The sequence below is a fragment of the Myotis daubentonii genome, chromosome 5, assembly GCF_963259705.1.
Source record: "Myotis daubentonii chromosome 5, mMyoDau2.1, whole genome shotgun sequence".
Classification (NCBI taxonomy): domain Eukaryota; kingdom Metazoa; phylum Chordata; class Mammalia; order Chiroptera; family Vespertilionidae; genus Myotis; species Myotis daubentonii.
Genome location: NC_081844.1, coordinates 72,513,949 through 73,656,948, shown reverse-complemented (window position 1 = coordinate 73,656,948; position 1,143,000 = coordinate 72,513,949). Strand labels below are relative to the sequence as shown.

General features: G+C 46.8%; 30 protein-coding genes, 2 long non-coding RNA genes, 4 other non-coding genes and 2 pseudogenes across 116 annotated transcripts; 20 read left to right on the top strand and 18 right to left on the bottom strand.

The window, feature by feature from the left end:
- The first annotated feature begins 112 nt into the window (after positions 1-112).
- Positions 113-12,087, top strand: FGFR4 (fibroblast growth factor receptor 4). Of its 2 annotated transcripts, none has more exons than XM_059698193.1 (18): positions 113-351; positions 4,020-4,162; positions 4,824-5,087; positions 5,175-5,246; positions 5,362-5,528; positions 6,250-6,373; positions 6,885-7,075; positions 7,196-7,334; positions 7,661-7,854; positions 7,956-8,101; positions 8,190-8,311; positions 9,518-9,628; positions 9,711-9,901; positions 10,257-10,379; positions 10,460-10,530; positions 10,764-10,901; positions 11,174-11,279; positions 11,378-12,087. In XM_059698193.1, the coding sequence occupies exons 2-18, from the start codon at positions 4,054-4,056 to the stop codon at positions 11,522-11,524; spliced, it is 2,415 nt and encodes an 804-aa protein (XP_059554176.1). In that variant the 5' UTR covers positions 113-351; positions 4,020-4,053; the 3' UTR covers positions 11,525-12,087. The 2 variants fall into 2 exon arrangements, with proteins under 2 accessions (XP_059554176.1, XP_059554177.1); XM_059698194.1 differs by lacking the exon at positions 113-351 and adding an exon at positions 625-790.
- Positions 12,088-47,418: 35,331 nt separating this feature from the next.
- On the top strand, positions 47,419-203,268 carry NSD1 (nuclear receptor binding SET domain protein 1). 7 transcript variants are annotated; one of them, XM_059698200.1, is made up of 24 exons: positions 47,442-47,604; positions 49,537-49,650; positions 50,391-50,480; positions 95,942-96,077; positions 98,458-98,630; positions 101,904-104,466; positions 113,183-113,307; positions 117,365-117,635; positions 118,857-118,966; positions 121,892-121,967; positions 128,314-128,432; positions 129,361-129,504; positions 133,610-133,733; positions 155,193-155,393; positions 157,227-157,406; positions 169,520-169,676; positions 173,134-173,339; positions 177,205-177,317; positions 183,072-183,341; positions 185,009-185,125; positions 186,359-186,500; positions 193,228-193,334; positions 194,968-195,172; positions 198,687-203,268. In XM_059698200.1, exons 2-24 carry the CDS (start codon positions 49,621-49,623, stop codon positions 200,318-200,320), a joined length of 7,293 nt encoding a protein of 2,430 aa, XP_059554183.1. In that variant the 5' UTR covers positions 47,442-47,604; positions 49,537-49,620; the 3' UTR covers positions 200,321-203,268. The 7 variants fall into 7 exon arrangements, with proteins under 7 accessions (XP_059554179.1, XP_059554183.1, XP_059554180.1 ...); XM_059698201.1 differs by lacking the exon at positions 47,442-47,604 and adding an exon at positions 47,964-48,084; XM_059698198.1 differs by lacking the exon at positions 47,442-47,604 and adding an exon at positions 48,182-48,403 and having other exon boundaries at positions 49,537-49,970.
- On the bottom strand, positions 68,585-68,691 carry LOC132236221 (U6 spliceosomal RNA). The gene has a single exon (XR_009453187.1). It is a non-coding gene; the product is annotated as a U6 spliceosomal RNA (small nuclear RNA).
- Positions 101,097-101,203, top strand: LOC132236206 (U6 spliceosomal RNA). Its single transcript, XR_009453173.1, has one exon. It is a non-coding gene; the product is annotated as a U6 spliceosomal RNA (small nuclear RNA).
- Positions 149,722-149,885, top strand: LOC132236297 (U1 spliceosomal RNA). Its single transcript, XR_009453243.1, has one exon. It is a non-coding gene; the product is annotated as a U1 spliceosomal RNA (small nuclear RNA).
- A 73-nt stretch (positions 203,269-203,341) lies between the features above and the next one.
- RAB24 (RAB24, member RAS oncogene family) lies at positions 203,342-208,267 on the bottom strand. 2 transcript variants are annotated; one of them, XM_059698226.1, is made up of 8 exons: positions 207,830-208,267; positions 207,685-207,753; positions 207,403-207,481; positions 207,239-207,306; positions 207,054-207,153; positions 206,800-206,850; positions 206,602-206,664; positions 203,342-203,654 (listed from the first exon to the last, which is right to left on the bottom strand). In XM_059698226.1, exons 1-8 carry the CDS (start codon positions 207,944-207,946, stop codon positions 203,587-203,589), a joined length of 615 nt encoding a protein of 204 aa, XP_059554209.1. In that variant the 5' UTR covers positions 207,947-208,267; the 3' UTR covers positions 203,342-203,586. The 2 variants fall into 2 exon arrangements, with proteins under 2 accessions (XP_059554209.1, XP_059554210.1); XM_059698227.1 differs by lacking the exon at positions 203,342-203,654 and adding an exon at positions 204,404-206,496 and having other exon boundaries at positions 207,830-208,260.
- Positions 208,268-208,354: 87 nt separating this feature from the next.
- PRELID1 (PRELI domain containing 1) lies at positions 208,355-211,617 on the top strand. Of its 2 annotated transcripts, XM_059698222.1 has the most exons (5): positions 208,359-208,617; positions 209,179-209,404; positions 210,564-210,677; positions 210,790-210,868; positions 211,094-211,617. In XM_059698222.1, the coding sequence occupies exons 1-5, from the start codon at positions 208,526-208,528 to the stop codon at positions 211,240-211,242; spliced, it is 660 nt and encodes a 219-aa protein (XP_059554205.1). In that variant the 5' UTR covers positions 208,359-208,525; the 3' UTR covers positions 211,243-211,617. The 2 variants fall into 2 exon arrangements, with proteins under 2 accessions (XP_059554206.1, XP_059554205.1); XM_059698223.1 differs by lacking the exon at positions 210,564-210,677 and having other exon boundaries at positions 208,355-208,617.
- Positions 211,618-211,872: 255 nt separating this feature from the next.
- On the bottom strand, positions 211,873-217,410 carry MXD3 (MAX dimerization protein 3). Of its 2 annotated transcripts, none has more exons than XM_059698224.1 (7): positions 217,280-217,410; positions 216,403-216,510; positions 216,023-216,128; positions 215,354-215,383; positions 215,105-215,225; positions 212,450-212,633; positions 211,873-212,377 (listed from the first exon to the last, which is right to left on the bottom strand). In XM_059698224.1, exons 2-7 carry the CDS (start codon positions 216,470-216,472, stop codon positions 212,265-212,267), a joined length of 624 nt encoding a protein of 207 aa, XP_059554207.1. In that variant the 5' UTR covers positions 216,473-216,510; positions 217,280-217,410; the 3' UTR covers positions 211,873-212,264. The 2 variants fall into 2 exon arrangements, with proteins under 2 accessions (XP_059554207.1, XP_059554208.1); XM_059698225.1 differs by lacking the exon at positions 217,280-217,410 and adding an exon at positions 216,730-216,922.
- Positions 217,367-224,752, top strand: LOC132235592 (uncharacterized). The gene is made up of 2 exons (XR_009453058.1): positions 217,367-217,492; positions 223,947-224,752. It is a non-coding gene; the product is annotated as an uncharacterized LOC132235592 (long non-coding RNA).
- On the bottom strand, positions 224,247-234,652 carry LMAN2 (lectin, mannose binding 2). Its single transcript, XM_059698215.1, has 8 exons — positions 234,246-234,652; positions 233,959-234,077; positions 229,234-229,351; positions 228,562-228,641; positions 228,227-228,388; positions 228,004-228,118; positions 226,166-226,285; positions 224,247-224,935 (listed from the first exon to the last, which is right to left on the bottom strand). The coding sequence occupies exons 1-8, from the start codon at positions 234,439-234,441 to the stop codon at positions 224,775-224,777; spliced, it is 1,071 nt and encodes a 356-aa protein (XP_059554198.1). The 5' UTR covers positions 234,442-234,652; the 3' UTR covers positions 224,247-224,774.
- A 4,756-nt stretch (positions 234,653-239,408) lies between these two features.
- RGS14 (regulator of G protein signaling 14) lies at positions 239,409-253,761 on the top strand. Its single transcript, XM_059698214.1, has 15 exons — positions 239,409-239,608; positions 247,268-247,289; positions 247,458-247,636; positions 247,969-248,061; positions 248,151-248,294; positions 248,679-248,822; positions 248,920-249,031; positions 249,361-249,473; positions 249,921-250,124; positions 251,838-251,914; positions 252,144-252,270; positions 252,356-252,437; positions 252,543-252,589; positions 252,669-252,783; positions 253,026-253,761. The coding sequence occupies exons 1-15, from the start codon at positions 239,564-239,566 to the stop codon at positions 253,226-253,228; spliced, it is 1,707 nt and encodes a 568-aa protein (XP_059554197.1). The 5' UTR covers positions 239,409-239,563; the 3' UTR covers positions 253,229-253,761.
- Positions 253,762-265,290: 11,529 nt separating this feature from the next.
- Positions 265,291-277,951, top strand: SLC34A1 (solute carrier family 34 member 1). Its single transcript, XM_059698192.1, has 13 exons — positions 265,291-265,408; positions 266,618-266,747; positions 266,889-267,038; positions 267,122-267,250; positions 267,321-267,464; positions 268,385-268,496; positions 268,619-268,814; positions 268,896-268,991; positions 274,398-274,467; positions 274,689-274,856; positions 275,970-276,086; positions 276,176-276,300; positions 276,937-277,951. The coding sequence occupies exons 2-13, from the start codon at positions 266,639-266,641 to the stop codon at positions 277,438-277,440; spliced, it is 1,920 nt and encodes a 639-aa protein (XP_059554175.1). The 5' UTR covers positions 265,291-265,408; positions 266,618-266,638; the 3' UTR covers positions 277,441-277,951.
- A 1,215-nt stretch (positions 277,952-279,166) lies between these two features.
- On the bottom strand, positions 279,167-279,971 carry PFN3 (profilin 3). Its single transcript, XM_059695328.1, has one exon. It carries the CDS (start codon positions 279,626-279,628, stop codon positions 279,215-279,217), a length of 414 nt encoding a protein of 137 aa, XP_059551311.1. The 5' UTR covers positions 279,629-279,971; the 3' UTR covers positions 279,167-279,214.
- Positions 279,972-281,177: 1,206 nt separating this feature from the next.
- F12 (coagulation factor XII) lies at positions 281,178-288,857 on the bottom strand. Of its 3 annotated transcripts, none has more exons than XM_059698182.1 (14): positions 288,715-288,856; positions 288,302-288,359; positions 284,962-285,061; positions 284,746-284,816; positions 284,369-284,479; positions 284,097-284,228; positions 283,856-283,960; positions 283,489-283,654; positions 283,186-283,394; positions 282,822-283,083; positions 282,506-282,642; positions 282,261-282,410; positions 281,587-281,735; positions 281,178-281,497 (listed from the first exon to the last, which is right to left on the bottom strand). In XM_059698182.1, the coding sequence occupies exons 1-14, from the start codon at positions 288,769-288,771 to the stop codon at positions 281,333-281,335; spliced, it is 1,872 nt and encodes a 623-aa protein (XP_059554165.1). In that variant the 5' UTR covers positions 288,772-288,856; the 3' UTR covers positions 281,178-281,332. The 3 variants fall into 3 exon arrangements, 2 of the variants coding, with proteins under 2 accessions (XP_059554165.1, XP_059554163.1); XR_009453057.1 differs by having other exon boundaries at positions 281,363-281,497; positions 282,289-282,410; positions 288,715-288,857; XM_059698180.1 differs by having other exon boundaries at positions 282,822-283,394.
- Positions 288,858-290,406: 1,549 nt separating this feature from the next.
- LOC132236144 (ferritin heavy chain-like) lies at positions 290,407-295,550 on the top strand. The gene is made up of 2 exons (XM_059699530.1): positions 290,407-290,411; positions 294,670-295,550. The coding sequence occupies exons 1-2, from the start codon at positions 290,407-290,409 to the stop codon at positions 295,406-295,408; spliced, it is 744 nt and encodes a 247-aa protein (XP_059555513.1). The 3' UTR covers positions 295,409-295,550.
- Positions 295,551-299,439: 3,889 nt separating this feature from the next.
- Positions 299,440-314,169, top strand: GRK6 (G protein-coupled receptor kinase 6). Of its 6 annotated transcripts, none has more exons than XM_059698183.1 (16): positions 299,441-299,661; positions 303,271-303,366; positions 304,307-304,419; positions 304,550-304,627; positions 304,971-305,071; positions 305,388-305,480; positions 305,582-305,645; positions 305,783-305,923; positions 306,205-306,395; positions 307,165-307,202; positions 307,309-307,398; positions 308,284-308,492; positions 308,573-308,710; positions 312,105-312,242; positions 312,332-312,466; positions 313,106-314,169. In XM_059698183.1, the coding sequence occupies exons 1-16, from the start codon at positions 299,610-299,612 to the stop codon at positions 313,157-313,159; spliced, it is 1,731 nt and encodes a 576-aa protein (XP_059554166.1). In that variant the 5' UTR covers positions 299,441-299,609; the 3' UTR covers positions 313,160-314,169. The 6 variants fall into 6 exon arrangements, with proteins under 6 accessions (XP_059554168.1, XP_059554166.1, XP_059554167.1 ...); XM_059698184.1 differs by lacking the exon at positions 313,106-314,169 and adding an exon at positions 312,657-313,094; XM_059698185.1 differs by lacking the exon at positions 303,271-303,366 and having other exon boundaries at positions 299,440-299,661; positions 313,104-314,169.
- A 3,390-nt stretch (positions 314,170-317,559) lies between these two features.
- On the top strand, positions 317,560-326,635 carry PRR7 (proline rich 7, synaptic). Of its 2 annotated transcripts, none has more exons than XM_059698191.1 (2): positions 317,560-325,832; positions 326,085-326,635. In XM_059698191.1, exons 1-2 carry the CDS (start codon positions 325,421-325,423, stop codon positions 326,477-326,479), a joined length of 807 nt encoding a protein of 268 aa, XP_059554174.1. In that variant the 5' UTR covers positions 317,560-325,420; the 3' UTR covers positions 326,480-326,635. The 2 variants fall into 2 exon arrangements, with proteins under 2 accessions (XP_059554174.1, XP_059554172.1); XM_059698189.1 differs by having other exon boundaries at positions 317,580-325,832; positions 326,082-326,635.
- A 257-nt stretch (positions 326,636-326,892) lies between these two features.
- DBN1 (drebrin 1) lies at positions 326,893-340,949 on the bottom strand. 2 transcript variants are annotated; one of them, XM_059698179.1, is made up of 15 exons: positions 340,692-340,949; positions 335,951-336,006; positions 335,239-335,351; positions 335,001-335,075; positions 334,759-334,905; positions 334,543-334,620; positions 334,135-334,286; positions 333,967-334,030; positions 330,989-331,048; positions 330,777-330,900; positions 329,933-330,070; positions 329,428-329,598; positions 328,319-329,001; positions 327,919-328,021; positions 326,893-327,780 (listed from the first exon to the last, which is right to left on the bottom strand). In XM_059698179.1, exons 1-15 carry the CDS (start codon positions 340,775-340,777, stop codon positions 327,710-327,712), a joined length of 2,121 nt encoding a protein of 706 aa, XP_059554162.1. In that variant the 5' UTR covers positions 340,778-340,949; the 3' UTR covers positions 326,893-327,709. The 2 variants fall into 2 exon arrangements, with proteins under 2 accessions (XP_059554162.1, XP_059554161.1); XM_059698178.1 differs by lacking the exon at positions 329,933-330,070 and having other exon boundaries at positions 340,692-340,946.
- Positions 340,950-346,137: 5,188 nt separating this feature from the next.
- PDLIM7 (PDZ and LIM domain 7) lies at positions 346,138-362,457 on the bottom strand. Of its 6 annotated transcripts, none has more exons than XM_059698173.1 (13): positions 362,335-362,457; positions 361,291-361,397; positions 357,374-357,525; positions 357,264-357,294; positions 356,748-356,866; positions 355,979-356,115; positions 355,782-355,818; positions 354,773-354,834; positions 354,392-354,629; positions 353,290-353,470; positions 347,305-347,425; positions 346,620-346,735; positions 346,138-346,474 (listed from the first exon to the last, which is right to left on the bottom strand). In XM_059698173.1, exons 2-13 carry the CDS (start codon positions 361,384-361,386, stop codon positions 346,388-346,390), a joined length of 1,377 nt encoding a protein of 458 aa, XP_059554156.1. In that variant the 5' UTR covers positions 361,387-361,397; positions 362,335-362,457; the 3' UTR covers positions 346,138-346,387. The 6 variants fall into 6 exon arrangements, with proteins under 6 accessions (XP_059554156.1, XP_059554158.1, XP_059554155.1 ...); XM_059698175.1 differs by lacking the exons at positions 356,748-356,866; positions 362,335-362,457 and adding exons at positions 356,354-356,370; positions 362,041-362,289; XM_059698172.1 differs by lacking the exon at positions 362,335-362,457 and adding an exon at positions 362,041-362,285.
- A 6,590-nt stretch (positions 362,458-369,047) lies between these two features.
- Positions 369,048-373,395, bottom strand: DOK3 (docking protein 3). Its single transcript, XM_059698170.1, has 5 exons — positions 373,222-373,395; positions 372,017-372,322; positions 370,273-370,372; positions 370,008-370,180; positions 369,048-369,913 (listed from the first exon to the last, which is right to left on the bottom strand). Exons 1-5 carry the CDS (start codon positions 373,285-373,287, stop codon positions 369,233-369,235), a joined length of 1,326 nt encoding a protein of 441 aa, XP_059554153.1. The 5' UTR covers positions 373,288-373,395; the 3' UTR covers positions 369,048-369,232.
- A 1,738-nt stretch (positions 373,396-375,133) lies between these two features.
- DDX41 (DEAD-box helicase 41) lies at positions 375,134-380,191 on the bottom strand. 2 transcript variants are annotated; one of them, XM_059698169.1, is made up of 17 exons: positions 380,118-380,191; positions 379,918-380,028; positions 379,506-379,665; positions 379,353-379,427; positions 379,209-379,269; positions 378,947-379,083; positions 378,470-378,542; positions 378,223-378,376; positions 378,009-378,145; positions 377,065-377,227; positions 376,822-376,953; positions 376,488-376,559; positions 376,273-376,369; positions 375,986-376,135; positions 375,837-375,908; positions 375,625-375,735; positions 375,134-375,474 (listed from the first exon to the last, which is right to left on the bottom strand). In XM_059698169.1, the coding sequence occupies exons 1-17, from the start codon at positions 380,142-380,144 to the stop codon at positions 375,338-375,340; spliced, it is 1,869 nt and encodes a 622-aa protein (XP_059554152.1). In that variant the 5' UTR covers positions 380,145-380,191; the 3' UTR covers positions 375,134-375,337. The 2 variants fall into 2 exon arrangements, with proteins under 2 accessions (XP_059554152.1, XP_059554151.1); XM_059698168.1 differs by having other exon boundaries at positions 376,822-377,227.
- Positions 380,192-382,959: 2,768 nt separating this feature from the next.
- FAM193B (family with sequence similarity 193 member B) lies at positions 382,960-419,194 on the bottom strand. Of its 7 annotated transcripts, none has more exons than XM_059698166.1 (11): positions 418,858-418,904; positions 412,764-412,824; positions 403,269-403,511; positions 402,009-402,240; positions 400,518-400,893; positions 396,180-396,378; positions 395,047-395,286; positions 385,167-386,190; positions 384,958-385,033; positions 384,042-384,139; positions 382,960-383,361 (listed from the first exon to the last, which is right to left on the bottom strand). In XM_059698166.1, the coding sequence occupies exons 3-10, from the start codon at positions 403,380-403,382 to the stop codon at positions 384,043-384,045; spliced, it is 2,358 nt and encodes a 785-aa protein (XP_059554149.1). In that variant the 5' UTR covers positions 403,383-403,511; positions 412,764-412,824; positions 418,858-418,904; the 3' UTR covers positions 382,960-383,361; position 384,042. The 7 variants fall into 7 exon arrangements, 6 of the variants coding, with proteins under 6 accessions (XP_059554149.1, XP_059554148.1, XP_059554144.1 ...); XM_059698165.1 differs by lacking the exon at positions 418,858-418,904 and adding an exon at positions 413,571-413,686; XM_059698161.1 differs by lacking the exon at positions 412,764-412,824 and having other exon boundaries at positions 418,858-419,193.
- A 12,849-nt stretch (positions 419,195-432,043) lies between these two features.
- LOC132235568 (uncharacterized) lies at positions 432,044-432,820 on the top strand. The gene is made up of 2 exons (XR_009453055.1): positions 432,044-432,327; positions 432,720-432,820. It is a non-coding gene; the product is annotated as an uncharacterized LOC132235568 (long non-coding RNA).
- A 242-nt stretch (positions 432,821-433,062) lies between these two features.
- Positions 433,063-436,558, top strand: TMED9 (transmembrane p24 trafficking protein 9). Its single transcript, XM_059698160.1, has 5 exons — positions 433,063-433,277; positions 433,441-433,541; positions 434,241-434,366; positions 434,654-434,800; positions 435,719-436,558. The coding sequence occupies exons 1-5, from the start codon at positions 433,094-433,096 to the stop codon at positions 435,866-435,868; spliced, it is 708 nt and encodes a 235-aa protein (XP_059554143.1). The 5' UTR covers positions 433,063-433,093; the 3' UTR covers positions 435,869-436,558.
- Positions 436,559-438,192: 1,634 nt separating this feature from the next.
- B4GALT7 (beta-1,4-galactosyltransferase 7) lies at positions 438,193-471,310 on the top strand. 10 transcript variants are annotated; one of them, XR_009453053.1, is made up of 8 exons: positions 438,203-438,359; positions 440,283-440,435; positions 442,104-442,466; positions 446,158-446,383; positions 447,405-447,488; positions 447,751-447,855; positions 468,480-468,645; positions 470,094-471,282. XR_009453053.1 is itself a non-coding variant. In XM_059698156.1 (7 exons), the coding sequence occupies exons 1-7, from the start codon at positions 438,310-438,312 to the stop codon at positions 470,190-470,192; spliced, it is 1,041 nt and encodes a 346-aa protein (XP_059554139.1). In that variant the 5' UTR covers positions 438,195-438,309; the 3' UTR covers positions 470,193-471,305. The 10 variants fall into 10 exon arrangements, 8 of the variants coding, with proteins under 8 accessions (XP_059554141.1, XP_059554139.1, XP_059554140.1 ...); XM_059698156.1 differs by lacking the exon at positions 446,158-446,383 and having other exon boundaries at positions 438,195-438,359; positions 470,073-471,305; XR_009453054.1 differs by lacking the exon at positions 447,405-447,488 and having other exon boundaries at positions 438,200-438,359; positions 470,094-471,295.
- On the top strand, positions 471,212-471,318 carry LOC132236192 (U6 spliceosomal RNA). Its single transcript, XR_009453160.1, has one exon. It is a non-coding gene; the product is annotated as a U6 spliceosomal RNA (small nuclear RNA).
- Positions 471,319-492,546: 21,228 nt separating this feature from the next.
- Positions 492,547-504,080, top strand: N4BP3 (NEDD4 binding protein 3). The gene is made up of 5 exons (XM_059698150.1): positions 492,547-492,842; positions 497,791-498,141; positions 498,378-498,905; positions 499,256-499,498; positions 499,608-504,080. Exons 2-5 carry the CDS (start codon positions 497,821-497,823, stop codon positions 500,133-500,135), a joined length of 1,620 nt encoding a protein of 539 aa, XP_059554133.1. The 5' UTR covers positions 492,547-492,842; positions 497,791-497,820; the 3' UTR covers positions 500,136-504,080.
- Positions 504,081-508,350: 4,270 nt separating this feature from the next.
- RMND5B (required for meiotic nuclear division 5 homolog B) lies at positions 508,351-521,365 on the top strand. Of its 6 annotated transcripts, none has more exons than XM_059698146.1 (10): positions 508,565-508,700; positions 510,051-510,201; positions 514,680-514,871; positions 514,982-515,094; positions 515,902-516,002; positions 516,196-516,362; positions 519,147-519,312; positions 520,418-520,520; positions 520,610-520,764; positions 520,851-521,365. In XM_059698146.1, the coding sequence occupies exons 1-10, from the start codon at positions 508,659-508,661 to the stop codon at positions 520,912-520,914; spliced, it is 1,254 nt and encodes a 417-aa protein (XP_059554129.1). In that variant the 5' UTR covers positions 508,565-508,658; the 3' UTR covers positions 520,915-521,365. The 6 variants fall into 6 exon arrangements, with proteins under 6 accessions (XP_059554126.1, XP_059554128.1, XP_059554125.1 ...); XM_059698147.1 differs by having other exon boundaries at positions 508,567-508,700; positions 514,680-514,825; positions 514,954-515,094; XM_059698148.1 differs by lacking the exon at positions 508,565-508,700 and adding an exon at positions 508,749-508,969.
- A 1,061-nt stretch (positions 521,366-522,426) lies between these two features.
- On the bottom strand, positions 522,427-527,176 carry NHP2 (NHP2 ribonucleoprotein). Its single transcript, XM_059698149.1, has 4 exons — positions 526,928-527,176; positions 526,767-526,836; positions 523,440-523,545; positions 522,427-522,786 (listed from the first exon to the last, which is right to left on the bottom strand). Exons 1-4 carry the CDS (start codon positions 527,085-527,087, stop codon positions 522,661-522,663), a joined length of 462 nt encoding a protein of 153 aa, XP_059554132.1. The 5' UTR covers positions 527,088-527,176; the 3' UTR covers positions 522,427-522,660.
- A 15,933-nt stretch (positions 527,177-543,109) lies between these two features.
- On the top strand, positions 543,110-553,487 carry HNRNPAB (heterogeneous nuclear ribonucleoprotein A/B). 5 transcript variants are annotated; one of them, XR_009453052.1, is made up of 9 exons: positions 543,151-543,383; positions 543,464-543,693; positions 544,439-544,607; positions 545,238-545,396; positions 545,576-545,710; positions 547,984-548,104; positions 548,782-548,922; positions 549,911-552,073; positions 552,856-553,487. XR_009453052.1 is itself a non-coding variant. In XM_059698138.1 (8 exons), the coding sequence occupies exons 2-8, from the start codon at positions 543,485-543,487 to the stop codon at positions 549,209-549,211; spliced, it is 1,005 nt and encodes a 334-aa protein (XP_059554121.1). In that variant the 5' UTR covers positions 543,110-543,218; positions 543,464-543,484; the 3' UTR covers positions 549,212-549,748. The 5 variants fall into 5 exon arrangements, 4 of the variants coding, with proteins under 4 accessions (XP_059554121.1, XP_059554122.1, XP_059554120.1 ...); XM_059698138.1 differs by lacking the exons at positions 549,911-552,073; positions 552,856-553,487 and adding an exon at positions 549,141-549,748 and having other exon boundaries at positions 543,110-543,218; XM_059698139.1 differs by having other exon boundaries at positions 549,911-553,487.
- PHYKPL (5-phosphohydroxy-L-lysine phospho-lyase) lies at positions 547,224-574,957 on the bottom strand. Of its 10 annotated transcripts, none has more exons than XM_059698132.1 (13): positions 574,838-574,951; positions 573,956-574,074; positions 572,593-572,752; positions 569,182-569,256; positions 568,528-568,615; positions 568,335-568,451; positions 567,248-567,330; positions 566,753-566,978; positions 553,524-553,678; positions 553,047-553,136; positions 551,118-551,248; positions 550,327-550,411; positions 547,224-547,548 (listed from the first exon to the last, which is right to left on the bottom strand). In XM_059698132.1, the coding sequence occupies exons 1-13, from the start codon at positions 574,900-574,902 to the stop codon at positions 547,470-547,472; spliced, it is 1,473 nt and encodes a 490-aa protein (XP_059554115.1). In that variant the 5' UTR covers positions 574,903-574,951; the 3' UTR covers positions 547,224-547,469. The 10 variants fall into 10 exon arrangements, 9 of the variants coding, with proteins under 9 accessions (XP_059554115.1, XP_059554116.1, XP_059554117.1 ...); XM_059698133.1 differs by having other exon boundaries at positions 547,224-547,545; XM_059698134.1 differs by having other exon boundaries at positions 550,331-550,411.
- Positions 574,958-578,496: 3,539 nt separating this feature from the next.
- On the bottom strand, positions 578,497-839,917 carry COL23A1 (collagen type XXIII alpha 1 chain). Its single transcript, XM_059698141.1, has 29 exons — positions 839,383-839,917; positions 818,683-818,749; positions 637,163-637,207; positions 620,185-620,192; positions 618,648-618,674; positions 601,957-601,983; positions 600,585-600,611; positions 598,926-598,952; positions 594,874-594,990; positions 594,633-594,668; positions 594,203-594,229; positions 593,515-593,541; positions 592,514-592,567; positions 591,923-591,985; positions 591,478-591,522; positions 589,799-589,876; positions 588,221-588,265; positions 587,569-587,613; positions 586,603-586,692; positions 585,742-585,804; positions 585,355-585,411; positions 585,077-585,103; positions 584,032-584,094; positions 583,894-583,947; positions 583,689-583,715; positions 582,131-582,184; positions 581,778-581,864; positions 579,951-579,989; positions 578,497-579,526 (listed from the first exon to the last, which is right to left on the bottom strand). The coding sequence occupies exons 1-29, from the start codon at positions 839,665-839,667 to the stop codon at positions 579,524-579,526; spliced, it is 1,614 nt and encodes a 537-aa protein (XP_059554124.1). The 5' UTR covers positions 839,668-839,917; the 3' UTR covers positions 578,497-579,523.
- Positions 839,918-847,029: 7,112 nt separating this feature from the next.
- Positions 847,030-871,825, bottom strand: CLK4 (CDC like kinase 4). Of its 7 annotated transcripts, none has more exons than XM_059698121.1 (14): positions 871,682-871,825; positions 867,578-867,738; positions 866,741-866,807; positions 862,708-862,930; positions 861,527-861,617; positions 861,054-861,120; positions 856,795-856,911; positions 856,538-856,704; positions 856,028-856,122; positions 855,656-855,785; positions 853,122-853,204; positions 849,368-849,447; positions 848,641-848,731; positions 847,030-848,553 (listed from the first exon to the last, which is right to left on the bottom strand). In XM_059698121.1, the coding sequence occupies exons 2-14, from the start codon at positions 867,699-867,701 to the stop codon at positions 848,413-848,415; spliced, it is 1,476 nt and encodes a 491-aa protein (XP_059554104.1). In that variant the 5' UTR covers positions 867,702-867,738; positions 871,682-871,825; the 3' UTR covers positions 847,030-848,412. The 7 variants fall into 7 exon arrangements, with proteins under 7 accessions (XP_059554104.1, XP_059554102.1, XP_059554105.1 ...); XM_059698119.1 differs by having other exon boundaries at positions 871,635-871,790; XM_059698122.1 differs by lacking the exon at positions 866,741-866,807 and adding an exon at positions 864,049-864,106 and having other exon boundaries at positions 871,635-871,790.
- Positions 871,826-874,426: 2,601 nt separating this feature from the next.
- Positions 874,427-1,045,417, top strand: BLTP1 (bridge-like lipid transfer protein family member 1). Of its 16 annotated transcripts, XM_059698104.1 has the most exons (89): positions 874,430-874,707; positions 878,798-878,883; positions 888,532-888,636; positions 890,458-890,587; positions 892,640-892,756; positions 893,962-894,040; positions 895,861-895,925; positions 898,468-898,654; positions 902,717-902,798; positions 905,522-905,715; positions 908,035-908,114; positions 910,026-910,176; positions 911,397-911,553; positions 912,205-912,283; positions 915,391-915,482; positions 917,272-917,389; positions 920,214-920,369; positions 920,602-920,699; positions 922,322-922,500; positions 922,668-922,774; positions 923,895-924,103; positions 926,954-927,181; positions 928,202-928,339; positions 931,538-931,717; positions 934,065-934,193; positions 937,883-938,002; positions 940,622-940,902; positions 941,992-942,242; positions 944,041-944,299; positions 945,477-946,314; positions 948,431-948,501; positions 949,048-949,221; positions 950,389-950,509; positions 951,302-951,448; positions 951,776-951,903; positions 952,435-952,634; positions 954,946-955,143; positions 958,247-958,458; positions 960,529-960,680; positions 961,137-961,287; positions 961,451-961,603; positions 964,093-964,333; positions 966,154-966,296; positions 966,777-966,996; positions 967,448-967,606; positions 969,112-969,287; positions 970,300-970,475; positions 972,606-973,312; positions 973,986-974,231; positions 974,697-974,790; positions 977,607-977,657; positions 979,613-979,819; positions 981,162-981,400; positions 984,103-984,347; positions 986,151-986,256; positions 989,327-989,424; positions 990,523-990,708; positions 991,914-992,082; positions 993,807-994,018; positions 995,404-995,602; positions 1,001,505-1,001,564; positions 1,002,705-1,002,931; positions 1,003,673-1,003,873; positions 1,004,063-1,004,193; positions 1,007,367-1,007,490; positions 1,009,409-1,009,518; positions 1,010,182-1,010,272; positions 1,011,136-1,011,198; positions 1,013,269-1,013,507; positions 1,014,061-1,014,279; positions 1,015,757-1,015,934; positions 1,016,465-1,016,660; positions 1,018,366-1,018,527; positions 1,019,136-1,019,275; positions 1,020,312-1,020,513; positions 1,026,370-1,026,570; positions 1,027,365-1,027,544; positions 1,030,238-1,030,375; positions 1,031,035-1,031,292; positions 1,032,414-1,032,564; positions 1,032,968-1,033,125; positions 1,033,227-1,033,419; positions 1,033,630-1,033,847; positions 1,036,270-1,036,521; positions 1,037,417-1,037,620; positions 1,039,186-1,039,380; positions 1,040,411-1,040,545; positions 1,041,790-1,041,955; positions 1,044,712-1,045,417. In XM_059698104.1, the coding sequence occupies exons 4-89, from the start codon at positions 890,491-890,493 to the stop codon at positions 1,044,926-1,044,928; spliced, it is 15,261 nt and encodes a 5,086-aa protein (XP_059554087.1). In that variant the 5' UTR covers positions 874,430-874,707; positions 878,798-878,883; positions 888,532-888,636; positions 890,458-890,490; the 3' UTR covers positions 1,044,929-1,045,417. The 16 variants fall into 16 exon arrangements, with proteins under 16 accessions (XP_059554100.1, XP_059554099.1, XP_059554087.1 ...); XM_059698107.1 differs by lacking the exon at positions 888,532-888,636 and having other exon boundaries at positions 931,541-931,717; XM_059698106.1 differs by lacking the exon at positions 888,532-888,636 and having other exon boundaries at positions 1,014,064-1,014,279.
- Positions 885,864-886,966, bottom strand: LOC132235556 (poly(rC)-binding protein 2-like; annotated as a pseudogene).
- Positions 1,045,418-1,049,623: 4,206 nt separating the features above from the next.
- On the top strand, positions 1,049,624-1,079,036 carry ADAD1 (adenosine deaminase domain containing 1). Of its 2 annotated transcripts, none has more exons than XM_059695326.1 (11): positions 1,049,624-1,049,806; positions 1,050,771-1,050,959; positions 1,052,684-1,052,851; positions 1,058,064-1,058,132; positions 1,062,541-1,062,666; positions 1,066,211-1,066,334; positions 1,068,339-1,068,509; positions 1,069,431-1,069,660; positions 1,074,492-1,074,729; positions 1,076,732-1,076,864; positions 1,078,923-1,079,036. In XM_059695326.1, the coding sequence occupies exons 1-11, from the start codon at positions 1,049,632-1,049,634 to the stop codon at positions 1,079,034-1,079,036; spliced, it is 1,737 nt and encodes a 578-aa protein (XP_059551309.1). In that variant the 5' UTR covers positions 1,049,624-1,049,631. The 2 variants fall into 2 exon arrangements, with proteins under 2 accessions (XP_059551309.1, XP_059551310.1); XM_059695327.1 differs by having other exon boundaries at positions 1,049,632-1,049,806; positions 1,068,372-1,068,509.
- A 5,160-nt stretch (positions 1,079,037-1,084,196) lies between these two features.
- Positions 1,084,197-1,085,573, bottom strand: LOC132236143 (dnaJ homolog subfamily A member 1-like; annotated as a pseudogene).
- A 1,263-nt stretch (positions 1,085,574-1,086,836) lies between these two features.
- Positions 1,086,837-1,092,478, bottom strand: IL2 (interleukin 2). The gene is made up of 4 exons (XM_059695325.1): positions 1,092,332-1,092,478; positions 1,092,182-1,092,241; positions 1,089,292-1,089,426; positions 1,086,837-1,087,009 (listed from the first exon to the last, which is right to left on the bottom strand). Exons 1-4 carry the CDS (start codon positions 1,092,476-1,092,478, stop codon positions 1,086,899-1,086,901), a joined length of 453 nt encoding a protein of 150 aa, XP_059551308.1. The 3' UTR covers positions 1,086,837-1,086,898.
- Positions 1,092,479-1,143,000: the final 50,522 nt, after the last annotated feature.

Genomic DNA, 1,143,000 nt, shown 5'->3' with positions numbered 1-1,143,000 from the left:
GCCTGAATGGGGCAAAAAAAGCGGAGTCTGAGGGGGTGTGCTGCAGGCTGGGCGGGGCCTTTGGGATTAGGCTGATCCGTCGGTCGCTCAGCGCTATGGGTTCAGGACTGGTCTCCAGGTGGGTGGGATTCTGCGCCACTCGCAGCCACGCGGCTGTCAGGACAGCAGGTCCAGGAGGGGCCGGGCCCGAGGTGGGCGGGGCGCTGGGCCGCCCGGCTCCACGCGGCTTTGGCGAGCGCATTCCCAGCTCCCCGGCCCCAGGCAGAGGAGCGCCCTGGCTGAGTCCTCGGTCCCCGCTGGGCTAGGGGATCGGCCTGGCAGGAGCTAGGACCAGGGACACAGAAGACCCAGGTGAGCCAGGACCCTGCGCCGGGAGCCGTCCCGCGGAGGCTCCAGGTGTCCCGGGACCCATGCGGATCCTGGCTGCGCTCCCAGCCGCCAGGGGGCGAGCGGCGATGGGGCTCCGGGAGTGCCCCATCCCTGCCATGGGCTCCCGGGCGTCCGCTCGGCAGGGTGGGTGGAGGGGGGCGGTAAATCAGTAACCCGCAGTGCACACAGGGCCTTTTGTCCCGCTCCGTCCAAAGAGCACCCTGGCCGCGGAGCTGGTTACTCATTGCCCACCCGGGCGGGGGCGGACAGGCTGTCTCTGCTCCTCCTCCTGGGGACCCGCCGATTTGCACCTCCCCCCAGGGTGGCGGAGTAGGGGTGACGGAGGAAGAGCTCGCTGATCCTCAGCTGCTGGAGTGTCTGCTCGCCCCGAGTGGACATGAGAAAGCTGAGGCTCGAAGAGGTGCAGTCATATGCCCAGGGTCCCCCAGCGCTTGAGTGCGGGAGGTTGGAAGCGAACCCTGGATTACCTGGTGCCAGAGTCAGGCACTGCGGTCCCCTGTTCGCTTGTGGCCTTGCTAAGGACCCTGGGGCGATGAGGTCAGAGTAGCCTGAAGGTGAAAATATAACGTCCCCAACCGGAGCTGTGAACCCAGAGAGCTGAGCTCCCTACAGAAGTGAAGGTGGGGGATTTTACCAGGAGGGGCACGGAAGCGGGGTGGGCCCAGAGAGAGTGGCATCTGAGCCAGGTGGAGAAGAGAAATGGGACACAGAGGTCAAGAGACAAGATGTGCCCAGTTTTGAAAGCCAGTGGCTTCAGTGCTGAAGGTACTGAAAGGGCAGACTGTGCAACCTGAGCGGCCCAGGCTGGGAGGGAGGCCTAGGACGCTGTACAGTGTGGACTGGATCCGCTGGGCACTGGCAGCCATTAAGGACTTGTAAGCTGGTGGGGAGGGGGTTGACATGGCAGCCTTGTAATTTTTAAAGCCTGCTGGAGAATGGAGGCTGCAGAGCCCAGGGAGATGTTTGCAAAGGCCCGTGCTACAGATGACTATGGCCTGCCCTGAGTCCAGGAAGCGGAGGTGGGATAGACTGGAGAGGGACTGAGGAGGCAGAATGGACTGGCAATGGGGCAGGGGTGAGGTGAGGAGATGAACAGAGCTGATGCTCCAGCTGCAGGGGCAACCCAGGGAAGAGGGAAATAATGGCTTTGCCCAGGACAAGCCAAGTGCCCCCTGCCTCAAAGCCAGAGCTGGACAGGGGGCTGTGGCTGAAGAGAGAGGGTGTGGTGGGCTTCCTGGGCAAGGTAGACCCAGAGACACCAGTACCCCCGACTGTCACCCAGTCCCAGGTAATAGCCAGTGGGTCTCCAGGACTACACTGGTCACCCTCTTCCCCTGCCCTAGCTGACACTCAGTTTTGAGTGCTCCTTTGAGGGTAAGGAGACATCCTTGGCGGCATTTGGAGGAGGATAATCAGATGGGGTGGGTGTGTGCATCACACCTGACAGGACCTGGGGGTGACTGTTGGAGGGCAGACCCTGGGCGACATTCCAGGGAGGGGATGGGGAAGGAGACCATTCCAGCATTCTGTGTACCCAGCCCCTACACATATTCTCTCCCTTTTTTTTTTAATAATGTATAGGTATTCTTTTTTTAAATATATTTTATTGATTCTTTTTTACAGAGAGGAAGGGAGAGAGATAGAGAGTTAGAAGCATCAATGAGAGAGAAACATCGACCAGCTGCCTCCTGCACATCTCCTACTGGGGATGTGCCCACAACCTAGGTACATGCCCTTGACCGGAATCGAACCTGGGACCCTTCAGTCCGCAGGCCGACGCTCTATCCACTGAGCCAAACTGGTTTTGGCACATATTCTCTCTTTTTAAGAAAAATATATTTTTTAATAGAGAGGAAGGGAGAGGGATAGATGCCGGGGTCCAACCCCAGCGGGTCCAGGGGTTCCCAAAGGTGTAGACGGAGTCGGCGAAGAAGGAATGACACGGAGACAGCGTTCAGTTGATCAGCAGCCTAGCCAGGATCTCCAGCCAGGATCTCCAGCCAAGTTCTGGTCTCGATCTCCAGAGAGGTTCTGCTTAGGCTCTCCAGAGAGGTTCTGTCCAGGTACTCCAGTCAGGTTCAGTCACCAGGTTCTAGTCAGGTTCTCTTGCCAATTTCTGTAGTCAGGTTCAGTCCAGGATCCCTTGCCATGTTCTCCCGCTAGGCTCTGTCTCTAGGCTCCGAGGCCAGTCCCTTTTCCAGGATCCTCCGGCATGCTCTCTCCAGCGAAGTTCTTCTGTCTCTAGAGAACGTTCTGTGTAGGTTCTGTGCCTAGGCCCTGTCTCTCTTGATCCTGTCTTCCAAGCCCCGTCTGAGTTCTGTCTCTTGCTGTCTTGTTCTGAGTTCTGTGTGTTTCTGTCTTGTTACAACTGTATTTATACCAGTTGATTCAATCCTATCAATCTCTATTACAAAGGTTAGGGCGTTTCTTATCTCCATTCCAGGGAGAAAAGATTATGTAGTTTAAGCATGATTGTTCGTAGTTAAAGGGATTAATTACCCGCCTGGCACTTAGTTGAGGGGTTTTATTCCCTCCCTAACTTCAGGGGAAAATCCCTACCTGGGGATTCAACCTTTCTCGGAGAGGTGACCTTGGTTAAAACACAGCCCCAAGAAGGTGAGCAAACATATTAAGAACCGTATGCCATATATGCCAGGTCCCTTGAAACAGCAAGGATGGACCGGCTCCCGGCAGATAGAGAGTTAGAAACATCGGTCAGCTGCCTCCTGCACACCCCCTACTGGGGATGTGCCGGAAACCAAGGTACATCCCCTTGACCAGAATCGAACCTGGGACCCTTCAGTCCGCAGGCCAACGCTCTATCCACCGAGACAAACCGGTTAGGGCTACGTACATTCTCTTTTATCCTCAAAGCAGTCCTGTGGGGCCAGCGACCCAGACATGGCCAGCGACAAGCAAGTTGGTAAGAGCTAGGATTTGAGCTTGGCTCTGTCAGACACCAGAGTCTACATTCTTTACAAGAGCCTGCATTGTCTCAGATGGAATTGTGGGGACACAAAAAGCAGAGATATTCCCAGGGTGCAGTTCTGGTTCAGAAGAAGGAAGAACTGCTGGCCATGGAGTGTGCTGCCTTGTTAGTAGTAAGCGCCCTGCTACTGGAGGTATCCGAAGCTGGTCATGGAAATGTCAGCAATGCTAATAAGGAGTGGGGATCAGATCAGATAACATCCAGATGCTGAAGTTTGGCCTTGTATTATATTTCAGATTTTGGGTTTTTTTTTGCTCTTCAGAAATAAATGCATTTATTCAGCAAAAAATAAATCATGTGTGCTAAGAGAGAGCAGAAGATATGTTTCCATTCTCTGCTTGCCTCCAAGGAAAGAATCCCAAAACTGCCCTTGCTGTGAACTCGTGCCAAGGTCTCAGCAGGACCAGTGCAGAGCAGGAAGCCCCGCCCACCCCCAACCCCCCTTGCACAACCTACTGTGCAGCAGCCTTGGGCTCTGCAACAGCGCACCAGCTTCCAGTCTGCCCTGCTGCTGCCTGGCGGTGGGAGGGCTTGGAAGTGGCCAGCCATTTCCTGTCTCAGTTTCCTCATCTGCAAAATAAGGGAATAGCACCAGCCAAGGTGCACATGAAGCAGGAACTCTCCTCCCGCCCTGTTTCAGGAAGGCCATCAGTGGAAAGCCCAGCCTGGGCCCCATGAGCAACAGGAAGAAGATGCAGTTGCTGCTGGTCCTGTTGGGGGCCCTCCTGGGAGCACCCTGGGCTCCAGCTTTGTCCTTTGAGACCTCTGAGGAAATGGAGCTGGGTATGACCGCTAAGGTGGGAGAGGGTGGCAGGGGTGGGAAGAGTTGGCACCAAGTGGGGGCTGAGCAAAGCTGGAGAGAATCCTGGCCCAGGCCTTGGGGAGGTGGCAGCAGGTGGCAACCATTGAGACTCAGTGTCTGGCTCCCAGAAAGCATCCGCCTATCTCTGTGTCCACGAAAGAGGACTGGCCTTGCAGGGCCCAGGGCCCTGAGCTGGGCTGCAGAGCTGGTGGTGAGCCCCTTGGATGTGTGTGTGTGTGTTCTGTGCGGTGTGTGTGTGGCTTGGGAGGCCCAGGCCTCACGTGTGGTGTATGCACTAGGAGGGTATTATGCCTTGGAGTGGTGTGATGTGTGTCCTGTAGCATGCGCCTTGTGTGTGCGCGTGCGTGCGTGCGTGTGTGTGTGTGTGTGTGTGTGTGTTGGACAGTGTCATGTTCAGCCCAGCAGGTGTGCTACTCACCGTGTGTGTGATGTGCATCAGAGGCATGGCCTTACCTCTGCATGTAGCATCTAGAGCATGTGGTTGTGCGTATGTTGAGGGGTAGTAGGTGTCCAGCATGTGTCTGAGGTGCTCGTGCCCTGCATGTGCAGCATGTTCTCTCTATGTGGGGGCTGCCTCAACTGGGGCTGCGGGGCTCATTGACCTCTGCCCTTGGCCCACAGAGCCCTGCCTGGCCCCCAGCCCGGAGCAGCCAGAACAGGAGCTGACGGTGGTCCTTGGGCAGCCTGTGCAGTTATGCTGTGGGAAGGCTGAGCGTGGTGGCCACTGGTACAAAGAGGGCAGTCGCCTGGCAGCTGCTGGCCGGGTACGAGGCTGGAGGGGCCGCTTGGAGATCGCCAGCTTCCTACCCGAGGATGTTGGGCACTACCTCTGCCTGGCACGAGGCTCCCTGTTCGTCCTGCACAATGTCACCTTGGTTATGGATGGTAAGGGGGTCTGGCAGGGGCTGAGGGGTGCCTAGGGAGAGACTCTCCTGTCCTGGCCTCATATATCTCCCTCTATCCCTGACATAGACTCCTCGACCTCCAGCAATGGTGATGAGGAACGCAATGGCCCTTCAACTAGGCATGTTTACCCACAGCATGGTCAGTATAAGTCCTCAAGGACTCATTTCCCTACCTCCCAGCTGCTCCCTGAGAAGAGACCTGTGTGGAAGCAGGTAGTCACCCTGGGGGCACTAAGTTCTTCCTTCCCCTCCAGCACCCTACTGGACACACCCCCAGCGCATGGAGAAGAAACTGCATGCAGTGCCTGCTGGGAACACCGTCAAATTCCGCTGTCCAGCGGCAGGAAACCCCACGCCCACGATCCGCTGGCTCAAAGATGGACAGGACTTTCATGGGGAGCATCGCATTGGAGGCGTTCGGGTGAGTCTCTGGGTTCCAAGGCCACCTGCTTCCCCACCGGCCCCCTCATACCTATAAACCAACCCCCAGTTCCTTCTTGAATAAAGAAGGCCACTGTGTGGCCCCAAAGAAGCACTAGGCCAGCCGTGGGCAAACTATGGCCCGCGGGCTGGATTCGGCCCGTTTGAAATGAATAAAACTAAAAAAAAAAAAAAAAGACTGTACCCTTTTATGTAATGATGTTTACTTTGAATTTATATTAGTTCACACAAACACTCCATCCATGCTTTAGTTCCGGCCCTCCGGTCCAGTTTAAGAACCCATTGTGGCCCTCGAGTCAAAAAGTTTGCCCACCCCTGCACTAGGCTGTGGGCTTGGACAGCTCTGGTTCAAGTTCCCACTCTGCCACTCTCTGGCAAGTGACTTAGCCTCTCGAGCGACTCCATTTCTAAAGGAGGAAGGATCCCTGACCAGCATCCGTAAGTTTGGGCAGCTCATTCTCATGGTCAGACCCTGCAAGGTCAGCTCCAGGCTGTAATGAGGAAACTGAGGCTCAGAGGACCAAGACTGGCAAAGGTGGCACAGCTGGGAAGAGGCCAACCTAAAACTCAGGGCTCAGACATTTCTTGGAGTCTTCTCCTTTGTCCCAAAGTCCCTGGCCTTGCCCTCTTCCTCTCTCCCACCCTACTCCCCTCAGGGGCATAGGTTAGTGGCCCCTCGTGGACACTTCCCCTCCCCCCAGCTGCGCCATCAGCACTGGAGCCTGGTGATGGAAAGCGTGGTGCCCTCAGATCGTGGCACATACACCTGCCTTGTGGAGAATCCGGTGGGCAGCATCCGCTACAGCTATCTGCTGGACGTGCTGGGTGAGCGGAGGGGCAAGCGAGGCAGTGTGGGGGGTGGACCAGAATTTGCCCTCAGTTAGAGCCCAGTCTGGCAGGCAACATGGACTGAGTCTTAGATGAGTCACTCAAACTTGTTTCAAGTGTGCTGGTGGGCGTGAGGGGCGCACAGAGGGTAACGTAGGCCTGGAGGAGCGGAGATTAGCCAAGAAGAAAAGTAGGGAAGACATTGAGGCAGAGGGCACGGGTTCAGTAAAGGCCTTCAGTGTAAAGACTATAATGCATTTGTGGGGAGATGTATGCCTGGGGTGTGCCAGGCCATGAAGGGTTCTGAATGCGAGGCTGAGAAATTGTCCTGGACCCCAAAAGCAATGGGGAGCCATGGAAGGTTTAAGCTGGGTAAGCAGAAGACAGACAAGGTCTGAGCTGCATATCAGGAAGGTCTCTCCCTTGAGCTGGGGAAGTTGGAGGCAGGTGACCAGGGTGCTTCTGTGGGTGCCGCTGGTCAGGGTTGACGGCCCGGCCCGGCCCCCAGAGCGGTCCCCGCACCGGCCCATCCTGCAGGCAGGGCTCCCGGCCAATACCACAGCGGTAGTGGGCAGTGACGTGGAGCTGCTATGCAAGGTGTACAGTGACGCCCAGCCTCACATCCAGTGGCTGAAGCACATTGTCATCAACGGCAGCAACTTCGGTGCCGACGGCTTCCCTTATGTGCAAGTCTTGAAGGTCCAGCCCTGCGGTGCCTGAGCCCTCCCTACCCTTCTCCCATGGTGGGGAGGGTGATTACCAGCTCCCTTCCTGACCCCGGGCCCTGCTGTGACCCCTGAATGTGTCTCCCATCCCCAGACAACAGACATCAATAGCTCAGAGGTGGAGGTCCTATACCTTCGTAACGTGTCGGCCGAGGACGCAGGCGAGTACACCTGTCTGGCAGGCAACTCCATTGGCCTCTCCTACCAGTCGGCCTGGCTCACTGTGCTGCCAGGTGAGCACCTGAGGTGGCAGGAGAGGCTTCAGGGTCCGACTCTGATCCAGCAGTGGGCTGTGACCTGCGGGTGGACACTACCCCTTGGCCTGTGGGATCTAAGCTCGGGACATGGCGTGTGGTTTTGTGTTGGATTCTGCATGTAGCAGACCCTCTGCATGTCGACATGTGACTGTCGGTGGGACCCAGGACTATGTGGGACTAAGTATAATTACAGTTTTCTTGGTGTGTGCATCCGTGTGTGGCGGGAGCTGTGAGGGCCTGAGTTAGAGGGTATAGGGCCAGCCATCTGACCACTGACTGGTCAGTTATGTGTCTGTGGACAGAGGAGGACCTCACATGGACAGCAACAGCGCCCGATGCCAGGTACACAGACATCATCCTGTACGCGGCGGGCTCTCTGGTGTTAGTGGTGCTCCTGCTGCTGGCCGGCCTGTATCGCCGACAGGTGCTGCACGGTCGGCACTCCCGGCAGCCCGCCACGGTGCAGAAGCTGTCCCGCTTCCCTCTGGCCCGACAGGTACTGCGCATCCCCGCCCCCGTGTCCCATAGTGAGGCTCTCGGCCTGCCAGCCCACCACGGCTCAGTGCCAGCAGGCCAACCAGGTCTCCCACTTTGCAGTTCTCCCTGGAGTCAGGCTCCTCAGCCAAGTCAAGCTCGTCCCTGGTGCGGGGCGTCCGTCTTTCCTCCAGCGGCCCCCCCTTGCTTGCTGGCCTCGTGAGTCTAGACCTCCCTCTGGACCCGCAGTGGGAGTTCCCCCGGGACAGGTATGCTGTGCAGCGTGAGGGTGTGGATGCAGGCTCCAGGCAGGAAGGAAGCCCGGACGGTTGAGACCTCAGCTTTCTTGATTTCTAGGCTGGTGCTTGGGAAGCCCCTGGGCGAGGGCTGCTTTGGGCAGGTGGTGCGTGCAGAGGCCTTAGGCATGGACCCGGCCCAGCCTGACCAAGCCAGCACCGTGGCCGTCAAGATGCTCAAGGGTGAGTGGGGGAGGTACTGTGGCCTTGGGACTAACGGAAGCAGCTCATAGTGCTATCAGGTGAGCACTGGGGGCCAGGAGAGGCTGTCGGATCCCACCCTTGGGCCTGAGGCCCAACTCTGCTACTGACTCTGACAAGTCACTTCTGAGCCTCAGTTTCCTCACATGTCCCTACCTCAGGACCCTAGGTTCATAAAAATTCCTGATGCATAAAATCTTACCCTTTGGGATGATGGTGACTATAAGGATTTGGGGTAACTGGGGTTTACTGTCCCCTGTCTGCCCTGACCCTATGTAAGCTTTGGCCTCAAGTAACCTTGTCAGCTGTGTAGGACACCACCTCATTCCCCTCAAGCCACACCCTCGGCCTCCCCCAGGGCCCTTCCCAGGTCTGTCCTGTTGTTTCTACCACTTGAGAACAGCCTTTCTGCTCAAATTCAGTCCCAGCCTCTAAGCAGGAGCCCCAAGGTGCCTAGGCCACTCCTGGAATCTACCACAGGGGCCTCTCACTGCTGTCTCCCAGGCCTCTCTACCAGAGTGGCCCAAACCACTGTTCTGTTCTCCGCCCCCTTAGCCCCAGCTCCTCTCTGCACAGCTGGGGCCACCTGGCACTTTCCCGGAGGCAGAGATTGAGAAATGTGCATTGCGAGGTCTGGTGGGGAGGGTATGTCATTGGCCCAGGGCCACGGGTCAGCCCTGAGGGCCCGCCCCTGCTCCACAGCCTTCTTCCAGGCCTCCCCTAGCTGTGCCCCACTGGCGGCTCCCTGAATTCCCAGGCCAGATGGACGCCAGGCCCTGGTCAGACAGACCTCAGGGCGCCAGCCTGCTTTCCGCCCCCAGGAGCTCTCACCCCATTCAGGGACTAATGCCAAGCCCTGCAGACAAGCTTCCTTCCTGTTCAGAGCTCTTCCCCCTCTCCTGTTTCCTGGCCCCTCACCGGCAGGCCTACTTCTTTTAGATCCTTGATTCTTGTTGCATCCTCACAACCGCTCTGAGAGGTAGGGCATGATACGGTTTCCCATCTCACACAAGAGGATTCAGAGGGCAGAATGGGACAGGCTCTGAAAGGTTAGGTGACTTTATCAAGGCTACGCAGCCTAGTGGGGACTCAGTCCCAGACCTTCTTGACTCCTGGTCCAGCGCTTCATGTCCTCTCCCCCACCCTACAGCCTGCCCTGTGTAGTCACCCTGGCTGTCGCCCTTGCAGACAACGCCTCTGACAAGGACTTGGCAGATCTGGTCTCTGAGATGGAAGTGATGAAGCTGATCGGTCAACACAAAAATATTATTAACCTGCTGGGTGTCTGCACCCAAGAAGGTGGGGTGAGGTGGGCCCGGGCGGGGGCGGTTGTGGCGGGAGCACAGCCTCGGCAGCCTCCCAGTCTCCCTCGCCTTTGCAGGCCCCCTGTACGTGATTGTGGAGTGTGCTGCCAAGGGAAACCTGCGGGAGTTCCTGCGGGCCCGGCGCCCCCCGGGCCCCGACCTCAGCCCCGATGGGCCTCGGAGCAGTGAGGGGCCGCTCTCCTTCCCTGCCCTGGTCTCCTGCGCCTACCAGGTGGCCCGAGGCATGCAGTACCTGGAGTCTCGAAAGGTGAGGGCAGTAGCGGCACTCCGGGCCACCGCCGACTGCCCCATCTCCATATCTTTATGACCCTGGCATTCAATGTCTCCAACTTCTCCCTCTCTCCCCTTTCTCGTTACCCTAAGTCCTTCCGTATGTAGATTTCAGTGCCTGTCCCATTCCGTCCTCACATCCTCCCTAACCGTAGGCAGGGCAGGGAAAGAGGCCACATGAGAGAACGTGAGGGCCCTGAAGTTGGACTGCTCGGGTCTGCCCTCTGCATCCTGACTTCCTCATCTGTAAAATGGGTGATGATCCTACCCACCAAGGTTACCGTGAGATGCTATGTGTCCTAATAAGCCTAAGTCCCCTGCCCTGTCCCCAGTGCATCCACCGAGACCTGGCTGCCCGTAACGTGCTGGTGACAGAGGACAATGTGATGAAGATCGCTGACTTTGGACTGGCCCGAGGCGTCCACCACATTGACTACTACAAGAAAACCAGCAACGTGAGGGGGGCAGGGCAGAGCTGGGGGGAGGGGGCAGGACCTGTGGGACTGGCACCAATGCCTCCTCCTCTCCCTCCCAGGGCCGCCTGCCTGTCAAGTGGATGGCACCGGAGGCCTTGTTTGACCGAGTCTACACACACCAGAGTGATGTGTGAGTCCTGGATGCTGGGGTCCTGAGTGTCTGCCAGGATCCTTGTCCTGCCCCACAGAAAGGGCAAAGCGTTTGCCCAAGGTCGCATAGCCCTGGGACCTGAGTTGAACCAAACTCCAAATAAAGCTCCTATCCCCACCCCGCTTGGTGAATTATGCCCGCGGGGCCCCCCATCCCAGGCCCAGGAGCAGGGAGCGAAGCTGTGCCCTGCTGAGCCCTGGCTCTGCCTCCAGGTGGTCATTCGGGATCCTGCTGTGGGAGATCTTCACCCTTGGGGGCTCCCCATACCCTGGCATCCCCGTGGAGGAACTGTTCTCACTGCTGCGGGAAGGGCATCGGATGGACCGGCCCCCGAACTGCCCTCCAGAGCTGTGAGGCCATGCCCTACTCTCCCCCTTTCCAGTCCTCACCCTCTGCTCTGACTTGGCCTCAGGGTCTGGCCCCGGGGAGGGATCAGCACCAACTCCCTGTGACTGCCACCTCCTCGGCCCAGGCCCAGTGGGGAGGTCCTGGCTTCTGTGCCCTTTCACCCACCCCTCACTAGACCCCTCCCCTTCCCAACCTTCCCTGCCCACCCACGAGGGCCATGAGGTCCTCCCTTCACTCAGGCCTGTGGGTGCTTCTGACCCTGCCCACCTCTCAGGTATGGGCTGATGCGTGAGTGCTGGCATGCGGCGCCCTCTCAGAGGCCCACTTTCAAGCAGCTGGTGGAGGCACTGGACAAGGTCCTGCTGGCCATCTCTGAGGAGGTACTCCTCCTCTCCTGTCCCGTGACCACCCTCTGCCCACTCCCCTTTGGGCCTTATCTGAGCTGACCATCAGGCCTGACCAGCACTGTTCCCTGCAGTACCTGGACCTCCGCCTGACCTTTGGACCCTACTCCCCAGCCGGTGGGGACGCCAGCAGCACCTGCTCCTCCAGTGACTCTGTCTTCAGCCATGACCCCCTGCCCCTGGGGCCCAGTTCCTTCCCCTGTCCTGGGGTGCAGACTTGAGCAGGAGCAGGAGGTTGTACAGGCAGGACAGCCAGCAGCCTTGGGCCTCCTGGCTCTGTTGCAGCCTGGTGGTGCTTGATCTTGGCAGCCCCAGTCCAACTTCAGGGTCCTGTCCAAGGTCTCTGGTTTGCTTTGGGGAGGTCTGTCCTTGGTCCTGGGGTCCCTAGTTGAGGCTTCCAGCTCTGGCCTTGGGTTCCCAACTCAGAGTTCAACCCTAGTCTCAAGGCCCAGCCCTTGCCCTGGGAGTCATGGTCCGAGCATTCTAATAGCCTGAATATAGGGCTCTGCTCAGCATCTGGGCCTTGACACTTGAGCCTGATTTCAGGGGTTTGGCTGAACCTGGCTGCAGAGCCTGGAACCTCCCTGCTTCCCTATACCAAGAGAGATCTTGGGCCTCTGAACCCCCTTTCCTCAGGTGGCCCCCCACTTCCCCTTTGCTGCTTGTCCCAGCATCTTGGTGGAAGGAGCTTGGCCCCTGTGCTCCTAGCTGACGCTGGAAACCTGCCGAAAACACAGAAGCAAATGGCCTTTTATAAATTATTATTTTGAAATAAATCTCATTGTGCCTGATGTGTGCCTTGCGTCCCAGTTGGAGGGGGGGAAGGGTGGAGGGATCCCCAAGCCGGGGGCCCTGCCTAGGTGACAGACTGACAGGCCTCTGTGCCAGGTCTTGGGTCCACCTCCACCTCCAGCTGCCTCGGGGTGGACCTCTGTCGTGGTCTGTTTCTCACCCGCACCATCTTGTGTATGTGATGGTGTGAACGGGCGCTGTGGGCAGAGGAGTCCACACAGCACCATCCACAGGGCAGGACTCCTGTACCCTGTGCACATGCGTGACCTGGGCTGTTGCCAAGGGAGCTGGCAGTGCCCCTCCCCCGTCTGCTCAGCATTAACCAAGCTGACAGTTAACGCAGCATGAAAGCCCAAAACCCAACTTCGAGGCTGCCGCCTGCTCCCACGCTCCGCTGCTCAGCCTGGGAGCTTGGGCCGTGCTGCCCCGCCTGCCCGGGCCAGTCTCCCCAGCAGCAGCTGGTTGCCGTCCTCCCTGCTGGACTGCAGCTGTTCCTGCCTGCCCGGTCCTCCCCTGGAGAGCCCTCAGGGCCCTGTTCTCAGATGCCCTTGGGGGGAGGGAGTAGAGAGGCTCAGCTTCCCAGGGCTCAGCCTGGAGCCTTCCTCAGTTCATCCCAAGGGTTACTGCTGCTGCTCTCCAGCCGCTGAACCATGGGATGAGGGTGCGGACCCAGGGCCTGGCTTTCTCTCCTGCCCTGTCCTCCTGGCACAGGACTGTCCAGAATTTAGTGCTGGAAGACTGAGCAGCACCTCATGGCCATGGTTCTTTCCTACTCTGGGTCTCCTCATGCCCCATCCGGGCCTCTCTGAGTCACTATGTCCCAAATTGAACTACTCATTTCCCCCCAAAACTGTATCTCCTCCAGCGGCCTCCCTCTCAGAGAAAGCACAGACCAGGAGCCGCGGAGGCGCCCCCAACCCCCTTCCCGAAGGAGGTGGAAACACAGTGGGAGGAGGTTCAAGGCCCGACGCTTCCAGCGCCCGAGGCCAGTGCTGTCACTTCGCCAATGGTCACTTCCTTCGCTCGTATGAGTGGGGGCTCCTGCCCTGCATGCCTCTCTGGTTTAGGATGAGCAGAGGCTTGGTGAGCACAGGCGTGGGGAGGACACCACGCAGAGTTCGTGGGTATTTCAGTGAGAACTAGTGCTTGGGCTTTGCAGCGGCCTGAGGTCCCCTTCACTCGCATTCCCCTGCAGGCGGCTCCAGTGGCAGGTTCCTAAAGCAACTCTTGGCTTATGCACCTCCTGCACTCAAGAACCCAAATTCCTGGAGCCCCCAAACTTTCTGATGGAGCCCCACCTCCAGGCTGAAGTCTCCCCCTGGCTGTCACTGATCAGTGACTATGTCCTTCATCAACCAACCAGTCACAGGAGAGCCTGGAGGGAAAGTGGGCTGGGGTAGTGTGTAAAAACAAGTGGCTAAGAGATGAGAGTCCCCATTTTCCACTTCCTCACCATGAACCCACTGCCCTCTCCAACTCAGCCACCCACCACCCTCCCTCACCACAGCCTCACCAGATAGACCATTCTTCCCATTTAATGGTAGAGAAACTGAGGGATGTCGCAGCCCAGGGTTACAAGGACGGTGCTCCAGAGGAGCTGAGTTGAACCCTCCCACCCCGTCCCAGGTTCCCAGTGGGTCCTGCGCACATGGGAGACCTGAGCCAGGTCACTCAGAGTGACGGGGCAGCTGCTGCCTGGTAGGTTCCAGGGGCCAAGAGGAGCTCGGCTGCCCACCCTGTGCCCCCTCCCTGCCCACCTCCCTGGCAGGCACACACTTGCTAGGGCCCTTCCACATTCCTGATGTCGCATGTAAGAGTGAGACAGATGCTGCTAATTCCCGTGCAAGCTTTGCTGCCTCCTCTCCCTGCCCCCAAGCCTGCTCTGGGCAGCTCCGCAGCAGCTGGAGCCTGGGCCCCTTGGCCAGTCTGGGTTCGGAGTGGTCTAGCCTGTGACACTGGCCTCGGGAGCCTGTAGAAGAAGCATTAGTCACTCTGGACTTTGCCACTTGCAATGTATCAGTCAGGGTTTTGATGAGAGCATCAGATAGACAGCCACTGCTATCTGGGAGCCAGAGTCCAGGGACAGGAGGCTGCTGGTAGGGAAGGTCAGGTGGTCACAGCATGGACGGGGGGGCTGCTATGACCGAAATTACCCTCTGAGCCTGAAACACAGGAATGCTGCCACGCCTGGAGAGTGGTTTTAAGTGCTCTGTCAACAACTGGGATTAGGAGGGAATGGCCTCAGGGCCGGGCTGCCAGGATCTTATTCCCTCCTCAGGCAGCCCCAACAGGAAGGCATTCTTGTCCTGCTGCCCAGATAAGGACAACTGAGGCTCAGGAGGAGGAGGTGACTGGGCCGAGGTTGCACAGGAGAAAGTGGGAGAGTCGGTGCCTCATTCCTGCAGCCCCGGTCACCTGGCCTTTCCAAGGACCAGGGGAGCTGGGTTTGCAAAAGCAGGGACATCTGTTCATGGAGTGTCCACACTCAGGGTGAATGGACATTCAGGAGGCCCAAGCACAGAGGTGCCGGGCCCAGTATTTTGGGCTCCAGTGCCGGGGTCCAACCCCAGCAGGTCCAGGGGTTCCCAAAGGCGTAGACGGACGCCTGGACCTGCTGGGGTTGGACCCCGGCACTCCAGCCCACAGCCTTTGGTTCCTGCCACCTCAGGGCCTTCACAGGGGTGGGCTGTTCCTTCTGGGGCACACTCCTCTCCCCTCACCTGGCCAAGCTCTCCCTCTCCTCACCTTTTTAAAAAATATATGTTTTTATTGATATTTTTACAGAGAAGATAGAAATATCGATGATAGAGAAACATCGATTGGCTGCCTCCTGCAGGCCCCCCACTAGGGATCGAGCCCACGACCTGGGCATTGCCCTCACCAGGAATCGAATCAGCAACCTCTTGGTGCATGGGATGATGCTCAACCCACTGAGCCACACTCTCCTCACCTTTTAAGTGTCACGCAAACCTCATTTCTCGGGGTGCCCTCCCTAGGGTCCCTCCCAGGTTGGACCCCCCCCCCTGCAGGCTGAGACCCCTATTCAGAGGTGCTCTCACGGTCACCTTCTTGCAAATACAGCACAGAAAGCCAGTACTGAAAGCCAGACACTCAGGACCCCAGCATCCAGTCCTGAAACCTCAGCATATTTCCAAGTCTCCTGGAGGCCCTGGACTGCTGGTCTCACCCTAGAATCTCTTATTGGGTAGGTTTGAGGTGGAGCATGAAAACTTTCAGGGAGACTAGCTGCTGGCCTGGGGGCCACACTTTGGGAACCAGGGTTTTTATAGAGGTGTCATATGTTCGAGGTTGAAACAACTCAACAAAAACTCCAATGTCACAAAAGGTTTTCAATGAAAACCAACCCCCCAGTACGCACTCTCTTGGCTTCCCAAGGGAAGCTGCCCCATTTTCTGCGTCTTCCTGAATGCTCCCCCTCCTCTGCTTTACAGCCCTAGACCCAGTTGAGTGGTTACTGTCCTTGCCCCCCAAATCCCCGCCCAGGGCCGCACCTGGCAGAACTGAGGGGCAGTAAAGTGTTGAGTGAAGATACGAAGGAGACCCATGCCCAGGTACAGACGCACCCAGGTGTGCACACTCAGCCACACTGCCTGCCTCTTCCCACACTCCAGACTCAAAGTGGGATGGGAGACCCCTCCCCCCCAGCCCTCCACCTGCTGTAGGATTTGGCCTAATCCCGAAGGGAGGCAGCTGCAGCTCTCTCTGGGGGAGAAGGCTCCCCTCCGAAGGAAATCTCCTTTTATTCTCTTGCTGCCGAAATCTGACCTTCCTTGGCACCTGGGCCCCACAGCTGGGGCCTGTCCCCAAGAAGTGACTGAGGAGGAGGCGTGAAATCACCAACAGCTGAACTCACCCAGTCTTCCCCCCATATCCTCTCCAAATCGGTGGCTGCTCACATTCCACGGTGCCAGCCCCTTCCGGCCCCCCAGTGCCAGGTGCAAATGCTGATACTTTGGGCCCAGCCTGACCTGGCCTTACTGATCTCACTAGCTGACTCTTAGGGTATCACTAGGGGCTCGCTCAGCTCCCCAGGCCACACTTGTACCCTTCAGGTCTCTGCTCAGTTATCCCCTCCTCCAAGAAGGCCAGTCTGACCTCAAGGCACAGCGTAGGCATGCCACCTCCATGCGTGACTGGAAGGACTCACTTATGTCTCCCCGTCCCACTCAGGGCTGGGGCCTCAGGCTTCATCCCTAAGAATGCAAGCCCAGTCAGTGCAGAGAGGGCCACACTAAGGCTTGTCAAATGACTACGTGATCTGGTAAGGGGGACGATGAGGCCCCTTCCTCCCACAGCTGAGGCCCCTAGGAAATCAGGTTCCAGAAGCGGAGAGTTGGCTGTCAGGGCTGAAACAGTGAGACCCACATTGGGCATCACTACTCTAGAACCTTCAAAGAGGGGTAGCTCTTGCATATGGGGGGGGGGGGTGGAACAGAGGTTGTTATTATCACTGGGGAACCCACTGCATATACTGGGGGGTTTTTCCAACACAGCCGAGCTTCTGTCCCCTTCAGCAACCCCTGAAGACCTAAATGATGGTTGGCCTGGAATTCTGTATTCTCTCTCTCTCTCTTTTTTTTTTTATTGGTCTGGAATTTTCTAGAGCAGCACTGTCTAATAGAACTTTCTCTGGTGATGAAAATGTTCTATATCTGTGCTGTCCAAGACAGTAGCCACTGGCCACATGGAGTATCTATAGCACTTGAACTGTGGCTCGTGCAACTGAGGAATTAATTATTATTATTAATTTACATATTAATTTAAAGGGCTGTGTATTGACAGAACAACTCTGGAGCTTTTACAAAGGGGCTGCTCAGAGTGCAATGGCAGGGAATTCTCTCCAATTCACACCACCGAGGTGGAAATTCAAGGTACAAGCAGAGTGCCTGGTGCACAGTGCACTCTCACCTGCGTCAAGCTTGTGCCTGAGGGTATAGGGCTGCAATCCCTTGGGCAGGTGGCCACAGAGGTTGCTTCTGTGGAGAACTAGGTGACAGGGGTCAGAGAGGGAGGGGACCTTTGTTTCTTTTTATTTTTGAACCTGGTACATGCATTACTTATTTACAAAAATTGAAATTTTTTTCCGAAAATAATATCAGAGAAGAAAAAGATTCCCTCTGAGAATTCCTGGCCCCAAAACCTCAGGCTGCCCCAGAGCCAGCTTTGGAGCCTCGACCGAGGACCCTCCACACAGCCAAACAGTCCTCCTGCCCACTTCACACACCAACCCAAACTAGAACCCAGGCCTGCGGGCTAAGCCTGCGCTGGTCCCTGCTCACTCGCAAACTCCCCGCACACCCCTCCCCCATCTAGTCTCCCGCCCCAGTGGCCTTCCTGTTCTTCCACCATCCTGAGCTCAGGCAAACCTCAGGGCCTTAGCACTTGCAGGTCCCTGCCTGCCTGGAATGCTAGTCCCTGGTTCTTCTGGCTGCGTGTCAGACTGTCAGCTATTGTGGCCATATGCATGTCTGCTGTGAACATCTTGGTCCCAAACATTTTCACCACAAGAATGTTAGCCCCCCAACTAATTGGCCTTAACAACTGGTTGACAGGTCGATTTGCATTCGGCAGACAATGTATTGAAGCTAATCTGTCAGTTTGGTTTCATCCTCACGAGGACGTTTTTGCCCCTTCACTTCCATTTTTATATTATATCACATTTTATCATCAGAGGCCTGATGAACGAAATTCGCGAAAGGGTAGGCCTTCACAGCCCCGGCTGCCGGGGCCTTGGCAGCCCCGCCCCCCACCCACACTCACCTTGGCCTGGCACTGCCCGCGTCTGCTGCCACACACCCCCAGTTCCCGGTTCCACGGAGTCCCCTGATTGATCGCCCTGCAGAGGGTGGCCTGGTCCTCCCTCTTTGGGGCGATTGCGGAGCCCCCCCTCGATTGACCGCCCCACTGAGTTATACCTGCCGGGCTAATGTCTCTCTTTTTAAATTTTTTTTTCTTACTTTATCTTTTCAGAAAGATTGCCTTATGGCCAATTAGTTGTGTGGCAAACATGTATGTTTACAGCAAAGATGCTTATGGCAAATTTACCTAGAACATGTCAGAACAAAGGTCACCTCCTCAGAGTAGCCTCCCCTGACCACCCAGGCTAAAGTCCTCCCTCTGTTGTTCCATATTTTAGCCTCTTGTTTGTTCTCCTCTGTAATTACCTTGTTTGTTCACTCTTTACCGGCTGCCATCCCACTAGAAGGTGAGCTCTGAGAGGTCAAGAGGTTGTCCTGACCACAGTTGTACCTTGAATGTACTCCACAGATATTCACGGAACAAATATATGCTGAATGAATTTCCCAAATTCAAAATTCAAATCCCAGCCTGGTGAGCTGATCTCAAAGAGGCTCCCAGACCCTGTAGGAACTGGAACAGTGCCCCCCAAACATATCGCAGTGTATTTAATGAATCCTGCAGTGTCCGCAGAGGGACAGTCAACCCCCTCACCTCCTCTGCCCTGCAGCCTAGCCCTGTGTGGAGCTGGGAACCCAGAGGGGGCTTGGGACTGTCCCTGCCCTTAAAGTCCTTCAGGCTCAGGGTGTCTGCTTGTAAAGAGCACTGCCCCACACTGGGTTGAGGACAGCATGGGGCACAAGAGGCCAATATCTAAGGAAGGCCAGCAAATCCATTAAAAAAAGACAGACACCTCCAAACAATACAGAGAGGATATGATGAGGTGATTGGCTGACCAAGGAAACCTAGAGGTTAACAAACATATGAGGAGATTCTGAAACTCAAAAATAATGCAAGAGCCCTAGCCGGTTTGGCTCAGTGGATAGAGCGTCGGCCTGTGGAATGAAGGGTCCTGGGTTCGATTTCAGTCAGGGGCACATGCCCAGGTTGCGGGCTCAATCCCCAATACGAAGTGTGCAGGAGGCAGCCGATCGATGGTTCTCTCTCATCATTGATGTTTCTATCTCTCCCTCTCCTTTCCTCTCTGAAATCAATAAAAATATTTAAAAATAAATAAATAATGCAAAAGATGCTCTCACTTTGCACTTAGGCAAAACTTAAAAAGCTAGAGAACGAATCCAGGAGCCATGGGGCTATGGGGGGCCTTCCTGGACTGTGGGCACAGCCATCCCGGAGCCATCTGGCAGCTTTCAGCTAATTACTGTATATAAACACATGTCCTCTGACCTAGCAATTTTGCCCTGAATCTCACCCTACCCCCCAATTCCTCACATATGACCAGGCAGGGAAAGTTGTGGGAGGGGTTTGAGGCAATCAGCAGTTCACTGGGAAGCGGATAGATAACATGTATGGAGGACCCAATGGACAAATAATATATACCCACATGGAGAGACCTCAGGCTCCAAGTGCTGAGTGGAAGCATAAGAAATGGAATGAGCCCTGGCCGGTTTGGTTCAGTGGATAGAGCGTCAGCCTGCGGACTCAAGGGTCCCAGGTTCGATTCCGGTAAAGGGCATGTACCTTGGTTGCCGGCACATCCCCAGTGGGGAATGTGCAGGAGGCAGCTGATCGATGTTTCTCTCTCATCGACGTTTCTAACTCTCTATCCCTCTCCCTTCCTCTCTGTAAAAATTCAATAAAATATATATTTTTAAAAAGAATGGAATGAGCTCTAAAGCATAAACTCATTTGCATGAAAGAAATTATGTCAGCCCTGGCTGGCATGGCTCAGTGGTTGAGCATCTACCTATGAACCTGGAGGTTACAGTTCGATTCCCTGCCGGGGCACATGCCTAGGTTTCGAGCTCAATCTCCAGTGGGGGGCGTGTAGGAGGCAGCTGATCATTGATTCTCTCTTATCATTGATGTTTCTATCTCTCTCTCCCTCTCCCTGCCTCTCTGAAATCACAAAATGAATTTTTTTTAAAAAAAAATCAATCAATGACTGCATAAATAAGTGGAACAACAAATGTCTCTCTCTCTCTCTCTCTCTCTCTCTCTCTCTCTCTAAATAATAAATAAACAAATGCCCAGAAAAGTGCTGACTAGAATTAAACATAGTCTCTAAAGTTCTGTTGGCTGCAGCTCTGAGTGTCTACAATGGGAACTGATCCTGATCTGGCTCAGGGAAGGGTTCCATGAAGAAGTGACATTTGAGTTGAAGGAGGGGAGCACTTGGTCTTGTGATGAGTGGGAGGAAAAGCATTTCAGGCAGAGGGAACAGGTTCTGCAAAGGTCTGCAGGCAGGCAGGAATGGGGAGAATTTGAGGCATTCCAATCTGGCCACGTGGACAGTGCACATACAATACAGCATAAGGGAGTCCATGGCGCCAGATGAAGTCACCGCACAGTGAGCCTCCAGGCTGCAGGATTTCATCCTTAAGGGCATGAAGAAACCAGAGAGTGGGGGCAGATGTGGGGAGACAGACAAGGGGACTGTTGCCGCGTCTGGGAACTGGGACAGCACTCCCAGTGACTGTGGTAGGAAGGATAGGAAGGTGGTCAAGAACTTGCAGGTGAGAAGGGCCAAGGCTTGGGTGACCAGGCGGAGTCCATGCGAATGCTTTAGTTTAGAGACTAGAGGAAGGGTGTGTGGAGGGCAGGGCAGACACTGGTGAAAATTTAAGTCAGACAGATGTGCTCTGCTTGACCCTGACTCTCTCGCCACCCTAACTGTCCTTGTACCTTGCATCCAAACTACTCCTAACCCCTGTCCCTTGGCCTCTTCCTCTCCTTTCCCTCACCCACCTCTTCTTTCCTCTCTGGTCTTTTCCTGTGCAAGATAGCACCCTGGGAAGGGTCTCCAGCTCAGGGAGCTGAGTGGAGGGGACACATTGGGGTGATGGTGCCACCTCCTGGCAGCCACAAGAAGTGCAGCACCCCACTTCAGCCACATGTGAAGTGGGGGTGGGGGCCTTGGGTTGTGCCCATAGAGGTTTCAGGTGGGAAACCTGCAGAGAGATGTCTTCCCCTGTTGGTGGTGATCTGACTGGGTCATTCCTGGAGAACTGTTCAGTTCTAGGTGCTCTATTTTTCAGAGTGATGCTGATAAGCCCTTCCTCACCTACCCAATTGAATAGATGATGGGCAAAACTACTGTAATTACCCCCACCCCTAAAAACCTTCCCACAGCCCTCAGAATTGGGTCCAAACTCCTTAACACAGCATATAAGAATTTAGCCTGAGCTGAGGGAAGGGAGTGGGGGAAGAAGGGGGTCCTAATATAAGGCGACAGGAGAAGGTTTGACTTTGGGTGGTGGGCACACTTTGATGCAATAGACAGATCTTGTAACTTAGAAACCCACACCTGAAACCTATGTGCTCATGTTGACCAATGTCACCCCAATCAATTTAATAAAGAAAAAAAGAAAGAATTTAGCCCTAGCCTTAGGCATGCCTCATTCTCTTTAGTTTCAATCCTTCCCTTCGCCTTCCCCCTTCCTGCAACGTGTGCACTCCCATCCCTTTGCATAGGTTGTTCTCTTTTCCAGGAACACTCTCCCACTCCCTGTTGGTTTTCCAAACTCTCACTCCTCTTTCAGGTCTCAGATTCCCCATCCCCCAGGAGGAGACCTTCCAGCACCTCAGCATTAACTAGGCAAAGAGAGGAGTGCTTCAGGCAGTGGGGACAGCTTTGCAAAGGCCTAAGATGCCTTCAAGGAGGAGACCATAAACCAGAGAGGTTGACAGAACTCTCAGGGCTGCAGCAACAGACCCACACAGCTCACAGGCTCTTGTGAGGGGTGAGTCCCCAGTGAGCAACAACATTTCCTGCAGCAAGGCTGCCAAGTGAGAAAAGCACTGAAGAGGCTGGGATGGGCACAGGCAGAACAGGCAAGGAGCACATAGATGAGAGATGATGGAGTTTGGATCCCTGAGCCCGGGCTCTAGCCTCCCTGAGGGGGCCCAGCTTACTCCAGTGTCCTCCACACCCTCCTCACTTCTCATCCCCTGGTGTTAGGTCCCCAGTCGCTGCCTGCCCCTCAAAGCCAGCACCTGTGCCTGGTGGGAGCTGCCATCTCATTTTAGAAGAGGACGGAATGCTTGGGTTCAAAGTTGTTAAGTCAGTCGTGAGTGACAGGTGGGATTTGAACCTAGGTCTGTGTGCCTCACCCACCATGCTAGGTGTCCTAGCAGTTACAGGCAGGGCCCTGTCACTCGAGGGCTGTGTGGCTTTGGATGGACCATGTTACCTTTCTCTGCCTCAGTGTCCTCTTCTACTAAAATGAGAGCAATCATAGTAACCTACTCTGTGGGGTTTCTGAATGAAGAGTATACAGAGTAAATGCTCATAAGGGCCCAACACAGTACCAGGCACACGGCAGGTGCTCAACAACTGGTTGCTTTTCACATGGATATTGTCCCAGGAATTTTACATGCTCACTAGGGAAACGTGCTTCATGCTTCTGAAGCAGGGGGGAGGACAAAGCGAGCTCCTGGAGGGCTGGAAGGGAGGAGAAAGCAAAGAGAGCATCTCAGGGTAAGTCCAGAGTTGAGTCACCCTGAGTTCCAAGCGCAGAGTAGGTGTCAAGGTCACCAGCTCTGAAGGGCCTTGAATGCCAACCGAAGATCCACCAAAACCCAAAAGCTCTGGAGTCAGAGAAGGCACAACAACTGCCCTCAACCAAGAGGTGGGATGCTTTCCCCTCCACAGGTGCCAGCACTGGCCTTGGAGGCCCAGGGGAGCCTGAACAGCAGAAGAGGGCACTGGTAGCAGGGAGCGCATTCTCAGTCTTCAGAGAATGGCAGAGTCCAGGTAGCTCCTTCCAAGGCTGGAGAACCTTCTCTCTGTAATTCCCCAGCTGGTCACACGGTGGCGATAGTGCATCAAAAAGTCCTGGTTTTCCCTCCCAGATCCTTCAGCCAAAATAGCCAACTACCAATGCCCTCTGGGTGCCTCTAAAAACCTTAGGGAGAATCCTTGCGTCCTGAATTTGAACCCTGATCTGTGTACCTCCCAGTCTGGCTGCAGTGGCTGCTTATCCTAGGATGGCAGTTTGTAGTTCTCTTTTCTGCCTCCTGGAGAGAGACTGGGCAGCGCTGCCTTTGCTGAGCTGACAGATTCATCTGCCTTGGGTGTGGAATATTAGACAGGACAAGGGAGACTTCCACTTTGGCTTTCTGTCTCTTAAGTTTAGCTCACTTACGCAGCTTTTGCATTGTGAGTGACATGGTGGGACAGTTCCCATTCCTGGAATAGAGAGAAGTCCGACTGAGGGACAAGGCAACTAACACAGAGCACCTCCTCTGTGTCAGACACTATGCCAGACATTCATTCCTACATGGACTCAGCACACAGTAATGAAGCACTCATTGTGTGCTGGTCACGGGAGACACGGTAATCCCAAGTTTATGGCACACAGCAATAAGTAAATATGTATATATTTACGTTGTATATAAAGATATATATTTTTTTAAATATTTATGTTTTAAATCAGCACTCAACTTAATAAACATTGGATAAATGACCTACCTTGAGCTTTAGGTACCCCTGAGACATACAGACAGTGAGTTTGGAGCTCTGGGACAAATTTAGGCTAGAGATGGAGGTTCAGGCATTGCTGACATTTAGGGGATGCCAGTGACGGTGTAGATTGGTCCCTCAGGGAGACTGGGTGAAGGATCAGCCAGGTGGACCTGTTTGCCAGACAGGAAAAAGAGGAGAAGGGAGGAAAGCCCATCATGTGGGAGCATAGAGAAGGGCTTGTGAAAGAGGTAGGGGGACCAGGCAAGAGTGGAAGTCCCTGGAAACCTTGTTAGCTCCAGGGGTTAACAGAGTCAAACGTTATCTGAAGTAAACAGCAAAGATTATGAAAGGCCACCAGACTTGGCCAGAATGGGACTGTTGGCAAGGAGCCAGACTGCCTGGGGTGAGGAAGGAGAGGGGGAAGGGAACCCAACAGCAGGAGAGGGGAGAGAAGAGCAGAGCCTGACGAGCAGAGCATTGGGATTTTTCTCTGAAAATGAAGGAGAGACTGCAGTGTTTGTGGGTTGCCGGCACGGAGCAAGAAAACAGAGCTGGAATTCCAGAAGAGCAAAAGGAAAAAGATGCACAAAGGCAGAGGAATCCCTACCCTGGTAGCTCAGCTGGTTAGAGCATCATCTTGAGATGCCAAGGTTGTGGGTTCAATCCCTGGTCAGGATACATACAAGGAGCAACCAATGAATGCATAAATAAGTGGAACAACAAATCTTTCTCTCTCTTCCCTTTCCTCTTTCTCTCTCTAAAAAAACCAATCAATACTTTTTTTTTTTTTTTTTAAGGCAGAAGAAGCATTAGGGCGGGACCCAGAGCCCACAAAGAAGGGCTGACCCAGACTTCTTCCATCTCTTCTTTTCTCAGAGCCCTAGGGCAGGGAGGTAGGTGAATTCGGATATATAGGCATTAAGGGCCAGTGGGGTCTCTAGCTGGATCTGGGGCACCCAGACATTACTAGGTATTGGCAGCCTTTTCTTGCGGGGCCCAGTGAACACTGATCACCTTTTCCAAGGCTCCAAGCCCATAGAGTGGATCCCTCAGCCCACGGCCACCGCAGGTTATCAGCCTGGGAGCCACCTGATCCAAGCCGGCCAATCAGAGGCCTATCTCAGAACTGTGGCCTCAAAGTGTGGCCCAAACGAGAGCCAGAGCTGCAGTGGGGCAGTCCTGTGTGCCACGTGCGGACAGCGGGCCAACTTGCCATGACCCAGTGTCCTTTTGCTAAATGCACCTCTTCTCTCTAGCTGGCTTCTGCAGCTCATCCCGGGTGTGCCCATCCCAGTACCTTCCATAATGACTGGTCCAAAGCAGTGATTTGGAGGAAGAAAGAACCAAGTTCAAGTCACTCGCTCATCATGTGACCTACATACACAGGTGTTTAACATTGTTGAGCCTCAGGTTCCTCGTTTGTAAAATGAGACTACTATATACCTACTAGGTCAGCAGTTCTCAACCTGTGGGTCGTGACCCCTTTGGGGGTCGAATGACCATTTCACAGGGGTTGCCTAAGACCATCAGAAAACACTTATATAATTACATATTGTTTTTGTGATTAATCACTATGCTTTAATTATGTTCAATTTGTAACAATGAAATTGGGGGTCACCACAACATGAGAAATTGTATTAAAGGGTCGCGGCATTAGGAAGGTTGAGAACCACTGTACTAGGTTGTTTTTCTGCATGATGAGCTCCCAAAAAAACATATATATCCTATCTAATAAAGAGGGAATATGTTAATTGACCCTCACACTGTCCCAAAGATGGTGGCACCCACAGCCAATAAGGAGGGAATATGCTAATTGACTGCCATGCCCTCAAAGATGATGACATCCACAGCCACAAGATGGTGGCACCCAGTTCCCTCAGCCCTCCAGCCACCCAGTGCCGCCCAAGGCTCAGGTAACCAGGGCTGGCCTAGGCTTGCGCTGCCAGCAGTGGCAGCAGCAGAGGAGTGATGGGGCATCACCTTCCCCTGATTGCCGGGTTGCCTCCTACCCCTGAGGGCTCCCAGACTGTGAGAGTGGGCAGGCCGGGCTGAGAGACCCTCACTCCAGTCATGAATTTTCATGCACCAGGCCTCTAGTTTTTATATAAATAACTATTTTTATTTGGTTTTTAGAGAGGAAGGGAAAGGAAGAGAGAGAGAAACTTTGATGTCAGCAAAACATTGATCAGCTGCTTCCTGCACCCCCCATAGGAATGTGCCCCAGCCTGGAATGGTGAACCTTTTGGTGCACAGGTCATCGCCCAACCAACTGAATCACACTGGCCAGGGCACACAGGTATTATTTATGGTTGTTGAACTTCCTACCCTTTAGGAATTCACAATCCTCATCACACACAGCCTTGTGTTAAGGCTACTTTTTCTTCTTATTCTCTTACTAGAATGTAAACTGCTTGTCAACAGGGATATACTCCTATGCCTTTTTAGTTTTCCAACTCCACAAACCCTTCACTTGGTCTGATAAGGATAAATTTAACTTACAGAAACAGTAGTAGGACAGAGTATACAAAATTATGGGATTTAGAGCACGGAAAACCTCTGCAGTGAGGTAGTGGTATTTATAATGCAGCAGGGGTGTACTGGAAAAACATCTTAGAAGGGTGCTCTATGAGCTCAGGCAGATAGATCTTGAACTCTTTGAGCCTCATGAGAACAATAATCATGACTAGAACAACTTCAGGACTCACCAGGTGCCAGGCGCTTTTTGAAGCTCATATTAATGTTAGATAGGACAAGGGTCTCAAGGTCTAGGTGGTTCTTACTAAATGCTGTTCTTGCTAAATGTTAAAATGTATTTTGCAGAAGCAGCTGTAACCAGATGAGCTTGAGGCAGCCCATTCTGATAAATGTAGCCAACTGCAAAGAAGAAATCAATATGGCTTTAACCAAATATGTATCTAAGCAATGGCTAAGCTTCCCTCCAGGAGACGGAGCTCTGGCTGTGAATCCCTTCTCCTTTACTTGCTGCAAGTAAAAAAACCTGCCTAACAGCAGCCAAGTCTCATTCTTTTTAAAAAATATATACTTTTATTTATTTCAGAGAGGAATGGAGGGGGGAGAGAGAAAGATCAGTGATGAGTGAGTCATTGATTGGCTGCTTCCTGCAGGTCCCACACCTGGGATCAAGCTAGCAACCGGGGCATGTGCCCCGGTCCAGAATCGAAGCATGGCCTCCTGGTTCATAGGTCGGCACTCAACCCCTGAGCCATGCTGGCTGGGCTCATTCTTGAATAGAATACCACAAGCAGTGAACCCCTTGAGTTTGGCAACATTAATTCTCAACAACTCCATTTGCCTAAGATCACAGAACTATTTCGTGTCAGAGCTGAGGGTTCAAACCAGGCCTGTTGGTCAGAGTCTGTGTTCATAACTTCACAGTGTGCTGCCTCTCAAACAGCAGCACAGGCAGCTGGTACACAGAACTCTGAAGAGGCTGGCAGTAACAGGGCGGGTCTTCCACATCTGGGCACCAAAGCAGGCCAAGCCCATAGCCCATAGTGGCTGATGGGTGGAGAGGGAGAGGAACAGGGTAGGTGACAACCCTGCACTTGCAGATAGGACCACACCTTGCAAGGTGTCCTAGTCCACAGTGAGGAGGGTGTTTCTACCCCCTCATTGCCACAGGCTTGGGATGCAGAAGGCAGCAGGGGCCACTCTCTTACATGGCTTCAGTCACTGTCCAGGCTGGAGGTCCAGGGCTCAACGTAGCCCAAGTCCCCTGGCTGCCTCAGGGATCCCTGGGCAGGGCTGGAGATGCCACCACTTTGAGCCCCACCCCACCCCCCACCTCCTCCTGTCTGGTCTCATCCTTTGCCTTAGGCGCCTTAATATGACTAATTAAGCCTTCTGAAATCACTTCCATCTTCCCACTGGCTATCCTAGCTCTGTGTTTCCAGTTTTGGCTTTTTGTTTTTGTTTTTTGGTATAGCAAAGGTAGAGATTTATTGAAGAACAAATGCAGACTCCCACGTGGGGAAGGGGAAAGAACTTCACAGCACAGACTCCCATGTGGGGAGGGGGAAAGAGTCCCTGTGTTTCCAGTTTTGATTTTAGAGATGCCCTGTCATTTAAGGCCTCCGCAATCTCCCTGGGAGGGGCGTATTTTCAACTCTAGACACATCACCTAACTTTCCAGGCAAGGGCCCAGGATTTTCTTTTGTGGTGGGGCCGGGGCAGGGCTTTTGTTGACAGTCAGGCTTCAGGTAGTAATCTCTTTAGTTCTGTCTTATCACCAACTCCTCTGGAAACACCCTGGGGGATCTCTTCCATAGATTTCCTGGGATTTCTCATCACCACTCCCACCCCAATCAAAGACTTCAGGTCTGATGACTCTCTCTGATGACCCTCCAGGTACTCTCTCTCAACTGATTCTTCCTCCACATCTTCCAATTACATATATGTTCAACCGCTAACATGACGTCAGCCCCTGATGACCTCTAGGCTCTCTAAACCTAACATGCCAGAACACCAGCAGCTGCCTACTTCAAAGCATTCTTTGAAATGTTAACCCAAAAATGTTAACCCAAATCTAATCAAGACTCTGACTTATTGTCCAGTTTACAGGAATCGCAGGGGCAGAGGAACAGGTTAAACACCATCATGAGGAAGCACCAGCCAGTGGCAGAACGTGGGGCCTTCATGGATAACTGGCTTGGTCACGTCAAATGTCAAACAAAAGTCATGGAAGGCAGCCTGCCTTTCTTCTATGTACGTATGTACGTATTTGTTTATTTCAGTCTGGTTTTCTTAAAAAAAAAAAAAAAAAGAAGTCATGGAAAACATGAGGTGGGAACATTATAAGATACTGAAGAGATACAGGACCACTGTCATACACGATCCTTGATTAGTATATAGTTCAGGAGAAGAACCATCTACCCAAGACATTTTGGGAAAATTTGAATGTGGAAGAGCATTAGATATTAGAGAATTATCTACTGGGTGGTTTTGTGGCTTTGTAGGAGATTATCCTGACGATTTGGAGAAGTTTGCTAAGTGTTCAGGTGAGAAGTATCAGACTGCCTGTAATACACTTGGAAATGGTTCAGAAAAAATCTCTTTTTCTACTAAACAAATGTGGCAAAGTGTTAACATATATTGAATCTAGGTATATTGGTTATATTTCTCTTTTTCTGTATGTTTAAAAAAAATCACAATAGCACTGGCCGGGTAGCTCAGTTGGTTCGAGCATCGTCCCAATATGCCAAGGTTTGATCCCCTGTCAGGGCACATACAGGAATCAACAAATGAATGTATAAATAACTGGAACAATAAATCAATGTTTCTTACTCTTTCTCCCTCTCCCTCTCACATCAATCTAAAAAAAACCCTGAATGTATTTCCCCCTCCCGCCCCAGTTGTGTTCCTTCTGTCTCCCCATCTCAGCCTCATCTGAGCTGGAAACCTGGACCCCACCTTGACCTTCATACTCCCTCATGCTTCCATCCAGTCTCAAGGTCCTGTCCTTTCTACCTTCTGAAACACTTCCTAGTCCATCTTCTATCCCCATTTCTCTCCCACTTCTCTGGTCCAAGTCACAGCTTCCTCTTCCCTTATGGCCTCAGTATCCTCCAGTTCTCTCTGCTTCCACTTTTAGTTGCAGGGCCATCTTTCGCAATGTTACATCTGATCGTGGTACTCTCCATACCAGCAGAATTAGGTGGTGTGTGTTTTTGTTTGTTTGTTTTTTTGTTAATCCTAACATGAGGATATTTTTTCTATTGCTTTTCAAAGAGAGTGGAAGGGAGGGGAGAAGAAGGGGAAAGAGAGAGAAACATCGATGTCACAGAGACATATTGACTGGTTGCTCCTGCATGCAGCCCAATGGGGGTGGGTATGTATCGTTGACCAGGAATCGAATCAGAGACCCTTCAGTGCACAGGTCGACGTTCTAGCCACCTAGCAATACAGGCCAGAGCCACACCAGCAGAATTAAACCCCAGTGCCTGGAAGCACTGTTCCTGATGATATCTGAAATTTTTCCTCTCCCCCTTTTAGCTACATTCAACCACTAAGCCCCTTTATACATCCTTTATATCCTACTAGTCACCCGGTGCACAGATTTGTGCATATTGACAGGAAATTAATTAGAAGGTGGCCATTGGGGTGGGACTGGATGAGACTGGCCAGACATGGCCTAGAGCCAGCCTCCCGCAGTCCCTCCCTAGCAGGCCGCAACTGGGACGGTGCCAAGGCTCAAAGGGAGTCTGCAGAGTGAGCGTGGGCCCTCCAGTAAGTGGGGTCCCTCAGCCTGACCTGCGGGGATCAGGCCAAAACCGGCTCTCCAACATCCCCCAAGGGGTCCCAGAGTGTGAGAGGACACTCTGCAAAGTTGCTGTCATACAGGATGTGGAATGAAAACACAAGTGTGCAGTAAACCAGATTCAGGGCCAAAAGTGCCCCAGCAACAACATAACCCACAGCCAAAGGTGGAATCGCACAGCCCCATGAGGAATCAGGCTCCCTCCTCTCTGGTTCTGGGGTGCATCACCCAAGAACTGCCGCTGCTAAGCCACCGCAGCTTGGCAGCTCCTGTGTTGAGCGTCTGGCCCCTGGTAGTGCACATCATACCTACTGGCCGGTTGGACAGTCAGACAGTCAGATGGTCACTTAGCCTTTTATATATAGACTAGAGGCCCAGTGCACAAAAATTTGTGCACTCGGGGGGGAGGAAGGGTCCCTCAGCCCAGCCTGTGCCCTCTCGCAGTCTGGGACCCCTCGGGAGATAATGACCTGCTGGCTTAGGCCTGCTCCCAGGTGGCAGAGGGCAGGCCCAATCCCTAGGTGCAGCCCCTGGTTGGGCTCAGAGCAGGGCTGATTGGGGAGTTGGGGTGCCGCCCCGTCATGCACAGAGCAGGGCGGATCGGGAGGTTGCGATGCCACCCTCAGTCACGCTCAGGGTAGGGCCGATTGGGGGGTTGGGGCACCGCCCCCTGTCACACTCAAGGCAGGGTCGATGGGGAAGTTGCGGCGCCACCCCCTGTCACGCACAGAGCAGGGCCCATCAGGGGGTTGGGGCTCCATACCCTGTCACGCACAGAGCAGAGCCAATCAGGGGGTTGGGGTGCTGCCCCCTGTCACGCACAGAGCAGAGCCAATCAGGGGGTTGGGGCGCTGCCCCCTGTCACACACAGAGCAGAGCCAATCAGGGGGGTTGGGGCTCCATACCCTGTCACACACAGAGCAGGGCCTGTGGGGGGGGGCGGTTGGGGCGCCACACCCTGTCACACACAGAGCCGCAGGGCAATCAGGGGGTTAGGGAGCTCCCCCCTATCAGGCAGAAAGCAGGGCTGATCAGGGGGTTGGGGCGCCTTCCCCTGTCACGAACAGAGCAGGGTGGATAGGGAGGTTGTGGCCCCACCCCCTGTCACACACAGAGCCATAGGGCGATCAGGGGGTTTGGGCGCTGCCCCCTGTCACACTGATTCCGGTGCTGGGAGGCCTCTTAGCTCCACTGATCCCTGTGCTGGGAGGCCTCGCGGCTCCGCTGATCCCGGTGCTGGGAGGCATATTACCCTTTTACTATATAGGATAGAGGCCTGGTGCACGGGTGGGGGCCAGCTGGTTTGCCCTGAAGGGTGTCCTGGATCAGGGTGGGGGTCCCCACTGGGGTGCCTGGCCAGCCTGGATGAGGGGATGATGGCTGTTTGCAGCTGGTCACACACCCTTCAGGGTGGGGGTCCCCACTGGGGTGCCTGGCCAGTCTGGGTGAGGGGCTGAGGGCTGTTTTCAGGCTGGGACTGAAGCTCCCAACTGCCCTTTTTTTTCTTTCTTTTTTTTTTTATTCTGGGCCAGCTTTAGCTCTGGCTCCAGCTCTGAGGCCTCTGCTGCTGAAAGCAGGTATCTGGTTTGTTTGGGTTCTATAATCGAAACACTGTATCAACTCCAGTTCTGAGATCCCGGTGGGCTGAAAGCAGGTTTCTGGGGTTTTGTTTAGCTTCTATATTTGTAACAATGTTTCAAACTGCAAGCTCAGAGGCCGGCAAGGCAGGCGGGGAACGTTGGTTTCCTCCATCACTGAAGCAAGCAAGCCTCATGTTAGCTTCAAGCTGCCTGGCTGCCGGCCGCCATCTTGGCTGGCAGTTAATTTGCATATCGCCCTGATTAGCCAATGGGAAGGGTAGCAGATGTACGGCTAATTACCATGTTTCTCTTTTATTAGATAGGATAGATAGATAGATAGATAGATAGATAGATAAGGATAGCTTTCAAGGCCTCCTGAAGGATTAAGAATATTACAAATCTACAGATAAAAATGGGTAGACATCAAGTTCAGATACACATAAAGGGCAGGCCTATGTGTTCATTTAGCTGGGCCCACCCCAGCTGTGTTGACCAAGTGAGTTGCCATAGGGTCAGCCAAGCCTCAAAGTAGCCCTGCCAAACCTCTCTTCAGCACTCCACACTATCCTGTGTGTGTCCAGAGGTGGCTGACACAATGTTGCCTGTGGCCTGTGGCCTGTGGCCTGTGGCTCAGTTGGTTGAGCCCTGTCTCATGCACCAAAAGGTCGCCAGTTCAATTCCCAGTCAGGGCATGCACCCAGGTTGCAGGCTTGATCCCAGTAGGGGCCATGCAGGAAGCACCCAATCGCTGTTTCTCTCTAACATTGATGTTTCTCTCTCTCTCTCTCTCTCCCTCTCCCTTCCCCTCTCTCTGAAAAAAATCAATAGAAACATATCTTTTTAAAAAGAAATGTGCCCTGACTGGTTTGGCTCAGTGGATAGAGCGTCGGCCTGTGGACTGAGGGGTCCCGGGTTTGATACCAGTCAAGGGCATGTACCTTGGTTGTGGGCACATCCCCAGTAGGGAGTGTGCAGGAGGCAGCTGATCGATGTTTCTCTCTCATCGATGTTTCTAATTCTCTATCCCTCTCCCTTCCTCTCTGTAAACAATCAATAAAATATATTTTTTGAAAAAGAAAAAGAAATGTTGCCTGGCTGGTGTCACTCAGTGGTTGGTTGAATGTTGACCTATGAACCAAGAGGTCATGGTTGGATTCCCAGTCAGGGCACATGCCCAGGTTGCAGGCTCAATCTCCAGTAAGGCGTGTGCAGGAGGCAGCTAATGAATGATTCTCTCTCATCACTGATGTTTCTATCTCCCTCTACCTTGTCTCTGAAATCAATAAAAATATATTTAAAGAAGAAAAAGAAATAAAATGTTGCTGTGGTCAGGGCCCTGCTCTGTGGCTTCTCTCCTGTCTCTGCCAGCCGAGCCCCAGCCATTACGTACTTGTACCCTCTCCAGCACTTGACCTCCTGACACTTCATTTGATACCCCTTGCCCCACAAAGCCCTAGCAAGCATGTCAAACTCGAGGCCAGAGGGCCACATGCCGAGTTTGACATGCTTGCCCTAGAGGGAATCCAATAATGAGTTGAGGGTGTCCACCAATTAGACCTAACACTTGGCTGGGGCCCTATGGGCACTCAGCTGTCCTCAGCCCCTCCCTTTCCTCTCAGTTCCTACCTCTCCACCAAAACAGAGGCACTGGGTGGAACTTCCCTCAATTTCCTTCCTTTTCCACTTAAAACAGAGCTGAGGCCCCACTTTCCTTTGTCTACAAATCTCAGAGGATGAGGGGTTTCTCCTCTGCACCCGGACCCATGATCCCATGACCCTATTCACACTCCCTTGGTTTAGTGACCTCTTGGTCCTATACCTTCAACCCTCCCCTCCCAACAGCACTGTAGTCATTTAAGAATTTATTTATTCAAACCACAAATATTTATCAAGCATCTACCTTGCACCAGGCCTTGTTCTAGTCTAGGCATTGGAAACGCAACAGGAAATAAGTCCTGACCCCTTGGTACTTCCATTCGAGACAGTGAGAAAGATGGGGGTGGGGACAGATAAAGTCAGGCAATCAAAACGGTGTAGCACTGGCATAAAGATAGGCCTGCCTGGTCGGCATGGCTCAGTGGTTGAGTGTCGACCTATGAACCAGGAGGTCACGGTTCTATTCCTGGTCATAGCACATGCTTGGGTGGCAGGCTCAGTCCCCAGGATGCAAGCTCAATCCCCAGTGTGGAGCATTCAGAAGGAAGCAGATTAATGGTTCTCTCTTATCACTGGTGTTCCTAACTCTCTCTCCCTCTTCCTTACTCTCTGAAATATATATATATATTAGGCCCCCCAAACCCCCAAAAGAGGCCCATTGATCAATAGAATAGAATAGGTCAGCTATTTTCAACCAGTGTACCACAAGAATTTTTTTTATTATTTTTATTTTTGCGGGGGAAAGTTGTCCTCTTCCACTGAGCATGCAGCTTCAGGAGGGACACATATGATGCAGTAAGGGAGAAAGGGGACACCCACCAAGCCAGTCAGATCAGCTGAATCAACCCTGATGATCAATGGGGTGACAGACGTTGCAGCCAGATCACCTTCACATCCCACAAGATTTTTTAAAACATTCAATACGTGCCCAGCCAGTGTGGCTCAGTTGGTTGAGCAGTGTCCCATGCACCAAAGGTTTGTCAGTTCGATTCCTGGTCAGGCCACATACTCAGGTTGGGGGCTTGATCCCTAGTAGTGGGCATGCAGGAGGCGGCTGATCCATGCTTCCCTCTAACATCGATGTTTCTCTCTCTCCTTCTCCCTCTCCCTCTCCCTTTCTCTCTTTCAAATCAATAAAAAAACATTTTTTAAATCTTTTTTAAAAAATTAAAACTTTGTATTTCAAAAGATACCATCAAGAAAGTAAAGACAACCCAACCCACACAATTGGAGAAAATATTTATGAATCATATATCTGATAAAGGACTTGTATCTAGAATACATAAAGAACCCTTATAACTCAACAGCAACAACAGACAAATGGCTCAATTTGTAAAATGGGCAAAGAATCTGAATTGAGCTCTAGCCGGTTTGGCTCAGTGGATAGAGCACAGGCCTGTGAATTAAAAGGTCCCGGGTTCGATTCCGGTCAAGGGCATGTACCTCAGTTGCAGGTTCACTCCTTGGCCCTGGTCAGGCCTCATGTGGGAGACAATCAATCGAAGTGTCTCTCTCAAACTGATGTTTCTCTCTCTCTGTCTCTCCCCCCTCACTCTCTAAAAATCAATGGAGCCCTAGCCGGTTTGGCTCAGTGGATAGAGCATCAGCCTGCGGACTGAAGGGTCCCAGGTTCGATTTTGCTCAAGGGCACATGCCCGATTGCGGGCTCGATCCCCAGTAGGGAACATGCAGGAGGCAGCCAATCAATGATTCTCTCTCATTATTGATGTTTCTATCTCCCTCTCCCTCTCCCTTCCTTTCTAAAATCAATAAAAATATATATATTTTTAAAAAACAACAAAGCATCGATAGAAAAATATCCTCTGGTGAGAATTAACAACAAAAAAAAGAATTTGGATTGACATTTCTCCCAAGATTTACAAATGGCCAATAAACACAAGAAAAGGTGCTCAGCATCATTATTCATTAGAGAAATACAAGTTAAAACCACATTGAGATACCATTTCACACCCACTGGAATCCTATATAATAAAAGCCTAATATGCCAAGTGTCTAGTCATTCAGTCGACTGTTCAACCAATCAAAGTGTAATATGCTAATGATACGCTAAGGCCACTCAACCGCTTGCTATGATGTGCACTGCTCACCAGGGAGCGGACACTCCGACTGGCAGGTTAGCTTGCTGCTGGGGTCCGGCATATCAGGACTGAGTGAGATGGGCCAGACACGCCCTGGAGCCCTCCCTTGGCCTGGCCTGTGCCCTCTAGCAATCTGAGACCCCTCAGAGGATGTTGGAGAGCCGGTTTCAGCCTGATCCTGTAGGCCACTTTCCTCAGGAGGGTGCCAGACGCAGGGCTCATGGCTAGCGAGCGCTGCTGTGGCAGCGTGAGCCTCTCCCAATAGGGACTGACTGGGCACGAGCCCACAGCAGGCACAGTGGGGCTGGGAGCAGCAGGTAGGAGCTGCAGGAAGCATTGGACTGTGGGTTTTTGGCTTAATCCCTGCAGGCCACCCAGAGTGGCCTCACCCATGCAGGAATTCCTGCACCAGGCCTCTAGTAACCATATAAAAAAGGCAAGCCCGGCTGGTGTTGCTCAGTGGTTGAGTGCTTTATTTTGTTTTTAAATTTTTATTTTTCTTCCACATGACGGCAGTGATGCTGACCACTGTGGGAAGAGCAGGGACCTGAGCAGACATTGGAAGGATGCCCTGCTGGTGCGAGCTCTGAGCTTCTCCACAGGTTCCCGGCTGACTCGCTGGACTAAAGCAGCGACTTACTCCCCTCTCACCTTCACACCACCCTGACCAGAGAGGACAGGATGTACCTGGCAGTTCTCCATTCCATCTGACCTCTGTGGTTGAGTGTTGACCCATGAACCAAGAGGTCAATGGTTCGAATCCCAGTCAGGGCACATGCACAAGTTTCTGGCTCAATCCCCAGTAGGGGCCATGCAGGAGGCATCTGATTGATGATGTTTCTCTCTCAGCTATGTTTCTATCTCTCTATCCCTCTTCCTTTTACTCTCCCTAAAAAATAATTAAAACATATAAATAAAAAAATGAAGCCGAAACCGGTTTGGCTCAGTGGATAGAGCGTCGGCCTGCGGACTGAAAGGTCCCAGGTTCGATTCCGGTCAAGGGCATGTACCTGGGTTGTGGGCATATCCCCAGTAGGAGATGTGCAGGAGGCAGCTGATCGATGTTTCTCTCTCATCGATGTTTCTAACTCTCTATCTCTCTCCCTCCCTCTCTGTAAAAAATCAATAAAATATATTTTTTAAAAAAATGAATAAATAAAGGCAAATAATAATATATTGGTGGATATGTGGTGAAATTGAAATTCTCAGACATTGCTGGTGGGAATATAAAATGCTGCAGTCACTTTGGTAACATTCCTCAAAAAGTTTATCAAAAAGTTCACATATAACCCAGCAATCCCACTCCTACATATATATCCAAGAGAATTGAAACATATGTCCTCACAAAAATGTGTACATGAATGCTCATTCATAGCAACATTGCTCATGATAGTCCTAAAATGGGAGCAACCCATATATCCATGAGCTGATGGGCATCAATTGATAAATAGTGTGCTCTAAAGACTAAAAATGAAAAAGAAGACAAAACACTGTTTTGTGTGGTCTAGCCATACAGTGGAATATTATGCAGCCATAAAAAGGAATGCAGTGCTGTCCTAGCTGGTTTAGCTTAGTAGATAGAGCATCAGCTTGCGAACTGAAGGGTCCTGAGTTAGATTCCAGTCAAAGGCACATGCCTCGGTTGTGGGCTCGATCCCCAGTAGAGGGCATGAAGGAGGCAGCCAATCATTGATTCTCTCTCATCATTGATGTTTCTGTCTCTCTCTCCTTCTCCCTTCCTCCCTGAAATAATAAAAATATATATTAAAGGCCTGGCCGGTTTGGATTAGTGGATAGAGCATCAGCCTGCGAACTGAAGGGTCCTGGGTTGGATTCCGGTCAAGGGCACATGCCTGGGTTGTGGGCTCAATCCCCAGGAGGGAGTGTGCAGAAAGCAGCCCACTGATGATTCTCTCTCATTATTGATGTTTCTATCTCTCTCCCTCTTACTTTCTCTCTGAAATCAATAAAAATTATATATATATACACACACACATATATGGTACTATTATCTATATACTAGAAGCCCAGTGCATGAAATTCATGCACGGGTAGGGTCCCGAGGCCTGGCCAGCGATCAGGGCTGACCGGTGCCTTCCAGCTGCTGGCTGGGGCCTCCTTCCCTGGCTGCCAGCTGCTGGCCGGGGCCTTCCTTTATTCTGTGCCACCCCCTGGTGGTCAGCGCATGTCATAGCAAGCGATCAAACTCCCTGTCTCCTGGTTGAACTCCCCAGGGGACACTTTGCATATTAGCCTTTTATATATCTTACCTAATAATAGACAAACATGTAAATTGACCATCCCTCTGCTATGCTCACCAGCCAATCAGGAGAGTATTCAAATTAATCCAACAAAGATGGCAGTTAATTTGCATACATAGGCATGAAGCAGTGGAGCAAAGACTGAAGGCCCCGGCCGGAGCAGCGAAGATGGAAGGCACCTGCTGGAGCAGCGAAGACTAAATGTTCCAGCCGGAGTGAGCCTGGGTTCTGGGTGCCGGAGGAAAACTGGTGCCTGCAGCCAGGAGAAGGGAAGGCCTATTGCACGAATCTCTTTGTGCAATGGGCCTCTAGTCTACACTAATAAAAGAGAAACATGGTAATTGGCGTACAACCGCTACCCTTTTCATTGGCTAATCAGCAAGATATGCAAATTAACTGTCAGCCAAGATGGCGCCGGCAGCCAGGCAGCTTGAAACTCACATGAGGCTTGGTTGCCTCAGTGACGGAGGAAACCAACGTTCCCCGCCTGCCGCTGCAGGCCTCTGAGCAGGCAGTTTAAGAAACTCTGTAACAAAAAAAACAAAACAAACAAAAAAAAAGCCGAAACCGGTTTGGCTCAGTGGATAGAGCGTCGGCCTGCGGACTGAAGGGTCCCGGGTTCGATTCCGGTTGGGGGCATGTGCCTGGGTTGCGGGCATATCCCCAGTGGGGGATGTGCAGGAGGCGGCTGATCGATGTTTCTCTCTCATCGATGTTTCTAACTCTCTATCTCTCTCCCTTCCTCTCTGTAAAAAATCAATAAAATATATTAAAAAAAAAAAAAAAGAAACTCTGTAACAAATACCACCAGACTTCAGCCAGCAGATTCGCAACATTGTAAGCAAAGGCCAGAAACCTACTTTCAGCCGCGGAGGCCTAAGAGCTGGAGTCAAGCCTCAAAGCTAAAGCTGGCCCAGAATAAAAAAAAAAGAAAAGAAAAAAAGGAGCAGTTGGGAGCTTCAGTCACCCCCAGCCTGAAAACAGCCCTCAGCCCCTCACCCAGACTGGCCAGGCACCCCAGTGGGGACCCCCACCCTGAAGGATGTGTGACCAGCTGCAAACAGCCATCATCCCCTCACCCAGGCTGGCCAGGCACCCCAGTGGGGACCTCCACCCTGATCCAGGACACCCTTCAGGGCAAACCAGCCGGCCCCACCCATGTACCAGACCTCTACCCTATATAGTAAAAGGGTAATATGCCTCCCAGCACCGGGATCAGCGGAGCCATGAGGCCTCCCGGCACTGGGATAAGCGTGACAGGTGGCAGCGCCCAAACCCCCTGATCGCCCTATGGCTCTGTGTGTGACAGGGGGTGGGGCCACAACCTCCCTATCCACCCTGCTCTGTTCGTGACAGGGGAAGGCGCCCCAACCCCCTGATCAGCCCTGCTCTGTGCCTGATAGAGGGGAGCTCCCCAACCCCCCCCCTCCCCACAGGCCCTGCTCTGTGTGTGACGGGGTAGAGCCATAACCTCCCCATCGGCCCTGCCCTGAGTGTGAGAGTGGCGGCGCCCCAACCCCCTTATCGGCCCTGCTCTGTGGGTGATAGAGGGCGGTGCCCCAACCCCCTGATGGGCCCTGCTCTGTGAGTGACAGGGGGCAGTGTCCCAACCCCCTGATTGGCCCTGCTCTGTGTGTGACCGAGGGTGGCGCCGCAACCTCCCCATCGACCCTGCCTTGAGTGTGACAGGGGACGGTGCCCCAACCCCCCAATCGGCCCTACCCTGATCGTGACTGAGGGTGGCATCACAACCTCCCAATCTCCCTGCTCTGTGCATGACAGGGGGCGGCGCCCCAACTCCCCAATCAGCCCTGCTCTGAGCCTGACCAGGGGCTGCACCTAGGGATTGGGCCTGCCCTCTGCCACCCGGGAGCAGGCCTAAGCCAGCAGGTCGTTATCTCCCAAGGGGTCCCAGACTGCAAGAGGGCACAGGCCGGGCTGAGGGCCCAACCCCCCAGTGCACAAATTTTTGTGCACAGGGCCTCTAGTCAACACTAATAAAAGAGAAAAATGGTAATTGGTGTACAAGCTACCCTTTTCATTGGCTAATCAGGGCTATATGCAAATTAACTGCCAACTAAGATTGGCAGTTAACTGCCAACTAAGATTGGCAATTAACTGCCAACTAAGATTGGCAGTTAACTGCCAACAAGATGGCGGCTAATTTGCATATGTAGGCACAATGCAGGGAGGTGAAAGGGAAAGCAGGAAGAAGCCCCTTGCCACTGACAGTGATCGGAAACCCAGGGGGGAGCTAAGAGCTGGGGGGCAGGGCAAAGGCGGCCCTGGGGCCGCCTTTGCCCTGCCCCCCAGCCATGATCGGAGAATCAGGCGCCTTTTCCGCCCTGGCCAGTGATAGCAGGAAGTAGGGGTGGAGCCAGCGATGGGAGCTGGGCACGGTCGAAGCTGGCAGTCCCAGGAGCTAGGGGTCCCTTGCCTGGGCCTAAAGCGAAGCCCACGATCGTGGGGCTGCTGCAGCTGCAGGTCCCCGCTGCCCGGGCCGGACGCCTAGGCCAGAGGCGTCAGGCCTGGGCAAGGGGCCGATCCTGCGATTGGAGGGTGATGGGGGTCAATGCCTGAGGGCTCCCAGTATGTGAGAGGGGGCAGGCTGGGCTGAGGGACACTCCCCCCCCACACACACCCAGTGCACGAATTTCGTGCACCGGGCCCCTAGTATAGATATAAAAGACTAGAAGCTGGCCATCAGGCCAGTAGCTACGACGTGCACTAACCACCAGGGGGCGGATGCTCAATGCAGGAGCTGCCGAGTGACAGCAACTTTTCAGAGTGCCCTCTCACCCTTCAGGGCCCCTCAGGGTATGTTGGACTGCTGGTTTTGGCCCGATCCCCGAAGGCCAGGCCAAGGGACTGCACCAGTGCATGAATCCATGCACTGGGCCTCTAGTATGTTATAACATGGATGAAACTGAAAAACTGAAGGGTCTCAGTGAAGGAAGCCAGACATAAAAGACCACATATTATATGATTGTATTTATATGACATGGTCAAAAGCACATTCATAGAGACAAATAGTAGATTAGTGGTTTGCAAGGCTTATGGGCGAGGAGGGAATGGGGACTGACTACAAATGGGCACAGGGTTTCTCTTTAGAGTGATGAAAATGCTCTGGAATTAGGGTAGTAATGATTGTTGCACAACTTTGTGAGTATATTAAAAATCACTGAATTACACACTTGATTTTTTAAAATATATTTCTATTGATTTCAGAGAGGAAGGGAGAGGGAGAGAGAGATAGAAACATTAATGATGCATGAGAATCGTGGATCGGCTATGTCCTGCATACCCCCTACTGGGGGGTCCAGCCCACCATCTGGGCATGTGCTCTGACCCGGAATCCAACCATGACCTCTGGGTTCATAGGTTGATGCTCAACCACTGAGCCATGCCTGCGAGGCTGGATTATGCACTTTAAAAGGGTGTATAATTTTATCGTATATGGGTTCTATTTAAATAGAAAGAAAATGATAAGGAAGAAAAAATCAGATGATTTCAGAGAACGGTAATTACTATAAGTCACTTGAACAAGAAGATATAATAGAAGGGCCTGGGTCAAAAGTGAGGGAGGAGCCAGGTGTGCCTGTCTGAAGAGACAGACTTTTGAGCTGATTAACAGGAATAATCCTGGGAGAGCTGGGAGGGGAGCAATGAACACAGAAACAATGAACACAGGCCCTGAGGTAAAATGATTTACACAAAACCCACCCTCTTCTGCCTTTAGAAAAAGCCCGCCCTCCCTAGACCCTCTCTGACAAGTGCTGCCTCTTGTTCTACACAGCCATAGGTTTTCCAATCATGGTTTTTGCATAACATCTTTACCTGGGTGAAATAAGATTTTCCAGATTATTCTCACCGTGGTTGGAGTTAAGGAAACAAGTTCCCAGACCTTTAATTTTCATATGAAATTCTTGGTCTGCCTGAGAAAGTGCCTCTCTCCTGGTCACCTTTCAGACAGTTTCCCATTCATAAGAGAAATCAAATGAATCTCCCTGCTGGGGCACCTCAGGAGAGAAGGTGCTGTGAGAACTTCCCAAGGACATAGCTCGCCACAGCCTCCGGGCGAGGTTCTGGCCTTGTCAGTCTGTCCTAGAATTAGAACCCAGCAAGGGCATGGTTGTCATGGGGGCGCATTTGAACATGCTGATTGTAATTAAAAAGTGGAGTCAGATCTCTTCTGACAGTCAGTTGGCTGAGGGATTTGATGATGGGGCCTAGCTTTGCCATTTTCTTTTCTTTATTTATTTTTAAAGAATAGTTTATTGATTTTTAGAAAGGAGAGGGAGAGAGAGAAAAACATCAATGTGAGAACACAACATTGATCAGCTGCCTCCTACACATCCCCCACCAGGGATTGAGCCTGCCACCCAGGCATGTGCCCTTGACCAGGGAATGGAACCTGCAGCCTGCTGGTGCAAGGGACAACACCCAACCACTGAGCCACACTGGCCAGGGCTGGCTTTGCCATTTTAAACATAGCCTTGTAGGTTTGTGTTTTTTTTTTTTAAATATATATCCTATTAATAAAAGCTTACATGGTCATGACGCCCTCATGCCGTGACACCCTCATGCCATAATGAGCGATCACCAGGAGGCTGCGTGTGCAGCGGGTGCTGGACAGTGGGCAGGGCTGCGTGTGCACGCAGGTGGGCAGGGGCTTAACGCTGAGTGCGCAGTGCAGAGGTGGGTCCTGCGGCTCTGGCCTACCTCTTTGGGGCAATCGATTGTGGGGCTCCTGCACTGTGAGAGAGAACAGGCCAGGTTGGGGGTTTCCCCACCTCCAGTGCATGAATTTTGTGCACCAGGCCTCTAAAATATATATATTGATTTCAGAGAGGAAGGGTGAGGGAAAGAGAGATAGAAACATCAATGATGAGAGAGGATCATTGATTGGCTGCCTCCAGCATGATCCCTACTGGGGATCGAGCCCACAACACTGAGCATGTGCCCTTAACCGGAATCAAACCCGGGACCCTTCAGTCCGCAGACCGACGCTCTATCCACTGAGCCAAACCAGCTAGGGCAGCCCTGTAGGTTTTGATTAAGATTTATTTAAAGTATACATGCAGTACACCAAAAATTCTATTATTTGTAATCTATGACTTAAAAAGAAAAAAAAAATTAGATGTCAACTTTCAAGTGCATTCTCAAAAGGGAGACTTGATAAAAAAAAAAAAATTAGAAGACTATCCACTTCATTAAAGCCCTTACTCCAGAGTCTCATCTCTGCCTTTATCTTACCTGACCTCCTTTTAGTATTTATTGAGCAATTACTGGGTATAAACTCTATGCCACTCCACCACTTACCAGCAGGGAACCTTTTACAAGCTTCTTCTTTCTCAGCATCTACTTTCTTTTTCTTTTCTTTTTTAATGTTTATTTTTAATATTTATTTATAAAATTGATTGGGGTGATATTGGTCAACATGAGCACATAGGTTTCAGGTGTGGGTTTCTATGTTACAAGATCTGTCTATTGCACCAAAGTGTGCCCACCACCCAAAGTCAGATCTTCTCCTGTGGCCTTATATTAGGACCCCATTCTTTGCCCACCCCCTTCCCTCTGGCAATCACCACACTGCTGTTTTGTTCATGAATTCCAGTTTGATATCCCACCCTAGCCTCTATTTTCATTTGCAAAATAGGATAATATCCTCCTGACAGGAGACAATGAATCGGTGAGTGTAAAATGGTAATCCATATGCAGGTGAAAAGTATAGCACTTTTTAAGTCATATATTACAAATAAGTATAGCACTCTCCGGGCCGCAGGCCGCAGACCTCCCCCTTTTCCTGACACATCTCACCAGAGACCAGCTTTCTCCCACTTCCTCCTCCTCCCCTTGGAATCAATACATTTAGAGGTGCTTGGCTGGAGGCTGAGAGTGCATCTACAAAACCAGGCACCCAGAGAAAAAGCAAGTTGGGCTGGGGCGGGGGAGCCAAGATTGACATACTGAGTAGAGGAGTCAGTGTCATACTGAAGGAGGTGTTCAATGGGCAGCTGCTCTGGTCAGGGCACTAGGCCCTGCCTACATTCGCGTATTAATCTGTGTTATCATCCAATTTGTGAGGCTGAGGGAGGAGCAGGGACTTGACTGGTAAGTGGTCTGGCTGTGACTGGAACCCTCATCTATCTGATTCCAAGATCTTATAGGCTCTCTTACACTTTCTGAAAATGCTGCCTGGCACAGAGGCCTGTATGCTTCCCAAACAACTGAAAATTCTTTTACGGAGGGTTTAAGTTCTGCACAACCCATTTGGTCCATAATTTGAACCACAACTCTTTTTTGTCTGTAGGAGAGGAGGGAAGGGGATAGATCAGGCATCAGAAAATGTTTTCTCCACCAAAAAAAGAAAATGTTTCTCCAAGCTCTAGCAGGGTATATCAGTTGGTTAGAGCATCATCCGATATACCAAGGTTGAGGGTTCACTTTCCAGTCAGGGCACATATAAAAAGCAACCAATGAATGCATGAGTAGGTGGAGCAACAAATTGATGTCTGTCTGTCTGTCTGTCTCTCAAATAAATAAATAAATAAATAGAAAAAAGAAAAAGTTTCCCCAACACTTAACTCTGAGCCTCTATGTTCTGGGCTTGGTTACTGGAGGTTAGAGAAGCATAAGCCCTGAGTCTTGTAAGGGGTTCACCAAGTGGCTGGGCCCAGATTTTAGAAGACAATAGTTATCTCAGAGGCTGGTTCAGGTGGAAAAAATGACTGTCTGCAGGGGTGGGGTCAGGGAAAATTTCCAGGAGGAGGGCCCTGAAGGATGAGTGGAAGTTTGTAAGATAGTTTTGGGGAAAGTCACAGGGACCAGCATGAAAAGTCACAGGGACACAGCCTAGAAGTGCAGTGTGTCCTGGGACAGTGAATACACTGGGCAACCAGGAAACTGAGGAGGGACGAAGGGCAGAGATAGTGAACCAACCATGGGGCTTTCAAAAGAGAATGTTTGAGAAAAAGAACACTTGAAAGTGAAAGCTTGAGTCCTTGGGGCTCGGGCTTAGGCTACATGGTCAGGTTAGCATGGAGGGCCATATGGCTTCAGATGTGGCCAGATGTTCCTTGATCTTACATTGAAGCCTGATCCAGTTCTGGGGAACCCCCTGGGTGGGTGTGTGGTGGAAGGGAGTGGAGAAGGAAACAGTTCATGGACCCATCAGAAGGGGTGATTGTGGAAGTCATCAGCATTTGGGATTGATTACCAAAGGCCTTCCTGTCTCTCCTAAGACCTGGCTGTTTAATCAGAAAGCAGATGCTGCTCATGTACAGTCGGGATGAAGATCTCCCACCAGGTGTTGGGTTGGGAGCTTGGCTTTGAGTAAGTGAGGCTTCCTCTCTGAAATATAGGGATAGTAACAGTGCCCATCTCAGGGTTAAATCAGAGGGTGTCTTAGAAAGTAGCTGGCACAGAGGAGGAGAAGCCCCAATCCTGGTAAATCCCAAGGCCGGGCCCCGGTCAGGGTGTTTCCAAAGCCAGGATCCATCTCTTCTGGACACTGCTGGAGTGAGCTTCCTACTGCACAGATGCAAGCCTGAACTTGCTCCCTAACTTTTCATGGCTCCCTACTGCCCTCCAGATAAAGCCTAAATTCTTTAATTTGACCAACAAGGCTCTGCACGGACAGGCTCCTGTGGCCTTCCCCATCCTTGCCTGAGGCCTCTTACTGACCTCTCAGTCCCCCACACCCCACTAGCTTCTGGCCACACTGAACTGTGGTCAGTTTCTCCAAAGCCTGGTGTTTCTCTGGGCTCTTCGGCTGGAACCTCTATGCTGTCCCCTTCTTTTCTGGCTATTCCTGCATATGATTCAGGACTCCCTCTGGATGCCATTTCTGGGAGGTTTTCCCTGACTGCCCCCGAGGCCTACGCAGTTCCCTCAGCTCTCTGCCCTGTTATTACTCATCTGTCCCCACAAGGCTGTGAGGGGAGCTCAATAAGTATCTAGTGACTTAATGAAGGGGGGTGGGGTGGGGGGGCGGGGCAGTTCTAATAAAAAAGGGGTCTGGCTGCTGAGGCTCAGTTGGTTGGAGCGTCATCCCCTGCACAGAAAGGTTGCAGGTTCGATCCTCAGTAGGGGTGCATATGGGAGGCAATTGATCAATGTTTCTCTATCATGTAGATCTTTCTCTATCATGTAGATGTTTCTCTCTTTTTCTTTCCCTCTCCCTTCCTCTCTCTCTAAAATCAATGGAAGCATACCCTCGGGTAAGGATTAAAAAAAATAAATAAATAAAGGAGTCACTGTACACTGGCCAAATGTCTTGACAGGTATCTATGTCAGCAGGGTAGGAATTCTCAGTCATCATAATTTAAAGATGAGGCTAAGTAACTGAGGCTAAGTTAATCTCATTTTGCCTGGCTGGTCCTCGCACACAGACCTTGCACATAGGAACCTCCTTCTTCAGGGTACCTCATTGTCTTCAACAGAAGGAGAAGCCCGGGGGCACAGTGCCCTCTCACCACTCTGGTTCCAGGGGGCACTTTCCCTTGGAGAAAGCCTGCTTGCCGTCTGGGGAGGGCCTGCAGCCCCGCATTTACAGTGTGAGGAGGCCCTGCATGCAGTGTGCCTTCACCCTGGACGGAGGGCCGTGCAGGGCAGGAGGCTGGGGCACCTTGAATGCCAAGCCTGGTCCGGGGAAGATGGGGACAGACGGCTGAAGGAGGGAGTTTAGGGAGCTCCGCGCCGATGCTGCCGCGCGGGACAACGCCCAAAGTCGCCTTGCCCAGGTGGACTCTCAGGTGAGACGTAAGGGCCGTGGGTGATCGTGGGAGATCGTTGCCCAGACCACAATGATGTCCATTTACCAAGCTCTGGGGGCAGCGGCAGTCACGTGGCTCTCGAGGGCGGTGCTCCCGGCTTTTTAGATGGAGTTCACGCTAATCCCCGAAGGCTTTCTGGAGGAGGTGGGACGGTGGTGGTGGTTGTTTGTGGTTCTCTCTGAACAGTGAGGATGCACTTAGCCCTCTAGGAACCAGCTAGATCCCTAGGTGAGCTTTTTGCCGGGGAGCAAGCCCAGGGGGCTGGGCCGGATTGGGGTAAGGACCTGGGGAGCTGGACTGGCGAGGTCAACCGAGGCTCGGGTTGCCCGACCTGCCCGTGTGCTTTCGTGGGTGACGGAACCAACCGCGGCCGCGCTAGGCCGGTGCTGTGGGGGCCGCGAGCACTGGGTGCAGGCCTCGAGGTCCGGGGCGCCAGAGAGCAGAGCGTCCCGGGCCGGGGGTCCGGCCAGCAGGCTGGTCCGGGCCGGCCCGGCGGCCCGCCCTCCCCGCGCTGGCCCCCCGGGCTCCGGGGCCCGGCCCGCAGGGGCCAGGCGCGCGCCCCTCGGGGAGCCGGGCTGCGGAGCAGGCGGCCTGCGCGCTACTCCGGGGGCACGAGAGGGCCATCTGCCCGGGTGCCGAGAACTGCAGCGTCCGCGGGGCGAGGCGCGGTGCCCCCGGGCCCCCAGCCGGGTCCCCCGTCCCGCGCGCACGCACCGACCGATGCTGCCCGCGCCCGCGGCCCGTGCCAGGCCCAGGCCCAGACCAGGCGCGGGAGGCGGTACAGGGATTAGCGGACCCCTCCCCCCGCGCTCCCCTCGCCCCGCCCGAGGCAGCGAGGACCCCTGGGCCTGGGGGTGGCGAGGGAGCCTCGTCCTGGCAGTGCCCGAACGGGGGACTCGGCCTCCCTGCGCGGGGGCCGCACCGCGAGGTGCGGGCGCGCTGTCAGGCTGCTGCCCAGCTCGGGTGCGAGGGGTGGGCTCCGCGCGGGGGTCGCCCGGCCGCCTCTCCCAGCCGAGGCCACGGCTGGGCGGGCAGTGCCCAGGCGGGTAACCCGAGCCGACCCGGCTCCTGGTCGCCGCTCACCCCTCAAGGCCGGGCGAGGGGGAGGGAGCGGCATGGGGGGGAGGGGGAAGGGCAGGGGTGGTGGGTGAGGGGCTGTGGGCCCGCAGGGCCGAGTCCCCGGCCTGTCGGCGTGGCTCTGCGGCGGCTGCTGGCGGCGCCCGGGACGAGCCGGCCCCAGCCAAACGGGCGTCGGGCCTGCGGCAGGAGGGAGCCTGGGCGGCACGGGCTGGGCTCGGGGAGGCAGACCCGAGCTGCTGCCTCCATTTTGTTTCCTGCTCAGCTTGGTCTGTGGTGGTGGTGGTGTGGGTTTGGGGTGCGGCCGGGCACGGGGATCACTTGCGGCCGCGCCTGTTCGGGGCCTGAGGCTTCGAAGACCCCAGCCCGAGCCCCCAGGTGAGCCCCGCGGGGGGAGGGGGGGTTGCCTTGGCCTCGGGCCGAGCCGAGCGGGCTGAGGGCAGGTGCCCAGTGGATGGGGAGCCTGGGCGATAACCTAAGATGGAGGCCGGGACTGACGCGGGCCCGAGCAGGGCTGGCGGGGCGGTCAGACAGGCCTCAGCCGGGCCAGTTGCCGCCTGAGTCGGGGCTGGGGACGGGTCGGGTGCGGGAGCAGTGTGCAGCCTGGGGCCGGCGCGGCGCCCCGAGGTAGGTGCGGGGACCGGAGTACCACCCACGACGCCCGTAGGCCCCGACTCTCCAGGGAGGCGCGCGAGGCTCCGAGGGAGCCCGCCCCAGGCCCCGCCCGGGCTGCGGGCCGGCCCGTAGGCCCAGGCTGCGAGCGGTCGCTCCGGGGGAGGGGAGGGGGCTGCAGCGACGGCTCCGCTGATTGGACGGCGCGCTCGCGAGCCCGACTTCACCCGCCCTGAACCCCGAAGCGTGAGGCTAGGGGGCGCGCGCGCGGTGGGGGCGGGGGGGGCGCGCGCACTCGGGGCCCCGGCCGCACGCGGGCGGGTGCGAGGCGCTGGGTCGCACGCGCCGCCGCGGGGGCGCGCGCGGTGGGGGTGTGAGGCGGAGGAGGTGGCGGAGGACTAGGCCGGGGCAGGTCGCGCTCGCTGCCTTCTCCCCTGAAGAGAGACGCGGGGGGAGGGGGGGTGCGGCGAGCGGCTCCGCTCTCTCCCCACCGCTCCGCTCGCGCCCCAGTGTAATGAGGGTCACCCCCTCCCCCCAGCCGGCCCGGGAGGGGGCACGGGGCACGGTAACTAGTGCACTGGGGTGGGCGGCGGGCAGGCGTGAGGAGGGAGGAGGCGGCCGGGCGGGGAAGATGGTGGTGGTGGTGAGGTGAGGGGCGCGGGGGAGGACCGGGCGCGGCGCGGGGTTGGTGGCCGGCGGCTTTGCAGCCGCGGGCCCCCTTCCTCCTCGTTCACTACCAGCCGGGCTCAGGCCTACCCGGCCGGCTGCTGCCGCGAACTTCCTCCCGGCACGGCCCGTGCTCCGCCGGCCTCCCGCGCGCACCTCGGCCTCCGCCGCCCCTCGGGTAGACGGCCGGGGGGCACCGGGCCCGCTGCCCTCCGGCGGTAAACTTTGCTCGCTGCTGAATATTGATGAGTGCGATCGGCTCGGCCCGGAGGTGCTACGGCGGCTGCGGGAAGGAGCGCGGCCTGGGCCGGCGGCGGCGGCGTCGGCAGCAGCCATGTTTGTCAAGCTGTAGCAGCAGCTGCTGCTGCCCTGACTTGGCTTCACCGGCTGCCTCCGTTTCTCTCCCTGCGGCGTCCCAGTCTCTGGGACCTGCAGCCGTGGACCGAGTTGGCCTGCAGCCAGGAAGGCGAGCTTCGGGGTGCACCCACCCGCTTGGGCCGGCTGGCCTGCGGCCTGGGGACGGCCGTAGCAAAAAGGCTCTGGCGCCGGCTGGGCGCAGGGTGCAGCGCTATTGTGACCGCTGAGCAGAGGGAGCCAGGAAGGGGGTGGGGGGGGACCTTTTTGTGCAGCATCTGGGACCCCGCTCTCGAACCTCCTATCCCCCTCCCTTCCGGAGATCGGCCGCTAGGTCCTCAGCGAGGGAGGGAGACGAGGATTCCTATTTTGAGATTTTGGGAATTTGTACTGCCAAATGGATTTGGATTTTAGTTCAGCCCTACTGTCCGCCAGTCTGCAGTGCAGGAAAAAGGGACGGGTTGTTTCCATGTGGCAAGATCTGCCCAGCTCCGGGAAGATGGAGTTTGTGGAGGCTCACCAAGGCCATTTTTCTATCATCAGCTGGGGAACTTTTCTGCCCTTGGAAGTGGAGCAGAAAGACATCGAGGCCACTAGGCCTTGAGAAGTGGCTGCCATTTTGAAGATAAGTCCTATGATTTGTTAACTCAGATTAATTGCTGTGTTTTTGGATTCCAGGTTGATGTTGGCGCAGGATGGATCAGACCTCTGAACTACCCAGAAGAAATTGTCTGCTGCCTTTTTCCAATCCAGTCAATTTAGATGCCCCTGCAGACAAGGACAGCCCTTTCGGTAATGGTCAATCCACTTTTTCTGAGCCACTTAATGAGTGTACTATGCAGTTATCGACTGCCAGTGGAACATCCCAAAATGCTTATGGACAAGATTCTCCATCTTGTTACATTCCACTGCGGAAACTACAGGATTTGGCCTCCATGATCAATGTAGAGTATTTAAATGGGTCTGCTGATGGATCAGAATCCTTTCAAGACCCTGAAAAAAGTGATTCAAGAGCTCATTCGCCAATTGTTTGCACTTCCTTGAGTCCTGGTGGTCCAACAGCACTTGCTATGAAACAGGAACCCTCTTGTAATAACTCCCCTGAACTCCAGGTAAAAGTAACAAAGACTGTCAAGAATGGCTTTCTGCACTTTGAGAATTTTACTTGTGTGGACGATGCAGATGTAGATTCTGAAATGGACCCAGAACAGCCAGTCACAGAGGATGAGAGTATAGAGGAGATCTTTGAGGAAACTCAGACCAATGCCACCTGCAATTATGAGCCTAAATCAGAGAATGGTGTAGACGTGGCCATGGGAAATGAACAAGACAGCACACCAGAGAGTAGACATGGTGCAGTCAAATCGCCATTCTTGCCATTAGCTCCTCAAACTGAAACACAGAAAAATAAGCAAAGAAATGAAGTGGACGGCAGCAATGAAAAAGCAGCCCTTCTCCCAGCCCCCTTTTCACTAGGAGATACAAACGTTACCATAGAAGAGCAATTAAACTCAGTAAATTTATCTTTTCAGGATGATCCAGACTCCAGTACCAGTACATTAGGAAACATGCTAGAATTACCTGGAACTTCATCATCATCTACTTCCCAGGAATTACCATTTGTAAGCAGTTTTTGGTACAACTTAAATATATACATTAATGTATATATACAGGCAACTTAAATGGAAACATAAGTAATTGGTTTTTGGTTGCTTATTTCACCGCTTAAAGCCTGTTGCTAATGATAAACTTTTTGGGGAAACATTACTTTGATTTTTAAATTTATCTCTATTGTATGAGTTTGGTTCTTTCTAGATTTTCCCAATTAACTCCTTTGAGGACTAAGTTAAACTTTTAAAGGCATTTGATTTAGTTCAGATCTAATTTTTCAAGGTAGAGGTATACATTTGTTTAACTTTTTTTGTGTTGTTTTGGCTTGCTGGTATTATGAGTTATAGGAGAACCAATTAATTACCTGGTGTCCTGTTTTCACGTAGAGCACGGCTTATTTTCTTAGTTAACTCTTGCTGAGTGTTGAAGTGCATTTTGTGCACAAATTGAAAGTAACTGAGTTGAACTTCTTGGACATCAGTCCAATTTTCCCAATAACAAATGTCTCTGAAATACTATGTCAAGATTTAACTGGAATTTTATGGTATGTGATGATTGTGTTGAGTGCATTAAGTAATTCACTGTACTATACCATGTAGCCCTGCTGTTCTTTTTTTTTTTTTCCATATATTTATTTATTGATTTAAGAGAGGAAGGGAGAGGGAGGAAGAGATAGAAACATCAATGATGAGAGAGTCATTGATTGGCTGCCTTCTGCAGGGCCCCCACTGGGGACCAAGCCCGCAGCCTGGGCATGTGCCCTTGGCCGGATTAGAACCTGGGACCCTTCAGTCTGCAGGCTGATGCTCTATCCACTGCGCCAAACTGGCCAGGGCAGCCCTGCTGTTCTTTAAAGTTACAAAAGGAGATGTGAGTGTGTCACTTTTGTTTCTATTGATTCATATGTATCTTAAATATGCTTTGGTATTTCTTGTTTTCTTAGCTTGGTACTTATAGATTTAATAATTTTGTTTTGGTAGTTATCTTGAGTCTGTATTATTCTAGATAATTTTTAGAGTCGATAAGCTGTGTTGGCAACCTGTTGGCAGCTCAGACAAAATCGTTTTTTTTCTTGGGTTCACATAGACATTTATATATATCATATATATATATGTGTATGTGTATATATATATATATACACACACATACATACAGGGTGGGGCAAAAGTAGTTTTACAGTGAGTACAAGTAATATAGTTTTTTTTGTATTCTTACTACTACTTTCTATAGTTTGGCTTTTGTATTTACATAAAAACCTAGAACAAATGGTGGAGATAGATATTTCTCTAGAAGCATACAAATAGAAGTAGAAATCTCATTGTTGGTTCTCATCAAAGAGATACCAGTGGAGTATTGGTTCTGTTAAAAACAATTGAAAATATTGGAGCCAGTATTTACTCTGTATTAGGTCCTGTGCTCAGGGCTGGAAATTTTAGAAAATCCTTAGCAAATGTTTGTCTTTTATTCTGTCTGTAGTATTGTGATAGAATGAGATTCTCTTGGCGAAAGTAAGAGTAGTTATTAGGATTGTAAGCCCCATGTCTGGAATTAGATAAAGACACATAATTCAAGATCATATTGTCTGTTGTTTTGTATAGCTAGCTGTAAGCAGACTGTTTGGCTCCTCTGATAAACGAGCAACCTCTTCAGCTTATCTTTATGTGCTTGCTCTTCAGTTATTTTCTTTGCATATAGTAATGTGAAATGCTTGTCATTTTAGTTAATAATCCTGACCTGGTGCTTTTATGTTTAATTGGGTTGATATCTTCTAATTCCTGCCAGTGTACATATACTATCTATATAAACTACTATGTACATTGTAGGTACTAGATTAAGTCTTTTTTTTTAATTGATTAAGTTATTACATATGTGTCCTTATCCCCACATTACCCCCTATTTACCCCCTATCCCTCCCACTCATGCCCTCACCACCCCTGTTGTCCGTGTCCATTGGTTAGGCCTATATGCTTGCATATAAGTCCTTTGGTTGATCTCTTCCCCTTACCCCCACCCTGGATTAAATCTTTAAAATTTTTTTATTTATTGATTTGAGAGAGAGAAGGAGGGAGAAGCATCAATTTGTTGTTCTACTTATTTATGCATTCTTTGGTTGATTCTTGTATGTGCCATGACTAGGGATTGAGCCTGCAACCTTGGCGTATGGGGACAATCCTCTAACGAACTGAGCTTACCCAGCCAGGGCTTGGATAACATCTTGAAGGATAGTTGGTCCCCAGAACTCCAAGTTTAAATAGGCAGTACCTTAGTTCATTAAGTGCTTTGGTCTCTATTGTCTCATTGGGTCTTCATAGCCTCTTAGTAAAAAAGAGATGCCATGGAAGACGTACAAGGGACTTGAGGTTATTGGAGACAGTACTGAAACCCTTGAAAGATAGAATTAACTGAGTTCTTTTGGCTTTCTCTCTTTTCCTTTTCTCTCTTAGTGACTTCTGAAGGTCTCTGACACCTGTCTGTGCCTGAAGTAACTTATAGTTGTCTCACTAGGTTGATTTGCCAAGTTGTTTGTTTTCTATTCTTACTCACTTAGATATTTTATGGAGAATTTGTACTATGGTGGTACTCATGAATTTGGTGATCCTCAAAGTTCTTAAAATGTAGCTAGTTCCAGGATGGTCTGATGTACATATACTGGTGATCTTCTATCTAAAGAAGAGGACCACTAAAAATGATTCCACTTAAAATGGGGACTAACTTCTCATAAGTAGACAGGGAGAAAAAGAATTATTTAGGATTTCATATTGAAAAGTAAAATTAAAAATTATAAAAATAAATTTTTTAAACCTTTATCAAAATTTTAGTTACGATGGCAACTATCCTATATAATAAAAGGATAATATGCAAATCAACTGAATGGCAGAATGACTGGTCGTCACTATGATGCGCACTGACCACCAGGGGGCAGACACTCAACATAGGAGCTGCCCCCTAGTGGTCAGTGTGCTCCCACAGGGGGGAACGCTGCTTAGGTAGAAGCCGGAGGGCAAATGCAACGGTGGCGGCGGGAGCCTCTCCCACCTTCTGCAGCAGCGCTAAGGATGTCTGACTGCTGTCTTACGCCTGCTCCCTGGGCCTAAGCCGTCAGTCCGACATCCCCCGAGGGCTCCCTGACTGCGGACTGCGAGAGGGCACAGGCCAGGCTTAGGGACCTCCCCGAGTGCACGAATTTCGTGCACCAGGCCTGTAGTTTGTTATAAGGGAAGAATCAAATAGATTTTTAAAAATTTTGTCCAGTGAAATTTATACTAATAAAAGAGAAAAATGGTAATTGGCGTACGACGATACCCTTTTCATTGGCTAATCAGGGCTATATGCAAATTAACTGCCAACTAAGATTGGCAGTTAACTGCCAACAAGATGGCGGTTAATTTGCATATGTAGGCACAATGCAGGGAGGCGAAAGGGAAAGCAGGAAGAAGCCCCCTGCCACTGACAGTGATTGGAAACCCAGGGGGGAGCTAAGAGCTGGGGGGGCAGGGCCTTTGCCCTGCCCCCCAGCCATGATCAGAGAATCAGGTGCCTTTTCCGCCCTGGCCAGTGATAGCAGGAAGTAGGGGTGGAGCCAGCGATGGGAGCTGGGCACCGTCGAAGCTGGCAGTCCCAGGAGCTAGGGGTCCCTTGCCTGGGCCTAAAGCGAAGCCCACGATCGCGGGGCCACTGCAGCTGTGGGTCCCTGCTGCCCGGGCCGGACGCCTCAGCCAGAGGCTTCCTGCAGGGGCAGGGGCGGAGCCCGTGCGATCGCGGCACCCCCCCCCCCGCTGCCACTGCAGGTCCCCGCTGCCCAGGCCAGACGCCTAGGCCAGAGGCGTCAGGCCTGGGCAAGGGGCCGATCCTGCGGTTGGAGGGTGATGGGGGTCAACGCCTGAGGGCTTCCCAGTTTGTGAGAGGGGGCAGGCTAGGCTGAGGGACACTCCCTCCCCGTCCCCCCCCCCCCCACCCAGTGCACGAATTTCGTGCACCGGGCCCCTAGTTGTACAATAAAGAGATGACATATGTACTTTAATTTTCTTCATTTTCTCATCATGATCATAAGGACAATAAGTTCTTTTTTTAAAAATATATTTTTATTTATTTCAAAGAGGAAGGGAGAAGGAGACAGAGATAGAAACATCAATGATGAGAGAATCATTGATCGGCCGCCTCCTGCATGCCCCCTACTGGGGATCGAACCTGCAACCCGGGCATGTGCCCTTGACCAGAATTGATTCCGGGACCCTTCAGTCCACAGGCTCTATTCACTGAGTGAGCCAAACTGGTCAGGGTAGGAAAATAAATTCTTAGAAAAATATTTAAGGACTTAACCAGTTTTAGTGAGGTTTTCTTTTTACAAATGTTTACTATGGAAAATTTCAAGCATATACCAAAGAAGAGAGAATAGAAATGCCTGTGTACTCCACCCAGCTTCAAGAATTACTGCCCTGTCCGGTGTGGTGCAGTTGGGTGGAGAGTCATCCCATATTCAAGAGCAGTGGTTGCCAACCGGTGGTCCACAGACCACTGGTGGTCTGTGAGGTCCAAAAGGTTGGCGACCGCTGCTCCAGAGGATGGTGGGTCTGATTCCCGGTCAGGGCACATACCCAGGTTGAGGGTTCAATCCCTAGTGGGGTCTGAAGGCAACCAATGAATGTTTTTTTTCTTCACACAGATGTTTCTCTCTCTCCTTTTTTACAATTATTATTTTTAAATTGTTTTAGAGAGAGGAAGAGAGAGAGCAAGGGGAGGGAGAGGGAGAAACAGAAAGAGAGAAATATCAATTTGTTGTTCTACTTATTATGCATTCATTGGTTGATTCCCTGTATGTGCCCAGACTGGGGTTTGAACCCACAACCTTGGCATGTTAAGAGGACACACTAACCAGCTGAACAGACCGGCCAGGGATCTTTTTTATTTACATTGATTTGAAGAAACATGGCATGTTTTTGCTAGATTTGTTTGTGGTTTTACCCCTTGTAATTGATTTGCACTGTTATACTAGTTAGTACTTCATTAGGTGGAGATAGACACTATATATTGTCCATGGGTGGATGTTTGAAAAGAGACTTCTTTATTGCCATTTAAAAACAGGTATTTTGGTGTTTTAATAATATTTACCTTGTACCAATCTTGGGGATACAGAAAATATTCACAAACCACTCCCTGTATTAAGTTCTGTGCTATTGATGTTTAAGTGGTTAAAGAAGATGTGTGTAGAGATATGAAATCTAGAGTAGTCAAGGCTTTAAGGAAGAAATGGAACTTGAATTGATTTTGGGCTTGGTTGGATTTGGTTTAGAAGGGTACTTTGGATGTGGAGAATTAAATGAACATAGTATTTTTAGAAGGTGCTTGATGGATATTAGTTTGGTAGGTTGGGGGTAGTTGGGTAATAGGGCATAGAAATACAGACTCTGGCATTTTGTATTGATGTGATAGGAACTGGGAACCAGCTAGGGGTTTTAGTTGAGAAATGATATGAAATCTGTGTTTGAAAAACTTGGACTGGGGAGAGTAGAGGCAAGATTAGGATGTAGGAGTCTGTTGTGATAGTAATTACATTTAAAATTTTATTTTTATTGATTGATTTTTTAGAGAGAGTGGAAGGAGGAGAGAGGAGACAGACATCGATCTGCTATTCCATTTATTTATTTATTTTTAATTAAAAAAATTTTTTTTTTTTTTATTGATTTCAGAAAGGAAGGAAAAGGGAGAGAGAGACAGAAGCATCAATAATGGGAGAGATTGGCTGCCTCCCGCATGCCCCAACCCGGGGATTGACCCTGTAACCCAGGCATGTGCCCTGACCTGGAATTGAACCACGGCCTCTTGGTTTTCAAAGGTTGATACCAACCACTGAGCCAGGCCAGCTGGCCTGCTGTTCCATTTATTCATGCATTACTGGTTGATTCATCTACGTGCCCTGACTGGGGATTGAACCTGCAACCTTTGTGTATCGGGATGATTCTCCAACCAACTCAGCTGCATCAGGGCTACAATAGTAGTTAAAACTTAAGACTTGAGCAGAGTCAGGAGTAGAAAGAAGGGGTAAATACATTAATATTATTTCTAAGGGGGAAATTGACAGCCCTTTAGGGATTGCCTGGATTTGTGGAAAAGTGGAGCTGGGATTTGAGAATAAAGGAGAGGAATGGGTGTAGATGATGTCCAAGGCTTGTCTTGTTGTTGCCTGATCCTATCTCCACACCTCTCAGGTTCTGCTCTCTATCTGACTCTCCTAGCTGTCGGACCTTGTTTTATTCATTACTTATTCTTCTTCCTCTGGGATCTTTGTTCTCTATCTTTCCACTACATCACTTTTTCTGCCCCAAACTGGATGACATTATTCTAAAGGGACCTTCTTCTTCTGTCCTATAACCCTCCAATTATCTTTCCCCTTTACTGGTGCATTTCTTAGAAGCGTTGTCTACTTATTTACCTCTCCTTAAAGCTCTCTGGATTGGCTTCTGTATCCTCCACTCAACCAAAGCTGTTCTTTCATAAGTCACAAATGATACTTCCATACTTACCCTATTAGATTCGCAGCATTTTCACCACTACTCCTTTAAACAGTTCATTTTAAGTCCTTGCTCTTGTCCTCTTTCCTTAATTCTCTGCAGTATCGTCCACTTTCATTGATTCACTTTACTGCTACTCTGCTGTGAAAACTCTCAACTTCGAGCTTCAGACCAAGAAATCTAATCGCCAATCCAGATTCTTTTTTATTGCCAAGCATTTGTTTCTTTCTGTGTTAATGATGGCATCATTCCTTCTGTTCATTGCTGGAAACCTTGGAGTCACTTATTCACTTAAATGATTAAAACATATTTGAGTGCTTCCTCCTTGCTAGGCATTGCTAGTATAAAAGAAAGGAAAGACTTAGTCTGTGGGTTTATTTTTTCTTTTGAAAAAATATTTTTATAGCCCTAGCTGGTTTTGCTCAGTGGATAGAGCGTTGGCCTGCATACTGAAGGGTCCTGGGTTTGATTCTGGTTAAGGGCATATGCCCGGGTTTCGGGCACGATCCCCAGTAGAGGGCATACAGGAGGCAGTTGATCAATGATTCACTCTCATCGAGGTTTCTCTCTCTCTCCCCCTCTCCGAAATCAATTTTATATGTTATGCCTTGATCAGGAAATCGAACCATGACCTTCTGTTTCATAGGTTGACTCTCAAACACTGAGCCATACCGGCTAGGCTACTTTGTGTTTTTAAGGTACTTTACTGTGTGGAGAAGACAAGTGTAAGCAGTGACAGTACAGAATACTTAGTGGTCTTGTAGGTGTTACAGAGGCAGTACTGTGGGAGTGTGAAGGAAGGTATGCCTGGAGTAATCAGGAAGAACGTCACAGAGGAGTTATATATAATTTGAGCAGAGACATGCCCGTGTGTAACAAGGAATAGCATATGCAAGTGTCAAGAAATTCTTTGATAGGAATCTGGGAGGAATGGGATTGTCAGGAAATAGGGTATAAAGATAGGCCTTATATGCCATGCTATAGAGTTGAATTTTTATGTTATTTCTAAATTATATTTATTCCTTTAGTCTTTTCATGTCTTCATTCTCATTCTGCTAGGAGTCTTTATCACTGGTCTTCATATAGTTTTTTTCCTGTCTATTTTTCTTATACATAGTCACCTTTGACCTCTGAAATAAGAAATAGTAGGTCTGTGCTTAAAGACTTATCTTTAGTGCCTTACTTCTCTCCCCATTTGCCTACCAAATAAAGCCAAATTCAGCATCCTGACCATTCCAAATCTCATGCATGTGTTTACCCAGGGCATCTTGGGTTAAGCCAAACCCAATTGTTAGCGGTGCCTTGCTCTACACTGTTTCCTCACTCATGCTTTTATCTTCCTGGTTTGATTCATGTTTGCGTCTTAGCAGTGTGTAGCATGGTTTCTTCTTTGTATTAGAGATCATATATTTGTTGAGTAAAAAAAAAGAATGAATGGTGCTATTATAGAACAAATTGGATAGGGAAGTAATTTTAAGTTAGGAAGGTGATGAGTGGAATCTCAGCTCTCATCCTCAGTGTACCAATTTTAAAATTTAAGATATTTTTTGTTTTGATCTCCTTATGCACTCAATTTCTAAGGCCTTTGAATTTGAGCTTCTTAACATCTCTCAAGCATTACTTTTTCTCTTCATTTTCACTTTTAATCCCCTAATCCTATCTAATAAAAGAGAAACATGGTAATTAGCCATACCTCTGCTACCCTTCCCATTGGACAATCAGGGCGATATGCAAATTAACTGCCAGCCAAGATGGCGGCCGGCAGCCAGGCAGCTTGAAGCTAACATGAGGCTTGCTTGCTTCAGTGATGGAGGACTCCAACGTTCCCCGCCTGCCTTGCCAGCCTCTGAGCTTGCAGTTTGAAACATTGTTACAAATATAGAAGCTAAACAAAACCCCAGAAACATGATTTCAGCCAGCGGGGATCTCAGAGCTGGAGTTGATACAGTGTTTTGATTATAGAACCCAAACAAACCAGATACCTGCTTTCAGCAGCAGAGGCCTCAGAGCTGGAGCCAGAGCTAAAGCTGGCCCAGAATAAAAAAAAAAGAAAAAAAGGAGCAGTTGGGAGCTTCAGTCACCCGCCAGCCTGAAAACAGCCCTCAGCCCCTCACCCAGACTGGCCAGGCACCCCAGTGGGGACCCCCACCCTGATCCAGGACACCCTTCAGGGCAAACCAGCTGGCCCCCACCCTGCTCTTTGCTGCTCGGCACCTGTGCATGCAAATTAACCCGCCATCTTTGTTGGGTTAATTTGCATACCCACCCCTGATTGGCTGGTGGGTATCGTGAAGGTATGGTCAATTTGCATCGTCTTTTTTATTAGTGTAGATGTTATATTTAGTCTTATGAGAAACTACCAACCTGATTTCTAGAGTGAGTGCCAACATTCTCACCAGCAGTGTTTAAGTGATCCAATTTCTCTGCATCCTCACTATCATTTGGTGTTGTCACTATTTTGGCTATTGTGACAGTTATGTAATGATATCTCATTACTTTTTTGTTTTGTATTTTATCCTCACCAAGGATATGTTTATTGGTTTTAGAGAGAGAGGAAGGGGGATACAGGGAAAAACCTTGATGTGAGAGAGAGACATCGATTCACTGTCTCCCCACACACACCTAACTGGGCCCAGATTGAACCTGCAGCTCAGGTATGTACTCTTGACTGGGAATTGAACCCATGACCCTTCAGTGCTTGCGACCGATGCTCTAATCACTGAGCAACATTGGCAAGGTCCTCATTATCATTTTAATTTTCATTTTTCTGGTAGGTAATTTGAACATCTTTTTGCGTGCTTATTCGCCATCTATATCTCCTCTTTGATGAAATATATTTGCATATTTTGCCCTTTTTCTAATTGGACTGCTTGATTTTTTTTTTTTTTTAAACTATTGAGTTTATTTTTTTTAATTTTTTTGAATTACAGATGCTCCCATTTCCTTCACCCTGTTCCCGCATCACACCAGGGTTTCACCACCCTATTGTCTGTGCCTATCGGTAATGCATATATTCATGTAAATCCTTTGGTTAATCTCTTTCCTCCCCTCCCTTTTTCCTCTGAGATTCATCAGTCTGTTCCAGGTTTCCATGCCTCTGTTTTTTTGTTTTTATATATATATATATTTTTATTGATTTCAGAGAGGAAGGGAGAGGGAGCGAGAGATAGGAACATCAATGATGAGAGAGAATCATCGATTGGCTGCCTCCTGCACATCCCCCACTGGGGATTGAGCCCACAACTGGGCATGTGCCCTGATGGGGAATTGAACCGTGACCTCTTGGTTCATAGATAGATGCTCAACCACTGACCAACACTGGCCAGGCTCCAATGGGAATTCTTATTGAAGATACTTACAATATCTGAGGGGAAAAAGGAGTATTAAGCATTTATTTGGTAAATAAATAATCTGGAGTTTGGATGTTCTATACTTCCTATTTTTAAATTTTTCCAAGATACCTTTTTTAAGCATGGACTTTAAAAAATCAGACTAATATCTTACATTTGTATCATTTTGCATAAGAATGTTTTAGTATTACAACTTTGAATATATTACTTACATAATTAAAAATTTAAGAACGGTAGTAACAGCATTTTAAAAATCAAGATATGCCCTAACCCAGTTATGGCGAACCTTTTGAGCTTGGCGTGTCAGCATTTTGAAAAACCCTAACTTAAGTCTGGTGCCATGTCACATGTAGAAATTTTTTGATATTTGCAACCATAGTAAAACAAAGACTTATAGTTTTGGTATTTATTTTATATATTTAAATGCCATTTAACAAAGAAAAATCAACCAAAAAAATGAGTTCACGTGTCACCTCTGACATGCGTGTCATAGGTTTGCTGTCACTGCCCTAACCAGTTTGGCTCAGTGGATAGAGTGTCGGCCTGCAGACTGTGGGGTCCCAGGTTCGATTCCGGTCAGGGGCATGTACCTTGGTTGCGGGCACATCCCCAATAGAGGGTGTGCAGTAGGCAGCTGATCGATGTTTCTAACTCTCTATCCCTCTCCCTTCCTCTCTGTAAAAAAATCAATAAAATATATTTTTTAAAAAATCAAGATATAACTCATTGAAAAATCCATCCTCTTAAAAGTACAGCTCACTCTGGCTCATGTTGCTAGGTGGTTAGAATGTCAGCTGATACATCAAAGGGTCATGGGTTCGATTCCCAGTCAAGGGCATGTACCTGGGTTGCAGGTTCAATCCATGGCCCCGCCTGGGGCATGTGTGGGAGTTAACCAATTGATGTCTTTCTCTCTCTCTGTCTTTCCCCCTTCCCCCTCCCTCCCTCCCACCACCTAACTCTCCTTCCACTCTTTCTAAAAATCAATTGAAAAAATATCCTTGGGTGAGAATTAACAAACAAAAGGTAGAACTCCATGGCTTTAGCATATTTACAGAGTTGAATAACCAAACCACTATCTAATTTCTGAACATTTCCTCACCCAAAAAGAAACCCGTAGCTCCAGTCACTCTTCATTCTTCTCCTCTCTTAGTCCCTAGCAACCACTAATGTACTTTCTGTTTCTGGATTTCATATACATGGAATCTTAATAATCTTTGGCATTTTGTGTCTGACTTTTTTTAAAAAATATATTTTTATTGATTTCAGATAGGAAGGAAGAGGGAGAGAGAGATATGAGAGACGTATGTGTATGTGTATGAGAGAATCACTGATCAGCTGCTTCCTACTTGCCCCACTCTGGGGATTGAGCCTGCAATCCGGGTATGCGCGTTGATGGGGAATCGAACCGTGACCTCCTGGTTTATAGGTTGATAAGCAACCACTGAGCGACACCTGACTTCTTTAGCATAATGTTTTAGGTTTATCCATGTGGTTGTACGTATAAGTAGTATAAGTACTTAATTCCATTTTATTATCAAATAATATTCCATTGTATTGATAATACCACATTTTGTTTATCCATCAAATCAGTTGATGGACATTTTGGCTCTTATGAGTAATGCTATTAACATGCATTTGTGAACAGGTTTTTTGTGTGAATATATGTTTTCAGTTCTATAATCTCGGACTGTTATTGCTGGGTCATATGGTGACACTGTTGAACATTTTGAGAAACCTCTAGGCTGTTTTTGCACACTGGCCGCACTATAGTACAATCCAGTTATCAATGTTCTTCATGTTCTTGCCAACACTTGTTTTTTTAAGTTATTCTATTGAGTGTGAAGTGTTCCTGTATCTCATCCTGCTTTTGATTTACATTTCCCTGATGACTAATGATGTCAAACATCTATCCTTTCATGTGCTTATTGAGCATTTCTACAGCTTCTTTTTTATAAAAATATATTTTATTGATTTTTTTTACAGAGAGGAAGGGAGAGGGGCAGAGTTAGAAACATCGATGAGAGAGAAACATTGACCATCTGCCTCCTGCACACTCCCCACTTGGTATGTGCCTGCAATGAAGGTACATGCCTTTGACTGGAATTGAACCTGGGACGCTTGAGTCCCCAGGCCAACGCTCCATCCACTGAGCCAAACCAGTTAGGGCTCTACAGCTTCTTTGGAGTCTATGTAAATCCTTGGCTTATTTTTTTAAAAATTGGGCTACTTTTGCCCTGGCTGTTGTTCCTCAGTGGTTAGATCGTTGGCTCACACACCAAAGGGTCTTCAGTTCAATTCCCAGTCAAGGCCACATACCTGAGTTGTGGGTTCAACCCTGGCCCAGGTCAGATTAGGTGCGGGAGGCAACCAATATATGTGTCTCTTTCATATTGATGTTTCTCTCTCTCATAGATGTATCTCTTTCTCCCTCCCCTCCACTGTCTACATATCAATGGAAAAAATATCCTCTGGTGAGGATTAACCAAAAAGAAAAAAAAAGGTTGGGTTACTTTTTATTGTTGCACTAGAGGCCTGATGCATAAAGATTTGTGCAAGAATGGGCCTTCCTTCCCCTGGCTGCCGGCACCTCCTTTGCACCTTTCCGCCTTCCCACGCTGCCCAGAGGCCCTGACCGGCTGGGGTGGTGTGGAACGCCTGTGTCCCACCCCGCCCCGCCCCCAGCTGCTTGGCACCTGTGTATGCAAATTAATCCGCCATCATTGTTGGGTTAATTTGCATACTTCTGATTGGTTGGTGGGTGTCACAAAGGTACAGTAAGTTTTCATCTTTCTCTTTTATTAGTGTAGATTATAGTAGTTTACATAAGGATATAAGTTGTTTACCAAACTATGATTTGCAAATATTTTCTTGTATTCTGTGGGGGTTTTTTTCATTATCTTTTTTCTAAACATGTTTTATTGATTTTAGAGAGAGAGGAAGGGAGAGAGAGAAAGAGATAGAAACATCAATATTGAGAGAAACATGGATTGCCTGCCTCCTGCTCGCCCCCTACTGGGGATCCAGCCCACAACCTGGGCATGTGCCCTGACCAGGAATGCAACTGGTGACCCCTTCATGCATGGGAGTATGCTCAACAAACTGAGCCACACCAGATGGCAGTTTTTTCATTTTCCTGAAGCACAAAGGTCTTTAATTTTTTATTCATTCATTTATTTTTTCTTTGTTAATTCTCAACCTGAGGATATTTTTTCCATTGCTTTTCAGAGAAGTGGAAGGGAGGGAAGGAATGGAAGAGAGAGAGAGAGAGAGAAAGAGAGAGAAAGAGAGAGAGGAACATTGACATGAGAGAGACACATCGATTGATTGTCTCCTGCACGCTCCCAGATAGGAGTGAGGGTGGGCAGTGAACCTGCAACCCAGGTACGTGCCCTTGACTAGGAGTCAAACCCTCAACCCTTCCTTGCTTGGGTTGACACTCTAACCACTTAGACACACTGGCAATGGCAAAGGTTTTTAATTTTTATAAAGTCCAATTAATATGTTTTTTTTTCTTTGCTTGTTCTTTTGGTAATCTACCCAAGAAACCGTTGCCTAAATCCTTTATGATTAGGAAGATTTGCTCCTATGCTTTTTCCAAAAAGTTACATATTTAGCTCTTACATTTTGAGCTTTGATCCATTTTGAATTTTTGTTGATGGTGTAAGGTAGGGGCCCAGTTTATTATGCATGTGGGTATCCAGTTGTACAAAAAAGGGATATTGAGATTGTGCTGAATCTGTAGATCTTTTTGGGTTTTATTGTCTTAGTGGTGTCTTCAGTAAGGGAAATTGGGATACCTTCCTATTTATTTAGGTATTTTTTGAACATCTCAGTGGTGTTTTGTAGTTTTCATTGTGTAAGTCTTGCATTCCTTTTTTAAAAAAATTGATTTTAGAGAGAGGAAGGGAGGGAGAGGGAAAAGAGAGAGAAGGAGAGAAGCACCGAGGTATGTGCCCTGACCAGGAATAGAGTCCACAACTTTTTTTTGGTGTATGGGATGATGTACCAACCAACTGAGCCACCCAGCCAGGCCTTGTGCTTCTTTTTAAACATTTATTCCTAACAATTTGGTTTGATTTATTCATTTGTTTTTAAGATTTTTTTTATTGATTTCAGAGAGGGAATGGAGAGGGAGAGAGAGATTGGAACATCAATGATGAGAGAGAATCATTGATTGGCTGCCTCCTGCATGTCAGGCTGTGCCCTTGACTGGAATCGAACTCAGGATCCTTCAGTCTGTAGGCAGATGCTCTTATCTATTGAGCCAGACCAGCTAGAGCTTATTTATTCATTTTTTTAATCTTTAATTTCTTTATTGGTTAAGGTATTACAAATGTGGCCTCATCCCCCCCATTAACCCCCAACTCCCCCCCCACCCACACTCATGCTCTCATCCCCCTGTTGTCTGTGTCCATTGGTTTGGCTTATATGCATGCATACAAGTCCTTTAGTTGATCTCTTCCCCTTACTATTCATTATTTTTTTTAAATGTTTTTATTTATTTTATTACTAGAGGCCCACTGCACAAAAATTTGTGCACTCGGGGGGGGGGGGAGGGGGGGGGTCCCTCAGCCTGGCCTGTGTCCTCTAGCAGTCTGGGACCCCTCGGGAGATAACGACCTGCTGGCTTAGGCCTGCTCCCGGGTGGCAGAGGGCAGGCCCAATCCCTAGGTGCAGCCCCTGGTCGGGCTCAGAGCAGGGCCGACTGGGGAGTTGGGGCGCCGCCCCCTGTCACACTCAAGGCAGGGTCGATGGGGAGGTTGTGGAGCAACCCCCTGTCACACACAGAGCGGGGCCCATCAGGGGGGTTGGGGCTCTGTACCCTGTCACGCACAGAGCAGGGCCCATCAGGGGGTTGGGGTGCTGCCCTCTATCACCCACAGAGCAGGGCGGATCAGGGGGTTGGGGCGCCGCCACTCTCACACTCAGGGCAGGGCTGATGGGGAGGTTATGGCTCTACCCCGTCACACACAGAGCAGGGCCCCTGGGGGGGGGGAGTTCCCCCCTATCAGGCACAGAGCAGGGTGGATAGGGAGGTTGTGGCCCCGCCCCCTGTCACACACAGAGCCGCAGGGCGATCAGGGGGTTTGGGTGCTGCCCCCTGTCATGCTGATTCCAGTGCCGGGAGGCCTCACGGCTCCGCTGATCCCGGTGCTGGGAGGCATATTACCCTTTTACTATATAGGGTAGAGGCCTGGTGCACGGGTGGGGCCGGCTGGTTTGCCCTGAAGGGTGTTCTGGATCAGGGTGGGGGTCCCCACTGGGGTGCCTGGCCAGTCTCGGTGATGGGCTGAGGGCTGTTTTCAGGCTGGGGGTGACTGAACTCCCAAACGCTCCTTTTTTCCTTTTTTTTTTTTTTTTTTTTAATTCTGGGCCAGCTTTAGCTTGAGGCTTGGCTCCAGCTCTTAGGCCTCCGGCTGAAAGTAGGTTTCTGGCCTTTGCTTACAATGTTGCGAATCTGCTGGCTGAAGTTGGGCGTATTTGTTACAATGTTTCTTAAACTGCCCGCTTAGAGGCCTGCAGCCGCAGGCGGGGAACGTTGGTTTCCTCCGTCACTGAGGCAACCAAGCCTCATCTTAGTTTCAAGCTGCCTGGCTGCCGGCCGCCATCTTGGCTGTCAGTTAATTTGCATATCTCGCTGATTAGCCAATGAAAAGGGTATCGGTCGTATGCCAATTACCATGTTTCTCTTTTATTAGATAGGATTTTGTTAATCCTCACCTGAGGGAGGATATTTTCTATTGATTTTTAGAGAGAGTGGAAGGGAGGGGCAAAGACAGAGAGAAACCTCAGTGTGAGAGAGAGACCGATTGGTTGCCCTCGGCACAGCCTGAGGAGGGCCAGGGATCGAGCGTGCAACAACTAAGGTGCCCTTGACTGGAATTGAACTTGGGATCCTTTAGTCCATGGGCCAGTGCTCTATCCATTGAGCAAAACTGGCTAGGGCTATTTTTATTGGTTGAGAGAGTGAGGAAGGGGGGGGTGGGAAACATTGATGTGAAAGAGAAACATTGATCTGCTGCCTCCTGTGTACCCCTTACTGAGGTTCAAATCTGAAAACCAGGTATGTGCCCTGACCAGGAATCCAAACCAGCCACCTTTCCGTGCATGCCATGATGCTCAATCAATTGAGCCACATGTTTTTGGATGGTTCATTGTTAGTATATAGAATGCAATGGGTTTTTGTATATTGATTTTGTAATCTTGCTGAACTCATTTACTTTAGTTATTTTTTATTTTGTAGGACTTTTCTATATACAAGATTATGTCATTTGCAAATAGAGTTTTTGTTTTTTTCTTTCTAATCTTAATATTTTATTTCTATTTCTTGCCTAATTTTCCTGGCTAGAACTTCAGTAGGGTGTTAAATAGTGAAAGTGGACATTCTTCTCTTATTACCGATCCTAGCAGTGGTTGGCAAACTCATTAGTCAACAGAGCCAAATATCAACAGTACAACGATTGAAATTTCTTTTGAGAGCCAAATTTTTTTTTTAAATATATTTTATTGATTTTTTTACAGAGAGGAAGGGAGAAGGATAGCAAGTTAGAAACATCGATGAGAGAGAAACATTGATTCAGCTGCCTCTTGCACGCCCCCTACTGGGGATGTGCCCGCAACCCAGGTACATGCCCTTGGCCGGAATCGAATCTGGGACCCTTGAGTCTGCAGGCCGACGCTCTATCCGCTGAGCCAAACCGGCTAAGGCGAGAGCCAAATTTTTAAAACTTAAACTATATAGGTAGGTACATTGTTATTAACTTAGTTAGGGTACTCCTAAGGCTTAGGAAGAGCCACACTCGAGGGGCCAAAGAGCTGCATGTGGCTCTCCAGCCGCAGTTTGCCGACCATGGTTGTTGGGGTCCTGCCCCAGCAGGTTCAGGGATTCCCATAGGTGTGGACGGAGTCAGCGAAGAATGAAGGACATGGAGGCAGCGTTCAGTTGATCAGCATAGTAGCCAGGTTCTTTTTTTATTGTCCTGTTACATCTACATGTTTATACCATTTGATCCTATAAGCATGCCTCTATAATCACATCATGGTATGTTTTGGGTAACGTCTTACAGTTCCTTGTTTCTTATCTGACCTTTGCCAAAGATCCTGTCTCTATCTAGTTCTGTTGATTTTAATCTTGTCTAGGTTAATCTCTGTGTTCCATTACAAGGACTATTCCAAGGTCACTGCTCTACTGATAGGCCACAAGGAAGTGACTGAGGAGATTATCCTACCCAGTAAAGGTTATGTCCTCCCAGCCTCGCTGCTTGTCTTCCCTGGGATTACCCCGTGTCGGTGGATCTCCAGGGGTGTAGGCTTTGGTGCTTTCCCTGGTGGGCATACCCCTGGGGATGTGGGCCCAACAAGTCCCAAATTTATTGCCAACAGTCTTAGTCCAAGTTCTTCATAAGTAGTACATGGTATTTCTATAACACTAGGGGGATTTACTGATTTATTTTCTTCCTTAGTCCTGTTAATCCCTAACCTGGGGAAACAGCCTTTCTCGGGGAGGTGGTCCTGTTTAAAACACATAGCGCTAAGAGGGGGAGCAAACCATATGCTATATATGCCAGGTCCCTTGAAACATAAGCTGTGCAGATGTTTCTTCGCTGCAGTGACTGTGTCAAGCAGCAAGGGTGGTCCGGCTTCCAGCACACAGTCCTAGGGGGAACACATTCAGTTTTTCACTATTAGGTATGATTTTGTCTGTGAGATTTTACTATGTGCCCCTGATCAGATTGTTGCATGTTTTTTATCATGAAAAGGTGTTAGGTTTTGTCAAATGTCTTTTCTTTAAAAAATTTTTTTTAAAGTTAATATTTATTGATTTTAGAGAGAGAGAGAGAGAGGGAGGGAGAGAGAGGAAAGAGAAAGAACAAGAGAGAGATATATCAATTTGTAGTTCCACTTATTTATGCACTCATTGGTTGATTCTTATATGTGCCCTGACTGTGGATCAAGTCCCCAACCTTGGCATATCGGAATGATGCTCTAACCCAGTGGTTGCCAACCTTTCAGACCTCACGGGCCACCAGTGATCCGCAGGCCACCGGTTGGCGACTGCTACTCTAACCAACTGAGCTACCTGGCCAGGGTTCTATTTTTTTTCAGATTAAAAAAAACCACGTTTATTGTTGAGAGGATTACAGATGACACCCCCTGTACCTCCCTCTTCACCCCGCCCCAAGCCTTTACCATCCTATTGTCTGTGTCCATAGGTAATGCATATATATGCATATAAGATCTTTGTTGTTTTTTTAAAATATGGAATGCTTCACAAATTTTCCAGGCATCCTCACACAGGGGCCATGCTAATCTTTTCTGTATCGTTTCAATTTTAGTATATGTGCTGCTGAAGCGAGCACAGGATCTTTGGTTTAACTCTCCCTGCCCCCCTACCCTCTGGGGTTTGTCAGTCTGTTCCATGTTTCCATGGCTTTGGTTCTATTTTATTTATCAGTTTATTTTGTTCATTAGATTCTGTGTTCATTTATTTTTATTTTTTGATATAATTGTTTATAGATACATATTTCTTGCCATTTTATTGTTTCCTCCTCCTCCTCCTCTTCTTCCTCCTTTTCTCTTTTTCCTCCTCTTTTTCCTCTTAAAGAATACCTTTCAACATTTCATGTAATACTGGCTTGGTGGTGATGAACTCCTTTAGCTTTTTCTTGTCTGTGAAGCTCTTTATCTGACATTTAATTCTAAATGATAGCTTTCCTGGGTAGAGTAATCTTGGTTGTAGGTCCTTGCTATTCATCACTTTGAGTATTTCTTGCCACTCCCTTCTGGCCTGCAAAGTTTCTGTTGAGAAATCAACTGACAGTCATATGGGCACTCCATTTTAGGTAACTAATTGCTTTTCTCTTGCTGCTTTTAAGATTCTCTCTTTGTCTTTAACCCTTGGCATTTTAATTATGATGTGTATTGGTTGGGCCTCTTTGAGTTTCTCTTCTTTGGGACTCTGTGCTTCCTGGATTTATAAGTCTATTTCTTTCACTAGGTAGGGGAAGTTTTCAGTCATTATTTCAAATAGGTTTTCAATATATTGCTCACTCTCTTCTTCTGTCACCTCCATAATTTGAATGTCAGTATGCTTGAAGGTATACCAGAGGCTCCTAACACTATCTTCATATTTTTGGATTCTTTTTTCTTTTCTGATTGGGTGTTTTTTGTTCCTCATATTCCAAATCGTTGATTTAATTTTCAGAATCTTCTACTGTATTGTTGACTGCCTGTTAATTATTCTTTATTTCAGTTAGTGTATGCTTAATTTCTGACTGGTCCTTATTCATGTCATTGATGTTCTCACTAATTTCCTTGAAATTCTCACTAAGATCCTTGAAAGTCTCACTAACATCCTTAAAGCTCTCATTAGGCTTCTTGAGCGACCTTATAACCATTGTTTTGAACTCTTTATCTAGTAGTTTGTTTGCTTTCATTTTATTTAGTTTTCTTTATGGATATTTCTTCTGTTCTTTTATTTGTGACATGTTGCTTTGTCTCCACATTTTGGCTGCTTCCCTGTGATTGTTTCTGTGTACTAGGTAGAAACAGTGTCTCCTATAATTAGTAGAGTGGCTTTGTGTAATAGGTGTTCTGTAGGGCCCAGTGGCTCAGGTAGTAGCTGACTTTGTACCTCCTGGATGGCCCCTGAACCAGTACACCTGGTGGACAGCCTCAGACCATACCAGATTACATCTCTACACATTCACAATCAACACACTCAAGAGGCAGACTCAGTGAGTACCAAAACCCCACTGAAGCCTGCCTTGCTCCATAAGGGTATAGTTGCAGCTGATCTTCACAGCCAATTGGGCTGGGGCTCAATTCCTCCCAGTGACGCCAACAGCAATAAAGGCTTAGTTACAAGACTGTACACATAGCCCACACAGACGTGTCTCTCTCATGTGGGTGTTTCTCTCTTTCTCTCCCCCGCTTTCACTCTCTCTAAAAATCAATGGAAAAAATATCCTCGAGAGAGAATTAAAAAAATTAAATTTGGCCCTGGTTGTTTTGCTCACTGGTTATAGCGTTGATCAGCAGACCGAAGTTGTGCAGAGTCGATTCCTGGTCAAGGGCATGTACCTGCAGGTTCCTCCTGACCCCTGTTGGGGCATGTGCAGGAGGCAACCAATTTGTCTGTCTGTCTGTCTGTCTGTCTCCCCCAATCCTTTCCCTTCTCTCTACAAAAAATCAGTTGAACAAATATCCTTAGGTTAGGATTTAAAAAAAAAAAAAGTTTAAAAAATCCTCCCTTTGCTATTCCTCTGTGAGGTGTATGTGTGAGCACGCATGCCACGTCTCTGTCCCACCCTGGATAGGCTCTCTGTCCTCTTTTTTTTTTTTTTTTAATTTCATTAAATCTTTATTGTTCAGATTATTACATTTGTTCCTCTTTTTTCCCCCCCATAGCTCCCCTCCACCCAGTTCCCACCCCACTCTCTGCCCTTACCCCCCCACTGTCCTCATCCATAGGTGCACAATTTTTGTCCAGTCTCTTCCCGCATCTCCTACACCCCTTTCCCCCGAAAGAATAGTGAGTCCATTCCCTTTCTATGTCCCTGATTCTATTATAATCACCAGTTCATTCTGTTCATCAGATTATTTATTCACTTGATTCTTAGATTCACTTGTTGATAGATGCATATTTGTTGTTCATAATTAGTATCTTTACCTTTTTCTTCTTCTTCCTCTTCTTAAAGGATTCCTTTCAGCATTTCATATAATACTGGTTTGGTGGTGATGAGCTCCTTTAGCTTTTCCTTATCTGTGAAGCTCTTTATCTGACCTTCAATTCTGAATGATAGCTTTGCTGGATAAAGTAATCTTGGTTGTAGGTTCTTGGTATTCATCACTTTGAATATTTCTTGCCATTCCCTTCTGGCCTGCAAAGTTTCTGTTGAGAAATCAGCTGACAGTCGTATGGGTATTCCCTTGTAGGTAACTGGGTTTCTTTCTCTTGCTGCTTTTAAGATTCTCTCTTTGTCTTTTGCTCTTGGCATTTTAATTATGATGTGTCTTGGTGTGTTCCTCTTTGGATTCCTTTTGTTTGGGGTTCTTTGCGCTTCCTGGACCTGTAGGTCTATTTCTTTCACCAGGTGGGGGAAGTTTTCTGTCATTATTTCTTCAAATAGGTTTACAATATCTTGGTCTCTCTCATCTTCTGGCACCCCTATAATTCTGATGTTGGTACGCTTGAAGCTGTCCCAGAGGCTCCTTACACTATCTTCGTATTTTCGGATTCTTTTTTCATTTTGCTTTTCCAGTTGGGTGTTTTTTGCTTCTTCGCGTTTTGAATCTTTGACTTGATTCTTGCGCTCCTCTGGTCTGCTGTTGGGTGTCTGTATAATATTCTTTATTTCAGTCAGTGTATGCTTAATTTCTAGTTGGTTCTTTATCACAACATCGAGGGTCTCATTAGATTTCTTGAGGATCTCACTACATTTATCGGCGGTCTCACCAGCCTTTTCGAGGGCCTTACTAAGTTTATCGACAGCTTCTAGACAGTTCTTGAGAGACCTTAAAAGTGTGGTTTTGAACTCTATATCTTCCATTTCTGACATTTGCGTCCTGTTTCTTTGTCTCCGCATTTTTTTATCTTTTCTTGGTGCACCCCCTAGTGGTCTTTGTGCGCAGTCTTGTAGTTAAGCCTTGATTGTTGTAGTTAATACTAGGGGGATTTGACCTCCAGGCCAACTGGCTGTGAGAATCAGCTATGTCTGCAGTGGGAAAACTTCTGTCCTCTAGGGAGGTGCTAGTCTAGCCTTTGCCTGAGGCTATCTGGCAAATGGCTCTGGTAAGGGCTTGGGCGGGTCGCACAGGATCAACAGAGCGGGTGGAGGGAGCAGTTATGGCTGCTCTCAATCCTGTGCCCAGAGGCTCTGCCTCTCAGAGTCCCAGCAACCGCTGCAAACCTCGGAGAGAAAGCTGCCCTCGCGTTCCGACCGATGCCAGACAGTTCCGCTTCTCCCGTTTGAGTCTGGGTCCCTAGGGACTCGCCCAGAACTGGAGCTCAGAATCTGAGCCTCCCTCCCGATTGAAAAACGACAACCGCGCCCTCAGCTACCAGCCCGCTCCGCCCATACCTCCGCACCTTTGTATTTTCCGCACTGCGCCTCCTCTGAGTCTCGTATGCTGTTCTCTTTCCTTCTAGTTGAAGAATTTCCCCTCAGCCAGTCTTCCTGTGGTTCTGGGTGATGTCCGTTCCGTCTTTTAGTTGTATTTTTGAAGTGGTTGTTCGAGGCAGCTAACTCCGGTGTTTACCTATGCTGCCATCTTGGTTTTTTAGGATCTCTCTGTCCTTTATACTTCCCAAAGGCCCTTCTGAGTTGGCCTGTAGGGTGTGGGGAACCCCCTGGGCAGGAGGCAGGGCCACAAGTTAGCAAGAGGATCTCCCGCTAGGTCCCTAAGCAGAGCCTCAGGGCCACTGATGCCCCCTGAGCCCCACGCTATGGCCAATGGGACAGTTGTGGTGGCATCGTAGCCTGGCTCAGGGCCTGGGTGGGATCCCCCAGCCCCTCATATATTGACCACCCCCCATGTGTTTGTAAATACTCTGGCATCCTTTGGCCCTGAGGAGTTTTTTAAATTTGTTACTTCTCTAATCATGACAATTGCTATAAAATAAAAAAAATTAGAAAAAAAAGGTGTTGTTCCAAACTGTTGCTGAAGATTTGTTAAAATTGTTACAGTTTTTAAAAAAATAGCAGCCTTGCTGGTATACTCAGTGGTTTGAGTGTCAACTCATGAACCAAGAGGTCATGGGATTAATTCCTGGTCAGGGCACATGCCTGGGTGTGGGCTCAATCCCTGATAGGGATTCACAGGAAGCAGCCGATTGATGGTTCTCTCTCATGGATATTCCTCTCTATCTGTCTCTCTTTCTCTCTCTAAAATCAATAAAAACATATTAAAGAAAAGAAAAAAAAAAGAAGCCTGGCTAGTCTAGCTCATTTGGTTGAGTGCTGTCCTATGCACCAAGTGGTCATCAGTTCCTGGCAGGGCACATGTCCAGGTGCTGGGCTTGATCCCCAGTACAAGAGGCAGCCAATTGATGTTTCTCTCTCATTGATGTTTCTCTCTCTCCCTCTCCCTTTCTCTTGCTCTAAAAATCAATAGAAACATTTTTTAAAAAATAGCTTTTATTAGTATTTTATCTCCCGTCCAAGTACTAACCAGGCCCGACCCTGCTTAGCTTCCGAGATCAGATGAGATCGGGCGCGTTCATGGTGGTATGGCCGTAGACTAGTATTTTATCTAATTTTGTTATATTTGTACTTTTCCATAGTAAATGTGAAGTTACTTAGTTAATTTCCTCTTCAGTTGACAAATAATGACAAAATGATAAAGATGAAGTGTCTTTTAAAAAAATATATATTGATTTTTTTACAGCGAAGAAGGGAGAGGGATAGAGAGTTAGAAATATCGACCAGCTGCCTCCTGCACACCCCCCACTGGGGATGTGCCTACAACCAAGGTACATGCCCTTGACCGGAATCTAACTCAGTCCACAGGCCAATACTCTATCCACTGAGCCAAATCAGCCAGGGCTGAAGTGTCTTACATAGAAAGGCAGCTTGGGATTATAGAGAGAATGTGGACTTTGGAATTGCATAGAACTTCAACGGAGACCCGACTGACTCCCATGTTTGTTTAATTAGACAATTTAGGATTTAATTTTCAAAACATTTTATAGAGTAAGAGAATAAGTTAACTCCTAGCACAGTGCATGGCATATGGCATTTGCTGCTCTTGTTAATTATCATACTTAAGTATACTGTGTACCATATGTCAGGCAGCCATGCTTTGTACTAAGCACTTAATAATTATTATCTCATTTAAACCTCAGACCAACCCCATGAGTTGCTGGCACAGCCATTTATTCAGGTTTACACATTAGGAAATGGAAACTTAGAGAGATTAAGTGATTTCTCAACTGATGGTGCTGGTATTCCATTCAGGGCCATCTAGCTTTAGAACATTTTCTCTCTGCCGTGCTGCCTCCTATGTTGCAAAGGACTAAGGACATTGTTGATTACATAATGTACTTTTAGTGGATACTTGCCTTGTAAATGGGAGATTAAAATGAGAGGTAGAAATTTGATTATTAGTTTTTCTTTACATGTCAATTTGGTCTAAAAACATCAATAGAAAGACAAGTGGTATCTGCAGATCTGTCTTGTACTTCAAAGCCAAATGTTCACTTCTGTCTAGTATGAAGATTTAATTTTTGTCTTACCTTTGAGTTATATCAGTTATATTTTTACTAATAACCACAATAAGTATAACTATGAAATAATGAAATATTCTTTGTCATGCCAGATGTTTCATTTGAAAATACTTATTTGTTTTAAAAATTGAGGCAGAATTTATGTAACTTAAATTTTATCATTTGAAAGTATATGTTAGCGACTTTTTTTTAACATATTTTCCTTACTGTTGAAAGTATTAGATATTTCTCCTTTTCCCCCCACTGACCCCCTCCAGCCCACCCCGGTCCCCTGCCCTGTGTCGTATGCATCATGCATATATGCATACAAATTCTTCGGTTAATCGCCCCCCTTTCCTTCTAAGGCAGTGGTTCTCAACCTTCCTAATGCTGCGACCCTTTAATACAGTTCCTCATGTTGTGGTGACCCTCAACCATAAAATTATTTTCGTTGCTACTTCATAATTGTAATTTTGCTACTGTTATGAATCGTCATGTAAATATCTGATATGCAGGATGTATTTTCATTGTTACAAATTGAACATAATTAAAGCACAGTGATTAATCACAAAAACAATATGTAATTATATATGTGTTTTCTGATGGTCTTAGGCGACCCCTGTGAAAGGGTTGTTCGACCCCCAAAGGGGTCGCGACCCACAGGTTGAGAACTGCTGCTCTAAGGTATGATTGACATACAAAAGCCATACATATTTAATATATACATATTGATGAATTTGAAGAAAAGTATACACTTGTGAAATTGTCACCTTATATAATATCATACATTTAATCATAATCTCTAAAAGTTTTCACCCTCTTTTTAAAGAACATTAAACATAAAATTTATTTTTTTTTAAAAATATTTTTATTGATTTCAGAGAGGAAGGGAGAGGGAGAGTTAAAAACATCAATAATGAGAGAGAATCATTGATTGGCTGCCTCTTGCACACCCCCACTGGGGATCGAGTCTGCAACCCTGTCATGTGCCCTTGACTGGAATTGAAACCAGGCCTCCAGTGTATGTATAAGTGGACTCATACAACATTTATCTCTGTGTCTTGCTTACTTCACAAAAAAACAACTAAGGCAAAAAATATTTTTATTGCTTTCAAAGTAGAAAGGAGAGGGAGAGAGAAGATAGACACATCAATGATGAGAGAGAGTCATTGATTGGCTACATCCTGCAAGCCCTCTAGTGGGGATTGAGCCTGCAACCCGGGCATGTGCCTTGACTGGGAATTGAACCTTGACCTCCTGGTTCATGGGTGGATGCTCAACCACTGAGCCACACTGGCCAGGCTGCTAGTCATTTAATGAGTGCTTATTTTATACTGGAATTGTGCCATATCCTTTGTAGACATTACTAATTTTATTGTCTCTTTTTTACAAATGAAGAACTTGAGGTTTAGAGCAGTTAAGTAACTAGTGTGAATTTACAGTTAGGATCCATTCCTAATTTAGTAGAGCATCACAACCTGTGCTAAGATTATTGTGTCCTGGGTCTTTCCATGGTATGAAAGGGATATTAAGACTGGAAAGACAGCATGGTTTTAGGAAAAAGTTACTAGAATAGAAGGTCAGATGTCCTAGTCTTTCAGTTTTCTTAAGGAAATCACTTAGGTGTGTAAGAGAACATCATTCTGTTTTTTGAAGGTACATGTAAAATTTAGGTTAATATGACTAAAAATTGTTCCTTTTAAAAAAATATATATTTTTATTGATTTCAGAGAGGAAGGGAGAGGGAAAAGGAGAGAGAGAGATAGAAACATCAATGATGAGAGAATCATTGATTGGCTGCCTCCTGCACGCCCTACAATGGGGATTGAGCCCGCAACCCAGGCATGTGCCTTGACCGGGAATCAAACCGTGAACTCCTAGTTCACAGGTCGATGCTCAACCACTGAGCATTGACCGGCTGGGCTCTCTTTTTTAATTGCAAAAGACTGTATACATATTGTTTTATTATGTTTTCTAAAGGCATCTTTGTTCTGTTTTTGCAAATACTTTTTATTTTTAATTAATTTTTTTTTAGAGAGAAGGGAGGGAGAGGGAGAGAGAGAAAGAAACACTCAATAAGAGCGAAACATTAATCAGCTGCCTCTTGCATGTTCCCTACTGGGGATTAAGCCCAAAACCCAGGCATGAGCTCTGACTGGGAATCAAACCTGTAACCTTATGGTGCACAGGACAACACCCAACCAACTGAGCCACACTGGAGCAGCATCTTTGTTCTGAACTCTAGGCTCAAGTTTAGTATTACCCATTGGTGACTTGATTGTTGATTGGTTTTTGTGCCAATTAAAGAAGAATAGTAAGAAGCACAGGTGTGTATGACGTGTCTAGTTTTAAGAGAACAGGAGCATCTTCTGTTAGTTGAATCATAGTGTAAGAAACATAGTATAAGAATCATAGTTGTGCAGAACATTTCCCAAGTGAAAGTTTTGTAAGCAGAAGTCCCTTATTGAATGAGAGTTAGGTCACTAATTATGTTAAGTACAATTATTGGTATTAAAGACTGAAACATACTGATATTTTTATTTTTCTGTATTGTGACCAAGTGGAAAGAACATAGGCAATTGAATGGAGCACAGACATGGCTCCGTTTGGTATTTGGCTAGTTCACTTCCCATATCTGAGCCTCAGATTCTATACCTATCTGCCTCATATTCACTATAAGGTCTACAAGAGAAACAAAATATGAATGTTCTTAGCAGTTTCAGGTACTTGGTTGTCTTTAATACAGCAGGTCTTCTATTAATGTGATTAATGTTTCATTAAAATTTTGATGAGATTCTTAGGAATTTAACTCTTATTTATTATCAATGGTAAACTTGGTTTTATCATGTGTCATTTTGCTTAAAGTTTAAGAACCTATAGACTACATTAAGTGAGGACGTACTATAAAATGCTTCATTTTTCCTGTGTGAATTAGACAACATTAGAATTGTATAGTCAGTGACCTCTTACTATGTCAGGTTCATACTGTTTTAAGATTATCCTGACTCACCCCTTCTCCTTCCTTAAAAACAAACTCACTTGGGACTGTAATTATAATCAAACTAGAGGCCCAGTGCATGAAATTCATGCACTCGCGGGGGTCTCTCAGCCCAGTCTGTCCTCTCACAGTCTGGGAGTCCTCGGGGGATGTCCGACTGCCGGCAGTCAGACATCCTTAGTGCTTCTGCGGAGACGGGAGAGGCTCCTACCACCGCTGCTGTGCTTGCCAGCCATGAGCCCAGCCCAGGGCTTCTGGCTGAACAGCACTCCCCCTGTGGGAACATACTGACCAGCAGGGGGCAGTTCCTATATTGAGCATCTGCCCCCTGGTGGTCAGTGTGTGTCATAGCGACTAGTTGTTTCACCGTTTGGTCGATTTGTGTATTAGCCTTTTATTATATAGGACTAGAGGCCCGGTGCACAAAAATTTGTGCACTCGGGGGCGAGGGGGGTCCCTCAGCCCGGCCTGTGCCCTCTCGCAGTCTGGGACCCCTCGGGAGATAACGACCTGCTGGCTTAGGCCCGCTCCCGGGTGGCAGAGGGCAGGCCCAATCCCTAGATGCAGCCCCTGGTCGGGCTCAGAGCAGGGCCGATTGGGGAGTTGGGGCGCTGCCCCCTGTCATGCACAGAGCAGGGCGATTGGGAGGTTGTGATGCCACCCTCAGTCACGCACAGAGCAGGGCCAATCAGGGGGTTGGGGCGCCGCCCTCTATCACCCACAGAGCAGGCCTGATCAGGGGGTTGGGGTGCCGTCACTCTCACACTCAGGGCAGGGCCAATGGGGAGGTTATGGCTCTACCCCATCACACACAGAGCAGGGCCTGTGGTGGGGGGGAGTTGGGATGCCACACCCTGTCACACACAGAGCAGGGCCGATCAAGGGGTTGGGGCACTGCACCCTGTCATACACAGAGCCGCAGGGCGATCAGGGGGTTGGGGAGCTCCCCCCATCAGGCACAGAGCAGGGCTGATCAGGGGGTTGGGGCGCCTTCCCCTGTCACGAACAGAGCAGGGTGGATAGGGAGGTTGTGGCCCCACCCCCTGTCACACATAGAGCCACAGGGCGATCAGGGGGTTTGGGCACTGCCACCTGTCACGCTTATCCCAGTGCCGGGAGGCCTCATGGCTCCGCTGATCCCAGTGCTGGGAGGCATATTACCCTTTTACTATATAGGGTAGAGGTCTGGTACATGGGTGGGGCCGGCTGGTTTGCCCTGAAGGGTGTCCTGGATCAGGGTGGAGGTCCCCACTGGGGTGCCTGGCCAGCCTGGGTGAGGGGATGATGGCTGTTTGCAGCTGGTCACACATCCTTCAGGGTGGGGGTCCCCACTGGGGTGCCTGGCCAGTCTGGGTGAGGGGCTGTGGGCTGTTTTCAGGCTGGGGGTGACTGAAGCTCCCAACCGCTCCGTTTTTTCTTGTTTTTTTTTGTTTTTTGTTTTTTTTCTGGGCCAGCTTTAGCTTTGAGGCTTGGCTTCAGCTCTTAGGCCTCCGTGGCTGAAAGTAGGTTTCTGGCCTTTGCTTACAATGTTGCGATCCTGCTGGATGAAGCCCGGCAGACTAAAGCAGGTTTCTGGGGTTTTGTTTAGCTTCTATATTTGTTACATAGTTGCTTAGAGTTGTAGCTCAGAGGCCTGCAGCGGCAGGCGGGGAACATTGGAGTCCTCCGTCACTGAAGCAAGCAAGCCTCATGTTAGTTTCAAGCTGCCTGGCTGCTGGCCGCCATCTTGGCTGGCAGTTAATTTGCATATCTCCCTGATTAGCCAATGGGAAGGGTAGCGGTCGTACGCCAATTACCATGTTTCTCTTTTATTAGATAGGATACTAGCTAGCTATATAATACATTTGTTTCTAACCATACTATTTATCAGAATTACCCATGGAATTTTTAAAAAATTAGGTGCCTCCTGGCCTATGTTGCTCAGTGGTATTGAGTGTCCACCTATGAACCAGGAGATCACAGTTCTATTCCTGGTCTGGGCACATGCCTGGGTTGTGGCTTGATCCCCAGTGCGGGGCATGCAGGAGGTAGCAGATCAATGATTCTCATTGATGTTTCTATCTCTCTCTCCCTCTCCCTTCCTTTCTGAAATAAATAAAAAAATATTAAAAAAAAATTAGGTGCCAAGAGCCTCACTCCAGATGTACTGTGTCAGAAGAACCTTCAAGCCTGTGGGGTGGGGCTGTGTTATTTCATAAAACTTCTCAGGTGATTCTGATGTGCAGCCAGTATTGAGAGCCATTGATCTGCTTCCTCCAGCGTTCAGAAGCAAATCCCTAAAAGGCACAGACTAAAGCAGAAGTCAAAGGAAAAATAAATCCCAGGTCATAACCAAGTTAAGTGATGATGCAATGATAAAATTAGAATTGCTGGGTGCCTAGTAGGTTATGAAATACTGAAAGAAAAAATTATGGGCGGAAAGACTACACAGAATAAAATTGATTTATGTCAGAATGGTTTGTCACTAGATTTCCATTGTAGGGAAAATGCCTATGGTCAGTGTTATGAAATTCCCTAGGTTAAGAGACCATGGAAGGCCCTGAACTAATGATAGAATCATTTAGTTCCTATGACATACAGCAATTGCTATAGCAGTTTCTTTTGTTGACTTAGGTCAGAGAATATTGCTTTTCTTCCTCCTTTAAATCTCCAGGCCTGTCTTCTGCACTGTCATTAAAACTCGTTTATTGTGGGTCTGAGGATTTATAAGGCTTAAGCCAAAGGCCTGGGCTAGCAGGAATTCCTTGGCCTGCAGGTTTCTGTTCTACCTATTTAGCAGGCTGCTCTCAGCAGCTTCAGTGCTCTAGGCTGGGCTTCTGCTGATAGTCTCATAGCCCCAGTCTTACCATAAGGTCCTACATATACCAGTTTGTATGACCAGCCTACCTTTGCTTTCCAGCTTTCATTTGGACAATTCCCTCCTTTTATTTTTTTTTAAAATATATTTTATTGATTTTTTACAGAGAGGAAGGGAGAGGGTTAGAGAGTTAGAAACATCGATGAGAGAGAAACATCGATTAGCTGCCTCCTGCACACCTCCTACTGGGGATGTGCCCACAACCAAGGTACATGCCCTTGACCGGAATCGAACCTGGGACTTTTCAGTCCGCAGGCCGACGCTCTATCCACTGAGCCAAACCGAGCCAAACCAGTTAGGGCGACAATTCCCTCCTTTTACTCTGTACTTTTCCAAGACTTCGGTGATCCCTTTGATCTATTGTCCGGGCTTTCTCTTTGATCTATTGTTTCTGGGTTCTGTCTAATAAGCAAAGGTCTACTTATTCAGAATCAGTTAACTTTTACACAATAATCTTTAGTATTTTGCCTTAGATTGCTGCAGGCCAAAATTGCAATGCTGCCAGAGATCACCTATCTAACTACTTGCTAGATTTGTTTACCTGGGTCCCAGGTCCCATTCTCTTCTCAGCAAAAGTTAACAGACTGAGCTCTGACCCCGTCTACTAGGTAGAAAGGATTAGTGGAAGGAGACTTTAAGTATTCCAGTTCACTTCTGTGTTCTGCGGTTGGTGCATTGCAGCAGCAGTCAGAAGATGCTGGCCTCTAATCTCTGTTTTTTGTTAAAGGGCTCTAGATCTTTGGCAAGGTCGGGCTGATTCCATTTTTAAAAAAATATATTTTATTGATTTTAGAGAGGAAGAGAGAGAGAGAATATTGATGAGAGAGAATCATTGATTGGCTGCCTCCTGCACGCCCCCTACTGGGGATCGAGCCCGCAACCCAGGCATGTGCCCTTGGCCGGAATCGAACCTGGGACCCTTCAGTCCTCAGACTTACGCTCTATCTATTGAGCCACACCAGCTAGGGCTGATTCTATTTTCATTGTGTATAATTCTCATTTAATTATAAGCAAAGGAAATTAAGACTTTAAAGATTTAGTGGTTTACAGATGTACAGAATAGTGTGGCTATTTATCTTCTTACCCTATTTACTTCTAGTCTTGGACAACTCATTTGGTCCCTCTGCCTTTCATATTCTTTGTTATTAGAATAGACATCATTTTTAGTTATAATATAATGTAAATCTTGCTATTAGATTTAAGCTGCCCCAAAAGAAAAGGAAATTATCTGTTAGCATTTTGGGTTTGATAATATTGTTTTGACTTCATGTGTTTACATATGTTTATCATGTGTTGTAGTTTCCCTAGTAAAAATAATCCAAGATAGTCCTTAGTAACAGGGGCAATAGCTGCATTTCTAATGTGATTACAGTAAATCAGCACTGCCGAAGAGGCAAGATACTGTGGGAGTAGATTGAGTAGGGAAGGGTTTGTTCTTTAAGTAAGCATGGAACAGAGTTATTTTTAAATTTATTTATTTTTTTTTAAATTAAAAAAAACACATTTTTTTGTTGATTTCAGAGAGGAAGGGAGAGATAGAAACATCAATTACAAGAGACAAACATTGATCAGCTGCCTCCTGCACACTCCCTACTGGAGATCGAGCCTGAAACCAGGGCATGTGCCCTGACCAGGAATCGAACTGTGATCTCCTAGTTCATATGTCGACGCTCAACTACTGAGCCACTCCGGCCAGGCCGGACAGTATAACGAAGTAGGGCATACTGAGGCAGTATGAGGAAATATTAGTGCAGATTACACTCAGGTTAGATTTTAAAGTATAGATAAAAAATAAGCTGGTGTGGCAGATTGGGGACAGTTTATAGAGGGCTTTAAACACTGTTTGGGTAAATGATATGTACTTCATTTGATTGACATTAAAAGTTTTTAATGCTAAGTTGTATTTATATTTAAATATTTTTAATTCATATTTGGAATTTGAAATATTTTTCTGTAAACAGTATTAATAGAGGTTAAAGTAATTGCAATAATGTATCTATGCAAAGAAATACAGTGAGTAATATAGCAAGTGTCTTTTCAGTTGTTACTATGTCACAGGCACTTTATAACAACTTTATGAAGTATGATTCCTGAGAACCCATGCTTTTAACCATTATGCTATACTCTCTTTCAAAATGGTTTCATACTAATAATTAAGGTAAAAATAAGTAGAACCCTTGAGTGTTGATACTTAGGGTAGAATCAGGCCTGAATAGAGGAGGAGAACAAGGCTTCTAATTTCAAAGTTTTAAAATAATGTAAGCTAACAGCTACAGTGCTTACATCACTATTATCCTCAGCTTGTCTCATTCCCTGGTAACCACCATTTTACTTTGCTTTTTACAGATTTAGCTTTTTTTTTTTTAAGATCTTACATATAGATTCTCCCTCTCCCTCTCCCTCTCCCTCCCCCTCCCCCTCTCCCTCTCCCTCCCCCTCCCCCTCCCCCTCCCCTCCCCCTCCCCCTCCCCCTCCCTCTCCCTCTCCCTCCCCCTCCCCCTCCCCCTCTCCCTCTCCCTCCCCCTCCCCCTCCCCCTCCCCCCCTCCCCTCCCCCTCCCCCTCCCCCTCCCCCTCCCCCTCCCCCTCCCCCCTCCCCCTCCCCCCCTCCCCCCCTCCCTCCCTCCCTCTCTCCCTCTCTCCCTCTCTCCCTCTTATGAGGAATAGCACAGGTGAAGGATGAGTCTTTACACGACCCATTAGTACATCTTGGGTGGTGCAAAAAGGCAGGGATTACAAATGGGTTGGCTGTGAGGTGTGCCTTGCCCAGATTTCACACACCCCACCCCCTCCCACCCCGGGAGTTTGGGCTGCCTGCAGAGTTGGAGTCAGCAAGTGCCCTGGGAGCTGAAGGGCTTTCTGGAAGCCTGTCCAAGCTGTACCTGTCACCGAGAATGTTCCAGGATGTGCCAAACTCTTATTCCGTTCGACAACTTTAACTTTTATTGAATAAAGGAATAAATGCTTTGTAAAAAAAAAACAAAAAAAACTTACATATAAGTATTTATCTTTCTCTTTCTAACTTATCTTTTTAAATTTATTTTTTATTGATTTGAGAGAGAAAGAGAAAGGGAGTGAGAGAGAGAAACATTGATGTGAAAATAGCTACCAGCTGCCTCCTGAACACACACTGGTATGGAACCCGCAACCTGGGTATGTGCCCTTATGAGGAATCGAACCCACCACCCTTTGGTGTATGGGATGACATTTGAACCAACTGAGCCACACCTGTCTGACTTATCTTGAAAGTGAGTATAATGTGTTCAAAGGACTCAATTTTTTTTAAATATATTTTTTATTTATTGATTTCAGAGAGGAAGGGAGAGGGAAAGAGATAGAAACATCAATGATGAGAGAGAATCATTGATCAGCTGCCTCCTGTACACCCTGCATGGGAGATGGAGCCCTGCACCTCAGGCATGTGCCCTTCACCATAATTGAACCTGCTACTGGTCAGTTTGCAGGCTGTCGCTCTATCCACTGAGCAAAACCAGCTAGGGCCAAAGGACTCTATTTTTGACAGGTGCTGCTGAAGTTGATAGAATAAGGAAATGACCCATTGCAGCGTATTTTGGTTCAGTTAAAATGCTTTTATTTTGTTGAACATGTATTTTGTCCCAGATATGGGGATACAAATTAAAATGACACCTTGTCCTTATTAACTTTAGAGACTAGTGGAATAGATAAACATGGAAACAATTTAACAATGAGCTGAGAGACATAGGATATAGTGGAGAGGCACTGGGCTCAGCCCAGGGATAAGAGGGGATGGGCCCTAGCCGGTTTGGCTCAGTAGATGGAGTGTTGGCCTGTGGACTGAAGAGTCCCAGGTTTGATTCCAGTTAAGGGCACATGGCCAGGTTATGGGCTTGATCCCCTAGGAGGGCGTGCGGGAGGTAGCCAATCAATGATTCTCATCATTGATGTTTTTTTGTTTTGTTTTGTTTTGTTTAAAATATATTTTATTGATTTTAGAGAGGAAGGGAGAGGGAGAGAGAGATAGAAACATCAATGATGAGAATCACTGATTGGCTGACCCCTGCACGCCCCCTACTGGGGATCGAGCCTGCAACCCAGGCATGTGCCCTTGGCCAGAATCGAACCTGGGACCCTTCAGTCCACAGGCCGACGCTCTGTCCATTGAGCCAAACCAGCTAGGGCTCATCATTGATGTTTCTATCTCTCCCTCTCCCTTCCTCTCTGAAATAAATAAAAATATATTTTTTAAAAAAGGTGATGGAAGGAAGGCTGCCTGAAGGGACCTAGGAGAAAGTGAGGAATTCCAGGCAGAGGAGATGGAAGAATAAAGAGTATGATCTAAAAGGGGAATAGTGAAATATGAGATAGAAAACAAGAAGGATCTAGGTTCAATCCTTATTTCACAAGAAGTACCCAGCCAGTCTTACTTTGACTGTCTTTATTTCTTGAAGTTTGTTTTGAGAAATTTGTTACTAATAATAAAGCTAGTTCCTTCCCCCAGCCCCCTATACCCCATCCCTCACCTTATCAGCCATAGTATTTTTCTGTGGTAATTTCTGTCTTCCAAAGAGACTGTGAGCTCCCAGAGAACTTGTTTGTTCCATGCCTGTATTCAGTTTTAAGACACTCAATATTTATAAAATGCTTAAATATGAAGAAATTTTTTAAAATAAGTGTTTACTGTAAAAAAGAAAAGAGAAAAAGTCTTCCATAACTTTCACTGTGTAGAAATAATTCCTGTTTACTAATTTCCAAATTTAGTAAATATGTCAGTAAGTGATTTGACATGAATTAGTTAAACTAAAGTTAACTAGCAAACATTATCTGAGCATCCACTACTATGTGACACCTAGGGAGAAAGAGATAAGACAATAAGTCTCTATTATCAAGTGACGTAAGGTTTTTTAGTATCACTAAAACAATATATCCTCAAATAACTAGAGGAGCAATGAGAGAAATTAAAAATCCTATTTGGCAAGTTTTACTGATATCTTTTTAACCCAAATTGCATTAAACAATTAATGGGGGAATAAAAACCCCTACCAGAGTCTATACATAACATTTAAAATTTGTGTAGTCCTTTATTATGCATATTTAATTTTTTTATAGTGGTAACAGCATCTTTAAAGGTTTTGTCTCTTTTATTCTTTTTTAAAAAATAATATCTTTATTGATTTCAGACAGGAAGGAAGAGGGAGAGAGAGAAACATCAATGATGAGAGAGAATTATTGATCAGCTGCCTCCTACCAGGGATCAAGCCTTTAACCCGGAAATTGATCCTTGACCTCCTGGTTCACAGGTCGACTGTCAACCACTGAATCATGCTGACTGGGTGTATTTTTTATTCTTAATACTTTTTTTGCTTCCCATGGTAATTAAAAAAATAAATATTTTTTTCTTACTGATTTCAGAGAGAGGAACAGAGAGGGAGAGAGGGATAGAAACATCATTGATGAGAGAGAATCATCAATGACTGCCTCCACACCACACACTGGGGGTCAGTCAAGCCTCAACCTGGACATGTGCCCTGCTGAGGAATCGAACTGTGACCTCCTGGTTCATAGGTTGACACTCAACTACTGAGCCACACCAGCCACGCTATACTCACTTTTTTAATTACCTTTTATCTGGACCCTTATTACTCCCAAATATATATCGCTATAAATATGTTCTCAGAATTCTAGAATCATATATATACAATGGCTTTCTTGGCATTTTCACTTGGTTGTGAAATTGGAGTGTCATCCTTAACTTGTTCAATAATAAATTCTAGATGTTTCTTCCCAAAACCTTTATAGTGTAGTCTTCTCTTATATATGTTCCAAGACCCCTCATGGATGCCTGAAACCACAGATAACGGATAGTTTTTACTGTATATACCTATGATAAAGTTAACATAAATTAGGCACAGTAAGAGATTATCAACAGTAGCTAGTAAAGTCCTGGCCAGTGTGGCTCAGTTTGTTGGATATCCTGAGGGCCTGCAGGAAGTTGGCCGGTGGGGGGAGGGACCGTGGGAGGTTGACCAGCTGCGTGAGGTTGGCTGTGGAAGTGCACTGACCTCCTGGGGGCAGCTCCTGTGTTGAGTGTCTGCTCCCTAGTGCTCAGTGCACATCATAGTGACCTGTCATTTGGTCGCTTAGGCTTTTATATATATATTGATATATATATAGAATCTGTAATAAAAGTTATGTGAATGGGGTCTCTCAAAATACCTTATTGTACTGCACCCACCTTTCCTGTGATGATATGCGATGATAAAATGCCCACATGTAGAGACAAAGTTTGATGAATGACTTAGGCATTGTGACAGTGATAGGCTACTACCTTCCTTCTGTTGATATGTAACAAGCACTTTCCGGCTTCTCTATGGCATATTCGAATTATAAGCATCACTACTCTTGTGTTTTGGGGCCATTGCTAAATAAAGTAAGGGTTACTTGAACACAAGCACTGCAATATCTTGACCCTTGATCTGGTAACCAAGAGGGCTACTAAGTGACTACTGGGCAGGTAGCATGTATAGCATGGGTATGATGGACAAAGGGATGATTCATGTCCTGGGTGGATTGGGACTGGGTGGGGTCTGTTTGAGATTTTATCATATTACTCAGAACAGTATGCATTTTAAAACTTACGAATTATTTATTTCTGGAATTTTCCATTTAATATTTCAGACCTCTGTTAACAGAGGGCAACTGAAACTGTGGAAGGGAAACCCCAGATAATGGAGTACTGCTTTATTTTTAATAAATGGCAACTCCATCTTTCTCATATTTAAGGCATCAACCCTTAGAGTGAGCCTTGAGTTCTCTCTTTCTGTAGCACCCATATCCACTCCATTAGTACACTTCATTGGTTCTTTCTTTTTTTTTTTTTTTAATTAAATCTTTATTGTTCAGATTATTACATTTGTTCCTCTTTTTTTCCCCCCCATAACTCCCCTCCTCCCAGTTCCTACCCCACCCTCCGCCCTCACTCCCCACCCACTGTCCTCATCCATAGGTGCATGATTTTTGTCCAGTCTCTTCCCGCATCTCCCACACCCCTTTCCCCCACAAGAATAGTCAGTCCATTCCCTTTCTATGTCCCTGATTCTGTTATACTCACCAGTTCATTCTGTTCATCAGATTATTTATTCACTTGATTCTTAGATTCACTTGTTGATAGATGCATATTTGTTGTTCATAATTTGTATCTTTACCTTTTTCTTCCTCTTCCTCTTCTTAAAGGATACCTTTCAGCATTTCATATAATCCTGGTTTGGTGGTGATGAGCTCCTTTAGCTTTTCCTTATCTGTGAAGCTCTTTATCTGACCTTCAATTCTGAATGATAGCTTTGCTGGATAAAGTAATCTTGGTTGTAGGTTCTTGGTATTCATCACTTTGAATATTTCTTGCCATTCCCTTCTGGCCTGCAAAGTTTCTGTTGAGAAATCAGCTGACAGTCGTATGGGTATTCCCTTGTAGGTAACTGAGTTTCTTTCTCTTGCTATTTTTAAGATTCTCTCTTTGTCTTTTGCTCTTGGCATTTTAATTATGATGTGTCTCGGTGTGGTCCTCTTTGGATTCCTTTTGTTTGGGGTTCTCCGCACTTCTTGAACCTGTAAGTCCATTTCTTTCACCAGGTGGGGGAAGTTTTCTGCCATTATTTCTTCAAATAGGTTTTCAATATCTTGGTCTCTCTCATCTTCTGGCACCCCTATAATTCTGATGTTGGTACGCTTGAAGCTGTCCCAGAGGCTCCTTACACTATCCTCGCATTTTTGGATTCTTTTTTCATTTTGCTTTTCCGGTTGGGTGTTTTTTGCTTCCTCGCATTTCAAATCAATGACTTGTTTCTTGCGCTCCTCTGGTCTGCTGTCGGGAGTCTGTATAATATTCGTTGTTTCAGTCCATGTATGCTTAATTTCTAGTTGGTTCCCCAACATAACATCGAGGGTCTCATTAGTTTTCTTGTAGATCTCATTAAGTTTATTGGCGGCTTCTAAACAGTTCTTGAGAGACCTTAAAAGTGTGGTTCTGAACTCTATATCTTCCATTGACAATTTTGTCCTGTTTCTTTGTCTCTGCATTTTGTTATGCTTCCTTGGTGCACCCCCTAGTGGTCTTTGTGTGCAGTCTTATAGTTAAACCTTGATTGTTGTAGCTAATCCCAGGGAGGGTCTGACCTCCAGGCCAAGTGGCTATGAGATTCAGCTGTGTCAGCGGTGAGAGAACTTCTGTCCTCTAGGGAGGTGCTAATCTAGCCCTTGCCTGAGGCTATCCGGCAAATGCCCCTGTGCAGGGCTTGGGCAGGGCGGGTCGCACAGGATCAACAGGGTGGGCCGGAGAGAGCAGTTATGGCGGCTCTCAGTCCTGTCCCCAGGGGCTCTGCCTCTCTGAGTCCCCGCACCCGCTGCAAAGCTCCGAGAGAAAGCTGCACTCGCTCTGACCGAAGCCAGACAGTCCCGTTTGAGTCTGGGTCCCTAAAGACTCGCCTGTATCTGGAGCTCAGAGTCTGCGACTCCCTCCCGATTGAAAACGCCAACCGCGCACTCCGCACCTCAGAATTTGACTTCAGCACTGCGCCTCCTCTGAGTGTCCGTATGCGTTTCTCTTTCCTCCTAGTTGTAGGACTTCCACTCAGCCAGCGTTCCTGTGGTTCTGGGTGATGTCCCTTCCGTCTTTTAGTTTTACTTTTGAAGTAGTTGTTCAAAGCAGCAAATTCCGGCGTTAACCTATGCCGCCATCTTGGTTCTCTCTGGTTCTTTCTATTTCTCGCCCCCACTGCCAATTGCAGATTGGTTCACATAACTGTTATATCTCACCTGAATTATTGCAGTAACCTTCTAAGTAGGTCTCTGTGCTTCCATCTCAACTTTCTAAGGCTGTTTTCAGGATGGCATTCAGAATGGTCCTTTTAAAACATCAACCCTTCAAAGATGTCTATCTTACTCAGAGTAAAATGGCATAATAAGGCATATGTCTTCCTCTCTGTGGATCATTTATCTGACTTCATTTCTTCCTGTTCTCTCATTTGCTTACTCTGTTTTAGCCACATTGACTTTATTTTTTGTTTGTTTTTTGTTTTTTATTGCTTAAAATATTACAAAGAGTAGTACATATGTCTCCTTTTTTTCCCCCCCGTGACCTTCCCCCAGCCTCCCCTACCCCCTAGTGTCTTGTGTCCATTGGTTATGCTTATATGCATGCATACAAGTCCTTCTTCGGTTGATCTCTTACCCGCCCCTCCCCCAACCCTCCCCACCCTTCCCGCTGTAGTTTGACAGTCTGTTCGATGCTGCTCTGCCTCTATCTATTTTTGTTCATCAGTTTATAATGATCTTTATTATCCATAAATGAGTGAGATCATGTGGTATTTTTCTTTCATTGACTGGCTTATTTCACTTAGCATAATGCTCTCCAGTTCCATCCATGCTGTTGCAAATGGTAAGAATTCCTTCTTTTTTACAGCAGCATAGTATTCCATTGTGAAGATGTACCACAGTTTTCTAATCCATTCATCTGCTGATGGGCACTTAGGCTGTTTCCAAATCTTAGCTATGGTAAATTGTGCTGCTATGAATATAGGGATGCATATATCCTTTCTGATTGGTGTTTCTGTTTTCTTGGGATATATTCCTAGAAGTGGTATTACTGGGTCAAATGGAAGTTCGATTTTTAATTTTTTGAGGAAATGCCATACTGTTTTCCACAGTGGCTGCACCAGTCTGCATTCTCACCAGCAGTGAAGGAGGGTTCCTTTTTCTCCCCATCCTCTCCAGTACTTATCGTTTGTTGATGATAGCCATTCTGACAGGTGTGAGATGGTACCTCGTTGTTTTGATTTGCATCTCTCGGATGATTAGTGACTTTGCGCATGTTTTTATATGACTCGGCTTTCTGAATGTCCTCTTTTGAAAAGTGTCTACTTAGGTCCATTGCCCATTTTTTGATTGGATTGTTTATCTTCCTTTTGTTAAGTTGTATGAGTTCCCTGTAAATGTTGGAGATTAAACCCTTATCGGTGATAACATTGACAAATATGTTCTCCCATGCAGTGGGCTTTCTTGTTGTTTTGTGATGGTTTCTTTAGCTGTGCAGAAGCTTTTTATTTTGATGTAGTCCCATTTGTTTATTTTCTCTTTAATTTCCAATGCCTTAGGAACTGTCTCCGTGAAGAAATTGCTTCGGCATATGTCTGAGATTTTGTTGCCTTTGGATTCCTCTATTATTTTTATGGTTTCCTGTCTTACATTTAAGTCCTGTATCCATTTTGAGTTTATTTTTGTGTATGGTGTAAGTTGGTGGTCTAGTTTCATTTTTTTGCATGTATCTGTCCAATTTTCCCAACACCATTTATTGAAGAGACTGTCTTGATTCCATTGTATGTTCTTGCCTCCTTTGTCAAATATTAATTGAGCACATTGGTTTGGGTCGATTTCTGGGTTCTCTATTCTATTCCATTGATCTATATGTCTGTTCTTGTGCCAGTACCAGGCAGTTTTGAGAACAGAGCCACATTAACTTTCTTGCTGCTCTTTGAAAAATGCTGGAGTATATGTTCCTTCCTCATGATCTTTTATCATTCAGTTAAAAATATTTTCTAATGTTTATTACGATTTAGTCTTTGACCTAAAGATTACTTAACAATGTACTTGTTCATTTCCTAACACAGACATATTCTAGTCATATTTTTTGTAATTAGCCACTAACTTAATTACATATGGACGGTTAATATGTTCCAAATGATTCCAGTCCTTTCAAATTGGTTGAGAGTAGTAAGTACTTTATGGCCCAGTACATGGTAAATATTTAAAATATATCCTGTGCTTGGAAAAAGTGTATATTCCACAATGGGAGTGTAGGAATTTATTCATTAGGGCAAGTTTGTTATTCATGATGCTGAAAATTTTAAACCCTTAGTGATTTTCTTTTTTTGCTTATTTTGTTAACTACTGAGAGGTTTATTTCCACTATAATTATAATTTATTTTTTCTTAATAGTTCTGACAATTTTTGCTTTCAATATTTTGAAGCTATGTTATTAGAGGTATAACACTCACTTTAAAAAGTATCTTTCTGGTTAAATGAACTATTATTTCGTCCCCTTTAGCAACTGTAGTTGCTACCATGTGCTATTTGTCTATTTGCCTTGTTTATTTTTCTTATTCCTCTTCTCTGCCTTTTTTTTTTTTTTTTTTTTTTTTACTGATTTTTAGAGAGAGAGGAAGGGAGAGGGGGAGAAAAAGAGAAACCTCTGTGTGAGAGTGGGACATCTATCCACAGCCTCTAGCATGTCTCCCTCTGGGGATCAAGCCCGAAACCAGGCATGTGTCCTGACCAGAAATCGAACCAGCAACCTTTTGGTGCATGGGATGATGCCCAGCCAGCGGAGCCACAGCACCTAGTGCTTCCCAGTCTTCTTTGGGACTGAAAATTTTTTCATTGTTCCTTTTATGTCACCCCCCAACCCCCATACAAGTTTGGAAGTTATATATTTGGTTTTTGTTATTTAGAGGTTACCCCCCAAATTACAAGAGGCCTCCCCAACTTTTCAGTATTTAAAATTCCCATTACCTTCTTTCCTGATAATACATAGAGTTTAAAGCACTTCATTTCTCTCTAATAATATGTAATCTTTAAGAACACTTTAATCTCATTACCCCTTTTCAAAATGGAGTATTGTTGTAAATCTTAATTCATTTTTTTTAAACTTCATTAGACGTTGTTTTAAACAGTCACTGTTCATTTTGTACATTTATCTCTTCTTCTTTTTTTTTTTCATGTCTCAGACCTGAGATTATTTCTTTTGTTTGAAGTGTTTTAGAATTTTGGAACTGGAAGAGGATCTGCTCTTCCCTGTTTTGGTTTGACTGAAATTGTATTTAGTTCTTTTTTTAAAAAAAAAAAAATATATATATATATTTAAAATTGATTTTTAGAAAGGGAGAGAGGAAGAGAGTGACAGAGAGAAACATCAATGTGAGAGTGAAACATCAATTGGCTGCCTCCTGCTCGCCCCCTACTGGGTATCCAGCCTACAACTAGGGCTGTGCCCTGCTCAGAGAATGGAAGTGGCAACCTTTTGGTGTAGAGGATGATGCCCAACCAGCTAAACCACACAGGCCAAGCTTTAGTGTGGTTTAGTGTCCTTCTTGAAAGATGTTTTGGCCGGGCAAAGATTTCTAGATTACCAGGTGTTTTCTTATGACATATTGCTAATATCATTCCATGCTGTCTTTCAGACTCCCATTGTTGCTGGTAAGGTCAGTGTTTGGGAATTATCAATCTCCTGCCTTTTAAGAGTAATGTATCGTCTTTCCTCTAGTTGTGTTGAAAGATTTTCTTTCTTTTTGTGGGGAGAAGAGGGGCTGTTTGGTTTTGTTTGTAATATTTTGTTGTGTATAGGTGTAGATTTCTGTTTGTTTATTCTCAGGATTTGCTAAACCAGTGGATTAGTTCTGGTGAATTCTTAGCCAATTTCTGCTATTATTTCCCATAAGCCTATTTTTTCTCTCTAGTCTTCCTGTTATTCCCCAAGTATTTTGGGATCAGGAATTCATCCTTACATCTCTTGTTGAGCTTTGTGAGTTTAACGAGAGTTATTTGGGAGTCTTTCTTCCTAAGGTGAAATTTTCGAGCTCTTCTGAAGAAAAGAGTTATATTTCTTTTTTACCCCCTTGTTCTTATTCTGTTTTCATGTTCGGAGACGTCTCTTTGGTTCAGAATTCTTGCCTATCTTTAACTTTTTATGTATTAAGGTCAGTTGGATTTTGGGGGGGCAGGGGGTGGAACCCGCAGCCTGGGCACGTATCCTTACCATGAATCAAACCTTCCACCTTTCCGTGTATGGGGTAATGCTCCAACCGAGCCACACCGGCCTGGGCTGGATGTTAACTTTTTGTTGTTATAAATAATTGCCTGAAATATCCTTCTATAATCTTTTACTTGTTTGGATTATTTTCTTTGGGTGAGAATATTAAGGGTGGAATTAATAGTTATTTCATTTTGATGGTTTGTGGTAGAGCAGGTGTGTCTTTCCTGATTTTATGGGAGACTGAAACGGAATTAATTGGTTTGTTTAAGGTGACATAATTTATGATGAAGTCAGAGGACAAAACTCATTACTACTATGCCTGGTTGTGTGATTCTGGCTTCTTACTTTACCTGATAACACTCATGTTCATTCTCCACTACCTATTGAAGGCATTTGTTTTATAGTTATACTTCCTGATAGTATAATTACTTAATTAGTAGGGGAAGACAGAACTAACATCACGTCATAGATTGATTATGGCTGGATTGGTCATAAAGCATGTAATAATAATGGAGTTTTATTGTTATTGGTTAACAAGGTAGGTAGTGGTTAAGAGTTTGGGATCCAGAGCTGGACGGCCCAGCTTTGAATTCTGGCTCTGCCACTTACTAAATCATTCACTACTACATGACTAAAGGTATATAGTAAAATAAGAGTAATAACATAGTATCTTACTTAAGAGGATTAAAGGGGAATCTGTGCTTGGCACATAGCAATAACCAAGTAAATGTTAGTTTATTTAAAGTACAGTGGAACCTCGTTTCTCAAACTTAATTCATTCCAGAAGGCTGTTTAAGAAGTGATTTATTCGAAAACCGAATCATTTTTCCTCATTAGAAATAATGTAAATTGAATTAATCCATTCCAAATCCCCCAATGATTCTGTTTTTATATATAGGACATGTCTAATATACTGTTTATAAATAAACATTTCTTCTCTTAAATGTATCAAACCACCCCCTACTATCCTTAAATGAATTTTTCACATATCACTGCCTCGGAAATGCTATCACCAGTAACTGCTTTTTGTTTATACAATCAACAACAGTTTTTCTACCTATTCAATTGCATGTGATTCTTGTTATGTGAGCACTTTCACACCCTTAGCACATTAGCAGTCTTGATGGCCTCTTTATGTTTTAAAATTGTGCTAATTGAGGATTTCCGCCAGCAACAAAAGCATTCTCTCCTTTGTTGCCTGAGAGACTTTTGTCATGTTGGGGTATCAGCTTGAAAGGTCAAAAACCCAAGTTTTGCTCCACCACATTTTTTTCTGTGAACAGCTAGGTCGAGAACTGAATTGTTTTGAGATGTTTAAGGACCGAGGTTTCATTAGAATTTAGGACTTGGAATAAACAAGCAAATTTCATATTTAGCAATAATTGACAAAGAAATTAATTGACCACAAATGAAATTATGTCAAAAAATTTTGGGAAACTCATTCAAATTGTAGTTTTCTGTAGAGGCAAATAAATATTTGTTTTTCCACCTGTCTTGGTATCTTGGTTTTAAAGTTCCAAAGCCATCTAGCCTTGAAGTCATGTTTTTTTTTCCCTGATAACTTGCAAATGGATAACAGGCAAAAACGTCCTGTTGGGCTTTTAAATCTTTATATAATAAGATGTAGTTTGTCTCATTTCCTAGTAACTATATACATGAAGAAATTAAAAAAAAAAAAAAGAAGAAATAATCACAGTATTTTCAGTAAGAGCTTTCTGTGAGATTTAACTTAGTTCTGTGTGAATAGAGTCTTAAAAAGCAGATGGTAACTTATACATCATTAAATTGAGCCCAGTTGTTTGATATCCTTCAACCTCAGACATTATTATTTTTATTTGAATTATATTAATTCACTCAGCTTACTCTTTTTGAATACTTAATCTGTGCCAGGTGGATAGTGTTTTTAGCATTAAGGAGGGAAGACTGAGTCTGAGGGAAGGAAGGTAGGAGATTTGTACTGTTTATTAGGTGTTAAAGGCATGGATATGGATTTAGATCAGAAATGGAGGCATTTGGATTGCAGATCAATTAGATACTATTTTTGGAGAAAAGATTAACTCATGGTCTCTGCATTGGACAAGTCCAAAGGAGCTTGATTGATGCACATTGTATTCTGCAAGAATGTTGTCCTTTGGAGCTGTGTAGTGCACTGTTCTGGATGCAGCCTCTCCTGCATGTCCTGGGACATAACCAAGTCAGTTGTATTGACGTTGCTGGAATCTAGCCTGTACCTTTCAGGATCATTTCTTTTGTTCATTATTGTTCATTAATAAGTAGGATGTTTGTTTGTTTGGGAAGGATGTAGACTATCACCTTCAGAAGGGACCACAGGCTACTCCCCAGCCTAGTTTTATTGAGATATAATTGACAAATAACATTGTACTGGGATCACAGTCTCTTGATATTGTTACAGTTTCTTTTTATAATTTTCTCTCTTTTTCCTCCCTGATGTGTTGTGATCCAAAGACTAGGGCAAAGATAATTTTTTCCTTGGTATGTTTCTGTTTATTTTAGTTTTTAGTTCTTTATAAATTAAAATAGCTGATTTATTTTCCCAGAATATTGGTAGATTACTTATATAAAACAAATACAAGTTAAGATTTACTACTGTATAAAGGGCTATGTTATGAACAATTAAGACAAAGCATTTTAGTTGTAATTATTGTTAAGCTCGAGTGTTTTCATCTAGAATTTTTGGGCATTGCTTTCTTAGAAGGCTAATGGGAAAAAGTTTGATTCTTATTGATGCCTATGTTTTGTCTGTCTAAAGTGTCAACCCAAGAAAAAGTCAACACCACTGAAGTATGAAGTTGGAGATCTCATCTGGGCAAAATTCAAGAGACGCCCATGGTGGCCCTGCAGGATTTGTTCTGATCCGTTGATTAACACACACTCAAAAATGAAAGGTAATATTTGCAATTGATTTCACATGATAAAAACCAGTTTGGAATTATAAACTCGCAGATCCCTTTAGTATAACCCAACTTTGGTTGCCGTTAGCAATAATCCATTTTTACCTTTGAGCATTTCATGTATGGATTGTTATTAATTTATTTTTCCTTTTTGGATTTTTTATATGTTTGTTTTATTTTACTCTGTAATTTAAACTTTTTCAATTATTCTATCTGTAGGTGGCAGGAAAATGTCAGGCTTATTACCTAAAGTTTACATTGTCTAGAATCCTTTTCAGTATATTTGTTTTTCTACTTTAATCTTCAGTTTTTGTATTGTGTGTTTTCTTTTTGGTTAAAGCTAAAACAGTTAAAAAATGAGTATAAGTTATAAATTATTTCAAATTTTAAAATCTTGATTTAGAATATTACCATTCATTACTGTTATATTGCTTATTCTGTTGAATCTCAGATGATTTATCACTAAAATGCTATAAGATAGGAGCTGAAAATTGATCTTGCTCCCTCTTTTTTCTTAAGATGGTTTATGATTTTATTATAGTTTTAATATATATATTTTAGTTTTTGAATAGGTTATATATGCACAAGATTCAAGAAATCATCATATTTCCTCCTTTTCTCTGATCTGTTCCGTTCTTTTAAAAAAATATTTCTTTTATTTATTTATTAATATATTTTTTTTTTATTTCAGAGAGGAAGGGAGAAGGAGAGAGAGAGAAACATCAATGATGAGAGAGAATCATTGATTGGCTGCCTCCTGCACGCCCCCGACTGGGGAATCGAGCCTGCAACCTGGGCATGTGCCCCTGACCAGAACTGAACCTGGGACCCTTCAGTCCATAGGCCAACGCTCTATCCACTGAGCCAAACCAGCTGGGGTTGATCTGTTCCATTCTTTACCCTTTCTTTCAAACCAATTGTTATGAACGGTTCTATAAATCTACATATATATTCTCATATCCCTACCCTTTTAATTTTAACATAAAAGTTGCATATTGTATGTTTGTTCTATAGTAACTTTTTTTTTACTTCTTGGAGTTTTCCCCTATTAGTGCATTAAAACTTCCTTCTTTTTTTCCTTTTTATAGCTGCATAGTTCTTCCACTTTTTGAATATGCTGTACTTTAGGTAACCAATTCCCCTGTTGATAATATTAATTTGTTTCTTTTTTTTTTTTAAAAAAAAATATATTTTATTGATTTTTTACAGAGAGGAAGGGAGAGAGAGATAGAGAGCTAGAAACATCGATGAGAGAGAAACATCGATTAGCTGCCTCCTGCACATCTCCTACTGGGGATGTGCCCGCAACCCAGGTACATGCCCTTGACCGGAATCGAACCCGGGACCTTTCAGTCCGCAGGCCGACGCTCTATCCACTGAGCCAAACCGGTTTCGGCTATTAATTTGTTTCTAATCTTGTGTTGTAAAGATAATATACATACATACATGTGTATACATACATGTGTTTGTGTGTACCCACAAGTAATGCTGTAAAGAATTACTGTGTGTGTTTCATATATACATGTTTATTTATCTGTAGGATGATTTACCAAAAGTGGGATTGGTTGATTTGATTTTATATATTGAATATTGATTATTGAGTTGCCCAAAGACCTTTATAGTTCAGTGTTTTTTAAAAAAATGGTATCTTGCCCTGGCCGTGTGGTTCGTTTGGTTGGAGTGTTGTCCCATACTCCTAAGAGGTTGCAGGTTTTATCCCCCATTCCTGGTTGGGGCATGTAGGGGAGGTGGCCGATGAATGTTTCTCTCTTTCTCTCTTTCTCTCTTTCTCTCTTTCTCTCTTTCTCTCTCTCTCTCTCTCTCTCTCTCTCTCTCTCTCTCTCTCTCTCTCTCTCTCTCTCCCTCCCTCCCTCCCTCCCTCCCTTTCTCTCTCTCTCTCTCATTAATAAAAACATATCCTCAGGTGAGAATTTAAAAAAAAGGTATCTAGCCCGGCTGGCCAGCCGGTGTCGGTCAGTGGTTGAGTGTTGACCTATGAACCAGAAGGTCATGGTTAGATTTTAGTTGGGGTACCTGCCCGGATTTTGGGCTCTATCCACAGTCGGAAGTGTGTAGGAGGCAGCTGATCGATGATTCTCTGTCATTGATGTTTCTATTTCTCCCTTTCAGTTCCTCTCTCTGAAATCAGTAAAAACGTATTAAAGAATTTTTTCCCCCTTCTATCTGACCTACGTCAGAGTTTATTGTCCTGAAGGTTTTTTAGCTTACTGATTTTTTGGGGGGGGTCTTCCTTGGTGACAGAGGCTTCTTTGGTGTCAGAGGCTTCTTTGGCGACAGTGGTGTGAGTGTGGATGTTACCTTGATGAACAGTCATCTTCTTAAAGTAATGACACTGTTTTTTATCCTTATCTAGTTTCGAACCGGAGACCTTATCGACAGTACTATGTGGAGGCTTTTGGAGACCCTTCTGAGAGAGCCTGGGTGGCTGGAAAAGCAATTGTCATGTTCGAAGGCAGACATCAGTTTGAAGAGCTACCTGTCCTTAGGAGAAGAGGGAAGCAAAAAGAAAAAGGATATAGGCATAAGGTAAAAAACAAAATAAAACACACACATACATGAAAGAACAAAAGCCTCTCAAATTATCTTCTGGAGGGTAGGCAAAGAGGAAGCAAGGAAAAAGTATTCTATTTTTGAAATATAAGTTTATTCCCTTTGGTAGATGGATATTTGTGAGAAAATAGGTAGAAAGCAAGGTTTTTTTTTTGCAGGGATGAGATGGGGCTAGCCTTCCAAATATTTATACTCAATTTTTAAAAAAATATATTTTATTGATTTTTAACAGAGAGGAAGGGAGAGGGATAGGGAGTTAGAAACATCGATGAGAGAGAAACATTGATCAGCCGCCTCCTGCACACTCCCCACTGGGGATATGCCTGCAACCAAGGTACATGCCCTTGACCGGAATCGAACCTGGGATCCTTGAGTCCGCAGGCCGATGCTCTATCCACTGAGCCAAACCGGCCAGGGCTATACTCAATTTTTTGAGAAATTATTCCAGTTAATTTTTGCCATGTCACTTAGATGTGACAGTACAAAATGACAAAACCAATCTTCTTTGGTTATATCTTATGTAAAAAGAAACTGATCATCAAAATGAAATTCTTCTTACTCTCTAGATTAATTATTTCTTTTAAAAATGAGAATGATAGAAAAAAAGGGGAAAGGTAAAGCTTTAAACATTTTTGTTTTGTTTGTTTTGGTTTTTGTGTTCAGTTATTAGTGCTTAAGATTGTAGTTTCATACCTGGTTATGTTTGTTTGTTTTTTGTTAATCCCCACCCAAGGATATTTTTTTCCATTCATTTTTAGAGAGATTGGAAGGAAGGGAGGGAAAGAGAGACAGAAACATCAATGTGAGAGAGACACATTGATTGATTTATCCCTAATTCCTGATCAGGGCATGTAGGGGAGGCGGCCAATGAATGTTTCCCCCACGTGCCCCAACCAGGGCTGGAAATCGAACCTGCAACGCTGGTATATGCCCTGGATCTGGAATCAAACCTGCATCACTTTGGTATGCAGGCCAACGCTCTAACCATTGGGCAACAACGGCCAGGCTATACCTGGTTATGTTTCTCTTTGCTTGTTTGTTAATCCTCACTTGAGGATTTTTTTTAATTGATTTTTAGAGAGAGTGGAAGGGAAGGAAGGAGGGAGGGAGGGAGAGAGAGAGAGAGAGAGAGAGAGAGAGAAATCAATTGGTTGCCTCCCAAACATTCCCTGACCAGGGCCAGGGATCAAACCCACAACCCAGGTATGTGCCCTTGGCTGGGAATCGAACTTGAGAGTCTTCGAAATCATGACTAGGATAATTTAGAATCGATATGCAGTCCCTGCTATTTTTAATTTGAGTTCTTTTTATTAAAAAAATTTTTGGAATCCTCACCCGAGGATATTTTTCCATTGATTTTTAGAGAGAGCAGAAGTCGGGGGGCGGGGAGAGGAGAGTGAGAAACATCGATGTGGAGACATCGACGGGTTGCTTCCTGCATGCCCCTTGACTAGGATTGAGCTCACAACCGAGGTATGTACCCTTGACCTTGACCAGGAATTGAATCTGCGACCCCTTGGTCTACGGGCCAACACTCTAACCACTGAGCAAAATCAGCCAGGGTGAGTTCTTTTTAAAAATATTTTTATTGGGTTTTAGAGTGAGATAGAGGAATCGAAAGAGAGAGCAAAACATTGATCTGTTGCCTCCTGCATGCCCCTTACCAGGAATTGAGCCCACAACCCGGGCATGTGCCATGACCAGGAATCCAACCAGCAACCTTTTGGTGCATGGGTCGATGCCCTACCAACTGTAGCAAAGTCAGTCAGGGCTAATTTGTGTTCTTTGAGGACTAGTGTCTCCAACTCAAAAACTAGTGTAATCATACGTTCTTGTACAACTATTGTGTGGATTAGAAGTAATTATAAATATTTAATATGGCATAAGGTTGATGCTCTAAAACAGTGGTCGCCAACCTTTCAGACCTTATGGACCACCAGTTGGCTACTGCTGCTTGAATAAAACAACTAGCATTTGCTGCTGTTAGGATTAAGGAGGTTAATAAGTATATCCTTTCTAATACTTTGGGTGGTTGTCGGTCAGATGGTGTCAAGAGTTTTTGTGCCAAGCCTTTAGCTGTGTAGATTAAACAACTCCCTTTTCTGAGGAGTTCATTAGGTCTTTCAGGTTCTGGAGAATTTATTTACTCTGGTCACACGTCTGACAATTAATAGGTATGTGTTTGCTTGTAAAATAAACCAGATGATCAGTTTAGTGCTTTATAAGAGGAGGCTACCTATATAGTGACCTGATTTTTACATGCTCAGCAGAACATCCCTTTCACAAGTATTAAAGTAATTTGTGAACACTAAGTGATGGTTAGAACCATGACTAATATCTATTTTATGAAGCCAAGGAGAGAAAAAAGGGTCTGGAAAGTTGGGTATATTTCATAGAGTCTTAATGTCCTCATACTGTAAGGAATCAAGAAAAGAATATGTCGTGCTTGCTTCGGCAGCACATATACTAAAATTGGAATGATACAGAGAAGATTAGCATGGCCCCTGCGCAAGGATGACACACAAATTCGTGAATCGTTCCATAAAAAAAAAAAAAGAAAGAAAAGATCATGTGTTATTTGTTATACCCAGGGTGTTTTGGTGTCTCTGGATGACATCATTAAGTCCATGAGACTGCTTGGTTATAATCCAGATTGTATGTAACATGTATAGAAGAAACTTGATTAGCTAAGGACCTACTGATAACCAGAGGTCCAAATTTCAGGTGTCCTAGGACAGGTCTGACCCACTTACTTTTCCTGTTCTTGTTTTTTCATATTTATCTTCTTTATTTAGCCTTTTATTCTCTCTTTTATGCAGCTGAGCAAATGCTTGGCTTCCATAAGTCAGGAAGAAAATATATCGTTATTTAGGTGTCGAGGGGTAAGTAGGAAGGGTCTGGTTATTTCCTGATTTGATAATGTGATGTTAATTAGTAATGTAATGTTGTAGTCCAACTTATGGTCCACTCTTCTGTGCTTACAAAGGCAGGGAGAATGGATAAAGGTTTATGAGATCAACCTTTCCTCTAATGATAGATCTTAGTGGTAAAGTAGTGTTGAGGAATCTCCATTAATTAAGCTCTGGGTGAGCTGTAAGAGCTCACTACCTAACCGGTCCCATAAAAGGGCCTTGAAGAAGTGCAATAAGACTCTGAAAAATTGATTTGTGAAGTGTTCATTGAACATCTCCCTATTTCCTTCTCCCATTTCTTTGATAAGTAATAACCTTTTTCTCCTTTAAATTTAAGGTTCCTCAGAAAATTTTGAGTAAATGGGAAGCCAGTGTTGGTCTTGCTGAACAGTATGATGTTCCCAAAGGGTCAAAGAACCGAAAATGTGTCAGCAGTTCAATCAAATTGGACAGTGAAGAGGATATGCCATTTGAGGACTGTACAAATGATCCTGAATCAGAACATGACCTGTTGCTTAATGGCTGCTTGAAATCTCTGGCTTTTGACTCTGAACATTCTGCAGATGAGAAGGAAAAGCCTTGTGCTAAGTCTCGAGTCAGAAAGAGCACTGATAATCCAAAAAGGACTTGTGTGAAAAAGGGCCACATGCAGTTTGAAACAAATAAGGAAGAACGGAGGGGAAAGATTCCAGAGAACCTTGGCATAAACTTTATTTCTGGGGATGTATCTGACAAGCAGGCCTCTAATGAACTTTCCAGGATAGCAAACAGCCTCACAGGGGCCAGCACTGCCCCAGGAAGTTTTCTGTTTTCTTCTTGTGCAAAAAACCCTGCAAAGAAAGAATTTGAGACTTCAAATTGTGACTCTTTACTGGGCTTGTCTGAGGGTGCCTTGATTTCTAAACGTTCTGCGGAGAAGAAGAAACTTCAACGAGGTCTGGTGTGTAGTTCAAAGGTACAGCTCTGCTATATTAAAGCAGGTGATGAAGAAAAACGAAGTGATTCCATTAGTATTTGTACCACTTCTGATGATGGAAGCAGTGATCTGGATCCCATAGATCACAGTTCAGAGTCTGATAACAGTGTCCTTGAAATTACAGATGCTTTTGATAGAACAGAGAATATGTTGTCCTTGCAGAAAAATGAAAAGGTAAAGTATTCCAGGTATCCTGCCACAAACACTAAGGTAAAAGCAAAGCAGAAGTCCCTCATTACTAGCTCACTTACAGACCACTTAACAGATTGTACTAAGACAGCAGAGTCTGGAACTGAGACATCTCAGGTTAACCTCTCTGATTTTAAAGTGTCCACTCTTGTCCACAAACCCCAAATGGATTTTAGAAATGATGGTTTCTCTACAAAATTCAACACCCCATCAAGCATTTGCAGTGAGACCTCACTAATAAAGGGTGGGGCTACAAATCAAACTCTGTTACACTCGAAAAGCAAACAGCCCAAGATCCGAAGTATAAAGTGCAAACATAAAGAAAATCCAGTTGTAGAACCTCCAGTTACAAATGAAGACTGCAGTTTGAAATGCTGTTCTTCTGATACCAAAGGTTCTCCTTTGGCCAGCATTTCCAAAAGTGGGAAAGGGGATGGGCTAAAACTACTGAGCAACATGCATGAGAAAACCAGAGATTCGAATGACATAGAAACAGCAGTGGTGAAGCACGTTCTGTCTGAGTTGAAGGAACTCTCTTATAGATCCTTAAGTGAAGATGTCAGTGAATCTGGAACATCAAAGCCATCAAAACCATTACTTTTTTCTTCTTCCTCTAGTCAGAATCATATACCTATTGAACCAGACTATAAATTCAGTACCTTGCTAATGATGTTGAAAGATATGCATGATAGTAAGACCAAGGAGCAACGGTTAATGACTGCTCAAAACTTGGTCTCCTATCGGAGCCCTGGTCTTGGAGACTGTTCTACCAGTAGTCCTCTAGGGACTTCTAAGGTCTTAGTTTCAGGAGCCTCCAATCATAATTCAGAAAAAAATGGAGATGGCACTCAGGATTCAGTCTATCCTAGCCCCAGTGGGGGTGACTCTGCACTGTCTGGGGAGTTGTCTGCCTCCCTACCTGGCTTAGTGTCTGACCGAAGAGACCTCCCTGCTTCTGGCAAGAGTCGTTCAAACTGTGTTACTAGACGCAACTGTGGGCGATCAAAGCCATCCAAATTGCAAGATGGTTTTTCAGGTCAGATGGGAAAGAACACAGCGAACCATAAAGCCTTAAAGACAGAGCGCAAAAGAAAATTGAACCGGGTTCCAGCTGTGATTCCAGAGGCTGCACTGCCAGGAGACAGACAGAATGCAGCCTCAGAGAATGGCTCCTTGGGAGGTGGAGCACAAGACCCTGCTAAAGAAGAACCCCTTCAATTAATGAGCCATTTAACAAGTGAAGACAGTGCCCATTTTTCTGATGTTCATTTTGACAACAAAGTCAACCAGTCTGAGCCTGATAAAACGGAAAAAGGCTCCATCTTTGAAAACAGAAAAGGTCCAGAGCTGGACTCTGAAATGAACAGTGAAAATGATGAACCCAATGGTGTTAATCAAGTAGTACCTAAAAAGCGGTGGCAGCGTTTAAACCAAAGGCGCACTAAACCTCGTAAGCGCACTAACCGATTTAGGGAGAAAGAAAACTCTGAGGGTTCCTTTGGGGTCTCGCTTTCTGCTGACCCTGTAAAGAAGGGGGGTGAGTTCCCAGAGCATAGACCTTCTCCTTCAACAAACATATTGGAGGATGTGCTGACAGATCCAAATCACACCGGCCACTTAGATTCAGTTGGGCCACTGCTGAATGTTTGCGATAAATCCAGTGCCAACACTGAGGAGATGGAAAAGGAGCCAAGAATTCCCACTTTGACTCCCCAGCCTGAGCTTCCTGAACCAGGTAAGAATTCCTGACTGTCATAGAATGGGATTAGAAGAAGTGACATGATCTCCTCTGAAGTTCTTAATGGAAAGGCTAAGTGTAAATTGGGAGGGAAGGATTATCACTTGAAGAAAGGGCTTACTGCAGACAAGTTTGAGTTTTGAGGATCAGCCTTACATATACTTTCACAAATTATGCTTTATTAGAAGCTCTATTTTTTCCCCCTCTTGTTTTTAGTAAGCTTCAGAACATTTTGTTGTGTTTTCTACTTTTAAATCTGTGAACTTTTTCGGTTTCAATCTGGTATTGCACGTAATTGAGAAGCTCTGAGCTGAGTTAAGTTCAATTGTTAGTTTACAGAAATCAAATAGATTTTATTTAATGTTAAGCGTCCTTTGACCACAACTTAAGGTAGGCTCACCTGTTAGATACATAAAAGGAACATGTTGCTTTGAAAAAATGGAAATGGCCCTGGTCAGTTTGGCTCAGTGGTTAGAGTGTCAGCCCTTAGACTAAAGGGTCCTGGGATTCGATTCCTGGTCAAGAGCATGTACCTGGGTTGTGCTTGTGTGGGAGGCAACCAATCGATGTGTCTTTCTTACATCGTTTTTGTTTTTTTATATATTTTTATTGATTTCAGAGAGGAAGGGAGAAGGAGATAGATAGAAATATCAATGATGAGAGTGAATCATTGATTGGCTGCCTCCTACACACCCCCTACTGGGGATCGAGCCTGCAACCTAGGCGTATGCCCATGACCAGAATGGAACCCGGACTCTTCAGTCCACAGGCTGACACTCTATCCACTGAGCTAAGGCAGCTAGGGCTCACATTGATGTTTTTTTTTTTATCTTCCCCTCCCCTCCTTCCATTCTGTCTGAAAATCAATGGAAAAAATATCCTCAGGTGAGTTGTTGTTGTTGTTTTTTTTAATGAAATATGGAAATATTCTAAGGCTCTAGATGGCTTATATCATTTCTGGAATGAGATTTTAAAATGAAGTGCCACGGTATCCTAGCTTAGCAGCAGAAGGAATGTAAGTCTTTCAATATATTAATAAATACATTGTAGTTATTGAGGATACAACTAATTTCTCAGATTTGTTTATTAGACTAAATTCTGTTTTCAAACAGCTTTATTGAGATACAATTTATAAAGTATAAAATTCATCTATTTTAAGTTTATACTTGGTGTTTTTTAGTATATTCACAGACCAGTGTGACCACCAACATATCAATTTTGGAACATTTGCATCACCCCAGAAAGAAACCTTGTACCCTTTTTCAGTCTGCCTTTTATTTCTCCCCAGTCTGTAGATTTGCCTATTCTGTACCTCTTGTATAAACGGTATCATACAATATGTGGTATTTTTGTGTTTGGTTCTTTTGCTTAGCATGTATCAATGCTTCATTTTTAATATTGTAAAAAAAAAACACCACATAAATGTACCCTCTGAACAAGTTTAAAGTGTACATTATAGCATTAAATATGTGCACATGGTTGTACAACAGATCTCTAGAACTTTTTCATGCATATCTGAAACTCGATACCTATTGAACAATAGCTTTCCATTTCCTCCTTTGACCAGTCCCAGCAACCACCATTCTGTTTTTGTTTCTATGAATTTGATTGCTATAGATACCTCATGTGTCTTTTTGTTGTTGTTGTTAATCCTCACCCGAGGATATTTTTCCATTGATATTTATGTCTGTATGTATGTATGTATTTATTTTTCTTCATTGATTTTTAGAGAGAGTGAAAAGGAGGGGGAAAGACAGAGAGAAACATTGATGTGAGAGGCACATTGATTAGTTGCTTCCCCGCATGCACCCCAACCAGGGCCAGGGATCAAGCTGCAACTTGTATATGCCCTTTACTGGAATTGAACCTGTGACCCTTCAGTCCACAGGCTGACACTCTACCCCCTGAGCCAAACCACCTAGGGCTACCTCATGTAAATGGAGTTGTAATATGTCTTTTTCTGATTGGGTTATTTCATTTAGTGTAGTGTCCTCAAGGTTCATCCACATAACAGGATTTCCCCTTCTTTTTTTTCAAAGTAGGGTTTACAGTTGTGAGTATGCAAAACACAGTTTATTTTTTATTATTAATTAGTCTCTTATTTCCTATATGAACCAAACCTACTTTTTTTGTACGTTTTTTTTGTTGTTAATCCTAACCTGAGGATATTTCTTCCATTGAATTTTGAGAGAGAGACATCGATATGAGGGATACATTGACTCTCATACGCACTCAGCCAGGGCAGGGGATGGAACCTGCAATCCAGGCATGTGCCCTTGACTGGAAATTGAACCCTTTGGTGGGCCAGCTGACGTTCTAACAGTGAACAACACTGGCCAGGGTGTATTTTGAATTCTTTTAGATATATACCCAGAAGTGGTATTGTTGAATCATATGAAAATTCTCTTTATTAATTGTTTTCAGGAATCTTTATACTTTTATTCCAGTGGCTTCAACAGTGCTCAAGGGTTCTCATCTCTCCACCTCCTTGCCAACAGTTGTTATTTTATTTTTGTAACAGGTGTAAGGTGATATCGCATTTTGGTTTTGATTTACAGTTCCTGATGATTAGTAATGCTGAGCATTTTTCATAATGCTTTTGGGCTATTTGTATACCTTCTTTGAAGAAACATCTATTCGCCCAGCCAGTGTGGCTCAGTGGTTGAGCATTGACCTATGAGCCATGAGATTACAGCTTGATTCCTGGTCAGGGCACACGCCCAGGTTGCGAGCTCCATTCCCAGTAGGGCGCATGCAGGAGGCAGCCTACTGATGTTTCTCTCTCATCATTGATGTTTCTAGCCCTCTCGCCTTCTCCCTTCCTCTCTGAAATAAGTAAAAACATTTAAAAAAACAAACAAATATAAAAATGGGCAAAGAACTCAAGTAGATGCTTCTTTTCTTTTTCCCCTCCAAATATATTTTTATTCTTCAACTAGAGGCCCAGTGCACAAAATTCATGCAAGAGTAGGCCTTCCCCCAGCTGCCAGCACCAGCTTCCCTCTGGCACCAGGGACTCAGGCTTCCCTCCAGCCACCAGCAGGCACCCAGGCCCTGGGCTTCCCTCGCAGCGCTGGCTTTGTCCGGAAGGTTGTCTGGTCTAATTAGCATATTATGCTTTTATTATTATAGCTAGATGATGAGAGAGAAACATCAGTTGGCTGCTTTCTGCACGCCCGTTACTGGGAATTGATAATTTGGCTATACATGTAAGGGTTTATTTCTGGTTTCTCTATTCTGTTCCATTGATTTCTGTGTCTGATCTTGATGGTAAGCTCATATTGCTTTGATTACTGTAGCTTTATAAGATGTTTTGAAAACAGAATTGTGAAGCTTCCATTGTTATTCTTCATTATCAAGATTATTTTGGTTATTCAGGATCCTTTGAGATTCTGTGTTAATTTTAGGATGGATTTTTTTCTATTTCTGTAAAAAATGCCATTGGAATTTTTATAAGGATAGCAGTGAATTTAAAGATTGATTTTGGGTAGTATGGGCATATTGATGCTATGAAGTCTTCCAGTCCATGAACATAGGATGTCTTTCCATTTATTTGTGTCTTTAATTTCAGCAATGTTTTGTAGTTTTCAAAGTGTTGAATTTTGTAAAGCCTTTTCTGCATCAGTTGAGATGATCATGTGACTTTCTTCATTCTGTTAATATGTTGTATTGCATCTATTCATTTTTGTATATTGAATTGTCTTTCCATCCAGGGATGAATCCTACTTGGTCACGATGTATAATCCATTTACTTATTTATTTATTTAAAATATTTTCTTATTGATTTTTTAGAGAGAGAGGAAGGGAGAGGGAGAGAGAAAAACATTGATGTGAGAGTGAAACACCTCCTGTACCCCCACCAGGAATTCAGACCGCAACCCAGGCATGTGCACTGACCTGGAATCAACCGGCAACCCAACCTCCTGGTGCACAGAATGACACCCACCCAACTGAGCCACATAGGCCAGGCCAAAATCCTTTTAGTGTGCTGCTGTTGGATTCAGTTTGCTAGTATTTGTTAAAGATTTTTTGCATCAATGTTTATAAGGGATAAGACTTTTTTCCTTCTTTTCTTGTAGTTAATTTAACTAAAAGATTGTCAGTTTCTTCTTTAGAGAAAAAGATATCAGTTTTGTTGATACTTTTTTTATTCTCTATTTTGTTTATTTTTACTCTAATATTTATAACTTCTTTCCTTTTGCTAACACTGGATTTAGTTTGTTCTTTTTCTCATTCTTAGGGGTATAAAATTAGGTTGTTGATTTGGTATCTTTCTTTTTTCTTAATGTAGGCACTTTCTGCTATGAACTTTCTTCTTAGTATTTCTTTGCTGCATCCAATAAATTTGGCATATTGTGTTTTTATTTTCATTTGTCTCAAGATATTTTTAAATTTTTAATGGAATTTCTTCTCAGACCCATTGGATGTTTAAGAGTGCATTGTTTTCCACATGCCTGAATTTTCCAGTTTTCCAACTGCCATTGATTTCTAGTTTCATTCCATTGTGATTGGAAAAGATGCTTGGTATGATTTCAGTCTTCTGAAATTGTCTGTTAATTTCAGGTGGTCTCTAATGATGCTCAAGTTCTCTGTTTTCATATTAATCTTCTGTTTGATAATTCTATTAATTACTGAAAGCCTGGTAATATACTATACTATTATTTTCCTGTCAGTTCTATCAGTGTTTGCTTCATATATTTTGGTGCTCTGATGTTCTGTACCTATATATTTATAATTATTTCCTAAAATATGTTTAAAACTGTTTATTTTCCTAGTGAATTGACTTTTTTATCATTATATAATGATCCTATTTATGTCTAGTTATAGTTTTGAGTCAGGTCTATTTTGCCTAGGTCGGGCCACCTCTGCTCTCATTTGTGTAAATCTTTTTTTATCCTTTCATCTTCAGTCTATGTGTGTTTATATCTAAGATGATAAATCTTGTAGAGAGGATATAGTTGCATTGTATTTTTTAATCCAGATTTTCAAATTAAATAAGTTTTACATTTAAAAAATATATCTTTTTTAATTTCAGAGAGGAAAGAAAAGGGAGAGAGAGATAGAAACATCAATGATGAGAGAGAATCATTGATTGGCTGCCTCCTGCATGCATCCCAGTGGGGATTGAGCCCACAACCCCGGCATATGCCCTTGACCGGAATTGAACCTGGACCCCTCAGTGTGCAGGTCAATGCTCTATCCACTGAGCCAAACTGGCTAGGGCAAGTTTTACATTTTTTGATTTACAGTTGACATTTAATATTATATTATTTTCAAGTTTATAGCATAGTGGTTAGACATTTATATAACTTACTAGAGGCCCAGTGCACGAAATTCATACACTGGTAGCGTCCCTAGAGGCTAGCGGCTGCCGGCTGGGTACTCCCTCTCTTCTCCTGGCCACTTGCCACTGCCGTCGGCTGGGGCTTCCCTCCAGGCCCCGCCCCCTGGTCGAACTCCCAGACAACTTCCAGACAACTCCCGGTCAAGGGAACAATTTGCATACTCTGCTTTTATTATATAGGATGAGGTGGTCCCTCGGGTAAGTCTACTACCCCCCACCCCCAGCAACCTACGTAGTTCTTACATTATTAACTAGAGGCCTGGTGCATGGATTTGTGCACCAGTGGTGTCCCTCGCCCTGGCCTATGGGGATCGGGCTGAAACTGGCTCTCCGACATCCCCCGAGGGGTCCTGGATTATGAGAGGGCGGTTCTTGGGTGACACACCCCGGAATTGGGCTCCCTCCTCTCTGGTTCCAGGTGCGTCACCCGAGAACCGCAGCTGCCGTCACCGCAGCTCGGCAGCACCTGTGTTGAGTGCCTGCCCCTGGTGGTGAGTACGCATCATAGCTTATGATTATAGTGTCTGCCCCCTGGTGGTCATTGCACGTCATAGCTACCGGTTGGACGGTCACTTAGGCTTTTATATATATACTAGAGGCCTGGTGCACAAATTTGTGCACCAGTGGGGTCCCTCGGCCTGGCCTGCAGAATCGGGCCAAAACCAGCTCTCCGACATCCAACCGAGGGGCCCCGGATTGCAAGAGGGCGCAGGCCAGGCCAAGGAACCCCACTAGTACACAACCAGGGCCAGGGAGGGATGTGGGAGGTTGGCCAGTTGGGGAGGGACTTCAGGAGAGCTCCAGGGTGTGTCTGGCCTGTCTCACTCAGTCCCGATTGGCCAGACCCCAGCAGCAAGCTAACCTACTGGTCAGAGCATCTGCCCCCTGGTGGTCAGTGCATGTCATAGTGAGCAGTTGACCAGCCTTAGCATATCATTAGCATATTACGCTTTGATTGTTTGAATGGACAACTGTACACTATTTAGCATATTAGACTTTTATTGTATAGGATAGATAGATTATATTCCCCAAGCTGTATTTTACATCCTGGTGACTGTTTTGTAACTGCCAATTTATACTTAATCCCTTCTTTTTTACCTAGTTCCCCACATCCCTTCCATCACTTTTTTTCTAAGTATCTATGAGTCAAGATATCCCACCAGAGTGGTACATTGTTGCAATTGATGAACCTACCCTGACATATCATAATTACCCAATGTCCACAGTTTACCTTAGGGTTCATTCTTGGTGTCAGACATTCAGATGAATGTATAGTAACACATATCCACCACTGTGGTATCATACAGAGTATTTTTACTGCCCTAAAAAATCCTCTGTGTTCTGCCTATTTAACAACCCCCTTTCTCTGCTCTTTGGCAACCACGTTTTATAGTCTCCATAGTTTTGCCTTTTCCAGAATGTCATATAGTTTGAAACATACAGTATTTAGCCTTTTTAGCATGGCTTTTTCCACGTGGTAAAATTCATTTAAAAAATTTTCTTCTGGCCGAAACCGGTTTGGCTCAGTGCATAGAGCGTCTGTCTGCCTGCGGACTGAAAGGTCCCAGGTTCGATTCCAGTCAAGGGCATGTACCTGGGTTGCGGGCACATCCCCAGTAGGAGATGTGCAGGAGGCAGCTGATCGATGTTTCTCTCTCGTCGATGTTTCTGACTCTCTATCTCTCTCCCTTCCTCTCTGTAAAAAAAAAAAAAATTTTCTTCTGTGTCTTTTCGTGGCTCAATAGCTCATTTCTTTTTAGTGCTGAATAATATTCCATTTTCTGGATATACTACAGTTTATAAATCCATTCACTTATAACTTGGTTGTTGCCAAGTTTTCACAATTATGAATAAAGCTGCTGTAAAATGCCATTAAGTTTCATCTCCTTTTACATTATCTTTAAACTAGAGGCCCCATGCACAACATTTGTGCACTGGCAGGGGGCCAGGGCAGGGTCCCTCAGCCTGGCCTGCACCTTCTCGCAGTCGGGGACCCCTTGGGGGATGTCTGCCTGCTGGCTTAGGCCTGGTTCTTAGCGCTGCTGCAAAGGTGGGAGAAGCTCCCACCACCGCTGCTGCCCTCGCCAGCCGTGAGCCCGGCTTGTCGCTCTGCCACGCTTGCCCTGTGGAAGCGCACTGACCACCAGGGGGCAGCTCCCGCATAGAGTGTCTGCCCCCTGGTGGTCAGTGTGTATCATAGCGACTGGTCATTCCACCGGTCAGTCGATTTGCATATTAGCCTTTTATTATATAGGATTTTATTGCATTGAAGTTTTATGGCTTGTTTCCATATGTAGTGTCTAAAGCAGTGATGCGAATTCATTTTTTTGGTTGATTTTTCTTTGTTAAATGGCACTTAAATATATAAAATAAATATCAAAAATATAAATCTTTGTTTTACTATGGTTGCAAATATCAAAAAATTTCTATATGTGACACGGCACCAGAGTTAAGTTAGGGTTTTTCAAAATGCTGACACGCCGAGCTCAAAAGGTTTGCCATCACTGGTCTAAGGAGTAATAGCCTTTGCCAGCTTGCCTATGACTTTTTCTTTTTGGTCTGAACTTTTGTGTTCCCTTTATTGAAAGAGCATTGGCATTGCCACATTCAACTGAGGTTAGGAACAGCTTCCTCTGAGATCATCATATCATGAACTCCCTCTTGCCTCTTGAGTAGAGTATATCCTGCATTCTGTAAGCATTATCTTCTGCTCCCAAAGAGCTTACAATATAACTGAAGCATGTTAAGTGTGTTAAACAAAGTTTTATAGGGAAATTATAATAGTTACTTGTTTTATCTTTAACTCAAAGAACAGTGGTATGATACTTTGATATTTTGACCACAAACATGACAAGAGATTTTTAAAGCAAATACCCATCTCTATTTTCAGATTTTGACATTCATGGCATACATTTTTTTATGTCATTGAAGTAATGATATACATTTAATTAATTCTATTTTTGATTATTCTGTTTAGAAATATTTCTGTTTTCGAATGTGAAATTCACTGCAACCATGATAATAAAGTATGTATAGAGTGCTTTTAAAATTCATGTGATAGTACTAATTAGTAAATATTCTATCTGAATATCCATCCAATATTTTGTATAATCCAGAGAGATGTTATTTAAAATAATTCGTGAGAAAGTTTATGAGTTTATCTGACTTAGAGAGTCTATATTTGAATGTTAATTATATCTGTCATTATAGGATACTAATTTCAACTTTTAATCTCTTGGAGCTTAAGCCAGAGTGTTTTTGAGAGTTTCCCATCTCAAAAACCTTTGAGAGTACAGAGATGGCTGTATGGAAACAATGAGTTTTCCTCTAACTTTTTAGTTAATATTGAACTTGTTTCTCCTCTTTTAGCTGTGCGGTCAGAGAAGAAGAGACTTAGGAAGCCAAGCAAGTGGCTTCTGGAATATACAGAAGAATATGATCAGATATTTGCTCCTAAGAAAAAACAAAAGAAGGTACAGGAACAGGTACACAAGGTATGTTCCAACATTTCAATAGTTTTTTAGTAGTCCTTTTAGGGTGCTGCAATTTTCCTATATCATGTTTTGTCTTTATGGGATAATATTTTCCTTAACTACGATCTTACTTTTGTTTGTTTGTTTATTTGTTTTTTGTTAATCCTCACCTGAGGATATTTTTACATTGATTTTTAGAGAGAGTGGAAGGGAGGGGGAAAGATAGAGTGAAGGAGAAAGAGAGAAACATTGATGTGAGAGATACACATAGATTGGTTGCCTCCTGCACATGCCCAACCAGACCCTGGGATCCATCCTGCAATCAAGGTAAGTGCACTTGAACGGAATCAAATCCATGACTGTTCAGGCCAAGGGCCAATGCTCTAGTCACTGAGCCAAACTGGCTAGGGCAACTGGGATCTTTTTAAGTTTTTTACCTCTAGCTTCTGGTACAATACTTAGCATATAGTAGTTAGAAAGAAATATATAAATGAGTCTTTGTGTAGTGTGTGTGTGTATTTTCCCCTTTTCTTGCAAAGGTGATTTTTGGTGATTTAAGGATAAATGTTAGTAAAAAAACAGCATAAAAAATAAGTATTATGATCCTAACTTTTTAAACAAACGTAATCCCGTGTTTGATTTATTTTTATTTTATTTTTTTAAGTATATTTTTATTGATTTCAGAGGGGAAGGGAGAGGGAGAGAGAGAGAGAAACATCAATGATGAGAGAGAAACATCTGTCGGCTGCCTCCTGCATGCTCTCTACTGGGGATAGAGCCCGCAACCTGGCCATGTGCCCTGTCCGGGAATCGAACCAGTAACCTCCTGGTGCATGGGTTGATGCTCAACCACTGAGCCACACCGGCTGGGCATGGTTGTTATATTTCTTAACTTTCTTTAAAATGTAGAAAAGTCCCTTTTTTCTTTTCCCTATTTAAGCAATTCAAGTACCACATTTGGTTTATCCATCTTCTAATGAAGTTGTGTGTGATTGCTTCTTAATAGGTGTCACTAAACTTGTTTCTCTATCCTCTATGTTCCCTGTTAAGTGGAAATTGTAGCTAACAATTTGATAGATTAGACTTAAACATTTTTAGCTGGATTATATCATAGGTGATACTGTGTTACATAGTGCATGACATTAGAAGGCATTTAACATCCAATTAATTATTCACAGTGACAAATAACTGATTTTTCCCTTTTAAGTTAGGTTTTACTTCTTTTGCTCAAAAAGCAGTATGCATCAGCCATTTCCTTGATAACTTTTTATTTATTTTTTATTTTTTGATATATTTTATTGATTTTTTACAGAGAGGAAGGGAGAGGGATAGAGAGTTAGAAACATCAATGAGAGAGAAACATCGATCAGCTGCCTCCTGCACACCCCCTACTGGGGATGTGCCCACAACCAAGGTACATGCCCTTGACCGGAATTGAACCTGGGACCGACCCTTCAGTCCCCAGTCCGACGCTCTATCCACTGAGCCAAACCGGTCAGGGCTCCTTGATAACTTTTTAAATACCAGCTGAGGATCCTTGCCTATATTGGGAGTTAACAGAATGAAGACTTACATCTTTTTTTAAATCCTCACCCAAGGATATTTTTTCTGTAGACAGAGAGTGGAAGGGATTGGCAGGGGAGGACGGGGGAAGAGACAGAGAAACATTGATGTGAAAGAGACACATCAACTGGTTGCCTGGTTGCCTCCTGCACTTGCCCTGACCGGTGCTGGGGATTGAACCTGCAACCAAGGGATGTGTCCCTGATGAGAGTTGACCTGAGACCCTTCAGTCTAATCATTTAGCCAAACCGGCCAGGGCAAGACTTATATTTTATTGTTTCTTCTATTTTTATTAGCTGGCAGTCTCAATATTTCTTATTAACTCGACATTTTGATTGTTGTGAAATAATGAAAGGCAGAATAAATGCTTCTTTTCCATTTATTTACCAGCTCAACATTAAGAGTTCATTATTAGCTACTTTAATAGGTGACATGTTAGGGAATCTTTTTCTTCCTTTTTTTGAATTATCACTATGGCCTTAATGAATTTTCATAGCTCCAATCAATTGCATTTTCCCCTCTTTAAAAATTTATAGCCCTAGTTGGCTTGGCTCAGTGGATAGAGCGTCAGTCTGCAGACTGAGGGGTCCTGGGTTCGATTCCGGCAAAGAGCGCACGCCTGGGTTGCGGGCTCGATCCCCTTTGGAGGGTGTGTGGGGGGCAGCTGATCGGTGGTTCTCTGTCATCATTGGTGTTTCTATCTCTCTCTCCTTCCTTCCTCTCTGAAATCAATAAATATATATATTTTAAAAATTTATAGTGAAATATATACAGTAGACTCATTCTACAGTTGTAGTTACCATGATCAGAAAATACTAAGTGGAAAATTTCAGAAATAAACAATTCATGTTTTAAATTGTGCGCCTTTCTGAGCAGCATGATGAAACCTTGAGATGTAATGTTCTGCCCCTCCTAGAACATCAGTCATCCCTTTGTTTAGCTCTTAGTCACTTAGTAGCCCTCTTGGTTATCACATCAATTATGTATCGCAGTGCTTGTATTCAAGTCACTCTTATTTAATAATGACTCCAAAGTGCAAGAATAGTGAGGCTGGCAATTCGGATATGCCAAAGAGAAGCAATAACGTGCTTCCTTTAAGTTGGGTGGGGAACATCTGGCCCGAGGGCTGTATGAGGCCCGGGAAATAATTTGGTGTGGCCCTGCCAAGGTATTATGGGTGAGTTAATTAACCTGCCAAATATAGCAGGTTAATTTTAAGTAGATAATTTTGTATGGCCTGTGAATGATGTTGTAAATATACAAATGGCTCTTCGCAGAAAAAAGGTTCTCCATCCCTGCTAAATGAAAGGTGAAAGTTCTCAATAAGGAAAGAAATAATTGTAGGCTGAGATTGTTAAGATCTACCATTAGAATGAGTATTCTATCAATGAAAGTGTAATGAAGGGAAAAGAAATTTGTACTAGATTTGGTGTTGCACCTCATGCAAAAGCTACAGCCCCGGTGGATGATAAGTACTTATTTAAGATGGAAAGGCACTAAATTTGTGGATAGAACACATGAACAGAAAGGTGTTTCAATTGAGGGCAATGTGTTCTGCCAGGAAGCATTGAGCCTAAATTAAGACTTCAGCAAGGAGTCCCCTGAAATGAATGACACCAGGCCATTGGCTGCAAGTAAGGGATGGTTGCACAGATTCAGGAGTACATTTGGCTTTTTATCATCTCATATTATCACAAGAAGAAGAGTACAGTGTAATAAGACATTTTTAAGAGAGAAAGATTGCATTCACATAACTTTTATTATAGTACATTGTTATAATTGTTCACTGTTATTATTAACTAGAGGCCCGATGCACGAAATCCGTGCAAGAGGCTTAGCCCCTGCCGCTGTGGTGGCGGCTTCTGCCTTGGCGCCCACGTAGGTCCCCCGCCGCCACATTGCTGCCTTTGCTGCAGCTTTGTCCAGAAGGACGTCTGGTCTAATTAGCATATCACACTTTTATTATTATAGATTTTTGTTAATATCTTACTGTACTTAATTTATAAATTAAACTTTATCATAGGTATAGGAAAAAACATAGTATATATAGGGTTCAGAACTACCCAGGGCTTCAAGTATCCACAGGAGGTCTTAGAGCATTCTCCCACGGGTACTACTGTATAACATAAAATTTATAATTTTAACTATTTTTAGGTGTATAGTTCTGTGCCATTAACTACATTCACATTGTTTTGCAACCATTACCACCATTCATCATCTTCTGAACTTTTTCATGTTCCCAAACTGAAACTCTGTACTTATTATTTAAAAACTTCCTATTTACAAGGGCCCTTTCCCAACCCAAGGCAACCACCATTCTATTTTTCGACTCTGAAGTCAAGTTATACAATATTTATTTGATTGTGATTAGCTTTTTTCACTTAGTGTAATGCCATCAAGGTTCATTCTCATTGTAGCATGTGTTATAATTTTATTTCTTTTTAAGTGCATTATTCTTTTGACAGTCAAATTACAACTTTGGCCTATGGATTCTATTTTTATTTTTTGCTCTTAGGTAAGTTCCCGCTGTGAAGAAGAAAACCTTTTAGCTCGAAGTCGATCTAATGCTCAGAACAAGCATGTGGATGAGAATTCATTGATTTCAACCAAAGAAGAGCCTCCAGTTCTTGAAAGGGAGGCTCCGTTTTTGGAAGGGCCCTTGTCTCACTCAGAACTTGGAGGTGGACATGCTGAGTTGCCACAGCTGACTTTGTCTGTGCCTGTGGCTCTGGAAGTCTCTCCACGGCCTCCCCTTAAATCTGAGGAATTGCTAGTTAAAACACCAGGTAAGATGGGGGGTGTCTTAGTATGTAAGTGGATATGACTAGAGAAAGCAGGGAATTTTAGTATGTTTTATTTTAGTATGTTTTGATGGAAAGCCAGTGGTGTAAATCTACAACAAAACTACCCACTTTGTTCTGAGAAATCCCAACGTACTGGCTAAATGGATAAAATGACCATGAATTGGTTACACACTGTTAAGAAGACATATTTAAAAACTGCTCTCCTTACTCCATTGTTGCTGTTCATGACTGTTGATCAACTACCATGTGAGTCAACACCAAGATAGCTGGGTTTTTGAGGAGAGGCATTGCACACTGTGAAACTTATGCTTCAGATACTGGCTCACCAATCCTTGTGTTACATGGGAAGTTATTTAACTGCTAAACTTATATCCTCATCTATAAAATGGAGATTATAATATAGTAATGTATAATGTAATTTACCTGACTCATAGGAAGCAGTTTTGTGTAAATATTCTCTTGGAAGTGAATTGCCGATTGGTTTTCACTTTGTTATTCTTTATATATGTGTCACCTGATGAGAGTTGGATCTAACTAAACATACTGTCTAATTCATCTTCTGACTGTTGAATATTGTGGTCAGTAAAAGTTGGGCTGTAGCTTTTTACATTCCCAAGAATACCTTGTGATTATATTCCTTTAAGAAAAGTATCCTAATTGTGTTTAATCAAGTAAGGCAGAGTCAAAAAGACTTTAAATAGAATAATAGTTACTATTTCATTACCTACTATGTGCCAAACTCTGCTATTAGGCTTTTAACATAATTCTTAACAACAGTCCTGCAAAGTAAATAAATGTCTTTTATTTATTTAGGAGCAGAACAAAAATTCTAATCCTAGTTCATTTATGCCCAGAATTCAGGCTGTACCTCACCGTACTTCTCCTTTGGTCCTTACTATTATTGAATTCCTCTAAAGGCAGTTCTGCCCTTTTAATGTCTTCCTGTGTTCTTTTGTGATTTACACACACACACACACACACACACACACACACACACATCCTCACATTAGTTTGTCTATATTGAGAACTATATTTTATATTAAGTAACATTTTAGAATAAATTCCTACCCTGCCCCTCCCCACAAGATGATGAGAAAAACATTAAAAAATATGGTGAGTCATTTTTGTGTCGTATATAGATTTTTAAAAATTAGCTTGTGCCCAGTTTCTACATAATCTAATGAAAAGATACATGTATTTCAGGAAATTATGAAAGTAAGCGGCAGAGAAAACCAACTAAGAAACTTCTTGAATCAAATGATTTAGACCCTGGATTTATGCCCAAGAAAGGGGATATTGGCCTTTCTAAAAAGGTATGTTATTTTAGTCAGTTTAAATGCTGAACATATATATAGAAGTTATAGAATGCCAGCATATACTTGATCGATCTGAGAGATCCTATATAGAGACTATTTTGCATTTATGTGGAAATGTGTATCATTTGGTTTTAGGTTTTCATTACAAATGAAAATGAAAAAAGCTTTTAAGATTGAGTGAAGCGTAAGCCAGTCGGAGAAAGATAAATATCACATGATGTCACTCATATGTGGGATATAATGATCAACATAATTTGATGAACAAAAATAGATCCATAGACAAATGGCAGGGGAGGTGGAGGGGTTAGAGAGCAACCAAAGGACTTCATGCATATTAGCATAATCAATGGACACAGACACTGGGGTGGTGGCGGCTTGCCTGGGGTGAGAATGGCTGGTGGTGGAGTGGGGCATCAATCTGGGGGAAAGAGGACACATATGTAAAACTTTAGACAATAAAAATTAAGATTAAAAACAACAACAACAACAAAAGATTGAGTAAAGTTTGTGTTTGTTGTAATTAAACATTTAAACTTAAGGTTTTGAGTTTGCAGTCTTGGTTTTTCATTAGCCAAGAAGGCATCGTTAAATAGTAGATGGAAATAGAAAATTATTTTCTAATTCTATAATGGAGGAACAGCTGGATACTGATTTCTTAAGAAACATTTTGTGCCCCTTAAGTGTGAGGAATGGTAGTTAGAATTTCAGTTGTAGGATGCATAGATTTCCTATTAAAATTTTTTTAAAGAATAACTACATACTTTATTCAATAATTTGAGTTTTTGGACTTCTTTCTTTAGCTATAGGAAATTCTTATATTTTTAATCCTACATTAAGGCCTCTTAAGTTATTTTTTTTGTTATTTAATATTTTTATTGATTTTTTAGAGGGATGGAAAAATAGAAACATCAATGATGAGAGAGAATCATTGACCTGATGCCTCCTACACGCCCCCCACTAGGGATCAAGCCTGCAACCTGGGCATGTGCCATTGGCCAGAATCGAACCCAGGATCTTTCAATCCGCAGACTGACACTCTATCCACCTAGCCAAACCAGCTAGGGCAAGGCCTCTTAAGTTTTTGTTAGATATTTACCCATCTAGATTAGTGCATAAATGTAAATTTTAATTTATTTGTATCCCAACTCCTTCTTTAATTTCATTTTTAAAAAATTAAATTTTTATTGTTGAAAGTATTACATATGTCCTCTTTTTCCCCCCAATTGACCCCTTCTGTTGTATCCCTCCCCCGCTTCACCACCCTATTTATTGTCTGTGTCCTTGGGTTATGCGGATATACATACAAGTTCTTTGGTTGATCTCTTCCTACCCAACTACCCATCCTCCCCCGCCTTCCCTCTGAGATTCTGCAGTTTGTTCTATGCTTCTATGTCTCTGGATCTATTTTGTTCATTGGTTTATTTTGTTTATTAAATGAAATTTTTAATTTATTTGTGTTCACATTCCTCATTTTAAAAACTGCATTATATCCTTTAAATTCTTTTATTCTTCTCAGTCTTATGACATGCACTTTTTAATTATTCTTTGCTCATTTCCTGCCCTATAAACCTTCTCTGCAGTTTATACAACCTTTCATGATATCACGTCTACAACTCACTATCCTCTCTTTGTACCTTATATTCTAGTAAGGCTATGATAATCTTCTGCAGTGCTTTCTCTCCTGGCTTTGTCTTATTCAAATCTTAGCTATTTTGCAAGATTCTGGAAGAGGTAGATGGGAAGGGCCAGGTAAACTGGAATTCAGTTGAATATTTTGTGCATAGAGTGATATTTGCAGTCAGATGATAAATTTAGTAGTATTATTCATGGTGAGTCATGGAAGGCTCACATGAACATGAGGAAAGTAGTATTCTTATTATTTATTAACTAGAGGCCCGGTGCACGAAATTCGTGCACGGTTGGGGAAGGGGGGGGGCGGTGTCCCTCAACCCAGCCTACACCCTCTCCAATCTGGGATCCCTCTCACAATCTGGGACTGCTGGCTCTTAACCTCTTGCCTGCCTACCTGCCTGATTGCCCCTAACCACTTCTGCCTGCTGGCCTGATTGATGCCTAACTGCTCCCCTGCCAGCCTGATCGCCCCCAACTGCCCTCCCCTGCCGCGACCCGCCTCCTTTGCCAAGACCCACCTCCAGGCGGCGGAGACGCCGGGACTGGCCTCCTCCGTGCCACACAGAGCCACGGGACCCCCCAGGCCTCACCACGCGGAGCAGCCACCGGGCCCTGCCTCTGCTGTGCTTATAGCCATCTTGTGGTGGTGTCGTGCGAGGGCGTGATGCCACCTAGGCTTTTATTATATAGGATGTATATAGTAAGCATTTGGAAATTCACACCTGTATTTTATCTTGTTTTGTCTTCAAACTTTGGGAACTTTATATCAAGGATGGTATCTATTGTTTTGACTTTTTGTGGCGACTAAATTTTGTTTTATATTCATAACGAAGAAAATTATTTTTGTGGGAAAAAGGCGTTTTCTTGAAATGGAACTAATTCATACTGTGAATTACTCTGGATGTTTAAGTGTTTTGTCTTAATATTGCTGTAATTTATATTAATTAGAAAGCTATTTTATGATTCATATTTTTTTAATATTCATAATTCCATCAAGTAAACAACTATATAAAATCTAATAATTATACATACAACTGTACGAATGGAGATTTTAAATACAGGGTGGAATAGAACTGAGAACGTGAGTCTCTGGGTACATAACCCTTCTCTTTCTCCTCCCACTTTAGAGCTATATTCTGTATCTACTTTTAGAGCATTTAAAAAAAATCTGATGCCTTTCCCTATGAAGTTTTCATTAAACCAGGATTCTGTATCTATGGCAGTAGACTGTTCAGCTTTTGGTATATACTAAAAAGGGTTTATTTTATGTTGCATTTTACTTATTTGTAGTGTTATGAAGCTGGTCACTTGGAGAATAACATTGCTGAATCATGTGGTGCATCTCATTCTAAAAAGTTTGGTGGAGGTGAGTATTTATGAGATTTTAAAAATGTAATGCAAAAAAGAGTGTGAAGCACCTTGTCAGTTAACTAGAAAAGTTATTATGTATGTAGGGAAGACCAGTGAGGTTGAAAGTTTAAAGACTGTTTGCCCATAATCTGCATACTAAAACTATGCATGACTCTAGAAAATTATATCACTTTCAGCTTGATCTGAAATTAGTTAAATGGAATTATAATTATATTAGTGTAGCCATGGCCAGTTTGGCTCAGTGTATAGAGTTTTGGCCCACGCAGTTGGGGTGTATGCGAGAGGAAACTAATCGATGTGTCTCTCACATTAATGTTTCTCTCTCTCTGTCTCTCCTTCTCCTGCTCTATCTAAAAATCACTTGAGCCGAAACCGGTTTGGCTCAGTGGATAGAGCGTCGGCCTGCAGACTGAAAGGTCCCAGGTTCGATTCCGGTCAAGGGCATGTACCTTGGTTGCGGGCACATCCCCAGTGGGGAGTGTGCAGGAGGCAGCTGGTCGATGTTTCTTTCTCATCGATGTTTCTAACTCTCTATCTCTCTCCTTTCCTCTCTGTAAAAACTCAATAAAACATATTTAAAAAAATAAAATAAATAAAAAAAAAAATAAAAAAAAAAATAAAAATCACTTGAAAAATGTCCTCAGGTGAGGATTAACAACAACAGCAAAACGAATTATATTAGCGTAAGAAAATGTTAGGAACAGTAGAGAAATATTAGCTTCTTAATTTTCTGTTTAAACAGTTCTCCAGAATGCATCATTATTTTTTTGGTTTTGGTTCAATTTTTGTTCCTATAGGACAGAAAATATGGAATCTTAATTGAGAGGGAAATTATAAATCATCTAAGCCAGTGGTTGGCAAACTGCGGCTCACGAGCCACATGTGGCTCTTTGGCCCCTTGAGTGTGGCTCTTCCACAAAATACCACTTGCGGGCGTGCATGTACAGTGTGATTGAAACTTTGTTGCCCATGCACAGAAGTCGGTATTTTGTGGAAGAGCCACACTCAAGGGGCCAAAGAGCCACATGTGGCTCACGAGCCACGGTTTGCTGACCACTGACTGATCTAAGCCAGTCTTTGACAGTCTTAGTTTCTTTTTATCACACTACTAGAGGCCCAGTGCACGACATGTGTGCACTGGCAGGGGGAGGTGTCCCCTCAGCGTGGCCTACACAGTCCAGGAGCCCTCGGGGGATGTCCGACTGATGGAGGTTGAGCATCCTTAGCGCTGCCATGGAGGCAGGAGAGGCTCCCGGCACCACCGCTGCGCTTGTCAGCAGTCAGCCTGGCTTCTGGCTGAGTGACGCTCTCCCTATTGGAGCACACTGACCACCAGGGAGCAGCTCCTGCATTGAGTGTCTGCCCTCTGGTGGTCAGTGCGCATCATTACAACCAGTCGTTCTGCCGTTTGGCTGATTTGCATATTATCTTTTTATTATATAGGATAGGATAATCTGAGCATATGCTTGAAAAAGAGAGCTTACATTTGCGCCTAGTCCATTGCGGTTGCTTCTTAAGGGCTTTGGAATCTTTTCGATTAAATTGGAATTTGACTCCTGGAACTTCTACTTGGATATTTTGGTTCAGCACACAGGTGGAATGGACTGCCCTTCATTCAATAATGGATATAATAGTTATACTTGGAGCATTTACTCTACCAGGTCCCTTGCATAGGACTATTACTGCTAATCCATCTAAAGCAGTGGTTCTCAACCTGTGGGTCGCGACCCCTTCACAGGGGTCACCTAAGACCATCAGAAAACACATATATAATTACATATTGTTTTTGTGATTAATCACTATGCTTTAATTATGTTCAATTTGTAACAATGAAATTGGGGGTCACCACAACATGAGGAACTGTATTAAAGGGTCGCAGCATTAGGAAGGTTGAGAACCACTGAAAAGCATTATAAAGAGGTTATCTATATATATATATACTAGAGGCCCGGTGTACAAAAATTTGTGCACTCGGGGGGGGAGGGGGGGTCCCTCAGCCTGGCCTGTGCCCTCTCGCAGTCTAGGACCCCTCGGGAGATAACGACCTGCTGGCTTAGGCCTGCTCCCGGGTGGCAGAGGGCAGGCCCAATCCCTAGGTGCAGCCCCTGGTCGGGCTCAGAGCAGGGCCAATTGGGGAGTTGGGGCGCCGCCCCCTGTCACACTCAAGGCAGGGTCGATGGGGAGGTTGTGGAGCAACCCCCTGTCACACACAGAGCAGGGCCCATCAGGGGGGTTGGGGCTCTGTACCCTGTCACACACAGAGCAGGGCCCATCAGGGGGGTTGGGGCTCTGTACCCTGTCACGCACAGAGCAGGGCCCATCAGGGGGTTGGGGTGCTGCCCTCTATCACCCACAGAGCAGGGCGGATCAGGGGGTTGGGGCGCCGCCACTCTCACACTCAGGGCAGGGCTGATGGGGAGGTTATGGCTCTACCCCGTCACACACAGAGCAGGGCCCGTGGGGGGGGGGAGCTCCCCCCTATCAGGCACAGAGCAGGGCTGATCAGGGGGTTGTGGCCCCGCCCCCTGTCACACACAGAGCCGCAGGGCTATCAGGGGGTTTGGGCGCTGCCCCCTGTCACGCTGATCCCGGTGCCGGGAGGCATATTACCCTTTTACTATATAGGGTAGAGGCCTGGTGCATGGGTGGGGCCGGCTGGTTTGCCCTAAAGGGTGTCCTGGATCAGGGTGGGGGTCCCCACTGGGGTGCCTGGCCAGCCTGGGTGAGGGGCTGAGGGCTGTTTTCAGGCTGGGGGTGACTGAACTCCCAAACGCTCCTTTTTTCCTTTTTTTTTTTTTTTTTTTTAATTCTGGGCCAGCTTTAGCTTGAGGCTTGGCTCCAGCTCTTAGGCCTCCGGCTGAAAGTAGGTTTCTGGCCTTTGCTTACAATGTTGCCAATCTGCTGGCTGAAGTTGGGCGTATTTGTTACAATGTTTCTTAAACTGCCCGCTCAGAGGCCTGCAGCAGCAGTCTGGGAACGTTGGTTTCCTCCGTCACTGAGGCAACCAAGCCTCATGTTAGTTTCAAGCTGCCTGGCTGCCGGCTGCCATCTTGGCTGACAGTTAATTTGCATATCTCGCTGATTAGCCAATGAAAAGGGTATCGGTCGTACGCCAATTACCATGTTTCTCTTTTATTAGATAGGATAAAAGGCTAATATGCAGATTGTCCCCTTGGGAGTTCAATCACTCACTATGATGTGTGCTGACCACCAGGGGGTGGCACAGAACAAAGGAAGGCCCCGGCCAGCAGCTGGCAACTGGGCCCTGATCAGCCCTAATCCCCAGCCAGGCCTAGGGACCCTACCCATTCATGAATTTCATGCAGTGGGCCTCTAGTTGTTACTATTATCTCTTACTTTATAGAAGAAAAATGAACATGAAAGAGATGGCAGTGTTGGAGAACTAAATCCAGACTCAACTAAATTCATTGCTACACTACTTTGTTGTTATCCACCCCAGATTTTCTCCATGCCAGTTTTTTGAACCACTTTGATAATTTGTCTGCCAATGGCATTTATTGATTATTATCATTCCTGAGATATTAGCCCAGATTTGAGCCCACTGCATCAGATGTGGTCTGCCAGCAAAGGGTATCATGGGAAGATTATATCTCATGTGGTAAAAATGCATACTGCTTCTTTAAAAAAAAAAAAAACTTTCTCTTTTTAAAATATACTTTTTATTGATTTCAGAGGGGAAGAGAGAGAGAAAATCAATGATGAGAGAGAATCATTGATAGGTTGCCTCCTGCACGCCTCCTACTGGCGGTCAAGCCTGCAACCCGGGCATGTGCCCTTGAACAGAATCGAACCCAGGACCCTGCAATCCGCAGGCTGATTCTCTATCCATTGAGCCAGACCTGCTAGGGCCATACTTCTTTAAATGTGATGTATGGTTATTGAGTTTTTTAGCAAGTAAATGTAGCAATATATTAGATTATTTTAACCTTGTGTATAATTGTAATTTGTAGGTTTATCAATTTGCTTGCTTGCTTTTTTTTTTTGGTAATCCTCACTGGAGGATATTTTTTAAATTGATTTTTAGAGAGAGTGGGAGGGAGGGTTATAGAGAACTAAGGGGTGGGAAGGAGAAAGAGAGAGAGAGAGACAGACAGACAGACATCAATGTGGGAGAGACACATCAATTGGCTGCCTTCCTTAGGTGCTGATGCTCCAACCACTTAGTAACAATGTCCAGGGCTACTTGCTTGCTTTTTTTTTTTTTTTCTGAACCAATTAAAAAATTATCTTTATTGTTGAAAGTACTAAGATGTCCCTTTTGTTTGTTTGTGTTTTTTTCCCCATTGACCTTCTCCACCCCATACCTACCCCTCCCAGGCCTTCAACACTCTATTGTCTTGCTTGCTTTTTTAAAAAACTGCTTACAAAATAATATTAGCTCTTTCTTATACTTTCATACTTAATTTTTTTTTTGGTAAAACATACAACTTGCACTTTATTCTTTGTATATTTCATCTAAATTTTTCTGCTTGTGCCCTAGCCAGTTTGGCTCAGTGGATAGAGAATCGGCTTGCAGCTTGAAGGGTCCCAGGTTTGATTCTGGTCAAGGGCACATGCCAGGGTTGCGGGCTTGACCCCTAGTAGGAGGCGTGCTGGAGGCAGCCGATCAATGATTCTCTCTCATCATTGATGTTTCTCTCTCTCCTTCCTTCCTCTCTGAAATCAATAAAAATATACATAAATTTTTTTTTTTAATTTTTCTGCTTGTGAGAATTTTGGACCTTACCTCTGCCATTACATTACCTCTCTTTAGTCATAGGCTATCAGTTGCGTTGATAGCAGATCTTCATCTCCATTAGGCAGTCCAAGAAAGAACTAAGGCAGTTTTCCGAAGTCCAGGCTCTGTTGATATCTAGGCTAAATATCTTGAAACATAGTATGAAACATCTCTTTAGATTCCTCTTGATATTTCTATAACAAGATTTAAAGTATGTGTAATAGAAAATGAGAGACTGGAATTTCATTTTCTAAATATGTCAGACCACACTTTCACTTTTTTTTAAATTAAATATATTTTATTGATTTTTTACAGAGAGGAAGGGAGAGAGGTAGAGAGTTAGAAACATCGATGAGAGAGAAACATCGATCAGCTGCCTCCCGCACATCCCCCACTGGGGAAGTGCCCGCAACCCAGGTACATGCCCCTGACTGGAATCGAACCCGGGACCTTTCAGTCCACAGGCCGACGCTCTATCCACTGAGCCAAACCGGTTTTGGCCACACTTTCACTTTTTATTGTTGAATGGTCAAGGTCATAGTACTACTGTATGAATATATAAATATTCTTTTTCCCCTTTCTCTACCCCAAACTTTATATTTTTTTTTTTGTTAATGCTCACTGGAGGATATTTTTCCATTGATTTTTAGAAAGACTGTAAGGGAGGGGGAGAGACAGAGAGAAACATCAATGTGAGAGACACATCAATTGGTTGCCTCCTGCACACACCCCAACCAGGGCCAGGGATCAAAGCTACAACTTAGGTATGTGCACTTGACCGGAATTGAACCCAGGACCCTTCAATCCGCAGGCCAATGCTCTATCCACTGAGCCAAACCCACTAGTGCTAAGCCAAATTTTATATATTTCAACTTTTCATCTTAATTCTTAAGTCATAGAGTGATATAATTTACTATCTTTAATCTTGGAAGCCAAGTTTTAGTATTTTGGTCTGACCATATAAAAGTATTTTCTCCTCATCTATAGGATATTAAAGTCCTTTGAGGAACTAGGAAGTCTTTTATTTCAACCATGTAGGACAGTGATTTTAAACCGCTGTGCCACAAGTATTTTTAAAACATGCAATACCTATTTTAGTCAGGGGCACTGACCTCTTTTCCCTTAGATTGTCAAAAAAAAGAAGCCAACAGCCAACACAATAATAGCTGTCTGCTGAACGAATCAAAATTATACCTTTTTTTGTTTTGTACGATCCACAAATAAAATATAATACATTTTTTGGTGTGCTGTAGAATTTTAATAATTAGTCTATGTGTGCCATGAGATGAAAAAGGTTGAAAATAACTGTTGTAGAATGGAATTGCTTTAGTAACCTACCTATACAACTTATTATTAAACTTGTATGAGACAGAATTTATACATTTGTAGCTAATTCCCCAATTACTTATATAGTCATTGGTAAGTCTCTTTACCTTTCTGCCCCTGGTTTCCTCATGTACAAAGTTAGAGAATTGAATAGTAAATTCAAGGTTAGTTTTTACTCCAACATTCCGTAATTCTATGAGGGTCCTTTAGTTGAGGATAGGAGTTCTTGCACTTGGGTATCATTCACTAGCAGGTAACACATGTTTTTCTGTCATAGGCACTACCAAGATATTTGATAAACCAAGAAGGCGAAAACGACAAAGGCATGCTATAGCTAAGATGCATTGTAAAAGAGTGAAAAGTGAAGACTCATCAAGAGAAACTCCAGGCTCAGAGGTATTACTCTGTTCCTAATCTTTTGATCTTCCAAAGCAAAGCTACTTTTCACAGTGGAGTCCACATCCCTCTGTCCCTTGAGTTTATTTACTAGTATTCTCCTGAAACAGCTAATGGATATAAGGAATCCTGGAGAAAAAGGGTTGCCTAATTCTAGTAAAAATCAGTCAAGGCACATATGGCATCTGTAGGTATAACCTTTTTATAAGATCACATTGTATACTCTAGGCGTTAGATGAAATTTCATGTTTCATCATGAAATTTCTAAAAACCAAAGAGCACAATTGCAAGTAACCATATGATCCAAATGTTGCCCTTTAAAAAAGTTGAGACTGCTGCAGTTAGGGGGAACATTCATTTGCTTATTTTTTAAGACCATCAATTGCTTAATTTTAGAATAAAATTTGTAAATATCAGTTTTTAGGAAATAGAGATAGACTTAAAACAATAGTTTGCAGAGCATCAGTGTAGTCATTGATGCTATGTCTGGCTTTTATAACTCAGGTTAAAAGAGCCTTAGTACAAGTCAGGCCAGCATCATACATTATAATAAAGATTGTTTCTTTCCAGGACAATTTGAATAGAATGCCCAAGAGGGGCATTATTTAGGAAACACTGATCTTGGAAGGACAAATAAGTAATCAAATAAACTTAAGAATGTTTTCTCTCCCTTAGTGAAACCTTAAAATGGAACAGCTCAAAAAGTTCCAGTGGAACAGCCTCAGAGCAGTTAGTGGCAGGGCATGAGGCGCCCACTACCCGCCCAATCACAGCAGGGTTAGAACTAACATTGCATGCAGTCCGCCCGCGTGATTGGCTGAACATCTGTAAGTGCTTAATGGCTAGACAAATAGCAGTCCAGAGGGAGGGGGTCAGATGGAGGAGACATCAATAATGCAGATATGGGACATTATTTTTTCTCTGCAAGGGAGAACTGATGACACACAGGATGGCTGCAAGTCTCAAGGAGGCTGTTGAAGAGGGCATAGAAAACGACCATGGGATGCCTGCATCTAAAAAACTGCAGGGTGAACGAGGTGGAGGAGCTGCCCTCAAGGAGAATGTTTGTCAGGTAGAAAATGTCTACTTGCCTTCTGATTGCATGCTATCTTTTCTTTTCTATACATTTCATTGATTTTTTTACAGAGAGGAAGGGAGAAGGATAGAGAGTTAGAAACATTGATGAGAGAGAAACATCAATTCGCTGCCTTCTCTACACCCCCTGCTGGGGATGTGCCCGAAACCAAGGAATATGCCCTTGACCAGAATCGAACCTGGGACCCTTCAGTCCACAGGCTGACGACGCTCTATCCACTGAGCCAAACTGGTTATCTTTTAAGAGAAGCCCTCTCCATTTTTTGATGGCCCATTCATTATTAGGATAATAATTTTATTGGGTGATTCCAGTGCAGTCGCTTCCCTTTGTGGATTTAACTCTTCTCCCTCCCCACAAAAAAAGAAAGTAGGAGAAGTATACAGTGTTGGTGAACCACTTGCCCCTTGTTGCCCGTGAGTAGATGACCTGAAATAGGTCTCAAATGGGAGAAGTGGAGAAGTGAATCTGTGAATCTGGTTGCTCACTCAAGATCATTTTCCTGTACCTCTCAAGGTGTGAGAATCTTTGGATTTCTAAGGAATTTTCCAAGGGTAACTTTTGCTATAAGATTTGTTTAAAAAACAATTTTTTTTTTTTTTTTTTTGCTTTAAAGTACTTAGAGGACCTACCATTTATATAACTTTAGAGACCCTACTGCCTATATTTTTATAATTAGAAAATAAATGTTTATACAGTATTTACTGTGTTTTAAGCATTGTCCCAATCACTAAATATTACATTATATCATATTGATTATAATAATCTTATAAGTAGATTATTATCATTATTAACCTAATTTTATACTTGAGGAAACAGGCATAGATATGTTAAATAGTGAAGCCAGGATATAAACCCAGGCAATCTGGGTTTAGAGCAACCGTGGGCAAACTACGGCCCGCGGGCCGGATCCGGCCCGTTTGAAATGAATAAAACTAAAAAAAAAAAAAAAAAAGACCGTACCCTTTTATGTAATGATGTTTACTTTGAATTTATATTAGTTCACACAAACACTCCATCCGGCCCTCCGGTCCAGTTTAAGAACCCATTGTGGCCCTCGAGTCAAAAAGTTTGCCCACCCCTGGTTTACAATCTTAACCAAACCACTGTATTGTATTGCCTATCTATGAGATGTGACTCCACTTTATTGTTAAAGAGCTGACTCCACTTTATTGTTTTAAGAGCCTTTATTTGACTTGGGTATAGAGTCAATTAAATGGTTGTTTTGGTTATGATCTCTTTTTATGGTCTTGATTTACCTTTGTAAATTCTTTAAAATTGGCATATAAAAATTTTGAAGATATTAGTTTGTTTGTTTTTTCCCTAATCGAAATAGCTAAAAAATAAAACTAATCCAGGGCAATATAATTTCCACTCGGTTTCTTTGTTCATTTTCACTATTGTACACACACACACACACACACATTTTGATCAAAGAAGGTTGACCATATTCAGTCCAGCTCCCAAACACAGGGTTAGTCCTCAGAGACTTATACCCACAGAGATTATTAACAAAAAATGATAAATAAAATTATGGTGACTCAGTGGTCCTGGCTTGTTTAGATCAGTCTTTGATTAAATCTGTTTTTCTTCTGTAATTTATTTTTTATTTTAAATTTTGTTTTATTGCTTAAAGTATTACAAAGAGTATTACATATGTCTCCTTTCTTCTGTAATTTATTAATAGTGCCTCTTTTTACTCTCAAGTGTCCCACTTTGAAAGATACAATATTTGTCAGTTTTTATGTGTGAATAGTGGATAATGGGGGAGCTGAACATGTGAGACTAGTTCAGACTACAGATTGATTAAGATCTTGAGATCCCTTCCTAATCTCTAGCTGCCTCTGGCCTTATTCCCTGCTAGAGTTCTACTCACTTGTTTATTTTATGTTAAGTAACCAAGACCTGTTCTATTTCGTTGCGTTCCTAAAGATAATAGATTTACCTAGCCACATGTTCCCTTTCTTCTCTTATAGAATAAGTATAAAACATTTTTTTGTTTGTTTTGTTTTGGGGTTTTTTTTGCTAATCACTATGGGGAAACTAGTCAAGATGTTGGAAGGGTAAAAAGTAACAAATATTAGGAATTTGCAGAATTTTCATAAATCTTCAAATGTTTTCAGAGCAACATATCTAGATAGATCTTACTTTCTAAGGCCCTATCTTAAGTGGCACCCTGTCTTAGATGAGATCATCTGAGAAAGATGATATTTCTGAGCTGGTTCATATCTCAAGGGTTGTTTAAACCTTAATTGGAGCTCATTTAGAACAGTTGTGACCCAAGTCCAGCTAGCTAGTATCTCTTGTTGAATCTTTGCAGTAGTCTTCTTGATTATTTCTTTGCTTCTTTTCTCATCTTTCTACTTTAAAAAAAAAATTATCTTTATTTTTAAAAGTGTTATAGATGCCCCCTTTCCCCCATTGGTCCCCTACTCCCCGCTCTTACCCTCTCTGCAGGCCTTCACCACATGGTTATGCATATAAGTTATTTGATTAATCTCTTCCTGCCTCCCTGCTCCCCCCCCACCCCCTCCTTCTAAGAATCGCCAGTTTGTTACATGCTTTCATGTCTCTGGATTTATTTTGTCAGTTTATTTTGTTCATTATATTCCACATGTAAGTGAGATCATGTGATATTTGTCTTTCTCTGACTGGCTCAGCATAATACTCTCTAGGTCCCTCCATGTTGTCTCAAAGGGTAAGAGATCCTTCTTTTTTACAACTGCATGGTATTCCACTGTGTAAATGTACCACAGCTTTTTTATCCACTCTACTGATGGACACTTGGGGCTGTTTCCAGATCTTAGCTATTGTAAATAGCGCTGCTATTGTAAATATTTTCTTTCTTTTTTTTAAAAAGGTATTTTTTTTATTGATTTCAAAGAGGAAGGGATGGGGAGAGAGAAAGAGAAACATCAGTGAGAGAGAATCATTGATCGGCTGCCTCTGCAATCCAGGCATGTGCCATTGACTGGAATCGAACCTGGGCTCCTTCAGTCCACAGGCTGACACTCTATCCATTGCACCAAACTGGCTAGGACGTAAATATTTTCTTTCTGATTGTTGTTTCGAGTTTCTTAGGATATTTTCCTAGATCAGCTTTCTATTCTTAAACTCAGTTTCGACGTAGCAATCACAAGGATCTGTTTTTAAATGAGTCACTGATTTTAGCCTTCCCTTGGTAAAGCTATCTAATGAAACACCTAAAATCTGAAACTCTGTACCATAATCAGTAAGGACACATAATCAGGCCTTTGCCTCTCTTGTACCTCATTTTCTACCACTTACAACTTTAGTCCCATGACACTGGCTTTCCTTGTGCTTCTCAGACATGCCATGGTTTTTTTCCATTTGTGGACTTTCTGTACTTGCTGCTTTCCTGGCCCTTCCTTCTCATCACATGGCTGATTTGTCATTCAGAGCTAATCTGAGCAGCCATTCCTAATCACCCAGTCCAAAGTATCTATTTGAATTTTCTACCTTCAGTTCTCTACAATAATGCTTATCATGTCTGATATCTTTTCTGTTTAAGTTTTTACTTGTATTTTCTATCCTTAGAATATAAAAACCATAAGAACCAGGGATCTTGTGCTACCTGGTAATCATTACATATTGCATGAATGGTTGGTGGGATTTCTTGTTTCTGGCAAAGCTACTTATTAATCTTTGCCTTCCTAAGGGCCTTCTTGGGATTTTTAAAAACCTTTTTCTATAGCCCTAACCGGTTTGGCTCAGTGGATAGAGCATTGCCTTGGAGACTGAAGGGTCCCGGGTTTGATTCCGGATTCCGGTCAAGGGCACATGCCTGGGTTTGGGGCTCAATCCACATTAAGGGGTGTGGAGGAGACAGCTAATCAATGATTCTCTCATCATTGATGTTTCTCTCTCTCTCTCTCTCTCTCTCTCTCTCTCCCCCCCCTCTCTCCCCCTCTCTCTCTCTCTCTCTCCCCCCCTCTCTCTCCCCCTCTCTCTCTCTCTCTCTCCCTCCCTTCCTCTCTGAAATCACTAAAAATATAGTATTAAAAAGAAAAAGACAAAAAAAATACTTTTTCTATAGACAGATCTGTTTTCTTTTTCTTAACAGAACTGTGAGAAACTGGGTGAGCTGCTGTTATGTGAGGCTCAGTGCTGTGGGGCTTTCCACCTGGAGTGCCTTGGATTAACTGAGATGCCCAGAGGAAAATTTATCTGCAATGAATGTCGCACAGGTAAAGTTAGATATAGAAGGATCTTCTTCCAAAGAAATTTTGAGCTTTAAGTTTTTCATTTATAGGAGACACTGTTTTGTTGCAATACTGAGCTAGTTGCTACAGACATAGAGATAGCTGCTATGCAGTCTTTGCCCTCAGAAGAGCTTCCAAATTTATAATAAATATATAGTATAGCATAATGTAGTGCAAAAGTGTTGTAATGGAGATACATTTAAAGTGCTGTGTGAACAAAGATGAGACGGTGCCATAGAAGGAGATACCTGAGTTTGGCTTTAAGAGAAAATAGAAATTTGTATGGAGATGGGAAGGACAGAGGGCCTAGTAATAAAATTAGAGAATATTTGTGGAATAGGAACTGTAGATCAGTGCTTTTAGAGTTTAAGATATTTTAGGAAAGAGGTACTTGTTAGTGACAAGGAAGGCTGCTGGGTTACTGGTGATTTATATTTCTTGACTAGAGGCCCGGTGCATGACTTTGTGCATGGGTGGGGTCCCTCAGCCTGGCTGGCGATTGGGGCTGATTTGGGCCACGGGAGGTTGGGGGGTGGGGGGGAGGCTGCAGGAGGTTCCAATCGGGGCTGGCCAGCTTGCGGGGGGGTGGGGGGGCTGTGCAGGTATGGGAGCACACTGACCACCAAGAGGCAGCTCCTGTGTTGAGCATCTGCCCCCTGGTGGTCAGTTCATGTCATAGCGACTGGTCGACTGGTCGTTTAGGTCGCTTAGGCTTTTGTATATATAGATGTGAGTGGTGATTGCATAAGCATATTTACTTCATGATTATTCATAAATAATACACTTAGGATGTATATACTTTTCTTTATAACTCAAAACTTTTTACCCTCCCCCCCCCAAAAAAAAAAAAAAAAGAATGTGATATTTTGGGAGAGTTATACTACATAGATTGGGTCAGAACCTAGAAATGTTCAGATGAGACCTGCCTGTAAAGCACTTACCAAGCTGTGCTAAGGATATTGTTCTTTTTTCAGCATTATATGTGGATAGTATAGCATTTAAGTAGTGAAGAAATAAGGGCTGAGTCTTATGTTCATAAATCATTAAAATCGTAAGTGTGGATGATGCTGCCTAAAGAGAAAGCATCTATAGGGCGAGAAGAAGCACAATGACAGTACCTCCCCTTAAAAGGAGGGTATGGAGGACCTAGTCAAAGAATGTCTGTGAAGCCCCGGGAGTGGGGTGTCATAAGCAGGGCAGATGTGGCAAAAAGACAAGATCCAGGAGGTTGTGGAGTGAATAGAGGCTGTTGTATTTGACTGTGATAAATGGTTCACTTTTTGCTAGAGAGTGCCACATTAAATCAGGATGAAGGTGAATGGGTAGCAGCAGACACTATTTTCTTACAGACGCTTGATTTCAATGGAAAAGAGTGCAGTAGCTGAAGGGAGGATAGTATAGGGTCAAAAGGAAGAAATGCTTGAGTGTTCATAGGATGGAGGTTAAGAACTGTGTAGGGAAGTAAATATCCTACCAGGAGAGTGAATAGTTGCTAGGGGACAGTCACTAAGAGGAGAGGATAAGAGATAGAAAGGTAAAATGGAAATGTACCATGGGGCTGTGAGAGAGGAGAAGGAAGCTTAAGCAATTTTTCCTTGGCTTGGTGAGAAAGAAGAGGTTTTTCTAACTGGAAGGGAAGAGTGTAAATTTAGAGTAGGTTCTGTGGGGAATGGGACAGAATTAACTGGTGTCTGTAAATAGATGGCCATGTTAGATTGAATTATTTCATCTTTCCGCTGCCACCTTTGCGGGGGAAAGATAGAGGACAAGATAGTTGTGTGGTTATTTTGTCAAATCTTTCTTTTTTTTTTTTTTTTGTAAGGACATTTATTGGGTAAATCACAGAGGTAGAAAAAGTAATACCTAGAAGAAATGGGCTTAGGAAACAAGTTACAGAGGTAAAGGAAGGTCCCTTGGAGCTTGGGAGTGAGGAAGCTACTGTGCCTAGGGGAGAAGGAAAGAAAGGCATGGGCATGCTTCCCAGAGAGCTCCCATTTTGTCAGACTTTAGAAAGATCTTCTTGCCTTTTGAGCCAATGATCCAATTTTGCTAGTCTATATTATGTGATACTCTCTGAACAGGTTATCTAAGGCAAAGCTATTTTTTTAAATTGAAATATAACTCACCTACTGTAAAATGCACCCATTTTAATGTATGTTTTGATAAAATTTACACACCCATGTAACCACATCACAGGGGAGAATAGAACATTTTCACCACTCCAGAAAGGTCCCAGTCAACCCTTACACACCCCACCGACCCCCAATTCCAATCCCCTTCCCCAATTCAGATAAATGCTGATCTGCTTTCACATTAGATTTATTTTTGATGTTTCATATAAATGGAATAAAAGTGTATATAGTTTTTTGTTTATGACTTAACAATGTTGATGTGTATATCAATACATTCTCTTTCTTAAAACAGCTTTATTGGGGTATAGTAAAAGAAATTGCACAAAATATACAATTTGATAAGTTATGATGTGTGATATCTATGTGTGTGTGTGTACACCTGTGAAACTACCACTCAGCATAGTTAGTTATTTTGAGATTCAGCAATATTGTTGCAGGTATTGAGAGTTCATTCCTTTTTTTTTTTTTTTTATCTTTATTGTTCAGATTATTACAGATGTTCCTCTTTTTCACCCCCATAGCTCCCCTCCACCTGGTTCCCACCCCACTCCAGGGCCCCCCCCTCCCCTGCCCTGCCACTGACTTCGTCCATAGGTGTAAGCTCTTTGTCCAGTCTCTTCCCGCAACCCCTTCCCACCGAGAATTGTCAGTCTGCTCCCTTTCCATGCCCCTAATTCTATTACATTCACCAATCTGTTCTATTCATCAGGTTTTTTATTCATTTGATTTTTAGGTTCACTTGTTGATAGATTTGTATTTGTTGTCACTTTGTTGTTCATAATTTTTTATCTTTACCTTCTTCTTCTTCTTCCTCTTCTTAGAGAATATCCTTCAGCATTTCATGTAATACTGGTTTGGGGGTGATGAACTCCTTTAGCTTCTTCTTGTCTGTGAAGCTCTTTATCTGACCTTCAATTCTAAATGATCTTTGCTGGTTAGAGTAATCTTGGTTGTAGGTTCTTGCTATTCATCACTTTGTATATTTCTTGCCACTCCCTTCTGGCCTGCATAGTTTCTCTTGAGAAATCAGCTGACAGTCGTATGGGTACTCCCTTGTAGGTAACTAACTTTTTTTCTGTTGCTGCTTTTTAGATTCTCTCTTTGTCTTTTGCCCTTGGCATTTTAATTATGATGTGTCTTGGTGTGATCCTCTTTGGATTTCTTTTGTTTGGGGTTCTCTGCGCTTCCTGTACTTGTAAGTCTATTTCTTTCACCAGGTAGGGAAAGTTTTTGTCATTTTCTTCAAATAGGTTTTCAGTATCTTTCTCTCTCTCTTCTTCTGGCACTCCCATAATTCGGATGTTGGTACACTTGAAGTTGCCCCAGTGGCGCCTTACACTATCTTCATATTTTTGGATTCTTTTTATTTTGCTTTTCCGGTTAGGTGTTTTTTGCTTCTTCGTATTTCAAATCTTTGACTTCAGATTCTTGGGATCCTCTAGTCTGCTGTTGAATCTCTATGTTATTCTTTATTTCAGTTAGTGTATGCTTAATTTCTGCTTGGTCCTTTTTCATATCCTTGAAGGTCTCACTAAATTTCTTGGAGGTTTCTAGAAGATTCTTGAGTAACTGTGGTTTTTGAACTCTATATCCAGTATTTTGCTTTCCTCCATTTCTTCCCTTTGTGACTTGTTTCTGTTTCTCCACATTTTGGCTGCTTCCCTGTGTTTGTTTCTATGTACTGGGTAGCTGCTAAGTCTCCTTGAGTTGATAGAGTGGCTTTGTGTGGTAGGTGTGCTATGGGGCCCAGTGGCTCAGCATCCCCAGTCACCTAAGGTGGATGCTCTTGGTGTACCCCTTTGTGGGCTGTTTGCACAGTCTTGTTGTAGTTAACCCTTGATTGCTATTGGTATCGCTGGGAGGAATTGACCTCCAGGCCAATTGGCTGTGATGACCAGCTCTGTCTACACTGGAAGATCTGTTGCGCAGGAGACACCCTTATGGGGCAGGGCTTGCTGCTTCAGTAGGGCTTTGGTGCTCACTGAGTCTGCCCCTTAAGTGCGTCTCTTATGAATGTGAAGAGTTGTAATCTGGTATGGTCTCACTCTGACCACTGGGTACACTGGCTCTTGGATCTCCAAGGAGGTACAAGGTCAGCCACTGTCTTGGGGCTGCCCAGCAGGAGCTCAGAGACATCTGCAGATTCCTCCTCTTTGTATGAGGTTTGGAAGTGCCCAGACGAGACCCAGCTGGGAAGCAAGGGAGGCTGCTGCTGCCAGGCCTTGGGCCTTCTTTTGGAAACTCTGGGGCTCTCTGACCCAGCTGTAGTTTGACAGATTTTAGGCGGAGAAAGGACAGGCCATTCGTATGCAAAAGCCGATGGGCACAGCTTGGGTGGGGTTGTAAATTGGGTGTAGTTGGGTCTTTTGGAATCAGCAGGGCAGAGCAAACTACAATGGCTGCCAGTCAGCCCTGCCCTGGAATGGTCTCCGGGTCTCCGTGTCCCGCGCCCCATGCAGGAATAATGATCCCTGCGAGCACCTCTGAGAGAAAGCTGCCCTCGCGTTCCTGTCCCTACAGTTTCTCCCCGTATGTGTCTGGGTCCCCAGGGTCTCTCCGGAACTGGAGCTTGTATCTCCCTCCCGATTAAAAGAGCAGCACATCCAGGTGCCAGCACTTTCCATGCCTCCATAGCTCTTACCAGTCTCAGTGCGCTTTCTTCACCTCTCTAGTTGTAGAACTTCCACTCAGCTTTCCCGCAGTTCTGGGTGGTAGTTGTTCTCTGCCTTTTAGTAGTTATTTTGATGTGGTTGTGAGAGGCAGCAAGTATAGGTGTTTACGTATGCCGCCATCTTGGTTCTCCAAGAGTTCATTCCTTTTTATTGTTGAGTACTAGGGGCCCGGTGCACGAAATTCGTGCACTGGGTGTGTGTATGGGGGGTGGGTGTCCCTCAACCCAGCCTGCCCCCTCTCACATACTGGGAGCCCTCAGGCGTTGACCCCCATCACCCTCCAATCGCAGGATCAGCCCCTTGCCCACGCCTGATGCCTCTGGCCTTTTGCGTCCGGCCCGGGCAGTGGGGACCTGCAGTGGCAGCGGGGGGGGCGCCGCGATCGCGCGGGCTCCGCCCCTGCCCCTGCAGGATGCCTCTGGCTGAGGTGTCCTGCCCTGGCAGCGGGGACCCGCAGCTGCAGCGGCTCCGCGATCGTGGGCTTCGCTTTAGGCCCAGGCAAGGGACCCCTAGCTCCTGGGACTGCCAGCTTCGACTGTGCCCAGCTCCCATCGCTGGCTCCACCCCTACTTCCTGCTATCACTGGCCAGGGCGGAAAAGGCACCTGATTCTCTGATCATGGCTGGGGGGCAGGGCAAAGGCCGCCCCAGGGCCGCCTTTGCCCTGCCCCCCAGCTCTTAGCTCCCCCCTGGGTTTCCGATCACTGTCAGTGGCAGGGGGCTTCTTCCTGCTTTCCCTTTTGCCTCCCTGCATTGTGCCTACATATGCAAATTAACCGCCATCTTGTTGGCAGTTAACTGCCAATCTTAGTTGGCAGTTAATTTGCATATAGCCCTGATTAGCCAATGAAAAGGGTAGCTCGTACGCCAATTACCATTTTTCTCTTTTATTAGTGTTGATTATTTCATTGTAGGGGTGTACCACAGTTTGTTTATCTATTCATCTACTGATGTTCATTTGGGCTGTTCTCAGCTTGGGCCGTGAAGATTGAGTTCTTTGTATGGATATGTTGTCTTTTCTCTTGTGTAAAAATACCTAAGAGTAGATGGCTGCATCATATGCTAAGTATATGTTTAATTTTAAAAGAAACCTCCAAATTGTTTTCCAAAATGTTTGTACCATTTTCATTCCTATCTGGAATATATGAGAGTTTATGTTTTTTCACCTCTTCAACATCACTTATTATTGTCGGTCTTTTTCATCTTAGCCATTCTGACAGATGTGTGGTGGTATCTCAGTGTGGTTTAGATGTACATCTGCCTGAAGACAAATGATATTGTGCATCTTGTGTGCTTATTTGCTGTTGTCTTTGAAGTGTCTAAGTCTTTATTTTTATTATTTTTTTATTTAGGTTGCTTATTTTCTTACCTACTGAGTTTTAAGAGTTCTTTTTATGTATTCTGGATACAAGTTCTATATCAGATCCAAGTCCCTTTTCAGATTAGTCTCCCAATATGTGGGTTGTTTCATATCCTTTTTTTCTTTTTAAAAAAGTTTTTTTATTGAATTTTAGAGAGAAAGGAAGGGAGAGCGCTAAACATCATGCCCCCTAAATGAGGATGGAGCCCTTCAAACTGGGTATGTGTCCTGATGGGCAACCCAATGGGCAACCTAATCAACTGAGCCCCACCTGCGAGGGCTTTTTTTATTTTCTTAATGTTGTCCTTTGAAGAGCAGAAGTATTTAATTTTGATCGAGTCCAGTTTATCAATTTGTTCTTTTTGTGGACTTTACTTTAGTGTCATATCTAAGACATATAGCTTACCCCAATGGTCACAAAGATTTTGTTTTCTTCTGAAAATTTTATAGTTTTAGGTTTTACATTTAGGCCTATGAACTATTTTGAATTAATTTTTGTACATGATGGAGGTAAAGAGAGGTTATTTTTGAGGATAGGAAAGTTTACCCTAGTTTTAATAAAGAAGAATAAAAGAGTCACTTCTTACTGGTATAGGTCACCCTGTTTTCCTACAGTAGGGTGACCACACCATCATTTATTAATATTGGCTGCTGGTTATTCAGTATCAGGCAGTAATTTGCTTCTTACCAAATACATTTTTAATTTTTTTCCTAAAATCTTTATTAATTGGATGATCTTAACTATTAATAGATGAGATAGGTTATTTTAATGAGCTCCTATTTCCATTTAAGTGCCAGAGGCAGATTTATGTTCAGTCTCTCAAGCCTGCATTCTTTCCCTTATATCAGTGGTTCTCAACCTGTGGGTTGCAACCCCTTTGGGTGTCAAACGACCCTTACACAGGGGTTGCCTAAGAATAAGAAACACATATATAATTACATATTGTTTTTGTGATTAATCACTATGCTTTAATTATGTTCAATTTGTAACAATGAAAATACATCTTACATATCAGATATTTACATTATGATTCATAACAATAGCAAAATTACAGTTATGAAGTAGCAACGAAAATAATTTTATGGTTGGGGGTCACCACAACATGAGGAACTGTATTAAAAGGTCGTGGCATTAGGAAGGTTGAGAACCACTGTCTTATATTGTATTGTTTCTGAGACAGGTAGGTTGTGTATCTTTTTTAATTTAATTTTTTAAATTTTATTTTATTGTTTAAAGTATTACAAATAGTAGTACATATGTTTCCTTTTTTCCCCCATTGACCTACCCCTGACATCCCCTCCCCCGCCCCCGCCCCCCAGTGTCTTGTGTCCGTTGGTTATGCTTACATGCATGCATACAAGTCCTTCTGTTGATCTCTAACCGCCACCCCCCCCCCCAACATTCGCCATCCATGCTGCTGTAATTTGACAGTCTGTTCAATGCTTCTCTGCCTCTGTATCTATCTTTTTGTTCATCAAGTTATAATGTTCTTTATTATCCATTATTGAGTGAGATCATGTGGTATTTTTCTTTCATTGCCTGGCTTATTTCACTTAGCAAGTGTTCTCCAGTTCCATCCACGCTGCTGCAAGTGGTAAGAATTTCCTCTTTTTTATAGCAGCATAGTATTCCATTGTGTAGATGTACCATAGTTTTCTAATCCACTCATCTGCTGATGGGCATTTAGGCTGTCTCCAAATCTTAGCTATTGTAAATTGTGCTGTTATGAACATAGGGGTGCATATATCCTTTCTGATTGGTGTTTCTGGTTTCTTGGGATATATTCCTAGGAGTGGTATTACTGGGTCAAATGGCAGTTCCATTTTTAAATTTTTGAGGTAATGCCATACTGTTTTCCATAATGGCTGCACCAGTCTGCATTCCCACCAGCTGTGAATGAGGGTTCCTTTTTCTCCACATCCTCTCCAGCACTTGTCATTTGTTGATTTGTTCATGATAGCCATTCTGACATGTGTGAGGTGGTACCTCATTGTTGTTTTGATTTGCATCTCTCGGATGATTAGTGCCTTTGAGCATGTTTTCATGTGCTCTTGGCTTTCTGAATGTCCTCTTTCAAGAAGTGTCTATTTAGGTCCTTTGCCCATTTTTTGATTGGATTGTTTATCTTCTTTTTGTTAAGTTGAATGAGTTCCCTGTAAATTTTGGAGATTAAACCCTTATCGGAGATAACATTGGAAACTATGTTCTCCCATGCAGTGGGCTTTCTTGTTGTTTTGTTGATGTTTTTTTTTTTTTTTTGCTGTGCAGAAGCTTTTTATTTTGATGTAGTCCCATTTGTTTATTTTCTCCTTAGTCTAAGACTCTTGCCCTGGGATCTGTGTCTGTAAAGATACTGCTACAACATATGTCTGCAATTTTACTGCCTATAGAGTCTTATAGGATTTTTATGGTTTCCCATCTTATATTCAAGTCCTTTAGCCATTTTTAGTTTGTTTTTGTGTATGGTGTAAGAGGCTGTTTTGACTCCATTATATGCTCTTGCCACCTTTGTCAAATATTAATTGAGTATAATGGCTTGGGTCAATTTCTGGATCCTCTATTCTGTTCCATTGGTCTATATGTCTGTTCTTGTGACAATACCAAGCAGTTTTGAGAACTGTGGCTTGGTAATATAATTTTAAAATATATATATTTTATTGATTTTTTTACAGAGAGGAAAGGAGAGGGATAGAGAGTTAGAAACATCGATTCAGCTGCCTCCTGCACACTCCCTACTGGGGATGTGCCCACAACCAAGGTACATGCCCTTGACCGGGATCGAACCTGGGACCCTTCAGTCCTCAGGCCGATGCTCTATCCACTGAGCCAAACTGGTTAGGGCAGGTAATATAATTTGATGTCTGGTATTGTGATCCCTCCAACTTTGTCTTTTTTCTCAGGACAGCTGTGGCTATTGGGGGTCTTTTTTTATTCCAGATGAATTTTTGGAGAGTTTGTTCTAGATCTTTGAAATATGCCATTAGTATTTTGATAGGTATTACATTGAATCTGTAGATTGCTTTAGGTAGTATGGACATTTTAATGATGTTGATTCTACCAGTCCATGAACATGGTATGTTCTTCCATTTGTTTATGTCTTCCTCTATCTCTTTTTCCAATATCCTGTAGTTTTCCAAGTATAGGTCTTTCACGTCCTCAGTTAAGTTTGTTCCTAGGTATCTTAATTTTTTTGGTTCAATGGTAAATGGGATTTTTTTTTCATTTCTCTTTCTGAGTTCATTATTGGTGTATAAAAAGGCCATAGATTTCTGGGTGTTAATTTTGTATCCTGCTACATTGCCAAATTCATTTATTAGGTCTAGTACTTTTTTGATGGATTCTTTGGGATTTTCTATGTATAGTATCATGTAATCTGCAAACAAGGACAGTTTTACTTCTTCTTTTCCAATTTGGATGCCTTTTATTTCTTCTTCTTGTCTGATCACTATGGCTAGTACTTCTAGTACTATGTCGAAAGGAGTGGTGAAAGTGGGCATCCTTGTCTTGTTCCTGTTCTTAGGGAAAATGAGTTTAGTTTTTGCCCATTGAGTATGATGTTGGCTGTAGGTTTGTCATATAGGGCTTTTATTATGTTGAGGTATGATCCTTCTGTTCACACTGTGCTGAGAGTTTTTATCAAGAAAGGGTGTTGGATTTTGTCAAAAGCTTTTTCTGCATCAATTGATATGATTATGTGATTTTTGTCTCTCAGTTTGTTTATGTGATGTATCACATTTATTGATTTGCGGATATTGTGCCATCCTTGCACCCCTGGAATAAATCCCATTTGGTCATGGTGTATGATCTTTCTAATGTATTACTGAATCCAATTTGCTAGAATTTTGTTGAGGATTTTAGCATCTATATTTCATCAATGATATTGGCCTGTAGTTCTCTTTTTTTGTGGTGTCTTCATCTGGTTTTGGGATTAGGGTAATGCTGGCTTCATAGAAAGAGCTTGGAAGTGTTCCTTCCACTTGAATTTTTTGGAATAGTCTGAGTAGGATAGGTTTTAGTTCTTTTTTGAATGCTTGATAGAACTCCCCTGTTAAGCCGTCTGGACCAGAGCTTTTGTTTGCTGGAAGGTTTTTGATCGCTGTTGTAATTTCTTTGGTAGTTATCGGCCTATTCAGGTTTTTTGACACTTCTTGGTTGAGTTTTGGGAGCTTGTATTTTTCTAAGAATAAGTCCATTTCATATAGGTTGTCCATTTCGTTGGAATAGAGTTGTTCATAGTATTTTTTCATAATCGTTTGCATTTCTGTGGGATCGGTTGTTATTTCACCTCTTTCATTTCTGATTCTGTTTATTTGGGTCCTCTCTCTTTGTTCTTAGTGAACCTGGCTAGAGGTTCATCAATTTTGTTTATCCTTTTAAAGAACCAGCTTTTGGGCTTGTTGATCTTTTGTATTGTTTTTTTGGTCTCTATGTCGTTTATCTCCACTCTGATCTTTATTATTTCCTTCCTTCTGCTTATGCTGGGCTTTTTTTTTTTTTTTTTTTTAAATATATTTTATTGATTTTTTACAGAGAGGAAGGGTAAGAGATAGAGAGCCAGAAACATCGATGAGAGAGAAACATCGATCAGCTGCCTCCTGCACATTCCCCACTGGGGATGTGCCCGCAACCCAGGCATATGCCCCTGACCGGAATCGAACCTGGGACCATTCAGTCTGCAGGCCGACGCTCTATCCACGGTTTTGGCTGCTGGGCTTTTCTTGTTGCTCTCTTTCTAACTCTTTGAGTTGTAGGGTTAGATAATTTATTACCATTGTTTCTTGTTTTCTGAGGCAGGCCTGTAGAGCTATGAACTTCCCTCTCAAGACTGCTTTCACTGTGTCCCATAGATTTTGGATTGTTGTGTTTTTATTGTCGTTTGTTGCCATGATGCTTTTTATTTATTCTTTGATCTCTCTGGTAACCCAGTCATTGTCTAATAACATTCTATATAGCCTCCAGGTGTTTGATTTTTAAAAAAATATATTTTATTGATTTTTTTACAGAGGAAGGGAGAGGGATAGAGAGTTAGAAACATTGATGAGAGAGAAACATCGATCAGCTTGCCTCCTGCACAATCCCACTGGGTACACACTGCCCACAACCAAGGTACATGCCCTTGACCGGAATCAAACCTGGGACCCTCGAGTCCACAGGCTGATGCTCTATCCACTGAGCCAAACCGTTTAGGGCGGTGTTTGATTTTTTTATTGTTTTTATTGTAGTTGATTTCTAGTTTTATGCCATTGTGATCTCAGAAGATGCTTGATAGGATTTCTATTTTCTTGACTTTGAAGAGACTTTGCCTGTGACCCAATATATGATCTATCTTTGAAAATGACCCATGTGCACTTGAGCAGAATGTATACTCTGTGGCTTTGGGGTGAAATGTTCTGAAGATGTCAATTAATTCTATCTGATCTAGTGAGTCATTTAGGATTGATGTTTCTTTGCTAATATTTTGTTTAAAGGATATTTTCAGTGGTGATAGTGGGGTATTAAATTCCCGTACAGTGACTGTATTGCTGTCAATCTCTCCCTTGATATCCTCCAGAAGTTTTTTTATGCATTTGGGTGCTCCTGTATTGGGTGTGTATATGTTTACCAGAATTATTTCTTCTGGTTGGATTGCTCCCTTTAGTATTATGAAGTGGCCTTCCTTACCTCTTGTTATGTCCTTCACTTTGAGATCTAATTTGTCAGATATAAGTATTGCTACTCCAGCTTTTTTTTTCCATTTCCATTCACCTGAAAAACCTTTTTCCATCTCTTCATCATCAGTCTGTGTGAGTCCTTTTTTCTGAAGTGGGTTTCCTGTAGACAGCAGATATATGGGTCATGTTTTCTTATCCACTCAGCTACCCTATGTCTTTTGATTGGGGCATTTAATCCATTCACATTTAAAGTTATTATTGATAGGTACTTGTTTGTTGCCATTTTTATTCTTTATGCCTGTGTTCCTTCTTCATTTCCGATTTCTTCTTTTAACAGTAGACCCTTTAGCATTTCTTGCATTGCTGGTTTGGTGGTAATAAACTCCCTTAGTCCTTTTTTTGTCTGTGAGGCTCCTGATTTCACCCTCAATTTTGATTGATAGCCTTGCTGGGTACAGTATTCTTGGATTCAGACCCTTACTTTGCATGACTTTCTATATTTCATTCCATTCCCTTCTTGCCTGGTGTGTTCCTGTTGAGAAATCAGTCGCTAGTCTGATGGGGGATCCTTTGTAGGTAACTTTCTGTCTCTCTGTCCGCTTTTAAGATTCTTACTTTGTCATTGGTGTTTGCCAATTTAATTATAATGCCCCTTGGTGTCGGTCTTTTGGGGTTCATTTTGTTTGGGACTCTGAGCTTCTTGGATTTGTGTGTTTTCTTCCCTGTATCAGGGAAGTTTTCTGTCATTATTTCTTCAAACAGGTTTTCTATTCCTTGCTCAGTTTTCTCTCATTCTGGCACCCTGATTTGTGTTGTCCCGAAGTTCTCTTAAGGTCTCCTCCTGTTTTTTAAGTTTTTTTTTTCTAGATGCTGCTCTGCTTGAGTATTTTTTCCTATTTTGCCTTCTAGCTCACTGATGCAGTCCTCTGCTCCTTCTAGTCTATGGTTGATGCTTTCTATTGAGTTCTTTATAGCAGCGATGTCATTTTTCATTTTTACTTGGTTCTTCTTCATTTCCTCTTGGTTCTTACACATATTATTGAATTTATCTTCCATTCTTTTCAGTGACCTTATGACCATTTCTCTGAAATCCTTTTCTGACATACTGCTTGCCTTCATTTCGTTTACTTCCTTTTCTGGTGCTACCTCCTTTTCTTGCATATGCGGTCTGTTTCTTTGTCTCCCCATGATCTCTCTCCTCCGGGTGTCTGGTTATGTAGCTCTCTCCTGCATTGATTTAAAGGCACAAAATACAACACAAGGCACAATGCACAAGGCACCAAAGACGAGTGTATTCACGATACTAATAACCCCAAATAAAGGTGACCACCAGAGAAAAGAGATTTAGCGGAAAGGGAAAAAAAAGGAGTGCAGAAATGATATTGAGAATAGGAAGAAAAGAAAGAGAGTAAAAAGGAAGAGGGCAAAAACTATTTATATGGGGAGCAAACTCCAAGAGAACAACCACTAATCCCCAAAACTGCAAACAACAAATACCCAGAGATGAATGCAAACTACAAACAACAACTAATAACAAGTGAGGAGAGGAAAAACAGAAGCAAAAAACAAACAAAAAAGAAACAATCTTACACACAAGCACAAAAAAAACCCCCAATCTAATCAGCAATCAAGCAAACAATAATAGGACAGAGAGAAAGCAAGGCAAAACAAAATAAAACCAAAAAACCTAGAACAAAAAAAGCAAAGCAAAAAAAAAGGGAAGAGGGAGAAAAAATTTGGATAGTGAAGAAAGAGAAGAGAGAGGTGTGTATGGACTTAGAGCAGGGGATCTGAAATTAGATATATAAGTAGGATGAATTTTTAATGGGGTAAAAAGAAGTAATAGGTAAAATCTAAAGCAGGAATAGGGTAAGAGAAAGAGGACAACAAAAGGGGGAATTAAGGAGGACTGTTGGTATAAAGGTAAAGTTGAGATAGAGTAAAATGATGCTAAAGGAAAAATGAAAATAGAAAGTAGACCACTAATCCCAAAATAAAATAAAATAAAATAAAGAGAAAATGACATTTTTTTAAAAAGATAAAATAGTGGTAGTAATAATACTGATTAAAAATAAAAATATAATAATTAAAAAGGTAAAATCAAGTGAGTAAAAAAAGTTTCCTAAGTAAAAGATAAAAAAATAAAAATGTGCAGTAGTGAAGGTCATTCACTTCCTCTATGCCGGGGTCCAACCCCAGCAGGTCCAGGGGTCCCCAAAGGTGTGGATGGAGTCGGCGAAGAAGGAAGGACACAGAGACAGCGTTCAGTTGATCAGCAGCCTAGCCAGGATCTCTAGCCCGGATCTCCAGCCAAGTTCTGGTCTGGATCTCCAGAGAGGTTCTGCTGTTTATTGTCTTGTTACATCCGTATTTATACCAGTTGATTTTAATCCTGTTAATTTCTATTACAAAGGTTAGGGCCTTTCTTATCTCCATTCCAGGGAGTAAAGATTATGTAGCTTAAGCATGATTGTTTGTAGTGATTAACTACCTGCCTGGCACTTAGTTAAGGAGTTTCATCCCCTCCCTGACTTCAGGGAAAAATTCCTACCTGGGGAAACAACCTTTCTAGGAGAGGCATCCCCTCCCTGACTTCAGGGAAAAATTCCTACCTGGGGAAACAACCTTTCTCGGAGAGGTGACCTTGGTTAAAACACACAGCGCTAAGGGGAGCAAACATATTAAGAACAGTATGCTATATACGCCAGGTCCCTTGAAACATATGCTGTGCAGATGTTTCTTTCCTGCAGCGACTGTGTCAAGCAGCAAGGATGGACCGGCTTCCAGCACCTCTACTGTTTTGTTTGACATGCCTGTTTCCTGTCAGGTAGTCAGGACAGTATTGAAGTTCCCAGGGTTCCACTGCTCCTCTGTGTTGTAAGCCACAGTACTGATTTTCAAGTAGGCAGTATTTCTTTGTTTCTCAGACTCCTTTATTTGTGTTTACACAAGAGTCAATTTGTGATTCAACCCCTGGGTGGCAGTGGATTGACCTCCAGGGCTATAAGTCCTCTCTAGCCAGTATTTAGCTTTTGTTTTCCTGTTGCACTTAGTACTGGTTTGGGAGAATGGACTGCCCCAGAGCTGGTTCTCTGATTGTTACTCCCTGCTCTGATCCCCAGGTTCCACAAAAACAACTTTCCCCTGCAGTTTCTTAGAGTGTTCCCAATTGGGAGATCCTATGTACTGGGCTTAGTACTCAAAAGCAAGGATAGAAAGAGAAAAAAAAGCCAGAGTAAGTGCGTGAACTCGCGATTTTTACCCTCCAGCACTGCGTGCAACTCTGTGAATGTTACTGTGCGGGTCTTTTTTTCCCCTGACACTAAGCAGCCAGCACAGTGGTAAAATTTCAAGCTGCCTTTTTGCGCTCAGTCCAGCTATACTTTGACTTTTAGAGTTGCCTTCTGCCAGCAGCCTGCAGATCCCCTTCCACATTTGCAGATCACGCTAGCCCCAACAGCCGTCGATTTTGTGGGGCAAAGACTTCCTGCTAGTTTCCGTTGCACGTTTCTCTCTCCAGCCTGGATCGCAGACCTCACCTTTCCCTAGGCGAAATCTGACCTTTCCGTGAAAAGGTGCAGGGCTCATCTGAGTCCGTGTATTTGCGCTGCTTGAGATCCAGTGTTTCTGGGTTCACAGCTGGTCCCTGGGTATTGTGGTTGTAGAGTCCCTGGATGTATAAGCTTTCGATAACAGCCACTCTCCCCTTCAAGATGGCGCAGAGAGCCACTCTCCCCTTCAAGATGGTGCAGTCTCCGCGGCCGAGCCAGTGGCTCCAGGAGAGATTTCAGCAGCAGTGGAAGCTGCCCGGTCAGGGGAGCCCGGTCTGGCAGTCCCCAACAGTCCTTTGGAGTATAGCTGTCTCTCACCCACAAATATACACTCCCTGTATGACCACACACTCTCCTTTCGTTCTCTCACTCACACACTATCTTACAGTCTGCCTTCCCGTCGGAAGCCATCTTCCTACTCTCTGATCTGTGTTTTGTTTTTTATTTTTATTACAGAAATCCTTAGACATATACAAAAAGGACATTTATAAAGAACCCCCATGTATTCATCACTTAGCTTCAGTAGTTAACAACTTTTCTTTCCAGGTCATTTTACCTGTATCTTTCAAAAGGTCTAACAATTACAACTTTACAAAAATACACGTATATACTTACCTGGCACGGGAGATACAGTGATCACGAAGGTGGTTTTCCCAGGGTGAGGCTTATCCACTGCACTCCGGATGTGCTGACCCCTGCAATTTCCCCAACTGTGGGAAACTCTAGTGCATAATTTGTGGTGGTGGGGGACTGCATTTGTGCTCTCCCCTGTAAAAAAAATAAACACTTATATCCAGTGTTGGCAAAATTATACAATAACTATATATCATCTACTACCCAGCCCCATTTTCAAATTTTCCCACTTAACTCAAAGATATTTTTTACAGTGTTTTGAATAAATCCCAAATGAGATCCTTGTATTGTATTTTTTTTTAAAAAAATATATCTTATTGAGTTTTTTACAGAGAAGAAGGGAGAGGAGAGAGTTAGAAACATCGATGAGAGAGAAACATCGATCAGCTGCCTTCTGCACACCCCCTACTGGGGATGTGCCTGCAACCAAGGTACATGCCCTTGACCGGAATCGAACCTGGGACCCTCCAGTCTGCAGGTCGACACTCTATCCACTGAGCCAAACCGGTTAGGGCTGTATTTTTGATACATTAATCGACAACATTAACTGTCCCATCCCCCTCACCCTATTATTTTTTTTCATCATCATGAGGTTTAAAAAATGTTTATTAAAAAAAATTTTTTTTAAATATATTTTATTGGTTTTTTTACAGAGAAGAATGGACAGAGCAGGGTAACGATTAAAGAACGAGCTCTGGACAGTTGACCTCCCCAAACCAGTTTTAAGTGCAATAGAGAAAATAAACCCTTGCTACTGCATAGAGAAGCCTTATAGCCTCAGAGGCCAACCCAAAAACACTGCCACCCAGAGGCTGAGCCACAAACTGACTCTTAGCTAAATACAAATTAAGGCAGTCTGGGACACAAATACGGCCTGCTTTAAAATCAGGACTGTGGTTTACAACACGGAGGAACAGTGTATCGCAGGGAAATTCAACACTCTCCTGAATACCTGGCAGGACTAAGGCGAGCTAGACTGACGAGTAGAAGAACCGAAGGACCTTCACTACTGCAATTTTTTTTTTCTTTTTTCACCTTCTAACTAAGAAACCAATTTTTTTTTCTTCTTTTTCCATCACCTGATTTTACCCTTTTAATTACTACATTTTTATTTCTAACCATTATTATTACTGCTACCATTTTACCATTTTTTAAAGTGCCATTTTATTTTCTCTTCGTTTTATTTTGGGATTAGTGTTCTCCATTCTATTTTCATCGTTCCTTTAGCATCAATTTTCCCTACCTCAATTTTACCTAAATGCTAAAACCCTCTCCCTCACTTTTCCCCTTTTGTTGTCCTGTTTCTCTTGCCCTATTCCTGTTTTAGATTTTCCCTATTCCTTCTGTTTACCTCCTGTCAAAATTTCACCCTACGTATATATCCTATTTCCAATCCACTGCTCTAAATCCTTATATACAGAGAAGAAGGGAGAGGGATAGAGAGTTAGAAACATTGATGAGAGAGAAATGTCAATCAGCTGCCTTCTGCACACCCCTTACTGGGGATGTGCCCTTGACTGGAATCGAACCTGGGACCCTTCAGTCCACAGGCCAATGCTCTATCCACTGAGCCAAACCAGTTAGGGCTAAAAAAAAAATTTTAAATTTTTTTATTGATTTCAGAGAGGAAGGGAGAAGGAGAGAGATATAGAAACATCAATGATGAGAGAGAATCATTGATCGGCTGCCTCCTGCACATCCCACACTGGGGATTGAGCCCGAAACCCAGGCATGCGCCCCCACTGGGAATCGAACCATGACCTTCTGGTTCATAGGTCAATGCTCAACCACTGAGCTATGCCGGCTGGGCTTTTTAATTCTGTTTGGCTAATCCTCATCCAAGGATATTTTTCTCATTGTTTTTTTTGTTTGTTTGTTTTGTATTGTTTTTTTAGAGAGAGAGTAGAAGAAAGCGGGGGGTGGGGGGAGAGATAAAGAGAGATATTGATGTCAGAGAGACACATTGATTGGTTGCCTCCTGCACTCTCCAATCAGGGCGAGTATCAAGCCTGCAGCCAAAGTACTTGCCCTTAAGCAGAATTGAACCCTTGACCCTCCAAGGGCCAATGCTCTACCACTGATCCAAGCCAGCCAGGGCATGAATTATATTTTTATTTATTGATTTTATTAAATTTATTGGGGTGACTGTGGTTAACAAGATTATATAGGTTTCAAGTGTACATTTCTATGATATAAGACCTGTATATTGCACTTGTGTGTCCACCACCCAAAGCCAAACCATCTGTTGTCAACATATATTAGGCCCCCATTACTCCCACCGCTTTCTGGCAACCACCACACTGCTGTCTGTCTATAAGTTTCAGTTGTATATCTCACATATGAGTGAAATCATATGGTTCTTAGCTTTTTCTGACTAATTTCCCTAGCATAATATTCTCAAGTTCCATCCATGTTCCCAAATGGCAGTATTTCATCTTTACTTATGCTCTGTAATAATTCCATTCTCTATATGTTACCACATCTTTATCCAATCCTCTGTTGAAGACACTTTGGTTGTCTCCATGTCTTGGCCGCCATGAATAATGCTGCAGTAAACATAGGGGTGCATATATCTTTGCAGCATATATCTTTGCAAATACATGTTTTCGAGTTTTTCAGGTAGATACCCAAGAGAGGGATTGCTGGGTCATATAGTAACTCTTAATTTTTTGAGGAACCACCAGACTGTTTTCCATAGTGGCTGTGCCATTCTACACTCCCACCAGCAGTGAATGAGGGTTCCCTTTTCTCCACAACCTCTCCAACACTTGTTATTACTTGTCTTGTTGATAATAGTAATTCTAACAGGTGTGAGTGGTATGGTATCTCATAGTTTTTTGTTTATGTTAATCCTTACATGATTTTTTTTCTCATTGCTTTTTAGAGAGAGTGGAAGGGAGGGGGAGAAAGAGAGAGAAACATAGATGTGAGAGAGACACATCAACTAGTTGCCTCTCACACACGCCCCAATGTGGGCGGGGAGGGGGGGGAGTGAACCTTCTACTTGGGTACATGCCCTTAATCCGGAATCAAACTTGAGACCCTTTGGTGTGTGGGCCAACACTCTAACCATTTAATCACAACAGCCAGGGCTCTCGTTGTAGTTTTGATTTGCATTTCTCTAATAGCTAGTGAGATTGAACATTTTTTCATATATCTGTTGGCCTTTTGTTTGTCTTCTTGCTCACTCTATTTTTTCATTATCATTTATTTGTTGAGACTGGTCATTTGTCCTACTAACTTTTCCACATTCTAAATTTGATTGATCGCATCTTTGAGGTGTCCCTTTAACTTTCCTCCGTATTTCCTGGAAACTTGTAGTTCGATCTAAAGACTAGGTTAGTTTCAGGTCAGTTTTCTTTCGGCAAGGTGATGTGTACTTCCTATTATTTCCTATTTATGTCAGCAAGCATATATTGTCAGAGTTTACCCCTTAATAGTAATATTAAGATTGAGTTAGTCATGTTGTGAGCCTGATTAGTCTATTATAAAGTTCCTTACTGTGATACTGTGATTTATAATAAATGAATATTTGATCTTTGTCTAGTTTATGGCACAGAGCTCCTGAAATCCTTGGAATTTCCTAAGTGATAGTAGTGGTAAAGATGCCATTTGTATGTCTTTTGTTATGTTAATGGGGTGACTTTGGACCCATCTTAGGATGGGGCCTGATTGCCTAAACCTTCTTTGCCATGGCTGTTGTGGCTCAGTTGGTTGGGAATTGAAACCTCAGTGCACTGGAGGACTGTTAACTCCCAGTCAGGGTACATGCCCCAATTGCGGGCATCCCCCTTAGGGGGCAAGTAGGGGGCCAGACAATCTATGTTTCATTCTCACCCTCTCCCTCTCTCTCTCTAAAAGTCAATTCAAAAATAAAGAACCAACGTTGTGACTCGAGGGTTAGAACTTTCAGTCCTACCTCCCTGACTTCAAAGGAGGGGATAGGGGCTGGAGGTTGAAACTGTCTCCAATCATGCTTAGGGAATGAATCGCCATCAAAACCCAAAAGAATGGAGCTCAGAGAGCTTCTGGGTTGGTGAACATCTGGAGATTCTGGGAGAGTGGTGTGCTTAGAAAGAACATGGACTCTCTGAGCCCTTTCCCCATACCTTGTCCTATGCAGCTCTTCCATCTAGCTGTTCCTGAGTTACAGTAAACCCTCGATTTTTCGGACCTCGATTTAACAGATTTTAGATTGAAGGGACTAAATTTCAGGTCCATATGTCATATGTGAAAATTAGCAGCCTGTTAATTTTAAAGTGCTTTTAACCAAGATTTGCTTATAATTATATTAACAGGTTCTTTTGTTGTTATTAATTTACTGTTATTTTAAATAAATTTTAGCAAATAGACCATATGTTAGAAAAAACCACTGTAGTAATTTTGCTGACATAAATAAATATTATATATCTACAATTATAGTCTACATATTTAAATCCAAGAGTCACCGCTTGTAAACAATGTTTGGGGAATGATTAGCACGTGATCACACCGCAACTTAAACGATAATTGGTTCTGGTTCTGTTATCTGTGATATGACTTTCTGCAGCAGTTTTGTTTTGTTGTTGTTGATCCTCACCTTAGGATATCTCCACTGATTTTTTATTTTTATTTTTATTTTCTTAGAGAGAGTGGAAGGGAAGGGACGGGGGACAGAGACATCTGTGTGAGAGGAACACATCAATTGGTTGCCTTCCATACATGCCTGGCTCTGCAGCAGGTTTAATGTCTGATGTTCCAACTTGAGTTAAGCCCTAGTATGTGCAGTTATTTACTAGCAGTGACTGTTGAATGCACACATTTACTAGACCTATTCAGTATAAATTTAAAATTACAGTCATACGTATAGCAAACTTTTCTGTGAAATGAAACTTTTCATACATATTTAATTTTAATTATACAAACGTGTCTACATAAGTAAAAACAGATAAACTAACATTTGTCAATTTTTTAACACATGCATTCGGAAAACCTACTTTATTATATAACAGACTTTTGCCTTTAATGGAGACCCCAGTAAGAACCATGTTTCCCTGAATCCTGTGAGCTGCTCTAGAAAATTAATTGAAGTCAAGACGGGGGATCATGGGAACCCTCTGATTTATAGTTAGTTGTTCAGAAGTACAGGTGACGACCTGAACTCAGCAATTGGTGTCTGAAGCAGGGCACGTACATGACAGTTTTATAGGACTGAGCCCTTAACCTATGGGATCTGATGTTATCTCCAGGTAGATATTGTCAGAATCAAGTTGAATTATAGGACAGCCAGTTGTTGTTGCAAAATTGCCTAGTTAGGTGGGAACACATCCTACACCCAACACCTCCCCCATCCCCAGGTGGAATGTGATGCAGAATTGTGTATTCACTAAATTTTCAGCTAATGGTTTAGCATTGAGTGAATTCTTGAATTGGTATTAATTTGTTACCTTTTTTCTCCTTTCCTAGGAATCCATACCTGTTTTGTATGTAAACAGAGTGGGGAAGATGTTAAAAGGTGCCTTCTGCCCTTGTGTGGAAAGTTTTATCATGAAGAGTGTGTCCAGAAGTACCCACCCACTGTCATGCAGAACAAGGGCTTTCGGTGCTCCCTCCACATCTGTATAACCTGCCATGCTGCTAATCCAGCCAGTGTTTCTGCATCTAAAGGTATGGGTTGTGAACCAATCTAATTGTAAAATCTCAGTTTCATTGGCAGTGGATGTTTCCAGATGCCACGTGGCATGTCGCTTCATGACCTATCTAACTTTTGTCAGAGTACCAGTATTTTATGTGAGAGACAAGAGAATAATGGATTAAATAGCCATCACATTGTATTCTATGGAGTGCTAACATTATGTGGTTGTTTTAAATATTGGATTTTGTGTCTTCATCCCCTTACCTACTCCATTAGACCATAGTCTATTCTCCTGAGGACCCTTTATATCTGCACTTGTCAGATATGATATCATTTAGACATGCATGTAGGTCAGAATTGAGGTTTTTGTTTTGTGTTGATTTGCTTTTTTTTTTTTTTTTAATGGGAACACCTATCTTGAAAGCCTTTTTCTGCTTCATAGGTGGAAAACTGAGGTTTCTAAAACTATATGTGGATATATATAATGCAAGAGCTTTTTTTTTTATTGATTTCAGAGAGGAAGGGAGAGGGAGAGAGAGGTAGAAACATTAATGATGAGAGAGAATCACTGATCAGCTTCCTCCTGCACGCCCCCTACTAGGGATCGAGCCCACAACCCAGGCATGTGCCCTTGACCAGAATCAAACCCAGAACCCTTCAGTCTCTAGGCTGACGCTCTATCCACTGAGCAAAACTGGCTAGGGTTTGTTTTGTTTTTGTTAATCCTCACCAGAGGATATTTTTCCCATTAATTTTTTTTTTTTTAAGAGTGTAAGGGAGGGGAACAGAGAGAGAGAAACATCAGTGTGAGAGAGACACATTGATTGGTTGCCTTCTGTACCCGTCCTGACCAGGGCCTGGGATCGAATCCACAACCAAGGTATATGCCCTTTACTGGGAATGGAACCTTGCGTTCTTTCAGTCTGAGAGCTGATGCTCTAAGCACTGAACAAACCAGCCAGGGCGGTAACTCAAGTTTTTAAATCTGTTCCTACTGGGAAAACAATCATTTGTTTCTGTTCAGTAATAGTGGGTCTCTTACTGGTTGTCTTTTGTTGTTGTTGTTGTTAATCCTCACCCGAGAATATTTTTCCCGTTGAGTTTTAGAAAGAGTAGTGGAAGGGGGAGGGAGAGACTGAAAGACACATCCAATGGTTGTCTCCTGCAGGGGAACCAGGTTCAATTTCAGGTACCTTGGTTGCACACTGGCCAGGGCAGTCTTGCCTTTTTAAAAAAAAAATCCATCTTTTAAGCAGACTGGCAATACCTTTGGTAAGTTGATTTCCAGGCCCTGTAGATCTCATTAGTCTTAAGCATAATAATTTAACTTGCATGATCAAATTTGCAGTTTAACCATCATGTACCTTCCTGTTTTCAGTTGTTATTGTAGATTACATTTAGGTGGTTTGGTAATGGTTTTTAGTTGGTGAAATATTTAGAGGATATAGTTCATCTAGAAGGGGTGGAGGAGTTCATTCAAGAATCACAGCACCAGGTAACAAAAGTAAGCAAGAGCCTTCCTGCCAGCTGTCCTTTTATTCTGATAGTTCACACCCCCACGTCCCATTTAGTTTGCTGGCGATTTCAGGTTTCCTAGGAGTCAGGGCAGTGGTTTGAAAAGGGCTTTCCTTGGTGAGGCAGGCTCACTTACAGTTGTGGGATCTGACTCCTTATGTTGAAGTCACATAGCTCCCACCTGAGCTTTTCTTAGTGAATTGGTTGTTAAAGATCACCTGCCGTAGAAGTGCTTCCTTTTATCTGTGACATTTTCTCAGTTCTAGCAAATAAACTTGAATAACGCACATTTTAAGTATTTACTCTCTTCATGTGTTTTTTTGCTCCTCCCTTGTTTTCTTGATTCTCAGGTCGTCTGATGCGATGTGTCCGCTGCCCTGTGGCATACCATGCCAATGACTTTTGTCTGGCTGCTGGGTCAAAGATACTTGCTTCTAATAGTATCATCTGCCCAAATCACTTTACACCCAGGCGAGGCTGCCGAAATCATGAGCATGTTAACGTTAGTTGGTGTTTTGTATGCTCAGAAGGTAAGACATAATTTCTTGATGTATGAATAGTCTAAAAAGAGATTAGTACTGTGTGTGTGTGTGTGTGTGTGTGTGTGTATGTGTGTACATACACACTTTGAAATCCTCAACAGAAGATATGTTTGCATTGATTTGAGAAAAAGAGGAAGGTGGGGAGTTGGGGGAAAGAGAGAAACACCAATGTGAGAGAGAAACATCAATTGCCTCCTGTACACTCCCCAACTAGGAATCAAACCCAAAACATAGGTATGTGTCCTGACCAGAAATCAGACCCACGGCCTTTTTGTTTATGGGATGATGCTCCACCCAACTGAGCCACTCAGCCATGGCAGATACTTTAATTGCAACAAAAAACTTTCTTCACATCGCCACTACAAGAAATATTGGGAATTGATGTCCTGAATTAGTGATAGCATAGCAGAACTTTCAAACTTGGTTTTGTTCCCCCTTAAGGAGAGGTTTTGTTTTTATTTTGAATAATGACTTGATTTTATCAAAATGTTAAAAAATTTAAGCACTAAAGAAAAAGACAGGAAAAAGGAGACAGAATCACTCTTGGGAAATGAGGTGATGTCAAATGGTACAAACTTCTAATTATACTATGAATAATTTGGGGGGATATAATGAACAGCTTGGTCACTATAGTTAACAATACTGTATTATATATTTGAAAGTTAAGATAATAGATCTTAAAAGTTCTCACCACCAAAAAATAAGAAATTGTAACTGTGATGGATGTGTTACCTAATCTTATTGTGGTCATCTTTTCACAGTATAGACATATATTGGGTCACTATGCTGTATACTTTAAACTTATTCAATCTTATATGTAAACTATATCTCAGTAAAGCTGGAAAATGAAGAAGAGAAAAAGAAAAAAGAATGAGCGAACAATTCCCAAATCATCTGAGTCTCACCATCAGAAAAAAAAATTGTTTAATATTAAGTGATATTACTCCAGATACGTGTATATAACTCAATAGAAGCAATTCTAGAAGATGATATCATGGTATAATTGTGTGTTTTTTAAATTTTTACATGAATTTAAATGGAAGAAACAAAGGGAAAGTGGAGAAATTTATGAATTTCCTTACTATTAGGGATATTAATATGTTACTAAAAGGTCTTATAAAGTGGAGGAAAAACTAATTTTATATCTTTTTATATATATTCAATTTAAAAATATTTCTCTTCTAGTACAGAGTCAATATTATCCTTATACAGTTTCTTTTTCTGATTTTTGCTAGTTAAGTGGAGGATTTAGTATTCATTGCTGGTCCACTTACTGTAGTGATTATTGTTCTGAATTTTTCTCTTGATTTTCTGATTGTCTAAGAAGCACCCACAGGTGCTATACTTCTCCATTTGAGGCTGTTTGGCATTTACCTGTGTACAAGAAGCACATTTTGGGTTACTTAACCTTTGTACTAGAAGCACATGCTGGCTTATCCTTATCTAATAAAAGGGAAACATGGTAATTGGCTTTCGACCGCTACCCTTCCCATTGGCTAATCAGCGAGATATGCAAATTAACCGCCAGCCAAGATGGCGGCCAGCAGCCAGGCAGCTTAAAGCGAACATGAATGAGGCTTGCTTGCTTCAGTGACAGAGGACTCCAACGTTCCCCGCCTGCCTTGCCGGCCTCTGACCTGGCAGTTTGAAACATTGTAACAAATATAGAAGCTAAACAAAACCCCAGAAACCTGCTTTCAGCGAGCCGGGATCTCAGAGCTGGAGTTGATACAGAGTTTCGATTATAGAACACAAACAAACCAGATACCTGCTTTCAACAGCAGAGGCCTCAGAGCTGGAGCCAGACCTAAAGCTGGCCCAGAATAAAAAAAAAGAAAAAAGAAAAAAAGGAGCGGTTGGGAGCTTCAGTCACCCGCCAGCCTGAAAACAGCCCTCATCCCCTCACCGAGGCTGGCCAGGCACCCCAGTGGGGACCCCCACCCTGATCCAGGACACCCTTCAGGGCAAACCAGCCAGTCCCTACCCGTGCACCAGGCCTCTATGCTATATAGTAAAAGGGTAATATGCCTCCCAGCACTGGGATCAGCAGAGGCGCGAGGCCTCCCGGCACTGGGATCAGCGTGACAGGAGGCAGCGCCCAAACCCCCTGATCGGCCCTGCGGCTCTGTGTGTGATAGGGTGCGGCACCCCAAACCCCCCCCCCCCCCCCCGGGCCCTGCTCTGTGTGTGACGGGGTAGAGCCATAACCTCCCCATCGGCCCTGCCCTGAGTGTGACAGTGGTGGCTCCCCAATCCCCTGATTGGCCCTGCTCTGTGGGTGATAAGAGGGCGGCGCCCCAACCCCGTGACACGCCCTGCTCTGTGTGTGACAGGGGGCGGTGACCCAACTCCCCTATCGGCCCTACTCTGTGAGTGACGGGGGGAGCTCCCAAACCCCCTGATGGGCCCTACTCTGTGCGTGACAGGGGGGAGCTCCCCAACCCCCTGATGGGCCCTGCTCTGTGCGTGACAGGGGGCAGCGCCCCAACCCCCTGATTGGCCCTGCTCTGTGCGTGACGGGGTGGCGCCGCAACCTCCCCATCGACCCTGCCTTGAGTGTGACAGGAGGCGGTGCCCCAGCCCCCCAATTGGCCCTACCCTGAGCATGACTGAGGGTGGCATTGCAACCTCCCGATCCACCCTGCTCTGTGCATGACGGGGCAGTGCCCCAACTCCCCAATCGGCCCTGCTCTGAGCCCGACCAGGGGCTGCACCTAGGGATTGGGCCTGCCCTCTGCCACCCGGGATCAGGCCTAAGCCAGCAGGGCGTTATCTCCCGATGGGTCCCAGACTGGGAGAGGGCACAGGCCGGGCTGAGGGACGCCCCCTTACCCCCCGAGTGCACAAATTTTTGTGCACCGGGCCTCTAGTTATAAATGTTTAGGCTGTGTGTGTGTGTGTTTTAAGACGAGTGTGGACATTGCTCCACTGTCTTCTGATGTTGAGGATGGCACCAGTTTTCTTACCCAGTTTTCTCATTCCTTTTTAAATTGTATAAAATTTGTTAACTAGCAACTTTTGGGGAACAATTTCCCTAACTTCATTTTTTTAAACAAAATATATTTTATTGATTTTTTACAGAGAGGAAGGGAGAGAGATAGAGAGTTAGAAACATCGATGAGAGAGAAACATCGATCAGCTGCCTCCTGCACATCTATTGGGGATGTGCCCGCAACCCAGGTACATGCCTCTTACCAGAATCGAACCCAGGACCTTTCAGTCCGCAGGCCGACGCTCTATCCATTGAGCCAAACTGGTTTCGGCCTAACTTCATTTTTTGAATATCTACTTACTAGAGGTCCGGTGCACAAATTTGTGCACAGGTGGGGTCCCTCGGAGTGGGCTGCAGAGATCGGGCCCCAGCCTTGCAGCCCCTCCTTGGCCTGGCACCCCCCCCCTCACCTGCTCCACCATCCCTCCTGTGGTGTGATCAGTCGGGGCCGCGCGCCCCCTCTCCCCCCCCCCGCTCCCTCAGCACCTGGGAGCCGTGCGGCGATTGGGCCCTGCTTGCTCCCGCCATGTTCCGCGCCACCCCATGGTGGTCTGCGCACATCATAGCAAGCTGCGAACTCTGGGTGGAATGACTGCCCAAGGACAATTTGCATATTAGGCTATTATTATATAGGATTGGTGATGCAATTTTATGAAAACTTGGCTGGTTATAAACATGTTGATGGACTAGTTTTAAAAAAAACAAGGGAAGAACCAAGATGGCGGCAGAGGTTAACGCCGGAGTTTGCTGCTTTGAACAACTACTTCAAAAGTGAAACTAAAAGACAGAACGGACATCACCAAGAACCACAGGAACGCTGGCTGAGTGGAAGTCCTACAACTAGGAGGAAAGAGAAACGCATACGGACACTCAGAGGAGGCGCAGTTCTGAAGTCAAATTCTGATGTGCGGAGTGCGCGGAGCAGGCTGGCGGCGGAGGGCGCGGTTGTTGTTTTCAATGGGAGGGAGTCGCAGACTCTGAGCTCCAGATACAGGCGAGTCTTTAGGGACCCAGACTCAAACGGGAGAAGCGGGACTGTCTGGCTTCGGTCAGAGCGAGTGCAGCTTTCTTTCCGAGCTTTGCAGCGGGTGCTGGGACTCAGAGAGGCAGAGCCCCTGGGGACAGGACTGAGAGCCACCATAACTGCTCTCTCCAGCCCACCCTGTTGATCCTGTGCGACCCGCCCCGCCCAAGCCCTGCACAGAGGCATTTGCCGGATAGCCTCAGGCAAAGGCTAGATTAGCACCTCCCTAGAGGACAGAAGTTCTCTCACTGCTGACACAGCTGATTCTCATAGCCACTTGGCCTGGAGGTCAGACCCTCCCTGGTATTAGCTACAACAATCAAGGTTTAACTATAAGACTGCGCACAAAGACCACTAGGGGGTGCACCAAGGAAGCATAACAAAATGCGGAGACAAAGAAACAGGACAAAATTGTCAATGGAAGATATAGAGTTCAGAACCACACTTTTAAGGTCTCTCAAGAACTGTTTAGAAGCCGCCGATAAACTTAATGAGATCTACAAGAAAACTAATGAGACCCTCGATGTTATATTGGGGAACCAACTAGAAATTAAGCATACACGGACTGAAATAACGAATATTATACAGACTCCCAACAGCAGACCAGAGGAGCGCAAGAATCAAGTCATTGATTTGAAATGCGAGGAAGCAAAAAACACCCAACGGGAAAAGCAAAATGAAAAAAGAATCCAAAAATGCGAGGATAGTGTAAGGAGCCTCTGGGACAGCTTCAAGCGTACCAACATCAGAATTATAGGGGTGCCAGAAGATGAGAGAGACCAAGATATTGAAAACCTATTTGAAGAAATAATGACAGAAAACTTCCCCCACCTGGTGAAAGAAATGGACTTACAGGTCCAAGAAGCTCGGAGAACCCCAAACAAAAGGAATCCAAAGAGGACCACACCAAGACACATCATCATTAAAATGCCAAGAGCAAAAGATAAAGAGAGAATCTTAAAAACAGCAAGAGAAAGAAACTCAGTTACCTACAAGGGAATACCCATACGACTGTCAGCTGATTTCTCAACAGAAACTTTGCAGGCCAGAAGGGAATGGCAAGAAATATTCAAAGTGATGAATACCAAGAACCTACAACCAAGATTACTTTATCCAGCAAAGCTATCATTCAGAATTGAAGGTCAGATAAAGAGCTTCACAGATAAGGAAAAGCTAAAGGAGCTCATCACCACCAAACCAGGATTATATGAAATGCTGAAAGGTATCCTTTAAGAAGAGGAAGAGGAAGAAAAAGGTAAAGATACAAATTATGAACAACAAATATGCATCTATCAACAAGTGAATCTAAGAATCAAGTGAATAAATAATCTGATGAACAGAATGAACTGGTGATTATAATAGAATCAGGGACATAGAAAGGGAATGGACTGACTATTCTCGGGGGGAAAAGGGGTGTGGGAGATGCAGGAAGAGACTGGACAAAAATCGTGCACCTATGGATGAGGACAGTGGGTGGGGAGTGAGGGCGGAGGGTGGGGCGGGAACTGGGAGGAGGGGAGTTATGGGGGGGGAAAAAGAGGAACAAATGTAAGAATCTGAACAATAAAGATTTAATTAAAAAAAATAAAAAAAACAAGGAACATGTATAATTTAATGAGAATCACCTTTGAGAAATTTGGGTATGCTAAATAATGCTGCCCTGGCCATTGTGGTTCAGTGGTTAGAGTGTTGGCCAGCTCACCCAAGGGTCTCTCTCTGGTTTGATTCCCAGCCAAGGACACATATCTGGGTTGCAGATTCAATAGCCGGTCCCCATTTAGGATGCATGTGGGGAGGCAACCACTCGATGTGTCTCTCTTACATCAATGTTCCCTCCCTTCCCCTCCTCTCCCCTCCCCCTCTCCTCCCCTCCCTCCTTCCCTCCCTCCCTCCCTCCATTGAAAAGCAATGGAAAAAATGTCCTCAGGTAAGGATTAAACAACAAAAATAATGCTAAAGCCAACAAAAAGTAGAATTTTTCTTTTGCTCTCAAGATTTATCTGACATGACAATTGAAGTTAAAACTCCATCTATTGATTAGGGTTTGGATCAGGACATAGTTGGCATCCTCAGATTATGACGTTAATATGTAATAAGTAAAGTAGAAGATTAAGTGCAGTTAATATGTGTAGAAAGTGGAGCTTTGGTGTAGTTAGCAATGTTTCAATGCACAAAGAGGACTATGTTAGCTTTGTTATTGTCCTGTATAAAACTTTATGAATTATACATTCTTTTTTGTTCTTATAATATAAAACTGTCTTGTGGTGAAAACTGCTGCCTATTATTAATCAACTTTCTTTTGTTTAAATAAAGTTAAACACAGAATTTTGGTATTTAGCTGAAACCGGTTTGGCTCAGTGGATAGAGCGTCGGCCTGCGGACTGAGGGGTCCCGGGTTCGATTCCGGTCAAGGGCATGTACCTGGGTTGCGGGCATATCCCCAGTGGGAGATGTGCGGGAGGCAGCTGATCAATGTTTCTCTCTCATCGATGTTTCTAACTCTCTATCTCCCTTCCTCTCTGTAAAAAATCAATAAAATATATTAAAAAAAACTTCATATGTCAAATTTTCTGAAGGATTTGACATCATAGATATTTTTATGCTTAAAAATGTCTAATTTTGTGCCCAAAAAAAGAGCATTTGCAGGAAGTTTTAATTTATTACTTTATTTTGAAGAAAAAGTTATTGTATACTTCAGGAAGCTATTGGTGAAATGCTCCATCTCAAGATACTTGTGAACACTGGTTTAAACGCTTTAAAAGTGATGATTTCAATGTGAAAGACAAAGAACGTCCAGGTCAACCAAAAAAGTTTGAAGACCAACAATTACAAGCATTATTGGATCAAGATGCTTGTCAAACTCAAAAACTACTTGCAGAAAGATTAAATGTTGCTCAGCAAACAATTTCTGATCGTTTACAAGCAATGGGAAAGATTTTAAAGGAAGGAAAATGGGTGCCACATCAACTGAACAAAAGACAGATGAAAACCGAAAACTCATCAGTAAAATGTTGCTTCAACGGCACGAAAGAAAGTCTTTTTTGCATCGAATTGTGACTGGCGATGAAAGTGGATTTATTTTCAGAATCCCAAATGCACAAAATCATGTGTTATTCCAGGTCAACCATTAACATCGACTGCAAGGCCAAATCGCTTCAGAAAGAAGTCAATGCTCTGCGTTTGTTGGGATCAGGTAGGTGTTATGTATTATGAGCTTCTAAAACCAGATGAAACCATTAATACCTACAATAAATAATCAATTTGAACCACGTGAAATGACCAGAATGTGCCAGAAGACACGGCAAAGTAATTTTGCTTCATGATGACACACCATCACACACTTCAAAACCAGTTAAAGACACGTTTAATCCACCCGCCTTATTCACCAGACCTGGTTCCTTCAGATTACTACTTGTTCTTATCCATGTCACATGCACTTTAAAAAATACGAAGAAGTGGAAAACTGGGTCTATGAATGGTTTGCCTCAAAACAAGAAATGTTCTATTGGGACGGCATCCACAAATTATCTGAAAGATGGGGGAAATGTGTAGCTAGCGATGGACATTACTTTGAATAAAGCACTTTTGATGTTTCTCTTGAAATTATCGTGTTTTCTTTGATTACAAAATCCGCCGTTATTAACCAGTATACCTAGTATCCCTGCGAAGCAGGGAGTGCCTAGATACCCTTTATTTGGCTTCCATGAGATCGTAACTCTTTTGTAGTAATGTGAAGATGTTACTTGCCTTTTTAACTTTGTTGACATTTTCACTAATGGTGCAAAATCAATGGTGGGTAAAACTGGCACCTGAACACAAATCAAGGTGATGGCTCCAAAACCTTACAACTCTAAGTGTTCATTGTATTCTTTGTTACCACATACTTGCAGTAAAAATCATGAAAGTTTCACCTAAGACTGTCCTTGATTAAAAGTATTTTAATCAAGTAAATATATTTATTTTATTAAATCTCAACCTTCAAGTGAATATTGCTTTAATATTCTGTGTGATAAAATGGGAAGTACACATGTTTCATACTAATGGTCTAAGTAAAAGCAGTCATGCAATTAGGATGCCAGTCTGAACTAGCTGCCTTATTCATAGAAAACCATTTTTAGTTGTATTACTGACAAACTATGGCTCTTCATACTTGCATATTTATTTGTCAAACTTTTTCTTGAAAATGGATGAAAGCAAGCCTGCCAGTTAAAGAAAAACAACTGACAGAAATTGTTGCCAATCATAAAATTTGAGCTCTTAAGTGAAAATTAGAATTTTGGAAAACTACCACCCTGAGCTTAACAGCTTCCTAGTATCTCCTGATGAAATCATGGTGATATTAACAAAATGTGGCCATTTGTTATTACACAATGAAATAGAATAACTTTGGGAAGATCTAGCTGATTCAGCAAACCATCAGTTTTCATATAACTAATGTGTGATGTTAAAAAAAAAAGAGGCATATATAAAAGATCCATTCAAAGTATAAGACAGATCGATGAATTTTAATGTATTAGTACTAAAAGTTTATTGATATGATTTCAGATTTGATATTGCAAATAAAGTCTATCCTTTGAAGTTTAAGTGTATAGTACCAAAGAAGGAATAATGTACAGTTACTGAGCAAGTTTTTAAAGTACTCCTTTTTTCAACTATTTATCTGTGAGGGATCATTTTCTTTTCCTTTTTTATTTTTAAAATATATTTTATTGATTTTTTTTACAGAGAGGAAGGGATAGGGATAGAGAGTTAGAAACATCGATGAGAGAGAAACATCGATCAGCTGCTTCCTGCTCACTCCCCACTGGGGATGTGCCCGCAACCAAGGTACATGCCCTTGATCGGAATCGAACCTGGGACCCTTGAGTCCGCAGGCTGACACTCTGTCCACTGAGCCAAACCGGTTAGGGCTTCTTTTCTTTTTTTAAAATAAACTTTTGTTTTAAATTGATTTTTAGAGGGGGTGAGAGAGAGAAACATCACTTGGTTGCCTCCTATAAATGACCTGCCTAGGGACCAAACCCACAAATGATATGTGCTCTGACTGGAATTGGAACTCACAATCTTTTAGGTCTATGGGACAACATTCCAAGCAACCGAGCCACCTAGCCAGGTTGAGAGATCATTTTTTTCATGGACATCATCCAAACAACATATTACAACAAATTTAATTTTAATATTTGTAAAAATGTAAAACCTTGAGCACACTAATATTTTGTTTTGGAAAATACATAAAATAGATAATGTTATTTATGTTAACATAATAGATTTGTTGTTAATAAAAATGAATTAATGTTCAATTTTTTTATTAATTTCAGTTTCTGTTTGGTAAATATCAATATTTTTAGCCCACATAAACGATAGTCTTTGGGAATCTCCTTTGTTTTTTAGAATAAAGTGCTAATGCAAAAAAGCCTGAGAACTTCTGATCTCACTGTCTAAGATTATCTTGTTGTTCGAGTACTGGGAGAGAATGAAGTCTTAGAAAAAAATATTTTTGGGGGTGGGCCCATATATAGGAAAAACCGAAGGTGTTATCCAGAGTATTAGGATAATAGTATGGTAAATGGCTAAATTGGAAGGTATCCATTCCTAGAATTCAGCAATGTTTAAATTTTTTTTTTTTATCCTCTTTAACCAAATGGTACTTTTTCATCTTTTGGTTTCCTTTGATGGTTCATGAGTTTTTCCTCTTCTGTCTTCCTGCCTTTCTCTCCTATACATGTCCTTTACTGCCAGTATAGACCCTCCTGCCTGCTTCCCACTTATCTACTCAGATTAATCCTGCTTATTTCTTTCCTCATATTCCATTATGTCCTTCCTGCAAAGCTGATGTGCTTGCCAACTAATTCCTCTCAGCTCTGATATTTGACTATTTTTATTGGGTATTCTTTTTGTCCAGATGTCTTATGAAATATCCTTCTTTGAACACCTAATTCAGATACTTATTGTATGTGAAATACTTCCAGTGTGTCATGAATGCCATATTGGTAAAAGGAAAGTTTTTCTGTTCAGTCCATGTAGTTGGCAAACTATGCTATTATCTTGTGACTCAGCAGATAACAAAGCATAGATAGGAATGTTGTAGAAGGTATTACATTATTGGGGGAGTTAAACTTATGTGACTATGTCATTCTTATGTCTCCTGCTAAAATTGTTTCACTCACCCACAAAATGCACAAGAATAAATGAGTTTCAGAGCATAGAGTACAGGCTATATATATTGAGTAAACAAGTTATTCAAACTTATTTTGTAGCAGCCGACTTTTCCAAATGATATCTCACTCTGAATTTGAACTCCCATATGCAACAGATTAAAGGGTAACTTCTATAAGTGAAGCAAGAGTTGGGTCTTAAGCACATGTACCTGGCCCCCAAAAAACAAATACCCTAAAGCTTGTTTTAAGAGCCTGCTTTAGGTTGAGAAAAGGAAAATAGCACAGGTGGAAAATGTACAAGAATAGTGTCACAAAATTAAGTTTCTTATAGGATTTTACGAGGTAAAGGAGGCACAGTGAGGCCACGATGGATGTGGATGTATACCTTGCTAAGGTTTTATTCCTCACTAATTCCTTAGGGTGAAACTTCAGAGGTACATGTTTGAGCCTGGCATGTTTGAGTCATGTTCATTTCTGGCATAAGATAAGGCTTTTTTGTTTTTGTGTTGTTGTTTTTTTTGGCCTTTATTGATTTCAGAGAGGAAGGGAGAGGGGGAGAGAGGGAATTAGAAACATCAATGATGAGAAAGAATCATTGATTGGCTGCCTCCTGCATGCACCATACTAAGGATCAAGTCCACAACCCTGGCATGTGTCCTGACCAGGAATTGAACCGTGACTTCCTGGTTCATAGGTCAGTGCTCAACCACTGAACCACTAGCTAGGCTGAAATTCTTTATCTGCAGCCCTGAGGATTTCAGATTCAAGTATGTAAATTGAGTCACTTTGAGTGAAAATCCTTAAGAAGTAAAAATTTATTGTCACTGCAATACATATAATAAACATTATCTGAAAACTTGAATGGAGACAGGGGGAACTTATATGTAACTGAAGTTTATGCAGTAAACTACATTACCACCTGTGCTTTTTGTCACCAATAAAAATTTCAGTGCTACTGCTAGTTCTGGTTATTCATACATTACAAAGAAAGTAGAGTTATTAGAAATAACTCTAATCTCTTACAATATATTTTGATCATTATATTTTATTGTGTTATTTTTTTATTTTTGATCATTGTTTGTTATCATAATCTATATCCTTTTTAGCTTAGGTGTTACATTTGTGCATTTATAAATGTGATTTTGAAAAGGTGCTATAGGTGTCATAAGAGTGCCAAACGTTAAAAATAAATAAATACATACATACATACATACATACATAAAAGCAATTTTAAAAGTCAGACACTACTAGGCAATTTAATCACTTGCTTACAACTCAAACAGATATGCTTATTTATTGTTCATTGTAGAAAACACCTTATCATTGAAGGAATTACAGCTCAACAAGAAAAGTGAATTCCCAACAAAGACAGGACTTGGGGTGATGAATACACAAAAAAGTGTACAAATGATGTGTTATAGAATTGTGCACCTGAAACCTGTATAATTTTGTTAACCAGTGTTAGCCCAATAAATTAATGGGGGGGGGGCACAAAAAAGAAAAGTGAATCCCCCAAGGCCATATGATCTTAGAGCTTAAGTCTAACAGCAGTTGAAGCTTGTGCTTTTTATACTCTGCTCATTGTTTGTCATTGATACTCTGTTTAGTGTTTTGTCTTTTAGTGAAAAGAAAGAATATATATATTGTGTATATACACATATGACTTTTAGAGGTTTGCCTTAACTTAATTTTGCCAATGAGATCTCATGTTTATTTGCTGTTGACCTAACTAGCCTTTAGGGGTGTGGTTCAGGAATATTGGAAAGGGAGTACCCTTGTAGGAAAGTCTTTCTGAATAACTGATTAAATTACTAGGCCTTTGGCTGAGAGATAAATAATTGGTTAGGAACTGAGCAAAAGCTATTTCAGCTGGGTCTTTATATGTAGCCTTGTGATTCTGAGTGCCAAATTTTTTTTATTCTTACAGGAGGCAGCCTTCTGTGCTGTGATTCTTGCCCTGCTGCTTTTCATCGGGAATGCCTGAACATTGATATCCCTGAAGGAAACTGGTATTGCAATGACTGTAAGGCAGGCAAAAAACCACATTACAGGGAAATTGTCTGGGTAAAGGTTGGACGATACAGGTGAGTAAGCATGAAATAGACAGGCAATCATTTCTTTTATCGTCCTGTTTCTTGGGATCTCTTAGATACAGTGTTTTATTTATATATATATTTGATGCCCGGTGGGGTCCCTCAGCCTGGCCTGTGCCCTCTTGTAATCTGGGACTCCTCAGGGGATGTTAGCCAGTTTCAGCCGGATCCCCACAGACCAGGCCAAGGGACCCCACGAAATCTGTGCACCGGGCCTCTCATATGCATATAACATCTTTGGTTAATCTCTTCCTCCCCTCCCCCCTTCACTTTTATACACACACACACACACACACATTATTTCCCCACATTTCTTTCCACTACTAATCCATTTCTCCTGTACTGTCTTAAATCCATTCCCATAGAGTTTTTGTGTCTTTTTAAAAATAGTTTCTTGATTTTGAGAGAGAGAGAGAGAAATGTTGATGTGAAAACGCAACATGGATCTACTACCTTCTACATGCCAACGCCACCCCCCGGGTGATCGAACCTGCAACCCAGGCATGTATCCCTGACCAGGAATCAAACTGGCAACCTCTTGGTGCACAGGACGATGCCCAACCTACTGAGACACACTGGCCAGGACCTTAATATACATATACGTGTGTGTGTGTGTGTGCGCGTGTGTGCGCACACACACACATATATTTTTTTTGTTAATCCTGATTTTTATAGAGAGTGAAAGGTAGGGGGAAAAACAAAAAAATAGAAGCATCAATGTGAGAGAGAGACATTGATTGGTCACCTCCCACATATGTCCCAACCAGGGCCAGGGATCAAGCCTGCAACCTGGGACCTTTCAGTCTACAGGCTGATGCTCTATCCTCTGAGCCAAATCGGCTAGGGCAGGCCCTAATATTTTTTAATGATCTCCCTATTTAAGCAAGGCCTCCCCATTTATTTTCCATTAGAAAAGAAAAAACTAAATATATGTTGCAATCATCAGAATCCTATATAATAAAAGCCTCATATGCTAAGTGTCTGACCATTTGTTCAACCATTTGACCAGTTGCTATGATGTGCACTAACCATCAGGGGGCAGATGCTCTGACCGGTAGGTTGGCTTGCTGCTGGGGTCGGGCCAGACAGGCCGGACACGCCCTGGAGCCCTCCCACAGTCCCTCCCCAGCCCCGTCATGCACCAGTAGGGTCCCTCGGCATGGCCTGTGCCCTCTCGCAATCTGGGACCCCTTGGGGGATGTTGGAGAGCCAGTTTCAGCCTGATCCTTGCAGGCCGGGGAAGGGACTCCACTGGTGCATGAATCCTCTACTAAATACATATTTTCAGTAGGAAATTCATTAATTTACAAACAAGGAAGATACATTGCTAACATTTTGGTATATTTATTTGCAGACACATCAATACATATACCCTCAAAATAATTGGACTTATATGCAGTTTTTGTGGGGTTTTTGTTGTTTTTTTTAAATATATTTTTATTGATTTCAGACAGAAAGGGAGAGGGAGAGAGAGAGATAGAAACATCAATGATGAGAGAGAATCATTGATTGGCTGCCTATTGTACACCTGCTACTAGGAAGCAAACTTGCAACCCAGACATGTGCCCTTGACTGGAATCAAACCTGCGACCCTTCAGGCTGTAGGCCAGCACTCTATCCACTGAACCAAACTGGCTAGGGCCTCGGTTTTTGTGTCCTGCTTTTTCTTTTTAAAATTATTTTTATTGATCATGGAATGTACAAAAGGGTATTGTAACATGAATGACTTTAAAGAATAACAAAAGGCACACCTGTGTATGTACTTCCCAGTTAAACAAACAGTTCATTACTGGTGCTTTTGAGTCTTCCTCTCTGAATTCGTTCTCTCCCTATCCACAGAGATAGCCACATACTGCACTTTGTGTTTTTCATTCCTTTGCCTTGCTGCATAGATTTGCCATATGTATAATATTTTGTTTGGCATGTTTTACATCTTTATAGAAAGGAATTGTTACATTTTCCTGCACCTTGCTTTTTTCATTCACTATTCTCTTGAGATTTATTGTTGTTAGCACAGTACTCTAGTTCCTTCATACAACATAGGCATACAGTGTTGTCTGTGTAGTTCACTTATCCATTCTCTTGTTTGCACTATGAACATTTTGTTAATATGTTAGTGTACATGCACAGGAACTTCTCTGGGGCATTCTCAGGATAGAATAGCATGGTAGGGGTTTCTAGCTTTAATAGCTAATGTCAAATTGTCTTCCTAAGATGGTTGTGGGGGGCAGATTCCTTGATGTCATTTTTCTATTCTTTTTTGCCGGGGTCCAACCCCAGCGGGTCCAGGGGTCCCCAAAGGTGTGGACGGAGTCGGCGAAGAAGGAATGACACGGGGACAGTGTTCAGTTGATCAGGAACCTAGCCAGGATCTCTAGCCCGGATCTCCAGAGAGGTTCTGCTTCGGATCTCCAGCGAGGTTCTGTAGCCATGTTCCCTCGCTAGGTTCTCCAGCCAGGTTCTGTCCAGGCTCTCCAGTCAGGTTCAGTGTCCAGGTTCCAGTCAGGTTCTCCTGCCAATCTCTGTAGTCAGGTTCAGTCCAGGATCCCTTGCCATGTTCTCCTGCTAGGCTCTGTCTCTAGGCTCCGAGGCCAGTCCCTCTCCAGGATCCTCCGGCATGCTCTCTCCAACGAAGTTCTTCTGTCTCTAGGCTCCGTGTAGGCTCTGTCTTCTTGATTCTGTTCTAAGTTCTGAGTGTTTCTGTCTTGTTACAACTGTATTTATACCAGTTGATTCAATCCTATCAATCTCTATTACAAAGGTTAGGGCGTTTCTTATCTCCATTCCAGGGAGAAAAGATTATGTAGTTTAAGCATGATTGTTCGTAGTTAAAGGGATTAATTACCCGCCTGGCACTTAGTTGAGGGGTTTTATTCCCTCCCTAACTTCAGGGGAAAATCCCTACCTGGGGATTCAACCTTTCTCGGAGAGGTGACCTTGGTTAAAACACAGCGCCAAGAAGGTGAGCAAACATATTAAGAACCGTATGCCATATATGCCAGGTCCCTTGAAACAGCAAGGATGGACCGGCTCCCGGCACTTTTTGAAGGCCAAATTATATTTCATGACAGTGTACTATAGTTCTGTCATTCCCTTAACGTTGAGCATTTAAGTTGTTTCAGGTTTTCATTCTTCTAGATCATAGTTCTATAAAGCTTTGTTCATATTTCTAATTATTTTCTGTTCTATAATCCATGAAGTAGAATAACGTGAGTATAAGGGAGTGTGTCTGAGTATGGAAGCACATTTGTGCAGATGGGTGTTCTCAGGCTTTTGGCACATACTAAATTGTTTTTTTTTTTCTGGTTTGATTGTAAGAATGCTCAAGATCAGACTTTAATGTGGATAGATAGACATTGCTATTCCTTATTCCTGTCCTAAAAAGTAGGCTATCTTCCTAGTGCTTTGCAGTGTTTTAGTTTTCCTTCTTTGTTTTTACCTTTCCCAGGTGGTGGCCAGCTGAGATCTGCCATCCTCGAGCTGTACCTTCCAACATTGATAAGATGAGACATGATGTGGGCGAGTTCCCTGTGCTCTTCTTTGGGTCTAATGACTATCTCTGGACTCACCAGGCCAGAGTCTTTCCCTACATGGAGGGGGATGTAAGCAGCAAAGATAAGATGGGCAAAGGAGTGGATGGGACATATAAAAAAGGTAACCATATCTTTTTTATTTCCCAGATCAACACAGACCTTTGTTGGCAAAGAATTTCTTCTGTGTTACAATTATGTGTTATAATTCATGTATGTTCCATTAGCAACTGTGTTCTGCCCTGTGGCTGTAGTTACAGGATTTTGTGGGGAAGTTGACACTCCTAACTCTTTTTTCATTGTTGTTAATCCTCACCTGAAGATATTTTTCCATAGAGTGATAAAGAGAGGGAAAGACAAAGAGAAACATTGATGTGAGAGAATCACATCGATTGGTTGCCTCGTACAGGGCCGGGGAGGAACCTGCAACCAAGATACGTGCCCTTGACTGGAATCGAACCCAAGACCCTTTATTCTACAGGCCAACGTTCTATTCATGAGCCAAAATGGCTAGGGCCATAACTCATTTTTTAATTCAACCTTTACTTAAGTGGAATTTCCTTCAGGGAGGTTTTTTTGTCTCATCAGTTCTGTGTTTAGTTTGCTGGGAAGAAATAAAATTCACCAAAAATTATGAAGCAAAATAAGAGTGAAAGTCAACATATTATTCCGTGTCAAAAGAGATTTTTATATAAGCTGGCCTAGCAGTGAAGGAGTTGGGGACATGTGGGGCCAGGAGGGGTCGAGTTAACTATGAGTTTTCTCTTACTGTATAATGAGTAAAGGTTGGTCTGATAATTCGAGATAAAAAAAATCACCCTGCAGGGCATAGAGTTGGTTTCGACTCAATGATAATTATCTTCTTCCCATTAGCTATTCTTTGAAAGGCAATATAGGTATCTCTTGTTATATATCTAGCTACACTAATAAAAGACAAAGATGCTAATTGACTGCACCTTTGCTACGCCCTAAGCCATGCCCACCAGCCAATCAGAGCGACTATATGCAAATTAACCCAACAAAGATAGCGGCTGGCAGCCACGGAGCTGGAGCAAGCAGGAGGCTTTGTTGCCCGGGCAATGGAGGAAGCTAAGCTTCCAGCCTGCCCTGGCCGGCTGTGGCCTCCGCTCATGGCAACAAAGTTTCAATTATAGAAGACAAATAAATCTCAGATACCGGCTTCCAGCCAGCCTCCACTGGGAGCTTGGGTGGCTGGGGGTTGTGGCCAGCCTGCAAACAGCCATCAGCCCCTCACCCAGGCTGGCCACTCCCTCATGGGGTGAGAGTCCCCGCTGTGGGGCTTAGCCAGCCTGAAAACAGCTCTCAGCCCCTCACCCAGACTGGCCAGGCACCCCAACAGGACCCCCCACCCTGAAGGGGCTGTGGCCAACCTGCAAATGGCCCTCAGCCCTTAACTCAGAATGACCAGCCACCCCAGTGGGGACCCCCACCCTGAAGGGGCTGTGGCCAGCCTGCAAACAGCCATCAGCCCCTCACCCAGGCTGGCCAAGCACTACTATATAATAAAAGGGTAATATGCAAATTGGCCCTAATAGCAGAAAGACTGGGAATGACTGGCCACTGTGACACACACTGACCACCAGGGGGCAGATGCTCAATGCAGGAGCTGCCCCCTGGTGGTCAGTGCATTCCCACAGGGGGATTTATGCTCAGCCACAAGCCAGGCTGACGGCTGCCAGTACAGCAGCGGTGGTGGGAGCCTCTCCCGCCTCCTCAGCAGTGCTAAGGATGTCCGACTGCAGCTTAGGCCTGCTTCCCGCTGGCAAGTGGACATCCCCCGAGGGCTCCCGGGCTGCCAGAGGGATGTCTGACTGCCAGCTTAGGCCCAATCCCCCAGGGAGTGGGCCTAAGCCAGCAGGTGGTCATCCCCCAAGGGGTCCCAGACGGTGAGATGGCACAGGCCGGGCTGAGGGATCCCCCCGAGTGCCTCTAGTATATGTATGTATGTATATGTGTGGTGTGTGTGTGTGTGTGTGTGTGTGTGTGTGTGTGTGTGTATAAAAGCCTGATATGCAAAGTGTCCCCTCGGGAGTTTGACCCACCAGGAGTTCGTTCGCTCGCTATGATGTGCGCTGACCACCAGGGGGCGGCGCAGAATGAAGAAAGGCCCCAGCTGGCAGCTGCTAGAGACCCTACCCGTGCACGAATTTTGTGGACTGGGCCTCTAGTTTGAATATAGTTGGATATTGAAGTATATAAGATTTTGTCTGCATGATAAAGAGGGGTTCTAAGCAAGTGAAACTTCCTGGTTAGGCACAAGAAGATATTAAGCCAGTGGAACTTCCTGGCTGGGAATGAGAAAGATGTGTATAAGCAAGATATTTGATAAGATATTTGCCTAATATTATTTCAGTGAGTCCTCACTTATCTGTTGGCCATGTGATTTCTTGTATAGATATGGGCTATTAGTACTAATACTGTAGGAGCTTGAGTTTTGTAGCCTCAGGTTGTCAGGGACCAAGTGACTAACATTTTTGCCTGAGATGGCCACTGATTCTGAACAAGTTAATAAGAAGAAAGCACATGTGGCCCTAACCGGTTGGCTCAGTGGATAGAGTGTTGGCTTGCGGACTGAAGGGTCCCAGGTTCGATTCCGGTCAAGGGCATGTACCTTGGTTGTGGGCACATCCCCAGTAGGGGGTGTGCAGGAGGCAGCTGATCGATGTTTCTAACTCTCTATCCTTCTCCCTTCCTCTCTGTGAAAAAATCAATAAAAATTTAATAAAAAAAAAAAAAGAAGAAGAAGAAAGCACATGTGGAAGCACACATTGAAGCTAACATGTTAAGTCAGGAACTTCCAAGTATTTGGTACAGTTTAAGCACATGGTCAGGAGAGCACTGAGCTATTTGCCTGAAAAGTTAAGTAACTTATATGGTCAGATCACAGTTTTAGAAATCTGAGTAGAGTACGGCCATAAAAGGTGAGAGGCTGCCACCAGGAATGTCAGTGTTTCAGTCGTTCTGGGGAAAGATGACTAGACTTGTCACAGGGAGGCTTCCATAGGGTGGAGAGAATAATGATTACTGGATAGGCACTAAGTAGATAGACTAGGCAGAATATGCTCAATAATAGGTTGAAGGAAGGAAGGACTTTAAGAGAGACTTTAGAAAAATTTAGAGAATTCCAGGCAAAACAAACTCTGCTGGATGGTGATAGAGAAATGGAGAAAAAGGGATGGATCAGAGGTAAGATTTTCTTTAAAGAATTGACAGCATGGGGAAAGCCAGAGAGAGGAAAGAAGGAAGAATTGAAATTCTTTTCAGAATTTTTAACTTGTGTAATCAATAATGAATTAAAATTTTGATTTAAGTGGAGAAGAATGAGAATCCTAAGATTTTGTTGAACTTTTTAGGTATTACAGTCTTTCAAGCATATGAAAGTACAAGCTTTGAATACAAACTAGCTATGAAGGACTGTCTTTGTATTATTAAACTAATACTTGTAGTTGATATTTACAGAATGAGTCTTAGGAGAAGAGTAGGACAGGTGCTCTAGAGAATAGGCAAGGGAAAAAAAAAGAACTTCAACTTTGGATTTTTTTTCCACCAGAACACAGCATGTTACCTGGGACACCTAGGAAGCAGGATGTTTCTGGAATAGGTTAGGACTGAGGAAAGAATTAGGCCTAAAGGCTGTGACTGTGCTAAGCAGATGCAGTCTATAGATGATATACATGGCCTTTTTCAAATCATTTGACTTTTTTATTGTTGTTTTAAAATTTTCTCTGAAGCTGGTAGTCTGTATTGTACCATTTAGTGATGGATTATGTTTTGTCTTAATGCTGTATCTGAATACCCTGGGGATTATAACTTACTGAAAGTAGAAGTCATATATACTTTAGTTTTCCTTACAGTGTTGGTGATTTTTGTCTAAAACATGAATTTTTCTCCTATTTAAAAGGGGGGTGCGGGGAGGTGAAACAACTCCATTCACAGGCTTAGTGACTTGTACTATTGTGTTTTCTTAGCTCTTCAGGAAGCTGCAGCAAGGTTTGAGGAGTTAAAGGCCCAAAAAGAACTAAGACAGCTGCAGGAAGACCGAAAGAACGATAAGAAACCACCGCCTTATAAACATATAAAGGTGAGAAAAGACTTCAGGAGACCCCATCTGAAAGAGAGAGAGACCCTTATAGATTGCCCTCTTCCTACTCTATTCATGACAAGAATTGGAAGCACAAGCCTATATAGTGGCTTTTAGGTACAGATAAGAGCTTGAAAGAAGATAACAAAAAAGTACCAAAGCACATTCCTAGCAATTGTGTGAACTTTATAAAACCAGTTGTATGTTGATACAATCTCTGTTTCCTTGGAAAGTCTTCTCATATAGTAGATTAGATTAGATTCTGCTCACAGTTAACATCTTGCAGTTTGAAAGGGACCAAAGAGCTGTGATAAAAAATCATAAATGGCCCTGAGATAGTGTGGATAATACACATGGGTAAGTCTTCTTGGTAATATTAAAGATTTAGGTGACCAGGATGACTAGGATGCCCAAAGTCAGGAGAACTTGTGTTAGGAATATCTAACCCTCAGTGTACCTGGCAAAAGCATCATCACCATTTATTATCTGGGTCCAGTGAACCCTTTGTATTTTTTATAATTTAAAGTCATTTTCATGAATATTTTATAGGAGTAAAGATACAGGAATAGTAAATAATAAATTCATTAGACATTTTAGTAAGTACGTTAAAACCTTTTAATCAAGTTAGTTTTGGTGCTCAAATATCAGAAAACATGAGAGAAATACTATTAACAAAACAAGATTGCCCAGGTTCTTGCAAAATATTTATGATGATGTCATGTCTGGATACCATATTTCTTTTTTTGTCATTAAATGCATTGTTTTTGTACTCATTGGTTTTGAGTTTCTAAAGTCTTATAGTCTGAGATTTCACTTAAAAAGTCAATTTTACCACCATCTTTAGAGTCTAGTGTATTGAAGTAGGGCTCAAATATTCTTTGGGAACTACTTAAACAAAAGAACTATTTGTTGATTATCTGAAATTCAAATATAATTGGATGACCTGGGTTTTTATTTGCTAAATCTAGCAACTATAAGCAGACTAGAAAGATGTTATATCTAGTCTTTTATGCTCTCTGGAAAGATGATAGTAGTTGCAAAATAGAATGAGTTTTATTCCTTTTTATTTAAAAAATTTTTTTAGAGAGATAGATAGAAACATTGAATAGAGAGAACATCAGTTGGCTGCCTGCCTCCTGCACACTTCTCACCAGGGATTGGAGATCAAGCCTGCAACCCGGGCATGTGCCTTGACCGGGAATTGAACAGGTGACCTCTTGGTACATGGGTTGATGCTCAACCACTGAGCCACACCAGCTGGGCTATTCCTTTTTTAATAAGTAAATTTTCTTTTTGATCTTTGGTAAACCTCTAAGAAAGAATAGAAGTCATAAAATATCAACCTTTACAAATAGATCTGCTGGGGAAAACAACCCTCAAAACCTAAAATTGGGTCCAAGTGGATTGGACCCTGGTGGTATATTGAGAATTAAATGGAGTTACTGTGCATGAAGACATAACACTGATGTAGTTAGGCCTCAAAAAAATGGAAAGTAATCAAGTTCTCACAGTCATAGATGTCAAATAACAGCAAGGTAGGCATTTCAGAGTAGCGCATCAACCATATGGAGCCTGGCTGTTGAGGGAGCAGCTCCCCATGAGTGATCTAATCGCAGAATTTAGAGGTCGATGCATTAAATTTTTTTTTTAAACAAATGTATTTCCAGGGAAAGGATTTGGAATGGGGGTTGGCAAACTATGTTCATGGAGCAAATCTGGCCTAGTATGGTTGGAAAAAAAGTAAAATATTTCCTGACACATGAAGATTATATGAAATTCAAATATTAGTATCCATAAATAAAGTTTTATTGGCACACAGTCATGCATGTTCATTTACATATTGTCTGTTACTGTTTTTGTGCTATGTGGCAGAGTTGAGCTACATTCACTAGAGGTCTAGGGCCTGCAAATGCTAAAATATTTACTGTCTGGTCCTTTACAAAAAGGTGTGTTGACGCCTCTTCTAGGATGAATATTTACCTTCAATTACATATCTTTGTTCTTACTTTAAAATCATGTATGTGTGTTTTGTTTGATTTTGGTTGTTATTTGTTATTTTGTTTTGTTTTTTGCTTTATGTTAAGAAACTTACTTGGGCCCTAACCAGTTTGGCTCAGAGTATCGGCCTGCGGACTCAAGGGTCCCAGGTTCGATTCTGGTCAGGGGCATGTACCTTGGTTGCGGGCACATCCCCAGTGGGGAGTGTGCAGGAGGCAGCTGATCGATGTTTCTCTCTTATCGATGTTTCTAACTCTCTATCCCTCTCCCTTCCTCTCTGTAAAAAATCAATAAAATATATTTTTTTAAAAAAGAAAAAAAAAACTGGTCACTCAGTGGTTGAGCTCTGACCAGGAGATCACAATTTGATTCCCAGTCAGGGCAAATGCCTGGGTTGTGGGCTCAATTCCCAGTAGGGGGTTGCAGGAGGCAGCCAATAGATTTCTCTTTCATTGACGTTACTATATCTCCTTCTCTTTCCTCTCTCTCTAAAATCAATAAAAACATTTTTAAAAATTCAAAAAAAAGAAAAGAAAAAAAAATTACTTGGGATTGGTCATAGGTTAGAGGTTAGACCAGATGGCAAGAAAAAATTATTGGCCTGCTGGTGTGGTTCAGTGGTTGAGTGTCCACCGATGAACCAGGAGGTCACAGTTTGATTCCCTATCAGGACACGTGCCTGGATTTCGGGCTCGATCCCCAGTAGGGGTCATGCAGGAGGTAGCCAATCAGTGGTTCTCTCATCATTGATATTTCTATCTCTCCCTCTCCCTTCCTCTCTGAAATCAATAAAATATATCTCTAAAAAGAAAAATTATCTAAACCAGTGGTCTCCAACCTTTCGGACCTCACGGACCACCAGTGGTCCACGGACCACTGGTTGGCTAGCACTGAATTCTAAACATACCTTTAGAGTAGGGTGAAACTTTTTTTTAAATATATTTTTATTGATTTCAGAGAGGAAAGGAGAGGGAAAGAGAGATGGAAACGTCAGTGATGAGAAAGAATCATTGATCGGCTGCCTCCTGCACGCCCCCTACTGGGTATTGAGCCCGCAACCCTGGCATGTGCCCTTGACCGGAATGGAACCTGGGACCCTTCAGTCTGCAGGCTGACGCTCTATCCACTGAGATAAACCAGCTAGGGCAGGGTGAAACTTGTTTTGAGGGAGTTGTGTCAGGTAAAGATTCCTTGATTCAGGTGAATGTTCAAATGCCCTATGTAGGACCTGGAGTCTCAGGTGATTAAGCTCAGCCCTTCTCTTCTATTCCTATACAGAGCTTGATTTACTAGGTTTGTGGTTCCCGTTTGCATATGTTATGAGTTTTAATGAGGTTTACAGTTTTTACCAGTATTTTGAAGAATCTGGCAGTGAGATGTTTGTCCTTTTAACTTGTTACAGAGAACTGGATTGAGGACAATATATTTGTACAGATTGTATACTTTATAATATTGTTAAAGAATAGAAGGCTCACAATATAGTGTTAGAAATGAAACCATTTGAGAATTTAGAGGATGGAAATAATTGATAATTATAGTAATTTCAGATTGATTAGAATTGGCAATCTAATACCTACCATGTGTAAAGGCTGCTAGGCTCTGTACTCGAACCTTTACATATATATTTTTTCTTTTTATTTATTGATTTTAAAGGGAGAAGAAGGGAGGAAGAGAGAGAGAAACATCGATTTGTTGTTCCACCCATTCATACTTTTATTGGTTGATGTTTGTATATGCCCTGCCTGGGGATCAAACCTGCAACCTTAGTGTATCAGGATGACACTCTAGCCAACTGAACTTTCCAGCCAGGTTGCATGTATTTATTCTCACAAGTCTGGCAAAGTATGTCTTGCAAGTAAAATAATTTATCAAAATCATGCAATTCCTAAATAGTCAAGTTTAATGTATGGAATGGGTTTCTGAAATTTGACTGTTCCCAAGTTAAGTAATACTAACTAGGGGAGACTCATAGTGTACAAATCCATCCTTATTATGAAATGACTATTTTTTTCTAAACATTGTTGCTAGTATTTGTAAAAACTAGTGGCTTCAGTGTCACAGCAGCTATTTGACCTTTATGTTTTATCACGCTGGATTTTCACTGGATTTTTCATTACTAGCACCACTACTGAATAAAATGCATGGGTGACATTATTGTCTATTAAAGAGATTTCAAATTATGATAGTAAAATATTCACATATAGGAATTGCAATTTATATATAGGAACCTCAATATTACCCAGATACTTTCATGCCACTTAAGAGTGGCAGTTTATTATATAGCAGCTAAAGTGGCACCACCACGTGGCAATAACAAAAACTAGTTACAATTTACTTGGCCTGTCAGCTTTGAAATTATGATTCTATTAAAACAACAGCCTGGCTGGTGTAGCATAGCAGTTGAGCATCAGTCGACCCAGGAATCAAGAGGCCACCAGTTAGATTCCTGATCAGGGCACATGCCTGGGTTGGGAGCTCAATCTCCTTTGGGGGGCGTGCAGGAGGCAGCCAATCAATGATGTTTCTCTTTCATCAATGTTTCTATCTCTCTCTCCCTCTCCCGTCCTCTCTCTCTAAAAAATCAATTAAAACATTTTTAAATTTTTTTTATTTTAATTTTTTAATTATATATATTTTTTTATTTCAGAGAGGAAGGGAGAGGGAGAGAGAGTTCGAAACATCAACGATGAGAGAGAATCATCGATTGGTTGCCTCCTGCACACCCCCTACTGGGGACTGAGCCTAACCCAGGCATGTGCCCTTGATTGGAATTAAACCTGGAACCCTTCAGTCCATTGGCGGACACTCTATCCACTGAGCCAAACCAGCTAGGGCTAAAAACATTCTTTAAATGACTTAAAAATTATGTGGAGTTTATATTTTGCCAGAACCGGTTTGGCTCAGTGGATAGAGCGTCGGCCTGCGGACTCAAGGGTCCCGGGTTCGATTCCAGTCAAGGGCATGTACCTTGGTTGCAGGCACATCCCCAGTGGGGGGCGTGCAGGAGGCAGCTGATCAGTGTTTCTCTCTCATTGATGTTTCTGGCTCTCTATCCCTCTCCTTTCCTCTCTGTAAAAAATCAATAAAATATATTTTTAAAAAAAATTTTTGTGTAGTTTATATTTTGTATGTTACATAAGGCTATTGTCCATCAAACTGCCTAAATCTTTATTTCCTCCAAATTTTTTATTGTGGTAAAATACAGGTAACAAAATTTACTATCTTAACCATATTTAAGAGTTCAACAAATGCATTCATATTATTTGTACTTTTTGCCAGCATTCATCTCTAGAACATTTTTTATTTTGTAAAAATGAAACTCTACCCATTAAACAATAACTCTCATTCTCTCCTCTTGGCCCTTAGCAGCTGCTTCTTTTTGTCTCTAATTTTGATTCTCGAAGTACATTATTTAAGTGGAATCATACAGTATTTGTCTTTTTCTGACTGGCTTGCTTCATGTAACATAATATCTTCCAGGTTCATCCATGTTACAGCATGTTTCAGAATTTTCTTTTTAGGCTGAATAATATTCCATTATTTGTACCACATTTTGCTTATCTATTCGTCTGTCAATGGACATTTGGTTTGCTTCCACATTTTAGCTGTGAATAATGCTGCTAAATCTTAATGCTTCAAAATCATATGAAATGTGACATGCAACTTTAAGGAAAAGAAATCTCCCTTTTATAGGTCCCGAATTGTCTTGTGTTGACTTGTCTGATGTACTATGTATAGTATGTGTTTCTTTGCCAGGTGAACCGTCCTATTGGCCGGGTACAGATCTTCACTGCAGACTTGTCTGAAATTCCCCGTTGCAACTGTAAAGCTACTGATGATAACCCCTGTGGGATAGACTCTGAGTGCATCAACCGCATGCTGCTTTATGAGTGCCACCCCACAGTATGTCCTGCCGGCGGACGCTGCCAAAACCAGTGCTTTACTAAGCGCCAGTACCCAGAGGTGGAGATTTTTCGCACATTACAGAGGGGCTGGGGTCTTCGAACAAAAACCGATATTAAAAAGGTGAAGAAAACTTCTTAATTTCCCATTTTTTCTCATTAATTGCTTAATATGATTAATTCTTCTTGATGACTATGAGAAAATTGATCATAGAGGAAAATAACATAGTGTAGGGATAAACCTTGTTATTATTCATGCAAAACATATCCTTCTAGAGCAGCCGTGGGCAAACTACGGCCCGCGGGCCGGATCTGGCCATTTGAAATGAATAAAACTAAAAAAAAAAAAAAAAAAAAAAAAGACCATACCCTTTATGTAATGATGTTTACTTTGAATTTATATTAGTTCACACAAACACTGCATCCATGCTTTTGTTCCGGCCCTCCGGTCCAGTTTAAGAACCCATTGTGGCCCTCGAGTCAAAAAGTTTGCCCACCCCTGGTCTAGAGTTTAGAGGCCTAAGAATAGGTGTTCTTTATCTGTAACGTCCTTAGTATTGATCATGTTCATTGTGTGTGAGGTTGAAAAAACAAGGGAAATTCAGAAATATTATGGCCTTATTTGCTTTTTTTCTTTCTGAAAATCTTATCACCTGTAAGTTAAGAGAGGATAGTGAGCACATCATTTAGAGGTGTAGATCACTTACTAATAAAGTTAAGTGTATTTTTACTGAGGGAAAATAGGTTTGGGTTCATAGAACACAAAGGAAAAGATGATTGCACCTTTTCTAATGAAAATGAAATATCTTCAAATTTGGAAGGACCAGCAAGTTTCTAATAAATTGTATAGTTTTTGTGTAGAATAAATGTTATTTGACATTTTAATAAAATAAATCTTACTCTGATTACACTTTCTAAAGAATTTGACTGAATTTGTCTCTAAGAAAGGAAATTAATCTCGGTTGACCTGTTTAGTCATTTGCTAAGACATTGTGCTGAGGATGCAGTGATCAACAAAGGAGACATGTTCCAAGCTTTCATAAAATCTACATTCCAGAGGGGGAGAGACATTGCAGAAATTATCACACAGGGTGGAAGCAAAAGGTTTCTGGAGGCATGTGGCAAAAGTCCTGAAACTTGCTTGCCTTTGAAAATATTTTAGGTTGAGACTTGGAAAGTAAGTACTTATTGGTTTAGGTCAGCTGAGTGTTAAGGCATTGCGTATAGAGAAGACAGCATGAGTGAGAGCCAGTGTGACTGTAGTGATTTAGTCAGGGGAACAGTGGTGTGAAATGGGGAAGGGCAGCAGGGCATGTTCTCAGAGAAAGGAACCTGCCTATATTAGGGAAACTGACTTAACTAAAGTATTTGGGCAGGTAAAGGGGGATCGACTATTTCTTTTAATATCAGATAGTTGAAGCATCACATTTATTAGTTTCTTGAATAAACCTTTGTTAAGTGACTAGTTACATACACATGAATTGCTTTGGAGAATTTGTGGAGAATAATGAATATTATTTTCATTATTTTTTTTAAAATAAGGTGTACTTGACCCTGGCCCGTGCGTTCAGTAGTTAGAGCTTCAGTGCACACACCAAAGGGTGTGTCTGTCTCCCCCCCCCCCCCCCCCCGTCTCCCCCTTCCTCCCTTCCACTCTCTTTCAAAAAAAAAAAAATCAATGGAAAATATCCTCAGGTGACGATCAATAAAAAAAATAAAATAAAAGTAAAGTGTATTTGTAAATACAGTTATGTTTTTTGCCATTAAGTCAAGAGCTCTTTCTTGTTCTAGGGTGAATTTGTGAATGAGTATGTGGGTGAGCTAATAGATGAAGAAGAATGCAGAGCTCGAATCCGTTATGCCCAAGAACACGATATCACTAATTTCTATATGCTCACCCTTGACAAAGTAAGTAATGGATTGTGAAATTAGTGTTGTCTTAGCCATAGTGTTTGTAGGCATGTCATACACTACCTAAAATAGTGTCTTTCCCCATGGTCAGGGTTGATGAGGGTTCTAAAGTAGGTAAGCTTACTCATTTTTGGCTATACATCCATGGCCAAATGCAACACTGCTTTTACCCATTATTTTAGCTATGCAGTATAAGTTGGGGACTATATCTGTTAGTATTTTTCCTGTAGAATTAAAACTTGAAGCCAGAAAGGTTAAATAATTATTCTTTTATTTTACAGATTGAGAAACTGATTTGTTGCTATTTAATTAGAGCATTGAGGCCATATAAATTGACAATGGAATTTAGCTTATGAACGCAAGTCAGCTTTTCAATTATAGGAATTTTCTGATGAGTTTCATTTCATCGGTGCCTAGAATTATATTTGGAACTATTCCTAATGCTAGCATTATAATGTATTTATTTTATGTGTATCTGACCTTCCTCTTTGTACCTGAATATTAGGTTCTACTAGCCCCCCTCCCCCCCAACCCCTGTCTTCCACATAAGATTCTTCCTGGTGTGAAACTTCATGAACATTTCATTTTTATCAAGTTGTATCCTTATGGTTTGTGAGATCCTCACCTCCAGGTGTTCTCATCTTTGTTTGAAATGGGTCTCAATATCAGTATTAGAGTCTCGTTAGGTGATTTCTGATGGACTACCTAATTTAGTGGATGGGGCAAGCTGCTTCTTTTAGGTCCTCAACTTCAGCATATTATCAGAATCACCTAACAGGCTTATTATAGCACAGATTGCTGGGCCTCACCTCATAGTTTCTACAAATTCCCAGATAGTTATGCTGATCCAACAAGTACACTTTAAGAATCACTCTTCTGAAGGTTGGTACACTTTAAGAATCACTCTTCTGAAGGTTGGAATGGCTCTGGGTGAGCGTCAACCTGTGAACCAGGAGGTCAGGGTTTGATTTCCGGTCAGGGCACATGCCTGGGTTGCAGGCTCCATCCCCAGTAGGGGGCATGCTGGAGGCAGTTGATCAGTGAGTCTCTCTCATCATTGATGTTTCTTGATGTTTCTATCTCTCCTCCCTCTCCCTTCCTCTCTGAAATCAATAAAAATATATGTATTTTAAAAAAGAATCACTCTTCTGGGAGATTCAAACTATGCATAGAACCTCTAGTATGTTAAAATTCTCAGAAAGTAATGAGTAGTATCCGTTGGAATTTTAGGATCGGATCATTGATGCTGGTCCCAAAGGAAACTATGCTCGGTTCATGAATCACTGCTGCCAGCCCAACTGTGAAACACAGAAGTGGTCTGTGAATGGAGACACCCGTGTTGGCCTTTTTGCCCTGAGTGACATTAAAGCAGGTAAGAATCACCTAAGAATTATGGAGCTTAGAACGGAATTTCAGGTTTTATCATCTTAAAATCCCATATGTCCTATGATCTAAAATGAGGTTTGCAAACTCCTGAGGATATATGTAAAAGATTTTCCAGGTGGTACTTGGCATGGATTTTTTTTGTTGGTGGGGGTGTGATAAAATATACATAACATAAAATTTACCATTTTTAAGTGGCATTAAATCCATTAACACTGTTGTACAGTCATCACCACCATCCATCTTCATAACTCGTCATTTTCTCCAAGTGAAATTCTGTACCCATTAAACATTAACTCTCCATTCTCCCCTCCCCTAGCAACCACCATTTCCACTTTCTGTCTCTGGATTTGACTGCTATATAATAACCTCATATAAGGGGAATTATATAGGATTTGTTCTTTTTTTGTGACTGACTCATTTCATTTTACAGTGTCTTCAAGCTTTGTGTATGAATGATTTTAAAAGCATAAATTTCCAAACCTTTTATATGAAAACTAGAGGCTCAATGCATGAAATTCATGCCAAAGTAGGCCTTCCTTCCCCTGGCTGCTGGCACCAGCTTCCCTCTGGCACCTGGGACCCAGGCTTTCCTCCATCCACCAGCAGGCACCTGGGTCCTGGGCTTCCCTTGCAGCCCCAACTTTGTCCAGAAGGTCGTCCAGCCTAATTAGCATATTACGCTTTTATTATTAATTATTATAGATTGGTCTGCCTTAGAAAGCACCAGCAATCCATGGCTCCTTTCTTACCACCCCTTTCACAGTCGTCCCCATCCCCGTACTGCGCCGCGCCCCCCCCCCACCCCCACCCCCTGCAAAAAAAACCCAAAAACCAAATATCCTTTTCTCTATAATTTAAATACACTGCCTAGGAGTTGTTTTGGCTTTTCAGAATTTTAAAGGTTCTGACAATTGTCATATTTCAAAAACTCAGCCATTAGTTCTTTTCTCCTGTGTTGCACACTTAAAGTATTAACTGAGGAAGGTAACAAACTCAATTGTCACTGTGCACTGTGCTCTGCTTTGTGATGCTGCTTTTTAAAATGATGACTTGTATCAGGTTTTTTGAATAGATGGCTTCAGGATAAATTGGATAAATTGCTACTTTGTAACTGGAATTATAAAGCGAATACAATAACAGCTACCATTTTTCAGATGCCAGATACTGTTCCAAGCATGTTACCTAATATAATCTTTGCAGAGGTGCTATAAAGTATGTGGTATCATACCTATGTTACTTGGATTTTTGGGTTTCACTCCTCTCTCATTCTTTTCTTCATTTTTCTCTCTAACCACCCCAGGGTGGGGGAGGGTGGGTATGGTTCCTCTGTATTTTTTTTTTTTTAATTAAATCTTTATTGTTCAGATTATTACATTTGTTCCTTTTTTTTTCCCCCCATAACTCCCCTCCTCCCAGTTCCCGCCCCACCCTCCGCCCTCACTCCCCACCCACTGTCCTCATCCATAGGTGCACGATTTTTGTCCAGTCTCTTCCCACATCTCCCACACCCCTTTACCCCCCAAGAATAGTCAGTCCATCTATGTCCCTGATTCTATTATAATCACCAGTTCATTCTGTTCATCAGATTATTTATTCACTTGATTCTTAGATTCACTTGTTGATAGATGCATATTTGTTGTTCATAATTTGTATCTTTACCCTTTTCTTCCTCTTCCTCTTCTTAAAGGATACCTTTCAGCATTTCATATAATCCTGGTTTGGTGGTGATGAACTCCTTTAGCTTTTCCTTATCTGTGAAGCTCTTTATCTGACCTTCAATTCTGAATGATAGCTTTGCTGGATAAAGTAATCTTGGTTGTAGGTTCTTGGTATTCATCACTTTGAATATTTCTTGCCACTCCCTTCTGGCCTGCAAAGTTTCTGTTGAGAAATCAGCTGACAGTCGTATGGGTATTCCCTTGTAGGTAACTGAGTTTCTTTCTCTTGCTGTTTTTAAGATTCTCTCTTTATCTTTTGCTCTTGGCATTTTAATGATGATGTGTCTTGGTGTGGTCCTCTTTGGATTCCTTTTGTTTGGGGTTCTCCGCGCTTCTTGGACCTGTAAGTCCATTTCTTTCACCAGGTGGGGGAAGTTTTCTGTCATTATTTCTTCAAATAGGTTTTCAATATCTTGCTCTCTCTCATCTTCTGGCACCCCTATAATTCTGATGTTGGTACGTTTGAAGTTGTCCCAGAGGCTCCTTACACTATCCTCGCATTTTTGGATTCTTTTTTCATTTTGCTTTTCCGGTTGGATGTTTTTTGCTTCCTCGCATTTCAAATCATTGACTTGATTCTTGCGCTCCTCTGGTCTGCTGTCGGGCGTCTGTATAATATTCGTTATTTCAGTCTGTGTGTGCTTAATTTCTAGTTGGTTCCCCAATATAAGATCGAGGGTCTTATTAGTTTTCGTGTAGATCTCATTAAGTTTATCGGCAGCTTCTAAACAGTTCTTGAGAGACCTTAAAAGTGTGGTTCTGAACTCTATTTCTTCCATTGACAATTTTGTCCTGTTTCTTTGTCTCCGCATTTTGTTATGCTTCCTTGGTGCACCCCCTAGTGGTCTTTGTTCTCAGTCTTATAGATAAATCTTGATTGTTGTAGCTAATTCCAGGGAGGGTTTGACCTCCAGGCCAAGTGGCTATGAGAATCAGCTGTGTCAGCAGTGAGAGAACTTCTGTCCTCTAGGGAGGTGCTAATCTAGCCTTTGCCTGAGGCTATCCGGCAAATGCCTCTGTGCAGGGCTTGGATGGGGCGGGTCGCACAGGATCAACAGGGTGGGACGGAGAGAGCAGTTATGGCGGCTCTCAGTCCTGTCCCAAGGGGCTCTGCCTCTCTGAGTCCCAGCACCCGCTGCAAAGCTCGGAGAGAAAGCTGCACTCGCTCTGACCGAAGCCAGACAGTCCCCCTTCTCCCGTTTGAGTCTGGGTCCCTAAAGACTCGCCCGGATCTGGTGCTCAGAGTCTGCGACTCCCTCCCGATTGAAAACAACAACCACGCCCTCCGCCGCCAGCCCGCTCCGCGCACTCCGCACCTCAGAATTTGACTTCAGCACTGCGCCTTCTCTGAGTGTCCGTATGCGTTTCTCTTTCCTCCTAGTTGTAGGACTTCCACTCAGCCAGCATTCCTGTGGTTCTGGGTGATGTCCCTTCCGTTTTTTGGTTTCACTTTTGAAGTAGTTGTTCAAAGCAGCAAACTCTGGCGTTAACCTATGCCGCCATCTTGGTTCTCCCTGGTTCCTCTGTATTAATTACTCAGATGTTACTCAGTTATATGACTTTAGTTCTTATATCTGACCTGACTGCTTTCTCTACCACCTTTGTACTCAGAACTTTAGTCTCCATGGGGATGGTTTCCTCTGCCATATCTAGCTACAAATTTCCTCTTCTCTCTTCTTCTGTATCAGCTCAGGTAGCGTGTGTGGCAATTCATAGATTTTCTTGTCCTCACTTAACTTCCAGTCTGTATGGGTGTGATGGGAAAATGAGACAGAATGTGCTCAGTGCCATGCAGAGTGCCTGTAGGAACTGCAGCCTTGGCAAATGGAATTAGAATTTTTCAGCCTTCTCTTCTCCTTACTCATTCAACTTCTTGAGCTCTTCACATACCTTTTATTTTCTGCCTCCCATGTGTGTGATATACTCCCTTCGCCATCCCCAATGAGTTCAGACCTCTCAATGATTATTGTATGTTGGACTCTTCTAGAATGTTATAAACTTTCCTTTATGTGCACTGATACATTCTGATTTATCCACTTATGTGCTTATGTTTACACAGTGGATGCTGAATGAGCAGATTATTTCAAGGATTTTGCTTATCTTATACTTATGTATAAGCGTTGAGTTGCATTATAAGCACATAAAATTTATGAAAATTGAGTTATATACTTTTAAATCGTTTAATAAGAATAGTGTGATAGAATTACCCATTATTTAGTCCAGTAAATTCACAGTGGGTGTGAGAGGGGAAACATGACTCTGTTGATACCTTGGTCAATCTCAGTTCCTGCAGGTTCCTTGCATTGTGAGGCTTTCACCAGGCTATGAGTGGTTTTAGTATTCAGACCATTTTGTACCCCTAAATATAAGCTAGCTGCTTAAAAAGCTAGCTGCAAATAAATAATCTATTTCTAATATTAAATGAAAAACTGTATTGATTAGACTCACTGGTAGATGAGTCAGTCTGCAATGTGAAATTTAAGATTTGAGAATTTTGACTGAATGACGGTCATCTAAGCCATTATCCCTGCCCAGAGACAACCTCTTGGTATTCTATCTAATAAAAGAGAACCATGGTAATTAGCCGTACCTCCGCTACCCTTCCTATTGGCTAATCAGGGCGATATGCAAATTAACTGCCAGCCAAGATGGCGGCTGGCAGCCAGGCAGCTTGAAGTGAACATGAGGCTTGCTTGCTTCAGTGACGGAGGACTCCAACGTTCCCCGCCTGCCGCTGCCGGCCTCTGAGCTTGCAGTTTGAAACATTGTTACAAATATAGAAGCTAAGCAAAACCCCAGAAACCTGCTTTCAGCCAGCCGGGATCTCAGAGCTGGAGTTGAAACAGTGTTTTGATTATAGAACCCAAACAAACCAGATACCTGCTTTCAGCAGCAGAGGCCTAAGAGCTGGAGCCAAGCCTCAGAGCTAAAGCTGACCCAGAATAAAAAAGAAAAAAAGGAGCAGTTGGGAGCTTCAGTCACCCACCAGCCTGAAAACAGCCCTCAGCCCCTCACTCAGACTAGCCAGGCACCCCGGTGGGGACCCCCACCCTGAAGGATGTGTGACCAGCTGCAAGCAGCCATCATCCCCTCATCCAGGCTGGCCAGGCACCACAGTGGGGACCCCCACCCTGATCCAGGACACCCTTCAGGGCAAACCAGCCGGCCCCCACCCGTGCACCAGGCCTCTATGCTATATAGTAAAAGGGTAATATGCCTCCCAGCACCGGGATCAGCAGAGCCGCGAGGCCTCCCGGCACTGGGATCAGCATGACAGGGGGCAGCGCCCAAACCCCCTGATCGCCCTGCGGCTCTGTGTGACGGGGTGGGGCCTCAACCTCCCTATCTGCCCTGCTCTGTTCGTGACAGGGGAAGGCGCCCCAACCCCCTGATCGGCCCTGCTCTGTGTGTGACAGGGCGCGGTGCCCCAACTCCCCTATCGGCCCTACTCTGTGAATGACGGGGGAGCTCCCCAACCCCCTGATCGGCCCTGCTCTGTGCATGACAGGGGGGAGCTCCCCAACCCCCTGATCGACCCTGCTCTGTGCGTGACAGGGTACGGAGCCCTAACCCCCCTGATGGGCCCTGCTCTGTGAGTGACGGGGCAGTGCCCCAACCCCCTGATTGGCCCTGCTCTGTGCATGACGGGGTGGCGCCACAACCTCCCCATCGACCCTGCCTTGAGTGTGACGGGGCGGTGCCCCAACCCCCCAATCTGCCCTACCCTGAGCATGACTGAGGGTGGCATTGCAACCTCCCGATCTGCCCTGCTCTGTGCATGACAGGGGGCGGCGCCCCAACTCCCCAATCGGCCCTGCTCTGAGCCCGACCAGGGGCTGCACCTAGGGATTGGGCCTGCCCTCTGCCACCCGGGAGCAGGCCTAAGCCAGCAGATCGTTATCTCCCGAGGGGTCCCAGACTGGGAGAGGGCACAGGCCGGGCTGAGGGTCCCCCTCCTCCCCCCCGAGTGCACAAATTTTTGTGCACCGGGCCTCTAGTACATATATAAAATTCTTGTATTTGTTAGGCCTTTGCTAATGTGTTTGGAGTTTGGGTGTGTTTTATTTGCTTTCTTGGTTTTGATGACATGCACAACAGTAAGGAGCCTTTTCCTACCTTAAAATCTATTTGTACATCTCTTTTTAAAGGTTTACAAATTATTGCTATGTGTATTATGTGATATTCTCTCAACAAGCCTGTGTGAGGTTGCTATTTCTCCATTTAATGGATATACTCAGGGCCCAAATCACTCAGATCATGGTGTAAGTGGGATGTAAAGCCAGGACTTTAGGTCTGTGGTCTAGAGTTCTCTCATATTGTTCTATACTGAGATGTCTTTCCCTTGAGTGCTGCCAGGTGTTTACCTTGGCACAAACAGGTTTTCTTCATACCTGATTTCTCAATGCCTGGCACATCAATGTAAGTTGTTGTCTGTTTGTTTTTGGTAATAAATTAATATACTAGTATTTTGGAACTGAATGGTTAGAAAACAAATTTAAAAAACCAACTTGGGATATTAACACTTCTATAGTATAAGTTAGTTTAAATATTACTTGTTAAGCCATTTAAGTTTTTCTCTTATTACGTTGTATTAGATGATTAATAATGTTACAGGATTAGAATTTATTAATATTTTATTAATATAGTGGGATTTGTAGTTAATTTTTAATGTATTTTTATTGATTTCAGAGAGGATAGGAGAGGGATAGAGAGATAGAAACATCAATGATGAGAGAGCATCATTGATCAGCTGCACACGCCCACCCCCACTGGGGATTGAGCCCACAACCCAGGCATGTGCCTGACTAGGAATCAAACCATGACGTCTTGGTTCATAAGTTGACACTCAACCACTGAGCCATGGCAGCTGGGCTAATTTTTTATTCTTTTAAAAATTAATAATTTCTCTTAGAAGTCAATATACTTTTTGTAATTAATACAGAAATAACATAATTCATACCATAGATATTAATCTTTTCATGGTCTCTTATGCAGGCACTGAACTTACCTTCAACTACAACCTAGAATGTCTTGGAAATGGAAAGACTGTTTGCAAATGTGGAGCCCCAAACTGCAGCGGCTTTTTGGGTGTAAGGCCAAAGGTACCTTCTAAACATTTGCATCGGGAATAGTGGTGTGGTCCTCCCGCCCTACCCAGGGCAGGGCTGAGTCTTTATTTTAAGATGTCTCTTTGAAATAATGACAGAGAATAGTTGTCATGGTCAATGGCAATTTGCTAAGTAAGCATTCTGATGATCAGTTTGGTGACACAGGAGAGCATCTTTGGGTACTGTTGGAGTGTTTTAAACACTCTGACTTATAACTAGGGATGCCTTTTTAACTAAGAAGCCTGTAAATGGGAATCTTAAAGTGGGTTATTTGCCACATTTTTATTGGTCTCAGCTGATCTTACTCATATTTCCTAATAAGCTACTTATATAATACTGTCAGTAAACATAGATCCTTAATCTTATCATTGTAACAAAGTATAAACATTGTTGTGCGTTCCTAGTATTTTATATGTGCTCTTTAACTGACTTATAATGCTATAACTGTTAAGAATTGTCTATAAGTCCGCAACCTACTTTTCTTAAATATTATTAAAAAACTCTCCTTGCTGTTACATAGTCTTTTCAATCATCATTTTTAGTGACTGTTAAATTTTTTATATAATGGGTGGACCATAATAGTTCAACATCTGGATACTTCTAGATATCTCTCTCATAAGTAACAGCACACTGAAAATTTATGTTTAATTTTGATACATAGTAGATTATACAGTGACTCTAGTTGGGTATTTCCATGATGGATTTTGGATTATGAAGTCAATATTAAGAACTAAAAAAATTCAAATTAGTATAGAAACCCATAACTAAAGAGAATAATCTGTTTGAGCAGTTACACATGAAGATAAAGAGTATCCAGTAATTATTTTATTAAGGAGAATTATGTTTATATTATGTTGGATTTTGTTTAGTTGGTTTGGTTAAATGGTCTTGTTCCTTCACAAGCCCAGTGAATTAAAATTAAAATATAACTGAATTAACCCAAATTTAATGATGTTACATGCACTGGGAATGATAGTTTCTGCATCCTTAAGGTCAAGGTAGCATTTCACACATGAATCAATAATAGAGAAATTCAAGAGCAGAAGCTTATGAAAACCACCAGGTGTGATGACCAAGAATGGGAGCACAGAGACCTGCTGTGCTAAGATCTGTCTTGAGTGGCGGACATAATTTGACTTAAATAAAAAATGCATAGCTTGTTGAGGCCAAAGACCATGAACTAGATTTTTTGTGTCTTCCAAGCACATGGCTCATACTAAGTACTCAGGGAAGGTTTGTTGCATAAACTAAGAAATGTGTATGCACACACAAACACACAAAGAAGTCTTCCTTAGTTATGAAATTAATCTAAAAATAAAACCTAGAGAAAGGTGACCTTTAACACCAGCCTGTGTGTCAACAAAAAGAACGTATCTCTTTAATTTCATCCAGATAGCAGGGGTAGTTGGTACAAAAGTTAATTAATGCAACCACTTACTAGGTACCTTATTATAACACTGTGATGTGTTAGGTGCCTTTTCTGCATTTTCTCTTACATATACAACAGTCTATAAGGACTGTCTCTTCCCAGAGTAGAGACTGAGGCTCAGAGAGAATAGTTAACCTGGTCAAGATCATACAACTAATGTGTCGACAGAATGCTGACTGCTCAATATCTGACTTCTAGAATCAACCCATTGCCACGGAAGAAAAGTCAAAGAAATTCAAGAAGAAGCAACAAGGGAAGCGAAGGAGCCAGGGTGAAATCACAAAGGAGCGAGAGGATGAGTGTTTCAGCTGTGGGGATGCTGGCCAGCTCGTCTCCTGTAAGAAGCCAGGCTGCCCAAAAGTTTACCATGCAGACTGTCTCAATCTAACCAAGCGACCAGCAGGTTGGTGCCAAAATCTGTTTAGAATGTTCCTTGTTCTCAGCCAGAATTCTCAAAGCCCTTCGGTCTTCCCATGCATCCCATGAATAGTATTGAGGGGATTTGGGTCCATGTTCTTACTCTTGGAGTAAATAACAAAGGCTTAGAACCCTATGTTGTAGAGAAGGGAACAGAAATTCACTTGCTATGTATCAAGTGTTTTATTTTATTCATATTTCTGTTATGTTATTTTATCCTAACAACCCATAAAGATGAGACCTTTTCACCTTCCCATGATATAGATAAGGAAACTCAGAATCAAGTTTGGTGAGATGATTTGTCTCATTAGAACATATAGATGTAGGAGCTGGATTGAAAGCCAGGTTTTCTGACTGAACCGCATCCAGCACAGCCAGTGGTGAACCTGAGGAGGGTGGTGAAGGATTAAAGAAAACAGACAAGAGAATATAGTTGGGGCCAGGTGGATCACTGCGCCTGGATGAGGACAGTGACACAACCTGTAAGCCAAATCTTTATTTTATAGTCAGATCACACAAAGCAAAACAAGGGAGTAGTCAAGATGTTTACAATGTTCTTGTGAGTTCCAAATCTACTTCTTTCCTGTTGTTGCAATTCTTTGAACTCTATCAAGCTTTGTTTTGGCAGCACTTGCTGCACCTCCCCCAGCCCACATCCCTCAGCTACGTAGGACTGCAGGTTTGGACTATAAGGTTAAGCTTATATACAACCATAGCCTTTGGCTATAATTGTGCTGGGAGGGCTTTGCCCTCCAAGCTGGGACTTATATGTGGCTTTGCCACAAGAGGACTGTGCCCTCTCGTCAGTCCGAGGCTTGAACCTATCCAAACGCTGCAGCCGCTCTCCACATCTGACCTCAAGTTTACTAAAACATATTCCGTCTAAAGAAAGAGCAGTTGAGACAGAGTGGAGCTTCAGATCATTCTAATCAGTGAGGTGTGGACTGACACCCTTTTAGACCTCATTACCACACTTCCCTCTGAAGGAGATGCAGATGTGTAAGTTAGATGAGAAAACTGCTTATGCAGATGTGGTACCCGGAAATTTGTGGTTGGAGAAGCCCACTAACCTTTGGGTGGTGATTTGGAATTAGCGGATTTTAGGGATTTGGACCTGCCATCTATTTTAAATTACAAAGATAAGAAACCAGTGGGAAGCCATTCTAGGTGAGAAGATTATACATCACTAGTGGCCTGTTCCTGGAATTGCAGAAAGAACAACTATGGGGTGGGAGTGAGAGGAGTTTGTCCTTCAATATGTGGTTGCTAGGATAATGAAATAATAGAAAATGAGATAGTCTGGGGGCAGGCCATAACATTGACCTAACACTTCCAGGAAGTGGAAATGGGAAATTGTTTCAGAATCAATTACTCATGGCCAGGGCTGGCACAGGCTGTGATAAAACTGATCTGGCCTATGAGCCAGGAGCAAAGGCTAGCCAGCATAGTTTATTGGGAAGGAGCTGGGGAAGAAACACTGTCCATGACAGAGACTCTTCAGCTATCATGAAGTGGAGACAAATACACCTGAGGTTAGCTTTGGGTCTTTACCATTGATTCTGTGTAGACAACACAGATAAAGTTTGTGCTACTTTTAAGACTTAAAATTGAGCAAAGGTAAGTCTGCCTTCTTTTTTTTCTTTTTCCCCCCACATTTGTATATCTGCTCCCACTTCCTACTAATAACCAAATAAGCAGGAGTTTAAATAGCTGAAATGTCCCCCTTAAAATTGAATATTTTTTATTTTAAAATACATTTTTATTGACTTCAGAGAGGAAGGGGGAGAGAGAGAGATAGAAACATCAATGATGAGAATCATTGATCTGCTGCCTCGTGCACGCCCCTCACTGGGGATTGAGCCAGAATGTACCCTGACTGGGAATCAAACCTTGACCTCCTAGTTCATAGGTCGACACTCAATCACTGAGCCAGGCCGGTTGTGCTAGAGTAGAATATTTAAAGGCTGTATAGGACAAAAGGAGTTTGCAAAATATGAAAGTAATATCCTCATATTTTATCCAAGATAAGTATGTCAAACTCAAAGGCTAACACAGACCAAATAAACAAGGTTTAAGTTTATGTGGGCCGCAAAAAACAAAAGCTTCAGTTTTCATAGAAACGTAGGTTTATTTCAATAGAAACATGCTGAATACAAAGGGCTGAAATAAATGAGTAATCATTAACATAAAATAATAGAACATTTTAATAAAAATTAATGGTTTTTTCCTGAACATTAACTTACCAGACACTGAATAACTGCACAAATTAATAAGTGTAACACAAATAAACCTATTTTTCTTGTTCTCCGAAAGCAAAATATTTCCCTGTTGTGCACACCCAACAAGTCAATACAAGACTAATGATGTGGCAATCAGCTACTAAAATATTCACTGCTAGTATTAGTGGAGTGAAATGTTGCGCCTAAGCATAAGGTGCGTAAGGGAACACAATTATAGTAATCAGTCGTTAACGAACGTTGTAGTTCGTTATTAATAATCCTATATAATAAAAGGCTAATATGCAAATCGACTGAACGACCAGTCGCTATGATGCACACTTACCACCAGGGGGCAGATGCTCAACGCAGCAGCTATCCCCGGTGATCAGTGCGCTCCCATAGGGAGAGCGCTGCTCAGCCGGAAGCTGGGCTCATGGCTGGTGAGTGCAGTGGCGGGTGGCGGGAACCTCTCCTGCTCTGTGGCAGCACTAAGGATGTTCAACTGCGGGCTTAGGCAGGGAGTGGGCCTAAGCTGTCAGTCGGACATCCCTCAAGGGCTCCCGGACTGTGAAAGGGCACAGGCCCCCCCCCCCCAAGTGCATAAATTTTGTGCACCGGGCCTCTAGTTATGTATAAAAGGATATTGTAAAAATTTAAGTTATGAAATTTTTATTAAAACATTTCTTAATATACTGTTACATTGGCTGGGCCGCAAAAATATTTGTTGTGGGCCGCATGTGACCCTTGGGTCACGAGTATGACATGCTTGATGTAAAGGGAGCTTTGGGTTCTTATTCCTTGCTAGAAATAGAAATAATAGAAATAAGGAATTACTCCTGCCTATATATTTAGTTGATGCTTAGTTGCTACTTGATACTGGCAGTTATTTTTTTTTTTAATATATTTTATTGATTTTTTACAGAGAGGAAGGGAGAGAGACAGAGAGTTAGAAACATCGATGAGAGAGAAACATCGATCAGCTGCCTCCTGCACATCTCCTACTGGGGATGTGCCCGCAACCCAGGTACATGCCCTTGACCAGAATCGAACCTGGGACCTTTCAGTCCGCAGGCCGACGCTCTATCCACTGAGCCAAACCAGTTTCGGCCTGGCAGTTATTTTTATATGCGGTTGTGCAGAAGAGGAAGCTGAGATCCTGGCGCTGGAGAAGCATGAGCTATCTGTAGAACAGGGCGGTTTGAAATCACTCCTTTGACCTGGTTCCAGAGCCATCGCCCCTCTCTTGTTTTCCTAAGCTCTTGTTTCACATCTATGTTTCAGGGAAATGGGAGTGTCCTTGGCATCAGTGTGACATCTGTGGGAAGGAAGCAGCCTCCTTTTGCGAGATGTGTCCTAGCTCCTTTTGCAAGCAGCATCGGGAAGGGATGCTCTTCATCTCCAAACTGGATGGACGTCTGTCTTGTACTGAGCACGACCCCTGTGGGCCCAACCCTTTGGAACCTGGGGAGATCCGTGAGTATGTGCCTCCCCCGGTACCACTGACTCCAGGCCCAAGCACGCACCTGGCAGAGCAACAATCATCAGGAGTAGCTGCTCAGGGGCCCAAGATGTTGGACAAGCCAGCTGCTGAAGCCAACCAGACGTTGTCACTGTCCAAAAAAACTCTGGCAGGGACTTGTCAGAGGCCACCGCCGCCTGAAAGACCTCCTGACAGAACTGACTCCAGGCCCCAACCTGTAGAAAGGGTCAGGACCCTTGCTGGGGCAGGGGCCAAACCCCAGTCCTTGGTATCCAGCCAGAAGTCATTGGACAGGCCATCTACAGTGGGAGGACCAAGAACCCAACTGTCAGACAAACCCTCTCCAGTGACCGGCCCAAGCTCTTCACCCTCAGTCAGGTCCCAACCACTGGAAAGACCTCTAGGGGCAGCTGACCCAAGGCTGGATAAATCCATAGGTGCTGCCAGCCCAAGGCCCCAGTCACTGGAGAAAAACCCAGTCCCTACTGTCCTGAGACTTCCACCATCAGACAGACTGCTCGTCACCAGCAGCCCCAAACCCCAGACTTCAGACAGGTCTCCAGACAAATCCCATGCTTCTTTGACCCAGAGATTCCCACCTCCTGACAAAGTACTATCAGCTGTGGTCCAGACACTGGTAGCTAAAGAAAAAGCACTGAGGCCCGTGGACCAGAATACTCAGTCAAAAAACAGAGCTGCTTTGGTGATGGATCTTATAGACCTAACTTCTCGCCAGAAAGAACGGGCAGCTTCTCCTCATGAGGCCATACCACAAGCTGATGAGAAGATGCCAGTGTTGGAGTCCAGCTCATGGCTTGCCAGCAAAGGTCTGGGGCAGATGTCTCGAGCTGTGGAGAGAGGCAGTGTGTCAGAGCCTGTCCTTCAGCCTCCTGGAAAAGCCGTGGCCCCCTTGGAGCACCCCTGGCAAGCTGTTAAATCACTCACCCAAGCCAGACTTCTTTCTCCATCCCCTGCCAAGGCTTTTTTATATGAGTCAGCAACTCAGGCTGCAGGAAGAGCACCTGCAGGAGCTGAGCAGATCCCAGGGCCTCCCAGCCAAGCACTGGGCCTGGTGAAGCAGGTGAAACAGATGGCTGGAGGCCATCAAGTACCTGGACTTGGTGCCAAGAGTGGGCAGTCCTTCAGGCCTCTTGGGAAGGCCCCATCCTCCCTCTCCACTGAAGAGAAGAAGTTGGCAACCACAGAGCAGAGTTCCTGGGCCTTAGGAAAGACCTCACCAGGGCCAGGGCTCTGGCCCATGTTGGCTGGACACACACTGGCATCGTCTTGCTGGTCGTCTGGGAGCACACAGACATTGGCACAGACTTGCTGGTCTCTTGGAAGAGGGCAAGACCCTAAACCAGAGCAAAACACATTTCCAACTCTTAACCAGGCGCCTTCCAGTCACAAGTATGCAGAGTCAGAACAGAAATAATACCAGTAAATGTCAGATGACCAGACCAGCTACCCCCAGGGTTCTTGGAGGAGGGAAATATTATTCTCCTCCCTTATAAAACAGACCCCACTACCTTTTCACTGTTATTCTTTCTTTATATCCCAACACTCAGAACTCTTGTGACATTAGCCAGTGGGGTCTTGTGGTTATGTGAAACATGTATGGAAATCCAAGTGGGTCTCAGCCAAGGAGACAGACAGACTTGGGTCTCTTTCCCTCAACCCTTAAATGGTCACCTTGAAATAAAAAGTCCACTTGGAGTCAAACATGGGATTCAATTCCGCTGGTCAGGTTGGAAGGTAGAGGGGCTTTTGATGCTATTTCTCCATGCCTACAGAGCCCCACTGAAGGCACCTGATGAACCCTTGGGAGGAACTGATACCCATTCAAACCAGTGGCAATTTCTTGAGCATTCATGTGTGCTAGGCCAGGTGCTGGTCACTGATAGGAGATACAGAGATAAATAAGACCTGATTCTTATGAGCCTAACATGCCTGCCTGGGTTTCTAAGCTGTTTTTAAGAACCTTTGACCAGGAAATAACATGAAGTTCTGAGGGGCCCTGGGGCATGGTCCCAGAAATGATTGTATTGAGTAAGTTTCCTCGGGCTCGGTGTGCATGTGTGCATGTGCATGCATGTGTGCTCATGCAGCTGTCTACAGACAGGGTGAGCTGCAGAGGCCAAGTGAGATTGTTGGCTGGGCAGCCACCACCACTGCTTCTGTCTGAAGATCTATACTTGGTGGAATAGCTGATTGTGGGGAGGCTGGGCTCTACAATGATGTAGCTTTCCCATAGTGTAAGAAGGCAATTGGCAAGCTTATCTTTCTTTTTTACCCATTTTCCTCCTTTTACATCAATCCACCCTATGCCCGTCCCACACACACTCAGGTGCTTTCAGATTTCAGAGTCTTGGGCAGTGGACCTAGGCATCTCTAGCAAGCTCTGAGCTAGATCCACCACCAGCTCAGGGAGGGTGCCAGATCCTGACAGAAAATGACTTCTCTTCTGATCCTTTGCTCTCCTGCCTGAATGGAGGGAGTCCTCTTCTTCACTAGTGGATTTCACCACCCTCCCCCGAGAATTGTGCTCTGTGTTGAGAGGACTTGCCTGCTGACTCAAGTTTAAAGGCAACCATAACCCTTCCTTTATGACTGGCAAGATGTGGCATTTAGAGAAAGGTCCAGTCTAAGAGTTGACTCCTCATAACTGCTGATTATCTGTTACTGCTGCCCTGAGCTGGGGCTCAAGGGCTGGGAAATCTGTTGGTGCTACCCTGCCCTATCATTCACCCAGCTCACTGACTGCCAACAGGAAGTGCTGTTTGGCCAGTTTCTTCCCATTCATCCATGTCTCTTTTGTCCCTAGACCAAATGTGTTTACCTATCTGCTTTGCCAACTTAGCCAGCAGCTTTAGCCAACCAGGCCATCTGGCCCAAATGTCTCCTAACCATTCTGTCTCAGTTATGGCTTTTATATCAACAGGAGTCTATATTTTGTCCCAGTTTCCTCCTGAGTTCCTAGTGAGGCTATTCTAATCACTCTAAAGGAGGGAATAATAGTTACAGAAGCATTTGCGCTTTATATAAAAATTAAAAAGAATTTGCTTTTATTTCCCAAAGTGGGTCTCTGGGATTGAGACACTTGAACTCAGGCAGAGGCACAAGGCTGGGCAGGGCTGCCCCGAGTTTAGGGGCCTATCCTTGCATCTCACTTAGACCTCGGGATCTCCTCTGTAAATTCCATCTGCCTAGTTCTCCATTTTCATCCTAACTCTCTTCCCACATCATCAGAGAAGAAAAGCTCTTGGTTGAAAAGGAAGAGAAAACAAAGTATCTTATTTTCTTTTTAAAAAATTTTAAACCATGGAAAAGATATTTTTAAAGAAATCCACCCAGAACGTTAAAGTTCATTATATTAAGTATTTATCATGTGTGAGAATAATAAGTATATAACTGCAGCTAGTAGGTCTTTTCCCCTAATCTCTTAGGTTGTACGAGTAGGGTTTGCTTGGTGCCAGTACTGTGCCCTTTTCTCTCCTGTCATCTGTAGTTGCGATCAGAAAAAGTATCCACACTGCACTGTCAGAATCTCCTTTCACTATGTTGTGTGTTAAATTACCGTAGTTCTTTGTTTAATGGAATAAACTGTGAATTTTTTTTGTGGTGGGGGGTTGTGCAGGCTTTGTAAAAATTTGTAAATGGAGAAGTTCGATCCTAAAATAGCTTTTCTGAAGTAGGCTTTGGTAGGTAATTTTCTTGACAGCCACTCATGTCTCATGGGACAGGAAGGAGTGAGGGAAAGGTGGGCCATGGTTGACCACTTTATAAAGGGTTTGTTTTGGTCCTTTCCGTTTTCCACCACTCACTGAATACTTCCTTCCAGACCTGCCTGGGAAAACAATTGAGTTATGCTTGGTTTACGGGGTAGGAGGCAGTTCTTTATCTAAATGGATGGAGTGCCAGGCTTTCCTGGGTGCCATTTGGAAAGACTCCCAGCTTGAATGGAACCTAGAAATTCAACTGTGAGGCCCCCTGATCTCAACATCTCATTCTAGATTATTATCATCTAATCATGAAAGCAGTCACTGTACAATTAGAAGCACAATCAGGACTGTTGGGAACTGATATTGCATGATGCTGGGAGGGAGTGACTACCCTTGAGGACGCTCCTGGAGCCTGTGCTAGGACCTTTTCTCCAAGGATTGCGAGTTGGAAATTAAAAGGTAATCTTTTCTCTTAGACATTCCTGATCTTTATGCAGGATGGTATTTTTGGTATTTGGCTAAGTGCTTGGAAACCGGGATCTCGAGAATATGCCTCTAAGCCACTTTCCCAGGAAGCCTTTTCCAGGGGGAAGCCATAGCTTCCATAGGTAGCTAGAGAACAAATACCTCTCCTAGCCCTGTTAAGTCAGGAAGAAAACAATATATATATATATATATATATATATATATATATATACTGTTTAAATTCAAAGCCTCTGCTTCTCCTACTGAAGCCAACCCATTGTGATAGCAAATAGCTCTCATTGCTACAAAAGCATCCAAGTTTTTAAATGTCTGTGTCTCCCTAAAGTTACTGAGTTTGAGGTGATTTAAATCACTATGTTGACCCTCTTCTGAACAACTACCAAACCTACATCTTTGGCATTGAAGAAAATAATTGTATTCATATCCTCTACCCCACACCACAATCAGGGCATGGAGTGCATCAGTGATTCTTCACAGGTTTGGCAGCATCTACTCACTGGAGCTGGACTCCCCGGTCGCCTGTGAGAACACTGGCAGGAAGTCTGGTCCAGGCAGCTTCCCCTGTGGAGGAATTAGGAGAGCACTAAACATGGACAGATGTTGGCCTCAGCTCCTACAAAACGGTTTTTCTCCTAAGGCTTTTATGGGGGATATTGTCATCTTGGGGTTTGTCAGAGTGGCCCAATGTTGTAACCTCTCTGAGATCGCGGCAGGAAGGGAGCTGCCACAAGTCCCTTTCCTACTAAATAATGTTTAGGCTGTTCCATGTTTTGGACATTCCACATCATTTACAACTAGGTAGCCGCATGAGACTTTCCTTGGCTGTGGCCAGTTAGCTCTCAGCTGAACTTCCTAGGGCCAGATTGCTGTAGTATAAATTGAAATAAGAATAGATAATTGCTTTGTACACACACACAAATGTAATGATGGTGCTAATTTCCTGGTATAAATAAGCACTGCCAAGGGTTGAGGAACTGGTGACTTGAGAAACCCAAGTTCCTGTTTGGGAGGAAAAGATTTTTATGTAGTACAGTTCTTTGAAGCTCTGTTAAGAGGAGGGCAGAGTCTCGGTGAAGCCTGTACCCAATCCTGGAGTGGTCCAGTGCAATCCAGAGATGGAAGAGATGCCATGTCCAGGTGAGGGTGGCCATTGAGTTTTTCAGGGCTGGTGTCACCTTGTCCATAGCCTCTGGTTGGTAGAGAGCTCCAGGGATGGGGTCTCCCTCAGTTACCTGCTGCCCCTCTCTACCTCTTTCACTCTCGAGGGAACCTCCATTGCTTATGAAGATTAAAGGTATTCTTTCTTAAGGAAGTGGAAAGTTTAATTAGAAATCTACAGCCTGGAAAGAAATGTTTCCTATCAACATAAGCAAAACGCAGCACACGTTAAATTCTGAAGCGGTTCCTTCTCTAGAGCCGCTTTCCCATGACTTTCCAGACATCAGGCTGTTGAGGGGCTTCAGGTGGAACACTCTGGAAGCTGAGCAAAGCTTGGTGGACAGGAGAGCCCAGGGAGTAGGAGCAGAAATGAATGGTTGTGGTGCTTTGGACTCCCAAAGGAGGGGCACAGAATAGGTGGTCACCAGGTCTGAGGTGGGTGCTGCCTGTGTGTGCATGTAGGTGAGAGTGTGTAGAAGATGGGTGAGTGCAGCACACAGCAGCTCATGGAAGAGCAGATTTCAAAGTCTTGGCTAAGAAACAAGCTGACACTAGAGATCTATCTTTATATTTTTAAGAAAAGGGGTGTGGGGGGAACAGCTGAGGTCCATCACCTTTTTTTTTTGCTCCTCACCCCCATAGGTTGTCAGCTGTAAGTGAAACTTTTAGTGGAAAAGGGGAGCCCTGTGCTAGGAGTCCCCATAAACATGTACTGTAATTCTTTGTATATAGAAAAAAATTACTGTAAAGTAAAGTTTAACTTTACTCTTATGGCCCTTGCCCTGTGTTGTGTTTTGTTGTCGATGGGAAGATGTAGCTCAACAGGAGGGAGGGTGGGTTTGGGTGAGAGCAGAAGCCAGCCCCCTGCACTAACGCCCAGGTGGGACACAGTGGAGCTGAGCACTTTTCCAAGCACCTCATGGGAGTGGTATGGGTTTCCTCAGTAGTCATTAGGTGCCAGAATGTCTTTCTTTTGGGAGTGGCTGGTGTTTTCATCTCTATAAAGGAAGTCATCACCCATGAAGTAAGGGTATTTTGAGGAATTGGTTTTTAAAAAGGAAGTAGAACCAAATGACTTCCTGAGTGTGAGTCTGACCATCTTGGCCAAGTTTTTAGTTCAGAGGCAGGTGCTGGGTACTACAGAGGACCCAGTCTAAGGCAGGAAAGCAGAAACAAAGGGGCCAAGCCTCCATACAGGAAAGGGCTGTCATATACTTCCTTTTAGTTGAATAGGAAGTGTCAGCCCTGTTTACAGTTAACACCTGGTCCTCCAAGGTCCAAAAATAAAATTTGAGGCAACCTTGGAGTCTGCCTCCCCTTTCGACCTAGTCTTGAACTTCCTGCCCCTTCAGCAGAAAGCCCTTCAGGGAAGATAAGCATTTAGTCAAAGTTACGTTTCCTTCATGATCTTCACAGTCCTCAACTGGGCAGTGGTTACCTCATTTTACAGATAAATTCAGGCTGAGTTTAAGTCCCTTTTCTAAGTATCTGAATTAGATCCCAATTTGGACCCAAAAGAATTTTGTGTATTGTAACTATGATATTTCTACCATTAAACCACATTGTAGGGTGCTGATGGGAAGCTGAGGATATGAGCCAGAGGTATGATGTGACATGTGCGGTAGAACCAGTCTGAGGAAGAAGTGCTTGGTCCTTTGATCTCTGGACAGCACTTAAGTGCTTGCTTTGCTCTTCCTAGCACCAAGAAGGAATTGTGAGTTCTGCTCTGTCCCAATCCTAGCCTCTCACCATCCTAAAGCACAGAATAGGCTCCTTTGTTTCTCCATTATCTCAGCTGCAACCCTCAGCTTTAGTTAACTTGGTTTCCAAAGGAAAATTAGGGCTGGGAGGAGACATCATATTAGAAGTGAGGCCTAAGAAAGGGGCTGAGTGTGATTCACAGTGCATTGATTTTATTTACAAATCAGAAGCCACTTAAGTAATCTGCAGACACAGTGCTGTCCAGGGAAGAAGCCTGGAGTCCAAATCAGCCTTCACCCTCCTGATGACCATCAGTCAGCCCAATGCTGCACGTTCCATGGGCCAGCACAGACAGGTGCCACCTCTGCTGCCATGGGGACTGGGGTAGCTTACATGTTTGACCACCCAAGCCCAGACAAGAACTAGGTCCAGCCCCTTGGGGGGTTCCTTTAATTCCCCCAGGCCAAGTAAGTGGTGGTTCAGTGATGACAACAACTGTAGAAGTAGGGGTTTGCCTTCTGGCCCAGGTCCACGCCTTTGTCCTCTGTCAGAGAGAGAGGTAGCAGCTCAGCACCATTCTGTTGGGGGATCAGGTAACAAACGTGAAGGGCCGAGAGGAAGTCTCCAGAGAAGGTAGGGAAGTACACACCTGTCATCACCTGGAAGGCGGCCACACTGACGTAATCCTCTGCCACTTTCTGGAAGAGCTCGTCTGGCAGGAAAAAAGGCGATCAGTGAAGGCCCAATGCCAGGAGCCCTGGGATCACCCAGTGACACAGCCCTCTAGGCTCTTTGCTTCCACTGGTGCCCCTGCCTGTTCTGCTGTGAGGCCCAGGACAGCACTCACCCACACTCTGGCCTGTCTTGCTGGATGTTTCAAAGAGCTGAGCTTTGATATCTGTAAAGAAAAGCGACTAAATCCTCGTATCTGAGAATCGGGTAGACACACAAAGGGGAAGTCTTCTGGACCCCACAGGTTCAGGTTAAGCCTGAAAGCTTTCCCAGGCGATCTGGCCATGGTAGCCAAACAGTCCCTATTTTCTGTGACCCACCCAAACAGCCACTTCCCTCCCCCACCCCCAGCAACTGAGAAGCAACTACTGTCTGCATAATCCTGGACATCATGGAAGTCCACACGTCTACGCCGCCTGTCCTCCTCCAGCAGGTCACTCTTGGTGCCACACAGGTAGATCTGACAGCCCTGAAGCAGAAGACGAGGTCAGGGTAACCCACACAGACCACCAGAGCCCCAGCCCCTGGTTCTCTGGTAAGGTCTGGCCACCTACCTCCTCTAGGTTTCGCAGTTCCTTGACCCAGAACTTTGCCCGCTCAAAGCTGCTGCTGTCTGTGAGGTCTTGGTATAGAGCAGACAGGAAACAACCAAAGGTCGGGGGCTAGTCGCTAAGGCCAGCCTGGCACCCACCCCTTGTCTGAGGAGAACCTCCCTTACCATAGCAGACGATGGCAGCCTTGGCACCTCGATAGTAGATTCGACTCATAGCCTCGTAGCGCTCAGAGCCTGCTGTGTCCTGAAGGACAGGGGGAAGCTCAGCCTTGGCCTGAGTTACTGAGCTTCCCCAAGACTGCAAACTAATACGTCCAACAGACCCCCATTTTTAAACGGGGGTCTAGAGAAGAGAAATTGCCTCTATAAGGCCACAAATCAGACACGAATAGACAGGACTAAGCCTAGGTATGGATATTCCCAGGACTACCTGCCCAGGGGACTTACCCAAATACCCAAAGTCACTGTCCGGTCTCCGACAGACATCACCTTGGCCACGAAGGCGGCTCCGATGGTCTGCAACCAGGGGAAGCGATCAGGATCGCGGGGTCGGGCTACCTCCCACCCGCGCCGGCCCGCGAGGCGCACTCACGTTCTGATAGGGCCCCACCAGGAAGCGGTCGTGCACGTATCGCTCCACCAGACTCGTCTTGCCCACGTACTCCTTGCCCAGCATAACCACCTTGACGTCCACGCGCTGCCCGCTCATGCTCTCGGGGCCGCCTCACCCGCGTCAGGGCCCTGAGCCCCGCGCTAGGTAAACCCGGATCTCCGCCCGGGCAGGCGGCGCCCAAGCCCCAGTCACTACCGCTCCAGACACGACGTCGGGCTCGCGCTACGGCAGCGCCCGCCTGTCCCCGCTGTTCGGCCCCGGGCGCTGATCCTTCCAAGAGCCCAGGGCCCGGGCGGCCTGGGAGCGTGCTGGGCAGCGCCCTCAACGGCGCCGCACTCCGCCGCCCGGCTCGGACGGACTCCCCACCGAGTTGGAGTGCCGCTCCAGCCCAGGTCTGCTCGCAGCGACGCGGCTCCCGCAAGGGGAGTGGGCGGAGAGGGGAGGGACGAGGGTCACGTGCTCAGGCGCCGGAAGTGGTGGGTACAGCGAGTCTGCGCCGGAAGTGGCGGGCGGCCCGACAACTCCTCATGGCGGCGGCTGCTGTTGGGCTGCAGTGGGGCGGTGACTGAACTGGTGCCTGGCGGGCGTGCGCCGAGCCCCGGCCTGGCCTCCGCGTGCCCCCCAGGCTCTGCACCCCTGATGCTGCTCGGGTGCTGACCCCGCCCGGCCCGGACAATGGTGAAGTATTTCCTGGGCCACAGCGTGCTCCGGAGTTCCTGGGACCAAGTGTTCGCTGCCTTCTGGCAGCGGTACCCGAATCCCTACAGGTACGTAGCCGAGGAAGGAGCAACCCCGCCCCCTCGCCGTTTGGAGATCGGAATGTGGGACCGGGAAGGACTCCACATCGAGTCCGAGGTAGGGGATGGCCGGAACCGTGGCCGCCTTGGGGGCCAGAGGACCCTCTGGAGGAAGTGGCCAGGCCTGCAAGGTGCTGGAAGGAGGGCCTGGGCGGTGGTTTCCTTGAGGCCCTAGTCCAAGGTTCTCTGGGTGGCGAGACAGGAAGAGGCGGCCGCACAGGAATTGGGAGGGGTCCTGGGGTTGCAATTCCAGACGCGCTCCTCCTCTGCCTGTGGCTCGCTTCGGCGGTGCAGGTGCAATAAATCATGAAGGCCGGCCACGCCGGAAAGCCCAGGAATCCAGGTCAAGGAGAGGGTGGGAGTCGGAATTTGCCCTGGGATAGGTTCGAGGGAATGCGCCACAACACACATCGCTGCAAGTCTGAGGGAAGGCCTGGCTGGCCATTCTGGGCCGGGAGGCTGGAGATGGGAACCGCAGCAGGCAGGCTCAGGGCAGGCTCCTGAGGGTCACCTTCCTCCTGACACCTGCAGCAAACATGTCTTGACGGAAGACATAGTGCACCGGGAGGTGACCCCTGACCAGAAGCTCCTGTCCCGGAGACTCCTGACCAAGACCAACAGGATGCCCCGCTGGGCCGAGCGACTGTTTCCTGCCAATGTCGCTCACTCAGTGTACATCCTGGAGGATTCCATTGTGGACCCACAGAACCAGACCATGACCACCTTCACCTGGAACATCAACCACGCCCGGCTGATGGTGAGACTCCCTTGGTCCCTCGGAGCTCCAGATGGGTATGGCTAGGGAGCCAGTGATGCGGAGGGAGGGAGGCAGTGGCTTTCAAACAGGAACCCATCAAGCCATGAGGGTGCCTTGGGTGTGCCTCAGAAGGGAGCGGATTTGGGCCTGTACCCCATGTGACTAAAGGAGTAACACTCTTATGTGTCTTACATCATGGATTTCTGTCTAAGAGTCTAGGGGAAAGAGGTTCTATATACCTTGATGGGTGATGGGCACAAGGTGCAATATACAGATCTTATAACCTAGAAACCCACACCTGAAACCTGTATGTTCATGTTAACCAATGTCACCCCAATAAAATTAATTTAAGAAAACAAAAACACTTGAAAATATATGTTTTAAATTAGGCAGCAGTTGCCAACCTTTCGGACCTCACGGACCACCGGTTGGCAACCGCTGGTTTAAGGAACACTCTACAATATCTTCTCACATATGAATATCCTGAAGCTTTCAGAAAACTTACATTCTCTTTCTCACTTAATCTTCACAATAACGGGGGGGGGGGAGGGGGCATAACTCTTGTGCAAAGAGAAAAGTTAGGTTCAAAGAGGGCAAGTGTCCACAGAATGAGCTGGCAACTTAATACACTGCCCCCCAGCATACTTCCCTGAGGGCACTACCTCTGTTTTCTGTTACCCAGAGAGTGGTCCTGCTGTGAGAAATGTCTTTCAGTCCAGCTGTGAGACAGGTCTTTGAAGGTTTCTATTGGAAGTACCGATCTACTTTTTCCTCTCTCATGAGAGCTTGACAATTGCCAGATTTCCATTTTTATTTGGACTTCCAATGAGCTCAAGAGCTGCAACAGGTGGAAGACAGGCTGAAAACTCTACTCATGACCAGGCAAAGCTACAAAACCAAATCCAGGGGCAGGATGAGCTGGAAGACCCTCTGCTATTCCATGTGCCTTCTAGTTTAAGGGGTCAGAGGAAGATTGGAGAGAGCACGATGACCTTAATGTTCTTGTTCTTCTGTAAATGCAGCTTGGGGTGCATTCAGGGAAATGAATGGATTTTCATTTTATTCTACCTCGTGAAAAGAGGCAGGAGATCAAATTTATGTGAAGTTGGCAAATTGAAAGACTCCCACACAATTGTGGTTGGCCTGACTCCCTGCACAGGTGGTGGAGGAACGATGTGTTTACTGTGTGAACTCTGATAACAGCGGCTGGACCGAAATCCACCGGGAAGCTTGGGTCTCCTCTAGCTTATTTGGCGTCTCCAGAGCTGTCCAGGTGAGCAGCACTGTGAGAGTGCTAGGGCTCTGAGGCCAGAGCATTTGACATAGAGACCGGGCTGGGGGTCAGTGGGCAGCTCAGAATCCTTCCCCTTCTCATCTTTTGCCAGGAATTTGGTCTCGCCCGGTTCAAAAGCAATGTGACCAAGTCAATGAAGGGTTTTGAGTACATCTTGGCCAAGCTGCAAGGTGAGAACCTCCCAGGCACAGGTCGGGGTCAAGTCCTAGGTGCCCTGACTGGTGTGGAACCTGGGGCTGTCACTGCTCCTCTCTAAGCCTGGGACTCCTCATCTGCTCCTGGGCAAATACCGCCTTCCCGATGGGGCCTGGCTTGCAGGAAGTGAATGCTGTAGGCAGCGATTAGGTGGGTCTTCTTGGCATCCTCTCAAGCCAGCCTCCTGCCCTTTGCTGCAGGTGAGGCCCCTTCCAAAACCCTTGCTGAGACAGCCAAGGAAGCCAAGGAGAAGGCAAAGGAGACGGCACTGGCAGCTACAGAGAAAGCCAAGGACCTAGCCAGCAAGGCAGCCACCAAGAAGCAGCAGCAGCGGCAGCAGTTCGTGTAGCCAGCGCAGACCCTGGGTGGCAGCACATACACCACCTGCTGCGCTCCCTCTGCCCTCCCCCGTATTTTATTATTAAAAGTCAACTTCCAGCCTGATCTCCTCTCTGGGTAGTGGGTTGGAGGTGGTATCTGTTTGGCATCTACAGTGCATCAGACCTGTTACCTGTATCTGAACCAGGCCTGCTTCTTCCTGCATTGCATAGCTGAGGAGAGACTTGCCCAGGGTCACGGACAGCATTCAGGCAAAGTGGTCATAAACACTAGACTGTAAGCTCCATGAGGGCAGGGACCTTCGTTTTGTTCTCTGCTGCATCCCAAGTATCTGGAACAATATCTAGCTCATAATAGACACTCAATAAATATTTGTTGAATTCAATCAGCCCCAGCTGTGGAGTCGGAAAGCTTTGGTTCGAATCTTGACTCCACTATATCTTGGCTTTGGGCCTCAGGCAAGTCCTATCACTTGGCCTCAGTCCCACCTGCAAAGTGGGGAAAGACGGCTTAGCTGTGAGGATTAAAGGGGCACTGCGGCAGTCAACAGTGTTAGTTGTAGTGACTGATCTCATTTCCTCTTTCCCATTTTGTGGCTGGAGTTTCCCCATTTTCATTAAGCAAGACCATGGGCAGGAAATGATGAAAGCCTTTTAATGAAAACACTGTACAGTATCTATGGGGCAAAGGCCAGGGGGCCTTGTCTAGGAAGAAATGTAGAGATGGGCCCAAGAGGCTTCCTGTCCCTGTGGGGACAACAGAACCAAGTGCTACAAAAAAGGCCTGGAAGGGTGGCCCAGGCCTAAGCTGCCTGTCGTGCTGGGCTCAGGGGAGGCCAGGCCCTCTCCCCCCGGAGGCACTGCAGCAGCCAGCGGAGGGGCAGGAGGAGCACGGGCTCCCACGCCAAGGTCCTTTTAGTCCATTCCAACAGGAGGTGACTGAGCAGCCCTTGAGGCTTGGGGAGGGCTCCTGCCCGGCTGAATGGAGCAGAGGGTGGTCTGAGGGCAGAGGCACGCTCTGGGGTGGCAAGGGTCATAGCCAGGCGCCGCTGTGTGAGTAGCTGTGCTCCTGGCCCGCACTGAAGCCCCGCAGCAGCTCGGCCTCACCCCCGAACACCACGCTCTCCACGTCCACCTCCAGCTCCTCTGCACAGGGACAGGTCTAGTCAGGAGACCTGGCCCACCGGCCCACCCCACCCTCCGCTTAAGGACACTCACCTTGGTCTGAGTCAGAACGCTCAGAGGAGAGGCCTGAGGAGTCCAGGCTATCTGCCCGCAGCCGCTCCCGTTCACCAGCCCCCACCGGCGCCCGGAGCTGCTCCAGCTGCTGCTGCAGGCTCTGCTGCTTGCTGCGCAGCTGCTCCTTGAGCCTCTGGGCCCGCTGCTCCTGCTCCTCCAGCTTCTGTGGATTCCAGAGGAGCAAAGGGCTGGGGTCAGCTGCCTGGGGCCTGGGCCTCAACCCAGCATAACTCAGCAGCAGGTCATGGCCACATGGTGACTGTTCCAGACAGAGGCTCACTAAACCTAGGCTCCAAAGGGTTACCTCCACATCCTCCAGGGAATCAGGCCTTTCTGTCCCATGTAAATGGCCCGTGAGTTCTGTCTAGCTGGGCAGGGGAGGGAGGGCAACACAATCTCAAAAGAACGTCAGGGTTTAGTCAGGTGGGGCCTAGATAGGAGATGTGGAGTGATGAGTGCTGGTATCAAGCAACAGGGATGGGGTGTGGCAGGGGCTGTGACATGATGGCAAGTGTGAACTCCAGCTGAAGGAGGCAGCCACCTCCAGGTTCCAATCAATCACATGGAAAGAGGCCCAGTGGGTCCGATCTCTCGGTGTCTTTAAGAGAGCGGGAAAGTCAGATTTTTCATGTCAGATGTCCTCTTAAGTGCTGCCAAGTAGCTAAACTTTTAGGAAACTGTAGACTAAACAAAGGCCACCAGTTTGTAACTCCTGGTCAAGACCCTCCTAGGAACCCTAAGGCTTTTTCATCGTTAATTTGCCCCCTTTTCCCCACCACCCCTACCAGAGCTCTGCCAGCCCCAAGTACTAGGAACTCAAAGACCAAGAGTTCTCCCATCAGAGCCCTCGGTGGGCAGGAGCCTGCAGTCAACAAGGAGAGCATGGGGAAGGGACATTGGGACTGGGTGTGGAAGGATGAGTGACAGCTGCTCAGGTGAAGATAGGGGAGGAGAAGCACTCAGGCAGAGGGAGGCCGGGAAGAGCACCAAGAATTCGGCTCTTGGTGGGGAACAGGGAGGGGATGAGACTACAGAAGCAGCCAGTGGCAGCAGTTGAGTGGTGAAGGGCCTTGAGTTCACAGGAAGTAAGGACTAAGACTATCCTGTCAGGAGCCATGAAAGGTTTTCAGCAGAAAAGGCACCTGGACAGATCTATGTGCAGCAAAGAAATCCTAAGGCAAGGCGGAAGCAGAACAGGACGCAGGGAGTACAGGGCGAGGTGATGGGGCTTCAGGAAGGAGCAATCCACAGGTCCTGCCCACCCGCCAATCCGCACTTGAGGGGCATACCATCCCTCCCAAGACCCAGGCCGGGCGAGCCCCACATGAGAAACAGGCTGCTGTTCAGCTAGGGCCAGTGGTCGGCACACATTAGTCAACAGAGCCGAATATCAACAGTACAACAATTGAGATTTCTTTGGAGAGCCAAATTTTTTAAACTTAAACTATATAGGTAGGTACATTGTTATTAACTTAATTAGGGTACTCCTAAGCTGGCCTTTGCTAAAAATGTCCTCAATCTGATTGAGGTACGTTCGCTGAGGTCGACCCCTTCCAACTCTGCCATCCACACTCATCTTGTATACTTGTTTCGTCTATCTCCTTTCGTTCATCCTCTATATGTCCACCCCTCACTTCTTCTAACGCCACTTCTTCAAAATAGACTCGCCCAGGCTGAAAACCGACTTCTGCGCATGGGCCACGAAGTTTCAATCACACTGTACGTGCACACCCACACGTGGTATTTTGTGGAAGAGCCACACTCAAGGGACCAAAGAGCCGTATGAGGCTCGCGACCACTGAGCTAGGGTGTTAACTCAGGCACCATGAGGGGAATGCAGGCACCTCTGGGACAGTGCAGACAGTTCCCACACTGTGATTTATTTACTACATGGCATATCCATCTGTCTGTCACAGCCCAGATACCTAGAATGGCCTAGCAGAGCAGGTGCTCAGTACTTCTTGAAGGAAAGATTGCAAGTCAGGGGACCTGGGCCTGGGTTCTGAATCTGTCCCTCCATTTCTTCCTCTGTCTGAAGAACCGAGAGGGCAAGAAAGGCCTCTTCTATTTCCAAGGCCCCTCCTAATCCCCTCTCTGAGGCTGCCTGGGGCTTTGACTCTGCACACACTACTCATGTCCGCCAGGGGGCAGCAGCAAGAGCCCCAGGAAAATGGTGACTGCCATCCCCAGTCCTTTAGGCTTCCTGGCCTCTGGAGCTACCTCCCAAAGTGGCTTCAGGACAGACTGCCCAGAACAGGAGACCTTGAAGGATGGGGAGAGGAAGAGCGAGGACCAGTCCTCTACAGTCTAAGGGACCCTTACACATGACCCACCACGTTATCTTCAATAGGCATGCCTCCCCATACAGAGGAGGAAAGGAAGTCCAGAGAGGTTAAGTGCCTGGCCCAGAGCCTCACAGTTGAAATAGAAGTAGTAATAGCTGTAACAACAGTGAACATTTATTGGGCAAATGAAGCTTAACATCATTTGCCCAATAAATCCTGAGTTATTTTTTGCTTTTCTTCCCATTTAACAAAATTAAGCACAATGGGCCCCTCTCCCCGAGCCCTTCCCGGCTTCACCTCTCCACATGTCCTGGTAACCTGGCTCCTGGGTGCAGAGGTGGCTCCCTACCTGGATGTGCATCCTGGCCCGGCGCAGAAGGCTCAGTGTGGTGTATCGGGCACAGTCAGCCCCCAGGGGCATCTCCAGGCACTGCTTCAGCTGCTCCAGGCACTGCTTCAGCTGGGCCCTCCTGCAGGGGAAGGGGTCTGAAGGGCAGTGCCGGCCCAGCCTTGCTGGCTTGAGGGCTGACAGGGGAGGGAAGGCCAGAGGAAGACAGTCCCTGAGGCCCAATGCTGTCAGGGCATGGCTGGGACTCACCTGCGCTTCTCCAGCTCGTTGTGCACAGACCTGCCAATGCCAGAGAGGATGGGGTGAGGGGCCATCAGTTGCTGCCCACACCCTCAGTCCCAGGTTCCCAGAGGCTTGGAATCCACTGCAGATCTCTGCCCCAATCTAGCACAGTATGGCCACCTTGTGCTGGCCTCGGGCACCTGAGTTGCCAGGTGGAGGCAGAGACTCATGGGGAGCTGGTAGGGGGTGGGGCTGGGGGGCAAATGCTGAAAGAGGCCTGCCAGGTAGCTGTGGAGTGCAAACAGAGGTGACAGTTGAGCTGAGCCAGAAACACAGGTTACCGAAAGCAGGGAGTGGAGAAAGACACTCAAATTGGAGGAAACAGCTTGTGTAAAGGGTGGAGATGAAGAGAGAAAAGGAGGAAGCCTGTGGGGGAAAGTGAGTGATGTGATAGGTGGAGTATAGGAGTGTGAGTGGAAGCCGGACCCAGAACTGCCTTGTTCACATCAGGGGAGCTCAAGAAATAGTCTTTGAATGAATAGAGGGGTGTGTTTGGTGGAAGGGGAGGGGTTTGAATGTCTCCAGAATAGGTACCTGGCCCAGAAGGCGCAAGCAACAAGGAGGAAGTGGGCTGAGGAGGGGCCCGAGGAGGGACAGCGCCCATCCCCCCTCCCCGTCGCCCCTCGCCCTCCTCACCGCCCACTGTCCAACGCGCCAAGAGCTTGGGGGGATCCCTTCCTCTTTCTGTGGACGGGGCCTGGACTTCGGTGCGGGAACAGGGACGCGTATCCGTGCTCAGCCTCTGCCAGAGAGAGCCCGCGTCGGCGTCAGGCTGGAGCTGGTCCCAGCGGGCGCCCCTGGCATGGCACGGTCAGCGAAGGCTTTGGGCGCCAGGACCATATCCCCAACACCCGCCAGCCCGACCGACCGAGGACTCCTCTCCATTTTAAGATGGGGGTGCCCCGGGACTACTGCATTAAAGCCAGGTATGCATCCTCCAAGTTGGGAGCCAAGTCTAACCCAGGCCCGTGTCAGCAAGGTCGCCGCCTGGGGTCCAACCAAGGGTTCCGCCTCACCTCTCTCGCGGCGTTCCAGGAACTCGGCCGCCTGCAGCAGGACCTGGATGTTGCTGGCCACGGATTCCATGTCGGCGACAGCTGGCGGCGGGCGGGCCTGAGTGCGAACTGGAGGAGCGGCAGCACTTTTGTTACAATGTAACTGACACGGTGCAACAAACACAGGCGCCCAGCCCCGCCCCCGGACGCCCCGCCCGCCGGACGGCCCCGCTTTTGGCCCCGCCCCTCTGGAACCGGCCCACCCACCCCCACCGCGAGCTGCCCGCCCCCTCGGACTCCCGCGGTATCGATAGGGGCGCCCGCTCCAGGCTCGGCCCTGGGGCAAACCCTCAGGCCGGGAGGTGATGTCTCCCGCCCGCTCTGCTCAGCGACCCCGCACTAGCTATTTGGCGTCCCTGGGCCTCAGTTCCCAACACGTGCTGGTGGCGAGGGCCCGGCATAGAGAACGCGGCTCTAGGAGCCTGTCGTCTCCGGAGGCCCCCAGCCCAGCAGCTGCACGTGGGCGCCGCCGAGACACGGCGAGTGCCTTCGCCCATTGGTGGGTCGTCTCGGGCGGCTCGCTGTCATCACCTTCGGGGCGGGGCCTGGGAGCCTCCGAGACGCTATTGGCTGCGTGCTACCCCGCCCTCTCTCGCCGCTGGTCCACACATTCGGGCGGGAAAAGGAGCTGGTTTCAAATTTGAAAACCCAGGCGGTGGGGGCGGGGCTAAGCGGGGAGCGGGGCCGCAGTGCGCAGGCGCCATGAAGGGAGCAGGGATCCTGCTCTGCGCTCCGGGGTCTGCGCCTGGTCCGCCAGCCTTCTGCCTCCTGGGGCCCCGCTGGGCTTCAGATTCCTGTTGTGACGAATGGGAGTCGTCTCCCAGCTTGTCCTGCTCACCTACAGGGGAGCTTCTGCCTCTACAAACCGTCAGTAGGGTGCCCGCTTCCAGGCGAACAGCCTGCTAGAGCCCTGAGTCCTGGAGCCGTCTCTCCGGGCACCGCTGCTTCTCAGCTCCATGACTCGGCGAGTGACCTCCCTCCTGTCGGCTTGGGAAGCCCTGCACCCGCGCGGTTGAAGGCACAGAGCCCACGCCTCTGCCGTGCCCAGGAGGTAGGAGCTGCTTATTTCTACCGCAGGGCCACCAGGTGGCGGCTTCTTCCTCTTCCGGAGCCCCGGTGACCCTGACCAGCAGGTGTGGCCGCACCTGCGGGCACAGGGACACTCTGTGGGTGGAGGCAGGAAGATGAAAGCAGGTGTTTGGGGTGTGGCATTTCTGCCAGGTGGGGGGCTGAGTCTGTGAACCGGCAATAGAGAAGGGGGGGAGGGACAAAGAGGAATCAGATTCTTAATAAAGACATAGAGCTGGGTAAACATCGCACATGGAAGTCAGTCCTCAGTTCCTTGGAGTTTCTCTGAGTCACTCCCAGAGAAATCACTTGACAGGCTCAGCCAGGAACTGAGCCATTCGCCCATCCCTTCACTCACCAAAAATTTGCTGAGCAATTACTGGACCCCAGGAACTGCTGGGGGCCAGAGAATAGAATCATTGGCCAAACCAGACAGGGTTCCTGCCTTTGCAGAGCTCACAGGCGAGGGGGAGAGAGATGGACATAGTAGAGTTACAGTTTTGACAGGTCCTCATGGGAAAAGACACAGTGAGAGGGCATATCTTCAGGAGCATTTGACCTAAACAGGGAAGTCAGAGAAGGTTTTTCTAGGGAAAGGAGGAATAGGTGTTATCTATGTATAGGGAGGATGTAGAAGAATTCCAGACAGAGGAACAGCAGGTGCAAAGGCCCTGAGGCTGAAAGGAGGCTGACTGAAAGGCAGCCACTGTGGCTAGCTAGCACAGAGAGAGCAAGGAACAGGTGCAGGCCGATGCTGGAAGGGTGGGCAGGGCTCAGAACAGGCTGATGTTCCCCAGGTCCCTACCCGCACTTAGTTATGTCTGAAAAAAGGAGTCACAAGGCTTGTAAGTGAATTTCCAATTTTATTTCACTGAAGTCTGCACCCACATAGCGCAGGCACAAACCCACTGGTCAAACATCGGGAACACAGATGGCCTGGTGCGGGGGTGGGATGAAGGGAGGGGTTCTGAAGGAGTGAGTCCCTGGCAGAGGAAGGGAGTGAGGCTCACTTCCACAGCTGGAGGTGCTCCCACGGGAGGTGTGGAAGTGAGACGGGCTGCATGGGGCTGGAGTGACCACCCTGAGGAGTCTGGGCTTCCTCCTAGGGGCCATGGGTAGGGTTCAAACTAGGGAACAATATGGAGGCTAAGAAGAGCCTGGCCTCAGGCCTCCCATGAATATAGCTCAGGGCCACAAGCCAGGGGGACAGGAAGTCATACCTCCCAGGGAGCAGGACAGGTGGGGAAGATGGAGCCCCTGCCCCAAGCCCTTAGATGCCCTTCTAGGCCCCTCTGAGAAAATGCTAGTGCTGGTACCTTCTGGGTACAGGACTGAGCAAAGGACCTCTGGTTCTCCTACCCCCTTAGCACTGACTTAGAATCTGTCCCAGGCCCACAGGTCCGACAGGGTCCAGCCTGGATAGTGCAGCCCTGTGGCCGCCCTGCCAGCTCCCTAGCCCGTGGCCTTGCCTGTCCACAGTAACTGTGGCTATGCTGCCTGCACGTCAGTACAGGTTCTGTTGGAACTAGTGTCCTCTGGGCGCTAAGGAACAAAGCCTACATCTGTGCCCTGAGGGGAGGGAGAAGGGGACCCACACCCTGCTGCTTTGCCCTAGTCAGGACCCCCTGAAGAGGGCAGCTTACAGGAGCCTCAGCTCCAGGCTCACCATCCTCTCCAAGGAGATGGGGTCCTGCTGTCCCCCCAAAAGCCTTTCACCACTTCCCTGCGGGTGAGAGTAGTGGTGGAAGGGGAGGGCAGAAATGGGCAATATTGGATCTGGAGCCTGGCTCAAACCCTGGACCCCTACCCAGCCCCTTCCCTGGGCTCCCTGCCCCAGTTTCTCCCACTTCACTCAATCCTCCTCCCTTCCCAGATAGTAGCATTCCTTAGTCGCGGAGCTGGCCAGGCCATGCCCTTGGCGAAAGCCCCACTGACTCCCTGGCTCTCAGGACAAAGTTCTGGGAAGTTAAGCTGCGCCCCTCCTCCTGCTGTGTCAGCTAACATACAGTGCCCTTGCCCATCTACCTGCTTCCGCCAGCTCAGCTTAAATGTCACTTCCTCCAGGAAGTGTCCAGGCTTCCCTCCACAAGACATCTTCTGGAAAACCGCAGTGTTCCCCTGTCCCTCGGGGTCAGCCTCTTCCACCTGACTCGGACCGAAGTGACAGAGGAAACCAGTGCTGAGAAAGGAGAGGGGGGCCTGGCTGGGCCTGGGTCTCCGTGCCCACAGAAGGCTGTTGGTGTAGCATTCAGCAGACCCCCAACTTGGAAGCCACTGCGGGAATGCCATCCCAGGCTATCTGGGCAGCGCAGCACAATGATTAACACTAGAAAGACTGAAACTTAGTATATACCTATATTGCCCAAAAGCAGTCAAAATGACTGCATTGTGAAAGAATAATATCGGAGCACTCTTCACTTTTGTTCCTTAGCTTTTCCAATAACGCACTTCTTTTTGACATTTCTTTCATGAATTTAGGGCGCAAAAGACAAAATAAACAACTTATTAGAACAAGTATCACTGCATAAAGATTCGAATAACAAGTACTAGTTTAGCTTATTGAGTAACTGCAACTTATCAAGTATCGACAATTTATCATGTACTTGTATGTTATCATGTGACGGTAATCGAAAAAAAATGAAAACTGATATTTCAATACAGAGCCGAACTGGTCATATAAGAAGTTTACTCAATTCAATAATAAGAGTCATTTGATTATTTAAAATTTCCCAAGCAGTCAAAATGACTGCTTTTGGGCAATATAGGTATAACACATATATATATACTGGAAATGAAGGAGGGGGGAGGTAACTGCAATTATTAATAAACGCATTTGTACGTTGTACAAAAAGTCACAAAATTCTAAGATATTGTGTCCTTATATACATAATTGTTTTTCTAATTGAAATTAAAAAGCAGTCAAAATGACTTCCTTGGGCAATCTAGTGTTAACGTGGTCAAGGGGCCAGGAAGTCCCGCACTTGAAACTGCAGGTGACTAGACCATGAGGCCTGGCTAGTCCAAGTCTCAGAAGTGACTGACAGTTACCTTGGGGATGGAGGTAGGGGGCACCAGGAAGAGGCCTCTGTAAGAGCTGTAATATGTCCACTTATTGATCCCTGATGTCTGTAGTTTCTCTTCTCTCTTCTTGCTAAATCTTACTAAGAGTTTATCAACTTTATTAATCTTTTCAAAGAACCAGTTTTGGATTTTATTTGCTCCTCTGTTCCTAGCTTCTTAAGATGGAAAGGTAGATAACCCATTTTTTTCCCTTCTTTCTGCACATTGCTTTAACTGCATCCCACAAACTTCCAAGTGTTGTAGTTTTGTTTGTTTTCTTTTTCTTTCTTTTTTTAATTCTCACCTGTGGATATTTGTCCATTGATTTTTAGGGAGAGTGGAAGAGAGAGGGAAAGAGAGAGAGAAATATAGATGTGAGAGAAACACATCGATTGGTTGCCTCCTGCAGGAGCCCTGACCAAGGTACATGCCCTTGACCAGAATCAAACCTGGAACTCTTTGGTCCACAAGCTGACGCTCTATCCACTGAGCCAAACCAGCTAGGGCTTAATACAGTCTTTTGATTAGTGTTCTTGTGGTATGTTTTTCCCATCTTTTTGCTTTTAACCTATTAGTGTCTTAATATACAGCATGTTTTTTTCTTGCAAACAGCACATTGTTGTTTTTTTCTCCCCCATGATCTGATAAATTGCCTTTGGATTGTGTTTAATAAAATTATTTTGATATGGTTGAGTTTAAGGTCTATCAGCTTGATTTTTATTTTGCATTCGTTCTATCTGTCCTTTTCCTTTTTTTCCTTCTTTTCTGACTTCTTTTGGATTGAGTTTTTATTAGCATTCCATTCTATATCCACAACAGGGTTCTTATCTGCACTTCTTTTAAGTGGTTACTTTATTTTTTATTTTTAAAAAATATTTTTTTATTGATTTCAGAGAGGAAGGGAGAGGGGAAGAGAGACAGGAACATCAATGCTGAGAGAGAATAATTGAACGGCTCCTACTGTAGATCCACAACTGGGGATCGAGCCCAGAACCTGGGCATGTGCCCTGACCGGGCATCAAACCATGACCTCCTAGTTCATAGGTCATGCTCAACCATTGAGCCACCAGGCCGGGCTGCCTTCTAGTTTTTGTTTTTTTAATCATTATTGTTGAAAGTATTACATATGTTCCCTTTTTTCCCCCATTGACTCCCTCCAGCCCACCCCTGCCCTGCACCCCAGGACTTCACCACCCTATTATGTGTGTCCATGGATATGCATATATGCATGCAAAGTCTTTGGTTGATTACCTCCCACTCACCCATCCTCATCCTCCCCCGCTTTCCCTCAGATTCCACACTCTGTTCCATGCTTCCATGTCTCTGGATCCACTTAGTTCATCAGTTTATTTTGTTATAGATTCCACATATGAGATCCTGTGATACTTGCCTTTTTCTGACTGACTTATTTCACTTAGCATGATATTCTCCAGGTCCCTCCATAGTGTAAATGTGCTACAGCTTTTTTAATCTACTTGTTTGTTGATGGACGCTTGGGCTGTTTCCAGATCTTAGCTATTATAAATTGTGCTGCTATGAACATAGGGGTGCATACATTCATTCTGATTGGTGTTTCCGGTTTCTTAGGATATATTCCTAGAAGTGGGATCACTGGGTCAAATGGCAGCTCCATATTTAATTTTTTTTGAGAAAATCCATACTGTTTTCCCTAATGGCTGCACCAGTCTGCACTCCCACTAGCAATGTACTAGGGTTCCTTTTTCTCCACATCCTCACCAGCACTTGTCATTTGTTGATTTATTGATGGTAGCCATTCTGACAGGTGTGAAGTGATACTTCATTGTCATTTTAATTTGCATCTCTCTGATGATCAGTGACTTTGAGCATTTTTTCATGTCTCGTGGCCATCTGTATGTCCACTTTGGAGAAGTGTCTATTTAGGTCCTTTGCCCATTGTTTAATTGGATTGTCTTCCTTTTAAGTTGTAGGAGTTCCATATATATTTTTGGATCTTACCCTTTATCAGATGTTATCATTGCCAAATATGTTCTCCCATACAGTGGACTCCTTTCTCATTTTGTTGGTTTCTTTTGCTATGCAGATTTGTATTTAGATGTAGTCCCGTTTGTTCATTTTCTGTTTCCTTGCCCTAGATGTATCTGTAAACATTGCTATGTGTATGGTGTTTGTGGTCTAGTTTCATTTTTTTGCATGTACCTGTCCAATTATTCCAACACCACTTATTGAAGAAACTGTCTTGACTTCATTGTATGCTCTTGCCTCCTTTGTCAAATATTGAGTATAATGGCTTAGGTAGATTTCTGAGTTTTCTGTTCTATTCCATTTATCTATATGCCTGTTCTTGTGCCAGTACCAGGCTGTTTTGATTAGAGTGGCTTTGTAGTATAGCTTGATATTTGGTACTGTGATCCCTCCAACTTTTTCTTTCTCAAGATTGCTGCAGTTATTCAGGTTCTTTTTTGGTTTCATATAAATTTTTGGACTACTTGTTCTATATCTGTGAAATATATTGTTGGTATTTTAATAGGGGTTGCATTGAATCTATAGATTGCTTTGGGTAGTATGAACATTTTAAAGATGTTAATTCTACCAATCCATGAACACGGTATATTCTTCCACTTGTTTATATCTTCTTTTTTCCAACATTCTGTAGTTTTCTGAGCACAAGTCTTTAACCTCTTGGTTAAGTGTATTCCTAAGTGTCTTAATTTTTTTCTTGCAATGGCAAATGGGATTGTTTCTTTAGTGTATTTTCTGAAAATTCATTATTGGTGTATAAAAATGCCATTGATTTCTGGGTGTTAATTTTGCATCCTGCTACATTGCCAAATTCACCTATTAAACCTAGTAGTGTTTTAGTGGAGTCTTTAGTGTTTTCTATGTACAATATCATGTCATCTACCAATGAGTTTTATATCCTCCTTTCCAGTTTGGATGCCTTTTTTCTTCTTGTCTAATCGCTGTGGCTAGGACTTCCAGAACTATGTTGAATAAGTTCTTACTCTTCATCTACTCCTATATTATTATTTTTTATAATGAGAATCTAATTGACAGTGTTAATTACAAAAAGCCTGGTTGCAGCAGTTTTAGGGTTACTTTTGCTTTTAAAATGGAGACTCAAATGTTATTGAACTGAGTGCGAAGACACTGAAGATGGCTCTGGACCAGACGAGGACACACTGCTCCAAGGGGGGGCGGGGGCGGGATGGTCAGGAGGGGAGGACTGCACAGCAGCAGGCCACAGCCTGGGTGGAGAACCATGAAAGCTGCCAAATGGCAGCGCTTCTTGTCAGCTGCTGGCTTCCTTCCACTCCCTGTGCCATCTGTCCCTCGAGACACCCCAAAGGGAATACCACTACCGACCCCAGCCTGTCCCTGCACCCAATCTCTTCTAGATCATCCTGGAGCCCCCTGGAGTTTCCCTAGGCTGTCACAGCTTCTGCATGGTACCTCAAATTCTCCCGCCAGACCCTTTCACCGAGAGGCCAGAGCAAATGAGAGGTGGCACAGGAACACAGAGCACCTGTCCCAATGACTCCATGCTGTGTGACACTGGGCCAGCTTTGCTTGACCCAAGGCTGTGTCTCCCTGGAACAGGGAGCACAGCACCTGCCCGCGGGGATGAGGCTGAGAGCTGGTAAGCCTGGCCATCTGGAAGGTGTTTCAAGAAAACAAAAAGCCCTTCAGGGCAGTCACACAGGGTGGTTATTTCACTTTATTTAGCACACGTCGGTCTCACGCTGGGCCCCACCAAACTGCTCCCCTAAGCCTTACTCGAGGGTCTGCCTTGGGAGGCTCAGAGGTGAACATGAAGGCCCAGGTTCCACAATCACCTCCTCTTCTGCCACACATGCAGCGCAGCACAGAAATCACTGCTCGTGTCCTCAGGCACCACCCGTGTGGTCGGGGAGGGTCTCCAATGTTCAAGGCCACCTACTGGGGCCCCAGCTCAGCTCCAGCCACAGGCCCACTGCTCTTGAGATGCTGGCAATGGGCAAGGGCCTCTGTCCATGGCTGTGGGAACACCAAACCCTTACTCCCCAGCCCTACAGCCTGTCCCTGCTGGGCAAGAAGCAATATGTATGAAAATACTTTAATTATTTCTTTTAAACTGTTAAGAAATAAGGTCATCTTGTTTTTCTTTTACAATCCCAGTAAAAAAAAAAAGTTCACATTAGTGCAGGGGGCCAACACCAGGCCCTCCCCAGCCGAGCACTGGCCACTCAGTAGAAACGCTTGTTGCGCTCCTGCCGCTTCTGAAACACCACGGCCCCCACTACGGCACACACGATGATGCCCAGGAGCGCACACAGCAGCAACAGGAACACCCGCCACCCCGTCAGGGGCCCGCTGCGGAAGTTCCCCGTCGGGTCATCCACGTTGTCTGAGGGAAGAGAAAGCGGGAGTTGACGTGAGTGATAAAGCAGCTGACAACAGGACAGAGCAGGGCAGTGGCCCTGGTGGGGTCCCATCCCCATCCCCAGGTGGAAGCTGCGGCTGCACACAGCTGTGCAGTGAGGGGCAACCCTGAGGATCCCAGAGACCAAGGCCTGGGGTGCCTTTCAGCTGATGGACATTGGATTCCTGGGCTTCCCGGGAGCCCAGTCTGCCCGGGGAGACCTAGAATCTGCTTTCACAAGCCCACCCCCACCCCAGTGCAGTGGTCTGAGGTCCCCATTTGCAGAAACACACCCTGGCCAAACACTGCCCTGACTCACACCTGGATGCATTTGGTGGCTCCTAGGGGGTCCCAGGCCTCCACCCTGTCCTTCTGTTCTGGCCACATCACTCCCCTGCCCGCTAACCCGTCAATGATGAGTGCCAGGTCTGTAATTCCAACTCAGGGATACAGCTCTCCTCGCAGACAGGCCTGAAGTACCAACCATGAGCCCACCAACACCCTCCCTTCCCAAAAGACCTGACCCAGTAAGCCTGCTGTCCCGCCACCAGCCCCTTTCTACCCCTGCGCAGTGACAATAATGGCTTTCGACTGAACCAGGAGCTCCCAAGCAGAGTCACTTCCAGGAGGCGGCTCAGCCTCAGGGCTCCCGGGGCTTCCAAGCCCTTCCTGCCCCCTTCTTCGCTTTAGTCACTAGACTGCGCGGAGGCCCACAGGCATGACTTCGGGGTGCTTGGGGTGGATTTCTTCACACACAGGGGCCTCAATTCTCCAACCAAAACCCTCACTCTGTGAGGACAAAGTCATGGCTAAATAGTGCCACAGCAAGAGCCCGGGCTTTGGGGTTTTGCCAAAACTCAAGTTCAGATCCTGCCTTTATCCGCTTGTCCCTGAGGAAAACTGAAGGACCAGTTCCCTTGCCTAGTGGCAGGACCCGCTTTCCAGGCCATTCACTGAGGTCATGCACGTGCACGATCAGTGCCCTGCCCATCACCTACACCGGCAACCTGGCCCCCTGGGGGCTTTACCTGCCATTATCCCACAGACCCCAGGTGCCCACACACTGCTCATTAGCATGGCTTGCTAATCCAAGAGCCCAGGCCACACCACGGCCAGACCCGGCAAAGGCAGAGGGACCACAGGCAGGCACCAACGCTGGCCCTGGCCCAGCCCCAGTCCTGCACAGGCCCAGACTGGGAGGGACCGCAAACATACCTTTAGGCGACTTGAGGAAATTGACGCTGGGCTCGATTTTGGTCCAGTCAATGTTCTCCTCCTCGGGGGTGTGCTCTACCATCAGCTGGAACAGCTTCATGGAGATGATATCGTGATTATCTGCAGGGCCGAGTGTTAGCTTGTAAGAGGCCTGAGGCCATGGTCCATGCGTCTCGCTGCCACGTAAAGTGGCCACATTCCCCAGGGAGAACCCTGCTCCTGCCTGGCTGAGGGCTCGGCCCTGATACATGGTCAGCACCTGAGGAGACTTGGGAATGGCCCAGTCCAGACTGGAAAAACCTCTGCTCGACAGTAACTGATCGCCCCATTTCTGAGATTAGGAGGTTGAGGCTCAGAGCCAATGTAAGGGTCCCAGCTGTCAGCTTTGCTAACATAATGGAAAAGGCCTGGAAAGGGAAGAGCCTAAAGAGCAAGGACCTGGTGGCCAGGTGGGCAGAGCCAAGCAGCACTGGTATGTGCAGCCCCCGAAGGCCCAGGGACACACACTGACTGAAGTCAGACTACAGTTCCCATCTGAGCTCTGCCACCTCCTGGGTGTAAACCTGGGGAAATTCCTTCAACATTCATATTCCAAATGGTCTCCACTGTGTGAAAAGGGAGAGACCACTAGCTACCTAAGCTACATCACGTGACTTTACAGAGAGAGTGCAGGCATCTGGGGGGTGTGTGTGTGTACAATTTCAAACAAGGGAATCAGGGAAGGCCCACGGAGGAAGTGACATCCGATCAAGACTTGAAGATGAGAGTGAGACACAACCACAAAGGCCCGAGGCAGGAGGGCACTAGTGTGAAGAGCTGGAGGCAATGTGAATGGGGACAATGTAAGTGGGGAGTTGGGAGCAAAGAATCAGAGGTGATGGCACTAAGGCCTGGCAGGCCACTGCTGGGACGAATGGTAGCTTGACTCTGAGGGAGCAGAGCCACTGCAGAACTCTGAGCAGAGCAGCAGTGACACCTCATGTGAACTTTAATGGGATCACCCTGGCTGCAGAGCTGGGAGTGACTGTTGGGGCTGGCATGGAAGGAGAGGACCACTTGGGGGCTCCTGCAGTTGTCTGAGTGAGGCAGGATGGTGGCCTGGGCCCTCCAGGTAAAGGAGGAGTAAGAGGTGGTCTGCTGCATTGCAAAGACAAAGCTGGCAGGACTTGCCCATGGATGACAGGTGGCATGTAAGAGGAAAGGAAAGTCTAGAATGACAATAAGGTTTTTAGCCCGAGCAACTAGGACAGAGGTGTCATTTATGTCTTGGTCTTCAGTCCTAGCCGGTATGGCTCAGTGAATAGTGCGTCAGCCTGCGGACTGAAGGGTCCTGGGTTCGATTCCGGTCAAGGGCATATGCCCAGGTTGTGGGCTCAGTCCCCAACAGAGGACGTGCAGGAGGCATCCGATCAATGATTCTCTCTCATCATTGATGTTTCTATCTCCTTCTCCCTCTCCCTTCCTCTCTGAAATCAATAAAATAAAAATATATTTTTTAAAAAAAAGATATGGTCTTCTTGTTGTGGGCATGTAAAGACAGACACCTATTGGGCATCCAGGTGGAGCTGTTGAGAGGGTTGTTGATAACACTGTGCTGCAGATGGAAATCTGGGGTCTATAGTGTCCAGATTCAAATCCTAAAGAGAGAGGAGATCACCAAGGACTGCTCACAGACTGAGCCCTGTGTGTGCCAAAACTGACAGACAATGCAAAGAGGAAGAAGACACCAGGCGAGTGTGGAACCAATGCAGGAAGGAAAGTGACCAGCTGTGTCACAAGCTCCCAACAGACCAGGGAAGGTCAAAACTAAGACTTAACGCCCTGTTCCGCCCACTCACCAGACAGGTCACCAGTGCCAGCAGAGGCTCCAAAGTAGTAGCCGGTGGGGAGGCGCACTCCCGTGATGTCAATGCAATTCTTCCACTCGTTCTTGTCCTCCAAGTCAGTCATCACCTGCAGCCAATCAGCAGGTAAAGCATGCCCCAGGCTCAGACTGCCCATCTACCCCTGCAGAGCCAGCACAGGCAGAGGACAACCCCACCTCCACCACCTCCTGCTCACCGTCAGACGGCCCCGGGAGTAGCGTACAGCCAGAAAGGTGTCATGATCACGGTTGCGGAAGTCAGCCGTGCAGCCTGCCAGCTCGGTCCAGCGGCCATCCTTACTATGGTCGTAGGACAGGGAGCCATTGTTCACCATCACCGAGATGTACGGGAACACACGCTGAGACCAAGACACCGGTTACTCTATGGCCAGCCCAGCTTTTGGAAGTGGCAGGGGCACCCACCACCCCAATCCCTGGAGGCTCCTTTGTGCTGGGACCAGGGAGAAGTCCCAGCCCTCAGCCAACTGCCCAGCCTTCCTGTCCTGCTCTATGGGAGAGAGCAGGGGCCTACCTCTGTGGCCTCATCATTGGGATACGTGTCCAGGAAGATGGCTAAACCGTGGAAGTTGTCTTTGCTTCCAAACACAGGCCCTGGAATGAGAAAGAGATGCTCTAGTCATGGAGAAAATTGGGGTTGTACTCTGGGTAGCCTAAAGGACACAGTAGTGCCAGTGGGGGCAAGAGATGGCAATCTGTTGGTCTTTCACCCAAGAAAGAGAAGAGACCTCTAAAGAAAACACCTGGAGTTGGTCTCAGGGGTGTGACAGAGAGGACTGAACTGTGAGGGGACAGCACCTGGCGATGTGCTCTGCCCTATCAAGTGACAGGACGGTGCCCAGCCTGTGAAAAGCAAGTGGCTGCCAGGAAGCCCTGTCCTCTAATCCAGGGGTCAGCAACTTTCTGTCCAGGTCCAGAGAGGAAAGATTTTGGGCTTTGTGGGCCACATACAGTCTTAGTCGGTCGTCCTTGCTTTTGCTTTTTAAAACATAACCCTTTAAGATGGTAAAAAAAATTCTTAGCTGGTGTAGACCACCAGGCCACCATGGGGTACAGCAGCACCCAGCCCCTCCTCTTCTCAAAGGTCCCAGGCTTCCTCAAAGAAGAGCAGCAGCACCCTATCAGCAGAGTGCAGAGTGGAGAATCCTTGGCACAGATGCTCCCACATACTTGAGCGCCGCCCTACCTGACACGAGGCGGTCCCGAGTGTACCACAAGGCAATGCCGTCTCCATGGAGATTCTTCTTCCCAGCACCGTGGACTTTGAAGTGGACATGCATCTCCCAGTCTTTGAGGAAGCAAGGCTGGAGGGAGAGTAGAGAGGGTTGCTCTGAGTGCTCTGGGCCTTCCTGCCAGTTGGAGGTGACCTGGCACAGACCCTGCCCCACTGAGACTAGGCACTCCTTTATCAAAAGCACCCCTGACCCTCCAGCTTTCTCAGCAGGAAGAAAGGGGGCTACTGGGCCTCCCAGGTAAGGAGAGGGAGGTCCAGACCCTACTAGCCCAGCACCAGTCTTCTCCACTTTGATTCACTTTCCTCAAAACCAGCCAAACCCGTCAGCCCTGTTTTCTCTCCATCTCCGCTGCTCTTGCCCTGGGATCTTGTGAAAGGATCTATTTGAGAGACATAGTTTACAAAACAGAAAACATATTCAGAGACAAAATAACTTGCCCACAACAGTAAGTGGACAGTCTTGAATCACATCCAGGTCTGTCTGATGCAGAAACTGCGCTCTGTCATCTATACCTCCCATGGCCTTCAGGTCTTCAACACAAACTGCACCGGGTCCTTTCCAGCCTCCCATGCCCACCATCTTCCCTTCTAATCCACCTTCCAAACTGAGGGGCTCAAATCCACGTCTGGCTGACTCCAAACCTCAAGCTCTTGGCCAGCATACCTCCTGACCTCTACAGCCCCAGTCTGACCCCAGTGTGGTGGCAGCGACAGGACTGGAGTCTGGAAGGGTCATGCCCTGGAGCCTCTGGGCTACCATGATCTGAGGGAAGGTAGATGCTCCCTGGCATCCAGGAATACCAGGTGCAGAGCTGGGCACTGCTGCAGCAAGGGAAACAGCCTGCCTTACACACCAGGAAGTTACTCATGAAAACTACAGTGTGACACAGACTTTGACAAGAATCTACTTAAGGGAAGTCTGCAGATGATTACGCGAGCAAGTGATTAAACAAAGCCCCATCAGACAGGCAAATGAAAACAAGATATTGCTGACGCATCAGATTGGCAACTATTAAAAAGATTATTATTACCCCTGTGGATGAGGATGGAAAGAAACACACACTCAACCAGCAGGACTGTGAATGTTCCCTCCCGTCTTCTTGGGGCAGTTTGGCTCTTGCAGTCTTTTAACAGGATGAGGCAGAGCCGTGGCACTTACATTTAAAGATATCAAAGATACCACTGCAAAACAATACCAATGTTATGTTCTCATTTTTGAAAAAAAAAGGAATTAGTATATGTGTAGAGAAAGAAAAAAATGAAAGGAATATGAACCAACAATAGCAATAGGTGACTCTGGGAGGGGAACTACAGAGAATGCTTACTTTCTATGTTTGAATTTTGTATAATGAATATATTGCCTATGTAATCAGAAAAAACAAAAACTCAAATAAAAAAGACCTTTACGTCCCATCATGGGCGAACTGTTGTGCATTCATGAGTTCATCAGACTCAGTATCCTGGCTCTAGGCACCAAAACCCCAGGAGATGGGGCCCAGCCCCCGCCTCTGAGGACACAGAGCTAGCAGGTACCACAGTAATGTGCAATCAGCCTTCCCTGTTCTTGACAGTTCACCGGCTCTGGGAAAACCTGCACGTTCCAGAGGAACAAATGAGTGGTGATGAGAACTAACTCTCAAGGACAGACGGACAAGGAATCTGAGTCCACACCTGCTGAGGGAGGGGACGTTCTGGTGAACTAACCTTGCTTTGGGTTGGGACCACGTAGACGGTAAGCCAAAAATAAGAGTGAACCAGAAAGGCCCTCCCAGGAACGATAACGCAGCTGAGTCCTCTCAATCCCTGAAATTAGACTAAAAAGACTCAGCTAGTCCTCAGATTTTTCAAACAAAAAAATCTTACAAATACAGTATCTGGTACACAATAAAAAATACCAGGCACATGAAAAGACAAGATATGAACAAAAAACCAGAAGGAGGAAAAAAGGGAAGGAGGAGGGTAGGAGGCTGACAGGAATTCCAGATATTGGCCTTTAAAATAATAGTTTCCTATGTTCAGGGAGATACAAGACAAGACTGAGAATTTTGGTAGATAACAAAATTTTTTTTAAATCATACAATAAAAAATTCCAGAACAGCCCAACCAGCATAGCTCAGTAGCTTGAGTGTCGACCTATGAATCAGGAAGCCACAGTTCAGTTCCCAGGCACATCCCCAGGTTGCAGGCTCAATCCCCAGGAAGGAGCGTGCAGGACCAATGATACTCTCTCATCACTGATGTTTCTATCTCTCTCCCTCTCATTTCTCTAAGATCAATAAAAAAATATTTTTTTAAAATTCCAAAACAAAAAACACAGTAACTGAAATTAACAATGTAATGAATAATAGGTTTTACTAGATTTATAACAGATGATGAGAGAATAGTAAATTTCAGTCCAGTCAGATAAAAATATCCAGAATAAAGCAGAGAGAATAAAAACATGGCAGATACAAAACACTAGGTAAGAGGCAGAGGAAAGAGTGAGAAAGTATAACTGGAGTTTCAGAATGATTAGCAAAAGAATAAAGAAAAATTTAAAGAGATGGCTAAGCACTTACTAACACTGACTCTGACATTGTGCCACAAATCTTAAATCTTACAACCAGAGATAAAAAAAAAAAAATCAATAAAAGCATTTTTTTAAAAAAGAAGGAATAGATATCAAGTGGCAATATTTCCATTCCACTGAATACATTTAAGAGTACTTAATGGTTTTAAAATGGCATTATTTAAAATATGCTGGAAAGTAGATCTTTGCAAATATTTAAACCTATGTCAACTTTTTAAAAAAAAATTTTTAATTGATTTCAGAAAGGAAGAGGGAGAGAGATAGAAACATTAATGATGAGAATCATTGGTCGGTTGCCTCCTGCACACCGCCTACTGGGGATCCAGACCAAAACCTGGGCATGTGCTCTGACCAGGAATTGAACTGTGACCTCTTGGTTCATAAGTGGGTGCTCAACCATTGAGCCACACTGGCCAGGCCCTATGTCAACTTTTTAAAAGTGAAGGGGGTTATATACTTTCAGACAGTACATCAGCAAAAATAGCATCAAGACCATGCTGCAGCCTCCACACAAGACCCCCTCCAGATGGCCCTGACCAGTCCCTCAGGCTACCCGAGTCCTGTGCTCCAGCCACCAGGCACGTGGAGTTCTAGTCACCACTGGGCGACTCCTTCATCCGGGCCAGCGCACCCCAACACCCCAACAGGCACTGTGTCTTATCTCTGCTCAGAAGACAGCTGGTACTTAGTAGTGTTTGCTAATTTGCTGCCCCTCCCAAATGGAGTAAGTAAATGGGGACAAAAGAGAAAAGTCTGGAAAGCATCTCTCCAGCTCAGTAAAGGAAGAGTTGGCTCTTGGTAAACACTCGGCAGAAAATTCTAAGAGTTCCAAGCAGTTTCTTTCAGAAACTATAGGAAACATTCCAGTCCTTTGGGAATATCTGTAGCGCCAAACAGCAGGAGCTGAATGGGAAGGTGGGGAAAGGAAGACAAAATTCGATGAAGGCAAGTGCAGAATCCTGTCAGCCCAATGACATTGCCACACCACTGACAACCGCAACCACCAACCTACCTACAATCACAATTAAGTTGCTTGTGACGGAACCCAATTTCCAACAGTTCCAGCACTATTTGTACCTTAAACACACACACACACACACACACACACACACACAAAACCTTAATGTTATACTGAACTAATTTCTATAGAAAACATAAGGCTACATTAACATTTTTAAAAATCATTTGACAGAACGTGACTCAGGGGAGTTATTGAAATACTGAGTGGATGGCACTCAGCTGAGACCTCACAGATGAGATTAGCAAGCAGGCATGCGAGCCCGGAGGCTGCGTCCCAGACAGAGGGAACAACAAGTGCCAAGGTCCTGAGGCAAGAAGCAACCCAAGAGGCTACAACAAAATTAACAAAGCAAATTACTGGCAATGCCAGGCACCGGGGGCCAGAATGTGTACACTAATGCCTGTTTATCCCTTCTCAGGAGACCCCAGGCTCTGAGGATTAGACTGAAAGCTGAGGAAAGTAACCCAGATGCTCCTAGCAGTAAGGAGAGGAGAAGCTGGGGGAACAGCCAGAGGAGGCCACATGAAGGCAGTGCGGACGCCCAGAACTCAATGGGGATGTCAACCAGGGAGAAAACAAGGACAATGACCGACACCTTCGGCAGAGGAAGGGCTGGGGTCAGACAGGCTGAGGCAGGAGCACAGCCTGAGCTGTGACCCAGCCCAAATAGTGGGACAGATGGAAGGAACGGGGTCTTTACTGGGTGTTTTGCTGTGTGTTCTGCACTGACTTTAACATGCCTTATTGCATTTAATTCTCAAATTAAATAGGAGGGTTCAATTCGGACAACACGACAAGCTCCACTTAACTGAGTCTTAGCTTCTTGTTCAGTAAAATGGAAATAACATCACATACTTCACATGGGCTTTAAAGGAATGAAGTGAGCAGGGTGTAAAGCGTCAAGCACAGTTCCTGACAACACAGTAACTTCAACAGCCATTACAGATTATTACTGCCGGGGGTGACTAGAGTGAGGAAGGGGCGGAGGAGGGAGGGGCAAGCTTCAAACCAAACAGGTGGGAGCTGCAGCAGAGCTGGGAGTAGTGGCTTCCTTAAGGCTCCGCGCGGCCTCCGGGGAACCACTCACCTGGTGGTTCCAGATGGAGCCCTCCTTGCTGCGCTCATCAGGAGTCAGACGCACGTACTGGCTCGTGAGTATTGTGCTGCCTTGGAAGTCCCAGAGGGGCATGGAGCTGGAACCGACACCTGTGGGCAGTGATGGGCACACAGGCGCGTAAAAGGCCATACCAGGACGGGCCTTGCCAGAGGCAGGAAATCCACAGACCTGCCCTGCTCGGAAGACAGGGCCACCCCTTTCCCAACCCCGTGCAGCCTCGCCCTCACCCTACACTCATTTCCCGCGTCAGGCCTCACCTTGGTAGGGCTTGATAAGCGAATGCTCCCGCTTGAGGTGTTCACTGTTGCCGTCAGTTATATCCGCAGCCACCGGCCCCAGCAACAGAAGAAGAAGTAGAGGTGTCATGGGGCCAGGGCCGGGGCCGGGAAGCCCAGGCCTCCCCGGGCACCGCCGGCCCCAGCCCCAGCGCCAAATGCAACCTTCCGCCGCCATTCTCCGTTCCTCTCCGCCACTTCCGTTCGAGGACTTCCGCCTTCCGGGTGTCTCATTGAATAGCTTCCGGCCGGAAACCTTCCAACTTAGTGTCACCAGGAGTTAAATGCAAAGCCTTGCAGGCGAGGGGACGGCGACCTTATTTGCTGAGCAGCCCCCATCCTGATCAAGTGCAGTTCCGCAGCCTTGGCCCCTCCGACGTACCTGTCGCCCAGCCTCGGCTACGGGTTCTTACGAGCCACAACCAATCATGGAACAGCACGTTAGGCTTGTGAGCAAATGGGGAGCAGAGGAATGGTTTAGTCGGGGGCAGAACCAGGGTCGTCCTCGAAGCGCGGCATGCTGGAACTTGTAGTTTTGGTGGGCCACTCGCGCGGGCTGGACAAACGAAGAATACAACGCCCCAAGCCTCTGGCCACTGACCGCGTCTCTGGAGTAATATTTCCCATTCCGGGGGTAAAGGATCTCTAATTTGAAGGCAGAGGCCTAAATTCCAACTGCCGTGCCGCCTCGGACTCCCTGAGTGACCTCGGATGAGCCTTAGCTGGCTCTGGCTTCACCTGCTCCAGCTTCACGCCTTTGAAGACTTAGAATTCCCAGTGACTTGAAGACATCCACTACTCCCAGTTCCTCAGGCCCATTGGGTTTAACAGGATGGCAGACCTGTACCCTGCCCCGAGACCCCAGTGATGGCTGGGACGCATACAGATCCAAGTGGTCCTAGTGCCTGCCGGCTGCAGCAAGAAGTGTCCATGAGCCCCAGCTGCTTTGGCTAGGTTAATAGAGAGCTTCAGCCTGCGGACTAAAGGGTCCCGGGTTTGATTCCCGGGTCAAGGGCACATGCCTGGGTTGCAGGTTCAAACCCCAGTAGGGGACGTGCAGGAGGCAGCCAATCAATGATTCCCTCTCATCATTGATGTTTCTATTGCTCTTTCCCTTCCCCTCTGAAATCAATTATATCCTATATAAAAAAGCGTAGTATGCAAATTGTCCTCTCCACCACCAGGTAGTTCAACTGGAGTTGGACCAGGGGGCCCGCGGGGGAAGGGAGGGAGGCCAGGGCAGGCGAGATGGCAGGAGTCCCTGGGAGGCAGTGGTGGCAGCGGTAGACCCTACCAGTGCACGAATTTCATGCACTGGGCCTCTAGTGTTTTTAATAGTGTCCATGAAAGGTGCAGGAAAGATGGCAGTGGACCAAAGTTCGAAAACTGGTGGCCCATAGCCAAATAGAACTCTGTTTTGCCTGCTAATGCTATTTCAATAAATGATTTGCCCTAGCTGGTTTGGCTCAGTGGATAGAAAGTTGGCCTATGGACTGAAGGGTCCCAGGTTTGATTCTGGTCAAGGGCACATGCCTGGGTTGCAGGCTCAATCCTTAGCAGGGGGTGTGCAGGAGGCAGCTGATCGAACAGTGATTCTCTCTCATCATTGATGTTTCTATCTCTCTCCCCTCTCCCTCCCTCTCTGAGATCAATAAAAATATATTTTAAAAAACAAAATACAGCCCTGACCAGTTTGGCTCAGTGGATAGAGCATGGGCCTGCGGACTGAAGGGTCCCAGGTTCGATTCCGGTCAAGGGCATGTACCTTGGTTGCAGGCACATCCCTAGTAGGGGGTGTGCAGGAAGCAGCTGATCGATGTTTCTCTCTCATCGATGTTTCTAACTCTCTATCCCTCTCCCTTCCTCTCTGTAAAAAAATCAATAAAATATAAAAAATTACTTGATTTAACTACTGATATATTTAAATGAGGAGTCTTAAATTCACATTAGAAATCCAAATTTCCAGTTTCTTAGGAAAAATTGGGAGATCCAACCAAGTAAAGCCCATGGACTGCCCCCTATAAATGCCGTCCTCTTCTAAGCTAGTCTTCAGGCTGGCCACTCATTTACCCCACCTGTCTGGTCCCTCTCCAGTGGTTCTCAACCTTCCTAGTGCCGCGACCCTTTAATACAGTTCCTCATGTTGTGGTGACCCCCAACCATAAAATTAATTTCGTTGCTACTTCATAACTGTAATTTTGCTACTGTTAGGAATCGTAATGTAAATATCTGATATGCAGGGTGTATTTTCAGGGGTCGCGACCCACAGGTTGATAACCACTGCCTAGACATTTGAACCAACGACCCCTGTTATAGATCACAACATGGGACCTTGGTTGGTTGCTCCTTTATTTTATTTTAAGAAGCTTCCCTTTTGAATGAATGAATGAACTTATTCAGGATTAAGTGATGAGACATCTTTTCTGGCTCATGTATTTTTAATGAGTCAGACATGTACAACAAGGGTCCTCTGCCTCTCCTCTCCCAAGGGCGATACCCTTCCAGAGATTTACTTATATCCATACAAACAAGGACATGTACATTCCACTAGACTTCCATGAGGGCCGGGATTTTTGTTAGCTACTGTCACTACTGAATCCCCAGCATCTAGAACAGTACTTAGCATATAGGAGGTGATCAGAGGAAAGGCATCTTTAACAGCAGGGACAGGAAATGCAAAGTCAGGGAGGGTCCCCTGAACGTATAAGGGATGCAAGCAGTTTGGAATGGCTGGAGAGTGGTGGGCAAGAGTTTGATTGAGGCTTTTAACTCTCAGCTAAGGAACATGACCTCTTTCCAGAAGGAAATGGGGTGGCTTTAAGCATGGGAGTGGCCAATGTGGGTTGCTCTCGCTGTGGTGAAGAGACTGGAGCCAGGTAACAAGTTGGGAGATTGAATGGGAGGTCATTAGGACCAGATGCGGGAGGGCAAGGCCTGGGCCAGGGAAGTCTCCACAGGAAAGGGGATCAGAAGTCCCACAGGAAGACTAAACATCAGTAACTGATCCCCTTTGGGAAGCCAGAGAGAGAGAAGTTGAGAATAGTATTCTGTGGAATGGAAGTGCCACACACCCATGGCGTGGAGAAAAGTAGATAAGGGCTCAGGGATGGGAAATCCCAGGGTTGCCGGGGTCCCTGAGGGGGATATGTGGTCAGAGTTAAAACTGGCATCCATGGTGAAGAGGGAGGGGAGGGAGCGGTGTCTCTCAGGAGCAGGAGAGGATGACCTTAGGAAGGGGTCCCGGGCAGAGCCTGTGATTGGGTCTTTGGGGGAAGGAAGATGAACTGTTGGCACTTGGGCTGATGGTGGCCTAGGTCCAACTCCTGGCACCCCAAGCACAAATATTCACAGCTTAGCATATCTCTAACTTGACGTGAAACCTTGGGCAACTCACGTCTCTCAGAGTCTAGTTCCATGATCTATATGATGGGAATAATGAGAACCACTCACAAAGAAGTTGTGAGGATCAAATGAGGTCAGGATGGGAGAAAACCCTGTAAATTGTAAAGCCCCCTCTGAAACCAGGCCCAGATCCATGGCACAGCAGACAGGCAGGCAGTCTCCACTCACATCACACACTCCACACCCCCTCAGAAGCACATTTACACTCCTTATCAAAACCACCGTGAGCAATGCTCCAGGCCTCCCCAATAAAAGCCCCATATACACACCAAGTCTGAATGAATCCCTCTGGCTGGGTGGCCTGGAGCGAGGGTCTGGAAGGAGGCAAGAGTCAGGGGTGATTTAACTAGGGTAATGCTAGCTGCTAGACCCTAATGTGTGTATTGGTTTGCGGTTTGTTTCTCGCTCATATGTCACAGTCCAAGACTGCTGTTTCTGGTTGATGAGTGGCTTGCCTTTGGGCACTAATGTAGAGACCCAGGTTTCTTCCTTCCTGTGTCTCCACAATCTCTTGGAACCTCATCATCTTCTGTATCCAGCCAGCTAAAGGGAAAAGAGAATGTGGAGAGCATATACTACTTCAAGGCCTTGGTCCAGAAACAGCACACATCATTCCACTCATATTCAATTGGTGGGAGCTAGTCACATGGCCATACCTTAGAGCAAGGTATCCTGGGAAATTAAAGTTTACCCATGTTCCCAGGAAGTAAAGAACATGAATTTGTGGTGAAGAAAGACTTAGTTTCTGCCACTGAAGGTTTTAGGTCACAGGCCTAGAAAGGGGCAGGGTGTAGAGGGTAGAATATGGAAAAGGGGGTGTCACCTTTTCCTTTAGAGAGAGGGGCCCAAACTGGGGTAATGGGTGACTTAAGGGCTCTAAGTCCATACTTAAAGTAGTGGGTACATGTATGTTTAAGAAAGAGGCAAACTGAGGATTCTGGCTAAGGGGTCCAAGTTCATCTGGAACTGGGCCAGGGTGAGAGGACAGGGTGGCACTCTTCAGTTGACAGGGCTCTACCGAGGTGGGTGGGATTTGTATGTGAGCGAAGTGAGTGTGAATGCACGTGTGTCTTTGAGCACCGATGCACCTGGTCCATGTCCCTGCCCAGATGGGCGAGTGTGGGCTTACACATGCCTATGTGCAGGTGTGCCTGTCACATGTACCTGTCCACAGGACTGTGCATTCATATGACTGAACACCAGGTGATCCTTATGAGGGAGAGCCTGTGTGTTTATGACAGGCACACCTGAATGCTCTGTATGTACATGACCATGCATACAAGGTGTCCAATTAGGCACTTGCCTGAGAAGTGTCTGGGCACAACTGCCTGGAGGAGGTGTGCTGAATGTGCACAAGCCAAACCCACAGCGCGTGTGAGATAAGTGTGTGCTGAGTAAGGTCCACGTGTGGATGGATACGCGGTGCACATGTACACAAGCCCATGGAAGCCCCTGCCGGGGTGTCCAGAGTTGCCTAGGTGTGTGAGCGTGCACTTCTGTGTGCCCAGGCATGACCTTGGAGCTCCCTGGGCAGGGTCAGACCAGCTGAGCTCCTCTCTGGGCACACAGAGGCCTCTGTGTGTGTTGGTGCCTGTGTGGGGCGCTGCAAGGTTGTATTGGTGGTGGTGGTGGTGTGTGTGTGTGTGTGTGTGTGTGTAGGAAGAAGCTGTTCGCTCTCTTAGACCTTGCTTTTTTCTGTGGTTCCGTTTCTATAGAGACACTTCCTGTGGCAGAGAAAAGAGGTAGTGAGCTGGTCTTTCAGGATGTGAGGGCCCACAGGAGCGGAGCTGGGCTCTCTCCGCCGCCTGCCTGCCGCCCTGCAAGCTCTGGCCTGTGGCGCTGCCCACAGTCCCCATGGTGGGTACCCCCCGTGGCGGGGCCCGGTGAACAGCAGAGGCATGCCAGGGAAGCCCAAGCACCTGGGCGTCCCCAACGGGCGCATGGTGAGTGTAGGCTCCAGGCCAGGCTCTTGGGGAGGGGTGGGCACACCCAGGGTGGAGCCCAGGAGCTCACAGGCAGGGCTGGGCAAGAAGAGCCTGCAGGCTGCTTGTGGGTGGAAAAAGTTGGGTACAGATAGCAGGTGGTGGGACCTGGTGCCCTCACCCCAGCACCTTCCAGATTGGCCGGCTGGGGACCTGGTCACAGACTTCTGGGTCCAGCCCTTACTGCTCCCTCTCCTATTGCTTTGGAGCTGCTTGCATCCTAGGGTAGCAGGGACACTTGGCCTGCCCCTTGGCCCTGAACACCCCATGGTGGCCCAAGCCCCCACACCTCAGCCTCAGCCCTCCCCTCCTCACCCCATGTTCTGATGCCCAAGGTCAAGTAAGGGGCAGCTGGCACTGGGTCACTGCCCTGCAGCTGGACCTATTCCACAGGCTTCCTGCCAGCATGGGCAGTCCTTGGGCAGCCGGGGATGGGTGCAGCTTGTCTGTTCTATTCCGGGGCTACCAGGAAGGGTAGAGGTGGCTGGGCTGTAGGATGCCCTGGCTGTTGCTGCTGCCCCACCCCCTAAGCCCTCTCCCTGGCTGCTTGGCCTCTGGGTCAGAGCTGCCCTTGCAGGTCCAGCTCCTTTACTCATGCAGCAGACGGGGCAGGTTGTGCTGGGCCTCCCTTATCTCCTAGAATAACAGCTCACTTGCCAGACCCCTAGCCCCTCCCAACAACCCCAGAAAGGCCAGACTGTGTCCTAGCCCCTCACCAGGCCTCAGCCTAGTATTACGGAACAAAGCCATTGGGTCTGGAAACCTGGGTTCCATTCTCCCTTACTAAGGGGTCCTCTCTGACCCTCAGTTTCTTCATCTGTAAAATGAGAATAGAACAGATATCAGAGGCTTGTTGAGATGATGAAGTGAAATGGTGACTATGAGCCCCCTGACCCATTATGAGGGCCCCATAAATGTCAGCCCAATCCCACCCCTTCATTCTCAGCCCCTCTTCAAGGATCCCCCGCCTCATCAGGAAACTGAGCCACCCCCAGACCCACTGCTGCCTCCTAATTCTCAAGATCTGTTTCTGTCTCTCCTTCTTCCAGCATCTGCTTATTGCCCAGCCCCAGGCTAGCTGTGTAGGAGAGAGGCAGGTCCCTCCAAGTTAGCCCAGTCGTCCACCTCACTGTTTCTACCATCAAGTTGACTGAAAGTTCAAGAACCCTTGGGCCTCACACTCCTACCGGAGGCATGACACTTGGGTGTCCAGGCCAAGGGGGACCATGCCCACTCCCATGCCCACCCCAGAGGGCAGCGGAGGAGCCCGGAGACAGACTTTACCTCTACCCTTCCCTCATCAGTGATGTCTGCTCTGCCCAAAGTCATGGAGAGCAAGGAGGGCACCCAAGCCATGCGCCCGGCCTCCACAAGCCCACAGGCTTTCCTCTCAGCAACCGGCACACGGTCTACCTTTGCCCTTCCTGGGCCTGTGCTGAATGTTCTGTGCCACCTTGGGAGTTCCGAGGGCTACAAATTGGCCACTTGCTGGTCATTGAGAGCTTTCTGAGGCCATGTTCAGCTGAAACAGGGAGAGACAGACATGCACTGGCATCTGCAGCAGGGGTGAGCATAGAGAGGTACCTGTGAGCTAGGTATCTGGCTCCTTCCATGAATTACCTCCAGCTAGAGGCTCAGCGGAACAAATGACTTGCTGAGGGCGGCTGGCGGATAGAAGGGGCTGCATTTGAACCCGGCTAGTCTGACTCAATACCAGGGCTCCTTTGCCTCCCCAAACTGCTTGGCTCTGTCCTCCCCCTCCCTCCTCAGCTGCCACCCCACCCGCCATCATTCCCTGCAGAGGCAATTTTATTCCTCAGCCTTGTCTTTCTGCCACTCAGCGTGTCAGGCAACTGCAGTGAAACCTGTCACTTAGAGATGACTCTCAGCCCTCTTCCCAGAGATGTCTTCACGCGGCTCCAACCGCCACGTCACCTGTTCACTCCCTCATTCAACCCCTCCGTAGGGCCTGCTCCGGGCCACCTCTGCCCAGGCCCTCATCCCAGGCCCAGCATCCTGTCCCCTGCCCTCAAGCAGCTCCCAGTCTGGCAAGACACAAAAGACATGAGCACAAATGCCTGAATCAAATTCAGGTTTGGGCAGAGCGCTGGTCAGGGATAGAGAAGGCTAGAGGGGCCTGGGGAGGGAGAACTGACCTCCTCCCTCCCGTGTGCACTGTGGCAGGGCAGGTATCCTGAAAGGATGTGCCAGCTGGAGGAGGGCATGGCCTGGAGAAAGGTCCAGACGTGGGAAACGCTGGGAGGGGTGGTTATTGTGTCTGTCAATCCCCAGAGGCCTGGTTAATCGTCCCCACCCGACAAGGAGACCGGCAAGGCACAGCCCACTCTCCCTCTGGACCAGCGGTTCTCAACCTTTCACAGGGGTCGCCTAAGACCATCGGAAAACACATCTATAATTACATATTGTTTTTGTGATTAATCGCTATGCTTTTTAAAAATATATATATTTTACTGATTTTTTACAGAGAGGAAGGGAGAGAGATAGTTAGAAACATCAATGAGAGAGAAACATCGATCAGCCGCCTCCTGCACACCTCTTACTGGGGATGTGCCCGCAACCCAGGTACATGCCCTTGACCGGAATCGAACCCGGGACCTTTCAGTCCGCAGGCCGACGCTCTATCCACTGAGCCAAACCGGTTTCGGTGCTATGCTTTAATTATGTTCAATTTGTAACAATGAAATTGGGGGTCACCACAACATGAGGAACTGTATTAAAGGTCCGCGGCATTAGGAAGGTTGAGAACCACTGTTCTGGGCCCTCCATCTCAGGCCCAGTCCCTGAGTGACAGGTGGCCTTACTGAGGGGCCAAGTCTGGGGTCGGGACCATAGGGCTGGCTCAGACTGAAGGGGCCAGGCTCCTAGGGTTCTCTGTGGGTGTCTCTGGGCCTCTGCTTCCCCAAGTTAGAATGAGATGATGGTACAGAGTGCCCAGCACAGAGGACACGCAGTAAGTTGACCCTCCCTTTGAGGGTCTGACCTCTCCAGGGGTCCGGGCTCATGAGGAGCCACTGGGCCCTATACTCCCAATTGACCTTGCCCACCTGTGGCCCAAGGGCTGAGGCCCTGGGCCTCCCAGCTCCCCTGGGATGTCTCCTTTCCATCCTGGGAGGCAACTTAGTGGAGGGGAGACCTCAGGCTCCAGAGTCGGGCGCACTCGGGTTCCGATTGCAGCCCAGCCACCTCGAAGCCGCGTGACTTCTGCGGCCTAGGTTTCCTCACCTGTGACATGGGAGTAACAGTAGCTGCCGCACAGGACCAGGATGTGAGGATGGCATGAGAGCAAGGACACGGACTGTCAGAGAGTGCCGGTCACACACGGGAGCTCAGGAAACCGGCCACCCTCACCTCAGTGCGCTCAGAGTCCAGCGGCTCCCCCAGGGCCCATCTCCTAAGAAAAAGTATGGCAGGCTGAGGCCCGACCATGGGTTGGGGATGCCACTGGCCACCACACCCTTCCTCATCCTCTCTTCCCCTTTTCTCCCCATTCACTCACCACTTCTCCTCAGGCAGGCCGGGTGGGGCCAGGCCAGCCCTGCTCAGTGCGAGTTCCCTGGGCCTGGGAGCCTGGGCAGGTAGGAGCCGGGGCATCAGCATGTCAGCGGAGCCCGGACCACCACCGGCCGGCTGCTTTCACCTACGGGCCTCGTCTGCCCTTCCCAGCAGCCCCAGCATGTTGGGAATGCTGAGCCACATGCTACCCAGGGGGAAACTGAGGCCCAGAGAAGGGAAGTTACTTGCCCCAGAATAGTGGAACTGGAACTGGACTCCATCTCCACCCTCTCCCACCTCTGATCTCCGTCCCTATCCTGCCTTGACCTCAACCACAAAGATCTACCACCAGTGGGGCAGGAGGGGTTCAGGAAGGTGAACTGCAGGCCTCGGAGATGGGGTGTTCATGTGGAGCATCCCTGGTGGGGGAGGGAGTGCTGGGGCCACCTGGGGCGCAGAGGAGGGCTACTTGGGAGCACTGGGGCAAGGAAGGGTCTTCGTGGAATGGAGTTCAGGTTGGTTCCCTCCTACAACCCAGGCCTGCCCCCTGGATGCTACCAGACTGATAAGGGAAGATGCCCAGAAATGGGTGGGTAGAAGCTGGGTGGGCAGAGGGCGTCGGGCAGCTGATATTTGGGGGAGACTGATGTCAGTGGGCAGAGATTGGAGAGCTGTTGGGTAGGGGAGCAGGAGAAGATACCAGGCAGAGGAAAGAGCAAAGCCGGAAGCAGGAGTCTGTAGGGGTGAGGGGAAAGGTCTGATAAAGTGCAGGGTGGAGGTGAGGGAGGGGAAAGAGGGAGGCCGAGGGGGGTCATTCGCCAGGCCCACGCAGGGCTTCAGCTATAGCTCAGCACCTGCCCGGCCTCCCGGGGCAGGGAGTGGGGCCTGCGGAGGATCTGGGGGCTGGCTCCACCTAAAGACACAGAAAATCAATTTGACCCAGTGCAAACAGACCAGGCGTGAGGGCTGGCTCCGGTGTGGGAACCTTTGCCCTCTCTGAGGCCCTGGCCTGGCCCCTGCAGTCAGGGGGGCTCTGCCCAGGTTGGAGGACAGGCCAGAGGAGGCCAGTGGGTACAGGAGGGGGCAGGACCAAGTGGCACCCCTAGAAGGGTGGGGAGTCAGGATGGTTCCCAGAGACCTGCAGGGAGGGCTCTGACCATGGCGATGCGGCTGGGAACAGCTGCAGAGCAGCCTGGGCAGGCAGGTGCCAGGAAGGGAAAGAGCAGGCTGGAAGGGGCGGGTCTTCCTCACACATCCCAGCAGTTGGGACTTTCTCCAGCTGTGGTGGGAGATGACTCAGATGAAACCATTAGATGGGACCGAGCAAAGGCAGGAGGGGGAGGGCTGGGCGGGGTGCGCTGGGAGCCGATTCCAGGCCCAGCCAGGCCCCGGTGAAAACTTTCCCTCCTCCTCCGCAGTATCTGATCCTAGTGCTCCTGGTGGGAAAGGAGGCTCCGGGAGGAGACCACGGTTATGAAACTAGAAAAGGCTGGGATTTGAATCTGTGCTCTCTCCTCTGTGGCAGGACCCACAAACTTGAAAGCGGGAGCAGGGTCAGACACCAATACAACAACAACAATCTTACTGTTGTCAATATTATTTACATATGCCATAGTGTCCTGAGCTCTTTATATATATTTAACGTATTTAATCACAGCAACCCTTTCTTTTTTTTTTTTTTTAAATATATTTTATTGATTTTTTACAGAGAGGAAGGGAGAGAGATAGAGAGTTAGAAACATCGATGAGAGAGAAACATCGATCAGCTGCCTCCTGCACATCTCCCACTGGGGATATGCCCGCAACCCAGGTACATGCCCTTGACCGGAATCGAACCTGGGACCTTTCAGTCCGCAGGCCGACGCTCTATCCATTGAGCCAAATCGGTTTCGGCTACAGCAACCCTTTCAAGTCAGGACCTTTATTTGCTCCATTTGTATAGAAGAAACTGAGGCACAGAGAGGGGAGGCACCCTGTCCAAGTCACACAGCACAGATTTGAACTCACACAGCCTGGGGCAGCACCTGCTTCCATAAGTAACATCAATACATCCAACTGGCCCCAGGGACCCGAGCAGAGCCTGAGCGCCTTCCTTTAAAAAAATTGATTTCAGAGAGGAAGGGAGAGGGAGAGGGAGACAGAGACATCAATGATGAGGATCATTGATAGGATGCCTCCTGCATGCGCCCTTTTGGGGACCAAGCATGCAACCCGGGCATGTGCCCTTGACTGGAATCAAACCCAGGACCCTTCAGTCCGCAGGCCGACACTCTATCCACTGAGCCAAACGGGCTAGGGTATGAGCCCCTTTTGACACTGGCTGCTGCCCAGTGCCAGCCAAGGGTGCCATGCTGGAAGGACTCAGGTAGCTGGGGCATTATAGTCTTAAAGGGGAGACAGACAGCTGGGGTTTTCTGTAAAACTCCTGATTTTTTAAAAATGTTTTTATTGATTTTAGAGAGGGAGAGAGAGAGAGACATTAATTGACTGCCTCCTGCATGCTCCCTACTGGGGATGGAGCCCAAAACCCAGGCATGTGTCCTGACCAGGAATTGAACCGGCAACCTTTCGGTGCACAGGAGGATGCCCAACCAACTGAGCCACATTTGGCCAGGGCCAAACTCCTCATTTCTAAATGTGGGAAACCACTTCAAACTTAAAAGAAGAAAAAAAAAACATTTTGAGGACCAAGATATTAGTAATGTCCTACATATCTGCAGGCCAGCTCCGGCGCACCTCTGTCTGTGACCTGCGTGCCCCAGGTGCAAGCGGGGGAGAGAGGGGCCGCAGCCAGAGTGGGAGGGCAGGGAGCAGCTTCCTGGGGGAGGGTCTTTGCAGACTTGTTTCCAGTGGGGATGGAAAGAAGGCACAGGTGGTGGAGGCTCCTGTTCCAGGGCCTCGTGAACATGTAGGCGGGGAGAGGGTGGGAGAAATCAGGATGAGTCAAGCCCTGCTGCTGGGAGCTCAGGTGATGAGAAGGCAGGGTGCAGGGGACGGGTTGGGTGCCCTGCTGTGGTGGTGGCAGAGGTGGCTTCCACTGGGGACCCGATGAATTTGAAGCGCATGAGGGACATTGGGCGGAGATGTTAGCAGGAAGCTGGCTGTGTGTGTTTGGAGCTGGGGATATATGGGTGGAGAAAGGGCCCAGGACAGAGTAAGGGAGGGGTAGCAGCCACCTTCCGTGGGTAGGAGATGATGAGGAGGCTGGAGGAGCTGCTAGGAAGGTAGGAAGACCAAGCAAGAGTCATTTGGAAGGGAGGGTTTTCCTGTTCCACTAACGATTGGGATTCCCAGAGACGCTGGAGTTGTGTGGAGGGAAGGAGGGGGATGGAGTTGGTCTCTACAGCAATGCCACTCGCAGTGTGGTCCATGGACCAGCAGTGTCAGCATCACCCAGGAGCTTGTTAGCAACGGCCCCATCCTGGACCTACTGAACTGGAATCCCTGGCGGTGGAGCCCTCCCAGGCTCTCTCAAGCACCCTGAAGCTTGAGGACCACTGCTCTGTACTATAAAATAGTTTCCTGTGCTCTGGCCAAGGGGGTGGGACACAAGGGAGACTCTAGGCCCTAAAAGGAAACAGTTGCTATAAGGAAATCATCAGTTTTAGAGGCATTTCTCCTTCTTCAAAGACAACATGGACATAGCGCTTACGCATGCCGGCCACTGTTCCCGATGCTGCAAATACTTTAAACTGATTTGGTCCTCACAACAGCCCCAGGAAGTGAGTTACTATTATTATCATCGTCCCCTATTAGCAGATGGAGACAAACAAGTAACTTGCCCAAAGTCATACAGCTAGTAAGTGGCAGAGACAGGACATAAAGTCTACCCACCATGCTGTATACCTGGGCTTACCCAGCAGGCGCCGGAGGAGGGAGCCAGGGGCGCCTGGAGGACACCAGCACACAGGGAAGGGGCACATGATGGAAGGGGCCTGGGGACAGCCTAAGCAACACCTCGAACAAGCAGTGGCCTGGCTGGGAGTGCCCAGCACGGTCCTCCAGGCAGAAGAGAACACGGCTCCAGTCTGTGGACTGGTCCGAGGACTGTTCTTTGAGAATCCGTCCTGGGCTGCACTCTGATTTTCTCCCTCGGATCTCTTGTAGGTTTTGGCTGTCTCCGATGGAGGTAAGTGACCAGCCGGTGGAGGAAACCTGGCGGGGGGGGGGGGGGGGTGTGAAAATGGGGTGGGATACCCCTGCCACTTGCTATCTTTTCCGGGGAAAGGATCTGCACATGGGGTTGGGCCAAGGGGAAGGCTGCAAAGTTCACATCCACTTGTCTATCCCCCTGCAGAGCTGAGCAGCACGGTGGGACCCCAGGACCAGAGCGAGGGCCGAGGCAGCTCCCTCAGCATCCACAGCCTCCCCAGTGGCCCCAGCAGCCCCTTCCCCACTGAGGAGCAGCCTGTGGCCAGCTGGGGCCTGTCCTTTGAGCGGCTGTTGCAGGACCCGCTGGGCCTGGCTTACTTCACGGTAATCCCTGGAGTGGGATTGGGAGGGTGGATGGCAGTGGGGCTGGGGGCATGGGCAGAGCTTCAGGCTGGCCAGTGGGACTCCTCTGTCAGCTGCCTCCTCCACAGCTTAGCTTTGGCACCCTTTTCCTCCTTTCCCAGCGGGCACTTGTTTCTCTCTGCCCTTGTCTGGGCCCCTCTCTTTTTCTCTCTGCTCTGAATCTGGCCCCGCCTGTTTGTCTGGCACTATCGGTCTGGCTTGGCCTCTTAGCCCTGAGGCTCTATCGGATAGACTCTATCCCGATCTCTTTGACCACATCCCCTGACTGGGTCTCTGACCTTCATCCGCCCCAGGAGTTCCTGAAGAAGGAGTTCAGTGCTGAGAACCTGACTTTCTGGAAGGCCTGTGAGCGCTTCCAGCAGATCCCTGCCAGCGACACCCAGCAGGTGCGGCGAGCGGGGAGCTGAGGCGGAGGGAGAGCTGGGACCAGGGCCTGGGCGGTGCCCCTGACCGTTTCCTGTCCCGCCTGCCCCAGCTGGCTCAGGAGGCCCGCAACATCTACCAGGAGTTCCTGTCCAGCCAGGCGCTGAGCCCCGTGAACATCGACCGGCAGGCCTGGGTGGGTGAGGAGATGCTGGCTGAGCCGCGGCCGGACATGTTCCGGGCACAGCAGCTGCAGGTGAGAGGGCGTGGCCTCGGAGGGGACCACGTGGAGAAGAGGCGGGGCCAGGTCCAGGGGCGGAGCCTGAGCGGCGCCGGGTCGGGGATGAGCGGTGGGCGGGGGAAATGTGGTTGTGGGCTTGGGGACAAATAAATAGGGGGGCGGGGCGCTGTTCAGGGGTAGGTACCTGAGGCTGTGGTGAAGGGGGGGGGTGTCAGGGGCGGGACGCAGCAAAGGTAGGGGCGGTGCTTGGTTGAGATGTGAGCGGGCCAGGAGCAGGGGCGGGGCCGGGGCCTCGGAGCCGGGTGGGCAGGGCTCGGGCTCCCTCCCTAGTTAGAGACCAGGCCGACCCCGGGAGCCCGGCGGGACGCGAGCTCACCGTCGAGGCGCCCGTCCCCGTAGATCTTCAATCTGATGAAGTTCGACAGCTATGCGCGCTTCGTCAAGTCCCCGCTGTACCGCGAGTGCCTCCTGGCGGAGGCCCAGGGGCGCCCCCTACGGGAACCTGACTCCTTGCGCCTCGGCAGCCCCGACGCCACCAGGAAGGTGCGGACGCTGGGCTACGGGGGACAGGGGGCCGGTGCGGATCTGCGGGGTTGCTCGCGGTCTGCATGCGGTGCCAGTGCCTCCCCTGCACCTGCAGAAGCCGAAGCTGAAGCCCGGGAAGTCGCTGCCGCTGGGTGTGGAGGAGCTGGGGCAGCTGCCGCCGGCCGAGGGCCCCGGGGGCCGCCCGCTCCGCAAGTCCTTCCGCAGGGGTGAGAGCGGGAGCTGGCCTCGGGAAGAGTGGGGGCGGGGGTTTGGGCAAGCCTCGAGAATGCCCCCTCCTCCTACCTGTCCTCAGCCTGTACGTTTGTGAAAACCGAGATACATGCAGGTCCCGGGGGCCACCACGTTCCCCAGGCGGTTAGGTTCCCAGGTTAGACCCCCAAAGTCTGGGAAGCTCCCTCAGTAGCGATGCTTGTAGGAACCCAAACCCCGTTAGACGCAGGCAAGGGCGCTCCAACGGGGTCCCCTGGCGGGGACAGGCCTCACAGAGGGATGGGCTGGGGAGGAGGCTGCCTGCTTATTGCTGCCTCTCCCCTAGAACTGTCGGGCACAGCAGCAAATCCGGCCTCGCGACAGGAGTGCCCGGGCTCCCTCAGCTCCTCCGCCAGCCTGGACCTGGGCTTCCTCGCCTTCCTCAACAGCAAATCTGAGGTAAGCACCTGCGGGGGGGGGGGGGGGGGCAAAGTGCGGGCTAGGGCCGCTTTGTGTGGCCACCACCCCACATCCATCTCCCCAGCTTGCTCCCCATAGCCAGCCCCTCCATCTCCTTACTTTCTACCTGTCCTCACCATATTGGGCTCCATGGTGAGGACATCTCCTCTTCAGCCAATGTGTGTGCCCGATGTACACAGTATGTGTGTGTGTGTGTGTGTGTGTGTGTGTGTGTGTGGCGGGGGGTGGGGTAGCAGTGGATGGACCTGCCTCTGGGTGCCCATATGCCTAGTTGAGCATACAGTACATGTGTTCCTGTAAGAGGACAGGTGTGCTCTTGGGGGGGGGGGTGCATGCGTGCATGTATGTGTCCCAGTGAGCTTACCGGTCTGTAGACCTGTCTGGATGTGTACACACGACCTCCTCACCACTCCTGCCCTGAATTAGAGCCATCGGAAGAGCCTTGGGAGCTCGGAAGGTGAGAGTGAAAGCCGGCAGGGGAAGTATTGCTGCGTGTACCTGCCTGATGGCACAGCCTCCTTGGTCCTGGCCCGACCTGGCCTCACCATCCGGGCCATGCTGGCCGGCATCTGTGAGAAGCGAGGCCTCTCTCTACCTGATATCAAGGTCTACCTGGTGGGCAACGAGCAGGTGAGAACTTGGCCTGGTCCCCAACTCCCTTCCTGATCCTGATCCCAACCCCATTCCTGTCTCTGCTCAGCTATCACTTCAACCCCACTTCCATTCCTAATCCCCTGGACCACTAATTCCAATTCCATCCCATATCCTCACCCGCTTCCAGCCCCTATCCACCCTACCCCTGTCTCATGCCCAACTCCAAATCAACTCAGCACCAACTCCTCACTTAAACTCAGTTATCCACTCTCAGCCTCCAAAAATCTTATCTCCCCCCCCCCCCCCCCAGCCCATCCTGCTTTCCAGCTTCACCCATCATCCTCACTCTGATGGTTTCTGAAGGTTTTTCTGCAGCACTCCCAGCTCAGACTGCCCATCCCTGAAATGACCATTTGGGGGAGCCCTCACCTCCTCTGCTACTAGGAGCACCCAAATGCACCTAACCTATGAAAACTTTCCTTTAGGTGCAAATTAGCATAGCTTTAAAGAGGGGTCTAGGGGAAAACTCACTTTAAAGTAAGGCTTCCAGTAAGGGAGGTATCTAAAGTAAGACTGCTGCATCCCAGAAGGCCTGTCGGGTTTTATTCATCCAGTAGATAAGGCTTAAGGCCCTGCCAGGTGGGTGGGCAGAGAGACCTGGGCCTAAGCTCTGTCCTCCAGGTCCACTGGCTGGAGGTGAGCCAGACAGGATGTGATCAGGGAGGAGGAGTGGAACGCCGCCCCCCCACACCCCCGCCCGAGGGTTTCTGGGGTGAGGTAGGCATTCCTGGTTGGTTGCAGGAAGGTTTCCTGGAAGAGGCAGCAGTTGAGGAGGAGGAGGAGGAGTTGTGGGGGGAGTGAAGGCCTGGAGGTGGTAAGAAGTTCAGGGCATGTTCAGAGGCCCAGAGCGTGGGAGTGTGAGGGCAGGAGAGGGAAGAGCTCTGCCCCTTCTCTCAAGCCTCCAGAGCAGCCTCCACACCCAGACCGATCACGTCTGCTAAATATAACTTCACCACCCACACTCCACCTGTCCCTGCGGCTCAGCACAGGCCCACGGGGGGGGAGAGGCCGCCTCCCTGCCCTGGGCCGTACAGGTAGCAGAGCCTCTGGGAGCAGTAATCCCTACAGCTACTGTTTATGTACCTACTGTGTGCCAGGCACTGTGCCAGGCACTTCACATCCTCCAGTCCTCACAGCAGACATGGGGGGAAGAGCCCTTTTTGCAGCGAGGACACAAGAAGTGTCCTTAATAGGTGGGGCTGGAGAGAAGTGGACAAATGTCCAAAAGGGACAAGGCCTGGGTAGCTGCCCAAAGGCGGGTGTTGAAGGAGGAATTGCGTCCAGCTGGTCTGGGTGGGATTCACATGCCTGAGGGACAAGGGGCAGCTGTCCAGGAGGCAGACCCTGCCCTGGACCAGGAAGAGGCGCCATATGATCGAGGACCTAAGCCTGCCTCTTACCCAAACAGCCCCATTACCATTTCGTCGCCCTCCCTGCCTCCCAGGTTTCCCATAACTCCCTTCTTTTTGCAATCTGTCCAGCAATCTTGCCACCCTTCTCCCTGGCCTTGGCCATACCAGACTCGGCCTCCAGCCAGGTTCCTAACGCATCCTCATCTGTACCTCTCACCTGCCCATCCGCCCTTCCCTCTAAACTTCAGGGCAGCCCCTAAAGAAGTGTAGGTGGTTCCCGGGGACAGCGGGGATAGCGAGGGGTGGGGAGGACTCAGACCCTGCCTGGCGTCTGCAGAAGGCCCTGGTCCTGGATCAGGACTGCGCCGTGCTGGCGGACCAGGAAGTGAGGCTGGAAAACAGGATCACCTTCCAGTGAGTGCCCCTCCCGCGAGGCCTGGGTTGGGGTCGGTGTTCAAGCCACTGTTCTTCCCTGCAGGCCCTTCCCCTGGTGCTAACACCTCTCCCGGGACTAAGTCCCCACCCCCAAGCTGGCTCGGCTCCCCGGTTCAGGGCCCGCCTCCTCCCGGGGCTGGCGGGTGTGGGTGGGGAGGAGAGGCGGGGCCGGCGCTCCGCCCTTCCGCAGCCCGAGGGTCCCGTGCAGGCTGGAGCTGGCGGCGCTGCAGCGCGTGGTGCTCATCTCGGCCAAACCCACCAAGCGGCTGCAGGAGGCGCTGCAGCCCATCCTGGCGAAGCACTGCCTGAGCGCACACCAGATCGAGCTGCGCCGGGTGAGCAGCGGGGCTGGGGCGGGGGCGGGGCGGGGCGGCGGGAAGCGGGCGGCCTGGCCGGCGGGCTGCTGACCTGACCCCGCAGCCAGGCGAGAAGCAGCCGCTGGACCTGGGGAAGCTAGTGAGCTCGGTGGCGGCCCAGAGACTGGTGTTGGACACTCTCCCAGGTAGGGAATGTTGGCCCCATGCGTGGTCCCCGGGGCTGGCCGACCCAGGAGCAAGGGGGGCTCCAGGCGGGAGATGAACACAAAAGGCGGCGCTCTCTGCCACAGGTGTGAAGATTTCCGAAACTGGCGACACATCTCCCCGCCGAAGCCAGGTGAGTGAGAGGCGGAGAGCCCTCTTTTGCCCACCACACCTCCCCTCCTGGTTGTGGCTCTGACCCCACGTTCTCGCAGCGCACCACACCTGGAACCCAGGACAAGGGCATCCATCTCCCTCCAGTGCCGCTCAACTCCCTGGCCGAGGCTCCCAGTAGTGTCACTGGGAATCGACAGACCTGTGACATTGAAGGTACCTTGGGGATGGTGGGAGCTAGGGACCAGTGGAGTTGGGAGCACTGAGATGGCATCAGGGGGCCAAATGTCATCTGAGCTGGAACAGGAGGTTGGAGGACCAGCAGGGCAGGGATGGGGGCCAGAGGGGGCATTGGTGCAGGGGTGGGAGGCTGTGGCCACAGTGTGGCAGCAGGACTGTGGGGGAACAGTGTGTGCGGGCCTGTGTGGGTGGGCCCCTGACCCTGTGGCCACCCCCAGGCCTGGTGGAGCTGCTGAACCGGGTACAAAGCAGCGGGGCCCACGACCAAAGGGGCCTTCTGCGCAAAGAGGACCTGGTGCTTCCAGAATTTCTGCAGCTGCCTGCCCCGGGGCCCAACTCCCAGGAGGCCCCACCACAGACTGAATCATCAGCCCAGCCCAAGAGGGGCCCCTTGGACTCCACCACCCACTCTGCCCTCTGACAGCCGTCCAACAGTCCAGGCTGGCCAGATGGCACCTGGCGGGCCAAGCATGCCATGGTCCCGCTCTGCATGCCCTGTCTGTGCTGTGCGTGTCCCTGGCCCCTTCCTGCCACGGGCAGGCCCGAAGGAAGAGCCAGGAGGGTTCGGAGAGGGGCTCTGAGTAGCCACACCCCACAGCTACCACCCCTTGGTCCCTCACAGGCTTGCCCCTCCATCCCTCGCAGCCAGGCCATTGGGGGGAGGTGGGGTTCCCCTCCTTTCTTTCTCTACCCTGTGCAGGCATGCCCATCACAGAGGGGCGGTGTTGGCAGTGCCAGCCTCCCCACCCTGTGCCAAGCTTCATCAGGGAGAAGGAGGAGGGGCAGGCCCCTCCTCAGGGAGCCAGTATGAGTAAGGCCTGGGGGGGCAGGTGGGGACCCCCTCCCTCTAGCCACCGGACTCTACTGGATATACAGATTTTGCATTTGGGTTGGGGCAGCTAGGTTTGTCCTGGATGTATAATATTGTTATTATAATAATTATTATTATTCTGCCTTGAGGTGTGTTCCTTGTATACCCTGTACCAGTACTCTACCCCCCAAACCACACTGCATCTGTCATCAAGGTCACAGTGCCTGGAGTTCCCCCTGACTTCCTGTTATCAGAACTTCTCTTCTTGACTGTACAGAGTGTGGGAAGGAGAGAGAGAGAGAGAGAGAGAGAGAGAGAGAGAGAGAGAACACAAGAGGGAGGGAGAGGAAAGGGAAGACCCTCTGGGCAGTTGTGGCTCTGCCAGGTATGATCGTACTATTCCTTGGTTTCTGATCTGAGCACAGTGTCTAGTCACTTTCTGCTTCTTTATGGGACTGAGGGTCCCTGAAGACATGGCTGTGCTTTCTTTGGATGCATTAAAGGCCTTGTAAGGGACACTGGGCATTGTTGCAGGGGCAGGTCCTGCCCCTTGTCTGCTTTAGCTGGTGGTCTTCCCTGTCCCAGGCAGCCAGGGAAACCCCACGCAGGGAAGGGGGACAGGAAGACCTCCCAGAAGAGGGGCCCCAGCCTGTAGGCAGAGAAGCCAGGTTCAGTCCTGGTGCTGTGACAGAGGAAGCAAGGGGACCCAGGAGCTGCAAGAAGGTATCTGGGGAGTGAGGGGCCCTCTTGACCACCTCAGCAGGTTGAGCTCTCATCCCCACTCCAGCTCTTTGCACTTTCTGTCACCTCTGCCCGGAGCTCCAGCAGCACCACCACCCCACCACGTCACTGGAGAGATGGGGAGGGGGTGGCGTTGCTGGCCCACTATGCGTTTCTCCAGAAGTCAAAGCCAAACCTTCCTATTTAGGGGGCTTCAGCACTCTGCCCCCTCAGTCCATGTTGTTTGGCTGTGTTGACCCCTAGTTGCTGGCATGAGCTCATGACCCAGGCCTGGCCAATCAGTTTAGTTCAGGGATGATCTCTCACCCAGTTAGAACACCAATCCTGGTCATTTTCTACCATTTCCTGGGGACTTGCAGAAAGTACCTGCAGGGAGAGAACCTGCAAATGAAGGCAACACAGGAGATCAGGACTGAGAGCTGGAAGGAGATTCCTGACAAAATTATCTAAATGCCTACATTCCTGCATGCTTGAAGTTAGCCACTTGTAGACTTCCTCCTGAGATAAGCCCACACACTCATTCTTTGGATGTGGGTCTACTTGTTATTTTACTGGGGTTTCTAAGGTCTGCAACCAGAGTCCTGCTTCACTGAAGATCTTGTCTTAAAACACCTCAGAGGAGCCCTCCCTCGTCACCTCGGGCCGTGGCCTAACCGCGCGCGCATGTGTGTGTGTGCGCGCGCGTGTGCATGTGTGTTTGTGCATGTGTGTGCGTGTGTGTGTGTGTGTGTGTGTGTGTGTGTGTGTGTCCTCACATTCATATGTTCAAATCCCAGCCCCCAGTGATGGTGCTGGAGGTGGGGCCTTTGGAAAGTGATTAGTATGAGGGTGGGTTGGTGCCTTTATAAGAGACCTCAGAGAGCTGCCTCACTCCTCCCACCACGTGAGGGGCACATCGAGAAGACGCCATCTGCAACCTGAAGAGAGCTGTCTCCAGACCCCAGCCATGCTGCCACCCTGATCTCAGACTTCCAGCCTCTGCAACTGTGAGAAATACATTTTTGTTGTTTATAAGCCAGTCTCTGGTACATTTGTCCTAGCAGCCCAAATGGACAAAGACATCATATACCAAGTGTTCCCCAACGTTATTCTCTACCATGTTACCCAGTTTTCTTCCTTCACAGCACTCAGCCTACTCTGTAACAACCTTATTTACTTATTTATACTCATTTGCCGACAATATGGTGTAGGTGCCTTAAGGGCAGAGACCTCATCCCTCTTTGTCACGTCTGTATCCCCTTGGCCTAGTGGACTGACAGATGATGCCACAGCCTCAGATAGTCCCAGCAAAGGATGCAGGAACAACAGGGCAGTGGGGATCCTGGGCAGGGGACCGCTTAGCACCAGGTCACAGCCTGTGGCTGAAGATGTGGGTAGGGAGACAACCCATGTCCCTTCCCTGATCAGCTGCAGAACCCCTCACACTTCCTGGGCCCCATGGCTTCACCCTGTGGCAGGAGACGCCCTTCCATGCCCTGGGATAGAGAGGTGGGGGCACCAGGTAACAGAAAGGGTATCTTTTCAAAATTGGCAGATCCTCAGGCCAAGCCTACCCTCCGGCACACCTCCCAACTGCCAGTGATGTGCCTGTCACACTGAGGAAGCAAGGAGATTGCCTCATGAGAGGGGGTCGTGAGTCCGGCGGATGAGCCTCCCTAAAGGTTGGCCCCCGCGGGGGGAGAAATTCACATCTACCAAGGCCCACAGGCTAGGCACACTCCGTCCTTTATCTCATTTTTGTCCTCATAAGAAAACAGCTCCGAGGGTACGAAACCATGGCTGCAGGAAGGGAAGTGACCAGCCCAGGATTCTGCAAGGAGCTTGACCAGCCAGCTCTCAGGCTCTGACTCAGGGACACACCCCAGGAAGGGCCTGGAGGCTGCAGAAATTCCTGCTGAGGGGCCAGGGCCCTTTCATGGAGGGGACATTGATATGCCTGCTCTGGGGGGCAGTTTGGGAATTTCTGCTGACCATTTAAACCACACCTGTGTGACCGCAGCAGTACATGGGCATGAGGAAGCCCATCCCTGCAGGGTTGCTTATGACCTGAAAACTGGCAAACAGCCAATGTGGATGGTGGGGGCGTGCGATGGGTGGGGAGGGTAACAATACTTGCTGGTGTACCCATGCTCTGCAATGCCACAGCAGGCAAGGAACCGAGTACAGTGTGTCCTGATGTGGAAAGTTCTCCAAGATGTGTTATTATTCATTTAAAAAAAAAAAAGAGCAATGCATATGGCATGAGACCTTTATATAAACCACAACCACACAGGCACTTGTAAGGGTACAGAAAAGAGAGAGAATGTTCTACAAGAATACATGTCAAACTGACAGGGGGTAGATGTCAAAGGAGATTTTCACCTTAGCTTTAAATTTTGTTGTTGTTAACCCTCACCCAAGGATATTTTTCCCATCAATTTTTAAAAAAATATATTTTATTGATTTTTACAGAGAGGAAGGGAGAGGGATAGAGAGTTAGAAACATCAATGGGAGAGAAACATTGATCAGCTGCCTCCTGCACATCTCCTACTGGGGATGTGCCCGCAACCAAGGTACATGCCCTTGACCGGAATCGAACCTGGGACCTTTCAGTCCGCAGACTGACGCTCTATCCACTGAGCCAAACCAGTTAGGGCCCCATCAATTTTTAGAGAGAGTGGAAGGGAGGGAGGCAGGGGGAGAGACGGAGGGGGGGAGAGAGAGAGAGAGAGAGAGAAACATCAATTGGTTGCCTCCCACATGCACCTGGCTGGGGGCCAGGGATCAAACCTGCAACCCAGATACATGCCTTTGACCGGGAATCGAATCCGCCACCCTTTGGTGCACTAGCCAACAGAGCAACACTGGCCGGGGCCTAGCTTTATTTTTTAAAAGGGTGCAATTTAAAAATAATCAACACAAAGGCCTTCCCAAGGCCACCTCTTTGTCCCTTCTGGCCTGCCAGCCCTTTCTCCATAACAAAACCCAAGTCTTCCTTCGGAGGCGCATTTTGGCTGGCCCGTGTATTCTCTGCCACCATCCTCGCTGCAACCCCTCCTCCAGCATGTCCTCTGCAGCAGCCCTGGCTGAGGGGACTCTTTATTCCCAGGACCCCTCAAGCTCTGAGCCCTCATCCTCTCAGCCCCACCAGGCCCAGAGGCAGGGGATCAGTTGGTCAACCCATAAGCCCTGTTCCAAAGCCCCTGCTTGGACCTAGACTCCCGGTGGTCAAGAGGGTCTCACCGCTGCTTCCCCTCACCTCACGAGCTGGGAAGCCAGGAAAGGAGTCAGTCTGTCTACCTAGCACCAACAGAAAGGAAAAGCGAGACCACACATTTGCTGACCGCTCTGCAGCCTCCAATACCACCATCCTGTGGAGGACACAGGCTGAGCCAGCAGGTGTGACTTCCCTAAGGACCCCGTGGACCCACGTCATATGACTCCAAGCCTCCAAGAGAGAATCTTGTTCCCTGTCTCTCATCGTCTAACCCAGTGGTTCTCAACCTTCTGACCCTTTAAATACAGTTCCTTATGTTGTGACCCAACCATAAAGTTATTTTCGTTGCTACTTCATAACTGTAATGTTACTACTGTTATGAATCGTAATGTAAATATCTGATATGCAGGATGGTCTTAGGCGACCCCTGTGAAAGGGTCATTCAACCGCCAAAGGGGTCACGACCCACAGGTTGAGAACCGCTGGTCTAACCCCACTTAATGGCCTTGGGGCTAGAGAAGGGGTTGGTATGAGATGGGCACAGGGTGAGCACAGGGCAGACAATGACCTAGGCTCTGGGCCAGGGTGGGGGCAACTAGGGGCAGGGGCTGCTCACCTGGGGCCCAGATGAAAGTGCTGATGCAGCTGTAGGCTCATGTTCCCTGGGCAGCCACCCCTACCTCCAAGGGTGAGCACAAGGTGCCCCCTGCCGAGAGGCCTGGCCTGGTGGTCAAGTGACTCTGACTTCTGGGGGATTAGAGGCTGGAATTCAGCTTCCACAAGGAAGCAAAGGCCCAGGTACGGAGGAACACTCATGGTTGATTACATTGAATGAGATGCAGCCCAGGCTGGGCACAGGCCCATATGGCTGCACAACTGTCAGAGGTGCCATTCACAGTGTGTTGGGCCTGGGGGGTCCAAAAGGAGCTGGGGACATGCACATGTGTATGTGTCCTGTGACTCCTGCAGGGTCTGGGCGAGGGGTGCTCTGTGGCTATCTCAGCTGCTCTCTCCAGAATACTGGCTTAGGGATATAGCCAAGGCAGAAGCCAAGGAGAAGCACCATAGAGCCAGCATCCCACCTCCAGCAGAGCCCAGGGTGCTGGCTTCCGGGATGAAGTCCTGGCCAGCTGAGATGGGTGGGGAGGCATAACCCCACCGGCCAAGGAAGCTACCTCTTCCTGTGGCTTCCTGGTGCTGAGGGGCTGACAGAACCCAGAACCCAGATGCAGAGCCAGAGCTTGGCTCGGAGAACTTAGAATGCAGGGCATTGAGCTAGCGGCGGCATTCAGCTACCAGGAGCTAGAGCCCAGGACCTGAAGTCTAAAGCCAGATCTCAGAGTTTCAGGCCTGGAACCCAGAAGCCAGAGCGTGGCCTGCCATCTCAGAGCATGCTGTCCACAGCCTCACGCTCAGGCCTGGTCTCCAGGGCCAGCATGAAGCCCTGGGGCATAGGGCTGGAGAGACATGAGGAGGGAGCTGCAGGGGAAGAGGTGATTTCTGAGAAAAGCCTAAAGCTGCCTCAGCTCTTTGGGCCACAGACTTTGGCCTCGTCAGTCAATGAGTGACCTACTCCCGGGCCACCGGGATCAATCATTACCCAGGGCGCTTGTCCCCCAAACGGAGGCAGGGCATTCTCGGGTCAGCTGGTCACGTCCTGCTCCACAGGACCTAATGTAGCTTTGGAAAATGGGGCTTGGATGGAACATCTCAGGGCCCTGCCTGCTCTGTGTCGGGCAGCTCAGAGTGAAGTCCAAGATCTCCAAGAAAGGACAAAGTCAAGAGGGCCAGGGGATGGATCGCCCTGTTCCCCGAAGGGAAGTGGCGGGTGGCCCCTACTATGTCATCCACCCCACGGTGAAAACGGGTGACTTGACCACAGATCAGAGGGGACGCAGCCATGGGTGTGCAAGGCACTCACAGCTGTGTCTGTGTGCAAGCGTGCTGGCCTGACCGCTGGAGCGGAGCGTTCACGGCCGGATTCCCAGTGCACAGCACCGTGCTGACTCAGTGGGGCGTATATGTCGGTTGAATTAATAACCATGTTGGTGAGAAGAGGCAGGAGTTCTCGGACTGTGCTTATGAGGAGCCTTGCTGTGGGATTACACTGCTCGTTAGCCAGTTCCTCCCCCAAACCCAATTCCTACAGATGGTCTGGAATGTTAGTTTTTCCTCCCTTGATTGTCCTCAAACTTGAGGTTCTGCAGGAAACACACCTGCATCGAACTGCGTGCATGTAAGGAGCAACGGGTCTTGACGGAGGACTGAGGAGACAGCTGGTGGTGCCCGCCTCCACACTTGCTTCGCTCCCGGACACACATGCTTGTTCTTGGCACTGTCCTCTCTGTTCAGCAGCCATGTGGCTCCTAGGGAACTCATTTTCGTTGGTGTGACGAAATTCAGTAACTGTCAGCCTGTCACATGCACATTGGCCGTGCTCTTCACACATCCCACTCATTGCGAGCTGCCTCTTCCCCCAGCACTGGCCCCGGAGGGCTCTCCTGAGTCACTAGCCTGCTGTTTTCACCTTGGCTGCCATCTCAGCAGCCCCAGCTGACCAGGGTGTCTTTCAAAACGTGGTGACTCTGGTTTCTGGGGCACTGCTTTTCTGCTGTTCCTCCTGAACCCAGCTGCAGGCGGGTCTCAGTTTCCTTTGCTCAGTTTCCCCTTCCTCTGCCCTCTCAGAAACGTGGAGGCTCCTCTGGGCTTAGCCCAGCTGCCTCCTCACTCTCCCTGGGGCACCTTCACAGGGGAAGCCAAGTTGTGCTGCCCCCCAGCGATGATGGATGCTCTGTTTAGGCCGGGAGGCTGGCAGGTTTTAAAGGGAGAGGGTGACATGATAAGAAGGGCATTTTGAAAAGCTGTCTGGCTCCATATTTTGGAGTCTGGATCGGGAGGAGTGAGGACAGCACAGGGAGAGCATCTGAAAGGCTATTGCAATAACCCAGGTGAGGCCTGGTGGCCCGGAGCTCCTGGGAAACAAAACTGGGAGAGTCGGGGGATGGATTAAAGACGATGAGGTAAAGGAGAAGGGCCTCTCACAGATGCCCGCTCCATTTCCTGCTCGAAGGACCGACCTCATGCTGCTCCCTGAGGTCCTGACGTGCAGGAGGCCCCTGTGAGATAAGGAGCACGTCCTGTGCTTTAGACCCAAAGATCCAACTGCGAACGCCAGAGCTCCTCAGACACAGTCGGCACAGACAGGTCTTGGCATCTTCCCTCCAAGACTCCTCCCCCTGGAAGCCTTTTCTCAGTGTGAGACACCACCAACCACCCAGGCTGCGGGCCCAGAGGCCTGGGGAGGCACGTGAGCAGACAGGGCAAAAGTCACCCTTCAGGTGCACCCAGAGTCTGTCACGGGGGGGAGAGGCAGGCTGTGAGTGGGGAGGAGGCTGTTGAAATGAGCCAAGGGGCCGAGAGGCTGGGGCTGGAGTATGGCCACCTTCCCCGCTGCTCTTAGGCGTTCAAAAGGCAGCTCTGCTCAGCAGCCCCATCCCATCCCCAGAATTTTGGGGGATCATTTGGATGTGTGAATCCACAGCATTTCGTAATGATCACTTGTGACCAATAACTGCCTCCCCTACCGGCCCCTGAGCTCCATGAGAGCAGGGAAGGGAGAAGTCAAAACTGCCCGAGATTATTAAAGAGGAGGAGCGTCCAGTCCATCAGGAGCGCCTTGGTACCAGCTGCTCTTGCCCAGGGTCTGACCTCAATAGTGCAGGAGAGACGGGGAGCAGGCCTATGGACTGGGGTCTCTGGACACACTGTGGGTGTCAGGCTCCCCGGGGTGGGGTGCTCCAGCAGCCTCAGACCCATCCCTAATGGGACTTTAACAGGACGTCTAGTTCCAACAAAAGGACTCAGTAGCAACTGCATTTCCACGGCTCAGTGACACTCCTCCCACCGTTGTATGAATCCTGACCTCACCCAGTTCACTCCGTGCAGGTGGAAGCGGCTCCAGGACACCAAGAGGGTTCATGACAGAATGCGATGCGACCATTAAAAACCACACCTGTGCTGAGTGTAAAGACACAGGAAAAGGCTTCGGCTAGAAGGGTAGATGCAAAAGAGCACGCAGTCTCTCATAGACAAGAAAATCCGACGCGGGTTTAAAAGGCAGAGAGATTCCCTCCTTAAGTCCCGTGTGTGAAGAGAGCTGCAGGGCGTCGTCCTCTGGAGCACTGTGCTTTGCTTCCCAGCATGCCACCAGTTCCGCTCAAACAACTCTTTAAAACATTGAAAAAGAAAAAGTCAGCGAGGAAAGGATGAAAGGCAGTGTTCTAATAATTACAGCAATGTTTCTGAGAAGCAGGGTTATTTTTAATTTCCTTTTGCTATGAATGGAGGCTTTTCTAGGAAACACCAGGTGGCTGATTCCCTGCCTCAGGTCCCCAGAACCACCAGAACGAGCTATAAGACTCTACGGCTCATTGTCCTCCGCAGGGCACGCTTCAGAGTGAAAGAGTCGCTGGGCCAAGATTCATACCAGGACTTGGCCAGGCCAACCAGGGCTTGTGGTCACCCTACCAGGCCAAGCCCGGCCGCACCTCCGCCACGCCCCCCTTCAGTCCCCTGTGGGTTCTGCGGCCTGAACGGACACAGCCACCATGTGGTGGAGCTGGGAGGCGAACCCAGGCTTTCTGTGTTCTCTGCTCTTAGCCACTTGGGCAGAGAGTTCATTCTGACCATTACTCCTCAATGCTCGGCAAATTAAGCACTAATTACTTCACCTTTGTCACATTAAAGGGGGAACAGTGCAGATTTCTATCTTCCTTGATGGAAAAAGGCTGGGTCTATGTCACTCTAAAATATGCTCAATGTTGTGGAGGACGTCAGCTCAGGGACCCTGAGCAATCAGAGGCTGGCTGAGCCAACAGAAGTGTGGACCTGAAACAGGGCTGAGAAACTAGAGGAGGTGGGGCCATTTCCTTGGCCAGGACACCTCAGCCACCTGGAGACGGCGAAAGGGCATGAGAGCGTGAAGAGAGCAAACCTCGCTGAGGGATTCTGCTCTAGGCACAGAGATGGGTCACTTATCTTACTGAATTCGACAATTCACTGGAAAAGCCAAGCGAATTGTCACTTTACCAGCAAGGGACCTAAGGGCTCGGGGCGGTGAGGTGACTGGCCTCTGAGTCCCAGGCTGACTCAGGGATTGTACCATCGCTTGGACCAAGCGAGAAGCTGACTTTGCCAATCTTGGCCCAACATAGAGTAGGAACTCAACTAATGTGCTTAGACACCAACAGATGGATAGACACAGGCCAGCGGGCTGGCTAGGTGGATGGGGAGGTGGATGGATGATGGGTGGGTACTAGGTGTACTGGGTAATGATGCGGATTTTTTCAATAGATGGAGTTACACATATGTTGATATATATATGCAATTTGATATGTCTGCTATTTTGTTATATTGACAACAAGCTTCAAAACTTCATATGTCAAATTTTCTGAAGATGTTAACATCATAGATATTTTTACATTTAAAAATGTCGAGCCCTAACCGGTTTGGCTCAGTGGATAGAGCGTCGGCCTGCAGACTCAAGGGTCCCAGGTTCGATTCCGGTCAAGGGCATGTACCTTGGTTGCGGATACATACCCAGTAGAGAGTGTGCAGGAGGCAGCTGATCAATGTTTCTCTCTCTCATCGATGTTTCTAACTCTCTATCCCTCTCCCTTCCTCTCTGTAAAAAATCAATAAAGTATATTTTAAAAAAATAAAAATAAAAATGTCGAATATCATGCCAAAAAAAGAGCATTTGCGGGAAGTTTTAATTCATTACTTTATTTTGGAGAAAAGTGCTGCTGAAAGTTATCGTATACTTCGGGAAGCTTATGGTGAACATGCTTCATCTCAAGATACTTGTGAACGCTGGTTTAAACGCTTTAAAAGTGATGATTTCGATGTGAAAGACAAAGAACATCCAGGTCAACTGAAAAAGTTTGAAGACCAACAATCACAAGCATTATTGGATAAAGGTGCGTGTCAAACTCAAAAACAACTTACAGAAAGATTAAACATTGCTCAGCAAACAATTTCTGATCGTTTACAAGCAATGGGAAAGATTTTAAAGGAAGGAAAATGGGTGCCACATCAACTGAACGAAAGACAAATGGAAAACCGAAAAGTCATCAGTAAAATGTTGCTTCAACGACACGAAAGGAAGTCCTTTTTGCATCGAATTGTGACTGGTGATGGAAAGTGGATTAATTTTGAGAATCCCAAATGCACAAAATCATGGGTTGATCCAGGTCAACCATCAACATCGACTGCAAGGCCAAATCGCTTCAGAAAGAAGACCATGCTCTGCATTTGGTGGGATCAGGAAGGTGTGGTATTATGAGCTTCTAAAACCAGGTGAAACCGTTAATACTGATCGCTACCAACAACAAATAATCAATTTAAACCACGCCTTGATCGTGAAACGACCAGAATGGGCCAGAAGACACGGCAAAGTAATTTTGCTTCATGATAACGCACCAGCACACACTTCAAAACCAGTTAAAGACTTTCAGCAGCACTTTTTCTTCAAAATGAAGTAATGAATTAAAACTTCCTGCAAATGCTCTTTTTTTTGGCACGAAATTCGACATTTTTAAGCGTAAAAATATTTATGATGTTAACACCTTCAGAAAATTTGACATATGAAGTTTTGAAGCTTGTTGTCAATACAACAAAATAACAGACATATCAAATCGCATATATATCAACGTAAGTGTAACTCCATGTATTGAAAAAATCCGCATTATTAACCGGTACGCCTAGTAAGCGGATAAATGAGTGGGTGGATGGATGAGTGGCTAAATGGATGCATAACGTTAGGCAGTTGCCCAACTAGGTCTTGAATGGAACCCACCATTGCTGGATCTGACCAAACCATAATCTCTTAAAAAAGAAGCTTCCTTCTCATCCCTCTGTAAATCTGGTCCCCAAATCGGGCTCCATAGTCCTGTGAAAGGGAAACAAGCTTCTGAAAGGCTTCCTTGGACCCCCTCTGACTTTCATATCCTCATCAGTTTCCCAATCCAGAAGCCAAACTTTGATATATTTCCTCTCCCTCCCACCCTCCCCATCACCAACTCTACTGCCCAAGTACCCCTGGGATGTATCCTGTTCTCCCCATCCCTCCTGTTCCCACCTTGGTTCAGACCTCATCATCTCTCAGCCTCTTAACTGGTCTCTCTGTTTCCAGACTCACTCCCCATGACACATTCCAACCCCACCCACCCCAGAGGGACCTTTCCAAAATGCAGGCCCTTCTTGGTCTGGCAAGGGGCTCCACAGTCTGTTAGACTTCACATCCTGGATCCGCGGTTGGGCATTGGAGATGCTCCAAGATCCACATACACAGCCTCTCCGGTTTGTCTCCTGTTGGTTCCTCCATTACACACTCCCCCTCCTCCAAACACCCCCCAAGACACACAAACCCACAGACACCCAGACACACGGCAAGACCACAGGATGTCTGGATCACTCCTTGGGGAGTCCTGTCAGCTGGAGCCACAGAATCCCTTTGGGGACTCTGGGAACGAGGCTCCTGAGTGGCTTCAGGGTCTCTGCCTGGGGATAGGGTGTGTCTGTGCCCTCACTGGGTCTGGGTGGCGGTTCAGGCTGAGCATCTGTTGGAGGGAAGGGAGAGCCTAACTACAGACTCCCCCTGCAGAGCTGACGATTAGTAATTAACTGGGAGGAATCACAGGGGTGAGGTTAATCGGGGAAAGAGGGAGGGCAGCTAGAGTTCTAGGGACTTTGCCCTTGACCCAAGGGTATAAAGTGGAGGGTCCCAGCTGCTCTTTGGGTCCTTGGGACTTCCCTGAGCAGCTGAGCAGGAGCTGAGACACAGAATCCTAAGGTGAGCCCAGAGTCCCCTCCTCCCAACCTCATCTTCAATTCTTAGTAGAAACAGTTCATTACCCCAGTCCCCCTCCTCCTGCCCCCATAACATCTCAGTACCAGCCCAGCCTGGCTCACTCCCAAAGTGAAAAGGACTTGTGTTCTTCCAGGACTGGGAAATCAGCTCAGGACACCCCCCGCCCCCGCACCCCATCCCACAGCCAAGGCCCCTTGGGACAATGTTAGGGGTGGGAGTGAGGAGGTGTTGCTGAGGCAGCCTGGGGCACTCCCACCCCAACAGCCAAGAACTCCAGGGGCAGTTTGTGGCGGGGAGAGGGGGGCGTGGGACCTAAAACAAGCCTGGACTTCCCAGACTTGGGGACAGGGTGGGGGCCCTCCTTACCTAAACCAGTCCTGGCCTGAGCCTCACTCATGGGAGCAAGGTGGCAGGATTTGTTTCTTGTTGAGGGGGTGAGGAGTAGGAGAGGGGTGGTCTGCCAAGGACAGTGAGCCCTCCCGAGTGCTTGCCCAGCTGGTCCCTCATCCAGAACAGGTGTCCATGGATCCTCCCTGCTCTCAGGACAAGCAAAACAGCTGCGCAGCCCATGCCGGGCCCCGGCCCACACCTGCAGCCTCTGCACATGTTCCCTGGCCCCTCCAGCTGCAGGGTGTCGGCAGCTTCTCCCCGCACATGGCCCTTGCACACATTCGGTCCCCTTCTCCTCCTGGTAGTGCCTACTGACGGTTCCTCTCTGTGTGACCCCTCTTCCCTCCTCCAAGGCCCATCCCACCGTGAGACTCTGGTGGCACCCATACCTGTCATTAGAACACTTGTTCCCGTCGCCATTTTCTATCTATTTGAGGGATTATTTCATTGACAAATGTCTCCCCACCACCCTTTGAATTTCATAGGGGCAGACATTGTGTCTGTATCCAGTCACAACTGTACCCCAGCATCTAGGATAGGATAGATGCTCAATAAATACTTGCTGAATGAATGAATGAATGAATGCCCAAATCTTTGCTGAGCACCTGAGTGTGCTTCCCTGGGTAAGGGGGTAGGGGGGTAGGGGGGTAGGGGGGTAGGGGGGTAAGGAGGAGTATTTCTATGGGTGTGTGGGATCACACTTCATGAATGTCTGTGCAACTGAGTGTGTGGGTGTGGGCGGTAGATGTGTGAGTGTGTGAGTGTCCAGGACATAGCAGTCGTCATTCAATGTTGTTGCAGACACCACTGTGTGTGCCCAGGATGATGTCCTACGGAGAGAGGCTGGGGGGCCCTGCTGTCTCCCCAATCCCAGTCCGCAGGGGGCACGTGATGCATGGGGCGGCCTTTGCCTATGTGCCCAGCCCTCAGGGTGAGTGTGCCCCCACTCCCAGACCCTGCTTGCCCACGGTTGCCCACATCCTGGGTGAGACCTCCACCCCTCCACTCCACCCCTCCTGCTCTCCCTCGGACCCGGGGCCTCTGGGAACTCCTGACAAGCCTCCCTTCCCAGTCCTGCACAGGATCCCAGGGACCTCCGCCTATGCCTTCCCCAGTCTGGGCCCCGTGGCCCTCGCCGAGCACAGCTGCCCCTTTGGGGAGGTTCTGGAGCTCCATGACCCGCTGCCTGCCAAGCTGGCCCTGGAGGAGGAGCAGAAGCCAGGTGGGCTGAGTGGGGTGGCAGGGACTCCAGCAGTCACTGCCCCAGCCCTCTGGCCGCTGTGCTCATGGTTGTCCCATCCCCAGAGCCCGGACTGGCCCAGAAGCTGCGCCAGGCTGGCGTGACACTCCTCAAGGTGCCACTGATGCTCACGTTCCTCTACCTCTTTGTCTGCTCCCTGGACGTGCTCAGCTCAGCCTTCCAGCTGGCTGGAGGTAGGGCTAGGGGAGGGGCCTGGGGAAAGGCCCTGAAGGGCCTCAAGCCATGGTGACTCATGCTCCCCAGGGAAGGTGGCTGGTGACATCTTCAAGGACAATGCCATCCTGTCCAATCCGGTGGCGGGGCTGGTGGTGGGCATCCTGGTGACCGTGCTGGTGCAGAGCTCCAGCACCTCCACCTCCATCATCGTCAGCATGGTCTCCTCTGGCTGTGAGTCGACCCACTAGGGCCAGGGAGAGAGTGTGGGGAGCTGGGTGTGCTGCACAAGGGCTGGGGAGGGGCCAGGAGTGGGAACAGGGGACTGAGGGCTAAGGGCAGAGCCCTGGCAGCTCCCACCCTGTCCTCCAAGGCCTAGCCAGGAGTCTCCGTCTGGAGGGGTGCCCAGGAGCCTGAAAGGTAGCAAATGGGCACAACCCCAGGAGGGCTCACCTCCAGAACATCACGCAGCTCTTCTTCCCATCCGTGGGAAACAGAAGCAGAACGATGAGAGCAGGGAAGCTGTGGGAGACACACATACGGTTTCCGGGAGGGAGGTGGTTGCAGGCCGCTGGGAAGGGCAGGCTGGAGCTCGGCCAGGAGCCATGCTCGGGCGGTGGAATTTCCTCCTCCGCAGGGGGGCCTCCGTTGTGCTCTGAGGCCTTTTATCTCATTGGATGAGGGCTACCCAGATTACTGAGGTTTATCTCCTTTGCTTAAGGTCAACTGATTGTAGAGGTGAATCTGCAAAACCCCTTCACAACAATGTTGAGGTTAATGTTGGATTGAATAATTGGGTACCATAGCCTCACCAAGCTGACACATGAAACTGACTGTCACACTCACGCCTACATGCCATGCCTAGTTGATCTGTAATGGCATGTACATGTTTGCATATAGGACACATGCACTCATATACACATGCCCCCACGCATGTTCACATATGGACATGTGCAGTGTATGTTTACATATGTTACATATATGTAAATATACAGCACATGTACCTGTGACACCGAGGCTGGGCGGAGTGAGCAGCATGGCAGGAATGCCCACTAGTGGCCAGAACCTGGGTAGTGGGTCTGGCAGGAGGTGCCGTGGGGACAGGAACTGGGTGGACACTACCCACTTAGTTAAGAGGCCCTTTCTTCTCCCAGTGCTGGAGGTGAGCTCTGCCATCCCCATCATCATGGGCTCCAACATTGGCACCTCTGTCACCAACACCATTGTGGCCCTGATGCAGGCGGGGGACAGGACCGACTTCCGCAGGTGAGGGGGGAGAGTGGTGACGGGTCTGTGTCTGTGGGGGGAGGGTCGTCCCAGACGCCAGGAGCCCCAGAACGAGCAAACCCAGGCTCCGGCCTACCTTGCAACGTGGCCTCCCTGCCCAGGGCCTTCGCAGGGGCCACTGTGCACGACTGCTTTAACTGGCTGTCAGTGCTGGTCCTGCTGCCCTTGGAGGTGGCCTCTGGGTACCTGTACCATGTCACTCGGCTGGTGGTGGCCTCCTTCAACATCCGCGGCGGCCAAGACGCCCCTGAGCTGCTTAAGATCATCACGGAGCCCTTCACGAAGCTCATCATCCAGGTGGGGGCAGGGCTGGCCGGGGTGGAGGCGGGGCACAGTGAGGCCCCACACTCACTCCCCCTGCCCACATCTTGCCCACAGCTGGACAAGTCTGTGATTACCAGCATTGCCATGGGCGACGAGTCCCTGAGGAACCACAGTCTCATCAGGATCTGGTGCGACCCAGACCCCATGAAGGTAAGTCCCAGGTCTGGCCCCGGGTGAGAAAACTCCCTTTTCAGACAGCTGACAGTTAGTGTCATTATCTTTTTTTAATGCTCCAAGTAGACCTTACAGACCATTAGCCTAGAGAGGGCAAAGATGTGACACTTTGACCATGAGACTATGCCTACGGCAGATGTTGCTAATCTCTCCCAGCCTCACGCCAGCTTTAGGCAGCCACTACCAATCAATTAGAGTTGGCATGTAATCGATCTAGCCCAGTGGCTCGCAAAGTGTGGACCACTGGCACCTGTACTGCCTGGGAACCTGTTAGAGATGCAAAGTATTCAGCCTTTCCCCTCTACCAACTAAATCAGGAAAAATTCGGGGGCGGGGCCCAGCAGCCTAATTTCAGTAATTTCTCTGGTCTGCTCCATGCTCAAGTTTAAGAACCACTGCTCTGGCTCAACCCTCTGGTTTCACAAATAGGGAAATAGGCTCCAATAGGCTAAGAAACGTGTTGGAGCTTGTCCTGCCATGTGAGGGCGCCGAGCCCAGGTCTCACGGCCTAGGCCTCCTGCTTCCCCACTGGGGAGCAGGGCTTAGTGACTCAGCTCTGTGGATTTGGGGGGCACAGGTATGCGGGGAGAGGGCAGGGGCGAGAGTGCTATAAGGATCCCCAGGAAAGCAGGATCCCAGGAGCAGGACAAGCGGGCCATGTAGAGGCCTCACTGGAGACACAACAGCCCCTCGTGTCAACATCGGGGCTCCTCCCCTGGACACGCACACAGGCATGCGTCCGCTTGCCCTTCTGCACTATTTCTGCTGCTTCCTGGCTTCTACTGCCTGGAATGAAGATCTCTTTGGATGAGTCGGACACCCATGGGCCGGCCACTACACCAGGCGAACAAGGAGGCAGCCATAAATGGGAAAATGCTTCATCTAAAGCATAATCCTCAGTACCTGCTTCCCCTTGATTACATACGAGAAGTAACTCCACTTAGAACAAGATAGAAAGAAGCTCAAAGCCCAAGCCTCTCCCCCCCCCAGCCCCCCCCCCCCCCATCATCTCCTCTTGCTACTTGAAGTCACGGAGCCTTTATCCCGGTGTGAATAGAGAGCAACCTTTCAACCTGCCCTGCGAGGTTCCCTGGTCTGAATGGCACACAGCTCCAGCTCAGCCCTGCTGAGTCTCAGAGGCAGTTTGACATCAAAAAGCCCACGCAGGCAGCTTTTATGCTGCCTTGTGTCCTCTCTAACAACCTCTACCTTCTCACCAGCTCGCAGGGGGCCCTCCCCAAGCTCTTGGACTCATCACAATCTGCTCTACTTCCTAGCAAAGCCTGGGGGAGAGGAATCACACACTTTGATCTTTACAATAAAATAAGCCGGCACTCCTCGCTGCTCCGAAAGCCTGCATGCAGCAGGCCCCTGCAGCACGTCCCACGGAACGGAGCCCGCCCCATGACATCCTCTCGCAGGGCGGGAGGTGGACAGGAGCATCCCGCTTTCCACAAGAGGAACCTGAGGTTCATAGGCCGAAAGCAACCTGCGCAAGGTCCCTCGGCTGGGCCGTGGTCACTGCTCCAGCGGCCGCCTGCCTGAGCACTGGTTTCTCAGCCCAGCTCTGCCAGGAGACCCTTTAAGAGCAGTTTCCTTGGCTTGGAGAGTAACTGGCGGGTGGGACTCGAGCTCCCTGTTCTTACTCTCTCCCTTACGCTCTCAGGAGGTGATGTGTGTTAGCAGCTCCTCCTGCACCGAAGACTCGAGTTTTGCTTTGGCCACGGAGTCTCCCTGTGCTCCCTTCCAACCTGTCCCAGTTGCCTCCAGCTTTCACCAAGCTGGACCCGACTCACCCAAACCAGTCTCGGGGAACCGTGTCACCAAGGAGAGAATGGAGGGTCTGAGCTTGTCCAGATGGTGGGGGTGGGGGGTGGGGGAACAACAGGCTGTTTCAACACCTCTTGGCACTCTGGGGGCCTGACGCTGTCCTGGGAATTACCTTCTTGTGTGGTCACATTGTGGATGGTCAACCAGACCTGCCTGGTTCCAACAAATGTATTTTGAGGGCTTGAAACATGAGAAGCAGGGATTATTATATCCCTATTCTACAGATGAGGAAACTGAGGCTCAGAGGGGTTTGTCCAAGTCCCTGTGATTGAGGTAGGACTAAAATCCTGGTGGAGTTTGGAGCCTGTGCCCCTGAATTTTCATCTTATAGCCTCTTCCAGATGCCACCCTGGTGTCCCACCATTAGTGCCCGTTCCCCACTCTGCCCATCACCCAGAAAGGCACCAGGCGACTGCTGCCACCAGATAACCCTCCAGGAGTGAAGTGCTGCTCTAAGGAATTCTCCTCTTCGCCACCAGATGGCGATGCTGGCACGGTGATCCCCCTCCGCGTTCAGAAACAAAGACCCTCAGCTCCCCTTCCTGGGAAGGGAAAGGAGTCTTGGATCCCAACATTCCTTTGTGAGCTTCATCATCTCCTTCATTTCCCAGGGGTGCCTCCTGCATTTAGGATGGCTCTTCAGGCATTTAAATCCCAACTCTCTCTTCCAAGATTCCTCACAACTAGCTCCTGGGAGAGGTGGGCAGCACAATGGACCTCATGATGCAGAGGGGAAATGGAGGCCCTGAGAGGCTATGTGTCTGGCCCAGTGTCGCACAGCTTGGAGTGGCTCAGCTGGGGTTTGAGCCCAGGTCTGGCTGAGCTCATCCGTTCTGCTCTTCCCACAGAGTTCACCACCCCCACCGCGTGCCCCTCCCACTCCGCCACGCCTCGAGGCCAGGAGGGATGGCCACATGCTGGGGTTATGCCCAGACCCTGGGCTTGCTAGCTCTTTGTCTAGGCTTCCGCCTCCTCCCTCCTTCCCTTTACAGTCTCTGGACACCCCCTGTGAGCTCAGCCAGGGCCACACAATCCTAGGCAGGAACCCGAGATCTTGGCCCTCACCCTTGTCCTAACCCAGTGATGGTGAACCTTTTGAGCTCGGCATGTCAGCATTTTGAAAAACCCTAACTTAACTCTGGTGCCGTGTCACATATAGAAATTTTTTGATATTTGCAACCATAGTAAAACAAAGACTGATATTTTTGATATTTATTTTATATATTTAAATGCCATTTAACAAAGAAAAATCAACCAAAAAAATGAGTTCGCGTGTCACCTCTGACACGCATGTCATAGGTTCGCCATCACTGTCCTAACCCAACACTGCAAGCCCCAACTGGGACCCCAGAGAAGTTCTCTTCCTCCAGCCTCCCAGGACCCCATAGGCCCCTCCCGGACTCATCTCAGCAGTCATCTGGGATCCACAAAGTCCTCTCCACAAGGCCATGATCCTCAGGCAGATTCGCAGGAACCATTGATCCTGACCTAGGAAGCAATCACTCATAAACACACACACACACACACACACACACTCTTACCCTTCCCAGATGGGTCCAGGAAGGCAGGGATTTGCCATTACTTGAAGGCACTGTCATGAGCTAAGTCCTTAGGTGAGCTTTGCACACACATTTCTCTTGTCACCTTTCAAACAGCTCTTTTATTGTCCTGCTTTAGAGAGAACACACTCAGGGAGGTGATATGATATGTCTAAGGTAGCTAATATAAGCAGCAGGATTTGAACACAGATCTGCCTAACAGCAAACACCTGGCTCTCCCTCACACCTGGCTCTCTCTCTCCCTCACACCTGGCTCTCTCCCTCACACCTGGCGCTCTCTCTACACCTGGCTCTCTCCCTCACACCTGGCTCTCTCTCCCTCACACCTGGCTCTCTCTCTCTCCCTCACACCTGGCTCTCACACCTGGCTCTCTCTCCATCACACCTGGCTCTCTCTCACACCTGGCTCTCCATCACACCTGGCTCTCCATCACACCTGGCTCTCTCTCACACCTGGCTCTCCTTCACACCTGGCTCTCTCCCTCACACCTGGCTCTCTCCCTCACACCTGGCTCTCTCTTTCACCTGCATAGCAGTTCCTACCACTTGCTTGGCTTTTCTAACTGAGCCCATCAGAGACTATTTCCTCCTGGTTCCTTGGCCTGCATTTGGGGCTGGGCTTGAGGGTACCCCACGTCTCTGGTGTGGCTAGCTGGCAACACAGCTAAGCATGTTGCCCCACACAAGGGAACACATACCACTAACATAAACGCCGACTTAAAGCCAGGTGTCATGAATAGGTCTTACCTTTATCATACATTTTTTAAATGACACAGTTTGGACTCAAGCCTAATGGAGCAGTAACATCCAAGTGCCAGGATCCGTCTGTGCCCCTACCCTCAGCACCAGGGGAGGTCAGAGGCTGTGGGATGCAGAGTTTCAGGGGGGAATGGAATCAGCACCCATATCAGCTCGGAAGACCAGAATGTGTTTGTGGGGAGAAGAGGGAAGTTGTGGCTCTTGCATTTCGCCTGGGGCCCTGGGAGTAAATCATTCCCCCCTGTGAGGTGGCAGGCTTCCAGCCAGCCCAGCCCACTTCCTCCTTTCATACTCGGTCTGGGGGAAGGGGAAGGTGCACCAAGTTGCATTAAAAAATAATAATAATAACTCCTTAGCCTAACGAGGCTACAAATTCGTGCGCCCTAGACCAGACCGGCCTTCACAGAATTGTACAGCATGTCTTAAAGTGGTTGTCAGCACTTACAAATAGGGAGGCTTAATTTAAAATTATAGAGCTGTGGTCTCCCCTGTAGAATCAGGCCCTTCGGCCATGCTAGGCTATGTCCCTGGGTGGAGACAGTGGCCTGGAGCTGAGTGGCTACTACCCCGATAGGCCCAGCACATGGCCGCCACCAGCGCCAGCCTGAGTCCCTCACCGAGGCTACTTGCCTGGCCTGCGTCCTCTGAACCGAGGGGCCTCCCCAGGAGCCCCCATCACTTCACTGATGGTAACGGGGGGAGGAGAGCACTGTGGGGCCTGGACTCTGCCCACCAGTGGGCCCCTGCCCCGCAGCCTTCTCCAGACAAGGAACTGAGCAAGAGGAAAACAGACCTTGGGCTGGGTGCCTCAGGTGAGAGGCTGGGGCAAGGAGCTGGGGGAGAGGGAGCCCAGGAGGGGATAAAACACGGGGAAAAGGGAGTTTTCTGAAGAGAACCAGGGACAGCAGCATCGTGCCAGGAAGAGGTGGGAGAAACAAGGACAGGAAGCCGCCGGGTCAGGAGGCCCTGTGCGCCCAGAGAGAGCCAGTTCAGCGGATAATGGGGCAGAATTGCAGAGGGCTGACCGTGGCCAGATTCTCGCGTGGCAGATATTTTCACCCCCATCTCTCCAGCAGAGGAGACAGGCTCAGAAAGGGCAAGTGAGCCACCGAGACCACGTAGCCAGGAGACCCACTGCCGTTCTCCCAGCCCCGTCGCTCCCTCATCTTCATCTTCCCCCCAACTCCAGGCTGCATTTTCCTAAATTCCCTAAGTCACCCTCCTCTCAACCTAGGCTCCCACCCCCATGCCCAGGGCAGAGGCCAACCACAGCCAGACCCTCGGAAATGCCACCATGGAGAAATGTGAGTGCCGGCAGCAGGGAGAGGTCCAGATGGCAGGGGCAGAGCCTGGCAGAGGTAGGGCTGTCCCCCCAGGAAGGGTGGCTGCCAACCAGCCCAGCTCCTGAGGTTTAAGGAGACTGAGGTGGGGTCTTGGGCTCCAAGTCCAAGGGGGTGGCAAAGGTGGGGGGCTGGGAGCTGGATGGGGGGGTCAGTCCTCAGCAGCTTGACACCCCTCCCAACAGGCAACCACATCTTCGTGAACACAGGGCTGCCCGACCTGGCCGTAGGGCTCATCCTGCTGGCTGGCTCCTTGGTGCTGCTGTGTACTTGCCTCATCCTCCTTGTCAAGACGCTCAACTCTCTGCTCAAGGGCCAGGTGGCCAAGGTCATTCAGAGCATTATCAACACTGGTGAGCACCAGGCGGTGGGCAAGCAGGCCCCAGAATGGGCCCTTCCAGATCCCAATAACTCCTGACACTGCCTTGCTGTGCGATCTGGGTAAAGCCCTACCGTATCTGAGCCTCAGTTTCCCCATGTGAACAAAGAAGAGACTTACCTGGGTGGTTTCTGAGGCCCCTGAGATGCTGACAGCTGGGGATCGGTGGCTGCCTCTGGCCATGGTTCCATTCCAGCAGGTAACCCTAAAAAGGTGAACAGTGGCCTCCACTTGATTGAATCGGCAAGTAATCATCAAGCCTGTACCGTGGGCCAAGCACGGTATAGCGCTGGGAGTAAGAGGTGAGGCACACAGCCTAGAGTCCCCCTCTGGGGGATGGCAATGGAAACCACATTATGGGGTAAGGGAGAATGAGCCAGGGAGAAGGCAAAACTGACAACACAACAGAGTCTAGAAGAGGCTGCTTTGGTCAGCGGCCTCTGTGCAGATGTGACATTTGAGCAAAGACCTAAATGAGAAGGAGTCAAGATACGGGTGGAGGGGACAGCAGTGCAAAGGCTTGGAGGCCGGGACCAGCTGGGCAGGTTTGCCGCACAGAATGGTAGCCAGCGGGCATCCTGGAGAGAGGCAGGGAGAGGTCAGAGAGGTGTGGGGGAGCGGATCACAGGGCCACCGGCTGCGCTCAGAGCCTGGGCTTTGTTAAGGATAACGGGGGCAGTTGGGGTTGAGGACAGAGAGTGACACCGTCTGGTTTTTATTGTCAGCTTCATTCTGGCACAGGCAGAGGCCGCATGGCAAATGCTGGAGGGGAGCTTGGAGGAGGGAGGAGGGTGGGACACAGCCTGCCTGAGCGCCGGGTCGGGAGGGCTTTCCAGGGCAGTGTTGTCCACCGGGGCCTGAAGGTGGACGTGTACGAGTGGGAAGGAGAGCTGGGCCGAGGGAACCGAAGGCGTGACAGAGCCGGGCTGAGAGGAGCCTCCAGACCGAAGGGCCAGCAGAGCCCTCCCAGCTGAGCAGGGGACCGGCAAAGGCCCCACTGGAAACGCACCCAAGACCTCCTCCTCAAGGAGGGCTCCCCCTGCGGTCCCAGCCCCACCCTGACCCTGCGGGGCTGGTTTCCCCACAGACTTCCCCACCCCCTTCACCTGGGTCACCGGCTACTTTGCCATGGTGGTGGGCGCCGCCATGACATTCGTGGTCCAGAGCAGTTCTGTATTCACCTCGGCCATCACCCCACTCATCGGTGAGTGCTTCTGCTGGGGGTGGGGGGCGGGGTGGCAGGGAAAGGGCTGAGGGGGAGCTGGGAGACCACATCTTCCCTCTTCCCCCCAGGCCTGGGTGTGATCAGCATTGAGCGCGCCTACCCCCTCACGCTGGGCTCCAACATCGGCACCACCACCACAGCCATCCTGGCTGCCCTGGCCAGCCCCCGGGAGAAGCTGTCCAGTGCCTTCCAGGTGTGCCTGGGAGAGCAGCCCTGCCAGAGAGAGGACCGTGCTGGGCCTGGGGTGTGGCGCTGACCCTTGGTGGGACGCTGAGTAACAAGCTGTTGACTGCTAACTAGGCCAGCGGCTCTGCCAGCCTCTGCGGCAACCATGTGGTGTGCCGCCCTCAGGACCTTGCTGTCTACCGGGAAGATGTGACTCAGTCACACCAATGAGCAGGGGTGGGGTGTGCACTCTGAGGGAGGGGTGCTGTGAGAGGGGGCCTGGCCAGTCTGGGGGACTCGGCAGAGCAGTGGCTGTTCTAGGGGAAGTAGTAACGACAAGCAGGGGCTCAGGTCAGGGTGGGGACCCATCAGGAGGCCAGAACTGCTGAGGCAGAAACTAGGAGAAATCGTTTAGCTCCTGGATTTGGGCGGCATCTGCTGGGGAAGTCCTAGAAGCGGGGTTTGAGGGGGAGATGTGGGGAGCACAGGGCAGTGATTATTTGCCAGCTGGCCCAGAAGTGTTTCGGTGTTTTACTGGGGGCACGTCAACCCTAGTGTGACTTTCCTGCTGCCCAGACCAGGCCGGGCCCTGTATCTGTTCCCACGGTCCTGGCTTGGGAGTGGGCCTGTGCCCACCTCAGCTCCTTTGCCCTCTTCTCTGCAGATCGCCCTCTGCCACTTCTTCTTCAACATCTCAGGCATCCTGCTGTGGTACCCGGTGCCCTGCACCCGCCTGCCCATCCGCATGGCCAAGGCCCTAGGCAGATGCACCGCCAAGTACCGCTGGTTTGCCGTCCTCTACCTCCTGCTGTGCTTTGTCTTGATGCCCTCGCTGGTATTTGGCATCTCCATGGCAGGCGGGTGGGCCATGGTGGGTGTGGGTGCACCCTTCGCGGCCCTGCTGGCCTTCGTGGTGCTCGTTAGTGTCCTGCAGAGTCGCAGCCCCAGGCACCTGCCCAAGTGGCTGCAGACATGGGACTTCCTGCCCCGGTGGATGCACTCCCTACAGCCCCTGGACCGCCTCATCACCCGCGCCACCCTGTGCTGTGCCAGGCCCGAGCCCCGCTCACCCCCACTGCCCCCCAGGGTCTTTCTGGAGGAGCTTCCCCCTGCCACACCCTCTCCCCGCCTTGCCCTGCCTGCTCACCACAATGCCACCCGCCTCTAGGCTTCGGCCCACACTGCCACCTGGGGCAGGGAAGGGCCTGTGCCTGGTGCCCGGGTGGGAGGGGAGGGGTGTGTGTCTGTGTACATGCTCCTGCCCTTGAGCAGGCCCTCAGAGGTCTGGGCTGCGTGACTGGGTTGCTGTGAGAGCCTGTGTCAGCCTGCACGTGTGTCCACCATGGTGCACCTGTGGCTCTCTGCAGGCTGCAGGGCACCTGCGATGACTTCCAGCCCTTTGCACATTGTTTGGAGGCCGGAGCTTGTGTACTTGTGTCCACACAACTCCAACGGGGCTGGGTGGGAATGAGGGCGGGTCTGAGTACCTGACCCCCAGCTGTTTGCTCATGCAGAGATGTCACTGGCTGAATTCTCACCCTCTCCCTTCCACTTCCCTTCCTCCATGCCATTCTCCTCTTCCTCACCCAGCTTTCTGCATCACTGCTACAACCCCCTTTCCCAACACTGCCTGATTTTAAAAAAGAAAAAAGGAATTAAACTTTGATTATGCATTTGAACATCTGTTTGTTCTCATTTGGGGGGGAGGAGAGACCATAGCTAGGGGTTCAGCAGCACTATCTCCACTCCCAAGACAGCCTGCTGTGCCTTGGGAGAGCCAGCCCACAAGCTCACCCCAACCATTTCCTGGCTCTGCCTTAATGAGTCCAATCCACAGCCCAGGCTCCCTGAAAGTCCCCAAGGTCAAGGCCAATGTTAGCAGGGCTCTCTGCACCTCCATCCCCCAACCCACCAGGCTGACCTCTGGTTTCTTCTCGTCTCTGGACTCACCTACCTCACTGACTCCCTCCCTCCCTCCCTCTTTCTGGCATGAGATCAATTCTCCCCAAAGCAAGTGACTTGTGGGGCTTATGGGGACCACTGTGAGAGGGGACCAGGAGGTTCAAAGTGCACAGGACAAGCCAGGATACAGGGGGGCAGGAACCAGCCACCCTCCCTCCTCCTACCCTTGTCCATCTTTGACAAGAAGCCATGTCTCATTTAAACCCACTCAAGTTTTCAATTCCTGTTCCTCTGTAGCTTCCCCCCCCCCCCCCCGACTCCAGCTTAGGCATGCAGGGGAGAGTGCAGGTGTAGGAGGTGCCAACGTTCCTCCCTCCAGTCCAGGGTATCTGTGGAGCCTTTGGACCCCAAGGAGACTGGAGGCTGTAGGTCCCAGACCTGGCTGTGATGATCTTGGACACAGTCCTCCACCGACCCTCTTGGAGGCAAGTGGAGAAGATGCAAGAGACTGGGAGCCCCAGAGACGCTCCCCAAGCTACCAGCCACACCTGTCACCTGTTCACAGCCCCTGCTAGTGCTTCCTCTTGCCAAGTGGAAGAGGCGAGAAGCACACTGAGGTGCAGCCTGGGGAGGGGTGTAGGAAGGTGGGGAGGAGACTCCCTTAGGGTTCATCCTGCACGGCTGTGGGGACAGTTTTGTGGGAAAGGATGCTCAGGTCTGAGCTAGAGAGTTTGAGAAGGCTGCTCCCTGGGGCTCTTACTCAGCTTCGGTGTCCCTAGGGCCCTGGGAAGTCTCCAAGGCCCGGGCCCCTGACTCTGGCCAGGGGAGTCAGGTCAGAAGCCTCTGCAGGGCACCCAATGGGAGGGCACCCAATGGGAGTCATAATCCCAACTCCACCAGGTGACCTTTCTGCAAGGACTTCCAGGAAACCAGTGTCCTCCTCAGCAACAACTCCCGCCCCCACCCCCTGCAACCAGAGGATGAGTCCGCCATTCCCAGGTCTGAGTTTATTTTGTCTCCGCGGCCACCTGGCTGCTCTGCTAGGTGCCCTGAGTGCGCAGCCAGTGGATCAGCTCGTGCACCTTCTTGTTGAGGATGCCCCCGTGCACGCCCCGCCGGCCCATGAGCACGAGAAGAGCGCGCGGCGTGTGGCCCACGCAGACCGCGCGCCCATCCAGCCCCTTGGTGCGCGCGTCCAGCACGCCGTCGCCCTCCGCCAGCAGGTGGTCTCTGATGACGCAGCAGCGGCGGCCCGCCACGCTCAGGCCGGCCTGCAGGAAGGTGCACCGGTCCTGCCCCGTGAGCACACCCACCTCCTGCGGCGAGATGGCGGCCAGCAGTCCCCCGGGCCGCGATGCCCACACACAGCGATTGTCCGAGTGGCCCACGATGGCTACGTCGTCGATGCGCTGGTCCTGCAGCACCGCACTGATGTAGGCTTTCCACTCGCCCATTCTGACTCAGCCCTGGTCCCTCGCCCTGCACTTCGGAGGGTTGCCGGGCTGCTCCCGCCTAAAATGCTGGGGGCACTGTGACGGATGCGAGGGCGGGGTTATGACGCTGAGGCTGGCGGTGGAGAATGGGGGCGGGGTTGGACCTGTCACCTGGTGAAGTTCACATATAGCCTGAAGGAGGAGATTGCATGAGGGTGGAAGTAATCCGTGAAAACCAATTTGGATGGCCCATCAAGCACAGTGCACATGGATTTAAAAACAAAAAGGTGCGCCCGCAGGCGTGCCTCAGTGCTCCAGCGTTGACCTATGAACCAGGAGGTCAGGGTTTGATTCCTGGTCAGGGCACATGCCCCGGTGGGATCAGTGATTCCCTCTCATCATTGATGTTTCTATCTTTCTCTCCCTCTCCCTCTCTGAAATCAATAAAAATATATTTTTTAAAGATGCCACATCAGCCCTGGCCGGTTTGGCTCAATGGATAGAGCTCAGTCTGCGGACTGAAAGGTCCCAGGTTCGATTCCAGTCAAGGACATGTACCTTGGTTGCAGGCACATCCCCAGTGGGGGGTGTGCAGGAGGCAGCTGATTGATGTTTCTGACTCTCGATCCCTCTCCCTTCCTCTCTGTAGAAAAAAAAAATCAACAAAATATATTTTAAAAAATATATTTTTTAATATATTAGAGTTAGAAACATCGATGAGAGAGAAACATCAATCAGCTGCCTCCTGCACACCCTCTACTGGGGATGTGCCCACAACCAAGGTACATGCCCTTGACCGGAATCGAACCTGGGACCCTTCAGTCCGCAGGCCGACGCTCTATCCACTGAGCCAAACCGGTTATGGCAAAATATATTTTTTTTAAATAAAAAGATGCCACATCTGGACAGTGGGGCCTCTCTGCCTGGTCCCCAGAACATGGTTCTCTAATGTCAGGCGCTCCAGAATCGCCTGGAAAGCTGTGGTGCAGACTGCTGGGCCCGACTCAGAGTTTCTGATTCAGTAGTATGGTGTGTACCCTGAAAGTGTGCATTTCTACAAATTCCCTGGCACCACCGCTGCTGCTGGTCTCAGGTTCACACTCGGAGACCCACTGCCCTAGCAGCGTTGGGGGGGAAGTGAGGGACTCCACTCTGGTCGCCAGCCCTAAGGCTCCACACCAGTTTTCAGGTTAAGCATTTCTAACCACGGTTCCCAACCCCGCCTGAACATGTCATCACCGGAGAACTTTTAAAACATACCACTGCCCATGCCCCATCCCTAGAGACATGGGATTTAATTGCTCTGAGGTGGATCTCGGGCATAGGTTCCGACGTGCAGTCGAGGTTGAGAATTTCTCTGGAAATTTAAAATATTAATGTTTCATACGAGGAATAATATGTGGAGCCACTCTGCACAGGGCTCAGTACACGTCAGCTGGACAAGAAAAAAATCTAAATCTCGCATAAGATCTCAATAGATCCTGTTCTCTAGGGGCAGTGGAGAAGCTGCGCTTACTGGCTTACTGTCTCGGCATTTCCCAGCGGGACCCCGGAAGAGCTGTGCCTCTCAAGCATTTCCAAAGCACTTTATTGAGTGTTTACTCCGTGCCTGGGGCCGGACTGACGGACTGACGGCGCTGGAACACATCCTTGCGGTCCAGGATCGGGCCCAGCCATCCTCCCATTCCAGAACCACCGAGGAGGAAAAGAGGAGTTCCTGGGCGGTCAGGAAGCCATGTGCTCACGGATCCAAGTCAGGTAGTTGGCCACATCGGTGTACACACCCGGCTTGTTACGGTCGCCACAGCCCGAGCCCCAGCTGATGATGCCTCGCAGGGTGAGCCGACGCCCTTCGTCCTCCTCACACACCAACGGACCCCCGGAGTCACCCTGGGTGGAGATACACGGCTCAGCGCCCTTGGCCTGGGGTCTGCACTGGACGGGGTGGGGGTAGGGCGCGAAGCGGCCAGAAGGCTCACCTGGCACGCGTCGGTGCCCCCCTCGGGAAAACCAGCGCAGAGCATGCCGGGGTAGAAGGCGTTGCCGTGCATATCAGGATCCGAGCAGTGCTCTTGAGGGATCAGCGGCACCTGCGCCTCCTGCAGAAAGCTGGCATATTCCTCCGCCCCTGGGAACCAACGAAGTGTTCACCCCACCATTCCCGACTCGGCTCCCCGCCTGCGCCAGGCTCTTCCAGATCCACTGCCTCTCTCGCAACAGGCCCAGGAGGGAGGCAGCTGCCGGTAACACCTTTCACGGACCAGAAAACAGTCCCGAGGGGAGCAGGATGCGAATGGGCGGATGGGCGGGTCAGAGCAGGCCTCCCCCTTCCCAGCCAGCATCTCAGAACCTCAACTACCCACCCTGTTCGAGCGCAGGCCCGTGTCCTAGTTAGCCGTGCAGCCCGGTGCCCAGTGGGACCCAAGAGGAAGTGTGATGCTCCCTGTACTCGGGAGTTTGGGGGCCCCCAACTGTGGATCCCAGGCCCGGGGAGGGGTGGCTGCAGAGACAGGGCCCTGCACGTCCTCACAGCCCAGCAGGTCAGCGCCTCCCATCCCTGGTGATACCAACGCTGCGGGCTTGTCTTGCCCACCCCTGTCTTGCCCACCCCGGTGCCAGAGGTCTCCCTCCCGCCCCCAGCGGTTCTGCCTACCCTCGAATTGGTGGCCCCAGCCGGCTACCTCGCAGAGCGCGGCCTCGGGCTGGGCGGGGCGAGCGGCGCCGCTCGGCAGGCAAACGGGCCCCACGGCAGGCGACGGGCGCGCGCAGCGGCCGTCCTGGCTCTCCTGCAGGCGCAGCAACGCTAACGGGGGGGGGGGGGGGGGGGGCGTGAGGCCCGCACGCCGGCCTGAGAGCCCTCCTCCCAATTCCCCGGTCCCCGGGGGCGCCCCCACGCACCCAGGTCGTGCTGGTAGGTGACGGGTGAGAAGTCCTCGTGCAGGTGGTAGGCGCGCACGGCCAGGACCTGGCACTGCGCACAGCTCTGGTTGTGGCGCTCCTGGCCCAGCACCACAATCAGCTCCTCCGGCGCCGGCCTGCGGGCAGGGTGGGCAGAGGATGCAGGTTCAGAGCCGGACACCGGCGGCCAGGAGGAGTCCCCTGCCCCTGAGCCCCTTCCTGGGTCTCAGCTTCCTCCGGGGGAACTGGGGGGGGGGGGGGGCATGGATTCGGGTGTCGCGCAGGCCTGAGCCTACGCCGGGCAGGCGGTACTGGCCGGTTCTGCAGGCAGTGAGCTGCGGTCAGCACCCAGCAAGGGGCGATGAGGCTGCCGGCGCAGAAACTGTGGCCCCAGTACAGCGCGGCGATGTAGGGGTGCGCGCCGGGCAGCGCCACTAGTCCCCCGACGACGCGTTTCCGGAAGAACAGCCCTTTCCGGAGCCTCTGTCCGCAGGTGGCCGGGCCGGCTCCGCCCTTGAGGGGCAGCTCCGGCATCTCCTCCCAGAGCACGGGGGGCAGCTCCGGCAACGCGCCCAAGGCTGTGGAGGAGCCCAGGTTGAGGACAGGGAAACCCACGAGTGGCTGTAACGTAGCTCGCCCCGTGCGCTCTCTGTTTGGTCTTCCTGCCCCTTCCCAGTTACCTGGGGTCTGGGTCGTGACCTGAGGCTCTGGCCATGCTGAACGCGAGGGTAGGGGGGGCTCCAGACGCATAAGGGGTCCCCGTGATGGAGACTGGGTCTGGGGCGCTGCTAGGGTTGGGGTTTGGCATCGTGCTAGGTCGCAATATTCCCAGCTCAGCCGGTTGCCGCTCCACACGAAACACCACGGCTGGGTGTCATTGTCTGGGTTCCTGTCACCACCGGAGAGGGCCCTATTAGAGCTTGGGGAGCCCCAAAGGGCCCTGGAGCCTGGAGGGGGACTCCCTGCCCTGCCCGACGCGGTACCGGCAGAAGGCATGGTGGCCCAGTCCCCTATTCAGTGCTTGCTCTGTAGTGAGGTTCTGGTAAGTGATCTCCGACGACCAAGACTGACACCGCGCGCCCGAGATCGTGGTCCCAGCAGCGCCTCGGTAGCCGAACCCAAGGCCCTCGTAGCAGTTGGCCTCTTTGTCTGGGGAGAGAGGAGGCTCCCTGCAGCCAGGGCTGGTGTGGTCCCCCTCCCCTCCCCGCCCCTCCCCCTCTCTCCCTGCCTCTCCCCGCTCAGCCCCTCCCCTCCTGTCTCAGTCTCTCCCCCTCCCCCTCTCTCCCCTCCCTCTCGGCGAGCCTCCCCATGTGGAGGCGGGCCTTCTGCCTCCAGCTGGACCGGACTCACCCACGTCGCAGAAGCGTCCCGCGTAGCCCTCGGGACAACTGCACAGACGGCGACCCTCCGCCTCGAGGCAGCGGCCGCCGTGGAGGCATGGGTTGTTGCTGCAGACTGAGAGGAGGAGGCCTTGAGCCACCTCTGGGCCCCAAGACCCCACAGAGAGCTCTCCCCCTTCCGGAGGCACACCACCCGACCTTCCGCCAGCTTTTCCTCCCTCCTCCCGACCAGCTCCGGACCATTCACTCACCCCGGCTGGCCAGGGGCTTGCAGTGGGCTTGGGGGCCTTGGCACTGGCACTCGGCCACGCCTGCCGGCTCAAGCCTATGCCATGTTTCATTCTCGTGGAAGAACTGGAGAAGCTGGGGCTCGAAGCACTTCTCTGGGGGACAAAGTGGTGCTCTGGTCTCAGACAGACTGGGGCCATGCCAGTCTCTGAGGGTCCTGGGACCTGTTCAGGCAGGGCTGCTCCTGCTCCCCAGGCCCCGCCCCCCCCCCCCCCCCCCCCCCAGCATCCCTTACCTCTCTGGCAGTGCTTCCCCGTGAAGTGTTCTGGACAGATGCAGCGAGGGCCGTCTGGCATGTTTACACAGGTGCCGCCCCGCTGGCAGGGGTTGTGTGTGCTGCAGTGGTCTGAGAGATGGGCACAGTGGGAGGAAGAGGAGAGCCTGAGTCAGACCATAGGAGCCAAGTCCATGCCTGAACCTACTTGTCTTGTCTTTTGGCCTTGTTTCCAGGCCTTCATTTACCCCCATGCAAAATGGGGCTACCCCCTCCCAGAACTTCTCCCGCTGGAGGGAGGGCCCAGAATCCCAGGTGTGTAGAGTCTGATGAGACTCAGAAAAGTAACGAGGGGGGAGGGGAGGGCCTGGGGCCACCCCAGAGGCTGTGTGTGGCACCTTGCACTTTCTGGGGCTTCAGGCAGTATCCCCATCGTTGGTCCTGGTCAAAGTTGGGGGTAGTGGCACACCTGGAGGAAGAGATAAAGCTCCCTGCTCTGCCCAGGCCCACCCTCCCTATCACAGCCCCTCTCTCCAAGCAGGTTTCCTTGGGTAGATGCAGGGCAGAGGCCATCTCCCCAGGCCCCTGCCCCAACCCCTTCTGGGTCATCTTACCAGGGCCGGAGGCCAATTCGGCCCCTGCGGGTGCACTGGTGATACAGCTGCCGGCGGTACTGGAAAGGGAAGTAGCAGGGCTCCCCAGTGACAGTGAGAACTGCGGAGAGAACACACGCTCTAATGACATTCCCTGTGCCAATCTCCCAGGCACCCTGCTCAGGGTCTAGTTGGAAAGAATAGACACCCAAAAAGATCACTGTGCTGCCAGTCCCTCTGGTATGACTCAGTTGAGCATAGACCCAGGAACCAGGAGGTCATGGTTAGATTCCTGGTCAGGGCACATGCCCGGATTACAGGCTCAATCCCCAGCAGAGAGCATGCAGGAGGCAGTCAACCAATGATTCTCTCCCATTATTGATGTTTCTATCTCTCTCCCCCTCTCCCTTCCTCTCTCTGAAACCTTTCACACACACACACACACACACACACACACACACACACACACACACACACACACAATCGCTATGCCTTCAATTTTCCTGCTTAAGAAGTTGGGTCCAAGCGTTAGACAGCTGGAGTGGTCTCAGGCTCCAGCACCTACTAGGTGTATGACCTTGTGCAAGTCTGCAGCTCCCCCCACCCTCCCGTGCACGCACACACGCGTTAGAAGAGTGCTTGCCACAAAGGAAGGGCTTTATCAATGCTTGTTGAATGTTGAAGTCACTTGACCACTCTGAGCCTCAGTTTCCTCATCTGTAAGATGGCAATAATAATAGTACAGTCAAAGCGTTTTAGTTTTGCAAGATGAAGAGTTCTGGAGACAGGTGGTGCTGATGGTTGCACAATATGAATGTACTTAATACCACTGAATTGTACACTTAAAAATGGTTAAGATAGTAAATTTTATGTTATGTGTATTTTACAACAATAAACAATTTAAATGATGATGTAGATATATTAGTACAGAAAGGTGTTCATAATTTGTTTATTTTTATTATTTTTAAAATATATCTTTATTGATTTCAGAGAGGAAGGGAAAGGGAGAGATATAAACATCAATGATGAGAGAGAATCATTGATTGTCATGCCCTCCACGGGGGATCTAGCCCACAACCCCGGGCATGTGTCCTGACCGAGAATCGAACCATGACCTCCTGGTTCATAGGTCAAAGCTCAACCACTGAACCACACTGGTCAGGCATTTTTATTATATTTTTAAATCCTTATCTGAGGACATGCTTAGAGAGAGAGAGAGAGAGAGAGAGAGAGAGAGAGAGAGAGAGAGATTGACATTGATGTGAGAGAGAAATATCAATCAGTTGCCTTCCATATGCTTCCCAACTGGGGATTAAACCTGCAACCCAGGTATGTGCCCTGGCCAGGAATCAAAAAGGCCACTTTTTGGTACATGGGATCACACTCAACCAACTGAGCCACTCCATCTGGGAGGGTGTTCTTATTTAAATGAAGAATGCCAAGTTACAAACAGCATGTTGGTATGGTTTTATCTTTGGACAAATACATTTATGCGTAAAAAAAAAATCTAGAAGGACATTCTCAAAATTTGCAAGAGTGGTTTTTGGAAGAGTGTGGCTTATGACGGACTTTTTTCTTTTGTATTTTTGTACTTTCTGAAGTTTTGACAATAAAAATATATTGCTATTATAATTTCTAAAAATAGTATAGCCAAGCCTCATCATTCACAGATTCTGTATTTGCAAATCTGCCTTCTTGCTAAAATTTATTTGTAAACCCCAAATCAGTTCTCAAGGGGCTTTCACAGTCATGCACAGACATGCACAGAGTGGTGAAAATTTGAATTATTGGAAGCCAGAAGTGCACGTTCCCACATGAGTTCAACCCAGGTGTGACACTGCTTCTTGCTTCAACTCTCCTGTTGTAAGCAAGTGTCCTTTTCATAGTTGATTTAGTGCCACATTTTTCACGTTTTGTGCTTTTGTTGTTGACCATGGCCCCCATAGTGCTGAAGTGCTGCGTTCCAGTGTGCACGTGGGCTGTGCTGTGTCTCATGGAGAACACAGGTATCTTAGATAAGTTTCATCCAGGCATGAGTTGCTGCCTTTGGCTGTGGGTTCAATGTTAATGAATCAACAATACACATTAAGCCAGGCGTCTTTAAACAGAATCCCACATAAAACAAGGTTTATATATTGGCAGTTGATGAAAACTTTGTGACCAGAGGCACACAGGAACCCAACTCTATATTTCCTCTAGGAGCAATGGTTCAGTATTTGTGAATTCAGTATTCACGCTGACTAACAAAACAAAACAAGAATTGACTGTATCTGTTTTAGGGGAACACCGTGAAGTTTAAATGAGCTAGTGCCTGTAAAACACTTAGCACAGCCTGGCATATAGTACCTGCTCAATAAGCATTCGCTGTTATTTTGTTGTTAAAGGCGCAGTGGCACTTGCTGAAAACCAAACCAGTGACAGGACAGTAAAAGAAGAGAGAAGGGTCTGAAATGGACTCTTAAGAGGCAAATGGGATGAACAGAGAGGAGGAGCATCCTAAGTAGGTGATGCGGCAAGGGCAGATCACCTAGTTGGACTGGGCAAGTTTGGGTGGCTGTGGAGTGATGAGGAAAGGAGGCTGAGGCACACAGGGTTGTATGAGCTAGTCCTCAGTGCCACGCCAAGGGGCTAGGCCTGACCCCACACGCCAGGCTCACCAGGGCAGGGGCCATCAGTTCACAACTCCAGGTGAATATGTAGTGCCTGAAAGAATGAAGGCAATGGGAAGCTCTGGTTGGGTTTGAGGAGGCGGGAGATGGCAGACATCCCCACCTAAAAGAGAGCTTAATTAGAAAAGCTAGTATATTTTAAGCATTGACCATGCACCTGACAGTGAGCTGAGTACTTTCCCATGGATTTATGACTCGTTTCTCCTTCCCAAGACCCTTAAGGTGTTTACTATAACCAGCCTGGTTTTACAGGTGGGGAAACTGAAGTTTGGAGAGGTCGAGTCACTTGCTCAGGGGCATTTGGGCTCCAGACGCCTGCTCTTGATCCTTCCTCGCCTATCAAGGCCTCTGGCCTCTGTGTGGCATGGCTGATGCCTGTGAGATGTATCGAGGAAAGGAAAAGAATGGGGGAGCATGGGGAAACAGAAAACTAGCAGGTGCTGGACTGGGCACTCAGAAACAGCCCTACACTCAAGGAGCAGACAGCTACTAGCAATCTGGGTCCCTAGAGCCCATCAGCATAGACTTGGCACACAGCAGGCACTCCGGTCTGAATGCCAGCCAGGTGACTCTGGGGACAAGAGTAACAGTTGTGCCCAGGATCCTGCCCCTGGTTCCAAGGGCCTGAGACAGACCCAATCACACTCATTCCCACCCAAGGGTCTTTTCGGAGGCAGACCCAGGCTACTTACCCACTGTGTGTCCATCTTCTACCGGCTTAGGCACCTTGAGGTCTTTCCAACGTGGGGTCTACAGGAGGAGAGAAGAGGACAGGGAATTTGCCCTGGAAGTCATAGCCTGTCCTTGATCCCATGCTAGTCCCCAGCTTCTTCTCACAGCCCAGAGAAACAGAGCTTTCCTCACAAGACCCAGGCCCCTTCTCCTCCTCCCTCCTCAGGGACCCTCTCCTCCAGAAATGCAGGTCACCCCCTCGTATCCACAGGCTCTGGTGTCTCTCTCCTCCTCCTGGGCCTTCTGAGCTGACCTCACCTTTCCACACAGGCCTTCAGTCACCTCGACCAAGAGGTCACAGGCAGAGGCCAAGCTTGTGACAGGGACCCCCAGGGCCACCCCGCACAATCCTCCTGGTTCCCACAGCCCTCACCATAAGCGCTGGTTCCAGGATCACCACCAGGGACCCCAGGAGCAGCAGAGCCCTCATGGCGTCTGTCCGTCTGTCCACCTGCCTACGCAGGAGTCCAGATCAATAGAGTTGGCCAAAGGTCTCTGAGGCCTGGGAAGTGGAGATACATTGAGCTGCCTGGTGGGGCACAGGCTGTGGAAAGCCAAAGGCAGGAAGTTGGCAGTTGGGGGGCTGGGGTAGAACAACGAAGACCTGGGTTCCTTCTCTCTTTCCCAGATAGTGGGACTGGAAGCAGGAAGAGAGACTTCTTGTGTTCTGGGGATGAAGAGGTTAAGGAGGCCCGAGACAAGCTCCCTACTATCGGGATTGCACGGTCCATTGGGAAGTGTATTCATCTTCTATTGCTGCCTAAATGGAACCATAAACTTCACAACTTAAAACAATAGCCATCTATTAGTTCACAAATTTGTAGGTTGACAGTCCAGCACGATGCAACTAGTTTTTCTGCTCAGGGTCTCACAAAAGTGACACCAAGGCTGAGTTCTCTGGAGGCTCTGGGGGAAAACCCACCCCCACGCTATTCACACTGTTGGCAGAATTCAGTTCCTTGCATTTGTAGGACTGAGGTCACTGTTTCTTTGCAGGCTGTAAACCAGGGCCCACCTTAGCTCCTAGAAGCTGCCTGAAATTCTGACCACACGGCCCCCTCCCACTTCCTAAGCCAGCAGCAAAGTCTCCCTGGTGTTGACTTTCGTGAGTTGAATCTCCTTTCCCAGGAAGAATGCTGTTCCTCCTAAGGGCTCACCTGGTTAGTATAATATCCCTATCTTAAAGTCAACTGATTTGGGACCTTAGTTACATTTGCAGCATTCTTCCACAGAAGCATCTAGATTAGGGTTTGATTGAATAACTGGGAGAAAGTAAGCATATACCTTGGGGGCCATCTTAGAATTCTACCAACCACAGAAATTGAAGCAATTGAGCACAAAGGAGGGAGATGGGTGGACATATGTTGTTTTTCCTGCCCTGGCACCCTGATTTATTTTATTTTATTTTGGGGGAACCACTCCTCCTTTATTCTCTCATGGGTCTCTAGTGCTGCCAACTCTACCCTCCATTCTAGGGCTGGGGGTGTGGCCTCGGTCTGACCAATAAGAACAGGGTACCTGTGGACCTCAGTGATTGGTTCAGGGAGCAGCATAGACACAAGTTAGTCCCTCCCGTCAGAGTCAATCTTGGGACTTTCTCACCAAAACTTTTGGGAAAGGGGCACTTTCTTCCCACTAGAGTCCCTAAGAATGGGAGCCTGGAGATGTTGATGGCCATCTTTGTCTCTGTTTGGGGAAGGCCTGCCTGAGAATGAAGCCTACACATAGTTGAAAAGCAGAGCAAACCGAGAAGGAATGAACAGGTGCAATGTGGGAGGCGTCTCCAAGATGGTCCCCAGTGATCACCTCCTGAAATCCATGCCCTTGTGCATAATCTTTTCCCACAGTGAGTCAGAGCTGTTCTGTGGGTCCAGTAGAATATGGCAGAAGTGATGGTGTTTGACTTCCAAGCCCAGGTCATAAAAGGCATTGCAGTTTCTGCCATGGTCTCTTGGATCATTCACTCTACGGGAAGCCAGCTGCCCGCTTGGAGGACACTCAAGCGGCCCTAGGGAGAGGCATGTGTGGGGAGAAAGTACCAATTTGACCGCCTTGTGAAGGGGCTATGCTGTAAGTGGATACTGCAGCCCCAGTCAACCTCTCGCCTGCAGCCTCATGAGTGACCTCAAGCCAGAACCATCCAGTTAAGCTGCAGCTAAAATTTACATTTGTTAAGGTATAATTAACATCCCTCATAAAAAGAAGGTGCACTCTCCACCATAAAAACCCTTAGCTTTTCTTCCCCCAAAGAAAAGATGCCCAGGCTCAAAAATAATTCCTTCTTGCCCTAGCTGGTTTGGCTTAGTGGATGGAGCGTCAGCCTATCCACTGAAGGGTCCCAGGTTCGACTCCAGTCAAGGGTACATGCCTGGGTTGTGGGCTTGGTCCCCAGTAGGGGGCATGCAAGAGGCAGCCATTCAATGATTCTCTCTCATCATCGATGTTTCTATCTCCCTCTCCCTTCTTCTCTGAATTCAATTTTTAAAAAATATTTTTTAAAGGAGCTTAGTACCTATGTTTAAAAATCTTTTTCTTTTCTTTCACTGATAGCTCCCTTGCCCCAGCCTCCTTCCTATAAAATTCTTCTATGTTGTACAACCCCATTGGAACATACTTCTAGTTGCTAGATGGGATGCTGCTCAATTCATAAATTGCTTAATAAAGCTAATTAGATCTTCGAGTTAATTCTATCAAATTTTGTTTTTTGTTTTTAAAAAATAGACCTAAACTTGACCAGTGGGTGCTGCTGTCTCCAAGGACTCTGAATCCTGAGGAGGCCACATGGGATGATGAGAAGAGTTGCGTGTCTAGCACTGTACTGCCTGTGCCCTGACCAGATTGTCCCTGCTACAAGGCCTGTCAGGATGCCTTTGAAAAACCAGCTTAGGAAGCAGTGAGGAAATTCACATTCCTCATTTCACATCACACGAGATCTGAGGAGAGAGGCCCTAGGAACACTGCTTTCAGTGGCTTCACAGTGTCATTTAGAACCCAAGATCTATCTTTCCTTCTTTCTTCCTTCCTTCCTGCCTTCTTTCCTTCTTTCCTTCCTTCCTTCTTTTTTTTGTTAATCCTCACCCAAGGATTTTTTCCCCATTGATTTTTAGAAAGAGTAGAAGGAAGTGGGGGAGGGGAGGAGGAAAACATTGATGTGAGAGAGACACATCGATTGGTTGCCTCCCTCACATGCCCTGACCTGGGCTGGGGATTGAACCTGCAGCCCAGGTACAAGCCCTTGACCCAGAATCGAATCCTCGACCTTTTCAGTGCCTGGGCGGATGCTCTAACCACTGAGCAACAACAGCCAGGGCTCTTCTTTTTTTCTTTTCTATGGCGGTTTGTGTACAGAAACCATGTAAACTCCAGTAAGAAGAAACTTCCCTTCCAGTAAATCCTGAGAAAATGAGGAAAACTTCCTCACAAAAATTCCAAGCAGGCCTCCCCTCATGGCTCATTGGCCAGAACTGGGCCACCTGACACCCCTAAATCAATCTCTGGTAAGGGTAGGAGGTCTTCATAATTGGCTTAGACCAGGGGTTTCCACCTTTTTCATCTCATGGTGCACATAAACGAATCACTAATGTTCTCTGGCACACCAAAAAATAAATTTGTTGCCAATGTGACAAAAAAAAAAAGGTATAATTTAATTCATTCACACCAGATAGCTATTGCTGTGCTGGCTGTTGACTTTTTTTTTTGTTTGTTTGTTTTTTTTGTACAATCTAGGGAAGAGGTCAGTGCCCTGTAAACAGTCAGGTATTGCATGCTTTACAAATTCTTGCAGCACACAGGTTGCAAATCGCTGACTTTGGTTAAACATGACTATGTCATGAAGCCTCCACAAAAACCCCAAAGGACAGCTCACTGGCCCTTTTTAGAAGAGCTGCCATGTGGTGGAACCACGCTCCATGCAGACAGACACTCCCTGTTCCGGACTTCAGCCTCCGTCTCCCTTCACCTGGCTGGTGACTTGTGCCCTCTGATACCCTTTGTAATGAATTGGTAATCTAGTGAGTAAGGGAGTTTCCTGAGTCCTGTGAGCCATTCTAGCAAATGAGTCAAACCTAAGGAGAGGAACCTCTGATTTATTTATAGCCCGTTCGTTGGTCGGAAGCACAGATAATAGTCTGGACCGTGACTGGCATTGAAGCGGAGGGCAGTCCTTCGGGCTGAGCCCTTCACCTGTGGACTCTGGTGTCTGGTAACTGCTTGGTGTGGGGAAGCCTCCCTGCACACACATTGGAATCGAGTCCAGGGGCCCTGTGAGCCGCTCAGTGTTCCTTCCCCTCCCCCCCAACGTGGATACAACAAAAGACCGTCCCATCCTCAGCTGGGGGGGGGGGGGGGAAGGGGCACGTGACCCAGGCCTAGCCAATCAGAACACTGCCTCTGTCCTCGGAGATAGGTTCCAAATGAACACCTGGCTCAAAGCAAACCACTGAGAGGCAAGCCCTGGGTTTTTGCTGGAATCAAGATAGAGGCTTTCTCTTTTCGTAGAAGTTGCCACATTGGTGAGAAGTGAGCTTGGCGCTGCTGGCAGCCATTTTTCACACCTCGGAGGGAAACCTGGCGGACAGTACAGGTAACACGGGTTAAGGATTAAAGAAAACAGACAAGAGAATACAGCTGGGGCTCGGTGGGACGCTGCTTCTATGATGGAGAGACAGCGCCGCGGCCTGCAAGCGCAGCTTTATTTTATAGTCAGAGCACACAAAGCAAAACAAGGGTAGTGGTCAACATGTTTGCAATGTTCTTGTGAGTTTCACCTTATTTTGGCAGCACTTGCTGCACCTCCCACAGCCCATTAACTATCTAGGAAGGAGCAAGGGAGGACTATAAGGTCAAGCTTAATTATGCCAAGAGGGCTCTTCCCTCCAAGCTGGGACTTGTTTGTGGCCCTGCCACAGGTCAGTCTGAGGCTTAACCCTCTAGCCACTCCCTACAGTTGTACACCAAATATTACCAATAATATTCTCCTTCCAGACATAGAGTTGTTATTCCAGAAAACTATTTCTGTGTGAACACAAAGCAAAACAAACAAACAAACAAACAAAACCACTCCCAACTTAGCGGCATAAAATTACTATTTTATTATGCTCATGGGTTTTGCAGGTCCAGAATTAGGCAAGACACAGCAGGGATGGCTTCGTGTCTCTGCTACAAACATCAGGGACCTCTGCTGGGGAAACTGGAATGGCTGGGGCTGATTCCAACGGCCAGGAGCTGGAATTGCCTGGAGGCTCCCTCACTCATACCTGCGGTGCTGTGGTGGGACTGCCCTGGGAGCAGAGCCCGGACACATGGCCTTCCCGTTCCCTTGGGGCTTCTCGCAGAATTGCCGCGGATTCTGAGGGAACCTCCCGGGGGAAGCTTTGGGAGAGTGAGCATTGTCGGAGAACCAGGCTGCATGGCCTTTTCTGGCCTGGCTTCAGCCCTTATGGGCATCAGTAATGTTAGATTCTACTGATGACAGAATCACTAGGGACAGGGAAATTAGACCCCAGCTCTTTTTCTTTTTTTTAATACATTTTATTGACTTTCTTACAGAGAGGAAGAGAGAGGGATAGAGAGTTAGAAACATCGATGAGAGAGACACATCGATCAGCTGCTTCCTGCACACCCACTACTGGGGATGTGCCTGCAACCAAGATACATGCCCTTGACCAGAATCAAACCTGGGACCTTTCAGTCCGCAGGCCAACACTCTACCCAGTGAGCCAAACCGGTTAGGGCTAGAGGCCACCTCTTGATGTGGGGATGGCAAGGGCACATTGCAGAAGTGCCTGTGGGAGGGGAGTTTATTGCTACGCCCAACTTTGGAAAATACAATCTCCCCCTGTGGTGTTGTACCGCACACCCCTTTCAAGTCAGTTGTGGCCATGTGATTTGCCTTGACTAATGCAATGTGAGCAGAAGGGACTTGCTTCACTTCCAGCTGCAAGCTTTCAGGGCTACACGGAATTCACATTTCCTTTCACCAGCTGCTACTGTGGAAGCACAAATTGAGATGGAGCCCCTGTCACCATCAGTCCCTGAGTGACGACTCTGAGTGGATCCTGCCCACTTCCCAACAACCTGCATCAGACATGTGGTGAGCCTGAGAGATAAATTTGTTTTAAGTCTAATGTCGCTGAGATTTAGAGATTGTTTGTTACTGCAGCATAACCCAGCCTATCCTGATCTTTAAAAAAAAAAAATGGTAGCAAACCTTATACACTGCTCTGCGCTTTCCTTTTTTATTTAACAATGTATCTTGGAGATTGTTTATATCAGAGCAGGAAGAGCACCTGCACTTTTTTGTAACAGCTACATAGTATTCCTGTACCAGAAAGGACCAAATTTTACCTCATCAGTCCCTGTTAAGGATAATTAGTACAGGACAGTCTTGGCTGAGAGTTGCCCCAGTTTCCTGCTTCAACAGTGCTTGGGTAGACCCAGCACTCAGCTCCCATCCGCATGGGCTGCATAGATCAGGCCCGCCTTCATTCCTCGTTGCACCCTCAGATGCCCCAAGGCCCCCGCCACTCACCCAGAAAATTGTGTCTCCCTCTCAGTTACGCCAGAACTACCACCGGGACGTGGAGGCCGCCATCAACCACCAAATCTATGCCTTCTACATCTACCTATCTGTGACTTACTACTTTGACCGTGATGATGTGGCTTTAAAGAACTTGGCCAAATATGTTCTTCAACAATCTCATGAGAAGAAGGAACATGCTGAGAAACTGATGACGCTGCAGAACCAACGAGGTGGCGGAATCTCCCTTCAGGATATCAAGAAACCAGACTATGATAACCGGGAGAATCAGATGAATGCAATGGAGTGTGCGTCACACTTGGGAAAAAGTGTGACTCAGTCACTACTGGAATTGCACAAACTGGCCACTGACAAAAATGACCCCCATTTGTGTGACTTCATTGAGACTCATTACCTGAATGAGCAGGCGAAACCCACCAAAGAATTGGGTGGCCATGTAACCAGCTTGTACAGGGTGGGGGCTCCTGAATCCGGAAGGACAGAGTATCTCTTTGACAAGTACACCGTGGGAGACCGCGATGAGAGCTGAGCCTTAGGCTCTTCCCATAGCCATGGGTGACATCCCTGGTCACAAAAGCAGGACATGAACATGGGGTCACCTTTACCTTTTCTATAAGTTGTACCAAATCATCTACTTATGTTCTTTCCCTTGTATCATTCCTTCAAATAAAGTAATTAGTACCCAAGGATAATTAGCATAGTTCATCATTTTGGACAATGCTGCAAGGAATAACCTTGAAAATTCATTTCTTATTTTGCTTGCGTGCAATTATGTTTGTAGAATAAATTCCTAGAAATGCATATCTCAGATGGTGGGTGGCAACTTCCCCTTTTAAAGAAGTCACTTTTTTATAATGTATTTTATTTTATTATTTTTATTGATTTCAGAGAGGGGAAGGGAGAAGGAGAGAGAGAAATTGAAACATCAAGGGCATGTGCCCTTGACCGGAATCAAACCCAGGACCCTTCAGTCCGCAGGCCGACGCTCTATCCATTGAGCCAAACCAGATAGGGCTAGAGAAATCACTTAGGCTGTTGGTAGACAATGGGTTGAAGAGCAAGAACCTGAGAGTTATGCATAACACTGTCCCCTCTTCACCCTTTATCAACCACCAAGTCCTGCTCACACCAGCTCCATGATTGCTCTGAATCTGGCCACTTGTTTGTGACACCTCCTGCTCACTGCCCCGACACAGAGCACCCTCATTCCTCTTTCTAATGGTTTATCCTAAAAGGCCTTGTGCTCTGGTCAGTGTGCTCAGTGGTTAGAGTTTCGGCCGGTGCATCGAAGGGTTCAATCCCTGGTCAAGAGCACATACCTGTGTTGCAGGTTCAATCCCCAGCCCTGGTCTGGGCATGTGTGGGAGGCAGTCAAACAATGTGTCTCTCTCACATCCATGTTTTCCTCTCTCTCTATCTCTCCCCCACACCCCGCTTCCCTCTTTTCCACTCCCCTTGGCGGCCTGCCCTTCCCTTTCCATGCGCCAGCTATGAGGAACCTTAGAGATTCTGCCTCGCCTTTGATTTCCATAGTGGAATGCAGGGCCCGTCTTTCCATTTCATAGGTTTCCTCCTAAAGAGGAGGGGTGTTCGGATGCTGGGCACCAAAACAACAGGTGCTCACAAGGCAGCTGGGCCCCTCTCTCCTGACCCTTGATCCCCACTCCTAGCGGGTCCTCCACAGTGTGGCCCAGAGTGAGCAAGTCTGATCACACTTACCTCTGGCTTAAAACACTCTTGACCGCTCCTGCTACCCTCAAATGAAGTACAAACTCTACGAGGCTTCCAAAGACCTCTGTGATCCAGGCCCCTCCAAAGCCTGGACTCATTTCTTGGCCCCCAGGCCCAATACAATGTGCAGGTGAAACTCTACCCCAGTGCTCTGCCCTCAGGGCCCAAATGCATGAGCCCTTACTGTCTACCTCCACAGAACATTGAATGTGTGCTGGCCCTTGGTCCAGACGGCTCTTTCCCTCCCCACTCCAGTTACCAGTTACCTCTGAAACCTGCACATTCTCACTCAACTCTCAGGTCCCACTTGGACACAACAGCCTTCACTGGATGAGGTACCTGCCCTTTGTCCTCTTCCAGGGCACTTACCTAGACTTCCAGATGTGTCCTAGGTCCATGTACCTTTCTCCGTATCGGCAATTTTCAACCAGCGGCACCGTGCCACAAGGATGTTTGAAACATGAAGTACCTATTTAGTCGGGGGCACTGACCTCTTTTCCCTTAGATTGACAACAGCCAATGCAACAATAGCCATTGGTGTGAATGAATAAAAATGATACCTATTTTTTGTCATATTGGCAAAAAAATGTAATTTTTGGTGTGCCACAGAGTTTCAGTAATTAGTTTATGTGTGCCACGAGATGAAAAAGTTTGAACATCGCTGCTACATATCCACTGCCCTCCTCTTGGTCCAAGCTGCCATCCTCTCTCTACCGGAATTCTGTAGCCTCCCAACTGCTCTCTCTCTGCTTCCACTCTTGCCTCCTTAATGTCCACTAGCTACAGTGATCTTTTAAAATATAAATTGTCCTTTCAAAGGCTTCACATTTCACGTGAGAAAAACAGATGCCTGGCCATGTTCCTTCATCTCATGTCAGACCCCTGGGCCCTGAAACGACACAGGCCCTCCTCTTCCCTGAACACATCAAACTGGCCCTAGGCTCAGAACCCTTGCACTGCTCGTTACCTCTGCTTGGAACTCTGTTGCCCCAGATCTTTGTGTGATTGGATCTGCTCAAATGTCATATACCCTGAGACCATTTCCCTTCACTCACTCTTCTTTGTCTTGTCCTAAAAAATAAAACAACCAGTAATTTTACCAACAAAGAGGGTTTATTCGGGAATAGCAGAGACTTGCAATTCAAGACAAGCATGCTACAGCAAAACCATAGGCAAGTTCAAAAAGTAAAGGAGAGGAACATTATTTCATAGAGAAAAAGAAGGAAATTGAGAGAAGTAGTTGTAAAAAAAAGTCCACGCCGGCCGGCATGGCTCAGTGGTTGAGCCTCGACCTCTGAACCAGAAGGTCATGGTTTGATTCCCCATCAGCGCACATGCCTGGGGTTGTGGGCTCGATCCCCAGTGTGGGGCATGGAGGAGGCAGCCGATCAATGATTCTCTCTCACCGTGGATGTTTCTGTTTCTCCCTCTCCCTTCCTCTCTGAAATCAATAAAAATTTAAGAAAAGAAAAAAAGGAGCATTTTCTTAAAAATAAATAAAGTCCACTTTCTTTTAAAGAGAGAAAAGGGAGAGTTCAGGGTGAGCAAGGACATCTTCCTGCTGGGGCAGTAAAGTAGTATCCACTGGCAAGTGTGTCTCTTCCTTTGAGGTTCCTAATTGACGCCTTCATTTTGGGGTCTGTAATTAGCCTCTAGTGGTAGGCAGGAGGGCTCCCCCTTCTGGCCTCATTTCAAATGAGGTTTCTTTTTATTAATTTTCAGGCGCAATAGCACTTACCACTCTCTGAGACCACCCTACTTATTCATTTATTGGATTTTCATCTTTATCCTCCTTCTAGCATGTAAGCAGGGAGCGTGGCTATCTTGCTGACACCACTCGGTGCCAGACACCACTCGGAGGCTCTGCACTTTGGGATGAATGAATGGCTGGGTGACAGAAGCCCAGCTGAATCTGGTTCTCCCTTAATCCCCGAGTTTGGGCAAGCCTCCGTCTCCTGGTGTGTGAAGCGGGGATGGAGGGAGGAGGATGTTGAACTAGACGGTGCTGATGAGCTGTGAAGTTTCGGCCTTGCTTTCTCACTAGTCTTCGGCCAGGAGCCAGCCGCTGGGCCCGTGGCGCCTCAGCTCCCCACCTGTGTAATGGGTGTGAGCTCATCCCAACGTCTCGGGTTGGCAGCGATGCCTTATAAGGCGGCAGAAGCCGAGGGCGGGCGAGGCCGTGTGGGTGGAGAGAAATCACAACATCCTGCAGCGGGGGCGGGGCGGGGGTGCCCGCGGCGCCGCGCCGGAGGCCGGGGAGCCGCTGGGGAGGCCTGCAGCCTCCTCTGGGCCTCTCCTCGCTTCCTCGGTGCGCCCTGCAGGATGGGCCGACCCAAAGGAAGACGAGCGGACCGTAGCCCCTGGCAGCTCGCGGCCCGGGAGGCCCAGAATGCCCAGTGCGGGTCCCCTGCAAACCCTAGCAAAGCCCCGGCGGCGGCGGGACCCGGGCCACACCCCCCCCTGCTGGCCCAATCAGAGTGCGCGGTGAGAACAACTGAACATCCGGCCTCCGGGGCGTGACCCAGAGGACCCACCGCCGTTGTCCCGGCGGAGGCTCGGCCCTAATTGGCAGTTCGGCAACCTACGACGGCGCAGAAATTCGAACCCAGGGGCCGGACCCTACCGCAAACCACGGAGGAAGGGGTGACGCATAAGTCCCGCCTCCCGCTCCTCGGAGCGAATCCCTGGCTCGGGGGCGGGGCAAGATGCAGAGGTTGTCTAATGGAGAGACGGCGCGGGGAGCGCCCTCCCGGTGATTGGCCGAGTAAAGTAAACAGAGGGTGGGGCGGGGCGGGGCGGGGCGGGGCGGGGCGGGCCGGCGCCGGGGTGGCCCCCGGAGGGGGCGGAGAGTGCGCGGCGGGCGGCGGCGGCCGGGAGGCCCGGGAGGCCGCGGTGCGGTCACTGCGAGCCGAGCCGAGCCGAGCCGCGCCGATCGCCATCCGGCCCCGGCTCCCGCGCGCGATCCCGGCCGGTGGCGCGGGCCGGCGGCGCCGCAGCCCATGGAGCTCGAAAACATCGTAGCGAACACGGTGCTACTCAAGGCCCGGGAAGGTGAGGCGGCCGGGCGGGCGGCCGGGTGCGAAGAACGCGGGCACGCGGCCTCTGAGCTCGGCGGGGCGACCCCGCCACCCCATCTCCTAGGGCGGCGCGCTTCGCGCCCCTCACCCGCGCAGACACGAGTCTTTCCGGCCCCGCGTCCTCCTCCTCCGCACCTGCCCCCAGGAGCTCGGGCCCAGGAAGGGGCGGGGGGCAGGCCACCGCCCTCGCGGTGTGGGGAAAATGAGGGGGTGAACGAGCGGGTCTGGTGTACCAAGCGGAAGGAAGAGGGAAGGGTGGGACCCGAGACCCAGGAGAGCTTCTCTGAGGCCTCTCCCAGGTGAGAGAGGAGAAGATGCCCCGGGAAGGGGCAACCTACCCCCACGTGCCTGGGGCCCGGGGCCCGTGCACAGCCTGGACGGGCACAAGTTGATGCAGGGTAAAGGTTTGGAGAATGAATGAACGGCCATCGGACTTGGGGAAGCTGCTTGTCACGTATGCTACCAATATGACTGCCACTTGCCCAGCACCTGATGACACGGGACAGAGGTGAATGGTTCACGATTTTTGCCTTCAGGAAGCACACAGGCTACTGGGGCAAATAAGCACAGAATTCAGTGGGAGGCGGCTTTGAAAGAAGAGAGCATACTGGGCTGGCAGGGTTGTAAGTGCAAGGCCTGGCAGGGGGAGCTGGTCTGGTGAACCAAGTGTGTGCTGAGCTCCTCATGGCTCCCACCCAACGTGTTAGCAGACACCTGCTCTAGAGGGTCCTGGGAGACGCAGAAGGACCAAACCTGACCCTCACTGCCGGGTGCTCAGTCTGCCCCTCCTCTGCTATTGTCCACCTTGGTGACATAATCAAACACACACTTGGTGCTGTGTCCTGTCCAGGGTGCTGGCAACCAGACTGTACAAGACCCTTCTTTTTGGAACTCTAGGACAGAGAGGTCATGACAGTTTTTCCACTCTGCTGAGCTTCCGGCTGAAAGTGCCCTGAAAGAGTAATCTGCTTCACCTTTGTGCCCCTTTTGCAGCGACTCTCCTCCGGGTTACATAGTAAGACTGTAACCCGGGCTGAGGATACAGGATGCCCCAATACAGCTTATAGGAAGCCCAGAGGAGCCCCAGCTGGCACAGCATCTGGTACCTTCTGCCTCCCCAGTGGGTATTGACCCCAGGGAGGTGCTGCCTGGAAATAGGCATGGCAGGCTGGGTCCTTAGTGCCCAGAGCCTTCCTTATCTCCTGTCCCTTATCGAGTCCGGGGCTGGGCCTTCCTCCCAGCCTCTGGGGGCATCTGCCGATTCTGTTCTGCCTCGTCATCCAGCAAGCCAGGGAGGAGGGGTGAGGAGAGCCTGGCCTGGCCTCCCTCCTATTGCTGTAGCTAATTCAGGCCTCAGGCTGCTGAGAACACTGTCTTGCCTGGCCAGAGAGTATGGGCACCATCAAATAGGCTTCTTCAGGCCATGGGTGAGGCATAGGAGTTTGGCCAGAACCGGGACCCATGCCTCCACTGAGGAATCCTCACCCCACCTGGCTGTGTCTCTCCCACCTACCTGGCTCTAGACAAGTCTCTTCTCTCTGAACTTTAGTAACCTTTTTTTGTGGAATGGTTGGGAAGAGGACATGAAAACTAAAGGAAATCCCAATTGTCTCTGAGTCCTGAACCCTGGCCCGTGGACTGGCTGCATCAGAATCCCTTCATGAGCTGGCTGACGGCTTGGGGCTGGGTCTTTGCCAGCTTGCCAAGTGGTTTGGGAGCCTTTGGTGTATATATTCAGTTGACACCTAATAAATATCTGACATATTTGGGGTGGGAAAGGAGCTTGGGTTGTGACCCCAAGGATACGGGTTCCAATCCTGCCTCTGGTACCTCCAGGTTTTGTGATCTTGAACACAACGGTTCATTTCAGGGTCTTGGTTTTCTTATGAAATTGGGCCAGGTCTGGCAGAGCTGCTGAGAGGATGAAGTGAGACAGCCCTGGATATGGGAGGCCTCGCTTAGTCCTTCCTTTTCCAGGTGCCCAGAGACATAGTGAGGTGACCAAGTTGGGGCAGGGAGGAGCCCCACTGACTGGTGGCAGTTCCAGGACAGGATATTTGCGTGTGACTCTGTGCTGCTGCCTTAATGTGGCTGGGAGGAGGGGAGGGAGGAGGAAGTAACTGATGGGGAGGCAGGCGGATGGAGGGTTGGGTGAGGGACCTGCGGGGGTGGGGGAGGAGTTCCCCTTCTAGGGAGGTCTTGCCTGGGTTGGGGTGGGGGGGGGGGGTCTGTTGCTTACTCACAATGGAGCAATGACTGGGATACACTGGGTGTGGGCTGCAGGAGGGCTGCTAGTGGGTTTCCCAATGGGTGCCCTGCAACACTTCCTCCTCTGGTCAGCTTGGGTCAGGGAGCACATTGAGGGACCCAGCCCTGCTTCCTCCCGAGAAGGCAGCCCCTTCCCCTTGCACCACCCGCCTTCAGCAGGCCAGATGGAGATAAGACTGGGTAACCCAGGGGGGAAACTGAGGCCAGGCAAGGGAAAGTGGTAGCTTGAGATTGCCATTGACTTGGAGCTGGGGCCCACCTCTTGTCACAGCCCTACTGGTGTTGGACACAGACTCTCCCAGTCACCCTCGCAACACCTCCGGAAGTGGCCTAGGACCCAAAGTACACATGGAGAAATTGAGGTTAATAGTGGGCAAGTGATGGGCCTAAAGTGTGAATTGGAGATTCCAACCAAGGTCTCTAAGACTCAGGCCCCTCCCACTATTCTCAACCTCATGGCCCACAGGCCACATCTGGCTAGCTCTCTTAACATGTTTTATTTGGCTGAAGTGGTATTTAAAAAAATAGGAACCAATATTTCATATAACAGTCTGGATTCCCAGAGCTGGCCAGCATTCTTGCCTAGCAGAAACCAAGCAACAGCTGGAGTTGTGCTGCAGCCGCCTCTAGTAGAAGGGACACGACTAGGTCAGTTCACCCCACTCTCCACCACTCCCTGTTGTCTCCCATCTGGTCCGCATTCACCATATCTGCCTAGCTTTGTAGGCATTTGAGCTGCTACCTGGGTCTCCGCAGCTGTAGTTGGGAGGTCACCTAGGTGAAATGAGGCAGGTCTGAGGGCCAGGGAAGCCCCTGTGTGCAGGGGTGGGCATCCTGAGTGCCAACCCTCCTGCTGCCACCTGATCTGAGTCTCTCATAGCCCTGATACAGGGCCCAGTGACTCAGGCTGCCCTCTGGCTCTGGCAACTGTCAGGCATATGTCCTAGAATCTCCCCCTTTGGGGTGTTGATTTACATGGTTCCCGCCATTGTCAAGTTCTTTTCTATTTTCTTCACCTGAGAAACTACCTGCTAGGTAGCAGCTGAGACTTGCCGGGGCTGCCCAGAAACCCCCTTCCTCAGCGTCCTGGGCTTACTGCCCTCTTGGCTCTTCCAGCCCAGGAGCCCCCAGCAGGAGGATGGATGGGACCATGCATGTCCGGGGACCCAGTGAGGATGTGTTGGAGTTGTAGAAGGAAGGCCTCTGCCGGCCTCCTTTAGTGAACCGTGCCTCGGCTGGGCCCCGAGGCCTCCGGACCACGCTGCGTGGAGGGGAGGCATGGCGGTGGCCACTCAGCGCCTGTTCGCTCCCACAGGTGGTGGCGGGAATCGAAAAGGCAAAAGCAAGAAATGGCGACAGATGCTGCAGTTCCCCCACATCAGCCAGTGCGAAGAGCTGCGGCTCACCCTCGGTGAGGCCTGGGTGGAGACCCGGGGTGCCGAGGCCAGGGCGCCCTGCTGGTGTCAGGGAGCCTCCCCTGAGACCTTACCCTGGGGCAGACGGGCAAGGTTGGGGGGGTCCAGGGAGCAGATTTAGGCTGCACCACCCACCTCAGTTTCAGTTCCTGGACTTGTGATGGGTGAAGGCAAAGAGCAAACAAAACAGCAGGGGGTGGGTGGGGTGAGTGTGGGGAGTAGGGCAGGGTCAGATTTGGGGCAGTATGAGAGCAACAGAGGAAGAAAGGGCTGGGCCTAGGGGGAGCAGAGCTCAGGGGACAGAGGATATAGTAGAGGCTGGAGCCAGCCCACAGATTGACTTTGTTGGGAACCTTACGCAGTCTGGTCCTGGGGGGCCCAGCAAAGCCTTGACCAGAAGGGCCCAAAACCCCAGTTCCTGCTTATCTTGGCTGAGGCCCCAGGTCTGAGCAGTACTTGAGGTTGCCCAGGCCCCCCTGACAACCTACATGTGGGCAAGGAGTATATTGTAGCTGCTTCCACTGCCTGGGAAGGAGATCTAGCCTGGAGCGCAACGGAAGCCACAGCTTCCTCCCGTACTTTCGCCAGGCAGGCAGCAGGTGTGGGCCCAGCCTGGGCCTGGGCGGAACCTCAGACCACACCCAACCCCAGCACTGTGACGAATTCGAGGTGGTGTGAACCAGGAGACAGTGGGGGAGGTGAGGGCCCCGGTTCCAGAGCCACACTCCTGGCTGTGTGACCTTAGACTAATCACTTAGCCTTTCTGGGCCTCAGAGTCCCAAGCTATGATACAGTAGAGGTTCTAAAGGAGAAAACGGGTGCCATGCTTCAGGGCTGGAAGCTGTCGATGGGATCCAGGGCCTGGTGGTGTGGACAGGAATGCCCCACTGGCTAGCTCCAGGTCCAGAACCCAGCAGCTCCCACCTCTGCCTGCAGAGCGTGACTACCACAGCCTATGCGAGCGGCAGCCCATTGGGCGCCTGCTGTTCCGAGAATTCTGCACCACGAGGCCTGAGCTGACCCGCTGCATTGCCTTCCTGGATGAGGTGGTGAGTGCTGCTTAGCCCCAGGCCTAGCCCAACACCCAGGGTAGACAGAGGTCCCAGACCCTGTGTGCTCTGGTGCCCCACACCTGTTACTTCCCCCAGACCTCAAGCCTCTCCACCTTCCACCCTGCAGGCTGAGTATGAAGTGACTCCTGATGAGAAGAGGAAGGCATGTGGGCAGAGGCTAATGCAGAATTTTCTGAGCCACACGGTGAGTGAGCAGTGATGGAGGGATGACGGCAGCGGGCAGAGCTCAGTGATGGGGAGAGGAGTGGTTACCACCTGGGCAGAGATGCCCTGGAGCTGCTCCAGGCTTATCAGGCAGCACCGTGGGCACAGAGCCTAGGAGGGGGGACAAGTAGCCTGCCAGCAGCTCTGCTCTCCCCTGCCTCTAATGTAGAAGCAGGAACCGAGTTCAGTCATCAGACAGGCTAGGGCACCACCAGCCTGCAGCTGCCCCTAGCACTGGCCCGAGATATCTGCCATCTCTGCCCTAGGAGTGAGCAGCTGGCCAAGGGGGCCTGTTCACTGACCTGTCTGTGGCCTGTCCTCAGGGTCCTGACCTCATTCCTGAGGTCCCCCAGCAACTGGTGACTAACTGTGCCCAGCAGCTGGAGAAGGGGCCCTGCAAAGACCTCTTCCAGGAACTAACCCGGTAAGCCTCTCCCTCCCACAGGCCTAAAATTGCGTCCTGAGGAGGGGCTTCTGTGGGTCTGGAAGACTGTGAACAGCTCAGCTGCTCAGCCTCTCATCCCAGCCTTGCCATGCTGTGTGACCTGGGGCAGGTTGCCTCCCCTCTCTGTAGCATCCTCAACTTCAGCACGGGTGTGTCTCCGTCCTAGGTGGGTTAGCAGGAGGGTTGGCTGAGGATGCTGCCTTTTAGGCTGAGCGTGCATGTAACAGGGGGACTGGTCCATCAGACTGAGAACCTGGGATGTCAGGCTGACCAGTGGGCTGGGCCTTCTCAATAGGCTGACCCATGAGTACCTGAGTGTGGCCCCTTTTGCCGACTACCTCGACAGCATCTACTTCAACCGTTTCCTGCAGTGGAAGTGGCTGGAAAGGTGAGCTCCTCGAAGGTGGGGCCAGGCCGGCCAGGTTGTTGGGGCTGTCATGGGCCTTGGACCCCTGCTCAGTCATTTGCTCCCCAAATCCTTTCCCACAGGCAGCCAGTGACCAAAAACACCTTCAGGCAGTACCGAGTCCTGGGCAAAGGTGGCTTTGGGGAGGTGAGTGGCCAAGCCAGACCATGTAGTGGTGGGGTAGAGTGGGTCCTGGACAAGCCCTCCTCCCTGCCCCCCAAACCTCTGTGCCCCCAGCAAGAGCACAGCTTGTTCCCATTTGCCTCACCTACCCTGGCTGTTAGGTGTGCGCCTGCCAGGTACGGGCAACAGGCAAGATGTATGCCTGCAAGAAGCTGGAGAAGAAGCGCATCAAGAAGCGGAAAGGGGAGGCCATGGCACTCAACGAGAAGCAGATCCTGGAGAAAGTGAACAGTAGGTTTGTAGTAAGTACAGACAGGAGACCTGCCCTGCCCCTGGCCATGTACTTGCCCTCCCCACTCACCAGGCTGATCTTTTCCCCCCACCCCACCCCTCACCCCTCCAGGCACTGCTCCCATTCTTGGAGATGCCTGGGAAGGGCAGGTTTTGGGGTGTTGATACCAGGCCCGGGAAGCAGGCTGGGCCCCCAGGAGTGGCACTGAGGATATCTTGGGCGGCTGGCACCAGCCCCGCCACCAGGTGGCCTGTGTTCCCTGCCTAAGGGCTCGGGTCCCTTGGGCCACAGGTGAGCTTGGCCTATGCCTATGAGACCAAGGACGCGCTGTGCCTGGTGCTGACACTGATGAACGGAGGTGACCTCAAATTCCACATCTACCACATGGGCCAGGCTGGCTTCCCAGAGGCACGGGCCGTCTTCTACGCTGCCGAGATCTGCTGTGGCCTGGAGGACCTGCATCGGGAGCGCATTGTGTACAGGTGCGGAGTTTGCCTCCCACCAGGGGCTGTGGCTGGGCACGAGGGAAGGTGCTGGGAAGATGTGGGTGTCTGAGCCCAGGGAAGCGCTGGCTCGAGGCTCTGCACTTGCCCACATTAGGTGGATTTGAAAGGCTCAGAACCCAGGCTCTGGGATCTGGCTGGCCCGGGGGTGAATCCGGCATCGTCACCCTCCTCAGTGACTTTGGGCCAGTCTGCTTCCTGCGCCTGACACTGTTTCCTTTCCTGGAAAACAGAGGCTATAATTCCTGCCTGGTGGGTTGTTATAGGGGCCAAATGAGAGCATTTGGTAAAATACACAAGGCTTGGCAGTGAGGGCTCTGCCCATTACTGTTATTGGTGATTATTTCCTTGGAGTCTCCCAATAGCCCCAGGAGGGGAAGAATGAGCAGCCCCATTTGACAGGAAAGGTGGAGTCAGCCACCAAAGGGTTGGGGGGAGCTTGGGGGGATCCCCTCGACACTGGGTGAGCAAGGCTACTAATGACATCTGGGGAGCTTCCCTAGGTAAGAGATGCCTTCCACATGCCTAGTCAGTCCCAGGAGAACTGGCTCCATAAATCCTTCGTCTGCTCCCTCGAACTGGGGTTGCTGCGGGTGGAGGGCAAGGCTCTCTTGTCACCCTGGCAACAAATGGCTCCTACATGTGCTGCACATCACATCCCAGGAGTTGACCCAACAGGGAGGGGGTAGCCCTGCCTGGCTGCCTGGCACACTGAGCAGCATCTGATCCTGCCCTTCTCTCCCCACAGGGACCTGAAGCCAGAGAACATCCTACTGGATGACCATGGTGGGTGGGGGGGTCACAAAGGGGGGGGGTCACAAAGGTATGGTGGTGTGGGGTGGAGTCCAGCCCACCTGCTTCATGGGCTCCTCACTTTTTCACCCACATTCAGGTCACATCCGAATCTCTGACCTGGGGCTGGCTGTGCATGTGCCTGAGGGCCAGACCATCAAAGGCCGTGTGGGCACCGTGGGCTACATGGGTAAGTCCTCTCACCGTCCTGGGCCCGACACCTCCCTCCCCCCAACTTCTGTGGAGTCTCCTGTGTCTCAGGGAATAGAAAGAGCTATTGTCCCTCTTTCATAGATCAGGAGTCAAGACTCAGGGCCCCACATACGTGTGAACCCACTTCATTTATTACTTACTGAGCTCCTATTGGCTGGGCTTGCAGGTGGCAACCAGTGAAGGGACTTAAATCCATGTCCATGGCCCCAGCCCTCCACCCCCCTGACCTGCCTATACTCAGAGTGGGAGTGCCCATCTGGGGAGGGGCCAAGATGAGGTCCTGGGTTCCCCTCTGGGACAACATGACACAGTAGGCGGAGCCCGAACTGCAGGTGGTCTCTTACCCACCCCTTGCTTATTGTGTGTCCTCGGACCAGCCACTCCCAGCCTCACTTTTCCTGACTGTGATCCTCATACCTCCTGCCAGGGTTGCCTTGAAGATGAAGAGGCAGTAGAGGCAACTCACCCTGCCCTGTAGGCAGTGTAGGCATCCAGCAAGTGACTTTCCTCCTTTCCTTGGTCTAATGCTAAATCCATAGGTTGCAAACTGGTAGCCTCACGGGCTTCCATTGGCCTATGTTTGTGTGTTTCAATCAAATTAGTTTAAAACAATTGGAATTGGTTGCCAACATTGAATGAGCCAGACTGCCTCACATTAAAAATACGGATTTCTGACTTCTTTGAAAAGTTAGAAACCTGCCCTCTGCAGGTGCTCTCCTACTCACCATGGTCCCCACCGGGCCATTGGCAGTGCCTACTTGCCTGGTGGGTGTTCGAGCTGATCCCCTGCCTTGACATGTGATGGGCTTCCTGGGGTACCCCTAACTCCTTCTTACCCCTAACTCCTGTGCCACCCACCCAGCTCCAGAGGTGGTGAAGAATGAACGGTACACGTTCAGCCCAGACTGGTGGGCGCTAGGCTGCCTTCTGTACGAGATGATTGCAGGCCAATCGCCCTTCCAGCAGAGGAAAAAGAAGATTAAGCGGGAGGAGGTGGAGCGGCTGGTGAAGGAGGTGGTTGAAGAGTACTCCGATCAATTTTCCCTGCAGGCCCGCTCACTCTGCTCACAGGTGTGGCAGCCAGCGGGAGGCCTGGGCTGGGGCTGGGCACCTCTCCCAAGGCCACCCTGACCACCCCTCCCCTGCTACAGCTCCTTTGCAAGGACCCTGCCGAGCGTCTGGGGTGTCGTGGAGGTGGTGCCTGTGAAGTGAAGGAGCACCCCATCTTCAAGAAACTGAACTTCAAGCGTCTGGGAGCGGGCATACTGGAGCCGCCCTTCAAGCCTGATGTGAGTACCACCTATACAAAGGCAGGACCAAGCCAGGGAGGGGGCTGGCGGCTCTTGGAGTCAGGATACCTTCCATTTGAATGTAAGAAAGCCTAACTCAAACAGCTTAGCCAACAAAACAGATAATTCCCTGGACTCACAAAAATGGAAAGCCCCACCTGGGGCTCCAACTGTGTTGTAGGAATTGTCTCTCCTCCTCCCTCCCCGAGAACTGGTCGCGGGGCGGCATTTACTCGCAGGTAGCTCTCCCAGGGCGTGGCAGGGGTGGACCCAGCAGCTCGAACTCACAGTCTGCCCGCTCAGCCACAGCCACTCCTGTGGATAAAGAGCACCTCTTGCCCAATGATTTAAAAAGTCCTAAAAGGGAGGATAAAAGGCCTAACGCTGACACTGATTGCCTGTGATCCCTCAGAGGCCCCTCAGGGGCCACACCCGATCATATGCCTGCCTGCAGCACTGCTAATGGAGGAGACCAGTTCCCCAGAGGAGAACCAAGATGCTGTTAACAGCAGGGGGAAGGGCTGTTAGGGTTGGCGTAACACCTGGTACCCACCACACCTGGCAGTGCTCACATTCCATCTGTGGACAGAACCCTCCCTCTTGTAGAAGCTCACCCATTTGCTGACATCTCAGTGGGTCAGGCATCCTGCAGGCAGGAATATTCTTGAGTTATCAGACTCCAAGTGCCAAAACCCCAACTCAGACTTACTTAAGCCCAACATGGAGTTTGTTGGTTCATTTGGCCAGAAAGTCCCAGAGTAGGACCCACATCAGGGTTTTATGCTGTGTTGCCAGGACTCCATCTCTTGGCTCTGCTTCAGCCTGTTGACTGCCCTCCCACTAAATTCAGGCTTCTCTGTATAAAGTCACAGGGAAGGTTCTGATTGGCCAGAATTAGGTCATGTGCTTACTCCCCTCCCATGTGTGAGAGGCCTGTGTCTTGTGTTCACCAGGAACACTGGGGAGGCAGGAAGGTGATAGGCAGACCAGGTTGATGCATGATTGTTTATTCATTCAACAAATATCTGAGTGCCCAGATGTGCCAGACCCTGGAGATAATGAAGTCAACAGGACCCAGTCCTGCCTTCATGTTCTAGTGGGAGAACACACCAGTATAAGCCAGTAAGTGAAACATTTTAGGTAATGTGAAGTGCAGCAGCAAAGAATAAAGCAGGCTAAAAAGAAGATAAGGAAGATGGGGGGCGTATTTTTAGAAGGATGGTCTCTGAGGAGTTGACAGTTAAGCAGAAGCCTAAAATATGTGAAGGAAAGAACCCTGCCAAGATTCACAGTGTGAGCATTCCAGGGAAAAGGCCTGAGCCAGGCAGTGCGTTCCTGGGGCAGGGACCAGCTTCAAGAACTAATACAGCAACAAGGGGCTAATGTGACAGAGGCGTCTTCCTCTGAGTGTAATGGGGGCCTCTGGGAACATTGAGGCAGGAATGTGAGGTGCTGAGGTGGGCCATAGAGGAGGTGAGTGGAAGGGAGGGACCCACTAGCGGGCTGCTGCCTCTGAAGGACTCTCATGTAGGCCTCACTGACACCCCATGATGTGGGCATTGCTGGGGGTGGCTGAGCCTGACGTCAGCAGCTGCCTCCAGCTGCACTGCCACTCCTACTTCCCAGGCACATCGTCTAATTTAACCTTGAAACCACCCACTGCCCCCAGTCTTTCTAAGTAGAAAATCAGCCCAGCGGCGTAGCTCAGTGGTTGAGCGTCAACCTATGAAGCAGGAGGTCATGGTTTGATTCCCGGTCAGGGCAGGCTGTGGGCTCGATCCCCAGTGTGGGGCGTGCAGGAGGCAGCCAATGATGATTCTCTTTCATCATTGATGGACGTGTCTATCTCTCTCCCTCTCCCTTTCTGAAATCAATAAAAATATGTACTTTTTTTTTAAAAAATATATTTTATTGATTTTTTACAGAGAGGAAAGGAGAGAGATAGAGAGCTAGAAACATTGATGAGAGAGAAACATCGATCAGCCGCCTCCCGCACATCTCCTACTGGGGATGTGCCTGCAACCCAGGTACATGCCCTTGACCGGAATCGAACCTGGGACCCTTCAGTCCGCAGGCCGACGCTCTATCCACTGAGCCAAACCGGTTTCGGCTGTACATTTTTTAAAAGTTAGAAAATCAGTGCCTTGGACTTTAACAAGGCACTGATTGTTTTTAACAACTTTATTGGGAGTTAATTCATATACTATGTAATCCACTCATTTTTAAGTATATAATTAGATGGGTTTTAGCATATTCAAAATTGTACAAGCATCATCACAATCAATTTTAGAACATTTTCATCACCCCCTCCCCCCCAAAAAAACACAAAAAAACCTCGTACCCGTTAGCAGTCATTCCCCATTCTCCCCTTCCCCTGGCAACCACTAATCTTTCTGTCACTATAGACAGGGTGTGCTAAAAAAATGTATACATACTTAATAGCTGATAGCTCAATTGATTTTTTTTCTTTTCAGATTTAACCCATTGGAATTAATAATTATTCAAAGTGTGTACAGTTTTTGGGGACACCCTATATTTGCCTAATCTGGACATTTTATATAAATGAAATTATACATGATGTGGTCCTTTGTTAATGGCATCTTTCCCTTTGCATGTCTTTCTTCTTTTTCCCTTTGCATGTTTTTAAACCTCATCAGTATTATAGCACATTTCAGTCCTTCTCTGTGACTGCACAATATTCCGGTGTATGAATAGTCCACATTTGTTTGCCTTCATCAGTTGCTAGACATCAGGGTTGTTTCCACTTTTTGGCTATCGTGAATAATGCTGCCACGAACATGCACATACACTTTTCTGTGGGGACACGGGTTTCCTTTTCTCTTGGCTGTGTACCTGGGAATGGAGTTGCTGGCTCATCTGGTAATGCTGTTTAACCTTTGGGGAACTGCCAGACTGTTTTCCAAGGCAGCTGCACTATTTTATATGATGATGTTTTAATTGATACCCTTAATAGTAGGGGATGGAGCAAGCTGTTGAACATCCCAAGACAGAGACCCCTCAGCACTGGATGCAGGTGCCCTCTGCAGGTGCCTGCTGAGATTCAGCTTCTGCTCACCTCACCAGTTGTACACGCAGAGAGCTGTGTGCAGACGGAGGGGGCATCTGTTAGTGGTTCCACCCGGCACTGTGGAGGCTGCTGGCTGTGGTGGGTCAGCTACCAGCAACTGGTCAGGGACGGAGAATGATCCCATTTACAGAGGGGAATTGAGCTCAGAGGGAAGGGACTGCCATGCTTAAGAAGTACATGGGTTGCTGGTTTCTGACTCCAAACCAGAGAGCACAACCAGGCCAAGACTGGAGTGGTTCTCAGGGCTGAGCTGCCCTCCCATGCATGGGTGGTGCTCCTATCTGACCACTGCCTTTGTCCCCTCAGCCCCAGGCCATTTATTGCAAGGATGTCCTGGACATCGAACAGTTCTCCACAGTTAAGGGTGTGGAGCTGGAGCCCACGGACCAGGACTTCTACCAGAAGTTTGCCACGGGCAGTGTGCCTATCCCCTGGCAGAATGAGGTGGGACCTGCCCAGCTGAGGGGGCGGCGGTGAAGGGGCTCCAGAGGTCGGCCCTGGGGGCAGTCCTCACAGCTGCTGTCCTGTGGCAGATGGTGGAGACCGAGTGCTTCCAGGAGCTGAATGTCTTCGGGCTGGATGGCTCAGTTCCCCCAGACCTGGACTGGAAGGGCCAGCCCCCTGCACCCCCCAAGAAGGGACTGCTGCAGAGACTCTTCAGTCGCCAGGTAACCCCAGTAGTGTCCTCCCTGGGCCCCAGCCTTGCTCCAGGGGATGGTGGGTGGGAGGCCGGGCCAGTGCCCGCATGTGCTGTGAGTGGGCTTCCTCCAGCCGTGCCAGTGGTACCCAGGGTCTCTGGTCTCATTCCCGCCCATCCCCCACCTCTGGCTGGGCTCACGGCCTCTTTTCTCTTTCCAGAGGTGAGCAGTGTAGGCTCCCCGTGGGTTGGCTTTGCTGCCTGGCCTCGGGGAGCCACGGGCAGCCCTTCCATGGCAGAGGCAAGATGTGGGAGAAAGAAGTCCGGTGCCCGCTCCCCACCTTACCCTCCCCACTGCTTTCGTTCCCTGCACCCCGGCACCTTCAAGCTGCTAGCCTTGCTTAGCCATCTGTTTCCCCATGCCCTGCCTTCAGCTGCCCCAGGGAAGAGCAGCTTGATGGAGCCCTGCCCTGCCAAAGCCTGGATTCCACCTGGTCCCCCTTACTTCAGCCTGTAGTTGGCAGCCCCTGCACCAAGGTGTGGCCTGAGCTGCTGCTCCAGGCCCCGCGTGGGAGGTCCCCTCCCCAGAGCATGGCCCACTCAATGATGGCACTGGTGGCTAACAGCGCTTGCTCTGCCTCTCTCCCTCTGTGTCTTCCCCGCCCTCCAGGACTGCTGTGGGAACTGCAGCGACAGTGAAGAAGAGCTCCCCACCCGCCTCTAGCCCCCAGTCTGAGGCCCCCACCGGCGGTTGGCGGTAGCAGCTACTTCGAGTGCTGTTTACAGTTTTGCACAGTGGTCCTCCCCATTGTCCACTCAAGTTGTGGCCTGGGGAACACAGCCGGAGCTGTCCCCAGTGTTCTCTGCCCCTCAGCCCGCAGTCTGGCTGAGTTTGGCAAGGCCTAGGCTGTCCTTGGGACAAAGGTGCGTCCCTTCAGCTCTTGTCCGTGGAGCTCGGGGCTTTCTGTATTTATGTATTTGTACGAATGTATATAGTGACTAGAGCATTCTGAAGACCCACGCTGGAGCTGGCAGAGGGGCCACTGCCAAACTCAAGGCTCCTCAGGCCCCTGAGCCCCCAGCACTGTGCTCACCGCCGCCGACCTCCGAGTGAGACTCGTGCCTGCCTCTGCTGCCCTAGCTCAGGCCACCACCTCGGGCCCAATGCTGTCCCTTCTCAGCACTTGTCAGAGCTGGACCTGGGGCATGTGCCAAAGTATGAACGGAGATTGGGCTGACTCTGGGGCCCATCAGTCCACTGCCCAGGCTGTCCCAGAGGGGTGTGCCTCTGCCTTCCAGCTCCCAGGGCACCTTGTCCCTCATGTGCCCTGTCCTGAAGACACCTCTTGCAGAAATGCCCCATCCCAGGCGGGGAAAGGGGGTGTCCCTGGCCAACCCTCAAACATTCCAGACTTCTCTCATAACAATAGACACATGTGCCCAGCAATAATCCACCCCTCCCTCTGCGCGTGCGTGTGCGTGTGCGTGTGTGTGTGTGTGTGTGTGTGTGTGTGTGTGTGTGTGTGTGAAGGGGGCAGGCTGAGGTTGTGTGCCTATACGCCAGGCCCCACCCAGCCCTTCCCAGACTGGATAGCCATCCTGGTCCCAGTGTTGGAGTAGCATGGGATTACAGGACCCTGGTTTTTCCATATTTAAAGCCAATTTTTATTACTCATTTTGTCCAATGTAAGCTGCCATGTGTCTCTATATGAATACAGTCTGAGCACAAAGCTGGCCTGCTGCCCCTGCCTGCCTCTTTCTTTCTCCTGGTGCTCGGCCGGTCTTCCTTCTTCCCTGGATCTGCTGGAAGTGGGAAGGGATTGGAGGTGGGCCTGGTGGGGGCTGCCCTTCTAGCAAGGGCCAGGAGTTCCCAGGGTGACCTTGGGGCAGCCTCTCCAAGCATTCAGGCCTTTGGGTTTCTTAGCTTCCTACATGGGATGAGGCCTGAGGGAATTGGGTCCCCACCAAAGTGTGGGTCTGGCTTTGCCTGATTGAGAGGCAGGCTCAGCTGGCAATATCCCCTCCAAGGCCAAGGTGGCCTGGCCCTCAATTGTGGACTTGGAGCAGCCAGGGGAGTGAGGTGGAGCTGCTGTTAGAAACACCTGCCCAGTCTGTCTCACCTGGACACCTGCTGTGTGCCTGGCCCAGGGCCAGTGCACGTGCAGTAGAGCCATCCCGCTGCTTTGCCCTTGAAGCAGGGAATGTGGCCAGGCAAAGACGAGACAATGGCGATACTGGGCATTAGGCTGTAGCAGAGGCATGTGGGCATCAGAAAGGGTCTTCTGAAGATAGAAGTTGAACCAAGCCTTTGAGACATTCAGCTGGGAACAGAGGGATTAGGAGAGCATACCATTCCATAGCATTCAAAGTGCAACGACTTAGCAGGGGGGCAGGGGAGGGCACGCCACAGCTTGTTAACCACAAGTCTGTCCCAGTCTTAACAAACCTGTTTGATAATCTCCCAGTGACCTCAGCCACACACATACCCATGCCCTGTGCCACCATAAGAGTTTGCTTATTGCCTCTGGGCTGGGTACCCCATGCCATAGACCACATGAGCTTTGCTGTTGGTTCTGGATTCAAGTCCCAGCCTAGTCACTTTGCCTGATGGGAAGATGAGTGTGATACCTATTGCCTCACAAGGCAGCTATGAATGAGAAGTAGCCAGTCACCCCTCCCCTTAAGCCCCTAGGTCACTAACAGGACTGGGTACCAAGCTGACAGTTATCTCAGGCAGTCAGAAAGAAAACTCCAAGCAACAACTTAGAAGATGGGGTCTCTTGGGCTATCTCAGGTCTTGATGGTGAGTGGAGTGTGCTCTTCTATTAACTTGAGGGAAACAGAGTAAGGAAAGGGCCTTGCCAAGCTCTTCCAGCTGGTGAGTGGCTGTTGCAGGGCAAAGGAAGGCAGCTGAAGATGAAGCTGGATCCTGCCCATGAGGTTAGGGCCCAAGGTACACTTTCCTCTCTGTGCCCGGCTCTGGGAGGAAGGGCAGTGAGGAGGTATCAGCATGCAGAGACTGGAGCCCAGCCCTCGGCAGGTGTGAGTGGGTGTCAGGTGGACAGGAAGGGCCCTGTGGCACACTACTGCAGTGGGTCCAGATCTCCCACCAACCTTCCCCTTGGGATAGGGAAGCATCCAGGAAACTTCTTGGCTAGGATTCAGCGTACCTTAAAGCGCACAGTGCACCACTGGCAGAGGAAACTCGGAATCACTTCCCAACAAGTCTTCCTGAGCTCACCTGCTCTGAGAGGGAGCTGGGGACTCGAAGGTAAGCTTGGAGCTAAGTCTGGTAAGGAGGCAGACTTGGGAATAGTGGGAGCCAGTGGGAGCAGGTGGCAGAAATCATTTAAGAGCTGGCAGGGCTGGGACTAGGGAGGGAAGGCCCTTTGGCTACAAAGGTGTCAGAGTTGGTGCCCTCCAGCACACAGGACCAGATGTATCTGGATAGTCTAGGGCCGTGGTCAGCAAACTGCGGCTCATGAGCCACATGCGGCTCTTTGGCCCCTTGAGTGTGGCCCTTCCTAAGCCTTAGGAGTACCCTAATTAAGTTAATAACAATGTACCTACCTATATAGTTTAAGTTTAAAAAATTTGGCTCTCAAAAGAAATTTCAATCGTCATACTGTTGATATTTGGCTCTGTTGACTAATGAGTTTGCTGACCACTGGTCTAGGGCCTCTAGTGGTTTAAGATGGCTAAACATGAGGTGGGGTGGGTGAGGTGTGGAAGAAGGGAGTGCCTGGAGCTGAGGTCAGTGAGATACAGCCATGTATGGCTTTGGAAGCAGTAACTTGGGGTCTCATCTGGAAGGCAGTGGAAGAGTGCCTGCCCAGCATGTACAAAAGCACCCCAAGTTTCCTTTGGGAAACTCTCCACTCAGTCCGTGTGGTTTCGATGGGGCCGGGTTTGCACCCACTGCACACACACATCACAGACACCTAGAGCTGTGTGAGAGGTGGGGCTGTTGGGGATCTTTGGTTGCAAGGTAGAAAGTGTTTTTGTTTTTTAAAGAAAGGATGGGGGGGAGCTGATTGACAGGAAGAAGACTGGGGCGGCTCCAGGGCCTTGGTCGCAGACCCGATTCTCCCAGAAGGAATATGCTACAATCATGTTCATGTCTGCATTGCTGACATAAACCCAAGGAATCTGAATAACCAGACTAGAAACCTGCCCACTGTGCATCCAGAGAGTAGGGCACTTGGGTTAATAGGTCCACCATGATGACATCCCTGGGACACAATGATTCCTACCTCCCCCCCCCCCCCCCCAAATGGAGAACCTAAGAGTCGTAAGACAGCCAGGTTCTGGCTCAGCCTAAACAGTGAGGCCATCACTAGGGCTCAGTTCTGTTGCTGGGGATGAGCAGGGTCCATGGAATCCAGAGCTATGGATCAAGCACTGGGTTCTGCTGCTATTTCTAAGTAGGCATGTGGTGATGTAGGCTTGCTGGAGACAGTGGGAGCGGCCTTGGGGCCCTGAATTCATGGTTGGCGCCACACTGGGGTACCTGCCGGCTCCAACCCCTGCCCACTGCAAGCGTGCAGAGCCTGTCAGTATATGGCCAGGGCCTGGACGTGCGTCTGCTCTCCGGGCTGCGGGGTGGGTGTGTGTGGTGTCTAGACCTCAGCTGCTTGGCTGAGCATCCCGTGTGCTCGGCTGATGGTGTGCACTGGGTTTGCCTGCATATGCCAGGCCCAGAAAGCCTGTTGCTAGGTGTGCGGCGCGGCGAGCGCATTCCCTGTGCCAGGGGTGCCCGGCTCGGCAGGTGGGTGCGGATCCTCCGCCTTTGGCTCCCGGGACTGTCTCCTCCGCCGCGAGGTGTGGGGGGCAGGGGCCCGCGGCTGGCGGCCGCGCGCGCGCACGCCGGGCTCAGGACGCGCCGTGTACGCGTCCGTGCGCGCGCCCCGCGGCTCCAGCCCCTCGCTCGGAGCCGCCTTCGCTGCCACAGTCCGCTTCCCGGGGCTGCTGTCGCCTCCCTCCGGCCGGGGGCTTTGTCCGCGGGGCCCGCGCCGCTCTCCCGGAGCCAGGACGACGAGCTCGAGGAAGATGCCTGGGCCCGTGAGTACCGCGGCGGCGGCAGCGAGCCGGTGGGCAGGCAGTGAGGGCGGAAGACAGTCCCGGGGCCACCCCCCTTCCCGCGGACGGCTCGGCGCCCGGGCCCGGGTCGCCGCCTTGGACCCCGGCCCCGGCCAGCCCCTCTCCCAGCCCCCACGGCAGGGAGGGAGGGAAGGAGAGGGAGGGCGCCAGTGAGCGAGGGAGCCGGAGCGGGGCGCGAGCAGCCACTGGTTCGCTTGGAAACGGTTGTCACAGCAACGGGGTTTCGCTCCTCGGTAACGCGACTGTGGGGCGGCGACACCCTCTCCCAGCCCTCCCCCACCCCATGCGGGGCCTCAGCCCCCGGGCACAGGAGGAGAGGGGATGCGGGGACTACCCCTCTCATGGTTGGGGCGGGGGACTTCGCCCCTCTGGCCCGTTTGGGTGTGCCTGCCTCCACAACCCGTCGAGGGTGGGGGTGGGGGTGAGCGCACCTTGGAGCAAGATTTGGCTCCCACGTGGCTGCAATCGTCGCAGCGGGGCCCCTGGGGTGGCAAAGGTAGGGGGGCCCTGGCAGGAAGAGGCATGGAAGCTGGATCCGGATCCCGCCACCCCCACCTGCCTTTGAAATGGCCCAACCCGAGCTGGGTACCCCATAGATGATGTTTCTTACCAGGGGAGAGGACAGAAGCTCGAATCTCTCGTCCTCCTGGCCAGGGCATGTGCCAAATGTGGCTGGGGCCGGTGGTGGGTCTGTACTACTCATTCCAAGCCACCTTTCTGCAGGGAGGGGTGGGAGCAGCGTGTGCAGGGGCAGAGGAAAGGACTTTGCTGACCCGGGCCAGATGGGAGCACCCCAGCCCATTGTCTGGATCACAGGTGTCCCTATCTTATCTGAGCACAAAGCCCAAACTGTGCTGGGTGGCATGCAGGTTGGCCGCAGGCTGGCCAGTGCCACATGGAGATGCTCTGACCCAGGGAGCTCCTCTGGACAGAGAATGGCAGCAGAGTCAGAGGAAATGACCTCTGGCTCCCACCCAACCTCCCCTCAGTGTCAATGTGCTGGGGAGAGAAATGGCCCTCCAGCCAGCTCTCCTGGGTCTGACTCAGCAGATGCCGTCCCCTACTGACCGCAGGCCTCTACCACAACCGCCACCCCTGGCTTTCCCTTCCCACCCAGGGTGGTGTCCTGGGCACCAGAAGTGACCATTACCCTGGGCATTGAGACGTTGGCATAGATGTCCATGGATGAGTGGTGCCCTGAGCCAGGCCCAAGTCTCCTTCCCACAGACAGTAGGCCTCTGGAATGATTCACAGGCCCTTTCATTCTCTTTCTGCTTGGGGGTGAGGGCTCTGCATCCATTATTCCTAATCCTTACAACAGTTTTGCAAGGTAAGTTTATTACCCCATTGTAGCATTGAAGATTCCTGAGGCTCAGGGAGGTAGTGACTTGCCCGAGGTCACACAACCAGTCAGAGTGGAGCTAGGTTTCCAGGGCTGGTTCTGCTGGCATCACCCCTCTGCCTGCTACACATCTCTTGTGAGCCAGGCAGGAAAGAACTGTGGAGCTTTCTAGAGGAACAGCCTTAGCCTTCTTTCACATTCCTCCAGTGAGCAAATGCGGTCTTTCCTGCCTTGGTGCACCTTCTTCCAGAAATAGCCAGATTTTGCTCCCTGAGATGCTCCACAGGACTGGTCTGCTGCCAGGCTGGCTCCCACCCACCCTCCCTCCATTTTCTCTCTCTGGGGAAGACCAAGCAGTGAGGTTTGCCTCAGTATCCTGGGAATCTCCCAAGGTTCTAGTTCTTAGTTTTTGGCCTGATCACAGAGCAGCTGTGGGAGAAGGAATTTAGCAAAGAATGACCTATGTAGTGCTGGCCCTTGTGGGTGCTCAGTCTAGCTCAGTGGTTGGAGACCCAAATGCCCTGAGGGCCCAGGGTGGGGAGTGCCAGGGAGCTACTGAGCTGCAGTCAACGTCACCATGTGAGAATGTGGACTAGGTATAACCAGACTGTCCAATTTTCAAGATGAGGCAAAAATCCAGACTTTCATGTAAAAACTCCTGGTTTTTAAATGTTGGCAACTAAATATTTTTTAAAAAATTGATTGTGGACCAACAAAACACATCCATGAACCTTGTTCAGCCTGTGAGTCACAAGCTGAGACCTCTGGCCCACAGTAAAGTGATGGCACTTTTTGCCAGACCATGCCAGGCTTGTGTAGATGTAGCACCATGGTGTGGTTTCCACATATGAGCCTCTTGAGGCTGCAAGATGCTGGCATTTGGTTTGTCACATGCAGCTCCGTACTCTGGTCTTGAAGTATTTTCACCTCCCTCATCTGTTGTGTTCCTCCATTGTGCTGCCAGGCAGGCGTCATCATCCCTGTCCTGCAGGTGAAGAGTCTTCAGCTCAGCCATGAGAATAGCTGGCATAGGGTCACACGGACCCAGCAGGGCAGGGCAGGGAAGAAGCCGGATTTGAACTCAGGGCTCCCCCAACAATGCTCTGTGTGTCACACCAGGCCGCCCCTCAGAAAGAGTGGATCCTCATCTCCCCCTTCATCCCCCAATTTGTAGTCAACTCTCCTTGGAGGGACAAATCTGAGTATAGTAGATACTGACCTAAGTAAGGCCTCTGTGCCCAGAAGCCTCCTGGGGCTCCTGTCTCTGTTGTCCCATTTGCAGTTCCCCAAGCCTGGGGTTCATGGCCCAGTACCATGGTTAGGTCACAGAGATGCTGCCTACAGGTACTGGTGCCAAGCTCTAGTAGCTGGCCGAGCTGGAAAGGAGGTTGTGGCCAGCTCCATGCTTGGCTGACTTTGGCAACTGGGACAATTCCCATCATTTCTCTCTGGCCTGAGTTCATCTGTCTTGGTGTGAGAGGAGTGTAAAAATGTCACCAGTGCCTTCTTGCCAGGACAGTGGACTTTGCAGTCACTGGACTTCACAGTGTGGGCCTAAGGCAGCCCCAGCTTCTTGTCTGTAGAATGGGGATGGCAGCAGCCACCCTCTGGGTGTCACTGAGATACTGAATACAAAGAGGCTAGCAGTGAACCTGGCATGTGCAAGGGCACGCAGGACATGTTAGCAGCCTCTTTCTTTTCTTTTTTTTTTTTTGCTATAAAGCATTTTTAACTTTCTTTTTTATTGAATTATTGGAGTTACATTAGTTAATAAAATTATATAGGTTTCAAGTGTACAATTCTATAATACATCACCTGTATATGTGTTCACCATCCAAAGTCTGATCTCCTTCTACCACCTTTTATCCCCTGTTTACCCTCTTCTACTGGCCACTACCCCCTGCAGCCACCGACTTCCACCTCATCCTCACTCCTCACACACACTCGGCTCCCTCTCTCCTCTGTCCCCTGGTCTGAGTCCCTGTCCCTTCACTTGATTGGTACCTTTGGCCTCACATGCAAGGAACCTCATGACCCAGAACCCCAACTGCTTGGGGTCTCCTCTACCCACAGCAGAGAGTGGCAAATGCTTCCATGCATATTTCCTCTATGAGGACAGAGATGTATGGTCCTCAGCTTGCTTATAAAACAACCTGCAAGGACCAAGAGCTGGGTGATGGCCTCTCTCTGTGACATTTTGAGGAATGGCTCTCATTCCCCAGGAATGAATTGGATGCAGACCCAGCTCTTGAGGCATTCCTTGTCCCTACAGCTAAAAGACCAAATAGGTAACCGGACACCTCCAGTCACTCCTCCAGCAAGTGGTTTTTTAGCTACTGTGAACCAGGTGATAAGGACAGATGCAGCCTCGGTGTTGGACATAGGCCTATAGAACACTGTTATATCATTGGGCTTCTTATCCAGCCTTGGAGGTGAGGTGGCTCAGGGCTGACTTGTCCCGGGAAGTGACAAGTGAGGCCGTGAAGCTGAGTAGTGAGTGCTGGGGCAAGAACAATGAGGATGTATTACAGACCCCTTGGAGAGAGAAAGCAGAACTGTAGGCAGTGCAGAATGGAGCCCTGAGAGGTAAGGCTGAAGAGATCTTGGCTGGAGCTCATCTCAGAGGCCATGAGCTAGGTTAGTGGTTCTCAAAGTGTGTTCCCTGGACCAGCAATGCCAGCACTTGCTGGGAATTTGTTAGAATTGCAAACTCTTAGGCCCCCATCCCAGACCTGGGGGTGGAGCCCAGTACTCTGTTTTAACAAGCCCTCTATGTGGCTCTGGTGCTTACTCCAGTTTGAGAGGTTCCCATCTAACTGTGTTAAAGAGCTGGACTGTCTCCTGAGGCAGTGGGGAGTTGTTGGAGGGTTCAGGCCAGAGAGGGCCCTGGGAAAATGGGCAATGTGGAGAGTGGGCAGGCTGGGCAGGAACACAGCACAGAAGTAGAGACCATGGTAATAGGGGCCTACGTGAGAGATGCTGGTAGCCTGGCCAAGGCAGTGGCAGGGGAACCAAAGGAAGTGGACAGATGAAAACACACTACACTGAGGGTGAAAACAACAGGATTTAGTGGATAGAGTAACTGGTGGGTCCTTTGCTGAGATAAAGGACCCAGTAGCAGATCTTTGGGGTCTGAAGTTGGGAGCCGGGGTTCTTCAACCTACAGGGGTACAGTAGGTCCAGAATGAGACATCTAGGTGACCTTGGGTGTCATTTAATCTCTTTGAGCCAAGTGTTCTCATCTGTCAAATGGGAAAAGTGCTAACGGTTCTCAGGATGACTGCGAGAACGGCCTGTGGGATCCAGCCCTTGGGCAGGAACGCCTTGGGGACACTCACATCTCTGCACCCCCAGCTCAGAAGCCTTGAAAAGCACTAACATTTGTTGAGCGTCTCCAAGTCCTTTGCACAAATTAGCTCCATCTTCACCGTGGTCATTGAGGAGGACACTGAGGCGACACGGAGTTCAAGAAACTCACTGCCCTGGGTCTCTCTTTTACTCCCTCCTGTGCTGCCAGTGAGCATGTGGCCTCAGAAAACTGTGCAATCCAATGTGCTCACAAACTCTACAAATAAATCAAGATGGAATCCTAAAAAAAATGTTCAAATAACCTGCAAAAAAAGGTAAGAAACGAGAAAGAGGAAACGAAACAAATCATAAAATGACAGACTTAAGGATGAGTCCATCTGAACGCACTACTCCTAGCACAGCCAGAGGCAGCCACAGAGCAGGGATTTGGTGTGAACAGTCTGGAGAGGCTGGGGAAGGTCAGTGTGTACAAGAGGCTGCAGCAGGTCTGCTGGAAGCATGACAGCGGCCCAAGGAGCAAAGAGCTTGGGGAGCCTTTGAGCAGCGTGGCCTGGTCAGGAAGTGAATTTGGAAAGGCCTACAAGGATGTCCTGATGATGATGGATCGAGCACCTACAATGGGTGAGATGAGATGGCCTGAGAAGATACTGGGCAGGAGCCAGGCCTCAGGCAGGGTCTCACGCACTAAAACTGAGCCTTGGTGCCAGAGGGTCAGCTCAGCTGTAAGACTTCCTCTCATGGACACACAGTGGCCTCGTCTAAAATGCAGCAGTGGTTCCTGCCTCCTGACTGAGGGGCCACAATGGCACTCAGCTGGTCTTGGCCTGCCCCAGTCTGTTCTAGTGCCCAGCCAGCTGCACTGGGCTCCTGAGGGCAGGGTCTCTGTCCTTTTTTCCTGGTTAACCTGGAGCTGCCATCAATTTCTCCTCCACCATGTAGCCTTTTCCCACTCTTGAGCTGTGGGCTGAGGGCCAAAAGGGCCAGGGCCTTGATGGGAAGGAGCAGGAAGGCACATTTTGGCGACAAGCTGGCCAGTGTCCCTGTGGCTGCCAAGTCCTCATGTACAGGTGCACACGCACCTGGCTTTTCATATACAGTTCAGTTGTCATGTAGGGAAAGGTGTTTTGACACAGACTTTGCATTCAGACTTGGGCTAAATCTTAGATCCCCCCTTATTAGCTTTGTGACTTGGAGCAAGTTCATTTCCCTGTCTGAGCTGGTCTCATCTATCAGATGGACTCCCACCCCCATGAGAAAGTGCTGGTGAAGATCACACAAGATTCTGCATGAAAAGAGCCTAGAACAAGGCCTGACACACAGTAGACAGGCCTTGGTAGCTAGTTCTATTTCTAAATGCAGCTAGACATCACCTCTAGCCACAGAAGTGCCTTTTCTGACCCAGAGCTGTTCTTGCTCTGCAGGCCAAGGGGCCCCCTAGTTAGTATCAACTTCCTCAGAGCATTCCTGAAAATTCCTGTGGGCTCAGGAAAAGGAGAACAACGGATTTATTTAACTCCCAGTGACTGGCAGCATCGTGTTTTTATCAGGGCTGCGTCGCCATGGCAGCCTCATGGCAGGGCTGTGGAGGGGGTGGGTGGAACTATTGTTCCTGCCATTGTCTGTTCCGGAATGCAGGCCCAGGATAACGGGACTGGCACAGGCACCAAGTGGCACATGGCACAGGCAGCTGTTTCGTCTGACAAGAGCCCTCTTGGGGTGGCCTGTGCCCTGGCTCCCCCCCAGCGTACTGCCAGACCAGTCTGAGATGGCTTGATATGGAGCCCCCAGGTTGGGGCTCAGGCCCACCATGGCCCCCAAAGCTGGATGTGTTCCTTGGACATGTTGAGGATAGGGGTGTCCATGGGGCTCCTGGGAGAGGCCTCACAACATAGCTCAGGGAGCACTCTTCCACCCCAGGCTAGGGTGTTGTAGTCAGGCTTGGATTTAAATTACAGCACGGCCACCTGCTATCTTATACAGCTAATTGCTTCCCCCTTCCTTATCTTTAAAATAGGACTAATTACAGTTACCCCAAAGGGTGGTATATGAAAGCCCCTGAGTAAAAGGCATTCAAGAAGGGCTCGTTTCTGCTCTGCGGAGGTGATGAACAGTCGCCTGCCATCTGTCACTCTGCCGTCAGGGTCCCCTCCCACATACCTCTTAGGATGCCAGGTTCCCCTCCCAACCCTGGCTGTGGAGAGGAGTTGGGAGGAGAGGGGCCCGTCTGGAGTGATGCGGGACCAGGTGGTACTAAAGACTTTTCCTCCCCTCTGGGGAAAGGGGAAGGAATGGAGGGGAAGCGACCCAATGTCCTGGAGCTAGAAGGGCAGGGCCAAGTGGGACTAAGCAGGAGTAGGAGGTGAAGAAACTGGGATCTGGCGGATGGAGGCACATAGAAGAAAGGAAGAGGGAACAGCTCACGCTGGGAGGGTATTCGGCGCGGACAAAGGCAGATAGATGCAGCGGGGACAACCCGCCCTGAGCTCGCGCTAGAGAACGGCGACCATCGGGAGATCGCGGTGCGGGCTGGGATGTTCCATGCTTTGGGCAGCCAGGGGTGGGAGCGGGTACAAGACCTAGAGCCCCTGGGGCTGCTAGACACATGCATAGGGCTGAAGATAGGCGCCTGTGGTTGGTTGTGTGCCTCTAGGTGGGCCACCCTTTCCCCGCCGCCAAGCAACCAAGCGGGGCTCAGGGGGTGCGGGTGGCGGGCGAATCTCCCTTGCGCAGAGGCCCAGTCTGGCCTTCGCGCGCCCCCTGCTGGCCTGCGTGGAGTTCCCTCGGCTCAGCGGCAACGGCCGAATCTCAGACCCGGGAAAACCCTACCGGGGAAACCTCGAGGTGTGACGTCACCCTCGTCGGTGACGTCACCGCCCCCGGGGAGTGTGGGGGTTCCGGCAAAGGAGGCATCCCCGGGACTGCACAGGGCACCGGCAGGGAAGTCGTCGGGGGCTGCAGCGCGCCTTCACCGCGCCTTATGTCTGTCCCATAGGTCCCGCGCGGCCCCGGGTGAGGCCTGCCCGCTCGCCCGCCGGCACCATGGGAAGGAGCGGGCACCGGTACTGCTGCCCCCCGCCGGCGCGCGCAGGACTTGAGCCTCGCCGCAGGCAGCCCCCTGCCGCAGGTCCCCAAGTGACGCTGGCGGCTCTTGGGAGCGTGGCGCGGGCCCGGGGCCACGTAGAGGAGCCCAGTGTCCAGTGAAGCTGCCGAGGACCCGCCGCCCGCGCCGCCGCCATGGTTATGTCCCAGGGCACCTACACGTTCCTAACGTGCTTCGCTGGTTTCTGGCTTATCTGGGGGCTCATCGTCCTCCTGTGCTGCTTCTGCAGCTTCCTGCGCCGCCGCCTTAAACGGCGCCAGGAGGAGCGACTGCGTGAGCAGAACCTGCGCGTCCTCGAGTTGGAGCCCCTCGAGCTCGAGGGCAGCCTGGCCGGGAGCCCCCCGGGCCTCGCGCCTCCGCCACCACCGCACCGCGGCCGCCTGGAAGCGCCGGCGCACGCGCACCAACACGTGCACGTGCACCCGCTGCTGCATCACGGGCCGGCACAGCCCCACGCGCATCCGCACGCACACCACCACGCACTGCCGCACCCGCAGCCGCCGCACCTCTCCGTTCCGCCCCGGCCCTGGAGCTACCCGCGCCAAGGTAAGTGCCGACCTAGGCCGGAGCGATCGGGATGGGCGGGGCCTCGGCCGCGGGCTGACTCGTGGTCTTCCCTGGACCCGTGGCCCCAACCTAGGAGGGCACGGGCTGGGCCTGGCGTTGGCTAAGGTTTCTGCGGGAGGCTGGAGACCTGGCTAAGGTTTCTGCGGGAGGCTGGAGACTTGGCTAAAGTTTCTGCGGGAGGCTGGAGACGGGTGGTCTCACACCTTCGGACCGCTTCCCACTCCACAGCAGAATCGGACATGTCCAAGCCTCCGTGCTACGAAGAGGCGGTGCTGATGGCCGAGCCGCCGCCGCCCTACAGTGAGGTGCTCACGGACACCCGCGGCCTCTACCGCAAGATCGTCACGCCCTTTCTGAGCCGCCGCGACAGCGCAGAGAAACAGGAGCAGCCGCCGCCCAGTTATAAGCCGCTGTTCCTGGACCGAGGCTACACGTCGGCGCTGCACCTGCCCAGCGCCCCGCGGCCCGCGGCGCCCTGCCCTGCGCTCTGCCTGCAGGCGGACCGAGGCCGCCGGGTCTTCCCCAGCTGGACCGACTCGGAGCTCAGCAGCCGCGAGCCGCTGGAGCCCGGAGCTTGGCGCCTGCCGGTCTCCATCCCCTTGTTTGGGAGGACTACAGCCGTATAGAGGGGTGCCTGGCGACCCGAGCCCCAACAGTAGACTCCTGGCCTGACTGAGAGGCTTTTTAAATACTTCCCTTGGACTGCGGGGGGTGGGAGGGATTTCTTATCCCATTTGTTACATTTTGAGGATAATAAAGGTGTGTGATCTGGTTTGGTACAAGCGGAGGGGACACCCACTGCTTGCGTCCAAGGTTCTGGTGGCCAGGTGTGCCTGGGCCTTGGCAGGAGAGCTGAGTGCGCTTTACAGCTAAGTGGCTGGAGGATGCAGAACTAAACCTGAGGTCAGCCTGCTTCCCCCAAGAGCCTCAGACCCCCTCTTCCCTGCCCATGAAATCACGGTGAGGTGCCCCTGTGGCCTTAGAGGTGGGAAAAGTTGGGGAAAGGGGTCAAGGGCAGGCGGCCCAGCAGCAGGCCCAAAGGGATCTGGATTTCTTTATTAACAGACATGAGCACGACCCGTTACAGAAGTTTGTGCTTTCCAAAAAACAGTTACTGAATGTGAAAAAGGGACCCAAGCAAAGAAGGGAGTTGGGGAGGGGCCACCCAAGCCCTGGGTCCCACCCATAGCCCTGACCTGAATCGGGCCTAAGGCCTCCAGCCTGGGACCCGCCCAGCAGGAGGAGGCAGGAAAGGGCTGGGAAGCTGAGCCGCCCCAGCTGGGCCTGCTACTTCCTTAGGGCCAGGTGGGTAGAGGTCAAGAGACGGGCAGGGAGGGGGTCCCAGGGAGCCAGAGCCCGCGAGCCATTTATTGCCATGTTTTCAAATTCGTGCAAAATATCTGAAGCCCTGGACAAAGAATACAAAGTGATATTTTTCCAAGAAACATAAAACTAGGAAAAGATGTGGGGGACATTTTCCCACCAGAGCTCCCCCCTCACCAGGCCCCAAACAGGGTGAGGCCTCCACCCTGGCCAGCTGAGTGAGCAGGGAGGGCTAAGCGCTACAATCTGGACCGGGTGGGGAGGGGATGGAATTTGCAACAACATTTCAACTACCAACGGGAGGAAAACCAGTCAACTGTACAAGTCTCCTATCAACTTTTTTTTAAAAAAAGAAAGAAAAGCTGTAAAAGTCAGGCCCTTTGGGCAAGGAAGCGGCCAAGTCCCCGGACAGGGCCGGGATCGAGTGGGTGCCAGGCGGAGCGTCTTCGAGTACAGGCGCAGCGGGCCATCTGGGCAGAGGCCAGCGCAGGTGGGTGGTCTTGGCAAGGACAGCCTGAGGGTGGGCGCCACTGCTAATCGCCACCCTCGAAGCCCTCCTCCTCTTCCGGGACTGGGTCTGCATCCCAGCAGGTGATGTCAATTTCTATGGTGTTGGGAAAAGAGGGCAGTTAAGGAAATGGCCAGCAGACCCACGGCTGTAGCCCCCTGGGCACTGTGCCCGCCCACACTTAAACCCAGCATCCCCATCCTAATTCTGACCCACCATCCATACCCACACTACCTGGAGGCTTATTGTAGAACACAGGAGGCGGAGCCTTTGCACACAGATCTTCTGATTGGGCGAACTCCTCCTCCTGTGATTGGCTGAAGTACCCCTCACTGGCCTGCGAGGAGGAAAGCACCGGGTTACGGTGGCCCCACCCTGCAAGACTAGGGCTGACCTACCAGGCCTGAGACAGTTTCTCCAGCAACCAGTGATTCCATCCATGGTTACCAAGAAAACAGACACCTGACTTGGGAACAAAAGCAGAGCTGGCCCAGGGAAGGCGAATGGAATACAGCTTCCTCCTAATAATGTGGGTCACAGAGAAAGGGGTACTGCTGCAAGCCTAAAACACTCAGGGTCAGCCCCCTTCTCAAGCCCTGACTTCCAACCCTACCACCAGGCTGCCCTGCCCTACCTGAGTCCCCTCCTTCTGTGTGGTCTCGCCATTGGTCAGTAGGTGGGGCTCCGGCTCGGGCTCCGGCTCCGGCTCCTGATCCAGCTCCTCTAGAGCAGAGGGTGGAGTAGGGGCCTGGGGAGCAGCCAGGGGCACCCCTTCTACTTCCTCCTCTGGGTCACAGAAGGTGGCTGGTGGCTCAGGCAGCTCATCAAAATTGAGGAGACTGGCACAGACTTCACCTGCTGGTGGCAGTGGCTCCTGAGCCCCCTCATCCAGCAGGGGCACCTCCGCCAGAGTGACCTCGGCACCTGAGGGTGCTGTCAGAGCGCTAGGCTCAGCCTGGGGTGCCGAGGCACCATCCCCGTTGTCAGGCCATAGGTCAATGAGGCTGGCAGTGGCAGGGGCGACAGTGTTGGCAACAGCGGTGTCAGCAGCAGCAACGCCATCGGTTTCAATGGCAGCAGCTGCCAGGGTGTCGGCTGCAGTGGTGTTGGCTATGGCAGGCTCTAGAGGGGCAGCCAGGACAGCCTGCTCAGGAGCCACCATGAACATAAAGTCCTCTATGGGGCTGCCTTGCCCCTGGGGAGGCCCCCGTGCCTGCGGGGACTCCTCCACGGGGCCAGCCCAGGCCTCAGGGGCTGCAGCTCTGGCCTCCTTGCTGGTCCCTTCGCCCTCCAGGCCGGGGCCAGGCTCCTGGGTCTCTGTTACAGAACAAATGGAGGAGACAGATGTGACCAGCTCCATCAGCGAAGGCCTGGACAAGCACACTACCTACCCTGTCGTGCACTGAAAATCTGACGACCTCCTGGAAAGAAGGCCTCTATTAATAGCTCCATGCAGAGCACCCTCCAGCACCCACTGGGTTCTGCTGCCCCTTTACCGAGTGTCTGCAAGCCACTCAGCAGCCTTGGGAGGAAGGCCTGGGTCCTACTCCATGGAGAGACACGGAGGCTCAGCGGGTAGGTCTGACTGCCACACCAGGCTCCTCCCTGCCACAGCCACCTCCAGGGCAGTACAGTTTGGGTGATGGGTGGCCCAGGCGCCTGGGGAGTTGTTACCATGGTCGCCTGGGTTTTTCAGCACAGGGACTGGTGAGAGGCCCAGGACAGCTCGGGCCCCTCACTTACCTTGGGTTTGTGGAGGTGGTGGTGGTGGTGGTGGAGGCTGAGAGGACGTGACCTCATCCAGGGCCCGCTCGATCTGCTCAGAGACAGGGGTGGAGGCTGTGCTGGAGTCAGATGGGCTCCGGGTGGGGATGGGGGTGGGTGCCATCCTCCGGTGGCTGTCCAGGTGGCTGCCTGTGGAACAAACCCCCACGGTTAATGAGGGCCAAGAAGCCAGGTGGGACCAGGATTGTACACCTCAGGGCCTGGCCAGCATCTCTTCTCTGGAGTCTGGGTGGGGGGCTGGGAGCTCCCCAGGCTCCCCAGGGTCCAGACCACAACTCCAGACCCTATAAGCCAGGCCCCTGGGGGTCAGTGCCCCTTCAGGGCCAGGGAAAAGAGGCAGGCAGTACCTGCTCTGGGGACAAACACCAGAGATCAGTGGTCAGGCTGGGGAGTAAGGGCAGGGGTGCTGCTGGGAAGTGGGGCCCTTCTTACCCCCCTGCCGAGGCCTGGGGCTGCTACCTACATGGGAGGGAGGAAGAGAGGTTTGGGGTGCGGTGACAGGTGATATAGGGAAAGGGAGTCCGTGGAGGGGAGGAGGAGGAAGAGGAGGAGGAGGAAGGCCCACTGTCTGATGCCTTTATGAAAGGGCAGTACGGACGACCTGCCGAGAGAGACAGACAGAGAGAGAGACAGAGGACAAGAGAGGGTCAGTCTCCCCCACCCCCGCCCCAAGGCCTCACCCACCCCCAGAGCTGGCCCTGGATATCCAAGCTGCCTTTGGCCAGGGCGCACATTCAGCCAAGCTGGGCTACAGCCTCAAGCACCAGCCACAAAAAGCAAGGAGCCTGCCCAACACAGCCAGCCTCTGCAAAACACACACCCATGGACAGCCTGCCCCACCCCCGAAACCCCAGCACAGGCCAAGCACACACAGGGTCAAACACTCAGACCAGCAGACAGAGCAGAAGGGTGCTTCTGGGGAGGCAGAAGCTACAATGAGAACCCTGACCGGGATCCTGGGTGCAGGCTCCAGGGCTGCCTCACATGCACCACAGCCCTCAGGCTGGACCTGGTTTAACCCCAGCAGGGCCACTCCCTACGGCCAGGGGCGTGCCTTAGCCCATGCCAGAGCTGCCTAGATGGCCTCTAGCACTGCCCACTGCTCAGCCAAAGCCCAACATTGACCATCACCTCCCCAGCCTTCTCAGTCCTGCCACCTGGGAGGCAGTGGGTGGGAGCACGCTTGATGAACAACCTTGCCTTCTCCAAGGGTCCTTGGGCAAGGCTTCTCTTCCAGAAAATAGTGTCAAAGAGGCTCAGGGCCAAAACCTGAGTGGGGGTCAGGTGGGGGTGGGACCTGGGACTACCTGGTCTATGATTGAAGGGCGAGGGTACATCGCAGCTGCCCACAGAGGCCGATGCGACTCGTTCCTGCTGCTTGAAGAACTCCCGTGGGTTGTCGGGCCGCTGGGCAATAATGGCCGCTGCCTCCTGGGGGCACAAGGGAAGGGTCAGAGACAGGCTGGCCAGACTGCGGCACTCCCTGATGGACTCACCTGCCCTGAACCCCAGCTCTCACCTCTACCTCCGATTCTGACTTCTTCATCTGGGTCTCTTCCTCTTCATCCCTCCGGTCACCCTGGGGGAAAAAGGGACAGTGTCCTGGGCACCCCCACCAGGAGCTCTAGCCCCACGTTTCCTCCATAATCTGGCAGGAAGAGGCTTGCAGGTGGCACCTCTGCTCCCTTTACCACCATCACACAGCTCCTTCTCTCCATCCACAAGGCCCTCAGCCACCTCATCTCCAGCCTGGACAGATGCCTGGGCACCCAGCTCAGCTCCTCCTGCTCCTTCACCCCAGATCCCCAGTCTTCCAGGAGCACTCCCTGCTTTGCAGCCAACTTTTTTCAAACCTCCTACCCCAGTATCTAGCCAATAGCGCCGTCTGGATTTCAGCCTCGTGACTGAGGCTTCCTCATTAACCTCCCTCCACCCCTGACTTGGCCCACATTTCCCTTCCCCTGCCTGACCTCATCCCTGTCACCTCCCCACCAGCCCCCTTATACCCTGACCTGCCCACACTCCCTGAGATGTAGACCTAGCGTCCTCAGCATGACATAATAGTTGTCATCCCTGGAACATGCATGCCATTTACCACTTGGTATGGGAGATGAACCTCTCTCCTCAGACGCCCAGCCCCCACCCCAGGTCCAACTCTTCCTGCTTCTGGCCTCAGCTTGGGCACTGCCTCCTGGGGAAGAGGTCCGTGGCCCATTCAGGTCCTTTCCTTCTTTGGGTCCCCACCAGGTGTTCTAAGCACACACCACAGGTTACACTGTGTCGGAAACCTCCTGTTTCTGGGGTCAAGTCCCCTACCCTTTGCGGGTGACACAGGATGAGAACTCAGGTCTCTGTGTGTGGCCAGCATGAGGTGGAGTTGGCACATGTCTGCTCAGTTGAATTCACTACACCAAAGCCTCTTCATAGTGCCCCCTGCTGCTCCTGTGGCAAATGGGGCAGGAGGGACTGAGGGGGGACAAAGAGCGGCAGGTGCGGTGGTGAAGCAGCCGGGCTCCTGGTTTTGAGCACATGCATAACCAATAGGGTGCATTAGAATGCCCTTCAGTGTCCCCCTTCAAGAGGGATGTCACTCAAAACTTCGTGACTTCCAGAATGAAGTCTAGACTCCTCTACCTTCCCCAGTTCCCCTGCTCCTCAGCCCACTGGGCTCCAGTCATTCTCCTTGCCTTCCCATAATGAATACCCAACCAGCTTTTGCGGATACTCTGTCCCTGCCAGTATAACCTCCCTAGGTTCCTCTGCTTCGTTTGGGAAAAAAAAAAAAAAAAAAAAAGACCAGAGTTGGTTTCCCACCTACCAACGACGTGAAAAACACCGAGACAAGTTAGGGCTGTGGGCAGGAAGAAGCCGCTGCGCCTGAGCATCTGCAGATACACAGGAGCTCCCGGCAGCCCAGGCACAGAGGGAACTCAGGCAAGAAATGCAAGTCTTATCAGAAGAGAGGAAGCATTTTATAGTTCTAAATTCCAAAGTTCCTCACATGGGATCTTCCTAGAGGACCTGAACTTGTAAGGCCACTACACTGACCTGTCAGAACAGCCACTGTCACTATCACAGGAGCCACACATGAAGGGGTCAGATGGGACTATCAAATAATGGTGCAAGTTCCTTAAGATTGTGCCTCAAATGTTGATAATTAGTGCAAGATAAGTGATCAGCTCAGAGGGGACACTATGCTATTCTTCCTACTTTGTGGGTGTGAAATTTCCTATAAAAAGAAGCTTTTTCAAAAAAAGCCCTTGCTCTGAATGGACAAACTAAATGTGGTATATACAGTGGAATATTATTAGCCTTAAAAAGGAAGGAGACATTCTGACACATGGATGAACCATGAAGAAATTATATCGAGTGAAATAAGCCAGTCACCAAAGGAAAAATTCTGTATGATTCCACTCACGTGAGATACCTAGAAAAGTCAAATGCATAGAGACAAAGTAGATTGCTAGAGGCTAGGGGGAGGGGAGAATGGGGAGTTAGTGTTTAATGAGTACAGAGTTTAAGAATGGGAAGGTGAAAAAAATTCTGGAGATAAACCGTAGTGATGCTTGTACAACGTGAATGTATTTAATGCCACTAAACTGTATATTTAAAAACGGCTAAGATGTTACATGTCATGTTATGTGTATTTTAAAAATAAAATCTTCGGTTAATTTCATCTTGTTCATCTTCACCACCATATTTTTAACACCTGGCACAGGCAGGTGGTGGCAAGGGTTTGTTGAATGAATGAGGCTGGAGCTTACCAACTACACATTACCTCCACCCATCCAGAGGCTGGCGGGATTGGTGACCTATGAGAGCCACTTAATGCCAATGCCTGCAGGGTGTCCTGCCCCCTCCCTCCCAGTCTTCTCCTGTGGATGTGGCACTGAAGCTCCTTTGGGTCCCCAAGGCCCAACATCTGCCCATCATAGTCCCAACCCAGACAAGTACCCCCCACCTCCCGTCCTGAACTATATCGCACCACTGGATGACCTTAATTCAAAGCATGAGGATTTTCAAAGGGCCAATCCACAGGCCCTATGGGACACCCCAATGTTTGAAGGTTCAGACAGCATCGCTGGAACAAGGGGCTGTTCTGAAGGAGACACTGCACACACAGTGTATCGCTCAGAGCACCAGCCAGATTCATTTGTGTGGCTCTTCAGCATTAGTGTTGGGGGACCAGGTCTGCAGCCCTACGTGCAGAAAGCATGTCTAATCCATCTGAGCCCCTCAAGCCAGGCAAGGGAGCCTGGTCAGTGAGGGTCTGGGTCAAGATAGATTTTCCTCTTTCAGACTAAAGTAGAAGCTTCTCCAAGCTTTACTCAGCTCCGGGCCAGACCCCACGTGATTGAGTGGCAGATCTGACCCTTCACGGCAGCCCATGGAGCAGGACCCAGAACACCCAGCACTGTCTCCCCAAGAGGCCCGGGAGCACAGGGCCCACCCTCATCTCCCTGACCAGGAGGCTGGAAGCCCTGGTTAAGAACTTACAAAGATGGACTGCTCATTTAACCGCCTCTTGGCCTCCTCAGCTTCTAAAGTCTGCTGTTTCCTCCTGAAATGATAAGTGAGCCTAAGTGGGCATGCACCCTTACGGAGGGCCCACAAGGACCTGCCTGTGGCAGGGCGGGGCCTGCAGCAGGGCGGGGCTGGGCACACCTGTGCTCTTCAATCTGCTGTTCCCTCTCTCTGTAGCGCCGTTCCCGCTCCTCCTGCTCTTGCCGCTCCTGCTCCATCCGCTCCTGCTCAAATCTGAGCCTCTCATCCAGGGCTTTCTTCCGCTCCTCCTCCTTCCTCAGCTCCTCCTCCTTCTGCAGCCGCCCGTGCCAAGGCAGTGAAGACCCTGAGCCTGGGGTCCCCCTGTCCCACCAGGCCATCCCCAACCCAGGGCCAGTGAGGTCTGGGTTCTGAGAAAACATGAGTCCCCCGGGCATAAGTCTCACTCTTTCAGTTGGGGGAGCACACGGGATGGGACACACTATTGATGGGGGACTTGAGGAGAGAATCCCAGGGCTACCCCATGGGGTCGGGTCAGCTCAGCCTGCAGGCTGGGGTTGGGGTCCACACCTTAGCCTGCTCCCAGAACTGCTCACGGTTAATCCGCTTCATCTCCACAGCTGCGTCAGTCTTCTGGTAGGTGGTGCCCTGCAGAGTCACAGGGCCTGGTATGAGCTCCGAGAGCAGGCTGAGAGCTCCCAGAGTTCCTACCAGAAAAGGCTGAGGACTGAGAGGGCGGGAGGAGGAGAGCCCTGGGCAGGGCCAGCTGGCCTCAGGCACACTGACCACCGGCTCAGCATTCTCATCCTCACGCAGCCGCAGCCGGTGCAGCACAGGGCTGGAGAGCCGTGCCAGACCGTTGGAAAGCCGCTGCCCAATGGCGCCCGCATCTATGTCTTCCACGCTGCTGGCATTCACAATCACATCGACGCCCTGCAGCAAGAAGGTGTGTTCAGGCAGTATGGCTCCCTCCCATCACCACCATCAGCACACAGACCCTGGGTAGCCGGTCCCACCCCGACTCGCACCTGGAAGAATTCAGCCACCTTAGCCACATGGCTGGCACAAGCACATTTTCGGGCATCAGGCACATCTTCACCAACCTGCAAAGTAGCCAACAAAGAGGGGGTTGAGAAAGGACAAGAAAGGACAAGGAGGGCTGGGCTCTCTTCCCAGGGGTAGAGTGGGGTTCCCTCCAGAGGTGTCAGAGGGTGGAGGGTAACTGTTCCGGGGTCTCAGCTCCCTTCCCAGCCCACAGCTGCATACCCAGTTGATGAGCACGTATTTTGGCAGCGCAGCCTGGGAGTCCTTGACGCTGCAGAAGCCGTACATCACCTTCTGGTTTTCAAAATGGCCTGAGAGTTCCTGCAAGCCCCCGTCTGGAGGAATTAGGAGGCATCAGGACTCCCATCTCCTAACCCTTACCCCACCGAGGGCCTGGAACCCAAAGGAAAGGCTCCATTTGTGGGCTCTGCAGGCACAGCCCCTCCCCCCTCTTCCCTCCCAGAGCTCTGTGTTGGTGTGAGAATGAGTGGCAGGCAGGCACTGGCTTTGCCTCTGAGTCCCCAAGGCCTGATTTGGGGTAGGACTGAGGAAATGCTTGTTCTTCACACATCCTCATGACATACTAGTAACTGGTGAGGTAAAAGAAAGCCTTTGGGCTCTAGAGAAAGTGAGGGCGATCCGGGCCATCCCTACCAGGTCCCCTCCCCATAGCTGGGGACTTGGGCTGTGTGACTCCTCCTCTCTGAGGCTGTCTACTCCTTATCAAATAGGAAACAGGCTGCCTCCCTCCCACCCTGGGGAGCTGAGGGATGATCAGGAAGGACACCTGCCGGACAAGTGTGGGTCTGCTGGATGCAGGCAAGGAGGTGACCAGGCGCCAGGTGACCTACAGCCAAGCGGGCGGGGAAGAAAACAACCAGAGGAGCGGGGAGGAAGGGCTGAGAGAAGGCAAAGGAATGGCTGGAATTCTTACCTCCCGATGCTGCAAGCTTGAGGTCATCTGAGCCATCCTCATATGTGTACAGAGCCCTGGGGAGAGGGAGTGGTGGTTCTTAGAACTGTCAAGGCCCAGGCTGCCAATTTTGGGTGGGGACAGCTCTAGGGAGGAGGAGGAGGGACACAGAAGGGGCAGGACAGGAAGGGGGCTCTGCCCCAGCACTCACTGCCTGACAATAGGGCTAGGAACCATTTCTGGAGGGGGGACGCCCTGAGACCTGGTAGAGGGGCGCCTGGGTTAGGTGGGGAATAAACAATGGGGGTCGGGTAGAAATCACTGTCCATGCGTCACGTCCTGGGAGCTCTGGTCCTGGCAGCCTACAACTCAGCCAGCGGGTGTGACATGGAGATTCCAAGGCGATGGTTCCTTGGTTACTGTTCCCTGGCTACCATGCTCCTCATCCCCCATTGGCTGTTGCCAGGCGTGTGTCTGGGTACCCACGGCCCCTCCCCTCACAGCAGGAGAAGGGGAGGAGAAAGAACCTGGTGCTCACTCTGATCAGGGCATCCCCTGGTAACCATGGCAACCCAGCGACTGGCACATGCCGGGCCCACTCCAACTGCAGTCTCCTCAACACAAAGGACCCCAGGGACACACCCTCAGCCTTGCTCGCTGCCTCACTGAAACGTGGATGCGGTCACCCAGATCCCTCTTGCCCAGACCGCCCGGTGATTTTGCTCTTCCTGGTCTTCCAGCCCCTAGGCCACCTCTGCTGCCGCTGAGGCCCGGGCCTCCTGGGACTGCCAGCCTCTCCTTTAGCCTTAGCTTCACCAGAAAGCTGACTGAGCAGCCTTCCTAGCTTTTTTCCTCTCTCCTAGCTTTTCCTCCCAAGTGGCAGTGGCACAGCATCCACTTCACAGAAGGGAAGGCAGAGATGTCTGCTCCTGAGGACCCCCTTGGGGAGAACAGGCCTGGGGCAAGGAAGGGCCTTGTTCCAGAGGCTCCAGAGGGCTCAGTCCCTTCCCCATTTCCCTATTGCCAAGGCAGAAGGCAGGGGACTGGGAGGGTGGTGGGAGCACAAGCGGTCTGGACAAGAGAAAGGGAGAGTCAGTGGGGACAACGGGGAGAGGCGGAAGAAAGAGAAGACAAAAAGAAAGGGATAAAGAGGAAATGAAGGAGAGAGGAAGGGAAGGGAAAGAAAAAGAAGGGAGAGAGGGAGGAAGCAGGAGAGCAAAAAGGAGGGCCTGCACAAGTCACTGCTAAGGACACACACACACACCCCAATTCCCAGGATCCCTCCCTCATGAAAGGGACACAGGTGGGCTGTGAGGCGGGGAGCTCTTGCTCCAACTGTTGCCCGGGCCCCCTTGCTGGCAGCTGCTTCCCAGAACAGCTGTCCCACCACCTGTCCGGCTGCCCTAACCCACCACTGGGAACAAAGGGCCCTCAGAGAAGCAGGGTCTGTCCTTCCCAATTCCACAGATGAGAAACTGAGGCAGAACTCCGAGACCCTGGTCCCCAGACACTGCCTTAGGCAGCATACTGCCCAGGGATGAATGTCAGCCTCTCGAAGGCTCTGTGGGCCCTTGCTACTCCCAGGAACGCCTGCCCTGCCCCTTCCGTCCTCAGTCCTTGCCTACCTACTCTCAGGCATCTTTCTCACTCCGGCCACAGCCCTGATCAGGCAGAAACCACATCTACGTTCAAGGGCTTCAACAGGCCTTCGGTCCTGGGCTCTACCCACCTGCCCTTCCAGCTGGACCTCTGCATCCACACCACACGCCTGGGTTAACCTCAATGGCTCCCTGATGCCGAACGCAGTTCTGAATATTTCCCACTCTGGAGACTGTGTGTACACGGTTCCCTTCGCAGGAAGGCTAGGTCTGTTTCTCCACCCATGCCCACCCTTGGCAGAAATCCCTCGGGGTCCTGATGCCAGATCGCCAGGAAGCTGTGCGCCGCCCCACACCACTTAGCACATCCCAGCAGGGATGGAAGAGGCATCTGAGCCCGCCCCAGATCTCACTACACCAGTGCTTCTCACATACATCAGAGGCAGCCTGGGCCCGGACAGCACAAGCAATCAGGAGTGGGGGAACCGGGACTCTACACATCTCACCAGCTCCAGCCCCTGGTGACAGACATTGCCTTGAACCTAAGCTTCGTGAAGGCGGATATCTGACTCAGTCAGCCAACACACTTCACTCTCTGGGTTCAGGATCCAGCACACAATAGCACCAGTAGGTATTTGTAATATTGACACAAGCTCTGAGAAACCATCTAGGCCAGAGAAACTGGAATGAGGTAGGACCCGGAATATGGCAGCTCCAAGGAGAAATGCTGGGGTCAGCTGAGGCGAGAGGCTGAGGGCAGGCAGAGCCCTCAAGACAATGGCACTCTCAGATATTAGAGATGGAAGAGCCCTGGATGTCCCAGGTATGGTTGAGCCCAATTCCCTCTTCTTCTTTTCTTTTGTTTCTTCTTCTTATTTTTTTTAAAGTTTTTATTGAGTTGGGAGAGAGAGGAAGGGAGAGGGAGAGAAACATTGATGAGAGTGGAGCACTGATCGGCTGCCTCCTGCATGCCCCCTACTGGGGATGGCGCCTGCAACGGAGCATGAACCCCAATGGGGAATCGGTGCATGGGAAGGCACTCAACCAACTCACTACACTAGCCAGGGGCCCCTCTTCTATTTTCAAGAGGATCAGAGAGGAATGAATTCTTGTGTGGTCACACTGAGTCATGTCACATCCAGGGCAACACTGGCTCTTCCTGGGTCCCCTGTCCCCGTGACTGGGCAGTGGTCCATTTCAAAAGAAGTGAGCTCGCCCCACCACCCTCACCACTCAGAGGCCAGGAAAGGGAGAATAATGACAAGCCCCCTTTCCCCAGGCAGCAGTTTTATCCAAGACACCTTCCTCTGGCCTCTGAGTACAGGTTCTGCTCCTAAGTCCTGAGACCCCACTGTATCCCTAGCTCAATGCCGGCAGCTGGGGGCATTCATGCCCCCCCCCCACACACACTGTAGGATGTCATTTCCACCCCTTTTTACAAAATGCTATCTAGGCCCTTGGGAGTGAACAAATGTGTGCACATGCAAGGGTACATGTGTGCATCTGTGTGTCCCACACAAAACCCAGATGGGAAGTGACGCACGCCAGTGATGAATAACTAGTTTTGGCCACATGGATACTGTTCGGTGACGGGAGCTCAGGGCTCTACTGAGCAGGAGGTGGGCCAGCAGTGGTTTGTGGTCCTGCACTGGGCCCCCAGAGTTCTGCTTTTGGGAGGTTAGGGGCAGTGATATGGTGGTAGACAGTACCCCTAGACTGAGGGCGAGGGGGGCATTCTGAGATGGACCACGCCCCTCCCCAGGCAGGGCCCATAATATCCCAAGGCCAGTTCCTCCACCAGGCCAAGCTGGCCACTTGCCCTGAACTCCTCCCATGATCTCAGCCCCCAGGAGCAGGGCTGGGACAACGGGCTGGCCGGCTACCCACTTATGCTGGCCTATGCTGGCCTCTCCTATGACTGACCTACAGAACATGGGAGCTTGTCTCCCGAGTCCATCTCTCCAGGCAGGCCTGGCTACCGGCCAGTGCTGCAGTGCTGTGGCATGGACGCCTGGCCACTCGTCCCCTCCTCCGGCCCCCAGGTCAGTATTCCTACCGGAATGCCCTCCCTACTTGGGTAAAGCCAGCCAAGTGAGGTCCCTCAGGCCTGCCCTCACTCCGTGCCTTGGTATCCTGCCGGCCAGCGGGAGTAGAGGTCTGGGAACAGAATGAGCACCTCACCCAAGAGATGAGTATTTGGGGGTGAATGATTCCGGAATGGGGCAGTGTGGAACCCCTTGGCTTTCTTTCCACCCAGAGCAGGTGGTCCACCCCGCCCAGCTCAAGCTGGAGACAATAGCTGTGGACGGGGAGAGGGCAATCCCGCTCCTCCCCCACCAGGGAGCTGAGAGCCCCTTGCACTGGCCGCGGGGCCAAGGGTTCAGATCTGCTCAGCTCCTCATCCCTTCCTGGGGGCTCCCTCCAGGCTTGTGCGCCTGAGGGCTTCCTCCCAGGGTCCCCAGACGGCCCTCTCGGCAGGCAGTTCGGCCCCCTTGGCATCTCCCAGTCCAGCTGCCCGATCCCTGAAATCCCTTCACCCTGCCCCCTCCGCGGCCCCGGAGAACGGGAGTCCCTGGGCTGTTGCCATGTGGCCATGAACATCTTTCCATCACACCCCAACTCCGAGAGGCCCCCCCGGTGGGCGGGGCACCGGCCCCTAGCCCTCTCCGCTCCTCCCCCGCCCCAGCGTTCCTTTGTGCTGCGGCCATCCGTCCGGGCTGGGCAGGGCAGGGCAGGCTGAGCTGGCTCCGCTAGCTGGGTCCCCGCCCCGTCCCCGCCCGGCCCGTGCCCGCTCGAAGGTAGCGAAGGTGCCCTTGGCCGGCCTTGCACACCTGTCCCCCGGGCCCGGGCCGGGGGATGGGCTCCTGCCGGGCCACGAGCCCGGGCCACACGTCCGGACCCCGCGTCTCTCCGGCCCGCGTCCGGCCACCTCTCCCACACCGCTCCGGGGGCGGCCTCGGGCGCTCGGGGCCGGCAGCGCCCCGTCGGGACCCCCGGCCCCTCCCCCGGCGCGCACAAAGGCAGCCCCTTTCGGAGCTCCCGGGCCGCTGCACCATTTCGGGGTCGCCCCCACCTTTCCCGCAGCCGAGCGGCGGGCAGATGGAAACAAAGGCGCGGCGGCGCGGGGACAAAGGGGCCGGCGGGGGCGGGGGCGGGGGGCTCACCAGTCGGCTGCGCTCTCCTCCCGGATCACCTCCTCGTACGCCGCCAGCAGCTCCAGGCGGTGGCCGCTGAAGCTGACGCCGGCCATGCTGCGGGGCGGACTGAGGCCGAACGACAGATGCACAGACGGACAGACAGAGGAGGAGGGAGGGGAGGAGGGAGTCACCGCCGTCGCCGCCTCGGAGCCTCTGCAGCGCTGCGAGCGGAGAGAGCCAGCGGCCGGGGGAAGGGAGCCGGCCGGCGGGGGGCGGGGGGCGCTGGCTCCGCCCGGCTTGTCCCTCCGCCTCGGTCCTAGCGCCGCCCCGGCCCGGCCCAGGGGGAGGTCCGCCCCCCCTTCCCGGCCTGCCTCGGGCGCCCCCGCGCCCCTCACCCAGCGCCCTTGCGCCCGCGCAGATCTGCCCCTCCGCTCTCCAGGCCTGTCCCACCCGCGTCCCAAACCCTCACCTCCCGTGGCCCCAGCCCAGGTGCTCACTCTCTGCCCCAGCCCCAGCCCCAGCCTCACCAACTCAGTTTCATTCTTATCAGCTCCCGGTCCCAATCCCACATCCACTCACTTCAAGCCGGCCCAGACCCATCCCTTGCTTAATTTCTCTCTATCCGGGCCTCATCCCCATCCCTGCTCCACCCCTACCCCCAGCCCCCAGCCACAAAGCACACACCCCCATCTGCTACCCAGCCCCACCTCTAAAAGGCCCATTCCTAGTCCACCACGGTCACTATCCATTGCCATCTGCATCCCAACCCCAAATCCAGCCCCATTTCTTCCCATCCCAGCAGCTCCAGCCTCATTCCCAACTCCACGCTTAACATGCACCTCCCCCCCTCCCCCAATTCACGAATCCCCATTCCTAGCTGCACCCTCCTCAGTCCAGCCTATCCTGTTCCCATTCTGATCCCAGTTCCCAAACACACCCCTCCATCCCGGCCTCCTTGACCATTCCCAGCCCCCGCTCACATCATTACCCCAGCATTGCCATCCCCTTCCACCACCTCTGCCCCACCCCTACGCGGAGCCCCCCTCCCGACCAGCTGCCTCCTGGGCCCTGGAACCAGCCAGGGAAATCCTTTGCCTTGTCCCTGAGCCTCAAGCCTCCCAGCATAGACTTCCTTCTGGAAGTAGCATCTGACTTCTGAGTTGGCCAAGAGGAGTAAGAGAGTAAGTAGCGTGTGATTGGTCTCCAGCAGCAGTTCCCAGTGCTTGAGAGAACAACCCTCTTAAAATTCAAAACATTTTCCCAGACCCCTGCCTGGGAAACTCTGTGCCCACTATGCCCATGGACCCCTGGCCCTGGCAGTTTCTCCACAGCCCACACTTGGAACAAGGTCCGAGGATTTGGGAGAGGGAGGAGACCCCCCCGCAGGACTAAAGGGAACTGGGACAAGTAGGCAGAGGGATGTTGGGCCTCAGCCTGAGGCACACAGCTGTTGAGGGATAATGTCTGCATGGGAACCCACGTCACTGCAGCACACCGCATGCCCTCGTCACTTCCCCTTCCACATGTCGCGGCTAGCCTGGCCTGGAATTTAGTCAGAGTCGCTCCCCAGGCCATAGCCAGCTAGAGGGTGTAGGGCAGGAGTCAGGGAGTAGGTGTCCTGGACAAGGAGGAAGTGTATCCCGTGCAGTAGCATCCATGGTCAGGCATCCTTGTTACATAAAATTCCTTAAGGCTGAGAGACTGAAGAAAGAGGCTGACAACTACATTATATTACGAGTTTATTAAGGGAACTTACAGATGGGATGCATCTTGGGCGGCGGCAGGATGAGGTGGGTACCCTGTGTGCCGAGGGACAGACACTAAGGGGTTACTCATACAGGAAAGGGCAGGATGGATGGGGTATTAGGGTGTGACCCTCCCCAGATAAGAGGAAAATGCTTGCTTGTGGGCAATGGTCTATTCCAGGAACCAGGACAAAGTGAAGCATAGGGGAGCGTTGATCGGACAGTCTCTGAGGGGACTCATGGGAAGTGACCTCTGTTCTGGCCCTGATCTAGCTGGTTCCAGCCTGAGGGTCCAGCAGCAGTCACCTCATTGAACAGTCAGAAAGCCAAGGGGTTCAGTGACTGATCTGGAATCGTTAGGAGGCTCCACGGGGGGCTGAGCTGGCAGGATGTGGGCCTAGAGCTGGCTGAGGGGTGTCTTTGCCAATGATGGGGAGAGCCTCCTGAGAAAAAAGCCAGCACTGAGGAAAGTCACGCAGAGAGATGAATAGAAACTCCTAATAACACCCATGGTACCAGATCCCACCAAGTCTGAAGTCATTAACCTTTTCAGTTAAATGAGATAAATTCTCCGTTTCTAATGAAACTAGTTTGAATTGCAGTTGAGAGAGTCCTTCTTGATCTACTCAGTCCCCAAGTAATGGTCACTTTTGTCCGTGGCAAGGTGAGTTGACCTTCTAGTCCAGGGGTCCTCAAACTTTTTAAACAGGGGGCCAGTTCACTGTCCCTCAGACCGTTGGAGGGCCGGACTATAGTTTAAAAAAAAACTATGGCCAAAACCGGTTTGGCTCGGTGGATGGAGCGTCGGGCTGCGGACTGAAGGGTCCCAGGTTCGATTCCGGTCAAGGGCATGTACCTGGGTTGCGGGCACATCCCCAGTAGGAGATGTGCTGGAGGCAGCTGATCGATGTTTCTCTCTCATCGATGTTTCTAACTCTCTATCTCTCTCCCTTCCTCTCTGTAAAAAATCATTAAAATATATTTAAAAAAAAAAAAAAACTATGAACAAATTCCTATGCACACTGCACATATCTTATTTTGAAGTAAAAAAACAAAACGGGAACAAATACAATATTTGTGTTTGCATGTGGCCCGCGGGCCGTAGTTTGAGGACCCCTGTCCCCCAGGCTTTGATTGGCACCCAGGCTCGTCCTGGTGCCCCCCCTGAGCACTCTGTAGAGACCCCACTGCACAATGGCCCCATCTCCCAAGTTCTCCTCAGGCTCCCAGCAAGCTGCTTGTCCTCTCAGCTCCCCTGGAACTCTACACGCGCCCCCCTCCCCCCCTGCACCACCACCAACTGGGGAGGAGCCCCACCTCCACTCTCAGGGTTGGCTTTGGACTCAGTGTGGCTGCTGCGCCCCTTAGCCCACGGCCTCAGCTCCCTTCCCGTCGCATGGCCGCATGGAGGGCTCCTTGGGGCTGTGTGCATCTGTGTGTGTTCCAAGGCCGGCGGTACTGAGACAGCACCAGTCACCAGTTCCTGCCTCTGTTCTCTGCACCTGGTGAAACAGTTGCTTGCCCTCCACTGCCTCTCCCTGCTGACTTCAAATGCACTCCAGCCGCTCAGAGCTGGAAAAAGCCTCTCTCCTGCTGGCTGTCTTTCCAGTTCCCACTCAGACCCCGCCCTGGGCTCTGCCCCCTCAGCTGGGGAGACTGATCCCCAAGGGTGCTAATGGCCCCCCTGCCTGACGCCGGGACATTTCCCAGTCACCACCGCCCAGCCTGCACCCAGCTTTGGAACACCGTGATCCCTGCGATTCTGTGGGGACAGGCTGAGGTGCAGTGCGGAGCAGACCCTCTGATGCTTGGCCCCGCAGACCTGGGCCATTCTGGCTGGTGGTTCTGGACAGGCTGCTTTCCCTCTCTGAGCCTCCCGTCCCTTACCTGAAACATGCCATTGATGTGATTTCTCTTAAGTGCATTTTGAGGATTAGATGAAATTGAGTGATTGCTCTGTGGGTGCTGGCAGAGGTGACCATTCAGAACAGGTACCCCATGCTTGCTTTTACTTCCTTCCATCTAGGCGAGCCCCTCTTTCTGAGGTTCAGCCTCAGCTCTCTGCTCTTCACTTTCCCCTTACATTCTCCCACCTTCCCTCTTCCCAGTTTCCCCCCTCCACCCCTCTTGGCACTCAGCTGAGTGAGTAGCCACCACAGCCCAGCCTTCAGAGAGCTGTCTGCACTCTCTTGTCTGCACACTCCTTCTACATCCTCCCCCCTCCGCCTTGTCCCTCTAACCCAGGCAGTGGCCCAGCTCTCAGCTAAACTGATCTGGCCAAATGTTACCTTGTTGCGAAACGCCTTTGGACGCCTGGCTTATCTGCCTGCTTGACACTGTTGGCAGTTTCTGGAAACACTCCTGCCCAGCCCCAGCCACCCCACCAGACCACCAGGCCGACAGGCCCACAACTCTCGTCTTTGGCGGCTCCTGCTTCCTCTGCCCAGAGCTGTGATGCTGGTGCTTCCTGGGCTCTCCTCTCTTATCTATGCTGGGGCCCTGGCTGGCCTCACACTGCACTTGGCCTACGTTTATTATTTTTTTAAATGGGATTTTAAAAAGAAATCTTAGTTGCCAACATTAAAAAACCAGATTTCACATAAAGGTCTGGATCTCTGGATGCTGTTAATAAACTGGCAGATCAGGCCACAGCTGGCATTACCATGTGGCAGCGCGAGGCTGAGGCGGAGGGTGGCTGCCTGGGAGAAGCCTCTCCCCAGAGGACTCCCAGCAGCACTCACCATCCACCCCTGTGATCTTACTCGCTTGTATCCATGGAAACCAAGTGTGGACTGAGGGCTTCATGGTTCAAGAGAAATGGTAGAGAATACATTTCACTGTGGAAGTGGAAGATACTGTTTAATATGCTCCGGACGTCTGTGTTGAAAGAAAACCCGTATCCCTCCTGCTTCTCTCTTGGTAGACCTGCCTGGGTCCAGCTCCCAGCGTCCACAGGCATCAGTTAGAAACACCTGTGATGACTGCCCCAGACCTGTCCCAAGCTCATTCCAGAACTGAACCCAAGGTGAATCCAGACTTGAATCTTCAGCTGCTCCCTGAATGTCTCCTAAATGTTTCACAGGCACCTCATTCAGTCTTTCAGCAAACATTTTTTGGCCTTCCACTATGCGCCAGGCACTGACAAGACACCATGAAAATAACACAGGAAGCCCTGTACCCATTGCCCAGGGTCCTCAAGAGAATAGACCCTTCTCTTCTCTTAAAGGGGAGGGGCCCAAGTTATGGAGAACACCAACTTCAGATGTTCATGCCAAGGAGCCTGAAGGACAGGTGGCCGTGGATATGCTGCGTGGTCCTGGCCTAGTTTGGGCCCTCTCTTCAGTCCCTTTCCAGTCCAGGCTTCGGGCCGGAGAGATGACAATCCCCCTAGGGTGGTGGAGGGCACCAGTAAGAAGCAAGAGCCCCCACATAGGTAAGGCCGACGCCAGAGTCTCCAGGTGTCCAGGTACCAGGCAGAAGTGAGCCTCCCATTTCAACTCTTCTCTGAGCTCCACGCCAGGCTGGACCAGGATCCCCCTTCTGTGGGTACCGGGGCCCAGCATATGGAATCCCCCTTCCTCTCCTCTGGCTGACCAAGAGCCCTCCTTGTCCCCATCACAAGGACCATTAGGATGGTTAGCCCTAAGAAAACCAGCTTAATCTCTACCCTGATACCTGCCTCAAATCCCACCACTCCTCATGCATAGGGAGGAAGCGCACACAGCACACAACTGGATACAGGTTTATTGTGGCACTGGATGTGAACAGGGGCCGGTGTGGCCAGCACCGTGTGCAATGGTGGTGGAGGGAGTGAGGGAGATAAAGGGGGTGAGGCAGGGCCCAGGGAACCCCAGACTCGGGCCAGGGGTCAGGGTTGGGGTGACCTTTGCCAACCCGACCCAGAAATCTGGTGGGATAACTCCAGAAACAGTGACCCCTTCAGCTGGGCAGGGAGAGGCAGCCGTGGGCTGGAAGGGCTCACACGTGGGAGAAGGCATGGCTCTTGCAAAGGGGTTTGTCCTTCTTAGAGTAGAAAGTCTTTCCTTCCAGGTTGATCTGACATATCTGGGGACAGCCAGGGTCCAGTCACTTGGGGTTGGAGTAGCCGGAAAAGCCCCTTCCCGACCTCTCGTGAATCCCAGAGGCAGGCAGTGGAGGAAAGCAGGTGGAGAACAGGGTGCGGGGGAACCCAGGACTGAGGGGCACTCACCGCGCACACAAAGCACGTGTCATGCCAGCTGAAGCCCAGGGCCTCCAGGAAGCGGTCCCCGGCGTCGATCTTGAAGTCACAGCCTCGGCATTTTGTGCCAAACATCTTCTCATAGTCTGGAAGGGATGGAGGCAGAGAGGAAGGAGGAGCTGGGTTCTCACCGGCCTTGGCCACGCCCCCTTTGCCTGGCCCTGCCCCTTATTTCCTTTTTAAAAAATGTTTTTATTGATTTTATTGACTTATTTTTTTAAATATATTTTTATTGATTTCAGAGAGGAAGGGAGAGGGAGAGAGAGAAACATCGGTGACAAGAGAGAATCATCAACCGGCTACCTCCTACACACCCTCTACTGGGGATTGAGCCTGCAACCCGGGCATGTGCCCTTGACCAGAATCGAATCTGGGACCCTTCAGTCCGCAGGCCAAAGCTCTATCCACTGAGCCAAACCAGCAAGGGCTGTTTCTTTTGTGTGTGTTTTTTTGAGAGAGAAGGGAGAGGGATAAAAACACCGATGAGAAACATCACATCTATTGGCTACCTCCTGCACACCACCTAGCGGGGATTAAGCCCGCAACCCTGGGCATGTGCCCTAACCGGGAACCAAACCTGGGATCTCTTGGTTCATGGGTCGATGCTTAACCACTGAGCAACACCAGCCGGGCGGCCCTCCCCTCTATTTCTTACCTCGCTCACAGTAGGGCACTCCTTCTTCCATGTAGAAGGCCCTGTTCCGAATGGGTGTCTTGCAGGCTGTGCAGGTGAAGCAATGCACGTGCCAAGTCATCTTCAGGGCATGCATGATTTCCTGGGAGGAAATGACAGTCAACTGGCAGCTCAGCCCACTCCTTCCCACGGTAAATGTGACATCTCCCTCCCACTCCCTGTCTCCTACCCCGAGGTCTCCTGGTGACGTCCACTATGCCTCTGACTTGACATGTCCAACGCTCAGCTCCCAGTCTCCGTACCCCTAACCTGCTCCTCCCACAGCTGTCCTCATCTCCATTTTTGGCAACTTCATCCTTCCACCTGCACAGGCCAAATTACCCTCTCACACCCTCTATCAGGTCCACTAGGGAACCCTGTTGGGCCCACCTTCACCATGCATCCAGATCCTGACCACTGCGCACAGCCTCCCTCATGCAGGGTGTGAGCCTTGGACATCTCTGGCGAGGTGACCCCATAAAACCAGCGTCTGCACTTCTCTCTCTGCTCCTACAGGCTGATGTTAACCTGAGCCAGGCCACATCCCCTCTGCTGGAATCCCTGCCTGCTCCACATTTCTCTGAGCAAAAGCCAGACCCCTGTGAAGGGCCCAGAGGCCAGCAGGTCTAGCTCCTGTCCCTTTGCTGCCTCTACATACTAGTAGACTCTCGCCCAAGGTCAATGCACCACACACCATCTTGGGGCTTCACACCAGCTGCCCCTCTGCCTGGATTGCTCTGCCGCCTTGGTATCTGCAAGGTTCAGCCCTGACCAGCCCTCACCTCTTTCAAGTTTCTGCTGAAATGTCACCTTCTCCATGAGGCCCACTCTGATAACATGGGTTTACACATTTATTTAAAAATGTTAGAGTGGCCCTCACGGTTTGCTTCAGTGGATAGACCATCAGCCTGCAGACCAAAGGGTCCTAGGTTCGATTCCAGTCAAGGACTTGTATCTGTGTTGTTTTTTTAATATATATTCTTTATTGATTTCAGAGAGGAAGGGAGAGAGAAGGTTAGAAACATCAATGATGAGAGAGAATCATTGACTGGCTGCCTCCTGCACGCCCCCTACTGGGGGGATCAAGGAGGCAACATGGGCATGTGCCCTTGGCCGGAATCGAACCTGGGGCCCTTTAGTCCACAGGCCAACACTCTATCCACTGAACCAAACCGGCTAGGGCAAGGGCATGTATCTTGGTTGCAGGCTCTCCTCTAAGCCCCCGCCCGGGCCCTGGCCGGGGCTCATGCAAGGAGGCAACCAATCAACGTGTTTCTCTCATATCGATATTTCTGTCCTTCCCCCTCTCTTCTGTTCTCTCTAAAAATCAATGGAAAAATATCCTCAGATGAGGATTTTAAAAAATAATAAAATAAAAATGGAAGAGTGTGGGCCAAGCTAGATCTGAGTGTGGCCAGCATCTAGGTCTCAGATATACCATCTCTGCCCTCCACAACTTCTATGTCACATCTTACATCACATCACAACCACCTGGGCAGGACTCACTGCCCAGAGAAAGCGACATGCCCCCAAAAGACGGCAGAAATGGGTTTTGTGCCCGTCTCGTTGACTCCAAAGCTGGCTCTTCCCACTGCCTACAATAGGACAGGGGCTCCAGCAGGATTGGGGGCCCACAGCTGGGCCCAGTGGGTACATGGCAGGAAGGCAGGCTTCCGCTGGTATTCACAAGGACCTGTGAGCGGTACTGTCTATTTTACCCCGTTTCCTAAATCTGTCTGCTTCTCCCACCCCATGCCCCTGACCTCAGCAGCCTCAGCCCCCCCCGCCTTACCCCCCATCTAGGTGTCTCTCCCTGCCGGGGAGGCTTGCTGAGGCACACCAGCCCCCCCAGCTCCAAACTCCTAACACAGCCCCTGCCACCTCTTCCACCTCAACTCACACTTTCCCAGGTGTCACATTATGACACAAGTTATTCCTTCTGCCTGCAGCACTGTCCCTGATCCTTCTCCAAGTTAATTACTACACATTTAAGAATATATATTTTTTATATTGATTTATTGATTTCAGAGAGAGGGAGAGGGAGAGAAACATTAATGAGAATCACTGATCAGCTGCCTCCTGGGGATCAAGCCAGCAACCCAGGCAAGTGCCCTGACCAGGAATCTCCTGGTTCATGGGTTGACACTCAACCATTAAGCAACACTGGCTGAGCTAATACCTACACATTTTAAGTTCAAGTTAGAGGTCACTCCTTCAAGTGTTTACTGACCACCTCCTACATAAGGGCACAGTATGACGCATGAGCAGCCCAGGCGGTGTTGAGCGTCAACTTATGAACCATAAGTCGGGGTTCGATTCCCAGTCAGGGCACATGCCCGGGTTGCAAGCTCGATCCCAAGTGTGGGGTGTGTAGGAGGCAGCCGATAATGACTCAATCATCATTGATATTTCTGTCTCTCCCTCTCCATTCCTCTCTGAAATAAACAAAAATATATTAAAACTTTTTTAAATAAGCATGAACAAAATAGCCCATTCCCAGCCCATGTTCATACCTGGGGAAGACATGGTAAAAGGACTGGGGTTAGTGAGTAAATTGTGCAGTGTCTAGCCTGGAGGGAAGGGTGGGCATCAAGAAAGGTGTTCCTGAGGAAATCATGAGTCCCAGATGAGAATGAGGTAAAGAGAATGCTAGTGTTCCTGCCAGAGGACACCTGTGCAAAGGCCCTGAAGGGGCGGGGGGTGGGGGAGACAAGCACCTGTGGCTGGATTACCAGGGTGAGGGAGGCTGGTGGTGAGTGGTGAGCCTTGAGCATGGGGTCCCAGATCAGAATGAGTTCTTTCTAATGTGTCCCCCCCCATCCTCCAGAGCTTCCCTCCAACTCCACTGGAACAATTTAATTGCCCTGTGCCTCTCCCCACTCTTCACACTGAGCTCTGAGGACAGAAAGTCTCCAGCGCTGGGCGCAGGCAGGGTACACAGCCCATGGCAGGTTGGGGAGGTCAGCCTCCTGTCCCATCGAGCGTGAGGGTGCGCCCTAGGGTCTACCAGGCCCTGGAATCCCTGCAAGAGGGGAGCTGAGGCTGCAGGGCCACTCTGTGGAACCACCAGCCTGGGCAGGGCAGGAGCAGTCTGCCATCAAAGCTCACTCCAGAACCCAGGACTCAGCCTGTTCCGTGAGCCTCAGCTCCTCATCTGCGGCCTGGGTGATAGACCTGCCCACCTAGGACATGGAGGGAGGGGCAGGGGGAGAGTGCAGGGTGACGCCAGTAGAAAACCCAGATGCCCAGCTCAAGAGATCCTGGGATCCAGCCCATTTTCCAGAAGAGTCAAATGGACGTGGCCTATTCTGGCAGGGAAATGGGTGTGATCTTGGACAAAATTCCCTCATCTATCAGAAAGAAATAACCAAACTGACTTCATAGGATTGTGAAGCTGGATGCCTACGCACAGTAAGTGCCACATGACCTGTCACTATAATGACGAAGACTGATAATGTCCCATTCTCCCATCTAATGATGGAACCTCTTTCTGCTGGGCACACGGCTGCCCCACATGGACTGTAGCCTCCCTTGAAGCTCAGTGGGGTCATATGACTGAGTTCTGGCCAATGGAATGGAAGCAGAGGGCTGGGTGGCAGCATCTTCTAAAGAGAGCTGACATGGGCCTCCCTTCCAACGTCATGCTGGCTGGAACATGAAGATTTTGGCTGAGCCTGAATCCATGGACTGTAAGTGGTAAGTAAACCTGTGCAGACAATGACCGAATAACAAGATCTAGGAGCCTGGATCCTTCTACCAGTCCTGGGCTGCCCACCTCTGGAGTTTTTTAAAAATATGCTTTTAATTATTTCTGAGAGAGGAAAGGAGGGAGAGACAGAAACATCAATGATGAAAGAATCACTGATCCACTACCTTTTATACGCCCCCTCCACACTGGGGATCAAGCCTGCAACCTGGGCATGTGCCCCGACCTGGAATCGAACTGTGACCTCCTAGTTCATAGGGCGACACTCAACCACAGAGCCACACCAGCCAGGCTGGACTTTCTTAGGCGAGAAATAAGCTGCCATCATTTTGAATTCTCTACCACTTGCAGTCAAGGTAACCTAGTATGAGCATCACCGCAGAGCTCTCTGGCTACGGCTGGCAGCTCTGCCTCTGGACCCAGAAATAAGAAGCATGAGTCCAAGCTGGAGTCAGCTGGGCCTGAGGCTGTTCCCAACTCGTTCCCCAACTCTGAAGCGTCTTGCTCCTGAGCTCTGAGGAGTTTCCGTAAGTACAACAGTAACCCCCTCAGCTTGTCATCCCTGCCTGTTCTGTACCCTTTTCCCTGGCTCTGCCTTCAGCCCGATACCCTAGGCATTCCCCTCCCCAGTGTGAACTGGGGACAGGACACATGCCTATCTCTTCACAAGGTGTCCCCAGCATGGGGCTCACTGCCACACTTAACAGAGAGAACTAATGAGGGAAGGCCGGCAGCCCATCACCTTGAGCCATGACACGTGCTGACCTAAGTCCCAAGCCAGCTCCAGTGGCAGCTCGGTTGCCCTGCAGGACACCCGGCCAGGCTATGCTGAGTGTGTAGTCTCCGTGGTAAGACTAAGATTTTGAATCACAAGTTTTTGAGTGTGAGTTTCTGGCTTTGCCACTCAATAGTCCTGTGTCCTTCAAGCGCACCAAGTCATCTCTCAGAGGCTTCATTTCCTCATACCTTAGGGGTGCAGACACTGAGGACCAGCCTCTCAAAAGACTGTCACAAATAACCCCCTTCTCTTCTGTCTTCTGCTCTTACGAGTTTGCTCTGAGGCCCAGGTGCTCAGCTCTAACTACTGAGATGAAGATGCACATTCCTGGTTTTTCTTCCAGAGTTAAAAGGCAAAACTTCATTAAAAAAATACCATTTGCCCCTCTGCCTCCTTCCTGTCTGCAGCAAGAATATAAGGCTGGGGCCTTGCACAGTTACCTGGCAACCATGATAGGGTAAGTTTGGGGACAAACGTCTATAGGCTAAGAGCAAAAAGGCAGGAAAAGCCTAAAGGCATCCTATTCCAGCCCTGCAATTTTTGACTACATCTCTGCAGTGGGCTTTTCTGTCACTGCAGCCAAGTGCAATGCCACAGCCACAGCTTGTTTCAACCTGATCCACGTGTACTTCCCTCCTTTGGGGAACATTATGCTAGTTTTAATTCAGGGAACCAGTCTTCCCCCATTCTCGGCCAACTCCCGCTCCAGGGCCTGTGTCACCAGGCCAGGCCAATCAGAGACACGGGACTTGGGTCAGGGATGGGCATGTGACGCAAGCCAGGCCGATGAGCAGCAGCACTGGCACTCTTGATGCATCAACTGGCCCAGAAGTGAAGCTGACATTCACTCTGCAGAGCTAAGCTGGGAGGTAACCTGGAGCTGCTGTGGCTCCATTTTCGCTGCCTTCTCGGGAACAGAAGCTGGGAATGAAGCCAACAATGAAAACAGAGGCAAGTAGTAGGAAGAGTCCTGATGACCTCGGGACCTGCCATCAGCTGGGCCTGAAATTTAGCACCCCTTGGACTTGCCAGTTATTTGAGCCAATACACCCTTTTTTGTTGTTGTTAATACTCACCAGAGGATACTTTTTTCCATTGATTTTTAGAAAGAGAAAAAGGGAGGGAGGGAGAAACATCAATTGGTTGCCTCCCGCACACGCCCAACTGGAGACCAAAGATCAAACCTGCAACCCAGGTAGGTGTCCTTGCCCTTGACCAGGAATCGAACCCACAACCCTTTGTTGCATGGGCTGGTGCTCTAACCACTGAGAAACCTGCCAGGGCTGAGCCAATACACTCTTGCTCAAGCCCTTTTGAGTAGGATTCCGGTCATTGTTAAAAGGATCCTGGCTAATGCAAAGTGAGACCAAAAGAGCAACCCATTTATTATGCTGCTACGGATCGAAAGGGCTCATGCAGATAGAGCCCCTCAATGCCAACTGGGTCAGACGCACCTTCCCACCCAACTTCCAACCCCACTCACGCCTGTGATCTTTTTCTTGCACTTGGCACAGCTGGGTGCGTAGCGCATGTCATAGCAGGGTGGGCAGAAGATGGCACCCTTCTCCTCGAAGAAGCCGCCCTCTTCAAGGACCATCCCACACTGGCTGCACACAAACTCCTCGGGGTGGTATGCGTGGCCCAGTGCCACCAGGTAACGGCCCCTGAGGGGGAGGTGCGGGCAGTGAGAGGGAGAGTATACAAATGAGGTGAGAGCGCCTGGCCCGAGCCCAAGCGGGTTTACTAAACAGAATTCTGAAGCCTGAAGGGGAAGTTCATTCTCTGCATTTCCCAAGGAAGGGAGAAAATAGGCTTGGGAGATGACTTGCCCAGTCACACAGGGAGAATAATGAAGCTGTATCACTTTATGACATGAATGGGGCCGTGTTGGAATAGGGAGGAGGGTTATACCGGGTGGGGCTGCTGGCTTGGGCCCAGTGAGATGAACATGAGGAACTGGGGCCCTGCAGGGCAGAAGGCCCAGAGTGTCCCTGAGTCCTGAAGACCAGTGGGTACCTGAGGGGATGCTATCCTGCTTGCCCGCTCCGTCTGGCCTGGGGGGAGGTCCACAGGTCCCATGCTCTGCAGAGCATCAGAGCGACAGGAGGCAAGAGCAGGGGTGAGCTGAGAACTAGAAAGCCTCTAGAATCTGGTACTTTGATTCTGGGGGGAGGTTTGGGACTCTGTTGGATCCCAGAAGCAGTGTAGAGAAGGAGGGACCCCTGGCCTGTCTGCAGAGCAGAGGTTAAGTAGAGAGAGACCAAGCAAACAGGAGGGAGAGAGGCAGAGGGGCAGGCCCTTCTCTGCCTGAGAGCAGTCAGTCTACGGGTGAGCTCTGATGCATCGCCGGCACTTCCTCCATTGCACTGGGGCCGACACTGATAAAGACTGGTGTGGGGAGGGGAAAGTGATGCAAGATTCAGAATCTGAGGACCCAGGTCAGGTCCCTACCCCCACTCCAAATGGGAACTGAATCTTTATCCTGTGCAATGGCAGCTGAGATAAGTGGAGAGACAGATGGGGGAGCAGCAGTCAGAAAGACACTAGGATAAGGCATCAGGACAAGAAAGGAACAGGGCACCCACCGGATGACCTTGTGGCACTGGTGGCACACAGGAGTCTTGCCATTGCTGCCACCGCCCCCTCCTGTGCCCCCTCCAGCAGCTGCCTGCACGATGGAGGTGCGGTTCTGCAGGGGCGTGGGTGTGGCAGGCTGGCTGTGCCGGGTCAGCACTGTGCTCGTCTTGTCCGGGGCATAGCGCTCAGCAAATGCAGGGTCCACAGCCCAGGGTGGGCGGCTGGTCGGGCTGGGGGTGGTAGGGCCTGCAAGGGCCAAGGAAAGTGGCTCCGGGGGGTGCCCAGTGACCCCAAGTGACAGGGATAGAACCCAGGCCAGCTTGGAGGGACCCACCACCCCCATCACCTGGAGGCCACCCACCCTTCCCCAGACCCAAGCCCACTCTCACCAGGCCAGGGCTCCTGAGGTGTAGCTGAGGCTGGGACTGGGGCTTCTGTCCTGGGCACCTGGCTGCAAGATCTGCCATTCAAGGCACTGCACGGCTGGGTCTCCTAACAAGACCCCACCCCCCAACCTCAGTCCTGTTGGCCCCATGGGAGAGGCCTGGGTGCATGAGAGCTGCTGGGCCGGACTCCAGGTCCCATGGGTAGGGCTGGGCCAGGCAGCTTCTCCCAGCCAGGATGCAGCAGGCCTGTCTGTTGCACAGGGCTGTGAGGTGGAGCAAGGATCTTGCTTCCAGGTCAGCTCTTGGGACTTCCTCATCCCCAAGATCCAGCTCTGAAGGCAGGACCCTCTTTGTCAGGTACCACCTCCCACCGAGACCCAGACTGGCAGGGCCCACACTGGGTCTAAATAATCTAATACCCCACACGCAAAATATAAACCAAGCCCACAAAGACAGAGGCAGAGAAAGGAGGACTGAGTGTTTATTTCCATGCCCAAGCCAGGACAGACCTGGTAGACAGCAGTACCAGAGGGCACAGAGGGAAGGCAGTGGCAGATGAAGCCGGGCCTGTGCCAGGTGGGCAGCCAGGGCCAGGCCAGCAGGAGGCTCAGTACAGGAGCAGACAAGAGGTGGGCCATGTAGGCAAAAGCTGGAGGCACCAGGGGTGCCCTGGGCAGGGGGAAGAGAAAGAGAGGCAAGAGAGGACAGCTGGCCAGCCAGCGCCGGGCTACGACTGCACGTTGAGCACGTGGGCAGAGCGCTGGTGGTGCCAGTCCCGGAGGCGGGTGTAGCGTGGGCTCTGCAGCTCCAGGACATACTTTTCCCTGAGGGGCAGAGAGAGAAGGAGGAGGAAGTCGAAGGAAGGAGAGATAAAGGGAAAAAAGAAAGGAGGAAGGAAGGGAAGAAAGGAGAATGGAGACCTGGCTGGGGACCCCCAGGAGCAGATACAGGGTGGTGGCTGGAATGGGAGAGGCAGCAGGTGAGAAAGAGGGACTGGTGCCCGCCCTTTTACCTTGACTTCTTCAGGTGCTCCTCATCCGGGTCTTGCACTGAGAAAGCAGAGGCAGGCATTGACCGAGAGAAAACAGAGGGCTAGCCCAGCCCTGAGCCCTGGCAAAGGGTCACAGGGTGCCTAGCCAGCTCTGGCTGAGCCCAGGTCCAGGCTGGGGGCCAGGAGGAGAGTTTGCCCTGCCCCGGGCTGCCACTTACTGAACTCGGTGCCCGTGAGGTGGGCAAGGATGCGGAAGGAACGGGATTGGCCCGTTCCGGGCCGTGGCCGCCAGTCTTCCGTGTCTTCCATCAGCCGCTGCTTGCTGGCATCTGGGACCAGCGGTCGGAGCGGCTGTCTGTGGGGAGGGTGTGGCTCAGGACCTCATGCCAGGCGTAACCAGTGGGGTAGCCCCTCCCTGGAATTTGTGCATGTGGGCTATAGTGAGGGGAGAGTGGGTAAGGGCAAGGCCAGGACCCTGCTGGGTGAATGAGGGGGTAGGGTAGATAAGTGAGAGGGAGCCAGGGTAAGAAGGGGCCACCACCCAGAATGCCAACAGGAAGGAAGAGAGGGACAAGCAGAGGGGGCTCACTGACTTGTCAGGGGTCTGCACCTGTGAAGGAAATAGACAGATGGGACAGGTAAAGGAAAAAAGGGACAGATACATGGGAAGAAGAAAGATAGCACGGGTCAGAGTGGCCAGGGGCAAGGCTGCACTGAGTGTCTGAGGCTCAGTGGGCCCAACACCACACCCTAACCCCGGGGTGCCAGCAGGGGCCGCTGCCTGGCTCAGAGCTCCCAGAAGGGCAGTGCTTGGGCAGCAGCCATATCACCCTAGGAGGGACCTTAAACCTGCAGCCCCCGCCCGGGCCGCCAGGGGCCACTGCCACACAGTGCCAGCAGGGCTGGGGTGCAGAGCAGAGAGAGCAGCAATGGGTGGGCTTAGCGGGTGGACTTAGCGTGGGTGGTGGGCGGGCAAAGCTGACATACCCATTCTGCTGTGGGGTGCTGTCAGCCAGCAGGGGCGCCCCGAAGGGCCGCGCTGTCTTGTTGAGGGAAGTGCTGGGTGCAAAGGTGTACCGCGGGGGGTCCGAGGCAGGGGTCAGGGCCTGGGCGGAGGGGGGAATGGGAGGGGGCCTGGGCCAGAGCTGCGGAAGGGGCGCCCCCTCCCACCGGTGCAGAGGACAGTGGTGCTCCAGCCCCGCCCCTACACGTCTGGATGAGGCTTTAGTGGAGGGGGTGACTCAGGTTTCAAGGGGCCCATTTGGGAGCAATGATTTCAGCCCACCAGTGCAGCTAGCAGCACAAGCCTGGTAGAGGTATTGTGGACAGACAGGCAGAGATGCATGGGGCAGCCCTGACCCAACTCCCAGTTCCCCACACTCTCCCAGACTCCAGCTTCTACCCCTGACCCCTGGAAGGGGGTACCAAGGCGGCTGTGCAAGAAAAGCAGGCCAGCCGGAGTCCAATCCCACCCGCCCAGATGGCCCAGGCCCTGTCGCCTACCTTCCGAGGTTTGCTCTGAGCCGGCTGGGCCCTGGAGGAGAACAGGAAAGGGTGACAGAGAGCCAGGACCAAAGGCAACTCACCTGCCAGGGGGGTCAGAGCCCTTGTACCTGCTGAGACCCAGGCTGAGCTGCTCCCCACAGGCCCGGATCTTGTTTTGGGCTTCAATGTGCGTAAGGCCTCCAGCATTCTCGCCGTCAATACTCAGCACCCAGTCGCCAACAGCTACCCCAGCCTGTGCAGCTTTGCCTCCAGGCGTGAGCTGTGAAGAGAGGAGGGTCAGGAGAGCACAAAGACTGCCAACCAAACTGAGGCCAACAGTAGTCAGCCTGCCTGAGCTGCCCGCTTCCAGACACAGAGGCCTCTTCATTCAGCATATTGTGGGCAGCTGCTGGATACTAGAGATCTGGGAGGGGTGGGGCTCACCTGAGCTTCACAATCACCCCGTCTATTTAGTTATTCACCTCCATGACCCCCCCCACAGTAGACTCTAGAGCAGCTGTGGGGGCCAGATCCAGCCCGTTTGAAATGAATAAAACTATTGAAAAAAAAAGACCGTACCCTTTTATGTAATGATGTTTACTTTGAATTGATATTAGTTCACACAAACACTCCATCCATGCTTTTGTTCTGGCCCTCTGGTCCTCGAGTCAAAGTTTGCCCACCCCTGTTCTAGAGACTGCCCTGATGTCAATACGCTGCCACCCTCAGGCTAAACCCCAAACTTCTCAGCTCCAACTGGCCTCTTGCCCAGGCTGTTCCACCTACCAGACATGTCCTCTGGCTTATGCATGTGGCAAGTTCCTCCCTGACGCCCCGGGTGCTCTCACTGACCTCTTGCGCTCCCAGCACCCTGTGCCGGGGCCACCACCAGGGATCTGCTGGGATCCCCTGAGAGCCAGGAATAGGCTCCATCGTCTTCAAGTTCCCAGTGAACAATGCATGCCTGAGGGGGCCCATGGTGTCGCTGTGGCTTCTTGGCTGTAAATGTGTCACCTCAAGCCCTTCAAGTGCCACTCACCCTCTGTCCAATCCTTTGGGCTCTGGTTGGGGACCCCTGGTTACTGTGGCAAATGAGGAGCAATAACAGGATGGGAGGGTCACCCAGTGTGGGCTGAGACCATCAGGGATGACTTCTGAGAAATGGTGGGTCTTGGTGACAGGAGTGGTGTGTGCTGCCCAGGGGGTGAGAGTCCACTTATGAAGGACTCCAAGGCAAGGGGAAGGAACCAGGACTGGGCCTTGCGGTTAGGAGGTTCCATTAGCAGTTTGAAGGCCTAGGTTATGGTGATTTCTCAGGTCTCCGATAGACTTGGCCCCGATGAAACCCACTGGGCCCTCAGCAGGAGCAACCCAGTTCATGGGTCTAAGCTCCCAGGATGCCTGGCCAGAGGATGTGTTGAGCCTGGCATTGAGCAGGTTCTGTGGGGAACAACTAGAAGGGAGATTCATACTTCGCGGCTGGGGTTGGAGGGTTCCAGAGGTACTGGCTGCCCAAAGCCCCAGGAGGCTCCTCAGGTGTGCAGGTACACAAACTGAATTGAAGCAGAGAGAGGGGAGGCCAAGAGACCAGATGCAGAGACTGACAACACTGGAGTAAGGGAGAGATGGGTTTGATGGCTGTTTCATGCTTGGGAGGTTGGAGGGGTAAGGCATGGGTGACTCCTTCTTCACCTGCTAAGTGGTACGAACACAGCTTACATTTATTGAGCACCTAGTATTGCCACATACTGACACTGAATCCTCCAACAACCCTGTGGAAAGGAGTCTGAGATTATACCCACCTCATACATAGGAAAACAGAGAAGTTAAGTAATTTGCCTCAAGTTGCCCAGCTAGCAGGAGGTAGGGCCCAGAACCTACTCTGGTGAGTTTTAGGGCCCAACTCAGAGGTCAGCCTACTGGAAAAACTCCCTGATTCCTTGGCTGGGTTTAGAGCCTGGATTCCCTATATTACCTTTAGTTCAATCCAGCCCCTTACAATGGGCATAGGGAAGTAACGCCCTTGAAGGGAAGTGACCTATGCAAGGTCATGGTGAGTCAGTAGAAGGGAAACCTGGTCCAGCCACTCCCTACCCACAGGGCTGGCTCCTGGGAGATATGGACTGAGCCTGAGGTGGGGGTCTTGGGGTGGGCAGGAGCAGCTGGCTCCCAGAGTTCCGACAACTTCCTTCCTAACAGTGGGAGTGAGGACAGGAAGCACATGAAGGATAGGGGAGTGGTCAGAGAGGTGGAGAGAAAAGCATGAGAGCTGGGAGGGCAGGAAGGGAGTGGGGGATGGCTGGAAAGAGAAGCAAGGAGGCCAGAGGGACCAAGGAGGGGAAAAGAGCCAGAGGGGCTGGACACTGCATGGGGTAAGGGGTGAGTCAGCCTGAGGGCTCCACTGAGCAGCCCAACCCCCCAGTCCCAGACATTACCTCATCTCCCAGGCCTGGGACCACAGCCAGCCCTAGCCCCTCCCTCCTCCCTCCATGCTGGGGTCAGGGGAGAGGAAGAGGGCTGCCCAGCTCATAAAAGACCACCCCACCCACCCACCCACTCACTAGGGCCCAGGTCCAACTATAAGGCTGGGATTAACTGTTGGCCTCATCCACATGCTAGGGCTGCTGACAAAGGAGCCAAGAGTACCCCCAATAGGCCACATCTGGAAGTCCAACCCGCAGGCTACTATGCTGCCCATCCCCACCAATGAAAAAACTAAGGCCCAAGGCTCCGCAGCCACAGTGGCCAGCACTTTTCCAGGGAGGGGGTGTGGGGTAGGTTTTCATGGCTGGCAAGGCTTGAGGATTGTATAGGGGTGGGTGTGTATGGTAGGAGGACCACTGCCCTTAGCTACCCTGCTGGCAAGGCAGTTGTCAGGGGAAACCGAGGAAAGGTTTGTGGGAAAAACAGTGACTACCTCCCTGCGCTGGCCATCAAGCCCAACACCCACAGACAGACTCCACCTTACAGCTCCTCTCAGGCTGGGCAGTGCCTGGACAACCTTCTGACCCCCTCTGGGCGGTGCTTGTCCTGGGCTTCCTGCCATCAGCTGCCTGTCCACTGGGTGCCTGGGTGGGCCTTTCTGGGCAGGCGGATTGGGCACAGAAATTCCCCACCCCTCATCACCCCTAGACCACAGTCAGAGACACCGGCCCAAGGGCTGGCCTCACTGTCCCTGGGCAGGCAGTTTGTTCTCTGTACACAACTGACCCTACAACTGGAGCCATGGCCTGGTGGTCACCAGCTGAGGCACCCACCAAGGTGGTTCAGGGGTCCAGATCGAGGCCAGCCATTTTTAGCTCTGCAGGGGCCTGCCACCAGTTGTTCATCCCAGTGTGGGGCTGCATTCTTGGGCTTATAAGGCAATCCCCCTGCCGCAGGGAGGAGCCAGCCTGCAACTCCACCCCCACCAGGGCAGGCTCTCAGGGGCTGAAGTCAGAACCCTAGAGCCCATTCCACATCTACTTGGGGTCAAAGGCCACTGCAGCCTGAATGGGACCAGTGGATGGGAATGGAAGTCCTCAGGTAGGCTGGAGAAACAACCCCCCCCACCCACAAAAACTGCAGTCATCCCAGGGCCTGAATTCTAATCCCTGCTTGGCCAAGAAATCTCCAAAAGGAGCCCTTCCAATTCAGCCCTGAGGCCCCTCATTTGAAAAACAGGTGATAATGGCTATTTCCTGGGTGGCAATGAGATTGTAGTGAGATCCTGCAGGCAATACCCTGCCTGTGGCCTGGCAACAAGTATTGTATTGCTCCCTCAAGCAGCTTACACACTTCCTAGAGACCTCAGGCTCCCCTCCTGCAGAATGGGCCTCAGAGGCGGCCCCGGGAGCTTTGTGGAATGGCACCAGGTAGTGCAGTGCTGGGGAAGCCTCTCCTAGCATCCACCTAGTTAGTAGTCCTTGTAACAAGGGCTCCCCCCACCACCTCTGGACCTGGATACCTCCTGGGTTTCGGCCCTGGCTCCAATTCCTTCCATCCATGCTTATAGACCTGAGCATCCAAAGACTCCTGGTATAGCCCTCCCCCAGCCTAGGCTCACCCGGGAGATGGAGAGGGGCACATTGAAGTCCTTGCCCCCTTGCAGCCGAAAGCCCCAGGGGGCTGGTCCCTCCAGCACCACCTTGAAGGAATCCATGGTGCCTGCCCCTGAGAGAAGAGAAAGGTGAGTAGCTCGCATGGTAGGGCAGGTAGGCACAGCTCGGAACACCAGCCTTGGACTGGTACCAGGCAGGCACGGACAGACGCTGAGCACACCCAGATCACCAGTAGGCAAGCACCTAGTCAGGTTTGGCTGTGCTGCTGCAGACAGGGGCAAACCCCCTCCTCCCAGGGACTGGGAGGGTGAGGAGAGCCAGCATCCAGGCTGGAAGTTCTGTGCATCCAGAGCTAGTGGCGCGACCTTCCCCCAAGCCAACTTGGAGTCTCGGACAGCGGGGTGAGTCAGGGGCCGGCGTTCCTCTCCCCCGCCCCCAGGTCCCGGCAGGCAGGCCGCGGCTGGAGCCTGGTCGGGCTATATAAGGCGTGTAAGCTGACACTGTGCAGAGCCAGCGGAGGGAGCACCCGGGGGCTCGGGACTCAAGGGGGAGGGGTGAGAAGGGAGGCGGCTGGAGCGGGTCCTAGTCATTCCGGGACTAGTCGAGGCTCCTGGGAGCCATGATGGGACATCCCTAGGCGCTAAGGGAGGAGGGGGAGGCGGCGAGGGCGCGATCCCGGCGGAGATCGGTGGGGGTCGGGACCCCAAAGCGTGGCCAGTAAGGGAATTCATCCCGGAGCGAAGCGGAGGTGGTACCTTCCATAATGGCCTGCTACCATCCAGATGTGACTCAGTTTCCCTCTAGCCCACCGCCCGAGTCCTATGCCCCGACCGAGTGCCAGGCGCAGGAATCAGCGCAGGCGCCGATCCTCCTAGCCGCAGCCGGCTTCGCCGCAGGAAGGCGGGGGCGGGGGCGGGGGCAGGGGCAGGAGCCCGGGCCCGCGGGAGGAAGCTCAGCGCTGGCCACGACCCCTAAAGCCCTCTGTGGTCCCTAGAAGCCCCCGGGTCCCTGCCTGGCCCAGCCCCAGCTGCCCCTGCAGCCGCCTGTACCTGTTCGGCCCCGCCGGGGCACTGCTCGACGGCGGGCTCCCAGGAGCTGCCTTGGGATCGGCCGCCGTGTTCTGGCCCCGCCCCCGCAGCCGCCGTCCGCTTTGAGGCCACGGAAAGGGGCGGTGTCTGAGGCCACGCCCAAGGAAAGCCCCTCCCGCCGGCGGCCTCTCCCGCCACGGGAAGCCCCACCCAGTCCTTGGCCTCGCCCAATCACGAAGCCCGATCACGCTTCGAGCGGAAAGCACGGCCCGCCCAGGTCCCCTCCGTGGGGCGGGGCCTTGGCTTCGCGAAGCCGCTCGCCCAGCCGCTTGCGCCTCCTGCTGGCCGAGTGAAAAGAAAGCAACCTTCGGAGACAATGGTCTCTGAACATTAATTTCCTCCTCGGAAAAATGGGACCATAATACCCGCTTCGCAGGGCCGCAGTGAGGACAGGCACTGTTTGGGGTAAGGCTCAGACATCGGTGGCTCCAGGATTTCTAAATCGGAGGGACTTGGTGGGGGGCACATATCGTAGCGGAGTTCGTTGAGGGGGGAACAGGGGAACTTGAAGCTAGGTTTGGAGAACACGGACTCTACGAAGGCAGAAAATAATGGCAGGAGCGGACCGAGACGGAGGGGACCCTGGGCTGGCCTGAGCCTGACCTGTGCCCCTGCCCTCACTCCCTCCCCCTGACCCCGGGGCAGTCAGCAGCCCGCTGCCCTGCGACCACGGCTCAGCGCCGACACCGTGCTCTTGAGATGGGCTGTATCCTGGTACCAAGAACAGGCAGCACCTCCGCTGGGAGTGGAGTGTCAGAGTCCCCACTTGGCCGCCCTCCCGCCACGCACCTCCCAGCGCAGGTGTGGGGGGAATTCAGCCGGACAGGAGGGTGCGGGCGAATGAACAGGCGTCCACCCCTTAGCTGCTTCTAGGACATGGCTGTTCTCCCTCCACCATCCTCACATTCCCCTCTTCTGCCTCATGCCCCTCACTGCACAAACTGCTATAAGAGTCTCGTGTTTAAAACCCCCGCTTGAACCCTAGCCGGTTTGGCTCAGTGAATAGAGCGTCGGCCTGCGGACTGAAGGGTCCCGGGTTCGATTCCGGTCAAGGGCATGTACCTTGGTTGCAGGCACATCCCCAGCGGTAGGCAGCTGATCAGCTGATCGATGTTTCTCTCTTATCAATGTTTCTAACTCTCTATCCCTCTCCCCTCCTCTCTGTAAAAAACCAATAAAATATATTTTTAAAAAATAAAATAAAATCCTCGCTTGACCCCACCTCCCTCTCCAGCTATGGCTTTTTTATTCTCTCCTTGAGAGTGAAATTCCTTGAAGGAGTTATCTGTGGTCCTGTCTCTACTTGTTTTCCTTCCGTTCTCTCTTGAACCCACTCCAGGGAGGCTCTTGTCCCTCCAGCCCTCTTCTCAAGGTCTCCAATGACCTAGGCCGGCCATGGTCGGCAAACTGCCGCTCGCGAGCCACATGCGGCTCTTTGGCCCCTTGAGTGTGGCTCTTCCTAAGCCTTAGGAGTACCCTAATTAAGTTAATAACAATGTACCTACCTATATAGTTTAAGTTTAAAAAATTTGGCTCTCAAAAGACATTTCAGTCGTTGTACTGTTGCTATTTGGCTCTGTTGACTAATGAGTTTGCCGACCACTGACCTAGGGTTATCAAACCCACAGCTTTCTCAGCCTGCCTCTGCCTCTCCCTGGGAGCACTGCCTCTTGCCCCACTGCTGTTCCTCTCCACCTCCTTTGGAGGCTCCGCATCTGCCTCCCAACCTGGCCATCAGTCTTCCCCCTCTACACTAACTCTCTCAGACCCCATCCCGTCCTGTGGCTTTCAATAACGCCGACATGCCAAGGTCTCCCAAGTTGTATGTCCAGCCCTGACTTCCCCCCCACGAACTCCGGACTCTACTACCCAACTCTCCATCTAATCTCTACTTGGATGCCTCCTACATATCTCAAATCATGTCCCAATTTAAACTAGTGATGTTCTCACCTCCCTACTCCTTCCCCGTCTCAGTAAATGGCACCACCACTCATCTGCCTGACCCAATAAAAACTACGAAGGTATTCTTCCTTTCCCTTCTCTGCACTACTCCAGATTCTGCACATTCCACCTGCAGAATGTGTTCCACATCTAGTCGCTACGGCCACTAGTGTTGCCACATGCCTCGTGTCTGGAAACCTTAATAGTCTCCTCACAGTCTCCCTGCTTCTACCCTTGCTCACTCCAGAATTTTCTCCTCCCAGCAGCCAAAGTGATATTTTTAAAGCAGAAATCATACCACATCACACTCTGCTTTTAGCATCCCTAAAGCATTGCACCTAAAATAAAACTGAAATCCTTAAAAGGCACATGACACTAATAAACTGGTTCCACCTCCCAGTACTTTTTTCCTTGCTCACTTCACTCCAGCCACGGTGGCCTCCTCATTGTTCCTCCAACGTGTCAAGCATCTTCCTGCCTGAGGGCCTTCTGCTTGGAACACTTTCCAGCAGGCATCTACTAAACAACAGGCTCTCTTTCTTTGCTCAGGTCTCTGCTCAAATGTTGCCTTGCGGAGCCTTCCCTGATCACACTGCCTAAAACAGCACCCCCTGACACCTCACCTGCATCACACACTAGTCCCTCGTCCTGCTTCATTCCCCCAGGCACTTACCACCATCCGACATGATATTCAGTGTTTTTTCATTGCCCTTTGTTCCCATTCGAATGTCATTCCAGTGAGAGCAGGGGCTCGTCTGTCTGTCCACATTTCCCCAGTGCCTGTACACAGTGTGAACGAAGGAAGGATGGAGAGAGTGAAAGCAAATACGCAGAGGAAGAGAGGGCAGCCTGGGGGTCCAGCAGTCCTCCAGCAGAGAGGACACTGGCATCCAGTTCCTTGGACCTCTTGTGCAAGCTCAGGCCTAGGTAAAGCCATCAGAGCTCCTGGCAGAGGCAGCCCCTGGGGAGGAACAGGCCCTGGGCTAGGACACAGTGCCCCCTGGTGACCAGGACACTTGCGACTCCAAGGCAAGGCCCTGAGGTCCTGGTTTCTAAAGACTTTCTGTTCCAATCTGGTTGGAACCTCAGAGCAATTGCCATGAAACAAAGAGGCTTAGATTTAAAAATTTTAAAAATTATATTTTTATTAATTTCAGAAGAGAAAGAGAGAGACATCAATGATGAGAGAGAATCATTGTTTGGCTCCGTCCTGCACTGGGGATCGAGCCTGCAACACAGGCATGTGCCTTGACCAGGAATCGAACCAGGACCTGGTTCATAGGTCGACGCTCACTGAGCCACGCCAGCCAGGTGAGGCTAGGATTTTTTTTTTTAATTGATTTCAGAGAAAGAGAAAGAAACACCACTGGGTTGCAACCTGGGTATGTGCCCTGACTGGGAATCAAACCCGTGACCCTTCGGTGCATGTGACGACACTCCAACCAACTGAGCCAGGGCAAGAGGCTTAGATTTTTAATAAAGAAAAGCATGCCAGACTGGGTGCTCAGAGACCTGGGTTCTAGTTCTGGCCATGTCCCTGACTCTCTGGGTAACCTCCAGTGTGAACTGAGATTTGCTCAGCTAGCAAGGGGTGGCTTGCACTGTGGGGTGAAGGGGTCCCTACTGCAGCCACCCTTTCGAGGAGCCTCCTCTCAGCTGCTCTATTGCCGGCAACCTGATTGTTCATGAAAAGATGTCATCAGGAGTGTCCATAAGTGGGGCCAAAATCCGCCCCCAAATCATGACTTCAACATTTTTCCAGGCTTTGACCTCTGTGGCCACGTACACCCTGGGAGAGCGCCGCACAGAACACACACGTCATCCCTCAACCTCCCTTCACACATGACATTTCAAGACGCATTTTTAAAATATATTTTTATTGGTTTCAGAGAGGAAGGGAGAGGGAGAGATAGAAACATCAATGATGAGAGAGAATCATTGATTGGCTGCCTACTGCACGCCCCCCGCCCCCACACTGGGGATCTGTCCCACAACCTGGGCATGTGCCCTCACTGGAATCAGACTGGTTCATAGGTCGACGCTCAACCACTGAGCTATGCGGGCCGGGCTCGAGATGCATTTTAGATGCCCAGAGTCTAGCATCCGGTTGCACTCTTTTTTCTTTTTGTTTTTTTTTGTTGTTGTTGTTAATCCTCACCTGAGGATATTTTTTCCATTGCCTCTTAGAGAAAGTAGAAGGGTGGGAGAGAGCGAGAGAGAGAAACATCGATGTAAGAGAGACACATCAATTGGTTGCCTCCCGCATTCACCCTGACCAGGCCCAGGATCAAAGCTGCACACAGATATGTGCCCTTGACCAGAAATTGAACCCGCGACCCCTCAGTCAGGGCCAGTTTCACTCTTAAATCCTGAGTTTGTGGGAGAGGTCTGCGGTGAGGATTCGTAGTTAGTCTGTGAGATGTAGAGACAGAATTGGCTCACTTAGGGCTATGGTTCCTAATCCTGGACCCACACTGCAATCACCTGGGGAATTGACGAAACCGCCCTGCTGGACTGAAGCCCAGCCCGTGGGTGGGCCCAGGCATGGGCATCCTTTAAAGACTCCCAGGTGATTCTGTGTGCACCCACGGTTGAGCTACACTGTGTCTGAGGTCAGAGCTCCAAGCAGAACTCAGGCAGAGGAGGAGGGAAACCAAGTGAAGGAGGGCTGTCAAGTACTGCTGAGAAGTTGGGAGGGTCCGGGTCACAAAGGGAGCCCAGGTTGCTTTTGTTTGGGGGAACAAGGAGGTTGGTGAGCGGATATAATGGATGTGATGAAATAGTGGGCACCACTGGGAGATGAGTAGGTGGAAGGGAGAATGGGAGGTGAGAAAATGGAGATCAGAGGACTCAACAACTCTTTTGAGGACTTTCTCTGTGAAGAGGAACAGAGAAGTGGGGAGATGCTAAAGGAGAATTCAAGTTCAAGGGAAAGTTTCTTTTATAGTTGTGAAGTTATAGAGCATGTTGGTGTGGCTGGAAATGATCATGATGACAATGATGGAATGAATGGGTGGAAGAGAGCGGGGACAGCTCCGTTTGCTGAGCTGGGAGGTGAAAGGAGCTGGGGCTGGAGCACAGATGTCTTGGGAACAGGGTGCTTCTGTCATAGGCCATGAGGAGACGGTGCAGATGCTGGTGCACCTGTAGGTGAGGTGGTGGGAGGTGGGGGGTATTCACCTATTTTTTTAAATATTCTAAATAGACGTTTTATTTTGTGAATTATTTTTTATTTTTCAATTGCAGTTGACATTCAGTATTATATTAGTTTCAGGTGTGTGAATGGACAGGGATGAAGGGGAGATGTGAAGGTCTTGAGGAGGAGAAAAGCAGCTACTCTGGGATGCAGGATCTCTGAGCAGCACGGAGAGCCTGCCTATGTGAGGTTTGAGACCCCTCTGGTAAAACAATACAATCAGCCTGGTTGCATGAATTTCTCTGGCCGTGGGCAGCTGCCAGGCACAGAAGAAAGTTGGGCCACCCAAGGCCCGGCTTTGCTGGACAAAGATGGAAGGAGAGAGGTGTGGGAGGGGGTGACTCCATTGGTGGAGCACAGAATCTAAGTGGGACAAGGATAGAGTAGTGGACAGCAGCCATGCAGGTAGTCAGAGGTCACTGCAGCTCCGGGCAGTGGGGAGGAGCCGCACGTGCCATGCTAGAGGAAGTGGGCCGGAAGGAGAGGAGGAGGTGGCCAGAGGCAGATGCTTGGAAATAAGATTGTGTCACTGTGACGTGACAATGGAGACTTACTGTCATGGGACAAAACTGTCGGTGTGCCAAGGGTGTTGGCAGCTGAGGCAGAGTTGTGGTCAGGAGGCCAGGTCCTCAGGGGCAGGATGCTTGTGTACATGAGGCCCCAGGGTTGGTGACAGGAAGTAGCATGAGGGGAGGACAATAAGGAAGGCACTGAAGTCTTTAGGAGACGTGCTTAAATCCCTCTGATTGGAGGCTCCTTGAACACAGCAATGTCCCCAGTGCCTGGCCCAGAGTAGGCGCGTGGTAAAACACGCAGCAAAGGATTAATGAATGTATGCCTAATGTGTAATTTGTTCTTTAGCCTTGACAGTTGAGGAAACTGAGGCCAGGGTTCGCTAGTGTCTGAGCACTTTTTGCTTCTCAGCAGGAGCAGGGTTTTGGGATGTGCACACATGATGAAGTCCCTTCCACCCACCCCTCCTGCCACCCCCATCACCTTCTCCCCAGCTCCGACTTCCCAGTCTCCAGTTGGGCTCCCTCAAATTTGGCCTCCACACTGCTTCTTCCATAGTCCGATTGTTCCTCCACTGAGAATGAGACCAACGCAGGATGGTCAGGCTTCTCAGGCTCAGCCACTTACTCCCTCTTTGCCCCTTAAGCCTCTGTAAACACACTTTTCCCTTCCTCTCTGTGCCCAGTGTGCCCGCCCTTGGCCTGGAAGCCCTGGGACTCCCTGCCCGCCCGGTGCAGCCCTCCCTGCCCTTCACACGCCTCACTTCTCCTCTGCCCGACTGTCCGCCCCTACTGCACATGGAGCCATAATTACCTGCACCCTGCCCACCTGCTGGCTTGGACTTGAGACCACTGGTAGCAGAGGTCAGGTCCAGGTCATCCATGTCCCTAGAACCCAGCAGAGGGCACTGGTGTCTGCTGCAAAGCATGTGAGGGAGGGTCTGTGTGCCTGTGTGGATCCCAAGTGCCACTACCAGGAGCTGAAGTGAGGGGGTGCGGGGTATGGACCACAAGGCAGGACCAAGAGGGGAGCTAGAGGCTTTATTCTCAGCAAACCTGTACACTATACACTGGAGGGCTGGCAGGGCTCTTGAGGGGCCTCCTCAGGCCACCTGCCTTGGCCCCAAAGGCCAGAGCGGATGCAGGGTTGTGTCCCCAGATATCCATTGTTTGCCCACCCTCTTGTCCCAGGCCAGATCCCCCCAGGAGTTCAGGGCCTATCGCAGGGAGCTGGGACCTTCTTCCGCTCTCGGCTCAGCAGCGTCACCAACTTGGCCTTGAAGCCTGAATGGGCACCGGAGCGGCCAGAGACCCCGGCCTCGTCGCCATTGTCATCAAGGTCCAGCTCCAGCAGCCGTCGGTACTGGGCCTCCAGGCTGCTGTCATGGGCTGGGCCAGGCCAGCCCAGGTCCTTGCTGTTGTGGTAGATGGGGCTGGCTGGGGGGCTGAAGCCACCAGGGCCCTCCTGCTCAGGGTCCCTCAGGTCGGGTGGTATAGGGCCAGCTTCTAGGGCACACAGATTCTCGTAGAGGTGCTCAGCGCCGGCCAGGGGCCCGCTGGTCCGCTTGCACACGGCAGCGTACAGCCCAGACTCCAGGGGCAGCGGGGGCAGGCTCTGTGGCCCAGGATCGGCCAGGAACACCCTACGAGAGTCTGAAGGCTCAGACCCTGGGGGCAACTCCCGCAGCTCTCCAGGAGGCTCAAGTGAGGGCAGGGAGGTGGCCCGAGGCAGGGGGCAGGGCCGAGGCCCCACCACCTCAGGCAGCCGCTCCTTCTGGCGGGCGATGGCCGCAGTCACGACCCCGCACAAGTCTCGAGCTCGGGGGCTGCTGAAGGCGAAGAGGCCTTCGCCTGAGTCACAGCGGCGGCCAGCTTCGAAGGAGAACACGTCCTGGTCATGGGTGACATGGGCGGGTCAGCTGCCAAGGGGTTCCCCCATCTCCCACTGTCCCCTAGTCCCCTCCACTGCAGGCCCAGTGCCTCACCTTGTCGGAACCAAACTTGCGCAGGAAGTGGTAGGGCCAGGTGTAGAGGGCCTGCGGGCTGCCTGGCTCGCTCAGCTGGATGGCATCTTGGCCCAGCAGCAGGATATAGGGCCCCTTCAACTGGCAGCGGGCAGCTGCCTCTGTCCTCTGCACCACCACCGGAAATGTGCCCACTGCAAGCAGAGGGTGCAGACGCTACGGTCCCCCAGAGGCCCCAGCCCTGGGTGTGGTGGCACTGAGGCTGCCCTGCCCCTCCCTGACTCACCTTCCTGCCAGGAAGAGTAGATGGAGTTCTCTTCCATGGGGACCAGGCCCCGCTTGGGAGCCTCCGCCTCCCCTGATCCGGAGGAAAATTCCCCTGTGGCCTGGGGAAAGGGTCAAGGTCAGAGATTAGAGTCTCCCCGCCGCCCCCCCCCCCCGAACCCCCGACCCCCCGACCCCCAACCTCTTCCTCCATCCTTTTCATGTGGGGAGATGTCACCTGACACACTGCACAACCCTGGGCACCCCTCTGAGCCGATTTCACTCCTGTAACCTCTGTAACCTTATTCTTCCCTCTGGGATACTGAGAGCGGTAGTCAGCGACACACAGCAGGATGGCCCCTCACCCTTGCATTAGGCTAGGGACCAGGCCAGCCCATGTGTGTCCCCCACAGGTTAGAGTGGTGAAGGGGCTTTGGGGGTGCAAACAAGTGAACTGGCCATTCACTCCTCCCCCAGTCCTCTGGCTCCATCTCACCCCTCCCTACCCCTAGTTCCTGCATGTAATTCACACTGATCTCAGCACCTCAACCATCACCACCTGGCCCATGGTAGCATGGCCAGGGCCAAATGCTGTGGGTTCCTCGCTGGTCACCTTGCTCCTATTCATTTCTTTTTCTTTTTTTATTGTTTTTAAATAAAAAAACTTAAATACACAATATAAAATTTACCATTTTAATCGTTTTAAAGTGTATAATGCAGTGTTTTTAGTAAAGTCATCAGGTTTGCAATCAAGGTTGTGCAATCATCATCTTTATCTAGTTCCAGAACTTCTCATCACTCCACATTAAAACCCTGCCCAGCCCCTGGCAAACACTAAGCTGCTTTTGGTTCTATGGATTTGCCTAATCATACAATAGGTGGCCTTTTGTGCCCGGCTTCTTTCACTTAGTTTAATGTCTTCGAGGTTCATCCACTGTGAAGCACGTCTCACTACTGCATTCCTTTTTATGGCTGAGTAATGTTTCATTGTATGGACAGACACATTTGCTTATCCATCATCAGCTGACAGACATTTGGATTGTTTGGGCTTTTGGGAATAGTGCTCCTCTGAACATTGTATGTTTTGTTTGAACATGTTTCAATTCTCAAGAGACTTGCTGGGTCATATGGTAACTCTTATGTTTCACTTATTAAGGAACCCACCGGACTCATTTCCTTTTGGCCCATTACAGACCCTGTGAAGCTTTAAAACTCAGTCCCTAGCTCAACCCCACCAAAGGCTTCTCCTCTCACTCTTAATAAAACCCCAAACTCCACATGTGGCCCAAGGTGGTTTCAGCTGGCTTCCACCGGACTCTCACCTCGCCTCCTCCTGAGCCCTCCCACTCCTTGCCCTCCAGCCAAACCAAACTTTTCTCTGCCTCAAGGCCTCTACCGCACTGCGCTCACTCCGTCCAGGACACTCCTTGGACCTCAGTGCCTGGGACACTCTCCTCAGATGTTTGCCTGGTGGGTTGTCCTTCAGGACTCAGACCTACTGTCCCCTCATGAGAGGCCTCCTTAGACCATCCTGCCTAAGGCCCCCTGGTTTACTCCTGGTCCCACCCCTGCCTTTCATTTTCTCCATAGCATGTATGGCCATCAGATTTTTTCTGTGGTTTCTGGGCTGTTTCCCAGGCTCATAGGTACTTGGCAGGTGCTTGCTGAGTGACAGGATGTGAGTGAATATGGAATGAATAAGAGGGAGGTGAGCTGGTCCCCCTGGGGCCAGACCTCGGTGCCCGGCCCGCTTGCCCTGTGCTCACCGGGAAGGCCAGCTGGCAGATGGGGCCCATCCATGCCTGGCGGTGCTGTGCGGCCAGCAGGTGGCTTCTCTCGGTGGTGGTGAGCAGGAAGGCACCAGTGTCCCGGGGGCAGCTCTCACCATCAGCTGGCAGCACCGACACGCAGTCGGCCAGGCGGATGACCCGCCGCTCTCCCCGTCGGCTAGGACCTGCAGACCTGTCACCTGCTGGCCCCGAGCCACCATCCCGGACTTCCCAGCTCTCCAGCCGTGCCACGCCTGATGGGCCACCTGCATAGAGCAGACCCCACACCTTCCGCCAGGACTTCTGTGGGCGGTGAGGATGGGGGTAAAGACCACTGCAGCTCACTCAGCAAACACTCCTGGTCACCCAGGCTGGCCTTCGCCTCCCTCAGCTCCTCAGGGCCTCGGAGGAGGAGGCCTTGCCACAGCCAGCCCAGCAGGGGGAGGAGTCTGTGCTTGGGATCAGTCAGCCCTGGGTTAAATCCACCCCACACTTTCCTAACTGGTACCTCCTTAAGACTAGTGTCCTAGTCTCTCAAAAGGTCATGGCAATGTGAGGCTGGGGCTTCCACTGGATTATGTCTGTAAAGTCTCCAGTGGCTGAAACAGACCACTTGACACTGCTGTTCTGTTGGTGCCCAGCCCCACCCCCCCAAAGGTCACTTGGGCCACAGGACAAGGACTGTGGCGGGAGGGAGGCCTCATTCTCATGATGGCAAGGAAGGAAACATGCAAATAGCGTCAAGCAAAGGAAACAGACCGTTTATCTGCCTGGGCAGCAGCTGCAGCTGAGCTGTGGGGGTGCAGAGCCTGCTGCCTGAGGAGAAGTGAACCCCCTACTATGTCCCATGACAGGCTGGGAGGAGCCGAGCCCTCTTCTGCAGGGTGGGGTTCCAGCTCTGGGGTCTCCTTCAGCTCATCCCCTGGCCCTCCGAAGGTGGAAGGCTGTTGGATTAGCAAGCCTCCCGGCTCTGCCCTGCCCCGAGGTTTGTGTTCTTAGACCCTCCTGACTCTTGGCTTCCCCATCTGTAAGTGAGGCAGGGTCTCCCCAAGGCCCACTCAGGCCCAGCTCTTCTGCTCAGGCAGAGGATGGGCCTCTCTCCCATCCCCACATCTGGGTTAGATCCCCCACCCTGATTCCCATCACCATTCTCCCAGGTCCAGGTGTGGAGGCCCAATTATCCTGGGCAGCCAGGTCCCCACCTTGCCAAACTTGACGTGCTGCTGGTACAGGATGCCATCCTTGACGGGGGTCTCCAGAGGCTCCATGGCCGCGGAGGGCCGGAGGGCCGGAGGGCCACCACTCCGAAGGCCTGAGGAGACTGGTGACAGGCCGAGGGGAACTCCTCACACTTCCCCTTCTGGCCACTTCCCCTCCCTCTGTCCAGAGAGGCAGCTGCATGACTGGGGGAGGGGAATCCCTTCTTCAGTAAAGGAGCTAGAATAGGGGGTGGGGGCATCACATATTTCCACCTTAGGGTTGCAGCTGGCCAAGGTGCTCAGGCATGCCTGGCAGAGGCCTCAGACCGCCTGAGGGCAAAGACCCATGCCTGCACCTGGGTCACTGGGTGTGAGTGAGCGTCAGGCCCACAGGCTGGCCCCCCAGTCATGGGCTCTGACGTCTTCCCTGATCCCTCAGGGGGCAGTTGTGCAACCTGGGACCTGCATTCCCACAGCCAGACTGGCGAACTTCCTTTCCTACTTGCAACCCTGGTTGGTTGGCTTATCCTTCTATCAAAATATTTTTAATATTCATTTGCTCCATCTTCACAGCCCCTAATGCCAGCCTGAATATCTCCCTTTGAATCACCACCCCACCTGGGCGCACTCATCTCTCCCCTTTCTAAACCTTTTCTGGCTTCCCACTGCCCTCAGGTCTAGCCTGGGCTCCTCAGCCCAGCACGCAAGGTGTTGAGTCCTGACCCCAGTGCAACCCCTCCAGGGCACCCGTCACCGTGTTCCTCTGGGTGCCAGCTGCTTACTCTGGGAGGACTTCCCTCACCCTCCATGCTGCCTGAGCGCACAAAGGCCCCAGCAGTGTGCCCAAGTCCTCATGTGTGGCCCTGGCCACCTGAATGTAGGTGGCATGTCCCCAGTGGGCCCCTAGGGAGCTCATATGTTCTTTTGAAGTTTTGCTTCCTGCTGGGGACCTTTTTTTTTTTTTCCCTTTGCCTTGCCTTGCTGGAGGCCAGTAACTTGGCTCTGAATGTGGGTCTGAATTCTGAAAACAGCCTCATGTCATTCATTCAAAGCCACCTCTGGAAAGGAACGTGTAAACAGGCTGAGGAATATAATTTAGGGGTCACATATCGAGTGTGTTGCTTCTCAGGCAGGACATTTTTTCCAAGTCCTCCTGCACCCGGCTTTGTGCCAAACATGGACCAAACAGGCCGGAACCCAACCTTACAAACACAACCCTTTGCATTCTCACTGCCATTTCAACAATGAGGAAATCAAGGCTCAAACATTAAGTAACTTGCGAAGGCCACACACCAAGTGACAAACATGGCTTGAGCAACTGCTGTCCTGCTGGGATAAGCATGTGGCCTTGCACATGAAGTGTCTGACCGTGCCGGTCCTCTGCCTACCCCTTGCCAGATGTTGAAATCCTGGTCCATTTGTCAAGATACTCGTGATTGCTGCCCATGTTCATTACATCTGATCTCTTTCCTAGTCACCGGTGAGCTGCCCAGCGGAGAGCTTGGCACAGAGCATATAAAAAACTGCTTGTAGCCTGAGTGGCAGTCCTGTGGCACCGGCTGCTTCTCAGCAAACAGAGCGGAGGGTTCCATACCAGGAACAGGGGGCCTGAGGCAGGAAGTTGCCTCTCAAGGGGCCCTAGGAGCTTTGCACAACCGACAAGGAGGCGGCTGGGGCAGGGCTGGAGGTTATGACAGCCAATCAGACACACAAAAACCCAGTCAAGGATTTTGCCTTGTCTGCCAGTGTGGTGCCTCTGAGTCATAAATAAAGATAGATGCCTCCTGCCACAACCAAGCCATCTGGGTGTTGGGGAGAGACCCAGGGTCTGCCTCAGAGGGCTCTAGAGGTCAGAGGGTGAGGTGGCCAGGAAGTAATGGGCAGACAAGGTGAAGCACAGAAGCAGGGCTGGGGCTGAGACTAGAGAGGCTTGTGCTTTAATGGCAACTGGGATAAAGGGGAACAATCATAGTAATTCCAGAGGCACAGAGGGCAGGCGGCCAGGCCCAGCCTAGCCCAAGCCAGCTGGGCCGAAGATGCTGGCTTCTTGTCCAGGGTCTGGTGTGTGGGAGGCAACTGGAACCCAGACTGAGGCCTCTTGGAGAGGGATGACAGACGGCTAGAAGTCCATGGAGCTGTGAGCCAGGTAGTCCTTGCGGCCGATGTTGCTGACCTGCTTGGTCTGCATGGCCTCGAGTTTGGGGCAGTCAGTGATCCGATGGCCCAAGCCCCCGCAGAAGGCACAGCCTCGTTCATCTGGGGGCATAGGGAAATGGAGATCAGCAGGGTGACAGGGCCAGGTTCGGTGCCCCAGACCTTGTCCCCCCACCCAACGCCCCCATCCACTCATGTGCAGTGTAGACTTGTTTCCTGGTGTTCCTGTCATGCCCCCCGCTTCGCAGTCACCTCCGATGACCAGCATGGACTCGTCCCCACAGTGCAGCACTTGCAACACAGGTGGCACCTTCTGCTTGGCCTCCAGTAGCAGGGCTTTGAGGTCCATCAGCACTGACTCATCTGTGGGGGCAGTGGGGAATCATTAGGTCCAACCCTGGGCCCCGTAACCAGGACCTGTAGGACGCGGGAGACAGCCGTGGCGGCCTTGGCAGTACACTCACCGCAGGCCTTGTTGATGAAAGTGGTGGCGATGCCTGTGTTTCCTGAGCGCCCAGTGCGGCCTATTCTGTGCACTGCAGAGAGGAAACAATCTTTGGCCCACTGCCCAGGTCTGGGGCCCAGCCCGCACCCCAATCCCACAAGCTCCCACCGTAGTTCTCAATCTCCTCAGGCATGTCGTAATTGATGACGTGCTGGATGGCAGGGAAGTCCAGGCCCTTGGAGGCTACGTCTGTGGCCACTAGAACATCCTTCTTGCCCTCCCGGAATGCCTCGATGGCCTTGGTCCGTTCCTCCTGGTCTGGGGAGGGTCAGGCGGGAGCTGTCAGGGTGACAGCAGGAGCCTGGGGAGTAGTGGTAAACCAGCCAGGCAGGAAACGGGTTAGGTGAGGGCTGCTATAGCAGCCAGGTTCAGGCATACACATATGCCATCCTGACCTTTGCCCCCATGGATGGCCACGGCCTCGACCCCCTTAAGCAGCAGGTACTCATGGATGGCATCCACATCTGCTTTCTTCTCTGCAAAGATGAGCACCTGTCCAGAAAGGCCACCTCGTCACAGGGAGTGCCTCCACCCAACGACCCCAACCTTCCCCAGCATCCTGCCCCTATTGCCCTCTCCCCTCATCTTGGGGGTCCTGGGCTGCACTCACGGGCGGGGGTGTCTTCTGCAGGCACTCGAGCAGATACACCATCTTGGCCTCCTCCTTCACATATTCCACCTCCTGCCACCACAGGAGCTAGGTCAGGTGATCCTGAGGACAGGCTCACCAGCCACAGTGCTGCTGCAGAGGCTGGGCCCCCCAATCCCATCTAGGTGATTAGAAACCCCGTGCACCAAGGGCTGGACACCCTAAGAATGTTTCCTGCTAAGGGTTGAGGCTTTGAATGGGACCCCTAGTGCCCCCTAGGTGGACCACCCACCTTGCTCCAATCAGCTTCAAGGGAGTCTCGCTAGACCCAGCCCTCCGTGGTGAGACTGCCCACCTGTATGACATCTAGGCTGGCGGCCCCAGCGCGCCCCACATTGATCGTGACAGGCTTCACCAGGGCACTCTTGGCAAAGTTCTGTATTTTCTTAGGCATGGTGGCACTGAAGAGTAGGGTCTGTCGCTGGCCCTGAGAAAGAGCTGGGGCTGAGGGCACATGGGGGCTGGGGAAGCTAAGCAGCTGGGACAGTGGGTGGGCAGCCCTGAGGGTGGAGTACCCTGGCCAGGCAGGGACGGGTACCTTGAAGTAGGAGAAGATGGTGCGGATGTCACCCTCAAAACCCATGTCAATCATGCGGTCAGCCTCGTCTAGGGCCAGATAGCGACAGATGTCTAGGCTGACCATCTTCTTTTGCAGTAGATCCATGAGGCGCCCAGGGGTGGCCACCATCATGTGCACACCACTGGGGACCAAGAGAGACCTGAGGTCAGGCCACCTGCTCAGCCCTTCTTAAAGGCTGGCACTGTGACTCACCCCACTCTGGCCTCCTTCCTGTCTCTCCTCACCTGTCCCCTCCTCATCACTCCCACCACTTTGCCCTGGGTTCAGCATACATTTCTACTGGAGCAAGCTGCAGCCTTCTCAACCAATGCTGTCTATATTCCGGAGCTCTTCCCACCCATGTTTTGACCTCTGCCATTCCTTCTCCTGGAGGGCTGTTCTGAATCTCCAAATAGCCTCAGCCTGCACTCCCCCAGCTCCCTCCATAGGCCTGGAAGGGCTCACTTTACTGGCATACTGAATTCAACTGCTCTGTATCTTCCCTGAGACTGGGATGCCTATCAAGCAGGCACTGGGTGTGACCTGTCTTGTGACCCCAGACAACTGGTGATACCTACTGGGGACTGACTGCACTGTGTGGAAGAGCAAGGGTCCAGCCCTGCCCCAGTGCCTTAGCCTCCTTGCTGGACTACATACTGAACGGCCCTAACCTTTCTGAACACCCCAGGCCCACCACCTTTGTCTTTTGCCTGGAATGCCCCAATCCTCTGACTTTCCAGAGGCCTCTGTTCCAGTTACTATGTTCCCATAGTCCCTCACCACACCCCCCTGCCCCACCCCAGCTGACCTCTTGCATGAGACTGGGAGCTCTTTTAATTAGGCCTCTGCAAGGATCTGCAGAATAGCTAAAGTTTATCTAGACGCTTTGGGGAGGCCCTAGGGTGAGGGGTGCTTATGCTCACTGTCGGATGGTCTCCATCTGCTCTTTGACAGACATGCCCCCGATGCAAAGTGCGCAGCGCAGGAGTGGCGAGCTGTCCTCCTGCAGCAAGCGGCAATAATACTCCAGGATGCCGTGGGTCTGCCGGGCCAGCTCTCGCTGCAGATACAGGGGCAGGGGCTGGTACCAGAAGACAGTCTCACTGGTGCCCTGCCCTCCAGGCCAGCCTATTTTACCGAGGGACAGATAATGAGTCCATAGGGCCCTTCACGCTTGGAGAAAGGTAATCTCTTTTCTTGTTCCAGGCAGAACATGATGACAGGCAAAGTGAACACCAGCGTCTTGCCTGAACCCGTGAAGGCGATGCCTATCATGTCACGGCCGGATAGACTGTTGGCAGAGGACAGGTCTGCGGGTCAAGTTCAGCAGAATACAGGAACTGTCCATCACTGCCCTCCTCAGGACCCCCAGGTCCACACTCACATGGTGGGAATACCCTGGATCTGAATAGGCGTTGGGTGGTGGATGCCTTTCTTCTTCAGGCCTCTCAGGATGGCTATGGAAAACAACCCTGACATCATCTTACGTCTCACAGGTGCTTTATCAGGCCCCAAAGTCGTAAAACTGCTACCATTCCCCTCAAGTTACAAATGATGAAACATAGAAACAGGGAGAGGGAAAGAAAAGACAGAGAGACCTGTTCAAAGCTCCTAGGCTAAATGGAGACAGAATTCACCCCCAGATCTGCCTAAGGCCAGCCTCACTTGTCCAATTAAGCTTCCTAGTGGCACAGAATAGTGAATATCTTCAGCTGGCACAACTGAAAAAGGAGCCTAAAGAAACTCCTCCTCAAATCCCCCCCATCCCCGCTGGCTATGCTGCTGAGCTCAGTGGGAACTAGGACACAACCTTACAGACATTTAACTACCAAGTGTGATGCCACTCCCACTCCCCAGGTACCTGCAGGAAATTTCATTTCCTTGAAGCTCTTGATGGGTGGTGGGATACCATCTCCTTCCACCAGGATGTGGTATTTTTTCCGTACACGCTCATGCCGCTCTTCAGACATACTCAGGATATAACGGGGAGGTGTCCAACTGTGAGTGGTGGTAGGGGTCAAGAGAGGCCCTGGGCATAGCTGCCTTTGGCATGTGCCTGCCAGTCTCAGCCACAAACTATTCCAGGTAAGGGTAACTGCTCTTCCAGAGACTATAAAGTATACCTGGTTTTAATTGGATCATCATATGTGATTCCCTTGGCCATCTCCTTCACTGACATCAAGGCTGAGAAGAGAGATATGGCTCAGGGCTGGCTTCTCCTTCCCAGAGGCCAGGCCACTTCCTCCCTGCCCAGGCTACAACTATACCTCGGCCCTCAGCCACACTCTCCAGGATCTTCTCCTCTTCCTTCAGCTGCTTTTCCTTGGCAGACTCCTTGCGGGCTGAGGAGAAAAACAGACACATGTCAGAGACACCAAAGCAGTGCACCACCCTGAGCCTCCCGCCACTGCTGAGCCCACCTTCAGCTTTCTCTTTGAGGTGCTGGTGCTGATCCAGGAGGCTGACATTGGACTGAGGGCCCAGAGGGATGTCGTCCTCATCTCCCCGGTGGTCACTGCCACTGTCCTGCTGCTCCTCCTCCGCGGCTCCCTTGCGTCTTCGCTGTAGCAGCTTCTGGAGCTGAGGGTCCAGCAGCGCCCCTCAGAGCCAAGCCCGACACAGAGCTGGGCATCGCGCCCAGGAGCTGCGGCAGGATCCTGGCTTTGGGAGAAGATCGTGCCCCGGGGTGCAGAGCTGCTCTACCCCTCAGATTAGGTCGCCAGTCCCTCGGGTTGTGCCTGAGGCCACGCTCCCGTGTAAATCCCCTCACTCCACAGACCGCTGAGAAACACCCATCCCTACTCTCACTCCTCCTTAGACCCAGGCCCTCACCAGCAGCTGTCGGCGCTGTCGCAATGGCACGTAGGGCACATAGTCCTCGTCGTCCTCATCCTCCGCCTCGGAACGGCTTCCTGCGGCAGTCGCCTCGTCGGTACGAGCCCGCTGCAGAGACCCAGGAATCAAGCCCGGAACCCCTTCCTCCCCATCTTCACGGCGGCTCGCCACCCAGGGGACCCCAGCCTCTCTCCCACCTTCCGTTCCGGTTCCGAATCCTCCATCCTTTTCTGCACGCATGCGCCCCACAGCAGAAAACCCCGCCTTACCTCTGAGATCCAACCAGATGTGAAGAAGCGGACGTCGGCGCCTAGCAACGACCTCTGAGTGACGGATCGCGCCGAGGGACAAAGTTTCTCCTGAGCCGCCGTCTTGTGGGGCGGCGTCTACGTTCTCTCTGTGGCAATGCAGCTGGCAGGGCTGAGGGCGAAAGCATCAGGCAAAGCATTGTGGGATACTGGAGGATTTGAAGCATGAGCTAAAGGCTCATACCGAATCCGGTAACAGGGGCGGTGCCCCGAGTGAAGACCGTCGCTCAGAGCATGACGTCATGGCGCACGCACGCCGGCGGTCACTGCGCCCTCTAGTGATTGGGGAGCCCAGGGGCCGGGCCTCCATCCCCCGCAGGGCCGAGCGGGCAGGGTGTGGCTTGCCGAGTGACTTAAGCACTGCCGCTGACTGGTGTCCTCTTCTGAGACACCTATGTTCCGAGTAGTGAGTGGTAAATAAAATACTGATGACGATGGCTTTCAACTGAGGGTCTGTACATGTGTGTGTAAGCTATTATTGTTGTAAATGCTGTAATAGAGTTCAGAGGGAACCTGAGGCGACTTTGAGGTGACACTGATTGGATCTGAGCTTCCAGGGAAGTGTGGAATCTCAGAGCAGGGAGTGGAGGAGAGAAAGAAAGAGGGCCCAGCAGGAGTGATCTGCCATGTGCAAGTGCAGATTCCTAGGGAAGAAAGAGATCAATTGGCCCACATGGAGCAGGGGGAGCCAGAGCAAGGGTTGGGGAGGTAAATTGGGCTCAGAGCATGCAGAGCAGTGACTGTCAGTAATTTCGGCATCGGGGACTGAGAGGAGTGATGGGTCAGTGCTGTCCTTGTGTGCTGGGCATTGTGCAGTGCTGAAGCAGATAAAAGATGAGCAAGATGCAAACCTGGCTTGTGAGATTATGGATTAGTTGAGGAAACAGAAAATATAACCAGTCTTGAGGTTAAGGAGAACCTCATCAAGACATGGTGGAATCATCACAAAGGCAGAGCAAACTGATATAGTAAAAGTGTCTTCTCAACTGGGATGTGAAGAATAAGTAGGAATTTATGACGGAAGGGTAATCTGCGAACAGGCAAGTATGTGAGCAAAAGTCAGGAGATCTAAAGGTGTCAGGCCTAGCTGGAGACTGAGGTTGTAGGGATGGCGGGGTGTGTGCTGGAGGCAGAAGCCAAGCACAGGGGGTCCAAAATGCCACTTACAGAAGTCTTTTATCTGTAGGAAAAGTGCTGTTTCAATCAGTCCTGCAATTTTCAAATAAGGCAGAATTTTATTATTTAAAAGTCTTTATTTTAAAATATATTTTTATTGATTTCAGAGAGGAAGGGAGAGTGAGTTAGAAAAATCAATGATGAGAAAATCATTGATTGGCTGCCTCCTGCACATCCCATACTGGGGATCCAGCCTGCAACCTGGGCATGTGCCCCAACGGGACTTGAACTTTTGGTGCATGGGACAATGCTCAATCCACAGAGCCACACCTGCCAGGTGAGGCAGAATTTTAGATAGCTGTGCCAATTCAACTTGAGGGCAGGAGGCTGGTGCAACAGAGAATAAGAGGAACACAGGTAATACATACACAGAGAAAGGTTTTACAGGAGTGTCCATACTTTCCTGGGGACTGGAATTGTGAGCCTGTGGGCAATGCTGTTTCACTTCTTTAGAAGAGGAAGCTGGCACTGACTGCTAGCCAATGGTGGGGCTCAACTAGGTGGAGGGGTGGGGTGGGGTGGGAAGAGGGAGCAGTTTCTGATCCTGCTCCCAACACTACATAAAGGTACTTAGTCGCCCTAGCTGATTTGGCTCAGTGGATAGAGCGTCATCAGCCTGCGGACTGGAGGGTGCTGGGTTCGAGTCTGATCAAGGGCACATGCCTGGATTGTGGGCTCGATCTCCAGTAGGGGGCATGAAGGAGGCAGCAGATTGATGATGCTCTCTCATCATTGATGTTTCTCTCTCTCCCTCTCCTTTCTCTCTGAAATCAATAAAAAAAAATTTTTTTTTAAAGATACTTAGTGATTGTGTTGCTATTGCCTCCATCACTCCCCACATGAGCTAAAGTTAAGAGTTGATTTTAGTCAAGAAAACAACATTGGGGGTAACAACAGGTGTGTGAGGCATTTTTAGCAAACCTATTATATTAAAATTTAAATTTACAAACCAGATCTAATATGGGAGATAGTTTGCTTTACTTTACAGAAGGGTTTATTATCCTCTTGACTGTCAAGTACTTAAGCTACATGTCTTATTCGCATTGATAAGTCAGATCCAATTTATAAAAACTCCATCTACTCCCCCACCCCCCCAACTTTCTCTGACAACCTCAAACACCCAGGCTACAGGTGCACCCTCCATAAAGGCCTTAAGCTTTCCCCAAGCCCCTTTCTCACATGAGCTATCCACAGACCAAGTCCCATTCCTCCCATTCACCCATCCTACAGGGGAGAAAAAGACAGTGTGGGGAAGGGGCTACTCCCATACAAGGCCTCACAACAGGAGGAAAGGGCACAGAGACCTATGCTTTAACCCTAGTCAGCCAGACTGAGTTCATTACAGTCACTTTCTTGTCTTAGCTTTAGTTTCATCTATAAAATTCCCACTTAACAGTCCGCTTGGAACAGATGCAAGAATTAAGTGGAAACAATGCCAAGCCACTGATAACACAGTACATACCTAACATGGTTAATGACTAAGGCCACCCCATGCTTCTGATTGCATCCTTCACCTCACCCCTGACCCAGCCTAGCAAAAGACCAACACACCGACTCTGTGTCCAAAAGTTGCTTTATCTTTCGGCAGGAAAGATCTTCACAGTATCAAAAGTAAAGAATTAAAAAACAACAACAAACAAACAAAAACAAAAAAAACCAAACACAAAAAGAGCAGTGTTGGGCCAGCAGTACCATCAGCCCCTGGCCCACAGGCCAGCCCAGCCCAGCCCCCGGGCTCTGAGTGTGGAGGCTGCATAGCACCAGGAGGCGGCTCTGTGGAGGTCCTGAGGGGCCCCAGCCCGGCAGGGCATCCGCTCAGCTTTTGGTTGGTCCAGGATGGCAGGAAGCAAGGAGGGTCTTGGGCAGGTGGGTGGGGATATGGAGGAAGAAGAAACTGTAGACCTTCAGCTGGCAGTTGGGGGTCTCAGGACACCTGAAGAAGCTGGACCCACAGGGGCTGAGAAAACAGAAGAGCATGGCCACATGGTGAGTAATGGCCTTCCCATGCCACATGGGTCTCCATGGGTCCAAGGTGGAGGGAGGGAACAGCTGGCTCCTACTTTTGCTCCCACAGACTTCCTCAATCACCTCTAGCAGAGGATGGAAATGAAAACCCTGCCAGGAAACAGAGCCCCAGTTCTGTTTATCAACATGTGAAATGTCATCCTAGTTCTCAAGGAAGGTGGGGCCATCCCTAAGGAGCTCATGGCCCCCATGGCAGGCAGCACTCCCTTCCCCCAGACCAATGTGGAACAAGTGCTCTGGCATGTTCTCTGGTGGGTACAGGCAGGGGAGACGCCGCCTCTGTGCTCAGACTCCTGCTTTGAGGAGGATAAAGGTCAAAGGAGATGGGGGAAGGGAGCATCTTTTGTCATGGGAAAGAGATCTCACAGGAGGGCCTGGCCCAGGGAGGAGCAATGGAAGGACAGAGTCCTCGAGGTAAATGGCTGCAGAATAGACAGGGTTTGTGCCTCTGGAGAGCATAGCCCGCTGGGCTGTCACTGTGGAGGTGCAGGGGCCAGGATACCAAGCCCCCAGTCCAATTCCCTGTGCCTCAGAGCATGAAATGGTCTGGTGCGGACAGAAGCTGGCAGAGCATCAGGAGAGGGTGCACGCGACACCTGGGGATTTGTATACCTCACTGAGCTGTGCTAGGAGTGGTTTTCTTGAGGCTGAAGTTGGTCCAGTTCACAGCAACTTTCTGACGTGTTTGCTTTGCAGAATCCAAACAGAATCTGTCAGGTTTGGGAGATGACACAGAAGAAGCACAATCAAAGATTCCCCTGCCTACTGAACCCCCTCTCCTAGACCCGTGTGTTCTGGTCACTAAAGCAGCGAGGTCAGCTCTGCACAACCTCTCCAGCTCCTAGGCATTGGGGTCTAGTAGGTATGGGAGTTGTGCTGGCTGGGGGGGCTATCAGATTGGAGCACCCACAAGCCCAGGGGACAAGATATGAAGAGAGTTTACACTGCCTTAGGATATGACGTCCCCCTCACCCTGTATTTTACTCTAGCTATGCTAGGTTCCCTTCCATTCCCCTAAGGACATGTTTCTTTCACCCTCAAATCTCTGTATGTGCTGACTCCACTGTCACAAAAATCCTTGTTTTCCTTGGCCCACTCATTCCTATTCCTCAAGTTTCAGCTTGGTTATCACCTCTTCTGGGAGGGCTGCTCTGGCTGCTCCCACCACTTACTTCTATAGCCGCACTTATTGCCAGACTGTAGGTTTATGCTCTCGCCCCATCTAGACTGTTTGATTCATCTCTGCCCCATAGCTCGGTCCAGGCAGAGTAAAGGAAGTACAAGTGAATAAACAAAGTGAACGAAGCCGGAAAAGGCCTGGTTCTTGGGGTCTGACACGCACACCTCCTTCATTCAGTCCCTTGCACCTTGCCAGATGCCCCATCCTGCCAGGTGGCTTCTTTAGTGCGGAGACTGTGGGGAAAGCCAGGAGGGCTGGAGAGGCTCTCCATCCCAGGGCTCAGGGCTGAGGGAGGCCCTTTCTGAAAGGCCTGGGTGCAGGCAGGAGAGCAGGCAGCCCCACACCTACCTCTTGAAGTATTCCACCTCCCGGTCAGTCTCATCCATCTCCACCCCATCCATGTCCTTGGGCAGGAACACATCGTCTAGGAAGACACAGCCAGGAGGGCTCAGTGCCCACATCCAGGCCTCTGGGTCAGTGCTGCCCACACACGAGGACTGCCCTCCACCCCGTGGGCTGGCAGGGTGGGGGCCAGCCACTGTTCCTGGTGCACTCACCCAAGGAGGAGGCCGACTTTTCCTGCTTGTTGCGGCTCCGGCGGCTGCGGCCCTTGCCCTGCGGCAAGCTCTGTGGCCTTGCTGGGCCTGAGGGCTGCACAAACTCCTGTTGCAGAGGCCGTGCCTTGGCCTCACCTGGCCAGTTTCGCCAAGAGCTGCCCTTTTCCTTGTCGGCTTTTGGGCTGCTAGCCCAGCCTGGTTCTGGCCGGTTTCCCGGGCTCCCCTCTCCGGCCTCAGCACAGCAGCCCACTTTGGGAGGTTCCAGGGTCTTGCCTGGCTGCTTGGGGCTGGAGGTCTGGCCCTTAGCACCGGGAGCCTCCAGGCTGGCTGAGGACCTGGGGGCTGGAGTTGCCTCACTCTTCTTAGCCTGACCACCCTGTCTCTTGCCTTTCCGCGGCTTCCCACCTGAGGCCATAGGCTCAGGTAGCTCCTGCTTGCCACTAGGGACTTCCTTTGGGTTTGGCTCCTCAGAGCTGGTGTTGCCTGGCTTGGGTGTTTTGACCCAGATCACCCGGGACAGGTTGGGCACGGTGTTGAGTCTCCTCACTAGCCCATTCTCTGGGATGATACCAGGAGGAGGGCCCCTCACCTCTGTCCACAGTGGTTGGGGGCCTCTCATTTCTGCCCATGGTGGGGCTGACTCGCTTGGAGCTTGTAACGTGTGGTTCTGAGGGGAGCCCAAAGTCAAAGGGGACAGGTCAAGGTTGACGTCAGGCCGGTGCCCTGAGGAGCCATTGAGGTTCAAGGCGGGTAGACTCTGGGTCTCAGGCTCAGCAGCCCTTTCCTTAGAGAAGCCATTGCTGTCCATACTGAGCTCACACACACTGAAGCTGGCACGGATGGAGTCCTTGACAGTGTTCTTGATCTCCTGCAGACGGCTGCTCAGGAAGCTGTTGACCCGATCCAGCTCCTGGTCAGGCCACTCCAAAAACCTCTCCCTGGCAGGCCTCAGCTCCTGGCTTCCAGAAACACCACGATTCACCTGCTTTAGAGATTCTGCTGCCAACTGGGCTTTCTCCTTTTCCTGCCAATACAAGAGGCAGTTTCAGCAGGGGCCTGGCAGCTACTAGGCAAAACATGACACTTGACACACTAGCCTGGGGCCCAGCTCAGCCATTGATTGGCTAGAAGCAGGACCTCGAAATCCTGGCCTGCTTTCCCACTCTGCAGGAGTAATCAAGTGCAATCAGACAGGTATACGTCCTGGTGGTGGAGGCAGTTAGACCCAGAGGGCAAGGTTTTTACAGCTTGTTCACCCAGAATCCCAGTGTCAGTCCTAGGGCCTAAGAAGGCTGGACTCAAAGGGGTAGGAACATAGTTCACTGAATCTTGCCTTCCAGGCCTGTGCTTGAGCAATCCACTTATTTGCTGAGTCTCAGTGGACTCATGTGCAAAATAAGGACAATAATTTTGGAGTGAAGACCAAAGTGGGGACAGATGTGAGGAAGATAGCTGTTATAGAGGCATTCCTTCCAATTCTGCAGGTTGTAGAGGAAAAAAGCTATGCCACCATATGGATCTTTCAGGAAGGAACATGTGGGACTGTGAGATTGATATGGTAGATCAGACTGCTTTGGGTGGTCAAGAATGTGCGCCCTCCCGATGCTGTATACAGGTGCCACTGAAGAGGGCCAAGCTTCAGTTGGCCTTCAATAATCAAGACCACACCTAAAGCGTGCCCCACAGCATACAATGGACAGCTACATGGGGTCCCTAGGGCAAGATGTAAAAGTAGCCCCTTTGCCCAGGTGAGGCCCAGGGGGCTCAGGGAGGCTAGACCCTGCCAATCAGTGCTGACAGAGCTAGATCTGGAAAGTGAAAAGGAAAGTATGTGGGCTTTCACCCCACCTCTCTGCCCAAACTCAAAGCACCAGCAGAAGCAATGAGGCCTTTACAGGAAGATAGGAGACAGATGTCAAAGGCTTATAGGAAGGTGGTGGACTGGTATTGTGCCAGGGGCTGAATGACCCACAATTTCACATATTTCCAGTTGATTTGGGATTGAAAGGGAAGAAGCAGAAAAAGGAAAGTGGGGACATGCCACCACCTATGAGTCAACTTAAAGAGGGTAACCCTGTGCCCCAACAGGCATACATTTATTTATTTATTCTCTCATCTTTCTTGAACACTGACTACACAACTAACTAGGATCACAACTGTGGGACCTTGGACAAACCACTTATTTTCTTTGAACCTTATTATAACCATTTGTAAATTTGGGAGAAAAATGACTTACCTATACTTAACAGGGTTGCTATGAGGACACCTGAGAGGGTGTGTGTCCCTCTCCCTGGGCACAAGTAAAACTGTACGCCTTGATAACCATGGTGCTCAGATGAGGGAGTACTTCAACCTGGAGGAGTGTTTCCAGTATATATCATGGAGTTCAAGGCCATGGGCAAAGCGCTGAGGCCATGGGGAATGCACAAAGGATTAGAAGGCCCTTCTCTTCACTCCTGCCCTACACCAGAACACCTTTGCTTTTGTTAAAAACTGAGTTCTGGGGAAGTGGGGTGAGGAAGGAAGAGGAGGATATAGAGGGGATAAATGGTGATGGAAAGAGACTTGACTTGGAGTGGTGAACACACAATACAGTGTACAGGATTATGTGTTGTGGAATTGAGCACCGGAAACCTACATAATTTTGTTAATCAGTGTCACCCCAATAAATTCAATAAAAAGAAAAAAAAGAGAGACAATCAAGATGGCAGCATAGGTAAACACCTGAATTTGCTGCCACGCACAACCACATTAAAACTACAACTAAAAGACAAAATGACTATCATCCAGAATCACGGGCAGGCTGGCTGAGTGGAATTTCTACAACTAGAAGGGAAGAGAAAAGCGCACTGAGTCTGGTAGGAGGTGCAGAGGTGTGGAAGTGTGGAGGTATAGAGGAGCGTGCAAAAGGGGCTGGCAGCTGGGTACGCTGTTGTCTTTTTTAATCAGGAGGGAGATACAAGTTCTGAACTCCAGTTCCGGGTGAGAATTTGGGGTCCCAGACTCATATGGAGAGAAACTGGACTGTCAGGCATCAGGCCAGAACACGAGGGTGGCTTTCTCGCAGAGGTGCTTGCAGCAGTCATTGCTCCTGCACGAGGCTGCGGAACACAGACCTCGGGACCTCTCTGAGGCAGAGCAGACTGGCAGCCATTGCAGTTTGCTCCGCTCTGGTGATTCCCTGAGACCCCGCCTCACCCAATTTACAACCCCACCGAAGCTGTATGCAGAGACTTTTGCATATAAATGGCCTGGACTTTCTCCACATAAAAACCTGGGCAGACTCAGTGAGTGCCAAAGCCCCACTGAAGCAAGTCCTGCCCCATAAGGGTGTCTTCAGCACAGAAGTTCTCCCACTGTAGACACAACTAGGCCTCACAGCCAATTGGCCTGGAGGTCAATTCCTCCCAGTGATACCAACAGCAATCAAGGCTTAACTACAACAAGACTGTGCACACAGCCCACAAAGGGGCACACCAAGAGTGTCCACCTCAGGTAATTAGGGAGGCTGAGCCTCTGGGCCCTATAGGGCACCTAGCACACAAAGCCACTCTATCAACACAGGGAAGCAGCCAAAATGCGGAGACAAAGAAACAGGTCACAAATGAAAGAAATGGAGGAAAGCAAACTACTGGATATAGAGTTCAAAACCACAGTTATAAGGTTACTCAAGAATCTTCTAGAAACTTCCGAGAAATACAGTGAGACCCTCAAGGATATGAAAAAGGACCCATTAGAAATTAAGCATAGAATGACTGAAATAATAATATAGAGATCCAACAGCAGATTAGAGGATCCTAAGAATCAAGTCAAAGATTTGAAATATGAAGAAGCAAAAAACACCCAACCAGAAAAGCAAAAGGAAAAAGGAATACAAAAATATGAAGATAGTGTAAGGAGCCTCTGGGACAGCTTCAAGGGTACCAACATCCAAATCATGGGGGTGCCAGAAGAAGAGAGCAAGATATTGAAAACCTATTTGAAGAAATAATGACAGAAAACTTCCCCTACCTGGTGAAAGAAAGAGACTTACAAGTCCAGGAAGTGCAGAGAACCCCAAACAAAAGGAATCCAAAGAGGACCACACCAAGACACATCATAATTAAAATGCCAAGGGCAAAAGACAAAGAGAGAATACTAAAAGCAGCAAGAGAAAAACAGTTAGTCACCTACAAGGCAGTACCCATACGACTGTCAGCTGATTTCTCAACAGAAACTATGCAGGCCAGAAGGGAGTGGCAAGAAATATTCAAAGTAATGAATAGCAAGAACCTACAACAGCTGTGGGCAAACTACGGCCCGCAGGCCGGATCCTGCCCGTTTGAAATGAATAAAACTAAAAAAAAAAAAAAAAAAGACCGTACCCTTTTATGTAATGATGTTTACTTTGAATTTATATTAGTTCACACAAACACTCCATCCATGCTTTTGTTCTGGCCCTCCGGTCCAATTTAAAAATCATTGTGGCCCTCGAGTCAAAAAGTTTGCCCACCCCTGACCTACCACCAAGATTACTCTACCCAGCAAAGCTATCATTCAGAATTGAAGGTCAGATAAAGAGCTTCACAGATAAGAAAATGCTAAACCAGTTAATCACTGCCAAACCAGTATTATATGAAATGCTGAAGGGTACTCTTTAAGAGGAAAAAAAAAAAAGAAGAGGAAAAAGGTAAAGATAAAAATTATGAACAACAAAGTGACAACAAATACATATCTATCAACAAGTGAATCTAAAACTCAAGTGAATAAAAAATCTGTCGAGCCCTGACCGGTTTGGCTCAGTGGATAGAGCGTCGGCCTGTGGACTGAAGGGTCCCAGGTTCGATTCTGGTCAAGGGCATGTACTTTGGTTGTGGGCACATCCCCAGTGGGGGGTATGCAGAAGGCAGCTGACCGATGTTTCTCTCTCATCGATGTTTCTAACTCTCTATCCCTCTCCCTTCCTCTCTGTAAAAAAATCAATAAAATATATATTTTTAAAAATCTGTCGAACAAAATAAACTGGTGAATAGAATAGAATCAGGGGCATAGAAAGGGAGTGGACTGACAATTCTTGGAGGGAAGGGGGTGTGGGGGGTGCGGGAAGAGACTGGACAAAAATTGTACACCTATGGACAAGGACAGTGGCGGGGGGTAAGGGCAGGGGGTGAGGTGGGAACCGAGTGGAGGGGAGCTATGGGGGGAAAAAGAGGAACAACTGTAATAATCTGAACAATAAAGATTTATTTTAAAAAATAAAAGAAAGAAAGAAACTGAGTTCCTTTTCATTTTCAGAAGAATTAGTTCTGCTGCTAAACAAAGATGTCTCAAAACTGGTGTAGAGGGAGTGATATGGAACCGCATACAATTTGGTAGTGAGAAGCGGGAAACACATTTTCTGCTGGGCACCATGAGCTCACAGGTTGTCTCATTTAATCCTCACAACTGCCCTTGTTGCATCATTATCCTCAATTTACAGATGAGGGCACTCAACTTTGGAAAGATTAAGGAACTGGCTCAAGGTTACATGGCTAGTCAGCACATCCAGCTGTGATCTGCAGTTCTTGTGTTTTTCAGTCCCGTCTGACAATCATTTCATGACCATCGACTCTGAGGCACTAAACTGGGCTCTGAGAATACAAGTGTGCAGAAAAGAGTCTCTGCTCGTTGACTTGAGTGTGCCTGGGGAGATGGACACACAGGAAACAGGCTGTTTAATTCTGCGTGACAGTGACTTCCTGAGTAACAGTGACAAGAGCTATGGGGGGAAAGCACAGGATGCTCTAGGAACCCAGACTGGGCCATCAGGGACTGCTTCCCAGGGGCAGTAGTATCTCTCCTAGCATGAAGGGTGAGGAGGATTATCCTGGAGAGAGTGAGGCAAGCACTTTCCAGACAGAAGACAAGCAGAAAGGCTGGAAAACTGAAAAACCCAAAATCTTTAGGGAGTTACAGCTGGAGCCCAGAAGGGACAGGGGTGAAGCTGGCAAGCTAAGTACGGGCTAGATCCTGAAGAGTCCTGGAGGCCATGCTTGAGTTTGGGTTCAATCCTGTGGCCACATTCAGACATTGAAGGCTTTTTAAGTAGTGGCCACAGGTGGAGAGAAGTGGATGGTTTGAGCTACTTGGGAGGTAGCATGGCCAGGACTCAGTGATGGGTGGGGAGAATGAGACGAGTCATGAAAACAACCCTGACAACCACCTTTCTGCCACAGCGGCTACAATGACCAATTGTTCACTGTGCTGAACCTTTTCTGCGCATCACTCCATTTCATCCTCGCAATAATTTGAGTTAGGTTCTACTGTTCTTCTCATTTTATTGATGAAGAAACTGAGGCTTGAAGGTTAAGTGATTTGCCCAAGGTCATACAGCAAGGGTGGCAGAGCCAGGTTTCAAACTGGTCCAATTCCAAGGCCCACTGCTCCCGATCACCACAATGCATTTCTCCCAAGATGGCACCCAGGTTCTGATTCAGGCAGCTGGGTGGATAGTGGTGCACCCAACTAAACAGACAATGGAGGAGGAGGAGGAGCAGGCCTCTTGGAGAAAGATAAGCTGTTTTGGACGTGCTGAGTTTGAGTACCTGTGGAATGCTGTGAGGAGGTGCCTAGTAGCAGTAGTGGACATCAGTGTGAAGTGCAAGGAGGAAATAAGTGGCCAGACCATACGGGGAGGCAACACTATCTAAATGGATTCTCTTTCCCAGGGATGTGTCCTCAAGCAGGAAGGTCAGACAGAAGAAGAGGAGCTCACAAAGGAGACAGAAAAGAGGGCAGAGAGGAAGGTGGAAAACATGAATTTGGCATTCCTATTGTCCTTTTCTGTACCCCCTCAACTGAGAATGAAGGTGCCAAAGAAAAGAATGTTTGAAGAGGAGAACAAACACAAAATGTGAGATGTTGCCTAGTGGACAAAGAAGATGGAACAGGAAAATATGACTATTTGGCAACAAAGAAGTCACTGGTAGCTCTCTGGTGGGGTGGGGGTGGAAAAGAGGTTGTAGTGAGATGGGAGAAGTAAAGACAGTGAATACAGAGAATATTTTTCAAGAGATTTGGCTATGATGAGAGGAAAGAGATGAGGGGGGTGAGACAGGCTGTATGCTCAAGAAACAGTTTGCTTTCAAAAAAGAGTACTGGGGGGACTCTTCCCCCTCCCCACGTGGGAATCTGTACTTGTTCTTCAATACATTTCCACCTTTGCTATACCAAAAAAAAAAAAAAAGAGTTCTGGGCACAGCGGAATGCTGATGGGAAAGAGCCCGGAGGAGAGGCTGCAGGTGCAGGACAGGAAGTCGATGGTAGCCTGAAGAAGCAAGAAAGGACTGCATGGGCCTTAGCTAGGAAAAAGGGTAACTCATCCTCATGATAAGTTACCCTGGGGCAGTAAGATGTTGAGAGCATGCCTGTCCACTGGCCTTGGTGAAACAGAAAATAAGGTTATTTGCCAAAAAATAAGGTGTGGGTGAGGAAAACCTGGAAGTTAGAGAAGAATGGAGGTCTGATAAAGGGGCTATGATGAATGAAGTGATCAGAAGAAAACCAGAGGCCTGCTAGGCAATATAGGGGCTCAGGCAAGTGGGAGACCATGCAGCCCTGGTGCCACAGATAGATTCGAGTCAGTGCTCTCCTTGAGAATAGAAGGAAAGAGATGGATTGGGTTCAAACCCAGGGCTGCGATTCTCCTGAGTGAATGTTAATGGAAGGGCAATGGGACAAGAAATTGAGAGTATTGGTAAGAGAGTGAGTAAATGGTCTCATCTGGTCTGGAAAGGGGAGAATAGGGTACGCAACAGTCTTCAGTGGATAAAGAGGAGTGGCTAGGAGATTGCAGATGACAAAGGCAGGGGTCAGTTCCAAAGGAGCAGGGGAGAGAGTCATGGTCTGGAAATGATCTAAGGAGGCAGAAACTCACTTGGCTTTGTCTCCTGTGGCAGGACAGAATGAGCACTTTATTGGATGACTACTAGGGAAAGCTGTGTTTTCGGTGAATAGCCAGGTTGTAAGGCTAGGAGATAGATGGAAGGAAATGGGGAGGAGGCTCACGTATAAAAAGATAATGACCATGATGGTCTATCACATGGCATTGCAACTGGCTGCTTCCACTGTATCCTGGTCTCTACTGTGCAGTGAGTTTTTGAGTAAGTGACTAGTGTGTGATAAATGGCAGACTAGAGGGATATGCAAGGTGTAGCAGGAGTACAGTGGGAGAAGTTACCTGAGCAAGGCTGCAAAAGAGGAGACATCTTAACTGAGCTTGGAAGGAAGTTGTCAGGGGAGAGAAGAGAGCATTATTGGTGAAGAAAAAAGAATGTGTGGCACACAGATTTATGAAAAGCACACGAGGCCTAGGAACTGCAAAATGTGCCCACTGATACCTAACTGTCTTAAGAGGCCAGGAAAGGTCAAAGAGGCCAGGCTGCCCACAGGACACTTCTGGCCAGGCAATGCTGGATGGGAGGGAAAAAGTGCTGACCATGTTCTGAAGGCAATGGTGGGCCCCTGCTTCAGGGTGCAGGACAAAGGTCCTGGTTTGTCCTTTGGGTTGGAAAAAGATGGAGAGCCACTGTTGCTTTCCAGAATACCAGGGCTGTTTGACTACCCAGGACCTGGAGCCAGCTGGATGTCAAACCCAATCTCCTCAACTGCTGCGCTCTCAAGTATGGCACTGTGCAGATGCAGCCGGGAGTAGGCAGGCAAAAAGGTAATAAGGCGGCAGGGGACCAGCCATCAGCCCTAGGGCTCGCCTGGCATCAGGGCTGCCCGGGAAAAACTCACTGGCCTTAGCTTAGGTCATTCCCATGGCTTCAATTACATCTCCACGTTGGCAACTCCCAGCCCCACACCTCCATCTCCACTTGGATGTCTCGTGAGAACCTCTGAGTTAACATGCCCCAGCTGAATTCCTGTCTTCTGCCAATCCCATCCTTGCTCAGTGAAAGGCACACCATTCTACCAGTCACCTAAGCAAACACTTGGGAAACATCCCTAACTCCTTTATCTGTCTTGTAATCAAATCACCAAAGCCTGTCACTTCTGCATCCTCTGAAAATATACTTCTCGTCCAGTCCCACCATCAATCCTCTGTACTCTGGCTCTCTCGGCTTTCTGGTCTGGAGTATCACTTCACCAGGCTATCTTCCATACTGCTACACAATAATCTTGGAATACAGAATCAACCAAGTGCATTCTTGATTAAAGCCCTCCAGTGACTCTCCGCAGCTGCAGGATCAAGTCAAAGCCCTTCAGCAGGGCCCACAGGCCCTTCCTCACCTCCACTGTCTGTCCTTCCTCTCCAGTTTGAGCCCTGGCTGCACTACTGCTGTGAAAGTGTTATGCCCGCTGCCAGGAGGGCCCTCCTGATGAGTTTGTATTCACTCCCTGTGACTCAGTTCCAGAGTCAGCCTCTTGGTATGGCCATTTCCAGCAAGCCCTAGCAGGATGGGGGGCTTCCCTCATCCCAGTATGTGTCACACACTAACGTGCTCGTCAAGTTTTGTGTCAGTCTCTCCAATGGACCGAACTTCTCCAGGGTAAGAACTTAACAAATGCTTTGGGGTTTTTGTGTGTGTGTGTGTGTGGGGGTGGGGGGGGGGGGAGGGTTGCAGCATTTACAGTGTTTACGGAATGATTAAGTGAGTGACTGACTAAAGCAAGTCCCGGGCTTGAAGGAATCCAGCAAGCTGCTTCTGAGGCCAGGACTCATTTGTCCTCTAGTCACTGGCCCCCAGTCTCCCTGACCCTGATGCCTCCCAAACTCATTCAGACCTTCCCAGAGCAGTGAGCCACACCAAGGTCCTTGGCAGCCAGCAGCATTCATGCCCCGGAAGTCCTGGGGGTTGGGGCAAGGCATTCCTCAGGAAGAAGAGGTGATAGAGCTGGGTTCCCCCCCCACACCCACCTTCTTTTTCAGCTTGTGCCGGGCCCGCTTGGCGGCCCTGGCGCTGTTGGGGACTTTGGGCTCCGTGCTGTTGATGAATTCCAGCAGCTCATCCACATCTCGGTGGTCCACGGCGGGCTCCCCAGGGATCCCGCCCAGGGCGCCCCCCTTCATGGGCAGCTCCTCTTTCCGCCTGGTCAGCCTTGAACGGAGCTTCTCTCGGATCTCGGTATAATTCCGACTCGTCGGGGCAGCGGGTGGCTGGTGGAGGGGGAGGTGCTGACGTTACACCCTGGGCCTGGGAAGCCCGTAGGACTCCCACCCGCTGGCACCAAACATGTGGTAAGAAGCAAGACAACTGTTCTTTCTACCAGAGCCACAGAGGCCAAATGGCTTCACCTCAGCCAGGCGGTGTGAGGAGGGAGTAGGAGATATGTGACAGCATTGGGAGCACACTGGCATGGGAGCCAGGAAAGCAGGTTTGAGCCCAGGCTTCGTCACTTGGAAGATGTATGACCTTGGGCAGGTCACTGAGTCTTGTGAGCCTCAATTTTGTCATCTCTAAAATGAGGATAACACCTAGCTGAAAGGTGACTAGCAATGTAATTACTTTCAATTCTTCTGTTCTCAACTGCTCTCCCCTAGCCGGCGGCCCCTTCCTCTTCACCTTAGAAGACTTCTGAACTGTTTCCTCCCCCAGTCCAGAGACAGTATGTATTCTGCTCTGTGCCTCCTTCCTGGCACCATCTGTGCACATGGCCTGTCCCTCAGCTGGCTCTCACACTTGGGGGACTGAGAGCCTTTGCTTCCATTCTGCCTTCATTGCACAAGTGTTCACTTCTCTGTGATTATGCCATACACAAACTCATCAGAATTATAGCCTTCCTCTCTGCCATTTCCTTTCCTTTTGCCTAAGGAAAAAAAATGTCATCTTAAGAGAAACCACAAAAACAGCAAAGTTAGCAAAATGTTTAAAAACCCCTACCTCACCAATTTGCTGTAAGGATCAAGTGAGCAGACACAGATGCGAGGACTCACAGGGTCCCAGCGAGGTTACTATCCCCTTGAGCAAGGGGTTTCTGGGGAGAGCAGGCACTCCCCTGGCTCACCTTGGCTGGCCCCGAGCCCTCTCAGGCACAGGCAGGTTCACTCACCGCATTGTGGCCGAAGAACTCACAGTAGCAGCAGTCACAGAACTTCCCATCTCTCTGGTGTGTGGAGGACGAGGTGCAGGAGCTACGCTCTGAGCTGCTGTCCTCTTCTTCGCCTAGCCCCTCATCTGCCTCGCAGGGCTGGGGCAGTTGGCAGGCCAGGCCACTATGTGTAAACTTGTGCCCCTTGCACCCGGAGTCTCTGCCGATGGGGGAGAAAGACAGGCCCAAAGGTGAGAGAGCGTGTGGCAGGAGCAGGCTACAACAGGCACCTGGAGAAGCAGCCCCGCCATCAATGTCCCCACTGCCCTTAAGCTGCCTCATCCCACAAAGGTCAAGGCAGTCAGGCTGCATCAATGCCACTCATAATTACAGGGCTAACACCCTCATTGTCCCTCAGGGCCCAGCTCAATGGCACTGTTCTGGAAAGGTCCCCAATGCCTCTCCTGCCCACACCCACCATGTGACCCTCCTGGACTCTGATGGCCCCGATTACATCTGTCTCCATCCTACCATCTATCACACTTTACTATAGCAATCTATTTGTCTCAGATCAACTGTGCACTCTCCAAAGGCAGGGACTATGCCACTTCTATTTTTGGGTCCCAGTGTATAGCATAACAGCCTTGCACACAATGGGTTCTCAGTAAGTAATCTGAACAGATTAGTGGGCTGGTGGCTCCCCTGGAGCATCCAAAGGAGGTTAACAGGGTAAGTCTCCTTTCACTCTATAAGATCTTATGCCCGAGTCTGCACCAGTAGGCAAAGCTGCCTTAGCCATTGGGCCTTGAGGTTGGGAAAAATGGGCCTTGTGGGCCATAGACTCCAAGAACTTGTTTGTGCCAGGTACTGTATTCAACACATTATTTCTAACTAGAGGCCCAGTGCACGAATTCATGCAAAAGTGGGGTCTGGCCAGCTGCCCTGATAGGGATGATGGAGGTCAATTGGGGGTGGGCCAGTCGCGAGGAGGGGCTGCGGGTGGTTGGCGGCTGGCCCTGCCCCTAATTGGTGAGGGGTTGGGGGCCGATCAGGGGCTGGGCCAGCCAAGGGGGGGTGCCAATCGGGACCCAGATCAGGCTGGTTGGCTGCCACAGTGCACATCATAGCCACCAGTTGTTCTGGTCATTCTGGCTGTTCTGCTGTTTCAGTTGCTGGGCTTTTATATAGATAGATAGATAGAAAGATTACCCCCCGCCAAGGCACGCAAAATAGGTGTTGCAGTGGAGGGGACAGGCTCAGAGTGCTTCACTGCTCTGCTCATGGAGTGACCAGGACTCAGCCTGTGTCTGTGCGCAAAGTTCATGCTCTTCCACTGCACTGCTGACTCTGGATTTCAGGAAGCACAGGGCATCTTATAATACAGACTGGAATCAGCAGTGGGAGCCAGGTGGAAGGGCAGGGCAAGGGTCTGGGAAGAGGTCTGGCTCCAGGGCAGGTTAGTCCCATGGGTGGAAAAGGAGGAGCATGAGCTATTATCAGTGGTGCTTAGAGAAACTTAATCCAAATTGACCACTCTTCAGCTGCTACATTAGCAAAATTACAATGCTCAGTACCCCCGAGAATATGGAGAGATCAGCACTCTAATACTGGTGCCATGGCATTATGAAGAGCTTTTTGGAAAGCAGTTTTTCAGTGTATTAAAAACCCTTCTTAAAAAAACCAAAACCAGCCCTACCAAGTTTGGTTTGGTGGATAGAGTGTCAGCCTATGGACTGAAGAGTCCTGGGTTCGATTCCGGTCAAGGGCACATGCTTGGGTTGAGGGCTCGATCCCCAGTGGGGGTTGTGCAGAAGGCAGCCGATCAATGATTCTCTCTCATCATCGGTGTTTCTCTCTCTCTCCCTCTCCCTTCCTCTTTGAAATTAAAAAAAAAAAAGGGAAAACATCCTGACATCCTTTAAACTGAGAACTTTCTGAGAGATCTATTTCAAGGAGAAAAATCCAAGTCAGAAAAAGCTTTAAGCAAAGGCATCTTTAGATATTTTTTTTAACATGTTTTATTGACTTTTTACAGAGAGGAAGGAAGAGGGATAGAGAGTTAGAAACATCGATGAGAGAGTAACATCAATCAGTTGCCTCCTGCACACCCCCTTCTGGGAATGTGACCGCAACCAAGGTACATGCCCTTGACCGGAATCGAACCTGGGACCCTTGAGTCCGCAGGCCGACGCTCTATCCACTGAGCCAAACCAGTTACGGCTAGATATTATTTATAATATTAAAATGTTGCCCTAGCCAGTTTGGGTCAGTGGATAGAGCGTCCGCCTGTGAACTGAAAGGTCCCAGGTTCGATTCCAGTCAAGGGCATATGCCCGAGTTGTGGGCTCGATCCCCAGTGGGGGACTTGCAGTAGGCAGCCAATCCATGATTCTCTCTTATCATGGATGTTTCTCTCTCTCTCTCTCTCCCTCTTCCTTCCTCTCTGAAATTAATAAATATATATATATATATATTTTTTTTTAAAATATATTTTATTGATTTTTTACAGAGAGGAAGGGAGAGGGATAAAGAATTAGAAACACCCATGAGAGAGAAACATCCATCAGCTGCCTCCTGCACACCCCCTACTGGGGACGTGCCTGCAACCCAGGCACATGCCTTGACCGGAATCGAACCTGGGACTCTTCAGTCCACAGGCCGACACTCTAGAGTCTAGCCACTGAGCCAAACTGGTCAGGGCAATAAAAATATATTTTAAAAATATATATTAAAATGTTGGGGAAGCCCTAGCCGGTTTGGCTCAATGGAATCACTGATCGAAGCTCAATAGAGCGTCGGCCTGTGGACTGAGGGGTCCTGGGTTCAATTCCAGTCAGCGGGCACATGCCCAGGTTGTGGGCTCAATCCCCAGTGCGGGGTGTGCAGAAGGCAGCTGATCAATGACTCTCTATCATCATAGATGTTTCTATCTCTCTCCATCTCCCTTCCTCTCTCTGAAATCAATAAAAAAAATATACTAAAAAATGAAAATTAAAATGTTGGGAAAAATGTGGAATGACCTAAATTTCAGTGACTAGAGAATGGTAAAGTGCACCGTGGAGAATATCCTCCCACCCATGAAGCTGAGGCTCAGAAGACCACACAGGAGGCTAAAAATGCTAAGTGAAACCGCCGACCATACAGACATCATCAACGCATGTGGAAGAGATGAGGGAAAACTGCTACAAGTGGTGGGATTTTAGAGTGGGCAACTACAAATGTATAACAAACACAGATCTGATTTATAATAAAAAATAGACATCTATCTTCTCCAAAGAACTGTATCTTTCAAATATATATTAATATAACCTTTCTCAATAACTAGAGTTACTTTAGGACTCTACCTTAAGGACACAATTCCCAACTCAAACACAGATTTGGGTGCAAGGAGGCTTATAACAGCCATGTTTATAATGGTTTAAAAACTGGAAATGTCCAGGGGTAGGGGAAAAAAAAAATCATGCTAGAGCTGTACAATGAGATATTAAGTGCCAACGGAAAAGTGTTTTGAAGAATTTTTAACTGGAGAAATCATCAATGGTAAATGTTAAAAAAAAAAATCATTATACAAAAATGTATAGTGTCCTGGCCAGGTTGCTCAGTTGGTTAGAGCATCATCCCAATACACCAAGGTTATGGGTTCAATCCTCAGTCAGGGCACATACTAGAATCAACCAATGAATGAATAAATAAGTGTAACAACAACTCGATGTCTCTCTCTCTCTTCCTCTCTCTCTCAAATCAAATTTTTAAAAAGTATGTCAAACAGAGACCTAATTATTCTACATAGAGAAACATCAGGGAGACTATACTGCAGCATTAGAAATTTATCTTTTGATTGAGGACATTTTTTCTTTATAGACATTTCTAAATTTTTCCAAATTTTTTTTTCTGGTTAATCCTCCATGAGGATATTTTCCAGATTGCTTTTCAGAGAGAGTGGAAGGGAGGGGGAGAGAGGATGAGGGGAAGGGGAAGGCAGGAAGGGGGAAAGGGAGAAACATCGATGTGAGAGAGAGACACTGACTGGTTGCCTCCCGCACACGACCCAATTGTGCCCCAACCTGGGGCAGGGAGTGAACCTGCAACCCAGGTACGTGCCCTTAACCGGGAATCGAAGCCTCAACCCTTCAGTGTGAGGGCCAATGCTCGAGTCATGGAGCCACACCAGCCAGGGCAATTTTCCCAAGTTTTAAAAAAATAACAAATACCTATTTCTTCTAATTGTAAAAACTATGAAAAACAACCACCATAAGCAGAGCTACCCTCTAAGTTCTGCCCCAACGGCAGCCTTGGCGAAGTTTTCCAAAACTCTACGCCCAGTCAGCAGCGAGTTTGTCCTTCAGGCCACTCACTCACCTGTGAGTGTTAAGAAGCTGCTGTGAGCCTGGTGGTGGGAGCAGAGGCCCACTGCAGTGCCCACTACAGGGGTGGCTGCACCCCGAGAAAGAAGGAGGCATCTTCAGGAGCGGCATGCTGGTGGAAGGCAGGTGGGGGCTCTGACATGCCCCTGGGGTGTGTGGGGCGGCAGCAGCAGCAACAGGGCATTCTGAAACCTGCGCAGGGAATGGTGCTGAGGGGGTGGTGGGCAGCAGGTGTGGGTGGGATGGTGAACCAAAGGATCCAGAGTGAGATGGGATCAGTGACACTGGCTGTGGATGGTGGCCAGTGGGGCTGTTGGGTGGAGCAGTGAGGTCTGAGTGCCGGCGGTGCTCCGAGATGGGGAAAACCTCACCTGTGGGCACATGGGGGAGAAAGGTGTCAGAGTAGGGGCCCAGATCCCTGGGAGGAAAGCCCAAGGACCCGCTGCCCCAGCACCCTGCTTACTGCAAACAGAGGGACGTATTTGGGCACAGTACCTCAGCACAGCAGACCCATGAGCTTTTGGGAATGCCTAGCAGTGCTACCTTGGGCTGGAGAGGTTTCTCTGCAGGCAGCAGCTCGGCTGGACAAGCTTGAGAAGCCCAGGCCTGAGGGAGAAGGCATCAGGAATGCCAGCCCCATGGAAGGCCATACACCTCTACTGTGGCACAAGCAGGGAAACGTATTCTGTCTGTCAGGGTCTCTCTAAGACCTGCTTGCTAGGTACTCCTCAGACCCAGAGCAGGATCTGCAGGAGCCAGCAGAGCAGCAGGCTGAGATTCTGTCTCTGGGCCATGAAGAGTGAGACTCTTTGGTGGCCCCAGATTTCAGAGAAGTAAAAAAAGGCTTTCATGACTTTGGTTTATGCACCAAAATAACCGGAAAAATGTACTGCTCAACTCTCACAGTTGAGGGGACAGCACCCCTCTGAAGAACTCAGCCCCTCCACTTACAAGTAGACAGCAATTCCATATTTACACAGTACATCAATAAGCCATGATTTTTTTTCTTTTGGTCTCGGAGGATTACCTCAGGGTCTAAAGAAGGCACATAGGGCTACGAAATAGGCTAATAATCATGGCAGCTTGCAGTGTCATCCTCTTGTGGATAGAAGTGGAGCCTTTTATACCCACCCCATAGGTGGAGAAAAGGGAGCCTAAGAAGACAAAGGCACCCAAGTCCTCTGTGCTGCTGTAGGGGTCAGGTGTTCTGTGATTTAGGTCCTAATGCCCTAAGGGCCCTCCCAGACTCCATCAGTGCCCACCAGGTCCCTTCTAGCTCTAATGGGAATAGCTACCAGAGCCAATGACAGCAGTGTTTTTTATCTTCAGAGTCCTGGGGAAAGGAGTGCCCCCTGCTTCCACTAGAATAGCTCTACACTTACTTAATTTAATAAGTGATCTTCTGGTTTGTGTGAACGAAGTGGTTAGGAAAACACAGCTGTTTACACTTCTGAAGCCTGTCTCTTTCCCGAGCTGGGACACTCACCGGGGATGGAAGGAGGACTCCCAAGTGAGCTGCCTGGAACAGTCCCGCTGGAGTGTGGGGAGTTCCAGAGGCCCGAGAGCTTATGTGCTGACAGGAACGAGCTGGGATCCCAGTCCCCTGAGTTTCCATGGCAGGATGAGGACGAGGATGAGGATGACGAAGAGGATGACGAAGAGGAATGAGAGTCACCCCCACAAGACTGTGATTTGCAGGATGTGTGTGACAAGGATATCTGGAGAAGAGGTAAGAAAGAGGCTCATGATGAAACAGCAAACATCAGAGCCAATCCTTGGCTGCCTAAGCTTACCCAGGAGAGCTTTCTCCTCTCGGCCAAAGCACAATCCCCACAGCTCCAGGTGCAAGGGCAAATGTGGGCCAAGTTGCTCCCAGTGGGCTATGCCGCTCCCAGTGAAGTAAAGTGTGTGGATGCTGGTGAGAGACTTGGGGGGAGGAGAGGGATCACAGAGAATGCCTGTCAACTGTGGGCCTTTGGGGAGTCCAGAGAGCTCCCAAGGAGAGAAGGGTCTGTAAGTCAGGAGTCCTGGTAAAAGAGAGGGGTTGGAGGGGAACAAGAAACAAGGATGGTCTGATTGCTGATTCAGGAGACTACAGACTTAGATGGCTCCCAGCACCTTGGAGGCCTTCTGAGGCACACTATAGACCAGCCGTGGGCAAACTACGGCCCGCCGGATCCGGCCCGTTTGAAATGAATAAAACTAAAACTAAAAAAAAAAAAAAAAGATCGTACCCTTTTATGTAATGATGTTTACTTTGAATTTATATTAGTTCACACAAACACTCCATCCATGCTTTTGTTCCGGCCCTCCGGTCCAGTTTAAGAACCCATTGTGGCCCTAGAGTCAAAAAGTTTGCCCACCCCTGCTACAGACCATCAAACTGACTTTTGCCCTCTATGCCATACTGGTTGGCTTTCAAGCTGCCACAGAACTGAAGGCAGCATGGCCACATGTAAGGAGTAGAGGTCCCTATCTATCAATTCCTATGAGCTGTCCCTCACATTTTACCCAGACTCTCCTCAGAGGCCAGTGGGCTGCCTTACGCCTCTCTTCTTCCCCCGCCATGTGACCCTAAGCCACTAATGCTGTGTGGGTACAGCCCAGCGGTCTCTCAGCACCTGGGCATAAGGGCCATCCGAGGAAAGCCACCTGAGAGGACAGGGAAGGAACAGTTCAACAGCCTGACTTCTTTGGGCAGGCAGCCCTCCTGTACTCAGGAGCCCCCTTCACAGTGGTTACCTACCGCCACTGCATGCTCTCGACCTGTCTGCCTTTCATCTTCCTCCATGCTCCTTCGGCAACTCTGGCAGACCCATAGAGGCATCTCTCCTAGGAGATTCTTGACGAGCTTTGGCATGAAGTCAGGGGGCAACTTCTCACCCTGCAACACCAGTCCGTTTTGGGAAGGGCCTTCTTCCCAGCCTTTGCGTTCCCGATGACACAGCAAGCAACAAGTCTGCACAGACTGGCTGGAGGAGGGGGGAACCTGTCCAAAAGATAGAAACAGGGTTTCCCAGGAGGGGAAAGGCTGCTTAGAAATAATATTAGCAATACTAATAATGTCACTTATTATGTGCCATGCACGGGATTAGGCACTTTACATAATTTTAGCCATTGTAAAAGCTCTGCAAAGTAGGTGCTATTATTCCCATTTTTAAAGATGAAGAGACAGATTTTAAGAAGTTAAGTAAGTTGCCAAATGTTGCAGAGCTAGTGAGTGGTTGAACTAGGATTTAAATCTCAGTGAGAGTGATTCCAAAGCTCATGCTCAAATGCCTTAATGTTCTAATGTCCCCAAGTCTTGAAGTTTAAAGAGAAGATGGCCCTTCCTTGTCTGAGATGTCCGTGAGAGGCCACAATCCTTGTGTTGTCTGTGCAGTCTACACACAAATCCCATCTGGAAGGAAAGAATATTTCAGGTATGCAACATGGGGAAAGACATGTGGGTTTCCTGAAGAGCTATGTAATTCCATTAGGATCACAGCAGCATTTTGGAGGAAGGGTTTGGATAGCTAGTCAAAGGCATCAACTGAACTGAAAACTGAGTTGGAGGGAAGGTAAGGCAGACACCTGGTGCTTCTGAGAGGCAAAGGTGTGGTGAAAAGAACCTGGGCTTTGGAGGTCAGACCGACATGTACTCTAACACCTGCCTGACCACATGAGCTGGGTGACCTTGGGCAAGTTATTTAACCTCTCAAGCTCCAGTTCCTACCCACCTTGCAGAGCTGTGTGGCTCAATACATAAAAAGGGTAAGTGCCTACCCCTGTGCATGCCCATAGGAGAATCCCAATACATAGTAATTCTTATCTGGACTTTTCTTTTTCCCTTCTAGGCGAACTTGACATATGTACATAGGTTTTCTTTCATATTGAGGGGTACTGACTAGGAGGCTAATTGGATTTAATGACCCTAATTAATGGCTTTCCTATGTCCTACAACTTTGTAGTCCCCTCTCACTCTGACACTGGGCGTGGTCATGTCACTTTCTTTGGCCCACAGGATATTAGCAAATGTGCTGCCGGCATAAGCTTGAAAAAATGAATGCATTGCTTCCTTGCATGGCTGGGCTTGCTCACTCTTGCACCTCTGCCATGTCATGAGCATGATCAGGCTAGCTGTTGGAGGGACATGAGGGACGTGTGAAGAAATCTGAGTCTTTCTAGACAATTGGCTGGCAGATCAGATACATGAGTGAGCACAGCTGAGATCAGCCAAGCCGGCTGCAATCTGCAGAAATACCCAATTAACCCATCTATTCATGAGAAGTAATAGATGCTGCTGCTTTAAGCCACTGTGTTTTGGGATGGTTCGTTACATGCAACTGTTAAAAGATAACCTTCCAAACTTACCCACCACTAGGTAACAGGTGTTTGCAGAGGCCAAGCAGAGGAATAATAAAGATTATCATTCTCAACCTACCAGTAAAATTAATGCCATCATCTTTTTCTTTTTAAAATATATTTTTATTGATTTCAGAGCAGAACACAGAGGGAGAGAGGGATAGAAACATCAATGATGAGAGAGAATCATTAATTGGCTGCCTCCTGCATGCCCCACATGGGATTGAGCCCGCAACCCGGCACATGCCCTGACCAGGAATCGAACCATGACCTTCTGGTGCATAGGTCAACGCTCAACCACTAAGCCATGTCGGCTGGACAATGCTATCATCTTTTTCAAATAAAATCACCTTCTAAGAGTCAGATGGAATCAGAGTATTCTTAAATCTGTCACATTACAATTACTCTGACTTTGGTCCCTAATTTCTAAGGAAGAAAAGGGACCAAACAGTAGTACCAGGGACATAAGGAAACATTTGGGGAAGTACAAGGACCTTTGAAAAGAGTACCAGAGACACAGAAACCTTACATGTGCAACTCATATGAGATATTAAGAGCCTACACCAGTAATGGCGAACCTTTGAGCTCGGCGTGTCAGCATTTTGAAAAACTGTAACTTAACTCTGGTGCCGTGTCACATATAGAAATTTTTTGATATTTGCAACCATAGTAAAACAAAGATTTATATTTTTGATATTTATTTTATATATTTAAATACCATTTAACAAAGAAAAATCAACCAAAAAAATGAGTTCACGTGTCACCTCTGACACGTGTGTCATAGGTTCGCCATCAATGGCCTACACGGTCTCTGCCAAGGGAACATTTTAATGAGCAAGGCAGCTGCTCAGTAGCAATTACAACAGGGTACTGCCTCCTAGAATCCACTGGTGGTATCTCATGGAAAGGGTGGAAGGTGGATAGAGGAGAATGATGGTCAGAGAAATTAAGGCAAAAAAGACCTTTTTTCAAAGTGTACCCAGGAAACTTTCCATGTCTACAGTAAGCCATAATAACTGCAGAGGAACAAGGTGAGGCCAACACCCACATTCCTTCCCTATAATGATGGTGACCACAGTCTTAAGGCAAACACCTGAACATGTAATTTTAGTACAACAGAGCTTCTTTTCAGTTAGGCGTTAGATTCTAAAGTTACTATATTAGATGAAAATCTTTTATGAGTAAATTTATTCTTTTTTAATATATTTTATTGATTTTTTACAGAGAGGAAGAGAGAGAGATAGAGAGTTAGAAACATCGATGAGAGAGAAACATCGATCAGCTGCCTCCTGCACATCTCCTACTGGGGATGTGCCCGCAACCCAGGTATATGCCCTTGACCGGAATCGAACCTGGGACCCTTCAGTCCGCAGGCCGACGCTCTATCCACTGAGCCAAACCGGTTCCGGCGAGTAAATTTATTCTTGAAATTCTTTATATGGCCTGTGAAGTATAGCATATGTGTTTTAGATATGACCGAGAATTCAAATGTACAATATACATTATAACAATATAAGATTAAGTGGGGGTTTTTTCTGTTTTCTTTTTTAAATATATATATATTATTTTAGAGAGAGAGGAAGGGAGAGAGAGATAGACAGAAACATTGAAGAGAAACATCATGTATTGGCTGCCTCCTGCAGTCCCCCTACTGGGGATTGAGCCCACAATCTGGGCAAGTGTCCTGACCGGGAATTGAACCAGTGATCCCTTGGTTCATGGATTGATGCTCAACCACTGAACCACACTGGCTGCTCTTTTCTTTTTTCTTTTAAAAGCAAATACAGAATTCTTGTAAGTTAAATGTGTTACCAATAGACTGCATTTAATGCCAGAATAGGTGTGGCAAGTGCTAGGGTGTAGCGGAAACAATACTGGCTTTAACATCCTGGGCCTCTATCACTTACCAGTTGTATGATGCTGGGCAAGTTATACTTACTCTCTGTCTCCTCATCTGTAAAATGGGGTTAAGTCTGAATTTGTACAGTCAGCAGTGAGCATTAAATGTGACAAAGCACCTAGTCTAGTGCCAGGCCCATAATATGTTGCTCAACATATGGTACTAATTATGAACCAGATGGGAGCAATAGAAAACAGTACTTAAAACCAGGACTAGGGTGGAAAATATAGAAATACAGGTCACTGTATTTTACAAGAATGCAAGTATTTCTTACATGCCATGACTCTAAGGTGACTTGTTAGACATCTTAATCTCTGCCCTCAACTCCATGAAGTCATTCCTTAAATTCCCCAAATACTCTGTATTCTCCTACCTCATGCCTTTGCCTAAACACCATTCCTTCCCATGTTTACCAATAAGGAGTTGGGCAGGGCTTAAATGCCCAGGTTAAATCTAACCTTATCCAAGCTTTCCTAGCGAGTTCCTCTTATAACTTACCTCCTTTCACATATCCCACAACACACTGTGCCTTGGTTATAGCATCTGTGCCTTCCACTTATTTTATTTACCTACCTCTTCCTTCCCTAGAAGGCAAGCACCAGGTCTGATTCTTGTCTGGTTCCCTCACAATGCAACACAGGGCCTAGGCTCAGCTGGGCACATAGTGGCTAAATCAGACCTGTTAAATGTTCCCAAGGCAATATTGCTGGCAGGCAGCTTGGTGAAACACTGCTTGAAATTATTGCTTCCCACAAAGAAAGGCCATCTCCCTACCCTGGACCTTCACCTAAATGGTTCTAATCCAGTGGTTCTCAACCTGTGGGTTGCGACCCCTGAAAATACATCCTGCATATCAGATATTTACATTACGATTCATAACAGTAGCAAAATTAGTTATGAAGTAGCAACGAAAATAATTTTATGGTTGGGGGTCACCACAACATGAGGAACTGTATTAAAGGGTCTCGGCATTAGGAAGGTTGAGAACCACTGTAATCTAATCTCAAGTGTGAAAGAATATAAGATTGCATTCCTTGGAGATTATAATGAGATGCCTCTGTTCATGGAAATAAAGTAATTTTCCCTAAAGCCAAATTGGTACACACAATAAATGAGATTAGCCATCAATAGAAGTGAATTTATAGGACAGTTAAAGAGAAAAACACAGAGCCTGGGAAGCTAATTAACTTTAACTGAAGTAGGGATGATACCACCTACATTGCATAAAGTTGCCCAGAGGATTAAGTGACATTAGAGATGCAAAGTTTACCTCAAGGGATCCACACAGTAGACACTCAATCTATTATCTAGGCCCCTGGGCTATTGTGTTCTTAATAAGTCTACACCAGAAACTAGCTTATCCACTGACCTGAGTTTGGTACACTTGAGTCCTTCTTTCTAGGCAACCCCTAAAACTGTCTTAACCCTCAGCCTTGGTGCCTGCACTTGGGTACAATGCCTGGTGGAGCTTGGGGACTTTTCTATCTGACATTTTCATCTCTAATTGCCAGAGGGTGGCGAGAACCCCAAGCTGTGGAGATGTTATATTCAGTCAGTACTACCACTGTTCCTTCACATTTTTGCTTTGGCAGAGAAAAGCTCTTGGTTCAGAATTCCCTTTGACTGCAATCTCCTGCCATTTTCCAAATTCCTGGAACTTGTGACCCCTTATACCCTGAAGTCAACCCAGGCTTCCAACTAACTGTTCTCAAGATGTGTTGTTAGCACTTGGCACAGTATTCCCCCTCAAAGAATATGACCAATAAATATTTATGAAATGAATGAAGCATTCAACCACTTTTCTTCATCACAAAGGCTGATGGAATTGATTCTTAAACCCAGCAGCCCTGGGCAACAACTAATTATTCCTTCCCACCTCAGTTAAAATTTCAGAGCCTTGGCAGACACAGGTCTAGACTTAGGCGGCGGGGGGGGGGGGGTTTAGAAAGCGGTTCTAGGGGTTCTCTTGAGTTGGGATTTGCTCAAACAAGCTCCAAGATAATTCTACCTCACTCTCTGAGCAAAACCAGAATTTCTGGAGAGTGTGGGGTTACTCACACGGGATCCATGTTATAGCACGCATATCCCCAGAGCAGTCAAGGAACCAGGTGAGCCCTAGACTATAGCCACTCCCAGCCCAGGGGGTTCTTATGTGCAGCCATTAAAACCAATATCTCTGTTCCCTCATCTGACCAGGCCCCGAGACTTTTCATCTAAGAAACATTATGCTAGGCAGTCTAGTTTTTCCTGAATAAAAGAGATAAAAATCAAAGAAAGGAAAAGCCACTCTTTTCATAGAACACCATTTCCACTTAAAAGAATGGCTGACAGCCGAAACCGGTTTGGCTCAGTGGACAGAGCATCGGCCTGTGGACTGAAAGTTCCCAGGTTCGATTCCGGTCAAGGGCATGTACCTTGGTTGTGGGCACATCCCCAGTAGGAGATGTGCAGGAGGCAGCTGATCGATGTTTCTCTCTCATCGATGTTTCTAACTATCTCTCTCTCCCTTCCTCTCTGTAAAAAAAAATCAATAAAATATATTAAAAAAAGAAGAAAAAAAAGAATGGCTGACAAACTGATTATTTGAACTTAGGTTCTGTCAGACATTTTCTTAAAAAAAAAAATAAAAATGAGCCTTTTACTTCAAGAAAAACAATTTATTTATGACCATTGATAAAATTCAACCTTTCAAGCAAAACTTAGAATTTTAGAAAACCTGTATCCACCATCATGAGCTTGACAATTCCCCAATACTTAAAGGCTTTACTGATATAACTGGGATTGATGTTAACAAATCTTATCTATAAAATGAAATGGGAAAACATTTGGAAAATCTGCATAGCTCAGTAAACCTATTTTCCAAAGGATCAAAGCATGATGTTAAAGAATCACACATTGCCCTGGCCAGTGTGGCTCAGTTGGTTGGAGCATCATCCCGAACACCAAAAGATTGCGAGTTCGATCCCTGTCTGGGGCGTGCATGAGAGGCAACCAACCCCCACCCCCTCTCTCTAAAAAAACAAAAGCAAAAGCAAAAAAAGTCAACCATTGGTCAAAAATCCAATAACTTTAATGTAAATGAATATTTACACTTCACTGATATGGTCACAGATTCCATATTGCAAAGAAGAACATCAACTATCATCTGGAAAGGCTATTAAAATACTCCTCCCATTTCCAACTTCTCATATAGGTATCTATATGAGATTGAATTTTTTAATGTATTTCAACCAAAACAATATATTACAAAAGTCTGAATACAGAAGCATATATAAGAATCCAGCTTTTTTATATTAAGCCAGACATTTAAAGTTTTGCAAAAATGATAACAAGACCATTCTTCTCACTCATTTTTTAAAAATAATTATTTTTTTCATTAAAAATTATGTTACTGGCCCTGACCAGTTTGGCTCAGTGGATAGAGCATTGGCCTGCGGACTCAAAGGTCCCAGGTTTGATTCCGGTAAAGGGCATGTACCTTGGTTGCGGGCACATCCCCAGTAGGGGGTGTGTAGAAGGCAGCTGATCGATGTTTCTCTCTCATCTATGTTTCTAACTCTCTATCCTCTCCCTTCCTCTCTGTAAAAAAATCAATAAAATATATTTAAAAAAAAAAAGATTATGTTACTGTAACAGGTATAATATTGCTATTCTCAAATGAATTAGTAACTAAATATTTTCACTTTCTCAGCTTTAATACTTAAATTGGTAGATATCAATAGATATAACCAACAAAAGCTCTTCGGGTCCTCAATAATCTTTAGGAATATAAAATGGCCCCAACACCAAACACCTTGAGAACTGCCAAAATGCACAAAAAGCAATAGTGATAAACAATGATATAGTTCACAGCATTACCTGGATAGCTCTTTGGGGGCATGAATAAATTTCCACCCCAGCCTTTTTGTCCATAATTTAGGGATTAATGGGGAATAACCTGGGTCACCAGACAGCTGTCAAGGACTGCTCTGAAGCTGGATTAAATTTCTAGCACTAAACCTGCTTCTATTCCTCTCATGGATTCCTTATACAGTATGTCCACGAGTACCTGTACATTTGTAGAGGGTTCCCCAAGACACAATGCTGTATCTAAATAGAGGCTCTACAGCAGCTTCCAAATTCTATTCTGAAATGGCCCATTAGAGCACTCTACTCTGACGACACCAGACTTCAATAGCTCTCCTGTAACCAAGGCAGGCAGAGGACAACAGCAGCAGCAAAAATTCCCTTCCAGAAGCAGAGAAAATAATGAATTCCCAGTCCAGAAGACTCATCAGCTCAGTCATCACCATTTACTCTTCTGTTCACTCATTTATTTCCTCATTCAACAAACATTTTAAGAGCCCCTACCTGGTGCCAACCATTGTACTAGGTGCTGGAAAACATAAAACTATATAGAGCTCCTGCCTTAAGAACACATACTTAAACCAGGCAGGCTCATGCACTGTGTTGTCAATGTTCCCAACCTACCTGGATGCCTCATTCGTTTGAAGAATCAGGCAAGAACATAAATTAAAATAATACACAATTAAAATACACAAATGAAAAATAAACAAACAACCAGGATAGTGGGCTTCTTTACTTAATGTAAGCTTATTATTTCCTTTTTGAATACCTATCCAGTTTAATGATCTTCCTTTAGCTCCCCTTTCCTATCTTGGTCTTTCTTTAATCTCCAGGCTCCTTTCTGGTTGAGCTTACTACCAAGGCACTCTCTGGCCCCTGGCATTCATGACTTGGCCCCCGCTAACCTCTCCATGCTCCATTTCTACCTGAGAACCTTAGACTCTATTCATACTCAGCCCGTCAGCACTACTCCTTGGCAAATTCCTACTCATTCTCTAAGATCCTGGTTAAAGGTCAATAAAGATTTGAAGGACCAGATAAGTAGAGCTAATTATGTTAGTATTGTACCTATTATTTTGTACTATAGACATATTCTCTATCTGTCCCCAACCTCCTGGTAGAATGGGAGCTCTTTGGGGGTAGGGAGTGTACGGTGGTCACTTAAGTGTGCCCAGGAACCTCGGGTTGGCTTGGACCTGGCACAAAGCAGGCCTTTACTGAACAAATGAACAGCCCTGACCAGGTAGCTCAAATGGTTAGAGCATTATCCTGATAAGCCAAGGTTGCAGGTTTGATCCCCAGTCAAGGCACATACAAGAATTAACCAATGAATGCATAAATAAGTGGAACAACAAATTGATGTTTCTCTTTTTCCCTCTCTCTCTCTCTCCCCCCCCCTTCCTCTCTTTCTAAAATTAATTTTTTTAAAAAAGGTGAAATAAATGAACAAATGCTTAAAGCCCATCTGGCTCATGTCTCAGCTGACTACACAAATAGAATCTAAGACACAGCTGAACGAGACATGCTATGTTAAAGGCACGACTGCTTCACTCCAGGCCACTGATGAGGGCTTCACTGCAAAGAATCTCAGACCATTCTTTTTTTTTCTCCCCAGACCATTCTAATGCTGGCAATCAGAGCTGCAGTTAATTCTCAGGGAGCTGATATCACAGTACCTCAGTGCCCTGGAGCTTTCACTCAAACTCCCACCCAGGCTGTTGACTCAGGTCCTCCCAGGAGGCAGAATGGTTGTTTCATACCATCAAGTCAGTTTGTGGAGAATCTACTCTTGTTATACAAGCTGAGTCAAGGAGAGGGTAGTGAGTATCTCTGACCTCCATGGCCTCCCCCACCCCCTCCCTGCAAGGCTAGCTCATCCATCGAACCTACCTCCTGGGTGCAATCAGTCACAGAAAAGCTGTTGTTCACTGACCTGGAACTGTATTACCTGCTACTCTGTAACCCCAGCACAGATATCTCATGGGTGGAAGAGTATGAATTTTGGAGGCAAGACTGTTGTGAGTTCAAATCCCCGTTCTGCCATTTTCAGTATGATCTTAGATGAGCTTCAATTTCCTCATTTATGATAATAGAATAAAACCATACTTCACAGATTTGTGAGGACAGAAGGAAATAAATTATGTAAAGTACCTGGCCTGGGCCTGGCACACAGTAGGTGCTCAATACCCGTTAGTTTCTTTCCTCTTCTGTCCTGGAAGAAATGACAGGGAAACTTACTAAGTGAGACTTGTCCAATCCAAAGTTATTACTTGAAGCACAGGACAAAGGACTAGACAGGTGACCTTCAAGGCCTCTTTGAACCCCTCAGAATATGTTCTTTAGCTACAACTTTCTAATAACCTTCATTGTTTCAGGTCCCTTCTTTCTACCTTAGTTTCCCTATATTCATTTCAGAATGGAGGCAAACAACAAGGAGAGTTGGAGATCTAAGATTCTTGAGTAGGGACTAAAAAGGAGATGGCCTATAGGACTGCAGCAGGGCAAAGAACCAAAGGGTGCAAACACAAGGCCTTTCCTGGGACATAAGTACAGTCCTTGTCTGCTCTGCACACCTTGCCACAAAGAACCATTATCCACAAAGCGCTCACTCACACTTCCCTCTACCTCTTCCTTTTTAGGATCAGTTTGGGTGTTATATCTGCCTAAGTCCATAGGCAGAATAAACTGCTTTGCTCTGGAATGCCCTAACACTTGTTTTACATATATCTTGAATAGAGCTTATCACAGGTATCCCAGTTGTTGAAAGCTACCTCTCCACAACACTATGAGCTTTCCATGGGCAAGGCCTGTGTCCCATAGTTCAATGCATCCCAATCATTCAGTAGAGGTGGCAGTACAAAGTAGGCATGGGTCACTCTAGCAGGTCTGGCTCAGTGCATGGAGTGTCAATCTGCAGACCAAAGGGTCCCAGGTTCGATTCCGGTCAAGGGCACCTACCTTGGTTGCAGGCTCCTCCTCGACCTGGGCCCTGGTCAGGGCTTGTGGAGGAAGCAACCAATTGATGTGTTTCTCTCACATCAATGTTTCTGTCTTTCCCTCTCTCTTCCACTCTCCCTAAAAATCAATGGAAAAATATTCTCACGTGAGGATTAATAAAAACAAAAAGATAGGCATGGGTAAATGTTCTGATACATAAAGGAAGATTAGCAGTTGCAGAATATCAGTAATAAGGAAACAACTGAAGAAGCAGGGAAAGTTTGTTTTTTGTTTCTTTAAAACTAAGGCTGTTTCTATTCCTGCTCCTCCCTAGGATGCCCCATTCTTTAAAGATATTCTAGGCCTCTTGTCACTCTCCCATGAGTTGGGTGCTTCTTGCCTCTGGGTCTCTATTATGCTTCCTTTGTTTAGACAGTTTCTCCCATTCTGTCCTCAGGAGAAACTTCTCCTCAACCTTGAAGGCACTCTGAAAAGCCTACCACGTCTGTGCATCCTCAGCATCCAGCATCCATAATAATCACAGCTACCACCCGTGCTCAGTGCTTGACATGCAGTACTGGCTAAACCCTAACGTGAGCCTGGCATCACTGTCATTTTATACATGAAAAAACAAACCAAGAGACTGAACTAGCATTTGAACCTTAATGCAGAGGAAGCAAAGTTCTTCTAGCCTTACTGCAATTATTATACACTATAGGCACAGTGCACAAAATTCATGCGGGGGGGGGGGGGGGGGGGGGCAATCCCTCAGCCTGGCCTGAGCCCTCTCACAGTCCGGGAGCCCTCGGGGTATGTCCAATGGGGATGTCCAGCTCACGGTGTCAGTCAGACATCCCTAGCATTAACCCCCCCACCCCCCCACCCCCCGCGGGAGAGGCTCCCGCCACCAGGGGGCAGCTCCTGCATTGAGCATCTGCCCCCTGGTGGTCAGTGTGTCATAGTGACCAGTCGTTCTGCCATTCGGTCATATGCATGTTTGCCTTTTATTATATAGGATGTGTTCTCTAGACCATGAGCCCCTATGGACAGGGACCATGTCTGATTCACTTCTGCACCCCCAGTTTGCCCAGTGCTTGGCACAGATCAGGTGTCTATTTGTGTTTGCAGAATAAATGCGCACCCAGGTCAAAGAAGAGGAAGACTGAGCATGGTGTGTGCAATGAACCTAAATGAATGACTGCCAGCCTGGTCCAGCAGTAGGAGCAGGTAAGAACAAAGTGGTAGGAACTTACTTCTTTTATTATAATTTAGTTTAACTGCCATTTTTTGAGCAAATAAGGACAATGCACAATAAATACCCCAGAAATGAATTAAAACATCACCCCGTCCTCACAAATTCTAGGTTCAGTAAGTAAAGGTTAGGATCTTAATAGTCCATCTAATAATCAGATATTGAGCTTATAGCTCTGGGATGTTTTAAAGAAATTAAAATTTTAAAAATCTTGGCAAGTAAGCCTTTATCTTCAAAGGCCTTTTGGCATTTTTACATAGTGAATTTCTAGAGGCTTACAAAGAAGAACCAGAGGCAGCAGGAATCCCCCCTCAGCATTATTTCCCCCTACATGCAATGAAAATGTCCAGGCGGTGATTTTAAGGAGGAGGTCCCTGGGTATGTATGTCCTGAATAAAGACCCTAGCACAGAGGTCATAATGCTTGCTGAGTAGATTAAACATAATGAGATGGTTTTAATAAAGACCCTGACTGATTATCTGCTCCAGTCCTTTGAGGGACCAAGTTTTAAACTCTGAGCATTGGGGAACCATATCTCCAGAGTCCCTTTAAACTAGGTTGGGCACAGTCTCAGGGGATGCTATAGGGAGAGCAGAGATGGGAAGGGCAGCATGAGTTCAACCCCCACCAACTGCTGATTTACAGTCTAGCAAGTCTCCTGGGGGTCTACTGAGTGTGCACATCTGGATTACAAACTGAATGGTCCAAGAGAAACCTAAAGAAAGCCAGCAGAGCTGGCAGTGAGAATGGGCATGTGGCACAGCTCCTGTCGCACACTACCTCTGACTCCTGAGCTTGTGTGAGCCTTGATGTACTAGGTGCTATGTGGGTTGCTTCACATTCTCTTGCACAATTGCTGATGAGGCTTAGAGAGGAGAGAAACATGCCCAGGGTCACAAAACCAAGAGCCTGAGCTTGGAGTTCACCCCAAGTCTATAACACTGAACACTATTTCTTATGCCTACTTCAACTGCTTTGCAAGTTTTTTCCCCTTTGCTCCTAAGGCAGTAACTGTCTTCTTGTGAAGTAAGGGAGGATTTCGGTTCTTTAATTTTTTTTTTTTTTTTTACAATATACAAAATAAATCTTTTACCAGATGGGTTTGGGTTCTTAGTGAACAGATCAATGTAGTTTAGTGGCCTGAAACAATTGGAAGTAGACTTTGAGATCCCAATTAAGCTCAAGATACTGCATTTAAATATGTACATGTTATGTAAATGAGTGGAGGGGATTTGATGAAACCAGAGTGGCCTATGAACCTTAACTCAGGAAGCAAAGCTTATTGCAATTACTATACACATGTTCTCTAGACCCTGAGCCCCTTGTGGCCAGGCACTGTGTCTGATTTGATTCTGCATCCCCAGATAGCCCAGGGCCTGGCACAAATCAGGTGCCCTTTACATGCTAAAGAGGGCAGACCATTCAGAGATTGCAGATTACTGCCTTTGTGGAAATGTGGGTTCAGCAGCAGCAGTTGCTACAGCAGCAGACTTCTAGAGTTTTAAGAGATGGCATAAATCCAGTTTGAGTTCAAATCAAAACAAAACCAGAAACAAAACGATGTGTGACTTGGGGCATTAGAACCTGACTGTGGACTGGAAATGCCCCTATTTGCCACCTCAGGCTTCAGCTCAGCATAGAACACTGAATTCCACTTTACTTACCCACTCTGTGTACATAAGACAGGGTTATAAATGGCAATGGGAGCAGAGATCCTCGCCTGTGGGCAGAGCAATGACTGATCCTTTCAGCAGGTGCTTTTCCCGGGACACCAAAAAACTGCTTCTGGCATACAGAACCCCCCCTCCCCGCAAAAAATTTGGGCACAATCAGAAGAGAGTTTGTCAATCTGTTTCGTCTCTTTGTGGCTACAGAGAAGAAAAAAAAAGCTGTGTTAAATCCCCCAGAGGACACCCTTTGGGGGCAGGGGGTGCACTGAGACCTATAGTGGGAGATTTGGGCAAATGTTTAGTTGTTTTGAGTTTCTGTTTCTTCATCTGAAAAATGGGATAATAGTATTTATATCCTTCAGTTCATTCATTAACATTTGTTAATCACTAAGGATGGAGTATAATGGTGACTGAGATGGTTCCTGCACACTCAGAGTTTATGTAGCAAAAGCAGACCAATAATTATACCAAGTTAACTCATCACATTTGTGCTAAATGCTGAGGAGATACAGGGGTGGTGGGAAGATTAGAAGTAAGGCATGTAAATGCCTGGCATGAATGAAATGGAAGGTTAAGCAGTGGAGTAGGTAAGAACATGTTGGGAACGTACCATGTTAGTGAAGGTTATAGCTCTTAGGAAAGATGCATCCTAAATAAAAACTAAATGATTGAGCCATCATCCAAACTTTCTGGCCATGAATACTTTAGACTGGCTAAATGGCAGGGGACCCTAAAGTATTATTGTATGGTTTGAATGAGGGGAGAAGACAATAGAATAGCTCCCTGGCTCTCCCTTCCCCCATTCTCCCCTTCTGGATAACAGCACTCCCAGAGAGGGGAAAGAAAAAGTTAGGAGGGGAGGCAGCTTCAGGGTCAGAAGTCAGACCAATGGAGGGTGGGTTCCAACCTGGGCAGTCTCATTCCTCTGGAAGCAGTCGCAGCCCAGGGTAGGGGATGGGGGTGAAGGTGGGGCTTCTGATACTCAGTAAGTAGTGATATTTTCATTAATTAAAAATTTTATTGTGATCTGAGATACAAAGGAGACCAGCATCAAAATTGGGTTATAATAAGCACAGGTTCTCAACAGATTCCTTCTCTCATTCACCTAGTTCTTTCTACTCCTTGTCAGAAAGGCCCTGGCTAGGTGTGGAGGACCAGGTAGGTGACACAGACTGTGCCCCTGTGGAGTTTACAGTCCAGTGTAGGAATAGACACATCAACAACATGTTTCATCACAGAATGGGGAGTGAAACCAGAGGAGAGCACTGGGGCTGTGGGCACAGAGGGGGTACCTCACACAGCCAGGGAGGTGGGGGCTTTCTGGGAATGGTACCCCAAATGGCATCCCCACTCACATGCACAATTCCAGAGACTCTACTAGAAGGCTGTCAAGAGCCATGCCTTCTGGCTGCACCAGCCTCCCAGAGTCCCCTGCTGCTCGATGCAGTGTCTGCAGAGCCAAACGCATCTTCAGCCACGCCTCAGCCTCATCCGGCGCCGCACGGACCCTCCAAGACTCCTGCAGGAGCCTGCCTTCCCTGGCAAGCTCAGCCAAAAGACCAACTCAAAACTCCTTTGTCAAAGCAAGCTTAGGGCGAGCCACCCGGCCCCAGGTGCCACAACCCGCCCGGAGCACCCGTGGCTCCTGCCACCCGGGCCGCTTGGCGAACACTGGCAGGGTTACCTCCCATTAAACCCTTTGCCCAAAAGAAAGTGACCTTCTTCCAGGAGGCCAGCTGGAAGCTTTGGCGAGTCCTCTGCCTGCTCGCTCTCGGCAGAATTCGCCAAGCCCAGGGACCTGAGGGGCAGGGCCGGCGTCTCGTGGGCCAGGGGTATGGAGGAGAGCACAGGTAGGCCCTGCTGGGTTCCCACCTCCGTGCCGGAGCCTCACCAGAGTCCCGCGGGCAGCCTGGCGCTCTGCTCCCACCGCCCCGCCGGGCAGGCGAGGAGGGAGGCCCCGAGACCGACGCCGGGGGCACAGCTGCCGAGGGGCAGTGGCTGCAGGCAGTGAGGGGAAGGGGTGGAGCCGCTCTCGGGGGGAAAGGAAAGAGGCTGCGTGCAGCCTTCCAGGCCCCAGCGCCCCGAGATGGCCCGTGGGTGGGTGGGTGGGGGCTCAGGTGGGCCTAGGGACAGCGAGGGCAGAGGGCTGAGCCGTGGCCTCCGGGCCGGAGCCTGGTGCCCGGGTGGGGGTCCCGCCAGGACGGTTGGCTTCTGTTCCGGCCGGGAGGCGGCGGGGGGGCAGGCAGCGTGGTCTCGGAGCACGTCGGCCGTGCCTCGGCTTTGGAGAGAGGGGTCCAGCCTCGGCCCTGGGGGTACGATGGTCCATCCCCAAACCTGTTCCGGCTGCAAGAGTCGGAGCAGCCGCACCCGCTTCGCTCGCTCCTACCTGCGCCAACTTGGGCTCGTCCTCCTCCCTAGTTCCATCGCGGACGGGCTCCGCCGGCGCTTCGGGGGGCCCTGCACCCGCTCCGGCTTCCAAGCTCGGCGGCGGCGGGGGCTCGGGCACCTGAGGCTTCTGCGGCCCTGCGGCCCGAGCCCGCTCGCGCCGGCCCGCGCCTCCGCTCAGCCTGCTCCGCCTCCGAGTCATGCTGCTGCCCGCGCCTCTCCCTCGCTCCACTTACGCCGCCGCCGCCGCCGCCGCCGCTCCCCTCTCAGGACAACAGCCAATATGGCGGCGCCCGGCTCCCCTCGGCCGCTGCCAGCAGGTCAGAGGGCACGAGGAGTCCGCGCCGCCGCACTAGCCCCCGAGGCCGCCGGCGCCATTTTGAATAAGGTCAGCACCCGGAGTTCCGTGGGAGAAAGAACGTGGTGGGGAGACGCCCTCCCGGTCTCGCGACGTGCGCGAGGAGCGGGTGCCCGCAGTGGCCAGCGCACTGCCCGGCCCTTGTCGCGTCATCCCGTAAATGGATGGAAGGATGGATGGGTGGATGGATGGGTGGATGGATGGGTGGATGGATGGATGAATATCTGCATTGCAACAGCACTTTCACACCCATCATCTGACTTCTCACACACGGAGAGGCAGGTGCGGCCGTTCCCGCTGTGTAGCGGCGAAAATCGAGGCCACAAAAAGCAAAATGCTCCACGTGGTCCAGGGCTCGTGGACGGCCTGAACTGAAACGGACGAGAGGCTCGTCCAAGGCCTTTATTTGCAATGTATGGCCCCCTGAGAGTCTAGCGCTCAGTGCCTGGCACACGGGACTCCGGCCGGGTCCTTCTCCCCATTCTGTTGGGGAAAGTGGACACTTAACATAACACAGTTACAACCGGGGTGATAAAGGCGGGGTAACCGACACGTACTAGCCAGTGCTTCAAAAAAAGGAGGGGATTGTGAGTAGTACACGAAGGAACATCTTTAAAACATATAATAATTGTGTATTGTTAAAAATGTTTCCCCCTTTTCCTTCTTTTTGGAATATATAACACATACACACGGTACAGATTTTTTTTCTTTTTCTTTTTTTTTTAAATTAAATCTTTATTGTTCAGATTATTACATTTGTTCCTCTTTTTTCCCCCATAGCTCCCCTCCTCCCAGTTCCCGCCCCACCCTCCGCCCTCACTCCCCACCCACTGTCCTCATCCATAGGTGCACGATTTTTGTCCAGTCTCTTCCCGCATCTCCCACACCCCTTCCCCCCTCCAAGAATAGTCAGTCCATTCCCTTTCTATGTCCCTGATTCTATTGTGATCACCAGATTATTCACTTGATTCTTAGATTCACTTGTTGATAGATGCATGTTTGTTGTTCATAATTTGTACCTTTACCTTTTTCTTCTTCCTCTTCTTAAAGGATACCTTTCAGCATTTCATATAATCCTGGTTTGGTGGTGATGAACTCCTTTAGCTTTTCCTTATCTGTGAAGCTCTTTATCTGACCTTCAATTCTGAATGATAGCTTTGCTGGATAAAGTAATCTTGGTTGTAGGTTCTTGGTATTCATCACTTTGAATATTTCTTGCCATTCCCTTCTGGCCTGCAAAGTTTCTGTTGAGAAATCAGCTGACAGTCGTATGGGTATTCCCTTGTAGGTAACTGAGTTTCTTTCTCTTGCTGCTTTTAAGATTCTCTCTTTGTCTTTTGCTCTTGGCATTTTAATTATGATGTGTCTTGGTGTGGTCCTCTTTGGATTCCTTTTGTTTGGGGTTCTCTGCGCTTCCTGGACCTGTAAGTCTATTTCTTTCACCAGGTGGGGGAAGTTTTCTGTCATTATTTCTTCAAATAGGTTTTCAATATCTTGCTCTCTCTCATCTTCTGGCACCCCTATAATTCTGATGTTGGTACGCTTGAAGCTGTCCCAGAGGCTCCTTACACTATCTTTGTATTTTCGGATTCTTTTTTCATTTTGCTTTTCCGGTTGGGTGTTTTTTGCTTGTTCGCATTTCAAATCTTTGCCTTGATTCTTGCGCTCCTCTGGTCTGCTGTTGGGAGTCTGTATAGTATTCGTTATTTCAGTCTGTGTATGCTTAATTTCTAGTTGGTTCTTTATCATAACATCGAGGGTCTCATTAGTTTTCTTGAGGATCTCACTACATTTATCGGCGGCTTCTAGACAGTTCTTAAGAGACCTTAAAAGTGTGGTTCTGAACTCAATATCCTCCATTGACAGTTTTGTCCTGTTTCTTTGTCTCCGCATTGTTTATGCTTTCTTGGTACACCCCCTAGTGGTCTTTGTGTGCAGTCTTGTAGTGAAGCCTTGATTGATGTCGGCAATACGGGGGGGGGGGGGTGATTTGACCTCCAGGCTAACTGGCTATGAGAGTCCGCTGTGTCTGCAGTGGGAGAGCTTCTGTGCTGGATCCTTAGGGCGGTGCTAATCTAGCGTTTGCGTGAGGCTATCCAGCAAATGGCTCTGTGCAGGGCTTGGGCGGGGCGAGTCCCCGGGGATCTACAGGGCGGCCGGAGCGAGCAGTTATGGCTGCTCTCAGTTCCGTCCCTAGGGGCTCTGCCTCACAGAGTCCCAGCAACTGCTGCAAACCTCAGAGAGAAAGCTGCCTTCGAGTTCCGACCGAAGCCAGACAGTCCTGCTTCTCCCGTTTGAGTCTGGGTCCCTAGAGACTCGCCCGGATCTGGAGCTCAGAGTCTGAAACTCCCTCCCCCGCCAGCCCGCTCGTGCGCACTCCGCACCTGAGTATTTCACTTCTGCATTGCGCCTCCTCTGAGTCTGGGTATGATATTCTCTTTCCTCCTAGTTGTAGAATTTCTACTCAGCCAGCCTTCCTGTGGTTCTGGATGATGTCCGTTCCCTCTTTAGTTGTTTTTTTTGAAGTAGTTGTTCGAGGCAGCAATCTCTGGCGTTAACCTATGCCACCATCTTGGTTTCTCTCCCAGATTTTTTTTAAAGTTGTTTTTTTATTGTATTTTAATTTTTTCCACCACCATTTATCCCCCCCATACCGTTCTCCACCTTCACCCTCTCCCTTCTCCCCTGCAATCACCATACTATTGTCCATGTCCATGAATTCTTTCTCTTTTTTTTCTTTCCCCCCAGCTGTCAGCCTGCTATCTATGAGTCTGTCTCTATTTTGCTTGTTAGTTTCAGTTTGTTCATTAGATCCCACATATGAGTGAAATCATAATGGTATTTGTCTTTTGCCACTTACTTCACTTAACATAATGTTCTCCAGGTCCATCCATGTGTGGCAGAGGGTAAATTTTTCTTCTTTTTTTCCACTGAGTAGTATTCCATTGTATAAATGTGCCATATCCAGTCATTTACTGATGGACACTTGAGGTCCTTCCAAATCTTGGCTATCAACACTAATAAAAGAGAAAAATGGTAATTGGCATATGAGCTACCCTTTTCATTGGCTAATCAGGGCTATATGCAAATTAACTGCCAACTAAGATTGGCAGTTAACTGCCAACTAAGATTGGCAGTTAACTGCCAACAAGATGGCGGTTAATTTGCATATGTAGGCACAATGCAGGGAGGCGAAAGGGAAAGCAGGAAGAAGCCCCCTGCCACTGACAGTGATCGGAAACCCAGGGGGGAGCTAAGAGCTGGGGGGCAGGGCAAAGGCGGCCCTGGGGCCGCCTTTGCCCTGCCCCCCAGCCATGATCGGAGAATCAGGTGCCTTTGCCGCCCTGGCCAGTGATAGCAGGAAGTAGGGGTGGAGCCAGCGATGGGAGCTTGGCACGGTCGAAGCTGGCAGTCCCAGGAGCTAGGGGTCCCTTGCCTGGGCCTAAAGCGAAGCCCACGATCGTGGGGCCGCTGCAGCTGCAGGTCCCCACTGCCCGGGCCGGACGCCTAGGCCAGAGGCGTCAGGCCTGGGCAAGGGGCCGATCCCGCGATTGGAGGGTGATGGGGGTCAATGCCTGAGGGCTCCCAGTATGTGAGAGGGGGCAGGCTGGGCTGAGGGACACTCCCCCCCCCCCACCCAGTGCACGAATTTCATGCACCGGGCCCCTAGTTGTAAATAATGCTGCAATGAACATAGGGGTGGGTGCACATATTCTTTATTTTTCTTTTTTTAAAAATATGTTTTCATTGATTTTAGAGAGGAAGGGAGAAAAATAGAGGGACAGAGAGAAATATCTCTCGGCTGCCTCCTGCACGCCCCCTACTGAAGCATCCAAGGCATGTACCCTGACTGGAATTGATCTGGTGCCCTCTTGGTTCATGGGTCAGTGCTCAACCACTGAGCCACACCGGCCTGACTGCACATATTCTTTCAAATTAGCGTTTTGGGTTTCTCTGGGTATATTCCAAGAAGTAGAATCACTGGGTCATAAGGCAGTTCCATTTTTAATTTTTTGAGGTATCTCCATACTGCTTTCCACAGTGGCTGCACCAGTCTGCATTCCCACCTACAGTGCACGAGAAGGGTTCCCCTTTATCCACATCCTCCTGGAGTGGAGTAGAGATGAGGTCCAGCGTGGAAGATCTGATGCCCAGGGTGAGAATTGGACCTTCCATGAGGGTGATGGTGCCTGGGCACAGTCCCTACTACTGTAAAATGGTCTCTGTAACACCTAGGCCCAGAGGGCCTGAGAGAGTCAGGGCAAAGCCCAACACACTTGTTACAGAGACCACTGTGCAATAGTACGAACTGTGCAGATTTAACAGCTATGTGTTCTAGGACGTAAATAGAAAATTGCTAGTAGAGTAGATTGTTTTATTGGAGTGACTGGTAATTGCTCCAAATCACTAATTAAATGGGCAAGAGCAATTGAACCCATGTTACAGGGCCACGAGGAAAAACCATAAAGGCAAGGAATGAAAACGGCAGACAGTGTTGAAGAACTTGATCTTGCCTGGGGTGTTTGGGAAGCAAATCTTCCAAAGCGGGGAGAGACTTCCTATTCCTCCCTACCCCATCACGCATCTGGCCTCCAAGTCTTGTTGATTCTGCCTTCAAAACATTTACTCCAACCCTAGCTGGTTTGAAAGCTCAGTGGTCAGGGCTTAGGCAACCAATCGATGTGTTTCTCTCACGTCGATATTTCTCTCTGTCTTTCCCTCTTTCTTCCACTCTCCCTGAAAATCAATGGATAAATATCCTCGGGTGAGGATTAACAACAACAACAACAATAAAATATATGCATTTATTCCAGCAAGAAGAAATCTCTGTTCATAAATTCACCTGAATATATAATTAAAGTTTTCTATAACTCAACTTAATTTCTATTTTGAACTCCCATTCTGCTGAAGTGGCAGAAACTTGATCTCAACTAATTGAGGGTTTTACCCCTTCTCTGGGGTTATATTTAAGGCCCTGAGCTCTAGCAGTTTGGTGTGTATGTGTGCGTGCGTGTGTGTGCGTGCATGTGTGCGTGTGCGTGTGCGTGTGCGTGTGTGTGTGTGTGTGTGTGTGTGTTGGAGGATCGAGTTTTCAAGGTCTTCCATACACACAGGCATTCATACATAGAATTCATAGAGATACCTTTGGTCCCCACTGGTTACTGGCGATACCTGGCTGTTCTCAATCTCTGCTAGAGACCATAGCCCTCTCCCTGCCTCATGCCACTCTGGCCTATGGGAATCTTGCTGAGATTACCTAAGGTCCTTTGTGCCTAGATATATCTCAGAGACATCTCCACACTGGATTTTGCTGCTCCCCATGGCAGCATTCCAATCTCTTGGATTCTTTGCTCCTTCCTCGGGTCCCTCTCTGCTCTCATCACTTCCCTCCATCTACCTTCTCTTCCTTCCTTTTCACTAGACCCCTGAAGCCCTCATTTTGGGGTTTCTGGTGGACCCAAATAGATGGCACTGTCTTTCTGACTAAGTTTCTAAGCATACTGGAAAATGAAGCCAAGTATAGGCAGGCAGAGTCTGGATTATTCCCTTATTACTGACAAAGACCAAGCATTTGCTTATTGTGGGCTTATACTAGTATATTACTGAGCCCGTGAGTTCGGCAGACTCCCCCACACTCCCTGTGATGGCAGTGCTTGACTGGTAGGCCTCCCTCCCAGAGCCCCTGGAGGGGCAGCGAATTTGTACCCCTGCAGGCAGGCATATCCTAAGAGAAGAAGAGCAGAGCTGAGCGGAGCCTGTACCATATTCTCCCCAAATACACTGATCAGATGAGTTACTCTCTCCCAAGTGCAGAAGTATCTTGCCAGTGGCACCTCTTCATCTGGACCAGTTCTCCCTATTCTCTTGCTCATGAAGTTTCTTGCAACTTTTTGGCTGTCTGAAATTTCACTCCTTTCCCCTAAGTCTTTTTGAAACCAAATACAGAAGTACTTAAATCTTTTCTTTTTTTAAAAAAATATATTTTATTGATTTTTTTACAGAGAGGAAGGGAGAGGGACAGAGAGTTAGAAACATTGATGAGAGAGAAACATCAATCAGCTGCCTCCTGCACACCTCCTACTGGGGATGTGCCCGCAACCAAGGTACATGCCCTTGACCGGAATCAAACCTGGGACCTTTCAGTCCGCAGGCCGATACTCTATCCACTGAGCTAAACCGGTTAGGGCTAAATCTTTTCTTAATAAAGATTTGGAAAATAGACAAATGTAGGTAGAATTCGCCTTAACCGGTTTAGCTCAGTGGATAGAGTATCGGCCTGCGGACTGAAAGGTCCCAGGTTTGATTCCGGTCAAGGGCATGTACCTTGGTTGCGGGCACATCCCCAGTAGGAGGTGTGCAGGAGGCAGCTGATCGATGTTTCTCTCGATGTTTCTAACTCTCCCTCTCCCTTCCTCACTGTAAAAATCAATAAAATATATTTCTTAAAATGTAGGTAGAATTCTATAATGAATTCCCTTGCAGCCATCACTCAGCTTCCACAGTTATCAACTCATGACCAGTCCTAAATCATCTATAACCACTCCCCAAAACTCGTGTATTATCTGAAACAAGTCCAATACATTCCAGAATGATTCCTTACTTTGTTTTCTGTCCTGTCACATCCCACTCCTGAGGGGCAATGAACACAGAATGGACCAACTATTTGAAAGAGGGTGGGGGTGAATTACTAGAAAAAAGAAGGGAACATTATGAAAACATTATCCTGCCATAGTAGTTAGGCTGTTTCTATTTTCTTTGTTACCATTGGAGTTTAAGACTCATCATTTATCTCTGGCAGCCCCCTCATAATTATTCTCCTTGCTTCTTTTCTCCCTCTGGATTGCTGGAGTTTCTTGAAGTAACCACCTGCACCAGAATCACTTGGAAAACTTGTTAAAATGCAGATCACTGGGCCTCTCTCCAGCCCCGCTGAATCAGACTCGATAGTGGGTTCCAGGTGATTTTTTTTTAAGCAGCCCATATGATTCTGAAACACAGTGATATTGAGAACTGCTGTTCCAGCCGAGCCTCCATGCTGTCCCCACATTGTCTTCAAGCACCATCTCTCTCTCTCTTACACACACACACACACACACACACACACACACTGAGGACAATCCAGGAGGCTCCCACCTACAGGATAAGTTTCAAGTTATCAGGCCTGGTATTTAGGGCCTGTAGCAGCCTCTTTCCTTGCCTCTCTCTTCCTTGAACCCAGGGTTCCAGCCCCATCTTACTACGTTGATACGCTCAAACACTTTTTGTATTCTCTCCCTCACCCTCCTAGATCTGACAAACTTGTGCTGATCATTTGTGGGCCAGTCTAAAGGTCTTTTATTTGAAGCCATCTGTAACTCACTCCTCTGTACATGGTAGTTGAAAGGCCTGGGTGTCAGATGTACCTTGCAATCTAAGCACTGCCACTTACTGACCATGTGACCTTAGGAAAGTCCTTGATGTCTCTGGGTTTCAGTCTCATTATCTAGAGAATGAGGATAAAAGCAGTGTCTCTTAGGACTGTGAGATGTAAATGGAGACCTTAGCACCATTGGGAGACAAAACTGTACCTTTGTCCTCTTAGGGCAGCGGTTCTCAACCTGTGGGTCGCGACCCCTTTGGGGGTCGAAAGACCCTTTCACAGGGGTCGCCTAAGACCATCGGAAAACACATATATAATTACATGTTGTTTTTGTGATTAATCACTATGCTTTAATTATGTTCAATTTGCAACAATGAAAATACATCCTGCATATCAGATATTTACATTACGATTCATAACAGTAGCAAAATTACAGTTATGAAGTAGCAACGAAAATAATTTTATGTTTGGGGGTCACCACAACATGAGGAACTGTATTAAAGGGTCGCGGCATTAGGAAGGTTGTCTTAGGGTCTCTGGCTGGGCCTGAGAACTAAATTGACAGAGGATAGATTCATAGGAGAGAGGTATACAGATGACCCGTGGGGAACATGGGTCTACTTATATGTAGAATTTTCCCCATAAATATTGTAAATGCATTTTCCTTATGATTTTCTTTTTTAAATTTTTTAAATATGTATTTTTATTGATTTCAGAGAGGAAGAGAGAGGGAGAGATAGAAATATCAATGATGAGAGAGAATCATTGATCAGCTGCCTCCTGCTGGCCCCCTACTGGGGATTGAGCCCACAACCCCAGGCATGTGCCCTTTACTGGAATCGAACCTAAGACCCTTCAGTCCGCAGGCCAACGCTCTATCCACTGAGCCAAACCAGCTAGGGCCCTTATGATTTTCTTTTTTTTTAAAATATATTTTATTGATTTTCCACAGAGAGGAAGGGAGAGAGATAGAGAGCTAGAAACATCGATGAGAGAGAAACATCGATCAGCTGCCTCCTGCACACTCCCTACTGGGGATGTGCCCGCAACCCAGGCACATGCCCTTGACCGGAATCGAACCTGGGACCTTTCAGTCCGCAGGCTGACGCTCTATCCACTGAGCCAAACTGGTTTCGGCCCTTATGATTTTCTTAATAACATTTTAAGGGAGGAGCCTGCAACCAAGGTACATAATAGCTTATTTTATTGTAAGAAGACAGTAGTCTTCTATAATACATATAATATACAAACATGTGTTAATCAACTGTTTATGTTATTGGTAGGTTTCTGGTTAATAGTATGCTATTAATAGTTAAGTTTGGGGGAAGTCAAAAGTTATACACAGATTTTGAAAAAAAAAATATGTTTTTATTGATTTCAGAGAGGAAGGGAGAAGGAGAGAGATAGAAACATCACTGATGAGAATCCTCAACTGGCTGCCTCCTGCACACCCCCTACTGGGGATCAAGATAGCAACCCAGGCATGTGCCCCTACAGGAATGGAACTGTGACCTCTTGGTTCATAGGTCGATGCTCAACCACTGAGCTACACCCACTGGACTATACACAGATTTTTGACTGTGTGGTGCAGTCAGCGCCACATTGTTCAGGGTCAACTGTATAGATTTTTACCTGTACAGGGGAGCCCCCACAGGAAAATGAAGATCTGGAGAAGTGGCCAGGGTCGGTTGAATGAAGAAAGGCTACTGTAGAAAAGTAACTCATATATGTAGAGATTAAAGATAAGAGTTTTTTAAAAAAAATGTTTTTATTGATTTCAGAGAGGAAGGAAGAGGGGGAGAGAGAAACATCAATGATGAAAGAGAATCATTGATAAACTGCCTCCTGCACTCCCCACACTGGAGAATTAGTCCAAAACTCAGGCATATGCTCTGACTGGGAATTGAACCTCGATCTCCTGGTTCATAAGTCAACACTCAACCACTGAGCCACACTGGCCAGGCCAAAAGTTATTTGACTTTCTTATTAAGTAAATCACAGATGTTCAGCCCTAACCGGTTTGGCTCAGTGGCTAGAGCGTCTGCCTGCGGACTGAAGGGTCCCAGGTTTGATTCTGGTCAAGGGCATGTACCTTGGTTGCAGGCACATCCCCAATGGGGGGTGTGCAGGAGGCAGCTGGTCAATGTTTCTCTCTCATCTATGTTTCTAACTCTCTATCCTTCTCCCTTCCTCTCTGTAAAAATCAATTAAAAAAACATTAAAAAAATCACAGATGTTCATATTTTGGCAGTGGTTACCAGATTATTATAATCTTTTCTTTGTGTGTGTGTGTGTGTGTGTGCTTTGCTGGGGGGGGGGGGCGGGGGGGGGGACCAGTGGATATTTTTCCATTGATCTTTTTAGAGAGAACGGAAAAGAGAGGGAAAGACAGAGAGAAGCATTAATACGAGAGAAACACATTGATAGGTTGCCTCCTTTACGATCCCCAACCAGGGCCCAGGCAGGGGAGGAGCCTGCAACCAAGGTGCATACCCTTGACCAGAGTCGAACCGGATACTAGTTCACTCTGTCCACTGAGCCAGACCAGCTAGAGGTATTGTAATCTTTTGATGGTGTCATGTTCCTTGATTTTCTTTTTTTATGTTCCTTGAAGTCTGATGTTGCTGTCTTCACATTTGAAGTAGCAGTCGCCTCCTCCAGGCTTTACTCTTTGCCTTTGGGAGACAATTACCTTCCATCAGCCCTCCTAGGGGTTCTGAGGCTCTCTCAGACCTTCTATGGCTATGCCTGCTCCACACCTCTTGCTCCATCTAGTGGCAGAATTCATAAGCTGTGTGCCTTCTCTCAATCCTGCTATGTCCCAGACCCCGTGCTGATAACCTCCCTTTTGCCTTTCCAAGGGTAAAGCTACAGCTCAAGTTTGTGATCTCTCCCTGGCTGGCTGATGAAGGCCAGTTTTCTGTACTAGCTGTCTGCCAAAGCTTTCTCTCACCAGCATGAGGAGCACACACACAGACCGAGCCACAGGATGGGCTGTGAGGAAGTGAAGCACACAGAGCACTGGCAGTGTCTGTGGGCCATTGGGGGGCGTCCACAGGCAAAGTAGCCCCAGCAGCTGGTGTGCAGGCTGCTGCTGCTGCTGCTGCTGCTGCTGCTTGTGCTCTGGCTCATTGAGTCTTGCAACTCTTTTTTTTAAAAAAAATATTTTTTATTGATTTTTACAGAGAGGAAGGGAGAGGGATAGAGAGTTAGAAACATCAATAAGAGAGAAACATCGATCAGCTGCCTCCTGCACACCCCCTACTGGGGATGTGCCCGTAACCACGGTACATGCCCTTGACCGGAATCGAACCTGGGATCCTTCAGTCCGCAGGCCGACGCTCTATCCACTGAGCCAAACCCGTTAGGGCTGGGCAGGCTTCTTAATGAAGTTTGTGATATAGTTAGTGGGATCCCTATTCCTCTAATTCCCTCTGAGTGTCTTATCTACCGCTCTCCCGGCCCATTCCCACTCACCAGTCATGCAGCTCACAACTCAGTACTCTGGATGGAGCAAGAAAGAAATGGGCTTCTTTGGCAGAGTTCTGCACTGCTGGGGAAGCCAGGTGCTCACTCACATGCTCTTCCTTTTTTTTTTTTTTTTAAATATATTTTATTGATTTTTTACAGAGAGGAAGGGAGAGAGAGAGAGAGTCAGAAACATCGATGAGAGAGAAACATCGATCAGCCGCCTCCTGCACATCCCCCACCGGGGATGTGCCCGCAACCCAGGTACATGCCCTTGACCGGAATCGAACCCGGGACCTTTCAGTCCGCAGGCCGACGCTCTATCCACTGAGCCAAACCGGTTTCGGCCACATGCTCTTCCTTTATCCCACTGGATAAATCACCAGCTGCCTTGGGTTACAGATGATGCAGGTAAAATCAAACTGTTCCAAATGCATTTTGTTTTGTTTTGTTTTTTGCTCCATTTGCTGGAACTTCTCCTCTGGAAACCTAGACTTCCACAAAGGTTCTTTCATCCATGAGTGATTGCCTAAGATAGTATTCTCCAGAGAGAGGCTGACTCCTTCTTTATCATACCCCCTGGATATACACAACTGTCATTTCCTCCCATTTATGTCAAGTGTTGCAAGACAGCTTCAAGCTTCTTCAACCAATTTGCCTACCCAACACTTCCTAAAATTTATACTACAGAAACTTTGGTACTGGTACTGTTGGCAATTAATTTAAAAAATTTTAAAGACTGTGCAGGACAAACAAAATATACTGCAGGCCACCAGTCTGCAAACTCTGATTATAGTCTGCTTCTAGTTATATAACTTGTAGTATAAGTAAATATATTCACTTATGAAACAGGAACATCATCGATCGGTTGACTCCTGCACACTGGGGATCGAGCCCGCAACCAGGGCATGTGCTCTGACCAGGAATTGAACTGGCGACCTCTTGGTTCCTGGGTCAACACTCAATCACTGAACCACATGAGCCGGGCAACTTCTGTTGTTTTAAATTACCAACTTTGTGGTAATTTGTTATGATAGTCACAAGAACATACTGTTTTTCTCATTCGTGCTGCCAGCTCTATAAAAACAGAGGCAGTGAATTTCACCTCTTTGTTTGGGGTCTTTCCTCTACCTGTAGAAAAGTAGCTATGGCAGAGAACAGAATGCCAAGAATTGAGTTGAACTGGCCAGGTTTTAGAATGGCCTACCCCTTGCTGGCTCTCTTCTATAAAACGAAACATGTGCCATTGCCTCCATAGTGACTGTGAAGGACCTATGTGGATATGGATGGGGAGCCCCTTCCACTGTGTGTGTGCAGCTCTCCCATGGCTTTTGTTGCTCTTTTGTGACTTACTTCCCTACAGAAGTGTTAGAATAAGGTCCCAACCCCAGGGGTCCCTCTGAAAAGAGTGGTCATCCTGGGGTTAAGTGGTCATTCTGAGGCAAGTCCTAAATAAGAAATAATAATTTGGAAGGCCTCCTGCATGCTCCACACTGGGGATCGAGCTGGCAACCCGGGCATGTGTCCTGACTGGGAATCGAACCATGACCTACTTTTTATAAAAGGAAACTAACTGTTGATACAGTTAAATATACATATTTTAAATCTACATATATGTATTAATTTTAGAGAGAGATGAAGGGAGAGAAAGAGAAACATTTATTTATTGTTCCACTCGTTTCTGCATTCATTGGTTGAGTCATGTTTGTGCCCTGATCTGGGATGGACAACTGAGCTACCCAGCCACGGCCAATGAACAGTGATATTTATTGCAGCATTATTTATAAGAGCAAATAATTAGGGGGAAAGAAACCTTAATCACTTTCATTAGAGGAATGCTTAAAAAGTAAAATACAATCATATTATGAAATACTACTATTTTTAAGAAGAATGAGATAGACTTCTCAATGATGAGGAAATGTGAACACATTCCCACTAAACTTTCCTCGCTAGGGCCAAGTGAAACAAAAAGACTCTGGGGGGGTGGGGGAACCTCCAACTTCTAATGCAACTTTGTGGAAGCACAATAATAAACGGCTAACTCCGGTGAGCTGCCAAAATACACCGAAATTTGGGTAAAATTCAGGAAGGTCACGAAGGAAAGGGTCCAGACCCCTGCTGATCTCACATTTAGTGCAGACCTCTTCAAAACCGGGCTGCTCTGTCCCAAGAAGCCCTATGGCCCTTTATCCTGCCAGCCATTGGGGCACGGAAGTCATTGGGTCCAGCGAAGAGCCGGGATCCGGCTCAAAGGCCTCGTGGAGGAGTAAACACTGGTGCTGATGGTAGGAGTCTTGAAACCATACAGACCGGATTTAAGAGTGATAGAAGTTTGGGGGGCAAAAAAGTGGTAAAGGGAGACCATGATTTTTCTTTTAATATATTTTATTGATTTTTCACAGAGAGGAAGGGAGAGAGATAGAAAGTTAGAAACATCGATCAGCTGCCTCCTGCACATCTCCCACTGGGGATGTGCCCGCAACCCAGGTACATGCCCTTGACCGGAATCGAACCTGGGACCTTTCAGTCCGCAGGCCGACGCTCTATCCACTGAGCCAAACCGGTTTCGGAATGATTTTTCTATTTTGAAAAACATCTGATGATAAATCTGAGCATTGCTTATGTCCTTTTTTTCAAAGCTGAATTTTTAAATACAGAAGCAAACCCATAACGGCAGATGCTATGCCAGGAAAATCAGAGATCCCAGTTTCGAATCTTGTGTCTGATCATAATTCGCTCCTCAACCTCAAACTGCATTACTCTCATCATCTGTAAAAAGGAGATAATCACCAGTCGCCGGGCCGCGACGGGAGCCCGATGGTGAGAAACTTTCCACTTTGTGACTTCAATGCCAATTCGGTTCCAGGTAGAAGCCGCGCCCAATCACGTACTGCCGCGCCAGAGCCGCGAGGCATCTCGGGATTTATAGTCCAGTTTCCCGCCCCCCACCCCCACCCCGCCCCGGCGGAACTCGCTGTCCCGATAGGCCCCGCGGCGGCGGCAAGGGTACGTGGCGCGGCCAATTGCGGCTGCGCGGCCAGGTGAGGCAAGATGGCTGCGGAGCTGGGCGTGCGGGTCTTCAGGCCCTGGCTGGGAGCTGGGCTGGGTTGGGTGGTTCGGGCCCTTCTGTTGCTGCTGTGGTTTGCGGCCCGCGGAGGCGCGCTCTACTTTCACATCGGGGAGACAGAGAAGAAGTGCTTTATTGAGGAGATTCCGGACGAGACCATGGTTATAGGTGCGGGGGGAAGGGGACAGTTGGGAACTAGAATGTGGGCGCGGGGCGCGGGGTGTGGGAGGGTCAGCAGCGCTCCAGAGCCGGGAGCAGCAGGCCTCGCCGTGCTCCTGCTGCCGCGGACCTGGAGTCACCGCTGACCTGGGCTCGCCCGGCTTCCCTCCAGGAAACTACCGGACGCAGCTGTATGACAAGCAGCGGGAGGAGTACCAGCCAGCCACCCCCGGACTGGGCATGTTCGTGGAGGTGAAGGACCCAGAAGACAAGGTGAGCGGCCCCTTTGCCCCGCGGAGCCCTCCGCTCTGCACTTCAGCGCTAGACCAAGCAGGCGCGGACACTTCCCCTCCTGGTTTCCACATCTGCTAAGTTGGTAAAAAACAGTTGGTTATGTGGGGAAATCCAGACTTGGCTTAGACTGTTGGAATACTGGCTCTCCTCTCAGCCTCATACTGACTGCTGCATGATTCTTTCCCTAAGCCATTTACTAGTCTGTGTAATGCAAGTTCATCTGTTTTATAAGTGTGAGGATTAATTGTGGTGCTGAGAAACAATTTTGCCAACTCTAAAGCTGTGACATCTACACGTCAGGGTTTCATAGAACAGTGTACTTTCCAAAAAGAATGAGCAGCTTTAAATTTTGACAGCGATTAAAAGAAAAAAAAACAACCCTCAAATCCCTTTAGCTGTCACCTAAAAAAATGAATGACACCAAAATCATTGAAAGGGCGTGAGCTATGAATAAAAGAAAACTTCCCAGGAGCAGTCACATGCCAAGCTATGCCTGATTTTTTTGCCCCTATTCCAAATAGTTTTCAGACAAGCTTTTGGCAACTGCTTCTGAGCAGCTTTGGACCTTTTGGTGTTGTGGGATGTCTACAGCTCTGCTTGCCGATTTTTGAGGCACTTAAAGCCTTAAGCACCATCCAGCTCCATGCAATGACTCTGACTAAAGCCCTTTCTCTCCAGGTCATTCTGGCCCGGCAGTATGGCTCTGAAGGCAGGTTCACGTTCACGTCCCATACTCCTGGCGAGCATCAGATCTGTCTTCACTCCAATTCCACCAAGTTCTCCCTTTTTGCTGGAGGCATGTTGGTAAGTGGACTCACATGGGACCAGCCCCTGTTTGGGTCGGGACTGGTGATACTGTGGGTATGAGATGAGTATGTGGAGCTCTTTGCATACATACCTTGGACAGAGCATCAGCCAAGGCTTATTCTTTTCTGTGTGTCTAGAGCCCCATAGAGCTGGACACTGAGGAGGCTTCATCAGTGTTGGCTTAATGAACAGTTTAAGGAAGGTGGGTGGACTGACTGTCAGCCCTTGGCATGAAGAGGGAGCAGAGCTACCTGATTGTCTTTCTCTTCCTTGTCTGTTCACAGAGAGTCCATCTGGACATTCAGGTGGGTGAACACGCCAATGACTATGCAGAAATTGCTGCCAAAGACAAGTTGAGTGAGTTGCAACTACGAGTACGACAGCTGGTGGAGCAAGTGGAGCAGATCCAGAAAGAACAGAACTATCAGCGGGTGAGTGGCTAGGCTAGGATCAGTGGGCTTCTTCTCTGAAGCTGCCTACTGGCTCAGCCAGGAGTTACATGTCAGATTTATTATGAAACATACCAGGTTGTCTACTTTGCAAATATAAAAGGTGGGATGGCTATTATTAACTCTTCTTTGTATTTGAGGAGACAGTCTCTTAAGGCTGTTATTGCCCTAGGTTACACAGTTACAGAGTGGCAGCAGGAATTGATACCAAAACTTGGGTGCTATTTCCATGGCTCTAGGTGATCCCAGGGGTTTCAAACTCACCTGTGTCCAGGAGTAAGCAGGTTCCATTAGTGGATCTATGACCATAAGGATTGGTAGGATAGTAACCTGCCTAACCAGGGACAGCTACTGTTGCCAGCCAAGGACAACCTTGTAGAAATTCTAGCTGGCTCTGGGTTTTAAGAGGAGCTAGAGGTCCAGGTTTTTGTGTGAAAAATTCATTGGTTTTAAATGTTAGCAAAATACTGTGTGAGCCAAACAACACACACGTATGGGCCAGGTGCAGCCCCTGGACCACCAGTTTGCAACCTGTGCCCACAATCTTCAAGGAGCAGTTGGGAGACCTGAGCAGAGAGGACTCAGCAAGCCCATTCCTGGGCACTTCAGGACAGCTCTGTCTGAGGGTGATACCACACTACTTTACCTCTCTAAGCGCCAGGGTAGGACCTGGGAGGTCTGTAACTGACAGAGCAAAACAGACTTAAGTTACCTGAGGTCCTCTGGATAGTGAGGGTGAAGACAGTCCCCACGTGGGGTGGCTCTTTGCAGCATTTGACTGGTACCTGTGCAGAACTAGTTGGCCCTGGGCCATATTCCAGGGAGGTAACCCAGCAGTTCTAATGGACCCAGGTGGGGCCCAGCCAATTCAGGCTCTTCTTTCATTCTCTCCTCCCACAGTGGCGAGAGGAGCGCTTCCGGCAGACCAGCGAGAGCACCAACCAACGGGTGCTGTGGTGGTCCATTCTGCAGACCCTCATCCTCGTAGCCATCGGAGTCTGGCAGATGCGACACCTCAAGAGCTTCTTTGAAGCCAAGAAGCTGGTGTAGCCATCCTTCCTCCCAGGCTGGGGGAGAAGAGGCCTCCTGGAACTGATTTCTCTCTGGCAGGAGGACTGATTCCCAGCCATGGATGTTCTGGAGGGAAGAGAGGTCACACGCACCCCAGGCACAAGCTAAGGGGAGCAGCTCAGCTGGCTAATACTGAGCAGGTGGTGGGGCAAATGCCTGCCCTCTCTCCTGAGCTCTGGGCCTTTGCAGTAATCTCCTAGGGGCTATTGAAGCCACTGGGAGCCCCACTGGCACCTCAGAATCACAATGTTACTGATCAGGGATGTGAGGCTGTTATCTGGGGTGGCTGCGGGGAGGGGAGTGGGTGGGCAAGTCAGTTTACTTTTTGTCTTCCTTGCTAACTTGGGGTTTTAGGCAGGTTGGGATATAGCTGCGATTCTCTGCCACCCTGAGAACCTCCTTGGGCCTAAATCCAGCCTGCTGATCCAGGGTGTGTGTGTAAATTGAGGGTGGGATATAGAGGGGGTTGCAAAGTGGGAAAATGGTCCTGAGATTGACTCCAGGTTTTTCACTTGGGTGTCCTTTTTGGGGCTTGAGGAACTGGGATCAGGGCAAGCAGAGGTCTTGGTGCTGGCTGGGGATGGGGCCTGCAGAGTCTTAGTTACTGATTTCATTTTCAATAAGTCTAGGTTTGTTACATTGGTTTCCCAATAAAAAATTTAAAAAAGACTTCTTGTCCAATGTAAAGTTACTCTACTATCAGTGGGCATAACACTTCAGGGAATGTCAGTTCTTCCAGTGGGCAAAGCACTTCATATTCCAAGATGAGTACCCACCTTTGAACGTCAATCTTTGTTTTTTAAATATATATTTTTATTGATTTCAGAGAGGGAGAGAGAGGGATAGAAACATCATGGATCAGCTGCCTCCTGCATGTCCCCTACTGGGGATTGAGCTGGCAACCTGGGCATGTGCCCTGACGGGGAATTGAACTGTGACTTCCTGGTTCATGGGTCAATGCTCATCCAAATAGCCACACTCACGAGGCTGAACTTCATTCTTTTCATCCTCTCCATCCCTTCCTGCAGCAGAGGGTAGTGGTTTTGCCCAAGGATATCCAACAAGTATATTGGGTTGGGGTTCAAATTCACACCACTTCCTCTGTGCCAGCTCCCTCATGAAGTGCCTCCCTACCTTTCCAGAGTAGGTGGACTCAGAATAGACTTGTCATGGTGCTGCAAGGAAATGCCTATTTAGAATGCAGTTCTTTGAACAGGAATGCTGCAGGTGTGGGAAGGACAGAAATCCCTGGGTAGGTAGGGATAAGGATATTGATGGGCTTAACCCAGTAGCTGGAATCAGCTGCCTCTTGCATGCCCCCTACTGAGGATGGAGCCTGTAACCCAATCAGGGAGTTACTCCTATTATTAACGTCATGTATTAGTATGGTACATTTGTTAGAAATTAATGAACGTAGCCAGGCTAGTGACTCAATTGTTTGAGGGTTGTCCCATGAACCAGGAAGTCACAGTTTGATTCCCCATCAGAGCACATGCCAAGGTTGCAGGCTGATCCCCAGTAGGGGGCATGCAGGAGGTAGTAGCCATAGATGCTTCTCTCATCAATGTTTATACCTCCTCTCTGAAATCAATAAAAAACAATTTTATAAAATATTAACCTAGTAATACATTATTATTAACTAAAATCCATACTTAATGCAGATTTCCTGACTTGTTACTTATGTCCTTTTTCTGATCCCCTCTATGAAAGTCTGAGAAACTGTCACCGCCAAGAGAAGCCCAAAGAGACAACTAAATCTAAATCTATTGTGTCCATCTCTCTACCAAGTTTATTTTTTCCTTTAGTCCTCACAGCAATCATGTAGATCAGGCACGGTATATACGTATACTTAGGAGAGGGAACAGAGATTGTTTTGCCCCCACACATAGCTGAATTGGCAGAGTCAAGTTTCGAATCCAGTCCATCGGTCTGTAGTGCCTGGCTCCTAACTCCATGGGGTATCTCTTGAACGCAAGACTAAGCCCTGAGCTTGGCTTTGCGGTCCTCCAAGCTTGTTGCAGAGGAAGAATGCACCTGAGTTGACAGCCAGGAGGCCCAGACGCTCCTCGCCTTCCCTTGGGAAAAGGAGGAAGATGCAAATAACCCCAGGGCGCCGGTTTGAAAGTCCTGCCCCAACCCAGTGACTTGAGCCCCCCTGGGGCCTCAGTATTTCGGGATGTTAGGAAGCGGGGGCAGTTAGCAGTCCAGTGGTAGCCGTGCTCGCGTGTTTCTCCACAGGCGGAACCTTTGTCGCCACAGCTCCGGGGAGCAGACGGCGCGGCCGGAGCAGAGGACCCGCAGGACCGAGGGGCTGGGCGACGGGTAGGGGCGGGGCGGGAGGCGGAGGTGCCGCGTAGGCCGAGGAGGCCGGCCCGCCCGGCTGGGAGCTCGAGCCCCATGCGCGGCCGCCTCCCCCCACGATGTTCCCCTCCCGGAGGAAAGCGGCGCAGCTGCCCTGGGAGGACGGCAGGTGAGCGGCGCCGGCCCCGGGCCCTGTCCTCCGGGTGCCGATCTTTACCGGCCGCGGGGCGGAATCTAGGAGCCGGAGGCTGTCGCGACTCGTCTCTGCGGGGCTCTCTGAGGGTCTGTGGTTCTCATCATGGGTCACTGGGTCTCGGGAGTGCGTGTCTGTCTCCGTGTGGGTCTCTGTGGCTTCCAGTCTCTGTCACTCTGCAGGGCTCCGTCACCCGTGGGTCTGTTTCTCCGCTGACTTTCCTTTGTGAGTTCCTGGTTCTCTCTTTGCAAAGTCGTGTTCTCAGGAGTTTCTCCTCTGGCCGCTCCCTATCTGAGTGCTGGTCAGTGGCTCCGTTGACCTCTCTGAATGGATCTCTGTCTTTCTGTCCCCGGTCTGTTCCATTTCTCTGTTTCCACCTCCACGTAGCGGTGACCCTCCCTCCTTCGCGCTTCCCCTTCCTTTCTGGGCCACCCAAGGGAACGCGCCGAACAGCAGCTCTGCCCGCTGCCCGCTGCCCGGCTAGCGGGCCTCCTCCCGCAGCGCTGGGTCACCCCCTGCAGCCGCACTTGCACGGAGCCTGCCCCGGGTTAGGTATGGCCTGGCCCAGGCCTGAGCTAATGTTTACCACTGAAGCAGAATCGGGGAGGTGGAGCTTTTTACTTGTCTACATTTGGGAGGACACTTCAATCTTGAGATGTGACCCCAAAACTCTTCTCACCTAGAACACATAGTGAGTCTTCTTAAAAAATATATATATTTTATTGATTTTTTTACAGAGAGGAAGGGAGAGGGATAGAGAGTTAGAAACATCAATCAGCTGCCTCCTGCACACCCCCTACTGGGGATGAGCCTGCAACCAAGGTACATGCCCTTGATGGGAATTGAACCCGGGACCCCTCAGTCTGCAGGCCGTCGCTCTATCCACCGAGCCAAACTGGTCAGGGCACATAGTGAGTCTTTACCCAGCGAATGACACCTCGTTCCCTTTAGATCTCTTAACTTGGCCATGTGCCAATTGGTTCTGGGATATAGTGGGCACAACTCTTTATCTTTGGGGATTTTTCAGAGTTGGTGTTGAAGTAAGAAGACAGGACTATAATAGAAAGAAAGCCAGAACTGTGGAGTTAGCCCCGGGCAGAAATCCTCTTTAATCGCCATGTGACCAGAAACATATCACTTAATCTTTCCGACTTCAGCTTTTCCATCTCTGAAACCGGGAAGAGAGCTATATGAGGACTGAGGGAGACAAACGTAAAATCCTTGATACTGTGCCTGGCACAGAGGAGGTATCTTCCACTTACCCTTGCCATTTGGAAGTGCTGTCATCAGAGCATTTGATTATTCAAAGCTTATATCACTACGATTTGGGTGAGAGAAGAAAGGAAAGGTAGTGGAAGACAATTTTCATTTCCTGATCCCTTTTCATAAACCTTTGGACAAACACTGTGTTCTCAGAAAAAGTTACTGATGTCTCTTCTCGCTTTTGACACAGGGGTACTAAGGTCCATGCAACAGATGCAGGCTAATGTAGCAATGGAGAGTGCTGGCTGCGGAGCCAGCCTGCCTCGGTTTGAAACTTCTCTTTCCTAGTCTTGGGCACAGACTGAAGAAGGAGAAAAAACCTCATCTGGTTTGCCCCTCAGAGCAGGGTGGCCCGGGCCTGGGAGCCGATGGGACTACAGATCTGGAGTTTGCCATCATGTGGCATCAGGGCAACTTCTCAGTGTTGTCCACTGTCCGAAGGAATTGGGGTTCGGCTCTGAATTAAGCTGTTCAGCACTTTAGACTTTTAACAGCTCTGGATGAGAGTACCCAATGGGGATGTGATGCTGGTAGGAAGGAAGGGAAAGTTAGACCAAGGAAACAGCATGTGAAAGGGCATGGAGTGCCCAGTTCGTGCCATACCCTGGGTAATGGTCATTGCTTCTTCCCCTGAAGGTGGGATAGTTCCCCATGTCCACCTCCCCGGTCTCCACCCCATCCCCAGAAAGGGCTCAGAGGGAGAATCAGTAGAGACTCCAGCCTTCCCAGGCCACTGGCAGGATTGGGTTCTGCTCCCCATCGGAAACCCCCACCACAGGACAATGGGGGGTAAGTCAGAAGCCCCCTGTGTGGGTGTCCTACCCAGCCCTCTCTCTGCTGTGTGTGGGACCTGGCTTCAGGACTGCTGGCTTTCTGGTTGGCAATTGTGCCACTATAGAGAGGCAGGACTTGGTGTGGCTCTAACTGCATAACTTAAAGCATGCCCTGGCTGCTTGAACCCTTCCTGTAGCTCACTTCGCATGCCCTCTGCTGTGTGTCTGGTGCTGCAGCCTCAGACAGGAACCTGATTATTTATGGGGAAGACAAGCAGGGACTTGGGGGATTACAAACCTCTAAGTACTCCAAAGGGTGAAGTACCAGATGCCATGGAAGCATAGAAGGGGCATGTATCTCAGTTTGTATACGTGAGAAGATGGGCAGTGCTGGCCATGACATTGGAGTTTGGCCCTGAAGGATCAGTGAGGGGCTTTCAGACAGGAAAGGCATTTCAGGCAGAAGCATCAGGCTGTGTGAGGGCTGGAGCACGAAGGAATATGGTGAGCAGAGGAGCTCAGAGTTGGCCAAATTATAGCATTGGATGAGTGGTAAGGGGCAACGAGATGGGGCCAGGTCACGGGGGTTTGACTGTCAGACCAAGGAATTTGGTCTTTTTCTTGTAAACAGAAGAGGATCATCCATGAGATTGAAGAGGTCTGAGCTGGGCAAGGACCAATGAGACCCAAGCACAGAAGAGAGGCAGTAGGTGAGGAAGGGTCAAGGGACACTTAGGAAGTAGAATCTATAAGCCTGGTAGCTACTTGGTGACTCCTAGAGGTTATAGACAGGTTGCTTTGCTGATTACTTCATGGGGAGTCCTGCAGAGGAAGCCTCCCTTTTCTTGGATTCCCCAGCTTCTCCTTCACTACCCTCAGGAACTTCTAGAGAGAGAGGCAAGAGAATCAGGTGAATTACACTTGTTTTTTTGTACTTTCTAACCTAAAGGCCAATCTCTCTCAGCACTACCTCAGTGTTTAAGATGCCAGCTGTCTTCCCAGTTTCTGAAATGAGCCCGGGTACTAGCCCAAACCCCAATCTTTCTTTCCCTACTCCATCTCTCAACTCTTGTCGCATGGGCTGCCTGTTGGACTGAAGCTTTGGGACTTGTTCAGTGAACTGCCACTGTCAGTTTGGGCCTTGCATTGGTTTGGGGGCAGGCCTGATCTTCCGAAAATAACATTGGGTTTTTCGCTGGTGATTGATGCCAGCACAGACCCAGATCTTAGGGAGCTTTCTGGTGTGAGAAGCAGGATGAAGCCAACGTTTCAGCAGGTGGTGAACATACAGGGTGTGGAAGGCAGTGGGTGAGATCTCTAAGTCCAGGCTCCTGCCATCAGCTCAGGTCGGGAACCCCTGTCCTGGGGAGGGGCAAGTGCAAGATACAAGGAGCCTTATCCCAGCCTTCATGGTCTGGCCAGGGCTCATGCACAGAAAATAAGAAAGCATCAAGGAATGGGCAGCTCTGCGACCCAGGAGTGGTCGGAGGGCTTTCTGGAGGTGGGGGCATGGGCTGTATTGTGACACATGCTAACAGCATGAACAAAAGCATTAAAGTTGCTTCTGCACTAATTCACAGGTGCTTAGGCAGACCAGCCCTATTTGTGGGGAAGCCAGAGAAGGGGTCTGTGACAGAATCCCAGACCAGACCTGCCCTTCTGACCATCCCTGCTCTTGTCCCAGGTCCAGGCTGCTTCCCAGCAGCCTTCCCCGGAAATGCTCCGTCTTCCACCTCTTCGTTGCCTGTCTCTTACTGGGCTTCCTCTCCCTGCTCTGGCTGCAGCTCAGCTGCTCTGGTGACATGGCCTGGGCATCCAAGGGACAAGGGCAGGAGACCCCAGGTCCACCCCGGGCCTGCCCCCCAGAGCCGCCCCCTGAGCACTGGGAAGAAGATCCATCATGGGGCCCTCACCGCCTGGCAGTGCTGGTGCCCTTCCGAGAACGCTTTGAGGAGCTCCTGGTCTTTGTGCCCCACATGCATCGCTTCCTGATCAGGAAGAAGATCCCACACCACATCTACGTGCTCAACCAGGTGGATCATTTCAGGTAGGGACTACCTGAACCTGCTCCCCCTCTCCAGGGGCCTCACCTCGTCCAGACCTTTCAGGGCCTGCTCCCTTTCCTGGCAGCAGCCCAATGCTGGTGGGCCTCAGACCTGTGAAGGGCACCTGGGCAGTGGCAGGAGGGAGGGAGGTGGGACCCTTCTCACTGGGGGTGACAGAAATCTTTGGGGAAAGTTTGGGGCTGGGAAGGCCCTGATCTGATTTCCATTTTCAAATGGGAGTGCTGTACATGGAGTAGATTATACCAGGACAAGAGGAGGAGCAGGGAGAGCTGTGGGTGGTCACTGCAGTTGTCTGAGATGATGGGGACTTGGCCAGCATGTAGAAGGAATGGAGGAAGACAGACAGGGCTTGCCAGGGGATTGGTGGTAAGGATTAGACGAAGGGAGTGTCAATACAATGGCTTTAAAGTTGTTCACAGTCTGGCATTATCCTGAAATCTTTGCACTTACCAAAATCTTTTCTCCATAATCACAATCGAAGCATCTCACACTCTATCCCACCTTTCCTTCCAATTCCCTCCCTCTGGAGACTCCCTACAGTTCCTGGACACCACCAGGCCCTGTAGTCCAGGATGCTCCCAATTTCCTTTCTTTCTTTCTTTCTTTCTTTCTTTCTTTCTTTCTTTCTTTCTTTCTTTCTTTCTTTCTTTCTTTCTTTCTTTTTTTCTTTCTTTCTTTCTTTCTTTCTTTCTTTCTTTCTTTCTTTCTTTCTTTCTTTCTATTTTACTGGGGTGACATTAGTCTACATGAACATGTAGGTTACATGTGTGGATTACTAATTTACAAAATCTGTATGTAGGACCATGTGCCCACAACCCCCAATTTTCTTTTTTTATTTTGAGAATACCTTTATTAAAGCGGGGGACAGTGAAACAAAGGAAGGGCTTAGGGTAGAGGAAACAACAGGAGAGAGAGAGAGAGAGAGAGAGAGAGAGAGAGAGAGAGAGAGAGAGAGAGAGAGAGAGAGAGACCCAACGAAGTGCTCTGCTTTGGCTCTCTAGAACCGTTATAGGACAGAAGTGGGCCACGCTGGGCTGAGTAAATTCACTGAAAAGTAAAGTCACAGTGAAAGTCCTGGCCAGCTTTTCTCAGTGGTTAGGGTGTCAGCCTGCAGACCGAAGGTCTTGGGTTCAATTCAAGGTCAGAGGCACGTACCACAATTGCAGGTTCAATCCCTGGTCCCAGTCGGAGCACAGATAGGAGGCAACCAATCAATGTGTGTCTCTCTCTCCCCTTCCACTCTCTCTAGGAATCAATGGAAAAAATATCCTCTGGTGAGGATTAACAGCAAAAAAAGTTACAGTGAAAGAAGTGGGCCAAGGCAGGCTGTTTTTTGCTCACTGAAGTCTAGGACAGGAGAAGCCACAGGAGATAGCCTTGGTGGTGATCTGCTTGGCTCTCTAGAAACATATAGGAAAGAAGTGAGCCAAGGCGAGGTTGGTTATCTCACTGAAAAGTTAGAGAGAAGGGGGCCTTGGAGATGGTTCAGGGTGTAAGCCAGGGATGAGCTGCCGCCGCCATTGCTCCTCTGGTTGCAAGTCTCATGGGATTCTTAGAGTTTAGGAGAGAAAAGTAAAGATGCACACCTGAGAGGGAAGAAAGGTGAGTGTGCTCCAGGAGAGCCTGCCGATGCTCCCAATTTTCACTGTCCACTCTCCTTGTCCTCACTTTCTCCTGACCTAACTTGGATTCCATGGCTCATTGTTAAAATCACTCCCCTGCACATATCTCAATTCTCCTGCCCCTTTCTGCCTGGCACAACTTCTGCCTGGTGAAACCTGACTGTTTCATTTACACCTGCTCCTGGGCAGCTGATGTGACTGGAGACATTGAGCCCTGGCCCAGGAAGCTCCTCAGCCCTGCCTGAAAGCCTCGAATTCCTCTAGTCTTCTGCCTTTCCCCTCTCCTCCCCCATCCTCCCCCCAACTTTGCTTTCTTTTTGAGAAAACAGAACCAACTGGAAGAAAACTTGTGCAAGTCCCCAACCCCTGGCCCTGTGGACCAGCTTCTGTGCATGGTTGCTTTTGATGCCTTGTCCCAGCTCTGCTGGGGCCAGCTCTTCCACTGGCACTAGCTCCCTTTCTCGTCTCCTACTCAAGGACATCACTCCAGCTCTGGGCCCTTTTCTGTCCTACATGATCAAGTTTTTCTTCCTTTCTGGGTCATTTGCATCAGCATACAAAATTGCACATCTCCCACAGCTATCACCTCATTTCTCTGCTCCCCTTTATAGCAAAACTCCTCCCACTTATCCCCTCACGGCTAAAACAGCTTTCACTGACATCACCAATGAACCTTGTTAATCATCCTTCATCCTGTAGACTTCTCGGCAGCATTTGCCAAATGGATTACTTCTTCCTTCCTCAAACACCTCTGTCTGACTTCCGGGGCAGCCCTCTTTGAGTCTCCTCCTTTCTCACTGGCTGCCCTCCCCTCCTTCTTTCCAGGTTCTGCCTCAGCTCCCTGGTCTCTCGGTCTCAGTGCTCCTGAGTGTCTCCTTGCTGGCTACAGTCACTCCCTGGGGGATCTCATCCCGGCTCAGAGCATTAGATCCCATCTCTACTCTGGCGACTCCAGAGGCTATACTCCCAGCCCAGACTTCTCTCCTGAACTCCAGACCTGCACATCCATCTAGTTGCGCAGCTCTCCATTTGCTGGTCTCGGAAGCACCTCAAGCTTAACTTGATCAAAGCTGAATTCCTGATATCCCACCTGGCAGGCCAGCTTCTCCTGCCTCCTCCCCGACCAGGAAATGCCAACTCCATGCTTCCAGTTACTCAGCCCAAAAAGCCTTGGAATCATTCTCCACTTTTCTTTCTGTCTCACATGAGACATCCAGTTTGTCAGCAGAATCCATCTAGAATCTGCCCACTTCTCACCGTCTTCACTGCCACCTCCCTGAGCTAAATCACCATCATCTTTTGCCTAAATTATTGTAATGGCCTCTCAACTCACCTGTATGCTTCCACCTCGGTCCTCCAGTCTCTTCTCAACACCCCAACTAGAGTGATCCTGTTGCACCCTAAGTCACAGTGTGTCCTGCCTCTGCTCTAAGCCGTCCAGTGGCTCCCCACCTCTTCACGGCCAAAGCCTAAGCCCATCAGGGGCCTGTCACCTTCTGACCTCATCCTCTATGCCCCACTCACTCACTGCCTGGCCACATTGGTGCCTAGGCCTTGCTAGGCACTCTCTCCTCTGCTCAGAGCCCCCTTCCCCTGATTTCCATAGGGCTCATTCCCTCCAGCCTTCAGGTTTCTACTCACCCTTCACCCTGTTACCCTGACCACCTGTCTTAAAGAACAACTGCCTCATGCTTTGACCTCCTGCTTTACTTTTCTCTACAGCACTATCTGGCTTTTTAAGTATTTATTTGTTTATTTTTTTGTCTCCTGTTATTCAAATATCAACTCCTTGAGGGCAGGGCTTTGATTTCTCACTGTTAAATCCTATGCTCTCAACAGTTTCTGGCACATAGTAGGTGCTCAGTAAACATTTGGGCAATGAATGGAGGAGCAGACGTGAAGCTGGATAGCTCCACAGTGAAATCAGTGTCGGCCTGGAGGGCAGCATAGGCCCCAGGGTGGGTGGTGTAGAGGACGGGCTCTCCTTCAGAGTCTGGGGGAGAGCCAGCTCGCTGCCCGTACCCTGCCCAGCCTTGGCCGTTCTGTACAGGTTCAACCGGGCGGCACTCATCAATGTGGGATTCCTGGAGAGCAGCAACAGCACAGACTACATCGCCATGCACGACGTGGACCTGCTCCCTCTCAACGAGGAGCTGGACTATGGCTTCCCTGAGGCAGGGCCCTTCCACGTGGCCTCCCCAGAGTTCCACCCGCTCTACCACTACAAGACCTATGTCGGCGGCATCCTGCTGCTCTCCAAGCAGCACTACCAGCTGGTGAGGCCCAGCCAGCCTGTTCTGCTGAGCCAGGGAGCTCCCACTGGGTGGGGGCACTGACAGGAGGAGGGCAGTTCTGGGGCGCAGCAGGGAACCCAGGAGCAGCCAGAGACAGGAGAGAAGAGCAGGAGCAAGCAGGTCAGTTAGGGTGGATTCAGGCGCAGCACAGAAAGCCCGTGAAAGTTGGCTTCATAAAAGTTGTGTTCATTGGGTCTTAAAATGGATAAGTCTGGTTGGGGCTGAGAGGAGGGTGTTGCTTCCTGTGTGGCTTGCCCAGCCACTCAGACAGTGTCACTAGGGCACCATTTCTCTCTCCTCATTCTGCCTTCTTTAGGCAGGATTTCTTTCCAGATACTCAGGGTGAGGGGTGGTGGTTGTGGTTGCAATCTGTACCTGTCTAGGCCCAAGTCCACTGGAAGGGGGAGCTCCCTCTCCAACAGCCAGACAGGAGTTCCCGAGCCACACCGCACAGGCTCTTGATTGGCCTGACTTGTGTCCTGGGCCCATCCCTGAGTTAGTCACTGTGGCGGGGGGCGGGTAGGGGGGGAGCGGGGAGAGGAGAAGAACTGAGTAGTTTAGACCTGAGTCTCCTGCTCCTCACAAGACTAAAGCCAACTTTATGTAAATGAAGTCCCTAATCTGGTAGCGAAAATTGGTATCTGCCACAGAGCCCAACTGTTCCTCTCCCATACAGAGGAAGAAGCCAGGGCTGAGCCCAGAAGAAATGGGGAGGGGCAAGCAGGAATTGGTACTTCTGCCCTTTACCAGCCACCCAGAGAGGTGCCCTCCTGCCGGTCAGATATTTTGGGGAAACAAATCATCTCATACAAGTTCCAGGCACAGGGGCTGGGATGTGCTGACTGTCCCCCCAATACTGCAGAGGTTGTGGGAACTGTGAGCATCGGTGTCCGCTGCAAACTTCCAGGGGAGGAGGAAAGGAGGCTGGGTACTTCTGAGAGGTAAGAGACCAAAGAGCACACTGGGCGGATGAGGCAGGTGATGCTGTCTGTCTCTGTGTTAGTGCAACGGGATGTCCAACCGCTTCTGGGGCTGGGGCCGTGAGGACGATGAATTCTACCGGCGCATCAAAGGAGCTGGGCTCCAGGTAACACCCCCAGGTCCCCTACCACCACCTCAGCCATCGTGGCCACCCCGAGGCTCCCTTCTCTGCCCTCAGCTTGGAGATCCTCAGCTGGTTCTAATCCTAGTCCTGCCCCCAACTTAGCACACCTCTTCTGCATAATGGGAATACAGGCCCTTGCCTGTGGCCTGTGGCCTGTGGCAGGCAATGGGACCCCAGAGGACTAGTGGCGAGGGCCAGGGCTCCAGGAGGGGCAGCCTAACCCAACTTCCTTTGGCCTCCTCAGCTATTCCGCCCCTCGGGCATCACAACTGGATACAAGACATTTCGCCACCTGCATGACCCAGCCTGGCGGAAGAGGGACCAGAAGCGCATTGCAGCTCAAAAACAGGTGCTGACTGGTTCCCTGATCAGGCATGGATAGGCGATGACATGGGGGAGCCAGCAGGCCCAAGCATTTCACCAAGTTCTACGTGGGTTCAAATGGCCCTACCCACTCCTTTTTGGCCCAGCTCAGTCGATGGCATTTTGTTTGGGTACCCTTCCCTGGTTGGTGGTTGCTATGGGACCTGGGACCTGGGTCAGATGACCCCCACGCAGGCTGGGTGGAGGGGACTCAGCTGAAGGTGCCAGAATCCCAGGCAGACCTGCAACCCAAGAGTTCCCATCCCTCAAACAGCTCTTCTCTAGGAGCCATACTAGTCAACTGAAAACCCCTGCTCTCCTGCTTACTGGGGCATACAGCTGTGGGCGAGCCTCTCTTCAGTGGGGTCACAGAACCTCTGATGATGAGGTCATCGGCATCGATATACAGCTGGCACCCACAAAGCCCTGAGTATGTGCTCTCTCCCCTTTTCCTTCCCAGGAACAATTCAAGGTGGACCGGGAGGGAGGTCTGAACACTGTGAAGTACCGTGTGGATGCTCGTACAGCCCTGTCTGTGGGTGGGGCCCCGTGCACTGTTCTCAACATCATGTTGGACTGTGACAAGGCTGCTACCCCCTGGTGCACATTTGGCTGAGTTGGTGGACAGTAAGGAGGCTTGTGCCTACAGGCCACACTGCTATTCAGGCCCTGGACAAAGCCTCAGGCCCTGGGCCCAGCTCCAGTAGGATGTGGAGTGGTCTGCAGGCTACGTGTTTGCAGCAGCCTGGCCCCCAGAGGCAGGCTTGAGCCAGGACAAGACACACAGGGTGCCTGGGATGCTGCTAGCAATAAACAGTGATGGAGAGAGGCTGGGATGTGGCTCCCACCCGGGACTCTCCGCCCTGCCTCTGCTTGCCCTGCTCTGCCCTCCTTTGCATGCTGAGACCTGAGGGCTTTTGTTCCTTCCTCCAGGACCGCCTCATGCAGAGATATGGTTTAGAGGCCAGGCTGCTGATATGAGTGGCTAGGGCCATTGGGAGGCTTAAAGTGCAGAAACCAGAGAGCAAGCCCCACAGAAAGGGAACAACTGAGAGCAGCTCTAGCTGGTTGTCACCATGTAGGAATGTGGGCCTGTGTTGTCAGATCTTCTGATTTTTCAAAAGAAACTAGAAGTCTGGATTCTTAAGTGAAATTGGTTAATTATTAAATGATAGCAACTAATTGAAACTTTTAAAAAGTATGGCAGTCCAAACAAAATGTGTTGTGAACCACCAGTTTGTCACTGTGGCTGACATCTCTCTTTGTTATAAGCCGGCAAGGAGTTGGGTTAGGGCCGGGGATGGCCAGACCAGGGGAAGCTCAGGGGGGAGAGAAGCCAAAGACACAAGGTTCCTGCTACCGCCCAGAGCCCTCTAGGCCTTCTTTCGGGGCAGTGTGACCACCGCCAGGCTCTAGTGAGCTCTGACTCTGGGAAGGGGACTTCACCTGCCTCACTAAGATGGACCGATCCAGAGGACTGGACTCAGGGCAGGCAGGATGTGTCGGCAGTGGCTCAGTCATGGCTTGAGGGAGTGAGGGCCATGTTTCTGACGCCAGAGGAAGAAGATGAGAAGTGGGAGAATCCCTGGGGTGTTCCCACAGCACAAGCGATCACCTAATGCCAAGGAGAGGTGAAGGAGGGGAGCTGAGGGGACTGTGGAATTGGGGAGTGATCTTGCAGGGAAGCCTGGGGCCAATGAGAGAGTGGGAGGCCACGGGCCCTGCAAAGTAGATCACTTCTTTAAGGCATTTGATTGCCAAAGATTGGCGGCAGAAGTCCTAGGGGACTGGGACAGTTAGGCTAGTTTAACAAGTAGGACACCTGGAATGCTGGAGGAAGAGATTGAGGTCCTACAGTTCAGGAGGGTGGATTCAATAGCTCTGCTCCAAAAAGACTCTGAGCTGCTGTGTGCAGTTGTGTGGGTTGTGCACTCTACAACCTAAGCATAAGCCAAGAGACTTGAGCCAAAATGAGCAGAGTGAAGCTTCAGGCTCCATATAACTGTTCACGTGGATAACAGAGGGTCTTTGTGATCCTAAATTGGTCTTACCCAGTGATTCAGCCCCACAGTGAGGGGCACGCAGGCTGCAATTACAGTGCAAGGGTGGTGAGCAGGACTTACTCAACTTGAGGTCCAGGAGAGGGGAATAGTGTGTTTTCTGTATGCCAGTCTCCCGGGCAACCATGGCTAAATCATCCTGGACTTAAGTAATGTGGAGGCAAAACTCCAGCCTCTTGGAGCTGGTGGGAATGGATGTGGTATCATAGCCCTCAGCTCTGTACTCATCTGGCACATAGCAAGACCTCACAAAATGTGGGTGTTCCTTTATACCTGCACCAAGGATGTAGAATGAGCAGAAGAAAAGCAGGATCAGCTCACTCAGCCTGGGCTGGGGCACAACTCCGACCTGGGGCCGCACACTCCGCTATGGCTGCTGCTGCCACCTCCAGGAGAGTGGGAGAGAGCTGAGCAATGGTTTGCAGGGGGAAGAAGCAGGCAGCTCTACTGCTTCCTAGTGCCTTGGTTGCCTCCTCTGTGGAGTAGAGCTAACATCCCTGTCTCGCTGGCCAGATATGGATGAAATGAATCCAGGATGAACTGGCACCTGCTGAGCATTCACTGAGTACAACATGCTAGGTCTTATTGATTAATCTGTCTTGTAGCTGAGGATGGTGGAGCACAGAGAGCTAAGTAGCTTGCCCAAGGTAAAAGAGTTGGCACCTAGTGGAACTTGGCCTTAGAGCAGATTCCTTCACTCCTGGCCTGCACAGCTGGTCCCATGCACGGATGTTCCTTATCCTCCAGACTATTCCTCCTCTCTCTAGCCCTCCCATGGGGAGGGCTAGCCAACATGGTTTGATGTCCCTCCCACCTCTGAGAGGAAACTAGGGCCATGGGTGAGATACAAAGTATCTGCCCCATGCTTCCTCTGCTGGATTAAGATGGGGATTTGGCTGCTGGGTAGGTCCCTTGGAGCATCAGTGGGACCAAGAGCGTGGCACTGTGCCTGAGGAATGTACAAGGTGCTTGGGGAAGGTCTCCAGGAGGCTTGGGCTTGCTGGTGGAGTCAGTTTGCTGTCAGATAGGAAGAGTTCTGGAGGGATCAGCATGTGCAAGGTAGAGAGATGAAGAGAGCATGTTATGTTCAGGGATCTGGAAGGAGCTCTGGGCATCCCTGGTTTGCCAATACAGTGCAGAAGAGTGTGTGTGTGTGTGGGGCGGGGGGGTGGCAGCAGAGGGAAGGTTGGGTGGACCATGAGGATCTGTGTATGCCACATTGAGCAACCTATACTGTATTCTCTGGGTTCAGTGTTTTCAAGCACAGGGAAATTTTTGAGCAGGGAGAGACCTTTCTGAACCCACAACTTTAATGTATTGAGACAACACTCTAATCAACTGAGCTATCCTGCTAGGACACCACTGTCAATTTCTTAGTTTTGACCAATGCACTATGGTTAGGTAAGATATTAACCATAGGGGGAGCCGGGTAAAGGCTATACAGGAATTTTCTGTAATATCTTCATAATTTTTTTGTAGATCTCAAATATTCCCAAAGGAAAAACAATTTTTTAAGATAAGATATATGAGGAGCATAGCAATTGCTCAGCTGATGATAGAATCTTGCCCTTCCCTTCAGGCTGACAGTTGAGAATTTCCTCTGCTACTGCGTCTGTCTGAGCTATGCCCCCTCGCCCACAAGTAAGGTTGAGTTGAGGACTCCTCAGGCTATGATATTGGACCAGAAAGAAGTAAATGGAAAAGGTAACTATTTGTTGTCTGATAGTGCAGCACCGAGTATTTCCTTCCCAAGGAAGGGATGTAGGAGATGTTTTTCCTTAATGATTACCCCGAGTGTCCCCTTGTCCGTTCCTTCATAGAGGCCTTCCTGACTACCCATTCTTAAGAGTTCACACACAAACTCACGCATACATCATCCCTTTTTATTGCCCTCACAGCTGTCATCATTAACTGAAATCTTACTTATTTACTCTCCCCTGTTCCTTCATCTCTCTAGAACTTCAGCCCCCTGAGCTCAGGACCTGTGTGTCTTGTTCATTGCTATGTCCCCAGTACCTAGCACTGGGCCTGCTGCCTCATAGGCACCCAGTTTTAATGGAATTGATTGAATTGAAATCCCCAGGTGGCAGGTTGCAGCCCACAGCACCAGCTGCTGTTGGCCAGGCCTTCTCTGCCCTAAGGCTGATGTTTTGCTCTCCTGTCCTGTCCTGAAGACCCAGGGCCACCTCTTCCCCACACCTGACTTCATCTTCTTTGTTCACTTGCCCTTTCCATCTTGTTTACCTGTCTGCCAGCAGCTGCTACACTACCTGCCAGCTTTAATTCTGCTTCATTTAAGCTCATTTGCACCAATTTCCTTTTTTAGAACAATCCACGCAGTCCCCTGAAGAGCAGCACATGCTGTGGGCGGCCCTGCTTCCCTTTTCCTGATGAGCACCGAGCAGCAGTTTCCTTCCCTCCGAGCACTCACTGAAAGCCCTTTGCCAGAACAGGAGAGGCCTAGACTCAGAGATGCTCATTTCCTGTGGACCTGAAGCCAGGGGCACACGCTGTGGAAATTCTGAATTTTAAGGGGATGGGAAGTCCAAAGTGCTTTGGGGGCTGACCTGCTTCCTGGGGTGACTTTTCCTCCCTCACGGCTGTAGGACCCACCCCACATCCTCATCACTGGGCCTTTAGGCCTCGCGGTCCTGGGGGCTACAACTCAGGAGAGAGTCTGTTCTGCTCCCTAGAAATTGGAGTGAGAAAGAGGTTCAGGAGTAGTGGCCCCACCCAGGGAATGTTCTCTCTTACCCTTAGAGCTGGCAACACCAGAGGCTGCAGAATTGCCCTTTCTGTGCAGTGGCCTAGAATCTCAGCCCAGAATGGGAAAACACAGACTTCCTGACACATTGTCACATCCACCTCTCACTTTCTGCTGCTGCAGAAGGCTCAGCATAAAATGAAATCATGTTGCTTTTCATAGAAATGAAGCCAAGGCAGGAATGTGGGCAGGCAGAAACTGAAGGGCCAATGAGACTTATCTGGAAGAAGAGAAATTCCTGGGGTTGGGTCAGCCAGGGTAGTGGAACTGGAACTTTGGCCTCAGCCAGAGGAGGTAGTAATCCCACCTCCACCACTAATTCACTGCAACCTCAGGCAAGTCGCTGAGCCTCAGTTTCCACATCTCTAAGGTAGAACTTTTCATACCTGCCTACCTTGCATGGTACATATCTGGTAGTGTATGGTGTCTGACACATAGGGAGTACCCAATAAGTAAAAGCTTTTATTACCATTTACAGGCTTTAAAACAGTGAGTGACGCCATCTTTACTGTGATTCAGAGAGTCATATTGCCTCATTACTTAACCATTCCCTCCTAAAAGTGCACTGGGGCTTGCTGAGGACTTGGAGGGCCTCTCAGAAAGACACAGGCATTCCCACATCTACACATGAGGGACTTGGCCTTGAATTCACTGACAAAATTAATTGCTATTTGCCAGATTGTGCTCCCTATAATGTTGTAGTGTTTTCGATTTTAAAAAAGCACAAAAGGCCGAAACCGGTTTGGCTCAGTGGATAGAGCGTCGGCCTGCGGACTGAAAGGTCCCGGGTTCGATTCCTGTCAGGGGCATGTGCCTGGGTTGCGGGCATATCCCCAGTGGGAGGTGTGCAGGAGGCAGCTGATCGATGTTTCTCTCATCCATGTTTCTGACTCTCTATCTCTCTCCCTTCCTCTCTGTAAAAAATCAATAAAATATATTTTAAAAAAATAAAAAAATAAATAAAAAAGCACAAAAGCCCTAGCTGGTTTGGCTCAGTGGATAGAGTGTCAACCTGCAGACAGAAGGGTCCCCCACTTCCATTCCAGTCAAGGGCACATGCCTGGGTTGTGGACTTGATCCCCAGTAGGGGGCGTGCAGGAGGCAGCCAATCAGTGATCTCTCTCATCATTGATGTCTCTATCTCTCCCTCTCCCTTCCTCTCTGAAATCAATACAAATATATTAAAGGGGGGCGGGGGGGGGGGAATCCACCTACAACAACAGAGAAAGAAATGCTTAATTTCTGGGCTCTGTCGTGGCACTGGATACCTCCAGAGAACTGGCGCTGTGTTCCAACACTTAACTGTTCCAGGTTCTGTTTCCTACTATATGGCCCCTTTCTTTCTGCTGCTTCCTGCTGGCAAAGGAAAGTTGATGACAAGACTTGGGCGAAAGCAAAATGTAGTTTTAAATTAAATAATACATTAAGAAAATGAGTTATGTCTAAGGAGAACAAATTCAAGTGTGATCTGGGATCTACAGGTTCGCCATCCAGTGGTTCTAAGCCTGGCCACTCACTAGAACCCCCTGTGGAGCATTAGAAGCAGTAGCCCAGCCGGGTGGCTCAGTGGTATGAACCAGGAGATCACGATTCCCAGGTTGCAGGCTCAGTTCCCAGTGTGGGGTGTGCAGGAGGCAGCTGATCGATGATTCTCTATCATCATTGATGTTTCTGTCTCTTCCTCTCTGAAATAAATAAAAATATATTTTTTTTAAATTCAGGGTCTTTAAACAATAAAATTAAATTTTAAAAACATTTCAGGGCAGGGTTACCATGGGGGTGAGGAAGGACAGGGTGCATTTGGGGAGAGGCCGACAGGGGGCCTAAAGATTTTCTTAGTTTTCTATTTCTTAAGCTGATGTTTGACATATAAGGAATCATTCTATTCTTTTTCATACCTTATATGTACATGTATATGTGTCACATTTATGACATATAAAGTATTTTAATAAAAAAATTGTAATGGGAACAAAAAGAAGACCATAGATACCTGTGGTAGTTACGAGTAATGAAAATGCACAAATTAAAAGCCAACATCATGCTGTGTTGGTAAGGATGTGGAGCAACTGGGAATTTCATGCAGGCGAGTACACGTGCAATTTATGCCTGCTGTCTTCGTAACTAGCCCTCCTTTTCATTCTCAGTTCCCCAGATGGAATCGACTAGCAGGAGGGCCCTGTGCTCTCAGTGGTAGCAGCTGCCCCTGTTTCTTGTCCCAGGGCAAACAGAAATGCTGAAGAGAAACAAGGTGAAACTTTCTGATTAAATAGTCACTCCTACTTACTTGGAAAGCCTCCCTTGTTCTTCATCTGTAAATTAGGCATAACTGTTGCCTATGGGTTTGTTGTGATAATTCAATGAGATTATCTATGCTCAGGATGCAAGAAATGGAAATCTCCCTTCTTTTTCCAAATTAAATGAGGACAGTACCAGCACCTGGAGGGACTCTACTATTACCCTGGGAGGCAGGGAGCCCTACCCTCTTTCTGTATCATCTAAGGCTCTCCCAGGCTTACAAAGTCCCAAGAAGGTCCCTGTCGATTAAAAGCGATCTAAAGACACATCTACCAAATGCAGCGTGTGGACTTCAGGTGGATCCTGATTCAAACCAATCAACTAGAACAGATTCCTGATAAAAGCAGGAAAATATGAGTAAGGATTGAGTATTAGGAGATGGCAAGGTGTTGTGAGGCCCCCCAAGAGGGACCCTCACTCTGTCCCACAGATCGACGGCGACCCCAATCAACCGCAGGAGACGTCACTTGATGCAAAACGCAAGAGGCTTTATTCTTTATTCCAGCGCGCTGGGGCCCAACCCGTACTCACGCAAGAGCAGAGGAGTTGTGCCCCCAGCAAGGAGTTTTTCAGCTAATTATATGCTAAAATCACACATCAGGGAGGGGTTGCATGCAGGAGGGTAAGAGGAGCTTGATAGGGATAAGGCACTCCTTCCTGGTGTTTTACAGCCTGTTCCTCTCAAGGTTGATTGAAGCTGGGTTTACTCAACCCATCCTTTGTTGGGGCTATCTCCTGTAATAGCCTTGGGGAGGGCGTCATTCCCTCTGTTCCTATCTCTAGTGGGGGAAGCCTAGGGAGTTGAGATAAAACAGGCAGCTAGGCCTGGCAGCTGGGCCTGTGCAGTTTGTAACATTCTTTTATTCTTTCATTCCCCCATTTGCTTTTTGGTAAGTTCTAATCATGGAACTTCTGTCTCTAGACATTCCTCTTCGAAACTATTTCTCTGGCGGAGAGACTGGTATTGCTGCCTGAGCACTAGTACCTGCACAGCACTTATTCCTTCTCTGATAAAGGTGACCAGTCGGTTTAAGATACAGGGCCCAAAAGTAAGAATTAAAAGCAATATAATAAGAGGACCCATAAGGGTGGATATGAGGGTCCACTGAGTCCTAGACTTCTTTATTTTGCCTGGGCTGTCTTAAGCCAGGTGTGATGAAGCCACGTCGGGATCCCGTCGACCTGACCGCCGTGGGGGTGGTCCTTTCAGTCCTTGGGTGGCAAATTTCTTTACCCAAACAGTGTCACCAGGTTGGAAGGGATGAACCGGATACAGGCAGATCATCTTGGACGTGCTTCTGGTCTGCTTGCTGGGTAGACTGTAAAACCTGAAAGAACTTGAGTAAACTGGTGAGATGAGTAGTACAGGGTCTGGAAGAGTCACTAGAATCTGTAAAGGCCCCACTGGTTTTAGGGCAGCCTCCTGGGCTGCTTTGTCTGCAGCCTAGTTCCCTCCTGCTTCTGGGGCGTCAGTGCCAGTTGACCCATCGTCCTTGCTCTGCTTATGTCTCTCTAACTACTTATTATATTACCTCAAGGATCCTGGCTCTGAATTCTTTCAGGGAAAATGGGCGTTGAATTCTCTTCTGTAGCTGCTTCGTGCTGAGGAGGGACAGAAGTTTCTCTCAGAGCCAAGAGATCCTTGCTATCTGTCAGAGGGACGATGAGGCCTGGGCACAGAAGGAGGTAGGCTTGTGACCTGGCAGAGACAAACTGTAACAAATGGTCTGGTGGGAGGGAAAGAAAACATTTCAGTTTTAATAACCTCTGTTGAAATAGGATTTTTCTCCTTAAAACTCCTCTATGGCTATCAAAAAGCCAAATCAAGATCAATTTATCTACTGTATTCAATTTGGCCTGATGTTTGCATAAATACAACAAGAATGGTAACTGACTACCTGTGCTGGAATTTCATGGTTGAACCTTAATGTGCCCCGTAGGGCCAGGAAGCCAAGCCATCCAGCTGCCATCAGGCCTGCCTGCAGTATCTGCTGTGTTAGGTGAATCCCTCACCTGTAGCAACTCCACCTGAGCCCACGCTCTAGGCTTTAAGGCCCATCTCAGTAGCCCTCCTACTCGTTGCGGCCCAGAGTGTGTGGGGGTTTCGCAGGGATGCAGAGGCATCCTTATTGCTCCCCTTCTACTCTTACCAACCGCCAGTGATGGTAGGGCATGGGCCTGACGCTCCAGCGCCAGCCATCTTCAGGGCTCCCAAGCAGGATACCAGGCTTTTCCTGTGGCACCTTTTTTTGGCTTCAAGTCTTCAGAGGTCAGACAGGTTTCTTTAAAACATGATACTCCAGTCAAAGTTTTCATTAAATAAAACCACTACTGGAAACTGGTCTTATTGAATTTATGCAAAGAAATGTATTGCCATGACTTATTAAGCATTGCCAAATTTCGGAGGAATTACATAAGGAGAAAAAGCCACTGACCTGCCTTAACATCTTCTGATTTTCCTTGTAACTGTTAGATTTCTTTTATCATTCTTCCTAAGTACTTTGGCATAACTATTTACCCTCTGTTTAGGGAGGCAGAATGTAAATTATTTACTCTTTCTGACCTACTGGCCTGTATCATTTGATTAATTTCCTTTCAACATTTCTCTTCTCCTTCTTATCACATACACAACCTTTCTAAATTTCATACTTTCAAATTATCCTTTAAACCTTCTTTCTATGTCCTTAAAAAAATGCATAACCATGCCTCAGACCTTCTACTCAGTAATTCCTTATTCTTAGAAACCTCAATCCTTTAATGATTACCATAAAGTAAACAGCCAGTATTTCTTAGATTACTAAGACCAGGTGCTTCCATCCTTATGCAATTTCAAGTATACTGTATTCGTCTAATTTAGTCTTGAAAGGGTTAAAGAGAACAAAACGGGGCAGAGAGAAACTTACTGAGCTTAGCAGCTTGCGGCCTTGAGTCCAGCAGATAAGTAAAAATCAACAAAACTTCTGGTCTGCTTTCCCTGCCGACGGCCCCCCTCTTTTCTGTATTAACCATTTCCTCAGCTGCTCTCCCTCCTAGATTTTCACTCAGGTACCCGCCTGACCAAAGTTTTGGAGCCACACAAAGGAGAGGAGAGGGCAGGCCCCCTCCCTCCACACATGCACACTTTCACCAGACATTCATTCAGCAAAGGCATTTAGCTATTACAACACACAGTTTTTCTCAATCAGTAACATTTTTAAGCTTCAAGGTCCCAAGTTCTCAGCAGTTCTGGAAAACCACACCTGAGGCTGGCAAGCAGGTTTGACCCAGCCCTTGACTTTAAAATGACCATAATGCTTAAAGGAGTAGTTTGAGTCTGTCCCATAGCGTCCGTCCAGTGAGTCCACAAAATCAAACAAAAGAACACAGACACCAAACAAACAAAGACACCTAAGACAAACACAAGACAGAGACAAACAACTCGGGGTACCCCTTCTTACCTCCAAGGTCGGCTCCGCGGATGAGGGGTGGTCGTCTAATCCCGGACGAGCCCCCAAATGTGAGGCCCCCCAAGCGGGACCCTCACTCTGTCCCACAGATCGACGGCGACCCCAATCAACCGCAGGAGACGTCACTTGATGCAAAACGCAAGAGGCTTTATTCTTTATTCCAGCGCGCTGGGGCCCAACCCGTACTCACGCAAGAGCAGAGGAGTTGTGCCCCCAGCAAGGAGTTTTTCAGCTAATTATATGCTAAAATCACACATCAGGGAGGGGTTGCATGCAGGAGGGTAAGAGGAGCTTGATAGGGATAAGGCACTCCTTCCTGGTGTTTTACAGCCTGTTCCTCTCAAGGTTGATTGAAGCTGGGTTTACTCAACCCATCCTTTGTTGGGGCTATCTCCTGTAATAGCCTTGGGGAGGGCGTCATTCCCTCTGTTCCTATCTCTAGTGGGGGAAGCCTAGGGAGTTGAGATAAAACAGGCAGCTAGGCCTGGCAGCTGGGCCTGTGCAGTTTGTAACATTCTTTTATTCTTTCAGTGTGATAATGGCATTGTGTTTGGGCTTCAAAAAATTTCTCCTTCCCAAATAGCTATTCTCTGATCTCAAATAATGGCATGCTGCTTCTCATTTTGACACAGCCTGAAATATTTATGGATAAAATCTTATAATGTCTAAGATTCGCTCTAAAATAATCCAGTGGTGGGAGTTGAAGGGGATGGATAGAGATTAAACAAGAGTGGTCAGGAGATACTCACTGTAGCTGGCTGGTAGATACAAGGGGCTCATTGTTCTCTTCCTCCTATTTTTACCTACATGTGAAATTTCCCAGGAAGAAGAGAAAAAAGGGAGAGGAGAAGGGAGGGAGGGAAGCAGGAGGCAGGAAGCCTCCCCCGCCCTCCATGCAGGATAGAGCTCCAGCTCTCCGAGCACAGTTCAGCTCTGTGGTGATGCCAGCAGCCCTCCTGCAGGAGATCTGTACTAGCCAGCATGAACTTCAGAAGACAACAGTTCTACACATTATGCCAGCTTCACCAGTCCTTTGGGAGCCACACCCACCCAGAGGACTGCAGTATCATGAGTGCAGAGTCCACTTGTCTTTTTCCGTCCATCCCGGGAAACCAGGCGCAAGAGGTGGGGCCACTTGCCTTTTTCAATCTCCTGAAGGACCACAGCAGTTTCTCTTCAAATACACCAAATGTTTTCATTCCACACCTTCTGGCACAGTCTGGCAGCTCTTGAGAAGGAGCTCAGATCTGAAAACAAAAGATCCTGGCCATCCCCTACCCCAGCCCAGGCCTCTCTGGCCTCCTGGAAAGGGGAGGAAGATGAGGTGGGGTGGGTGGGCTCATCTTTCCTGGTAATACCTGTTCTTCCCACGTTCTCCCTCCTCCAACCAAATACAGACCAGGAGACTTCTTGCTATAGCGGTGCCATGATATAAGTTAAATGCCCATGGATCCCCATTGTACAAGTAAGGGGAACCCTCTGGAGAGGCCAGGTGCTGTACGAGAGCCACTCCTTCCCACTCCCTCCATCACGAGTTCCTCAATCAGCCTTGGCTGGGTAGCTCAGTTGATTGGAGCATCGTTCAGATAAACTAAGGTTGTGGCCAAGTCAGGGTACATGCAAGAATCAAGCAATGGCCCAGCCAGAGTAGCCCAGTGGTTGAGTATGAACCTATGAGCCAGGAGGTCACAGTTCAATTCCTGGTAAGGGCACATGCCCAGGTTGTGGACTGGATCCCTATAGGGGGGCATGCTGGAAGCAGCTGATTGATGATTCTCTCTCATCATTGATGTTTCTGTCTCTTTCTCCCTCTCCCTCTCTGAAGTCAACAAAAAAGAAAAAAGAACCAGTAAACGCATTAATAAGTGTCTCCCTCTCTCCCTTCCTCTTTCTCTCTAAAAATCAATAAATATTTTTTTAAGTTCCTCAATCATCCACTGGCTTTTACTGCCCCCTTGTGGTCATTTGCTTCCCATAGCCATCCCTGCAATACAAATTTCCTGCCTACCCACCTTGCACTAAGCCAGTTTTCATTGAGGAGCAGACATTTGGCTTATTAGTGGGAAAACTTCCTCTTAAATGAATATCTTCCAAACAAGTTATTTGATTTTTAAAAACGTTACTGGTTAAAAATTTCACAATAAAAATGTAGGGAGAAAAATATCTTACCAAGTGGCTGGTTATAGGGAAAAGCCTGCCTCTATATGGGTAAAGGAAGCTCTAATACCATAAAAAACAATGCTCCTGCAGACACTGTGCTTGTTCCTGGCAGGATTGTGGCTGGATCTAACTCCTAGGAGTCTTTTTAGAGCCTAAGCCACTCAGTGACACCCCTGGTGACAGCAGAACAGATTTAGAGGCATACACCAGAAGCCAAGTCTCATCCCAATCTTGGGCAAACAAGCCACTATGCCTCTATATCCAGTGGTACTGAGGGCAAGGTTTTAGACCCCAGCATGCAGAGGACACAGGCAAACAATTTGATGAAACCAGTTTGTGGCCCGCTGCTTTCTACCCTGTGTGAACTGGTTCTCAGAACACCAATGAGCAAGTCTGTCCCCAGCTGTTCCAGACGTCTTACACCCGAGCAGAAAGAGCCAGGCCACTGTGAACTGTTCCAACTTACTCCCAGAGGCCCCGTCCTCTCCGCCAGAGCTGTAGTGCAAACGCCTGCGTTTTGTTTGTCTATTTTGTGATGCACGTGCCTGGTTTATGCTTTTGACTGCCCAGGCATCCACTTCAAAGACGGCTGTCGGGAGTAAACACGGTGCCAGCCACACGACTAGAAGAGCCAGGCTGCTCTCCATCCCCAAAGTTCCTTTGTTTTAGAGACCTTTGGTTTGACTTTTGTCTTTCTCTTCTTGCCTTTAAATATTGCTCTTATGCTTTACATTCACTAATAAAGAGCGAACCCAAGAAACCCTAGGCTCCCACCCTCAACACCAATAAAAGCAAAACCCCAGCCTCTCTCTCTCTCTCTCTCTCTCTCTCTCTCTCTCTCTCTCTCTCTCCTCCCCCCCCCTCCACCTCTTCATTGTGGAATCTCCAGAAATTGTGAATAATAAACCTTGTTTTCTTTTTTTTTAAATATATTTTTATTTATTTCAGAGGGGAAGGGAGAGAGATAGAAACACCAATGATGAGAGAGAATCATTGACTGGCTGCCTCCAGCATGCCCCCTACTAGGGATTGAGGAATCGAACCTGGAATCCTTCAGGCCGCAGGCCAACCCTCTATCTACTGAGCCAAACCAGCTAGGGCAAACCTTGTTTTCTTTTATTCAAAGTTTCCTGAAGGTTATTGCTGAAGGCATCTTGCAATTGTGGTATACTAGTACACACACTGAGACCAGCTTAAAACAATAACTTTGCCCAAAGATGCCTTCTCTCTGATTTCTGACACACAATCAGCACAGTGTGCCTGCAAGTAGTGTTTTCCCATGACCCGAGGAAAGCCTGCCTTTCTGGCTCATGCTGCCACAGCAGTCTTTAAAGGACCGAGTTAGAGAGACTGTAGCCTCAGGAGGGAGCCCACTGTAGTGAGACGCTCAGGCTGGGCAGCTGGAGAGTCCCAGCTTCAATAACGGCATGTCCTCTACAGATGGCCAAACGACATGAAAAAATGCTCAAAGTCACTGATCATCAGAGAGATGCAAATTAAAACGACAATGAGGTATCACCTGTCAGAATGGCTACCATCAACGAATCAACAAATGACAAGTGCTGGTGAGGATGCGGAGAAAAGGGAACCCTCGTGCACTGCTGGTGGGAATGCAGACTGGTGCAGCCATTATGGAAAACAGTATGGAGTTTCCTCAAAAAAATAAATATGGAACTGCCGTTTGACCCAGTGATCCCACTTCTAGGAATATATCCCAAGAAACCTAGAAACACCAATCAGAAAGAATGTATGCACCCTGATGTTCATAGCAGCACAATTTATAATAGCTAAGATCTGGAAACAGTGCAAGTGCCCATCAGTAGATGAGTGGATAAAAAAGCTATGGTACATTTCTACCATGGAATACTATGCAGCAGTGAAAAAGAATCACTTACCCTTTGAGACAGCATGGAGAATATCATGCTAAGTGAAATAAGTCAGTTAGAGAAAGATAAGTATCACATGATCTCACTCATATGTGGAATCTAAGTAAGAAAATAAACTGATGAACTGAGTGGGTACAGAGACATGGAAACATGGAACAGAGTGAAGAATCTCAGAGGGAAGGAGGGGGAGGGTGGGTGGGTGAGTGGATGGGTGGGAGGTAATCAACCAAAGACCTTGTATGCATATATGGATATGGATAACCCATGGATACAGACAGTGGGGTGGTGAGGGCCTGGGCAGGGGATGAAGGTAGGCTGGATGGGGCTGATGGAAGAGAAAAGGGGACATATGTAATACTTTCAACAATAAAGATTAAAAAAAATAACTGCATGTCCTCATGAAACTAATTACTCCCAAAGCCTCTTTCCTCATCTCTGAAAGAAGGACACCAGCACCCACCCCAAGAAGTGTTGGGATGATCCGGATGGAAGATGGTTGAGATTTGCACATCGCACCACTGCTCAGATGTGCAAAGAAATGTGGCCAAGTGCATTTTCTTCACAAGTCACAGGGATAGGCTAGGGGCGCCAAGATGTTAGCTCAGCATTTCAACCTCCTCTGCTCCAAACTGTCTTCTGAGTTCTTTCAACATAAGAAACACCCGAACTTATAGAGAATCTCTGTGGGTTTATTAGAACCAAAATGGCAATTGTCAAATCTCAATAGATTGAGAAAATGCTCTGGAAAATGGCAGTTTTACCACTTATTTTATAGTCAGAATCAAAGGGAAAGGAGTAAGAGGGTTACCTGAAATCCACTGGTGATCGCTTAGGGAGGCAGGAGAAAGCAAAGGGGATAATATTCGAGACTGGATAAAAAGTAAAACAGATATATACATACTCCTTTTTTAATTTTGTTGTTGTTGTTGTTAATCCTCACCCAAGGATATTTTCCCATTGAAATTTTTTTTTTTTTTTTTTTTTTTTAGAGAGAGAGAGTGGAAAGGAGGAGGAGGAGAGAGAAACATTGATGTGAGAAAGACACATTGATTGGGTGCCTCCCGCACGGGCTCCAACCAGGCCTGGGGATAAAGCCTGCAACCAAGTTACATGTCCTTGACCAGAAAAGAACCCAAGACCATTGAGTCTGAGGGCTGATGCTATCCACTAAGCCAAACAGGTTAGGGCCTTACTTTTTTTAAAATTGAATTTTAGAGGGGACACTTATTTATGCATTCACTGGTTGATTCTTATATGTGCCCTGACTAGGATCAAACCTACAACCTTGGGGTATTGGGAGGACTCTCTAACTACCCTTATTATGTGATGTGACCAAGAAGATGCAACTCTACTACTGTATGACCTATATAATTATGGTTCAAGATCAGGCATTCATACTGGATGGCTATTGTGTTGGCTGTTGTCATTATTTTATTTGGCAATCTAAGGGAAAAGAGTTCAATGCCCCTAACTAAATAGTCAGGTATTGTATGTTTTAAAAATTCTTGCGGCACACCAGTTGAAAATCGCTGTTTTAAATGTATCCAAAGAAATAAATGTTAAAATCTTTCTTAAATCCATGAACAAGCTCTTCTTCAACACTTTGAAGTTTTACATTTTTTCCTTTTTCTCCTTGAATTTGTGTTTCCTTTCCAAGTTCTCCATATCTTCATTATAAGGCAATATATTTTTAGGCTTCAAAGTCTTTTACTGACCATCTTATTATACTTAGGTATAACAAAAAGTATATTATTGAAATTTACTTTATTTCCTGTTGACCATAAATCCTAAGTGTTAAATAATTTCTCTGAATTGAATTATTGATAGAAATAGAATTAGTACACAATTGACCAAAACAATATAAATATAAGGGGGTGTTTAAAAATATTTTTTTATTGATTTCAGAGAGGAAGGGAGAGGGAGAGATACAAACATCAATGATGAGAGAGAATCATTGATCGGCTGCCTCCTGCATGCGCCACAATGGGGATCAAGCCCGAAACTGGAGCATATGCCCTGACTGGAATCGAACCATGACCTTCTGGTTCATAGGATGATGCTCAACCACTGAGCCATGCTGGCTGGGCGAAAGCAGTCTTTTACTGAGGTATATGTTGCTAAAAACAATTGAACTGTTGCTAGCAATTCTTTTTTTTTTATAACAGAAGTAGAAACTATTAAACATTTTATAAAATGGAGACTGTAATTAGAATAAATATTTTATATGATTTGACAAAACTGGTTTGACTTCATTCTTGAATAACAAAGAATCTGAAAGAAATGTCATAGAACTATCATCTATGCGTCTCAGCCACTGTGGGGACAATGCTGGCATTCTGAGGGAGTGCGTGAGCTCAGCGTCACTAACCTCCAAAGTGCTTGCTGTTGGAGGCATGTTCCCCGGCTGAGGGCTCGTTGGGATGAGCACTGAGAACAAGGGGCTGCTCCCCAGTGATGTCTGTTTTCTACTTGTGTTCTTTGCTTTGCTCCAGGGGAGCTTTATTACTTAGGTAAGATTGATTAAATCATTGATGACTCATCCTGCTATTGTCATGATTAGCTAGTTTGTTAATAATAATAATAATAATAAGAGCCCTAACCGGTTTGGCTCAGTGGATAGAGCGTCAGCCTGCGGACTGAAGAGTCCCAGGTTTGATTCTGGTCAAGGGCATGTACCTTGGATACCTTGGTAGCTGAATTGATGTTTCTAACTCTCTATCTCTCTCCCTTCTTCTCTGTTAAAAAAATAACACAACGTATTTAAAAAAGAAGAGAAAGAAGAGAGGAAAGGGTGGAGCAGATATTAGCATGGTCTCTTGGACAGCTTCACCAGGAAGCTAAAGCTTCACGCTCCTCAGGGAACCACAGGTCCATTCCCTGAAGATCACTGAGGGGAGGGACCAAACAAAGAAGAGATGATGTACACGGGAAGTCAGGTTGACAGTGTGGCAGGAAGTTAGACATGAGCAGAGCGAGGACATTGGGTCAGGTACAGAAGGTCATCAGGGCGGAAAGCCCTGGGTGCCTAACAAAGGACAAGTGTAGGGTGGGATCTTGCCTCAGGGTGACCTTTCCTCCCCTAGCAAATGGCTGGTCGTGGGGTTTGGACCCTCTGACCATCCTCCCTAGAGATAACATCTAGGGCTTAATTGTATTTCCGCTCCAGGCCCAGAAAAGCAGCAAAACTAGACAAGTGACCTCAGGTCCAGCTGCACTGAATAATGACCTCCTTCCCTGGTGCTGACTAATCAGTCAGTGGAGACCTAGACCCTGAAAGGACACACCTGGGAAGCTGCTGGATATTCTGTTGAGATCTTCCCCTGGGGCCTCCTCTACAATCTCCACCCTTAAAACCCTTAGGACAGAGGGCCTGTGAGGTCTGATCAAATAATTGAATCGTTACCCCTTCCCCTGGGAACTGGTTTTAGACCACTTCACAACTGACATTCCCTTTTGCTTAGACCAGCGATGGCCAACCTTTCGGATCTCATGGACCACCAGTGGTACACGGACCACTGGTTGGTGACCGCTGGCTTAGACCACATTCCATTTGCTAAAACCATTACCTTTCCCCTCCAGATTTGCCCAGGATCCGGACATGAACAGAGAATTCCCCACCCAAAAACCTGCCTAGAGTCCTTTAAAATCTCTGACTCCCGCCCTAGCTAGTTTGGCTCAGTGGATAGAGCATCGACCAGTGGACTGAAGGGTCCTGGGTTCAATTCCAGTCAAGGGCATGTACCTTGGTTGCAGGCCCCACGGCGAGGTCAGGAGGCAACCAATAGATGTTTCTCTCTGTCTTTCCCTCTCTCTTCCACCCTCTCTAAAAATCATTGGAAAAATACCCTCCTGCGAGGATTTAAAATGTTGAAAAACAAACAGATAAATAATAAATAATAAAATAAAATCTCTGACTCCCTGACCCTGGGTGCTGGCACCATTTTGGGGCTCAGTCCATCTGGTCTCCAGATGACCTAATAAATTTCTAACCCCTTCCCACATTTGGTCTCGTGTGGTCCTCCTTCAGCAACCCTAGCATTTGGTGCAAAACCCGGGAGGGTTCCATGGGGAAGGGGAGCCATCAACCTGGCTTCAGTCACCCTGAGTTTTCTCCTGGGAGAGCTGTAGGCAGCAGCAGCTGGTCCTGGGCTTACCTCCGAATCCTACTTGGATGACTGACTGCTGCCTCCATTTGGCCTCCCTCCCCTATGGGCCCTCCCGAACCAACCAAGGAGGCCCCGGGGCTCTCCCCCCTGGTGAGTTTCCACGCCTTCCTCACTGCCAAACTCCAGGAGCCCTTCCTTTACCTCTATAACTTATTTGCTAAGCCCATATCTTCTATGAATTACTTCTACTACCTCTGTGATTTTCCAAATAAGTGGTCACTTACAGTTTGAGTCTTGGCTCTGAATTCTTTCCTAGCCAGAATTCAAGAACTGAGGTTTTTAAACCCGGTCCAGTCTGACCCCATGGGTCTAACACCTGGTACTATTCTGAAGCCCCCAACAGCAGGGAAAGTGCTTGGCTGTCAGTCTAGCCTGGGGAAAAGATCATTGGCAAGTGCTCAAAGTCTTGGAGAGTTAAAGTCCCCGAAGAGTTCCCTCTCTCCTTGTTCCCTCTCTCTCTTGTTCCACAACTATGCTCGCTCGTCTGTTCCCTTTCTATAGCCATGTGGCCTTCAGGAGCCACATGACCCATTAATTTTATATCATCAATAAAGCTTTCCCACAAAACCCCATTGTCCCACGGGGACCTCAGGAAATTCTTTTCTTCGAGGCACCACAAGAACTCCACTTACACCAATAACAATCTTACTACTGGTCTGAAAGTTTATGTGCCTAACATTTCAAAAAGGCCAATATTCAAAACATCAGAGTTTGGAGTAAGGAGAAGACACCTAACTGAGGAGATGGGGGTCTTAGAGGTTCCTTAAATCCATCTTAAGAGAGTCCAGACCTCACACTTTTATGTCAAATGAAGGAAAAATGGGAAGGGCAAGAGGTCATTGAGGACCACAGACACCTGGGCACCAGCAGGGACCTAGGAAAGAGTGTGAAATCTGAAATCTCTGTTTCCAGTCTGTTAACCCCTGCTGATCTAAATCCAGTCTTGAGGCTTCTGCAGATCTTTGATAAATAATAATTACTTTTTTACATATTTAAAAAATGCCTCGGGTGAGGCACCTTCTGGCAAGGGGGCTGTTTTTGTGTTTTGTTTTGTTTTTTAATATATTTTTATTGATTTCAGAGAGGAAGGGAGAGGGAGAGAGAGAGACAGAAACATCAATGATGAGAGAGAGGCATGGATTAGCTGCCTCCTCCACGCCCAACACTGGGGATGGAGCCCGCAACCCTGACTGGCCTGAAACCCGGGCATGTGCCCTGGCCTGGAATTGAACCAGGATCTCCTGGTTCATAGGTTGACGCTCAACCACTGAGCCACACCGACTGGGCACGGGGGCTGTTCTTAAAGAAAAAATAAACCTCAAGCTGCAAGCAGAATTCCTCTATAATGATTAGCACGTCTATATGCAAGAACACAGGCTTGAGCAAGACGGGGTCAGGGAGGCTATTTCACTGGCACAATCCAGCCTTCAGCCCCTCTCCTTCCCAGAGGTTAGTGGGGGACTGAAAGTTACACCCCTCTAATCACAGGGCAACCAGCCCCCATCCTTAGGTGGGGCTCAAAAGTCACTTCATTAACATAACAAAAGACACAGTGATCACCTTTATCCTTCAGGAAATTCCAAGGGTTTGGGGAGCTCGGTGCCAGAAACTAGGAGGAAGATCAAATATATGTTTCTTATTCTAAATCACAACAATCCCTTTCTCATCTAGGAAGTACAGTCCCAGCAGCTGCCTCCAGAAGCCCCCACACCCACTACTCTGACTCCCAGTTGTCTCACTTGGACAGAAAGCTCAGCCATCCAGACTCCTGTCAGGTGACCCGGAGCTGACAGGTCCCCTAGAGGTCATCTAACATGCCTCTCCCTCCCACAGAAAGAAACCGATGTCAGACTTGTGGCCATATGGGCTAGGCCAGAACCCAGGCCTTTCACCTGCTCCATCCTGGACCAGTGACGCCTCTCGGCCAGAGCATGGGGCTGGGACGCTCACCTTTATCCAGGGACTTCTACCAGCCAAGCACTGGGACGCATTTTTTCAGGTGTGTTCACCTAAACCCTCCTCACAGCCCTGACAGATATTTCACTAAGGAAGACACAGAGGCACGGAAAGGCAAAAAGACCCAGTCTTTCTGACCCAATGCCTTGGCTTTTCTCCCTGCTGCACAAAGAAGTGTAACATCCTGCTCCTCCTGCAGTTTCCTCCCAAGTTCCCTCTTCTAGTAGCGGCAGATTAGGTAGTCTTTCAGCTTCCAGCCCAGCAGTGCAGGGGTCATTTTGAATTCTTTCTTCTTCAACCTGGCAGCCAGTCTGTGGGCACAGAAGCCCGCTCTGGCAGGCTGGAAGAAACCGCGAAGGGCAGGCAGTTCAGCTGTCTATGCAACACTTAGATTTCCTCTAAACGGCTGTGGTGAAGCCATTGCCCAGGTTCAGCCTAGTCTGAACTCGGCCCCCACGTCTGTGCCAGGGGCTCGCCTCTTTCTGATGTTACCTGTTGCATCTTGAAATGGTTATGATGTTCCAAAGTCAGCCTTAGGTCAAGCTGAAACGGGTCTACGTGTTCCCTCCGCTCTCCACCCCCACACTCACATTTTCACTGGTCCTAGTTGTTGTTTTTTTCTTGGGATTCACAGAACAGACCTGCCTACTCTCCTCGACCTTAGCCCTTTAAATGTGAAGGCTATAATCTCCTTCCCAGAAGGTAAATATCTCCCTTTGCTCCAGCTGGTCTTCACAGGACATACTTCAAGTCTCTAATCAGTCTGGCCTCTCCTCCTAAAACGCTCCAATTTATCCAAATCCTTTGTTACAAACTCAGTGCCTATGGGGGCCAAGCAAATGACATCAGTGAGTACGATGGGTGGAGTTAATAGGGAGTGGTGGGGACGGTGGCAAAGAGTAAGAACCCATCTGTTGGAAACAGTCACTTTAGTTTCAGGCGATTGTTGCCCCACAGAAATGAGACCCCAGTATTGCCAGATCCCTCATTTTCCAGGAGAAACAGAAAAAATTTTTTAAAAATATATTTTATTGATTTTTTACAGAGAGGAAGGGAGAGGGATAGAGAGCTAGAAACTTCGATGAGAGAGAAACATCGACCAGCTGCCTCCTGCACACCTCCTACTGGGGATGTGCCCACAACCAAGGTACATGTCCTTGACCGGAATCGAACCTGGGACCTTTCAGTCCTCAGGCCGACGCTCTATCCACTGAGCAAAACCGGTTTGGCAAAAATAGAAAATTTTGATTTGTATTTGAAATGTCCTGATTTTTTAATCTCAGTAATTAATTAAAAACACACACATACATACACACTGTGCAGGCAAACAAAAACCTGTGGGCTCTATGCAACTTCTGAAAATGTACCACCTAAAACTGGATTCAACACTCAGAAGCAGTGGGTAACCTGTTCTGTGCACCCTAACTTGTGAAAGCTACTCCCTCTCTCTCTCGATGTCCACTATTTCAGGTCTTCACCATCTCTTACCAGGCCCAGGCCCACTGTCCTGACCAGCCAGCCGTCTCTACCTCTTCAGCCCTGCTCCTCACCACTGCCCAGAGCGTGCCATCACCCAAGACCCTGCTCTAAGATCCACTATGGCGAGACCTCACGCAGCCAGGCCTGGCTCCTTCTGGAGAACATGCTTCCTCAGCCTCCCGTTTCCGTTTTTGTTTTTTGTCCCCTCTTCGGTTGGAACTGGGGCCCCTCCCTTCTACCCACTCCTTCATACCTTTGCTCAAGCTAGGCTTTCCTCCAGGAATGCCTTCCTCCTTCCCCACCTGCATCTTATCTTGGCTCAGCTTCCCTCCGCCTGAGGTCTCCCCTGGCTGTGTCAGCCCAAGCTGGTTTCTGCCCCTTATACTTTGCCAATACCACATCTGTAATATGGGGAGAAGACAGACTGACCTCAAAGGAATAAATGAGGTGACTCATGTCTAGGGCTTGGAGCAGCAGTGGGCACACAGGAAGGGCTAGCGAACGTGAGCTCTTACTATGAATACCCTGATTAACACTGAATCCACATGCCATCTGGGGTTCTTTCACATTTCTACTCCGGTATTTCCAGCTAAATGATAAAAGAATCCTGGGCACGGAGACCTGCAGACCTGGGTCAGAATTTCATCTGCCCCACATTTTACCCTGGTGAAGTCACACAAATTCCTGCTGTCACCGGAAAGGGACCAGGCCCGGAGCAGGTCTGCCTCAGGGCCAGCCTGTAGTGTGTGGGTTCTTGACTTTGTGCAGGAAAGATGTCACAACATGAGCCCAGGTGATTTTGAGTACATTCATTGAGCCGGGGACAGTGAAACAAAGGAAGGGCTTAGGATAGAAGGAGCAACAGGAGAGAGCCTGGGTGAGGCTACTTTGGCCTCTAGAAACAGTATAGGAAAGAAGTGCGTGGCCCTGGCTGGTTTGGCTCAGTGGATAGAGCATCAACCTGTGGACCGAAGGGTCCTGGGTTCGATTCTGTTCAAGGGCACGTACCTTGGTTGCAGGCTCAATCCCAGCCCTGGTCGGAGCTGGTGCAGGAGGCAACTAATCGATGTGTTTCTCTGACATCGATATTTCTCTGTCTTTCCCTCTCTCTCTAAAAGAAGAATCAATGGGTGCTTGCTTCGGTAGCACATTTACTAAAATTGGAACGATACAGAGAAGATTAGCATGGCCCCTGTGCAAGGATGACACGCAAATTCGTGAAGCGTTCCATATTTTAAAAAAGAAAAGGAAAGGAAAGGAAAGGAAAGGAGAGGAGAGGAGAGGAGAGGAGAGGAGAGGAGAGGAGAGGAGAGGAGAGGAGAGGAGAGGAGAGAAGAGAAGAGAAGAGAAGAGAAGAGAAAAGAAAAGAAAAGAAAAGAAAAGAAAAGAAAAGAAAAGAAAAGAAAAGAAAAGAAAAGAAAAGAAAAGAAAAGAAAAGAAAAGAAAAACCAATGGGAAAATATCCTTGGGTGAGGATTAAAAAAAGAAAAATTGGAGTGTTTTAGGAGGAGAGGTGTGTGGACTCGCTGAGAAGTAAGACTCAGTGGCAGAAGTGGGCCAAGGCAGGGCTGCTTTTAGCTCACTGACAAGTCAGGGGAAAGGGGGCCTTGGAGACAGGTTCAAGGGGTAAGCCCGGGAGGAGCTGCCACTGCCCACTGCTCCCCTGGTTGCAAGTCTCCTGGGGACCCTTTAAGTTTAGGAGAAAGAGTGAAAAATTACATGCCCGAGAAAAGAAGGGGTGCAGGTGTACTCCAAGGAGAGTGTGTGCTGGGTCCTTTGTCGTGAGGGTTCTTACCTGTTTTCTAAAGGGGATACCTCAGAGGAGGATCCTAATGGAATAATCAAGGTGTCTCCTTCAATATGCTGATTCACCAAAATGAGCTTATAAAGAGGTCAGGGTCATTCTCTGGTCAGTTTCACCTTCAAAGAAGTTAGGAAAGAGGGACCAGACAAAGCAGGTCTGCTCTGGAGGTCTGGAATACTTAAACCATTTGCTCTTAAGTGTCCTTGTTAGGGAAGATAAGATCTTGTGACTTATTCTCTGGCTGTAAATTGCTCAACAAGTTTGTTCAGCTATCTGTCTGTTTCCCCAGTCCACCTGCCAAGGAATTTTCCTAGTTTCTTACTATCTTGCCTCACCGAGGCTCGTGTCTCTGTAAAACGGAGCTAATAGTTCCCACTTCTCAGGGTTGTGATAAGGACCGAATGAGGCAATGTCTGCAAAGAAAACTGGGAAGAAATGCTATAAGAACATGTTTCTGGAGGAAGAAATTCATGATCAGCCACCGAACTGCTGGAGCCAAGGGCAGGTGGGTCTTTGAACAGACCCGCCACCGTGCCCTCCGCTCAGTCCCAGCCTCCTGACTCTTCCCCGATTCTGCCCATTCCAGCCAGTCCTCTCACTGTGGCCTGGATGACCTTCCTACAACACATCCATTCCTTCACTGATTTCTGCATTACCCAGTTATTTATTCAGTAGTTACTGGTTCTGAAAACAAAACAGACCAGAATCCCTGCCCCCTCATAGGTGTTACATTCTAGAAACTCATTAGGTAACGTATTTGCTTTAAAAACTCCACTGACTTTCAGTTACTTATGCCAGGGTCAGAAATCTTGAGCTTGGCCTTCAGGGAGTTGGTGATCTGGCTCCACTCCCTTCCAGTCCCTCCCCACTTTCCCAGGAAGAAAGGCTCCTGGGCTCTGGGTGGGCTACTCCCCCTCAGACCCGAGCCTTTGCGCTGGCTGTTTCCTACTTCTCCACAACCTCACGTAGAGGCAGCTGGAGGTTTTCTCTGTTGGGGGCCTGTTGGCAGCCTTGCCCACAGCCTGCGTCAGGGAAGGGCCTCTCCTCCCCATGAGCTCTGCCACACTCACCTAGAGCTCCCCAAAGTCATTTTCCTTGTTGTCTCCCTTTCTCTTTCTAAAAAAACAATAAAAACCATATTTTTTTTAAAAGTGAGAAATGGTTTGACTGTGCTGAATTTAAAATTGTAATGAAGGGATTAGTTTCCTTTAATACAATTTATTCCCCAAATCCCTTATTGACCCAAGGAAAAAAATCACCAGTGTTGGCAAAAATTCTAATTAAAGTATTTCTATTCAGGAAAACTATGGAATTGAAATGCCCCCTACATGTTGAAGACTCATATTTTTATATATCTCTGCCTGAAGTCCAGACTCAAATCAGCAACTGCCCCATGAAACATGCTCGCTTAGACATCCCGAAACCTCATCAAATACATATTCCCAAAGGCAAACTGCTGACCTCTCACCAAATTGTTCTTCCTCTCAGACACCTGTCTAAGATTGGGACCATCGCTTATTTGATTACTCGGGCCAAAAACTTGAGGCATCCTCTCCCTTATCTCTCTCATCGCCACACATAATCTAAAACCAAGTCCATCAACTCAACATTCAGAGTATCTCTCAAATCTGTCCTCTTTCCAGCTCCAATGTCCTCACCTAAGTTCACATCTCCCACAAGGGATTAACCCAACTGGTCTCCCCGAAACCATTCTTGCATCATCTGTTCCATCCTCCACACTGATAGTTAAGCAAACCAAGACCTCTCCTCCAGTAAGAGGTAGACTAGATATCTGATAAAACCTCCTGCAGAAAATAGCTGAAAGAGTTGGTCAAATGTTTATAAAATTCTCTCTCTCTCTCTCTCTCTCTCTCTCTCTCTCTCTCACACACACACACACACACACACACACCCCACATTCTTAATAGCATCAAAGAGCTAACTAGATAGTGAGTGAGGGAATGTTGTGCCATGGTCCATTAGAGGACAGGATTCCAAAGAGTTGACCCTGAGATTTGAGGCTGCTGAGAGGTCAAGTTCACTTCTAGTGGCCTTGCATGGCTGGAGACAAAAATCGGTCAGGGGCCTGTCAAGGGTGGGGGACTGATAAACCACACCCCACATTAGGCTCAGCCCCCAAAAGACTGTACCCCAGAAATAAAGGTGAACTGAAAGCATATCAGCCTGTCCCTGAATGGCAGTCCAGCTGTGAGTCATCAAGGTGCTCCGGAAAACATCATGCCCTAAGTATGAACTAAGATGATCTCAGTTTGCTCATCCCTCCAGGCACCTGGCAAAAGCAATAGAAAATTCTCTCTGGTGAATGACAAAACAAACCCATTTAAATAATCTCTGCAAATAATTTCACACACAATATTTACCACACGGACACACACACACACGAGGAAGCAAGATTCCTTGAGCTAAAACCATCAGAAACAATAGTCAACAGAAATAGAGCTGGAGGAACTCCAGACTAAAAAAAAATTACACTTACTACGTCTAAGATGTTAAATGCCAAAATTGAAAGCTTCAACAGGGAGCTGGAAACTATAAAATTACATAGTATATGCAAAAAAGAAATACAATAAAACTGAAACCCAAAAGTTATAGCTCAACGGGTGGGCTTAACAGCAGATATGACATGGCTGAAGAACTAATCTGAGAAATGGGAGGCTGGTCAGAAGAAACAACCTAGCCCTGGCTTGATAGCTCACTTGGTTAGAGTGTCATCCCGACATGCCAAGGATTAGGGTTCAGTTCCCTGGTTGAATTGAACCAAGAAGCAACCAATGAATGCATAAGTAAGTGGAGCAACAAACTGATATCTCTCTCTCTTTAAAAATCAATCAATCAATAAATAAAAAGAAGTGGCTCAGTTGGTTGGAGTGTTGTCCTGTGTACCAAAGGGTTGCGGGTTTGATTCCCAGTCAGGGCACATACCCAGGTTGCAGATTCGATCCCCAGTGGGGGTGTGTAAGGGAGGCTACTGATCAATATTTCTCTCATATCAATGTTTTTCTTTCTATATGTATCTCTCTATCTCCGTCTCCCTTCCTCTCTCTATAAAATCAGTAAAAAAGGGTAAGAGAGAGAGAAAAAAAGAACAATTTAATAAGAAGTATGGAGAGACCGCCCTGGCTGGTATGGCTCAGTTGCTTGGGCATCATCCCATGCACAAAAGGGTTGCCAGTTTGATTCCAGGTCAGGGCATATGCCTGGGTTTTGGGTTCAATCCTCAGTTGGGACAAGTGTAGGAGGCAGCCAATCGATGTTTCTCTCTCTTTCTCTCCCTCTCCTTTCCTCCCCTCTCTCTAAAAATCAATAAAAACATATTTGAAAAACAAGAAGTATAGAGAGACAAAAAGATGGGAAATACAGAAGAAAAGGTTATAGATATGGAAGTTACAATGAGAAGATCTTACATATGTTTAATTGCAGTCCCAGAAGAAGGGAAGGAAGAGAGATGGGAACAGAAGCAATACTAGAAAAGATGATAGTTGAGAACTTTCCAGAATAGATGGAAGATATCAATCTATAGATTTAAAAACTCAAATGAATCACAAGCAGAATTTTAAAAAATCCACTCCCTGATCCATCATTGTGAAAATGTAGAAAATCAATGACAAAGAGAAAAATAGTGAAAGCATCCAGAGGAAAACAATAGGTAATCGTGCCAGTTGTTTATCTCTTGCCTCTCAGGGCTAAGGCCATCCTTCTATAATATGCTCTGTGATGCTGGGGCTAGGATCTCAAACCACAGTTCCCAGGCCCCCTTGCCAGCTGACTTCCTGTTGGATTCTACCAAAGGGAAGCCTAAAGGGAGATTAGGAGGGAGAATGGGATCCCTTCCTGTCTGCTTCCTGTAGGCTTCAATTCAGGACTCTCCAGCTCTCCTGCTCCTTTCAACATGCCTGGCACCAGCTACACTGAACCCCCTCACAGGTAATAGCCCAAGCCAGCAGGGCCCTGGGGGGGCAGGGGGGGTCCTCCTCCAAGGCCCTAGATCCTGTTAACCTTATCTCTTTTTTTGTTGTTAATCCTCACCTGAGGATTTTTTTTACATTGATTTTTAGAGAAAGTGGAAGGGAGGAGGAGAGACACAGAGAGAAACATGGATGTGAGAGAGACACATCAGTTGGTTGCCTCCCGCACATGCCCTGACCAGGACCAGGGACCAAACCTGCAACCAAGGTTCATGCCCTTGAGCAGAATCGAACCTGGGACCCTTCAGTTTGTGGGCTGACACTCTATCCACTGTGCCAAACCTTCTAGGCTAGCCTTCTCTTCCCTTTATCCTCCTAAGCCTATGAGTGACAGCTGCTTCCTTTAATTACTATTTGGGCACCATCCTCCTTACTCTTTCAGGCTTCCAAAACCTGCATATACAATCTGCCTTGTGTATTATATATCTCCTTTATTTGAAAAATTACTGGTAGTATTGTTTGTATTTTCCCGAGTAGACCCTAAGTAATACAGAACTCTTCAAAGGAGACACAGTGTGGTAGATAGCATTATTATACCCAGTTATTTGCCAACAATCTCTGTGGAAGACCAGTACTTTCCCACCCTGCTGACCTAAGGCCATGACCAGTGACATGCCAGAGTAATGACATGTGAGGATAAGCCATGTCTGCCACCCCTTCTCAGCAAAAGCTTTAAGAACCATCACATTACTTTGCCATGACTCTTTTCCCTCTGTCAGGACACTAGCACGTCCCAGGGGGAGCGGTAGCTGACTCACACAGGACATGGAAAGTGAGCTAGAAATAAACCTTGTTGTTGCAAGCTAAGGAGATTTAGGAGATGTTTGTTACTGCAGCATACTCTAGGCCAGCGGTTCTCAACCTGTGGGTCGCGACCCCTTTGGCGGTCGAACGACCTTTTCACAGGGGTCGCCTAAGATTATCCTGCATATCAGATATTTACATTGTGATTCATAACAGTAGCAACATTACAGTTATGAAGTAGCAACGAAAATAATTTTATGGTTGGGTCACAACCTGAGGAACTGTATTTAAAGGGCCAGAAGGTTGAGAACCACTGCTCTAGGGAAACTTGACTGATTCACAGAATTAGACTACATATGAGTCCTCAGTAGTAAAAATGGAAGTCAGCAGGTGGTTGAACAATAGCATCAATGAACTAAAGAAAAATGACAGCCAATTTTGAATTATACTCAGAAAAACTATTCTTTAAGAAAAAAAATAGAGAATGAACTGGTGATTATAATAGAATCAGGGGCATAGAAAGGGAATGGGAGAGAAAACCAAGATGGCGCCATAGGTAAACACCGGAGTTAGCTGCCTCGAACAACCACTTCAAAAATACAACTAAAAGACGGAACGGACATCGCCCAGAACCACAGGAAGACTGGCTGAGGGGAAACTCTTCAACTAGAAGGAAAGAGAACAGCATACGAGACTCAGAGGAGGCGCAGTGCGGAAAATACAAAGGTGCAGAGGTACGCATGGAGCAGGCTGGCGGCTGAGGGCGCGGTTGTTGGTTTCAATCGGGAGGGAGTCTCAGATTCTGAGCTCCAGTTCTAGGCGAGTCTCTAGGGACCCAGACTCAAACGGGAGAAGCGGGACTGTCTGGCATCGGTCTGAACTCGAGGGCAGCTCTCTCCGAGGTTTGCAGCGGTTGCCGGGACTCTGAGAGGCAGAGCCTCTGGGGACAGGACTGAGAGCAGCCATAACTGCTCCCTCCGCCCGCCCTGTTTGATCCCGTGAGACCCGCCCCGCCCAAGCCCTGCACAGAGCCATTTGCCAGATAGCCTCAGGCAAAGACTAGATTAGCACCTCCCTAGAGGACAGAAGTTTCCCACTGCAGACACAGCTGATTCCCACAGCCAGTTGGCCTGAAGGTCAAATCCCCCTAGTATCAACTATAACAATCAAGGCTTAACTACAACAAGACTGCGCACAAAGACCACTAGGGGTTGCACCAAGAAAGCATAAAAAATGTGGAGACAAAGAAACAGGACAAAACTGTCAATGGAGGATATTGAGTTCAGAACCACACTTTTAAGGTCTCTCAAGAACTGTCTAGAAGCCGCCAATAAAGTTATTGAGATCTACAAGAAATCTAATGAGACCCTCGATGTTGTGATAAAGAACCAACTAGAAATTAAGCATACACGGACTGAAATAAGGAATATTATACAGACTCCCGACAGCAGACTAGAGGAGCCCAAGAATCAAGTCAAAGATTTGAAATACGAAGAAGCAAAAACACCCAACCAGAAAAGCAAAATGAAAAAAGAATCCCAAAATACGAAGATAGTGTAAGGAGCCTCTGGGACAGCTTCAAGCATACCAACATCAGAATTATAGGGGAGCCAGAAGATGAGAGAGAGCAAGATATTGAAAACCTATTTGAAGAAATAATGACAGAAAACTTCCCCCACCTGGTGAAAGAAATAGACTTACAAGTCCAGGAAGTGCAGAGAACCCCAAACAAAAGGAATTCAAAGAGGACCACACCAAGACACATCATAATTAAAATGCCAAGAGCAAAAGACAAAGAGAGAATCTTAAAAGCAGCAAGAGAAAGAAACTCAGTTACCTACAAGGGAATACCCATACGACTGTCAGCTGATTTCTCAACAGAAACTTTGCAGGCCAGAAGGGAATGGCAAGAAATATTCAAAGTGATGAATACCAAGAACCTACAACCAAGATTACTTTATCCAGCAAAGCTATCATTCAGAACTGAAGGTCAGATAAAGAGCTTCACAGATAAGGAAAAGCTAAAAGAGTTCATCACCACCAAACCAGTATTATATGAAATGCTGAAAGGTAGCCTTTAAGAAGAGGAAGAAGAAGAAAAAGGTAAAGATACAAATTATGAACAACAAACATGCATCTATCAACAAGTGAATCTAAGAATCAAGTGAATAATCTGGTGATCATAATAGAATCAGGGACATAGAAAGGGAATGGACTGACTATTCTTGGGGGGGAAAGTGGTGTGGGAGATGCGGGAAGAGACTGGACAAAAATTGTGCACCTAGGGATGAGGACAGTGGGGGGGTAAGGGCAGAGGGTGGGGTGGGAACTGGGTGGAGGGGAGCTATGGGGGGAAAAAAAGAGGAACAAATGTAATAATCTGAACAATAAAGATTTACTTAAAAAAAAGAAAGAAAAAATAAAAAAAACAAATGCTAAATAAAGACATTTTCAGACAAAAACAGAGAATAATGATCTGAGAGGAAGATCATGGATGCAGGAAGGAATGAGAACAAAACTGTGGTAAATATGTGCATCAATCTAGCTGAAGATGGACTGTTATAAAAGAAAAATAATAGTCTGGCTGGTGTAGCTCAGTGGTTAAGTGTCAACACATAAGCCAGGAGGTCATAGTTAGATTCCCAGTCACAGCACATGCCTGGATTGTGGGCTCGATCCCCAGTAGGGTCATGCAGGAGGCAGCTGATCAGTTATGTTTCTCTCGTCATTGATATTTCCATGTCTCTCCCTCTTCGTTCCTCTATCTGAAATAAATAAAGATATTTTTAAAAAATTAAAAGAAAAATAATAATATCTGTAGAGTTTTATAGACAACTGTAGCTTGGAAATCAAAGCAGGAGTGTATGGAATGAAAGTGTTCTGAGGCCAGTGATGAGCTACACTGACCTCTCGCAGCCCCTCATATGGCCAAGAAGGCACACATCTCTGTGTTATCTTTCCCCACACTGCCCAGCCTCAGGCACACAACCCAAAGGGTGTTCTATAACATACCTGGCCAGTACTCTTCACAAAGTGAAGTCACAAAAGCTAAGGAAAGACTTAAGACCCATCACAGATTAGAGGAAACACAGGGGATGTGGCAGCTAAATGCCATGTGGGATGGTAGGCTGAATCTTAAAGCCCTAGTGGAAAAACTGGTCAAATCCTACTGAAGTCTACAATTTGTAGTGTTGCTACTAATGGGTCAGGTGCTGTTACTGTACTGCATTCTGTATGATGCTAATACGGGAATGTTGAGTCAAGGATATAATGAACTCTTCTATTTTTGTAAGCTTTCTCTAAGACGGGAACTATCTACACTAATAAAGACAAAGATGCTAATTGACCGTACCTTTGCTATGCCCTAAGCCACACCCACCAGCCAATCAGAGCGACTATATGCAAATTAACCCAACCAAGATGGCAGCCGGCAGCCATGGAGCTGGAACAAGCAGGAGGCTTGGTTGCCCAGGCGATGGAGGAAGCCAAGCTTCCCGTCTGCCCTGAGCAGCTGTGGCCTCCGCTCATGGCAACAAAGTTTCAATTATAGAAGACAAATAAATCCCAGATACCTGCTTCCAGCCAGCCTCCACTGGGAGCTTGGGTGGCTGGGGGCTGTAGCCAGCCTGCAAACAGCCATCAGCCCCTCACCCAGGCTGGCCACACCCTCATGGGGTGAGGGTCCCCGCTGGGGGGCTTAGCCAGCCTGAAAACAGCCATCAGCCCCTCACCCAGGCTGGCCAGGCACTCCTATATAATAAAAGGGTAACATACAAATTGACCCTAACAGCAGAACGAATGGGAATTACTGGTCACTATGACACACACTGACCACCAGGGGGCAGATGCTCAATGAAGGAGCTGCCCCCTGGTGGTCAGTGCGCTCCCACAGGGGGAGCTCTGCTCAGCCACAAGCCAGGCTGATGGCTGCCAGTACAGTGGTGGTGGTGGGAGCCTCTCCTGCCTCCTCAGCAGCGCTAAGGATGTCCGACTGCAGCTTAGGTCTGCTCCCTGCTGGCAAGTGGACATCCCCCGAGGGCTCCTGGTCTGCCAGAGGGATGTCTGACTGCCAGCTTAGGCCCAATCCCCCAGGGAGCGGGCCTAAGCCAGCAGGTGGTCATCCCTGAGGGGTCCCAGACTACGAGAGGGCACAGGCCGGGCTGAGGGGGAACCCCCCCCAGTGCACAAATTTTTGTGCACCGGGCCTCTAGTTTCTAAATAAAACAAAAAAAATCACCTAGAGCAGTGGTTCTCAACCTGTGGGTCGCGACCCCTTTGGCGGTCGAACGAACCTTTCACAGGGGTGGCCTAAGACCATCCTACATATCATATATTTACATTATGATTCATAACAGTAGCAACATTACAGTTATGAAGTAGCAATGAAAATAATTTTATGGTTGGGTCACAACATGAGGAAATGTATTTAAAGGGCCAGAAGGTTGAGAACCACTGACCTAGAGGCATTGACTGTTAACATTTCTGACACATTCTCTGCTTGTCCCCTTTCTTGTATGGCTGACATTTTATGTTCCAATAAGGAAGATCATGTAGACACATGGTTTTACTCTACACCAGGCTTCTGGAAAAGTCACATTAAAGTCTCACAACTGGCACCATCACCTTCTTTTCACAGATAAAAAAGTGAAGGTGTGGGGCAGGTTAAAGGTCACAGTAATAAAGGCCAGGACTCAATGTGAGTGATGTCCCAGATGCCAAATTCCAGAAACACACTGAAACCCAATTATTTAAAAAATTATATTTTTTATTGATTTTAGAAAGGAAGGGAGAGAGATAGAAACATCAGTGATGAGAGAGAATCATTGATCAACTGCCTCCTGCATGCCCCACACTGGGGATCAAGCCTGCAATCCAGGCATGTGCCCTGGCCAAGAATTGAACCCATGACCTCAAACCACTGAGCCACACCAGACAGGCTAAAACCCAATTCTTTTCTTTTTTTAAAAAAAATATATATTTTTTTTTATTTTAGAGAGGAAACGGGAGGGAGAGAGAGATAGAAACATCAATGATGAGAGAGAACGCTGATCAACTGCTTCCTGCACATCCCACACTGGGGATCGAGCCCGTAACCTGGGCATGTGCCCTGACTGGGAATCAAACCAGGACCCTTCAGTCCGTAGGCCAACGCTCTATCCACTGAGCCAAACCAGCTAGGGCTAAAACCCAATTCTTAAATTCTGCTTGTTCACACACACATTCACTCAACCACAGAGAGCACCTCCTGAGGGTTTACAGGAGGCCATGGCCCCACCATCAACCTACCTCCATTCTAAGTTTTGTGCCTGTAGCCCAGGGCACGCAGTCTGCCTGGGTGGGACAAGGTGATGCACCCCTGCAAGGAAGGCCTCACTGCCCCGCTGCAAAGAGCGTGTCTGGCTGACAGCACCCAGCTGTTAGCACCTTCTGGCTCCACCTTTCCTTTCAAGTGGAGGTCCTGCTCTTTTCTAGAGGCCAGCAACTGAGCAAGGTGGTGGGGTAAGGGCCTTTTCTGCCCTATGGGGCGGGGGTGGGGGGTAGGGGGGGTGGGGGGTGGGGGGAGGAGTGATCTCAAGTTAGATCTGCAGCTCCATGCAGAGCCACTGGTGGCACCTCTGCCCAATCCTGCTCCCTCCCTTTTCTTTCATAGAAGTTCCCCTCAGTGAACTCTTGTGCTTCCAAGGATGAACCTGTAATAAGCTGCTTCTTTGGCTTGTGTCACCTTCCCACCAGCTCATGTTGGTGAACTAACCCAGGGACAAGGGGTGGCCTTCGCCCCCTCTGGTGCCCTCTTTGTCCCTCTGAGCCTAGTAAGGCCTCTGGGCCTGGCAGCTGTGTGCAGAGTAAAAGGCTGGTCTCGGGCCTACACTCCCTGGTGCCTACACCACACGCACAGTCCTGTGTTCATCCTGCTATTCGACCTGCCGAGGGCATGGCAAACGTGTGCTTCGAGGACCTTGAGGACCCCGTGTGTGGCCCAGATCTTGGAGGAGGTGGAGCAAGTGGGAGGGCGTTGCCACCCTGGTAGGCTTGGACAGAGGGATGGGTGGGGGTGTGGCAGTGCCAAGTGGAGGAGGGTGTGTGCCAGCCTGTCTGGCTCTCCTGGGTGGGGTTGGGTAAATGTTTGGGTAGAGGTGGCAGCAGCACATGGCTCTGTGAATAGGGCCTGCTTGCAGTTGGGGATGGAAGCCAGCTAGGTGGGCTGTGTGGGCACATCTACTCGGCGGAGGAATCAGAACAGAGCAGGGGCCTGAGAACCCTCTGTCTCAGCAGAAGATACAGGGGAAAGGGGGCCGACTTCCAGATGGCCAGGGCCAGCGGTGTCTCGTGAGCCGGGACCCACGAGGGCTATGCCCCGCTAGGCTGGCTCGCTGGGCATGGATAGAAGGAGAGGTGAGGGACCCGCTGGGCAGACACATAAGTGGGGGGGGGGGTGGGGGGGGCAGGTCGCTGAGAGCTCCAAGACCAGGCCCTAACTGCTCAGGCCTCTGGCTCCTATGCTCCCTGGGAAGCGCCCCTCTTTTGGCCCCGAAGCCGGGGACTTGAACCTCTCAGCCGTCTTTCCGCACAGGCAGAAGCCCCATGGGTAACCCCAAAGATCACTTCTCCTGGCCTTCCCTTGAGGGAAGAGAGGAGTGAGCTTCCTGGTTCTCTCTCAGGAGAGGAATGTCCGTGGGCAGGTGGCACCGTACTGGTGAAGGGCAAAGCAGAGAGACTACCCCCTGCCGCTTGCCACAGGCCTTGCTGGCAAACGCTGGGGGTCTGAACTCTTCAGCCTTGTTTTAGGCAATTGTACCTGTGAAATCACCCCCCCTAAAACAGATGTACATTACAATTTAAAATGTTTGCTTGCACTGAATATTGATGAATAAAATATCATATTGGCTAGTATTTGCCTTAAAATAACCAGGGACGCCCTAGACAGTTTGGCTCAGTGGATAGAGTGTCATCCTGCAGACCCAAGGGTCCTGGGTTCTGTTCGGATCAAGAGAATGTTCTTTGATTGCAGGCTCCTCCCCGGCCTGGGCCCTACTGCAGGAGGCAACCAATTGGTGTGTTTCTCTCACATTGATATTTCTCTCTGTCTTTTTCTCGCTCTTCCACGATCTCTGAAAAATCAATGGAAAAATATCCTCGGTGAGGATTAAAAATAATAATAATAATAACCTGGGATGCCCAGCTGGTGTGGCTCAGTGGTTGAGCATCAACCCATGCACCAGGAGGTTGCCAGTTCCATTCAATGTCAGGGCACATGCCCAGGTTGCAGACTCAGTCCCCAGTAGGGGATGTTCAGAAGGCAGCCCATGGATGTTTCTCTCCCATGGATGTTTCTATCTCTGTCTCCCTCTTCCTTCCTCTCTCAGAAATCAATAAAAACATATTTTAAAAAAATAACCTGGGAGTGGGAGGGGCTAGGGACGTGAAGGGAGTCTTTATATAGAGATGAATAAAATCATAAAGCTGAGTGATGGGTACATGGGAGGTTTTTCTCTACCTTTGTGCATATTTGGAAATGTCTGTAATTAAGATTTAAAAGTAATCTATGTAAAGACCTTGCTAAAAAATAAAAAGGGCCACTACCAGCACCTTTCACTTAGCTCTGAAATGTGAGAATCCAAGTTCACTTCAGTGTAGTTTTTCCTTTCTTTTGAAAAAAATTTTTAATTAACTGTGGTGGATTACACAGAACATACAATTTACCATCTGAACCGTTTTGAAGTGTGCAGTGCAGTAGTGTAGGCACATTCACATTGTTGTGCAACCGATCGGCACAACTGTTTCCTCTTGCCATTGACCTCCCCACCCCATACACCTCACCCATAAATCACTGCACCCAAGCTTGGAGCCCAGGTCTCCCAAGTTCCAGAGCACGTTCCCTGTTACCACCCTGGGTGGCAGCTGGTCCTGGGCTTGGCTGTGGGGCAGGCCAGGTTTCTGGTGACCAGCCAGTGGGCCAGTCGGCTGCCTGGACTCTCAGAGCAACTGTCACACTGTAGTCTGGGCTGGCTCTTGCAGGTCTGAGCTCTCTGCCCAGGGCAGGCATCTGAGCAAGTCCTGGCAGCTCTCAGTTTCCTCCCCACCTGAGGCCTGGGGTTGTCCTGGTCACCAGGGAGGGCTGGCAGGGGGGTCGGCAGGGGTGAACACAGGCTCCTCCCCACCAGGGTGGCTCAGGAGTCCACTTTCACCCTAGGGTGTGGGGCACATCTGCTTGGGTGGGGTGTGAGGGCAGGCAAGCAGGGTCCTACTGCCTCAATCCTGACAGCCACAATGCCCCATGGTGACACAGCTCTGGGTTTAGAACAATCTTGAAGCTGCTGGCAGGAGCTACAGTGGGCACCAGGAGTTACCTGTTAGCCTGCTCTTTGCAAGATCTGAAATCCTCTCCAGAGAGCCCAGCTCTCCTTCCTCCTCCCTTGGGCAGGGGCCTGGGCAGCTCCAGGGGGACAAGAGAGTACAAGGGAGGGCAAGTAGTGAAGGGTGGGTGGGGGACACAGCTGTCAAGTCCTTCCTTCATTGGGCTTATACCATTTTATCCTCACAGTAATTCTGCCGGTTTGCAAATGAAGAAATGGAGGCTCAGAGAAGCCCAGGATTAGAGCCAGGGTCTCCTTTCTTCACCCTCATCCTCCTGGTTAGAAAGCAGCCATAAGGTGGTTGTTTTTTGCAGATGGTGGATTGGACCTGAGCAGGTGAGCTGGCCCGTCATGGAGGAGACCCTAGGGAGTCTGAATGGGGACTGGAGTCCAATGCTGTGGGCTCAGAACTCCCTGTCTCTGAGGGGTGACAGACAGGTGACCTAGAAATGCTGGTGACCTGTGACAAGGAAGAGCTGCTGAAGCAACACAGGACGCAGGCTGCAATTTGGGTTCTCCCAACAGCCAGCACTGACAGGTGAGGGCATGAGGCAGTCCTCTACATGCAGCAGGGGCCAGGCTGGAGAGGGAGCCCGAGGGCCAGCCCTGAGGCTGGGGCGATGCGTCTCCAGCATAGAAGCGTGGGAGCAGAATGTGTGGGCTGGAAACTGCCTTCCAGGGCAGAGTGGGTGATGGCTGGGTGGTAGGGAGCCCCGGCACACTGCTGCAATAGTCAGGGAGAAAGGTGATGAGGCCAGAGGTGGTGGCCAGAGCCAAGGAGGCAACTGCTGTTCTCCACGGTGGCTCCACGATTTTACAGTCTTGGCCACTAGCGGGCAGCATGGTGCACATACTACCCAGCCCAGGAGACAGGCTGACATGCGTGTGTGCTGGGGTGGGGACAGCACACAGCCTTCCCGGCCACTTCAAGGCAAGCTCCATGGCAAGCATTTTGTTTTTCTGACAAACCTTCCACACAGGGAGAAGGGGGAAGGATAAACTAGCACTTACAGGTGCCAACCAATGGCCAGGCCAGGCCCTGGGTGCTTTTTAGATGTCACTTCACTTCATCCTCCCAGCCAAATTATGATCCCCTTTTTGAGAAAAACAAAACAAAACAAAACTGAGGTGCAGAGAGAAAAATTAAATTGCCCAAGGTCAGTTGATTCAGGAAGTGGGTGCATCCAGGGAGCTTGGTTTCCCTTCCCCTGGCCTGGTGCCCAAAGTGCCTCACCTCCTGGCATCTGGGCAGGGTGGCTCCTCAGCCAACTCCACAAGTATGCCAAGGCTGGGGGAAGGTAATCCAGGCAGGGGTGTCTGTCCTGTGAGCCCAGCAAGGTGAGCAAAGTTCACCGTATAAAGGTCCCCTGCTGCCAGGCAAGTGTTCAGAGGGCGACAGAGGCCTGGCTTCTGCTGATTCTGACTGCCCACCGCTGCCCAGCCCATCTTCTTTTCTCAAAGGCCTCAGAAAGGCACATAGGAGGCAAAGGGCCAAGGGGACAGAGATGAGAACAAGAGGCAGCCTGCACAGAGAGGAGTGCAGCTAAACAGAGTGAGCACCAGTCTAGGCAGCAAGAGACCAGCCTCCAGACCCAGCCCTGCCAGGAACTAGCTGAGGCCTGGGGCTGCTCTGGTCACCAGAGAGGGCTGGCACGGGGGTCAGCAGGGGTGAACAAAGGCTCCCTCCCACCAGGGTGACGTAGGGAGGGCATTCTAGTGTTTTGGGGAACAGGTCATGTCCCTTCTCTAGACCTCAATTTTTCTATCAGAGGAGGATGGACTGAGGGCACCCAAGGGCTCAATGTAACGCTCTATGGTTTACGCCCTAAGGCTCATACTTGTGAATATGCATAGGAAGGCATGAGAGAGCAGGGTGCATGGAGGGGCCAGGGAGACATTGATGGGGCAAAAACTGCCTCTCCCCTGGGCAGCTGATCCCCAACTGTGCACTCCCTAAGCAGGGGCGGGCAAACTTTTTGACTCGAGGGCCACAGTGGGTTCTTAAACTGGACCCGAGGGCCGGAACAAAAGCATGGATGGAGTGTTTGTGTGAACTAATATAAATTCAAAGTAAACATCATTACATAAAAGGGTACGGTCTTTTTTTTTTTTAGTTTTATTCATTTCAAACGGGCCCGGCTGCCCTAAGGACAACCTCAAAGGACTGCAGACAGAGGGAGCATCTGCCAGGCCAGCTTACTCCCCAACTTCTGGGGAGGGGAAGGGAGTGCTCTTAGCAGCGTGGAGTCTGGAGCCTGTGTAGGAGGCAGGGGACAGGTAGCATGGTCCAGGCTGGTGGGGCCTGGGTACCTGAGCTTTTTTAAAAACGTTTTTATTGATTTTTAGAGAGAAGGAAGGGAGAGGGATAGAAAGATAGAAAATCCATAAGACAAAAACATCATCCGCACGCTCCCTACAGGGGCATGTACCCTGACTGGGCCTGGAACTGGAACTAGCCACCTCTTAGGGTTCATGGGTCGATGCTCAACCATTGAGCCATACAGGCCAGGCTGACTTTTGTTTATTTGAATGACAACCCTGCTAGAGGGATGGAGCCAGGCTATTCTCTACCCCAGCCTCCTGCACTCTAGAACCCCCACTTTGGAGAAGGCCCTAGTACAGGTGGGAGACAAGCTCCCTGCCTAGATGCCAGGGTTTGTCAGCCTCCCACCTGCAGCTGCCCTGCTCTGGTGTGCAGCCACTTTCTACGTATTCCATCCAGCCAGGACCCTCTTACCCTCTCCCCTTCTGTCTTTGACATTTCTGGGTTCCAGGGTGTCTTCTTATTCCTTTCCCTCCTGCACACTGGCCTGGAGGCCAGAAGACCTGGGAACAGTCATAGTGTTTATAACAACAGAAAAGGGAGGAGCCGAATCTGAGATGTCATAGAATTTACCCCCCGCCCCCGCCTCATGTAATTTTTGGCCAAAACAAGTCAATTCTTTCAAATCCTCTCATGAACAACTCCCCTCTCTTCCTCTCCCCAGTGCCCCTGCCCTCCATGGCCAGTTTCTGTTCCCTGAGATTCCTCTAATCAGCGGGCATCCTGCCTGGCCCACCTCACAGGCCTGTGTACCCGCCCCTTCACAGTTCCCTCTCTCAGCACCTCGAAGGCTCCTGACCCTATTTCAAGAGGCCTTTCCGGTCTGCTCCAGTGTGCCGCCTCTGCTCCCTCCTCCCGCTGACCTTTCCCACCCCCAGGGCCCTGAGCTCACTGGGAAGTCTGCCTTTGCCCCACCGTGCTCGACTTCTCCAGCCACAGATGCTTGCTCCCGACCCCTTCCTCCATGGGAATGCTTTCTTCTGTCCTTCATGTACCATCGCAAAAGTGAGAACGAAAATGGGGTTTGATAATAAATTTGACAAGTGCAGTGGCCAAAAGAGACCTCACAGGGTGATCTGACCATAAATTCCCAACTGGTCAGTTCTTGGTGGGTAGTCACATCCCAGGCATATACCTTTTCTGGTCAAAGGCTTATCTTTGCCTTAAGCAAGCCCTGTCCGCTGTTTCTGTGCATCTAGGTTAACACACATTTGACATGCCTCTTTTTCCAATCCCTTGGAAGGATAAACCAACCTCAAGAGAGCATATAATTTTGTCAACTATCCTGTAATCTAATCCTTGCCTTGCTTTCCCCCACGTTCATGTAATCTGTCCTTAATTCCAAATGTATAAAAGAAACTGCAAAACTGTCATTCTCCGGAGCATTTGTGATCTTGCTTCCCAGCATGCCATCAGTTTTGGATCACATAAATTATTATAAAAATTCTCTAGATATTTGGATGTTCTCACAGTGACAAAAGCCCCTTCTCCAGGGAGGTCTTTCCTCAGGTCCCCCAAAAGGTCAAGTGTGTCCTTGCTCTGAACCTTTATCTTGTTAAAGGAAAAAAGCACAAGCCCCCAATGGTGTCACTTCTGCTAAAAGCCCATAATACTGTTGACAAAAGAATGTCCTGCCTAAGAAAAAGTTATGAGTTTACTTGAGCCAAACTAACAATTGCCAGGAAGCAAAAATCTCAACGGATCAAGAAAATGCTCCAGAGAATGGCAGTTTTACAGCTTATTTTATACACTAAAATCAAAGGAGTAGACATAAAGGGGCTATTTGAAATCCATTGGTGGTAGATTAGGTAGGCAGGAGGAAGCAAAGTGGGGAAATCTCTGAGACTGGATAAAAAGTAAAACCAGAGAGACACTACTTTTACAGCACATAGAGATGGTATATGGGCAACAAGATAACAATGAAGGGCCTGCTGGTTTGGCTCAATGGATAGAGCATCGGCCCATGGACTCAATTCTGGTCAATGGCACATACCCTGGCACCCTGGTCGGGGACTTGCGGAAGGCAACCAATTGATGTCTCTCACATAGATGTTTCTCTCTCTCTCTGCTTCTCCCCCTCCCTTCCACTTTCCCTAAAAATCAATAGAAAAATATCCTCAGGTGAGGATTAACAGAAAACAAACAAAAAACTATGAGGGTTCTATGGTCTCCTGCTCTTGTGGGAGACTGTCCCCTGATGGGTCTGGAAAAAAGTGGGTCTGAAATTCCAAAGGTCTGTTATCTTAGATGCAAAAAGACAATAGATGGGCTCACTTAAAGATTGACCTTTGTCAAGGAAGCTTTCAGCACAGAATGAGACCCACTATAACTTGCTTTTAGTTAGGAACTTTTAATTTCAGACCATCCTATGCGGTTACTTTAGGTCTCTGAGTTTGCAAGGCCCACCATGCAGGCCTCCCCCGAGCTTGTCAGATTTAGTATGTGGCCCTCTTCTCATCCACAATACCTAACCTAGATTTAATACCTGATCTAACTGCTGTTTCAACTGTTGACGTAAGAAACATTAAAACCTGTAGAGAATTTCTTGCCCTGGTGGGTTAGCTCAGTTGGTTAGAGCATCATCCGTACACCAAGGCTCTGAGTTTGATCCCTGATCATGACACATAAAAGAATCAAGCAATGAATGCATAAATAAGCAGAACAACAAATTGATGTTTCTTTCTCTTGTTCTCTCTCAAATCAATCAATAAAAAAACAAATCTGTAGATAATTTGTATAAGAGTTTATTTGAGCAGAACTGACAACATATGCTGGGGAACAAGATCTCAAATGCTCCTCAAAATAAGTTTCCAGTTTCTTTTATGCATTTGAGAGTAAGGAGGGAAAGTAAAGAATACATAAATGTGGGAGAAAGCAAGGCAGAGATCAGATTACAGGATAGTTAACAAGATTATGTGCTCTCTCTTTTAAAAAAAAGTTAAATCTTTTTTGTTGAAAGTAGGTCCCATCCCCCCCCCCCCATTGATCCCTTCTAGCCCGCCCCCACCCTCCACCCCAAGCCTTCACCACCTTATTGTCTGAGTCCATGGGTTATGTGCTCTCTTGAGGGCAGTCATGTATTAGAAGGGGTGATCTGAAATGAGGCATTTCAAAAATGTGTTAATCTAGATGCACAAAAACAATGGATAGGGCTGGCTTAAGGCAAAGATAACCCTTTTACTAAAATACTTATATGTCTGGGGCGTGACTACTTACCATGACCTGCTCAGTTAGGAATTTATGATCTGATCACCCTGTGAAGTTACTGTCCATAAAACCACTTTTCATCCACACAACTTCTCACAGAAACATAATCTTAATCAACCAGTATGGGATTTCCTGGGTTTCCAGGTCAAGAACCAATAACATAATCTGTCACATAGGTCCTCTCCATACCCCCCTAGAAAGAAGAGACAATCTATATAATAAAAACCCTTCCTTTCTCTTCCCCCAAAGAAAAGATGTCCTGGCCCAAAAATAATCCTTTCTTTTCTTTCACTAATAGCTCCCTTGCCCCACCCTTCTTCCTATAAAATCCTTCCATTTTGTACAACTTCTCGGAGAACGCTTCTAGTTGCTAGATGGGATGCTGGTTTGTGAATGGCTTAATAAAGATCTTCAAATTTACTCAGTTGAACTGTTTTTTTTTTTTAACAATTTGTAACCCTACCAGACTGAGGGGGGGGGGGGGGGCTCTTCAAGGGCTGACACTAAAGTATCTGCTTAAATAGTTCTCCAGAAAGTAACCTCACAGGGTGATCTGATTATAAATTCCTAACAAAGCAGGTCATGGTGGGTAGTCACAACCCAGGCATGTAACTTCTTTAGTAAAAGGCTTATCTTTGCGGTAAGCCAGCCCAGTCCATTGTTCTGTGCATATAGAGTAACACACCTTGGAAATGTTCCCTTTCAGACCCCTCCTTCTGATATGTGCAGTAATCGTACCCCTACCTTGCTCTCTCCCACCTTTATGTAATCGTCCTTACTTCCCCTCATTAATCTCAAATGCATAAAAGAAATTGTAAACTGTTATTCTCAGGAGCATTTGAGATCTTGCTTCCTGGCATATGTTGTCAGTTTGGTGCAAATAAACTCAATAAAAATTCTCTACATGTTTGGATGTTTCTTAAGTTGACAGGAAATTGGCAAACCGGTGACCCATGGCCCAAGTCTGATCCACGGGTGAGTGCGCGACGTCTTTATTTTTTAATTGACAAAATCTACATACATAAAATCAAGCATTGAAAAGTGTACAGTGCAATGACTTTTAGGACATTCACAATGCTGTGCAACCACCACCTCTGGATTTTCCTCATCCCACAAAGGAAACCCCATACCTTTCAAGCAGTCACTCATTTCTCTCTCTACACAGCCCCTGGCACTAACTGCTTTCTGTCTGTGTGGATTTCCCTGCTCCTTATATGTGGAATCACACGGGTGGCCTTTTGTGTCTGGTTTCTTTCACCTAGCAAAATTTTTTGGAGGCTCATTCGCTGGAGGGGCCGGCAGCGGATGACGCTGCTCTCCGCAATCGCTGCAAACTCGCTTTGTATCCATGCATGTATCAGCACTTCATTCCTTTTGAATAATATTCCATCGTACGGATATACCACAATGTGTTTATCCATTCATCAAGTGGACAACTTGAACTATGTCCACCTTTTGGCTATTATGAATAGTCCTGCCACACACATTGGTGTACAGGTACTTGTTTGAGTCCCTGTTTTCAATTTTTGGGAGTATATACCTAGGAGTGTAATTGCTGGGTCGGAAGGTGACTGTTTCACTTTTGAGGAAGACACAGGTGTTTAATATTTTTCAATCTGAATGCCTTTAGGTATCCATTTCTGCCTCTGTCTCCATTTCTTCTACTGTCTTACATCGAAGTGTTCGAGTCAAATTGTTTGGTTCCTGAAGGCATCTGGATTTGCTGGATTTCCACCTCTCGGGAGCACTATCTTGCTCAGCCTCCAAAGGGGATAATATTTACCTAAGAGAACATGGCGAGGACCAGGGAGGTGATGGACTGAACGCGCCTCTTCCGAAGCTGCTCTGAAAACGGAGAGAGACCGCGAAGACAGGAGGAGGAGGAGCGGGGCAGGCGGAGCGCGTTTTGGAGGCGTTGTCCGCGCTCGGGGAAGCGGACCAGCCGGTGTCCGAGCGGGCGGGCACAGAGCGGCGCCGCGCAGGGAGCAGCCGGCAGGGGGCCCGTGGGGCCGGGGCGGGGCTCAGGTTGGCCGGCAGTGGGCGGGGGTGGCCCCTCGTCCCCTCCCCTCGCCTCCCGAGGCCCCGGCCACGCTTTGGGCTGGCGGCGCGCGGGTGAGTCAGGCCGGGTTTTCCCTCCGCCTCTGGGGCATGCGAGCCAGCGCCACCGAGCGCGTCCCTCCCTCGTCAATCCGGCTCCGGCGCCCGCCCGCGTTTTCCCGACGCCTGGCACCCAGCCGCCCCGGCCGGGCTCGCAGTCTCCGCAGGACCGGCGCCCTGGAGGGAGGGTTCAAATCCGCGCGAGGGAAGTGCAGCGCGCGAGGGGTGCGGAGCGGTGCCAGCATGGTAAGTGGGGCGCGCCAGGGGCCGGGGCTGGACTCGGGGGGTGGGGCCGTTCGCGAGGTCTCCCTTTCCCGGCGACCTTGGCCAAGCCTCAGCCCCGCCGGCCGAGGTCTCCGTCTAAGTGGGTGGGGGTGCCCGGGTGCGGTGTGCGCCCAGGTGTCCCCTGCTCCGGGAACCGAGGCTCTGAGGCTCGGGATCGGGGACCCACCCACACGCTCCGCTGGCGGGGCCGGTAGCAGGTTACCCTGCTCCCCGCAATCCCCGCGAACGCGCTTTCCATGAATTGGCGTTCGGGACCCCTGTGCCGCGGCTCGGGTGGGGCAGATGCCCTTGGCAAGGGAGCCTGACCTCGGCCTCTGTCTCCCAGCCCCACCGCTCCGGGCGGGCCCCAGGAAGGCGCCAGGAAGAGACTGCCCCTCCCGTCCCCCAGGTAGTTAAATGTCGCCCCGCAGTTCTGGGGAGCCCTAGCCCGCCTCTGCCAGAGCTTTCCCGGGGCAAATTCCGAAAGGATGCCTACCTCGTTTGCCTCTCCTTCCCCAGGAGACCCCTCTCCCGCCCCCTCCGCAATACCCGCTTCGTCCTTCAACCCCTCTGCCCTGTACAGGCGGAAGCTGCCAGCCTTTCTCCTGGGCCCCCAACCAGGGATGCTCCCACGTCTTGGCGGCCAGAGCCACGACACAACCTTTGGCCAAAGTGAGGGCTGGTCTAGGGCCAGCCGAAATCGGGGTTCTGGCTGTGTTCAGAAATAGCACTGGGACCCCTGTCTTTCTCGGGGCACCACTCTCCTCCAAGAACAGATTGGGGTTCTCCTCCTTTGCATCAGGGGCTGAGCCTGGCTGTCCCTCTGCCTTGGCCACCATGCCTTCTCCCTGCTTGGCCTGGGGAGGAGGCAGAAGCAGAGAGATCACCATCCTGGACTAGGTGATGAGCCTCCTCCCAGGGCCCTCCTGGGCAGGGCTCTTGTGCTGGCTGGCTGTGTGTGGGTGTGTATGTGCCAGACTGTGAATGAATTCGACCAGCCTGCTCCCACTACCGCCCCTAGAGCCAGCAGCTTCCAGGGCTAGAAGTCCCCAAGCAGCAGTGCTGCCACTATTTCTTCCTGATCCAGGGGCAGGCCGGAGGGATTCCAGGCTAAGGGGACTGGAATCCAACCCAGCATGGTTGCACAGGCCCTTGGGAGAAGCAGCTGTGGGGGCTGGGCAGACATGCATACCCAGCAGTGAGTGCCCATGGGGGGCAGTGGGGACCCCTGGCTGGGATAGCCTGATGCAGTGCTGAGGACCTTGCCCAGGGAGTTGGGATGGCTGTCGCTGTGGGTTCTTAGGCAACTTGCTTCCTCTTTCTGGGCCTCAGTTTCCCTGTCTGTAAAATGGAGTGACAGTAACTGCTACTCTGCCTGTCCTCACGAGGCTTTCATGGAGATGAGATGATGGAAGGAAAGGGCTGAAGAAAACCGTAGAGTTCCGTGCAACTGTAAGACAAAGCACCGCTCCTGCCGGGGTTGGACTGTGCCTCTTCAAGTGTTGCAGGGTGTCCAGGGTATGCCCCCTTCCTGGCCCCCCCGCATCCACCGCCCCCTCTTTTGGAACAGGGACATTCCAGTCCCATTCCTCCGGGGCAGCTGCAGACACACCCCTCAGCAAAACTGATTCCCCAGCAGGTGGTGGGACACCCCCCTCCACACCCCCCCTGATGGGCTGTCAGGGCTCAGGAGGGGCTGATGCAGCAGAGTTAGGAGTGGAGCTTCCTGCCCACTTGGCTCTGGAATGTCCCACCCAGAGGAGATGCATGGTGGGGAGCCTGTCACTTCCTCCTGTGCAGCTGAGCATGACCTTAGGCACGTTATTTCAACTGCTGGGCCTCAGTTTTCTCTCCTGAAGGGGGGCTGACACTACTCCCCTCCTGTGCGTGTTGTGAGCCTATGGTAGGCCCTGTGTCAGGCTGACCCACCAAGGCACCCACTAAACGATGCCAGGATGCCTCCTTGATGTTCTGTCTCTGCTCCATCTCCAGGTGGTCCCCCAGGCCCATTCTCCTGGCTCCACCAAGGGTGGTCCAAAAGAGATATCCCTCTGTGTTCAGGACTTCCAGTCTGCTGGCTAATCTTGGGGCCAGGGGATGGGAGGAGTAAAGGCCCTGTTGGGGCCACCTGGGGCCTGTGCAGAAGGCCTGGCCCAAACCTAGCCTGTAGGGTTATGGGGAGCTTTCAGCTCTGGGCAGATCTCTGGGCCCCAGAGCAAGCAAGCCCAGGCATTTAGAGGCATCTGGCTTTAGGCTCTGATCCCTCCCCAGTTGCTGTCTCTCCCCCACTCCCCACCAAATCCTCTCCAGCCCACAGCTGTCCTGTTCTGACCAGGCCAGTCCCTGGGCTTCCAAGCAACAGGAAGGTGTGTGTGTTGGGGGTAGGCAGGGGAGGTGGAGGGACCGTTCTAGGAAAAGGTACTAGCTGGTAATGCAGCCAGAGAAGTTACTTAAGAGGGGTGGAGGGTGGGGGCCTTAAAGAAAGACAAAGGAAAGGGGCTGTCTATGCCTCTTCCTCCAGCTCCATAGCTGTTTCTAATTGCTCAAGTCACTTGTGGAGGGAAGCTGGCCTCATGCCTCCCTCACCACCTTCACCCCCCCCCCCCATCTAGCCTCTGGGCAGGGAACTAGATGGTCTCTCCTGCAGAGGAATTCCTGTATTATTATGTATATGTGTCCCAGAGAGAGTAGTTCAATGCCGTGTGGGTGACCTTGAGCGTGACTGTCTGCTGTTGGACTCTCCTCGCTGTGTCCTCTAATATAGGAGCCCCTGTGCTGCTGGTGGCACTGGCTGGACTGCAGTATAAGAGTGGCTGGCATATATCTGTTATGGCCATGTCTGCCTCTCTAGACCTGAGACTCTTTGTGGGGCTCAGGGGATGTCAGTTATTGCTCCTTGAGACAGGAAGTGAGGATCTGCCAAAGGGAAGGTGAGATGGTGTGTATTTGGGATGAAGTGAGCTTATTTGGCATCACTGTCACCATCGTCCATCGTCATCTCCCTCCCCCCGCCCTCCCCTTGTTGCAGTGGGTTTACAGTTCACAAGACCTTTTGCCTCTGTTGTGTCTGTGACTGTCACAGTAATCTCATAAGGAAGGCAGGGCAGGCAGGGTCTTTCTCCCCTTTAGAGATGGGGAGACTGAGGCATGGTGAAGAGAGGTGCACCGTGGAGAAACAGTGTGAGAGCAGGGCAGGAGACCAGCTTCTCTGCTGTCCCACCTCCCTGTCAGGAGTTCAGTGCCCTCTCAGACACAGCGGTACCTGTGGCCGGGTGGGTTTGTTGTGGTGAAGGGTGTCAGATTGGGAGATCGATGCTTCCATTCCACCTCTTTGGGCCATGGGTGACATCCTTGGCCATTTGGCAGCCATGGTGCTGGTTCACCTGTGCCCTCACCCTAGCCAGCTCTGTGCCCTTGGGCAAACCATTTCACCTTTCAGAGCCCTAGTGTCCTTACCTAAAAAATAGATAGGACCTAGGTCACAGGACTCAGTGAGACCCCTGTGTCGCCGTAGGTGCTTAGCACTTGTGATTCGTTACCTGGGTGAGTCCCCGGACCCTGTGTGGCCTATGACACCCCCGGAGGTGTCGAGGGAACTGGGGCCTGGGAGGGAAGGGTTGGGAAGGATACTTTTGCCCAGGGTGAGGTGGAGGGCCACACGGTGAGGGGGCAGGGCTGAACCCTCCTTCCCTTTTACTCCTAGAGAGCTTTGTCTCCCACAAACACAAAACCTGGAAATGGCGGAGGAAGATGGAACCTCCTAACCACCATTGTTTAGGATGGGAGTGGGTGTCCCGGCAGCATATTGGGGAGGTTCTGGGAGACTCACAGCTGCAGCGTGCCTGCTGGGGTCTAACTGGGAATGGGAGCAGCTGCGGGGGAGGCAGAAAAGGTGGCATTGGTTCATCCGGCATGCTGCGCACTGGGCCTAGCACAGGGGATCCAGCCGGGCACTTGGACAGGTCCCACCTCCACTGTGTGGTCCCAGCACAGGAGCCTAGTCACTGGGTCTCCCACCAGTAATGTTCATGTGTCTGACCAGCTCAGCTCTGCTCTGGTCAGCCTGCGTTGACCCTGGCTGCTGACTGGGCGCTTTGTTCTATTATCTTAGCCCATTCTCTAGGCATCCCTGAGTGATGAGTTGTCATCCCATTGTACGCATGAGGAAGCCAGGCCCCCCATGGTGACTGGCTCAATGCAGGGTGAAGATTTAGAGACACCCCTGGCCCCATCCTCACACCTGGTGGTGGGCTCTCTGGGGCATATGAAAGGGCTGGCAGGGGCTCCAGCTGCCCCTTCCCCTGCCTCTCACCATGGCCCAAGGTGAACACCTGTTCCGGAAACTGTGGCCATTGTTCCCTCCATCCTTCCTCCCCTCGGGCCCTTCCTGTTTGTATCCCTCCCACTGCCTGGTGCAGCCCCGCCCATGCCAGGTGCTTCCCTTGGGGAACTCACTCTCTGCAGAAAGAGGGCTGAACTGGGTTTCCCCTCTCCCAAGAAGAAGGAATGGAGTATCTGAGGTGGCTGTGCCCTCTGCCTACTTTCCAAATTGGGGGGGGGGGGGGGGGAGTCTAGCAGGAGAGTGAGCAAGGTCAGAGTCAGACAGGGCCTGAGTCCTCAGCTGGCCCAGTCCTGGGGAGGGTCCTATCCTGCCGTTTCCATGCCTCCCCTCATCCATACCTCCCCACCCCCAATCACACACCAGCTTCTAGCTGATGCTGGGGTACCGGGCAGGTGGCTTTAGGGCCTGTGCCCCTTCTTCTTGCCAGCCTAGGAATTCTGTGCTGCATTCTCTCCATATCCATATCTGCCTCTCCTGGGCCTGGGCCAGATGGGGAGCTGACACAGAACCAGCACCTGGTTTTAGGGCATCAAGGGCGGGTGGGCAGCAAGCACCCACCTGCCCCTGATGGAGCCTCTTGATCTCTAGAAGCAGCTGCCTGTGCCGTGTTGAAACTTCATGGACACAGCCCCAGGCCCTGCTGGCATTGCCATGGGCAGCGTGGGCAGCCTGTTGGAACGGCAGGACTTCTCCCCTGAAGAGCTACGGGCAGCACTTGAGGGGTCCCGAGGCTCCCGCCAGCCTGATGGGCTCCTCCGGAAGGGCTTGGGCCAGCGTGAGCTCCTCAGCTACTTGCACCTCCCTAAGAAAGACGGCAAGACCACGAAGCGGGCTGCTCGGAATGAGCCTGCCGACTATGCTACCCTCTACTACCAGGAACATCCCCGGGCCGGTGACTTCAGCAAGACCTCGCTGCCCGAGCGGGGACGTTTTGACAAGGTGCACCTCTGCCCAAACCCCTCCCTGGGGTGGGAGGGTGGGATGGGAGCTTGGGGCCTCCTGGGAGACCTCGGCGCTGGGGCAGGGCTTGGACCTGAAAGTCCTGCTATGGACTAGCCTGGTCATTGCTTTCCAGTGGCAGGCACCCCGTGTCTGAAAGGACCCCTAGGGCTGCGGGAGCATCGTGGGGCAGTGCTGTTAGCTCAGGGCCTTACCCTGCCCTCTCTTCCTGGCAGTGCCGTATTCGCCCATCGGTGTTCAAGCCTGTGGCAGGCACCGGGAAAGGCTTCCTGTCCATGCAGAGCCTGGCGGCCCACAAGGGCCAGAAGCTGTGGCGCAGCAACGGCAGTCTGCACACTCTGGCCTGCCACCCACCCCTGAGCCCAGGGCCCCGGGCCAGCCAGGCACAGGCCCGTGCCCAGCTGCTGCACGCCCTCAGCCTGGACGAGGGCGGCCCCGAACCCGAGCCCAGCCTGTCTGACTCCTCCAGTGGGGGCAGCTTTAGCCGCAGTCCTGGCATGGGCCCTGGCCCTTTCAGCTCCTCCCTGGGCCACATTAACCACCTTGGGGGCTCCCTGGATCGTGCCTCTCGGAGCCCAAAGGAGGCTGGGCCACTGGCCGGGTTGAACTGCCTGCCTGAGCCCCCACCGCCCTATGAGCTCTCTTGCCACACGGCCGAGGAGGTGGTGGCCATGCTCCCCGACACCTGTGAGGATCTCAAGAGAGGCCTCAGTGACCAGGATGGCGTCAATCACTTCACACAGGTGAGGGCAGCCTCTGCCTAGGCTCTTGTTCTATCCCTGGGCCGTGGAGTACTGGGCAGTGTCCTCAGCCAGTTCCCCCACATGACACTGGACATGAGAGGAAGAAGGAGATGCATCAGCGCCTCTCCCCCCAACCCGCGTGGTGGGATGTCGGGTTCTTGCTGGGGTTCCCTGTGCAAGAGGGAGGGAGAGACTCCCTGGGCGGGAGGGCGGGAATATGTCGGGGACACTTCACCTCTGGAGGGCATCCCAGGGTAGGGCACGTGTGGCCAGGGCCTTGGGCCCTGGTCCTGTGGTTTTCGGGTACAGGACGTTGGCTGCGGCTATTAGGGGCCTCTTTCCCTTGGCAGGTGCTGGAGGAACGCCAGCGGCTGTGGCTCTCTGAGCTGAAGCGCCTGTACCTGGAGCGGCTGCACGAGGTGGCCCAGAAGGCTGAGCGCAGCGAGCGGAACCTCCAGCTACAGCTGTTCATGGCCCAGCAGGAGCAGCGCCGCCTGCGCAAGGAGCTGCGGGCACAGCAGGGCCTGGCCGCTGAGCATCGGCCTCCAGAGGCTGACCCCAACACTCGGCCAGAGGAGGAAGCACGATGGGAGGTGAGAGACCGGGCTCTCAGGAACTCTCCTGTCCCCGTTTCTGCAGCCCCCTCCTCTGCCCACCCCAACCAGCCTTGCTGGGTGCTCACCCCTGCTGTGCCCCTTCCAGGTGTGCCAGAAGACAGCGGAGATCAGCCTCCTGAAGCAGCAGCTGCGGGAGGCCCAGGCCGAGCTGGCGCAGAAGCTGGCCGAGATCTTCAGCCTCAAGACACAACTTCGGGGCAGCCGGGCACAAGCCCAGGCCCAGGACGCAGAGCTGGCCCGGCTGCGCGAGGCTGTGCGGAGCCTGCAGGAGCAGGCCCCCCGGGAGGAAGCCCCAGGTAGTTGTGAGACTGACGACTGCAAGAGCCGGGGGCTGCTGGGGGAGGCAGGAGGCAGTGAGGCTGGGGATGGTGCTGAGCAGCTGCGGGCTGAGCTGCTGCAGGAGCGACTCCGGGGCCAAGAGCAGGCGCTACGCTTCGAGCAGGAGCGTCGGACCTGGCAGGAGGAGAAGGAGCGGGTGCTGCGCTACCAGCGAGAGATCCAGGGGGGCTACATGGACATGTACCGCCGCAACCAGGCACTGGAACAGGAATTGCAGGCGCTGCGGGAGCCCTCCACACCCTGGAGTCCTCGGCTTGAGTCCTCCAAGATCTGAGGCCAGTGGAGAGAGCTGACAGCAGAAGCACCGTCAGAAGAAGGCTTGGGCAAGCCCCCCCTGAGATGGCCGGCTCCTTCCTGACATTGAAAGGGGGCAGAATCTGCTGAAGCCAGCCAGGGTCGGGGAGGCTCACCGAGAGGAGGGATCCCAGAGGGGCTGTGGGCTGGGTAGGGTGCCAGCAGCAGAAGCCAGGTCCAGGCCCACCTGGCTGAAAAGTACCCCTGCAGGACCCAGCCTGCTCCTGGAGTACGTGTGGCCCTAGGAAAGGGAGACTGGGAGATGAGGCGCTCAAGTTGTAGATGGGCAGGCATGAGGGAGGAAGGCTGGGACAATAGCATTGGCCTCCCCCAGAATAAAACCACGTTTTCTATGAGGAGGCCCTTGGTGATACGCTGGGCCTGTCCCCAGCCTGGATCAAGGATGGTTGGGGTCGGGGGGCTGTGGACCTGGGCTATAGCTCCTCCCAGAGTCCTGGTCAGTGGGAGGTTGTGCCCAGTTCCTGTGTGCACAGCTGCTGGGCACGTGTGTTGGCAAGTGGAGGAGTCATCCTCCTTGCCCCAGCACCACATGGATCCTTAGCTGCCGTGTGGGCTGAAATTCCTTTCTTCAGCACCAGTGGGATTTTTCAGAAGGAACAATGCCAGGGAACCCAGGAAAACAAAGGGGCAAGTCACCCAAGGCGTTGCTAGAACATGAAACGTTCCCTTGGTGGAAAGTCTGAGCCCCAGTGCCCAGGCCCCTGCTGGGTTTAGGGCTAGCCTAAGACGGCCTCTTCTGGAGCTCCCCAAGGCTCCTGTAGGGACCTGTCCTGCCCGGAACCCACCTCTCACCTTCCTGTCTGGCTGTGGTTCACCACCCCTCTACACAGGGATGGGGCTTTGGGAAGGTGCAGGAGACAAGTAATGGAGCAGAGAAAGCTTGTGGGTCAGTGGGTAACGGGCCTTTGCCACTGCAAAGAGAATGGACATCTCCCCATAGGCATGGAGGACCCTGGAGTATTTCTAAGCAGGGGTGAGATGTGAGCTCATTTGTACTCTGAAAAGCAGCCCCTGCCTCTCAGACACCTGGCTTCCTCTCTGGGCCTTGGCTCCCTCCTGGCGGGTGGCCTGGTGCACAGACCCAGACTGGCTGTGCAGGTAGCCTCTCCCCACCCCTTGCCCTTGTAGTGAAGCTCGGCGCCCTTACAGGTGAATCACTGTGACTGCTGCCATGCATCGAGAGCTTCCCTTCTGCCAGGCACTGTTAGGCTGCCAGGGCATGGGGGCTCAGGTGTGAATCTTTCTGCCCCAGGGCAGGCAGCACACAGAGAGACTTCTCCCCTCCCTGTGTCTGTTCTGCTGGGGCAGGCACAACCTCAGAGGACTTCTCAGCAGAGATTCCCCAGTTGGCTCCCAGTGGCCGTGCCCTGCCCTCCTTGCCAAGCCTGGCAGCCACTCAGGCCCCTGCAGGTGGGGCCTGTGCATGGGGTGTGGATTGGGCTGTAGAGTGAGCCAGTGTGCCCTGCCTTTTCAGGGTGGAGAGGGGTGTGTGAACTGACTGCCAAGGGGATGGTGTGTCTGGCCCTGTGAGTGGCAGGTGTGTGTAGATGTGCTGTGGGTGGTAGGTGTGTCTGAGGGGGTGTGTTTGGGGCTCCTGGGCTGCTTCCTGCCGCTCCCTCTGCTCCATTGCTTGCCCCCTGGCTCCAGTCCCTTTAGCTAGTGGAACCTGTGACCAGGACAGACCCCTGGGGCCTAGCTGAGACCTATCTAGGCCCACCCCTCAGCCTGGGGAGGGAGAGGGAACACCTGGGTTAGGCATTTCAGTTCCCCATAGGCCTTAGTATCCATTTCAGACCCTCCCAAACCAAGGTTTCTGGGCCAGTGGCCCTCTAGAGCCCCCCCCCCCCCCACCCCCATTCAGTGCTGGCCTGAGTCTGGGCCACACCCTCCTCAAGGCCTCGAGCAAGTCGGGCTGGGTGCCCACATGCCCCACAATGGCCAGGGCCCACTTTTCCGTGTACCACCTCTGCAGAACAGCTCCTCACCCAGCAATTAGAGATCTGGGCCTGCCAGTACTGCCAGTGGGGAGTGGGTGGGCGGTACCAAAACTTGGCAGCTATGCCAGAAACCAAGACCAGGCCCAGATGCAGGGGGAGGGCTCAAGAGAGCCAAGCTGGGGTGTCTCAGAGGAAACTTGATCCCTATTAGCTCATCCCTGCCTGGCGAACCAGTTCCCAGTCCCCAAGCCAGCTTGGTGGCTCTAGGGCTCTGGGACCAGACAATTACAGGTGCCACTGTAGTGGCTACTGCTTCAGGGCAGCTCTTCCCTCCTGCCCCTGGCAGGCCGCTTGGGACCCCTCCGCCAGCAGACTAGGCCCAGGCGTCCAATTCTTCAGAGCTGTGGTGAGCCCCACCCTGGGCTCCCTACCCCTGGTCCCTCCTTTTCTCAGCTCAGTATCTGCTCCCTGGCCCCTCAGCCTGTCACTTAAAGCCTCTGGCAGTCTAGCCCCCTGAGTCACTGAGAGTGGTGCCCCTTCTGACCACAGCAGCCCTCTGGGCCTTCCTCCTATAGGCAAAGCCCCCTCACCGTGCTCGGATCTTGTCTCATTAAGGAAGCCTTTTTCTTTTTTAAAAATATATTTTTATTGATTTCAGAGAGGGAGAGGGAGAAATAGAAACATCAATGATGAGAGAGAATCATTGAGCAGCTGCATCCTGCACGCCCCCAACTGGGGATCATGCCCTTACCAGGAATTGAACCGTGACTTGGTTCAAAGGTGGACGCTCAACCACTGAGCCACCTCGGCTGGACAGGGAAGCCTTTTCTGAAATCAGAGGGCAATGCATCTCCCTGTGCCCACAGCCCCCATATGCCTCGCCACCAGCTCTTTCTATGCTGCTGGAATTGTCCCTTCACCTCTGGACTGTGGGCCTTGCCCAGCCAGAGCTATGTCTTGTTTTTGTTGTTTGTTTTGTAATATATTTTTTTATTGATTTCAGAGAGGAAGGGAGAGGGAGAGAGATAGAAACATCAATGATGAGAGTGAATCATTGATTGGCTGCCTCCTGCACATCTCACACTGGGGACTGAGCCTGCAACCCGGACATGTGCCCTGACCAGGAATCAAACCGTGACCTCCTGGTTCATAGGTCGATGCTCAACCACCGAACCACACCGGCTGGGCTCATGTCTTGTTTTTATCCCTAGAGCTGCTCTGGCTCCAACCCCAGAAAGCACAGGGGAGCTTTAGAGTCAAGAGGGACCAGGCCCTTCCTATGACTGACATGAGTTTGAACTGGGGATAGGTGGGAAAGGTTCCTGCTCCTAGAGTTCATTCCCCCATGGGTATCAGATGTGAACTAGGTTTGTCAAGCTCCAGGGTGCCAGAGCTAGGTGCCATTCACTGCACAGTGATGTATTGCTGCCTCCCTCAGGGCCTCCTGGCGTGGTTCCCAGGTGAGGAAGCTGAGGTGGCCATGGCGTCTGCCTTCTTGGCCCTTTCCCCGGTGGGTGGAGGAAGGAGACAACACACATGGCCATGTAGTGCAGTGCAAATACAGCGATCAAGTCGATAGTGAAGGAGGCAGAGGGAGCATGAGGAGATTTCTCTGAGACTGAGGGGCTGGGGCTGTAGGTATTAGTGATCCTTTCTCCAAAGACGATGCAGGCCCCACAGTGGCAATCCATCACCTTGTGGATTCAGAAAAGAAAAAGAATGTGTGGTTTCCTGCAACAAAAGTGAAATATGTCACGTGAGATGAGGTGTGAGTGCCATGGGAGTTCAGAGGAGAGCGGGCTCACTTATCACTCCAGGTGATGGAGTGGAGGTGACAAAGGTTGGCCAAACTTTGGTTAAGCTACTTTAATTTTTTTATTTTTTGAGGGAGAGGAAGTGAGAGAGAGAAACATCCACGCAATAGCACACATTGATCGAAAAAATATCCTCTGATGAGGATTAACCACTCCATCCCCCCTCCCCCCCCAGCTGGGAATCCATCCCAAAACTCGGGCTTGTGCCCTGACCGGCAACTGTTTGGTGCATGGATGAAACCCAACCAACAACCAGGGCTTGTTAGGCTCTTCTGAGCTCTTTTGGACTAGGTCTGACCTTGGAAGGTGACCTTTCTTGTACAGTCCAGTTCTAGCAAGAATCCTTAGTTTAGCCAGAATTGCCCATCCTCTATACTACACCACCCTACACATTTAATTTGGTTCCTCATCCTCCACTGGTCACTGGCCTGTCTTCCGTGAGAATCCTGTCGTCTATTTAGCCAGAATGCCCTGAGGTTTTCTCTTAGTAATTTTCTTTTCTTTTTAAAACATATATTTTTATTGATTTCAGAGAGGAAAGACGAGGGAGAGAGAGATGGAAACATCAATGATGAGAGAGTATCATTGGCTGCCTCCTGCATGTGGCCCCATTGGGGATCAAGCCTGAAACCCTGGCATGTGCCCTGACCCGGAATCAAACCTTGATTGATTGTTGAGAGTCTCATAGGTCGAGACTCTCAACCACTAAGCTACGCCAGCTGGGCTTTGTAATTTTCCACCCACTGGCCCCCAGTCTGGTCCTTGGCCATAAATTCTACTTTTCTTTGTTGTGTTTGGAGTTGAGCCCACTCTCTGTCACCTACTACAAATCTCCATTGCTGTAGCCCTTCTTGAATAAAGACTTCCTTACCATTCTAACAAGTGTCATGCGTAAATTTTTTTCTTTCTTTTTTTCCCTTTTTTTGGTTAATCCTCACCCGAGGATATTTTTTTCCATTGACATTTTTGAGATAGTGAAAGAGAAGGAGGGGGAGAGAAAGAGAAACATGGATGTGAAAGAGACATTGATTGGTTGCAACCAAAGTATGTGCCCTTGACCAGGAATCGAACCCGTGACCACTTGGTGCTCAGGCCAGTGCTCTAACCATTGAGAACACCGGCCAGTGCATTTCTTTTTATTTAACAGGGGTAAGCTTCTCTGAAGAGTGGAGTTGGGATTTCCTCAGGAGCAGCATGGGATAAGGGCATCTAGGACAGGCCTGGACTTGGACACAGGGAAGTGTGGGGCAGGCCTGGGGGAGGGCTCTGTCTGACATAGGAAGACTTCATTTCCTGTGACTGTGGGTGGGTCCCAACCGCAGCCAAAGGGAAGGGCCAGAACCACGACTAGTTTTATGTGTGTGTGACCTGTGTGGTCATGTAGGGTCCCACACACAGAAGGGCCGTACACTTTGGTGCAATGCTCTACTATTGCCATCTTGAATTTAATGATGTTTGAACAAGAGGCCTCATGTTTTCATTTTGCTCTGGGGCCTGCAAATGATGTAGCCACTCCTGGCCTGAACCAAAGCCTTGCAAGGAGGGGCAGGAACCGGGAGAAGAAGCGGGGACTTGTTGGGAGCCGCCTGGAGGGTGAAAGGAAGAGACGGCCTGAGCAGGCTACTTGAGCTCCATGGGATGAGACCTGACGCTCCCAGGTTCTTCAAAGGGCTAGCAGTGGGTGCATCATGGGCTGCTGCCACCACCCACCAGCTCACAGGGGAGGACTCGCTCTGAGGGAAGGAAGGCTGTATTTTCAGGAGAGCATTCCAGGGCTTGCCATCTAGGTCAAGAAACTTTTTTTTTAAGGATTTATCTAGTGTGTTCTTTGTGTGTCTGTTTCTCTTCTCCCATTTTAAGGTATAATTTACATACAGGAAAACTCATCCGCCAAAACCGGTTTGGCTCAGTGGATAGAGCGTCGGCCTGCTGACTGAAGGGTCCCAGGTTCGATTCCGGTCAAGGGCATGTACCTTGGTTGCGGGCACATCCCCAGTGGGAGATGTGCAGGAGGCGGCTGATCGATGTTTCTCTCTGTTTCTAACTCTCTATCTCTCTCCCTTCCACTTTGTAAAAAATCAATAAAATATATTTTAAAAAAAAGAAAAAAAAAGAAAACTCATCCTTTTTAGGGTTCAGTTTTTAGAGCTTTGGCAAATGCAGAGTTGTATAACTAACCCTACAATCAAGATATGAAATAGTTCCAGCATCCCCCTCCCCCCAAATTCCTCTGTGCCCCTCTGTAACATCATTATATAAAAGGGTACGGTCTTTTTTTTTTTAGTTTTATTCATTTCAAACGGGCCGGATCAGGCTCGCAGGCCGTAGTTTACCCATGGCTGCCTTAACCTCTACCCGCTCGCTCCCCCCCTCCCGCAACCAGTGACCTGCTTTCTTAATTACCATGTGTTTCTTTCCCCCCACTTTTTGTGAGCCTTATTTAATCCCACCACATATTAAGAACATATTACAAAGTAGCAAGTAAAACAATATGACATTGATGTAAAAATAAAACCGCTTCAATGGAAAGAATGAAGAGCCAGAAATAGATTCCATATTGCAGAAAATTCTAATAGGATGACGGGCTTCAACATGAGAAGGTAAGAAGGATTATTCAGTAAGAGGTGCTGTGGTAACTGGACAGAAATGTGGGAAAACGTCAGACGTTGCACCTCCACGTGCACACTGAAATGGACATGTAAATTGGGGAGGAGGCCTGGAGGGCTGTACCAAAGAGTTAAAATTTTAAAAACAAATCCTAGGAAACTAGCACAAGGTTAAACAGACTATTATTGAATTGGTGGAGAACAGCTGTTTTTCTGCTCTGAAGCAGCCCCTTCTCCCAACGAAAACGAACACAATCCCAACGGGTACACTTGACAAAATCAACTATGCAATAAACCTTGGTGCACGCAGTAAAGTGACGCAAGGAGAACCACATCCTGGGGAAGCAATGACAAAGGGGAAACTGCCTGAGGTGTCAGCCTGGCGTTCAACGTCCTCAAAGAAGCCGGGCTTTGCTCAGACCTAGCCTAGCTGGCAGGTCCAGTCTGGCTCCCGGGAGGAAGTGGGAAGGCCTGGGGCGCTCTGGGAAACCGGTGGGGTCCAGTTGGCTCCGTGGCGGAGGCGGCCTGGGCCTCAGCGGGTGGCCCCAGGCTAGGTTCACTCAACTCTCCGCCCCCAAGCTCCCGTGGGCCAGGACCACCCAGGCTTGGTGTGCACGGGCCGGCCGGGCTCTCCAGAGGTGGGGCTCTGGACTGCCCCTTCTCCGCGCGTTGCAGGAGGTTTTGGAGCCATTAGGATATTAGGTACCTCAGTATTCCTGAGCATTTAAGGTGTCCCAAGTACATGGTGTTGAGGATACAGCAGTACTGAGTACAAAGTCCTGGTCCAAACGGAGCTTTTATTCTTAAGGGGAGGTGTGTTAGGGGCCGGAAGGCAATAAACAAATAATAAACACACAAGATAATTTTAAGCCAAATGCTATTTAAAAAAAAAAAAAGTGGTTTGTGCAAGTGCTATACAGAAAACTAACAAGATTGTGCAAGGGTGCTTGGGGGTGAAGGCTGGGGAGGAGGCCTGGAGGGTTGAAGGGGGAGGTTGCCCTGGAATGAGACTGACACGGAGAGGGAGCAGAAAGTCAGGAAAACCAAAACCGAGACCAAGTCTTGTCTCTTGGGCGGGTTTTTTCCCTTTTTTCTTTAATTGATTTCAGAGAGAGGACAAAGAAACAATGATGAAAAAGAGGCATTGATTGGCTGCTTCCTCCACGCCCCCTCCTGGGGACGGAGCCCGCAACCCAGGGGTGTGCCCTGACCGGGAACCCAACCGTGACCTCCTGCCCAAGGTGTTGGTTCATAGGTCGCCGCTCCCCGGCGGAGCCACACCGGCCGGGCTGGGCTCGTTTCTGGTTCCCGTCTCCAAGGCTTGTGGACGGGAGGGGGGCTCCTCCGCCCTGCCCTTGAGAGCAGCCCCCTACTCTGGGCGGAGTGCGAATTCAGTCCCGGCCTGGGTTTGGGGTCACCCTTCCTCTTCCGGACATTGTGCAACCCGGGCTCCCCCCGTTCGCCCAGGAGGGGCGACCGATGGGCGGGGGGGCAGAGCAGGGACTGGGTACCCTCACCCCAGCAGTCTAATCCTCTTGAATGCCCAATGAGTAGGTTAAGTCCTGACTTAGGGACAGAAAAAAAGTGACTTTTTAAAAAAACATCATTTGATGTGTCAAAAAGAGCACCAAGGAGCCATCGCGGGAGAGCCTGTCGGACCCTGGCCGAGGGGTGGTCTCCTTTGAGTGAGGGCAGAAGGCCGGGGCGGAGTTGAACAGTTGTCCGTTTAGGGCTTCAGAGCGCGAAGCGGGGCGCTGGGACCGAGTTGTGGGGGGCGGGCGGGCGGGCCAGGCGCTTCTTCCCGGTAGGGAAGCCGCCCCGCCAGCCATGCACCCCCAAGCCTCCCGGGCCAGCGAGCGGGTGGGTCCGATCCCTTCCCGCCGACGCGGAGGGTCGAGGTCCAGCCGCAGCCGCGGGCGCTGGGGGCTCCGGCGTCGCCCGGGCTGCGGGGGGTGCGGCTTCCCGCCTCCACGCGTCTCTGTGGGCGACTCCACCCTGGGCGCGCGGGAGGGTGAGGCTCGGCGCCCAGGCGGAGAGGCGCGGCCCTGCGGGGCGGCCACCCCTCCGCGAAGCTGCGAGTGGGCGAGTCCTGATCCGCGGAGCAACCGCCGCGGCTTCCGGTCGGATGACAGCGGCGCCGGAAGCTGGGCCGGGGCTGCAGCAGCAGGTGAGAGCCGCGGTGTCCGGGCCTGGAGGTGCGGGCCGCGGGCAGCGCGGAGGGGCCTCCCCTGAGGCCCCCCGACTAAGTCCCTGCCCCAGTCCGCCCTTGGACTTGTTTGCTCCGTGTCGTGGGCCCCGGCCGAGAACTGGAGCCCCACAGGCTCCCAGGACACGCGAGGAACCGCTTCTGTCGGGGGAATGGCTCGAACTCAGACGTCCCGCCCTAGTGCAACCGGCTGGGGCCCGGCTGGGCTGAGGGGCCAGGCAGGGCATTAGGTCAGGGTCTTGTGGAGCATGAGTAAGAGTCGGACAGTCATTTGCATTAACGCAGGTGAAACTCCCAGCAGGGGCTGTATTCCAGGGAAAATAGTGGGCCTTTTCGCCCCCTCAGTTTTGGTTAATGACAAAAGAAAGATGGAAACTTCAACCAGCCCTAGCGGGTTTGGCTCAGGGATGGAGCGTCCGGCTGCCGACTGAAGGGTTCCAGGTTCCTTTCCCAGTCAGGGCACATGCCCGGGTTGCGGGCTCGATCCCCAGTAGGGGGCGTGCAGGAGGCAGCCGACCAATGGTTCTCTCTCATCACTGGTGTTTCTATCTCTCCCTTCCTCTCTGAAATAAAATAAAAAATGTATATTAAAAAAAGAAAAAAGAAACTTCAACTAGAGATCTGTAAGGAAGAAAAGGAACAGGGTGAGATGATAGAGTGAATGGGTGGGGGTGGGGCAGAGGGGCACTGGGTCTGGGAGACCATCTCTGAAGGAATGAAGTTTGAGACTTCAAGGAGCCAAACAGGGAACAGATTTGGGAGAAGAGTGTTCCAGGCAGAGGGAACAGCCCGTGCAAAGACCCTGAGGCAGAAATAAAGTGAGTGTAGTCAAGGAAGGGAAAGATGGCTTGTGTGGCCCGGCTGGTGTGGCATCCACCTTTGAACCATGGGGGTCACCTTTTCCCTTCGGGTCAGGGCACATGCTCGGATTTCAGGCTTGATCCCCAGTAAGGGGCACAGGAGGCAGCTGGTTGATGTTTCTCTCTCATAGATTTCATAGATGTTTCTCTCTCTCTTTCTCTCTCTCAATCAGTAAAAACATTAAAAACAGGAGAGAGAGAGAGAGAGATGAGCAAGGATTGTAGAGTGAAAACAGAATTTTCTCACCATGATTCAAAAACCCCTGCCCTCACACCTGCCTGCACACTCCACTGGGCCCCCTGGCTTGGGGATGGAGCTGTGGACAGATATGTTACGCTGGGCAGTTCTGAGCATTGCTGTATGATATGGGGGTGGTAAGGAGCACCCGGGAGCCCTCCTCACTGCGTCCCCCAGGTGGGGCTTGACCCTGGACCCTCCTCCTGCCCCCAGGCAGAGGCCACCATGGAGCAGTGTGAGAGCGTGGAGAGAGAGGTGGACAAGGTCCTGCAGAAGTTCCTGACCTACGGGCAGCACTGCGAGCAGAGCCTGGAGGAGCTGCTGCATTACGTAGGACAGCTTCGGGCTGAGCTGGCCAGTGCAGGTGGGTGTCCATCCCCCCCTCAACCCCAGAGCCCCCTTCCTGCCTCCCTGTGGGCCTAGGATACCCCAAAGCTACTTAATAACAGGGTGACTTTTCTGCTCTATCATTCCTTATATATTTATTCCTTGGCATTCAACTATAAGAAAGAAACTTTCCCTTATATAGTTATATAGTTATATATAGTTATTTATAATTAGAATTCTTATTCAATGGGTTATACTACATTATTGTTATACATTTTGATGCTCAAATTGTGTTAGATTTGCCAAGAGGTATTCCCTAGTTCCTATGTCCTTTTTTTTAAAAAAATTGAGCTGATTCACATAAAAAAAAAAACCCTTTAAAGGGTACAGTTTGATGATTTTATTGTATTTACAGAGTTGTACAAACATTATTACCATGTAATTTCAGAACATTTTTATCACCCCCAAAAGAGAATAACTCCTCCATTCCTCCCTCTCCCCTAGCCTCTGGCAACCACTAATCTGCTTTCTATGGACTTACCTATTCTGGACACATCATATAAATGGAATTGTACAGCCCTGACCGGTTTTTCTCATTGGTTAGAACAGCTGCCTGTGACTGGAGGGTGGCAGGTTCAATTCCCAGTCAAGGACACATACCTCAGTTGCAGGTTGCAGGTTCACCAGCCCCCATGGAGGCGCATCAAGTGGGAGGCAACCAGTGGATGTGTTTCTCTCACATAGATGTTTCTTTCTCTCTCCTCCCCTCCTCCCTCCCACTCTCTTTAGAAATCAATGGGAAAAATATCCTCATCTGAGGATTAAAATAAAAAAATAAATGGAATCAGACAATATGTGACATTTTGTATTCTTTCACTTAGCATAATGTTTTCAAGGTTCATCCCTGTTGTAGAGTGAATAGCTACTTTTTTTCTGTGCTGTGTCATATGATAACTCTGTTAAACTTTGGCCCCTTGAGTGTGGCTCTTTCTAAGCCTTAGGAGTACCCTAATTAAGTTAATAACAATGTACCTACCTATATAGTTTAAGTTTAAAAAATTTGGCTCTCAAAAGAAATTTCAATCGTTGTACTGTTGCTATTTGGCTCTGTTGACTAATGAGTTTGCCGACCACTGGCCTAGCTGATGTGGCTCAGTGGGTGAGTGTTGACCATGAACCAGGAGGTCACTGATTTCCTGTCAGGGCACATGTCTGGGTTGTTCTCACCTTCTTGATAGTGTTGTGTGAAGCACAAAAGTTTTTTTGTTTTATGAACAAATGGTACTCTTTATTATTATTTTTGTTTGTTGTTTCTTTGTCGTTTTTTAATCTTTGTTGTTGAAAGTATTACGTATGTCCCCCTTTTCCCCCTATTGACCCCTTCCAGCCCACCCTGCCCCTGGGCCCAGGCCTTCACCACCCTATTGTCAGTGTCCATGCGTTATGCATATATGCATACAAGTTCTTTGGTTGATCTCTTCCCACCCACCTACCTCCCCTGCCTTTCCTTTGAGGTTCAACAGTCAAAGCACAAAAGTTTTTAATATTGATAAAGTTCACTTTATTTTTTCTTTGGTTGCTTATGCTTTTATTGTCATATCTAAGAAACCAATCCATGATCATGAAGATTTACACCTCTGTTTTGTCTAAGAGTTTTATAGTTTGGGCTTTTATACTTGCTCTTTGATCCATTTTGAGTTAATTTTTGTGTATGGTGTAAGGTTCAGCTTAATTCGTTTATGTGTGAATATTCAATTATCTCAGCACTCTTCTTTCACCTCTGTGTCCTTTTTTATCTTTTAAATTTATTACTTGTTATTTTTTTCAGCACGCCCTTATTTTCTGGCACAATAAGATATTACCTGGAATCAGTAATTTTTGCAAATAGCCATGGTTCTTTTGGTGGGAAATGGTATTTGGAAACGATGATCTAGGTTGTTACTGAGGTGTCATGGTTTTTGGTTTTTTTTTAGCAAATGGATCTTTTTCCTTCCTTCCTATCCATCCGTCTTAGTATATTGTAGGCAATGCATTTACAATGATGCCTTCAATTATAATTTAGTATCACAGGGTTCTTCCCAGACTTCCCCCATCCATAGCTGCATCTCTCTTCTCCAACAGTGAGAAGGCTGACTGCTGATACATTTCTCATCTGCTCAATTTCTATAATATAGAGAAAGTATTTTCAGAATTGCTATACTTAGTACCACTGAGAAAAACAAATCTACAAAGTAGAGTCTGTTTCCTTTTTATTTCTTAAAGAATGCGTGCAGGTGGTGTGGACTAGAAGGGGTCAATGGGGGGGGGGGAGGACATATGTAATACTTTCAACAATAAAGATTTTTTTAAATGAATGTATGCACATGGAAAAGACTTCGAGGTCAAAAAGGCTGAGAGTGAAAAGTGTCTCCCTTTCACCCCTGATTCCCGATTTCTGTGTGCCTCTCTCCAATAGTCATCCCATTCTGTTTCTCAGGTGCCCTTCTATGCAGCATCTGTGTGCACACGTAGATGTCATGTGGAAGTGTTTACTCCCCCTCCTTTTTTTCACACACAGGGAACATAAAGCACATAGTTTCCTGCACCTTGCTCTTTCCCCTACACAGTCTGTCTTGGGGAGTATTCTGTATCAGTACATAGGGATTCTGCCCCATTCTCTTACCATTATGTGGTTGTACCATGCTTTTTTTTTTTAATTGATTTAAGAAAAAGGAAGAGAAAGAGAGATTGATTGGGTACCTCCTACACACACCCTGACCGGGGATCGAACCTGCAACCTGGGTATGTGCCCTGACCGGGGACCGAACCTACAACCTTTTGCTACACAGAATGACACTCCAACTGAGTCACACCAGCCAGGGCGGTTGTGCCATGCTTTTGATGGAATCTGTTAACTGTGTAGAAGAAACACTTTTCTTTTGCTGGTCCAAAACTCATTACACTGTCTGTGCTCTTGGTGAACAGGTGGCTATGGCTGCAGTGTGTTCACAGGGAGAGGGTTTCTTCTCAGATGGGGATTTGTCAGGACTAATGGTTGTCTGTGGGGTCCTTGGCAGTGGAAATTGGGGGATTCCAGGTTAAAAAGGCTTTGGTTTCTTAAGAGTGTTGCTTTGTTCTAAAGGACATGAGGCTAGAGAATGTGTAGTGTGGCCCTGTGACCTGCGGGGAGCAAGATGCGAGAAAAGAGTGGCAAGCTGGGCTTTCGGAGAGCAGTGCTGATGTTGGCAGTGGAGTCTTCCTGGGGTAGATGGGTGGCCCAGCCACCACCTCCTTTTTGTATTTTTCAGGACTCATTCACTTATAAGGACAGAAACCCAGCTCAGACCAGTGTAAACAAACATACACACAAACCAAGGGGAGCTGGATTTATGGGCTCAGGTAACTGAAGGGTCCAGGCCCGGCTGCATTCAGGTACCCATGTGATCCCTCAGTCCACACTGGCTTCATTCTCAGAGCCTGCTCCCCCGAGATGCCCACGTGCTCCAACCGCTCCTGTTCACATTTTGTTTGTTCAGCAGCCTGGCAGAATGCATCTCTCTTCCAGGGCTTCCGCTCTTGGAGCTGCGAGTCTCCCTGGCCCTCTCTGTCACATCCCCTCCCTGAACCGAGGTGATGCATCTAGAGAAGTGGTGTAGATGCTGGGCCCAAAGACGGGTCCAATGCCCAGTTTGCTCTCTTCTCCAAGTCTCACCTGCTCTTAATGGTTGGTCTGGCTCTACCCCGGCCATGAGGTAGAAACCACTTCGAGCTGGAGTCCTGAGCCAGGAATCCCTGAGCTTCCCTGGCCGCCCCTGGCCCACCTGGTGTCCTCTAGTTGATAAAAGGCATTAATATGAGGACAATGTTTTAAGGTTCAAAGCCTTCTCACACAGGCATCTCACTCAAGATAATCAAGAGCCATCAGTGTGGTGGGGAGGAGCACAGACTTTAAATCTATCACTGCTGTGTCACCTGGCAAGGTTCTGCCTCAGCTATAGGACAGGACGTTAATAGTGCCCACTGCACAGCACGAGGGTGAGGATTAAATGAGCCGAAATAGAGTACTTACCCATAGTAAGTGCCAAATCATCTTCAGTTCACAGCAACCTACAAGCTGGTGCTATCTCCCCCATTTTATAGATGAGGCAATGAAGACAGAAATGAAGTCATGCAGTTTAAAATTGACAGGACCTGAAATAGAAGCTGAGTCTTTTTTAAAATATATTTTTATTGATTTCAGAGAGGAAGGGAAAGAGACGTTGGAGAGAGCCAAGGATGAGAATCATTGATTGGCTGCTTCCTGCACGCCCCCTACTGGGGATGGAGCCTACAACCCAGGCATGTGCCCTTGACCAGAATAAAACCCAGGACCCTTCAGTACGCAGACTGAGGCTCTTATCCACTGAGCCAAACCAGCTAGAGTCAGAAGCTGAGTCACTCTGGAGTTCAGGGCTGCCTCCTGGGCCTCTGTGAGTAGATGAAACAGGGACAAGTTCTGTCTCTGTGTCCTGACTCACTGCTAAAGTTTCTTTGCAGCCCTCCAGGGGACCCCTCTCTCAGCCACCCTCTCCTTGGTGATGTCCCAGTGTTGCCGGAAGATCAAAGACACCGTGCAGAAACTGGCTTCAGACCACAAGGACATTCACAGCAGTGTCTCCCGAGTGGGCAAAGCCATTGACAGGGTGAGCGTGTGGGCACCTGGAGTGGAGACAGGGACACCTGGATTTGGTACGTCCTAGGGCTTATCAGGAAAGCGAGTGTGGGGAATGCGAGTGCTGAGTCACAGGGCCCTGTCTCTCGTCCTTGTCAGAACTTTGACTCTGAGGTTTGCGGTGTAGTCTCCGATGCGGTGTGGGACTCCCGGGAGAAGCAGCAGCAGATCCTGCAGATGGCCATCGTGGAGCACCTGTACCAGCAGGGCATGCTCAGCGTGGCCGAGGAGCTGTGCCAGGTAATGGCTCGGTGCTGGGACCTGCCTGTTCTGTTTTTTACTCAATAGTTTTGTGGGTTTTTTTTATAATACATTCCTGTTATTATTGAATAAATTTATGTTAGAAAGGAAATCAGGTCTCCTGCCATAAATAGAAGGGAACTCGATGAGCCCTGGCCAGGGAGCTCAGTTGGTTAGAGAGCGTTTTCCTGATACACCAAGGTTGTGGGTTTGATCCCTGGTCGGGGTACATATAAAAATCAACCAGTAAATGCATAAATAAGTGGAACAACAAATCCATGTCTCTCTCCCCCGTCTCTCTAAAATCAATCAATAAATAAAAAAATTAAAAATAGATACAGTGAAAAGTGAAGTAATTAATTTCTAAGTAGGGTTGGTTGCCAGGCAGTGTTCTGAGTCAAGGGGGACTAGTAAAATGATTAGTTTCTTAAAAAGGGAGATTAGTAAAATGACAGAGTAGCACTGTTAGGTGTTAAAGCACACTGGCAGTAAAAGTAAAGTATCCTTTCTCTTAAAGTAATTAAGAGGATTGAAAAGGAATAATTCCTCACCATGCTACTCACACAGGGACTGGGAGGGACTGTCTCCATTACCTGGGTGAGGTATAGTCTGCCCTGTGGGAGGCCAGTGTGTGGCACTCAACTTCCCAAAACTGAATTGGAAATAAGAGGGGCCAGGTGGGTGGCAGGAGACCACAGCTCCTCATGCAAGGTCTCCAGCCTGTCTTAGACAGATGAGGTTTTATTAGAACAGAGAATTTTGGAAACAGTGATGGGATCCAGTGATGGGATCATGCTCTCCCCACAGGAATCTACACTGAATGTGGACTTGGATTTCAAGCAGCCTTTCCTGGAGTTGAATCGAATACTGGAAGCTCTGCACAAACATGACCTGGGACCAGCATTGGAGTAAGTGGGCCTTGGAGTAAGCAGGGAGCAGGGCTTGTCTGTGGTCTTCACCTCACCCAGTGTACTTGACATACCTCCAGCTCTGTCTTGTGGCCTCACCTAGGCTTTTGGATCCCACCCCTCTGTCCCAGCTCCCTCGGGGCTCTTCTTTCACCCCACCAGTTCCATACTCAACTGGCCCCTTTCTTTCCAGATGGGCCATCTCCCACAGGCAGCGTCTGCTTGAGCTTAACAGCTCCCTGGAGTTCAAGCTGCACCGCCTGTACTTTATTCACCTCCTGGCTGGTGGCCCTGACAAGCAGCTGGAGGCCCTCAGCTATGCCAGGCACTTCCAGCCCTTTGCTCGGCTGCACCAGCGGGGTAAGTGCCCAGGGTAGTAGATGCTGCTGGGCTCTGGCAGATGTCAGCATTTACCCAGGGTGCTGCTCCTAGCCTGAGAACTCGGAGCCCTCCTTCATTGTCTCCAAGGTGAACTCCAAACTCAAGGCTCTTCCTCCACTGTCTCTGTCACACTTTTTAGCTTCATCTCAGAACCAGCTCCGGTCCCCATCACCAGCTTTGTGCCATACCCACACACACATCATCCTGGGTTTATGTGTGCCATACCACACCTGCCCTCATGCTGCTCTGCCTCAGCACCTCCTCTGCAGGTCCCTGCCTGAGCCCTTTTCTTCACATGCGGATTTCTAAACCTCAGTGATTGGTCTTACCTTCCAGATGTTCCCCATCAGTAACCACTGTACTGCTAGTAACTTTTCTTTAGCTCCCTTCATATTTATTACTTCACATTTTACTAAAAGGTAAACATGAGAACCAATCAATGTTATTAAATTTTAGCTAGATGCCTCTTGAAAGTTTTTTTATTTTTTTTTTATTTTTTTTTTTAATTAAATCTTTATTGTTCAGATTATTACATTTGTTCCTTTCCCCCCCCCCCCCCCCATAACTCCCCTCCTCCCAGTTCCCGCCCCACCCTCCGCCCTCACTCCCCACCCACTGTCCTCATCCATAGGTGCACGATTTTTGTCCAGTCTCTTCCCACATCTCCCACACCCCTTTCCCCCCCAAGAATAGTCAGTCCATTCCCTTTCTATGTCCCTGATTCTATTATAATCAACAGTTCATTCTGTTCATCAGATTATTTATTCACTTGATTCTTAGATTCACTTGTTGATAGATGCATATTTGTTGTTCATAATTTGTATCTTTACCTTTTTCTTCCTCTTCCTCTTCTTAAAGGATACCTTTCAGCATTTCATATAATCCTGGTTTGGTGGTGATGAACTCCTTTAGCTTTTCCTTATCTGTGAAGCTCTTTATCTGACCTTCAATTCTGAATGATAGCTTTGCTGGATAAAGTAATCTTGGTTGTAGGTTCTTGGCATTCATCACTTTGAATATTTCTTGCCACTCCCTTCTGGCCTGCAAAGTTTCTGTTGAGAAATCAGCTGACAGTCGTATGGGTATTCCCTTGTAGGTAACTGAGTTTCTTTCTCTTGCTGTTTTTAAGATTCTCTCTTTATCTTTTGCTCTTGGCATTTTAATGATGATGTGTCTTGGTGTGGTCCTCTTTGGATTCCTTTTGTTTGGGGTTCTCCGCGCTTCTTGGACCTGTAAGTCCATTTCTTTCACCAGGTGGGGGAAGTTTTCTGTCATTATTTCTTCAAATAGGTTTTCAATATCTTGCTCTCTCTCATCTTCTGGCACCCCTATAATTCTGATGTTGGTATGCTTGAAGCTGTCCCAGAGGCTCCTTACACTATCCTCGCATTTTTGGATTCTTTTTTCATTTTGCTTTTCCGGTTGGATGTTTTTTGCTTCCTCGCATTTCAAATCATTGACTTGATTCTTGCGCTCCTCTGGTCTGCTGTCGGGCGTCTGTATAATATTCGTTATTTCAGTCCGTGTGTGCTTAATTTCTAGTTGGTTCCCCAATATAAGATCGAGGGTCTTATTAGTTTTCGTGTAGATCTCATTAAGTTTATCGGCAGCTTCTAAACAGTTCTTGAGAGACCTTAAAAGTGTGGTTCTGAACTCTATTTCTTCCATTGACAATTTTGTCCTGTTTCTTTGTCTGCGCATTTTGTTATGCTTCCTTGGTGCACCCCCTAGTGGTCTTTGTTCGCAGTCTTATAGATAAATCTTGATTGTTGTAGCTAATTCCAGGGAGGGTTTGACCTCCAGGCCAAGTGGCTATGAGAATCAGCTGTGTCAGCAGTGAGAGAACTTCTGTCCTCTAGGGAGGTGCTAATCTAGCCTTTGCCTGAGGCTATCCGGCAAATGCCTCTGTGCAGGGCTTGGGCGGGGCGGGTCGCACAGGATCAACAGGGTGGGCCGGAGAGAGCAGTTATGGCGGCTCTCAGTCCTGTCCCAAGGGGCTCTGCCTCTCTGAGTCCCAGCACCCGCTGCAAAGCTCCGAGAGAAAGCTGCCCTCGCTCTGACCGAAGCCAGACAGTCCCGCTTCTCCCGTTTGAGTCTGGGTCCCTAAAGACTCGCCCGGATCTGGTGCTCAGAGTCTGCGACTCCCTCCCGATTGAAAACAACAAGCGCGCCCTCCGCCGCCAGCCCGCTCCGCGCACTCCGCACCTCAGAATTTGACTTCAGCACTGCGCCTCCTCTGAGTGTCCGTATGCGTTTCTCTTTCCTCCTAGTTGTAGGACTTCCACTCAGCCAGCGTTCCTGTGGTTCTGGGTGATGTCCCTTCCGTTTTTTGGTTTCACTTTTGAAGTAGTTGTTCAAAGCAGCAAACTCCGGCGTTAACCTATGCCGCCATCTTGGTTCTCTGTCTTGAAAGTTTTTTTAGAAAGAGATATTAGCTAGTGTTCTAAAATAGACGTGAGTGCCACCCCAAGATTTGAGATTCATTCCCTGATGCAGTTGAAGGATGAGAAGAGAACCAGGGTGATGCCTGTCCTGGTCCCACATAGACAGCTCCATTGGGTTTTAGGGAAAATCAGTTGTGCCTGAAGACATTTCAGTCCCTGCCTGGCCAGGCCAGGCACCCCAGAGCCTTGGTGTTCAGCCTGCTCCCTATCCTGCTTCCACAGCCGTACTGTCCCTGGGGCTGGGTACCCAGCCCTGAGGAGCGACTGCCTCCTGTGCCCTGGTCCTGCATGTGCTGAGCTGCGCCTGGTTGCCTTGCAGAGATCCAGGTGATGATGGGGAGCCTGGTATACCTGCGGCTGGGCTTGGAGAAGTCGCCCTACTGCCACCTCCTGGACACCAGCCACTGGGCTGAGATCTGTGAGACCTTTACCAGAGATGCTTGTTCCCTGCTGGGGCTTTCTGTGGAGTCGCCCCTCAGTGTCAGGTACAGCCAGCCCTGTGGGCAGGGCAGAGTGAGTGGTTGGATTTTAAGGGGAACAATTTACCCAAGCTGGGCCATGTGCCAGGGACAGACCCAAACTGGCTCTCTAAATCCATCTTCCAGATAGGAACTACTTATGTCCACAGTTGGAGAATCTGAGATTAGGAAGAGTTATGGTCCAAGGTCACCATGAAGTTAGTAGCAGGGTCAAGGTTCCTATTTTGTAAGGTCTCTTGAATGAGGTCCCCATTTCGCCTGCACCTCACTGCTGGATTATCACAAGACCCTCTGCACAAGCCTTCTCTCAGCCTCATCTGTCAAACACCACTTCCTCACTGGTAGATCTGAGTAACGGAGTTACAGGTTCTAAGAGTTTTCACTCGAAGGCTCCTGTACAGTAATGCTCTTTTCGTGACTCCTCAGTGGCCTAGGATTAGAGGTACCCACTTCACAGAAGAGAAAAATGAGGCTCAAGACATGAATTAACTTAAAGGGCATATGGACCTGACCCCAGAGCCACTCACTACACCATAGTGGATAGTGTTACAGTGCATTTACTTTGACTGTGGAATCTCATGCTCCACTGTGTGGTAGACTCTGATTATAGGACAGTATTTCCCAGCAGGAACACCATCTGCCGCTCACACAGCACAACAGCCCTCCGCATCGTAGCCATTTAGCACCCAAGGCTCCAGCCAGTTCGCTCCCACCCCACCCAGATCATGGTGAGGTCTAAATTTGTCCCGTTTCCAAGTGCCCCAGTTGATAACCAGTTATAGGGGTGCATTATGACAGCAGAGTGGGGCCCTTTCGAACAGATCACTGTCCCCATCACACCAAGGACTTTTCAGTGGTTTGAATGAGCAGATACCTGCCCCCTGGATCTTCCTTTTGTCTCTCTTGTATGTTCTCAAGTTTGAGGGTGCATTAGAATGACACGCAATTACATATGTGGCACTTTATAAGCAACCTGATTCTCAAGGACTGATTTGACCATGTGCCAACTTAGAACCCTGACCTGAGTCCCGTGCTGATGGCAAGTGTGCAGGTCCTTTGTCTGTCTGCTGGGTCTTGGTCTGGCCACTCTAGCCCCTGCTTTGTTCTGCAGCTTTGCCTCTGGCTGTGTGGCACTGCCCGTGCTGATGAATATCAAAGCTGTGATTGAGCAGAGGCAGTGCACAGGGGTCTGGAGTCACAAGGACGAGTTACCGGTGAGCCCTGGCTGAGGGAGGTGTGGGCAGAAGGCACTGGGGACAGCCACGGCAGGAAGTGAGACTCATCCCTTGGCTGGCCTCCCCAGATTGAGATTGAACTAGGCATGAAGTGCTGGTACCACTCAGTGTTCGCCTGCCCCATCCTTCGCCAGCAGACGTCAGATTCCAACCCTCCCATCAAGCTCATTTGTGGCCACGTTATCTCCCGAGATGCACTCAACAAGCTCATTAACGGAGGAAAGTAAGTTCCCTGTGCTCTGCTCCTGCTTGGCTTGGCTCTCCTGCTAGCCAGCCTCTCAGACATTCTTGGTTCTCCCCCCTTTGCAGGTTGAAGTGTCCCTACTGTCCCATGGAGCAGAACCCAGCAGATGGGAAACGCATCATATTCTGACTCCTGCCTGGAAGGAACTTTATTTAAAGATGTTTTTCACCCATGAGACTTGCTGTCTCACTGGAGTGGTTGGCTTCAGTGGATTGTGGTTCATTTCAGAATTGCCTGAGTGCCACAATAGGGGCCAAGGAGATGAACCAACCTGCACTGGGCAGCTGGCTCCTTGACTGCAAGGGCAGGGACATGCTGGCCTCTGTATTCTTGCCGTCTCCGTTTATATTTGCCACAGACTTAGTAGCAATGGACAGGGGGACTTGGGTGGCGGCAGCAACTGTCTTTCATCCCTGCCCTCAGCCAGGTCTAATTGCCATACCAACGCCCTATCCACTTCTCCCGCTGTACAGCCTTACAACTGCCTGTATCCATCATCCACCAGTAAATACTCTGGGGTAGAACCGAATGCCATTTTTTTTATAACTTTGAGCAAATATATTCACAGGCCTTCTCCTTCCTTTGCTGCAATTATATGTCCACTGCACACAGGTACTGACATGGCCTGGCTGCTGCTGCTGCTGGTGGGACCATGCCAGCCACAGTGCCCAGTCAGGAAGAACCCATTCTACATCTCTGATTAGGCAAAAAAGCTGGGAGATTTCAGTCCCTGGGGAAGGTGTTTTTACATACATAAAATCTCATTACCTCCGGGTTCGAAATCAGGGCACGGGGATTTGGGAAGATTAAATGACTTGTACAACAGGGCTCACAGCTTGTTAAGGAGAGCTTGGAGTTTAAACCAGATGAAGCTCAAGCTCTTTCCAGTTTATTCCAAGGCACCTGAAGCCTGGTTGCTATGTATACTGAGTCCTGTGCTGGGCCTTGAGAGCAGGAAGATACCTTAAGTCTAAAATGTTTGAAGGGACTGAGTTACCAGGGCCATTATGCTAAGCAAGAAAGATGGCCTGGGGTTTCGTATTTAGCTGCATAATCCTATTTAAAATGTCCTGTATGGGTGGGTAAATTGCTTCCATAAGCTTCCCAATGGCACTAAGACTTAAGCAGGAAGAAGAGGGATGGGAGTGTCCCTAACAGAGGCTACAGGTTTTCATGCCATGGGGTCTGGGCTCAGCTGCCTTATCTGTAGCTTCCACCTACTAGGGAAGTGAAAGCTTGGGAGTGAGGAGCAAAGTTTGTTCTCAGCTAGAGTCTAGCACCAGCCCTGGCAGCCAGGCGTTAGCACTGACCACTCTTAAAGTCCTTGGGGTCCTCTGGCAAGAAAGTCTGCTTCACTCTTTCCTGCCCACCAACTCTTTGGCTCCACTAGCAGCTGCTGCTTTAAAAAACACCCACAGAGCCCTGGCTGGTGTGGCTCAGTTGATTGAGCTTCGTCCCACGCACCAAAAGGTCCCTGGTTCAAGTTCCGGTCAGGGCACGTACCCAGGTTGTGGATTTGATCCCCAGTTGGGGTGTGTATATGAAGCAACTGATCAGTGTTTCTCTTTCTCTCCCCCCTTCCTCTCTCTAAATCAATAAAAACATATTTAAAGAGAAGAAGAAAAACCAGCCACAGACTCATCACATTTTAGTCTTAGCATTTACTTCCTTCACACCTCATTCTTGAAACTGACTGCCAGGAAACTCAACAGGAAATAACACTGATGGAGAAGATGCTGCTGGAGCTGCCTGGGAAAAACACGTGCCTCAGAAGACTAGGAGATGCTGTGAGTGTGAGCAGCAGAGGGCAGCCAGCTGGCTCCCTGCCAGCCCAACAGCTTCTGGAGCAGGGGCCCAGGTTGCTGCCCAAGTCCTTCACACGGGCGGGGGCAGGGCCTGCACCTCCTCCAGGCACTCGTCATAGGTCTCCTGGTACTCCTCGTGGGGCTTGACCATTATCACGCAGGTGGGGCGCTTGGAGCCTGCGGCTGCACCCAGGTCCTGCAGAAGAAAAAGGGCTGTTTGGAAAAAAGGCCGCACGACCTGTATGCCAAGGAGTCACAAACGTATGACCCACCGGCCTCAACTGGTAGACAGACATGTGCTATTCAGTCAGCAATATCTTTTAAAACAGTTAAAATTGGTTGCCATCATTTATACTCAGCAAACTTTCAAGTAGTCCAGCAACACTGGGCCCACATTCCCACATGGCAACCGTGAAAGGGCTCCAGCCCAGCCGGGGCTGTCCCCTTAGGCAGTTTCCTGCCATCCCCCACTCCCTGTGCCCCAGACCTGGCTCCTGCTATGTGAGGATAAGGAGCCAGATCCCTGAAACACCCCCCCTAAAGCACTGCACCCACCTAACAGGACTAACACAGGTGCAGCATGTTAGTTGACAGAGCATGTCCACATATATATGTTCTGTTTCATTCTTACAGGCCACAGAGGAGGGGATTCCCATTTTACAAGGAAATGCAAGTGCTGAGAGAGAACTTACCAGTAGTCACCTGCTTAGGAAGCAGCTGAACCAAGGATCTACCCAGGCCCACCTTAACTCCAAGGTTCACTCTTTCCACTATGGCCTGCGGCCGAGACTCCATCCCAGACCCTCTCCTCTAGTGCTGACCAAGATCAGAGCTGAGGGTGCTCCTTACCGTCTTAGAAGGGATATAGACATAGGGCAAATTCCGGTCCTCACACATAACTGGGAGATGGCAGTATACTTCAATGGGCAACGTGTCTCCTGCCAAAATCATGATCCTGAAATGACAGAAATAGTCATTTCTAACTTGTTCATTCCCTCTTTTAATTGAAAGTCCACCTCTGGACTGGGTCAGAGATAGGATGGCTCCGGCCCTCAAGGAGTTATTAATGTGGGTCGTCCAACCTCTGAAAGGGTGCAAATCTGTGTTTGGTGACTGTGTTCCTCTGGGGAGGCGATCTTTATTTCTTGGCAACAAATGCCACCAAGTGTGGCAAGTGGTATCATACTGGGACAGATGAAGGACGGGAGGGACCCCAAGGAGTAAGAGCTCAGCTCTCTTTGGAGTACAGAAAGGAGCCAGGAAGCCACACTGGAACAAAAAGCTGAATGATGACTATCAGGAAGCCCATGGAGGAGCAGGGGGCAGAAAAAAACATTTAAGGAGGAGAATTAAAATGGCACTAGATATACAGAGGCAGGCCGATGGCAGCCTGGGATGGCTTTGGAATCCAGAATGGGGACAGGGGCAGACAAGAAGGCTAGAAAGATTGGCAAGGGCCCCACCCAAGGACCTTGAGTGCCAGACTAAGCATGGGCCTTGAATGACAGAACCAATGAAGGCTTGCCAGAGAATCCTCAGCTGGGGCTCCTAGCTGGCAAAGTGCCAGGCTCTGGTAAGGCCCTCAGGAGCCCTGGAAACAGGAGGAAGAGTCTGTGAGATGCAAACAGCTGGAAGAACTCTTGGTTTAAAGCACTGGGTCCACATTCCTAGTTTTCCTTTTGCCTCTTGGACTCTCCTCCTCTGCAGGCTCCTTTTCTTTGAATAGCTTTTATTTATTTACTAGAGGCCCAGTGTAGGAAATTTGTGCATGGGGGCGGAGGGTCCCTCAGCCCAGCCTTCGGCCTGCACCCTCTCTAATCCGGGACCCCTCGGGGGATCTCTCGCAATCTGGGTCCGCTGGCTCCTAACCACTTGCCTGCCTGCCTGATCTCCCCTAATTGCTCCCCTGCTGGCCTGATCGCCCCTAACCGCCTCTGCTTCACCCCACACCCAGGACCCAGGATTCCCTCCTCCTTCAGGTCACAGGGACCTGGGCTTCCCTCCCTCTGGCTGGCCGAAGGCACCCAGGACCCGGGCTGGCTTTGCCCTGGCCGGCTGCAGTCACAGGGGACTGTGGGTGGGTGGCTTTGCCTGGGCTGCAGCCGCAGGCACAGCCATTGGCCCCTGGGACCACAGCTTGTCCCTCTCCAGGGCCACAGCCTGGCTGGTCCCCATTCCTCTCTTTCGAGCTCATATGTGCTTGGCTGGTCCCCATTCCTCTCCCCAGTGTTGAGTTTCTGAGCCATTAAGGCATGACAGAGTGAGGGTGTGACGATCATTTGCATATTAGCTCTTTATTATATAGGATTTTTATTGATTTCCGAGAGCAAGGGAGAGGGAGAGAGAGAAACATCAATGATGAGAATCATTGATCAGCTGCCTCCTGCATGTCCCCTACTGGGGATCAAGCCTGCAACCCAGACATGTAACCCAACCTGATTGAACCATGACCTCCTGGTTCATAGGTCAACACTCAACCACTAAGCCACACCAGCCAGGCTGAACAGCTTTTAAATGCTAGTGCTCCACCCTAGCTGGTTTGGCTCAGTGGGTGGACCGTCAGCCTGTGGACTGAAGGGACCCAGGTTCGATTTTGGTCAAGGGCACAAGCTGAGGTTGTGGGCTTGATCCCTAGTAGGGGGCAGCCAATCAATGATTCTCCCTCATCATTGATGTTTCTCTCCCTCCCTCTCCCTTCTTTTCTGAAATCAATACAAATATACTAAAAAAAATAAAATAAATGCTGGTGCTCCTCACAGCCTGGTCCTTGGCTGCCCACTCAGTACCTTCTTGCTGACCCCATCCATGGTCATGGCATCAAGTTCCATCTAGTATGTCCTGACAACTCCCAAATTTATTCTCTCCAGCCTGGCCCTCTCTCTTTCAAGCTTGTAGCCCATCTGGCCATGTCTCTATTTGACAGTCATGCTGGGGAGAGGGGTCACGAGTCTAAAAGATACCTCAAAAACTTGTCTAAAATCAAACTCATGATCTTCCCACACAAACCCAGCCCCTCCCCCATAGTTCACTATCTCAGTGTGGGCCCTTTGTCCGTTCAAATGGAACCCACACCCCCTCACTCCATGTCCAAAAGTCCTCTCAGATATAAGCACTTTAATTCTCTCCATCTCCAACCTAATCAGAATCACCTTCACCTCTTCTAGATTACAGTAGTCTATTTCAGTGTCCCCATCTACTCTTTGAGCCTGATCCTCACCAAAGTTGATGCTCCCTGGCTTTAATCCTTAATGCCCTTCCAAAGCTCTGAGTACAAAAACTAAACTTACCATGGTTTACAAAGCTCCGCGAGAAGGGAGCACTTCTGCCCACCACTACCCTCTCCTGCCCTGGGGACTACTTTCTTCCGGCAAAGCCCCTCCCCTCCAAACCAATTCCTGGGGAAGGTGTTTTTACATACATACAATCTCATTACCTCCAGGTTAGAAATCAGGGCAGGGGGATTTGGGGAGATTAAATGACTTGTACAACAGGGCTCACAGCTTGTCAAGGAGAGCTTGGAGTTTAAACCAGATGAAGCTCAAGCTCAATTCCTGTATCTTCAGATCTCAGCGGCCCCCACCGAGGTCAAACTCCCCACTGAGCATCAAATCTCCCCAGCAATTCATCTCTTGAGAACCTACAAGGTACATGACACTTCTGGGGATAAAGTGGGGTATCGCTTTATCCTATTCTCATAGAGCTGACTGTCGGCCTAAGTGGGAGATACAAGGAATACAAATGCGAATGAGTTTCAGATTCTGATAAATGCCAGGAAAGAAGATGGAGGGCAATGAAGTCTCACACTGCATCCGATACTTTTCCTTCATAGATAGCCATCACAACTTTTAGTTTTGGATGTGACCATCTGATTAAAGGAATCGTCTCCCCATAGTACAGTGCCTAAAAGGAGTAGACAGTGAAACAGTCGCTGAACGAATGAAGGTGGGGTCTACCCTAACTCATTTAGCTTATTCGATTTGCTTCCCCTGGAATTCATTTTCCCCGCGGTGTCCCTTAGCGCTAGGGTAAGTGAAGTGAGGGATTGTTGCAGGGTATTTACTGACTGCTTGATTATCTCCTAATAGAGTCAGAGTACTTTTACCGAACCCCTACTAAATAGTAAGGATACCTTCATTACCGCTTAAAATGCAAAATCCAGCAGGAGGGGGTTCTTACCCTTTCTCGCCTTTGTTGACAAACTTCTGAACCTCCTTCACTCCGCGCCAAATCTGCTTCTGTTTCACGGCTGCAATGACATAAGTCAGTCACGGGGAGGGGAGGGGAGCGGGCCTCGTCCAGCAACCCGCACCCTCACCGGCCACCGCGGCCCACCGCACCTTTCTTGATGCATTTGTACAGTTTCCGAGTGAGGCGGCGAGAAGCCAGGGGCTGTGCGATGGGGTTCAGATTCACCAGCAGCTCCTGGTAAGTGCGCTCCCCGGAGCACGCCTCCGCCTGAGCCTCCCGCCCCTCGGGGTCTCCCTTTATTTTGGTCATCGCAGCGCCAGTGGTAAGGAGTCCCCAGTAGAAGATCCACGCGGCCCCCGCTGCAGGAATCACTTCCGGATCACAGCACCGGGGAAACCCACGGAACACCACAGCCAATTAGGAAACGAGGTCTCGGACTCAGACCAATCGTTGACGCTCAACCCCCTTATATACAAAGCTTGGGGGCGGAGTCTAGGCCGCAGGGGCGGGGCCATCCCCCTAGAGACCACGCGGAGCGGATGAGGGGCGAGGTTCGGGCCAAGGACCGAGGGCCCTGAGGAAACCTGAGGCTCGGGGCGGAGCCCGGAGGGAGGCGGGGACGCTGGGGCTGGTGGGAGTTCGGCATCACCAGGACTCCCTTGGAGCTCGAGCACGTCTGAGGGGACTTGATCGTTGCAAAAACCTCCGAGTCTGCGACTCGGAAGCTAGAACGCGAAGTCAGCCCATTGCGGTTCCAAATCGCCTCAGAAGCTGCCCCCTCCGGTGGACAGTGCGCAGCCGGGCAGGTCCCCGTCCTGAGCTGGTCCTGGGTGTTGTGTCCCCGGTGCCCAGGTGCAGGTAAAGCCTGACGCCGCTAACGGTTTTCTTCGTTCTCGCACCAGGTCTAACACGCTCTTTCCTGGCAAGCGATGGGTGCCCCACTCGCTGAAGCGCCGCGGTCTGGACGCCGTTCCCCAGGGAGCCCGTGGCCCGCTCCTTCTTCCCGCGGGGATCTGCTCACATGTTACCCACGGGAGGGGGTCCCCCATGACCGCCTCATCTACAGTTACAGACCCGCCTCTCCCTCACCCTCATTCCCTCTAGTTCCCACTACGGCCCGGCATCACGCACAGAGGACACCACGGAGACGGCAGAGCGAGGAGGAAACCTGCGCGGCCACTGTGGGCGCCGCACTCCGGGGTGTGGTGGGGCAGCTCCGAGTCGGCCTCCCGTTTGCAGTTATCATAGAGGATTAGTGGACAGGGACACAGGGAGGCCAGCAGGCCTAGGCTGGGGTGGATCTTAATATCTCCGACTTATTTCTCTCACTGTGTCTTAGAAAACACTGCATGGAACTTAGTTAGATAATTGCTACACATTAATTGCCTTTGGTTACGGGAGGGAAGGCCTGCCTTTTTTGTGGTGGCAGAACAGGCCTGTATGTGGGACTTCAGAAGTCTGCAGGTGGCCATGGGACACAGTTAAGCCAACTTAAAAATTGATCTTTTGAAATCTGACTTTTTGCAACAGCATTGATGGACCTGGAGATGATTATGCTAAGTAAAATAAGCCAGTCAGAGAAAGACAAATGCCATGTGATCTCACTTATATATGGAATCTAATGAACAAAATAAACTGAAGAACAAAATAGAAACAGAGGCATGGATACATGGAACAGATTGACAGCTGTCAGAGGGGAAGGGATTGGGGGACTGGATGAAAGAAGGTGAATGGATTAGCCAAAGAACATAGCCCGTGAACACAGACAACAGTGTGATGATAGCCAAAGGGAGGCGGGGAGGGATAGGTGGAGGTGGGTAAGTGGGGAGAAATGGGGGTGGGAAGAGGCTTTGCATGGGTGACGAACACATGATGCAGTGTGCAGATGAGGGGTATTGTACACTTGAAACCTGTATGGTTTTGCAAACCAATGTAATTCCAATAAATTCAATAAAAAGACAAAAACAAAAAAAATGACACTTTAACTCTGTAACCAGTCATTAAATTGAAAAATAGATTTTTTAAATTTAGTATTTTAATAAGTAGGTTGTAATTCATCCTAACCTTTGACCCCAACTAATTTTATAAATAGGAAAATATATCAATTGAACAATGAAAATATGTTACATAAGCAATAAAAAATAATTTAAGCCCTAGTTGGTTTGGCTCAGTGGATAGGAAGGATCCCAGGTTCGATTCAGGTCAAGGGCACACGCCCAGGTTGCAGGCTCGATCCCCAGTAGGGGGCGTGCAGGAGGCAGTAGATCAATGATTCTCATCATTGATGTTTCTATCTCTCCTTCCTTCCTCTCTGAAATCAATAAAAATATATTTAAAAATAATTTAAAAAAATAATTTGAAAATGAACACACTTTATATGTACCATGTAACCAAAAATTGACTTTTTAAATGTTTTTCCTTTGGAATTCTTGAGAAAACGCAGCCCTTCCTGCCATTTAGGACCAGCTTTAGGACTGGTGGTTACTGTCAGTTTTGCCTGACTGCTCACTCCACGCCCTCTCTCCCTCCTCCCCCAGGTCCTGTGGTGGCAGTTCTGGCGCTCCCTGGGAAGCCAAATGCCTCTGAGCACACAGCTGGCAGGGCTCTGCTGCAGGGTGCTTTTCTGCTCCTCTTTCTGAGTGGTGTTCTTGTGAACATTTCAGTATTATAGGACAGATGACAACGCGCCAGGGTCACAAAAGGGAGAGGTGCTGCCAGATGTGTGCATATCACAGGAGGAAATCTGTACAGTAGAGAATTTCTTCTCAGGGAAACTCTACTCAAGCAAATGTATGACTGACCTCATCCCTCAGTTTTGAGGAAGGAATAATGTTTATGTGCCAAGCACATTACATGTGATATCTCATCCATTGCTCTCAAAGAATACCCTCATTATTTCCCGAGGCTTATACAGGTGAATAGCTCCATCCATCTCACACAAAGCTGGATTTGAACCCAGGTCTGCTAATCTCCAAGCATGTGCTCTGTTCATAACCTGTGACTTGGCGTTAGACCTCAGCTCAAAGGTCAAGAAACATGGCTGGATAGTGACAGTGTAGGAACCTTGGCCTGGCCAGGTCACAAGTGTCAGTGTTTTTAGATAATGCAGTACCAAGAGCAAATATGTCCATAGTGAACCACATTATGTATTTCTAACACCAGTCTTACAGATCTGTGCCAGATCCAACGTGGTTTATGTGGTGTAGGTATAATATTTTCACTTGGCATAATATTTTTAAGGTTCATCCACACTCAGTACTCATTATTACATGGCATCCCATTGTATAACATACCACATTTTATCTATTCATTTGTTGATGGACACTTGGGTTTGTCCCCAGCTTTTGACTCTTATGAATAGTGCTGCTATGAACAAGTTTTCATGTGGACATACACTTTCAAGCATGTCAAACTCACAGCTGGTGGGCTGCATGCCCGCTGGCTGCGAGTTTGACATGCTTAGATTCTCTTGAGTATGCACCTTGACATAGATTTGCTATGTAAAATGGTAACACTATGTTTCCCTTTAGGGGGAACTGCCTGGCTGTTTTTCCCAAGTGGTTGTACCATTTTATATTTCTACCAGCAGTGTCTAATTTTTCTACATTCTCACCAACATTTGCTGTTACCCGACTTTTTCATTAGTGTACAGTAATCCTAATAGGTGTAAAGTAGTATTTCATTGTGGTTTTGATTTGGATTTTTCTAATAGCTAATGATGCTGTGCAACTTTTCATGTATTTATTGGCTATTTGCATATCTTTAGAGAAATGTCTGTTCAGATCCTTTGTCCATTTTTATTTTTATTTTTTTAAAATATATTTTATTGATTTCTTACAGAGAGGAAGGGAGAGAGATAGAGAGTTAGAAACATCGATGAGAGAGAAACATCGATCAGCTGCTTCCTGCACACCCCCTACTGGGGATGCGCCCGCAACCTAGGTACATGCCCTTGACCGGAATCGAACCTGGGACCTTTCAGTCCGCAAGCCGACGCTCTATCCACTGAGCCAAACCGGTTTCGGCCCTTTGTCCATTTTTAAATTGAGGGTGAGCTTTTTAATTGAATTTTATCAAGCTAGATGTGTACTCTAGGAGCTGATTTTAAGTAGAAGAGAAAAATAAAATTATATATAGTTTGTGCAATTTGTTGGAAATCTGTTTTAATTCATTCCTAGGCCAGTTATGTCAGAATTGTATGGCCAGTATTAGTTAAGTTGTTCTTCCCTATATGTCTGCTTAGTTTTATTAGCAGCAATTGGTGTCTCCCCAAAACTGAATTCTGACGTTCGGGCCAGATTCTAAGGAGAGGGACCATCAAGTGGTGGATGGAACTTTCCTCGAGCACAACTGCTTGGAACATATCTTGCTGTGTAAAACTGAGAGCTTAGAAAAGTCAGCGTGGCACTTCAGAAAAATGTGGTGCTTTTTTTTTTTTTTTAGTGTATTTATTTGATAGAGAGGAAGGGGATGAGAGTAAGACAGAGAAACGTTGATTTGTTGTTCCACTTACTTATGCGTTCATTGTTTGATTCTTTTTTTCTTTCTTTCTTTTTTTATTTTTATATTGATTTTTTACAGAGAGGAAGGGAGAGAGATAGAGAGCTAGAAACATCGATGAGAGAGAAACATCGATCAGCTGCCTCCTGCACATCTCCCACTGGGGATATGCCCGCAACCCAGGCTCATGCCCTTGACCGGAATCGAACCCGGCACCCCTCAGTCCGCAGGCCGACGCTCTATCCACTGAGCCAAACCAGTCTCGGCCTTTTTTTCTTTCTTTTAAATTGATTTCAGAGATGAAGGGAGAAGGTGAGAGAGAGAGATAGAAACACCAGTGATGAGAGAGAATTATTGAATGGCTGCCTCTTGCATGCTCTGGGAATCAAGCCCACAACCCAGTATATGCCCTGACAGGGACTGGAACCGTGACCTCCTGGTTCATAGATCGACATTCAACCGCTGAGCTACGCTGGCCGGGCCAGAAGGTCAATTTTAAAAGGAACATTTCCCCAGGAGGTGTGCCACGACAGCACGGCCAAGGGTGATCCCGAGTGGGGGGGTTGAAAGGATTGAGAAAAGACAGACAAGAGAATGAAAGCTGGGTCTCGGTGGGACACTGCCTCCCTGATGAGGAGACAGCGCCAGCGCCCACAAGCCGTGTCTTTATATTATAGCAGATGCTATGAGGCAAAGTAGGGGTGTGATCACGTTGTTTACAGCGTTCTCGTGAGTTTCAACCTCACTCAACTACATGCACCTGAACTCTAGCACAAGGCATATGGGGCTACGTGTTTGGACCATAGGTTCAAGCTTACAACCACAGCCGTTGGCTATAATTGTGCTGGGAGGGCCCTGCCCTTCCAGCGGGGACTTGCACTGGCAATGAGAGGACCCTGTCCTTTCATTAGTCCGAGGCTTGAACCTGGCCAAAACACTGTAGCTGCGCCTCACAAGGAGGAAAAGATAGGCAGGAGGTGACAAAGGAAAATGGTGGGCCAGGAGCTAAGACTAACATAAATCAGCAGGTGATCCAGCTGACCTGGGCGGCGAGAGGATGACTGGAGCTCGTTCTGGAAAGGCAGAAGCCGGCAGAGGGACTAGGCGAGGTGGGCCGGGTTGTGCCTGGGAGGAAGCCCTGCTGAGTCAGGGAGCAGGCAGGATTAAGGTGTGGGGTGTCGGAATTGAGGAGGCTTTTCATCATGGGGGTCGAGGGAAAGAAAGGACTGGATCTGAACATCTGGCCCACGCCTCACTAGGCCAGACACAGTATTTGTTGGGACCTCCATGCAGGTCCAGCAGGGAACTGATCCTCACGTGGAGGGAGTCGAACCCTGCGCGTGCGCAGATCGCCCCGAGGGCGTGCGGGAAGCACTACGGTCGGATCTGGAGACGGAGCCGCGGGGCTGAGAGCCTCGTGGCCCTGCCCGCGGGGCGTGGGTATCAACTTGCAGGAAACAGGATTTGGCGAGGCGGGGAGGGAGGAAGTTATTCCAGGCAGATGGAGGTTTGCGCTGCCAAGGTGATCCCGCAGCCGCGGATGTGGGGCTCCGGCCAGAGGAGGCGGAGATGGCTCAGGACGCTGGGAGAAGGCGACGGGCGGGGCGGCCACCGGAGGAGACACTGGGTCAGATGAGGGGCCTCGGTGGGCAGGTGCTGCAGCCAGAGGGGCAGAGCAAGGGACAGTGGCAATCAGTGGATGAGTGACCGGCTCGTGGCCTGTGCTGGGTTTTCACCCTCTTTCCACCCATTTGAGTGCTGTCCCGATTTTCAGTGAAGAAAATTGAGGCTCAAAAAGGGGAAATGGCTGGTTCTAAATCTCAGAGTTGGGACGCCTGGCAGCTGGGATTTGGGTTGGGCCTCTTGATTCCCAAGCCACATCTGGAGCTCCTGTATTGGAGTTTAGGGGGAGCTGATGGCCCAGAACAGGGCAGGGCAACTTTTCCTACACAGGATCCGATGGTATTGTCTGCTGTGTGAACCAAGAGGCAAAATCGAGGGTATTATGGAGGTAAGTACGTAATATAAGAGGAGATAAAACATTGCTATACACTTTTATTGACAGAATTAAAAACTTTATTTTTACAGACACTAAATTTAAATTTCCTAGAATTTATAAGTCATGAAATACTATTCTTTAAAAACCAGTCTTTGTTTGAGGGTCATACAAAACTAGACAACTGGCCAGATTTGGGCCATGGGCCATAGTTTGCCAATCCCTGGATTAGGTCTGTGCTGTTCAATCTAGTGGCCACTGGCCACATGTGGCTACCAAGCCATTGAAAATTATCTGGCCGTAACCGGTTTGGCTCAGTGGATAGAGCGTCGGCCTGTGGACTGAAGGATCCCGGGTTCGATTCCGGTCAAGGGCATGTACCTTGGTTGTGGGCACATCCCCAGTGGGGGGTGCGCAGGAGGCGGCTGATTGATGTTTCTCTCTCATCGATGTTTCTAACTCTCTATCCTTCTCCCTTCCTCTCTGTGGGAAATCAATAAAATATATTTTAAAAAAATTATCTGGTCCGGAGAGCATTTGAGATCTTGCTTCCTGGCATGTCATCAGTTTAGCTCAAATAAACCCATAAAAAAATAAAGCATCTGGTCCGAATTGAGATGTGCTGTAAGTGTAAAATCCATGCTGGGTTTCAAAGGTAGTCCAGAAAAACAAGTAATACAATTTTCTGTGTTGATTACATTTGAGATTATAATATTTTGGATAGATTGGACTAAGTAAAATGTTTCATTAAAGTTAATTTCACCTGTTTCTTTTTACCTTTTTACTAATTGTCTAATACTCTTTTTTCCCCCCCTAATTCTCTTTTAATGTGGCTATTAGGAGATGTTATACACGTGTTTGCATTTGTGGCTTGCATTGTATCATATTTCTGTTGTGTAGCCCTGCTCGGGACTGAAGCTTGGGGGTGCCGATATTAGAAGGTAGGGCCTCTGGGAGACGATTAGGTCATGAGGATGGAACCCTCATGAATGAGATTAGTGCTCTCATAAAAGGGACCCCAGAGAGCTCCCTCACTCCTTCTACCATGTGAGGACACAGCAAGAAGACAGCTTCTGTGAACCAGGAAGCAGGCTCTTATTAGACACTAAGCCTGCCAATGCCTTGGTTTTGGACTTTTCAGGCTCCAGAACAGTGAGAAATAAATGTTTGTTTATAAGCCACTCAGTCTTTAAGTATTTTTTAAAAATATATTTTATTGATTTCTCACAGAGAGGAAGGGAGAGGGATAGAGAGTTAGAAACATCGATGAGAGAGAAACATCAATCAGCCGCCTCCTGCACACTCCCCACTGGGTATGTGCCTGCAACCAAGGTACATGCCCTTGACTGGAATCGAACCCGGGACCCTTGAGTCCACAGGCTGATGCTCTATCCATTGAGCCAAACCGGTCAGGGCAAGTATTTTTGTTATAGCAGCTTGAATAGAACTCTCCCTTCCTGTGCCCTTTGGTTTCCTTCTCTGTTAATGAGGGGTTTGAGCTTGATCTTTGAAAGCGATCATCTCTTGTATTAGAAGAAATGGACAAAAGAGGCCATGCCTCTGGAGGCAGGTTAACCGGGAAATGCGAGACTGTCACCTGTGGTGGGATGGTTTTCTCCTTGCGAGAGGCAGACAGTATCTGCCTACCAGTTTTCTTGCCCGGACTAGCATTCAAGGCCATCCACTGGGTGGTTATGGTCCAACTTTCCAGCCTTACCGCCCATCTTGCCCTATGCACGGAGTTGGGATTGTAGCCACACATGGAGGCAGTTCTGCCTTCTCCTCCTTAATCTCCTTAATGTCTCATACTGACCCTCTTTTCCATCCCTATCCTTGGACTATTGCTGTCCCAGTGCTCACTGACTCCTGTTTCCGGTGGATAAAGGGAATCCTGTGTTGTTGGCGTGTAAAGCCCCTGCCCAGTGGCACAGTCTCAGCTCCTGTGTATCCCGTGGGGCTACTTACAGTTTCCCAAACAGTCTGCCTTCCCTGCCCAAACCCCCTTTTCCCTCCCCCCACCCCCCTGCCATTTAGTCTTCATGGTGCAGCCTGGGTGCCTGTCTCTTCTAGGGAAGTCTTATCCTTCCTACCCCCTCCTGAGCTTGGTTCAGTGCCTCCCACGTGTGCCTGTCCTCCTGCGCTTCCCTGATACAGCATCCATCTCACCCTTTGGAGAGAATGTTCAGCTCCCAGGGCAGAGTGGCCTCTGATGGTGGAGGCCAGCATCTTACCCAGCACAAGTGCTTGGTGACTTCCCTGAAGGGATGACTGACGGAAGGAAAGCTTTCCTCTAGTGAAGTGGTTCTCAGCCTCGGCTGCACATTAGAATCACCTGGGAATCTTTTTAAAATCCTGATTTCTGGGCCTCATCCTCCAGAAATTCTGTTTCTTTGTTACTAATGTTGTGGCCCCACCCCATCACAAAGAAACAGAATTTCCGGAGGATGAGGCCCAGAAATCAGGATTTTAAAAAGATTCCCAGGTGATTCTAATGTGCAGCCAAGGTTGAGAACCACTGCTCTAGTGGGTCCCTTCATTGTCATTAACATGCAGCCTATTGTGGTGAGGACTGGGCACCTAATCTGTTTTTGCCTTCCTTATGGAAGCAGCTAAGCTTATTTCTTAGAGTCCCTTGTAGGTGAGGCTACATGACAGAGTTCTCGCCGGTGGAATGTGAGTGGAAGTTGAGTGTGCCCCTTCCAGGCCTGGACCATGAAGACTCCCACACTAGTTCCTCCCCAAGTTTCCTCTGCCAGCTGCAGATGACAAGGCCCAAGGGGATGGTAGGGCCACAAAATGGAAGGGCCTGGGTCCTTAAGTAATCATGTGGAAGGGAGTCGCTTCTCGCCTGAATACCTACCCTGGACTGTTAATCTGTAAGAAACATCTTCTGCAGTGTTTACCTCTGCTTGTTACCACAGTGTAGTCACCCTGACTGATATTCCTGTCATGCAAACCTGAGTGCAGGTGACAGAATAATGAAGGCACATTCTGGACTAGATGGCAGACCCAGTGGGGAGGTGAGGGAGAAAGGCTGACACAGCTATGTTCCTGGCCTGCACAGGTGGGTAGATGTAGAGGCATTCTCTGTGGCCAAAAACACCAGCAGAGGGTCAGGGCTTTGCGGAATGTCACGTGTTCCATTTGGAACGTGCTGAGGTTGAGGTGCCTTGGTGATAGTTCAGTAGAGATATTTATGCCTGAGGGCTTCGGGTTCAGAAAATAGTCTTTCCAAAGGGGTGTGGACATGTCAATAGCAGCTGAAGACAAGGTGTGAATAAATGAGTGAATAGATGAATTGTTACATAACCAGAAACTGAGGCCCTACAGCATAAACTAAAGAGCCTCCAGGGCTGATATTTTGAGAAGGCATTGCTGCCTCGCAGGGGAACCGGGCATTTCTGTTTTATAGGCTTTTCCGCTACTGGTCTGCAGCAGTGGGTCCTAAATCTGATCCTACCCCAATGCCCAGTGCCAGAGTGCTATATATATACAAGTGAGAATCCAATCCCAGGGGCCTGGGAATGTGCAGTTTTAAAAGCTATGAAGTGGATTGTGACAGGAAACTGCTGGTCCAACCAACCCCAGCAGGTCCAGGGGTCCCCAAAGGCGTGGACGGAGTCGGCGAAGAAGGAATGACACGGAGACAGCGTTCAGTTGATCAGCAGCCTAGCCAGGATCTCCAGCCAAGTTCTGGTCTCGATCTCCAGAGAGGTTCTGCTTAGGATCTCCAGCCAGGTTCTGTCCAGGTTCTCCAGGCAGGTCCAGTCACCAGGTTCTAGTCAGGCTCTCCTGCCAATCTCCGCAGTCAGGTTCAGTCCAGGATCCCCTGCCATGCTCTCTCGCCAGGCTCCGCCTCCAGGCTCCGAGGCCAGTCCCTGTCCAGGATCCTCTGGCATGCTCTCGCCAGTGAAGTTCTTCTGTCCCTAGAGAACGTTCTGTGTAGGTTCTGTGCCTAGGCTCTGTCTCTCTTGGTCCTGTCTTCCAAGCCCTGTCTCCTAAGTTCTGTCTTATAAGTTCTGTGTCTTGCTGTCTTGTTACATCTGTATTTATACCAGTTGATTTTAATCCTGTCAATTTCTATTCCAAAGGTTAGGGCGTTTCTTATCTCCATTCCAGGGAGTAAAGATTATGTAGCTTAAGCATGATTGTTCATAGTTAAAGTGATTAGTTACCCGCCTGGCACTTAGTTGAGGAGTTTCATCCCCTCCCTGACTTCAGGGAAAAATTCCTACCTGGGGAAACAACCTTTCTAGGAGAGGCATCCCCTCCCTGACTTCAGGGAAAAATTCCTACGTGGCGAAACAACCTTTCTCGGAGAGGTGACCTTGGTTAAAACACAGCGCCAAGAAGGTGAGCAAACATATTAAGAACCGTATGCCATATATGCCAGGTCCCTTGAAACAGCAAGGATGGACCGGCTCCCGGCAGCCAGGTTCTTCAGCCAGGTGCTGTCTAGTTTCTCCAGCCAGGTTCTGTGGCCAGGTTCTGTCCAGGATCTTTTGCCATGTTCTGTCTCTAGCGAAGTTCTTCTGTCTCTAGGTTCTGTGTAGGTTCTGTGTCTAGGTTCTGTGTCTCTTGGTTCTGTCTTCTAAGTTCTGTCTCCTGTTGTCTTGTTACATTTGTATTTATACCAGTTGATTCAGTCCTATCAATCTCTATTCCAAAGGTTAGGGTGTTTCTTATCTCCATTCCAGGGAGTAAAGATTATGTAGCTTAAGCATGATTGTTCGTAGTTAAAGTGATTAAGTACCCGCCTGGCACTTAGTTAAGGGGTTTTATTCCCTCCCTAACTTCAGGGGAAAATCCCTACCTGGGGAAACAACCTTTCTCAGAGAGGTGACCTTGGTTAAAACACATAGTGCCAAGAAGGTGAGCAAACATATTAAGAACAGTATGCCATATATGCCAGGTCCCTTGAAACAGCAAGGATGGACCGGCTCCCGGCAGGAAACCAGACTGAGCCCCTCTTTGTGCCTTGTCCACTGTATGAAACCTTGCGGGCTGGGCTCCTGAGGAGACTGGGAGGATTAGGTCTGTACGTGAAGCACGTATTCCATTGAGGTCTGATTCCAGAAGGGTGTCCTGGGCATCTCTGATTTGCCTTTGTTGGGCAGAGGCTGCCTCTGAGACTCAAGCTGGGCACAGGTGGCTGTCATAAGAATGTGACCTTGGGGGCTGGGGGATGGGGCTTCTTCAAAACTTCCACGTCTGTTTTGAGAATTGATTTGAGACATAGTAGGGGGGAGCTCAGCAGTCTTCCTGTGGATGCTTCTATTTGTTAGTGTTGGTACTAGCCTTAGCACCTCTCATTTCTACCTGCTACCTGCCAGGCACTTGCCACACATTCTCTGATCCCTGCAGCAGTGCTGAGAGGCAGGTGTTGTCATCCCTGTTTGAAAGATGGAGAAGCTGAGCTTCATGGGGACTAGTTAGGGACTGACACCTCATCTGCTTTCCACCAATGAAAATTAATTTAGGAGCCCAAGAGTAAGATGACAGGACCTGGTGGGGGCTGGGTGAACTGGATGGCACCTGTCCCATCCAGCTTCTGTGGCTATGTGGGACTGTCAGCTAACAATTTTCCAAAAGTAAGTGGAAATAGAACATTTTTTAGAAATATTATACTGCATAAATGTTGGTAATTTCTTAAGATGTTGAAAATGCTGTGCAGGGCAAGCAAGCACATCTGAGCCAGATTTGGCCCATAAGGAACCAGTTAGTAACCGTAGGTCAAGAGATCTTTTATTCATTCTGCAGGTATGGAGGTGCCTTGGAGGTGTCAGGGTCAAGGGGACAGACCTAATGCAGGAACTCATTGAGCTCATGGTTGGTATCAATATTGTGTGGTCCCTACACTGAGAGGGACACTTCCTTGGGGCCTCACAGACCACTTCCTGGAGGAAGCAGAAGTCTGATGGATGTTGTATTAGTCAGCTAGGGCTGCTGTAACAAAGCACCACCGGCTGGGTGGCGTACAACAACAGAAATTTAGTCTGGAGGCCAAAAGTCCAAAATCAAGGTGTTGGCAGGGCCGCATGCCCTCTGCAGGCTCTGCTGGGGAGCCTCTATCCTAGCCTCTGGTGTCGCTGGCAATCCTTGGTGTTTGTTGGTGCTACAGACTCAAAAATCATTTATTGAACCCTAGCTGGTTTTGCTCAGTGGATAGAGTGTCGGCCTGGGGATTGAAGATTCCAGGTTCGATTTTGGTCAAGGGCACATGCCTGGGTTATGGGCTCGATTCCCTGTAGGGGGCGTGCAGGAGGCAGCCAATCAATGATTCTCTCTCATCATTGATGTTTCAACTCTCTCTCCCTTTCCCTTTCCCTTTCTGAAAAAGAATCAGTAAAAATATATTTAAAAAAAATCATATGTTGAAACCCAATCTCCAAGGTAATGGTGTTTGGAAGTCAGGCCTTTGGGAGGCAATTAAGTTTAGATGAGGTCATGGGGGTAGGGCCTCATGATGGGATTAGTGAGTTTATAAGAAGAGACCAGAGAGAGCGCCCTTCTCTTTCCTCTCTGTCAGGTGAGGACACGGTGAAAAGATGGCCATATGCAAACTAGGAAACAGGCTCTCACCAGACACCTGATCTGCCAGTGCCTTGATCTTGCACTTCCCAGCCTCTAGAACTTTGAGAAAAAAAAGAAATGTTTGTTGTTTAAGTTAACCGGTCTATGGTAATCTGTATTAGCAGCCCGAATTGACCAAGACATGTGGACGCATCACTCCAACCTCTGCCTCTGTCATCACATGCCATTTTCCTTGTGTATGGCTATGGGTATCTTTTTTTCTTATAAGGCACCAGTCTAAGGGCCCACCAACTCCCGTTTGACCTCATTTTAACTTGATTACATCTGCAAAGATCTTATTTTCAGGTAAGGTCATATGCATAGGTACCAGGGGTTAGGACTTGAACATATTTTTAGAAGGGACACAGTTCAACCCACACATATATGTAGAGTAGGAGGAAGAGTATTCCAGGTAGAGGGAACAGCAGGTGCAAAGGTACCTCCAGAAGGGTGCAGGTGAGTTCTGGGAAATAAATCAGCACAGCCAGAGTGAAGAGTGGGCATAAGGTGTGGCTGGGGTGGCTCATAAGTCCAGTGGAGTGGTTAGGCTTGGCTAGGCTACAACTAGAGATATACCCCCAGGCTTAGTAGCTTGACAGTACAGATTCCTTTCTTGCTCATGGCAAGTGTGACATGGGTTGAACAGCTCTCCATAATGTAGCTCTACCATCAGGACATGTGGTCTCCAGGGGGAGGGAGGTCTGGGGGAGGCCCTGGCCTCTATGCCCAGGCGCAGAAGTGACCCTTCTACTCACAGACCACACAGCAAGGAGGTCTGTTTGGGTGGGGCATGGATTTCTGTGACCCCTAACTGGCTCTCTCACCCCACCCGTATTCAGGGTTAGGATTTCATTCTCAGAGTGGTGGGAAGCCAGCCAGGGTTTTCACACAGTGTGACAAGATCTGACTTGCGTTGTAAAAAGTTTCCTCCGGCTGGAGTCAGAGTTAGCCCTGAAGTGGAGGAGCTGGAGCTCAGGGAGCTGAGTGGGCAGTGGCTTGCGTGGGAGTTGGCTACTGCAGTCACCTCATATTTGTAGTTAGCTCCTGCAATTTCCACTTTGCAGGCTCAGCCAAAAAATAAATAAATAAAAATAAAAAGTGAGAAAAATGAATTCATGTAATTTTAAAAACTTTGAAAATGCACTTTGTGCCTGTCCTCTTTATTCTAGACTGATGATTGTACACATTTTTATACATATATTGCCTGACAGCCTGGACTCCTTGTTGATTTGAGAACCTCACTGTCATGGAAGAAATCCTCTACTCTTGTTCTATAGCTGGGACCCAATAATAAGAGTGAAGATCCTTGTGTCAAAGGGACTTTCTGCTGCTTCCAACATCCCAGTTCTCTGCCTCTGTCAGAAATACCCTCAGATGCAATATAAAGGCATTCTGGGCGAAGACTGATCCCCACTGGTCTGCAGTTCTTTATAGTTTGTAAAGTATTTTCTAAGCATTGCTTCATTTGAGCAGCAGAATTAAATCTGACACAAGATCTAAGTCAGACCAAGGAACTCAGGAGCTCAGAGACTCCTTGGCCTACAGTATCCCGGAGCCCTGGAACAGTACGGAGTTGGAAATGCTGGCTTTGTGGCCACAGTTTTAGATGTGTGATTTCAGCATTTTCCTCTATAAATTATGAATAAGTACCCACAAAATTATTTTGAATCTCCAATAAAGCCATGTTGGTGAAAACATTTTGCAAACTTTGAAGCATGGTCTGAATGTTGTTATCCTTAGACTTGACATGTTGTTGAGAGTGTTTCCCAGGTGGTGCTAAGAGAATCCAGGTGGACAAGGGCAGATTAAGTGAATTTGTGTCCCCAATAGTTATACCCTGTGGCTGCATTTAGACTATTTGAACTTAATCACCTGAATTATCTTCGTTGCTTGGGTAGCTGCACCCATCATCTCCTGTGAGTCACGTCCCTGGCCCTTAGGTCTGTGGGTGGGTGAGGGCTTAGGTGGAGATGGCGTGGTGAGTCTGGTCTGGATTTCACTGCAAGCCAGAGCAGTAGATGACCAAGGTTTTATGGAGATATGTGAGTTCCAGTTATGGAACCAAGTCTGAAGTGGTCAGGTGGGCCTTGGGGTGAACCAGAGGGCCTTTGCTCATCTGGGGTTGGGTGCCCAGCTCTAGTTGATTGATACCTTGGGAGGAATGTAGTGTATTTTTTCCAAATGTAAGATTGTCACATTTTTCATTCTCCTGGCAGCTCATTGGCTGGCTGGACTGGGGCGTAAACGTGGCCCAAGGCTTTGGGCGTCAGTGTTCCCATTTATAAGTTGAGGATGGTACCACCTTTCACAGGGCTGTTAGGAGATCAGAAAACAGCAGCCCTAGCCCGCCACACCGGATCTGGCCGCAGGAATCCGGCGGGCGGATGTCAGCTACCTGTGTTCTGTTGCTCCTGATAATTCCCGGGCTTCAGGGGTTGTGATCTTGGTCCATTTGGGACCCTTCACCCATATGATTAAAAGGAATCACGGGGTTATGCAGGCCTTTTAAATTTGGTTGTCAAGGAGTTATTAAGGTTTTTTGTATATTAGAAAAAGAGAACTAACTACCCCACCCCCCAACATCATGACTGAAAATGTTAGTGGAAAATTAAATTTCAGCAAAAATGAGTGAACTAGTGTAAATGAAAAATTTTAAGTAATCCAAAGTATAAACACGATGCTAATCGTCAAGGTGGTGATTGGGCAACACGATGGTTCTACCGTTTCTCTCGCCACATCCTCGTCAGCATGGTAGGCGCCAGATCTCTGCAGGACTCGTCTCCAGCCCGCGGCTCCCCGCTGCGGGGGGCGGCAGGAAGGGCGGGAGCGCGGGGCTCCCAGGGCACCAAGGTCAAGGGGAGGGCGAGCTGCGTCGCCATCCCTCCGAGCCGAGGTCCGTGGGGGACCGTACGCGCCCCAGCTCGGCAGCCCGGGTTCTGCCGCTTCCAGCCGGGCGATCTTGGTTTGCGAGACTTGTTCGAACCTACTTCCCTCTTAGGGGAAATGGAGCGGCCGAGACTGTCAATGCTGGGATTGGGGGCGCCGGAAGGAGAGAGACTGCGGCCTAACAGGGCGGAAGGTATGCCTGGGGCCTCTCAGCCCAGGGCAGGCACGTCGTTCAGTCCGGCAACGCTCCGCAGGGCCCAGGCTCGCGCGGGTTCTAAAATGAGGACAAAGCCCGCCCGATCTAGCGTGCGCGCGCCGACGTGGCCAATAGGACGCCGGCGCAGGGTTGAGTGACGGACGGGCACAGCCAGTGAGCATGCCTCTTGTTGCGAAGTGGGCGCCCCGGCTCCGGCATTATAAAGAGCGCCACGAGTCGGCATTGTCAGGCGGCGGTACCGTGCGGGCCTAAGCAAGTCTTTTGGGCGGTGGGTTCCGTGCAGCGGTGGTCGAGGAGGAGCGCGCGAAGTTGCGGCAGCTCCGTTGGCGGAGGGAGGGGAGACCGGGCAGCGCGAGCTTGAGCGCGGCGGAGCCTCGTGGCACCTTCCCGGCGGGTGGGGACAAGCGGGCCTCGCGGCGTCACCGGCGGCGAGGTGAGCGGCCGGGCCGCGGGCTGCGGGGGGCAGGCGGCGGGAGCCGCGCGGGTCTGACGTTCTGTGGCCGCTCGTTGCAGGGGCCGCCGCGCTCCGGTCTAATGTCGGAAACCGGTGAGGAGCAGCTCATGGAGACGACGGGCGCCACCGAGAACGGGCACGAGGCCGCCCCCGAAGGCGAGTCGCCGGCCGGGCCGGGCAGCGGGGCCGCGGCGAGCGCTGGAGGCGGGAGCGCGGCACCTCCGGCGGGCAACCAGAACGGCGCCGAGGGCGACAAGATCAACGCCAGCAAGGAAGAGGAGGACGCGGGGTAGGTGCGGCCGAGGGCCGACCGGACGCCGCCTTTGTTCCGGGGCCGCCTTTTGTTGGCGCCACGCGGCAGGGGGAGGGGCAGGCGGCCGGGGCGGCTCGGGCAGCGGACTTGTTCTCCGCGCCTACCCGCTCTGCCGCCGCTCGCGCTCGAGTTTGTAGGAGTTTGTTGGGTCGATTTTGGCGCCGCCCCGGGGCCTCTCGCGCGGCGCCAGGGACGGGCCGGGCGCCCGGAAGGGGAGTGCACTGGGGCCTCGGGCCCAGCAGGTCCGGGCCGCGGGGGCGGAGTTGGCGCGTGCCCGGGCCGCGGACTCCTTCCTCCGCCGCCGACCGAGGGCGGAGTTACGGTCTGGGCACCCGGAAGCTGCTGGTTCCTTGAGAGCGAATTTTCGGAAGTGGCGGGGAATGGCGGAGACGGTAGCCTTTTGATACGTGGTTGTTACACAAATTGCTTTCCGTTGTGAGCGCTCAGAGCCTGTACCCCGGCCAGGCTGTCCTTCCTTTCCCTCGCCCGGTCGGGGTTTGCTGTCTCCTGAAACTTGGTTAGCGTCAAAGTTGAGTTTGGGAGAGTAGTAGAGATTTAACATCTTCCAAAGATAGAGCCCTTAGGGGCTCAAGGGAGAGTCTTGTTCCAGGTTGTGGCTTTATTTCTGATCTTCTCAGTGAAAGCTTTGCTAGGGCCAGTCCTCATAAAATCAGTTTTCTTATTAAGACTTGTGGCTATGTGTCTCACCCTACCATTTCAGAAAAATGTTTGTTGGTCACCTGAGCTGGGATACCAGCAAAAAGGACCTAAAGGATTATTTTACCAAGTTTGGAGAGGTCGTTGACTGTACAATAAAAATGGATCCCAACACTGGCCGGTCAAGAGGATTTGGGTTTATTCTCTTCAAAGATGCAGCTAGTGTGGAGAAGGTAAGCTGGGTACTTTATATAAGGAGTAAATTCTAAGGACGCTACTCTTGGAGAGTGTAGCTTGGGTGTTCTGCGCATGGTTGAGTGCTTGAGAAAAGCAGCTCCTTGTAGTAGGGTAGTGAGTGGGCTGGAGTGGTACAGGAAGATGAGAGTGGACATGTATTGCCTTCCTCTGCCTATTCTGGACACTGCAAACACTATTGTGAGGACTGGAGGAGAGTCCAAGGTTGTTATGAGATAGGCATTTTAGCTTCATTTTACAGAAAACAAGCTAAGGTTCAGAAGCTGAAGTAGAAAAGCTCACACAGGTGGCTAAGTGTGGTGGAGTAAGGATTCTGAGCCCAAGCAGCCCAGTTTCCTTCAGTCACTGCGGCTTTACTTCTGGAGATAGGCCTTAAACTGGAACTGCCGAGGCAGGAGGAGGGTGTACAGGATAACATGGGAAAAGTCGGGGTGGTGAGGACTGATTTACACGTAAACCAGCTGTGCTTGACATTTGATGGTTGGGTTGGAGTTTGGAGGGGGTGAAACATTTTGTGTACCTGTGTTGGGGTTCCATGGCTCAAAGAGAAGAGCCTTGTATAGAGTCATGCCGCTGAGTTAGAACCTAACTTCCTTCTGTCGGAACAGGTCCTCGACCAGAAGGAGCACAAGCTGGATGGCCGTGTCATTGACCCCAAGAAGGCTATGGCCATGAAGAAGGAGCCTGTAAAGAAAATTTTTGTGGGGGGTCTGAATCCTGAAGCCACTGAGGAGAAAATCAGAGAGTACTTTGGCGAGTTTGGGGAGGTGAGTGGCCTGCCCTCTGCCCTGAGGTGGCCTTCCTGGTCCGGGACAGCCTTGGCTGACTCCAGGAGCCCTCAGCCAGGCTGCTTTATCGTTCTCTGGCCTTCATGGACCTTTTCTCCATCCAGTTCCCTGTGAGCCCTGGGGAGGTACTGGTCCTGAGCTTTTGCCTGTGTTTACAGATCGAGGCCATTGATCTTCCAATGGATCCAAAGTCAAACAAACGACGAGGTTTTGTTTTCATCACCTTTAAAGAAGAGGAAGAACCTGTGAAGAAGGTTCTAGAGAAAAAGTTCCACACCATTAGTGGAAGTAAGGTAAAGTGTCTGCAGTTAATGTGTGTCTGGCCTCTTGCTGAGAGAGGTCTGCCCCTTGCAGGTGTGGCTTAGGGGTTGGGCTGCCTCCAAGGGCTCTCCAGGGTAGTGAGACCCCATTGTTTCTCTGAAGGTCTGCTGCCCTGATTGGGGGCAGATGGTTCTGGCCTCCAAGGAGCTCTTAGCCTGGCAGTAAAAACAGAGTAGTATGCTGAGTAGTCTCTTTAAAGCTAGAGCTTAAGATGGTCTGAATCTAGAGTCTGAGATTTGCAGTTCTCAGAAGATTTTGGAACTTATGCCGTTCACTGATTTCTTTCCCTGGCAGTGAAGTCCTGCTTACTATAGAAACCGCTGCAGAGCTTTTCTATCTTATTGCTTCCAAAACCAAATCTTTATTCTTCTCCATCCCCTTTGGATACTGGCTTAGTCAGATCCATCCTAGAAAGATCCTTCCCAAAGCGCCCCCAGGGTCCTGGCTCATTTATACCCAGGGCCAGTTTGCCTTCAAATGAATAGAACGAGAAATACAGCTGTTACCACCCCTGAACTCTGGTCTAGAGAGGGGGGAGTATGGCTTTTTAAAGTATTTTTCAGGTGGCAGTTGCGTGTTGAGGGTGTGGCAGGGTGTGACAGGCCCTGTCTGTGCTGGAGTGGCAGCCAGATAAAGTTGGACAGGTAGGGTGGGGCTCTTGAAAACTTCAGTACCCTGGCTGGGAATTTAGAAAGATTGGATTGGACTCTTAAATTTCATGTAAAATGAGATTGGATCCTAGGGGACATTTGGAAAAGACACCATCCATTAGCTAGCCCAGTGGATAGGGATATCGCCAGGCCTTTTTTTCTGCCATAATGAAAAAATGGGCAGGAAGAACCTATAGGGCAGTACTCGTCACTGCTGGCAGTGGGTCTTGAAATACTGTATTTAGTTGTGTTTCAGTAGGGTAGAAAACATCAGATTGCATCACTGGTGGGGGTAATTTGCCAGTTGTACAGGAGTATGCTTATATGGGGACAGCTTATGTGGGATGTTTTTTCACTGGTCTTAGTTGGGGGCAAAGTATGTGTCAGGGTACTTTATTTTTTAGTTTATTTCTTCGAATTATAAGAGAAAGTTCATTTAGAAAGTTAGAGGTAGTAGAAGTGAGCTAGTTGGGCTGTGTAGGCTCAGAAAACAAGTTAAAAAAGCAAAAGAAGGGCCCTTGGAACTTAGGAGAGGGAAAGGAAAAGGCATAGGGGTGGTGGTGTAGGTGTAGAGGGGGACATGAAAGCTAGGGAGGGAGAGCGTTCGTGTTTTTTTAATTTTATTTTTATTGTTGAAAGTATTACAGATGTGTTCCCCCTTTTAAAAATTTTTATTTTTAAAATTGATTTTCAGAGAGGGGGAGGGAGAGAAACATTGATGTGAGCGCAGAACATCAATTGGCTGCCTCCTCCATACCCCCACCAGGGATTCAGCCAGCAACTCAGCAACCCTTCCGTGGACAGGACAATATCCTACCAACTGAGCCACACCAGCCAGGGTTTTATTTTTATTTTGTTCTTTTTTCAGTGTACTTCTAAAAATACACTTCTAATTTATTTAAACAGGAGCACTGGACGGTTCCTGACCCTACCTCCACCCACAGTGGGCAGGTTTTTGAGCTAAGCAGACACAGACTCTGGGGGACATACATAGGGCTTTTGGCCCATCCCAAATACAGACCAGTGGTTGGGGGAGGGATAGCGATAGCAGTTTGGCTTCAGGCAAGCTCTGCCCTGAGCCTCAGTGGCTTTCTTCCTCTGTAAGTTGGAAGTCAGGGTCACCACTATACATTTGAGTAGGATGCTTCATTTTTTTTCTTCTGTAAAGTAAAATCAGAAAGTGTACTTATTCTCTGGCTCTCATCAGGGTAGCCTCTGACCTCCCTGCCTAGTAGGACTAAGGTGGTAGTAGACCTGACAGTTGGTGTGTTTTGCTATACTGAGCTGGCATTGGCCCTGCTGTCCCTCTCCCAATTGTTAAACATGGAGCTGGCCTAACCCTGGGTTTGTATCCATCATTCCCAGTACATTCTCTGGGGGAAGGTTTGAGCCAAAAAGGCTCTAATGTGAATCTTGGTTTGTTGAGGTTTTAGTTATGGTTCTCAGAACTTATAGCCCAAATGTGGTTTCACACCCTACCATATTTTATTATTAAGACGGACCAGGTCTGAATGTTTGTAAATGAAGGTCGTTGTGCACAGTCTCTCCCCAGAACTTGTCCCAGTGGCCTGACTTCCTGTCCTCTTGGCTTGTAGTGTGAAATCAAGGTGGCTCTGCCCAGAAAAGTCTATCAACAGCAGCAGTATGGCTCTGGGGGCCGTGGAAACCGCAACAGAGGGAACCGAGGCAGCGGTGGTGGCGGTGGAAGTGGAGGAGGTGAGTGGAACACGGATGAATATGGGCCTGGTTTCCCTGCCTGCATGGAGCTTCCATGCCTGTCTTGGGGGCTTACTCTGGTCTCTGGTGTGGCAGGGTGGGCAGGGACAGGAATGGCTCTCCTGGGTCCGGGCTGTGCTGCTGCTGGTTGGAGTGGAAGAGCCCATATTTCCCATGTGGTCCGGGGCCCCAGGGCAGCGGAAGATTTATATTGTACTTTTGAGAGGGGAGGGGTGAGGAGCCTGATGGGCTCTCTGGCTGTCCTGAGTCTTGGTCCACCCATGGGTGGGTGGGCGGGCAGAAGGTAGGGCAGGGCTGTGCCAGGCGCTTTATCTCCTTCTGCCCTAGGCCCTCTGACTCCAAAGCCTGAACTCTATCTTTTTTAAGGCCAAGCTGCCAGAGAGGATTTGGGTAATCAGAGGGTGATTTGAGTGAGAATGAGTTCCTGCCTCTTTGGCCCTGAGAGAAGTTAGGTTCCGTTCTGTCTTCCTCTGCAGCTTGGGTCTAAGTGCAGAGTCAGGTTAGGGCTCTGTTATATCAGGACAGCAGCCCCTTCCTTGGCTTCTACTTCTGAGTTGCCATAGTAACCCCGCCACCCAAAGGGCAGGATTTCCTCCATCCTAGCTCCTACGTGTGCTAAATGGTCCACGGGCCCCTGTGCCCTGCTCCCCCCACAGGTCAGAGTCAGAGTTGGAATCAGGGCTACGGCAACTACTGGAACCAGGGCTACGGCTACCAGCAGGGCTACGGGCCCGGCTATGGCGGCTACGACTACTCGCCCTATGGCTATTACGGCTACGGCCCCGGATACGACTACAGTAAGTAGGAGAGAGGGAGGCCCCATCCAGTCACCCACCTGGGAGGCAGGACAGAAAGTGCAGGGGTCACTGGCAGCAGGGGCTTTTGGAGTCAGACAGGCTGGGCTTTGTAGCCTGCCCCAGGGGTGTTGGCTCTGGTGAGGATTTGAGCCAAGCGCCTGGCACAGGAATAAATGTTCAATAAATCTAGCTGCTATCATTGTTGTTCTTGTCCCTAGGTCAGGGTAGTACGAATTACGGGAAGAGCCAGCGACGTGGTGGCCATCAGAATAACTACAAGCCATACTGAGGCTTCGGCAAGAGTGCCCGTCTGACCGCACACGCTTTGTTTGGATATTGAGTGAACACAAACAATTATGTACCAAATTTAACTTGGCATACTTTCTATGGCCTGTCCCATGTGCATCTTATTTAAAATTTCCCCCCTGGAAATCACTCTCTTGTTTACTATTTCCAGAGCTCTAGTTGTTTTAGGCAGCGTGTGGTGTCTCAGAGGCCAGAGCGGCTTTGTGGGCTGATTTTATTACCGGGTTACCCAGAACCAGGTGGGAGGGTCAGTTTCCTGCTGCCGCTCTGCATCCTGGACCTGTGGACCCTGGTTGTAAAAAAGTCTATCTTAGGAAACCAGTGTCACCTTTTTCACCTTTTAATTTTATATTATTTGTGTCATACATTTCCTGTAATGGAAGTGTTAATTTTACTGTACTTTTTGGTACCTTTTGGGAATCTAATGTATTGTAAGGTATTTTACACGTGTCCTGATTTTGCCACGACCTGGATATTGAAGCTATCCAAGCTTTTGAAATAAAAATGTAAAAACCCCTAAGCCTGGGTGAGTGTGGGATATGCGGTGCATAGGACTTGGGCCCTTTTAAAGGAAGGAAATGGCTGGAGGTTTAAGGCAGCTGTTCATGGGGGTGAAGATTGTGCAGTAGGAATTCTGAGACACCTTAGAACACCTTTCTTAAAACGGGGTTCTGTCTTCCAGGACAGTGAACCTACAATCAAGGATGCCCCCTCCTGGCTGAAATGTAATAGCCTACTCTGGCAGCACCTATTTGCTGCTGGATTGGAGCACCTCAAGTCTGGTGGCAAGAGGAGGCAGCAGGCTGTGGGACTGGCTCTAGGTGGTCGGAGCCTGAAAAGGAGTTTTGTTTCCCCTCACTCCTAGAAGGAACTGGCTGGGGAGGACGTGGCTGCTCTTGCCCTCTTGCCTCAGCCAACAAATGCAAACAGTTGGAGATTTTCTGGCAGGAGTGTGTGGAGAGAGTTCAAGGTAGCCAGAGCCTCCCAATGTTGGAAGTACCCTATGGGAAGGGGACATTACTTGAAACAAAATTTACAAAAAAAAAGCTTGGTTTCCTGGGGGGTACAGAACGGTTCAGGAACCCAGTTGTGGCCTACTCACCTAGTAAAGGACATGACAGGGCAGGGCTACCAGAGGGCTGGGGCCTTAGTGTCTCACAACTTCGCACCTTTTCTTCCATGTCTGAAAAAGACCCCATGGCCACCCAAACTGGTTAACCTTTGTCGTCTGCTAAAGGCTCCTCCTGCCTTCAGTGTCTAAGCTTCTTGGATGGCAGTTTGGAGTTGGCCTCACTGGATAGGGCCATGATCCCCCACACTTGACCTGTATGTATGTGGCACCAGCCACAGGATCAGCAACAATATTCCCAAAGGATAAAGCCTGCCCTCAAGTTTCCCAAGACCCAGATTCAACCAGAGGCTTCTATAGGAAACCTAAGCTAGTGTGCCTCACCTCATCCAGCAAGTTTTATACCACTTCCCAATTGTGTACAGGGGGTTGGCCCTCAGCTCTGGAGCACTGGGGGCAGAAGTGAAATAGCCCAGAGGTGGAGGACAGGGCGGGGTGGTTCTGATCTCCATCTAAGAGAGGGGACTTTGCCTATTTAGGGGGCCACCCCTGCCCAGAGCTTTGCATGCATAGCCCTTGGGGGTGGGGTGGCTCAGCTCCCACCTCCCCAGTGCTTGGGAAGCCTCACCAGCACAGACAGAAATAGAAGTGACCTGGGCCAGTAAGACCCCCTCTCCACTTGAGCTCCTTGCTTCCTGCACTGTCCAGAGGATACCTAGCTCAGCTGTTCCACCCCCTTCCCCTGAGTACACTAGACCATTGTAGCTGCTGGGCTGGGTCCTGGGCACATGGTCAGCTGGACACCGGGCTTTACGCTTACCTGTTAGGATGGCATCCAGCTTTGCCACCACATGTTGTACGTTGTCCAGGCTGAAGCACATTGGGGGCTTAAACTTCAGGACATTCCTCCCAGGGCCGTCAGTGCTTAGCAAAATGTAGTTTTCCTTCAGCCTGTAGGACAGGACATAACAGAGCCTTGCTACACCACCAGCCCAGGGCCCTTCACATGGTTTTCAAGGCTTTCCTGCACCTGGCATTGGCCACTTGGCTAGGTTTCCAGCCACAATGCTCTTGGAGCCCTTCACAGCCCCCCCCCCCGCATGGGGCACTGGCTACCCCTTGCAAAACTTTATTCCCATCCTTTGTGCCCTGGTGTGAATGGCTCATATGGACCTGGCCCTGAGAAGGGGCATAGTCTTAACTGCCCCTGGAGTTCCAGTCTAGTCTGTAGTCCCTGTGTTTCCCACTTCATGTATGGTTTATATGATGTGTATGGCTTGCTTTGTAAATGTATGGGAAATGTCCAACATTACAAAGTGGTACAATGAACTCCATCCCCTTATCTAGTTTCAGTAACTTCCCCTGCTCCCTGCACACAGGTAATATAATTTCCAGACAGCTCTTGTCAGTTTAATTTCCAGTTCTTTTTAGGAGGGTGACTTTACCATACTTAATACTATCATTGATATGTAAGAGTGTCATTTTTAATATTCCACATTTATACTTTTAACCTAGGAAGCTGCCCTGGCCAGGTAGCTCAGTGGGTAAGACTGTTGTCCTGACATGCCAAGGTTGCAGGTTTGATCCCTAGTTAGGGCACATAAAGGAATCAGCAAGTGAATGCATAAAAAAGTGGAACGACAAACCAGTGTGTTTTTTCTCAGTGCTATCCCCCCCTTCCCCAATCCCACCTAGGAAGGCATTTTGGCTACTGAGAGAAGGGGTCTAACATGATTGTAGAAAGCCAATGAGGGAATCATTGATCAGCTGCCTCCTGTACACCCCCCACCAGGGATTGAGCCTATAACCCAGGCATGTGTACTGACAGGGAATCAAACTGATCAGGTTCATAGGATTTACATTTTTTAAAATTTATATTAGGAGCCATGGTGTCCCAGACTATGGCAGTGCTAGAAAGAATAGCCCTGGCCTTAGCGTGTTCGGTTCGGTAGATAGAGCATCGGCCTGTGGACTGAAGGGTCCCAGGTTCAATTTCCAGTCAAAGGCACATGCCCAGATTGTGGGCTCGATCCCCAGTAGGGGGTGTGCAGGAGGCAACCAATCAATGATTCTCAACATTGATGTTTCTCTCCCTTTCTGAAATCAATAAAAGTATATTAAAACAGAAAAAGAATAAGGTCTGGACTTCAAATTCAGGTCTACCACCTACTAGAGATGAAACACCAAATTCTTGGTAACAGATTCCTAGCTGAACTGGAGAAATCACAAGTGGCTATGAGATGGGGAAATCAGGCTGGGCCTCAAATCTGATTCCTTCCAATGGGTCATGCTGGCTGGATTCCTGAGCTGAGGCTGGGGTGGGGTGAGCATGGGGTAGCTGAGTGGGCAGATGTGTCTGACCAGCAGAGAGAAGGCAGGGACTGGATAGTCACTTAGGGGAGGAGTCAGTCTCAAAAAACTTCATGGAGGGGAAGATTTTTTTTTACATCCTTACTGTTTTATGTGAATTTCAAATGCAGAATGATACACATTTCCCAAGGATTTTTTGAGGTGGGGGAAAGGATAGGCGTGAGGAATGGAGATAAAAGGGGAGAAAGGTGCTGAGGCTGGAGTCCTACCTGGATTCAAGTGAAAAATGTGAACTGGTTTGGGCAGGGGGCTTCTAAGTCCAGAGATGATGCTCCATCTAGACATACCCACCCAGACGAACAGGAGTCCTGTCCATCCCCTGTCCCTGGTGTGGCCCTGGAGAAGCTCTGCAAAGGCAACTTGCTTGAAGAAAAAGTACCTGGATACCAAATAGTCAGCTTCTTCGGTGGCTGGCATCCTTGTGGCCTCATCTTTGATCAAATCCACACCAATAAAAAGTCCGACGCCCCTGGAGCAGAAGGTGACATCTCAGGAGTCCAGGCCTGAGGGACCACGGGCCTAGCACTTGCCCTGTGCCTGGGTCTCAGCCAAGCCCCATTGGAAAGTCCACCAGGGCTTGTACCTCTGTCTCCTGGGGACAGAGTCACAGGAACTGGTGGTGGTGGTGTGGGTCTAGGAAGTAATTGCAATGGGGAAGGGCTCTCACTTTTGACAGAGGAAAGATGGAGGGGCAGGGAGTCAGAGCTACTTGATCCTGACTTTTCCCCTCCCTAGAAGTGCCACTTTGGACAACAGCCCCTCTAGGTGCTTCACTTCTTTCCTTGTGGAGACTCCCACCATCCCAGGTGGTTAGGAGGTGCTTCGTTAGTGCGCGGTGACTTGACCCAAGACTCACCTGATGTCCCCGATGATAGGATGCTTGGCCTTCTGCTGCCGGAGGAGCTCCATCAGGAAGCTGCCCACACAGGCAGCATGAGCCTGCAGCTGTTCCTTCTCTAAGACATCCAGGACGGCCAGCCCCACTGCACAGGACACTGGGCTGCCCCCAAACTGAGCCAGGGGCAAAGGGCATGTCAGATGTCCAGCAGAGGAAGAGAGAGGGAGAGAGAGAGAGAGAGAGAGAGAGACAATCAATGATGAGAGAGAATTGCCTCCTGCACACCCCCTATTGGGGATTGAGCCCACAACCCGGGCATGTGCCCTGACCAGGAATCAAACCATGACCTGTTTCATAGGTCTGTGCTCAACCAGTGAGTCACATCTGTCGGCTGTAATTTTCCTTAGTTCCCTCTTTAATTCCAAATGCACAAAAGCTGCAAAATGCTATTCTTGGAAGCACTTTTCTCATTCTGTTGAGATCTTGCTTCCAGGTGTGTCCTCTGGCTCAAATATTTCCCCCTTCTTTGTTATTTTAATTTTTCAATTACAGTTGACATTAAATAGTCTAACATGACATTAAATATTTTAAAACACAGTGATTAGACATCATTTTTTTGTTCTTGTTAAGCCTCACAATATTTTTTCCATTGATTTTATTTTTTTAGTAAGTATTTACTTAAGGGAGAGGGAGAGAGAAATATCAATGATGAGAGAGAATCATTGATCAGCTGCCTCCTACATGCACCCTTCTGGGATCAAGCCCACAACTGGGCATGTGTGGGAATTGAACCGTGACCACCTGGTTCATGTGTCCATGGTCAACCACTCTGTCACACAGGGTGGGCTCCATGGAAGGGAAGGGGGAGGGAGAGAGACATCGATGTGAAAGAGCCACATCAACTGGCTGCCTCCTGCAGGTATCCTACCTGCAACCTAGATACGTGCCCTTGATGGGAATAGAACCTGAGACCCTGTGGTTATCAGGCCAACAATCTAACCACTGAGCTACGCTGGCCAGGGCTGACATAATTTTGGCTCAATTTTTTATAAAAATTCTCTTCACTTTTGTTAATCCTCACCCTAGGTATTTTTTCCATTGATTTTTTTTTTTTTTTTAAAGAGAGGGGTAAAGACAGATAAACATCTATGTGAGAGAGACACATTGACTGGATGCCACCTGCACGTGCCCCGACTGGTGCCGGGGATGGAGCCTGCAATGGAGGTACATGCCCTTGACCAGAATCCAAACTGAGACCCTTCAGTCCGCAGACTGGCACTCTAACCACTAAGCCAAACTGACAAGGACAGGTTCAGATGTTCTTACGTCAATGTGTCTCTTGTTGACCAAAACATTATGCTGTGCATGACTGTAGTTCAATACAATTTGACAAATGTGTAAAACTAGAACCTTCACCACAATGAGGACACAACACATTTCCATCACTTTCCAGAGTTGTATCCCCTTTCACTACTGGCCCAGGCGACTACTCATCTGATTTCTATCATTACAGTTTTGCCTTTTCCAGAATGTCATACAATGAGATTACAGAATATGTACCCCTTTGTGCCTTGCTGCTTCTGCTCAACATGTTTTTGAAATTTATCCATATTGTGTATTAGTAGTTAGTTCATTTTGTTGTTGCATAACATTCCACTGTATGGACATACCACAATTTGTTTATTCAATCTCCTGTAGATGAACCCTTGGGTTATTTTGATTTTTTACTATTAAGAATAAAACTAATTAATATTTATAAGTTATTTTGTAAACATATATTCTCATTTCTCTTGGGTAAATACCAGACTGCTGGATTATATAAATATATAGTTGATTTTTATAAAAAACTGAAAGTTTTCTAAAGTAGTGGTATCATTACTTTCATAGATTTATGAAATTCCAGTAGTTTCACATCCTTAAAAACATTTGGAATTGTCAGTCTTTTGTTTGTTTTTTAAATGTTTTTCTCATTGGTTTTAGAGAGAGAAAGGGAGAGAGAGAAACATCAATCTGCAGCCTACTGGGGATCAAGTCCACAACCCTGGCATGTGTCCTGACCAGGAATTGAACTGACATCCCTCCTGGTGCATGGGACAATGCCCACCCAACTGAGTCACCCAGGCCAGGTTTGTTAGTCTTTTTAATTGTAGTCATTCTAATGGGTGTGTAGTGGTATCCTGTGGATTATCTTGAAAATTTGTATGCATAGCCCCATACTTGAGATCACAAAAAGCTACCAAGGTGATTCAGCTATGAGGCAGCTTTTTGATAGGTTAAAAACAAATTATGTGTGGAATGGACAAAGGATACATTGAGGCTACATATTGTATATTATTTAACCATGAACTCGCTAAAAGGTAGTGTGTATTTGGTGTAGAATCATGACCTGCCCAAGATGCTCAACTAGCACAATAGATAGGCCTTTCCCCCAAGATCACCCCAGAGGGACAATAGAAAGAAAATGAACAAAAGCTTTGACACAGTTCTGGAAATCTAGAAGGCCATGCATATGTGTAGGGATATGCTCATGCCCAATGCTAAGTTCATGTTCAGGAAAGATCTGAAAAGTCTTGAGGCTCTGAAGGAGGAGGAAGGAAAGGCTAAGGCAGAGTTGTCAAGTGCTTGGCTGAGTGTGGAAGCACACCCTAACCCAGCCATGGGCAAACTACGGCCTGCAGGCCGGATCCGGCCCGTTTGAAATAAAACTAAAAAAAAAAAAAGACCGTACCCTTTTATGTAATGATGTTTACTTTGAATTTATATTAGTTCACACAAACACTCCATGCTTTTGTTCCAGCCCTCCGGTCCAGTTTAAGAACCCATTGTGGCCCTCAAGTCAAAAAGTTTGCCCGCCCCTGCCCTAACCCACACCACAACACATCAACCCTTGTGAAAAGGCTGAGAGACCTCTTGGTTCCGGGCATTTAAGGAGATGTCTGCCCAGTCATTCAATAATTACTAAGCTAACCAAGCAGAGACTATAGTGGCTACTCATAACAAAGAACACAGATTTACAGAATTAGTTCAAAGAAGGCATTATACAAAGAACAAAAAGCAATAACAAACTACAAGGAGATACTATGATTTCCGAAGTTGCCACATTATATTATTTAAAACTAGAGGCCTGGTGCACAAATTTGTGCACCAGTGGGGTCTCTTGGCCTGGCCTCTGGGACCAGGCCTTAACTGGCTCTCTGACATCCCCTGAGGGGTCCTGGATTGTAAGGGCGCAGGCCAGGCCGAGAGACCCCACTGGTGCACGACTGTAGCCAGGGAGGGAAACAGGAGGTTGGCCAGCAGGGAAGGACTGTGGGAGGGCTCCAGGGCGAGTCTGGCCCATCTCAATCAGTTCCGATTGGCCGGACCCCAGCAGCAAGCTAACCTACCAGTCAGAGCATCTGCCCCTGGTGGTTAGTGCACATCATGGCGACTGGTTGACCAGTCAACTGACTGCCCCCTGGTGCTCAGTGCACATCATAGCGAGTGGTTGAGCAGCCTTAGCATATCATTAGCATATTACGCTTTGATTGGTTGAATGGCCGGCCAATCAACTGGACACTTAGCATATTAGGCTTTTATTATATAGGATGTTCAGTTTTCAACAAAAAACCTTAAACATGCAGTTGACGAAAGAAAACGTCCAAACCTGTAGAATATTTATTTTTAATTTGCTGATTTAAGAGAGAGAAAAACATTGATTTGTTGTTCCACCTAACAATGCACTCACTTGGTTGAGTACCACACTGGCCCTGACCAGGGATCAAACAAGTAACCCCAGTGCATCAGAGTGATGCCCTAACCAACTGAACCACCCAGCCAGGGCTGTAGAGAATTTTTATGAGTACTTGAGCCAAAACTGACAAGACAAGCAGGATCTCAAATGCTCAAGATTATGACAGTTTTGGAGTTTATTTTATGTATTTGAAATTAAGGGAATATAAGAAAGATTAGATGAAGGTGGTTTTAGGGATTGGATTATAGGGTAGTTAAGATTATGTGCTCTCTTGAGGGTGGTTAAGGGTTATTCTGGCATTTTAAAGGTGTCTGTCTTAACTTAGATACACAAGAACAGTGGGCAGGCTTAAACCTTTGCTCAGAAGTTATAGGCAAAAAGAAAAAAAACTTATAGGCCTGGGTGTGACTATCCACTGTGAACTGCCCAGTTGGGAAATTATGATTAAAAAAATTTTTTTTATTGATTTCAGAGAGGAAGGGAGAAGGAAAGATAGAAACATCAATGGAGAGAAAGAATCATTGAAGGCTGCCTCCTACATGCCCTCTACTGGTGATTGAGCTCGCAACCCGGGCATGTGCCCTGACTGGGAATCGAACCGTGACCTCATGGTTCATAGGTTGACGCTCAACTACTGAGCCACACTGGCCAGGCAGACATTATCATTTATTACAGCACCCCCTTTTTGTCCACAAAAGAAAGAAGGAAGCATGGTGCATATGGGTAGGCGGAGAGGAAAAGCAAACAATAGAAACTGTCCCCGAGGAAGCCCAGATTTTGGCCTTATTAGACAAAGGCTTTAAGTGTTATATGTTAAAAGAGCTAAAATGCAAAACATGAAAACAAGGTCTCACCAAATACAGCAGCGGTTCTCAACCTGTGGGTCACGACCCTTTCACAGGGGTCGCCTAAGACCATCGGAAAACACATCTATAATTACATATTGTTTTTGTGATTAATCACTATGCTTTAATTATGTTCAATTTCTAACAATGAAATTGGGGGGCACCACAACATGAACTGTATTAACCCTTTGCGGTCGTTTGTCTACTCTCAACCACCAAAGCTTTTTTACCGTTCCGGTCGTATGTCTGCTTTTAGCCACCACCGCAAGGAACCGTACGAATCTTAACTCTATTCATTCATGTATCAGTTCATAATTTCTCTGAAAGCTCTTAAGTGTCTAAGCGACCTTGTCATGAACCAAAACATTGCCCCGACAAATCGGAGATATCGAAACTCAATATAAACAAACGCGGTCGTTCCACACTCGCCATGCAAAACATCGTGGAGAGCCAGTCGCCTTTTGAGGGTGAAGAAATCGACAAGCTTCAGAGATACTTCGCAGAATTTCAAATAAAGCCTTACAAATTACGTTTAACTGTAATTAGGCATTCTCGCTTGTTAAGATATTTCAAAATAATACTCCAAAATGGCAAAAAGAAAGTTACCGAAAGAAGTGTACTGCGAATCTGAAAGTAATGATGAAGAGTTTTATTTTGGCACCTTAAATACTGACTCTGACGTAGAAAGTGATAACGTTTGTAGTGATTCTACTAGTAGTGACGTAGTTCCAAAAAAGAATTAATAAATCTTGTTTATCCTTCATAATCTTGCATGTTATGTATCACTGCTCTTTCAATGGAAATTAATTCCGACCAGTACGACACCCATTCCAAATTTAATGTGACCGCAAAGGGTTAAAGGGTTGTGGGCTTGGGAAGGTTGAGAACCACTGAAATACAGAATATCAATAAATAGAAATTAGAAAAAAGAACCAAACTAATTCTGGAGTTGAAAAGTACAGTAACTGAAATAAAAAATTCACTAGAGAGGCTCAACAGTAGACTTGGACAGGCAGATGAAAGGATCAGCAAACTAGAAATATGTCAATTGAGACTGTTCAGTGTGAAAACCAGAGAGAAAAAAGAATGAAAACAAAAAAAACCCCACATGCCGAAACCGGTTTGGCTCAGTGGATAGAGCGTCGGCCTGCGGACTGAAAGGTCCCAGGTTCGATTCCGGTCAAGGGCATGTACCTGGGTTGCGGGCACATCCCCAGTAGGAGATGTGCAGGAGGTAGCTGATCGATGTTTCTCTCTCATCGATGTTTCTAACTCTCTCTCTCTCTCCCTTCCTCTCTGTAATAAATCAATAAAATATATATTTTAAAAAAAACCCCACAAAAAAACCCAGAGCGTTAGAGACAAGCGAGACACAATTGAGCATACCAACATATGTCAATGGGAGTCACAGGAGAGGAGAGAAAGAGAAAGGGGCAGAATGAAAAATAGAAGAAATAATAGTCAAAACCTTCCCAAATTTGATTTAGAAAACCAAAATCCAACAACAACCTATACATCCAAGAAACTCAATGAACCTAAAGTAGAATAATGAGTTCCATATCTGGATACAACATAATCAAATGATCGAAAGACAAAGAGGGTAGGTAAAATGGGTGAAAGTGGTCAAAAAGGTACAAACTTCCAGTTATAAACATAAGTAAGTCCATAAAATAAAATACAGCATGGTGACTATAGTTAAAAATACTGCTTTGCAGCCCTAGCCAATTTGGCTCAGTGGAAAGAGTGTTGGCCTGTGGACTAAAGGGTCCCGGATTCGATTTCTGTCAAGGACACGTACCTCGGTTGCAGGCTCCTCCCTGGCCTGGGCCCTGGTTGGGGCTTGTGCAGGAGGCAATCAATGGATGTGTTTCTCTCACATCGATAGTTCTTTCCCTCTTTTTTCCACTCTCTCTAAAAATCAATGGAAAAATATCCTCAGGTGAGGATTAAAAAAATACTATATTGCATATTTTAAAAAACATATTTTTAATTGATTTTAGAGATAGGAGGGGAGAGGGATAGAGAGACAGAAATATTGATGAGAGAGGAACATCAATCGGCTGCCTCCTGCGTGCTCCCTACTGAGGATTGAGCCAGTAACCTGGGAATGTGCCCTGACTGGGAATTGAACCCTGATCTCTTTGTTCATGGGTCGAACTCATCCACTTAGCCACAGCGGCCGGGCTGTACTACATATCTAATAGTTGCTAAGAGAGTAGATTTTAAAAGTTCTTATCACACAAAAAGCAACTGTAACTATGTGTGGTGATGAATGTTAACTATATAGATTGTGGTGATCATTTTACAATGCAGTTGACCCTTGAACAATGTACGTTTAAATGACCTGCATGGTTTGATTCCTGGTCAGGGCATATGCCCAGGTTGCGGGCTCAATCCCCAGTCGGGGGTCATGCAGGAGGCAGCCAATCAATGATTCTCTCTCATCACTGATTTCTCTCTCTTTCTCTGAAATCAATTAAAGAATATGTTTTTTAAAAAAGAGCACTGGTAAATACATAAGTAGGTTGAAAGCAAAAGGGTGGAAAAGGTATACCATGCAAACAGTAACTAAAAGAGCTGTTGTGACTGTACTAGTATCAGACATAAAAAAATCTTAAGGTTAAAATTGTTACTAGCTGGAAATAACAAGGGTGGAGGGGAACATTATAAAATATATGATTATGTAACCACTATACTTGAAACTATTACAAAGTAATATTGAATGTATATAATAAATATTCAGTGTGCCTAAATAAACTAGCAATATAAGCACTTTACAATGATAATTCATTTATTAAAAAGTTAAAACCATTACAAACACACATGCATTTAACAATAGAGTCCTAAAATATATAAAGTAAAAACTGATAGAATAGAAAGGAGAAATACACAATTCAACAATAGTTTAATCCCTCATTTTTGATAATAGAACGATGGAAGATCAATAAAGAAACAAGACTTGAACAATACTATCAATTAGACCTAACATATACAGAACACTTGACTAAAAATAACCCCCAAAACAAAACAAAACAGAATATTAGTACTCTTCTCAAGTGCACACAGAACATTCTCCAGGATAGACTATATATTAGGCCATAGTATATTTTAAAAGCTTAGAAGCATGGAACAGACTGTAGAATCTCAGAGGGAAGGATAGTGGGTGGGTGGGAAGAGATCAACCAAAGAACTTGTATGCATATAAGGATAACACATGGACACAGACAATAGGGTGGTGAAGGCCTAGGGCAGGGTGTGGGGGTGGGGGCTAGAAGGGGTCAATGGGGGAGGGGGGAGAGGAGGGAAATGAAACATATGTCATACTTTCTTTTTTTTAAAATATATATTTCTTTATTGATTTCAAAGAGAAAGGGAGAAGGAGATAGAAACATCAATGATGAGAGAGAACCACTGATCGGCTGCCTCCTGCACACCCCCCACTGGGGATCGAGCCCGCAACCCAGGCATGTGCCCTTGGCCGGAATCGAACCTGAGACCCTTCAGTCCGCAGGCTGATGCTCTATCCACTGAGCCAAGCCGGCTAGGGCAGTATGTCATACTTTCAACAATAAAGATTTAAAAAAAAAAAATTTAAAATCTTTTTTACCATAGTGAAATGAGACTAGAAACAAATAATAGACTACTGAAAAACTAAAAAATATGTGGAAATTACATAACACACTCTTAAACAACCAATGATTCAAAGAAGTCAGGGAGATTAGAAAATAACCAGAGATGGCCCTGGCTGGTCCTCAGTGGTTAGAGCATTGGCCCATGCACTGAAAGGTCGTGGGTTCAATTCCCAGCCAAGGGCGTGTACCTGGGTTGCAGGTTCCCTCATAGGCCCTGGTCAGGGCCTATGTGGGAGGCAACCATTCGATATGTCTCTCACATCAATGTTTCTCTTTCTCTTTCTCTCTTCCTCCCTTCCTTCCTCCTTCCCTCTTTTCCATTGAAAAGCAATGGAAAAATTATCCTCATGTGAGGATTAACAAAAAGAAAAAAAAGAAAATACCTAGAGATGAATGAAAATGAAAACAACATACCAACACTTATGGATGCAATGAAAGTAGTGCTTACAGGAAAAGTTCTGTCTATAAACAACTATGTTGAAAAAGAAAAAAGACCTTGAATAATCTAACTTTTCACCTTAAGAAACTACTAAAAGAAGAGCAAACTAAACCCAAAACAAGCAGAAGGAAGAAAATAATAATAATGATTGGAGTGGAAATAAATAGAAATATAGAAAAACAATAGAAAAAAATCAACAGAGCCAAAAGTTGGTTTTTGAGATAAACAAAATTGACAAATTTCAGCTAGGTTGACCAAGATCAAAAGAATGCTAATGTTACAAAACTCAGGAATCAAAGAGGACACATCACTAGTAATCTTTGAGAAGTTCTAAGGGAATAATATGTACAACATTATGCCAACAAGCTGGATAACGTAGGTGAAATGGACAAATTCCTAGAAAGATAAAGAAATGCTGACACCGACGTGAGAAGGATTAGAACACCTGAATGGACTTATAGTAAGTAAGAACAATGAATAGTAATATTAAATTCCTATAAAGAAGAATCGAGAACCAGATGGCTTCACTGGTCAATTTTACCTAAATGTTTAAAGAATTACTACCAATCCTTCAGAAAAGTCTTTCAGAGAGAATAGATGAACAATTCCCAGCTCATTCTTTGAGGCCAGTGTTACTGATAACAAAACCAGACAAGGTATTTCAAGAAAACTACAGATAAATATCTCTTAAGAATATAACACATATAACAAAAGCACTTTGGGTTCCTCAATAATTTTTAGATTGTAAAGAGATTCTTAGACCAAAAGTTTGAGAACCACAACACCATTATTCAATTCTAGGTTTTTCAAAACTTATTAATTTCTAACTAACGACACTGAAGTTAAGGGTCATGTTTTGTGTGATACTTACTCTTTTGATATTTATTCTGTAAACTGTGTTGAGGTGAGTTGGTATGTGATTGTTCTACATGCCCTCAAGAAAAATGTGTGTTCTCTAAATTCTTGCAGAACTCTGTAAATGTCTCTTTAAAATAAATTATTTTTTATTGATTTCAGAGAGGACAGGAGAGGGAGATAGAAACATCAATGATGAGAAAGAATCATTGACTGGCTGTCTCCTGCACACCTCCTATTGGGGACTGCCGGGAGCCGGTCTATCCTTGCTGTTTCAAGGGACCTGGCATATATGGCATACGGTTCTTAATGTTTGCTCACCTTCTTGGCGCTGTGTTTTAACCAAGGTCACCTCTCCGAGAAAGGTTGAATCCCCAGGTAGGGATTTTCCCCTGAAGTTAGGGAGGGAATAAAACCCCTCAACTAAGTGCCAGGCGGGTAATTAATCACTTTAACTATGAACAAGCATGCTTAAGCTACATAATCTTTACTCCCTGGAATGGAGATAAGAAACGCCCTAACCTTTGTAATAGAGATTGATAGGATTGAATCAACTGGTATAAATACAGATGTAACCAGACAGAGAGACAGAACTCAGAACACAGAACTCAGGAGACAGAGCTTAGAAGAGAATTCAGAAGACAGAACCTACACGGAGCCTGGAGACAGAAGAACTTCACTGGAGAGAACATGGCAAAAGATCCTGGACTGAACCTGACTATAGAACATGGCAAGAGAACCTGACTAGAACCTGGTGACTGAACCTGGCTGGAGAACCTGTACAGAACCTGGCTGGAGATCCTAAGCAGAACCTCTCTGGAGATCCAGACCAGAACTTGGCTGGAGATCCTGGCTGTAGATCCTGGCTAGGCTGCTGATCAACTGAACGCTATCTCTGTGTCCTTCCTTCTTCGCCGACTCCGTCCATGCCTTTGGGGACCCCTGGACCCGCTGGGGTTGGACCCCGGCAGGGGACTGAGCCCAAAACCTGGGCATGTGCCCTGATGGGGAATCAAACTAGCAATCTTTTGGTGCATGGGACACTCAACCAACTGAGCACTATATATTAAAATTAGTAGGATACAATGTAAAAGTTGTGCTTTAAGGGGAATAGACAGGCTTAAATATTTATATTAATAGAGAAAACAGCCTGGCCGGTGTGGCTCAGTGGTTGAGCATCGACTAGGAAGTCACGGTTTGATCCCCAGTGTGGGGTGTGCAGGGGGCAGCCGATCAATGATTCTCTCTCATCATTGATGTTTGTATCTTTCCCTCTCCTCTCCCCTCTGAAATCAATACAAATATAATTAAAAAAATAAAAATATATTGGAAAAAAGGGAAAAAAAGAAAACAGTTAAGTATCCATTTTAGGAAATAAAAACAACAACAACAAAAAACCACAACAGAACAAACCCCAAAGAAAGCAGAAGGAAAGAAAAGGACTCAAACAACTATTATTGTAAAAGTAAAGGGAACATAATGATAAAGATTAAAAAATATTAAGAAAGTATTAACAAGAAATATAGATTGACAATTTTGAATACTCAGATGAAAAATTCCTAAGAAAATACAACCCACCAGAACTAACTCAAGAAGAAATAAAAAGTTTCAAGAGTCCTATGTAACTAAAGCCCTATGTAACTAAGTATGTGTCTGTGTAATTATACATGTATACACAAATGCACACATAAAACCCCCCCAAATAAATAAAAGCACTAGTAATTCAATCAAAACATGGAAAAAAGAAAAAAAAACAACAGGCATTTCACAGAAGCAGCACATGGCCAATAAACATATGAAGAGATGCTTCACGTAAGTTGAAATCAGGGAATGGCATATAAAAAAAATTCCCTGATTTGACGGGCTACAACTTTATACCCCACTTGATTGGCACAAATTAAGAGGTGTTGAAGAGGATGTTGACCTACAGAATCTCTTATACCTGCTGGTGGGATGTTAACTTGTGACCTACTTTGGGAAACAGATGTCATTATCTCAAAATGAAGGTGAACATGACCAGCAATTCCACTCTTAGGTTATTCCTAAAAAAGCCTCTTGCACATGTACAACAGAGTTTATAAAAATGGTTCATATCAGCACTGTTCACAATAGCAAAAACCATGAGTACAACTGCAAAGCACATCAACAGGATTGTACAAATAAACCAAAGTAGCTTATACAATGGGATAATTATAAAGCAGTCAAAACAAATGAACTTCAGTGACAAGAGATGGGGATGACTCTTAGTAATATAATGTTAGGTGAAAAAACACACAAATCCCTAAAGACTACATACATGCAGCATGATACACTTATAAAGTTAAAAAAAATGAGAGTAACTAATGAATAAGGGGTTCAGAGTGATGGCTACTTGGGCTGGGGGAGGCAGGGTCTGGGAGCAACCGTATGGATAAATAGATGCAGGTTACTGTCGAGGTCCTAACTTTTATTTGGGATGATGGCTTCTCAGATGCTTGTCTCCGAATGAAAGTAACCAGTTAACGGATGAACTAAAAGAGGACTCTGCGAGAGCAGATGATGATCTTTCGTGAGCCATGGACTGACTCCATAAGCTATGTGCACTTCAAGTAAGACAGACACAAGCACCAGGCTCCGGCTCCACTGGGTTGTCTTTCGCCTAACACAACCCACTCCTTCCTCCTGGCAGGGCCAATTCCTCCTCATCCTTCCACATCCATAAGAATCCTCCCCTGCTCCTTCCATTCCTCTTCTTCGTCCTCTTACCCGCATCCCTGTGCTCTCCTGGCACTGTGAACACACTACTTCCGTTAAATCTTTCCGCACCATGTAAGCAGGGGTTTATGAGCCCATCTCCCCTCTGAACAGTGAACTTGTTTAGGGCAGAGGCGTCTACCTACGTGTCTGCTGGGTATGTGCTGAGTTTGCTGAGAGCACCAGCCTTCGTCCTTAATAACCTCTGACAAATCTCAACCATCCTGCCCAATCTTGACATGTTTCAGGCCCCCATTCAAACTGACTCTTTTTTGGGAGGTGACAGTGTGTTCTTCGTTCCCTTAACTTTCTGTCCTTCCCTATTCTTCCCTGAGCCCGTGTCCAGATTTGGGCTCCTTCTCTCTTGCCTGGACCAATTGCCTACCTGTAGTCTTTCTCCACACTGGGAACTTCTAAAGCATATTTCAATCTAGTCTCTCACAGACTAAAACCCTTCCATGGTTCCTCACAGCCCTGGGGATTAGTCCAGACTCTCCGCTCTTCTACCATGAGGCCATCTGCTGACCACTACGCTCCCATCACCCACCACATAACTGCGCTCTTGGCACCACTGAACATGCCGTGGCTTCTCCTCCAACCCGAGGATCCACTTCGCTTAGGGAAAGCTCAACCCTGCACCGCACCTCCTCTACGCTCCTACTGCAACAGGAACGCTAATCCTAGGCCATCACCCACACAGGTCCTCATGTATTTTCATCAGCTTTTAGCACAGGGTCTTGTACACAGTAGGCAGCTTCTGCTGGAAGGGAGAGTTTTCTTTCTATATATTTTATAAGGCATGATCTCTTGCCACAGCTCTTGGGTTGATACTAACTTTAAAGAGGTTTGGTGTTATTATCCTCTGACCTGCTTTAACCGTTCCCCGGCCCCCACCCACCCCCACAGCATCTTAGACACCTTTGTGGTGGCTCAGTGCCAGGTCTGTGGCCTTTGCTCAGATTGGCTGGGGCCTATCAGAACCCTCAGTGCTCCCCGGAGCCTTCACTCACCGTATTGAAGTACTCGACACCGGTGGCTTCAAATGCTCTCGCCACAGCTTGGGTTGTGGCCACGCAGGCTACAGGGTGGCCATTGCCAATGGACTTGCCCATGGTGACAATGTCAGGGACAAAGTCTTCCCCCTGCAGCTGGAAGGCCCAGAAGTGCTTGCCTACTCGGCCAAAGCCCACTTGAATCTCGTCTGCAACAAAGACTCCTCCAGCCTTGCGGATGTGCCTGTGGCAGAGGACAGAAGGCTGACGGCTGATGGGGACGGCTGTGGTGAGAGGGATCAAAACAGGAGCTGGGAGGTCTTGGGACTCTGAATCCTGGCTCTGCCAACAGTAAGGTTGGGGCCTTGGGCAGATGGCTGGCCTTCTAGGGGCCACTCTTTTTTCAGGGGCTTTGAAAACTCTGGCAAACAGGTGAGATGGAGGTTGTCATTTGGAACAAAGGTTGGGAAACCGCATTACAGCCCTGGCCTCCCTGGAGCTGCCCCTCCTTACTCTGCCACTTCCGGGAAGTAGCCAGCAGGGGGAATGATCTGCCCGCCCACACTGGGCAGAGACTCAGCGAAGAATGCGGCAATCTGTGGACAAGACGAGATGTCAGGAACACTGACCTGGAGGTGCTGAGAGGCAAACTGAGAGTCCTGCTGATGCTGGCTCAGGGCTGGCTCCACGCAGGATGAGTTACCATCACTGTTGCACCCCTAGTTCGGGCTCCTCATCACATCTGAATGTCTGAGACTCTGTTTTCTTTCAGGCCTCAAACCAATTCTTACAACCTGGATGCCTCCAGACTCCTGTACTTAGCATGCCTCAGAAAAAATCCACTGATTTCTCCCCCACAAGCCTGTTTCTCCCCTGCCCCTATCTGGTGACTCCCAACTCTCCCATCTGCCTCATCCCTGATCCAGCCCCCTCCTTTATCCATTAGTCAGCACAGCCTGACTTGCTCTGTATCATCTCTGCTCCCACTCCTTGCCATCCACCTGGACACTTCTGCCTCCCACAGATCGGCCAGTTTCTGCCTTGGCCTCCTGCCAGTGTCTTCAAACTGGATGCCTCTTCTAGTGCATCCTCCAACTGGCCACCAGGGTGATGCCTCAACTCAGACACTGAGCTCATCTTGTTTAAAACCCTTTAATGACCCCTTCTGCCTACAGTAATGACTTCCAAACTATGTTCTGCCTTAGAGCTTCTTTAGAAGCTCCAGCCGGATGAGGGAAAGGTCAATGGGGTAGAAAACCGGCCCCCCCACCCCTGCTGCCACCAGAGCAACCTCTTTTCTGGTTTTATATAAGTAGATGTAGAACATCTGAAACACAGGCCAGGCTTCCCAGATCTGGCTCTGCCAACCTTTCTGGCCTTGTAGCTTGTCTCAGCTCATGTTATGAAATCAGGCAGCACCTTCTCGAAGGACCCTCCTTCACAATCAAAACCAGCCCAGCCTGGGCCCCAGGACTCCCAGCACGCTCAGGACACATCTCTGGTCCAGAGTCTCACCGGGTTCCCTGTATCTAGCACCAGCTGGCGACAGAGGAAGTGATATTCACTGTTGGCTGGGCTAGACCCATGTAAATGCAGTTACCTGCCTGCCCTGCTCCTGTGCACTGCTGACCACACGTTTCACCTCACTGGCATAGGCCTCAGCCGGGTTGGGGTGGTCCTCCCGGTAGAGGCCCCGGTATGTGTCTGGGAGCGGTGCCTGTGGGGAGTGACAGCGCCGTGTCATATAGGCTCGGGGTGGTCACCGACCTGTTGCCCCCTTGGGCTGTGCGTACCACATGGACCCACTCCTTCTGGCCATCCAGGTCCCGGAACTTGTAGGGGCTGATGTCGATCAGGGAGCTCAGGTGGCCGTGATAAGCACTGGGGGGGAGAAGGGAGGGTGGGCTCAGGCCCAGGTGGCGCGAGTCTCTGGCCTGTCTTTGACAAGCATCTACCCTCCTCAGGAGACACACCTTTCTGCCATAGCCCCCGAGGCCTAGGGCTGGGGATGAGCACAGGCTGTGGGGTCAGTAAGACTTCCTGTGAGGCCGCTTCCTGGCCGTGTACCAGGGGCTAATCACTTAGGCTCTCTGGGTCAGTTCTCTCCTCGGTACAGTGGCTTCTCCTCAGGGTTGTAATGACCTTAGATGTGCTAAGGCGCTGACCCTGGGCTTGGGCCTTGTGCAGCGCATACTCACTACATGGGAGCCCCTGTCGGAACAGTTTTAATACCTCAAATGTGGGGCCAACTCTTAACCCCTCACAAAGGTTTCTCAGCTCCCCAGAAGCTGCCCTCCTAGAAGAGACCAGGGAAAAGAGCCCCCTGGCGTGTGTTGGGGAGTCTCTGCAGCGATGGTCCCTCATTCTTCCTGCCCAAGGCACCCAAAGTTAGAGCCTCATTGATCCCCAACAAGTGGTGGGCCCAAGCTTCTGGGAACGGCACTTACTGGTCTAATACCACCACGTCCCAGTGTCCTGTGTACTGGCGGGCCAGCCTCAGGGCTAGGTCATTGGCCTCCGACCTACAACAGAAAAGGGGGGCACGGCTCAGACAGCTAAGGGCTTTCCCTCCTGGGGGCCTGCTTCCTACAGGGAAACCCAGAGGAAGGTGGTGCCCTGCCAGCAGCAAGAAGATTCTTGGGACACCATTCATTAGTCATTAGGTACAAATTCATCAAATGCCTTCCTTCTGTGTGCTAAGACCAGGGGCAAAAACAGTGAAACAGACAGACCCTGATGCTCCTGGAACTTACATTCTAGTATGTGTCACGAAAGCAAAAAAAAAACCACAAAACCCAAACAAACCACACACACACACACACACACACACACCCCAAAACCCAAAAACACCAAAGAAATAAAGAATGCTCACTTAATAAGTTCCTCAAGAGGACCAGATGGGACCCTATTTAGATTAGGGGGTGCTATGGGCTGAAGTATGTGTTCCACAAAATTCATATGTTGAAGTCCTCAGAATCTGGCTGTATTTGGAGATAGGGCCTTTAAATAGACGATTACATTAAAACAAGGCCATTAGGGAGGGCCCTTATCCAACCTGAGTGAAGTCCTTCTAAGAGGAAATTTGTACATAGAGATACCAGGGGCTCATGTACACAGAGGAAAGACCATATGAAGACAGATGGCCACCTGCAAACCAAGGAGAGGGGCCTTAAAGGAACCAAACCTGCCGACACCTTGATCTTGGATCTGGCATCCAGAACAGTGAGAAAACACATGGCCCCCGGCCTGGGGCGGCCTGAGCTGACCAAGACAGGGGTCAGGAAGGGCTCTACGAGGAGGCAATATCTGCACTAACGCCTCAGGGGGAAGTTTCCAGGCACAGAAAGCAGCACTGAAGTTTTCATCAGAGAAGAGACATGATTCAGCTTCCATTTGAGGAGGAAGCCTCTGGCTATGTGTGTCCAACCGAGTAGAAGGAAATGAAAGTGGAAGCAACTCCCCTGAGCTTGCCAGGTTTAGCATGTGGCCCCTTGCCCATCCACAGTAGTCATAAATTAAAATAAAAAGAACACACTATTTAAATGAAAAAAAAAAAAGTGGAAGTGAGGAGACTCAGGAGGAGGACACGCAAGTGAGGGTAGTAACGGCCACGAAGATAAAGGGAAGTGGATGGAGTCATCCTGGAGGGAGGTGAGGCAGGACTGACGCAGGACTGGGAGGAGGGTTTCTGCCTTGAACAGAGATGCAGATGGCTCTGCCATTTACTAGGCAAGACAGGGTGCGGGTGGTAGTGAGGGCATGTCCTCGTGGGAAGGTCTGGGGTCAGTGTCTAGGAAAGTAAGGGAGAGCTGGGGCCATGGTCCCACTCCGGGTGTTGGTAGAAGACAATCATGTTCTTATTGTCTTTTCGACACGTGAAGCTGATGTTCAAGAAGTCAAGGGGGTGGTTAGAACCATGAGGCTGGAACACATGGGAAGCATCTGGGCTTGAGAGACGAGTTTGGGAGTAACCAGCACGTGGCTGCTAGGTAATCCCATGGGAACAGAAGAGATCAGGAGGGAGAGGTTCAGAGAGGACCTGCCCTGGGGCACAGAGGAGGAACTGGCAGAGGACACAGGAGAAGCAGCCAGAAGCCAGGGAGAGTGAGGAGTGCACAGGGTCCTGGAAGCTAGACCAGAAGCATTTCTAGAGAGTGGTAACTGTCAGTATTGCTGAGAGAGTAAGACAAAGGCGGCAGAGACACCACTGGATTTGGCAGCATGGAGGTTGCTGGAACCCACAGAGTAAATCTGGTGGAGTAAGCGAGCAAACGTCCCTTCCTCCGCTGCCAAGGAGGCTCCCACTCCTGGCCAGCTCCCTGCGCTTCCTAGAGAGGCTCCAGTTACGGCTTCCATTCCCTGTGCAGGTGGCTCTGGGCAAGCTAGTTTCATTTAAACTGCTGCTTCCACACACATACACACATCCAAATCCTTTCCTCCGGCGTAAACATGAATTTTTACATTTATTTGATCATATGTAGAATTGTAATTTATATTTTATCTTAAGGAATATTTATTATATAAAAATGTATATCCACTCATGTATTTTTCTTACAATTCTGAAGAATTGAAAAGTATTTAAAGAAATAAACTGTTTCCTTATCTATAAAATCAAGATGTAAATTCCACTTCCTAGAAATGATTGGAGGGGACTGATAAACGTACTATGTAAGTGGCAATGATAATGATAATAATACTTACTATAATCTAAATGCCTCAACCTACGATTTGTTGGAATGTTCGCTCCCAGGATGCTGGTTCTATGTACATGTCATCACCTGCCACTTCTGTCTCCACTGCCACTTCTAGTGTGAGCTGCCATCACCTGTCACCTGGCTGCTGAAATGGTACTTAATGGTGTCCATTTTCGCTCTCCACCAGCCCTGATGACATCACCTGCCTGATCAAAATCCTCTGACTTCCCAATGCTCTTAGGATAAAAAGTTTCTTTATCTGGCTGATAAGGTCCAGGATGATGGGCCCCGTCTCCCTCCCCAGTGCCTGCTCACACCTTCTCCTCTCCCTCACTGGCTGCCTTATAGTTCCTCCAGTGTGCTGGGGTCCCATGACTCTTCTGCTGCAGAGCCTTGGCACAGGCTGTTCTGTGTGGTAATCAACCCTGGTAAGAACACTTATGGGGCTGGCAGCACCCTTCCTCCTCATCTCCTCATCTCCTAGTCAGCTCTTAGTCTAATATCACTTCTTCAGGGAAGCCTTTCCTTTTCCTCTCAGAGCAGGCCAGGTCTGCTTCTATACCTCATTATATCCTACTAGAGGCCTGGTGCACGAAATTTGTGCATGGGTAGGGTCTCTAGGCCTGGCTGGCAATCAGGGCCTATCGGGCCTTCCGGCTTTTGGCCAGGGCCTTCTTCCTTTGTTCTGCACCACCCCCTGGTGGTCAGCGCACATTATAGTGAGCAATCGAACTCCTGGTCTTCTGGTCGAACTTCTGAGGGGACACTTAGCGTATTAGCCTTTTATATATATAGGTACTTTTCCTCCAGGCAATGACCCCTCTTGGTAATTTTGTATTTCTTTAAAGAATTATTTGATGTTTTTGCTTCTTATTGAGCAAGCAGGGATTGAACACTGTGCCTGTGTTTTCCTAAGGAAGGAATAAAGGAACACGTTACCTTGGTAAATCCTAACTGGGATCCTGGAAGGGAGGTAATGGCACCTCTTAGTAAGAGACCAGAACACTGGGTTGACAGAGTAAGCACAGGGTCTACAGCTGGGAAGTCTGGCACCTGCACAGTGGGGGCTACCTCCTCTGGTCCACACTCGGTCGGCCACACTATGCTGCCCAATGGTGAGCAACTCTCTTCATCTTGCTAGGGGGCCAGCTGCAGTGCACTTACCCAGAATTCAGGAAATAAAACACACAGAGTTCCTCTGGCAGGGTCTCCGACAGCTTTTGTGCGAAATCCAAGATGTTGTCGTGCAGGTATCGGCTGTTGGTGTTGAGCACCTGGTTCTGTTCATGTGCTGCTTGGACCACGAGAGGGTGGCAGTGCCCAACTGGAAGAGGGCCACCTCCATCACACAGCTGACTCTGCTCATCCTATCCTTCTAGCCCTCCCCGATCCCCAATCTGTAAACCCAGTCAGGGAAGACACAGTATTGGAGGAAGAGGTGGAGGGGAAAGAGGGGAGCCTGAAGGCAGAGGCAGGTGACACATGCCCGTTCTGGAAAGGGAGATTGAGGAAGGATTCTGGCGGAAACCCCATTTAGAAACCCACGTCTTTGGTGGGAGGTGGTTTGCTATATGGAGGGGGATGGGAGTGTCTGTCCGTGGGCTTGACCTCATCAGTCAGAGGGGGCTGGAGGTAATAACCGCCAAAGGCCAAAGATGATGCTAACGGCAAACATGTGTTGGGAGCTCGCCAGGTGCCAGGCACACGCAAAGCAAATTACAAGAATTAACTCAGTTAATCCTCCAAAACACTCTCAGGTGGATGCTTGGCATTATCATGTCTATTTTGCAAATGAGGAACCGAGGTTAAGAAACTTGCCTAAGATTACCAAGTTAATAAGTGAAGGACAGGGTATAAACCCAGGCGTTAGAGCAGGGGTGGGCAAACTTTTTGACTCGAGGGCCACAATGGGTTCTTAAACTGGACCGGAGGGCCGGAACAAAAGCATGGATGGAGTGTTTGTGTGAACTAATATAAATTCAAAGTAAACATCATTACATAAAAGGGTACGGTCTTTTTTTTTTTTAGTTTTATTCATTTCAAACGGGCCGGGCCGTAGTTTGCCCACGGCTGCGTTAGAGCCTCTACTTTATTAACTTCCAAGGTGCCTGCTCAGTCAGACTCGCTTTCCTCCCATTGGCTCTGGCAGCCCAATCTGGATAACTGAATTCCTACTTCAGTTTTTTCCCCCAGGACCTGAGATGGTCACTGGGGCTGAAGCCTTGCCATGACCCCAGCACTTGGCCAGGGGAGACCACTGCTGGTCGTGGCTGGACTGGCTGCTGCTCTCTCAGCTTGCCATCAGTCCCAAGTGGAACTGGACTCCCAGACAAGGATCTCTGACTACTGCCTGGTGTAGCCCAGCTCCTACTTGGAAACTTCTACAGCTACACCACAAAGATTGGGCCCCGTCTGCTCAGCTCAACCCCCGTTCTCCACCCCGCTCTGCACCTCAGGATCACACCTGCACCAGGTTCACAGCCTGGGCCTCCTCTCCGGCCCAGCCAGCGGGAGTGATGGTACTGACCGTGAGCCACATTGTTGATGCAATCGATGTATTCTGCTCCCTGTTCATCATACATGTACTGCCCTTGGCCCCGGACAATCTTAATAGGATCCTCAGGAAAAAAGAGTCTGCAGGAAGAGCTGTGAAGACAGGCAGAAAAAGTGGACAGCCATGTCTGAAGCCTGAAGGGAGAGTCCACCCATCACAGGCCTCCCCCAGCCCTTCCAGTTTCTGGAAAGGGTAAGGAAAGCTTGAAGGGCACCGTGTTGCTTCCCTGCCTCCAGTTCCCCCACACAGGTGAGGACTGGAAAGAAGGAAAGGCGGGGCGGGGGGTGGGGGTGGAAGCAGCTGCTAAAACTTAAATTGTTTTTTAAGTCCTGTTAAAGTTACGTGGCCTCATTCATTTCCGCCTGTGTCCACATCACCAATCTGTGTCCTCGGATCCCGGGAAAAGGTGGCCGCCCCAGACCCTTGGGGCTCCCCAAGGCAGTGTTTCTTTGCTGGGATGGGTGTGAAGGAGGCACCCCCACTCTCAACGGCTGTCAGTCCAGTTACCCTGCTGCCCTGTGGCCGCCAACTCCAGGCCCCGCCAGGGGCTGCCTCGCGCCTACGTCCCGGCGAGAGTCCCGCACAGGCTCCCTCCGCTGCGTCTGAACTTCAGCCCCTTAATGGGGCGCTCGCGGGACGGGGCCCAGGCTCGAAGGCAAGAGGCCTTCTCCGGGGGAAACGGGGGCCAAGATCTCGCCTCGGCCGCGGGGGTGGGGGCCTCGGGCCCGGAGTGGAGGGGAAGCAGCCGCCCGCAGGGCCGAGGCTCGGAGACTAGCAAAGCGGGGCTGGGCCGGCGGGCTTCGCGCAGGACCAGCGGGTCGTGCGTGCGCGCCACCCGCGCCGGCGTCGCGTTACCTGAGCAGCCGCCGCCTCCGCGCCAGCGTCGCAGCCTTCCCGTGCGGGGCCGGGTCCGCGGCCATGACGCCGGGCGGGCGCGCGGAGAGGAGCGCGGGACGGCGCCGCCCCCTCCCTCGCCCCGCCCCACGCCCCTCCCCTCCGCGCCGTGGCCCCGCCCCCCTGCGGCCCCCGCCCCACGCCCCTCCCCTCCGCGCCATGGCCCCTCCCCTCCCCCTGCGGCCCCGCCCCCTCCCGAGGCCCGTTTCAGGTTGGTAAAATCTTTCGGGAACGAGCCTGGCAGGCTTCCTACAGCCAACTCATCCCGTGGAAACCGCCGCGCGGGAGCGGTCCGCAGGTGCGTTCGCCGCTGCTCCCCTAGCGGGATCGGGGCCCCGGACTCAGTCACTGAGTCGCCTTCCCGGTGCATAAAGTGGGACGCGCCGTGTTTGCTGGGACTCCAGGCCAGTGACCGCGAGCGGTGTCCGTGCTAATGGAGTCATCAAGTGCTCAGGCAGGAGGGGCGTTGGGAGGACTCCTGAGCCTCATAGTGAGCACGTGGCCAGGAAACCGAGGCCCGGAACGGGAAAGGACTTTGCTCTCAGACACAGCACGTGTGCCGCGCAGGCTGGACTCCAGCGCATGCCGGCCTGACTCCCAGCCCTGGGGGTGAGGGGTGGAAAGCTGGCAGCCCTGGGGGTGAGGGGTGGAAAGCTGGCCTAGCAGAGAGATGTCCCCTCCTGGGGTGGGGTACTGGGACTCTGCCTGGATGAACCCTGGAACAAGGGATCACAGCCCTTTGCTTTGCTCCCTCAACGCTGATTCCTTGATTTCTTCCCCCATAAAAATGTAAAATGTTTATTAGAGCATTTATTAAAGAACATTTGGAGTTTCTTTTTCCTTTTTATTGTGGAAACATATACATAACATAAAATTTACCATTTTAACCGTTTTTAAGTGTATAATTAAGTGGCATTCAGTACGTTCACTTTGTGTAACCATACCACCATCCACCTCCAGAACTTCTCATCTTCTAAACTGGATAGAATTTCTTACTTTTAATTGTAAAGCTGAATTGAACCTTATGTATGACTGAAAACAAAATTCCTCCCAAATTAACCAAAAATTCTACCCACATATAGGGGAGGGGGATTTGACCCTCAGAAAAGAAGTACAGGCCACAGGCGACAGTTTTGGGGCTCATCTTTGGCTTTGTCTTGAGCCCAAATACGAACCTGTCTTGCGCCCAGGGCAGCTCAGAGGAGGTAGGCTGGCTCAGAGCTTTTTTAGTCTCAGGGTTGAGGGCGAGAATACTGCAGCCAGTCCCAGCCCTCATCTCACTCACTCTCCAGATGTTCAGGGTCAGGTGGCAAATCAGTTGGAGGTCAAGCCAGGCCTTACAACTGGGTCATTTCCTGGGCCAAGGGGCAGGTCATCACCAGGAAGCCTCTCCTTCCGGCTCAGAAAAGCCCACTCATTTCTGCCTCTGGCCCCAGGCTAAGCACTCCTCTATCCATTATCTCATGCTCAGCCTTCTGGGGGCCATTGGAGGCCAAGAGGGCAGGGAATGGGAGGAAATGGCTGAGTCAAAATTTGAACCTAGGGCATGGTGTTTCTCAATGCAGGCAGCACTGGCATTCTCATTGAGATGATTCATCATGGGACGGGACTGTCCATGCCTTTCAGATGTTTGATATCCCTAGCCCTGCCCACTGAATCCGAGGAGTATCTTCCAGTCATTGTGACACCCAAAACTAGCCCATGTAGTATCCTAGGGATCAGGAGGAGGGAGACCCTACTCCTCTCACGGGGTAGGAATTTTTGTGGTTAGTTTAGCTGCCATGGCACACAGTGGGGCTCAATAAATGTGCTTCCCTTTCTTCTGGAAGGGGGTAGTTCTTGTCAGGGAGATGTGAAACCCTTGGTCCTGGATGCTCTGCTGTGAGGCAGGGTGCTCACCCATGTCTCATCTGGGACCTTGAGCAAGTCATTTACTCTTCTCCAGCCTCTCGTCCCCACTCCAAGCTCTTGTAGCAATCTGTACCCTCTAAAATGAGAAGTTTGCAGACCTGAGGATACACTGTGAGGCCACAAGGGGGCAGCAATGGGCCATAATGACCTTGCCCTACCCAAAGGAGCAGGAAAGGGACCTCTGGTGCCTGAGGAAGGGGCCACATGTGGCTTCTAAGATGATCTGCCCACCAATCCCCCAGCAGCATGGCGCTGCCTAGCAGACTCTGGGCCCTGACAAGCAATTTCAGAAAGACAATCCTGGTTGCTTATCCCTAGGCAGAGGGCTACTCCTTCAGAGCCTGTTTCCCCACATGTAACATGGAAATAGTGACATGAGTCACATAGGCTCCCTCCTTCGCAAGTGGGGGGATCCATGAGGTACCTGAGTGGAGGGCGGAGTGAATTTACAAACTAGAGTGCAGTAGATTTGTGAGGTTATGCTGGAATGCCCAAGGACACTTGGACAGCTTGTGATGTCCATCAGTCATCACAGCCCCACTGTGTTTCTCTTCCTTTCCACACTACTGGCTTCCCCGGTGACCAAGACGACTGGCTGAGCAGGGGGCCTGCCACTTATTGCCAGCAATTGAGGGAGACAGAGGTGAGGACTTGACACATTCCTCCTCCTTAGCTGGTGTAGGGCTGGGCCTCTTCTGCTCAGTGAGGAGGCCACAGAGTAGGGGCCAGGGGGACTACTCAAACCATGGCCCTCCTTAGGCCCCAGTCCTTGGAGGAGGCCGAAGATGCTGTCATGCAGGCCTTGTCTGTTAGTATACCACCCCGGATGTGCTTGGTTTTGTCATCTGTGAAATGGGCATATTTGCTGGGTCCCTCTCTCAGGGTTGTTATAAGGACCAGCTGGAATAAACGATGTAGAAATGCTTTGCAAGACTATGGCCCTTGCTTGGTCTTGGAGTGGGGAAGGGGAGAGAGAACTCAGACTCTTGGGAGCTGCCAGGTGCCTGCCCTGCCCTGGGTTCTTGTATCCCATGCAGTTGGTCCTCATTAACCACCGTCAGAGTGCAGGCATCACTGTCCCTTCTTGTAGATGAGGTGGCAGGTTGGATTTTCTAAGAGGGCTGCAACAAGAGCTACCTCACATTTCCTCCTTAAAATAGGATGTTGACACTTTTCCCTGGAAAACTTTACCACTGATTGTGGCAGGAAGTGACACCATATGACTTCTGAGGCTTGGCCATAAAAGGTGACACAGCTTCCACCTGGTTCACCATGGAACACTCACTCCTGGAATTCAGCATGAGGAGCCAGACCACGAGGGATCGGTGTTCTGCCATCTGACCTCCCAGCTGACAGCCAGCATCAACCACCAGGTGTGGGAGAGCTTGAGCCACAACCACCCCGCTGAGCCCATTAACCCCAGAACTGAGAGAGAGGAATATAAAGGATCATTGTTTTAAGGCAACAAGTTTTGGGATGACTTTCCATGTAGCAGTCACTGGTCACTGGCTCAGGGATGTGACTGTCCAGAAGGCTCAGCTGGTACGTGGCAGGACTAGGCCTTGTGTCTGTGTCTTCCAAACTTAACCCCATGACCCGGAGCTACTTCCTCTGGTTTCTGGGGTGGGTTTCTCTGGTTTCTTTGCAATGGCCAGGCTGAAACCTTAGCCAGAGGTGCCCGAGGGGCAGTCTGCAAGGACAGGCTCAACCAGACACAAATTCATGGTTTATTACACACAGCAATACCTATCTACACAGAGAGGGCAGGCAAGTCGCTGGGCCAGAGCTGGTGGCTGGGACCTTTGTCACAGGTGGGGAGGCCTTTCCTTCGAGCGCGAGGCTCAGGTCGCAGGCCCCCTGCTCGGGCCGGCTGGGAACCACACCGGGATTCTCTTCATCTGTACAGTTCACCCGGAAGACCACTTTCGGCTAGCGGACCAGAGTGCTCCTGGGTGGGAGACTGGGGCCAGTGAGACCCAAGCTCTGAGCTAGAGGCCCATCTCCTCCGGCGGCAAAGTCTCATCACACCCCTGTTCTGGGGTGGGGGGGACAGACAGGAAGCAGCAGTCACTCCAGCATGGGCCTTGCCACCCTCCACACTTGGTCACCATGGGGCTCCTTGCAGTTGGGTCCATGTGGTGGTGATCACAGTGCTTGGCCTGTACTCCTGGCCAGAGGACATGTGTTCTCAAACAGGCTGGCTTCCCGAGGCCTAATGAACTTGGTGAGAGCTAGACCTGCCTGGGGTGCTTTCTACAGCTCCCAGTACCCAGCTGCAAGTGGGAGGCTTGTCCTTCCTGGTGAACCCAGGGTCCGGGAGGGTGAGCAGCTGGCTCTGGCTGAAGAGGCTGGAGCAGCTGCAGGGCGTCCATGCCCCAGGTGCCCCCCCGGGGGGCTCTGGGGTTTTAGGGAGCAGGCTCTTGTAGGGCAGCTGGGCAGCCAGACGCTCTGCTAATCAGGTGACTGAAGGCCCAACCCGGCATCTTTGCAACTTCGTCTGAGCCAGGCACCAAATCCTACGATTGTCCCTCAAGTACACAATTCCCTGATTGGCCTGTCCACGTTCCTGCCAGCTTCACATGCTGATTGTTCTGGGGCTGGGCCGGGCACATGCTCAAAGGTTAAAGGCCACAGGCAGTGCATCCCATGAAAAAAAAATCAATATATTACTGTTTTGTTTTTACAAAAATTAAAAATGTCCACATGGATCTGTACAGGCAGTGAGCTGGGTTCTGATCACTGGAAAAGGAGAGAAAGACTGAGGTGAGGAGGGGCCATGAGGCCCCTGGGACCCTCCCAGGTCTGGACTTCATCCATCCTGCCCATTTCCCAAGGAACAGGCAGGCCCTCCTCCCCTAGTCCCGGGCTCCTGGCTTCTACCCCTCTCGGGGGCAGCCTGGACCAAGTCCCACGGGGCGCTGACGGCTTTGCACTGGCTGGGCCAGATGCTGAGTGAGCCCCATGCAGCCAAGGGTGGGCTGTGCATAATCACCCAGGATTATGGCCCCAAGCCTCAGGTCACATGACAGGAGAGTCAAAACTAGGCTTGTGACAGGGAAACCTGGCTATTCAGTCACTGTAGGGAGCCGCAGAGGCCCACCTCCAGGCCCTTCTTGTCTCCCAACTCCTCCCTGCTTGTCCTGGAGATTTCCCTACAAGGTACCTTATGCCAGCAGCCAGGCACGGGCAGCCCGTCAGTGCCCTGGAAAGGAAGAAGGTTTCAGTGATGGGGGCAAGGGCTGGTCAGCTCTCCACCCTGGCACACTCTTGCCCTGGGTGAAGGGATGACAGCCCAGGGTGCTGCCATGTGAGGTTGCCGGAGCCCATTGAAACAGGACCCAAATGCCTGCCCGGTCCATCCAGGCGACCCAGGCACGGGACAGACCACTCCTCACTGCACTTGTCCTGAGTGCATCCCCTGGGGCTTTGTTGGGACACCTGTGCGGGGGCAGAACCGGGAGGACCCTGGAGTACTGGGCTCATGCTGTACATCTGCTGATAATGGGGGGCGGGGGGAGCGCGACCTAATGGCCATGACCTGGTGGCCATGACAGTGGCTTTAGACCCTCACCCCGAGGGCCTGAGAGTTTTCAGGAGTTGAGGAGGATATGGACAGTTCAGGAAGTGGGATCCCCCTCTGTGTGGCCCATCCTGGTCTCTGTGTCTGGATCTGAGCCACGGGTCAGGAGGAGGCCAGCAGGGTGAAACCTGGGCAGGGGGTTGTCTGGAAGCATCAGCCATTACTGCTCAGCAATCAGACACAAGTGGGGGGTCGTGGGAGATGGTCCTTAAGCGGCCTGGAAGATGGGGGACTGGAGAGGGACAAAGGCTGATCCTCTAGTCCCTGGGGGACCCTCGGGCAAAGACACTTCACTCTGTCCAAGGCACACTGACGTGCATCAGCAGGGGCGCAGGCTGGGGCCTGAGGGTGGTGGGGAGGAGGCAGGCAGGATGGGGAAGGGGGGCCGATGCCAGCACAGCACAGCACAGCACACAGCAGGCCAGACCATGTACCGCAGGGCAGGGCCCGCTGCCCCTCGCCAGGCCCTTCGAGCCCGGTGCCCCTCGCTTGCCTCCGCCTTTAGGATTTTCCTGTTTCAAAGACAAAGACTTCATGACTTGGAAGGAAGTCTCGGCCCAGGGGCTAGATCTGCAGGGCCACCCTGTTCCCTGCTGCCCTTGGTACTTTTTGCATGTGCTCACTGCTCAGATCTTCATGTCTTTTTCTCATTGCCTCTTCAAAGCCATCTGAGGGTGGGATAGTCTGAGGGTGGGACAGCACCCCCCTGTACGGATGAGGAGACTGAGGAACAGGGGGCTAAGTGACTCACTCAAGGTCAGAGGACTGGGCCTCTGGGGGTCCACGGCCCTGACCTTCCTTCGGTAGGTGGCCTCTCCCCATGCCCCTGGCAAGGGGGGGGCCAGGTATGAATATCTGGCCAGGTTTAGGATGGAAACTCAGCTGTTTCATTTTCCCTGTCTTTTCTGAGCTTCACTGAAATAGTCTGACATGTTACCTCTGCTGACTTCTAGAAAAAGGAAACTGAATTTCGGTTATTTTAGGCCCTGGGTCGGATGGGCCATCAGGGGCTGTGGTGACACAGCAGGAAAGGAGGAGGCTGTGGGAGCAGGGAAGGGAGAGGAGGGGCAGAGGGACAGCATGGGGCCACCCAGGCAGAAAAGCCTTCTCCCGGGTGGGACAGATACCCAGAGAGGTAAGGGCGGTCCCACCCTTCTCTATGGACAAGGAAGTGGAGTAAAGAGGGGCAGTGACGCTGGAAACAGACTCTGCCCCGCGGGGTCTCCCTTTCTATAGAGGGGACGGGTCGCAAGTTGCACCCATGGTGGGCTCAGGACTAGAGCAGGAGGGCCCTCTGGGACGGGAGTGACAGTGATGGTGGCCCTGGCAGTGGAGGCAAAGACGACATGAAGATGCTGCAGGAGGCAGCAAAGACCTTGGTTGGGGCTCCCCTCCTGCTCTGACACGTACCACAGGGCATGGCTGGTCCAGTCCTGGTGGTCCCGGCTCGCCCTTCTGGCCCTTCACTCCTTTCCGGCCAGGGATGCCTCGCTCTCCCTGCACAAGAAGGGAGATGGGGGTATGGCCATGGGTGCCATGCCCAGCATGCCTCCAGCACCTCTGAGAGATGGGCCTGGGGGCTGGCAGCCACCCTGCCCTGCTGCCCCCATCCCAGCCTCCACCCGCTCACCCACCTCTCTCTGCCTGCTTCTTGCCTCCCATGTCCTATCCGCCTCCTCCCTCCTCTTCACCTGCCTCCCTCCTTCTGTCCTCTTGCCCCATCTCCTCTCCAGCTGCCCCTATTTTCTCCCCGCCTACCCTACCTTCTCTCCACGTTCGCTCCGGTCGCCTTTCTCTCCTCGGGGTCCAGGGAAACCCTGACAAGGGGATTAAGGGTTAAACCTGAAAATGAGGTTTGAGGTTTTCCTCTCTTATCTGCCCCTCTCTGCCCCTCCCTCCATATTCGTGGTACCAACTGGCCCAGTCCCAACTCCTAGGCAGGCTGAGGTAGGGACATGCGTGCCTTGAGGACACCGGCACTGCTTCCTCTGAATTAGAACCCTGTCGGAGTCTGTGGATGGAAGCCCCAGCAGTTTGCCAGGTTGAACAGGTGGGTGTGACTTTGAGATGACACCTGAGCTCTAGGCCTCCCAGAAGGCAGCTGTGGCCATGGAGTCTTTAGCTCTGCCCTGACGACCTCCCTGAGTCCAGATGTCTTCTCCTCCTGACCCTTATCATTGATGGAACAAGCCCCGCCCAGTCAGAAACTCAGGTTAGAGCTCTTCCTTTTCCTTGTCTGCAGTTGTTCTTCAATGTGACACCTCCTAAAGTCTAAGGTAGACACCATTAGCCTTGCAGCCCTGTATCTGGTCACCATTTCCCTTCTAAGAGCTACTTGATTTTCCTGGGAACCCCCTCCTTTCTCATACTTCATTGATTTCACTCCTAGCTCCAGGTTGGAGCATGTGATCAGGCCTGGCCAATGAGGGCACTGCATTTTTCTGGCCAAGTGATATTTCAGCATTGACCCAGTCGATGAGACATTTTCTAAAAGAGAGTGAGCCCAACTGGCATGGCCCAGTGGCTGAGCATCCAATCGAACCAGGAGGTTGAGGTTCGATTCCAGGTCAGGGCATATGCCCGGGTTGTGGGCTCCATCCCCATTGGGGGCGTGCAGCAGGCAGCCCATCAATGATCCTCTCCTGTCATTGATGTGTCTCTCTCTCTCTCCCTCTCCCTTCCTCCCTGAAATCAATAAATATATTTAAAAAAAGAAGAGAGAGATAAATAGTCTTTCTCCAGAATTTGGGCCTGGAGAGATGCAGGTCTGGAGCTATTGGCTCCATCTCACCATGATGCCCACACAGAGGAATCACATACAAGAGACGCTGAGAGGTTGTGTTGTGTTGACACACTTGAGCCCTGGATCCATGTGCTGTACTTCTGGATTTTTCAGTTATGAGTTAGTTTAAACCAGTTTAAATTGTGTTTTCTGTCTCTTGCAACCAACAGACACTTGATCCAGTCAACCTTGGACTAATACTTCCCCTCCTCTCCTTCCCACAATACTTCCTTAGCAGAAGCCTCATCGTTTCTCACCAGGATATTGCAACAGGCTCCTTACTGCTCTCCCCACTTCCCGGCTCCAATGTATCACCCATCCATCATCTATTCATCCATCCACCCACCCATCCAAAAAGCACCTACTCTGGGCTGTGCACTGGACTTGGCACTGGGAATGTAGGGGACACCAGGCAGCTGTAGTCCCAGCCCTGGGAAAGGGGGTTACCAAGCCAACCAGATCATGCTACTGTACGTGCAGCATGAGGGCAAAAGCTACACACAGGAGGACCTGATCACAGTGAGTGGTGAGATACTTACATCTAGCCCTGGCTCCCCGGGTCTGCCCTGAGGAGAGACAAAGAGAAGGTGTGAGGGAGCATAGGTGCTGGGACTTTCAGCCCTGTAAGTTGTCCACAAGCCTGAACTCTGGCCCTGAAGTGCAGGGGTTGAACCCCCAGGGCCGAGTGACACCACAGTGTGCAGCCACAGGTGTGGGGGAGGGGCATTTAAAAAAGGTGGTTACCTTCTCTCCTTTGGCTCCTGGCAGCCCAATAAGGCCTAGTGGACCAGCTGGCCCCTGGATGAAAAAGGAATGGGTTAAGAGGCATGATGGCTATAGGAATTAGCACCTCTAACGACAAACAAGGCTCATGACACTCACAGGCAGGCCGCTGGGGCCTCTCTCCCCTGACTCGCCCTTCTCTCCCTTTGCTCCATCCAAGCCCTGGAAGTGAAGGGGGACACAGTCAGGGAAAAGGGTCAGACAGGTGGAAGGCCAGGAAATCTTTGGGCCTGTGGGGGCCCAGGTGTGCAGGGCAGAGGGACAGATTCCAGGCTCCGTCAGGTCTGGCCTGGGTTCCTTTCTGTGCAAACAATCAGAATGAGCTTCAGTGTGAGCATCTTACCTTTTCCTGAGTACTCATGGTAGGTGGTTGTGCTCACACCCATTTCACAGATGAGGAAAGAGAGGCACAGAGGGGGCAGGGATGGACCCGCATAGCATAGCAAGCAAGTGGCAGGACTGACTACCAACTGAGGTTCTGAGCTCCATCCCTGACAGCGTCTGCCTCCTCTACACATAATCTGGGGAGGCCTTGGGAAAAAGAAGAGCCAGAAGCAGCACATCTGGCTGGCCACATGCTCGGCCCACTCAGCTCTGGGAGTCCATGACTCTGAGTCCTCAAGTTGGCCTCTGAGCTGGAAGAGCAGAGATGGGCTCCCTCAGGGGAGGGCAAACAGTGAGGCCAGCTGCCTCCCCCTCTGTGTGGCTACCGGGGCAGGGCACACTGGCAGGCCACACTATGGTTTTAATTTAAGGGCAGAGGACACAACATTATGTAATACACACCAAACCCAAGACTTCATGTCAAGGCTGTGGGCAGTTGAGAGACAGATGTGCATGGGGGGGGGCATAAGGGGAAGTGGCAATGAGGGGGGAGGTGCAGAGAAAGGGGAGAAACAGCGAGGAGGGAAAGCAGTGGACTGGGGCCCAGGCAGGAGGAGAAGGGGTAAGAACAGAGCCCCCAGTGTGGGCATGAGGGGGCACCAGCCTTAGGGGACTCAGAACATTCAGGCCCTGGGAAGATGCAGGGCTGGTCTGAGGCCTCGCGTGGGGCCCTCACTTGGCCCATTGGCAAGGCTTTCTGAAACTGTCCGGGCTGTGAGTCTGCAGCAGGTAGGGGGTTTCACCCACGCCCCAGACTCACCTTGGGACCCTGGATTCCCTGAAGACCCTGGAGGAGGAGGAGAGAGCAGATCAGGGCCAGGGCCCTCTTGCAGGGGTCACGAAGGCTTGCAGGCCACTCACTGGCTCCTGTGGCCTTGACCTCAGGGCCTCCCAAGCCCAGATCCTGGCTCTGCCCTCCTTGCCTGACATGTTCCCCCCCCACCCCCCCCAGGGAATTCTGCCCTCCCTGTCACCGCTCCTAGGCCTGGGCCCACCACCCTCTTCGTATCCCAGCTGCTTCAAGCCAAACATTCTTACCATGGGGCCTGGGGGACCAGGAGGGCCGGGGGGCCCTGGCTCCACTATGAGCTGGGCCTAGGAAAGGGTCAGAAGTGGATTAGTTACAAATTGCCTCGTCATCCCTCACCCACCCACATGTGAGCTCATGGGACATGTTGGAGGAACACTCGCTGGACACCAGGCCCTGAGCCATTGCTTCTTGCTGCCCCCGCCTTGTGGGGGGCCCAGCGCTGGCATTTAGGTTCTCAGATGGGCCTTAGGTGGAGGACACAACTTGAGGTTCCCCCTCCCCTGCTATCCTAGGTGTGGTCAGGCCAGGTGGCCCTGCTGTTCTAAGACTTGGGCCTCCAGCTGGCCTGGGCTGGGCATTGGGGGGAGACCCTGGAATTCAGCACTCCCCCTTACCAGGCTCTCTCGTAGGCTGTCAGGTGCCGGCTCTCCCTTCTCCCCCTTGGGGCCGTGGGCACCCTGTAGGACAGGATGACCTTGAACCCTTTATGTCCATCACCAGATCACCACCCACGGTGATCAGTACCTCCCCTTTCCTCCCCCATAAGGCTTCCGTCAGCAGAGACTTGCCAGGTTGGCCAGTGCAGCTTAAAATAGTTTCCCTAGATCGATGGGCATTCAGAAAGCAGAGTGCAGCGGTGCACATGGTAGTGCTCCTGTGGCACAGGAAACCCCAGCACTGGCTCTCTCGCTGAGCGAGCCTTATGGATGGACAATGGGCATGAAGTGGTGGCACCTGGTAGCTGCTTAGCCTGTCAGCTTTTCCAATCCATCCACGCCAAGACCAGCTATCACAACGACAATGATGGTGACAGCAGGCACTTACTGCATGCCAGCCACCATTCTCAGAGCTGTCTGTTCCCTCACGTAGTGGGACATTATCACCCCATGTGAGAGGTGGGGGAACGGAGGCCCAGGGGGCGAGGTTGCTTGTACAGGGTTCTCGTCAGTAAGAAAGGAAACAGGATGCAAACTCAGGCAGCCAGAGCCGTGGCCTAACCACCGCCAACGCACTTCCAGGGGCAGGGCCTCCTTATCTCACCTTCTCAGTGGCCCCAGGAGATAGGCAGCAGGCCCTTCTACAGGCGAGGAAATGGGGGCTCGGGGAGTCTGAGCAAGTGGGCCGGGAGTCAGCTCCCTTTCAGCCCTACGGCCCCGCTGGGCTGAGGCTGCAGGGCCCCGCCGCCAGCAGGCACACCTTCACTTTGGGACCCCCCGTGGGGCAAGTAGGGAAGGTGGGGCCACCCAGCCACTTACCGGGAGGCCAGACAGGCCCATTTCGCCTGCTTCCCCTTTGGGTCCAGTTGGCCCAGCCTCTCCTGGGTCTCCTTTTGGTCCTTTGGGACCCTGAAAGCCACATGAACAAGGGGTCAGTGCAGCTCAGCAGGCATTCTCCCTTCCCCGACTCTGACAGGTCCCAGAGCTTTGTTCAGGCCAGGCCAGACCCCCAGTTCCTCATTGTGGGACCCCACCTCCAGCCCAGGTGACAAATGCACTCAGGGGCCTGGACAGAGACAGGAAGAGGGCACCCCGACACCTACCTCACTGCACACAGGGGTGCAGGTGGGTGGGGTGGAGGGAGTGGAGCATGAGGGCCTGGGCAGCCATGAGGGGGCACTATGGGGTTCCAGGTCAACCCTGTGCTTACCTCTCAGGAGCCAGAGACGGGAGCCCCAACCCCTACAGCCACCCCACCATCTACAGAATCACCTTCCAACCTTGCATTCCCTCACTCCACCACTGTGTAACATCCGTGATGTGCCACACACTAGGGACCTGGTGCCACACACACACACAAATGCCACATGACACCATTGGACACTGTGGTGTCTACGTAGGATCACATGTGTATACTTACAAAGGTACTAACAGTGACAGTAATGCTATTAGCTCACATTCGAAGACTCTTTGCTACACGGCACCGGGCACTGCTCTAAGTGTTTCCCACACACAGAGTTATTTAACCCTCACCACAGCCCGTTGCCACCCTCGCCTGGGGAGGAGGAGCAGAGGCTGCCAGGAAGTGAGCAGCTTGCCCGAGGCCTAAGGGCAGAGCCAGCCATGAAGGGGCACTGTGGGGCTCCAGAATTGCACCCAGGTGGCACATTTTGTTCTCCAACTCTGTACACAGACACACACACACACACACACACACACACACACACACACACACAGCATGACTCCTGGCACCAGTATCACCAAGAAAATGAAAGGCTCAGAGACCTTTTCTCCGTCGATTCCGGGGGCACCGGGCAATCCGAGCTCACCCTGGAAGGGAACAGACAGCAAGAGGGGTCATAGTGTCCCATGGTCCCCGAGAGGGGTCTGTGGCTAGGCTGTCGCCCCCAACCAGCGCACCGTTCCTGGTCAAGTCCCTGCAGTTAGACCTCCAGGAAGGCACCCACTGGGTGCCCAGCAGGATGCCAGGAGCCGGCCACCTCCACTCCTCCATGCCCTTAGACCCTAAAGGCAGATGTAGCCCAGGCTGTAGGTTACCTTTTGGAAGCTGAGGCCCCAAGGGTTAAATGACTTGCTTCAGGTCACACAGCCCAGGGACAATGGTGGAACCAGACCCTGTCTGATTTCACAGTCTTGGGCTCTTTCTCCTGAGCCAGGTGGGCAGGGTGTAATGATGCGCACAGGCCATAGGAAAGACCATGTCATCTATGGGACTTTGTGATGCCATGAGGGGTTTCCACATGTGAATCAAACTCCCAGAGTGCAGTGTAACTAGGGACTGGGAGAAGGCACCCTGCTTGGCAAGAAAGTAGCCCCTTTCTCTGAGCCTGGAGGATCATGGGGCGACAAGCAGAGGGGGCAGGTGGGCTCTGGAGACAACGGGCTTGAGGGGCCACACAGCTGCACGTGTACTGACCTTGGCTCCGGGGATTCCTGGAGGCCCTGGTGGGCCGGGAGGACCCTGTGTGCAAAGGTCAGGCTGGTCAGTGTTAAGCAGGGCCTCCCCCTCACTGCTGGTTCACCCCTCCACCCCGGGGGGCCTGTCTCTGTTTAGCTGGGCTACAGCAGGGTCACGGACCTTCTGCAGCCGATTCCCACCCACCCAGGTCAGGCCCCAGGTCTTGAAGGAGTCCTGGAAGGAGGCACCAAGCGTCAGGCCAGATATCACCGTGTCCACTGCCATGGAGAGCCCAGAATCCCGCTGCCCTCAGAGCTTGTTTCCCCAACATTAGATTTCCTCACAACACGGCCCTGCCCAGGATCCTGCGGTGCCTCCCTATTGCCTCTGAAGCTGCATCCCCAGCAATGGCCCAGCACTGCCGTCTCTACTTCTCCTGTGACCTCCCTGACCGTCAGCTCTGTTGCCTGTTGTCTCCGGCCCCAGGGAGTTCCTGGGTTGCACAGGTAAGGGATGGCATCTTCAGTCTCCAGGTCTAACCTGAGTCCCAAGCTGCTATCTTGACCCAGGCCTCCAGAAGGCTGCTCACTAAGGCTCATCATCGCCCTCCAAACTCACGTCCCCTCCCAAAGGCTGCACCCCATCCAGCCCCTCAGCCCCCAGAGTTCCAGTCCTCCACCTCCTCTCACCAACCTCTTCCTTCTTGTTAGAGGCTCCATTGAGATGTCCCGTCTTACATCTTCCTTCATTCCACCCACCTCCTCTAGGCCACGCGCAGCACCTACCTTCCCGGTGGCCTGCCTGCCTCCAGCCGTCCCCACACCCACTCTGTTCACCTTCCACACCATTCCCCAATATTGTTTTTTAGCATTTGCCCCTCTGCTCAAAGAACCAGCTATGGCTTCCTGCAGCCCATCCAATGGAGTCATCCTCCCAGCCTGGCACCTTGCCTCCCTGTGCTCATAGAACTTCTCCCATGGGGCTCCTAGCCAGCCTGGGTCACACCATGCATGTACATGCCCTCAGGCCATATCACACCACACCACACCATGCAGGCCTGGTGGGCCACAGTTACCATCAGCTTGTACTTCTCTGAGGCCTGTGGGGAAATAACTGGAATTGAAGCTCAGGGGGTGTTAGGTGCCATCCAGTCTGGCCTCTCTGATGGTCTCTCCCTCACCCCAGCTCCCTTCCCTAGCACCCAACCTCTCTTCCACTGGTTATGGGTCCCAGGTTTGCTGGGCAGGGCTCACAGGTTCCATCTCCCGAGCGAGGCTCTGGGGCGGGCCTGGCCACTCTCATCCTCCCCCAATGGTCATTAGAAGACCCGGCCCTCTAGCCTGAGTTCCCTGGGAAGGCCCCAGGAGGCCCTGCTGGGGCTGGACACAGGAGATGCTCTGCCCCTGCCCCTTGTTGCTTTGACCCCAAGGGAGCTCGGGGCCACATGAGCGACATCATAGCAGCTCTCTCCGTATCAGCACAGCACCTGGTGACGCTGGGGCCCTGGTGTACAGAGTGTGGATTAATACACAAAGGGAGTGGTTATTCCCTTAGGAAATGAACAGCAAGGCCCATCTGGCCCACCAGGAACACTACCTTAAGGGCATCCAAGATCCTGCCATCGTAGTCAATCACCACCGTGTCTCCTTGCTCACCCTTGAGGCCTGGGGGACCCTGGGGTGGGAAGAAGAGGAAGGTTTCAGGGCGGAGCTCCATTGGCGGGTGAAGTGGTAGTCGTCTCTGTATGTCATCCAAGGAGCCCAGGAACTGGGGCCACACGCAGTCCTGGGCCCCGGCTCAGCTGTAACCTGGGGGCCCAGCGGGGCTGGTCCTCAGGCCTGGTCCCCTGGCATTCACTGCACTGGCACCCAGGCTCACTGACAAAACACTGTAGGAGCCAGGTAGGTACCAGGAGGGCAAGGGGGCCTGGGGCCAACTGAAGAACAAGCCCCGCCTGGTCTGGGGTGGCAGCACATGGCTTTCCTGTGGGAACGGAGGCCCACTGAGGCCCCAGCCCTGAACCCGCAAGGGAAAGTGGAAGCCTAATTTAATGTGATGTTGTTCAGGTTTTTAAATGTTGGCAAACAAACAAACACAGACACAGACACCCAAACCCTCCAAGACACTCTGGAGACCTGTGCCTTGGTTTCCTGACCTCTGGTAGGGGCTGCGCACACCAGGCACTGACATGCCCATTCATTCCTGGTGGGAGCATACACCCACCCAAGCACACGGCCACGGGTATGTGTCTCCACCAGTGAGCGCGTGGCTGCTGGCCCTGTCCCCACCCTCTGCTCCTCCCCTCCCCACCCGGGCACCTCTCTGCTTGGAGAAGAGGGAGCGGCCATGAACACTCTGGGTCAGGCCTGTGGCCAGCCCCTTGCCCTGGGTGGAGAGACCCAGGCGGGGGTCCCCTGCTGGCTGCCTCCATGGTCATGACCTGCATGGAACTGTACAGTTTACACCGACTTCCCACACTGTGTGCTTAATCTAATCCCGGCCATCTGTAAGCCCCGGCCGCGGGCTGAGACCTGGTTTTTGGAGGAGGAAACCGGCCTCCAGGAGCACCAGGGGATGTGACTGCTCGGGCCACAGAGCAGGAACAGGGTCCAGGATGCCAGCCTGAGGTGTGCTGACAGGCACTGGCCTCAGAAGGCCTGGGGCCTTGGGACCAGCTGGAGCTGCTGTGCTCCTTCCTGGTGACAGGAACGCACCTCGACGTGGTGCTGGGAGAAAGGCCAGGACCCCCCCAACAGGGTGGGGGCAACACCATATGTGACAAGTGAGGGTCTATGTTTGAAAATGCCGAGAAAAGTCTCTCGGAGGGCAAGCACCACCTGGGAGAGAGGAACAGGAGGGGATGTGTCTTGACATCCATATTTGAACATTTTACGGAAAGCATGTACTACGAGATTAAAAATGAAAAAATCACAAGTGAATTAATATAAAAAAAGACTCCATTTCTGGAGCCTCACTGCTCCTCGGGGGCCTTTGGTGACAGGGACTTTTAAAGTGACAGGCCCCGCCCTAGCTGGTTTGGCTCAGTGGATAGAGCGTCAGCCTGAAGACTTGAAGGGTCCCGGGTGCGATTCCAATCAAGGGCATATGCCTGGGGTTGTGGGCTCGATCCCTAGTAGGGGGCGTGCAGGAGGCAGCTGATCAATGATTCTCTCTCATCACCGATGTTTCTGTCTCTTTCTCAATAAAAAATATATTTTTAAAAAAAGTGGCAGGCCCCGGATCTTCTGTGGGTGGCTGGAGGAGAGAATGCTTACCCGCAGCCCTGAGGCTCCATCGGCTCCTCGCTGGCCGGGCTCCCCCTGTGGAGACGACGTGGTTGCAGCCAGGTGTACACAGCCAAGCCAAAGGTTGCCCACCTACTCCAGTCCCCTCTTCCCCGCAGGGCGCAGGGCCTCATGTGTGGCCGCAGAACCCTCTGACCCCAGAGATAGGCCACTGAGGCCCAGGAGCCCAAGGCTACAGGGTGCCTTAGCCTCGTAGCTCACCCAGACCGATGCCCCCCGCTGCCCCCCCTCAGGTCAGTCTCTGACTGCCAGTCCAACGAGACCTGAAACCCAAGACGTGAGGGCCCAGGCCCTCCAGGGATTCCCAACTTAAAAAGGCAAATGGGAGGTGAACCACATCTCCTCCCCGTGACAGGGTGCTTCTCTGAATGGGGCCTGCAGAAGCCGAAGCTGAAGCCGCGTGTTGCTCAGTCACCTTTGTCCCTGGGACACCGTCCACGCCCTTCTCTCCCCGTGGCCCCACGCTCCCCGGCTCGCCCTGCAACAGACATTGAAAATGGAAGGAAGCAGTGGGCGGGCTAGGGCTGCCTGGGGCTGCTCGCCTCTGCAGCAGTTCCAGGAGAACACGGCTGAGCCCACCTGCAGAGGACGGACCTCAGGGCCCTCCCAGTCCAGGGGACTCAGGACCATGGTCTCCTTCCGCCTGAGTCCTGGGGCATAGCCAGGGCAGCTCAGGGGCTCAAGAGACATTTTGGAGGCAGGCGGGCCAGGATTTGGTGGCTGTCACGAGGGGCTGGGGAGCCAGGATGACATTAATTCCTGGCCTGGGGACAGGGCAGAGAGTGGGGCACCGAAGAGGGAACCATAGGACTGCAGGGTGTGAGGGGAGATAGCCTGTGAGGTGCCAGGCCCGTTGACGAGTGGGACCCAGGGTCCTCCTGCTGCCCCTCTGTGGCCTGTCCTGGGCATCAGCCTGTGCCCCACCATGGGAAAGGGCCAGGAGGGGCTTCGCCAGGCAGACGGAACGTGCAAGCTGGGAGGCAGGAGGAGCTCGGGGGAGGCATACCTTGGGCCCTGGAGGTCCAGGGAACCCTGGTTGGCTTGGCGTCCCGTCATCCCCCTGAGGAGAGAGTGGTGGAGACTGCAGCCTCAGACCTGGACACACCGGCAACACCCCTCTGTCCTCCCCAGCACAGCTGTCCACTCCTGTCACCAACACTGGTCATACTGGGACGGGCAGCTTTTCCCTTCCCTCCTCGCTCCTCTGGGGGCAGGGGTGGGGTCAGGTCTACTTCTGTCCCCTGCGCCCACCAGCCCAGGGCCAGCCCAGAATGGCCTCAGCAGGTGTGTGCAGAAGAAGTGGGTGGGCAGGTGAAGGGGAGGGAATTCGTCCTTCAGTCAGCAATTAGCTGGTGAGCACTTTCTGTGGGCCAGGCAGACAAGGTCCCTGCTCGATGGGTCAGAGGAGGCTGAGGGCAAAGAAATCTCCAGAGAAATACATCGCAGCGTGACAGGAAGTAGAAGTGCCAGGCAGGGAATTTAGGAGGGTGTGTCTCAGTAGGTGGCCGGGGCAGTTTCTCAGAGGAGACCTGCAGGAGGAGGAGGCCCAGCATGGAAGAGGCAGGAGAAGGTCACTCTGGGTCAGTGGTCCCAGACCTGAGCGCACATCAGCATCACCTGCGGCTGCTTGGACAAAGCACGGTCACCCCCAGTGTCTGTTTTGGTGGGTCTGGGGTGGGCCCCGAACATGCTTGTTAAACAAGCCCCAAACGATGCTGATAGGCTGGTCTTGGGACTACAGTTTAAGAACCGCTGTAATGCACCCTGAGGCGGGAACAATGTGATGTTTGAGGAAAGGGAAAGAATGAGTGAATGAGTGAATAAGTGAATGAATGAATGAGATCCTGGCTTCAGACACATACCTTTAGACCTGAGGTTTCAGGTCTGCCAAGGAGCAGGGCACCTTCTTTGTGGGGGCTCCCATTTCTGCCCCGTGCCCAGCCCCTGCCCTTCTCTCCAGCCCATTTCCACACTCCCACTGAGAAGCCCCTCCCAGGCCCCCCTCACCTTCTTTCCAGGAATGCCGGGCTCACCCTGAGGGCAGACAGAGGGGGTGCAAGAAAAAGGTCAGAGACACTGGGCTGCCTGCTCCTCTGGAGAAGTGGCCCCATGATCCACGCCCAGGGCAGTCCAGAGGGCCTGGCCCCTCAGAGAGGAGCACTTGGGTGTGGGGCTGACAGTCTTGGACTCCACTCCCAACCTGGTCCCTTCCAAGCTGAATGACCTCAGGCAAGTCACTGCTCTTGAAAACGGGAGTATGATGCCCCCAGCCTCAGAGGAAGTAGAAGTGCCAGGCAGGGAATTTCTTGACCTCAGAGGGTCACTGAGATGAGAGGATGCATGAAAAGCCCTGGCTCACAGCAGGTGCTCACTAGATGGAGCTCCTTTCCTACCCTTTCCTCCTGCTCAGTCCAGGGACTCCAGCTCCTTCAGGGAGGACCAGAGCCTGCCTTCCTGCCCAGCAAGCACTAAGCTGACATCCGAGAGGACTTTAAAAGCTAACGTGCTTTATTATTTGATCCATACAACCTGGTGTGAAGGTAAGGCAGAAAGGTTTATCATGCCCCCATTTAACAGGCGAGTAAACTGAGGCCCAGAGAGATGCAGTAACTCGCCCAAGGTCACAGAACTCCGTCTCCTAACCCTGCTGCCTGGGCTGCCAGGGGCGTGGGGACAGGGACTGAGGAACACGTACCTTGGGCCCTGGAGGTCCCTTTGGGCCCTGGAACAAGAGAAGAGAAGGTGTTAAAGGCGATACTGGAGGTTGCTCCTATCTGTCCTCATCCTCATTTTACAAAGGACGACACCAAGTCTCGGGGAGGAGGCAGGGCTGTCACTGCTTCCTGTCTTGGATAGCTTCTCATCAGATCTCAAGCAGCGACAGACAGACAGCAGGCTCCCTCCCAGGGATGCAGGGCTGTGAGAATTCTGCTGGGGCTGGAGGCCTGGCCATCCCTTCCCACTGCTGGTGGGGACAAGAGCTCGGGTGTATGTACACGTACAGCTGCACACACAACCTGTGTGTGTGTGTGTGTGTGTGTGTGTGTGTGTGTGTGTGTAGGAGCTGCCAGGCCTGGAACCACGGTTCTGCCAGCTCAGGCCTTTGAAATGCTCTGGGTACTGACCGTCTCACCGTCTTGTCCAGCTTCTCCTTTGGGACCCTGAGGACACAGAGGAGAGAGATGAGGAAATGCAGGGACCCTACGGTTAGCTGAGTTGGCGGGTCTGGGTTGGCGGTAGAGTTAGGGTTGGGTTTTGGCCTGAACTGGGGATAGGGCTGGGGTTGGGTTGGTTCTGGGACCAGGGTTTGGGGCTTTGGTAGGTGCAGGACCAGGTCCTGGGTGGTCCAGCTCCATGTCCTCTTACCACTGGGCCTGGTGCTCCCCGGGGTCCATCTCTCCCTGTGTCGCCAGGAGGGCCCCGAGCCCCAGGAGGCCCAGGGGGCCCTGGAGGCCCAGCAGCCCCCTCCTGCCCTTGGTCTCCCTGGAAGAGACGAGGCCTGGCATGACTCTGAGGGTGAGGGAAGGGGTTCTAGTCTCTAGAGAGAGGCCCCTCAGATGGACAGCTCAATGCCTTCCCCTTTCCCAGCCCCTGACAGGCTCAGAGAAAAGGGCTTTGTTGTTAGGCCTGTTGCCACTTTTTGGTGGCCACGTGAAGGGACAGGTCCCTAAAGCTCAGCTTAAGGGGCCAACAGGGCCTTTTACACTCCAAGGAGTGTGCCATCTCCTCACCTGTGGTGTTCAGGTGAGAGAGGACACACGGTGGGTGTGAGAGAAGGCACCTGGGCCAATTGGTCCCCTTCGTACAGAAAGGGGGTTGCAGGCCTCCTGGGAGACCTTGGCTGGGCCACTCCTGCTTCATTAGTGACAGAGGTGCACCCTTGGGCATCTGTCCCAGAGAAGTGAAAACTCCTGTTCACACAAACACATGGATGTTCCTAGTGGTCTTATTCGTAAGGGCCCCAAACTGGAGACCCAGATGTCCTCCAATGGCAAGATGTCCAACCCCCTGGGGCACCTCTGCCACGGAACACTGCTCAGCAGCAAACAAACAGGAACAGAGCACTGACACGAAGCCATTTGGATGCAGCTCATGGCAATTACGCTGAGGGAAAAAGCAAATCTCAAAAGCTTCTATACGTTGTGATTGCAGCTACATAACATTCTTGAAATGGGAAAATTACAGAGAGGGAGCATAGATTAGTGGTTGCTAGGTGTTAGGGATGGGGCAGAGAGGGAGGCCACTAGAGCTACAAAAGAGTAGCCTGAGGGGTCTTTGTGTGGCGGCTGCACAAATCTACAACAGTGACAAAAATGCGTAAGACTAAACACACAAGCGATGGGAGAAGTCTGAGTAAGGCTGGTGGACTGTATCAGTTTCCTGGGTAGGAGATGGTACGACGGTGCTGCCAAAGTCACCTTTGGGGGGGACTGGATGATGGGTACATGGTTACATATGACAACTGCACGTGAATTTACAATTCTCTTAAAAAAAAAAAAAGAAGGCGACAGAGGGCCACACTGTCTCTCATGCAGCACCAAACCCCCAACTCTCAGGCCGAGGTTAGTACTGGGTCAGACCTCAGGCAGCCAGAGCCCTCACCTGGTGGCCCCACCTGCAGGGAGGGAAGACCACAGTGCCCCCGGCACTGCCTGCTGCCCAGCACTGGCACGGCAACGGGACACACCCGGCTGCCAGGGCAGCAGAGCCTACCCTTCCTGTAACCAGGCCTTTGTGGAGTGGACCCCGCTGTGAGCCCAGGGCTGATAAGCCAGGGCCTCCTGGGGTTCGCTCATCCAATCATCTGGCCGGCACCGCTGAGTCCTGCTTTACAAACGGCGGGCCAGCGTCAGAGCGGGCAGTCGGCTAACCAGGGTTACGGGGCCAGGAAAGGCCAGCGAGGCAGTGATCTCTGTTCACCCGTGAGCTCCATGATAGGAAAGAGCTCCCCTCTCCAGCAGCTGCACCTCAGGCCTCACTCACTAGTTTTCCCGGTGAACAGCTTAACGGAGGCTCTCAAAGGCCACCGTGTAGCGCTCCTCAGCCTGACACGGCCAGGTCCTGACCAGAAGGATCGGACTCCAGCTCCGGGGCCCATGCTGGCGGCCGTGGGCCGGGACTCTACTTATTGAGGCAGAAAATGGGTTGAGACACCTGAGCAGGTCCTAGAGAGGTTCTTCCGTTCTTCCCCTGCGTTCCTTGGGAAATGAGGCTGGCCAGCTGCCTCCTCCTCCCGCCGGGATCGGACGGCTGAGGTCTAACCCTGGGGATTTGATGAGTCGAGGGGAACACGCAAGCCAGCAGCCCAGGCAGGTCGCTCGTCCAGTCTACCTTGAGGATGCGGCGATTGTACATGTGATGGTCTCTACTTATAAAGCCTGGAGTGAGCCGTGGGAAAACCATCTACAGCAAACAGGTTGTGTGGTCAGAAAGGCAGGAGGGTGACTAGGAAACCGCAGGGCTATGTCTGGAGGCAAAGCCGCCTCTCCAGCCACAGAAGGCAGCCTGAGACGGGGGTGGTGGACCGCGTGCTCACAGGGACCGCGACGCTCCCTCCGTCCCGCAGGGTCCTCTGCAGGGTGACCTTGCCACTCCCCACCAAGAGCTGGGGCCTGTTTGTCCCTGTCCCCCACTGAGCGAGCCCTGTGACAGATGCGACCATGAGGATGCAGGGGCTGTGATGCTGTGTGTGGCTCTTCACAGGCCTGGCAGTCCTGGCTTCCTGCTTCTCAAAATGTTCTCGAGAGGCCCCTCAAGGAGGCCCAGCTCCCAGCCAACAGCCCAGCTCCCAACTCCAGGCCCCACGGCCCCTCCGGCAACAGGAGAGACCCAGCCGCCAGGGGGTCATGAGAGAGGGTGACCTGTGGCTTGAGTCACTCTCAGGGGTGGAGGTGTTTCACAGGGGGCTGTTTACCCACGAAGAGGGGTGGGGCTTGGGGAGACCTGCTCTGCAGCTACACCAGGGCTGGGGGAGTTCTCATCTGCTGAGGGGTGGGAAGATCAGCTTCTACATCCAACAGAAAGTGAGCAGCAGGGTTTTTTTCAGCAGCCACCAAGCTCAAAGGCGTCCTTTATTGGGCTGTAGGGACTTCTCACCAGCTTCATGTGGCCCTGCCTCTGGCCTCCTATCAAAGACTCAGCACAGAACAGCTGGGTCGCTAGGGAAACAGCCTGGCCAGCCCTCATCCCTGCTCTGGACTCATAACCACCCTCAGAGTCATGAGGTTGCAGAGCTGGGACAGGGACCCAGCCCAGCCCGCCTGGGACTGCAAAGCCCAGCCCTGCTCTCTGCACGTGCCCCCCTTTCCTTTCATTCCCCCATGCACAGGGCCCGTCTCTGCTCCATGCCCACCTCCAGCCACTGGCTACAATTTCCACCCCGCAACCTTCTTAGAAACAACGGTGAATATGCCACGTTTCTGCCTTTCTCTGGGCAGCTGATGCCTACCTCTCAGCCTCTGCAGTGAGGCTGTGGCAAAGATGGAGAGGGCCACTAAGTGGCCGTCTGCCAAGACCCACTTTTGCAGGCCCATCCCACCTGGGTCTCCCCTCTGCTTCAGCTTCTGTTGAGGAAACCCCTGCTTCTGCATGAGGCACCTCTGAGTCCTTGGTCCCGGGGCCACTGAGGGCCAAGGAGGTCTGGCTGAGGCTCCCATCTGCTGTTCCATGTGGAGTGCTGGGTACCCACTTTTATGATTGCATTGAAGCTTCACCACAGCAGCTTGGGGTAGAAGCTGTCACCCCACTTACCGTTAGAGAAACGGAGCCTTGGAGGGGAAAGTGACTCGCTCAAGGTCACTTGGCTGGTAAGTGCAGAGCTGAGCTTGGGCTCAGGGCTGCTGACCCTACAGCCCTCCTCTTCCTGGGGTGCTGGCTGTCCTCAGGAAGGTCAGCCTCTGGTCTGAGACCAGTGCCAGCCCCCTGTCTGCCCATCCACAGTGATAGATGCCATGGGACGCCTGGCAGAGACTTCCATCTGTGCCAGACCCAGTGGCCATTTAAGTGAAACCGTGACGCAGGGTATACTGGAGGTGGGAGGCAGGGCTGCTCACTCACCTTCAGTGATAAGCGTAGGGCTTGCTTTATCCATATCTATAAAAGCCTAAGTGACCGAACGACCAAACGACCAAATGACCAGTTGCTATGATGTGCACTGACCACCAGGGGGCAGACACTCAACACAGGAGCTGCTCCCTGGTGGTCAGTGTGCTCCCACAGCCAACCTCCCTTGGCCGGCCAACCTCCCTCGGTCCGTCCCCCCTGGTCAGCTCCAATCAGCTCCGATTGGGACTGGGCCAGATGGCCCTGATTGGCCCCAATTGCAGGCCAGGCTGAGGGACGAATTTGTGCACTGGGCCTCTAGTTATAATATAAAACAAACTGTGTAGGTGGGGGAGGGGGTCTTGCTCAGTTCTTACCCGGGGTCCAAAGTCTCCTGGTGCACCCTGGGAACAAAAAACAGGGAGATATGTCACCACCGCTTGGTGACTTCACATATATCCAGCTTTGCGCTCAGAGTGTCATGTACATGGTCTCATCCACTCTACCAAAAATCATATGCAGGCTCTATCCTCCCCCGCACCCCCCCCCCCCCGCCATTTCTAATGAGGAAATGAAGGCACAGAGGGGCTAAGTAGTCTGTTCAAGGCCACACCACTAGCAGATCCCAGGGTGGTCTGTTATCTATTGCCAGCCCTAGACATGGCGGAACAGAGATAAGCCGCTCCCACTGTGCCCTCTTATGGCACCAGCACAACATGGAATTCCTGAACCACGGAACAGTCAGGAATGATAACTACCTGATTGTTTTAAGTCTCCAAGTTTGGGGGTAGTATGTTATGCAGCCATAGATGCCAGGATACCAATTTCTCTCTGGTTTCAAAGTCCCTGCCTTAATCATTTCTACGACTCAGTGGCATCAGCCAGAACCAGCGGGAAGGCCATCACTGCACCTGCCAACCGCACGAGGGTCTCATTGTCCACAAAAAACACGCAGACTGGTACCTCGGACAGTCTTCCCATGGCTCCGTGAGCCTGGTTTACATTTACAGATGGAGAAACGGAGGCCCACAGAGCGGGGCGACTTGCCGAACGCCACACAGCTGGTGGAAGAGGAGGAATGCAAACCTGAGGCTCCAAACGCCGGTTTTGTGCCTGCTCAGCTCTCACGGGGGACTGGAACACTGGCCACGGGAACTAAGTGACCCCCAGTGGAGTTGGGGTGTGGACACGGCCCAGCCCAGCTCTTCCCTGGAAGTGCCCAGTCTTGCCACACCTGCGTCAGCCCTGGGACACACACATTTCCTCTCTCTCCTGCTCTCTAACGAGGCACTCAGAAGTCTCAGCCCTCCAGGGCCGTGGCTGTGACATTTAGCACCAAATGCCAGGAAGCCTGGGCTCAGGGCTGCTGACCCTACAGCCCTCCTCTTCCTGGGGTGCTGGCTGTCCTCAGGAAGGTCAGCCTCTGGTCTGAGACCAGTGCCAGCCCCTGTCTGCCCATCCACGGTGATAAATGCCATGGGACGCCTGGCAGAGACTTCCATCTGTGCCAGACCCAGCGGCCATTTAAGTGAAACCGTGACGCAGGGTATACTGGAGGTGGGAGGCAGGGCTGCTCACTCACCTTCGGTGATAAGCGTAGGGCTTGCTTTATCCATATCTATAAAAGCCTAAGTGACCGAACGACCAAACGGTAGGGGGCTGTGTGGATCCCAGGGGCAGCTCTCTGCCATCTGTTTTCCTGGCAGGCTTCCTCCCCACAAAGAATGCCATCCACAGTCATTGTTCAACCCCCCCGGCTTTCCTGGCACCGCCCCCTTCATAATTAATTACTGGGCAGGCTGCTTTGAGTTTTGTTATACTGTGGTGTCTGGAGAACTCAGGTTTAACCTTCCGGGCACTTTACATGGTCCAATGTAAGCCTTGTAACCATCACAGGAGGTAGGCACCAGGGGAAAAGGAGGCTCCAGGAGGGGATGTGACGTGCCCGCGGTCACACTCTGGAATGGGGTTTGGAGGCAGGTGTCTGGCATCCTTCCTCAGCCTCCTGTGTCTGGACAGCCTCCAGCATCACTTACCTTTTCTCCCTTGGGGCCGGGAAGTCCCTGGAGAAGGAAGGTGGAGAAAGAACAGCAGTGAGTGAGGAGGACGAGGCTGGCCCCTGCCGGCTTCCCTAAGGCTTTGCCTACAGAAGGGCCTGTGAGGCGGAGCAGAGCTGGGGGCGGCCAAGTGGAAAAACACACAGGACTGTCAGTCCTTAAGGAGGCCGCCCGTGCTGACCCCAAGGGAGCACCACATCTCAGTCCTCAGCATGAGGGACACGGGGGGCTGGAGGTCACTGGCATCCCCTCTGGACAGAGGCACATCTGCTAGTCACTCCTCCCAGAGGGCAGAGCCCGCCCTGCTCAGCACCCGTTGTGCCGGTGCCGGTCAGGGGCCCCTGCTCGTGGAGTCTGGGGAATGTGCGTGTGAGCGGCTCCACGCAGGCCCTGGCGGCTGCCTTCACCCTCTGGCTACAGGGGAATGTTTTTCTCTCAGTCCTGCCCAGTTACCAGGCCTTCTAGGAAGGTCAAGGCACAAGGCACACTGTGGGGCTCAGTCCCTGGGGTGAGGGCTGGACCGTTGGTCAGGGACTGACCGGCTCCCTGGCCTTCATCCCTCCCCAAACTGTCCACTATCCCTTCAACCAGTAGTGGGTTTGCTTGTTCATGCGTTCAACAATTCGCCCACCCAGGTTCTTTCCTCCATCCTTCAATAACGCACACATTATGAGTCAACTGTTCAATTATTTGTCAGTTCATTCATTTCTTCACTCGTCTGTTCAACCACTATCATGTACTCATCCACCTATCCTCCCACGCATCCAACTGTTTGTGCAATCATTGGTTCATTACCTACTTTGACCGTTCTTCCATCCATCCATCGCCCCATCTCCCCACCCCCCCATCCCAGTATTTATTTAACTATGTTGTCACCTGTGCATCTTATTAATTCTGCTGAGGACGCCTGTGGACCGCAGGCTCCTGACCCAGGTTAGAGAACTCCTCAGCCTCATGCCCACCATGAAGGTACTGAGACTGCCTGGGGATGCTCTGTGCCTGGGGCCTGCTGGGAGGGGCTTGTATGCTTTGAGGGCTGACCAGCCGCTGGGACAGTGCTGTCTGCAGTTCTTCACATCGCCATCACAGTGTGGAGGGTTAATGTGCCTCTGATAGGTGAGGAGCCTCAGGCTTGGGAGGTGAAGAGGCCTCCCCAAGGCTGCACAGTCAGCAGATGGTGGAGCTGGACTTGAACTTAAGTGTGATGCCCAAATGGCTTCTCTTTGCACTGAGACAGGTTCTCAGTGGATCTTTCTTGCTGGCGCCCCATGGTCACCCCCAACCCCACAGTGCCCACCATCCCAGGACCACCCATCCCAGGACCACCTAGAATGGCCCTGTCATCACTTACTGGCTTTCCATCCAGACCCAGTGGTCCCTGGGAAATGAGAAAGAGAGAGCAGAGGTTACACACGGGAAAGGTGTCATGATCTAGAAGACACTATTGAGTGACAACAGTCCAAAGCCTGTGCCAAGCCCGTGGTCTGGGTACGTTTCACACAGATTTGGGGTGGGAGCAGCTGGGTGTTGTTTGCTGCTCCCTTCCTCGGGTCTAGGCACAGAGCCCCACTTCTCCCAAACCACCCCCATCTCCACCCATGGGCTTGGGCAGGTGACCGCATCCCCTCAGCTGGGATGGTCGGTTCAGGGACTTTCGAAGGTGGCACTTTTGGGCAAGAGGGCTCTTTCCACCGGATGGAGCTCCTGGGGCACCAGTGGCTTGAGAAAGAGGGAACAGAGAGGAAAGCAGAGCTGAGAGACGGAGACAGGGCAAAGTGCTGGAGCTGAAACCACCGGGCACTCTTCTCTTTGCAAATAAATTTTCCCCTTAAGCCAGCTTGAACTGAGTTTCTGCCACTTGTAATTTGTTTTGAACGGAACGTATGTGTTCCCTAAGCCACAGTATGATGTTAGGGGGTGGGGCCTCTGGAGGGGATCAGGTCATGAGGGTGGAGCCCCCACAAATGGGATTGGTGCCCTTATAAAAGGGACCCACAGAGCTCTGTTCTGCCTTGTGAGGACACAGCGAGAAGCCCGCCATCTGCAACCCAGAAGACGGCCCTCCCCAGAATCTGATCTGGCTGGCCCTGATCTCGAACTTCTAGCCTCCAGAACTGTGAGAAAGAAATTTCTGTTGTTTATAAGCCACCCATTCTGTGGTACTTTGTGACAGCAGCCCACATGAACTAAGACATAACTAGAAGAGTCCTGAAGGTTCTTTCAGCTCTGCATTGCTGTGGCCTTCACAGGTGAAAGTCAAGGCTGAAGGAAGCAAAACACAAGGGCGAGTCCTGAGAGCTGGGGCATCTCCCAGGCCCCTGCGGGCTCTGTGGTGTCTGCAAAGGGCCAGTGACCGAACCCCCTCCACACACCCAGCAAAGCCTCACTGAGCGCTACCCTCCCTGTGGGGTGTGCAGGAATACAAGGGGGAAAAGGGGTGTTGTAGACTCAGCCCGTCTGCTCCCTGTAGACCCCTATCCTCCTTTCGATAGCTAACATCCCCTCACCCCATGCACACTTCACCCTCGACTCCAGCAAATGACCTAGGCAGCTCCACTCCCCCGAGCCTGCTGCACACACTGCCTGCCTCTGTGCACCATCCTCGGCTCCGTCACCTCCTCTTCCACAAAGAGGCTTTTCCACGTTCCAGACTCAGACCATCTGTCCCTGTGCCCACCACGTAGTCTAACTGTCCCACGTGAGACACATATTGTTAACGTGGGGTCTGCACAGGCCCTCTAGTAGATCCCGGAAAAGGGTCTGCTTCCCACCCCGTGTTCGGATGAGGCCTGGCCAGAACATGTGCTGATCAGTGTGTACAGAGTCCCACCAAGGAAAGGTGAACCGTGTGCAAATGCGCACAATACCACGTGGAGAGCGGGGGCAGGGCAGGCAAAGAGTCCCGCCAATTCCAAGCAGGGAGAGGGTCTGTTGGCTTTGAGGAGACTGGAAAAGATAGGGAGCTCTACCCTAGGAAAGTAACATTTGGGGATTTGAACATAGCAAATATGTGTGTGTGTGTGTGTGTGTGTGTGTGTGTCACTGTGGGCAGAGAGAACAATCCAGCAAAGGCAGGGAGGAGGGAGCGTGCTGGGGCGGTGAGCGGAGGGGCAGCTTGCCTCAGCATGGCCTCCGCCCTGGTCTCTCACAGCAGCACAGGGGTTTGCCCTGCACTCCCCGTGGTTCCAACAGTGTGGCTGCACTCCTGGCCCAGCACTGGGGTCTCCTGCGGCCAGAGCCAGGCTCTGCCATTCGGCTGCCCTGTGTCCCTGGTCCCCCTGAGCTCTCTCCTTCTTTCCCCTCTGCTCCCTCTGCTTGCAATGCCCTTCCCTGCCCCTGCCCCTGCCCTGGCCCCTGGTGAGAGGGACTCCTCCTCGGAGACACTCTTGTTCTAGAAGACTTTCCTGGCCCTCCCTCCGTCCTTGGGTCTGGCACAGCCTGGAAATTGGTACCCCGCCTACTGTGTCTAGTGGTAAATGACCAGTTTCCTTGGCTCGACCTCTAGGCCGCCCTGAGCAGCCAATCTCAGATTCCCCAGCCCCGAGAGTGGCCACCCCTTGATGGCCACTCAGACCAGGGCCTCACTCCAGGCAGGAACCTGGGCAGATCTAAAAACTGGCCTCTTAAGTGCTTCTGGCCACCAGCCTCACTGTGGGGGAGAGTGTGGATGTGGGGGTGATGGCCTGGGGAAGGAAGGAGTGGCCTATTCCAAAGACTTGGGGGCCCAGGCCCTGGGGGCTCCTGTTCTTGGTAAACCCCAGCCACAGTTCAGGTCCCATCATCTGAGATCCATCAGTTGGCTGGTCTCCTCTTGGGGGCTCCTGGCAGTTCTGACTCCTGGATTCACATGCCAGAGCCCTCCTCTCTTCAGCAGTCCCCTAAAATGGGCCCCGCCCCTGCCCCCATGCTCAGGCCCTGCTAGGCCTCCTCAGGGCCATGGCCCCATGGGGGTTTCTACCCTGACCTCTCATGTAGGCCCAGCCTCGGGCCGCCACAACACACACGGGGCCCAAGTCCCCTCCGGTGTGGCTCCGTGACCCACACACCTGGTCTTAATCATCACAACAGCCTGAGGCAGGTGGAAACGGGCCCAGCCAGGGGAAGACCTTGCTTGCCCAAGGCCACACAGCCAGGAACAGGCAGGGCTGGAGCTGGACAGCACTTCTGTTCTGTGTTCTCTCTGCACTTAAACCCTGCGGCGAACTCCCTGAAGATCAGCCACTCTCACTCCCAGAATGCCTCTGTCAGACCTTCCCTCTCCCTCCCACCGCCTACTGCACCTCGCCTGCCCTGGCCACCTTGCCAGTGTGGCCGCCACCAGAGACTCTGTGCCCAGGCCCTGGGTGCATCTGTAAGTCCTACTGAACTGAGCCCAAATGCAGCCCCAAATCTGCCCTCTATAAATCTGCATGGATTACAAGACACTAAGGTGCAGCTTAGAACTAACTAAGGTTCTTTCCTCTCCATGTGCCAGGAGGGAAGACACAATGGGCCTCACAGCCATCATGTCACCGGCAGTGGATGGGGCCTCAGGGCCTGGATGGTGTGACGCGTTCAAGATGCCCCTGATCAAGTCCAGTGCAGGGCACCCTGCCCCTGGGGGCCATAGAGAGGGAGACTCTCCATGAATGCTCCTCATTGTAGACGTGACCGAGGCCTCCGTACCGCCGTGGCCCCTGCCCTCACAGCAGCCCCGGGAGGCAGGCACCATGGCCGCATCTCACAGATGAGGCAGAGGAGTCAGTGGTTGTCCAAGGACTAAAATCAGCCCTACTCTCCATGCAACGCTCCCTCTCCTGCAGCACAGGGTAGAGGGGTGACAGAGGGCCGTCCTGGGGGACTTGTGGGACAGAGCCTCACAGGCCTTGCCTTCCTCCCGGGATTCCTGGAACATCTGTCTCCCCCACGAAGCAGATCCTCCCCAGGCAGGGCTAACTGAACGCTCTTCCACCCGACCTTCTGCCAGAGAGAGTGCTGGGTCAGACAGACAGGCCTGCTGAGTGGCCCTGGGAGAGCCAGTCCACCCTTCTGAGCCTCAGCCCTTCTCCCCAGCAGGGATATTCCTGCTTTGGCTTCCCTCCCTCGGGTCTAGGCGCAGAGCCCCACACATCTCGGTCCCTGTGCGCCAGCTGCGCCCAGGACTTTTCAGGATGTGAGAAGCAAACAGGCCTGGGGCTGCACTGGAGAAGCAGGTCAGGCAGGCAGAGTCCCCCATCCTTCCCCATCCGCCCTGCTGCGCAGCCCCTACCTCCCACAGGGACCAGAGTACCCTTGAGCCTCAGTTTCCTCATCTGTAAGATGGAGGTCATGCCCATCTCCTCTCAAATGACAAGTTCCCCGGGTCCCAGGCAGTCCCCAGCTTCCTCTGTGTCCTCCTCTCAGACCCACCGGAGACAGGGGACCCTATAGCAGTGATGGCAAACCTATGACACACGAACTCATTTTTTTGGTTGATTTTTCTTTGTTAAATGGCATTTAAATATATAAAATAAATATCAAAAACATAAGTCTTTGTTTTACTATGGTTGCAAAGATCAAAAAATTTCTATATGTGACACGGCACCAGAATTAAGTTAGGGTTTTTCAAAATGCTGACATGCCAAGCTCAAAAGGTTCGCCATCACTGCCCTACAGGCAAGCTGACACAGAATGGGGTCTGCACTGGCCCTGGGGATGGGAGTGCTGGGGAGTGACTCTGTGTGGTCCTCCAAGTGGCCAGCAGGGGGTACCAGCTCTGCCTTCCTACCTCCGTCTGCTCACGCCCTCACACCCCGGAGTATTTCCTGAGCAGCATTCCACAGGCCGTCCTTGGAGAAAAATTAATAAGATGGCAAAAGAGAGGAGGTTTCTCGGTGGAAGTCTGGGACGTGGGGTATACGGGCTCCACAGCTGGAGCGTCTCAGTGTCCCTCAGGAAACGGAGCCGGGGAGGAGGCTGCAGCAGAGGGCTGTGCTGAGGGCCCCACACCGGCCGGTGGCTCCAGCCTCCTGACCCACCAGCGAGTTACCTGTTGAACTGAACTCAATCAATAAACTGGCCGTGTCTGGATGCAGACGGCAGTCAATGCTCAGACCAGCGGAGCTGGGAGACGGTCCTGCTTTCTGGTTGTAGTGAATGGTGATGGCTCTGCCAGGGGACGGAGGCCTTGAAATGCACCAGGAAGGGGCCCTGGATGAGGGGGCTTACCAGGATTATCAGTCCAGGGCCCAGCAATTACGGCCCAGATGTTGACAATTCATCAAATTACAAGGCTGCTGGGGCCCGGGGCCTCGGCCGGGTTGTGCACATTCCTGAGTGAAGGCTCTCTCATTAGGGCCGCCAGCGTATAAGGGGTGGTGGGGGTGGTGGGTGGGGGACAGGCCCTTGGGGTGGACCGGTTCCATGTGGTGCTGATTTCTCAGGCCAGGCTGTTTGCACACATGCTGGCCACAGCAAGACGGTGGGGCGGAGCAATTGTCCAGACGTGAATCCTGCCTTTGGGAACGGGAAGGAAGGACCCTCTCTTCTGAGTTCCAGCCTGGCTGCAGCTCGAGCCCCAGTGCGCAGCCTGGCACCCGGCTCCTCCCGGGGGCCCCTCCCCGGGGCCTGGGGCACTCTGCAGGGGGCTCTGCAGTCACCTAGTGCGCCCCACCTCGCAGCAGGCGAGGGGACTGCGGGGCTGTAGCGGGGACCCGGGGATCTGCCCTTCACTCGCTCCTCGGCCTCGCACGCTGCCGCCTTCCCACTCCTCATCTGTACAGCGAAAGGCCGGGCCTGGAGCCAGGTTTGATTTGGTCCATGCCGTTAAAACAACAAAAACAAAAACAAACAACTCACCGAAGTAGTTGCTACATTTTAAAATCGTGACAGTTCACATAAACATCCGGAGTTTGGACTTTTCTGGAAAAGCTGAAGCCCTCGTATTCCGGGGCCTCCATGCCTGGCAATGTCCACAGGGCCAAGGGCTCCTCTGGCGGGTCCCGCCCAGGCCACAGGGTCTGCCCTCCCGACGCCTCACGCCTGGCCCGCTGCCCCATGGAGTGACAGGCCAGTGCAGAGGGGCACCTGGGTTTGTAACCCTTGGCCTAGAACAGCGGTCGGCAAACTGAGGCTCGCGAGCCACACGCGGCTCTTTGGCCCCTTGAGTGTGGCTCTTCCACAAAATACCACGTGCGGGCGCGCACGTACAGTGCGATTGAAACTTCGTGGCCCATGCGTAGAAGTCGGTGTTTTGTGGAAGAGCCACACTCAAGGGGCCAAACAGCCGCGTGTGGCTCGCGAGCCGCTGTTTGCCGGCCACTGGCTTAGAACATCTCCAGGTCCCTTCCAGCGCTACGGTTCTGTGAGGCCAGCAGCCAGCTGGCTTCTATTTTGGGAGAGAGCACGCTCTGTGCTGGAAGCAATTACCCGTGTGGCCACATTATACATCACGGCTAGAAGAGGTGGTGCGATGCCTTTGAACCCGTCCTCCAATACCTGCTTAAATTACACATTTGCCTGTTACATAATTACCCTGTCAGGTCTCAGGAAAAACTGTTCCCGGGTGGGGTGGAGGGGGTAATGGACTCCCCGAGGGTGTGGGAGAGTGGAAGGTGGGCCAGTGAGGCGGGCTGTCTGTCTGTCTGAGCGGCCTCAGGGCCGATGTCTGCAGCTCGGGCGGGTCTGATGGGAGACACCGGACGTAGCAGACAGGCCGGGCACCCGTTTTGGTGGCCACCTGCTGGGATGGCGATCTAGCAGGACGGGGAAGCAGCTACTAGAGGGTGACAGTCCCGGGGTGACATGATGAAGACAGTCTAAATAAAGAGAGGCAGCCGTCCTGGGACAGCACAACTCAGAAGATTCGACTGAGAGCTGGCATTTCCCGGACACAGGGCACAGGGTGACCGGGGCAGCTGGCAGCCAGCAGACACGGAGGTTGTCTGCAGGGACCCCGCTGCCCTGGCCATGCCCAGGCCACACCTCTGCTCTGCACCTTCTGCCCCAGCCTTAGTCTTTGGGGCCCTCAGCGCCTCCCTCTGGCCTCTCTCAGGTTTGATCATCAGGCCTCTCTGAAAGCTGCCCCCGGGGCTGCGGGCTCTCCTTGGTTTCCACAGACAAGACAATTGTCATCCACTGGTAATGAGCCTTCAAGAGCGAAAGATTTCATGTAAATCTTGGATTTCTAGCCTCTCTTGAAATATTGGAAGATGTAATGATCGATCTGCATGGGCTGAACTGGGCACCACCAGTAGATGGGGCATGTGCCCCCAGTTCAGCCCAGGCCCCACTGTTCCCCACACTCCTGCACCCAGCCTCCCTCACTTTTTTCTTCACCTGGCTGCCCCTGCAAGGCAATAATGAGCTTGTGAGCCTGCAATTCTGGCTCTGAACCATCTCTCTAAGCTGTGGCCCTCTCTCTGGTCCTCCAGCCGCCCCTGCCTAGGACTTGGCCTTTCTCCTGGACCAGCCTCCGCCAGCCTCCCTGCCTCTGCCCCACACGGCCAGCCTTCCTGACTCCGAAGTCACGGGGACGTCCTGAGTGCGATACCCCTGCCCTGCAGATCTCACAGCGAGCGGCACAGCTTCTCTGGAGCCCTTTCCTCCTCTAGAAACTGGGTGGGGTGGGGATGAAATGGCCCCCATAGCTGACTGTGCCCGACCTGGAGCGGCACCCAATGGGACAGTGAGTGACTGTAATTCACTGGGCCAGTTCTGGGGGGAGAGTCCAGGAAATGGGGTGGAGCTAAAAGACAAACTCCTTTGCCGTGTCATCTGGACGTTGCCAACACGGAGCACAGCCCTGCCAGGTGGGTACCATCATTATCCCCATTGCACAGATGGGAAAACCGAAGCTCGGAGAGGCCAAGCATGGCCAATGAGGCTGGGGCTTCGACCTGAGTCTCAGGCCTGAGCCCTGAGTGCTTCCCACCCCACCATCCCCCTGGGGCACACCCTCCCCACCGCCCTTGGGCAGAGCCTCCCCCCCCCACGTCTCCTTGGAGACCCACATGCCACCTCTGAGAAGCCTTCCTCACCCCCCTCACCCCACAGCACAGCTTCTCAGTTACAGACCCACTGCTGTCTTCTCGCCACCTCCCCGGCCACAGTGCCTGTGCCTGAGGCTCCAGTGCCACCACTGGCCTGGCTCCAAGGGGTGCCTATGAGTGTCCTCCCCTGGCCCCCCATGCTGGGCTGTGCCATCCCGTCCCCCTGAGTGTGGGTCTGAGCGGCCCCCAGAAGGGAGGCCCCGTTAGTGGAACAGCTCCCCGCATCTTGGGAGATGACACACCTTCCCGATAGGTGGGTGTGCAGCCCCGACTTGCACACCTCCAGGGACTGGGAGCTGCTCCCTGGGCAGCCTGATGGGTTTGCAAAGTTTTTGTTTAAGTCTGCCTCTCCCAGGCTGGGTGTCACTTCGAATTCCCTCCACTGTGTGGCCCCTGGGAAGGCAGTCACCTGGCCCCATGCGGCTGGGCTCCCAGGGCTACCCGCCTGTCGCCTCCACCCTCACTTCTTCTCCCTCGGCAGCCTGGCCTGTCTTGGGAGTGCCCTCTCTCTCCGACCTCTGCCCCCGCCTCCCTGCAGCTCCCCACTTGTCAGCACCTACCCAGCTTCTGACCTTGGCCCGTCCCTCCCTTCGGCCCCCTGAGCCCAGTAGGCTGGGCCCCTATAGTAGTTACAGTTCACAGCAACCTGTACCTTCCTGGCCTTGACCACCATGCACAGGGAGGTGGCACTTCCCATGAATTCCGATTCTCTCTCCAACCCAACCACAGCCTCCATGGGGGGAGGGCCCCCAGACATAGTTCTCGAGATGGTATCTCAAATACCAAACAAAGTCCCTCATATGTAGAGAGAAAACAACAAGTATTTGTTGAATGAACGCTCAGGCGGACGCCTCTATGAACGAACATGGTTTCCCACCGGCTCCAGGGCCAGCTGGGGAGCACCAGAGGGCGCTCTTGACCCGGGGAAGCTGCTCTGGGCGCCGCTGACTGCTGCGTTCAGCCCTGGGCCTGGGAGTGCAGCCAGGACGCTGGGCATTGGGGACACTGGCTAGAGAGGGACTCCTTCGGCCTCCAGGGCGCCCCCTGCTGGGGTCAGCGATCATCACAGCGGCAGGAACTGTCACGGAACCCAGCCTGTGTGCACAGCGCTGGGCTTCCAGCTGCTGAAGAGAGTTAGGGAGGTGCCTGCGGTCACAGAGCCCCAAAGCCCAGCTCTCTCCACCGCATGGACAGGGCAGGGTCCAGCCCCTGGTTTCAGGAGAAGCTGGGTGGGCCAGCTTCATGCCAAAACACCTGCTTTCTCGCGAGTCTATCATCCGGAATCCCTGCCTTTGCCTCAGTGACCAGTGCGGGTCTGAGAGCACCCTCTTCATGTAATAGGGGAGTGTGTGTGTGTGTGTGTGTGTGTGTGTGGGGGGGTGCTTTGCTGCCTGGGGCAGCAGGAAGAGGTCAGCCCACAACCAGTCTGGAGGGTCCCATACTGCAAAGAGGTCGTCACAGGCACCCAGAAGGCCTGGACGTGCTCTCCTAGAGCTGGACTTGGGAGCAGGCACCGCGGAGGCTGAAACGGGCTGGGGGAAGAGGGAGAAGCTGCAGGGGGTGAGCCAGGCATCCGGGGACTGAGAGCAGCCAGCACAGGCCTGTCTCTCAGCTGCCCCACACTCAAGGGGACGCTGGGGACACAGCATGTGCTCCAGGCAAGAGGTCCGAGTGAATGAACACCTGGGAGGAAAGGCCAGCGGGGTGGCCCTTTTCTGAGGGCCTGGCTGTTTCCCCGGCTCCAATCTGGGGCTTTCGCTTCGGGAAATCTGCTTTCATCCTGTTCCCGCTCCACCGGGATCCGGAGAGCTGGGGAGCGGCGCTGCAGGGGTCAGATTCAAATGAGATGTAGGATGTCAGACCCTAAAAACAGATGAATCTGGGATGTCCCAGGGAATCATTTAACTCATTACATTTTTACAATCAAAGCTGTTTTTGAAACCACGAGAGTGCAAGAAATTTGAATGTGTGCTGCTCTGTGGTCCTTCTTTGTTCACTTGATTAATTCCAAACAGTCAAACTGAGTCATTCATTTCGAAATTGGTCCCAGGTTGAGGCCCTGCCGCACGGGTCACATTTCAGCTCGGAGCTGCTGCCGCCCGGGGCCCAGGCTGTCGGGGCTCCCATGACTGCTCCGAAGACACTGTGCAGCTCTCCCTTCCCGCGACGCCTGCGCAGTTAGCCAGATGGGTCCTGGGCGCTGTGCTGGGCGGCTGGCGCTGCCGGGTGTGAGGAGTGCTGGTTCTGGTCCCTCACCTTAATGCAGGCTTCAGCCGCCAATGATTGCAACCGCCTCCTACCTGGACCCTTTTCCACATGAAATGCCTTTCCATGTTGTCCTCCTGCCAAACTCCTACTCATCCCTCAAGACCCTTCTTCTGTGAGGCCCCCCCTGTCCCAGGCAGAGTTAGCGCTCTTTCCTAGCGGGCAGCAGCCCTGTCTACGTGCTCTACAGCCCTCCCCACTGGGGGACAGTGGGTGGGATGGGTGGGTGACAGGCTTTCATCTGTGGTCAGAATCCCAATCGAGGTGGCCAGGCCCAGACAGCCACTTAATCAAGTAGTTCAGAGCCCAAATCAGTGGGGACCTACGAGCACTTGCAGAAATGATGTGTGCTTCCTAGTGTCCTCTCAAGTGTCACATATGGGGCAGCTAAGAGACAGGAGACCTGTGCTGCCGTCCTCAGTTCCCAGATGCCTCGCTCACCCTCTGCAGCTTCTCCCCCCCTCCTCTTCCAGGCAGGTGGTAGGAGGACAGACCACCATCTGGGCCATAGGGGTCTGCAGGAGGAAGCCAGGCCCACACATTTGCCACTGTGAGATCTGGAAAAGTGGCATGGCTACTATAAGCCTCAGTTTTTCAATCCGCGAAATGGGTACAAGTCATAATGCACAGGGATGGGATGTGCTTTGAAACTGAAGTGCTGTATAGATCTGATTCCTAATGTTTTCATCCAGGCCAAGCCTCACACTTTGCAAAGGTGGACACAGAAGCCCAGAAAGGCTAAGTGACTACCTAAGGGCAGGGGTGGGACCTCCATCACAACTGTGGTCCCCTGTTTGGCTCTGCTCCACTCAGCTGCTCCTTGATAGGACAGGACCTGACATTTCATCATGAGGGGGATATTTTTCTTCCTAATTTCTAGTAATGACTATGACACAGGTGTATGAGTGAGGGACAGCAGAGAAGGTGGAATGGAGAAATGGATTCTTCCTTAAGTTAGACTTGTTTTTTTTCTGTGTGTGTGTTTTTGGAGAGCAAGAAAGGGTCTTAAGAACTTCATAATGAGGTGGACAGCAGTGCACAGGGAGAGAGCTCCAGGGCCAGGTAAGAAAAAGGTGAGGGCGAGAGATGGAACATTCATTCTAGACCTGCTTACTGGTGGCAGTTCCTGTGATGGAGGAGAGACGGCAGCCTGGGTGTTAACTGGGCTTTCTCGTGCCAGTGGGCTTGTGTCTCAGCCAAGCCCTGGCAGCCCCTGAGCTCAGCTTCCTTGTCTGTCAACTAGGGCCGATACCATCAGCCTCCCAGGCGGAGAGCACGTGAGAGCGTGCACACAGCAAGCACTCAGTAGGTGCGCTTGCTTCCTGGCATGATGGAAGGGCTTTGGGGGATGGGAGGGGATAGTCCTTTCTTCCGGTTCCTCTGGAGGGAGACTCTCTGAGCCCTTGGCTCCATGCTACATCTCTGGGGACAAGTGGTTTCTATAAATACAGAGCCAGGGTTTTCTGGCCTCCCACCTCTCACTGTGGCCTCCAAGATTCTACTCGATGGAGCCCTGGAGACCTCCCTGGCTTTTCCTTCTAGCATCTTCCCATCACGTGCTCGCTCACCCCAGCCACACTGGCCTCGCTGGACACATAAAGCTTGGTCCCAACTCATTACTTGTGCACTTTCCTCTGCCAGGAGCTCTTTTCCCCTCAAGATCACTGCATCTTTTACATCATTTAAGTCTCAGCTCACATGCCATCTTCCCCAAGAACCTTCTGATTATTCAATCCATTTCCAACGTAAACTGACTCATCCACGCAGCCAGCACTCGCATCACCTCCCTGCTTTATTCTCTTTCTGGTGCGTGTTATTGTTTAAGCTATCTTGTTGGTTTATTTTTTTACCTGTTTGTTGCTTCTCCCCTCCCCACTACAGGGAGAGGCCTTGTCTCTCTTGCTTGGTGCTGGCCCAAAGACCCAGAAAAGCACCTGCACAGCCACTGGTGGATGGGAGGGCACACCCACCCCCCGCCCCAGGGCCACAGCCCCGCTGGCATGCGCCGAGTTCCACGATGCCCATGCACCTCCGGCCTCACAGCCTAACACCTTCCTCACTGTCCAAATGCAGAGAAATCTTAAACCCTGGAAAATGTTACCCAATACACATTTTTTTCCAGGAAATGTTTAAATTGCATTCTGAAACTGTAAAATAAACCAGAAAACCACTAAAGTTCAATGTTAAGAGCTAGAAAGGTCAAATGCCAAAGAGGAGGAAAAGTGAGGCTTTTGCTTTGTAAATAGGAGATGATGTGAGTGCTAATGTTTCCTGGACAAAAGTCAAGGGATAGGCAAGATGGAGTCCTGCATGAGAGACAAGTTTTCTCATCTTGTGCATAAGCCAGAGTTTGGAGACAAAAATGGGGATTGTGATAAGAAACCTCCAGGAAATTCACAGTGACACCTGATGGTTCCTCCCTCTCTGTCCCATGGCAAACTGGCTGGGTTACACCCCCCACCCCATGGCTCCCCAAGGACTGCGACTGGGTCTGATTCATCTTTTTGGGCTGCAATGCACAGGGCATGGCATACCTTACAGATTTGTTGAACAGAGCCAAGCCTCCTAGTCATGAGATGGCTAAATCACTTTATCAATGTAAGTGCTGATTACTGCTCCAAAATGCAAGAATGCGGTGCCCAGTGCTCCTCTGCCGGTCCCATCTTGGACTCACCATGTTCTGAGCTCAAAATTCCCCTGTGCTGCCAATTCCATTGTCTGCAGTCCCTGGACCAATTGGGATTTGAAAGCTCTTAAACCTGCAGATTTCCTCTTTAAATGCTGTGCCTGCAATTCCAAACGCTACCACCAGGTGGCAGTTAGAATTACAGAAGCCTTCGAAACCAGTTTAATCTCTAAAACTATACTTCTAATGAAAACACACCCTAAATTAAAACAAGATACATACATACACACATCTATATCTTAACTTATCACATTGGCATCGATTTAAAAAGTATGATAATACCCACAGTTGGCCAGGGTTTGGGGAAACACGTAGCGTTCAGACGCTGTTGGTGGGAATGTAAATTAGTGCAGCCTCCTGGAGGGCAATTTGGCAATACACATCAAAAGCCCGAAACATGTGCAAACCCTTTGGTCCAGCAATTCAACTTCTAGACATTTATCCTAAGGACATAATCATGGAAGTAAGTCTAGATTTATTCCCAGGATGTTGACTGCAGGGTGAAAAATTGTCACTATCAATACTATAACTTGGAACCTGGTTAAGTAAATTATATATGATAAAATACTATGTAGCTATTACATCCTATAAGAATTCTTAATGATGTGGAAAAATCTCATGATACATTAAGTGAAAAATATCAGCTACAAAAAACATGTCCCCGGTAATCGCAGTTTTAGACTAAGAAATACAGACACAAACTTGTGCATAAAAAATGCTGGAAGAACAAACGCCAAAATATTGACAGGACTTGTCTGTGGGTGGTAGGGTCGCGGATGACTACTTTTTCCTTTTCTGTGCTTTTCTCTATTTTGGTAAGTTTTTATAATAAACACGCTTCTATTGTCATCGGCAGAGAGCCATTAATGAACCCCTGTGGCAGGAAGGACGGACCAGCCTCTGTGCAAGATGCCTGTGGACATGGGACCCCAGCCCGTGTTAGTCTGCACCCCACCCCACAGACGTGGGTGGCTCCTATGTCCACCTCCCCTGCCCCCCACTATCAGGCCCACATATGGACCTGGTTTCCGCTGGTCTTGCTCAGGGGAGGGGCCAGCCTGGATTAATCCAGAAACGCAGCCGGCAGTCTCCACCATGGCCCTCTTGGACTCTTTTCTTGCTCTTACTTCCCCGTAGGACGTGATTTGTTTTAGGCACAAACTACAAAAAAAAAAAAAAGCCCTCTCTGAGGCTGGTTTGAAGTTCACTTTGCAACTGCAGGGCCTCAAACTGCAGGGCTGTTTTCTTCACCAAACGCAGCCAATGTTTGCTGGTGGGTCGCAATGATTTCCCAAGCTCATCTTTCCTCCACCCTCCAGCTCCGTGGGTGTGATCTTCCCATGTTCCGAGAGGCCGAGCAGCCGGCCGAGTGTGCACAGCTGAGCCAGGACCCGACTGGGGTCTGACCGCCGGGGAGCCCCTGTGACACTCAGCACACGAGGTGCCTCTGAGGCGGCTCCGGCCCCTTGCCCCGGGAACTGGCCCAGCCTCTGGGATGACCACATGCAGAGGCCTGTAAACAGACCCCAGGCGGAGAGCCAGGCCCTCCACGGGCCAAGAGTGGATTTCAGCTCCAAACATGAGCCCCGAGAGCCTCCTACCCTCCTGTCCACATGGGCCCCCTTTCCCTGCTGTGGGGCAGCCAGGAGGGGTGTTGTCCCCGCCCTGTGGCCCTCATGGAAGGGCCGGCCCTCAAGGCAGGGCTGCACGGAGGGTGCTTGGCGGCACACAGCGGGGTCACAGGCTGGCTCCTGGGCTGGAGGCACAAACGCCCAGGCCCAGCGGCGAGCAGGGCCAGCCCTGCCAGGGAAAAGGCCCAGTTTGGTGAGGAAACAGTGATGGGCCTGCAAACTGGGGCTGGGCAACCTCAGGAAAAGGGGTGACCCAGCCCTGGGGGTGTGACACTGGCTTCCTGGTGGTGAAGAGCTGGCGGGGCCACAGGCACTGACCAGAGCTGCCAGCAACAGCGCCCTCACCTGCCTCCTTCCCAGAAAGCTGCTAAGTTCACACCAGATGGTCCCACGGCATGCACGTCGGCCCCCGGCCTCCTGACTCCCACATTCAGAGCCCCGTCTCTGGCCCAGGCTGGGCACCAGGCATCTCACACACTAACCCCCCCTCAGGCGAGATTCCCCGCAGTCCTGTGCCACCCCATGACCTGGCGACCGTCGGCTGTGACCAGCAATGTCTGGGTGCTCCAGGAGTGACCTCAGTTTCCCTGAACCCCAGCTCTCCTCTTCACAGGGAAGGAAATGGAGCCTTAGGGCAGCCAAGTGGTTCAATCCCTGGATTCGACCCTCGGCTGCCTCACTCCACACCCGGACTCCTGCCTGTGGCCCACAGAGCCTGTCCCCTCATCAGCCAACGTCCTCTCTGTTGCCAGGGGGAGGGGTCCTGGGTCACCACGTACTCAGAGGAGAAGACAACGGGTGCCGAGGGAAGAACCCCTCACCAGCCTCCAGCCACCACCCTCGGCCCTTATTATTATTGTCATTAGTTATTATTTTTAACTCTCAGCCCAAGGACACAGGCATCTACAGTCAGGAGTCAGCTGGAGTGTAAGGGTGCGAGGTCGCCTGGAGGGCGGGACTGGAGGGTTCTGGCAGAAAGCTTTTAGTCCTGAGCTGCTGGATCGAAGAGTCCCACGACCTGAGGCTGAAATATTCCAGCAAAAGCCTGTGGTTCGGAGGCTCTAGCTGCCATGCAGGATCCTCACTCCTCCCTAGTCCAGGGGGCTGCGGGGAGGCGGGGGGCCCGGCCCCCAGGTGCTACCTGGCTGGTACGTCACGGGGACCAGGCTGCTGCCGCTGGGGGAGCTGACCCCAAACGCTACTCTGAGCCCAGCGTGGGCCACTCTGAATAGGAGACCAATGATCCCAAAGGCCCCACTGAGTCCCACGGGGTCTGACTTGTGATGGATTTTGCATCACTGTCACCTCCGCAGTCTCATTTACTCCCAACTCCAATGCTGTGAGGGAGGCCTGCACCACCCCACTTCACCGAGCAGGAAACTGAAGCTCAGACAGGTGAGCGCCTTCCCCCAGGTCACCCAGCTAGGAAGCCCAGCATTGGAATCCAAGCCCAGTTTCCCTGATGCCTGGGGCTGACTGCCCTCCACAGCCTCTTGGGACCCCCGGACTGGGACCCCCATCTTGCCTCCATCACCAGGGACTGGACAGATCTGGCCGTTCAAGAGGCCTCTGAATCAGTCCACGTTTCCCTCCCCGGCCTGTGGCCCAGGACAAACACATTTCCCCACACCCGTGTTCGGCAGACCACGGCATGCGAGCCACATGTGGCTCTTTGGCCCCTTGAGTGTGGCCCTTCCACAAAATACCACGTGTGGGTGCACAGGTACAGTGCGATTGAAACTTTGTGGCCCATGCGCAGAAGTCGGTATTTTGTGGAAGAGCCACACTCAAGGGGCCAAAGAGTCGCATGTGGCTCGCGAGCCGCGGTTTGCCGAGCCGCAGTTTGCCGACCACTGCCCCACACGATGGTCCTGCCACACTCTCCTTCCACAGGCTCGCCCCTGTGCTGATGCGTCTGGACTTCTATGCAGGACACAGCCCCGGCAGCTGCCTTTCAACCTGCTTCTTATGTGGCCTGCACCCGGCCTGGGCTGGGGACGTTGATTCCAATATAAGCTACGTTTTAGGTTTAATTGTAAAAGACCTGGCAAGTGATGACATCACAAAGGCCAAACTGGAACCAAGGTCTCCCGCCCCCTAGGGGTGACGGCCAGGGTGGACGGGACGGGAGTTCTGGGAAGAGGGTGCTCCATAGCCCAGGGCTGGGCCCTGCGAGGGCAGGCAGAGGGCAGGAAGAGCAGGGCTGGGGGGGCGGGCTCAGGACAGCAGGGCGACTTCTCAAAGCGCTTTGCCTTCCTGCAGAGCAGCTGGAGCTGCAGGCTCCCCACCAGGCCAGCCCCGCAGATCAATAGATCAATGCTAATCCCTCCAAGAAAGACCAGTCCCTGAGGAGCAGAGAGAGAGAAGTGCAGACAGTTAAATAAAGGCTCGGAGGAAGAATACTGGCTTGAGAGAAAAGGGCAAAGAGAGCAAAAAATAAACGGCAAATTACCGGGTAGCCATCTCGTCCTGATTGCCCCTGTGGTAATTAATACGTCATTAATAATCAGACTTTCGGCAGAAAACCATATGGCAGCACTTAGCTCTCAATCGGGCCCCACACCGCTCCCCCCAATGATCTATGGGTTTGCAGCAGAGGCTACTGGTGGGTAACTGATGCCTTTGGGGAGACTCAGGGCTCTGACAAGTCTAGGGGATGGAGCACCCCATTTCCTGCTGCCCTGGGCCAGGCTGCAGGGGCCACCAGGGCACCCATCCACACGAGTCCTCCCAGGGCAGCCGCACACACATGGTGAGGGCCACAGGGGCACAGGGGGCTCCCAACAGCGCTGTCACAGCCACCAAGGAAATGCTCCTAAACTGCCGAGAGGCTTAGAGTCAGATGAGGGCTTCCTGCCGGCTGCCACTGGGCGGGGGAACTGAGGAAGGCAGCGTTCGAAGCCCGAGCTATGGCAGGGAGGCATTCACTGCTCCGGATGCTCTGTCCCGCGTGCTGGGAGCACGGCCTGCCTGGCCGCGTCTCACAGGCTGGCATCCAGCTCAGGTTGCAGCCTCAGGATCTGCATTTTGTTTTGTGCACTTAATAGTTCAACCGCACGTTCACAACCCCCAGCTCCACAGCCCTCTGCATTATGCACTTCGGCTGCCTTCCCTGTGACGCCAGGAATGACTCCACTGTGGGAAACTGCCTGTCGCCATCAACCTGCACACTCCTGCTGGCTGGCTCTCGGGCTCAGCGGGCGCTGCTAGCGCCGAGAGGCCCGGATTCTGAAGGGTGCCGACCAGGAAATGAATCATGGTAAGTGGAAGTAGAAAATAAAACAGTCATCCGAAAGGAATTCCTTCGGAAGGTGCATTTTGACTCGGGCAGGCTCTCAGCGTGCTTCTTGAACGGAGTCGCCAGGATTGGTTGGGCTCGGAAACCCCGGCGCCATGGCTCATAGACTTGTTGCGTTTCTTGAAGAAGAACCGGGTTTCTGGGTGGATGATCCCCGATGTTCAATGCTGCCTCGGCCACCAGTGCTTCCCCTACACCTTTCTCAAACCCAGTGCCCTTATGGCCCGCTGCCCAACCCGGGGAGCCAAATGGATTTTGGCAGAGAGAAACGGAGCCCGGAATCTAGTTACGAAGCCCAACTCATTCCTGGCGTAACTGCTGGACTCCAGAGCTTTTTGTGCCAAAGCACGTGAGACAAAAACCATAGAAACAGACCCACTGCTGCAGGGCAGTTAGAAATGTGGGTGTGGTGCTCGCCTTCTGTGCTCCCTGGAGCCAGGGCCTGGGTGAGGGGCAGCCAGGCTGCTGCCCGCTCTCTTGGAGGGCAAATGGTCACAGGGGCAAGTGGAGCCTGCTGAGTTCTGTGCTTGCGTGCATCTACAAATTTAAAAAGATACCACCCCTGTCTGGACTGATTTTTTTTTTTTAGGACACACCTCTCTAACTAAGTATTATTTTCAAGGAAGTGCCACAGAGAGAGAACAAAATGTCTTATCTTTCAGGAGCAGAGAGCATAATCCAGGGCACTTACTGGAGGACCTGCAAAACACAAGCAGAGAGGCCACAGTCAGAACCAAAGGGAGAGAGGTCCCCATCCTGGCGGGCCCGCCCTCAACAGCTACTGGCCTCCCCTCACCAAGGCTGAGACGTTGTCATGGGCCCCAAAGCGAGCGGCCGGGCGAGGGAGAGCCTGTGCCCTTGTGGGGCTGGGGTGGGCGTGTGGGGGTGAGGACAATCCCGCACACACGTATGGGTTAACACACTCCTCTCAGGAGGCTGCTGCTGGTCCCTGCTGGGCCACCCGTGTTGGATCTTGGCCATCCAGAGAGGAACTGAACCTTGTTCCTGCCCGAAAGGACAAATTTTGGGAGGGACTTGGGGAGAAAACATTTGGCGCAGAGGGACGAGCAAGCATAGGGCTCTGGGATGTGTGGGACTGAGCAGCCGTGTAGACGGTGCCGGGGGCCCAGGTGGGGGTGAAGGGCTCCGGGCTCGGGTGCACAGGGCACTTGGAGGAGATGCATTTAGAAGCTCAGGTGCTGCTGGTGCCACCAGCTGGGCTTGTCTCCGGAGACGCGGACTCATGAGAACACGCAGACTCATGAGAACACGCATGACACCGACAAGCGTCCTCACCTTCTGGTGTGCAAAGCACATTGCATATCCATGATGCATCTGACCTTCTGGACAATTTGTGAGAGGAATGATGAACACTCCCATTTGACAGGCGACAACAGAAAACAGTGGCTTAAGGCCACGTAATTGGTTAGGTGCGGAACTCAAAACCCTCCATACTTTCCACTAAGCCATGTCTGCTCCCTGCCGACCTGGGACTACGGTCTGGACAGTGGGGCCGCACAGGGAGGCACGTGATGGGACGCAGGGGTGAGTGCAAGAGGCAAGATCTCGGACTCAGAATTTTCCTTGGAAGAACAGATATTGAAGAAACAATTACACAGGTGAAGGCACAGGACCGGATCGAGGCTGGACCCACTCAGGACGGGAAGCTAGGCTGAGTCCAGAGTGCGAGGGGTGAGTCCTGGGAGAGGAATGGGGAGAGAGGAGCATGGCAAAGATGGGAAAGCTCACAACACGCCAAGATCACTGGGCTTTTGGGGGCTGCAGCAGGAGAGGGCTGGGGAGAAGGCAGGGCCAGACAGAGCACCGGGCTTTGTCTCCACATCATGACCCAGGGGGTGGGGGGGTGGGGCCCCGGAGGCCTGGGCATGGAGGAGTGATTCGAGGGGGCGGAGTGGGCAAGGGGACACGATGCAGCTGCTCCTGTGTAGGCCACGCGGCCTGGACTCCTGCTGGCAGTGGAGATGGGAGGGACGCATCAGGAAACACTTGTGAGGACAGACAGGTCTGGGTCTCTGATTTAATGGTGGAGGTGGGGGTGGAAGGGCGCATGGGGCATGGAGGAAGGAGAGAGGTGAGACAAAGATTTTTGACTTGAAAACTGATGTATGATGGTGCCAGTACCCACGAATGGAACATGGGGCTGTGCGTCCCCTGAGTCTAACTATGGCCGGGGCAGGGCTTTGGTCATTGGACACCCACACAGCTGACGTCTCACTTTCAGCCAAACACCTTGCTCCCTGTTTTACAAAGAAACGAGAAGCTGCTGGGTGGACGCCCCGTCCTCTTCCCGATGCCACACGCACACACCTGCCTGCACCCGGGCCTGCGCCCCCTCCTCTCCGGGTCCCTCAGGTTCAGGCGGAGCTGACTCGCCTCCACCTCCCTCTCGGCCCGTCACAGGCGGGCCCACCTCTCAGGCAGGTCCTTCCCACAGCTCTGAAATGTGCTCCAATTCCTGATTTTATTTCATAATTAAAACAATTTTTTTCAATTACAGATGACATAGAATATTGTATTAATTTCAGGTGTATATAACTTATGAAGGATCACCCTCGTAAGTCTAGTACCCACTTGGCACCAAACGCAGTTATTATAATATTGCTAACTATATTCCCCATGCTGGACTGTACACCCTGTGACTACCCTGCAACTACCAATTTGTACTTCTTAATCCCTTTACCTTTCCCACCCAGCCCCCAAACCTTCTGTCACCTGGCAACCATCAATTTGGTCTCCGTATCTATAGTTTTTTTCCCCTCCTATTTTGTTTATCTATTTTATTTTTTAGAGTCCACATATAAGTGCAGTCCTACAGTATTTATCTTTCTCTGCCTTATTTCACTTAGCATAACCCACTCTAGGTCCATCCATGTTGTCACAAATGGCAAGATTTCATTCTTTTCTAAGGCTGAGTAATATTCCATTGCATATTCGTACCAGGTCTTTTTATTTTTTAAATTTATCTTTATTGCTGAAAGTAAAAGATGGCCCCTCCCCTGCTTTTATCCATTTATCCACTGATGGCCACTTGGGTTGCTTCTGTATCTTGGCTATTGTAAGTAATGCTGCAATGAACATAAGGGTGCATGCATGTTTTCAAATTAGTGTTTTGGGTAAGTACCCAGCCGGGTCATATGGAAGTTCCATTTTTAATTTTGTGAGGACTCTCCATACTGTTTTCCATGGTGGTTGCACCAACTTGCAATTCCATCAACAGTGCAGGAGGTTCCCTTTTCTCCACATCGACAATGACTGCTTGTTGACAGCCATTCTGGCAGGTGTGAGGTGCTCTCTCATTGTGGTTTTGATGTGCATTTCCCTGATGATTATGATGGTGAGCATCTTTCACTTGTCTCTCAGACATCTATACATCCTCTTCCAATTCCTCTGATCAAAAAACATCCTTTGCTTCCACACCCTCCTCTGTTCCTGCTCAGTTCTCCTCTCCCTCACAGCCACGTTGCAGGAAAGAGGTGCTGGGAGGTGGGTGGTGTGACAGATCACTCAACCAGTGAGGGGGTGGTCCAGGCTAGAAGCAATACCGTGGGACCCCAAACCATGGCACCATTCCCACTCTGGGGGGCCAGAGTGTGAATGGCAGCATTCCAGACTGGTCCTGTAGCTGGTGGAATAAGCCACATCTAGCCCATCCGATAGACTCTAAAACACACGGAGCCACGCCCCCTCTCGGGCCCGACTGGCACCGTATCTCCAGGGCACCAAAGCCTCGCAGGGGCACTACCACACAGCCTCCTGACTGACGCCTTCTTCTGGGCACCCCAACTCCACCAGCTACAGGTGCCTTTAAAAAAATGCCCACCCCTTCCCAGAGTTCAGAATTGCACATGGAATAATATCCAAACTCCTGCTCTCCTGTGTGCACCTGCTCTCATCAGTGCCCACACGCGGCTACCGCACTCCACCTGCTCTCTAGGTTCCCCAAGGGCCCGCCGTCTTTGGCCTCAGGACACTCACATCTACCGTGTTCCTGCGCTTGGCAGGCCGTGGTTCCTAACCACCACCTCGGAAAAGCCTTTCGTGAGCATGAAGTCTCAAGACGTCTCTTCACCCTTGGCCCCACTGAATTCTGTCAGCTCCCTGCTATTTCCTTTCCAGCACCAATCACACTCTTTAGTGATTAACTATTTATTTGTGTGTTGTTTATTATCTGTCAGCCCCATCAGCAAGGCAGCTCCCTGAGAGCTGGGCCCCATCTGCTCAGCTCCCCACCGTCTCCCCTGCCTCGCACAGGGCCTGGCAGGCACATGCACTTAGTAAATGCGAGCGGAATAGATGAGGGGCACCCGGCAGGCTATCGCCTCTGCTACGCCCTCCTCACCTCACTTCCCCCCTGGGGTTGTGTTGCGGCTGCAGTCGCCTCTGGAGACGGGATCTGGGGCCTGCAGCAAGCGGGGTACACAAGATGCTGGGTGGGTGGGTAGGTGGGGGGGGAGGGCCTGGCTCAGGCTGTCCAGGGGTCCCTGCTTAGGGAGTGAGGCTGGCTGGAGGGCCCCCATCCAACCATGTGGTGGTCCCCCCGACGGCCCAGCTCATTCTGCACACAGCTTTCAAACATGTGTTCCAGGCATTGGCTGGATCTGCTCACTTTGCTGTCAGGAATGTGGGAGCAAGTAAATAAGAGCCAGATGACTTGGGAAGTGAATGAAATGAGTGAGAGAGTAGAGGGGTCAATGACTGTGGCCTCTTTAACTGAACTGATGTGGCCGGACAGGGTTTCCCACTTGCACCCTGAGGTTGGGAGGGTGCACGAGTGGCTTGTTGACAGGTAAGCAGAGGTGTGTAGAGTTTCTGCGGCCCCACTGTGCCCACCTTGAGCTCTTGCCTCCTCCCAGGATGATCATTGCCTGAGTGTTTCCCAAATGGAAAAGCAAACTGGGAAGAATATTTCCCACTGCCTGGCAGGTGCCCAGCTGCATGCTGGGAGGTAAGGGCTGGCCTTGGTGCCTGAGGCTACCAGGTCACTGTCCATGCTCACAGCCCACGCCTGCTGCTCTGTGTTGCACCCGGACTGCTGATGCCCACTTTTCCTGTCCCCTGCTCTGCCCAGGAGGCCCTGGCTCTGACCCAGGCCTCTGCCTCCCACAACAGGCCCTGGCTCCTGACTTTTGAAAACCCAAACCTACCCCAGCATGAGGGCGACCTTCAGTCACGCCTCCAGGGTTTCCCCAGTGGAGCAGAGTGAACCGAGATGAAATGAGGCTTGGGGGTTGGCAAATTCAGAGCCAATAATGAGTTAGTGAGCGGGCACTTAGCCTAGGCCTCAGGCCCTGGCTTTAATTCGACCGATTCCATCAGGGAGTGTCAGGCCTCAGCACCCTGGCTATCTGAGCGAGGTCTGTTTTCCCTGAGGCGAAGGCTGCTCCTGTGAGGTGGGGAGGTGCCTCTGGATTGCTATGAGGACAGTGGGAGATACTGTGCATGCGTTAGGTCCTCAGGACAGCCCTGGCACGGAAGAGGCACCCAGACACACGCAGGCTGGGATTCCAGTCACGCGCAGCTGAACAACGGGGATTTGTCCTGAAAACCATGTTGATAGGCGATTTCGTTGTTGTGTGAACATCGCAGTGTACTTACTGGCTCCCCGGCTACAAACCTGTACAGCATGTTACTGTACGAGACAACATGAGATTAAATCAAGCTCGAGGGGTGATGCAATCAAGAGGCCTGGTAAACTCGAGATGGAGGAGGCTGCTGCTGGTGTAACACAGAAGCTGTTCCACAGCAAACTTTTAAAAAATATATAAGTAGAAAGACTACACTCTGAAATAACAATGAAACAGATAGTATATAGTAAATGCATCAACCAGTAACTGTTGTTAATTATCACGGTCAACTCTTCGGTACTGTACGTAAGTGTATGTGGTGCACTTTTTTACAACGAGTAGTGCAGTAGTTCTTTTTACACCAACATCACCACAAGCAACTGAGCAATGTGTTGCACTACAATGTTGTGATGACTATGATGTCACTAGGCAATAGGAAATTTCCAGCTCCTATTTCATCTTATGGGACCACTGTCATATGTACGGTCTGTTGTTGACCAAAATGTAGTTATGTAGTGCATGGCTCTATAACATTTTCTCTCTCTCTCTCTCTCTCTCTCTCCCGGCCCCCCCCCCGCCCCCCCCCCCACACACCCCTAAGATTGTAGGGAGAAGAGAAACACAGAAGCAGTTTTCCATCGTTTGGCTCCATGTTGCAGAATAAACCCTGACTATACAACAGGTTTGAAGAATCTCCTGTTTAAATGACACCTCAGACAGGCCTCCAGCATTTTGGCTCTGATGGCATAGTCAGGTATAAGACCCTGGAATTCAGGGTGTAGCAGGGCAGCCTGGGTATGGAGGGGGTTCCAGCAGGTGCCCTGCTCAGAACTGTGCAGGGCAGGCAGTAGTGCTGCTTAGAAGCCTGAGTGGGAAGTAAACATATTAGATAAAAAACTCCCATACTCTTTTGAGATATAATTCACATACCATTGAAATTCACTTTTTAAAAAAAGTATACACTTCAGTGATTTTTGGTATAATCACAAAATTTTATCCTTCCTTTCTTAAAAAATATTTTTATTGATTTCAGAGAGGAAGGGAGAGGGAGAGAGAGATTGAAACATCAATGATGAGAGAGAATCATTGATTGGCTGCCTCCTGCACACTCCACACTGTGGATCGAGCCTGCAACCCAGGCATGTGCCCTGACTGGGAATTAAACCATGACCTGCTGGTTCATAGGTTGATGCTCAGCCACTGAGTCACGCTGGCTGGGCCCGCATATGCCCTTTATAATCCTCTTCTTGAGGCCGAGGATTGCACCGGCAACCAAGGTATGTGCCCTTTAATGGGAATCAAACCCGAGACCCTCTGGCCACTGAGCCAAACCGGCCAGGGCAAGTTCTGGCTATTTTGGATTCTTTGAATTTTCATATGAATTTTAGGATTAGTTTGTCAATTTCTAAAAAGAAAATCCAACTAGGATTTTTGTAGAATTGCATCAAATCTATAAATCAATTTGTGGAGTATTGCCATATTAACATTGTATCATCTTCCAATCCGTGGATATAGAATGTCTTTCCATTTATTTAGGTCTTCTTTCCTGAGTATTTTATTCTTTTTTGTAATTTTGCAAATGGAACTGTTTTCTTGATTTCATTTAAAAATTCTTCATTGCTAGTGTTTAGACATAAAATGGACTTTTGTATAACGATTTTGTATCGCACAATCTTGCTGAGCATGTTTGTTAGCTCCAATACACTTTTGGTGGATTCTTTAGAATTGTCTATATACAAACAAGATCATGGGGTCAGTAAATAGGATAGTTGTACTTCTTCTTTTCCCACCTGCATGCACTTTATTTCTTTTTCTTGCCTAATTGCCCTGAACAGAACCTTCAATGCAATGATAAATACTAGTACAAGTAGCAAGAGTGGACATTCTTGTCTTGTTCCTGATCTTAGGGGAAAAGCATTCACTATTTCACCATTAAGTATAATGTTAGCTATGGGTTTTTCATAAATGCCCTTTACTAAATTGTGGAAGATTTTTTTAAAAATTCTTATTTGTTGAGGGTTTTGTTTTTTTTTTTAAATCATGAAAGGCTGTGGATTTTGTCAAATGTATTAGAATGATGATGTGGTTTTGCCTTTTATTTGATAATATCATGTACTAGTGCCCCAGTGCACGGATTCGGGCACATTGAAAGGATATTAATTACATGGTGACTGGCGGGGCGGGACTGGGTGAGATGGGCCAGATGCGCCTGGAGCCAACCTCCTGTGGTCCCTCCCTGGCCAGCCGCACCTGGGGCAGTGCTGGGGCTTGAAGGGCCTCTGTGGAGTGAGCAGGGTCCCTCTGGCAGGTGGAGTCCCTTGGCCTGGCCTGCAGGGTAGGGCCAAAACTGGCTCTCCAACATCCCCTGAGGGGTCCCAGATTGCGAGAGGGTGGTTCTTGGGTGATGCATCCTGGAATTGGGCTCCCTCCTCTCTGGTTCCGGGGTGCGTCACCCAAGAACTGCTGCTACCAAGTCACTGGAGCTTGGCAGCTCCTGCGTTGAGTGTCTGCCCCCTTGTGGTCATTGCGCATCATAGCTACCGGTCGGACGGTTGCTTAGCCTTTTATATATAGACTAGAGGCCTGGTGCACAAATTTGTGCACCAGTGGGGTCCCTGGGCCTGGCCTGTGGGATCGGGCCGAAACTGGCTCCCCAACATCCCCTGAGGGGTCCTGGGTTGTGAGAGGGCGCAGGCCAGGTCAAGGGACATCACCAGTGCATGATCAGGGCCAGGGAGGGATGCGGGAGGTTGGCCAGCTGGAGAGGAACTGCGGGAGGCCTCCAGGGCATGACTGGCCCATCTCACTCAGTCCCAATCAGCCAGACCCCAGCAGCAAGTTAACCTACCAGTCGGAGCATCTGCCCCCTGCTAGTCATTGCTTGTCATAGCGACTGGTTGACTGGTTGACTATCTGCCCCCTGGTGGTCAGTGCACGTCATAGCGAGCAGTTGAGCAGCCTTAACATATCATTAGCATATTACGCTTTGATTGGTTGAACGGCCAACCGGATGACTGGACATTTAGCATATTAGGCTTTTATTATATGGGATTACCTTGATTGATTTTGGATGTTAAACAAATAAATCCCATCTGTTCATGGTGTATAATATTTTTGATTTATTGATGGATTCATTTGTTAGTATTTTGTTGAGGATTTTTGTGTCTATATTCATAAGAGATACTGGTTGGTAGTTTTCTTTTTTTGTGGTGTCTTTGTCTGGTTTTGGTGTTAGGATAAATTTGCCCTTGAAGAATGAGTTGGGATGTGTTGCCTTCTCTTAATATTTTTGGAAGAGTTTATGAAGAATTAGTATTAATCTTTCTTTAAAAGTTTGTTAGAATTAATCAGTAAAGTCACCTGATTCTGGGCTTCTTATTATGGAAAGCTTTTGAATTATTGATTTTCTCTCTATCTGTCTATTCTTTTTTTTTCTATCCATCTATTCTTATTTTTAATTTCTTCTTGAGTCAGTTTAGGCAGTTTGTATCTTTCTGGGAATTTTCCCATTTCATCTAGATATTGTAATTTGTTGGCATACAGGTGTTCATAGAATTCCTTTATAATCCTCTTCTATTTTGTTAGTGATAGCCCTTCTGTTATTCCTGATTTTAGTAATTTAAGTGCCCACTATTTTCTTCTTGATCAGTCCTAGGTAAAGGTTTGCCAATTTTGTCGATCTTTTCAAAGATTCACTATTGGTGTTGTTGATTTTCCCTGTTGTTTTTTATTTTCTATTTTATTTCTTTCCACTCTAATTTTATGGTTTTCTTCCTTCTGCTTGCTTTGGTGTAAGTTTGCTCTTCTTTTTTAATATAGGTATTTACAGCTATACATTTCCCTCTAGGCACTACTTTAGCTATATTCTATGAGTTTTGGTATGTTGTGTTTTCATTTTCATTCATATACTAGTAATACTATTTTTTTATTTTCCTGTGGTTTATCCTTTGAGTTATTGGTTATTTAGAAGTGTAATATTTAATTTATCCATATTTGTGAATTTCTCTAATTTTCTTATGTTATTGATTTCTAATTTAATTCTTTTGTGGTCAAAGGACATATTTTATGACTTCAATCCTTTTATTTTTTTAAAAAATATATTTTATTGATTTTTTACATAGAGTAAGGGAGAAGGATAGAGAGTTAGAAACATCGATCAGCTGCCTCCTGCAGGCCCCCCACTGGGAATGTGTCCGCAACCAAGGTACATGCCCTTGACCGGAATCGAACCCGGGACCCTTCAGTCCGCAGGCCGGCGCTCTATCCACTGAGCCAAACCAGTTAGGGCTTCAATCCTTTTACATTCATTGAAGCTTGCTTTACAGTTTAAAATGCATTCTATGCTGGAGAATGTTCCATGTTCACCTGAAAAGAATGTGTTTTCTGCTGCTGTTGGCTGAAATGTTTTATAGATGTCTGTTTGGTCTTGTTGATTTATATGTTGTTCATTTATTATGTTTCTTTGTTGTTGTTGTTTTGTATGTTTGTTCTATTCGTTATTGAAAGTGGGGTCTCCAACTATTAATGCTAAGCCGTCTATTCCTTCAATGGTCAGTTTTTGCTTCATGTATTTGGGGGCTCTCTGTTAAGGTGTATATTTAGTATATAATTTTTAAAATACCCTTTTATCATTATAAAATGTCCTTATTTGTCTTAAAATCTGTTTTGTCTGACATCAGAATATATCATTTGCATGATATATTTTTTCTCAGCATTTTATTTTCAACTTACTACATTTTAAAATCTAAAGTTTGTTTCTTATAGTATATACTAGAGGCCCAGTGCACGAAATTTGTGCATGGGTGGGGTCCCTAGTGGCTGCCAGCCAGGGACTCCCTTCCCGGGTTGCCGGTTGCCGGCTGCTGGCTGGGGTCTTCCTTCGTTCCATGCCGCCCCCTGGTGGTCATTGCACATCATAGAGAGTGATCAAACTCCCGGTCAGTCAAACTCCCAAGGGGACACTTTGTATATTAGGCTTTTATATATATAGATAGTTGGATCATGTTTTTTAAAAATACAATTAAAAATTTAAAAATTGTGTCAATACACACATAAAATTTATGACCTTAAATATTTTAAAATCTACAATTTAGTAGTGTTAAGTATGTTTATATTATAATATATTCAATCTCTGGAAGTTTTCCATTTTGAAAAATTTAAACTGTACCCATTAAACAATAACTCTCCATTCTTCCTCCCCTCAGTCCCTGGCAGCCACCATTTTACTTCCTATTTTTATGAATTTATTACCTCCCTCAGTAAATGAAATAATACAATATTTGTCTTTTTTGTGACTGGCTTATTTCACTTGGCATGGGTAATGCCCTCAAGTTTCATCCATATTGTAGCATGTGTCAGAATTTCCTTTTTAAGAATGAATACATGCAGGAGACAACCGATTGATGTTTCGCTCTCACATTAATGTTTTTTTATGTCTCTCAAAAAATTAATTGAAAATGAATAATATTTCACGGTATAGAAATACCACATTTTGTTTTTTCATTTGTCTGTGCTGAACTTTTTGGCTGTTGTGAATAATACTGTTAGGAAATTTTTGTTTGATACCCTGGTTTCAGTTCGTTTAGATATATACCCTCCAGTGATTTGCTGAGTCATATGCTAATTCTGTTTTTAATTTTTGAGGAATCACCACACTATTCTCCGGAGTGGCTGTGCCATCGTACATTTCCACCAACAGATGCCAAGGATTCCGATTTCTCCACATCCTGGCCAACACGTGTTATTTTCTGATTTTTTAAAGAAGTAGCCATCCTGCCAAAACCGGTTTGGCTCAGTGGATAGAGCGTCGGCCTGCGGACGGAAAGGTCCCGGGTTTGATTCCCGTCAAGGGCATGTACCTGGGTTGCGGGCACATCCCCAGTAGGAGATGTGCAGGAGGCGGCTGATCGATGTTTCTCTCTCATCGATGTTTCTAACTCTCTATCTCTCTCCCTTTCTCTCTGTAAAAATCAATAAAATATATTAAAAAAAAAAGTAGCCATCCTAATTGGTATGAGGTAATAGCTTTCTGTGGTTTTCATTTGCATTTATCTAATGATTAATGATGTTGAATGTTTTTTTTATTTCATTACTTCTTTATTGATTCTGCCAATCTCTGACTTTGATTGAATTGTTTAACCCTTTTATATTTAATGTAATTGTTCATAAGGTAAGGCTTATGTGTTTGAATTTGCTATTTAATTTCTATGTCTTATGTATTTTTTATTCCTCTGTTACTTCACTACTGCTTCTTTTTTGCTAAGTAGATGTTTTCTAGTGTAACATTTTCATTCATTTTTTAAATTCTATTTTTTTGGAGTTATTTTCTTAGTGGTTGTCCTGGGGATTAAAATTAACATCTTAATTTAAGATAATATGGTTTTGATTGGAAATAATTTACTTTTAATTGCTTATAAGTACTATGCTCCAATATAGCCCTGTTCATTATCCTTTACCACTTTACACATTATAAACTCATAAACACAATTTTATAATTATTGCTTTATGCAATTGACTTTTTAATTAGCATAGAGAAAAAAGTTGTAAATAAAAATACACTTACATTGTCTTTCACATTTACTTATGTAGTTACCTTCATTGAAATTCATTATTTCTGTGTGGACTTAAATTGCTCTCTAGTGTCCTTTCATTTCCGACTGAAGGAACCTGTTTATTGCTTCTTGTAGGTCAGATCTGATAGTGATAAATTCTTTCCATTTTTGTTTACCTGGGCATTACTTAATTTCCCCTTCATTTTTAAAGGATGGTTGATTATCAAAAGCCTCTCTGAGGAGGTCACATTTGTGCTGATTCTTTTAAAAAAAAATATTTGTTTGTATTGCTTTCAGAGAGGGAGAGGGAGAAAGAGTTAGAAACATCAATGATGAGAGAGAATCATTGATCAGTTGCCTCCTGCATGCCCCACCCTGGGGATCCAGTCTACAACCCGGGCATGTGCCCTGACCGGGAATCGAACCGTGACCTCCTGGTTCATGGGTCGACGCTCAACCACTGAGCCACGCAGGCTGGGCTTTGTGCTGATTCTTGAATGACAAGAAAGAGCCATGAGAGTGTGTAGGAAAGGGTTACTCAACCGACCTGAGTTGTCCACAACCTGCACATTCCAAAGAAAGAACTGATCCTGACCGGCTGCAGGGAGATGACCTTCCACTCCTTGGAATATGCTGCTTACAGGAGTGTCTTTGAATACCTGGGGCCTGGGGCCATGCCCGGCAGTTTACAGCAACAATGTGAGTGACGGTGGAGTTTTGGCCATGCTGTATCCGTTTGACCTTGGGAGGGGCTGGAGACTGAATAATGGAAGGTCAGCCACATGGGCACTCAATAAAACCCAACACAGCGAGTCTCAAGTGAGTTTCCCTGCTTAGCAAACATCACACATGCTGTCACACATCATTGCTGGGAGAGTCAGGGCTGTCTGCACACTCCATGGGGAGGGGAATATTGGAGTTGGGGCCCTACGTTCCTCTTACGTTTGCTGACTTTAATCTGTACCTTTTTGCTGTGCTAAATCATAATCACAAATATAAAAAACGATTTGGGAAGGTCCAGGCCATTCTTCTTTCACGTACTTCGTCTGCTTCTCTTGCTTCTCCTCTTTGCTTTCTTCCTTTGACTGAATAATCTTAACGGACCCGTCTTCAAGTTCGCTGATTTTTTCTGCCAGCCCAAACACTGTTGAGCCCCGTTGGTGAATTTCTCATTTCAGTTACTGTACCTCAGAGTTTCTGTTTGCTTCTTTTTTTAAATACTTTCTCTCTCTGTATTGATGGTCTCCATTTGGTGGTACATATTCGTGGGCTTTCCTTTGATTCTTTAGACATGGTTTCCTTTAAATATATTTAAAACAGCAAACATGATTCTTTTGTCTAGCATTTCCATCTGGGCTTTCTCAGAGAAGGTTTCTATTGATGGCTTCTCCCCCTGTTTAATGCCATACTTTCTTGTCTCTTTGTATGTCTCACATTTTTTTTTTTTATTAAAAACTGGGCATTTATAGTAATTTAATGTGACTACTATGAAAATTAGATTCTGCTCCTACTCTTTTTTTAAAAAAAGATTTTGTTTTATTGCTTAAAGTATTACAGAGATGTAAGGTACATGTATACATTAAAAAATAAATGTATTTTTCATCATCATCTACTGTGTTTTTGTTGCTCGAATGAATTTTATTATTTCTTCAAGGTTCTTCACATACGTACACCTTAAGAGATATCAAGTAGGCGTAACATGTTCTCAAAAAATTAGGGTTGGCACGCAGAATACTTTTGAGTCAGAGATTTTGCTGGTTTTGGCGCGCACTCACAAACAGGTTTCCCACCCCTGCTCTAGACACAGGGCTTTCCCAATGAGCGTGCTCTGCAGCAGGTCAAAGAAAGGCAAGTCCTGTGCACAAGCTTTTCCAGGGAGTTTACAGACATGTCAGATAGGGACAATCTTCTGAAAATGAGCATCTGGGGACCTTCAACCCTGCCTGTCTCCTTTGATGGCTGCTACTTTCCACAGGTACTGTGGTTGTCAGGCTTATGTTTTTGTTTTAATTTTTATTTATTTATTGATGGGGGGGGGGAGGAAGGGAGGGAGGGAGAGACAGAGCGAGAGTGAGAGCAAGAACGCGCGCACGAGAGAGAAACATTGACTTGTTGTCCACCCACTTGTGCATTCAGTGGTTGATCCTTGTGTACGCTCTGACTGGGGATCAAACCTGCAAACTTGGTGTGCTGGGGCAAAGCTCTACCAACTGAGCTACCAACTGAGCTACCTGGCCAGGAAGGCTGATGTTTTTTTAAGGGTATGGAATTGAGCAGATGGGCAAGTAAAATGTTGCAAACACTGCTGTTCTTAGCAAGATTTATAATTTTTTCCTTGAATAATGGGGTTGCTGCAAGTTTTCCATTAATTTCCATAGTTGCAGAAAGGTCCATTTTCCCTAGTTTTCTTGCTGCTTTTATAAAGGAGCAGATTTTCAGAGGTGCTTAACCCACCATTTTAGAAGTTTTCCCACTGGATTTTTAGAAAGGGTTTCTTGGGTTTAGGGTGGATAAAAAACCCTAGCGCTGAGGCTGCTGATCTAAGGCTGGGAGCTGTGCCTCCATTTGTCTCCACTGATTTAGCACAGCATCAGCCAAGCAGCATTTGATTGCTTCCTCCTGGTTTCTTCCCGCATCCTCAGCCTTCATCCTTCATTGGCCCACCAGCCCTTCTTTCCCTCTCCCCCCTCTCTGCCCTCCCCATTCCTGTCAGCAAGCTTTTATTAACCATCTCCCGAGTGCCTGTGGGTCCAGCCCCAGCTCCTGCCCAGAGGAGCCTCTGCTCTGGTGGAGGGGAAAGACACGTTTTCAGAGGAGACAACCACAACCAGGTTGTGCTGGGACAGAGGGAGGTGTCTGAGGCTGGCGGAGTCAGGGGAGCCAGGGGAAGCTGAGGGAGCAATGGAGGTTCTTGGGGTCAGGGGGGCATTTAGAAGGAGAAAGTATCTTGCTCAATAGCCCTGGAAAGATGACCCCAGAGGGCAAGAGCAGTGCCGGGCTTCCCCAGCTGTGAATGGGCCAGTGGGGAGATGAGCATTCATTCCATTAGGACAGGTGCACAAATACTGCAGGGCCATGGAGGCATTCTCCAGGCAAAGGCCCCTCTGCAGCTAGAGAGCACCCATCCCACGGGCGAGCAGGCGCGGCTGTCTGCAGGTCTGCAGGTCTGCAGCAGCGGCAGGAAGGCATCTCGGCAGACACTGTCCACCAGGCAGGCTCCCGGGACACAGGAAAAGGTCTGGTTTTACAGGGGAAGGTGCCAAAGCCAGGATGTGCATGTGTGTGAAACTGGAAATAAACACCAGGCACAGCCAAAGCTAATCAGAGGGGAACATCTGCTTGGGGCTGTTCACACCATTCTCGACAGGCAGGGGATCAGGACACTGCCTGGGAAAGGGCGGCCAGGGGTGCTGCCCACCCCTTGCCCAACGCCGACCTTAGACAAGACACTTCTTCCTTTGAAGCCTCAGTTTCCTTATCTGCAAAATGGGGCGAATAACAGATGCTTATCTTGTAGGGTCTGTGAGGATGACAAGACTTGGGGAACTTGAAAGGACTCAGCGCACAGTATCAGGGGCCCAGTAAGTCCTTATCTCTCTGTGGCTTTTCGATTGCTGTAAACTGGAGTCATAATTCTAACGGGTTTTTGAGTAAGTTGAGTAATATACATTTCCCTGGAAAAAGTCACTTCGTATTCCTCACCTCCTTCCAGAATGGACGTCAGGAGCTTACAATAAAAGGCAATAAAACATTTTATGAGGACGGAAACAAGAACTGAGTGCTGAAATGCGTATCTGCAGGCCCGTGGTGTGTGTGTGTTTACACACAAAATCTAGAGTAAAGGAAGCCATGGCAATCAAACATGAAACAGCCTTCAGCTTCTGGAAGTCAAAGCACACAGAGAACCATGACGGCATTTCCTACCATGGCCCTCCAGCGACTTATCTGGGGGCTGCTATCGAAGGAAGTAGATAATTCAAGCATGCAGCACAGCGGGGAGGAGGCCCACACCCAGCACCAGGGAGAAGAGTCGGAGGCTCAGAGGGAGCCTGGTCAGCTCCCCGGCCCAATTGTTGGGGGTCCCCTTGGTGGTGATCCCCTCTGGCATCACACCATGCCCTCCTGGAGCAGCTGCTGAGGGGCTGAGCATGCGCTCATGCGTGCACGCATTCACTCCTTCACTCACTGTTTGCGCATTTACATTCCCAGGGCCTACTCTGCTGAAAAGTGAAGACTTTGGAGATGCTTGTACTAGACTTAAAGAATACTGAACTTGGGGTTTGAGTTCAGGAAGAGGAGATGGCATCTCGGGGAGGGGAGGCCAGGAGTGCAGGGTCAGAGTGGGAGGGCCTCAGACACCCATGGTGAGGCTGGAGGTGGGGACACGGGGTAGGGGTGATGAGAGCTGCAGGAGCTGTGGGTGAGGACCAAGAAGGGGCACAGGTCTGAGATATACTGTGAGGCGACTGACCAGGGTTTGGTGTGGGAGAGGGGGGAGGGAGGGGTCCCGGATGATGCCCAGGTGTCTGCATAGGGAAGCGGGGGTTGGAGGTTTCTCCCTGCGTTGGGGAGCTGGGGAGAGCAGGCTAGCGGAGGAGCTGGTTCAGCGGGGCCAGGTCCAAACTCCAGAGGAGATAGCGTAGCTGGAGACAGGAAGGGGGTCATTGTCAGTGTCATGGGGGTGCCGTTGCGTAGGAGTGGGAGAGAAGAGAGAAGAGGGCCAAGAGCAGATTTATTTAAGGCAAATGGGGTATACAGGAAAGGCCAAAAAGAAGGGGGTCAGAGATGTGGGAGGAGACACAGGCCAGAGCTGAGCTGGGAATACAGGGTGGGGACGTGGGGGTGGCCAACAGCGAGGATTAAGGAAGATAATGACGGCAAAGCATCTGCTGGGATGACCATCAGATGACGTCAGCGGAGTGACAGTGAAAAGAGACCGGAGGGGCTGGGATGAGTGGAAGGCGAGGCGGAAGAGCCAGGACAGGGTTGGTGTGTGGGTGCCTCTGAGGAAGCTTCTCTGTGTCTCGGGTAGGGGATGTGCAGAGCAAGTGTGTTTGGGTGAAATGAAGATGGCAGGAGGGGAGGTACGCACGGACAGGCGAGTCTGCAGGTGTATCTTCCTGGTGCCTCTGCCAAGGGAAGGGCAGGCCAAGTCTGGGGAGGGACAGGGGCACCAGGAGAACCAGGGACAGTGGGCTGGTGGGATCACCCTCAGCTCCCTCAAGGCCGGGAGGTTGTTTCAGAGTGAGACTGGGGACTGACATTTCTGAGGTTGACACTAAGATTCAGAGGGTGCCAAGGACATGGGTGGGACAGTCACTGGACCTGTGATGCCAAGAAGCCAGGGAAAGGGATGCGGGGCACTGTGGCCTCCAGGGGCAGAGGCTGGAACTGGAAGGGAGGAGACGAGCTGGCCCAGGACCCAGGGTCCTGAGTAATGAGGTGCCATGGGGACTGGTGCATCCAGCTCAGTCCCTGGCCAAGGGCAGGCTTCTAGGCCTGAGCTTAGGAACTAGGAGAACCTGGGACTCACCGGGATCACCTCTTCTTCCAGGCTTGCCACGCCGTCCAGGGGGCCCTAGACAGGAAAACAAGGATAGACTCGTTGAGAAGGGAAGCCAGTGGGTTTGGGCACAGCCCGCCTGCTGCTGGCCCACCCACCCACCCTGCAGCTGCATCCTAGCGGCAGCTTGCCTGCCACCCTGCTGGCTGACAGAGAGGAGAGGTGTGGGGAGAAACCCATCCCTCGCGCCTGCTCCTCCCAGCCTTCCCCTGCTGGTTGCGTACTCACCCCTCACTCTCTCATTCAGTTACTAATCATCTACTCATTTGTCCACTCACAATCCCTCCGAAATAAAAAAAGATTTATTATCTGGAAACTCTTGAGGTAGAAGAGTTTGCAACTGAGAAACTTCCAAATGAGGAGAAATATAAGGCCGAGGGTGAGAGTTATCTTATGAAAGCCCTGACCAATGCTTTTTAATCTCCACGGCGATACAGCAACAGGGACAGCACACCACATAAAGACACCAGCATGGCATTTCAAATGCTTGAACTCGGCAATCAGAGGCGCTATCCTACCCATCACTGTCCTGCCCGGGCTCGCTGGAACCCTCAGCACCTCCCAGCCCCGCCAGCTTGGGCACATGCTTCTGTTTCTTGGGATTTATTGCCGAGAACGCACTTCTTTTCAGTATGCAGCTCTCCACCTGCACGCTGGAGCCTTTCTGGACTGATGATGGGAACCATCTTGAATTTGCCTTCATCCCCTCTGCCCTCCTCATTCTTTTATTTTTTTGGGAAAGGTGTGCAGAAGATGCATGTACTAGATTACAAATGAAATGGCACTTTATACCCGTCTCTATCCTGCCCGCCCCCTGCGTGCCGGGCGCTGCGGTGGGCCCTGACGGACACAGACTGTGGCTGTATTACAAGGCACTGCCCTTTCCTGTGAGGGTCACCCCCTCCCAGATTCCCAGAACAACCACTGAGGAGAGACATACTGGTCATGAGTCCGGTCCGATGCAGGATGGTTGTATGTATGCACACGCCTGTGTGTTTTCCCCTTTTCCTCCTCCTGTTTTTAAGTGGAGCTCATTGTGAGCCCCTGATCCAGGGGTTGGGACAGGGCAGTAAAGCAAAAGCAGCCCAGGTCAGGGGGTCATGAGTACTTCCGACTTGTTAGGGGGGAATCCTGGATGGGGAGGAGGGAGGACCTCTGAGAACGAGTGAGAGAGACCTTTGCAGGGCAGGCGGAGGCGAGAAGGAATTTCTGGCCAGCACTGGGGGCTTGAGATCAGGATGGTTAAGCAAAATTAAAAAATTAAAAACATGCTATTTTCTTGCACCCCTATGTTTGTAATTATAGAAAAGTTATTGTGGTCAAGAACGCATAACAGATTTTACCATATTTAACCATTTTTAAGAGTGTAGTACGCTAGTGTTAGCATATGTCCAGTGTTGTGCACAGGTCTCCAGCACTTTTTCATCTTGCAAAATTGGAAACTCTTTATTCATGAACAGCCCTCTCTTCCCCCGCCCCCAGCCCTCCAGAAACCACCATCCTACTTTCTGTTTCTAAGACTGTGCTTATTTTAGATATCGCAGATGAGTGGAATCTTGCAGGTTCTGTCCGTTTGTGAGTGGCTCATTTCACTTAGTACAATGTACTCAAAAGTTCACCCATCCTGGTAAAGTGACCATTTCCTTCTTTTTAAAGGCTCAATAAATATTCCATTTTATGTACACACCACATATTCTTCATCCTTTCATCCCATCTGGTGGTGGATACCGAGTTGCTTCTACCTCTTGGCTAGTGTGGACGATGCTATAAACATGGGGGAGCAAGTATTTCTTCAAGATGCTGCTTTCAACTCTTTTGGATAAATACCCACAAGTGGGATTGCAGGGTCATCTGGCAATTCTATTTTTAATTTGTTGAGGCCCGTCCTTACTGTTTTCTATAGTGGCTACACCATTTTACATGCCCACCAACAGTGTACAAGGGTTTCAACTTCTCCACATCCCCACCAACATCTGTTATTTTCTGTTTGTTTTTTTTGGATATTGGCCATCCTAATGGATGTGAGGTGATATCTCACTTTGTGGTTTTAATTGGCATTTCCTTAATAATAAGTGATGTTAAACATCTTTTCATATACCTGTTGGCTATTTGTACATCTTCTTTGGAGAAATGTCTATTCAAGTCCTTCGCACAGTTTTTAATTGGCTTGTTTGTTTTTATCACTGAGCTGTCGTTCTTTTTGTTTTCCTTCGGTTAATCCTCACCTGAGGATGCTTTTCCCATTGACTTTTAGAGAGAGTGGAAGGAAGGGAGGGAGAGGGAGAAAGAGAGAGAAACAGTGCTGTGAGACACATCGACCAGTTGCCTCCTGTACCTGCCTCAACTGGGGCCGGGGATTGAACCCCAGGCATGTGCCCTTTACCGGGAATCAAACGCAGGGCCCCTTGATGCCTGGGCCAGTGCTCCAACCACTGAGCAACACTGGCCGGGGCTGTAGGAGTTCTTTGTATATTTTGGATATTAACCCCTTATCAGGTATATGGTTTGCAAATATTTTTTCTCATTCTGTAGGTTACCTTTTCATTCTGTTGTTTCCTTTGCTGTACAGAAGTTTCATTTTTTAATTTTTAAAATTCTCACCCAAGCACATGATAGAGAGAAGAGAGAAGAGAGAGAAACATCGACGTGTATATGCCCCAACCAGGGTTCGAACCCACAACCCAGATATGTGCCCTGACCAGGAACTGAACTGGCAACCTTCTGGTGCACAGGACGATGCTCAACCTGTTGGAAACTACCCACTGTCTTCACTATCAGAGAAGTGTAAACAAGGAGCCCAGAATGCTGGTGAACCTTGAGCCCTGGCAAGGGCCAGAGTTATGCACCGATTGTTTAGTTGAGACAATGGTGGCTCAAGCAATTTCCTGACCAAATAGTCTCAGAATAAATCTTTACTAATATTTACTGACCTTTAAGATAGTCTGTCTGTAAGCGGAATTGCCTGCCTGACTAAGGGCTATATGTGTATCCAAAATTGAATAAAAGGTTGGCAAGGCCTGGGCACCAGTGAAGTCCTTCCCCTAGAGTTGGACTCTCTGCCTGGCCCCCATTATTTCCAAATTATTATTTCTTGTCTCGTCTCTGTCATTTGTGCATGGCCCTTCTCCAGATCCCGAACCACGAACCACGTGGGACGTGGCTCACACATCAACCAACTGAGCCACTCAACTGGGCTGTGCAGAAGTTTTAAAGTTTGATGTAGCCCAATTTTTCTATTTTTGTTTTTGTTGCCTTTTAAATCTTTGAGTTCTTTTGTTTATGGAGCAAGGTGAGGTCCCAATTCATTCTTTTGTCTGTGGTTATCCAGTTTTCCCAACACCATTTGTTAAGGATGTTATCTTTTGTGTAGCCAGACTTGGCACCTTTGTCAGAGATGATTTGACCACGTAAGTGATGCAAACCTGAGCACTGAGAGCAGAAATCATGTTAGTTGCCATCTTTGATTTTCCCCTGATACCAGACGCAGCCCTCAAGTGTCATGCTGGAAACGCCCAGGTCCATGTTGACTTGGTAACAAGATTCTGGCCCCCATAACAGACAACAGCTCATACTGAGAGGGACCTGTAGCTGATGAAGGGCCTCCAGGTCCACCACACCCGCTGAGGCCTGCGGCTCCCTTCCTCCTGGTGGGCTATGGAGGCCCCTTTATTGGAACCTCTTTCCAGAACTCTGGGAGGAGAATTGTGGTCAAGTGATTCGAATCCTCCAGACCTTCAGCCTGAGCTCCCTGACGTTGCCTGGGCCCCAGAGCCATTGTGGAGGTGCACTTGAATGGAAAAGTCAGGGGAGATCCCCGGATTTGAGCTTCTAAGACCAAATCATTAAAACATCTCTCCCAAATATAAATTAAAATCACAACGAGGTATCACCTGTCAGAAGGGCTATCATCAATAAATCAATAAACAAGTGTTGGTGAGGCCCTAGCTGGTTTGGCTCAGTGGATAGAGCATCGGCCTGTGGACTGAAGGGTTCTGGTTTGATTCTGATCAAGGGCACATGCCCAGGTTGTGGGCTTGATCCCCAGTAGGGAGCTTGCAGGAGGCAGCCAATCAGTGATTCTCTCTCATCATTGACGTTTCTATCTTGCCCTGTCCCTTCCTCTGAAATCAATAAAAAAATTATTAATAAAAAAAAAGTGTTGATGAGGACATAGAGGAAAGGGAACCTTCATGCATTGTTGGTGAATTTGTAAATTGATGCAGCCACTATGGAAAACAGTATGGAGGTTCCTCAAAAAATTAAAAATAGAACTACCATATGACCCAGCAATTCCACTTATCTGAAAAAACCCAAACCACTAATTTGAAAAGATATACACATCCCTATGTTCACTGCAGCATTATTTACAATAGCCAAGATATGGAAACAACCCAAATGTCAAGCGATAGATAAATGGATAAAGAAGATGTGATACATATATACAATGGAATATTACTCAGCCATAAAAAAGAATGAAATATAACCATTTGTGACAACATGGATGGATCTAGAGCAGCTGTGGGCAAACTACGGCCTGCGGGCCGGATCCGGCCCGTTTTAAATGAATAAAACTAAAAAAAAAAAAAAAAAAAAAGACCGTACTCGTTTATGTAATGATGTTTACTTTGAATTTATATTAGTTTACACAAATACTCCATCCATGCTTTTGTTCCGGCCCTCCGGTCCAGTTTAAGAACCCATTGTGGCCCTCGAGTCAAAAAGTTTGCCCACCCCTGATCTAGAGGGTATTATACTAAGTGAAAGAAGTCAGACAGAGGAAGACAAATATTGTTTGCTTTCACTTCTATGTGAAAGCTAAAAAACAAAATAAACAATACAGAAACAAACTCATGGATACAGAGAAAGGAACGGATGGCTGCCAGATAGGAATGTGTTGGGGGTTGAGTGAAAAAGGTGACGGGATTAAGTAGTACAAATTGGTAGTTACAAACTATCATGGGATGTAAAATACAGCATATGGAATATAGGCAATAGTAGTGTAATAACTATGTATAGTGCCATGTGGGTAGTAGACTTATTGGGGTGATCACTTTATAAATCACCTAAATGGCTAATCCCTATGTAGTAACCCTGACACTAATATATTGTATGTCAACTGTAATTAGAAAAAACATGTTAAAAAACATTTCTGCAGATAATTTTGTTTTACAAGTATCAGACCACCCGGACTGGAGGGATCTGCCTGCTCATTTCCAGCCTGGCCTGACAAAGCCCTCTGTCCCTCAGAGGAGGGAGTCAGGTCCTGGGCACACCTCGTGGGCCCAGGGGACATGGTGCCCTTGGCGGGCACTGACTCCCCAAGAGGCTGGCCAGCTGGTGGGCTGCGTGGGCTGGGCCAGCACCGCGAGCCACGTTGTCCTCTGGGAATTAAAACCAGGGCCCCTTGTTCAGCAAATACAGCTCATTCCAAAGGGGTTTGTGACCCCGCAGGCATCCTCCATCAGCCACTACACTGCAGGGAGCCCGATGGTCCCGTGCCCTGATGCTTGTTGGAAAGCCCCAAAGCAGTTTGGAGAAGCAGTGCCACAGGCTGCCGGGCTGTAGAGCAAATGTTTGTTTAGCACCAGGATGTTTGTTTAGAACCAGCAACTCCTGCTGCTGGGACAGGTCCCTACTGCCCCAATGACCAGATGACCAGACCTGGCCATCCTGCCTTGACATCGTCTCATTCAGGGACCAAATGAACAGAGCCCATGGCAAGGTGAGAGGGGAGGGAGCTGGCAGGTGGTCCCAACCACACATCCACTGAGTCTCACACGTGGACCCTGATGTTCTCTCCAACGGAGCCGACAGTCCCGAGCAGCCACGCAGCCCCTGACAGTGTTTAATAAAAACAAGAGCTTGGTGGCACTGTTTATTGAGTGTTTCTGCTTGGTGGTAATCTCAGTTCCATGTTAACTCATATATGCCTCCAACCTGAGGAAGGCTACTATTATTATCTCCATTTTATAGACGTAGAAGCCGAAGCACACAGAGATGAACTGATTCTCAAAGTCAGACAGCTGTCGTGGGCGGGGCCGTGCAGCGGCCGCCTCTGCCGCCTGCCTCCCGCCCAGGCAGATGCTCACTGAAGGGGAGCGATTACAACAGTCCACCATTTCCATAACCGCTTCTTGGCACTTACTATTATTTTTTCAAAATATCGGGTACCCTACAAAATGGAAGGGGCCCAGAGATGGCTCTCAGAGGCCCATGCATTAAAAGGCCACATGCCACTGCCCACACTGGGGGCCCCAATGACTTGTGCCTGCTTTTGACACGCGCGCCTCACACCATCTGAAATACCTGCACTTTCCAGGCTGGTTCCTCCCCTGAGTCTGTAGGAGCTTTAATAAAAGCATTTAAAACTATATCAAGGGGTCCAGACCCACTATTCATGTTGGTGGCGCACCGGACCCGGACTGGGGGGTGGGCGAAGAGAGTTTGGGGAGGGGGCGGCCGCCAGGCTGGGAGACTGTGCAGGCCCCGTGCTGAGTGCTTCTGCGGCCACGTGAGAGAGATGTGACATGACTGGCCCCACTAACAGAAGAGAGCTGAGACCCAAAGGTGAGGTGCCCTGTCCTAACTGAAGAGCCAGTCAGAGCAAGGAGTGGGGCCCTGGGCTGCCAGGGCTCCTGCTGGCACCAATGCTGTCCTCCTAAGTGTGTCTGTTTGGGGAAATGGACCATGGTGTAGGCACCAGGACTGAAAATCAGAACGTGTCTCCCAGAGGTCAGCTCCCTGGCTGGCTGAGGATGGAGGACATGGGCTGGCACATGGCACTGCCTGTGGGAGGCACTGGTGGGAGGGGCCTGTGGTCTGGGCAGCTGGAAGGGGTGTGGGCAGGCCAGCTGTGTGCAGCCACCAGTATTCCCTAGACCAGAGGTGGGCAAACTTTTTGACTCGAGGGCCACAATGGGTTCTTAAACTGGACCAGAGGGCCGGAACAAAAGCATGGATGGAGTGTTTGTGTGAACTAATATAAATTCAAAGTAAACATCATTACATAAAAGGGTACGGTCTTTTTTTTTTAGTTTTATTCATTTCAAACGGGCCGGATCCGGCCCGCGGGCCGTAGTTTGCCCACGGCTGCCCTAGACCCACCTGGCCCCTAGGGCTCCTGCCTGTGGTGACACTGGGGACTGCCTGGGGCCATCTCCCATTTACTCAGAGGCCACAGTCTGGTCAGAGATGCCCGGGTGTCCCCAGACACAAGTGGCCCCTGTCTGTCTGTCCCGAGGTTCTGTGCCGCTCCGGCTGGGCTATGGAACTGCCTGACTCTGGGGGTGCTGGCTGGGCAGGGGCTTGGGGAGCAGGGCCTGGAAAGCTGCAAGCCTCCTGCTGAGCGCAGCCCCTTCTGTGGGCCCAGGTCCTAACGCAGCTGGAGGCCAGGCTTCTGCAATGGGAGGGTCGTTCCCAGAGCTGGAATGCTGCTGGGAGCAAGGAAGGTGGCCCCTGCTGGCGAACCTCCCGTGTGCCGGGCTTTGTGATGGGGGCTGTACAGATGTCTGCTCATTTACTCTGCTCAGCGCCCCTGCCAGGGAGGTGGCATGCACCTTACGCTACAGACGAAGGAAAGAGGCTCAAAGGAAGGGACTTGTCCTGTCACACAGCCGGTGTGGAGCAGAGCTGGAACGCAAACCTAGCTGTGTCTACTTCCAAGCACTTGCTTTGTTTCCTTAAAAGAAATGAGGACTGCCCGGGCTCCCCTCTCGCCGGATGCCATCGTCTGGCCAGAGACCCCTGGGCGCCCCATCCTAGGTCCACCCAGCTCTGTGAGCAGGTAGGGCCAGGGTTATTTTCCAAAGTTCCGGGGGGGGGGGGGGAGGGTGCTCCACCACACCCCAGTTTCAGGTTCAGTGGGGCTGGAGTGACCGGAGAGTTTGCATTTTTATTACGTTCCCAGGGGATGTGCTGTTGCTGTGGGTCTGGGAAACACACTTGAAACCACTTGGCTTCCTTTCTCTCTCCCTTTAAATATGATTTTCTTTCTTACAACATATTTCAAGCCTCATGTACTTTACTTGGTGCCAATTGCCTTGGGTGTTCAGGGGCTGGGAGGCTGGAGCCAAGCTGTGAGTGTACAATACCCAGGGATACCAGTTCTGGGTTCATAAACCACCAGCAATTATTTCTACTGCTGCTGCCACGAGGGCTACTGCGGTGTGCACTGCCGGAGCACGGACCGTGTGCCAGGTCACATCAATCCTAATGTGATTTTCACAGCTACCCTCCAGCTCATTTTATCGAGGAGGAAACTGGGACCAGAGTGGGCAAGTCACTGGCTTGAGGTCGCACAGCTTCCAGCAGCAAGACTGAAATTTGGCCCCTGGTGGTCTGGTGCCAGGGTTCACACTCAGAGCCACAGGCTGCTCTGCCTCAGGACTAGATGAGATGGAACAGAAGCCCCTCACCAATTACAGTGGAAGCTGGTTGAATGGCCTAAACCAGAGCTCTCAGTCTACACCCAACCCCATTTCTCTGTCTGAATCCCTGTCTCTGTGAACAGCATCACCCCCTACCAGACCTCGGGAGTGTGGGTGGATCCATCTCATCCACATTTCCTGAGCACCGCCTCTAAATACGAGAGGCGCCAGGCTGCCACCCTACATGGCTGGCCACGCCTCGGCCCTGTCCTGGTGTTCTAAGTGTATGACTGTGACCCTAAAACCACCCCGTGCAGTGGGTACTATTATCCCCATTTTACAGATGTGGAATGGCAGCACCAAGAAGTTAGCTCACCCCAAATCACAGAGTCAGGAGAGAAAGAACAAGCACGGCACCGGCAGCTCTCTGTGGACCGATGGTGGCAGCCTCCTCCCTCCCTGGCTTCCCAGTTTCCTTCCTTCTCTCCCCACTGTCAGGGCAGTCCTTCTGAACCACAGATCGGATCCTGTACTTCCCTGTAAAGCCACCCCCAAGCTCCTCACTGTTCTTAGGACAGTCTGAGCTCCTTGGCCAAGGCCATTCCAGGCTGACCCAGACTTCCCTCTCTGGCCTGCTCTGCCCAGCTCCTACTTGTCTTCCATACATCACTCCAGGCCCATTTTTTGCCAGAACACCTGGCCCAGATCACATCACAACCCCTGAGCTGTTTTGCTCATGTCTTCAATGTCCATTCTCCCCTTTCTTGACAGAAAAACTCCTACTCATCCTTCGAGATCCAGCTAAGACATGAACCCTCCTCTGGGATGTCTTCCTGGATGCCCACTCTATGGCCACAGATATTTACTTGCACTTGGTGCACTGGGATGGAGCCGTCTGCCCATCTGTGAGCCCCACAAAGCAGGGACCACATGCAATTGCCCTTGGTCCTCGGGGAGGCTGGCCCGGGCTAACCTGAACTAAGGTGAATGGTCATTAGTGACCACGCCAAGAGGCTCTGGATTCTGGGGTGTCCATTGGTGGCTGTGTCTGGGTCTGATCATTGCTGGGCATTAGGAAAGGAAATGAGATCTTTTCTTCTTTTTTTAAAAAAAATATATTTTATTGATTTTTTACAGAGAGGAAGGGAGAAGGATAGAGAGAAACATCGATAAGAGAGAAATATCTAAGAGAGAAACATCGATCAGCTGCCTCCCACACACCCCCTACTGGGGTTGTGCCCACAACCCAGGTACATGCCCTTGACCGGAATCGAACCTGGGACCCTTCAGTCCGCAGGCCGACGCTCTATCCACGGAGACAAACTGGTCAGGGCTAGATTTTTCTTCTTTATGCCTGTTGTCCTCTGCCCACTGGGCTGGGAAAATGCCAGTTTATGAACCAAGGGCAAGTGGCTATGGGTCTTTCAAGCCAGGGCTGTTGGAAACCCTGGGGGCAGACCTTGCCCGGGTGAACTGCTTCTAACCATTCTCTGGGGAGCGCCTGCGCCCCCAGATAATTAGCCGCATGTGTGTGGGGGACAGGCCTGGTTTATTTCCCAAGGATTTATGAGAAGGGGAGTATTCTCACTGACCTCCGTTTCAGGAAAGGCCTCTTTCTGGAACACTTGCCGAATATCAACAGTAAAGCACATGTGCTCGCAGCAAGCCTGCCTGACAGCGTCATTCCCGCCATGTGTTTCTTGTCTCGTTCGCATTTTAGCATTCGCTTTGGGGCTGCATGCATTTCTGAAGGTCCCTAAACACAGCTCCAAGCGGAGCACTTATAATTTACCCGTCATGAAAGCCATCACTGCTCTTTCCAAACATACTTGGAAGTGGGTTCAAAGTTTATTTAGAGAAAAAAATACATTTTTAATAGACAGAAAGAGAGTGTTTGTGAATTCTTTTTCCCAAGCCCTCCTCCTTGGGACCTTGGGAACGGACTCCTTCGGCTCACAGACACTGACATCCTCAGAGGGGACCGTGAACGTGTGAACACGGGTCATCTGTCCGCTCAGGCATTTTTCCAGTTTATTCTCTGTTTATTCACCTGTTATGCTGTTTCTCCCTCCACCCCACCTTCTCATTCTCTTCCTTCTACTCGTGCACTCTCACCTCATCATTGCCCATCCATCCATTTATCCTGCTGTAGAAAAACTACTCAATACATAGTTTTGGGTGCATGAATGACTTTATTCATCCAGGCAATCAAATATCTATCTGTATATTTATCATTCATCCACCCATTAGATTATTAATCTTTGTTCATTCATCCTTGAGATCCAGCCATCCATCCATCCGTCCATCCACCCAACATTGACCCACTCTGTGCCAGACTCAGGGGATACTCAAATGAGTACATCTGGTTCCTGCCGTTGAGTGGCTCACAAGGAGCTGGGAGATGACATGCAAACAATCAATCACAATGGACCGTGGGAACTGATTGTAGAGAGATGAGCAGGAGCTGTGGGGCCCGGAAGAGGCGTGGATACTGGGAACGGTTCAGTACAGAAGGGGAGATGGAGCGTCCACAGATAAAAACCTGCTCGTCTTCCCCGTCTCCCAGAACCAATGTGGCAGCAGCTTGGGGTGAGCGGAGTCAACGGCCACTCCAAGGCCTGAAATTCCACCCATGCCTTGCAGCCATTTTCTGTCAGAGACAACCTCCTAGCTGGAACTGCTCAGATATGGCACCGTCTTAGTGATCCTTACAGCAATCCTGCATCTCCATTCTGAAGAGCAGGAAACGGGCTCAGTAGAGGGGAGGAAGCTAAGACGCGGCAGAGCCTACATATCAGAGCCTGAGAACTGGCGGTCAGTCCGTGTAGCCTGCTGCAGCCGTTGGCTGGTGGGTGGCCCTCTGGACAGCACCAGCCACTGACCTATCTGTTCCCACTCTGAAGTTTCCAGGGTGCTTGGGCCCCAGGCCTAATTCCTTGGGGTCACGGTTCTCCCTGCACCCACATGTCCCAGAGCTAACCGGACACCCCTGCAGGGAAGTGGTGATCCCTGTCTGGGAGGCTGAGTGCTCAAAGGACCCCAAGAAGCCCTGCTATTTCAGTGCCTCTCTTCTCCTGGCCCCAGGCCCAGGGGCTGAGCACGAGGGCCTTGTTCATAAGCAGGGACCACACATGCCAAGTTCCAGGCTGTGGCCAGGCCTCGGGCTCTGGACTGGGCAGAGAGTGGCCGTGCTCACAGAGATCGTGCAGCCACGGTCCTCAGCGCCGTGATCCTGCAGAGAGCGCGTCCCGGGAGCCCTGCCTGGGTGAGGACAGCGGCGCAGCCCCTCCGCGGGCCTCAGGAAGGAGTCATTTTACATTCGGGCCTTCACAGAAGTCTTTCATGTTCTGTGGTGCATGTTCAATTAATTTATTTTTTAAAACCCAACAACAAAATAGCATTTGGTGAGGACACACAAATGTAACCAGCCCTAATCAGAGCTAGTTCTAGATGCTTATCTCTGTAACTGCGGGACCTGTTAAAAAGAGCCTGGGAGTTAAGGATGGGAGATAAATGTGTTCATTTATCTCTATTACTCCAGAACCCTGAGCTCTGAGGGCAGAGCGGTCAGGGGAGGAAGCATCAGCAACAAAGTTTAGGAAGTGGGGAAGTAGATAAATGCGGGGTTACTGTGTGTGCGGAAATGGGACAGCTAAGATTTTAAGCTGGGAATGGAAAAGCTCAAGAGCAATCTACCTGCGCTGAGAACACCCACAGCTCAGGAAGCTGCAGACCTGAGGAGCTAGGATCTATACCAGGGGCCTCAAACTATGACCCTTGGGTCAAATCTGGTTCACCATTGACTTTTTAAAAAATTGATTTTTAAAAAGAGAGGGAGGCGAGGGAGAGGGAGAGGGAACGAGAGGGAGCGAGAGAGAGCAAGAAGAGGAAGAGGAAGAGAGAGAGAGAGAGAGAGAGAGAGACAGACAGACAGACATTGATGCGAGAGCAAAACATTGATCAACTGCCTCTGGGAATCAAGCCGGAAATCTGGGCATGTGCTCTGACCGGGACTCAAACAGGCAACCCTTTGGTGCACGGGATGACGCCCAATCAATTGAGCTACATCGGCCCGGTCCCACCACTGATTTTTGTAAATAAAGTTTTACTTATGGACTGTCTATGGCTGCTTTTGCGCTACAACGACAGAGTTGAGCAGTTGTGACAGAGATGGTATTTGCCTCTGATCTGGACAGCTGCCCTTTCTTGCGCTGGGGGTTCATTTTCCGGAGAGAGGGGAGTAGAGTCTCTCGCTTGCAGGACGCCAGCGGCACAGTTGAGGGAGGAGTGTCATCAAGAGGGAGTCGACACACGCATGTGGAGGCCCCAGGAGCATTCCTTCCTCAGCGTGGCTCCCAAGACCAGGCGCTGGGTCTTTGCTTCCAGGCAGGAGACGGGAGGCTCTTCCCCGGGAATCTGATGAGCACAGGAGGAAAGACCCAGCCAGCTCACGCCCTGGGAAGCCACGACTGACTAGCCCCGTCTGTGCCCGCCGGGCTGCCAGTCAGCTTTTTAGTTTCCACTCTGGAAAATGAGCCAAAGGCACCAGACGTTTGAGAAACCCTCTCGCATGAAATTCAGAGGGCAAAACAGGTGGCGAGAAGTAACTCAGAGGACAACGGCTTTCAGAAACAGAAAATTAAAATCCCCCCACACCCCACAATTAAATGTGCAGAGAGAACGGCGGATATTATATCCATGAATTTAGATCAGGATGCTATTAAAAAGGAATATTCAGAGAACATTTGCACAAAATTTCTTGCAAATTAAAAACATGATAGCAGCGATTAAAATTTCATTGGAAACAGAGTTGCGAGAGAAAGGTGGGCCAAGTCTCTAAGTCAGAATGAACAGATGCAGAAAATTGGAAAAAGAGGTGGAGCTAGGTCAGGACATCAGGAGCAGTGCAGGGATGGTCATCCCCCCCCTCCCCCCCCCCACCCCCAGCTAAGGAAACCTAGAGAGAGAAAAAACAGAGAAATTGGGGAGTGGGGGGGAATCATTACATAATTCAAGGAATTTGAATATATTGAGATTTCTTCCTAAGGGTCCAGCTCAGTGAAAGAAAACAGACCTTGGTAAAGGCATTTCACCTCAAAGTCTCACAACACAGGGTTTAAGGAGAAGATCCCAAACTACCAGAGAGAAAATAGCAGGCTTCCTGCAAAGACCTGAGAAAAAAGGAAGGCTTGGTCTTTAAATGGAAAAAATCAAAGTTGCAGCATATTCATGTTATTTAGAGGAAGGTGATCATTTTTAAAATTTATTTTTTTAAATTGATTTAGATCAGGGAGGGAAAGGGAGAGAGAAATAGAAACATCAACGATGAGAGAGAATCATGGATCAGCTGCCTTCTGCACACCTCCTACTGGGGATGGAGCCCGCAACCCGGGCATGTGCCCTGATCCGGAATCAAACTATGACCTCCTGGTTCATAGGTTGATGCCCAACCACTGAGCCAGCCACACTGGCTGGGAAGGGAGGAAGGTGATAATTACCAACAGAAGCCCCGCTATTTGTCAGGTGTGTGTCAGGGCCTGGGGATACATGGGAGTGAGACAGGCCCAGCCCCACCACCATTACAGGCTAGGGCAGCCGTGCAAACTACGGCCCGTTTGAAATGAATAAAGCTAAAAAAAACAAAGACCGTACCCTTTTATGTAATGATGTTTACTTTGAATTTATATTAGTTCACACAAACACTCCATCCATGCTTTTGTTCCAGCCAGGACCCTTAGGAAGAAATCTCAATATATTCAAATTCCTTGAATTATGTAATGATTCCCCCCCACTCCCCAATTTCTCTGTTTTTTCTCTCTCTAGGTTTCCTTAGCTGGGGGTGGGGGGGGGGGAGGGGAGGGATGACCATTGTGGCCCTCGAGTCAAAAAGTTTGCCCACCCCTGGGCTAGGGGGAGGCAGACCCTGACTCACCGATGATGAGCCAGATTACAAACTGGCGAGTGCGGTGAAGGAAAAGTACAGGTGAGCACAACCTGTCCGCTGGGCTCAGGTTCCCTGAGAAACTTATGCTTGAGATGAGGCCCGAGAGACGCCCAGAGCTGCCTGGGCAGCGGAAGGACAGTGTTGCTGGCAGGAGGGACAGCAAGGGCAAAGGCTCTCTGTGAGAGGCGGCAGGGCTCAGCCTTGCTCCCCATCCCAATCCGCTGAAGGGCCCTGTGAGCAGGGCTGGGCCTCACCTCCGGCGTTTCTGATTCAGCGAGTTGCAGGTGGGACCCCAGAATCTGTAGTTCTAACTGCTCCAGCTGATGGGGATGTTGCTGGCCCAGACCTGCATGGTGAGAAGCGCTGACCTAAATGTCTGCAGAGCCCGATCCTCCTGGGTTTGATTTGTACCCTTCAGGCCAGCAGTTCTCAAACAGGAGAACCATTCGGGTGCTTGTGTTGTGTGCAAATTTCCCGGCCACCCCAGAGATTCCGATTCCTGGGGCTGGGCTGGCCCTGGCAACGTGTATTGAGGTGAATGCCCATGGTCCCAGGGGGCCACTCGAGGCCTGGGAGTGGGGGACAAGCTGACAGCTCTTGCAGTAATGCAGGCGTGAGATGATGGGGCCTCACCAACCAGGCAAGGGACGGAGGTGGAGAGGGCAGGATGGACTTGTGAGGTGAATGGCGGGGCTGAAGATGGCTGAAGGACAATGAAAACCGAAGGGCGGCTCTAACCTTGAGAGTCTGGGATCAGGCGGCCAATGCAAGGATTCAAGTGTCGGCTGGACTTTCTGCTCCCAGCCCCTCAAACTAGCCTGAAAGTTCACTGTCAAAGTGATTTTTAAATTTTGTGAAACAATTCCCAGGTGAAAACTACCGTATCTCATTTCTCCTGCAGATGACCCAGCCAAGTGGGAAATCTGCTGTATCTGCCTTTAGAATCCACCAGAGTCAGCTTCTGTTCCTAAGACAACTGGGCGAAGCCTCAGTTCCAACTGTGTCCCACCAGATGGAGTGGGTTGGGCCCCGAGCCCCTCCTGCCAGCCCTGGGCTTTCCAAGGCCAGGCTTCCCCTGCCAGCAAAGAGAGAGAAACCACAGACCCCACAGCGCACTCATGCCTCTCCCCCCACCCCCTCCCCAGGAGAGACCTGCAATTTCTTGGCCAGAACAGGAGCCAACAAAAGTCTAAAAAGGCCCCACACCCATGAGGCCACATGGACCCTGTGTCAGGCCTGGCCCCTGGTAGTCCTCCCTGGGGAATTTCAGTCCACCCACATTTGGACTGAGGACGAAAGGTTCAAATGAAAGGCGATCAACAGCTGCCCCGGAGGCCCTCTGCCCACATGACGTGGAGCCATCAGTAGAAAGTTCCAGGAATTGAAGGCCAGTGCCGCTTCCCCTGGCTGGCTGGTCCCCCGTGTGTGTTTGAGGGGAGAGGTGGTCCCTGCAGGCTTCTCAGGGGCCCCCAGGACCCTGTACTGCTGCCCTCCCAGGTGGGGCCTTCGGGGGAAGGGCCTGAGACTCGGGCCTCCCTCACATTTTCAAAGGCCGCCTCTCCCCATTTATGAAGTACCGACCCCCTGCCTCTCCATGCACTGTATTCCTGCGGGCTTCGGCTTTCGGTTTCTTCCATCCTCAGTCCTCAGAGCCACCTGGCAGCGTGTTCCCTCTTCTCATCATTCAGGTCTCAGCTCAGGGGGCACCTCCTCAGTGGGGCTCTCGCTAAGTGACTCCCCAGGATTTCATCACATCAGGCGGTGCCTGCCCATCCCACGCCCTCCTCCTGCTAGAATGTCAGCTCCCCGACAGGACAGATCTTGTCCAGCTTATTGCCTAGTGCCTGGCATCCAGTGGAGCTCAGGAATATTTGCTGAACAGCTGACATGAGAGAACGAAAACCGTACAGAAGTGACTTGCCCCAAATCACAAGCTAGCAGAGGCCTGTCTGGCCTGGGCACTGGCCCAGCTGTCACATTGCCTTCCCTGCCGCTCCCCTCGCTGGGTACTGCCTGGGCAGCTGGGGAGCGTCTGTGTGGCCATTGCCTCTCAGGAAGGCCTCCCGGTCAAAGGAACCTGGAAGGCAGAAATGCTGCTTCTGGTTTTATCTTGCAGAGACGGTAGCAGACCCTGGAAATCAGGTCACAAAGTGCAGGAGTTGCCAGCAGAGGCTTTGAAGCCAAACCGACCTGGGCTGACTCCCAGCTCTGCCACTCACGGGTCAGGGTGAGGGGGGTGACCCTGGGCAGGCCACCTCATCTCCCTGAGGCTCGGGTTCCTGGCCTGGAAGCCCAGGATCAGGTGGCACCTACCTTCTCCAGTTTTTGTTTGTTTGCCTTTTGTTAATCCTCACCTGGCTCATTGATTTTCAGAGTGGAAGGGAGGGAAGAAGGGAGGGGAGAAGAGAGGGAGAAACATTGATGTGAGAGAGACACATCGGTTGGTTGCCTCCCACATGCACCCTGTCCAAGGCTGGGGTTCGAACCTGCAACCCAGGTATGTGCCCTTGACTGGGAATCAAACCTGAGACCCTCTGGTGGGTGGGCTGATGTACTAACCACTGAGAAACATGGACCAGGCCCTTCCCGAGTTTTTGTGAGGCTTATACAAAACCTGGCGCATCAACCCCTGCATACAGGCCTGGCACTTGGTAACATTGCCATAAAAATGAAAGTGGCCGCTCTGCCTACCAAGGGCTGAGGCTCGGGGCTCACAATCCAGCTTAAGCCCCTGTTCTCAAGGGCATTCCTGGCCACGTGCCCCTAACGCTCAGTGGCCCTCAGGAATCCGTGATCCTCAGGGGTGTGTGGCTCTGAGGACTGAGACAGCCACTGGCGGGAGGGTGGGGCAGGCACAAATGCTGCAGGGCACGGCAGTTTGGACGCCTGCTCTCCGATTCTCCGTTTCAGGCAGAGCTGGGACATCTGCACTGTTTTTCATCTTTTAATCCCAGCTGTTATCAGCTGCTGGGAAATAGTTGAGCCCAATCTCCAAGCTGGGAGAGGCTTCTTCTAAATTCCACCAGGAGAACAAAGAGTTCCAAAAGAATGACACAGCTGCCCAGACTGGCAGCCGGGCGGCCAGCCAGTAGGGCCAGGCTGGGAGGAAGGCATGTGAATTGGCCAGAGGGTGGGCACAGAGGCGAGCCGGGGACCAGCCCGGGCTCTGTGGAGTCAGGGGTGGGGCCGGGGCATCTTCTCTTCACGGCCTTGTGTTGGGAAACTCGGCGCCTCCGGGTGGCGTGAAGTTCCTGGTCCAAGACACGGACGTCAGGCGGGCTTGGCTGTGTCTCCGCCGGGTGACCAGAGCTCAGAGTGGCCGGTGGGCCATTTGTTGCTGCCCCAAACCTCCTGACCATCCTCTTCACTTCTGGAGGCTTCCCCACAGCGCACACCCAGCCTTGCAACCTGATGACAAACTTTGCTGCTCTCTTGGGGCTGGGCATAGACTTACATCCCACCCGTCACCTCTGCTTCAGAGCTGAGGACGGGGCAGGGCGCATTCTGCAGGTAGAGACCGCGGGATTCTGAGCCCGCAGCCCAGGAAGCGTCCTGGTCTGGCGGGAGGGCCCTCTCCCTCGGCGGGTGGCTCGGAGCGGTGGCTCTGGGAGCCGCTCCTGAAGCTCTGTTCTCCGAGGGACTTGGAGGCCCTTACTAAACTTTTCTTTTTCTTTCTTCTTCTTAAGCCAGCTGGGTTGGATTCTGTTGTCTGCAACTATAAATCCTGACAAGCTCCTCCAACGACCCCCTGGACGAGTTTCCAGCTCTCCTGCTGCAGGCATACGTGGGTCATGCAGTGAAAGGACACAGACCCATTCACGGAGACATGGCTCTAAGAAGCCTTTCTTTACGAGGAGAAAACAGTGCAAGCCCCAGCGGAAATGGTGACTGACACTCAGTTTCAGGGCCAGAGAGACGATAAGGGCTTGTGCAGGCTGTGGCACACTGGGTGGCATTCTTTATCTAAAGAGGGCAGTGACTATGTAGTTACAATGGACTGTTTCCAGACACTCCATTTTTTTTTTCAAAAGAAGCCAGAAATTAGGATTTTTATGTGAAATGTCCCACATTTTTCATGGTTAGCTTACATTTTATTTTTTAAATGTTTTTATTGATTTTAGAATGAGAGGGAGGGAGAGGTAGAGAGATATAGAAACATCAGCGATGCGAGAGAATCACTGATTGGCTGCCTCCTGTATGGCCCCTACTGGGGATCTACCTGCAACCCAGGTATGTGCCCTGACTGGGAATCGAACCAGTGACCCCTTGGTGCTTGGGACGAAATGACACTTAATTCACTGAGCCACACTGGCCGGGCCGTTAACTCACATTTTAAACACATAATGAAGGCCAAAACATATCAGGAGCTCAACACCTTCAAGTCTGGATTTGGGCTGTGAGCGCCCCTTTGTGACCAAGCTTACAGGATCAAGCTCGAGTCCTTTATCGTGGCCTTTAAAGCCCTTTGCAGAAATCCAGCCTCCTTTCCTCCCACTCTCTCCCTTTCTCCCAGCCCCCACCCTGCACACACAGACCCCTTTTCTTACCAGCTGCTTCCCTGCCCAGCCACATCCTTTTCCCGACCTGGCAAGATCACCCCAATGATCAAGTCCTTTATGAACTACATCCCCGTCTCCTGGATCTGCGGCATCCAGCCTTGGGGCTCCCACAGTGCCCTCTGCGTCATTTCATCTGGATGCTTCTCACCCTGTGTTGTAACCATCAGGGTCTCTGTGTCCCCAGCTCAGTGCCAGGAGGACGTCCATCTTTAGAGGAAGCCTGGGCAGTGGGCGGGTCCTCTGAGGAGGTGGCTGCCCCCGGGGTCTCAGAGGGCGTTCATCCTAGTGGAATAATGTGTGGGGTCCAGGTTAGGGAATCCGGCATGGGGAGGGCAGACCCATCTGCTTCTTCCTGCCTCAGTGACATGGGAATCCCTAAGCCTGGGCGGAGGCCATGAGGGTAGCCACAGGACAGCCCTCCTCCCAGAGCTTGGAAACATCCGTGCACCTTCAGGGAGATTTTTCCCTTTCGTCTTAGAGGAGCAGCACGTGGACATGTCCCCTGTCCTCCATCCCATGCTCTGCGGGAGGGTTTGAGGCTCTCAGGCTTCAGGCTCAGCCAGACTGGTCCCTTCTCTGCCTCCCTCTTTAACTGCAACGCCTTCTGCCTGTTCCCGAGTGGGTGGTGATGCCTTTCAGTTTGCCCAGTTCTAAGCAGGCTCACCTCACAGTTATTAAGCTCCTACTATGTGCCCGGCAGAGGGCTTGGTATGCCTGTATCTCTGAGAAGCCTCATGGTGACTCTGTGACATGGGTCTCTCGCCTGTGTTACAGAGAAACTAAGGATCAGGGTGGCAAAGCCACTTACCCAGGGCCTGTGCCTGAACACCCTCCTACCCCCGCCAATCCTGCCCTTTCCAAAAGATGCGGTGCCCATCTGGGGGGTAGGAAGGGGGAGCCACCATGCAGCACTGGCCAGCCTCTTCAAGGCCCTGCTCTAGAGCTGAGCTGCAGTGAGCTCATGGGAACATGTCCATGTTAGCACTTCAAAGAGCCGCAGCCCAGGCTCACGGCTGCACATGTGAGCCCAGATGGGGAGCTGCACCTAGACAGCAGCTGGTTGCTCCCACTGGCACGGGCCAGTCTGAGGGAGAGACACTTCCCTAGCAAAGCACTGCTGAGTTTTGTCATTTACCTTCCATCTGCACGTAGACACTCAATCTAAACAGATGACACAAACCAAGCGTCTGCCGAGTCTGGGTATTTCCACACATGTTGCCTCCTGTTCTCCTTCCAAGTCTTAGGAGGTGGGGATGTTCTAACAGATAAGGTGACAGAGCCCGAAGAGGTGCTCTTCCTGAGGTCACGCACTCAGTTAGAGATGGCGCCGAGACTCACACCCAAGGCAGCGGACCCCCAAACCCTGCCTTCCCCCCACCCACAGCCTGGCTCAGCCTGGGCATGCTCCCAATTTCCTTCAAAAGAAAACCCGCCCCTCAGGGCAAGGCCCAGTGCTGTTCATCACTAAAGATGAGTAAGATGGGCAGGTGAGGTTTTTGCTTCCTGAGGGCCAGCCATTGTGCATGAACCAAGAGGGATTTTCAGAAGCAAACTGTGATCTAATTAAATGAAAGGTGGGATTTCATAGAAATGCCGCATTTTGAAGTTTCTAAGACCTTTGAATAAAAATGATTTGTTCATAGATATTTTGGAGTGGACAACATCATTTCCAAATGAAACTGTGTTTTGTGACTTAAAGTGAGGGAGGGATTTTCTGTTCCCTCTGGGTGACCAGGAACCTCACGGGCATGCGTTTTCATCCTGTGCCCAGGGAAGAGCACCCCCCCAGCAGGTGTAAGGAACAAGGGAGACAGAAATAAAGATGGCAGCTGCTTCGCTCTCATGACTCCACTGATTCCATGAACTGGATATGGCGGGCACACGCTGGCTATTCCCTCTGAACCGCTGAGCCGGAGCAAGTGGTCTGGTCTATGTACAAGAGCCGGAGGCCCTCGTGCTGGAATTTGCTAGCCCTTCCAGCCACATATGAGACTGCAGTTCCAGCATCTCCCTAGTCAGGAGAAGAAAGCTAAAAAGGAGTTTCTGCCCAGCCTGTTGTCAGTATAGATGACAAATCAAAAGGGCATTGGGAATTACCATTTGGACATGGTGTTTTTGTTGTGTTTTTTAAAAATTTATCTTTATATTGAAAGTATTACAGATGTCCCCCACCCCCGACCGGTGAATCCTCCTTCGTTCCCCCAGGCCTTCACAGCACTATTGTCTGTGTCCATGGGTTATGCATATAAGTTCTTTGGTTATAGATATGGTGTTAATTTGCAAGGTTATTAAAAAAGCCAGTTTTCCCATAAAATTTGAGCTACAATTCATCTGTCATGTCTTTGCAAAGAATTCCAAATGATCTGTGGTATACAAGTAACGGCTCCATCACCAACCTTTAAGGTGGCTGTACGTGCTGTCTGGTTCTGGGCTTTGCTTATCCTATACATGCTGGCAGGCTGATGAGGAAAAGAAGCCGCCTGTGACACAAGCAGAATGAGCCAAGAGAGGCAGAATGTGGGGCTGTGAGGGTGGTAAGGTGAAGCTGGGACCTGGTACAGCCTAGTCTTAGTCTGTTGGAGCTGCTATAACAAAAATGCCATAGACTGGGTGGCTATAAACAACAGACACTTATTTCTCACAGTTCTGGAGTCTGGGAAGCCCAAGATCAAGGTGGCAGCAGATTGGGTGTCTGGTGAGGGCCACTTCCTGGTTCATAAATGGTTGTGTCCTCACATGGCAGACAAAGGAGCAAGGGAGCTCTGTGGGTACTCTTTTATAAGGGCACTAATCCCATTCACAAGGACAACATCCTCATGACCTAATCACCTCCCAAAGGCCCTACCTCCTAATAGCATCATCTTGGGGGTTAAGATTTCAACATATGGATTTGGGGAGGACACATACAATCAGACTACAGCAGGCTAGCACACATGCCAGGCATTCAGTCACATCTACAAGAATCAGTAGTTCCTCTAAAAGTTAAACAATAAAGTTACCACAAAACCCAGCAATTCTACTCCTAGGCATATATCCAAAATAACTGAAAACAAGAGTTCAAACAACTTCTTGTACATCAATCTTCATAGCCGCATTGTTTACAACAGCCAAAAGGTAGAAACATCCCAAATGTCTATCAATGGATAAGATTCAGCATATGCATACGTGGGCTATAACTCAGCTATTAAAAGGAATGCGGTCCAGCCCTAGCCGGTTTGTCTCAGTGGCTAGAGCATTGGCCTGCGGAGATTTGGGTCAAGGGCATGTACCTTGGTTGCGGGCTCCTCCCCGGCCAGGGCCCTGGTTGGGGTTCATGCAGGAGGCAACCAATCGATGTGTTTCTCTCACATAGATGTTTCTCTCTGTTTTTCCCTCTCTCTTCCATTCTCCCTAAAAAAATCAATGGAAAAATATCCTCGGGTGAGGATTAACAACAACAAAAAAGGATGCAGTCCAGATATACACTATGGCATTGATTACATTTGAAAACAGTATGTAAATGAAAGAAGCCAGACACGAAAGGCCACATATTGTATGATTCCATTGACATGAAATGCCTAGAACAGGCAAATCCAGAGACAGGAAGTAGATTAGTGGTTGTCTAGGAGCAGGGAGGATGGGGAGTGACTGTGAATGGGTGTGGGGTTTCCTTTTGGGATACTAGAAGTTTCTGAATTAGATGGGGTGATGGTTGCCTAACACTATGACCACTGTGTTTAATTAAATTTAATACCATTGAATTGTTCACTCAAACTGATTAATTTTGTGATATGTGAATTTCACCGCAATAATTAAGGAGAGAATCTGCTAACAGTTCATCTTGCCCTAGCAGCACTGCCTCTCCCAGCACAGTCTCTCTTTCATCTCTGACTTAATGGTGCTTTAAAAAACAACAAAAAAATTAAAATAGAGGAAAGCTGGCTATGGTGAGAGGGTAGAAGGGAAACAACACAAAGCAGAAATAAGTGCAGCTTTTGAGCAGCCGGTGTTGCAAGCCTCTGTTGTAGCAAAGGATGGTTTTCACGTGTAAGAACAGAATACTCCTGCAAAGCCAGCGGCTCAGAATGGCACCAGCAGGAATCCTGCAGATGCCACCCCCTGCAGTGGAATTTGACTTCCCATAGGAGTGAGGCCGAGGACATCAGGAAGTCAGCAGCCTGAAGGGAGCGCCTGTGTGGGGTGGCCCCGCTCAGAGGGGTCTGAGGGTGGAGACAGGTAAGTGTGGGGAAAGGGCTCCAGGCTGCCTGTCCCCTCAGGTTCTTCCCAGGGTCCTGTGCTGTGCCCTTCCCTGCCTCTATTTAATCCCCCGGCTGGAGCAGCTATTCCCTCCAGAGTTTGTGAGGTTGTTTGTGAACAGCCTTCACCCACTTTTCTGAGCTGGAGGCAGGCTCTAATGGCAAAGCACAGATATCACCTCACCCCACTTTTAAAATTAGTTTCATAAAACGAAGTGAATTCAAATAAATGAGGCCCTTCGACAAGCTGGGCTGGCTGCTAGTCTCTGCACAGATCTAGAGGGGGAGGGAGTGAGGAGTTAGGGGAGTATATCCTTCCAGATGTGTGAGTCCCTCTCTGGAAGTATGTGGGTTCTGTAGGCTGAGGCATTGCAGATTGGGGCACTTGAGCTGGGGCTCTGGAGGCTGGGAGCACTTCAGGCTGGGGCACTGAAGGCTGAGAGAACTGCAGGCTGGGGCACTGCAGGCCGGGGCACTGCAGGCTGGGGCACTGAAGGCTAAGAGAACTGCAGGCTGGGGCACTGCAGACTGAGAGCACTGAAGGCTGGGGCACTGCAGGCTGAGAGCACTGAAGGCTGGGGTACTGCAGGCTGGGAGCACTGAAGGCTGGGAGCACTGAAGGCTGGGGCACTGCAGGCTGGGAGCACTGAAGGCTGGGGCACTGCAGGCTGGGAGCACTGAAGGCTGAGAGCACTGAAGGCTGGGGCACTGCAGGCTGAGAGCACTGAAGGCTGGGGCACTGCAGGCTAAGAGCACTGAAGGCTGGGGCACTGCAGACTGGGGCACTGCAGGCTGAGAGCACTGAAGGCTGGGAGCACTGAAGGCTGGAGCACTGCAGGCTGAGAGCACTGAAGGCTGGGGCACTGCAGGCTAGGAGCACTGAAGGCTAAGAGAACTGCAGGCTGGGGCACTGCAGACTGAGAGCACTGAAGGCGGGAGCACTGCAGGCTGAGAGCACTGAAGGCTGGGGCACTGCAGGCTAAGAGCACTGAAGGCTGGGGCACTGCAGACTGGGGCACTGCAGGCTGAGAGCACTGAAGGCTGGGAGCACTGAAGGCTGGGGCACTGCAGGCTGGGAGCACTGCAGGCTGGGGCACTGCAGGCTGGGGCACTGCCGGCTGGGAGCACTGAAGGCTGGGAGCACTGCAGGCTTGGGCACTGCAGGCTGGGGCAATGCAGGCTGAAAGAACTGCAGGCTGGGGCACTGCAGGCTGGGGCACTGCCGGCTGGGAGCACTGAAGGCTGGGGCACTGCAGGCTTGGGCACTGCAGGCTGGGGCAATGCAGGCTGAAAGAACTGCAGGCTGGGGCACTGCAGGCTGAGAGCACTGCAGGCTGGGGCACTGAAGGCTGACAGCACTGAAGGCTGGGACACTGCAGGCTGGGGCACTGTAGGCTGGGGGCACTGAAGGCTGGGTCACTGAAATCTGGGGGCACTGCGGGCTGGGGCACTGTTACCTGGCATAAGAGGATTGGAGGCTATATCTCTGCTCAGAGACTGGGGTTGCTCTACAGATCCTCTGCCTCTAGGCACAAAAGCATCACTGTCCACCATTAGTTTCTGGTTAATGAAAGGGGTTCAATGGATCATGGAGGAGTCAAAGTAATAATAAGGATAATCACAATATCTGCCATTTATTGAGCAGTCACCATGCAAGGGTACTGTGCTAAGTGCTTTGCATGGATCATTGCTATCCAGGCTTCAAAACAACACCATTGTCCCCATGTTGTCACTGAGGAAACAGGCTTGGGGGGTACGTAATGTACTTGGGGCTGCACACTTGGGGGTAAGGGAGAAGGGCAGTTCTACCAGGGCAGTGTCACTCCGGGGGCCACGACTGTCTATGCCCAGGATCCTTGGTGTTGGGGCAGCAGGATGGCGCAGGGAGTCAGGCAGACCTATCTCAGAGCCAGCCGCCACGGCGGGAACAGCGACCTCTTGCCTGGTCACTCTGAGCTGGATCTTTCCAGAGATGCAGGGAGCTAACAAAGGCCGATCAAGCATCCAATGCCCCAGGCTCAGGGGAGCTATCCCACCCTCCCTCTCAGCCTCAGCCACGGGACTCACAGCAAAGATGGTTTCCCAAACTGGGTATGCAGTGACTTAGGTCCAAAGGTCCTAAAAAGTCAGGCAAACCATGCATAGCTGAAATCCTCCCGGGAGAGCCTGAGGAAGGTCCTGCCAGAAACAATACCAGCCTCTGAATGAGACCACAGGCTGCTCCTCCCAGCTGGTTGCTACCAGGTGTGCACTGGACCAGATGAAGCAGCCACTTGTGTCTGGTGGAAACCATGCATTTAAACCAGGGGTGGGCAAACTTTTTGACTCGAGGGCCACAATGGGTTCTTAAACTGGACCGGAGGGCCGGAACAAAAGCATGGATGGAGTGTTTGTGTGAACTAATATAAATTCAAAGTAAACATTACATAAAAGGGTACGGTCTTTTTTTTTTTTTAAGTTTTAATTCATTTCAAATGGGCCGGATTCGGCCCGCGGGCCGTAGTTTGCCCACGGCTGATTTAAACCCTTGATGTTCCCTTGGGACCATACAGAACAAACACAACCACTCCCCAGAAAGGCTCCTGAGACATGAACCGGCAAAACTACAACTCTAGTCCCCAGAAGCATCTCCATGAGCTATGTTCCTCTGCCCTCCTAGAAGCCTCCTCTAGCCCTGCCTCATCCAATAAGTTCCCTTCCTCTATACCGTGGTTCCCCAATCGAGTCCTTAGGGCAAGCCTCCGAGCAGATCAGGATAATCACCTCCTTTGTTGAAGAGGTTATACCCCTGTTATTATAGCCTCAGATCCTGGACTGACATGCAGGCAGTTGAAGCCATAATGGTTTTCTCACCCAAGCCTTTATTCTGCAACCCCTCTGGGAGTCAGTTTGTCCATATATGTACTAGTAAAGTGTACACAGGTAGAAAAAACAACAACAAAACAAATAAAAAAACATACAAACAAAAAAGAAAGAAAGAAAGAAAGAAAAAAGAAGGAAGAAAAATAGAGATAGATTTCCAGAATTAAAGATGAAAGCTCTTGGACTGCAAGGCCCGAAGGATGGCAAATAGAGTTAAGAACCCACACTTCCTCAACACATCATAATGAAATTTAAGACTGTCAGAGAGAGAGAGGGGTCTGACAATCTCCAGAGAGAGCAACCCCATGACGAAGGGACAGCTCAGACTGAAACCACTTGCATCGGCTGCAAGATGACAGGGAGCCACAGTTTTTTGGTTTTTTTTCCCCAATATGTTTTTGTTGATTTCAGAGAGAGGAAGGGAGAAGGGGAGAGAGATGTCAATTATGAGAGAGAATCAGTGATCGGCTGCCTCCTGCATGCCCGCTACTGGGCATTGAGCCCTCACCCCGGGCATGTGCCCTCACAGGGAATCGAAACCTCTTGGTTCATGGGTTGATGCTCAACCACTGAGCCACACCAGCCACGAGGGAGCCATAGTTCTGAGAGTTCACATGGATCCTCAACTTTTGAGTCCTGAACCTTGAATTTTACATCCAGAAAAATGGCATCCAAGTGAGAGGGAATGACCAGGACATTCACAAACACAGAGGCCTGGAAGGTCTGCCACATGAAGAGCCATGTGGGAAATAGTCCTGAAGGAAGAGCTCAGACAGGAGGAGAAACGAACTGAGATGGCCCAAGACACACAATCCGGGGGTGGTCAGATCAGATTCCCAAGTAAAGGCTGCATCGTCCCCCCCTCCCCCGCATTAGCTAAGACCAAGAAAGGAAACTGAGGAAGCACGTCCTCAGTAAGATGATGGGGACGGGGTGGAGGGGACATTGGGGACCCGAGGGCACAGTAAAGTTCTTGTCTCGACAGAGGGACATACAGATAACAATTTTATTTATAAAAAAGAAGGATTAACAAAACAAAACAAAAAAAAAAAAGAAAAAGCAAGAGACAGGGTGAATCCATAAACTTCTCAGTAAAAAGGCAGAGACTGTTGACTGGATGAAAACCAAAATCTAGCTGCGGGTTTTTTACAAGAAAGACAAGTAAGCCGTAAATCCAAGCAGTAAAGGGGGGAGGGGCTGTGCGTGGGGATGGCTGAGTTTTGTCGCAGCTGCATATGGGTCCCCGGGAGTTTGTTTTGCAATCTGGTTTACTTTTGTAAATGTCTGAATTTTCCATTATAAAATGCTTTTTAAAAGAGTACGTTTTAGACCAAGGTTTCTCTCTTTCCCCAAAGTCCAAGACAGCTGTAAATTGCTAATTTTTCCGTTGTGCCTAATCACTTTCAAAAATGGCCAAAGAGATGAGCTTATGGGTGCTGGTTTTGTTGGAAAGTGATGGAAAGGTGCCCACTGCCTCTGGGAATGCCCCAAATTTCTCTGTAAAAAGATCACTGTAAATGGTCCGGGATGAAAGGGAAACTGTGTACTTCAAGCAGGGTTTCAAAACTAAACACAAATACACGCACACATTTAAGCATCACGGACTTGTGCATAGTTCTATGTGTGCACCCTCACACACTCCCCCAAATCTTAATGCTGAGCTTACCAATGAGAATGCCAACAGCGGTTGCCTCTCGATGGTGAAATCACACAAGGGTCCCTTCTATTATTTTCCTTCCTCCTTGAAAAGATCGTGTGCCCCAAGCTGTGTTTGTGTTTGTGTCGTAACAGCTAACGAGTTTTCCCGTCATTACTACTCAGAGTCACATGCAGCGGCCAGCAGGAGCCTCTGACGGCGGCAGACAGGCAGCGCTTCCTCCCTGGCCGAGAGAACTGCTGCTGAGAGCAAAGAGCCCAGCACTGGTCGCCTGGGAGGCAGGCCCCTTGGCAAGGCATGAGTTTCACCAGTTTCTGAAATATAAAAAGTCATTGGTGGATCCCATCAGGACCTATGGGGTCTGTGAGTCAACACCCATTGGGTGGGCAGGGACGGAGCCCAGCAGGGAGGCCCTGCTCACAACCCCCTCTTCCTCTGCCCGTCCTCGCTGGGTGCACCGGACAGAGTTCCCCAGAGGACTGTCTGCCAGGATGAAGAACGTTTGCTTCACGGTCTGCCCCATGTGGGAGGGGAAAGCCACACGTGGCTACTGAGCACCTGAAATGTGACCAGAGCAACTAAAGAACTGAATTTTTAATTTCATTGAGGTTTAATTTAAATAGCCATGGATGAACCTTGAAAACATTATGCTGAGTGAAAGAAGCCAGATAGAAAAGGGCACACATTGTATGATTCCATTTTATAAGAAACTAGAGGCCCGATGCACGAAATTCATGCAAGAGTAGGCCTTCCTTCCCCTGGCTGCCGGCACCGGCTTCTCTCTGGCACCTGGGCCCCAGGCTTCGCTCTGGCCTCGGCTTCATCCAGAAGGATTCTGGAATGACGTCTGGTCTAATTAGCATATTACCCTTTCATTATTATAGATGTCCAGAACAGACAAGTCCACAGAGATAGAAAGTAGAATAGCGGTTACCAGGGACTAGAAGAGGGGGAATTGGAAGTGACTGCTAGGGCTTCTTTTTGGGGTGATGGGGATGATCTGGCCACAGAGTGTGGAGATGGTTGCACAGCATGGTGAATATATGAAAAAACCATTGAATTGTACACTTTAAAATGGCGAATTTGATGTTATGTGAATTATATCTTGATTTAAAAATATTAAAAATTTTAAAAAGTGCCCAGCCCCATTGCACACAGCCCTGGAGGTGGGCGGGAGGGGGACCATGGGGACTCCAGGCTCCTGGTGGGAGTGAGGCCCCATTCAGAGCTGTGACTCTCCAATGCAGAGGGTCAACCACCCCCATTGGCACCGGCAGGATAGGCTGATCCCAAATCCTACCCAAATCCACGTGGGAGTGGCGGGGAGCATGTGCGAAACGGTGCTTCACTAAACACACAGAAGGTGGCATTGTTCCCCTGCCTTTCGTCAGGCAAGTCTGGAAGGGACTCCTGGTGGGGGCTCTGAGGAGGGCTTACCAAATTCTCAGCACAGCAAGGCCCGGGTGATTGATGCCGAGAAAAACATTTTCACCAGCCCCTCATCTGGTTTGTATTAAGAGATTTCCATGCTTGGGTTTTTCCCCAAGGTAAAAACCAACGATGAGTTGGGAGCCGAGAAACAGCAGAGGAACAACAGTGGGGACCGGCAGCTGGGCGCGGGTGGGGGCTGGGAGCCGGCCTGAAAGACGTGAGGAGGTGGAGGAGGCCGCACCCTTCAGCGCCGGCTGGTAATCCAGCGATGACGGAGGCACTGTGACTGGCTTCCTTAATCACTTCATTAAAGTCGAAATGCATTTGGCAACAAAACAGGTGGTCCCGATGGCAGTGCCCCCCACCCCCTGGGCCCCCATCTGGCCTGGTACTGTCTCTCCCGTTCCTGCCTTACCTTTCTCCCAGCACTGTCAGCATCTGCTGTAACTAGGGCTTCATTTTTGTTTTGTTTTTGTCTTCTCTCCCCTGCTGTAGCAGGCAAGCCCCGGGAGGATGTAGGATTGTGGACTGACTGTGTGAGTGAAGGAATGACTGACCAAGTCCTCCTCTTGCCTTCCCCAGCTCCAACCTGGGTGGGGTGTCTGTGTGGCTTCAGCCCCTCTAGTGGCTCTGATGGGGGTGAATCTCTGTCTGGCTTCCCACCCTCCACCCTCCATCCTCCACCCCCAGTTCCTCTCTCCTTCCCAGGCTTGGAGAGGGTGGGTGGGAGCTGGGGTAAGTCCCCCCCTCTCCCCTCCCCCAGTGAAGCCAGTGTGCGCCCGTACTGGGACTTGGTTCTAATTGTGTCCTCCTGTCTTTCCCACCTCCCAGGTCCTCAGACTCTCTGACCCGCCTTCCCAGGCATCCTCTAACCAGGTTACACAGCTGAGCTGGCTGAGCCCACAGACATGCCGTTCCCCATGCCTAGAATGACCTTGAGCACTTTCCCACTTAGCCAGCTTCTACTCATGCCTCAGGGCACCCATGTCACCTCCTCCAGGAAGCTTTCCTGGTCCTGCCCTTCTGTTCCTCCTATCCTCAGCCCCACTCTGCTTTGAAGCATGTCCTATTTCTCCATCATTAGCTCAGGCAGAGAGAGCTCCTGCAGGGTCCCAGCACCCATCACAGCAGGTGCTTGCAGAGGGTTTGCTGGGTAGATGTGTGAAGGCGAGGAGTGGCCAGAACAATGCCCCAGAAGCCAGCACAGGGAGGGGGACAGAGTGAGCAGAAAACAAGGCTGGATGAATGAAGGGAGGGGTGGTGCGGTGGGCTTCCCCACCCTCAGCCTCTTAGGCTTGTGCACGGCCTGCCTGCTCTGCCTCCCTGCCTCTCCTGGGAGGGCTCACTCACCGTCCCAGGGCCCTGCCTTTCCAGGCACAGACCTTGTCCTCCAGCGCTCAAGCTTCTCTCCCTGACATGGGCTGTGTTAGCACTTAGAGCCTCAGTAACCGGCCTCAGAGTGCTTGGTCACTCACTAAGGAATCAGGAGACTACAAGTGGACGGCTCTGGAGGTGGGACAAGGAGGGTTCTGACTCTAAAGGAGAGGAGGAGAAAAAACCTTAGATAAGGACTAAGAGAGGGTGGTTCTTAGCCCTGTGCCATCAGCTTACCAGCTGCTTTCTACTTAGAAGCAACCTTTGAATGAGCAATAGCGTGTGTGCACAGCCTGGGTGGTCCGGCAGCGAGCATGGCCTGCGCGCCCCTTTGTGCCAGTCTGTGTGGGGCGCTGGGGACACATCTCAGCAGGCCTCTACCAAGGGGACAATTGGTGCCCAGAAGGAAGTGCATAGGCCACCAGTGTGGGTGACCAGATCCGGTCTCAGGGGTCAGGAAGTGTCAGGCTGAGGACTGACGGGCAGGGTGGGGTTGGGATGAGGAGCGGGGATGCTGGCCCAGGGACAACATGCAGCCCTGAGGCAGGGGAGGGTGTGGCCTGTGGGGAGATCTGAGAGGAAGTGCGTGCTTGGAGTGTGGGGGAGACAGGAGGCTGGCAGCACAGTCAGGGACCAGATTTGGGGTCATGTTGGGAATTCTGGATTGTATCCTGCTGGGAAGCACTGATTTCATGTTGCTCAGCCTCTGAGCTGCATTCTGAGTCCCAGGCTGTGAGGGACAGAATTGTGTCATTCCCTCCCACCTGACTTTCCCAGTTTATATGTTCAAGCCTTAATCCCCAATGGGCCTTCAGGAATGTCACTAAGGTTAATTGAGGTCAGACGGATGGAACCCTAATCTGACAGGACCGGTGTCCTCCTAAGAAGAGGAGATACCAGAGAGGACCCTGGGAGAAGGTGGCTGTCCATAAGCCAAGAAGAGAGCCCTCACCAGAAACCAACCCCGACAGCACCTTCATCTTGGACTTCCAGCCTCCAGAACTGTGAGAAAATAACTTTCTGTGGCTAAAGCCCTTCAGTCGGTGGCGTTCTGTGATGGCGGCCTGAGGAGAATGCTGCTCAGGCCCTCGTTAGGCCCCTTCCTTCAGGCTTCCCCCTCGGTGCCGGCAGCCCAGAGGTGGGCGCTGCCTCATGCAGGGCTTTGGGTCTTTTCTCTCTTAAAAGAAGAGAGAGATAAAATGGCCACTTTTTAAATGAGAAAGATGAACATACTATTAAACAAATTTAATAAATAAAAATAGACATCAGCTAATGAGGTAAGAGTGAAGATGGGGAAGGGAGGAGATGGACAAAACCTCAGTGGCCTCGGGGATTTAGAATGCTTATTCTTAAAATGTTTATAAAGAGCAATCCTTCACTAAAGGAAGGTTTTAATCAGTAGGGAAAATATGGAAGCACAGTTCTTTCAAACTCTGGCTTCTTTCTAACACACAATGAAGACAGGTCTCTTCACGGTTCCCTCCAGGAGAGGAATGCATCCCAGCTAACACAGAAGGGCCATTGGCTGCCTTGTGGCCTGAAAGACAACATGTGCTAAAATCTTTTAAATACATAATATAATTTTATTTTGTTAATCCTCACCTGAGGATATTTTGCATCCCCCCAAACCCTGATTTTTAGAAAGAATGGAAGCGAGGGGGAGAGACACACAGAGAGAAACATCAATGTGAGAGAAACATATTGATTGGTTGCCTCCCGCATGTGCCCCAACTAGGGCTGGGGATCGAGCCTGCAACTGAGGTTCATGCCCTTGACTAGAATCCAACCTACAACCCCCTTCAATCTACAGGCCAATGCTCCAACCACTGGGCCAAACCGGCCAGGGTAAGACATCTTCTATTTTTGAGGCTGTCACTCTGATGGCCGCTAGATCCTCAGTATGCCAGCCTGTCTGCTTGTCTGTCCTCCCCACACTAAATATTTTGAGGAGAAAATAAAGGACAATGTTTTCCACTTAAAAAATAAGAGTGTAGCCCTAACGGGTTTGGCTCAGTAGATAGAGCATCGGCCTGCAGACTGAAAGGTCCCAAGTTCGATTCTGGTCAAGGGCATGTACCTTGGTTGCAGGCACATCCCCAGTAGGAAGTGTGCAGGAGGCAGCTGGTCGATGTTTCTCTCTCATCGATGTTTCTAACTCTGTATCCCTCTCCCTTCTTCTCTGTAAAAAATTAATAAAATATATTTTAAAAAAAAGAGCTGGTGAGGCTGAGACAAGGCGCATTGGCACACCAGTGAGAGGAGGGATATGTCTCTTTAAGAAGTAATTTAGCTATATATTTCAAAATCTAAAATGAACATACTCTTTGATCTGGTAATTCCACTTTTAGGAATTCATCCTAAGATCTACTTCCACATGTGCACAAAAGCCTGACGTATGAGGGGCTATTCACTGCAGCATCACGTTTAATAGAAAAAGACTGGAAACAACCCAAATGCCCAACAACGGGAGACTGGCGAGGTGAATTATGACATACTCATGCAATGAAATTCTCCGCAGCCTTTAGAAAGAATGAAGCAAAATGAAGCCATAAAAGTACTAAAAGGAACCATAAATTTCTTTTATAATCTCTGATTTGAGAGGCCCTTCAATATGACACAAACCTCAGAAGCCATAAAATAAAAGATTGATAAATGTGACTACATTAGACATTTTTTTGCATGATCCAAATATTAGCAAAAGACAAACCAAAAGCAGTCACAGGAAAAGTATCAAACTGAGAAAATATTTCCAACTCATATGGCAATTTCCGTAAAGCATTCCCGCAAATCAGCCAGAAAAAAATGAACCATCCAACGGAAGAATGGACCGAGGGTACGATCGGATCATTCACTGAAAGGGAAATAGTACTTTCTCTGAAACATGAAAAAATGCTCAAGCTCAGTCAAAGAGAACTGCAGATTAAAACTCCCTGGGGATGCCGTTTCTCGTCTCTGAGAATGATGTGTATGAAACAGTGCCATGGTGGTGGGCGGGGCCTGGGCAAGCGTGTTCTCTCCCAAGACTGAGCGGGGTGGGCATGGAAAGCCATGGGCCCTATGGCTTCACAAACACTTTTTATACTATTGGAATCTTGAATGATAAACACCTTGCCTATTAAAATTAGCGGAGTGCAACCAAAGGAATGAGGATAGGGGATGATGTCCAGGTCGTCTTGAAGTATAAGAGGCAAGGTGCCGAGCATGCTACAACATGGATAGACTTTAAAGGTGAAAGAAGCAGGCACAAAAGTCCACATATTACGATTTCATTTCTATGAAGTGTCCAAAAGAGGCAAATCTAGAGAGAGAGAGTAAGTAGTCTAGGGCTGGGGGTGACTGCTCATGGTACAGGTCCTCTTTTTGGCGGTGATGTGCATGTTCTGAAATTGACTGTGGTGATTGCTGCACAACTCTGTGATTATCCTAACAACCATGGACTTGTACACTTTAAATGGATGGACCGTATGGTATGTGAAATCGAATCTTAATGAAGCGGTTATTAAAAAAAAGAAAAAAAGACTTTCGGCTGCACTGAAAGGGAGATGGGGTTTGCTTGCTGTCCCTGGCGTAGCACAGTGTGTAGTCTATAGTCACAGGCCTCCCCCAGGGTCACTACAATAAGGCTGACGAGGACAGGGTGCAGACAGGGCACTGGAAGCTCTGGGAGGTTAAATAACTTGCCCAAGTCACACCAAGAAATCAGTGCTGACCCAGCACACAACACAAGTCTACGGACTCAGAGCCCAAGTGCTCATTCCATGGACGCTGCCCTCCAGGTTACGGAAACCAATAGGGAGCTGTGGAGCAATCTGGTAATGAGCACATGCTCTGTGCTTCAAGTGCAGGCCCTGGAATAGAGGGCGCCTCTGCCTCCCATCAGAGCGCTGTGAGCCATTGTCACCACCACCCTCCTCTTGCTCCCCTCGCCATCATCACCGTCATGCCCTGTTCCCTCCACCTCCTGCAGGAAGAGCAGCCGTTGCTAACACTCTCCAGCCCTTATGACATGCCTGACACTTGGCATCCATTGCCTTGTTAATCTTCAGGAAGTTTACCTCCAAGCCTTCATGACAGGCCTTGTGAACGTCCACACAGAGCCCAATGTTTTCAATCTTCATGGGAAGGTTTTAGAGAGAAGTTGTGTGAGTTAGGGCTTCTGGGAGAGTAGTCAAGAAGTCAGGGATCTCAGGCAGGGAGGACATTCATGGCCAGCTAGCTCAACCTCCCAACAAGTGTGGAAGTGTATCTGTCCACCCATCCATCCCCCCATCCCCCCATTCATCCACCCACCCACCCACCCATCCATCTATCCACCCACCCACCCATCCATCCATCCATCCATCCATCCACCCACCCACCCACCCATCCACCCATCCACCCATCCACCCACCCACCCACCCACCCATCCATCCAGTGTTGATTTAGCACCTACCCTGTTGTCAGGCAGTGGATACTGTTCCCGAGACACAACGGTGACGCATGAGGCCAGTCTAATGGGGTCCACTTGAGCATCTTTTCTATAATAGCCTTTCATCCTGTTTTTGCTTAGTTCTCATACGGGGGAAACTCACCACCTCGCAAGGATTCTCATTCTATCTCATGGAACACTTGCACTGTCCACCCCCTTTATTTTCTAGTTGAAGAATCTGAGGCCTAGGACAGGAATGATACGGCTGAGCTCATACCACACAGAAGTGGCAGGGCTGGGCACCTGACGTAGGGCCATTCTTCCAGCTACGAGCTCTCTGCGCTTCGGCCTGTTGTCTGCAGATACTATTTGAGGTACTAAAGAATGAAAATTTCTTAAGAAGTTGACATTGATGACCAAAACTGCTATTTAGCATCTCAAATGCACAGCACACTAATGGCTGAGTCCAAAGTCAGACAAAATCAAGTTCTCTTTTTGTCTTAAAAATTTTTTTTAAATAAAAAGATTACTTCTTTTCCCCCTGGGAGATGAAACTGTCACAGACCACGAGAATACGTGCACCCACTTCTCCAGATAATCTGAGACACTCGGTATAAAATGGTCTACCACAGAGCCTGACGCTAGCAAGTGTTTAACAAAAATGAGGATGAGTTGCCAAAACTGGTTTGGCTCAGTGGATAGAGCGTCGGCCTGCGGACTGAAAGGTCCCAGGTTCGATTCTGGTCAAGGGCATGTGCCTGGGTTGCGGGCATATCCCCGGTGGGAGATGTGCAGGAGGCAGCTGATCGATGTTTCTCTCTCATCGATGTTTCTAACTCTCTATCTCTCTCCCTTCCTCTCTGTAAAAAATCAATAAAAAATATATTTAAAAAAAAATGAGGATGAGTTTTTTAAAAAGGGGCTTTGAATAAAATTAAAGTGTTGCCTGAATTCTGCAGAAGAATGTGGCAATGCACCAAGCGAAAGATTAATTCCCTTTACAGGATGCTGACTGCTCCTCCGTTCCCCTCTGCTCCTCTGTCCCTAATTGCATTCAGCATGTGTTCCCTCCCGGGTGACCCAGGCTTCCCAGCAGGAAGTGACCTTGAGGCCCGCCTTCACAGAGACCTGCTCTCTGAAGTCCCTGGTGATGCGACCCCTCAGATGTGACCTTGCCTTCTCCAGGCTTCCTGGCTGGACACAGCCTGCAGGAGAATGGCTTTCATGTGTTTTAGAAAAGGCCAACCACTTTTGAGCTCGCAGTGGGCAGTATTAGGCCCGAGCCCCCAGAAGCTGGCCAGTGTGGCTGCAGGACTGGGGTAGGAGCAGCCTGGCCTCTGAGACCTGGGGTCAGGCCAGGGAGAGATCTGAGACCTTGCTGGGAACAACAGACACTGGGGAACTGCGTGCCTTTGAGGTTTGAACTGTCTGCTGGGGCTCTTTAAAAGGAAAAATATTTTGGAATTTGGTCTGAATGATTCGAGAAGGCCAGGCAACCATCAGAGGCCAGCCTTGATTCTCGGCTAAGAGTTATGCAAATGCTGAATTGTCCCCTCAATTTCAAGATGTTTGCTCCAAATATAAAGAAATGGAATTGTCAGCTGAAGTCACAGTTTTTAATTTTGCTTAATGTCATGTTCAATGTAAAATATGTGAATGCATGTATGTTTAAACATGATATGCCTATGTCAAATTTAATATGTACAAAACCCCACACATATATATCATATTTACATATATATTTTTAAATGTCTTTCTTTTTTAAACCAAAATCTTTATTTGCCGGGGTCCAACCCCAGTGGGTCCAGGGGTCCCCAAAGGCGTGGACGGAGTCGGCGAAGAAGGAATGACATGGAGACAGCGTTCAGTTGATCAGCAGCCTAGCCAGGATCTCTAGCCTGGATCTCCAGCCAAGTTCTAGTCTCGATCTCCAGAGAGGTTCTGTAGCTATGTTCCCTCGCTAGGTTCTCCAGCCAGGTTCTGTCCAGGCTCTCCAGTCAGGTTCAGTGTCCAGGTTCCAGTCAGGTTCTCCTGCCAATCTCTGTAGTCAGGTTCAGTCCAGGATCCCTTGCCATGTTCTCCCGCTAGGCTCTGTCTCTAGGCTCCGAGTAGGTTCTGTCTTCTTGATTCTGTTCTAAGTTCTGAGTGTTTCTGTCTTGTTACAACTGTATTTATACCAGTTGATTCAATCCTATCAATCTCTATTACAAAGGTTAGGGCGTTTCTTATCTCCATTCCAGGGAGAAAAGATTATGTAGTTTAAGCATGATTGTTCGTAGTTAAAGGGATTAATTACCCGCCTGGCACTTAGTTGAGGGGTTTTATTCCCTCCCTAACTTCAGGGGAAAATCCCTACCTGGGGATTCAACCTTTCTCGGAGAGGTGACTTTGGTTAAAACACAGCGCCAAGAAGGTGAGCAAACATATTAAGAACCGTATGCCATATATGCCAGGTCCCTTGAAACAGCAAGGATGGACCGGCTCCCGGCATTTATTGATTGATTGATAAGACAGAGAGAGAGAGGGAGAGAGAGAGAGAAACATCAATTTGCTGTTCCACCCATTTATGCATTCATTGCTTGCTTCCTGTATGTGCCCTGACGGGAGAATGAACACATGAACCTTGGCATATTGGCACAATGCTCTAACCAACTGAGCTACCTGGCCAGGGAAAAATGTCTATTTCTTTATAATAATATAGATCCAGTGGGAAAAAGAATAAAGGGATAAAATAATCCATGATTCCATTATCTTTAGACTATGGTTAAAATTTAGTGCATTTAGTGCTTGGTCAGATGTCAATCAGTCTGTCTAATGAAAGATTTCTAATTTGCGTTGGAAGAATACAGGGTAACTGATAGGGACAGGAAGCACAGAGGTGCAACCATGAGCAGAGGGAAAAGGGCCTGGGCTTTACAGCCACTCAGACCTGGCTCTGATGCCAGCATTGCAGTAATTCTTAGTGTGACCTTGGACAAGTCATTTGACCTCCACGAGCCCCAGTTTCCACCAGTGACCCAGCTTCTTGCTTTGGGGGTGGAGGGAGAAAGGAGCCGGGAAGATGAATGGAGGGAGGGGAGAGCAGTGAAGAGGGGTCTTAAGGAACAGGGGTGGGGTTAGGGGTGAGGTTATGGAAGCAGAAAAGCTTTTCCTGAGGCCAGGGCCTCCAGGGAGCCAGACCACCCCCCCGCCCCCACACACCCCCCCCCCCCCCACACCATCCCCCAAAGTCACAGGGCTTTGGCAGCAGCTCCAATTCCACAGTTCTCTTCTGTGGTCCCCATAAACTGCCCAATGTCCTGGCATGCCAGCTTTCTGACACGCAAACCACGTCTCCCAGAGATAGCCCCTCCTGCCCAGAAATGGCCCCAAATTCTTTGTCAGATTAGGCCTAGGGAAAATGTAGTCACTGTGAATTTCATGGAAGGTGGAACAAGAATAGAAACTGATAAATTATTTTCAAGGAACTATGAGTTTCTTTATCAAGATTGCAAAATCGTTCCCCCTGGGAGCAGGTTAATTTAAAGTGGCAGCAGCTATTAAGGGGTGACGCACATAGCCAGGTTTCCCGCTCATGAAAACCACACAGTCCTGGGGGACTGGCTGGGCCTCATGTGGGAGGGGTGGAGTCCTGCAGGGGAGCTAACCTTCTGTCAGGCAGAGGCAAAGAGCATGAGAATGAGCGGCATGCAGATCTGGGGTTGAATCCCTCACATGTATTAGGAACTCGCGTGCAGTGCACGCTCGTGCAGGTGTTCAGGAAGGGGTGTCTTTGTCATACTCAGGGCAGCTGTCACCACCTGCTGCTGTGTTTCTGCAGTGAAATCCTTTGGGGAACCAGTAACCTCTAAGAACTACAGATGCTCCAGGTCCCTGGGCTAGAAATTTGCCATTAGATGGAAGAGAAGACATTAGGCACCTGGGGCCTTGAATAAGAACGTGTGCCGGGTCTTTTTTTTTTTTTTAATATATTTTATTGACTTTTTACAGAGAGGAAGGGAGAGGGATAGAGAGTTAGAAACATCAATGAGAGAGAAACATCGATCAGCTGCCTCCTGCACACCCCCCACTGGGGATGTGCCCGCAACCAAGGTACATGCCCTTGACTGGAATCGAACCTGCCGACACTCTATCCACTGAGCTAAACTGGTCAGGGCCATGTGCCGGGTCTTTATTTGGGCTTAGAAGACAGTGAAGACTGATGGGAGGAGTTGTTGATTCTCAGCTTCAGTCAGCTACCATGGCTTGACCACACCTCTCAAGGACACACTCTGGTCCCGTCTCTGCGATAGCCAAGCAAAGGCTGCCTGGAGCTGCTGGGAGGGCTGCTTCTGGATCTTTCATCATTCTTACACCACATGCGCCATTTTTTAAAACTTATGTTTTTCTTTAAACTAGCTTTTTAATTTACGTAAATGTTGGGAAATAAAACTCCTATGGCTACCACCAAAGAAAAACCATTCTCCCGCGATGACTGTTAAAAGTCACACACAATGAAAGCTACACAATGCAACGGTTTTAGCCAAAACCCTTGCCTGGAAGTGCTTAGCCCAAGGTCTGTTCTCTGTGCAGAAAGGGAGATTCGCAAGTTGAAAGGGTGTTAAAGACCAAAGTGAGAGGCTCTCCTGGACCAACGGGAAGAAGTGAAAGAGATTTGAAAAAGGGCTTTCTTATGTGGAATCAATGTCTCTTGATATTGAATGGATGCCCTTGTGCCCTGGGTCCACGACACTGCCCTGGCACAGGATGCTCTCGGATTCTCATGCATCCTGCATCTCCTCGCCACACTGTGGGCTCCATCTCTTTTCTACATGGCTCTTCTCCCCAGCTCGTCCCCTCCACCCAAACCTTGGTCCCTCATCCTCATCTCCCTCACACACCTGCATGCAGCCTCTACCAGAACCTCCATACTAAGCACTCCCATCTTCCCTTCATCTCCAACCCTGACCACTCCCACACCACTCCTGGGGTCACCCACTCCACACTGGACCCTTGTCCCCTCGGGGAACTACGGTCACCTCAAAGACAGGTGCTTTCACATATGTGCACCCACCACTGTGCACTAGCTCTTACTGTCCCCTTCTACAGATGGGAAAAGTGAGGCCCACAAGATAAGCTGACTGGAGAGGGTCCCATAGCTGGTTCGGTGCCAGGCAGGCTCTGCATCCTGACTCCCGCCTTCCTTCCAGGGGTCTTCCCACCATGTCTGGAACTCCCTCTGCAAACCACAAGCTGAAATAACACAGGGAGACAGAGGCACTGCTTAGGAAACATGAAGTGGGAGATAAAGGGGTTTTGATATTTACACAGGGTTTCCCTCTTCTTCCTCCAAGGGTATGGGGCCATTATCACCTACAGGGAGGAAACTTCCTAGGTCCAGCTTCTTCTAGTTGACACTGTTCCTGCTGGTGTTGCAGGAACATGGATGCCCCCTTCTCCAACTGACAGTCACTGGCTCAGGGCAAGTCTTCAGAGCTGCTCCTCCTGTCATTTCTACCCAGAGCCCACGGTATGGAGGGAGCCCTAGTTTGGAGCCAGGTTAATGAGGGTATGAATCATAGCTCCCCATCAACTTGGGGGCAGCTTAAGGGCCAAGAAGGGGAACAATAGGAGACTCTGTGATGGGTTCCCAGCCTGGAGGAATCCCAAGGGTGGAGGGTGTGTCCTACTGAACCCCGGGCCTGCCATGCACCTCTGGGACTGACACAGGATCCAGGTTAAGCCACCACTGACTGCACATGGGGGTGTCTGTGGCCTGCAGAGCAGCTGTCCTGTTCCCTTTTGCCATGGGCAATTCTGCTTTCCTTGGGAGAACAATCCCTCCCCATTGCCAGTTCAAAGGATTTGGTGAGTCACACCCACCCTGGCTTCTGGCATGTGACTGCCTGGCCCACTCTTGTTTATCTGGCCACACCAAGGAGGCTCAGTCATGGGACATCTGCAGGAACAGTTAGGAAAGACAGACTTCCTTTGGTTGAGGTACAAAAAGTGAGGTAAGAGCTTCCAAGGTCCCACTTCCTGAAGATGAAGCCAGCATGGAGCACAGCAGACCCCCACACTGGGAGGCACGGGCTCCCAGTGCCACTGATGAGCACCCAGACCCACCTGCTGAAGGGAAATCAATGGCCCAGCCTTTTCTTTTCCTATTGGCTCTAGCCATTCTGAGTTAGGTTTCTTGTGACAGGAAACGAAAAATGTCTTAAAAGGTGTAGATGGCATTTTTGGAACCCACGTGACACAACTGCCTCATGCTAAGCATCTGTCCATTACCTATAGCTACAGTTTATCAAGGTTGCATCAACTTTTAATTCTGTCATCTGCAAACACTGTCACTGCATACTGCTGTCTTCAAGTTATTAAAAACAATGCATGGAGTAGGACACAGAATAAAACCTACAGTCCAAAAGAAGAAAATTACCTATTAGCTCCTAGCTGACAGTGGCTCACCCATCCATCCATCCACCCTCCCATCCACACATCCACCCCCCCATCCATCCATCCATCCACCCACCCACCCACTCACACATATACCCATCCACCCATCCACCCATTCATCCATCCACCCACTCATGCATCCATCCATCCATCCATCCATCCATCCATCCATCCATCCATCCAATGTTTATTGAGTCCTACTATGGGCCTGTCTTCTGATTAGGCTGCTATGACTATTAACCAATCAGCTATGCTCCCATCCCAACTCTAGTCCAAATGACTTTTTCTCAGACAAAAAAATTATACATTCTATCAACCCATCTGAAGTAGAAATGTATTGGCATTAAACACACCCTTGATTCATAGTCATGCAAGAGACTTGCTTAGGCTTATTCCTGGTGGACCCCGATGCTCTCTGTCAGGTGGTCACAGAGCATAGTCCCTTTGCTTCCTCATCTGTCCCAGGTAGTGGTCCCAGGCCCCCATCTGTCTAGGATATATCTCTTTGAAAATAGGCTAGTTCTGATACTGCATCCCACCCTCTCCCTCAAAGACACAGCCATATTTTCATGATCATATTGGCAAGTTCTTTCCATGCTCTGGGCCCAATTCACCTGGGTCTAGAGCAGCCGTGGGCAAACTACGTCCCGCAGGCCGGATCCGGCCCGTTTGAAATGAATAAAACTAAAAAAAAAAAAAGACCGTACCCTTTTATGTAATGATGTTTACTTTGAATTTATATTAGTTCACACAAACACTCCATCCATGCTTTTGTTCCGGCCCTCCAGTCCAGTTTAAGAACCCATTGTGGCCCTCGAGTCAAAAAGTTTGCCCGCCCCTGGTCTAGAGGCTCAAATTCATGAGATGGGATTCGCCAAGTGCCTTTTGCACCTGCTTTGGGACAGGGACTCTTACCACCTGCTCCACAGCCTTTGCTTCATGTCTCTCCTCACTGTTCTCCATCACACGTGCTCTACCTGAAGCAGAAGTGGTAACCCAGACCCGAGTCATCCTGACCTCGCTGCTGACGTAACCCCTGCATCTCGGGTCCCAGGTCCCAATTCTGGCTGTTCTTACTTCTTGTGCCAAAAAGACTTTTAAAAGCTGAGTGTGTCTTTCTGCACATGTTTGCCATCCCTGAGCCTGTTGTTTCCTGGGCCACTACCCTGGCCTTGCTCTTGTCTATCCCACACGCGCATACCCTTTCCAAGTCTGAGACGTCCATCCATCCCCCACCCTGGAGAGGAAGCCCATCTTTTTCTTTAAAAAATCCTGACATCTGCTTCCCCAATTTCCAAGATATGAATCCTTTGGTTTGTGGGATGCCAGTTGCAGCTCCCTAGGAGGTGAGCTGAGGTGGAGGGAGAAGGGGGCCTATGACTGTAGCACCATAGTCAGTCATGCCCATTCCTCACAAGCTAGGTCTCCCTGCCCCTGTGCCTCCCAGCTCTAGTGCCTAGAGACAGTGGATTATGCTTCTAGAAGGTTGAGGGAGGCCCTATAAAATCAGCTGGTCCAGTGGTTGCACCTTTAATTAGCAGAGTCACTGGGGAACTTTTCCTGTCCCACCCCAGAAACTGAGCCAAGGGGTGTGGGGTGGACCTCAGGCACCTTGATCTATAAAAAGTGCTCCTCAGCCCTATGACTGCTGATGACCCCATTGGGAGCTCCCTCGTGTGTGAGATGGTTGGCACATGGCACAGGGCACCAACCACTTGGGTTCCAGGGTAAGCTCACAGGGCCTGCCTGAGACACAGTGTTCCCGTTGCCTTGTGCTGACTGCAGGCTTGGAAGCCTGGGCTGGGGGCTGCTTATTTCCACAAGCCTTATAAATGCAGCCTGGGCGTACTGAGCAACGGGGACCATCCAGGCAGGCCCATAAACTGATGCACAAACAGATAAATCAATGAAGCCATAAACCATTGGAGCCATAACAATCTCTTTACAATTGCTCTTTGGGAGTGGGTTTTGCAATGTTGCTTTGTGGTAAGTGTGCGTGTGTGTGTGTGTGTGTGTGTGTGTATGTGTGTGTTTAAATAAGCAAACTTATTTTCTTGGGACTCCATCCAAGCACATTAGACAAATAACTGTGACCTAGCTCCGGCTGCACACAGGAAACCCTGCTCAGGCAGACTATGGGAGAGTGCAGTGCTTTGATGTGCAGTGCAGGGGCACCCGGGGGGGGGGGGGGGAACCAAGGCCTCTGTGAAAGCCCCAGGCCCCACCACCTCTGGCTTAGCTTCCCAGCTGGCCTCCACTTCCCCCTTGCTCATGAGGGATGGATCTGACCAGGTGCGTTCTTTTCCTGAACCCTCCTGTGTCCTCTAGATGCCTACGGTTCCAGTACAAGCCTCTTGGCAGGTATTAAGGTCTGGCCTGGGCCTGCCTTACTGCTCCCCGGTCTCTACCACATGGCCTGAGCTCTGCCCACTGGCCACTCAGCATCCTCTCTGGGTGTGTGGTGCCCTTTCCCTCCTGGATGGCTGTGTAAGCCCTTGTGTTTCCTGTTCTCAGCCTGGAAAGCCATCCCCTTCATTCTCCGAGCCCAGCTCTGACGTCACCTTCCCCCAACTCAGAGCCCTTCCTGACCCAACAGGCCAGGCTCCTCTGGGGTTTGCCTGCTCATGGTCTCCCTGCCACGCTGGGAGCTTACTTGAGGGCTGAGTGGAGGAGTAAGGCAGAAAGGAGGGCAGCAAGGGCTTTGGGGCCAGACATTCTGGTTTCAAACTGCACTCACACCCTCCCCAGCTAGGTCACTCCTCACAGCCTTCGAGAGGACCCTGTCAGTGACAAGTGTCTTCTGCGGTGTCTGGTGCTTCCCTCTATTAGAGCGGGTATCCCATCTGTGAAAGATCCATCTCCCCTCCCAGCCCCGGAGTCCCGGGGGCAAGGCTGGGTCTGACTCATCTCTTCCTCTGCAGCTGGCCCAGACGGTCACGCAGGAGCTCTGCTGGCTGCAGGAGCCGCTCTCAGCCCAGCTTGGCTGTCTGGTGTGTAGAAGAGTCCCTACCTGTACTGGGGTTCTCTCTGTACCCCCTGATGGTCATTGCCTCCTACATCCTCGGGGCACTAGGTCCCCTGTCCCCTGAGCCTGTGCTTTCAGCCCCACCTTCCCACACCTTTTCTGCCCCTCTGGCCTGAACCCCGTTGGGCCCTTCTAAGCCATTTTCCATCCCGCCTGGGAGAATGCTTTTGGACCACCTCCTCCTCACAAACCCGTCACTGCAACTAGAACAAGTCCCCACGTCTCTCTGTCTGATACCCAATCCCCTTCTAGAACGAAACAGTGCCCTGCTCCCGACCCACGGTGCAGCCCCACTTCCTGCCTCTCTCCTTCACCCCAGAAGCAGGGTCTTGCCCTCCTTCACAGACCTCTTTAGTGCCAGCAGTCTGTGTGCAAGCCTTCCCGGCCAAGCCAGCTGGGCTGTGCTCTCTTTACCTTTGCTTTCCTGGCATCTTGTCCAGGTCTGGCATGGAGTGGGCACTTGGTGTTTGTTGAAATCAAATTTTATACCGTATGCACTTAAGGCCCTTCTCTGAATGGGTTTTGGTCTGGCTGTTAAGCAGTTCATTTGCTATCAGACACAATGCAGTTGTGGTCAGGTCAAAATTTTTCCTCTGGCCAAATCATTATCTGGGGGTATCGCTGGCATATAAATCAGCACTATCTTGATCTGCTTGGAAACCACTGACGGCATTTGCTCCAAGTTGTTTGATGATGTCCAGATGTGGGCGGCTGCACTGATGTGCTTTTTCTGTAATTAAGTTGACAGGAGCTCCACGTTTGATAGGGGCCTTGGCCTTGAGCAGCTCACCCCTCCGTGTGCCCGTTTCTCCTGTGTGGCGGGGAGGGAGCACCCGCTGGCTTATCGGCAAGTTCACACAAGAGGTGGAACACTGCCCATTTTTCTGAAGCAGTCTACAGTCTAAGTCACATATCCTGCACATTTATATAGGTTTCTGAGCCCACTGCAGACTGTGTGTGCTCCTGGCGGGCCAGGGCAGCTGGCTTCCTTGCAATGTTGACTGGAGGAGACCCAGAGGAGCTCGCGGCCAGGCCAGGGAGTGGCCATGCCCACAGAACTGCCTATGGGAGATGACACAGCGGGTGGAGGCATAGTTTCCCACATGGGAATCCAGAAAGGCTTTATCGGGAAGGCAGTATTTGAGCAGGGCCTTGAGGGTGAGAAGCACTTACATATGTTGGGAGGGCAAGCAAGGAGCCACCCAGGGGACAGTCTGGGACAATATATAGGGGCAAGTAAGCCAAGGTGAACTCATTTTGTTTAGAGTTTGGTATGTGAAAGGCGTAAGGAACCACTAAGTCCACACGTCAGGGCAGCAGGTTAAGGAGGGGGACCGACTGCACCGTAGTGTTTGGAGCAGCGGAGCAGCCGGGCCATGCGGGGCATCAGGAGCCCGACTCACACAAAGCAGCACAACCACAGGGCAGGCGGTGACTTTCCTCCAGGAAGACCCAGCGCGGTGGCCTCACTCCAAGCCAAGTCTGGCTGTTTATTTGGACACCAAGTACTCTTTATTGTTCCTGGGCTGTAAGGCCACGAACAATAAAGCTGTAAGGCTTTCCCCCAACAAGGCCTTGCCTGCTGATTCCCACCAGCAGACACACACACACCCTTGGCCCATGGGGCTGCCCCTCACTGCAGCAAAACCCTGACAGGTGCAACCTGAGAGGGAGAGCACTCACACAGCCAGGGGCAGGCGCGGGAGGAGAAAGGGGAATGGAGAGCTGCTCATGTGCGTGTGAACCTTCAGGGTTTAAAAGGTCCCACCACAACCAACTCTGGACAAGGCCATCAGTGAGGACTGTGGCTGCATCTGTCAGGTGCCTTTTGCTCCTTGGGGGGTTGGCTGAATGAACTCAGCACAGGCTGGGTGGGGACAGCATCGGCCATGGGCACACATCCGGCGGAACTCAGAGAAAGTGACTTGGTGAGTGTGCATTTTGTCCTGTCCAGCGGAGAATGGCTGGCCTGGCGGCTCGGAGCCCTCTGACCGCTGCAGAGACAAAACATTCCCCACACCACCCTCCCGTGCTTGTGCAGACACCTCGGTTCTCAATTCCGGCTCCCGGCACCTGAGGCCAGGGGAGGCCGCGGACTTGGAAACCAGAAGGATACGCCCCCATCACAGATCAGAAAAGAAACTTCAGCTTAACTCTGTTCCTACTGTCCAAAACGCTCTCAAATTACAAAAATGCATTTGGTTCAACAGGGTAGAGTGAAAGGTGGAGCAAAACAAATGACCACGCCATGGGCGAGAGAAGTGTTCAGAATGCAGGGCACGAGGCTCCTCCCCTTTCTAGATGTGGGCCCCACACGCATCGATTGAGTCAGTCAATACGGAAATCCAGCCATCACAACCATTCAGACACACACAGAATAAAAACCAACTGGCAGCCCAGGAAACGTTCCGCCAGTCCCAGGACCAAGACCAGAACCAAACCGATGCCAAGTGTCCCCACAGCAGAATCCTAAATCAGCGTTCCTGGGGTGGCCATGACATCTCTCATGCACGGCCCTCGTGCGGAGGGTGGTGCTGAGCCAAAGGAATCAGGACGTGTACACGGGACACCTGCCAGAAAGACGGCGTGGGCCTGTGCGGGGCCAGGCTGCTGCCTGCCACCCTGGGCAGGCTTCCTTCTTGTGTTTCAAGTGTAAAAGGAAATGCTCTGTGCATACGTGGTGAGGAGTCAGAACCTGAGATGCACATCCAAGTCTCTGCACTTCGCTAGCCTAAGTGGTTCAAGCAGCATCACCAGGCAACAGCCCCCAAACCAAAATAGGTGCCAGCATCCCCCACTGTAGCCAAGAGGGGTGAAATGATGAGCTCACTCACATTCACACAGCTGGTCCATTTTACCCTAAGATCTATGTTAAGAGACAGTGGAACAGGGAGCACAGCTGACAAGGGCTAGAGATGAGCCTTGTTTTTCTAGCTGTAGGTGATGATGGGGCAGCTTTGCTCAAAGGCCTCCTGTCTCCTTGGCTGAGCTCAGGTCTAGACACTGGATGGCCAGGGCGTGAGCAGCCAAAGCCTCCATCTGAGGCACCATCGCTGCCTCCCTGACCAAATGACCCTGGCACCTGCCTTGCCCTAGCTCACAGCTCTCCCATCCCACATGCCCCATGAAGGGGAGCCCAATTCTGTGGTCCCTTCTGGATGGTGGGTTTCCTACTGCCATGGAAACGTCTTCTCCTCTTCTCATCTCTGAGCCCACCATCTCCTGGCCCTCAGCTGAGCCTATACTGTCCTCTCCACCCAAAGCCATTCCCCAACCCCACCCCCCCTCACCTCGTCCACCCCACTGCACCAGGGGTTCCATCAGCCCAACTGTGAATCTGGGGGTGACAACAGTTCCAGGCATTAATTTTATAGCTATTACCAATACATCCTTCTGATTCAACTTGAACTTGAGAACCACAGTTCTGAAGGTCTAATAAGTTGGTTCAGAAGGAGTTTAGGAAAAAAAAAAATCAAATCTGCCCAACTCTATGCTAGAAAATGCAATGCAATTTTTAGATTAGAGGCTGCACAATGATAGCCAGAGGCCAGAGCTGACCTACAGACATGCTTTGTCTGGCCTGCAGAGTGTTTTTAAGACATGTGAATTGGTTGCCCAGACTTAAAAGTCTGATTCTACACACAGCTCTGGGTTTCTGGGTCCTTTTTAAGAAGCAAGGCGGTGGGGCAGCCGAGGCTCCTCCTTTGGAGATGGGAACTGCGTCAGGAGGTGAAGGTGGGCACTAGAGGGTGGGCGGCCCTAGGAGGGTGGGAGGCCTGGGGAGGGCATTGCTCACGGGAGAAGTGCAGCTGAACATTCCAGGTTCCGACACGGACCTGGCTTGGCTGCGAGCCCTGGCGTAATGTACAGACTTGGCAGGAGAGCTACTTCCCCACTTTTCTGTTTCTCATTAAAGCTGTTAGGCAAAGGGTTTCGTTGCTGATTCTGGTGCCTGAGTTAACCCTGGCCTTATTCAACAGACCTGTACAGCCAAGAGGAAATGAAGGAGGAAGAACAATGATGCCAAAAGGTTAAAAAAAAAAAAAAGGGACTAAGAAACCAGAGAGGCATCTACGGGAATAAAATATTGGGGGACAGGGTGGGGTGGAGGATGGGAGGGGAGTCATGCCAACTGCAAGGGCGAGGAGTAACATAACTTAAGGTTTCTTAGAAGAACTGGTTGAGTATGGTGGGAACAAGAAATTAACCTCCTTGGCCCAAAATACAGGCTTAAAAAAACCCCTCAAACTTCTGATGTGGGTTTGAGTACTGGGGCTGCCACTCACCAGCTGGCTCTGTGTCCACGGCTCCTGGTGGCCTGGCCCCTCTCCTAGTCTTGGTTTTCTCAGCTACAGAACAGGCACATCGCAGTCATGAGATAGGGTTGCCGTGGGGATGAGAGGAAGGCACAACGCCAAAGCCCGCCAAAGGGACCCCACTTCCCCTTTTCTGCTTTAAGTCCCGGCTCAAATGTCCTCTTCCCAGTGGGGACCCCAGGCCCCTTCCCCACCTCTGTTTAATATTGCAACCTGCACACAACAGATCCCAATCGCCTACATCTGTGTTTTCCCATAGCACTTGCCATCTTCTAAAAGACTATATAACTGGCTTATTACCGTCATCATTTATTTTTGGTCTCCCTGCTAAATGGGAGCTCCATCGGCCACGGTTTGGATTTGTTTTGTTGATTTGTGTATCATCTTGCTGTACTGGTAGGCACTCAACCAATATTTATCGAGAAGTGTGCCCTCATGACATCTTTAATTTCCACTTCCTAGAAGCGGAAATAGAAGCTCAGAACGGCTGTGGGACTTGCCCAAGGCCACACGTCTAGTGGATGGCAGAGCTGAAGGTTTATTTGTATAAAAGCAAGCTCTCTAGATGCAACCGAACTCCTCCCCCAGCCCCCAGTGTACAAGTCATGTCCTGTTTACTTCCAGGAGATAAGCACCTTTGGATGAAAGAGTGCCAGGAAGCTAAATGAGGAGTTAGCAGGGCGGGGAGTGCACGGGAAACATCCACAGGCCGCCTCATGTGACATCCTCAAAGCAACCGCGTGGCCTGTACCTTCCCCTGCGGAGGCCAGCACGCTGCCAAAGGGCCCTCGCTCCGTCCACCTGCCAAATCAAGAGACGAGCCGCGGCAACTGTATCTCCTCTTCGGATGGAGTCACCGCTGGAGGACGGTGTCAAGGACAAAGTGGACCGTCCTGTGGCCAATTCTGCAGGGCGTGGCCGGAAGCTGCACTAGACTGATGGCAGGACACTTGTGCATTCACCGAAACGCCTGGGGCCGGTGCCGGCAGTGGGGGCGTATTAGTCCAGGCGAGCCACTACTAAGGTAATTTGAACAAACAGGATCCCATAATGGGCTGATGTTTCACACCTGTCAGACTCAACACTACCTCCTCCAAACACGGAACCAGGCAAAGGGGGTGCAGTCCTCCATGCCTCTGGTGAGGGAGGGATGGACCTCGTGGTGTTCAAGAAGCAAAATTCTAACCCCTCCCCCATCTTCCAGGGGCTTAGTTACCCCATAGCTGCCCCAAAGCAATCCAGTCATTTCTGAGATCGGCTTAAACAAACTTGCTCAAGTCGAGTCACGGTGCAGCCAGAAATCTCAGTTGTCTTAGAGCAGTGGTTCTCAACCTTCCTAATGCCACGACCCTTTAATACAGTTCCTCATGTTGTGGTGACCCCCCCAACCATAAAATTATTTTCGTTGCTACTTCATAACTGTAATGTTGCTACTGTTATGAATCGTAATGTAAATATCTGATATGCAGGATGTATTCTCATTGTTACCAATTGAACATAATTAAAGCATAGTGATTAATCACAAAAACAATATGTAATTATATATGTTTTCCGATGGTCTTAGGCGACCCCTGCGAAAGGGTCGTTCGACCGCCAAAGGGGTCGCGACCCACAGGTTGAGAACCGCTGTCTTAGAGTCTCTCCTTTCCAGCCATTAGGCCCCATGACTACCACCTCACCTCCAGGAGGTGCCTTTCCCCACGCCACCCATCTCCTAGGTGGTCTCCCCTCCTCCTGGGCCCCTCACTGCCTCCTGCCTGCAAAATTCCTACCCAGCCCTCCTGTTCATCTGGCAGCAGATTCCATCGTGTGGATGGTGAGAGCCTTTGGGGCCGCTGCATCAGGGGGTATCGGGAGAGCAGATGGCAGAGCAGGAGGAAGGGCAGGCTGCTGAAGGAGAGGATGGCGCTGGGGGGCAGCGAGGGGTCCGATACATGTGGCAGGAGTCTGGGGGCCACGACGAGACTGAGAAGGGAGGGCAGACTGACAAGGGCTTTACCCACAGCCGGAGCTCTAGGAGTGCACATGTGCCCACACACCCCATCGGCTCCAATATCAGGGTGTACAGGCACCCCCTGAAGCCCACGGCCGCTTCCCTGCAGCGGGCGGGTCTCATCGAAGGAAAAAGCCACCATCAGACCTGTGCCTCTGAAGGAAGGGTGTGGAGCCAGAGGACGGTGTGGAAACAAGAAGGGAGGGCTGGGAGCCAACCTGCAATATTGCAAAGGTCTCTGTAAATTTAGAGATCCGAACAGTAAAACCAGTGCAACGGGAGGCCAGAGCTGGGGGTAGTTAATGCCGACCAACGCCGGAGGGAAAAGGCAGTGGCTGCCGTGGAGTAGTCCCCCGTGAAGATGAGAATAAGCAGCTGGCAAATCTGCCAGGGTGGGGTAGGGCAGGGAGTTCGCTCCCAGGATGGGCCCGGTGGAAAGCATTTTTTGGTGCCTCTGGGGGCAGGCTGCCCTCCTGAGTGCCCACACCACACCCCTCATTGCCAGCTCTCAGGGGCGGGAAGAACAGGGGCTGAGCATCGGGGAGAGTGAGGGCACCGGAGGTGGGGCGACCCTGGTTCCGCCACGCCTGCCCGGCAGGTCTGGATGCGCGAGGGACTGCGTGCGAAAGCCCACACCCCTCCTATTCCACATCCCCAGAGCTCTAAGCACAGTTTATCTCCCATCCCAACAGGCACATCTGGAGGCACACCCAGCCTGATGTGCGGCTGCTCATAGACTTTATTTATCCCCCTTACGGGGCGTAGTTTACATTTCACTGCAGAAATGTCAGCAGTTATGGGGCCCCATGTCTGGTTATGGGGCTCTGCACACACATGATATTACCTTTCAAAAATGGGACACTTTGAATTCTGCACACATGGAGCCCCACGGGACTGGATACAGATTGTGAACCTGTAGTTGGGAAGGACTGGCTAAGTCCTGCGGCAGCCAAAAAACAAAGCTCAGAAAGATCGCCAAGACGTAGGGTTTAGGGAAAAAACAAAGCGAAACAAAAAGACAGTAACAACCCCACCCCCCAAACAAGTTATTAATTTAACCACGCAACAAAGATTTGGCAAGTTAACTAACAAATTAGGCGCTATTCTAGGCACTAGTATTAGGAATGTGAAAAAAAGTGCAAAAATGCTAAACATGAGCTGTACACACATCTGGGCATACATGCATATAAATGTGAGGGGAAAGGCCTGATGTGCAGCTGTTCATAGACTTTATTGATCCCACTTACGGGGGGTCCTACAGGAAGCTGGTAATTGTGGGACCTCTGGGGAGAGGGACCCTGCAGGGATGAAGGTGGACTCTGACATTTCGGTCTTGTTATATTTTTAAGTAATAAGTGCTATAGCCTGAATGTTTGTGTCCCCTCCTCCCAATTCGTATGTGAAAACCTACCCCCAATGTGATGATGCTTGGAGGTAGGGCCATTGGGAGGTGATTGGGACATGAGGGTGGAGCCCTCGCGATGGGATTCGGGTCCTTATGAAGGGGCCCCAGGGAGCGCCCTTGCCCCTTCCAGCTGCCATGTGAGTGCACAGGAGAAGACGGCCATCTATGAACCAGAAGTGGCCCTCACCGGGCACCCAATCTGCTGCCACCTTGATCTTGGGCTTCCCAGGCTGCGGAACTGGGAGAAATAAGTGCCTGTTGTTTATAAGCCCCCTAGTTTATGGTCTTCTGTTAGAGTAGCTCAAACAGACTATGACAATAAGCAAGGAATCATATATTACTCCTGCAATTAATAGAGAGAAAAAAAACTAGACTTATAAAGACAAAAATGAAACAAAGATAAAGAAGCCACTCATCTCGTCCAACCTGCTTCTCTTACAGACTGGGAAACTGAAGCGCAGGGAGGCCCTCCGGCCTCAGGTGGGAACTGGAGCCCAGCTCCACAGACTGTCATCCGGGGCTCGCGCCTGAACCCACGCTGCCTCCAACGTGACCCCCAAAGAATACAATGGATGCAAAGATGCTCTGTGAACTGTGACAAACTGTACGCACAGGCCACTCTTTGGTGGATAGAAAAGTCTATATTTGGCTTTCTTTTTTCTTGCTAAAGTCCTTCCTGCCACCGAGGAACCCCTTGGTTTGTTGTCTGTAAGAGCCGTGGAAATGGACCCTGGAGAGCAGGGGAAGGTCCACAGGTCACATGCCACCAGAGTCAAAGCAAGATGAAGGCCGCAGCCTATTGGTGGGATCATGACTCTGGGTGGCCGGCGGCCTCTGTGAGGGGAGCCCAGCGTGGCGCCGAGGCATGACCTGAGTGGGGGTGGACGCTCTGAAGCAGCCGTGTAAAACTTCACAGCCTCAGATCTGCCCCCCTGCATTCGAGACTGTCTGTGGGCTCCTTTTCTCTGCTTTTTATTTTTCTCCTAAAGGGAAAAAAACGTTGCCACCCACAGCTGATCATACAGTCCAAGTTTTGATTTTGCAATTGTAGTTGATTTAATTCATGATTCATTATTTTTAATGTAACATATTAATTTTTTACATCAAAACATTTTATTCCAATATTTTGAAAACAAGAAGGAGTGAATGAAAAGGGACATTTGCCTCAGGCTGGGGGAGGGTGCGGGTCCTGGCCCAGGGGACTGGGACTCTGGCAAGTTTGGGAACCAGCCCTGGTGGGAAGGACACATGAGGACGGGGCCTGAGTCTGCAGATGCGGAGGGATGGGCTCCACCTGTGCCTCCCTGAATGTCCTGTTAAGGACATAACATAAGTGCTTCAGACTGGGGAGACCCTTCTGAGCTGTGGGCATGGGGACTGGGATCAGAGAGAGGCAGGGCCGAGACCACACCCTGGGGACACGCGGGCATGTCTGGTTAGGCTCACTCCAATCTATGACCCTATGAACCAGGGCCATTTCAGATTAATGTCCTGATTTTATGCCTGAAAGCAGACTAGGCCCCTCACTTATTAACTCAAACCATCTGAGCTGGTGACACTGCTTTTAAGAGATAATTAGGAAGTGGCTTTTCCAGGCCCCTTTCAACTGGAGGGAGAGGACAGTAAAGCTGTGGCCCGCTCTCATCAGGACTCAGGGGCAGGGCACGGGCCACAGCCGGGCTGCCAGCTTGCCCCACGCCCTCTCTCCACTAGGAAGGCCAGAGGGTACACAGCAGGCCTCCCCTGCCGCCCCCAGACAGGCGTGGGGAAGGTTCCCGCTGGGAGATTAGCACCTACAGGGGGCATGTGAAGGGGGCCTGGGTTAATAATTACCCGGGCAGTCCCTCCCATTGCCCAGAAAGTGCATGGCGTGGGGACTGCATCTCTCCAGCACGAACCAAACAGTGTGCCTTAGTGGGTTTCCTTGATCAAGCTGGCACTTTCCCTCTCCCGTGGGGAATCCAGGGACTACCTGAGGGAGGTGCAGTCTTGACCCTGAGTTGCCCAGTGGCAGTCTGGCCAACACAGAGAAGCCTATTTACACGGAGCCTTCCCAGAGGAGAACATGGTTTGGCAGAGTCCCTGTGGGGCTGGGTTTCTAAGCTGAGAGGCAGAAGCCCAGAGAGGTTGGATGTCTGCCTGAAGTCACACAGCTGATAGGGGCAGAGCCACAACTCCAGCTGTTTGGAGGCCCGCTCCTGATCAGAGGCACCCACCTTGCCTGGAGGGGAAGTCGGGTTGTCAGTGAAAAGCTCAGAACATGGTCAGCTTCCATTGGATTGTTTCTGAATCAGTTCTTCTGAGAAGGCTATGCAGGTCTAGAGCTTATGCCATAACAATGCAAAGAGGCTAACGCTGGGAACCCCATCGGCTCCCTCCTCCTCATGTGAGGGGGACGAATGAGGGCAGGGGTTGGGGGAAGAAGTTAACTTGGGGAGGTGGGGACCTGAGGGGGGCATGGATACCCCACTGGTGATCAGCATCGAAGACCTGTGGGGGCTCAGCCCAGCTCCAAAGGTCGGTGGTGGGGGAGGTGTCATGCCAGCTGGTGCCGCCCTGGGCTTCACTGAGCCTCATGGGAGCCGTACTGCCCTCACCGAGGCATCAGTGTGTGTAAGCTCCTTCCACTCCCAGGAAGTAGGAATTGGGGTCTTGACCCCCAGAGGGGTGTGGGATGAAGAAAAGAGCTTGGACCCAGGACTCAGGTAGACAGCAGATGGAGAAGCCCAGCCTGGCTACAGGGTTTGGAACTATCCCATCTTTATCACTGTCTATCCCCGCCCCCCCCCCCCCCCCCCTTAGGTAAGAGGGCCTGAAGGGGATGCTTGTCAGCTGTGAGTCAGGATGGCCTGGCTCCTTGGCCAGCCAGGAAGTAAAGTGATTCCAGCTGGCAACCAGGGCCTGCAGCAGGGTGGGGAGGAAGAGGGACAGCAGGACAGGCAGGCACACATGAGTGCAGACCTGGGGGGGGAGAGCCCTCACCAGGCAGCAGGCCTCAGCTCCTGTCCTGGCCCCTGAAAACGGACAGGAGCCTTCCAGGTGATGCTGCCGGGCTGGGACCCACACTCTGAGAGCCACTGCTCTAGGCACAGCGCTCCACTCCAGCTGCAGCCAGCTCTTCCCACAGGGACGGGTCCTGCCTCACCCCTGCCCCACCTGATTAGATTTCTACAAACAATTTGAAAGTTCCCAGACCCTCAAAAGAACCCACCAAATCACATCAAATGGCACATAAAACCTAAAATAACACTAACATATAGTAAAAGCAGGAATGCACAGAATAAACCGAGATAGAGCACAGATGCTCACAGACACAGTTCAAAGCTCTGGGCCTGATGCTGGGATGGATGCTGAGTGCGGCTCCCAGGGAAGGAGCTCGCGGGGCCTCTCTCGCGTGGGGTGCGCACTGCTCTGTAATGGCTGCTGCAAAACCAACGCTGAACGCTACTTCCGCTTTTCACCTTTCCCAGTAAAAGTGGAAACCCTCCTCGGATTTCTTTCCACTGGTGAAAACTGTTACTAATGTAGTTCTTGCGTAGCTAAGTGGCAGAACATGAGCTTTCGAAAAGCCGGGGACGCCGGTAAATCTCTACAATGGACTATCATTCAGCCATAAAAATGAATGAAGTGCTGACCCAAGCTACTATATGGGTGGACCTCCCAAACCTGATGCTAACAGAAAGAAGACAGTACACAAGGGCACATGCTGCATGCATCCATTTATATAAAACGTCCAGAAGAGGTAAATCCAGAGACAGCAGGCAGGTTAGTGGTTGCCCAGGGCTGGGGGAGGGGTGGACGGGGCCAGTGTAAGGTGCTGGGTTTCCCTTCAGGGCGATGGAGAAGTTCTGGAACTAGCTAGTGGTGGTGGCTTACAACACTAGGAGTGTGCTAAACGGCCACCAAATTGTACACTTTCAAATGTCCCCAGGCAGATCTCACCTCTCTGCAGAGGCCCCTCATATTTGAAAGGGAAATGAGGTGAGAGGACCCAGCGGCAGGGTCCGGGGAAGCTGTGTTTTTTAGAAAGAACAGTTCTTATTAATGATGAGAGGTGTCAACCCAGACACATCAAACACACAGAGCTGGTGACCGCAATGCAGTTAACCAACGAGCCGGCTTCACACGCCGCCCCTTACAGCTCCCACCTATCTGGCTACTTCCCCATAAACCCGTTTTCACGAGGTGTCGGCTCCTCAGTCTTGACATGAGACGAAGCCCCAGGAAATCCTGGCGATGTTCATCCGGGTTGTAAACGAGGCCACAGCTTTTCAAAGGCCGGCTTCTCTTCCCTGCGCTCCCGGAGCCCTCGACTGGCATTATGGAGACCATCTGGACGGCTTGGAGAGAAGTCCTTTCCAGGGGCCTGGTGGCCCCAGACCAGGGAGACAGGTTGCTCGCATCGTGCAGGGCCCAGCACACCTTCCCTTCCCTCCTCCCTCCTGGCTGATTAAACACCCACCCGTGGAGGTCTGTGTTTTTGGATGGGGAAACTGAGGCTCAGTGGGGACATGACAGTCATCCGGTAGAAGGCCGGGCTGGGATTAACCCTCAGGAGCCTCCTGGAGTCATCTGGGTGCTCACTGGGGGCCTGCAGCGGGGGCCTACCCTGCACCCATCTGACAGCAGCCCAGCCTCGCGCCCTGACTGCAGTGGGAAGGTCTCCCTACAGTCTGGCCCTGGGAGCCACCCTCATCCGACCCTGAGAGAAGTATCTGTGTCTTATTCCACAGCATCAGAGAGCCCTGCAGTGGTCGGCAAATCGCGGCTCGCAAGCCACATGCGGCTCTCGGGCCCCTTCAGTGTGGCTCTTCCACAAAATAGCAGCTCTTCCACAAAATACCGACTTCTGTGCATGGGCCATGAAGTTTTAATTCCACTGTACGTGCGCGCTCACACGTGGTATTTTGTGGAAGAGCCACACTCAAGGGGCCAAAGAGCCGCATGTGGCTCGCGAGCCGCGGTTTGCTGACCATGGCCCTAAGCAGTCTGCCTCTGAGGCCTCCCCAGACTTTAAGTGAGGGCAGCTTCGACAGGAATTGACCGATTAGGAATAGGAAACAGTAAGTGGAAAGAGAACAATACACAAAGCCTCCCTGTGCCCTTGTCCACCCACACCCATGCCCACGCAGTGCATGTCCACCAGATCCGTCCTCCCAGCTTTGCTGTTTCTTAAGGTTTGCCTGCAGGAGCCCGTAAGCTGCAGCTCGATATCCAGTTCCCTGCCTCGAGTCTCACGTGCTCCCTGGATGAAGCATACGTTACAGATAATTATTCAGAGGCCCTGAGATGGCGGCCTCCTGCCAACAAGCAGGTCTGGCTAAAAGTACAAGAAGTGTTTCTCATCTGGCGCGGAGCTCCCCTGGGAGGCTCAGGCTCCGCTCTGCTGAGGCACGGAGGCCCGAGGTGGCACGGGATGCACTGCATTTCATCTCATGTTTTCCTTCTTGGAAGGTGACGAAAGGCGAGATGTGCCTTGTTGGAAGCATGTCCCCTGGAGCCCAGAGGGGACTGGCTCAGGACACAGGACCTGCCCTTGCTGAACGTAAACATGCCGGCAGTAAGAAGCCTTCAACTGCTCTTTCCAAGTCCTGAGAAGGCCCTGGGGCCGTGGCTGATGACAGCTGCTTGAGGAGGGGGCCTGTGAGATGTAGCATTAACAGAGCCTGGAGGCGGCCACTATCTTCTCACTTGTCTCTCCCATTCTCTTCTACACCCTTCCAGGTAAGCGACTGAGATGGACCCTTTGATGTAGCCAGTGACCAGCCAGCTAGTGGTCTTCCTGCCTCCGGCACAGACCAGCCATCCCATCCTCCATCACTGGTATCTGATCCTGCCGCTTCTTTTCACTGAAACCCACAGAATGGGAGAAAGTATTTGCAAATCATATATCTATCTGATAAGGGACCTATATGCAGAATATATAAAGAACTTAATAACCCAACAATGAAAATACAAATAGCTCAAATAAAAAATAGACAGAAGATTTGAATAGACATTTCTCCAAAGAAGATAAACAAATGGCTAATAAGTACATGAAAAGGTAGTCAGCATCATTAGCCATCAGGGAAATGCACATGGAAGGCCAAAATGAGGTAGCACTTCATACCTTCTAGGAGGCTAGAATAGAAAAGACAGGTAATAGCAACGCTTGGTGAGATGTGGAGAAACTGGAACCCTTTTGCTTACTGCTGTGGAAACGTAATATGCTGCTTCAGAAAACAGCCCGGCAGGTCCTTATGGTTAAACAGAGAGTGACTCTATGATCAGCAATTCCACTCCAAGTTATTTACCCAAGAGAAATGAAATATATGTCCACACACAACTTGTACACTAATGCTCATAGCAATATTATTCATAATAGATAAAAGGAGGAATAACCCAAATGCCCACCTACTGAAGAATGGCTAAATAAAAGGTGGTATATGTCCATACAATAGAATGTTATTTGGCAATAAAAAGGAATGAAGTATTTATACCTGCTACAATGTGGGCGAACCTTGAGAACCTTATGCTAAGTGAAAGAAGCCAGCCACAAAAGACCACATACCTACTCTAGGATTCCCTTTCTATCAAAGTCCAGAACAGGGACATCGATTGAGACAGAAAGTGGATTAGTAGTTGCCTGAGGAGCTTCAGGGGAAATGGTGGGTGATCATTTGGATTATTACTACTGGGTGTGGGTTTTCTTTTTAGGTTGATGAACTGTTCTAAAATTTGTTGTGGTGATGAATGCACAATTTTGAATATGCTAAAAATCACCAACATGTATACTTTAAATAGGTGTGAACTGTTTAATGAGCGAATTATAGCTCAATAAGGCTGTTACAAAACCCATCTGAAAGGCCAGGCCAGCATTTGCATAGTGTCACACTGTGTCCCTCAGGAATCTCAGGGCATGTTCATCCAACAACACACCTACTTCGTATCTGTCTTTCTTCTAAAACATTAAAGAAGCTGCATCCATGGGATACATCATAAAAAACAAACAAAACAAACGAGACTGCTCACAGGCCCATACCGAAAGCTGAACTGCCCAGTGATCGTCAGAATGTGAGCAATTTTTAATGCAGGTAGAAGCACAAACGAGTGGGAAGTACAAAACCTCTGACTTTTTTAATCCTCACTGAGGATATTTCCCATTGATTTTCAGAGAGAGTGGAAGAGAGAAAGAAATATCAATGTGAGAGAAACACATTGATTAGTTGCCTCCTGCATGTGCCCCAACAAGGGCCCGGGCCGGGGAGGAGCCTGCAACCGAGATACATGCCCTTGACAGGAATCAAACCCAGAGCCTTCAGTCTGCAGGCTGACGCTCTATCCACTGAGCCAAACCGGCAAGGGCTCTCTGACTTCTTACTGCAGTACAAGGCCACAGGACGCAGAGCACAGTGAGACCACAGAGCTGATGCTCATATGCACAAAGCAGTTCTGGCTGGCCTTCTGAAATAGGTGGGGAGAAGCCAAATCACCTTTCTCAGGACCACAGTCCCTGTCCCCCGGCATCTGACAGCATGCCACCTGCCTCTCCCACCTGTCCCTGGAGCCAGATCACTCATTGATAAGAGGATGACTGCCAACATGTGCCTTGGACAGGACTAAGGGTCCACTGTCCCCACTAGAGGTGAGTGGCCCATGGGATCTGCCTGTCTGTGTGGGGATCGGGGACTAAAGTCATGGGTTTGGTCATGTGGCTTCTCATTTATTTCAGGAAAGCTATTCTGAACTAAATAACTTTAGAATGTTTCCTGCCCCATATGAGCAAGGTTTGGAAGAAAGGTTGTGTCAAGAAAGCTTCAGTCTCAAAGACCTAAAGTGATATCAATTTGTAAATGTAGGTGACCAAACCAGACGAGAGAGTTGCGAGTAGGCAGTAAACAAGGCTGACAATCGGAAGAGCTTGCACTAAGCACACAAATGGAAAGGGGTCCCACGGCGGCAGGCCACGTGCACACCAGCTGAGCAAAACAGCAGCGTGCTGGGGCCCTCAGCCCCCACCGCCCTCTCACCTGCTGCCACCTCAGCTTGAAAGCAGCTCCAGGACGGGTCACAGCCACACGGTGGCTTTTTGCCCCTGCACAGGTGTCAGTGGGACCCTCCTGCACACAGCGCACTGATGGTTGAGAAGGAGACGCCACCTTAGCAGAGAGGCCCTGGAAGGGTACGGCCCAGGGATGTGTCCGTGCAGGGAAGGAAAAGGCGTGAGTTTAGAGAGTGCCAGCAGCGTCCGGGCACATGAAAAGCACTCCCGGAATCCAGGCATGTCACTGCGGCTATTACGGCTCCCCGCTGCACAGAATGCTTCTGGGGCTCACCCCCTTCATCTCGCTGGGGGCTCGGAATCATCTCCTGAGGCTCAGAGAGGACAAGAGCCTGAGGACCCACAGTGGGTGCGTGACCAACAACAGCCTGAAGTTGGGTTTTTAAACTCCCAGTTGTGTATTGTCATCTAGCTAAAAGATTTATTGAATGGGTCACAAACATTTTGCTCAAAAGATGCCCCAGCACCAGACGATGTGGGACCAGGGCCAATGCACAGGGAGGCAAAGACTCCATCAAGACTCTCTTTCCTCTTTTCAACCACTGTCCCCTGCGCCTAAGAGAGGAGTGGACCTGCCACCACCCTGCCCACCATGGTTGGGCAAGGACAGGACAGGACAGGACATCACCCCTTTGTCCCAAGAAAGCAGGTGCACAGTGTGGCCCCAGACCATCAACACTTGTCGTGAATGACCTGGGAGCACAGGAGGGATGGGGGCTCTGAGGGAGGAAGCAGAGAGGGGACCAGACCTACCCGAGGGACAAGGGCTGGGACAGCCAGGGAGAAGCCCAAGGTTCTGATACCGCAGAGCCCACAGTCATTATCTGCTCACGTCTGGCTGTCCTGCGAGGCTGGAGCTCCCTGAGGTCAGGCTCTCTGCAGGGTTCACCCCGAGCCTGGTGTTTACTCAGGGCGGGCACAGAATGGCGCCTGGCACATGCTCACAAAGAACCTGCTCCCTGCTGTGTGCTGCCCCCCAGAAAGGCTGGGGCCGGCCCCCACCCCCCTCTCTCCTAGCTCACCTCCCAGAGATCTCCAAACGATAAAGCTGTGTTTACAGGACTGGTTACTATTTTGCTTCAAGAGATGAATTCATTTCAAAAGCCTTGGGGTTCTGGCCTGCACATGGTGTCCGGCTGTTCAGAGGACCATGTGGCCTGAAGGCTCACAGCTCTGGAGACAAAGGAAAGAAGCCTGAACGAATGTTTTTCACTCAAAACTCAGTTCCTCGGTTCCTGTGCCCATTTTGACAGGGAGAGAGAAGGATGGCAACCTTACCCTCTCAGGCTACAAATGGGGAAACTGAGGCCTAGAGAGATGAGTGACCCGAGGTTACAAGCTGACCAGCAGCAGGGCTGGAATTTCAAGCCCCCAGGCAAGGGCCGAGGGGATCGCTGAGCTGAAGTCATGCTAAGCTGCTGGGCTCTCGGCTCTGCCCGTGCGGGCTTCCGGTGCTCCCCCCGAGGGGCTCTCTCCCCTCCCCTGGCAGGACTCAGCTCCTGCCAGGACTGCCTGGCATGGACTTCAAAGGAGTAGGACAGCTGAGCATCTGGGGCTTCCCTGGCGTCCACTGAACAAAGGTCAAAGATATATGGCCGTGGGGCCACCTGTCCCACGGATGGAGGCTTTCTGGGACGCAGCGCCCTGGAGCTGCCTGCCAGCTGAGCCACCCTGCCCTGCGCCAGCTGTACACCCAGGCTCCAGGAAGGGCGTGAGGAGCTTCTGCATCACATGGCCAGGCTGGCAGGACCGTCAGGGGCCCCGGCTTGGCGTCCAAGCCTGAGTTCAAGATCTGGCCAGGCCATTTATAAAACATGAATATTTCTGAACGCCCCTTTCCTCATTTGTAAAATGGGCCTAATAATACTGACACTTCAGGGCTGTTTGTAGGAATTAAAACAGATGACTCACATGAAAGTGCTGGGAAAAGGGAGGGCTCGATAAATGTACTCCCCTCCCCCTTTGTGGTAGTCTCAGGGCAGTAGCTCTGTGCTGAGGGGGATGAGGGAGGGATGGAGAGAAGGGAGCTCACTTCGTCGGGGGCCCGCAGTGAGGAGGGCTTGGGGGCTCAGTCTGGAGCGTTCTCTGAGCACCGTGTCAGGCATGCAGCTGTGCTGGGGTGTTGACAGCACATGGCTTATGTCAGAAAACCTGGCTTGAAGTCCCAGCCTGTGATATCAGACAAGTCAGTTTCCCCTCTGTGCCCTGGTTTCCTTGCTTCTGAGGTGGAGATAACTGTATCTGCCCCATCCAATTGTGGTGAGGATTAATGGCCCCTCTCCCAAATGTCCATGCTCTAATCCCCTAAACATGCAAATACATCACCTCACATGATAGGAAAATATGCAAATAATGTCCCTCCAAAATTCATGTTGGCCCAGAACCTCCGAATGAACTTATTTGGAAACAGGGCCTTTGCAGGTATAATCAGTAAAACTGAGGTCATACTGGATCAGGGTGGGCACTAAATCCATATGACTGGTGTCCTCATTAGGAGAGAGAGACACTCAGACACACAGAGGAAAGGCGGCAAAGTGAGGATGGAGACAGAAGTGGGAGTGATGCGGCTATGAGCCAGGAATGCCAAGGTTGGCTGGGGCCCACCAGAAGCTGGAAGAGGCGAGGAAGAACTCGTCCCTAGAGCCTTCGGAAGGACCCAATGTAATCACCTTATGAGAGAGAAGCAGGAGGTCAGAGAGCAGATGGCGATGTAATGACAAAATGAGCATCTGGAGTGATGCAGCCACAAGCCAAGGAATGTAGGTAGCTTCTAGAAGCCTCCAGAAGGAACCAGTCCTGCTGACACCTTGGTTTTAGCACCTTAAGACTCATGTGGATCTCTGACTTTCAAAACCATAAGAGAATAAATTTGTGTTGTTTTAAGTCACCAAATTCATGGCAATTTTTTACAGCACCTGGAACAAATACAATGAAAGGAAGTCACCTGACAGTGCTGGTGTACACTGGAAGGGTCCAATTCCTGATGGGCCTGTACCAGGCCAGGCCACTCTCCTTTCTGGGGTGGCTTTTTAGGAAGTGCAGGCTCCTGAGCCCTCTCCATACTGGCTGAGGACAGTCTCTGGGAGTAGTGTCTGGGAGCCTGTGTTTTACCTGGTGACTCTGATGTACATGCAGGCTTGGGGTCCCCTGGGCACCCCATGGGGGCAAGGGGAGGAGTCCAATGACCCTCATTGCTCTGGCAATGGAGTTTGGGGGAGAGTTTTATGCTCAAGTGCCACAGCGTTCCCTAGACCCCAAACGTGGATTTTTTCCCTTCTCCCTGTCTTCATTTTAATTGAATAAATATTCTACATTTGGTCCTGGGAATGAACGAGGAGTCTGGTGGAGGAAGCAAATGTGGTTGACAGCGTTGCAGTGGGTTGGTGCAAGGGTAGTGGCTGCGGCCAGACCTGTGGGTTCTTGGGAAGGAGGAATCAGCTCTGCAGGGGTTGGCAGGGAGGACGTCATGGAGGAAGGGACCCTTGAGCGGAGTCTGGAAGGAGGAGATGACTGTCAGGAAATCAAGGGGAGGGCATTCCAGGAGGAGAGGCAGGTGTGGACAGAGCCACTGAGGTGTGAACCAATGTAGGGCAAGTGTGAAAACAGTAAGAAATAGGACTGGCCAGGCTGGGCATCTCATGGAGCATGTGGGCTGTGCAAGGAGCTTGGACTTCACCTTGGGGGCCTCAAGGACTGATGGGGGTCTGGAAGGACTGAGATTGGGCCAGGGTGTAAAGAGCTTAGGCTGCCATGATCAGATTTATGTTTCCTAGGCACTGTTAGGGGGTCCTCGTGTGATGATACCTGTGGCTTCACAGAGAGAAGCCGAAGTCATCGCAGCACAAAACTAGTGATGACTAAGCTGACCCTTCATCAAATCAGCGCCTGTCTTTGTCTTTGTTAAGCTGAGCTCTGTGTGTTGTAAATGCACCTGCTGTTTGAGGAGGTTATCTGTGACTATAAATAATATGATGCAAATCCAGTGTCAGAGAAATTGCAACCTTGTCAAAAGACGCAGACTTTCATGAAGGCTCTGAGTGATGGAGGAATGCCTGGGTCAGATGCCCAGACACACACAAATGGGGCTGCCTCTGGTGCACTGAGCCCGGTAATGACCAAAGAGACACAGCCAGGGAAAAGGACATGAAGGCCACTTCAAGTGAGAGTGATTCAGACAAAAAGATCAAGCAAGCCTTATGGGGTCTGCTAAACAGATGAATGAAGAGGAGCTGGAGAAACAGCTGCAGTTTGTGCCAGTCACTGGAATGTTTGCTCAGTCATGGTAAACAGGGGCTCAGCGGTCACCACACTATGGCACGGGGACGGGGGAACCTGGGTTACAGACTTAAACACTCTCGATCGGCTGAGAGAGAGCCCTGAGGGGGGGGGGGCAAGGCCACTCAGGCAGGGAAACCTTGAGCAAGTGAGGGGCACACCCGGGCAAGGCAGGTGGAAGGGGCTGCTCCCGTGCCTTGCGCATGGATGCTGGCACCTAAATACCAACAGACAGAATGCTTCTCCTGAGGGGACTCATGAAAGGAAAATGCCAGCTTCCCTAGGGCCTGGCTGCAGAGCTGTACCTTCCAGCATAGAGAGCTGGGAGTCCAAGGCAGGGCCGGACCGGACCCTCTGGAGGGACAGGGAGCAGAGAAAAAGAGACAGAGAATCCTGAGGACACTAATTCGTCTCTGGATCCCACTGGGCCTGAAGCTAGCCCCACCCGAGGGCTTTGAGCCAGCACCTTTCCTCTGTGCTTGTGCGAAGCCAGCCTTTCTCACTTGTAACCGAACCAGCTGTGTGTGTGTCTGTACCAGCACTTCGATGGTACGCAATAGACATAAAGCTTATTGCTGGCTGTTATGATTACAGTCATTGTTATTTAATGCACCAAACCAGAATTGTTTTATTAAGTAAAAGCCAATTAATTAAAAGAAAGGGTATGCAGTGACTGCAACAACACATCCTCCATCACACATCAGTTCCCGTGTTCTGGAATATTCTCTCCCAGTCTCATAGCATGTATGGCCCCTTCTCCATCTCCACTCACTCCCTACCCAGTGCCTGCCCCTCTCTCACTAGTCATTTCTGCCGCTGGTTAAGCAAGGTTAGTTCAAAATTTGTATCAATTATACCTTGATTTCTTTGGAGTAAAGACACTTTATGAGACTGAAATGGCAAAGCCAAGAGCAATGTGAGGGAACAAGGAAAACTGCAGAGAGTCACTACAGAGGCCAACACTTGGTATTGTCAGTTACTTCTGTTTTTTTAAACCCATAAAGTATCCATTCATTGCCAGATCTGAATTATAGGATAATTAGAGTGGTAAGAAGTGAGTAAGGGAGTGAAAACTACAACTTACTGAGGTAGTCTACGAGTCAGACATATATCAAACTATTACCTTTTGCTAGACATCATACTTACAGCTTTTCAAGCATTAGCTCACTTAATCCTCCTGTTTCCCCCGTGTACTGGAGAGGAGACTCAGACCTGGAGGGGAGAAATAACCTGCCCAAGGTCGCTGGCTAGTAATGGTTGAGCCACACTTGAACCCAGGCTCCGATCCACCACCACGCCTGCGTCTCCCTCACGTATGCACAGGTGCTCCCTTCGGAGAGTTTCAATCATTGTCTCAATGGTGGCAGCACCCTCCGAGGGCAGGAGTATTCTTCCCGCTCTGTAGGTGATGTTCACTCCGCCAGCGAGAAGCACAGGCCCCGGAGCCTGGTCCGCCTGCCTCCTGAGTCCCAGCCGTTCCCATGGCATTCCATGTTCACAATGTGCCAAAGGCTTGAGCATTAGGTTTGCCCACTGGAAACAAAGGCCCAGACCCCCCAGGTGGCTGAGGCCTTGCAGTTCCGAGTGGTCCTTAGTACTCCTGGCTGGGGTGCCTTGCAAGTGGCAGCCATTGTTTGAAGCCACTTCCCTGAGCACAACTTCGCTCAACATCTGCAACACTTTCCAAGAGAGACAATCTGAGGCCAAGGGAAAGAAAAGAACAAATGCTTCTGTGAAGAAAACCTATGGACCTGAAGGCTCCTTCTAGCCTTTTGGGGCAACTCAGAAAGTGACAGATGTGGGAGGCCACCACCGAGGCCTCCAAACCACAGGCTTGTCCAACTTCTCACAATAAAAGGCTCAAAGAATAAGAGATTTTTCTGTAGAAAGTTCAAATGGGTCTTTTCTTGCCTTTCATGGGTTTCCCGGAAACAGAGAGGCAAAGAAGACAGAGGCTCAGCCTGGGGTGTCATGCACCCCGTGTCTCCCTGTGGTGCTCCGCTCACCCTGCCCCTATTCATGTGGTGAACAGTCAGAACCAGAAGACACAGCAGCCATTCATGAGAGCCTACTGTGTGCCAGGCAGGTCTGCCTCCAATGCTGGGGTTCTCTCTCCAGATCCCCATCGGGTACCATGCCCATCAGAAGGAGTGGCCATACTGCTGGGTGTTGGCGCCTCAGTAATGCACTCAGTTGTAATCATTGCCATCATCATTCATTCATTCATTCATTTCATATAGAAATGAAGGACTACCGTCCAGTAAGGGACACGGATGTGGACGTGGTGGTCGGAGTGGAGGTGAGCACCAGATGTGTGGTAGCACCAGGAGCGAGGAATCAACTCTGCTGGGTGTGGCACACTTCAGGGAAGAGACCTTAAGCTGTGTCTGCAAGGAGGCGGGGTTTTCCAGAAAGAAGAGAGCATTCCTGGTAAAAGGGCAACATATGCAAAGGCAATGAGGTGAGAATATGAGGTAAATGTAAATAGGAGGCGTGGATAGGGTGTGAAGTAACAAGAAACACAGGTCATTTCTTACAGTGGGAGTATGGGGTGAGGGAGGGGTATGAGATGAGCCTGGACCAGCCCCTCTATTGCCTCCTGGGAGCCAGATCCCCACCACAAACAGTAGGCACTCAATAAATAGGCAGCATGGGCACAAAGATCGCCTGATAACAGACCCCTTTTTTCCTCCATCCCTCAGATACACAGATGCTCACATGATATTGAGGATGGGGAGGCCCTGGGGTTCACACAGACCATGGCCCACACCCCTTGGAATTCTCAGAGTGAAGGCACCAGCTGTAATGCTTCCTCTCCTACTCAGGAAAACACAGATGCGGCTCACCTTGACCTTGTTTTAATTTATAAAAGAGCAATAAATCATTCACAAACCTGGTCCATTAGCTTCTATTGGTACCACAGTACCGATGGTGCCCTCACACGAGGGTGCCTCTGCCATGGTGGTCCCTCTGAGCTCCACCCCCTGTGCATCCCTGAGCGCCTGCCTTTACCTCCCCCACAAGCACTGGCCACCAGCAGCCCTGGGGTCAGAAGGGCTGGGGTGGCCGCAGAGAGGCCAGTTCTATGTTTGCTCTGGGAAATGAGGATGGGTAAACCTCGGCCCTGCTCCAGGCCACCTGCACCCTGATGTGTCTGCTGCGTCGCTTTGTGAGTCAATAAATTCCCCCTTTTACTGGTTTAAATTGCTCCGTGTTCCAAGGCTTCTGATTAATACAGCACCGTTCTTGTTTAGATTATTCTCTAAACATATTGTGATTTTTTATTTTCTTTCTGATTCAATAGTTATTTAGGAGAGTGTTTAAAAACCTCCAGATGGCAAAGTTGTTTTTTTGTGTTAATCCTCACCCGAGGATATTTTTTCCATTGATTTTCAGAGAGAGTGGATGAAAGGGGAGAGGGAGAGAGGAGGGAGGAAGAGAGAGAAACATTGATGTGAAAGAGACACATCATTTGGTTGCCTCCAGGGATGGAACCTGCAACCCAGGTGATCAGGAATCAAACCCTCGACCCTTTGGTGCATGGGCTGATGCTCTAACCACTGAGCCACTGGCCAGGGCTAGATGGCAAGGTTTTTGTTTTTTTAAATATATTTTATTGATTTTTTACAGATAGGAAGGGAGAGAGATAGAGAGTCAGAAACATTTATGAGAGAGAAACATCGATCAGCTGCCTCCTGCACATCTCCTACTGGGGATGTGCCTGCAACCCAGGTACATGCCCTTGACCGGAATCGAACCCGGGACCCTTCAGTCCGCAAGCTGACGCTCTATCCACTGAGCCAAACCGGTTTTGGCCAAGTTTTTGTATGTTTAGTGCTTTTGTTATTCATGCCTGGCTTATTCCATTGTGAAAAGAGGGAGAATAGGAACAAGTATTTCCTCTCCCCTGCATTATTAAAGAAAAAAAAAAAGTAAACTAATCCAACAAGCTATCATACCAAAGGCTGAATTACGGAAAGCACCCCATCAAAGCCAGATGAGGGTGTACCACCACCATTACTGGACAGTTTCTGGAAGGCTACAAGAAAGGAGAGGGTGCTAATGTGGGAATGGAGCATGAAAAATAGAATTATTTACACATGATATGGTTTGATACCTCAGATCCACAAGAGCAAACTAAAAACCACTAGAAGTAATGAGCAAACATACTAAAGCAAACAGATGAAAATTTAATATACCGAAATAAATAGCATTTCCATACACAAATGATAACCAGTTAGAAGGCATTTAGAAAAGTGTTCCATTTACAATAGCTACAAGAAAAGGATAAGACACATAAGAGCAAACTCATCAAGAAATCAAAGGAGGAGGGTGGGGGCGAAGGGGGCCTAATATATGGTGATGAAAAATGATTTGGCTTCGGGTGGTGGGCACACAGGGCAATATACAGAGCTTGTAACATAGAAAGCCACACCTGAAACCTATGTGATCCTACTAACCCATGCCACCCCAATAAAATGGGAGACGTCTGTAATACTCTCAACAACAATAACAAAAAGAAATCAAAGGACCTGTGAAGACAACCTGAAATGGCACTAGGACTCTCCGAGGACACTGGGAAGGCAAACACTGGGAGGCATCCACGTTCCTGGAGAGGTAAGTAGATGCTCAATCTCCGTAACCTACAAGGTTGATGACATACCAATAACCATATCTACACTCTTATTTTGAAGCTTAAAAATATAATATTGGGGTTTACCTGGAGAAAACACATGAAATAGTTTTGATAATTCTGAAAAAGAGCAATGACTGAAGACTCGCTCAACTAGAAAAAAAATTTTTTTTTAAAATCCTCACCCAAGGATATTTTTCCATTGATTTTTAGAGAAAGTGGAAGAGAGAAGGAAAGTCAGAGGCAAATATCAATGTGAGAGAAACACATCAATTGGTTGCCTTCTGCATGCATCGCCCCCCCACCCCCCGCCCCTACTTCCCCAGGCCTGGGGAGGAGCCTGCAACCGAGGTATGTGCCCTTGACTGGAATCAAACCCAGGACCCTTCAGTCCATAGGCTGATGCTCTATCCACTAAGCCAAACTAGCTAGGGCAGAAATTTAAAGCATGTAACAAAGGTATAATGCAAAAAAAACATACAACTTCACATCCAATGTTCACAGATCGGGAAACTTAACATTGTTAAGATAGTAATACTTCCCAAAGCAGTTTGCAGAGTCAATTCAATAACCTATCAAAATTCCAATGACCTTTCTTTTCCTTCCAGAAACAACAAAGCCAATCCCAAATGCATAGGGAATTGCAAGGGGCCTGAATAGCTAAAACAATATTGAAAAAAGAAGACCAAGTTAAACAACTCACATTTCCCGATTTCAAAACTTACTACAAAGCTATAATAATCAAAACAGTATGGTACTGTCATAAGAATAAACATATAGACCAATGAAATAGAATTAAGAGCCAGGAAAAAAACCATACATCTATAGCTAATTAATTCTTGACAAACTGCGGGGGTGGTGGGGAACTGGATATCCACATGCAAATAATGAAGTTGGACCTTATCTCCCACCACAGACAAGAAGTAACTCTAAACAGATCCATGACCAAATATTAAAGCTAAGACTATACAACTCTGAGAAGAAAACATAGGGCTAAATCTTCATGACACTGGAGTTGGCAATGGATTCTTAGCTATGACACCAAAAACACAAACAACAATAAAAGTTAAATAATTAGACCTCATTGAAATGAAAAACTTTTATGCACTAAAGGACATTATCAAGAAACGGTAGAAAATATTTTTAAAATTTTTATTAAAGTACAATACACATAAAAGTGCACATATCACAAATGGTATTTAAAGCTTTTAGCATTCTACCCTTTTATGAAAAAATTTTTTGGATTTTGTATTAGACTTAGTGATTATAATTTTAAATTATTGTCAATGTCTCTCAAAGCTTTTAATGGGTTTAATTGATTTTGGAGCCTGCAGAGTTCTTCCTATCTGGATCCTGATCTTGATTCCTTTCTTCTTTCATGGGTGTAGATGCTAGAGTAGCTTTCTCAGAAATAATAACACAGTGCCTGAGACACTGCATATCTGGAAATGTTTTTCCATATCCATCCACAAATGACAACACAGCTGTGTATGGAATTCTTGAACATAACCCTTTCTACCCAAATTCTGTGGGGACAGTCCCACATATCCTTGGAACTGTGGTGAAGTTTGAGGTTATTCTGCCTTAGGGAAGACCTAGGGTGGCAGTGCTAATGGTCTGGCTGGAGGGAGTGAGTCTGGAGGGGAGGGTGCCCAGGGAGAAGCTGTTGCCTGGACCAGGATAATATAGTGTGGTTAGAGAGGGATGATGGGTAGAGGTATATTGGAGGTAGAATTAACCATAATAATACCCATTTTTAAAACTCTCACTTAACCCTCACAACTGGTGGTAGTATCATTCCCATTTCACAGATAAGGAAACTGAGGTTCAGAGAAATTAAATAACTTGCCCAAAGTCACATAGCTAAGTAGGTGAATAATGGGCTCTGGAGTGGGAATGCTGAGGGTGACCCTGGTATGTGGATGGGGAGGGGCCGATTACTGACATGGGAGTGCAGGCGGGGAGGGGCTGATGGAGAGAGAAGACTGCCAACATCCAGGCCCAGCACAGGCGGCCCCACAACCCAAGGTCTGGCTTCATCTCCTTCATCTCCTTTCCCTCCTGGAGGGGGGTCCTTCCTGTGAGAGTGGGAGTCTTCAGACATAAGGGACTTCATGTGGTTAAGCACCAGCATAGGGCCTGCCGACAAAGTGTGCTTGTTGATGAATCCCGACCCAACAGAAACATTCCACACACAGTATCAGCAGTGTTTGGTCTTGGAAATGAGGCTTGTGCTTACTGGGGCAAGGCAGAACCATTCCTCCCTGATGGACAGCTCTCTGGACACACACATACACATGCATGAACGCAAACATACATGTACAGCATAAGAATCCAGACAGAAGCACATCAACGTGTCCACAAAACACTCACAGACACACGTGCACACACGGACAACTAACTTCAGAGGCGTGACCCTGGGGACCGTTGCCTTCAGATTAAAGCCAAAAAGCTGTCTTCCTTGCTGTGTATACCTTTCAGTTTTTGCAACTATTTTTACAGGTAAAGAATCTATCCTCTCTTCGGTAGCAGAACTGTGCTTCTAATCACTGCCCACGGCGGGAAATCATGCCCGAGGCATTCTGGATTCTCCGTCGGAGAGAAAACCACAGCACTGCCTCCCCGGCCTGTCCACATTCCCCCAGTGAGATATCATTATACAGCAGAAAACCACGGGGTCTGTATCAGCGGGAAACCCAACCCCCGAAGATAAAGGGACATTTGAAAGAATGCCCAGTAACACCAACATCTGATTAGATGGTTTTTATAGGTGGTTATGCGCCTGCCCCCTTGCTGCGCCCCTTCATCCAGGCCAAGGAGACTGGGTTCATTAACAGAACAGATGTGGCCTGTCTCTACCATCAGGATAAAGATCACAAAATACCCGCAGAAACAAGGACATTCTGAACTGGGGCTGCAGCAATAACACTGACTTGGGCCCAAAGAAAATTGCATTTTTTCCTTCCAGTTCAATTAACAAACATTTATTCAGGGCCTGTTATTTATTTGGCTTCATGTTTCAGTCCTGGGCTTCTCTGTCAAGGCCTTCCCCTAATCAGGGTCAGCCCCGATGAAGCCGCCTTAGGAAGTCAGTCCTGTGCGGGGGACCCAGTGTCTGGAGGGCCCAGTATGCTTTGCTCACCGGGGTAAAACCCTAGCTCTGCAGCTTAGTAGCTGTGGGACCGTGGCTAAGTTACTTAACCTCCCCGTATCTTGGTTTCATAATCTGTAAACTGTGGGCAATGCCAGCAAGTCCCTCAGGATTGTGATGCCTGAACGAGATAGTATACACCAAGAACGAGACTTTCATGCACGCAGTAAGCAGTAACGGTTGGCTATCATTCTTATTACTGACGTAATGACAATTAGTATCAACTTAGCTCAGTCCTCTTGCCTGGGCTCCAGCCTCAGTTTTCCTGCCCTGTCATACTTAGACTTAAAGTTCCTCCATGGATTAAGCCCTTATTTAATTTTAGCCCTCCTGGCCAGACCTGATTCTGTTGCCCTGTAACAAGAAACTGGAACCAGCCATGGTGCGTCCATCTTAACCAAGTCTGGATGCCCGACCCAACGTGAGTGCTGCCCAGTCCAGTCTGCTGCCCTCAGGCAGAGCCTCCTCCTGGGTACCAGACAGCTGGCCAGCCCTTCAGCCTCACAGGGAGCCATGCTGCCCAGTCTCAGCTCATGCCCCACCCAAGCCCTTTGGGGGTAGCAGGATGGAGACAAGTGGGTGAGAGAGAAAGGATGTGAAAAGAAGCCTCAGGCACACATATCATACTTTGTTTTGGGGTCTGTTGGTGGCCTTGTCCTAGATCCTTGGTCAGGGATAGTAAACTACATTGCCTCAGTGTACAGGGCTGCAGAGATCCAGGTATTGTACAAAGACTATATCATGTGATTACAGATTTAATGTCTACCTCCCCCACCCCCGAATGTATGCCCCAGGACAGCAGGGAACCTGCCTGTCTTAGTCACAACCTGGTGCTTGGAATGTTGTCAGACCCATAGAAGGTACTCAAGAAACACTCATAGGACGACTGATCATGCACCATCGCCCCCATACTGCCTGCTCTCTGCCCCCTCCCGCCCAGGCCTGGCCACTCGTTTTTAAGGCAAGTGGCATTGCCCACTGTGTCCAACTTGGCAGTGGCCACACCAAGGGCCACTGTCCCAGGACGAAGGGAGAACAGCAGAGCCAGGCCAGCTCCCGACCCTTCAGTGCCAGGACTGCAGTCACTGATCATGACACTAAATATTTACCGAAAATCTGTTCTGTGCCAGGCACGGGGGTAGGCACTGTTACCCTGAATTATCTCATGTATCTGCAGAACCCACCGAGGTAGGTATTATCATCATCCCCTGCCATAGATGAAGGAGGCCGGCACCAGGAGATATGCAATGGCCCAGGTTACAGGCTTTAAGTGGCAGAGCTGAATTTGAACCCAGATGGCAGGGTCCAGACTCGGTTCCCCTCTCTGGTGCTCCGCTGCCCCTCATGCATGGGGCCAACCCCAAGTGTTGGAGTGTGGCAGCCTTTCCCCCTGCCCGGCTTGCATCCTCAGGGAAGGCTGAGTAAAAAATTCTATTGTCAGCAAGGCGGAGTGTCCGCTCCAGCCCATCACTTAGGACAGCGGTTCTCAACCTGTGGGTCGCGACCCCTTTGGCGGTCGAACGACCCTTTCACAGGGGTCGCCTAAGACCATCCTGCATATCAGATATTTACATTATGATTCATAACAGTAGCAACATTACAGTTATGAAGTAGCAACAAAAATAATTTTATGGTTGGGTCACAACATGAGGAACTGTATTAAAGGGCCAGAAGGCTGAGAACCACTGACTTAGGACCTGAGGGAAACGATGCTCTGCTCCTCAGCTTCCCTCTAGAAACAGAGGCCACAGCAGCACTTCTGTGGGGCTGCTGCACAGATTAAGCGGGCGGCACGGGGCTCGTACAGAATAGGTCCTACTTCCTGCCTCCCTGTCGTGATGCTACTTCCCTTTTGGCGACAACACAAGGGGAATGTGGGCTGTGGCCCTTGAAAGGGCAAAGAATGTCCCAAATAATGGGACACACTGAGCTCTGAAGCCCCGGCGTTGGGTGGTCATCACGCCCTCCCCCCCGCCCCCCCCCCCGGGGGAAGGGCTGACCTCATGGGGGCCTTTCTTGTTTTCATTTTATCTGTAGAACATGAAACAGAGTTCCATTCCCAGGGAAACCCCCCATGGAAGCAGCAATAAAAACAGAACACCCCCTCCCCAGAAGGGGGTCACAGAACCTCAGCCCCAGGACAGGGCAACTGGAATTCTTTGTTTACTGGGAAGCTTGAAATGCTCTCTGCTCTCTTGTTCCCATGTTCTCTGAAGAAACAGATTAGGCTGGGAAAGAAGGGTCTGGAAGTGTTAAGAATTCCCACAGAACAACCCAAGCCATTTTTGAAGTGAATTATCAACAGCAACAGCCATGATCTCACTTTTGAAGATACAGGTTGACCTAATGAGTATGTTCCATAAGAAAAATATTTTTCTACAGGAGAACAGGCGTGTGAGAGTCGGCCCGCGGACTCTCCCAGAAGTGCCTGGCTTTCCTAGAAGATTCTGTCCTTACTTGCTGTGTGACCTTTTCTTTTCTTTTTAACACTTTTAAAATTACAGTTTACATTCAATATTACTTTGTGTTAGTTTCAGGTATACAGCATAGTGGTTAGACAACCGTTTACATTACAAAGTGTTCTCCCTAATATTGCTGTGAGATCTTGCTTGGGTCACTGAGCCTCTCTGAGCTTCACTTCCCTCATCTATAACATGGGGAATTAATACCTGTGTTGGAAGCTGAATTTGATGGTGGATTACGGTCTCAGGACAAGACAACCTCTCCCATCAAGTCAAATCCTTTTGCACAGGTACCCACGTGCTGTCATTTGTTAATAGGATCTAAGACTCACTGCATTAGGGGACAGACAGCAGGCGAGTCTGAGGCAGAGAGAGCATTGGGGAGAGAGCACATAGATGGGACAGGGGCCAGGTGACAATTCCTCCTCCCCTACAGGACGCAGTCTCTCCTTTTTTTTTTTTTTAAAGAACTTTAAATATTATTTTTCAATTAAAGTTTACATTCAATGTTATTTTGCATTAGTTTCAGGTGTAGAACATAGTGGCTAGACAATCATATACCATACAGAGTCCCTCCTGCCACCAATATTTCCAATACCCGCCTGGCACCATGTCAGTTATTACAATATCACTGACTATACTCCCTTGCTGTAGTTTACATCCCCATGACTATTTTGTAACTATCAATTTGTACTTCTTAATCCCTTTACCATTGTCACCCAGCCTTCCAACCCCCCTCTCACCTGGTAACTATCAGTCTGGTCTCTGTGTCTATGACTTGGTCTCAATTCTATTTGTTCATTTCTTTTGTTCTTTTAATTCCACATATGCATGAGATCATATGGTACTTGTCTTTCCCTGAAGGACTTACTTCCTTTAGCTTAATACCCTCTAGGTCTATCTATGCCAGCCGTGGGCAAACTACGGCCTGCGGGCCGGATCCGGCCCGTTTGAAATTAATAAAACTAAAAAAAAAAAAAGACCGTACCCTTTTATGTAATGATGTTTACTTTGAATTTATATTAGTTCACACAAACACTCCATCCATGCTTTTGTTCCGGCCCTCCGGTCCAGTTTAAGAACCCATTGTGGCCCTCGAGTCAAAAAGTTTGCCCACCCCTGATCTATGCTGTCACAAATGGCAAGATTTTACTCTTTTTTATGGCCAGGTAATATTCCATTATATATTTGTACCACAGATTTTTTATCCACTCATGTATTGCTAGGCATTTGGGTTGCTTCCATATCTTGCCTATTGTAAATAATGCTGCAATGAACCTAGGGGTGCATATATTATTTCAAATTAGTATTTTGAGTTTCTTTGGATATATACTCAGAAGTGGAATTGCTGGATCATAGGCAGTTGCATTTTTAATTTTTTGAAGACCCTCCATACTGTTTCCCATAGTAGCTGCACCCATCTGCATTCTCATCAACAGTGCATAACAGTTCCCTTTTCTCCACATCCTCACCAACAATTGTTTCTAGATTTATTATTGATAGTCATTCTTGCCGGAAGCTAGTCCACCCTTGCTGCTTGACACAGTCGCTGCAGGGAAGAAATGTCTGCACAGCTTATGTTTCAAGGGACCTGGGGTATATGGCATACTGTTCTTAATATGTTTGCTCCCCTTCTTGGCGCTATGTGTTTTAACCAAGGTCACCTCTCCGAGAAAGGTTGTTTCCCCAGGTAGGGATTTTTCCCTGAAGTTAGGGAGGGAATAAAAACTCTTAACTAAGTGCCAGGCGGGTAGTTAATCACTTTAACTACGAACAATCACGCTTAAACTACATAATCTTTACTCCCTGGAATGGAGATAAGAAACGCCCTAACCTTTGGAATAGAAATTGATAGGATTAAAATCAACTGGTATAAATACAGCTGTAACAAGGCAATAAAACACAGAACTTGGCCATGATGATCATCTGAACGCTGCCTCCGTGTCATTCCTTCTTCACCGACTCCGTCCACACCTTTGGGAAGCCCTGGACCTGCTGGGGTTGGACCCCAACACATTCTGACTAGGTATATCTCATTGTGATTTTAATTTCCATTTCTCTGATGATTAGTGACGCTGAGCATCTTTTCATATGTCTACTGTCCGTCTGTATGTCCTCTTTGGAGAAGTGTTTATTCAGGTCTTCTGTTCATTTTTAAATTGGATTGTTTTTTGCTTTAGTGTTGAGTTGTATAAATTCTTTATATATTTTGGATATTAACCCCTTATCAGATGTATCATTGGTAAGTATGTTCTCCCATTCAGTAGGTTGTCTTTTGTTTTGTTGGTTTCCTTTGCTGTGCAAAACTGTTTTTGTTTGATGTAGTCCCTTTGTTTATTTATCTTTTTTTGCTTCCCTTGCCTGAGAATATATATGTCAGGAAAAAATATTGCTAAGAGAATGTCAGAGGTTTTACAGCCTATGTTTTCTTCTCGGAGTTTTATGGTTTTGAGTCTTACATTTAAGTCTTTAATCCATTTGAGTTTATTCTTGCATATGTTGTACGAAAATGGTCTAATTACATTTTTTGCATGTATCTGTCCCGTTTTCCTAGCAACATTTATTGAACAAATTGTCTTTATCCCACTGTATGTTCTCTTTCATCAAATATTAACTGAGCATATAGTTATGGGTCTATTTCTGGGCTCTTTTTTTCCTGTTCCATTGATCTATGGTCTGTTTTTATGCCAGTACCATGCTGTTTTGATTACTATAGCTTTGTAGAATAGTTTGATATGATATCTCCAACTTAGTTCTTTTTTCTTTTAAGATTACTGTGGCTATTTGTTTTTTTGTGTGTGTTTTTCATATCAATTTTTGGATTATTTGTTCTAGTTCTGTGAAATATGTCATTGGTAGGTTGACAGGAATTGCATTGAATCTACAGATTGCTTTGGGTAGTATGGACATTTTAATGATGCTAATTCTTCCTATTCATGAGCATAGTATATACTTCCATTTATTTTTATCTTCTGAAATTTCTCTCTCTCTCTCTCTCTCTCTCTCTCTCTCTCTCTCTCTCTCCTCACCTGGGGATGTGTTTATTGATTTTAGAGAGAGAGAGAGGGAGGGAGAGAGAAACATTAAACGGTTGCTTCCCATACATGCCCCAACTGGCAACCAAACCTGCAACCTAGGTATGTGCCCTGACTAGGAATTGAACCCAAAACCTTTTTGGTGCATGGAATGATGCTCCAACCAACTGAGCCAGCAGGCCAGGGCTTGAATTTGTTTCTTCAGTATCTTATAGTTTTCCAAGTACAAGTCTTTTACTTCCTTGGTTAAATTTATTCCTAGATAGTTTTTAAAATTATTTTAATGCAATTGTAAATGGGACTGTTTTCCTAGTTTCCCTATCTGATAGTACAACTGATTTCTGAATATTTATTTTGTATCCTGCTACTTTAGTGAATTCCTTTATTAGTTCTAGTAGCTTTCAGGTGGACTCTTTAGGGTTCTCCATATACAGTATATCATCTGCAAACAATGACAGCTTTCTTTCTTTCTCTTTCTATTTGAGGGCATAGACTTAATCTCAGGACCCTCCACGCTCCCCAGTTCTGAGACTGTGTAAAAAGTTGGCTAATCCTGGTGCTACATCTCCAAACAAGATTTAGAAGCACATAGCATTTATTTATTTTTATTTTTTTAATTTTTATTAGAAGCACATAGCATTCAAATAACATGTGGGCTCCGTATGCTCTGGAGGGGGAAAGTCCCAGCTCTGTGCTGGGAAAATGCTGTCTAAAGGAAATCACCCGGCACCTTCCAGGTGCAAAGGTTGCCCACGTTCTCACTGGAATCCTGACTCTTCCCACAGGAGCTGCATTTGTCCCAAAGCCACTCCAACGGGCGTTTCTGCTGAGAATGAGACAAAAGCCAGGTTTGACCAGAACAGAGGTTCTGAGCAGCAGAAAGCAAAAATCAAGTCGGAGAAGACCTTCGGTTCTGGGGACTGAGGAACAGAAGGGCCAGCAGGGAGTGGTCCCATGGATGACTCACACAGAGGCAGGCCATGCCCAAACACAGCCTAAGTGCCACAGCTCCCGGGAGGCAGGTACGGGGGAGCAGGTGGGGGGACCTGTCAGCCCCCACCCCTCCACCCATCCTGAATCGTCTCCCCCCACCCCCATGGTTACAGAAGATGCTAGGAATAGGAACATTCTGTATTCCTGTGTCATGCTTTGTCCTTCAGCAATAGAGTTGGAATAAATTACAAGAGAAGCATTACCTGAATATGTTACCATAATCGCATGAAACAGCATTTGTAGTATTCATAATTAAATTGTGATTATATGTAAATGCAACCTGAACACATGTATCAAGCCTGGGCACATTCCTTCTCCTCATCTGATCCTCAGACCTGCAAGGTGGTCCTGGAGATGCATTTATCGTCCTGGTACCATGAGGAAACTGAGGTTCAGGTAAGGCTGCTGCAGGGAGGGGACCTGGCACTGTGTCCCACCATGTGCTCACCGTGAGTGTCTGTGAACTGCAGAAACTGAGGTGGGGGAGGTATGTAACTGTGGCCCTGCACTCTCCTGAGTGCAGGTAACCCAGGAAGGCTGAGGACTAAGAGGTGGAAAAAGCTCATTTCATAGATGAGGACACTGGTGCTTGGCAGAGTTAAGTGACTTTCTCAATGTCACATGACAATGAAATCCCCAAGGCTCCCCGCCTTCGCTCATCTAGAACTTTCTCCAAGGGCTGAGTTGGAGGAAGTCCATGCTCACTCCCTGCCCCCAGGCAGTGGGAAGTGACTAAGTCAAGCTGCCTCACCCTCAGGCAGGCACACATTCATTCATGCATCATCCATTCACTCCTCCACTCACAGTGACTGCCCCTGGGTTAGGTGTGGAGGCAGCTCTACAATCCTCCCCAGGACAAAGGCGAGGAAAACGCCTCCTGAAGCTGCCTCACTGCACGGGGCACAGGATGCCCTGTGAATCTAAAATCGCCTACCCGCTCGGGACACTGGGGTGCGGGCACAGGATGCCCTGTGAATCTAAAATCACCTACCCGCTCGGGACTCTGGGGTGCGCGCTCAGTGGACACACACAGAACAGCGAGGCCTCAGGGAAAATCCTTGTATCCAGGTCCCAGTGTGCCCCTGCTATGTGCTGCCCTGGGGAAGACAGTAAAATATGCACTTCAAAGGGAGAGAGAACATGCAATGCTCTACCCTGGGGCTGAACAAAGAAGGGCAGTGCTAGGCCAGCACGACCACAGTGCCCTGGAGCTGGAGCATCTGGGCGGCTGTAGCCATCTGCTCTAGAGGTCAGGATGAAGGGTTCTTGACTCTCTTCCTTATAAAAGTAACAGCTCCTCAACGAAACACGAAACGCGCAGTCCCGGCCATGGCTCAGGCTCTGGCCCTGCCGGCTGGGCCACCCTGGCAGGTTGCTTAGCCCCTGAGGTTCTGACAACCCCAATGACTTAACCTCTCTCCCTGACTCTCCCGGGCCATCTCGGGATTCAGTGATATCACAGGTGTAAAAGGGCACAGTGGGGAGTTCAGTGAACGAGGTAGGGCCCTCCTCTCGGGCTAGAAGACCACAGAGGGTCCTGGCCCGCAGCCCCTTCTCAGGAGGCAGCGTCAGGGTGGAAGGGGCAGGGCTGGGATCCAGGAGGGAGGGTTGCTACTCTCTCCCCACTTGCTACTTTCTGCCCTGGCTCAGCTTATTCCTTCTCATCATGAATTTCCTCCTCTGCAGAGGGGGGATACAGAGGAAGACCTGGCAAGAAGATGAAGAAAACAAGAAGAGGAAAGTGGGGAGGAAGCTACCTCTAAAGTCTAAAGCAGGGGTCCTCAAACTTTTTAAACAGGGGGCCAGTTCACTGTCCCTCAGACAGTTGGAGGGCCGGACTATAGTTTAAAAAAACTATGAACAAATTCCTACGCACACTGCACATATCTTATTTTGAAGTAAAAAAACAAAATGGGAACAAATACAATATTTGTATTTGCATGTGTCCCGCGGGCCGTAGTTTGAGGACCCCTGGTCTAAAGCACTGTGTGAAGAGCTGCTGTCTCCCAGTCTCTTCTCTTGCCTCAGTTTCCTCCTCTGCACAGGGCTGTTTTGAGATGGGTGAAAATCAAATGAGATGACAGTTGTGGAAACAGCTAGCACGCGTCTGGCCTGCAGTGGGTGACCCATTAATGTAGAGTCTGGGTCAGCAGGCAGCCTGGGAGGGGCTGGATGAACGCTGAATTCCAGGGGGGCCATCGGCCGTTTCAGAGCACACTGGAGCCCACCGCCAGCACCTGCCTCCAATTGCAGTTCCCTCTGGCTCAGGCTTATTTGGAAAGATGCTTTGCTATCAGCCAATTAGGAAAGCATGCTAGGTTTGTGTCCCAAAATCATAGTGGCACAGTGGCCACGGGGAGCGGTGGGGTCAGAAAGCCAGCCCCCCCGAACTTCCCACTCCTCTAAATATGCCACCCCAGTAAGGCCCCCACATCAGGGTCTGGAGTTCTGCTCCCAGGCGAGAACCCCCTCCTCTGTTCTCTCCACAGCACGGAGGTGCAGCCAGGGGCTCACAGTCCTCGCCCTTCCCTCGATGCCATTGCAGAACTCCTAGTTTAGCATGGTCAGGAATGGCAGCAGACACAGTAAGAATCAGTTGTTTAAAAAAATTTCTTTTTTAATCTTCATCTTGGTATATTTTTCCCATTGATTTTCAGAGAAAGTAGAAGGGAGGGGTGGGGAGAGAGAAAAAAATCCATGTGAGAGACACATAGACTAGCTGCCTCAAGCACGTGCCCCAATAGGGGGTGGGGAACGAACCTGCAATTCAAGAATGTGCCCTTGACCCAGAATCAAACCCGAGACCCGTTGGTGTGTGGGCCAACACTCCAACCACTGCGAACACCAGCCAGGGCAAGAATTCGTTGGTTTTTTTGTTTGTTTGTTTTTAAAAAATATATATATTTTATTGATTTTTTACAGAGAGGAAGGGAGAGGGATAAAGAGTTAGAAACATTGATGAGAGAGAAACATCGATCAGCCGCCTCCTGCACCCCCCCGACTGGGGATGTGCCTGCAACCAAGGTACATGCCCTTGACCGGAATCGAACCTGGGACCTTTCAGTCATCAGGCCGACACTCTATCCACTGAGCCAAACCGGTCAGGGCAAGAATTCGTTGTTTTTAAATAAATAGTGTCTTAATAAACAAAGATCTGTTAGAATATTATCCATCCTTTGAAAACTGGAAAGAAAAAGATTCCACCCACAAGTCCATCAACCCACCAGAGCTGTTCGAATTTTCATGAGTTCCTTTCTAGTCTGGGAGCTCTCATCTGAGCTCATGCCTTTCTGAGTCTTGTGTTCCCCACCTCATCATCCAGGGACTCACCTCTCCCACACTGCCCCTCATCTTCATAAATACCATTTCTCACAGATGCCCACAAGGCAGGCTGGGACATGGGATTCTCGTGTGTGCACTCGACTGCTGCACACAGGCCCTGCTGATGTCTGCTGTCACGCTCAGTGCTGAGGTCAGGGCATAGGTCCTGGTCTTCCTAGGAGGCATCCCTTTAGGGACTGTCAGCGTGGTAGAAACCACATACCACCCCCCTGCAGTGCAGGACTCTGCAGCTTCCCTACCAGACGGGTTCGGGATCAGCCATTTAAAAGCAAACTGTCAGCCCTGGCCAGTATGGCTCAGTTGGTTGGGCGTTTTCTATGCACTGAAAGGTTTGCTGGTTTGATTCTTGGTCAGGGCACATGCCTGGGTTTTCGGCTTGATCCCCGGTGTGGTGAGTGAGAAGAATGGATGTTCTTCTCTCACACCGATATTTCTCTTTCTCTCTCTCCCTTCTTCTCTCTCTAAAAATCAATAAAAACTTAAAAAAAAAAATACAACAAACTGTCAGACAAGCCAGGGGATAGGAGCAAATATTTGCAAGACACATCTGATAAAGGACTGCTATCCAAAATGTACAAAGAACTCTTTAAACTCAACAATAAGAAAACAAACAATCCAATGAAAAGATGGGCCAAAGGCTGGAACAGATACCTCGTAAGAAGGTCCACAGATGGGAAACAAGCACATGAAAAGATTTTCCACATCAGATGTCATCAGGGAAGTGCAAATTAAATCAACGAGACAGCACTACACACCTATTAGAATGGTCAAAATCCAGAACGCTGACAACACCGAATGCTGGAGAGGATGTGAACAACAGGAACTCTCATTTATAGCTGATGAAAATGCAAGATGGTACTTTGGAAGACAGTTTGGAAATTTCTTACAAAATTAAACATAGTCTTACCATACAATCCAGCAATTACACTCCTTGGTATTTACACAGAGGAGTTGAAATCCTACACCCACACAAAAACCTGCACATGGACGTTATAGCAGCTTTACTCCTAATTGCCAAAACCTGGAAGCAACCAGATGTCCTTCAGTCGGTGAATGGATATACAAACTGGGGTATAGACAATGGAATGTCATCCAGGGTTGAAAAGAAAGGAGCTATTAAGATCCAGAGACAGAGAAGCATCAAACAGACCCTCAAACTTCAGAGGGAAAGCAGGGGCGGGTGGGGGAGGGACAAGAGATCAACCAAAGGACTAGTATGCATGCATATAAGCATAACCAATGGACACAGACACTAGGAGGGTGAGGGCATGTGCTGGGGGGTGGGGGTGGCCGGGGAGAGGTCAATGGGGGGAGGAGGGGGAGGAGACATATGTAATACTTTAAACAACAAGAATTAAAAAAAAAAAGAAATGAGCTATTAAGCTATGAAAAGACTGGAGAAAACTTAAATGCATATTACTAAGTGAAAGAAGCCAATCTGAAAAAGGCTACATACTGTATGATTCCAAGTATGTGACATTCTGGAAAAGGCAAAACTATAGAGACAGTGAAAGTGGTTTCCAGGGGTTAGGGGAGAGGGAGGGATGAACAGGCAGAGTATCTTGGAGTATCTTTAGGGCAGCATGATACTATATTGGTGGCTATACCTCATACGTTTGACCCAACACATAGGCTACAAGAGTGAGCCCGAAGGTAAACTATGGACTGTGGGTGGTAATGATACGTCAATGGAGGTTCATCCATTATAACAAATATACCACTTGGTGGGGGATGTTGATTTTGTTAGCAACCTAAAACTGCTTCTTAACAAATCTATTAAAAACACACACACACACACACACACACACACACACACACACACACACCCGGCCCCCAAAACAAACAAACAAACAAACAAACAAAAAACAGACAGTTCCTGGAGGATTTCTTTTCCTTCCTGGGCCATAAACTGTGATTCGGTGGCACCTGCAGGGTCCTGAGGGGTAAGCTGTCTCTGGGCTTTGTGGGCAGAACCACAGCACCAGCCGGCCCAGTGCCCTGAGAGTCGAGGCCTCTGGACAAGCCCTGCTCCCTTCCACACATCCTCAGCCAAGTCCACAGGTGCCCACCTGAACTGTCTCGGTCCAGCGCCAGGCCATCTCTGTGCAGGGTGGGAGGTGAACCACAGCCCTGAGATACTCAGAGGGAGGCCGCTCACCTGCATCAGCCGGTGATGACCTGAATCCTGTCTGCTCCCATGTCCCCAAGGGGCAGCCCAGGAACCCTGGAGCAGCCTGACTCTCAGTCCAGACTCTATCAGCTACCTACCAGCTGTGTCACTGATTTCATTCAGGAGACCCACTCCTCTGGCATCCTGTCCTGTATTGGAACTTCAGGGAGGAAACTTTGCCCATCGGAAAAGATGAGGACCTGTGCTCACATTGTCCCACGGGGATGGGAGGGGTTATTGCAAAACCTGATGAGAAGGCACAACCAGCTCCTCAATGAGCAAGGCTGACCTGGCATTAGGCAATAGGGAGTGGTGGGAACTGTGGCGGAAGGAGAGCTCAAGTCCTGCTAGAGGGGGCCCTAGGCCCTGCTCCAGCCAGTCACAGCCACGTCCAGATAATGGCCCAGAATTGCCAGAGCTGCCTATTTTACACAAAAGCCAGAAACTCAGATTTCGATGCAAATTTTACCCAAATTAAAAAAACAACCTGAATTATGAATGAGCCAAAGAATATGTCTGTGTGTCAGGCAAAGGGTGAGCCAGAAGGTAATCATGATGCCAGTGGCTATAGTTCCTGAATATCAAACATGTTATGTCTGTCCATCAGTAACACAGACGTGTATTTTCTCATTTTATCAGCAGCACAAGCATGCCAAATAGGTATTATTATCCCCATTTTATAAATATGAAAACTAATATTCAGAGAGATTAAGTAACTGGCCTAAGGTCCAACAGACATAAAATAGCAGACCTGAGTTTTAAATTTAGGTCAGTCAAGCAAAAACTTCCTGCTTCTGCTGCCTTTCCTTCTTTTCTTTTTTTTTTTTTTTTAATATACTTTATTGATTTTTCACAGAGAGGAAGGGAGAGGAATAGAGAGTTAGAAACATCGATGAGAGAGAAACATCGATCAGCTGCCTCCTGCACACCCCCTACCGGGGATGTGCCCGCAACCAAGGTACATGCCCTTGACTGGAATCGAACCTGGGACCCTTCAGTCCGCAGGCCAACGCTCTATCCGCTGAGCCAAACCAGTTAGGGCTGCCTTTCCTTCTTATCAGATATGGAACAACCTGCATGTCCATCAGCAGATGAAGGGGTAAAGAAATTATGGTGCATCTATAGCTATACAATGGAATATTATTCAGCCATAAAAAGAAAATTCTGTTGTTTATGACAACATGGATGGACCATGAGGGCATTATGCTAAGTGAAATACGTCAGACAGAGAAAGACAAATACCATATGATCTCACTTACATGCAGAATCTAAACACACACACACACACACACACACACACACACACACACACACACACAACTGAGCTCATATTTACAAGAAAGAGATTGATGGTCCAGAGGGAGTTGGGGGGATGGGAAAAATGGGTGAAGGTGGTCAAAAGGTAAAAAATTCCAGTAATAAAATAAATAAATTCTGGGGGTATAATGTATATAGCATGGTAACTACAGTGAACAGTACTCTATTTTGTATTTTAAAGTTGCTAAGAGAATAGATCTGGAAAGTTCTCACACAAGAAAAATAAATTTTGTAACTATGTGTGGTGACAGATGTTAACTAGGCTTATTAGTGGTGATCAAGTCTCAGTATATACAAATATCAAAGCATGATGTTGTACACCAGAACCCAATATAATGGTATGTCAATCACATCTCAGTTAAAACCCCACACGCATCCTGAGCATTAACCATGTGCCAAGGTCAAGCGGGCAGACCCTTCTCCTTCCTGCCCCTTTATCTGGCTTGGCTTTGACCACAAGTTTTGGGAAGAAACTGTCTGCCATCTACGCCCTCGCTGGACCCTCCATGCAGCAGTGGAAATGATGCCTGTGGAGAGCAGTCGGGACAGGATTTGACCACCATGGCCCACGTCTCCCCACCAGGTGGGCACAGTGTCCTCACTCTCTCAGGCTCTTGAGGAGACACGGGCAGGCCAGGCCCTGCCAGGCCCCACCAATGGCAAGTCGCCCTCGGGGCTCTGCCCTGCAGCCCAGCCTTTCCAGAAACGCAGCAGGCATTTTGACCCATCACAAGCCTGTTTCTGTTCTCAGTGGCCTCAGATCTCAGAAAGCAGAGGAGTAAGAGGAACCAGAAGTCCTGGCACAGCGTCGCCCGAGGCCACCAAGCTTCTGCGCCCGGCTCCTGAGGCATTTCCTGGAGCGAGGCCTCCGGCTTCCCAAACCGACTTCTGTCCAGGCCCGAAGGTGCTCGGGCAGCTTGAGGCTGGCACCCCTGCCAGACCGGAGGGACCCCTGGGCCAGAGCTTTTGCTTTCCCAACTGAAGAGAGAAGAATGTCTGGAGAAGCCGCCCTGTTCCACAAAACATTCCAGATACTTTTCCTGTTGAAACCTCCGCCAGCGGGACGCCGTAGGGCCAGGACACGACCAGCCCCACAAGCCCCCATGCTCCTTATTGTTTTTCCAAAACATAAAGCGATTAAGCCTAATTACATGGAGTCAAAATATAAAAGTTGAACACAACTTTCAGTAGTTGCTGGACAGAAACCATAAACACCGAGTTTCTCCTGGGAGGACAAGCGGCTTCGGGTTTACACGGAGGCCTCAGCACCTTGGCCCCTGGAGGCTGGCGGAACCCGCGCACGCCACGCTCAGTGTGAGGCCCGTGGCCACAGCGCCCTGGCAGTGACAGGGCAGGGGCAGCCTCCGGGAACTGGGCTGCTTTCCATTCCTCGGAACTCGGTGCGAAGAGGACGAATGAATGCTGCGGACTGACAGTCGGCCTGGCCTGGCCGATGGCGTCTGGTGGCCTGCAGTCTCTCTCAGCACCGAGGGCTTCAGCCCCCGAACCAGGGCAGCAGCCATTTCTCCTGCCCTCGTGATGTCAGCGTCAGACTGGGCAGGGGACGTCAGACTGGGCAGCGGAAGGGATGTCTCCTGCTCCTCCAGGGCACTGCCACTCCCTTGGCCTGTGGCTATTTCAGAGCTTCATTTTGTTCCAGAACCAGGCTCAGCATCCGGATTTTAACCCCTCAGCTGCTGGAACGAGGGCTCGGAAGCAGAGGTTGTGAGCCCCTCAGTCTCAGAAGCTCCATCGGGGTTTGAGGGGCCTGCCCCGGCATCTTTATCACCACCCAGCCACCTCCCTTCCTACACCCAGGGGTCCCCAGGGCCAGCATACAGATGGGGTGGCCAAGCAGTGAGCTGAGGCCCCACTGCACTGTCCCTCACTGGACTGGCGTCTTCTCACCGCGCTTGGCAGAGATGCCCAAGTGTGCTCTCTGCATGGGAAGGGCAGGCAGGTATGCAGAAACGTGAGCCTGTGCTGGGTGCCTGCATTTCAGTGGCTGTAACCTGCACCCAGCCTTGGGAGGTGTCACCCCCATTCCACAGGTGGGGGGTGTGAGCCCCAGGAGGTGCAATGATGCCCCACCAGGCAACAAAGGGCAGATCTGGGGCTGACCAGGCCTACCTGCCTCAAGCCCAGGGCTCCTGCCACCACCCCACCCCAAAGTGAAGTGCCTTCCCTCTCCCTTCCTCTGGGGTAAGTTGTTCTGCTCCCTGATCATCTGAGCCTCCTGGCAATCCAGGCCCGGGGGGCATCCGTGCTGAGAATGCCCTGGTTCCATCTTCTTGGTGGGGCCACGGGGCCTCTTGCTTAGACAGTGCAAAGCTCCCACACTGTCTCCTGCAGCCCATTTCCACACAGATGCCAGAGGGAGCCTTCTGAGTACACGGCCCTGACCATGCTCCTGCCTCCCTGCTCCTTCCTCTGGGGCTTCCCCATGGCTCCTCCCGGGTGCGGTCCAAGTGGCTCAGCCTCTAAGAGGCTGTTGCAGGGCCCGGTGGTTCTATTGGAGCGTAACAGCGGTGGGATTCAGATGGTCTGATTTCAGAGCTTCTGGCCCTTCCTGAAAGGCAGTGCTTCCCTTCTAGACTGCAGCGTGCCTCTTAGCAGGCCACATCCGCTCCTGTGCCCACAGCCGGTGGCTCACGCTGGGCACCCAGCAATGACCTGAGCTGGGGCTGCTGGCGGACCCTGTGTTTCCCAGGAGCCTCTGCCGTCCAGGGAGGGGGAGGCACCAATCCAGAGCAGCTCACTTGACTCCAAACAAGCGCCGGATACAGGCGCTGCTTGCCCAGCGGGATAAGCAGTAATCTTTTCGTCTATTCCTGGCTCCTGGAGATTTGCCTCTCTCTGGGGAAATTACTTTGGGGTCATAGTGAAATTTCTGTGACAGCTAATAAAGTAACCTTTCTGTTTCTGGAACCAGATCCTGGAGCCCTGCAGCCCTGGGGGACGTGTGTACTGTATTTTTTCTCTTCCCTTTTAATCACCAGATGAAGTGGGAAGGGGTGAGCAGGGTGAGGGCAAGAACTCCCAGCTGAGTTACCTCCTGGACCATTTGCAGACATGGAGCCAGGGGAACAGTGTGTCTCTACTGGGGCCTGCAGTGACCTTCAACTGCATGTGTGTGTGTGTGTTGGGGGGTGGGGGTTCAGAGTGGGCTGATGGTGGCGCTGCCAGGTAACCTGTGGGCAGGTATCTTAGCTCTCACTCAGTTTCCTCCTCTGTATAACGGCACTAATAGGACTCATCTCCCAGGCTTCCGATTAGGAAAGGCCCAGGGGAGGGAGGCGCCTGGGTTCAGGGTGGGGAGGTGGGAGCTGCATAGAAGGGCACTGTTTGTACTCAGATTGCATGTTTGGGGGTGGTTCTGTGGAAGACACCTCCGGCCCCCACAGCTTCCTGGTCCTGTGAGGAGGAATGAATCAGATCGTGTTCGAGAATCGCCGAGCACAATGCTTGCCACCTAGTTAGTACAGAATATGCTGACTGCCATTTTTTGTTGTTCTTTTTGTTAATAATAGGATATGACCCAGCCCTGGATGAGTTCACAGAACACGGGGAGGCAGCCATGCGATAGGCCATTATACTAAACAGCATCGCGACGGGCCAGGCCTTATGGGAGGACACAGAGGGCCTGTTCAGTTCTGCTGGGCCACCCGGGGCCACCTTCACAGAGCCGGCGACATTCTCACTGAGCCTCACAGGATGCACCTGGGCTCAGGCGGGCCTCAGGCAGAGGTCAGCATAGATGAAAGGGAGAGTGCGTGACAAGTGTCGTTGGATATGAGTTCCAGGCCTCAGAACAAAGGCGCCAGGATGCTGGCTAAGTTGCTGCTCCTCTTATGGTGTCATCATGAGGCCTCTGGTGACCCAGCTAAGCTGTCCTTGCTGAGCAAAGGGGTGGGAACCAAAGATGAATGAGGCTCATTCCACAGTCCACCTGTTTAGAGCACAGAACTAACAGCTAACATCTACTGGGCACTTACCTATGAAGGAACTGTGCCAAGCTCCTGGCAGGCTCAACTCACATTCCTTGAGGGACGACACCCCCATTTTGCAAAGGAAGAGACTGAGGGTCAGAGCCTCGCCTCTTCGCGAACCCTTGTTTCCCTCCCCAATGTCACAATGTTCTTAAGTGGTAGAGGGGGCACTTGAGCCCAGGAGCCTGTCACCACGTACAATGTTGTTACTTCCCTGCCCTCCACCTCAGTGGAGCATAACCTTGCTCTTTCATCTCATTCCTGGAGGGAGGTGGGGGTGGTGACTGATCAGAATCACCTCTGGCTCTTTTATGATCCACCAGGGATTGCAGGTGAGGAGCTGAGCACAGAGCCCAGGGGCACCAGGAACTGTCCTGCTTCTATGGCATCCTGGGCTCAGCATGAGCCCCACACTTAATCATTCCTAGTGGTAAATGGACATGTGGTGGGGAGGGGTGAGGATGGGACTCCTGGCCCCTGCCTCAGTGTCCCTGTTGGGACTGTAGCTGAGCCCCAACTGCATCACCTGCTCAGCATGACCTGTGACCTATCTTCTGCTGCCCTGCCCAGGGGTGAATCCAGCCTCTGAACCTACAGCCCTGGTCTTGTTCTGAGTTCCAAGGGACCAGGTCCTGAAGGTGCCCACTGTCCCCCCTGAGTCCCCTCAGCCATGGCTCCATGCTCCACCATCCCTTAACTGGCCCCTCTGAGGGCAGCCCTATGTCCCCATCAACCCCAGTACCAGCTCCCATTTTCATCAGCCAAGAGGCAGAAGTCAAGAAAGTGACCCAGTGCTGGGGGCAGCGGGAGACTGGATCCAGGGCCCTGACCAGCAAGGGGCCCCAGGGGGAGGTGGGATGGTGGGGTGGGTCTTAGCTGAGCTCATCGCTGGGGGGCCTGGTCTAAGTGCCCACTGTGGACTCAGAGGTCCCCGATGGCTGCAGTGAATAAACCCAAGTCTGAAGTTAACCCAAGGCTGCTGGTCAGGCCTCAAAAATCTCAGCCGACGTGTTGTAATCTCCTGGGGGAGGACCAGGGCCAGAGACAAGCAGAGGCACAGTGTGGCAGCTGCTCTGCCCGGCGACCTTCTGCTCTGGTCCGCACCAAAGAACTGGGCCTTAAGTGTGAAGAATGCAAACAGTGCCTAGAGAGCCTAACAGGCAAGCCCACTTGCTAAAACTGCAGCTTTAACAATCACGTCGGCTCTGACCTCTTCCTCAAGTTACTGCTAAAAAGGTACTTGGGTTTCGTGGGCAGGAATGCATGAGTGCCAAACACCTGGAGGAACTAAAAGGTACGGGCCATTGTTTTGTTTATTTAATTTACGATCTGAAAATATTTGGGGAAGAAAAGTATGCATAAATGAGCTCTCCCGTCCGATCTGGGGCCTGTTACATAAGCTGTTTTACCTGTAGGTACTCGGTTCATCATGTGTGTCTGATCTGTGTTTATGGATACAGGCTCTGTGCAGACTACAGAGTAGGCAACATACAGCTAATATGCTGGTTCCTTACCCACAAATCTCTTGAAATTCCTTCTGTGTCCGTATTTGTAAATATCTTATGTAAAACAGATGGATTTATAAAACATGTGCACTGGAATCTGGTTTTATTATATTTATGTATTTATTTATCTTTAATTTTTAATCCCCACCCCAGGGTATGTTTATTGATTTGAGAGAGAGAGGAAGGGGGAGAGAGAGAGAGAGAAAGAGAGAGAGAGAGAGAAACAGCGATCAGTTGCCTCCCATACTCACCCCACAACCTGGGTATGTGCCCTGACTGGGAATGGAACCCACAACCTTTTTGATGTACAGGGACAAGGCTCCAACAACTGGTTTTATTTTTTTAACATATGTTATAAAATGCTTCAGAAAAACGATCTGTGCATTTGAAAATGGGGGGAAAAAAAATTTCTTGGTGCACTGACGAAACAGCGAGAGTCAAGAACATGGGAAATGCCGGCACTGGGAGCATCTACTTGGAATGCTTCTCAGGTCCAAACAAGTTGCCTGGAGTGACGGCTCTCACCCTTTACCTGCACGTCTGATCACCTGGGGAGACTTTACAAGTTCTGATGGTCAGGCCTTAACCTTTCCCAATGATACTAAAAGCTCTGGGTCAGACCCAGGCATCACAGTTTCCCAACACCCGCCACCCCCCCGCCCCCGAAAGGTTTCACGTGTGCACCTGGGGCTGGAACCCTCTGCACGTCCAGGCTGCACCCCGAGCAGCTAAAGCACAACCAGCCGCAGTGCATCTCTTCCAGTCCCAGTGGTTCCCACGTGCAGCCAGGGCTGGGAACCCTTCCCGCGGGGATTTGGGAACAATCCTAAGGGACCTGACTGCTGAGCCGGCCTCACTTGACGGGAACCTAAGACAGGCCAGGGGCTTCTGCACCATCATCTCTCTCCAGATGCAAGTCTGGCTCCCAGCTCACCACCATCTTCTCTGACACTTGTGTGACTTGAAGCCAGTTCGGGGAGTGCTCCTTAGCTCCTGTCCCCTGTACTCTGGGTACACCCAACCCTCCTCTCCATCCCCTAGGGTCCCAGCTTGAGTCTGGTGGTCCCTGGACTTCTCCCTCTGCTCAGCCTCCCCCCTCTCCCTCTCCTTTCCAGTTACCCCCATCCTACAGCTGGAGGGATCTTCTTAACGGCAGATCTAATCACATCGACCTCAAAGCATCCTGCAGATGTGGAGACACCGGCAGCCTCATACACTGCTGGTGGGAATGCAAAATGGCACAGTGGCTGTGGAAGTCAGTGTGGCAGCTTCCTACAGAGTGACACACGCATTCACCACACAACACAGCGATTCCACGCCTACACTCGCCCCCAGGGAGAAAGAAAAACACGTCCACACAGACTTGGACACAGATGCTCAGAGAAGCTATATTCATAGATCACCAAACTGGAAATACCCCAAATGCTCACCACCTGGCCAGTATATATATTGGACATATATACATACATACATACATAATATAATCTAGTGCAGTGGTTCTCAACCTTCTGGCCCTTTAAATACAGTTCCTTATGTTGTGACCCAACCATAAAATTATTTTTGTTGCTACTTCATAACTGTAATGTTGCTACTGTTATGAATGGTAATGTAAATATCTGATATGCAGGATGGTCTTAGGCGACCCCTGAGAAAGGGTCGTTCGACCGCCAAAGGGGTCGCGACCCACAGGTTGAGAACCGCTGATCTAGTGGGTAAAGTCAACAGAATACTACTACACACAACAACATGCATGGACCTTGGGAACAGGATGCTGAGGGAAAGAAGCCAGACACACAAGACCATATACTGTATGATTCCTTTGTTTAAAATTTCTAGAAAAGACAAATCTGTAGAGACAGAAAGCAGGTCAGTGGTTGCCTGGGGGTGGGGCTAGAAATGGGAACTGACTGGAAATGATTACAAGGGAATCTTGGGGATTGTGGAAAGGTTCTAAGAGTGGGTTGTGGTGGTCGCACATCTGTATAAATGTACTAAAACCTGTACGAAAGCAGGACTGTACACTTACAGTGGGTGAATTTTATGGTGTATAAATTATAATTCAAATCAAACTATTAAAAACACTTCCAGTGTTTCACACAGGATAGTGACTGAACTCCCTGCCTGGCCTGTGAAGCCCTGCCCTGCCTTTCCAGGACCATCTCCCCCAAGGCCCCAGTCTTATGGAGCCCTCACCTGTCCCCAGGTGCAGACCTGGCCCCAGAACCTGGAATTCTTTGTTACCACGGTCAGCTTCTCCACCCGGCAAACTCCTTCTCAACCTTCAAGACTCAGAGCAAATAACACTTTGAGAAGTCTGCATGCCCCCCATCCATTATCACGCTTATCAAAATATCATTGTTTGCTTGCCCATGAGTCTCTCCCATCAGAGCGATACTTTTTAAAATTAGGCTAATGGATTATGAAATCAACTTCAAGTGCTACAACTAGCATTAAAAAAAAAACAAAAACACACACAAAAAAGCCAAATAGGATACAGAATATTTCTGCATAGTAAGCACACTGTTCCACAAAACTACTGCTGCACTTTTCTATGTACGTGTGATATGTGTATGTGTACTGAGTCGCTCATTTCTTACTATGGGCTGGGGTTTAAAAAGTCTGAAAAACACTTCTTTAAACAAGGAGTTCCCTGAGGGCAGGGGCTGTGCTTCTCAGTGTCCCCACGGTCAGCACGGCTGGCACCTAGAAGTCCTCCAATAGGGTGTCTGCTCAATGGCGGGGCGGGTCTGCCCTCACGTGAAACTCCTCCTGCACTTGTTATGCATCTGCTTGTGTCTGTCTATACATCCTCTCCCATGACACGCACACGGTTTTTAAAAAGCTGTTTGCTGGCTGGCAGTCCGCATTCCCCTACAGTTAGACCGGCAGCAATCCCTGCAAGAAGTCCAGATGATTACTCTAAGTATGAGTTTAAAACTAAGTAGAAATGTCAAACACATTTTTTTGAGACTTAAGATATACAACATGAAAATAATAATGCACTAACTATTAAGTCAAACCTAAAAGTCCGGACAGAACTGGCTACGTAATTGGTGGAGGCCAGGGCCAAGTAAAAATGTGAGGCCTCTTAATCAAAAACGATTGAGAATGTAAGATGATGACAGCAGAGCATTAAACCGAGGGGGCCCCTCTGAGCACAGAGGCTCCTTTACGTGTGGGGCACCTGGTGTCCGTCCGCACATGCTGCCTAGCCCTGACCCCGTATCACAACAGAGACCTGGTGGGGAAGGGGGTGGGGCTTAAAAGTGCTTTCACACTCTGTTCCTTTGCCCAGATCACAGGAGGCCACCTGCCCCACCATCATGCCAACGAGGAAAAAACCCATCCAATGTCTGACAGCGGCCCCAAAGCACCCATAACAGAAGAATCCGAGCTTCACAAAAGAAACCCTGTGCTTCCTCTCTTGCATATGACTGAGCAGAGGGCCAATCAATCAGCTTATGCCTCAGTTTCTCTGCCCTGAATCTCCACCTACTGAGTTGGGACCTTTCAACCTGAGCTGGGCTGGCCTTCGGGGCCATCCAATTGATGCCATGTCCTGTGGCCTGGTCAGTACCCCAGCCAGGCCCTGCCTTTCTCCTTTTCTCCTTGGCCAAGAGCCCCAACATTATGAGAAGAGTCTGAACTTGGTCTCTCTCTTCATCTTATGTGAGCTGGCAGAGGTGGGGGCCGGGGGGGGGGGTGCATATGGTCAGGAAAGAGAAAAGGGCACGTCTCAGGCACAAAAGTATAATGCAAGGTCCCATGTGCTGGTAATTCCATGAAGAAAATTGCCTTTGACGTGTTTGTACAAACAGGTCTGCAAATTTAGACGAGAACATTTTTTAAAGATCACCCTCCCCTCCACATGACTTAAAATGCTGTCGTTTAAATTATTTGGAGCTTCTTTTGAGAAACTTTCTACCCCTAAGTCTGTCCAAAGCGATATCCCAGAGTGAAGCCTTCGGGAATCCAAGCTTATAGGCCTGAGCGTCCCCCTCACTGAGAGATGGAGTTGGGGTCCCAGCGGGGGGTCACCAGCTTGCTTGTGGAGATTGGGGAAACCCAGGGCCCCTTAGGAACCTTACAGACCCAGCCTTGCTTAAAGCAGCAGAAGCTGCTCTCTAACTAGCAGACTCGGTGCAGTGGCCCAGTCTATAAAGCATCAGGGCGGAACAGCTCGGGCTGTTGCTTGGCACAAGGAAGCCAGGTCCAACTTCCTGCATCCCCTTCACCACCCCAACCCTTCCCGGCTCACCCCTAAATTTCAAGAGCCCCGTCTGAGAGCCCCTGGTCTATTCTGTTCCCCACCCCATTGCCATTTCGCAAGCAGAGGAGGCCCACCTAAAGCGGCCTCCCACCGTCACACGGGACCTGCCCTCCGGGCCGGGATGTTTCCAGCACCCCGGGCTGCCTCTCTGTTTCGTTTTAGTTGCTGGGAATGTCGGGGCCCTGGCAGATTTGAAGCAGCTTGTGAGCCTGTGTGGTCCCAGTGGAGTCTCATCTGTGCCACTGCCTGCACTGTGTGGCCTCCGTCCTCAGTCGCAGGAAACGCGTATGCGGGTCCACACCCCACCCCACCCCACCGACGGCGTTTCCCTGAAACCCATTAGAGGCACAGAAGTGGTGCCCATGTGAAAACACTTAGCCTGTGCCATTTGGGTTCGAGGCAGCAAAGGAACCCCACATTTCAAGGGAGCTGAAACTTGAGAGGCTTGAGGACTCTACCAAACCAGTGCCGAGCCCCCCGTTTTGGAAGGTGATTCACCACCAATCCGGCAGGGGCCAGCTGCCTTGTGGCCACGTGCCTTCTGTGTTCAGATTCTGGCCAGAGTTTTTAAAATTTAAACACAATAACGTTCTTTTTTCTTTTTTTAAGTGTACAGTTCTATGAGTTAAGACATGTAAGGATTCTTATAATTGCTACCACTTACAGGATAAAGGACATCTCCAATACCCCCGCCCCCCCAATTCCCTCAGGCTAGCCCTTTGCAGAGACCACCCCCCTTGCTCTAACTCTCGGTGACCACTGCTTTGCTCCCCGTGATTATAAATTCGCTTTTTCCAGATGTGATATAAATGGAATCATATACTACCGTAACCTTTGGAAACTGATTTCTTTCCACTTAGCATAATCCATTTAAGATTTATCCAAGTCATTGCAAGCATTCCTTTCTCATTGCTGAGTAGAATTTCATTACATGAATGAACAAGAGTTTATCCATTCACTCACCAAGGAACATTTGTCCGTCTCCCGCCCCCCCCCCCCCCGGCCCAGTTTCCAATAATTATGAATAATGCTATGAACATTCATGTAGAGATCTTTTGTGTAAATATGCATTTTCATTTATCTGGGATAAATGCCCAGGAGTGGGATGGCTGGGTCATTTGCTAAGAGTGTGTTTACCTTTCTAAGAAACTGTCAAAGTATTTGCAGAGTGGGTGGACCATTTTGTATTCTTAGCAAAACATGAGCGTTTTAGTTGCTCCACATCTTCAGCCACACTTGGCATTGTTAAAATTTATTTACCCACTCTAATAGGTATACAGTGGTATCTCCTAGTGGTTTTAATTTGCATTTTCCTAATGTTAAGCATCTTTTCATGTGTTTATTTGTCATCCATATATCTTCTTTGGCAAAGTAACTTTTGCCCAACTTATTGGGTTGTTCGTTTTCTTATTGTAGAATTTTGCGAGTTCTTTATATATTCTCAATACAAGTCCTTTGTTGGATATGTAATTTTTATATATTTTACCAGAGTGTGAAGACGGTCTTCTCATTATATTTAGGATGTCTCTTGCAGAACAAAAGTTTTAAGTTAAAACTTAACAATTTTGAAAAACAATGGATCATGCTTTTGGTTGTCATCTCTAAGAACTCCTTGCCTAAACTAAGATCATAAAGATTTCCTCCTCTGGTTTCTTCTAAGAGTTTTATAGTTTGTGTTTTATTTTTATATTTATTCCATTTTTGTTTAATATTTGGATATGGTATGAGGTTTAGGTTGAGATTCTTTTTTTTTTACATACAGACATCCAACTTTTCCAGCACCATTTGTTGAAACTACTGTCATTTCCTCAATGAAATTTTGCTCCTTTATTAAAAACCAGTTTACTCTATTTGCATGAGTTGATCTTTGGGCTCTCTATACTATTGCACTGACCAATGTGACTATCCTTTCGCAAATATTACTGTGTCTTGATTAGTGTGAATCCTTCAACTTTGTTCTTCTTTTTCAAAACTGCTTTCGCTATTCTCGTTCCTTTGCCTTTCCATATAAATTTTAGAATAAGCTTGTTGATATCTACAAAAAAAAAATCCTGTTTAGATTTTGATTGCCTTAAATCTATAGATCAATTTGGGGACAGTTGACATCTTAACTGTATTGAATCTTACAACTCATGAGCCAAGTATGTCTCTCCATTTATTTAGTTTTCCTTTGATTTCTTTCATTAGCATTTTGTAGTTTTCAGTATACAGATCTTGGACATATTTTGTTATAGTTATACCTAAATATTTCATTTAGGAGGGAGTACTATAAATGAGGCTGCTTGCTAAATTTCAGTTTCCAAATGTTAGTTACTAGTGTATAGAGACCTGATTTTTAAATGTTGACCTTGTTTCCTGTGATACAACTCATTTATTAGTTCCAAGAGCTTTTGTTTGTTTGTTTGACAGTTCTTTTGGATCCTTTTATATAGATAACCATGTCATTTATGAATACAGATAGTTTTATTGCTTTCATTCCAACTTGAACGCCTTTTCTTTTCTTTTCTTTTCTTTTAATATATATTTTTTATTGATTTCAAAGAGGAAGAGAGAGGGAGAAAGAGATAGAAAAAACATCAATGATAAGAGAGAATCATTGATCGGCTGCCTCCTGCATGTCCCCCACTGGGGATGGAGCCCACAAACCGGGCACGTGCCCTTGAAAGGAATTGAACCCAGGACCTTTAAGGTCCACAGGTTGATGCTCTATCCACTGAGTCAAACCAGCTGGGGCAGCCTTTTGTGTTTTCTTGTTTTACTGCACTTGCTAGGACTTCAGCACAATATTAAATAGAAATAAATGATCTCCCTGATTTGGTTTCACGTTAAAGGCATTCCCTTCTATTTCTTTTCTATTTCCCTTCTAGTTTGCTAAGAGGTTTTTTCTTTTCTTTTCTTTTTTAAAAAAAATAAATAGTTTATTGATTTTTAGAGAGAGAGGAAGGGAGAAGAGAGAAACATCAATGTGAAAGCATAACATCAATCAGCTGTCTCCTACATGCCCCCCACTGGGGATCGAGCCCGAAATCTGTGCATGTGCCCTGACGGGGGAATCAACCAGCAACTTCTCTGTGCACGGGATGATGTCAAACCAACTGACCCACACTGGACAGGGCGAGAATTTACTTTGAATGAATATTGAATTTTATCAAATGCTGTTTCTGCATCTACTGGTATAATCATGTGATTTTTCTTACTTAGTTCTTAATATGGTGGACTTCATCAATTGATTTTAGCATGTTGAACCAGTGTTGCATGGCTAGAAACTTTTAAGTATGGCATTTTACTTTCTACCATGTTTTAAAGCTGTTTAAGTGTGTGTGTCTACCCATGAAGATATGGCCTGCACTTTATTCACTTAACTCAGATTCAGCTCACGTGTTTTGAATGCCCACTAAGTGACAGCACTACTCAAGGTAAGTTCAATACATCATCCTATTTAATTTTAACAACAGCACCAGGAGGTAGATAGTATCATCCCCTCGTTACCGAAGGTTGGAGAAATTAAGAGGTTTATCTTATTCACACCTATGTCTCCTAATTCCACACCTAGTATTCCTACTGCTGTAACTGCAGCCTCTTTTACCCCATAACAACTTCCACGTGGTGATGGTACGCAGCAGGAGGCCAATTAGACAAATGATGATGCCTCCTTGCGCACACTTGTAAAAAATCTGCTTGCTGGGTTCCAGCATAGCACAGGCTTTCTTAGACCTTGTTCAAAAACGTTTACTACTAAGACCAACTTACAGCAATCTAGCCCTAAGACAAGAACATGGAGGTAGCAAGTTTTTAGCTATTGGATAAAATGAAAAGAGCAACTCCATTTAAAGGCTTCAACATTTACCTCTACCCTTTAACTCAGGTGACTGTGGAGGAGGATACAAAGCTAGAGAAGGCTGGGGGAGCTGTGTGATGAACAAATCCATCAGGCACAAAACCCCTGAGGCCAGACAGTATGAGTCCTGGAGGTGCTATGGGTCCTTAAGGACAAATCATTACAAACTAGGCACGTTTTGTTTCTCAAAAGTGAGGTAAAGGTCATGCACACAGTATAACCAGAATGCCTCCCATCCCACACATCTGGACTGAGGATTACTAAGTAGGCAGGTGAAGACGTCTCTGTGACATCCTGGTATACCAAACATAGAGCTGCGTTCTGAAGAAGCTGCTAAGTGTGTTCAAGTATCTACCCAACAACCATGTCTTCTCTCAGCTTCTTCCTCACCACTGAGCCCAGTTTGGTCAGGAAGGCCCAGGAGAGGCCTCATATTTTATAAAAGGTAGGCCCTCAGCCCAGAGCAAGACCCAGGGCTGATTCATGCTTGGTTCATTCTCCTCAGACGGGCAGGCAATAGTTTGGGCCAGTGGTCGGCAAACTGCAGCTCTTTGGCCCCTTGAGTGTGGCTCTTCCACAAAATACCAACTTCTGAGCATGGGTCATGAAGTTTCAATCGCACTGTGCGTGCGCACCCGCATGTGGTATTTTGCCGACCACTGGTTTGGGCTAATGAGACAGAAGATGAAGTCTTCTGGGGAGGACGACCTCCCTGAAAGAAGGACAAAGCTCCATGGAACAAGGCCTTTTGTCCCACCTCTTCTTCCTTCCCGGTACAAAGACGTAACTCCTGGAGATGGAGTGGTTATCTTAGAGCCATGGAAAGACAAGTATGAAATCCAGAGCCAACGCACTAAGGACCATGGAGTAGAAAGAGACTAGGGCCCTGATGGCATTGTCAAGCAACCGAGTCAACTCCAACAACTACCTACCTCCAGAATTCTGGTCATGTGAAAACAACAGCAAAGAATATTGGTTCAAGGCATCGTAAGTCAGGTTTTCTATTAGTTGTAGCCAAAGCATTCAACTTAACCTTCCAGAGCAGCTTCAACATACACCGCTGGCCCCTGAGATCTCAGCATCACCAACACATGTCCGCTTTCCCCCCCCTGTTTGGGTCCCGAGCCCATGGAGCTCCTGCTCTGAGCTTGGAGGCACCATCAAAGTAATGCCTCCCTTCTCAGAGACAAAGAGCAAGTAACATTTATTGAACACATATGATGTGCAGGGACCCTGCTGATTTTTGTGTATACTTTATCACCTTTAATCCTCAAATGAGGTAGGTAATGAATTAGCCCCATTTTACAGATGGGGAAATTGAAGCAGGAAGATGTTAAGTAATTTGTCTTATGTCATGCTACTAAACTGTACTCTGTCTTATCATCTCATTTCATTTAAAAAATAAGAGACATGGAGAAAAAAATCTGATACATACCCATACATATTTCAAGCAGGAATTTCAGGGGGAGAGAACAGAGGAAAATAACTATGAAAGAAATACTCAACAGACTTCCCTGAGTCTCAAGCTCAAAAGGTCTCACTGAGTACCAGGTGAAACTAATAAAAAGAGAATTTGGGGAATTTATTGACATTTTCTTTATATCTTAACATATACATATATTTTTATAGGTGGTCACATATTCGGTCACAATATAATTTCAAAATCAGAAAGTATATAAGTTGACCAACAGACTATATAATTAGAAGCAAATAATAAAATCTTAAGTATAAAAATAGCTTAGAAATAAGAAAGACTCCTATTTAAAAAATAAAGGTTGGATCCAAAAGAAAATAAAAGCTTCAAGCACAGGGAAATAAAACATATATATATATATATATTTTGAAAGCCTAATCAAAAATAAATAGAGCAAGCCCTAGCCGGTTTGGCTCAGTGGAAAGAGCGTCGGCCTGTGGACCAAAGGGTCCTGGGTTCAATTCTGGTCAAGGGCATGTACCTCGGTTGCAGGCTCCTCTCTGACCCAGGCCCTGGTCCGGGCGCATGCAGGAGGCAACCAATCGATGTGTTTCTCTCACATTGATATTTCACTCTGTCTTTCTCTCTCTCTTCTACTGTCTCTAAAAATCAATGGAAAAATATCCTTGATTGAGGATTAAAAAAAATAAAATTAAATAATTTTTTAAAAAAGAATGTGGTGAGGGAAGACCTCACTGAGAAAACGACATCTGCAGAAAGACCTGGAATGAGGGAGTGATCCACTGGTGGGAAGTGTTTCTAGAAGAAGGAACAAAGGACTTGGGATAAGGGTTAGGAGTATATGCCTACCCACAATTCATTTGTGGTTTTTAAAGGAAAGGAGCAGAGAGATACAAAACTTTAATAAAATTATTTTAAAAAAAGAATAAATAGAGCAAAATCACTATACTTAGTAGAGATTAGAGCAGCCGTGGGCAAACTACGGCCCGTGGGCCGGATCCGGCCCATTTGAAATGAATAAAACTAAAAAAAAAAAAAAAAAAAAAAAGACCGTACCTTTTATGTAATGATATTTACTTTGAATTTATATTAGTTCACACAAACACGCCATCCATGCTTTTGTTCCGGCCCTCCGGTCCAGTTTAAGAACCCATTGTGGCCCTCGAGTCAAAAAGTTTGCCCACCCCTGGATTAGAGGTATGGGGGACTGAAAAACATTGTAGGAGAATATTATATATAACTTACAATATTTTAAAAAAATAAAAACAGATACTACTAAAATTAACTAGTCCTGGGTTCAACTAGTTTTCAAAGCATGCTATTGAACCATTTAAGGAACAGACAACTTAAAATTAATCTTTTTCAATATTTATTAAGTGTATACTATGTTAAGGACACATGGCCAGGAACTGAATTTTTAGGGGTAAACTAAAGACAGACATGGCACCTGCCATCATAGTACCCAAAGTCTATGAGGAGACAAGAATAAACAGAAAGTCACATCAATAATTACAGGAACCCCCAGTTACTCCATCACCAGCTAGTCTATGCTCCCCACCAATAGAGGTCACTACTATAAAGATGTTCAAAATACTATGAAAGAGAATAACCATGGGGGAACCTAGATTATGATATGTAAATTGGTAGTTTGGATAAGGATCCTCAAGGGAAGAATCACACTGAGCTAAGTGAGATGGTGCAGGAAGAAACCTGGAGGGTAGAGGGAGAGCATGTGCAAAAGGGCATGATGGGACAGAGGAGAGCTCCTCTTCCCAGTGAAAGGGTTCAGGTTTGCCTCTCGTTGACAAGAACTGGTGTGAAACATGTTGCAGGCCAGTGTGGCTGGAGCAGAGAAGGAAATGAGGAACAACCACATTCAGCATTTAGTGGGCAATGTTAGGAATTCTGATAAGAAATCAGGACAGGGTTTTAAACCCAAGTATGGTGATCTGACTGTGTACTTACAAGATCACCATGTAACACCAACTCTTCTCAAGTTTATCCAAAATATAGAGGACAAGAGAATACTTGACTCATTCTATGAGAACAGCTTGACTCTGATATAAAAGCCAGACTAAAATATCACCAGACAAGAAAACCACAAGCTGATAGCCTTTGTAAATATAGATGTAAAAGTCCTTTATAAGACACTAGCAAACTGGCTCTGGCCAGTATGGCTCAGTGATTAAAGTATCAGCTTGCACATCAAAGGATCATGGGTTTAATTCCAGGTCCAGGGCACGTATCTGGGTTTCAGATTTGAACTGGGACTCAGTCAAGGCCATTGCAGGAGGCAACCAATTGATGTATCACTCTCACATCAATGTTTCTCTCTCTCTCTCTCTCTCTCTCCTCTCTCCCTCCTTCCCTCCCATTCTCTCTAAAAATCCTTGGGTGAGGATTAATAACAGCAACAAAAAGATACTAGCAAACGGAATCCAGTAGCATATTAAAAAGATTATACATTATGATCAATTAAATTTATACTGAGAATGAAAGGTGGTTTAATATACATAAATCAATCAAGGTAATACACCACATTAATAGAGCAAAGGGCAAAAAACCTGTTGATCATCTCAATAGATAAAGAAAACAAAGAAAAAAGAACAACAAAATTCAACACCCTTTCATGATAAAAAGCAATAACACTTAATAAACTAGGAAAAGAAGGGAATTCTTTAACATGCCTGCTTTTGCCACTTCTAATCAACATAGTACTGGCAGTTTTGACCAGAGTAATTAATCAAGAGAAAGAAATAAAAAGCATCCAAGCAAGAAAAGAAAAAGTAAGATCATTTCAATTCAGAGATGACATGATCTTTTGTATAGAAAATCCCAAAGAAGCCACAAGAAAACTTTAAGAGCTGATAAAGGATTAATACAAAAAATCAGTTGTGTTTCTATGCACTAACAATAAAAAAATCAAAATAAAATTTAAGAAAATAATTTCATTTAAAATAGTATCATAAAGAATAAATACTTAGGACTAAAGGTACCCAAATAAGTGCGAGGCTTGTACAGTGAAAACCACAAAACATTGCTAAAAGATGTTAAGAAGACCTAAATAAGTGAGGAAATCCTGTGTTCATGAGTTGGAGAACAGCAATACTCCCCAAAGTGATCTTAAGAGTCAATGCCAATCCTATCAAAACCCCAACGGCCTTGTTTGCAAAAATGGGAAAGATGGTCCTAAAATTCATATGGAATTGCAAGAGTTCCTAAATAGCCAAAAAATCTTGAAAAATGAAGAACAAACGTGGAGAACTCATACTTCCCATTTTAAAACGTACTACAAAGCTATAGTAATCAAGCAATGTGGACCTGGCATAGGGATAGCTGTACAGATCAATGAACCAGAATTGACAGTCCATTAAAATATCCACAGAACTGTAGTTATTTGATTTTTAACAAGGCTGCCAAGACCATTCAATGGGGGAAAAATCAGTTTCTTCAACAAACGATGCTGGGAGAACTGAACACGCACTTGTAAAAGAATGTAGTTGATGGGCCCGTATGTCACAACATACACAAAAATGAACTCAAAATGGATTAAGGGCCTAAATTTAAGAGCTAAATTGAACTATATTTTCTTAGAAGTATTGGCAAGGATGTAGAACAAACTGGAACCCTCATATACTGCTGGTAGGAATATAAAAGAGTCAGCCACTTTGGAAAACTTTGGCAGTTCCTCAGTAAGTTAAACAGAGAATTACCATCTGACTTAGCAACTCCATTTCTCCATTGAAAACAGGTCCATCATTTGAAAACAGATACTCAAACAAATAATTGTACACAAATGTACATAGCAGGTCTACTATGAACAAAAAGTGGAGTTAACCCAAATGTCCAGCGATGGGTGAATGGATAAACAAGATGTAGTATATTCAAACAATGAAGTGTTATTTGGCCATAAAAGGATAAAACTTCTAAACATTATGCTAAGTAAAAGAAGCCAGACACAAAAGGCCATATATTGTATGATTCCATTTATATAAACTATCCAGATTTGGCAAATTCATAGGGACAGAAAGCAGATTAGTGGTTGCCAGGGCCTGAAGGTAGTGGGGTGGGGAGGGATTGCTTAACAGGTACAGGGTTTCCATTTGGGGTAATAAAAGTTCTGGAACTAGATAATGGTGATGGCTGCACAACACTGTAAATGTACTTACTGTCAGCAAGTTGTGCATTTTTAAATAGTTCCAATGGTAAACTTTTATGTGTATTTTACCTCAATAATAAAAAAACAACTTATATGGTCTTTTACTGATTACAAAACTTAATAGACATTTTATATATATAAAAAAATCACTGTGGCTGTTATGAGGACAATGGGTGGAGCAGCCCAGGGAAGTGCTGCAAAGAGGGAGAGAGGAGATGGATTTATAAAATGTCAGGAGACCAGAGAATGACTCTGGACTTCTGTCCAGATGGGGAGGGAGTATATTTGGGGATATCAAGTCAATACGTCTAAGAAAATATAGTTCAATTTAGCTCTTAAATTTAGGTCCTTAACCCATTTTGAGTTCATTTTTGTGTATGTTGTGATGTACGGGTCCATCAACTTCATTCTTTTACAAGTGCATGTTCAGTTCTCCCAGCATCGTTTGTTGAAACTGGTTTTCCCCCCATTGAATGGTCTTGGCAGCCTTGTTCTGATACTTAAAACTTTATGGACCAGTGTCACTTATGAAAATAAGTATGAAACATTAGCAATGAAGCATTAGCAAATTCAATTTAAACATGGAATCAAAGAATATGTCAATCTATCCTAAAGAAATAGTTCAAAACACTGAGGTTGTGCATATAGTGAAAAAGTTCATTGCAATGCTATTTGTAAAGGTGAAAAATTAGAAGCCAGCCATACCATCCTTTTTAAAAAAAATCCTCACCTAATTATTGATATTGTGTATTGACTTGAGAGAGAGAGGAAGAGGGAAAGGAAGAGACAGAGAGAGAGAGAGAAGAGAGAGAGAGAGAGAGAGAGAGAGAGAGAGAGAGAGATATCAGTTGCTTCCCTACTTACCCAACTAGGGATCAAAGCTGCAACCTTTTGGTGTACAGGACAATGCTCCAACCAACTTAGCCACCAGGCTGAGGCCAACCATAGTACATCACAGGAGGGTGGTAAAAATAAAACATGAAATGTCTTTTGAACAACTGCATAGAGTTTTTTCAGAAAAGGCTTATTAACACATTGAGAGAAAAAACAAGATAAAAGGCGATTTATAAACTATAATTATAATTATGAGAATAATTATGCTTATAATTAAAAAATGCTGGAAGGAAATGTATAAAAATTAATGATGGCTATTAGGATATAGAATTATATGTAATTCTTTCTTTTTTTCTGTTTTCCTCATGCAGTTATATTACTTTTATCATGTAAAAAAAGTATGGCTGGAAGAGAAAAAGAAGAAAAGGCAAGCTAGGTGGCAAGATGGAAGGGAGAGAAGGTGAAGGGTCTGCAGGGAGACAGAGGGGGTCGATCGGCCTGGGGACCCTTGGAATGTGGTGCTGACAGGGTTAAACGGTCGACCCAGGTATCTAGTTGGGGCCATGAGCTGATGGTGACGCCTTAGCCTGTGGTGAGGACACAGTTTGTATGGCAGGTCAGTGAGAACCTTTATGAGGAACTGTCAGACGCAGGAGGCTGCTCCTGCCCGCCCTGTGTCCAGCACCGCTTTCCCTGTGTCTGCCACTGGGAGACAGTCATGGGAAGAGGGGACCCCGGCTGGCCTGAATCCTGTGATTCCCTAATAGCAACTGGCCGTTTGCCTCCTGGCCAAGACTCTGATAGGAGGTTTCTGGCTCAGAGTTGCTACAGACCCAATAGCATCGACTTTGTCCTTCAAGCTTAGTTGAGTAAAACTGTTTTATATGCTTGGATGCAAAAAGCACTTTTTTTCCTCTTGAAATGAAGGCATTAAAAATAATGCTCATTAAAGTCAACTCAGACAGGATAATTAAAGGCACAGCTGTCCCGGACTAAACACAGCTTTCAAACTCAAAAGATGCCGTACCTCCCCCGCCCCATCCCAACTTTTTAGTTACTATTTTTCCTAATTAGAGAAGTGGCCTGAGAGACAGGGAAGCTTTTGTTGTCTGGTCTTAATAAGTCGCTAGGCAGATTTATAGATAGCGTGCCCTCTTCCACAGCTCCTGAGATAAAAGCACTGACATGTGGTCACATCCAGTGCTGTTAAGCAAGTGATGTGAACTGAGGTTCACCGACTGTGTCCAAACAATCCTTTCACTAGAATCAGTCTAGCAGTCATCAATCCACATTTATGGATACCTACTGTAGGTCTAGCACTGTCCAGGCACTGAGATGGTCACAAAGAGGATCGAAGTTTGACCTCTACCAACAGGTTGCTACACCTCAGCAAATACCAAGATACGTGAGTCCAGATTATCTTCATCACAAGATCCATTTACCATGAAATAGCAGCCTCTCAAAGCAAACCCCAGAGAATGAACAAGGCTTCTATGGTTATAATTATATGCCCTCATGATCTTGCAATAAAATAAGATATCACAGATCCTCAGCCCCTCCCACTCCTGCAACCCCCTATACACCAAACTGGGTGACAAGCAGGCCCATCTGGTGGTATGCAGGATGATTTTCAGATATCAAGTATGGCTCCAAATAGCTAGCTGTCCCCAATGTTTGTTTCCCCCTCCTCCCATAGCAAGACAAATTTTAGAACAGCATAAACCTACATTTCCCAGGTTCCTCTGCAGGCAGGTGCAATCACCTGACTAGTTTACGGGCAATGGCACACGAGTGGAAGTGATGTGAGCAGCTTCCTAACATGATCTTAAAGAGAAAGTGCATGCGCCTTCTTCCCTTCCTTGTCTTGCTTCCTGCAGGCTGAATCATGACTCAATGGTGAGAACTGGAGCAGTCACTTGGGGCTGCCAGGTGGGGCCCTGAGGTGACACTGTGCTGTTAGAGCCACAGAACATTAGGAACCCGAGTCTCCAATACCTCTGAGCCACTGTACCTGTGCCTGTACTATTACATGAGAGGCAAATACATTTCTACCTTTTTTAACTACAGTATTTGGGGAGGTCTATGTTATAGCAGCCTAACCTGTATCTTTTTAAAAAATATATATATTTTATTGATTTTTTACAGAGAGGAAGGGAGAGGGATAGAGAGTTAGAAACATCGATCAACTGCCTCTTGCACACCCCCTACTGGGGATGTGCCCCGCAACCAAGGTACATGCCCTTGACTGGAATTGAACCCGGGACCCTTCAGTCCACAGGCTGATGCTCTATCCACTGAGCCAAACCGGTTAGGGCCTAACCTGTATCTTAACACACCAAAAGTGGCTTAAATGAATAGATCTATGAATAATAATAGCCACCATTTGCTGCATATAAGCCATGGGCCATGCAATGTGCTAGATGCTCTCAATATACATGATCTCATCTGATTCCTCACAACATCCTTTTAGGTAGTTATTACTAGTCCTATTTTATAGATGACAAAACTGAGGCCCAAGGAGGTGGGCGCATTACAATGAAGCGGTGACAAAGCCAGGGCTTAAACTCAAGTCTTTGAGCTCTCAGTTTAGGGCTCCTCCCATCACCATGTGCCAGGGAGATGCTTTAACTTAGGTACTTTTTCTTTCTACCAAATTGTTCTTGAGAACATGCTTTTTCTTAAATAAAAGTTAATTCTTAGCACAAATAGCATAAAGAATTTTAGATCTCTATTTTATTAAAATCAAATCCCATCAGAACTACATTTTCAACTTCTATTACACTGACTTTGTTTTCAAAGCAAGTTCTATTAAAAAGGGGGAAAAGTGAAAACTTGAAATCTGCTGAAGAGTTATTTGCATTTTAAGAACAGGTATTTCAGTCTCCTAAAGGAGAAACATAAGATCACTTATTTCTGATTCTTGATACAACTGTTTACCTAAACATCCCAAGAGAATTAGAACCAATGAAAGAGTTCAGTAATATGGTGACTTAAAAAACTTACATAGAAATCAATAGCTTTCCTATATAAAAATAACAATCAAGTTATAAGATATAATGAAAGATCCTAATTCTGTCCTATTTTATTCTATCCTATCCTATTCTAAAATACAGGTCACCTAGAAATAAATTTAAGAAGAAATTTTAAGTATCTACCTGAAAAAAGCTCAAATCTTCTAAGAGATAAAAAGAAAAAAGACTTGAACCCTCAGAGAAGCACACCATGTTCTTGGACAGGACAACTCAGCATCATAAAGGTGTCCATTCTTCCCGTTAATCTACCAATTAACACCATCTGGGTAAGCTCACCTTAACCTAAAAAAGGGTCTAGGCCAGTGATGGCGAACCTTTTGAGCTCAGCGTGTCAGCATTTTGAAAAACCCTAACTTAACTCTAGTGCCGTGTCACATATAGAAATTTTTTGATCTTTGCAACCATAGTAAAACAAAGACTTATATTTTTGATATTTATTTTATATATTTAAATGCCATTTAACAAAGAAAAATCAACCAAAAAAATGAGTTCGCGTGTCACCTCTGACACACATGTCATAGGTTCACCATCACTGGTCTAGGCTGTAACAAAGAATAAAAAGCGTTTATTTGAGCAAAGGATTTCAACCCCAGAGGCACATATTCAGGTAGCAACTTAAATTGTACTCCAAAACTCATACAACTTAACAAAAGGAAGATAAACAATCCAATCAAAAAATGGGCAAAGGACCTAAATAGACACCTTTCAAAAGAGGACATTCAGAAAGCCAAGAGACATATGAAAACATGCTCAAAGTCACTAATCATCCGAGAGATGCAAATCAAAACAGCAATGAGGTACCATCTCACACCTGTCAGACTGGCTATCATCAACAAATCAACAAACGACAAGTGCTGGAGAGGATGTGGAGAAAAAGGAACACTTGTGCACTGCTGGTGGGAATGCAGACTGGTGCAGCCACTATGGAAGACAGTATGGAGTTTCCTTAAAAAACTGAAAATGGAACTCCCATTTGACCCTGTGATCCCACTTCTAGGAATATATCCCAAGAAACCAGAAACACCAATCAGAAAGGATATATGCACCCCTATGTTCATAGCAGCACAATTCACCATAGCTAAGATCTGGAAACAGCCTAAGTGCCCATCAGTAGATGAATGGATTAGAAAACTGTGGTACATCTACACGATGGAATACTATGCTGCTGTAAAAAGGAAGGAACTCTTACCATTTGCAACGTCATGGATGGAACTGGAGAGCATTATGCTAAGTGAAATAAGCCAGTCAATAAAGGAAAAATACCACATGATCTCACTCATTCGTGGACAATAGAGACCATTATAAACTTTTGAACAATAATAGATACAGAGGCAGAGCTGCCTCAAACAGATTGTCGAGCTGCAGCGGGAAGGCCGGGGAGGGTTGGGGGGCAGGAGGTAGGGGGGTAAGAGATCAACTAAAGGACTTGTATGCACGCATATAAGCATAACCAATGGACATAAGACACTGGGTGATAGGGGAGGCTAGGGGACTGTCTAGGGCGGGGGGATAAAATGGATACATATGTAATACCCTTTGTAATACTTTAAGCAATAAAAAAAAAAAAAAAAGAAAGTTAATGGTTAAAAAAAAAAAAAATTGTACTCCAAAGAGAACAAACAAAGGTGGGATTTCTAAAGGCAACCACAGACACAGTCCTCATTTAGGTTCTCTATGCAAATGAAGGATGCTGGTTGGTGAATGGGATTGGTTCCTTTCCTTGTGAAGAATGCAGATAGTCTGGTTGTCATGATAAAGAGAAAGTAAAGTTCAAGATGTGGTTACACAGTTGGCTTAAAATTTTAAAAGTTGTGGGTGGGCGGAGCATAAGGCAAACTTCTTCATGGCCTCCCAGTTCCATTTTAGTTCCCTTGACATAAATGATTCCATCTACACATACAAATACCAAGAAGATGTTTCCTTGAATTAGCCAAACATATTCTAAAGTTCTATGGAAAGCTCAACATGCAAGACTAACTACAGCTATTTTAAAAAGGACTACATCAAAATAAAAAGCTTCTGCACAGCAAAAAAAATATAAATAAATAAACAAAACAACAAGAAAGCCCACTGCATGGGAGAACATATTTGCCAATGTTATCTCCGATAAGAGTTTAATCTCCAAAATTTATAGGGAACTCATACAACTTAACAAAAGGAAGATAAATAATCCAACAAAAAATGGGCAAAGGACTTAAATAGACACTTTATTGAAAGCGGACATACAGAAGGCCAAGAGACATATGAAAACATGCTCAAAGTCACTAATAATCCGAGAGATGCAAATCAAAACAACAATGCCGTACCATCTCACACCTGTCAGAATGGCTATCATCAACAAATCAACAAACAACATGTGCTGGTGAGGATGTGGAGAAAAAGGAACCCTCGTGCACTGTTAGTGGGAATGCAGACTCCATACTGGAGTCTCCTCAAAATGGAGTTTCCTCAAAAAGTTAAAAATGGAACTCCCATTTGACCCAGTAATCCCACTTCTAGGACTATATCCCAAGAAACCAGAAACACCACTCAGAAAGGATATATGCACCCCTATGTTCATAGCAGCACAATTTACAATAGCTAAGATTTGGAAACAACTTAAGTGCCCACCAGCGGATGAGTGGATTAAAAAACTGTGGTACATCTACACAATGGAATATCACGCTGCTATAAAAAAGAAGGAACTTTTACCATTTGCAACAGCATGGATGAAACTGGAGAGCATTATGCTAAGCAAAATAAGCCAGTTGGAGAAAGATAAATACCACATGATCTCACTCATATGTGGGATATAATGATCAACATAATTTGATGAATAAAAATAGATCCAGAGACAAATGGCAGAAAAGGGGAGGGGGGTTAGAGAGCAACCAAAGGACTTGTATGCATGCATATTAGCATAATCAATGGACACAGACACTGGGGCGGTGGGGACCTGCCAGGGGTGGGAATGGTGGGGGGGGGGGGGTCAACTGGGGAAAAAGGAGACATATGTAAAGCTTAAGATAATAATAAAAGTTCAATGGATCATAATAAAATCCCCAAAATAGAAAAAATTATGTGCAAGAATTTAATTTATGAGAAATGTGATGTCTTAAACCAATGTGGAAAAGATGGAATGGTCAAAAAGAAGTTGGGACAACAAGGTAACTATTTGAAAAAAAAAAAAGCTGGATTCACATTACATACTTTACAAAGGATAAATCCAAATAGATTAAAGATTTAAAGGTAAACATGAGACCATGAAATCATTTAATAGAAATCAAGGAAAATAATTTTAGAGATACAGGGTGGTGAAGATCTTTCTATCCAGTATGCAATAGCCATAAGCGACAAGATTGATAAAATTGATATAAAAAATAAGAATATCTGGATATCTAAAAACTACCTAAGCAAATTCAAAACACTAACAATACACAGGGAAGAAATATATTCAACTTGGACCACAAAGAGCTTATGTCCCATATTTATATAAAAGAGCTACTACAGATTGTTAGAGAAAAGTCCAACCATCTAATGGAAACAAAAGCTACTATGGAAAAATTTAAAGAAAAGATGTCCAACCACACTGATAATAAGCGTGTGGCCAATTAAAACTTCTCTGAGATAGTATGTTTTACTTATGAGAATGGCTGAGACCCAATAACCTGATAACACACTGAGGTGAGGGTATAACCAGGAGCGTAGAATGGTGCAACCTCGATAACAGGCAATTTGTCAAAGTCCATCAAAACTAGCAACGCATGTATCCTTGGACCCAGGATACCTATGGGAAGTGATGGATATGTGAATTTACTCCATGGCAAGAGAGTGTCCATAGGGGTCTGGCTACAGCAGTGGCTCTCAACCTTCTGGCCCTTTAAATACAGTTCCTCAAGTTGTGACCCAACCGTAAAATTATTTTCATTGCTACTTCATAACTGTAATGTTGCTACTGTTATGAATTATAATGTAAATATCTGATATGCAGGATGGTCTTAGGCGACCCCTGTGAAAGGGTCGTTCGACCGCCAAAGGGGTCACGACCCACAGGTTGAGAACCACTGGGCTACAGGAACCAGGGCACATCCATGCAAAGGATATTATACAGTGAGAAAAAAAGATTGAGGAATCTCTTTATATGTCAATAAAGAAAGATCTCCCAGGTGGATTGCTAAGTGAAGGAAGCAGATGCAGATCAGTGAGTGTTGTATATTTGTGTGCTATAAAAGTGTAGGAAAAGAGAGACATACAAATGTCTGCTTTTATATATATTTCTGGAGGGTAATTGAATACAACTAAAGCACTGGGGTTCCGTGGGGAAGATAACTGAGTGTCTGGAAAATTATATAGACCCCACATACCTCAACACTTTTCAGCCACACGAATGGAGCAGCCATTAAATAAAACAAGTTGGAGCACTTTGGACCCACACACTTTCTGGTGCTTCCTACGTATACAGTGCTGTTATAAGTGCTATAAGGAGACTGTGATGTGGATTTGGAACTTTGTCCAATTCTGTTAATCGCAATATTCAGTCTTAAGCAACCAAACTTTAGTTGAACATGAAATCTCCTTACTTAAAAAGTTTCAACTTTGATAGAATCTCAGGGCACAGAGCTGGTAGGATTCAAGATTGGTGCAAGGTATACTTCCAGTTCCTTTGTTCAGGCAACTAACTCACTACGATGAAGATGAAGGCAAATACGATGATGATGTGGATGGATGTTATTCCCACTTTATAGATGATGAAACTGAGGCACAGTGAGGTGAAACAATCTGCCCATAGCCACCCATGTTTTCTTCACTTATCAGGATTCCAGACTGGCTCTCAAAGTCTCCTTTATGTCATGCATTTGTTGAACTAGTGATATTAAAATAAAAAACCATCTCCAATCTTCCAAGAGCTTCCATTTAGGAGCAGGAATATAGGCACTACGGCCAGGTAGGTACAGAATATGATAAGAGCCATTTTACACTCAGAGTAAAGAGACATTTACCTTTGTCTTTGCAAACCCTCTCCCCCTCTTCATATAGTGGAGCCTAATAATTAGTATGTAAGAACACAACATTTGGGTAGTTAAGTAACAGCCCTGAAAAGTGATCACAGATGAAGCTGAAAGGACTTTTTTTAAACACGCAGCCCCCCAGTCCCACCTCAAGTACTAGGTTAACAAATCCAGGCCACATTTGAGAGAATTGCTGACAGGAAATAAAAAACCTCATTATAGTACTTCATTCAAATAAGTTTCTAAATTTAAAAGCCTATAAAAAGCAGCTCAGATCAAAAAGTGAACAAATAGCCACTTTCTTTACGGTTATCGAAAGTACTAAATGCACTAATAACCTAGGTCCACAGGCCTGCCTGCTGGCACGACGAAGCCTGTCCCAGAGCAGGGGCCACTCAGCCCTCAAGCAGTGCCACTGGGTGGGGACCTGCATGGCTAGGCCTGGGAGAAGCCAGGAAGGACGGGCAGCCTGCGGAGTTTGGGCAAGTCGTTTAGTGGGCCTCAGCATCCACATCTATGAAATGGAGATACCAATACTCTCTGCAGAGTTGCGAGGCTCAGATGAGCAAATCTATTAAGGATTAAGGAGCCTGGGTCCCAGCAGGGGCTCAGCATCAGGTATTACCTTTCTTCTCCACAGACCCCTGGTGACAACACATTCTCACTCCTATGAAGGAGGGAAGACCTGGGTAGGTGAAAAGTCGTAACATCACTGGTCTTTTGCCTTATTGAGTGTATTCATTTCCTGGTGCTGATACACATAAAGTACTACAAACTGGCGGTTCCAAACAATAGAAATTCATTTTCTCCCAGTTCTCGAGGCCAGAGGTATGAAATCAGGGTATTGGCAGGGCTGTGCTTCCTCTGAGACTCCAGGTAGAATCCTTCCTTGTCCCTTCCAAGCTTCTGGTGGTGGCCCGCAGTCCTTGGCTTGTGGCTGCATCACTCCAGTCTCTGCCTCTGTTGTCCCATGGCCTCTCTCTGTGTCTGTCCTCACCTCATCTTCTCTCTAACAAGGAGACTAGTCATTTTGGATTAAGAGCCTACTCTACTCCAGCGTGACCTCATCTTAACTAATTATATCGGCAATGATCCTGTTTCCAAATAAGGTTGTATTCTGCCGTACTGGGGGTTAGGACGTCAAGAAATAGTTTTGGGGGGACACAATTCAAGAATGGGAGCAATCTTTTACTGAGTCCACCACTGTAAGGGTGACAAAGGAGACTGAGGGCCCACCCTACACCTTTCTGCTCAGAGTCTCTCTGGGGAAAAAGGATGCTGGCACAGTGACAGCGAGAGGGGTACCATATGCGGGAGGACCAGGGCTGCCATGCACACCCGTGTGACCAGGGCAAGTCACCCACCAGTGTGAGCCTTGTTTCCTCCTATGTAAAGGGAACAGTGATAACGCCTGGCCACCTTGATAAACACTAGCACATACTAGTACACAGAGCATGCATGGAGTACATTTTTTTCTCAAGTCACAGAAGCATAGAATTTTAGAGTCATTAATTCTTGACGGTGGAAAGCACCACCATCTACCCAGCTGATCAAGTGGGAGACGAGGGGGTCATCCTAATTCTCTTCTGTTCCAGTCGCCATATCTAAGTATGACATCATTCCCTCCTTCCCTTCCTTTTAATACGTCTCCTCCCGGCCATTCCAGTCAGACCACACTGTGTGGCCAAGACCCCAGCATCTTTCTTGGGAAGGAACAGCTGCAGAATTCCCACCAGGCTCCACATGGCTGTCAGCTCAGAGGGGCCACGGGAAACACAGACCCTACACATCACTCTCCTGTCTGAAGCGCCTCAGCTCAGCACACCCTCCCATCAGGAGAAAGTCCATGCTCCACTTAAAGCCATTCTAATCAATACATCATCGGTTTAACCTGACAAAATACTTCTCGTGTGTATTTAGAAGAATAAACAGACAAGAATAGCTAAGCCATTTAAAAGAAAAATAACAAGAAAGTTAAGGCGTATTACACAACCACATGAATTAAAACAATGTGGCACTGGTACCGGCTTTGAAAGAAAGATGTGCATGCACCAAACAATTTTGAGTACAATTCAGGAGAAAAACAGATTGTTGGGATAACAAGTTATTTGGAAGGCAGTTAAGTCAGATCTTTTTCTCACACCATAAATTAAAAAAAGAGTTAAGTAAAAAGAATGAATGAAGACTTCTATATGTCATAGAAGCTTTTATACTATGGCAAGCATGTATTCCTTTTATAAAGAAGGAACATGCAATAAAGGCAGAAAAAACTGTCTATAAACTAGAAGAAAAGAGGGGTAAACACTGAGCTGATTAATATCAGGTGGGACATTCTAAGCATAAAAGCAATGAAAGAAAAACTATCAGCTTTGATTAGCTTAAAAATATCAAATTATGTATGTTAAAAAAAAAACCCACAAAAGTTACAAGGCAATGACAAAGTGAGGAAAACATTCATAATAAAGATAATAAAGGGTTGTCATCCTTAAGATATTAAACAAATCTTGCCAATGGGTAAGAAAAACACTAAAACTCCAATTCCTCGCCCCAAAGGCAATTCTAAATAGAACCACAGTGGTCTAATAAACATATGGCTGATGATTATAATAAAACACAAGGCACCCTTTTTTGAATGTTTGGTAACACCGAACCATTAATTATCATTAATGGTAAAAACAAGAGAAAAATTCCAAGATGTCCTAAATTAAATTACAGCAGGCCAGAGAGTGAGAGAAAGTGATAAGAGGAATTCAGCAGCCAATGGCCACAGGACAACCAACAAAACACGGCTCACATTCCTGGTTGTCCTGGAGCTTTGAATCAACTTCTGTGGTGACCACTAGACACACCGCACCCAGCCTACGCACGGCCTTTAGGACTGTCACCGCCACCAGTCAAAAGTAGCACGTGTTTATCCCTCCCGGACTGTGCGCCTATCCTAGAACCTCTCCGCTTCGCCATGACGAGCGGTGAAATATTAAAAATAAAACTCAGCAGACCCCCTTTGTCAGATGCTAGGGAACAAACTCACTGTTTTGAAAATTGGTAAATACTTGGTGGGGGGGATCCATCCTGATGTTTTTACGTGAGCTCTCTCACAGGGTAACCACACAGTCTCTCCTTATAGAATCTTTCCAGCTAATAGATAAAGAATAGCAGGATTAGAATATCACCGTTTTTACAAATCCCTAAAAAAATAATGGATCTGGGCAATAATCATCAATGGCTGTTAACATCACAAAAGAATTGTCCTGGTGAGAGCACACACTACCACTTAGTAAGTATCCTTACCCCAAAACCAAACCTGAATCTTATCAAAGCCTATAGATCTACCCACCAATTTACAGGAAATACAGGGGCAGAGGAACCTCTAAATGACACTGCAGGAATGCAAGCACCACAGTCCAGACTGTGGGGAACTGCAGGAAAAATGACGAGCTTCTTCGATAAATAAGTTGTAAGGCACAAGGAAAGAGAAGGAGGGAGAATCTACAGATGGAAACAAACTTACTCGACATAGCAACCAATCACAAGAGATGAACCTCATCTGGATCCTGAACCAAACTATTAAAAATTATGAAACAAGGGGAAAACTTGAACACCAGTGGGATATTTAATTGACATTAGGTACTTGTTATCTTAAATTTTTATGTGTAATAACTGGTATTTTGGTTATGTTTTCATAAAATGTCTTTGACTTCTAAATATCTGTACTGAAATATTTACCCCCAAAATTATGATACCTGTAATTTGCTTCCAGGTGGTTAACAGATGGGAGTCTGGCTGTAACAAAATTGGTTATGACTTGATAACTGTTAAAGCCAGGCAATTGGTACCCGGGGTTCATACTATTCTCTCTACTTCTGTAAAATGTTCAAAATTTTCCATAATAAAAGATGTAAACAACATTTAAAATGGTATTTTTTTCACAACAATGGAATGCCATGGAGAAATGCTCATGATAGGGCAATGATGGAAAAGCTACACACCTAATGCAGACTGTTCTCTCAATCTCGTTAAATACACATTAAGCATTTTGAGGCAAAAAGAAGAAAATTCAACATAACGCTAATAACAACTGTTATCTCTCTATGGTGGTATAATGGGTGGTTTTTATTTCCTTCTTTATATTTTCTGTTCCTACCATTAGTAGGCCCTAATTTATAAGCACAGAAATGTATTTCAAACAGCATTCAACTTGGAATTTGCCAGGGAAAGCCAAGTTGTTATGTTCATAGTATGTTTATTTCTGCTTTGGCCTAATCACTCCCAACAGTCTCTCGAACTGCCATCAAGCCAGAGATGCTCACCGCGAAGAGAATTCCCAGACTTAATAAAATAAACAGCGTAAGCAGACCTAATACAGAAGCACCTTTCTCAGGCCAAGAAAGCGTTAGAGAGCCCACAGTTCTTTACCCCGAGGGAAGAGGAACCAAGCAGAAAAAAAGGCATTTGTAAAGGTGAGCACAGCAGTGACCCTCCCCGTAGGGGAGGCTGGCCCCGGCTCAGGCCTGCGGAGCCTCCGGCCTCAGAGACAGCAGGGCAGGCTGTGGCCCTCGACCATTAGCCACCACAGGCATGGGGTCTGAACCAACCCCCACAAACCCTGTAAGGAAAGTCCTGTCAAGTGAAAAAAATTAATCCTGGCAACCAGTTAATCCCAACTAGGAAACAGCTTGAGCCATCAGAAGAGGCTCAGGTAGGGGGTGACATAGGAAAGGACTTAGTTCATTGGGTGTGACCACTCTCCTCCCTTTAAGATTCAGCTTCAAGATTCAAATTCTTGAAAAAGCCCAGCTGCCAAAATGCTTTGCCATTCAGTCTACAGAGGCCTAACCCCACCGAGCTGCCTTGTGTTTCCGTGAAAATGACACCTGTTTTCTTTCTGTAGGGGGACGGAGGGGAGGGGGGACTTTTTTTGCCCTCCACATTGTACAAAAGGTCTTACCAACTTTACCACCCGTATGCCATTAGGAGCTCTGGGGAAGAAAACGTAAGTCCTAGACCTTGCTGGTGTGAGGTTGTTTTCAGTCCAATGTGGGAGAGATCTCCCCTAACCACCTTCTCCCTTGTATGATATTCAAGTTTTGGGGGCCTGTGGAGGGGGTGTCTCAGTTCATACCAACATATTTTTTTTTTAACTTAAGGAAACAAATAAGAGAGATTCCCATGGGAAAGTCTGGATGTCACCACCATTAAGAGAGCCGTTGTCACAGAGAGGCGGGTGAGCAGGAACACGCCACTTCACGGTTTTGGCAGCAGGACCAGGTGCCTTCCGTGCGATTGTGCAGAGATGAGAACTGGCTGCAGCCCAGGAGCTGAATTCCTGGTGCTGCCTCACCCCTTGCAAGTGGCTCACTTCCCATGACCTTACAGCAAAAGGCACTCTCCAGAGAGCTGCAGTGCATGTGCCGGGGCTGGTGGCTGCTGAGAGTCAGTCCAGGCCATTTCCTAGCCACCTCTCCTGACTGTAATGGCTGTTTCCTCCAGAAGGGGCAGCAGCGGCAAAGATGGCCCACCGCCCACAGGCTGAGAAGGGCTGGGGAGAGGGAGCCAAGTGACCTGCCACTCACACGCCTGTGCCTCCTGCTTTCCCAAATTGGGCTTGGAGCAGACCCTGGGCCTGGTTAGCCACAAGGCGATCCCACTAGGCAAGGGCTCCTCAGTAGCACGGTGAACTGTTACTGCTCTCTGAAAATACACAACCAATTTTTAATAGCTTGGACAACTGTGGGAATGCTTTTAGGTATGCTAAACAATTTCTCTACTTCGGAGAGACCAGGGTAGCCAACATGCAACAGTTTATACAAAGGTGCCTCATCCAGAAGTTCCTGCAAGCTCTGCAACCTTGGGCAATTTGCCTCACCTCTGTGGCCTCGGTTTCCTCATCTGTAACATGAGGAAGATAACAGTATCTACCTCACGGGGAGTTTGTGAGAGGGTGACATGAGGGAATGGGCATGAAGTAGTCTTGGTAAGTGCTGTGTTCTCATAAATACTAAGGGCATTCCTTGTGCCCCTCCCGCCCCCCTGTCGAAAATAACAGGAGTGCACACTAGAGAGCACACACAGTGAACTCTACACCCATTATTGTTGTCCTTAAAGGAGCTGTCCCACAAGTTCCCACCCCAGCAATCGGACAACATCCTGCAAATCTGGTTTTGAATTGCTGCGTTTGCTCAGTGCTGCATTCTTGGCACCTAGCACAACCCCTGGCACATAGTAGGAGCTTATTTAATATTCTGGAAGGAAGGAATTATGATAAAAGCAGGCATATATTCAACACATGCTCTGTTCCATGCATGGTAAACATCTCCACATAATTTCACTCTGTTTTATTTCACAGATGGCATTGAGACTCCAAGAGGTTAAGTCAGACTCTCCCCGCCCCCCCCTCCCCCCCACCCCCAGCAATCAGGCCCAATCCCCAAACAACTTTGAAACAAAAGCAGCTGAGGCATTTACCCAGGTCAGTAATGAAAATTCAACATTCTTCTGTCATTGATATAACTTATAGGGAGCTTTTCATATTGATTCCTTTTATCTTTGCTATTTGGGGCTAAGATAAACCTGTAGGCATTTAACTTATTTCAGTCATTTAAAGAAATAAAGAACAAAAGAGTAGAATCTGTATTAAATCAGGCACAATAAGAGGAAACATTTTTAACAAAATATAATGCTAAGAGCCTCAGGTTACTATAAATCACCCCCATTGAGCTCTGAAATCCCTAAATTACTATTGTTGTGCTAGTCAACATTCCCCATCCATAACAGCCGATGAAAACCCCAAATCAGGCCAACTACAAAGCTGGAACATTTTTTAACTTAATTTCAACTCTGCATTACTAAAACAACAAAAACAAAAAACTCAAAACCTTCCAGGATTTAACAAATTTAACTACAAATTACCAGTCATATCCTTTCAACAATGAAATGCTGTATAAAAAGAATGGTTCTCAAATCAAATTTCCCAGATTTTTCATGAACAAATGTCCCCCTGGATCCCTCTTCAGAACTAGAGCCAAAATGGAAATGGATGTGAAAATTAGCGAACACTTACCAAGAGCAGAGACTGCAGAAAGGGAAGGCAGAAGCGGGAAGGCAGTGTTTGCTATTTACTTGGAATAATTAGCAAAGCAGAACCAGCCGGAGGCTGGCCCCACACACCTTGCCCAAATGCTGCTGGGAGGAGGGGGAGAAAAATGTTCAAAGGGCCTAGAAGTGGATGGTTAGGTGCCATTTCACGCCTCACTGCACAGCTAAATAAAGGGATATATTCTTTTTTAAGTGTAATGGAACTTTCGCAGCCCTGATGGGCTGTTTTGCTCTGGGGAATCCGGCTATTTTGAGAGCCACACACCTTTTAGCCAAGACAAGGGTTTTCACATCAGTCTAGGTAACACGCGAGTAAAAAGAAGATTTCTGCCTACTGTCCCTGGAGGATAAACAAAGATCCTGAATGTTTAGTGTTTGGGAGCACTCTGCTTTTAATTAGGTGCATGGAGATAAGTTTATTTTCTCAGAAAAGCCCAAGATGTCCACTTGGCTTTCTTTTCCTTGAGCTGAGGCTGGGAGGTGGAGTAAAACCGTTGTGTCTGGAAAGGGGCAGTAGAAGCACGAGGGGGAAAGGGCAGGGAAAGAGGGGGTAAGTAACACTAATAAACACGCACGAAGCACTTGCTACTGGCAGCCACTGTTCTGAATGCTTCGCAAACATTCACTTAGGTGTGGCCCTCACAGTGGGCATTGTTAGTTTCTCTGTATTACAGGCAAGGAAACCGAGGCAGGAGTAGTAAATGAACAACCTGAGGCTCCGGCTAAGAGGGGGAGGGGTGGGTGCCCGCAAGCAACTTGCCCAGAGATGCTTTCCAAGTGTGCAAGGCTGCACGGCCCCTCCCCGCCCCCCCGCCCTCGCCCACCAGTCCTTTCTGTCGTGTAAGCACAGGGGGTCTGGATGGGAGCAGACGTTTTGTTTATAAACAAGGAAGAGCTCAAACATCTGGGCCTTGCTTTGTGGCCCAGGACACTGTGCAGGTCTGGGCCCTTTGGCCTGCCCAGGCCACATGGCGTAAATAGCAGGGGGCCTCCCCTCTTTGGGGAAACCAGCCTGGTAGGAGAGGTCAGGGAGAGGAGCACCTCTCATTACAGGAGATGCCCAACAACTGGTGGGGCCAGGGTGCAGGCTGAGGGGCAGCGATCTGACGCTCCTGGTCTGCGTGGTCCATTAGCAAATCATGTTCACATGCCCCCCCCCCCACCCCCACACACCCTTTGTATTGTGGTAACATACACGTAACATAAAATGGACAGTCTTCACCACTGGAAGGGAACAGTTCTGTGGCATTAAGTACATTCACACTGTTGTGCAACCATCACCACCATCCATCTCCAGAACTCTTTTTTACCCCAAACTGAAACTCTGTATCTATTGAACAGTGACTCCCCATTCCCCTTCTCCTAGCCCCTGGGAGCCACCACCCCACTTTCGGTCTGTGTGACTTTGACTGCTCTGGGCACCTCATGTAAGTGGGGTTATACCCATTAGTCTTTTTGTGTCTGGCTTATTTCACTCGGGATAACGTCCACATGGTTCATCCGCGTTGTAGCATGTGTCAGAATTTCCCTCTTTCTAGGGCTGGATAATATTCCATGGTGTGTAAACACCACATTTTGTTTATCCATCCATCTGTGGGTGGACACTGGGTGCTTCCACGTTTAGTTACCTGTTAGACACAGTCAATATCTTCTCCCTGGTGTACTGCTCGCGCTTACATCATGTCGCTACTTATAAGGCACTGTCCTCTGGGGTGGTGGGCAGGGGGGAGGGGGGGGCAGGTGCAGGTTGTGGCTGTCACTCAGCCCTGACTGTGGAAATGCAGGAGTGCCAGCCTGTGCTGCTAGAGCTTCTCCCTTGTTAAAGAACATGGGATGAGGGATTTTTAAGGTACATCTATGTTTTAAAATTGTTATTTCAAATGCTTTAAAACACTATGCCAGCCAATCAAAACTGACCTGGAAGCTGGGTTTGGCTTTCCGATCCTTAGTGTGACCAAAGCCTTATAACAACTCCATGCGATAGGGTTTTCAGACAAGGAAGCATAGCTCAGAGAGGTTAAGTGAGTTGCCCAACGTCACACAGCAGTGGGTTGTACTTGAACAGAAATCTTCAATCTCCTTCCAAATGCCACTGGATGTGACAAAGTGGGCCACATTTCATGCATTGTTGCTAACATGCGTGAAGAAATAGCTTCAAGCCCTCAAAAGAGTTAATTCGATTTAAAAAGCATATCCAAAGCCCAGCCAGGTGGGGGTCTTAGGAAGAGCTCTTGACCTCCTAGTGGCAACCCTCCCCCGAGCACTTCCACATTCACAACCTCGCACAATAAGTTAACCAGGACCCTGTCAAATGAAGAGCTTCTTAGGCCAGGCTCCGAGATCCTGCAGCCAGTCCAGTGACGTCCAAGAGTCAGGTTCTGGGAACAACAGGCTCTCAGTAGCCTTGCTGGTCCAAAGCCCAGAGATTCTCGAGCTTGACCCAGCTCCCTAAAAACCCACTTGCTGAGCTCCTCCCACAGCAACAAAGGGTTAAACAGTGCATCTGTTTTCTCTCTCAAGAGGTCAGAAACCCAGACATGGGTTTAAAAGCATTCTTCACGGCCACAGATAACCCTCCTGACATGGCCCTCCGGGCAGGCCGGCTGTGCAGCCCTGCAGGGACAGGGCAGGGGCACCGCTGACGGGGAGTGCCTGAGGGCAGGAGCAGGAGGCCTCATCCTGCTTGGGTGTGCTTCCTGGGCCCTCTAGCATGTTCTAGTATGTTCTGGGGAACCTGGTGCTGGGGACACAGCAGTGAACAGAATGGCAAAAAGCCCTGCCTTCATGGAGTCCACATTCTAGTACAGTGATGGCAAACCTATGACACGCGAACTCATTTTTTTGGGTTGATTTTTCTTTGTTAAATGGCATTTAAATATATAAAATAAATATCAAAAATATAAGTCTTTGTTTTACTATGGTTGCAAAGATCAAAAAATTTCTATATGTGACACGGCACCAGAGTTAAGTTAGGGTTTTTCAGAATGCTGACACGCTGAGCTCAAAAGGTTCGCCATCACTGCTCTAGTGGGATGGGGGTGGGAACGCAAGGTGATAGCGCTAAACATAGAATTAAGGAGGTTATCCACGGCCTTAAAGGCGCTGAGTACTATGAGGGATTCGGCGGCCAAAAGTAGAGAGATTTGTGATATCAAATACATTTTTAAAACTAAAACCACTTTACCAAGATATAATTGACACACAAAAAGCTGTGACTATGTAACATACCACTTGATTTTGGAGATGAGTATACAGCTGGGAAACCATCGCCACAATCTATGCCATGAACATACCCACCACCCCAAAAGTCTCCTCGGGCCTCTTTATTTATTATTATTTGTGTGGGTGATAATAATGATGCTTCACATAGAATCCACCCTCTGAGTAAGGTTTTAAGTGTAGGATACAGCGTTGCTGGCTGTGCTGCTAGACAGTGGCTCTCAGAACCTCTTCCCACTAGTCATTGCCCCTGGCAACTTTGACAGCACCTGGCACCCCTGGCAAGCATCACCCCGCCCTCCGCTTCTCTGAATTTGACTATTTTAGATTCCTCATATACATGGGATCAGGTTAACATCTGTCTCTCTGTGTGATATTAAATACTAGAGGCCCAGAGCACGAAATTCGTGCACGGGTACGGTCCCTAGGCCTGCCCTGTGATCAGGGCCATCTTCCCCAGCTGCCCGCAGCTGGCCCCGCCCCCTGCTGCCAGTCCTGCCCCCCGCTGCCACCCACCCAGTTCCCTGTTCCCCACTGGGCAATAGGAGCCTGACGGCCAGGGGATGGGACCGAGAGGTTGGCTCCGCCCACTCTCCAGCCCCGCCCCCGCCTCAGGTTGCCCTCTGTGTATAGGGCGACCAGCGGGACGGGGGCCTTGGCCTGGCAGCACCCACCCTGGTTCCCCATTCGCCATCAGGCGATTGGAGCCTGCCGGCCAGGAAAGGGACCAAGAGGTGGTCAGTGTGCCTCATAGTGACTGGTCGAGAGGTCGTTCTGGTCTTTCCGCCCACCGTTAGGCTCAATTTGCATATTACCCTTTTATTATATAGGATTAACCAGTGACTGACATGGGGGCCCTAGTGACTACCCAGTCTGTTTCCAGCCCATCTTCCCAATCAACTTCAGATCTTCGCGTAAATCTGCACTTATGAAAACAAAACCGAAAACCTTTTGCGAGAGTCTCTTCTCTCACACCCAAGCCTTCTCCTGGATCCCATCTCAGTGAATGACAGCACTCGTCTGCCTCCCATGCTGTGATCCTCAGAGGCATCTTAACGCCACCCTCAAAGTCACCCACCACCCTCCTAAACGCTTCTCCATCCCCTCTCTTGCTTTGCCTCCATTTCCACATCCTTACAATCGGAATAGTAACGGAACCCACGGTGGTTGTGGGGACTACCGGAGCTGATGTACTGAGGTGCAGAGAGCAGTGTTCACAGGCCATTCATAGTAGCAGCACCAGTTCCTGCCACTGTCCTCAGGGGCATAGCAGCTGGTCATTTAAACGCTGTTTTCTCTTTTTTCTTTCTTCTGTAGCTGTCACAAAATGAAGGGCTAGTCCCTCTGAGGTTCCTGAGGCCGGAGGGACCCAGCTGTACTTTCTAACAGCTGTAGGAAACAGGCCTGGGCGCCTGGCCTCAGTGCTTTCCTGGGGCTGGAGTACACCTGATGATGCAGCACCCTCATCCCCGCCCCAGGTGGGGTCCCCTCCATCTGGGTCTGACAAGCCCTTGGGCTGAGCACATTGCTGTTTCTTGGGTCCTTGCAGCTAGGTGTGGTGGCCTTGGCCACTCTGGAAAATGTCAGAGCCATGGTCACAGACCGTCCAGAGATGAGTGTGTGGGATCCATAACATTTCCACCAGCAGAGAGGGGCTGCCAGAGCAGCTCTCACCCTGTCAGGCTGGGCCAGGTGGAGGGCAGCCATGACTCAGGGGGAGCTGGTAGTGATCCGACAGGCCGAGTGGGACAGCAGAACAGATTCGGAAATCAGGAGATGGTGTGTGTCCCTATTCTAGCTTCTCGGCCATGGGACAAGCTAGAGCCTTAGTTTCCCTGGCTGTAAAATGGGAACAACAGTCCCTCTCCTGGGGGGTGATTTTGAAGAACAAATAAAACAACACATGTGAAGAAACATACATAGCCCACAACATACACTACCATTGTGAGAAGGTTAAGTTGGAGAAGCTCATAACAAGGTGAGCTGGGACACGTGGACTCCATTAATCTGGTCAGGGCCTGAGCCACGGCCCTTTATTTTAGTGTGTTACCTCACTTCGCTGCTCCTGGCTCCTCTCCTGAACCGAGGTCTTTAGAGTCACAAGCTAACAGGGCCTTTGGGAGAGAGAGAGGGATCTGGGAACGCTGACCTCACCCTATCCAAACCTCTGGAGGGAGACCCTTCCACCCCCGGGGCCAGCAGCCTCTCAGTGACAAACACCCCCTGAAGTCTGCTCTGGGCTGGCTTTGAGCAGGGGCCTGGGGACAGGTGAAGAGGTGGGAGATGGGGGGATGGAAAGGGGTGTGAGGGGGGTGTCCTCACCCTGCTCCCTGTCTCAGGAAATGGATTCTTTAGACCTACAAAGAAGCAATTTCCATACAGCCCGACACATACTGTGAATCGGGCTGCTGTCTTGTTTATGGGGTGGGACGTCAGAGAAAACTCCAGAGAAGAGGTGACAGTTGAGCGGGCGTTGGGAGGATGTGTAGGAACCCCCGAGGGCTGTGTCCCAGTGTTGCAAATCCACACCCGCTGTACAGCCGCTTCGGGACGCCTGCCAGGGCCACATATTTCTTCTCCTATTACTGATTTAATATTTCTCTTTACATCGATTCACGTTTTTTTCACTCAGTTATTTTAAAAGCAAATGTTAGACACTACAGTAAACAGAAAACCAGTTCCACATGCCCCAAATAGAGAGAAACCCTAAAAATAAATCCCAGGAAAGGAAGTTATTAAATTACAAGCAGACAGTGCAGCTTGCTGGAGTCGGGGAGTCTGAGGCCCGCACTCTCCGTGTGTGAAAAGGGGGATCCGCGAGAGGTAGGGAGGCGCTGAGGACTTACAGGCACCTGGCACCTAGCGAGACTCAGAAAGAACCAGAGGGGGCGACATTCTCCAAAGTGGGCTGTTGGCATTTAATGCCCCATGTGTGCTCTTCTCTTCGCAGCCTCTCCTGGGGGTGCCGCCGTCACTCTGGGAGAGGGTGCAGCGGCTGGAAGAGGAGGGGGAATTAAGGGCCGTTTATGTTGGGGGAGGAAATGGACAGAGCTCAGCACTCCCTTTTCCTGAGGCTTCCTGGACTCAGGCACAGCCCTCAGGATCCACGCCATCATTTCCCTTCATCTTTCCCCGCGCCCAGTAGGAGAGACAGGCAGTAGGTGAATATTGTTGTCTGCCTGGGAGAGACCTTGCAGGGCTTGGCCTCGCGCTTCAAATACTTCAAAGATTGTCTCTAGCTCTGCCTTGGAAATCGGTGCACGCCTCACTCCTCCTGCCTCCGAGCTGGCTCACTGCTGGTGCATGTGCGCGCGCGCGCGCACACACACACACACACACACACACACACACCACACACACACCAGGGTGACCAGCAGTCCCAGGAGAGCAGGCGGGCTGGCTTTGGGGCCAGGTGTGCATCCACACTCCCTCAGATCTCAGGGCGCCCCTGCTTGGGTTGGGGAGCCCATCATTCCCCTCGATGGCGTGCTTGGGGACAGGACTCAATGCTTTAAAAAAGTCCCCAACTTTTTTTTTAATTTAAAAATATATATTTTTGAGATCAACGAAAGGACTTCTATGCATGCATATAAGCATAACGAATGGACAGAGACACTGGGGGGGGGGTGGGGGGAGGGTGAGGGCATGTGCTGGGGAGTGGGGGTGGCCCGGAGAGGCCAATGGGGGAAAAAGGAGACATAGGTAATACTATATGTAATACTTTAAACAATAAAAGAAAACTTTAAAAAACCCACAAAAAACAAACAAATATTTTTTCTGATAAGATATGCGTAACACCATTTACCATTTTGACCATTTTTAAGTGTTAAAGTTCAGTGATATTAAGTACATTTGCCTTGTACAACCATCACCATCATCCAGAACTTTTCATCTTACAAAACTGAAATTCTGTACCCATTAAACAATATCACCCCTGCCCGCCAGGCCCTGGCAACTTCCATTCTACTTTCTGCCTCTGGATTTGACTATACTAGGTGCCTCCTATAAGTGGAATAAAACAATATTCATCCTTTTGTGACTGACTTATTTTACTGAGCAGAATGTCCTCAAGGTTCACTCATGTTGTCGCATGTGTCAGGACTTCCTTCCTTTTTAAAGGCTGAATATATTTCATTGTGTGTACTAGTATAGGATACATTTCGTTCATCCATTCACCCGTCGATGGACACTTGGGTTGCTGTCACCCTTGGGCTATTGTGCTGTTATGAGCTTCTGTTTTCACTTCCTCTGGGTCTATACCCAGAAGTGAATAAATTCTCAAGTTTAAACATGATTCAGAATGACCCTCATGACTCCTGGGACTCCCCATGAGCATGCCCCCTGTTCATTTCTCCTGTCCACTGCATCCCTGGCCCCAGCCTCGTCTGCCAGGGCAGTATTTATATCCTTACACTTAGGGAATGTTTTTTTAAAAAATATATTTTTATTTCAGAGAGGAAGGGAGAGGTAGAAAGAGATAGAAACATCAATGATGAGAGAGAATCACTGATCGGCTGCCTCCGCACCCCCTTGCCCCACTGAGGATCGATCCTGAAACCCAGGCATGTGCCCTTGACCAGAATCAAACCCAGGACCCCTCAGTCCACAGGCTGACGCTCCATCCACTGAGCCAAACCAGCCAGGGCTTAGATAATGATTTTATAAGCCCCGCAACAATCTATAAATTCTATACACACATGCTGGAGATGAAACCTACATTCTAAAGTCTCGGGAGTAGGTCTTGGGTGAAGAGCAGGAGGTGGGACAATCTGCACCCAGGGTCCTGCGAGGGTCCAGCCAGGGACCGTTGGGTGAGCTGAGCACAACACAGGCAGCCATGACTGGCGAGGTGTCCGTCCACATCTCTTCAGAGAGCCCCTGCCTGGTGGCAGAGCAGTCATGCTGCCCATTTCCCGGCTGAGCTGGTGGCAGCTGGTGATCAGCAGCCTTGGTCTCGGGGAAGCCCTAGAATGGGTAGATCCTTCCAGTCCCAGGAGCAGCGATGGACCACAGATGTGTCTCCTCCAGCCAGCCCGCTGTGCAGGGGCCCAAACGCTAACATGGTTTTAGTTAATTTTTCTTAGACATCTCTCACTGGCCTTCCTTATGGCAATCATCATAATACAGTTCATTCATTTAAACACATTCCCCCAATTTGTCTAACAGTGCAAGTGGTCACTCCAGGCAGCCGAATCGGCCCCTTGAAAGCTTCACCCTTCACATTCCCAGCACTCATGCCTCCATACCCAGAGACTGGAGGCTCAGCGTGCAGACATCTGCCTGACAAAAGCAGAGCAGCTGTTGGGCCAAACGCATAAATTAATGGAAAGTCCTGGTTGATTAACATCTGGCTCAGCTCTCCCTCGGGCCCCTCCCTGGGACTGTAGCTTGCTCTGAGCTGACAATCCAGGCTTTGTGTCCCCCTCCTCTGGGTCAGCTACTACTGAGCTCTTGCCCTCCTACCCCCCACTTTCTCTGCCCTGTGTCCTTCCTTAGCAGGAGCCAGTGTCTGCGGGCCAGGCGAGCAGGCTGAGGTTCTGCAATTACAGACCCCTGAGACCCAGCCCACCAATTACTGTCTGATTACTGTTTCCCTCGCTCTAGAGATGGCCTAGAAGAATATTCCAAAACCATAAACCTGGGCAGTGCCCTCCCAGGTCGTGAGGACCCTGGCTCCCCACCCAGACCCAGAGCCGGGCTTCAGTCTGGAAGGAGGGACAAACCCCAGAGGATGCCAGTGTGGGCAGATGAATGAGAAGGTCTAAAGCTAAGCTCGTTAACAGGCCAGAACGGGGGAAAGAACACCCAGATGCAAAATGGGGGACAAGGCCATGGGGGAAACCCTGGCTCATGAGACATAAGCATCCCCTCGGCGGGAAATGACCCAGTGTTCCTATTGCCTGGAATTGTCTGGACTCTCACAGAATACAGTGGCCTTTCCTTCAGGACACTGTTCAGAGGGGTCAACCCCCCGCTGGACCCCACCAAGCAGCGGTCCACTCCAAAAGCCCCACTGGGAGAAGCCAGCCCGAGGGCTGCAGCGGGCACTTGGGAAGTGTCAGGAGCCTCCCCTCGGAAGTCGGTGCTTTAGCCCCGCTGGTGTGGCCCAGTGGTTGAGGGTCGACCTATGAACCAGGAGGTCGCAGTTCAATTCCTGCTCAGGGCACATGCTCAGGTTTCAGGCTCCATCCACAGTAGAGGGTGTGCAAGAGGCAGCCGAGCAATGATTCTCTCCCATCGTTGATGTTTCTATCTCTCTCTTTAGCCCTTCCTCTCTGAAATCAATAAAAATATATATTTGGGGGTGAGGGGGGGGGGCGGAGTCTGTGCTTTAGTCCATCCCTGGCTGGCCTCTGTGGTGACTGTTCTCAAGTCGTTTTTCCACACTGACTTACCACGAAGATCTAACTAGACCTGAAATGGCTTTGCAAACCATCAGTTCCATGCACGCAAAAGATGGTTCTGGAAACCTGTCTCCTCCAGGGACCAGCTACCTCAGGACCGCTGGGGAATATGAAAACCCCTGCAGCTCCTCGTCAGGTCCCTGGCAGAAAACGGAGCCTCTCGGGGGCAGTGTGAGGAGAGTTTAATAGAGAAAGTTTCCAGCTGGTGCCTAGGAATGGCCTGTAGTAATTATGGCTTTTATATTTTATGATGCTTTGACATCTCCTGATGCTTTGCTGGCCAGGGAGAGACTGCCCTTGTCAGGGTCAGCTAATTCCTAGAGACAAGCGAACACTTTGTCTCCAAGCACACCTTTCTCATGCAAACCAACCAACCCAAAGTCCATATCTTCCCCACTTCCTTTTTCTAGCTCACCCACTAACCAGGATGCCCCCTAAATCACCCCAGCCAACTAGGGGCCATCTCCATAGTCCAGAGCCTGCTGAAATCATTCAAACGATGGAATCCTAAGCTTGCTCAGTTTGCCTCCTCTGCCTCATCCCACCCTCCCTTCCTAGGAAAACCATAAGACAGGCTCTTCCATGCCTTCCTTTGTCCCTTCTGCCTTCTGACCAAATCTGGTGCTTCCCCGGGTGGCCCTCGAAGGAGTGGGGTGTCCCCTTCCCTTGGGAACTGTGAGTAATAAACTGTTATTCCAAGTCTTATGTCTCTGTGTCTGGTATTTTACCACCCCCAATTAAAATAAAAACCTCGGGTACATTTTAAGAAACCCAAAGACTAAAGGGGCAGGTAGAGGGGGCAGCTATCTGAACCTGGAGAAAGAAAGCCACGTGGAGAAGCTGTGTGAGAGGAGCTTAAGGACCATCTCCTTGCTTGAGGGGCACAGTTGGCCATAGTGACCTTAGCAAGGTCAACTGTGATCCCACAGGCCTTACAGTCGGCCTCCTGGGGCCCAGAGCAGGGTGGGCAGAGCATAGACGGGTCTGGAGAAGCAAATGGCAGCTGCCTGGCATACTTGAGCTTCACTCCAAGAAAGTTCCATAGGAATTTTTCTTAAATGTTTTCCAGATATTTCTGATACATGGCCAGACATGGGACATACGTTATGAAATGTGAGGCACTGTCAATTAACAACATTAACAATGGCAGTGGCAGCAGCAATAGCTACCATCCCCAGAGCAAGCCTGTGCTGGGTGCTTATAATGCATAATTCCTAGTTTCCACAACAAACCTTAATTGTAAGTGTTATTATTCTCATCATGTATAGGTGGGAAAACGGAGGCTCAGGCTGGCTAAGTAACTTGCCCAAGATCACACAGCTTGTGAGTGGGAGAGCTGGGATCCTGAGTCCGACTCAAAAGTTTCTCATGTTCCTGCTCACATTTGCCTCTGAACAGTCAAGGCCACAGGCTGATTAACAACACCCTTGCACCCCCAAAACCTCACTGACAGAGCCTCTCAGAACTCTTACATTTATCCAGCATCACTATTAGGTTATAGTTGCTTAAAAAAAAAAAAGTGCTTTGAGAGCTTTGAAAGAAAAATGTAGAACAACCACACAAAGTTACTCATTTTGCGTTCAAAACACTTTCTTTTCTCAACTGGATCTAACCACTTCTATTTCACTGCAACCGAAAGAAATGGTGCTCGGCTTTGATGTACAGACACCACCCCCACCTCACCCCAGCCAGAGGACGGGGGTCAGTCCCCACCAGGAACGTGGACTTGCTTTGACAAAGCCGTCAGAACAAGAGTTCTTAACCTCGGGCTTCAGCAAATCCTCAAAACTCCAAACTTACATGTGAGATTTGGCATGAATGGGCACTTTTGTCCACGTCTTCAGCTTTCATCAGATTTTCAAAGGAGCCCCTTGAAAGTCAGAATTTTGTATCAATTTCTTTCCTAATTAACCTTAAGGGTTACCCTGCCTAGTTCTTTTCTTTCTTTCTTGTTTTCAGTGAAACTATGACCTGCTCCCAAACCAAGCAGTCAGTGGAATTTAGTTCACAAATATTTTATGATAATATAGCAGTAGGCGACATAAAAATAAATTTTAAATAGCTCTATTCCTTTATCTTATTTGCAACTGAATAATTATTTTATTGGATTCCAGGTCTGGGGGTTTTATTGAAAATATTTTTGTCTAAAAATTTGCTATCTTTTCTTCCCCAGTGAGATGTAAAAAAATTCATATTGAAACAGATCAGTGGGACTTACCATAATTCTTTCTTAACCTTTCTAACTGTAGAGGAATGTGGCATATAGAAGATTTATATTGTGGACACTTTTTTTTTTAACTTGATAAATATTCATCAGTTCACTCAGCACATTTTTATTAAGTCAAAACACTGATGTAGGTAGGGAGGATTCCACTGGAAACATAAGAAAATCAGGTGCTCTCAAGAACTTCCATGCCAGTGGGGAACATAGACTACACATCATAAACTAGATGACAGGTAGGTAGATAGGTAGAGAAAGAGAGAGAAGGTGGTGATAAGCACTGAATCAGTATGCCATGTCTGCTGTAATACCCACAGCTTGGTTGTTAAAGTAACTGGGACTTATTCTCTCACAGTTTTGGAGGCCAGAACTCTGACATCAAGGTGTCAACAGGGCCACGTTCTCTCTGACGGCTCTAAAGAGGACCCTTCCCTGCTTTTCCCCTGGCTTCTCGTGGTGGCCGGCAACCCTAGGTGTTCCTTGGCTTGTTGATGCATCACTTCCACCTCTGCCTCCATCATCACATGTGCTGCTGGGTGTATCTACATTTCCCTCATTTCCCATGGACACCAGTCCTTAGATTAGGCCTGTCAAATCCCCGTGACGTTATATCAACTTGGTTACCTCTGCCAAGATCTTATTTCCAAATACGGTTCCATTCACATGGAGCAGCAGTTAGGACTTCAACATATCTCTTGGGTGGGTGGGGGTTGGGGGTGGGGGTGGGGGGTCACAACTTAACTCACAATATGTGCCATGAAACAAATTAAGCAGCTGCATCAGAGACAGGCAGTGATGACGGGCTCTGGAGGACGGGCATGTGGAGGACGGGCTCTTCGAGGAGGAGGTACCATTGGAGCAGAAACCCAAATAAAGTGAAATAATAAGCTACGAGGACACCTGGGTGAAGGGGTCCAGCAGAGACCTCGAGGTAGAGGCACGCAGTTACGTTGCACCTGCATCCTTGACTTTTAGAAACTGCAGGATCATAGATGTTTATTGTTTAAGCCATTAAGTTTTGTGGTAATTTGCAGCAATCGATAACTAGTAGAGTCACCTTGCAGTGGCCTTGCTGTTGTATCAGTTTTCTGTTGCTGCAAACACATTACCACATACTTGGCAGCATGAACCTTAACTCACAGTTTCTGGAGGGGGACGTCTGGGTCCTCCGCTCGGGGTCTCACAGGCGCTGGTGGGACTGAGCTCCTTTTTGGAGCTCAGGAGCCTCTTGTGAGCTTACATGACTGTCGGCAGAGTTCGTTTTCTTGCATGGTAGGACCGAGGCCCCCGTTTTCTCACCTGCTGTGGGCTGGGGGCCAATCTTAGCTCCTAGCAACTGCCCACAGGTCCCGCCAATGGGGTCCCCTCCAAAGGCCCTCATGCTTCAGGTCCCTCTGACTCACTCTGTCTCTGACTTCTAGACCCAGATTGAAAGGGCTTGTGTGATTAGGTCATGCCCACCGATATCTCCGTTTTACTGAACTCAAAGTCAACTGATTAGTGGCCTCAGTTACACCTGCAAAATCCTTTTTTCCTCCATAATCCATGGAGTATTATCCCATCATATTCACAGGTTCTGCCTACACTCAAGGGAAGAAAATACAGAGCTGTATCGCAGCGGGCAGGAATCTTGAGGACTATTTTAGGACTGTGGCTGCCACACCCACCTCCCACTCCCATCACTGCACACCATCGGTCTGCAAGTGCTGGTGCCCCAGCCAACAATGTGGGTGGGGCTGCTCGACCACCTGCCTCTTTGCTACCGACCCAGCAAGAATAATGGCCGAGGGGCAGGGCCCATGTGCTCATGTAGCCACCATTCTAGGGCCTTTGTGTGTGCCACTTCATCTAGTCCTCCCTCCAGTGCAGGCATTATTCCTTTCTCTGTTACACAGACTAGGAAACTAAGGCTCAGATGACTTCAATTACTTCTCTAAGCTCTCGAATACCGAGTGGGAAAGCCAAGATTTGAACCCAGGGTGTCAGAACGTCAGGATTCCAGTTTTAGCTTCCTTACTTTCTACCTGTGTCACCCCACTCCTCTGAGCCTCATTTGGCCCCTCCATGTAGTGGGGTTAACAGAATATCTGTCCCTCCCCTCTCTCAGGCTGGTCTGGTTCTCTACGCAATCATGGCTGAACTGCATCTTCTAACAGCAAAGGGCCATAAAAGGCTGAGAGATTGTGGCTGTTGACATGACTTTTAAGCACTTTTATTTTCATTTACTGGAAGAACTTGTTTTCTAGGCAACCCAAGGATTGAGAAAACAACCAAGCCATTAAGTCATCTTGAGGGCCACAACGCTCTGAGCGCTCTGAGCGGAGGAACAGCAACCGTGTTTTGGGGGCGGCTTCCATCCACACGATGGCAGAGGCAGCATAGTTGGGCGGGCTCAGACCAGCAGGAGCGAGCACCGGCCGCCAGTGGTACCAGTACTCAGGCAAGGCAGAGTCACCCACGTAACCCAGCAATCCAACTTGTCTACAAACAAATGGCTTGTTTAAATGAAAAGCAGGCAGTGTGCACAGAACCGGCCCCAAAAGAGTATCATTCATGCCTCCTTATTAGGCCCCACTGGTCCAGAGGGAGGATGGCTAATCATGGTGTGCTGCTCAGTGGGGAAGCAAAGATCTTGAAGGACACATCTGAAGGCTCCTCTCAGAAACACAAAACAGTGAGAACCCTCTTTAAGTGAAAACATGGATGTTTACAAGTGTCGACCTATCCCCCTTCCTTCTCCCTTTTCCTAAGAGAACATAAAAGAAGGTGAAGGGAAATGCTGGAAGTGCGGTAGCTAAGTCATTTCTTTCACAAGGTGGGAGTGTCTGGGATGCCGATTCTAGCAGGGGAAGCTATGCTCACGGCAGTCCTGTGAAGTAGGACTGGTCGTCCCCATTTCACAGTAGAGGAAACTGAGGCTCAGAGAGAATAAACATGAGAACAGTCACTCGGGCCCCTTGTTTTGGCTGGAAGGCATAGGCATAGCTGGACATACAGTCGGGGTGGGGTGGGGAGTAGGCAGGGAAGCCTGTAGGGCCCGGGGTCTGTCCGGGTTGGACCCTCACAAGCTCCATGGCCTCCCACTGAGCATTGGAGATGAAAGCTCTCTCTGAGAGATGGGGAGACGCCAGGGTTCGGCCAGAAGAAGCAATGGGAAGCCAAGAAGCCTGGGGGAATTCAGTGAGGGTTTGGGATGCAATGGAAACAAACCAGGGTTATTGCAGCTAACGGAACAGCTGTCCCTCTGAGCTACCGGTCTGAGTGCTGCGGAAGGGCTCGGCCTCCAGACATAGGACAATAGCATCCTTTTCTTATATAACCTACATGCCAGTTATTTTATCACCCAAATGCTGCGTGTCTTCCTAGCTCTGGTCCATTTTACCTGGAAGTGGCTCTTTCCTTCCAGCATCCTCCAGCATCCAGGCCCACAGCCCGGGAACATCTGGATGGACTCCTCTAAAAGGGGCCCCATCTGGGCAGCAAACCTTTCCCTTGCTAAACCCCTCCCTTCCTGTGTCCATGGAGAGAGTGTCTGGAGGAATAAAATTAATGTTTTTAATTAATATTTGGAAAAATACCTAAAGCCATTTTATTTTATTTTATTTTTGAAGCCAAATATACTCAGGTTTAAAGAGAAGTCGCTACAAAAGAAACTGATGTTGCTTCTGAAGGTGCTGGTGCCTTCTGTTTGTCCCCTTCAATCACAGAAGACATTGTCACAGGCTCCCCCGGTGAACACGGGCACAGAGACCCCAGGGCCCTGAAATGCAGGCTGGACAGAGACTGCCAGAACTTCTGGATTTGGGCAGTGTACTGGGCATCAAGACATCATTAGTGTTCTAACAGGGATCACTCTCCGAAGCACCGGGTTTCCCTGGAGCCCTGGCTTCCTCAGGCCATAGCAGGCCGAGGGGGACAGCCTAGAGCAGGAGCGCCGGTCTCGGTGACCTGCGATCTTCACCAGGATAGCCACAATCACCCCGGTAATGATGGCGATGGCACTGCTGATGACCACAGCCAGTCTTCACTGAATCCTTAACAGCACTGCCAGGCCCTTTCTGTGCACTACTTAATGTAGAGCTGGTAGTCTTATTATTCCCATTTTGTGGATGAAGAAATGAAGGTTCATAGCGGCAAAGCCACCTGCCCAAGGTGTCAGAGGAATTGGGGACAAAATATGCACAACTGCAGGGCACTGGCGTCCCGCTCGGCCTTGCTGCAGGCGTCCTCACTTACCTTCCACTGGAGGTGCCAGCTCACCCAGGGCCTGCGGTGGCAGGGGGAGGCCACCCCCCACCCCCACACCAGGTACCTTCGACTCTTTATTACATTCCAGAAAGAATTCTGGCTCCTTCAGGCCTGAGGATGTGGGACCAGGAAGTGGTCAGAAAGTCTGGGTAATACCATGTTGAGATGACATATCCGGGGCCAAGTAAAGAAATCTGAATTTGGACTGAAATGATAGGATGTTTGGGATTTATATTCATCTTAGGTGTGATAACAGCATTGTGGTTATGCAAGAGAGAAAAAGCCCTAAGCCTTGAGAGACGCACAATGAAATACTTGCAAGTCAAATATAAGGTTGTTTATAAAATACTCCAGGAAAAAAAAAAAGGGGGTAGAGGAGATAGATGAAACCAGGTCAGCAAATGGATGGTAACTTGAAGCTGGGGGACAGGTTCATGTGAGATCACACATAAGACTGTTCTCCACACCAAACTAAACTGAACTATGCCTCTGTCCTACATCCAGACCCAGCCTCCCCAGACTCCAGGCCTGCTGTCCTCCCAGGTCACCGCCACCCCAGAGTCCTTGCCGCTCTTTTCCCAGGGGGCGGAGGGAGCTCTCAAGCTGGATCCTGGTGCCTCCTTCCCCACCTCCACCATCTCAAGATCGCTGCCACACCACTGCAGCCTATTTAAAAGCACGGGGCCCATGAGCATTCTCCTATGTAAACATTTTTTATTCATGATCCCATAGTGATTTTTCAATCTCCTGCTTTGAATGACATGTCTTTGTATTGTCTCAAATGCAATCAGCAGCAGTGTCTCGGTTATCCACAATCCTCCAACAATCCAAACCCCAAAGGAAATGTCACAGTGGAAATTCCCCAGTTAAATCAGTCTAGTTTTCACAGATATCTAGTCAACAGTTTGTAAAAAGTCTGCCTTTCACAGGTTTTAAGCAGGTTTGGCTGTGAACCCATCTTTGTGTAAGATGTTAGGGATATTCACAAACATTCTTTATAGCAACAATAAATGTGACCATATGCAAATATTAACTCAATATGGATCAAAGACCTAAACTTAAGAACTGAAACTATAAAATCTTAGGAAAAAACATAAGGGAAATTTTCATGACATTGAATTTGGTAATGATTTCTTAGATATGACACCACCAGCAAAGACAACAAAGGAAAAGATAAAAAATTAAAAACATTTGTTAGCATCAAAGGGAATTATCAATAGAGTGAAAAGGCAACAATCAGAATGGGGGAAAATATTTTGGAAGCATGTATTTGATAAATGATTAATATCCAGAATGTATAAAGAATGCCCACAACTCAACAATAACAAACACAATTAAAATGTGCAAAGGATTCAAATCGGCATTTCTCCTAAAAAGATAGACAAATAAGCACATGAAAATATGTTCATGTCATTAGTCATTAATGACATGCAAATCAAAACTACTTCACACCCCTTAGTATGGCTATAATTTAAAAAAAGAAGAAAATAACAAGTGTTAGCGAGGAAGTGGATAAATCAGAACCCTTGTGCACTGCTGGTAGGAATGTAAAATGATGCAGCCGCTGTGGAAAACAGTTTGGTGGTCAAACATAGAATTACCATATGACCCAGAAATTCCACCCTTAGGTATTTACCCAAAGGAACTGAAAGCAGGGACTCAAAGCAGATACTTGTACACCAATGTTCAAAGCGGCATTATTCACAATAGCCAAAAGGGTGCAAACAACCCAAGTGTCTGCCAGCAAATGAATAGATAAACAAGATGTAAACTATATAATTTCAGTCCATTCTGGCTGCTATAACAAAATACCACAGGCGAGGTGGTTTATAAACAGCAGGAATACATTGCTCACAGTTCTAGAGGCTGGAAGTCCAACAAGATTAGGGCCAGCAAGGTCAGGTCTGCTGAGGCCCTCTTCCAGGCTGAGTATGGCAGCCTTCTCCATATGTCCTCACATGGCAGCAAGGACAGAGGACACTCTCAGGGCCCTTTATTCATGAAAGCTCTGCCCTCATGACCTAATCACCTCTTCAAGGCCCCACCTCCTCATAACATCACCTTGGAGGTTAGAATTTTTTAAAAATATATTTTTTTATTGATTTCAGAGAGGAAAGGAGGAGAGAGAGAGATAGAAACATCAATGATGAGATGGAATCATTGATTGGCTGCCTCCTGCACGCCCCACACTGGAGATCGAGCCTGCAACCTGGGCATGTGCCCTTTACTGGAATCGAACCCGGGACCCTTCATTCTGCAGGCTGACACTCTATACAGTGAGCCAAACCAGCTAGGGCAACAGAGCTTGCCTTTAAAATGACTATAGTCATTAACTGCACACAGGAAGAAGAAATAGAGATTCCATAAGGCCCACTTCCTTCCTTCTATTATAGAACACATTTAACTGAGTACCAACTCTGTGCTAGCCACGAGTTTTCAAAAGGGGTTGGTTTTCATTCTTTCTGTTTTGGGGGTGATTCTAATGACAAACCTATTGAAAATAAAGCAAAGCAAAGCAAATTAACCAACAAAAATGAAGAGTAGTTTTTTGTTGTTGTTGTTAATCCTCACAGAAGGATATTTTTTCCATTGGTTTTTAGAGAGAGTGAAGGGGGTGATATGGGGAGAAAGAAAGTATATAGGTTATATACTAGAGTTGCATCTTATTGATCATGTTGCATTATAACGTTGCATCTGGTTGGTTAATTCTTGGTACCAGAAATCCTTATATATGTATAGGCATCTGATTTTTAAAAAAAATCACTTTGGAGCAAAAAGAGTAGGTAATTACTACTACTACTACTACTACTACTACGACTACTATTGTATATCAATCAAAATTAACCTATTTTTTGTCAGATCAGCAAAAAATAAAATATATTTTGGGCGTGCAGCAGAAATTTAGTAACTAGTTTATGTGTGCTATGAGGTGAAAAAGCTTGAAAATTGCTGGTCTAAAACCAAAGGTGGAAACAGATAATGTAGGCAGGTAACACCAGTGTGCGGCTTGTTACCTTTGCCGGTAACAAAGGGTGGGAGCGACTGGGGTAAAGTGGGGCACCCAAGGTCCCCCCCCCACCAAAGGCATTCTCACTAAAAACAAACATGTTGATTGTTCGGCCATGAAAGGGAATGAAGCACTGACCCACGGTGCAACGTGGATGAACCCGAAGGTATGCAAGGTGGACGGAGCCGGTCACAGGAGGCCACCTATTGTCTGATGCCTACATGGCCGAGGTAAGATTGTATCCAGAATAGACACATTCATACAGACAGAAAGAGATGGTTGCCAGGGGCTGGGGAGTAGCTGCTTAATGGGGACAGGGTTTCCTATGGGATGATGAAATGTTTCTGAATGAAATAGGCGATGTTTGCAAAATAGTGTCAATGTACTTAAAGCCACTGAACTGTGCACTTCAAAATGGTGAAAGTGGTGAAGTTTAGGTTATGTGTATTTTACCACAATACAACAAATCATTGTGGTCCAGCCAGCGTGGCTCAGTAGTTGAGCGTCGATCCATGAACCAAGAGGTCCCGGATTCAATTCCCAGTCAGGGCACATGCCTGGGTTGTGAGCAGCAAATCGATGTCTCTCTCACTGATGTTTCTATCTCTCTATTCCCTCTCCCTTTCTCTCTCTCTCTAAAAAAAAAAAAAAATCAATAAAAACATTTCAAAAAGATCATTTTGTAACACCGTGCAGGCCAAGGAAGGCCACACTTGGCTGCCCATTTCCCACCTCAAGTCTCTACACATTGGCCGCCAGGCTGTCACACAAGAACTTGATCCCAGCCAGGCCAGATCAGCCCCCACTCCCAACAGGCGAGGTGCTTCAACATCTCCCCACCTCTGCACACACGTGCCCTCCACTAAATATCTTCCTGCCCCCCAACCCCAGGACAAGCTCCTTCGCCCCAGCTCAGGTGTTTGGTCCCCTTGGAGGCCCCCACTCATCACAGGGGCTCCTGAAAGGTGTCCAGCCTGGGGATCAGGCTCCCTGCATAAGAACACCAGCTCCAACATCTTCTGTCCTGTGACCTTTGTTCACTTACTAAACTTCTCTGTGCCTCAGTTTCCTCATCTGTAGAATGGCAATAACAGTGTTACCTACCTCACAAGGTTAGAGAGCGGATTAATGGCATAATTCTTGTAAAGTGCTTAGAAACAGTGCCTGGCACTTACAGTAGTAAGCGCCCCATGTGTGTTAACCATCAAGTAAATCTTTTACTGCTGGCTTACGTGTAGATCTCTCAGCCTTAAAATAGAAATTCCTCGAGGGACGGGCCTCTGTCTGATGGGGGATCCCGGTTTCAAGCATTTCACAGAGACGGCACTGAGTAAATAAAGCTGATCCTCATCCATGGTCTTGAAGTACAAGAATGCCTTCCATGCCAGAAGCCCTCCCCTAGCAATCTATGGACGCAGCCCAAGCAGGACCACCAGTGGCACTGTCCTCCTGCCCACGACCCTCATGCCAGCATCAAAGCGCCACTATGAGGACAGCTCCTGGGACCAGCTGCCAGGCCCCACAACCCTGTTGGCCATTCCGGAAGCTCCCATGCGTGGAGGGTCCCAGAGAGCTGAGTGCAAGCAAAGAACTTTTTCTATTGGTCCATCTGGTCCTGGGTGGGCCAGAGGTGGCCGGCAGGTCTGGCATGAGAGGCCACGGGGGCTGCAGGTGCAGATTCCAGGCCCTTCCAAAGCCTAGCCGCCTACTCTGGGGGCAGTTCTCGCCGGACTGGGGGGCTGAGCACACCCGGCCCTCAGCAAGGTCTTCCTCAGGGCGGGCTAAGGCCAAAGCCTGCCATCATTCCAGGCCACAAGTCACTGCCAATCTAAAACCTTTGTCTTTCACAAATCCTAGAACAGACTTTTATTAGGTACGAGCTGCCAGTGTGAATGTACTGCTCCTACAGAAGAAAGTGCAATTTAAGCCCCTCTTTCCTGTGTGTGGGAACACCATGGTTTGTTTTGGCAATCTGGTCTGTTTCCAATTCAGCTTTAGAGAAACCACAGCAGGGGTGAAAGAGATAAAGGGGTGCAGATCAGGTCTGGTTCTGAGATGAAGGGGTGTGGATCAGGTCTGGTTTTGCAATACCCCAGAGGGTCTCAATTATATCGAGAGGAGGCTGTGCAGATGTTATAACATTCTTCGAATGAAATTGCTTTCGTTTGCCTAGAAGGACACATTCAGTTTTTTATTCAGTTGATATTTTTAGAGGGTGCCAGAGCCAGACATTGTACTGCCCTTCATGCAGAGGTGAGGGATAGGAGCGGGCTGGCTCTACGACACAGGTCACAAGCCAGGAAAGTGACATACATATAGCCCTGGCCGATTTGGCTCAGTGGTTGAAGCGCTGGTCCAAGGGCTGAAGAGTCACAGGTTCAATTCCCGGTCAAGGGCACGTATCTCCGTTGCAGGTTTGACCCCCAGCCCCATTCAGGGCATGTGCAGGAGGCAAACAGTCGATGCGTCTCTCTCTATCTCTCAATCTCTCTCTCTCCCCCCCTCTCTTTTCCACTCTCTAAGGATCAATATAAAAAAAAAGTACACACACACACAAATTAGAAATTAGGACTTTGAGAAAGAGGAGGCTGCTGTAAGGAAGCACCCGGACAGTGGCTCACACAACAGAAATTCCTTCAGTCACAGTTCTGGGCGCTGGAAGTACGAAAGCAAGGTGTCAGCAGGGTTGACTGGCTTCTGGGGGGGTTGATGGCACTGCGGCGTTTCTTGATGTGTAATCCTGATCTCTGCCTTCACGTCCTCGCTGCGTTCTCCCTCTATGTCTGTCCCTTTTTATAAAGACACGGTCATACTGGATTAGGGATCATGCTAACTGACCTCATCTTGATCATCTGTGAAGACCCCATTTCCACATGAGCTTACACTCACAGGTATTGGCGGGGGGGCGGGGAGGGGGCGGTAGGAGTTCAACACCTTTTTGGGAGACACAATACAACTCATAACACGAAGGTAACTGGCAGCCCATTAAAGCGTGGCTGAGGCCCAGGAGAAGCATGATGGAGGCCAGGCTCGGGGGCCGGACTCAGGGCCGGAGTGTCCGATCATTGGAACTGGACCATAGAAGGACCTGAATGAGGAGGAGCCTGACCACGAGGGCTCACACACCTCCTGAGGCAGCGGCCCCACAGGGAGGACACCAGGGGCCAGGAAGCCTGGCAGGCTGTGACCTTGTGCTGAGTCTCACAGCCGCTGAGGACCCACAGCTAAGCCGGTTCCTTAAGTCCATAGATGCCGGGCCTTCAGACCCCCACTGAGACTCCTGGTGGGACATGCCCACCCAGCAACGCACCCACAGCCTGCAAAGCAGAGGGGCGGCCAGGTCAGCCAGAAGATTTGAGAAGCTGGATGGGAGAAATCAAGAAACAAAGAAAAACAAGTAGCAAAGGCCTGCTTCCTGAGCAGGACTGAGTAACCACGCCACTCCCCAGGGCTGAATCCTGTCCTTGGCAGTGGGGCTGAGCCTGCTGGGTTCCGGTCCTGGGTGGGTGGCTCCTAGCGTGCCTGGATGACTGATCGTTCTTGGAGGCCCCAGGCTCTCTGGGCGTCCCACGCCACTGTGGCCTGCACACACAAGCAGCAGCTGGGGCCTGAACGCAGGGTCGTGATCAGGAAAACCCGGGGATCCCGGGCACATCCTCCAAACAGACTTCGGGGTTCCAGGAGCCATGGAAATACGCACTTCCATCCATCCAATGAATCACCATCCCATCTCTCGTGGGCAAAGAGGAACGCCTGGGCCAGTGGGAACGGCGGCTTGGTGGGAGGTAGGAAGGGGGGTCTGACCCCAGGCAGGAGACCTGTATGGTTGCTCTTTGTGACATTAATGCAATTACTATGGGATAAAGCAAGGGCTTGATACTGCTGTTACCAATTCTCATTAACGATGACAAGATTTACTTAATTTACAAGATTTTATGCTTGTACTGCTTCCCTTACACTGCAAACCTTGGTTTCTGAAGACACTAATGTAATTACTTATGGTTAAATATGTATATTTGTATATATAATCATTTCAAAACAACAATTCCACTTTTATTAGCAACCAAAAGACTACTGAATGCAGTTTAGGTTTTATTTGTGGTTGTTTTTGTCTCTGTCCCACTTGGATTACACAAATTGTTTCAAAGTCACTCAAAACAATTCTCTATGAGGTTATGCCATTAATTTTGTATACAGAACTGTTTGTTTCTGTTTGTTTTCAGTGTTAGGAGATGGCTTTTATTCTTTTTTGTTTAATTTGGGTTTTTAAGTTATGTACAATGTTTACATGGTTCCAAAGCCAACTTATGAAACAAGGTACATTGTTTGGTTTGTAAATCTGTGTTTATTCTTCTATGGTTTCTTTTTCAAGATTTAAGCAAATATGAATATGTACATCCAGCGTTCCCCCCTTTCAGTTACGTAAAAGGCAGCACACTACATGCACGGGCTGCGCCTGGCCTTTTTCAGTTAGCACTATATCCCGACAGTAACTCACAGTGACGTACAGAGACCTTCCTCATCCCCTCTTACAGCTTCACATGACCCCCCTGTGCCAACGTGCCACAGTCCCCGACCAGCCCCTTCTGGGTGGAACCTTGGAAGATTTCCCACCGTTGGCTATGTAAAGGGTGCTGGAAAAAAGAAAAGAAAAAAGAGTGCTGAAAATTACAGCCGTGCTCATGTAACGTTACTCTTTTGAGAAAACTCTATTTTGAATCCTGTCTCACTGTGAACCCTTTGGCCGGTCATTGAATGTTCCATCTTCAAGGTTCTCATCTGTAAAATGGGAATAATAATAGTATCTAGCTCACAGTTCAGAAAGAATTAACTTGCTTAAAATAACCCGCCACAGGGCCTGGCACAGAGTAGTAGTCAATAAATGTTTGCTGTTTTCTTTCCTCCATTTTGTTTTATTTAGCCTACTACTTTAACAGTTCACTGTATGGCAGGAGAGAGAGAGAGAGAGAGAGAGAGAGAGAGAGAGAGAGAGAGAGAGAGAGAGAGAGAGAGAGAGATTTAGTTATTTAGTTGCCTGGTGGGGTGCTGAGCTCTACCAGAAGTACTGGAGCCATTGCTGTTGGAGCACACAGTGGAGGTTCGCCTGCTCAGCCTGCGGATTAGAGGCTATAGGTCTGGTCTACTGATTTGTCTACCCCACGGATACCTCCCCTTATGGAAACCAGTCCCCAGTTTTCCATTATCAAAACAGGGAGCTGCACCCCAGCCACTAGGTGAGCACATGACCCAAGCTTGGCCTCCCAGGATCTCAATGATTGGTTCTGGATGGTCATATGACTTAGACCTGGCCTCCCAGGGTCTCCATGATTGGCTCAGGGATAGACACATAACTCTCTGCAACCAATGAGAATCCACTCTGGAGCTCACCAGGGACTATAAGAGGAGAGGCTCTCTCATTTTCCTCCAGGATGCTAATCTCATTGGATGTAAGCCTGGAGCTGCCAGGGGCCAACACATGGCAGGAGGGAACAGCACAGAGATGGCCCTGCCCAGCCCAAAGAAAGGCTCGCAGTAGGCACTCCCCAGCCCTGGACCCATCCCCCCTGTGCCAGGCCCTGGACAATTCCCATCATTGTCACATTGACAGAGGATTTCAGTTAGGTGAGCTGAAAAAAAAATCCCTTTTCTGTTTAAACCCTTGAGATGTTGCTTCTGGGCATGTCCTCAAAATTGTGACTCAAATAAACTCTTATAAGACTTTTCTATAGGCTGGATATTCTTGGGTCAACACATAAATTAATTCAAAGTCCATCACCACACTTGGTCCCACATCCTGGGGCCACAGGTCTAGGGCGACAATGTGAATGGACCTGCGGATGATCGCCAGCTGCCCCCAGCAATGTACAAAGAGGGTGCTGTGGGGACCCCGGGGCGCGGGGCAGCATGGAAAAAATCCATGTTGGGAAGAAAAATACCCAAGTCCAGATACTGACCATATATTTCCAGCCTCAGAATACCAGTCGCACAGGTTACTATCATCCACAAATGCGTAACACTGGCTGTCAATACAAGTTATAACTCAGCATTTTCAGAGCTTGGCTTAATAATTAGGAACAAAGCCAAGTGAAGGGACCAAGACCCATTTGTGTTTTCTGTTGAAGTTTTAATTTTTAGAGCTATTTTCCCCCAGAGTCCAATAAAAATAAAATCCTTCTCTTTGAAGCAAAACATTTTCATGCAGAAGAAAGTTGCTGTCTGTTCTAATGGACACCCAAGAGCTGTGTGCTGGGCAAGCTTCTTGGAGCAGCTGAGTTGCAGATGTGGAGGAGGGCTGGGCGGGCTCAGTGCCCAGCCAGCCCTTCTGGGGATGTCTGCTGGGGGGGGGGGGGCAGGCAGGGAACATCACATTGCCCTGGGCCCCTTCTGCTCCTCTGTGTGCCCCCCCACAGCACCCCATCTCAGCCTCCCTGTCCATCAGCCTCCTCTGCAGGCTGCCCATCTTGGTGGGGATGGGTCTAGGACTGGGGAGTGCCTGCTGTGAGCCTTTCTTTGGGCTGGACAGGGCCGGCCAAGGAGTGGCACAAGTCCAGAGTCAGTGCAGAGTTATCCAGGGTCTGGGGGCCCTAGCTAGCCTGTGCAGGGAGGGGGTGGCGAGGGAAGGGCAGGTCCACAAACATTCCACAGCCTTCGGATGCCTGGAATCCTTCCTCCTCTTGTCCATTCAGCTCCAGTCTCCTCAAACCCCTGCCAATGTTGAGTATGCACCCCTCCCTCCACTGCTTCACTGAGGAAACAGGCCACAGGGGCGACTTTCTCAGCTTCCCAACACCCACCATCCTTCTTGGTGGGCTTGGACCTCACCTCCTCCTGCTTCTTCAGGACCCCTGACACCAAACTCCCTGCAGCCCTGTCTCCTGCTCTCCTGGCTGCTCTGAGCTCCTTCTCTTAGAACCCCTCCCGCACCTGTGCCCCTTCCAGACGTTGTCCACTCAGCCTCATCTCTTCCCCTCCACACACACCTCCCATCATTCCTCAACCCACTCTCCCTCCAAATAACGCACATCAAATTTTAACATGACTTCTTGAATGCCGAACCCAGAGGACATGTTTTAGTGCTTGGTGCCACCTGACCCTGGTGACCTGCTCACCCGGGGCCTCCATCCCGGCTTTCCTCTCCATAGCCTGGCCTGCCCCTCCCATGCCTTCCCCTTAAACAGGTTCCCTTCATCTTTGTGGGTTCCTCATGCTGGTGCCATCTCCCCCCCACCCCCACCCCCAGATCCCTGAGCCTCAGAATCTAATTCCCAGGATCCTGGGCACCTCCACTGTGACATTCCCCCTTGACGATCCTCTCTTCCACCAGCCTGCTCCCCTCTCCTGCTCCTCATGGCCACCCTCACCAGCAGCCGAGACCTCCCATGCCCCCTGCCTCTGTCCCCTCTCATAGGAGATGAAGCCCCAGCCCCATCAATTCTACTCCAAACACCTGCACAAGAATCAGCTGCCACCTCCACCTCTCGCCCCAGACCCCTGAGCAACCTCCTCACTCGCCCCCAGCCCCTGCCCGAGGTCTGGCCCCTCAAATCCATCCTTCGCTCCACTAAAGGGCCAAAGCACTCAACGCATGTCCTTCCTGAAAACCCCTCATGCTGGGGTCCAATCCCAGCAGGTCCAGGGGTCCCCAAAGGTGTGGACGGAGTCGGCGAAGAAGGAATGACATGGAGACAGCGTTCAGTTGATCAGCAGCCTTGCCAGGATCTCTAGCCACAATCTCTAGCCAAGTTCTGTTTAGGATCTCCAGTGAAGTTCTGGTTAGGATCTCCAGCCAGGTTCTGTGTCCATGTTCTCTTGCTAGGTTCTCCAGCCAGGTTCTGTAGCCATGTTCCCTCGCTAGGTTCTCCAGCCAGGTTCTGTCCAGGTTCTCCAGCCAGGTTCAGTCACCAGGTTCTAGTCAGGTTCTCTTGCCAATTTCTGTAGTCAGGTTCAGTCCAGGATCTTTTGCCATGTTCTCTCGCTAGGTTCTGTCTCTAGGTTCTGAGGCCAGTTTCTGTCCAGGATCTTTTGCCATGTTCTCTCCAGCGAAGTTCTTCTGTCTCTAAGTTCTGTGTAGGTTCTGTCTTCTAAGTTCTGTGTCTTTCTGTCTTGTTACATCTGTATTTATACCAGTTGATTCAATCCTATCAATCTCTATTACAAAGGTTAGGGTGTTTCTTATCTCCATTCCAGGGAGTAAAGATTATGTAGCTTAAGCATGATTGTTCCTAGTTAAAGTGATTAATTACCCGCCTGGCACTTAGTTAAGAGGTTTTATTCCCTCCCTAACTTCAGGGGAAAATCCCTACCTGGGGAAACAACCTTTCTCAGAGACCTTGGTTAAAACACATAGTCCCAAGAAGGTGAGCAAACATATTAAGAACAGTATGCCATATATGCCAGGTCCCTTGAAACAGCAAGCATGGACTGGCTCCCGGCACCCTCATGGACCTTCCTGGCTTTTAGGGTACCTTCAAACCCCTTGATCACAGGATAAATGATCTAAACGCTGTGACCCTCTTCCCAGCCTCATTACTGGCAAGCATCACTGCTCCGCCTATCCCCCGACCCCCACCCCAGAGCCTTGCCCAGAGACACATCTGTCCACAATAATGGACACTTTCCACGCGCACAGCCACCGGATGGCTCGGCTCTGTGCACAGGAAGACCCGCTTCGCCAGTTATTACAGCAGCAGCACATCATGCGCCCTCATTCTTTCACTTCGCGGCTCATTACTTAGCATCGGGACAAGTGTGAGGTGCAAGGATAGCTGGTGGGCAAGGTGGGCACGGTCCCCACCCACATGGAGCACATGTACAGACTCTGCTTTCTAAGCACATTGACTGGGCGCTTATTTCCCTGAATGCTCCAGGCTCTCACATGCCGAACAGTTTTCTCTAGACTAGAGGAGATGTTTACTGGTCCTCTCCCCAGCGTCGACTTCCCTTCTTAAGTTAGGTGTCGCCTCCCTTCAGAAGCGTTCTGCCTCCTCAGGCCTGGATTGGCTGTCCCTCCCGGTCTCCCCCAAATGCTCCATGTGGGTGGGGACTGTGCCCACCTTGCCCACCAGGTATCCTTGCACCTCACACTTGTCCCGATGCTAAGTAATGAGCAGCGAAGTGAAAGAATGAGGGCACACGATGTGCTGCTGCTGTAATAACTGGCGAAGCGGGTCTTCCTGTGCACAGAGCCGAGCCATCCGGTGGCTGTGCGCGTGGAAAGTGTCCATTATTGTGGACAGATGTGCCTCTGGGCAAGGCTCTGGGGGATGTGCTCACCCCTTGAGGAGGCCATGATAGGATGCGTCTAGGCCTGGGGCTAGCACCGGCTGGGACACAGACTCCAGTGGTGAGATTTACAGCAACACACCCACCTCCCATCTACCCATCCAGCTCCACCCCCACCTTGCCAAGAACAGCCAGAAGCATCTAGCAAGACACACAGTCATTTATTCCTGGGTAAAGGTAAGCCCCTTAATAGCTGTCAGTCTTATTCTGCTATCATATCTCCAATGTCTAGAATGGTGCCTGGCAAAGAGGTGTGTGATAAAGATTTGTTACAGAGATAGATGAGTGGATAAAAGCAAACCTGTACCCCTACCTGGTGGGAGGAGTAAAAAATGCCGACATCCCAGCATCAAAGACACAGTGGAAAGGGTCGGAGTGCTCCCTTAAGGCCTGTCTCTGTGAGTGCTGGCAGGAGAAACAGCCCACGTGCCGAGCACTAATAGCGCTAAGCAGTGTGCAGGGAGGATGCCAACGAATGTTTCACCTCAATTAACAGGGGAATCTGATCAACCTAACACCCAGCCTTTCAACAAGGCCCTGTTCCCGTCCTCTCTCCTGCCAGCCTCTCAGGGACCGCAGTCCCCCTTTTTTTGAGTAGCACACTGCAGTCTGCAGATCTTTTTCAGCTTTTATCATCTTCACCCCCCCCCCTCCCCACCCCTACACCCCAATGCCCATAATGCAGATGAGGAAACTGTGAGCTCAGGGGAAGAATGTGTTGGAACAAAGCCCAGGCAGACTGTGAAGCAGGCAAGTGCCTGCTGCAAACACAATCTAGTCTAATGGGGGTGCTGAGGGGGGGCAGGGGGCGGGGAGACACAGACTGAAAGGCCTCCCGGGACCAGGCAGGCAGCATGGTCCAGGTATAAGACAACGGGGAGTGGCAGGGGCTGTGGTGAACTAGAGGCGAAGGCCCTGCAGAGTGCTACACAGCTCTGGTGGCCCTGCCATGGGGCAAACTGGGCTCTGTACTGCCTGGTCTTCAGTTTATCAGGAATCAGGATTTGGGAATACAGTTTCCTGACTTTTAATACATTATACTGAGTGGATCCATCCCCTGTTAAAGAATGTTTATCTCATTGATCATTGATGTGGCCCATCACTGTATCCCAGAGCCTCACACAGGACCTAGGGTCCACCGGGCCTGTCTAGGTAGATGGATGGATGGATGAGTGGATAGTTGGATGGATGGATGCCAGATGGTCAGATGAAAGTATGGATGGCTGGGTGGATGAATGTCAGATGAATGGGTGGATAGATGGTTAGAGGGAAGTAGAAATGAAAAGGGAGGGAATGTGTGTGTGATCAATTAAGTTGGACAGTCCCCAACTTTGCTGCCAGAGCAGAGGGCTCAGTGGAGGGACCTGGTCACTGGTTCCCCAGTTGCAGTGCAGAGAGCTCTATTGGTTACTCAAAGGCCTCGTCCAAACTCTCATAACACCTCCTAGGAGCTATAAATGCTCCCTCATCACCGAAGAGCTGACAGGAGACACACTGAAACGAAAGGACAAAACCTGGGTCACTTTGGACCAGGGCTCAAGGCTGTATCAATACACTTGGGAAGGAGACATCTTTAAATGTGACAAAGTGGCACCAACTACACTGTCTCCATGATTACTGAGAGCGCAGAAAAGATGGGAATACGTAGATTTGGGAGCTAGGTGGACCAGGGTTCAAAGCTCGATTCAGCCTCGCTCTGGCTATGACCCTTATCCTCTCTGGGCCTCAGATTTTTTTGTCTGTAAGACGGGATGATAATATTGACATCAAACCATTTTTATGAGGATTAAGTGAGATGGTACTATGTTATCTGTAAGGCCTTAACATAAAACCTGGTTTATAGATGACAATCAATAATGGTTAGTTCCATTTTATTCTATTTAATCGTCCAAGTGGTATTATAAAAAGAAGACTTTATAGGAATAAAAATGTTATTATTAAATTTACTCCCCCAAACAGTTCAAGGCCAAAACTTAAAAATAAGGCAGTTCAAGTGTCTGTCAATGGATGAATGGATATACAAAACGTAGTATATAAAAAGGAATGAAGTATTAATTCATACCCAAATGTGGACAAACCTTGGAAACATTCAGTGAAAGAAGCCAGACACAAAAGGTCACATGTTGTATGATTCCTTTTATTTAAATATATAGACTAGGCAAATTCATAGAGACAGAAAGTAGGTTAGAGGTTACACCAGGGGCTGAGGGTTTGGGGAAATAGGGAGCTATTGCCTAACCGTTACAAAGTTTCCATTTGGGGTGATGAAAAAGTTTTGGGAATTGACAGTGCTGATGGCTGGGCAACATTATAAATAAAATGAATGCCACTGAGTTGTACACTTAAAATGGTTGAAGTGGAAAATATATTTTACCACAATAAAATAATTAAAAAAAGAATATGAACTCTTAACCAAGTAACAATTCTGATAGTTTGCCTAAAAAAGACGAAGGAGTTACATGACTTCATGACATATAAACCTTAAAATCTTTCAGCATTAACTAGATAAAGTTGTCTTTTGCCCCTTGAGACCTAAAATGTGTTTTCAGTTTACGAAATGAAATTTGGAAACATGACCTGGATGTTTTGCTTTCTGTAACTTGGGAGCAAGAGAGGAAGAAAGAGGAAAACTCAGCAGGCATGTTACTGCCTTTGGAGGACAACCAGCCATGGGATAGGATTTTTCCGCTCTCTCGTTAAGATATACTATATATATATATGTATAGCCACATGAATGCCAGTCGGAACATATCTTACTTAACAGGGACAAAAGTTTGGTCCCAGTCGTCTACCCCGGGACTGGGAAAGGCATGGCCACCTTCCCCATGCAGCCGGGGATCATCTGAAAGCTTCACACACCCTACCCTAGTCCAGCAAGGACACTGGGGCCACTCACAGCCATCCTCAACCTCGAGGGGTGTCCACTAGTCTTTTGAGAAAGAATGTACCAAAGATAGGCAACAAGCTAATACTTGAGGACAATGGGCATTGTTGGAGGGCAGAATGGGGTCTGGGGCGCTGTCTGTGATCCTCGGGCAGTCTGGTAACATGGTCAACACCAAAAGTCATAGTCCAGGCAGGCACCCAGCACCCAGACAGGGGCACTGACCAGGCTCCAGAGTCAGCGCACAGGGACTGACGATCACTTCTGCCGAAGGGCATCCTTCCTCATGCTTTGCAGTCTCCCCGACCGCCTGAGAATAGGAAGGTCCATCCTGAATCCTTAGACACCAAGCCTGGCTTTCACGGTATAATTCTCACAGAGATAGTGTCAGTAATGGATGGCACACCCCAAACCCTGTATTTTCTGTCCCTAGCATCACCTCCTATCCAGGCCCAGAGCTGAATTTTTTAAAAAAATATGTTTTTATTGATTTCAGAGAGGAATAGAGAGGGTAAGAGAGAGAAACATCAATGATGAGAATCATTGAGGGGCTGCCTCCTGCATGCCCCCCACTGGGGATCGAGCCCACAACCCAGGCATGTACCCTTGATCAGAATCGAACTCAGGATCCTTCAATCCATAGGCCAGTGCTCTATCCACTGAGCCAAACCGGGTAGGGCCAGAGCTGCATTTTTAAAAAACTCCATGTTGTGGACAAGCTCCTAGCAATTCACATGGCCCGGAGTGGAAGATGGTTTTCACTGGAACTGGCCCGGAAGAGCAGCTCCAAAGCTCTGTTCCTGTTTAACCACAGACAGAAATGTCCCTCCTCGGTGTCCCGGGAAGCACTAGGGCGGGTGCTTTTATAGCCGTTTCTTTCATTCGCTGCCACGCTTTATCAGCGCATGTAATTGTTTCCATGACCAAACCGACAGTGCATGTGAAACTCAAAGCGACAAACAGAAAACCCGAAGTGAAGCCTGGAGTGAAGCACCATGGGAAAGAAACTTTTCTCAAGGTGGGCAACACACGTCCCAGACCCCGACCTACCTGAGCCAGGGCCACACTGCGACACGGCCCTGCTCCCGGGGCCCGTGGACTGTGAACACGGCGGTCACTCGCTGAATTAGCCGCTGAATTCGCCATTTCCCGAGAACCTCTCCTGTCCGTGACAGTGTGTCTGCGTGATCTCTAACAAGGACCTTGAGGATGCAAATACCCAGGGGAGTGAGCATCAGAAGGAAAACTGGTTCTGGGTCACAGGGCCAGGATCTCTGGGGAACAACTGCTTTTAGTGTGGCAGTACATCAGTCAGGACTGGTATCTCAGAATGGGGTAAAATTAACAAAAAACAAAGAGAATGCATTGCCTTTCTTGACTGAAAAATCCATGAGATTCAGGCTGGATCCAGGGACTCCAATGACACCATCAGGAGTCTCCCTCCCCGTCTTTCTGTCCTGGTTTCTCTGTGTGTTGCTTTACTCATGGTGGGAGGGGGAAGGGATATGCATCCTGAGGCCCCGCAGCGCCAATTCCACTAGTTCCGCAACCCAGTGTAAAGATACCCTGTCTATTCCAAAGGCTCCAGGAAAAGTCTAGAACCTGCTTTTTGGGGGGCTGACTGGGTTAGGTGCTTATCACTAGATGGTGGAGTCAGCCCACTCCAATCCATAGCTGGGGACTTAGAGAAGGGGGTTTTGCCCAAAGGAAAATCAGGATGCGGTCACCAAAAGGAGGGGGACAGATGCAATACTGTCCAGCACAGGCCAACATCCTGGTGATGGTTGGGCCTTGACCTGACCGGTTCCTGGCCCTTCTCACCTAATGGGGACATCTGACCACACCTGCCGATTCTTCTGCAGACCTTCCCAGCTTCTAGACCAGCCTGGCCACAGGCAAGCAGGCGGCGGCTGACTCTTGCCTCCTTGACCTCACAGAACAGGGTTTATTTCTTCAGAGTTCCCTGTCCAGAGTCTTACAGACTGGTGTGGCTCAACAATGGACTGATTCATTCACTCACTCACTCACTCACTCACTCATTCATTCACCTAACAGCTGTTTGGGAGCCCAGGGCTCTGCTAGACTCCATTTCCACGTGTATTGCCTTTTCAATCCACGTAACTCTGTAAGGTAAATCTTCTCCCCATTGTCATGTTGAAGAAACCAAGGCAGAGGTTGAATAACATGACTAAGCTCATCGGTGAGTAAGAACAGGCTACAACAGTGGTGGGGACCCCAGGACCCTAAGGCTTTGCCTAATAAAATCAGTGGAAAAGAGAAAATGACAGTGAGTCCAAGGCTCACAGGAAAAGCCTCATCAACATGGAGAAAGACCTCCCAATAAAGGGGGAGAAAAATACCCCAAACGGGTAACAGTGGAAGACGGTGTCGGCCTGCGGTAATGGACAAACACTGCATAGGCAGGCTGACAGAGGTGGTGTCTGGGAGTTCTGGGGAGGAAGAAAGCACAGGGGGAGGGGTGTGGTAGAGTAATCAGGGAGGATCTTCTGGAGGAGGTGAGGTTGGGAGGACCTTGAAGAAGAGGGCAGATTCTGGGCTGGAGGATGAGAAGCAAAGGCATGTAGTTGGGTATGGGCACTGGAGTCAACATGTGTGGGTACACCTTCCTAGCGTCCCTCCACGTTCTGTTACTGGCACCCCAAATTCCTCTGGAGAGCCTCCGGGGAGCCACCCTTTGCCATGCCCAGCCCACGTGGGTTTTGTGGGGTTGATCTTAATCCTCTTCCCAAGGGTGGGCATCTGACCCAGGCCTGGCCAAGCAGCTACAGTGGCGGGTTTGTGGAACATGTGGCTATGGCCAGACCTGTGGCGGTCCTTAGTGGGATCCTTCTGGGACCACTGTGGTTGCACAGCTGGTAGGATGGGGCCTGGAGCTGGCAGGGCTGGGGCTGTCACAGTCCTCACTGGGGAAGAGCCGCCTGGGAATGAAACCAACCTGGGAACGCAGAGCCAGAGACAGGCAAACACACCAAGATGATGTCAACTGCCTCTGAAACCAGAATTCCCCAGAGCCCAGTAAACGTCCTTTGATGCTTAAGCCTGTTCCAGTTATGTGCTCATCACCCTGGTGCAGGCACACAGCCGCTGGGGAACAGGGAGGGGCTGCCAGGTGAGTCTGCAATGGGGTATCTCCATTCCTGAGCTTGGGGGCCATGATCCAGAGGGGTTCAGGCTAGCCACAAAGGGCTTGAGCCCCCAAATGTGGGCTCAGGCTCAGAGCCGCCGTCCAGTGTTCCCTCAGCCACACGCCTCTGCTGCCAGGTGGCCCGGTCAATAAATGGCTGTCGTGAGGGTGCGGGAATGGTTCAGCCACACTGCTCCTCAGCAAACCTGGTTATGATACTAAACGACGTGTGCCCCTGCTCTTATCTTCATTCATCCTCAGACTGCTGTGTCCACAACGATGGCCTTGCTCATCGCAGTCCCCCAGGTGGGAGGGGGGAGACTGCCCCGGCATTCAGGCCAGTCAGGGAGGGGAGGGACTGGTCTGGGAGCTGAGCCACAGCCCAGAGGCACCGTGCAGGAGATGTCCAAAGCCAAACTGCAAAGGTGTGCTGGTCATTAGAGGTGAAGACCACAGGCGTGGGGCAAGCGCGGCTGGGGGGTGGAAGCAATGAGGAGGTGGGTGCTGAGCGTGGTGGCCGCAGGGCGAAGGCCCGTGGACCTGGGGCTGGTCTAGGCCAAATCTCACTGGCCCTGGAGCTTTTCCTTCTGTGCCAGATGAAGGAGCTGGCGGAGTGTCCTTGAGGGAATGCCTGAGCCCGACAGCTCTCTAAATGTTTTCACAAACACCAATCTCTCCCAGCTTCCTGACTTCCAATACGAGGAGCCTTGGCCTCCTCCACTTTTCCATCTGTCGTCCTGAGATCAGCGGCCGACCCCCTCATCTCCCGCCTGGGCGACTGCCAGGCCCTGGGGCCCACCTCAGCCTTCCACCAGAACAGCTCTATTTCCAGGAGGCGGCTGGATGACTGGTGTGTCACAGCTTGCACCAGGCACATCACTGAGTACAAACCGTCCTCGTGACTTGGTCACCAACTGGGGTGAGGTGGGGGAGGGGTGCCTGGCCTATGCAAACAGCTGTGGCCCCAGTGAGCTACAACTGCTGTACCCGCTTAGGACAGCTTTCCCCGTCTCCCCTGGGACCTGGCTACAGGCTGCTGCTGCTCAGAGCCCCTTCTCAGCCCTCTTTGCAGCAAACCTGGGATGGCTGAAGGTGGCTTGGCCCTAGCCAAACACAGCCTCTCATTCCTCAGATAACCAGTGGGACGAGACAGATTGCACAGTCCCCGACTGACAACCAGAATGGGGAGGGCCCTGGCATAAAGGCCCGGCTGCAGCCCACACACCTGAGGCATATGTAAAAGCTGGCTTGGGTGTGTCACCTATTGATGTGGGTGGAGTTCACCTAAAGGACACCCTTTTGGGGTCCTGTCCCAGCCGAGGCGAGGCCTGAAGTCACCCCTGTGCAGAATCGAGAAACTGAGGGCTCCAACTAGGGGCTTTACAGCAGGCACGTTTTTGGCTGAATTTGTTTACCTGGTGGTTGATGACGCCTTATCCCTTTAAAAATAATCAGGTCATTAAGAGGAACCTCTGATAACCTCATGTCTTGGGCAAGGCTCCTGGGGCCAGCTCACTTTGTGGCTGCCTTAATCTAAAACACATGGGGATGGAAATGGCCTTTTAGGAGGAGTCTTGGAGAGACAGAGCAGCAGGAGTGTCCCTCCACCTAATGCCAAATGCATTCAGCTCAAAGGCCCCAAGATGCCCCGAGAAAAAAGCTCCAGAAACACACACAAGCTGATCCCTGACAAGTCTAAGCTCCTGAGTTGCAGCTTACAAAGGTATATGCACATGATACTTCTTGGGTCATACAGTAACCCCACAAAAGTGGGGCAGTGGCTATTATTGTCCCCATTTTACAGATGGAGAAACTGAATCTCAAGGCATTGAAAGTACTTGCCCAAGGTCACATGAAAGTGAATGGGTGCTATGAATTGAATGTTTATGTCATCTCAAAAATGCATATGCTGAAACCCTAACACCAATTTGATGTTATTTGGAAGTGGAGGCCTTTGGGAGATAATTAGGCTTAGATGAGGTCATGAGAGCGGAGCTTAACGATTTGTGTCCTTATAAGAAGAAGACTAGAACTCCTGCTCTCTCTACCATGTGAGCGCACAGAAAGGATGTGGAGAGAGCGGGAATTCTAGTCTTGTCCTCTTCTTGCCCCATTTTCAAGTGTACAGTTCAGTGGCATTAAGCACTTTCACAGTGTTGTGCAACCATCACCACCATCCATCTCCAGAACTTTTTTCATCATCCAAACGGAAACTCTATACCCATGAAGCAATTTTCCATTCTCAACTCCCCCAGCCCCCGGCACCCACCATCGTACTTTCTGTCTCTATAAATTTGTCTACCTTAAGCGGCTCATAGAAGTGGAATCATGCAGTATTTGTCCTGTTGTGCCTGGCTTCTTTCACTTAGCATAATGTCCTCAAGGTCATCCATGTTGTATCACGTATCAGAATGTCCTTCCTCTTTAAGCCTGAATAATATTCCATCATGCATTCCGTTTACCTATTCACTATATCACAACTCATCCTCATCACTCGTGCCAAGGAGCTGAACAGAAGCTCCTCCTTCCTTCTCGCCAACTAGGCCCAAATGGCTTGTTCGCTTGTCAGTGTGGTCTCGGCCCACCGTCTCTGCTTCCAGGAATGATTCCTGCAGAAACACATGTGGACAGGAGGTGCACTGCCTAACTGTGGCGGGCAGGCGGTTATTCTTTTACATCCTAACTTACCGTTTGTCAGGGACCAGTACTTTTGTGAAATACAGTACAATAAAGTAGAAAATGAAATTTAGAAAACCAAAAACATGAAAGTACTAGCTCATTTTTTAAAACTTAAGATTCAACAGACATAAAAATTACTGGTTAAAATGCTATAAAAGTTTCCAAACACTCCCAATTTCTATCCCAATCTTGTTACAGACCCATAACCAGGTCCGGCACTCATTCAAAAACCACATTTTGAGTAGCACTGTCGGGAACATTGCTTAACAGCAAAAATAAAAACATCTAAATGACCACCAGGAACATGCTTGTTGAGTACACTTTGGTATATCCATATTATGGTTTAGCAATAAAAAATAATGAAGCATATGAGTTAGCAATTCCACGCCTGAGTACATGACCAAGAGAAATGAAAACATAAGTTCTCCAAAAAAACTTGTACAGGAATGTTCATAGCAGCTTTACTTATAATAGCCAAACAGTGAAAACTCAAATGTCCATCAACAGGTGAATGCATAAACAAAATGTGTTTATGGCCATACACTAGAATATTATTCAGCATAAAAAAAGGAATGAAATCCTGAGACATGCCACAACATGGATGAACCTGGAGAACATTATGCTGAGTGAAAGAAGCCCGGTACAAAAGGCCACATATTCATGATTCCATTTAAATGAAATGCCCAGAATAAGCAAATAGAGAGAAACTGGGAGTAGATTAGTGGTTGCCAGGGACTGAGAGTGACAGAGAGATTGGAAGGTGATGGGGTTGATGAAATGTTCTAAAAATGGTTATGGTGAAGGTTACATAACTCTGTGCATTACTTAAAATCACTGAATTGTATACCTTAAATAGATGAATTACATGGTATAGGAATTTTTTTCTTTTTTATTGCTTAAAGTATTACAAAGGGTATTACATATGTATCCATTTTATCCCCCCGCCCTAGACAGTCCCCTAGCCTCCCCTATCACCCAGTGTCTTATGTCCATTGGTTATGCTTATATGCATGCATACAAGTCCTTTAGTTGATCTCTTACCCCCCTACCTCCTGCCCCCCAACCCTCCCCGGCCTTCCTGCTGCAGTTTGACAATCTGTTTGAGGCAGCTCTGCCTCTGTATCTATTATTGTTCAAAAGTTTATAATGGTCTCTATTGTCCATGAATGAGTGAGATCATGTGGTATTTTTCCTTTATTGACTGGCTTATTTCACTTAGCATAATGCTCTCCAGTTCCATCCATGCTGTTGCAAATGGTAAGAGTTCCTTCCTTTTTAGAGCAGCATAGTATTCCATCGTGTAGATGTACCACAGTTTTCTAATCCATTCATCTACTGATGGGCACTTAGGCTGTTTCCAGATCTTAGCTATGGTGAATTGTGCTGCTATGAACATAGGGGTGCATATATCCTTTCTGATTGGTGTTTCTGGTTTCTTGGGATATATTCCTAGAAGTGGGATCACAGGGTCAAATGGGAGTTCCATTTTCAGTTTTTTAAGGAAACTCCATACTGTCTTCCATAGTGGCTGCACCAGTCTGCATTCCCACCAGCAGTGCACAAGTGTTCCTTTTTCTCCACATCCTCTCCAGCACTTGTCGTTTGTTGATTTGTTGATGATAGCCAGTCTGACAGGTGTGAGATGGTACCACATTGCTGTTTTGATTTGCATCTCTCGGATGATTAGTGACTTTGAGCATGTTTTCATATGTCTCTTGGCTTTCTGAATGTCCTCTTTTGAAAGGTTTCTATTTAGGTCCTTTGCCCATTTTTTGATTGGATTGTTTATCTTCCTTTTGTTAAGTTGTATGAGTTCCCTATAAATTTTGGAGATTAGGCCCTTATCAGATATGTCATTGGCAAATATGTTTTCCCACACAGTGGGTTTTCTCGTTGTTTTGTTGATGGTTTCTTTTGCTGTGCAGAAGCTTTTTATTTTGATGTAGTCCCATTTGTTCATTTTTTCTTTAGTTTCAAGTGCCCTAGGAGCTGTATCAGTGAAGAAATTGCTTCGGCATATGTCTGAGATTTTGTTGCCTTTGGATTCTTCTAGAATTTTTATGGTATCCTGTCGTACATTTAAGTCCTTTATCCATTTTGAGTTTATTTTTGTGTATGGTGTAAGTTGGTGGTCTAGTTTCATTTTCTTGCATATATCTGTCCAATTTTCCCAACACCATTTATTGAAGAGACTATCTTGGCTCCATTGTATGTTCTTGCCTCCTTTGTCAAAAATTAATTGAGCATATTGGTTCGGGCCGATTTCCGGGCTCTCTATTCTATTCCATTGATCTATATGCCTATTCTTGTGCCAGTACATGGTATAGGAATTTTAACTTAATAAAGCTACTAGAAAAATAATGCAGATTTCTATAGCTATTACTAGTAAAACAACTGAATTAATTATTTAAAACCAACAGAAAATCCTAGGTCTAGATGTTTTTATTGGTGATTTCTTCCAACTATTTAAGAAAGGAGCAACACTACATCTAACCCTAATTCTTCCAGGGAACAGAAACAGGGCAAACATTTCCCAACTCATTTTATGAGGACAGCATAATCTTGATAACCAAAACCTCACAAGAGAAGAAAGGAAAAGTACAGACACTCTTTCTATCAAGACAAGATACAATATCCCCAAACAAACTGAATCTAGCAGCATATTAAAATAATGTATCCCACCAAAGTGGAGTTTACCCAGGAATGCAAGGATAGTTAACATTCTAAAATCAATCAGGGTAACACTATTTTGACAGAAAAAAAAGGAAGAACTATCATATGATAACCTTATAAATGCAGAAATATCACTTGACCAGTTTTAATACCCAACCATAACTTTTCACAAAACCTCTGAGCAGACTAAAAAAAGAAAGTTTAATCTGACTGATAGCTACTAAAAACCTAAAGCAATGGGCATGCTAACTGTGTCCTCTGAGTTCAGTTCTGAAAACAGGGTGCCTTCTATAGGAATGGTAATAATTCTATCCTGCACTATTGAAGGCTTTTGCCAAAGCAATGAGTCAAGAAAAGAAATGAAAGGCATAAGAATAGGAAACCAATAAAACTCTATAGACAACATGAGAGTTAACACATGAATGTGGCAAGGATGCTGGAAACAAGGGCAACATGAAAAATCATCAGCAGAAACAGAAAGCAGATTTCTAAAATGTTATTATTGTTTAAAGCAGCATCAAAAACCAGTAAATTGGTAGGAAGGAATCTAATAAAATTTTGCAAGCCCTCTGCACTTAAAAATGTAAAATGTTATGCCATGTTCATACATTGGAAGCCTCACTATTGTGAAGATGTCATTTCTCCCTAAATTAATTCTATAGTCAACAAATCCCATTCAAAGTCTCAGCAGCTTTTTTTTTTTTTTTTTTTTTTTTTAACAGAAATGGCAAACAGATTGTAAACCTTATATGGAAATGCAAAGGCCAAAGAATAACCAAGACAATCCTGAAGCACAAAAACACTGAAGCTTTGGTAACTAAAATAATGTGGTCCTGGCTCAGGGATAAAAAAAAAAAAAAAAAAGAACAATGGAACAGAAAAGGCAGTCCAGACGAAGACCTGCCCAGCCACCAGGATGGCTGAAATAAAATAGACAGAAAATGCCCACTACTGGCGAGACTATGGAGAACCTGGAATTCTGGAATTCTCATCCACACTTGGGGAGACGATCGTCTTCTTTGGAAAAGGTGTATTTACTGAAATTGAACATCTGCACACCTTATGCACAGCAATTCTGCTGTACAGTGTAAACATACAGAAATGCACACATATTTTCACAAAACACATACAAGATGGCTCATAGCAGCACTGCTCATTATAGCCCCAAATCTGGAAATTATTCAAATGCCCAACAATAGAATGATGAATAAAAATGAATGATTCAAAACTACACACAGCAACATGGATACATACACTGCTCAGCTGAGGACTAAAGAATCTATACCATGTGTGTCCACCCATCTAGAGCTTAAAACAAGCAAAGCTGACCTTCTGTGTGTGTGCACGAGGTGGCCATGGGAGAGTCTCTGGAGGACAGGTCATGTCCTGGTCCTTGACCTGGACACAGGTGTGCTGTTTCTGGCAATTCATCACACGGCATTTAGGAAATGTGCTCTTGCCTGTAGAAGTTTTATTTTGACACACAGTGAAAACAAATAATGAGGCAGACATCAGAGGTATGAATATGTTGATATCAGAATGAGAGAGTATTAGGTGTGTGTGTATTCACTGCCTTTCCACTGCCTCCTGTGGAAGCACTTTAGCTTGCCACCCCTACCCCCACCCCCACCCCCGTCACTGTGGCTTCAGAGAGGCTGATGGGAGAAAGGACAGGAAGGCCAGCATCAAAAGGAGCTGGGAACAAAGCGGGAGACTTTCACATTGCAGAGTGAACATGATTGGGAAAGTGAAAATGACTGATGTGGAGAGAAACTGGAAAAGGTCCAGGAAGGCAGAGGAGGAAGGACCAGCGCTCGTGGAGGAAAAGGCTGTTGGGGAGGAGAGCAGGCCAGAGAGATGCAGGGACCCCCCCAGCTGACCGCCTGGAGTCAGGGTTTGGTGGTGATTTGAGCATGGCCGTGGGCACCTGGAGCCTATTCAGGTTGACTGACAAAGAACGGTACTTTTAAGTTGTGAAGACAAATGACAAAGTTCAGAATACCATGCATCGTTTTATTTCTGAAGAATTTAAAAGTGGGTATTTGGTTGCCCTGGCCCGTGTGGCTTGGTTGGTTGGAGTGTCATCCCTACACCAGAGGTGGCGGGTTGGATTCTCAGTCAGGGCACATACCCAGGTTGAGGGTTCAATCCCTGATTGGGGTGTGTAGGGGAGGCAACTGAGCAATGTTTCTCTTTCACACCAATGTTTCTTTCTCTTTCTAAAACAACAAATAAATAAATGTGGGTATTTGTTTAAGTACAGGAAAAAGTCTGGTGGAATGTGCACAAAAGTGATTCAAGATTTACATCTAGTTCATGGGATGGCAGAGGGTGGGGAGGTGGAGGTACAAAGCAGACTTTTTTTTTTTTTTTAACTTTAGAGCTATGGGTTTTTCTGTGTTTTTTGTTTTGTTTTGTTTTGTTTTTTTGAGTAGGGACAGTGAGTTAATTTTAAGCACAGTTTACTTTTACAATAATAAGTTGTAAAGACTGGAAAGGGGTCCCTGGAAGGAGTGAAAATTGATGAAAGAAATACCAATAACAAGATATGCAGATGACTGGTGTGGAGGAAAACTAGAGAAGGTCCCAGCAGAAAGTAGCAAAGAAGTCAATTTGAAATGACTTCTGATGAAAGTGAAAGAAGAAAGTGCCAAAGCAGGACTGCATCTGAACATCAAAAAGACAACAATCATGACCACCGAAGAAATACACAACTTTAGCACAGGCCATGAAGACCCTGAAATGGGTAAAGATTTTGTTCATTTTGGTTTTAGTCATCAATTCAAATGGAAACTAAAGCCAAGAATTCAAGGGAAGACAGAGACTCAGAAGGGCAGCCATGATGGCATTAGAAAAGACCGCTAAGAGCAACGATGTGTCATTAGAGACCCAGGCTGAGCTCATCCACACCCTTGTCTTCCCCGTCACTATGTGTGGATGTGGAAGTGGGACAGTGGAGAAGGCTCACAGGAAGGATAAGTGGATTCACTGGAAACACGGTGCTGGAGGAAGCTCTATAGGTATTGGTGCTGGAGTAAGCTCTATGGGTACTGAACTTCCCCAAAGACAAACAAGTGAGTTCTAGAGCAAATTAAACCTGAAACATCGCGGGAAGCAAAAATGAAAAAACTGAAGCTGTCCTACTCCAGGCGCACCATGAGCAGACAGGGTTCTCTGGAAAAGACAATGATGCTGGGAAAATAGAAGACAGCAGGAAAAGAGGAAGACCAAATATGAGATGGGTGGACTCCATAAAAGGAGCCATCGGCATGCATCTACAGGAGCTGAGCAGGGCTGTTGGGAAAGCGCACTGGGGACATCACTCATTTGTAGGGTCACTGGGAGCATGTAACACAGTGAGGTGGGAAATGAGCAGCTCACTTCCTAAGTGAAGCCTTGGAGACCAACTCAGACCGCCTTAGGGGATTCTGGAGCGGTTGGAATCATCCCACAGCCAATTCTGAGAGGCGCACAGTCCCTGCCCCCCGTGAGGATGGGGCAGATCTGGGTTCATGCATCACTTCTCCATCCCTCACTCACCTCCACCTTCTTCCATCGAGACAATCTCCCTACACCCCGAGGTACCCTCTCCCTCCTGCAAGCAGTCTCTCCTGAGCATCTTCCCCCTCCACACATACAACGTGCCCCTCCTTGCTACCTCCATGGTGAAGGGGCCAGTGCCCCAGTGCAGAACTTGACCCACACAGCTCCCTCTACTCCTAGTCCCGGATGGAGCGCCTGGATCCCTAGCGGGGAAAGAAAGAGTTCAGAATGTACACTTTAGGGCACAAACAGGACCAGAGAGGCACTATTTGCCCTCCTGGAAATTAAGCCCAAATCCTGCCTCAGGGGTGGCGGGGGAGGAAGAGGACAGTCGCTCCCGGGCAGCTGTTCCTGGTCTTCCTCGGGAGACAATCCCTGTCCTCTCAGAGCACCCCCCACACAACATACAGAGAAAATGCTAAGAACTACCTCCCTCCCCGAAGGTCACTGCAAGGCGCACGGTCACACGTCATAAAGATGCTGTCCTGGAAGCACTTGGGCCCACAGGGTCTGTCTTTATCCTCGGCTGTGTGACAGCCAGTTCCACCAACGGGAAGTGATGCTCAGGGTAACGCCACTGTGCAGTCCTTCTCTGGTGGCACGGCTCAGGCGCATTCTCTGAGCTGTGCTTCCAAGTCACCTGCTGCCCACCCACTTGGGCTCATGGGGCCTTGTCTATAAATTTTAAAATATATAATTAGATATTCCAGAGAGGAAGGGAGAGGGAGAGAGAGAAAAACTTCTATGATGAGAGAGAATCATTGATCAGCTGCCTTCTGTACACTCCCTATTGGGGGTCGAGTCTGCAACCAGGGCATGTACCCTGACTGGGACTCGAACCATGACCTCCTGGTTCATAGGTCAACACTTAACCACTGAGAAACGCTGGCCAGGCATCTATACATTTTTTAAAGATACATTTTCCAAAAAGCACTGCAAGGGAAGATGGATGCGTGAGCTTCTAACAGGGGAGGTGGTCCAGGCCCTCCTTGATCCTGGTCATGCAGTTGTCCTTTGTCTGATGGAAGTTCTTTCCTAGTGAGCTCTGTTTCCCTTGGAGCCTCAGCCTCCAGGAGTTGAACTTCTTTCTGTGCAGGCCTGTGAGTGAGCAGGCGACAAGGGCCAATTCTGAAGAAATGACCAGACAACAGGCCACTTCAAACCCATTAGGGTCATGAAAATCATGACCTGGTGGGGAAGGCAGCTCAGCCGGCATTCAGGCATTCAGTCCTATTTCTAAAGATGGGGCTGAAGAATAAAAAAGAATAGTGGGGCGGGGAAGAAGAGGCTGGGATCCTGAAGGAAACCCCAAGACCACCCAAATGCTGACTACGGATCTTCTATGAGGAAGCAGTTGCTCTCCTGCCATCTGTGAGCAGGAGGTTCACACAGGGATTCTTGCATCAAAGAAACTAAGAGTCTCAGCAGAAATGACATTCTTTTCTGTGGAGGAGGCAACAAAAGAAAAGTGCCCCATCCTATGCTGTCCTTGCTCCCTTAATGCCCACGAAATGATCTGTGTCTGGCTCTCCCACCTCCTGGGGACCTAAGGGTAAATAAACAGACTTTATTAGATGCCTACTGTATGCCAAAAATGTTCCGAGGCTACACTGAGATCGATGTTCCCCATACATTGATCCGAGTGTATCCTGAAAGCAAAGCCATCAGGTACATAATGCTATTCCATTTTACAAATGAGGAGTCAGATAAGGTGTCTGAGGTCACATAACCGATAGGTAGCACAACTGGCGTTCACGGGCAGGCTCACCTGCATCCCAACCCAGACTGCGAGCCCCCCATTGCATCCTGGCACTCAGGTGGGGGGTCCTCTCTGGGCCTCTCAGCCCTGCAGTGGAAGCCCCTGGGGCAGAGGGGTGGACACTGGGTCCAGGCCCACCCAGAAGGACTCTCTCTCCTGAGACCCTGAATCTCAGGCAAGAGACACGCATGGAACAGTCGGTGCAGATGCTCGGCTGAGGCTTCTACTTGGGGGCTGCCCACCCTTTCCTGCAGCCTGGACCTGGGAGCTGCCCTGTACGCTGCCCTTCCATGCCTCTTCCTCAGCGGGCACTTCGCCTCTGTGAGCTCCTGTGTTTCTTCCACTACTCCCCCTGTCTGTCTCAATCTGCCTGAATGACTTTCTGTTGCTAGTGACCAAAGAACGCTCATCTGTTCGCCATCCATCGGGTCTCCCTCCCTTGCCTCTGCTCCCAGAACAGCGCAGACCCACCAGGCCAGCCCTCGTAGCCGCCTCCCTCCTCCCGCACCAGCTGGGCCGTCCCAGGCTATAAACACTTAGGGAGGATGAAATGAGAACACCACGTGACAGAGTGGCCTGGAGCAATCTAGATTAAGAGATAAAGGAAAAGTGGGGACATTTCCATGTGTTTTGGTCATGACCAATCCTATCTACAATTTAGCAAGGGCAGCTCTGTCTATGCCACCAGCCCAACAAGGATAAAAGGCACACAGGAGGATGGGGCAGCAGGTTCATGGCAGGGCATGCCTGTGCCACCTCTCAAGGCTGCGGATAGCTCAGCTTTGGGGTGGCACACGGAACCTCTGTGAGGCCTCGGGAGGAAACACTGAGAGGCTCAGTGGTCAAAGGAGAGAGAAGACATGCAGAGAGACTGTGAGGAGGCGAGGCTCCCAGACCAGGGAGCAGTAGGGGAGTGCCCTGGTCTACACAGCTCCCAAGCCCTCCTCAGTGTAGGCAATTTAGCTGCAAAGGGTTGAGAAGGCTTTTCAGGAAGAATATTTCTGCACCATTTCCCTGTAGGAAAACATTTCTGACCGAGTGGCAAGTCCCCCAAGGCATCAGGCAGGACCGGATCTGATTCACGGAAAAGGGACCTTGGCCAGGGCCAAACCAAATGCTAATGACTTCCAATCATTGGCCTCGGAGCCAGCTCAGAACTCAGCAGAGCCAAGCCCTGGCCAGAGTTAAGCCTCAGATGATCAAGGAGAAAAAGCCAAGAGGTAAAAGCATGGGGAAAACTGAAAGGAAGTAAGGAGAAAGTCTAATCGCAAGAAGGGGCCAACACCTGAGTCAAGAAGCTGCCCGGTGCAGGCTGGCGGGCTCCTGGACAGTGTGGAATTCAGGAAGGACGATGTCACGGTGGCAGCTTTTTACAGCTTTTACTACCCCTTCTCCGTAACAGTCCTCTAACAGACTTGTGACTATGACTCCACAACTCACCCAAACATATTTATAAAATGAGCTGAATTCCATGTGCTCCTTTAGTGAGGGCATAGTTTGTCCTTTCTTCCCTCACCCCCATCTAACACTCACTGGAGGGTCTGGTATGAGCCGGGCCCCATGCAGACATGGGGGGAAATGTCAGGGTTTCACAGGCTGGGGAGGGGGAGTGACAGGCAAGTGAAGCGACCTCAATTCCAATATAGACTGTTTCGAGGGATACCCAAAGTGTGGTGGGATCAGAGTGGAGGGGGCAATACATTATGCCTAAAAAATGGGGAAAGTTCCCAGAAGAGGTGAGGTCAAAGCTGGACCGTGAAGAATGAGTATAGATTCTTCAAGTAAAAAGCCAGGAGGGGAGAATGTGGAGGGGAGCTCAGCAGTGAGATCCATCTGGGCTTGTGTCCCTACAGTCAGACGCTGTGGAAACTCAATGCCCCGGAGAATGGTTACATGAAGTGCTCCGAGTCCTGCCCCGCAGCAGTGAGCTACAGGAGAGCCCTGCCCAGGTACGTCCATCCAGCCTGGCTTGGTCTGGCAGGGAGCCCACCTCCGCAGCCATGAATGTCAACGTGGGCACCAGAACAGCAGCTGCACTTCTGGATCAGCTTTATGAGAAAAGGAGACTCGTCACTGTGTCTACACTCACAGCCCGAAACCTCCTCTAGAGGCTGCAGCTGGGAATGCCACAGCAGCACCGGGCAGCCTGGATCTCGGACCTATCACTGTGGTAGATCTGGTGGGCGTGTGCCCGACCCTCATCAGCAGGACAGGAACGGAGATTATGCCTCTGGCCCTCGCTCTGCGGCTCAGGTTGTCGCTGCGAATCCCTCCGTTTCTTCAGCATGAGCTCGTAGATAAGCACGGCACAGACAGGACCACTATGTCTCCCTGGTGTTACTGTGGCCCTCTTCAGCCCGAAGGATACGTTACCCTGAGAAAGGAGGAGACGGTCCTGCAAGCTGACATGGGCCAGACCTGATGTGATGGGTCCCCTCTTCTCTTTCTGCAGAGTGCTAGGCGCACGAAAGGCCTAAAAAATATCCTTGATGTACAGATTGTTATTTGTAATTTTTAAAGTCAATTGTATGATGATCTTTCTTTGCACTTAAAAACTAGCACAATGTTTTCTGTACTTTGAAGTGTTCCAAAAACTATATGACTATATTTACTATTTCTGACTCTCTTTACTCCAGATGGCTGGTTAATTTTGTAGAGAAATTAGAAACCACAATCATACACATGCTTTCATATGTTATTCAGTATGACAGGTAACTTTTCTTCAATCTTTTTCTATATAAAAATTTTACTAATAAAATATTTTGGAGCAAAAAAAAAAAAGACAGGAGGGGAGAGACATTTCAAGCAAAGGAATGACACATGGGTGCTGATTGAGAAACAGTCACTCCATAGGGTGCAGGAAGGTAATATGATGTGAGAAATGGGTCAAGAGAGGAAAGCAGGAATTAGATTGAGGAATGCCAACACAGACCGCACATTTGATCCTGAAGGCCATGGAGAACCACGGAAGGCTTTTAGATCGCACATCGCTTTGAGAAGGCATGGGGAGGATGAAGGGTGATGAGGGTCTGAAGAAGGCAGTGGTGGTGGGGATGGTAGAGGGAGGGCTCAGTCAGCACATGAAAGACAGGATAAGAGAACTAACGGACTGGAGAGAGAGACGAGGGAGGAGGAGAACCCTGAGAGAAGTAACAGAGGAGGTAATGTAACAAGTAGTTCCCTTTGTCATCTGAGCCATGGTGCCCTGATATGTGGTCAAACATTAATCTGGATGTTTATGTGAGGATTTCTGGAATGATATTAACATTCAAACAGGTGGATTTAGAGCACAGCAGATTATCCTCCATAATCAGTTGAAGGCCTGAATAGAACAAAGAGAATTCCCAAACAAGGGAGGATTCTCCAGCAGACTGCCCTTGGACTTGATCTGCAACACCAGCCCTTCCTGGTTCTACAGCACATGGCCTTTGGACTCAAACTGGAACATTGGCCGTCCTAGGTCTCCAGCTTGCTGACTCACCCTGAAGATTTTGGACTTGCCAGCCCATAATCACATGAACCAACTGCTTAAAATAAATCACTTTTTAAAAAAATGTATTTTTATTGATTTCAGAGAGGAAGGAAGAGGGGGAGAGAGATACAAACATCAATACTGACGAGAATCACTGATTGGCTGTCTGCATGCTCCCTACTGGGGATCGAATCCGAAACCCGGGCATGTGCCCTGACTGGATTTCGAACCGTGACCTCCTGCTCTTATGAGCCACGCCGGCTGGGCATAAATCACTTTTTATATACATATATCTTTATAAAGATAGATCTTTTTAAAAAATTGTTGACACTGCCCTAGCTGGTTTGGCTCAGTGGATAGAGCGTCGGCCTGCAGACTGAAGGGTCCCAGGTTCGATTCCAGTCAAGGGCACATGCCCAGGTTGTGGGCTCGATCCCCAGTGAAGAGGCAGCTAATCAATGATTCTCTCTCATCATTGATGTTTCTATCTCTCTCTCCCTCTTCCTTTCTCTCTGAAATCAATAAAAAAATATTTTAAAAAAATTGTTGACACTATTACAGATGTCCCCATTTCCCCTCCTTTTCCCACCTCTACCCAGCCCCCAATGCCCCCTCCCAAGATATATCTTTATAAAGTTACATATAATTTCTTTATGTAAGATATATTTATTGGTTCTGTTTCTCTGGAGAACCCTGACTAACAGTGAGGAACAGGTCTGCCAGCCTCCAGAGTAAGGAAGGAGGCAAAAACCACAGCCCACTGCTATCTTCATGACCACCCCCAACATAGGTGTGCTCAGAGTCGACACACAACCTCTTCGCTGCCTAAGAATCAACTTGGTATTCTGAGGGACACTGGCGCATCTTGGGATGCCTGGCTTCTCATCACACAAATCTTGGCATCAGTGTCCTTTTCCCAGAGAAGCTTCCCCTGGTCTCCCTTTCTAAAGACTATCTTAGCCCTCAGCACCCCTATAGCCCCCTACCAAAGGACCCTGTTCATGCCGCCATAGCTCCTCTCATGATTCACAAAAAAATTTATTGTTTTAGTTCGTTTGTCTTCTCTACCCTAACCCAGACACCTGGAATGGAAATTCCATCAGAGCACAGATTTTCTTTTGTTCACCTCTGTGCCCCCCAAATATAAATATTTTTTAATGAAGAATAAAACCTACACTTGGGATTACTGTGCCATTATTAAAGAGTAGTTCAGCCCTGGCTAGTGTGCTCAGTTGGTTGAACGTCATCCCATGCACTGAAAGATTCCCACTCAGGGCACATACCCAGGTTTCGGGTTTGATCCCTGGTCAGGGTGCATGTGAGAGGCAACTGATCGATGTTTCTCTCAACATTGATGTTTCTCTCTCTCTCTCTCTCTCAAAAAAAAAAAAAAATCAATAAAAACATATTCTTTTTTTTTTTTTTTTAAAGAATAATTCATTGAAGCCCAGAAAAATTAAATAACTCACACAGTTCTAATTGGCAGATCCAGGTCTCAAGTCCAGGCCTGTCTTATTCCAGAAGACCTGCTTTCTATTATTCTCCATGGGTTTCTGTGTGAAACAACCTCTACGGTGCACCTCTCAGCTTTAAAAGATCCTCTAGAAATACAGTGTTTACGAAAGACAAACATTTTTGGAATACCTGTGAGGGTCAGGTATCCTGCTGAGTGGACAGTAGACATTAAGTCAGATGGAGCTATTTCCCAGGAGATCAGGAGGTGGGCAGTATAGGTGTGTGATCCAGGAAGACATCTGGACAGGGCTGTGTCCAGCTCAGGGCCAGAAACAGAAACTGGTCAATACCTTTTAGCTGTTTTACTTGCTGTGCTGGACTATTCAGAAAATGTGCCTGGCCGGTGGGGTTCGCATGAACCAGGAGGTCATGGTTCTATTCCAGATCAGAGCACATGCCAGGGTTTCAGGCTTGATCCCCAGTGGAGGGCATGCAGGAAGCAGCCGATAAATGATTCTCACTCTTTCTCTCTCCCTTCCTCTCTGAAATCAATAAAAATATATTTTTTAAAAAAAGAGAAAAATGCAAAAAAAAAAAAAATGAAGGGCACTTATAATGCAATCACCCCCTGTTCACATTGTGATGTTATTTTGCTTTACAATCAGTTTTCTCCCTATTGAAAAGCTGTGGCTATATTTCCCCTATAAAGGTCTCTCTGTGTTATTGTCAATGTTTTTGCTACTACAAGTGATGCTCTGATAAACATCAACGTACAAGCACCTTCACACAGCTGTCAGAATATATAGAGCCTAGGAGTGAAAGTGCTGGGAGAAAGTTTGTACTTTTCAAATTTTTGTTTATATGCCAAACTTCCCTCCAGAAAGATGGAAACAATTTAAACATTATCAATCTGATTGCTGAAAACGGATAGCTTGCTGGGTGTTTCTGCAATTATTCAGGACATGGCCCATCTTTTAAAGTGCCCAGAGCAGTGCCTGAGCAGCACAGGTGCTTTGTAAGTATTCACTGAAGGGAAGTGTCACCATTTGTATTTTTCTACTGGGGACTCCATATATTCACATCTTTTGCCTATTCTTCCACAGAAGTATTTGGCTTTCCTTATTCTTTTGCGAGAACACTTTTTATCTCAGGACTATGAACCATGTGTTTGTTATTTATGTTGAACTTTGTGTTTTACTTACCCTGGATTTGAACTTCTGTGTGCTTTCCAGTAAATTTTTAAAATATTAATTATCCTCCTCTTTTCAATTCCTGCTGGAATTCTATAGAATTTAATGAATATAGTGGGCTCCCTCTGGTGGTCACAAGAAAATCCCTGGTTCCCAGTGGTTAGTCCATAGTTAAACCTCGAGACTTTTATTTACAGGACACGGTGCATTTTATAATTAACAGATTCTGAGTGGCTAGACGAAGCCTTAAGAGAAGACTTCTAATTATTTTCTTCCATTCATCAGTGGGTCTACAAAGTGGTTCGAAAGGCCACTGTCCAAAACCATGCTTATAGGTCTTGCCTGCCAAATCCCCCTTTGGGGATTTCCTGTGTCTACTGGGACAATCACCCTTCCCCCAGGTTTGCAGCCTTGGGCACCTTTGTCCACTCCCAAGCCCATCCATCCTGTTTGTGAGTTCTGTCCACCACATGGTCCAGGGACTGTGACAGCTGGTCCCTGTCATCAATTCTCATGGCCCTCATTCAAGTTCTCGTGACCTCTCCTCCAATGAAGTCATTAGCAGACAGTAATCATCTCTCCTTCACGTGCCCAGCACCATTCTAGGGTCAGGGGACGTGATAGGGAACAAGACGAGGTCCCCACCCTGAGCACCCTCTCAGTGAGTTTCTCTGCTGGAACCAAATCTGCAATCCTGATCTGAGGTGATCTCTCCCTCCCTTTAGTCTCTGTAGGACTTCCCTCTTCAAACTCTTTCTGTTCTCAGCATATTATAATTCTTCTATCTTTGCTGTCGTCCTCCAACAGCCAGATCTGCAATCCCTCTAACAGTCTCCCTTTAACAACGTTGGTCAAGATTGCCCCCAGGACAATTACAGAATAGGGTACAGAGAGATGAGTGAATGAATGAATAAATGAATGAACAAATATCTATGCATGGTAGAGAGGAAACTGAGACCATTCTCTAGAGAATTCTAGCCCTCCCCCCAAAAATCAGACACACAAACTATTGCCTTCCACTTTGCACAGCCTGACATGAATAGCTTAACTGTCATTACACTACTTAAATTTACCACAAACTCAAGTCAACTAGGATTTAACACATAAAAAAAGGTATCATTTAAAAAATTCTACAAATAAGAAATAATTGGAAGGGGGATAACAATTTCCAGCGTCAAAGTACTAGGAAAATGCACCCCCTTCGCTAAGCTCTTTCCCAAGCCAATGGCCAGAACAAACAGGCTGAATGCAAGCGGCTTCTACCAAGTCTGTTCTGTTCTGTAGCATTTCCGCAAGCTGTCGATGGATGTATCAAGGTCTATGTCATTTCCATGTTGTGCTCTCCTAGGTAGATTTTCACTCCTCGGCTCAAACTCCCAAACACTTTGCAGAGCAGTGAAATTCTAACTCTGATTACTCTGTCTATTAATTTCTGGAAGGTCACCCTGCACTGCAAGCACAGTGCACTTCATGTGGAAACCATATGCAATGTCGCTGGTCTATTATATAAGGATACAAAAAAGGCACAACAAGGAATTGAAGGGTATTACCACAGTGATGAAATGTTCTGAATATTTCCAAGGCAGGTCGAGCCCGGTTAGAAACAGTGAGTTGTGTGAAGGGGCAGCCGCCCTGGGCTTTGCACGTGGCCTCTGGAGGCCATGAGTGCCTCACAGGAGTCCCCAGGCCACACGGTCTCTTTTCTTTCTGGTTCTCTCACTCCAGTGCTCTGTCACCAGCCTTTTCTCACCCACGTCCCAGAGGACATTCCAATAAAGCCTGCCAAGACTTTGTTCTTTCCCCCCAGAATAGTCCTAGCCAAACACCAACTCTGAATTTCCTCTCCCTACCTCTCTGACAGCCCTGACTGACGTCAACGAAAATGAAGAAGGTAACAGGCCGCGCAAGGTGGGTCAGCACTGGCCTGGGGGCAATGGATCTGGCTTAAGAGTGACCACACTGATTCTCCAGAAGCAGTGCCAGGCCCTGTTCTGAACCCTCTACATGTATTTACTCATTCAATCCTTGCAACAATCCTTTAAGGTAGATGCGATCAGAAACCCCATTTCACAGATGAAACACTGAGGCACACAGAGGATAAATTACTCGTCCAAGGTCATGGAGGTAGTGACAGAGAATTTGAACCAGGCAGTCTGGGTTGAGCATCCAAGCGCTTTCCCACTGGGCCATGCTGCCTGTTGGACAAGTCCAACAGCAGAAGACTTGTGTGGTTCCATGGCTAGTCAACTGTCCCTGAAGCAGGACTGAAGTGGTCACCTCCCATCTGTGTCTACCCAGCTGTATCATTTTCTCTTCTGGGAAGAACACACTAAAATTCTTAGGGTAACCCCCCCACCACCCCAATTCTCAGCCCACATTCTGGCAGCATCAACACCAACCACTATCCAAGAAAGGTCACATGACCTAGACCTAGCTGATCCATGCTCCAGGCACCGTAATTAGTTCAGGAATAGGCACCTGCCACAAACCAAGAAAGTCCAGGTCAATTCTGGAATGTTTTATTAATTGTGGTAAAAATACATACAAAATTATGTATTTTTACCATTTGAACTTTTGAAAAGTGCACAATTCCATGGCATTGAGTACATTCTTAATGTGTACAACCATTAACACTACCCAACATTTCCAGCACTTTCCCCCTTTCCAAACAGACACCCTGTACCCGTTCCACAATAGCCCCCTGAGTTACTTTGCGAGGGCTGCCATAACAAAGCACCATAATAGTCTGGGTGGCTTCAACAAGAGAACTTTATTTTTTCATAGTTCTAGAGACCGGAAGTCCAAGATCGAGGTGTTGGCAGGGTGGGTTCCTTCTGAGGCCTCTCCCCTTGGCTGGTCTTCCTCTGTGCATATATGTGTCCTAATCTCCCCTTCTTATGAGGACACCAGTCATATGGGATTGGGGCCCACTTTAATGACTTCATTCTAACTCAATTACCTCTTTAAAGACTATATTTCCAAATACAGCCACTTTCTGAGATACTGGGGGTTAGGAATTCAACATGTGAATTTTGAGGACACATTTCAGCCCATAACTTCTCCATTCCCTGCTGCTGGGACTTTTGGGAAGCAGAGCGCTCTGTCTGTTGGGGTTGCTGAGAAGGAGCGCTCTACCCGTGGAGCTGTTTGGGGCCACCTTCAGGCCCCCAGGAGAGACTGTCTGAAAAGGGCACAGAGAAGAGCTTAGAGATGGAGAGAGAGGCCCTGAGCCTGACACACCTGATTCTGGCTCTGCCTCTGACCTTTTCATTTCCAGTTACATGAGTTAATAATTTCCCCTCTTTTGATTTATTAATGTAGCATGGTCAGAACATTAGTTAGTGTTCCGAGGTTTCTAACTAAAAGAGTTAGTTAATGCAACCACCTTTCACACCAGAGTGGCCCACATCTGCAGGACGTGCAGGATGGGATACATGGCAGCTGTTCACGTGGATTTAGGCTCTGAGGTGCCAGCCCTGAGCCGTCCTCTGGAACTTCAGAGCACAGTGAGGCGGGGTGTTGCCGGAGTCTCCCACAGATCAGGCTTCAGGGCCATCCCCAACCCCAACCCCTCCTGCAAGGATTCAGGATTATGGCTCTGAGGGCCATCTCCCCCAACACACGATGGGCTCCCGTCCTCCAGCCCAGTGTCGCCGGCCCTGCAGCATGCCTGGCTTGTGATGGGCTTCAGGACAAAGCACGGGGAAGCAGAGGACAGGGCGAGCAGCAGCCCTCCTTTCCTCCAAAACTTCCCCGGAGGACGGTCTTTAAGAACGTAGGACAAGAAACAATCCAGTGTCCCTGTGGGGTCTGGTCACATTCCACAGAGGACAGCCCGACAACCAGACAGGATGCCATCATTTAACCCAACAAGGCAGCACCTGCCCTCTGGTATTGGACTGAGTCAGACCATCTCAAAGAGAAATTGCAAACTAAAAAAAGCAACACAGGGACCACAACCTCTGATACCATTTGTTTAAAAACAGGAAGGGAGCTACTGGCTGAAATGTCCATACACTATCTCAAAAATCAGGCTGTCTGGCCCTGACCGCTTTGGCTCAGCGGATAGAGCATCGGCCTGCGGACTCAAGGGTCCCAGGTTCGATTCCGGTCAAGGGCATGTACCTTGGTTGCGGGCACATACCCAGTGGGGAGTGTGCAGGAGGCAGCTGATCGACGTTTCTCTCTCATGGATGTTTCTAACTCTCTATCCCTCTCCCTTCCTCTCTGTAAAAAATCAATAAAATATATTTTTAAAAAATCCGGCTGTCTGTACCATAGCCACTAGCCACACATGGCCATTTAAACTAAAATTAATTAAAATTAAAAATTCAGTTTTTCAGTTTCAAGGGCTTGATAACCATGAGCAGTCAGTGGGGCCGCCAACTGGACGACTGGATGGTGTGCAGTTCTATCATCTCACAAAGTTCTATCAGCCAGTGCAGCTCTGGAAGACTTCAGCTACCTGGTAACAGCCCCTGGGGAGGGGAGCAGGAGGATGGGAGCGGGGGTATTTTTCACATGTAATCTTTGGTAGTACTTGATATATTTTTTTTTTATCACATCATATATTATTTCCTGCCGGGAGCCGGTCCATGCTTGCTGTTTCAAGGGACCTGGCATATATGGCATACTGTTCTTAATATGTTTGCTCACCTTCTTGGCACTGTGTGTTTTAACCAAGGTCTCTGAGAAAGGTTGTTTCCCCAGGTAGGGATTTTCCCCTGAAGTTAGGGAGGGAATAAAACCCCTCAACTAAGTGCCAGGCGGGTAATTAATCACTTTAACTACAAACAATCATGCTTAAGCTACATAATCTTTACTCCCTGGAATGGAGATAAGAAACACCCTAACCTTTGTAATAGAGATTGATAGGATTGAATCAACTGGTATAAATACAGATGTAACAAGACAGCAAGACACAGAACTTAGAACACAGAACTTAGAAGACAGAACCAAGAGGCACAGAACCTAGACCAGAACCTACACAGAACCTAGAGACAGAACATGGCAAAAGATCCTGGACAGAAACTGGCCTCAGAACCTAGAGACAGAACCTAGCGAGAGAACATGGCAAAAGATCCTGGACTGAACCTGACTACAGAAATTGGCAAGAGAACCTGACTAGAACCTGGTGACTGAACCTGGCTGGAGAACCTGGACAGAACCTGGCTGGAGAACCTAGCGAGGGAACATGGCTACAGAACCTGGCTGGAGAACCTGGAGAACCTAGCAAGAGAACATGGACACAGAACCTGGCTGGAGATCCTAACCAGAACTTCGCTGGAGATCCAGACCAGAACCTCTCTGGAGATCCAAACTAGAACTTGGCTGGAGATCCTGGCTGGAGATCCTGGCTAGGCTGCTGATCAACTGAACACTGTCTCCGTGTCCTTCCTTCTTCGCCAACTCCGTCTACGCCTTTGGGAACCCCTGGACCTGCTGGGGTTGGACCCTGGCATCTGGCGCCCGAACAGGGACCCCTGGGTAAGCCCCATTCTCGGGATGGATAGGACTCCACCGTAGGAAGAGGGTGGATAGTCTTCGCTGACTCCGTCCTCACCTTTGGGGATCCCTGGACCTGCTGAGGTTGGACCCCGGCAATTTCCTACTGAAAGTTAAACATTTTAAAACTTCAAACATTTTTAAGCATTTAAATACACAGGGAACATAAGAAGGTGTTGGAATACCTAAGGGGCAGGGCTCAGTTGCACTATCTAAAGCAGTGGTTCTCAACCTTGGCTGCACGTTAGAATCACCTGGGAATCTTTTTAAAATCCTGATTTCTGGGCCTCATCCTCTGGAAATTCTGTTTCTTTGTTACTAATGTTGTGGCCCCACCCCATCACAAAGAAACAGAATTTCCGGAGGATGAGGCCCAGAAATCAGGATTTTAAAAAGATTCTCAGGTGATTCTAATGTGCAGCCAAGGTTGAGAACCACTGTCTAAAGCAGTGGTTCTCAACCTTCTGGCCCTTTAAATACGGTTCCTCATGTTGTGATCCAACCATAAAATTATTTTCGTTGCTACTTCATAACTGTAATGTTGCTACTGTTATGAATCGTAATGTAAATATCTGATATGCAGGATGGTCTTAGGCGACCCCTGTGAAAGGGTCGTTCAACCGCCAAAGGGGTCGCGACCCACAGGTTGAGAACCGCCGGTCTAAAGCCTGGGAGTGTCTGTGGAAGGCAGAGAAGAGTTTAGGGGCAGCTGTGAGAACAGGCAGCCTCGGGGGCCTCCCGGGGAGCAGCCGCACACCGGATCCACACTCGCACCTCATTCATGCTCACACCTGATCCGCACTCGGTGGTGCAGGAAGCTCCTCCGTCCCTCCCATTTCAATCCTCTAAGAAACCTTGTAAGGTCCTCAGGAGGATTATTATTCCCATTTGTTTTAATTTCCTAAGGCTGCTGCAACAAATTAGCACAAACTGGGTGGTTTAAGATGATGGAAACTTCTCATCTCCAGTGCTGAAGGCCAGAAACCCAAAATCAATGCGTTGGCAGGATGGATTCCTTCTGGAGGCTCTGAGGGAAGACTCCCTCCCACACCCCTCCAGCCTCTAGTGGCTGCGATCACCTTCCATGGTCCTGGCTTGTCTGATCTTGCCTCCACCCTCCCATGGCCTTCCCCTCTGTGTCTCTGCGTCCCAAATCTCTCCCTCCCGTATCTTACAAGGACAATCATCACTGGATTTAAGGCCACCCTAAATCCTGGATGATCTCATCTTGATATCCTTGACTTAATGATATCTGCAAAGACCCTGTTTCCAAATAAGGCAGAGTTGGGGAGCGTCCGGCCCGCGGGCCGTATAAGGTCCTCAAAATCATTTGGTCTGGCCCTGCCAAGGCTTTAGGGGTGAGTTAATTAAATGTTTGACCAAATATAGCAGGCTAATTTTTAACTTGATAATTTTGTATGGCCTGCAAATGATGTTATACGTATCTAAATGGCCCTTACCAGAAAAAAGATTCCCACCCTGAAATAAGGTCACATTTATAAGTATGGGGTTAGGACTGGGACATATCTTTTAGGGCAGTGATGGCGAACCTATGACACGTGTGTCAGAGGTGACACGCGAACTCATTTTTTTGGTTGATTTTTCTTTGTTAAATGGCATTTAAATGTATAAAATAAATATCAAAAATATAAGTCTTTGTTTTACTATGGTTGCAAAGATCAAAAAATTTATATATGTGACACGGCAGCAGAGTTAAGTTAGGGTTTTTCAAAATGCTGACACACCGAGCTCAAAAGGTTCGCCATCACTGTTTTAGGGGAACACAATTCAGCCCACTACACCATTTTATAGATGAGGGGTGCAAGGCTTAAGGGCCTCTCACTTGTCCAAGGTCACAGGACTACTTCAGGGCCAGCCCTGCCAGTCCCCCTCCACTGACTCAAGCAGGAGCAACAGCCTGCCCCTCCTCTCAGCCTCATGGCTCCCCGAGAGTGCCGCTTCACAATGGGCAGCACACACAGAAGAGCCGCCCCCTTCTCTGGCCTCGATTATCGGTCTGCTGCATCCTAGGATCTGACAAAAGATTACACTGTCCTCCAGGCGTGGGAAGGAGCCAGGCCAGGGGGATCTGTGGGGTATCTAAAATCAGATGGGACCCAAGCTATGGAGGGTGGTCTGTGTGTCTGGACTCCAGAAGTCTGCAGGGCAGATCAGAGCCAGAGAGAAAGGGAATGAGTTAAGGCTTCTGGTGTTGGAGAAAAGGCCTCTGTTGGAGAACGTGCCAGCCTCTGGGGTTTTGCATCAATGTAGGGCTCTGGTCCAAAGGGCTCAAGTGAGTCCTCCAGCTCAGAGTGACAGGAGAGAAAGTATAGCAGGCATGGGCATGAGTGTGCATGGGGGCCTGGCCACACTGACCACAGCTGCCAGAATGGCTTGATGGCAGCCACGAGCCCTCGACAACATCAGCACAGGGCTGCCAGGAGGGCCCTTCTCAGAGAGCAGGGAAGGTCACTGTCCTCTTGTCAGTGGGAACTGGAGGCTTTGACCAGCCTTTCAGCCTCCATAGTTCTCCCTGAGACCCTCTTGGGTCCCCCAAGGAAAGACAGGACACAGGACTGCCTCTGGGTCATGGGCTTTGACCTGTGTTTTCTCTATGACTTCAAAAAGCCTGTAGAGGCCACTCTAATATTGTCATCATTTTTTGGTGAAGACCCTATAGTTATTAAGTGGAAGACCAAGGTTTGGACCTGGCTTGGATTTATTTGGGAGCTCCGTGCCCCATCCCTGCCTCCTCCTCCCAGTCCATCTGTCATATGTATTTGGGACTTTCAAGCTTCCTGTCAGCAGCCCACAGCATGAAACCCAGTTCACTTCACCATCCAGGTCATGCCTACAAATAGAAATAGCTGAAACAGAAACTTCACTCCAATAGTTTTTATTCAAGTCTATGCTAGTTCAAAATTTCAAAACACTGCTGTAACCCACGGAACTGATTTCATATCTTATGAATGCATTGTGCCTCCCAGTTTAAAAAACATCCACAACACTCAGAAAAAGCAGGGGAATCATTCCTATTTTATATATTTTGCAGATCATCCAAAAATTATTTGTGGGTCTGGATTTTTTGCCCCATTGAAAACACAGCTTCTGACTTACTGAACAAATAGGGATGTCATTACCTGTCATATCCTTTCCCTCCTATCAAAACCTTGGGGAGGTCCTACTACTAAAAGCTAGCTCAAGATGGACCATCAGGTCCTCTCCTGCTGGGCCCCCAGAGACTGAGTTTTCACACCAGGAGGCCCACCCTTGCAGACATCCTGGGCATCTCCCAACCTTGAGATGTTATCAGTGAGCTTCCTTTCTGGACCAGTGAAGGAGGTTGGGAAATACCATGCAACTTGGCTAATGGAAGGTGTGACAATAAGGTTAAGGATCACTGGCTCAGCTGCTATGATCTATGTTCTGTCACCTTGTCCAACATGGAGAGAAGCCTGGGAAATATTATGACTTTCCTCTCATTCACTGCTTTACACACCATCCTGCGAGAGGTTAATGCTAACCCTAAAAATGCCAGGGCTGCAACTACACACCTAAATTCTCAATCATCGTCTGTGCAAAGCTCCCATGAGGACAACCAGGAAGACCTGATATGAATCAGGATTTGAGCCACATGAGTTAGGAATCAACAAATCCCAGTTCTATTCACAGCCATACTAGTCTACACCACCAAAACCCAAGAGAGATATGATTATTTGAATAATTCAGACCATGTTTCCTGTTTCCTTCATCTACCTCCACCAAAAGAAATGAAAACCAAAAAAACCCAAAAAACACACAAAACTATTTGGCCAGATTATTTATCACAACCCTCCCCCCAGACCTCCCAAGGTTTGAAATAGAGATAAGGCCACAATGATAATACCCTATGGCTGGTTCGTGCCTGTTTTTCCATCTTCAGAATGGAATGGCTGGTGCTGTCCCAGCATCTAAGCCTTTATTATAAGTCATCTCTAATGGTTCTCAGCTCCCCCGCCAATACCACCATCGCCGTCAAACCGAAACAGTGAATCATGCTGTGATCTTTGACTAACGACATGCCTGCCAGGGAAGGGGTAGGAAGAAAGGCCCATGATGGGCCACAAGGTACAACATACAGCCTGAGACCCAAGGCAGTCATCTTGACCATGTCCTCGGCAATTCTGAGCAGACAGAGAGAAGCCAGGCCTACAGAAGTCAGGAGCCAGCAAGGATCAAATGTCCACTTACCCGGAGGGCAGGCGCATTCCGATGGTGCTTCCCGAACAGTCCGGAGCTTGACTAGTCCCTCCAACTTCTGAAACAAGAAGGACAGGGAGGAGAATGAGGATGAGCTTGAGAACAGAGTAGAAAAATCAGCAAAAACCAATGTATCAAAAAAACAGAACAAAAGCTAGATCGACAGTGATGGGGGTATTTTTGAGAACATTTTTAATAGGTCATTAAATTCTACAGACAGTTTTGGAATGAGAGAAGAAACAAAAATAAACATCGAGCAATTACTCGGGAGTCCCTGAAAAGAAGGCGGCACATTTCTGCTTTGTTACAACATTTTCAAACACAAATCAAGGAAAGCCAAAACGACCCTGCAGTCCGAGTGAAAGTGGGAGGCTGGGCAGCAGCTTTCAGTACTTGGATCACACCATCCGCCCTGGAAGCCCCCAGGCCCCCAGCTCAGCCTCTCCCAGCCCACCGAGCTCAGACCCGCTGCCCAGGCCCAATCCACCAGGATGGCATTTTTTCTTTCTTCTTACCTGTGGGGATGCTTGCCCTAGAAAATTTGGTTCTGTACAATTCAACAAAGATCTCTGCGGATGCCCAGCCCTGTGCTCAATTTAGGCGAAGGGAAAAGAATTACCACAGAAATCAAGTCAGAAGTCACAGCTTTACTATTATGATAGCTCACAGTGCAGCTTGGCACCATCACTGCCCTATTTGACCCTAGGAGTAACCTCTGTGGCCCGAATTATTGTTCCTGCCTCACTGAGGGGACACAAGGCACACACAAAAACACAAAACAAACAACAGAACAACAACAACAAAAAAAAACAAGATGAGAAATTAGTCCCAAATCCCAAGTCTAGATTTAGGAAAGTGAAGCAATTGGCCCATAACCCCCAAACTAGCCTAGGTTGAGTCCTGACAAGAATACGCAAAGTATTAACTTTTCTCTAGGAAGAACAAAACAAAACAAAAACCAATAAGCCTCTCTAAAAGCAAAACAAAGCAAATCCCAAATGTGTTAACCTTAGTGGAAAAATGCACTATGACGGGCAGAAGGAGTACTTGAGTTTCAAACATGAAAATGTAATTTTTAAAGCACTGCTTGTCAGATGTGAAAAGGGCACCCTGGTCTTGAGCCCTTGAGGCCAAGCCTGAAATTTTCACAGAAGATGGGACTCCAGCCAAGTCCTGTATTGTCTCTGGCTGGAGCAGCCCAGCACCAAGACCCAGAGACAAAAAACAAAACACCCAAAACACAAAACATAACCAGGTTAGCTCCAGCTGCCTGCAAAGCCTCTATCCCTGCCTCCAGTCACCCTCATTTTCCAGATGGGCAACAGACAACAGATAGAATTAAGGCCAAGTTTTGGGGGAGCATGCAGATGTGTGGTCATGACGCCTTGGTGGAGGGGTGTGAAAGCAGTGCTGCCTTTAAATGCATCCAACCTCTCCATCCTCACCGCACCTCTGGCCCACAAGGCCTCCAAAATCTTAACATGGTCAGGTCTGGACACCAGGCTCTCAGCCCCAATTCGGTTCCCCACCTGCCATGAACTCCTGCTCTATGCTGGAGCGACCTGCGAGCAGCACCCATCCCCCAGAATGCCTCCCACTCCAACCCACCAAAGCTTCTCCAGGGCTCCCACTCGGCAGCAGCAAACACCACCCAGCCCTGGCCTGGTGCGCGGGTCCCTGGAGCACCGCGGCCACGTGGGGCCTCAGAAGCTGCCTGGGCATGTGGACAAGGGTGGCACCTCAGAATTCACCTTCTCCCCACTGTATCTGCAGATGCTATTATCAATTTCAAAATTTACCTGGAAAAAGAATCCAGCCTTCTAGTTTAAGCCAATTTGTTAGTGGAGCTCTCATCTGTTTTATCATTGCTGATTAGACTAGAAGTCACACTAATCCCCTCCCCCCTTTCTTAAACAAAAGCATTTAATGCTAAAACAAAACAAAACAAAACATGTAGCTTTTAACAATTGCTATCTGATCTGGGCCTCTGCCCTAAAGGAGGTAGGGGCGGTGGGGCGGGTTCTATCAAATACTGATAGGAAACACAATTACTTTTAAGCTACTCTTATGTTAAAATAAAAAGCTGACCAGGAAACTATTGATGAAAGGGTAAAAAAACATGCCTTTCTGTTAATGCTACCAGAGGGATCATAAATTACTGGGATTGAATTTTTGTCCTGTCATGTATTCTAACTCCTTTTATGCATTCATCTTTCTGGATCAGATGTGGTGAATTGGCAAAGTTTTCTCTCCTAATCCTCTACCCTCCCTGCCTTCCAGGCCCCTAACTTTCTGTGCATTTGTAACGGTCCCTACTAAGAACACAGAAGGAAATGTTTGAATTAGAAACCCAATCCCACAATCTTTATTTCCATGTGCTTTTTTTTTTTTTTTTTAAATTTTAAGAAAATATTCTTTTGCGTCTAGGTTTGTAAGAAATGACTTTAAAGCTTCTACTTTTTATATTCAGTTATCTGGTAGTACCCCTTGCATCTGCAAACAATATGGTCCTGGTTTTACATATGCAAACAAGTCCTGACTCCAAAAGTAAACAAAGGATGAGTTTCTGAGAAAAGACAAGACTTGGGGAGCATTCCCTCCAGAGTGTGGGGGAGAAGGAAGAGGAGGGAGACTTGAAGTTTTGAGGGAAGAATGGCAAGAGCCGAGGGAAAATTAATCAGGGAAAATCATGATTTTTAAAATAGCATTACATGGCCAGATGATAAATTTATTAATGAGCTGTTGGAGTGCTAGTCTGGAACATTTCACCAGATTTTCTATCACATCGTCAAATGGTTACATTTTGATGAAATATGAATTAACATACAAAAAAAGATGTAATGATTTATTTCTGTAAAATGCTCCAAATAAAGCCACAAAGACATTCCGATCCTTTGACAGAAAATTACTGCTTTAGGGAATATACCCCTAAGGAAATAAGTCAACAGAAGCAAAAAAAAAAAAAAAAAGATATTCATGAGGAAGTTATGTCCCAAAACAGTGGGAGGGACTGTGTGTCCCCTGATGAAACTGTCATATCTTCATGAAATAGCGTTATGAAGACTATGTAGCAACAAGGAACAATGTTTATGGTACAATAAATAAAATGTCTACATCAGTGTAAAAATTCAGGCTTGCGGTGGCAGCAACTAGCAAATACCACTCACTTTGGTGTTGGAATTATGGTAATTTACTTCTTTAGAAGTTCTTTCTGTAGCTGTAATACCATCTTCTCAGTAAAAATAATAAAATAAAATAAATAAAATCTTGGAAGTAGAAGAAGAGCCTAAGTGAAGCCCTGAAATCTCCCTAATGAGGACAATTTTTGAATGATGGACAGATGACTCTGATTCCTCAGGAAGATCCAATTCCAGTATCAACGCTGCTAATGTGCAACACAGACCTTAAAACAATGGTTGTAACTGCATTGCATGTGTTCAGAAAGTTAAGTAGGGGCATCAAAAATATTAAATGACCTCAATTGAAATTCTAGAGATGAAAACTATTATGGCTGAGATGCAAAAAACAACAACAAGATATAGGGGATTAATGGGAGATTAGACATTGCAGAAGAAAAGATTAGTGAACTGCAAGTTAGCAATAGAAACTATCTAAAATGAACACACAGGGAAATAATTTTTTTCAAAAAGAAAGAATAAGCCCTAGCTTGGCTCAGTGGATAGAGCGTCAGCCTGTGGACTGAAAGGTCCTGGGTTCAGTTCCAGTCAAAGACATATGCCAGGGTTGTGGGCTCAATCCCCAGTGTGGGGCATGCAGGAGGCAGCCAATCAATGATTCTCTTTCATCATTGATGTTTCTATCTCTCCCTCTCCCTTCCTCTCTGAAATTAATTTAAAAAAATAATTTTTTTAAAGAAAGAATAACATTAGTGAACTTGGGATTTCAAGTGTCCTAATATACAGCTGATTACAGTCCCCAAAGAACATAAAAATAATATTTAAAGTAGTAATGACCAAAATAATTTTCAAAACTTGAAAACTACAAACTCACAGATCCAAGAATCTCAATGAAACTCAAGCACAAAAACATGAAGAAAACTACCCCAAGGCATATCATAAATTAAACTGCCTAAAACCAGTGATAAAAGCAGGCAGAGAAAAAAGACTTATGGGCAAATGAACTCTCATACATTGCTGGTGGGAATGTAAAATGATACAATGGCTTTGAACAACAGTTTTGAAGTTTCTTATAAAGTTAGTCATATGCCTATCAGATGACCAATCATTCCATTCCAAGGTATTTATACCCAAGAGAAATTAAAGCATATTCCATATGAAGACTTGTTTGTAACAGCCAAAAAGTGAGAACAACTCAAATATTCATTAACAGGTGAATGGAAAAACAAATTGTGGAATATCTTCATAATAATACTTGATAATAAAAAGAATGAACTAATGATATATGCAAAAGTATCAAACAAAATTTCAATAATTATATTGAGTGAAGGAAATCAGACCTCTCTCCCCCCAAAAAAGAATGCATGATTCCATTCATATAAAAATTCTACAAAATGGAAACTAAGCAATTGTGACAGAAATCAGTACCATCTGGTGGCAGGTGGGGAGGGACGGAAGAGAGAGCATTCAAGGAGGCAGGAAGAAACTTTTAAGGGTGATGAATGTGTTCACTACCTTGATTGTGGAGATGGTCTCACAGGTGTGTACCTGTCAAGACAAATCTAATTGTGCATTTTAAATATGTGAATTAATTGTATGCCAAAAAAACCTAAGAAAGCCAAATAACAAAAACCCCCAGTCACGGCTCCCACAGGCTTGCCCGGGGTTGTGGAGCTGGTGTCCTGGGCTCACCACACTAGGCTTCAGGTTCCGCCTCAGTGCCAGGTAAACCTTGCTACAGTCAGGTGGGTAAGAGCATCTAGCCCTGCCCACGCATTTGGCAGGAGCTCAGACACTTTTCTCTAAGGAATGTGGGCTTAACCGGGGACTCCCACTGGCACACGGAGTCACTCTGTTCCAAACCACATTGGCAAACATTTCCTTAATGGTCCCTGCTCAGTCCCTCAATACCTTAGTGTGTTTTGAAAGGGTTGGCCTGCAAACAAAATGCAATTCTTCAGAAATCCTTAATTTGTGTTCCCACTCATTATTTTACAGACACACTTCACTTCCCATCGAACCTGCCTTCGGAGATTTTCCACCCTGCTCTGACAAGGAAGTCCCACCATAGAAGAGGATGGTTTCCACCATGGCTTTTGACCCATGGGGAGAGGCCTCAGGCTGCTCCAGTATATGGCTTCCAAGCCTTCTCCACCCCATGACCAGTCTTCTCCAGGGGCCCAGCCACCATGTCTGGCCTGTTTAAATCCCAACGCTGAGCCTGGCCGGCATGGCTCACTGGTTGAGCATTAACCTATGAACCAGGAGGTCACAGTTCAATTCCAGGTCAGGGCACATGCCCAGGTTGCAGGCTTGATCCCCAGTGGAGGGTGTGCAAGAGGCAGCTGATCAATGTTTCTCATCATTGATGTTTCACTCTCTCTCCCTTCCTCTTTGAAATCAATATATTTTTTTAAAAAAATAATAAATCCCAACACTGAGTTCCACCTGCTTCCCACTGACACTGCTCTCTCGGTCCTGTCCACAGTGTCTGGGGCTTCCCCTCATGTGTCAAGTCTGATTAGATGGTGTTTAGGGGCTGAATCATGTCCCCCCTAAATTCACATGTTAGAGTCCTAACCCCAGTCCTTAAGAATGTGACTGTATTTAAAGATAGGGTCTTTAAGGTGGTAGTTAAATAAAATGAGGTAGTTATTGATATCCAATGTGACTGGTATCCTTATAAGAAGAGGAGATTAGGAGTCTGACATGCACAGAGGAAAGGCAATGAGTAGACACAGGGAGAAGACAGCCACCTGCCAGCCAAAAAGAGAGACCTCAGGAAAAACTAACTCTGCTGACACCTTGATCTCAGCCTTCTAGCCTCCAGAACTGTGAGGAAAGAAATTTGTGTTGTTTAAGCCATTCAGACTATGGTACTGTGTTAAGGCAGCCCTAGCAAACTGATTGAGATGGGGTCTCCCAGACACCCTACCCACCTTCACTTACCCACTTCAGATCCCCTGCCTGCCCCAAGGGGAATAAATTAAGAGGAGATGGAGAGGACCTGGAGGACTGGGATGCTGGGCTGAGTGAGGAGATTTCGCCTTATTGGCCTGGGAGGCATTGAGGGTTGATGAGCAAGGGGAGGGACACCAACTTGAGAATATGACCTGCCTGGGACATGGAGTGGCAGGACTCAGACCGTCAAACAAGTAATTATTTCAAGAAGGGCCCCACCAATGGGACTGAAATCAAGGGGCTAAAAGAAAGCCCATCAGCGGTTCCTGCAGACTGAGTGGTGAGGCATCTCTTTCCCGCTCAGATCATTCAAGGCCAAGCCTTTATAGGGGAGCCTCCCCACAGGAGTGGGAAGGAGGAGGAGGAATTGTGCCTGGGGAAGAGCCCTAGCACTGAATGCTAACAGTCCTGGCAGCCATCAGATTGCTAGGATTAGCAAAGTGCGGAGCAGGCAAGAAGGGAGCTGGCAGCTCCTCCCGGGAAGAGTGCATCACTTCATTCTCAGAGAAATGAAGTGCAGCACCCTTTTGCAGACGAGGAAGTGGAGGCTTGGAAAAGCCAAGTTACTGGAGGCAGGTCCAGACTCAAACCCAAGTCTTCTAACTCCAGAGCTCACAGCATGAGCTGTGCCGGCCCAGTTGGGGAGGCTTTTAGGAGGACTTGGCAGGGACAACTTCTGTGGTGAGGCGATGAGGTCAGGTCTCCCCCTCCCCGCTTCCTTCAATGGTTCCTGCGTGTGCACAAGCACACACCTACATGCCCTATAACCCCCCCCCCACATTCATATTCATAGACACACTCATGCACATATATGCACACATGTGCACTCACACAATGTACTCACATGTGTGCACACTCTCACACAGATGAACTCACATGTGTGCACACACAATGTACTCACTTGGGTGTGTGCACATGCATGCTGACATGTATGCACACTTGATCTCACACGTATACACCCTAACACACACACTCTAGTCCCATTGCCATGTGAACTTATCCTTCATTTGCACCACCACCTGGGTCTGGAAACAAGATGCATACATCACACAAAATGGCCAAGTTAAATAAATGGACAGACTTTGCTTTTTCTATGTGATGATCCTCTTCGGAGGCACAAAGTTGAGTATATTTTATGTAAACTGTCTTCTAAAACACAAGAACACATTCTAATTGCTTTATGATTTGTTTCACAATTCAAAGTTGGAAGCGAATTCAGTTTTAGAAGTTGACATTACCCATTTGAAAGCACTTTTCCCTCACAAATTTTGTGGCTACATCAGAAATTAAAGTTTTCTCATTTACCAGTGTGAACTGAAACAGATGTGTGTGAGGCCTCTGGTTCACCAGGTTACTCACAAGCATTTGGGGAAGTCTGTACCATATTGAGTAATCACAAAAATGGGCAAACCTATTAATCAAAGCGAATTTACTAGGTGTTTGAAGCTCTTTCACAATGAAAAAGCCATATACTAATTTTCAAGAATAATTAGATTTTTAGCTTGGTCGTAAATGTGAAATTTTTTCCATTTAAGTGGAAAACTTCCTTTTGCTTAAATGAAAGACAGAAAAAATGGGGTTTTGAAGCTGATTTGATCTTTGCTTTTCTTCAACAAGTCACATTTCCCCATCATTGACTTGGAGACAGGACATATGTTCACACCTTTTTTACTTCTGCATGGCCTTCATAGGCTGGCAGAATCCCAATGCTAAAAGGATCTTAAGGTCAGCCGTGTAACCATGGGGCTTCCTCTCCAATTAGACACAGACATTCCTTCTGGGCTCAGTCAAAGAAAGCATTCTAATAAGAACAGCCATTTTCAGGATTTGTATGTGCTGAAGCACTTTGGACATATCAACGTGTTTAATCCCCACAGAAACCTTAGGGCAAGGATGATAATCCCCATTTAACAGATGGGCAAACTAAAGTTTGGAAAACCAGCCATTTACCCAAAGTCCCACAGCTGGGAAATGGTACGGGTGAGAGGTGACCCCAGGTCTGCTTAAAGCTAAAGTCTTGCCCTCCACCCTACGCGTCTGCCACCTACTGAAGACGTCCACAGACAGAAAGAAGCTGCTGCTATTGCTTCTCTTTTGGGGGGCGGACGGGGGGGGGGGCCGGGGAGCGGGGCAGGGGCGGCATCTGGCAGGGTGACTGTAGAAAGGGAGGGGGACTAGGAGTCAAGTTACCCAGATTCAGGCATATGCTGTCACCTGGGACCAGCCATTGTCCCACTCTGGAAAGGGGAGGCCACCTCACAGGGGTGGGGGGCTGGGCTGGGGCTGTTACGTAACAGGGAAACGTATGTGAACCCTTTTGCTCAGGACAGGCACAAGGGAGGGACCTCATCGTTCCCCCCACCCCTAATCCTCTAGGAGTGCACTAACGTGCCTTTCTTTAAAGCGACATCTGCAAACTTATTTTTTCTCCCAATGGTTCATGCTTACTCCTAAAATATGTTTCCGGATATGATGAAGGGATGTCTTCTGAGTGCCTATGTCAACAATTGAAGATTAATCCTTATCCTACACATGGAGAAAATCGAACCGAGAGAGCTGGAGGTTGTGTGTGGCCTCCGGAGAACGTCCCCTCACTGAGTTACATTTGTTCACAGAATTGGAAGTCACAGCGGGGACCCAGCGCAGTGCACGGCACTGCCAAATGCTGCTCAGGAAAGGGTTCTGCACCAAACCAGCAAAGGAGCCTAATTCTGAGACATCTTCAGAGTTTTTCCAAATCTTATTTTAAGGCTTTGTTGGTTATCAATTGCTTTCGGCTTTAACAAATCCACCTGAAATAAAATTTCAACCAAAAGATGGATTGAATCTACTTTGCTCAGCATAGAGCTTGAAGCATAACTTCACAATGGCGTGACAGTTTCAGACTACGCCAGGAAGATAAACATGTATGTCACGGACAAGCTTAGATGTTCCAAAATCAAAACAAAAACATGAAACCCTGAAGATATTCCTCTATGGACAGTTACTCTATGTCCTAAAGCAGTGGTCGGCAAACTCATTAGTCAACAGAGCCAAATATCAACAGTACTTCTTCAAAATAGACTTGCCCAGGCCGAAAACAGACTTCTGCGCATGGGCCACGATGTTTCAATCGCACTGTACATGCGCCTGCACGTGGTATTTTGTGGAAGAACCACACTCAAGGGGCCAAAGAGCCGCATGTGGCTCGCGAGCCGCAGTTTGCCGACCACGGTCCTAAAGAATAACAGAAGAGACTTTGCCCACGAAACCATTGGCTGTCCCGTTATCTATGCCAACAGAAACGTGGCGGGAGCCTAGATGCTGTGTTGACAGAGGATGCAGATCCCAGCGGTGGGATCCTCTGCAGTCATGAAACAGGACCACACAGATTGTGCAGCACCTGCAGTAATGTTTTGTTTTGTTTTGTTTTGTTTACTGATTCCAGAGAAAGAAAAGGAGAGGGAAAGAGAGAGAGAGAAATATCCACTGGCTGCCTGCTGCACACCCCTGACCCAGGCATGTGCCCTACCCAGAACTGAACGGCAACCTCCTAGTGCATGGGGATGATGCTCAACCAACTGAGTGGAGTCACACTGTTCGGGCCTGCAACAATGTTTTTGTTTGGCTTTGCTTTTGGTTTGTTAATCCTCATGAGAGGATATTTTTTTCCATTGCTTTCCAGAGAGAGTGAAAGGGATGGTGGGAGAAGAGAGAGAAAGAGAGAGAGAGAGAAAGAGAGAGAGAGAGAGAGAAACATTGATGTGAGATCTCACATCAATTGGTTGCCTCCCGCACGCTCTCTGACCGGGGATGGGAGCAAAACTGCAACCCAGGTACATGCCCTTGACCAGGAATCGAACCCTTTGGTGCACCGGCTGATGCTATAACCACTGAACAACACTGGCCAGGGTTGCGGCAATTTTGTTGTTGTTAGGTTGAAATATATACAAGCAAGGGATAAATGGTGTATACGCTGCAGTAATAATTAGCTAAGTGTAATTCTGTCTATGGATAAGAATTGAAGTGGATGTTGCCAAAAGTTAAACAGTCCTTGTTTTAGAGTGGTGAGATTATCAATAACCTAATTGTGTTAAATCAATATTACATCTTGGTTCTTTTTTAAGGAGGATGGGGAAGAATTGCTGAGTTGGCATGCCATTTCCAACACTGGAACTAACATCCTCAATAAAGGAGGTGGTCACATCTCAGGGGCAGCAGCGCTGGAGAGCTGATGAGCGTGTCAAGGGGCAAAGAGAAAAGGGTCTACATCTGCCCTGCAAAGAGCAGGTTTGAAAGAACTCTCTCACCGGCACTGAGCAATGCCTCCTGGTGGGGTTAGAATTAGAGAAAGGAGAGAAGCCTGTAGAAATGTGGTGAAGGAGAGGGCTCCTCTGAAAGTGGAGGATTATATCATCACCAGGGTCCCTGGAAGGAAAAGACAGCGGGTCCCAGTGCTCAGAGCTCACCACCCTCTGCTGTCCTAGAGAGACCATCTGGCCTCTCTTCTCTACTCTGAACCACGACTCCTCCTGACAGCCTGAGCCGTGTTCTCACCTCACGTGGAGAGAACTGAGGCTCTGAAGGGCTGACGGCCAGCCCAGGCTACATAGCAAGCAGGCAGCCGATGGCTGCCGAAGACTGAATGCTTGTGTCCTCACACATTCCTAGATTGAAACCTAATCCCCAGGGTGATAGTGTTAGGAGGTGGGGAGTTTGGGATGAGTGCCCATATTAAAGGGACCCTCTTCTGACATGTGGGGACACGATGAGAAGACAGCCCTCTATGAACCAGGAAGCAGACTCTCACCACAGCATCTGCCTCCAGGACTATGAGAAATAAATGTTTTGTTGTTTTCTTGCCACTCAGTTGTAGCAGCCTGAATGGACTAAGACAGTGGCCTTCTAACTCCTTGTCCAAAATGTTTCCTCTTCCAAATTCAGGCCTCCCAAAGCCACCATGACACACAGCTTCAGGCAAGGCGGCGGCAACCCCCAAGCACACGCATCTCTCTGTTCCAAGATGCCAGGACTCAGGGTGCCCTAAAGACTCCTCAACCAGGCCAGAGGACTGGGGCCTCCTTCCTCATGAGAACACTTCCCGGGAAGCCGATGAAAGTGGGCAGAGGAAGGTGGGCCTGGGACCAGGTGGCCCTGACATGGGGCACATCCACACTGCTGTAGGCTGGACACTGAACTCAAACAGAGGGTGGAGAGGACATGCCCATCCTTCCATTTCCTCCCTTCTAGGGCATCCTGTAAACCCGAGGGAGCCCAGGCCTGGCTTTGTGTGCCCCAAGCATGTCACCGCCTCCATCTCAGACACATTTCTCCCTCTGGACAATAACCTCTGCCTTCCACATTTCATGAGGCTGTTGTGGGGAAGTTTTAAAATTTTTAAGTTATTCTGTAACTTATTAGGTTCACATTTTGTAAGTGCATTATATTCAGAGAGAAATACAGATTTCAATACTGCCTCAGATAAACCCAAATTTATCAATTCTATATAACAAAAGCCTAATATGCAAATTGTCCCCTCAGGTGGTTGTTCGACAGGGAGTTCGATCATTTGCTATGACATGTGCTGACCTCCAGGGGGCAGCATGGAACATGGCAGGTGTCGGCAACAAGGTGCTGGCAGTGGGCATCAGTGAAGGTGCTGCTGGCTCCAATGAGCCCCAAGACAGTGGGACCATGGTGGGATGGTGGAGCAGGTGAGCGGGCAGCACCAGGCCAAGGCAGGTGCGAGTGGGGACCCGATCACCCCACAGAGGGAGACCAGTGGTGGTGGGGGATGGAGCTGCTGCCCAGCTCCCAGGCACTGAGGGAGCAGGGTGGGGGGGCGTGCTCCCCACCCCCACCCCGAACAATTGTCCCACAGATGGTGACCAGCAGCGGTGCCCCCCCCCCCCCCCCGTAATTATGTTCTTTTCAGTGTGCACGAATCCGTGCACCGGGCCACTATTATATATCTACAGAACAAAAACTGACAACTTATTGCCTGTCTCACTAGATCAAAAAACCTTTACCTGGATTTCAAGACATCAGGTAGGCATTCCTCCAGAATGTGGCTCCAGCTTGTTGCCCAAGCCCCTCTCTCATTATTCCTTGGATGGTCATCTACCAGCCCTGTGTCCTCTCCTCCTTCTAATAACAGCACTCCAAGTTGTCCTCTAGGACCATTCTCCACTCCCCGTCCTTTCAGCACTAGTACGGTTCACATGTGACACAGGAACCCCGCCCATAAGCCTGGCAGATCAGAGGCTGCCCCACTGTCCTGTGGCCAGTACAGATCATCCATATTGACCCTCAGAGTGAATCAGGGGGCTTCCGCCAGGGCTGTTGGGAAAGAGAAACTCTAGCTGCTGGCAGCTACCCTGCCACTTTCTGGGAGCGTAAGGGCATCTTGAGAAATATGGAGCCAGTACAGAGAAACACAAAGTCAAGGTGCCTCTAGCTGTGCCTGAGCAGCATTTCCCTGGACTTCTCAGCTACTCAAGCTAATAAATTCCCGTTTAATTTAAGCCAGTCTGAGTTAGGGTTCTGTCACATTGCTATTTGAAGGAACGAGGACTCAAAGGCATCTGGAGAGGCTGACTCTCATGAGATGATACTAGTGAGGGTAAAAGGGACATTCTGCTCTGGGGACCATGACCCTAACTGTACATGCACTGGCAGGGGACTTGGAGGCCATGGCGAGATATGGCCACTGAGAAAGCCAAGGGGCCTATGGCTGATGGGGGTGCAGAGAGGAGCGGGAGCAAAGCTGCCTGTGCACACCTAATGGGTACAGGGCCCCATACATGGTTTTGGCTGTACTGATCCCCTTGGTCCTCAGAGTGACTGGGCCAGTTGCCTCCAGTCCGAGCAGCCTCTTCCACTTGCTGCAGTGTGATGAATAAGTATTACTGTCCCCCCTGCCTGATGTAGGGGAAGGTGGAAAGCAGGGCCTTAGAGTGCCATTCCCAGCGTGGAGGCCACTCTAGGTAGTCACCATGGGATCAGAATAGCAGTTTAAAGACCATAAACTGCAGAGCATGAGACTGGACCAGAGAGAATCCCAAGCACAGCAACCTTGCCTTTGACTATGGCTGGAGGCAGAGTTGGAAAGTGGACCCTGAGGGGAACAGAAATTGTTTGGCTGAAGAGTGTTCCCAGAGCATGGAGCTTGGGAAACACTGCAGTGGAAGGGGGTTTGGTTATGAAAATTGTGGCAGGTAAATGGATACTGCTCCGTCCTCCTCTGGGGTAATAACACTTTATGGCATTAACCGAACACCTACCCATTCTCAGTCTTCTTTCCTCGAAAAGCCACAACATGCCCAGCCTCAGGGGATGAATCAAGATTGGCCAACTCCATCACCCTTGCCAGTGACAGGATAATGGTGATCATGGGCCCTGGCTCTGGCTATAAGGGAAGTCTGCTCGCTATGAGGGAAGTCTGCCAAGAGGCGCTGGGAATCTCCCCCATGACTCAAGTGCAAGAGAAAGCCTATCAAGAAGATGACTCTTTTTTCCTGCCTCCTTCCCTTCTACCTTGGCTACTCTTGTGTGAAGACTCATGCTTAGAACTGCAGCACCAATCGTGGTCAGGTTACTAAACTATCCCAAACTCCTGAATGACTTCCAGGCTTCTCTGGTTATGCAAACTAATCCAATGATTGTATTGCTTAAGGGACCACACTCAGGTATTGTTACTCATCATCAAAAGCACACTTACTGACCAACACTTTCTTCCATGTTATCTTCTTTGCTTGTCACTACCCAGGCCATTGTGACCAGCATATTGGGAAGAGGAAGTTGAGACATAGGAAACTGAAGAGGTTAGATGACAGAGTAAATAAAATGGTGGGACTGAAACCCTTCTCTGTCTGCCAGTATACATTCATTCAGTTCAGGTTCTCCAGCTTCAGGAGCAATGCCATGCATCTTCAAAGCCAACATGTAGGATTTGAAGATGGTGGTGTTGGTAAACACCTGTACTCGCCACCTTCCACAGCCACATCAGAATTACAAGTAAAATACAGAGCAATCATCATCCAGGACCACTGGAAGCTGGCTGAATGGAGGTCCTACAACCAGAGAAGTAAAGAAGAAAGCACACTGAGGCTGGTAGGAGGCGCGGAGACGCGGAATGGGCTGGTCTGGCACCTACGTGTGCTGCTCTTCCAATCGGGAAGGAGATTGTCTCTGCGGAGGCCTCCTGGAGGAGCAGGGTGTCCCAACCCCACACCAAACCCCATCCCAGGATCCTAGAGCTGGAAAAAGAAGTCCCTACGGGCAGTAAGAACTACAGGCTTGAAAAACCCCTGCAGATTGTCGCTCCAGAACACAGAGGCTATTGGAGACCCAGGTGTTACTCTTAAAAGGCTGGCACCATGAACTGAACTTACAAGATCCCGCTTTCTCTGAGCCCCAGCACCAGAGCGAGGCTCTGGGGAACACAGACACATACGAGGAGGAACTGGATTGTCAGGCATCGGGGCAGGAACTCAGGGGCGGCTTTCTCCCAGATCGAGGTGCTCTCAGGGATCATTGTTCCTGTGCTGAGGCCTCCCCAGTGGCAGGACTGACTGGCAGTCATTTCTGTTTGCTCCACCCTAGTGATTCCCTAATACCCTGCCTCATCCAATTTACAAACCCACCCAAGCTGTGTGCAGCAGCTTTTGCATATGAATGGCCTGTCCTAGTTCAGGCTAACATCTCTCAAACAAGCTGCAGCTGGTTCAGGGAGCCCCAAACCTTTCAATAAAAGACCTAAGACCCCAGGACCAGTGCACCAGCCTGCCTTGCTTCATAGCTGGGCCTCACGTGGGCACTTCCAAACCTGATAAAGAGGAGGAATCTGAAGATCTCTCTGTAGCTCCTGCTGGGTGGCCCCAGGCAGAGGCTGACTTTGCAGCTCTCTGGAGACCCAAGAGCCAGTGTACCCAATGGTCAGTATCAGATCATACCAGATTACAATTCTACACATCCATAAGTGACACAGCCAAGGGGCAGACTCAGTGAGCACTAAAGCCCCACTGAAGCAAGTCCTACTCCATAGAGGTGTCTCCTGCACAGCAGCTTTCCCACTGTAGTTGCAGCTGGTCCTCACAGCCAATTGGCCTGGAGGTCAATTCCTCCCAGTGATACCAACAGCAATCAAGTCTCAACTACAGCAAGACTGTGCTCACAGCCCACAAAGGGGTGCACCTGGAGCTCCCAGCTCAGGTGACTGGGGAGGCTGAGCCACTGGGTCCTATAGAACACCTATTACACAAGGCCACTCTATCAACTCAAGGAGACACAGTAGCTCTACTACATAGAAACCAACACAGGGAAGCAGCCAAAATGCAGAGACAAAGAAACAAATGAAAGAAATGGGCCAAAACCGGTTTGGCTCAGTGGATAGAGCGTCGGCCTGCGGACTGAAAGGTCCCAGGTTCGATTCCGGTCAAGGGCATGTACCTGGGTTGCGGGCACATCCCCAGTAGGAGGTGTGCTGGAGGCAGCTGATCGATGTTTCTCTCTCATCGATGTTTCTAACTCTCTATCTCTCTCCCTTCCTCTCTGTAAAAAATCAATAAAAAATATATATATTAAAAAAAAGAAAGAAAGAAATGGAAGAAAGCAAACTACTGGATATAGAGTTCAAAAAAACCCACAGTTATAAGTTTATTCAAGAATCTTCTAGAAACCTCCAAAAAAATGGAAAAGGACCAGTCAGGAATTAAGCATACACTGACTGAAATAAAGAATAATATACAGCCGAAACCGGTTTGGCTCAGTGGATAGAGCGTCAGCCTGCGGACTGAGAGGTCCCAGGTTCGATTCCGGTCAAGGGCATATACCTGGGTTGCGGGCACATCCCCGGTGGGGGATGTGCAGGAGGCGGCTGATCGATGTTTCTCTCTCATCGATGTTTCTAACTCTCTCTATCTCTCTCCCTTCCTCTCTGTGAAAAATCAATAAAATATATTTAAAAAAAAAAAAGAATAATATACAGGGATTCAACATTAGAGTAGAGGATTCTGAGAATCAAATCAACGATTTGCAATATGAAGAAGCAAAAAACACCCAACCAGAAGAGCAAAATGAAAAAAGAATCCAAAAATATGAAGATAGTGTAAAAGGAGCCTCTGAGACAACTTCAAGCATCCAACATTCGCATCATGGGGGTGCCAGAAGAAGAGAGAGAGCAAGATATTGAAAACCTATTTGAAGAAATAATGACAGAAAACTTCCCCTACCTGGTGGAAGAAATAGACTTACAAATCCAGGAAGCAGAGTCCCAAACAAGAGGAACCCAAGGGGACCACACCAAGACACATCATAATTAAAATGCCATGGGCTAAAGACAAAGAGAGAATCTTAAAAACAACAAGAGAAAAGCAGTTAGTTACCTACAAGGGAATGCCCATACAACTGTCAGTTGATTTCTCAACAGAAATTATGCAGGCAAGAAGGGAGTGGCAAGAAATATTCAAAGTGAGGAATAGCAAGGACCTACAACCAAGATTACTCTACCCAGCAAAGCTATTATTTAGAATTGAAGGTCAGATAAGAGGCTCACAAACAAGAAAAGGCTAAAGAAGTTCATCATCACCAAACCAGAATTATATGAAATATTGAAGGGTATTCTTTAAGAAGTAGAAGAAAAAGATAAAAAATAAGAACAACAAAATGGCAACAAATACATACTTATCAACAATTGAATCAAAAAATCAAAATAAACAAGAAATCTAATGAACTGAATAAATTAATGAATAAAACAGAATCAGAGGCATGGAAATGGAACAGATTGATGATTCTCAGAGGGAAGGGGGTGGGGGGCAGGAAGAGATTAAACAAAGATCTTATATGCATACATGCATTACCTATGGACACTGACAATAGGATGGCCAAGGCCTGGGGCAGGGCCGGGAACTGGGTGGAGGGGGGCAAGGGGGAAAAAAGAGGAACATCTGTAATACTCTCAACAATAAAGATTTTTTTAAAAGCCAATATGTAAAAGTCCAATTTAACAATTAAAAAATGTTTGTGAAAGGAATACCCTGACAGTTGGCTCAATCTAATCATGCTGCTATTATTATGAAGCTCTCCCAAACTGCCCCCCAACCCCCCCACACCACCAAAAAAAGAGCAGAGAAAGTGAGCATGCCAGGAAGTATTGGACAGGAACTTTTTTGGTTTGGGAGCCAGGAAATGTCAAGGGCACAAATGTAGTTATCCATCTCTAGCCACGGGACTGAAAACTGAGCCTCTTTATTAAACTGTCCACCACAGAGCAGTCCTGACAAGTGGCAGACTGCTACAGAGACTGAAAAAGCTACCGTTGGTTCTGGGTTTTACGGTAACAACCAATATATCTAGTTGATGGTAGGGAAGGAAAGTGCTTGAATTTTACCCTTAGTCTCTGGGTTTTTCTTGTTTTCAAACTGACTGGTCTGAACAATGGAAGACCAATAGCCAACAATAAGTCCACTGTAAGCTGGAAATGACTTCTGAATACAACTAAATGTTTCTTTCATTCTCGAATTAAACTTTTTACTGTAGTAAAAGTCAAGCTTTTATAATATTGTAACTATAGGTATAACTATTGGGGGTTGATTACTTAGGCAGCCTATTTAATGCTTGTTTTGCATTTATATTTTTGGATCATACTAAAGATACTATTGTTAATGATTCTTGCTCAAAAATCCTGTTTTTATGTACTGAAAACCGTTTCTCTTATTTTGTAGCATGGAAGGATAATCACAAGTTAACATGAATATTCCCTTATTGTAGCTTCTGGATCTACATCGTCAGGCACACCAGCCAGTCCCAAATAAGTTATTTCATAGTTCTGTTCCCAAGGGAACAAACACAGTGGGCCCCATATCAACAGTGGCTTTTGTTGGCTTATTTAAAATAAATTTTTCCTGACTTTAAAGTGGTGTGTGGTTGGTAAGGATTTCTCTTCTTTAATTTGGATGTGGTTTCTGCTTCCAAAACTCTGAAAACAAACTTGTTGGTAAAAGGACAACCTGCAGGCACTCACACACACGGCTACTTCAGCTCAAGCTTAAAAGAGGCTTCACTGAAAACAAACTAGAACTGAAAAACATGTTCAAGTACAAATGTTCTTTCCTGAAGCTATTTTCAGTTCATTTGTCTTTTATATCTAATAGTTAAAAAAAAATATCTTCCCATCTATTTAAAGCCAATTACCAGCTCACCATTATGTGCCTCCCACAGCCCCTTCATCTCTGCCAGGGACTGTCGGGGTCGCCAGGCAGGGTGTGCACATTCCCCAGGCAGTGACATCTGGGAGAAGAATGGGTAGAAGCAGAAACAGCTTGGCTCTGGGAGACAGACACCTTTCACAGGGGCCACTCAAACAGCCAGAAGCTCAACCCCAAGTTCATTCACACCGTGGCATCTCTGCTGCTCCACTGGGATGGAAAAACTGGCCAGTTAGTGCTCTGAGCACATGCCCCGCAGATACCAGGTTTAGTTAGTTAATTGTAGGATGTGCTGAGATGTGTACATGCTAATGTCAGATTGCTGGGCTGTACAGCAAATCTGAAGTGGAAATCCCAGGATTCCAAAATGTTCCCTTTGCCTTTCTATTGGGGGGGGGGGGGGAGAGAGAGAGAGAGAGAGAGAGAGAGAGAGAGAGAGAGAGAGAGAGAGAGAGAGAACTTTGGTTGCTCTGCGCCGCAGGAAGCCACTGCTCTCCCTCCAAATTCAGGACTCGAGGATCCATCCACACTCCTCAGATGTGGCTGCTTTCCCAGGACCCCCCACCCCCATTAGAATAAACATAATTTACAAGTTCTTTGCAAAAGGTTCTCCTGGGATTTCTGATTTACTCCATCCGGGCTTGTGGTTTATTTTTATACTCAGAGGGGTCTCCTATCCAAAAGAATAGCCACGGTTCTAGCACTAACAGGTAGAAACTTCACTGACCTTTCATAAATCAGTTCAACACTCTGGTCTCTAGGGATTTGCCAAAAGATAATGGGCTGCAATTATGAAACCATCACCAGGAGTTGCCAAGCAGAACCCTGGAGAGATTTCTGAAGTCTGCAGACACTTTCCAAGACAAAAGAGGAAATCATTTCATGAAGCAGCAATGTTGCCTAAATCCAAGCAAGAAGGGATGTAATGCTGGCTTAAATTAAAGTGCTAAGAAATAGGTGTGGTGAACTAGGAGGTGTGGTGCAGTCTTCTCCCATTCCCCCCAAGATTCCCAATTCACTCAATGATGGATAGACCGCTGAATACCTTACTTAAAGATCACAGCTCTGCACAGTTCTGGGGGCTGGTAGTAACAGATCTGTCCTTCCTCTCCTCTACCCTGAAACATGTGCTTTTCATACTACAACTGAAGATGCCCCTTTGGGCAGGGCACTTGGGAGCCACCTTTCCCAGGAGGAAGAGGATGGCTGGAGCAGGGAGGTCGCAGGAGGCAAGCTGGGCTCAGCCAGGGAAGCTCTTCCAGCGGTTCTCAACCTGTGGGTCGCGACCCCTTTGACGGTCGAACGACCCTTTCACAGGGGTCGCCTAAGACCATCCTGCATATCAGATATTTACATTATGATTCATAACAGTAGCAACATTACAGTTATGAAGTAGCAACGAAAATAATTTTATGGTTGGGTCACAACATGAGGAACTGTATTTAAAGGGCCAGAAGGTTGAGAAACACTGAAAGCCTCTCTAGTTCCATGGGGAGAAGCACTGCTGCACAAAAGCTGGGGAAGGGCTTTGAGGACCCAAATGTGGCTCCTGCTTTGAAGGCACAATGCAGCAAATGTAATAGAAGTGTCAAGAGTCTTATAGGCTTTCAAGAAAACTCAGATGTATTTGCATCGCCCAGGTGGCAGCCTGAAATTGGCACCCAGTTTTCTGGCCCAGACTGTTTCTCTTCCCCTCACTCTACCGGTCTCGTGGGCACCCCTGCAGGTCTCAGTGGCACGGAGTGCGCGATCAGCTGCAGCAGCTCCAGACCACAGCATCTCCAGGATGGAGCTGCCTCCATACAAATTTTTCTGGGGGGTGCAGGGTGCACAGGCCGGGCTGACCAGATAGATCCCTTCAAGGTCCCAGCCCTAGGGTCTGTCAGGGGCTTTCCTCCACCGTGGCCGCCTGCCTGCTGGGGGTCCCACGCCTCTCCAGGTACAGCGTTGGGAAAAGCAGCTGCTACGGAACAGCAGTTGCTGCCAATGATGAGAATCACCCTCCAGACACTTCCCCCTGAGCCTCTTCATTACGCCGGCACAGATGAGTAGCCTTGCGTCCACCTGAGGCGGGAAGCAACCTGAGGTCAGAGCGCACACACTCGTGGATCCTCTCTCTCCCTCTACTCGTACCAAAATGGCCCTTCTAACCCACTTTTCCCACGGCCGCTAGCCCTGGAACGCGACCTTGAGGCTGGAGTGGAGACAGCAGGACCCCTTCGGGGCCGGCACTTTGCTTTCCCCAACCTCAGCCCCTCGCGCAGGCCACCAGGGTGGACTCGCGTGCACAGAACTAGCGAGCGAAGCCTGCTCGGGGAGACGGCCACACTGCCCCGGGCTCCCAGGGCACGGACACTCCCCCCAGCCCCATGCACACTCTTCCTGGGATCGCCCCCAATGCTCCTCACCTCGCGCAGCAAGCGCTCCAAGTGCGGCTCCGCCCAGGTAGACAGGGCGCCCGGGGGCCCCGTGCGCTGCAGCAGCTCCCGCTCCTCCTCGAGCGCTGCCACCCGGCCCTGCAGCGCCGACGCCTGGACGCCCAGCAGCAGACAGGCGGCCGCTGAGCCCATGGAGAGCAGCAGGCACAGCGCGCTCACCGCCCAGGCTCCCACCGCCATCGCCGGGCGACCCCCGCCGCCGCCAGCCGGGCCGCCCTTCCGTGTGCTGCCGCCGTCGCGCTCGCCCGGGCTCATGGCGCGATCTTGGCGTGTGCTGTCCGAGGGGGCGGTGCAGAGCTGGGGTTGAAGACTGAGCGCGCCGGGAGCAGGCAGAGAACCCGAGGCACGAGGTCTGCCAGGCGCAGGGCTTGGCCTCCAGGCAGCAGCGGATTGCGGCGCACGCCCCCTTCCCCTCCGCCGGCAACTCCACAACAGCCACTTTGGGCAGTTTCCTCTATGCAGATAGACTCTGCCAGAAAAGGAGCCGGGACCCACCCAGGGGAGGAGCGGCCCGGCCAGCCCTGCGCGGCTAGGGGGCGGGAGCGGGAAGGGAGCTGGCTCCTCCGAGCCCCCCGCGCGTGCCTGGCAGACCCTGCGTGCAGCGCGCACCTCCGCCCTCAGCTGTCCCGGGCGCCGGGCTGCACCCACTCCCGCGCGGGCACCTCTGCGACCCCCCAGTATGAGTTCCCACTGCGATCCCAAGATGTCTGAGATGCGCCCAGAGACTCAGAGCGCCTTTCTGCAGCCCACCCCTGGCTGGAGCATTATTCATGCCTGGCGAATATTCCCCTAAACTTGTGTATTAACCTTTCTGACAATTTTTTAAAAGCTCAAAACTTCAAACCCTGTGGAAAACTTAGCGAGTCCGTCCTAGATGGCGCCTTAGCGCCGCTTGGTGGCCGAAAGTGATCGCAGCGCGCTCACAGACACAGGGTGGAGATTGCACAAGCAGCAAGAATTAATCTTAGAATCTTAATTTCTCTACATTTATTATGAGCCAGGCATGTGGTGCTGGAAACAAACATTGTAAGACGTTGTCCCTGACAAGGCCTTTCAAAATGACTTGTAAGCCCTCCTAGAGAGGGCTTCCATTTGAGAAAATTTAAAGTAAAAATGGAGAAGATGAAGAAAAAGAACTTCAACTTTTATTGAGCTGATGGTTTATCTGTAGTAGAAACACAACTTGGCCAAAGCAACAATCAGTATGGACATTTAATCTATACTGTGATTTTGCTGCAAATTTACATCACAAATTACATTAGGAAAGCCTGAATGACAAGTGGCCCTAACAGTGTTTTCAAGAAAGAGACGAAAGGCTGGAAGTCAGGTGGGATTCTCTGCTCCCTCAGATTCCTACCAGTCATATTTATATCATAAAATGGGTCCCAAGTAACTCTTCCACAAACTCCTCTAATACTCAAATAAAAATCATAAACTGCTAGCTTAGACCTTTGTGATTTGGGTAACTCCACAACTGATTTTGAGAAAAAGACCATTTATATCTGTCTTCCCTTTCACACTCTGGGTATTTTTAGATTATTTCTATGGATAGATTACTTACCCTTTAAAATTGTTAGGTGAATTGGGGTTATGTTTAGGTGGTTAAAGATAGGTTTTGGCGCCATGCCATAATCTAGTGTAGACCCAATAAATAGTCTGAAACATAATTGCTAAGCAAACTAAATTGTCTCCTCTGAAGAGGCCAACACCATATTACATGCTAGCACTTTATTCTTACTTCCAAACGCACAGGTAAATTACCCAATACTACTTAATGTTACTGCACTATGTTCACTACATTCCAGAAGCTTCTGCATATCAAGCCAAGCTCATTATCTGGAATATCCTGCTCTCAGATATTTGACAAAGCTCTTCCTTATCCTTAGTTCAAAGTCCCCAGGTCTTCAAATCCTACTGCCTCCAAAAGACCATCCTGTACTGCTCAGTCAAATGTGGCTACACCTGATTCCTCTTCAGGGTTATTCAGTGGCTCAGGGCATTTATCACTATTTGAAGTTACCTTTTTATTAACTGCATCCCCTTTGTCTTGTTCATCATTGTTTTCTCAAAGAACAGAACAGGATCTGGCACACTGTAGGTGCTCAATAAGTATTTGTCAAGTGAATTAAGAAAAGGTGAAAATATGTTTACAAGGCATTTTAAGAGGCAAGAAAGAAAAACCTGTCTTATGTCTGCTAGGGTCCTGGAAAGAACAGACAGCTGAAGACAGTCTAAAGTTAAACATAGAGACTCTTTACAAAGTGGGGCAGACTAAGGGAAGCCAACAGGGGATGCCGATGAAGCACCCTGAGGTATCCACAGTGGGAGGCCACTACCGCCCCTAGCTGAAGGGCCGAGGGGAGTAAAGTGTTGTGGGAACTTGGTGATCTGCTAAACAGGAGTTGTGGCCTTTGGTCAAGGGATACGATTACTTCAAAACCATCGTTTGGTTAGTTGGGAGCTGGGATATAAATACTCCTCTCCTGCTTTCTGATCTGTTGGCCTTGCACTGACCAAACCCACGGGATAAGCAAGCCCAGATTATGCAGTGCAGAGGTCAGCCCCCCAATGGCACAGAGGAGAGCCCTGGGGATGAAGAACAGATCTGGAGAGGGGGGAAGAAACTCCACATTACCTAATGTGTATGTAGCACCTGCCAAGGTCACTCTAGCTACTGCTGTCTCTGAATGGCTAACCTGTCAGCAAGAGGCACTCATCTTCAGGGTGACCAGCAAACCACTTGGTGGGAAATTAACCTCTCTGGACTTTTCTCCATCCAGGAAAGTCCAGCAGTTTGCCAACACCTCACAAGGATGGGTAGCTATTTCAGGTGTGGGCTTGTCTTTCCTGTCTGCAGTTTCAGCTGGCACCACTATCGTTAGACAGCCTGATCCACAGGTATGAAGTCCCATACAATAGCACTCGACTAAGGGACTCACTATACAGCAAAGTAGCTGTGGGAGTGAGTCCATGACCACGAGATTCACTGGTTGTATTACATCCGGCAGCAGCCAGCCTCAGTATACTGGACTGTCTTCTGAAAGCACACATGAAGTGCCAACTCAGGGCATTAAGAGGCAAGATTCTAAAAATGCCATCTTTGCCTGGCCAGCGAGGCTCATCAACCAGGAGGTTACAGTTCCTGGTCAGGGCACGTGCCGGGGATTCGGGCTTAATCCCACTGGGCAGTGGGCAGGAGGCAGCCAATCAATGATTCTCTCACCATTGATGTTTCTCTCTCTCCCTTCCTCTCTGAAATCAGTTAAAAAAAAATCATATATCTATATATATATATGACACACACACACAAAAAAAGGATGGAAAAAGATGTACTATGCTATTATTAAAATCAGACAATATCTATTTGTGCTCATTTCACATGGTTCCTATGGGACTAAAACCCAAAGTATAGAAATATAATTTGCAGACTGTAGAATTTTATATAAATCAATATAGGAAATAAACTGTGAAAACAATAGCTATTATATACCAGCACTTTATGTAAATTATTTCATTTAATCCTCACCACCACCCTTGGGAAGTTAGGTATTAGTATTCCAACTCATAGATGAGACTAGAGAATATGTATCTTGTCTACCTATAGAGGTAGTATCAAGGTTTGATTGCAATCTGACTCTGTAGGCAAGCATCTTCACACCAACATTACTCTGTACAATTATGAGGACACACAAAATAATTTAAATGTTTGTAATTTGAAAAATATAAAGTAAAAATATTATTTAATATTAAACTCTATCAATGACACTTTCAGTATCATTTAGGACTGTTCTTGTCATTCATTCTCAAAACTGTACTTGCCATGTGCCAGCAGCTTTTAAAATTAAAACACTGAACTTGCATTATTTATAATGGAAAACTTTAAGTCACTGGGAATTCCTGCATATCTACAATTAATCTTCAATTCAATTCATTGCATGGAACTGCTGGTCACAGTAGCTGAAAGAACTAGGCTTATGAGATTATCTTCTTCAAAGGATATTTAGGGTGATTTCAAGGCTTCATAATTACTTGTTAATTATGTAGATTTTGCCCCAGAATTCTAACATTTAAAGCCAAACTAAAATCAGGAGAGGAGCAAATATAAGAAAATGTTATCTGAATAGCAGATATCCTTGATTGGTAAAAAACCAAATTTCTTTTAAAATTCTATCCCTCACTTCATTTCAGTAAAATATCACAAAAACTACAATGACAGGGGCCAAAAATATAATTGATAGTATAGTAATTCCCTGTGTTACAAAGAACAATTAACAACTGAGTCAAAGCACTTATATAAAACAAAATACCTATTTTTTTTGGGGGGGGGGGGGCACTGTTCTCCAAAGGCACTGTACTGCCAGGTCAACACACCGTCTCCCTGCTCTAAAAACCCACTTAATATGTTGTCCTTGCATAGAAAGGGAATGGATTGACTATTCTTGGGGGGGAAAGGGGTGTGGGAGATGTGGGAAGAGACTGGACAAAAATCGTGCACCTATGGATGAGGACAGTGGGTGGGGAGTGAGGGCGGTGGGTGGGCCGGGAACTGGGAGGAGGGGAGTTATGGGGGGAAAAAAAAAAGGAACAAATGTAATAATCTGAACAATAAAGATTTAATTAAAAAAAAAATATGTTGTCCTTGGATAGAGGACATATGTTAAACTGACAAGATATGTACACTTGATCTTAGTCAACAGATATAGAAAAGGCAACAAGACTGTGCACAAAGACCACTAGGGGGTGTACCAAGAAAGCATAAAAAATGCGGAGACAAAGAAACAGGACAAAACTGTTAATGGAGGATATTGAGTTCAGAACCACACTTTTAAGGTCTCTTAAGAACTGTCTAGAAGCTGCCGATAAACTTAGTAAGGCCCTTGAAAAGACTGGTGAGACCGCCGATAAATGCAGTGAGATCCTCAAGAAATCTAATGAGACCCTCGATGTTGTGATAACCAACTAGAAATTAAGCATACACTGACTGAAATAAAGAATATCATACAGACACCCAACAGCAGACCAGAGGAGTGCAAGAATCAAGTCAAAGATTCAAAACGCGAAGAAGCAAAAAACACCCAACCGGAAAAGCAAAATGAAAAAAGAATCCGAAAATATGAAGATAGTGTAAGGCGCCTCTGGGACAGCTTCAAACGCACCAACATCAGAATTATAGGGGTGCCAGAAGATGAGAGAGAGCAAGATATTGAAAACTTATTTAAAGAAATGACAGAAAACTTCCCCCACCTGGTAAAGAAATAGACCTACAGGTCCAGGAAGTGCAGAGAACCCCAAACAAAAGGAATCCAAAGAGGACCACACCAAGACACATCATAATTAAAATGCGAAGAGCAAAAGACAAAGAGAGAATCTTAAAAGCAGCAAGAGAAAGAAACCCAGTTACCTACAAGGGAATACCCATACGACTGTCAGCTGATTTCTCAACAGAAACTATGTAGGCCAGAAGGGAATGGCAAGAAATATTCAAAGTGATGAATACCAAGAACCTACAACCAAGATTACTTTATCCAGCAAAGCTATCATTCAGAATTGAAGGTCAGATAAAGAGCTTCACAGATAAGGAAAAGCTAAAGGAGTTCATCACCACCAAACCAGTATTATATGAAATGCTGAAAGGTATCCTTTAAGAAGAGGAAGAAGGAAAAAAAAGGTAAAGATACAAATTATGAACAACAAATATGCATCTATCAACAAGTGAATCTAAGAATCAAGTGAATAAATAATCTGGTGATCATAATAGAATCAGGGACATAGAAAGGGAATGGACTGACTATTCTTGGGGGGGAAAGGGGTGTGGGAGATGCAGAAAGAGACTGGACAAAAATCGTGCACCTATGGATGAGGACAGTGGGTGGGGAGTGAGGGCGGAGGGTGGGGCGGGAGCTGGGAGGAGTGGAGTTATGGGGGGGAAAAAGAGGAACAAATGTAATAATCTGAACAATAAAGATTTAATTAAAAAAAAAAAAGATATATACACTTGATCTTAGTCAAAAGGCCGAGAAGCAATGTACCTTTTATTAGCGGGACTACTAAACACCAGGTAATCTGCTTTACCTTTTTAATCACCCTATAACACAGATATTAAATAATTCCAAGTAAGTAACATGCTTTTCCCTAAACATAGGGAACTGGGATAAAGTTGGAACCATGCCAGTAAGCCTGAGCTCTAAATTCACTGAATTGATACATCAAGGATTAGTGATAAGTAAGAGACATAAAACAAAAAAATGGATGCTTATTTCAACTAGACGCTTTTTAAAAATCCAGGGTTTTTTTTTTAAAAGACAATCTCTCACAGGTGTGTATAACCTCAGCCAGGTTGTCAATCCGAGGTTCAGACTGAATACTGTGGTTAAATGTTATCAGCTTCTATGACAAAGCCCTCCATGAATTTTTCACCCAAGGCTCTTCCATTCATTGACTGTTGTCTGGATCCATTTTTGAATTGCAACATAGTATATTTCTAACATCCCTTTTTTATTAGAAGAAATTCTATAAAAAAAACTTCCTCTCCTTACTAACTATCAGTTCACAGAATAAATAGGAAGAGAGGAATGGATACCACTGTGATGAAATATTGAATATGGGAAATTCCCTAAAGATAAATGACCCATCTGGCTAGCATGGCTCAGTTGTTGAGTGTTGACCTATGTACCAGGAGATCACGGTTTGATTTCTGATCAGGGCAGATGCCCAGGCTGTGTGCTCCATCCTCAATAGGGGATGTGCAGGAGACAGCTGATCAATGATTCTCATCACTGATGTTTCTCTCTCTCCCCCTTCCTCTCTGAAATAAATTTATTTATAATTGAATAAAGAAGAGGGGGAGGAGAGCTGGCAGCAGACACTCAGATAATGATCCCAGGCGTACCACACTAACCACTAATCATTTCTTCCATCCTACATAATTTATTGGTGTTTCACTTTAAATCCTAAAATTCTAGGAATTAGGCTAAGAATTAACAAATCCCATTTGTGAAGAATCTAAGTACTTTTCAGAAGGGAAAAGGGGTTAGCAATGATAAACTTAGTGAAAAAAAATCTGGAAGCCTGGCCGGGTGAGTCAGTTGGTTGAGGCGCCATTCCATATACCAAAAAGGTCATGGGGTTCAGTTTCCGGTCAAGGCACACACCTAAGTTGCAGGTTCAATCCTGGGTTGGGGTGTATACAAGGAGGCAAGTGATTGATGTTTCACTCTCCTCTCTCAAACCAATAAACATATCCTTGGGTGAGGAATAAAAAAAAAAGGATATTTTTCTTTCTTCCGATATGCCAAGATCAGCTACTCTGAGAGAATGAGTTTCTGATGGAGGCTGTGAACATTAATTTTGGAACTTGAAGCACTGAGCAAGCCTAGATAGTACAAGCAGCTTAGCTAGCACAGTGGCACTGGTAGAATGACAATGAAGGGGAAAACAAAGGATGGCAGGCATCTATTGATCCCGGTATCAACACTGCTACATCCAGGAAAGATCTTTTCGTTACATCTAATGTTCCTTTAAGAAAAACCTTATCACATATAATACAATGCAACTATTCAGTGCATCTACATTCATTATATGTAGATGGCATCAGAGGCCTAAACATAATTTATGGAGTGATTTTGTAGTAAAATTTATTTCAGCTTTCTTAAATGCCTAGTCAACTTTAAGAATATAACCTTATTATACTGGCAAATGCCCCCTGTGAATAATGTAGGGAACCAAGCCCTGTTTCAATATTTGTCATACAAGAAAATTCCATGCATTTTGTTGAAAATATACGAACAGGTGAAACTCCAATCTCTGTGTAACACACTTACAAAATGGGGATACTTTTAACAAAAAACAACCTGCATCTCAACAATCAATTATAAATTCTACAATAAAAAATATTTCTATCTGGCAGATTGAACAGAACCAATAGTTTTTGTTTTACTAAATTAAGTAACGTTTACTATGTAGTTTTAATGTGGAAAACAGGTAATAGTAAGAAAAAATACCTATAGTCAAATAAAAAGTTCACCATGTTAAACCACCAATCAGGGTCTAGAAATTTCTGCATTTCTTCTCCAAATGTTTTCCAATCAAATAATTCCTTTTCTCTAGTAGAGATCAACACAACTATATATTGCTTAATAATAACCTCAATTCTCATAGGCTGAGGTTTAAATATTTACCTCATTTGATAAGGAAACAGATGTGAGACATTTTCAAGACTCCTCAAGATTTGGCATTAAAAACTAGCACCTCAGTCTTCAGAATTCCGGTTTCTATGTTTGTGACTCACTAAATAGCTACTGGAAAACAGGACTTTCAAGCTGACTTTCTAGTTAAGATTTTAATCTTAGAGGAAGTATGTATGTGGTTTTTTTTAAAAACCTATCATAATAGACAAACTGGATGGTTTAATACTACTAACATCTCCCACGGAGACAAACACAATACTTATAATAAAATGCTAAGAATAAACATTTCCTATGGGTTCTGATTTCCAATACCTGGCTACATAGAGTAATTAATACTTATTACTTGTTGAACAATACAGGAAAAACTTTTAAATATAAGAAAAGTTCCGAATTTGAGGTAAAGAATATTCATTCATTAAGAATAAAGTAGTCAAGATTTCCTTTTACTCAAAAAAACAAAAACAAAAAAAAAACAAAAAAAACACACACACACACAAAACAAAACTTTAAAAGCCTGCCTCCATGTATAAAAGATAAGATCAATCACATTTATCACTGGACACAAAAGATAGTCAAAGGTCTTTAAAAATGTTAATCTCAAAAAGAAAAATTAACTTTTATATTTCATTCACTATCAAGACCATACTTGCTTAACAAGATAATTATGCTATTGATACAAAACATAGCGTATTTACACTTAACTGTACAAAATAATTTAATGCTTACAAAAATATTAGAATGTTTAGAGTTGACAGACACAGTCTTAAGTAATCTCTGCTAGAGAAGTATACAGTTAAGACCACTGATTTCCTTTTCATTTGTTTTTTAATAAGTCAAAAAAGGGATGCTGCAATGCTTCATCTAAGGTAATTCTTTTCACTGGATCATACTCTAACATTCTTCGAACCAGGTCAAACAGTTTCTCGTGTTCTTCATCATGACAAAGCATAAATTCCTGTGGGGGGAAAAATGTTTCTTTTAGAAAGATATTTAAAAATAGCTGAAACATTTTTTAAACTTTTAAACCATTTTTTTCTTTTACCTTTAATGGTTTGCAGCGTCTCCTAACGTATCTACCAGCAGAACTATGTTCATCCCAATCTAGCTGGTTATGGTGAAAATACTTGCGTTTTCTATAGGAAGAAATCTGGATTAGTAAAAATAACAAAAGACCCCCATGTTTACCCTGCCTACACCAGAACAGATGAAAGTATAAGCATCTCAAGGTATATATTTCTTAAAATCTTAACAATAATTATGTATCAGACAGCTCATAGAATACTTCCGTAATCTTGTACACAGAGACCACCACCAGCTTTAAAAACAGAAGCCTCTGGATCCATTCTTATAAATTCTGATTTCCGTATTGAAGTGGGGCTGGAAATCTTTGAAGAACTCCATGGATGACTTCTGAGGTACAGCTGTGTTTGAAACTCACTATAGTGCCTTGTGTAAGGACATATAGCTGACTTAGCACCAGTATAGAATTCTAACAGATATGACTCCAAAATCAGGCTCTTTTACTACTCTATTTATTATTTGTATATAAAGTTAGGAAAACAATTATGCAGAGGTAATCTTCAGTGTCAAAACCACCACTCTGTTTACTAGATCACAGGTAAATACTGTCATTACTTTTTAAAAACTTTATGAAAACTTCAAAATATGCAATCCTTGGAAAAAGCAATAACCATGAAGTTGAGTTTTTCTGTAGTTTGAATATAGGCTATTGCATGTACTCAACAAAGGTCTTTAATCTTAAAGCATACCTTGTTTTCTGAATCATGTGTGTTGGTATAGGTCCTAATATTCTTTCCATCATTGCCAGGTGCTCTTTACTGTCATGAGTCTGAAAAACGTAGGGGAAAATATTTAGCATTTTTCATTTCTGTGTATGCACAAGAAAGAAAACCATAAGAAAATAGTACTGACATAAAAGGACTAAATTAGAGTTTATACAATTTACATTACACTCTCCTTCAAATAGGGAACAATACCAAAAGAGTTGTATTATCTGGTGCAAACCCAAAAAAACAGTCTTTCTGAAATGAACCTGTATGGCTCTGTATTGCAGAGAGGCATAATTTGTTTAAAGTAAATTGATCAGTTTTCTTATTTATTTGTATCTCCTGCACTGTTTTTAACTGAGGAATTACTGGGGAACATTATCAAAAAATACTGTGTCCTTAATTTAAGCAGTTGCTTAACCAAAATTAACCTCCATTACCCAATGAATAGCAATATATTAATAACACTTACTCACACTAGGCAATAAAAATATAGTCCCAATAATTCTTACAACAATCCTGAGCTGGTATATGGGAATATGAATTTCAAAGAGGTAAACATACTAGCTCAAAGTCACAGAGCTCAGAAATGAGGAAAGTTGAGCTATGAACCCAAGTAAAAACTCATTCTTAAACTATACATTAGCAGAGCTCTTACTGAAGTAGTACAGAGAAAAATGTCACAGTTAAAATGTGATGTTTCTAGAGCAGAAATTGGCAAACTTTTCCTGTAACAGACCACATAGTACATATTTTAGGTGTGGATTGTCACAACTGCATATTCTTTTTTGTGTTTTAAAGAAGGCATCAGGCAGGATATAGTTTGCCAACCCTTGTTCTGAAAGCAGAGGTGGTGTGTAACGCTTTTTTAAAATCTATCAACTGTTGTGCCTGGCACACTGCTTTCAAAACATTAAGTACTTAATTTAAGACAGGAATAAACATAATAGCTCCACATTTTAATGAAGTTCCTTAGTTGAAGAGTATGTTGTAAGGTGAAATCGAATATAAACCTTATCTCAAACCAATGTTAATAATCTGCATTTCAAAGAACCCCAAACGAAAGGAATCCAAAGAGGACCACACCAAGACACACCATAATTAAAATGCCAAGAGCAAAAGACAAAGAGAGACTCTTAAAAGCAGCAAGAGAAAGAAAGTCAGTTACCTACAAGGGAGTACCCATACGACTGTCAGCTGATTTCTCAACAGAAACTATGCAGGCCAGAAGGGAATGGCAAGAAATATTCAAAGTGATGAATGCCAAGAACCTACAACCAAGATTACTTTATCCAGCAAAGAATTGAAGGTCAGATAAAGAACTTCACAGATAAGAAAAAGCTAAAGGAGTTCATTACCACCAAACCAGTATTATATCAAATGCTGAAAGGTATCCTTTAAGAAGAGGAAGAAGAAGAAAAAGGTAAAGATACAAATTATGAACAACAAATACACATCTATCAAAAAGTGAATCTAAAAAATCAAGGGAATACATAATTTGATGAACAGAATAAACTGGTGATTATAATAGAATCAGGGGCATAGAAAGGGAGTGGACTATTCTTGGGGGGGGGTGGGAGAGGGGTGTGGGGGATGCGGGAAGAGACTGGACAAAAATCCTGCACCTATGAATGAGGACAGTGGGTGGGGAGTAAGGGCGGAGGGTAGGGTGGGAACTGGGTGGAGGGGAGTTGTGGGGGAAAAAAAGAGGAACAAATGTAATAATCTGAACAATAAAGAATTAAAAAAAAATAATCTGCACTTCACTTAAGACCTCTGTAATTTAAATTACAAACTCATTACAAAGACAGCATGTATTCTGCTTAACTTTTTCTTGACCCTATCATTTATTACCATAAAACCAGACACTACCACCTTGAACTAACCAATAATCGTGATTCTAGATATCAAGCTTGTCTATAAACTCAGAGTAATTTTAACAGTATCTCTATGGATTAAACAGAAGCAGTGAGCACATACACCCTGCAATAGCTACCCAAGTCTAAACTCATCATAGCTTCTCCTCACCCTATTTGATGTAACTTCAACCTTATTATGAGCCAGAATCTCGTGAACTCCCTTCCCCTCCCCACAACCACAAAACAGAACGCCCTAACACCCTGACCACATCACAACTTAAACAAGTAAAAGTTTTCATAAAAGGGACACATTATCCCTCCTGGGCTTTTTTGGTAGTAATCTCCAAATAAAGGCCAAATGGCAACCTCATAAAATCATTTTCATTTTAAACCAGCCTACATCTGTAAATCACTCATCAGTGGTTCTCAACCTGTGGGTCGTGACCATCTGAAAACACATATAGCATATCAAATATTTACATTACGATTCATAACAGTAGCAAAATTACAATTATGAAGTAGCAACGAAAATAATTTTATTGTTGGGCATCACCACAACATGAGGAACTGTATTAAAGGGTCGCAGCATTAGGAAGGTTGAGAATCACTGCTACTTCTAAGATAAAACAAATACCTTTTTATGGAGAATAAATCCATTATGAATCAATCAGTCCTTGCCTACTGTCACAATTTTTCTATTTATGCAAGACTGATGCACCATTTATTCTTCCCTCACAAGAATATGTTCCTTTAAACTAGTACCCATTCAAGATACTATTTCTTTGCCTGGCCAGTGTGCCTCAGTGGTTGAGTGTCAACTCATGAACCAGGAGGTCTCGGTTTGATTCCCGATCAGGCCACATGCCCGGGTTGTGGGCCCAATCCTCAGCAGGGCGTGTGGAGGCAACAGATCGATGATTCTTTCTCATCACTGATGTTTCTATCTCCCTCCCTCCCTCCCTCGCTCCCTCCCTCCCTGTTTAAAAACATTTAAAAAAATAATTAAAAAGATATTATTTCTTTTCCTGACACGACCCTCACACTCTAGTTTTCTGACAAACTCCTACGCTTCCTCTAACAATGGCTAAAACTCCCTACTCCTTTAATGATGCCTTCTCTAAGAAAATTTAACTGTTCCCTTTTCCTGGATCCAACTATACTTTCTACATTGATCCATTACAGCAAATACCACATTATACTGTAAGTTTCCTCATGTCTCTCTCTTGTATGATTTCCTAGAATAGATATTGTCTTTTATCTTTATGAAGCCAAGAGTGTAACAGATGCTTAATAAAATACAACTATTGTTCCGGAATTCTTTTATATAAAAAAGTGCCTTGTTGCCTGGCATGGCTCAGTGGTTGAGCGCTGACCTATGAACCAGGAGGTCATAGTTTAATTCCCAATCAGGGCACATGCCCACGTTTTAAGCTTGATCCCCAGTGTGGGGTGTGCAGGAGGCAGCCGATCAATGACTCTCTCTCATCATTGATGTTTCCTCTCCCCCTCTCCCTCTCCCTTTCTGCTTGAAATCAATCAATATATATATTTTTTAAGAAAAAATAAAGCCATAGGTTAGTCAATGCAACCAGAACTGAATTAAAACTGGCCACAGTAGCACCAATATAAATTTATGATTATCTGTAACAAAAAATGGAAACATAAGACAGTATGAACATCTGTTAAAAATTCCAATAATATGTAAAGTGAACTGACCATTCACTAAGAGTAGTTTTTCATTCAACTATGGTTTTAGAGAAGGATAACCATTTTGCATATATAAGTTTTAATCTTAAGAATGGCACTATGGCAACTTTTCACATGGAAGCCAAATTTTACATGCCTTTAAAACTTAATAATATTTATTAAATACGTACCTGAAAGACTGTGAAACCAAGGTAATATTCAATAAGAATGCAACCTATGCTCCAAACATCACAAGGCTGAGACCAACCTAAAGCTATTTAAAAACAAAAACAAAAATTTTATTATGTAATAATTTTTAATTGCCAATTTACTAGATCCTTCTGTAGATGAGTACTCTCTTTATATAGCTCCTTTGGGAGAATATGACAGTAAGTTCAGGGTTTATATTTTGAGTTTTACTTTTTAATCCTCACCCGAAGACATGTTTTTATTGATTTTAGAGAGATGGAAGGTGGGGTGAGGAGAGGGAAAGGGAGGGAGGGAGAAACATCGATGTGAGAGTTATCAATCATTTGCCTCCCATACGCCACCCAACAGGGCTCGAACCCAGAACCTGGGTATGTTCCCTTGCCAGGAACTGAACCCATGATCCTTCGGTGCATGGAACAACATTCCAAACAACTGAACCACAATGGCCAAGGCTACATTTTAAATTTTATATCAAATATTATTCTGTATGTTCTTAGTCCTCCATATCCTGATATCAAATTATAGCATTTAACCCGGGGGAAGGGCATTTAATATGAGAGGGACTAGAAAATATTTCCCAAGTATAACTACCAATTTGTGGAAATATTCCATAATCTCTGAATTACTTGTGCAATGGGAGTACTATTACACCAGTTCATGGTTGTTCCAGGAAATTTTACATTTTATTAATGCAAATATAATTCGATATTTATCCTCAGAATACAATTATTAAGCCCTTATCAATTATCATAAGCTTGATGCCTGAGTTTACTTCTTCCATTAAAGAAATAATATAGTTTGACATAAATTATATACGAATCATAATGAATATTATATGCAGTTTCACCTATAATCACGATTATATATATCAAGTCATTTAAAGTTCACATAGAGAGGGACCTATATATGTACTTTCAAGCTGTCTATACATGATCACATATACTTTCTCCTTCAGGATTCTCAAATGGCAATACTATTTTGGAAAGAAAATACTCAAACTTCTTGTCTATATTTAATTGGAAAGGAGATGAAAAGAATAAGCCATACAGATATTTTAATCCGTTAAAGATCAAATAATTAGTAAACAATAATGTATAAATAAAACCTACTTTAAAAGACATTTCAAGTACTTTTAGTAACATCACTGAATTTAAAGGTAAAGGAAGAGAAATAATACATTCAAGGGCCTTGACTATGATTTAATCATTTTTGTTAACCCTGACAATGCATATCACTTGAAGAAATGGATAATGGAGCCTGATTTCTACTTATATGCCCATACAACATCTGCAAATAATAGAGCTTGGACTTAAGATGAAAGTTTTTTACCCCAGGTGACTGTAACTGCAGCACACTGCTCTAAATCATCCTATTCTGATGTGTCAGTTCTCATACTCTTTGGAATTCTACAACATTCTCTTTCACTAATCTCTCTCAAATTTATTACCAAACACCCCAAACCTGAGATTAACTGACCTCAATTGTGGCACCTGACTACATCTTCCTCTCCTACCTAATTCTGCCTTAATCCTCAGGATAAACACTCCACAAACACATAGAGGACCCTTCTAATCTCCCAATGTGGTCTCTTTTGTCAAGGTCAGTAATACAATTTTGAATTTATACCAACTATCCCTATCCTGGCCACACTTGGAACGTCATTATTACTGAAAACTACTGTATTTTATCCAAGCTAGGAGGCCATTAAGTGTAAGACACACCACTGTTGTACATAACAAAGAAACGTCAATTGTTTTGCGTCCTCCCCACATTTTAATGTGGGGAAAATTCTGAATTTAAGTTGATAAAAGCCAGGAATTTACCCCCTTCTGAGCTCTAAAAAATATTTTACTATCTAACCGCAGTTGGACCTTACTTATGGCCAAGTTATACACTTATTCCATTTAAGTAACTCCCCAAAGCACCTGATCTGAACTTTCCCCACTATCTCCAAGCCCCCAAATACATCCCTGAATTCCCAGCTCTATTAGCATAACCTGGTCTCTAACTTTTCCATTTTGATGCATACTCCCTTACTGAATTCCATTACTTTAAACCGGCTCCTTAACTCATTTTATTTTCCAGCCTTTATCATGTGAAAGGCTTTCAAAGAAGTTCTCTTTTATGCTAGCTCTTTCTTTTCCTCTTGGCTTTCCTTCACCCTACATTTAGATGTCTGCTAACCAAATTAGCATTATTACCAGCACCATGCTTTGATGAAACAAAAATAGATATATCACTTCAAAATCACATTGCTGTGATGTACTTAGCCAATACAGCCTGTCCTTATAATCTCAGAGGATTAACTTGCTCAAAAATAACCACCACCTGAAGTGTCTTCACACATGGTATCATATTTTTCCCACTTAGGAAAAATATTTACAGTAATTCCGATTCTTTTTATGAAAATAGCAAAGCATTTCCTGTATAGTGCATCACCCCACCCCCTGGCAAAGCTTAAAGAACAAAAACCTCTTCTTCAATTACAGTATCAGGAAGTCTGCTGTCTACTAACCCAAAATGACCTCTGGAGCTCTGTAATGCCGTGTAGATACCAAAGTACTATGATGTTCATCATCGTATGTTGCACTTCCAAAGTCAACAACTTTGATATCTGTGTTTTTCAGTGTGCGTTCATCACGTTTCTAGAGACAGACAGTTGAGTAAACATGAAGATCAATAAAGATATGAAATCTTTTATAGCACTATACAAAGGCTTGCATTATCTTTTTGGAATTTCAACATAGCCCCATGATAAAGGCGAAGAAAGATATGTTTTTCGGGTTAATATAAGAATAAGCCTCAGAAGTGAAATTCCTCATCCAATGATCAACAAGCTAAATTATTTTTAAAAGAACCACTAAAATTAAAACAAGTTTTAACTTACCATTTTAGAATTATATTTGACTACATAGTCAGACTTCACAAATAAAATATTTTCAGGCTTCAGATCTGTATGAGTTAACTTATTATGATGCAAAACTACAAGAGAATAAAAACACATTATTAGTTTCACTTACAAATTTAATCTGTATCGGGGAGAAAAAAGAATTAGTAGTGGATACAGGGGTCAAGAAGGGTTTTATCTTAACAATACGCAGTTTTAGTGACTGCTTGTGTAACAAAAACTTTAAAATTCTGATGTTTAGCCCTAGCCAGTTTGGCTCAGTGGATAGAGTGTCGGCCTGCGGACTGATGGGTCCCAGGTTCAATTCCAGTCAAGGGCAAATGCCCGGGTTGCAGGCTCAATCCCCAGTAGGGGGCATGCTGGAGGCAGCCGATCAATGATTCTCATCATTGATGTTTCTATCTCTCTTTCCCTCTCCCTTCCTTTCTGAAATAAATAAAAATATTTTTTAAAAATTCTGATGTTTAAGGATTTATCAAGTATACTTACAATTTATTGATTGGCAGATCTGATAAGCCATCTGCCTGATGTGGTCAATTTGAAATGGTAGAAAGCTATTTTCTTTAATGAAATCATAGGTACTAAGTCCCAGCAATTCAAATACAATACAAACATGACCATGGTGATCAAACCATTCTAGCATCTGGACGCATCGGCTAAAATAGATAAAAATAAAAATAATTCAGTTCACAGAATTCTGATTATTTTATATAACATGATGGATCATACTTCACGTTTATACTTACAAAACACTGTTGGGGTCAGTAGTATTTAAGTGCTCCAATACTTGGATTTCTGAGCGAGCTGCTTCACGGTATCGACCTACATTTTTAACGATTTTCACTGCTACATGTATGCCATCCCTTAAAAAAAAAAAGTTAAGATGAAATGGTAAATGTAGAGAAGCAGGATGAAAACATGCAGCCTCTAAAGCATAATCTTATTAAGTATCACTTACTCTAATACTATTTTTTCTAAAATATAATACCAGATTCCATAAAACATCTTTTTATACAAACATTAATGAAACAATAAACCTCAAATAGAATATGCTACTGCTGAAATCATTTGCTCATTACTAGGCTTGACACACTCTGTGCCAGATAATGTACAGGTATGTGTTAATGATGAAAAAGGCAGGACTTGTCCATGTGTACCCAATAGCCCAAAGGAAAAGAGATATGACCAACTTATGGTAAGGTTAGAAGTGCTTGGTATGAGGTACAATGGAGTAGAGGAGGTAGAGCCAAACCACTGGGGGTTAAGGGAGCTTAGACTTCCTCAGAGAAGAGGTGATATATCCCTAAACCTGTTTGTCAGAATTAGTAGGGAAACGGAACATTTGGCCAAACAGACACCATCAATGAACCATGAAGTCAAGAATATGTTCAGCACATTCACTAGTACTAACAGGCTGAATTAGCTATAGTACAGAGCAGTGAGATTCAAATTGGGGCACCTATAACTTCTTAAGTAGAGTCAGGAGTGATGTGAGGAAATGGATTTCCAAATCTTCAACTTTCTTTTGTTCTCTTTTGTAAGTCTGATCATCCAGATGATGAGCCAGAACTCAAGCTCTACTAATTTACATGAGAAAGGAAAACTGCCGGGGTCCAGCCCCAGCGGGTCCAGGGGTTCCCGAAGTAGACGGAGTCGGCGAAGAAGGAATGACACGGAGACAGCGTTCAGTTGATCAGCAGCCTAGCCAGGATCTCCAGCCAAGTTCTGGTCTCGATCTCCAGAGAGGTTCTGCTCAGGTTCTCCAGTCAGGTTCAGTCACCAGGTTCTAGTCAGGCTCTTCTGCCAATCTCCGCAGTCAGGTTCAGTCCAGGATCCCCTGCCATGCTCTCTCGCCAGGCTCCGCCTCCAGGCTCCGAGGCCCGTCCCTGTCCAGGATCCTCCGGCATGCTCTCGCCAGCGAAGTTCTTCTGTCTCTAGAGAACGTTCTGTGTAGGTTCTGTGCCTAGGCTCTGTCTCTCTTGGTCCTGTCTTCCAAGCCCTGTGTCTTGCTGTCTTGTTACATCTGTATTTATACCAGTTCATTTTAATCCTGTCAATCTCTATTACAAAGGTTAGGGCGTTTCTTATCTCCATTCCAGGGAGTAAAGATTATGTAGCTTAAGCATGATTGTTTGTAGTTAAATTGATTAACTACCCGCCTGGCACTTAGTTAAGGAGTTTCATCCCCTCCCTAACTTCAGGGAAAAATCCCTACCTGGGGAAACAACCTTTCTCGGAGAGGTGACCTTGGTTAAAACACAGCGCCAAGAAGGTGAGCAAACACATTAAGAACCGTATGCCATATATGCCAGGTCCCTTGAAACAGCAAGGATGGACCGGCTCCCGGCAGAAAACCCCATGTGCCCCTAATTAATTAGATTAAGACATGTGCCTTAGACTATAAAAAACCCTTTGAGGCAAATTTTTCTATCGTCTAGGCACAAACCTTTTCCCAAGTTTGGTGGTTTCCAATTCACTGCTTTCCACAGAGTCCCAATGACGTTGTAGGCTGATAAATCATTAAAATTTATTATTATTATTTTAAATATACTTTTTATTGATTTCAGAGAGGAAGGGAGAGGGAAAGAGAGATAGAAACATCAATGATGAGATGGAATCATTGATCAGCTGCCTGCTGCACGCCCCTATTGGGGATCGAGCCTGCAACCCGGGCATGAGCCCTTAACTGGAATTGAACCTGGGACACTTCAGTCCGCAGGCCGACTGACGGTCTATCCATTGAGTGAAACCAGCTAAGGGCTAATAAATCATTAAACATTATTTTGGCACATATCTCAACTTTAAATACTATTGATTGGATTATGTTGGTTAGATAAGAGTCTTGTAGTCTCAAAAATTTTTAAAAAGACATTAAGAGGACAGTTGATAAAATCTGAATGAACTCTGTAGATCAGCTGGCAAAATTTGAAAATGTAATATAATATATAAAGGAAATACTGTAAAATGTTCACATTTGGCGATTGTGGATGAAGCATATAGTCTGAAGATATTTTAAAATATTTAAAAATTTCGCCCTGGCCGGTTTGGCTCAGTGGATAGAGCGTCGGCCTGCAGACTGAGGGGTCCCAGGTTCGATTCCGGTCAAGGGCATGTACCTTGGTTGCGGCACATCCCCAGTGGGAGGTGTGCAGGAGGCAGCTGATCGATGTTTCTCTCTCATCAATGTTTCTAACTCTCTATTCCTCTCCCTTCCTCTCTGCAAAAAAATCAATAAAATATATATTTTTTAAAAATTTCAATTCATGTTCAGATTTTTGTTGCCAAGAAGATAGGGTGATAATAAAAAATATTTAGAATAATGTTCTGTGTGCAAGGGGAAAGAAAATAAGTTCAAGGATAAAACATTTCCAGGGGCTAAAGAAGGGTCTGTTCATGGATGGTGGTAGGTATCAAGTTGTTATAGCATTTAGATTCCCTCAAAGTCATTTAAAGAGATAATTTTAGGGGTCAATTTAGAAACATGCAGTTTCACTAAATTATCTTAAGAAGTTCACTTACAAAATCGATTGCAAACCACAGAACAGAGGTCCTGAAGGACAATGTTAACACATTTCGTACCGCTCAGGAGTTTTCTCGTGTTTCGCGCGCCATCTGTTAAGGACCACTCACGAGTGTTCTCGTTTTTCATGCCCATGGAAAAAGGAGCGAATCTAGATACTTATGTAAATTTTGTTTGGTCTCTCTTCATAGAGGAAAATGTTTTACGCAGTGCCATACATTAAAAAAGTACTAGGAACTTTAATTGTTTTTGTAAATAAAGATGTTATAATTATTGAAAAACAACACCTAAAGTGCATTATGATGATTTAAATAACGTGCAGTTTGCCCAAAAACGTGCGGTCCCTGGCGTATGTCTTAAGAGATTTCTATGTGGTACACAATGTGTTAAAATGAGGCAGAGAGGGGCAAATCACATTCCGTAGGCTTTAATATAATCAATCAATCTATCTCTATCTCTGTATCAAACCCTAATATGCAAATAGACCAAATGGTGGAACCGAACAACCGGTCGCTATGATGTGCGCTGACCACCAGGGGTCGCATGTGGAACATGGTGGGTGTCAGCCACGGCAGGATGGTGAAGCAGGTGAGCGGGGGCGCTAGACCAAGGCAGGACGGCTGGTTGCTGTCATTGGGGCGAGCCTCTGGCGGCTATTGAAAATTCTTTGCTCGCGCACTGAGGTCCCACCCTGCACTCACACCTGCTGCGGGCGCCAGCTCCCCCGGTGCCATCATCGGGTATGAGCGGCAGCTGCAGGCCCTGATCGCCCCTCAGGGCTTCTCTACCTCCCCCTGCTCCTGAGGGGCAATTGGAGCCAGCAGCCGTCTCTCGCACTGGCTGCTGGCCCACTTGCACCCTATGCTGGTGCTGGCCCCAATTGCTCCGCGCTTTCAGCCAGTGTGAGTGGGGCTGGTGCCATCAGCATGTGGGAGCAGTGGCGGTGGGAGCAGGCCTGCTGGTAGACAGGAGACTGGGGCTGCAGCGGGAGGGGCCGGATGGGGGTGCAGAGGATGGGCTCCTGTGCCCACTGCAGCCTCACGGGCCACAGTTCCTTTCAAGGTGCAAATATTCGTGCACTGGGCCCCTAGTGTCTTTATAGTTTAAGAATTTAACTCTAACATGAAAACTTTGGGAATAAAGGTTTTTGAACCAAAATGAGACATGCTTTATTATCTCTGCAATTCAAAAGTAAAGTAAAGCACTCTGAATTTCTTATACAGCACTAAGGGCCTAAGTTCTGGGAAACTCTCTTCACCTGAACATGCACTTTAATATCAATCAACTCCATCTCACAGAATTTGTAAGCATTCTTGATCAAAATTCACACTCATGGTAAGTAAATCATGCACATAGTTCAAGAAATTTTGAATATTTATACATTAAGAAAATATGGGACTATCACTTAAAACATCACTTCATCATTATGGATCCTTCCTCACCAAAAGCATCAGAATGCGCAAGAAAGAAAAAAACCAAACTTACATGCCATGATCAATGCATTCTACAACTTTGCCAAAGGCCCCTTCACCCAAAGTGTCCACGATTTCATCTAAAGTGAGGGGGAAGAAAGAGTTAGTATAAGAACCTGAGTACTAATCATCTAGTTATTTAAACAATGAATGCTTAAGTGTGGAATACTTTCAAATGATTCTCTATCAAAGCATAACTAAGGTTTCAGCACTCAAATTATTTTATTTTCAGCTGCTACAAAGACAATTAAATAGAGCTATCTTTCTTGATCTAATCTCACATTTCACTGATTATTTTGGAGCTTTAGAGTAGAAATATTTAAATACTATAGAAAAGAAATGCAAAATAACAAACCCACCAAGAAAAAAAAAACCACCAAAAAACAAAGAAGCAATGAAGAATTCTTTAGCCCCCCGCTGACAATCTATTCTTAAAAAGATTATTCTGTCTGCAAAGTTTAAAAAGTGTTGAAAAATATTCTATACATCTTGCTCTTAGAACGTCTCCACTTTGACAGATCAGGTGACCCTCCTCATCATCCTCTATACTCCTGGATCTTTTCCTTCGGTGGCTCTTCTGGAACGGCAAGTGGGCAGCACCAAGATCGTCCAGCCAATCAATATATCAGAGTGAATTCAGGGCAGAATACGCAATTCATTTCATTCAGCGGGGAGATATTCAGGCATTCAGATAAGCACCAGGCCACGAACAGTTGGCAGGAGCAATTTCAAATTCAGTCCCCAGAAATTCACAGGGCACAGTTTATGTTACAGAAGAAAAACATGGCAAGGAACAGATTTTCAGATAAGATACTTAAAGTGGCAATAGAAAAAAACAACACAATTGTCTCTTTAAAATACTGATTTAATTGAAGTCTGAAATTAAAGAATGCAATGTCATGTTCTATTAATCTCTTGCTATAAAATAGCATATGCTGCGAGTTGAAATGTCTAGTTTGTCAGAAAAATGTTTTAAAATGTCCAAGATTAGTTGAAATGATTTAGCAATATATTCAAATATACATAACTAAAATAAAAGGGAAAAATAATGGCTGGTTAATTTCAATGTTCAATCTAATCAAAGCTAGTTTTACTGAAGAAAAGTTGGAGAGGAAAACAGTATTTCAAAGATTACTGATCAAACAACTCGGAGTGTTAAAAAAAAAAAGGGCACGTTTTTAAAAATACATTTCCCATTCAGCACCTATCTTCAGAACTTCAATGGAACTAGCTGCAGACAATAATGCAGTGTGCTATGGGATGATAATATACAGGGCATTTAGGCATTCACCTGTGCAACTTTCCATATTTGCTTCTAAGAATCAAAAAAGGGATTTCTTTTAAAGTAAAAAAAAATAAAAAAATTCAAAATGAAAGATGGGGGTTCATTATTTCATAAAATTATATTATAAAACATAAAAACAATATTTTTAGTATTAAAATCAACAAACTTGTGATGTGGTCTATGGGAAATGAAATGATTAATACGGGCAAATGAGGACTAACTAATAAATACAGATTAGTTATGAGCATTTGGAAGTTTCCTTTAAGGATTCAAGTAATATAAACAGAATATACAATATAATTCAAGTATTAAACTTATTGGCTCATTAAGAACTTTATACACAAATAAATATCCACCCCAATTAAAACAAAATCACTCATACCGAATGTGATTGATGACTTGAACAGTGTCTATTATGCTTCCTTTTAGGACTGCTTCTCCTGCTCCGGACTGAAGATTTACTGCAGTGAATTCGGTAACTGCTTTCAACATCTCTGTGATAATGCCTAGGAACGTATCTTTCGCAGTACTCATTTCTGTATTCATCAATGTATCTCCTGTCCCGATAATCTCTCTCATTCAAGGATCTTGCTTCTAAATAATGACTGCAAACACATTAGAAGGTTTCAAATTATTCTCTTCATTCTAGAGTAATGTGGTTCAAACAAAACATTTTTCTCAAGAATTCCTGGTTTAAACAGCTAACTCAATAAAAGAAAAAAATTCAAATTGATGAATTAGAATTTATACTTATCATAAAACTTAAGAAATAATTTTACTTTAACCAATAAGCAAATGGGTTCCTATTTCTCTATTATATAGACTGCTGTTAAGCACCTCATATCAAGGAACAAAGCTTGAGCCAAATCATTCCACTATGTTCAGTGTTTACTCGATAAATGTCTCTTTGCCTTCTGGAGAAAGTTAAAACCAAAAATTTACAATACTGCATCAGATTTATGACATATGCATCTGCAACTAAGCTTTTTTTCCTCACACAGCCACACACCATTGGGGGTAGGCAACACAAGATTCCTTTCTCTTTTAATGTGATTTTTAAATATCTCTGGCACACAGAGAATTCTTTCATAAAAGGTGGTATATTAGATCTAGAAGGAATCCTAAATGTACTGCAGCCCTTTCATTTTACAAATGATAAGATCCCTAGAAGAAAATGATTTGCAAGGATTGCAGAACACATTCTAACTGATTAAATGGACGAATTTTACCACACACAACACCTATCCCATGTCCTTTCCTTTTTGTACTTCTAACTTCCTGTCATTCCTTTGAAAAATAGACAAAAGTAGCTTTTAAAGATTGCTTCATGTGCCAAAGACATCTAGAGTATATCCCCTTCAAATGAGAAAGGGATCTTGTAATTGCTTGCCTAGAATTACAAGAGACCCACCACCCTACTCCCTTTGCATTTCTAATATCCTATTATGTCTGCTTGTAGTAAAACACACAAGAATTCTATATAGAAAACAGCTTCATTTAGTGCCACAGTGGTTAACTTCTGAATCTACAGATCCCTTTGAAAATCCGAAAGATCTGGGCCCTATTTCACCAAGAAATGCACCAATGAATAAACAAAACTTGGTAAGGAATTTCAGAGATCATAGACCTCAGCAAGTCAATGTATCCCAGTTAAGTAGCCTTGATAAGATGGAAAGAAAAGGACATAGATTCAATTGGCCCAGTTTCCCGCCCCCCTCTCTACCTGGGTTGAGTGTCCTCTTCAACAGAGTGCGAAGCTTCAAGAGGATGCACATGGAGCACTGAGGGAGAGAGGGGACACCTGCCCAGTCAGACAAATCAGCTAAAATAATCCTGACAAGCAACGGAGTGACAGATGTTGACTAGGTTGCCCTCACCAACCCCTCTACTTTCCCCAGAATATGCTGTTACTCTTTTCTCAGGGGGCTGGTTTAGGCAGAAATAAAGAGAGGCATCTCTAAAATTGCTACCCAACAGAACTGGCATCACATACAGGCTACGGAGATGCAGAAGCCCCCTTTTCCCTTTCCCCAAAGTCTTAAGTTTTCCCCATTGGAAAAACAAATCAGGATATTAAGGTAAGGCTGTGGGCCCAGGTCAGGGGTCTAATCAGTTGGCTTGGATCTATCACAGAGAGATCTCACTAGAATTTACTATTCTCTTAAAGGCATCCTTCCTATAAAAGTCCAAAATCTTCCTATCAGAAAAAAACACCAATAATCTTTAACTGGAATAATACATGAGATTAGAGCTGCTCATAATCCATGAACAATCTATAGAATAACAAACATGAGGTGAAGTAATACCATGAGGATAAACTAAAAAGATGAGGACCTCTTTAATCTGTAACAACCAAGGCTTAGAGAGTATATAAACAAAGTGTATAGAATTATAGAGCTCTGCGGAGTGAACAGGATGAAAAGATTTAATTTCTAAAAATGTTCACTAAATGCCCACTGTAGTCCTTCAAAATAGCCAAGACTAATGAGGCTATTGACATTTGTTTGTATTTGCACACAGGTCCTGTAGAAGATAATATATACATAAGCCCTGCCAACAAATGGACTGTTTGTGATTACTCACATAAAAATAAAGCACAACAATGCAGGAAATACTGAAAGGTTGCATATGAGTGCTGAGGGTCATAGAAGGGAAAGCACTCAAGCTTCTGAAAATGGTCAGGGAAGACTTCATGATAAAGGAAGAGCTACATCTTAAAGGGAAGTCAGGGTCTGGACAAAGTGGAAAGGAGAAATGACATGGAAAAGAATGGGATATTACCATTTTATACATTCATAGAGCACTTCTAGCCACAATGGCTTAGAGAGGTGGGTTTGTCTATGCATTACTCGGAAAAAGTAGACAATTCAAGCAAGAGCAATTTTCACACAGGGAAACATAGGCAATTAAAATTCAGGGGTCCTCAAACTACGGCCCGCGGGCCACATGCAAATACAAATATTGTATTTGTTCCCGTTTTGTTTTTTACTTCAAAATAAGGTATGTGCAGTGTGCATAGGAATTTGTTCCTAGTTTTTTTTTTTTTAAACTATAGTCCGGCCCTCCAACGGTCTGAGGGACAGTGAACTGGCCCCCTGTTTAAAAAGTTTGAGGACCCCTGAATTAAATAAACTGGGAAGAGACCATCCAACATCTTGCATGCCAGGCTAAGGACTTTAAAATTTAGGGCTTATCAAAGGGTGGTTGGTTATCAGCAATATAAAATAATGGAATTATTAAAAATGAAGATCACTGGGCCCCAGGTTCAGTCTCAATCTAAATCTTGTAATATTCATTTTAAACATAACTCCAAGATGATTTTATTCACACTAAAGTTTGAGAATCATTGATATTGTGTTAGAAAGACATTAAAGGATTTTTACCACAATATATAAAGGTGGTATTTACAACAGCCACTTCACTCTTCCTAATACACTGTGCATAATTGACTGATTTAAATTTGTAGAAAGGGATACCAATTGACAGGCTACTGCCAAAAGACAAATTAGAAAGAAAAGCCACTTTGCAATTGCAATACATAAAAAAGGTAAAATAATTGACATACAATAAGTTTTCATAAATCATTAAGAAAAATACATTTTAGTAGAAAAATATGCTAAGAATACAAAAAATAATGTTCAAGTAGTCAATAAATATGACAGTGGACAAATTCACTAGAAATTAACAAAAATCACACAGAACTCCATTTTGGCATTTCAAAATAGCCAAAAGTGGTGAGGGAAAGGAATATAAGTTGGTATAAAATTTCAAGAAAAAGACATTAATATGCAGCAAGAGTTTATACCCTTTAACCTGAAAATGTCCCTTAGACTCTATTTTCAGAAAATAATCAGAGGCATGATTTGTATATATATTTTAAGAACAAGTAATTAGAAACAATTTATATCCAAACAATGGCAAGTTACCTTCTTTATACTTTTCTGCATTTTTAAAAGATTTTATAAAACACACTCTTTTAAAAATATTAATCTTCAAAAAGACTAGTAAAATGTTCTAGATTATGGAGAGCAATTACCAGACCTCTCCAATGCCAAAGTCGAAGAAGCTACTGGCCTGGTGGTTAATTGGATTTAGTATCATGTTTCCGTAGTTAATTATGAACATGAATGAAGTTTATCACTGAAATCACGACGTAAACAATGTATAGTAAACCTGCGTGATTAGTATTATTATGATGTTAAGCCTTACAGAGTATTTTGTATTTCATTAATAATAGGGTATAGTTACTTTTCTATTATACATTAATTAGCTCAGGTCATTAAAATCCTATCAGAAGCTACCCCCTTCCTCCCAAATAACAGTATAACTGTGAATGATCAGCCTGCACTACCATCAAGCTCGCTGTTCTACAGAACAAGTCTGTTTTAGGACGGAGAAGGAAAAAAATTACATACTGTTTTTTAAAGTAACCCCAGCTGGCTAATTTAGAAAGCAATCTGGTAAACAGTCCCAATGGAACATCTGCACAGAACAAGGAGAAAACATAGGACCAACAAAACACATGAGAAAAGAAAATTAATGGAAGACAGGATGATAGAAACTCTACTCACCTAGCCTTTTTTAAACTTTTAAGAACTTTAAAATTCCTTAAATTTTCTATTATCTCCAAATTTTACACCAGTAATAATACATTAAAACACAACACGTTATTAGAAATTTTTATTGAGACCCTTTACTAAATTACTGGCTGCTACCTGTACAAAGGAATGGTTTTTATAATAACCACACTTCTAAAACCCCCAAATATATCCACTACTGGCCTTCTCTACAAAAATAACCTGTTAAACATAGTCTAAGCGACAAATCCGCAATGTACTTTAACATACCCAAATAGCATATACTGCTTTTTTCATCTGGAGTTATAGTCTCCCTGTCCCTCATCCATTGAACATTAAAGGAGCACCCTAACATACATATCTCCCTCATATATACAAGTTTAAGGCACTGAGTGTCCTATTATCAGTATTAACTTTTTGTGTCTTACCCTACATTACTGGCAGCCTGAACTGAACTGTTCCCACCATTCCCAGAGAGACATACACCGATATAAGGGTAGGAAAACTGTTTTTCATAGCTTTAGCCTCAGCACATATAGTGTCTAGCATATAATAGGCATTCAATAATTTGTGAATATTTGATTGAATTATAAAATAATTGACAGATGAAAACTACATAAGTTAATAATAAATCACTAAAACTATTAATGTTAAAATGCTACTAGTTCAATTTACCAATCAGATTCTTTAAACTGGTGATGTGGTTCACAATGTCTGTTCTCTTGTGTACTACTGTGGGATCTCCTCTTCCGTTTGTGGCTTCCACTGTAGCTTTCATGGCTCCAGCGCTCTCTACCATCCCAATGAGGGCAGTGAGTTCTTTTGGAATGCCGCATCTGTTAACGGAAACAAGTGAGTTGTGGAGATTATATATGATTGTTTAGCAAATAAAATAATATACATTAATGTTATCCTAACTAATAAAAGAGAAACATGGTAATTGGCGTACGACCGCTACCCTTCCCATTGGCTAATCAGCGAGATATGCAAATTAACTGCCAGCCAAGATGGCAGCCGGCAGCCAGGCAGCTTGAAACTAACATGAGGCTTGCTTGCTTCAGTGACGGAGGAAACCAACGTTCCCCGCCGGCTTTGCCCGCCTCTGAGCCTGCAGTTTAAGAAACACTGTAACAAATATAGAAGCTAAACAAAACCCCAGAAACCTGCTTTCAGTGAGCCCGGGATCTCAGAGCTAGAGTTATACAGTTGTTTCGATTATAGAACTGAAACAAACCAGATACCTTCTTTCAGCAGCAGAAGCCTCAGAGCTGGAGCCAGAGCTAAAGCTGGCCCAGAATAAAAAAAAAAGAAAAAGAAAAAAAGGAGCAGTTGGGAGCTTCAGTCGGCCTGAAAACAGCCCTCATCCCCTCACCCAGGCTGGCCAGGCACCCAGTGGGGACCCCCACCCTGATCCAGGACACCCTTCAGGGCAAACCAGCCAGCCCCACCCATGCACCAGGCCTCTATCCTATATAGTAAAAGGGTAATATGCCTCCCAGCACCGGGATCAGTGTGACAGGGGTCAGTGCCCAAACCCCCTGATCGCCCTGCGGCTCTGTGTGTGACAGGGGGCGGGGCCACAACCTCCCTATCTGCCCTGCTCTGTTCCTGACAGGGGAAGGCGCCCCAACCCCCTGATCAGCCCTGCTCTGTGTCTGATAGGGGGGAGCTCCCCAACCCCCTGATCGCCCTGCGGCTCTGTGTGTGACAGGGTGCGGCGCCTCAACCCCCTGATCAGCCCTGCTCTGTGTGTGACAGGGTGCGGAGCCCCAACCTCCCCCCCCCCCAAAGGGCCCTGCTCTGTGTGTGACGGGGTAGAGCCATAGCCTCCCCATCGGCCCTGCCCTGAGTGTGACAGTGGTGGCGCCCCACCCCCCACGGGCCCTGCTCTGTGTGTTATGGGGTAGAGCCATAACCTCCCCATCGGCCCTGCCCTGAATGTGACAGTGGTGGCACCCCAACCCCCTGATCGGCCCTACTCTGTGAGTGGCAGGGGGGAGCTCCTCAACCCCCTGATCGGCCCTGCTCTGTGCATGACAGGGGGGAGCTCCCCAACCCCTTGATTGACCCTGCTCTGCGCGTGACAGGGTATGGAGCCCCAAGCCCCCTGATGGGCCCTGCTCTATGTGTGACAGGAGGCAGCGCCCCAACCCCGATTGGCCCTGCTCTGTGCATGACAGGGGAAGGCGCCCCAACTCCCCAATCAGCCCTGCTCTGAGCCCGACCAGGGGCTGCACCTAGGGATTGGGCCTGCCCTCTGCCACTGGGGAGCAGGCCTAAGCCAGCAGGTCGTTATCTCCCGAGGGGTCCCAGACTACAGGCCGGGCTGAGGGACCCCCCCCCCAGTGCACAAATTTTTGTGCACCGGGCCTCTAGTTTATATATAAATACCCAGAACATGGGGTCATACGGGCACTAAAATCTTTTGTAGGCAGTTTCCCAAGGCATGGGGTACTATTCCACTGGCATGTCAGATGATTTTAACTTTACACTTAGGACAGATCTAGGACTAAATAATGAGTCACACTGTGAGACCTTAATGGATTTTCTTTCAATTCTTCTGGATAAAAATTCTCAGCTTGGTGCTTGTCTTCAACTAACACTTCCTAATATTTAAAAAATATAAAAAGAACCAAGGTTCAGTCTTCGAGCCTTCAACAGTATCTAGCCAGAAACGAATAACTTTTTTTGGTTTTATTTGTACCATTACCTTATTAAAGTAAATCAGTACCAATCTGCTAATTAAGTTACTGATATGATTCCTTTTAAATATGGACTAATAAAAAGGGAAATACTATTACAAGTGTCATGCAGCTTTGGCAAAATTCTGCAATACAAATAGCTTCAGTCAGAGAAACACTTCGGGATACTAAATAAAGGTAAGTGTTAAAAAGTAAAGAGCCACAGCCCTAGCTGGTTTGGCCCAGTGGTTTAGAGTCAGCTTGCGGACTCTCCATCAAGGGCACATATACCTTGGTTGCAGGCTCACTTTTTGTCTCTCCTCTCTTCCTTCCACTCCCCCTCCTCCCCCCCCAAAATCAATTGAAACAATATCCATTGAGGATTAACGAGAGAGAGAGAGAGAGAGAGAGAGAGAGAGAGAGAGACAGAGAGAGAGAGAGAGAGAGTATAGAGCCATCAATGAAGCTTATTTTTTTAATTTTATTGATTTTTTTCCAGAGAGGAAGGGAGCAGGATAGAGTGAGAAACATGGATCAGCTGCCTCCTGCACACCTCCTACTGGGGATGTGCCCGCAACCAAGGTACATGCCCTTGACGGGAATCGAACCTGGGACCCTTCAGTCTGCAGGCCAACGCTCCATCCAGAGCCAAACCGGTTATAGCTTCTTTTTCTCAAACATGCAAGAGTTCCTCTCTCTAAATCTTTTGACCCTTCAATTATCAAAATTGTATTTTAACCACATTAGAAACTCTTTAAAACAGAGGTGGTTAAGCGCTCTTAAATGACATCAAGCAAAATTACAACATGCGATTGACATAGTCATTATTATGACCGCCCATTATTATGCAATCGTTGCAAAACTTATGTGTTTGCTTTAATTTTTTCCCATCCACTATCAGTCTGCCACAACCAGCTCACCTCGAACGAGGCACACTTCTCAAATAACCAAAGTTATCAATATGCAAATATTAAAATTCAAATAAGCATCTTAGGAAAACCAAATATTTTTATTTCTCTAAACAAGCTCACTACTTTAAATTTAGTTCTACTGTTAGGAAGTGTCCCTCTCTTCCCCACCCCCGCTAACGTTCAGAAATATTTTCTCAGGTTAAGAGAAGAATCCTGGACTCACACTCTATGGATAAGGCTCCTCCTGAGTACACACAAAAAAGAAAGATTACCTAGAATTATTAAACGACCTCTACTTAATAAAGAATCCTAAGTGCTAGGATCACAAGATACTGTTCAAGTAAAACGCCAAGTGCCAGGAATGCAGATCTGCTGCAACAATGGTATGCTCCACCGAAAAACGGTGCCGCACGAAGGACAAACCTCTGCACATTTCTACCCTCACAAGCACCAGCTAAACAAACACCGGGACGTGGACTCGCAGTTCCTCGGTCGCCCGGCCCCCACGGCCGGCCTTTGGCACCGTAACAGACAGGAACTAATGTTACACCCTGGAAAACCCGGGTCCGGAAGGGCTTGAGCTCCGACAACACAAACCCGAAAGGCGGCTTCCCCAGGGTCTCCCGACCTGCCTTCCGCCTCCCCGGCGGAGCCGAGCCTCCCGGGCCGCGAGGCGAGCAGCCAGGCCCCCTGGGAGGAGTCAGTGGCAGAACCGCAGTCTTTCCGCCCAGGACATTAAATCTACCATAACACCTACGCACCCTTCGATTTTAATTTTTTTAAAAATATATTTTTATTGATTTTAGAGAGGAAGAGGGAGAGATAAAAACATCCACGAGGAGAGAGAATCACGGATTGGCTGCCTCCTGCAAGTCCCCCACTGGGGATCGAGCCCACAACCCGGGCATGTGCCCTTGACCGGAATCGAACCTGAGACCCTTCAGTTCGCAGGCCGACACTTTACCCATTGAGCCACACCGGCCAGGGCGCACCCTTCGATTTTAAACCAACCGGCCGAGTTGTGTCCGAAGGAACCCCAGGCGCCGAGGCCCCAACCCGGTCGTTTCTCCGACACCTGACTTCGACCCCTAAAAAGAATGGGATGCCACTCAGCCCAGCACATCCCACCCGAAACTTTACCTCTGCTAAAGCCAAAGGCCCTCTGCCGAGCAATGAAGCCAACCCACCGTCTTAACTCTCCAGCCTCTGCGCCAAAAACCTTGCAAAATGGCGGCAGCGCCGTCTTCCTAAAATCCCCAGGCGGCCTCCAGCCCCACCTCCGCCACGCAATCGCGCCTGCGTGACAAAGCCTCGCGCGCTCCCGCCCCGCCCTGAAAGGGGCGGGGATACGTGTGACGTCATGGGCGCCCCGGGCCCTTCGCACTGCGGCTGCGCGGGCCAGGTGCTTCCCGCCCGAGCCCAGGTGAGACCCTCGCGACGCCTCAATATGTTTTTGTTCTGGGAGATCCCGGCTGCAACTTGGGAAGAGAAGTCTATTTCCTGCCCTAAGCCTGTGGCTTGCGTTTCCTCCTTTTGCGGGGAGGTTATCCTGAGTGCGGCATCTCTCGGCTGAGCCAGCCATGGCCCCGTTTCCTGCCCTCCCTCTCCAGTGGGCCAGCGCCAGCGCACTTTGGCCGCTGACCCTCAACCTAGCCCTGGACCTCAACCCCAGACGGAGTCCACGAACGTGCCCTGTGGTGGTGCTGGGGCCATTTCAGTGAACGCGATGTTTGTCCAGCCCTTTTGGAGCTTCCAGTCTGAAAATGGATTGGGAGAAATAAAGAGGGTGACTCAGAAAACGAGCTCAGGGGTGCTCGTCTTTTTAAAGGCCTGCGTTCTTTATCAGAATAACACAACAAAAAATGACGTTTCCGGACAGATGTGGAAGCTGGATGTTTGCCTAACAAAGTTCTTCCCATTGTCCCTGTGGGTCGATTTTATTTAACCAAGGCAGAGTGATGTCTGAGAGCTAGTGAGCATCCATTAAAGGGATTTACCTGGAATGTATTTTGCAGTTTTAAAAATCCACAGACATTTCCTATTGTGAGTGTGTAGTGTCAAATGTAAGAAACATACAAACCTGTAGAGAATTTTTGAGTTTATTTGAGACAAACTGACCACAATTGTCAGGAAGCAAAATCTCAACAGATTGAGAGAGTGCTCTGAGAAATGGCAGTTTTGCACCTTATTTTATGCATTATAACCAAAAGAGGAGGTGTACGTGGATTACCTGAAATCCATTGGTGGTAGATTAGGGAGTAGGGAAAAAAGGAAAGCAGGTGGGGGGAGGGGAGGATTACTGGGATTGGATAAAAAATGAAATGGTGGACGCATACTTCTTTTACACAGGTGGGTACAGGATAGTTATCAGTCAACAATTAACTCAATTAACAATGAGGGAATTTGTGGTCTCCTCCCTGGTCTGATGGTTGTGCCCAAAGGCTTCCAAAAAAAGTGATTTTATAACATACCTTTGACATTCCAAACGTATGTTATTAAAAAAACCCCACTAGAATTCAATTGAACTTTTACTTTATAGAAAATGCAAGCCAGAAGAACAAGTTCATTGACTATACAATTGTAATGAAATATTCCAGAATGTTGAAAATGATTTAGGAAAATAAGTATTTTATTAACAAATGAAAAACAAAAATGAAACACAGAGGGGAAACTGTTGATGATTTAATGAAACCTAAAGAGAGATATGAAATAAAGAGTTCTGGTTGTATTGAGAGACATGCTAAAATGATTATTCATTTGGGGTCTTGGAATTGAGTGCTTTGAATAAGTCAAATGGGGTATATATTAATAATTGATGAGGTTAGGTAAGAAATATATGAGGGATCACTATTCTCTCTTTTCCTTTGTATATGTTTGGAAATTTCCATGGTTATTTTTAAATATACCAACAAAACCAAGATTGTGGTCTCTGAAGTCTCTTCTTATCAAATAACTTCTCTTCTTTTTAGAGGTAATGATCTTGAGCAAATTACCTTGACACTCTTTGTCATAGTTTGGTTCACCTTTGAGAGGAATATTGTATTAATTCCTGCCTCTGGTGGTGTTGTCTGAAAAAAAATGTATTATGCAAATAAAACTTTTTCAATATTATTGAGCACTTGATAAGTCTCAGTATTTATAACTAATCACTATGCTATTATTTTAATAATTTATTTCACCAGGCTAATTTATAAATTGAAATTGATACTTTGGTTATCTCTAATTATTTTACTTCACATCTATCTGGCTTTTGACATTTTTCCCTGAAATGAGAGTTCAAGCTCTAACAACTTTCTGAATAGCTGAATGGGTGGTAAATTTTCTGAAAGTTTACTAGAGAGTAGATTTTGGGAGTTCTCACTGAACACACAAAAAATTGCAACTATGTGAGGTGATAGATATGTAAACCTCGCTATACCTGCGTTTTCCATTTGTGAAGTGTAACGAAATGGGGATAAGGGTTTTGAGAGGATTAAGTGCTTAGAACAGCACCTGGCCCATATTAACACTGTTTATAATTGCATGCCTACTTGTCTTTTTAAAAAATATACATTTTATTGATTTTAGAGAGGAAGGGAGAGGGAGAGAGAGAGAAACATCGATGATGAGAGACAATCATTGACCATCTGCATCCTGAACGTCCCCCACTGGGGATGGAGCCTGCAACCCGGGCATGTGCCTTGACCACGGAATCGAATCGTGGCTTCCGGAGCCACAGCGGCTGGACCGTCTACTTGTCTTATGTGCATTTTTCATATCTGCTCCAGGCAACCAGGAAGCTTCTGCAGAGTTAAGACAGTTGCCCCCTTTTCCCATAACAATTTGTGCCTCACGGCCCAGGCCCCGCCCCCAGCCCGGTGGGCGGGGCGAGGTGCCGCCAGTTCCTGGGCGGGGCTCGGCGGGCGTGCCTCCAGGCGCCGGCGCCGTGAGGTAGGACGTTACCAGTTGACGCAGCCGCAGTGCCGCCGGGCCGCCGCTTGGACCTCCGCCCCCATCCTCCGCCTCCCTCTGTGTCAGTGGTCTGGGCCGGGCCGGACCTCGGGCGGCGGGCTGGACCTGCGGCAGCGGCGGCCGGGCTGGCAGGGCTAGAGGGCGTGCGCGCGGGCAGAGCTCGGCAGGCCGCGGACGCTCGGCGCTGCCCCGCTGCCAAGGGCCCTTGGCATCCTTCGATGAGAGGCCGGGCGGTTCCGGGCCGCCCCGGTCGCTCGCCCAGGTGAGGGGACGGGACCGGGTTCGGTTGTCCAGTGTCTCGGGACCTCAGCCGGGTCGGAGGTGGGGAGGTTTGGCTTCATCTCAGCTGCCTGCTGTGGTGTCGACACATTCGCCGTCTTTTGCTCTCCCTACCTGCAGCACCAGGACCTGAGACCGGTGTCGTAGGTCAGTGGGAAGGCCTGGAAGGGCCAGGACCGTCGGCTGGCGGGGTTTGGGATGCCGGAGTGGCCCCGGCGGCTGGGGAGGAGGAGGCAGGTGGGCGGCGCCCGCTCGCGGGTGTGGTCTCCGCGGGAAGGACCGTGCACCTGCCGGCCGCGGCGTCAGCCCCGCGAGCCCTCGGACCCCCCTCGGCACCCCAGGCGGGGTGTGTTTTGTATTCTGAATTGGTGCTTGCTGAGCCTGCACCGTGGCAGAGAACGCATTTCAGCGGAAACGTTATCTTGGTCAAAGGGAGGTGAAAGGAAGTTGATATTCCTTTTCAGAATGTTAGCTGTCTCCTACCCCCCACCCTCCCACTGCGCTGGCTTTCGTTTTTTGCCTGCAGAAAGTTAGGGAAGCTGGTTAAAGGCAAAGAGTTCTTGTAAATTTCCTCTTTAAGGAAACCATGGTACTGGAAGTGTCCAAGTGTGTAAGTTTCAACTGGTTTCATGTTGCTGCTTTCGCTTCATTCACGGCAATGAAGCTGATGTATTCTAAGTTAACTAGACCCATCAAGTATAAAACCAGAGGAATAGCCCTAACCGGTTTGGCTCAGTGGATAGGGCGTCGGCCTGCGGATTGAGGGGTCCCGGGTTCGATTCTGGTCAAGGGCATGTACCTTGGTTGCAGGCACATCCCCAGTAGGAGGTGTGCAGGAGGCAGCTGATCGATGTTTCTCTCTCATCTATGTTTCTAACTCTCTATCTCTCTCCCTTCCTCTCTGTAAAAAAATTAATAAAATATTTTAAAAAAACAGAGGAATATACCAGAATATTTCTTTCTTTCTTTTTTTTTTACTTGATAAAAATTTATTTGTTTTTTTTATTGCTGAAAGTATTACAAAGGGTATTACATATGTGTCCATTTTTCCCCCCCGCCCTAGACAGTCCCCTAGCCTCCCCTATCCCCCAGTGTCTTATGTCCATTGGTTATGCTTATATGCATGCATACAAGTCCTTTAGTTGATCTCTTACCCCCCTACCTCCTGCCCCCCAACCCTCCCCGGCCTTCCCGCTGCAGTTTGACAATCTGTTTGAGGCAGCTCTGCCTCTGTATCTATTATTGTTCAAAAGTTCATAATGGTCTCTATTATCCATGAATGAGTGAGATCATGTGGTATTTTTCCTTTATTGACTGGCTTATTTCACTTAGCATAATGCTCTCCAGTTCCATCCATGACGTTGCAAATGGTAAGAGTTCCTTCCTTTTTAGAGCAGCATAGTATTCCATCGTGTAGATGTACCACAGTTTTCTAATCCATTCATCTACTGATGGGCACTTAGGCTGTTTCCAGATCTTAGCTATGGTGAATTGTGCTGCTATGAAGATAGGGGTGCATATATCCTTTCTGATTGGTGTTTCTGGTTTCTTGGGATATATTCCTAGAAGTGGGATCACAGGGTCAAATGGGAGTTCCATTTTCAGTTTTTTAAGGACAGAATATTTCTTTTAAAAATATATTTTTATTGATTTCAGAAAGGGAGAGAGAGGGAAAGAGAAACATCAATGATGAAATAGACTCATTGATCAGCTGCCTCCCTGCATGCCTCCCACTGGGGATGGAGCCCACAACCCGGGCATGTGCCCTGACTGGAATCGAACTGTGATCTCCTGGTTCATAGGTCAACAACCACGGAGCCACGCCCTGCCGGGCCAGAATATTTATCTATTGAGTGGTAGGTGATGTACATATATTACCTCTGGTAGTCATCATAACAATCCTATCATGTAAGGCCTTTTATTCTCATTTTACAGATGAGAGAACTAAAGCCATAGCCTAGAAACAACTCGTCCAGGTGCTCTCCCTCCTGGGAGCATGCCTGTGCCTTTCCCTTTCCCTTCCTTCCCTTCCCTCCCCTCCCCTGCTTCCCCTCAGGCACCTTAGCATTAGCTTTCTCATGCCCCAAACTCCAAGGGCCCTTCTTTTAAGTCTATAACATGCTTCCTAAGCCCATTTCTTCTAGGAAGTACTTTTTTCCACTTCTGTAATTTACTCAATAAATGTTATCTTAAAGTTAAAAAAAAAGAAAAGGAAAAGAAACAATTCGTCCAAAGTCAGAGCTGTGATTTAAACCGTGTGTTTCGGCTCCTGGTTACAGCCCCTTAATCAGTGTTATTTGCAGGTTGGTTTTCATTTGTTAAGAAATGTGCTAGGTGCTGGGAATAGGAAAAAAACTGAGGAGCTGCTCTTGTCAGCAGAGACCAGCAATTTGAGAGAACTTTTTCAAAGCCACACTTAGAGAATGTTTTAAAGATAGGATTCGACCTTTAGAACCATCTAATGACCAAAATCATGCTTTTTCCATAAGTACAGTAAGTAGTTTTCAAATATTTGGTAGGCCATAGTTTGGAAATTGTGGTCTTATTCTAGTTTTTCAAGAGTATTCTAGGAGTATTTTTTATTTTATTTTTTTTATTTTTATTTATTTATTTTTTTAATTTAATTTAATTTTATTTTTTTTATTGCTTAAAGTATTACAAAGGGTATTACATATGTATCCATTTTATCCCCCCGCCCTAGACAGTCCCCTAACCTCCCCTATCACCCAGTGTCTTATGTCCATTGGTTATGCTTATATGCATGCATACAAGTCCTTTAGTTGATCTCTTACCCCCCTACCTCCTGCCCCCCAACCCTCCCCGGCCTTCCCGCTGCAGTTTGACAATCTGTTTGAGGCAGCTCTGCCTCTGTATCTATTATTGTTCAAAAGTTTATAATGGTCTCTATTGTCCATGAATGAGTGAGATCATGTGGTATTTTTCCTTTATTGACTGGCTTATTTCACTTAGCATAATGCTCTCCAGTTCCATCCATGACGTTGCAAATGGTAAGAGTTCCTTCCTTTTTAGAGCAGCATAGTATTCCATCGTGTAGATGTACCACAGTTTTCTAATCCATTCATCTACTGATGGGCACTTAGGCTGTTTCCAGATCTTAGCTATGGTGAATTGTGCTGCTATGAAGATAGGGGTGCATATATCCTTTCTGATTGGTGTTTCTGGTTTCTTGGGATATATTCCTAGAAGTGGGATCACAGGGTCAAATGGGAGTTCCATTTTCAGTTTTTTAAGGAAACTCCATACTGTCTTCCATAGTGGCTGCACCAGTCTGCATTCCCACCAGCAGTGCACAAGTGTTCCTTTTTCTCCACATCCTCTCCAGCACTTGTCGTTTGTTGTTTTGTTGATGATAGCCAGTCTGACAGGTGTGAGATGGTACCTCATTGCTGTTTTGATTTGCATCTCTCGGATGATTAGTGACTTTGAGCATGTTTTCATATGTCTCTTGGCTTTCTGGATGTCCTCTTTTGAAAGGTGTCTATTTAGGTCCTTTGCCCATTTTTTGATTGGATTGTTTATCTTTCTTTTGTTAAGTTGTATGAGTTCCCTATAAATTTTGGAGATTAGGCCCTTATCAGATATGTCATTGGCAAATACGTTTTCCCACACAGTGGGTTTTCTCGTTGTTTTGTTGATGGTTTCTTTTGCTGTGCAGAAGCTTTTTATTTTGATGTAGTCCCATTTGTTCATTTTTTCTTTAGTTTCAAGTGCCCTAGGAGCTGTATCAGTGAAGAAATTGCTTCGGCATATGTCTGAGATTTTGTTGCCTTTGGATTCTTCTAGAATTTTTATGGTTTCCTGTCGTACATTTAAGTCCTTTATCCATTTTGAGTTTATTTTTGTGTATGGTGTAAGTTGGTGGTCTAGTTTCATTTTCTTGCATATATCTGTAGGAGTATTTTTTATTTGGAAACTTTAAAGAATGAAATATAGTATTGAACTAACATTAAATACTGTTATGTAATCAAATAATTTAATCTGAAATGGTAAAATTTCTCTTAAAGCCAGAATATCTTGTATAATTTGTTGAAATGTTTTTTGTTCTTTTTTAGGTTTGTTAAGATGAAACACTGCAGATGGGCCTTCTGAAGATAAGGAGAAGGAAAAACAACATTGAAGTCTCTGGGAATAAAAACAGGTAAATATTCGGCTAAGTTAGGAAACAATATAATTCCCAATTAAAGTTCAGGTAGAGGAAATTTTCTGACTTTCTGTTTCAGTTGTGTTTTGATCTGCTTAAATGGTCAAGGAATGAGGGTTGGGTGGGGGTGGTGTATAACTTGACCTGCCAATCATTATACTTGACTTTGGAACTACTGATACCTGACAGTTGAGTCACGTGCTGAGCTTGTGTATTGGAAGAATAAGGCCACAGAAAGTTTTGGCTTGATTTTCTATCAAGTGTCACTGTTCTTTTCTCTCTTTTGCAAGTACATTAATCTGCCTGTGTATAAAGGGTTTAAAAAAGAAATGAAGAAAATTGTTTGACTTTTTGTTTGTTCTTCATAGAATAGTATGTGTAGTTAAAACTCAAGTATTTTTTTTTTTACTATGAGTTCTATGGAGAATAGTAGAAGGCATGGTTAAACATGATTAAGGAACATTTAATTCATTGATAAATATTTAACAAGTACCGTATGTCAGGCATTATTTCAGGCTTCTAGTAATAGAGTGGTCTAAATGGCCCTGAAGAGTGCTAGAATAGTGAGTTTTTTTCTAGAAGGTAATATTTTTGTGACCCATACATTTCCTTAATTTTATTTTATTTTATTTTATTTTTTTAATTAAATCTTTATTGTTCAGATTATTACATTTGTTCCTTTTTTTTCCCCCCCATAACGCCCCTCCTCCCAGTTCCCGCCCCACCCACTGTCCTCATCCATAGGTGCACGATTTTTGTCCAGTCTCTTCCCACATCTCCCACACCCCTTTCCCCCCCAAGAATAGTCAGTCCATTCCCTTTCTATGTCCCTGATTCTATTATAATCAACAGTTCATTCTGTTCATCAGATTATTTATTCACTTGATTCTTAGATTCACTTGTTGATGGATGCATATTTGTTGTTCATAATTTGTATCTTTACCTTTTTCTTCCTCTTCCTCTTCTTAAAGGATACCTTCCAGCATTTCATATAATCCTGGTTTGGTGGTGATGAACTCCTTTAGCTTTTCCTTATCTGTGAAGCTCTTTATCTGACCTTCAATTCTGAATGATAGCTTTGCTGGATAAAGTAATCTTGGTTGTAGGTTCTTGGTATTCATCACTTTGAATATTTCTTGCCACTCCCTTCTGGCCTGCAAAGTTTCTGTTGAGAAATCAGCTGACAGTCGTATGGGTATTCCCTTGTAGGTAACTGAGTTTCTTTCTCTTGCTGTTTTTAAGATTCTCTCTTTATCTTTTGCTCTTGGCATTTTAATTATGATGTGTCTTGGTGTGGTCCTCTTTGGATTCCTTTTGTTTGGGGTTCTCCGCGCTTCTTGGACCTGTAAGTCCATTTCTTTCACCAGGTGGGGGAAGTTTTCTGTCATTATTTCTTCAAATAGGTTTTCAATATCTTGCTCTCTCTCATCTTCTGGTACCCCTATAATTCTGATGTTGGTACGCTTGAAGCTGTCCCAGAGGCTCCTTACACTATCCTCGCATTTTTGGATTCTTTTTTCATTTTGCTTTTCCGGTTGGATGTTTTTTGCTTCCTCGCATTTCAAATCATTGACTTGATTCTTGCGCTCCTCTGGTCTGCTGTCTGGCGTCTGTATAATATTCGTTATTTCAGTCTGTGTGTGCTTAATTTCTAGTTGGTTCCCCAATATAAGATCGAGGGTCTTATTAGTTTTCGTGTAGATCTCATTAAGTTTATCGGCAGCTTCTAAACAGTTCTTGAGAGACCTTAAAAGTGTGGTTCTGAACTCTATTTCTTCCTTTGACAATTTTGTCCTGTTTCTTTGTCTCCGCATTTTGTTATGCTTCCTTGGTGCACCCCCTAGTGGTCTTTGTTCGCAGTCTTATAGATAAATCTTGATTGTTGTAGCTAATTCCAGGGAGGGTTTGACCTCCAGGCCAAGTGGCTATGAGAATCAGCTGTGTCAGCAGTGAGAGAACTTCTGTCCTCTAGGGAGGTGCTAATCTAGCCTTTGCCTGAGGCTATCCGGCAAATGCCTCTGTGCAGGGCTTGGGCAGGGCGGGTCGCACAGGATCAACAGGGTGGGCCGGAGAGAGCAGTTATGGCGGCTCTCAGTCCTGTCCCCAGGGGCTCTGCCTCTCTGAGTCCCAGCACCCGCTGCAAAGCTGGGAGAGAAAGCTGCACTCGCTCTGACCGAAGCCAGACAGTCCCGCTTCTCCCGTTTGAGCCTGGGTCCCTAAAGACTCGCCCGTATCTGGAGCTCAGAGTCTGCGACTCCCTCCTGATTGAAAACAACAACCGCTCCCTCCGCCGCCAGCCCGCTCCGCGCACTCCGCACCTCAGAATTTGACTTCAGCACTGCGCCTCCTCTGAGTGTCCGTGTGCTGTTTCTCTTTCCTCCTAGTTGTAGGACTTCCACTCAGCCGGTGTTCCTGTGGTTCTGGGTGATGTCCGTTCCGTGTTTTAGTTTCACTTTTGAAGTAGTTGTTCAAAGCAGCAAACTCCGGCGTTAACCTATGCCGCCATCTTGGTTCTCCTAATCCCATTTCCTTAATTTTATATGCAAGGATGATTTTGGTTTATTTAAAAGACTGGGAAAGCAGCACTACCCTATGGTAGATGTTTGTGTTTATAATAAATCTTTCATATTATTGTAAATAATAAAAGAAGGTATTCTATTAGTATTACTTTAAGGTACAGTGGGAAACTCAGATTCTTACAGACTTCATTTTAGCATGCTGTTTTTCATGTTAAAGATAGTGATAGAATTTCAAAATTTCATCGGAGATTAACAAATTAACTCTTCAATTTGAGGAAATTTGGGGGAATTTACATGTGACAAATAGACCTGTCATGTTAAATAGGCATTCTGGATGATGAATTGGAGAGAGGTGAGCTTGGGACCATGGGGATCAAGTAGAGGCTATTGTAATAAGACCAGATGGCAAATGAGAGTCAGAAGTAAAACTGGGCAAATGGGAATTAAGGTGACTATACAGATGCAAAGAAGATAGAATGGGTAAGAATTATTGGGTTGAAGGAAAGTAGAGTCAGGGTACTTCCTGGTTACTGTCATGTTCAAGCACATAATATTTAATAAGTACTTGCAGGGTAAATGAAATGGATTACTTGATATCTGGCTTGGGAAACTGAGTGGATTCTGGGGCTATTTCTGAGGGAGAATAGGAAGAGCAATAAATTGGGAACATGGTTGGAGGAGATAAGTTTAGTTGGGAGCTATTGTATTTGAGGCCTCTGTGATTCCCACCAAGAAATATCATTAGGTAGCCCTAGCCAGTTTGGCTCAGTGGATAGAGCATCGGCCTGTGGACCAAAGGGTCCCGGGCACGATTTCCATCAGGGGCACATACCTTGGTTGTAGGCTCTTCCCCGGCCCGGGCCCTGGTTGGGGTTCATGCAGGAGACAACCAATCGATGTGTTTCTCTCATATCAGTGTTTCTCTCTGTCTTCCCTCTCTTACACTCTCCCTAAAAATCAATGGAAAAATATCCTCGGTGAGGAATAACAAAAAAAGAAAAAAAGAAATGTCATTATGTAGTTGTGTATATGAATCTGAGTTAGGAAGACCCATCTTGAGGTATAAATTGTGGAGTCTCCATTTATAGGTGATAATTAAAAGCATTACAAATGGATGAGATCACTCAGGGAGAACATGTGAAGTGATAGAAGTAAGGATGGGGTACACTAATTCTTAAGGTTAAGGTAGAAGAAAAACACACTTCAAAGGAGATGGGTTGGGCAGGGAAGTAGGAGAAAATCAGGAGAGTCACAGAAGTCAGTGAAAGAACTGAGTTTGGAGAAAAGGAATGAATATTAGACATCTTTGAGACATCAAATAAAATGAGGACAACAGAAGTATCCATTGGACATATCAGTCAAGAAGTTGTTGACTTGAGCAAGAGCAATTATATAGGTGGAGCCAGTTCACACTTGGTAAATGATGAGGAAATTGAAATACCTAATGTCATTTAATCTTTCAGAAACTTTGGTTTTAAGTAAAATAGAGAGAGAGTAGCTAAAGAGATGTATTTGAGAGAGGGCTTTTGTTTTTTAAAGGTATGAGTGATATGAATACATTTATAGTACACTCTATTTGCTGGGACAAAAAGCCATCAGAAAGAAAATATGAAGATATCAGAATGAGGAAGAATAATTGATATAGCTGATCACTGACTAAGCTGGAAGGGATGCAGGTCAAAGGTACTTTCTATAGACTTCTACTGAGACAGGAGGTAGGGAGGTAGTGATGATTATGGATACAGATAAATTGGTAGGAGGCAGAGTGGAGGTTGCTTCACAAAGTCCATGCAGGAGACACCCACTTATGGTAGGAAGAGGGAAATTATTCGCTCATGGGATTGGTAGCCTTTTGATGTGGGCTTGCTGACTTCTGATCTCTTGGTAAGAAGGAAGAGGGAAGAAGAGTGGGGGTAGTTTAGACAAGTATGAACTTGTCTAAGGGACAAGTATGAACCAGATGAGTAGAGCTACTTTGCTTATCTTCCTTATATTTTATATTAGTTATCTATTGCTGAGTAACAAATTACCCCAAACCTCAATGGCTTAAAACATTTATTATCTCAGAGTTTCTATGGACTCAGAACTTGGGAGTTACTAAGTTTATTACTTCTGACTTAGGGTCTCAAGAGGTTGTAGCCAAGATTTTGGCTGGGACTTAGTCATCTAGGGACTCAATTGGGGCTGGAGGAATTGCCTCCATGATGGTTCACTCACATGGCTGTTGGCTGGAGGCCTCAAATCCACACCACATGGACCTCTCTAGGGCTTCTTATGTGTCCTAGCAAGGCAGCTGGTTCCCCCAGAACAGTTGACCCAAGACAGAGAGCAAGGAGGAGGCCATGATGCCATCTGTGATCTAGTTATACATCATTGCTTCTGCCATATTCTTTTAGAATTGTATCATTCAGTCCAGACCACATTTGGGAGGGGAATTTCTTAAGCTCCACCTCTTGAAGGGAGGAAGATCAAATAATTTTTGGGCATATTAAAAACTACCACATACCTTCTATCAGTTGTCAATTTCCTTAGGGGACAAAGCCCTTTAAAAATATGTAGTTACAGCCTTTTTTGACCAGGTGAGAGGGAGGTGCAGAAAAGTGGGGAGTGGTTCAGTTGGTTTTGGCTTACTTCACAATGTGGCCTTTGCTGTTAATCAGTCTCTGTAACACATCAGTCTTTATGTGTTATTGCTTGTGATTACCTAAAAAAAACCGCAAAAAACTGCTGATCTTTGATTTAATGGGCCACCCTTTTAGGAGAAAAATGTCATAGTGGGCAAAATATGAATTTATTATACCAAAAAATGAATTTTGGTAACATTCATATTAGCTCCTAAACTAGAATCTAGAGTTGGGAGGAGGGAACTAATTTTTCATAGAAAAGAAATGGAAAACCAAGAGATTGTTACTGATTTCAGTGAACATAAGTGATGAGAAGCAATATAACAGACTCTAAAGCCAGATGATCTGTCTAGGCTAGGTTATGATCTTAGATGGATCCTGACCTGTGTTTGTGCTTAGCTTCTGCCACAGTTTTCTCATCTGTGATGGTTAGATGAGTAAACACATGTAAAGTGTTTGTAACAGTGCCTGGCACATAGCAAGCAGTAAATAAATGTTAGCTAGTGCTATGGGAGCTCTATTTTCATGGTGAGCTAATTCCATGGCATTAACATTTCAAAGAGTAAGATAATATCCACCTAAATGTTTAGAGTCTAGACCAGTGGTTCTCAACCTTCTGGCCCTTTAAATACAGTTCCTCATGTTGTGACCCAACCATAAAATTATTTTCGTTGCTACTTCATAACTGTAATGTTGCTACTGTTATGAATCGTCATGTAAATATCTGATATGCAGGATGGTCTTAGGCGACCCCTGTGAAAGGGTCATTTGACCGCCGAAGAGGTCGCGACCCAGAGGTTGAGAACCGCTGGTCTAGACTTTACTGACCTTATCGTACTTTGTGAAGTATGTTTCTATCTAGCTCCATATCCATTAGAGTACTGTATCACATGTCACCAGTAGTATTGTGTAAGTCATATTCCCATAAAATTTCCTAAAGCAGCCTTTTAAAAAATTTTTACATAAAAGTTCAATTTCAAGTGGAGCAATATTCTCAGCTCACAGGAATTGGCTATTAAATGAATCTGTTGGATTCTTTGCATAACAACATGCTAATAAAAAAATACTTTCTTTAAACTTGATACGATGAGAGTGTTGTTGAACACATGTGACCAGTTTCCTCCTCCCTCTCTCCCCACAGCCAAAGACCTTACCTATTGTTGGGTGGGTAGATTGAAGATATATTAGGTAAGGTTTTCTGACTGAATGGACTTAAGGTAGAAGATAAGAGAGGAGCTTAAGGGCCAGATACAAAAATGAAAATACTTTTATTACAAGAAACCTTTAGAATTTTACTTTGCTAATGCTTTTTAAAATTATATTTATTTGAGAGAGAGAAACATCTATTTGTTTCCCACTTATTGATACATTAATTGATTGATCCTTTTTTCAGCCCATCTTTTAATTTTTTTTGAAAAATCCTGACATTACAGAACTAAACTGAAATTATTAATATTCCACTCTTACATTTCATGACAAACAAAAAAAATCATGAGCCAAAAAACAACAACAAACAATTCAAAACAGGGAGAAGCTTATAAAACTAAACATGGATCTCAGCATTCACAGCTGAACAGAGAAAGGAATTAAAATGCTTTAATTAAAAAAATCATGAGTGGTTGATAAAGTGTGTAGAACAGGGGTCCTCAAATTATGGCCGGCGGGCCACATGCAAATACAAATATTGTATTTGTTCCCGTTTTGTTTTTTTACTTCAAAATAAGATATGTGCAGTGTGCATAGGAATTTGTTCATAGTTTTTTTTTAAACTATAGTCCAGCTCTCCAATGGTCTGAGGGACAGTGAACTGGCCCCCTGTTTAAAAAGTTTGAGGACCCCTGGTGTAGAAACTGAAAATTTACAAACCGTTTAAAACCTGGAATCGCTGGCTGTTCAGAAACTACACAGATGGATCATGAGTGGTGGTGAACAGCAGAAAAGGGATTATGGATGAATCTGCATTGTTCTAGCTGCTCCCCATGCCACCTGTCTCCGAAGAAAGCCTGACATTGATTAGATATTGAGCCAGGCTGATGCTGGCAGCAGATCCAGTGATGGTAACCTGCCCATCAGTAGATCCTTCCACTGGGTTCGCAATTTTGATCTGCGCCCCAGACATTTGATGGATCTCATTGATTTGGGCGCCTTGACGCCTGATTATGCAGCCAATCAAATCATTTGGAATGGTGAGTTCATGAGAAGTAGTCTGAGCAGATGCATCCAACCTGCCCAAATAGCCTTTCACCTCTAGAGAGCTGGATTCAATGCCATTGAATCCGGTGTTGCCATGCATCATGGGAAAATGAGACTGTTGCTGTGGAATGGTACACTTTCCTTGAATGGTATAGGCTTGACCACCTGCAAAGAGACCAGAGAACTGGACGGCTTGGGCCAGTATGGGATGGTCACATCCTTAGGGGGGACTCCAACATGATCACGCAGATCTGTTTCACACACTCAATGATGGATTGCGGAATGCCAGCAATAGTGGGGAGCTTATCCCCTGCCACCTGGACCTGAGCCCCTGTACGCTCTCTTATTTCCTTGGTCTTGCAGCTACCTTTCCCAATGAGAAAGCCACATTGACTAGCAGGGACCACCAGCCACAGGGTGACTGGGGGTCTACTGGCAGCTGTGTTATTGGTCATAGAGCTGCTGATGTCCTCTTCCAGTTTGTCAGTGATCATAGCAAAGGCTTTGAAGATGGCATTAGTGAGTCCAGTCAAAGTGATAATTCTCTCAGGACAATTCCCTTCTGAGATGTTGATACATGCACCACTCTCCTTGCGCATCTTCTTAACGGATTCTCCTTTCTTTCCCATGATACTGCCAACTTCCTTTCCATGCGTAAGTAGGCGGATGGTGAGAATGACATTTAATCAACCTTAAATCACACCAGTGCCCATATCGAGCAGTTATTCTGGGGAGCTGGACTTTGAGTGGTCAAGTCTTTGGTCATTGGTCGGGGGGCAGGGGGAGGGAGGGTGAAAGCCAAGAACTGCAGGCGTGAGGTGACTGAGGGAAAAGGGGAGCAGGTGGGAAGGGGAAGGGCAGGAGGCCAGGGGTGGAACAATAGGGGAGGGAGGGAAGGCGAGGGTGGGTGGAGGAGAAATGTGGGGTGGAGGAAAAAGGGGGAAAGAGACCCTGGGGCAGGAGAGGGGAGAGGGCGCAGGCTGCTGTTGCTCCGGATGCTGGGCTGCCGCCTCTGCTAGTCTGGGCCATTGATTGATACTTATTTGTGCCCTGACCCAGAACTGAACCCGAAATCTTGGCGTGTCCTGACACCACTCTAACTACTGAGCTGCCCAGCCAGGGCAAGTTTGCTAATGCTTTTTAGTGTTACGGCTTTCTGGTATATTTCTAATAAAAATGGAAGTGATACATTGAATTCTTGACTAAAAGAATTAAAAGAAACTTCAGAGTATGTTTTTCAGCCAGTACAAAAAGCAAAACAAAACCCCACAACTAATCAATGTATAGGATATAGAAGTGAGATGATTAAACCTTTTCATTTATGGCAATCTCTGTTGATTTCTATATCGCTGATCATGTTAAGGAATATCCTGGTGGTAGTAATTCATCTGGTGGACTATTAAAGGTGGGTACCATTTAAATATCATGTTTTCACCCTGGCTGGATGGCTCAGTTAGTTGGAACTTTGTCTTGTACACCAAAAGGTTGCTGGTTCGATTCCCTAGTCAGGGCGCCTTCGTGAGGCAACTGATCAATGTTTCTTTCACGTCAATATTTCTCTTTCTAAAAACCAATAAAAACAAAACAAAGCATATCCTCAGGTGAAGATAGATAGATAGATCAATCAGTCATCAATCAATATTGTGGTTCCTGGAGATTTGGAGAAGTTGAAGTCAGTGGTTTTTTTTAAAAATATATTTTTTCAGAGAGGAAGGGAGAGGGAGAGAGAAACATCCATGATGAGAGAAAATCATTGATTGGCTGCCTCCTGCATGCCCCCTACTGGGGATCGAGCTCACAACCCTGGCATGTGCCCTTGACCAGAATTGAACCCGGGACCCTTCAGTCCGCAGGCCGATGCTCTATCCACTGAGCCAAACCAGCTAGGGCGAAGTCAGTTCTTTTTATCCTGTTTGTAGATATGTTTTCTACAGCTTTTTAAGAGTTTTATTTTCTTTAAAAACATTTTTAAAATATATTTTACTGATTTTTCACAGAGAGGAAGGGAGAGAGATAGAGAGTTAGAAACATTGATGAGAGAGGAACACCGATCAGCTGCCTCCTGCACATCTCCCACTGGAGATGTGCCCGCAACCCAGGTACATGCCCCTGACCGGAATCGAACCTGGGACCCTTCAGTCCGTAGGCTGACGCTCTATCCACTGAGCCAAACTGGTCTCGGCTCTTTAAAAACATTTTATCCAAAACCCCATGCAGATGTTCTTGTTGCTGTGCTCAGGCTCTGGCACCTTGAGCTGGACTTCTCTTGCCGTGTCCCCCACCATGGATGCCCCTTTCCTTCCACTCAGGCTCCACAGTGCTGTGCCTGACCTCCTCTGCACATATGGCCTCCTCATGCTGCTAAAGCTTTGATCCCTGAGGCACTGCTGCTGTTCTGCCTCTTCATCACACAGGTGGATACTTACTTATCCTTGTCCACCTCTGACACCCCCTCTAGCCATGAGACTCCTGTCCCTTTCTTCCCCAGGTACAGATGCTGGCCTTACTTTGCCTACCTTGTGGCTTTTAGATGAACCCTTCAGGAAGGGGAGAGGAAGAGGAAGCAACCAGTTTGTTTTCAGGCCATCATTTGCTCTCAGAAGGTTATGCAGTAGGTTCTTACATCAGTCTCTAGTTCCTCTCCACTAAGGAATTGGTGGTGTCCACTTACACAATGGGGCTCAACCCCAGTTCAGCCTGATTCTGTGTCCATTGTGTGTTGACATCCTTTATACTACAATGTCCATGTCTCACTTTAGGGCCTTTATTAAGTCTTACCCTTTACTTCTGTACTTGTTCAAAGTATGTTCTCTTAACTATTGAGCCTTTATCTGTTAATTTCTCTTAAGTTTTTGCATTAGCTGAAACTGGAAAAATGTTGGTGACAGCTGTGACGCTGCAGTTTTCTGCCTTTGCAACCTAATACCCTCCTTTTACATTCTCTTTGGCTGTGGGTTGTTACAGTGGTAGGTGATGGAGATTGGGGATGGAGACTCGATCCTTTTGGTGAATAGATCACCTCCCCTTGGATTTGAGTCAAAACAGACCCCCTTTTCATGTGGAAAGCTGAATGCTGGGACATATCCCTCCTGGAATATTTCCAGGAAGCAGTAGAAGATCTTTTCACCCCCAGTGTTATGCTGGTGATACATCTGTAAAATGATAAAAATATGTATGAAATAGGTACATATGTTATTATGTAAACCATTATATGTGAATGTTTGGTTTTAGATTAAAGGTGTTTTCAAAATGTTTCCTCCTTTAAAAAATTTTTTTAGTCTAAAAAAACTAAAAAAGGGAGAAAGAGAAAGCTCATATTTAAAATTAGCTCCCACATTTTAAGTTGCTGGTCAATAGAATTTTCAAAGCTTTGAAAAATTTGAGAACATTTTTTTACAGTTTTTTTTTAACCGTATTTAAAAATATATATATTTTTATTGACTTCAGAGAGGAAGGGAGAGGGAGAAGGCGAGAGAGAGAGAGAGAGAGAGAGAGAGAGAGAGAGAGAGAGAGAGAGAAAAGTATCAATGATGAGAGAGAATCATTGATCGGCTGCTTCCTGCAGGCCCTACACTGGGGATTAAGCCCACAACCCTGGCATGTGCCCTGACTGGGAATCGGACCATGACCTCCTGCTTTATAGGTCAAAGCTCAACCACTGAGCCATGCCGGCCAATCTCCAGTTTTATATTGTGAGATATAATTTACATGTAACATTGTATTTTCTTAAGGGTAAAGAGGATCTTTGGAAATACTTGATTATCTTTGCAGTGTTCATAATTATGGACTTTTACTAGAGGCCCGGTACACAAATTCATGCACGGGTGGGGTCCCTCAGCCTGGACGGTGATTGGGGCTGATTGGGGCCATCTTGCCCAGTCCCGATCAGGGTTGATCAGGGCCAGCTGGCCAGGGGGAGGAACCATGGGAGGTTGGCTGTGGGAGTGCACTGACCACCAGGGGGTAGCTCCTGCATTGAGCATCTGTCCCCTGGTGGTTAGTGTGCATCATAGTGACCGGTTGACTGGTTGTTTGGTCACTTAGGCTTTTATATATATAGATAGAAATGTGGACATGTTTTGTTATTTATTGTATTTTTGCATTTTTATCATTGAAGGAACAGAATGTGATTTAATAAACTTTCATATTCATTAAATTCACCTTTTCCCCCCTTACATGATTTTCCTTGCATATTAATAATTCTCTGATTCTAAATTTAACCTTTGAACTCTTAGACCTTTAGATGCTGCTCTAGAAAAACTTCAATAATGGATCAAAGGAAGAATGACAGTATTGTTCCTAGTATCACCCAATTAGAAGATTTTCTTACAGAACACAATTCTAATGTTGTGTGGCTCCTTGTTGGTAAGTAAAATGTATTTTTTTGTATATTACTTTTTTTAAAATATGTTTTTATTGATTTCAGAGAGGAAGGGAGAGGGAGAGAGAGATAGAAACATCAATGATGAGAGAGAATCATAGATTAGCTGCCTCCTGCATGCCCCACACTGGGGATTGAGCCTGCAACTCCCATGTTCCCTGACCAGGAATCGAACCCAGGACCCTCCAGTCCGCAGTCCAAATCTCTATCCATTGAGCCAAACTGGCGAGGGCTACATTACTGTTTTTTTGTTTGTTTGTTTGTTTGTTTTTTATGGATGGAGTAGCAACTTCCAAATTTTACTAGCAAGCAGTGATTGGCCTTATGATATTGAAGGGGGTGGGGACATGTCACAATGAAAAGGCCATAGTTCCTATGTTCTTTAACGCTAGAAGCATACTTTCTCTTCACATACCTCTTGCCTTTCTGAATGGCCCACAACAACCTGACACAGTGATTTACAGTAAAAATTACTACAAAATGACTTTAAACTTAAAACATAATGAAATGTCATCAAAATAATTTTTTGAAATAATTGTTCTAGGAATAATTTTTATGGACACATCATAGCACTTGCTACATCAAAGCTATTACCATCAATCTAAGCTACCCTGTGAAATGTTGGCTCTGTGACTGCCTTGTTTTATCATATTAAATATTTTTTTTAAAGTTAAGAACTTAATTTGATGTTGCCAAAAGGTTATACATGTTAAATTGGCTTACATTACTTTGTCCTAATTTAGAAAATAGTTATACTTTAAAAATAGATAAGTAAAAAATACTATTATCAGAAAATGCTTTATTGTGTTCTACCTTTTGTATATTCATGATCTAGTTTTTTTTGGAATATTATAAATTTTGTAAGTGATTATAAACTTCATGATAGATTGACAAATGGTCAAACTTGGAATATCATTTATTGTAGTGTATTCAATAAAAGTAGACATTCTTAAATGGTTATTGTTTTATCAGTTGTAGTAAAATAGTATAAGATGTCCTGTTTAATATAGATATGCCTTTAAGTGGGCTAAATTCCTACTTATTTTCATTATTTTAATGTTTTTATTGATTTTAAAGAGAGAGGAAGGAAGAGGGATAGAGAGATAGAAACACCAATGATAGAGAAAAATCAGCTGGCTACCTCCTGCATGTCCCTACTGGGGATTGAGCAAACAACCCAGGAATTAAACCAGTGACCACACTGGCCAGGATCTATTACTTTTTTTTTAAATAAGTCTTTATTGTTGAAAGTATTACATATGTCCCCTCTGTCCCCCATTGACCCCTCTAGTCCCCACCCCCTGACTCCATTACTTTTTAGAAAGCAGAGTTTATTGATTTAAAAAATCAATGACTTTTCTCTGATTTAAGAAATCATTAATTTTCTTTTTTTTTTTTTTAGTGATTTTAGCCTTTAGTGAATAGCTTGGAAATGAGCTTGTAGCTTGATAAAGGTGGATGTTTTTCATAATGTTCAGAATTATGGGCTTTCTTTTCCAGAACATCTTTACATATATTTAATAAAGAAAACAGTACAAAGCAGTGAAAAAGGAAACAAGAAAAACAGAAGGCTCTAATGCAGTGGTTCTCAACCTTGGCTACACATTAGAATCACCTGGGAATCTTTTTAAAATCCCGATTTCTGGGCCTCATCCTCCGGAAATTCTGTTTCTTTGTTACTAATGTTGTGGCCCCACCCTATAACAAAGAAACAGAATTTCCAGAGGATGAGGCCCAGAAATCAGGATTTTAAAAAGATTCCCAGGTGATTCTAATATGAGCCAAGGTTGAGAACCACTGCTTTAATGGATCTGATTGGAATCTGTGCATTTCTGGCTAATGACTAAAAGAAAGTGAGGAAAGGTGGATAAGGTAGCTCAAACCTCTGAATTTAAAACCCAAAGTATTAAATTGAAGAGGACTTACTACCATATTATCATTTCTGAGCGTGGTAAATGATCTTTTATCAACAAAGTTTTACTAAGATATTAAGGTGATTGAAAGTGATATTCTTTTGTACTTTTTTCTCCCAACAGCTACCATTTTGTCCTGTGGATGGATTATTTATCTCACATATTATAATTCTCGGAATGTTGGTCTTATTTTAACCTTGGTTGTCAACAGATTATACAAACATGGCTATATCCATATTGGTGAGTTGGAGTAAACCTGCATTATTTTCTTCTGTGTAATCTTAGGTATATATTATACATTTATATTTTATAAACAGGTAGTAACTTTAGAAATTTACCATTGTTTCATGAAGGATAAACTAACCTACTTTGAATTTCTCTGTTACAGCTCTCTATAACAGGTTATGCTCTTTACCTCATTCTTATTTGTTAAAATGTTTCCATAGTTACTCTTTGACATTGTTTATAAAATATACTCATGAAAATAATTTGAAAAAATGTAGACAGATATAAAATATGGAAACAGAAATTTCTCTCAATTCCATCTAGAGCAGTGGTTCTCAACCTTCCTATTGCCGTGACCTTTTAAAACAGTTCCTCATGTTGTGGTGACCCCCATTTTCATTGTTACAAATTGAACATAATGAAAGCATAGTGATTAATCACAAGGACAATATGTAATAATATATGTGTTTTCCGATGGTCTTAGGCGACCCCTGTGAAAGGGTCGTTCGACCCCCAAAGGGGTCGCGACCCGCAGGTTGAGAAAAGCTGATCTAGAGAAAGTTTCTAATGTCCAGTGAATTATTTGCTCTTTTTTTTCTTCAAGTAACCCGTACTTTAAAAACCTGTAAGTTGGAGTCATATTTCATTTTGTGGCCTGCTTTATTAGTTTAGTTTCTAACTACTTATAAGTGGGAGGTTTGCAGCTAGATGGGAGGGTGTACTAGGAAGCTATATGCTCTGGAAAGTTCTAAACCCATGAGAAAGGAGGAGGGGGCACTGAATAGAACCATTCTAACCTTCCCTGGAGTTGAGTACCTCTTAGTGGACATGAACTTCTCCCAAACATAAATAATCTTCCATTAATTTGAGGCAGTGACTGGTTCCTAGAGTAATGGAGAAAAATGGTGAATTACTCACTGTTGTGGGTTTATTTAATGGCTGTGCATAATTAAGAGAATTAGTCGTATGAAGCAGCTATTAAAACTAATGTTCTTATATGGTTTTTAGTAACTCAGTCCATAGTGATGATACGTGTGGCACTTTTTCAGGAAAAATGGTAGAAATTAGTAAGGCTGTAAGGATATCAGGAAGGGAGTCAGGAGAGAACATTTAATTAATGAATTGATTGCTAAGATTATTTTAAGTGTTAAGAGCTCTACTATCTATCAAAACAATTAAATTAATTGCTGGTTTTTTTTTTTGTTTTTTCCTTATAACAGGCTCCTTCTCTTTCTCTGTTCTTTCTGGAAAAATCATGGTTCGTGAAATCTATTACATTACAGAAGACATGTCTATTAGGTAAAAAGCAAAAACAAAACCTAAAACAAATAAAAGAACCTACTTTAAACTTGAAAAAATTTTCTAATTATGATACTTGTTTTAATATTACTTGGTTCTTCACATAACACCATAAATCAGCCCTGGCTGGTTTGGCTCAGGGCTAGAGCATCAGCCTGTGGACTGAAGGGTCACAGGTTCGATTCCAGTCAAGGCACATGCCTGGGTTTCGGCTCGATTCCCAGTGGGGGTTGTGCAGGAGGCAGCCGGTCCGTGGTTCTCGTCATTGATGTTTTTGTCTCTCTCTCCCTCTCCCTTCCTCTCTGAAATCAATGAAAAAAAATTATATATATATATATATATATATATAAAACAACAACAAAAAAACCATAAATCAGAAATAATTTTTTCAGTAAATCAGACTTAATGAATTAATGTTTTAAAATGTTTCTAATCATGGATTAATTTAGCTAAAGTTTAGACTGGCAAAATGTTTACCTAATAGCAGTATATAGAAATCAATAATCTCATTTCATTGCAAGATGAAAAATTGAGGCATTAAATTACCTGATAATTTCTGTTGTAGAATTCATGGTGGTCATTTGTTATATAAAATAAGGATCAGATATGTTGATAATACTCACCCATTGGGTTCTTATTAGGTAGTAAGTGTTTAGAATTGTTTAGCATCTGCTAACAACTCTAATTTTACTTTAAGAAGAAAACACAAATCTTAATGTATTAAGAATTAATAATATGTTTGATATGTTCTCTCTTCTGTAAGCCTTGTAAGAAAAGCTTGCTCTGTTATTATTATTATTTAAAAAAAATATTTTTATTGATTTCAGAGAGTAAGAGAGAGAGAGATAGAAACATCAATGATAAGAGAGAAACATTGATTGGCTGCTTCTTGCATGCCCCCTACTGGGGATCAAGAATGCAGCCTGGGCATGTGCCCTGACTGGGAATTGAGCTGTGACCTCCTAGTTCATAGGTTGGTGCTCAACCACTAAACCACACTGGTTGGGCAGCTTACTCTTATTTTTGTGATCTTCTTAAAATTTGTTACTTAGAATTTGGAAAATTTTGAATTATTTGAGAGATGCCAGGGTTTGGCACTACTTATACTTCTCTTGAAACAGTAGAGGCATCTTCTTTGTGAGTCTAAAATTATTCCAAATTAAAAGTAAAAAGTTAAAGTTAAAATTGGAGCATGAAGTGATATATCATTACAGAAATGAAAGATTATCTTTCTTTCTTTCTTTTTTTTTTTTTTTACAGAGAGGAAGAGAGAGAGATAGAGAGTTAGAAACATCGATGAGAGAGAAACATCGATCAGCTGCCTCCTGCACATCTCCTACTGGGGATATGCCCGCAACCCAGGTACATGCCCTTGACCAGAATCGAACCTGGGACCTTTCAGTCCGCAGGCCGACGCTCTATCCACTGAGCCAAACCAGTTTCGGCTGAAAGATTATCTTTAAAAGTTTTCTCTAGTGTGCTAATGTCCCCCTTTTGAGAGTTGGCCTTTTGTTTATGTAGTTTTTACAACATTAAAAATATTTATAAAATAAAAAGGTTTTCTGTTAGCACTTCATTTTCCTATTGAATGTAATCCAGTATTACATTTTACCTGAATAGAAGAATCTAATTTAAACCTGTGCATATCCTGTTTTACTTTATTAACTGAAAGAGTATGAAACATTTAGGTATGCCAGTGTTCCATTGAGAATTTTTGTTTCCTTATTCATTATCAATTGCCTGCCTTTTATAATAATTAACTAAGAATCAAGTTAAGTAAATTCTTACTTGTTTTCACTTTTGTAATTTATCTTGCTTAGAATTCAAGATGGATTTATAATTTTTCGGTGGTGGAAAATGTATAACCCAAAGCAGAAGCAGCATGGTGAGTTTTCATTTTTTTTTTATTTGTTTGAAATTGTTGATGACATAATCATTTTTTCATCTGTGGTTATTATAATAGACCAGAGGCCCGGTGCATGAAATTCATGCAGGTCGTGGTTGTCCCTCAGCCTGCCCTGCACCCTCTCCAATCTGGGACCCCTCGGGGGATGTCCGACTGCCTCTTGCAATCTGGGACTGCTGGCTCCTAACCGCTCACCTGCCTGCCTGCCTGATCGCCCCTAACTTCTCTCCCTGCCTGCCTGATTGCCCCTAACCATCTCTGTCTGCCTGCCTGATCACCCCTGACTGCTCCCCTGCTGGTCTGATCGCCCCTAACCACCTCTGCCTTACCCTGCACTCCGGACCCAGGATTTCCTCCTCTGGCCGGTCACTGGCACCTGGGACCCAGGATTCCCTCCCTCTGGCTGGCCACAGGCACCCAGGACTCGGGCCAGCTTTGCCCAGGCTGGCTGCAGCCGCAGGGGACTGTGGACGGGTGGCTTAACCTGGGCCGCAGCCTCAGGCGCCCGGGACCGCGCCCGGGGCGGATGGCTTGTCTCTCTCCTGGGCTGAAGCCTGACTGGTCCCCATTCCTCTCTTGTGAGCTCATTTGTGCCTGGCTGGTCCCCATTCCTCTCTCCTCAGTGTTGAGTATTTGAGCCATTATGGTGTGATGGCATGACAACCATTTGCATATTAGCTCTTTATTATATAGGATAAAAATGTTTTTAAAAGCTTTGGACTTGACAAAACTCTGATTTTATCACCAGTTTACTAAAAATCCTTTTAGTAGTCTTCCTCTTGCCTGGTTAAATTGGTTTACTTTAGCTGATTATTTATTCAGAGTCATCCTCAGTAGGACCCTTACCCACATTTCTAGCCTTACTGCATGTTACATCTGTTGGCTTGACCCATACTGGTGATAAATGGTCTTCTCAGCACCCTTTAATCAGTCTACCAAGACACTTTTCTACATTTCAACTTCGGTGTCTTTATTCATACTTCTACCAGACATGTCTACTAATTATCATTTATCTGGTATGAAAAGGATGAACAGAAAATGGGAAACAGACTCGAGAATTTCTTCTGGTTCTGCTTTTATCATCAGAATTTTACCATCTCAGAATTTTCTTCCCAGTTATTTCATGGCTCTGTTAGTGTTCTGGTATGTGGCCCTAACCCTCCTACTAGACACTAACCAGACCAGAGGCTTCAAGGAGGGTAGATCTTGTCTTTACTCTTTCAAATAGCTAGGCTTTGGAAAGTCTGGCCAGTGTGTAAGGCACAGGCATAGTAAGAGGAGTAAGGGCAGAACAGGGAGATTCGATGGGAGCCACTGTGCTGTGTTCCATAAAGACGTTCAAGTTGATGGTGACTTGGGCCAGAGCCATGACAGTGGTTGTGGATCTATGTTGAAAGAAAAGCTGATAAATCTAAGGCATGAAAGAAAGAGAGCAATTGAAAGGATTGACTTGCTATTGATAGGATGGGGGATATTGTAGAATAGCTTTGGGTGGAAATCAGGTATTTGGTTGATGTATCAAGTTTGAGATGTCTGTTAGACACCGCATTGGAGATGTCTGAGTAGGTTGCTGGACATTTGACCCTGGCATTTTGGGGGGATATATATATATATGTATGTATGTGTGTATATATATATATATATATATAATATTTAAACTACAGCTTAAGCTACTAAAATGAAGTTAATAACAATTTTCTTTACCCATAAAAAAATTAAACTCTTCTAACTGGTTATATCTAATTTTAATTGCCTTAAATTGAATTTGTTCTGTAGGGACAAAAATGGACAAACATTTAAAAAGTCTCAAAAAACACCTGTATGATTCATAACAAAATAAGGCACTGACCGTGGTACCTTTCTGTTGAGCCTCTTGGTTAACATGTGATGCTCTGTGTTGGATTATTTCCTCAGCAGAAACAAGTGCCCATCTATCACTTTATAGGTGGATTTGTAAATTTCTGTTGTTACTTATATTAATGTAATTATGTTTTTTATTTGAAATGATTTGAAGTGTACGGTTCTTAAAATCTTTATTTTAGTATTAAGTAGTTTTTAAAAACAAATTAGTATTTTTTGAAAAATCCTACTTTCCATGAAGAAAAGTTTAAATACTGATGTGATGTTTAAGTACATTATACTTTGAACATTTTGCTACTTATATTTTAGTATAAATGTATGGCTATATTAGGGTAAAGTTTTACTTTTACTCTGTAAATGACACTTTTCTATTCTTAATGTAAAATCTTTAAATTATGGCATTAGATAACCAAAATCTAGAAATTTAGGTTGTTTTTCGAATGCTAAATTAAAATGCTGTAGTAACATTAGCTTTTTTCTTTCTTTTACCAGTGTTTTATATGTATTTTAAATATGATCCTCTTTATCATAGAATACTGGTTTAAAGTAAATCATTTAAATTGCTTTAAGTGTGGAAAATGAATTGACAAAAACTTTAACCAAACTTTTTAAAAAGTTGACTAAAAACTTTTGTGTGTATGTGTGTAATTGATGTCTTTAGATCCAAAGGCGGAAACGAGATTATACATCACAGTTAATGACTTTGAGTTTCATGTCTATAATCGTTCGGATCTTTATGGACGTCTTCAAGAATTATTTGGTTTGGAGCCAACAATAATCCCCCCCAAGAAAGAGGATGATAAAACACGAGAAAATGGAAGAACAGGAACCCAGTCCAACATTGAAAGGTTCATTGTCACACTTGAATTTTATTAATCTGCAACATGCAAACATTCACTTTTTCATTTCTGGTATATAGGAAAGTGATTGACTTTTGTAAGTTATTAACCTTGTATCCTGCAAACTTGCTGTAATCACTTACTAGTTCGAATAGGCTTTTTTCATCAGCTCTTCCAAACTTTCTACATATACAGTTATGTTATCTTCAAACAAAGAAAGTCTTATTTTCCCCTTCCCATTCTGCATACTTTTTATTTCTTTTTTTACTGCAATAGCCATAATTTCCAAACTTGAAAAGGAATGGTGAAATAGGACATCCTTGCTTTGTCCCTTGTCTTAATGGGAGAGCTTCTAGATTCTCACCTTTAAGTATGATGTTAATTAGGTCTTTTGTAGGTACTCTATATACAGATGAGGAAGTTTCCTTCTATTCCTAATTTACTGAGAGATTTTAATCATAATGGCTGTTGTATTTTGTCAAATGCTTTTTCTGCATCTGGTGATACTATCATTTGATTTTTTGTTTTTAACCTGTTAATGCTAATTGATTTTTGAATGTCGAACAGCCTTGCATACCTAATAGTTTGCTTTTTAAGTCGATGATGAGGATATTTATTCTGAATTAAATATTTAATGGATATTATGTCCCAGGCACAGAGCTGAGGTACTGGGAATATGACAAGTCTTCTATCTTGTTGGAAATTATAGCCAAGTATGGGTTAAATAGGCATTTTTCGTGCAAGAAGTATTACCTCAGGGACAAAAGTAGATTTCACATAGAAGGATCAGGAGGGCTTCGACCTGAAGGGCGAGTCAGTTAGGGAAAGGTGGTGATGAAGAGTCTTCCTTAGAGAAGAAACATCATATGCAATAGTGAAGTTACTTACTGAGGCTGCAATGGATTATTTGAGGTGGGGATAATTTAGATTAAAATGGTTTAGCAGGATCAGAAGCTTTCCCCCAAGTCAGTAATGCTATGATGTGATTGGAGGGAGGTAAGGCTGGAGGCGGGGAGATCAGATGGAAGGATGTTGTAACATTTCATCAGCTGGGTTGATAGCAAGGGAAAGGGGGAGTAGTGGATGGAGCAAGACAGACATAGGCAGATGAATCCATAAGATAGTGGTAGATTAGATGTGGACAATGAGGAAGAGGGATGATCAATAGTGAATCCAAATTTCTTTTTTTTTTTTTTTAATTAAATCTTTATTGTTCAGATTATTACATTTGTTCCTCTTTTTTTTTCCCCCCATAACTCCCCTCCTCCCAGTTCCCGCCCCACCCTCCGCCCTCACTCCCCACCCACTGTCCTCATCCATAGGTGCACGATTTTTGTCCAGTCTCTTCCCACATCTCCCACACCCCTTTCCCCCCCAAGAATAGTCAGTCCATTCCCTTTCTATGTCCCTGATTCTATTATAATCAACAGTTCATTCTGTTCATCAGATTATTTATTCACTTGATTCTTAGATTCACTTGTTGATAGATGCATATTTGTTGTTCATAATTTGTATCTTTACCTTTTTCTTCCTCTTCCTCTTCTTAAAGGATACCTTTCAGCATTTCATATAATCCTGGTTTGGTGGTGATGAACTCCTTTAGCTTTTCCTTATCTGTGAAGCTCTTTATCTGACCTTCAATTCTGAATGATAGCTTTGCTGGATAAAGTAATCTTGGTTGTAGGTTCTTGGTATTCATCACTTTGAATATTTCTTGCCATTCCCTTCTGGCCTGCAAAGTTTCTGTTGAGAAATCAGCTGGCAGTCGTATGGGTATTCCCTTGTAGGTAACTGAGTTTCTTTCTCTTGCTGTTTTTAAGATTCTCTCTTTATCTTTTGCTCTTGGCATTTTAATTATGATGTGTCTTGGTGTGGTCCTCTTTGGATTCCTTTTGTTTGGGGTTCTCCGCGCTTCTTGGACCTGTAAGTCCATTTCTTTCACCAGGTGGGGGAAGTTTTCTGTCATTATTTCTTCAAATAGGTTTTCAATATGTTGCTCTCTCTCATCTTCTGGCACCCCTATAATTCTGATGTTGGTACGCTTGAAGCTGTCCCAGAGGCTCCTTACATTATCCTCGCATTTTTGGATTCTTTTTTCATTTTGCTTTTCCGGTTGGATGTTTTTTGCTTCCTCGCATTTCAAATCATTGACTTGATTCTTGCGCTCCTCTGGTCTGCTGTCTGGCGTCTGTATAATATTCGTTATTTCAGTCCGTGTATGCTTAATTTCTCGTTGGTTCCCCAATATAAGATCGAGGGTCTTATTAGTTTTCGTGTAGAGCTCATTAAGTTTATCGGCAGCTTCTAAACAGTTCTTGAGAGACCTTAAAAGTGTGGTTCTGAACTCTATATCTTCCTTTGACAATTTTGTCCTGTTTCTTTGTCTCCGCATTTTGTTATGCTTCCTTGGTGCACCCCCTAGTGGTCTTTGTTCGCAGTCTTATAGTTAAATCTTGATTGTTGTAGTTAATCCCAGGGAGGGTTTGACCTCCAGGCCAAGTGGCTATGAGAATCAGCTGTGTCAGCGGTGAGAGAACTTCTGTCCTCTAGGGAGGTGCTAATCTAGCCTTTGCCTGAGGCTATCCGGCAAATGCCTCTGTGCAGGGCTTGGGCAGGGCGGGTCGCACAGGATCAACAGGGTGGGCCGGAGGGAGCAGTTATGGCGGCTCTCAGTCCTGTCCCCAGGGGCTCTGCCTCTCTGAGTCCCAGCACCCGCTGCAAAGCTGGGAGAGAAAGCTGCACTCGCTCTGACCGAAGCCAGACAGTCCCGCTTCTCCCGTTTGAGTATGGGTCCCCAAAGACTCGCCTGTATCTGGAGCTCAGAGTCTGCGACTCCCTCCTGATTGAAAACAACAACCGCTCCCTCCGCCGCCAGCCCGCTCCTTGCACTCCGCACCTCAGAATTTGACTTCAGCACTGCGCCTCCTCTGAGTGTCCGTGTGCATTTCTCTTTCCTCCTAGTTGTAGGACTTCCACTCAGCCAGCGTTCCTGTGGTTCTGGGTGATGTCCCTTCGGTTTTTTGGTTTCACTTTTGAAGTAGTTTTTCAAAGCAGCAAACTCCGGCGTTAACCTATGCCGCCATCTTGGTTCTCCAAATTTCTAATGTAAGCAGCGATTATGCTTAGGCAGGGAACCCCAGGGAAAGAGGAGGTTGGGGGCTGGTGATGAGGTCTGTTTTGAATTTAGTTTTAAGCACTAAGGGTCACCTTCATGGAGTTGGTCTCAGAAGTGCCATTTAGGAGATAATGGCTTATTGAAGAGATATGCCTCAAGTTTTCATCCAAAATCTTTAGTGAATTGCTATGAACTTTTCATTCTTTAAATTTTGTGTACTTGGTGTGTGGCCAATATTTTTCTCATTCTTTGCCTGTCATTTCACAAAGTGGTGAGAATAGGGAAAGAAAAGGATCAGCTCAGTTGTCAGAAATGCTCAAAACAGTAGGAAGCATCAAAGTGACTTGTGTCATGTCATTTTCTCTCTCTAAAAATTTATTTTATTGATTTTAGAGGAAGGGAGAGGGACAGAGATATAAAAACATTGATGAGAGAGAAACATTGATCAGCTGCCTCCTTCATGGCCCCCACTGTAGATTGAGCCCACAACCCAGGCATGTGCCCTGACCAGGAACTGAACCATGGGCTCCTGGTTCATGGGTCAGCACTTGACCACTGAGAACACTGGCCGAGCATTGACATTATGATTCATTTGTTTTAATAATAGTTTTGGCTGTCTTCTAAAATGTCACATTGTAGTGTGGTGAGCAGATGGTAGATGTAATGACAGCATCTCATAATTGACACTTTTGACATTAAAGCTTGTCATTCTAAGAACATAGTTTTGTTATTACAGCTTGATCTAAAAACGGACACATGGCGGAGTGCATTTAATGAGACATTTTAGGGCTATTAGTCTTCTTTTAGATGGTCTCTGTTTCATTTACTGGAGCCGTCATTAGATGTATCTGGAAAGGTACAGCTGGTATTAATAATGTATATTTCGAGTAGGTCAACTGTATCCTCAGGTATTTAAGTCTTTCCTATATACTTCAGTTTTTTTTTTTTCTTCTTAGAGTTAAAGTAAAAACAGAATCTCAGGACCCCACATCTTCATGGAGATCGCTTATTCCAGTTATAAAGGTCAACGTGAGCACAGTAAGTAATTCTACTATAATTAATACTTGGTGGGTTAATAACAGAACCTTTTATTTTTTGCAAACATTATTTTCACTTAAGAAAAGAAAGTAATTTTGTACGTTTTGGGTTCCAATTTTCATAAAGTGTGAAACAATTCTTTTTTTTTAAAATTAAATCTTTATTGTTCAGATTATTACAGTTGTTCCTCTTCCCCCCCCCCCCCCCCCCCATAGCTCCCCTCCACCCGGTTCCCACCCCCTCTCCCCCCGCCCTCACACCCTCTTCCACTGTCCTCATCCATAGGTGCACGATTTTTGTCCAGTCTCTTCCCGCATCCCCCACACCCCTTTCCCCCCCAAGAATAGTCAGTCCACTCCCTTTCTATGCCCCTGATTCTATTATAATCACCAGTTTATTCTGTTCATCAGATTATTTATTCACTTGATTTTTAAATTCACTTGTTGATAGATGTGTATTTGTTGTTCATAATTTGTATCTTTACCTTTTTCTTCTTCTTCCTCTTCTTAAAGGATATCTTTCAGCATTTCATATAATACTGGTTTGGTGGTGATGAACTCCTTTAGCTTTTTCTTATCTGTGAAGCTCTTTATCTGACCTTCAATTCTTTGCTGGATAAAGTAATCTTGGTTGTAGGTTCTTGGCATTCATCACTTTGAATATTTCTTGCCACTCCCTTCTGGCCTGCAGAATTTCTGTTGAGAAATCAGCTGACAGTCGTATGGGTACTCCCTTGTAGGTAACTGACTGTCTTTCTCTTGCTGCTTTTAGGATTCTTTCTTTGTCTTTTGCTCTTGGCATTCATTTTAATTATGATGTGTCTTGGTGTGGTCCCCTTTGGATTCCTTTTGTTTGGGGTTCTCTGCACTTCCTGGACTTGTAAGTCTATTTCTTTCACCAGGTAGGAGAAGTTTTCTGTCATTATATCTTCAAATAGGTTTTCAATATCTTGCCCTCTCTCTTCTTCTGGCACCCCTATAATTCTGATGTTGGTACGCTTGAAGTTGTCCCAGAGGCTCCTTACACTGTCTTCATATTTTTGGATTCTTTTTTCTTTTTGCTTTTCCATTTGGGTATTTTTTGTTTCTTTGTATTTCAAATCTTTGACTTGATTCTTGGGATACTCTTGTCTGCTGTTGGATCTCTGTATATTATTCTTTATTTCAGTCAGTGTATGCTTAATTTCTAGTTGGTCTTTTTTCATATACTCCAGGGTCTCACTAAATTTATCGGCGGTTTCCAGAAAATTCTTGAAAAACCTTATATCCGTGGTTTTGAACTCTATATCCAGTAGTTTGCTTTCCTCCATTTCTGTCATTTGTGACCTGTTTCTTTGTCTCCACATTTTTTATGCTTCCCTGTGTTGGTAGAGTGGCTTTCTGTGCTAGGTGTCCTATAGGGTCCAGTGGCTCAGCCTCCCCAATTACCTGAGGTGGACACTCTTGGTGCACCCCCTTGTGGGCTTTGTGCACAGTCTTGTTGTAGTTAAGCTTTGATTGTTGTAGGTATCACTGGGAGGAATTGACCTCCAGGCCAATTGGCTGTGAGAATCAGCTGTGTCTGCAGTGAGAGAACTTCTGTGCTGAAGACACCCTTATGAGGCAAGACTTGCTTCAGTGGAACTTTGGTGCTCACTGAGTCTGCTCCCTGAGAGTGTCCCTTATGGATCTGAGGAGTTGTAATTGGATGGTCCAACTCTGACCGCTAGGTACACTGGCTTTTGGATCTAAGGAGGTGCTAATTTAGCCTCTGCCTGAGGCTACCCAGCAGGAGCTACGGAGAGATCTGCAGGTTCCCCTTCCTTGTTTGGGGTTTGGAGGTGCCCAAATGAGGCCCAGCTGTGAAGCAATGCAAGCTGCTGCGGGGCCTTGGGCCTTCTCTTGGAAGTTCTGGGTCTGTCTGGCCCAGCTGCAGTTTATTAGGTAATTTTCAGATTGCAAAGGGCCAGGGCATATGCAAAAGCCTCTGCCGCAGCTTGGATGGGCATATTCAAAAGCCTCTGCTGCAGCAAGCAGCTATGGCTGATCCTCAGCCCTGCCTTAAGGGGCCCCGCATCTGAGTGTCCAGGTAATCGGTAATCACTGCAAGCACCTTTGAGAGAAAGCCGCCCTCGAGTTCTGAGTTCTGCCCGCTGCCAGACAGTCCAGTTTCTCCCCGTATGAGTCTGGGTCCCCAGAGACTCACCCAGAACTGGAGTTCAGAGCAGTCGGGGGCTTGTGACTCCCTCCCAATTCAAAAAGACAGCCACGTCCTCAGTTGCCAGTCCTTGCTGCATGCGCCTCTGTACCTCTGCACTTTACTTCCACACCTCCTCTGAGTCTCAGTGTGCTTTTCTCTTTCCTTCCAGTTGTAGAATTTCCACTCAGCCAGCCTTCCTGTGGTTCTGGATGATGTCTGTTTTGTCTTTTAGTTGTATTTTTGAATTTTTTGTGGGAGGCAGCAATTTCCGGTGTTTACCTATGCTGCCATCTTGGTTTTCCTGAAAGAATTCTTTTAACACCAATATCATTTTAGCATAAATTTGTTAGACCTGAAAGGCTATTTATTCACAAGTGCTTAAATTTTTTAAAAACCACGTCTAAATTGATCAGTGGAGTGATTTAAATATAGATAGTGCTAAAGTGGAATCATCTAGTTGTTGCTTGAAAATGTTTGTTATTAGGTCAGTTAAGGAAAAAAGTATAGCTTTTATAGTATGGCATACTATCTTTTATCTTTTGTAGGGTCGCCTGGCCTTTGGAAATCATTACCAACCTCAAACTCTGTGTATCAACTTTGATGATGCTTTTTTAACTTATACTACAAAACCACCTTCCAGTCACCTTGACCAATTCATGCATATTGTGAAAGGAAAGCTTGAAAATGTTCGAGTCATGCTTGTTCCTAGTCCAAGATATGTTGGTCTTCAAAATGATGAGTAAGAACATTTTACATATGTCTAATATAGATATCAATTTGATTTTTAGCACCCTTTTAATTTCTGTTACAAGCTGGGCATTAATTAAGTACATTTTTCTAATAAATTAACAGTATAGTCCTGCTTTATAAGGCAAGTGGATATATTATCCATTGGTAAACTCTAATTTTAAATATTTTTCTATAGAATTCTGACTAATTTTTTTTACCCTTTTCTTCCTTTTAACTGTATTTGAAAAACTCATTTTGGGAAATTAAGCCCTGGTATTTGATGTTTACACATTACAGGTAGGTTTTTATTTACAGAAGGAATGGATAAATAGTAAATTCAACAAATTCATTTTAGTGGAGTACCATTCTGAGTTAATGAGAAAAGTTGAAAATGGAAACAAAATTACTCTTAGACATCTGTTGAAGTTAGGATGGTACAGTTAGGATGGAACTTGCTTGGTATGCAAGTCCTGGGTAGTTTTCCACCTAGCTTTCCAGATTTGTCTTCTATCTGTGAAGTAGCTGCTTGCGTTCAGGAGACAGGGAGCATTAGTGACGCACCGTGGACTCGCCCTCGTGGTGGCAGGATGCTTCCCTATGAGGACTGGGACCTGAAGGAACTCCAGGGCATGCGTTCATGGTAGGATGAGGGTTCACGATGTCTATTTTTTGTATGAGGAGACTTTCTGGTTGAATTTGTGCAATTTAGTATTCATAGGATGAGATTCCTCTATGTCCTAGCGTATATCTTTGTAGGAAACATACAGTCTATGAAGTTGTGAGAAGCATGATTATTTGTTTTTAGTTCCAACTTCTTGCTGTTCAATTTTCTGGGGACTGGCTGGAGTGGTAGAGAGGTTTCCCTTTGGAGACTGGTGAGGCTGTGAGTCTGCCTGGGCCCACTCTTCAGGATCAGGGGATTTGCTCAGCACATAATGCTGCACTTACAGCTGAATGTTTAATACTGAATGAATAAGTAAATCTGGATTTTGTGAAAATTATTAGAGAGTAAGATGAAAAAGTGTTCTGCTATTAATTTATATAAAAAGATTTAAAATTGTGTTTTTTACTCTTCAAAATGTGCAGGTTAAATGATGACATTAAACATTAAGCCTGGCAGGTACTGGTCAGTGATGGGCATTGACCTATGAACCAGGAGGTCATGGTTTGATTTCCTGTTATGGCACATGCCTGGGTTTCGGGCTCAATCCCCGGGAAGGGGTGTGCGGGAGGTAGCCGATCAACAGTTCTCTCTCATTATTGATGTTTCTCTCTCTCCCTCTCCCTTCACTCTGAAATTAATAAAAATATATTAAAAAAATAAACATTGTCCTAACTGGTTTGGCTCAGTGGATAGAGCGTCGGCCTACGGACTCAAGGGTCCCAGGTTCGATTCCGGTCAAGGGCATGTATCTTGGTTGCGGGCACATACCCAGTAGGGAGTGTGCAGGAGGCAGCTGATCGATGTTTCTCTCTCATCGATGTTTCTAACTCTCTGTCCCTCTCCCTTCCTCTCTGTAAAAAAACGATAAAATATATTAAAAAAATAAACATTAACCTTAAGATTTAATATGTTTTAAGAAGAATATTGCTGAATTTGTGTTATTATTTAATGACTGCCAAGTTTATTTTGATGTGGAAGGAAGATACTGGGGTGTATGACAAAGTAAAAAGTTGTTAAAGCAATGAAAGATGAATAGTTTGTGGGAAAGCGATTGTAGAGAAACAGTCAATCCAGAATTTGAGTTCGAGATGTTTGCTTTAAATTTGATTCAAGTTGATCAAGTAAATATTCTTGGAAATAGGTCATGTAAAGTTGTTAAAAATATAAATGACAACATTTTTTCTTATGTAATGTTTTGGAAAGCTTATTTTATTTTACAGATATATAAAGTGATATTTCTTCAGTTTTGTAGTGTTATTAATAGAAAATGATTGAATTTAAAGTTTAATTGTTGTAAATACAGAATATAATTATTCTGTTCTGATGAACATTGTTTTTCCATTGTATTTAATTAACTTTGTCTTAAATTGATTTCTGTTATTCACAACTTAAAATGAAAACGTGAAACAATTTTTTTTCTTTTTTCCCTATTGAACCAATCTACTGATTAAAAATATTTCAGTATCATTTCATTATTTAGTCTAATATAGAATACAACTATGGAACAATTTATTGTCTGTGAAAGATGGCTTACCTTTTTAAGATGCTACCCTTAATGCGTTTGTTTTTTTGTTTGTTTGTTTTCACCTGTCACCACCATTAATTAGAACACTGAACTGTTTGCATGCTGGAGTTGTACTTAGTTTGCCTTGCCCCTTCTTATAGGCCACCGAGATTAATGGGAGAAGGCTTTGTGGTGATGCAGTCAAATGATGTTGACATCTACTACTACATGGACGAGCCAGGTAAGACTTTTTGAAAGTATAGTTCATAGCTGCAATTCTATTTATTCTATGAAATGGGATATTAATAAATTTTAAGTCTCTTTACTTAGGATATAAATAAGTTTCAATAAATGTTGAGTGCCTACCTAAAAAATACCTGTGTCGTTGTTAAAAGTTGAATATGACTTTAGTATTTCAGACCAAAATGATATTGTAACCTTTCCTTCAAATTCCATGTTATCAAATATACCTCAAAAATTGTGAATGCAGCCGAAACCGGTTTGGCTTGGTGGATTGAGCGTTGGCCTGCGGACTGAAAGGTCCCAGGTTCGATTCCGGTCAAGGGCATGTACCTGGGTTGCGAGCACATCCCCAGTAGGAGATGTGCAGGAGGCAGCTGATCGATGTTTCTCTCTCATCGATGTTTCTAACTCTCTATCTCTCTCCCTTCCTCTCTGTAAAAAATCAATAAAATATATTATAAAAAAAATTGTGAATGCAAATTAGCATGAGTGAAAACCTTTGAGAATAATGATGATGGTTAAGGTAATTCATGTTAGTTAGGAAAACAACTCACAGTATGTTAGACTTGACGCTAACAGTTTCAGGATTAAAATCCAGCTACCATGCTTCATGGATGGTTTCCATTTTATAACAGTTACTGAACATTGGATTTTAGCCCCCTTTTTTTCCTGATCTTTCTCCTGGGGTTTTATAAGGTCAAAATATTTTAAAAGTAAAAGTAGGATGCTGTTTGCCTTTTTTCACCATGTTGATATTTTCACTGATTCTTTTCTTGAAACAATAGCTAGGGACAGACTGGTTTTTCAAAATTAGGATTTTGAAAAAATTTGAGTCTGCAACTGTGAGTTTGGTAATTTTTCTCATAAGACCACCAGTGATGTTAACAAATGTGATTTTTAAAATGTTTAATAATGAAATTTATTAATATTTTAAAAAGTATGTATGTTGTAGTGAACCCATGTTTTCCAAATGATCAATGCATGCTACTGCAAAGTCAGGCAATGGATAAAAGATTATTCAAAGTGCAAGAGAGATAGTATATTTTAATTTAAGAAGTTCAGTGATATGGCTTCAGATTCCACATTGTAACCTTTAAGAAACTACTCCTTGTTGAATTTTGGAGTAGTGTCAAAGAATACCCAGAACTATCAGAAAAAGCTATTAAAACACTCCTTCCTTTTCTATCCACCTATTTGTATGAGGCTAGGTTTTCTTCAAATCCTTGAACAACAAACAATATAGAAGCAGCTGTGAGAATTCACATTTTTTTTTATTAAGCTAGACATTAAAGAGATTTGCCAAAATAAAAACAATACCAACATTTCTCAATAAATTAAATTTTTTTAGAAAATGTGGTTATTTTTATTAAATTATTTTTATTAAAAACAAAATTAAAATTTCATCTTTCATTAAAATATAGTTATTTTTCATATTGTTTTCATTAAAATTTATTACTATCAACATAATGGGCTTCTTATTTAATAAAATAAAAAATTTAAAAATTGATCAATTAAAATTTTTAATACAGTAGTATTGATAGAGATAATGTAAAAATACCCACTTTAGGGTCCTGAATTAAAAAAAGTATTGATTTCAGAGAAGAAGGAGAAGGAGAAAGAGAGAGAAACATCAATGATGAGAGAGAATCATTGGTCAGCTGCTTCTTGTGCACACCCTCTACTGGGGATTGAGCCTGCATGTGCCCTGACCAGGAATTGAACCTTGACCTCCTGGTTCATAAGTAGACGCTCAACTACTTAGCCACACCAGCCAGGCAGGTCCTCAATAATTTTTAAGAGTGTAAAGTGTTCCTGAAATAAAAAAAATATGTTAGAACTGCTGATCTACAGGAATATTTTAATGGTTATTTTAAATAACTGCCTTTATGTTGTATATTCTGCAATGCAGGACTTGTACCAGAAGAAACAGAGGAAAATATTGAAGGAGAATTGAGTAGTGAGGATTGCAAATTACAAGATTTGCCTCCTTGTTGGGGACTTGATATAGTTTGTGGTAAAGGAACAGATTTCAACTATGGGCCATGGGCCGATAGACAGAGGTACTTGAATAAATTATATTTCTAATAAGTTTCAAATGTATTGAGCTAATACTATATTTTTAATTAAAACATAATAGTTTTCTAAGCTATTTTATTATGCAGGATAAGATATTCGTAGACATTTTAATCCAAATAATAACTTGTGTGTAGAGAAATTGGTTTAATCAAGTTCACTGCAAAGGAGGAGTTAACTCATTAGAAAAATGATGAATGAGCAGCACATTTATTGGTTCCTTTGTTTTTCCTTAAGTATTTAATCAACAAATATGCCAGTGATTGTTGGGGTGATGCAGATTCAGAGCTAAATACATAGATAGTTTAGTTAATGGGTGAAAAAAGAGACCAAAGAGGTTTATTACATGCTGTAATAGAGATGAGTAAAAACTCTTGAAAAACTTAGAAGGGTACTGACTTGGTTTGCTAAGGCTCCCATAACAGAATACCACAGACAAATTTCTCACAGTTCTAGAAGTTAGAATTCTGAGATTAAGGTGTTGGGCTAGTTCCTCATGAGGGCTATGAGGGAATGATGTGTTTCTTGTGATAGCTGTCTTTTCTCTGGCCCTTCACATGGTCTTCCCTTTTGTGTGTCTTGTAAGTTCTCTGTCCAAATTTCCTCTTCTTAGAAGAATATCGGTCATGTTAGATTAGGGTCCGCCAAAAACATCTCATTTTAACTTAATTACCTCTGTAAAGACCATGTCTTCAAATACAGCCAAATTCTGAGGTTAGTACTTCCACATAAGAATGTTTAGGGGTACGCAATTCAGCCCATAAAAGGTACATAAATCATTTTAAAGATTTAAGAATTGGGGGAGGCTTTTTGGTAGAGGGAACATTTGAGTTGAGTTTTGAAACATAAGTGTCAGCCAGGGGAGGAAGAATTTTAAACAAAGGAGAGGACATTTAACAGTAGTGATGAGGATACATCCAAATTTTTATGTAAATAGACGTTGCTTAAAGTTAGTTCAGCAACTTTGCCATTTGGACTATTGATATACTTGTAGAAAGTCTTTCATTTCTCACAGTAGAAAACATTCTTTTGTTTTATTGAGAGGAAATTATAGTAGGTGTTTGTGATTAATTTTTTGTATTTTGTCTATTTTTAAATAAGAGAGTAGTGATAATACATATCAAGTTCAAATATTGATTTTGGTCCCTTATTAGAAATCATTTTGTTGGAATAAAATGTCAATTATTCTTTCTACCTTCTTATATAGAGATTGTTTATGGAAGTTTTTCTTCCCACCTGATTATCAAGTTCTGAAAGTTTCTGAAATTGCACAGCCGGGGAGACCAAGACAGATACTTGCCTTTGAACTGCGAATGAATATTATTGCAGATGCTACAATTGACTTGCTGTTTACCAAAAATAGGGTAATTATTGAAATAATATAGAGAAAATAGTGCTTAAAATTTGAATATTATTTTCCAGAGCAATTTTTGGTGACTAGTCCTATACTGAGATTCATTTCTGTGAGCTTCCTACCACTGTGCCTCCAATAATTGTATATATACTATTTTCATTAAGTGCCAAATAGTAGACAGAAATTAATCAACAAACCTTTATGCTATAGTCTGGTTCATTTTCTCCTTTATATCAGCCCAAGTTGTTTTAGTGTATTTTTTTGTTAACCCTCACCTGAGGAGATTTTTCCCATTGATTTTTAGAGAGAGAGTGGAAGGGAAGGAGAGAGGGAGGGAGACAGTAAGAGAGAAAGAGAGTGAGAGAAATATTGATGTGAGAGATAAATCAGTTGGTTACCTCACTCGCCTGACTAGGGCTAGGGATCCAACCTGCAACCTAGGTATGTGCCCTTGACCAGAATCAAACCTGGGACCCTGTGGTACATGGGCCAACACTCTAACCACAGACCCACTCTGTGCCGGGTGTGTTCTTAGGCATTTTGAATACCTATTTAATATCATTGCTGGTTATATTTTTGTCTCTGATAATAACTAAAAGGTAAAGATGGGAATGTAATTATAATGAATATTTTATGTGACTTACTTCTTTTGTTTTGTTAGGAAACAAATGCTGTGCATGTCAATGTTGGTGCTGGCTCCTATTTAGAGATCAATATTCCTATGACAGTCGAGGAAAATGGTAAGCTGCAGCAAGTGCTTCTCTGTTCCAAATGATTAGTAGGAAAATAATATATAGACAGTAGTTTGATAATCCACCTAAACTAACATAATTAATGGGGTTTTCTTTTTCAGCTTTTTATTATATTTTGTGTACCTGTAGCTATCAACAGTAGATAGTACACAATTAAATCATTTGTGCAGCTAGAGAAAGAGAAAATTTTTTTTAGAGTAAGTTAAGTCTTATAATTTCATGCTTTTATTATCTATCTATATATGTAAGAGGCTAAGTGACCAACCGTCCATCCGACCAGTACATATGACACTCACTGGCAATCCTATATAATAAAAGCCTAATATGCTAAGCATCCGGTTGTCTGGTTGGCCATTCAACCAATCAAAGCGTAATATGCTAATAATATGCTAAGGCTGCTCAACCATTCGCTATGACATGCACTGATCACCAGGGTGCAGACAACCGGTTGGCCAGTCACTATGACGTGCACTGACCACCAGGGGGGAGACGCTCTGACTGGTAGGTTAGCTTGCTGCTAGGGTCCGGCCATCAGGACTGAGCCAGATGGGCTGTACACACCCTAGAGCCCTCCTGCAGCCCCTCCCTGGCTGGCCAACCTCCCGAGTCCCTTCCCGGCCCCAATTGTGCACCAGTGGAGTCCTTTGGCCTGGCCTGCACTCTCTTGCAATCTGGGATGCCTTGGGGGATGTTAGAGAGCTGGTTTTGGCCCGATCCCGCAGGCCAGGCTGAGAGACCACACTGATGCACGAATTTGTGCACCGGGCCGCTAGTTTAAAAATAAACATTGCCTTGCACATACACGATACATATAAAGCTCTCATTGGCACCAATTGCATGTGTGTGTTTTGATAAGTCATTGTTGATTGTGAATTTAGTTGTTTTTGTTGTTTTTATATCATGTCTTTGTTTTTATATCATGCTATTATTTATTAGTCAACTTATATATTATTTTCATATACATTTTACTAATTTTCTTCAATCTCTGACACTTCTATTTTAGAGAAAGGGCAAATAGTGATATTAAAATATTTCTTCTAATTAATATCCTTTCAATGAGCATGAATCTGTGCACTGGGCCACTAGTACTCTATATTTCTCTTTTGTAAGTGAGCATACTTTGCTTAGCATATGTTTTTCCTGTTTCTTCATGAGAGCAGGTGCTCTGTCTTTGTTTTCAATGTGTAAACCTGATGCCGAATCCAGTACCTGGTTTGTGGTTCATGGCCAGTAATTGACTGAATGGCTAATAGTCTTTGTTTCAGATAATAATAGTAGATTTTTGTCAGGGAGTAAACTGGGTACTTTGAACAGCAAAACTTTAAGAAAGGAGACCGTTTCATATTTTAAATATTAAATAAGGCCCTGATAGCTATAGTTTCATCTGAGCTGAAATAATCTAATTCATTTTGCACTTAAAATTTGGCTCTGATACAACTTAATCAACAACATGACTACTTTGTGTTAAATTGACCAAAATATTATATAGCTGTCTTCATTTTTTGTGCCTCTCATCCTCTTATTACATTTGTAATTGAGAATAATTAAAATGAAATTCTGCTCTATTCAGTTTCTTGAGCATGCAGAGAATAGCAACTTACCCATATTTTTAAATTACTAACCAGCAATGTTATGATTGCTAAGCAGAGAGTAATTTTTATACTATTCTTGACTCTCTGTGCTTGTGCCTGCCACTCACTGGATTAATTGCGTCCATAAAGAGGGAACAATTGGGTTGCCAGCTGAGATAATTAACTGAAAAAGTGGCTGAGAGAGTATGTCTTTTCCCTGTAACCTCTGTGCTGTTTTAGTGAAGAACAAAACCTTATTTTAGCTAGTTCTAAGAGAATAATCCTACTGTGTCTTGAAGCAGGTTCTCTAGGACAGGTAGATTCAGTGTAGTCAATTGAAAAGAAGCATCTCTTAGGACAGCCTTAATTACCAATCTGTACCAGGGAAAAGGCAGTTGGGATTGCACAAAATTGAGAAGGGTTCATTTGAGGGAGTGTTGCTACCATTTTAAACTGATGATGCACATAGGAAGTAAGATTTATACAAACAATTTGTACACAATTATTGGTGCACTAGGTGAAGGGCTCCCTGAGGGGGCTCAGGGTCCACCTATTAGGAATTCATGGGAAGAGCCCCAGCACACAGGCTATGGAACTCAGAGTGAGGGAAGGGTCTAAGGAAAGGCTGGACGGGGTCCTTGGTCAAAGTGAGGTGGCTTTTTTAAAAAAAATTTTTTTTATTGATTTCAGAGAGAAAGGGAGAGGGTGAGAGAGATAAAAACATCAATGATGAAAGAATGCCCCCTGCATGCCCCCAACCGGGGATCGAACCCACAACCTGGGCATGTACCCTCAACCAGAATCGAAACTAGGACCCTTCAGTCCTCAGGCCGAAGCTCTATCCACTGAGCCAAACCGGCTAGGGCAAGATGAGGTGGTTTTTAAGATGACTGTCTGAGCGGGAAATAGGCTTAGGTCTGAGACAAGAACAAAATAGAACTCAAATACATGTACAACTTTTTTTCAGAGATTCAGGTGCTTGGAAAAAAATAAAAAAGCCCAGAGCAGGATGCATGTTGGAGTAGCCATATAATAATGATCACAGAGTTCATGCTTCTGGAAGGGCAGCCCATCCAGAAAAGAAGTGATATACTCTGAGCTGCTGCTTTTGTTCAGAACAGGCTGCATGGTTTGGTGTAACTGTCACTGTGTAAGGAAGAGCTGTTGTACAGAAACTGTCATTGTATAAGGAGTGGTTGAAAAAGATGAAAATAGGTATACTGGAGTTAGTGGAAGAAGAGAGGACATGGGAGCCATTTTAAATAGTTCAAAACTATCATTTAGAGAACAGAATTGTAGTTTTGCACTAGAAAGCAAGTCATGATAGACATTATATGAATATGAAACTTTCTTCCCTCAGAGGTGGTCATTTGAGAAAGGTCACCTATGTGGTTGCAAGCTCCCTCCCCATCATTGGGGTATATTTAAATAGCAACTGACTACCACATTTCAGGGATTTCTTCTTTGGGTTGTGGTGGGATTTATTTCCAGTAGATTCTTAATTTTTATGTTTTCACTTATTAGGTTACACTCCTGCAATTAAAGGACAACTGTTACATGTTGATGCCACTACCAGCATGCAGTACCGGACCCTGTTAGAAGCAGAAATGCTAGCGGTAAGTCTGGGGCACATGAAGATATATATAGGTGCATAAAATATAAATTTGGTTTTAATTTTTTAATATAAAATTGTAATGACCAAGAAGTCATCAAATGGTCCATCTTCTTATTCAAGAACCACCAGGTGTTCTTTGGCCCTAATTTGGAAAGAGAAGTAGATTCCCAGTGATGTAGAATCCCTGGCACTCTCTGTTATTCTGCTCCTAGTATGGGGGATGTAAACAAAGGCAATTAAATGTGGGGTTTTGGCCTTTAAAAATATGAACAGTTGTTAGGATATTATTTTTAAACTTCACTGTATGGCTAGACTAATTCTCACCAATGTTGTAAATAAAATTGTGGGTGTTTTTTTTAAAAAAGGAATTACTTTAAAAAAATATATATTTTTATTGATTTCAGAGAGGAAGGGAGAGGGAGAGAGAGTTAGGTCAATAATGAGAGAGAATCATTGATCAGCTGCCTCCTGCACGTCCCATACTGGGGATGAAGCCCGCAACTGGGCATGTGCTCTGACCAGGAATCGAACCGTGTCCTCCTAGTTTGTAGGTTGATGCTCAACCACTTAGCCACACCAGCTGGGCAGATTGTTTTTTGTTTTTTAATATATTTTTATTGACTTCAGAGAGGAAGGGAGAGGGAGAGAGAGATAGAAACATCAGTGATGAGAGAGAATCATTGATTGGCTGCCTCCTGCACGCCTCCTTATTGGGGATCAAGCCTGCAACCCAGGCGTCTGCCCTGATCGGAATTGAACCGGGGACCCTGTGGTCCACAGGCTAATGCTCTATCTACTGAGCCAAATCAGCTAGGGCTGTTTTTTTTGTTATTGTTTTTTACTATATGTTTTCTGGCCCCTTTGGATTCTTTCTCAGGGTTTAATAATTCTTTCTGCTTTTTACTTGATGAATAAGGTGAAAGGAAGAAAATCTTAATACCCTGGATTGCTACATAGTACAAAGAGAAAAAATAAGGAAGTACTTATGACCAAAATTTCAGATTGGGGACTCAGTAATCAGGCAGATAATTATTTTTTGTTAGGATCAACAACAATAACAACAATAATAGAAGCCAATGGCTGATAATCAGAGCGGATTCTTTTACACAGTATTATATTAGTCGGTCCCTAATTGTTTGCCTAAACAAGCTATTTACATGATATATATGTAAATTAAGAGGAAGCGTTTGCAATTAACCAAGAATATATTGAGTACCATAAATGTATATTCAACTGGCATATTCAGCATTTTAATGATTGCTGAGCTCTAACTGATACGTACTGCTGTGCAAAATTGCTGGTCCTAATCAAGCAGCTCTTGCCTTTGCAGAATTGTTCAGCTTTGGCAGGTGGAATACAGACCTGTAACCACCACGCTGTCAAATGGGAACCCAGGAGGCTCTGGGGCCAGACTTGTGTGTGACAGTATCCATTGCATACACTCTCTGCGCCCGAACCTCTCACTGACCAGGTTGGGCATGCAGAGGAGTTAAGGGTGTTGCTGTTATTCTGAGTTTAACTCAGGTACAGTGTTGAAACTGTAACCTGATGGTTCCTCAAAAAATTTTTTTTTTTTACCACCTCATGGCTTAGTATTTCAAGGAACTGGATATAACCATGGCTGCTGACCTTCAGCCACAGCATTATTAAAATCTCAAAGGGATCTTCTGTTCTGCTCAGTAGGAAAATAAGTTTTCATTACTCACCAGTGTGTGTGAGTTTATTTCTGATGCTCTTCACATAGGGTCACATTTTAAACTCTAACATTTTGCCTTGACATTGATTTTCAGTTCCACATCATTGCCAGCTACCCCCGAGTATGGAACATGCCCCAGACGTGGCAGTGTGAATTAGAGGTATATAAAGCCACCTACCACTTCATCTTTGCACAGAAGAACTTCTTCACAGGTAATTTGCTAATGGAAAAAAAAAATGCAGTGAGATTCATTATAGGGAACTGCTTTCTAGTCATGTGAGTTTTACTTTTAGATTCAGCCTGGGGATTTGATGACACAATTCAAACTTTTTTACTTTCACACTTTTTGGGCCAAGAAGATCAAAGGGAAAATTTAAATATAGATATGTTGTGCCCTCTTCCTACACAAAAAAGGAAAATATGAACCCAAAATTGAGCTAAAAAAAAGAACCCATCTTAGGCTGGGCTGGTACTTTGATTCGGTCTAGTGGGGAGTATGATGGGGAAGGTGAATCAATTTATCTTCCTGAATTAGGCATCAGCATGGCTTCATGGTTTTGTTTCGATTATTGTAATCTACAAACAGTATATTCAAATAGTCAAATATGCTATGTTTGTATTGGGAGCCCCTACTTTCTTCTTGGCATGGACAATTTAGTTGGTGTTGTCATTAGTCAGAAAATTCCTTCATTTGTTGCAGCATATTACAATAGCTACTCATATTTATTTCCTGAGTATGCAAACATGTAAGTCTTGGTCTCTGAGTAACATAAATATTTCTATATGAAAACAAGTTACGTTTATTGAGACTTCCTGTGACAAGTTTAGCTAAACAGAGTTGGTCTGATTTGTCAGGGTTGGTGGCTGTCCCAGAGCACCTAATATTTGCTTGCTTGATTGTTACAATCTCCCTCCCTCCCTCCCCCCCTCCCTCCCTCCCTTCCTTCCTTCTTTCCTTCCTTCCTTCTATTCCTCTATCAACAGTTAGTAGAAGAGACATTTAAGAACAATTATTCAAATATAGACCCTGTGCTCTCTCTATAGTATGATGCTGTTATTCAAGATGGTTAGAGTTTTCCTTCAGAAGAGAGGATAGCAAAGAGTGTATTTATTTTAGATAAGATGAATAGTTTGAGTAAAAGTGCAGAATCAGAAACGTTTCTGAGAGAGAAAAGTGATAAAATCAGCTGGATGAATGATGAATTTGTATTGTGGAGTTGGTTAGTTCCAGAGATGGCTTTGGGGCATCTCCCAGCTGCTAGCTATTGTGTTACAGAATAGTTAGAAGGTAGGGATGCGTCCCATTTGTTAGGTAAGGTGGCATGTAGAAGTAAGTAGAGATACTATAAGGTATGGTGAACTACTGTGTTTGCTTGTTAAATTAAACAAAAATACAGTTCAGGTAAAATTAATAAGTGGAACTTTCTCTATTCATAGACCAAGTTAATAGCCATATGCCTTTTGTTGTTGACAAATTCTACATGTTACTATTATTAATTTAAATTATTATAACTTTTGATGTTAAATGTATTATTTTATTAAGAGGAATTTCTAATATCTTGCACAAACTTATGTACATTGAATTTTAAATGAGTTCCTATGATATTATATGAGATAAATTTGATTTCTGATATCATTATTGAATCTAATATTTTTAGTATAAATTTCCATTAAAATAAAAAAAATTACTTTAAGTATTAAATTAATTTTACCTATTAATATTATTATAATATATTTTTTAATCCTCACCTGAGGATATTTTTTCCATTGATTTTTAGAGAGAGTAGAAGGGAGAGGGAGAGACAGAAACACCAATGTGAGAAAGACACATCGATTGGTTGCCTCCTGCATGCCCCCCGACCAGGTCTGGGAGCCTGCAACTGAAGTACATGCCCTTGACTGGAATTGAACCTGGGACCCTTCAGTACACAGGCCAGTGCTCTAGCCACTGAGCCAAACTGGCTAGAGCTACCTATTATTATTATTATTATTATTATTATTATTATTATTATTATTATTTTGTAATCCTCACCCAAGGAGTGAGGATATTTTTTCCATTGGATTTTAGAGAGAGTGGAAGGAGTGGTAGGGGAGAGAGAGAGACAGAGAAACATCAACGTAAGGAGCTTTTATCTATTGAGGTTAAAATAAAGATACCAAAGGATAGGTACACTAATTGTAGGAACACAATTTTGAAATGAACAACCAGACCATACAAATTAGCAGTACAACAAATCAACAAAAATAACTGACTGTAAATTCTTAGAAGGCCAAGTCTGTGTTTTGTTCACCAGAGTCTAGAACAGAGTCTGACACACAATAGACACTCTGTTGGTATTTGTTTAATGAATAAAACAACAGGAAAAATGGTCAACCCTATTACACTTAAGAAATTAAATTAAATGAGGTGGCATCTTCCAGTTACCAATTATCAAGCTGCCCTTCCCCCACCCCCGCAAAAAGAGACAGAAACAGGGAGGGAGAGAAAGAGATAAAAAGAAATATACAGCCCAGTTGGGGTGGCTCAGTGATTGAGGGTCAACCTATGAACCAGGAGATTAGAGGTTCAATTCCCAGTCAGGGTACATACCCAGGTTGCAGGCTCAATCCCAGTAGGGGGTGTGCAGGAGGCAGCCAATCAGTGATTCTCTCTCATCATTGATGTTTCTCTCTCTCTCCCTCTCCTTTCCTCCCTGAAATCAATAAAAATATATTAAAAAATATATAGGAGAGGGTACAACGAAATAGTCAAGCATACATTTCTCATAGGAGGATATAAGATAGTATAAAATCTACATAGAAAAAAAACTAGAAGGAAATGTATCCTCAGTGTTGGATGTGTGGGTAGTGAATAACAGATGATGTTTTCCCCTTTAATCTTCTACAGTTTCTTTAATCACCTTTTAATATTTCAGGATAAGAGTTCTTTTTAGTTATAAATGAAAAATAGATTTTTGACTGGTGTTAGAATTTTTACAATTTGTTTTCTGAATTTCACTTAATTTTAATTTCTGTCTCCCATCCTGATAACTTTAGATTTAATTCAAGACTGGTCTAGTGATAATGCTCCAGATATTTTTTCATTTGTTCCATATACATGGAATTTTAAAATCATGTTTCATCAATTTGAAATGATTTGGGCTGCTAATCAACACAACTGGATTGACTGTTCCACTAAACAACAGGAAAATGGTAAGAACTTTAAAAAAATTAGGTTGAGTATTTTGTTCATTAAGACAAATACCAACAAATTGATATTGATTGTATAGTTGTGATAGATACAGGAATTTTTCCCATTATTTTGTGAGACTCTCAGAGAAATATTTCAGAGTTTGTATTGGACTAAACATATAGACTAAATTTAATTTTGTTTAGGTTAAAAAATTTATTGAAGTTAAAAGAATTTTTTTTTCTTTTTTTGTAGTATATCTGGCAGCCTGTGGAGAAACACTAAATATTGATTTCTCTTTACCGTTTACTGACTTCGTTCCAGTTACATGTAATACCAAGTTCTCCCTAAGAGTACGTATAGTTGGATGCATTGTTTATCCCACAAAGTTTGTTAGTAAGTTGGATTTCCCAAAGCTTATCTTTATTTCTACCCCCGCCCCCCTTCTCAGCCCCCCACCCCCACCTCATCCCTCTACCTCTGTTCCCTGGCCACCTGGAAGTAATTCAGCTTTCCTCCATTGTTCACTAATGTTTGTGACACAAAATGGCCCTTGTCCCTCTTTTGTAGTTGACTATAGTGTTCTGCCATTCCCCTGAGTTTTCCAGCTTTCCCCAAGAAGTTGGGGCAATAAGGAAACAATTCCGAGTTGATTATTTCTTAACCTTTGAGGCTGATCTATGTTCTTTTAAGCACCCATTCTAGCTCTAATGTTTACTATGTCTATGCACTAGATTTTATACTTCCCTATATGTCATTCCTCATTGTAATCACCTACAAACTCAAGCAATAGCCACAAATACCTTTCTTATTTTTATCTAAAAGCCAGCTCATATGCAGTCAGAATTTTGTGGAATGCCTAGTTTTAGGGCACAAGCAGTTAGTAGTAGTTGTAGTATTGATGGAGGTTATGTGATAAAAAATAACAACAATAATAAAATCAGCTAATACCTGTTAATCATTTTGTATGTGCCAGACACTATTTCCAGTGCTCATCTGTAGTCACTCATTTTATTCTGAGAACAACCCTCTTGAGGCAGGTGTTATTATTATCTGCATTTATAGAGTAGGAGACTGAGGAGCTGAGTTTAGTAACTAGTTATGTAGCTAGTGAGTGGCTGAGGTGGAATTTGAACCCAGGTAACAAAGCTTAGGGTTCTATTCTTTTAAGCACTCTACTGTGCTGCTTATTAAGAAACTAGGCATCAGGATGAAAAAGATTAGGGAACCTACTAATAAAAGCACAGAAGTGAAGCTGAATGAAGATCCTTTGATATACCAATTCAGAATTCCTAAAAGCCAATTGAAGAATCAAGAGTTATTAGAATTAAAAGAGACAATCATGTTTTAAAAATTAATAAAAATACAGAACATATTTCACTTGAGCTTATATTAGTGAGACAATTTTTTATTTTTTACTGAATTATATGTGAAATATCCATGTATACCCATTGAAGATACCTTTTTTTTGTTTTTGTTAATCCTCACCTGAGGATATTTTTCCCCATAGATTTTTAGACAGAGTGGAAGGGATGGGGAGAGACAGAGGGTGAGAAACATCGATGTGAGAGACACATAGATTGGTTGCCTCCTGCATAGGATTGAGCCTGCAATTGAGGTTTGTGCCCTTGATCAGAATCAAACCTAGGATCCTTCAGTCTGTGGGCCGACACTCGATCCACTGAGCTAAACCAGCTAGGGCTGAAGATAACCTTTTTACTGTTTTGTGGAAACTATGATGTTTATTATCCTGACTTTTTTCTTAATATTGTAATCAGAATTTAGTTTTACTCTGTAAAATCTTACTCTAGTTATTCATCTGACTGTTCAGTGTTACATCTGCCATTTGGAATTTATGGTTTCTTTAAAAAAAATTATTCTCAAGATTATTATGAAGAGGTTTGGCTGTAAATAGTATCTTAACATGTTTATGTACCTATTTTATTACTGTGGGTTACTATAAATTATTTTTTAGGGAGAAGACGTTGATCTTCATCTGTTTCTACCAGATTGTCACCCTAGTAAATATTCATTATTTATGCTGGTAAAGAATTGCCACCCAAATAAAATGACTCATGACACTGGTCTTCCTGCTGAGTGTCAGAGCAGCCAGAAAACAGTTAAACCCAAATGGAGGAACCTTACTCAAGAAAAGTGAGTACCTAACAGGAATGACTTAAGTATTTTGTGTTTCTATGTGGAGAAACTGTTCTTCAGAGTCTTTCCAAGAATAATAATAACTTTGATTATCTGTACCTATTGTATGTATATAATGAAAGGAATAAGTACCTGACTAGAAACTTTATTCTTTACTCTTAAAGGGCTGGTTGGGTTGAATGTTGGACTGTTCCAAGTGTCATGCTTACAATCGATTATACATGGCATCCAGTTTACCCACAGAAAGCAGATGAGCAGCTAAAACAATCATGTAAGTGTTTTTTATATAATTTGTACTTTGATACATCTGGTGTTATGACTGATAATCATCAAAGATACAAAAAAATGCATTTGTTCTTTTGACATAATTGTATACATTAAAACCTTTTAAGGATTTTGGTGTAATTATAGCTAACTTTTATTGAGCATTTACTATGTATTAATTAGTAGGCCAAGCTGTTTCCTGGCTGGCATTATCTCATTTGATCCTTACAACAACTATGAGCTAGATATTGAGATTCTTTTTTTTAAAAAATATATTTTATTGATTTTTTACAGAGAGGAAGGGAGAGGGATAGAGAGTTAGAAACATCCATCAGCTGCCTCCTGCACACCCCCTACTGGAGATGTGCCCGCAACCAAGGTACATGCCCTTGACCGGAATCAAACCTGGGACCCTTCAGTCCACAGGCCGACGCTCTATCCACTGAGCCAAACCGGTCAGGGCTTGACATTCTTATTATCATTGTAGAGTTGAGGAAATATGCTCAGAAAAAGCAATTATCTAATTTTATCAGGTCTGTCCCTCTAGAAGCAGCAGAGCTGAAATAATAACAATGTGTATGTCAAACTACATATTTAAAGTACTTGATTTTGTGAAGTGTTAGTTTCTTTAATGCATTTGATAACTATCATAGTTATCCTGAAGCTTATGCGCCTTATAATTGGGGTCCAAAATGGAATTAGAGTCAAGTGATTATTCCTTTGTATTATTCCAGTGAGTTACGTTTTAAAGAATAATTTTCAAAATTGTTCTTATGTATGGAGCTTGGTAACATCGCACTGTATTTGAATAGCTGTTTAAAGGAAAACCAGTGTACTTTAATGCCCAAGTATAATTAAAGCCTAATCATGACCCAAATTTATGTTGCAGGGACTTGATGTTAACAGGAATTTTTCATTGAGTCTGTGCAGTCTGATTCATGTATTTCTGCACATATTTCAATGAAGTCTGTTCTATTTTACATTCTTAATTATTAGTTTTTCAGGTTTGTTTTCATTTATGCTATATGTATTATATCAGAGTTAATTGCTTTCGTATTTGCCTTGAAGAATTTCTAAGAGGCCCTTTCCTCCCTTCACCAAACTTTTTGTTTCCGAATTTATCCCAGTGTCAGAAATGGAAGAAACAATGCTGTCTGTGTTGAGGCCATCCCAGAAGACATCAGACCGAATCATTTCTTCTCCCTCTACTTCTTCCCGCCCACCTGTTGACCCCTCCGAGCTACCACCTGATAAACTGCATGTGGAGATGGAACTTTCCCCAGACTCTCAGATAACTCTCTATGGACCACTATTAAATGCTTTTTTTTGTATAAAGGTATGATTTTTTTAAAAGAACTTGCATATTTTTAGATATATGTAAAGCAGTTAATATCTAATTGAAATTGAGACCATTTGCAATAGCCAGTTGGATGATTTCAAGTGTTGAGAATATATTATATATGTTGAGAATAGATTATATAATAAAAGCCTAATATGCTAAGTGTCTGGTCATCTGTTCAACCAATCAAAGCATAATATGCTAATGATATGCTAAGGCCACTCAACTGTTCGCTATGACATGCACTGACCACCAGGGGGCAGATGCTCTGACAGGTAGGTTAGCTTGCTGCTGGGATTCAGCTGATCGAGACTGAGAGAGATAGGAAAGACATGCCCTGGAGCTCTCTCTCAGCCCCTCCCCCAGCTGGCCCCACCCCCGATGGACCCCCATTGGGGCAGGCCAGCCGGACCCCATCTGTGCACGAATTTGTGAACTGGGCCTCTAGCGTGCGTGTGTGTGTGTGTGTGTGTGTGTGTGTGTGTGTGTCCCGGTGTATGACATTCGTGCACTGGGAGGGGGGGGGTTTCCCCTCAACCTGGCCTGTGCCTGGGGAGCGCGACCTAAGCCAACAGTCAGACATCCCTTGAGGGGTCTTTAGTGCTGCTGCTGCTGCACTCGCCAGCCATGAGCCCGGCTTCAGCGCCCCCTCTGTGGGAGCGCACTGACCACCAGGGGGCAGCTCCTGCATTGAGCATCTGCCCCCTGGTGATCAGTGTGCGTCATAGCAACTGGTTGTTCTGCTGTTTGGTCGATTTGCATATTAGCCTTTTATTTATAGGATAGTATAGATAGTACTAGACTCAATTATAAAATTATTAAAGTAGTGTACTCTTCAATTTATCATTATCTCGAGCATTTAGCATGTTCTAGGAGTTGTGCTAGCTGCTAGAGATAGAAATGATATTGCATCTGCTCTCAAGGAGAAAAGTTAGGAGGGATAAAGCAGGACAGACGTGTGGACAAACTTTAACACATTGTACTTAATGCAGTAAGTATAAGTTAATCTCTTATTTGAGGGTAATTGGTACTAGGAAAAGTCTACTTCAAGTGAAACCATTAAAAATGGACAACTTTATTTCATGGTAATTAATCAAAGGTTTGTTTGGAGCTCCATCTTAACATTTGAAGCAAATATATGTAAGTAAGTTTATTTCAGAATATCACAAATTTAGGTTCTGAAGAAATATGCACTTATTTTTTGAGTAAGGACTAAATCAAGTGTTAATTAATTTTGGTATAATTCTTTCACTGAAATTAAATGACTACAGTATGAGAGCACTTAGAGGTTGGTGTCTTTAACATGCTTATGAAGAGAGGCTACTTTAAGAACAACAGGTGAGGACTTCATCAGTTTTCTAGATGTCTCTCTTATCCTTTTGATATTTAGCTCATACTTTTAAAAAGTCACCAGAAGTCATCAATAATTTTTACTGATTTACTCTTCTGCATAGGTAATTAAGCCTTCCAGATCCTCACTTAGCACTGAGAGTTTTACCGGAGACTTGAACAGTTATCCAGTGAAACTGACATTCTTATTATCATGAAATTTTGCATTTTCCCAAGATTTTTCAAATTCATGTTGGCTGTTTACTACATCTGACAATCAAAGAGAGACTAATTATCCAAACCCTAATAGTCATGGGCAGTGGCGTTCCGTGTGTGAGTCTAGTTTCATCAGTGCTTCCTTACACACTCCCTTTTGTGGTCTCATTGCTGCAGAGGCTGGGATAGCGAATGCGTAGCTAGCAGAACCTGTAACGCACAAGGTTCTGGGAAGGTTTGGGATGGTTAAGGCTGGTCAGGGAAAGACAGTCAAGATTTGCTAGCCAAGACTGGGAGGAGAAGTGCTAATTGAATGGTTTAGAAGGTACTTAAAATCTCATGTCAAGAGATTCTAAGTAGGACCTGTATTATTTAGAGGCAGGGAATAGAAGAAAAAGCACTGGTGTTGTGAGTCAGTAGTTTGGGATTTTTATAGTCCAGGCACTATATGAAAAGATAGTAATTGACCTGATGTCTGGAATCTTAGCCAGAAAACAAATGTCAATAACCAGAATGCAGAATTTACCAAACATTGACTTGTTTCTAATATAGTTAACAGGAATATTTTAACAACTTTTGATTAATACTGACAGATAAAATAGACAAAATACAAAATAAATGGGAAGAAAAATATTTTAATTAAAAATAAAATTTGATGCAAAGAAACAGAATATTATTAGTAGTGGGAACACTAATTAATGCATAAGAAACCAGGATGAACTATGTGAAAGGAAGTTTTGGTAACTGTTTTATAACATGTTTTGTCAGCAATGACCAAAATTGGACATTCTTATTAAACTGTTAAAACATTCCTGATAAATATTCCAACTGGAATATATGAATTATAGTATTTAGCTAGTTGGATGTAGCCAAATTGATTTTCAGTGAAGTGATCTGCTTCTCCCAAAGGATGTCTCTGAGTATTATTTCCTCTGCACTCTGAGAAGTACAGTTGACAACTGTTGAACCTTATAAATCTCCAAAGATTTCTTCTAAGATGTAGGTTGCAAGTTTTTGCTATAATTAGAGGTGGTATTATCATGAAGCTTTACTACATAAACTTCTGTAACTTTTTGTTTGTTTGTTTGTTTTTTGCTATAGGACATTTATTTGATAAGCAGCCAAGTAAGCATATGTCTTAAATATGTGTATCCTTTTTTCCATTTTTAAGGAAACAGACCAAATGCTTTTAATAAAATAAAATAGGTTAGGGAGATGCTTAGTTTACAAACTTTAGGCTGTAAGGTGAAAAGTTATTGTTACATATCTCTTTTGATAGCCATTTGTTCTTAATATTTATAGGAAAACTATTTTGGGGAAGATGACATGTATATGGATTTTGAAGAGGTTATTTCAAGTCCGGTTCTGTCCCTGTCAACATCATCCAGCTCTGGATGGACTGCAGTCGGAATGGAAGGTGATAGAAAGGAAAACGAAAGTTCAGCCAAGTCAATTCATCCTCTGTCCTTGCGTCCTTGGGATATTACCGTGCTTGTGAATTTGTACAAAGTTCATGGGCGTCTGCCTATTGTAAGTGTTTACTTATCAAAATAGTCTGGAATATCATGTGAAATTCACCCAGCATAGGAAGCTGTATGTGTGCACACACATATAACTATAGAAAAATTCAGATTAAAAACTTCTAAATTTATCCTTTTATCTCTATAAAGCTAGCTTATTTTCTTCAGAATGTGATTACTTGCTCATTTATAATTTTAGTCTTCCTCCTTTCACTTGCGTTTCTTCTTTGTTGTTCTGTGTAACTTCAGAACATTTTGACATGTTTATAGTTAGCTTGAAGGATATTCTAGGATTTTACATTTTGTTAGTCTTCATCTCCAACTCCAGACCAGTTTGGGGCCTCATGGTGGACCTATTACAAAATCAAGATTCAAGCTTGACCCTGGAGGTGTAATTGTGCCCCTGCAGTTTCGGATCCAGCATTGAATCCTGGTTCACTCTAAGGATGACTTGTGGGCCTGTTGGGGCTGACTTGGAACAGAATTATATTCCCCAAAGAACCCATGGCCATTGGATCCAGGCCAGATGTGGTGGGTGGCTTGAGCTTTGGGCTGCCTACCGGCTGCATGTCATGTGCCTAGGGCTGCACAGCAGAGGCCACCTGTGTGCTTAGTGGACCTAATGTCCTTACTGGGGTTCCAGTAACTTGTGTTTGTCAGTAAAGCACTGTTCCTCTTTTTAAAATTCAAAATCTGCCCTGACTGGTTTGGCTCAGTGGATAGAGCGTCGGCCTGCGGACTCGGGGGTCCCAGGTTCGATTCCAGTCAAGGGCATGTACCTTGGTTGCTGGCACATCCCCAGTGGAGGGTGTGCAGGAGGCAGCCGATCGATGTTTCTCTCTCATCGATGTTTCTAACTCTCTATCCCTCTCCCTTCCTCTCTGTAAAAAAAATCAATAGAATATATTTAAAAAAAAATAAAATAAAATCCAAAATCTCTTAATCATATAAATACAGTTTTTATTTTCTTGTACTTCCCTGGTCTTTGCCTTTTTCTATATTTTGATTATGGGGTTTTGTTTGACTTTAGCACGGAACTGCCGATGGTCCTGAGTGTCCCACAGCTTTCTTGGAAAGACTGTGTTTTGAAATGAAAAAAGGATTTAGGGAGACCATGCTGCAGCTTGTGCTGTCACCCCTGAGTGTGTTCGTCAGTGACAACTATCAGGTAACGTGAAAGTGAGTCGTGTAGAGATTTAGAAATTTCTTGTTACTGTTTATAGGGTGAAAACAATGTGTTACATGGAGGCTACTGCTCTGTAAACTAGAAACTTTTCATTTAACCATAGTAAGAAGTTTTGTATGTGTGTATGGATGTATGAGAGTTTTCCAAGAATCTTTCCGCTTTCCCTGTTTATGTGGTCCCAAACAATTATATATTATATCCATTGTTTTTAGAAATGGAAAGAAATACTTTATAACTTTCTCATTTATTTATGGAAGGGAAAAATGTAGAAATATCGGTGGATTCTGCTGACAATCACAACCTAAGTATTACTATCAACCAGTACCATTAAATCTTCAAAACATGCATATCTGCATGGCCAATGATTTATTTTTTTCATCTGACATACCTACAGGATACTTTGTTAATGCTTTCACTGTATCCCTGGGGCTCTTTTGGAAGAGAGCCAATGATATTCAAATGGGAATAATTTATATTCCTGGGTAGATTATCACTTCATAATTATTAATTTTTAATGACTGATGGCTTCTCTTTCTACCATTACTTTAGGGCTCTTCTCTACTTTTAGAAATATAAATGGATTAATACAAGGCCAGGGAAATATGTAAGTGGGAAGGTGAATCTGATACCTCAGATTATCAATGGATAATAACTTACTGTGGAGTCTGTGTAGTAATTGATCATCTTGTTTCTAATAGCCTACTCCCTTTTCACTGTTTTGCCATAAATGATTATATTTTTCTACATAGAATTTTAATTTATATTTTCATATATACACAGTATACTACATGCTTCTTTTGCCACAAAATGTGCTTCCTTTTTAAAACTTTTATTTCAAAATAATAATAGAGTCACAGGAAATTGCAAAGTTAGTACAGTGAGTCCCCGTATCCCCTTCCCCCAGTTTCCCCATGTTGACCTTGTACGTAATTATAGTGCAATATCAAAACCAGGAAGTTGACATTGGTGCAATGGGTGTGCATAGTTGTGTGTCTACTCACCCCATATAGATTGTCACTGAAATCAAGATGCAGCACTGTGCTATCATCAGAAAGATCTCACGTGCACAGCACTTTTATTTTAGCTTGCTGCAGGAACCTTAAAAACAACTCTTGTTCTTCTCTCTCTCATTAGTGGATCATTAGAATTGGTTGATATTTTTTTTTAAAATTCTGGGAGGTGAGTGTGCGGAGAGGAAACCCATCTCCTTGTTTTCAATCTATTGAGGAAATTAATAAAGGTGAAGGGAAGTGTCTCCTGATGGCTGAGTTCTGAGAATCTTAGCTAAATATTTGGTTTCTTATGAATACCTGATGACACTTGAACTTTTATTTCCATCACTACATTCTCAAAAGACTGGACCAGATATAAAAAAACATTTTATTGAGCTCATTATGAGAGGTCAAGTCCCACAGACTGGACTTCCCCACCCCTGATCTAAAGCGATGGATGGATTATTGTGTCAGACTTAGGGAACTACACATTCTACTTCATGGTCATCTTATGACACATATTGGTTTCCTAGGCCTCCTGTGGCAAAGTATCCCACTTCGGGTGCTTGAGACAACAGAAACTCATTCTCTCACAGTTCTGAGCCCAGAAGTCTGAAACCAGGTGCTGGTGGGCCATGTCTCTCAGAAGGCTGCAGGAGAGAATGTGCTTTGTCTCTTCCTAGCTTTTGCTGGTTGCTAGCCGTCCTTGGCATTACTTATCTTGTAGACACATCACTCAAGTTTTACTTCCATATTCATATGGCATTCATGTGTCTATGTGTTCCCAGTTTTCTCTTACTAAAACATGTGTAAGAAGGAATCCCTACTCCAATGTAATCTCTTTTTGACTTGATTGCATCTGCCAAGACCCTATCCTGTGTCCAAATAAAGTCACATTCACAGGTACGTGGGCTTGGGACTTGAACATAGCTTTTGGGGGATACTATTTACCCCATAACATGATGCAACCCATAATACAAATTTTGAATATAACCTTTATTAGTGTATTAGGGAGGCTACACCTTTAGGACAGGCCAATTTCCATATGTATTTTTAAGCTTAAAAAAATACTATGAAAAATTTTATACTGAGAATTATGGATTCTCTGTGCCAGAAGAAATCTTTACTGACCATCCTCCCCAACTCCCTCAGATAAAGCAAGGAAACTGAGGCCTGGAGAAGTTAGGCGATTTTATATACTGTTACACAACTTAGATGAAAATAAAATAAAACATTTTTTACAAGTTCTAGAGGTGTATTATAGTCATAATTTGAAACTTCCTTCTAAGAAGTCCTTATGAATTAGATTTTTTAGCCTTTCTCCTTAAAACAATTTTTTTAAGAACAGATTTCCACAATGTGTTGAAACAAGGAACACTAACTCTCTAAGCTGGCCTGCACACACACTCTGAGAAGGCTGCCATAGTAATACTCACTTGGGAAATATCTGTGAACTGTCTCAGTGTATAGCCGTGTGTTGGTGTCTCTGAGAAGACCTGCTGTGAGGTCCTCTGTGCAGGTACTCGGTCAGTAGTATCTGCTTTTGTGGTCACTCAGTTAGGTGCAGTGGGATACCTGATGACCAAGGCAGAAATGGTCTTTACCCTAGTCAACTGGTGGAAAGATAAATATGGAGGGAATTACCATTAAGATAAATACTTTCAAGTGTTAAAAGTGTTGCAAGGAGAGGTGTGAGGTGCTTGGTAGCATATCATGTTCTTGAGACAAGAACATGATAAAATATGTCTTTACTAACAGAATCTGTATGGAAGACGGCTTCCTGCCCTAGTTCTTCATTTTATGGTCTTAATGATCTTCATTGTTCCCTGTTATTTTCTTCTTTTTAACATTTTAATCTCATTATTCCTGCCTCCCCGCAAGACATTGTATTTCCTGCCAGTCAGAGTCTGGGTTTCTTTTTCTTCCTTAAGGCAGGGACCATTCAGAGAGCGATGTTCTTTGTAGGACTTTGCTGTCTTGCTTTGTAGCTGGGCTTTCATGGATACTGTCACGGCAGACGCTTTACTCAGACTTTCATGGGTAAAAGGCGTGTCAGGAGCTTGTGAATCCTGAAGCCTTATTGTCCAGATAGCATGTTTTTTACTGTTCGTCTCTGGGGAAAAAACAATTAGAAATCATAATTCGATTTTCTTGTATGTATTTCTCACTCTCTTGTTCTTGTTTCCAGCAGCGACCCCCTGTAGATGACGCACTCAAGGAAGGTCATATCAATCTGTCCGGTCTCCAGCTGAGAGCACATGCCATGTTCTCAGCAGAAGGTCTTCCTTTGGGAAGCGATTCCCTAGAATATGCATGGCTAATTGACGTGCAGGCTGGAAGCCTCACAGCTAAGGTCACGGCACCACAGGTACGAGTGTCAGAGTACTATCTGCTACGTTCTTTTCCTTTTCCTCCACTCACCCACTGCCCCAAGAGCAAGTTTTTGCATTTCCACTAATGACATTCTGATTCCTGCCATTCACAATTTTTCTTAGGAATAGATGAATAAGAAACAAATTTCATTTTTCTGAGACACATGAAATTGATGAGTGTAATGTTGTATAGTTCTACATAGTACTTTAAAGAATTTGAGACTTTCTTTGGGAAAAACTTAGGCTGAGCTATATATTGCACATATATGTATTATTAAGCTTATATGATTCTCCACTGTTGGAATAATCTCCTTTTCCCAGTATATAGAATAAGTTTTCTAAAAATTTTGCTTTTTTGTGTATTTCTTAGCATTTACGATATTAAGGATTAGGTAGCACAATTCTTTACTTGTCATGTCTCAAAGCAAGATACCATCATTTGTACCTGCTTATTAGTGATGTGGGGTACTGGTTTAAAAAATAGATAAGAATTTACTGGTGAGTAAGCCTGGCTTAGAGGGCTAGTTAAGATCCTTTGGATAATTTCTCCCTCCCTTTCATCATCCATCCCACTGTGTCTTTAGAAGACTCAGAGGCCTTAAAGATTACTTACTTCTAGAAATGGACCACTGAAATTTAGTAGACTAGTCATTTTACTGTAACATTTCACCTGTTGAGCCATATCTTTATGATAAAATCCATGCTTATCTGGCATTTCAAAAGACTGAAATGTGGCAGAAATGTACATACTCAATTTTAATAAAAAGTTACAGAGTGAGTATGAAACATAGTTGAGAGGTTAGTAGTAGCAACAGGATGAATAATGAATCGAAGTATCTTCTATATCTGAAGTAAATTGTTGGGAGACGGCAAAAATTAGGATTCTAAAAATAGGAAAATGAATGAATTGCAAAGGGATATTTTCTATAGAAATGGATACAAAAAATATAATGGAATGTATAAAAATGGACAAAAAATATTCAGTGCTCTCTGGCCTCATAACTAGCCTGTCCTTAATATCCACCATTTCCTGTCTCTCCATTTACAAGTAAAAACTGAAGCATATAACAAAAGCTTGTTTTTTAATGAGCTATGCCGATCCTGCAAGACTAGATACGATTCCTTTAACCTAAGGATTGCTAGACTCTCACATGTTTATAAATTGCATTTCTTAGAAAATGAAATATTTTCTTCTGCCTTAGAGTCTTGGCATCACTGTTTTCTGTGAGATTCATGATTCCTTAGGTGTTTTTTTTTTTTATTGTTTTTTTACAGAGAGGAAGGGAGAGAAAGAGTTAGAAATATCGATGAGAGAGAAACATCGATCAGCTGCCTCCTGCACATCTCCTACTGGGGATGTGCCCGCAACCCAGGCACATGCCCTTGACCAGAATCAAACCCGGGACCCTTCAATCCGCAGGCCGATGCTCTATCCACTGAGCCAAACCGGTTTCGGCCATTAGGTGCTTTTAATGTGAATGCCATTCTTTGTTTTAAAAGCAAAATTCATGTTTTCCAATAGTTTAAATTATGTACTTTTCGGGGCGGGGGGGGATATGTATAACTATGTCTCAGTGTGTTTACTAACTCTAATCAATTATAGAATTTGGGGTTTTTTAAAATCTAAAGATATGATGAAGAGTTGCTATATGGTTACTTAAGCTTTTATTTACATAAACAAACATAATCTTCAAAATACCTGATTTCCCTAAATCGTAGTTCAATATGATAATTAAATACTCAAATTTCACACCAATTCTTGATTGATTATTAGGTAGAGAATTCTAGGTGTGAGGACTCTGATTAGTCATATAAGAAGGAAGATATGACCTTGAAAAAAAGTACTTTAGAAGTTGAATTTTTCAGTTGAAATTAATTCATTTTGGAAATGTATTTTGTCATTCATGAATGTAAAGTAACATGAGTTTATAAATGATGTCAAGGTAGAAAAATCATGATATTGACTAACAAGTGGATTATGTAGCAGCATGTATAAGACAGCGCTTGGGATCTTTCAAGCTGTGTTAATATTCTTTTTATTTTAAAATATATTTTATTGATTTTTTACAGAGAGGAAGGGAGAGGGATAGAGAGTTAGAAACATCCATGGGAGAGAAACATCCATCAGTTGCCTTCTGCACACCCCCTACTGGGGATGTGCCCACAACCAAGGTACATGCCCTTGACCGGAATCGAACCTGGGACTCTTCAGTCCACAGGCCAATGCTCTAGCCACTGAGCCAAACTGGTCAGGGCTGTGTTAATATTCTTAATTAGCTTTTGAGCTCCAAGTGCTTGTTAAGTGTGCTAACATGTTGTCAAACTGTACTGCTTATTTTGCAGCTGGCTAGTCTCTTGGAGTGGGGTCAGACATTTGTTTTTCATGTGGTGTGTCGAGAGTATGAACTGGAAAGACCCAAGTCAGTAATAACATGTCAACATGGACTTGATCGTCGGTTCTGCGAATCCAAGGTATGTTGACAAATTGGATAGCAGCGTTACAAACATTTGTGGACTTTTTAAAATGACCGATTAAAATATCACCTTTAAAGCAAATGCACATAGGCACAAAGTAAACACTATAGTTCAGTTTTTTAAATTAATAAAATTACTTTTGCAAATCGTAGCCAGTTGTTATTTAGTTGTAAGTATCTAAAATATGAGATAATTGCCTGGCTGGTGTGGTCATTGGTTGAGTATTGACCTCTGCTAGGATGTCATGGTTTGATTTCCAGTCAGGGCACATGCTCAGGTTGTGGGCTCAATCTCCTGTAGGGGGTGTGCAGAAGGCAGCCAATCAAGGATTCTCTCTCATCGTTGATGTTTCTCTCTCTCTCTCCCTCTCTCTAAAATCAATTAAAAAATAAACATAAAGTATGAGGTAATTATTAAAACATGCATTCACAAATAAATGGAGATATGAAAGTTATGTCTTATCTCTTACATGTTTGCTGTCAATACTCATATTGCATTGAGTCTTTGGGATTGGCTCTATATTTGTGTAGAGAATTAGAAACTGAAGCCAGAGGAAGTTCAGATTCCTTGCATGACACTGTTTGCAGGCTCCTCTCTTCAGTGTGATTAGCAGTGTGGGGCATTTGCCAGTTTTCTTGACTTCATTTATGCTCTTTCTACAACATTGCATGATCTTGACTCGGTCATTACAGCAACTTTAAAAGGTGCTGTGACAATGACAGGCAGACTGTTATTTTGTAGTAAATACTGTTCCTTATGAATTTGGGGGTGGGGAGCATTTGGAGGGGGCAGGGAGAAGTGCGCCCATTTCAGAAAACCCAGAAAACTCTGGTTTCAAAAGAGAAAAATAATTTACCCTATTCTATAATACAGAGATGACTATTGTTTAGTTTTTCTATTTTCTTTTCTGTGTGTCTTTCTTTATTCTTTTGCTATACAAAGTATATTTGTTTGCTAATATATTACTATAATTGAATGTGATTCATCCTGCTTTTAATTTTATGTCCAAAAAAATCTGTAACCCATGCTTATTTACCAACAATAATGGAAATAGCTACAATTTGTGATAAAAATTAGTTTTTCCTGCCTAGCCAGTGTGGCTCAGTGGTTGAGCCACTGAGGTTCAATTCCCAGTCAGGGCACATGCCCGGATTGTGGGATTGATCCCCAGTAGGGGGCATGCAGGAGGTAACCAATCTGTGATTCTCATCATTGCTATTTCTGTCTCTTTCTCCCGCTCCTTTCCTCTCTGAAATAAATAAAAACATTAAAAAAATTAGTTTTTCCTGTTCTATGCACATTGCCAGGCCCCAAGAAATTAGTTCCTTAATCATTTATCAGCCAGTTAGTTTCTTTTTCTTTTTTTAAAAATATATTTTATTGATTTTTTTACAGAGAGAAAGGGAGAGGGATAGAGAGTTAGAAACATTGATGAGAGAGAAACATCAATTCAGCTGCCTCCTGCACATTCCCCATCGGGGATGTGCCCACAACCAAGGTACATGTCCTTGACCGGAATCGAACCTGGGACCCTTCAGTCCTCAGGCCGACGCTCTATCCACTGAGCCAAACCAGTTAGGGCCGGTTAGTTTCTTATGGATAATTCCCACATGCTTACAGGCGTCTCCTCCCTTTTTTCTTATTTATTTATTTTTATTATTTTTTTGTTAATCCTCACCCAGGAGTATTTTTTCCATTTATTTTTAGAGAGACAGAGAGAGAGAGAAACATCGATGTGAGAAAGACACATTGATTGGTTGCCTCCTGCATGCAGCCCCATCTGGCACTGGGGATTGAGCCTGCAACTGAGGTAAATGCCCTTGACCAGAATCGACCCTATGACCCTTCAATCTGAGAACCAATGCTCTGAGTACTGAGCCAAACTGGCTAGGGCCCATTTTCTTTTTTAGACTCAAAAATTTTATGTCACATTTAGTTTTATTGAGGCATAATTTACATACAATAAATTCACCTTTTTTTTTATACCACATGTAAACAACACCTCCCTCCCCTATGAACTGTATATTTCTACAAGTGTGTGTGTATTCAATATACAGGCATGCACATAGGCTCGCACATAAATATGTGTATACATTTTTTAAAATAATTCTTCATTGTTGAAAGTATTACATATGTTCCCCCTCTTCCCCCCATTGACCCCCTCCTGCCCATCCCCGGCCCCTTGCCCCAGGCCTTCACCCTATTGTCTGTGCCCAATTTACCCTTTTAAAGTTGTACATTTCACATTTTGACGAATGTGGTAAATACTGGTGTAACCACTAGCACCAGTGAAGACCTGGAACATTTCTGTCACCTTCAGTTCCTTCATGTACCTTTGCAGTCAGCTGCTCTGCCATGCAACTCATATGCTTTCTGTCATTTTATTTTATTACTAGAGGCCCGGTGTATGGATTCATGCACATTTAAAGGAAATTAATTAGAAGGTGGTGGCAGGGTGGGACTGGGCAAGACGGCCTGGATATGCACAGGAGCCAACCTCCCGGGGTCCTTCCCCGGCCGGCCACACCTGGGGCGGGGCCAGGGCTCAAAGGGCCTCTGTGGAATGAGCGAGTTCCCTCCAGCAGGTGGGGTCCCTCAGCCTGGCCAGTGGGGATGGGCCAAAACTGGCAGTCCAACATCCTCCAAGGGGTCCTGGAATGTGAGAGGGCACTCTGCAAAGTTGCTGTCTCTCGGCAGCTTCTGCGTTGAGCATCTACCATCTGGTGATCATTGCGCATCATAGCTACCAGTTGGACGGTCGGACGGTCGCTTAGGCTTTTATATATATAGATTATTATTTTTGTTGTTGTTAATCCTCATCTGAGAATAGTTTTCCATTGATTTTTAGGGAGAGTGGAAGAGAAAGGGTTAGACAGAGAAACATCAATGTCTGAGAAACACATCAATTGGTTGCCTCCTGCATGAGCCCTGACCAGGTTCCGGGCCGGGGAGGATCCTGCAACCAAGATACATGCCCTTGACTGGAATTGAACCTGGGACCCTTTGGTCCACATGCTGTCACTCTGTCCACTGATCCAAACTGGCTAGGGCATGCTTCCTGTTATTTTAGATTTATTTGTTTTAGGTCTCCTCTGTGTGGAGGAAATATATTCTTATAGTGCACTCTGCCACTAACAAGCATATGTGCTGTTAGGCCAGTACTTATTCAGGGCTGCCATTGCCCCGGGAAGCTCATTGAAGTAGATGGCGGGTATGTTTTTGTCCAACCTAGACATGACAAGTCTGTGTGTTAGGAGTAAAGCTAAATTAAATCTGTGTGGCTTGTCCTAGACAGTACCATAAAATTCACAGTTGATGTATTTGTGGTTGTGTATAAAACAAGTATGTATATATGTGTATGGAGGACTCATAAAAAATCTTACAGCTTTAGACTATACATTTTTTATAAACCTCTCACACTGTTTACCTTGATGATTCCTTTTGGGTTTCAGTCACAAGTTATATTCTGTCCATTTAAACTTGCTACTTGCCCCTTTTAAATGAAAATCATACATATTTACTTGTGATTAGTTTTCTAATTTGGAAAGACTTTAATTTGCTGATGATTTTGATTATCATTATAAAAAAGTGAAATTTAACATACTGATTTTAAAAAATACACATGTGATCAGAATTTTGTTTGTGTGTTTAAATAGAATTAATTATTCCATCTTTTTCCATTTTAGTTGAGTTGTATTCCTGGCCCCTGTCCAGCTTCAAATGATTTGAAATACACCATGACTCGTTTAGCGGTAGATGGAGCTGATATTTATATTGTGGAGCATGGCTGTGCTACAAATATAAAGGTACATGTTTGTCTGTTTCTTGGCCAGTGTAGTTCTTTTTCCTTTTTACCAAACCAGACCTCTATTTCTTGAAATACAACACACATTTATAATTTGCCATCTGACCAAATACTACAGAATTCTAGGAGATAGCTGTTTTCAACTCATTCATGGTCTCTTCTAGTATTACTTTTTAAAGGCATACTTTCCTGCTATTTTACTCTAACTGAATTATTATAACATTACTTTGTGGCAGAGATAGAGACTAGTAGCTTTCTTTATGGCAGGGAAGTGGACTGGTAATGTTTTTCAAAGATTGGATTTTGAATGCTTATAGGTTTTATATATATATATATATATATATATATATATATATATATAGTTTTATTATTAAATCTTTATTGTTCAGATTATTACATTTGTTCCTACTTTTTCCCCCCCATAGCTCCCCTCCACCCAGTTCCCACCCCACCCTCTGCCCTTACCCCCGCACTGTCCTCATCCATAGGTGCATGATTTTTGTCCAGTCTCTTCCCGCATCTCCCACACCCCTTTCCCCCCCCGAGAATAGTCAGTCCATTCCCTTTCTATGTCCCTGATTCTATTATAATCAACAGTTCATTCTGTTCATCAGATTATTTATTCACTTGATTCTTAGATTCACTTGTTGATAGATGCATATTTGTTGTTCATAATTTGTATCTTTACCTTTTTCTTCTTCCTCTTCTTAAAGGATACCTTTCAGCATTTCATATAATACTGGTTTGGTGGTGATGAACTCCTTTAGCTTTTTCTTATCTGTGAAGCTCTTTATCTGACCTTCAATTCTGAATGATAACTTTGCTGGATAAAGTAATCTTGGTTGTAGGTTCTTGGCATTCATCACTTTGAGTATTTCTTGCCACTCCCTTCTGGCCTGCAAAGTTTCTGTTGAGAAATTAGCTGACAGTCGTATGGGTATTCCCTTGTAGGTAACTGAGTTTCTTTCTCTTACTGCTTTTAAGATTCTCTCTTTGTCTTTTGCTTTTGGCATTCATTTTAATTATGATGTGTCTTGGTGTGGTCCTCTTTGGATTCCTTTTGTTTGGGGTTCTCTGCGCTTCCTGGATCTGTAAGTCTATTTCTTTCACGAGGAGGGGGAAGTTTTCTGACATTATTTCTTCAAATAGGTTTTCAATATCTTGCTCTCTCTCATCTTCTGGCACCCCTATAATTCTGATGTTGGTACGCTTGAAGCTGTCCCAGAGACTCCTTACACTATCTTCGTATTTTCGGGTTCTTTTTTCATTTTGCTTTTCCGGTTGGGTGTTTTTTGCTTCTTCACATTTCGAATCTTTGCCTTGATTCTTGTGCTCCTCTGGTCTGCTGTTGGGTGTCTGTATAATATTCTTTATTTCAGTCAGTGTATGCTTAATTTCTAGTTGGTTCTTTATCACAACATCGAGGGTCTCATTAGATTTCTTGTAGATCTCAATAAGTTTATCGGCGGCTTCTAGACAGTTCTTGAGAGACCTTTAAAGTGTGGTTCTGAACTCAATATCCTCCATTGACAATTTTGTCCTGTTTCTTTGTCTCCGCATTTTTTATGCTTTCTTGGTGCACCCCCTAGTGGTCTTTGTGCGCAGTCTTGTTGTAGTTAAGCCTTGATTGTTGTAGTTAATACTGGGGGGATTTGACCTTCAGGCCAACTGGCTGTGAGAATCAGCTGTATCTGCAGTGGGAAAACTTCTGTCCTCTGGGGAAGTGCTAATCTAGCCTTTGCCTGAGGCTATCTGGCAAATGGCTCTGCGCAGGGCTTGGGCGGGGCGGGTCGCACGGGATCAACAGGGCGGGTGGAGGGAGCAGTTATGACTGCTCTCAGTCCCATCCCCAGAGGCTCTGCCTCTCAGAGTCCCAGCAACCACTGCAAACCTCGGAGAGAAAGCTGCCCTCGCGTTCCGACCGATGCCAGACAGTCCCGCTTCTCCCGTTTGAGTCTGGGTCCCTAGAGACTCACCCAGAACTGGAGCTCAGAATCTGAGCCTCCCTCCCGATTGAAAATGACAACCGCGCCCTCAGCCACCAGCCTGCTCCGCGCGCAACTCCGCACCTTTGTATTTTCCGCACTGCGCCTCCTCTGAGTCTCAGTATGCTGTTCTCTTTCCTTCTAGTTGAAGAATTTCCCCTCAGCCAGCCTTCCTGTGTTTCTGGGCAATGTCCGTTCTGTCTTTTAGTTGTATTTTTGAAGTGGTTGTTCAAGGCAGCAAACTCCGGTGTTTACCTATGCCTCCATCTTGGTTTCCTCAGGTTTTATATATTATGGTTCCTGCCTGGCTTCAGAAAACATTTGTTTACCACCTCTGCTTTGTGCATTACTGTTTAAAATCAAGCTTTGTTAAGATTTTATTACTTATTATTCTAGCTTTCTTTTTTCCTTCTCTTGTTTTTCTTTGGACCATGTTCTATGTTCCTTTTATCCTTTTCTTAAATTGAATGTTTTTATTCTGTTACATTTATTTTTGCTATTGCTCTTTCCCCCTTTTCCCTTCCTTTTCTTCTCTTTTATGCAACTTGAAATAATTACCTATTATGTAGTTTATTCTAAGTTGCTAAAAAATACAGAAACTAGAGTTTTGTTCCATTTTCTTCATTCAACTTTAGATGGGTGCAATCCGGGTTGCAAATTGTAATCTCCACAACCAGTCGGTTGGGGAAGGGATAAGCGCAGCAATTCAGGACTTCCAAGTGAGACAGTACATCGAACAGCAGAATAATCCCAGAGCTGGGCTCCAGCCTGCGATTCTGCGGAGGGCCTACTGGCTAGAAGCTGGCTCGGCCACCTTAGGACTAATCACTGTTGATATTGCACTGGCAGCTGATCATCATTCTAAACATGAGGCACAGAGACATTTCTTAGAAACTCACGATGCCAGAACTAAGAGGTAAGTGAAATTTAAGATGAAAATTGCTGGATAATTATAGAGGAAGTTTTATTGTTAGAAATGGAATCAGAGTATTTAAGTAAAGACCTAATATGATTGTGTCCCTACATGGTAACTCATTGACTTTCAGCTTTTTGGGTGCCTTTGTGGATATTTGTTTCCAAGGAGTTTTGGGAGCACGTGTATTAATTTCTGATATAACCAGAAAAGTTATTGACCGTGTAGGCCATTAATTTATTAGTGTTTTCTGAAAAGTATAGTTCTTTTATAAAATAATATTTTTACTGTTTTCAGGGAGGAAGGGAGAGGGGGAGAAAGATAGAAACATCAATGATGAGAGGGAATCATTGATCGGTTGCCTCCTGCATGCCCCACCCTGGGGATCAAGCCCGCAACCCAGGCATGTGCCCTGACCAGGAATCAAACCATGACCTTCCGGTTCATAAGACGATACTCAACCACAGAGCTACACCAGCCGGGCCATATTATCTCAGTTATTAATACTTCATTTTGGAGTACTAATTACAAAATATTTGTAATTTTTTCCTCTAAAATAGAGCATTATTTTGATTTGATTAAGAAATAATTTTTTACTTGGCCCATATTTATAATATTTTGGGTGTATTAAATTTGCCATGTGAAATAGGCTCTGAGATGCCCAAATCTATTAAACATAATCTATACTAATAGTTTTGTCCATTTTTTAGATTAAAGTTTAAAATTTTTAGTCCTTTTGAGAATATTTATTGTTTTTTTTTTTTAAACTGGATTTAAATTATTTTTATATTTGCTTCTTCTTAGCGCTTTGGTTTATTTTAATGTATGCTATATGTCTCTTATTGTTCCTACTTATTTCCATCTCACTTACCATGGTGAGACTGTTGTTCGCTTGTTTGTTTGTTTAAAATGGCAGAATGATTTAAAAGACATATCACAGTAAAAATGAACCTTTGTGTTTACTGTGTCTCTTACAAATATTAATAATTAACTTATGTGTTACTAATTATCTGCTAAAAAGTTTTTCTGTTCTTAATGAGTTTTTGTTCCATTGCTGTTTCTCATTTTTTTTTTGTTTGGGATTCTGTTCAGGCTGTGGTTTTTGTGGCCTGATGACACCCTGAGGAATAAGAGGTGCAGGCACAAGTGTGGCTGTCTCGGTGGCTGCAGATTCTTTGGTGGCACAGTGACTGGCCTAGATTTCTTCAGGCTTGAAGAGTTGACACCATCCAGTAGCTCTGCATTTTCAAGCACGAGTGCAGAGTCGGACATGTACTACGGACAGTCTCTGTTGCAGCCTGGGGAGTGGATTATTACCAAGGAAATTCCCAAAATGGTAGATGGTAATGAAATGTGCTAATCTTTTTCATCTTTATCCCTATGACATCTGAGAGGAGTTCATGGTTACTGTGTGCAATTCAATTTTTTGAGCCGTCTCGGAGGTAGGATTTCATAGCCTGCCTTGTTTTGCAGGTGATTGAGCTAAAGCCAGGTAAGATGTGAGTTTTTCAGATTTATGCAAGTCAAAAGTAGGTCCACTACTCATCCAGACATATTCTAAATATTTCCTTTTATGTCATCATTTTCCTGGGAGCCAGCTTCCACAGATACACTTAGGAATAGTTATGTTTTAAAGTAATGGTTGTTTTACCAGTTCACTTCAATAGGAAAACTTAGCAATAGTAATATTTATACCATTGGCCCCCCTGTTATCAATTATTTTGGCAAAATATTCTTATCTCTAAAATTAAACTTGTCAAGAAGAGAAGTATGGTCTTCCCATAGAGTCTGTAGGATAACTGCAAATATATGCATTTGGTATGAGCAGTGAATGGTGTATTCACTGGATATTAGTTTTAGATTTATCTTGTATCTTTGCTCTAAAGACTTCAGATATGATTTTTCCTCTGGGTTTCTTAGTTGTATGTTCCTACAATTAAGTGTAATAATTATTGCTTAAGTTTCTATGCTGTCAACAAATGAAATGTAGAAGTCTTAATATTTCACCAATATTTAGTCTTGTTTCCTTTGTTCATTCAAAACCATGAACTTAGCACTGCCTTAGTGGAAAGAGCTGGACTACATATCTACATATGCCTAATTCCTGTTTAAGTGACTTTTCACTGAATAGTAAGATAGAAGTGTGTACACATTATTTTAAGGTTGTTTGACTTTAGCAGTTTGGCTTATAAGAGCAGATTATCTTATAAAATCAGCAAACACCAACACTTCTTGACATGGGAAGGAAAGAAAGTTGCTAAGTACAATTTAACTTCAGTTAAATTGTCTTCTTATACTATTACCTACTTACATTTGAATAATGTTGTTTTTAAAGATTTACACAGGCATTTTCTCACTTAGTCCCCAAACTACCATGTGAGTTGCATATCATCCCGGTTTACAGTGAATAAACTGAGTCTCATCACTGAGACTAAGGTGCGTGAAGTCTATAGCCACGTACATGCCTGAGCAGAAGCTAGAATCAGCCCCTTCCCATCACGTAATCTCATAGGGCTCTTATCACAGACCTGAGGATGTGTTCCCGATCAAAGAAAACATGATAACCAAATGCAATCATGTATGAGCCTAGATTGGATCCTATACTGGAGGGCACAGAATGCTCTAAAAGACCTTATTGGTTTAGCTGAGAAAATTAGAAAGCATGTGGTAGTAATCTCTATAAATACTAAATTGTTAAGTCAGTAACTATACGGGGGTTATGTATTATCCTTAGGAAGTAAGCCCTTGAGTATCTAGGGTAAAAGACCACAATGTCTGCAAATTTCTCTCCAAGGGTTCAAAAAGTATTATGTATATTATATGTAAATAGAGTAAATGGGGCAAAATGTTTAGGAAATTCCAAGTAAAAGATATATGGTGGCTTTGTGCTTATTCTTGAAAGTTTTCTCTAAGTTTGAAAATTTTCCAAATAAAAGTTTTAAAAAAAGAAGACAAAAATTCACTGTCTGTGGATTCTGGATCCACACTTAGGTAGATACTTTGCTTTATGAAATTATATACTTGTGCTTTTAAAAAATGATTATACTTCAAAACAAGAAATTGAATTAAGTTGCCATGTTATTCATAAATTGCTTTTGAAATTACTGTGTTCACATAACCTGCTTTTGTTGGTTGGTGTAGGTCATATGAACAGCATGAAGAGGAAAGAATGGGAGAACAAATCAGGAGGAATGGAAGTGGAGAGGAAGACTCAGCACCTGAGCCTGCAGGTCCCCATGCGCTGTCACAGCTCGTCCTCGTCCTCAGATGACAACAGCAGCTCCAGTGCGGCCCAGCCTTTACTGGCTGCGGACAAGGAAAGCCCCTCTTCTGTGGCTGATGACCCTGTGCCTCAGAAGGAATTCCTGCATGGAATGAAAAGAGATGACGGCCCAGTGAGGTCAGTTACCAAGTAGATGCGGGAACCTGCTCACAATAGGATTATAATTGCTTCAAATTGTGACCAGAAAAACTTCCTTCCTCTCACCTCACCTACTGTAGAAAATGTTTTTCTCCTCTTGAACAAGTTTTTAAATGTCCATTTGCTCTTGTCTCTTTGATTATAAAAGTAGTACATATGTATTCATTATAGGTATTAGGAAAATACAGAAAAGTATAATGATAATAAATATTTCTTGTTATTCGACCTCTCGTAGTGAACTCTTGTTAACCTTTGGGCATTATCCTAGCCTGGTGAATATTTTTGTCCTCCTCTTTCTATAATAGTTGACTCCTCATTTCTTGAAACACACTTTCCTCTTGACTTGAGGGCACATTTTAGGTCCTCCCCCTTCCCCTCAGCTAGTCCTTCTCAGGCTCTGTTTCCACACCTTCCATTTTTTTTCTCCCTTCTTTTTCTTCCTCTTACAGTGGCCATTTATGAAATGTTGCTGTCCCTCAGAACTCTGCCCTTTTCTCCATTCTCTATACTGTCTCCCCAAATGGTCTTTGTTTGGCTTTAATTAAGATCTGTAGCTCACATCTTAAAACTCCAGGCAAAACCTTTGTCTCTCTAAGCCCAGTTACCTTCTTGATATATCTGCTTGGATGTTACACAGTGACCTCAAGCTTGGCATATGGCCTTGTGCCTGTCATGGTCAGCTTGCTTTGCTTCAGTAAATGGCACCTCTACATCAGTTGCCAAAGTTAGAAGTATGAGGGTTATCTGTGACTTTTTTCTTTCCTTCAAGTTCTCTCAGTTAATCAAAGGTCTCTGGTGCATTTTCTTGGACAAGCTTTTAAAGGATATGAAAAAAATAACACCACCTAATGAATAGATTAATTTTCATGGATTATGGATAGATAATATTCATGGGTTTCTTTAAGTTTTGTTGTTGTTTTTGTTTTAAGCTTCCTCATTTTGGGGAACTATATGTGATATGAACACATTGTTTTGTTACTTTGTATGGCTATTTTATTGTAAAATTTTAGATTTTCTTCATTTGTTTGTAAAATAAATGATTAAAATGACTAAAAGGAAAAAAATGACTAAAAGGAATTTATAATTACTTTTCTTTACATTTAGAGTAAATGATATGATAATACAGTAAAGGTAATAGCTTTGTTTTCTATTTTAGTGTTCCTACAGAAATTTCAGGAAATAGCCCCGTGTCTCCTAATACTCAGGATAAGTCAGTAGGTCAATCCCCTCTGCGGTCTCCCTTGAAACGACAAGCCTCTGTATGTTCCACCCGACTTGGAAGTACCAAGAGCCTGACTGCAGCTTTCTATGGGGACAAGCAGCCAGTCACAGTTGGAGTCCAGTTTAGTAGTGATGTCTCCCGAAGTGATGAGAATGTACTGGACTCACCAAAGCAGAGAAGAAGTTTCGGTTCCTTTCCATACACACCATCAGCAGACTCTAATTCATTCCATCAATATCGATCAATGGATTCCAGCATGTCAATGGCTGACAGTGAAGCCTACTTTTCTGCCGCTGAAGAATTTGAGCCTATTAGCAGTGACGAAGGCCCTGGGACCTATCCAGGTAGAAAAAAGAAGAAAAAACAGACCCAGCAGATTGATTACAGTAGGGGTTCCATATATCACAGTATCGAGGGACCACTCACTGGCCACGGAGAAAGCATTCAGGATCCCCGAACTCTGCCATTCAAAACTCACCCTTCCCAGGCTTCATTCGTTTCTGCACTAGGTGGCGAAGATGATGTTATAGAACATCTGTATATTGTAGAGGGTGAGAAAACAGTAGAGAGCGAGCAGATCACTTCTCAGCAACCAGTGATGAGTTGCTATCAGACTTACCTTACTCAGTTCCAGGTGGTTAACTGGTCAGTGAAGCACCCAACCCACAAAAGGACCTCCAAGTCCTCCCTGCATCGGCCCCTTGATCTGGATACACCAACCAGTGAAGAAAGTTCATCATCATGTGAACAGTTCTCTGTTCCAACTTTTAAGGTATAAATCAAATCATTAGTTTTTACATTGATATATTTATTTAGAAAAATGGATTTTGAAGATGTTTTCACAATTACTCAATCATTTTAGCTACCTTTCTGAAATCAAGGTTTCATGCATAATAGTAGGTCTCAGGGTTAGTGGTGGGAATTATAAAGTGAAGTATATAAAATTGAGGAATAGTTAGATTTGATAGTCACAATGTTAGTCAATAAATGTAATAGCTTCTATATACACTGTACTCTTAAGATTAGGATCAAATCTGTGAATCCATATTTTCTGTCTCTTAAAAATAAATTTTGAAATTGTTTTTTGTTAGTTGGTGTTCTAATCCATAACTGCTTCTCTGCACATTCAGTTCTATTCACTTGAAATTTGATGTCTTATAATTTAGTATGACTGGCTATTGGCCACTTCTGTAGTGTATTCTGTAAATGGCTTTTTAAAGAAGAGTTAAAAATAAGTTAAAGTAAATGTAGTAAGAATAGTCAATATGAAAACTATTTTATAAAGTTATACATTTATAAGAGAATTTTTTATGGGTTTAGACCAAAATTAAGCATATGGAATCTTATGGAACTGATTACATATACATAGGCATTTATTTAAAGTGTTTTAATGTATTCATTCTTAATTCATATATTATTTACCACCGTGTGCCCAACATATAATGAAGGAAACTATGGAGCTTATAGTTTAGGGGACAGAGACACAGTTAATAGATAAATGGATAAGTATATGATTACAAATTGAGAAGAGTCTTATGAAGATAATCAAAGAATACTGGGATGAAAAATAATAGATTGTATTGACAAAACAACACTTAAACTGAGGTAATATTTAAACTGAAACTTAAAGGATAAGGAATAGTGGAGGATTAGAAAACCTAGGGCAATTACATTCAGGGCACAGGGATCAGCCTCGCTGAATTGCTAAGGAAGGAAAGAAGTTAGTTTGCTTGAGACCTGGAGAGGTAGCAGGGATCTGCTCCTGATGAGCTGTACACCTGAGTAAAGGTGACAGAGCAGGCATCAGTAGTTAGAATTTTATTTTAGTTTCATTGAGAAACTTGCAAGAGCTGTAAGGAAATGTGATGTGATGTGTAGTTTGTGGAATTGCTACTAAGTCGAACTGAATTGTCATTAAGAGAGGAAATGTGGTGACCATTTACTTAGGAGACTGTGGCGGCAGTCTGTGCAAGAGATGACAGGTTTGGGCTTAAGTAATGTTGGAAATGTGATAATGGAGTTGAATATCCTTACAGATACTGAGATATATGTATGTGTGTGCAATATATATTGAAGGAAATAGGAACATTAGTAACAGTAACAAAGTTTTGGTTTTAAGGTTGTGCTCGTTTCTCTTCTTGCCAAGATAAATTGCTCATGCTAAGATTTCAAAATGTTCTCTTTATTCCATGTGAAAATGTGTTGGTATATGAATTTTCCAGTATAAAACTGAATGTACTTGCTGTGCAGAATAGTACCTAAGAGATTAGAATTATTTTAGTATTTTCAATCTATTAGATTTGACTAGGCAGTCTGGAGAAAATAAGCCAAGTAATTCATATCTTTAGATCACTTTAAAAATAGAACATAGGAAGTAAGAAAGTTATTTTTCTCCATTAAATCTAACTAAATGGCTAATATTTAAAAGGGTTCAGTTTGGTTGTTCAAGTGTATTGTTTATATTATTTACGTTTCATTAATATTACAATCCAGCTTTTTCTATAATATAATGTTTCTATGGGATTCTTTCCCACTTGAAAGTTGATTTTCCCAGGAAGACTCTAAAATTAGCTTAAAGTTAAGCTTAGTGTAAATGGTGCTCCAGAAGACAGACTTGGAAGCACTCCCATTTAAGTCTTGTTGGATAGTCTTTTACTCTCATTGCTGAGTTCTACAGCCCTGCCATTTGTCTGAATAAACTGAAAATGAAATTGCCAAATAAATATTTTCTATGATTTTTTTCAATTTGTCTGAAATATTTATAGCATATCTGTGAAAATCATATTAACAAGGTAATCTGGATATTCACAAATAATCATTCTATAGCATAAAATTAGAGGATAATTAATATTAAAATTCTACTCTATAAGCAAAATTTTATATTCTAGGTTATCAAACAGGGGCTCACAGCTAATTCTTTACTAGACAGAGGAATGCAACTTTCGGGATCAACTTCCAAGTAAGTAAAAGTTATATACTTTTAAAGAGTAAAGTGTTTTTCTTGATTAGAAGACACATAAAGTTTATTCTAAAGAATAACCATTCTTTAATTGACTATAGACTTTATTTTATGAATAAATTACCACAAATAATTCAGCTGTTTGTCTGTGATGGCTTTGCCTACATTATAAGCAATCAGTGGCATTTCTTTTAGCATACTATGCAAGCCATCACTGGCATAACAAGACTGGAAACTAGTAAGAATTCAGAACTGAAGTTTTCATGTTTGGAAAAGCTCCATCAAGTAAATATAATACAGTCCACCCCCCCTCCCCCTCGGCCCACACACACTTGATATATTAACCATCTTTGATCAGTTTTTACTTTAGTACCTCAATGTTCTGTCTTTGAAAAGTATTTGGGAGATGAAATGTCTAGTCCAGTCCCATGAAATTTTCAGTTGAAATAAATGTAGGTTTAAGCAGTCACTCATCTTAAGGAAGCTCCCACTCCTGCTATTTTTCATAGCCTTTGTAATATGTACTTTGCTGGTTACATTGTACAGAACACCATATACTCCTTTGGAAAAGAGAGCCGTTGACAGCACAGATGATGAAACAGTAAAGGAAGAGTGGACCCTGGATCAGCCCATCTCTCAGACCAGGACAACAGCCATAGTTGAGGTCAAAGGAACTATTGACATTGTTCTGACTCCCCTGGTGGCTGAAGCTTTAGACAGGTATTGATTTTGTCTAAAGCTATTACTATTACTTGATAAAATGACAAATGTATATTATGATTAGTGTATGTGATATCCTATATGATAAAACCCTAATATGCAAATCGACCAAATGGTGGAACAATCAGCAGAATGACCGACCGCTCGCTATGAAGTGCACTGCCCACCCTGCGCCCCCCACCCCCCCTAGAGGGAGACGACCGGCTGCAGCAATTGGGGATGGGGGGTGGGGGGTGGGAGGGGCGGGGCCGGCGAGCAGGCAGTGCCAACCAAGGTGGGTGCCAGTGGGGGCCTCCCAACGGCCCTACCTACCGGTTGCCCCACAGATGGCCCTGATTGCCAGCCAGGCCTAGGGACCCTATCCTATATATTGGGAACAGTCTCTTAGATTTAAAAATTAAGGCTACTCTAACACTGAAAAAACAGGATGATGCAGTGATGACATGCATGGATTCTGGCTTGCACATTTTGTGGTCAGCCCTGATTCTGACAGTTATAACTGTGTGACAAAGCCAATTCTCTCTGCTTTAGTTTTTCCACCCATAAGATGGGGGAAATGGTACTATTGCCTCAGAAGAATCATGTTATGTACTACTTTTATTGATCAGGGCAAAAACATGTAGCTGCCCATACAATAGCAAGATGCCTTTGACCTGTATGAAAAGTATGGTTAGTGGTGCATGCAGCGTCCTGGATTGTGATAGGGATATCCGACTGCTGTTTTAGGCCCGACATCTCCCGAGATGTCCCGGATTGCGAGAGGGTGCAGGCCGGGATGAGGGAGCCCCCTCCCAAGCACGAATTTAGTGCACCAGGCCTCTAGTATGTTCATAAAGAAGAATGTTGATGATGGCTATTTGATTGAACAAAAATGAAGATATGTTTAAAAATGTCTGTTTCACTTAGTTATCATTTGTTACTTTTCAGTCCAAATAATTATATTGCAATATTATAAGAATTATATTGCATTATAGTTTTCATTTTTTTTGCTTTTGGGCTGATGAGCATAAAATGATCACATACCCAGTACCTAATTATTATGTTTGATATTACTATTATCTCGTTTATTTAGGGAGACAAAACGAACATGAATAAACTCTAGAATATAATGTAATGGAACAGATTCAATAAACTAAAGTTTCTCATTTTCTGTTTCTCCTCCTGCAGGTATATTGAAGCGATGGTTCATTATGCTCACACCCGCCATCCAGCTGCAATTGTGGATGACCTTCATGCCAAGGTCCTCAGGGAAGCTATGCAAAATAGCAGGACTACCTTCTCAGAAAATGTAAGAATTTTTTATCCAGTAAAGTATGGCAAACTGAATATTCTCATGTGCATATAATATTCAAACTTGAAAAAATGGAATGTATTAAAATTTTATTAGGCATTTAAACTGGAACACATGAACATTTCTAAACAGTCTTTATATGTCAGTGGCTCCATAAGAGATGGCATATAGAACTATGCTATAGATTAAATAGTAGTCAATTATTTATTAAAATGTGGCTTTATTTTTTTTATTTCAGAAAGTAGCTTAATTTCAGGCCTTTCCTAAAGAGTGTTGGTCCCAAGTGAACAAGCGCTCTCTAGGACTGGTGCATTTGTTTTCTAAGAAAGCAAGCTGCATATTATTTTGACTTTCCTCCATGATTATATAACTTGTCTCCTAATATTTTTGAGATTATTTTTGTTCACCTCAATGAGCCAAGTTACTGTCCTCTGGTGTGTCGTATTCCATTTATGCCATGGTCCAAGCACGAAGCCATTTCTTAGTAGTCACTTCCTGGTCCTCTTTTGGTGACTCTCCGCTTGACTTTCAAATTTATCTGGGTCATATTTGGACCAGGGCCCAGAGGCAAAGTGCAAGTGAGGCTGATTGTTTTTAGTGATCCACTTATTCAAAATATATACTGAAGCTGCCAACCTGTTTGAACTTTAAGACTAGGGGTGCTAACCCAATGGCAGCTGGCATACTCATGGGCATAACGAGCAGAGTAAATGAGCAGGTCGCTGTTGCAGATGATGTGGAAATTATGAAATGTTTGTGAAATAATAATTCTACTTGCATTCTTTTTAGTTATCTTCCAGACAAGATGTTAGAGGAACAAAAACTGAGCACACTACCATAGGAATGACTAACCAAGGACAAGCACAGACAGATCTTATCATGAAACAAGATAATGTGACAATTAAAGGTCTTCAAGCTAATGTCAGCATACCAAAGGTAACAATTTAATATTTTTAAAAAATTTTCTGAAAGAAGAGGACATATATTTTATTCCCTTGATGACTGAATGTAAAAATGAATGTAATGTAAATAAGTTTACTTAAGTAGAATATTGGGCAAGTTATACTAAAATATTCTAAATTCATCCAGTAAGAATTTAATTTCGATTATTTTATGAGATTCTGTATTTGTAAGCTTTGTCTTCATAACTCTCAGACTCTTAGATACACCACTATTCCTAACAGTAGTTTTGCCATTTTTCTGTGTATCTTATGTTTGATAATTTTTACTTTTCAATGACATTTATGCCATTTTCTGTGTTAGGTAAACTTATGTTTGTTACAAGCCTCAGTGGAAGAATCTCCAAGTACAGCTTCCAGTAGGAGCATGACTCACATGTCTCTGGTTGCATTGTGTTTTGACAGAATTGCTACACAAGTTCGTATGAACAGGTAAAAAAGGTTTCATTAATTTGAGCCATGATTATCTTGCTGGATGGAAAAGCAGGCCTTCATAATCTTCTTAATACATAAAACTGGTATTGGAATTTCAAATCTCATTTTGTAGGTATTTGAAAGTTTGTACTGTTTTTATTCATACTATATTTTAGTAAACACTGAAGAATTTGTTATGAATATTGGTTTAATTAAAGCAGTGGAATGTTTCGGTTTTTAAAAAATGTTTTTTATTGATTTCAGAGAGAGAAAAAGAGAGGGAGAGAGGGCTAGAAATATCAATGATGAGAATCTTTGGTAGGCTGCCTCCTCAACGCCCCCTACTGGGGATCAAACCCGCAACCTGGGCATGTGCCCTGACCGGGAACCGAACCATGACCTCCTAGTTCATAAGTTGATGTTCAATCATTGAGCCATACTGGCCAGGCTGGAATGGTTTTTTTTTTTAAGCCACTTATTAATTAAATGTTGTTCCTGAACTGTTTAAATGTTTAAATGTTAATCATACTCTCTCTCTTTTCTGTGAAGAGGTGTGGTTGAAGAGATTTCAAACAACACTGAACCTGGTCGGACATCACAGTTTGATAGGTATGTCCACGCCTCTAAAATGCAGCCACAGTCGTCTGGATCTCTCAGATCAAACACTGGAGCAGAAAAAGGCAAAGAAATTGCTGCCAAGTTAAACATTCATCGAGTTCATGGGCAACTCAGGGGTCTTGATACAAAAGGTAGGATTTTACAACAAATATTTTTTCTGTGGCATGTATAAATAGAGGATTTTGCAAAAGAAAACATTCTTTTCCTTTGAATATTGCTACAATTTTAGTAGTTTAAAAGAAAGGTATTTTCTGCAATATATTAAACACATAGTATTTAACTATTCCTTATTCACATTCTACGTAGAACAGAAGGTAAACTTTGGTAGGGAAGTAAGTGATATGGCCCCAAATTAGGAACCCATCTGATTTCTTCATTATGTCTGCTGCTCATTAGAGAGTCTGGTGTTTATAGTCTTTCTTACTTTTTTATATTGTTCTGTTGGCACAACTTTATTGAAAATTATTAATTACAATATCAAAAGTAGGTAACCAAGTCTGTAAAATACAGCAGCAACAAGAGTGATAGCCATGGCTATGCTTCTTAGAGTTCCTGGTGAGGTAAGAGAGAAAACTAGACATGTCACATACCATTTCAATATTTTTGACATAACTCTGTGCCTGTGCTCATTTAGAGGCTAAGTGATCTCAGATTGTCAGAGATTCAATCCAGAAAGAAATGAGTTTATTAGTCTTAATTGATATGGTTGCTATGCTAATCTCCATCTGGGATAGGTGACGAGTCCTGAATGAACAAGTCATTTCCTTGAATTTGCTCACTGTATTGTGTAGGCTCTGAAGGTTCCATAATGGCTGTCTGTGTTCTGGATCTGTGTAACTGCTGAGGCTTTCTCAAGGCTTTCCAGAGAAAGAGATTGTTCCCGACTCCCTGAGCCTGTAGTCCTAACACTGGTGCAGAGTACAGCAGCTAGTATAGAAAAAGATTATCCTCAGTTCTGTAGTTGCACTGTTAGCCAGTTTGTACTTTGGTGTTGTATAGACTGCAGGCAGTAACTAAATATAATTTTGAAAGGGACACTACCCAGATAGAACTTACCAAAGACAAAACTCCTAAAGAAATTTTAAGGAGATCATTGTGTAAAGTTGTAGGGAAAAAAATAAATGTCTTTGCTTATAGGTACATAAGATATCTTTGAAAAGATACTCAGTAAATCTAATGACATATGTTACCTGTAGGGAGGAGAAGTGTATGTCTTGAGGTTTTACTGTGAACCCTTTGTACTCTTTAAGTGAGTGTATTACCTAATCAAAAAAAATGTATAAATTCAAGTTAAGTCCTCACCTAATACAATATTTCAGAATAAGTTCATGGAATTAGACAGATAAAATATAAATGTAAAGTATAGTATTTTCTTGGTGGAATATTTTATAGCTATTAAAATAATCATTTTAGCCCTAACCGGTTTGGCTCAGTGGATAGAGTGTCAGCCTGCGGACTCAAGGGTCCCAGGTTCGATTCTGGTCAAGGGCATGTACCTTGGTTGCAGGCACATACCCAGTAGGGAGTGTGCAGGAGGCAGCTGATGGATGTTTCTCTCTCATGGATGTTTCTAACTCTCTATCCCTCTCCCTTCCTCTCTGTAAAAAATCAATAAAATATATATATTTTTAAAAAATAATTTTAATAATAATTTTTAATGACTTGAAATTATCATGGTTACTGTTGCATAAAAATTTGGAACAAAGCTGGGTTTGTAAAATGATCTCTAAATAGCTAGAAGGAAACTTACTCCGAATGTAATAAGCCGGTCATCTATGGATGATAAATTTACCAGTGTTTTTTTAAAATCTTTTTTGTTATGTTTTTCTGTATTCATTAACTATAATCAGAGAAATTTTAAAAAGTAAGGTAAGAAGTAAGAAAAAAATGCCAGGAACTTGGGATGTTCATTTCTACATTGCATTTGGTAAGCAGTGAAATATTGCAATGACTGTGATGAATTGTAGTTATATAGAATATGTTAGCATAAAGCCATTTTTTAGTAAATGCTGTTATTGTATTAGAAAATAATGTTTTTTTCTAAAGCTGGATAATTAAAATAATTTTTATTTTACAAAATGATGAGAAAGTATTTAAAAATAGTGTATTATGAAGCTGAATTATGCAGAAGCTTTTTAGCTTTAGATTTTTAGAGTACCATGTAATCTTTCGGAAATGAATTCATTCTGCCTTTGGGCAATTATTTGTTAATTCTGGATTCATCTCCCCCCCCCCCCCCCCCCTTACTTCAATGTGATTCTGGCAATTTGTAAGCAGTACAAAGTTAGGCAGCATTATTTTTGAGTTGGTACATTTGTTTTTCTTTTTGACTAAGATATCTTTTGGATGTAACCACTGTGCCAAATGTTTACATTGTTTGTTTTAAAAATATATAAAACCTCTATCTTTAAAAGTGGTGGTTTTGTTCTCTTTTGGTGATAGATATCGGCACCTGTGCCATCACTGCGATTCCCTTCGAGAAGTCCAAAGTCTTATTTACTCTGGAAGAGCTGGATGAGTTTACTTTTGTGGATGAGACTGACCAGCAAGCTATTCCGGATATAACTCGAATGGGTCCCAGCCAAGAAAAATGGGGTTGGATAATGTTTGAATGTGGACTTGAAAATTTAACCATAAAAGGTAGGTTTTTAAAAAATAATTCTGCGTAAGTGGGTACAGATTGGCCCCACGTTGCTGAAATACTTTACACTCATGACTTTCAATAGTCTGAATCAGCAAATTCAAGCTGAAAATGTGGTAGCTGGGATTATTTACCAGGGGTGGATGCGCCATCCCGATTCCTCCATTGTGTGATCCAAAACTAGCAGAGCATCTAGACATGTAAAAACCTCAGTGTCTGAGCAGAGCAGAGCATTCTTGGCTCAAGTCAAAGCCACCCAGCTTTTGAAAGCTTGTGTCTTTGGAAACTGGATCTTTGATTAGCAGAGCTTTACCATTTAGGATGAAGATACTTCAAATCCTTTATTCAGTGAGAGAGAGTCTGACTTACAATTATGTGTGTTTTCTTATACATTATTGAGTAATATATTAAAATATGAAGGCTGACTTGTGTATAAGACTTTTAGATTTAGTCCTATCCTATCTAATAAAAAACAAAAAGTGTAATTAACTGTACCTCCACTACACTTCCCATTGGCTAATCAGCGCCATATGCAAATTAGCCACCATCCAAGATGTCGGCTAATTTGCATACTGCAGGCAGGGCGGGACAGTGGGAGCCGCCATTGCCAGCCTCCATCCAGGCCCCCGTGGGGCAGCCCCAGAAGCCGCCTGTCCGCTGCCCGTGACCCTATCGGGTCCAGGGCCGCAGGCCAGCCCCCGTGTGCAGACCCGGAAGCCACCTGCCCGCCGCCCGTGACCTGATCGGGTACCGGGCCGCAGGCCGGCGCCTGTATGCAGCCGCAGAAGCCGCCTGCCTGCGCCCTTGTGCAGCCGCAGAAGCTGCCTGCTCGCGTCCATGTACAGCCCTGAAAGCCGCCTGCCTGCGTCTGTGTGCAGCCACAGAAACCTCGGGCCGGGGCCTGTGTGCAGCCGCAGAATCTGCCTGCCTGCCGCATCCCACCATGATCCACTGAGTTATGAGGCCAGAGAGCAAGGAGAACTTCTGCCCCTGAGTCAGAGTGGGGAGCGGAGGACACGGCCTCCCCTCCTAAAGTCGCCAAAGGACAGGACCTAACCTAAGCCACATCCTCTGAGACAGCCCAGCAGGCACCACTGACCCTCCCTGCAGGCTGGGCCCCCCTCCCTTCCCCTGTCCCGGCACAGCTCCCATAGCTCCCCACTGGCTGAGTCAGGCACAACAGGTTTGCAGCCACAGGAGCGATTTAGCAGCTAATGAAAAATGCGAGAACGAACAAATGAAGCAGCTACTGCAGTGGGGAAAAGACATTCATCAAATTCTTTGTCTCTGAGAAACTGAGGCAGCCAGCACAGGCCCCTGCACAGGACGAGACTTCTGCTTCTAAAGAAACGTCCAAGGGTTAGAGGTGAGGGGGTGTTGCCTTTCCCCTCTCGGAGCTCTAGGAGGAGTCTGTGCTCCCCCTCCTGGTATTCTTAACACCCAGAGACCCCTCCCCAGTCCAGGCAGGAATGTTCCACGCTTACCGCCTCCACAAAGCAGAGAACAAAGAGGCATTTTTTGACTTCAAGCCTCTAAACCAGTGGTTCTCAACCTTGGCTGCACATTAGAATCACCTGGGAATCTTTTTAAAATCCTAATTTCTGGGCCTCATCCTCCGGCAATTCTGTTTCTTTGTTATGGGGTGGGGCCACAACATTAGTAACAAAGAAACAGAATTTCCAGAGGATGAGGCCCAGAAATCAGCATTTTAAAAAGATTCCCAAGTGATTCTAATGTGCAGCCAAGGTTGAGAACCACTGCTCTAAACAGACTTGACCACTGCGGGCAAAGACCTGCAGCTGAGAGGGGACAGGTTCTGGGTGTTGAGGTCCAGAGCATGGAAGACCTCCCGGGGAAGCAGTGGATCTAGAAGCCTGTGTGCTGGGTCAGAGACACCCCTGCCTCCCACCCTCCCCTGACCTGCACATAGACATGCCTGGACTGGGGTGAGGAGAAGAAGGAGAACTAGAGGGAAGGAACACTGAGTGTTTGTTGGCGGCCATGTAGAAAGGACTGTGACCCTCCCCTCCCACTGAGTCACTCCCTAAGGCAGCAGGAGACGGAGGGTCTGAGAGCAGCCACACAGCTTTGTGGCTGTGACCAAGGCACCAAGATGGTGTTTGTGCATTGAGGCTGAGGAGGTGTCAGAGGACCTCACTCCAGAAAGCCCAATACCTATTTGTGTGAGAGAAGGTGGCAGGGAGGGAGGGAGAGAGTGAATTGGACTCAAGAGACCTCAAGGCCCAGATGAGGAGAATATACCAGGGATCAGCATGGACTTGAGCTCTGAGGTGAGGATCAAGGGCAGCTGGCTGTGGGCCAGCCCAGACAGAAGACTGAGGTCCAGATGTTCTTGACCCTGCTCGGTTTTTGGCACCTCTGCCTGCGATATAAACTGTCTGACATGGAAGTACAACTCCAGAGAAGGGGGTGAGGAACCTAAGATAAATAATATTTTGTTTTTGTTTTTTCACTTGGCAGAATGGGGGCTGAAGTTGAAGTTAGGTTTGGTTACTAAACAATAAAGAAAGCAACATTTCTCGCACACCTGACTGTGTGGTCTGAGTTTGCTGCTGCCTATAAACAGAGAAAAAGTTGTAAAATGAAGTGCTAATCTCTAGGGTTTAGGTCAGACTGAGGAGTAGTGCCACTCAGCCAGAAGCTGGCTCATGGTGGGCCAGTTCAGAGGTGGTGGCAGGAGCCTCTCCCACCTCCGTGGCAGCACTAAGAATGTCCAACTAACAGTTTAGGCCTGATCCCTTGGGGGCCTAAGCCTTTAGTTGGACATCCCCCGAGGGTTCCCTGGCTGCCAGAAGGATGTCTGACTGCAAGCTTAAGCCTGATCCCCCGGGGAGTGGGCCTAAGTCGATAGGTGGACATCCCCCAAGGGGTCCTGGACTGCAAATGGGCGCAGGCCAGGCTGAGGGATGCACCCCCCTCTAGTATAATAATAATAGTAGTTGTATATTTATAGATAAGGGCAAGTTTTGGTGAGAATAAAAGGGATCTTTGTGAGATTTTAATTTTTATCTTTATGGATACAGTAGAGTACATCACTGAGATACCGAGTGTTTTAATAAATACATTCTCGTATTTATATAGGAGGAAGACAGTCCGGTGCTGTTTTGTATAATACTTTTGGAACGATGGGCAAAGCTAGTGTCACAGAAGGGGGTGGAGTGCTGACATCCAATAATTCTTCTGATTCTCCGACCGGCAGTGGCTATAACACCGACGTCTCTGATGATAATCTTCCTTGTGACCGAACAAGCCCTTCTTCAGACTTAAATGGAAATTCTGTTTCCGATGAGCAGGTTGGTAATAATGCTTTGGAAACATGAGCAGGTTTCTAATAATAATGCTTTGGAAACATAACATAGAAAATGACGTACCAACTCAAAATTAACTTCTGAAGTATATTTGCTTGTCTTTTTGTAGTTTGGATTTTGCTTAAGTCAAGGCATTTTGATGATTACACTGCTACTAGAGCAGCGGTTCTCAACCTGTGGGTCGCGACCCCTTTGGGGGTCAAACGACCCTTTCACAGGGGTCGCCTAAGACCATCGGAAAACACATATATAATTACATATTGTTTTTGTGATTAATCACTATGCTTTAATTATGTTCAATTTGTAACAATGAAAATGGGGGTCACCACAACATGAGGAACTGTATTAAAGGGTTGTGGCATTAGGAAAGTTGAGAACCACTGTACTAGAGTATAATTTTTGTAGGCACCAATGCCTAAATATGTTTATATCTATCATAGTACCTAGCATAATACTGTGTTCATATTAGGCACTTAAAATATCTGCTGAATTAATGAATTAGTAGAATTTAAAAAAAGCAGGCTTTGTTTTTATGTTGTTTGAATGATTTTAGCAGAATCACTTTTTAAATAATTAGTTTTGTTACTGGTAATATTTCATGTAAGTTCTTAATATTTTTGTCAATATCTGCCAGTTTCATTTAGGGTCCTGAAGAATACCTTCAGTGTCACTCATTTATTTTTATTAGGGTAGAATTTCATAGTGATGAGTATAGGAACAGCAATAATGAAAATATTTAAAATTCTAGATTTCTAAAGAGTTGTGTCACTGATTGGTGACCTGGGGCAAATTATTTTCCCTTTCCCGAGTTTCTTCATCTGTAAAGGAGTATTGTAAGGACATTGCTCTTCTAAAGTTGTGACGTTTGGAGGAGACAGTACACAGGAAAGGCTTAACTCAGTGTCTATCACACAGTGAGGACTTGGTAATGTATGTGTACTATATGTTACATAGACTCCTAATGGAATCTGAGGCAGCTTTATCTTGAAATACTTAAATATTTCTGCAGCCAGCAATTTTAATAAAAATACCAGGTGTGGGGTAAATAGCTTCTCATCAGTTCAGATCAGGTTTTGATGCCACATTTACAGAAAAATATTAGATTTTATTTTTTTAAATCTTTATTGTTGAAAGTATTACATAGGTCCTCCTTTTCCCCCCATTAACCTCTTCCAACCCTCTTCCATACCTTCCTCCCCCAGACCCTCACCATCCCATTGTCTGTGCCCACGGGTTATGCATATATGCATACAAGTTCATTGGTTGATCTCTTCCCACCCACCTTCCCCTGGCTTCCCTCTGAGGTTCAACAGTCTTTTCAAGCTTCTATGTCTCTGGGTCTATTTTTGATCCTCAATTTATTTGGTTCATTTGATTCCACATATGAGTGAGATCATGTGGTACTTATCTTTCTCTGACTGGCTTATTTCAGAATGTCATGGATTTTAGAAATGCAAATAAGGGAGTGCGGACTTATATGTAGTGCCTGCTGACTTTAAAATCACTGGGGCCTATAGTTCACATTGTTCTGTAACACTTAGGACTCACAGGTGTTTTGTGTGTATTCTTCATTCCTCAATCACCACAGAAGAAAATGCCAGTCTTTTCTTTATCTTGACCAATGCTATCTAAAAGTGAATCCAGAGACTTTAAGTAGATGTAAAAGGCAGGAGACTTTCTTTTTTTAATATCATGCTTCTTACCTGCCTATATTTTGAAGGGTGGTGATTACACATCTAAAAGATATTCCCATTTCTCAATATAGCTTTAGATAATAGCATGTAAGATAACGTAAGAATTTTTTGTAGCATGTTATTTATTTGAAAATGTGTTACAATAGTATTTATTATGGCTCTTTATTTGGAAGTTTGAAATATTCTGTTAAATGGAAAAGGAAATTGATTGCAATAGGAAGCAGAAGACCTTAATTCTACCACCCACTCTGCTCAAGAGTTGTGTGGTTTCTAGCAAGTTACCTCTTTCTCTCACTTTCCTCATCTAGAAAAAATAACTTAATGCCCCTAAACAAAAAGTTTTGGGTGTTCTATTATTTAGGATGAAGGAGTTGAATCTGATGATTTGAAGAAAGATGTGCCTCTTATGCCACCACCCCCCGATTCCTGCAGCATGAAGCTGACCATCCAGGAGATTTGGTTTAGTTTCGCAGCTCCCACCAACGTGAGGTCTCCCACTCATGCATTTTCTAGGTAAAAAGTCTGAAAAGTGTACTACTGTCGCTTGGTGTTTCTTTATTTAAATGGCATGCAGTTCTGTTTCATGCATGTTTTGAATTACTTTTTGGATATATCTAATATGAGGGCTGCCACCTCTTCCCCATCTTTCCTACCTCAGACTCTCTGTTGACCTTATTGTCAGCTTGTTTGACCATTTTTCTTTTCTAGGGCTTAGTTTTATTTCACATGTTACCCTGCCATTAACTTATTTTTTTTCACCTCTAATAAGCTTTTTAATATTTTTTCTTTTCTATTATCTGTTCTCCAAATATGATGAATTATGAAGTTATATCTTCATAATTTATCTGGTGGTCAAAAGGAAAAGTAATTTGCCTAAATAAAATAGCTGCTAAGAACAGTAGAGATGGAAGATCATTTGAAATAAAATCTTGACGCTCGTTTTTATAATTTTCTAAAATAAATCTGAAGGCAGCTAAACCTCTTAAGCACTGCGACCCCTGCGGTGGGTGCGTGGCTCGTTCCCGTTGACCAGCTCAAGTCGTCCTTGAACAAATTGGAAACAGAGGGAACGCTGAGACTCTGTGCTGTGATGGGATGCATCATGACTGAAGCGCTAGAGGTAAGTCTTCTATACATGGAGATACAGAATTTATGGAAGACGATCCTGACCATTTATCATTGTTGGGAAACATCTCACTTGTGAGTACTTAGTGACTGGATGTCTTTCATTTGTACTATCTTTAATACATCATTCTAAGCCTGTTATCTTTGCTTTGTTTCAGAATAAAAGTATGCATTTTCCCCTAAGAAGTAAATACAACAGACTTACAAAACTGGCTCGCTTTCTCCAAGAAAACCCTTCTTGTTTACTGTGTAATATACTCCACCACTACCTGCACCAGGCAAATTATTCCATTATCGAGGATGCTACAATGGTGAGTGACTGAAACCATGTGTTAGCTCTGAAGTAGCCTCTGTTCTGTTGAGGAACCATTGACCTGCAGGATTTGAGATGCATAGGGGAAGTCCAGAGGAGAAATATGGTTAGAAATACAGGCTCATAGACAACAGCAGGCTCAGATTAATGATTTGGGAGTTGACAACATGAAGGTGTTAAAAGCTGTTGACGTGGATGAGACTTCTAGGGATGGAAGGTTGAGTAAGAACCTGGTCAAGGATGGATCCCAGAAGAATACCAGTATTAACACATTGCGTACTGCATAGAAATCTCTAAGCCAGCTGTGGGCAAACTACGGCCCGCGGGCCAGATCCGGCCTGCTTGAAATGAATAAAACTAAAAAAAAAAAAAAAGACCGTACCCTTTTATGTAATGATGTTTACTTTGAATTTATATTAGTTCACACAAACACTCCATCCATGCTTTTGTTCCGGCCCTCCGGTCCAGTTTAAGAACCCATTGTGGCCCTCGAGTCAAAAAGTTTGCCCACCCCCTAAGCCATATGCCAAGCGCCAGTAACTTGAGGACGAAGACTATTCGAATGACCAAAATACAATGTAACTGCAATGCTTTATGGGTTCGTGCAATTATATAGTTTTTTGTAGATTGACCTGCACGGTTTCCACCAATGAGATCACTTCATTAGATGTGGACTGTGCCGCGCCAGCACGGCCAAGGGTGTCTCTGAGTGGGGGGGGGGGGGGGGTGAAAGGATTAAGGAAAGACAGACAAGAGAATAATAGCTGGGTCTCGGTGGGACGCTGCTCCCTGAAGAGGAGACAACGCCAGCACCCACAAGCCGTGTCTTTATTTTATAGCAGATGCCATGAGGCAAAGTAGGGGTGTGATCACGTTGTTTACAGCATTCTCGTGAGTCTCAACCTCACTTAACTATATGCACCTGAACTCTATCACAAGGCATGTGGGGCTACGTGTTCGGACCATAGGTTCAAGCTTACAACCATAGCCGTTGGCTATGATTGTGCTGGGAGGGCCCTGCCCTCCAGCTGGGACTTGCACGTGGCAGTGAGAGGACCCTGTCCTTTCATTAGTCCGAGGCTTGAACCTGGCCAAAACACTGTAACCGCGCCCCACAGTGGACAAGACAGTGTGTTGACATCTCAGGTCCATAACAGATGGCGCGTGAAACACGAGAAAACTCATGAGCGGTACACAATGTGTTAAATAGGTGGGGAAGGTGGATGGAGGTACACAGAGTGCTGAGGAGGGAAAGGAGAGCCAGGAAAGAATGTCTGGAAGCCAAAGTATAGTGAATTGCAAGTAAGAGAGTAATCACTAGAGTCAAATATCATAGCAATGTTTAATAAAATAAGGACTCATTTGTGATGGGGGGATATTATGTAATTGTACAAAATAAATATACTATCTCTACCCCTTGAAAAGCACTTCAGAAGGTGACACATACCTAGGGGTGTAGAACTGGAGGAGCTTCCTTCTCCTTGCCAAGCTCTGGTCAATAGAGAATACATGGGAATCTGAAGCCAAATTAGTGGTCAATGTATCCATATTGGTAATGGCCAGTCAAGCTCCTATTTACCTCCAATGCCAGAATCTCCAATAAGTCATGGATATAAAAAAGGTACTTGGCCTGAGGCTGGTAGAGTTTCTAGTTTCTACTGCCACCTGAGCGTTGAGGACTGGGAGTCCCCAATGTGAGACTAACTTACCCATGGTGCTGTAGGCAGAGACGGGAACAGAGAGAATGACTGCATTTCCATGGATGCTCTGCCCAGGTATGCTTTCCATTAAGACGAAGGACCACTTGAGCCTGGGAATGAAAGGGCAGATGCAGAAAGTAAATGAGGTTCTTCTAATACAGGGGAATCGCAGGAAAGGGGATGGAGAGGAGTTGGATATTTTCTCCTCAGGCTGAGGCTCTAATAGGAAAAAGAGCCAAGTTTTCTTTCTTACAATCATAACCATGTGAAATCAAATATATTCTAAATTTTATCATTGTTAACAATACATTTAACTTTCAAAGCAGTTACAAATCCAGCTACATCCAGCATTTACCTATAGAAATTTATTATTTTTAATTCTAAAAATAATCTCTGGAGGGAATAATTTCATTCCCTTTTTGCTTAATGAATATCCCAGGTTGTTCAAAATACATTTGATTCTTCAATTGGCAAAAGATAAAGTGGATTGAATGCTTCTTCAGAAGAACCCCAGTCTTATACCTGCATTTAGTCTTATTTCCCTGGAGCTGCAGTGCTGTTCATGATAGGAGAAGCAACCTTGTGTTTAGAGATTGAGTTCTGTTGTCAGCTTGAAACACTGACTTTCTTGTGTAACCTTGGACAAATTACTTAACATATAAATTCTGGTTTCCTCATTTCCCAGTGGGGGTTATGAGAGTTAAATGAATAAATATATGCAAAGCACTTAAATGGTAACTGTTATTATATAGTAAGGTGACTTCTAACGACATCATTGTTGTTACAGGGTGATGGACTTCCTGCCTTGGTAACCTTAAAGAAAGGGTTAGTTGCCCTGGCAAGGCAGTGGATGAAGTTCATTGTGGTGACACCAACCTTTAAAGGAGTCAACTTACATCGGCCAACTCAGCCCTTGAAGCCCCAAGCAGCTGTGGACCATGAACACGAAGATGGCTTTGGACTGGACAATGGAGGTGGTCTTCAAAGTGATACCAGTGCTGATGGAGCAGAATTTGAATTTGATGCAGGTAATTTTGTAAATATTTTAGCTAGTTATTATGCACTTGGTAACCTAGTACATGTGATAATTTTAATGATATGTGTCCCAAATTTGATATTTCTATTGTCATGGTTTAATTATATAAGTATGGTTTGTATTAGTCCAAATAAATGGTAATAATGTTGGAATCTCATACAGATTTGATTCTCAAGTTTAATTTTGTGAAATATAGTAAACTTCTTCTCCTAACCTATCCAGTCTAAACAACAGATATCTTTGTATAACTAGAATATTTTGAGTTAATCACATTTACCTCTATTTAAAAATTATATCTATCTCTTTATCATCTTGCCCTGTGCCTTTATTTTATTATTTTTTTATATTTAAAGAATAAATATTTATGTTTGATATTGAGGTACTCACTGAATAAGGTAAAAATAAATTACAGTGATTGATAAATAACTGTGGTATGGTAACTAATCAATCTCTGGGTCACTGCTTAATTTAGAAAGCATAGTCTTCTAAATATGATCTCAAAAACCTCAGCAACACATAATACCACAGTAATTACAGTAAATGTGTACATTGCAGTGAGAAAGAAGGTCTTCTCAAAGTGATCTGGCACCATGAATTTTATAATAGTAAACTTTCCCACCAGAGATGTCACGCCTCTCTACTTGTCCTGTGCCTTTAAAGGAGCCTTTGATTTTTACTCAGTGCTTGTTCAGATCTGAGTTTATGCAATATTTGGAGGCCTGTACTCAGCCTCAGATTCTGAGAGCCTGATGGCTGTGCCATAACACAGGCAGTACCCCTGTGTTTCACAGTGTATAGGTGGGGCACACGGGGGTAGGGGGGTGTCACAGCTCTTTGTATGGAAAATTAATAATGCAGGCATAAACTCCTTGTTTCACATACAACTGTAAACTGACTTTTGCCCCACCCTATACATACTTTAATGCTTTTTCAAAGTTTAATTATTATTATTATTATGAAATGTACTATGCACTGCAATTTATCTTAGGATAATTTGAAAAAATATTAGAAGTACCATGGGCAAAGAAAGCAGTCTTAAAATTAGAGCTTTCAGAACATCTATATATATAAAAGGCTAATATGCAAATTGTACCCTTGGGAGATTGACCGGGAGACCAGGAGTTCGATTGCTCACTATGATGTGCGCTGACCACCAGGGGGTGGCGCGGAACAAAGGAAGGCCCCAGCTGGCAGCCAGCAGCCAGGGAAGGAAGGCCCTGGCCAGCAGCCGGAAGGCCCCAAAGTCCCTGATCGTAAGCCAGGCCTAGGGACCCTACTGTGTACGAATTTTGTGCACTGAGCCTCTAGTTGATATTTAATCCTTTACCCAGTTTTTCTTTTTGGTTTTCAAACATTTTTAAATTATATTTAAGAAATGAATGTTTTATGAGTAATAGGCTGGATTTTATTATTTATTTTGATAAATTTCAAGTCTGTACAAAAGTTGAAAGAATAGTGTAGTAACTATCCCTTTTAATTAATTATCTACAAATGCCTGTGTTAATCTGTGAAAAGTCTGTGCTCTCTTGAGCTGAGTTGAATTGGTTTTTGGTCTCTTATCATTGGGTGGCATATTTGAGATTGAATAGAACCTGTTTATTCCTTTTTTGAGACTTAGTGAGAAGATTGGGGTTGGAAGAGTAACATAAAAATTTAAAAAGGAGTGAATATTACAGAAGATTCCACAATGAACTTGTCAAGGAGTATCTACGGCTGAGAGTAGGGGCACCACCAGGAACACTGGAGTTGATGCTTAAGGAGCATGTCTGACAACCTGCAGCCCTTTTCACTTACTCTTTTCACTGATTTCAGCCACAGTCAGCGAGCACACGATGCTGCTGGAAGGAACAGCCAGCCGACCTCCCCCCAGCGGCTCTGGGCCTGTGACTGGCGCTGAGATAATGAGGAAACTCTCCAAGACTCACACCCACAGTGACTCTGCATTAAAGATAAAGGTTCATTATTACTGTTTTTAGTTAGTGTTAGTTAGACTTGCAGAGAATACCTAACTTTTGCCATCTCAAATTCAGCTATTAGGTATCCACCCTAAAGATGTAAATTTAGTAAAAGTAGTATTTTTATATTGAAATTAACTTTATATTGATTAGTAACTTTTAGTGTGCACATTTCTTTGAAAATTATATCATCAGTAGTAATTAATATTGAATAAGGACTATTTTAATTACCAGGCCTTAGGGCTCTCTTTTAAATTTATTGAATATTCAATAAAATACAATATTGAGAATATTGATCATCTTATAATTGTGCATGATCAATATACAGTTTGAGTGAGGCTGTTTTATGTTTTCAGTGATGATGTTTTGTTTGGTATTGAGTGAACCGTAGTAAGCAGTAATGGCAAGGGTAACAGCAGTTGTAGTTCTTAGCCGTCACGTTTGTGTGTGTAAGGAAGAGCCTGTGTGGTTTCTCTGCAGGGCATCCACCCATACCACTCCCTGAGCTACACCAGTGGAGACACCGCCACGGATTCTCCAGTGCATGTGGGCCGTGTTGGGATGCCAGTGAAGGAGAGTCCACGGAAGGAGAGCCTGCTCAGCTACCTGACCGGGAGCTTCCCAAGCTTGCACAACCTCCTGGAGGGCACTCCTCAAAGGAGCAGTGCAGCTGTGAAAAGTAACTCCCTGACGAGAACAGGTGTGGCCTTGGTTTTGACAATTACAAGTTTACTTCTGTGGGAGAATTAAAAAAAAAAAAAAAAAGGTTTAAGATTTTTTAGATATATATTTTGGATGCATAACTAATCTTTCATATTGCAACTTATCTCTGAGAGAGTATTTTGGGAAACTTCTCTTTGTAACAGGTTAGTATCTTCTTGCCCTTAGTTTACATTTTTAAATTGTAGCATTTGACAGCCAAGGTGTGATGTGGGTTGATGTCTAGACCAGACAAAAAATGAATTTTTCCGTGGTATAATAAATAAGTTAGTTATTAGTGCCTTAATATCCAAATACCAATGTCATACTATGAATTTGAAAACATCTGCATATATAGGTATTTTAATGTGACTTTTCAAAAAAAATTACATAAATCACATTTTCTTCTTAGTACATAAGTAATATTATACTCAGTAAAACTTTATTTTCAGGAAATACAGTGGCTACAGATATGTTATCTGAACACCCCTTGCTATCTGAGCCATCATCAGTGAGTTTCTATAACTGGATGTCCAATGCGGTGGGTAATCGAGGAAGCGTGGTGCAGGAATCTCCTGTCACAAAGTCAGGGCACAACAGTCTTCCAACAGGTATGGACTTGTCACATTATTTTGCTTAACCATCTAAGGGGCACCTGTAAAGTTATTGCAAAATCCTGTTTTTCAGAGAATGATTAAAAAAATCTCAAATGCTTAAGTATTGTTTTAGTTGAAATTGACCCATTTATGAACTGCCTTTGATAATTTAGCAGCTGAGGGAGTCATAAGCAGTCACTCAATGTTTCTGTGGAAAGTCAAACGCGAGAGCGTCTATAATTTAAAGAATTTAAAACTTCCATTTAATGTGGCTGGTTTAATTTCAAAACACCAAAAGGAGGTAAATAAAAAATACAGTGTATAATTACAACATCGTATACTTACAACACAAAGTATTTTCAGTTTATCCAGATTTCTCTGGGACATAATAACTCGCATTTTTATGCTCTTTGTGGTTACTTAAATATTTAATTAAATCTAAGGAAGTACTAAGAAGAATAAAGTAAGGTTCTTGCCCTCAAGGAGAGAAACAAATCGGGGCAATTTATTAACTTTTAAAAGAATATGTATAAGTAGCAAGAAGACTAGTAGGGAATTCACAAGGAAGGATTGGTGACTATCTCCTGAAGTAAAAGTGGAGTCATCTCTCCTCTTGTATTTTGTGTGTGTGTGTGTTCAAATTTACTAGACATATGTTTGTTTGTTTTTTAGTAAACAGTTTTTAAGAGAAAGAATATGTGAGGTAGCCTTTGATTCTAGTCATCGAAGGCAGCTAAAATTAATCTGTGTAACAGCTATTGGGATATCTAGTAAATTCTATTCAGACAGAAAATACGAAATTATGAGAAGTGGTTGACACATGACTACTTAGTCCTTTTTCTTGCTGGTGTGTGGACCATTTTTGAACCTGGAGTGAAGTGGTGAGCAGGTGATGAATTCTAACTGCACCTTAGTCCTCAGCGTCAGCCTTAGCTGAAGAAGATGCAAGAATGTGTTTGCCCGGCTGTCAGCACTTTGCTGGGGCTGGTTTCCCTGTTGCACAGAGTTTAAGTTTCAGGAGAGCCAGAAAGGAACATTTCCTGTCTATCAGAGGCCCTTTGTCTGGAGGGAGGAAGAGGAAAGAAAGTGCTAATTATTGTCATTCCACCTCGGGGAAGGTCATTGGGAGGAAGTTTGTATGTGCTACTTGGGACATGATAGTCCGCCTCCTGTCGCTGCTTTCTGTGGCCCAGCTGCTTTCTGCACCTCTGCTTCTGGGTGTCCAGCTGAGGGGTTGGCAGAGGCTCTTCCAGATGCAGAAGTCTATATATTCTGGGCTGGCTGGCTGTCATGAAGACTTCATGTATGAGGACAATGGATATTTTCTAAAAATTTAGTTTAATTTCACTTTTTATTAATCACATCTGTAAAATAACCTAAAAGTGCTATTTTTTCTCTTTAATTTAAATGGTCTGGTAACACTGTTCCATACAGGCTTTGTAAGTTTACTTTGCCATGCCCCTTTATGCCTTTTATTTTCCAATACTTTAGATTTCATTCTTGAACATTTTTCCTGTTAGGTGTTGCGCCCAATCTTCCCACAATACCCTCAGCCTCAGATTTCAACACCGTCTTGTCTAGTGACCAGAACACTCTGGATGGGACCCCTTCTCAGCACAGTATGAGTCAGGATGATGTGGCAGGTGTAGAAGAAGCCAACCAAGGTTTTCCTGCGGTTCAGCTGGCTGACGCCCAGGTGAGCCAGCCTGTTCCTCCCAGTTGTTGAAATCCTCTTAGGCAACACTAAGCAGCTGGAGCATCTCTAATTCACCTTGGAATTCAGTGAAAACCTTTGTTCTGTGCTTGTCTACCAAAGCCTTCATGCAAAAAAGGAGGAGCTTTCAAAAAGGACATGGGCTAATTAAGCATCTATAGCAGTGATGGCGAACCTTTTGAGCTTGGCTTGTCAGCATTTTCAAAAACCCTAACTTAACTCTGGTGCCGTGTCACATATAGAAATTTTTTGATATTTGCAACCATAGTAAAACAAAGACTTATATTTTTGATATTTATTTTATATATTTAAATGCCATTTAACAAAGAAAAATCAACCAAAAAAATGAGTTCGCGTGTCACCTCTGACACGCGTGTCATAGGTTCGCCATCACTGACCTATAGTCATTAAACAGAAGAGTGGCATAGTTGTTTATCTCATATGATAACGTTATTTGGAGATATAGATTGGCTAAATATCATGACTAGAAAGATAAATTTAATCATACCATATTGTGTTCAGTGTTATGATAAGACTTTTTTTGAATGAGCAGTAGGGAGCCATTGAAGATTTTAGAGCAGAAAAATAATGTGACAAGAACTAGACATGGGTAGCAATGTGCTAAATTGATTGAATTAGAGAAACAAGGTGAAAAGATGAGTTACTGAAACAGTTCACATGTGGTAATGAGCTTAGATGGCTGTGGCTTTGATAAGGTAAAGAAGAAATATTATGAAAGTCTTATTTAATGGCTTAAATATGGAGAGTACAAAGGAAAATCTTTGAAATATTTTTAGTTTCTCAAGTGACCAGAGGCAAGTGGGAGAGTGGGCCACAGGCATTAACAGGTTAGGTATAATTAGATAATATTTATTACAGAAGACCTTTTTGTGTTTCACCCTACACACATGAACTGGGTTAGGATAAGAAAAAAAGCTGCAGTAAATGATGAATTATATAAATTGCACCAATATGAATGTGTTATGTCTTTTAGGTTGTTTTCAAGCCTCTTCTGAGTCACACAGGGATTCAGTCCCAGGATGCGATGCCACTGTGCTACCGCATGTACTTTGGCGAACACCTTTCATTTTCAGGGACACTGGACTGTCTCCGAGCAGATATCGTGGACTCAGACACAGCCAAGGAGAGAAAAAGCAAAAGGGCAAGAAGGTGTCTTGTGTTATTGTTGTTTTCATGTAAAATTTTGTTTTTAACTTTGCTTCCTTCTCATGGTAATGAGAAATTAATTTTAGTATCTTAATGAGAAGACAATTTCCATTTAACCAAAATAATATCCACATTAACAGGTTATGAGGCCTGTTTTTAGGTCTCTTTTTGAACCATGTTAGCACATCCATGAGAGTGAGCTACATACATGTGGTGATGTAGACACGTAGAAGTTATTTACTGTTGCACTAGTTAAATTTTTATGATCTTATGGATTTTAATTTTGTACCTTTCATTTAGAATTTATTCCTGGCCTCCTTTCTGAGTTGACTTGTCGCAGGTGGTATTTTCTATTAGGAACAGAATAGAGGTCATACAGAGGCTAGCCATCAGAAAAAAAGACACAGGAATGCCAAATGTAGAGTGGAGAGAGTTAAGAATCATCTTTTACTATCATTCTTTATTGTCATGGATAGTTCTTCAGTTTCTTCACTGTTTGTATAGGAAGTAATATGCCTACTAATAAGATTTGTCTAATATTTTGAGAACTTGAATTTTACTTTGGGTATATCTTGCTAAAGTGTATGGAATAATAGAATATGGACATACATAGCCTTTCTGATATGAGGTTGTTTGTGACGTGCTTGGTTTCATCCAATTTGTGCTTTTGCAAGGTAAAATGAAAGCAAAATGCACATGTATCTAACATAGAGCTAAGTGAAATATATTTTTCATTTGAAATATTCTACTTAAATTTTAAATAATTTAACAAAATTGGCTTTAAAAATTTCATGACAATTCTGTGTAGATAAATAGAGCCTTCTTTTAGTTTGTTTTAGGTTTAAATATTTGAGGATTTTCTAATGACACAGGAATGTGGCAATTGCAGTCTTTTCTATTAAGAAAGTCCTTGCTTTTCACATTGTGTGGTACCAAGCAATGACTATTCAAGCTAAAAACCTTAATGATTATTAGGATTACTTTTGTTTTTTGATCTTACAAAATGTCAAAAAATTAAAATCTTCCTTACTGCTTATTATAAATATATAGAAAATGATAAATATAGTAAAACTAATATTTAGTACATTGTAATTGAGAATATTTTGAAATTAAATTTCCTTCTGTAAAACTCATCAAAGGGTGGTTTGAATAGTTCTTGCCTTCTTGTCATGTGACTCACAGTAAAGAATGAGCACCTTTTCTGTGCCTTGGCAAAATGTCCTTCTTCACTAAGTATTGACCAGTTTCCAACATTTTATCCTTTGCATTTTAATGTCATGTAGCATTGTCACAAGTTCCTTTTACTGTGTATTTTTTTTTTTTTTTGCCAGAATCACTTCCTCCTGGTTGCCCTCATCCTTTTTGTTGCAACCAGTTTCCTCTTCATGCCAATAAGTGTGACTTCCCTGCGCTCCTTTGGCTGCATATCTAGTTTCTAGAACAGCAAAGTGGCAACATCTCCATGGTCAGCTATTTCTTCTATAGCTCCATTTACATTTAACTGAATTTCACTACTAGCCTTATAAATTTTTTTGTTTTATTGCTGCATTTTTATCCTTGCTGTACAATTCCCTGTTCGATTATCATAATCTTTTTTTTTTTTAATGTCACAAGGAGGCAACACACTATATGCTTCCCTGTCTGGGTGTGAATGCATAACAAATGTTCATTGACCAATCACTGACAGACTTTGACAAAGTGATATGATTGGTCACTGATCACGATGCCTGTCCGTTATTTATGTAGTGACTCATGCACTGAAGAGCTAACAGCAAGTTTGTGCTTTATGCAATTGTTCACAGTAAATTTTGAACCATGTTGTTAGGGAACTGGTGTTATTTAAACTATGATAACAAATCCCTTCACATTGGAATCATCAGTGTGGTGTAACATCGTTGGCAAGAAAAATTGTTTTATCTCTTCACTGAAATCATTAACATACGGCTAATTTTGACTAGTCAACTTATAAAAAGTTGACTTAGTGAAAAAAGTAAACTACTTGATTTCATGCTGAAAAGTATTTAAATGACTTATAAACATATTATCTTGGAGATTATTTTGCTAATAAATTAATAAAGATTATACAGTCTAGAAAAGAGGAAATAACCTTGTCATTTATTTTCACATTTTTAGGCAAGGCCATGTAAATCTTCCTCCACTTGAGTTCAAACCGGCATTAATGTTGGAAACCTTTAGCATCAGTGCAGTCATGATGGAAAAGTCTGTGTGCACCCCTCAGAACTCCACCAACGCTCTTTCTTTCCATGATCTTAACAAGCGTTACTACAATACCTTCCACTGCAACTTCACCATTTCCTGTCAGTCTATAAGCCAGCATGTGGACATGGCTTTGGTTCGTCTCATTCATCAGTTCAGTACAATGATAGATGACATCAAAGCGACTCAGACTGACATTAAACTGAGCAGATACACAGCTGGATCAGCTTCGCCAACACCTACCTTTAGAACCAGAAAACATCGGGATTTCCGCTCCTCTGACTTCAGCCGCAGTTCCAGAGGAAGTCTTAACGGTGGCACCAGAGTAAATAATGCAAAGAACAAACGGACCAACCCTGAGAATAACAAAAAGGAATCTCGAAACAAAAACTCATTGGGAAGATCTGAGAGAAGAACCTCCAAAGTGTCTAGGAAAGGCTCCAAGGACGTGGTGGATCACATGGCGATCCCCATGGATGACTCTGACTCCATTACCGTGTCAGAGCAGAGTGAACCCTCTGCCGAGTGCTGGCAGAACATGTACAAACTGCTGAACTTCTATTCTCTTATCTCTGATCCAACAGGAATACTGGAAAAATCTTCAGACGCATTTGGACCCGCAGGTAATGGATGTTTCATATTTTTTAAATTGCTGTTTAGAATTGCAAACATACTAAGAAAGGCTTTAGGTTGTTCATGATGTTTTCTTTTTTTGTTTTGTTAATCCTCACTCGAGGATATTTCTCCATTGATCTTTTAGAGAGAGTGGAAGAGAGAGGGAAAGACAGAGAGGAACATCCATGTGAGAGAGACACATCCATTGGTTGCCTCCTGCACGTGCCCTGACCTGGGCCTGGGCCAGGGAGGAGCCTGCAACCAAGGTACATGGCCCTGATCAGAATCAAACCCAGGACTCTTTGGTCCCCAGGCTGATGCTCTATCACTAAGCCAAACTGGCCAGGGCTCATGAGGTTTTTTTCATGTGATGAGTGGATAATTGAGATGCACAGCAGTTGGCAGTCAGGAGAGAATAGTCATGTGGTCAGAACTCCTGTGCCCCATTTCCCACCCTCTCTAACCTTGTGCAAGGTGCTCCGGTAGAGCCACACACACCTGCTGTCAATGACTGTTTGCTTTCAGTGTGGCCAAGGGAAGATGTAGAAATACTTTAAAAGTCATTTTGATAGGGAAGAGGAGGAGGAGAGCTGGTCAGGAAAAGGAAGGAAAGAGAAATAAGTGTCCTTTCATTCCACAGTTTTCATGTCTAAACTTGTGTGTTTCTGTTTACTTATGAAGGCGTTCGGAGCCCGACAGAGCCAACCTGTAAAGTGGTGTTTGAGAATGAACAGGACAATAACAGTGTGACAAAAACGCAGAGGAAGCGCAGCTTGGTGACAGCGGAGCCCCAGCATGTCACCCTGATCGTGTTCGGGATCGGCATGGTGAACCGCACACACCTGGAGGCGGACATCGGTGGGCTCACAATGGAGTCTGAGCTGAAGAGGATTCATGGCAGCTTCACACTGAAGGAGAAGATGAAAGGTATGGCATGTTCCCATATTGCTGATGCTTTTCTGAGAACTGACTCCATCTCCCCAATTCCTGCTTGGCAGTTCTAGAAAACCAAATTTCCAGGTAGATCAGAGAGCTAATTTATGTAGTTTCTTTTTCCTATTTTTGTTTTATAAAAATTTCCAAATGTTCTGCACTAAGTATTACTTCTGAGATTTAAAATGTCATTAGGCTATTTAATGCCCTTTAGACTCTGTACTGCATGATTGGCATGTTAAACTGAATATTTAGCACTATTCCAATTTTAACATATTGTATACATGAACACAGAAATAAAACGTCAAGGAAATTTTAAAAAGTAGTTTCAAAATATAGTTTAAATTTTATGTAACTTTAAAATTATCTTTTGTCACTGAACATTTTATGAGTAAAATGCAAATTTAATATGAAGTGTAATTATTATAATTCATATAATTATTTTTCATCACATTTAAGATGTTTTACATCAAAAGATGACTGAGACATGTGCCACTGCGCATATTGGTGGGGTTAATATTGTGCTGCTTGAAGGGATCACACCAAATATACAGTAAGTGTATTGATTTTTATTCTTAAATTTGTTTGTTATAGTTTATAGGAAACTTAAAATTCATTGGATAAATCCCACACTTGCTGAATTTTGAAATTTATATACTTAATGTTTCAGATATTATGATTTCTGTCATTAAGAATATCACACAATGAAATGTTTTAGAAAAGTGATTTTGCCTTTCTGAAAGTGGTTTTACTACCTCCTTCACCCCTCTTTAAAAGTAGACTCCTGGGACATTGTAAGATTATGTATCAAGAAAAATGATCACTAGTGCAAATTTTGGTTAAACATAAGATATGCAAAAGCTGGCACAATTCAAATAGTTAAATAAAACAAAATTATAGTCAAAGGATATAGACTGTCTTGGTTTTATGTTAAGCAATCATTACCCATATTCATGTTGGGTTTAAAAACTTCCTCTTGCCATTTTTGCATTTAAACTGTAATGCCTTAGAGACCCTTCTAATAATATAGGTAAGCTTCTTATAGTGACTACTAGAGGTCCGGTGCACAAAAATTCATGCACTCATCATGGGGGGTGGGATGGGGACCTTCAGCCCGCCTGTGCCCTCTTGCAGTTTGGGAGCCCTTGGGGGATGTCCGATTGATGGCTTAGGCCCACACCCTCTGGAGAGCAGGCCTAAGTTGGCGGTCAGACATCCTTAGCGCTGCCACGGAGGTGGGAGAAGCTCCCACCACTGCTGCTGCGCTTGCCAGTTGTGAGCTGGGCTTCTGGCTGAGCAGCGCTCCCCCTGTGGTAGCACACTGACCACCAGGGGGCAGCTCCTGTGTTGAGTGTCTGTCTCCTGGTGGTCAGTGCGTGTCATAGCAACCAGTCGTTCCATCATTCGGTCGATTTGCATATTATCCTTTTATTATATAGGATGGTCTTTGGTTGATTACTTCCCATCCATCCACCCACAATAGGGCTAGGGAAGGACCGCATGTCTGGCCCATCTTGCTCAGTCCCGATCGGCCGGACCCCAGCAGCAAGCTAACCTACCAGTCAGAGCATCTGCTCCCTGGTGGTTAGTGCATGTCATAGCAAGTGGTTGAGTGGCCTTAGCATATCATTAGCATATTATGCTTTGACTGGTTGAATGGATGACCAGACGACCGGACACTTAGCATATTAGGCTTTTATTATATAGGATTACAATCCATATCACTTTTCTTTTGACTCTGTCCTTTTCCTTATAAGTTCTATTCTTGAATCTGTTTAAAATTATTACCTTTACACATGATATTCAGATTACTCATCTATTATCAGTACATTACACCACTTACTTGGTTCAAACAATTTGGGATTATAGACCTTCATTCCTAATTTCCTTCCAATGGAGCAATTTTATGTTAAAATTACAAAATGTGCTTAGGTTAGATTTTGAGAATTTGCTTTTAAGGTTATAAATATATATATATATATATATACACACACACACACACACACACACACACACACACACACACACACACATATATATCCTACAATGGTCCTAGAAAGCCTCTATCATGTTAATTACTGACTAAATAGGGGATTTGGTTCAGCATTGTAAAAATTACACATTAGTCATAGATTGGCTAGTTACAGGTCTATTAATAATATTTTAAACATGGATAATGTGATAGCTGTATGGGGGAAAGTTTTCTGAAATAGATGTCTAAGTCTTGCTGGAGAATTTGGACCTGAAACCTTGGAATGAAAGAGAACATATTTTATTTTAGCCGCCTGAATGTTCCAGTTTGTATTTCTTAAGAAGTCTTTCAAAAGACCAGGGAATCCAGTAGTTGGGAGAGACAAGATCTTCCCTGGTCATTCACTGTGGGAGAGGGGCTCTCATGTAACAACAGTTATCTTAGGAAGCACCTACTGTGGAGTCTCATAGAGATTACTTTACAATTCTCTGACCTAGTGTGGCTTTATCCCCCTTAGGGAACAATAAATTAAGATTCAGAAAGATCAAAGTGTTTGCCTAAAATGCTTCAAATGGTACAGTAAGAAGGAAGAGAGGCCTGAATCTCGCCTCTGGCACCTCGCCGTGTTGCTTCTGTAGACAGTCCTCACAGACCTCAGGCTCCACATCCCCTGTTGACGAAATTAAAGTACCATGCTCACCAACCTATTCAGAAAGTAAAACAAATTTCTTTACATGTCCTATATGTTTTATTTACTGTCCTATTGGCTCCCTTGTCTCTATTTTCTATTAGCTTTTAAGACAGTGGTTCTCAACCTTCTGGCCCTTTAAATACAGTTCCTCATGTTGTGACCCAACCATAAAATTATTTTCGTTGCTACTTCATAACTGTAATGTTGCTACTGTTATGAATCGTAATGTGAACATCTGATATGCAGGATGGTCTTAGGCGACCCCTGTGAAAGGGTCGTTCGACCGCCAAAGGGGTCGCGACCCACAGGTTGACAACCGCTGTTTTAAGAGAAGGGCATAAATAGTCTCTAAACTTGCAAAAGCATATTTATCGAACAGACTTTCTAAGTATTAGATAGCCTTTAGGAAAAAAAAATAGGAAAGATCCCTTAACTTTTATATTTGAAAAATAAAAGTTATTACTCACTGCTAGATTCTAGTAGTGTTAAGTGTTCCTGGACTTATTCTTTGGCTTTTTATTTTCCAATTTCAAAGAAAAGGAAACAGAACTAAAAAAGTAGTTTAAAAGGTTCTTTGAAGGAAAATTGTAAAAGTGGGAAATAAGAAAAGCTTTCCAGATGATTGGTCATGTTGTAACTGATTTATGCACGAATGCTTATCTGCTTCCTTTTTGTTTCCTGCTTCCTCTTGAATCTTCATCTGTAGACTGGAGGATTTTCCTACATCTCCTACAAGCACAGCCAAACAAGAGTTTCTGTATGTCATATTATTCTTTTTCATGGGCTTTGTGATTAACATAGCACTGAATAGTTTTAAAGATAATGTTATCTGCATGGCTGTGAATGTCTGTAGTTAGTTATTATTTTGTACTTTTAACATAGACCCTTTTGTAAATTAAAGCTTTCTGGTATTCAGCAAACACACAGGTAACGGCTACCTTTTTGCTTTGTTGTTGAACGATTGTAGCACTGTAGGTATGCATTGCTTGTGCTCTTTTTAGACATGTTACTGTCAAAATTTATATTATCACATACCCTTGTTAATGTTTGACGTCATAGTAGAAGCCAAAGTGTTTCACTTTGCAAAAGATTTTTCACTAATTGCAAAAATAATTATTAAAACTAACATTGAAAATATCTACACATCTCAACCTTATGGTCCTGTTTTAAGATGAGGAGCGTTTATTGCTCTGTTGACAGATTTTATATATGACTTTTCTGTATGTGCTTCTGTATTTTGATTGCCTTGATTTGACTCATGTATATCTGATATTTTGTAGTAGTGAGCTATATTGAGTGCTATATTTAAAAATATTCATCACATGAGTCTTATCACTGTGACACATTAATGTGTTACTTAGCACTGGTTATTTCTTTGGGCATTTTCTGTAAAATTTGAATATGCTGAATAAATATTTGAATCTGTATATTAAGTTCCATGCTGGTAAGATTATCATACTTGGTGAGATTTGTTTCATTGCTTAATGATAACAGGCCATAGACAAAATATCAATTACCAGCCCTTTGTTGAGATTAATGTGATCTATATCTCTTTATCAGCCAATTAGAAGTACTAAAAAAGAATAAATTCACTAATTTTAAATTAGAGAAATTATTGTTTTCTAGAAATCACTCTTCCATATTAATGCCATTTTAATAGGTATTGAAAAAAAAAAAAACTACCAGTAAGTCCACTTTAGTAGTCATAGTAGCTGAAGAGGATTTATTGTTTCCCTTTCATCACTGAGTGCTTTGCTAAATCTATTTATTTTTCAAGAATCCTTTGCTCATTTGAAAGATAGCATTTATGTTAGAGGCCATCTTTTTACTATCTGGACCTTTCCTGGTGCAGTTCATTGACAAGTACCTTTCCATTGTATGCCAAAGACTGCTTTGTCATGGTTTCTGCACATGTGACCTATCACATGCTATCTGTGTAATTCCATAGTTGCCGTGTTGAGAGCCATTCTTCTGCTGTACTTCTTTCTGCTTATTCATTTCACAAGATTCAGTGAGTGCTTATCACATTCAGGGTACTGTTCTAGCCACGGGAAAGAGAGCATGAGAGATCAAGAGAGAGAATATTTCTGCTTTATGTCTATATCAGTAAAGCGTAGCAGTTTTTAAATAAGTAGTAGTTACTTGTTATGAATTGGACTTCTGTCATTTCTTTGTTACTCACTGAAAATAGAAAATTCAAGTTAATTTCTTCCTTCCTGTTAATTTCTCTTAGTATATTTTAATATATTAGATGATTATTAATTTGTTTCGATTTTAAGAAGTATATTGCATTTTTATCTTTTCATATTCAGTGTTTGTGCTTTCTTAGTGGTTGTATAGATCCTAAAATAAGTTGGAGGAGAATAGTGGAGTTCTGAATGGAGAAAAAAAGTGAAAATGAAATTTTGTGTTGCATGTATGCAATGTGTCAGTGTTCATGCTTTTACTTACACAAGATCTCAGACATATGTTCTTCTATAAAGTCTGTATTAAAATAGAATATTTGGTGTGTCTAGCAAACATTGTAAAATAAATGTATTTCAGTATTTATAGAATACTTATTCAATGTATGATTTAAACACATGAAAAAAATATTAATGTGTTTAGTTTAATGAGTAACTTAAAAGCACTTGTCTTGCTCTCAATAATACTACTTTTCAAAATTTATCTTTACTTGGCTATATTTTAATAGTCTTCCTTTCCTGTTGCTAGAACTGTAGTAAAATGCAGTATCGCCAAGTCCCAGGCCCTCTACAGTGCCCAGAGAGGGTTGAAGACGAACAACGCTGCCGTGTTCAAAGTCGGAGCTATCAGCATCAACATTCCACAGCACCCCGCCACCTTACATAGCATGATGGTTCGGAGTTCTCACCAGCTGTCGAAGCAGATCTCAGACCTCATCAGACAACCTTCTACACTGTAAGTTATTCCATCGAGTTTTGTCATTCTCTACAATTCTTTGCTGTGTGAACAGCAATATGGAGGAAGACTGAGCATTGACCATGATAGACACAGGGGCAGGTGGAAAGTAACCAAACATGATGGTAGGTAGTACTGGATATTATATGTCACAAGTGCCATTGCCAGTGTTCCATTGGGCGTCAATAAAGCTTAAGAGCCCTAGAGATATGTGGGCAGCAAAGAGGTACTAATAAAGAGCCAATTGACAAATTCTAGGAATGTATCAATTCTTGTTTACTCTTAACTCATTGAAATTTATGACTGCATAGATTTCAAAAGTTTCAGTGCCCATTTATGTGCCATTCATGGTTTTGTGCTGTCCTTTCTGTACGTGGTTCAAGGCAGTGTATGATCATACCACACAAATGTTTTAAAAGGCAATAATTTGGACCTTGGCATGTTACCCTTTATTCCCTGTGTCTGGAGCCCCAAAAATATGTTCTTATTATTTTTCCCATCCTGGTAAAAAAAAAAATAGTGGTGTTTTTTTTTTTTGGTGGTGTCCAAAAGCAGTGATTTTTCCAGTTGTTCTATCTAGATCTTTAATTCTGATGTAATATTCATTCCTATCTAAAGTTGCCTAAGTAGTAATAATATGAATGTTTCTTCTGTCAGTGGAATATGGAATCCAGATTGTCACATAAGCCTTAGTTTAAAATACTCTAAGGAATTTTTCCTTATTAGAATGTATTGCCCTGAAAGTATAATAGTTAGAAAAATCAGACTCTGTAGTCAGACTGAATGAGTTCAAGTCCTGGTTTCACCACTTTCTGGCCATATTTCCTCCTTTACAAAGTGGAGATAATAGTGTCCACTCAAAGGGCTTGTGCGATCAATGAATAAATGATATAAAACACACAAAGCACTGAAAACAGTACCTGGCACAGATAAGCACTCAATTATTGTGGCTGTTGGTGTTATTATTGTTATTAATAATGGTAGCAATAGTGGGCCACAGTAGTAATAGTCTTACAAGCAACAGTAGAGTACACAATGCTAAAGTCATGGAATTTGGAAGCAAACAAACCTGAGTCTAAAGTCCAATTAGTTTTACATTGATGATATGAATGGCCTTGGTGTTATAGCATTCCAATTTATATTCTGATTATTTCTTTTTGCTTGCTTCTTTGGATCATCATTTTTAATGGCTGTTTCTAGGAAGTCTCAATATGGTCTGGAATTAGAAATAAAACATCTGTTTATAGTATATTTTTGCTATTTTTATTAAGAACGCCAATAATTTTATATAATAAAATGGTAGACATTGTGTGTTTTTTAATTATTATTTTTTGCTTTGTAGCGCACAGCCTGTAAAAGAAGATGTTGCAACTCCCCTACCTTCTGAAAAAACGCCAACGAGTGTTAATCAGACCCCTATTGAAACAAATGAATTTCCTCAGCTGCCGGAAGGCTTAGAAAAGAAGCCTCTGGTCCTGAAGTTCAGCACCATGTTGGACGGCATTGCCATTGGAGCTGCGCTGCTGCCCTCCCTGCGGGCTGAGTACAAGATGGGCAGGATGCGGAGCCATGGGATGACAGGTAGCGTCTGCTTCCAAATTCTGTCTCAGAATGTAGTATTGGTTTTATAATTAGCAATTGTTTGATGAAAAGATATATTTGGTTGTATAGATATTATATGAAAATTTTAATCAGAACACTTTTAAATTTCATTAATGATATTCCTCAGTCAAGTAGCAGCTATCAATACACCTCCCTTAATAGCAAGCATGTACCCTACTTTCATCTGAACTCTTTAGACTTATTGGACTATGGAGGCCATTTCTCCAGTTAAACTTTAAGTTAAATAAATTTCTACATCTGTCAGTTTCGTATTGCCTGAATAACATGGTTTAGGTTCAGATTGGGTGCCTTTAGCTCAAATTAAAAGTAATTTGACTTCTTCAAAACAGCTACTTCTATAAGATTTTGTGATCCTCATATATGCTGACCAAAAATACTTTGCTGTTACATTTTTATCCTGAAATGTATCATATATAAGTTTAAATTATATACACACAGTTTAAAGAATAATGTCTGTTACACATTTAAGAATTAGAAAATACCAATACTTTGAAGTCTCTTTCAAGGATTACCACTACCAGATAACATTCCTGTGGCTGCGTAGGGGATAACCACTGTCATGAATTTGTGTCCCCAGTTTTTTGCTTTTCTTACCGCACATGTATATACTCATAAATGACTTAAAGTTTATTTGCTGTTGCCTGTTTTGAACTCCATTTACATGGAATCTTCCCACTAACATATCTTTTAACTTGGAATTTTGTTTTTGCTATACATTTTGTTTGAAGTTCATCTATTCATTTTTCACTGAAATATAGTAGTAGTTCATTAAGTGATCGTATCACAATTTATTTATCCATTCTGCTATTGATGGATCTTTGGCCCATTTTACAACATTGCTATTACAGTCGATCTCATATACATGTCCTGGTGTACGGTTTCTCAAGGGTGGTTATTGGGAGTGGACAGCTAGACTGGGGTAAATGCCTCTACACCTCACTGGGAAATACAAACCTTTTCTGAAGTGCTTGTGCCTGCCAGCATTTACTCCCCCACCAGGTGAGATGAGAGTGTCCTTTGTTCCACATTCTGTCAATACTCCTAAATTTTTGCATCTCTGGCAAATGTGGAATGGTACTTCATTGTGGTTTTAATTTATATTTCTGCAATTACTAATGAAACTGGTTTTTTATATTATTAAGAGGCCCTTATATGTTTTCTCACATGACATTTCTGTTGATGATTCTCATTTGTTTCTTGCCCATTTTAACATTGGGTCATTTGTATTTTTCTAGATTCACAGTAATTCTTTATATATTTTGTATATTAAAATCTTTGATATTTTATGTTTAACATATTTGTCACCCAGTCATAGGGTTATCATTTCACTTTGAGTTGTCTTTTGATCAATAGATATTTATTGTCATTGAATTTACCAATATTTTCCTCTATCATGTGCATTTTTAAATTGGTTTTTGTTAATCCTCACCCAAGAGTATTTTTTCCATTGATTTTTAGAGAGTGAAAGTGAAGGAGGGAGGGAGGGAAAGAGGGAGAGAGGGAGAGAGGGAGAGAGGGAGAAACATCGATGAGAGCAAAATATTCATCAGCTGCCTCCTGCATGCTCCATGCTCCTGCATGATCCAGCCTGCAACTCCCCTTCCACCATCTTCCCCCGCCGACCTGTGTCCTAACCTGGAATCGAATTGGTGACCTCTTGGTACATGGGACTATGCTCAACCAACTGAACCACACCAACTGGGCTCTATCTTTTATGTCTTAAAGAAATTCTTTTCCTTCCAGGATCATGAAAATATTCTATATTTTTTAGTAAATGTCTTAAAGGTTTACTTTTTATATACTTCTTAATCTATATGGAAATGATTATTATTTTTCTTTAATTTGGTGTCTGGAGTAGTATGCACGACCAGTTATCTCAGCATCATGTATTGACTAATCTGTTTTTCCCCCAGTGGTGTATAATCCAGTTCTGTCATTTATTAAGTATTTATGTATGTGGTATCTATTTCAGAGTTCTCTGTTATGTTTCATTGCCCTATTTGCACCAATATCATATTGATAACCTGGCTTTTCCTTGTTTAGGAGTTGTCTTGGTTTTTTTTGGTTTGTACTCCTTCGTACACATTTTATAATCCATTTGTCAAGTATATATACTTATATATGTAGGGAAAATAGTCTGTTTAATGCTGTTTGAGTGGAGAAAATTAGTAATGTACAGAACACTATCAGTAGACTTGGTTGGAAAGGAGCACATGGGCATATGTTACACAGTACATGTGACAGTCAGTGATAGAGCTTGATTTTAATAAGGCATCTACTACTTCTTAATTCATTTTTCTTGCACCTATTTGTTATAACTCTTCTGTAATAAGGGTGATTTCTTTTTGTCTTCTATGAAACGAAGAATATTTTAAGTGTTTTTCTTGCACCTAACACAATGTTGGGCACCTACTAGGCTTAATAAATAATTTTTGCTGGCTTAATAATACTTACTGACTGACTCTTTATAGTAACCATACATACAGTATATTGAAAAGATAGGAAATACGAGCACATTTAAATATCTTTTCCATATCTTTCAATGTAGGTTTTGGGATATGCATATACTTTTCTTAGGCACCATTTTTGAACAAAGTAAGGAATGAATCGGTGAGTGAGCACCTGAATGAACAAGCAGTAACTTTTCTTCTTTCTTACAGGTGCACAGACCAGGTTTACATTTGAGCTGCCAAATCACAGGTTGCGTTTTACTTCAAAAGTTTCTGCCACAGATATGTCTACTATTCCTCCTTCTGCCAGTCTTAACCTGCCTCCTGTTACTATGTCTGGGAAATACATCATGGAAGAGCATGATAGTTATTCAGATCAGGTGTGGAGTATAGATGAACTGCCTTCAAAACAAGGGTACTTTTTACAGGGAAATTATCTACGTTGTGTGGCAGAAGTAAGTTTACTTTTTAATTTTCTTACTCTGTAATGAGAGGCCTTCAAGTTTTAGGTGTATCAAAATATGTAGTGATCCAAACTTTTAAGACAAATTATTAAACCATTTATTTCTACAGAATTCTCTACTGAATCTGGTATGTGTATGTGTGTGCATGTCCCTCCCTCTATAGGTTAACTGAAGCATGTTTTTTTATTAGTCATCTTTGACCTCATTATTTCTTACATTGGGTTTCACATCCATCTCTGCAATATTTTCATGGTTCATCTAATCTAATAAAATACAAATAAGGTAGTTAACCGTACCTCTGATACGCTTCCCATTGGCTAATCAGGGTGATAGGCAAATTAACTGCCAACCAAGATGGTGGCCGGCAGCCACACACCTGAAGCAAGCAGGAGGCTTGCTTGCTCCAGTGATGGAGGAAGCCAAGGCTCCCTGCCTGCTGTGGCCGGCTCTGAGCTCTGAAAGCAACAGCTCTGAAACTATGTTTCAATTATAGAAGCTAAACAAACCCCAGATACCTGCTTTCAGTCAGCCAGGCCTCAGCGAGCAGGACTGCAACAGTCTTTCAATTATAGAAGCTAAACAAACCCCAGATACCTGCTTTCAGCAGCCGAGGTCTCAGAGCTGGAGCCGGGCCTCAGGGCTAAAGCCGGCTTTCAGCTCCAGTGACAGCTATAGAAGGGAAATAAATCCCAGAATTAAAAAAAAAAAAAAGAAAAAAAAGGAGAGGTTGGGAGCTTCAGTCGCCCGCCAGCCTGAAAACGGCCCTCAGCCCCTCACTCAGACTGGCCAGGCACCCCAGTGGGGACCCCCACCCTGAAGGGGGTGTAGCCAGCCTGAAAACAGCCATCATCCCCTCATCCAGGCTGGCCAGGCACCCAAGCAGGACCCCCACCCTGATCCGGGACACCCTTCAGGGCAAACCAGCTGGCCCCCACCCGAGCACCAGGCCTCTATCCTATATAGTAAAAGGGTAATATGCAAACTGACCCTAACAGCAGAAGACTGGGAATGACTGGTCACTATGACACACACTGGCCACCAGGGGGCAGACGCTCAATGCAGGAGCTGCCCTCTGGTGTTCAGTGCGCTCTCACGGGGTGGAGCTCAGCTCAGCCAAAAGCCAGGCTGATGGCTGCCAGTACAGCGGTGGTGGTGGGAGCCTTTCCTGCCTCCTCAGCAGCGCTAAGGATGTCCAACTGCAGCTTAGGTCTGCTCCCCGCTGGCAAGTGGACATCCCCCGAGGGCTGCCGGGCTGCCAGAGGGATGTCTGATTGCCATCTTGGGCCAAATCCCCCGAGGAGCAGGCCTAAGCCAGCAGTTGGTCATATCCCGAGGGGTCCCAGACTGCGAGAGGGCACAGGATGGGCTGAGGGGACCCCCCCCCCCCAGTGCACAAATTTTTGTGCACTGAGCCTCTAGTTTTGTTATAATGACATTTATTTATGGTTCCAACAATACAACAGTGGCAATAAAAATAAATATTAATATAGATAAAATTTTAATTTTAAAATTATCAGATTACATAATTAAATTATAATTTCCATTCATTTTCAAATGATTTATTCCTATTGGCTACTGTTAACTTATTTCTTTTAACTGAGGGAATGTCCTGTAATAGCCAGGCCAGTAAAGTATTGGAGAATCTGAATATTTTTAACCCTTCTTCAAAGTATTGATTTCAAATAGTATGTAGATAATTGTCCACAGAGTTTGGGATTACTTATGTGAGCAAAAATGTATTTAAAACTAAGTCAGTCAGTAGTGTCAGCCTAATGCTCTAATTTTGTTTGGCAGGTTGGTTCTTTTGAACATAATCTCACAACTGATCTTCTAAACCACTTGGTGTTTGTCCAGAAAGTGTTCATGAAGGAAGTTAATGAAGTGATACAAAAAGTCTCTGGTGAGCTAATATGGCACTTTATAGTACAGAGCATGTAGCAGCAGGTTTTGTTCTCACGGGCTGCATGGCCTATGGGTCCGTGATATGAGCATTGAGCATGTCGTTTGGATATAATTATTGAGTGACTCCCTATAAACAAGGTGTGCCTTTTCTGGCTTTCCAGCCTACAGGTTCTTTTGCTTATTACTTTTCTCGTGTGTAACACATACATTCATGATTTATAAACTTCACAAAGCTTCTTTATGCTTACTTTAAGAAAAGAGAGAGAGAGAGAGAGAGAGAGAGAGAGAGAGAGAGAGAGAGAGAGAGAGAGAGAGAACTTTTTGTATGTCTATTGACCAAACCAATCTTAGTCATTTAGGAACAAAATTTAGATCAATATTAAGATTGCCACCTTATTCTATTCCCGATGGTGACTATATGCTGGCTACATGGTAAATTGTTTATAACAACCCATACATTTTTACTATCTCTCAAGAATAGATTACTATTGAGCTTCTTAATCACAGCTTTACATTTTAATAAGAAATACATGTTTGGTTTTTAAAATGTTCAATTGAATTTTATTTCATAAGATGAAGTATTAAGAGGAATTAGGGTAGAAAACAAGTTGACTCTGTATAATTGTTCTTGAGGCTGAATATTTCCAGTATGAATATAATCATGTCAAAATAATAGCTGGACCACATCTATAAATTTAATTTATAATGAGGTAAAGAACTGTGGAGTTAATGTGACTAACATAATAGTGTTTCCTATATTTCTATAAACTAAAATGATTATGTAGTACATTTTGTAAGAGGTGGAGCATTTGCTTTTAAATTTTAAGAAATTTTTTCAGGCACCAGATAAAACATATTCAAGGTAGTGATAGATCAACACAAGACAAGTAGACTTTTTATGAATAGACTTTTTTTGAGGTAAAATTGACATATAACATTATATTCGTTTCAGAAGTATAACATAATTTGATATTTATAACACTATGAAATGATGACCATAATTAATCTAGTTACTCTTTATCATCATACAAAATTATCATTTTTTTTTCTTATGATGAGAACTTTTAAGATTTACTCTCTTGGAAACTTTCAAATATGCAGTACAATATTATTGACTAAAGTCACCATGCTGTACATTATATCCCCAGGACTTAGTTATTTTATATCTGGAAGTGTGTGCCTTTGCCCTCCTTCACCCATTTTGCCCACTCACCAACTCTCTTCCCCTGTAGCTACAAACCAGTCTGTTTACTGTATTTGTAAGTTGTTGTTTTTTTAGATTCCTCATTTAAGTGATCTGATTGACTTACTTAGCATAATACCTTCAACATCCATCCATATTGTTACAAGTGCAAGAGTTCTTAAAAAACAAAGAAAGCCCATAAAATATTACATTTTTATCTTAAGCAAACAAAAACTGCTCTTTCATCTGTTTTTTTTCTTTAACAGTTTTTTTTTATTGATTTCAGAGAGGAAGAGAGAGGGAGAGAGAGATAGAAACACTGATGATGAGAGAGAATCATTGATTGGCTGCCTCCTGCACACCCCCTACTGGGGATCGAGCCTGCAACCTGGGCATGTGACCTTGACCGGAATTGAACCTGGGACCCTTCAGTACCCAAGTTGATGCTCTATCCACCAAGCCAAACTGGCTAGGGCAATCTGTTTGCTTCTTGGCTCTTTTGATGCACCTATGGTCCTTAATAGGAAAAAACTTCCATCCCATCTGTATGGGATGATGATGAACTCAACATACAAACAGAAAGGTGGACCATTTTAAGATAGGATATTGGAAAAATAAGCATGCAGAGAAGTTCATAAAAGGAAAGACAAGTAGATATAGAAGTTATATATTAAAATATTAGAACGTTATTCCCTGAGTGTACCACATTGCCTGGGCAACAAATGGTCTATTAATAGGAACTTAACCTCCAAGGTGTCCTGTCCTCATTTAAAAAACTTTACACAATAATCTTTGTTGTCACACTCTTTATTGTTAATGTCTATTACCTTATTTTTCATTTCTCCACCTTTATTTTTTCTTTTGCACATCCTATATAATAAAGAGGCAGTATGGAAATTGACTATCACTCCATCATGCTATCATAAGATGGCTGCGCCCACAGCGGAGGCAGGGTTCCCATTACACAAGATGGCGGGCCCACAGCAGAGGCGGGGTTCCAATAATGAGCGATCAGCAGGGACCTAAGGCTGTGTAGCGCAGGGCCGGGGGACCTGAAGCCACACCCCCGGCCCAGAGGGGCTTGACAGGGGACCTCAGGCCGCGCCCCCCACCCGGCGGGCTTGAAGGGGGACCTCAGGCTGTGCCCCCCGCCCTGGCACCAGTCCGGGGGAGTTCAGGCTGCACCCCCCACCCCATCACCTGGCCGGGGGACCTGAGGCCATGCCTTCAGCCTGGTGGGGCTTTATGGGGGACCTCAGGCCATGCCCCCTGCCCCAGGCTGGGGGACCTGAGGTTGTGCCCCCCTCCACCCAGCAGGGCTTGATGGGGGTGGGGCCGGCCGGGTCTGGGTCTCTGGCAATTTTGAGGTGCACACAGGTGGGCGGGGACTTGACTCTGGGTCCTGCAGGAGGAAGATTTTTACTAATTTTATTTCATCTCTGACACTTCTATTATAGAGAAAGGGCAAATAGCAATATTAAAATATTTCCTCTAATTCCCTTTTAATGTGCATGAATTTCATGCACCAGGCCACTAGTCAAACTATAAACAACAAAGTTCACATTTTTGATTGAAGAAATTAGTCCAGTTTACTTTTTTGCCTCAAATACATTTTTTGGCATGTATAATCACATTTGGTTTTATTATTCAGATAATGTTTTAATTTAGTCCTTATAAAATGTGCTTAAGAAGTGTCTATGGAAGTAGCATTATCCCTGGCTTATATACATCTGCCTTAGTTAAAGTAACCTGCTAAAAAGATTGGTTTAATGCTCATTCAAAAGAAAATAAATGTTTTATGTGTTGTTGTTTTTTTAATGCACAAAATAGAAATTTTTCTTTTAAAGAAATTATCCTAATCTCTCTATTTTTTAACCTCTTTTAGGCGGGGAGCAGCCGATTCCTCTCTGGAATGAACACGATGGGACAGCGGATGGAGAGAAGCCTAAGATTCTACTCTATTCCTTAAACTTGCAGTTTAAGGTGACATAGCAATAAGAACATTACTCTTAGAAGGATTTTTCAAATTAATTAATGCCTGCTTTTTATAGAAAATTCATATGAGACATAAATATGCTAGCTAGAGAATAGAAATGAAGTATATCCACTAAAGAAAATGCTTTATGCCGAAGCCGGTTTGGCTCAGTGGATAGAGCGTCGGCCTGTGGACTGAAAGGTCCCAGGTTCGATCCCGGTCAAGGGCATGTACCTTGGTTGCGGGCACATCCCCACTGGGAGATGTGCAGGAGGCAGCTGATCGATGTTTCTCTCTCATCGATGTTTCTAGCTCTCTATCTCTCTCCCTTCCTCTCTGTAAAAAATCAATAAAATATATTTAAAAAAGAAAAAAGAAAAAAAAAGAAAATGCTTTATAATTGTTTGACTGTAATCTAGGGCAGTGGTCGGCAAACTGCGGCTCGCGAGCCACATGCAGCTCTTTAGCCCCTTGAGTATGGCTCTTCCTAAGTCTTAGGAGTACCCTAATTAAGTTAATAACAATGTACCTACCTATATAATTTAAGTTTAAAAAATTTGGCTCTCAAAAGAAATTTCAATCGTCGTACTGTTGATATTTGGCTCTGTTGACTAATGAGTTTGCCGACCACTGATCTAGGGCCTTTTCCTATTTGCATTTTTTCAGTGTGCACATATTTTTGCATTTTAAAGAGCCTTGGATGTCCTTCCATGCAGAACGTTTAGATCAACCAGCAAGAAATATTTTGTGCACTTATTCAATTAGCAGTAATACCTTGATAGAAACCTTCATATTTCCAATATTTAAGACAGTAGTGTTCTTAAAAATAAAATTATTCTTACCAAATACTTATTTAATTATAATGTATTTATAATTAGCCCATGAACAGTCTAGATTTTTAATACAAAATACTGAAATGAAATTTACTAACTAAAGAGAGTCCCTACTAATGAGAAATTAAAGAATGTTGGCTGTTTTATCAGTTTATTAGACATCGTATGTGTGTTTTAAAACATTCCATTTTATTGTATCGAAAGGTTTCATTGGAGTGGGTGGACATTGTTGACTTAAGAGTCCATTTTTCCTTCTAACATTTAATCTGCTAGGGTATTCAAGTCACAGCTACAACTCCATCAATGAGAGCTGTGAGATTTGAAACTGGGTTGATTGAACTGGAACTTTCGAACCGACTTCAAACCAAAGCCTTACCAGGAAGCAGCAGCTACCTGAAACTATTTGGTAAATGCCAAGTGGATTTGAATCTGGCATTAGGACAAATTGTCAAACATCAGGTGAGTGCAGAATGTGTTGACATTAGAACTGTAGCTTTTATATTTTACACATCAATTTCAACTACTTGAAATATCACTATATTTATGAAAATATTTTAAGTTGCTAAAATTTCTGGTTATAAATTCTAATGAAAATTAATTTATAAAGGTCTTTACAATTTTACCATGGTATTTCATTGAGTATTTTGGTGGTATATTGTTATAGTTTAGTGCAAATGCAACCATGTGAAACTTAATCCAGTATCTTCACAAGTATGTGCTTATAATTTCTCTTTATTTTATTAAACATTGTTTTTATTTCAATGCTTTGTGCTAACATTGGTGAGTTCTTAAAATGTTACTAAGTTTTGCCCTAACTGGTTTGGCTCAGTGGATAGAGCCGACGCCTGCGGACTGAAGGGTCAAGGCCATGGACTCGGTTGTGGGCACATTCCCAGTATGGGGCGTGCAGGAGGCAGCTGATCGATGTTTCTCTCTCATCGATGTTTCTAGCTCTCTATCTCTGTTCCTTCCTCTCTGTAAAAAATCAATAAAATATATTTTTTAAAAATGTTACTAAGTTTCTCAGTTGTGCTGTAATATTGGCAAGTTTTGCATACTGAAATGTTAAACATATATGTTGTAAAACATATATATATACATACACAGCAGTAAATCAGACTGTATTTTATAAAAATTAATATTCACAACTCAGAGTTTTTAGTGTTTTGTTTTTATTTTGCTAAAAATTATGTAGATTTTAACCTTTTCCCTTCTGTGATTTGAAGAACTGATTAAATGAATATCAGTCACACTTTCAAAATTGAGTTGCCTATATTAAAGAATATGTGGGAGGAATAAATGAACAAAAATTTCTTGTCATCTTTAGGAAAACAGTTAATTTGTTCAAATAAAAACATTTTGAGAGGAGCGAGGATCTCATTATCATAAAACATTTAATACATTGTTGTTCAGAATATGGACCTCATCCTCAATTTTGTACAAACTTTGTTTGACTTTCCATTTAGTTCTTAAATACCCATTCATATTTTATATTGATTTCAGGTGTTTGTAGTATAGCATAAGGTATATATTATTGGTGCTTGAAATTGAGAAAAATATACTATAGTTGTTTTGGTGCACAATACCATTAATGATGTTAAAACTTTTAGTTTCTTTTATTAAAACACTTTCCATTATTTGATTTTATTGAACTTTTAATTTAGGTTTATGAGGAAGCTGGTTCTGATTTTCATCAAGTTGCCTATTTTAAAACAAGAATTGGATTAAGGAATGCTCTCCGAGAAGAAATCAGTGGCTCTTCAGATAGGGAAGCTGTGCTTATTACCTTGAATAGACCGATCGTGTATGCGCAGCCGGTGGCCTTTGACAGAGGTGAGAGTCAGGCAAGACTTTTTTCTTGGATTTAGAATTGTTGGGGATGACACCAGATAAAAATCACTGTAATTAACCAGTGTAAATCTAAAATGGGAGTATCCCAACAGTTTCTTGCTTATTCCCTTCAGTTTTTAAAGTCATTTTACTTGTTAAAGTTATTTGCTTTCTACATGGATTGTAATGCTGAGTTTTTTAGTTTGGGTAACTAATGTACCCATTTGGTTTGCTAATGTCTTTATTTGCTTATACTCTAAATATTGATTATGTACTGTCTAGAAGTGGAATCTGAATACGGAAAACAGTATCCTGTCCTCCAGTAACTCTCAGCCCTGTGGGAGGAGCTAAGTGGACTCATAGCAGAGTTAGAGATCCATGTTCTAGGACAGCAGTGCTCAACCTGTGGGTCACGACCCCTTTGGGGGTCGAACAACCCTTTCACAGGGGTCGCCTAAGACCATCAGGAAACACATATATAATTACATATTGTTTTTGTGATTAATCACTATGCTTTAATTATGTTCAATTTGTAACAATGAAATTGGGGTTACCACAGCATGAGGAACTGTATTAAAGGGTCGCGGCATTAGGAAAGTTGAGAACCACTGTTATAGGGGGTTAGGGAGTCTCTACCTTCACCTGTGCTGCTTAGAGGAGGCACCAGTTCTTCAGATTCAACTTGGAGTTAAGAGATCACCAAGGAGACAAGAAAACGAAAGCTTGTCTTATTTGCCTTTGCATCCAATGGTCTATAACAGTCCATGGCATATATAGCAGGAACTAAATAAATATTTGCCAAATGAGAGGGAACCTGAATGAGGGAATATGAGTACAGAGGTCTAAGAAAATACAGCAGCAGCTTTCCTAAAAGGAAATAATGGAAATAAGGCTGAGCAGATAGAGTGGGTCTAAATAATGCATATTGGGTAAATATGTTGGAACTGTGTTTTAAAAGTAAGAACCATTTAGCAAGCTGTTTAAGATTTAAATTGGTGGTAGGTGTTATCTGGCGATAAGATCAGTTGGTTGGAAAATTCCTTTTGGTAATGTCATGGATAACATTTTATTTTTCTAGATCCAGTGCCTGTTTATTTCATTTCTCATCTTACCAGCCTCTCGTCAGCTTTCAACAACTCCTTAAAATACTTTCTACTCTGTGTTCCTGACTGACACTTGCTTTTTCTTTTCCTCTGGCCCTTCCTTCTTCATCTCCTCTTTAGGCTCCCTCTATGCACTACATTCAATAAAGATTTTCCTTAGAATTCATTCTTGCTACACACTCAAATGTCTTTGACCCCTTCTCTAAAATTCATCTTTTCAATGTATACTCCTACTATTCTACATCTCTCCTCTAGGAATTTTTAAACATTAGTAGCAGTAAGCTCTGCAGGGTCAGGGACCGTGACTGCTTTCATTTTTTCTTCCATCCCAGTGCCTGGCTCATAACAGGCATTTCACAAACAGTTTGTTGAATGAATGAATGAATGAATGGACCTGGATTGTCTTCTTCCTTCTGCCATTTTTCAATTGTCTGCTTTTTGCTTCTTGGTTTCATTTGTCAAGTTGACTATATCATCTTAGATCCTTTTCAATCTTAATGCTACTATTTTCTGGGAATAATTTTTACTAATTAGTGGGATTTTGCAGCTATTGGGGTTTACTTGCCATATAGCTTTAGTTTTTTTAAAGAAATTTTCTTTCTTCCCTGCCAAAATCACCGAAAGCTGTGCTGTTTTGGCTGAACTATAAGGCTGCCTATGACAACTGGAATGAACAACGAATGGCTTTACATAAGGACATTCACATGGCTACAAAGGAAGTAGTAGATATGCTCCCCGGAATCCAGCAAACCTCTGCCCAGGCCTTCGGGACACTCTTTCTGCAACTCACTGTGAATGATCTGGGGATTTGCCTGCCTATCACAAGTGCTGTACAGGTACGGAACTCAAGTTCTCATCCAACACTAAGAACCAGGCAACTCTACTACCATTTCTAGGTATATAGAGTATCAGAATAGATTTCTTAGGAGAGCAGTTTATAACTTGAGTTTAGTAAACAGCAAGTAAGATCGAACTCCTTCAACCATTACTCATTCATCTACAGTATTAAAGGCGCATCTCATGAAATTTGTGCACTCTGATGTGCCTCAGCATAGTGATGAGATCGATTCCCATCTGATAACTTTTATATATATATGATGAGATCGATTCCCATCTGATAACTTTTATATATATATTTTATTGATTTTTTACAGAGAGAAAGGGAGAGGGATAGAGAGCCAGAAACATCGATGAGAGAGAAACATCGATTAGTTGCCTCCTGTACAAGCCCTACTGGGGATGTGCCCGCAACCAAGGTACATGCCCTTGACCGGAATCGAACCTGGGACCTTTCAGTCCGCAGGCCGACGCTCTATCCACTAAGCCAAACCGGTTAGGGCCCATCTGATAACTCTTAATTTTGACCTTGACCAATAAGCAACAAGAATTTTGTCTATAACTTTTGGGACTAATTCTTTCGGGACTAACACACATTTGCATGCACATGTGCATGAGAGAGAAAAGGTTATGAAACCCTGTCAGACCAAGAAGTTGCAATTAAACAAATACAGAGGCCTTTATTTTACTGTTACAGTTTATCTTAAATAACCTGTAAGCAGCTGTTGAATAAATTTATTTTTTAGTAAACTCTAGGTTGCCCTAGCTGGTTTGGCTCAGTGGATAGAGTGTCGGCCTGTGGACTGAAGGTTCCCATGTTCGATTCTGGTCAAGGGCACATGCTGGGTTGTGGGCTTGATCCCCAATAGGGGGCGTGCAGGAGGCAGCCAATCAATGATTCTCTCTTATCATTGATGTTTCAATCTCTCTCTCCCTCTCTTCCTCTCTGAAACCAATAAAAATATATTAAAAACAAAACAAAACAAAAACTCCGGGTTGAGGATTGACACCATGTGCTATGTTTGTGTCTCAGGAGTTGAATGGTAACCTTTAATCACATGATGTATGGACTCAGGAGGGCCCCACACACCAAGGGTGATGGTCAGAATGCAAAGAACAGACTTTTCCCACACGAAAACAGAAGCTTGAAATAGAAAAGCAGATAATTAGCCTTTTGCAAATTTAGTTTAAAACAAAAAGCACATGGAAATGCATTTCACTTGAGTAATCTGATTTTTAAAGTAGGCATCTTTCTAAGCTACTTTCCAATGAAGCTTTCTGAGTTTCCCCCTTTATGGATTTTTGTTTCCAGGAATCCTATGAGAATTTCCAAATTTAAAAGTTGTCACCTTTTGTCTTGTTTCCTCTTTAACATATTTTGCAGTCCAATCACAGCGGAGACCTGGACACTGGCTCTGCCTTGGTGCTAACCATTGAAAGCACTCTCATCACTGCTTGCTCTTCTGAGTCTCTGGTTAGTAAGGGGCATTTCAAAAACTTCTGCATCCGTTTTGCTGATGGCTTTGAAACATCGTGGGATGACTGGAAGCCAGAAATCCGTGGGGATCTAGTGATGAATGCCTGTGAGTGTCTTTTATTTTCTGTATGAACTTGAGAGTTTCTAAAAATTAAAAGAGAAAACAAAAACAACCTACTGGTATGTCTTCACTTGCCGGGAGCCGGTCCATCCTTGCTGTTTCAAGGGACCTGGCATATATGGCATATGGTTCTTAATATGTTTGCTCACCTTCTTGGCGCTGTGTTTTAACCAAAGTCACCTCTCCGAGAAAGGTTGAATCCCCAGGTAGGGATTTTCCCCTGAAGTTAGGGAGGGAATAAAACCCCTCAACTAAGTGCCAGGCAGGTAATTAATCCCTTTAACTACGAACAATCATGCTTAAACTACATAATCTTTTCTCCCTGGAATGGAGATAAGAAACGCCCTAACCTTTGTAATAGAGATTGATAGGATTGAATCAACTGGTATAAATACAGTTGTAACAAGACAGAAACACTCAGAACTCAGAACACAGAACCAGACAGAGAGACAGAACTCAGAACTCAGAGCTTAGAACAGAATTCAGAAGACAGAACCTACATGGAGCCTGGAGACAGAAGAACTTCGCTGGCGAGAGCATGCCGGAGGATCCTGGACAGGGACTGGCCTCGGAGCCTGGAGGCAAAGCCTGGTGAGAGAACATGGCAAGGGATCCTGGACTGAACCTGACTACAGAGATTGGCAGGAGAACCTGACTGGAACTTGGACGCTGAACCTGACTGGAGAGCCTGGACAGAACCTGGCTGGAGAACCTAGCGAGGGAACATGGTTACAGAACCTCGCTGGAAATCCGAAGCAGAACCTCTCTGGAGATCCGGGCTAGAGATCCTGGCTAGGTTGCTGATCAACTGAATGCTGTCTCCGTGTCATTCCTTCTTCGCCGACTCCGTCCACACCTTTGGGGACCCCTGGACCCGCTGGGGTTGGACCCCGGCATATGGCACCCGAACAGGGACCCCTAGGTAAGCGCCCCACACTCGGGATGGATCGGACTCCACCGTAGGAATAGGGTGGATAGTCTTCGCCGAATCCGTCCACACCTTTGGGAACCCCTGGAACAGGATTCCCTTAGGTAAGCCCCCCCCATTGAGAACCCCACACTCGGGACGGATAGGACTCCACCAGGGTGCTACAGACCCCCCTATAGAGGATAAGTAGGGTAAGAAGGTGGATAGTACAGAACTTAGATTGAGAAGATGTGCCATACTGAGTCCAAAGAAAGAAGACTCTGTATTGATTCTTAGATTGAGAAGATGTGCCATACTGAGTCCAAAGAAAGAAGACTCTGTATTGATCTTTAGATTAAGAAGATGTGCCATACTGAGTCTAAAGAAAAAAGACTCCGTATTGATCTTTTAACATATATGCTTGTTAGCAGAGGAATTAAGGTTACTCCCAGTCAGACAGAACATTTTATACAAGAAATACGTCCATGCTTTTCTGAGGAAGGAAAGGTGCCGGAAAGGTAAATGTAGAGGCATGGGAGAAGGTAGGCCCAAGGAGCCTTATCCTTAACCCCACTGCAGCCTTTCCACCCCGGGAAAGTGCAGGATTGGCAAGCTCTCCCTGGGGTGATAGATCAGGACTCAGGTAATAGCAGAAAGCGCCAATCCTACTCTTAAAATGGATACAAGAGAGCGTTTCAGGTTTTTCTTTTTAATGCTTGCTTTTAAAAAATAAAAAAGGGGGAATTTGCCGGGAGCCGGTCCATCCTTGCTGTTTCAAGGGACCTGGCATATATGGCATATGGTTCTTAATATGTTTGCTCACCTTCTTGGCGCTGTGTTTTAACCAAAGTCACCTCTCCGAGAAAGGTTGAATCCCCAGGTAGGGATTTTCCCCTGAAGTTAGGGAGGGAATAAAACCCCTCAACTAAGTGCCAGGCGGGTAATTAATCCCTTTAACTACGAACAATCATGCTTAAACTACATAATCTTTTCTCCCTGGAATGGAGATAAGAAACGCCCTAACCTTTGTAATAGAGATTGATAGGATTGAATCAACTGGTATAAATACAGTTGTAACAAGACAGAAACACTCAGAACTCAGAACACAGAACCAGACAGAGAGACAGAACTCAGAACTCAGAGCTTAGAACAGAATTCAGAAGACAGAACCTACATGGAGCCTGGAGACAGAAGAACTTCGCTGGCGAGAGCATGCCGGAGGATCCTGGACAGGGACTGGCCTCGGAGCCTGGAGGCAAAGCCTGGTGAGAGAACATGGCAAGGGATCCTGGACTGAACCTGACTACAGAGATTGGCAGGAGAACCTGACTGGAACTTGGACACTGAACCTGACTGGAGAGCCTGGACAGAACCTGGCTGGAGAACCTAGCGAGGGAACATGGTTACAGAACCTCGCTGGAAATCCGAAGCAGAACCTCTCTGGAGATCCGGGCTAGAGATCCTGGCTAGGTTGCTGATCAACTGAATGCTGTCTCCGTGTCATTCCTTCTTCGCCGACTCCGTCCACACCTTTGGGGACCCCTGGACCCGCTGGGGTTGGACCCCGGCATTCACTTATGAAAGTAAAGGATGTTCAGATATAGGAATATTATTGGACTTTGTAAAATGAGGGCTACTTCTATTTTTAAAAGATTGGAACATTTTTGTGAAAAACTACAACTTTCAGCAGTGTTGGTGAATAAACCAGGTAGCCATTCTAGTTGATGGTTTAGCATTCGAAGGTTTGCTCACTCCCTGATTTTTTCTATAATTGACTCATAAATGACCAGATAAAGCACCTTTCTTCTGTGGAGATCTTGAAAGAAAGTATAAAATCCAGTTCATCATGTAACAGAACAGTTGCAGATAACTAGGAGCAAGAAGACTGTCTTGATTAATGCCGACCTGAATATGTCCACACATCCAGATTTGTGGGATACAGAGCATAAATGGTGTGATTCCTTCGATTGCATAACCTTCAAGGTTGGGAATAACTAAAGCTATGTGTATATGCTATTTTGAAGGTTAGGGGTTTATTTTATCCATTTTAATATTTTAAATATTATAACCATCTTAAAGCATCATTAATCTGAATAAAGAAGGTAAATTATATTTGAAGAATGAAAGGTTGTGAACTAAAACTCCCCAGCCAATCTTGTAAATCAAAATTAATGCTTGATTATTTCTCAGAAGGTGATATGCCATTGTTTATGCAGTTTTCCCCCTCTGCAGTGGAAGAAAATCTTCTGTCCAGTTCTGTTTTTTTTTTAGTTTATGACTTTGTAGTTTTTACTAATAGTAAGTATACTTACATAAACTAACATAATTTTTTTTTTTTTTTAAAGAGTTGAGTATAGGGAAGAGAAATAAGAACAGTAGGAGTATGCTATTAAGTGGTTCTCAACCTTCCTAATACTGCAACCCTTTAATACAGTTCCTCATGTTGTGGTGACCCCCAACCATAAAATTATTTTCTTTGCTACTTCATAACTGTAATTTTGCTTCTGTTATGAATCGTAATGTAAATAAATATCTGATATGCTATATGTGTTTTCCGATGGTCGCGACCCACAGGTTGAGAACTGCTGCCTTAGGATATCTTCTTTTAAAAAAATTTTTTTTATTGATTTCAGAGGGAGAGAGAGAGAGAGAGAGAGAGAGAGAGAGAAAAACATCAGTGATCAGGGAGAATCATTGATTGGCTGCCTCCTGCACGCCCGCTACTGAGGATCAAGCCCAAAACCTGGGCATGTTCCCTGACCTGTATTGAATCATGACTTCCTGGTTCATAGGTCGATACTCAACCACTGAGCCATGCTGGTTGGGCAGCTTTACAGATCATTTTAAAATTCTGCCCTGGACCGGTTTGGCTCAGTGGATAGAGTGTTGGCCTGGGGACTGAAGGGTCCCGAGTTCGATTCCGGTCAAGGGCCTATACCTTGGTTGTGGGCATATCCCCAGTGGGCAGTGTGCAGGAGGCAGCTCATCGTTGTTTCTCTCTCATCGATGTTTCTGGCTCTCTATCCCTCTCCCTTTCTCTCTGTAAAAAATCAATAAAATATATTTAAAAAAAAATAAAATTCTGCCCTGGAAAAAAAAAGATCCAATTAATTTCTTCTCTAGGTGATAATGTTTTTTGTTGTTTTTTTTCTGTGGGGTGGGCGGGGGGGAGAATGTAATAAAATTAGAATGGCCAATCTAATTTTTAGAATGTACGAAGAGTTCAAAGGACCATGTAAGTAGATAGTAAAGGTTAGACTCTTTTCATTAACATGAACTTAGAAAATTACATAAATCATGAAGTTTGAAAGACTGCAAGCTCTCTGTTAACACCTGGGTAGCATTCGCTCATGAGAGTTGAAATTGTCATTTTGGGTTGAGAATAGTGGTTGGTCCAACCTGGCACTTTGTCTCTGCCACAAAGACCACAAGAACCCTGGGTAAGAGCCTAGTTGGTTTCCTGCTCTTCACTTTCAGGATTCAGATCTGCTCCTAAACATCTTCATATTCCATATTAATTCATCATGGCTCTGTATTCTATAAATTTAAATAATCTTTTTTTAAAACTTAATTTTAAAGATTCTCTCCATTTCTTGGAAGTGGAAATTTCTAAAGTTTTTTTTACTCCTCCCCCTTTTTTAAATCCTCACCTGAGGGTATTTTTTTTTCCCATTGATTTTTAGAGAGTGGAAGGGAGGTAAGGAGGGGGGGAGAGAGAGAAACATTGATGGGAGAGAGACACATTGATTGGTTGCCTCCTACATGTGCCCTGACCTGGGATGGGAACAAACCTGCAACCAAGGTGTGTGCCTTTGACTGGGAATTGAACCCACAATCCTTGGGTCTGAGGACTGATGCTCTAACCATTGAGCTGCTGACCCCCCCCCTTTTTTTTACTTACTAGTTTTTGCTTTCACTTGGCCTCTTATGTTAGTCAAATTTTAAAGGGTTTCCTTTTCATTCTGGCATTCTTAGATTTGAAAGGGTAATCTAGGTTTCTTTTGCTCTGAATTATGACCTTGACTATAAAGGTGCATTGGGTGATCTTTTACCCCGAAACAAGATCTAATTATTTCTTGTTTTATAATTATGTGTGAGGCACAGGTCCATATAGTTGAAAAATGTAATTTAGATTTTAAAGTCCTTGGCACTATCTTAAAAATGAAAACTACATAATAAAAAAATTGTCACTTAACAAATAGACCCTTTCTCCCAAAATAAGTTTTCTTACAACTCAGATTTGGGTAACATTTGAATACCAGTTTAAATTACAGAGTGAATCTCAAAAGACATTTCATTTAAAATGGATGTATATACTGTTAGGTTTAGATTGAAATTTGGTTTCCATTAAGGCTTACTGTAAAATGATTTTGATTCTGTCTTTAGACTTTACTTTGTTTAAAAGTTGTTTCAAGGATGGTATGTCCCTTACTGTTTAAAATTGTTGATTTAGTTAACCTCATTTTTGAAGCTGACATTATCAATTAACACTAAGTAGTAGTAAATGTTTCAGAGTTCAAGTCAGATATGTTCCAGGGTAGGTCTATTACCTTATGAGTTTGACATCATAAGGAAAAGACAAGACTGATAAATTATGTCTGTGACCTAAAGTAACCTTAGTTGTCATTTTTAAAACCATTTGCATTCTTAAAGTGCCATTCACTCCTGATGGCACAGATTGTCATAGCACCCAGAAACTAGAGCATCCGAGTCTGCCAGGTGTTGTCACTCAGATAAGGAAATCACACACAACTGCAGCTGAGTTCTTAAAATTATAGAATAAAATACTTTGAGATATGAAGTAGATACTACACGTCATTTGAGGCAGCCTTTTCATTCTACAGATTAGAAATGGAAACCTAGGGAAGCCGGTGATTCTGTTCATATGTAGGTGATGCTCTTTGGGTGAAAAATTGCAATACGAAATTTTATCACAAACTTAATTTCGTTGCAAACCATTTTGGGGTGCTCTTTGTGCAGGTGTGGTTCCTGATGGCACCTATGAAGTGTGTTCCCGGACTACAGGACAGGCAGCTGCTGGTAGGTTCATATTTGGAATTACTTTTACTACATGTGTCAGGGAGAATCCTGCCTTTATCTGTATGTACTTTCAGCCTTTATATTAATAGTGAGAGTATCTTTTAACCAAACTTATTCTGGTCAAGGGGACACTTTGGAGAAAGAGGGAACCAAAAACCCTGGGAAACCAGATAGGAGGTAATTACAGAAGGAATTAGCTGTCTTAACTAAGATGATAGCATGTATAAATTTTTATTATTTAGCTTGGTAAGCTAAAGGGAGATATCTATTGAAGTGCTCTTAACTGTTGAGAGGTTGGGAGCTGTTGAGGTCAGTAGATTTCTTTCCTTCCTTACTGTTCCTCTTGTCCTCCCCAAGCCTAGCCTCAGTGCTCATCCTGAGTGATTGTCCTAGAGAGCAGCAAGGCGATGGGCCCCACTGACAGAGGACTGACAGGTCAGGACATTTCCAGAGTAATGTTAGAGAAGGAAAGGGGATGACTGAGGTGAACATACGTGTGGAGAGAAATGTCACACTAAGGTCTTTGTTAGGGCTGTTGTTTGTAAGTGTCAACAAGCCACTCAAGCTAACTTAACCCAAAGGGGGACCAATTAGCAGGATATTTGCAGACCGTAGTTAAACTTGGGACTGGCTGTCTGGTGAAGAGAAGGAGCCAGATCAGTTGAGGGACGCTGGGAACAAGATCCATGTCAGCAGGACTCCAGCTCTCGTCTTCTCCACGGGCACTTTGTTTTCTCACTGAGGACCCTTCTGATGTGGCGGGAAGCGAGGCTGCTTGGCAGCTCAGGAGCCGGGGCCCTCATCACCAGGGAAGACCAGTCTCACTAATCTGGGGGAGGGTTCTTATTTTTCCAACACTGACCCTCACCCAGTCTAATCATCTAATTAATTCTGGCTTCTGAGGGAGGGCCATGCCAGTTCTCACTCTAGCCTGTGAAGTGGAGAGGGGGAATCCACAGTCCCCAGGAGCGGGTGCTGCACCAAGGAGACATATGCACACTGGACGGTTGGGGACTCAGTGCCATGGGCCGTGTTCTGACAGACATTGGTGTTACATAGGCCATCATCCACTTTATTCCTGAAATATTTAAATAGCTACACTCAAGACTGCCCAGAAATGTCACTTCTGTATTCCCACAGAGAGCAGTAGTGCTGGGACCTGGACACTGAATGTGCTGTGGAAAATGTGTGGCATCGATGTGCATATGGACCCGAACATTGGCAAAAGGCTGAACGCTCTGGGCAACACTCTGACCACACTGACTGGGGAGGAGGTCATAGACGACATGGCTGATCTGAACTCCATGAACATCGGTGACCTGTCGGACGAGGACGAAGTGGACACTATGTCTCCCACTGTCCACACTGTACGTACACTCACTGTGGGATGTTTCCCAACTGGCTCTTACCTTGAGATGGGCTATTACTAACTCAGTGTTACTTATTATATTGTGATTGCTAATTGTGCAGGAAGGAAGGGACTGGTGGTTCCTGTGTCTACATTTAATAACATTGTTTTTAATGTCATAATAATGTCTTTTAATTGATTCCTTGTTCCATAATAATGTCTGTCAACCAACTTGTGCCTTAACCAACAGGTGACATACTAACATTAAAAGTGCAGCGGATCCGTAGTGACAGAATGTAAATTAGTGGTTTCTTCAAGCTGGGAGCCTCAGGGGGCTCCTGAGGGGACTGGAAGAGACTGCTGATGGTTACAAGGTTCCGTATGGGGGTAGTGAAAATATTCTGATAGATTGTGGTGATGAGCATAACTTTGTAAATATGCTAAACACCACTGAATTGTACAATTGAAATGGGTGTATTTTATGCATGTAAATGATAGCTAACTAAAGATGTTAAAAAATGAAGCTCAAAAGCAAAGTATATACATGCACACAAAATATATATAACTAGAAATATGTATTTCTATCTCTACTGTACATTTTATAGTATCAAATTATTTGATAGTTAAAAAGAAAGTCTGCTTTCATTCTGGTATTGATTAAAATATTTTTCAACTATCTTTTAACCATTGTATCATGAAATACTTTTGTTCTTAGAAAGACTTTTTTTTTTAAAAATTGATGTTACTGTTTATTGTTTAGAGTTCAGATGGAAGTTCAGTAAGTGGAGATGGCCACAAGCTCACCTTTGGGCAGCGACTTGTAAACCACCTGCTAGGCCTGACGCCCCCACACCAGCGCTATTCTGTTCCTGCAGAGTATTTGTGTGAGCCAGAGCAGGGGGGCTCCCCACAGTCAGGCCAGGCCCATTTGAAAGTGTGCAGAGCTCACTCATGGGGAAATGTAGGTGGTAACTAAATAGATTTCTGTGAAAATGAAGGGATATCAATCACTGGAGAATTCCAATCATCATACTTAATATAGATGCCTTTGATTCTTGCATGCTTCTTTGATTTGTGTCATTTTTGTGATAGTGTAGATTTGCTGTGTGACCACAGGGTGGTACTAACATTTGTGCTTTGATTTTTTCAGGAAGCTGTAGAATATCGAAGACAAGGAGCATCTTGTAGCCAGCCGGGAGATCTGAGAGGCAGAAAAATGATGAAGCGAATAGTGGATATCAGAGAGCTGAATGAACAAGCCAAAGTCATAGACGATCTTAAGTATGTACCATGCTTTTTCACTAATGCAGTCCTCCCTGATGATAGAATCATCAGGTTTTAAATGTGGAGAGAGTTTGTGTGGTCCAGTACAACTCTTTTAGTTTATAAATGAGATGAGCAAGGCCAGGGAAGTGTGGCAGTTTGCCTGACATCCTGCATCCATTAGTGATCAAGTTAGGCCTGAAATCCTTGTCTGGTGCTCTTCTCGGGTCCACATTTCTGAGCAGTTTATATGACTGACTTCATATCACATATATGTATCTCTACATGTACATGTACACTTACACGTATCTTCACATGCCTATATAAATATATGCATTAGTATTTCAGAAATTCAGATTTTTGAAAGGGGAAACAAATTGAGCATTTGACATGTTAATCTCAGTTTAATCTCCACTGCATTTCTTGAGGTTAGATGGCATTATCTAAACTTTCTAGTTGAGAAAGCAGGTTAGGGGGAGATAAGCATTAGAATTTGAACTTGTGTGGTCTGAACTCAAAAGTCCATGCTTGTTTTGCCTGCCTAGGCAAACCTGTTTCTCTAGGTCTGAGGTGGGTGTGGGGTAAGTCATGGTAGTAATTTATTTTCTGTAGCTGTGGCCTGCTGGATGGTACTAATACTTTCTCTATAAGATTTTTCTTCTTGGAAAACATTGAAATTTTTGTTTTCCCAGAGGTGATATTTATGCCTCATCTTTTCTTTTCTTTTTTTTTATTTTTTATTTATTTATTTATTTTTTAAATTAAATCTTTATTATTCAGATTATTACATTTGTTCCTCTTTCCCCCCCCCCCATAACTCCCCTCCTTTCAGTTCCCGCCCCACCCTCCGCCCTCACTCCCCGCCCACTGTCCTCATCCATAGGTGCACGATTTTTGTCCAGTCTCTTCCCGAATCTCCCACACCCCTTTCCCCCCCAAGAATAGTCAGTCCATTCCCTTTCTATGTCCCTGATTCTATTATAATCAACAGTTCATTCTGTTCATCAGATTATTTATTCACTTGATTCTTAGATTCACTTGTTGATAGATGCATATTTGTTGTTCATAATTTGTATCTTTACCTTTTTCTTCCTCTTCCTCTTCTTAAAGGATACCTTTCAGCATTTCATATAATCCTGGTTTGGTGGTGATGAACTCCTTTAGCTTTTCCTTATCTGAGAAGCTCTTTATCTGACCTTCAATTCTGAATGATAGCTTTGCTGGATAAAGTAATCTTGGTTGTAGGTTCTTGGTATTCATCACTTTGAATATTTCTTGCCACTCCCTTCTGGCCTGCAAAGTTTCTGTTGAGAAATCAGCTGACAGTCGTATGGGTATTCCCTTGTAGGTAACTGAGTTACTTTCTCTTGCTGTTTTTAAGATTCTCTCTTTATCTTTTGCTCTTGGCATTTTAATTATGATGTGTCTTGGTGTGGTCCTCTTTGGATTCCTTTTGTTTGGGGTTCTCTGCGCTTCCTGGACCTGTAAGTCCATTTCTTTCACCAGGTGGGGGAAGTTTTCTGTCATTATTTCTTCAAATAGGTTTTCAATATCTTGCTCTCTCTCATCTTCTGGCACCCCTATAATTCTGATGTTGGTACGCTTGAAGCTGTCCCAGAGGCTCCTTACACTCTCCTCGCATTTTTGGATTCTTTTTTCATTTTGCTTTTCCGGTTGGGTGTTTTTTGCTTCCTCGCATTTCAAATCATTGACTTGATTCTTGCGCTCCTCTGGCCTGCTGTCGGGAGTCTGTATAATATTCGTTATTTCAGTCCGTGTATGCTTAATTTCTACTTGGTTCCCCAATATAACATCGAGGGTCGCATTAGTTTTCTTGTAGAGCTCATTAAGTTTATCAGCGGCTTCTAAACAGTTCTTGAGAGACCTTAAAAGTGTGGTTCTGAACTCTATATCTTCCTTTGACAATTTTGTCCTGTTTCTTTGTCTCCGCATTTTGTTATGCTTCCTTGGTGCACCCCGTAGTGGTCTTTGTTCGCAGTCTTATAATTAAACCTTGATTGTTGAAGCTAATACCAGGGAGGGTTTGACCTCCAGGCCAAGTGGCTATGAGAGTCAGCTGTGTCAGCAGTGAGAGAACTTCTGTCCTCTAGGGAGGTGCTAATCTAGCCTTTGCCTGAGGCTATCCGGCAAATGCCTGTGTGCAGGGCTTGGGCAGGGCGGGTCGCACAGGCTCAACAGGGTGGGCCGGAGAGAGCAGTTATGGCGGCTCTCAGTCCTGTCCCCAGGGGCTCTGCCTCTCTGAGTCCCAGCACCCGCTGCAAAGCTCGGAGAGAAAGCTGCACTCGCTCTGACCGAAGCCAGACAGTCCCGCTTCTCCCGTTTGAGTCTGGGTCCCTAAAGACTCGCCTGTATCTGGAGCTCAGAGTCTGCGACTCCCTCCCGAATGAAAACAACAACCACGCCCTCCGCCTCCAGCCCGCTCCGCGCACTCCGCACCTCAGAATTTGACTTCAGCACTGCGCCTCCTCTGAGTGTCTGTATGCATTTCTCTTTCCTCCTAGTTGTAAGACTTCCACTCAGCCAGCGTTCCTGTGGTTCTGGGTGATGCCCTTTCCGTCTTTTAGTTTCACTTTTGAAGTAGTTGTTCAAAGCAGCAAATTACAGCGTTAACCTATGCCGCCATCTTGGTTCTCCCTCATCTTTTCTAATCTTTGTACACCTGTAGCTGTGTTGTTGTTTTTGCATTGAAGGACTTTATACAAACGTATGTATTTTTGTACAGTGAAAGGTATTACCTAAGAACTTGTATGCCAGTTAGTTATGATAGAGTGATTCACATTTTCCTGTTGACTCACATTATAGTTTGAGTTTTGTTCTCGGGGAGAAAATGGCTTGAAGCAAATACATACTTCCTCTCCTAAAATCTTACTTAAGGCTTAAATTATAGGTAGAATTTTACATACAGGCATTCTTCTGCAGAGTGGATCCACAGCTTTCATAAGATGGTCAAAGAGACTCTCAATACAGAAATGAGTAAGACCATTTCCTAACACATTGGATGAACTTTGTTATAGTTTGCTTGGTATGAGTGTTAACTTCATGGGGGATTTTGACTTGTTCATACATAATCTTTGATATTCTGAAAAGTGAAAGAATGAAAAAGGAGTAAGTGAAAATCATCTTACTTTGTAACTTCTTTATATTCATTGCCATATTTCTTTTGCATCCAGAAAATTAGGTGCAAGTGAAGGAACCATAAACCAAGAAATTCAACGTTATCAACAATTAGAATCTGTTGCTGTGAATGACATTCGAAGAGATGTTCGTAAAAAGTTACGGAGGTCCAGTATGCGAGTGAGTCAGAATTTACCAAGAATTTTATTAAAGTAGACATTTTCTTTTTAGTTTAGGAGACTTTCTGATGAGACTTTTATTGTTCTCTTTCTTCCTCCATTGCTGGTTTGTACACCTTCCAACTACTCTGTAGCAGGCACTGTTTATAGCACTTTATGTTTAACAACCCATTAAGTCCTTACAACCACCCTATGAGGAGCTTGTAGCATTTTCCCCATTTTAAAGATGAGGAAACTGAGATAGAGAGAGGTCAAGTAATTGACCAAGGTTATACATCAGCAATTCCCATGGAGCAAGAATCAAACCCAACAGTAGGACTCTGCAGTCTGTACCCTTAGTCACCATATTCTGTCTGCCTTTCATGAAGTCAACTTTCTCTTTAGTCTCCACTTCAAATGTGAAGTCTTTGAGATGTCCATTCTACCCCATCTCATTCCCCACAGCTGACTTTATCATTTGCTTGTATAGTTGCCTTTATTAGAGTTTGAGTTGCTTAAAGAACAAGTTATTTATCTTTGAATCCACTACTTACATTTTCTGGGATTTAGTTCAATTGCTGAATAACTGAAACAAATATATAGCTATGCTGTACACATATAATAGGAAATAATTCTAAAACTTATTCAAATGGAGGTAGGTTGCTTTGGGTCAAGGTGGTCTGGTTAATGGAAAAATTACTTTTTAAAAAAAGATAAATGGGTTCTTAACCATTTTTTTTTTAATGAATAGCAGAACCCCCCCCCCTTTTTTTTTTTTACCAGAATAAGGCTTTGGATGGCACCCACTACATACAAAGAGATCAAATCACAGTTGCTGAATCAGAGGAAGGGGGAAAGGCACAAAGATCCATCATTTATTGGCTTGAACTTTCTTTCCTTGTTCAACCCCTGGGTCCCAGGCAACCTAGTTTGAATACTGTTCTAAATTATTGACTTAAATTAAAGATAAAATCCAGTTTGAGTTTTATTCATCACTGGCTTCTGTTACTAATAAATGGGTAGTGAAAATCTATAATGCATAATTCTGTATTTAAAAATTTTGCTGCTATGTACCTAATAATCATACAATACAGTGGGGCCTTGACTTACGAGTGTCCCGACTAACGAGTTTTTTGAGATACGAGCTGTCTCTCGGCCAATTTTTTGCTTTGAGTTGCGAGCTAAAATTCGGGTTACAAGCCAGCTTCAGATACCCCACCACTAGTTGGCGCAGCGAACGTCACAGTGATTTGACATACGAGTAATTTGAGTTACGAGCTGTCATGGAATGAATTAAACTCGTAAGTCAAGGCCCCACTGTATAATTAAAATATGCTTGCGTAGTATTTATAAGGTAGCTTATACTTGGTAATTGAAAATAAAACTAGGTAGAGAGGATTAGGGAAATGAATGAAACGTGAACACCTGTCTCCCTTAGCATTTCCCCCTCACTTCCCAGCAAGTCCTCTTGCATTACCCATCGCTGTATAGGAATCCTTTTCATATCTAGCCCCTGTCACTCATTGGGAGAAGAGGGATTTGGAGGCCAGGAGAGTGCCAAATCACCACTTCCTTTCCTTTGCCATAGTGTCGTGTCGCAGGAGCCCTTGGGTGGTACTTGAGATGAATGGTGTTCTTTTCCTCTTTCCTTGTAATCCTCATTTCCTTTTTTCTTTCCTTTTTGTTTCCTTTCTTCTCACTCTGTTTCTGTACCCCTTACCCCCTCTTCCAATCGTTTTCTTTTTTCTCTCAGGCCAGCTGGAGCTAATATTTCCTAGCTCTCCTAGGGGACATGAGGACCAAAGTAGCTGCCTCATGCTCTGCTTTGATTCATCTACATTGTTAAGTGACATTTAAAGTCACTTGCCATTGACCTGGGGATACAGCTTACTGGTTTATAGTAGTTTACAGTCACCCTTTTTTCTCTCTCATTTCATTAGGCTGCTTCCCTGAAGGATAAGTGGGGGTTGGGTTACAAACCAAGTTACAACCGATCAAAGACCATTTCGGCTTCTGGAAGACCACCTCTTAAGCGAATGGAAAGGGCAAGGTAATGTCTATTCCGGCCAACAAACCAAGTGGTAACTTCTGACTCCTTTGCCAAGGTCCATTATTTATCTGCTGTGTTCTAATTGTGGAAATTACAAAATTATAATAGCAAAACTGGACGTAATTAGTCAAATACCAGTAATACTGGATACTGTCAAACTAAGAAGTTTATTTAAGGAATTTCCTTATCACATTTGTGCCACAACCATGGTGTGCTTTCCAGGAATGAAGTACATTGCTTTTTAGACAAGTATACATATAAACTTACAGACTATCAAAAGAAGTGAAAATGTGCCCATTAGTAGCTGCTGCTCTAAGTTTGTCGTTGTAGAAAATGTTTGAGTTCACACACATTTAGCATGTGAAAGAATGGAAAATTTTACGTATTGAAGAAAGATACTGTTTTACTAGTAAATGAGCACTATAAAGTAAAAATTTTAAATTCTTTTCTGTATGGTTTAGTTTTAGAAAATTTGTGACAACAAAACATAGACTTTTTTATGGGATGCTAAAGGTTAAGAAATGCAATACCAAAAGTTGAATCCTTGAGTAAGGTAAATATTTAGAAATAGAACATAACGTTATTAATAAGACTTTTATAAATCCAGTTTTTTAAAAAACACACAGAATGTTAATGTTTTATAACTTTCTATTTCACTTGCAGTTCTCGAGTAGGAGAGACTGAGGAGCTTCCAGAAATCCGTGTGGATGCAGCATCTCCTGGGCCCAGAGTAACGTTCAATATCCAAGACACAGTAAGAGAGGAATTCCTGACTAGATACGCAGTGCTGATAATTCCAAAACTATAGTAGCCAGACAATTTTAAAGTGCTGATTCCTACCTATGAGTGTTGAAGCGTCTGGACATTACCAAACAGCAGGGCACTGCCCCAGTGCAGTGTTTTGCATGTAGAATAAAGATCCCAGCTGCTTGCTCTTAGGTAGAAATGTTGAATAGTTTTTCTTTCAAACTAGGTCTTATTCACAAATGTAAATGTGGAATGTTTATACTTTATGTATTTTATTATTTATATATTTAAGTGTATATCTAAAATAATAAAAGCCTAAGCAACCATCACAACCGAATGGACAACCGAACAGGCTGTGTGGGGTGGCCAGGCCAGCAGGGGGGTTAGTGAGGGGCGACCCAACAACCCAACAGCTGGCTGCGTGGGGCGACCAGGCCTACAGGGGTGCAGTTGGGGGTGACTAGGCCGGTGGGGGTGGAGGGGCAGTTGGGGGAGATCAGGCAGGCAGGCAGGCAGGCAGGTAAGCAATTAGGAGCCAGTGGTCCCGGAGTGTGAGAGGGATGTCCAACTGCCGGTTAGGCCCGATCCTGAGGACAGAAATTGGCAGTTGGACATCCCCTGAGGGGCCCTGGATTGGAGAGGGTACAGGCTGGGCTGAGGGGGAACGCCCCCCCCTGCACAAATTTTGTGCACCCGGCCTCTAGTAGAGAGATAATATCAGAAACCAGAAATGAAAAAGTCAGCTTCAAAGTAATATTCTAATTTCATAGCATATTAAAAATGTTTGTTTTGTTTTTTGTATATTTGTTTACTTTTAAACCATTGTTTTTTATTTTGCGTGAGTTTTTATACATTTCTTATTATTTTAAGTTGAAAAAAACAGTATGGGGAAGCACACCGCAGTCCAGCCCTCCCGGGGAAGGGTATTTTCAGGTACTTCTTAAGAACAACATAAATTCTGCTTTAAATGAATTAACCACCTGAAAATCTGCTTTCAAAATTCCTTCCTCTCATTCCATACTAAACTCAGACATCAAAAATATTTTACATAAAGGTTTAAGATTGTTTAAGTTAATAAGCTCTTGCATAAATATATTTTAGTTTTATACTTTATAGTTTAACATTAATTATTTAATCTTCAAAATTAAAAGGCTAACTCAACTTACCGAATCAACTCAACCAAATTGTAAACCAAAAAATGCAATTTTATTACCGTTATTTACTAATCCCCAAGTGAATCTCCTTTTCCCACATTAAACTACAAAATAAATATTTTCTTTAAAAAAGATAGTTAACTATTTCTAACTAAAATCAAATTTATCTCAGAAAAACAAATTAATCAATCAATGTTACTTCTTTTGAGTCATTGCTATAAAAAATGTATACAAACAATCTAGAAAATTATTCTTATGCTCAAAACAGTATGGAAAATGTATGATGTAGTCATAATTTATAAGTCAAATTAACATTTTTTTAAAATTAAATCTTTATTGTTCAGATTATCACAGTTGTTCCTCTTTTTTTCCCCATAGCTCCCCTTTATGAGCCAGATATTTTACCTAAATATGTCATAAAAGTAAAACTGAATTTAAAAAATGTGCCTACATACCAGTTATATGAACCTTTGTTTAGAAATTTCCATCAAGTTACTTTAAAAAACTGGCACTTAGCCCACATATATTTTGTTTCCCTTTCCTGACCTTTTATACTAGGTTTCAATATATATCCCATAGTTCCACTGAATTTAGTTAAACTGAATTTTGTTTTAGAACTACTGGATTGTAATACAGTGAGCTTGGTAAACATGTCCTTTTTCTAAAAATGATCTTGGAAATAAATCATTTACAATGCATTTAATGGAATCTACTAATTAAGTTGATATTTTTTCCTGCCCAACATTTTAAAATGGATATAATTGACATATGACATATTAGCTGTAGGTGTACAGTCTAATGATTTAACATATGTATATATGGGGAAATGATTGAGTCTTAAATAAATTAATATTTGAATTGATTCAAGTCCTATTTTTAAATAGCAGTGTATGCTGTTTATAAAAAATAGTATATACAATTACAAATTACAAAATAGGTCATTAGGCATGGTTGAATAGAAAATAAATATAAAACAAAGGGATATTTATCCATATAAATTTTTACTATAGTTTAAAAAATTTTAAAGTATTTAATGATAAAATCTGAATTTATATATTTAATCAATAGCATGTATATAGTAAAGAGTGAACAAAAGCTGAATTCTGCAAATGTTTAGAATTGTGAAATAGGTACTTTGAATTTCACTAGGTATCTAATATAGTAGCAGCAATAAATTGCTCAAATCTTGCATATTACACTTGATAGAGGCTTATCAATTCTCAAAGGATAGTCAAGCAACTCTCCAAATTGGGAATTGAAGTAGGTCATAGGAGGTTTTGCTGTTTCTTTGACCTACTTAAATGCAATAGCCACAGGGTGCAGTCTTCAATTAGTGACAGGGTATCTAGTCACCCTAATATATAATAGCAATATTAAGTTTAACTGATTAATGTGTTTATTTCTGAAGCTATTTGTTTTTGTCAACCATTTGGGCCTCATTTGTACAGGATGTACCCAGCATAAACCCCTACAAGGGATTTAACTACATGAGAACGCATCTCTGCCATCACTACTGCCCTCTTGCCCTATGATTATGGCTGATCATTGCTTCCTTGTCTCCACAGCATGTTTAACTTTCGCTTCGTACTAATTAATATGATGACATATGTATATCCGAGTGAAGTTTCACTCTAGTATGTCAGTGGTGTGACTTTCTGTGGTTTGATCTTACGCTTCCTTTCTTGCTGCACCATTTCATAAGATCATAAATCTGACCTTTCTTTCCATTCACAGTGAGGAAATTTGACTCTGAGACTATTTTTAAATGCTTACACATGTCTTTTTCTTTTTTAATCGAGAAGAGATTCATAATGTGAACCTGATTCATGTTTCCTCTTTTTACAATCAGTTTCCAGAGGAGACAGAACTGGACCTTTTGTCAGTCGCCGTCGATGGTCCCTCCCATTACTCATCCGCCAGTGAAGGGTCCCATTCCGTGTTCAGTTCTCCCAAAACTCCAGGTGTTACTTTCCAATCTGAAGACAGCCGACGGGATGACAGTTTGTCTTCTACAAGCGAAGATTCCGAGAAGGATGAAAAGGATGAAGAGCATGAGAGAGAAAGGTTTTATATTTATAGGAAACCCTCGTGAGTAGCCTTTTTGTGTTAAGATCCTTGGGTAGCATTTCTGAATTTAGAACCGAGCTTAAAGCATTATATATAACTGTTTACTTTCACAGAAAAACATATTAATGTGCCTAATGGAGGCCGACTAAGAGACATGACCATGGTTTACTAATGTAGTTTAGCTCTGTATGGCATTTTTTTCTTTTCCTATACTTCTGCCTTTTAATAAAATCTGAGAAGATTTGCAAAATTCCATCTCCTCCCAAATGTAGAGTGTGGTGCACTCACTCATATTTTGCCTCCTCCACACCAGTGATTGTGCCTGTGCCCTCGGAACCCAGCACACAACCGGGCACATAGTAATAGCTCTCAGAACATAATTGTTGAATAAAATGTGACTCCGAAACACTTAAGAAAAACTTCAGTTAGTATGAGCTGGTTGAGTATTTTGTGTGAATTTATAAACTATCAGTATAATTTATATGCAGACCGTTGTTCACATTGCATGTAGAAGAGTAGTTTGTTAAAAACTCTTCCCACTTCACTGCAGTGTGATGATCAGTTGTTCTTTCAGCAGACATACGTCTCGTAAAAAAGCCACAGGCTTTGCTGCTGTTCACCAACTGTTCACAGAGCGTTGGCCCACAGCTCCCGTCAACCGGAGCCTCAATGGCACAGCTACTGAGAGAAATATCGACTTTGAACTTGACATACGGGTTGAAATTGATAGTGGAAAATGTGTGCTTCACCCAACCACCCTCCTACAAGAACACGATGATATAAGCTTGAGGAGGTAAGAAACTGATCAGACGAGGGTACATGTAATTTCATTTGTTAGAAATACTATTTATCCCATATAATAAAAGCCCAGCAACCTAATGGCAGAACAACCGGTTGACCAGTCACTGTGATGTGCACTGACCACCAGGGGGCAGACGCTCAACATAGGGGTTGCCCCCCCCCCCCTCCGGTGGTCAGTGCACTCCCACAGTGGGAGCGCTGCTCAGCTGACTGACTGGGATGAGTGGTTGCAGGAGGAGCTGCTCAGAGGGCTGGTCCACAGCCACTCAGCTGACCCGGATGAGTGGCGTTCCCACAGTGGGCCGATCCCCACAGGCCACGCCCCCCCCCCACCAGTGCATGAATCCCGTGCACCAAGCCTCTAGTGTAGTGTAAACAAACTCCCCCACCCCCACAATCCAAAATGCAGATTGAAATTGATTTAATCATACTTAAGATGTGTGAATGGTTATTTGTATAGTATACTATTTCTTTAGTCAAGTGTATAATATTATTTGGCAACTAGAAATGGATGTCTGATTTAGATTCTAGAAAATTCTTTAGTTAAAATAGTTATATCTTTGAAATTCTCCTTTAAACAAGTTTGAATTTCTTGGTTGGTCTCTCTCCTTGTATTGGGCATGCTTGTACTTTAGAGAGCAGTGTAGTACTCAGGAATGTTTGGTTATTGAGAGTTTTGATGAAGTCATAAAGATGTAAGAAAGACTGGATTAGTTGCACGAAGGGCTTCTATGTGCTGAGATGCTGTCCAGGGTATAACTGCAGCTTTACCATTGGTGTCATTCAATGAGTAAATGGTGCTGTAAACAGGCTTGATGTTAGATTATTTTTTCTTTGATTTTTTGTTTTGCTTTTCTTTCCTAATCTAACAGAGAATTATAAGAAGATAATGATTGTGTGGGTGGGTGGGTGGGAAGTTAGATAGCACCAGAGGGCGGATGCTGACAGTCCTTGAAGCTGAGAGAAGGATGGTGGATTCATTATACCATCTGTTTACTTTTCTTATGTTTGAAATGTTCCATAATAAGAGGTCTTTAAATGGTCTATTTACTTAAGGAGGCTTTTATAAAATTACAAGATACAAAGTTAAGTTCTTACAAAAGTAGTAGTGATGATAAAAGGTGACTTTATTTATTTTGGGTTGAACTACAATAACTTGCTGGTATTCCACTGGTTTTACCTCTGTAAAGGGCAATTTCATTTGGTTCAACCTACTGTGTTCATGTGACAGTCACAACCTTAGGTGAAAGTAAAGGTAACGGTGCTGTGTATTAGGGATCATAGAGCAGAAACATTACTGTGCAACGCATTAGCTTCTGTAGCTGGAGACACTGAGCGGCTTTACTTTCTCAGCTTCATTAATGAGGGATGGCATTCCATTTACTGTATAAACAAGAGTTTGATTTTAAACAAAAGGAAAGGAGAGAAATGTCATTTTTTAAAAAAAGATAAACATTTTTTGTTTATAGAAGTTATGATAGAAGTTCCAGGAGTTTAGATCAAGATTCTCCTTCAAAAAAGAAGTTTCAAACTAATTATGCTTCTACCACCCATTTAATGACTGGCAAGAAAGTCCCATCATCGCTGCAGACAAAGCCGAGTGATTTGGAAACAACAGTCTTTTACATCCCTGGAGTCGATGTAAAGGTACAAACCTCATGTCTAGGGTTTGGGATGAGGTTATTAGTACCTGTGTTTATTTTCTACCAGACATGCACTTCCTTCACCAGTTATATAAAGCTGAGCTTTTCCAAGGTTTTTCTCTAGCCTGTGAACATCTGAAGTGCAGGCTGTCACTTCCTTTAGACAGATTTCACCACAAAAGTTGGGCAGAAAGAAGTTAATTTTATTTTCCATACATTGATATTCATAACATGTTTGCTAAGGCTTGCCTAGTGCAACTTTATTAAACAACTGTTTTTTAGATTCTAGAATCACAGAATCCTATAATGTTAAGCTAGAAATAACTTAAAATATTATCTGGGGTGGCCTTTTTAGTTTTGAAAATGGAAGAAAGCTAAAAAGTGTCATGGTCACAGAGCTAACTTGTAAACACGGGACCTGGGTCTTCTGACTCCTGGGCCCATGTTCATTCTACACATTTTCCTGCATTTCTTGTTTATTCTCATCTGCATAATTTTAACTTTGAAAGTCTGTTGTTGTTTTTTTCAATACAGTTGCATTACAACTCCAAGACACTAAAGACTGAATCACCTAATGCCTCCAGAGGGTCTTCCCTGCCAAGAACACTCTCTAAAGAGTCCAAGCTTTCTGGTATGAAAGATAGTGCCGCCTCTCCTCCTCCTTTATCTTGCACTATCCAGAGCAAGACTAACACCTTACTTCCTCCCCAGCCCCCACCTATTCCCTCAGGTATTGAAGAAAAATGAACTTGACTTACTTTTTTTCATAGCTTAATGTTTAGTTATCACCTACGTGCTCTATTGAGACTTTCAAATTCACATGTTTAAGAAAAGAGGAAATAGACTTAATAATGACTGTACAAAATTTATAGATGGAACTGTAAGCCAACTACTTTGGGCTGTTTTTAAAATTGTTATTACCTTAAAATATCCATTGTTAAAATAAACTTAATATACCAAATGCTTAATTTTTTTTAGATCTATGCATATTTAGAAAAAGTTGTAGGTCCAGTTTAGGAGCTGATGATCTGGATGGAAACATCAGACTTACACAAGATTGAGTATACTGGGCTTGACCACATTATTATCTATTATTGTGTAACATATTACCCAAAGTTGGTGGCTTCTAATCTCAAACATTAATGACTGGCAAGAAAGTCCCATCATCGCTGCAGACAAAGCCGAGTGACTTGGAAACAATAGTCTTTTACATCACAGATTCAGTTTGGCCTGATAGATCATTACAAAGTTGCTGTCAAGATGTTGGCAAGGGCTATGTCATCTGAATGCTTGGCTGGGTCTTGGGCATCTGCTTCCGTAATGTCCCACTGCACATGGTAGGCACACTGCGCCTTAGTTCTCCCCCATAGACCTCCCCGCTGGGCTCCTGGTGTGTTCTCCTGGCAGGGCAGCTGGCATCCTTCGAAAGCAACGATCACAAGGAGAATATGGCTGAAGAGCTCCATCTCTTATGGCTTAGCCTCAAAAGTCGGGTATCCTTCCTTCCACAATGTGTATTGATCCTACAGCTCAGCTCTGCTCAGTGAGGGAGGGAACCATACAGGGGCATGAGTGCTGGGGGGCCAGGACCGTTGGGAGCTATTTTGGAATCTGGGTATCACACCACGTGAATACCACCTTTCCTGAATAGAATTTCCAAAATGTGGAATGTCAGGCTGGATAGTAATTATTTGAAACAGTTTCATTTGGGAGATGGAGCTTGATATATAAATCATTTACAATGGCTAGTAATCATGATAATAATGTATTTGTTTTCTACCATTTTCAGTTGACAAGGCACAGCTATGTCCACTATGTGCAGGAGAGAGATGACTATTCCCATTTGATAAATAAGGAAAGTTAAGGCTTATAGAAGTTGAATTTCTTTCCTAGATTTACAAAACGAATATATGTTGGAGTTGGAAACTTAAGCCAAAGTTAGCGAAGTCTGAGATAGCTGTTATACTCATTCTACTGATGTGGAAATATTTAGTTAAGTAGAAGGAAAGAGATGGCAGCCCATGTAGGGAAGCATTGTAAATACGTGCAAGCTGAGGACAGCAAGAACATAGGGAAGCCTGAAAATAATGACTTTTTCTTCATTTGCCACAAAATATTGTCTGTCTGAGTTCTCTGTATCTTCTTAAGTGGACAAAATAATGCTAATGAGAAATTCAGCAAAGTATAAACTTGAAAAGCTGAAACAAACTTTGTAAGCTAGAGCAAGTAGGAATAACTTGTGTTACTTACATCATTAGTCATCTTTGTATTCCAACATTAATATATCATTTCTATCAACCTGTTCTCTTTATTACATTCGTGTACAGTTTTATGTATAAGGTGCTTCACCTGATTAAACAGTCATATATTTCGAATGTCTCACAAAATTATCATATTGTTTAATTAAATTCAACTCACATTTGTCAATATTCTAGCCAAAGGAAAAGGAAGTGGAGGAATCAAAACAGCCAAGTTATATGCCTGGGTAGCACTTCAGTCACTGCCAGAGGAAATGGTGATCAGTCCCTGCCTGTTAGACTTTCTAGAAAAGGCTCTGGAAACTATCCCAATCACACCAATTGAGAGGAATTACACAAGTGAGTATCCTCCTTAGGGATTTACTTTTCTATCATAATACACTTTGGGATCCTAGTACTTAGAAGGATTTTATAATGGCATTATAATATATTCAGTGGTAATATAAAAGAATTATAGAATTGAGAAAGAGCCTGAGAGATCCTCTAGTCCAGCGCTTCTCAACCTCTGGGTCACAACCCCTTTGGGGGTCAAACGACCCTTTCACAGGGGTTGCCTAAGACCATCAGAAAACACATATATAATTACATATTGTTTTTGTGATTAATCACTATGCTTTAATTATGTTCAATTTGTAACAATAAAAATACATCCTGCATATCAGATATTTACATTACGATTCGTAACAGTAGCAAAATTACAGTTATGAAGTAGCAATGAAAATAATTTTATGGTTGTGGGTCACCACAACATGAGGAACTGTATTCAAGGGTCGCGGCATTAGGAAGGTTGAGAACAACTGGTTTAAGGGGAGGAGTGAGAAGTTTGACTGGGAAAAGAAGTGTGTTATGATGGGCCCCAGAAGCAAACGTTGCTGTGTGTTTATAACTCTGAGCTTAGTACTGTCCCTTGTCCTAATGATGAAACTTAAAATTCACTATTTTAATAGCTGTCAGCTCCCAAGATGAAGACATGGGGCATTTTGAGATTCCAGACCCTATGGAAGAGTCAACAACATCGTTAGTGTCATCCTCCACATCTGCTTACTCTTCCTTCCCGGTGGACGTCGTGGTCTATGTCCGCGTGCAGGTGGGACATTTCACTTATTCTTGTTGTAGAGAAAAATGCTTTTCTTATGTTTATTTCCCTTTCCCAACATTATTTCCCTTTCAAGTTTTCTTCTCTTTTGTATGTATCTTGGCTGACAGGTTACTGAAACTTTGGGGAAGTACATGTACAGTTTTGTATGTTTTTACTTTTCTGCTGAGGAAGGTTTTCAGAATTAGGTCTCATACTTTTGTGGCAAAAATAAAAATATATAAATTAAATCCTTTTTTTAGCATTATATGCCTTTTTTTAGTATGGCATCTGTGCTACTTGCTATTATGGTCCTTTGGGGGCAGATGTAAAGGTAATTGAGGTATAAAGTCACAGTAATGCCTTTGTTAGATTTCTCCTAAGAGCTATGTAATTTTTACTTAATGTTTTATTTTAAAATGCACTCCTGTCAATAGACCTTTGGGAGTATATGTTAAAATTTGACTGAGTCCATTTAGTAAGAGGATTTGAAAACTACTTGTACCTAAACTTGAGGGTTTAGTTTACCCTCAATTAAAATCTAATGATCAATCTCAAGAATAAAAGAACTGTTAGTGGTCATCTGTTCAGACCATTTTCTACAGGAACAATTTGGCTAAAAGAGCCCTGTCTGGTGTTTTGCACTAGCTGTTTTCAAAATCTGATGAAAACGTGTAATGGGATGAGGGCTTGAGAGCCTATGAAACTTTCATTAATGTAAGTCTTTTTAAATTTTAGTATAAAGGATATTACTTCCTGTACTTGATTATGAACAAGTATAATGTGAATATAAACATCTTTAATGGTCTGAATTACCTAAATATTTATCACTCAGATATAGCTCCTCAAATACTTAGATTTTTTTAAAAATGATACCATTTTGTTAATGTCTCATGTCTGCTTATAAAAGCTAGTACATTAAACACAAAATCCTTTCCTGTGTCAGTAAATTTGGTATATGTGGACCGAAATGAAAATGTAATTTTTAGAATCCATTGTAAAATTGTTTCACCCAGAACTTTTTTATTTTTGGCTTTCTGCGCTTAAGCCCTCACAGATCAAGTTCAGCTGTTTACCAGTGTCAAGAGTAGAATGCATGCTAAAGCTGCCATCCCTGGACCTGGTGTTCTCTTCAAACCGGGGAGAACTGGAGACTTTAGGAACCACATGTCCTGCCGAGACTTTGTCCCCTGGAGGTAATGCCAATCAGAGTGGAGCAAAGGCCTCTGCAGGCAAGACGGGAACCCCAGGTAAAGAAACCTTTTTTTATCTACCAGTGTAGAGCCAAGTACTTTTTTTTAGATTTATCTTCATTGTTGAAGATAAATGTCCCCTTTGTTTGTCTGTTTTTATTTCCCATTGACCCCTTACACCCCACGCCTGCCCCTCCCAGGCCTTCACGATTCCACTGTCTGTGTCCATGGACTATGCATATATGCATATTAGTTCCCTGGTTAATCACTTCTCACCCACCTCCCACCCCTGCCTTCCCTCTGAAATTCGTCTGTCTGTTCCATGCTTCTGTGTTTCTGGATCTATTTTGTTCCTCAGTTTATTTTGTCCATTAGATTTACATATGAGTGAGATCATGTGATACTTACCTTTCTCTGACTGGCTTATTTCACTTAGCATAGTGCTCTCCAGGTCCATCCATGCTGTTACAAATAGTAAGAGTTCTTTCTTTTTTACAGCTGCGTAGTATTCCATTGTGTAAAGGTACCACAGCTTTTTTATCCACTCATCTGCTGATGGACACTTGGGCTGTTTCCAAATCTTAGCTATTGTAAATTACAACTCTATGAGCATAGGGGTGCATATATTTTTTTCTGATTGGTGTTTCTGGTTTCTTAGTATGTATTCCTAGATGTGGGATCCCTGGGTCAAATGGTAGTTCCATTTTTAATTTTTTGAGGACATTCCATACTGTTTTCCACAGTGGCTGCACCAGTTTTCATTCCTACCAACAGTGTACTATGGTTCCCTTTTCTCCACATCCTTGACAACACTTGTTGCTTGTTGATGGTAGCCATTCTGACAGGTGTGAGGTGATACCTCAATGGGTTTTAATTTGCATCTCTCTGATGATCAGTGACTTAGAGCATTTTTTCATGTATTTTGATCTTCTGTATGTCCACTTTGGAGAAGTGTCTATTTAGGTCCTTTGCTCATTTTTAAATTGGATTGCTTGTCTTTCTTTTGTTAAGTTGTATGAGTTCCTTATATATTTTGGAAATTAACCCCTTACGGGATGTATCATTGGGAAATATGTTCTCCCATGTAGTGGGCTCTCTTTTCATTATGTTGATGGTTTCTTTTGCTGTGCAGAAGCCTTTTATTTTGATGTAGTCCTGTTTGTTTATTTTCTCCTTAATTTCCTTTGCCCTAGGACAGTGGTCGGCAAACTGTGGCTTGCGAGCCACATGCGGCTCTTTGGCCCCTTGAGTGTGGCCACGAAGTTTCAATCGCACTGTATGTGCGCGCCCACACGTGGTATTTTGTGGAAGAGCCACACTCAAGGGGCCACAGTTTGCCAACCACTGCCCTAGATGTACCCATAAACATGTTGCTACAAGAGATGTCTGAGATTTTGCTGTGTATGGTTTGTTTCTTCTAAGATTTTTATGGTTTCAGGCTTTCATTTAAGTGTATGGTGCACGTTGATGGTCTAGTTGCATTTTTTTGCATGTACCTGTCCCATTTTCCCAACACCATTTATTGAAGAGGCTTTCTTGACTCCATTATATGCTCTTGCCTCCTTTGTCAAATATTGAGTGTAATGGCTTAGGTCGATTTTTGGGTTCTCTCTTCTGTTCCATTGATCTATATGCCTATTCTTGTACCAGTACCAGACTATTTTGAGTACAGTGGCTTTGTAGTATAACTTGATATCTGGTATTGTGATACCTCCAATTTTGTTCTTTGTTCTCAAGATTGCTATGGCTATTCAGGGTCTTTTCCATATAAATTTTTGGAGTGTTAGTTCTAGATCTGTGAAATATGCTATTGGTATTTTAATAGGGATTGCTGAATTTATAGATTGCTTTGGGTAGTATGGACATTTTAATGATGTTGATTCTATCAATCCAAGAATATAGAAGAAGATATATTCTTCTACTTGTTTGTATCTTCATGTATCTCTATTTTTTTAGTGTCTGTAGGTGTCAGAGTACATGTCTTTTACCTCCTTGGTTAATCTTGTTCCTAAGTATCTTAATTTTTTTTGTTGCAATAGTAAATGGGATTGTTTTCTTCATTTCTCTTTCTGAGAGTTAATTATCAACACTAATAAAAGAGAAAAATGGTAATTGGCGTACGAGCTACCCTTTTCATTGGCTAATCAGGGCTATATGCAAATTAACTGCCAACTAAGATTGGCAGTTAACTGCCAACTAAGATTGGCAGTTAACTGCCAACAAGATGGCGGTTAATTTGCATATGTAGGCACAATGCAGGGAGGCGAAAGGGAAAGCAGGAAGAAGCCCCCTGCCACTGACAGTGATCAGAAACCCAGGGGGGAGCTAAGAGCTGGGGGGCAGGGCAAAGGCGGCCCCAGGGCCGCCTTTGCCCTGCCCCCCAGCCATGATCGGAGAATCAGGTGCCTTTTCCGCCCTGGCCAGTGATAGCAGGAAGTAGGGGTGGAGCCAGCGATGCGAGCTGGGCACGGTTGAAGCTGGCAGTCCCGGGAGCTAGGGGTCCCTTGCCTGGGCCTAAAGCGAAGCCCACGATCGCGGGGCCGCTGCAGCTGTGGGTCCCCGCTGCCCGGGCCGGACGCCTCAGCCAGAGGCGTTAGGCCTGGGCAGGGGCGGAGCCTGCAACCGCGGGGAGCTGGGGGTCCCCTGCCCAGGCCTGACACCTCTGCCGGAGGCCTCAGGCCTGGTCAAGGGGCCGATCCGGTGATTGGTGATCGGAGGGTGATGAGGGTCAACTCCTCTGGCTGAGGCATCAGGCCTGGGCGGGGGGCTGAGCCGGGGATTGGGGGGATATGATGGTCCCCTTGCCCAGGCCTGACGCCTCTGACCCAGGCTTCAGGCCTGGGCAAGGGGCCGATCCTGTGATTGGAGGGTGATGGGGGTCAACGCCTGAGGGCTCCCAGTATGTGAGAGGGGGCAGGCTGGGCTGAGGGACACTCCCCCCCCCCCCCCACACACACACCCCGTGCACGAATTTCGTGCACCGGGCCCCTAGTTGGTGTATAAAAATGCCATCGATTTCTGATTCTTAATTTTGCATCCTGCTATGTTGCTGAATTCATTTATTAAATCTAGTAGTTTTTTTTATGGAGGCTTTAGGGTTTTCTGTGAATAATGACAGTTTATTTCCTCCTTTCCAATTTGGATGCCTTTTATTTCTTCTTCTTGTCTGATTGCTGTGGCTAGGACTTCCAGTACTATGTTGGATAAGAGTGGTGAAAGTGGACATCCCTGTCTTGTTCCTGTTCTTAGAGGAAATGGTTTTAGTTTTTGCCCATTGAATATGATTTTGGTTGTAGGGTAGGTTTGTCATATATGGCCTTTATTTTGTTGAGGTATGATACCTCTATTCCCACTTTGCTGAGAGTTTTTATCAAAAAAGGGTGTTGGATTTTGTTGAATGCTTCTTCTGCATCAATTGATATGATCATGATTTTTGTCTTCCAAACTGTTTATGTAATGTTTATGTAATCACATTTATTGATTTGCAAATATTGTACCAGCTTTGCATCCCTGGAATAAACCCCGCTTGGTCATTGTGTATGATCTTTTTAATGAACTGCTGCATCTGATTTACTAATGTTTTGTTGAGGATTTTAGCATCTATGTTCATCAGGGAGTCTATCTGGATTTGGAATTAGGGTAATGCTGGCCTCATAAAAAGAGCTTAGAAGTATTTGAATTTTTTAAAAATAGTTTGAGGAGAATCGGTGTTAGTTCTTCTTTGAATGTTTGGTAAAATTCCCTTGCGAAGCCATCTGGACCGACCAGGGCTTTTTTTGCTGGGAATTTTTTTTATTACTGCTTCAATTTCATTAGTAGTTATCAGCCTATTCAGGATTTCTGATTTTTCCTCATTGAGTTTTGGAAGATTGTATTTTTCTAGGAATATGTCCATTTTGTCCGGGTTGTCCTGTTTGTTGGAATATAGTTGTTCAGAGTTTTCTTTTTTTCTTCTTTTTTTTTTTTTTTTTACAATCCTTTGTATTTCTGTGGGGTCAGTTGCTACTGCACCTCTTTAATTTCTGATTTTATTTGGGTCCTCTCTTTGTTTCTTGAGTCTGGCTAGAAGTTCATCAATCTTGTTTATCTTTTCAAAGAACCAACCCTTGGTTTTATTGATCTTTTGTATTGTTTTTTTAAGTCTCTATGTCATTTATTTCTGCTCTAATCTTTAATATTTCCTTTCTTCTAATTACTCTGGGCTTTTCTTATTGTTCTCTTTCTAATTCTTTAAGTTGTAGAGTTAGGTAACTTATTAAAAGGTTTTCTTGTTTTTTTGAGGTAGGCCTGTAATGCTAAGAACTTCTCTCTCAGGACTGCTTTCACTGTGTCCCATAGATTTTGGGTTGTTGTGCGTTCATTTTCATTTGTTTCCGGGATATTTTCTACTTCTTCCTTGATCTCTTTGGTAACACATTCATCTATATATATAAAAGCCTAAGCAACCAAATGTCTGAACGACCAGTTGACCGGTTGCTATGACACTCACTGACCACCAGGGAACAGATGCTCAATGCAGGAGTTGACCCCTGGTGTCAGTGCACTCCCTCAGTGGGAGCACCACTCAGCTGACTGACGGGTGCTAGATGCCAGGCTCACGGCTGGCAAGTGCAGTTGTGATGGTCCAAGCCTCTCCCACCTCCGCGGCAGCACTTCTGAGTGGCAGCGGCAGCAGGTGCAGCGGGGCTGGGATGAGCAGGAGTGGTGTGGCGCTTGGCCTGGGCTCGATCTCCTCCCTGGCTGCCTGCTGCTTCGGGAACTACTACATCCCTCAGGTGATGTCAGACTGCCAATATCAGTCCGATCCCTGCAGGCTGTGGGGATCTAGTTGAAACCGGCAGTCCAACATCCCTCGAGGGGTCCCGATTGCAAGAGGGCGCAGGGCAGGCTCTAATTGTTCAATAACATACTATTTAGGATCCAAATACTATTTAATGTCCTATTCAGATGGCCTCCCATTATTTATGTTTAAAGCATAGTGGGAATCAGCCTATCCACACATGGTAAGTTTTGCCACTGACACTTGGTTCTCTAAGAGAGAGAGAGATCTTTACTTTTTTCATTTTTTTTTTGCATATGTGTAGTGGTTCTTTTTTTCCCCCAATTACAATTTACATTCAATATTATTTTGTATTTTAGGTGTCCAGCATAGTGATCATTCTGTTATATATGTTACAAAGTGTTCACCCTCTATTTCAAGTACATACCTGGCACCATACTGAGCTATTACAATGTTATCGGCTGTTTTTCCTGTGCTATACTTTACATCCCTGTGACTAATCTGTAACTACCAATTTGTACTTCTGAATCCCTTCACCTTTTTCACCAAGCCCTAACCACCCTCCCTTCTGATCTCTATATCTATGTGTCTGTTTCTGGTTTATTTTTTGCTTCATTCTGTTCTTTAGATTCCACAGGTAAGTGAGATCATGTGGTATTTGTATTTCTGTGAGCGACTTATTTCACTGTACATAATACCCTCTAAGTCCATCCATGCTCGTTTGAAAAGGTGTAACTTTCTACATGTGCTTTGTTTGCACTCTTTCCTACTGGAATGATTGGGCTTGTGAACAGTGTGTCCAGTTCCCCCCTTTGCTTAAACCCCTGCTATTTTGTGCCTTTTCCTTGGCCTGTTTCAGTGTCACAAAGGAGAGTAGAAACAGGAGGCTGTGGAGTTGGCCAGTCATACTATAAAGAAATGTTTCAGAGTATTCAACCTGGTTTACCAAGTAAATTAATTGCAAAGTATATCTAAGACCTCATTTTGTTTTCAAGGATTAAATTTATGAGTGCATGCTTGAGTATTTCTTTTTTATTTTCAAGTCATGTTTGGTGGCTCTTGAGACTATTAGTGGCAGGATTTTTAAATTTTCTGTGGCTGATAAAGATTTTGGATGTCTGTGTTAATGGCAGGTTCATCAGGACTGGGCAGCCCTCTTGGCAGAAGTCGGCACAGCAGCAGTCAGTCAGATCTGACCACTTCTAGCAGTAGTTCCTCCGGGCTGAGCTTCACTGCCTGCATGTCTGACTTCTCCCTCTACGTGTTTCACCCTTACGGAGCTGGAAAACAGAAGAGTACTGTTTCTGGCCTCACGTCTGGGTCAGGAGGCTTAGGTACACTTAGCATGTTTGCATCTTTCTCAACTTTAGAGCACTTTTCAAACTTTGATCTTTTCATAAATCATGATACCTTTAATAATGGATATAAAGCAAGATCAGAAACTTACTAATTTTTCCTTTTGATAATATATATCCTGTCTCTACAAATAAGTAGAAATATGCAGTAAGTAATTTGGGTAAATGATTTATACAAGAATTGTAAAAATCAGAATATTTTATAAGTGATATACACAGCACAGTAATATCCTTGGATATAGGTTTATTTGGATAAGAAATTCTATTCTACAAATAGTAAATTTTTTAAGGTGTTCATATTGTGTTTGTTAATTTAAAATGAGACTGTTAGTTTTATTATTACTATTAGAGAACTTAAATTTTACTGGCATTTTACCAATAAAAATGCTCATTAGATCATTCTGCTTAAATTTTTACCTCACTTTAAATCAGGGGTCCTCAAACTTTTTAAACAGAGGGCCAGTTCACTGTTGCTCAGACCGTTGGAGGGCCGGACTATAGTTTAAAAAAAAACTATGAACAAATTCCTATGCACACTGCACATATCTTATTTTGAAGTAAAAAAACAAAACGGGAACAAATACAATATTTGTATTTGCATGTGGCCCGTGGGCCGTAGTTTGAGGACCCCTGCTTTAAATGATTTTAATTGATGTGTTTAATTCCAGTGTTTTGGATAATTTCATGGAATTAGATAGTTGTGTGTATATGTATATGTACACATGTATGTTGTGTATATGTACTCATGTAGGTGTGTGTGGGTTTTTTTAAAGGGAATGTGGACGAAGACCCCACTTCAGTCACTGGTCGAAAAGACTCACTGAGTATTAACCTTGAGTTTGTAAAAGTGAGTTTGTCTCGGATAAGGCGTTCAGGAGGTGCCTCGTTTTTTGAAAATCAGTCTGTAAATAAGTCTGCAAGCAAAATGGACACCACACTAATAAATATATCTGGTATTCAATTTTATAGTTTTTAAATGTAAATGTTTGTTTTCCAGAATTAAATAAGGGGCTCCTTTTTAAGTGTTTAAATATTACATTTATTTAATAATATGAAGCTTTTAATGGTAAAGGAGAGGAATGAAGGTCCAGCCTAGTGTACACTTTCAGTGCAAGTAATCAATGTTAGAAATGTTATCTACACTAATAAAAGAGAAATATGCAGATTGACCATACCTTCACAACACCCACCAGCCAATCAGGAGTGAGTATGCAAATTAACCCAACAAAGCTGGTGGGCTAATTTGCATATACAGGCGTGGAGCAGCCGGGGGTGGAGCAGGATGCTTGCGTTGTGGCCATGGCAATGAGGCAGGCATTCCGCACCACCCTAGCCTCTCCGGGCTTCTGGGCAGCATGGGAAGGCAGAAAGGCAGCTCTGGCCAAACGAGGGCAGTGCCGGCAGCCAGGGGAAGAAAGGCCCATTCTTGCACAAATCTTCGCGCATTGGGCCTCTAGTTTCTAGATAAATATACAGAAATATCACCCAAGGGCTAAAATGTGCCTCATTGAGTCACCTAAAACTGCTCTTCACTTCTCTACCATAAATTGGTAAAATTTCTAGTGTTTCATTTGATTTTCTAATTGTAAATTCTTAAAACACTAAAGAGGAATGAGTTAAAAATGTTCCACATGCATTTAGTTTTAAATATTTAAAAGTGATTTAGTCCTGGCCAGTATGGGTCAGTTGGTTGAGCATTGATTGTCCCACTCACCAAGAGATAATCTGGTTTGATTTCCAGTTGGGGCACATGTCCTGGTTGCTGGCTTGATCCCCAGTAGGGATGTGCAGGAGGCAGTTTATCGATTTTTCTCTCTCCTTGATGTTTCTCTCTCCCTCTCCCTTCCTCTCTAAGAAAATCAATAGAAACTTTTTTTAAAAAGTGATTTGCCCATAGTTGCAAAGCTAGTTATGAAGTTAGCAGTGCACATGCACATGACTCATATGCCGGTAGCATCGATTCTTTGGGCAGTGAAGCCATTAGAAGTTTTTAAGAAATGGAATGACAGCATTGTCCCCAAAGATAACAGACTGTATTGTACATTTAAAAATCTATTGAGTTTGGCTCAGTGGTTAGAGAGTTAGCCCCCCAGACTGAAGGGTTGCAGGTTCAATTCTGGTCGAGGGCGCATACCTTGGTTGAAAACTTGATCCTCGGCCCAAGTCGGGTTGTGTGCAGGAGGCAGCCAATCAATGTGTCTCTATCACATTGATGTTTCTCTCTCTTTGTCTTTCCCCCTCACTCCCACTCTCTCTAAAAATCTTTGGAAAAATTGAGAGGATAAATCTCATCTTAGGTGTTCTGACCATAAAAAAAAAAAGACAAAATTTTATATGGATTACAAAATAAACATGTGTGTGTGTGTGTGTGTGTGTGTGTGTGTGTGTGTGTGTGTGTGTGTGGTGGGTATTTTAGAAATAATTCATGGCAGCATGAAAAATGGGAGGGAAGATGTGTGGGGAGGCTGTTTAATTAGACACAGCAGCAGGGGCTTAAGGCTGGATTGTGACAATAATGAAGAAGAGGGAATGGTGTCTAGAGAAAGAGGAGAGAATCTATAAACTTGAGGACAGAGTGTGTGCAGAGCAGCAGAGACAGGATGCCTCACACTTTCAGCCTGTGTGTCAGAAGGGACAGAGTGGTAGACAATAAAGGAGGAAGTACCTCCAGGGCATTTAATGGAAGGATGGGGTAGGCAGCTGCTGATAAGCTGTGAGATCAGAGGGAAACTGAAGGCAGGTCTGGGGGACCCAGGTGTGAAGACCCTCCTGAGGCCCTAGAGGAGGAATAAGGAGGGCAGAGCAGGAGCTGCGTGACCAGCACAGGGCCTTCACGCTGACCAGCCCTGCTCTGGCAGTGGTCACCAACCTTTCAGACCTTGTGGACCACCAGTTGGTGACCATTGCTCCAAAGGATTCCTTAAACCAGCGGTTACCAACCTTTTGGACCTCATGCACCACCAGTGGTCCACAGACCACTGGTTGGTGACTGCTGGTCTAGCGCAGTGGTCGGCAAACTGCGACTTGGCAAACCGTGGCTCGCGAGCCACATGCAGCTATTTGGCCCCGTCATTGTGGCTCTTCCACAAAATACCGACTTCTGCACATGGGCCACGAAGTTTCAATCGCACTGTACATGCATGCCCGCACGTGGTATTTTGTGGAAAAGCCACGCTGAAGGGGCCAAAGAGCTGCATGTGGATCGCGAGCCACGGTTTGCTGACCACGGGTCTAGAGGAAAGCAGCAGTTCCCCCACACCACCACTTGGTTTGAAGTCACTTTTGAGGAAGTGTGTATCCCAGTTTATCCCATGATTCATTCGCCACATTTTAGAAAAGCCCTGTGTTCAAGTTGAAAGCTGTCTGTAAGACTGACCTTTAGAACCTCTGTGAGAATTTATTGATAAAGTGTAATTCCAGTTTGCCTTTACCTCAACAAAGGAATGGAACTAAAGTGCTAGAATCTGCTACTTTTCTCATTTATGGAAGGAACATATTATCCCTTACTAATCATACTGTGCAACTTTAGATATTTCATGAATTGTAGCTATTATAATTTAGTTGTGTAATACCATATTATACCATGTAGAAAATATTAAAGGTTTTGGAAATTTGTACTAACACATTTTTTAAATTTCTGTATCAGCTGTTTGTGACATAGGTTCTGCTTCCTTCAAATATGATATGCGCCGGCTCAGTGAAATTCTGGCATTTCCAAGAGCCTGGTACAGGAGAAGTATTGCAAGACGTCTCTTCCTTGGAGACCAAACTATAAATTTGCCAAGTAAGCTCACTATGTAATTAGAGGTACACTTAGTTTGCTTTTAATTTTGGTTGCAATAGTAATAAGATCCATGATTGACAACACAAACTTTGTCTTACTTGGTAAGTTATGGCATGCAGTTCATTCCCTCATTCAAGCATCTGCTGATCCCCTCCAGTGTGCCAAGCATGGGAATGCATGAGCAGGGTCACAGAGAACTTGCCCTCTCAGAAACTACATTCTGCTGACATTAACAATTATTTTATAATCTTAATAAAATCTGGAAATGCAGAAATACATGTAACCATTAAAATCATGATTAGATAAGCATGGAAAATAGAAAGTGTTGGGGACATGCTACCATATTGCCTGTGTTTTTCTCCTGGACTTAGATATTGTGTAAGTGAAAGGTAGAGTTAGCAAGATACAGTACAAAATATACAAAACCTGGTCTTGGTCTATTTCCTCATCTGTAAAGTGGGAGCATAATACCTCTTCAGCCATTCTCATAGTGTTTCTGTGAGAAATAAACTAATGAGCTGGAATGTGCTCTGCACACTTGTCAAATAGAGAACTAAACGTATGTAATGTGCTTAGAAGTGGTGGAGTGTTAAAATTTATTATTTTATAGCATGCCAGTTTTACCCTGTTAATTGTTTTTGTTTCCACTTTTCTGTTAGCGTCTGGCCCAGGGACACCTGATTCCATCGAAGGGGTGAGCCAACATCTTTCCCCGGAATCATCAAGAAAAGCTTACTGCAGGACCTGGGAGCAGCCGAGTCAGTCAGCCTCCTTCACCCACATGCCTCAGTCACCCAATGTGTTCACTGAGCACATGACAAACAGCACCATGTCACCAGGGACAGTGGCACAGAGCCTGAAGTCCCCAGCTTCCATAAGATCCAGGAGTGTATCGGATTCTTCAGTTCCCCGAAGAGGTAACACTGCCCTCTTTGTTATCAGTGGTCCTCCAATGACTCCAGGATAAAAATCTCAATTAGTTACTCCCAGATTTCTGTCTCACCTGCAGGGAAGTAGACTCTTGCAGGTTTTTATGGAAGATGGAGGGGAGGGGATCCAAACCAAACAACACACACTTCAAAGTATCTGAATGCAGAAGAGATAGCTGGGTGGCTCAGAGCTTTAAAAGGGGGTAGGGAAGAGGAGAGAGCACATGGTTAGTGTGGTGCTTTGCAAAGGGGTAGGGAGAGAGGAGGGAGCACATTGTTAGTGAGCTCCAGATAGTACAGTTATTTTTTTAAATTGTTTTCAATTACAGTTTATACTCATTATTTTGTATTGGTTTCAGGTTTACAACATAGTGGTTAGACAATCACATTGCTTTACAAAGTGTTCTTGACTATATTCCTTATGCTGTACTTTATAGCCCCATTGCTATTCATAACTATCAATCTGTACTTCTCAATGGTACAGTTATTTTTAGAAGTAAACCAACCCTACAGTATTGTAAAAGATGTTTGATATTGAAAAAGTTAATCTTTGTATTCATTCATTCTTTTATTCACCCATGTTTTTTCAACTCTTATGTGCTCAGCATTCTACTTGAGTCTGAACATATAAAAATGAGTGATTTAGTTCGTGTCACAAGGTAAGATTAGGGTATAATGAGCAAATGCAGGACTCAAGACATGCGTGAGTCTGTAAGACACAGAAGACAGGCATGCAGCAGCCTCTGCATCTCAGAATGGTCCCTGCTTTCAGGTCCTCTGTTAGCCAGTAGAAACTTGGGATTTCCTTCTCTGCTGAGAACCCAGGGTGATGAAAGATCTGTGCTGCTGTATCCTGTGCATACTGGAATTTCCTCCTGTAACAAGGAACTCATAGATAACTTTCTAAGCTTCCAGAAAGTGCGACTTCCAGCACCTGCTAAAGTCAGTAAATGGTAACTCTTTTAGAGGCAGTGTGATAGCTATTTAACATTTGGCTATAACACAAGAATATCATTTCAGTTTTTGGATTATAGTGGTAAGAGTGGTTTTTGCTTTGTAATCACTGAGCATCTGTGAACAAATGTGCATATGATTTTTTTTACTTTTAGACTCACTTTCAAAAACATCAACTCCTTTTAACAAATCCAACAAAGCAGCAAGTCAACAAGGGACTCCATGGGAAACACTTGTCGTGTTTGCTATCAACTTGAAGCAATTAAACGTCCAAATGAATATGAGTAATGTAATGGGAAATACAACGTAAGCTCTTCAGATACAAAGAAAATATATTTAATCATTACTTGTAATTTTTTTATAGTGTATTAAAGTAATTCAAAACCTTTCTCTAATGCTGAAATGTTTGAGACAGTGAAAACAGTATATAAAAGATACGAAATTGCTTTATACTGAAATGGCTAATCTAATCCTAAAGATACTATACTATAAAACAATATGAAATGTATGTTTTAAAAAGAGAAAAAATTATAAGTAAAACAGCATAATTTTCTAGCTAAGCAAAAAGCCTTATAAATATTAATATTTAAACATTTACTGGTTTTTATAATAAACTTAAAAAAAACCTTTTTTGAAATCATCTAACTCTTGTTTTAGTTTATAACACTGGAAGCCATATGTCTACTTAATAATCCTTTTCTTATTTTAGTTGGACAACGAGTGGTTTGAAGAGCCAGGGCCGCCTGTCAGTAGGAAGCAACCGTGACCGAGAGATCAGCATGTCCGTGGGGCTGGGAAGATCCCAGTTAGACTCTAAGGGAGGGGTTGTTGGAGGGACCATCGATGTCAATGCACTGGAGATGGTTGGTATGTTGAATTTTACAACTGAAAAATATATTGAAAAAAAGTTTTAAAACTTTTGATGAGTTTTTCCCATTCAGCATTTCTCTGAAAAATAATTATTTCAGCTCATATTTCTGAACATCCGAATCAGCAGCCCAGTCACAAAATTCAGATCACGATGGGCTCCACTGAGGCCCGCGTGGACTACATGGGCTCCAGCATCCTCATGGGCATCTTCAGCAATGCTGACCTCAAGCTGCAGGACGAGTGGAAGGTGAATCTGTGCAGTGCCTTGGATTCAAGCATAAGTGATAAAAGGTATTCAGGAAATAGGACCTTTCAAACTTTGTATGACTTCTCTGAACATATTTTCTGTCATTCAGTGAGAAAGCACAAGCTTTTATATTTTGCAATTAATGTGAATGAAAAAGCTTGGTGGGGAAGGGACTTTTTCTTGTACTTTTAAACCATGTACTTCTAAACCATCTTATATAAGCTATTTGATAAAGACTCTGTTTTATATTCTAGTGAAATTTTTGTCCATGGAGATTTGAAGTGGGATATTTTCCAAGTAATGATATCAAGATCAACCACACCAGACCTGATAAAAATAGGAATGAAGCTCCAGGAATTTTTCACGCAACAGTTTGATACCAGCAAACGAGCTCTGTCTACCTGGGGACCAGTTCCTTATCTTCCACCTAAGACAGTGACGAATATCCTAGAGAAAAGTTCACAAGAGCAGTGTAAGAAATAGAACTGAGGCTTTGTGTGTGCTGATCTTTCAGTGAATGTGTTGCAATTTTCATTTAAAGTCACATAGTATCTGTATGCCATGCTTAGAGTGATCCATATGCTCTTCTCCAGTTCACTCAGCAACGTACCTGATTCCCACCCACATGGGCATTGAAGCCATCATTTGAGAAGTAACCGTTTCTTATCTCCTCCCCTTGCCACAGCTCATCTGAATCATCCATATACCACATTTCTGAATACAAATTATGACAATACCATGTTCTGCTTAAAAGCACAAGCTGTGGAATCAGATTATCTGAGTTTGAATTTATTAGCTGTGTTCTCCTAGGCAGATTATTATTTTCACTCAGTAGGTCAATCAACAAATATTTATTAAACATGCTCATGTGCTAAAGCACATGGCATAGATCTAGTGGGCAAAGTTCCTAGCCTCATGAAGTTTACATTCTAATGGGAGAGACATCCCATATTTAAGTTACTAACTAAAATGCAAGATAGTTTTAGGTAGAGAGAGGTGCTGAGAAGAGGAATGAAGCAGTGGAAGGAAACAGAGAATGAGTGTGTGAGGATGGCCATTTTAGAAGGGGGCTCCCGGAAGCCTTTTCTCAAGTGAAAGATCTAGGCTGAGGGCTAGGAAAGAGCGTTCCAAGCACAGGGGCCTATGGAGAGTGCAGGGCTCCCGCAGCAGGAGGGTACTTGCTTTGAGGGTCACGAAGGCGGTCACTGTGCAGAACAGTGAGCAAGCAGGTACACACTGGACTTTAGCTCAGATAGCTAGGCCACGGATAAGAGTTTTAATATGATGGGTAGCTATTGGAGAGTCTCGAACAGATTTCATATTATTTTACTTTACCTTAAAATATTCCTTTGTAAAGCATCGCTCTGGCTGCTGTGTGGAGAATAGACTGTAGGCAGTTAAGGATGGAAGTTCAGAGAGCAAGTGTAGTAATTACTACCATTACACACATACTGACCTTACCATAGTAAGGAGGTGCTGTGGGAGTCCAGGCTACTAGTGATGGTGGCTTTAACTAGGTGATAGAAGTGAAGTGGCAAAAAGTTGTTAGAGTTAGGATAATTTTTAATAACTTTTTATTATCACAGAAGCAATACTTGTACATTGAAAAAAAAAATAGAAAATACAAGCAAAAAATAAAAGCATCCTATTCCATCAAAAAATTATTCCTGTGAACACCTGAGAGCATGCACCTTCAGATATTTTTCTATGCACCTATATATGTATATGTTCTTTTTACCAAAATATTGTTCATACTGTTTTATAACCTTTTCCATTCAACAAGCTCCCACTTTCCATTTTGCTATTTTAGCTCCTCTAGCTTGTGACCACATTCCACAACTGACCTAAAATTTGTCCAAACCAGTATATCACATTCAAGATCACAGGTCAGATCTGGTTATGTTTCTTTACTCACTTTTAATTCAGCATAGTTCTTTTTTAATGACCTAACTTGAGAGGCTTGGCCAGTTATCCTACACAATGTCCTGCCTTCTATTTTTCAGTTGCTTCCTTGTGGTTCCATTTATCTCCTTCCTCTGGTCCTTTTATTTCCTTTAAACTAGAATTGGTGTCAGGCATATACAAATGGAGGGGGGTTTTCCTAAAATGCCTTTCCTGGATTCTTGAAAAAGTTCTTGTCATAGAAAACAAACAGATAGACTCATAGAATTGTTTTAGATTAAAGGAAACTAAAGAGACATGCCAATTACCGTAAATACAATGCATGACTCCTGGTTGGATCTGGACTTGGAGCTGTGGAAAACAGCCAAAAAGGACATCACTAGAATAAATGGGAAATATTAAGGTGTGTTACTCAAATTCCTGAAATACCTGGAGGTCTTACTCAGATGCAGATTCTGATACATAAGTGTGGGGTGGACATAAGAGCCTGAATTTTGAACAAGCTCTGGGTGATTATGATGGTCCTCAGACCTCACTTTTGAGTAATAAGGGTACAAAAGAGTAAAAAAAGAAAATGTACTAAAATTCAGGCAGTCTGTTTGATTTCTAGGTCTTCTAGTTGCTGGTTTAGTTAACCCGTCCTCTGCTTCACTTGAACAGGGTCCAAATGAAATACCTAGTTTACAGTTACTGTGAGAATTGTATAAAATGTCATGCAAGTATTTGTAAATTATTACAGCAGTATTAGTTGCAATTATTAGCAAGTTACTACTTTCCTTAGTTGCATCCATCCTTATGCAGCATCTTTCCCAAGACTATATGCTTATTAGCTTCTGCTTAATGTTAACCAGGGTTGGGTTGTTGTTTTCATCCCTTACCTGAATCACTGCAGCTGCAGAAAGGAGCCCTGCTACTCCCCAGCTCCCTGCCATTGCCATTGCAGATGTGCCCATGGCAGGCTCTCAGGACAAACCTGTTTGGTTTTCTTGCAGTGCTGGACGCCGCCCACCATCGACACTGGCCTGGAGTACTGAAGGTGGTATCGGGATGCCACATATCCTTATTCCAGATCCCATTACCAGAAGATGGAATGCAGTTTGGAGGATCGATGAGCTTACATGGAAACCACATGACACTAGCTTGTTTCCATGGTCCAAATTTCCGTTCAAAATCCTGGGCCCTTTTTCACCTAGAAGAACCAAATATTGCTTTTTGGACTGAAGCTCAGAAGATCTGGGAGGATGGTAAACTGACACATTTCAAACTTTTACTCTTTTCATCTTCTGATGTGATAATACATAGCAGAGTAACTTTTCTTTCTCATATCTTTGATCTGTTTTCTCTTATAACATTTCTGAAGTCCATTCTATTTGTTATTATGTACCTGACATGTCAAGGAGTTCACTGCCAATGAGTCAGTTTCTATAAAGTCTGGGATGTAAAAGACTTATTTCTGAACTTGCTATCTATTCTTTTTCTTGCTTAAGCAATTAAAGTTTCTGTTACTGGCTGTAATCATAATAGTACTTATTGTAAAAATTTCTTACATAAACATGAAAAGAAGAGATACAGTGGCAGTATATGGAAATGATCTGCCTTCAAGACTACGATAGGCAAGGCTCTGCTTTTACCTCTGTTTACAGTGGTAGACCCAGTTCCTTTCAGCTTTAGTTTTTTACTCAGTAGTTTCTTAATGATGACCCCTCCCCCCCCAAAAAAAAAATGGTTGATGCTTTTTTCTTTTTTTATTGTTTAAAGTATTACATATGTCTCCTTTTTCCCTGATTGACAACCCCAACCCCGGTCCACTCCCATCCCCAAGAGCAAGCCCCCACTTCCCCAGTGTCCGTGTCCATTGGTTATGCTAATATGCATGCATACAAGTCCTTTGATTGATCTCTAACCCCCTCTCCCCTGCCCCTTGTCTCTGGATCTGTTTATGTTGATCATTATGTCCCACATATGAGTGGGTTGATGCTTTTCATGTTACTGGGGATAAATCCAGTAATAGCTAAAAGAAAAAATATTTGTGATTTTATTTCTCACTTATTTGCTCATTTTCTATCTGTTGCTCTAAGCACAACTCTTTTCTTGCATTTAAATATAATTTGTTACATTAAGAAACTTTTTTTCCTCTAGGCTCTAGTGATCATTCTACATATGTTGTACAAACATTGGATTTTCATCTGGGTCATAATACCATGGTTACCAAACCATGTGGCGCTTTGGAAAGTCCTATGGCAACAATAACCAAGATAACAAGGCGTCGCCATGAAAACCCACCCCATGGAGTAGCGAGTGTGAAAGAATGGTTCCATTATGTTACAGCCACAAGAAATGAAGGTTAAAAGTTTGATTTTTTTGGAGATATTTATTTTGTTTTTTCCTAATTTGGATTCTGTTGACTGTATAGAATTTAAGTGGGGGGAAACTTTTCATTTCTTCAATTAAACAATTTTCATTTTACTCCTGCTGATGTAAGTAACAATATTAATGGATGGTTTCATCACTCTGGAAATGCAATATAGACTTAAATTATTTTAGATGTAACTGAAAACAATCAAAGTAAAATTGGCTTAAATAACTGAAATTAAGTTTACTTTAAGATAATTGGAAACCTATTTTGATACTGTTAAACATTAGAGATTTGGAGAAGTTATGACACAACTAAGTACTAGGATGCCACAAACTTAAGGTTCTCGATGGATGAAATAAAATGAAACTAAATAATACCATTCCTATGAAGTCATAAGTTTAAAGAGTGGTTTTGATGAGTTTTTCATTTGATTTGATCACCAATCTTAATAATGTGGTCATGAAAATTTTTATTTTGTGGTTGTTTTATGTTCAAGTTTATAATACTGCTTTTAGTGATTTCATTTGTATTAGAAAGCTGACTAGATTGAGAAATAAGACTTGAATGTTTTATTTTAAAATGACTTTTCAAAATGGAAAGGATGATGACATGGGCCCATGGAAAATAGTTACTATGGAATAGGCAACCCCAGGGATTAAAGACTGTTCTGGGAATAAAGGGGTATAAGGAAGCAAATTAGAAGAGTGTGCATGTATTAACTGTTCTACCTTCCAAGTACACATTTTAGGGAAGGGTTCCTTTTTGGCTGGGATACTATGGAGGGGCTGTCAGCAAACTAAACTGCCACCTGTGTACCTAGAAAAGTGCTAATTTTCTAAGACAACCATAATGTAATCATAGCACATACATTGGGGAATATCAGGACTTCTACCTGATTTCAAGATCAGGATCATATTTAATCACAAATTCTGTAAGAGTGAAGTATTCAATGTATGGAGATTAACGAAACTCTTAAATTCAGATATGAATTTAATCCTATATAATAAAAGCGTAGTATGCAAATTGTCCCCTTCACTGGGAGTTCGACCATGGGGTGGGGCCGGCTGGGGGAAGGGAGGGAGGCTCTGGCTGGCGGCAGCAGCTGCTGGGGAACCTACCAGTGCACAAATTTCATGTACTGGGCCTCTAGTTGAGAATAATATTCATTTTAAAGTTCAAGAAACAAAAAAGCAAAATGGATTGGATTTTTGGATTTATTCAAAACTATGTTATAAAGCTTCAGTCTTGAGAACAGTGATCTATATCACTATATATGTGTGTATATAAGTATAAATATAAATCACTACATATAAATTAACATAGCTCTATATTTATTTACATAAATGTGTCTATACCCCTGTCTACATATATAGAGATATATAATTATTCTCAAGACCACAACTTTATATGGTTCTATTTTTTCAAATGTGAGTTGATTTTGAAACTTCTGAAATGATAAAAGTTTCTGTATCATAGTGCCATGAAAGCTATAGGCTTATCTATGTCTATTGGTTTAATTTGACTGTTACTGTCTTTATTATTATGCATGTAGAGCTAAACCTACTTCGTAACGTTGATGCTAATAACACCGAGAATAGCACTACTGTGAAGAATTCCAGTTTGTTGAGTGGATTCAGAGGAGGTTCTAGTTACAATCATGAAACAGAGACTATCTTTGCATTACCAAGGATGCAGCTTGACTTTAAATCTATTCATGTTCAAGAACCACAGGAACCTTCATTACAGGGTATGTGGAAGAACAATCTTTAGTTTCTGAAGCTACTAAGAAAATTCTAAAGGAACTTAGAACTGTTTTTTGTTATTTGTGTGTAATATTGGTATAATCTGATTATATAATTTTCTATATATATAAAAGGCTAACATGTTAAGTGTACATCTGACCGGCTGTGACGCACACTGACCACCAGGGGGCAGACACTCAAGCAGGAGCTGCTGAGCTGCAGTGACTTGGCAGTGGCGCTTCTCGGGGTGATGCATCCTGGAACCAGATAGGAGGGAGCCCAGTTCCTCGCAGGGCCATGCGATTCCACCTTTGGCCGTGGGTTATGTTGTTGCTGGGGTACTGTCGGCCCTAAATCTGGTTTACTGCACACTTGTGTTTGCATTCCGCACCCTGTACAACAGCAACTTTGCAGAGTGCCCTCTCGCACTCTGGGACCCCTCGAGAGATGTTGGAGAGCCAGTTTCGGCCCAATCCTGCAGGCCAGGCTGAGGGACCCCATCTGTCGGAGGGACCCCACTCACTCCACAGATGCCCTTCAAGCCACGGCGCCACCCCAGGTGTGGCCAGTCGGAGAGGAACCACGGGAGGTTGGCTCCAGGGCATGTCCAGCCCATCTTGCCCTACCGGCCACCTTCTAATTAATTTCAATGTGCACAAATCCGTACACCAGGTCACTAGTGTTATATAAAATAACATAAATTGATTTCCTGGGTCAAAATGATTGATGTTCTTGCCAGCCATGTAACCTGTGGCAAATAATTTAATCCATTTGTATCTCTTTCTCCTCAGTAAATTGGAGGATAATAACTGGTTCAGAGGGTTTTTATGAGGAATAAATAAAAAATTATATTTATGTTAATATAAAATGTTTATTAAACCATCATCATTCTGTGAATCACATACAAAAATACTCATTTCTTTCTTGTTGCATTTCAGTGGATGCATTTACACAGACACATGTAAATCCCTTCACAGAAAGAGAAAGGGATTTATTTAATTAAATCTTTACCATAAAGGAACTTTGCCCTTGCAGATGCCAGCCTGAAGCCGAAGGTAGAATGTAGTGTGGTGACAGAGTTCACTGACCATATTTGTGTGACTATGGATGCTGAGCTCATCATGTTTCTCCATGATTTAGTGTCGGCTTATCTTAAAGAGAAAGAAAAGGGTGAGTAGCATATTCTTGTTTTGGGGATTATGTTTTTTTTTTTCAAGCTTCAGGAAAGGCAGCTGTCTGCCATTTATATGGATTTTTAATGATCTAATGATAAATGAGTACAATGTGTCTCCTTCCTCTATGAATTGCAAATATCAATAAATGAAATGAAATGAATATAAATAATCTATTAGTAAGACTATGTAACAGATTGACTGTCTGCTAGGCACACACAACACTCTAACCATGCCTCACGTTGAATATATTTTGTACTTCACAAAATATTTCCTATATGTATGGATATTACAGACTTTGTAGGAGATTCTCACAAAGTAGTAAAAGGAAAAACCTCTATGAAGAAATACGACTAGTCAAGTGAAATGACTAGAGAAACTACATAATAAAGGAGCGTGTTGCCTATTACTTATGATCACTAATTTATAAAGACTTCATCTTTCATAAAACATTTGCATGTTTACTATATTGAGTGAAAAGGCTGCTTACATAAAAAGCTTCTAAGTTAGTACCACTGTTCAAATATATGTATCACCATTAACATACTAAAACCATTGAGTTGTACATATTAACTGAGTGAATTTTATTGTGAATTATATCTCAGTAAAACTGTTAAAATAATAAGTCATCCACCTACAGCTGTTCTTTAGGAAACCTACAACTGTCAGTCCAGTGCCCTAGGCCTGCTAATCACATAAATGTTATCATTCTTTACCACTAGTTTTAGGCCCACAAATGTATGTAAAACATACACTATTACTCAAAAGTAAATTACATTATTTCTAATTGTAAGGTAATACAATAACTTTGATATTGGCTTTTTCCAAGCAAAGCAATACCAATTATTGGCACTTATTTAAGGCTTATTTAAAATATTACTTTAAAGAATATTTGTATTGATTTCAGAGAGGAAGGGAGAGGGGGAGAGATAGAAACATCAATGATGAGAGAGAATCATTGATTGGCTCCCTCCTGCACACCCCCTACTGGGGCTCAAGCCTACAACCTGGGCATGTGCCCTTGACCAGAATCGAACCTGGTGCCCTTCAGTCCACAGGCTGACTCTATCCACTGAGCCAAACCAGCCAGGGCTAAAATATTACTTTTTAAGAAGTGTAATTAAATGAGACTTTGGCCAATTCACAAATAAAATAATGGAACAAATTATTCTGTTCATATAGTGATTTAAAATAAACTTATAAGATACATATTTGCATACTAATCTATTATTTTCATTATAGCCATTTTTCCACCTCGGATTTTATCTACTCGACCAGGACAGAAAAGTCCAGTCATTATACATGATGACAACTCCTCTGACAAAGACAGAGAAGACAGCATCAGTTACACCACTGTGGACTGGAGAGATTTTATGTGCAACACGTGGCATCTAGAGCCCACTCTTAGGTAAATAGTGGGTATATATATTTACCTATATTCTATGCGATTATTAGGAGAAAAGGTTATAAATTATGTATTAGGTTATTAAATATTTTGTATTGAAAAATATATTTAGAAGTTAGCCAGTTGTAATCTTGACAACATCTGACTGCTGTTTTTGCTGTTCCTTTCTGCTATTGTAAGTGTTCTAGGAACAGACCCTGGGAATAGCTCAGTACTGGTTAGCTGTCCACTGTGTGGCATTCTGTTAATCACTAAAATGTGAGAATAACTCTGCTGCTATAATGGCTATTATTTTTTTACCCTCTCACCAAGATGTTATTTTCAGGTAACTGAGGTAGGTAGTTATAGTAAACTTTTGTTACGTAGTTTGGGGAGATGTAGTAGAAGTCATATATCATTAAGGACCGTATAATTCTTACATATGTCACGACAATGTAATAGAGTAGACCATGTCACAGTGTCCTTTTGTCTGCATAGGAAGCAATATAAAACCATTCCTGAAATGTCAAATGTAATGCTATCAGCTTCTGATTCCTTTACTGAGTCATGTTCTACAATCATGATCCCAGTGACATCAACTTGTTTTCATATCGTAATTTTAAAAGTATTTTCTAATTTTAATTATTTTTATAATTGCTGCTATAACCAGCAGTACTTGCTTTGTATGTCCTTGTTTGTGATTGACACTCACAACCCTATTATTTTTCCCTTTCCTTTCATCTGCTTTGTTAATCAAATTATCACTGTTTGATTCATGGAATAATGGTATCAAAAAAAGTCCATCATACTCAACACTATGCAGAATGACACAGATTTCATTTAGATAAGCTTATTATTCAGACATACTTATACCAAAATAATTCTAAACTAACAAAATATTCATTATACAGTGGACTTCTGTATAAGTAGAAAGTGAATCAGTAATTTGTATTCAGTGAAATTTGTTGTAACCAAATTGACAAAACACTTTAGTATTAATAGCACATAAACGCATGAGAAATAGTAACAATGTCAATACTCAAACAATATTAAAATATTGCAAAAGTCCTAATGCAGAAAACTGTTTAGAAAATCTGTTTTTTATTTGTAATTCTAAATAAATATAATTGACTAGATAAGTCATCACCTAACGTTGATAAGTTGGTTCTATGACTTTAAGGGAAACAACTTTAATGAAACCAGTTTTACCATAGGCTACTTGATATAAACAAGAGTTAAGTTCCTACAAGTTATAACAAAATGGTGTTATTCAAAGACCTGTTGTATCTTTTCATTTAAAATGAGCATAAAATAGTTAAATTTTTCATAAAATATATTCCTTACTTTAGCAAACTACCACGAGACTAAATATGGTGTGGTAGTGGGTAGCATGGTTAAGAGCGGTGGCTCTAAGCCCTGCTTCCTGGCTAAGTGACATTGCCAGAAGGATTTAATAACTGCTGTCTCAGTTACCTCATAAAAAAAATTTGAAAATGGTATTACCTACCTTGTGGTTACAATTCTTAGATAAGCTAATTAACACAAAATGCTTATAACTGTTAAGAGTTTTAACAGATCAATGTTTAGTTCCTCCCTTTCCCCCTAACTGAAATAGTGGGAGAGAGGCAGCTGGAAATAAAAATGATAGTTCTAATACTGGTAATGCTGGTGACAGAGAATGTGGTTTGGAGGTCTGGCACCAGTGGCTTTCTACTACAGTCCAGGTTTGGACTCACCTGCAGTGTCTCAGTGCTGCAGCCTCGCATGGGGCAGGACTGAAGTTGTGCAGTCAGCAGCACTGTGTACTCACCTAGCCACAGGCAGCTATGAACTGTCTTGGGCTCAACTATTTAAGGACCTGTCTTTGAAAAATCCTATGGCATAAAGGAACAGATCAAAATGAATGGTTTCTAAGAGAAGGTAGGGAGGAGGGTACTACACTACACTATTCAGTTCCTCCATTAATTCGCCAATCAGATAACTCATCAATAAGGGGGCAAAAAGAGGCCAGGAGGGTTTCCTTGATGGCTATGCCTCTATATCAGCGGTTCTCAACCTATGGGTTGCGACCCCTTTGGCGGTCGAAGGACCCTTTCACAGGGGTCGCCTAAGACCATCCTGCATATCAGATATTTACATTACGATTCATAACAGTAGCAACATTACAGTTATGAAGTAGCAATGAAAATAATTTTATGTTGGGTCACAACATGGGGAACTATTTAAAGGGCCAGAAGGTTGAGAACCACTGCTATAGAAAGAAATACCAATAATAGGAAGAAAATGGTTCTTCTTCTAACATGTTTAGCACACAGCAAACACTATAATTTTACCCCCCCCCATTATGCCACATACTTGAACTCTTATTTTTTTTCAGTGTAATTGACAAAACAAAGATATTTTAAATGTATGACATTGAGACTTGATATACATATACATTTGAAAAGATTTCCCCCACCAAGTTAATTAACATCTTTTAGAATAAACCAAATATCCTTTAAATGTTTAAGATGACTCTGTAACTTTGGGCTTAAAATAATCAGAATGAAATTCACTAAACTCCATTACTGTATATATGCTTATCAAGGATACTTATAATCACACTTTTTTTTTTTAATGCTATTATAGTGAATCCAGGAATTGTAGGTTAGATTATTCAAATGTACCTACTGAAGATATTTTGTTTGAGCACATTATGGAGGCTTACTGATGTGCTTAAACTTACCTTCAGGTCTGTGCTGGGACACTGTACTCCTAATTATTTTTTATAATTATTTTAGATTAATTTCTTGGACTGGAAGAAAGATTGATCCAGTAGGCGTTGATTATATTCTTCAGAAATTGGGCTTTCATCATGCCAGGACTACTATTCCTAAATGGCTTCAAAGAGGAGTCATGGACCCACTGGACAAGGTTCTGTCAGTTCTTATAAAAAAACTTGGTACTGCACTACAGGATGAGAAAGAAAAGAAAGGAAAAGACAAAGAAGAACACTAAAAAGTAACTTGATCTGTGAACAAATTATTACACCGGAGTGCTTTTTTGTATATTAGTTATTTTAAATATGACTTTAAAATAATTCTAATTTTATGGCCATTATGTTGAAGGTTTGTAAGTTAACCTGTTTGTTCTAGTTCCACCATTCTGTATACAGTGAAATATATTGCATGATAATGTAAATTTTGTGAAAAACTAGATTAAAATATATATCTACTCAGTAGGGTTTATAATTGTTATGTGCAATATGATTCCTGCATCCTAAAATATTTTCAGAATAACTGTGAATTTCCTGTTATTGGCCATACTTTTTGAAAAAATCTTGTTCATAATGTGATTATTTTGGTCATTAATTGCTTTTTCTTTTTAAAAATGTAGACTTGTATAAATACCTATTTGTATATAGTTTGAGTAATTGTGATATGATTAAATACCACTAAAGTATTGTTTGTAATTATTGTAATAAAGTCACAATAATTGGTTTCAGTCTGTTCTTCCTTTGATAGCTTATTCTTATAATTAATAGATGCCCACCCTGTTAGTTACTAAATGTTTTCATAGAAAATAATACTTATAAAAATGAAATCTGTATAAATATAGCCAAAAAAGTGTGTAGCCAGAGAGAGGCATATCAGACACTTCAGAGATATTAGGTGTAGTTCTATTTCTTAAACTAGTGGTCAACACATAGCTGTTTGTTTTTATTGTAATATATTCTTTATGTACATGTTTATATTCTTTTGTGCATATGAAGGTAGGTGTATAGTACATACATTAGTATAATAAAAAGATTTTAAAAGAATAGCAAAATCTATCTATATATATATACTTATATATATAAAAGGCTAATATGCTAAGGGTCCGTCCAGGTAATGATGTCACATAGCAACACCCAGTTTCCTCTCCCTAGCAACTAGTCTCCTTGCAGTTTCTTCAGCCCAGGAATACGACTTGCTTTATAGCCAGGTGGAAACATTTTACACTTTAACCAAATGTCTGTGAAGCGTTTTCCCATACCTCATCTCATTTGATCCTCACTGAAGTCCTGGAGTAGGTGGATAGGAGAATTGGTGAAAGGAGAATTGGTGAAAGCCTATGTATTTTCTTTTCATTAGCCAAAAAATGGGAGATTTAGAAAGCTTAGAAACTTGATCCAACTGAAAAAAAGAAATGGTGGGCCTTGAAAATGACTTCAGGTTTTCTCACTGCGTAGAATATAGTCAAACACTGCTACAGTTAAATATTTTACCCTTTGTTCTCCCTGTGTGATCTACAATAATAATCCCTTTGTGTTGGTATTTACTGCTGTGCTGCTGACAATTACCTGAAAGAGAAACTGGGGTGCTTCACTGGGCTGGAAAAAGTTTAGCTAAATCAGAAAGCAGGTCTAATTAAGCAATTTTATTTTATATCTATAAAAGGCTAAGTTGACTTGCACATGTGTGATACATATAAAGCTCTGGTGCCAATCGCACACATGTGTTTCGTTCTGTCATTGTCAATCATGAATTTGGTTGACACTCCTATTATAGAGAAAAGGCAAATAGCGATATTAAAATATTTCTTCTAATTAATTTCCTTTCAATGTTCACGAATTCATGCACTGAGCCACTGGTCTAAAATAATATTCAAAAGTAAATACTCTTAATCACAACTCATGTTTGAAATCAGCCAAATCAGTACAGTCCATTTAAAAGTTGGGTAAACATGCCGAAACCGGTTTGGCTCAGTGGATAGAGCGTCAGCCTGTGGACTGAAAGGTCCCAGGTTCGATTCCGGTCAAGGGCATGTACCTGGGTTGCGGGCATATCCCCAGTAGGAGATGTGCAGGAGGCAGCTGATCGATGTTTCTCTCTCATCGATGTTTCTAACTCTCTATCTCTCTCCCTTCCTCTCTGTAAAAAATCAATTAAATATATTAAAAAAAAAATAAAAATAAATAAATAAAAGTTGGGTAAACAATAGACTTAAAGAACCTAGAATTAGAAAACACCTCAAGAAAGCCTCTGGTTTGGAATATTGAACTCAAGTAGATAAGGCACTATTCTCTCAGATTGAAAAACAACAAAAAAACCTCACAACCTTCCAGAAGAGCCAAGGAACTTAGCCATCCAAGGTCATGGATTTGATGGGGCAGATGGACAGACAGACACAGTGTTAGGGGAATTAAAAATTGTACTCTGTTGTCACACAGCAACTTAGTAATACAATTAAACTAAAATCCTAGTGGCTAGAGTCATAATTTTGAATTCTTTCTGCTACATCATCTTTTTTAACTATTATCTGCCTGATCTCTCTGTATTCTCCTCAATCACCTCCACAGTTGGGGGCTATAGGAACATTATATCTATTAGTCACACTTACCAGAGAAGCAAATTCTATACCTACTTTGGATCTAGTGTCTAAGATAATACTGCCAGAAAGATACTTCATAAAACAAAGTAGATAAAAATTAAATTATTCCTTACTTGAGCCCTTCGGGTATTAATTATCTGCTTCAAAGAAACAGTTATGCGAGTAAGTTCTAAATGTTAAAACTTTTCAATGGCTTTAAATATTATTGATATATGAGTTACCAAAAAAATGACTTAAGTATAAACTTACAGTATTTCTGGCACTTACAGTGAGAATGCTATAAAAAGAAAAGGGCAATTTAAATTTGCAACCAAACTTTCTGTGGCTCTGTTGGGCAAGGCTATGAGAAAATCATATTTGTGCACTGCTAGTGGGAAAGTAATAGGAACATTATGGAAATTTCAGGAGAAGAGAAAAAAGAGGGACCGAAAATACATTTAAAGAAATAATGGGTAAGAATTTCCCACACCTGGGAAGAGAAAGGACCCAGACCCACAACAGCTGAATGAGAACAGAGGCACACGGAGACACATTAAATTCGCAAAAGTCAGAGACAAAATAATTTTAAGAGAATTATTAAACAGAAAAGGGAGAAGATATATGCATAGGAACCCCTTGAGACTATAGGCAGAATTCTCATCAGAAAATTTTCAGGTCAGGAGAGAATTAGATGGCATATTCAAAACATTGAAACAGATAATTATCAAACAAGAATTCCATACCTGGCAAGGCAGTCCCTCAGAAATGATGGAAGGATAAAGACTTTCTCAAACAAAACCTGAAAGAGTTCATTACCAGCAGACCTGCCAAAATGCTAAAGAGAATTCTTTACTTGAAAGTAAAAATATATATTAAAAAAAACCTAACCACAAAAACATAGAAAGGGAGTGTAACTCTCACCAGTAATGATAGTGATAGATTCTGCAATATGGTAATAGTTTGCATAATTCACTTACAACTCTAGTTTAAAAGTTAAAGTAATAAAAATAACCTTAACTACAAAAATGTTATTAGTCACACAATTTAAAAAACATGTAAATTGCAACAGCAATGGATAGATCAGGCAGCATCAATAAGAAAACAGCATATCTGAACAACACTATAGACCACACAGACCTATCAGATATATGCAGAACATTGTAGCCAAGGGCAGCAGAATACACATTCTTCTCAAGCACGCAATTACCTGCGTATTTGTGGGCGGATATTACTTCTTGCTGTAATGAGGTATAATACCATCAGTCCTATTATGTTTGTTTCCTTTTTGGAGAAAGTGACTTAACTCTTCAGAATCCTGTCCATATAAAAAAAAAAGTAGAGGGCACTAAAACTTTGTTATAACGATGTCACTCAATTCCTTCTGGGTTAGTGCCAAAACTTTAGTAATTTACTATTAAAAATATGTTCAACAATCTATCAGCTAACACCTCCATGAGAGCCTGCTTCAACTTTTGCGAGAGCGAAGGACTGAAAACACCCACAGATGAGCGCCATCAGTCCTCAACACGTCCACCTGTTCTCACACATCCTGTGGAATCTCAGGTCGGTTATTCTGTCAACAAGCCTTTCCAGGCGCCTTGTTAGCGCTATGAATGGGGAAAAGCGAAGGGCTTCCTCGAAGCCACGGTGGATAAGGAGGCCCGATGGGGGTCACTGTGGACAAGGAGACCCGCCTTGTCCAGGCTCCGTGAGGACTGGGGGCGCCGGGGCGCAGAGTGAGTGACGACGCCGACCGGCGCCACCCCCACTTCACGCGCTGAGCGAGAGGCCTGCGCCAGGGCCACCGGCTCACGTGACGTTCAGCGACTTCTCACGCTCCAGACAGGCGCATGCGCAGAGGCGGAGGCGCGGCCCAGGTGCGTAGACGGTTGGCGATAGGACAGGGCGGGACAGGGGCTTCATCGGGGCCTCCGTCAGGGCCTCGGGCCACCACCTGGAGACGGCTTTCGAAAACCGCAGCGCTGGCCGCGGGGCTCTCACGTACAACGTCCTGCGGGAGAGGCTGAGGCCAGGTGGAGAAGCAATGGCGTCCGCCGGGGAGCCTCGGGGCCTGCGGCCCGGCCTCAACTGCCCGCCTGCGGGGTTGGGCCGGCAGGGCCGGAAGGACTACTTCGGTGGGTGGTATCTGGGCCCGAAGGGAGGCCAACAACCGAAGGCCAGCCTCGGGCGCTGCGGGTCCCCTGGGGCGCGGTTTCCTTCTTTCCCCAGGTCTCGGAGGGCTTCGGGCTTTCCTCTTGGGCGTGGTGCGGGGGCGGAATGAGCCGGCGCCAGCGGCGTGAGGCCTGTTGCGAGATGCGGCCGTGCGTACGTCATTTTCTGCCAATTTTGTCTCATTCGTAGGTGAGAAAATGTCCTCCAATAATGGCTGGTTTCAGAAGAGCTCCCAGGTCCCTAGCTTTGCTCAGATGCTGAAAAAGAACCTGCCAGTCCAGCCACCCGCCCAGACGGTCACCACGCCCGCAGCGCAGTCCTCGGAAAGTGACAGCCTGTCCCGCATGGCTTCCAAGGTCACACCAGTGACGGGTACGACGTCTTTTTCACCTGCAGTCGGGCCTCAGCTTTTTCAGGCTGAGCTTTGAGCCCCCAGTTAAATGTTTCCTAGACATGTGGCTGCGTCCCTGCGGCCAGGCGCCGCCCGCCCGGAGCGTGCATCCGGCTCCCAGCGCTGTGGGAAGCTTGCGGAAACCCTCCCCCTTGGCTGCTAGTCATTTTGACCCCTTGGCGGTGCAGCCCCGTCAGGTGTGCCTTGCCTTATGGAGAAGAGGCTGTCACCCCTTCAGAGAGGGGGCCGGGCCGAGACTGGCTTGCGTTCCGCAGATCCCTTGGCATCCTTAGTGTTGAGTACACAGCAGGGACACACACCCTTTACAAATTGGACCAATCTCAAGGTGAAAGATAATGTAAAACAGTCCATGGGAAACCAAAAACGAGGTTCTTGCCCCAGATGTGTGTTTTCCTCCACTGTAGGCCTTAGTGACATTGCACGTAAAAATGGCTTAACGGTTCTCAACCTGTGGGTCGCGACCCCTTTGGCAGTTGAACGACCCTTTCACAGGGGTCACCTAAGACCATCCTGCATATCAGATATTTACATGACGATTCATAACAGTAGCAACAGTACAGTTACGAAGTAGCAACGAAAATAATTTTATGGTTGGGTCACAAGATGAGGAACTGTATTGAAAGGGCCAGAAGGTTGAGAACCACTGGCTTAGAGAGTCCCTGAAGACCTTGACATGACTAAAATTTTGCGATTCTTTGATAGCACTTAATGACAGTGGTAGCCCTTCTTTCAACATAGCCTTGGTATTCCAAGAGATTTTATACATTATACAGAATGACAGGCTGCGTTCGGCATTTGTGCCAAAATTGTTTAGGAGAAACTTATATATATGGAATAAAAACCACACATGACTAAGTTTGTGAGGGACAATGTCTTATTTTTTTTTAATGCATCAAATTGACAAGCGTAAACATTTATTTTTAGGTAATTTTCCAGAACCATTGCTTTCCAAAGGTCTTACATCTATTTCAAATCCCGTCCTTCCTCCAAAAAAAATACCTAAGGAATTTATAATGAAATACAAACGTGGAGAGATCAACCCTGTGTCAGCCTTGCACCAGTTTGCACAAATGCAGCGGGTTCAGCTTGACCTTAAGGAAACGGTAACAACAGGCAAGTGAATGCCGTGTCTGGTTATTACAGGATGGGAAAATATTATCCTAGTAAAAGCAGAGCATATAAGTGGCACTGAATTTCTATATTCACATAATGTTGGGGTTAAATAACTACTATTTTTGGTTGGTATACTTTAGAAAATGTTATATTATTTCTTTAGCCTTTTGGAATCTGCAAGTAACTCACATACAAAATACTTATAATCATGGGATTTTAATTTTTTGTGTATGGCTGGTTGAACTGAAATCTCATCAGCCTTGTGTATTATACACAGGTGTAAATACTTGTAGAGTAAACATGCTTTTTAGGGATGTTAAGTATTTGGACTATGATTATCTTATTAGCAGGATTCTGTGATATTGATGCCTAACAAAAATTATGGCCAAATTTGGCTTCTGAAAGTCAAAGATCAGAGGTCAAAGTAACACATGATTGGTACTCATCAGCAGTCCTGTATGAGACTATTTTCTCGGTTCTCTCTAAACTGCCCAGTAACCAGAAGACTGTTACCACATTGTGCCTGTGGAAGGCTTCAGGAATACAAATCAGTAAAATGCAGAATGCAGCTTCTGATTTCATCACCTATGACCAGAGACTTGGAAGAACTTTAGGAAAGTGGAGGATAAGAGAATAAGTGCTCTTAAGAGGCATTGACAATTTTTAAACATGTCTGTGCAAATAGGGTCTTAATGTAGAAGGGAGTTTTCCTAGGTTTCTTTGTTATGGGGTGAGGCCACAACATTAGTAACAAACAGAATTTCCGGAGGATGGGGCCCAGAAATCAGGATTTTTAAAAGATTCCCAGGTGATTCTAATGTGCAGCCAAGGTTGAGATCCACTGTCATAGGTGATGGAAGGAAAGCAATTTTCCCAAATGCAATCAGGAGTTGCTTGTAACCTTGATGTACTTCTTCAAAAACAAACAACAGTTAATGAAATATTTGAGAAGAGAAGATAAAGGCTTATGTGGAGTGGCATTATACTTGGCCATCTCTAATGAGAGTGGAGATTGAAGTTAACTAAAGTCTGAAAATTTGAACTGGAAAATTCTTTGGCCTGTAAATTTAGGAAATGATTCCATTTCATTTTTTTATCAGGAAAATATGAAATCTAGTAAAAGTAATTGTGTAAAGGTAATCCTAGAGATTTTGGATGACAAGACATCTTTATGTTTCGGTTTTCTTTGTTAATTCCCCTTCCTCCAACTGCCCTACAACTGTGATGGGTTGAGTTGCTTACAGTGACTCCCTGATAGGTGTCCAGGATTTCTTCAAAGGAATCCTTTCTGTTCTGGAGCTTTTGAAATTATCAGGGAGGAAAAAGTATCAGGGCACCCAAAGAGGGAAAGAAATTAAATTTTATTGGTATTGAAGTTTGAAAGAAGAAGGTGTTGCCAGAGGCTCCACATTTTGCCTGTAATTTGTCGTTTGATAGATATATGGATGCTTTTCATTCCCATGCATTATTCAGGACACAGCCACTCCATATATGGCCTGCACTGTAAAGTTGACCCTATGCTCATGCTGAGTCTGGAGCCAGCTGTGCTACTTGAAGGACTCCTCAGAATTAGTTCAGGGACCCACCCAGCTTTCCTTTCATCTCTATTGGTCCTACAGAAAAACTGATAGGCTGAGGTAGCTAGTTTTCCACAATTTTGTAGTTGGATGTTTTCCTGTGTAACAGACATCTTTTGCAGCATTTATTCTGAGTTCTTTTTCAAGGTAACGTTTTGGGACCATATTTTGCTTTTTGTGCTGTGGTGGATGGTATCCAGTACAAGACTGGACTGGGACAAAATAAAAAGGAATCTAGATCCAACGCAGCAAAATTAGCTCTTGATGAACTTCTACAGCTGGATGAACCTGAGCCAAGAAATTTTGAAACATCAGGTAAATTACTCTTGATTATAAAGTATTTGTAAAATTTATTATTTTTAGAAGGAATAACCTGAAAGATTTTATATTAATGGAGAGTTACTTCGCAACTGCAGTCTTTGTAGCAGGATTTGAATAATTTTCTTCCATTGCTGTCTAATTGCTGATGTATTTAACCATAGTGTATATTTCAGTCCCTTAAGAGAAAAACATGTTGCTCAACTGTCTGATAACTTGTCAGATTGTCAGTGGGTTTGATTCCCAAAACTTATTTTTCTTTGCAAATATTGGATTCTTATATTTAACACTGTGCATTTAATACTTAGAGGTTTTTAATGCAATTTTTGTGAAGTTTGCCTGTGTTAAATTCAGTAATACTAGAATTACTTGAGAAAATAATGGCCTAAGGTAGCATAGCAAGAGTGTAAACTCCAGAATTAGATTGCTCAGGTTGGAATATTGACCCTGGACAGACAAGTTATTTGCACTCTAAGCCTAAGTTTTCATCATTTGAAAAGTGGGGACAATGATAGTACCTACCTCCTGTGGCTACCATGCAAAGCCTTTAAGCAGTGCATGTGAATAGTATATGATCAAATGGTAGTTCTTATTAAATATCAATTTGAGGAATATGTTAATGTGTTATATATGTTAGCATAGTAAGCAATTTTTGTCATGTTTCATGTTAGGTTACATTTTGGTTTACCCTTTGGTTTAATGTCATGTTTTCTTGTTTTTCCTGGATTTTCTAACTTTCGAACCAAATTGCAAAGCTATTGCAAAAAATGGGACTAAAAACTTTGAAAACTTTGAAGGTAGTATTCCCCTAGAAAACACTAGTAAAATAGCATTAAAATACTAAGTGAGGTGCTCTTCCTTTGGGGAGTACGCCTGCACCTTTCCAGGCCCTTCTCTCCACCTACCTCCACATTACATTTACCCTTCTCTCTCCTAAACTCCAAGCACCCTTCTTTTGCTTCTGTAACTTGTTTCCATTTCTAAATAAACTTTCTCTTATAGTTTGAAAAAAAAAACACAACTAAGTGAAATAAGCCAGTCAGAGAAAGACAAGTACCATATGATTTTACTCATACATGGAATCTAATGAACAAAATGAACTAATTAGCAAAATAGAGACAAATTCATAGATAAAGGCTGACAGCTGTGGGGGAGAAGTTAGGGGAAGTGATGGGATTGAGCAAAAATATTATAATTTTTACTTATTAAATTTTTTTTTAAATTCTTTATTAGTTAAGGTATTAACAAATGTGTCCTTGTCCCCCCCATTAAACCCCCATCTTCCCCCCCTGCTCATGCTCTCATCTCCCTGTTGTCCATGTCCATTTACTTATTAAATTTTTAACAGAATATTAATTTTAAATGTTTTACATAGTATAACTGTAAATAGAAAATTGTTCTTAAGCATCTAAAATAGGGTTTCATTTTAACCTGTGCTGTGTCAGCACAGCCAAGGGTGAACCTGAGGAGGGGTGGTGAAGGATTAAAGAAGACAAAAGAGAATACAGCTGGGGCTCAGCGGATCTCCCATGCCTGGATGAGGACACAGAAAGATCCAGCCTGCAAGCTGAGGCTTTATTTTATAGTCAGAGAAAAACAAGGAAGTGGTCAACATAGTTACAATGTTCTTGTGAGTTTCACCTTATTTTGGCACACTTACTGCACCTCCCACAGTCCATTAGCTACCTAGGAAGGAACTAGGGAGGGCTATAAGGTTAAACTTAATTATGCTAAGAGGGCTCTGCCCTCCAAACTGGGACTTGTTTGTGGCCCTGCCACAGGTCAATCCAAGGCTTGATTCTATAGCCGCTCACTACATAACCTCTTTTCAGAATGTCACATATTTACAAAGCAAGCTCTATCCTATATAATCTATCTATATCCTCCTATCTAATAAAAGAGAAACATGGGAATTGGCGTACGACCACTACCCTTCCCATTGGCTAATCAGGGAAATATGCAAATTAACTGCCAGCCAAGATGGTGGCCGGCAGCCAGGCAGCTTGAAACTAACATGAGGCTTGCTTACTTCAGTGACGGAGGACTCCAACGTTCCCGCCTGCCACTGCAGGCCTCTGAGCTGCAACTCTAAGCAACTATGTAACAAATATAGAAGCTAAACAAAACCCCAGAAACCTGCTTTAGTCTGCCGGGCTTCAGCCAGCAGGATCGCAACATTGTAAGCAAAGGCCAGAAACCTACTTTCAGCAGCAGAGGCCTAAGAGTTGGAGCCAAGCCTCAAAGATAAAGCTGGCCCAGAATAGAAAAATTAAAAAAAGAAAAAAAGGAGCAGTTGGGAGCTTCAGTCACCCCCAGCCTGAAAACAGCCCTCAGCCCCTCACCCAGACTGGCCAGGCACCCCAGTGGGGACCCCCACCCTGAAGGGTGTGTGACCAGCTGCAAACAGCCATCATCCCCTCACCCAGGCTGGCCAGGCACCCCAGTGGGGACCCCCACCCTGATCCAGGACACCCTTCAGGGCACACCAGCCGGCCCCCACCCATGCACCAGGCCTCTACCCTATATAGTAAAAGTATAGTATGCCTCCCAGCACCGGGATCAGCGGAGCTGTGAGGCCTCCCGGCACTGGGATCAGTGTGACGGGGCAGCGCCCAAACCCCCTGATCGCCCTGCGGCTCTGTGTGTGACGGGGCGGGGCCACAACCTCCCTATCCACCCTGCTCTGTTCGTGACAGGGGAAGGTGCCCCAACCCCCTGCTCACCCCTGCTCTGTGCCTGATAGGGGGGAGCTCCCCAACCCCCTGATCGCCCTGTGCCTCTGTGTGTGACAGGGTGCGGTGCCCCAACACCCCCCCCCCCATGGGCCCTGCTCTGTGTGTGACGGGGTAGAGCCATAACCTCCCCATCGGCCCTGCCCTGAGTGTGAGAGTGGCGGCGCCCCAACCCCCTGATCAGCCGTGCTCTGTGGGTGATAGAGGGCGGCGCCCCAACCCCCTGATCAGCCGTGCTCTGTGGGTGATAGAGGGCGGCGCCCCAACCCCCCTGATGGGCCCTGCTCTGTGGGTGATAGAGGGTGGCGCCACAACCCCCTGATGGGCCCTGCTCTGTGCGTGACAGGGGGCAGCGCCCCAACCCCCTGATTGGCCCCGCTCTGTGCGTGACAGGGAGTGGCGCCACAACCTCCCCATCGACCCTGCCTTGAGTGTGATAGGGGACGGTGCCCCCACCCCCCAATCGGCCCTACCCTGAGCGTGACTGAGAGTGGCATCACAACCTCCCGATTGCCCTGCTCTGTGCATGACGGGGCGGCGCCCCAACTCCCCAATCGGCCCTGCTCTGAGCCCGACCAGGGGCTGCACCTAGGGATTGGGCCTGCCCTCTGCCACCCGGGAGCAGGCCTAAGCCAGCAAGTCGTTATCTCCCGAGGGGTCCCAGACTGCAAGAGGGCACAGGCCGGGCTGAGGGACCCCCCTAGCCCCCCCGAGTGCACAAATTTTTGTGCACCGGGCCTCTAGTATATATATAAAAGCCCAGTGACTGAACATCAGAACGACCAGTTGACCAGTCGCTATGATGCACGCTGACCACCAGGGGGCAGATGCTCAGCACAGGAGGTGTCCCCTGGTGGCCAGTGCACTCCCACAGCAGGTCGATTCCCTCAAGCCATGCCCCCCCCCCCGACCAGTGCATGAATCTGTGCACCGGGCCTCTAGTCCTATCAACACTAATAAAAGAGAAAAATGGTAATTGGCGTACGAGCTACCCTTTTCATTGGCTAATCAGGGCTATATGCAAATTAACTGCCAACTAAGATTGGCAGTTAACTGCCAACAAGATGGCGGTTAATTTGCATATGTAGGCACAATGCAGGGAGGCGAAAGGGAAAGCAGGAAGAAGCCCCCTGCCTCTGACAGTGATCAGAAACCCAGGGGGGAGCTAAGAGCTGGGGGGCAGGGCAAAGGCGGCCCTGGGGCTGCCTTTGCCCTGCCCCCCAGCCATGATCGGAGAATCAGGTGCCTTTTCCGCCCTGGCCAGTGATAGCAGGAAGTAGGGGTGGAGCCAGCAATGGGAGCTGGGCACAGTCGAAGCTGGCAGTCCCAGGAGCTAGGGGTCCCTTGCCTGGGCCTAAAGCGAAGCCCACGATCGTGGGGCTGCTGCAGCTGCGGGTCCCTTCTGCCCGGGCTGGACGCCTAGGCCAGAGGCGTCAGGCCTGGGAAAGGGGCCGATCCTGCGATGGGAGGGTGATGGGGGTCAACGCCTGAGGGCTCCCAGTATGTGAGAGGGGGCAGGCTGGGCTGAGGGACACTTCCCCCCCCCCCCACACACCCAGTGCACAAATTTCGTGCACCGGGCCCCTAGTATAATAATAGAGGAATATGCCAATTAGCCAGGACACTGTAATGTCATGACCGAACAGCAAGGACCTGAGGCTGCATGGGCCTGGCCTGGGCGAGGGACCTCAGGCCACGACCCCTTCCCTGTGGGGCTTGACAGTGGACCTCAAGCCACACACACCCCGGCAGGGCTGGATGGGTGACCTCAGGCCACGCACCTCACCTGGCAGGGCTTGACGGGGACCTCAGGCTGTGTCCCCCTGCCCCAGAGGCTGGCTGGGGACCTTAGGCTGCACCTCCCACCTGGCGGGGCTTGATGGGGACCTCAGGCTGTGCCCCCCACCCGGCAGGGCTTGACGGGGCACCTGAGACTGCACCCCTCACCCGGTGCCAGGCTGGAGGACCTGAGGCTGTGGCCCCCCCTGCCCGAAGGGGCTAGACAAGAGTGGGGCCGGCTGGGTCTGGGTCTCACCCAATGGGGGTGGGGCTGGCTGGGTCTGGGTCTCCTGCATTTTAGAAGCATGTGTGGTTGCTGGGCAAGGACTTGACTCTAGGTCCCGCAGCGTGCCCCAGACTCTGACGAGAGAGATTTTCATATACATTTTACTAATTTTCTTTCATCTCTGACACTTTTATTATAGAGAAAGGGCAAATAGCAATATTAAAATATCTCCTCTAATTAATTCTCTTTTAATGTGCACGAATTTCGTGCACCGGGCCACTAGTAGTAGCATAAGATTAGGAAACCCAGAACTGTGTTTGAGACTTGGCTAATGGGTATTTGGGCTAGAGTTGGCAGAAGTATAGAGAAGAAAGTAATCATTCTTGAATTGCTGTTGTTTTACAGAATAGTAAGGTACCTGCTCTGTGGAGCAATGACTTTTATGTTTCCTTATATGTTTGTTTACTTACAGGTCCTCCTCCTATCCCTGCAGAACCTGCTGCTTCACCTGAACCAGCATACATTTCAAAGGTGCATTATGGTAGGAAGTCCTTTATGGTATTCCTTTTTAGCAGAGTAATGCAATTAAAAATGATAACATATAATTAAAATATGCATAAATATGAAAATATACATCAGTATTTTATCATTAAAACCTGGCATACTTCCACAAAGAGGAAAATTTGATATGCTGCTGAAAGTTAGAGAAATGGGGAATGGAGAAGAAAGATGGAAGAAATGCCTTTTTCCTAGGAGGAGATAGTTTCATGTAACTGCTTTTTTGAGAATTCTTTGCCTTGGTGGGCTTATCATTAATGAAAACCATTGGCTTTTTGGTGCTTGATGGTTGGGAGATTCATGTCAAATAGTTTATTCACATTTTTTTAATGGTAATTACTTGTCACTCAAGGCCCCCCCCCCCAAAAAAAAAAACAAACACACTACAATTGCAGTTGCAGTTACTCTTTGTGTGACCTAGGAATGGTTACTTTTCTATGCATCTAATTTCTCCACCTGTAAAATGGTCATAATAGTAATTACGTCATAGGGTTATTAAGAGGAGTGTAGCCCTAATCAGTTTGGCTCAGTGTAGAGAGCATCGGCCTGCGGACTGAATGGTCCCAGGTTTGATTTCAGTCAAGGACATGTACCTTGCTTGCGGGCACATCCCCAGTGGGGGCTGTGCAGGAGGCAGCTGATCGATGTTTCTAACTCTCTATCCCTCTCCCTTCCTCTCTGTAAAAAAGTCAATAAAATGTATTTTAAAACAAAAAGACAGGAGTGTAAAGTATTTAGATCTGGGCCTGGCATATGGTAGATGCTCACTAGATAGTAACTTTTTCATGTTCAACATTGTGTGGTGGTTACTGTATACAGTTCCCATTAGGTTATAAATCCCCTGCACAGCAGGAAAGTATTCTTAATTTCTACATTGCTTACATAGTAGTAACACTTCAGATTTTAAAGTTAGAGTATTTGTAGAATTAAAATGAAAAATAGTCTCTTTTCTATATCTGGAGATTAGGATTTGAGAACAGTTTTATCCTGAATGCTTAGTTTTCTATTATTTTTGTAAAACAGAGAGGCTTTGCACATTTGCCTGCTTGTATGGAGTGGAAGGTCAGGCCAGAGAAGAGAGGCACATTCGCAAGGACTAGGCCTAATTGTCCTGAGAATCAATGAGCAGAAGGGCAGTGAAGGGCCCCATCCAACAGCAGTGACCTTTTAACATGGCAAGGAGCTCTGGTCTTTCTTTTCAGCCTCTGTGGACATTTTTAATGAATAGTGTGACAGAATTCCAGTTCAATGGTTGGCATAAAACACGATTACTAGGACCTTGAGAAACAGATCAATCTGTGAGGAAGAAAGAGTATGTGGTTAACAGTATGTGTAAGGAAACACAGGAGTAGAGTCAGGTTTTCTACGAGTTGGTGTCAGAAAAAGGAGAACAAACACCATCCTTCAAGCATATGTTTAAACACAGGAATGGATGATACCACTTTTGAAGAAAAAGATTCTCACCTACAAAAATGTGAACAGCTCCTTTTGGGCCAGTTATAGAGGTTATCACTATTTCATAGCCTGTTTACTTGGCCATATTTCTAACTGTACCATATCTTCATAAAAAATAGTGATATTTTGGCTTTGATGACGGGTTCAGCTTACTCACGTAGTAGAGATTACTTGAAATTAACAATTTAGAATCAGATATTTTAATTAGCATCGTCTGTTATTTTATTGTCACCCTTTATTTCCAGTAATTTGTGAGAACATTTTATTCCCGCAGTAGCCAGCACACATTTAGAGGGAATAAGGAGCATTGACTTTACTCCTTATTCCTTCACATGCACCCTAGTAAGACACACATTTACTAAGATCTGAATATGTTAACAACTAGAGGCCTGATGCATGGAATTCGTGCTAGGGGCTCGGCCCTCACAGCCCCGCTTCGTCTGGAAGGTCATCTGGAAGGACGTTCAGAAGAACGTCTGGAAGGATGTCTAGAAGGTTGTTCAGCTGTCCGGTCTAATTAGCATATTATGCTTTTATTATTGATAGATACTCATTAGTTCTTTAACACTGAGTAAGATCAAAAGGTGTATCTGTATTGCTAACTCACAAATATTCCTTATCTTATAAAATGTTTTAATGTGTAGCAAAACAGCTCTTGGCAAACATAATTCTTGTTCTGTCAGTTCTAATTGAAGTATATTTTTCTATTCTATATGATAACACAAAATAATTGTTTACTGTTTAGGATGTGATTAAATATAGCAGAGTACATTCATTCTATAGAACTAATAAGAGAATGAGGTGTGTAGCACTAATGTATACCCTTGAGTGATGTTCAGAACCAAGAAAATATAAAAAGTAGTGTTTTATTTTTGAAATTTATTTATACTTACAGATTGTTTTTCAGAATATTCATAACAACCTGGTAATAGTGGTTGCATTTGGAGAAGGAATGATTATTTTCTTCTATATACTTCTGCCAACTCTAGACCATCAAATACCCATTAGCCAAGTCTCAAACACATTTCTGGGTTTCCTAATCTTATACTCTCTTCTGAATGTATATCTCTTGTATTGCTATTTCAGTTAAAAAAAAATCGTTAAATTTTAAAATGCCACTAAATTGAATACTGCTTCGCTTGTCTCTCTTGGTGGCAAGCAGAGCCAAGTTGCCAAGTCCTCCTCATTCATATTTTTTACTACATAAGGACCCAAACCAGATTACACACCACACATTGATGATTTTGACCAATTTGAGTGAACTATATGCTAGCATGCAACTAGAGTAATAATTTGCTTCTCCACATGTATATTCTGTGATTAGATAAGAGAACATATCCAGGAGTCCATCCTCCTCCCCACCCCCCCAGAATTTTATTTTGTAATTAACTATCTGACTATTCTTTCACTTTTTGATAATGTGACTTTACCTGTTTTTGCCCAGAATGGAACATTAACAATATTGCCAACAACAAAAAATTCAAGTTTTAAAAATATAAACAAAAACAAGTAAATGACCTAACTGAAATGAGTTGTATCCACTTTGCAGAATATTAGCTGAGAATGCAAACATCACACTTTTCATTATGTGTGCCTACATAATAAGTGTATACACACACACAAACACACACACACACACACATTTATTCTAATTTTCCCCTAGGGCATGCTTTTATTGATTATTTTGGAGAGAGCGGGAGAGAGAGGAATATCAATGTGAGAATAAAACATCTATCAGTTGCCTTTCACACTCGCCCCAACAAGGGATTGAACCCACAATCATGACATAAACGTTCTTACATATATTTATAAGTTAACTTCTTCAATTGTCTACACTAATAAAACACAAAGATGCTAATTGACCGTACCTTTGCTATGCCCAAGCCACGCCCACCAGCCAATCAGAGCGACTATATGCAAATTAACCCAACCAAGATGGCGGCTGGAAGCCATGGAGCTGGAGTAAGCAGGAGGCTTGGTTGCCCGGCGATAGAGGAAGCCAAGCTTCCCGTCAGTAGCTGTGTGCTCCGCTCAAGGCAACAAAGTTTCAATTATAGAAGATAAATAAATCCCAGATACCTGCTTCCAGCCAGCCTCCACTGGGAACTTAGGGTGGCTGGGCGCCATGGCCAGCCTGCAAACTGCCATCAGCCCCTCACCCAGGATGGCCACACCCTCATGGGGTGAGGGTCCCTGCTGGGGGGCTTGGCCAGCCTGCAAACAGCCATCAGCCCCTCACCCAGGCTGGCCAGGCACCCCAGCAGGACCCCCAACCCTGAAGGGGGTTTGGCCAGCCTGAAAACAGCCCTCAACCCCTCACCCAGGCTGTCCAGACACTCCAGTGGGGACCTGATCCGGGACACCCTTCAGGGAAAACCAGCTGGCCCCCACCCATGCACCAGGCCTCTATCCTATATAATAAAAGGGTAATATGCAAATTGACCCTAACAGCAGAATGACTGGGAATGACTGGTCACTATGACACACACTGACCACCAGGGGCCAGACGCTCAATGCAGGAGCTGCCGCCCTGGTGGTCAGTGCGCTCCCATGGGGAGCTCTGCTCAGCCACAAGCCAGGCTGATGGCTGCCAGCACGGTGGTGGTGGTGGGACCCTCTCCCGCCTCCTCAGCAGCGCTAAGGATGTCCGACTGCAGCTTAGGCCTGCTCCCCGCTGGCAAGTGGACATCCCTTGAGGGCTCCCGGGCTGCCAGAGGGATGTCTCACTGCCAGCTTAGGCCCAATCCCTCGGGAGCGGGCCTAAGCCAGCAGGTGGTCATCCCCCGAGGGGTCCTAGAGTGCGAGAGGGCACAGGCCGGGCTGAGTGTACAAATTTTTGTGCACCGGGCCTCTAGTGAGATTATAATAGGATAATAGAAGTCTCTCGGAGAAAGCACGATGTTTAAATTCATACTGCCTTTGATTTGTTTTTCTAGAAAGGAGACACATGCAATATGCAAAGATTTCTCATATTGTTAAAGAAACATTTAATCAACTAATTTCTAGTCATTCAGAATATGTGAAATGTAGCAATTCATTGGCTGCCTTTGTAATCGAAAGAGGTAAGTCCAAATATTTGGGATGTGTTGGTGTGTAGAAAAACTATTAATGATCTGAACTATACTGTTGTAATATTTTAATTATCTTTGCTCCTATTGACAATGGTGTTTATTGATTTGAAGTGGCCTTTTCTAGTAGGTGTGGGTTATTAAACACAAAGGTTCTTAAAGGTAGACATAAAGTATACTGACCAGTAACCAAAAGACAACTACAGAATGGTTAAATGCCTAACATTTTGAATGATAACTCCACAATTTAATAACCTGAAATATAACTCCCATTATAACAAACATTGAGAAGGGCTCTGTAGAAACCAACATACATTTTTCATTATCAAGTCAGAAAAGATTAAAATATGAAAAACCATGAATCCTCTGGTTTTTCTTGTGGATATCATGTGTGTTTCCAACTACATTTTATCTTTTATTTAATGCTATAAATTGATCATTAATTAAAAGCATTTGAATTCTATATTCTGAATAAGATAGGTGATATAAAACAATTTGAGATTTGGTTTCTATTAAGTCCAAGATGATAAAAGTTAAAAACTGTTTTCTATAATCCAAAAATGCATGAGAATTCATAGATAGGAAAGAACTGATTGGGTTAAAATATTTGGGAACAGGGGAGACTTAAGCTGGATCTTTAAGGGTTAATAGGTTTGGATAAATAGAAGAAAGGAAGACATCTTTAGAGATAGAGAGACTGACACACACACAGACAGGAGGGAAGAGAACAGCAGTGAAACACTATGCATGGGACAGTGACAGGGAAGTTTGTTGCAAGTGCAGAAGAATATGAATGAGGCATGATACAAAATAGTTAAGTTGGTAAGATGGTACAAGATTATGGAGTGGCTTAAAAGTTGGATTTAATGAGGTTGAAAGTAAACTGGGAGAAATATTTTTGAACAGGGATTGATAAATGTATCCCAGTTGTTGGGAACATTAGTGTCAAACTCAGCTCTGCTACTTCAGTGACTTTGGGCAAGTTATATACTTAATATCTCTCTGCTTCAATTTCTTCTCATTTCTTAAAAATAGAAATCATAACTTCTACTTCACTGAGTTGTTAGGGTAAGATATGATCATGTAAATAAAGTATTAGCCTAGTACTTAGTATTTAGTAAAATTTTTATAAATTACATTTGTGATGATTAAGATAATTGATATTTAAGTAATAATAGTCAACACAATTCTTAAAAAACATTACAAGGATCAAATCTGAATTAGGAAATCACAGCTAAGATGGTTGTGATGGTGTACCTACATTAGAGTTGAGATAGACATGAACATGAAGAAAAAAATACTTTAAAAAATTATTTGAAGTTTTCATGGGAGAACGGTGTTTTCATATACACAGGGAAGCTGATGTGAAGTTGTGGGACGAAGAGAGTGGGAGAGAAGAGTAATCTGGCTTTAGAATAACTCACACAATCAATACATACTTGAATATATTATTAGAAACCTCAAATGGGTGTTTCTCACTTCCCAGCCAGCCCATCTGCAGCGGACTTGGTCTCACATTCCCTGTGATGGCAATTTCATACTTTTCCTGTGTTCTCAAATATCCCACAACCTCTCTTCCATTCTTACTGTCACCTACTGGCCTTGCCTCATGGTTTTTAATTGGGTCTGTAAGAAACTATCAAATCCAGACTTTATTCTGTCCTCTGCCATCATATCTGTGTACTTTACTCCTCTTGTATCCACCTTTTCTCTACTGTTGGAGTGGAGGAGGGATCTCTTCTCCTAAAGACTAATCCCTCCCCTTAAATTCTGTTTCCATTCTCCTCCCATCTTGATGAATGCCATTTTAAGGTATCCCTTCTTTTTTCTGCATCCTCAAGCTTTAGTATCTGCATGAAACATTTCGGGTCGAATTACAGAGCTGAGAAAAAAAGCTGAATTCTTGGCCACACCATTGCCCTTTATAAGTCAGAAGTTACATCACCATCCTATAACTTCCCTTTATACCACCTCCCACCCCTTACTGCATGGAGCAGCTGCACTATCCACTCCTACCCCTCCTCTAACATTCTCCATCTTAGTAAATGGCATTCGCCCAGTTGCTGAGCCAGACTAAAAATCAAAGTCATCCATTCTTTATCCCCTTTCCTAACACCCTAAAATTGATCTCTAAGTCCTTTTGATTATATCCCCAAACTATACCTCAGATCTGATAATTCTTTCCCATTTAACCCTCATCATTTGAGACTCAAGTTATCTTTTACCTAGATTACTGTAACAGACCTCCCTTAATTTAGTTTCTTGGACCCTACATGTGAAATCCCCACACAGAGGCTGTGACCCATTGTGGTGTTTGCTGCCTTAAGTAGATTTGCCATAGCTTTTTAGTGAAACTCACAAACTCCTTAACATGGTTTTTGATGCTTTTTTTTTCTCTAACATTATATGCCATGCCCTTCACTACCCTCTACCAAAGCAGGCATACTGTCTCTCTCAGCCCAGGGTCTACATGAGCTACTTCTTGCCTAAATAACTCTTTACCTCACCCCCATGCTGCTTATTCCTCATCCTGAAATTTACATTTCCTTTTCAGAGAGAGGGATTCTGCAGCTGGCCTGCAAGAGATGATATTTCCCGCTTATTCTTTACATCAGTCCCATGCTTGTTTCCTCCAAGGCCATTGTCACAATTTGTGGTTTGTTTAGTATTTTTTTCTGTCTCCTATTAGAAGTTTCATGAGGGTGTCTGGCTGAGCTATTTATTCCCAGCACCTAACTTCAGTACTTGTTAGTACTGGTTAGGACCGCAACAATTTTTTTTTTAATTTAATGGAAGTCCTTTAGGTAGTTGCAAATGGGAAACTGAACTTTGTTTGAAAGACTAAGAGGAAAGATTTTCTGAAAGCATCAACACTGAAGTAAAAGATAGAATGAGCAGGATACTCAGAGGAGAATATTTAGAGAAAAAGAGCAATGAACTAGTGATCAGGCTATATAGAAAGACCCTATGGTTAGGTGTGAAAGGAAAAAAGAACCAGTGTCTTTTCTGAGCATATTGTCAAGAGAATCTCAAACAGGATGCAGCAAAAGTAAATGGAACAAAACTACTGGAAAGAACATAGGTGCTTGTTTCTTAAAAAAACACACACACAAAAAAAACAAAAAACATTTCAGTAGAGCAAAGAAATAAACTAGAAATTGGTTTGTAGAGAGTTTGAGTAGATTAAAAAAATGTTAGAGGCACTATCTACAGTCTGCTTAATATGGTAATAGAAGGGCAAATGAAGTCTCTTAGCAAGCTCAATAAATCTAGATGAAGTATAGATGCATATTGGAAAACCAAGAATATCTGGTGATTCTGGTGCTCTTGGTAAAAATTGAGATGAAAATCATAATATAAAATATGCTGTTTTAATTGAAGTATTGTTAAATTTTTGCTTATTAGAAGACTCAAACTTATATTTGAAATTGTAGAATTATTTTTTCATTTTTTACTAATTTTAAAATGGTAAGCTATATTTTGAACCTAGGGAAGAGGGAGGTCAGAATAACCTGCTGCTGTACCTGCTCCCCTCTAGCTGGACGGTACGAAGTCGTGGCTCTCGGCACAGGTGAGTATAACTACAGCCAGTGCATTAAGCCGGATGGAAGAGTGTTGCATGACACGCATGCTGTTGTTACGGCAAGACGGTCTCTCCTTAGGTAGGTAACAGACACAGTAAATGCTGTCAAATACTAATGCTCTCAATCCATGTGAATATGTCTTTATTTACAAATGGAATTTGACTGATATTTGAACCAAGGATGTGACAGTCTCTTATTTATCCAGTGATCTGATTATTTCCATGACACTTTTGGAAACCTTGTCATAGTAACTGTGATGTAGCTTTATTATCAAGACCTTATGATTCCAGTATTAAGAGTCCTACAACCTTTTAAAGGATAAAAATATCATCTTTATTACCAATGAAAGTAATTGGAGAGTATTGCTTTAGATCTAGGCCAAGTAGGATTGGCAGTATTTCACCCCTGAATTAGTCATACTTATCTAAAGTAGCACCAGAAATGGATGGGTTTCCATTCATGAGGGCTGTGCAAATTTACCATGTAACAGAGTGTATATAAGGGCATCTTTAGACAGGCAGATCTCAAAGAGAAAGAGAAAGGGGATGAGAGGATCATGCCTAGTTTATTTCTCCGAACTCGTCAGTCACTCCATTCCTTACAAGGGAATTGATAGCAGGCAGGAGGGAGAAGCCAGGAATGTTAATGATTGGAAATCCCTTATGAAACAGAAGAAGTGGAAAGTAAATGTTACTCCCACAGTATCCACCAACTTTTCGTTCGCTTATCCCATTAAACTTACTTTACATATAACATTTTAATGGAAATTTTCACATACTCATAAGTGAGAATAGGATAATGAAGTGCTAGAGCAGAGGTGGGCAAACTTTTTGACTCGAGGGCCACAATGGGTTCTTAAACTGGACCGGAGGGCCGGAACAAAAGCATGGATGGAGTGTTTGTGTGAACTAATATAAATTCAAAGTAAACATCATTACATAAAAGGGTACGGTCTTTTTTTTAGTTTTATTCATTTCAAACGGGCCGGATCCGGCCCGCGGGCCATAGTTTGCCCACGGCTGTGCTAGAGTGTTTTTTGTTGTTAATCCTCACCAGAGAATATTTTTCCATTGATTTTTAGAGAGAATGGAAGGGCAAGGGAGATAGAGAGAGAAACATCAATGTGAGAGAGTCACATGGATTGGTTGCCTCCTGAAAGAGCCCCAACCAGGGGCAGGGATTGAGCCTACAACCAAAGTACCTGCCCTTGATCGGAATTGAACCCAGGACCCTTTAGTCCGAGGGCTGACATTCTATCCACTTAGCCAGACCTGCTAGGAGTGGAGCATTTTCTTTTTCTTTTCTTTTTATTTTTTTAAACAAATTTAACTATATGACTTTATCTGAAACACTTAAGTATGTATCTCTGATTATAAGGAAGGAATCCTATAATCTTAAAAGGAAAGTTTGGGGGGACTCCATTAAAGCAATGCAGCACATTGTCCTCCCATCCCCTTAGTGCTATTCGTATTATTTGACCTCTTTAAAGATGCCTCTTCTGGATTCATTTCTTTCCATGGTTGGCATTGTTATGTACTGATGCTTAATTTTACTATCATTTACATAATTTTTCTATCATTTACATAATAGGATTAAAATCATTTTTAATAAGCAGAATAGTGTTTGCCCCTGATTTGATTAGTAGTATCTTTTAGGAGATCTGCTTCACTTCTTAATACAACTGTGGTCTTCATTGTATTAATTAGTTGTAAAAACACAACTATGCTTTTGTGTTTTTGTCTTCAAAATCTGAGAAAGGAAGGAGGAATTGATAGGAAAATGGGTCTTTTGCAGGATATGATAGCTGAGGACTCAAATGTGAGAGTAGAGTGGTAGTCAAGGAAGAATTTTGCTTTAAGGCAGGTCATGGGGCAGACTGGGCTCCAGTTGAGGACTTCTCAAGGGACTGATTCTTCATTAAATAAGGTTAAGATTATTTTAGGAGTTATTATCAATTTAAAAAATGTTAACATACATGTCAACATATTCCTATGTGCTCATGACACGTAGGAATATGATGCTCATTAAGATAATTACTTTTAAATTGTACAACTTGATAAAGTTATAACTCATTTTTTTTAGGTACTTTTATAGACAACTTTTACTCTTCTACAGCAAAAATCCTGCTATGATGGAAAAATCAATTTTTTGTACAGAACCAGCTTCGAATTTACTCACTGTCAAACAGAATATCAATGTTTACCTCTATATGAACCAATTGCCTAAAGGGTCAGCCCAGATTAAGTCACAGTTGTAAGTATTACAGAAGTTGTTTTTAAAAGCAATTGGGATGGCCATGTCAAGTATTCTGAATCCCTTCAGCAGTAGCACAAGTAAACTTGTATCTTACATATTTCCCTCCAGCCTTGATGTGTTATTTGTAGACTACAAGAGGCCACAAATTCTGTCTCCCTCCCTTCCACTCAATCTGATCTATTACTACTAATTAAATACAGATGTACTTCAGCACCTGCTTTTCTGTGCTATTGAAAATCTTCTCCTTTCTAGTTGGAAGAATTCATAAACTTTAGAAAACTATGGATTTATGCACTCTTCACATACTAATACAGGAGTTAATGAATGCATTTTGTTTTTCTGGTGAGTGTATGGCCAAAACTTCATTACCTTGATGAATTGGTAGCCCTAGCATGAAAATTAAACAATACAGAGAAACACAAAGAAAGTAAAATTCTCTTGAAGTTGACCATCTGAAAAATTCTTTTACTAACATCTTTGAAAAGAAGGGCAATGAGTGTTCCTGGAGAGAAACTTAAAGAAAAATAATTTTAGATTTTATTTTTTTAACATTGTATTGGAGATTGAATAAAAATAGTTTTCTTTTTTTAATTCCTTTATTTTGTAGTTTTAGAAAAATTTCATACAGAAAAAAATAACTCAGAAACTATGGTAAGGACAAAAATATTAGGTTTTCCTTTGATTTTAAGATACAAAGAATGGCAATAATATGAAATTTATCTTTGTTGGAATATCTAAATGTGGCTATTTTCTGTTTGGAACCAGGTCACGCCATTCCTACCTTGCTTTTGGTTTGCATCTGTTATTGGAATAAATGTACACTGGCCAGTTAAACATGTTTAAGGACAATTCTTAGGTACATGTAACTTTTATTTTGTCAGCTTTGTTTTTTTAAAGGAAGAAATTTTCTTTCTTCAGGCGTCTTAATCCACATTCAATATCTGCATTTGAAGCCAATGAAGAACTGAGTCTCCATGTTGCTGTTGAAGGCAAAATTTATCTGACTGTCTACTGTCCTGCAGATGTTGCCAATAGAGTAAGCAGTATGTCCTCAAGTGACAAACTGATGAAATGGGAAGTGCTTGGTGTACAGGGGGCACTGCTGAGTCACTTCATACAGCCAGTTTATATCAGCGGCATAGTTGTTGGTGAGTGGACTCAGTACCTCCTGGTGCTTTTACAAGGAAATACACTGTATTTATCAGTATAAAATCAGGTTGTCCATATGTGAATGTTGTATTTAAGGGGGGGGGGGAAAACCAGATCCACTGTTTTGTTAAGCTTTTCATTTCATGGTAACTTGGAGTCACACAAGTGACTTTTGTCACCTTATCAGAGGCTAATATTTAATACTAGGGGCCCGGTGCACGAAATTCATGCACTGGGTGTGTGTGTGGGGGGGAGTGTCCCTCAGCCCAGCCTGCCCCCTCTCACATACTGGGAGCCCTCAGGCGTTGACCCCCATCACCCTCCAATCACAGGATCGGCCCCTTGCCCAGGCCTGACGCCTCTGGCCTAGGCGTCTGGCCCGGGCAGCAGGGACCTGCAGTGGCAGCGGGGGGGTGGGGGGGGCCGCGATCGCGTGGGCTCCACCCCTGCCTCTGCAGGATGCCTCTGGCTGAGGCGTCCGGCCCAGGCAGCGGGGACCCACAGCTGCAGCGGCCCCGCGATCGTGGGCTTCGCTTTAGGCCCAGGCAAGGGACCCCTAGCTCCTGGGACTGCCAGCTTCGACTGTGCCCAGCTCCCATTGCTGGCTCCACCCCTACTTCCTACTATCACTGGCCAGGGTGGAAAAGGCACCTGATTCTCCGATCATGGCTCGGGGGCAGGGCAAAGGTGGCCCCAGGGCCGCCTTTGCCCTGCCCCCCAGCTCTTAGCTCCCCCTGGGTTTCCGATCACTGTCAGTGGCAGGGGGCTTCTTCCTGCTTTCCCTTTCGCCTCCCTGCATTGTGCCTACATATGCAAATTAACCGCCATCTTGTTGGCAGTTAACTGCCAATCTTAGTTGGCAGTTAATTTGCATATAGCCCTAATTAGCCAATGAAAAGGGTATCGTCGTACGCCAATTACCATTTTTCTCTTTTATTAGTGTAGATTTTAAGTTAGCCAGTTAGATGTATTCTGTGTTGAACTTTTACTTTAGTTTGCACAATACTCAATCTTCCCCTTTCTTTTGGAAGCTGTTTCCTTGAACTTCTCAAATCTAATAGCTTACATTTAGTTATCCCTGAAATAAGAAATTCATTAGGTGCCCATTTTAGTTCTTTCCTACCCTTTTGCTTTTTTTGTATATTTGGTTATGATCTTGATCCTCTGCAAAGGAAGTAAGTAGAACACAATTTTTCTTTGGTGGGGGATATTACAGAATGCTGTATTTATATTTGAATGGTTTTCCAGACATTATTTCACTGACAAACAATTTTGGAGCTCATTTCTATAGTTTTCATAGAGTCTTGTTTCCACGATTTAGGTTAAATACTGTCATTATTTGGCTATTTTTTGCTTACTGTTAAACTTTGGTAACAATTAGATGTGTAAGCTTTAGATAGCCACCTTGGTAATATCTTTGTTTTTAATTGGTGCTATTTCTGTTAATTTTTTTTTATAGTTCTGCATATTTTATACCCTTTTCTTTAGGAACTTCTCTTGTAGGGAATGTTTCTTCAGTTGAATATGTATGTAGGATATTTTTGCCATTCAACATTTCATGTAATATTGGTTTGGTGGTGATGAACTCCTTTAACTTTTTTCTTATCTAAGAAGCTCTTCATTTGACCTTCAATTCTAAATGATAGCTTTGCTGGATAGAGTAATCTTGGTTGTAGATCCTTGCTATTCATAACTTTGAATGTTTCTTGCCACTCTCTTCTGGTCTGCGAAGTTTCTGTTGAGAAATCAGCTGACAGTTGTATGGGTACTCCCTTGTAGGTTACTAACTGCTTTTCTTGCTGCTTTTATGATTCTCTTTTTGCCTTTAACCCTTGGCATTTTCATTATGATGTGTCTTGGTGTGAGCTTCTTTGGGTTCCTCCTTTTTTGGGACTCTCTGTGCTTCCTGAACTTGTAAGTCTATTTCTTTCACCTGGTAGGGGAAGTTTTCTGTCATTGTTTTTTCAAATAGGTTTTCAATATCTTGCTCTCTTTATTCTCCTTCTGGTATCCCCGTGATGTGAATGTTAGTATGCTTGAAGTTGTCCCAGAGGCTCCTTACTCAAATCTTTATATATTTTTCTTTTTGTTCTTCTGATTGTTTTTTGCTTTCTAATATTCCAAAGCACTGATTTGATTATTGGAATACTTGTGATCTAATCACCTTGCTAAGGTTCTACTTCCAAATACTATCACATTGGGACTTAGGTTTCAGCCTATGAATTTTGTGGTGACACATTTAGTCTGCAGGACAGTATGTAATAATATGTAATATTTTCTTTTGAATTTTTGTTTTCTAGTCACTATTGACACAGTGACTATTCCACAAATGTTATGTCTTCCCAGCTTTTTTCTGTGTCCAAGTATATCTTTAACTAGCCTTCATTTTTCAGTATCTTTTATTTATTTTTAATTTTTTAAAAAATATTTTTATTGATTTCAGAGAGAAAGGGAGAGGGGGAGAGAGATAGAAACATCAATGATGAGAGAAAATCATTAATCGGCTACCTCCTGCACGCCTCCTATGGAGGTTCAAGCCCACAACTCGGGCATGTGCCCTTGACCAGAAGCAAACCCAGGACCCTTCAGTCCTCAGGCTGACCCTCTATCCACTGAGCCAAACCAGCCAGGGCATCAGTATCTCTTGATTTGGAACATTCAAAGGAGTGCTTAGAAAAAAGGTGTCAGAAATAACTCGTGTTCTTTTTAACTCATTTATATTTCTCAAATAGTCATAATGAATGTGAGTCCAGGGTCTAACTCAACATCTCTAATGATGTGGACACAAAACTTTATTTGTGAAATATATCTAGTGGTATTATATAAAGCAGTGATTCTCAACCTTCTGGCCCTTTAAATATAGTTCCTCATGCTGTGACCCAACCATAAAATTATTTTTGTTGCTACTTCATAACTGTAATGTTGCTACAGTTATGAATCGTAATGTAAGTATCTGATATGCAGGATGGTCTTAGGCGACCCCTGTGAAAGGGTCATTCGACCGCCAAAGGGGTCGTGACCCACAGGTTGAGAACTGCTGATATAAAGATTATCTTGTTGTAACAACCTCTAACGCTCTAAGACAAAAAAGATCTGCTGTAGAATTACTGATTTTTAAATAGGAATGACTGTTCCCTAACTTCTATATTAAGTTTGATGCAGCCCTTTTATTATACTAACTAGGGGCCCGGTGCACGAAATTCGTGCACTGGGTGTGTGTGTGTGTGTGTGTGTGTGTGTGTGTGTGTGTGTTGGGGGGGAGTGTTCCTCAGCCCAGTCTGCCCCCTCTCACATACTGGGAGCCCTCAGGCATAGACCCCCATCACCCTCCGATCGCCTGATCGGCCCCTTGCCCAGGCCTGACGCCTCCGCCAGAGGTGTCAGGCTTGGACAGAGGACCCCCATCTCCCCCTGATCACTGGCTCTGGCCCCTGTCCAGGCCTGAGGCCTCTGGCCCAGGAATCATGCCTGGGCAGGGGACCCCCATCTCCCTCTGATCGCTTGCTCCACCCCCCGCCCAAGCCTGACGCCTCTGACCCAGGCTTCAGGCCTGGGCAAGGGGACCATCATATCCCCCCAATCCCCGGCTCCGCCCCCCGCCCAGGCCTGATGCCTCGGCCAGAGGAGTTGACCCTCATCACCCTCTGATCACCAATCACCGGATCGGCCCCTTGACCAGGCCTGAGGCCTCCGGCAGAGGTGTCAGGCCTGGGCAGGGGACCCCCAGCTCCCCGCGGTTGCAGGCTCCGCCCCTGCTCAGGCCTAACACCTCTGGCCTAGGCGTCCGGCCCGGGCAGCAGGGACCCGCAGTGGCAGCGGCCCCGCGATCATGGGCTTCGCTTTAGGCCCAGGCAAGGGACCCCTAGCTCCTGGGACTGCCAGCTTCGACTGTGCCCAGCTCCCATTGCTGGCTCCACCCCTACTTCCTGCTATCACTGGCCAGGGCGGCAAAGGCACCTGATTCTCCGATCATGGCTGGGGGGCAGGGCAAAGGCGGCCCCAGGGCCGCCTTTGCCCTGCCCCCCAGCTCTTAGCTCCCCCCTGGGTTTCCGATCACTGTCAGTGGCAGGGGGCTTCTTCCTGCTTTCCCTTTCGCCTCCCTGCATTGTGCCTACATATGCAAATTAACCGCCATCTTGTTGGCAGTTAACTGCCAATCTTAGTTGGCAGTTAATTTGCATATAGCCCTGAGTAGCCAATGAAAAGAGTATCGTCGTACGCCAATTACCATTTTTCTCTTTTATTAGATAGGATAACATTGTATCTTTTTGAGTTCTCTTCAACAGTTATTTTAACTGAGAACTCTTAAGTTTTTGGTATTGCCCACAATTTTAAACAGAAACAGTCTTTAAAAAATGTGTTGTGAAACCAGAACATTGTGGTACTGGAGCACTTGTAATTTGTGGCCTTTAGATGTGGAAAAATACTGCCCTTTCACCAGCTTTTTCTCAGCCATGTTTGCCTGCTGCAGTAAGTACTGATTTCATGCTGGAGTCTGAGAAAGCAAGACCGAAGGAGCTAATTCTGTTTGGCAAAACCTGTAAAAAGTAACAGTTTCCTTCTGGGTCAACTCTGACTCTGTGCTCTCATTCACTGGAATTTGAATTTGTTACTTTTCATAGAAAGTTCTTTTTTGAATGGAGATTCTGACTGTCCTTACCTTGCCCAGCTACAGAATTAGCTGCCAAAGAGTAGAAGTGAGAGAGGGAAGGTTGCAGGATGAAGGATAAGGAAATGGACGTTAGACTCTTTCCAGTCATTTTTCTGTGTGTTTTTTTGGTGTGTGTAATCTCTGATGTTGATAGTATTTGTTCTGTTTTTGCCTTCTAGGTGATGGGAATTGCAGTGATACTAGAGGCTTAGAAATTGCTATCAAACAACGTGTTGACGATGCGCTCACTTCAAAACTTCCCATGTTTTACTTGGTTAACCGACCTCACATTAGCTTAGTGCCCTCTGCATTTCTGCTTCAAACGGACATGGACTATAGGTCCTTGAGTCTGAACTGGGCACAAGGGGACATTTCACTGGAGATTGTGGATGGCCAAAGTGGGAAGATCACTGAAAGGTTAGCATAATTCATTTCCTCAAAAACCACATTACTTTTGCAAAAGAATACATTTTAATACAAGTTTGAAATGCATACATTTCTAGAAAAAATATTTCTAAAACTGGTACAAAAGAGGGGAAAACCTAAATAGATTATTTTTATGTGAAAGTTATCAAGAAGGTGCCCTAACTCTTCCTCAAAGAAAGCACCATTCTGAGATGGTTCAGAGGAATTTTATAAACCTTTAGAAAGCAGAAATTTCCAATATTATCTAAAAAGATGGAAACCATCCAAATGCTTTTTTAGTCAAATGTATCATTGATACTTAAATATGATAGAAGATTTCTGCTCCTCCTTCCAAAAGTTACAAACCAAGTTCACTTTTATATCCAAGCAAAATTGCTTAAATAAAATATTAGGAAGCAGAATCAAGCAATACATTAAAACAATAATGTATTTTATATAACAGTATCAATTGGTATTTTTTCTAGGAATGTGTGGGTAGTAATAATAAAAATAGCACCATGTTAGAAACTCTTATTTAATGTATTTTGTCAGATTAATTGATCTAGGGGAAAATATCACATCTCTATAAATTCTAAGGAGGCATATAATATAGTTCTACAACTATTCTAGATAACGATACTCAATAAAGCAGGAATAGATATTTTTGTTAAGGATCAAATGTATCTTTATTAATCCAAAAGTATCATCATAATTGAAATTTCAGAGGCATTTTCACTAACATCTAGACAAAAATGATTGTTTACTGTTATTTAACAGTAAACAATGCATTTGGATAAGAGAAAAAAATGAGATATAAAATACTTGAAAGGAGGAGGTAAAATTACTATCTTTACATATGGTATCATTTTATACCTGAAAAGCCCAAGAGAATCACCTGAAAACTACCAGAACGAAAATCATGGTGGAAAATTCATATAGAGAGGTCAGTAGTTTTCAAACACATGAGTGTATGTTAACTGTTGTTGCATTTAAACTACCTCAACACTTACTGGCTTAAAAACAACCACTTATTACTGCTCACAAGTCCTTAGGTCAACTGAGTTGATTTGGTTGGGCTTCTCCAAGCATGTAGGGTCAGCTCTAGGTTAACTGAAGGTCCACTTGGTCCTTGTGTTCTCTCAGACTCTAGGAGACCAGTCCCAGCTGGTTCACATGGTAGAGGAAGGAATCCCGAGAGAATGAGAACTCAAAGCTTCCTGAGGCACCAGCTCAGAACTGACACATGATCTATTCTGTTTGCCAAAATAAGTCACAAAGCTAGCCCAGATTCAAGGGGAGGGGAAATCAAACACCACTTTTTGAAGGGTCAGTCTGAAAAATGATATTGTTAAAAGCATGGAGATGGAGAAACGAAGGATTTGGACAATTTTTATAATCTGTCACAAGAGCCAAGTAATGAGAAGATATAATGAAGGGAAGGAGTTTCAATAGCAAAAACGTTCATGATATATAAAAACATAGAAAAAATATATCTACATGTGCATACATGCCCATATACATGGAGAATCAGGAGGTTGGTGTATATATTTTACTTTTTTAGTGAGTCAAAGTTGACATACAGTGAAATGCACTGACAGTTTCATGAATTTTGACATATATACATACTTGTGTAACCATCACCCTGGTCAAAATGCAGGACATTTTTATCTCAGAAAATATTTCTGTGCCCCCTTCTGGACAGTTCTTAGTAGAACCACTATTTTAATTTGAATCACCATAGGTTAATTTTACTTTAAGCAATAAAAATTTACCAAGTATCCATCTTCTACTTTAATTTTAATTTGACACTATAATAACTTAAAATGTAATTTCTTTAAAGAAATGAACTTCAGACAGTAATTATGTTAAAAATATTTTATGTAAAAAATTTCACTATATGTATTGCACACAAATTGAGGTAAATACCTGTCTATTCTATGTTGATTTTAATCCCTACAGTTGCCCTGCATAAATTGTTGAATAATGATTAGTGACTGCTTCATTTCTTTCACAGTTCTCCATTTAAAAGTGGTGTGTCCATGGCAAGTCGGCTGTGTAAGGCTGCAATGCTAAGTCGATTTAACCTGCTTGCTGGTGAAGCTAAGAAAGAGGATGTACTTGAAGCTAGTACATATCATGCAGCTAAGGTAAGTCCTTAAAGGAATGCAATTGATCATAGGAATATAATTTAAGACAAAAATAAGGTAGTAACTTTATGATATGTAGCAAAAATTGGTTGAATAGTTCCTGAATATAGGATAGTGCCATGTAGTGGTAAACTTAATTTTTAAATAAACATGCCAGGAACTGGAAATGTAAATAAGTATTGTCGCTTAAAGTAGCCATGGGGTATGTGCTTCGTATAATGTGTACTTTGACATTGCTCAAACCTGCTGTCATGCCCAGAGAAACAAAATGAGAACAAAGCTTCTTCTGTACATGATATTAACTGTGCTAACTAGAGAAGTTAATTATTCTAAATTAACACATTATGATAGACAAATTAATTTTTCTGTCTTAATTTTGTGAAATAGCTTTAATTTCAGCAGGTGATTTGGGCCTGAGTAAGTAAGTGGTGTAGATAACCTTCTTCTTTCTTTTTTTTTTTTCTTTATTGTTTCAAGTATTACTATGTCTCCTTTTTCTCCCACTGACCTCTCCCTGGCCGCTCCCACCTCCTCACAACCCTACTGTCTGTGTCCATGGGTTATGCTTATATGCATGCATACAAGTCCTTTGGTTGATCTCCTACCCCCTTCCTCCTTTGCCTACCCTCTGAGGTTTGACTATCTGTTTGATGCTTCTATGTCTCAGGATCTATTTTTGTTCATCAGTTTATGTTGTTCATTATATCCCACAAATGAGTGAGATCATGTGATATTTATCTTTCTCCTAATGGCTTATTTCACTTAACATAATACTCTCCATGTCCATCCATGCCGTTGTGGATAGTAAGAGTTCTTTTTTTTTTTTTTTTACAGCAGCATAGTATTCCATTGTGTAGATGTACCACAGTTTCCTATTCACTCATCTGCGCTTGGCATTTAGGCTGTTTCCAGATCTTGGGTATTGTAAATTGTGCTGCTATGAACATAGGGGTGCATATATCCTTTCTGATTGGTGTTTCTGGTTTCTTGGGATATATTCCTAAAAGTGGTATTACTGGGTCAAATTGTAGTTCCATTTTTAATTTTTTGAGGAAACTCCATACTGTTTTCCACAGTGGCTGCACCAGTCTGCATCCCCACCAGCAGTGAAGGAGGGTTTCTTTTTCTCTGCAGCCTCTCCAGCACTTGTAGTTTGTTGATTTGTTGATGATAGCCATTCTGACATGTGTGAAGTGGTACCTCATTGTTGTTTTGGTTTGCATCTCTCGGATGATTAGTGACCTAAATGAATGGAGAGATATACCATTTCATGGATTGGAAAACTCATTATTGTTGGGATGTCAGTTCTATCCAAATTAATCTATGCATTCAATGCGAACTCCTTAAAAAATGCAGCAAACTTTTGTGTAGAAATTGGCAAGCTGGTTCTTAAATTGATGTGTAAATCCAAAGGATATAGAAGAACTAAAACAGTTTTTAAAAAGAATAAAATTGGTAGACTCATTACAAAATCTATCATAAAGGCACAGTAATCAAGACAATGTATTGATATAATGATAGAGACAGATAGATCAATGAAATAGAGTAAACCCACATACTTATAGTCAGTTGATTTTGTACAAAGATGCTAAGGTAATTTAATGGGAAAAAGAATAGTTTTTCGACAAATGGTACTGGAACAACGGAATATCCATGAGTAAAATAAAAAAAAAATTAATTTAGGTTTATACTAGTCATGCAAAAAAAAAAGAGCCTCAAAATTGATCATAGATCTAAAAAAGCTAAAACTATGAAACTTCCAAGGAAAACATGAGAAAATATTTATATTCTTAGGTTAGGGAAAATTTTCTTAGATATGACAGCCAAAAGCACAATCCACAAATAAAATTTTTTTAAAAATTATTTTAGATTAAATTTAAAACTTAGCTTTAAAAGTCATTTGGGTCGATGTTCAACCACTGAGCCACACTGACTGGGCAGTAATTAAATATTTTAATTTTTAAAATGTCAAATTGAAAAGACAAAATTAGGGATACTTATTTTTCATAAGCCAAATTCTGCCTATGTTCTATAATTCAATTTTTTTTCTTCCTATAGTGTTTGTCTGGATCCTATCAAGAAGCTAAAACTTTGTTGAAATCCTACTTACAGCAGCATGGCTATGGCGCCTGGATTGTGAAATCTCCCTGTATAGAGCAATTTAGTATGTGAATTAGGCAATCCATTGTCACATTAAAAATCTTTTCTTTTTTTGGTGTGTTTTGACTAGTAAATTAAAAATATATTGGTTCAGCTTTCAAAATCAGAATCTTACAATAGCAGTGTCTAGAGATAAATAAAAATTTGTAAATATTCATGTCAAAGTACATTGAAGCATTAGGGTTTTGAAGTTTTAATTTTTAGAAAAATAATTACCTTATTCATTATTGTAGCCATTTTGTATTTATTTTTACAAACATAAAAATAAAGCCATTACCCTTTTTGCAGTTCAAGAGAAAATTCTTTCTTTTAAGTTTTTGTTTTAAAGCTATTCATACAGCAAAAGATAGTCAACATTGTGTCCTGGCACCTCACTTAATTTTTTTTAAATATATTTTTTATTATTGATTTCAGAGAGAGGAAGGGAGGGGGAGAGAGAGATAGAAACATAAATATGAGAGAGTATCATTGATTGGCTGCCTCCTGCACTTCCCACGCTGAGGATCAAGCCTGCAACCCGGGCATGTACCCAGACCTGGAATTGAACCCTGACCTCTTGGTTTATAAGTTGACGCTCAACCACCGAGCAACACCAGCCAGGCTCACTTAATTTTTTTAAATTAATAATTAAAATCCAAGAATACAAATAATAATTTTTACTCATTTGTTGGTTAATTCAACAGACATTTGAGTGACTAATATTTGCAATCACCATACTATGTGATAGTAAAAAGCAGTAACTAAAACCATTTCTTATGTCAAACTGCACATGTAAATGCAGAAAAATGTTAAACATGTTAGGGAATAATTTGATAAATGAGTTAATCTGATAAATAGAAGATTATCATAAATGCTTTAAATAAGATTGCTCATTTTCAAGTGTCCTATAAGATCCATTCAAATGTGAATTAATTCTTTATAATAAGATCAATAAAAGATTGTTTAGCTTTATATTTGTTTATATAATTACAATGCTTAGATGAGAAGGGAAAGTTTAATTATTCTTGAGTTAGAATATGTATCTTTAGTGAAGCTATGCATTTATTTCATACTTTAGCCTCTTCAGTTTATTCCTTAGTTTCAGTCACAGGTGAATTAATTAAACATTATTATTTCTCAGACTTTATTCCTCTTAGCTTGAATCTTTATCAAATTTACTAGAGGCCCAGTGCATGAAATATGTGCATGGGTAGGGTCCCTAGGCCTGGCTGGCAATTAGGACTGATTGGGGCCTTCCTTCCCCCAGCTACCTGCCAGAGCATTCCTTCATTCTGCACCATCCTCTGGTGGTCAGCACGTGTCATAGCAGATGGTTGAACTCCTGAGGGGACAGTTTGCATATCAGCTTTTTATTACATAGGGTAAGCTTCATGCCACCCTATAGGAACTGTGATAATCTCTTAGGAAGTTGATGTAGGGTTTTTGGCAGAGTTTAGTTGATGAACATTGAAGTCATTCTGGAAAGATATACATGTCTTTCAGTAGACTAGATTCTATACTTACTACTATAAGGTTGAACCATGTAAAACTGCCATTTTTTGATAGGTTAAAGAGGTCAAATATGGGCAGTTTCATGTGGATCAACATAAATATACTATTAATAATTTCCATTTTCATGAATTAGATGGTATTTATTGGTTATTCCTCCAAATTAGTATTTTCTTTTTAAATATTTTCAGTCTCTTTTCTGAATTATTTCCTTCCACAACTGATTTCCAGCCTTTATTTCTATTATTTTTTGATAGTTAACTTGCTTTTGAAAATACAAGATGTTTCACCTTCTCTTGGCTCTTCACATTTATGGGTATTTTGCTTTAGATTGACTCTTAAGAAATGAGGAAGAATACCAAGTGGTTAATACTTGCCTCTGAAAGTTTTGCCTAAATAGTAAAGGCCCTGTGTTAGACACTGCCATGAAAATCAGTAAAAGACAATTTATTTTCTCAAGAAATTTAGTTTTAAGAATAAGGAAAAGTGAATATACCCAACTGTTTTTACAGACAGTCTAGTAAGTATCCCTTATTTATTCAACATATAGTCACAGAGTGTCTCTATGTGTTATGTCTACTCAGTTATTTGTACTGTTTTGGTTTAGAAAAGATCATATCTAGAGAGGGGTATCAAGGGAGATTATGTAAGGATGAAGGAGATGGCATTTAGTAGAAGGCTGTCATTTAGTGGAAAGGACAGGAGATGGCTTGAAACCCATTGGCCTTTATGACTGTTAGAAGTTACTTAATCTCTCTTAGCTCAGTTTTTCATTTATTGCGAGGATGAAATCGATACTACATCATTATTTTTCAGGGGTGGAGGCTTAATAGAAAGGGCTGTAAGCTACCCTTCATCGAAGCAGCAATGCCTATCTTCTTTTATCTATTATGTATTGGGTTGCATAAGATGTTTTGCTTGAAGAAAAGTAAACTACTAAATTCAGACTTCTAAACTTCTAACGTTGTTCAAAAACCACTAAACTAGTTGCATCTAAATTGAAGTCCTTTTTAGTTCTAAGGTTCTGTTACCTGAGCAAGCATTGAAGAATAGTTAAAATTTGTAAGGACGTAATAAAGCAAAGATTAGAGGGGAAATGTCAGTCTTTGAGGCTAGAGTATATAGAACTCTTGCTGGAGAAGTTGAGAATTGAATCTAGCATTTTTCCTCATTTTGGGAGGCAGAAGGGAGTTCTTGAAGGATTTTGTGCAGGGAAATGACATACATTCAAATGCCACACCACAACATTGTTTTTGTTTACTTATGGAAATTTGCAAACATATAAAAGTAGAATAGTAAATGAATCCCCATGTACTAGTACCTATCACCAAACTCAATAATTATTAAAAAATGGCAATCTTGTTTGATATATACCTTCCCAAATTGGTTTATGTTAGAACAAATATCAGACATATTATTTCTTCTGAAGATACTGTGATTTGTATCTGTAAAATGTGAGGACTCTTTAATGCACACATATGTATAGCCACAATTCAGTTAGCACATCTGAAAAATTAATAGTAATTCTCCCATTATCTCATAAATTGTAGAATGTTAGAACCAAGATAAAAATTACATATATTAAAATTTGTACTTTCGCTAAGTATCTAGTAATTTATATGTTTCCTCACATTTTTTTTCTCTTAATTTGGTTCTTGAAAAATGGGTTTTTGTTTGAAGTATCCCACAAATTCATTTTTGTCGCCTACATTTCCGTGATGTCATTTAACATGGTCTTTTGTCCTTTGTATTTCCTGAATCCAATAGTTAAATCTAGAGGCTTTCAAAGTCCAGTTCAAAATTTTAGCAAGAATATTTCATAGTTAAATTATTGGCATGAGTGATGGATTATGAATGGAGATTTTAGTGTTGAGTCCCTTCAAAGTTTGAGGAGTCTGTGTGGGGCCAGGGACAGACAGAGCCCTGGACAGTCAGATCTCGGCTTAGGCAGCCTGTTTTTACCCCCAAGTTCAGTAATTCCATTTTCTTATCTGTGCCATGGTATTAAAAATTGTTAGAAAACAATATTCTGAACTTTTTAATAAAAAATATAGTTGTGTTCACCATGTATTAAGGCAGTGCCTATACAGGATAAAACAGACATTTCATCTGTTATAGAAATTTAGACTTTAAATTGGGAGGTATTTTTAGATAATTTTATTTTGCACATGAAATGATGTGAGCATTATTTTAAGAGAGCCTTAGATAAATCTTGTGAAAAATAATTTGATTGTAATGTATATGTGAAATACGTAAAAATGCTTTGAAAATATTGATGAGGATTGATAGGAATTGTCAGACTTTATAACAGTTAATGAAGGATCACTGTGAGTTATAAATGCAAGTTTTTTTTTCTTTGAGAATGAGCTGGAATTGATAGTTTCTTTGATGTGAGAAAGGAGAAAAAATACTAAGTAAACAGGAAGGATAAGAATTTACTCTTTAGAAATAGTTTGATCCTGATACATCCTATAAACTGACTTTAAATACAATTTTCTGCTCTGTCACTCCTTGTGTTATAATAGTTGTCAGATATATTTGATTTTGGGTAGTGGTTTCAGTGGCACCAGAGGAGCACCCTCTGTCACTTCTAGTCCTAAAGAAGAAACCCACCACAGAACTCTGGTGGCGCTGGGGTCCCCCTTACCTGTGCATTTCTCAGTGTCTTCCTGGGCAAGATGAGAAGACTGCAGTACTCACCTATCCCAACACAGCCTCTCCCTGGGGAGTCTTCTATGGGGAGGCTCTGGTGCTTCAACATCATTGAAAGAGGCTACTTGGGAGTCTAAGCATTTACTCAACTATTAATGCCATTTGCAAGTTCTCATTAAATTCTGAATCCTAGGGAGTTTCATTAATCTCAGTTAAATCAGTCCAAATATGACTTATTTTCCACCCCCATTGGCTAAACACTGTATTCCTCAGCAATGTTGAGATCTTAACAAGTCCCATTTTAGGCCTGGAGGCAATGAAAGCTGGTAAAGGTGAGTTCTGGGGAAAATTGCCCTCAATTTGTGAGTCATTGGAATGCTTTTAAGGAGAGGAATTTTTTTTCCTCAGAAGAGACACAACTAAAGAAAAGAAAAGGGGCAAATGAGTATTCTTTGTGTCTGCATCCTATATCTTAGGGCCTCACTCCTTCCCACCCTTAGTAGGAGAGGCCTGGAGGGTCTAACTGCATTTTTGTAGATCTTACATCAGCCTCCGCCCTCTGCCATGTATACCCTATTACCACTGTAGAAGTGGACTATTTTTTTGTATTTGAGTTTATTCTTCATTTAACTTTTAAAACACTACTATAGTTGCATATTAAAACAAGTAGTGAGTATATTACAATTACAGTCCTTCACTCATTCACTACAGTAAATAAAATGCCAGCAGTGAGTGAGATTCACTGGCCTCATTAAGAAATCTGACACTGCCCTAACCGGTTTGGCTCAGTGAATAGAGCGCTGGCCTGCGGACTGAAGGGTCCCAGGTTTGATTCCAGTCAAGGGCATGTACCTTGGTTGCGGGCACATCCCCAGTGGGGAGTGTACAGGAGGCAGCTGATCGATGTTTCTCTCTCATCGATGTTTCTAACTCTCTATCCCTCTCCCTTCCTCTCTGTAAAAAATCAATGAAATATATATTTTAAAAAAATCTGACACTGAACACCACCTCTAGGATGATGTCATCATCCTTTTATGCTTCTCCATTGTAATGGTACTGTCTTTCTTGACTTGGATCAAAGTCCACCAGTTCTACCTGGTCCATTTCATCAATCTCTTCTACTTCCTTTTAGGTAGGAGTTTTTCCAGCAAAGAGAGTTTATCAGGAGAGAGAAAGCCATTCTCAGGAAAGTTTACCTTAAATTTGATGATTAGGTGACCCTTTTCATGTGGTCTATGATGAATTTGCATGCCTTCATTTAACACACATTTGATATCTTCATGCTTGACAGTCTGACCTGGATGAAGGGTGATGACTATGGTTCAGTTGTCAGGAATAGCTATTGGCTTTTAGAAGCCACACAATGCTTCAACCAGCTGTACGTCCATACACATGAAAAGGTCTCCTTGTTGCATAAAAACAGCATGGTCTTTTTGATCTAAAACAATGATATCTCCTGGCTCCAGTCTTGGTTCTTGATCTTCTTCACCATGGAATGTTATCTTCTGGCCATCTTTCATGCCTTTATCATTAAGAACTTACAGAATCTTCTTCTCTCGAACTGTCTTCCTTCCATTGCAGCTTTTGTATCCATCTTTAGAACTGATCCATTCCCCATGGCCCTGGTACTCCATGCACGCAGACTGAATTTGCTGAACCATTCCAGGTTCTATATGGTGATTTCTTATTTATATTCCAGTACCTCAGCAGTTGAGACAGCACTCTACTGTTCCTTTCTTATCATCTCAGCCTACACGTCACAAATCACATCCTTTTGCAGAGCTAGTTTTCCTGTTGCACCATTATATAAATCTAAGGTTATTGAGAGCTGATGACAACGTTTTTACCTCTCCTTTCTCTCTCTACCTTCCTCCTCCTCCAAAACCAAACAAACAAACAACAAAAACATATAAAGATGTCCATGAGAGAGCCAAAACCACCACCTGCTCCACCTTCCTTTAACTGCTTGTTCTCCTCCTCTGTCACATAATTCCCTTTTCTTTGCATCAGAAAGCACTTCATAAGCTTGAGAAATCTGTTTAAACTTCTCTCCTTCATTTGGATTCTTATCAGGTGGTACTTCAAGGCCAGCTACCTGTAAACCTTTTTCTTTTCTTTTTTAAAAATATATTTTTCATGATTTCAGAGAGGGAGGGACAGGGAGAGAAAGAGATAGAAATAATGATTTGAGAGAAGCATTGATTGTCTGCCTTCTGTACCGTCCACACTGGGGATCAAGCCCGCAAACCAGGCGTATACCCTGAGCTGGAATCAAACTGTGACCTCCTTATTCATAGGTCAACACTCAACTACTGCGCCATGCCAGCCGGGCTGTAAATCTTTCAGTTCTTCCTGGGTAGCATTGGGTTTGACCTCCAAAACATCATAGTAAGTGGTTTCTTTTACCATTTTTGACAGCTGGTGAGTGGGCCGAGGCAGGTATGGAGGAGCTGGAAAGAACACATTGCTCTAGAAATGGAATATTTAAAAACTGCCAATGAGGACTTCCTTGGATGTTTTTAAGTGTATATTCATAACTTTAATTTTTTCCCTTTCTTCTGTGTCTAGACCATGAAAAGAATCTAGGTAATAATCGCAATTTTCATAACTATTGTTGCTGTAACAATTAAATGTCATGGCCTTGGATCTCTCAACACCTTGCCCTCCTGCATTTCATTCTATGCTACCATTGATGATAATTAGGATGCTATTGCATTCCATAGATTTCCCATGTCATACTTTCATTGTGGTCCTTTACTATATGAACAATCCTGATCCAGGAGCCTATGTGAGAGTTTATTTCATGGTGCTTTTTCTGGTACAATTACTGTGTCTGCGTCAGGAAACAGCATACTCGGAATAATTCAAGGACGGTCTCATAAAGAGATGATTTACCAAGCTAGGGTACAGGGAAACTATGAGGAAGAGTACAGTACTTGGAGCTGGTAACAGAAGTGCACCACGCCTGCTTGAAGGGAGGAGTGGAAAGAAAAGTTAGCAGAACCGAGAGGGAAAAAATCTGGAGAGAGCTGCCTTGGCTGAGAGGCACAACCACTCCATGGGGAAAATCGGGAATCTCTTCTATCCCTCCCACTACCCACCAGGGCTCCCCAGTGGCAGGACCCAGTGGAAAGCCAACAGGCCGGGAGACTCCTGAGGGCAGAGAAAAATGTGTAAGATGTTGGGAAATGGATGGAGAGACACATCAATTATCTGAAGAGTTTCAAGAATGTTTATGTTAGCATCTTGTTTATGGAGATAGAAAATCATATAATTTGATGAGGTTTTCTTAGACTAGAACTAAGGAACTGATCAGGTCATGGTAGGAGAAAGCAAGAGCTTTGAGAAGCCCATTTCCTTATTCCACATACCTTCTAGGAGAAGAGTGACTTTTGTAGGCATCTTAGCTGTCTTGTGAGGTCACAGGAGTAATTTGAAAATATTTTAGTGATTATTCTGTGCTTGTTATTCACCACCTTTATTAAATAATTTTATGAATTGAACTACACATATACATTATATTTAACAATTCAATATAAAAATAAATACTTTGGGATAAATAATTTATATTTTAGAGCCCTTAGGGCTTACAAAAAGAATCTTAAAAGATCCATATTTATCATCTGAAGACGAAGAATAATTACAAAAGGTAACAAACCATACATCAAAAAATAAATATAATTTTTAAATATTTAAATAAATAGAAAGCCTGATACATTTTAAATGGGAAGCACTTAAGTCAGTGTTGAGAAGATTCTTTGACAAAAGGTAATCCACTTGTTCAGGAATTCTATGATGGTCACCGTCTCATCATCATAGTCACATTTGAATCTCGTTTCAGGTCCCTAAAACACAAAAATTATAATTATTTTCTTAGTTAAGGTTGGTTTACCTTAGATATAATTATTCTTGATGTATTACAGGCTTATGGCCTTTATTTTCAAGGAGTTAAACATATTAATCTCATTTTCTTGAAATGATCAAATTGATATGCTGAAATTATATGTTATGACACCAAGTGATAGTAACACACAAGCTGAGGTTGTTAATCCTGTCAATTTTAAGGAACACAATATTTTCCCCCTTGAATTATATACCAATAAGCATTTTTTTGTTGTTAATCCTTACCCAAGGATAGTTTTTCCATTGATTTTTAAAGAAAGTATAAGGGAGGTGGGTGCGAGGAGAGAGAGAGAGAAACATTGATGTGAGAGAGAGACATCAATTAGTTGCCTCCTACACATACACCAGCTGGGGCCAGGGAATGAACCTGCAATGGAGATACATGCTCTTGACTGAATCAAACCCATGACCCTTTGGTTCTTAGGCTGATGCTCTAAGCATTAAGCCACACCTGCCAGGTAAGCATATTTTTGTTGTTAATCCTCACTTGTGGATATTTTCCCATTGATTTTTAGAGAGAGTGGGAGAAGAGACAGAGAGAGATACATCGATATGAGAAAGACACATCAATTGGTTGCCTTCTGCACAGGATCGAGCTTGCAACTGAGGTACATGCCCTTGACTGGAATTGAACCAGGTATCCTTCAGTTCGTGGATGACGCTCTATATCCTGAGCTAAAGCAGCTAGGGCCAAGTAAGCATTTTAAATGAAAACAGATCTAAACAAATATTTCATTAAATGCATGCAAAATCAAGTTTTTAACCCTCCTTTCCTCTGCGTGTAAATCTATATCTATAGGTTACATGTGTGCAGTACCAGTGATATACACATTATACTTTATTTTTTAAACCTCAAGTCTCCTGTTATTCTATTTAAATGAATCTCTTCATGTTTACCCCTAAACGAGATAGAGCCAGTCAAGAGTAAGTTAGGACAAGCTTCTGTTTGGGGGTAATTTGTGTGAAAAATAGTTTCATATATAGCCATTACCCCCTCCCGCCCCCCTCCCCCCACCTCAGTATCAGTAAAGGACCAACTTTTGAAAGTTCAAACAATGGAAGTTTTGTTTTGTGGACTGACTTTTTGGAAATGAATTTCCTTTGCCTTTAGCTGACAAAGTAGGAAAATATTCTGATATATAGTAAGATAAAAGAGGGCTTTTTAATTTTGAAGTAATACCTATCCTGGGAACATAACCAAATGAGATAAAGTATTCATTCCCTTTAAATAAACTGTTGAAGTGTTACATACTTTTTTACATACAATTGAATATTATAACCTCTTAGAGAGTGAGATTTTTAAAACATCAGGCTTTTGAAACTCAGAGTCTCTGATTTTCACATAATTTTCTCTTAATTTTGCATCAAGAACTTAGAGTCAGTTCTCTGATATTGGTAAAAAATTTTAGAGCATACCTTTTGACATAGATGAGAAACAGTCTATCAATGTCTAGATGACATTGCTCTCAATGTATTTTTAAAGAATTAAATGAAAGGAACAGCCTACTAATGACTTCTGTTCGGAAACAACTAGAGTTAAGATTTTTTAGGACCTTGGTTCTACTATCATTAAAATTACACTGTTTATTTAGGATACCTATTAACTCATGACTTTTGTACTTTGGCAGATTGGATGAAAAAAAAAAGAGACATGAATCTCTTTTACATCACCTGAGTCCCTTGTATATTTCATGCTTCCTCTGTGTTTAAAAATACTTAAGGTTTTGAAAGTATTGCCTCGAAATAAGGAGTTAATTATCTAATTCATTGGCTATTTTAATGGTTGCTGATTTTTAGACCAGTCTCTAGGTCCTTCTACCAGTGGTAGGGAAACCCCATTTAAAAGGCCTTTTAGATAATCAGTGTTGGTAATTCTGGAAAATGGCCTGAAGGAATTAACAAAATATATAATGAAAACTGTGCTTTCTGTGACATTCAGTTCAGTGTTTTCTCCTACTCTCAGTGTTGTGTTAATGTGAGGGGTGGCTGCAGGGCCACGGGCTTGTCCCTGTGTGGATGGTGGGTGGAAACCTTCTGGCTCTTACCCGTATACCTTATTCTTCCCAGCTCCACAGTGTATCACCTAACACACAAATGATTCATGCTCACAGTGGACTTAAAATGTATGAGCACTTCACAAACACCAAAAACGCTGTACTACTCTAAAATGCCCCTCCCTTCCATGTATTTTCTTTCCAGATGAGCAAGTGAAGTATTGCCTTACCTTCAGGTTCTGAACGAGTACATTGACATTGCTCATTAATTCCGTGATATTGCTCAAGCTTTTCTCTAACTTTAGCACTTTCTCCAGAGGTTCACGTTCTTCTATTAGACACTGCAGATGTTTCAATTCTGTGGCCTGGAATAATAAAAATGTTATTAGGTTAGTTTGCTTTGACTCAAAGTCAATCAGAACATAACCTCAAATTTATTTTATTAAGAGTAGCAGGACGTGGTTTTTACCACTCTCTGTTCTCAGCATTACTGTCAAGCTGGACCAATAGAGTTTACATGATAAGACTGGAAAAAACTAGAGTTCAGCTACCCACGATTAGAATTAATTGTTAGTTAACAAATAATCATTAATTTCAACTTAGTTTGGTTTTGCAAACAGGCAACATTTCTGCACCTAATTGTAAGTCACAGATATAGGCTGAATTATTAGGACCAGAGTAGGAATGTGGAAGTATGGGTCACAGTCTATGATTCTAGTGTTTCATGGTTCAAGAGTTGAGAATCATGGAATGTTAGGACAGAAGGAGCTCTCGGATGCCATCGGTCACAGGCCAACATTTTATACATTAGCCATTGTAACACTGTATAAGATTGGCTTTCAAAATAGCAAGTCACATATAACTGAATCTTAATTGTTTACTTTTCTATAATAAGTACATTAAGCATTTTTAAAAATGATTTGTACCAACCAAATAAAACATTGCAATATTTGAAGTATTTTTGAATGGGCCTTCTGATTTAGACATATACACATGATAGTATTTCACACTTCTATGGTACATTATAATTTCAAAGTGTTTTCTCCTAAATAAGTCCATTTAAGTCTCACAGCCACCCTTTGAGATAGGAAATGCAGAGTTATCTCCATGTTACAAATAAGGAAAGTAAATCTCAGATTTTGTGTTCTCCCAAGGCCACATGACCAGGAGGAGCCAGGATTAAATTTCAGTTTTATCTTTATAGCATTAACCCAGAATCCTTTGAATTAAATGTTTTTATCATTTTCTGAAATCTTTTAGAAACATGGAATGGTTGTAAAATGAACAAGTGAATGGAGTTTATCACATCACTTTGGTTTCAAATAGATCTTGAGTTGTCATTTAGAAACTGTTAGATTTCAAAGAATCTACCATCCTCTTAACTATGCACCCATCTCATGTTTCTAACAATCTTCAGAGGGAGAGGTAGCACTGTACCACACAGGTCTTAAGACATTTTCACCTGCTGGCCTCTCAACTTGCTACTGCAGGTTCTACAAGTTCAAGGCTGGAGTTTTCGGCATGGGTAACTTGGAGTTAGTCCCCTTAGAAAAGTCTAGAGCCGTGGTTGGCAAACTGTGGCTCGTGAGCCACATGCGGCTCTTTGGCCCATTGAGTGTGGCTCTTCAACAAAATACTACGTGCGGGCCGCCTACAGTGAGATTGAAACTTCGTGGCCCATGCGCAGAAGTCAGTTTTTGGCCTGGGCGAGTCTATTTTGAAGAAGTACTGTTGATATTTGGCTCTGTTGACTAATGGAGTTTGCCAACCACTGGTCTAGAGCAGTGGTTCTCAACCTTCTGGCCCTTTAAATACAGTTCCTCACGTTGGGACCCAACCATAAAATTATTTTTGTTGCTACTTCATAACTGTAATGTTGCTACTGTTATGAATCGTAATGTAAATATCTGATATGCAGGATGGTCTTAGGCGACCCCTGTGAAAGGGTCATTTGACCGCCAAAGGGGTCGTGACCCACAGGTTGAGAACTGCTGGTCTAGAGTCTTTAAGTTGCTAGAGGTAAGAGGTATGTGTCTCTGATTCAGCTGGAGGAGATCACTAAGTTATTTCCTTTTCATCTTTTAAAAGAGTAGCTTGAAGCATAACTTGAAGAGGCAGTAAGAGGCAGATCAATGGAATTACATCTATGATCCTTTAAATCCCATTCTCACCCGCCCCCCCCACCCCCCGAGGCTTTTCCCAGCACTGGTTTTGCCTGTTCTCTGTTGACCCACGTAGCTGTTAGCAGTCCTCTCTTAGCAGTAGGGGCCTGGATGATCTATGCTTATCTAGCTACCTGAATCCCAAAACAACCAAATGGAGCTTTTAAACTTGGAAAATAAATCATCTAGCATAAGTCTCTAGGCCTATTGGCATAAAAGATGTGTAAGTCCACAATTGTACTTTATACTCCCCAGGGAGAATTTTGTCTTTACTATTTACTACTAGTAACAGCAAATGCTTGTATGGTGCTCACCATACGCCAGATACTTGTAGGAGTCCTTTACATTTACGTATTAATCCTCACAGAACTATATGAAGTATGTACAGTTATTCACAGATGTAGACAAGAAACAGTCACAAAGAGAGCCTGGTAACTGCCCAAGTTCACAAAACCTAGGACATGGTAGAGCTGAGATTTCAGTTCAGATCTGGCCCTCAGGTCTGTGCTATGGATTAGTGCTATGTTGCCTCTCAAAGGCAGACTCTTAGAGATTTCTCCTAGGACACAGGATTTATTTTAAAGAGGGCTGCTCTGATGTCAGTTTCAGTAATTTTCATGGTAAAAGTACATAATCGATATCTGTAGAGTTTTACATTTTCAAATGAAGCAGTAAATTCACATAACCTTGTTTTAAAACTGTCCCAGCAATGAAATATTATTTTCTTTTCTTCCCAATCCCTTTCCCTCCAAACACAAACAAGAACATCTAAAAAATATATAGGCAAAGCCATTTTACAAAAGCCCCATTATCAAACCTGGATATATATATTTAAAAAATATTGAAGTTACTAATACTTTTTCTCAGGTGAGATGCCATTAATACAATCAGTGTGCTAATTTCCGTTTTACTTTGCATCTTAATAAAACACAAAATGAACTTAGAAAGTTGTACTTACATTCCTGGGCATGTAAAACTTAAACGTGAGCATCATGGGGAGCTTGGAGTTCTTGTAATTCTGAGAAAACACAACAGACTGTTATTACAAAGTGCACTCCAGGCAGAAAAGTTAAAGGGAGTCATTTTAGCAAGCAAAGGATATACATACGCTGACTCTACTCAGAAGCTGCTGCATATCCAGTATCAGGTGCTCCAACTGCTGCTGTGTTTCCTGGCTGGAGCTCGAGGTAGGTGCACCGTCTGCGATGAATGCGAGAGTTAGTGCAATACAGGACAAGAAGTGCATCTTGTACATTGTGGCAGGAGGTGAGGTTGATGCGAGTAGTGATAAGAGAGCTGATAGAGAGCTCTTGAGCAGAAGGAGCAATTTATACTGTTAATTCTGGAAAAATATCATGGGGGTGTCAAAATATTTTACATATTACACATATTTTCAAAGACTTTACCTGTGTGGCAAAAAGCATTACCTTTATTTTTCCTCTTCTGATGACTCTTTGGAATTTCTTTAAACCCCCGTGAGCTGACTGAATGGATGTAGGTGAAATCCCTCTTGGTTACATTAGCCCACACTTCTGTGGCAGTTCCAATGCATATGCCTCACGCCTTCTGTATGAAACAGTTTTTCCTCCTCTTTCATTAAGGGGGCGGGGAGACAAAAGTGGCTCATGAAAATGTTCTCTTTGTTGTAAAATGATGCTGAACATGTGGCTCACCCTGTTGTGGTGGACGAGAGCTGGAGCAAATAGTTGAAAAGAATAAATGTTTAGATTTGTTGATTAGACAGGAAGAATATTGGTTTCCTGTTTCAGGATGGTTTGGCCTTTTTATCTACACAATGCCTGAGCTAATGCGTACAACATGATAGATTACTTCTTATAAAGCTAGAGAAATACTAAGATTAGGATACATATCATGGTCATTGATCTTGAGATACTGTTTTCTGCTGTTTTAATTTGAACATGCTTTTTGTATCTTCTTAAATCTCCTACTACCTGTTGTACTTTTAAAAAACATACAGTGTTCAATAAATAAACATTCAAAACACATCCAAGGGTACTGACGTGTGTGTGTGTGTGCGCGCGTATGCGTGGCAAATTTATTTTTGCTGGGCATCAAAGGAATATAACAAGAGTTGCAATGTTGCCACACCCAAGAATGCTTTTCTTCCTCTTGGTTTCTCAGGGACCACTTGAGCTATTAAATCCTCCCTCCCCCACCATGTGTATTCCCCCCCCCCTCTCTCACACACACACATTGCTTATATTTCTTTCAATATGAGACAGAAAATAAAAGCATAACAATAGGGATCCCAAGTTTGTCTGTCTGAAGGAAGCTTGCTGACAGATTTTTGCATGCCATTGCACTTTCTTCAGGAGAAAGATACTAGGATCTGGCCAGCATCCCCTGTACAGTACTGGCCCATTCAGTGTGGCTGGGTTGAGGAAGGCATGGTAGTAAGTAACCTAGGAGGAAATGTGGGGTGGGTGTGTTTGTGTGTGTGCTGTGTGGAGTGAAAGCAGTCCGTGGAGTAGGGGTACCTGGGCTCATTTATTACAAGGTGATGCTTGTAATACAGCAGCAGCCAGAACTCAGTAACAGAAGTTGTTAAGAGGAATATTCACGATCATTCCTGGAGCATCTTTATGAAAAAATGAATAAACTATTACAAACAACTGTGACAGATAAATACAGAAAAGGGTTTTCATTCAAAAGTACAGATGCTAGTTTTATAATAGACTTTACATGTATCTTATGTAAACTGATCCATATGTTTCTAGTTTTATGTTTTCACCTCTACTAGATTTTCATTTATCCTCTAAAGTTCCTGTAACATAATCATTATGAAGTAAAATCAGTATTTTTTAGGATATTCAGTGTAATGTACTGTCTGAAGGATGGGATAGGTCTAGACTTCTAATTTCAACTGGGGAGAATCCATGATACAGTTCTCTCCTTTCTCAAAGAGAAAGTAAGTCCTCCATTTTTTAAAAAGTGTTTTTAAAAAATTGGTTTTTGTAGGAGAGAGAAAGGCAGAGTGTGAGAGAGAGAGAAACATTGATGTGAGAGCATAACATCAATTGGCTGCCTCCTGCATGCACCCTAACCCTCTACTGCGGACTGAGCCTGCTACATGGGCATGTGCTCTGACCAGGAATCGAACTGGCATCCCTTCAGTGCATGAGATGACACCCAACCAACTGAGCCACACTGGCTAGAGCTAACTCCTCCATTTCTACTACCATACTTATTATATGTCTAGTCTTTATCTAGCACTTACAATGCCCACAGAGGGGAAAGAAGAAGCTCAGTGTGCCAGCAGCAGTCTAGTTGAACCTTACAATGAACCTGGTGAGTGAGGCTTTCTATTTTGCAGATTAGAAAACTAGAGCTCAGAGAAGTTAAATAACTTCTTCTGGGTCATTTAGCCCTTACTGCAGGAAGGGGTAGAATGAGGATTTGAAACCAGAACATTCTGACTCCAAAGTCCACTCTCTTACCATTTGTATTCTTTCTGAAAGAACCTGAGGGCAGACACTCTCATAGATAAGTGTAATCCTGGGTGAAAGGCCATTGAGGTCTCAAGAGAAGTGGATGGAAAGAATTTTAAAGAAGAAACAGGCTTTAAACTGGGTTTTGACCACATGACCAAACTGTGGCCATGTAACTTTAGGGGTGGGGAACTTTTTTCTGCCAAGGGCCATTTGGATATTTATAACATCACTAGAGGCCCGGTGCACGAAATTCGTGCACGGGTGGGATCCCTAGGCCTGGCCAGTGATCAGGACCTATCAGGGCTGTCTCACCCAGTCCTGATCGGGGCCAGGGTGGACAGGGCTTGCCGGCCATGGGGAGGGACTGCAGGAGGTTGGCTGGCTGTGAGAGGTTGGCTGTGGGAGCTCACTGACCACCAGGGGGCAACTCCTGTGTTGAGCACCTTCCCCCTGGTGGTCAGTGCATGTCATAGCATCTGGTCGTTCGGTCGTAACAGTCGCTTAGGCTTTTATATATATAGATTTGAGGGCCATATAAAATTATCAACTTAAAAAATTAGCCTGCTATATTTGGCCAAACCTTTAATTAACTTAACCTTAATTCCATGGCAGGGCCAGACCAAATAATTTTGCAGGCCTTATACGGCCCTCAGGCCAGATGTTCCCCACCCCTGCTTTAGGATTCGGGGGTGGGGAGGCAAGCAAGGTTAGGCCCTCTAAGGCAGTGGTCACCAACCTTTCGGACCTCATGGACCACCAGTGGTCCGCAGACCACCGGTTGGTGACTGCTGCTCTAAGGAACACTTAACAAGTGCACTTGCAAAGAACAGAGAAATGGTGCTGTTTATTCAGGCATTAGGCAATATTGGAAGAATAGAAAACATCTTAGTAAAATTTAAACAATTACAGTTCCTCAGGTGGAAAATAATGAAGGAAAGCCAGATTAGAGGCACATGATTTTTATTTTTTTAGAAGAGAAGACATGGGTTAGAGACAAATTATCATGATTTTTTCTTTTTATTATTAAAAAATGCAAAATACCTCTTTGTGCCTTTCAAACCAAAACCACAAAGTTAGCATTACTTCTAAGGGAAAGGCTATTTAGTGATCTTGTTTCGCTTCTCTAAAGATTTCAGTGTCTTATCCCAGCATCATCAGCTCAGGCTTTTACCCTTCCAGAGTGGAAGAATTTGGGCCCACACATTTCTCCGTGTGGGGGCTTTTCCAATGATGCCTTTGATGTACTCAGTCTTGATACTTATATTTTTCCAGCTATTTCCATTAGAGAATGGGTCAATGTGGAGACATTTATGGGACTCTGTAGAAATATTATTATTGCATAACTGGTACCATTATGGAGGTTGGCCTTATTTCTTTCTTGAAATATTTGCGGAGAAAGCTCCCAGATGATGTAGATACTTTCACTTTTTAACGTGTCTGACACATGAGCTGGCCTTTCTGTCTGTAGTGGTGACAGAGTCAGCAATAGACTGCTAACTACCCAGCGTCATATCCCTACTTCCCCTTTGAAAATAATGTTTTTTTTCTGTTCACTAAGAAGTTATTTTAGTTGCTTATTAGCATCATTTGTGACTCAGCCTCTTTGACTCAAGAGCAGCCCGAGTTCTGTGAAAAGGAAAGCCTGTCCCTGGAGTTGTCTGTCAAAAAGCTGGTCAGTGAGTCGCATGCACTGTCCATCAAAGCTGACTTCCCAGGACTCTGCTTCCTGCAAGATTCTTCTTCCCAATCCCCTTCCACAACTTTGTAGAACTTTAACTAGGTCTGGAGCTGGATGCCTCTATTAATAATGCATCTCTTATCAATTTCTCTGTAGGCCTCTTGGGTTTTCATGGTAAGTTCTCTCCCTTTAACATTAGGACACAGTGTTGGGTGATTTCTGTACCATCTTGAGAGAATTCAGCCGGGAGCTTGTTTCCCAGGTCCATCTAGTCTTTTTTTCTGTGAAAAAGCTTAATGATGTGTTAGAAATATCTCATATTAAGTATTCTTCTAAAACATTAGTTTTAACAGTTGAAGAATTCTGTTGTGTGACTTTATTCATTGATTGGAATTTACATTAATTCCAATCATTGACAAATATGAATAGTACTGTAATTCACTAATATCTTTTACACATAAATATTTGTGCAAGTTTCTGATTCTCCTCTTACATTAAAATCCTAGATGTGGAATTACTGGGCCAGAGAATAGGAACATTTTAAGGTTTTTGATGCTTATTCAGAAAGTTAAGAACAACCTTACACTCCCTATCACTGGTATGAGCCTTTTTCTCTACTGCCAACATAGTTCCCACATTATTAAACAGGGGAGGGGGCACAAGGGAGAAAAAAAAGAGCACATGGTGAAAAGTATACTGATTGGTGGTTATGATAATATTCCCAGGTCCACCTTTGGAATTGGGAATTAGACCTGGGTGCGAGCCCTATTTATCACTCACTGGCTATGGGACTTTTAACAAATTACTTATCTTCCCTAAGCCTGTTTTTTCTTTTCTTTTTTTCATTTCTAAACTGATGGATGGACTTCACTGGATTTTATGAATGACAAATCAGATATGTAGCTTAAATGAAAGCTCACAACACTAAACTCTCAACTTTGAATGAATGCCTTCTTGACCTGTTTCTGATATGCTACACTTTCCCCCTTTCCATTTAAAATATTTTTTTTAAATGATAACATTTGCTTTGCATAATTTCCTGATATCATCCATGTTTACCAACGTGCCTAATTTAAGGTTGAAAAGAAGACAGGTGGAAACTTTACCATGCCAGCATTGCCCAGATTAAACTCAGGGAGAAAAAAACACCTAATTAATTGACCAAATAAATTTTAAAATAACTTTTTAGAAATATATTTCTTTATTGATTTCAGAGAGGAAGGGAGAAGGAAAGATAGATAGAAACATCAATGATGAGAGAGAATCATTGATCCGCTGCCTCCTGCACACCCTCTACTGAGGATCGAACTGGCCCAGGCATGTGCCCTCGGCTGGAATCGAACCTGGGACCCTTCAGTCCGCAGGTTGACACTCTATCCACTGAGCCAAGCCGGCCAGGGCTGACCAAATAATTTTTAATCATTCTGTATCATTCTAGATGTAAGGTGTAACAAATGTTATTCCATAACAGGTCAGTCCCATCTAAGGGGATCCTGTCCATTTTCACTCTACCTTTTTAGGTGCTTGGCTGAGATCAACCCCTTCCCCCCAAAGCTATAATAAAAGAGAGATTAATAGGTGAAAAAATGAACACTTTTAATAACATACCTACCTACCTACAGAACTCCATAAAGATTGAGACTTAAAGTCAGCCAGACCATTGAGACTTATACACCGTCCTCAGCTAAGGAAAGGGATAGGGGTCTGTCCCTTCAAAGGGGGAAAGGCAGTTCATGGGAAAGTGAAAGAGGAAATGCTTGGTAAACTACCCTGCAGATAAGATTTTTCAGGTGACAAAGTTGTCTCCAATAGCTCTCTTCCTGATACAGGCCCCCTCTTTAATATAAATTTCCTTTATAAATGTAAGTTTCCCTTATTAAAGGGTTAACTTATTATTCTTTTTTCAGAGCTTCTCCTATCTGAAGTTTCTCAAAATAGTCAACTCAAGATATAATCCTTGTACCAAAGAGGCATATTTTGAGGTGTCATATTCTGCTATTTTTCACCGCCAAACTTGACCTATTTGATCTGTAGAACAGGCATATAGAAGGATGCTTTCATATAAGACAGTGAATACAAGGAAATGAGTAGGCAGTTAATTGCTAAGGGTAAAATTTTCAAGCTTCTGCTGGCATAACTGTAAACATAGATCAACGGAATAGAGTTGAGAGTCTAGATATAAACCCTTACATTTATGGTCAATTGATTTTTGACAAGGGTGCCAAGACACTTCAATGGAAGAAGAATAGTCTTTCAGCAGGTGGTGCTGAAAAAATTGACTATCTACATGCAAAAGAATGAAATTAGACACCCTCCTACTTCACACCATACAAACATAAACTCAAAATGAATCATAGACCTAAATTCTAGAGTTTAAATTACAAGACTTAGAATAAAACATAGGAGTACATATTTTTAAACTTTGAATTAGACAATGGTTTCTTAAATATGTCACTAAAAGCAAAATTAACAAAAAGAAAAAAATTAATTGGACTTCATAAAAATTTAGAACTTACATGCTTCAAAGGACACCTAATGAAAGTGAAAGATAACCCACAGAATGGCAGAAAATATTTACAAAGTATGCACCTTGCAAGTTATTTGTATCCAGAATGTATAATGCAACTCAACAACAAAATGACAGCCCAATTTAAAAATGGCCAAATGAAAAAAAAGGCCAAATGATTTGAATGGACATTTCTCCAAAAAGATGTACACATGACCAGAAAGCACATAAAAAGATGCTCGTTATCATTAATCATCAGGGAAAATCAAACCAAAACTACAATGAGGTGCCTCCTCAGACCCATTAGGATAACTAAAATAAAAAAGACAATAACAAGTATTGGCAAGGTTGTCAAGAAATTGGACCCATGATGCATCATTGATGGAAATGTAAAATAATGGAATAGCTGCTTTGGAAAACAGTTTGGCAGTTTTTCAAAACATTAAAAATTGAGTACTATATAGACCCAGCAATTCCATTCCTAAGTATATACCCAATAGAAATGAAAACATAGCTACACAAATGCATGTACACAAATGTTTGCAGCAGCATTAATCAAAATAGGCAAAAAGTGAAAGCAACACAAATCCCATCAACTGATGGGTGGATAAATAAATGTGGTATGTCCATACAGTGGAATATTATTTGGTGGTAAAAGTACTGAAGTACTGATGCATTCTACAACACAGATGAACCTTGAAAATATTATGCTAATTTCAGGAGCCTGATCACAGAAGGCCAAATATTGTTTGACCCCCATTTATGAAATGTTCAGAAAAAACAAATCCATCATGTCAGAAAGCATGGTTTCCAGGGGCTGGGATTAGGGAGAATGCAGAGTGACTGCTAATAGGCATGGATTGCTTACTGAGTGATGAAAATGTTCTAAAGTTTGATGGTGATGATGGTTGTACAACTTTGCGAATATGGTAAAAACCACTAACTTGTACATTTATATGTAAATTATATCTCAAAGCTGTTAATATTTCTTTCTAGCTTCACAGTTGTGGTTGAAAGATAAGCAGTATACTTTTGGTTTCTGGCTGCACTGAAATAAGCAAAGTCCCCAAATGAAACTATCTTTCTCTCTAAGAATTGCGTATTTAACCTGCATGCGTTAAAAGCTGGAGGGCTGGGGTGGGGGGTTGGTATTAGTGAGCTTGGGAGTAAACCCATTTTCTCCACTCCAGTGTTTAACCTCAGAGAGATTAACTCTCTGAGAAAAACCAGTTCTTTCCCCAATTTCAAGTCAGTGTGAGATCTAAGATGGAAAAAACAGAGATGAAACCACAAACCCATGGCACAAAAGATAGAGTTAGAGATTCTATGAAAGATCAGTCACAGAAACAGCCATTATCTTTTTAGAAAACTTTATTTTATTATTGAAAGTATTACAGATGTCCCTCTTTTTCTCCTAATTGATCTCCTCCACCCTGCTCCCCTTTCCCTCCCAATCCAGGCCTTCACCGTACTATTGTCTGTGTCCAGGGGTTATGCATATATGCATATAAGTTCTTGGTTACTCTCTTCCTGCCTCCCTCCCCCATTCCCTCTGAGATTCCTATCTTTTAAGATATATTTTTAAATTTTTAAAGAATTTTTATTGATTTTTAGAGAGAGAGGAAGGAAGAAGGACACACAGAGAGAAACACTGATGTAAGAGCAGAACACCAATCAGCTGTCTTCCGCAAGACCCCTGCTGGGGATCGAGCCAGAAACCTGGGTGTGTGCCCTGGCCTGGAATTGAATTAGCAACCTTTCGATGCTTGGGATGATGCCAAATCAACTGAGCCACATCGGCCAGGGCTATGCAAAATCTTTTTAGTTTTGATACAGTCTCCCTTGTAGATTTTTGCTTTTGTTGTCTGTGTGATTGGTGTCACATCCGAGAAATCAGTGTCAAGAAACTTTTCTTCTAGGAGTTTTACAGTTTCAGGTTTTATATTCTATGTATTCAATCCATATGAGTTGATTTTTGTGTCTGGTGTGAGATGATGGTCCAGTTTCATTATTTTTCATGTGGAGCTCCAATTTTTCCCTACAGACTTTGTTGAAGAGATCCTATCCCCATTGTATATTCTTGTGCCTTTGTTGAAAATTAGTTGACTGTATATGCATGAGTTTATTTCTGGGGTCTCTATTCTGTTCCACTTGGCCATATGTCTGTTTTAATACCAATATCATATAGTTTTAATTACTGTAGCTTTGTAATTTATTTTGAAACCAGGCAGTGTGATGACTCCAGCTTTATTCTTCTTTGTTTGCTTTGACCAAAAAGTCCCAAATGAATTTTAGGTGGTTTTTTTTTTCTATTTTTTTAAAAACTTTTTGATGGGGATAACATTGAATCTGCAAAATTGCTTTGGGTGGTATGGATATTAATTAATATCAAGTCTTCCAATTCATGAACATTGGATGTCTTTACATTTATTTGTGTCTTCTTTAATTTCTTTTACCAATGGTTTGTAGTTTTTCAGTATATGAGTCTTTCATCTCTTTGGTTGTTTATTCCTAAATATTTTATTTGTTTTGATACTACTTTGAATGGGATCATTTAAAATTTTTTTTTCAGATAGCTCACTCATAGTATATAGAAATTCAACTGATTTGTGTATGTTGATTTTGTATTCTCCAGCTTTACTTATTTATTTAATAGTTCTAACAGTTATGTGTGGAGTCTTTAGGGTTTTCTATAGGTCATGTCATCTTCAAAGAGAGATGATTGTACTTTTTCTTTTATTATTTGAATGGCTTTTATTTCTTTTTTTTTATTTCTTTTTTTTATTTTTTTTTTATTGCTTAAAGTATTACAAAGGGTATTACATATGTATCCATTTTATCCCCCCGCCCTAGACAGTCCCCTAGCCTCCCCTATCACCCCGTGTCTTATGTCCATTGGTTATGTTTATATGCATGCATACAAGTCCTTTAGTTGATCTCTTACCCCCCTACCTCCTGCCCCCCAACCCTCCCCGGCCTTCCCGCTGCAGTTTGACAATCTGTTTGAGGCAGCTCTGCCTCTGTATCTATTATTGTTCAAAAGTTTATAATGGTCTCTATTGTCCATGAATGAGTGAGATCATGTGGTATTTTTCCTTTATTGACTGGCTTATTTCACTTAGCATAATGCTCTCCAGTTCCATCCATGACGTTGCAAATGGTAAGAGTTCCTTCCTTTTTACAGCAGCATAGTATTCCATCGTGTAGATGTACCACAGTTTTCTAATCCAGAATGGATGGCTTTTATTTCTTTTCCTTGCCTAATCTCTCAGGCTAGGACTTTTAGTATTATGTTGAATAGAAGTAGCAAGAGTGAACATCCTTGTTTTGTAAGTACTCTTAGAGGAAAAGATTTCAGTTTTTTGCTATTAGTATATATGGCCTTTATTGTGTTGAGATAATTCCTTCATTATTTCTTTAAATAAGCGTTCTGTCCCTTTTTCCCATCTTTTTCTTATACTCTGTAATGCACATATTGATTCATTTGATGATACCCATACGTCCCTTAGATTTTCTTCACTCTTTTTCATTATTTTTTTTTCATTTTTTTCCTCTGACTGAATAATTCCAAATGACTCCTCTTAAGTTTTCTGATTCTTTCTTCTGCTGAAGCTCTCTGTTGAATTTTTCAGTTCAGTTATTAAATTCTTGAGCTCTTGAATTTTTGTCTGATTTCTTTTTTATGGTTCATATCTATTGGTATTCTCATTTTGTTCATGTATTATTTTCTGATTTCATTGAGGCACCTGTGTTCTTTTGTAGTTCATTGAACTACTTTAATTGAATTCTTATTCAGAAACTACATGGATCTCCATTTATTTAGGGTTGGTTACTTGAGATTTATTTTTTTCTTCAGTTTTGTCATATTTCTCTGAATCGTTGTGCTCCTTGTAGCTTTGCATTGGTGTCTGCATATTTAAAGAAATAATCACACCTCTCCTAGTCTTTACATACTGGCTCTGACAAGGAAAAATCTTCATCTATCATTCTGACTAGAGTTTCTGGGAGCCTCTCAAACCTTTGCTATGGATATGCACACTCCACTCCTCTTTCTCCTTTCTGGGGTATAAATCTGTGGTGTTATTTTGGTTTATCTGTTTGTCTCCAACCTTCCAGGCTCAAAATTATTGAACGCGCAACAAATTTATACTATAGGCCATAGACAGAAAGGGCCTCTGGGAAAGATCTCTATTTTCTTTCTTTTATGCTGTCGGATGGGCCACCTTTAGTTCTAGCTTATCACTTTCTTATAGGGTTTTAGTAAACAAGAAGCAGGTGGTTCATTCCAACATTCCTAATTTTTCCTGTTATTTCTCCAAATGTTATGCCTTTAGTAGGCATATGTCTGTTCCCCAAGGTAAAACAGTTTTATCAACTGTTTCCCCAACACATTTCTAGAACTTACCAACCAGCAATAATAGCAGGGTGTCCGTTGACATTGGTTTCACTTTCTCCGCTTAACAAATTTCATATTGTGTTTTAGGATCTGTCTGAAATTTGTAGCATTTCAGTTTCAGATACCAAATTCTCTGTCAAATAGGATACCCCCAGCCATAATTAATAGAAGCTCTGCTTCAAATTGACCTGGACACCAAGGGCATTTATTTCATACTAGAGGCCCAGTGTACAAATTCATGCACCAGGGGGTACCTCAGCCTGGCCTGTGGGATTAGGCCGAAACCAGCTCTCCAACATCCCCCGAGGGGTCCCAGATTGCGAGAGGGTGCAGGCCAGGCCAAGGGACCCCACTGGTGCATGATTGGGGTCAGGGAGGGACCTGAGAGGTTGGCCAGCAGGGGAGGGCCTGCAGGAGGGCTCCAGGGTGTGTCCGGCCCATCTCGCTCAGTCCTGATTGGCTGGACCCAGCAGCAAGCTAACCTACTGGTTGGAGCATCTGCCCCCTGGTAGTCAGTGTACATCATAGCGACTGTGACTGCCCCCTGGTGGTCAGTGCACATCATAGCAAGTGGTTGAGCAGCCTTAGCATATCATTAGCATATTACACTTCGATGGTTGAATGGTCGACTGGATGACTGGACACTTAGCATATTAGGCTTGTATTACATAGGATACTAGGAAATTTAACAGTAGGATAGATTCCAGAGCCAACTGATTCAGCAGCTTAGAGATGCCATTAAGGACATAATCTCTGCTGCCACAGAGTCAGCTTCCTGCTAAGACTTGTTACTTTCAGGATCATAATATGGCTACCAGCAGTAATTAGAAGAAAAAAAAAGTACTTCCCTGTTCATATCCAGCAGGAGAGAGTGAAACTAGTTCCTTTTTCAAGAAACTTAAGTCCTTGACCCAAACTGGCTTAGGTCTGCCCATCCCCTTATTAGCCAGTTCCAAGGGAGATAGTCTTATCATTATTGGCTTACACTGATCTTCTGAGATAGAATGGATGTTGGAGCTCCATTCTCCTCTATAGCCAAGCCTATTCCATTGTGCATTTATATACAAATGAATACCTCTTCTCCCAATACCAGCTAAGCTTTTCCCTGTGCTCTCCTATACCTAAAATCTTAGAGTGAAAATTATATTGCATATATGAGTAGATATTGGCAAAAATATTGTTTGACCAAGATATGCATTTGTTATTTCAGTTTTGGCTCAAGTCGTTGTTCACAACAACACTTTAATAATTTAATAAAGCTAGCTGGATTTCCTGTATCCTTTAAAGTTGAAATTAACATAACTCACATATAGTGCTTACACAAATAAGATTTTATTTGAGTCATATAAGGAAACTGGGTATATGTACTTGCTTGTATTGGCTTAGTGGCTTGATAGTGTCAAGGTTAATGTCTGTGATTCTCAGCCTAATTTATATAGTATATCTGTCACCTCATGGTGACAAAATAGCTGCTGTAATTCCAGACATTGAGTTTATATTTTAAGGAGGAAGAAGGGAGAAGGATAGTAGGTGACTATGGAGAAGGGGTCTGGGTAAAACAAACACAGTGTCAACCGCATCCTGCAAACTGTGTAAAGTATGTAAGCATATGCAGTTCAATGAAGAGTAATTTGTTTTCTTCCAGAAGCTAGAAATGAATTTATAGGTGGTGATGGGCATAAGGATGTACATGTGCCCAATCCAGCTACCCCACCCACCCTGTAGGAGTACCTACTTGTGGCAGCTCTCCTGAACTTGGGAGACCATGTACTACCCATGGCTCCATGTTACCTTGTGGTTTTCAGCTCAGCTTCCTGGGGTTCCTGTCCAGAGGCATCCATTGGTTTGGAGAATTGAATTGCAATTGAGACTGCAGGAAGCTGCGGTTGACCTGGTTTTTCATGACCCATGATAAATAGACTACATATTCTTATTCTTGTAACTTCTTCAGAGTGTCTGCGAGAGGTGTAAGAGATTCATTGAATCTCCCTTTCCTCCTCTGCTCTTGTTACTTTAGGGTTGGCAAGCTCTGCAGATGATGGAGAGAACTTTGCCTGAGCTTCAAGAGTTGTTCCCTACTTTGCTTCAACTTCTTTATCTTCTCTCTTGTCATCTCTATAGCTTACTGGACAGTGGGTGAGAAGAGGCTGCAGTAGAAGGAAAAAAGACTATAGCAAGGGAACTTCACTTTGACCTTCATAAAGTCCTGCTCTGCTCCCATAGCATCTAGGAGCCAGATGCAGAAAAGGGTAAGACTGGAGACCTACTTTTCACCTCTCCACCATTCCCCGGCCAGTTCTGTCAACTGAGAAAAGATTGAAGCCCTGCTGGTGACTCAAAAATAGTTAAGCCTCCTTGGAATCCCAGAGCTACTTGGAACCAAGGCAATACGTAAGAGGTAATTGTCTACTGTTGCCTTCAGTTCCATTCTCTTCTCTGTTAAACGGAGCATCACTCTCCCCTACATGAACTTCCTCCTGAGCCTACTTCTAAAATCTTGCTGTGGAACAACCCCCTCGCCTTATAGACCCCAGTGGTTCTATTCTAAGGCCAAGAGAGGTAGAAAATTACTCTATATTTCTGAGTCTAGGGAACTGGCTAATGGTTTTTCACAATTAGAATTTGAGGGAAAATGATACACATTTTCATTTTTGATTGAAACTGGACACTCATACAGAGAAGTGATAATACAAGTAGAAAGTCAACACCAGGACAGGCATGGACAGCTCACTCGGGTACACTGCTCCCTGAAGTAGCTGGCACTTCTCTCAGGAGCAGTTGTCGCTGTTTGTAGTAGAGTAAGCTCCACCTGCAGAAGGCTGTGGCTCACTGTGCTGTGGTGGCTCCTGTTGCTAACAATGAACTGAACTTAATTTCCTGGCTGCTTGTTTACTCATGGCTTCCACCCTACTATGGTGTCTGTTTCCTGCCCCCACTTGCCATCTCTTGGTTTCTGTCCAAACCGTTGTCTGCTGGTTGTAGTGCTGAGTGTTCTGAATTCAGACTCCCCAGGAGTGTGGCTCAGAGCAGGTTGGCCCATCCTTATCTCTGTTAGACATAGTACCAGGTTAGGTGGAGCGCACATGAATGCTGGGTGAGGGCTGGTGCAATGATGACTGTCTCATCTGATGGTGCCATCAACTTTAACCATGGTGGTGCATCCTGTGTTAACATTGTGATGACGCAGATCAACAAGCCTCTCTCAGAATAGGTATCAGACACTTCGAGGCTTCCCCATCAGGGCCAGTGCATGGTCTGGCCACGTACAGCAGGCGTCTGGCATGGTCTGTCCACGTACAACAGGCGTCTGGCATGGTCTGTCCACGTACAGCACTTACCTCAGCCGTGGGAAGACTTCCTGGGAGAGATGACAGTAGAGAAGCCTTGGAGAGCAGTAAGAGTTGAGTAAGGAGGGCAGAGAATACCAGGGAGAGGTGATAGATGGAATAACAGCAGAGATATGTGGAACATCATGTCCTGTGCCGGAAACTGCAAGAAGTACATGTTACTAGAATATAAATGTGGAGGCAAGACGTGGTAGGTGCATCAGAACCAATTTATGAAGACCCTGTTTGCCAAGTTAAAGGAAGTCACTGAAATGTTTTAAACAGGGAAGTATAATAACTTTTCCTAGTTCAAGCGTAAAATAGAGGTTTAAAGAGAACAGAATTAGCACATATCCACTGGTTAGGAAGCTATTAAAGAGGGTGAGGGCAGCGGGAGAAGATAAAACCGGCAAAGCTGGATCATTGAATTGATGTTGTGAGTGTGCTCAGAATGACTCCCAGGTTTCTGACATGGGCAGCCCAGGGGAGTTCCTTTTAACCAAAGTTTAAGGACTTAATACAAAGACAGTTTTTGGGGAAAAGATGAGAGGTACTGAGTTCAGTTTTGGACATTTTGAGTTTCATGTACCCCAAGTACACATCTTTGGCACGTGCATCCAAGTTCAAGTGTCATTTCTTGCAAAGAAAACTTCTCTGACCAGTTACAGGGCACAAGTAGGTCTGCACCTCATGACATCTGATGCTTAGTTGTGATGACCACAGTCTATTCCAGTGATGGCGAACCTTTTGAGCTTGGCATGTCAGCATTTTGAAAAACCCTAACTTAACTCTGGTGCCGTGTCACATATAGAAATTTTTTTATATTTGCAACCATAGTAAAACAAAGACTTATATTTTTGATATTTATTTTATATATTTAAATGCCATTTAACAAAGAAAAATCAACCAAAAAAAATGAGTTCACGTGTCACCTCTGACACGCGTGTCATAGGTTCGCCATCAATGGTCTATTCAATAACTAGTTGTATATTTAACAGGTTTATGTCATCTTCAGGAGGACCAGCTGTGTTTGTCTAGGCCAGAGCACTGAACAAACACTAGGTGCTTTTAAGGAACTACTAGTAAGAGTTACAATAGCTACAGCCGGGTGTTCTGAGAAGTAACACATCTGTGCGTGGTCCACGTGGAGTGAGTACAGGGATGCCAGATTTAACAAATAAAAGTCAGAATCCCCAGTTAACATTGCATTTTAGATAAACAACAAATACTTCTGTAATGTAATTATGTCCCAAATGTTGCACAGGATTCATTTGGGACACAGCCTGAGTGAGGGGCTTTTGACTCTGAACTATGTGACTGCAGAGTCCAGCTCTGTCTGCTTGGCCACGAGGAGGAAGCTCGGCTCCTACCCTGAAAGCGTCATGGGGATTGCACCAGCACTGATTCTCTTCCCCATTAGTGAAAGTTTTGGTTTGTTTCACCCTATGTTGTTGTTGTTGTTGTTTGTTGTTGTTGTTTTAAAATTCCTTCTTTGATGGAATGTAAGTTAGTTTATCCTGGGTGTAGACCAGCAACCAGTGGGTTCCAAAAGTTTTGTTAGAGTCTTCTGGGGCCTCTCCAAACACAAGGGTAAGCTAAGTCAGCCTGGACTTTCTGCAGTATCATGCAGGAAAGTGAGTTAGAGGACTCTCCTGGGTGGGAAGGCTCCCCACCCACATCTGTGGTATTTTGAGCCACTCAGGAGCTGTGGCCCCATCAGATGACAATGTACGTCAAAGACGATGCTTTATAGTGTATGAGTTTCCTCACCAGTGTTCTGAATTGTTCTGGAAACAGATAACAATGTGGTTCTAGCCATTTTCCTGAGCAGTTTTTAGGGCTGTCCTGTGCGGTTAATTTGATCTGTGGAGCTGCTGCTGCCTTACAGGTTTTGAAACATGGGGTTTGCTTATCTATCTGACTTCCCTAGATGATAACATTTAGGCTCTGGTCAAGGGGCAATAGCAGGCTTTTCTTGCAAGACCTAGAAAGGCTCTCTTGTGCTCTCTCTCACTCCCTGTCTGTCTGTCTGTCTGTCTTGTATGCATGTATGTACATGGAGAGACCCATGTAATTGTTTACTAGGATATTAATAGTGATCATTATTGAATAATGTAAATTGGGAATCATTTTTCTTTTTCTTTATATCTTTCTATATTTTTTTGAAATTTTGACATAAGCAGGATTACCTTTATAATAACAATAAATACCACTCTCTTTTGGGGAGAAAAACAGTTTCAGCTTTCCCTTTCCAGCCGTGGATTGTCCTCATATCTGATACTCTTCTGTTTCTTCTTCCTCTTATACAGAGAAATAGGATAAAGAAAAAAGGAGAAAATCTTCTAAAAGATTATTTAATAAAAAGGCAAAAAAATCAAAGCAAACAGCTCTTCAAATGAAAATGTAATTATTAGTCTAATCTTCACAAAAAGGTTTAAATTATAAGCAATGAAAACATAAGCTCAGGATTTGCTATTAGGTTTTTTCCAAGAGAAATTTGCAGCAGATGTTGAGACTTCCAGATGGTAAGGAATTTCAGGGCAAAGAGCACCTGTTAGGACCTTGCACCTCAGGCTTGGATCTTGGGTACATGTTACTGCAGGCAAGACAAAGGAACCTCATCATTCAGTTCCTAAGGGTTGATTCTTACTCCATGATATAGGCCTATTTTCCAGACTGATTTCTCCTCCCTGCAGCCCCCAAACTGCTGCTGCCGTTTATAAGAATTCCTGTAAAAAAGGTTATGAAACCTTTTAACCTCTAGGAAATAGATGGAATGCAGAAGAGGAGGCAGGCTTCCCTGGAGCAAACATTTAAGTTAAACTGTATTTCAATTTGTGTGTCCCTAGTCTAGGCCAGGCACAGCAGTCAGAATCACAGTCACAAAGGAGTATTCTTGCTGCGTTTCTACCTGCTCGGCAGAAATTCCTCCCAGCTAATTCTGAAAGGCCCGGTGGGAGGTCACTGGTGTTTGCTCACTCACGCTCGTGCCCACGTGGTACTTTCCATTCCTGCCCTCTTCCCGCTCACCTTGAAGATGTCCATACTGTCAGGGCCCTATTGGCTTCTGCCGAAACTCTGGAAAAATCCTCTCCTCTCCTGATTTTCCTCTGGGAAAAAAAGTACTGTTTTGGTTTCTTAAGGTCTACAGAGTTTAGTGAAACAGCTCTTTTAGTTTGTTTCACACTTCCTCTTGGCCAGACTGGAGGATGTAGATTCCTGTGTATATCTGGACAAGCTCTTTCTTCCCCAGAAGGCTCTCAGTCCTTCAGGCAAATAAGCCTGTGTGTGCCACCCTGCTGCCTTTCAGACATGCTCAGAGAGACCTGAATTCCAGGGTGAATGTGGCACAAGGTACCAGACCACCTGCTTTCTATGGGTTTCCAGTTGGGATTCCAGATATAACCAAGTCATTAGAGGGACAGCAGAGTCAACCTCAGCCAGCATTGGAGCTGCTAGCCCTTCCCTGGTACAAATGGTCACAGCTGGTCCTCTTTTTAAGACAGTATTGTGAATGGTCCCAAACAGTTATGCAGACAAGAGGACACGGACACCCACTGCCCCCGGGGAATGGTGGAACTGAACCCTGACATGGCCTGACAGTAAGTCTCTCTGAGGCCCCCTGATGTGCATGGCTGGTTGCTGGAGAGGAGGGAGTTGATTTGCATAGGTGCCAAGCTATCTCCTAGGAGAAGAGGGGGTGGAAAGCCTCTCCAAGTTCAGTTCATTAGAACCTTTCTGATAGATTGGGATGGTTCTGACTGAGATGTTCCTGTACTTGGAGGGATGGGCACACTGTGAGGGGAGAGGAGCCTGGCCTAATGGGCTCATAGGCCAGGGGGAAAATCTATACCATGAGTCTGAGGCTGGAGGGCCTCCCCAGGGAGCACTCTGGCCTCAAGCCCAGCCTTTGAAATAAATACTGGAACTTGTGGTCTGTCTGGCTTTCTCCTTGAAGCCCAGGGAGTCAGCACCTCAGCCTTGGCATGGTCTAGACAGGCAGTGGGCAAACTACGGCCCGCGGGCCGGATCCAGCCCGTTTGAAATGAATAAAACTAAAAAAAAAAAAAAAGACTGTACCCTTTTATGTAATGATGTTTACTTTGAATTTATATTAGTTCACACAAACACTCCATCCATGCTTTTGTTCCGGCCCTCCGGTCCAGTTTAAGAACCCATTGTGGCCCTCGAGTCAAAAAGTTTGCCCACCCCTGGTCTAGATAGACAGCAAGGCCATCAGTTCCCCAGGAGATCATGCCTCTCCGACCTGTGTGGGACCCATGGCAGCAGCCAAACAGACACTCCTCACCTGGTGCTAAGACTCAAGACTGACCGTGATGGATGGAATAGGCACCTGGCTGCCTAGGGTGGAGGACTGAGGAAGCAGGAGGGGTTCAAGATTGAGATACTGGACTTGTTGAGATAAACAATGAACTGCTAAAATCAGAGCTCTGTGACTGCTTTTGTGCCTCTGCATTGGTAAAGCCAGTCACATGGGTTATGTGAATAGGAGGAAAGGGCTCAATCACCTTTTGTTAGTTTTAAGATTATTGTCCACTGTAATTCAGGGTTCAAATGAGGTTTCAGATTTATATTTTTATATTTAATTCCTAAAATGTTCAATAATTCTACATTTTAAAAGTAGAAGTTACTGTGATTGTTTGCCCTACCCTGGTCTCTTTAATTATCTGGACCTGTTCACACAGATCTCTGGAATTAGTCCAGACATCCCCTCCTTGGCTGGTGCCGCTGGCCGGTTCTTGCCTTCTGCTTCCTGGTTCTTGGATTTGAGACTCTCTCCAGACCTCAACTCTCTGGATCGGCCAGGCCTCCTGACTGGATCTGTTCTGGGCTAGCAGAGACACTCTTTTTCCAGCCTGGTCTTTGGGAAATGCCCACCTTCCTTCTGCCCTCAGCACCCACTCTGAGCTGCCCCCTTGTCAGTGGAGCAGGGTCAGCGGGAGCCAGAAACTGAAGCCAAAGCTTTCACCCCAGCCCCACCTGCCTATTTCACACTCGCTGAGTTACCTGTGAAAAGTGAGGATTGAACTAGGTGTCCCCACTGCGTATTATGAATTAAGGAACATTGTTTCTTGTGCTGCTGGTGTTTGTAATAACCGAGATGCACGTACAAAAGAAACAGTCAGCCCTCGCCAGTTTGGCTCAGTGGATAGAGAATCCACCTGCAGACTGAAGGGTTGCGGATTTGATTCTGGTCCCCAGACCCTGGTCAGGACACGTTCAGGAGGCAACCAATCGATGTGTGTCTCTCACATTGATGTTTCTCTCTCTGTCTCTCCCTCTCCCTTCCACTCTCTCTAAAAATCATTGGAAAAGTATCCTTGGGTGAGGATTAAAAAAAAGAAAAGAAAAGAAACAATAAATTCCTTCCCATTAAAGTGAAGTTTTGCCCGGGAGTACTCACAGTGAGTTTATAGCTCTCAGTTCTGGCAAAACCTTAATGATGTGGACTTTTTAAAAAGTTAAACCCTTGAAAAAAAAAGGAAAACCAACAGGTTACAAAGCATTGTATCAAATATTGGTAGGTATTTCCCCTTCTGAAAAGGGGAGATGAAGGTTGAATAGAGAGTTGGCATAATGGTGGGGGGAAAGCTGAAATCCTGGTAAAATTTTTAATTTTACCTTAAAAATCTGGAGGTTTTTATTCACATCAACTTGATAATACAAGCAAAAACAATGGAGACATTTGCCCAAGATTTGGTCTCCCTACCTTTATTCAAATGACTGTCTTTACGACTTTCCATATCTCAATAAGGGAAAAACTGAAAGTAGGGAGGTGTGTGCCCCGCAGAAGCTGCAGTCATTCCTTCCATCACTGAAAATGAGAATGAGCACGCAGTTTGTTTTTCCACATTCAGAAATTATACTTTTTAAAAAGCTCGATTTTTAATGGCATCAGATTAGAAGCAGTCAACAAAGGCAAGGACATTTGCTGTGGAGGAAATGAAATTCCTTCTTTAATCACAGACCAAAGGAAGCATTATCTTATGGTTTGATCGTGTCAGGAATCCCCTGCCCATTCTCATGAACATCTCTGATAACAGGCCTTTTTTTTTGGTCACACAAGAAGGTGTATCACACACACAATCATGCAGAGGTTTTTAAAATCAAATCCTTCAGAGGCTTTTTAAGTTAGGATCGCTTGCATCCTTCTTTGAGGTTCTTTTGACAAGAATTAACAAACTATAAAAACTTTCTAAGATTTCAAACCTGAAAAGATTGTCTTTAATTTTTTTTTTCAGTAGACAGGTCTACTTTTTATCTTTAGTGAAATCACGAGTAAACTGAAAGGAAGATTGGGTTGGGGTTTATGCAAACACAGTTTCTTCCTCCCTCCCCTCCTACTCTACTCTGCCTGTGAAAGATGTACACCTTTGCCTTAGTGTATTCCACCCCTTCGTTCCCAGAGCACTGCTAGTCAGTCAGTCCTGGGCAGTTCTAGCATTCATGTGTAAATCTTAGATGGAATGAACAAGGTCAGCAATGTTTCCTAGGGTCCGCCTATATAAGCAGTCTCCAAACTGAAAAATGTAAAGAGGCTCACTGTTCATTCAAACCAACATGAACAGAATCATTTGGACCTATGTGGCTACACCTATCAAGAAATTTTTATTATTTACATATAAAGCTGAACTAAGTAAAATGTACGGTGGATATACCATAGGCAGCATCCTGACCCTCAAAGGCAAGGTTGATAACAAGTGAAGGTAATACAACTACCACTCAGCAGGTACTTACCACATGCTGGGCATATATATTCTCATTTATTTTCTACAGCCACTTGAATAATGAGATATTATGATGACAATTTTATGGTGAAGGAAACTGAGCCTAAGAAACATTAAGCAGTTTGCCCAAGGCTGTACAACAAGCATGTCAAACTCAAAGGCTAACACGGGCCAAATAAACAAGGTTTAAGTTTATGTGGGCCACAAAAAAACAAAAGCTTCAATTGTCATAGGAACGTAGGTTTATTTCAATAGAGACATGCTGAATACAAAGGCTGAAATAAATGAGTCATTGTTAACATAAAATAATAGAACATCTTAATGAAAATTAATATTTTTTTTCTTGAACATTAACTTACCAGACACTGAGTATCTGCACAAATTAGTAAGCATAATGCAAATAAACCTATTTTTCTTGTTCTCCAAAAGCAAAATATTTCCTGTTGAGCACACCCTACAAGTCAGTACAAAACTAATGACATGGCATTCGGCTGCTAAAACATTCGCTGCTATTATTAGTGGAGAGAAATGGTGTGCCTGCGCATAAGGCGCGTAAGGGAAATGAATGCAACACGATTATAGTAATCAGTCATTAGCGAACGTTGTAGTTTGTTATTAATAATTATGTACAACAGGATATTGTAAAAATTAAGTTATGAAATTTTTATTAATACATTTCTTACATACCATTATATTGGCTGGACTGCAAAAATATTCCTTGTGGGCTGCATGTGGCCTGTGGGCCGCAAGTTTGACATGCTCGCTGTACAACATAGGCTGTTCTTGGCTCTTGAGGAACACACACTAGATCAGTGATGACGAACCTATGACACGCATGTCAGAGGTGACACGTGAACTCATTTTTTTGGTTGATTTTTCTTTGTTAAATGGCATTTAAATATATAAAATAAATATCAAAAATATAAGTCTTTATTTTACTCTGGTTGCAAATATAAAATAATTTCTATATGTGACACGGCACCAGACTTAAGTTAGGGTTTTTTAAAATGCTGACACGCCGAGCTCAAAAGGTTCGCCATCACTGCACTAGATCATACTCTCCTTGAGCCTAGGCGAGGACAGTGGGTTTCCCACCTGTGTGCTTGAGAGTAGATATAATAATGCATGGGGACCTCAGATGGAGGGGAAATAGAGAAAACAATGGAATCACTTTTCCACTTGGTCCAGGAGCTTGGTGTCCTGGAATGACTCCCTAGAGAGAAATAAGGGGGAAGCAGGTACTAATGGAAGCATAAAATATCTATGATTGGTTTTCTTTCTGGGAGCAGGGTATTTACAAAAGAAATACAGCCAAATTAAAAATTCAAACAATACAAAAATATATAAAATGATTCCACCAGAGAAGACTGCTGTTAATGGTTTGTGTATATACTTCTAGATTTTCCCCACATATAAATGTATAATTATTTAAAAACTAGAGGCCCATGTGCACTGGTAGGGTCCCTAGCTGCTGCCAGCTGCCGGCCGGGTACTCCCTCCCTTCCCCTGGCCGGCCCCACCCCCTGGTTGAACTCCCGGATGAACTCCTGGTTGAGGGGACCATTTGCATACTATGCTTTTACTATATAGGGCTAGAGGCCCAGTGCACGAATTTGTGCATGGGTGGGGTCTGGCCAGCCCAACCCCGATCAGGGCAAATTGGGGTCAGGCCTGTTGGGAGAAGGAGATGGTGGGAGGTTGGCGGGGTGGCCTGCCCTGATAGGGGCCCAATCAGGGCTGGGCCGGCTAGGGGTTGGGGGAGGGGCACGGGAGATTGGCTGGAGGGCCCCATCCCCAGTTGGTGGTGGTGGGGGTGCAATTGGGGGTGGGGCCAACCAGGAGGGAGGGGCCGCGGGTGGTTGGCTGGCCAGCCCTGCCCCTGATCGGAGTGGGGGGCCCATAGGGGACAGCACCAACCAGGGGGAGGGGCCGTGAGCCGATGTTGTTGGGGGTGCCAATTGGGGGCAGGGCCTGTCAGTGGGAGGGGTCACAGGTGGTTGGCTGGCCAGCTCCACCCCTAATTGGGGTGGAGGGCAGATCTGAGGTGGGGCCGAGCGGGGGGGAGGGGCTGCAGGAGGTTGTCCGGCCAGCTCTGCCCCCTATTGAGGTAAGCAGGGGGTGATTAGGGATGGGGCCAGGTGAGGGGAGGGGCTGCGGGAGTTTGGTCAGCCAGCCCCACTCCTGATCAGGCCGGTTCGCTGGCCGCAGTGGGCATCATAGCAACCAGTCATTCCAGTCATTCCAGCTTTCTGATCACTGGCTTTATATATATATATATAGACTAGGGGAGCAGTCCCTCAGCCTGGTCTGCACCCTCTCCAATCCTGGATCCCTTGGGGGATGTCCTGGGAATTTAATCATTTTCTTACTGATTTTGATAAATTTCTTGTATATTAGGGATAGTTTAGCATTTGTCCTTTTACATATTGAAAATATTATTTCCTAACATTATTAGTAATATGTCACTAATATAGATCAGTTCCAGGAGTGTTTTTTTTTAATCTCACCATTTAAGTTTATCACTTAAACATTACATGTTCTCATTTTATGGATGAAAATGAGGTACAGGGAGGTTAAGAGACTTGCTCAGGAGGAGAGATGTCCTCAACAACATTTTGGGATCTTTTTCAGAAAAGCCACATGGAAACAATACAGAGGCCACATTTTAAAGGAGAGATGCCAGGCTCTCACCCTCTTTTGAATGCATCTTAGTACGTGCAGGTCACTAGGGACCACAGTGTCTTGGTGACGCCTGTGCCCTCACCATGTGATGGACCCAGCAGCCTTTCAGGGGATTGGAAATTAGTGAAACAAGGCTCACTGAGCAGAGAAAGTGTATGGAGGTGAAAATTATTCATTTTTGACTAATTGATTTTCTCTGCTCATTGAGTCATGAGTGCTTTGTACTGCCAGGAGTGTGAATAATTCCTTCTCTCCTTTTTTGACTACTAGGTGCTTTCTCTCACTTTTCCTTTTCAGTTTTGGGGATTTTTTTATATTTTAATTTACTACCAAGCAACGGGGGGAGAGAGAACCATTGGTTTTGATAACTATCTAACTTTTAGGTAAACCAAGTCAAAGAATAACCAAGAATCTTGTCCAAGACAACAAAATAACAAAATTAATCTCTGTTAACAAAAGGACCACCATGTCTTAACATTCCTCTTCAGATCTTTATTTTACGAGCACATTTTAAGCATTAGTTTCTGGGATATTGTGCTAATTTCCTTCCTGAGAACCAATAAGTGTGCTTTTATTTCTCAAGTCCCTACAAGCAAAGCAAGTCATTATCTTGATACTGCTAGGCTAGTTAAATGGCCACCTGGTAAAAAGTGGAGAAGACAGGAAGTCTAACAGATGATTTGTCCTAAAGTTTACCTCCTCAAAAGACAGTTATGGGAAAGTTCTTTCCTATAATGAGCGGAAATCTATCTTCTGGAACATCAGCTCATGAATCTAAGACTGTACCAAATCGAGTGTTTAAGCACATGCCCCCCAGAGCAAGCCTGGTACCCACTGTTCTGCGGCCAGGAGAGGGGAGCGTGGCCTCTGTGACTGTTCAGATCACACTTTTCTCCTTCAGGTTTTCAGGGCAGATAGAACCAGATGTTTCAGTCTGGAATATGAGCAGCCACTTTCTGCCAAGCATTCAAATTCTGCTATACAGTATATTCTTTTGGTATGTTTTTTAAGACAATAAAACATTTATTCATTTATTTGATTGCTATGGTTTTCATGAAAATACCTCTTTTTGGTTTGAAAGAATTCATTAATATTTTTTGATAGATGATATGTCAGCCAACTGTTGTGAGCACATCCATAATATATCTCTGATTTCTCAGCTTGTCTTCAGCCCCACTACAGCCAACATGCCCAAGCCCCTCACTATCATCTGCTGCCTGGACCACTATAGTTGGTTTCTAGCCGCCAGAATATTTTAATATAAAAATGCACTTCTTAGTTGTATCCTGCTCAGGACAGAAGTTACCAGACCCCTCATGTCCTGGCCTTGGCCTACCTTTCCAGGCTTGGCTTGACCCTGCCCCCCAGCCTCTCTGGCACAGCTGGTGTCCTCTTCCAGGAAGACGGCTGGCCCTGGCGCTTGGCTCCTCCTCAGATCTCAGCCCAGTGTCAGTGCCACAGAGAAACCTTCCCTCACTGCATGTCCTCAGTGGGCCCACCATTTTTACTCCATGTCTCTGTCCTACTTGGCTGCTTTTATAGTAATTGTATTAATTTATTTGCTTGGTTCTTGTTTACTATTTGCTTTTCTTTCTAGAAACATTGAGAGCTCTTTGCTAGCGGGGCCACCTCTGTGTGTTCACTGCCATGTACCTAGCCCTTGAGAACACGCCGGAACACAGCAGGCTTTCTCTGCCACACGTTCATGTCCGTGTGTCCCAGAGAGGCCCTGCAGTGCACTCTTGCTAGTCATCTTTTGATAATAAAAGAATAATGTGATGTTTGGTTGTTGTCAACTAGCTTGACTTTGATATGACAACCAAGACTGGGTGGGTGGTGACACAGGTAACTGAGACATGCCCATGTGTCATTTGAGACACTACTCTTAGACTAAAATGCTCTAGTTTAAAGAGTCCAGTGATACTTCACATCAGTTTCCAGGGGACTGTGGAAAACCCTGGTGTTTTCAGAAGAAACAACCAAGGGCAGGAGGGGTCTGGAACCACGAAGTTGTAGAAGAGGCACAGAGAAGGGCGACAGAAAGTGAAGGTTTAACATCAGCTGGGGACAGTAATATAAAAAGTAAAATGAGATGAACATCAAAGTTCAGTTATAATGAAGAGATATTAGATTTGTTCTAAATTGTTCCCAAAGGAGAAGATCAGAAAAAACATATTTCAGGTAATCATAAAGAAAGTCTTGCACAATTGTCCAAAAAACAAAGATAAACCTACTTGTAAAGAGCTAAGCTTTTTGTCCCGGCAAATGTTCAGGGAAGACCAGTAACATCTTCAAATTTATTCATGTGAAAATTCTTACACATGGTCACTTGTATAGAATAAACACTCAATTCATGTTGTTAAATAATTATGACTACATGAAGTGAGGGATGTGTTAATTAGCTTGATATGGAAATCATTTCACAATTTAAGAGTATGTCAAATATCACTGGTGCACCTTAAATGTACTTGGTTTTAATTTGTTGATTATAAGTTCAATGACGCTGGAAAAATTCATGTTTGGTAAATGAGAGAGTGAACTCCTGTGTGGGGTTTTAGACTGTGTGGCCGTGCAATTTGAGAAGAATGCTGAAACTCTGACTTGTCCAGTGCTGGCTCTGCATCGTGTGGGAGATACACAGGGGAGTCCTTGCTTTAAAAGTAGCTGAAAAGATCAAAGAACTGCTGGAAACAATGAGAAATTGCAAGCAATTGTTGTAATGGAGGATTTTAAAAATGATAAACACTCCTGAGCTGGGCAGAAGTTTTCTTAGAGGAGGTGTATGAGTTGGTCAGAGGGACATGCCCCAGGGGCAGATGGAAGCGAGGCAGCCAGCACAAAGGAGCCAGACCAGGAGTGGGAGCTCGATGCAGGAATACATGGAAGTTTTGTAAATTATTAGGCAAAGGAGGGTCTTATTAGAGTGTATGTGAGAAACACCACCTAATGGATCCATAGAGGACAAAACAGCTGTGCTTTTCACATTGGGGTGCCCTGCCCTCACATCCACACACCCAAATGTTCACGGAGCATTCATTTTACTTGAAGTTTTTTGGGGAAAGATAAATAATTGAAGACATTATATTATATCAAACAAATAGGATCAAACCTAAGACTTCAGAGAAATGACATTCTTGTTGCAGAATGGCCTTGGGCTATGCTCTGGGGCTGCTAGGGCTCTGGAGTTCTTGGTGGCAGGTGGTTCGTAGGTGGAGCAGTGTGAGCCGCCTGCCAGAGAGGCCACAGGGCAGAAGATGGAGCCCAAGGACTAACAGGAGAAGGCGCTGCTGTGAAGCTGTGCTGGGCTCTGGCTGGAGAGGCAAGCACGGTGCTGGCTGGCTATAGCTGGTCATCTGCTGGGGAGACAGGCAGGTAGACAGGTAACTTCAGTATATCGAAGGCAGAGGCTAAGAAGGATGCAACAAAGACCAGGCCAAGAGTTGTGTGCAGCTGTTGCTAACAGGAAAGGAGATATGTGACTGGATGCCCCCAGCGGTAGCTGTGACTGAGCACCCGTGTGTATGTAGTACAACTGAGAACTCCTGGCAGGGAAGAAAACAGCACATGAAAAAGACAAACACCCACTTAAAGAACTGTTGTTTGCACCCACACCGTCTGACCTCGCTCTGTAGCTCGCCCACCTACCTGTGCACACGAGCTCATTTCCAGTGGTGGCTCTAAGATCCAAGTTCTGATAGTTTTCAATTTTTAACTTACCCTCCCCGTTGAGAATAACACCAGTCAAAAATTCCAGAATAACCTTTTCAGTAAAGAACACAGAAGTCTGTAGCTCTTAATACGAATAAGAATAAAGATCTTGCAGAAATGGAATGTACCTCGCTGTGCTTGGTACTTAAACTATACACACAACATAGGTTTCAGTCTACCTTTCTTACAGAGCAGTGGTTGGCACACTCATTAGTCAACAGAGCCAAATATCAACAGTACAGCGATTGAAATTTCTTTTGAGAGCCACATTTTTTAAATTTAAACTATATAGGTAGGTACATTGTTATTAATTAGGGTACTCCTAAGGCTTAGGAAGAGCCACACTCAAGGGGCCAAAGAGCAGCATGTGGCTCGCGAGCCACAGTTTGCCGACCACGGTTATAGAGTAGTCGTTTATATTCATAGAATCAAATCAAATTGGATTGAATTGAATACCGGTGGCATACTGATAAAATGAAGTCATTTGCTGTTAATCATAGTTTTCAAAGAATAGCCATAAGTAATGAGCTATTGCTACTAGCTGACATTTATTGAATGTTTAGTAGATGCTAGCCAGTGGTTCTCAACCTGTGGGTCGCGACCCCTTTGGGGGTCGAATGACCCTTTCACAGGGGTCGCCTAAATACATCCTGCATATCAGATATTTACATTACGATTCATAACAGTAGCAAAATTACAGTTATGAAGTAGCAACGAAAATAATTTTATGGTTGTGGGTCACCACAACATGAGGAACTGTATTAAAGGGTCACGACATTAGGAAGGTTGAGAACCACTGTGCTAGGCCCTATTCTAGCTCAGCAGTGCAAGAGATGAATTCATTCAATTGTTGCACTACCAAATTTGGTGGATCTCATTATTATCAGTGTTTTGTGGATACGAAAACTGAAGCAGGAGAGGTGAGGGTATTTGTCCAAGGGAACATAGTTAGGAAGTAGCAGAGCTGGGTTAAGAACTCAGAGCTTAAATGCTTTTTGTGATGTCTGTCTGATTTTGGTATCAGAGTGATGCTGGCCTTGTAACATGAGCTTAGAAGTATTCCCTGTGCCTCACTTTTCTGAGAGTCTATTAAATGTTTAGTAGAATTCTTGAGTGGAGAAACTGGGCCTGACGTTTTCTTTATGGGAAGGTTTAAAGTTATGAATTCAACTTCTTTACTAGTTTTGGATTATTCAGTCTCCTATTTCATCTTGCAGGGGTTTTACTAATTTGTTTCTTTCAAGGAATTTATCCATTTCATCTGGTTGTCAAATTTTTTGGCATCAAGTTGTTTATAACATTTTCTAATTGCCCTTTAACTCTTATTAGTGTGTTTTTTCACTTGTGAATTTGGTAATTTGAACTTTCTTTTTTGCCTTGGTCATTATAGCTAGAGGTTTATGCATTTTATTGATTTTTCTAAAGAATTGGTTCTTGGTTTCATTGATTTTATCTACAGTTTGTTCATTTTATATTTGATTGATTTCCACTCTTATTTGCACAGAGTATGTAGTACTCTCTTCCTTGCGCCTGCAGTGAGGAGACTAGTGAGTTCATTTGCACCTCTGAGGAAAATCTGTGTTTAATATGACTTGGGCTTTTATGGTAACACATGGTGCAGTTCTTTGAAAATAAATTAAGAAATTACTTTCTGATTATTCGAGGAACTGGGATTCTGATCACTTTAGGGCCACGTGCGTACTGTTTTCTGATGTTTGGTTTTGTTTTATCCAGCTTTATTGGAACCTGATTGACACTGTATATGTGAGATATACATCATGATGATCTGAGAGACACCATGATAAGATGGTAATGCATCCATGACCCCACATAGTTGCTGTTTTGGTAAAGAGAATATTTAAGATCTACTCTTTTAGCAACTTTCAAGCATAAATACAGTGTTCTTAAATATTGTCACCATTCTTTACATTAAACTAAATGTTTTAAAGGTTGGAATGAGAGCAAATGACAAAAATTAGTGTGGGAGGGAGGGAGACTTGGGCAATAAACTACTGAAGAAAATTAGGTCTCTCGGAGAGCCCTGGGGAGAACCAAGATGGCGGCATAGGTAAACGCCGGAGTTTGCTGCTTTGAACAACTACTTCAAAAGTGAAACCAAAAAACGGAAGGGACATCACCCAGAACCACAAGAACGCTGGCTGAGTGGAAGTCCTACAACTAGGAGGAAAGAGAAACGCATACGGACACTCAGAGGAGGCGCAGTGCTGAAGTCAAATTCTGAGGTGCGGAGTGCGCGGAGCGGGCTGGCGGCGGAGGGCGCGGTTGTTGTTTTCAATCGGGAGGGAGTCGCAGACTCTGAGCTCCAGATCCGGGCGAGTCTTTAGGGACCCAGACTCAAACGGGAGAAGCGGGACTGTCTGGCTTCGGTCAGAGCGAGTGCAGCTTTCTCTCCGAGCTTTGCAGCGGGTGCTGGGACTCAGAGAGTCAGAGCCCCTGGGGACAGGACTGAGAGCCGCCATAACTGCTCTCTCCGGCCCACCCTGTTGATCCTGTGCGACCCGCCCCGCCCAAGCCCTGCACACAGGCATTTGCCGGATAGCCTCAGGCAAAGGCTAGATTAGCACCTCCCTAGAGGACAGAAGTTCTCTCACTGCTGACACAGCTGATTCTCATAGCCACTTGGCCTGGAGGTCAAACCCTCCCTGGAATTAGCTACAACAATCAAGATTTATCTATAAGACTGCGAACAAAGACCACTAGGGGGTGCACCAAGGAAGCATAACAAAATGCGGAGACAAAGAAACAGGACAAAATTGTCAATGGAAGAAATAGAGTTCAGAACCACACTTTTAAGGTCTCTCAAGAACTGTTTAGAAGCTGCCGATAAACTTAATGAGATCTACACGAAAACTAATAAGACCCTCGATCTTATATTGGGGAACCAACTAGAAATTAAGCACACACAGACTGAAATAACGAATATTATACAGATGCCCGACAGCAGACCAGAGGAGCGCAAGAATCAAGTCAATGATTTGAAATGCGAGGAAGCAAAAAACATCCAACCGGAAAAGCAAAATGAAAAAAGAATCCAAAAATGCGAAGATAGTGTAAGGAGCCTCTGGGACAGCTTCAAGCGTACCAACATCAGAATTATAGGGGTGCCAGAAGATGAGAGAGAGCAAGATATTGAAAACCTATTTGAAGAAATAATGACAGAAAACTTCCCCCACCTGGTGAAAGAAATGGACTTACAGGTCCAAGAAGCACGGAGAACCCCAAACAAAAGGAATCCAAAGAGGACCACACCAAGACACATCATAATTAAAATGCCAAGAGCAAAAGATAAAGAGAGAATCTTAAAAACAGCAAGAGAAAGAAACTCAGTTACCTACAAGGGAATACCCATACGACTGTCAGCTGATTTCTCAACAGAAACTTTGCAGGCCAGAAGGGAGTGGCAAGAAATATTCAAAGTGATGAATACCATGAACCTACAACCAAGATTACTTTATCCAGCAAAGCTATCATTCAGAATTGAAGGTCAGATAAAGAGCTTCACAGATAAGGAAAAGCTAAAGGAGTTCATCACCACCAAAACAGGATTATATGAAATGCTGAAAGGTATCCTTTAACTAGAGGAAGAGGAAGAAAAAGGTAAAGATACAAATTATGAACAACAAATATGCATCTATCAACAAGTGAATCTAAGAATCAAGTGAATAAATAATCTGATGAACAGAATAAACTGTTGATTATAATAGAATCAGGGACATAGAAAGGGAATGGACTGACTATTCTTGGGGGGGAAAGGGGTGTGGGAGATGTGGGAAGAGACTGGACAAAAATCGTGCACCTATGGATGAGGACAGTGGGTGGGGAGTGAGGGCGGAGGGTGGGGCAGGAACTGGGAGGAGGGGAGTTATGGGGGGAAAAAAAAGGAACAAATGTAATAATCTGAACAATAAAGATTTAATTAAAAAAAAAAAAGAAAATTAGGTCTCTCAATAAACTCTTTTTTTTTTTTAAGTCCTTAAGAAAAGTTGGGTTTGGGGTAAAAAATAAAAGTTCTGTGTCTATAAGAGGAATGATCCTAGCTCACTCTTTCTGTTATTATTGGTTTTTAAAATAAGCATTCTCCAGAGAAACAGAACCAATAGGAGATAGATGGATAATTAATAAGAAATTGCCTCACACAGTTATGGAGGCTAAGAAGTACCAAGATGTCCAATTGAGAGCTGAGGTGTAAATGTCAGTCTCAAGGCCCGAAAAGACCAATGTCCCAGGTGATTCAGGCAGGGGGAATTCCCTCTTACTCAGCCTGTTTATTTTATTCAGGCCTTCAACTGATTATATAAGGCCCAGTCATAGTAGGGAGGGTAATCAGTCTACCAATTCAAATCTCATTCAGAAACACCCTCACAGACACACCCAGAATAATATTTGACCAAATATCTGGGCACCCCACAGCTCAGGCAAATTGACACATAAAATTAACCATCACAGCAATCTTGCTATTTTCATAAATATTGCCCATAATACTTGCAGAGTAGATTTAATCCAGGTCCTCATCATATCCCACCTAAAGTAATGGAATAACCTTAAAACAAATCTCATGCTATCCAATTTCTCCTTCCTTGTATTTATTCCCTAAACTACCGCCAAAATTATAATACCTTTTAGTAGCACAGAGGGATGGTGTTTTCAACCCCATCCCTTTGCCAGAGCACGCGGCACCCAGGGTCTCTTTGAGGCTGCAGGACTCAGTACCATCTCAATAGTGTGGGCATGAGGATGTCTCATCATCTTCCATTCTACTTCCCCACGTGGGAATACCTTCTTACTCTACCAACTAAAGGGATTTGTTCACCGTTGTGCATCAAAGCCCAAACAAACATAAACAGGAGTTTGCAGCAAAGAAAGTAGAAGTTTATTAGTTGAGGAAATGGGATCAAGCCCAGAGTCACAGGTGAGCTAGTGCTCAAAGACCTGGCTCCCCGATGGCTTCCAGGGGATGGATTATACAGGGAAAAATTCATTACTCATGGTGGCTAAAGGAGTTAGGGTCATGGGCTCTACTCATGGGCCAGGGTAGGGAGTTCATCATTGTATCAAGTCCTGATGTCAGCCATGACATCATTATGGGCCTGGGGCTGAAACACAACTAAAGTCAAGATGTAATCTTTAGCTTGATGGAAACTGTTTTTGTGGTCAACAGACCTGAGGCTTTGTCCTTAAAACGGTTTGATACTGAGCAAAATCAAATGTCCTTGGAGCTTGATGATTAAGGAAGGGAATGGAGGAACAGAAAGGAGAAAGGGTCATGTTACAGAAATGGAGTTTCTGTGCGGTTACACTTACCCTTCTGATGATAGATCACTGCAATACAACATAGCAACTATAGGTTGAACCACACGAAAATGCCGTTTTTGTAGGCCAAAGATGGGAAAGTGGCAGAATGCAATGCAGTTAGATCCAATAATATGGAAGGATATTGAACCTTCTCAGGAGCAGAGCCCTGGTCTCGTTCATCTCCGTGCACCCAGTGGCGAGCACAATTTTTGGTACATCACAGGCTCTAAAAATTGCACACTGAATTAATGAATCACTTCACACTCAATATGTAAAAACTTTGGAGTACATAGTGAAGTTTCATGATCTTAGATTTGGCTCTGACTTTATACACATCACTTTAACTTTTTATTAGAATGACTAGAGGCCCGGTGCACAAAAATTTGTGCACTCGGGGGGGAGGCGGGTCCCTGAGCCCGGCCTGTGCCCTCTCACAGTCTGGGACCCCTCCGGAGATAACGACCTGCTGGCTTAGGCCTGCTCCTGGGTGGCAGAGGGCAGGCCCAATCCCTAGGTGCAGCCCCTGGTCGGGCTCAGAGCAGGGCCGATTGGGGAGTTGGGGAACCGCCCCCTGTCATGCACAGAGCAGGGCGATCGGAAGGTTCTGATGCCACCCTCAGTCATGCTCAGTGTAGGGCCGATTGGGGGTTTGGGGTACCGCCCCTGTCACACTCAAGGCAGGGTTGATGGGGAGGTTGCGGTGCCACCCCCTGTCATGCACAGAGGAGGGCCAATCAGGGGGTTGGGGCACTTCCCCCTGTCACTCACAGAGCAGGGCCCATCAAGGGGGTTGGGGCTCTGTACCCTGTTACGCACAGAGCAGGGCCAATCAGGGGGTTGGGGCGCTGCCCCCTGTCACTCACAGAGCAGGGCCCATCAGGGGGTTGGGGTGCCACCCTCTATCACCCACAGAGCAGGGCCAATCAGGGGGTTGGGGTGCCGCCACTCTCACACTCAGGGCAGGGCCTATGGGGAGGTTATGGCTCTACCCTGTCACACACAGAGCAGGGCCCGTGGGGGGGGGGGGGGGGTGGTTGAGGCGCCGCACCCAGTCACACACAGAGAAGGGCCGATCAGGGGGTTGGGGCGCTGCACCCTGTCACACACAGAGCCGCAGGGCGATCAGGGGGTTGGGGAGCTCCCCCCCCCAATCAGGCACAGAGCAGGGCTGATCAGGGGGTTGGGGCTCCTTACCCTGTCACGAACAGAGCAGGGTGGATAGGGAGGTTGTGGCTCTGCCCCCTTTCACACACAGAGCCGCAGGGCGATCAGGAGGTTTGGGCACTGCCCCCTGTCACGCTGATCCCGGTGCCGGGAGGCCTCACGGCTCCGCTGATCCCGGTGCTGGGAAGCATATTACCCTTTTACTATATAGGGTAGAGGCCTGGTGCACGGGTGGGTGCCAGCTGGTTTGCCCTGAAGGGTGTCCTGGATCAGGGTGGGGGTCCCCACTGGGGTGCCTGGCCAGCCTGGGTGAGGGGATGATGGCTGTTTGCAGCTGGTCACACATCCTTCAGGGTGGGGGTCCCCACTGGGGTGACTGGTCAGTCTGGGTGAGGGGCTGAGGGCTGTTTTCAGGCTGGGGGTGACTGAAGCTCCCAACCACTCCTTTTTTTCTTTTTATTCTAGGTCAGCTTTAGCTTTGAGGCTTGGCTCCAGCTCTTAGGCCTCCGCTGCTGAAAGTAGGTTTCTGGCCTTTGCTTACAATGTTGCAATCCTGCTGGCTGAAGCCCGGCTACTAAAGCAGGTTTCTGGGGTTTTGTTTAGCTTCTATATTTGTTACATAGTTGCTTAGAGTTGCACCTCAGAGGCCTGCAGCGGCAGGCAGGGAACGTTGTAGTCCTCCATCACTGAAGCAAGCAAGCCTCATGTTAGTTTCAAGCTGCCTGGCTGCCGGCCGCCATCTTGGCTGGCAGTTAATTTGCATATTGCCCTGATTAGCCAATGGGAAGGGTAGCGGTCGTACGCTAATTACCATGTTTCTCTTTTATTAGATAGGATGTTCAAATATTCAAGTCAGAAAGGCAGTTATTCTCAGAGTTAAGAAGTATTTCTAGTTTGTCTAGACACTTAAAAATGTCTGAATAAAAGAAAACAAATAGAGGATATCTTAAATTTAACTTGAGCTAAGTTTTACTCCTATCACTTGAAAACTATTCCACTACTTGTGGCCAAAAACTCCCCTTTGAAAGTAGCACTTGGGGTTTATTGGGATTTTTGGGTGAATTTTTTTTCTGGCTTTAGAAAAATGCTAAAAATATAACTTATTGAACTCATGGGAAAAGTGAGCCATTGTGATCAGATAGAGCCTGTTCAATCCAAGAATGCACTGGAAACATTTTTTTTTTTTTACATTGACAGGAAATAGAAAGTTCTTCAGCAGAGGATCCCCCAGGGCTAATTATAATCTACTTGTAGAATGGAAGGGCTAGCAGGGACTTTGGGAGATCAGTTTATCTTCTGTCTGTCTTCCAGTAGTACAGTCTTTTAACCAGCCCCCATGGGTAAGAATGTATCCTATTTTTGAAAGGTCTATAAAAAAATAGACATTTTAAATCCTAATACCTCTTATATACTTAAATAAGTAGCATATTCCCCACAGCGTTTGCCAGTACTATGATTAAACTAACACAGGGAGTGTGTAAGACATATTAAGTGGCTATAATTAACTTTGAATAATTAGGATGGCCATTAAAAAAAATAAGCATCTTTCTGAGACTGAGAAAGTTAGTTTCTCTCAATTACAAGAAGCAAAGTGTGTCTACTTGTCTATGTAATGATTAGAACCGGATGGTACACATGAAACACTGGAAGACGTCTGGACTGTAGACCCCCTCGTAGATGTGGGTTTAAATTCTAGCTTCCCTGCAGGACTGTTGTGGAGATTATACGTATTGTTCATAAAGTGTTTTTGCACTTAGCCTGCCCACTAGGTGCCCTTTGGAAATAGTTCCTACGGATAGCACTAGCCCTCAGCTTCAGCATGAACTCATGCTGGCAGAAGGAGGGAATGGTGAATGTCCTGTCCCATTAATCTGGGAGGTGACAGGTTTGACCAAGGGGAAGGTCTCATTTTCTTACACTGCTCTTGCTAAAGCCCATCTTCACAAATCAAGATTGCTCCAGGAGACTGATCCACCCTCTGCATCACCTGGGGAACCTTCTGAGGTATAGATTCCTTTTACTTGCTGTTTTTTCCATCACCATTTATCCCTTCTATGCCCAAGTCAGACCCAGAAAATCAGCATCTCTGTGGGTGGGGAAAGAAGGAAGGGATCTTGCACTTAATTATTTAAAAACCAAAAAAAAAACCCCTCAGAACCCTAGGTGATTCCTATGATAAGTCCGTGAGATGACCTCTCCATTCCCTCCAAGATTTAGATTCTGTGATTCCAATCACACCTCTGAGTGAGTCAGAGCTCATAATTATTATGCAAAATGAGGTAGTTTGTGGTTTCCTGTCTTTAGATTATGGTAGAGGGAAGTAGCACAGGATAGGTATTATCTGATGGGTTAGTGGAGATTTGCTCTAACACAGAAAAGTGAAAAATTGCCAATTAAACCTTTCAGCTTTAATCCTAATATTAGATCCCTAATATTCTGATGAAAAAAGTAAACAGAGCTGACTGGATTTTAACATGATGGATATATTCTGTGTCATAAAAAACTGTGACAAACAAGGAAAAACACCCAGGGAACAGAGCAAGCCACAGTCCAGGGAGCAATGGAGAATTAAGGTCAAGGTAATAAAAGGTCAAGGTATAAAATTATAGCTGAAAAGCTGTTGTCTTGAGACTGAATCAGTAAAGAAAATAAGCCTTTGTAAATTCAATTTGGAAAAAAAAAAAAAAAAGCATAAGGCCTGGCAGGACCGGAGTTATATTTTAAATGGAATTATGGGGTGTGGTTGCTGTCTGAAGCCCATCTGGTTCAGGGAAATGCCGCTCATTTAGAGTTTACCCACATATCTGATTCAATCAGGGAGAGAACTCCACACTATGGGAAGGAAGCAAGAGGGTTGCCTTTTAGGCCATAATTGACACCCACAGAATGAAGACATGGGCAACTGATAAGGTCGCCCCTCAGAAATGTGCCCCTGCAGTGCCCATGTATGCAGAGTCAGCTCCTTTGTGCCTGGGGTGCTGCTGGCCATACCACTCATTACCTGTGGGAGTACACGGGTCCCCTGAAGACCTTAAGTCCTGGCCAAACAGTAGCACCACACCAAATTTTCAACCAGCTGTGTAATTTATTTTTTTAAATTCTCACTAATTTATATAACCTAGGTTTCCAGCTACAGGGTAAAGTGCCCGTGTAGGGTTATTTGGGGCCCTTAATCAACAGAGCACCTGATTCTGGCTGTACAGCTCTGCACCATCTCAAAGCTAGAAAATGCAGTCCTGTCACGTGCGAGTCCACACCTGGACGCCCTGTGTCAGGGTTGAGAAAGTTGAGGTCTAGTGGCCAAGGCTTCTCTACAGGAAGAACTTTTCAAGGGCTCCATATCCTGTCCTGTTTTCTACTCTCCAAACCCATTAACCTCTTCACCCTTTGTGTAGATGACACAGACAAGGAAATGATCAGGTTCTATTACTATTTATAACTTTCTGATTCATTCTCTGTCTCAGAGATCTGTGGGTGTTTACTACTGTTTAGTAGCTTTCTTTCATAACAGAAAGCCCAGTAAATCTCTTCTCAGACCACAGCTAGGTACAGGTGCACCTCGAGTCCTGTTCTGCCTCAGTGCACACAATTGCCTTCAAAGAAGGTGAGGGCCATGGGAAGAGAAATTTCTCCCTGGGATCTAACCACCAACAGAAAAGGACTCTCGATTACAAGTGAATAGTATTTTCAGTTTCGGCTCCTAGCTTCAGGACTGTGTGTAAAGAGGCCCACTTCATGGAAGCATTGAAGTCTAGTTGTAGAATGATTTGGGGGAAAACAAAGCTGTTTGCTTTTCCTGAGTGTCATGTCCATGGCAACAAGGAGAGGGAGACCTGGCTTCCTGGGAGCTCTGTCTTGGAAACAGGTGCTGAGTTTGAAGTCCTCCCAGATAGCTTGAATCAGCACTTCCGGCCCTGTTTCCTCTTGGAGAAAATTAAAAGAGTTTGTCTTGCAAGCTCACCTCACTTTCTCTTTCTTTTTCACACTTATACTGTATCCCCTTGTCCCACTGCGCTTCCCTAACCTGCTTCTCACCCCAGTTCCCTTTGCTGTTCTCCCTCATCCTTTAAGAACTCAGATGGGGTATGGATGGGGGTGGCAGAGAAAACAGGCTCCTCATCCGATGCAAGTCAGGGGGGAAACAGTCAGGGAGAGCCGGGGACTTTTGGTTGTAAAATCTGACTTACCTTGTGATGTGACTTTTAAGGAGAGAATTCACCAAGACTTAAGGTAGAGTGAAGTCCCAAGTGGACAAAGGACGTCCACAGCCAAGGGCCATTTAGGAAGCAGAGGCTCTGAGGACACCTCTGGCTGATTTCACATGGGGTCCGCTCTGCCACACCTGGTCTTGGCAGGGCTCTCCGGTTACACCCTCTGTGCTCAGATTGATTGACTATGTGGATGACATTTAAAGGAAAAGGCTTTAAAAAAAGCTGTTTCAAATAGTCCACAGAGAGGATAAAGATCACAACAGAGACAGTAGCTTTCTCCTGGGATGTAGCATGGTCCTGAGTCCTCACTTGCTCTGAGAAGTTGGGCTGGATGTCAGGCTCATGGGAAGCTCCCCTCTGTCGGCAGCTCACTGGCTTTCCTCCCAGGGCCACCTTTGTAAGAACAGCTTAGTGTGCCCACCCCTTGCTCTCCTCTGTTGGTCTCAGCAGGAGTCACCTCAATGATTCAAACAACAAATCTTAAGTATATTCATTTTGGCCACCTAAATCCAAATACATTCAATATGATTTTAATGCCCTGGAAATAGGGGGAGATAACTTGGCACAGGATATGGCCAAGCTGCCAAGACTCTGTGGGTCAGCATGGGATCCAGAATGCCAAGTGCTGAGGGGTGGAGGGGGGTCATATCCTTCCCGTCCAGACTTCCAGTACTTCAGATTGTGAACTTATTTGGAAATAGGGTCATTGCAGAAGTCATTAGTGAAGGCGCGGTCATGCTGGAGAAGGGTGACCCCTCCTCGAGACTGACTGGTGTCCTTGGAAGAAGGTGGCCATGTGTGAAGCACAGGCGCACGGGGCGGACACCACATGACACAAAGGCAGGGACAGCAACCACATGACACAAAGGCAGGGACGGCAGTGGTGCAGATGTGAGCCAGAGCATCAAAGACAGCCAGTGATCGCAGAAGCTAGGAGGAGGCAAGGAAAGGCTCCCTACAGGTTTCAGAGGGAGAAGGCCCTGGTGACATCTTGACTTTGGACTTCTAGCCTTAGAAATGTGTGACATTTCTGGCTAGAATTGCCTGGCTGGCGTGGCTCAGTGGTTGAACATCGACCGATGAACCAGGAGGTCACAGTTCAATTCCTGGCCTGGGTTGTAGACTTGATCCCCCCCCCCCCCCCCAGTGTGGGGAGTGCAGGAGGCAGCCGATCAATGATTCTCTCTCATCATTGATGTTTCTATTTCTCCCTTCCTCTCTGAAACCAATAAAAAATAATATATATTTTTAAAAAATGTGAGACAATAAATTTCAGTTATTTTAAGCCACCAAGTGTGTGGCATTTTGCTATGACAGCCCAAGGAAACTAATACACCCACGAAGGTAGAGGTGAATTGGGGGTGACACAAACCTAACACCAAAAGAGAAAGGTCTGGACAGCACTTCCTGTGGCACTGGGCAGACACTCCCCAGTCACTTGTGACAAGTGTCTCAGCTGGTGAGAAATTAGCCCCAGACCCATACTGCAGTGGCACCTGCACATGCCCTGTGCCCTAACTACATGTGAATCCTTAGAGCTTAAGACAGTTTTCAGTCCTAATGTCAATTTATGGATTCACAATGGAGTCCCTAGTGTAGGGACTATTACCATCTCCACGTTCCAGGTGAGGAAATGTGGGTGCCAAGCAGTGAAGTCAGATTTATGGCTGTTGAGCAGAAGAGCCAGGCGTCAGCTGGAGGGTTCACGCCTCTAAGCACAGATGTCTTCCAAGGTCAGCAGAAGGGCCACCCTGGAAGTGAGAAGCCACCCCCTCGCCATGTGTCTGTGGAGTTGGGCAGGGGCGGTCTCCCTGACTCCTCCTGGGAGAGGGAGTGCAGGCTCCAAACTGGGGAAGACAGTGCCGTCTGTGTTTTCAGTGATGTGGGTTCACTCCCTTGGGTCTCCAACACGTTCCCATTAAACAGGAAAGGAATAGATGTCAAAGCAGTTCCCAGTGACAACCACATTGGATATCTAAACATTCGTCGAGTTCCACAAAGACAGGAGTTCTGGTGAATCTGTGTGGTCCCCATGCACACATGAGGGACATTTATAATTGTACATGTTGCCTTGTCATGGGGAGGAAAACTTCCATCTTCAACTGAGTGTCTGTGCAAACTAAACCCTTTACTTACACGTGTGTGTCTGGTGATGACAAGAATGTATCACAGAGCAGCTTCGCATTTTGTACATGCCAAACACTTTTTCTCCTCTGCTACCTGTGTCCTGAGGCTGGGCATGGTAGCATACTTTCATGTTGTGGTGTCACTTCTAGCCCTGTCTCTCCAGGTCATAGCACAGAAGTTGAGTCCCTGGGTGGGGACAGGGTTGAGGGGGAGTGGTTCCAGAGACCATTCCCACACTAGCTCACCTATGAACAAAGGGATTGCAGACCACATAAGGACATGCCACGAATCTAAACTAAATATATTTCCAGCTTAATTTCCCCTTAGCCCAGTGTTTCTCCACCTTTTATTCATTCACTAGAGGCCTGGTATACAAAAATTTGTGCACTGGCGGGGGAGGGGGCGTGGGGAGGGTGTCCCTAAGCCCCACTTGTGCCCTCTCACAGTCTGGGACCCCTCAGGAGATAACTACCTGCTGGCTTAGGCCCGCTCCCAAGGTGGCAGATGGCAGGCCTGATCCCTTGGTGCCTGCCCCGCCTCCCTGGGTTGTGCACACGGCAGGGCCAATCCGGGGTTGGGGCACCGCCCCAAGTCGGGTCACACACTGGACGCCCCAGGCAGGTAGCACACGGGACGCCCGGGTGGGCCGGCTGATTGCTGCTGCCCTGCCCGGCCGCCCCAGGTCAGGTCACACACGGGATGCCTGGATGGAGGCCAGGTAGGCTGGCGGATCACTGCTGCACCACCCGGCCACCCTGGGTCGGGTCGCACACGGGCGCCCGCCACCCCGGGTCATAAATAGCAGGTCCAGATGGCAGCGTGGGAGGCGGGATGGCGCTGTCCCGCCCTGCCTGCAGTATGCAAATGAGCCGCCATCTTTGTTGCCGGTTAATTTGCATATCGTGCTGATTAGCCAATGGGAGGCATAACAAAGGTACAGTCAATTACCATGTTTGTCTATTATTAGATAGGATTGCCTTTTTAGACCTTTTTTCCTGGTCCCTCCCCCACCATGATATTTTAATACCAAAGAGATATTATAGCATATACATTTAGGCAATGTCTATATCTGTGCTTTATACATAAAAAGAGTAAGATGTTTTCCCCCATTTGGGAACAATGTACCCTCATTAAGAAAGCACATCTTATTCAAATACCCCCAAATGTTCATGCCATTTTGATGCCACTCAGCCCAAGGGAAAATGTGATGGGGGTAAGTTTGGGGGGACAGAAAGATGATCATGTTGGGCACACTGATAGAAACCCTCCCAGTACCCAGGGAGGGAGCAATTCAAGTGAAGAGTCCCAAGCTGAGCCTCCTTTTTCTTCCTGGTCAGTACACCCCTGCAGACATGATGCAGCCTTTGATGCTGACAGGTAAGACAATCACAGGGAAGTCAGAGCACTCTGTCCCTTCAGAAAACGAGTCACGTGGCCTAATACCTTTCTCATCCCTCAGAGTTGGCTGCCTGCTCACTGCAGGTGTAAAAGATCAGAGAACCCGACTAACCGAAGTCCCAGGAAGACTGGGAAACCTTCAGGTAAACTAGTTTCTCCTCCTCTTATTTCAAAATAGAGTGACAGCACAAGAGCAGTGACAATTGTTTCATAATACAGCAGTGTATTCTTTAAAAGATGGAGTTTTATTGTAAAGTGCTCATTCGTCTTGCAATGGTGACTGAAAACATTTAAAATTACTAAACTGTCTATATAGTCATCAATATAGTACTCTTGTTACTGGTTTTGAAAAACAACTTTAAATTCATTTTTTAATGGTTTACATCTTGACAAGTAATAAGAAAGCATTCTACCTGTAATCAGCACTTGTAAATGTTGGACACTTGGTACTATAAATAGACTTTACTGATTTTCACATTTCTTCATGCTTTGAAGGGAAAGTGAATTTGAAGGATGACTGTGATTATAAAACATCGTGTTTTGAGACTCTGTGGGGTCTCATAGAGCTGGTCAGTTCATCTCAGGGGCTGTGAATGCTGCTTGATGAAGCTGTTTGAATTGTGAAACTTGGGAACATTGACGTGAAGGGCTACTCAACATGTTTTTACAGACTTAAAATAGAAAGACAGGTTTTACTTTTTTCCCATGTAGGAGAGAATGGAACATTTTAAAATTGAGAAAGTTAAAAAGAATTCCAAGATAAAAGAAAGTGAGACATGAAATTTCTAAGTGCTTCTGGGTCTTTTAGTCACAGTCTCCAGTCATTTCTCATAAGGTGCTTTTATCTTTGGTACCTGGTGCCCCTGTTCATATAGGAAGCAATCTTGTTTACAAGGGTTTAGCTTAGAAAATGGGTAACAGTTACCAAGTAACACGGAGTACAGAGTGTGCTCATCACAGACAGTGCCTGCACGTGCTCTCCGCAGGGACGTGCCTGCAGTCCTTCAGCTCACTTGGCTTCCTCGAGCAAGTTCCCTCTCCTCAAAAAGATTGTTATATATGGATCAAGTGAGATAATATGTTACAACAGTTTAGACCTTGTCCTGCAAGTACAAAGAATTGCTACCATTATTGTTGTGAGTTGGAGTATCATGAAAAACACAGAACTTCTTCCCCAAGCTCTTCAGATTACTGCGCAGGGGTCTGCTAGTATATTTTCACCCTCAGCTCTTAAATACAGACAGGGATTCTCAGCTTTTGCTTTGCCTGTACTGTACATAATTGTCAATTAATTGCATTGTGACTGTACTATATTGAAACTTCCTGTTTACTTGTCGGTATCCTATAAGCTAGAAAGGCAGCTTGTCGGTCTCTTTCATGTCATTCATCACTCTGCCCAATGTCTAGCATATGTCACTTAGCACCCAGTAGGTTCTTAATTATGTACGAAATGAACACAAGAATATATGGTGATGGTGTCATGATAGAGAGTTATATACTTAGATTTTTTCAGGTAAAATGTTTTTCCCATGTGGTTTTAAAACCTGTCTCAATTATGACCTGAGGCCTCCATGACTCATTCAGCCTCCCAACCAAAAACACCAGGAGTGTTAATTACAGTAAAAGGCAATGTTCACAAAGAAAAGTTGTCTACCTACAGTAATAAACAGAAACCACCTACCATCTAATTTCATTTTGGCCCATCAACCACCAAAGAGCAGGAATTTTCCATTCCCACCTAAGACGTCTGCTGTTTAGTGTCTGGAAGGTATTTGGATTGGAGCAAAGACAGTGATCTACCACGTACTCATAAAGGCTTTCTTGAGGCCACAGTGTGGACGACATGTGCTGTTCATTGTGGGCAACAAGAGGAATGGTAGTCCCTGCCCCTGCTCCAGAGAACTTGCTCCCACGTCAAGGAGCCAAGTCTATGCTGGAGAAAGGAAGACTGACTCAGAGTGTCTGAGGGACAGCAGGCTTTTGGTTATGGCTCTTGGCTGATAACCTCTGGGGGCCCCTCCTGGAGGAAAGAATAATAACTCTGTGCTGAGTTTTTAAAATTTTAGCCTTAGAATTAAGAATTGTTTAATTCTTAATTTTATTTGTCTGGATGGAACATAAAAGTGTTGGGGTAATTCAGAAGAAAGAGCCTAGTAAATTTCTTTGTACAGATTTTTGCTGCTTTGATTTTTTTAATTAATATATATTTTTATTGATTTTTTTTTTTTAAAGAGAGAGGAAGGGAGAGGGATAGAGAAATGGAAACATCAATGAGAGAAAAACATCATCAATCGATAAGCTGCCTCCTGCATGCCCTCTACTGGGGATTGAGCCCACAACCTGGACATGTGCCCTTTCCAGGAATCGAGTCGGTAACCTTTTGGTTCATGGGTTGAGGCTCAACTACTGAGCCACACCAGCCAGGCAGGTTTTTGCTTATTAGGCATCGCCCTGTAGCGGAAAGAACATTGGGCCTAGGTCCTTCCTGTCTCTCTAAGGATGTAACAGTTCATAAGCATCATGCTGGTTTTAGGAAGCCAAAGGAAGACTTCATTCTGGTCAGAGCTTGAGGGAGTAATGGAACTAGGTGCTCTCACTCTCTATAGTCCTTTTTTCCCCATGGTGTTATCTCTACCCTGTCTGAGCAGGACAGGGTGAGGCAGGTGGGAGCTGAGTGCCCCATGGCCAGGCAGGAACAGATTGACAAAGTGAGGGGGGCTGAGAGGGGCACCACTGAAGGTGAAAGACCTGAAACGGTAGACTCTGGGAGCAGTGAGACTATGATAAGAGCAGCACGGATATGTGGAGACAGCATGATGAGTGGTTCAAGTTCAAGGCTACTATCCTGTAGCAATTGGGTTGGAACTAGGCTTGATTGAGCAGTTTCATTGAGCTGATCACCTTCTCATAAAGGTGAAGCAGTGGCTGGGCCTCCTGCCTGGCTTGGCCCTGCCCTTTGGGGATTTGCATTGCCTCTACATCGGTTAGACCTGCTTTCTTCCTCACTTGTCACTTCATGGTTACAAGGTGGATAGTGCAGCTCTGGACATCACACCCATGTTAATTGAAGACTGTGAGAAGGACAGGGAGAAAAGGGTACCATCAACATATTTTCTCTAAGGTCTTGTTGTGAGAATGGAGTCAGGCAATGCCTGGGATTCTACCAGGAAGACTGAGAAACCAACCCTCTGGTTTCTGCATCCTCTGGAACAGACAGTGAGCAGAGGGCTGGATTTGGGTGTCGGGGAACCAGTGTGCAATATCTGTCACCATCTCAGAAACACTCCTCACCTTGTGTACTCTCCCCACCCCACCCATTATAATAAATTTTCAAAAGAAGAGAATACTCAAGGATGTTTCTAGTGGAAATGGTCATCAAACTCATTCAAGTCCTCATTTTTCACCCCCCCAATCTACTCAAATGCCAGGAAACCTGTTCTCTTGTTTTATCACCTTTTTGTCTTGTAGCAGAAATGTTTCCTCTCAGCCCACCTCTGATTTCAGCCACAGGCTTGGGGACAGTTGTATGCATGTCATTAATCTTCCAGGTCAGACACCCACCATAACCTCTCTGCTTCCCACCCTGAGGGTCTTCAGCAAAACCCAAGAAGCTCACTGGCTTGTCAGGTGAGCACCTCAGAGTGTAGCAGGGTTTGCTTTCCTGTGATGACCCTCCTCCAGGGGGTGAGCAGGAATCAGCAGACACCTAGCCTTCTGTACTTGAACATGCAGTTAAAGAGGCCCTCTACTGCTTCTTCATAGGGTCCCAGCTAGTTACCCGCAGTGGACACCAGCCCTATAAATTCCTCTGCCCTGGTTTTTCTTCCCCTGCCTAACTCTCTTTTCTTCCTCACTCCTGTGTGGTCACCACATGCATACATGATGAGGCCGGCACCCATGTCCCTCATCTCAGGCGCTACTTGGGGGGAACCCAAACTAAGACCGTCTCTCTATGGGAACTGCTTGACCATTCTTACCAGTGGCTTCTCCAAGGGACCTTTTCTGTACATATTCCCCTTTAAAGGGAAGGTGAGTTCTCTACAGAAACTAAACATCCAAGTGTGTGAACTGTAGTCCATTGTACAGATGGGAACATATCTCTGTTGGTAGAAACAAATATGTCAGAGTCCATTAATGAACCAAGGAGTTGAGTGATTATTGTAAGTGTGTGTCCAGCAGAATCAGCAATGGTATAGAAGCATTTACAAAGTAGTCAGTATGCCCAGTACCTGGTCCTTGAGCTAAGGATCCACAACTGAGCAGGCAATTTCTGCTCTCAAATTGCTCATGGATTACAGGTGTGATTTGGGGAAACTCAGGTCAACACTTAATGTGTAGTATGTGCTGTATGAATCCACACCTCGTGGTCACTGATGCAATAGGGGATGGTAACAAAAAGACCTAGGGATTTGGATGACTCCAAGCTTCCTAGCCTGGGTGACTCGGTGGATGGGATGTCATTAACCAAGATAGAAAATGCAGGGCAATAGCAGATTTGAAGAGAAAGATGACCTGTTGAGTTTTAAATATCTAAGTCATTCAGGTGGGGATATCTAGTAGACAGAAATATGGGTCTAGAGCAGCAATTTTCAACAAGTGTGCCGCAAGAAGAAATTTTAAAACATGCATACCTGACCTCTTTTCTCTTAGATTGTCAAGTAAAAATATGATAACAGCCAACACAATAGCCACATTGTGTGAATGCTCTGTCTTAAACCATAAATATATAGGTCATATAATAGAGTTGCATCTTATTGGTAATGTCACATGATAAGGTTTGGTCTGACTAATTGTTGGTACCAGAAATCCTTATATACAAGTATAGGCACCTGATTTTTTTTTTTTAATACTTTGGACCAAAAAGGTATGTAATTACTATTATTATTTTGTTTTGTTTTGTTAATCCTCACCAGAGGACATTTTTTCCATTGGTTTTTAGAAAGAGTGGAAGGGAGGGGGAGAGACAAAGAGAGAGAAACATCAATGTGAGAGAGACACATCAATTAGTTGCCCCCTGCATATGCCCCGACCAGGGTTGGGGATCAAGCCTGCAGTCAAGGCACGTGTGCCCTTGGCCAGAATCCAAGACCCTTCAGTTTGTGGGCTGACGCCTTAACTACTGAGCCAAATCAGCTAGGGCTATCATTATTAATTTTTTGTAAATTAATCAAACTTATATCTACTTTTTGTCAGATTGGCAAAAGAAAAATATATTTTTCAGTGTGCTACAGAATTTTAATAATTAGTTTAAGTGTGCAATGAGCTGAAAAAGGTTGAATATTGCTGGTCTAGAGACAGGAGGAGAATTCATCACTGGCACGCAGATTTGGAAGTCAGGGGTACATAAAGTTAACCTACAGGAGTAAATGAAATTAACAGGAAGTCCAGTGGAGGAATAAGGAAGGGTTAAGAGCAGGAGCCAGCAATGAGACAGGAAGTCAGACCAAGCTGTAGGAGAAGAATCAGAAGGCATGTTTCTCCACCATTGAAGCCCAGAGAGGATGCTTCAGATGAAGGTGTGATTACAGCCCAATCTATCCTAAGGAAAGATCAGGTAGGGCGATAAGGACAGGCCTTCAGCATTTGTGACTTCAGAGGTGGCTGTTTCAGTAGAGGGGTGACAAAGGACATCTGGTCCTTTATTTTACTCACCTCAACCTGGGTCTCCTCAACAGCCATGAAAGTGGGACATCGAAATTCCCTTCCAGAGCCTCTATTGATAACATTAGCTTCTTTTGACAACCAGAGCCAGATTTCTTCACCTTCCCCTATTCCTTCTCTGTCTTCCTCCCCAAACACACTGAGATTCTCTTCCTCCTTGGGGCTTATTATTATCTCCTCCCTCATGTTTCTGTTTGCCAGACAGGAGCTGCTGCTCTTTCTTGGCTTATTTGCTCTCACTTGAACAGAAGCTTTCTGAGCGGCCAGTTTCCAGTTTGTATGAATGAACTTCTCAATAGCAGTCTCATTGGATCCTCAGTCTCCCAACAAGGCCATATGGCACTCGCCAGGATATCTAGTTAAAAGCAAGTTGATTGAAAAGGCAAATTAGTAGAAATCAGAACTGGTTGCAAAACCCTCTTTGCAGTCATTTGTTTTGCCTCCTTTCAGGCAGTGATGCTTGCTGTGCTGTGTAGTGACCCGTCGTACAGAGACGCTAGTCCCACGTCTTGGGAGGCTTGGCTCAGGGCAGAAAAGTCACCAAAAATAAACTGAAAATTTTTTTACCAAATGGGAATGACGTAAAATCAAAAGTCAACGTGATGTCAAGCACAATACAGGTCCCAGCAAGCTGTTCAGCTCGAAGGCAGGAGCCCTGAGAGGGATCGATGGGAAAACTGCTTTGTGTGGTGGGAGCTGATGGTGAGAACATTGTCCTTAAGCTTCAGAGAACTATGTGGAAGCTGGTTTGGGGATTTAGTGAGATGATTATAAATTGGTTCTGGACATATCAAACTTAAGATTCTGATCTTGAGACAGGTCTGGATGGAAAAGTCAGCCAGGATGTGTCAATGAGGAAGAGAAAGCTGAAGAGAAACTGAGGCAGTAGACTGGTGAAATTACTGATATAGAATGTAGAGTGATGTTAAAGGTTGGGAGAGAGTACAGCTATCTGCCCAGTGCCCGTGCCCCATCTTCCTTGGTAAGAGAATGCAGACTTTTAGCCAAGCACATCACCTCCTGAAATAAAAGGCCACACTTCTCAGCTCACCATATAGCTATTGGTCACATGAATAAGTTCTGGCCAGTTATTTGTTGTCAGATGTGCTGTGGGACTTCTAGACAGATCAAGCCCTTTGTCTCCATTTCTTCTTCCTGCTGCTTGGAATACAGAGGTGATGGCTGACTCCAGCAGCAATCACATTGGCCAGGAGGTGGCCTCAAAGAAGTCATGTGGAATGGACCAAACAGTAAGAGGACCTGAATTTCTGTTGACTTCATGAGGCTGTATATACCAGCTCTCGACATTCCATACTACATTTTCCTTTTTTCTTTTTGCAAAGTGTATGTAGGGTCCTAAAATTGGGGAATTCGGGGAAATGGCTAAATTAATAAGTTAAATTATTAGATTTAAATAAAAATTTTGCATTATTCAACAATTATTGCCTACTATGTGAAGGGCATTGTGCTGGGTGCTGAAAAAGCAAAGTTCCTGACTTTATGGAGCTTATGGCTTAGCAGGAGATATCTGAAGTATTAGGTACAACAAAAAGATATAACTGAAGCAAGTGGAAGCATTAGAGAAAATTCATCTAAAGGTCCCCGCCAAGTCCCAGAGGAGGTATTTTTTGAGGTGATATGTGAATGTATCAATTCACCAAATTGACAGGCTAGGAGAGAGAGTTTAAGGTAGAAGGTTTAATGCATGGAAGAGTATGAAGACTATGGCATCTTGCCAGAATGTGTTTTATTTAAAGTGAAGAGGGAAAATGCTCATGGAGAAAGGCACAATGTATGGAGTGATTTGACTACTAAAACTCTCCAGCCTGGACCAGCAGCCCAGTGAGCCTCGGTTTCTTTAGTGTCAGTGCCCCCTAGTGGTAGGAGGGCTTCATCAGCTGGCAGGAAGAGGCAGGGTGGGTAGACAGAGGAGCGACTGGAACAAGGTAGAGGCCACAGGTCAGATAAGAAATCTAATAGAAGTGTTCTGGCAGAGTGGTCAGGAGAGGCTGCCAGTGAGAAAGTTGGGGAAAGCCCTGATGGGCACAGTGTGGGACCTACTTTTGCTGCCCATCTATGTTGGTCAGTTCTTTTGGATTCCATGGGACAGAGGAGTATTGCTCTGTTTTGTTTAGTTTTGTTTTGAAGCCTGGTGGGGGTGGTAATAGGTGTTGTCATATTGAGCCCCTGCTCAGCCACCCCTGTCCCCTGCACGGCCTTCTTATCGAAGAAGTAAAGCCCAGGAAATCGGAGGACAGGTCCACACAAGCGCACACTGTGCACAGGAGATGGTGGAGGAGTTCAGGGTCACTTGGAAGCCCCGTGCAGGGCATTTGACCCTTAAAAAAATTTTTTTTAATTGATTTTAGAGAGGAAGGGAGAGGGAGAGAGATAGAGCCATCATTGACAAGAGAGAATCACTGATTGGCTGCCTCTTGCATGCCCCACACTGGGATCGAGCCCACAACCCCGTGCATGTGCCCTGACCAGGAATCAAGCCCTACCTTCATGTTCGTAGATCAGCACTCAACCACTAAACCATGCCAGCTGGCTATTTGACCCTTTTTAACTACTTTTGAGGCTCATGGCCTTGTTCTTGTTTATAATTCATGCCCATATAATTCCAGTGAGATGAGGACGCCTCAGTGACTATCACATTCAGGGAAATGTTTAAAAATAAAGAAGAATGTAATTGTAGAAACAATGTTGAGGGAGGAGCAGAAAGAGCTGTGGCCCACAGTGATTGCCACACATGAGCATTCCATTTAGTTGTCAGTTTCCTTGGAGCTGTGGAAACACTGGAAATACAGGGTATTCTGTGGTTTGCATTGCCTAGAAGGAGGAAATGCAACTATCCTTCAGAGATACATCGTTTCTGGGATGGGACGAGGTGTTAACTAATGATGTGGTGGTATCATTTTGCAATATGTGAAGTTATCAATTCAGTATGTTGTACACCTTAAATTTACACAATGCTATATGTCAATTATATCTCAATAAAGCTGGGAAAAATTTTAATGATTTAAAAGAGAGAGCACATGGTTTACATAGTTCCTGGCCTACTATTCCAAGAGGAATTTATTCTAGTGATTCTACTAGTAGACCAATAAGTAAACACCGAATTGAAAGGCATCCAAATGCTTTGTTGCTTCTCTTTCCTGGGAGTTTGCAGACCTGTTCCAATACCTGTTAGGTACTAGATATGATGAGTGTTCAGTGGAATTGATCAGTGGTTCCCCACCGTCAGTGGGACCCCTAGTGGGCCATGGAGTTATTGCAAAGTTGTCTGAGAATCTGCATTCTAGATGCATAATTTTAGGAGAGGAAAAAATTGTTTTGTGCAAATATAGCAATTTAAAAAAATATGACCAAAACTAGTGAAATACTAATGCATGTACCATAACTA

Coding starts and splice junctions, on each gene's coding strand:
- FGFR4 (XM_059698193.1), top strand. CDS start 4,054: ATGAGCAACAGGAAGAAGATGCAGTTGCTGCTGGTCCTGTTGGGGGCC. Junction 6,374..6,884: donor CTATCTGCTGGACGTGCTGG/GTGAGCGGAGGG, acceptor CCCGGCCCCCAG/AGCGGTCCCCGCACCGGCCC. Junction 7,335..7,660: donor CTGGCTCACTGTGCTGCCAG/GTGAGCACCTGA, acceptor GTCTGTGGACAG/AGGAGGACCTCACATGGACA.
- NSD1 (XM_059698196.1), top strand. CDS start 49,554: ATGGATCAGACCTCTGAACTACCCAGAAGAAATTGTCTGCTGCCTTTT. Junction 169,677..173,133: donor GTAAAGGTTGGACGATACAG/GTGAGTAAGCAT, acceptor TACCTTTCCCAG/GTGGTGGCCAGCTGAGATCT. Junction 193,335..194,967: donor TTTTGGGTGTAAGGCCAAAG/GTACCTTCTAAA, acceptor TCTGACTTCTAG/AATCAACCCATTGCCACGGA.
- RAB24 (XM_059698226.1), bottom strand. CDS start 207,946: ATGAGCGGGCAGCGCGTGGACGTCAAGGTGGTTATGCTGGGCAAGGAG. Junction 207,754..207,829: donor TGGTGGGGCCCTATCAGAAC/GTGAGTGCGCCT, acceptor CCCTGGTTGCAG/ACCATCGGAGCCGCCTTCGT. Junction 203,655..206,601: donor CGCCTTCCAGGTGATGACAG/GTGTGTACTTCC, acceptor ATTCCTCCACAG/GGGAAGCTGCCTGGACCAGA.
- PRELID1 (XM_059698222.1), top strand. CDS start 208,526: ATGGTGAAGTATTTCCTGGGCCACAGCGTGCTCCGGAGTTCCTGGGAC. Junction 209,405..210,563: donor TCAACCACGCCCGGCTGATG/GTGAGACTCCCT, acceptor CTCCCTGCACAG/GTGGTGGAGGAACGATGTGT. Junction 210,678..210,789: donor GCGTCTCCAGAGCTGTCCAG/GTGAGCAGCACT, acceptor ATCTTTTGCCAG/GAATTTGGTCTCGCCCGGTT.
- MXD3 (XM_059698224.1), bottom strand. CDS start 216,472: ATGGAATCCGTGGCCAGCAACATCCAGGTCCTGCTGCAGGCGGCCGAG. Junction 216,129..216,402: donor CCTGGAACGCCGCGAGAGAG/GTGAGGCGGAAC, acceptor TCTCTCTGGCAG/AGGCTGAGCACGGATACGCG. Junction 215,384..216,022: donor GGCGCGTTGGACAGTGGGCG/GTGAGGAGGGCG, acceptor TGGCATTGGCAG/GTCTGTGCACAACGAGCTGG.
- LMAN2 (XM_059698215.1), bottom strand. CDS start 234,441: ATGGCGGCGGAAGGTTGCATTTGGCGCTGGGGCTGGGGCCGGCGGTGC. Junction 228,119..228,226: donor ACTCCCGGGGCCGTCTGACG/GTGAGCAGGAGG, acceptor GATTGGCTGCAG/GTGATGACTGACTTGGAGGA. Junction 226,286..228,003: donor TGGCACTGGTGACCTGTCTG/GTGAGTGGGCGG, acceptor TCGGCCCTGCAG/ATAATCACGATATCATCTCC.
- RGS14 (XM_059698214.1), top strand. CDS start 239,564: ATGCCAGGGAAGCCCAAGCACCTGGGCGTCCCCAACGGGCGCATG. Junction 239,609..247,267: donor GCGTCCCCAACGGGCGCATG/GTGAGTGTAGGC, acceptor GATCTCTTGTAG/GTTTTGGCTGTCTCCGATGG. Junction 247,637..247,968: donor TGGGCCTGGCTTACTTCACG/GTAATCCCTGGA, acceptor CATCCGCCCCAG/GAGTTCCTGAAGAAGGAGTT.
- SLC34A1 (XM_059698192.1), top strand. CDS start 266,639: ATGATGTCCTACGGAGAGAGGCTGGGGGGCCCTGCTGTCTCCCCAATC. Junction 267,039..267,121: donor GGAGGAGGAGCAGAAGCCAG/GTGGGCTGAGTG, acceptor TCCCATCCCCAG/AGCCCGGACTGGCCCAGAAG. Junction 274,857..275,969: donor TCAGAGCATTATCAACACTG/GTGAGCACCAGG, acceptor GTTTCCCCACAG/ACTTCCCCACCCCCTTCACC.
- PFN3 (XM_059695328.1), bottom strand. CDS start 279,628: ATGGGCGAGTGGAAAGCCTACATCAGTGCGGTGCTGCAGGACCAGCGC.
- F12 (XM_059698180.1), bottom strand. CDS start 288,771: ATGAGGGCTCTGCTGCTCCTGGGGTCCCTGGTGGTGATCCTGGAACCA. Junction 283,395..283,488: donor GGCCACCATGCCTTCTGCCG/GTACCGCGTCGG, acceptor CGGTGGTGACAG/GAACCCAGACAATGACACCC. Junction 282,643..282,821: donor GCTCACTGCCTGCAGAACCG/GCCAGTACCGCC, acceptor CCCTGCCCGCAG/GCCGGCGCCGGAGGAGCTGA.
- GRK6 (XM_059698183.1), top strand. CDS start 299,610: ATGGAGCTCGAAAACATCGTAGCGAACACGGTGCTACTCAAGGCCCGG. Junction 304,628..304,970: donor AGAATTTTCTGAGCCACACG/GTGAGTGAGCAG, acceptor GCCTGTCCTCAG/GGTCCTGACCTCATTCCTGA. Junction 312,243..312,331: donor CTATCCCCTGGCAGAATGAG/GTGGGACCTGCC, acceptor GTCCTGTGGCAG/ATGGTGGAGACCGAGTGCTT.
- PRR7 (XM_059698189.1), top strand. CDS start 325,421: ATGGTTATGTCCCAGGGCACCTACACGTTCCTAACGTGCTTCGCTGGT. Junction 325,833..326,081: donor CTGGAGCTACCCGCGCCAAG/GTAAGTGCCGAC, acceptor CCCACTCCACAG/CAGAATCGGACATGTCCAAG.
- DBN1 (XM_059698179.1), bottom strand. CDS start 340,777: ATGGCCGGCGTCAGCTTCAGCGGCCACCGCCTGGAGCTGCTGGCGGCG. Junction 336,007..340,691: donor GAGGAGAGCGCAGCCGACTG/GTGAGCCCCCCG, acceptor CCCTCTCCCCAG/GGCTCTGTACACATATGAGG. Junction 328,022..328,318: donor CACAGAAGGAGGGGACTCAG/GTAGGGCAGGGC, acceptor TCCTCCTCGCAG/GCCAGTGAGGGGTACTTCAG.
- PDLIM7 (XM_059698172.1), bottom strand. Junction 356,867..357,263: donor CTCAGAGCAAACCTCGGAAG/GTAGGCGACAGG, acceptor CCCTCCGCCCAG/GCCCTGACCCCTGCCTCGGA. Junction 346,475..346,619: donor ACACGTGCTTTGTGTGCGCG/GTGAGTGCCCCT, acceptor GGCTGTCCCCAG/ATATGTCAGATCAACCTGGA.
- DOK3 (XM_059698170.1), bottom strand. CDS start 373,287: ATGGAGCCTCTGGAGACCCCCGTCAAGGATGGCATCCTGTACCAGCAG. Junction 372,323..373,221: donor AGCACGTCAAGTTTGGCAAG/GTGGGGACCTGG, acceptor CACCGCCCACAG/AAGTCCTGGCGGAAGGTGTG. Junction 370,181..370,272: donor CTACTCTTCCTGGCAGGAAG/GTGAGTCAGGGA, acceptor CTCTGCTTGCAG/TGGGCACATTTCCGGTGGTG.
- DDX41 (XM_059698168.1), bottom strand. CDS start 380,144: ATGGAGGATTCGGAACCGGAACGGAAG. Junction 379,666..379,917: donor GACAGCGCCGACAGCTGCTG/GTGAGGGCCTGG, acceptor CTGGACCCTCAG/CTCCAGAAGCTGCTACAGCG. Junction 379,428..379,505: donor CCTCAAAGAGAAAGCTGAAG/GTGGGCTCAGCA, acceptor TTTTCTCCTCAG/CCCGCAAGGAGTCTGCCAAG.
- FAM193B (XM_059698161.1), bottom strand. CDS start 419,058: ATGACTCGGAGGCGGAGCAGGCTGAGCGGAGGCGCGGGCCGGCGCGAG. Junction 386,191..395,046: donor GGCACAAGCTGAAAAAGAAG/GTGGGTGTGGGG, acceptor TTGTATTGGCAG/GAAAAGGAGAAAGCCCAGTT. Junction 385,034..385,166: donor AAAGTCGGCCTCCTCCTTGG/GTGAGTGCACCA, acceptor GTGTCTTCCTAG/ACGATGTGTTCCTGCCCAAG.
- TMED9 (XM_059698160.1), top strand. CDS start 433,094: ATGGCTGCGGAGCTGGGCGTGCGGGTCTTCAGGCCCTGGCTGGGAGCT. Junction 434,367..434,653: donor TTTTTGCTGGAGGCATGTTG/GTAAGTGGACTC, acceptor GTCTGTTCACAG/AGAGTCCATCTGGACATTCA. Junction 434,801..435,718: donor AAGAACAGAACTATCAGCGG/GTGAGTGGCTAG, acceptor CTCCTCCCACAG/TGGCGAGAGGAGCGCTTCCG.
- B4GALT7 (XM_059698151.1), top strand. CDS start 438,310: ATGTTCCCCTCCCGGAGGAAAGCGGCGCAGCTGCCCTGGGAGGACGGC. Junction 438,360..440,282: donor CTGCCCTGGGAGGACGGCAG/GTGAGCGGCGCC, acceptor CTTCCCCTGAAG/GTGGGATAGTTCCCCATGTC. Junction 442,467..446,157: donor AACCAGGTGGATCATTTCAG/GTAGGGACTACC, acceptor CGTTCTGTACAG/GTTCAACCGGGCGGCACTCA.
- N4BP3 (XM_059698150.1), top strand. CDS start 497,821: ATGGACACAGCCCCAGGCCCTGCTGGCATTGCCATGGGCAGCGTGGGC. Junction 498,906..499,255: donor GCGTCAATCACTTCACACAG/GTGAGGGCAGCC, acceptor TTCCCTTGGCAG/GTGCTGGAGGAACGCCAGCG. Junction 499,499..499,607: donor AGGAGGAAGCACGATGGGAG/GTGAGAGACCGG, acceptor TGCCCCTTCCAG/GTGTGCCAGAAGACAGCGGA.
- RMND5B (XM_059698142.1), top strand. CDS start 508,361: ATGCACCCCCAAGCCTCCCGGGCCAGCGAGCGGGTGGGTCCGATCCCT. Junction 515,095..515,901: donor TGGCCGAGGAGCTGTGCCAG/GTAATGGCTCGG, acceptor CTCTCCCCACAG/GAATCTACACTGAATGTGGA. Junction 516,363..519,146: donor TGCTCGGCTGCACCAGCGGG/GTAAGTGCCCAG, acceptor GTTGCCTTGCAG/AGATCCAGGTGATGATGGGG.
- NHP2 (XM_059698149.1), bottom strand. CDS start 527,087: ATGACCAAAATAAAGGGAGACCCCGAGGGGCGGGAGGCTCAGGCGGAG. Junction 523,546..526,766: donor GTCAACAAAGGCGAGAAAGG/GTAAGAACCCCC, acceptor CTGTCATTTCAG/GATCATGATTTTGGCAGGAG. Junction 522,787..523,439: donor TCTATATCCCTTCTAAGACG/GTAAGGAGCACC, acceptor TTTCTTCTGCAG/GACCTGGGTGCAGCCGCAGG.
- HNRNPAB (XM_059698138.1), top strand. CDS start 543,485: ATGTCGGAAACCGGTGAGGAGCAGCTCATGGAGACGACGGGCGCCACC. Junction 545,711..547,983: donor ACACCATTAGTGGAAGTAAG/GTAAAGTGTCTG, acceptor CTTGGCTTGTAG/TGTGAAATCAAGGTGGCTCT. Junction 548,105..548,781: donor TGGCGGTGGAAGTGGAGGAG/GTGAGTGGAACA, acceptor CTCCCCCCACAG/GTCAGAGTCAGAGTTGGAAT.
- PHYKPL (XM_059698127.1), bottom strand. CDS start 574,902: ATGGCCGCGGACCCGGCCCCGCACGGGAAGGCTGCGACGCTGGCGCGG. Junction 574,075..574,837: donor CGGAGGCGGCGGCTGCTCAG/GTAACGCGACGC, acceptor CTGTCTTCACAG/CTCTTCCTGCAGACTCTTTT. Junction 566,979..567,247: donor TACTTCCCGGAAGTGGCAGA/GTAAGGAGGGGC, acceptor CCTCTGCCACAG/GCACATCCGCAAGGCTGGAG.
- COL23A1 (XM_059698141.1), bottom strand. CDS start 839,667: ATGAGCCCGGGCGAGCGCGACGGCGGCAGCACACGGAAGGGCGGCCCG. Junction 588,266..589,798: donor GGATCTTGGATGCCCTTAAG/GTAGTGTTCCTG, acceptor CTTTGCACACAG/GGTCCTCCCGGCCCACCAGG. Junction 584,095..585,076: donor AGGGAATCCAGGGTCCCAAG/GTGAGTCTGGGG, acceptor CTTCACTTCCAG/GGCTTGGATGGAGCAAAGGG.
- CLK4 (XM_059698121.1), bottom strand. CDS start 867,701: ATGGTAGAGAGCGCTGGAGCCATGAAAGCTACAGTGGAAGCCACAAAC. Junction 866,808..867,577: donor CAGTTTAAAGAATCTGATTG/GTAAATTGAACT, acceptor TGTTCTGTGCAG/ATGTTCCATTGGGACTGTTT. Junction 861,121..861,526: donor AGACGTTCTAAGAGCAAGAT/GTATAGAATATT, acceptor CCCTCACTTTAG/ATGAAATCGTGGACACTTTG.
- BLTP1 (XM_059698102.1), top strand. CDS start 890,491: ATGGATCAAAGGAAGAATGACAGTATTGTTCCTAGTATCACCCAATTA. Junction 895,926..898,467: donor CCCAAAGCAGAAGCAGCATG/GTGAGTTTTCAT, acceptor TGATGTCTTTAG/ATCCAAAGGCGGAAACGAGA. Junction 977,658..979,612: donor ACAGCCAAACAAGAGTTTCT/GTATGTCATATT, acceptor TCCTGTTGCTAG/AACTGTAGTAAAATGCAGTA.
- ADAD1 (XM_059695326.1), top strand. CDS start 1,049,632: ATGTCCTCCAATAATGGCTGGTTTCAGAAGAGCTCCCAGGTCCCTAGC. Junction 1,049,807..1,050,770: donor CAAGGTCACACCAGTGACGG/GTACGACGTCTT, acceptor ATTTATTTTTAG/GTAATTTTCCAGAACCATTG. Junction 1,074,730..1,076,731: donor AGTGGGAAGATCACTGAAAG/GTTAGCATAATT, acceptor TTTCTTTCACAG/TTCTCCATTTAAAAGTGGTG.
- IL2 (XM_059695325.1), bottom strand. CDS start 1,092,478: ATGTACAAGATGCACTTCTTGTCCTGTATTGCACTAACTCTCGCATTC. Junction 1,092,242..1,092,331: donor AGCTTCTGAGTAGAGTCAGC/GTATGTATATCC, acceptor GTGTTTTCTCAG/AATTACAAGAACTCCAAGCT. Junction 1,087,010..1,089,291: donor TACTCGTTCAGAACCTGAAG/GTAAGGCAATAC, acceptor TTTGTGTTTTAG/GGACCTGAAACGAGATTCAA.